Source organism: Camelus dromedarius, chromosome 16 (genome assembly GCF_036321535.1).
Source record: "Camelus dromedarius isolate mCamDro1 chromosome 16, mCamDro1.pat, whole genome shotgun sequence".
Taxonomy (NCBI): domain Eukaryota; kingdom Metazoa; phylum Chordata; class Mammalia; order Artiodactyla; family Camelidae; genus Camelus; species Camelus dromedarius.
This window is the reverse complement of record NC_087451.1, coordinates 3,306-1,156,738: the sequence shown is the minus strand read 5'-3', so window position 1 is coordinate 1,156,738 and position 1,153,433 is coordinate 3,306. Positions and strand designations below refer to the sequence as shown.

At 38.7% G+C, this 1,153,433-nt stretch overlaps 1 protein-coding gene and 1 pseudogene across 3 annotated transcripts; both read left to right on the top strand.

Moving 5' to 3' along the window:
• The first annotated feature begins 565,870 nt into the window (after positions 1–565,870).
• On the top strand, positions 565,871–1,095,686 carry CA10 (carbonic anhydrase 10). 3 transcript variants are annotated; one of them, XM_031468110.2, is made up of 10 exons: positions 565,871–566,167; positions 567,103–567,731; positions 648,096–648,170; positions 786,272–786,414; positions 987,503–987,688; positions 1,072,468–1,072,563; positions 1,077,188–1,077,260; positions 1,090,622–1,090,776; positions 1,092,467–1,092,641; positions 1,094,380–1,095,686. In XM_031468110.2, exons 2-10 carry the CDS (start codon positions 567,671–567,673, stop codon positions 1,094,400–1,094,402), a joined length of 987 nt encoding a protein of 328 aa, XP_031323970.1. In that variant the 5' UTR covers positions 565,871–566,167; positions 567,103–567,670; the 3' UTR covers positions 1,094,403–1,095,686. The 3 variants fall into 3 exon arrangements, with proteins under 3 accessions (XP_031323970.1, XP_064351013.1, XP_064351015.1); XM_064494943.1 differs by having other exon boundaries at positions 567,100–567,731; XM_064494945.1 differs by lacking the exon at positions 565,871–566,167 and adding an exon at positions 566,579–566,873.
• LOC105090140 (UMP-CMP kinase-like) lies at positions 941,383–942,247 on the top strand (annotated as a pseudogene).
• Positions 1,095,687–1,153,433: the final 57,747 nt, after the last annotated feature.

Here is a 1,153,433-nt window from a genome sequence, read left to right as displayed (position 1 = left end):
TTCTCCTGCAACCCGTTTGTCCTTGTTGAGTGAACGTCTCTCTCTATCCTCAGTTCTGAGAGATAAGTGTTTGTGAATGCTGTCCTTCAACTAACTTGATGGGAACACAAAGTTTCTTTTCAGTTGGATACTTCACTACGTACATATATAAGGTGAAGTACTAGCTCAAACTCGGATTTACAGTGAAAATTGCAGGAACTTCAAACTGGCACTCGGAAACAGACTGAGAACCAGAGTAAATTTTTGTCCTGCAATCCGTTCCATTTGTGGTAGTTGAACGAAATTCTCTTCACATGCTCAGTTCTGAAAGATAAGTGTGTGTGTAATCCGCCCTTTTCCTTGCTTGTTGGGAACACACGGTTTGTTTAAGTTGGAAACTACAATACATACATATATATGGGGAGGTACGAACTCCAACGGGGTTTTACACTGAGAACTGCAGGAAAATCAATCCGGCACTAGGAACCTGACTGAGAACCAGAGTAAATTTTTCTCCTGCATTCCGTTCCTTTTGTGCTAGATGAAAGAACCTCTCTCCACATGCTCAGGTTTGAGAGATATGTGAGTGTGAAAGCCGTACTTCAACAAGCTTGTTGGGAACACAAAAGTTCTTTTCTGTTGGATAATTCACTACTTATATATATATGGGGAGTTTCAATCTCAAAATTTGTTTTACAGTGAAATCTGAAAAAAATTCAAACCGGCAGAAGGAAACAGACTGAGAAACCAGAGTAAGTGTTTCTCCTGAAACCCTAATCCATTGTGCTTGATGAACGAACCTCTCTCCACATCCACAGTTCTGAGAAATAACTGTGTTTGAAAGCCGTCTTTCACATAGTTTGTTGGGAACACAAAGATTCTTTTCAGTTGCAAACTACATAACATATATTTATTTTGGAAAGACTAGAACTAACTCGGCATTTCAGTGAAAACCGCAGGAATTTCAAACCGACACTAGGAAACAGAAAGTTAAACCGGAGTATGTGTTTCTCCTGCAAACCGTTCCCTTTGTGCAAGATGAACGATCATCCGTACACATGCCCAGTTCTGAGAGATAATTCTGTGTGAAAGAAGACCTTCACCTAGCTTGTTGTGAACACAAATTTTCTTTTCAGTTGGAAACTACAGAACTTACAATTATAGAGTTTGGTTCAATCTCCAACTCGTTTTTATATTGAAAAATGCAAGAATTTCAAACCGGCACTAGGAAACAGTCTGAGAAACCAGAGTAACTCTTTCACCTGCAACTCGTTCCATTTGTGCTAGTTGATCGAAAGTCTCTCCACATACTCTGTTCTGAGAGAAATGGTTCTGAGTAATCCGACCATTAACTAGCTTGTTGGGAACACAAAAGTTCCTTTAAGTTGGAAACTACCATGCATACAATTATATGGGGAGGTTCAATCTCCAATTAAGATTTACAGTGAAATCTGAAGGAAATTGAACCCGGCAGAAGGAAACAGACTGAGAAACTAGAGTAAATATATCCCAAGCAACCCGATCCCTTTGTGCTAGTTGAATGAACATTCTCCACATGCTCAGTTCAGAGAGATAATGTCTGAGAATGACTTATATCAAATAGCTTGTTGGGAAAAGAAAATTTCTCTACAGAAGTAATCTACACTTCATACATGTTTATGGTGAGGTACTAGCTCCAAATTGGTTTTACAGTGAAAACGTCTGGAAGTTCAAAATGGCACAAGGAAACAGAATGAGAAACCAGAGCAATTATTTCTCCTGGTACACTTTCTTTTGTGCTAGTTGAATGAACGTCTCTCCACATACTCAGTTCTCAGAGATAATTTTGTGTTAAAGCCGTCCTTCTCCTAGATTGTTGGGAGCACAAATCTTCTTTTCAGATGGAAACAGCACTACATACATTTATAAGGGAATGTACAAGCTCAAATTCAGTTTTACAGTGAAAACTGCAGTAAATTCAATCCGGCACTAGGGAACAGACTGAGAAACCAGAGTAATTGTTTCACCTAAAACTCGTTCCTTTTTTGCTGGTTGAACGAACATCTATCCACATGCTCCATTCTTAGAGATATGGTTGTGTGTAAGCCGAACATCAACTAGGTGGTTGGGAACACAAAAGTTCCTTTAAGTTGGAAACTACCATACATACAATTATATGGGGATGTTCAATCGCCAGTTAAGTTTTACAGTGAAATCTGAAGGAAATTGAACCCAGCAGAAGGAAACTGACTGAGAAACCAGAGTAAGTGTTCATGCTGAAACCCGTTCCATTTGTGTTAGATGAACGAAAGTTTCTCTCCATGCTCAGTTCTGAGAGAAAAGTGTGTGTGAATGCAGCCCTTCAAAAATTTTGTTGGGAACACAAAGATTCTTTTCAGTTGGAAACTACATTACATACAAATATATGGAGAATTACTAGCTAAAATTCTTTTCGACAGTGTAAACTGCAGGAATGTCAAACCGGCACTAGGAAACAGACTGAGGAAATAGAGTAACTGTTTCACCTGCAAATCGTTGCATTTTCGGTAGTTGATGGAACGTTTCTCCTCATGCTGTGTTCTGAGAGTTATGTGTTGTGTACGCCATCCATCAACTAGCTTGTTGGGAACACAAAATTTCTCTTAAGTTGGAAACTACTATACATATATATATATATATGGGGAGGTTCAATCTGCAATTAAGTTTACAGTGTAATCTGTTGGAATTTGAAACCGGCAGAAGGAAACCGACTGAGAAACCAGATTAAGTGTTTCTCCTGAAACACTTTCCCTTTCTGCTAGATGAACGAACGTCTTTGCACATGCTCAGTTCTGAGAGAAATTTGTGTGTGAATTTAGCGCATCACAAAGCTTGTTGGGAACACAAAGTTTCTTTTCTAGTTGGAAACTACACTACATACACATATATGGAGATTTACAAGCTCCAATTCTTTTTGACAGTGAAAACTGCAGGAACGTCAAACAGGCACTAGGAAACAGACTGAGAAATCAGATTAAGTGTTTCTCAAGCAAACCATTCCCTTGTGCTAGTTGAACAAGCTTCTCTCCACATGTTCATTTCTGTGAAATTGTGTGTGTGAAAGTCTTCCTTCACATAGCTTGTTGGGAACACAAAGTTCCTTTTCAGTTGGAAACTACAGTACATTCATATATATGGGTAATTACTAGATCCAATCGGTTTTACAGTGAAAACTGCAGAAATTTCAACCCGGCACTAGGAAACAAACTGTGAAAACCGAGTAAGTTTTTCACATGCATAACGTTCCCCTTGGGCAAAATGAATGAACGTCTATCTTCATGCACAGTTGTGAGATATAATTGTGTGTGAAAGCAACCCTTAACCTAGCTTGTTGGGAACACAAAGATTCTTTTTATTTTGAAACTGCACTACAAACATATATATATGGGGAGGTACAAGCTGCAACTCTTTTCTACAGTGAAAAATGCAGATACTTCAAACCGGCACTAAGAAACAGACTGAGAAACAAGAGTCAGTGTTTCACCTGAAACCCTTTCACATTTTGCTAGTTGAATGAACTTCTCTCCAAATGCCCAGTTCTGTGAGGTAATTGTGTGTGAAAACCGTCATTCACCTATATTGTATGGAACACAAAGATTCTTTTCAGTTGGAAATTACATGACAGACATTTATACGGTGAGTTATTAGCTCCAAATCTTTTCGACAGTGAAAACTGCAAGAATGTCAAACCGGCACTAGGAAACAGACTGAGAAACCAAAGTAAGTGTTTCTCCTTCAAACCATTCCTTTGTAGTAGTTGAACGAACTTCTCCCCACATGCTCAGTTTTGAGAGTTAGGTGTGAGTGAAAGCCGTCCTTCAACAACTTGGTTGGGAACAAAGTTTGTTTTCATTTGCAAACTACACTACATACATATTTATGGTGAGGTACTAGCCCCAAATCGGTTTTACAGGGAAAACTGCAGGAAATTCAAACCAGAACTAGGAAAAAGTATGAGAACCAAGAGTAAATGGGTCTCCTGCAACCAGTTCCCGTGGTGCTAGATGAAAGAACATCTCTCCACATGCTAAGTTCTGAGAGATAAGTGTGTGTGAAAGCCGTCCTTAACTTTCCTTGTTGGGAAAACAGTTTATTTTCAGCTGGAAACTACACTACGTAAATATATATGGGGAGGAAATAACACCAACTCGTTTTTACAGTGAAAAAGGCAGGAATGTCTAACCGGCACAAGGAAACAGACTGAGAAACCAGAGAACGTGTTTCCCCTGCAACAAGTTCCCATTGTGCTAGTTGAAAGAACATCTCCCTACATGCTCAGTTCTGAGAGAAAAGTGTGAGAGAAAGCCGTCCTTCAGATACCTTGTTTGGAACATAAAGTTTCTTTTCAGTTGTTAAATACACTACATACATATGTAAGGGAAGGTACAAGCTCCAACAGTGTTTTACTGTGAAACATGCAGCAACTTCATTCCAGCACTAGGAAACAGACTGAGGAAATAGAGTAACTGTTTCTCCTGCAACCCGTTTGTCCTTGTTGAGTGAACGTCTCTCTCTATCCTCAGTTCTGAGAGATAAGTGTTTGTGAATGCTGTCCTTCAACTAACTTGATGGGAACACAAAGTTTCTTTTCAGTTGGATACTTCACTACGTACATATATAAGGTGAAGTACTAGCTCAAACTCGGATTTACAGTGAAAATTGCAGGAACTTCAAACTGGCACTCGGAAACAGACTGAGAACCAGAGTAAATTTTTGTCCTGCAATCAGTTCCATTCGTGGTAGTTGAACGAAATTCTCTTCACATGCTCAGTTCTGAAAGATAAGTGTGTGTGTAATCCGCCCTTTTCCTTGCTTGTTGGGAACACACGGTTTGTTTAATTTGGGAACTACAATACATACATATATATGGGGAGGTACGAACTCCAACGGGGTTTTACACTGAGAACTGCAGGAAAATCAATCCGGCACTAGGAACCTGACTGAGAACCAGAGTAAATTTTTCTCCTGCATTCCGTTCCTTTTGTGCTAGATGAAAGAACCTCTCTCCACATGCTCAGGTTTGAGAGATAAGTGAGTGTGAAAGCCGTACTTCAACAAGCTTGTTGGGAACACAAAAGTTCTTTTCTTTTGGATAATTCACTACTTATATATATATGGGGAGTTTCAATCTCAAAATTTGTTTTACAGTGAAATCTGAAAAAAATTCAAACCGGCAGAAGGAAACAGACTGAGAAACCAGAGTAAGTGTTTCTCCTGAAACCCTAATCCATTGTGCTTGATGAACGAACCTCTCTCCACATCCACAGTTCTGAGAAATAACTGTGTTTGAAAGCCGTCTTTCACATAGTTTGTTGGGAACACAAAGATTCTTTTCAGTTGCAAACTACATAACATATATTTATTTTGGAAAGACTAGAACTAACTCGGCATTTCAGTGAAAACCGCAGGAATTTCAAACCGACACTAGGAAACAGAAAGTTAAACCGGAGTATGTGTTTCTCCTGCAAACCGTTCCCTTTGTGCAAGATGAACGATCGTCCGTACACATGCTCAGTTCTGAGAGATAATTCTGTGTGAAAGAAGACCTTCACCTAGCTTGTTGTGAACACAAATTTTCTTTTCAGTTGGAAACTACAGAACTTACATATATAGAGTTTGGTTCAATCTCCAACTCGTTTTTATATTGAAAAATGCAAGAATTTCAAACCGGCACTAGGAAACAGTCTGAGAAACCAGAGTAACTGTTTCACCTGCAACTCGTTCCATTTGTGCTAGTTGATCGAAAGTCTCTCCACATACTCTGTTCTGAGAGAAATGGTTCTGAGTAATCCGACCATTAACTAGCTTGTTGGGAACACAAAAGTTCCTTTAAGTTGGAAACTACCATGCATACAATTATATGGGGAGGTTCAATCTCCAATTAAGATTTACAGTGAAATCTGAAGGAAATTGAACCCGGCAGAAGGAAACAGACTGAGAAACTAGAGTAAATATGTCCCATGCAACCCGATCCCTTTGTGCTAGTTGAATGAACATTCTCCACATGCTCAGTTCAGAGAGATAATGTCTGAGAATGACTTATATCAAATAGCTTGTTGGGAAAGAAAATTTCTCTTCAGAAGTAATCTACACTTCATACATATTTATGGTGAGGTACTAGCTCCAAATTGGTTTTACAGTGAAAACGTCTGGAAGTTCAAAATGGCACAAGGAAACAGAATGAGAAACCAGAGCAATTATTTCTCCTGGTACACTTTCTTTTGTGCTAGTTGAATGAACGTCTCTCCACATACTCAGTTCTCAGAGATAATTTTGTGTTAAAGCCGTCCTTCTCCTAGATTGTTGGGAGCACAAATCTTCTTTTCAGATGGAAACAGCACTACATACATTTATAAGGGAATGTACAAGCTCAAATTCAGTTTTACAGTGAAAACTGCAGTAAATTCAATCCGGCACTAGGGAACAGACTGAGAAACCAGAGTAACTGTTTCACCTAAAACTCGTTCCTTTTTTGCTAGTTGAACGAACATCTATCCACATGCTCCATTCTTAGAGATATGGTTGTGTGTAAGCCGAACATCAACTAGCTTGTTGGGAACACAAAAGTTCCTTTAAGTTGGAAACTACAATACATACAATTATATGGGGATGTTCAATCGCCAGTTAAGTTTTACAGTGAAATCTGAAGGAAATTGAACCCAGCAGAAGGAAACTGACTGAGAAACCAGAGTAAGTGTTCATGCTGAAACCCGTTCCATTTGTGTTAGATGAACGAAAGTTTCTCTCCATGCTCAGTTCTGAGAGAAAAGTGTGTGTGAATGCATCCCTCCAAAACTTTTGTTGGGAACACAAAGATTCTTTTCAGTTGGAAACTACATTACATACAAATATATGGAGAATTACTAGCTAAAATTCTTTTCGACAGTGTAAACTGCAGGAATGTCAAACCGGCACTAGGAAACAGACTGAGGAAATAGAGTAACTGTTTCACCTGCAAATCGTTCCATTTTCGCTAGTTGAAGGAACGTTTCTCCACATGCTGTGTTCTGAGAGTTATGTGTTGTGTACGCCATCCATCAACTAGCTTGTTGGGAACACAAAATTTCTCTTAAGTTGGAAACTACAATAAATATATATATATATATATGGGGAGGTTCAATCTGCAATTAAGTTTACAGTGTAATCTGTTGGAATTTGAAACCGGCAGAAGGAAACCGACTGAGAAACCAGATTAAGTGTTTCTCCTGAAACACTTTCCCTTTCTGCTAGATGAACGAACGTCTTTGCACATGCTCAGTTCTGAGAGAAATTTGTGTGTGAATTTAGCGCATCACAAAGCTTGTTGGGAACACAAAGTTTCTTTTCTAGTTGGAAACTACACTACATACACATATATGGAGATTTACAAGCTCCAATTCTTTTTGACAGTGAAAACTGCAGGAACGTCAAACAGGCACTAGGAAACAGACTGAGAAATCAGATTAAGTGTTTCTCAAGCAAACCATTCCCTTGTGCTAGTTGAACAAGCTTCTCTCCACATGTTCATTTCTGTGAAATTGTGTGTGTGAAAGTCTTCCTTCACATAGCTTGTTGGGAACACAAAGTTCCTTTTCAGTTGGAAACTACAGTACATTCATATATATGGGTAATTACTAGATCCAATCGGTTTTACAGTGAAAACTGCAGAAATTTCAACCCGGCACTAGGAAACAAACTGTGAAAACCGAGTAAGATTTTCACATGCATAACGTTCCCCTTGGGCAAAATGAATGAACGTCTATCTTCATGCACAGTTGTGAGATATAATTGTGGGTGAAAGCAACCCTTCACCTAGCTTGTTGGGAACACAAAGATTCTTTTTATTTTGAAACTGCACTACAAACATATATATATGGGGAGGTACAAGCTGCAACTCTTTTCTACAGTGAAAAATGCAGGTACTTCAAACCGGCACTAAGAAACAGACTGAGAAACAAGAGTCAGTGTTTCACCTGAAACCCTTTCACATTTTGCTAGTTGAACGAACTTCTCTCCAAATGCCCAGTTCTGTGAGGTAATTGTGTGTGAAAACCGTCATTCACCTATATTGTATGGAACACAAAGATTCTTTTCAGTTGGAAATTACATGACAGACATTTATACGGTGAGTTATTAGCTCCAAATCTTTTCGACAGTGAAAACTGCAGGAATGTCAAACCGGCACTAGGAAACAGACTGAGAAACCAAAGTAAGTGTTTCTCCTTCAAACCATTCCTTTGTAGTAGTTGAACGAACTTCTCCCCACATGCTCAGTTTTGAGAGTTAGGTGTGAGTGAAAGCCGTCCTTCAACAACTTGGTTGGGAACAAAGTTTGTTTTCATTTGCAAACTACACTACATACATATTTATGGTGAGGTACTAGCCCCAAATCGGTTTTACAGGGAAAACTGCAGGAAATTCAAACCAGCACTAGGAAAAAGTATGAGAACCAAGAGTAAATGGGTCTCCTGCAACCAGTTCCCGTGGTGCTAGATGAAAGAACATCTCTCCACATGCTAAGTTCTGAGAGATAAGTGTGTGTGAAAGCCGTCCTTAACTTTCCTTGTTGGGAAAACAGTTTATTTTCAGCTGGAAACTACACTACGTAAATATATATGGGGAGGAAATAACACCAACTCGTTTTTACAGTGAAAAAGGCAGGAATGTCTAACCGGCACAAGGAAACAGACTGAGAAACCAGAGAACGTGTTTCCCCTGCAACAAGTTCCCATTGTGCTAGTTGAAAGAACATCTCCCTACATGCTCAGTTCTGAGAGAAAAGTGTGAGAGAAAGCCGTCCTTCAGATACCTTGTTTGGAACATAAAGTTTCTTTTCAGTTGTTAAATACACTACATACATATGTAAGGGAAGGTACAAGCTCCAACAGTGTTTTACTGTGAAACATGCAGCAACTTCATTCCAGCACTAGGAAACAGACTGAGGAAATAGAGTAACTGTTTCTCCTGCAACCCGTTTGTCCTTGTTGAGGGAACGTCTCTCTCTATCCTCAGTTCTGAGAGATAAGTGTTTGTGAATGCTGTCCTTCAACTAACTTGATGGGAACACAAAGTTTCTTTTCAGTTGGATACTTCACTACGTACATATATAAGGTGAAGTACTAGCTCAAACTCGGATTTACAGTGAAAATTGCAGGAACTTCAAACTGGCACTCGGAAACAGACTGAGAACCAGAGTAAATTTTTGTCCTGCAATCCGTTCCATTTGTGGTAGTTGAACGAAATTCTCTTCACATGCTCAGTTCTGAAAGATAAGTGTGTGTGTAATCCGCCCTTTTCCTTGCTTGTTGGGAACACACGGTTTGTTTAAGTTGGAAACTACAATACATACATATATATGGGGAGGTACGAACTCCAACGGGGTTTTACACTGAGAACTGCAGGAAAATCAATCCGGCACTAGGAACCTGACTGAGAACCAGAGTAAATTTTTCTCCTGCATTCCGTTCCTTTTGTGCTAGATGAAAGAACCTCTCTCCACATGCTCAGGTTTGAGAGATAAGTGAGTGTGAAAGCCGTACTTCAACAAGCTTGTTGGGAACACAAAATTCTTTTCTGTTGGATAATTCACTACTTATATATATATGGGGAGTTTCAATCTCAAAATTTGTTTTACAGTGAAATCTGAAAAAAATTCAAACCGGCAGAAGGAAACAGACTGAGAAACCAGAGTAAGTGTTTCTCCTGAAACCCTAATCCATTGTGCTTGATGAACGAACCTCTCTCCACATCCACATTTCTGAGAAATAACTGTGTTTGAAAGCCGTCTTTCACATAGTTTGTTGGGAACACAAAGATTCTTTTCAGTTGCAAACTACATAACATATATTTATTTTGGAAAGACTAGAACTAACTCGGCATTTCAGTGAAAACCGCAGGAATTTCAAACCGACACTAGGAAACAGAAAGTTAAACCGGAGTATGTGTTTCTCCTGCAAACCGTTCCCTTTGTGCAAGATGAACGATCGTCCGTACACATGCTCAGTTCTGAGAGATAATTCTGTGTGAAAGAAGACCTTCACCTAGCTTGTTGTGAACACAAATTTTCTTTTCAGTTGGAAACTACAGAACTTACATATATAGAGTTTGGTTCAATCTCCAACTCGTTTTTATATTGAAAAATGCAAGAATTTCAAACCGGCACTAGGAAACAGTCTGAGAAACCAGAGTAACTGTTTCACCTGCAACTCGTTCCATTTGTGCTAGTTGATCGAAAGTCTCTCCACATACTCTGTTCTGAGAGAAATGGTTCTGAGTAATCCGACCATTAACTAGCTTGTTGGGAACACAAAAGTTCCTTTAAGTTGGAAACTACCATGCATACAATTATATGGGGAGGTTCAATCTCCAATTAAGATTTACAGTGAAATCTGAAGGAAATTGAACCCGGCAGAAGGAAACAGACTGAGAAACTAGAGTAAATATATCCCATGCAACCCGATCCCTTTGTGCTAGTTGAATGAACATTCTCCACATGCTCAGTTCAGAGAGATAATGTCTGAGAATGACTTATATCAAATAGCTTGTTGGGAAAAGAAAATTTCTCTTCAGAAGTAATCTACACTTCATACATGTTTATGGTGAGGTACTAGCTCCAAATTGGTTTTACAGTGAAAACGTCTGGAAGTTCAAAATGGCACAAGGAAACAGAATGAGAAACCAGAGCAATTATTTCTCCTGGTACACTTTCTTTTGTGCTAGTTGAATGAACGTCTCTCCACATACTCAGTTCTCAGAGATAATTTTGTGTTAAAGCCGTCCTTCTCCTAGATTGTTGGGAGCACAAATCTTCTTTTCAGATGGAAACAGCACTACATACATTTATAAGGGAATGTACAAGCTCAAATTCAGTTTTACAGTGAAAACTGCAGTAAATTCAATCCGGCACTAGGGAACAGACTGAGAAACCAGAGTAACTGTTTCACCTAAAACTCGTTCCTTTTTTGCTAGTTGAACAAACATCTATCCACATGCTCCATTCTTAGAGATATGGTTGTGTGTAAGCCGAACATCAACTAGCTTGTTGGGAACACAAAAGTTCCTTTAAGTTGGAAACTACAATACATACAATTATATGGGGATGTTCAATCGCCAGTTAAGTTTTACAGTGAAATCTGAAGGAAATTGAACCCAGCAGAAGGAAACTGACTGAGAAACCAGAGTAAGTGTTCATGCTGAAACCCGTTCCATTTGTGTTAGATGAACGAAAGTTTCTCTCCATGCTCAGTTCTGAGAGAAAAGTGTGTGTGAATGCAGCCCTTCAAAAATTTTGTTGGGAACACAAAGATTCTTTTCAGTTGGAAACTTCATTACATACAAATATATGGAGAATTACTAGCTAAAATTCTTTTCGACAGTGTGAACTGCAGGAATGTCAAACCGGCACTAGGAATCAGACTGAGGAAATAGAGTAACTGTTTCACCTGCAAATCGTTCCATTTTCGCTAGTTGAAGGAACGTTTCTACACATGCTGTGTTCTGAGAGTTATGTGTTGTGTACGCCATCCATCAACTAGCTTGTTGGGAACACAAAATTTCTCTTAAGTTGGAAACTACAATACATATATATATATATATGGGGAGGTTCAATCTGCAATTAAGTTTACAGTGTAATCTGTTGGAATTTGAAACCGGCAGAAGGAAACCGACTGAGAAACCAGATTAAGTGTTTCTCCTGAAACACTTTCCCTTTCTGCTAGATGAACGAACGTCTTTGCACATGCTCAGTTCTGAGAGAAATTTGTGTGTGAATTTAGCGCATCACAAAGCTTGTTGGGAACACAAAGTTTCTTTTCTAGTTGGAAACTACACTACATACACATATATGGAGATTTACAAGCTCCAATTCTTTTTGACAGTGAAAACTGCAGGAACGTCAAACAGGCACTAGGAAACAGACTGAGAAATCAGATTAAGTGTTTCTCAAGCAAACCATTCCCTTGTGCTAGTTGAACAAGCTTCTCTCCACATGTTCATTTCTGTGAAATTGTGTGTGTGAAAGTCTTCCTTCACATAGCTTGTTGGGAACACAAAGTTCCTTTTCAGTTGGAAACTACAGTACATTCATATATATGGGTAATTACTAGATCCAATCGGTTTTACAGTGAAAACTGCAGAAATTTCAACCCGGCACTAGGAAACAAACTGTGAAAACCGAGTAAGTTTTTCACATGCATAACGTTCCCCTTGGGCAAAATGAATGAACGTCTATCTTCATGCACAGTTGTGAGATATAATTGTGTGTGAAAGCAACCCTTCACCTAGCTTGTTGGGAACACAAAGATTCTTTTTATTTTGAAACTGCACTACAAACATATATATATGGGGAGGTACAAGCTGCAACTCTTTTCTACAGTGAAAAATGCAGGTACTTCAAACCGGCACTAAGAAACAGACTGAGAAACAAGAGTCAGTGTTTCACCTGAAACCCTTTCACATTTTGCTAGTTGAACGAACTTCTCTCCAAATGCCCAGTTCTGTGAGGTAATTGTGTGTGAAAACCGTCATTCACCTATATTGTATGGAACACAAAGATTCTTTTCAGTTGGAAATTACATGACAGACATTTATACGGTGAGTTATTAGCTCCAAATCTTTTCGACAGTGAAAACTGCAGGAATGTCAAACCGGCACTAGGAAACAGACTGAGAAACCAAAGTAAGTGTTTCTCCTTCAAACCATTCCTTTGTAGTAGTTGAACGAACTTCTCCCCACATGCTCAGTTTTGAGAGTTAGGTGTGAGTGAAAGCCGTCCTTCAACAACTTGGTTGGGAACAAAGTTTGTTTTCATTTGCAAACTACACTACATACATATTTATGGTGAGGTACTAGCCCCAAATCGGTTTTACAGGGAAAACTGCAGGAAATTCAAACCAGCACTAGGAAAAAGTATGAGAACCAAGAGTAAATGGGTCTCCTGCAACCAGTTCCCGTGGTGCTAGATGAAAGAACATCTCTCCACATGCTAAGTTCTGAGAGATAAGTGTGTGTGAAAGCCGTCCTTAACTTTCCTTGTTGGGAAAACAGTTTATTTTCAGCTGGAAACTACACTACGTAAATATATATGGGGAGGAAATAACACCAACTCGTTTTTACAGTGAAAAAGGCAGGAATGTCTAACCGGCACAAGGAAACAGACTGAGAAACCAGAGAACGTGTTTCCCCTGCAACAAGTTCCCATTGTGCTAGTTGAAAGAACATCTCCCTACATGCTCAGTTCTGAGAGAAAAGTGTGAGAGAAAGCCGTCCTTCAGATACCTTGTTTGGAACATAAAGTTTCTTTTCAGTTGTTAAATACACTACATACATATGTAAGGGAAGGTACAAGCTCCAACAGTGTTTTACTGTGAAACATGCAGCAACTTCATTCCAGCACTAGGAAACAGACTGAGGAAATAGAGTAACTGTTTCTCCTGCAACCCGTTTGTCCTTGTTGAGGGAACGTCTCTCTCTATCCTCAGTTCTGAGAGATAAGTGTTTGTGAATGCTGTCCTTCAACTAACTTGATGGGAACACAAAGTTTCTTTTCAGTTGGATACTTCACTACGTACATATATAAGGTGAAGTACTAGCTCAAACTCGGATTTACAGTGAAAATTGCAGGAACTTCAAACTGGCACTCGGAAACAGACTGAGAACCAGAGTAAATTTTTGTCCTGCAATCCGTTCCATTTGTGGTAGTTGAACGAAATTCTCTTCACATGCTCAGTTCTGAAAGATAAGTGTGTGTGTAATCCGCCCTTTTCCTTGCTTGTTGGGAACACACGGTTTGTTTAAGTTGGAAACTACAATACATACATATATATGGGGAGGTACGAACTCCAACGGGGTTTTACACTGAGAACTGCAGGAAAATCAATCCGGCACTAGGAACCTGACTGAGAACCAGAGTAAATTTTTCTCCTGCATTCCGTTCCTTTTGTGCTAGATGAAAGAACCTCTCTCCACATGCTCAGGTTTGAGAGATAAGTGAGTGTGAAAGCCGTACTTCAACAAGCTTGTTGGGAACACAAAAGTTCTTTTCTGTTGGATAATTCACTACTTATATATATATGGGGAGTTTCAATCTCAAAATTTGTTTTACAGTGAAATCTGAAAAAAATTCAAACCGGCAGAAGGAAACAGACTGAGAAACCAGAGTAAGTGTTTCTCCTGAAACCCTAATCCATTGTGCTTGATGAACGAACCTCTCTCCACATCCACAGTTCTGAGAAATAACTGTGTTTGAAAGCCGTCTTTCACATAGTTTGTTGGGAACACAAAGATTCTTTTCAGTTGCAAACTACATAACATATATTTATTTTGGAAAGACTAGAACTAACTCGGCATTTCAGTGAAAACCGCAGGAATTTCAAACCGACACTAGGAAACAGAAAGTTAAACCGGAGTATGTGTTTCTCCTGCAAACCGTTCCCTTTGTGCAAGATGAACGATCGTCCGTACACATGCTCAGTTCTGAGAGATAATTCTGTGTGAAAGAAGACCTTCACCTAGCTTGTTGTGAACACAAATTTTCTTTTCAGTTGGAAACTACAGAACTTACATATATAGAGTTTGGTTCAATCTCCAACTCGTTTTTATATTGAAAAATGCAAGAATTTCAAACCGGCACTAGGAAACAGTCTGAGAAACCAGAGTAACAGTTTCACCTGCAACTCGTTCCATTTGTGCTAGTTGATCGAAAGTCTCTCCACATACTCTGTTCTGAGAGAAATGGTTCTGAGTAATCCGACCATTAACTAGCTTGTTGGGAACACAAAAGTTCCTTTAAGTTGGAAACTACCATGCATACAATTATATGGGGAGGTTCAATCTCCAATTAAGATTTACAGTGAAATCTGAAGGAAATTGAACCCGGCAGAAGGAAACAGACTGAGAAACTAGAGTAAATATATCCCATGCAACCCGATCCCTTTGTGCTAGTTGAATGAACATTCTCCACATGCTCAGTTCAGAGAGATAATGTCTGAGAATGACTTATATCAAATAGCTTGTTGGGAAAAGAAAATTTCTCTTCAGAAGTAATCTACACTTCATACATGTTTATGGTGAGGTACTAGCTCCAAATTGGTTTTACAGTGAAAACGTCTGGAAGTTCAAAATGGCACAAGGAAACAGAATGAGAAACCAGAGCAATTATTTCTCCTGGTACACTTTCTTTTGTGCTAGTTGAATGAACGTCTCTCCACATACTCTGTTCTCAGAGAAAATTTTGTGTTAAAGCCGTCCTTCTCCTAGATTGTTGGGAGCACAAATCTTCTTTTCAGATGGAAACAGCACTACATACATTTATAAGGGAATGTACAAGCTCAAATTCAGTTTTACAGTGAAAACTGCAGTAAATTCAATCCGGCACTAGGGAACAGACTGAGAAACCAGAGTAACTGTTTCACCTAAAACTCGTTCCTTTTTTGCTAGTTGAACAAACATCTATCCACATGCTCCATTCTTAGAGATATGGTTGTGTGTAAGCCGAACATCAACTAGCTTGTTGGGAACACAAAAGTTCCTTTAAGTTGGAAACTACAATACATACAATTATATGGGTATGTCCAATCGCCAGTTAAGTTTTACAGTGAAATCTGAAGGAAATTGAACCCAGCAGAAGGAAACTGACTGAGAAACCAGAGTAAGTGTTCATGCTGAAACCCGTTCCATTTGTGTTAGATGAACGAAAGTTTCTCTCCATGCTCAGTTCTGAGAGAAAAGTGCAGCCCTTCAAAAATTTTGTTGGGAACACAAAGATTCTTTTCAGTTGGAAACTACATTACATACAAATATATGGAGAATTACTAGCTAAAATTCTTTTCGACAGTGTGAACAGCAGGAATGTCAAACCGGCACTAGGAAACAGACTGAGGAAATAGAGTAACTGTTTCACCTGCAAATCGTTCCATTTTCGCTAGTTGAAGGAACGTTTCTCCTCATGCTGTGTTCAGAGAGTTATGTGTTGTGTACGCCATCCATCAACTAGCTTGTTGGGAACACAAAATTTCTCTTAAGTTGGAAACTACTATACATATATATATATATATGGGGAGGTTCAATCTGCAATTAAGTTTACAGTGTAATCTGTTGGAATTTGAATCCGGCAGAAGGAAACCGACTGAGAAACCAGATTAAGTGTTTCTCCTGAAACACTTTCCCTTTCTGCTAGATGAACGAACGTCTTTGCACATGCTCAGTTCTGAGAGAAATTTGTGTGTGAATTTAGCGCATCACAAAGCTTGTTGGGAACACAAAGTTTCTTTTCTAGTTGGAAACTACACTACCTACACATATATGGAGATTTACAAGCTCCAATTCTTTTTGACAGTGAAAACTGCAGGAACGTCAAACAGGCACTAGGAAACAGACTGAGAAATCAGATTAAGTGTTTCTCAAGCAAACCATTCCCTTGTGCTAGTTGAACAAGCTTCTCTCCACATGTTCATTTCTGTGAAATTGTGTGTGTGAAAGTCTTCCTTCACATAGCTTGTTGGGAACACAAAGTTCCTTTTCAGTTGGAAACTACAGTACATTCATATATATGGGTAATTACTAGATCCAATCGGTTTTACAGTGAAAACTGCAGAAATTTCAACCCGGCACTAGGAAACAAACTGTGAAAACCGAGTAAGTTTTTCACATGCATAACGTTCCCCTTGGGCAAAATGAATGAACGTCTATCTTCATGCACAGTTGTGAGATATAATTGTGTGTGAAAGCAACCCTTCACCTAGCTTGTTGGGAACACAAAGATTCTTTTTATTTTGAAACTGCACTACAAACATATATATATGGGGAGGTACAAGCTGCAACTCTTTTCTACAGTGAAAAATGCAGGTACTTCAAACCGGCACTAAGAAACAGACTGAGAAACAAGAGTCAGTGTTTCACCTGAAACCCTTTCACATTTTGCTAGTTGAACGAACTTCTCTCCAAATGCCCAGTTCTGTGAGGTAATTGTGTGTGAAAACCGTCATTCACCTATATTGTATGGAACACAAAGATTCTTTTCAGTTGGAAATTACATGACAGACATTTATACGGTGAGTTATTAGCTCCAAATCTTTTCGACAGTGAAAACTGCAGGAATGTCAAACCGGCACTAGGAAACAGACTGAGAAACCAAAGTAAGTGTTTCTCCTTCAAACCATTCCTTTGTAGTAGTTGAACGAACTTCTCCCCACATGCTCAGTTTTGAGAGTTAGGTGTGAGTGAAAGCCGTCCTTCAACAACTTGGTTGGGAACAAAGTTTGTTTTCATTTGCAAACTACACTACATACATATTTATGGTGAGGTACTAGCCCCAAATCGGTTTTACAGGGAAAACTGCAGGAAATTCAAACCAGCACTAGGAAAAAGTATGAGAACCAAGAGTAAATGGGTCTCCTGCAACCAGTTCCCGTGGTGCTAGATGAAAGAACATCTCTCCACATGCTAAGTTCTGAGAGATAAGTGTGTGTGAAAGCCGTCCTTAACTTTCCTTGTTGGGAAAACAGTTTATTTTCAGCTGGAAACTACACTACGTAAATATATATGGGGAGGAAATAACACCAACTCGTTTTTACAGTGAAAAAGGCAGGAATGTCTAACCGGCACAAGGAAACAGACTGAGAAACCAGAGAACGTGTTTCCCCTGCAACAAGTTCCCATTGTGCTAGTTGAAAGAACATCTCCCTACATGCTCAGTTCTGAGAGAAAAGTGTGAGAGAAAGCCATTCTTCAGATACCTTGTTTGGAACATAAAGTTTCTTTTCAGTTGTTAAATACACTACATACATATGTAAGGGAAGGTACAAGCTCCAACAGTGTTTTACTGTGAAACATGCAGCAACTTCATTCCAGCACTAGGAAACAGACTGAGGAAATAGAGTAACTGTTTCTCCTGCAACCCGTTTGTCCTTGTTGAGTGAACGTCTCTCTCTATCCTCAGTTCTGAGAGATAAGTGTTTGTGAATGCTGTCCTTCAACTAACTTGATGGGAACACAAAGTTTCTTTTCAGTTGGATACTTCACTACGTACATATATAAGGTGAAGTACTAGCTCAAACTCGGATTTACAGTGAAAATTGCAGGAACTTCAAACTGGCACTCGGAAACAGACTGAGAACCAGAGTAAATTTTTGTCCTGCAATCCGTTCCATTTGTGGTAGTTGAACGAAATTCTCTTCACATGCTCAGTTCTGAAAGATAAGTGTGTGTGTAATCCGCCCTTTTCCTTGCTTGTTGGGAACACACGGTTTGTTTAAGTTGGAAACTACAATACATACATATATATGGGGAGGTACGAACTCCAACTGGGTTTTACACTGAGAACTGCAGGAAAATCAATCCGGCACTAGGAACCTGACTGAGAACCAGAGTAAATTTTTCTCCTGCATTCCGTTCCTTTTGTGCTAGATGAAAGAACCTCTCTCCACATGCTCAGGTTTGAGAGATAAGTGAGTGTGAAAGCCGTACTTCAACAAGCTTGTTGGGAACACAAAAGTTCTTTTCTGTTGGATAATTCACTACTTATATATATATGGGGAGTTTCAATCTCAAAATATGTTTTACAGTGAAATCTGAAAAAATTCAAACCGGCAGAAGGAAACAGACTGAGAAACCAGAGTAAGTGTTTCTCCTGAAACCCTAATCCATTGTGCTTGATGAACGAACCTCTCTCCACATCCACAGTTCTGAGAAATAACTGTGTTTGAAAGCCGTCTTTCACATAGTTTGTTGGGAACACAAAGATTCTTTTCAGTTGCAAACTACATAACATATATTTATTTTGGAAAGACTAGATCTAACTCGGCATTTCAGTGAAAACCGCAGGAATTTCAAACCGACACTAGGAAACAGAAAGTTAAACCGGAGTATGTGTTTCTCCTGCAAACCGTTCCCTTTGTGCAAGATGAACGATCGTCCGTACACATGCTCAGTTCTGAGAGATAATTCTGTGTGAAAGAAGACCTTCACCTAGCTTGTAGTGAACACAAATTTTCTTTTCAGTTGGAAACTACAGAGCTTACATATATAGAGTTTGGTTCAATCTCCAACTCATTTTTATATTGAAAAATTCAAGAATATCAAACCGGCACTAGGAAACAGTCTGAGAAACCAGAGTAACTGTTTCACCTGCAACTCGTTCCATTTGTGCTAGTTGATCGAAAGTCTCTCCACATACTCTGTTCTGAGAGAAATGGTTCTGAGTAATCCGACCATTAACTAGCTTGTTGGGAACACAAAAGTTCCTTTAAGTTGGAAACTACCATGCATACAATTATATGGGGAGGTTCAATCTCCAATTAAGATTTACAGTGAAATCTGAAGGAAATTGAACCCGGCAGAAGGAAACAGACTGAGAAACTAGAGTAAATATATCCCATGCAACCCGATCCCTTTGTGCTAGTTGAATGAACATTCTCCACATGCTCAGTTCAGAGAGATAATGTCTGAGAATGACTTATATCAAATAGCTTGTTGGGAAAAGAAAATTTCTCTTCAGAAGTAATCTACACTTCATACATGTTTATGGTGAGGTACTAGCTCCAAATTGGTTTTACAGTGAAAACGTCTGGAAGTTCAAAATGGCACAAGGAAACAGAATGAGAAACCAGAGCAATTATTTCTCCTGGTACACTTTCTTTTGTGCTAGTTGAATGAACGTCTCTCCACATACTCTGTTCTCAGAGATAATTTTGTGTTAAAGCCGTCCTTCTCCTAGATTGTTGGGAGCAAAAATCTTCTTTTCAGATGGAAACAGCACTACATACATTTATAAGGGAATGTACAAGCTCAAATTCAGTTTTACAGTGAAAACTGCAGTAAATTCAATCCGGCACTAGGGAACAGACTGAGAAACCAGAGTAACTGTTTCACCTAAAACTCGTTCCTTTTTTGCTAGTTGAACGAACATCTATCCACATGCTCCATTCTTAGAGATATGGTTGTGTGTAAGCCGAACATCAACTAGCTTGTTGGGAACACAAAAGTTCCTTTAAGTTGGAAACTACAATACATACAATTATATGGGGATGTTCAATCGCCAGTTAAGTTTTACAGTGAAATCTGAAGGAAATTGAACCCAGCAGAAGGAAACTGACTGAGAAACCAGAGTAAGTGTTCATGCTGAAACCCGTTCCATTTGTGTTAGATGAACGAAAGTTTCTCTCCATGCTCAGTTCTGAGAGAAAAGTGTGTGTGAATGCAGCCCTTCAAAAATTTTGTTGGGAACACAAAGATTCTTTTCAGTTGGAAACTACATTACATACAAATATATGGAGAATTACTAGCTAAAATTCTTTTCGACAGTGTGAACTGCAGGAATGTCAAACCGGCACTAGGAAACAGACTGAGGAAATAGAGTAACTGTTTCACCTGCAAATCGTTCCATTTTCGCTAGTTGAAGGAACGTTTCTCCACATGCTGTGTTCTGAGAGTTATGTGTTGTGTACGCCATCCATCAACTAGCTTGTTGGGAACACAAAATTTCTCTTAAGTTGGAAACTACAATACATATATATATATATATATATGGGGAGGTTCAATCTGCAATTAAGTTTACAGTGTAATCTGTTGGAATTTGAAACCGGCAGAAGGAAACCGACTGAGAAACCAGATTAAGTGTTTCTCCTGAAACACTTTCCCTTTCTGCTAGATGAACGAACGTCTTTGCACATGCTCAGTTCTGAGAGAAATTTGTGTGTGAATTTAGCGCATCACAAAGCTTGTTGGGAACACAAAGTTTCTTTTCTAGTTGGAAACTACACTACATACACATATATGGAGATTTACAAGCTCCAATTCTTTTTGACAGTGAAAACTGCAGGAACGTCAAACAGGCACTAGGAAACAGACTGAGAAATCAGATTAAGTGTTTCTCAAGCAAACCATTCCCTTGTGCTAGTTGAACAAGCTTCTCTCCACATGTTCATTTCTGTGAAATTGTGTGTGTGAAAGTCTTCCTTCACATAGCTTGTTGGGAACACAAAGTTCCTTTTCAGTTGGAAACTACAGTACATTCATATATATGGGTAATTACTAGATCCAATCGGTTTTACAGTGAAAACTGCAGAAATTTCAACCCGGCACTAGGAAACAAACTGTGAAAACCGAGTAAGTTTTTCACATGCATAACGTTCCCCTTGGGCAAAATGAATGAACGTCTATCTTCATGCACAGTTGTGAGATATAATTGTGTGTGAAAGCAACCCTTCACCTAGCTTGTTGGGAACACAAAGATTCTTTTTATTTTGAAACTGCACTACAAACATATATATATGGGGAGGTACAAGCTGCAACTCTTTTCTACAGTGAAAAATGCAGGTACTTCAAACCGGCACTAAGAAACAGACTGAGAAACAAGAGTCAGTGTTTCACCTGAAACCCTTTCACATTTTGCTAGTTGAACGAACTTCTCTCCAAATGCCCAGTTCTGTGAGGTAATTGTGTGTGAAAACCGTCATTCACCTATATTGTATGGAACACAAAGATTCTTTTCAGTTGGAAATTACATGACAGACATTTATACGGTGAGTTATTAGCTCCAAATCTTTTCGACAGTGAAAACTGCAGGAATGTCAAACCGGCACTAGGAAACAGACTGAGAAACCAAAGTAAGTGTTTCTCCTTCAAACCATTCCTTTGTAGTAGTTGAACGAACTTCTCCCCACATGCTCAGTTTTGAGAGTTAGGTGTGAGTGAAAGCCGTCCTTCAACAACTTGGTTGGGAACAAAGTTTGTTTTCATTTGCAAACTACACTACATACATATTTATGGTGAGGTACTAGCCCCAAATCGGTTTTACAGGGAAAACTGCAGGAAATTCAAACCAGCACTAGGAAAAAGTATGAGAACCAAGAGTAAATGGGTCTCCTGCAACCAGTTCCCGTGGTGCTAGATGAAAGAACATCTCTCCACATGCTAAGTTCTGAGAGATAAGTGTGTGTGAAAGCCGTCCTTAACTTTCCTTGTTGGGAAAACAGTTTATTTTCAGCTGGAAACTACACTACGTAAATATATATGGGGAGGAAATAACACCAACTCGTTTTTACAGTGAAAAAGGCAGGAATGTCTAACCGGCACAAGGAAACAGACTGAGAAACCAGAGAACGTGTTTCCCCTGCAACAAGTTCCCATTGTGCTAGTTGAAAGAACATCTCCCTACATGCTCAGTTCTGAGAGAAAAGTGTGAGAGAAAGCCGTCCTTCAGATACCTTGTTTGGAACACAAAGTTTCTTTTCAGTTGTTAAATACACTACATACATATGTAAGGGAAGGTACAAGCTCCAACAGTGTTTTACTGTGAAACATGCAGCAACTTCATTCCAGCACTAGGAAACAGACTGAGGAAATAGAGTAACTGTTTCTCCTGCAACCCGTTTGTCCTTGTTGAGTGAACGTCTCTCTCTATCCTCAGTTCTGAGAGATAAGTGTTTGTGAATGCTGTCCTTCAACTAACTTGATGGGAACACAAAGTTTCTTTTCAGTTGGATACTTCACTACGTACATATATAAGGTGAAGTACTAGCTCAAACTCGGATTTACAGTGAAAATTGCAGGAACCTCAAACTGGCACTCGGAAACTGACTGAGAACCAGAGTAAATTTTTGTCCTGCAATCCGTTCCATTTGTGGTAGTTGAACGAAATTCTCTTCACATGCTCAGTTCTGAAAGATAAGTGTGTGTGTAATCCGCCCTTTTCCTTGCTTGTTGGGAACACACGGTTTGTTTAAGTTGGAAACTACAATACATACATATATATGGGGAGGTACGAACTCCAACTGGGTTTTACACTGAGAACTGCAGGAAAATCAATCCGGCACTAGGAACCTGACTGAGAACCAGAGTAAATTTTTCTCCTGCATTCCGTTCCTTTTGTGCTAGATAAAAGAACCTCTCTCCACATGCTCAGGTTTGAGAGATAAGTGAGTGTGAAAGCCGTACTTCAACAAGCTTGTTGGGAACACAAAAGTTCTTTTCTGTTGGATAATTCACTACTTATATATATATGGGGAGTTTCAATCTCAAAATTTGTTTTACAGTGAAATCTGAAAAAAATTCAAACCGGCAGAAGGAAACAGACTGAGAAACCAGAGTAAGTGTTTCTCCTGAAACCCTAATCCATTGTGCTTGATGAACGAACCTCTCTCCACATCCACAGTTCTGAGAAATAACTGTGTTTGAAAGCCGTCTTTCACATAGTTTGTTGGGAACACAAAGATTCTTTTCAGTTGCAAACTACATAACATATATTTATTTTGGAAAGACTAGATCTAACTCGGCATTTCAGTGAAAACCGCAGGAATTTCAAACCGACACTAGGAAACAGAAAGTTAAACCGGAGTATGTGTTTCTCCTGCAAACCGTTCCCTTTGTGCAAGATGAACGATCGTCCGTACACATGCTCAGTTCTGAGAGATAATTCTGTGTGAAAGAAGACCTTCACCTAGCTTGTTGTGAACACAAATTTTCTTTTCAGTTGGAAACTACAGAGCATACATATATAGAGTTTGGTTCAATCCCCAACTCGTTTTTATATTGAAAAATGCAAGAATTTCAAACCGGCACTAGGAAACAGTCTGAGAAACCAGAGTAACTGTTTCACCTGCAACTCGTTCCATTTGTGCTAGTTGATCGAAAGTCTCTCCACATACTCTGTTCTGAGAGAAATGGTTCTGAGTAATCTGACCATTAACTAGCTTGTTGGGAACACAAAAGTTCCTTTAAGTTGGAAACTACCATGCATACAATTATATGGGGAGGTTCAATCTCCAATTAAGATTTACAGTGAAATCTGAAGGAAATTGAACCCGGCAGAAGGAAACAGACTGAGAAACTAGAGTAAATATGTCCCATGCAACCCGATCCCTTTGTGCTAGTTGAATGAACATTCTCCACATGCTCAGTTCAGAGAGATAATGTCTGAGAATGACTTATATCAAATAGCTTGTTGGGAAAAGAAAATTTCTCTTCAGAAGTAATCTACACTTCATACATGTTTATGGTGAGGTACTAGCTCCAAATTGGTTTTACAGTGAAAACGTCTGGAAGTTCAAAATGGCACAAGGAAACAGAATGAGAAACCAGAGCAATTATTTCTCCTGGTACACTTTCTTTTGTGCTAGTTGAATGAACGTCTCTCCACATACTCAGTTCTCAGAGATAATTTTGTGTTAAAGCCGTCCTTCTCCTAGATTGTTGGGAGCACAAATCTTCTTTTCAGATGGAAACAGCACTACATACATTTATAAGGGAATGTACAAGCTCAAATTCAGTTTTACAGTGAAAACTGCAGTAAATTCAATCCGGCACTAGGGAACAGACTGAGAAACCAGAGTAACTGTTTCACCTAAAACTCGTTCCTTTTTTGCTAGTTGAACGAACATCTATCCACATGCTCCATTCTTAGAGATATGGTTGTGTGTAAGCCGAACATCAACTAGCTTGTTGGGAACACAAAAGTTCCTTTAAGTTGGAAACTACAATACATACAATTATATGGGGATGTTCAATCGCCAGTTAAGTTTTACAGTGAAATCTGAAGGAAATTGAACCCAGCAGAAGGAAACTGACTGAGAAACCAGAGTAAGTGTTCATGCTGAAACCCGTTCCATTTGTGTTAGATGAACGAAAGTTTCTCTCCATGCTCAGTTCTGAGAGAAAAGTGTGTGTGAATGCAGCCCTTCAAAAATTTTGTTGGGAACACAAAGATTCTTTTCAGTTGGAAACTACATTACATACAAATATATGGAGAATTACTAGCTAAAATTCTTTTCGACAGTGTGAACTGCAGGAATGTCAAACCGGCACTAGGAAACAGACTGAGGATATAGAGTAACTGTTTCACCTGCAAATCGTTCCATTTTCGCTAGTTGAAGGAACGTTTCTCCACATGCTGTGTTCTGAGAGTTATGTGTTGTGTACGCCATCCATCAACTAGCTTGTTGGGAACACAAAATTTCTCTTAAGTTGGAAACTACAATACATATATATATATATATATATGGGGAGGTTCAATCTGCAATTAAGTTTACAGTGTAATCTGTTGGAATTTGAAACCGGCAGAAGGAAACCGACTGAGAAACCAGATTAAGTGTTTCTCCTGAAACACTTTCCCTTTCTGCTAGATGAACGAACGTCTTTGCACATGCTCAGTTCTGAGAGAAATTTGTGTGTGAATTTAGCGCATCACAAAGCTTGTTGGGAACACAAAGTTTCTTTTCTAGTTGGAAACTACACTACATACACATATATGGAGATTTACAAGCTCCAATTCTTTTTGACAGTGAAAACTGCAGGAACGTCAAACAGGCACTAGGAAACAGACTGAGAAATCAGATTAAGTGTTTCTCAAGCAAACCATTCCCTTGTGCTAGTTGAACAAGCTTCTCTCCACATGTTCATTTCTGTGAAATTGTGTGTGTGAAAGTCTTCCTTCACATAGCTTGTTGGGAACACAAAGTTCCTTTTCAGTTGGAAACTACAGTACATTCATATATATGGGTAATTACTAGATCCAATCGGTTTTACAGTGAAAACTGCAGAAATTTCAACCCGGCACTAGGAAACAAACTGTGAAAACCGAGTAAGTTTTTCACATGCATAACGTTCCCCTTGGGCAAAATGAATGAACGTCTATCTTCATGCACAGTTGTGAGATATAATTGTGTGTGAAAGCAACCCTTCACCTAGCTTGTTGGGAACACAAAGATTCTTTTTATTTTGAAACTGCACTACAAACATATATATATGGGGAGGTACAAGCTGCAACTCTTTTCTACAGTGAAAAATGCAGGTACTTCAAACCGGCACTAAGAAACAGACTGAGAAACAAGAGTCAGTGTTTCACCTGAAACCCTTTCACATTTTGCTAGTTGAACGAACTTCTCTCCAAATGCCCAGTTCTGTGAGGTAATTGTGTGTGAAAACCGTCATTCACCTATATTGTATGGAACACAAAGATTCTTTTCAGTTGGAAATTACATGACAGACATTTATACAGTGAGTTATTAGCTCCAAATCTTTTCGACAGTGAAAACTGCAGGAATGTCAAACCGGCACTAGGAAACAGACTGAGAAACCAAAGTAAGTGTTTCTCCTTCAAACCATTCCTTTGTAGTAGTTGAACGAACTTCTCCCCACATGCTCAGTTTTGAGAGTTAGGTGTGAGTGAAAGCCGTCCTTCAACAACTTGGTTGGGAACAAAGTTTGTTTTCATTTGCAAACTACACTACATACATATTTATGGTGAGGTACTAGCCCCAAATCGGTTTTACAGGGAAAACTGCAGGAAATTCAAACCAGCACTAGGAAAAAGTATGAGAACCAAGAGTAAATGGGTCTCCTGCAACCAGTTCCCGTGGTGCTAGATGAAAGAACATCTCTCCACATGCTAAGTTCTGAGAGATAAGTGTGTGTGAAAGCCGTCCTTAACTTTCCTTGTTGGGAAAACAGTTTATTTTCAGCTGGAAACTACACTACGTAAATATATATGGGGAGGAAATAACACCAACTCGTTTTTACAGTGAAAAAGGCAGGAATGTCTAACCGGCACAAGGAAACAGACTGAGAAACCAGAGAACGTGTTTCCCCTGCAACAAGTTCCCATTGTGCTAGTTGAAAGAACATCTCCCTACATGCTCAGTTCTGAGAGAAAAGTGTGAGAGAAAGCCGTCCTTCAGATACCTTGTTTGGAACATAAAGTTTCTTTTCAGTTGTTAAATACACTACATACATATGTAAGGGAAGGTACAAGCTCCAACAGTGTTTTACTGTGAAACATGCAGCAACTTCATTCCAGCACTAGGAAACAGACTGAGGAAATAGAGTAACTGTTTCTCCTGCAACCCGTTTGTCCTTGTTGAGTGAACGTCTCTCTCTATCCTCAGTTCTGAGAGATAAGTGTTTGTGAATGCTGTCCTTCAACTAACTTGATGGGAACACAAAGTTTCTTTTCAGTTGGATACTTCACTACGTACATATATAAGGTGAAGTACTAGCTCAAACTGGGATTTACAGTGAAAATTGCAGGAACCTCAAACTGGCACTCGGAAACTGACTGAGAACCAGAGTAAATTTTTGTCCTGCAATCCGTTCCATTTGTGGTAGTTGAACGAAATTCTCTTCACATGCTCAGTTCTGAAAGATAAGTGTGTGTGTAATCCGCCCTTTTCCTTGCTTGTTGGGAACACACGGTTTGTTTAAGTTGGAAACTACAATACATACATATATATGGGGAGGTACGAACTCCAACTGGGTTTTACACTGAGAACTGCAGGAAAATCAATCCGGCACTAGGAACCTGACTGAGAACCAGAGTAAATTTTTCTCCTGCATTCCGTTCCTTTTGTGCTAGATGAAAGAACCTCTCTCCACATGCTCAGGTTTGAGAGATAAGTGAGTGTGAAAGCCGTACTTCAACAAGCTTGTTGGGAACACAAAAGTTCTTTTCTGTTGGATAATTCACTACTTATATATATATGGGGAGTTTCAATCTCAAAATTTGTTTTACAGTGAAATCTGAAAAAAATTCAAACCGGCAGAAGGAAACAGACTGAGAAACCAGAGTAAGTGTTTCTCCTGAAACCCTAATCCATTGTGCTTGATGAACGAACCTCTCTCCACATCCACAGTTCTGAGAAATAACTGTGTTTGAAAGCCGTCTTTCACATAGTTTGTTGGGAACACAAAGATTCTTTTCAGTTGCAAACTACATAACATATATTTATTTTGGAAAGACTAGATCTAACTCGGCATTTCAGTGAAAACCGCAGGAATTTCAAACCGACACTAGGAAACAGAAAGTTAAACCGGAGTATGTGTTTCTCCTGCAAACCGTTCCCTTTGTGCAAGATGAACGATCGTCCGTACACATGCTCAGTTCTGAGAGATAATTCTGTGTGAAAGAAGACCTTCAACTAGCTTGTTGTGAACACAAATTTTCTTTTCAGTTGGAAACTACAGAGCATACATATATAGAGTTTGGTTCAATCTCCAACTCGTTTTTATATTGAAAAATGCAAGAATTTCAAACCGGCACTAGGAAACAGTCTGAGAAACCAGAGTAACTGTTTCACCTGCAACTCGTTCCATTTGTGCTAGTTGATCGAAAGTCTCTCCACATACTCTGTTCTGAGAGAAATGGTTCTGAGTAATCTGACCATTAACTAGCTTGTTGGGAACACAAAAGTTCCTTTAAGTTGGAAACTACCATGCATACAATTATATGGGGAGGTTCAATCTCCAATTAAGATTTACAGTGAAATCTGAAGGAAATTGAACCCGGCAGAAGGAAACAGACTGAGAAACTAGAGTAAATATATCCCATGCAACCCGATCCCTTTGTGCTAGTTGAATGAACATTCTCCACAAGCTCAGTTCAGAGAGATAATGTCTGAGAATGACTTATATCAAATAGCTTGTTGGGAAAAGAAAATTTCTCTTCAGAAGTAATCTACACTTCATACATATTTATGGTGAGGTACTAGCTCCAAATTGGTTTTACAGTGAAAACGTCTGGAAGTTCAAAATGGCACAAGGAAACAGAATGAGAAACAAGAGCAATTATTTCTCCTGGTACACTTTCTTTTGTGCTAGTTGAATGAACGTCTCTCCACATACTCAGTTCTCAGAGATAATTTTGTGTTAAAGCCGTCCTTCTCCTAGATTGTTGGGAGCACAAATCTTCTTTTCAGATGGAAACAGCACTACATACATTTATAAGGGAATGTACAAGCTCAAATTCAGTTTTACAGTGAAAACTGCAGTAAATTCAATCCGGCACTAGGGAACAGACTGAGAAACCAGAGTAACTGTTTCACCTAAAACTCGTTCCTTTTTTGCTAGTTGAACGAACATCTATCCACATGCTCCATTCTTAGAGATATGGTTGTGTGTAAGCCGAACATCAACTAGCTTGTTGGGAACACAAAAGTTCCTTTAAGTTGGAAACTACAATACATACAATTATATGGGGATGTTCAATCTCCAGTTAAGTTTTACAGTGAAATCTGAAGGAAATTGAACCCAGCAGAAGGAAACTGACTGAGAAACCAGAGTAAGTGTTCATGCTGAAACCAGTTCCATTTGTGTTAGATGAACGAAAGTTTCTCTCCATGCTCAGTTCTGAGAGAAAAGTGTGTGTGAATGCAGCCCTTCAAAAATTTTGTTGGGAACACAAAGATTCTTTTCAGTTGGAAACTACATTACATACAAATATATGGAGAATTACTAGCTAAAATTCTTTTCGACAGTGTGAACTGCAGGAATGTCAAACCGGCACTAGGAAACAGACTGAGAAACCAAAGTAAGTGTTTCTCCTTCAAACCATTCCTTTGTAGTAGTTGAACGAACTTCTCCCCACATGCTCAGTTTTGAGAGTTAGGTGTGAGTGAAAGCCGTCCTTCAACAACTTGGTTGGGAACAAAGTTTTTTTCATTTGCAAACTACACTACATACATATTTATGGTGAGGTACTAGCCCCAAATCGGTTTTACAGGGAAAACTGCAGGAAATTCAAACCAGCACTAGGAAAAAGTATGAGAACCAAGAGTAAATGGGTCTCCTGCAACCAGTTCCCGTGGTGCTAGATGAAAGAACATCTCTCCACATGCTAAGTTCTGAGAGATAAGTGTGTGTGAATGCCGTCCTTAACTTTCCTTGTTGGGAAAACAGTTTATTTTCAGCTGGAAACTACACTACGTAAATATATATGGGGAGGAAATAACACCAACTCGTTTTTACAGTGAAAAAGGCAGGAATGTCTAACCGGCACAAGGAAACAGACTGAGAAACCAGAGAACGTGTTTCCCCTGCAACAAGTTCCCATTGTGCTAGTTGAAAGAACATCTCCCTACATGCTCAGTTCTGAGAGAAAAGTGTGAGAGAAAGCCGTCCTTCAGATACCTTGTTTGGAACATAAAGTTTCTTTTCAGTTGTTAAATACACTACATAAATATGTAAGGGAAGGTACAAGCTCCAACAGTGTTTTACTGTGAAACATGCAGCAACTTCATTCCAGCACTAGGAAACAGACTGAGGAAATAGAGTAACTGTTTCTCCTGCAACCCGTTTGTCCTTGTTGAGGGAACGTCTCTCTCTATCCTCAGTTCTGAGAGATAAGTGTTTGTGAATGCTGTCCTTCAACTAACTTGATGGGAACACAAAGTTTCTTTTCAGTTGGATACTTCACTACGTACATATATAAGGTGAAGTACTAGCTCAAACTCGGATTTACAGTGAAAATTGCAGGAACCTCAAACTGGCACTCGGAAACAGACTGAGAACCAGAGTAAATTTTTGTCCTGCAATCCGTTCCATTTGTGGTAGTTGAACGAAATTCTCTTCACATGCTCAGTTCTGAAAGATAAGTGTGTGTGTAATCCGCCCTTTTCCTTGCTTGTTGGGAACACACGGTTTGTTTAAGTTGGAAACTACAATACATACATATATATGGGGAGGTACGAACTCCAACTGGGTTTTACACTGAGAACTGCAGGAAAATCAATCCGGCACTAGGAACCTGACTGAGAACCAGAGTAAATTTTTCTCCTGCATTCCGTTCCTTTTGTGCTAGATGAAAGAACCTCTCTCCACATGCTCAGGTTTGAGAGATAAGTGAGTGTGAAAGCCGTACTTCAACAAGCTTGTTGGGAACACAAAAGTTCTTTTCTGTTGGATAATTCACTACTTATATATATATGGGGAGTTTCAATCTCAAAATTTGTTTTACAGTGAAATCTGAAAAAAATTCAAACCGGCAGAAGGAAACAGACTGAGAAACCAGAGTAAGTGTTTCTCCTGAAACCCTAATCCATTGTGCTTGATGAACGAACCTCTCTCCACATCCACAGTTCTGAGAAATAACTGTGTTTGAAAGCCGTCTTTCACATAGTTTGTTGGGAACACAAAGATTCTTTTCAGTTGCAAACTACATAACATATATTTATTTTGGAAAGGCTAGATCTAACTCGGCATTTCAGTGAAAACCGCAGGAATTTCAAACCGACACTAGGAAACAGAAAGTTAAACCGGAGTATGTGTTTCTCCTGCAAACCGTTCCCTTTGTGCAAGATGAACGATCGTCCGTACACATGCTCAGTTCTGAGAGATAATTCTGTGTGAAAGAAGACCTTCACCTAGCTTGTTGTGAACACAAATTTTCTTTTCAGTTGGAAACTACAGAGCATACATATATAGAGTTTGGTTCAATCTCCAACTCGTTTTTATATTGAAAAATGCAAGAATTTCAAACCGGCACTAGGAAACAGTCTGAGAAACCAGAGTAACTGTTTCACCTGCAACTCGTTCCATTTGTGCTAGTTGATCGAAAGTCTCTCCACATACTCTGTTCTGAGAGAAATGGTTCTGAGTAATCCGACCATTAACTAGCTTGTTGGGAACACAAAAGTTCCTTTAAGTTGGAAACTACCATGCATACAATTATATGGGGAGGTTCAATCTCCAATTAAGATTTACAGTGAAATCTGAAGGAAATTGAACCCGGCAGAAGGAAACAGACTGAGAAACTAGAGTAAATATATCCCATGCAACCCGATCCCTTTGTGCTAGTTGAATGAACATTCTCCACATGCTCAGTTCAGAGAGATAATGTCTGAGAATGACTTATATCAAATAGCTTGTTGGGAAAAGAAAATTTCTCTTCAGAAGTAATCTACACTTCATACATGTTTATGGTGAGGTACTAGCTCCAAATTGGTTTTACAGTGAAAACGTCTGGAAGTTCAAAATGGCACAAGGAAACAGAATGAGAAACCAGAGCAATTATTTCTCCTGGTACACTTTCTTTTGTGCTAGTTGAATGAACGTCTCTCCACATACTCAGTTCTCAGAGATAATTTTGTGTTAAAGCCGTCCTTCTCCTAGATTGTTGGGAGCACAAATCTTCTTTTCAGATGGAAACAGCACTACATACATTTATAAGGGAATGTACAAGCTCAAATTCAGTTTTACAGTGAAAACTGCAGTAAATTCAATCCGGCACTAGGGAACAGACTGAGAAACCAGAGTAACTGTTTCACCTAAAACTCGTTCCTTTTTTGCTAGTTGAACGAACATCTATCCACATGCTCCATTCTTAGAGATATGGTTGTGTGTAAGCCGAACATCAACTAGCTTGTTGGGAACACAAATGTTCCTTTAAGTTGGAAACTACAATACATACAATTATATGGGGATGTTCAATCGCCAGTTAAGTTTTACAGTGAAATCTGAAGGAAATTGAACCCAGCAGAAGGAAACTGACTGAGAAACCAGAGTAAGTGTTCATGCTGAAACCCGTTCCATTTGTGTTAGATGAACGAAAGTTTCTCTCCATGCTCAGTTCTGAGAGAAAAGTGTGTGTGAATGCAGCCCTCCAAAACTTTTGTTGGGAACACAAAGATTCTTTTCAGTTGGAAACTACATTACATACAAATATATGGAGAATTACTAGCTAAAATTCTTTTCGAGAGTGTGAACTGCAGGAATGTCAAACCGGCACTAGGAAACAGACTGAGGAAATAGAGTAACTGTTTCACCTGCAAATCGTTCCATTTTCGCTAGTTGAAGGAACGTTTCTCCACATGCTGTGTTCTGAGAGTTATGTGTTGTGTACGCCATCCATCAACTAGCTTGTTGGGAACACAAAATTTCTCTTAAGTTGGAAACTACAATACATATATATATATATATGGGGAGGTGCAATCTGCAATTAAGTTTACAGTGTAATCTGTTGGAATTTGAAACCGGCAGAAGGAAACCGACTGAGAAACCAGATTAAGTGTTTCTCCTGAAACACTTTCCCTTTCTGCTAGATGAACGAACGTCTTTGCACATGCTCAGTTCTGAGAGAAATTTGTGTGTGAATTTAGCGCATCACAAAGCTTGTTGGGAACACAAAGTTTCTTTTCTAGTTGGAAACTACACTACATACACATATATGGAGATTTACAAGCTCCAATTCTTTTTGACAGTGAAAACTGCAGGAACGTCAAACAGGAACTAGGAAACAGACTGAGAAATCAGATTAAGTGTTTCTCAAGCAAACCATTCCCTTGTGCTAGTTGAACAAGCTTCTCTCCACATGTTCATTTCTGTGAAATTGTGTGTGTGAAAGTCTTCCTTCACATAGCTTGTTGGGAACACAAAGTTCCTTTTCAGTTGGAAACTACAGTACATTCATATATATGGGTAATTACTAGATCCAATCGGTTTTACAGTGAAAACTGCAGAAATTTCAACCCGGCACTAGGAAACAAACTGTGAAAACAGAGTAAGTTTTTCACATGCATAACGTTCCCCTTGGGCAAAATGAATGAACGTCTATCTTCATGCACAGTTGTGAGATATAATTGTGTGTGAAAGCAACCCTTCACCTAGCTTGTTGGGAACACAAAGATTCTTTTTATTTTGAAACTGCACTACAAACATATATATATGGGGAGGTACAAGCTGCAACTCTTTTCTACAGTGAAAAATGCAGGTACTTCAAACCGGCACTAAGAAACAGACTGAGAAACAAGAGTCAGTGTTTCACCTGAAACCCTTTCACATTTTGCTAGTTGAATGAACTTCTCTCCAAATGCCCAGTTCTGTGAGGTAATTGTGTGTGAAAACCGTCATTCACCTATATTGTATGGAACACAAAGATTCTTTTCAGTTGGAAATTACATGACAGGCATTTATACGGTGAGTTATTAGCTCCAAATCTTTTCGACAGTGAAAACTGCAGGAATGTCAAACCGGCACTAGGAAACAGACTGAGAAACCAAAGTAAGTGTTTCTCCTTCAAACCATTCCTTTGTAGTAGTTGAACGAACTTCTCCCCACATGCTCAGTTTTGAGAGTTAGGTGTGAGTGAAAGCCGTCCTTCAACAACTTGGTTGGGAACAAAGTTTGTTTTCATTTGCAAACTACACTACATACATATTTATGGTGAGGTACTAGCCCCAAATCGGTTTTACAGGGAAAACTGCAGGAAATTCAAACCAGCACTAGGAAAAAGTATGAGAACCAAGAGTAAATGGGTCTCCTGCAACCAGTTCCCGTGGTGCTAGATGAAAGAACATCTCTCCACATGCTAAGTTCTGAGAGATAAGTGTGTGTGAAAGCCGTCCTTAACTTTCCTTGTTGGGAAAACAGTTTATTTTCAGCTGGAAACTACACTACGTAAATATATATGGGGAGGAAATAACACCAACTCGTTTTTACAGTGAAAAAGGCAGGAATGTCTAACCGGCACAAGGAAACAGACTGAGAAACCAGAGAACGTGTTTCCCCTGCAACAAGTTCCCATTGTGCTAGTTGAAAGAACATCTCCCTACATGCTCAGTTCTGAGAGAAAAGTGTGAGAGAAAGCCGTCCTTCAGATACCTTGTTTGGAACATAAAGTTTCTTTTCAGTTGTTAAATACACTACATACATATGTAAGGGAAGGTACAAGCTCCAACAGTGTTTTACTGTGAAACATGCAGCAACTTCATTCCAGCACTAGGAAACAGACTGAGGAAATAGAGTAACTGTTTCTCCTGCAACCCGTTTGTCCTTGTTGAGTGAACGTCTCTCTCTATCCTCAGTTCTGAGAGATAAGTGTTTGTGAATGCTGTCCTTCAACTAACTTGATGGGAACACAAAGTTTCTTTTCAGTTGGATACTTCACTACGTACATATATAAGGTGAAGTACTAGCTCAAACTCGGATTTACAGTGAAAATTGCAGGAACTTCAAACTGGCACTCGGAAACAGACTGAGAACCAGAGTAAATTTTTGTCCTGCAATCCGTTCCATTTGTGGTAGTTGAACGAAATTCTCTTCACATGCTCAGTTCTGAAAGATAAGTGTGTGTGTAATCCGCCCTTTTCCTTGCTTGTTGGGAACACACGGTTTGTTTAAGTTGGAAACTACAATACATACATATATATGGGGAGGTACGAACTCCAACTGGGTTTTACACTGAGAACTGCAGGAAAATCAATCCGGCACTAGGAACCTGACTGAGAACCAGAGTAAATTTTTCTCCTGCATTCCGTTCCTTTTGTGCTAGATGAAAGAACCTCTCTCCACATGCTCAGGTTTGAGAGATAAGTGAGTGTGAAAGCCGTACTTCAACAAGCTTGTTGGGAACACAAAAGTTCTTTTCTGTTGGATAATTCACTACTTATATATATACGGGGAGTTTCAATCTCAAAATTTGTTTTACAGTGAAATCTGAAAAAAATTCAAACCGGCAGAAGGAAACAGACTGAGAAACCAGAGTAAGTGTTTCTCCTGAAACCCTAATCCATTGTGCTTGATGAACGAACCTCTCTCCACATCCACAGTTCTGAGAAATAACTGTGTTTGAAAGCCGTCTTTCACATAGTTTGTTGGGAACACAAAGATTCTTTTCAGTTGCAAACTACATAACATATATTTATTTTGGAAAGACTAGATCTAACTCGGCATTTCAGTGAAAACCGCAGGAATTTCAAACCGACACTAGGAAACAGAAAGTTAAACCGGAGTATGTGTTTCTCCTGCAAACCGTTCCCTTTGTGCAAGATGAACGATCGTCCGTACACATGCTCAGTTCTGAGAGATAATTCTGTGTGAAAGAAGACCTTCACCTAGCTTGTTGTGAACACAAATTTTCTTTTCAGTTGGAAACTACAGAACTTACATATATAGAGTTTGGTTCAATCTCCAACTCGTTTTTATATTGAAAAATGCAAGAATTTCAAACCGGCACTAGGAAACAGTCTGAGAAACCAGAGTAACTGTTTCACCTGCAACTCGTTCCATTTGTGCTAGTTGATCGAAAGTCTCTCCACATACTCTGTTCTGAGAGAAATTGTTCTGAGTAATCCGACCATTAACTAGCTTGTTGGGAACACAAAAGTTCCTTTAAGTTGGAAACTACCATGCATACAATTATATGGGGAGGTTCAATCTCCAATTAAGATTTACAGTGAAATATGAAGGAAATTGAACCCGGCAGAAGGAAACAGAGTGAGAAACTAGAGTAAATATGTCCCATGCAACCCGATCCCTTTGTGCTGGTTGAATGAACATTCTCCACATGCTCAGTTCAGAGAGATAATGTCTGAGAATGACTTATATCAAATAGCTTGTTGGGAAAAGAAAATTTCTCTTCAGAAGTAATCTACACTTCATACATGTTTATGGTGAGGTACTAGCTCCAAATTGGTTTTACAGTGAAAACGTCTGGAAGTTCAAAATGGCACAAGGAAACAGAATGAGAAACCAGAGCAATTATTTCTCCTGGTACACTTTCTTTTGTGCTAGTTGAATGAACGTCTCTCCACATACTCAGTTCTCAGAGATAATTTTGTGTTAAAGCCGTCCTTCTCCTAGATTGTTGGGAGCACAAATCTTCTTTTCAGATGGAAACAGCACTACATACATTTATAAGGGAATGTACAAGCTCAAATTCAGTTTTACAGTGAAAACTGCAGTAAATTCAATCCGGCACTAGGGAACAGACTGAGAAACCAGAGTAACTGTTTCACCTAAAACTCGTTCCTTTTTTGCTAGTTGAACGAACATCTATCCACATGCTCCATTCTTAGAGATATGGTTGTGTGTAAGCCGAACATCAACTAGCTTGTTGGGAACACAAAAGTTCCTTTAAGTTGGAAACTACAATACATACAATTATATGGGGATGTTCAATCGCCAGTTAAGTTTTACAGTGAAATCTGAAGGAAATTGAACCCAGCAGAAGGAAACTGACTGAGAAACCAGAGTAAGTGTTCATGCTGAAACCCGTTCCATTTGTGTTAGATGAACGAAAGTTTCTCTCCATGCTCAGTTCTGAGAGAAAAGTGTGTGTGAATGCAGCCCTTCAAAAATTTTGTTGGGAACACAAAGATTCTTTTCAGTTGGAAATTACATTACATACAAATATATGGAGAATTACTAGCTAAAATTCTTTTCGACAGTGTGAACTGCAGGAATGTCAAACCGGCACTAGGAAACAGACTGAGGAAATAGAGTAACTGTTTCACCTGCAAATCGTTCCATTTTCGCTAGTTGAAGGAACGTTTCTCCACATGCTGTGTTCTGAGAGTTATGTGTTGTGTACACCATCCATCAACTAGCTTGTTGGGAACACAAAATTTCTCTTAAGTTGGAAACTACAATACATATATATATATATATATATGGGGAGGTTCAATCTGCAATTAAGTTTACAGTGTAATCTGTTGGAATTTGAAACCGGCAGAAGGAAACCGACTGAGAAACCAGATTAAGTGTTTCTCCTGAAACACTTTCCCTTTCTGCTAGATGAACGAACGTCTTTGCACATGCTCAGTTCTGAGAGAAATTTGTGTGTGAATTTAGCGCATCACAAAGCTTGTTGGGAACACAAAGTTTCTTTTCTAGTTGGAAACTACACTACATACACATATATGGAGATTTACAAGCTCCAATTCTTTTTGACAGTGAAAACTGCAGGAACGTCAAACAGGCACTAGGAAACAGACTGAGAAATCAGATTAAGTGTTTCTCAAGCAAACCATTCCCTTGTGCTAGTTGAACAAGCTTCTCTCCACATGTTCATTTCTGTGAAATTGTGTGTGTGAAAGTCTTCCTTCACATAGCTTGTTGGGAACACAAAGTTCCTTTTCAGTTGGAAACTACAGTACATTCATATATATGGGTAATTACTAGATCCAATCGGTTTTACAGTGAAAACTGCAGAAATTTCAACCCGGCACTAGGAAACAAACTGTGAAAACAGAGTAAGATTTTCACATGCATAACGTTCCCCTTGGGCAAAATGAATGAACGTCTATCTTCATGCACAGTTGTGAGATATAATTGTGTGTGAAAGCAACCCTTCACCTAGCTTGTTGGGAACACAAAGATTCTTTTTATTTTGAAACTGCACTACAAACATATATATATGGGGAGGTACAAGCTGCAACTCTTTTCTACAGTGAAAAATGCAGGTACTTCAAACCGGCACTAAGAAACAGACTGAGAAACAAGAGTCAGTGTTTCACCTGAAACCCTTTCACATTTTGCTAGTTGAACGAACTTCTCTCCAAATGCCCAGTTCTGTGAGGTAATTGGTTGTGAAAACGGTCATTCACCTATATTGTATGGAACACAAAGATTCTTTTCAGTTGGAAATTACATGACAGACATTTATACGGTGAGTTATTAGCTCCAAATCTTTTCGACAGTGAAAACTGCAGGAATGTCAAACCGGCACTAGGAAACAGACTGAGAAACCAAAGTAAGTGTTTCTCCTTCAAACCATTCCTTTGTAGTAGTTGAACGAACTTCTCCCCACATGCTCAGTTTTGAGAGTTAGGTGTGAGTGAAAGCCGTCCTTCAACAACTTGGTTGGGAACAAAGTTTGTTTTCATTTGCAAACTACACTACATACATATTTATGGTGAGGTACTAGCCCCAAATCGGTTTTACAGGGAAAACTGCAGGAAATTCAAACCAGCACTAGGAAAAAGTATGAGAACCAAGAGTAAATGGGTCTCCTGCAACCAGTTCCCGTGGTGCTAGATGAAAGAACATCTCTCCACATGCTAAGTTCTGAGAGATAAGTGTGTGTGAAAGCCGTCCTTAACTTTCCTTGTTGGGAAAACAGTTTATTTTCAGCTGGAAACTACACTACGTAAATATATATGGGGAGGAAATAACACCAACTCGTTTTTACAGTGAAAAAGGCAGGAATGTCTAACCGGCACAAGGAAACAGACTGAGAAACCAGAGAACGTGTTTCCCCTGCAACAAGTTCCCATTGTGCTAGTTGAAAGAACATCTCCCTACATGCTCAGTTCTGAGAGAAAAGTGTGAGAGAAAGCCGTCCTTCAGATACCTTGTTTGGAACATAAAGTTTCTTTTCAGTTGTTAAATACACTACATACATATGTAAGGGAAGGTACAAGCTCCAACAGTGTTTTACTGTGAAACATGCAGCAACTTCATTCCAGCACTAGGAAACAGACTGAGGAAATAGAGTAACTGTTTCTCCTGCAACCCGTTTGTCCTTGTTGAGTGAACGTCTCTCTCTATCCTCAGTTCTGAGAGATAAGTGTTTGTGAATGCTGTCCTTCAACTAACTTGATGGGAACACAAAGTTTCTTTTCAGTTGGATACTTCACTACGTACATATATAAGGTGAAGTACTAGCTCAAACTCGGATTTACAGTGAAAATTGCAGGAACTTCAAACTGGCACTCGGAAACAGACTGAGAACCAGAGTAAATTTTTGTCCTGCAATCCGTTCCATTTGTGGTAGTTGAACGAAATTCTCTTCACATGCTCAGTTCTGAAAGATAAGTGTGTGTGTAATCCGCCCTTTTCCTTGCTTGTTGGGAACACACGGTTTGTTTAAGTTGGAAACTACAATACATACATATATATGGGGAGGTACGAACTCCAACTGGGTTTTACACTGAGAACTGCAGGAAAATCAATCCGGCACTAGGAACCTGACTGAGAACCAGAGTAAATTTTTCTCCTGCATTCCGTTCCTTTTGTGCTAGATGAAAGAACCTCTCTCCACATGCTCAGGTTTGAGAGATAAGTGAGTGTGAAAGCCGTACTTCAACAAGCTTGTTGGGAACACAAAAGTTCTTTTCTGTTGGATAATTCACTACTTATATATATATGGGGAGTTTCAATCTCAAAATTTGTTTTACAGTGAAATCTGAAAAAAATTCAAACCGGCAGAAGGAAACAGACTGAGAAACCAGAGTAAGTGTTTCTCCTGAAACCCTAATCCATTGTGCTTGATGAACGAACCTCTCTCCACATCCACAGTTCTGAGAAATAACTGTGTTTGAAAGCCGTCTTTCACATAGTTTGTTGGGAACACAAAGATTCTTTTCAGTTGCAAACTACATAACATATATTTATTTTGGAAAGACTAGATCTAACTCGGCATTTCAGTGAAAACCGCAGGAATTTCAAACCGACACTAGGAAACAGAAAGTTAAACCGGAGTATGTGTTTCTCCTGCAAACCGTTCCCTTTGTGCAAGATGAACGATCGTCCGTACACATGCTCAGTTCTGAGAGATAATTCTGTGTGAAAGAAGACCTTCACCTAGCTTGTTGTGAACACAAATTTTCTTTTCAGTTGGAAACTACAGAACTTACATATATAGAGTTTGGTTCAATCTCCAACTCGTTTTTATATTGAAAAATGCAAGAATTTCAAACCGGCACTAGGAAACAGTCTGAGAAACCAGAGTAACTGTTTCACCTGCAACTCGTTCCATTTGTGCTAGTTGATCGAAAGTCTCTCCACATACTCTGTTCTGAGAGAAATGGTTCTGAGTAATCCGACCATTAACTAGCTTGTTGGGAACACAAAAGTTCCTTTAAGTTGGAAACTACCATGCATACAATTATATGGGGAGGTTCAATCTCCAATTAAGATTTACAGTGAAATCTGAAGGAAATTGAACCCGGCAGAAGGAAACAGACTGAGAAACTAGAGTAAATATGTCCCATGCAACCCGATCCCTTTGTGCTGGTTGAATGAACATTCTCCACATGCTCAGTTCAGAGAGATAATGTCTGAGAATGACTTATATCAAATAGCTTGTTGGGAAAAGAAAATTTCTCTTCAGAAGTAATCTACACTTCATACATGTTTATGGTGAGGTACTAGCTCCAAATTGGTTTTACAGTGAAAACGTCTGGAAGTTCAAAATGGCACAAGGAAACAGAATGAGAAACCAGAGCAATTATTTCTCCTGGTACACTTTCTTTTGTGCTAGTTGAATGAACGTCTCTCCACATACTGAGTTCTCAGAGATAATTTTGTGTTAAAGCCGTCCTTCTCCTAGATTGTTGGGAGCACAAATCTTCTTTTCAGATGGAAACAGCACTACATACATTTATAAGGGAATGTACAAGCTCAAATTCAGTTTTACAGTGAAAACTGCAGTAAATTCAATCCGGCACTAGGGAACAGACTGAGAAACCAGAGTAACTGTTTCACCTAAAACTCGTTCCTTTTTTGCTAGTTGAACGAACATCTATCCACATGCTCCATTCTTAGAGATATGGTTGTGTGTAAGCCGAACATCAACTAGCTTGTTGGGAACACAAAAGTTCCTTTAAGTTGGAAACTACAATACATACAATTATATGGGGATGTTCAATCGCCAGTTAAGTTTTACAGTGAAATCTGAAGGAAATTGAACCCAGCAGAAGGAAACTGACTGAGAAACCAGAGTAAGTGTTCATGCTGAAACCCGTTCCATTTGTGTTAGATGAACGAAAGTTTCTCTCCATGCTCAGTTCTGAGAGAAAAGTGTGTGTGAATGCAGCCCTTCAAAAATTTTGTTGGGAACACAAAGATTCTTTTCAGTTGGAAACTACATTACATACAAATATATGGAGAATTACTAGCTAAAATTCTTTTCGACAGTGTGAACTGCAGGAATGTCAAACCGGCACTAGGAAACAGACTGAGGAAATAGAGTAACTGTTTCACCTGCAAATCGTTCCATTTTCGCTAGTTGAAGGAACGTTTCTCCACATGCTGTGTTCTGAGAGTTATGTGTTGTGTACGCCATCCATCAACTAGCTTGTTGGGAACACAAAATTTCTCTTAAGTTGGAAACTACAATACATATATATATATATATATATGGGGAGGTTCAATCTGCAATTAAGTTTACAGTGTAATCTGTTGGAATTTGAAACCGGCAGAAGGAAACCGACTGAGAAACCAGATTAAGTGTTTCTCCTGAAACACTTTCCCTTTCTGCTAGATGAACGAACGTCTTTGCACATGCTCAGTTCTGAGAGAAATTTGTGTGTGAATTTAGCGCATCACAAAGCTTGTTGGGAACACAAAGTTTCTTTTCTAGTTGGAAACTACACTACATACACATATATGGAGATTTACAAGCTCCAATTCTTTTTGACAGTGAAAACTGCAGGAACGTCAAACAGGCACTAGGAAACAGACTGAGAAATCAGATTAAGTGTTTCTCAAGCAAACCATTCCCTTGTGCTAGTTGAACAAGCTTCTCTCCACATGTTCATTTCTGTGAAATTGTGTGTGTGAAAGTCTTCCTTCACATAGCTTGTTGGGAACACAAAGTTCCTTTTCAGTTGGAAACTACAGTACATTCATATATATGGGTAATTACTAGATCCAATCGGTTTTACAGTGAAAACTGCAGAAATTTCAACCCGGCACTAGGAAACAAACTGTGAAAACAGAGTAAGATTTTCACATGCATAACGTTCCCCTTGGGCAAAATGAATGAACGTCTATCTTCATGCACAGTTGTGAGATATAATTGTGTGTGAAAGCAACCCTTCACCTAGCTTGTTGGGAACACAAAGATTCTTTTTATTTTGAAACTGCACTACAAACATATATATATGGGGAGGTACAAGCTGCAACTCTTTTCTACAGTGAAAAATGCAGGTACTTCAAACCGGCACTAAGAAACAGACTGAGAAACAAGAGTCAGTGTTTCACCTGAAACCCTTTCACATTTTGCTAGTTGAACGAACTTCTCTCCAAATGCCCAGTTCTGTGAGGTAATTCTGTGTGAAAACCGTCATTCACCTATATTGTATGGAACACAAAGATTCTTTTCAGTTGGAAATTACATGACAGACATTTATACGGTGAGTTATTAGCTCCAAATCTTTTCGACAGTGAAAACTGCAGGAATGTCAAACCGGCACTAGGAAACAGACTGAGAAACCAAAGTAAGTGTTTCTCCTTCAAACCATTCCTTTGTAGTAGTTGAACGAACTTCTCCCCACATGCTCAGTTTTGAGAGTTAGGTGTGAGTGAAAGCCGTCCTTCAACAACTTGGTTGGGAACAAAGTTTGTTTTCATTTGCAAACTACACTACATACATATTTATGGTGAGGTACTAGCCCCAAATCGGTTTTACAGGGAAAACTGCAGGAAATTCAAACCAGCACTAGGAAAAAGTATGAGAACCAAGAGTAAATGGGTCTCCTGCAACCAGTTCCCGTGGTGCTAGATGAAAGAACATCTCTCCACATGCTAAGTTCTGAGAGATAAGTGTGTGTGAAAGCCGTCCTTAACTTTCCTTGTTGGGAAAACAGTTTATTTTCAGCTGGAAACTACACTACGTAAATATATATGGGGAGGAAATAACACCAACTCGTTTTTACAGTGAAAAAGGCAGGAATGTCTAACCGGCACAAGGAAACAGACTGAGAAACCAGAGAACGTGTTTCCCCTGCAACAAGTTCCCATTGTGCTAGTTGAAAGAACATCTCCCTACATGCTCAGTTCTGAGAGAAAAGTGTGAGAGAAAGCCGTCCTTCAGATACCTTGTTTGGAACATAAAGTTTCTTTTCAGTTGTTAAATACACTACATACATATGTAAGGGAAGGTACAAGCTCCAACAGTGTTTTACTGTGAAACATGCAGCAACTTCATTCCAGCACTAGGAAACAGACTGAGGAAATAGAGTAACTGTTTCTCCTGCAACCCGTTTGTCCTTGTTGAGTGAACGTCTCTCTCTATCCTCAGTTCTGAGAGATAAGTGTTTGTGAATGCTGTCCTTCAACTAACTTGATGGGAACACAAAGTTTCTTTTCAGTTGGATACTTCACTACGTACATATATAAGGTGAAGTACTAGCTCAAACTCGGATTTACAGTGAAAATTGCAGGAACTTCAAACTGGCACTCGGAAACAGACTGAGAACCAGAGTAAATTTTTGTCCTGCAATCCGTTCCATTTGTGGTAGTTGAACGAAATTCTCTTCACATGCTCAGTTCTGAAAGATAAGTGTGTGTGTAATCCGCCCTTTTCCTTGCTTGTTGGGAACACACGGTTTGTTTAAGTTGGAAACTACAATACATACATATATATGGGGAGGTACGAACTCCAACTGGGTTTTACACTGAGAACTGCAGGAAAATCAATCCGGCACTAGGAACCTGACTGAGAACCAGAGTAAATTTTTCTCCTGCATTCCGTTCCTTTTGTGCTAGATGAAAGAACCTCTCTCCACATGCTCAGGTTTGAGAGATAAGTGAGTGTGAAAGCCGTACTTCAACAAGCTTGTTGGGAACACAAAAGTTCTTTTCTGTTGGATAATTCACTACTTATATATATATGGGGAGTTTCAATCTCAAAATTTGTTTTACAGTGAAATCTGAAAAAAATTCAAACCGGCAGAAGGAAACAGACTGAGAAACCAGAGTAAGTGTTTCTCCTGAAACCCTAATCCATTGTGCTTGATGAACGAACCTCTCTCCACATCCACAGTTCTGAGAAATAACTGTGTTTGAAAGCCGTCTTTCACATAGTTTGTTGGGAACACAAAGATTCTTTTCAGTTGCAAACTACATAACATATATTTATTTTGGAAAGACTAGATCTAACTCGGCATTTCAGTGAAAACCGCAGGAATTTCAAACCGACACTAGGAAACAGAAAGTTAAACCGGAGTATGTGTTTCTCCTGCAAACCGTTCCCTTTGTGCAAGATGAACGATCGTCCGTACACATGCTCAGATCTGAGAGATATTTCTGTGTGAAAGAAGACCTTCACCTAGCTTGTTGTGAACACAAATTTTCTTTTCAGTTGGAAACTACAGAACTTACATATATAGAGTTTGGTTCAATCTCCAACTCGTTTTTATATTGAAAAATGCAAGAATTTCAAACCGGCACTAGGAAACAGTCTGAGAAACCAGAGTAACTGTTTCACCTGCAACTCGTTCCATTTGTGCTAGTTGATCGAAAGTCTCTCCACATACTCTGTTCTGAGAGAAATGGTTCTGAGTAATCCGACCATTAACTAGCTTGTTGGGAACACAAAAGTTCCTTTAAGTTGGAAACTACCATGCATACAATTATATGGGGAGGTTCAATCTCCAATTAAGATTTACAGTGAAATCTGAAGGAAATTGAACCCGGCAGAAGGAAACAGACTGAGAAACTAGAGTAAATATGTCCCATGCAACCCGATCCCTTTGTGCTGGTTGAATGAACATTCTCCACATGCTCAGTTCAGAGAGATAATGTCTGAGAATGACTTATATCAAATAGCTTGTTGGGAAAAGAAAATTTCTCTTCAGAAGTAATCTACACTTCATACATGTTTATGGTGAGGTACTAGCTCCAAATTGGTTTTACAGTGAAAACGTCTGGAAGTTCAAAATGGCACAAGGAAACAGAATGAGAAACCAGAGCAATTATTTCTCCTGGTACACTTTCTTTTGTGCTAGTTGAATGAACGTCTCTCCACATACTGAGTTCTCAGAGATAATTTTGTGTTAAAGCCGTCCTTCTCCTAGATTGTTGGGAGCACAAATCTTCTTTTCAGATGGAAACAGCACTACATACATTTATAAGGGAATGTACAAGCTCAAATTCAGTTTTACAGTGAAAACTGCAGTAAATTCAATCCGGCACTAGGGAACAGACTGAGAAACCAGAGTAACTGTTTCACCTAAAACTCGTTCCTTTTTTGCTAGTTGAACGAACATCTATCCACATGCTCCATTCTTAGAGATATGGTTGTGTGTAAGCCGAACATCAACTAGCTTGTTGGGAACACAAAAGTTCCTTTAAGTTGGAAACTACAATACATACAATTATATGGGGATGTTCAATCGCCAGTTAAGTTTTACAGTGAAATCTGAAGGAAATTGAACCCAGCAGAAGGAAACTGACTGAGAAACCAGAGTAAGTGTTCATGCTGAAACCCGTTCCATTTGTGTTAGATGAACGAAAGTTTCTCTCCATGCTCAGTTCTGAGAGAAAAGTGTGTGTGAATGCAGCCCTTCAAAAATTTTGTTGGGAACACAAAGATTCTTTTCAGTTGGAAACTACATTACATACAAATATATGGAGAATTACTAGCTAAAATTCTTTTCGACAGTGTGAACTGCAGGAATGTCAAACCGGCACTAGGAAACAGACTGAGGAAATAGAGTAACTGTTTCACCTGCAAATCGTTCCATTTTCGCTAGTTGAAGGAACGTTTCTCCACATGCTGTGTTCTGAGAGTTATGTGTTGTGTACGCCATCCATCAACTAGCTTGTTGGGAACACAAAATTTCTCTTAAGTTGGAAACTACAATACATATATATATATATATATATGGGGAGGTTCAATCTGCAATTAAGTTTACAGTGTAATCTGTTGGAATTTGAAACCGGCAGAAGGAAACCGACTGAGAAACCAGATTAAGTGTTTCTCCTGAAACACTTTCCCTTTCTGCTAGATGAACGAACGTCTTTGCACATGCTCAGTTCTGAGAGAAATTTGTGTGTGAATTTAGCGCATCACAAAGCTTGTTGGGAACACAAAGTTTCTTTTCTAGTTGGAAACTACACTACATACACATATATGGAGATTTACAAGCTCCAATTCTTTTTGACAGTGAAAACTGCAGGAACGTCAAACAGGCACTAGGAAACAGACTGAGAAATCAGATTAAGTGTTTCTCAAGCAAACCATTCCCTTGTGCTAGTTGAACAAGCTTCTCTCCACATGTTCATTTCTGTGAAATTGTGTGTGTGAAAGTCTTCCTTCACATAGCTTGTTGGGAACACAAAGTTCCTTTTCAGTTGGAAACTACAGTACATTCATATATATGGGTAATTACTAGATCCAATCGGTTTTACAGTGAAAACTGCAGAAATTTCAACCCGGCACTAGGAAACAAACTGTGAAAACAGAGTAAGATTTTCACATGCATAACGTTCCCCTTGGGCAAAATGAATGAACGTCTATCTTCATGCACAGTTGAGAGATATAATTGTGTGTGAAAGCAACCCTTCACCTAGCTTGTTGGGAACACAAAGATTCTTTTTATTTTGAAACTGCACTACAAACATATATATATGGGGAGGTACAAGCTGCAACTCTTTTCTACAGTGAAAAATGCAGGTACTTCAAACCGGCACTAAGAAACAGACTGAGAAACAAGAGTCAGTGTTTCACCTGAAACCCTTTCACATTTTGCTAGTTGAACGAACTTCTCTCCAAATGCCCAGTTCTGTGAGGTAATTGTGTGTGAAAACCGTCATTCACCTATATTGTATGGGACACAAAGATTCTTTTCAGTTGGAAATTACATGACAGACATTTATACGGTGAGTTATTAGCTCCAAATCTTTTCGACAGTGAAAACTGCAGGAATGTCAAACCGGCACTAGGAAACAGACTGAGAAACCAAAGTAAGTGTTTCTCCTTCAAACCATTCCTTTGTAGTAGTTGAACGAACTTCTCCCCACATGCTCAGTTTTGAGAGTTAGGTGTGAGTGAAAGCCGTCCTTCAACAACTTGGTTGGGAACAAAGTTTGTTTTCATTTGCAAACTACACTACATACATATTTATGGTGAGGTACTAGCCCCAAATCGGTTTTACAGGGAAAACTGCAGGAAATTCAAACCAGCACTAGGAAAAAGTATGAGAACCAAGAGTAAATGGGTCTCCTGCAACCAGTTCCCGTGGTGCTAGATGAAAGAACATCTCTCCACATGCTAAGTTCTGAGAGATAAGTGTGTGTGAAAGCCGTCCTTAACTTTCCTTGTTGGGAAAACAGTTTATTTTCAGCTGGAAACTACACTACGTAAATATATATGGGGAGGAAATAACACCAACTCGTTTTTACAGTGAAAAAGGCAGGAATGTCTAACCGGCACAAGGAAACAGACTGAGAAACCAGAGAACGTGTTTCCCCTGCAACAAGTTCCCATTGTGCTAGTTGAAAGAACATCTCCCTACATGCTCAGTTCTGAGAGAAAAGTGTGAGAGAAAGCCGTCCTTCAGATACCTTGTTTGGAACATAAAGTTTCTTTTCAGTTGTTAAATACACTACATACATATGTAAGGGAAGGTACAAGCTCCAACAGTGTTTTACTGTGAAACATGCAGCAACTTCATTCCAGCACTAGGAAACAGACTGAGGAAATAGAGTAACTGTTTCTCCTGCAACCCGTTTGTCCTTGTTGAGTGAACGTCTCTCTCTATCCTCAGTTCTGAGAGATAAGTGTTTGTGAATGCTGTCCTTCAACTAACTTGATGGGAACACAAAGTTTCTTTTCAGTTGGATACTTCACTACGTACATATATAAGGTGAAATACTAGCTCAAACTCGGATTTACAGTGAAAATTGCAGGAACTTCAAACTGGCACTCGGAAACAGACTGAGAACCAGAGTAAATTTTTGTCCTGCAATCCGTTCCATTTGTGGTAGTTGAACGAAATTCTCTTCACATGCTCAGTTCTGAAAGATAAGTGTGTGTGTAATCCGCCCTTTTCCTTGCTTGTTGGGAACACACGGTTTGTTTAAGTTGGAAACTACAATACATACATATATATGGGGAGGTACGAACTCCAACTGGGTTTTACACTGAGAACTGCAGGAAAATCAATCCGGCACTAGGAACCTGACTGAGAACCAGAGTAAATTTTTCTCCTGCATTCCGTTCCTTTTGTGCTAGATGAAAGAACCTCTCTCCACATGCTCAGGTTTGAGAGATAAGTGAGTGTGAAAGCCGTACTTCAACAAGCTTGTTGGGAACACAAAAGTTCTTTTCTGTTGGATAATTCACTACTTATATATATATGGGGAGTTTCAATCTCAAAATTTGTTTTACAGTGAAATCTGAAAAAAATTCAAACCGGCAGAAGGAAACAGACTGAGAAACCAGAGTAAGTGTTTCTCCTGAAACCCTAATCCATTGTGCTTGATGAACGAACCTCTCTCCACATCCACAGTTCTGAGAAATAACTGTGTTTGAAAGCCGTCTTTCACATAGTTTGTTGGGAACACAAAGATTCTTTTCAGTTGCAAACTACATAACATATATTTATTTTGGAAAGGCTAGATCTAACTCGGCATTTCAGTGAAAACCGCAGGAATTTCAAACCGACACTAGGAAACAGAAAGTTAAACCGGAGTATGTGTTTCTCCTGCAAACCGTTCCCTTTGTGCAAGATGAACGATCGTCCGTACACATGCTCAGTTCTGAGAGATAATTCTGTGTGAAAGAAGACCTTCACCTAGCTTGTTGTGAACACAAATTTTCTTTTCAGTTGGAAACTACAGAACTTACATATATAGAGTTTGGTTCAATCTCCAACTCGTTTTTATATTGAAAAATGCAAGAATTTCAAACCGGCACTAGGAAACAGTCTGAGAAACCAGAGTAACTGTTTCACCTGCAACTCGTTCCATTTGTGCTAGTTGATCGAAAGTCTCTCCACATACTCTGTTCTGAGAGAAATGGTTCTGAGTAATCCGACCATTAACTAGCTTGTTGGGAACACAAAAGTTCCTTTAAGTTGGAAACTACCATGCATACAATTATATGGGGAGGTTCAATCTCCAATTAAGATTTACAGTGAAATCTGAAGGAAATTGAACCCGGCAGAAGGAAACAGACTGAGAAACTAGAGTAAATATGTCCCATGCAACCCGATCCCTTTGTGCTGGTTGAATGAACATTCTCCACATGCTCAGTTCAGAGAGATAATGTCTGAGAATGACTTATATCAAATAGCTTGTTGGGAAAAGAAAATTTCTCTTCAGAAGTAATCTACACTTCATACATGTTTATGGTGAGGTACTAGCTCCAAATTGGTTTTACAGTGAAAACGTCTGGAAGTTCAAAATGGCACAAGGAAACAGAATGAGAAACCAGAGCAATTATTTCTCCTGGTACACTTTCTTTTGTGCTAGTTGAATGAACGTCTCTCCACATACTGAGTTCTCAGAGATAATTTTGTGTTAAAGCCGTCCTTCTCCTAGATTGTTGGGAGCACAAATCTTCTTTTCAGATGGAAACAGCACTACATACATTTATAAGGGAATGTACAAGCTCAAATTCAGTTTTACAGTGAAAACTGCAGTAAATTCAATCCGGCACTAGGGAACAGACTGAGAAACCAGAGTAACTGTTTCACCTAAAACTCGTTCCTTTTTTGCTAGTTGAACGAACATCTATCCACATGCTCCATTCTTAGAGATATGGTTGTGTGTAAGCCGAACATCAACTAGCTTGTTGGGAACACAAAAGTTCCTTTAAGTTGGAAACTACAATACATACAATTATATGGGGATGTTCAATCGCCAGTTAAGTTTTACAGTGAAATCTGAAGGAAATTGAACCCAGCAGAAGGAAACTGACTGAGAAACCAGAGTAAGTGTTCATGCTGAAACCCGTTCCATTTGTGTTAGATGAACGAAAGTTTCTCTCCATGCTCAGTTCTGAGAGAAAAGTGTGTGTGAATGCAGCCCTTCAAAAATTTTGTTGGGAACACAAAGATTCTTTTCAGTTGGAAACTACATTACATACAAATATATGGAGAATTACTAGCTAAAATTCTTTTCGACAGTGTGAACTGCAGGAATGTCAAACCGGCACTAGGAAACAGACTGAGGAAATAGAGTAACTGTTTCACCTGCAAATCGTTCCATTTTCGCTAGTTGAAGGAACGTTTCTCCACATGCTGTGTTCTGAGAGTTATGTGTTGTGTACGCCATCCATCAACTAGCTTGTTGGGAACACAAAATTTCTCTTAAGTTGGAAACTACAATACATATATATATATATATATATATGGGGAGGTTCAATCTGCAATTAAGTTTACAGTGTAATCTGTTGGAATTTGAAACCGGCAGAAGGAAACCGACTGAGAAACCAGATTAAGTGTTTCTCCTGAAACACTTTCCCTTTCTGCTAGATGAACGAACGTCTTTGCACATGCTCAGTTCTGAGAGAAATTTGTGTGTGAATTTAGCGCATCACAAAGCTTGTTGGGAACACAAAGTTTCTTTTCTAGTTGGAAACTACACTACATACACATATATGGAGATTTACAAGCTCCAATTCTTTTTGACAGTGAAAACTGCAGGAACGTCAAACAGGCACTAGGAAACAGACTGAGAAATCAGATTAAGTGTTTCTCAAGCAAACCATTCCCTTGTGCTAGTTGAACAAGCTTCTCTCCACATGTTCATTTCTGTGAAATTGTGTGTGTGAAAGTCTTCCTTCACATAGCTTGTTGGGAACACAAAGTTCCTTTTCAGTTGGAAACTACAGTACATTCATATATATGGGTAATTACTAGATCCAATCGGTTTTACAGTGAAAACTGCAGAAATTTCAACCCGGCACTAGGAAACAAACTGTGAAAACAGAGTAAGTTTTTCACATGCATAAAGTTCTCCTTGGGCAAAATGAATGAACGTCTATCTTCATGCACAGTTGTGAGATATAATTGTGGGTGAAAGCAACCCTTCACCTAGCTTGTTGGGAACACAAAGATTCTTTTTATTTTGAAACTGCACTACAAACATATATATATGGGGAGGTACAAGCTGCAACTCTTTTCTACAGTGAAAAATGCAGGTACTTCAAACCGGCACTAAGAAACAGACTGAGAAACAAGAGTCAGTGTTTCACCTGAAACCCTTTCACATTTTGCTAGTTGAACGAACTTCTCTCCAAATGCCCAGTTCTGTGAGGTAATTGGTTGTGAAAACGGTCATTCACCTATATTGTATGGAACACAAAGATTCTTTTCAGTTGGAAATTACATGACAGACATTTATACGGTGAGTTATTAGCTCCAAATCTTTTCGACAGTGAAAACTGCAGGAATGTCAAACCGGCACTAGGAAACAGACTGAGAAACCAAAGTAAGTGTTTCTCCTTCAAACCATTCCTTTGTAGTAGTTGAACGAACTTCTCCCCACATGCTCAGTTTTGAGAGTTAGGTGTGAGTGAAAGCCGTCCTTCAACAACTTGGTTGGGAACAAAGTTTGTTTTCATTTGCAAACTACACTACATACATATTTATGGTGAGGTACTAGCCCCAAATCGGTTTTACAGGGAAAACTGCAGGAAATTCAAACCAGCACTAGGAAAAAGTATGAGAACCAAGAGTAAATGGGTCTCCTGCAACCAGTTCCCGTGGTGCTAGATGAAAGAACATCTCTCCACATGCTAAGTTCTGAGAGATAAGTGTGTGTGAAAGCCGTCCTTAACTTTCCTTGTTGGGAAAACAGTTTATTTTCAGCTGGAAACTACACTACGTAAATATATATGGGGAGGAAATAACACCAACTCGTTTTTACAGTGAAAAAGGCAGGAATGTCTAACCGGCACAAGGAAACAGACTGAGAAACCAGAGAACGTGTTTCCCCTGCAACAAGTTCCCATTGTGCTAGTTGAAAGAACATCTCCCTACATGCTCAGTTCTGAGAGAAAAGTGTGAGAGAAAGCCGTCCTTCAGATACCTTGTTTGGAACATAAAGTTTCTTTTCAGTTGTTAAATACACTACATACATATGTAAGGGAAGGTACAAGCTCCAACAGTGTTTTACTGTGAAACATGCAGCAACTTCATTCCAGCACTAGGAAACAGACTGAGGAAATAGAGTAACTGTTTCTCCTGCAACCCGTTTGTCCTTGTTGAGGGAACGTCTCTCTCTATCCTCAGTTCTGAGAGATAAGTGTTTGTGAATGCTGTCCTTCAACTAACTTGATGGGAACACAAAGTTTCTTTTCAGTTGGATACTTCACTACGTACATATATAAGGTGAAGTACTAGCTCAAACTCGGATTTACAGTGAAAATTGCAGGAACCTCAAACTGGCACTCGGAAACAGACTGAGAACCAGAGTAAATTTTTGTCCTGCAATCCGTTCCATTTGTGGTAGTTGAACGAAATTCTCTTCACATGCTCAGTTCTGAAAGATAAGTGTGTGTGTAATCCGCCCTTTTCCTTGCTTGTTGGGAACACACGGTTTGTTTAAGTTGGAAACTACAATACATACATATATATGGGGAGGTACGAACTCCAACTGGGTTTTACACTGAGAACTGCAGGAAAATCAATCCGGCACTAGGAACCTGACTGAGAACCAGAGTAAATTTTTCTCCTGCATTCCGTTCCTTTTGTGCTAGATGAAAGAACCTCTCTCCACATGCTCAGGTTTGAGAGATAAGTGAGTGTGAAAGCCGTACTTCAACAAGCTTGTTGGGAACACAAAAGTTCTTTTCTGTTGGATAATTCACTACTTATATATATATGGGGAGTTTCAATCTCAAAATTTGTTTTACAGTGAAATCTGAAAAAAATTCAAACCGGCAGAAGGAAACAGACTGAGAAACCAGAGTAAGTGTTTCTCCTGAAACCCTAATCCATTGTGCTTGATGAACGAACCTCTCTCCACATCCACAGTTCTGAGAAATAACTGTGTTTGAAAGCCGTCTTTCACATAGTTTGTTGGGAACACAAAGATTCTTTTCAGTTGCAAACTACATAACATATATTTATTTTGGAAAGACTAGATCTAACTCGGCATTTCAGTGAAAACCGCAGGAATTTCAAACCGACACTAGGAAACAGAAAGTTAAACCGGAGTATGTGTTTCTCCTGCAAACCGTTCCCTTTGTGCAAGATGAACGATCGTCCGTACACATGCTCAGTTCTGAGAGATATTTCTGTGTGAAAGAAGACCTTCACCTAGCTTGTTGTGAACACAAATTTTCTTTTCAGTTGGAAACTACAGAACTTACATATATAGAGTTTGGTTCAATCTCCAACTCGTTTTTATATTGAAAAATGCAAGAATTTCAAACCGGCACTAGGAAACAGTCTGAGAAACCAGAGTAACTGTTTCACCTGCAACTCGTTCCATTTGTGCTAGTTGATCGAAAGTCTCTCCACATACTCTGTTCTGAGAGAAATGGTTCTGAGTAATCCGACCATTAACTAGCTTGTTGGGAACACAAAAGTTCCTTTAAGTTGGAAACTACCATGCATACAATTATATGGGGAGGTTCAATCTCCAATTAAGATTTACAGTGAAATCTGAAGGAAATTGAACCCGGCAGAAGGAAACAGAGTGAGAAAATAGAGTAAATATGTCCCATGCAACCCGATCCCTTTGTGCTGGTTGAATGAACATTCTCCACATGCTCAGTTCAGAGAGATAATGTCTGAGAATGACTTATATCAAATAGCTTGTTGGGAAAAGAAAATTTCTCTTCAGAAGTAATCTACACTTCATACATGTTTATGGTGAGGTACTAGCTCCAAATTGGTTTTACAGTGAAAACGTCTGGAAGTTCAAAATGGCACAAGGAAACAGAATGAGAAACCAGAGCAATTATTTCTCCTGGTACACTTTCTTTTGTGCTAGTTGAATGAACGTCTCTCCACATACTCAGTTCTCAGAGATAATTTTGTGTTAAAGCCGTCCTTCTCCTAGATTGTTGGGAGCACAAATCTTCTTTTCAGATGGAAACAGCACTACATACATTTATAAGGGAATGTACAAGCTCAAATTCAGTTTTACAGTGAAAACTGCAGTAAATTCAATCCGGCACTAGGGAACAGACTGAGAAACCAGAGTAACTGTTTCACCTAAAACTCGTTCCTTTTTTGCTAGTTGAACGAACATCTATCCACATGCTCCATTCTTAGAGATATGGTTGTGTGTAAGCCGAACATCAACTAGCTTGTTGGGAACACAAAAGTTCCTTTAAGTTGGAAACTACAATACATACAATTATATGGGGATGTTCAATCGCCAGTTAAGTTTTACAGTGAAATCTGAAGGAAATTGAACCCAGCAGAAGGAAACTGACTGAGAAACCAGAGTAAGTGTTCATGCTGAAACCCGTTCCATTTGTGTTAGATGAACGAAAGTTTCTCTCCATGCTCAGTTCTGAGAGAAAAGTGTGTGTGAATGCAGCCCTTCAAAAATTTTGTTGGGAACACAAAGATTCTTTTCAGTTGGAAACTACATTACATACAAATATATGGAGAATTACTAGCTAAAATTCTTTTCGACAGTGTGAACTGCAGGAATGTCAAACCGGCACTAGGAAACAGACTGAGGAAATAGAGTAACTGTTTCACCTGCAAATCGTTCCATTTTCGCTAGTTGAAGGAACGTTTCTCCACATGCTGTGTTCTGAGAGTTATGTGTTGTGTACGCCATCCATCAACTAGCTTGTTGGGAACACAAAATTTCTCTTAAGTTGGAAACTACAATACATATATATATATATATATATGGGGAGGTTCAATCTGCAATTAAGTTTACAGTGTAATCTGTTGGAATTTGAAACCGGCAGAAGGAAACCGACTGAGAAACCAGATTAAGTGTTTCTCCTGAAACACTTTCCCTTTCTGCTAGATGAACGAACGTCTTTGCACATGCTCAGTTCTGAGAGAAATTTGTGTGTGAATTTAGCGCATCACAAAGCTTGTTGGGAACACAAAGTTTCTTTTCTAGTTGGAAACTACACTACATACACATATATGGAGATTTACAAGCTCCAATTCTTTTTGACAGTGAAAACTGCAGGAACGTCAAACAGGCACTAGGAAACAGACTGAGAAATCAGATTAAGTGTTTCTCAAGCAAACCATTCCCTTGTGCTAGTTGAACAAGCTTCTCTCCACATGTTCATTTCTGTGAAATTGTGTGTGTGAAAGTCTTCCTTCACATAGCTTGTTGGGAACACAAAGTTCCTTTTCAGTTGGAAACTACAGTACATTCATATATATGGGTAATTACTAGATCCAATCGGTTTTACAGTGAAAACTGCAGAAATTTCAACCCGGCACTAGGAAACAAACTGTGAAAACAGAGTAAGTTTTTCACATGCATAAAGTTCTCCTTGGGCAAAATGAATGAACGTCTATCTTCATGCACAGTTGTGAGATATAATTGTGGGTGAAAGCAACCCTTCACCTAGCTTGTTGGGAACACAAAGATTCTTTTTATTTTGAAACTGCACTACAAACATATATATATGGGGAGGTACAAGCTGCAACTCTTTTCTACAGTGAAAAATGCAGGTACTTCAAACCGGCACTAAGAAACAGACTGAGAAACAAGAGTCAGTGTTTCACCTGAAACCCTTTCACATTTTGCTAGTTGAACGAACTTCTCTCCAAATGCCCAGTTCTGTGAGGTAATTGGTTGTGAAAACGGTCATTCACCTATATTGTATGGAACACAAAGATTCTTTTCAGTTGGAAATTACATGACAGACATTTATACGGTGAGTTATTAGCTCCAAATCTTTTCGACAGTGAAAACTGCAGGAATGTCAAACCGGCACTAGGAAACAGACTGAGAAACCAAAGTAAGTGTTTCTCCTTCAAACCATTCCTTTGTAGTAGTTGAACGAACTTCTCCCCACATGCTCAGTTTTGAGAGTTAGGTGTGAGTGAAAGCCGTCCTTCAACAACTTGGTTGGGAACAAAGTTTGTTTTCATTTGCAAACTACACTACATACATATTTATGGTGAGGTACTAGCCCCAAATCGGTTTTACAGGGAAAACTGCAGGAAATTCAAACCAGCACTAGGAAAAAGTATGAGAACCAAGAGTAAATGGGTCTCCTGCAACCAGTTCCCGTGGTGCTAGATGAAAGAACATCTCTCCACATGCTAAGTTCTGAGAGATAAGTGTGTGTGAAAGCCGTCCTTAACTTTCCTTGTTGGGAAAACAGTTTATTTTCAGCTGGAAACTACACTACGTAAATATATATGGGGAGGAAATAACACCAACTCGTTTTTACAGTGAAAAAGGCAGGAATGTCTAACCGGCACAAGGAAACAGACTGAGAAACCAGAGAACGTGTTTCCCCTGCAACAAGTTCCCATTGTGCTAGTTGAAAGAACATCTCCCTACATGCTCAGTTCTGAGAGAAAAGTGTGAGAGAAAGCCGTCCTTCAGATACCTTGTTTGGAACATAAAGTTTCTTTTCAGTTGTTAAATACACTACATACATATGTAAGGGAAGGTACAAGCTCCAACAGTGTTTTACTGTGAAACATGCAGCAACTTCATTCCAGCACTAGGAAACAGACTGAGGAAATAGAGTAACTGTTTCTCCTGCAACCCGTTTGTCCTTGTTGAGGGAACGTCTCTCTCTATCCTCAGTTCTGAGAGATAAGTGTTTGTGAATGCTGTCCTTCAACTAACTTGATGGGAACACAAAGTTTCTTTTCAGTTGGATACTTCACTACGTACATATATAAGGTGAAGTACTAGCTCAAACTCGGATTTACAGTGAAAATTGCAGGAACCTCAAACTGGCACTCGGAAACAGACTGAGAACCAGAGTAAATTTTTGTCCTGCAATCCGTTCCATTTGTGGTAGTTGAACGAAATTCTCTTCACATGCTCAGTTCTGAAAGATAAGTGTGTGTGTAATCCGCCCTTTTCCTTGCTTGTTGGGAACACACGGTTTGTTTAAGTTGGAAACTACAATACATACATATATATGGGGAGGTACGAACTCCAACTGGGTTTTACACTGAGAACTGCAGGAAAATCAATCCGGCACTAGGAACCTGACTGAGAACCAGAGTAAATTTTTCTCCTGCATTCCGTTCCTTTTGTGCTAGATGAAAGAACCTCTCTCCACATGCTCAGGTTTGAGAGATAAGTGAGTGTGAAAGCCGTACTTCAACAAGCTTGTTGGGAACACAAAAGTTCTTTTCTGTTGGATAATTCACTACTTATATATATATGGGGAGTTTCAATCTCAAAATTTGTTTTACAGTGAAATCTGAAAAAAATTCAAACCGGCAGAAGGAAACAGACTGAGAAACCAGAGTAAGTGTTTCTCCTGAAACCCTAATCCATTGTGCTTGATGAACGAACCTCTCTCCACATCCACAGTTCTGAGAAATAACTGTGTTTGAAAGCCGTCTTTCACATAGTTTGTTGGGAACACAAAGATTCTTTTCAGTTGCAAACTACATAACATATATTTATTTTGGAAAGACTAGATCTAACTCGGCATTTCAGTGAAAACCGCAGGAATATCAAACCGACACTAGGAAACAGAAAGTTAAACCGGAGTATGTGTTTCTCCTGCAAACCGTTCCCTTTGTGCAAGATGAACGATCGTCCGTACACATGCTCAGTTCTGAGAGATAATTCTGTGTGAAAGAAGACCTTCACCTAGCTTGTTGTGAACACAAATTTTCTTTTCAGTTGGAAACTACAGAACTTACATATATAGAGTTTGGTTCAATCTCCAACTCGTTTTTATATTGAAAAATGCAAGAATTTCAAACCGGCACTAGGAAACAGTCTGAGAAACCAGAGTAACTGTTTCACCTGCAACTCGTTCCATTTGTGCTAGTTGATCGAAAGTCTCTCCACATACTCTGTTCTGAGAGAAATGGTTCTGAGTAATCCGACCATTAACTAGCTTGTTGGGAACACAAAAGTTCCTTTAAGTTGGAAACTACCATGCATACAATTATATGGGGAGGTTCAATCTCCAATTAAGATTTACAGTGAAATCTGAAGGAAATTGAACCCGGCAGAAGGAAACAGACTGAGAAACTAGAGTAAATATATCCCATGCAACCCGATCCCTTTGTGCTAGTTGAATGAACATTCTCCACATGCTCAGTTCAGAAAGATAATGTCTGAGAATGACTTATATCAAATAGCTTGTTGGGAAAAGAAAATTTCTCTTCAGAAGTAATCTACACTTCATACATGTTTATGGTGAGGTACTAGCTCCAAATTGGTTTTACAGTGAAAACGTCTGGAAGTTCAAAATGGCACAAGGAAACAGAATGAGAAACCAGAGCAATTATTTCTCCTGGTACACTTTCTTTTGTGCTAGTTGAATGAACGTCTCTCCACATACTCAGTTCTCAGGGATAATTTTGTGTTAAAGCCGTCCTTCTCCTAGATTGTTGGGAGCACCAATCTTCTTTTCAGATGGAAACAGCACTACATACTTTTATAAGGGAATGTACAAGCTCAAATTCAGTTTTACAGTGAAAACTGCAGTAAATTCAATCCGGCACTAGGGAACAGACTGAGAAACCAGAGTAACTGTTTCACCTAAAACTCGTTCCTTTTTTGCTAGTTGAACGAACATCTATCCACATGCTCCATTCTTAGAGATATGGTTGTGTGTAAGCCGAACATCAACTAGCTTGTTGGGAACACAAAAGTTCCTTTAAGTTGGAAACTACAATACATACAATTATATGGGGACGTTCAATCGCCAGTTAAGTTTTACAGTGAAATCTGAAGGAAATTGAACCCAGCAGAAGGAAACTGACTGAGAAACCAGAGTAAGTGTTCATGCTGAAACCCGTTCCATTTGTGTTAGATGAACGAAAGTTTCTCTCCATGCTCAGTTCTGAGAGAAAAGTGTGTGTGAATGCAACCCTTCAAAAATTTTGTTGGGAACACAAAGATTCTTTTCAGTTGGAAACTACATTACATACAAATATATGGATAATTACTAGCTAAAATTCTTTTCGAGAGTGTGAACTGCAGGAATGTCAAACCGGCACTAGGAAACAGACTGAGGAAATAGAGTAACTGTTTCACCTGCAAATCGTTCCATTTTCGCTAGTTGAAGGAACGTTTCTCCACATGCTGTGTTCTGAGAGTTATGTGTTGTGTACGCCATCCATCTACTAGCTTGTTGGGAACACAAAATTTCTCTTAAGTTGGAAACTACAATACATATATATATATATATATATATGGGGAGGTTCAATCTGCAATTAAGTTTACAGTGTAATCTGTTGGAATTTGAAACCGGCAGATGGAAACCGACTGAGAAACCAGATTAAGTGTTTCTCCTGAAACACTTTCCCTTTCTGCTAGATGAACGAACGTCTTTGCACATGCTCAGTTCTGAGAGAAATTTGTGTGTGAATTTAGCGCATCACAAAGCTTGTTGGGAACACAAAGTTTCTTTTCTAGTTGGAAACTACACTACATACACATATATGGAGATTTACAAGCTCCAATTCTTTTTGACAGTGAAAACTGCAGGAACGTCAAACAGGCACTAGGAAACAGACTGAGAAATCAGATTAAGTGTTTCTCAAGCAAACCATTCCCTTGTGCTAGTTGAACAAGCTTCTCTCCACATGTTCATTTCTGTGAAATTGTGTGTGTGAAAGTCTTCCTTCACATAGCTTGTTGGGAACACAAAGTTCCTTTTCAGTTGGAAACTACAGTACATTCATATATATGGGTAATTACTAGATCCAATCGGTTTTACAGTGAAAACTGCAGAAATTTCAACCCGGCACTAGGAAACAAACTGTGAAAACAGAGTATGTTTTTCACATGCATAACGTTCCCCTTCGGCAAAATGAATGAACGTCTATCTTCATGCACAGTTGTGAGATATAATTGTGTGTGAAAGCAACCCTTCACCTAGCTTGTTGGGAACACAAAGATTCTTTTTATTTTGAAACTGCACTACAAACATATATATATGGGGAGGTACAAGCTGCAACTCTTTTCTACAGTGAAAAATGCAGGTACTTCAAACCGGCACTAAGAAACAGACTGAGAAACAAGAGTCAGTGTTTCACCTGAAACCCTTTCACATTTTGCTAGTTGAACGATCTTCTCTCCAAATGCCCAGTTCTGTGAGGTAATTGGTTGTGAAAACCGTCATTCACCTATATTGTATGGAACACAAAGATTCTTTTCAGTTGGAAATTACATGACAGACATTTATACGGTGAGTTATTAGCTCCAAATCTTTTCGACAGTGAAAACTGCAGGAATGTCAAACCGGCACTAGGAAACAGACTGAGAAACCAAAGTAAGTGTTTCTCCTTCAAACCATTCCTTTGTAGTAGTTGAACGAACTTCTCCCCACATGCTCAGTTTTGAGAGTTAGGTGTGAGTGAAAGCCGTCCTTCAACAACTTGGTTGGGAACAAAGTTTGTTTTCATTTGCAAACTACACTACATACATATTTATGGTGAGGTACTAGCCCCAAATCGGTTTTACAGGGAAAACTGCAGGAAATTCAAACCAGCACTAGGAAAAAGTATGAGAACCAAGAGTAAATGGGTCTCCTGCAACCAGTTCCCGTGGTGCTAGATGAAAGAACATCTCTCCACATGCTAAGTTCTGAGAGATAAGTGTGTGTGAAAGCCGTCCTTAACTTTCCTTGTTGGGAAAACAGTTTATTTTCAGCTGGAAACTACACTACGTAAATATATATGGGGAGGAAATAACACCAACTCGTTTTTACAGTGAAAAAGGCAGGAATGTCTAACCGGCACAAGGAAACAGACTGAGAAACCAGAGAACGTGTTTCCCCTGCAACAAGTTCCCATTGTGCTAGTTGAAAGAACATCTCCCTACATGCTCAGTTCTGAGAGAAAAGTGTGAGAGAAAGCCGTCCTTCAGATACCTTGTTTGGAACATAAAGTTTCTTTTCAGTTGTTAAATACACTACATACATATGTAAGGGAAGGTACAAGCTCCAACAGTGTTTTACTGTGAAACATGCAGCAACTTCATTCCAGCACTAGGAAACAGACTGAGGAAATAGAGTAACTGTTTCTCCTGCAACCCGTTTGTCCTTGTTGAGTGAACGTCTCTCTCTATCCTCAGTTCTGAGAGATAAGTGTTTGTGAATGCTGTCCTTCAACTAACTTGATGGGAACACAAAGTTTCTTTTCAGTTGGATACTTCACTACGTACATATATAAGGTGAAGTACTAGCTCAAACTCGGATTTACAGTGAAAATTGCAGGAACTTCAAACTGGCACTCGGAAACAGACTGAGAACCAGAGTAAATTTTTGTCCTGCAATCCGTTCCATTTGTGGTAGTTGAACGAAATTCTCTTCACATGCTCAGTTCTGAAAGATAAGTGTGTGTGTAATCCGCCCTTTTCCTTGCTTGTTGGGAACACACGGTTTGTTTAAGTTGGAAACTACAATACATACATATATATGGGGAGGTACGAACTCCAACTGGGTTTTACACTGAGAACTGCAGGAAAATCAATCCGGCACTAGGAACCTGACTGAGAACCAGAGTAAATTTTTCTCCTGCATTCCGTTCCTTTTGTGCTAGATGAAAGAACCTCTCTCCACATGCTCAGGTTTGAGAGATAAGTGAGTGTGAAAGCCGTACTTCAACAAGCTTGTTGGGAACACAAAAGTTCTTTTCTGTTGGATAATTCACTACTTATATATATATGGGGAGTTTCAATCTCAAAATTTGTTTTACAGTGAAATCTGAAAAAAATTCAAACCGGCAGAAGGAAACAGACTGAGAAACCAGAGTAAGTGTTTCTCCTGAAACCCTAATCCATTGTGCTTGATGAACGAACCTCTCTCCACATCCACAGTTCTGAGAAATAACTGTGTTTGAAAGCCGTCTTTCACATAGTTTGTTGGGAACACAAAGATTCTTTTCAGTTGCAAACTACATAACATATATTTATTTTGGAAAGACTAGATCTAACTCGGCATTTCAGTGAAAACCGCAGGAATTTCAAACCGACACTAGGAAACAGAAAGTTAAACCGGAGTATGTGTTTCTCCTGCAAACTGTTCCCTTTGTGCAAGATGAACGATCGTCCGTACACATGCTCAGTTCTGAGAGATAATTCTGTGTGAAAGAATACCTTCACCTAGCTTGTTGCGAACACAAATTTTCTTTTCAGTTGGAAACTACAGAACTTACATATATAGAGTTTGGTTCAATCTCCAACTCGTTTTTATATTGAAAAATGCAAGAATTTCAAACCGGCACTAGGAAACAGTCTGAGAAACCAGAGTAACTGTTTCACCTGCAACTCGTTCCATTTGTGCTAGTTGATCGAAAGTCTCTCCACATACTCTGTTCTGAGAGAAATGGTTCTGAGTAATCCGACCATTAACTAGCTTGTTGGGAACACAAAAGTTCCTTTAAGTTGGAAACTACCATGCATACAATTATATGGGGAGGTTCAATCTCCAATTAAGATTTACAGTGAAATCTGAAGGAAATTGAACCCGGCAGAAGGAAACAGACTGAGAAACTAGAGTAAATATATCCCATGCAACCCGATCCCTTTGTGCTAGTTGAATGAACATTCTCCACATGCTCAGTTCAGAGAGATAATGTCTGAGAATGACTTATATCAAATAGCTTGTTGGGAAAAGAAAATTTCTCTTCAGAAGTAATCTACACTTCATACATGTTTATGGTGAGGTACTAGCTCCAAATTGGTTTTACAGTGAAAACGTCTGGAAGTTCAAAATGGCACAAGGAAACAGAATGAGAAACCAGAGCAATTATTTCTCCTGGTACACTTTCTTTTGTGCTAGTTGAATGAACGTCTCTCCACATACTCAGTTCTCAGAGATAATTTTGTGTTAAAGCCGTCCTTCTCCTAGATTGTTGGGAGCACAAATCTTCTTTTCAGATGGAAACAGCGCTACATACTTTTATAAGGGAATGTACAAGCTCAAATTCAGTTTTACAGTGAAAACTGCAGTAAATTCAATCCGGCACTAGGGAACAGACTGAGAAACCAGAGTAACTGTTTCACCTAAAACTCGTTCCTTTTTTGCTAGTTGAACGAACATCTATCCACATGCTCCATTCTTAGAGATATGGTTGTGTGTAAGCCGAACATCAACTAGCTTGTTGGGAACACAAAAGTTCCTTTAAGTTGGAAACTACAATACATACAATTATATGGGGACGTTCAATCGCCAGTTAAGTTTTACAGTGAAATCTGAAGGAAATTGAACCCAGCAGAAGGAAACTGACTGAGAAACCAGAGTAAGTGTTCATGCTGAAACCCGTTCCATTTGTGTTAGATGAACGAAAGTTTCTCTCCATGCTCAGTTCTGAGAGAAAAGTGTGTGTGAATGCAGCCCTTCAAAAATTTTGTTGGGAACACAAAGATTCTTTTCAGTTGGAAACTACATTACATACAAATATATGGAGAATTACTAGCTAAAATTCTTTTCGAGAGTGTGAACTGCAGGAATGTCAAACCGGCACTAGGAAACAGACTGAGGAAATAGAGTAACTGTTTCACCTGCAAATCGTTCCATTTTCGCTAGTTGAAGGAACGTTTCTCCACATGCTGTGTTCTGAGAGTTATGTGTTGTGTACGCCATCCATCAACTAGCTTGTTGGGAACACAAAATTTCTCTTAAGTTGGAAACTACAATACATATATATATATATATATATGGGGAGGTTCAATCTGCAATTAAGTTTACAGTGTAATCTGTTGGAATTTGAAACCGGCAGAAGGAAACCGACTGAGAAACCAGATTAAGTGTTTCTCCTGAAACACTTTCCCTTTCTGCTAGATGAACGAACGTCTTTGCACATGCTCAGTTCTGAGAGAAATTTGTGTGTGAATTTAGCGCATCACAAAGCTTGTTGGGAACACAAAGTTTCTTTTCTAGTTGGAAACTACACTACATACACATATATGGAGATTTACAAGCTCCAATTCTTTTTGACAGTGAAAACTGCAGGAACGTCAAACAGGCACTAGGAAACAGACTGAGAAATCAGATTAAGTGTTTCTCAAGCAAACCATTCCCTTGTGCTAGTTGAACAAGCTTCTCTCCACATGTTCATTTCTGTGAAATTGTGTGTGTGAAAGTCTTCCTTCACATAGCTTGTTGGGAACACAAAGTTCCTTTTCAGTTGGAAACTACAGTACATTCATATATATGGGTAATTACTAGATCCAATCGGTTTTACAGTGAAAACTGCAGAAATTTCAACCCAGCACTAGGAAACAAACTGTGAAAACAGAGTAAGTTTTTCACATGCATAACGTTCCCCTTGGGCAAAATGAATGAACGTCTATCTTCATGCACAGTTGTGAGATATAATTGTGTGTGAAAGCAACCCTTCACCTAGCTTGTTGGGAACACAAAGATTCTTTTTATTTTGAAACTGCACTACAAACATATATATATGGGGAGGTACAAGCTGCAACTCTTTTCTACAGTGAAAAATGCAGGTACTTCAAACCGGCACTAAGAAACAGACTGAGAAACAAGAGTCAGTGTTTCACCTGAAACCCTTTCACATTTTGCTAGTTGAACGAACTTCTCTCCAAATGCCCAGTTCTGTGAGGTAATTGTGTGTGAAAACCGTCATTCACCTATATTGTATGGAACACAAAGATTCTTTTCAGTTGGAAATTACATGACAGACATTTATACGGTGAGTTATTAGCTCCAAATCTTTTCGACAGTGAAAACTGCAGGAATGTCAAACCGGCACTAGGAAACAGACTGAGAAACCAAAGTAAGTGTTTCTCCTTCAAACCATTCCTTTGTAGTAGTTGAACGAACTTCTCCCCACATGCTCAGTTTTGAGAGTTAGGTGTGAGTGAAAGCCGTCCTTCAACAACTTGGTTGGGAACAAAGTTTGTTTTCATTTGCAAACTACACTACATACATATTTATGGTGAGGTACTAGCCCCAAATCGGTTTTACAGGGAAAACTGCAGGAAATTCAAACCAGCACTAGGAAAAAGTATGAGAACCAAGAGTAAATGGGTCTCCTGCAACCAGTTCCCGTGGTGCTAGATGAAAGAACATCTCTCCACATGCTAAGTTCTGAGAGATAAGTGTGTGTGAAAGCCGTCCTTAACTTTCCTTGTTGGGAAAACAGTTTATTTTCAGCTGGAAACTACACTACGTAAATATATATGGGGAGGAAATAACACCAACTCGTTTTTACAGTGAAAAAGGCAGGAATGTCTAACCGGCACAAGGAAACAGACTGAGAAACCAGAGAACGTGTTTCCCCTGCAACAAGTTCCCATTGTGCTAGTTGAAAGAACATCTCCCTACATGCTCAGTTCTGAGAGAAAAGTGTGAGTGAAAGCCGTCCTTCAGATACCTTGTTTGGAACATAAAGTTTCTTTTCAGTTGTTAAATACACTACATACATATGTAAGGGAAGGTACAAGCTCCAACAGTGTTTTACTGTGAAACATGCAGCAACTTCATTCCAGCACTAGGAAACAGACTGAGGAAATAGAGTAACTGTTTCTCCTGCAACCCGTTTGTCCTTGTTGAGTGAACGTCTCTCTCTATCCTCAGTTCTGAGAGATAAGTGTTTGTGAATGCTGTCCTTCAACTAACTTGATGGGAACACAAAGTTTCTTTTCAGTTGGATACTTCACTACGTACATATATAAGGTGAAGTACTAGCTCAAACTCGGATTTACAGTGAAAATTGCAGGAACTTCAAACTGGCACTCGGAAACAGACTGAGAACCAGAGTAAATTTTTGTCCTGCAATCCGTTCCATTTGTGGTAGTTGAACGAAATTCTCTTCACATGCTCAGTTCTGAAAGATAAGTGTGTGTGTAATCCGCCCTTTTCCTTGCTTGTTGGGAACACACGGTTTGTTTAAGTTGGAAACTACAATACATACATATATATGGGGAGGTACGAACTCCAACTGGGTTTTACACTGAGAACTGCAGGAAAATCAATCCGGCACTAGGAACCTGACTGAGAACCAGAGTAAATTTTTCTCCTGCATTCCGTTCCTTTTGTGCTAGATGAAAGAACCTCTCTCCACATGCTCAGGTTTGAGAGATAAGTGAGTGTGAAAGCCGTACTTCAACAAGCTTGTTGGGAACACAAAAGTTCTTTTCTGTTGGATAATTCACTACTTATATATATATGGGGAGTTTCAATCTCAAAATTTGTTTTACAGTGAAATCTGAAAAAAATTCAAACCGGCAGAAGGAAACAGACTGAGAAACCAGAGTAAGTGTTTCTCCTGAAACCCTAATCCATTGTGCTTGATGAACGAACCTCTCTCCACATCCACAGTTCTGAGAAATAACTGTGTTTGAAAGCCGTCTTTCACATAGTTTGTTGGGAACACAAAGATTCTTTTCAGTTGCAAACTACATAACATATATTTATTTTGGAAAGACTAGATCTAACTCGGCATTTCAGTGAAAACCGCAGGAATTTCAAACCGACACTAGGAAACAGAAAGTTAAACCGGAGTATGTGTTTCTCCTGCAAACCGTTCCCTTTGTGCAAGATGAACGATCGTCCGTACACATGCTCAGATCTGAGAGATATTTCTGTGTGAAAGAAGACCTTCACCTAGCTTGTTGTGAACACAAATTTTCTTTTCAGTTGGAAACTACAGAACTTACATATATAGAGTTTGGTTCAATCTCCAACTCGTTTTTATATTGAAAAATGCAAGAATTTCAAACCGGCACTAGGAAACAGTCTGAGAAACCAGAGTAACTGTTTCACCTGCAACTCGTTCCATTTGTGCTAGTTGATCGAAAGTCTCTCCACATACTCTGTTCTGAGAGAAATGGTTCTGAGTAATCCGACCATTAACTAGCTTGTTGGGAACACAAAAGTTCCTTTAAGTTGGAAACTACCATGCATACAATTATATGGGGAGGTTCAATCTCCAATTAAGATTTACAGTGAAATCTGAAGGAAATTGAACCCGGCAGAAGGAAACAGACTGAGAAACTAGAGTAAATATATCCCATGCAACCCGATCCCTTTGTGCTAGTTGAATGAACATTCTCCACATGCTCAGTTCAGAGAGATAATGTCTGAGAATGACTTATATCAAATAGCTTGTTGGGAAAAGAAAATTTCTCTTCAGAAGTAATCTACACTTCATACATGTTTATGGTGAGGTACTAGCTCCAAATTGGTTTTACAGTGAAAACGTCTGGAAGTTCAAAATGGCACAAGGAAACAGAATGAGAAACCAGAGCAATTATTTCTCCTGGTACACTTTCTTTTGTGCTAGTTGAATGAACGTCTCTCCACATACTGAGTTCTCAGAGATAATTTTGTGTTAAAGCCGTCCTTCTCCTAGATTGTTGGGAGCACAAATCTTCTTTTCAGACGGAAACAGCACTACATACATTTATAAGGGAATGTACAAGCTCAAATTCAGTTTTACAGTGAAAACTGCAGTAAATTCAATCCGGCACTAGGGAACAGACTGAGAAACCAGAGTAACTGTTTCACCTAAAACTCGTTCCTTTTTTGCTAGTTGAACGAACATCTATCCACATGCTCCATTCTTAGAGATATGGTTGTGTGTAAGCCGAACATCAACTAGCTTGTTGGGAACACAAAAGTTCCTTTAAGTTGGAAACTACAATACATACAATTATATGGGGATGTTCAATCGCCAGTTAAGTTTTACAGTGAAATCTGAAGGAAATTGAACCCAGCAGAAGGAAACTGACTGAGAAACCAGAGTAAGTGTTCATGCTGAAACCCGTTCCATTTGTGTTAGATGAACGAAAGTTTCTCTCCATGCTCAGTTCTGAGAGAAAAGTGTGTGTGAATGCAGCCCTTCAAAAATTTTGTTGGGAACACAAAGATTCTTTTCAGTTGGAAACTACATTACATACAAATATATGGAGAATTACTAGCTAAAATTCTTTTCGACAGTGTGAACTGCAGGAATGTCAAACCGGCACTAGGAAACAGACTGAGGAAATAGAGTAACTGTTTCACCTGCAAATCGTTCCATTTTCGCTAGTTGAAGGAACGTTTCTCCACATGCTGTGTTCTGAGAGTTATGTGTTGTGTACGCCATCCATCAACTAGCTTGTTGGGAACACAAAATTTCTCTTAAGTTGGAAACTACAATACATATATATATATATATATATATGGGGAGGTTCAATCTGCAATTAAGTTTACAGTGTAATCTGTTGGAATTTGAAACCGGCAGAAGGAAACCGACTGAGAAACCAGATTAAGTGTTTCTCCTGAAACACTTTCCCTTTCTGCTAGATGAACGAACGTCTTTGCACATGCTCAGTTCTGAGAGAAATTTGTGTGTGAATTTAGCGCATCACAAAGCTTGTTGGGAACACAAAGTTTCTTTTCTAGTTGGAAACTACACTACATACACATATATGGAGATTTACAAGCTCCAATTCTTTTTGACAGTGAAAACTGCAGGAACGTCAAACAGGCACTAGGAAACAGACTGAGAAATCAGATTAAGTGTTTCTCAAGCAAACCATTCCCTTGTGCTAGTTGAACAAGCTTCTCTCCACATGTTCATTTCTGTGAAATTGTGTGTGTGAAAGTCTTCCTTCACATAGCTTGTTGGGAACACAAAGTTCCTTTTCAGTTGGAAACTACAGTACATTCATATATATGGGTAATTACTAGATCCAATCGGTTTTACAGTGAAAACTGCAGAAATTTCAACCCGGCACTAGGAAACAAACTGTGAAAACAGAGTAAGATTTTCACATGCATAACGTTCCCCTTGGGCAAAATGAATGAACGTCTATCTTCATGCACAGTTGTGAGATATAATTGTGGGTGAAAGCAACCCTTCACCTAGCTTGTTGGGAACACAAAGATTCTTTTTATTTTGAAACTGCACTACAAACATATATATATGGGGAGGTACAAGCTGCAACTCTTTTCTACAGTGAAAAATGCAGGTACTTCAAACCGGCACTAAGAAACAGACTGAGAAACAAGAGTCAGTGTTTCACCTGAAACCCTTTCACATTTTGCTAGTTGAACGAACTTCTCTCCAAATGCCCAGTTCTGTGAGGTAATTGTGTGTGAAAACCGTCATTCACCTATATTGTATGGAACACAAAGATTCTTTTCAGTTGGAAATTACATGACAGACATTTATACGGTGAGTTATTAGCTCCAAATCTTTTCGACAGTGAAAACTGCAGGAATGTCAAACCGGCACTAGGAAACAGACTGAGAAACCAAAGTAAGTGTTTCTCCTTCAAACCATTCCTTTGTAGTAGTTGAACGAACTTCTCCCCACATGCTCAGTTTTGAGAGTTAGGTGTGAGTGAAAGCCGTCCTTCAACAACTTGGTTGGGAACAAAGTTTGTTTTCATTTGCAAACTACACTACATACATATTTATGGTGAGGTACTAGCCCCAAATCGGTTTTACAGGGAAAACTGCAGGAAATTCAAACCAGCACTAGGAAAAAGTATGAGAACCAAGAGTAAATGGGTCTCCTGCAACCAGTTCCCGTGGTGCTAGATGAAAGAACATCTCTCCACATGCTAAGTTCTGAGAGATAAGTGTGTGTGAAAGCCGTCCTTAACTTTCCTTGTTGGGAAAACAGTTTATTTTCAGCTGGAAACTACACTACGTAAATATATATGGGGAGGAAATAACACCAACTCGTTTTTACAGTGAAAAAGGCAGGAATGTCTAACCGGCACAAGGAAACAGACTGAGAAACCAGAGAACGTGTTTCCCCTGCAACAAGTTCCCATTGTGCTAGTTGAAAGAACATCTCCCTACATGCTCAGTTCTGAGAGAAAAGTGTGAGTGAAAGCCGTCCTTCAGATACCTTGTTTGGAACATAAAGTTTCTTTTCAGTTGTTAAATACACTACATACATATGTAAGGGAAGGTACAAGCTCCAACAGTGTTTTACTGTGAAACATGCAGCAACTTCATTCCAGCACTAGGAAACAGACTGAGGAAATAGAGTAACTGTTTCTCCTGCAACCCGTTTGTCCTTGTTGAGTGAACGTCTCTCTCTATCCTCAGTTCTGAGAGATAAGTGTTTGTGAATGCTGTCCTTCAACTAACTTGATGGGAACACAAAGTTTCTTTTCAGTTGGATACTTCACTACGTACATATATAAGGTGAAGTACTAGCTCAAACTCGGATTTACAGTGAAAATTGCAGGAACTTCAAACTGGCACTCGGAAACAGACTGAGAACCAGAGTAAATTTTTGTCCTGCAATCCGTTCCATTTGTGGTAGTTGAACGAAATTCTCTTCACATGCTCAGTTCTGAAAGATAAGTGTGTGTGTAATCCGCCCTTTTCCTTGCTTGTTGGGAACACACGGTTTGTTTAAGTTGGAAACTACAATACATACATATATATGGGGAGGTACGAACTCCAACTGGGTTTTACACTGAGAACTGCAGGAAAATCAATCCGGCACTAGGAACCTGACTGAGAACCAGAGTAAATTTTTCTCCTGCATTCCGTTCCTTTTGTGCTAGATGAAAGAACCTCTCTCCACATGCTCAGGTTTGAGAGATAAGTGAGTGTGAAAGCCGTACTTCAACAAGCTTGTTGGGAACACAAAAGTTCTTTTCTGTTGGATAATTCACTACTTATATATATATGGGGAGTTTCAATCTCAAAATTTGTTTTACAGTGAAATCTGAAAAAAATTCAAACCGGCAGAAGGAAACAGACTGAGAAACCAGAGTAAGTGTTTCTCCTGAAACCCTAATCCATTGTGCTTGATGAACGAACCTCTCTCCACATCCACAGTTCTGAGAAATAACTGTGTTTGAAAGCCGTCTTTCACATAGTTTGTTGGGAACACAAAGATTCTTTTCAGTTGCAAACTACATAACATATATTTATTTTGGAAAGACTAGATCTAACTCGGCATTTCAGTGAAAACCGCAGGAATTTCAAACCGACACTAGGAAACAGAAAGTTAAACCGGAGTATGTGTTTCTCCTGCAAACCGTTCCCTTTGTGCAAGATGAACGATCGTCCGTACACATGCTCAGATCTGAGAGATATTTCTGTGTGAAAGAAGACCTTCACCTAGCTTGTTGTGAACACAAATTTTCTTTTCAGTTGGAAACTACAGAACTTACATATATAGAGTTTGGTTCAATCTCCAACTCGTTTTTATATTGAAAAATGCAAGAATTTCAAACCGGCACTAGGAAACAGTCTGAGAAACCAGAGTAACTGTTTCACCTGCAACTCGTTCCATTTGTGCTAGTTGATCGAAAGTCTCTCCACATACTCTGTTCTGAGAGAAATGGTTCTGAGTAATCCGACCATTAACTAGCTTGTTGGGAACACAAAAGTTCCTTTAAGTTGGAAACTACCATGCATACAATTATATGGGGAGGTTCAATCTCCAATTAAGATTTACAGTGAAATCTGAAGGAAATTGAACCCGGCAGAAGGAAACAGACTGAGAAACTAGAGTAAATATATCCCATGCAACCCGATCCCTTTGTGCTAGTTGAATGAACATTCTCCACATGCTCAGTTCAGAGAGATAATGTCTGAGAATGACTTATATCAAATAGCTTGTTGGGAAAAGAAAATTTCTCTTCAGAAGTAATCTACACTTCATACATGTTTATGGTGAGGTACTAGCTCCAAATTGGTTTTACAGTGAAAACGTCTGGAAGTTCAAAATGGCACAAGGAAACAGAATGAGAAACCAGAGCAATTATTTCTCCTGGTACACTTTCTTTTGTGCTAGTTGAATGAACGTCTCTCCACATACTGAGTTCTCAGAGATAATTTTGTGTTAAAGCCGTCCTTCTCCTAGATTGTTGGGAGCACAAATCTTCTTTTCAGATGGAAACAGCACTACATACATTTATAAGGGAATGTACAAGCTCAAATTCAGTTTTACAGTGAAAACTGCAGTAAATTCAATCCGGCACTAGGGAACAGACTGAGAAACCAGAGTAACTGTTTCACCTAAAACTCGTTCCTTTTTTGCTAGTTGAACGAACATCTATCCACATGCTCCATTCTTAGAGATATGGTTGTGTGTAAGCCGAACATCAACTAGCTTGTTGGGAACACAAAAGTTCCTTTAAGTTGGAAACTACAATACATACAATTATATGGGGATGTTCAATCGCCAGTTAAGTTTTACAGTGAAATCTGAAGGAAATTGAACCCAGCAGAAGGAAACTGACTGAGAAACCAGAGTAAGTGTTCATGCTGAAACCCGTTCCATTTGTGTTAGATGAACGAAAGTTTCTCTCCATGCTCAGTTCTGAGAGAAAAGTGTGTGTGAATGCAGCCCTTCAAAAATTTTGTTGGGAACACAAAGATTCTTTTCAGTTGGAAACTACATTACATACAAATATATGGAGAATTACTAGCTAAAATTCTTTTCGACAGTGTGAACTGCAGGAATGTCAAACCGGCACTAGGAAACAGACTGAGGAAATAGAGTAACTGTTTCACCTGCAAATCTTTCCATTTTCGCTAGTTGAAGGAACGTTTCTCCACATGCTGTGTTCTGAGAGTTATGTGTTGTGTACGCCATCCATCAACTAGCTTGTTGGGAACACAAAATTTCTCTTAAGTTGGAAACTACAATACATATATATATATATATATGGGGAGGTTCAATCTGCAATTAAGTTTACAGTGTAATCTGTTGGAATTTGAAACCGGCAGAAGGAAACCGACTGAGAAACCAGATTAAGTGTTTCTCCTGAAACACTTTCCCTTTCTGCTAGATGAACGAACGTCTTTGCACATGCTCAGTTCTGAGAGAAATTTGTGTGTGAATTTAGCGCATCACAAAGCTTGTTGGGAACACAAAGTTTCTTTTCTAGTTGGAAACTACACTACATACACATATATGGAGATTTACAAGCTCCAATTCTTTTTGACAGTGAAAACTGCAGGAACGTCAAACAGGCACTAGGAAACAGACTGAGAAATCAGATTAAGTGTTTCCCAAGCAAACCATTCCCTTGTGCTAGTTGAACAAGCTTCTCTCCACATGTTCATTTCTGTGAAATTGTGTGTGTGAAAGTCTTCCTTCACATAGCTTGTTGGGAACACAAAGTTCCTTTTCAGTTGGAAACTACAGTACATTCATATATATGGGTAATTACTAGATCCAATCGGTTTTACAGTGAAAACTGCAGAAATTTCAACCCGGCACTAGGAAACAAACTGTGAAAACAGAGTAAGATTTTCACATGCATAACGTTCCCCTTGGGCAAAATGAATGAACGTCTATCTTCATGCACAGTTGTGAGATATAATTGTGGGTGAAAGCAACCCTTCACCTAGCTTGTTGGGAACACAAAGATTCTTTTTATTTTGAAACTGCACTACAAACATATATATATGGGGAGGTACAAGCTGCAACTCTTTTCTACAGTGAAAAATGCAGGTACTTCAAACCGGCACTAAGAAACAGACTGAGAAACAAGAGTCAGTGTTTCACCTGAAACCCTTTCACATTTTGCTAGTTGAACGAACTTCTCTCCAAATGCCCAGTTCTGTGAGGTAATTGTGTGTGAAAACCGTCATTCACCTATATTGTATGGAACACAAAGATTCTTTTCAGTTGGAAATTACATGACAGACATTTATACGGTGAGTTATTAGCTCCAAATCTTTTCGACAGTGAAAACTGCAGGAATGTCAAACCGGCACTAGGAAACAGACTGAGAAACCAAAGTAAGTGTTTCTCCTTCAAACCATTCCTTTGTAGTAGTTGAACGAACTTCTCCCCACATGCTCAGTTTTGAGAGTTAGGTGTGAGTGAAAGCCGTCCTTCAACAACTTGGTTGGGAACAAAGTTTGTTTTCATTTGCAAACTACACTACATACATATTTATGGTGAGGTACTAGCCCCAAATCGGTTTTACAGGGAAAACTGCAGGAAATTCAAACCAGCACTAGGAAAAAGTATGAGAACCAAGAGTAAATGGGTCTCCTGCAACCAGTTCCCGTGGTGCTAGATGAAAGAACATCTCTCCACATGCTAAGTTCTGAGAGATAAGTGTGTGTGAAAGCCGTCCTTAACTTTCCTTGTTGGGAAAACAGTTTATTTTCAGCTGGAAACTACACTACGTAAATATATATGGGGAGGAAATAACACCAACTCGTTTTTACAGTGAAAAAGGCAGGAATGTCTAACCGGCACAAGGAAACAGACTGAGAAACCAGAGAACGTGTTTCCCCTGCAACAAGTTCCCATTGTGCTAGTTGAAAGAACATCTCCCTACATGCTCAGTTCTGAGAGAAAAGTGTGAGTGAAAGCCGTCCTTCAGATACCTTGTTTGGAACATAAAGTTTCTTTTCAGTTGTTAAATACACTACATACATATGTAAGGGAAGGTACAAGCTCCAACAGTGTTTTACTGTGAAACATGCAGCAACTTCATTCCAGCACTAGGAAACAGACTGAGGAAATAGAGTAACTGTTTCTCCTGCAACCCGTTTGTCCTTGTTGAGTGAACGTCTCTCTCTATCCTCAGTTCTGAGAGATAAGTGTTTGTGAATGCTGTCCTTCAACTAACTTGATGGGAACACAAAGTTTCTTTTCAGTTGGATACTTCACTACGTACATATATAAGGTGAAGTACTAGCTCAAACTCGGATTTACAGTGAAAATTGCAGGAACTTCAAACTGGCACTCGGAAACAGACTGAGAACCAGAGTAAATTTTTGTCCTGCAATCCGTTCCATTTGTGGTAGTTGAACGAAATTCTCTTCACATGCTCAGTTCTGAAAGATAAGTGTGTGTGTAATCCGCCCTTTTCCTTGCTTGTTGGGAACACACGGTTTGTTTAAGTTGGAAACTACAATACATACATATATATGGGGAGGTACGAACTCCAACTGGGTTTTACACTGAGAACTGCAGGAAAATCAATCCGGCACTAGGAACCTGACTGAGAACCAGAGTAAATTTTTCTCCTGCATTCCGTTCCTTTTGTGCTAGATGAAAGAACCTCTCTCCACATGCTCAGGTTTGAGAGATAAGTGAGTGTGAAAGCCGTACTTCAACAAGCTTGTTGGGAACACAAAAGTTCTTTTCTGTTGGATAATTCACTACTTATATATATATGGGGAGTTTCAATCTCAAAATTTGTTTTACAGTGAAATCTGAAAAAAATTCAAACCGGCAGAAGGAAACAGACTGAGAAACCAGAGTAAGTGTTTCTCCTGAATCCCTAATCCATTGTGCTTGATGAACGAACCTCTCTCCACATCCACAGTTCTGAGAAATAACTGTGTTTGAAAGCCGTCTTTCACATAGTTTGTTGGGAACACAAAGATTCTTTTCAGTTGCAAACTACATAACATATATTTATTTTGGAAAGACTAGATCTAACTCGGCATTTCAGTGAAAACCGCAGGAATTTCAAACCGACACTAGGAAACAGAAAGTTAAACCGGAGTATGTGTTTCTCCTGCAAACCGTTCCCTTTGTGCAAGATGAACGATCGTCCGTACACATGCTCAGATCTGAGAGATATTTCTGTGTGAAAGAAGACCTTCACCTAGCTTGTTGTGAACACAAATTTTCTTTTCAGTTGGAAACTACAGAACTTACATATATAGAGTTTGGTTCAATCTCCAACTCGTTTTTATATTGAAAAATGCAAGAATTTCAAACCGGCACTAGGAAACAGTCTGAGAAACCAGAGTAACTGTTTCACCTGCAACTCGTTCCATTTGTGCTAGTTGATCGAAAGTCTCTCCACATACTCTGTTCTGAGAGAAATGGTTCTGAGTAATCCGACCATTAACTAGCTTGTTGGGAACACAAAAGTTCCTTTAAGTTGGAAACTACCATGCATACAATTATATGGGGAGGTTCAATCTCCAATTAAGATTTACAGTGAAATCTGAAGGAAATTGAACCCGGCAGAAGGAAACAGACTGAGAAACTAGAGTAAATATATCCCATGCAACCCGATCCCTTTGTGCTAGTTGAATGAACATTCTCCACATGCTCAGTTCAGAGAGATAATGTCTGAGAATGACTTATATCAAATAGCTTGTTGGGAAAAGAAAATTTCTCTTCAGAAGTAATCTACACTTCATACATGTTTATGGTGAGGTACTAGCTCCAAATTGGTTTTACAGTGAAAACGTCTGGAAGTTCAAAATGGCACAAGGAAACAGAATGAGAAACCAGAGCAATTATTTCTCCTGGTACACTTTCTTTTGTGCTAGTTGAATGAACGTCTCTCCACATACTGAGTTCTCAGAGATAATTTTGTGTTAAAGCCGTCCTTCTCCTAGATTGTTGGGAGCACAAATCTTCTTTTCAGACGGAAACAGCACTACATACATTTATAAGGGAATGTACAAGCTCAAATTCAGTTTTACAGTGAAAACTGCAGTAAATTCAATCCGGCACTAGGGAACAGACTGAGAAACCAGAGTAACTGTTTCACCTAAAACTCGTTCCTTTTTTGCTAGTTGAACGAACATCTATCCACATGCTCCATTCTTAGAGATATGGTTGTGTGTAAGCCGAACATCAACTAGCTTGTTGGGAACACAAAAGTTCCTTTAAGTTGGAAACTACAATACATACAATTATATGGGGATGTTCAATCGCCAGTTAAGTTTTACAGTGAAATCTGAAGGAAATTGAACCCAGCAGAAGGAAACTGACTGAGAAACCAGAGTAAGTGTTCATGCTGAAACCCGTTCCATTTGTGTTAGATGAACGAAAGTTTCTCTCCATGCTCAGTTCTGAGAGAAAAGTGTGTGTGAATGCAGCCCTTCAAAAATTTTGTTGGGAACACAAAGATTCTTTTCAGTTGGAAACTACATTACATACAAATATATGGAGAATTACTAGCTAAAATTCTTTTCGACAGTGTGAACTGCAGGAATGTCAAACCGGCACTAGGAAACAGACTGAGGAAATAGAGTAACTGTTTCACCTGCAAATCGTTCCATTTTCGCTAGTTGAAGGAACGTTTCTCCACATGCTGTGTTCTGAGAGTTATGTGTTGTGTACGCCATCCATCAACTAGCTTGTTGGGAACACAAAATTTCTCTTAAGTTGGAAACTACAATACATATATATATATATATATATGGGGAGGTTCAATCTGCAATTAAGTTTACAGTGTAATCTGTTGGAATTTGAAACCGGCAGAAGGAAACCGACTGAGAAACCAGATTAAGTGTTTCTCCTGAAACACTTTCCCTTTCTGCTAGATGAACGAACGTCTTTGCACATGCTCAGTTCTGAGAGAAATTTGTGTGTGAATTTAGCGCATCACAAAGCTTGTTGGGAACACAAAGTTTCTTTTCTAGTTGGAAACTACACTACATACACATATATGGAGATTTACAAGCTCCAATTCTTTTTGACAGTGAAAACTGCAGGAACGTCAAACAGGCACTAGGAAACAGACTGAGAAATCAGATTAAGTGTTTCTCAAGCAAACCATTCCCTTGTGCTAGTTGAACAAGCTTCTCTCCACATGTTCATTTCTGTGAAATTGTGTGTGTGAAAGTCTTCCTTCACATAGCTTGTTGGGAACACAAAGTTCCTTTTCAGTTGGAAACTACAGTACATTCATATATATGGGTAATTACTAGATCCAATCGGTTTTACAGTGAAAACTGCAGAAATTTCAACCCGGCACTAGGAAACAAACTGTGAAAACAGAGTAAGTTTTTCACATGCATAACGTTCCCCTTGGGCAAAATGAATGAACGTCTATCTTCATGCACAGTTGTGAGATATAATTGTGGGTGAAAGCAACCCTTCACCTAGCTTGTTGGGAACACAAAGATTCTTTTTATTTTGAAACTGCACTACAAACATATATATATGGGGAGGTACAAGCTGCAACTCTTTTCTACAGTGAAAAATGCAGGTACTTCAAACCGGCACTAAGAAACAGACTGAGAAACAAGAGTCAGTGTTTCACCTGAAACCCTTTCACATTTTGCTAGTTGAACGAACTTCTCTCCAAATGCCCAGTTCTGTGAGGTAATTGTGTGTGAAAACCGTCATTCACCTATATTGTATGGAACACAAAGATTCTTTTCAGTTGGAAATTACATGACAGACATTTATACGGTGAGTTATTAGCTCCAAATCTTTTCGACAGTGAAAACTGCAGGAATGTCAAACCGGCACTAGGAAACAGACTGAGAAACCAAAGTAAGTGTTTCTCCTTCAAACCATTCCTTTGTAGTAGTTGAACGAACTTCTCCCCACATGCTCAGTTTTGAGAGTTAGGTGTGAGTGAAAGCCGTCCTTCAACAACTTGGTTGGGAACAAAGTTTGTTTTCATTTGCAAACTACACTACATACATATTTATGGTGAGGTACTAGCCCCAAATCGGTTTTACAGGGAAAACTGCAGGAAATTCAAACCAGCACTAGGAAAAAGTATGAGAACCAAGAGTAAATGGGTCTCCTGCAACCAGTTCCCGTGGTGCTAGATGAAAGAACATCTCTCCACATGCTAAGTTCTGAGAGATAAGTGTGTGTGAAAGCCGTCCTTAACTTTCCTTGTTGGGAAAACAGTTTATTTTCAGCTGGAAACTACACTACGTAAATATATATGGGGAGGAAATAACACCAACTCGTTTTTACAGTGAAAAAGGCAGGAATGTCTAACCGGCACAAGGAAACAGACTGAGAAACCAGAGAACGTGTTTCCCCTGCAACAAGTTCCCATTGTGCTAGTTGAAAGAACATCTCCCTACATGCTCAGTTCTGAGAGAAAAGTGTGAGTGAAAGCCGTCCTTCAGATACCTTGTTTGGAACATAAAGTTTCTTTTCAGTTGTTAAATACACTACATACATATGTAAGGGAAGGTACAAGCTCCAACAGTGTTTTACTGTGAAACATGCAGCAACTTCATTCCAGCACTAGGAAACAGACTGAGGAAATAGAGTAACTGTTTCTCCTGCAACCCGTTTGTCCTTGTTGAGTGAATGTCTCTCTCTATCCTCAGTTCTGAGAGATAAGTGTTTGTGAATGCTGTCCTTCAACTAACTTGATGGGAACACAAAGTTTCTTTTCAGTTGGATACTTCACTACGTACATATATAAGGTGAAGTACTAGCTCAAACTCGGATTTACAGTGAAAATTGCAGGAACTTCAAACTGGCACTCGGAAACAGACTGAGAACCAGAGTAAATTTTTGTCCTGCAATCCGTTCCATTTGTGGTAGTTGAACGAAATTCTCTTCACATGCTCAGTTCTGAAAGATAAGTGTGTGTGTAATCCGCCCTTTTCCTTGCTTGTTGGGAACACACGGTTTGTTTAAGTTGGAAACTACAATACATACATATATATGGGGAGGTACGAACTCCAACTGGGTTTTACACTGAGAACTGCAGGAAAATCAATCCGGCACTAGGAACCTGACTGAGAACCAGAGTAAATTTTTCTCCTGCATTCCGTTCCTTTTGTGCTAGATGAAAGAACCTCTCTCCACATGCTCAGGTTTGAGAGATAAGTGAGTGTGAAAGCCGTACTTCAACAAGCTTGTTGGGAACACAAAAGTTCTTTTCTGTTGGATAATTCACTACTTATATATATATGGGGAGTTTCAATCTCAAAATTTGTTTTACAGTGAAATCTGAAAAAAATTCAAACCGGCAGAAGGAAACAGACTGAGAAACCAGAGTAAGTGTTTCTCCTGAAACCCTAATCCATTGTGCTTGATGAACGAACCTCTCTCCACATCCACAGTTCTGAGAAATAACTGTGTTTGAAAGCCGTCTTTCACATAGTTTGTTGGGAACACAAAGATTCTTTTCAGTTGCAAACTACATAACATATATTTATTTTGGAAAGACTAGATCTAACTCGGCATTTCAGTGAAAACTGCAGGAATTTCAAACCGACACTAGGAAACAGAAAGTTAAACCGGAGTATGTGTTTCTCCTGCAAACCGTTCCCTTTGTGCAAGATGAACGATCGTCCGTACACATGCTCAGATCTGAGAGATATTTCTGTGTGAAAGAAGACCTTCACCTAGCTTGTTGTGAACACAAATTTTCTTTTCAGTTGGAAACTACAGAACTTACATATATAGAGTTTGGTTCAATCTCCAACTCGTTTTTATATTGAAAAATGCAAGAATTTCAAACCGGCACTAGGAAACAGTCTGAGAAACCAGAGTAACTGTTTCACCTGCAACTCGTTCCATTTGTGCTAGTTGATCGAAAGTCTCTCCACATACTCTGTTCTGAGAGAAATGGTTCTGAGTAATCCGACCATTAACTAGCTTGTTGGGAACACAAAAGTTCCTTTAAGTTGGAAACTACCATGCATACAATTATATGGGGAGGTTCAATCTCCAATTAAGATTTACAGTGAAATCTGAAGGAAATTGAACCCGGCAGAAGGAAACAGACTGAGAAACTAGAGTAAATATATCCCATGCAACCCGATCCCTTTGTGCTAGTTGAATGAACATTCTCCACATGCTCAGTTCAGAGAGATAATGTCTGAGAATGACTTATATCAAATAGCTTGTTGGGAAAAGAAAATTTCTCTTCAGAAGTAATCTACACTTCATACATGTTTATGGTGAGGTACTAGCTCCAAATTGGTTTTACAGTGAAAACGTCTGGAAGTTCAAAATGGCACAAGGAAACAGAATGAGAAACCAGAGCAATTATTTCTCCTGGTACACTTTCTTTTGTGCTAGTTGAATGAACGTCTCTCCACATACTGAGTTCTCAGAGATAATTTTGTGTTAAAGCCGTCCTTCTCCTAGATTGTTGGGAGCACAAATCTTCTTTTCAGACGGAAACAGCACTACATACATTTATAAGGGAATGTACAAGCTCAAATTCAGTTTTACAGTGAAAACTGCAGTAAATTCAATCCGGCACTAGGGAACAGACTGAGAAACCAGAGTAACTGTTTCACCTAAAACTCGTTCCTTTTTTGCTAGTTGAACGAACATCTATCCACATGCTCCATTCTTAGAGATATGGTTGTGTGTAAGCCGAACATCAACTAGCTTGTTGGGAACACAAAAGTTCCTTTAAGTTGGAAACTACAATACATACAATTATATGGGGATGTTCAATCGCCAGTTAAGTTTTACAGTGAAATCTGAAGGAAATTGAACCCAGCAGAAGGAAACTGACTGAGAAACCAGAGTAAGTGTTCATGCTGAAACCCGTTCCATTTGTGTTAGATGAACGAAAGTTTCTCTCCATGCTCAGTTCTGAGAGAAAAGTGTGTGTGAATGCAGCCCTTCAAAAATTTTGTTGGGAACACAAAGATTCTTTTCAGTTGGAAACTACATTACATACAAATATATGGAGAATTACTAGCTAAAATTCTTTTCGACAGTGTGAACTGCAGGAATGTCAAACCGGCACTAGGAAACAGACTGAGGAAATAGAGTAACTGTTTCACCTGCAAATCGTTCCATTTTCGCTAGTTGAAGGAACGTTTCTCCACATGCTGTGTTCTGAGAGTTATGTGTTGTGTACGCCATCCATCAACTAGCTTGTTGGGAACACAAAATTTCTCTTAAGTTGGAAACTACAATACATATATATATATATATATATGGGGAGGTTCAATCTGCAATTAAGTTTACAGTGTAATCTGTTGGAATTTGAAACCGGCAGAAGGAAACCGACTGAGAAACCAGATTAAGTGTTTCTCCTGAAACACTTTCCCTTTCTGCTAGATGAACGAACGTCTTTGCACATGCTCAGTTCTGAGAGAAATTTGTGTGTGAATTTAGCGCATCACAAAGCTTGTTGGGAACACAAAGTTTCTTTTCTAGTTGGAAACTACACTACATACACATATATGGAGATTTACAAGCTCCAATTCTTTTTGACAGTGAAAACTGCAGGAACGTCAAACAGGCACTAGGAAACAGACTGAGAAATCAGATTAAGTGTTTCTCAAGCAAACCATTCCCTTGTGCTAGTTGAACAAGCTTCTCTCCACATGTTCATTTCTGTGAAATTGTGTGTGTGAAAGTCTTCCTTCACATAGCTTGTTGGGAACACAAAGTTCCTTTTCAGTTGGAAACTACAGTACATTCATATATATGGGTAATTACTAGATCCAATCGGTTTTACAGTGAAAACTGCAGAAATTTCAACCCGGCACTAGGAAACAAACTGTGAAAACAGAGTAAGTTTTTCACATGCATAACGTTCCCCTTGGGCAAAATGAATGAACGTCTATCTTCATGCACAGTTGTGAGATATAATTGTGGGTGAAAGCAACCCTTCACCTAGCTTGTTGGGAACACAAAGATTCTTTTTATTTTGAAACTGCACTACAAACATATATATATGGGGAGGTACAAGCTGCAACTCTTTTCTACAGTGAAAAATGCAGGTACTTCAAACCGGCACTAAGAAACAGACTGAGAAACAAGAGTCAGTGTTTCACCTGAAACCCTTTCACATTTTGCTAGTTGAACGAACTTCTCTCCAAATGCCCAGTTCTGTGAGGTAATTGTGTGTGAAAACCGTCATTCACCTATATTGTATGGAACACAAAGATTCTTTTCAGTTGGAAATTACATGACAGACATTTATACGGTGAGTTATTAGCTCCAAATCTTTTCGACAGTGAAAACTGCAGGAATGTCAAACCGGCACTAGGAAACAGACTGAGAAACCAAAGTAAGTGTTTCTCCTTCAAACCATTCCTTTGTAGTAGTTGAACGAACTTCTCCCCACATGCTCAGTTTTGAGAGTTAGGTGTGAGTGAAAGCCGTCCTTCAACAACTTGGTTGGGAACAAAGTTTGTTTTCATTTGCAAACTACACTACATACATATTTATGGTGAGGTACTAGCCCCAAATCGGTTTTACAGGGAAAACTGCAGGAAATTCAAACCAGCACTAGGAAAAAGTATGAGAACCAAGAGTAAATGGGTCTCCTGCAACCAGTTCCCGTGGTGCTAGATGAAAGAACATCTCTCCACATGCTAAGTTCTGAGAGATAAGTGTGTGTGAAAGCCGTCCTTAACTTTCCTTGTTGGGAAAACAGTTTATTTTCAGCTGGAAACTACACTACGTAAATATATATGGGGAGGAAATAACACCAACTCGTTTTTACAGTGAAAAAGGCAGGAATGTCTAACCGGCACAAGGAAACAGACTGAGAAACCAGAGAACGTGTTTCCCCTGCAACAAGTTCCCATTGTGCTAGTTGAAAGAACATCTCCCTACATGCTCAGTTCTGAGAGAAAAGTGTGAGTGAAAGCCGTCCTTCAGATACCTTGTTTGGAACATAAAGTTTCTTTTCAGTTGTTAAATACACTACATACATATGTAAGGGAAGGTACAAGCTCCAACAGTGTTTTACTGTGAAACATGCAGCAACTTCATTCCAGCACTAGGAAACAGACTGAGGAAATAGAGTAACTGTTTCTCCTGCAACCCGTTTGTCCTTGTTGAGTGAACGTCTCTCTCTATCCTCAGTTCTGAGAGATAAGTGTTTGTGAATGCTGTCCTTCAACTAACTTGATGGGAACACAAAGTTTCTTTTCAGTTGGATACTTCACTACGTACATATATAAGGTGAAGTACTAGCTCAAACTCGGATTTACAGTGAAAATTGCAGGAACTTCAAACTGGCACTCGGAAACAGACTGAGAACCAGAGTAAATTTTTGTCCTGCAATCCGTTCCATTTGTGGTAGTTGAACGAAATTCTCTTCACATGCTCAGTTCTGAAAGATAAGTGTGTGTGTAATCCGCCCTTTTCCTTGCTTGTTGGGAACACACGGTTTGTTTAAGTTGGAAACTACAATACATACATATATATGGGGAGGTACGAACTCCAACTGGGTTTTACACTGAGAACTGCAGGAAAATCAATCCGGCACTAGGAACCTGACTGAGAACCAGAGTAAATTTTTCTCCTGCATTCCGTTCCTTTTGTGCTAGATGAAAGAACCTCTCTCCACATGCTCAGGTTTGAGAGATAAGTGAGTGTGAAAGCCGTACTTCAACAAGCTTGTTGGGAACACAAAAGTTCTTTTCTGTTGGATAATTCACTACTTATATATATATGGGGAGTTTCAATCTCAAAATTTGTTTTACAGTGAAATCTGAAAAAAATTCAAACCGGCAGAAGGAAACAGACTGAGAAACCAGAGTAAGTGTTTCTCCTGAAACCCTAATCCATTGTGCTTGATGAACGAACCTCTCTCCACATCCACAGTTCTGAGAAATAACTGTGTTTGAAAGCCGTCTTTCACATAGTTTGTTGGGAACACAAAGATTCTTTTCAGTTGCAAACTACATAACATATATTTATTTTGGAAAGACTAGATCTAACTCGGCATTTCAGTGAAAACTGCAGGAATTTCAAACCGACACTAGGAAACAGAAAGTTAAACCGGAGTATGTGTTTCTCCTGCAAACCGTTCCCTTTGTGCAAGATGAACGATCGTCCGTACACATGCTCAGATCTGAGAGATATTTCTGTGTGAAAGAAGACCTTCACCTAGCTTGTTGTGAACACAAATTTTCTTTTCAGTTGGAAACTACAGAACTTACATATATAGAGTTTGGTTCAATCTCCAACTCGTTTTTATATTGAAAAATGCAAGAATTTCAAACCGGCACTAGGAAACAGTCTGAGAAACCAGAGTAACTGTTTCACCTGCAACTCGTTCCATTTGTGCTAGTTGATCGAAAGTCTCTCCACATACTCTGTTCTGAGAGAAATGGTTCTGAGTAATCCGACCATTAACTAGCTTGTTGGGAACACAAAAGTTCCTTTAAGTTGGAAACTACCATGCATACAATTATATGGGGAGGTTCAATCTCCAATTAAGATTTACAGTGAAATCTGAAGGAAATTGAACCCGGCAGAAGGAAACAGACTGAGAAACTAGAGTAAATATATCCCATGCAACCCGATCCCTTTGTGCTAGTTGAATGAACATTCTCCACATGCTCAGTTCAGAGAGATAATGTCTGAGAATGACTTATATCAAATAGCTTGTTGGGAAAAGAAAATTTCTCTTCAGAAGTAATCTACACTTCATACATGTTTATGGTGAGGTACTAGCTCCAAATTGGTTTTACAGTGAAAACGTCTGGAAGTTCAAAATGGCACAAGGAAACAGAATGAGAAACCAGAGCAATTATTTCTCCTGGTACACTTTCTTTTGTGCTAGTTGAATGAACGTCTCTCCACATACTGAGTTCTCAGAGATAATTTTGTGTTAAAGCCGTCCTTCTCCTAGATTGTTGGGAGCACAAATCTTCTTTTCAGATGGAAACAGCACTACATACATTTATAAGGGAATGTACAAGCTCAAATTCAGTTTTACAGTGAAAACTGCAGTAAATTCAATCCGGCACTAGGGAACAGACTGAGAAACCAGAGTAACTGTTTCACCTAAAACTCGTTCCTTTTTTGCTAGTTGAACGAACATCTATCCACATGCTCCATTCTTAGAGATATGGTTGTGTGTAAGCCGAACATCAACTAGCTTGTTGGGAACACAAAAGTTCCTTTAAGTTGGAAACTACAATACATACAATTATATGGGGATGTTCAATCGCCAGTTAAGTTTTACAGTGAAATCTGAAGGAAATTGAACCCAGCAGAAGGAAACTGACTGAGAAACCAGAGTAAGTGTTCATGCTGAAACCCGTTCCATTTGTGTTAGATGAACGAAAGTTTCTCTCCATGCTCAGTTCTGAGAGAAAAGTGTGTGTGAATGCAGCCCTTCAAAAATTTTGTTGGGAACACAAAGATTCTTTTCAGTTGGAAACTACATTACATACAAATATATGGAGAATTACTAGCTAAAATTCTTTTCGACAGTGTGAACTGCAGGAATGTCAAACCGGCACTAGGAAACAGACTGAGGAAATAGAGTAACTGTTTCACCTGCAAATCGTTCCATTTTCGCTAGTTGAAGGAACGTTTCTCCACATGCTGTGTTCTGAGAGTTATGTGTTGTGTACGCCATCCATCAACTAGCTTGTTGGGAACACAAAATTTCTCTTAAGTTGGAAACTACAATACATATATATATATATATATATGGGGAGGTTCAATCTGCAATTAAGTTTACAGTGTAATCTGTTGGAATTTGAAACCGGCAGAAGGAAACCGACTGAGAAACCAGATTAAGTGTTTCTCCTGAAACACTTTCCCTTTCTGCTAGATGAACGAACGTCTTTGCACATGCTCAGTTCTGAGAGAAATTTGTGTGTGAATTTAGCGCATCACAAAGCTTGTTGGGAACACAAAGTTTCTTTTCTAGTTGGAAACTACACTACATACACATATATGGAGATTTACAAGCTCCAATTCTTTTTGACAGTGAAAACTGCAGGAACGTCAAACAGGCACTAGGAAACAGACTGAGAAATCAGATTAAGTGTTTCTCAAGCAAACCATTCCCTTGTGCTAGTTGAACAAGCTTCTCTCCACATGTTCATTTCTGTGAAATTGTGTGTGTGAAAGTCTTCCTTCACATAGCTTGTTGGGAACACAAAGTTCCTTTTCAGTTGGAAACTACAGTACATTCATATATATGGGTAATTACTAGATCCAATCGGTTTTACAGTGAAAACTGCAGAAATTTCAACCCGGCACTAGGAAACAAACTGTGAAAACAGAGTAAGTTTTTCACATGCATAACGTTCCCCTTGGGCAAAATGAATGAACGTCTATCTTCATGCACAGTTGTGAGATATAATTGTGGGTGAAAGCAACCCTTCACCTAGCTTGTTGGGAACACAAAGATTCTTTTTATTTTGAAACTGCACTACAAACATATATATATGGGGAGGTACAAGCTGCAACTCTTTTCTACAGTGAAAAATGCAGGTACTTCAAACCGGCACTAAGAAACAGACTGAGAAACAAGAGTCAGTGTTTCACCTGAAACCCTTTCACATTTTGCTAGTTGAACGAACTTCTCTCCAAATGCCCAGTTCTGTGAGGTAATTGTGTGTGAAAACCGTCATTCACCTATATTGTATGGAACACAAAGATTCTTTTCAGTTGGAAATTACATGACAGACATTTATACGGTGAGTTATTAGCTCCAAATCTTTTTGACAGTGAAAACTGCAGGAATGTCAAACCGGCACTAGGAAACAGACTGAGAAACCAAAGTAAGTGTTTCTCCTTCAAACCATTCCTTTGTAGTAGTTGAACGAACTTCTCCCCACATGCTCAGTTTTGAGAGTTAGGTGTGAGTGAAAGCCGTCCTTCAACAACTTGGTTGGGAACAAAGTTTGTTTTCATTTGCAAACTACACTACATACATATTTATGGTGAGGTACTAGCCCCAAATCGGTTTTACAGGGAAAACTGCAGGAAATTCAAACCAGCACTAGGAAAAAGTATGAGAACCAAGAGTAAATGGGTCTCCTGCAACCAGTTCCCGTGGTGCTAGATGAAAGAACATCTCTCCACATGCTAAGTTCTGAGAGATAAGTGTGTGTGAAAGCCGTCCTTAACTTTCCTTGTTGGGAAAACAGTTTATTTTCAGCTGGAAACTACACTACGTAAATATATATGGGGAGGAAATAACACCAACTCGTTTTTACAGTGAAAAAGGCAGGAATGTCTAACCGGCACAAGGAAACAGACTGAGAAACCAGAGAACGTGTTTCCCCTGCAACAAGTTCCCATTGTGCTAGTTGAAAGAACATCTCCCTACATGCTCAGTTCTGAGAGAAAAGTGTGAGTGAAAGCCGTCCTTCAGATACCTTGTTTGGAACATAAAGTTTCTTTTCAGTTGTTAAATACACTACATACATATGTAAGGGAAGGTACAAGCTCCAACAGTGTTTTACTGTGAAACATGCAGCAACTTCATTCCAGCACTAGGAAACAGACTGAGGAAATAGAGTAACTGTTTCTCCTGCAACCCGTTTGTCCTTGTTGAGTGAACGTCTCTCTCTATCCTCAGTTCTGAGAGATAAGTGTTTGTGAATGCTGTCCTTCAACTAACTTGATGGGAACACAAAGTTTCTTTTCAGTTGGATACTTCACTACGTACATATATAAGGTGAAGTACTAGCTCAAACTCGGATTTACAGTGAAAATTGCAGGAACTTCAAACTGGCACTCGGAAACAGACTGAGAACCAGAGTAAATTTTTGTCCTGCAATCCGTTCCATTTGTGGTAGTTGAACGAAATTCTCTTCACATGCTCAGTTCTGAAAGATAAGTGTGTGTGTAATCCGCCCTTTTCCTTGCTTGTTGGGAACACACGGTTTGTTTAAGTTGGAAACTACAATACATACATATATATGGGGAGGTACGAACTCCAACTGGGTTTTACACTGAGAACTGCAGGAAAATCAATCCGGCACTAGGAACCTGACTGAGAACCAGAGTAAATTTTTCTCCTGCATTCCGTTCCTTTTGTGCTAGATGAAAGAACCTCTCTCCACATGCTCAGGTTTGAGAGATAAGTGAGTGTGAAAGCCGTACTTCAACAAGCTTGTTGGGAACACAAAAGTTCTTTTCTGTTGGATAATTCACTACTTATATATATATGGGGAGTTTCAATCTCAAAATTTGTTTTACAGTGAAATCTGAAAAAAATTCAAACCGGCAGAAGGAAACAGACTGAGAAACCAGAGTAAGTGTTTCTCCTGAAACCCTAATCCATTGTGCTTGATGAACGAACCTCTCTCCACATCCACAGTTCTGAGAAATAACTGTGTTTGAAAGCCGTCTTTCACATAGTTTGTTGGGAACACAAAGATTCTTTTCAGTTGCAAACTACATAACATATATTTATTTTGGAAAGACTAGATCTAACTCGGCATTTCAGTGAAAACTGCAGGAATTTCAAACCGACACTAGGAAACAGAAAGTTAAACCGGAGTATGTGTTTCTCCTGCAAACCGTTCCCTTTGTGCAAGATGAACGATCGTCCGTACACATGCTCAGATCTGAGAGATATTTCTGTGTGAAAGAAGACCTTCACCTAGCTTGTTGTGAACACAAATTTTCTTTTCAGTTGGAAACTACAGAACTTACATATATAGAGTTTGGTTCAATCTCCAACTCGTTTTTATATTGAAAAATGCAAGAATTTCAAACCGGCACTAGGAAACAGTCTGAGAAACCAGAGTAACTGTTTCACCTGCAACTCGTTCCATTTGTGCTAGTTGATCGAAAGTCTCTCCACATACTCTGTTCTGAGAGAAATGGTTCTGAGTAATCCGACCATTAACTAGCTTGTTGGGAACACAAAAGTTCCTTTAAGTTGGAAACTACCATGCATACAATTATATGGGGAGGTTCAATCTCCAATTAAGATTTACAGTGAAATCTGAAGGAAATTGAACCCGGCAGAAGGAAACAGACTGAGAAACTAGAGTAAATATATCCCATGCAACCCGATCCCTTTGTGCTAGTTGAATGAACATTCTCCACATGCTCAGTTCAGAGAGATAATGTCTGAGAATGACTTATATCAAATAGCTTGTTGGGAAAAGAAAATTTCTCTTCAGAAGTAATCTACACTTCATACATGTTTATGGTGAGGTACTAGCTCCAAATTGGTTTTACAGTGAAAACGTCTGGAAGTTCAAAATGGCACAAGGAAACAGAATGAGAAACCAGAGCAATTATTTCTCCTGGTACACTTTCTTTTGTGCTAGTTGAATGAACGTCTCTCCACATACTGAGTTCTCAGAGATAATTTTGTGTTAAAGCCGTCCTTCTCCTAGATTGTTGGGAGCACAAATCTTCTTTTCAGATGGAAACAGCACTACATACATTTATAAGGGAATGTACAAGCTCAAATTCAGTTTTACAGTGAAAACTGCAGTAAATTCAATCCGGCACTAGGGAACAGACTGAGAAACCAGAGTAACTGTTTCACCTAAAACTCGTTCCTTTTTTGCTAGTTGAACGAACATCTATCCACATGCTCCATTCTTAGAGATATGGTTGTGTGTAAGCCGAACATCAACTAGCTTGTTGGGAACACAAAAGTTCCTTTAAGTTGGAAACTACAATACATACAATTATATGGGGATGTTCAATCGCCAGTTAAGTTTTACAGTGAAATCTGAAGGAAATTGAACCCAGCAGAAGGAAACTGACTGAGAAACCAGAGTAAGTGTTCATGCTGAAACCCGTTCCATTTGTGTTAGATGAACGAAAGTTTCTCTCCATGCTCAGTTCTGAGAGAAAAGTGTGTGTGAATGCAGCCCTTCAAAAATTTTGTTGGGAACACAAAGATTCTTTTCAGTTGGAAACTACATTACATACAAATATATGGAGAATTACTAGCTAAAATTCTTTTCGACAGTGTGAACTGCAGGAATGTCAAACCGGCACTAGGAAACAGACTGAGGAAATAGAGTAACTGTTTCACCTGCAAATCGTTCCATTTTCGCTAGTTGAAGGAACGTTTCTCCACATGCTGTGTTCTGAGAGTTATGTGTTGTGTACGCCATCCATCAACTAGCTTGTTGGGAACACAAAATTTCTCTTAAGTTGGAAACTACAATACATATATATATATATATATATATGGGGAGGTTCAATCTGCAATTAAGTTTACAGTGTAATCTGTTGGAATTTGAAACCGGCAGAAGGAAACCGACTGAGAAACCAGATTAAGTGTTTCTCCTGAAACACTTTCCCTTTCTGCTAGATGAACGAACGTCTTTGCACATGCTCAGTTCTGAGAGAAATTTGTGTGTGAATTTAGCGCATCACAAAGCTTGTTGGGAACACAAAGTTTCTTTTCTAGTTGGAAACTACACTACATACACATATATGGAGATTTACAAGCTCCAATTCTTTTTGACAGTGAAAACTGCAGGAACGTCAAACAGGCACTAGGAAACAGACTGAGAAATCAGATTAAGTGTTTCTCAAGCAAACCATTCCCTTGTGCTAGTTGAACAAGCTTCTCTCCACATGTTCATTTCTGTGAAATTGTGTGTGTGAAAGTCTTCCTTCACATAGCTTGTTGGGAACACAAAGTTCCTTTTCAGTTGGAAACTACAGTACATTCATATATATGGGTAATTACTAGATCCAATCGGTTTTACAGTGAAAACTGCAGAAATTTCAACCCGGCACTAGGAAACAAACTGTGAAAACAGAGTAAGTTTTTCACATGCATAACGTTCCCCTTGGGCAAAATGAATGAACGTCTATCTTCATGCACAGTTGTGAGATATAATTGTGGGTGAAAGCAACCCTTCACCTAGCTTGTTGGGAACACAAAGATTCTTTTTATTTTGAAACTGCACTACAAACATATATATATGGGGAGGTACAAGCTGCAACTCTTTTCTACAGTGAAAAATGCAGGTACTTCAAACCGGCACTAAGAAACAGACTGAGAAACAAGAGTCAGTGTTTCACCTGAAACCCTTTCACATTTTGCTAGTTGAACGAACTTCTCTCCAAATGCCCAGTTCTGTGAGGTAATTGTGTGTGAAAACCGTCATTCACCTATATTGTATGGAACACAAAGATTCTTTTCAGTTGGAAATTACATGACAGACATTTATACGGTGAGTTATTAGCTCCAAATCTTTTTGACAGTGAAAACTGCAGGAATGTCAAACCGGCACTAGGAAACAGACTGAGAAACCAAAGTAAGTGTTTCTCCTTCAAACCATTCCTTTGTAGTAGTTGAACGAACTTCTCCCCACATGCTCAGTTTTGAGAGTTAGGTGTGAGTGAAAGCCGTCCTTCAACAACTTGGTTGGGAACAAAGTTTGTTTTCATTTGCAAACTACACTACATACATATTTATGGTGAGGTACTAGCCCCAAATCGGTTTTACAGGGAAAACTGCAGGAAATTCAAACCAGCACTAGGAAAAAGTATGAGAACCAAGAGTAAATGGGTCTCCTGCAACCAGTTCCCGTGGTGCTAGATGAAAGAACATCTCTCCACATGCTAAGTTCTGAGAGATAAGTGTGTGTGAAAGCCGTCCTTAACTTTCCTTGTTGGGAAAACAGTTTATTTTCAGCTGGAAACTACACTACGTAAATATATATGGGGAGGAAATAACACCAACTCGTTTTTACAGTGAAAAAGGCAGGAATGTCTAACCGGCATAAGGAAACAGACTGAGAAACCAGAGAACGTGTTTCCCCTGCAACAAGTTCCCATTGTGCTAGTTGAAAGAACATCTCCCTACATGCTCAGTTCTGAGAGAAAAGTGTGAGAGAAAGCCGTCCTTCAGATACATTGTTTGGAACATAAATTTCTTTTCAGTTGTTAAATACACTACATACATATGTAAGGGAAGGTACAAGCTCCAACAGTGTTTTACTGTGAAACATGCAGCAACTTCATTCCAGCACTAGGAAACAGACTGAGGAAATAGAGTAACTGTTTCTCCTGCAACCCGTTTGTCCTTGTTGAGTGAACGTCTCTCTCTATCCTCAGTTCTGAGAGATAAGTGTTTGTGAATGCTGTCCTTCAACTAACTTGATGGGAACACAAAGTTTCTTTTCAGTTGGATACTTCACTACGTACATATATAAGGTGAAGTACTAGCTCAAACTCGGATTTACAGTGAAAATTGCAGGAACTTCAAACTGGCACTCGGAAACAGACTGAGAACCAGAGTAAATTTTTGTCCTGCAATCCGTTCCATTTGTGGTAGTTGAACGAAATTCTCTTCACATGCTCAGTTCTGAAAGATAAGTGTGTGTGTAATCCGCCCTTTTCCTTGCTTGTTGGGAACACACGGTTTGTTTAAGTTGGAAACTACAATACATACATATATATGGGGAGGTACGAACTCCAACTGGGTTTTACACTGAGAACTGCAGGAAAATCAATCCGGCACTAGGAACCTGACTGAGAACCAGAGTAAATTTTTCTCCTGCATTCCGTTCCTTTTGTGCTAGATGAAAGAACCTCTCTCCACATGCTCAGGTTTGAGAGATAAGTGAGTGTGAAAGCCGTACTTCAACAAGCTTGTTGGGAACACAAAAGTTCTTTTCTGTTGGATAATTCACTACTTATATATATATGGGGAGTTTCAATCTCAAAATTTGTTTTACAGTGAAATCTGAAAAAAATTCAAACCGGCAGAAGGAAACAGACTGAGAAACCAGAGTAAGTGTTTCTCCTGAAACCCTAATCCATTGTGCTTGATGAACGAACCTCTCTCCACATCCACAGTTCTGAGAAATAACTGTGTTTGAAAGCCGTCTTTCACATAGTTTGTTGGGAACACAAAGATTCTTTTCAGTTGCAAACTACATAACATATATTTATTTTGGAAAGACTAGATCTAACTCGGCATTTCAGTGAAAACTGCAGGAATTTCAAACCGACACTAGGAAACAGAAAGTTAAACCGGAGTATGTGTTTCTCCTGCAAACCGTTCCCTTTGTGCAAGATGAACGATCGTCCGTACACATGCTCAGATCTGAGAGATATTTCTGTGTGAAAGAAGACCTTCACCTAGCTTGTTGTGAACACAAATTTTCTTTTCAGTTGGAAACTACAGAACTTACATATATAGAGTTTGGTTCAATCTCCAACTCGTTTTTATATTGAAAAATGCAAGAATTTCAAACCGGCACTAGGAAACAGTCTGAGAAACCAGAGTAACTGTTTCACCTGCAACTCGTTCCATTTGTGCTAGTTGATCGAAAGTCTCTCCACATACTCTGTTCTGAGAGAAATGGTTCTGAGTAATCCGACCATTAACTAGCTTGTTGGGAACACAAAAGTTCCTTTAAGTTGGAAACTACCATGCATACAATTATATGGGGAGGTTCAATCTCCAATTAAGATTTACAGTGAAATCTGAAGGAAATTGAACCCGGCAGAAGGAAACAGACTGAGAAACTAGAGTAAATATATCCCATGCAACCCGATCCCTTTGTGCTAGTTGAATGAACATTCTCCACATGCTCAGTTCAGAGAGATAATGTCTGAGAATGACTTATATCAAATAGCTTGTTGGGAAAAGAAAATTTCTCTTCAGAAGTAATCTACACTTCATACATGTTTATGGTGAGGTACTAGCTCCAAATTGGTTTTACAGTGAAAACGTCTGGAAGTTCAAAATGGCACAAGGAAACAGAATGAGAAACCAGAGCAATTATTTCTCCTGGTACACTTTCTTTTGTGCTAGTTGAATGAACGTCTCTCCACATACTGAGTTCTCAGAGATAATTTTGTGTTAAAGCCGTCCTTCTCCTAGATTGTTGGGAGCACAAATCTTCTTTTCAGATGGAAACAGCACTACATACATTTATAAGGGAATGTACAAGCTCAAATTCAGTTTTACAGTGAAAACTGCAGTAAATTCAATCCGGCACTAGGGAACAGACTGAGAAACCAGAGTAACTGTTTCACCTAAAACTCGTTCCTTTTTTGCTAGTTGAACGAACATCTATCCACATGCTCCATTCTTAGAGATATGGTTGTGTGTAAGCCGAACATCAACTAGCTTGTTGGGAACACAAAAGTTCCTTTAAGTTGGAAACTACAATACATACAATTATATGGGGATGTTCAATCGCCAGTTAAGTTTTACAGTGAAATCTGAAGGAAATTGAACCCAGCAGAAGGAAACTGACTGAGAAACCAGAGTAAGTGTTCATGCTGAAACCCGTTCCATTTGTGTTAGATGAACGAAAGTTTCTCTCCATGCTCAGTTCTGAGAGAAAAGTGTGTGTGAATGCAGCCCTTCAAAAATTTTGTTGGGAACACAAAGATTCTTTTCAGTTGGAAACTACATTACATACAAATATATGGAGAATTACTAGCTAAAATTCTTTTCGACAGTGTGAACTGCAGGAATGTCAAACCGGCACTAGGAAACAGACTGAGGAAATAGAGTAACTGTTTCACCTGCAAATCGTTCCATTTTCGCTAGTTGAAGGAACGTTTCTCCACATGCTGTGTTCTGAGAGTTATGTGTTGTGTACGCCATCCATCAACTAGCTTGTTGGGAACACAAAATTTCTCTTAAGTTGGAAACTACAATACATATATATATATATATATATATGGGGAGGTTCAATCTGCAATTAAGTTTACAGTGTAATCTGTTGGAATTTGAAACCGGCAGAAGGAAACCGACTGAGAAACCAGATTAAGTGTTTCTCCTGAAACACTTTCCCTTTCTGCTAGATGAACGAACGTCTTTGCACATGCTCAGTTCTGAGAGAAATTTGTGTGTGAATTTAGCGCATCACAAAGCTTGTTGGGAACACAAAGTTTCTTTTCTAGTTGGAAACTACACTACATACACATATATGGAGATTTACAAGCTCCAATTCTTTTTGACAGTGAAAACTGCAGGAACGTCAAACAGGCACTAGGAAACAGACTGAGAAATCAGATTAAGTGTTTCTCAAGCAAACCATTCCCTTGTGCTAGTTGAACAAGCTTCTCTCCACATGTTCATTTCTGTGAAATTGTGTGTGTGAAAGTCTTCCTTCACATAGCTTGTTGGGAACACAAAGTTCCTTTTCAGTTGGAAACTACAGTACATTCATATATATGGGTAATTACTAGATCCAATCGGTTTTACAGTGAAAACTGCAGAAATTTCAACCCGGCACTAGGAAACAAACTGTGAAAACAGAGTAAGTTTTTCACATGCATAACGTTCCCCTTGGGCAAAATGAATGAACGTCTATCTTCATGCACAGTTGTGAGATATAATTGTGGGTGAAAGCAACCCTTCACCTAGCTTGTTGGGAACACAAAGATTCTTTTTATTTTGAAACTGCACTACAAACATATATATATGGGGAGGTACAAGCTGCAACTCTTTTCTACAGTGAAAAATGCAGGTACTTCAAACCGGCACTAAGAAACAGACTGAGAAACAAGAGTCAGTGTTTCACCTGAAACCCTTTCACATTTTGCTAGTTGAACGAACTTCTCTCCAAATGCCCAGTTCTGTGAGGTAATTGTGTGTGAAAACCGTCATTCACCTATATTGTATGGAACACAAAGATTCTTTTCAGTTGGAAATTACATGACAGACATTTATACGGTGAGTTATTAGCTCCAAATCTTTTTGACAGTGAAAACTGCAGGAATGTCAAACCGGCACTAGGAAACAGACTGAGAAACCAAAGTAAGTGTTTCTCCTTCAAACCATTCCTTTGTAGTAGTTGAACGAACTTCTCCCCACATGCTCAGTTTTGAGAGTTAGGTGTGAGTGAAAGCCGTCCTTCAACAACTTGGTTGGGAACAAAGTTTGTTTTCATTTGCAAACTACACTACATACATATTTATGGTGAGGTACTAGCCCCAAATCGGTTTTACAGGGAAAACTGCAGGAAATTCAAACCAGCACTAGGAAAAAGTATGAGAACCAAGAGTAAATGGGTCTCCTGCAACCAGTTCCCGTGGTGCTAGATGAAAGAACATCTCTCCACATGCTAAGTTCTGAGAGATAAGTGTGTGTGAAAGCCGTCCTTAACTTTCCTTGTTGGGAAAACAGTTTATTTTCAGCTGGAAACTACACTACGTAAATATATATGGGGAGGAAATAACACCAACTCGTTTTTACAGTGAAAAAGGCAGGAATGTCTAACCGGCATAAGGAAACAGACTGAGAAACCAGAGAACGTGTTTCCCCTGCAACAAGTTCCCATTGTGCTAGTTGAAAGAACATCTCCCTACATGCTCAGTTCTGAGAGAAAAGTGTGAGAGAAAGCCGTCCTTCAGATACATTGTTTGGAACATAAATTTCTTTTCAGTTGTTAAATACACTACATACATATGTAAGGGAAGGTACAAGCTCCAACAGTGTTTTACTGTGAAACATGCAGCAACTTCATTCCAGCACTAGGAAACAGACTGAGGAAATAGAGTAACTGTTTCTCCTGCAACCCGTTTGTCCTTGTTGAGTGAACGTCTCTCTCTATCCTCAGTTCTGAGAGATAAGTGTTTGTGAATGCTGTCCTTCAACTAACTTGATGGGAACACAAAGTTTCTTTTCAGTTGGATACTTCACTACGTACATATATAAGGTGAAGTACTAGCTCAAACTCGGATTTACAGTGAAAATTGCAGGAACTTCAAACTGGCACTCGGAAACAGACTGAGAACCAGAGTAAATTTTTGTCCTGCAATCCGTTCCATTTGTGGTAGTTGAACGAAATTCTCTTCACATGCTCAGTTCTGAAAGATAAGTGTGTGTGTAATCCGCCCTTTTCCTTGCTTGTTGGGAACACACGGTTTGTTTAAGTTGGAAACTACAATACATACATATATATGGGGAGGTACGAACTCCAACTGGGTTTTACACTGAGAACTGCAGGAAAATCAATCCGGCACTAGGAACCTGACTGAGAACCAGAGTAAATTTTTCTCCTGCATTCCGTTCCTTTTGTGCTAGATGAAAGAACCTCTCTCCACATGCTCAGGTTTGAGAGATAAGTGAGTGTGAAAGCCGTACTTCAACAAGCTTGTTGGGAACACAAAAGTTCTTTTCTGTTGGATAATTCACTACTTATATATATATGGGGAGTTTCAATCTCAAAATTTGTTTTACAGTGAAATCTGAAAAAAATTCAAACCGGCAGAAGGAAACAGACTGAGAAACCAGAGTAAGTGTTTCTCCTGAAACCCTAATCCATTGTGCTTGATGAACGAACCTCTCTCCACATCCACAGTTCTGAGAAATAACTGTGTTTGAAAGCCGTCTTTCACATAGTTTGTTGGGAACACAAAGATTCTTTTCAGTTGCAAACTACATAACATATATTTATTTTGGAAAGACTAGATCTAACTCGGCATTTCAGTGAAAACTGCAGGAATTTCAAACCGACACTAGGAAACAGAAAGTTAAACCGGAGTATGTGTTTCTCCTGCAAACCGTTCCCTTTGTGCAAGATGAACGATCGTCCGTACACATGCTCAGATCTGAGAGATATTTCTGTGTGAAAGAAGACCTTCACCTAGCTTGTTGTGAACACAAATTTTCTTTTCAGTTGGAAACTACAGAACTTACATATATAGAGTTTGGTTCAATCTCCAACTCGTTTTTATATTGAAAAATGCAAGAATTTCAAACCGGCACTAGGAAACAGTCTGAGAAACCAGAGTAACTGTTTCACCTGCAACTCGTTCCATTTGTGCTAGTTGATCGAAAGTCTCTCCACATACTCTGTTCTGAGAGAAATGGTTCTGAGTAATCCGACCATTAACTAGCTTGTTGGGAACACAAAAGTTCCTTTAAGTTGGAAACTACCATGCATACAATTATATGGGGAGGTTCAATCTCCAATTAAGATTTACAGTGAAATCTGAAGGAAATTGAACCCGGCAGAAGGAAACAGACTGAGAAACTAGAGTAAATATATCCCATGCAACCCGATCCCTTTGTGCTAGTTGAATGAACATTCTCCACATGCTCAGTTCAGAGAGATAATGTCTGAGAATGACTTATATCAAATAGCTTGTTGGGAAAAGAAAATTTCTCTTCAGAAGTAATCTACACTTCATACATGTTTATGGTGAGGTACTAGCTCCAAATTGGTTTTACAGTGAAAACGTCTGGAAGTTCAAAATGGCACAAGGAAACAGAATGAGAAACCAGAGCAATTATTTCTCCTGGTACACTTTCTTTTGTGCTAGTTGAATGAACGTCTCTCCACATACTGAGTTCTCAGAGATAATTTTGTGTTAAAGCCGTCCTTCTCCTAGATTGTTGGGAGCACAAATCTTCTTTTCAGACGGAAACAGCACTACATACATTTATAAGGGAATGTACAAGCTCAAATTCAGTTTTACAGTGAAAACTGCAGTAAATTCAATCCGGCACTAGGGAACAGACTGAGAAACCAGAGTAACTGTTTCACCTAAAACTCGTTCCTTTTTTGCTAGTTGAACGAACATCTATCCACATGCTCCATTCTTAGAGATATGGTTGTGTGTAAGCCGAACATCAACTAGCTTGTTGGGAACACAAAAGTTCCTTTAAGTTGGAAACTACAATACATACAATTATATGGGGATGTTCAATCGCCAGTTAAGTTTTACAGTGAAATCTGAAGGAAATTGAACCCAGCAGAAGGAAACTGACTGAGAAACCAGAGTAAGTGTTCATGCTGAAACCCGTTCCATTTGTGTTAGATGAACGAAAGTTTCTCTCCATGCTCAGTTCTGAGAGAAAAGTGTGTGTGAATGCAGCCCTTCAAAAATTTTGTTGGGAACACAAAGATTCTTTTCAGTTGGAAACTACATTACATACAAATATATGGAGAATTACTAGCTAAAATTCTTTTCGACAGTGTGAACTGCAGGAATGTCAAACCGGCACTAGGAAACAGACTGAGGATATAGAGTAACTGTTTCACCTGCAAATCGTTCCATTTTCGCTAGTTGAAGGAACGTTTCTCCACATGCTGTGTTCTGAGAGTTATGTGTTGTGTACGCCATCCATCAACTAGCTTGTTGGGAACACAAAATTTCTCTTAAGTTGGAAACTACAATACATATATATATATATATATATATATATATATATGGGGAGGTTCAATCTGCAATTAAGTTTACAGTGTAATCTGTTGGAATTTGAAACCGGCAGAAGGAAACCGACTGAGAAACCAGATTAAGTGTTTCTCCTGAAACACTTTCCCTTTCTGCTAGATGAACGAACGTCTTTGCACATGCTCAGTTCTGAGAGAAATTTGTGTGTGAATTTAGCGCATCACAAAGCTTGTTGGGAACACAAAGTTTCTTTTCTAGTTGGAAACTACACTACATACACATATATGGAGATTTACAAGCTCCAATTCTTTTTGACAGTGAAAACTGCAGGAACGTCAAACAGGCACTAGGAAACAGACTGAGAAATCAGATTAAGTGTTTCTCAAGCAAACCATTCCCTTGTGCTAGTTGAACAAGCTTCTCTCCACATGTTCATTTCTGTGAAATTGTGTGTGTGAAAGTCTTCCTTCACATAGCTTGTTGGGAACACAAAGTTCCTTTTCAGTTGGAAACTACAGTACATTCATATATATGGGTAATTACTAGATCCAATCGGTTTTACAGTGAAAACTGCAGAAATTTCAACCCGGCACTAGGAAACAAACTGTGAAAACAGAGTAAGATTTTCACATGCATAACGTTCCCCTTGGGCAAAATGAATGAACGTCTATCTTCATGCACAGTTGTGAGATATAATTGTGTGTGAAAGCAACCCTTCACCTAGCTTGTTGGGAACACAAAGATTCTTTTTATTTTGAAACTGCACTACAAACATATATATATGGGGAGGTACAAGCTGCAACTCTTTTCTACAGTGAAAAATGCAGGTACTTCAAACCGGCACTAAGAAACAGACTGAGAAACAAGAGTCAGTGTTTCACCTGAAACCCTTTCACATTTTGCTAGTTGAACGAACTTCTCTCCAAATGCCCAGTTCTGTGAGGTAATTGTGTGTGAAAACCGTCATTCACCTATATTGTATGGAACACAAAGATTCTTTTCAGTTGGAAATTACATGACAGACATTTATACGGTGAGTTATTAGCTCCAAATCTTTTCGACAGTGAAAACTGCAGGAATGTCAAACCGGCACTAGGAAACAGACTGAGAAACCAAAGTAAGTGTTTCTCCTTCAAACCATTCCTTTGTAGTAGTTGAACGAACTTCTCCCCACATGCTCAGTTTTGAGAGTTAGGTGTGAGTGAAAGCCGTCCTTCAACAACTTGGTTGGGAACAAAGTTTGTTTTCATTTGCAAACTACACTACATACATATTTATGGTGAGGTACTAGCCCCAAATCGGTTTTACAGGGAAAACTGCAGGAAATTCAAACCAGCACTAGGAAAAAGTATGAGAACCAAGAGTAAATGGGTCTCCTGCAACCAGTTCCCGTGGTGCTAGATGAAAGAACATCTCTCCACATGCTAAGTTCTGAGAGATAAGTGTGTGTGAAAGCCGTCCTTAACTTTCCTTGTTGGGAAAACAGTTTATTTTCAGCTGGAAACTACACTACGTAAATATATATGGGGAGGAAATAACACCAACTCGTTTTTACAGTGAAAAAGGCAGGAATGTCTAACCGGCACAAGGAAACAGACTGAGAAACCAGAGAACGTGTTTCCCCTGCAACAAGTTCCCATTGTGCTAGTTGAAAGAACATCTCCCTACATGCTCAGTTCTGAGAGAAAAGTGTGAGTGAAAGCCGTCCTTCAGATACCTTGTTTGGAACATAAAGTTTCTTTTCAGTTGTTAAATACACTACATAAATATGTAAGGGAAGGTACAAGCTCCAACAGTGTTTTACTGTGAAACATGCAGCAACTTCATTCCAGCACTAGGAAACAGACTGAGGAAATAGAGTAACTGTTTCTCCTGCAACCCGTTTGTCCTTGTTGAGTGAACGTCTCTCTCTATCCTCAGTTCTGAGAGATAAGTGTTTGTGAATGCTGTCCTTCAACTAACTTGATGGGAACACAAAGTTTCTTTTCAGTTGGATACTTCACTACGTACATATATAAGGTGAAGTACTAGCTCAAACTCGGATTTACAGTGAAAATTGCAGGAACTTCAAACTGGCACTCGGAAACAGACTGAGAACCAGAGTAAATTTTTGTCCTGCAATCCGTTCCATTTGTGGTAGTTGAACGAAATTCTCTTCACATGCTCAGTTCTGAAAGATAAGTGTGTGTGTAATCCGCCCTTTTCCTTGCTTGTTGGGAACACACGGTTTGTTTAAGTTGGAAACTACAATACATACATATATATGGGGAGGTACGAACTCCAACTGGGTTTTACACTGAGAACTGCAGGAAAATCAATCCGGCACTAGGAACCTGACTGAGAACCAGAGTAAATTTTTCTCCTGCATTCCGTTCCTTTTGTGCTAGATGAAAGAACCTCTCTCCACATGCTCAGGTTTGAGAGATAAGTGAGTGTGAAAGCCGTACTTCAACAAGCTTGTTGGGAACACAAAAGTTCTTTTCTTTTGGATAATTCACTACTTATATATATATGGGGAGTTTCAATCTCAAAATTTGTTTTACAGTGAAATCTGAAAAAAATTCAAACCGGCAGAAGGAAACAGACTGAGAAACCAGAGTAAGTGTTTCTCCTGAAACCCTAATCCATTGTGCTTGATGAACGAACCTCTCTCCACATCCACAGTTCTGAGAAATAACTGTGTTTGAAAGCCGTCTTTCACATAGTTTGTTGGGAACACAAAGATTCTTTTCAGTTGCAAACTACATAACATATATTTATTTTGGAAAGACTCGATCTAACTCGGCATTTCAGTGAAAACCGCAGGAATTTCAAACCGACACTAGGAAACAGAAAGTTAAACCGGAGTATGTGTTTCTCCTGCAAACCGTTCCCTTTGTGCAAGATGAACGATCGTCCGTACACATGCTCAGATCTGAGAGATAATTCTGTGTGAAAGAAGACCACCTAGTTTGTTGTGAACACAAATTTTCTTTTCAGTTGGAAACTACAGAACTTACATATATAGAGTTTGGTTCAATCTCCAACTCGTTTTTATATTGAAAAATGCAAGAATTTCAAACCGGCACTAGGAAACAGTCTGAGAAACCAGAGTAACTGTTTCACCTGCAACTCGTTCCATTTGTGCTAGTTGATCGAAAGTCTCTCCACATACTCTGTTCTGAGAGAAATGGTTCTGAGTAATCCGACCATTAACTAGCTTGTTGGGAACACAAAAGTTCCTTTAAGTTGGAAACTACCATGCATACAATTATATGGGGAGGTTCAATCTCCAATTAAGATTTACAGTGAAATCTGAAGGAAATTGAACCCGGCAGAAGGAAACAGACTGAGAAACTAGAGTAAATATATCCCATGCAACCCGATCCCTTTGTGCTAGTTGAATGAACATTCTCCACATGCTCAGTTCAGAGAGATAATGTCTGAGAATGACTTATATCAAATAGCTTGTTGGGAAAAGAAATTTCTCTTCAGAAGTAATCTACACTTCATACATGTTTATGGTGAGGTACTAGCTCCAAATTGGTTTTACAGTGAAAACGTCTGGAAGTCCAAAATGGCACAAGGAAACAGAATGAGAAACCAGAGCAATTATTTCTCCTGGTACACTTTCTTTTGTGCTAGTTGAATGAACGTCTCTCCACATACTGAGTTCTCAGAGATAATTTTGTGTTAAAGCCGTCCTTCTCCTAGATTGTTGGGAGCACAAATCTTCTTTTCAGATGGAAACAGCACTACATACATTTATAAGGGAATGTACAAGCTCAAATTCAGTTTTACAGTGAAAACTGCAGTAAATTCAATCCGGCACTAGGGAACAGACTGAGAAACCAGAGTAACTGTTTCACCTAAAACTCGTTCCTTTTTTGCTAGTTGAACGAACATCTATCCACATGCTCCATTCTTAGAGATATGGTTGTGTGTAAGCCGAACATCAACTAGCTTGTTGGGAACACAAAAGTTCCTTTAAGTTGGAAACTACAATACATACAATTATATGGGGATGTTCAATCGCCAGTTAAGTTTTACAGTGAAATCTGAAGGAAATTGAACCCAGCAGAAGGAAACTGACTGAGAAACCAGAGTAAGTGTTCATGCTGAAACCCGTTCCATTTGTGTTAGATGAACGAAAGTTTCTCTCCATGCTCAGTTCTGAGAGAAAAGTGTGTGTGAATGCAGCCCTTCAAAAATTTTGTTGGGAACACAAAGATTCTTTTCAGTTGGAAACTACATTACATACAAATATATGGAGAATTACTAGCTAAAATTCTTTTCGACAGTGTGAACTGCAGGAATGTCAAACCGGCACTAGGAAACAGACTGAGGAAATAGAGTAACTGTTTCACCTGCAAATCGTTCCATTTTCGCTAGTTGAAGGAACGTTTCTCCACATGCTGTGTTCTGAGAGTTATGTGTTGTGTACGCCATCCATCAACTAGCTTGTTGGGAACACAAAATTTCTCTTAAGTTGGAAACTACAATACATATATATATATATATATATGGGGAGGTTCAATCTGCAATTAAGTTTACAGTGTAATCTGTTGGAATTTGAAACCGGCAGAAGGAAACCGACTGAGAAACCAGATTAAGTGTTTCTCCTGAAACACTTTCCCTTTCTGCTAGATGAACGAACGTCTTTGCACATGCTCAGTTCTGAGAGAAATTTGTGTGTGAATTTAGCGCATCACAAAGCTTGTTGGGAACACAAAGTTTCTTTTCTAGTTGGAAACTACACTACATACACATATATGGAGATTTACAAGCTCCAATTCTTTTTGACAGTGAAAACTGCAGGAACGTCAAACAGGCACTAGGAAACAGACTGAGAAATCAGATTAAGTGTTTCTCAAGCAAACCATTCCCTTGTGCTAGTTGAACAAGCTTCTCTCCACATGTTCATTTCTGTGAAATTGTGTGTGTGAAAGTCTTCCTTCACATAGCTTGTTGGGAACACAAAGTTCCTTTTCAGTTGGAAACTACAGTACATTCATATATATGGGTAATTACTAGATCCAATCGGTTTTACAGTGAAAACTGCAGAAATTTCAACCCGGCACTAGGAAACAAACTGTGAAAACAGAGTAAGATTTTCACATGCATAACGTTCCCCTTGGGCAAAATGAATGAACGTCTATCTTCATGCACAGTTGTGAGATATAATTGTGTGTGAAAGCAACCCTTCACCTAGCTTGTTGGGAACACAAAGATTCTTTTTATTTTGAAACTGCACTACAAACATATATATATGGGGAGGTACAAGCTGCAACTCTTTTCTACAGTGAAAAATGCAGGTACTTCAAACCGGCACTAAGAAACAGACTGAGAAACAAGAGTCAGTGTTTCACCTGAAACCCTTTCACATTTTGCTAGTTGAACGAACTTCTCTCCAAATGCCCAGTTCTGTGAGGTAATTGTGTGTGAAAACCGTCATTCACCTATATTGTATGGAACACAAAGATTCTTTTCAGTTGGAAATTACATGACAGACATTTATACGGTGAGTTATTAGCTCCAAATCTTTTCGACAGTGAAAACTGCAGGAATGTCAAACCGGCACTAGGAAACAGACTGAGAAACCAAAGTAAGTGTTTCTCCTTCAAACCATTCCTTTGTAGTAGTTGAACGAACTTCTCCCCACATGCTCAGTTTTGAGAGTTAGGTGTGAGTGAAAGCCGTCCTTCAACAACTTGGTTGGGAACAAAGTTTGTTTTCATTTGCAAACTACACTACATACATATTTATGGTGAGGTACTAGCCCCAAATCGGTTTTACAGGGAAAACTGCAGGAAATTCAAACCAGCACTAGGAAAAAGTATGAGAACCAAGAGTAAATGGGTCTCCTGCAACCAGTTCCCGTGGTGCTAGATGAAAGAACATCTCTCCACATGCTCAGTTCTGAGAGATAATTATGTGTTAAAGCCGCCCTTCAACTAGATTATTGGGAACACAATGTTTCTTTTTAGTTCGAAACTACCCTTCATACAATTATATGGGGAGCTACCAGCTCCAGCTCGGTTTTACTGTGAAAACTGCAGGAACTTCAAACCGGCACTATAAACCAATATGTGATACCAGAGTAATTGTTTCTCCTGCTACCCATTCTCTTTGTGAAAGAAGAATGAACGTCTCTCAGGATGTTCATTTCTGAGAGATACTTTGTGTAAAAGCTTTCCTCCAACTAGCTTGTTGGGATCACTGACATTCTTTACAGATTGAATCCACACAACACATATATATATGGAGAAATATTAGCTCCATTCCCTTCGACAGTGAAAACTGCAGGAACATCTATACCGGCAGTAGGAAACAGGCTGAGAAACCAGAATAAATGTTTCACCTGCAACCAGATCCCTTTGTGCTAGATGAACGAACATATCTCCACATGCTAAGTTCTGAGAGATAAGTGTGTGTGAAAGCCGTCCTCAACATACCTTGTTGGGGAAACTGTTTCTTTCCAGTTGGAATCTACACTACATAAATGTATATGGGGAGGAAATAACACCAAATCGTTTTTACAGTGAAAAAGGCAGGAACGTCAAACCAGAACTAGGAAACCGACAGATAAACCAGAGAAATTTTTTCCCTGCAAACATTTCCCATCGTTCTAGTCGAACGTACGTCACCATACATGCTCAGTACTGGGAGATAAGTGTGTGAGAAAGCCGTCCTTCACATAGCTTATTTGGAACAAAAAGTTTCTTTTCAGTTGTTAAATAGACTACATACATATGTAAGGGAAAGTACAAGCTCCAACACTGTTTTACTGTGAAAATTACAGGAACCACAATATAGCTCTAGGAAACAGACAGATGAAATAGAGCAACTTTTTCTCCTGCAACCCGTCTGTGCTTTTTGAATGAACATCTCTGTATATGCTCAGTTCTGAGAGATAATTGTTTGTGAACGCCATCCTTCAACTTACTTGTTTGGAACACAAAGTTTCTTTTCAGTTGGATACTCACTACGTACATATATAAAGTGAATTACTAGCTCAAACTCGGATTTACAGTGAAAATTGCAGGAACTTCTAACTGGCACTCGGAAACAGAGAACCAGAGTAAATTTTTGTCCTGCAGTCCTTTCCGTTTGTGGTAGTTGAATGAACTTCTCTTCACATGCTCTGTTCTGAGAGATAAGTTTGTGTGTAATCTGCCCTATATCTTGCTTGTTGGGAACACAAATTTTCTTTAAGTTGGAAACTACAATACATACATATATATGGGGAGGTACGAACTCCAACTCGGTTTTACAGTGATAACTGCAGGAACTTCAATCCGGCACTAGGAACCTGACTGAGAACCAGAGAAAATCTTTCTTCTGCATTCCATTCTGTTTGTGCTTGATGAACGAAGTTCTCTCCACATGCTCAGTTTTGAGACATAAGTGAGTGTGAAAGTCGTACTTCAACTAGCTTGTTGGGAATACAAAATTTTTTTCAGTTGAATAATTCACTACTTATATATATATGGGGTGGTTCTATCTCTAAATAGGTTTTACAGTGAAATCTGAAAGAATTTCAAACCGGCAGAAGGAAACAGATTGAGAAACCAGAGTAAGTGTTTCTCCTGAATCCCTAATCCATTGTGCTTGATGAACGAAACTCTCTCCACATCCTCAGTTCTGAGAAATAACTGTGTGTGAAAGCCGTCTTTCACATATTTTGTTGGGAACACAGAGTTTCTTTTCAGTTGCAACCTACATAACCTAAATATATTTGGGGAAGAACTAGATCTAACTCAGTATTTCAGTGAAAACTGCAGGAATTTCAAACTGACACTAGGAAACAGAATGTGAACCCAGAGTATGTGTTTCTCCTGCAAATCGTTCCCTTTGTGCAAGATGAACGATCGTCCCTACACATGCTCAGTTCTGAGAGATAAGTCTGTGTGAAAGAAGTCCTTCACCTAGCTTGTTGGGAACACAAAGTTTATTTTCAGTTGGAAACTACAGAACATATATATATATATATATATAGAATTGTTCAAGCTCCAACTCGGTTTTAAATTGAAAAATGCAGGAACTTTAAAGCGGGACTAAGGAACAGACTGAGAAACCAGAGTAACTGTTTCACCTGCAACTCGTTCCGTTTGTGGTAGTTGAACGAACATCTCTCCACATGCTCATTTCTGACACATGATTGTGTGTGAAAGACTTCCTTCACATAGCTTTTTGGGAACACAAAATTTGTTTCCTGTTGTAAATACACTACATACATATGTATGAGAAGGTACAAGCTCCAACACTCTTTTACTGTGAAAACAGCAGTAACTTCAAACTGACACTAGGAAATAGACTGAGAAACCAGAGAAAGTGTTTCTACTGCAATCCGTTTCTTTTTTGCTAGTTGAAAAATCTTCTCTGCTCATGCTCATTTCTTAGAGATAAGTGTGTGTGAAAGCCGTTCTTCACCTATCTTGTTGGGAACACAAGGTTTCTTTTCAGCTGGAAACAACAATACATACATATATATGGGGAGCTACGAGCTCCAACTCATTTTAGCAGTGATCACTGCAGGAACATCAAACCGGCACTAGGAACCTGACTGAGAAACCAGAGTAACTTTTTCTCCTGCATTCCGTTCATTTTGTGCTAGTTGAATGAACGTCTCTCCACATGCTCAAATTTTAGAGATAACTCTGTGTGAAAGCCGTCGTTCTAGAAGCTTGTTTAGAACACAAAATTTCTTTTAATTAGGATAATTCACTACATACATATATATGGGGAGGTATTAGTTCAAACTTGCTTTACAGTGAAAACTGCAGGAACTTCAAACCGGATCTAGGAAACAGACTGAGAAACCAGAGTAAGTGTTTCTCCTGCAACCTGACACCTTTGTGCTAAATGAATGAACGTCTCTCCACATGATCATTTCTAAGAGAGAAATGTGTGCAAAAGCCGTCCTTCACGTAGTTTGTTGGGAACACAAAGATTATTTTCAGTTGTAAACAAAAATACTTACATTTAAATTGGAGGTACTATCTCCAACACCGTTTTAAAGTGAAAATTGCAGAAACGTGAAACCGACACTAAAGCAGACTGAGAAATCAGAGTATCTGTTCCTCAAGCAAATCGTTCTCTTTTGATACTTGAATGAACGTCTCTCTAAATGTTCATTTCTGAGAGATAGTGTGTGTGAAAGCCATACTTCATATAACTTGTTGGGAACAGAAAGTTTCTTTTCATTTGGAATCTACAAATCTTACATATATATGGGGATGTAGGAGCTCCAACTCGGTTTTAGAGTGAATATGCAGGAAATACAAAACGGCACTAGGAACCAGACTGAGAAACAAGAGTAAATGTTTCTCCGGCAACCCGTTCCGTTTGTGCTAGTTGAACAAACGTGTCTCCACATGCTCAGATCTTAGAGATAAATGTGTGTGTAAGCTGTACTTCACCTAGCTTGTTGGGAACACAAAGTTTATTTTAAGTTGGGGTCTACAATTCATACATTTATATGGTTTGGTTGTATCTCCAAATAAGACTTACATTGAAAATATCAGGAAATTCAAATTGGCAGAAGGAAACAGACTGAGAAAACAGAGTAAGTGTTTCTCCTGCAACCCGTTCAATTTGTGCTAGATGAACGAACGTCTCTCCACATGCTCAGTTCTGAGAGATAATTTTGTGTGAAAGCCGTCCTTCACCTAGGTTGTTCAGAACACAAAGTTTCTTTTCAGTTGGAAACTACAGTACATACATCTATATGGGTAGTTACTAGATCCAAATCAGTTTTACAATGAAAACTACAGGTTTTTCAACCCGGTACTAGGAAAGAAACTGTGAAACCAGAGTAAGTATTTCTCCTGCATACCGTTCTCTTTGGGCTAAATGAACGAAAGTTTCTCTTCATCCTCAAATCTGAGATATATGTTTGTGTGTATGCAGACCTTCACCTAGCTTGTTGGGAACACAAAGATTCTTTTTACTTGGAAATCATACTACATACATATACATGGGGAGGAACTAGCTCCAACAAATTTCTACATTAAAAAATGCAGGAACATCAAATGGGCACTAGGAAACAGACTGAAAAATCAGTGTAAGTGTTCCTCAAGCATCCCATTCCCTTTGTGCTATTTGAACGAACGTCTCCACATGCTCATTTCTGAAAGGTAACTGTGTGTGAAAACCATCCTTCACCAAGCTTGTAGGGAACACAAAATTTCTTCTCATTTGGAAAGTACAATACATACATATATATATGGTGGTACGAGCGCCAACATGGTTTTACAGTGAAAACTGCAGGAAGTTAAAACAGGAAGTTGGAACCAGACTGAGAAACAAGAGTAACTGTTTCAAATTCAACACGTTCCGTCTGTGCTCGATGAATGAAAGTCTCTCCTCATGCTCAGGTCTGAGGGATAAGTTTGTGTGAAAGCCTTCCTTCACCTAGCTTGATGGGAACACAAGGATTCTTTGAAGATGGAAACTACAGTACATACATATATATCGGTAGTTACTAGATCCAAGTCGGTTTTACAGTGAAAACTGCAGGAATTTCAACCCGGCACTTGGAAACAAACTGAGAAAACAGAGTATGTGTTTCTCCTGCAAACCATTCCCTTTGTGCTTGATGAAAGAACGTCTCTCCACATTCTCAGTTTTGAGAGATAATGTGTGTGGAAACCAAATTTCACCAAGCTTTTTTGGAATACACAGTTTCTTTTCAGTGGGAAACTAATCTGCATACATATATATGTGGATGTACAACTCGGTTATACACTGAAAACTGCAGGAACCTTTAACCGGCTCTAGCAAACAGACTGAGAAATCAGAGTACGTGTTTATCATGCAAACCGTTTGTTTTGTGATAGCTGAAATAACGACTCTCCACATGCTCATTTCGGAGAGATGAGTTTTTGTAAAAGCCGTCCTTCACCTAGCTTGTTGGGAACACAAAGTTTCTTTTCACCAGTTATCTACACTGCATACATATGTATGGGAAAGTACTAGCTCCAACTCGTTTTTACAGACAAAAATGCAGGAAAGTCAACCCGGCATTAGGAAACAGGCTGAGAAACCAGAGTAAAAGTTTCTCATGCAAAACGTTCCCTTTGTGCTAGATGAACAGAACTTCTCTCCAGATATTCATTTCTGAGAGATAAGTTTGCGTGAAAGAAGTCCTTCAACTAGCTTGTTGGGAAAACATATTTTCTTTTCAGTTGCAAACTACAGAACTTACTTATATATAGGGAGGTTCAAGCTCCAACTCTGCTTATATTGAAAACGGGAGGAAGTTGAATCCGGCACTAGAAAACAGACTGAGAAAACAGAGTAACTGTTTCACCTGCAAATCGTTCCGTTTGTGCTAGTTGAAGGAACCTTTCTCCACATGCTCTGTTCTGAGAGATATGTGTTGTGTAAGCTGCCCATCACCTAGCTTCTTGGGAACACAAAAGTTCTTTTAAGTTGGAAACTACAATACATACATATATATGGGGAAGTTAAATCTGCAATTAAGTTTTACAGTGTAATCTGTAGGAAATTGAAACAGACAGAAGGAAACAGACTGAGAAACCACATTAAGTGTTTCTCCTGAAACACTTTCCCTTTGTGCTAGATGAACGAACGTCTCTACACATGCTCAGTTCCGAGAGAAAATTGTGTGTGAATGTAGCCCTTCACAAAGCTTGTTGGGAACACAAAGTTCCTTTTCAGTTGGAAACTACAGTACATTCATATATACGGGTAGTTACTAGATCGAAGTCGGTTTTACAGTGAAAACTGTAGGAATTTCAACCCGGCACTAGGAAACAAACTGTGAAAACAGAGTAAGTTTTTCACATGCATACCGTTCCCTTTGGGCTAAATGAATGGACGTCTATCTTCATGCACAGTTCTGAGATATAATTGTGTGTGAAAACAACACTTCACCTAGCTTGTTGGGAACACAAAGATTCTTTTCACTTGGAAACTGCACTACATAAATATATATGGGGAGGTACAAGCTGCAACTCTTTTCTACAGTGAAAAATGCAGGTACTTCAAACCGGCACTAGAAAACAGACTGAGAAACAAGAGTCAGTGTTTCCCCTGCAACCCTTTCCCATTGTGCTAGTTGAACGAACGTCTATACATATGTCCAGTTCTGTGAGATAATTGTTGTGTGAAAGACGTCCATGCCCTAGCTTGTTGGGAACTCAAAGTTTCCCTTCATTTGGAATCTAAATTACATACATATATATGGGGAGATACTAGCTCCAACTCGATTTTACAGTGAAAACTGCAGGACCCTGTAACCGGCATTAGCAAACCAACTGATTAAACAGAGTAAGTGTTTCTCCTGCAAACAGTTCCCTTTGTGCTGGATGAACGAACGTGTCTACACATGCTCAGTTCTGAGAGATAAGTGTGTTTGAAAGCCATCCTTCACCGAACTTGTAGTGACAACATAGTTACTTTTACGTGGCAAACAACAATACATACATATATATGGGGAGATTCTAGCTCCAACTCTTTTCTACAGTGAAAAATGCAGGAACATTGATGCGGCACTAGGAAACAGACTGAGAAACCAGAGTAATTGTTTCACAAGCATCCCGTTCACTTTTGCTAGTTGAACGAACGACTCACCTCATGCTCATTTCTGAGAGATAAGTGTGTGTGAGAGCCGTCCATCATCTAGCTTGTTGGGAACACAAAGTTTCTTTTCAGTTGGAAACTACAATATATGCATATATATGGGGAGGTTCGAGCTCCAACTAGGTTCTACAGTGAAAAATGCAGTAACTTCAAACTGGCATGAGGAACCAGACTGAGAAAACAGAGAAAATGTTTCTCCTGCAACTTGTTTCATTTGTGCTAGTTGAATGAACGTCTCTCCACGTGCTCAGTTCTGAGGGATAAATGTTTGTGTAAGCCGCCCTTCACTTAGCTTCTTGGGAACACAAAGTTCATTTAAGATGGAAACTACAAAACATACATATATATGGGGAGGTTGTGTCTCCAAATAATGTTTACAGTGAAAACTGCAGGAAATTCAAACCTGCAGAAGGAAACAGACTGAGAATCCAGAGTGTTTCTCCTGCAACCCATTCCTTTTGTGCTGGATGAATGAACGTCTCTACACATGACCAGTTTTGAGAGATAAGTGTGTGTGAAACACGTCCTTCAACTAACTTGTAGGGAACACTAAATTTCTTTACAGTTGGAAACTAAACTACATATATATATGTGGGGAGGTACTAGCTCCAACTCCATTTAAAAGTGAAAACTGCAGGAACCTTTAAGCGGCACTCGCAAACTGACTGAGAATACAGAGTAATTGTTTCTCCTGTAAACCGTTCCCTTTGTACTAGTTGAACGAACATCTCTCCACATGCTCAATCTGAGAGATATGTGTGTATGAATGCAGTGCTTCACCAAGCTAGTAGGGAACACAAATTTTCTCTTCAGTTGGAAAATCCACTACATACATATATATAGAGAGTTATTATCTCCAAATCTTTTCGACAGTGAAAACTGCAGGACTGTAAAACCAGCACTAGGAAACAGACTGAGAAACCAGAGTATCTGTTTCCCCTGCAACCCATAACAATTGTGTTGGTTGAACGAACGTCTCCCCACATGCTCAGTTCTGAGAGATAAGTGTGTGAGAAAGCCGTCCTTCACATAATTTTTTGGGAACAAAAAGTTTCTTTTAAGTTGGTAAATACACTACATACATATGTATGGAGAGGTACAAGCTCCTACCCGGATTTACAGTGAAAACTTCAGGGTCTTCAAGCCGGCACTGGGAAACAGAATCAGAAACCAGTGTGAGGGTATCTCCTGCAAACCGTTCCCTTTGTGCTAGTTGAACGATCGTCTCTCCACATGCTCAGTTCTGAGAGGTAAATGTTTGTGAAAACTGTTCTTCACCTAGATTGTTGGGAACACAAAGTTTCTTTTCAGTTGGAAATTACACGACAGACATATATATGGTGATAAACTAGCTCCAGATTTGTTTTACACTGAAAATTTCAGGAACCTGAAACCGGCATTTGGAAATAGACTGTGAGAACATTCTGAATGTTCCACCTGCAAAACTTTCCCTTTGTGCTAGTTTAACAAAAGTCTTTTCACATGCTCAGTTTTGAGAGATAAGTTTATGTGAAAGGTGTCTTTAACCTTGATTTTTGGGAACACAAAGTTTCTATAAAGTTGGAAGCTGCACGACAGACATACATATGGCGAGGTCCTGGCTCCAACCCGGTTTTACAGTGAAAACTTCAGGGTCTTCAAACTGGCACTGGGAAACAGAATCAGAAACCAGTGTAAGGGTATCTCCTGCAAACCGTTCCCTTTGTGCTAGTTGAACGAACGTCTCTCCACATGCTCAATTCTGAGAGGTAAATGTTTGTGAAAACCGTTCTTCACCTAGATTGTTGGGAACACAAAGTTTCTTTTAAGTTGGAAGCTACACGACAGACATACATATGGCGAGGTCCTGGCTCCAATACGGTTTTACAGTGAAAACTGCCAGAAGATCATTCCGGCACTAGGAAACAGACTGAGAAACCAGAGTAAGTGTTTCTCCTGCAACCCGATCCCTTTGTGCTAGTTGAACGAACATCTCTCCACATGCTCAGTTCTGAGAGATAAATTCTGAGAATGACATACATCAAATAGCTTGTTTGGAAAAGAAAGTTTCTTTTCAGAATGAAACTACACTTCATGCATATATATAGTGGAGTACTTGCTCCAAATCGGTTTTACATTGAAAACTTCTGTAAGTTCAAAATGGCAATAGGAAACAGAATGAGAAACAGACTAATGTTTTCTCCTGCTACCATTTCCTTAGTGCTAGTTGAATGACCGTCTCTCCACATGCTCAGTTCTGAGAGATATTTCTGTGTTAAAGCCGCCCTTCAACTATATTGTTGGGAACACAAATTTTCATTTTAGTTCGAAACTACCCTTCATACATTTATATGGGTAGCTACCAGCTCCAGCTCGGTTTTACAGGGAAAACTGTAGGAACATCAAACCGGCATTAGGAAACAATACGTGATACCAGAGAAATTGTTTCTCCTGCTACCCGTTTTCTTTGTGAAAGAAGAATGAACGTCTCTCCAGATGCTCAGTTCTGAGAGATACATTTGTGTAAAAGCTGTCCTTCACCTAGCTTGTTGGGAACACGGACATTGTTTTCAGTTGGAATCTACACTTCATACATATATATGGAGAGTTATTAGCTCCATTCTCTTCCACAGTGAAAACTGCAGGAACGTCAAACCGGCAGTAGGAAACAGGCTGAGAAACCAGAGTAAGTGTTTCTCCTGCAACCCTTTCCCTTTGTGCTAGATGAATGAACGTCTATCCACATGCTCAGTTCTGATAGATAAGTGTGTGTGATGCCGTCTTCACCTAGTTTGTTGGGAACACAAAGCTTATTTTCAGTAGGAAATTACACTATTTCATATATATAGGGAGATAATAGCTCCAACATGGCTTTAAAGTGAAACTGCAGGAAAGTGAAACCAGCACTAGGAAACAGTCTGAGAAACAAGAGTAAGTTTTTACCCTGCAAACGTGTCCTTTTTGGTAGTTGAATGAAAGTCTCTCCACATGCTCATTTCTGAAGGATAAGTGTGTGTGAAAACCGTCCTTCATATAATTTGTTGGGAACACAATGATACTTTTCATTTGGATAGTACATTACATACATATGTATTGGGAGGTATTAACTCCAAGTCGGTTTTTCAGTGAAAACTGCAGTCAGTTCAAACCGGCATGGGATACCATACTAAGAATACAGAGTAACTATTTCCCATGCAACCCGTACGTTTGTGCTAGTTGAACGAACATCCCTCGACATGCTTACATCTGAGAGGTAATTGTGTGTGAAAACCATACGTCACCTAGATTTTTGGGAAAACAAAGTTTCTTTTCAGTTGTAAATTACACAACAGACATATATATGGTGAGGTACTAGCTCCAACTGTGTTTTACAGTGAAAATTTCAGGAACCTGAAACCGGCACTAGGAAACAGACTGAGAAACCAGAGAAAATGTTTCCCCTGCAACAAGTTCCCATTGTGCTAGTTGAACGAACGTCTCCCTACATGCTCAGTTTTGAGAGATAATTGTGTGAGAAAGCCGTCCTTCACATAGCTTGTTTGGAACAAAAAGTTTCTTTTCAGGTGTTAAATACACTACATACATATGTAAGGGAAGGTACAAGCTCCAACAGTGTTTTACTGTGAAAACTGCAGGAACTTCCATCCAGTACTAGGAAACAGACTGAGGAAATAGAGTAATTGTTTCTGCTGCAACCCGTTTGTGCTTGTTGAATGAACGTCTCTCTATATGCTCAGTTCTGACAGATAAGTGTGTGTGAACGCCATCCTTCAACTAACTTGTTGGGAACACAAAGTTTCTTTTCAGTTGGATACTTCACTATGTACATATCAAAGGTGAAATAATAGCTCAAACTCGGATTTACAGTGAAAATTGCAGGAAATTTAAACTGGCACTCGGAAACAGACTGAGAACCACAGTAAATTTTTGTCCTGCAATCCGTTCAGTTTCTGGTATTTGAACGAACTTCTCTTTACATGCTCAGTTCTGAGAGATAAGTGTGTGTGTAATCCACCCTTTACCTTGCTTGTTGGGAACACAAAGTTTCTTTAAGTTGAAACTACAATACATACATATATATGGGGAAGTATGAACTCCAACTCGGTTTTACAGTGACAACTGCAGTAACTTCAATTCCGCACCAGGAACCTGATTGAGAACCAGAGTAAATTTTTCTCCTGCATTCCATTCCGTTTGTGCTAGATGAACGAACGCCTCTCCACATGCTCAGTTTTGAGATATAAGTGAGTGTGAAAGCCGTACTTCAACAAGCTTGTTGGGAACACAAAATTTCTTTTCATTTGGATAATACACTACTTATATATATATGGGGAGGTTCTATCTCAAAAAACTTTTACAGTGAAATCTGAATGAAATTCAAACCGGTAGAAGGAAACAGACTGAGAAACCAGAGTAAATGTTTCTCCGGCAATCAGTTCTGTTTGTGCTAGTTGAACAAACGTCTCTCCACATGCTCAGATCTTAGAGATAAATCTGTGTAAGATGTACTTCACCTAGCTTGTTGGGAACACAAAGATTCTTTTAAGTTGGAGTCTACAATTCATACATTTATATGGTGTGGTTGTGTCTCCAAATAAGACTTACAGTTAAAATATCAGGAAATTCAAATTGGCAGAAGGAAACAGACTGAGAAAACTGAGTAAGTGTTTCTCCTGAAACCCGTTCCATTTGTGGTAGATGAACGAACGTCTCTCCACATGCTCAGTTCTAAGAGATAAGTTTGTGTGAAAGCCGTCCTTCACCTAGGTTGTTCAGACACAAAGTTTCATTTCAGTTGGAAACTACAGTACATGCATCTATATGGGTTGTTACTAGATCCAAATTAGTTTTATAATGAAAACTACAGGAATTTCAACCCGGTACTAGGAAAGAAACTGTGAAACCAGAGTAAGTTTTCTCCTGCATACCGTTCTCTTTGGGCTAAATGAACGAACGTTTCTCTTCATCCTCAAATCTGAGAGATATGTCTGTGTGAATGCAGCCCTTCACCTAGCTTGTTGGGAACACAAAGATTCTTTTTAGTTGGAAATTATACTACATACATATATATAGGGAGGTACTAGCTCCAACACTTTTGTACATTAAAAAATGCAGGAACTTAAAACTGGCAGTAGGAAGCAGACTGAGAAATCAGTATAAGTGTTCCTCAAGCATCCCGTTCCCTTTGTGCTATTTGAATGAACGTCTCCACATGCTCATTTCTGAAAGGTAATTGTGTGTGAAAACTGTCCTTCACCAAGCTTGTTGGGAACACAAAGTTTCTTTTCACCAGTTATCTAGAATGCATACATATATATGGGAAGGTACTAGCTCCAACTCGTTTTTAAAGACAAAAATGCAGGAAAGTAAACCCGGCATTAGGAAACAGGCTGAGAAACCTGAGTAAATGTTTCTCATGCAAAACGTTCCCTTTCTGCTAGTTGAACGGAACGTCTCTCCAGATACTCATTTCTGAGAGATAAGTTTGTGTGAAAGAAGTCCTTCAACTAGCTTGTTGGGAACACATAGTTTCTTATCAGTTGCAAACTACAGAACTTACATATATATAGGGAGGTTCAAGCTCCAACTCTGCTTATATTGAAACGGCAGGAAATTGAAACCAGCACTAGGAAACAGACTGAGAAACCAGAGTAAATGTTTCACCTGCAAATCTTTCCTTTTGTGCTAGTTGAAGGAACGTTTCTCCACATGCTGTGTTCTGAGAGATACGTGTTGTGTATTCCACCCATCACCTAGCTTGTTGGGAACACAAAAGTTCTTTTAAGTTGGAAACTACAGTACATACATATATATGGGGAGTTTCAATCTGCAATTATGTTTTACAGTGTAATCTTTAGGAAATTGAAACCGGCAGAAGGAAACAGCCTGAGAAACCAGATTAAGTGTTTCTCCTAAAACACGTTCCCTTTGTGCTAGATGAATGAACGTCTCAGCGCATGCTCAGTTCTGAGAGAAAATTGTGTGTGAATGAAACCCTCACAAAGCTTGTTGGGAACACAAAGTTTATTTTCAGTTGGAACCTACACTACATACATATTTATGGAGATTTACAAGCTCCAATTCTTTTTCACAGTGAAAACTGCAAGAACGTCAAACCGGCACTAGGAAACACAGTGAGAAATCAGATTAAGTTTTTCTCAAGCAAAATATTCCCTTGTGCTAGTTGAACAAGCTTCTCTCCACATGTTCATTTCTGTGAGACTGTGTGTGTGAAAGTCCTCCTTCACATAGCTTGTTGCGAACACAAAGTTCCTTTTCAGTTGGAAACTACAGTACATTCATATATGCGGGTAGTTACTAGATCCAATCGGGTTTACAGTGAAAAATGCAGGAATTTCAACCCGGCACTAGGAAACAAACTGTGAAACCAGAGTAAGTTTTTTCACATGCATACCGTTCACTTTAGGCTAAATGAATGAACGTCTATCTTCATACACAGTTCTGAGATAATATTGTGTGTGAAAGCAACCCTTCACCTAGCCTGTTGGGAGCACAATGATTCTTTTTACTTGGAAACTGCACTACATACATATATATGGGGAGGTACAAGCTGCAACTCTTTTCTACAGTGAAATATGCAGGTACTTCAAACCGGCACAAGAAACAGTTTGAGAAACAAGAGTCAGTGTTTCCCCTGCAACCTTTCCCATTGTGCTAGTTGAACGAACGCCTATACATATGCAAAATTCTGTGAGATAATTGTTGTGTGAAAGCCGTCCATGCCCTAGCTTGGTGGGAACTCAAAGTTTCTCTTCAGTTGGAAACTAAATTACATACATATATATGGGGAGGAACTAGCTCCAACTCGGTTTTACACTGAAAACGGCAGGAACATTTACCTGGCACAAGCAATCCGACTGAGAAAACAAAGTAAGTGTTTCTCCTGCAAACTGTTCCCTTTGTTCTAGATGAACGAACGTATATCCACATGCTCAGTTCTGAGAGATAAGTGTGCGTGAAACCCGTCCTTCACCTTTCTTGTTGGGATCACAAAGTTTTTTTCAGTTGGAATCTGCACAACATACATATCTATAGGCAGGAACAAGTTCCAACTCTGGTTTACTGTGAATACTAAGGGATCTTAGATGCAGAACAAGGAAACACACTGAGAAAACAGAGTAAGGGATTTCCTGCATCCCATTCATTTTGTACTTGATGAATGAAAGTCTCTCCACATGCTCAGATCTGAGAGTTAAGTGTGTGTGAAAGCCTTCCTTCTCCTAGCTTGTTGGGAACACAAAGATTCTTTTCAGTTGGAAATTACACTACATACATTTATATAGGGTGGTAGTAGCTGCAATTTGGTTTTGGAGTGAAAACTGCAGGAACTTCAAACCTGCACTAGGAAACAGACTGAGAAACCAGAGTTAGTGTTTCTCCTGCAAACCGTTCCCTGTGGGCTAGAAAAACGAAAGTACCTCCACATGATCATGTCTAAGAAATAAGTGTATGAGAAAGCCGTACTTCAACTAGCTTGTAGGGAACACAAAGTTTCTTTTCAGTTGGAAATTACACTACATAGATATATATGGTGAGTTACTAGCTGCACTGGGGTTTTAAAGTGAAAACTGCAGGAACTTCTACCCATCACTATAAAAAGACAGAAATCAGAGTTATTGTTTCTACTGCAAACTATTCCATTTGTGCTGGATGAACGAACATCTCTCCACAGGTTCAAGTCTCAGAAATAACAGTGTGATAAAGTCGTCCTTCACCTAACTTGTCGGGAACACAAAGTTTCTTTTCAGATTGAAACTACACTACATACGTATATATGGCGAGTTACTAGCTCCAACATGGTTTTACAGTGAAAACTGCAGGAAATTCAAACTAGCACTTGGAAACAGACTGAGAAAACAGAGTAATGGTTTTCCTGCATCCCATTCCCTTTGTGCTAGATGAAAGAACATCTCTCCATTTGCTCAGTTGTGAGAGATAACACTGTGTGAAACCCATCCTTCAACTAGCTTGTTGGGAACACAAAGTTTCTTTTAGGTTGGAAACTACCCCACATACATATATATCTGTAGGAACAAGCTCCAACTCCGGCTTACAGTGAAAACTGCAGGAACTTCAAACCAGCAATTGGAAACACACTGAGAAAGCATTGTAAGTGTTTCCCCTGCTGCACGTTCCCTTTGTGATAGATGAACAAACGTCTCACCACATGCTCATGTCTGAGACATAATTGTGTGTGAAAGCCCTCCTTCTTCTAGCTTGTTGATAAAACAAAGGTTATTTTCTGATGGTATTTACAATTCATACACATATATGGGGAGGTACAAGTTCTATATCATGTTTATAGTGATAAGTGCAGGAACATCAAACCAGCACTAGGAAACAGGCTGAGTAACCAAAGTAAATGTTTCTCCTGCAACTCATTCCCTTTGTGCTTCATGAACAAACATCTCTCCACATGTCTGGTTCTGAGAGAAAATTGTGTGTGAAAGCCGAACTTCACCTAGGTTGTTGGGAACACAAATTTTCTTTACAGTTGGTAACTACACTACATAAATATATATTGGGATTTACAAGCTCCGACTCTGTTTTATTTTGAAAACTGCAGGAATTTTCAACCAGTACTAGGAAACAGACTGAGAAACCAGAGTAAGTGTTTCCCCTGTAACACGTTCCCTTTGTGCTAGGTAAATGAAATTCTCACCACATTCTCAGTTCTGACAGAGTATTGTGTGTGATAGCTGAACTTTACATACCTTGTTGGGAACACAAAGTTTCTTTTCATTTGAAAACTAATCTACATAAATATATATGGGGAAGAACTAACACCAACTTGGTTTACAGTGAAAACTGCAGGAACTTCAAACCGGCACTAGGAAACAGACTGAGGAACCAGAGTTATCGGTTTCTACTAAAACCCTTTCCGTTTGTGCTAGATGAATGAAATTCTCTCCATATGCTCATTTCTGAGAGATAAGTTGTGTGAAAGCACTCCTTCAACTAGCTTGTTGATAACACAAAAGTTCTATTCTTTGGTATCCACAATACATACATATATATGGGGAGGTACAAGTTTCACATTGGTTTACAGTTTTAACTGCAGGAACTTCAATCCAGCACTAGGAAACCGACTGAGAAAACAAAGTAAGTGTTTCTAGTGCAAACTGTTCCATTTTTGCGAGATGAACAAACGTCTCTACACATGCTCAGTTCTGAGAGATAATTGTTTGTGAAAGAAGACCTTCACCTAGCTTGTTGGGAAAACAAAGTTTGTATTAGTTGGAAACTAGAGAACTAACATATATATAGGGATGTTCAAGCTCCAACTCAGTTTTACATTGAAAACTGCAGGAACTTCAAACCAGCACTAGGAAACACAATGAGAAATCACAGTAACTTTTTGTGCTGCAACTCATTCCGTTTGTGCTAGTTGAACGAACGTCTCTCCACATGCTCAGTTCTGAGAGATATATGTGTGGGTAGGCTGCACATCACTTAGAGTGTTGGGAACACAAAAGTTCTTTTAAGTTGGAAACAACAATACATAAATTTATATGGGCATGTTCAATCTCCAATTAAGATTTACAGTGAAATATGAAGGAAATTGAAACCGGCAGAAGGAAACAGACTGAGAAACCAGAGTAAGTGTTTCTCCTGGAAACTGTTCCATTTGTGTTAGATGAACGAAAGTCTCTCCAGATGCTCAGATCTTAGAGAAAATTGTGTGTGAATGCAGCCCTTCACAAAGCTTGTTGGGAACACAAAGTTTCTTTTCAGTTGGAAATTACACTAGATACATATATATGAGAGTAACTAGCTCCAATTCTTTTCGACAGTGAATACTGCAGGAACGTCAAACTGGCACTATGAAACGGACTGAGAAACCAGAGTAAGTGTTTCTCCTGCAACTCATTCCCTTTGTGCTAGTTGAACGAACATCTCCCCACATGCTCAGTTCGGAGAGATAAGTGTGTGTGAAAGCCATCCTCATATACCTTGTTGGGAACAAACAGTTTCTTTTTAGTTGGAATCTACACTACATACATATATATGGGAAGGTACTAGCTCCAAATCGGTTTTACAGTGAAAACTGCAGGAACTTCAAAGCAGAACTGGGAAACAGAATGGGAAACAAGAGTAATTGTTTCTCCAGCAACCCGTTCCCTTTGTGCTAGTTGAACGAAGGTCTCTCCCCATGCTCAGTTCTGAGAGAAAAGTGTCTGTGAAAGTGGTCCTTAAACTATCTTTTTGGGAACCCCAAGTTTCTTATCAGATGGAATCTACAATACATACATATATAAGGGGAGGTTCAAGCTCCAATTCAGTTTTACAGTGAAAACTGCAGGAACTTCAAACCGATACTAGGAAAGAGACAGATAAATCATAAAAATTGTTTCTCCTGCAACCCGTTCACTTTGTGCTAGATGAAAGAAAGCCTCTCCACATGCCCTGTTCTGAGAGAAAATAGTTGCATGAAAGCCGTGCATCACATAGCTTGTTGGGAACACAAAATTTCATTTCAGTTGTAAACTAAACAACATACATATATATGGGGAGGTACTAGCTCCAACTCGGTTTATAGTGAAAACTGCAGGAACCTGTAACCAGTATTAGCAAACCAACTGAGAAAACAGAGTAATTGTTTCCCCTGCAAACCGTTACTTTTATGCTAGATGAACGAACGTCACTAAACATACTCAGTTCTGTGAGATAAGTGTGTTTGAAAGCCGTACTTCACCTAACTTTTTGGGAAAACAAAGTTTCTTTTCAGTGGGAAACAGCACTATATACATATATATGGGTAGGTACTAGATACAACTCAGTTTAATAGTGAAAATGCAGGAATTTTCAACCAACACTAGGAAACAGACTGAGAAACCAGAGTAATTGTTTCTCCTGCAACCCGTTCCTTTGTGCTTGTTGAATGAACGTCTCTCCACATCCTCATTTCTGAGAGATAAGTTTGTGTGAATGCCAAACTTCACCTAACTTGTTGGGAACACAAAGCTTCTTTTCAGTTGTATACTTCACTACATAAATATGTATGGGGAGGTACTAGCTCAAACTCAGTTTCACAGTGAAAACTGCAAGAAATTCAAACCAGCACTAGGAAACAGACTGAGAAACCAGAATAAATGTTTCTACTGCAACCCGTTCCATTTGTGCTAGTTGAACGAACATCTCCCACATGCTAAGTTCTGAGGGATAAGTGTGTGTTTAAGAAGCCCTTCACCTTGCTTGTTGGGAACACAAAGTTTCTTTAAGTTAGAAACTACAATACATACATATATATATGGGGAGGTTCTATCCCCAATTAAGTTTTAAAGTGAAAACTGTAGGAAATTCAAACCGGCACAAGGAAACAGACTGAGAAATCAGAGTAAGGATTTTTCCTGCCAACCGTTCCCTTTGTGCTAGATGAACGAACGTCTCTCCACCTGCTAAGTTCTGAGAGATAATTGTGTTTGAAAGCCGTCCTTCACCTAGTTTGTTTGGAACACAAAGTTTCTTTTCAATTGGAAACTACACTACATGCATATATATGAGGATGTACATGAATCAGCTCGGGTTTACAGTGAAAACTGCAGGTACTACAAATAGGCAGTAGGAAACATACTGAGAATCTAGAGTAAGTGTTTCTCTTGCTACCCGTTTCCTTTGTGCTAGATGAAAGAACGTCACTCCACATGCTCAGTTTTGAGAGATTATTTGTGTGAAAACCGTCTTTCACCAAGTCTGTTGGGAACACACATTTTCTTTTCAGTTGGGAACTACACTACATAAACATATATATGGGGAGGTACAACTCCAACTCGGTTTTACAGTGAAAACTGCAGGAACCTGTAACCAGCACTAAAAAACAGACTGAGAATCCAGAGTAAGTGTTTCTCCTGCAACCCGTTCCCTTTGTGCTACTTGAACGAACGTCTCTCCACATGCTCATTTTGAGAGATAAGTGTGAGTGAAAGACATCTTTTACTTAGCTTGTTGGGAACACACATTTTATTTTCAGGTTAGAAACTACATTACATACATATATATGGGGAGGTACTAGCTTCAAAACGGTTTTAGAGAGAAAATTGTCGGAACTTTCAACTGGCACTAAGAAACAGACTGAGAATCTAGAGTAATTTTTTCTCCTGCATCCCGTTCCTTTGTGCTTGTTGAATGAAAGTCTCCCCACATTCTCTGTTCTGAGAGATATGTGTGTTTGTCTTCTGGACTTCACTTAGCTTGTGGGGAACACAAAGTTTCTTTTCAGTTGGATAATACACTACATACATATGTATGGGGAGGTAAAGATCCAATTCGGTTTTACAGTGAAAAAAGCAGGAACCTCAAACCAGAACTTGGAAACACACTGAGAAATTATAATAAGGGTTTCTCCTGTGAACTGTTCCCTTTGTGATAGATGAACGAACATTTCTCCACATGCGCTGTTCTGAGAGATAAGTGTGTGGGAAAGCCGTCCTTCACCTAGGTTGTTGGGAACACAATGTTTCTTTACAGTTGGGAACTACACTAAAAAATATATATGGGGTGGTACATGATGCGACTGGGTTTTACAGTGAAGCTGCAGGGATTTCAAACTGGCACTAGCAAACAGGCTGAGAAACCAGAGTATTTTTTTCTGCTGAAACCTGTTCCATTTGTGCTGGATAAACGAAATTCTCTCCACATGATCAGTTCTGAGAGATATGTGTGTGCGAAAGCCAACCTTCACCTAGCTTGTTGGGAACACAAAGGTTCTTTTCAGTTGGAAAGTACACCCCAAACATATATATGATAAGGAAAAAGCTCCAACTCGGTTTTACACTGAAAACAGCAGGACCTTCAAACCGGCACTGGGAAACAGACTTGGAAACCATAGTTAGGTTTTCTCCTGTGAACCGTTTCTTTTGAGATAGATGAACGAACGTCTCTCCACATGCTCATTACTGAGAGATATTTGTGTGTGAAAGCCGTCCTTTACCTAGCTTGTAGGGAACACAAAGTTTCTTTTCAGATTGAAACTACACTACATATGTATATATGGAGAGGTACTAACTCCAACACTGTTTTACAGTGAAAACTGCAAGATGCTCAAACCAGCACTAGGAAACAGACTAAGAAACCAGAGAAAATATTTCACCTGCAACTTGTTCCCTTTGTGCTAGATTAACGAACGTGTCTCCACATGCTCAGTTCTGAGAGATATTTGTGTGTGAAAGCCATCCTTCACCTAGCTTGTAGGGATCACAAAGTTTGTTTTCAGTTGGAAACTACACCATGTACATATCTATGGGAAGGAACAAGTTCCAATTCTGGTTTACAGTGAATACTGCGGGAACTTCAATCCAGCACTAGGATACAGACTGACAAACAGAGTAACGGTTTTCCTGCCTTCCATTCCTTTTATGCTAGATGAACGAAAGCCTCTCCTCATGCTCAGTTCTGAGTGTTAAGTGTCTGTGAAAGCCTTCCTTCACCTAGCTTATTGGGAACACAAAGATTCTTTTTAGTTGGAAACTACACTTAATACATTTTTATGGGGAGTATCTAGCTGCAGATTGGTTGTAGAGTGAAAACTGCAAGAACTTCAAACCGGCACTAGGAAACAGTCTGAGAAACCAGAGTAATTGTTTCTCCTGCAACACTTCCCATTTGTGCTTGATGAAAGAACTTCTCTCCACATGCACAGTTCAGAGAGAAAATTGTATGTGAAAGCCGTCCTTCACATATCCTATTGGGAACACAATGTTTCTTTTCATTTTGGAACTACACAACATAAATATATAATGATAGGTACAAACTCCAACTCGGTTTTACAGTGAAAATGGCAGGAATATCAAACTGGCACTAGGAAACATACTGAGAAACGAGAGTAAGAGTCTCTCCTGCAAACCTTTCAGTTTGTGCTAAATGAATGAACGTCTCTACACATGCTCACTTCTGAGAGATAAGTGTGTGTGAAAGCCATTCTTCACCAAACTTTTTTGGAACACAAAGTTTCTTTTCAGTTGGAAACTACACTAAATACATATATTTGGGTAGGAACAAGCTCTAACTCAGATTTACAGTGAAAAATGCAGGAAGCTCAAATCAGCTCTAGGAAACAGACTAAGAATCTAGAGACAGTGTTTCTCCTGCAACTCGTTCCCTTTGTGCTAGATGAACGGAAGTCTGTCCACATGCTCTGTTCTGAGAGATAATTGTGTGTGAAAGCCGTCCTTTACCTAGGTTGCTGGGAAAAGAAAGTTTCTTTTCAGTTGGAACTCCACTACATACAAATACATGGGGAGGTATTTGCATCAACTGTGCTTTACCTAGAAAACAGCAGGAACTTAAAACCGGCAATAGGAATCAGTCTGAGAAACCAGAGTAAGTTTTTCTCCTGCAAACCGTTACCATTGTGTAAATGAATGAACATCTCTCCAAATGCTCATTTCTGAGAGTTAATCTTATTGAATGCCATATTTAAACTAGCATTTGGGGAACACAAAATTTTTCTAAGTTGGAAAGTACACTTCATAAATATATACGGGAAGGTACTAGCTGCAAATTTGTTTTACAGAGAAACTGCCGGAATTTCAAACCAGCCCTAGGAAACAGACTGGGAAACCAGAGAAAGTGTTTTCCCTGCAGACCATTACCTCTGTGCTAGATGAACGAACGTCTCTACACATGCTCATTTCTGAGAGATAAGTGTGTGTGAGTACCATCCTTCACCTATCATGTTGGGAACACAAAGTTTCTTTTCAGTAGGAAACAACACTAAATAAATATATATGGGGTGTTATTGCTCCAACTCGGTTTTACAGTGAAAACAGCAGGAACTTCAAACTGGACCTAGGAAAAAGGCTGAGAAACCAGAGTAAGTGTTTCTGCTGTAACCCATTCCCTTTGTGCTACATGAACAAATGTTTCTCCACATGCTCATTTCTGAGAGATTTGTGTGTGTGAAAGCCGTCCTTAACCTACCTTTTTGGGAACACATAGTTTCTTTTCAGTTGGAAACTACACTACATAGATATATATGGGCAGGAAAAATCTCCAACTCGGTTTTACAGTGAAAAATGGAGGAAGCTGTAATCGGAACTAGGAAACAAACTAAGAAATCAGAGAAAGTGTTTCTTCTGCAACTCGTTCCCTTTGTGCTAGATGAATGATAGTCTGTCCGCATGCTCAGTCCTGACAGATACCTGTGTTTGAAAGTCGTCCTTCACCTAGGTTGTTGGGAACACAAAGTTTCTTTTCAGCTGGAAATTACACCACATACGTATATATGGGTAGGAACAAGCTCCAACTCGTGCTTACAGTGAAAACTGCAGGAACTTCAAACCAGCACTTGGAAACACACTGACAAAACATTGTAAGTGTTTCTCCTGCAACCCTTTCCCTTTGTGATGGATGAACGAATGTCTCTCCACATGCTCAGTTCTGAGAGGTAAATCTGTGAGAAAGCCGTCCTTCACCTTACTTGTCGGGAACACAAAGTTTCTTTTCAGATTGAAACTACACTACATACGTATATATGGTGAGTTACTAGCTCCAACACAGTTTTACACTGAAAACTGCAGGAAATTCAAACTAGCACTTGGAAACAGACTGAGAAAAGAGAGCAATAGTTTTCCTGCATCCTGTTCCATTTGTGCTAGATGAACGAACCTCTCTCCATTTGCTCAGTTGTGACAGATAAGTGTGTGTGAATGCCATTCTTCAACTAGCTTGTTGGGAACACAAAGTTTCTTTTCAGTTGGAAACTACAACCCATACATATATATGGGTAGGAACAAGCTCAGGCTAGGGCTTACAGTGAAAACTGCAGGAACTTCAAACCAGTAATTGGAAACAGACTGAGAAACCATAGTAAGGGTTTCCCCTGCTACATGTTCCCTTCGTGATAGATGGACGAACGTCTCACCACATTCTCATTTCTGAGAGTTAAGTGTGTGTGAAAGACTTCCCTCCCTTTTCTTCTTTGGAAAACAAAGTTCCTTTTCAGTTGGAAACCAGAATACATACATATATATGGGGAGGTACAAGCTACAACTCGGTTTTACAGTAAAAAATGCCAGAATTTCAAACCAGCAGTAGGAAACAGACTGAGAAACCAGAGTAAATTTTTCTCTTGCAAAACAATCCTTTCATGCAAATGAACGAACGTCTGTCCACATGCTCAGTTCTGAGAGATAAGTGTGTTAAAGCCGTCCTTAACGTTGCTTGTTGGGAACACAAAGTTTCTTTTCATTAGGGAAAATACACAACATAAATATATAAGGGCAGGTACAAGCTCCAACACGGTTTTACAGTGCAAACTCCAGAAACTTCAAACCTGCACTATGAAATAGACTGAGAAACCAGAGTAAGTGTTTCACCTGCAAACCGTTCCATTTGTGTTTGATTAATGAGTGTATCCCCACATGCTCAGTTCTAAGAGGTAAGAGTGTGTCAAACCATACTTCACCTAGCTTGTTGTGAACACAAAGTTTGTTTTCAGTTTGAAACTGCAGTACATACATATATATGGGGAAGTACAAACTCCAACACAGATTTGTAGTGCAAACTGCAGGTACTACAAACCGGCACTAGGAAACAGACTGAGAAACCTGAGTAAGAGTTCCCCCTGCAACTCGTTCCATTTGTGCTAGATGAACGAACGTCTCTCCACATGCTCAGTTCTGAGAGATAAGTGTGTGTGCAAGCCGTCGTTCACCTAGCTTGCTGGGAACAAAAAGTTCCTTTTCATTTGGAATCAACACTACATACATATTTAAGGGAGGTACTAGCTCCAACTCGATTTTACAGTGAAAACTGCAGGAACATCAAACCAGAACTTGGAAATAGACTAAGAAACTTGAGAATGTGTTTATCCTGCAACCCGTTCCTTTTTGCTAAATGAACGAACGTCTTCCAACATGCTCAGTTCTGAGAGATATGTGTGTGTGAAAGCCATTCTTCACTTTGCTTGTTGGGAACACAAAGTTTCATTTCACTTGGAAACTACACCAAAAACATATATATGGGTAGGGACAAGCTCCAACTCGGGCTTACAGTGAAACTGCAGGAGCTTGAAACCAGCACTAGGAAAAAGACTGAGAAACCAAAGTATGGGTTTCTCTTGAAACATCTTCCCTTTGACCTAGATGAATGAACATCCCTCCACATGCTCAGTTCTGAGAGATAAGTTTGTGTGAAAGCCTTCCTTCACCTAGATTGTTGGGAACAGAAAGTTTCTCTTCAGTTGGAAATTGCACTACATATATATATATGGGAATGTACTACCTCCAACTCGGGTTTTCAGAGAAAAGTACAGGAACTTCAAATCGTCACAAGGAAACAGACTGATAAACCAGAGTAATGGTTTCCCTTGTCACCCGTTCCCATTGTGCTAGATGAATGAACGTCTCTCCACATGCTAGTTCTTAGATATACTGTGTGTGAAATCTGTGCTTCACATAGCTTTTTGGAAAATCAAAGTTTCTTTTCAGTTGGAATCAACAGCGCATACATGTATATGGGGAGGTACTAGCTCCAAAACGGTTTTACAGTGAAATCTGCAGGAACTTCAAACCGGCACAAGGAAAGTCTCTGAGAAAATAGAGTAAGAGTTTCTACAGGAAACCTGTCCATTTGTGCCAGATGAACGAAGGTCTCTCCACATGCTCAGATTTGAGATATAATTGTGTGTGAAACCTGCACTTCACCTAACTTTTGGGAACACAATGTTTCTTTTCAGATTGAAACTACACTATATATATATATGGGGAATTTCTAGCTCCAACACGGTTTACAGTGAAATCTTCAGGAAATTCAAACAGGCACTTGGAAACAGTGTGAGAACTTGAGTATATGTTTCCCTGCAAACCGTTCCATTTGCGCTAGATGAACGAACGTCTCTCCACATGCTCAGATCTGAGAGAAAGTGCATGAGAAAACTTTCCTAAAACAGGCTTGTTGGGAATACAAATTTTCTTTTCAGTTGGAATCAACACTACATACCTACATATGGGGAGGTGCTAACTCCAACACGGTTTGACAGTGAAAAATGCAGGAAATCAAGCCGGCACTAGGAGACACACTAAGAAACGAGAGTAAGAGTTTCTCCTACAAACCGTTCACTTTCTGCTAAATGAACGAATGTTTCTCCTCATGATCAGTTCTGAGAGATATGTGTGTGTGAAAGCCGAACTTCTCCTAGCTTGTTGGGAACACAAAGTTTCTTTTTAGTTTGAAACTACACTACATACACATATATGGGAAGGTACTAACACCTAGTCGATTTTACAGTAAAAATGGCAGGAACTTCAAACCGGCACTATGAAACAGACTGAGAAACCAGAGAAACTGTTTCTCCAACAATCCGTTCCTTTGTGCTAGGTGGACGAACTTCTCTCCACATGTTCATTTCTGAGATATATGTTTGTGTGATAGCTGTCCTTCACTTAGCTTGTTGGGAACACAAATTTTCTTTCAGTTGGAAACTGCACTACATAAATATATATGGGGAGGTACTATCTCCAACTCAGATTTACATGAAAACTGCAGAAACTTCAAAATGTTTCTTGGGAACAGACTGAGAAACCAGAGTAAGTGTCTTTTCTGCATCACATTCCCTTTGTGATAGATGAACAAAGGTCTCTCCACATGCTCAGTTCTAAGAGATAAGTGTGTGATAAAACAGTCCTTCACCTGGCTTCTTGGGAACCCAAAGTTCCTTTTCAGTTTGAAACTACAATACATACACATATATGGTGAGGTACTAACTCCAAATCTGTTTTAAATTTAAAACTGAAGGAACTCCAACCCGGAACTAGGAAATAGATGAGAAGCCACATAAACTGTTTCTCCTACAACACGTTCCATTTCTGCTAGGTATACGAACTACTCTCCACATTCTCAGGTCTGAGATAAATGTGTGTGTCAAAGTGTTCTTCACTTAGCTTGTTGGTAACTAAAAGTTTCTTTTCAGGTGGAAACTACACTACATACATATATATGGGGAGGTATTAGCTCCAATATGGTTTAATTGTAAAAACTGCAGGAACTTCAAACCGGCACTAAGAAACAGACTTACAGTCCAGATTAACTCTTTCTCTGGCATCCCGTTCCCTTTGTGCTGTATGGAAAAATATTTCTACACATGCTCATTTCTGAGATATAAGGGTGTGTATAAGCCGCCCTGCAACTAGCTTGTTTGGAACACAGTTTCTTTTCACTCAGAAAATACACTACATACATATATAAGGGTAGATACTAGCTCAAACACAGTTTTACAGTGAAAACTGCAGGAACTTCAAACCGGCACTAAGAAAAAGACTGAGAAACCAGAGAGACTGTTTCTCCTGAAACCAGTTCCCTTTGTGCTAGATGAATGAACGTCTCTCCACATTATCAGTTCTGAGAGATAAGTGTGTGTCAAAGCCGTCCTTCAAACTCTTCTTGAGAACACAAAGATTCTTTCAGTTGGAAAAAAATATACATACTTATATATGGGAAAGTACTAATTCCAACTCAGTTTTAAAGTGATAACTGCAGGAAATTCTAACCAGCACCAGGAAGCACACTGAGAAACCAGAGTAATCGTTCCCTCTGCAAACCATTTCCTTTGATCTAGATGAATGAACGTCTCTGCACATGCTCAATTCTGAGCGATTAGTGTGTGTGAAAACCACCTTCAACTAGCTTGTTGGGAACACAAAGTTTCTTTCCAGCTGGAAATTACACCACATACATATATATGGGGTGGTACTTGTGCCAACTCAGTTTTACAGTGGAAACTGCAGGAACTTCAAAGAGGCACTAGAAAACAGATTGATAATCCACAGGATGTGTTTTTCCTGCAAACTTTCCATTTGGCTAAATGAATGAACGTCTCTCCACATGCTCAAATCTGAGAGATAAATGTGTGTGAAAGGCGTCCTTCACAAATCTTGAAGGGAACACAAAGTTTCTCTTCAGATTGAAACTACACTACATACATATAGTTTGGGAGGTACTAGCTCCAACTCGGGATTACATTGAAAACTGCAAGAACTCCAACCTGGCACTAAGAAACCGACTGAGAAGCCAGAGAATGTATTTCTCCTACAACTCGTTCCATTTGAGCTAGGTGGACGAACTACCCTCCACATGCTAATTTCTGAGATATATGTGTGTGTGATAGCTGCCCTTCACTTAGCTTGCTGGGAACACAGAGTTTCTTTTCATTTGGAATTTTCACTACATAAATATATATGGGGAGGTACTAACTACAACTCGAAATTACAATGAAAACTGCAGGAACACCAAACTGGCACTGGGAAACAGACTGAGAAACCAGAGAAGTTGTTTCTCCTGCAAACAGTTTCCATTGGTCTGGTTGGATGAAAGTCTCTCCAGATGTTCAGATCTGAGATATAATTGTGTGTGAAAGCCGTAATTCACCTAGCTTTTTCGGAACACAAAGTTTCTCATCAGTTGAAACCACATTACATATATATATATATATGGGGAGGTAATAGATCCAAATCAGGTTTACATTGAAAACTGCAGGAACTACAAAGCGTCATTAGGAAAAACACTGAGAAAACAGAGTAAATGTTTCTTCTGCAACCCGTTCTCTTTGTGCCAGATTGAAGAACGTCTCTCCAATGCTCAATACTAAGAGATAATTGTGTGTCAAACCATAATTCACCTAGCTTGTTTGGAACACAAATTTTCTTTTCAGTTGGAAATTACACTACATACATATATATGGGGAAATATTAGCTCTAATTCAGTTTAATTGTGAAAACAGCAGGAACTTCAAACAGGCACTAGGAAAAAGCCAGAGAAACCAGAATAACACTTTCTCCTGCAACCCGTTCCCTTTGTGCTAGATGAACGAAAGTCTCTCCACATGCTCAGTTCTGAGAGATAAGTGTGTGTGAAAGCCGTCCTTCACCTAGCTTGTTGTTAACACAAAGTTTCTTTTCAGTTGCAAACTCCACTCCATACATATATATGTGGAGGCACTAGTTCCAAGTCGGTTTTACAGTGAAAACTGCATGACTTCAAACCAGAACTAGGAAACATAATGGGGGACCAGGGGTAGAGTTTCTACTGCAACCCATTTCCTTTAAGCTAGATGAAAGAACGTCACCCCACATACTCAATTCTGAGGGTTAAGTGCACTTGAAAACCATCAATCTCCTTGCTTGTTGGTCACACACAATTCCTTCTGAGAGTGAAATAAGCTACATTCATATATATGGGGAAGTTCAAGATGCAAGTCGGTTTTACAGGGAAAAGAGCATGAACTTCAAACCGGCACTAGAAAACATACTGATAAACTGAGTTACTCTTTCTACTGAAACCCATTCCCTTTAGGTTAAATGAACGAACATCTCTCCACATAATCAATTGTGAGAGTTAAGTGTGTGTTGAAGCCCTCTATCTCATTGGTTGCTGGGAACACAAAGTTTCTTTTGACAGTGAAACTACAGTAAGTATATATATATGGATAGGCACTAGCTCCAAATCGGTTGGAGAGTGAAAACTGCATGAACTTCAAACCAGCACTTGGAAACATACTGAGAAACAAGACTTTGTGTTTCTACTGCAACCCATTCCCTTTTGGCTAGATGATCAAAAGTCTCTCCACATGCTCAATTCTGAGAGTTAATTGTGGCTGAAAGCCGTCATGCTCCTAGCTTGTTGCGAACACACAGTTTCTTTTGAGAGTGAAACTACACTACATACATATATATGGGGAGGCACAAGTTCCAACTCTGTTTTATAGTGAAAACTGCATGAACTTTAAACCGGCACTAGGAAACATATTGAGAAACCAGAGTTAGAGTTCCTACAGCAACCCATTCCCTTTATGCTAAATGAATGAACGTCTCTCCCCAAGCTCAATTCTCAGAGTTAAGTGAGTGAGAAAGCCATCAATCACCAAGCTTGTTGGCAAGACACAGTTACTATTGAGTCTGAAAGTACACTAAATACGTATATATGGGGAGGTACTAGCTCCAACTTTGTTTTAGAGTGAATACTGCATGAACTTCAAAACAGCAATTGGAAACATAATGAGAGAACAGAGTTGGTGTTTCTACTGCAACACATTCCCTTTATGCTACAATGAAGTACGTCTCTCCAAATGCTCAATTCTGAGAGTTAAGTGTGTGTGAAAGCCGTCAATCTGCTTACTTTAAGGAAGAAGCAGTTTCTTTTGAGGGCACTTCATACATAAATATGGGGAGCACTAGCCCAACTCTGTTTTATAGTGAAAACTGCATGAACTTCAAACCGGCACTAGGAAACATACTGGGAAACCAGATTTAGTGTGTGTACTGCAACCCGTTCCCTTTATGTCTGATGAACTTACGCCTCTCCACATGATCATGTCTGAGATTTGAATGCGTCAGAAAGCCATCAGTCACCTACAGTTTTGGGAAAACAAAAATTCTTTTAAGTGGGAATGTATAATACATATATATATATATATATATGGGGAGGTACTGGCTATAAATTGCTATTAGAGTGAAAACTGCAAGAACTTCAAACTGGCACTAGAAAACATCCTGACAAATCACAGAATGTGTTTCCACTGCTACACATTCCCTTTCTGCTAGATAAACCAATGTCTCTCCACAAGCTCAATTCTGAGTGTTAAGTCTGTGTGAAAGCCATCAATCTCCTAGTTTGTTGGGAACACACAGTGTCTATTGAGAGTGAAACTATACTACATACATATATATGGGATGTTCTAACTTCAACTCGGTTTTACAGTGAAACTGCATGAACTTCAAACCGGCACTAGGAAACATACAAAAAACTAGAGTGAGTGTTTCTACTGCAAAGCATTCCCTTTATACTATATGAACGAACATCTTTTCACATGCTCAATTCAGAGAGTTAAGTATTTGTGAAAGCCATCAATCACCTAGCTTGTGGGAACACACAGCTTCTATTGAGATTGGAACAACACTACATACATTATAAGGGGAAGCACTAGCTCCAACCTGGTTTTAGAGTGAAAACTGCATGAAATACACACTGGCACTAGGAAACGTACTGAAAAACAAGAGTTAGTGTTACAAATGCAACCCATTCCCTTTATGCTAGATAAACGAAGGTCTCTCCACATGCTCAATTCTGAGAGTTAAGTGTGCATGAAAACCGTCAGTCTGCTAGCTTGTTGGAAGACACAGATTGTTTTGAGAGTGAAACTACATTACATAAATTTGTATGCGGAGGCAGCAGCTCCTACTCTGGTTTAAGGTGAAAACTGCATGAAATTCAAACCGGCACTAGGAAGCATACTGAGAAAATGGGGTAATGTTTCTGCTTCTACCCATTTCCTTTATGCTAGATGAACTTACACACCTCCACATGATCATGTCTGAGAGTAGAATGCATCTGAAAGCGGTCAGTCACCTACATTGTTGGGAATACATAAATTCTTTTGTGTGGGAATCTATAATACATAAATATATATGGGGAGATACTAGCTATAAATTGGTTTTACTGTGAAAACTGCATGAACTTCAAACCGACACTAGGAAACATACTGACAAATCAGAGAAAGTGTTTCCACTGCTACCCTTTCCCTTTATGCTAGATGAACGAACACCTCTCTGCATGCTCAATTCTGAGAGTTGAATGTATGTGAAAGCCATCAATCACCAAGCTTGTTGGGAAGACACAGTTGGTTTTGAGTTGGGAAATACACTACATACTTATATATGGGGAGGTAATAGTTCCAACTCGCTTTTACAGTAAAAATTGCATGAACTTCCAACCCACACTTGGAATCACACTTATAAAACAGAGTAAGTGATTTTACTGCTACCCATTCCCTTTATGATAGATGAATGGACGCCTCTCTGCATGCTCAATTCTGAGGGTTGAATGTCTGTGAAAGCCATCAATCAAATAAATTGTGGGAACACAAATTTTCTTTTCAGTGGGGAGCTGCACTACTTACATATATATGGCGAGGTACTAGCTGTAAATTGGTTTTACAGTGAAAACTGCATGGCCTTCAAATCAGCATTAGGACACAGTGAGAAATCAGAGTAAGTGTTTCTATGACGAACAATTCCCTTTATGCTAGATGAATGAATGCCTTTCCACATGCTCATTTTGAGTGTTGAATATGTTTGAAAGCCTTCAATCAACTACCTTGTTGGGAACACAATGTTTCTTTTCAGTGAGGGACTGCACTATAAATATATATGGGAGATACTAGCAACAAATCCTTTTTAGATTGAAAACTGCATGAAATTCAAACTGTCACTAGGAATCATAGTGTAAAATCAGAATATTTGTTTGTACTGATAGCCTTTCTCTTTAAGCTAGATGAACTAACTCCTCCCCACATGCTAAATTTTGATAGTTGAAGGTGTGGGAAAGCAATCAATAACATACCTTGTTGGGAATACACAGTTTATTTTGAATTGGGAAATACACTACATACATATATATGGGGAGGTACTAGATCCAACTCGGTTTTACAGTGAAAATTGCATGAATGTCAAAACAGCACTCAGAAACACACTGAGAAATTAGTGTCAGTGTTTCTACTGCTATCCATTTACTTTACTCTAGATGAACGGACACCCCTACACCTGCTCAATTCTGCGAATACAATCTCTGTGGATACCGTCAATCACGTATCTTGTTGGGAACACACTGTTTTTATAATTGGGGAATTACACTACTTATATATATATACGGGGGTACAAGCTCCAACTGGTTTTCACAGTGAAAACTGAATGAACATCAAACCGTCACTAAGAGACATACTGAAAAATCAGAGAAGTTGTTAATACTGCTACCCATTCCCTTTATGCTAGATGAAAGAACACCTCTCCATATGTTCATTTCTGAGAGTTGAATGTGTGTGAAAGCCATCAATCACCAACTTGATGGGAACTCAGCTTCTTTTCAGTTGGGAAATACACTACAGTCATATATATGGGGAGGTAGTAGCTCCAACACTGGTTGACAGTGAAAATTTCATGAACATCAAACCAGCACTTGGAAACATACTGAGAAATAAGAGTAAGTGTTTCTACTGCTACCCATTACCTTTATGCTAGATGAATGAACGCCTGACCACACGCTCAATTCTGAGTGTTGAATGATTGTGAAAGCCATCAATCACCTACCTTGTTGGGAACACACAGTTTATTTTGAGTGTGGAACTACACTTCATACATATATATTGGGAGGGTATAGCTTCAACTAGGTTTTACAGTGAAAACTGCATGAACTTCAAAATGGCACTAGGAAACATACTGAGAATTCATAGTAAGTGTCTCCAGTGCTAACCAATCCCTTTATGCTAAATGAACTAATGCCTGTACACCTGCTCAATTCTGAGAGTTCAAAGTCTGTGAAATCCGTCAAACACTTAACTTGTTTTTAACACACAGTTTGTTTTGAGTGAGGAACTACACTACATAAATATATATGGGGAGGGACTAGATTCAGCCTCGATTTGCTGTGAAAATTGCATGAAATTCAATCCTGTTCTAGGAAACATTCTGTGAAATCAGGGTAAGTGTTACCCGATCTAACCATTCCCTTTATGCTGGATGAATAAATGAATCTACCCCTGCTCAATTCTCCAGATTTTAATGTGTGTTTATTCTGACATTCACCAAGCTTGTTGGGAACACACAGTTTGTTTTGAGTGGAGAACTACACTAAATAAATGTATATGTGGAAGTCCAAATTCCAACACTGTTTTACAGTGAAAACTGCATGAACTTCAAACCGGCACTTGGAACCATACTGAGAAAACAGAATAATTGTTTCTACTGCTACCCATTCACTTTATGCCACATGAACAAACGCCCCTGCAAATGCTCAATTATGAGAGATCAATGTGTGAGAAAGTCATCAGTCACCTATCCTGTTGGGAGCACACAGTTTATTTTGAGTGAGGATTAACACTACATACATATATCTGAGGCGGTACGAGCTTCGACTCGGTTTTAGACTGAAAACTGCATGAAATTCCAACTGGCACTAGGAAACATCCTGAGAAATCAGAGTAAGGGTTTCTACTGCTAATCATTCCCTTTATGCTAGATGAAAGAACGCCTCTTCTCATGCTCAATTCTGAGAGTTAAATGCATCTGATAGCCGTCCATTACCTTGCTTGTTGGAACACATAGATCCTTTTCAGTTGGAAACAGTACCACATATATATATATATATATGGGAAAGTACTAGCTCCAACTTGGTTTTACAGTGAAAATTGCATGAACTTCAAACCGGCACTAGGAAACATATTGAGAAAAAGGAGTAATGTTTCTACTGCTACCCATTTCCTTTATGCTAGATGAACTTACGCCTCTTCACATGATTATGTCTGAGATTTGAATGCGTCTGAAAGCCCTCAGTCACCTACATGGTTGGGAACACACAAATTCTTTTGAGTGGGATTCTATAATACATAAGTATATATGGGGAGGTACTAGCTATAAACTGGTTTTACAGTGAAAACTGTATGAACTTTAAACCGGCACTAGGAAACATCCTGACAAATCAGAGAACGTTTTTTCACTGCTACCCATTCCCTTTATGCTAGATGAATGAACACCTATCCACATGCTCAATTCTGAGAGTTGAATGTGTGTGAAAGTCGTGAATCACCTACCTTGTTGGGAACAAGCAGCTTCCTTTGATTTGGTAACTACAATACATACTTTTATGTGGGGATGAACTAGCTCTAACTCGCTTTTACAGTGAAAATTGCATGAACTTCAAACTGGCACTTGGAAACATACTGAGAAATCAGAGTAAGTGATTTTACTGCTACCCAATCCCTTTATGCTAGATGAATGAACGCCTCTCCAGGTGCTCAATTCTCAGAGTTGAATGTGTGTGAAAGTCATCAATCATATAATTTGTGGGAAACACACTGTTTGTTTTGTGTGGGGAACTACACTACATGGATATATATGTGGAGGTACTAGTTCCAACTCTGTTTTACAGTGAAAACTGAATGAAATTCAAACTGAGACTAGGAAACATACTAAGAAATCAGAGTAAGTGTTTCTATGACTAACCATTCCCTTTATGCTAGATGAATGAAGAGCTGTCCACATGCTGGATTATGAGAGATGAATGTGTGTGAAAGCCATCAATCACCTAGCTTATGGGAAAACAAAGTTTCTTTAAATTGGGGAGCTGCACTACATACATATATAAGGGGAGGTACTAGCTCCAACTCGGTTTTACTGTGAAAACCGCATGAACTTTAGCCTGGTACTAGGAAACATACTGAGAAATCAGAGTAAGTGTTTATACTGATACCCATTCCCTTTATGCTAGATGAACGAACGCTTCTCCAGATTCTCAATTCTGAGAACTGAAAGTTTTTGAAAGCCGTCAATCACATAGTTTGTTGGAAAAATACAGTTTATTTTTAGTAGGGAACAATACTTCATACATATATATGAGTAGGTACAAGCTGTAACTCGATTTTACAGAGAAAAGTGCATGAAACTCAAACTGGAACTAGGAAATATACTTACAAATCAGGGTAAATGTTTCTACATCTACCGATTCCATTTATGCCTAATGAATGAACTTCTCTACAACTTCTCAATTCTGAGAGATAAAGTTTGTAAAAGCCATCCATCACCAAGCTTTTTGGAAACACACAGTTTCTTTTGAGTGGGAAACTACACTACGTACATTATATGGGGAGGTAAGAGCTCCAACTCGGTTAACTGAGAACACTGCATGAAATTCAAACCTGCACTAGGAAACATACTGTGAAATCAGAGTAAGTGTTTCTACTGCTACCCATTCCCTTTATGCTAGACTAAACAAACTTCTACACATGCTCAATTCTGAGAGTTCAATATGTGTGTGTTAAGTCTATCAATCAGCTATCTTGTTGGGAAAACACAGACTGTTTCGATTGGGAAACAATTACATACATATATATGGGAATTAATTATCTGCAACTCTGTTTTACAGTGAAAATTGTATGAAATCCAAACCAGCTTTAGGAAATATACTGAGAAATCAGAGTTATTTTTTACAGTGCTACACTTTCCCTTTACGCTATATTAACAGAAACCTCACCACATGCTCAATTATGAGAGATGAATGTGTGTGAATGCCGTCAATCACCTAGCTTGTTGGGAACAAACAGTTTGTTTTGAGTGGGGAAATACACTACATAAATTCTAAGTGTTCAATGTGTGTATGTTAAAGCTATCACCTGTCTTGTTGGTAAGACACTGATTGTTTTGAGTGGGGAACTACACTACTTACATATATATGGGGATGTAATAACTGCAACTCTGTTTTACTGTGAAAATTGCATGAATTTCAAACGGGCACTATGAATCATACTGAAAGACCAGAGTAACTGTTTTTTCAGCTACCCATTCCCTTCAAGCTAGATAAATGAATGCCTTTACACCTGCTCAATTCTGAGAGCTTTTTGTGTGTGAAAACTGTCAATCACTTAGGTTGTTGGGAACACAAACTTTGTTTTGATTGGGGAACTACACTACATACATATATATAGGGAGATAATAACTCCTACTCGGTTTTACAGTGAAAATTGCATGAACTTCAAACTGGAACTGGAAACATACAAAGAAATCAAAGTAATTTTTACTGTGCTACCCATATCCTTTATGCTACATGAACGAATGCCTCTACACCTGCTTAATTCTGATAGTTCAATGTGTGTGAAATCCGTGAAAAACCTAGCTTGTTAGGAACACAAGGTTTGTGTCCAGTGGGGAATTAAACTACATACATATATACAGGGAGGGACTAGATCCAACTCGGGTTTACAGTGAAAACTTCATGAAATTCCAACTGGCACTAGGAAACATACTGACAAATCAAAATAAGTGTTTACAGTGCTAACCATTCACTTTATGCTAGATGAATCTACGCCTATACACGTACTCAATTCTTAGAGTTCAATGTGTGTGAAAGCCATCAATCACCTAGCTTGGTGGAAACACACTTTTTGCTATGTTTGGGGAACTACACTACATAGATATATATGGGGAGGTACTAGCTCTAAATCTGTTTTACAGTGAAAAATGCATGAACTTCAAACCGGTACTAGGTAACGTACTGAGAAATCAGAGTAAGTGTTTCTATTGCTAACCATTCCCTTTTAGCTAGATGAACGAAGCCCTCTCCATATGCTGAATTATGAGAGATGAATATGTGTGAAATCCATCAATCACCTAGCTTGTTGGGAACACATGTTTTTTTTTGATTGGGGAGCTACACTACATACATATATATATATATATATATGAGGTATTAGCTTCAACACGGTTTTACTTTGAAAACTGCATGAACTTCAAACCGGCACTAGGAAACATTTTGAGAAATCAGAGTAAGTGTTTCTACTGCTACCCATTCCATTTATGCTAGATGAACGTACAATTCTCCACATGCACAATTCTGAGAGGTGAATTTGTGTGAAAGCCTTCTATCACCTAACTTGTTGGAAAACAAAGTTTCTTTTAAGTGGGGAGCTGCACTACATACATATATATGGAAAGGTACTAGTTCCAACTCGGTTTTACACTGAAAACTGCATGAACTTCAAACTGGCACTAGGAAACATACTGAGATATCAGAATAATTGTTTCTACTGCTAGCCATTCGCTTTATGATAGATGAAGGATAGTCTCCCCAATGCTCAATTTTGAGATTTGAATGTGTGTGAAGCTGTCAAACACCTAGCTGGCAGGAACACACCATTTCTCTTGCGTGGGGAACTACACTACTTACATATTTATGGGGAGGTATTTGCTTCAACTTGGTTTTACAGTGAAAACTGCATGAAATTCATACTGGCACTGGGAACCATACTGAGAATTCAGAGTGTTTCTACTGCTACCCACTGTATTTGTACTAGATGATTGATAGTTTCTCCACATGCTCAAATATGACAGATGAATATGTGTGCATGCCATCAATCACCTAGCTTGTGGGAACACAGACTTTGTTTGGAGTCGGGAAATACACTTCATACATATATATGGGGAGGCACAAGCTCCAATTTGGTTTTACAGTAAAAACTGCATGAATTTCAAACTGGTACAAGCAAACATACTGAGAAATCAGAGTACGTGTTCACACTGCTTCTCATTCGGTTTATGCTGGATGAATGAACTCCTCTACACCTGCTCAATTCTGAGAGTTCAATGTGTCTGAAAGTCGTCAGTAACCTAGCTGGTTGGGAACACAAAGTTTTTTTTTTTTGTTTTGTTTTCCAGTGGGGAACTACAGTATATACATATATATAGGGAGGTACTAGCTTGAACTCTATTTTACTGTGAAAACTGTGTGAACTTCAACTTTACACTAGGAAGCATACTGAGAAATCAGAGTAAGTGTTTCAACTGCTAGCCAGTTCCTTTATGCTAGATGAATGAAAGCATCTCCATATGCTCAATTATGAGTGTTGAATGTGTGTGAAAGCCGTCAATAACCTAGCTGGAGGGAACCCAAAGTTTCTTTTGAGTTGGGAGCTGCACTACATACATATATATTGGGAGACACTGGCCCCAAATAGTTTTTATGGTGAAAAGTGGATGAACTTCAAAGTGGCAAGGAAACAATCTGAGAAATCAGAGTAAGTGTCTCTTCTGCTAACCATTCCCTTTATGCTAGATGAACGAACGCCTCTGCAAATGCTCAATTATTAAATTTGAATTTGTGTAAAAGCGCTCAGTCAACTAGATTGTTCAGAACACACAGTTACTTTTGAGTGGGGAAGAACAGTATAGATATAGATATAGATATAGATATAGATATAGATATAGATATAGATTAGATGTAGATTAGATGTAGATATAGATATATAGATATAGATATAGATAGATATAGATATAGATGTATATGTGGTGGTTCTAGCTTCAACTCCATTCGACAGTGAAAATTGCATGAAATTCTAACCAGCTCTAAGAAAGGTACAGAGAAATCACAGTAAGTGTTTCCAGTGCTAACCAACCCATTATGCTGGATGAATGAACGCCTCTACACATGCTCAATTCTGAGAGTTGAATGCATTTGATAGCAGTCCAACATCTAGCTTTTTGGGAACACAAAGTTTCTTTTCAGTGGGGAACTGCATCACATACATATATATGGGAGGTACATGTTCCAACTCAGTTTTACTGTGAAAACTGCATGAAATTAAAACTGGCACTAGGAAAAACACTGAGAAATCAGAGTAACTCTTTATTATGCTACACATTCCATTTATGCTTATGAATGAACGACTATCCACATGCTGATTTCTGAGAGTTGAATGTGTGTGAAAGCCTTAAATCACCTAGATTGTTGGGAACACCCAGTTTCTTTAGATTAGGGAAATATAATACATACATACATATTGACTGGTACTAGCTCCAACCTGGTTTTACAGTGGAAATTGCATGAAATTCAAAGCGGCCTTAGGAAACATACTGAGAAATCAGAGTAAGTGTTTCTACTGCTAACAATTCCCTATTTGCTAGATGAATGAACGCCTCTCCACATGCTCGTTTCTGAGAGTTGAATGAGTTTGAAAGCCGTCACTCAACTAGCTTGTTGGGAACACAAAGTTTATTTTCCATGGGGAACTGCACTACATATATCTATATGGGAAGTACAAGCAACAAATCGGTTTTAAATTGAAAACAGCATAAATTTCAATGTCACTAGTGAACATTCTGTGAAATCAGTATTTTTGTTTCTACTGATGGTGTTTCCCTTTATGCTAGATGAATGAACGCCTCTCCACATGCACAATTCTGAGAGTTGAATGTGTGTGAATGTCATCAATCACCTAGCTTGTTGGGAAAACACAGTTTGTTTTCAATGGGGAACTACACTACATACATATATATGGGATGTACTATCTTCAACTCAGTTTTACAGTAAAAACTGCATGAACATTAAACCAGCACTAGGAAACAAACTGAGAAAACAGAGGAATTGTTTACAGTAATACCCATTCCCTTTAGGATAGGTGAATGAACGCCTCTACACATGTTCAATTCTGAGAGTTCAATGTGTGTGAAATCCGTCAAACACATACATTGTTGGGAACACACAGTTTCTTTCCATTGGGGAACTACACTACATACAAATATATGTGGAGTACTAGCTTCAAATCGGTTTTACACTGAAAACTGCATGAAATTCAAACCGTTACTAGGAAAAATACTGAGAAACCAGTGTAAGTGTTTCTACTTCAAATCATTCCCTTAATGCTAGATGAACGATCGTCTCTCCACATGCTCTATTCTGAGAGTTAAGTGTGTGTGGAAGCCATCAGTCACCTACATTGTTGGGAACACACAGTTTCTTTTGAGTTGGAAACTACACTATATAAATATATAAGGGAAGGTACTAGCTCCAACACGGTTTTACAGTGAAAACTTTATGAAATTCAAACCAGCACTAGGAAACAAACTGAGAAAACAGAGTAAGTGTTTCTACTGCTACGCATATCCTTTATGCTAGATAAACGAACGCCACTCACATGATCATTTCTGAGATTTGAATCCGTGTGAAAGCCATCAGTCACCTACATTGTTGGGAACACAAAGTTTCTTTTGAGTGGGGAACTATAATACATACATATATATAGGGATTTATTAACTCCTACACGGTTTTACAGTGAAGACTGCATGAAGTTCAAACTGGCTCTAAGAAACATACTGAGAAATCAGAGTAAGTGTTTCTATTGCTACCCAATCTGTTTATGCTAGATGAACAAAAGCCTCTAGATCTGATCAATGCTGAGATTTGATTGTGTGTGAAAGCCATCCATCACAAGGCTTGTTGGGAACATGTAGTTTGTTTTGAGTGGGGAACTACACTACATACTTATATATTGGGAGGTACTAGCTCCTACTCGGTTTTACAGGGAAAATTTCATGAAATTCAAACAGGTACTAGATCACATACTGAAGAATCTAAGTAAGTGTTTCTACTTCTACCATTCCCTTTAAGCTAGATGAACGAATGCCTCTCCACATGCTCAAATCTGAGAGTTCAATGTGTGTGAAAGCCATCAAACAAATAGCTTTTTGGGAACACTAAGTTTCTTTTCTGTGGGGAAATGCACTACATAAATATATATGGGAGGTACTAGCTACAAATCGGTTTTACAGTGAAATGTGCATGAAATTCAAACTGTCACTAGGAATCATACTGAGAAATTAGAAAAAGTGTTTCTACTGCTAACAATTCACTGTATGGTAGATGAATGAACACCTCACCAGATGCTCAATTCTGAGAATTGGATGTGTGTGAAAGCTGTCAATCATCTAGCTTGTTGGGAACACACAGTTTCTCTTGAGTGGGAAAATACACTACATACATATCCATGTGGACATACTAGCTTCAACTCTGTTTTACACTAAAAACTGCATGAACATCAAACCGTCACTAGGAAACATACTGAGAATTCAGAGTAAGTGTTTCTACTGCTACCCATTCACTTTATGCTAGATGAACGAAAGTCTCTCAGAAGCTCAATTCTAACAGATTAATGTGTGAGAAAACTGTCAATCACCAAGCTTGTTTGGAACACACACTTTGTTTTGATTGGGGAACTACAGTACATACATATATATAGGGAGATACTAGCTCCAACTCGGTTTTACAGTGAAAACTGCACGATCTTCAAACTGGAACTTGGAAACAATCTGAGAAATCAGAGTAATTTTTAGAGTGCTACCCATACCCTTTATGCTAGATGAATGAACGCCTGTACACCTGCTCAACTATGAGAGTTCAATGCCTCTGAAATCCATGAAACACCTAGCTTTTGGGAACACAAAATTTGTTTCCATTCGGGAACTATGCTACATAAATTTATATGGGGATGTGCTAGCTCCAACTCAGTTTTACAGTGAAAATTTCATGAAATTCCAAATGGCACTATGAAACATACTGACAAATCAAAGTGTTTACAGTGCTATCCATTCCCTTTATGCTAGATGAATGAACGTCTCTACACCTACACAAATCTCAGACTACAATGTGTGTGAAAGCTGTCAATCACCTAGCTTGATGGGAACACAGAGTTTGTTTGGATTGGGGAATTAAACAACGTATATATATATATATGGGGAAGTACAAGCTTCAACACGGTTTTACAGTGAAAAATGCATGAGCTTCAAACTGGCACAAGGATATGTATTGAGAAATCATAGTGTTTCCAGTTCTACTCATTTCCTTTATGCTATATGAATGAACGCCTCACCAGGTGCTGAATTCTGAGAGTTGAATGTGTGTGACAGCATTCAATCACTTTCTTGTTGGGAACACAGAGTTTTTTTTTTGAGTGAGGAACTAAACTACATAAATATATATTGGGAGGAAGTAGCTCCAACATGGTTTTACAGTGAAAACTGCATGAACTACAAACTGGCATTAAGAATCATACTGAGAACTCAGTTAGTTTTTCTACTGCTACCCTTGTCCTTTATGCTAGATGAATGAATGCCTCTCCACATGCTCAATTCTGAGACTTGAATGTGTGCGAAGCCTGACAATCACATAGATTGTTGGGAACACAGAGACACTTTTCAGTGGAGAACTGCACTACATACATATATATGGGGAGGTACTAAACAAAAATCGGTTTTACAGTGAAAACTGCATGAACATTAAACTGGCACTAGGAAACATAATGAGAAAACAGAGGAATTGTTTACAGTGCTACCCATTCCCTTTATGATAGGTGAACGAACGCCTCTACACATGTTCAATTCTGAGAGTTCAATGGGTGTGAAATTTGTCAAACACATACATTGTTGGGAAGACACAGTTTCTTTCCATTGGGGAACTACACTACATACAAATATATGTGGAGGTACTAGCTTCAAATTGGTTTTACAGTGAAAACTGCATGAAATTCAAACCAGCACTAAGAATCATACTGAGAAAACAGAGTAAGTGTTTCTACTGCTATGCATTTATTTATGCTAGATAAACGAACACCTCCCCCATGATCATTTCTGAGATTTGAATGCATGTGAAAGCCTTCAGTCACCTACATTGTTGGGAACACACAGTTTCTTTTGAGTGGGGAACTATAATACATACATATATATGGGGATGTACTATCTCCTACTCGGTTTTACAAAGAAAACTGCATGAAGTTCAAACCGGCACTAAGAAACATACTGAGAAATCAGAGTAAATGTTTCAATTGCTACCCATTCTGTTTATGCTAGATGAACGAACGCCTCTAGATCTGATCAATGCTGAGATTTGAATGTGTGTGAAAGCCATCCATCACATAGCTTGTTGGGAACATGCAGTTTGTTTTGAGTGGGGAACTACACTACATACTTATATATTGGGAGGTACTAGCTCCTACTCGGTTTTACAGTGAAAATTTCATGAAATTCAAACAGGAACTAGTTCACATACTAAGAAATCTAAGTAATTGTTTCTATTTCTACCATTCCCTTTAAGCTAGATGAACGAACTCCTCTCCACATGCTCAAATCTGAGAGTTCAACGTGTGTGAAAGCCAACAAACACATAGCTTGTTGGGAACACAGAGTTTTTTTCAGTTGGAAACCACACTAGATCCATATATATTGGGAGGTATCATCTCCAACTCGGTTTTACAGTGTTAAATGTGTGAACTTCTAACTGGCACTAGGAAACATACTGAGAAATCAGAGCAAGTGTTTATACTGATAACCATTTCCTATATGCTAGATTAACGAAAACCTCTACATCTCCTCAGTTCTGAGAGTTGTATGTTTGTGAATGCTATCCATCACCTAGCTTGTTATGAACTGAAAGTTTGCTTTGATTAGGGAAATACAATACATATATATATATATGGGGAGGTACTAGCTCCAATTTGCTTTTATAGTGAAAAATGCATGAACTTCAAAACAGCAGTAGAAAATATACTGAGAAATCAGAGTAAGTGTTTCCAATGCTAACCATTCCCTATATGCTAGATGAATGACCGCCTCTGCACATGCTCATTTCTGAGATTTGAATGTGTTTCATAGCTGTCAATCACCTAGCTTGCTGGGAACACTAAGTTTCTTTTCTGTGGGGAACATCACTACATACATATATATGGGACACACTAGCTACAAATCGGTTTTACAGTGAAATGTGCAAGAAATTCAAACTGTCACAAGGAAACATACTCAGAAATCAGAATAAGTGTTTCTACTGCTAACAATTCGCTTTATGGTAGATGAATGAACACCTCGCCAGATGCTCAATTTTGAGAGCTGAATGTGTGTGAAAGCTGCCAATCATCTAGCTTGTTGGGAACACACAGTTTCTTTTGTGTGGGAAACTACACTACATACATATTTATGTGGATGTACTAGCTTCAACTTGGTTTTACAGTAAAAACAGCATGAACGTCAAACCAGCACTAGGAAACATACTCAGAATTCAGAGCAAGTGTTTCTACTGCTACCCATTCACTTTATGCTAGATGAACTAACACCTCAACACCTGTTCAATTCAACGAGTTCAATGTGTCTGAAAGTCGTCACTCACCTAGCTTTTGGGAAAACACAACTTGTTTAGAGTGGGGAACTACACTACATACATATTATGTGGAGGTACCAGCTTCAACTCGGTTTTACAGTAAAAACTGCATGAAATTCAAAGTGGCACTATCAAACATACTGAGAAATCAGAATAATTGTTTCTAATGCTACCCATTCTACTTATGCTAGATGATTGATAGTCTCTCCACATGCTCAATTATGAGAGATTAATGTGTGTGAATGCCATCATTTACCTAGCTTGTGGGGACACAGTTTGTCTAGAGTCCTGAAATACACTACTTAAATATATATGGGGAGACACAAGCTCCAATTTGGTTTTACAGTAAAAACTGCATGAATTTCAAACTGGCACAAGAAAAAAATACTGAGAAATCGAGTAAGTGTTCACAGTGCTTCTCATTCTGTTTTTGCTGGATGAATGAACTCATCTACACCTGCTCAATTCTCGGAGTTCAATATGTCTGAAAGTCATCAGTCACCTAGCTTTTGGGAACACAAAGTTTGCTTTCAGTTGGGAACTATGGTATATACATATATATAGGGAGGTACTAGCTTCAAATCTAGTTTACTGTGAAAGCTGTGTGAAGTACAAACTGGCACTAGGAAACATACTGAGAATTCAGAGCAAGTGTTTCAACTTCTAGCCATCACCTTTATGGTAGATGAATGAACGCATCTCTATAGGCTCAGTTATGAGTGTTGAATGTGAAAGCCATCAACAACATATCTTGAGGGAACAAAAAGTTTCTTTTCAGTTGGGAACTGCACTACATACATATATATGGTGAGGTACTAGCTACAACCCAGTTTTACAGTGAAAACTGTGTAAACTTCAAACTGGCACTAGGAAACATACTGAGAAGTCAGAGTTAGTGTTTGTAGTGCTAACCATTCTGTTTATGCTAGATGAATGAACACTTCTATTCGTACTCAATGAAGAGAGTTCAATGTGTGTGAAAGCCATCAGTCACCTAACTTGTTGGGAACACAGTATGTTTTGTTTGGGGAACTGCAGTACATATATATATATATATATATATATATATATATATATATATATATATATATATATATATATATGTTGAGACATACTATGTCCACCTCTATTTTACAGTGAAAACTGCATGAAATTCAAACCGGCACTAAGAAACATACTGAGAAATCAGAGTAATTGTTTACAGTGCCAACCATTCACTTTATGCTAGATAAACGAATGCCTCTATTCTTGCTCAATTCTGAGAGTTGAGTGTGTGAGAAATCTGTCAAAAATCTAGCTTGTTGGCAACACACACTTTGTTTCCAATGGCGAAATACACTACATACATATATATGGGATGGTAATAGATCCAACTCTGTTTTACACTGAAAAATTCATGAAATTCAAACCAGCACTAGAAAACATACTGAGAAATCAAAGTAAGTGTTTCTAATGCTACCCATTCCCTTTATGCTAGATGAATGAATGCTCTACACCTGCTCAACTCTGACAGTTCAATGTGTGTTAAAGCTGTTAATCACCCAGCTTATTAGGAACAGCAGATTTTTTCAGTGGGGAACTACACCACATACATATATATAGGAATGTACTTGCTGCAACCCGGTTTTACAGTTAAAACTGCATGAATTTCAAATCAGCACTGGGAAACATACTGAGAAATCAGAGTAAGTGTTTCTACTGCTACCCATTCCCTTTCTACTAGATGAACAAATGCCTCTACAGCTGCTCAATTCTGAGAATTTACTGTGTGTGAAAACCGTCAATCACCTAGCTTGTTGGGAACACACACTTTGTTTTGATAGGATACTACACTTCATTCATATATAAGAGTAGATACTAGCTCCAATTCGGTTTTACCATGAAATTGCATGAAATTCAAACCGCCACTAATAAACATACTGATAAATGAGAGGAATTGTTTACAGTGCTACCCATTCCCTTTATGCTAGATGAATGAATGCCTCTACACCTGCTCAATTCTGAGAGTTCAAAGTGTTTAAAATTCATCAAACACCTAGCTTGTTGGGAACACACAGTTTGTTTCCAGTGGGGAACTACACTACATAAATATATATGGGGAGTTACTAGATCCAACTCCATTTTACAGTGAAAAATTCATGAAATTCTAACTGGCATTATGAGACATACTGACAAACCAGACTAAGTGTTTACCGTGCTCCCATTCCTTTATGCTAGATGAATGAATGCCTCTACACCTAATCAATTCTGAGTTCATTGTTCATGAAAGCTGTCAATCACCTAGCTTGCTGGGAACACACAGTTTTTTTTGAGTGGGAAAATACACTGCATATACATATATAGGGAATTACTAGCTCCAAATCGGTTTTACAGTGAAAACTGCATGAGATTCAAACTGGCACTAGGATACATACAGAGAAATCAGTGTAAGTATTTCAGGGCTAACATTTCCCTTAAGCTAGGTGAATGAATGCCACTACACTTGCTCAATTCTGAGAGATCAATGTGTCTAAAAGTCGTCAGTCAATTAGCTTGTTGGGAATACAAAGTTTGTTTTGAGTAGGGAACTACACTACATACATATATATGGGGAGTTACTAGATTGAACTCGATTTTACTGTGAAAACTGCATGAACTTCAACCAGCACTAGGAAAACTACTGAGAAATCAGAGTAAGTGTTTATACTGATAACCAATCCCTTTATGCTAGATGAATGAACGCTTTTCCACATGCTCAATTCTGAGAGTTGAAAGTGTGTGAAAGCTGTCACATATCTTGTTGGTAAAACAAAGTTTATTTTGAGTAGGGAAATATACTTCATACATATATATGGGTAGGTACAGGCTACAACTCGATTTTACAGTGAAAAATGCATGAAATTCAAACTGAAACTTGGAAACATACTGACAAATCAGAGTAAGTGTTTCTAGTGCTACCCATCCCATTTTTGCTTAATGAACAAGTGACTCTACACCTTCTCAATTCTGAGAGTTGAATGTGTGAAAGCCATTCATCACCAAGCTTTTTGAAATACACAGTTTGTTTTGAGTGGGGAAATACGCTACATACATATATATAGGGAGGTAATATCTCCAACTCGGGTTTACTTTAAAAACTGCATGAATTTCAAACCAGGATGAGGAAACAAACTGAGAAATCAGAGTTAGTGTTTCTACTTCTACACATTCCCTTTATGCTAGATGAATGAATGCCTCTACACCTGCTCAATTCTGAGAGTTCAATGTGTGTGAAAGCCATCCATTACCTAGCCTGTTGGGAATACACAGATTGTTTTGAGTGGGGAATTACACTACATACATATATATGAGGATGTACTATCTGGAACTCTGTTTACTGTGATAACTACATGAATTTCACACTGGCACTATGAAACATACTGAGAAACCAGAGTAAGTGTTTCTTCTACTACCCATTCCCTTTATGCTAGATGAATGAATGCCTCTACACCTGCTCAATACTGAGAGTTTAATGTGTGTGAAAACTGTCAGTCACCTAGCTTGTTGGGAAAATACACTTTGTTTTGAATGGGGAACTACACTACATGCATATATATTTGGGTAGATACTAGCTCCAACTCGGTTTTAAAGTGAAAATTGCATGAACTTCCAACAGGCACTAGGAAACATACTGAGAAAACAGAGTAAGTGTTTCTACTGCTAACCATTTTCTTTATGCTAGATGAATAAACGCCTCTCCACATGATAATGTCTGAGATTTGAATGCGTGTGAAAGTCATCAATCACCTACTTTTTGGGAACAGACAGTTACTTCTGAGTTGGGAACTATAATACATACAAATATATGGGGATGTAGTAACTCCAACTCTGTTTTACAGTGAAAACTGCATGAACTTCAATCCGGCACTAACAAACATACTGAGATTTCAGGGTAAGTGTTTCTACTGCTACCCATTCCCTTTATGTGACATGAAAAAACGCCTGTCCACATGCTAAATTGTGAGAGCTGAATGTGTGTGAAATGCATGAATCACCGAGCTTGTTGGGAAAACGTAGTTTTTCTGAGTGGGGAACAACACTAAATACATATATATATACCGGAAGATACTTGCTGCAAATCGGTTTTACACTGAAAACTGCATGAACGTCAAATTGGCGCTGGGAAACTAAGTGAGAAGTCAGAGTAAGTGTTTCTATTGATACCCATTCAATTTATGCTAGATGAATGAACGCCTGTAGACCTGCTCAATGCTGAAAGTTGAATGTGCGGAAAGCCACTCATCACCTAGCTTGTTGGGAACACACAGTTTGTTTTTAGTGGGGAAATACACTACATAAATATATATTGAGAGATACTAGCTCATACTCAGTTTTACAGAGAAAATTTCATGAATTTCTAACCAGCGCTAGGATTCATACTGAGAAATCAGAGTAAGTGTTTCTACTGCTAACCATTCCCTTTATACTAGATGAATGAACGCCTCTCAACATGCTCACATCTGAGAGTTCAACGTGTGTGAAAGCTGTCAAACACCTAGCTTGTGGAAAACAGAGATTTTTCCAGTCGGGAACTACACTACATACATATATATGGGGAGGTACATGCTCCAAACGGGTTTTACAGTGAAAAATGTATGAAATTCTAACCAGCATTAGGAAAAGTACTGAGAAATCAGAGTAAGTGTTTATACTGATAACCATTCCCTATATGCTAGATAAACGAATGTCTATACACCTCCTCAGTTCTGAGAGTTGTATGTTTGTGAAAGCTATCCATCACCTAGCTTGTTGGGAATACACAGTTTGTTTTGATTGGGGAACTACACTACATACATATATGTGGGCAGGTAATAGCTCCAACTTGGTTTTACTATGAAAACTTCATGAACTTCAAACCAGCACTAGGAAACACACTGAGAAATCAGAGAAACTTTTTACACTGCTACCCATTCCCTGTATGCTAGAAGAATGAACGCCTCTGCACCTGCTTATTCTGAGAGTTCATTGTGTGTGAAATCCGTCAAACATCAAGCTTGTTCAGAACACATAGTGTGTTTCCATTGGGGAACTACACTACATACATATATATGTGAGGTTTTAGCTTCAACACGGTTTTACATTGAAAACTGCATGAACTTCAAACCAGCACTAGGAAACATTTTGAGAAATCAGAGTAAGTGTTTCTTCTGCTACCCATTCCATTTATGATAGACGAACCAACAATTCTCCACATGCACAACTCTGATAGGTGAATTTGTGTGAAAGCCTTCAATCACCTAGCTTATGGGAAAACAAATTTCTTTTAAGTGGGGAGCTGTGCTATATACATATATATGTGGAGGTACTAGCTCCAACTCGGTTTTACAGTGAAAACTGCATGTACTTCCAATGGCACTAGGAAACATACTGAGATACCAGAATAATTGTTTCTACTGCTTACCATTCCCTTTATACTAGATGAATGAACATCTCTACACCTACTAAATTCTCAGAGTTCAATGTGTGTGAAAGCTGTCAATCACCTAGCTTGATGGGAACACAAATTTTGTTTTCATTGGGGAATTACTCTTCATATATATATATGGGGAAATACTGGCTTCAACATGGTTTTATAGTGAAAAATGCATGAGCTTCAAACCAGCACAAGGAAACATATTGAGAAATCATAGTGTTTCCAATTCTACCCATTGCCTTTATACTAGATGAACAAACGCCTCAACAGGTGCTCAATATTGAGAGTCAAATGTGTGTGACAGCATTCAATCAACTTGCTTTTTGGTAACACACAGTTTGTTTTGATTGGGGAACTAAACTACAAAAATATATGTTAGTAGGATGTAGCCCCAACACGGTTTTACAGTGAAAACTGCATGAACTTCAAACCAGTATTAGGAAACATACTGAGAATTCAGAGTTAATTTTTCTACTGCTACCCTTTCCCTATATGCTAGATGAACTAACGCCTCTCTGCATGCTCAATTCTGAGAACTGAATATGTGTGAAAGCCGACAATCATATAGCTTCTTGGGAACACAAAGATTCTTTTGCGTGGGGAACGGCACTACATACATATATATGGGGAGGTACTAGCTCCAAAACGATTTTACTGTGAAAATTATGTGAACTTCAAAGTGGCACTAGGAAACATACTGAGAAATCAGAGTAAGTGTTTCAACTGCTAGCCATTCCCTTTATGCTAGATGAACGAACACATATCCATATGCTCAATTTTGAGAGTTGAATGTGTGTGAAAGCCGTCAATAACCTAACTTGAGGGAACACAATGTTTCTTTTCAGTTGGTGGCTGCACTACATACATATATTGGGAGGTACTAGCCCCAACTCGTTTTTACTGTGAAAATGGCATGAAATTCAAACTGGCACTATGAAACAATCTGAGAAATAGAAGTACGTGTTTCCATTGCTACCCATTCCCTTTGTGCTAGTTGAATGAACACCTCTACACTTGCTCAAATCTGAGAGTTCAATATTTGTGAAAGCCATCAGTCACCTATCTTGTTGGGAACACACAGTTTGTTTTGAGTAGGGAACTTCACTACATACATATATATGGGGAGGTACAAGCTCCAACTCCATTTTACAGTGAAAACTGCATGAACGTTAAAACTGCACTAGGAAACATACTGAGAAATCAGATTAAGTGTTTCTTCTGCTACCCATTCCCTTTATGCTAGATGAACGAACACCTCTCTAAATGCTCAATTATTACAGTTGAATGTGTGTTAAAGCCGTCTATCACCTAGCTTGTTCAGAACACACAGTTAGTTTTGAGTGGGGAAGAACAGTACATATATATATATATTTATGGGGTGGTTCTAGCTTCAACTCCATTTTACAGTGAAAATTGCATGAAATTCTAACTGGCTCTAGGAAAGATATAGAGAAATCACAGTAAGTGTTTCCAGTGATACACATTTCCTTTATGCTTGATGAACAAATGCCTCTCCACATGCTCAATTCTGAGACTTGAACGTATGTGAAAGCCTACTATCACCTAGCTTGTTGGGAACACAAAATTTCTTTTCAGTGGGGAACTGCACTACATACATATACATGAGGAGGTAAAATTTCCAACACGGTTTTACAGTGAAACTGGATGAAAGTCAAACTGGCACTAGGAAACATACTGAGAAATCAGTGTAAATGTTTCTAGTGCTACGCATTCCCTTTTGGCTAGATGAATGAACACATCTACACCTGCTCAAATCTGAAAATTCAATATGTGAGAAAGCCATCAATCACATAGCTTGTTTGGAACACACAGCTTGTTTTGAGTGGGGAACTACACTGCATACATATATATTGGGAGGTACTAGCTCCAAATCTGTTTTACAATGAAAACTGCATGAACTTCAAACTGGCACTAGGAAACATACTGAGAAAATACAGAAATTGTTCTACTGCTTCCCATTCCATTTATGCTAGATGAATGAATGCCTCTCTACATGCTCAATTCTGAGACTTGAATGTGTGTGAAATCCCTCAATCACCTCGCTGTTTGGGAACACAAAGATTATTTTCAGTGAGGAAAAGCACTCTTTACATATATATGGGGAAGTAATAGCGCCAAATCAGTTTTACAGTGAAAACTGCATTAACTTCAAAGCGGCACTAGGAAATATACTGAGAAATCACAGCAAATTTTCTTTCTGCTAACCATTCCCTATATGCTACATGAAAGAACACTTCTCCATATGCTCAATTCTGGTAGTTGAATGTGTGTGAAAGCCTCCAGTCACTTAGCTTGTGGGAACACAAAGATTCTTTTCAGTGTGGAGCTGCACTACTTACATAGATATGGGTTCTACTAGCTCCAACTCGGTTTTACTTTGAAAACTGCATGATATTTAAACCGGCATGAGGAAACATACTGAGAAATCAGACTAAGTCTTTCTACTGCTAACCATTCTCTTTATGCTTGATGAACAAACGCCTCTCCATATGCTCATTTCTGAGAGTTGAATGTGTGTGAAAATCATCAATTACCTACCTTGTTGGGAACACACAGTTTTGTGTGGGGTACTACAGTACGTACATATATATTGGGAGGTACTAGCTCCAACTCGATTTTACAGTGAAAAGTGCATGAACTTAAAACAGGCACTAGGAAACATACTGAGAAACCAGAGTAAGTGTTTCTACTGCAACCCATTCCCTTTATGCTAGATGAACGAACGTCTCTCCACATGCTAAATTCTGAGACTTGAATTTGTGTGAAATCCCTCAATCACCCAGCTTGTTGGGAACACAAAGTTTCTTTTCAGTGGGGAAATGCACTACTTACATATATATGGGGATGTACTAGCTCCAACTCGGTTTTATAGTGAAAATTGCATGAACGTCAAAACGGCACTTACAAACATACTGAGAAATCAGAGTAAGTGTTTACAGTGCTACCCATTCCCTTTATGCTAGATGAAGGAATACCTCTCCACATGCTCAATTAAGAGAGTTGAATGTGTGTCAAAGCTGTCAATCACCTAGCTTGTTGGGAACACACTGTTTTGAGTGGGTCATTACACTACATACATATATATTGGTAGGTATTAGCTCCAATTCGGTTTTACAGTGAAATGTGCATGAACTTCAAACCGGCAAAAGGAAACATACTGAGATATCAGAATGTGTGCACTGTTACCCATTCCCTTTATGCTATATGATCAAACGCCCCCCCAAATGCTCAATTCTGAGACATCACTGTGTGTGAAATTCATCGATCACCTAGCTTGTTGGGAACACAAAGTTTCTTTTCAGTGGGGAAATGCACTACTTACATATACATGGGTAGGTACTAGCTCCAACTCTGTTTTACAGTGAAAACTGCATGAACTTCACACTGGCATTAGGAAACATACTGAGAAGTCAGACTAAGTGTTTTCAGTGCTAACCTTTCCCTTTATGCTAGAAGAACAAACGACTCTACACCTGCTCAATTCTGAGAGTTGAATGTGTGTGAAAGCCGTCAATCATCAATCTTGTTGTGAAAACACAGTTTCTTTTGAGTGGGGAACTTCACAACATACTTATATATGGGGATGTACTAGCTTCAACTCAGTATTACAGTGAATAGTGCATGAACATCAAAATGGCACTAGGAATCATACTGAGAATTCAAAGTGTTTTCAGTGTTACCCATTCCCTTTATGCTAGATGAAAGAACACCTCTACACCTGCTCAATTCTGAGGGTTCAATGTGTGTGAAGGAAGCTGTCAATCGCCTAGCTTGTTGGGAACACACACTTAATTTTGTGTAGGGATACACTGCATACATATATATTGGGAAATGCTACCTCCAACTCGGTTTTACAGTGAAAACTACATGAACTTCACACTGGCATTAGGAAACATACTGAGAAATCAAAGTGTTTCTACTGCTATCCATTCCCTTTATGCTAGATGAAAGAACGTCTCTCCACATGCTCAATTCTGAGAGTTGAATGAGTGTGAATGCCGTCCATCAGCTAGCTTGTTGGGAACACAGAATTTGCTTCATTGAGGAATTATGCTATATACAGTTGTATGGGGAAGCACAAGCCCCAACTCCGTTTTACACCGAAAAGAGCATGAAAATATTACCGGCATTGAAAATATACTGAGATATCAGAGAATGTGTTTATAGTGCTACCATTTCCCTTTATGCTAGATGAACAAACTCTTTTCCACATGCTCAATTCTGATAGTAGAAATTGTGTGAAAGCCATCCACCAGTGAAATTGTTGTTAACACAGAAATTCCTTCAGTGGGGAACTATGCTACATAGCTATGAATGAGGAGGTACTGACTCCAACTTGGTTTTACACTGAAAATTCATGAACTGAAAACAGGCACTAGGAAACATTCTGAGAAATCAGACAACGTGTTTCTAGTGTTAACCATTCCATTTATGCTAGATGAACGAACTCCCATACACATGTTCAATTCTGAGAGTTGAATGTGTTGAAAGCCATCAATCACCTAGCTTGTTGGGAACAGAGTTTCCTTCATTGGGGAACTACACTACATACATATCAATTGGGAGGTAGTAGCTCCCAATTGGATTGACAGTGAAAATAGCATGACCTTCCAATGGGCACTTGGAAACATACTGAGAAATCAGAGTAAGAATTTCTAGTGCTGCACTTTCCCTTTATGCTAGATGAATGAACTCTTCTCCATGTGCTCAACTCTGAGAGTTGAATGTGTGTGAAATCCTCCTATTTTCTAACTTGTTGGAACACAGAGTCTCTTTGAGTGGGGATCTACGCTATAAACATATCTATGGGAGGTACTAACTACAAGTTGGTTTTACATTGAAAAGAGGATGAACTTCAAACCGGCACTAGGAAACATACTGAGAAATCAGAGTAGGTGTTTCTAGTGCTACCCATTCCCTTTATGCTAGATAAACGTATGCCTCTCCACACGTTCAATTCTGAGAGTTGAATGTGTGTGAAATCCGTCCATTTCCTTGCTATATGGGAACAGAGTTTCTTTTAGAGGGGAACTACACTAAATACATATCTATGGGGAGGTGCCAGCTGCAAGTCGGTTTTACAGTGAAAACACCCTAAACATCAAACAGAACTAGGAAACATACTGGGAATTCAGAGTAGGTGTTTCCAGTGTTACCCATTCCTTTATGCTAGATGAATGAACGAATCTACACATGCTCAATTCTGAGAATTGAATATGTGTGAAAGCCATCAGTCACTTAAGTTCTTGGGAACACAGAGTGTCTTTGAGTGGAAAATTATGCTACATATATATTTAAGAGGAGGTACTAGCTCCAACTCGGTTTTACACTGAAAACTGCATGAACTGAAAACCAGCTCTAGGAAACATGCTGAGAAATCAGAGTACGGGTTTATAATGCTACCAATTTCTTTATGCTAGATGTATGAACGTCTCTCAACAGGATCTGTTCCAAGAGTGGAATTTGTGTGAAAGACGTCCATCAGTTAGCTTGTTGGGAACACAGAATATCCTTCAATGGCTAAGTATCCTACATAGCTATATATGGGGAGGTACAAGCGCCAACTCGGGTTTACACTGAAAAAATGCATGAACTGAAAACCGGCACTAGGAAACCTACTGAGAAATCACAGTAAGTGTTTCTAGTGTTACACATTCGCTTTATGCTAGATGAATGAACGCCTCTTCACGGGCTCAATTCTGAGAGTTGAATGTGTGTGAAAGCCGAACATCATCTAGCTTGTTTGGAACACAGAGTTTCTTTGAGTTGGGAACTATGCTACATTCATAACAATGGGGTGGTACAAGCTCCAAGTCGGTTTTACACTGACAACTGCATGAAATACAAAACTGAACTAGTCAACAAAATGAGAAATCATAGTAATTGTTTCTAGTGCTACCAATTCCCTTAATGTTAGAGGAACGAACACCCCTCCACATGCTCAATTCCAAGAGTTGAATGTGTTTGAAAGCCATCCAACAGCTAGCTTGTAGGGAACACAGGTTTTCCTTCAGTGGGTAACTATGTTACATTGATATATATGTGGAGGCACTAGCTCCAACACGGTTTTACACTGAAAACAGCAAGAACTGAAAACCTGAACTTGGTAACATACTGAGAAATCAGAGAAAGTGTTTCTAGTGTTACCCATTCCCTTTATGCTAGATTAATGAATGGTTCCCCACATGCTCAAATCTAAGAGTTGAATAAGTTTGAAAGCAGTCCATCTCCTAGCTTGTTGGGAACACAGTTTCTTTTCAGTGGGAAACTACACTACAACATATATATGGGGAGGCACTATCTACAACTAGGTTTTACACTGAAAACTGCATGAAATTCAAATTGGCACTAGGAGACATACTGAGAAATCCGAGGAAGTGTTTATACTGCAAAACTTTCTCTATATGCTAGATGAACGAGCACCTCTACACATGATAAAATCTGAGGGTTGAATGCGTGTGAAAGCCATCAATCACCTAGCCTGTTGGGATCACAAAGTTTCTTTTCAGTGGTGAACATCACTACATACATATAAAAAGGGAGATACTAGCTCTAACTCAGAGGTACAGTGAAAATTTCATGAACTTCAAACTGGCACAAGGAAACATACTGAGAAATCAGAGAAATAGTTTCTTCTGCTACCCAACCCCTATATGCTACATGAATGAACGTCTTTCCACATGCTCATTTCTGAGAGTTGAATGTGTGTGAAAGCCATCAATCACCTAGCTTGTTGGGAACACAAAGTTTGTTTTGATTGGGGAAATAAACTACATACATTTATATGGAGAGGTACTAGCTACAACTCGGTATTACAGTGAAAAATGCAAGAACTTCAAACTGGAACTAGGAAACCTACTCAGAAATTAGAGTAAGTGTTTCTACTGCTACCCATTCCATTTATGTTAGATGAACGAACGCCTCACCACATGCTCAATTCTTAGATTTAAATGTGTGTGAAAGTCATCAATCATCTAGCTTATTGGGAACACAATGTTTCTTTTCAGTGGGGAACTACACTACATAAATATATATTGGGAGGTACAAGCTTCAACTTGGTTTTACTGAGAAAACTGCATGAACTTCAAACCGGAACTAGGAAACATACTTAGAATTCAGAGTAAGTGTTTCTACTTTTATCCATTCCCTTTATTCTAGATGAATGAACGCCTCTCCACATATTCAATTCTGAGATTTGAATGTGTGTGAAAGCCATGAATCACTTAGCTTGTTGGGAACACACAGTTCCTTTTCAGTGGGGAACTGCACTACATACATATATATGGGGAGTTACTAGCTTCAACTCGGTTTTACAGTGAAAACAGCATGAACTACAAAACGGCATGAGCAAACATACTGAGAAATCAGAGTAACTGTTTCCAGTGCTATCCATTCCCTTTATGCTAGATGAATGAATGACTCTCCACATGCTCAATTCAGAGAATTGAATGTGTGTGAAAGCCATTAATCACCTAGCTTGTTGGGAACACTTTGTTTTGAATGGGGTACTATACTACATACATATATATTGAGAGGTCCTAGCTCCAACTCGTTTTTACAGTGAAAAGTGTATCAACTTCTAACCAGCAAAAGAAACATACTGAGAAACCAGAGTAAGTGTTTCTACTGCAAAATATTCTCTTTATGCTAAATGAACAAGCACCTCTACACATGATGAAATCTGAGAGTTGAATGCATGTGAGTGTCGTCAATCCCCTAGCTTGTTGGGATCACAAAGTTTCTTTTTAGTGGGTAACACCACTACATACATATATATGGGGAGGTACTAGCTTCAACTCAGTTTTACAGTGAAAAGTGCATGTACTTAAAAACGGTACTCAGAATCATACTGAGAAATCAGAGTAAGTGTTTCCAATGCTACCCAATCGCTTTATGCTAGATGAATGAACGATTTTCCTCCTGCTCAATTCTGAGAGTTAAATGTGTGTGAAAGCAGTCAATCACCTAGCTTGTTGGGAACACTTTTTTTGAGTGAGGAACTACACAACAGACATATATATGGGTAGGTTCTAGCTCCAACTAGGTTTTAAAGTGAAAACTGCATGAACTTCAAACTGGTCCTAGCAAACATAGTGAGAAATCAGAGTAAGTGTTTCTTTGCTTCCCAGTCCCTTTATGCTAGATGAAGGAACGACTCTATCCCTGTTCAATTCTAAGAGTTCAATCTGTGTGAAAGCTGTCAATCACCTAGCTTGTTGGGAACATACTGTATTGAGTGAGGTAATACACTACATACATATATATTGGGAGGTAGAAGCTCCAACTCGGTTTTACATTGAAAACTTCATGTACTTCAACCCAGCACAAGGAAGGATACTGAGAATTCACAGTAAGTGTTTCTAGTGCTACTCATTCCCTTTATGCTAGATGAACAAATGCCTCTCCACGTGCTCAGTTCTGAGAGTTAAATATGTGTGAAACCCATCAATCACTTAACTTGTGAACATAGAATTTTCTTCAGTGGGGAACTATGCTACCTAGCTATGTATGAGGAGTTACTGGCTCCAAATTTGTTTTACACTGAAAAAAGCCTGAACTGAAAACAGGCACTAGGAAAAAGTCTGAGAATTCAGACAAAGTGTTTCTAGTGTTAGCCATTGCATTTATGCTAGATGAATGAACGCCTATACACATGCTCAATTCTGAGATTTGACTGTGTTGAAAGCTGTCAATCACCTAGCCTGTGCAGAACACAGAGTTTCATTTGGGAACAACACTACATACATATCTATTTGGAGGTAAAAGTTCCAGTCGGTTTGACAGTGAAATTAGCATGAACTTCCAACGGGCTCTTGGAAACATACTGAGAAATCAGAGTAAGAAATTCTATTGGTACCCATTCCCTTTATGCTAGACAAATGAACTCCTCTCCACATGCTCAACTCTGAGAGTTGAATGTGTGTGAAAGCCTTCCATTTTCTATCTTGTTGTGAACACAGAGTTTCTTTGAGTGGGGAATTACGCTACATACATATCTATGGGGAGGTACTAGCTACAAGTTGGTTTTACATTGAAAACTTGATGACCTTCTAACCAGCACTAGGAAACATACTGAGAAATCAGAGTAGGTGTTTCTAGTGCTACCCATTCCCTTTATGCTAGATAAATGTACACCTCTCCACACAGTCAATTCTGAGAGTTGAATGTGTGTGAAATCCATCCATTTCCTTGCTTTTTGGGAAGAGTTTCTTTGAGAGGGGAACTACACTAAATACATATCTATAGTGAGGTGCTAGCTACAAGTTTGTTTTACAGTGAAAACACCATGAACATCAAACCGGCACTAGGAAACATACTGAATATTCAGAGTAGTTGTTTCTTCTCTGCTACCCATTCCTTTATGCTAGATGAATGAACGACACTACACATGCTCAATTCTGAGAATTGAATATGTGTGAAAGCCATCAATCACCTAGTTGGTTGGGAACAGAGTGTCTTTGAGTGGAATGGTACACTACATAAATATCTAAGAGGAGGTACTAGCTCCAACTCGGTTTTACACTGAAAACTGCATGAACTGAAATCTGCCACTAGGAAACATACTGAGAAATCTGATTATGAGTTTATAGTGCTACCAATTCCCTTTATGCTAGATGTATGAACGCCTCTACACAGGATCTGTTCCAAGAGTAGAATTTGTGCGAAAGAATCCATCAGTTAACTTGTTGGGAACACAGAATTTCCTTCATTGGGTGACTATGCTACATAGCTATGTATGGGGAGGCACAAGCGCCAACTCGGTTTTACACTGAAAAAACGCATGAACTGAAAACCGGCACTAGGAATCATACTTAAAAATCAGAGTAAGTGTTTTGATGTAACACATTCCCTTTATGCTAGATGAAAGAACGCCTCTTCATGGGCTCAATTCTGAGAGTTGAATGTTTGTGAAAGCCGACCATCATGTAGCTTGTTGGGAAAACAGAGTTACTTTCAGTGGGGAACTGTGCTACACTCATAACAATGTGTCGGTACATGCTCCAAGTTAGTTTCACACTAGAAACAGCCTGAAATTCAAACCAGCACTAGGAAACATACTAAGAAATCAGAGTGATTGCTTCTAGTGCTACCCATTCCCTTAATGTTAGATTAATGAACAGATCTCCACATGCTCAATTCCGAAAGTTGAATGAGATTGAAAGCCATCCATCAACTAGCTTGTAGGAAACACACGGTTGCCTTCAGTGGGGAACTATGCAACATTGATATGTATAGGAAGGCACTAGCTCCTCCTTGGTTTTACACTGAAAACAGCATGAAAAGAAAACCGGCAATTGAAAACATACTGAGAAATCAGAGAAAGTGTTTCTAGTGCTACCCTTTACTTTTATGCTAGATGAAAGAACGCCTCACCACATGCTCAATTCTGAGAGTAGAATTTGTGTGAAAGCCATCCTTCAGCGAGTTTGTTGGTAACACCGAATTTCCTTCAGTGGAGAACTATACTACACAGCTATGTATGATGAAGTACTGGCTCCAACTTGGTTTTACACTGAAAAAAGCATGAACTGAAAACAGGCACTAGGAAACATTCTGAGAAATCAGAGAAAGTGTTTCTAGTGTTAGCCATTCAATTTATGCTAGATGAACGAACGCCCCTACACACGCTCAATTCTGAGAGTTGAATGTGTGTGAAAACCATCAATCACCTAGCTTGTTGGGAACACAGAATTTCCTGCATTGGGGAACTCTGCTACATAGATATTAAATGGGAGGGACTAGTTCCAACTCCATTTTACACTGCAAAGAGCATGAACTGAAACCCGCTCTAGGAAACAAACTGAGAAAACAGAGTAAGTGTTTCTAGTTATTCCCATTCCCTTTATGTTAAAAGAACAACACCTCTGCAAATGCACAATTCCGAGAGTTGTATTTGAGTGAAAGCCATCCATCAGCTATCTTGTTGTGAACAAAGAATTTTTTTGAGTGGGGAAATATATTACAATCTTATCTATGGGGATGTACTGGCTGCAACTCGATTTTACAGTTAAAACAGCATGAACTTCAAACGGGCCCTTGGAAACATACTAAGAAATCACAGTAACTGTATCTAATGCTATCCATTCACTTTATGCTAGATGAATGAACGCCTCTCCTCATGCTCTATTCTGAGAGTTGAATGTGTGTGAAAGCCTTCCATCTCCTATGTTTTTGGGAACACAGAATTTCTTTCAGTTGGGAACTATGCTACATACATATCAATTGGTAACTAGTAGCTCCAAGTCCGTTTTACACTGGAAACAGCACCAACTTCAAACCAGCAATAGGAAACACATTGAGAAATTAGAGTAAGTGTTTCTATTGCCATCTATTCCCTTGATGCTAGATGAACAAATGCAACTCCACATGCTCAATTCAGAGAGTTGAATTTGTGGGAACGCCGTCCTTCAGCTAGCTTGCAGGGAAAACAGAATTTCCTTCAGTGGGGAACTTTGTTACATAGATATGTATGGGGAGGCAACAGTTCCAACTCTTTTTCCAATGAAAACAGCATGAACTTCAAACCAGCCTTAGGAAACATACAGAGATGTCAGAGTAAGTGTTTCTAGTGCTACCGATTCCCTTTATGCTAGATGAATGGACACCTTTTCACATGCTCAATCCGAGAGTAGGATTGTGTGAAAGTTGTCATCAGCTAGCTTGTTGGGAACACAGAGTTTCCTTCAGTAGGGAACTATGCTACATAGATATGTATGGGGTGACACTAGCTCCAATTTGGTTTTACACTGAAAACAGCATGAACGAAATACCGACACTAGGAAACATACTGAAAAATCAGAGTAAGTGTTTCTAGTCTTACCCATTCTCTTTATTCCAAATGTACGAACGCCTCTCCACATGCACTATTCTGAGAGTTGAATGTGTTTGAAAGCCATCCACTTCCTATCATTTTGGGAATACAGAATTTCCTTTAGTGGGGAACTATGCTACATATATATCTATCAGGAGGTACTAGCTCCAAATCAGTCTTATATTTAAAAGAGCATGAACTTCAAACTGGCACTAGGAAACATACTAAGAAATCAGAGTATCTGTTTCTACTGCTACCCATTCCCTTTATTCTAGATGAATGAACAGCACTCCACATGCTCAATTCTGAGAGTTGAAAGTGTGTGAAACACAGCAATCACCAAGCTTGTTGGAAACACAGAATTGAATTCAGTGGGAAACCATGTTACATGGCTATATATGGGGAGGCACTAGCTCCAACTAGGTTTTACACTGAAAACAACATGAGCTGAAAACAGGCACTAGGAAACATACTGAGAAATCAGATGACATGTTTCTAGTTTTACCAATTCCCTTTATGCTAGATGAACGAACACCTCTCTACATGATCAAATTGGAGAGCTGTATTTGTGTGAAAGCCATCCATCAGCTACCTTGTGAACACTGAATTTACTTCAGTGGGGAACTATGCTTCCTATATATCTATGGGGAGGTAGTAGATGCAAGTCGATTTTAAATTGAAAACAGCGTAAAATGAATACAGGCTCTAGGAAACATACTGAGATATAACACTAAGTGTTTCTAGTGCTAACCATTCCCTTTATGCTAGATGAACGAATGACTCTCATCATGCTGAATTCCGAGAGTTGAATTTGTGTGAAAGCCATCCACACGCTTGCTTGTTGTGAGCACAGAATTCCTTTCAGTTGGGAACCATTCTACATACATGTCTATGAGGAGGTACTAGCTTCAACTGTGTTTTAACACTGAAAACAGCATTAACAGAAAACCAGCATGGAAACATACTGAGAAATCCAAGTAAGTGTTTGTAGTGCTACCCATTCCCTTTATGGTAGATGAATGAATGCCTCTCTGCATGCTTAATTCTGAGAGTTGAATTTGTGTGAAAGCCATCAATCACCTAGCTTGTTTTGAACATAGAGTTTCTTTGAGTGGGGAACTATGTGTCATACATATCTGTGGAGAGGTACTGCACCAAGTAGGTTTTACACTGTAATAAGCATGAAATGAAAACCGACACTAGGAAACATACTGATAATTCAGAGTAAGTGCTTCTATTGCTAACCATTTCCTTGGTGCTAGATGTCTGAACGCCTCTCCACATGCTCTATTGTGAGAGTTGAATGTGTGTGAAAGCTGTCCATCTCCTATCTTTTTAGGAACACAAGATTTCCTTCAGTGGAGAACTATGCTACATACATATATATGGGGAGGTACTAGCTCTAAGTCCGTTTTACATTGAAAGCAGCATTAACTGGAAACCAGCAGTAGGAAACATACTGAGAATTCAGAGTAAGTGTTTCTAGAGTTACCCATTCCCTTTATGCTAAATGAACGAACGTCTCTCCACATGTTCAATTCTGAGAGTTGAATGTGTGCAAAAGCTGTTCATCTCCTAGCTTCTTGGGAACAAAGAATTTCTTTGAGTGGAGAAGTACACTACAATCATATCCATGGGGAGGTACTAGATACAAGTCAGCTTTACAAGGAAAACTGCATGAAATTCCAACCGGCACTAGGAAACATACTGAGAAATAAGAGTATGTGTTTGTAGTTTTACCCATTCCCTTTATGCTAGATGAATGAACACTTTTCCACATGCTCAATTCTGAGAGTTATATTTGTGTGAAAGCCATCCATCAGCTACACTGTTGTGAACACAGAATTTACTTCAGTGGGGAAATATGCTACATATATATTTAAGGGTAGGTACTAGCTACAAGTCGATTATAAACTGAAAAGAGCATGAAATGAGAACAGGAACTAGGACACATACTGATAAATCAGAGTATGGGTTTCTAGTGCTAACCATTCCCTTTATGCTAGATGAATGAATGATTGTCATCATGCTCAATTCTGAGAGTTGAATATATGTGAAAAACGTCCATCAGCTAGCTTGTTGGAGCACAGAAATTCTTTCAGTTGGGAACAATTCTACATACATATCTATGAGGGGGTGCCAGATCCAACACTGTATTACACTAAAAACAGCACTAACAGAAAACCAGCAGAGGGAAACATACTGAGAAATCAAAGTAAGTGTTTCTATTCCTACGCATTCCCTTTATGCTAGATGAACGAACGTCTCTCCGCAAACTTAATTCTGAGAGTTGAATGTGTGTGAAAGCCATCAGTCACCTAGCTTGTTGGGAACATAGTTTCTTTGAGTGGGGAACTACGTGTCATACATACCTATGGGGAGGTTCTAGCTCCAGGTAGGTTTACACTGTAATCAGCATGAAATGAAAACCGACACTAGGAAACATACTGAGAATTCAGAGTTAGTGTTTCTATTGCTAACCATTCAGTTTATGCTAGATGAACGAACGCCTCTCAAAATGCACTATTGTGAGAGTTGAATATTTGTGAAAGCCATCCATCTCCTATCTTTTTGGGAACACAGAATTTCTTTGAGTGGGAAACTATGCTACATACATATCTATGGGGAGGTAGTAGTTCCAAGTCCGTTTTACACTGAAAACAGGGTGAACTGGAACCCAGCACGTTAAAACTACTGAGAAATCAGAGTAACTGATTCTAGTGCTACACATCCCCTTTATGCTAGGTGAAAGAACGTCTCTGCATGTTCTCAATTCTGAGAGTGGAATGTATGTGAAAGCCATCCACCTCCTTGCTTGTTGGGAACACAGAATTTCTTTGAGTGGGTAACTATGCTACATACATATGTAAGGGGAGGTACTAGTTCCAACCTACTTTTACAGTGAAAACAGCATGAAATTCATACCAGCACTGGGAAATATACTGAGAAAACAGAGAAAGTGTTTCTAGTGCTACCCATCCACTTTATTGTAGATGAATGAAAGCCTCTCCACATACCCAATTTTGAGAGTTGAATTTGTGTGAAAGTCTTCCATCAGCTAGCTTGTTGGAAAAAAAAAAATGCCCTTCGGTGGGGAACTGTCTTACTTAGATATGCATGGGGAGGCACTAGCACCAACTTGGTTTTACAGTGAAAACAGCATGAACTGAGAACTGGCACTAGGAAACATACTGAGAAATCAAAGTATGGGTTTCAAGTTTTATCCATTCCCTTTACTTTAGATGAACAATCATCTCTCCACATGCTCAATTCCAAGAGTTGTATTTCTGTGAAAGCCATCCATCAGCTAGTTTGCTGGGTATACAGAATTTCTTTCAGTTGGGAAATATGCTACATATTTATCTATGTGCAGGTACTAGCTCCAAGTAGTTTTTTACTGAAAACAGCATGAACTGAAAACTGGCACTAGGAAACATACTGAGAAATTAAAGTAAGTGTTTCAATTGCTATCCATTGACTTTATGCTAAATGAATGAATGCCTCTCCACATACTCAATTCTGAGAGCTGAATTGGTGTGAAAGCCGTCCACCAGCTAGCTTGTTGGGAACAGAGAATTTCCTTCAGTGGGAAACTATTTTACATAGATATGTACAGGGAAGCACTAGCTCCAACTTGGTTTTACACTGAAAAGTGCACAAACTGAAATCCAGGAATAGAATACATACTGAGAAATCAGAGTTATTGTTTCTAGTGTTACCCTTTCCGTTTATGCTTGATGAATGAACTCCTATGCACATTCTCAATTCTGAGATTTGAATTTATATGAAAGCATCCATCAGTTATCTTTTTGGGAACACAGAATTTCCTTCAGTGGGAAAATATTCTACGTAGATATGTAAGGGGAGGCACTAGCTCCAACTCAGTTTTACACTGAAAAGAGTATGAACTGAAAACTGGCACTAGGAAACCTACTGAGATATCAGAGTTAGTGTTTCTACTGCTACACATTCCTTTTATGCTAGAAGAACAGATGCCTCTCCACATGCTCAATTCTGAGTGCTGAATGTGTGTGAAATCCGTCCATATCCTAATTGTAGGGAAAAGAGTTTCTTTGAGTGAGGAACATTGCTAAATACTTATCTAAGTGAGGTACTAGCTCCAACTCGGTTTTACAGTGAAAACAGCATGAAATTCAAACCGACTCTAGGAAAAATAGTGAGAAATCAGAGTAAGTGTTTCTAGTTCTAGTCATTCCCTTTATGCTAGATCAATGAACACCTCTCTGCATGTTCAATTCTGAAATCTGAATGTGTGTGCAAGCCATCAATCACCTAACTAGCTTGTTGGGAACTCGGAATTTCCTTCAGTAGGGAACTATGCTACATAGTTATGTAATGGGAGTCACTCGCTCCAACTTGGTTTTACACTGCAAACAGCAGCAACTGAAAACAGGCACTAGAAAACATACTGAGAAATCATAGTAAGTGTTTCTAGTTATACCCATTCCCATTATGTTAGATGAACAAACATCTCTCTGCATGCTCAATTCTGAGTGTTATATTTGTGTGAAAGCCACCCATCAGCTAGCTTGTTGGGAATAAAGAATTTCTTTCAGTGGGGAACTATCCTACATGATTATCAATGTGGAAGTACTAGTCTAAGTCGGGTTTAAAGTGAAAACAGCATGAAATTCAAACCAGCAGTGGGAAATATACTCTGAGAGCAGAGTAAGTGTTTCTAGTGCTACCCATTTGCTTTATTCTAGAAGAACGAACACCACTCCACTTGCTCAATTCAGAGATTTGAATTTGTGTTAAAGCCTTCCATCAGCTATCTTGTTGGGAAAAAAAATTTCCTTCAGCAGGGAACTATCTTACATAGAAATATATGGGGAGGCACTATCTGCAACTCGGTTTTACAGTGAAAACATCATGAACAGATAACCGGCACTAGAAAACATACTGAGAAATCAAAGTAAGTGTTTCTAGTTTTACCCATGACCTTTACATTAGATGAACAAACATCTCTCCACATGCTCAGTTCCGAGAGTTGTATTTGTGTGACAGCCATACATCAGCTAGCTTGCTGGGAAAATATAATTTCTTTCAGTGGGGAATTATGCTACATATTTATCTATGTGCAGGTACTAGCTCTAAATCGGATTTTTACTGAATACAGCATGAACTGAAAACCGGAACTACAAAACATAGTGAGGAATCAAAGTAAGTGTTTCTAGTGCTACCCATTGACTTTATGCTGGATGAAAGAATGCCTCTCCATATGCTCAATTCCAATGGTTGAATTTGTGTGAAAGTCGTACATCAGTTAGCTTATTGGGAACACAGAATTTCTTTCATTGGGGAACAATGTTATATACATATCTACGAGGAGGTCCTAGCTCCAACTCTGTTTTACTCCTAAAAGAGCATTAACAGAAAACTGGCACTAGGAAACATACTGAGAAACCAAAGTAATTGTTTCTAGTGCTACCCATTCACTTTATGCTAGATGAATGAAAGCCCCTCCACATGTTCTTTTTCAAGAGTTGAATGTGTGTGAAAGCCATCCATCTCCTATGTTTTTGGGAACACAGAATTTCCTTCAGTTAGGAACTATGCCACATACATATCTACAGGTAAGTACTAGCTCTAAGTCCGTTTTACACTGGAAACAGCATGAACTTCAAACAAGCCCTAGGAAACATCCTGAGAAATCAGAGTAACTGTTTCTAGTGCTACCCATTCACCTTATACTAGATGAACGAGTGCCTCACCACATGCTCTATTCCGAGAGTTGAATGTGTGTGAAAGCCATCCATCCCCTATCTTTTTGGGAACATATAATTTCCTTCTGTGGGGAATTATGTTACATATATATCTGTAGGTGGGTAGTAGCTACAGTCAGTTTTACATTGAAAACAGCATGAATTGAAAACCGGCAGTAGGAAACATACTGAGAAATCAGAGTAAGTGTTTCTAGCGTTTCCCATTCATTTATGATGGATGAATGAACACCTCTCCACATTCTCAATTCTAAGAGTAGATGTGTGTGAAAGCCGTCCATCTCCTAGCTTGTTGGGATCAGAGGATTTCTTTGAGAGGGGAACTATGCTACATATATATCAGTGGAGAGGTACTAGCTCCAAGTTGGTTTTACAGTGAATACAGCATGAAATTCAAACCATCACTAGGAAACCTAATGAGAAATTAGAGTAAATGTTTCTATTGCTACCCATTCCCTTTTTGCTGGATGAACAAATGCCACTCCACATGCTCTATTCTGGGAGTTGAATGTGTTCAAAAGCCACCCATCTCCTAGCTTGTTGGGAACGCAGAATTTCTTTGAGTGGGGAACTATGCTACATACATATCTATGCATTGGTACTAGCTCCAACTCGATTTTACAGTCTAAACAGCATGAAATTCCAACCGGCTTTAGGAAACATACTGAGAAATCAGAGTAAGTGTTTCTAGTGCTAACCATTCCCTTTATGATAGAAGAATGAATGCCTCTCCACATGCTCTATTCTGAGAGTTAAATGTATGTGAAAGCCATCCCTCTCCTATCTTTTGGGGAATACATAATTTCCTTCAGTAGGGAACTATGGTACAAAGATATGTATGAGGTGGAACTAGCTCCAATTCGGTTTTAAACTGAAGACAGCATGAACTAAATACAGACACAAGGAAACATACTGAAAAATCAGTGTTTCTAGTGTTACCCACTCTCTTTATTCTACATGAATGAATGCCTCTCCACATGCTCTATTCCAAGAGTAGAATTGTGTGAATGTTGTCCATTAGCTAGCTTGTTGGGAACAAAGAGTTTCCTTCATTAGGGAACTATGCTACATAGATATGTATGGGGTGGCACTAGCTTCAATTTGGTTTTACACAGAAAACAGCATGAACAAAATACCTACACTAGGAAACATGCTGAAAAACCAGAGTGTTATTAGTGTTACCCATTCTCTTTATTCTAGATTAACGAATGTTTCTCTACATGCTCCATTCAGAGAGTTCAATGGGTGTGAAAGCAATCCATTTTCAATTTTTTAGGAACACAGAATTTCCTTTAGTGGGGAACTATGCTACATACATATCTATCGGGAGGTACTAGCTCCAAGTCAGTTTTACAGTTAAAACAGCATGAACTTCAATTCAGCACTAGGAAACATACTAAGAAATCAGAGTAACTGTTTCTAGTGCTACTCATTCACTTTATGCTAGATGGACGAATGCCTCTCCACATGCTCTACTCTGAGTGTTGAGTGTGTCTGAAAGCCATCCATCTCCTATCTTTTTGGGAACACAGAATTTCTTTGAGTGGGAAACTATGCTACATACATATCTATGGGGAGGTAGTAGTTCCAAGTCCGTTTTACACTGAAAACAGGGTGAACTGGAACCCAGCACGTTAAAACTACTGAGAAATCAGAGTAACTGATTCTAGTGCTACACATCCCCTTTATGCTAGGTGAAAGAACGTCTCTGCATGTTCTCAATTCTGAGAGTGGAATGTATGTGAAAGCCATCCACCTCCTTGCTTGTTGGGAACACAGAATTTCTTTGAGTGGGTAACTATGCTACATACATATGTAAGGGGAGGTACTAGTTCCAACCTACTTTTACAGTGAAAACAGCATGAAATTCATACCAGCACTGGGAAATATACTGAGAAAACAGAGAAAGTGTTTCTAGTGCTACCCATCCACTTTATTGTAGATGAATGAAAGCCTCTCCACATACCCAATTTTGAGAGTTGAATTTGTGTGAAAGTCTTCCATCAGCTAGCTTGTTGGAAAAAAAAAATGCCCTTCGGTGGGGAACTGTCTTACTTAGATATGCATGGGGAGGCACTAGCACCAACTTGGTTTTACAGTGAAAACAGCATGAACTGAGAACTGGCACTAGGAAACATACTGAGAAATCAAAGTATGGGTTTCAAGTTTTATCCATTCCCTTTACTTTAGATGAACAATCATCTCTCCACATGCTCAATTCCAAGAGTTGTATTTCTGTGAAAGCCATCCATCAGCTAGTTTGCTGGGTATACAGAATTTCTTTCAGTTGGGAAATATGCTACATATTTATCTATGTGCAGGTACTAGCTCCAAGTAGTTTTTTACTGAAAACAGCATGAACTGAAAACTGGCACTAGGAAACATACTGAGAAATTAAAGTAAGTGTTTCTAGTGCTAACCATTGACTTTATGCTAGATGAATGAATGCCTCTCCACATACTCAATTCTGAGAGCTGAATTGGTGTGAAAGCCGTCCACCAGCTAGCTTTTTGGGAAAAGAAAATTTCCTTCAGTGGGGAACTATCTTACATAGATATGTATGGGGAGGCACTAGCTCCTACTCAGTTTTACACTGAAAACTGCATGAACTGAAAACCATCACTAGGAAATATACTGAGAATTCATAGTAAGGGTTTCGACTTTTACCCACTCACTTTACATTAGATGAACAAACATCTCTCCACATCCTCAATTATGAGAGTTGTATTAGTGTGAAAGCCGTCCATCAGTTATCTTGTTGGGAACACAGAGTTTCTTTCAGCGGAGGACAATGCTACATATTTATCTATGGGCAGGTTCTAGATCCAAGTTGCTTTTACTGAATACTGCATGAACTGAAAGCTGGCACAAGGAAACATACTTAGAAATCAAAGTATTTCTACTGCCACCCATTCCCTTGATGCTAGATAAGTAAAACCCTCTCCACATGCTCTATTCAGAGAGTTGAATTTGTGTGAACACCATCCTTCAGCTAGCTTGCTGGGAAAACAGAATTCCCCTCAGTGAGGAAAAATGTTACGTAGATATGTATACGGAGGCATTTGTTCCAACTCAATTTTACAATGAAACAGCATGAACTGAAAACTGGCACTGGGAAACATACTGAGATATATGAGTAAATGTTTCTAGTACTATGCATTCCCTATATGCTAGATGAAAGAACGCCTCTTCACATACTCAATTCTGAGAGTAGAATATGTGTGAAAGCCATTCATTAGCTAGCTTGTTGGGAACACACAGTTTCCTTCAGTAGGGACCTATGCTACATAGATATGTACGTGGAGGCAATAACTCCAAGTCGGTTTTACACTGAAAAGAGCATGAACTGAAAACCAGCACTAGGAAACATACAGAGAAATCAGACTAGTGTTTCTAGTGTTACCATTCCCTTTATTTTAGATGACTGAACACCTCTCCACATGCTCTAATCTGAGAAATGAATGTCTGTGAGAGCCATCCATCTGCTATCCTTTTGGGAACACAGAATTTCCTTCAAAGGGGAACTATGCTACTTACATATCTATGGGGAGGTACTAGCTCCAAGTCCACTTTACATTGAAAGCAGCATTAACTGGAAACCAGCAGTAGGAAACATACTGAGAATTCAGAGTAAGTGTTACAAGTGTTACCCAGTCCCTTTATGCTAAATGAATGAACGCCTCTCCACACACTCAATTCTGAGATATGAATGAGTGTGAAAGCCGTTTATCTCCTATATTTTCAGAAACACTGAATTTCTTTCAGTGCGGACTATGGTACATACATATCTATGGGGAGGTACAAGCTCCGAGTCCGTTTTACACTGAAAACAGCATTAACAGCAAATCGGCGTTAGGAAACATACAGAGAAATCAGAGTAGGTGTTTTTAGTTTTACCCATTCCCTTTATGCTAGAAAAATGAAAGCCTCTTCACACGCTCAATTCCGAGAGTTTTATTGGTGTGAAAACCATCCATCAGCTACCTTCTTAGGAACACAGAATTTACTTCAGTGTGGAAATATGCTACATATATATTTATTTGGAGGTACCAGCAGCAAGTCGATTACAAAATGAAAAGAGCATGAAATGAAAACAGGCAATAGGAAACATATTGAGAAATTAGATTTTCTGTTTCCCGTGATACTATTCACTTTATGCTAGATGTAAGAATGACACTCATCATGCTCAATTCCGAGATTTGAATTTTTGTGAAAGCCGTCCATCAGCATTCTTGTTGAGAGCACAAAATTTCTTTCAGTTGGGAACAATTCTACATACATATATATGAGGAGGTACAAGCTCCAACAATGTTAACATTGAACACAGCATTAACAGAAACCAGCACAAGGAAACATACTGAGAAATCAAAGAAAGTGTTTCTAGTCCTGCCCATTCAATTTATGCTAGATGAACAAAAGCCTTTCCACATCCTTAATTCTGAGAGTTGAATGTGTGTGAAAGTCGTAAATCACATAGCTTGTTGTGAACACAGAGTTTCTTTGAGTGGGGAACTATACATCATACGTATCTACAGGGAGGTAATATCTATAAGTCAGTTTTACACAGAAATCAGCATGAAATAAAAAATGAAACTAGGAAAAATACAGAGAATTCCAAGTGTTTCTATTGCAAATGATTCCCAATATAGTAGAAGAACGAACAACTCTCCACATGCTGAAATCTGAGAGTTGGTTGTGTGCAAAAACGTACAGCTCCTAACTTGTTGGGAACACAGAATTTCTTTGAGTGGGAAAATATACTATGTAAATATCTATAGGGAGGTACTAGCTCCAAGTCCGTTTTACACTGAAAACTGTGGGCGCTGGAAACCAGAACAGTCACACATGCTGAGAAAACAGAGTAAGTGTTTCTACTGTTATCCATTCCATTTATGCCATATGAAAGAATGCCTCTTCACATGCTCAGTACCAAGAGTAGAATTTGTTTGAAAGGCGTCCATGAGCTATCTTGGTGGGAAAATACATTTTCCATAAGTAGGGAACTATGGTACATAGATATGCATGACTTGGCACTAGCTCCAAATCGGTTTTACTCAGAAAACAGCATGAACTAAAAACTGGCACTAGGAATCATACAGAGAAATCAGAGTAATTATTTCTAGTGTTTCCCGTTCCCTTCATGCTTGATGAACAAACACCTCTCCACATGCTCAATTCTGAGAGTAGATGTGTGCAAAAGCCTCCTATATCCAATCTTCTTGGGAACAAAGAATTTCTTTCAGCAGGGATCTATGCTACATTCGTATCTATGGGGTGGTACTAGCTCAAAGTCATTTTACTGTGAAAAAACCATGAACTTCAAACCAGCTACAGGAAACATACTGTGAAATCCAAGTAAGTGTTTCTAGTGCTAACCATTCCCAGGTTCTACACAAACAAATGCCTCTCCACATGCATAATTCTGAGAGTTGAATTTGTGCGGAAGATGTCCATGTCCTAGCTTGCTGGGAAAAAAGAATTATCTTCAGTGGGAACTATGCTGCTTAGATATGTATGGGGAAACACTAGCTTCAAATCAGATTTAGAGTGAAAACAGCAAAAATTCCAAAATCGGAACTGGGAAACATATTGAGAAATCAGAGTAAGTGTTTCTATTGGTACCCATTCCATTTACGTTGGATGAATGAATGCCTCTCCGCATGATCAGATCTGAGAGTTGAATCTGTGTGAAAGCAGTCACCTATCTTGTTGGGGACACACAGATTTTTGAGTGGGGAATGACACTACATGCATATATATGGGGAGGTACAAGCTCCAATTCGGACTTACAGTGAAATCTGCATGAACATTAAACCAGCACTAGGAAACGTACTGAGAAATCAGAGAAAGTGTTTCTACTTCTCCTCATTCCCTTTATGCTAGATGAAAGAACGCCTCTTCACGTGCTCAATTCTGAGACTTGAACGTGTGTGAAAGCCATTAGTCACTTAGCCTCTTGGGAAAACTCAATTTATTTTGAGTGGGGAACTACAATACATACATATACATGGGGAGGTACTAGCTCTAACTCAGTTTTACAGTGAAAACGGCATGAACTTCAAACCAGCACTAGAAAACATACTGAGAAATCAGAGTAAGTGTTTTATTGCTGCCTATTCCCTTTATGCCAAACGAACGAACGCCTCAACACATGCTGAATTCTGAGATTTGAATGTATGAAGTCGTCAATCACCTAGCTTGTTGGGAACACACGTTTTCTTTTGAGTGGGGAACTACACTCCTTTCATATATATAGAAAGGTATTAGGAATAAACTTGTTTTACAGTGAAAACTGCATGAACAACAAACCAGCAATAGAAAACATAGTGAGAAATCAGGGTAATTTTTTTCTAGTGCTACATATCCCCTTTAAGGCAGATGAATTAATGCCTCTTCACATGCTCAACTCTGAGAGTAGAATGTGTGTGAAAGCCATTAATCACTTATCATTTTGGGAACAAGAACTTGTTTGAGTTGGGATCAATGCTACTTACATGTCTATTTTGTAGGTATTAGCTCCAACTTGGTTTTACAGTGAGAACAGAACAAACTGTAAAATCGGCACTAGGAAATATACTGAGAAATCAGAGTAATTGTTTCTAGTGCTACCGATTCCCCTTATGCTAGATGAACAAACACCTTTCCACATGCTTAATTGTGAGAGTTGAATGTGTGTGTAAGCCATCAATCATTTAGCTTGTTGTGAACACAGAGTTTCATTGAGGGGGGATCAATGCGTCATACGTATCTATGCGTAGGTTCTAACTCTAAGCAAGTTTGACAGTGAAATCAGCAGGAAATAAAAACTGACAATAGGAAACATACTGAGAATTCCGAGTGTTTCTATTGCTAATGATTCCCTTTATGCTGGATGAACGAACTCCTCTCCACATGATGAAATCTGAGATTTGGTTGTGTGCAAAAGCAGTACATCTCCTAACTTGTTGGGAACACAGAATTTTTTTGAATGGGGAAAAATACTACACTCATATCTAAAGGGAGGTAATAGCTCCAAGTCCGTTTTACATTGAAAACAGTGTGCACTGGTAACCAGAACTGTCAGAAATGCTGAGAAAACAGAGTAGGAGATACAATTGCCACCCATTCCCTATATGCTACATGAATGAACGTCTCTGCAAGGGCTCAGTTCTGAAATTTGAATGTGTGTTAAAGCCGTCCATCTCCTTGCTGGTCGGCAACACAAGCTTTCTTTGAGTGGGGCCCTATATTACATACATATCATGGGGAGGTGTTAGCTCCAAGTCAGTTTTACAGTGAAAACAGCATGAACTTCAATCCTGCAATACGAAGTATACTGAGAAATCAGAGTAAGTGTTTCTCCTGCTACTGATACAATCTATGCTGGATGAAAGAACGCCTCACAACGTGCTCATATCTGAGGGTTGTATGTGTGTGTTTAAGCCATCCATCCCCTAGCTTGTTGGGAACACAGAGAGTTTTGAGTGGTTGAGTATACTACATATATATTTATGAGGAGGTACTAGCTCCAACTCGGTTTTATAGTGAAAACAGCAAGAACATCATACTGACACTAGCAAACACACTGTGAAATCAGATTGTTTCTTGTGCTAACCATTCCCAATATGCTAGAGGAACGAACGCATATCCACGTGCTCAATTCTGAGAGTTGAAGGTGTTGAAAGCAGTCCAACACTTAGCTTGTGGGGAACACAGAGTTTCTTTGAGTAGGGAACTATGCTACATATATATCTGTGAGTAGGTAGTAGCTCCAACTCGGTTTTACAGTGAAAACTGAATGAACTTCAAACCAGCACTAGGAAACACACTTAGAAATCAGAGTACATGTTTCTAATATTACCCATTCCATTTATGCTATATGAAAGAATGCCTCTTCACATGCTCAGTACCAAGAGTAGAATTTGTTTGAAAGGCGTCCATGAGCTATCTTGGTGGGAAAATACATTTTCCATAAGTAGGGAACTATGGTACATAGATATGCATGACTTGGCACTAGCTCCAAATCGGTTTTACTCAGAAAACAGCATGAACTAAAAACTGGCACTAGGAATCATACAGAGAAATCAGAGTAATTATTTCTACTGTTTCCCGTTCCCTTTATGCTTGATGAACAAACACCTCTCCACATGCTCAATTCTGAGGGTAGATGTGTGCAAAAGCCTCCTATATCCAATCTTCTTGGGAACAAAGAATTTCTTTCAGCAGGGATCTATGCTACATTCGTATCTATGGGGTGGTACTAGCTCAAAGTCATTTTACTGTGAAAAAACCATGAACTTCAAACCAGCTACAGGAAACATACTGTGAAATCCAAGTAAGTGTTTCTAGTGCTAACTATTCCCAGGTTCTACACAAAAAAATGCCTCTCCACACACATAATTCTGAGAGTTGAATTTGTGCGGAAGCTGTCCATGTCCTAGCTTGCTGGGAAAAAAGAATTATCTTCAGTGGGAACTATGCTACTTAGATATGTATGGGGAATCACTAGCTTCAAATCAGATTTAGAGTGAAAACAGCAAAAATTCCAAAATCGGGACTAGGAAACATAATGAGAAATCAGAGTAAGTTTATTGGTACCCATTCCATTTACGTTGGATGAATGAATGCCTCTCCACATGATCAGTTCTGAGAGTTGAATGTGTTTTAAAGCAACCAATCGCCTATCTTGTTGGGGACACACAGATTTTTGAGTGGGGAACGACACTACATGCATATATATGGTGAGGTACAAGCTCCAATTCGGGCTTACAGTGAAATCTGCATGAACATCAAACGAGCACTAGGAAACGTACTGAGATATCAGAGTAAGAGTTTCTGCTGCTCTTCATTCCCTTTATGCTAGATGAACGATCACCTCTCCATGTGCTCAATTCTGAGAGTTGACTGTGTGTGAAAGCCATTAGTCACTTAGCCTTTTGGGAAAACTTAATTTATTTTGAGTGGGGAAATAAAATACATGCATATATATGGGAAAGTACTAGCTCTAACTCGGTTTTACAGTGAAAACTGCATGAACTTCAAACCAGCTCTAGAAAAGATACTGAGAAATAAGAGTAAATGTTTTTATTGCTGCCTATTTCCATTATGTTAGATGAATGAATGCCTCACCACATGCTGAGATCTGAGATTTGAATATATGAAGCTGACAATCACCTAGCTTGTTGGGTACACACATTTTCTTTGAGTGGGGAACTTCACATCATTCATATTTATTGGAAGGTATTAGGAATAAATTTGTTTTACAGTGAAAACTGCATGAACATTAAACCAGCATTAGAAAACATAGTGAGCAATCAGAGAAATTTTTTTCTAGTGATAGCTATCCACTTTATGGCAGATGAATTAATGCCTCTTCACATGCTCAAATCTGAGATTAGAATGTGTGTGAAAGCCATTATTCACTTTCCTTTTTGGGAACAAGAGTTTGTTTGAGTTGGGATCTACGCTACTTACACATCTGTTTTGTAGGTATTAGCTCCAACTTGGATTTAGATTGAAAACAGTACAAACTGTAATATCAGCACTAGGAATTTCACTGAGAAATCAGAGTAATTGTTTCTACTGCTACCCAATCTCTTTATGCTAGATGAACAAACGTCTTTCCACATGCTTAATTCTGAGAGTTGAATGTGTGTGAAAGCCTTAAATCACTAAGCTTGTTGTGAACACAGAGTTTTTTGAGTGGGGTATTACACGTCATCCGTATCTATGGGGTGGTATTATCTCTAACCCAGTTTTACAGTGAAATCAGCAAGAAATAAAAACCGACACTAGGAAACATACTGAGAATTCCGAGTGTTTCTATTGTTAACGAATCCGTTTATGGTAGATGAACTAATGCCTCTCCACATGCTGAAATCAGAGAGGTCGTTTTTTGCAAAAGCCGTACATCTCCTAATTTGTTGGGAACACAGAATTTCTTTGAGTGGGGAAATATACTACATACATATCTATAGGGAGGTACTAGCTCCAAGTCCATTTTACACTGAAAACAGTGCGCAATGGAACCCGGAACTGTCACACATGCTGAGAAAACACAGTAAGTGTTTCTACTGCTACCCATTCCCTTTATGCTAGATGAATGAACGTCTCTGCAAGGGCTCAATTCTGAAATTTGAATGTGTGTTAAAGCCGTCCATTTCCTTGCCTGTTGGGAGCACAAGCTGTCTTTGAGTGAGGCCCTATACAACATACATATCTATGGGGAGGTGTTTGCTCCAAGTCGGTTTTAAAGTGAAAACATCATGAACTTCAAACCGGCACTAGGAAATATACTGAGTAATGAGAGTAAGTGTTTCTAGTGCTACTGATACAATCTATGCCACATGGACGAACACCTCTCCATGTGCTCATTTCTGAGGGTTGTATGTGTGTGTTTAAGCCATCCATCCCCTAGCTTGTTGGGAACACAGAGATTTTTGCGTGGTTGTGTATACTACATAAATATTTATGAGGAGGTACAAGTTCCAACACGGTTTTATAGTGAAAACATCAAGATCATCATACTGACACAAGGAAACACACTGAGAAATCAGATTGTTTCTTGTGCTAACCATTCCCTAAATTCTAGATGAATGAACGCATATCCACATACTCAATTCTGAGAGTTCAATGTGTAGAAAGCAGTCCAACACTTAGCTTGTGAGGAACACAGAGTTTCTTTGAGTAGGGAACAATGCTATATATATATATCTGAGAGTAGGTAGAAGCTCCAAGTCGATTTTAATGTGAAAACTGCATGCACTTTAAACCAGCACTAGGAAACACACTCAGAAATCAGACTAAAATTTTTTAATTCTACCCATTATCTTTATACTACATGAAAGAATGCCTCTTCACATGGTCAGTACCAAGAGTAGAATTTGTTTGAAATGCATCCAACATCTATCTTGGTGGGAACATAGAGTTTCCGAAAGTAGGGAACTTTGGTACATAGATATGCATGACGTGGCACTAGCTCCAATTTGGTTTAACTCTGAAATGGGCATGAACAAAAACTACACCTTGGAATCATACAGAGAAATCAGACTAATTATTTCTAGTGTTTCCAGTTCCCTTTATGCTAGATGAACAAACACCTGTCCACATGCTCAATTCTGAGAGTAGATATGTGCAAAATCATTCTATATCCAATCTTGTTGGGAATACAGATTTCTTTCAGTGGGGATCTATGCTACATACTTATCTATGATAAAGTACTAGCTCCAAGTCATTTTACTGTGAAAACACCATGAATTTCAAACCAGCTACAGAAAACTTACTAAGAAATTAGTGTAAGTGTTTCTACTGCTCCTCATTCCCTTTATGGTACATGAACGAATGCTTCTCCACGGGTTCAATTCTGAGAGTTGAATGTGTGTGAATCCATCAGTCACATAGCCTGTTGGGAAATCTCAATTTATTTTGAGTGGGTAAATACAATACATACATATATATGGGGAGGTAAAAGCTTGATCTCTGTTTTACTGTGAAAAATGCATGAACATCTAACCAGCACTAGGAAACATACTGAGAAATCAGAGTAAGTGTTTCTACTGCTCCTCATTCCCTTTATGCTTGATGAAAGAACGCCTCTCCATCTGCTCAATTCTGAGAGTTGAATGTGTTTGAAAGTCATTAGTCACTTAGCCTGTTGTGAAAACTCAATTTATTTTGAGTGCGGAACTACAATACATAAATATATATGGGGAGGTACTAGCTCTAACTCAGTTTTAAAGTGATAACTGCATGAACTTCAAACCAGCACTAGAAAACATACTGAGAAAACAGATTGTTTCTTGTGCTGCCCATTCCCTATATGCTAGATGAACGAAAGCCTCACCACATGCTGAATTCTGTGATTTGAATGTATGAAGCCGTCAAACACATAGATTGTTGGGAACACACATTTTCTTTTGAGTGGGTAACAACACTTCATTCATATATATGGGAAGGTATTAGCAATAAATTTGTTTTACAGTGAAAATTGCATGAACATCAAACCATGAAAAGAAAATGTAGTGGGAAATCAGAGTAATTTTTTTCTAGTGCTACCTATCCCCTTTATGGCAGATGAATTAATGCCTCTTCTCATGCTCAATTCTGAGAGTAGAATGTGTGTCAAAGCAATTAATCACTTATCTTTTTGGGAACAAAAGTTTGTTTGAGTTGGGATCTACACTACTTACATGTCTATTTTGTAGTTATTAGCTCCAACATTGTTTTACAGTGAAAACAGAACAAACTGTAAAATCGGCACTAGGAATTATAGTGAGAAATCAGAGTAATTGTTTCTACTGCTACCCAACCCCTTTATGGTACATGAACAAACGCCTTTCCACATGCTTAATTCTGAGAGTTGAATGTGTGTGAAAGCCGTCAATCACTTAGCTTGTTGTGAACACAGGGTTTGTTTGAGTGGGGAGCTATGTGTCATACGTATCTATGCAGTGGTACTATCTCTAAGCCAGTTTTTCACTGAAATCAGCATGAAATAATAACCAACTCTAGGAAACATACTGAGAATTCCAAGTGTTTCTATTGCTAATGAATCCCTTTATGGTAGATGAACGAACTCCTCTCCACATGCTGAAATCTGAGAGTTGGTTGTGTGCAAAAGCCGTACATCTCCTAACTTGTTGGGAACACACAATTTCTTTCAGTAGGGAAATATATTACATGCGTATCTATAGGAAGGTACTAGCTCCAGTTCCATTTTACACTGAAAATGGTGCACAATGGAACACGGAACTGTCACACAAGCTGATAAAACAGAGTAAAAGTTTCTACTGCTACCCATTCCCTTACTGCTAGATGAATGAAAGTCTCTGCAAGTGCTCAATTCTGAAATTTGAATGTGTGTTAAAGCCGTCCATCTCATTGCTTGTTGGGAACACAAGTTTTATTTGAGTGGGACCCTATACTACATACATATCTATGGGGAGGTGTTAGCTCTAAGTCGGGTTTACCGTGAAAAGAGCATGAACTTCAAACCAGCAATAGAAAATTTAGTGAGAAATCAGAGTAAGTGTTTCTAGTGCTACTGATACAATCTATGCTAGATGAACAAAAGCCTCTCCACGTGCTCATTTTTGAGGGTTGTATGTGTGTGTTTAAGCCATCCATCCCCTAGCTTGCTCGGAACAATGAGATTTTTGATTGGTTGAGGATACTACATACATATTTATGAGGAGGTACTAGCTCCAACGCTGTTTTATACTGAAAACAGCAAGAACATCATACTGACACTAGGAAACATATTGAGAATTCAGACTGTTTATTTGCTACCAATACCCTATATTCTAGATGAACGAACCCATATCCACGTGCTCAATTCTGAGTGTTGAATGTGTTGAAAGCAGTCCAACACTTAGCCTGTGGGGAACACAGATTTTCTTTGAGTAGAGACCTATCCTAAATATATATCTGTGAGTAGGTTTGCTCCAAATCTGTTGTACAGTGAAAACTGCATGAAATTCAAACCAGCACTAGGAAACACACTCAGAAATAGAGTTCATGTATCTCATGCTACCCATTCCTTTATGCTACATGAAAGAATGCCACTTCACATGTTCAGTACCGAGAGTAGAATTTGTTTGAAAGGCACCCATCAGGTATTTTGGTGGTAAAATAGACTTTCCATAAGCAGGGAACTATGGTACATAGATATGCATGATGTGGCATTAGCTGCAAGTCGGCTTTACTCTGAAAAGAGCATGAACTAAAAACTGGCATTAGGGATCATACAGAGACATCAGAGTAATTATTTCAAGTGTGTCCCATTCCCTTTATCCTAGATGAACAAACACGTCTCCACATGTTCAATTCTGAGAGTAGATGTGCGTAAAAGCCTTCTATATCCAATCTTCTTGGGAACACAGAATTTCTTTCAGTGGGGATCTATGATAGAAACGTATTTATAGGGAGGTACTAGCTCCAAGTCATTATACTGTGAAAACTCCATGACCTTCAACCAGCTACAGGAATCATACAGTGAAATCAAAGTAAGTGTTTTTAGTGCTACCCATTTCCAGATTCTTGATGAAAAAATATCTCTCCACATGCTTAATTCTGAGAGTTGAATTTGTGTGGAAGCAGTCCATCAAATAGCTTGCAGGAAATAATAATTTTCTTCAGTGGGAACTATGCTACATAGAAACGTATGGGGAGTCACTAGCTTCAACTCAGTTTTAGAGTGAAAATGGCAAAAGTTGCAACAGCAAAACTAGGAAACATAATGAGAAATCAGAGTAAGTGTTTCTATTGGAACCCATTCCATTTAAGTTGGATGAATGAATGCCTCTCCACATGCTCAGTTCTGAGAGATGAATGTTTGTGACAGAAATCAGTCACATATTTGTTGGGGACACACAGATTTTTTAGTGGGGAAAGACACTGCATACATATATATGGGGAGGTAAAACACCAAATCGGTTTTACAGTGAAAACTGCATGAACATCAAACCAGCACTTGGAAACATACTGAGAAATAAGAGTAAGTGTTTCTGCTGCTCCTCATTCCCTTTATGCTAGATGAAAGAACGCCTCTCAACATGCTCAATTCTGAGAGTTGACTGTGTGTGAAAGCCATTAATCACCTATAATTTTGGGAACAAGAGTTTGTTTGAGTTGGAAGCTACACTACTTACATGTCTATTTTGTAGGTATTAGCTCCAAATTTCTTTTACAGATAAAACAGAACAAACTGTAAAATCGACACTCGGAATTATAGTGAGAAATCAAACTATTTCCAGTGCTAACCATTCCCTTTATGCTAGATGAACAAACGCCTTTCCACATGATGAATTCTGAGAGCTGAATGTGTGTGAAAGCTGTCAATCATTTAGCTTGTTGTGAACACAGAGTTTCTTTGAGTGGGGAATTATGAATCATATGTATCTAAGGAGAAGTAGAATCTCTAAGTCACTTTTACACTGAAATCAAAGTGAAATAAAAACTGACACTAGGAAACATACTGAGAACTCCGAATGTTTCTATTGCTAATGATTCCCTTTATGGTAGATGAAAGAACGCCTCTCCACATGCTGAAATCTGAGAGTTGTTTGTGTCCAAATGCCATACATCTCCTAACTTGTTGGGAACACACAATTTCTTGAGTGGGGAAATATACTACATACGTAACTATAGGGAGGTACTAGCTCCAAGTCCGTTTACACTGAAAACAGTGCACACTGGAACACGGAACTGTCACACATGCTGAGAAAACACAGTAAGTGTTTCTACTGCTAATCATTCCCTTTATGCTAGATGAATGAACGTCTCTGCAAGTACTCAATTCTGAAATTTGAATGTGTGTTAAAGCCATCCATCTCCTTGCTTGTTGGGAACACAAGATTTCTTTGAGTGAGGCCCTATACTACATACATTTCTATGGGGAGGTGTTAGCTCCAAGTCGGTTTTACAGTGAAAACAGCATGAACATCAAACCGGCACTAGGAAATATACAGAGAAATCAGAGTAAGTGTTTCTACTGCTATTGACACAATCTATGCTATATGAATGAACGCCTCATCACATGCGCACTTCAGAGGGTTGTATGTGTGTGTTTAAGCAATCCATTCCCTAGCTTGTTGGGAACACAGAGATTTTGGTGTGGATTAGCATTCTTCATACATATTTATGAGGAGGTATTAGCTCCAACTCAGTTTTATAGTGAATACATCGACATTATCATACTGACACTAGGTGAAATACTGAGAAATCAGGTTGTTTCTTGTGCTACCCATTCCCTATATGCTAGATGAATGAACACATATCCACGTACTCAATTCTGAGAGTTGAATGTGTTGAAAGCAGTCCAAAACTTAGCTTGTTGGGAACACAGAGTTTCGTAGAGTAGGGATCTATGCTTAATATATATGTGTGAGTAGATTAACTCCAACACGTTTATACAGTGAAAACTGCATGAAGTTCATACCAGCACAAGGAAAGAAACTCAGAAATCAGAGTTCATGTTTATAATGCTACCCATTCACTTTATGCTATATGAAAGAATGCCTCTTCACTTGCACAGTACTGAGAGTAGAATTAGATTGAAAGGCGTCCATCAGCTATCTTGGTGAGAAAATTGAGTTTCCATAAATAGGGGATGATGGTACATACATAAGCATGACATGGCACTAGCTCCAAGTCGGATTTACTCTGAAAAAAGCATGAACTAGAAACTGGCACTAGGAATCATACAGAGAAATCACAGTAATTATTTATAATGTTTCCCGTTCACTTTATGCTAGATAAGAAACTCCTCTCCACATGTTGAATTCTGTGAGTAGATGTGCACAAAAGCCTTCTATATCCAATCTTGTTGGGAACACAGAATATGTTTCAGTGGGGATCTATGCTACATACTTATCTATGGGGAGGTATTATCTCCAAATCATCTTACTGTGAAAACTCCATGAACTTCAAACCAGCTACAGGAAACATACTGTGAAATCAAAGTAAGTGTTTTTAGTGCTACATATTCCCAGATTCTAGATGAACAAATGCCTCTCCACATGCTTAATTCTGGGATTTGAATTTGTGTGGAAGCCGTCCACCACCTAGTTTGCTGGGAAAAAAGAATTTTCTTCAGAGGGAACTATGCTACATAGAAACGTAAGGGGAGTCACTAGCTTCAACTCAGTTTTAGAGTGAAAACGGCAAAAATTCCAAAAGCGGAACTAGGAAACATAATGAGAAATCAGAGTAATTGTTTCTATTGGTACCCATTCCATTTATGCTGGATGAATGAATACATCTCCGCCTGCTCAGATCTGAGAGTTCAATGTGTGTGAAAGAAGTCAGTCACCAATGATGTTGGGGACACACTGTTATTTCAGTGGGGAATGACACTACATGCATATATATGGGGAGGTACAAGCTCCAATTCGGGCTTACAGTGAAATCTGCATGAACATCAAACCAGCACTAGGAAACATACTGAGAAATCAGAGAAAGTGTTCTAATGATCCTCAACCCCTTTATGGTAGATGAAAGAACACGTCTTCAGGTGCTCAATTCTGAGAGTTGAATGCGTGTGAAAGCCATTAATCACTTAACCTGCTGGGAAAACTGAATTTATTTAGAGTTGGGAGCTACAAAACATACATATATATGGGGAGGTAAGAGCTCTAAATCGTTTTTACAATGAAAACTGCATGAACTTCAAACCAGCACTAGAAAACATACTGAGGAATCAGAGTAAGTATTTCCATTGCTGCCTATTACCATTACACTAACTGAATGAACGCCTCACCACATGCTGAATTCTGAGATATGAATGTGTGAATCTGTCAGTCAACTATTTTGTTGGGAACACACATTTTCCTTTGAGTGAGGAACTACACTTCATTCATATATATGGGAATGTATTAGCTATAAATTTGATTTACAGTGAAAACTGCATGAACAACAAACCAGCAATAGAAAACACAGTGAGAAATCAGTGTAAATTTTTTCTAGTTCTACCTATCCCCTTTATGGCAGATGAAATAACGCCTCTTCACATGCTCAATTCTGAGAGTAGAATGTGTGTGAAATCCATTAATCACTTATCATTTTGGGAACAAGAGCTTGTTTGAGTTGGGATCTACACTACTTACATGTCTATTTTGTAGGTATTAGCTCCAACTTGGTTTTAGAGTCAAAAAATATCAAACTGTAAAATCTACACTCGGAATTATAGTGAGAAATCAGACTATTTCCACGGTTACCCATTCCCTTTATGCTATAAGAACAAACGCCTTTCCACATGCTTAATTCTGAGTGTAGAATGAGTGTGAAAGCCGTCAATAACTTAGCTTGTTGAGAACACAGATTTTTTGTGTGGGGAAATACGCATCATATGTATCTAAGGGGTGGTAGTATCTCTAAGTCAGTTTTACAGTGAAATGAGCATGAAATAAAAACTGACACTAGGAAACATACTGAGAATTAAGAGTGTTTCTATTGCTAACGATTCCCTTTATGGTAGATGAACGAACCCCTCTCCACATGATGAAATCTGAGAGTTAGTTGTGTGCAAAAGCCGTACATTTCCTAACTTGTGGTTAAAACAGAATTTCTTTGATGGGGAAACTTACTAAAAAATATCTATTGGGAGGTACTAGCTCGAAGTCTGTTTTACACTGAAAAAATTGTGCATTGGAACCCAAAACTATCACACATGCTGAGAAAACTGTGTAAGTGTTTCTACTGCTACCCATTCCCTTTATGCTAGAGGAATGAATGTCTCTGCAAGGGCTCAATTCTGAAATTTGAATGTGTGTTAAAGCCATCCATCTCCTTGCTTGCTGGGAACACAAGCTTTCTTTGACTGGAGCCCTATACAACATACATATCTATGTGGAGGTTTTAGCTCCAAGTCGGTTTTACAGTGAAAACAGCATGAACATCAAACTGGCACTTGGAAATATATTGAGAAAACAAAGTAAGTGTTTTTAGTGCTACCCATTCCCAGATTATAGATGAACAAATACCTCTCCAAATGCTTATTTCTGGGAGTTGAATAAGTGTGGAAGCCATCCATCACCTGACTTGTAAGGAAGAAGGAATTTTCTTCACTGGGAAGTATGCTACAAAGATATGTATGGGGAGTCACTAGCTTCAAGTCAGTTTAAGAGTGAAAACACCAAAAATTCCAAAGAGGAACTAGGAAACATAATGAGAAATCAGACTATTTTTTTCTATTGGTACCCATTCCATTTATGCTGGATGAATGAATGCCCCTCCACATGCTCAGTTCTGAGAGTTGAATGTGTGGGAAAGCAATCAGTCACCTATGTTGCTGGGTAAACACCGTTTTTTGAGTGGGGAACGGCACTACATATATATGTATTTGGAAAGAACAAGCTCCAAATCGGTATTACAGTGAAAATTGCATGAACATCAAACCAGCACTAGGAATCATACTGAGAACTCAGAGTAAGTGTTTACACTGTTCCTAATTCCATGTATGCTATATGAATGAACGCCTCACCACGTGCTCAATTCTAAGAGATGAATGTGTGTGAAAGCCATTAGTCACTTACCCTGCTGGGAAAACTCAATTTATTTAGAGTGGGGAGCTACAAAACATACATATATATGGTGAGGTACGAGCTCTAAATTGGTTTTAAGTGAAAAATGCATGAATATAAAACCAGCACTAGAAAACATACTGAGAAATCAGAGTAAATATTTTCATTGCTGCCTATTCCCTTAATGCTAGATGAACGAACGCCTCCCCACATGATGAATTCTGAGATTTGAATGTGAGAAGCCATCAATCACCTAGCTTGTTGGGAACACACAAATTCTTTTGAGTGAGGAAATACACTTCATTCATATATATGGGAATGTATTAGCAATAAATTTGATTTAAAGTGAAAATTGCATGAATAACAAACCAGCAATACAAAACATAGTTAGAAATCAGGGTAAATTTTTTCTAATGCTACCTATCCCCTTTATTGCAGATGAATTAAAGACTCTTCACATGCTCAATTCTGAGAGTAGAATGTGTGTGAAAGCCATTAATCACTTATCCTTTTGGGAACAAGAGCTAGTTTAACTTGGGATCTACACTACTTACATGTGTATATTGTAGGTATTAGCTAAAAATTTGTTTTACAGTGAAAACAGAACAAACTGTAAAATTGGCACTAGGAAATATACTGAGGAATCAGAGTAATTGTTTCCAGTGCTACCCATTCCCTTTATGCTAGATGAAGAAACGCCATTCCACATGCTTAATTCTGAGAGTTGAATGTGTGTGAAAGCCGTCAATCAATTTACTTGTTGTGAACACAGAGTTTCTTTGATTGGGCTACTACGCGTCTTAAGTATCTATGGGGAGGTACTATCTCTAAGCTAGTTTTACAGTGAATACAGCAGGAAATTAAAACCGACACTAGGAAACATACTGAGAACTCCTAGGGTTTCTATTGCTAACGATTCCCTTTAAGGTAGATGAACAAACGCCTTTCAACATGCTTAATTCTAAGAGCTGAATGTGTGTGAAAGCCATCAATCATTTAGCTTGTTTTGAACACTGAGTTTCTTTCAGTGGGGAATTATGCATCATATGTATATAAGAGGAGGTATTACCTCTAGGTCAGTTTTAACCTGAAATGAGCATGAAAAAAACCCAACACTAGGAAACATACTGAGAACTCCTAGTGTTTCTATTGCTAACAATTAACTTTAAGGTAGATGAACGAATGCCTTTCCACATGCTGAATTCTGAGAGTTGGTTGTGTGCAAAAGCTGTACATCTCCTAACTTGTTGGGAACACACAATTTCTTTCAGTGGGGAAATATACTACATACGTATCTATAGGGAGGTACTAGCTCCAAGTCCGTTTACACGGAAAACAGTGCACACTGGAACACGGAACTGTCACACATGCTGAGAAAACAAAGTAAGGGTTTCTACTGCTAATCATTCCCTTTATGCTAGATAAATGAACGTCTCTGCAAGGGCTCAATTCTGAAATTTGAATGTGTGTTAAAGCCATCCATCACCTTGCTTGTTGGGAACACAAGCTTTCTTTGAGTGAGGCCCAATACAACATATATATCTATGGGGAGGTATTAGCTCCAAGTCGGTTTTACAGTGAAAACAGCATGAAGATCAAACCAGCACTAGGAAATATACTGAGAAATCAGTGTAAGTGTTCCTAGAGCTACTGATACAATCTATGCTAGATGAACAAACGCCTCACCACGTGCTCATTTCTGAGGGATCTATGTGTGTGTTAAAGCAATCCATCCCCTAGATTGTTGGGAACACAGAGATATTTGTGTGGTTTAGTATTCTTCATACACATTTATGAGGAGGTATGAGATTCAACTCTGTTTTATAGTGAATACAGCAACAATATTTTACTGACACTAGGAAAAATACTGAGAAATCAGATTGTTTCTTGAGCTATCCATACCCTATATGCTACATGAACCAACACATATCCACGTCCTCAATTCTGAGAGTTGAATGTGCTGAAAGCAGTCCAAAATTTAGCTTGTTGGGAACACAGAGTTTCTTTGTGTAGGGAAATATGCTACATATATACCTGTGAGTAGGTTAGATCCAACTCTGATTTACAGTGAAAACTGCATGAATTTCATACCAGCACTAGGAAACAAAGACAGAAATCAGAGTTCATGTTTCTAATACTACCCATTCCATTTATGCTACATGAAAGAATGCCTCTTCATTTGCTCATTACCGAGAGTAGAATTAGTTTGAAAGGCGTCCATCAGCTATCTTGGTGGGAACATAGATTTTTCCATAAATAGGAGTCGATGGTACATACATATGCATGACATGGCACTAGCTCCATTTCGGTTTAATCTGAAAAAAGCATGAACTAGAAACTGGCACTAGGAATCATACAGAGAATCAGAGAAGTTATTTCTAGTGTTTCCATTTCCCTTTATGCTAGATAAACAAACACCTCTCCACATGTTCAATTCTGAGAGTAGATGTGCACAAAATCCTTCCATATCCAAACTTGTTGGGAACACAGAATTTTTTTCAGTGGGGATCTATTCTACGTACGTATCTATGGAGAGGTTCTATCTCCAAGTCAATTTACCGTGAAAACTCCATGAACTTCAAACCAGCTACAGGAAACATACTGTGAAATCAAAGAAAGTGTTTTTAGTGCTACACATTCCCAGATTCTAGATGAACAAATGCCTCTCCACATGCTTAATTCTGGGAGTTGAATTTCTGTGGAAGCCGTAAATCACCTAGTATGCTGGGAAAAAAAAAATTTTTTCAGTGGGAACTATGCTACATAGAAATTTAAGGGGAGTCACTAGCTTCAACTCAGTTTTAGAGTGAAAATGGCAAAAATTCCAAAAGCAGAACTAGGAAACATAATGAGAAATCAGAGTAAGTGTTTCCATTGGTACCCATTCCATTTATGCTGGATGAATGAATGCCTATCTGCATGCTCAGTTCTGAGAGATGAATGTGTGTTAAAGCAATCAGTCACCTATCTTGTTGGGGACACACAGTTTTTTTGTTGGGGAATGACACTACATGCATATATATGGGGAGGTACAAGCTCCAATTCTGGCTTACAGTGAAATCTGCATGAACATCAAACCAGCACTAGGAAACATACTGAGAAATCAGAGAAAGAGTTTCTACTGATCCTCAATCCCTTTATGCTAGATGAAAGAACGCCTATTCACGTGCTCAATTCTGAGAGTTGAATGTGTGTGAAAGCCATTAGTCACTTAGCCTGCAGGGAAAACTCAATATATTTAGAGTGGGGAGCTAAAAAACATACATATATATGGGGAGGTACGAGCTCTAAATTGGTTTTACAGAGAAAACTGCATGAACCTCAAACTAGCACTAGAAAACATACTGAGAAATCAGAGTAAGTATTTTCATTGCTGCCTATTCCCATTATGCTAGATGAACGAACGCCTCACCACATGCTCAATTCTGAGATTTGAATGTGTGAAGCCATCAATCACATAGCTTGTTGGGAACTCACATTTACTTTTGAGTTGGGAACAACACTTCATTCATATATATGGGTATGTATTAGCAATAAATTTGATTTACAGTGAAAACTGCATGAACAACAAACCAGCAATAGAAAACATAGTAAGAAATCAGGGTAATTTTTTTTCAAATGCTACCTATCCCCTTTATGGCCGATCAATTAACGCCTCTTCACATGCTCAATTCTGAGAGTAGAATGTGTGTGAAAGCCATTAATCACTTATCATTTTGGGAATAACAGCTTGTTTGTGTCGGGATCTACACTACTTACATGTGTGTTTTGTAGGTATTAACTCCAACTTGGTTTACAGTGAAAACAGAACAAACTGTAAAATCGACACTCGGAATTATAGTGAGAAATCAGAATAACTATTTCCAGTGCTACCCATTCCCTTTATGCTAGATGTCAAACGCATTGCCACATGCTTAATTCTGAGAGTTGAATGTGTGTGAATGCCGTCAATCATTTAGCTTGTTTTGAACACTGAATTATTTGAGTGTGGAATTATGCATCATATGAATATAAGGGGAGGTATTACCTCTAGGTCAGTTTTACACGGAAATGAGCATGAAAAAAAAAAGTGACACAAGGAAACATACTGAGAATACCGAGTGTTTCTATTGCTAACAATTCCCTTTATGGTAGATTAATGAACGCCTCTCCACATGCTGAAATCTGAGAGTTGGTTGTGTGCAAAAGCCGTACATCTCCTAACTTGTTGGGAACACACAATTTCTTTCAGTGGGGAAATATAAAACACACGTATCTATAGGGAGGTACTAGCTCCAAGTCCGTTTACACTGAAAACAGTGCAGTCTGGAACACGGAACTGTCACACATGCTGAGAAAACACAATAAGTGTTTCTATTGCTAACCATTCCCTTTATGATAGATGAAAGAACGTCTCTGCAATGGCTTAATTCTAAAATTTGAATGTGTATTAAAGCCGTCCATCTCCTTGTTTGTTGGGAACACAAGCTTTCTTTGAGTGAGGCCCAATACTAAATACATATCTATGGGGAGGTTTCAGCTCCAAGTCGGTTTTACAGTGAATACAGCATGAACATCAAACTGGCACTAGGAAATATACTGAGTAATCAGAGTAAAGGATTCTAGTGCTACTTATACAATCTATGCTAGATGAATGAACCCCTGACAACGTGCTCATTTCTGAGGATTGTATGTGTGTGTTAAAGCAATCCATCCCCTAGCTTGTTGGGAAAACAGAGATTTTTTGTGCTTCAGTATTCTTCATACATATTTATGAAGAAGTATTACCTCCAAATCAGTTTTATAGTGAATACAGCGAAAATATCGGTCTGACACTAGGTAAAATACTGAGAAATCAGATTGTTTCTTGTGCTACCCATTTCCTATATGCTAAATGAACAAACACATATCTACGTCCTCAATTCTGAGAGTTGAATGTGTTGAAAGCATTCCAACACTTAGCTTGTTGGGAACACAGAGTTTCTTTCTGTAGGGAACTATGCTACATATATATCTGCGAGTACGTTAGCTCCAACAATGTTTTACAGTGAAAACTGCATGAACTTCATACCAGCACTAAGAAACAAACTCATAAATCAGACTTCATGACTTTTATGCTACCCATTCCCTTAATGCTACATGAAAGAATGCCTCTTCACTTTCTCAGTACTGAGAGTAGAAATAGTTTGAAAGGCGTCTGTCAGCTATCGTTGTGGGAACAGAGATTTTCCTAAATAAGGGACGATGGTACATAGATATGCATGAAATGGCACTAGCTCCAAGTAGGTTTTACTCTGAAAAAAGCATGAACTTGAAACTGGCACTAGGAATCATGCAGAGAAATCAGAGTAATTATTTATAGTGTTTCCGGTTCCCTTTATGCTGGATGAAAACACACCTCTACACATAATCAATTCTGAGAGCAGATGTGTACAAAAGCCTTCTATTTCCAATCTTTTTGGAAACACAAACTTTGTTTCAGTGGGGATCTATTCTACATATGTGTCTATGGGGAGGTACTATCTCCAAGTCATTTTACTGTGAAAAATCCATGAACTTCAAACCAGCTACAGGAAACATACTGTGAAAACAAAGTAAGTATTTATACTGCTACACATTCCCGGATTCTAGATGAACAAATGCCTCTTCACATGCTTAATTCTGGGAGTTGAATTTGTGTGGAAGTCGTCCATCACATAGTTTGCTGGGAAAAAAGAATTTTCTTCAGAGTGAACTATGCTACATAGAAACTTAAGGGGAGTCACTAGCTTCAACTAAGTTTTAGAGTGAAAACGGCAAAAATTCCAAAAGCAGAACTAGGAAACATAATGAGAAATCAGAGTAAGTGTTTCTATTGGTACCCATTCCATTTACGCTGGATGAATGAATGCCTCTCAACTTGCTCAGATCTGTGAGTTGAATGTGTGTGAAAGCAATCAGTCACCTATCTTGTTGGGGACACACAGTTTTTTTGAGTGGGGAATGACAATACATGCATATATATGGGGAGGTACAAGCTCCAGTTCTGGCTTAAAGTGAAATCTGCATGAACATCAAACCAGCAATAGGAAACATAGTGAGGAATCAGTGTATGTGTTTCAACTGCTCCTCAATCCCTTTATGCTAGATGAATGAACGCCTCTTCACATGCTCAATTCTGAGATTTGAATGTGTGTGAAAGCCATTAGTCACTTAGCCTGCTGGGAAAACTGAATTTATTTAGAGTGGGGAGCTACAAAACATACATATATATGGGGAGGTACGAGCTCTAAATCAGTTTTACAGTGAAAACTGCATGAACCTAAAACCAGCACTAGAAAACTTACTGAGAAATCAGAGTAAGTATTTTCATTGCTGCCTATTCCCATTATGCTAGATGAACGAACGCCTCACCACATGCTGAATTCTGATATTTGAATGTGTGAAGCCATCAATCACCTAGCTTTTTGGGAACTCACAATTTTTTTGAGTGGGGAACTACACTTCATTCATATATATGGGAATGTATTAGCAATAAATTTGATTTACAGTGAAAAATGCAGGAACAACAAACCAGCAATAGAAAACATAGTAAGAAATCTGGGTATTTTTTTTCTAGTGCTACCTATCCCCTTTATGGCCGATGAATTAACGCCTCTACACATGCTCAATTCTGAGAGTAGAATATGTGTGAAAACCATTAATCACTTATCATTTTGGGAACAAGAGTTTGTTTGAGTTGGGATCTACACTACTTACATGTGTATTTTGTTGGTATTAGCTCCAACTTGGTTTCACAGTGAAAGCAGTAGAAACTGTAAAATCGGCACTCAGAATTATACTGAGAAATCAGACTAACTATTTCCAGTGCTACACATTCCCTTTATGCTAGATGAACAAACGCTTTTCCACATGCTTAATTCAGAGAGTTGAATGTGTGTTAAAGCCATTAGTCACTTAGCCTGCTAGGAAAACTCAATGTATTTAGAGTGGGGAGCTACAAATCATACATATATATGGGGAGGTATGAGCTCTAAATTGGTTTTACAGTGAAAACTGCATGAACCTCAAACCAGCAATAGAAAACATACTGAGAAATCAGAGTTCGTATTTTCATTGCTGCTATTCCCATTATTCTAGATGAACGAACGCCTCACCACATGATGAACTCTGAGATTTGAATGTGTGAAGCCGTCAATCACCTAGATTGTTGGGAACTCACATTTTCTTTTGAGTGGGGAAATACACTTCATTCACATATATGGGAATGTATTAGCAATAAATTTGATTTACAGTGAAAAATGCATGAACAACAAACCAGCAATAGAAAACATAGTAAGAAATCTGGGTATTTTTTTTCTAGTGCTACCTATCCCCTTTATGGCCGATGAATTAACGCCTCTACACATGCTCAATTCTGAGAGTAGAATATGTGTGAAAACCATTAATCACTTATCATTTTGGGAACAAGAGTTTGTTTGAGTTGGGATCTACACTACTTACATGTGTATTTTGTTGGTATTAGCTCCAACTTGGTTTCACAGTGAAAGCAGTAGAAACTGTAAAATCGGCACTCAGAATTATACTGAGAAATCAGACTAACTATTTCCAGTGCTACACATTCCCTTTATGCTAGATGAACAAACGCTTTTCCACATGCTTAATTCAGAGAGTTGAATGTGTGTTAAAGCCATTAGTCACTTAGCCTGCTAGGAAAACTCAATGTATTTAGAGTGGGGAGCTACAAAACATACATATATATGGGGAGGTATGAGCTCTAAATCGGTTTTACATTGAAAACTGCATGAACCTCAAACCAGCAATAGAAAACATACTGAGAAATCAGAGTTCGTATTTTCATTGCTGCTATTCCCATTATTCTAGATGAACGAACGCCTCACCACATGATGAACTCTGAGATTTGAATGTGTGAAGCCGTCAATCACCTAGATTGTTGGGAACTCACATTTTCTTTTGAGTGGGGAAATACACTTCATTCACATATATGGGAATGTATTAGCAATAAATTTGATTTACAGTGAAAAATGCATGAACAACAAACCAGCAAAAGAAAACATACTAAGAAATCAGGGTAATTTTTTTTCGATTGCAACCTATCCCCTTTATGGCTGATGAATTAAAGCCTCTTCACATGCTCAATTCTGAGAGTAGAATGTGTGTGAAAGCCATTAATCACTTATCATTTTGGGAACAAGAGCTTGTTTGAGTTGGGATCTACAATACTTACATGTGTATTTTGCAGGTATTAGCTCCAACTTGGTTTTACAGTGAAAACAAAACAACCTGTAAAATCGGCACTCGGAATTATACGGAGAAATCAGACTAACTATTTCCAGTGCTACCCATTCCGTTTATGCTAGATGAACAAACGCCTTTCTATATGCTTAATTCTGAGAGTTGAATGTGAGTGAAAGCCGTCAATCATTTAGCTTGTTTTGAACACTAAGTTTCTGGGAGTGGGGAATTATGCATCATATTTATATAAAGGGAGGTATTACCTCTAGGTCAGTTTTAAACTGAAATGAGCATGAAAAAATACCGACACTAGGAAACATACTGAGAATTCAGAGTGTTTCTATTGCTAACGATTCCCTTTATGGTAGATGAATGAACGCCTCTCCACATGCTGAAATCTGAGAGTTGGTTGTGTGCAAAAGCAGTACATCTCCTAAATTGTTGGGAACACACAATTTCTTTTTGTGGAGAAATATACTACATACGTATCTAAAGGGAGGTACTAGCTCCAAGTCCGTTTACACAGAAAAAAGTGCACACTGGAACACGGAACTGTCACACATGCTGAGAAAACACAGTAAGTGTTTCTGCTAAACATTCCCTTTATGCTAGATGAAAGAACGTTTCTGCAAGGGCTTAATTCTGAAATTTGAATGTGTGTTAAAGCCGTCCATCTACTTTCTTGTTGATAACACATGCTTTCTTTGAGTGAGGCCCTATACTACATACATATCTATGGGGATGTGTTAGCTCCAAATCGGTTTTATAGTGAAAGCAGCATGAACATCAAACCGGCACTAGGAAATATACTGAGTAATCAGAGTAACGGTTACTAGCGCTACTGATACAATCTATGCTAGATGAACGAACGCCTCACCACGTGCTCATTTCTGAGGGTTGTATGTGTGTGTTAAAGCAATCCATCCCCTAGCTTTTGGGGACACAGAAATTTTTGGGTGGTTTATTATTCTTCATACATATTTATGAGGAGGTATTACCTCCAACTCAGTTTTATTGTGAATACAGCGACAATATCGTTCTGACACTAGGTAAAATACTGAGAAATCAGATTGTTTCTTGTGCTAACAATTGCCTGTATGCTAGATGAACAAACACATATCTACGTCCTCAAGTCTGAGAGTTGAATGTGTTGAAAGCAGCCCAAAACTTAGCTTGATGGGAACAAAAGTTTCTATCTATAGGGATCTATGCTACATATTTATCTGTGAGTAAGTTAGTTCCAACACTGTTTTACAGTGAAAACTGCATGGATTTCATACCAGCACTAGGAAACTTCTCAGAAATCAGAGTTCATGATTCTAATGCTACCCGTTCCCTTTATGCTACATGAAAGAATGCCTCTTCACTTGCTCAGTACCGAGAGTAGAATTAGTTTGAAAGTCGTCCATCATCTCTCTTGGTGGGACAATAGATTTTCCATAAATAAGGGAAGATGGTACATAGATATGCATGATATGGCACTAGCACCAAGTAGGTTTTACTCTGAAAACAGCATGAACTAGAAACTGGACTAGGATTCATACAGAGGAATCAGAATAATTATATATAGTGTTTACCATTCCCTTAATGCTAGATGAATGAATGTCTCCGAAAAGGCTCAATTCTGAAATTTGAATGTGTGTTAAAGCCATCCATCTCCTTGCTTGCTGGGAACACAAGCCTTCTTTGACTGGAGCCCTATACAACATACATATCTATGGGGAGGTGTTTGCTCCAAGTCGGTTTTACAAAGAATACAGCATGAACATCCAACTGGCAATTGCAAATATATTGAGAAAACAAAGTAAGGGTATTTAGTGCTACCCATTCCCAGAATATAGATGAACAAACGCCTTCCCGCATGCTTAATTCTGAGAGTTGAATGTGTGTGAAATCCATCAGTCATTTAGCTTGTTTTGAACACTGAGTTCCTTTCAGTGGGGAATTATGCATCATATGAATATAAGGGGAGGTATTACCTCTAGGTCAGTTTTACACTGAAATGAGCCTGAAATAAAAATCAACACTAGGAAACATACTGAGAATTCCGAGTGTTTCTATTGCTAACGATTCCCTTTATGGTAGAGGAACAAACGCCTCTCCACATGCTGAATTCTGACAGTTTGTTGTGTGCAAAAGCCGTACATCTCGTAACTTGTTGGGAATACACAATTTATTTCAGTGGGGAAATATGCTACATACGTATCTATAGGGAGGTACTAGCTCCAAGTCGGTTTGCACTGAAAACAGTGCCCACTGGAACACGGAACTATCACACATGCTGAGAAAACACAGTAAGTGTTTCTACTGCTACCCATTCCCTGTATACTAGATGAATGAAAGTCTCTGCAAGGGCTCAATTCTGAAATTTGATTGTGTGTTAAAGCCTTCCATCTCCTTGCTTCTTGGGAACACAAGCTTTCTTTCAGTGAGGCCCTATACTACATAAATATCTATGGGGAGGTGTTAGCTCCAAGTCGGTTTTACAGTGAAAACAGCATGAACATCAAACCGGCACTAGGAAATATACTGAGTAATCAGAGTAACGGATTCTAGTGCTAATGATACAATCTATGCTAGATGGACGAACGCCTCACCACGTGCTTATATCTGAGTGTTGTATGTGAGTGTTTAAGCCATCCATCACCTAGCTTGTTGGGAAAAGAGAGATTTTGAGTGGTTGAGTATTCTACATACATATTTATGAGGAGTTATTAGCTCCAACACAGTTTTATAGTGAATACAGCGACAATATCTTACTGACACTAGGTAAAATACTGAGAAATCAGATTGTTTCTTCTGCTACCCATTCACTGTATGCTAGACGAACAAACACATATCTACGTCCTCAATTCTGAGAGTTGAATGTGTTGAAAGCATTCCAACACTTAGCTTGTTGGGAACAAAGAGTTTATTTCTGTAGGTAACTATGCTACATATATATCTGTGAGTAAGTTAGCTCCAACAAGGTTTTACAGTGAAATCTGCATGAATTTCATACCAGCACAAGGAAACAAACTCAGAAATCAGAGTTCATGATTCTAATGCTACCCATTCCCTTAATGCTACATGAAAGAATGCCTCTTCACTTGCTCAGTACTGAGATTAGAATTAGTTTGAAAGGCGTCCGTCAGCTATCTTGGTGGGAACATAGATTTTCCTAAATAAGCGATGCTGGTACATAGATATGCATGACATGGCATTAGCTCCAAGTAGGTTTTACTCTGAAAAAAGCATGAACTAGAAAGTGGCACTAGGAATCATACAGAGAAATCAGAGAAATTATTTAGAGTGTTTCACTTTCCCTTCATGCTAGATGAAAAAACACCTCTCCACATGATCAATTCTGAGAACAGAGGTGCACAAAAGCCTTCTATTTCCAATCTTTTTGGAAACACAAAATTTGTTTCAGTGGGGATCGTTGCTACATACGTATCTATGGGGAAGTACTAGCTCCAAGTCATTTTACTATGAAAAGTCAATGAACTTCAAACCAGCTACAAGAAACATACTAAGAAATCAAAGTAAGTATTTTTAGTGATACACATTCCCAAATTCTACATGAACAAATGCCTCTCCACATGCTTAATTCTGGGAGTTGAATTTGTGTGGAAGCTGCCATCATCAAGTGTGCTGGGAAAAAAGGATTTTTTTCAGTGGGAAACATGCTACATAGAAAAGTAAGGGGAGTCACAGGCTTCAACCCAGGTTTAGAGTGAAAACGGCAAAAATTCCAAAAGCGGAACTAGGAAACATAAGGAGAAATCAAAGTAAGTGTTTCTATTGGTACCCATTCCATTTACGCTGGATGAATGAATGCCTCTCCGCATGCTCAGATCTGTGAGTTGAATGTGTGTGAAAGCAATCAGTCACCTATCTTGTTGGGGACACACAGTTTTTTTGAGTGGGGAATGACACTACATGCATATATAGGGGGAGTTACAAGCTCCAATTCGGGCTTACAGAGAAATCTGCATGAACATCAAACCAGCACTAGGAAACACACTGAGAAATTAGTGAATGTGTTTCTACTGCTCCTCAATCCCTTTATGCTAGATTAACAAACGCCTCTTCACGTGCTCATTTGTGAGAGTTGAATGTGTGTGAAAGCCATTAGTCACATAGCCTGCTGGGAAAACTCAATTTATTTAGAGTGGGGAGGTAGAAATCATACATATATATGGGGAGGTATGAGCTCTAAATCGGTTTTACAGTGAAAACTGCATGAACATCAAACCAGCTCTACAAAACATACTAAGAAATCAGAGTAAGTATTTTCATTGCTGCCTATTTCCATTATGCTAGATGAACGAACGCCTCACCACATGCTGAATTCTGAGATTTGAATGTGTGAAGACGTCAACCAACTAACTTGACGGGAAAACAAATTTCTTTTGAGTGAAGAACTATACTTCATACATACATATAGGAATGTATTAGCAAAAAATTTGATTTACAGTGAAAAGTGCATGAACATCAAACCATCAATAGAAAACATTATTGTGAAATCAGTGTAATTTTTTTCTAGTGCTACCTATCCCCTTAATGGCCGATGAATTAACGCCTCTTCATATGCTCAATTCTGAGAGTAGAATGTGTGTGAAATTCATTAATCACTTATCATTTTGGGAACAAGAGCTTGTTTGAGTTGGGATCTACACTAATTACATGTGTATTTTGTAGGTATTAGCTCCAACTTGGTTTTACAGTGAAAACAGAACAAACTGCAAAATCGACACTCGGAATTATAGTGAGAAATCAGACTAACTATTTCCAGTGCTACCCATTCCCTTTATGCTAGATGAACAAACGCCTTTCCACATGCTTAATTCTGAGAGTTGAATGTGTGTGAATGCCGTCAATCATTTAGCTTGTTTTGAACACTGAGTTTCTTTGAGTGGGGAATTATGCATCATATGAATATAAGGGGAGGTATTACCTCTAGGTCAGTTTTACACTGAAATGAGCATGAAATGAAAACCAACACTAGGAAACATACTGAGAATTCCGAGTGTTTCTATTGCTAACGATTCCCTTTATGGTAGATGAACAAACGCCTCTCCACATGCTGAAATCTGAGAGTTGGTTGTGTGCAAAAGCCGTACATCTCCTAACTTGTTGGGAACACACAATTTCTTTCAGTGGGGAAATATACTACATACGTATCTATAGGGAGGAACTAGCTCCAAGTCCGTTTACACGGAAAACCGTGCACTCTGGAATACGGAACTGTCACACATGCTGAGAAAACACAGTAAGTGTTTCTACTGCTACCCATTTCCTGTATACTAGATGAATGAACGTCTCTGCAAGGGCTCAATTCTGAAATTTGAATGTGTGTTAAAGCCGTCCATCTAATTGCTTGTTGGGAACACAAGCTTTCCTTCAGTGAGGCCCTATACTACATACATATCTATGGGGAGGTTTCAGCTCCAAGTCGGTTTTACAGTGAAAACAGCATGAACATCAAACCAGCACTAGGAAATTTACTGAGTAATCAGAGTAACGGATTCTAGTGCTACTGATACAATCTAGGCTACATGAACGAACGCCTCACCACGTGCCCATTTCTGAGGGATGTATGTGTGTGTTAAAGCAATCCATCCCCTAGCTTGATGGGAAAACAGAGATTTTTGTGTGGTTTAGTATTCTTCATACATATTTATGAGGAGGTATTAGCTCCTACTCAGTTTTATAGTGAATACAGCGACAATATCCTACTGAAACTAGGTAAAATAATGAGAAATCTGACTCTTTCATGTGCTACCCATTCCCTATATGCTAGACGAACAAACACATATCCACGACCTCTATTCTGAGAGTTGAATGTGTTGAAAGCATTCCAACACGTAACTTGTTGGGAACACAGAGTTTCTTTGTGTAGGGAACTATGCTACATATGTATCTGTGAGTAGGTTAGCTCCAACTCTGTTTTACAGTGAAAACTACATGAACTTCATACCAGCAGTAGGAAACAAACTCAGAAATCAGAGTTCATGATTCTAATGCTACCCTTTCCCTTTATGCCACATGAAAGAATGCCTCTTCACTTGCTCATTACCGAGAGTAAAATTAGTTTGAAAGGCGTCCGTCAGATATATTCGTGGGAACATATATTTTCCATAAATAAGCGATGATGGTACATAGATATGCATGACATGGCACTAGCTCCAAGTAGGTTTTACTCTGAAAAAACATGAATTAGAAACTGACACTAGGAATCACACAGAGGAATCAGAGTAATTATTTATCGTGTTTTCCGTTCCGTTTATGCTAGATGAAAAAACACCTCTCCACATGATCAATTATTAGAGTAGATGTGCACAAATTCCTTCTATTTCCAATCTTTTTGGAAACACAGAATTTGTTTCAGTGGGTATCTATGCTACATACTTATCTGTGGGGAGGTACAAGCTCCAAGTCATTTTACTGTGAAAAATCCATGAACTTCAAACCAGCTACAGGAAACATACTGTGAAATTAAAGTAAGTGTTTTTAGTGCTACACATTCCCAGATTCTAGATGAACAAATGCCTCTCCACATGCTTAATTCTGGGAGTTGAATTTGTGTGGAAGCCTTCCATCATCTAGTGTGCTGGGAAAAAAGAATTTTCTTCAGTGGGATCTATGCTGCATAGACATGTAAGTGGAGTCACTAGCTTCAACTCAGTTTTAGAGTGAAAACGGCAAAAATTCCAAAAGCGGAACTAGGAAACATAATGAGAAATCAGAGTAAGTGTTTCTATTGGTACCCATTCCATTTACGCTGGATGAATGAATGCCTCTCCGCATGCTCAGATATGTGAGTTGAATGTGTGTGAAAGCAATCAGTCACCTATCTTGTTGGGGACACACAGTTTTTTTGAGTAGGGAATGACAATACATGCATATATATGGGGAGGTACAAGCTCCAATTCTGGCTTACAGTGATATCTGCATGAACATCAAACCAGCACTAGGAAACACACTGAGAAATTAATGAATGTGTTTCTACTGCTCCTCAATCCCTTTATGCTAGTTGAAGAAACGCCTCTTCACGTGCTCAATTCTGAGAGTTGAATGTGTGTGAAAGCCATTAGTCACTTAGCCTGCTGGGAAAACTCAATTTACTTAGAGTGGGGAGCTACAAATCATACATATATATGGGGAGGTACGAGCTCTAAATCGGTTTTACAGTGAAAACTGCATGAACATCAAACCAGCACTAGAAAACATACTGAGAAATCAGAGTAAGTATTTTCATTGCTGCCTATTCCCATTATGCTAGATGAACGAATGCCTCACCACATGCTGAATTCTGAGATTTGAATGTGTGAAGACGTCAACCAACTAACTTGATGGGAAAACACATTTCTTTTGAGTGAAGAACTACACTTCATACATACATATAGGAATGTATTAGCAAAAAATTTGATTTAAAGTGAAAAGTGCATGAACATCAAACCATCAATAGAAAACATTATTGTGAAATCAGTGTAATTTTTTTCTAGTGCTACCGATCCCCTTAATGTCCGATGAATTAACGCCTCTTCATATGCTCAATTCTGAGAGTAGAATGTGTGTGAAATCCATTAATCACTTATCATTTTGGGAACAAGAGCTTGTTTGAGTTGGGATCTACACTAATTACATGTGTATTTTGTAGGTATTAGCTCCAACTTGGTTTTACAGTGAAAACAGAACAAACTGCAAAATCGACACTCGGAATTATAGTGAGAAATCAGACTAACTATTTCCAGTGCTACCCATTCCCTTTATGCTAGATGAACAAACGCCTTTCCACATGCTTAATTCTGAGAGTTGAATGTGTGTGAATGCCGTCAATCATTTAGCTTGTTTTGAACACTGAGTTTCTTTGAGTGGGGAATTATGCATCATATGAATATAAGGGGAGGTATTACCTCTAGGTCAGTTTTACACTGAAATGAGCATGAAATGAAAACCAACACTAGGAAACATACTGAGAATTCCGAGTGTTTCTATTGCTAACGATTCCCTTTATGGTAGATGAACAAACGCCTCTCCACATGCTGAAATCTGAGAGTTGGTTGTGTGCAAAAGCCGTACATCTCCTAACTTGTTGGGAACACACAATTTCTTTCAGTGGGGAAATATACTACATACGTATCTATAGGGAGGAACTAGCTCCAAGTCCGTTTACACGGAAAACAGTGCACTCTGGAATACGGAACTGTCACACATGCTGAGAAAACACAGTAAGTGTTTCTACTGCTAACCATTCCCTGTATACTAGATGAATGAACGTCTCTGCAAGGGCTCAATTCTGAAATTTGAATGTGTGTTAAAGCCGTCCAACTACTTGCTTGTTGGGAACACAAGCTTTCCTTGAGTGAGGCCCTATACTACATACATATCTATGGGGAGGTTTCAGCTCCAAGTCGGTTTTACAGTGAAAACAGCATGAACATCAAACCAGCACTAGGAAATTTACTGAGTAATCAGAGTAACGGATTCTAGTGCTACTGATACAATCTAGGCTACATGAACGAACGCCTCACCACGTGCCCATTTCTGAGGGATGTATGTGTGTGTTAAAGCAATCCATCCCCTAGCTTGTTGGGAAAACAGAGATTTTTGTGTGGTTTAGTATTCTTCATACATATTTATGAGGAGGTATTAGCTCCTACTCAGTTTTATAGTGAATACAGCGACAATATCCTACTGAAACTAGGTAAAATAATGAGAAATCTGACTCTTTCATGTGCTACCCATTCCCTATATGCTAGACGAACAAACACATATCCACGACCTCTATTCTGAGAGTTGAATGTGTTGAAAGCATTCCAACACGTAACTTGTTGGGAACACAGAGTTTCTTTGTGTAGGGAACTATGCTACATATGTATCTGTGAGTAGGTTAGCTCCAACTCTGTTTTACAGTGAAAACTACATGAACTTCATACCAGCAGTAGGAAACAAACTCAGAAATCAGAGTTCATGATTCTAATGCTACCATTTCCCTTTATGCCACATGAAAGAATGCCTCTTCACTTGCTCATTACCGAGAGTAAAATTAGTTTGAAAGGCGTCCGTCAGATATATTCGTGGGAACATATATTTTCCATAAATAAGCGATGATGGTACATAGATATGCATGACATGGCACTAGCTCCAAGTAGGTTTTACTCTGAAAAAACATGAATTAGAAACTGACACTAGGAATCATACAGAGGAATCAGAGTAATTATTTATCGTGTTTTCCGTTCCGTTTATGCTAGATGAAAAAACACCTCTCCACATGATCAATTATTAGAGTAGATGTGCACAAATTCCTTCTATTTCCAATCTTTTTGGAAACACAGAATTTGTTTCAGTGGGTATCTATGCTACATACTTATCTGTGGGGAGGTACAAGCTCCAAGTCATTTTACTGTGAAAAATCCATGAACTTCAAACCAGCTACAGGAAACATACTGTGAAATTAAAGTAAGTGTTTTTAGTGCTACACATTCCCAGATTCTAGATGAACAAATGCCTCTCCACATGCTTAATTCTGGGAGTTGAATTTGTGTGGAAGCCTTCCATCATCTAGTGTGCTGGGAAAAAAGAATTTTCTTCAGTGGGATCTATGCTGCATAGACACGTAAGTGGAGTCACTAGCTTCAACTCAGTTTTAGAGTGAAAACGGCAAAAATTCCAAAAGCGGAACTAGGAAACATAATGAGAAATCAGAGTAAGTGTTTCTATTGGTACCCATTCCATTTACGCTGGATGAATGAATGCCTCTCCGCATGCTCAGATATGTGAGTTGAATGTGTGTGAAAGCAATCAGTCACCTATCTTGTTGGGGACACACAGTTTTTTTGAGTAGGGAATGACAATACATGCATATATATGGGGAGGTACAAGCTCCAATTCTGGCTTACAGTGATATCTGCATGAACATCAAACCAGCACTAGGAAACACACTGAGAAATTAATGAATGTGTTTCTACTGCTCCTCAATCCCTTTATGCTAGTTGAAGAAACGTCTCTTCACGTGCTCAATTCTGAGAGTTGAATGTGTGTGAAAGCCATTAGTCACTTAGCCTGCTGGGAAAACTCAATTTACTTAGAGTGGGGAGCTACAAATCATACATATATATGGGGAGGTACGAGCTCTAAATCGGTTTTACAGTGAAAACTGCATGAACATCAAACCAGCACTAGAAAACATACTGAGAAATCAGAGTATTTTCATTGCTGCCTATTCCCATTATGCTAGATGAACGAATGCCTCACCACATGCTGAATTCTGAGATTTGAATGTGTGAAGACGTCAACCAACTAACTTGATGGGAAAACACATTTCTTTTGAGTGAAGAACTACACTTCATACATACATATAGGAATGTATTAGCAAAAAATTTGATTTAAAGTGAAAAGTGCATGAACATCAAACCATCAATAGAAAACATTATTGTGAAATCAGTGTAATTTTTTTCTAGTGCTACCGATCCCCTTAATGTCCGATGAATTAACGCCTCTTCATATGCTCAATTCTGAGAGTAGAATGTGTGTGAAATCCATTAATCACTTATCATTTTGGGAACAAGAGCTTGTTTGAGTTGGGATCTACACTAATTACATGTGTATTTTGTAGGTATTAGCTCCAACTTGGTTTTACAGTGAAAACAGAACAAACTGCAAAATCGACACTCGGAATTATAGTGAGAAATCAGACTAACTATTTCCAGTGCTACCCATTCCCTTTATGCTAGATGAACAAACGCCTTTCCACATGCTTAATTCTGAGAGTTGAATGTGTGTGAATGCCGTCAATCATTTAGCTTGTTTTGAACACTGAGTTTCTTTGAGTGGGGAATTATGCATCATATGAATATAAGGGGAGGTATTACCTCTAGGTCAGTTTTACACTGAAATGAGCATGAAATGAAAACCAACACTAGGAAACATACTGAGAATTCCGAGTGTTTCTATTGCTAACGATTCCCTTTATGGTAGATGAACAAACGCCTCTCCACATGCTGAAATCTGAGAGTTGGTTGTGTGCAAAAGCCGTACATCTCCTAACTTGTTGGGAACACACAATTTCTTTCAGTGGGGAAATATACTACATACGTATCTATAGGGAGGAACTAGCTCCAAGTCCGTTTACATGGAAAACAGTGCACTCTGGAATACGGAACTGTCACACATGCTGAGAAAACACAGTAAGTGTTTCTACTGCTAACCATTCCCTGTATACTAGATGAATGAACGTCTCTGCAAGGGCTCAATTCTGAAATTTGAATGTGTGTTAAAGCCGTCCAACTACTTGCTTGTTGGGAACACAAGCTTTCCTTGAGTGAGGCCCTATACTACATACATATCTATGGGGAGGTTTCAGCTCCAAGTCGGTTTTACAGTGAAAACAGCATGAACATCAAACCAGCACTAGGAAATTTACTGAGTAATCAGAGTAACGGATTCTAGTGCTACTGATACAATCTAGGCTACATGAACGAACGCCTCACCACGTGCCCATTTCTGAGGGATGTATGTGTGTGTTAAAGCAATCCATCCCCTAGCTTGTTGGGAAAACAGAGATTTTTGTGTGGTTTAGTATTCTTCATACATATTTATGAGGAGGTATTAGCTCCTACTCAGTTTTATAGTGAATACAGCGACAATATCCTACTGAAACTAGGTAAAATAATGAGAAATCTGACTCTTTCATGTGCTACCCATTCCCTATATGCTAGACGAACAAACACATATCCACGACCTCTATTCTGAGAGATGAATGTGTTGAAAGCATTCCAACACGTAACTTGTTGGGAACACAGAGTTTCTTTGTGTAGGGAACTATGCTACATATGTATCTGTGAGTAGGTTAGCTCCAACTCTGTTTTACAGTGAAAACTACATGAACTTCATACCAGCAGTAGGAAACAAACTCAGAAATCAGAGTTCATGATTCTAATGCTACCATTTCCCTTTATGCCACATGAAAGAATGCCTCTTCACTTGCTCATTACCGAGAGTAAAATTAGTTTGAAAGGCGTCCGTCAGATATATTCGTGGGAACATATATTTTCCATAAATAAGCGATGATGGTACATAGATATGCATGACATGGCACTAGCTCCAAGTAGGCTTTACTCTGAAAAAACATGAATTAGAAACTGACACTAGGAATCATACAGAGGAATCAGAGTAATTATTTATCGTGTTTTCCGTTCCGTTTATGCTAGATGAAAAAACACCTCTCCACATGATCAATTATTAGAGTAGATGTGCACAAATTCCTTCTATTTCCAATCTTTTTGGAAACACAGAATTTGTTTCAGTGGGTATCTATGCTACATACTTATCTGTGGGGAGGTACAAGCTCCAAGTCATTTTACTGTGAAAAATCCATGAACTTCAAACCAGCTACAGGAAACATACTGTGAAATTAAAGTAAGTGTTTTTAGTGCTACACATTCCCAGATTCTAGATGAACAAATGCCTCTCCACATGCTTAATTCTGGGAGTTGAATTTGTGTGGAAGCCTTCCATCATCTAGTGTGCTGGGAAAAAAGAATTTTCTTCAGTGGGATCTATGCTGCATAGACACGTAAGTGGAGTCACTAGCTTCAACTCAGTTTTAGAGTGAAAACGGCAAAAATTCCAAAAGCGGAACTAGGAAACATAATGAGAAATCAGAGTAAGTGTTTCTATTGGTACCCATTCCATTTACGCTGGATGAATGAATGCCTCTCCGCATGCTCAGATATGTGAGTTGAATGTGTGTGAAAGCAATCAGTCACCTATCTTGTTGGGGACACACAGTTTTTTTGAGTAGGGAATGACAATACATGCATATATATGGGGAGGTACAAGCTCCAATTCTGGCTTACAGTGATATCTGCATGAACATCAAACCAGCACTAGGAAACACACTGAGAAATTAATGAATGTGTTTCAACTGCTCCTCAATCCCTTTATGCTAGTTGAAGAAACGCCTCTTCACGTGCTCAATTCTGAGAGTTGAATGTGTGTGAAAGCCATTAGTCACTTAGCCTGCTGGGAAAACTCAATTTACTTAGAGTGGGGAGCTACAAATCATACATATATATGGGGAGGTACACGCTCTAAATCGGTTTTACAGTGAAAACTGCATGAACATCAAACCAGCACTAGAAAACATACTGAGAAATCAGAGTAAGTATTTTCATTGCTGCCTATTCCCATTATGCTAGATGAACGAATGCCTCACCACATGCTGAATTCTGAGATTTGAATGTGTGAAGACGTCAACCAACTAACTTGATGGGAAAACACATTTCTTTTGAGTGAAGAACTACACTTCATACATACATATAGGAATGTATTAGCAAAAAATTTGATTTACAGTGAAAAGTGCATGAACATCAAACCATCAATAGAAAACATTATTGTGAAATCAGTGTAATTTTTTTCTAGTGCTACCGATCCCTTTAATGGCCGATGAATTAACGCCTCTTCATATGCTCAATTCTGAGAGTAGAATGTGTGTGAAATCCATTAATCACTTATCATTTTGGGAACAAGAGCTTGTTTGAGTTGGGATCTACACTAATTACATGTGTATTTTGTAGGTATTAGCTCCAACTTGGTTTTACAGTGAAAACAGAACAAACTGCAAAATCGACACTCGGAATTATAGTGAGAAATCAGACTAACTATTTCCAGTGCTACCCATTCCCTTTATGCTAGATGAACAAATGCCTTTCCACATGCTTAATTCTGAGAGTTGAATGTGTGTGAATGCCGTCAATCATTTAGCTTGTTTTGAACACTGAGTTTCTTTGAGTGGGGAATTATGCATCATATGAATATAAGGGGAGGTATTACCTCTAGGTCAGTTTTACACTGAAATGAGCATGAAATGAAAACCAACACTAGGAAACATACTGAGAATTCCGAGTGTTTCTATTGCTAACGATTCCCTTTATGGTAGATGAACAAACGCCTCTCCACATGCTGAAATCTGAGAGTTGGTTGTGTGCAAAAGCCGTACATCTCCTAACTTGTTGGGAACACACAATTTCTTTCAGTGGGGAAATATACTACATACGTATCTATAGGGAGGAACTAGCTCCAAGTCCGTTTACACGGAAAACAGTGCACTCTGGAATACGGAACTGTCACACATGCTGAGAAAACACAGTAAGTGTTTCTACTGCTAACCATTCCCTGTATACTAGATGAATGAACGTCTCTGCAAGGGCTCAATTCTGAAATTTGAATGTGTGTTAAAGCCGTCCATCTACTTGCTTGTTGGGAACACAAGCTTTCCTTGAGTGAGGCCCTATACTACATACATATCTATGGGGAGGTTTCAGCTCCAAGTCGGTTTTACAGTGAAAACAGCATGAACATCAAACCAGCACTAGGAAATTTACTGAGTAATCAGAGTAACGGATTCTAGTGCTACTGATACAATCTAGGCTACATGAACGAACGCCTCACCACGTGCCCATTTCTGAGGGATGTATGTGTGTGTTAAAGCAATCCATCCCCTAGCTTGTTGGGAAAACAGAGATTTTTGTGTGGTTTAGTATTCTTCATACATATTTATGAGGAGGTATTAGCTCCTACTCAGTTTTATGGTGAATACAGCGACAATATCCTACTGACACTAGGTAAAATAATGAGAAATCCGACTCTTTCCTGTGCTACCCATTCCCTATATGCCACATGAACAAACACATATCCACGTCCTCAATTCTGAGATTTGAATGTGTTGAAATCAGTCCAACACTTTGCTTGTTGGGTACAAAGACTTTCTTTGATTAGGGAACTATGCTACATATATATCTGTGAGTAGGTTAGCTCCAACTCGGTTATACAGTGAAAACTGCATGAACTTCAAGCCTGGAATAGGAAACAAACGCAGAAATCAGAGTTCATGATTCTAATGCTACCCATTCCCTTTATGCAACATGAAAGAATGCCTCTTCACTTGCTCACTACCGAGAGTAGAATTAGATTGAAAGGCGCCCATCAGCTCTCTTGGGGGGAACATAGATTTTCCATAAGTAAGGGATGATGGTACATAGATTTGCATGACATGGCACTAGCTCCAAGTAGGTTTTACTCTGAAAACTGCATGAAATAGAAACTGGCACTAGGAATCATGCAGAGAAATCAGAGTAATTATTTATAGTGTTTCCCATTCCCTTTTTGCTGGATGAAAAAACACATCTCCACATGTTCAATTCTGAGTGTCGATTTGCGCAAAAGCCTTCTATCTCCAATCTTTTTGGACAAACATAATTTGCTTCAGTGGGGATCTATACTATATACGTATCTATGGGGAGGTACTAGCTCCAAGTCATTTTACTGTGAAAAATCCATGAACTTCAAACCAGCTACAGGAAACATACTGTGAAATCAAAGTGAGTGTTTTTAGTGCTACACATTCCCAAATTCTAGATGAACAAATGCCTCTCCACATGCTTAATTCTGGGAGTTGAATTTGTGTGGAAGCCTTCCATCATCTAGTGTGCTGGGAAAAAAGAATTTTCTTCAGTGGGATCTATGCTGCATAGACACGTAAGTGGAGTCACTAGCTTCAACTCAGTTTTAGAGTGAAAACGGCAAAAATTCCAAAAGCGGAACTAGGAAACATAATGAGAAATCAGAGTAAGTGTTTCTATTGGTACCCATTCCATTTACGCTGGATGAATGAATGCCTCTCCGCATGCTCAGATATGTGAGTTGAATGTGTGTGAAAGCAATCAGTCACCTATCTTGTTGGGGACACACAGTTTTTTTGAGTAGGGAATGACAATACATGCATATATATGGGGAGGTACAAGCTCCAATTCTGGCTTACAGTGATATCTGCATGAACATCAAACCAGCACTAGGAAACACACTGAGAAATTAATGAATGTGTTTCAACTGCTCCTCAATCCCTTTATGCTAGTTGAAGAAACGCCTCTTCACGTGCTCAATTCTGAGAGTTGAATGTGTGTGAAAGCCATTAGTCACTTAGCCTGCTGGGAAAACTCAATTTACTTAGAGTGGGGAGCTACAAATCATACATATATATATGGGGAGGTACACGCTCTAAATCGGTTTTACAGTGAAAACTGCATGAACATCAAACCAGCACTAGAAAACATACTGAGAAATCAGAGTAAGTATTTTCATTGCTGCCTATTCCCATTATGTTAGATGAACGAACGCCTCACCACATGCTGAATTCTGAGATTTGAATGTGTGAAGACGTCAACCAACTAACTTGATGGGAAAACACATTTCTTTTGAGTGAAGAACTACACTTCATACATACATATAGGAATGTATTAGCAAAAAATTTGATTTAAAGTGAAAAGTGCATGAACATCAAACCATCAATAGAAAACATTATTGTGAAATCAGTGTAATTTTTTTCTAGTGCTACCGATCCCCTTAATGGCCGATGAATTAACGCCTCTTCATATGCTCAATTCTGAGAGTAGAATGTGTGTGAAATCCATTAATCACTTATCATTTTGGGAACAAGAGCTTGTTTGAGTTGGGATCTACACTAATTACATGTGTATTTTGTAGGTATTAGCTCCAACTTGGTTTTACAGTGAAAACAGGACAAACTGCAAAATCGACACTCGGAATTATAGTGAGAAATCAGACTAACTATTTCCAGTGCTACCCATTCCCTTTATGCTAGATGAACAAACGCCTTTCCACATGCTTAATTCTGAGAGTTGAATGTGTGTGAATGCCGTCAATCATTTAGCTTGTTTTGAACACTGAGTTTCTTTGAGTGGGGAATTATGCATCATATGAATATAAGGGGAGGTATTACCTCTAGGTCAGTTTTACACTGAAATGAGCATGAAATGAAAACCAACACTAGGAAACATACTGAGAATTCCGAGTGTTTCTATTGCTAACGATTCCCTTTATGGTAGATGAACAAACGCCTCTCCACATGCTGAAATCTGAGAGTTGGTTGTGTGCAAAAGCCGTACATCTCCTAACTTGTTGGGAACACACAATTTCTTTCAGTGGGGAAATATACTACATACGTATCTATAGGGAGGAACTAGCTCCAAGTCCGTTTACACGGAAAACAGTGCACTCTGGAATACGGAACTGTCACACATGCTGAGAAAACACAGTAAGTGTTTCTACTGCTAACCATTCCCTGTATACTAGATGAATGAACGTCTCTGCAAGGGCTCAATTCTGAAATTTGAATGTGTGTTAAAGCCGTCCATCTACTTGCTTGTTGGGAACACAAGCTTTCCTTGAGTGAGGCCCTATACTACATACATATCTATGGGGAGGATTCAGCTCCAAGTCGGTTTTACAGTGAAAAGAGCATGAACATCAAACCAGCACTAGGAAATATACTGAGTAATTAGAGTAACGGATTCTAGTGCTACTGATACAATCTAGGCTACATGAACGAACGCCTCACCACGTGCCCATTTCTGAGGGATGTATGTGTGTGTTAAAGCAATCCATCCCCTAGCTTGTTGGGAAAACAGAGATTTTTGTGTGGTTTAGTATTCTTCATACATATTTATGAGGAGGTATTAGGTCCTACTCAGTTTTATAGTGAATACAGCGACAATATCCTACTGACACTAGGTAAAATAATGAGAAATCCGACTCTTTCCTGGGCTACCCATTCCCTATATGCTAGATGAACAAACACATATCCACGTCCTCAATTCTGAGAGTTGAATGTGTTGAAATCAGTCCAACACTTTGCTTGTTGGGTACAAGGACTTTCTTTGAGTAGGGAACAATGCTACATATATATCTGTGAGTAGGTTAGCTCCAACTCGGTTATACAGTGAAAACTGCATGAACTTCAAGCCAGGAATAGGAAACAAACGCAGAAATCAGAGTTCATGATTCTAATGCTACCCATTCCCTTTATGCAACATGAAAGAATGCCTCTTCTCTTGCTCACTACCGAGAGTAGAATTAGTTTGAAAGGGGCCCATCAGCTCTCTTGGGGGGAACATAGATTTTCCATAAGTAAGGTATGATGGTACATAGATATGCATGACACGGCACTAGCTCCAAGTAGGTTTTACTCTGAAAACAGCATGAAATAGAAACTGGCACTAGGAATCATGCAGAGAAATCAGAGTAATTATTTATAGTGTTTCCCGTTCCCTTTTTCCTGGATGAAAAATCACATCTCCACATGTTCAATTCTGAGAGCAGATTTGTGCAAAAGCCTTCTATATCCAATCTTTTTGGAAAAACATAATTTGCTTCAGTGGGGATCTATACTACATACGTATCTATGGGGAGGTACTAGCTCCAAGTCATTTTACTGTGAAAAATCCATGAACTTCAAACCAGCTACAGGAAACATACTGTGAAATCAAAGTAAGTGTTTTTAGTGCTACACATTCCCAGATTCTAGATGAACAAATGCCTCTCCACATGCTTATTTATGAGTTTTGAATTTGTGTGTAAGCCGTCCATCACCTAGCTTGCTGGGAAAGAAGAATTTTCTTCAGTGGGGACTATGCTACATAGAAACGTAAGGGGAGTCACTAGCTTCAACTCAGTTTTAGAGTGAAAACGGCAGAAATTCCAAAAGCGGAACTAGGAAACATAATGAGAAATCAGAGTGTGTGTTTCTATTGGTACCCATTCCATTTACGCTGGATGAATGAATGCCTCTCCGCATGCTCAGTTCTGAGGGTTGAATGTGTGTGAAGCCATTAATCACTTATCTTTTTGGGAACAAGAGTTTGTTTGAGTTGGGATCTATGCTACATACACGTCTATTTTGTAGGTAGTAGCTTCAACTTGGTTTTACAGTGAAAACAGTTCATACTGTAAAATAGGCACTAGGAAATATACTGAAAAATCATAGTAAGTGTTTCTACTGCTCCTCATTCCCTTTATTTAGATGAATGAATGTCTCTCCAAGGGCTCAATTCTGAAATTTGAATGTGTGTTAAGGCCGTCCATCTCCTTGCTTGTTGGGAACACAAGCTTTCTTTGAGTGAGGCCCTATACTACATACATATCTAGGGCAGTTGTTAGCTCCAAGTCGGTTTTACAGTGAAAACAGCATGAACTTCAAAGTGGCACTATGAAATATACTGGGAAATCAGAGTAAGTGTTTCTAGTGCTACTGATACAATCTAAGCTTGATGAACATAAGCCTCCCCATGTGCTCATTCTGAGTGTTTTATGTGAGTGTTTAAGCCATCCATCACCTAGCTTGTTGGGAAAAGAGAGATTTTGAGTGGTTGAGTATTCTACATACATATTTATGAGGAGTTATTAGCTCCAACTCAGTTTTATACTGAATACAGCGACAATATCCTACTGACACTAGGTAAAATACTGAGAAATCAGATTGTTTCTTGTGCTACACATTCCCTGTATGCTAGACGAACAAACACATATCCACGACCTCTATTCTGAGATTTGAATGTGTTGAAAGCATTCCAACACGTAACTTGTTGGGAACACAGAGTTTCTTTTTGTAGGGAACTATGCTACATATGTATCTGTGAGTAGGTTAGCTCCAACTCTGTTTTACAGTGAAAACTATATGAACATCATACCAGCAGTAGGAAACAAACTCAGAAATCGGAGTTCATGATTCTAATGCTACCCTTTCCCTTTATGCCACATGAAAGAATGCCTCTTCACTTGCTCATTACCGAGAGTAAAATTAGTTTGAAAGGCGTCCGTCAGCTATATTCGTGGGAACATATATTTTCCATAAATAAGCGATGATGGTACATAGATATGCATGACATGGCACTAGCTCCAAGTAGGTTTTACTCTGAAAACAGCATGAAATAGAAACTGGCACTAGGAATCATGCAGAGAATTCAGAGTATTTATTTATAGTGTTTCCCGTTCCATTTTTGCTGGATGAAAAAACACATCTCCACATGTTGAATTCTGAGAGTAGATTTGCGCAAAAGCCTTTTATCCAATCTTTCTGGAAAAACATAATTTGTTTCAGTGGGGATCTATACTACATACGTATCTATGGGGAGGTACTAGCTCCAAGTCATTTTACTGTGAAAAATCCATGAACTTCAAACCAGCTACAGGAAACATACTGTGAAATCAAAGTAAGTGTTTTTAGTGCTACACATTCCCAGATTCTAGATGAACAAATGCCTCTCCACATGCTTATTTATGAGTTTTGAATTTGTGTGGAAGCCGTCCATCACCTAGCTTGCTGGGAAAAAAGAATTTTCTTCAGTGGGAACTATGCTACATAGAAACGTAAGGGGAGTCACTAGCTTCAACTCAGTTTTAGAGTGAAAACGGCAGAAATTCCAAAAGCGGAACTAGGAAACATAATGAGAAATCAGAGTGTGTGTTTCTATTGGTACCCATTCCATTTACGCTGGATGAATGAATGCCTCTCCGCATGCTCAGTTCTGAGAGTTGAATGTGTGTGAAGCCATTAATCACTTATCTTTCTGGGAACAAGAGTTTGTTTGAGTTGGGATCTATGCTACATACACGTCTATTTTGTAGGTAGTAGCTTCAACTTGGTTTTACAGTGAAAACAGTTCATACTGTAAAATAGGCACTAGGAAATATACTGAAAAATCATAGTAAGTGTTTCTACTGCTCCTCATTCCCTTTATTTAGATGAATGAATGTCTCTCCAAGGGCTCAATTCTGAAATTTGAATGTGTGTTAAGGCCGTCCATCTCCTTGCTTGTTGGGAACACAAGCTTTCTTTGAGTGAGGCCCTATACTACATACATATCTAGGGCAGTTGTTAGCTCCAAGTCGGTTTTACAGTGAAAACAGCATGAAATTCAAAGTGGCACAATGAAATATACTGGGAAATCAGAGTAAGTGTTTCTAGTGCTACTGGTACAATCTAAGCTTGATGAACATACGCCTCTCCATGTGCTCATTCTGAGTGTTGTATGTGAGTGTTTAAGCCATCCATCACCTAGCTTGTTGGGAAAAGAGAGATTTTGAGTGATTGAGTATTCTACATACATATTTATGAGGAGTTATTAGCTCCAACTCAGTTTTATACTGAATACAGCAACAATATCCTACTGACACTAGGTAAAATACTGAGAAATCAGATTGTTTCTTGTGCTACACATTCCCTGTATGCTAGACGAACAAACACATATCCACGACCTCTATTCTGAGATTTGAATGTGTTGAAAGCATTCCAACACGTAACTTGTTGGGAACACAGAGTTTCTTTTTGTAGGAAACTATGCTACATATGTATCTGTGAGTAGGTTAGCTCCAACTCTGTTTTACAGTGAAACTACATGAACTTCATACCAGCAGTAGGAAACAAACTCAGAAATCAGAGTTCAGGATTCTAATGCTACCCTTTCCCTTTATGCCACATGAGATAAAGCCTCTTCACTTGCTCAATACCGAGAGTAAAATTAGTTTGAATGGCGTCCGTCAGCTATATTCGTGAGAACATATATTTTCCATAAATAAGCGATGAAGGTACATAGATATGTATGACATGGCACTAGCTCCAAGTAGGTTTTACTCTGAAAAAACATGAATTAGAAACTGACACTAGGAATCATGCAGAGAAATCAGAGTAATTATTTATAGTGTTTTCCGTTCCCTTTATGCTAGATGAAAAAACACCTCTCCACATGATCAATTATTAGAGTAGATGTGCACAAATTCCTTCTATTTCCAATCTTTTTGGAAACACAGAATTTGTTTCAGTGGGTATCTATGCTACATACTTATCTGTGGGGAGGTACAAGCTCCAAGTCATTTTACTGTGAAAAATCCATGAACTTCAAACCAGCTACAGGAAACATACTGTGAAATTAAAGTAAGTGTTTTTAGTGCTACACATTCCCAGATTCTAGATGAACAAATGCCTCTCCACATGCTTAATTCTGGGAGTTGAATTTGTGTGGAAGCCTTCCATCATCTAGTGTGCTGGGAAAAAAGAATTTTCTTCAGTGGGATCTATGCTGCATAGACACGTAAGTGGAGTCACTAGCTTCAACTCAGTTTTAGAGTGAAAACGGCAAAAATTCCAAAAGCGGAACTAGGAAACATAATGAGAAATCAGAGTAAGTGTTTCTATTGGTACCCATTCCATTTACGCTGGATGAATGAATGCCTCTCCACATGCTCAGATATGTGAGTTGAATGTGTGTGAAAGCAATCAGTCACCTATCTTGTTGGGGACACACAGTTTTTTTGAGTAGGGAATGACAATACATGCATATATATGGGGAGGTACAAGCTCCAATTCTGGCTTACAGTGATATCTGCATGAACATCAAACCAGCACTAGGAAACACACTGAGAAATTAATGAATGTGTTTCAACTGCTCCTCAATCCCTTTATGCTAGTTGAAGAAACGCCTCTTCACGTGCTCAATTCTGAGAGTTGAATGTGTGTGAAAGCCATTAGTCACTTAGCCTGCTGGGAAAACTCAATTTACTTAGAGTGGGGAGCTACAAATCATACATATATATGGGGAGGTACGAGCTCTAAATCGGTTTTACAGTGAAAACTGCATGAACATCAAACCAGCACTAGAAAACATACTGAGAAATCAGAGTAAGTATTTTCATTGCTGCCTATTCCCATTATGCTAGATGAAAGAATGCCTCACCACATGCTGAATTCTGAGATTTGAATGTGTGAAGACGTCAACCAACTAACTTGATGGGAAAACACATTTCTTTTGAGTGAAGAACTACACTTCATACATACATATAGGAATGTATTAGCAAAAAATTTGATTTACAGTGAAAAGTGCATGAACATCAAACCATCAATAGAAAACATTATTGTGAAATCAGTGTAATTTTTTTCTAGTGCTACCGATCCCCTTAATGGCCGATGAATTAACGCCTCTTCATATGCTCAATTCTGAGAGTAGAATGTGTGTGAAATCCATTAATCACTTATCATTTTGGGAACAAGAGCTTGTTTGAGTTGGGATCTACACTAATTACATGTGTATTTTGTAGGTATTAGCTCCAACTTGGTTTTACAGTGAAAACAGAACAAACTGCAAAATCGACACTCGGAATTATAGTGAGAAATCAGACTAACTATTTCCAGTGCTAACCATTCCCTTTATGCTAGATGAACAAACGCCTTTCCACATGCTTAATTCTGAGAGTTGAATGTGTGTGAATGCCGTCAATCATTTAGCTTGTTTCGAACACTGAGTTTCTTTGAGTGGGGAATTATGCATCATATGAATATAAGGGGAGGTATTACCTCTAGGTCAGTTTTACACTGAAATGAGCATGAAATGAAAACCGACACTAGGAAACATACTGAGAATTCTGAGTGTTTCTATTGCTAACGATTCCCTTTATGGTAGATGAACAAATGCCTCTCCACATGCTGAAATCTGAGAGTTGGTTGTGTGCAAAAGCCGTACATCTCCTAACTTGTTGGGAACACACAATTTCTTTCAGTGGGGAAATATACTACATACGTATCTATAGGGAGGAACTAGCTCCAAGTCCATTTACACGGAAAACCGTGCACTCTGGAATACGGAACTGTCACACATGCTGAGAAAACATAGTAAGTGTTTCTACTGCTAACCATTCCCTGTATACTAGATGAATGAACCTCTCTGCAAGGGCTCAATTCTGAAATTTGAATGTGTGTTAAAGCCGTCCATCTAATTGCTTGTTGGGAACACAAGCGTTCCTTGAGTGAGGCCCTATACTACATACATATCTATGGGGAGGTTTCAGCTCCAAGTCGGTTTTACAGTGCAAACAGCATGAACATCAAACCAGCACTAGGAAATATACTGAGTAATCAGAGTAACGGATTCTAGTGCTACTGATACAATCTAGGCTACATGAACGAACGCCTCACCACGTGCCCATTTCTGAGGGATGTATGTGTGTGTTAAAGCAATCCATCCCCTAGCTTGTTGGGAAAACAGAGATTTTTGTGTGGTTTAGTATTCTTCATACATATTTATGAGGAGGTATTAGCTCCTACTCAGTTTTATAGTGAATACAACGACAATATCCTACTGACACTAGGTAAAATAATGAGAAATCCGACTCTTTCCTGTGCTAATCATTCCCTATATGCTAGATGAACAAACACATATCCACGTCCTCAATTCTGAGAGTTGAATGTGTTGAAATCAGTCCAACACTTTGCTTGTTGGGTACAAAGACTTTCTTTGAGTAGGGAACTATGCTACATATATATCTGTGAGTAGGTTAGCTCCAACTCGGTTATACAGTGAAAACTGCATGAACTTCGAGCCAGCACTAGGAAACAAACGCAGAAATCAGAGTTCATGATTCTAATGCTACCCATTCCCTTTATGCAACATGAAAGAATGCCTCTTCTCTTGCTCACTACCGAGAGTAGAATTAGTTTGAAAGGATCCCATCAGCTATCTTGGTGGGAACATTTATTTTCCATAAATAAGCAATGATGCTACATCGATATGCATGACATAGCACTAGCTCCAAGTAGGTTTTACTCTGAAAAAAGCATGAACTAGAAACTGGCACTAGGAATCATACAGAGAAATCAGAGTAATTATTTATAGTGTTTTCCGTTCCCTTTATGCTAGATGAAAAAACACCTCTCCACATGAACAATTATTAGAGTAGATGTGCACAAATTCCTTCTATTTCCAATCTTTTTGGAAACACAGAATTTGTTTCAGTGGGTATCTATGCTACATACGTATCTATGGGGAGGTACTAGCTCCAAGTCATTTTACTGTGAAAAATCCATGAACTTCACACCAGCTACAGGAAACATACTGTGAAATTAAAGTAAGCGTTTTTAGTGCTACACATTCCCAGATTCTAGATGAACAAATGCCTCTCCACATGTTTAAATCTGGGAGTTGAATTTGTGTGGAAGCCGTCCATCACCTAGTTTGCAGGGAAAAAAGAATTTTCTTCAATGGGAACTATGCTACATAGAAACGTAAGGGGAGTCACTAGCTTCAACTCAGTTTTAGAGTGAAAACGGCAAAATTCCAAAAGTGGAATTAGGAAACATAATGAGAAATCAGAGTAAGTGTTTCTATTGGTACCCATTCCATTTACGCTGGATGAATGAATGCCTCTCCACATGCTCAGATATGTGAGTTGAATGTGTGTGAAAGCAATCAGTCACCTATCTTGTTGGGGACACACAGTTTTTTTGACTGGGGAATGACACTACATGCATATATATGGGGAGGTACAAGCTCCAATTCGGGCTTACAGTGAAATCTACATGAACATCAAACCAGCACTAGGAAACATACTGAGAAATAAGAGAAATTGTTTCTACTGTTCCTGAATCCCTTTATGCTAGATGAAAGAACGCCTCTTCACGTGCTCAATTCTGAGATTTGAATGTGTGAATCCATCAATCACCTAGATTGTTGGGAACACACATTTTCTTTTGAGTGAGGAATTACACATCATTCATATATATGGGAATGTATTAGGAATAAATTTGATTTACAGTGAAATATGTATGAAAATCAAACCAGCAATAGAAATCATAGTGAGAAATCATGGTAATTTTTATCTAATGCTACCTATCCCCTTTATGGCAGCTGAATTAACGCTTCTTCACATGCTCAATTCGGAGAGTTGAATGTGTGTGAAATCCATCAATCTCTTATCTTGTTGTGAACACAGAGATTCTTAGAGTGGGGTAATACGTGTCATATGTATCTATGGGGAGGAATTAACTCTAAGCCAGTTTTACTCTGAAATGAGCATGAAATAAAAACTGACACTAGGAAACATACTGAGAATTACGAGTGTTTCTATTGCTAATGATTCCCTTTAAGGTAGATGAACAAACGCCTCGCCACATGCTGAAATCTGAGAGTTGATTGGGTGCAAAGGCCGTACATCTCCTGACTTGTTGGGAACACACAATTTCTTTCAGTGGGGAAATATACTACCTGCGTATCTATAGAGAGGTACTAGATCCAAGTCCATTTTACGCAGAAAACGGTGCCCACTGGAACACAGAACTGTCACACATGCTGAGTAAACGGAGTAAAATTTCTACTGCTACACATTCCCTTATTTCTTTATGAATTAATGTGTCTGCAAGTGCTCAATTCTGAAATTTGAATGTGTGTTAAAGCCGTCCATCTCCTTGCTTGTTTGGAAAACAAGCTTTCTTTGAGTGGGGCCCTATATAACATACATATCTATGGGGAAGTGTTAGCTCCAAGTCGGTTTTACCGTGAAAACAGCATGAACATCAGACCGGCACTAGGAAATATACTGAGAAAACAGAGTAAGGGTTTCTAGTGCTACTGATACCATCTATGCTAGATGAACGAACGCCTCTAGACGTGCTCATTTCTGAGGGTACTATGTGTGTGTTTACGCCATCTATCACCTGGCTTGTTGGGAACAAAGAGTTTCTTTGAGTAGAGAAATAAGTTACATATATATCTGTGAATAGGTTATCTCCAACTCGGTTTTACGGTGAAAACTGCATGAACTTCAAACCAGCACTAGGAAACAAACTCAGAAATCAGAGTTCATGTTTCTAATGCTACCCATTCCTTATGCTACATGAAAGAATGTCACTTCACATGCTCAGTTCCAAGAGTAGAGATAGTTTGAAAGGCATCCATCTGCTATCTTGATTGGATCATAGATTTTCCATAAATAAGCAATGATGGTACATAGATATGCATGACATGGCACTAGCTCCAAGTCGGTTTTACTCTGAAAACAGCATGAAGTATAAACTGGCACTAGGAATCATATAGAGAAATCAGAGTAATTATTTATACTCTTTCCCATTCCCTTAATTCTAGATGAAAAAACACCTGTGCACATGTTGAATTCTGAGAGTAGATGTGTGCAAAAGCCTTCTATATCAAATCTTGTTGGAAACACAGAATTTCTTTCAGCAGTTATCCCTGCTAATTTCGTATCAATGGGGAGCAATTACCTCCAAGTCATTTAACTGTGAAAACTCCATGAAATTCAAACCAGTAACAGGAAACATACAGTGAAATCAAAGTAAGTGTATTTAGTGCTACACATTCCCAGATAATAGATGAGAAAATGTCTCTCTACATGCTTAATTATGGGATTTGAATTTGTGTGTAAACCGTCCATCAACTAGCTTGCTGGGAGAGAAAATTTATTTCAGTGGGAACTATGCTACATAGAAACGTATAGGGGGTCCCTAGCTTCAACCCAGTTTTAGAGTGAAAACTGCAAAAATTACAAAAGCGGAACTAGGAAACATAATGAGAAATGAGAGTAAGTGTTTCTATTGGTATCCATTCCTTTCACGCTGGATAAATGAATGCCTCTCCGCATGTTCATTTCTGAGTTTTGAAAGTGTGTGAAAGCATTCAGCCAGCAATCTTGTTGGGGACACACAGTTTTTTGAGTGGGGACAAAACTACATACATATATATGGGGAGGTACAATCTCCAAATCGGTTTTATATTAAAAACTGCAAGAACATCAAACCAGCACTTGGAAACATACTGAGAAATCAGAGTAAGTGTTTCTACTGTTCCTAATTCCCTTTATGCTAGATGGACGAACGCCTCCCCACGTGCTCAATTCTGAGAGATGAATGTGTGTGAAAGCCATTAGAAACTTAGCCTGATGGGAAAACGCAATTTATTTACAGTGGGGAGCTACAAAACATACATATATATGGGGAGGTACTAGCTCTAATTCGGTATTACAGTGAAAAATGCATGAACTTCATACCAGCACTAGAAAACATACTGAGAAATCAGAGTAAGTGTTTTTATTGCTGCCTATTCCCATTATGCTAGATGAACGAACACCTCACCACATGCTCAATTCTGAGATTTGAATGTTTGAAGCCATCAATCAACAAGCTTGTTGGGAACACACATTTTCTTTTGAGTGAGGAACTACTCTTCATTCATATATATGGGAATGTATTAGCAATAAATTTGATTAACTGTGAAAACCGCATGAACATCAAACAAGCAATAGAAAACATAGTGTGAAATCAGAGTAATTTTTTTCTAGTACAACCTATCCCCTTTATGGCAGATGAATTAATGCCTCTTCACATGCTCAATTCTGAGAGTAGAATGTGTCTTAAAATCATTAATCATTTATAATTTTGGGAACAAATGTGTGGTTGAGTTGGGATCTAAAGAACTTACATGTCTATTTGTAGGCATTAGCTCCAACTTGATTTTACAGTGAAAACAGAACTTACTGTAAAACCAGCAGTAGGAATTTTAGTGAGAAATCAGAGTAACTATTTCCAGTGCTACCCATTCCCTTTATGCTAGATGAACAAAAGCCTTTCCACATGCTTAAATCTGAGAGTTGAAAGTCTGTGAAATCCATCAATCACTTAGTTTGTTGTGAACGCAGAATTTTTTTCAGTGGGGGACTACGTGTCATAAGTATCAATGGGGAGGAAATATCTCTAACCCAGTTTTACTCTGAAATGAGCATGAAATAAAAACTGACACTAGGAAACATACTGAGAATTCCGAGTGATTCTATTGATAACGATTCCCTTTATGGTAGACGAACGAACGCCTCTCCACATGCTGAAATCTGAGAGTTGGTTGGGTTCAAAGGCCGTACATCTCCTAACGTGTTGGGAACAAACAATATCTTTCAGTGGGGAAATATACTACATGCGTATCTATAGGGAGGTACTAGCTCCAAGTCCATTTTACACTGAAAACGGTGCACACTGGAACACGGAAATTTCACACATGCTGAGAAAACAGAGTAAAATTTCTACTGCTACCCATTCCCTTACTGCTAGATGAATGAACGTCTCTGCAAGTGCTCAATTCTGAAATTTGAATGTGTGTTAAAGCCGTCCATCTCCTTGCTTGTTTGGAAAACAAGCTTTCTTTGAGTGGGGCCCTATACTACATACATATCTATGGGGAAGTGTTAGCTCCAAGTCGGTTTTACCGTGAAAACAGCATGAACATCAAACCGGCACTAGGAAATATACTGAGAAATCAGAGTAAGTGTTTCTAGTGCTACTGATACAATCTATGCCAGATGAACAAACGCCTTTAGACGTGCTCATTTCTGAGGGTTCTATGTGTGTGTTTAAGCCATCCATTCCCTGGCTTGTTGGGAAAACAGAGTTTCTTTGAGTAGAGAACTAAGCTACATATATATCTGTGAATAGGTTACCTCCAACTCGGGTTTACGGTGAAAACTGCATGGACTTCAAACCAGCATTAGGAAACAAACTCAGAAATCAGAGTTCATGTTTCTAATGCTACCAATTCCCTTTGTGCTACATGAAAGAATGTCTATTCACATCCTCAGTTCCGAGAGTAGAATTAGTTTGAAAGGCGTCCATCAGCTATCTTGGTGGGAACATAGATTTTCCATAAATAAGCGATGATGGTACGTAGATATGCATGACATAGCACTAGCTCCAAGTCGGTTTTACTCTGAAAACAGCATGAAGTAAAAACTGGCTCTAGGAATCATAAAGAGAAATCAGAGTAATTATTTATATTATTTCCCGTTCCGTTTATGCTAGATGAACAAACACCTGTCCACATGCTCAATTCTGAGAGTAGATGTGTGCAAAAGCCTACTATATCCCATCTTGTTGAAAACACAGAATTTCTTTCAGCAGTTATTTCTGATATATACGTATCTATGGGGAGCTACAAGCTCCAAGGCTTTTTACTGTTACAAATCCATGAACTTCAAACCAGCAACAGGAAACATACAGTGAAATCCAAGTAACTGTTTTTAGTGCTACACATTCCCAGAGAATAGATGAAAAATTGCTTCTCCACAAGCTTAATTCTGGGATTTGTATTTGTGGTAAGCCGTCCATCACCTAGCTTGCTGGGAGAGAAGAATTTTTTTCAGTGGGAACTATGCTACATAGAAACGTAAAGGGAGTCACTAGCTTCAACTCAGTTTTAGAGTGAAAACTGAAAAATTGCAAAAGCGGAACTAGGAAACATAATGAGTATTGAGAGTAAGTGTTTCTATTGGTATCCATTCCTTTCACGCTGGATAAATGAATGCCTCTCCGCATGTTCATTTCTGAGTTTTGAAAGTGTGTTAAAGCATTCAGCCAGCAATCTTGTTGGGGACACACAGTTTTTTGAGTGGGGACAAAACTACATACATATATATGGGGAGGTACAATCTCCAAATCAGTTTTACAGTAAAAACTGCAAGAACATCAAACCAGCACTTGGAAACATACTGAGAAATCAGAGTAAGTGTTTCTACTGTTCCTAATTCCCTTTATGCTAGATGGACGAACGCTTCCTCACGTGCTCAAATCTGAGAGATGAATGTGTTTGAAAGCCATTAGAAACTTAGCCTGATGGGAAAACGCAATTTATTTAGAGTGGGGAGCTACAAAACATACATATATATGGGGAGGTACTAGCTCTAAATCGGTATTACAGTGAATAATGCATGAACTTCAAACCAGCACTAGAAAACATACTGGGAAATCAGAGTAAGTGTTTTTATTGCTGCCTATTCCCATTATGCTAGATGAACGAACACCTCACCACATGCTCAATTCTGAGATTTGAATGTTTGAAGCCATCAATCAACAAGCTTGTTGGGAACACACATTTTCTTTTGAGTGAGGAACTACTCTTCATTCATATATATGGGAATGTATTAGCAATAAATTTGATTAACTGTGAAAACCGCATGAACATCAAACAAGCAATAGAAAACATAGTGTGAAATCAGAGTAATTTTTTTCTAGTACAACCTATCCCCTTTATGGCAGATGAATTAACGCCTCTTCACATGCTCAATTCTGAGAGTAGAATGTGTCTTAAAATCATTAATCATTTATAATTTTGGGAACAAATGTGTGGTTGAGTTGGGATCTAAAGAACTTACATGTCTATTTGTAGGCATTAGCTCCAACTTGATTTTACAGTGAAAACAGAACTTACTGTAAAACCAGCAGTAGGAATTTTAGTGAGAAATCAGAGTAACTATTTCCAGTGCTACCCATTCCCTTTATGCTAGATGAACAAAAGCCTTTCCACATGCTTAAATCTGAGAGTTGAAAGTCTGTGGAATCCGTCAATCACTTAGCTTGTTGTGAACCCAGGTTTTGTTTGAGTGGGGAACAACCAGTCATACGTATCTATGTGGAATAGTATCTCTAAGTCAGATTTACACTGAAATAAACATGAAATAAAAATCGACAATAGGAAACATACTGAAATTCCGAGTGTTTCTATTGATAACGATTTCCTTTATGGTAGACAAACGAATGCCTCTCCACATGCTGAAATCTGAGAGTTGGTTGGGTGCAAAGGCCGTACATCTCCTAACTTGTTGGGAACACACAATTTCTTTCAGTGGGGAAATATACTACATGCGTATTTATACGAAGGTACTAGCTCCAAGTCCATTTTACACTGAAAACGGTGCACTCTGTAACACGGAACTGTCACACATGCTGAGAAAACAGAGTAAAATTTCTACTGCTACCCATTCCGTTTATGCTAGATGAATGAAGGCCTCTGCAAGGGCTCAATTCTGAAATTGGAAAGTGTGTTAAAGCCGTCCATCTTCTTGCTCGTTGGGAACACAAGCTTTCTTTGAGTAGGGCCCTATACTACATACATATATATGGGGAGGTGTTAGCCCCAAGTCGGTTTTAAAGTGAGAAGAGTGTGAACTTCAAACTGGCACTAGGAAATATAGTGAAAAACCAGAGTAAGTGTATCTAGTGCTACTGATACAATCTATGCTAGATGAACAAACCCCTCTCCACGTGCTCATTTCTGAGGATTTTATTTGTGTGTTTAAGCCATCCATCCCCTAATTGTTGGGAACACAGAGATTTTTGAGTAGTTGCATATTCTACATACATATTAAAGGGGAGGTATTATCTCCAACTCCGTTTTATACTGAAAACAGCAAGAACATCATACTGACACTAGGAAACATAGTGAGAAATAAGATTGTTTCTTGTGCTACTCATTCCCAATATGCTAGATGAATGAACGCATTTCCATGTGCTCAATTTTGAGAGTTGAATGTGTTGAAAGCAGTCCAAAACTTAGCTTCTCGGGAACACAACGTTTCTTTGACTAGGGAACTATGATACTTATATATCTGTGAGTAGGTTAGCTCCAACTCGGTTTTACAGTGAAAACTGCATGAACTTCAAACCAGCATTAGGAAACAAATTCAGAAATCAGAGCTCATGTTTCTAATGCTACCCATTCCCTTTATGCTACATGAAAGAATGTCTCTTCAGATGCTCAGTTCCGAGAGTAGAATTAGTTTGAAAGGCGTCCATCATCTATCTTGGTGGGAACATAGATTTCCATAAATAAGCGATGATGGAACAAAGATATGAATGACATGGCACTAGCTCCAAGTCGGTTTTACTCTGAAAACAGCATGAAGTAAAACTGGCACTAGGAATCATACAGAGAAATCAGAGTAATTATTTATAGTGTTTCCCGTTCCCTTTATGCTAGATGAACAAAAAGCTATCCACAAGCTCAATTCTGAGTGTAGGTGTGTGCAAAAGATTTCTATATCCAATTTTGTTGGGAACACATAATTTCTTTCAGCAGTTACCTCTGCTACATATGTATCTATTTGGAGCTACAAGCTCCAAGTCATTTAACTGTGAAAACTCCATGAACTTCAAACCAGCAACAGGAAATATACAGTGAAATCAAAGTAAGTGTATTTAGTGCTACACATTCCCAGATAATAGATGAAAAAATGCCTCTCCACATGCTTAATCTGGGATTTGAATTTGTGTGTAAGCCGTCCATCAACTAACTTGCTGGGAGAGAAGAATTTTTTTTCAGTGGGAACTCTGCTACATAGAAACGTATAGGGAGTCACTAGCTTCAACTCAGTTTTAGAGTGAAAACTGCAAAAATTACAAAAGCGGAACTAGGAAACATAATTAGAAATGAGAGTAAGTGTTTCTATTGGTATCCATTCCTTTCACACTGGATAAATGAATGCCTCTCCGCATGTTCATTTCTGAGTTTTGAAAGTGTGTGAAAGCATTCAGTCAGCAATCTTGTTGGGGACACACAGTTTTTTGAGTGGGGACTAAACTACATACATATATATGGGGAGATAAAATCTCCAAATCGGTTTTACAGTAAAAACAGGAAGAACATCAAACCAGAACTTGGAAACATACTGAGAAATCAGAGTAAGTATTTCTACTGTTCCTAATTCCCTTTTTGCTAGATGAACGAACGCCTCCCCACGTGCTCAATTCTGAGAGATGAATGTATGTGAAAGCCATTAGAAACTTAGCCTGATGGGAAAACGCAATTTATTTACAGTGGGGAGCTACAAAACATATATATATATGGGGAGGTACTAGCTCTAAATCGGTATTACAGTGAAAAATGCATGAACTTCAAACCAGCACTAGAAAACACACTGAGAAATCAGAGTAAGTGTTTTTATTGCTGCCTATTCCCATTATGCTAGATGAACGAACACCTCACCACATGCTCAATTCTGAGATTTGAATGTGTGAAGCCATCAATAACCAAGCTTGTTGGGAACAAACATTTTCTTTTGAGTGAGGAACTACTCTTCATTCATATATATGGGAATGTATTAGCAATAAATTTGATTAACAGTGAAAACTGCATAAACATCAAACAAGCAATAGAAAACATAGTGTGAAATCAGAGTAATTTTTTTCTCGTAAAACCTATCCCCTTTATGGCAGATGAATTAACGTCTCTTCACATGCTCAATTCTGAGAGTTGAATGTGGGTGAAAGTCATTAATAACTTATAAATTAGGGAACAAAAGTTTTTTTGAGATGGGACCTACAGTATTTACTTGACTATTTTCTAGGTATTAGCTCCTACTTGGGTTTACCGTGAAAAAAGAACAAACTGTAAAACCGGCACTAGGAAATATACTGAGAAATCAGAGTAAGTGTTTCTAGTGCTACTGATACAATCTATGCTAGATGAACGAACGCCTCTAGACGTGCTCATTTCTGAGGGTTCTATGTGTGTGTTTACGCCATCCATCTCCTGGCTTGTTGGGAACACAGAGTTTCTTTGAGTAGAGAACTAACCTACATATATATCTGTGAATAGGTTATCTCCAACTCGGTTTTACAGTGAAAACTGCATGAACTTCAAACCAGCACTAGGAAACAAACTCAGAAATCAGAGTTCATGTTTCTAATGCTACTCATTCCCTTATGCTACATGAAAGAATGTCCCTTCACATGCTCTCTTCCGAGAGTAGAATTAGTTTGAAAGGCTTCCATCAGCTATCTTGGTTGGAACATAGATTTTCCATAAATAAGCGATGATGGTACATAGATATGCATGACATGGCATTAGCTCCAAGTCGGTTTTACTCTGAAAACAGCATGAAGTAAAAACTAGCACTAGGATTCATACAGAGAAATCAGAGTAATTATTTATAGTGTTTCCCGTTCCCTTTATGCTAGATGAAAAAACAGGTGTCCACATGCTCAATTGTGAGAGTAGATGTCTGCAAAAACCTACTATATCCAATCTTGTTAGGAACACAGAATTTCTTTCAGAAGTTATCTCTGCAAAATACGTATCTAAGGGGAGCTACAAGCTCCAAGTCATTTAACTGTGAAAACTCCATGAACTTCAAACCAGCAACAGGAAATATACAGTGAAATCAAAGTAAGTGTATTTAGTGCTACACATTCCCAGATAATAGATGAAAAAATGCCTCTCCACATGCATAATCTGGGATTTGAATATTTGTGTAAGCCGTCCATCAACTAGCTTGCTTGGAGAGAAGAATTTTTTTCAGTGGGAACTATGCTACATAGAAACCTATAGGGAGTCACTAGCTTCAACTCAGTTTTAGAGTGAAAACGGCAAAAATTACAAAATCGGAACTAGGAAGCATAATGAGAATTGAGAGTAAGTGTTTCTAATTGTATCCATTCCTTTCACGCTGGATAAATGAATGCCTCTCCGCATGTTCCTTTCTGAGATTTGAAAGTGTGTGAAAGCATTCAGTCAGCAATCTTGTTGGGGACACACAGTTTTTTGAGTGGGGACAAAACTACATACATATATATGGGGAGGTACAATCTCCAAATCGGTTTTACAGTGAAAACTGCAAGAACATCAAACCAGCACTTGGAAACATACTGAGAAATCAGAGTAAGTGTTTCTACTGTTCCTAATTCCCTTTATGCTAGGTGAACGAACGCCTCTCCACGTGCTCAATTCTGAGAGATGAATGTGTGTGAAAGCCATTAGTCACTTAGCCTGATGGGAAAACTCAATTTATTTAGAGTGGGGAGCTACAAAACATACATATATATGGGGAGGTACTAGCTCTAAATCTGTATTACAGTGAAAAATGCATGAACTTCAAACCAGCACTAGAAAACATACTGAGGAATCAGAGTAAGTATTTTCATTGCTGCCTATTCACATTATGCTAGATGAAAGAACACCTCACCACATGCTCAATTCTGAGATTTGAATGTTTGAAGCCATCAATCAACAAGCTTGTTGGGAACACACATTTTCTTTTGAGTGAGGAACTACTCTTCATTCATATATATGGGAATGTATTAGCAATAAATTTGATTAACTGTGAAAACCGCATGAACATCAAACAAGCAATAGAAAACATAGTGTGAAATCAGAGTAATTTTTTTCTAGTACAACCTATCCCCTTTATGGCAGATGAATTAATGCCTCTTCACATGCTCAATTCTGAGAGTAGAATGTGTCTTAAAATCATTAATCATTTATAATTTTGGGAACAAATGTGTGGTTGAGTTGGGATCTAAAGAACTTACATGTCTATTTGTAGGCATTAGCTCCAACTTGATTTTACAGTGAAAACAGAACTTACTGTAAAACCAGCAGTAGGAATTTTAGTGAGAAATCAGAGTAACTATTTCCAGTGCTACCCATTCCCTTTATGCTAGATGAACAAAAGCCTTTCCACATGCTTAAATCTGAGAGTTGAAAGTCTGTGGAATCCGTCAATCACTTAGCTTGTTGTGAACCCAGGTTTTGTTTGAGTGGGGAACAACCAGTCATACGTATCTATGTGGAATAGTATCTCTAAGTCAGATTTACACTGAAATAAACATGAAATAAAAATCGACAATAGGAAACATACTGAAATTCCGAGTGTTTCTATTGATAACGATTTCCTTTATGGTAGACAAACGAATGCCTCTCCACATGCTGAAATCTGAGAGTTGGTTGGGTGCAAAGGCCGTACATCTCCTAACTTGTTGGGAACACACAATTTCTTTCAGTGGGGAAATATACTACATGCGTATTTATACGAAGGTACTAGCTCCAAGTCCATTTTACACTGAAAACGGTGCACTCTGTAACACGGAACTGTCACACATGCTGAGAAAACAGAGTAAAATTTCTACTGCTACCCATTCCGTTTATGCTAGATGAATGAAGGCCTCTGCAAGGGCTCAATTCTGAAATTGGAAAGTGTGTTAAAGCCGTCCATCTTCTTGCTCGTTGGGAACACAAGCTTTCTTTGAGTAGGGCCCTATACTACATACATATATATGGGGAGGTGTTAGCCCCAAGTCGGTTTTAAAGTGAGAAGAGTGTGAACTTCAAACTGGCACTAGGAAATATAGTGAAAAACCAGAGTAAGTGTATCTAGTGCTACTGATACAATCTATGCTAGATGAACAAACCCCTCTCCACGTGCTCATTTCTGAGGATTTTATTTGTGTGTTTAAGCCATCCATCCCCTAATTGTTGGGAACACAGAGATTTTTGAGTAGTTGCATATTCTACATACATATTAAAGGGGAGGTATTATCTCCAACTCCGTTTTATACTGAAAACAGCAAGAACATCATACTGACACTAGGAAACATAGTGAGAAATAAGATTGTTTCTTGTGCTACTCATTCCCAATATGCTAGATGAATGAACGCATTTCCATGTGCTCAATTTTGAGAGTTGAATGTGTTGAAAGCAGTCCAAAACTTAGCTTCTCGGGAACACAACGTTTCTTTGACTAGGGAACTATGATACTTATATATCTGTGAGTAGGTTAGCTCCAACTCGGTTTTACAGTGAAAACTGCATGAACTTCAAACCAGCATTAGGAAACAAATTCAGAAATCAGAGCTCATGTTTCTAATGCTACCCATTCCCTTTATGCTACATGAAAGAATGTCTCTTCAGATGCTCAGTTCCGAGAGTAGAATTAGTTTGAAAGGCGTCCATCATCTATCTTGGTGGGAACATAGATTTCCATAAATAAGCGATGATGGAACAAAGATATGAATGACATGGCACTAGCTCCAAGTCGGTTTTACTCTGAAAACAGCATGAAGTAAAACTGGCACTAGGAATCATACAGAGAAATCAGAGTAATTATTTATAGTGTTTCCCGTTCCCTTTATGCTATATGAACAAAAAGCTATCCACAAGCTCAATTCTGAGTGTAGGTGTGTGCAAAAGATTTCTATATCCAATTTTGTTGGGAACACATAATTTCTTTCAGCAGTTACCTCTGCTACATACGTATCTATTTGGAGCTACAAGCTCCAAGTCATTTAACTGTGAAAACTCCATGAACTTCAAAGCAGCAACAGGAAATATACAGTGAAATCAAAGTAAGTGTATTTAGTGCTACACATTCCCAGATAATAGATGAAAAAATGCCTCTCCACATGCTTAATCTGGGATTTGAATTTGTGTGTAAGCCGTCCATCAACTAACTTGCTGGGAGAGAAGAATTTTTTTTCAGTGGGAACTCTGCTACATAGAAACGTATAGGGAGTCACTAGCTTCAACTCAGTTTTAGAGTGAAAACTGCAAAAATTACAAAAGCGGAACTAGGAAACATAATTAGAAATGAGAGTAAGTGTTTCTATTGGTATCCATTCCTTTCACACTGGATAAATGAATGCCTCTCCGCATGTTCATTTCTGAGTTTTGAAAGTGTGTGAAAGCATTCAGTCAGCAATCTTGTTGGGGACACACAGTTTTTTGAGTGGGGACTAAACTACATACATATATATGGGGAGATAAAATCTCCAAATCGGTTTTACAGTAAAAACAGGAAGAACATCAAACCAGAACTTGGAAACATACTGAGAAATCAGAGTAAGTATTTCTACTGTTCCTAATTCCCTTTTTGCTAGATGAATGAACGCCTCCCCACGTGCTCAATTCTGAGAGATGAATGTATGTGAAAGCCATTAGAAACTTAGCCTGATGGGAAAACGCAATTTATTTACAGTGGGGAGCTACAAAACATATATATATATGGGGAGGTACTAGCTCTAAATCGGTATTACAGTGAAAAATGCATGAACTTCAAACCAGCACTAGAAAACACACTGAGAAATCAGAGTAAGTGTTTTTATTGCTGCCTATTCCCATTATGCTAGATGAACGAACACCTCACCACATGCTCAATTCTGAGATTTGAATGTGTGAAGCCATCAATAACCAAGCTTGTTGGGAACAAACATTTTCTTTTGAGTGAGGAACTACTCTTCATTCATATATATGGGAATGTATTAGCAATAAATTTGATTAACAGTGAAAACTGCATAAACATCAAACAAGCAATAGAAAACATAGTGTGAAATCAGAGTAATTTTTTTCTCGTAAAACCTATCCCCTTTATGGCAGATGAATTAACGTCTCTTCACATGCTCAATTCTGAGAGTTGAATGTGGGTGAAAGTCATTAATAACTTATAAATTAGGGAACAAAAGTTTTTTTGAGATGGGACCTACAGTATTTACTTGACTATTTTCTAGGTATTAGCTCCTACTTGGGTTTACCGTGAAAAAAGAACAAACTGTAAAACCGGCACTAGGAAATATACTGAGAAATCAGAGTAAGTGTTTCTAGTGCTACTGATACAATCTATGCTAGATGAACGAACGCCTCTAGACGTGCTCATTTCTGAGGGTTCTATGTGTGTGTTTACGCCATCCATCTCCTGGCTTGTTGGGAACACAGAGTTTCTTTGAGTAGAGAACTAACCTACATATATATCTGTGAATAGGTTATCTCCAACTCGGTTTTACAGTGAAAACTGCATGAACTTCAAACCAGCACTAGGAAACAAACTCAGAAATCAGAGTTCATGTTTCTAATGCTACTCATTCCCTTATGCTACATGAAAGAATGTCCCTTCACATGCTCTCTTCCGAGAGTAGAATTAGTTTGAAAGGCTTCCATCAGCTATCTTGGTTGGAACATAGATTTTCCATAAATAAGTGATGATGGTACATAGATATGCATGACATGGCACTAGCTCCAAGTCGGTTTTACTCTGAAAACAGCATGAAGTAAAAACTAGCACTAGGATTCATACAGAGAAATCAGAGTAATTATTTATAGTGTTTCCCGTTCCCTTTATGCTAGATGAAAAAACAGGTGTCCACATGCTCAATTGTGAGAGTAGATGTCTGCAAAAACCTACTATATCCAATCTTGTTAGGAACACAGAATTTCTTTCAGAAGTTATCTCTGCAAAATACGTATCTAAGGGGAGCTACAAGCTCCAAGTCATTTAACTGTGAAAACTCCATGAACTTCAAACCAGCAACAGGAAATATACAGTGAAATCAAAGTAAGTGTATTTAGTGCTACACATTCCCAGATAATAGATGAAAAAATGCCTCTCCACATGCATAATCTGGGATTTGAATATTTGTGTAAGCCGTCCATCAACTAGCTTGCTTGGAGAGAAGAATTTTTTTCAGTGGGAACTATGCTACATAGAAACCTATAGGGAGTCACTAGCTTCAACTCAGTTTTAGAGTGAAAACGGCAAAAATTACAAAATCGGAACTAGGAAGCATAATGAGAATTGAGAGTAAGTGTTTCTAATTGTATCCATTCCTTTCACGCTGGATAAATGAATGCCTCTCCGCATGTTCCTTTCTGAGATTTGAAAGTGTGTGAAAGCATTCAGTCAGCAATCTTGTTGGGGACACACAGTTTTTTGAGTGGGGACAAAACTACATACATATATATGGGGAGGTACAATCTCCAAATCGGTTTTACAGTGAAAACTGCAAGAACATCAAACCAGCACTTGGAAACATACTGAGAAATCAGAGTAAGTGTTTCTACTGTTCCTAATTCCCTTTATGCTAGGTGAACGAACGCCTCTCCACGTGCTCAATTCTGAGAGATGAATGTGTGTGAAAGCCATTAGTCACTTAGCCTGATGGGAAAACTCAATTTATTTAGAGTGGGGAGCTACAAAACATACATATATATGGGGAGGTACTAGCTCTAAATCTGTATTACAGTGAAAAATGCATGAACTTCAAACCAGCACTAGAAAACATACTGAGGAATCAGAGTAAGTATTTTCATTGCTGCCTATTCACATTATGCTAGGTGAAAGAACACCTCACCACATTCTCAATTCTGAGATTTTAATGTGTGAAGCCATCAATCACCTAGCTTGTTGGGAACACACATTTTCTTTTGAGTGAGGAACTACTCTTCATTCATATTTATGGGAATGTATTAGCAATAAATTTGATTAACAGTGAAAACCGCATGAACATCAAACAAGCAATAGAAAGCATAGTGTGAAATCAGAGTAATTTTTTCTAGTACAACATATCCCCTTAATGGCAAATGAATTACCGCCTCTTCACATGCCCTATTCTGAGAGTAGAATGTGTGTGAAAATCATTAATCACTTATAATTTTGGGAACAATTGTGTGTTTGAGATGGGATCTAAAGAAATTACATGTCTATTTGTAGGCATTAGCTTCAACTTGGTTTTACAGTGAAAAGAGAACTTACTGTAAATCCGGCAGTAGGAATTTTAGTGAGAAATCAGAGTAACTATTTCCAGTGCTACCCATTCCCTTTATGCTAGATGAACAAAAGCCTTTCCACATGCTTAATTCTGAGAGATTAATGTCTGTCAAATCCGTCAATCACTTAGCTTGTTGTGAACGCAGAGTTTCTTTGAGTGGGGGACTACGTGTCATAAGTATCAATGGGGAGGAATAATCTCTAACCCAGTTTTACTCTGAAATGAGCATGAAATAAAAACTGACACTAGGAAACTTACTGAGAATTCCGTGTGTTTCTACTGATAATGATTCCCTTTATGCTAGATGAACAAACGTCTCTCCACATGCTGAAATCTGAGAGTTGGTTGGGTGCAAAGGCCGTACATCTCCTAACGTGTTGGGAACACACAATTTCTTTCAGTGCGGAAATATACTACATGCGTATCTATAGGGAGGTACTAGTTCCAAGTCCAATTTACACTGGAAACGGTGCACACTGGAACACGGAACTTTCACACATGCTGAGAAAACAGAGTAAAATTTCTACTGCTACCCATTCCCTTACTTCTAGATGAATGAACGTCTCTGCAAGTGCTCAATTCTGAAATTTGAATGTGTGTTAAAGCCGTCCATCTCCTTGCTTGTTTGGAACACAAGCTTTCTTTGAGTGGGGCCCTATACTACATACATATCTATGGGGAAGTTTTAGCTCCAAGTCGGTTTTACCGTGAAAACAGCATGAACAGCAAACCAGCACTAGGAAATATACTGAGAAATCAGAGTAAGTGTTTCTAGTGCTACTGATACAATCTATGCTAGATGAACGAACGCCTCTAGACGTGCTCATTTCTGATGGTTGTTTGTGGGTGTTTAAGCCATCCATCCCCCAGCTTGTTGGGAACACAGAGTTTCTTTGAGTAGAGAACTAAGCTACATATATATCTGTGAATAGATTACCTCCAACTCGGTTTTACAGTGAAAACTGCATGAACTTCAAACCAGCACAAGGAAACAAACTCAGAAATCAGAGTTCATGTTTCTAATTCTACCAATTCCCTTTGTGCTACATGAAAGAATGTCTCTTCACATGCTCATTTCTGAGAGTAGAATTAGTTTGAAAGGCGTCCAACAGCTATCTTGGTGGGAATATAGATTTTCCATAAATAAGCGATGAGTGTACATAGATATTTATGACATGGCTGTAGCTCCAAGTCGGTTTTACTCTGAAAACAGCATGAAGTAAAAACTGGCTCTAGGAGTCATAAAGAGAAATCAGAGTAATTATTTATAGTGTTTCCCGTTCCCTTTATGCTAGATGAACAAACACCTTTCCACATGCTCAATTCTGAGAGTAGATGTGTGCAAAAGCCTTCTATATCCAATCTTATTGGGAACACAGAATTTCTTTCAGCAGTTATCTCTGCTACAAACGTATCTATTGGGAGCTACTAGCTCCAAGTCTTTTTACTGTGAAAATTCCATGAACTTCAAACCAGCAACAAGAAACATACAGTGAAATCAAAGTAAGTGTTTTTAGTGCTACACATTCCCAGATAATAGATGAAAAAATGCCACTCCACATGCTTAATTCTGGGATTTGAATTTGTGGGTAAGCCGTCCATCACCTAGCTTGCTGGGAGAGAAGAATTTTTTTTAAGTGGGAACTGTGCTACATAGAAACGTACAAGGAGTCACTAGCTTCAACTCATTTTTAGAGTGAAAACTGCAAAAATTACAAAAGCGGAAGTAGGAAACATAATGAGAAATGAGAGTAAGTGTTTCTACTGGTACCCATTCCATTTATGCTGGATGAATGAATGCCTCTCCGCATGCTCATTTCTGAGAGTTGAATGTGCAATAAAGCAAACAGTCACCTATCTTTTTGGGGACACACAGTTTTTTTGAGTGGGGAACGACACTACATACATATATATGGGTAGGTACAAGCTCCAATGAGGGCTTACAGTGAAATCTGCATGAACATCAAACCAGTAATAGGAAACATAGTGAGGAATTAGTGTATGTTTTTCTACTGCTCCTCAATCCCTTTATGCTAGATGAACAAACGCCTCTTCACGTGCTCAATTCTGAGAGTTGAATGTGTGTGATAGCTTTTAGACACTTAACCTGCTGGGAAAACTCAATTTATTTAGAGTGGGGAGGTACAAATCATACATATGTATGGGGAGGTACGAGCTCTATATCGGTTTTACAGTGAAAACTGCATGAACTTCAAACATGCACTAGAAAACACATTGAGGAATTAGAGTAAGTATATTCATTGCTGCCTATACCCATTATGCTAGATGAAAGAACGCCTCACCACATGTTCAATTTTGAGATTTGAATGTGTGAAGCCGTCAATCACCTAGCTTGTTGGGAACACACAATTTCTTTTGAGTGAGGAACAACACTTGATTCATATATATGGGAATGTATTAGCAATAAATTTGATTTACAGTGAAAACTGTATGAACATCAAACCAGCAATAGAAATCATAGTGGAAATCATGGTAATTTTTTTCTAGTTCTACCTATCCCCTTTATGGCAGATGAATTAACGCCTCTTCGCATGCTCAATTCTGAGAGTTGAATGTGGGTGAAAGTAATTAATCACTTATAAATTAGGAAACAAAAGATTTTTTGAGATGGGACCTACAGTACGTACTTGTGTATTTTTTAGGTATTAGCTCCAACTTTGTTTTACAATGAAAACAGAACAAACTGTAAAATCGGCACTAGGAATTATAGTGAGAAATCAGAGAAATTATTTCCAGTGCTACCCATTCCCTTTATGCTATATGAACAAATGCATTTCCACATGTTAATTCTGAGAGTTGAAAGTCTGTGAAATCCGTCAATCACTTAGCTTGTTGTGAACACAGGGCTTGTTTGAGTGGGGAAAAACCCGTCATACGTTTCTATGTGGGATAATTACTCTAATTCAGTTTACACTGAAATCAAAATGAAATAAAAATCGACAATAGGAAACATACTGAAATTAAGAGTGTTTCTATTGATAACGATTCCCTTTATGGTAGATGAACGAACGCCTCTCCACATGCTGAAATCTGAGAGTTGGTTGGGATCAAAAGCCGTACATCTCCTAACTTGTTGGGAACACACAATTTCTTTCAGTGGGGAAATATACTACCTGCGTGTCTATAGGGAGGTACTAGCTCCAAGTCCGTTTTACACTGAAAACGGTGCACTCTGTAACATGGAACTGTCACGCATGCTGAGAAAACAGAGTAAAATTTCTACAGCTACTCATTCTCTTACTACTAGATGAATGAACGTCTCTGCAAGTGCTCAATTCTGAAATTTGAATGTGTGTTAAAGCCGTCCATTTCATTGCTTGTTGGGAACACAAGCTTTCTTTGAGTGGGGCCCTATACTACATACATATCTATGGGGAATTGTTAGCTCCAAGTCGGTTTTACCGTGAAAACAGCATGAACAGCAAACCAGCACTAGGAAATATACTGAGAAATCACAGTAAGTGTTTCTAGTGATACTTTTACAATCTATGCTAGATGAACGAACACCTCTAGACGTGCTCATTTCTGAGGGTTGTATGTGTGTGTTTAAGCCATCCATCTCCTGGCTTGTTGGGAACACAGTTTCTTTGATTATAGAACTAAGCTACATTATATCTGTGAATAGGTTATCTCCAACTCGGTTTTACAGTGAAAACTGCATTAACTTCAAACCAGCACTAGGAAACAAACTCAGAATTCAGAGTTCATGTTTCTAATGCTACCCATTCCCTTTGTGTTACATGAAAGAATGTCTCTTCACATGCTCAGTTCTGAGAGTAGAATTAGTTTGAAAGGCGGCCATCATCTATCTTGGTGGGAACATAGATTTTCCATAAATAAGTGATGATGGTACATAGATATGCATGACATGGCACTAGCTCCAAGTTGGTTTTACTCTAAAAACAGCATGAAGTAATACTGGATCTAGGAATCATACAGAGAAATCAGAGTAATTATTTATAGTGTTTCCCGTTCCCTTTATGCTAGATGAAAAAACAGCTGTCCACATGCTCAATTGTGAGAGTTGATGTGTGCAAAAACCTACTTTATCCAATCTTGTTGGGAACACAATTTCTTTCAGAATTTATCTCTGCAAAATACTTATCTATGGGGAGCTACAAGCTCCAAGTCATTTAACTGTGAAAACTCCATGAACTTCAAACCAGCAACAGGAAATATAGAGTGAAATCAAAATAAGTGTATTTAGTGCTACACATTCCCAGATAATAGATGAAAATATGACTCTCCACATGCTTAATTCTTGGATTTGAATTTGTGTGTAGGCCGTCCATCAATAGCTTGCTTGGAGAGAAGAATTTTTTTCACTGGGAACTATGCTACATAGAAACGTATAGGGAATCACTAGCTTCAACTCAATTTTAGAGTGAAAATTGCAAAAATTACAAAAGCGGAACTAGGAAACATAATGAGAAATGAGAGTAAGTGTTTCAATATGTATCCATTCCTTTCACGCTGGATAAATGAATGCCTCTCCGCATGTTCATTTCTGAGTTTTGAAAGGGTTTGAAAGCATTCAGTCAGCAATCTTGTTGGGGACAAACAGTTTTTTTAGTGGGAACAATACTACATACATATATAGGGGGAGGTACAGACTCCAAATCTGTTTTACAATGAAAACTGCCAGAACATCAAACCAGCACTTGGAAACATACTGAGAAATCAGAGTAAGTGTTTCTACTGTTCCTAATTCCCTTTATGCTAGATGAATGAACGCCTCTCCTCGGGCTCAAATCTGAGAGTTGAATGTGTGTGAAAGTAATTAATCACTTATAAATTAGCGAACAAAAGTGTGTTTAAGAATTAATCAACAGTACTTACATGTCCATTTCTTAGGTATTAGCTCCAACTTGGTTTTAGAGTGAAAACAGAACAAACTGTAAAATCGGCACTAGGAATTTTAGTGAGAAATCAGAGTAATTATTTCCAGTGCTACCCATTCCCTTTATGCTAGATGAGCAAAAGCCTTTCCACATGCTTAAATCTGAGTGTTGAAAGTCAGTGAAATCCGTCAATCAATTAGCTAGTTGTGAACACAGGTTTTGTTTGAGTGGGGAACAACCCGTCATAAGTTTCTATGTGGTATAGTATCTCTAAGTCAGATTTACACTGAAATCAACATGAAATAAAATCGACAATAGGAAACATACTGAAATTAAGAGTGTTTCTATTGATAACGATTCCCTTTATGGTAGATGAACAAACGCCTCTCCACATGCTGAAATCTGAGAGTTGGTTGGGATCAAAAGCCGTACATCTCCTAACTTGTTGGGAACACACAATTTCTTTCAGTGTGGAAATATACTACATACGTGTCTATAGGGAGGTACTAGCTCCAAGTCCGTTTTACACTGAAAACGGTGCACTCTGTAACATGGAACTGTCACATATGCTGAGAAAACAGAGTAAAACTTCTACTGCTACTCATTCCCTTACTGATAGATGAATGAACGTCCCTGCAAGTGCTCAATTCTGAAATTTGAATGAGTGTTAAAGCCGTCCATCTCTTTCCTTGTTGGGAACACAAGCTTTCTTTGAGTGGGGCCCTATACTACATACATATCTATGGGTAAATGTTAGCTCCAAGTCGGTTTTACCGTGAAATCAGCATGAACATCAAACCGGCACTAGGAAATATACTGAGAAATCAAAGTAAGTGAATATAATGCTACTGATACAATCTATGCTAGATGAACAAACACCTCTCCACGTGCTCATTTCTGAGGATTTTATGTGTGTGTTTAAGCCATCCATCCCCTAATTGTTGGGAACATAGACATTTTTGAGTAGTTGCGTATTCTACATACATATTAAAGAGGAGGTACTATCTCCAACTCCGTTTTATACTGAAAACAGCAAGAACATCATATTGACACTAGGAAACATAGTGAGAAATAAGATTGTTTCTTGTGCTACCCATTCCCAATATGCTAGATGAATGAACGCATTTCCATGTGCTCAATTTTGAGAGTTGAATGTGATGAAAGCAGTCCAACACTTAGCTTCTCGGGAACACACCGTTTCTTTGAGTAGGGAACTATGCTACTTATATATCTGTGAGTAGGTTAGCTCCAACTCGGTTTTACAGTGAAAACTGCATGAACTTCAAACCAGCACTAGGGAACAAATTCAGAAATCAGAGTTCATGTTTCTAATGCTACCCATTCCCTTTATGCTACATGAAAGAATGTCTCTTCACATGCTCAGTTCCGAGAGTAGAATTAATTTGAAAGGCGTCCAAGCTATCTTGGTGGGAACATAGATTTTCCATAAATAAGCGATGATAGTACATAGATATGCATGACATGGCACTAGCTCCAAGACGGTTTTACTCTGAAAAATGCATGAAGTAAAAACTGGCACTAGGAATCATACAGAGAAATCAGAGTAATTATTTATAGTGTTTCCCGTTCCCTTTATGCTAGATGAAAAAACAGCTGTCCACATGCTCAATTGTGGGAGTAGATGTGTGCAAAAACCTACTATATCCAATTTGTTGGGAACAAAGAATTTGTTTCAGAATTTCTCTCTGCTACATACGTATCTATTGGGAGCTACTAGCTAAAAGTCATTTAACTGTGAAAATTCCATGAACTTCAAACAAGCAACAGGACACATACAGTGAAATCAAAGTAAGTGTTTTTAGTGCTACATTCCCAGATAATAGATGAAAAAATGCCTCTCCACATGCTTAATTCTTGGATTTGAATTTGTGTGTAAGCCGTCCATCACCTAGCTTGCTGGGAGAGAAGAATTTTTTTCAGTGAGAATTATGCTACATAGAAACGTAAAGGGAGTCACTAGCTTCAAATCAGTTTTAGAGTGAAAACTGCAAAAATTACAAAAGCGGAACTAAGAAACATAATGTGAAACGAGAGTAAGATTTTCTATTGATATCCATTCCTTTCACGCTGGATAAATGAATGCCTCTCCACATGTGAATTTCTGAGATTTGAAAGTGTGTGGAAGCATTCTGTCAACAATCTTGTTTGGACACACAGTTTTTTGAGTGGGGACGGCACTACATACATATATATGGGGAGGTACAAGCTCCAATGCGTTCTTACACTGAAATCTGCATGAACATCAAACCAGCACTAGGAAACATAGTGAGGAATCAGTGTACTTGTTTCTAATGCTCCTCATTCCCTTTATGCTAGATGCACAAACACCTCTTACGTGCTCAATTCTGAGAGTTGAATGTGTGTGAAAGCCATTAGTCACTTAGCCTGCTGGGAAAACTCAATTTATTTAGAGTGGGGAGTTACAAAACATATATAAATATGGGGAGGTAAAGAGCTATATATCGGTATTACAGTGAAAACTGCATGAACTTCAAACCAGCACTAGAAAACACACTGAGGAATCAGAGTAAGTATTTTCATTGCTGCCTATTCCCATTATGCTTGATGAATGAACGCCTCACCACATGCTCAATTTTGAGATTTGAATGTGTGAAACCGTCAATAATCTAGCTTGTTGGGAACACACATTTTATTTTGAGTGAGGAACTACTCATCATTCATATATATGGGAATGTATTAGCAATAAATTTGATTTACAGTGAAAACTGTATGAACATCAAACCAGCAATAGAAATCATAGTGAGAAATCATGGTAATTTTTTTCTAGTTCTACCTATCCGTTTTATGGCAGATGATTTAACACGCCTTCACAGGCTCAATTCTGAGAGTTGAATCTGTGTGAAAGTCAGTAATCACTTATAAATTAGGGAACAAAAGTGTGTATGAGATGGGATGTATCAGTACTTACATGTCTATTTTTTAGGTATTAGCTCCAACTTGGTTTTACAGTGAAAACAGAACAGACTGTAAAACAGGCAGTAGAAATTTTAATGAGAAATCAGAGAAATTATTTCAAGTGCTACCTATTCCATTTATGCTAGATGAACAAACGCTTTTCCACATGCTTAATTCTGAAAGTTGAATGTCTGTGAAATCTGTCAATCACTTAGTTTGTTGTGAACACGGTTTGTATGAGTGGGGAACAACTCGTCGTACGTATCTATGTGGGATAGTATCTTTAAGTCAGTTTTACACTGAAATCAACATGAAATGAAAATCGACAAGAGGAAACATACTGAAATTCCGAGTGTTTTTTTGATAATGTTTCCATTTATGGTAGACGAACAAACGCCTCTCCACATGCTGAAATCTGAGTGTTGGTTGGGAGCAAAAGCCGTACATCTACAAAATTGTTGGGAACAAACAATTTCTTTCAGTGGGGAAATATACAACATGCATGTCGTTAGGGAGGTACTAGCTCCAAGTCCGTTTTACACTGAAAATGGTGCACACAGGAACACGGAAAAATCACAAATGCTGAGTAAACAGACAAAGTGTTTCTACTGCTACCCATTCCCTTTATGCTAGATGAATGAATGCCTCTGCAAGGGCTCAATTCTGAAATTTGAAATTGTGTTAAAGCCGTCCATCTCCTTGCTCGTTGGGAACACAAGCTTTCTTTGAGTGGGGCCCTATACTACATACATATCTATGGGGAGGTGTTAGCTCCAAGTCGGTTTTAAAGTGAGAAGAGTGTGAACTTCCAACCGGCACTAGGAAATATCGTGAAAAATTAGTGTAAGTGTTTCTAGTGCTAATGATACAATCTATGCTAGATGAACAAACCCCTCTCCACGTGCTAATTTCTGAGGATTTTATGAGTGTGTTTAAGCCATCCATCCTCTAATTGTTGGGAACACAGAAATTTTTGAGTAGTTGTGTATTCTACATACATATTAAAGAGGAGGTACTATCTCCAACACCGTTTTATACTGAAAACAGCAAGAACATCATACTGACACTAGGAAACATAGTGAGAAAAAAGATTGTTTCTTGTGCTACCCATTCCCAATATGCTAGATGAACAAACGCATTTCCATGTGCTCAATTTTGAGAGTTGAATGTGTTGAAAACAGTCCAAAACTTAGCTTCTCGGGAACAAACCGTTTCTTTGAGTAGGGAACTATGCTACTTATATATCTGTGAGTAGGTTAGCTCTAACTCGGTATTACAGTGAAAACTGCATGAACTTCAAACCAGCACTAGGAAACAAATTCAGAAATCAGAGTTCATGTTTCTAATGCTACCCATTCCCTTTATGCTACATGAAAGAATGCCTCTTCACATGCTCAGTACCGAGAGTAGAATTTGTTTGAAAGGCGTCCATCAGCTAATTTGGTGGGAACATAGAGTTTCCGTAAATAGGGAACTACGGTACGTAGATATGCATGATATGGCACTAGCTCCAAGTCGGTTTTACTCTGAAAACAGCATAAAATAAAAACTGGCACTAGTAATCATACAGAAAAATCAGAGTAATTATTTCTATTGTTTCCCGTTACCTATATGCTACATGAAAAACACCTCTCCACATGCTCCATTCTGAGAGTAGATGTGCAAAAAAGACTTCTATATCCAATCTTGTTGGGAACACAGAATTTTTTCCAGTGGGGATCTATGCTACAAACGTATCTATGGGGAGGTACAAGCTCCAAGTCATTATACTGTGAAAACTCCATGAACTTCAAACCAGCTACAGGAAACATACTGTGAAATCAAAGTAAGTGTTTTTACTGTTCCCCATTCCAAGACTCTAGATGAACAAATGCCTCTCCACATGCTTAATTCTGGGAGTTGAATTTGTGTGGAAGCCGTCCATCACCTAGCTTGCTGGGAAAAAAAGGATTTTCTTCAGTGGGAACTATGCTACATAGAAACATAAGGGGAGTCACTAGCTTCAACTAAGTTTTAGAGTGAAAACAGCAAAAATTACAAAAGCGGAACTAGGAAACATAATGAGAATTGAGAGTAAGTGTTTATATTGGTACCCATTCCATTTACGCTGGATGAATGAATGCCTCTCCGCATGCTCAGTTCTGAGAGCTGAATGTGCGTGAAAGCAGTCACCTAAATTGTTGGGGACACACAGATTTTTTGAGTGGGGAACGACACTACATACATATATATGGGGAGGTACAAGCTCCAATGCGTTATTACAGTGAAATCTGCATGAACATCAAACCAGCACAAGGAAAGATACTGAGAAATCAGAGTATGTGTTTCTACTGCTCCTCATTCCCTTTATGCTAGATGAACAAACGCCTCTTCACGTGCTCAATTCTGAGAGTTGAATGTGTGTGAAAGCCATTAGTCACTTAGCCTGCTGGGAAAACTCAATTTATTTAGAGTGGGGAGCTACAAAACATACATATATATGGGGAGGTATGAGCTCTATATCGGTTTTACAGTGAAAAATGCATGAACTTCAAACCAGCACTAGAAAACACACTGAGGAATCAGAGTAAGTATTTTCATTGTTGCCTATTCCCATTATGCTAGATGAACGAACGCCTCACCACATGCTCAATTCTGAGATTTGAACGTGTGAAGCCGACAATAACCTAGCTTGTTGGGAACACACATTTTCTTTTGAGTGAGGAAATACACATCATTCATATATAACGGAATGTATTAGCTATAAATTTGATTTAAAGTGAAAACTGTATGAACATCAAACCAGCAATAGAAATCATAGTGAGAAATCATGGTAATTTTTTTCTAGTGCTACCAATCCGCTTTATGGCAGATGAGTAAATGCCTCTTCACATGCTCAATTCTGAGAGTTGAATGTGTGTGAAAGTCATTAATAGCTTATAATTTTGGGAAAAAAGTGTGTTTGGGATGTGATCTACAGTACTTACATGTCTGTTGTTAGGTATTAGCTCCAACTTGGTTTTACAGTGAAAAAAGAACAAACTGTATAATCGGCACTAGGAATTATAGTGAGATATCAGAGTAACTATTTCCAGTGCTACCCATTCCCTTTATGCTAGATGAACAAAATCCTTTCCACATGCTTAAATCTGAGAGTTGAAAGTCTGTGAAATTCGTCAATCAATTAGCTTGTTGTGAACACAGAGTTTGTTTGAGTGGGGAACAATGCGTCATATGTATCTATGTGGGATAGTATCTCTAAATCAGGTTTACACTGAAATCAACATGAAATAAAAATCGACAATAGGAAACATACCGAAATTCCGAGTTTTCTATTGATAACGATTCCCTTCATGGTAGACGAACAAACGCCTCTCCACATGCTGAAATCTGAGAGTTGGTTGGGGGCAAAAGCCGTACATCTCCTAACTTGTTGGGAACACACAATTTCTTTCAGTGGGGAAATATACAACATGCGTGTCTATAGGGAGGTACTTGCTCCAAGTCCGTTTTACACTGAAAATGGTGCACACAGGAACCCGGAACTGTCACACATGCTGAGTAAAAGGAGTAAGTGTTTCCACTGCTAACCATTCCCTTTATGCTAGATGAATGAATGCCTCAGCAAGGGCTCAATTCTGAAATTTGAAAGTGTGTTAAAGCCGTCCATCTCCTTGCTCGTTGGGAACACAAGCTTTATCTCATTGGGGCCCTATACTACATACATATCTATGGGGAGGTGTTAGCTCCAAGTCGGTTTTAAAGTGAGAAGAGTGTGAACTTCCAACCGGCACTAGGAAATATAGTGAAAATCAGAGTAAGTGTTTCTAGTGCTACTGATACAATCTATGCTAGATGAACAAACCCCTCTCCACGTGCTCATTTCTGAGGATTTTATGTGTGTGTTTAAGCCATCTATCCCCTAATTGTTGGGAACACAGAGATTTTTGAGTAGTTGCGTATTCTACATACATATTAAAGAGGAGGTACTATCTCCAAATCCGTTTTATACTGAAAACAGCAAGAACATCATACTGACACTAGGAAACATAGGGAGAAATAAGATTGTTCCTTGTGCTACCCATTCCCAATATGCTAGATGAACGAACGCATTTCCATGTGCTCAAATTTGAGAGTTGAATTTGTTGAAATCAGTCCAACACTTAGCTTCTCGGGAACACACCGTTTCTTTGAGTAGGGATCTATGCTACTTATATATCTGTGAGTAGGTTAGCTCCAACTCGGTTTTACAGTGAAAACTGCATGAACTTCAAACCAGCACTAGGGAACAAATTCAGAAATCAGAGTTCATCTTTCTAATGCTACCCATTCCCTTTATGCTACATGAAAGAATGCCTCTTCACATGCTCAGTACCGAGACTAGAATTTGTTTGAAAGGCGTCCATCAGCTATTTTGGTGGGAACATAGAGTTTCCGTAAGTAGGGAACTACGCTACATAGATATGCATGATATGGCACTAGCTCCAAGTCGGTTTTACTCTGAAAACAGCATAAAATAAAAACTGGCACTAGTAATCATACAGAAAAATCAGAGTAATTATTTTAGTGTTTCCGGTTACCTATATGCTAGATGAAAAAACACCTCTCCACATGCTCCATTCTGAGAGTTGATGTGCAAAAAAGACTTCTATATCCAATCTTGTTGGGAACACAGAATTTCTTCCAGTGGGGATCTATGCTACAAACGTATCTATGGGGAGGTACAAGATCCAAGTCATTATACTGTGAAAATTCCATGAAATTCAAACCAGCTACAGGAAAAATAGTGTGAAATCAAAGTAAGTGTTTTTAGTCCTCCCCATTCCAAAACTCTAGATGAACAAATGCCTCTCCACATGCTTAATTCTGGGAGTTGACTTTGTGTGGAAGCCGTCCATCACCTAGCTTGCTGGGAAAAAAGAATTTTCTTCAGTGGGAACTATGCTACATAGAAACGTACTGGGAGTCAGTAGCTTCAACTCAGTTTTAGAGTGAAAACAGCAAAAATTCCAAAAGCAGAACTAGGAAACATAATGAGAATTAAGAGTAAGTTTTTCTATTGGTACCCATTCCATTTACGCTGGATGAATGAATGCCTCTTCGCATGCTCAGTTCTGAGAGTTGAATGTGCGTGAAAGCAGTCACCTATCTTGTTGGGGACACAGTTTTTTTGAGTGGGGAACGACACTACATACATATATATGGGGAGTTACAAGCTCCAATGCGGGCTTACAGTGAAATCTGCATGAACATCAAACCAGCACAAGGAAAGATACTGAGAAATCAGAGTATGTGTTTCTACTGCTCCTCATTAACTTTATGCTAGATGAACAAACGCCTCTTCACGTGCTCAATTCTGAGAGTTGAATGTGTGTGAAAGCCTTTAGTCACTTAGCCTGCTGGGAAAACTCAATTTATATAGAGTGGGGAGCTACAAAACATACATATTTATGGGGAGGAACGAGCTCTATCTCGGTTTTACAGTGAAAACTGCATGAACTTCAAACCAGCACTAGAAAACACACTGAGGAATCAGAGTAAGCATTTTCATTGCTGCCTATTCCAATTAGCTTGATGAACGAACGCCTCACCACATGCTCAATTCTGAGATTTGAATGTGTGAAGCCGACAATCACCTAGCTTGTTGGGAACACACATTTTCTTTTGAGTGAGGAACTACACATCATTCATATATAGGGGAATGTATTAGCAATAAATTTGATTTACAGTGAAAACTGTATGAACATCAAACCAGCAATAGAAATCATAGAGAGAAATCATGGTAATTTTTTTCTAGTGCTACCTATCCGCTTTATGGCGGATGAATTAACGCCCCTTCACATGCTCAATTCTGAGAGTTGAATGAGTGTGAAAGTCATTAATAGCTTATAATTTTGGGAAAAAATTGTGTTTGGGATGGGATCTACAGTACTTACATGTCTATATTTTAGGTATTAGCTCCAACTTGGTTTTACAGGGAATAAAGAAGAAACTGTAAATCGGCACTAGGAATTATAGTGAGATATCAGAGTAACTATTTCCAGTGTTAACCATTCCCTATATGCTAGATGAACAAAATCCTTTCCACATGCTTAAATCTCAGAATTGAAAGTCTGTGAAATCCGTCAATCAATTAGCTTGTTGTGAACACAGGGTTTGTTTGAGTGGGGAACAATGGGTCATATTTATCTATGTGGGATAGTATCTCTAAATCAGGTTTACACTGAAATCAACATGAAATAAAAATCGACAAGAGAAACATACTGAAATTCCGAGTGTTTCTATTGATAATGATTCCCTTTATGGTAGACGAACAAACGCCTCTCCACATGCTGAAATCTGAGAGTTGGTTGGGTACAAAAGCCATACATCTCCTAACTTGTTGGGAACACACAATTTCTTTCAGTGGGGAAATATACAACATGCGTGTCTATAGGGAGGTACTTGCTCCAAGTCCGTTTTACACTGAAAATGGTGCACACAGGTACCCGGAACTGTCACACATGCTGAGTAAAAGGAGTAAGTGTTTCCACTGCTAACCATTCCCTTTATGCTAGAAGAAAGAATGCCTCTGCAAGGGCTCAGTTCTGAAATTTGAAAGTGTGTTAAAGCCGTCCATCTCCTTGCTCGTTGGGAACACAAGATGTCTTTGAGTGGGACCCTATAATACATACATATCTATGGTGAGGTGTTAGATCCAAGTCGGTTTTAAAGTGAGAAGAGTGTGAAATTCCAACCGGCACAAGAAATATAGTGAAAAATCAGAGTAAGTGTTTCTAGTGCTACTGATACAATTTATGCTAGATGAACAATCCCCTCTCCACGTGCTCATTTCTGAGGATTTTATGTGTGTGTTTCAGCCATCCATCACCTAATTGTTGGGAACACAGAGATTTCTGAGTAGTTCCGTATTCTACATACATATTAAAGAGGAAGTACAATCTCCAACACCGTTTTATACTGAAAACAGCAAGAACATCATACTGACACTAGGAAACATAGGGAGAAATAAGATTGTTCCTTGTGCTACCCATTCCCAATATGCTAGATGAACGAACGCATTTCCATGTGCTCAATTATGAGAGTTGAATGTGTTGAAACAGTCCAACAATTAGCTTCTCGGGAACACACCATTTCTTTGAGTAGGGAACTATGTTACTTATATAACTGTGAGTAGGGTAGCTCCAACTCGGTTTTACAGTGAAAACTGCATGAACTTCAAACCAGCACTAGGGAACAAATTCAGAAATCAGAGTTCATGTTTCTAATGCTACCCATTCATTTATGCTACATGAAAGATTGCCTCTTCACATGCTCAGTACTGAGAGTAGAATTTGTTTGAAAGGCGTCCATCAGCTATTTTGGTGGGAACATAGAGTTTCCGTAAGTAGGGAACTACGGTACATAGATATGCATGACATGGCAGTAGCTCCAAGTCGGTTTTTCTCTGAAAACAGCATAAAATAAAAACTGGCACTAGTAATCATACAGAAAAATCAGAGTAATTATTTGTAGTGTTTCCCGTTACCTATATGCTAGATGAAAAAGCACCTCTCCACATGCTCATTTCTGAGAGTAGATGTGCAAAAAAACTTCTATATTCACTCTTGTTGGGAACACAGAATTTCCTTCAGTGGGGATCTATGCTACAAACGTATCTATGGGGATCCAAGTCATTAAAATGTGAAACTCCATGAATTTCAAACCAGTTACAGGACACAAACTGTGAAATCAAAGTAAGTGTTTTTAGTGCTCCCCATTCCAAGACTCTAGATGAACAAATGCCTCTCCACATGCTTAATTCTGGGAGTTGAATTTGTGTGGAAGCCGTCCATCACCTAGCTTGCTGGGAAAAAAGAATTTTCTTCAGTGGGAACTATGCTATGTAGAAACGTAAGGGGAGTCGCTAATTTCAACCCAGTTTTAGAGTGAAACAGCAAAAATTCCAAAAGGGGAACTAGGAAACATAATGAGAATTGAGAGTAAGTGTTTCTATTCGTACCCATTCCATTTACGCTGGATGAATGAATGCCTCTCCGCATGCTCAGTTCTGAGAGTTGAATGTGCGTGAAAGCAGTCACCTATCTTTTTGGGGACACACAGTTTTCTTGAGTGGGGAATGACACTACATACATATATATGGGGAGTTACAAGCTCCAATGCGGGCTTACAGTGAAATCTGCATGAACATCAAACCAGCACTTGGAAACATACTGAGAAATCAGAGTATGTGCTTCTCCTGCTCCTCATTCCCTTTATGCTAGATGAACAAACGCCCCTTCACGTGCTCAATTCTGAGAGTTGAATGTGTGTGAAAGCCATTAGTCACTTAGCCTGCTGTGAAAACTCAATTTATATAGAGTGGGGAGCTACAAAACATACATATTTATGGGGAGGAACGAGCTCTATCTCGGTTTTACAGTGAAAACTGCATGAACTTCAAACCAGCACTAGAAAACACACTGAGGAATCAGAGTAAGTATTTTCATTGCTGCCTATTCCAATTAGCTAGATGTACGAACGCCTCACCACATGCTCAATTCTGAGATTTGAATGTGTGAAGCCGACAATCACCTAGCTTGTTGGGAACACACATTTTTTTTTGAGTGAGGAACTACACATCATTCATATATATGGGAATGTATTAGCAATAAATTTGATTTACAGTGAAAACTGTATGAACATTAAACCAGCAATAGAAATCATAGTGAGAAATCATGGTAATGTTTTTCTACTGCTACCTATTCGCATTATGGCAGATGAATTAACGCCCCTTCACATGCTCAATTCTGAGAGTTGAATGAGTGTGAAAGTCATTAATCACTTATAATTTTGGGAAAAAATTGTGTTTGGGATTGGATGTACAGTACTTACATGTCTATATTTTAGGTATTAGCTCCAACTTCGTTTTACAGTGAAAAAAGAAGAAAGTGTAAAATCGGCACTAGGAATTATAGTGAGAAATCAGAGTAACTATTTCCAGTGCTACCCATTCCCTTTATGCTAGATGAACAAAATCCTTTCCACATGCTTAAATCTGAGAGTTGAAAGTCTGTGAAATTCGTCAATCAATTAGCTTGCTGTGAACACAGAGTTTGTTTGAGTGGGGAACAATGCGTCATATGTATTTATGTGGGATAGTATCTCTAAATCAGGTTTACACTGAAATCAACATGAAATAAAAATCGACAATAGGAAACATACTGAAATTCCGAGTTTTCTATTGATAACGATTCCCTTCATGGTAGACGAACAAACGCCTCTCCACATGCTGAAATCTGAGAGTTGGTTGGGGGCAAAAGCCGTACATCTCCTAACTTGTTGGGAACACACAATTTCTTTCAGTGGGGAAATATACAACATGCGTGTCTATAGGGAGGTACTTGCTCCAAGTCCGTTTTACACTGAAAATGGTGCACACAGGAACCCGGAACTGTCACACATGCTGAGTAAAAGGAGTAAGTGTTTCCACTGCTAACCATTCCCTTTATGCTAGATGAATGAATGCCTCAGCAAGGGCTCAATTCTGAAATTTGAAAGTGTGTTAAAGCCGTCCATCTCCTTGCTCGTTGGGAACACAAGCTTTATCTCATTGGGGCCCTATACTACATACATATCTATGGGGAGGTGTTAGCTCCAAGTCGGTTTTAAAGTGAGAAGAGTGTGAACTTCCAACCGGCACTAGGAAATATAGTGAAAATCAGAGTAAGTGTTTCTAGTGCTACTGATACAATCTATGCTAGATGAACAAACCCCTCTCCACGTGCTCATTTCTGAGGATTTTATGTGTGTGTTTAAGCCATCTATCCCCTAATTGTTGGGAACACAGAGATTTTTGAGTAGTTGCGTATTCTACATACATATTAAAGAGGAGGTACTATCTCCAACTCCGTTTCATACTGAAAACAGCAAGAACATCATACTGACACTAGGAAACATAGGGAGAAATAAGATTGTTCCTTGTGCTACCCATTCCCAATATGCTAGATAAACGAACGCATTTCCATGTGCTCAAATTTGAGAGTTGAATTTGTTGAAATCAGTCCAACACTTAGCTTCTCGGGAACACACCGTTTCTTTGAGTAGGGATCTATGCTACTTATATATCTGTGAGTAGGTTAGCTCCAACTCGGTTTTACAGTGAAAACTGCATGAACTTCAAACCAGCACTAGGGAACAAATTCAGAAATCAGAGTTCATCTTTCTAATGCTACCCATTCCCTTTATGCTACATGAAAGAATGCCTCTTCACATGCTCAGTACCGAGACTAGAATTTGTTTGAAAGGCGTCCATCAGCTATTTTGGTGGGAACATAGAGTTTCCGTAAGTAGGGAACTACGGTACATAGATATGCATGACATGGCACTAGCTCCAAGTCGGTTTTTCTCTGAAAACAGCATAAAATAAAAACTGGCACTAGTAATCATACAGAAAAATCAGAGTAATTATTTGTAGTGTTTCCCGTTACCTATATGCTAGATGAAAAAGCACCTCTCCACATGCTCATTTCTGAGAGTAGATGTGCAAAAAAACTTCTATATTCACTCTTGTTGGGAACACAGAATTTCCTTCAGTGGGGATCTATGCTACAAACGTATCTATGGGGATCCAAGTCATTAAAATGTGAAACTCCATGAATTTCAAACCAGTTACAGGACACAAACTGTGAAATCAAAGTAAGTGTTTTTAGTGCTCCCCATTCCAAGACTCTAGATGAACAAATGCCTCTCCACATGCTTAATTCTGGGAGTTGAATTTGTGTGGAAGCCGTCCATCACCTAGCTTGCTGGGAAAAAAGAATTTTCTTCAGTGGGAACTATGCTACGTAGAAACGTAAGGGGAGTCGCTAATTTCAACCCAGTTTTAGAGTGAAACAGCAAAAATTCCAAAAGGGGAACTAGGAAACATAATGAGAATTGAGAGTAAGTGTTTCTATTCGTACCCATTCCATTTACGCTGGATGAATGAATGCCTCTCCGCATGCTCAGTTCTGAGAGTTGAATGTGCGTGAAAGCAGTCACCTATCTTTTTGGGGACACACAGTTTTCTTGAGTGGGGAATGACACTACATACATATATATGGGGAGTTACAAGCTCCAATGCGGGCTTACAGTTAAATCTGCATGAACATCAAACCAGCACTTGGAAACATACTGAGAAATCAGAGTATGTGCTTCTCCTGCTCCTCATTCCCTTTATGCTAGATGAACAAACGCCCCTTCACGTGCTCAATTCTGAGAGTTGAATGTGTGTGAAAGCCATTAGTCACTTAGCCTGCTGTGAAAACTCAATTTATATAGAGTGGGGAGCTACAAAACATACATATTTATGGGGAGGAACGAGCTCTATCTCGGTTTTACAGTGAAAACTGCATGAACTTCAAACCAGCACTAGAAAACACACTGAGGAATCAGAGTAAGTATTTTCATTGCTGCCTATTCCAATTAGCTAGATGTACGAACGCCTCACCACATGCTCAATTCTGAGATTTGAATGTGTGAAGCCGACAATCACCTAGCTTGTTGGGAACACACATTTTTTTTTGAGTGAGGAACTACACATCATTCATATATATGGGAATGTATTAGCAATAAATTTGATTTACAGTGAAAACTGTATGAACATTAAACCAGCAATAGAAATCATAGTGAGAAATCATGGTAATTTTTTTCTACTGCTACCTATTCGCATTATGGCAGATGAATTAACGCACCTTCACATGCTCAATTCTGAGAGTTGAATGAGTGTGAAAGTCATTAATCACTTATAAATTTGGGAAAAAAGTGTGTTTGGGATGGGATGTACAGTACTTACATGTCTACATTTTAGGTATTAGCTCCAACTTGGTTTTTCAGTGAAAAAAGAAGAAAGTGTAAAATCGGCACTAGGAATTATAGTGAGAAATCAGAGTAACTATTTCCAGTGCTACCCATTCCCTTTATGCTAGATGAACAAAATCCTTTCCACATGCTTAAATCTGAGAGTTGAAAGTCTGTGAAATTCGTCAATCAATTAGCTTGTTGTGAACACAGAGTTTGTTTGAGTGGGGAACAATGCGTCATATGTATCTATGTGGGATAGTATCTCTAAATCAGGTTTACACTGAAATCAACATGAAATAAAAATCGACAATAGGAAACATACTGAAATTCCGAGTTTTCTATTGATAACGATTCCCTTCATGGTAGACGAACAAACGCCTCTCCACATGCTGAAATCTGAGAGTTGGTTGGGGGCAAAAGCCGTACATCTCCTAACTTGTTGGGAACACACAATTTCTTTCAGTGGGGAAATATACAACATGCGTGTCTATAGGGAGGTACTTGCTCCAAGTCCGTTTTACACTGAAAATGGTGCACACAGGAACCCGGAACTGTCACACATGCTGAGTAAAAGGAGTAAGTGTTTCCACTGCTAACCATTCCCTTTATGCTAGATGAATGAATGCCTCAGCAAGGGCTCAATTCTGAAATTTGAAAGTGTGTTAAAGCCGTCCATCTCCTTGCTCGTTGGGAACACAAGCTTTATCTCATTGGGGCCCTATACTACATACATATCTATGGGGAGGTGTTAGCTCCAAGTCGGTTTTAAAGTGAGAAGAGTGTGAACTTCCAACCGGCACTAGGAAATATAGTGAAAATCAGAGTAAGTGTTTCTAGTGCTACTGATACAATCTATGCTAGATGAACAAACCCCTCTCCACGTGCTCATTTCTGAGGATTTTATGTGTGTGTTTAAGCCATCTATCCCCTAATTGTTGGGAACACAGAGATTTTTGAGTAGTTGCGTATTCTACATACATATTAAAGAGGAGGTACTATCTCCAACTCCGTTTCATACTGAAAACAGCAAGAACATCATACTGACACTAGGAAACATAGGGAGAAATAAGATTGTTCCTTGTGCTACCCATTCCCAATATGCTAGATGAACGAACGCATTTCCATGTGCTCAAATTTGAGAGTTGAATTTGTTGAAATCAGTCCAACACTTAGCTTCTCGGGAACACACCGTTTCTTTGAGTAGGGATCTATGCTACTTATATATCTGTGAGTAGGTTAGCTCCAACTCGGTTTTACAGTGAAAACTGCATGAACTTCAAACCAGCACTAGGGAACAAATTCAGAAATCAGAGTTCATCTTTCTAATGCTACCCATTCCCTTTATGCTACATGAAAGAATGCCTCTTCACATGCTCAGTACCGAGACTAGAATTTGTTTGAAAGGCGTCCATCAGCTATTTTGGTGGGAACATAGAGTTTCCGTAAGTAGGGAACTACGCTACGTAGATATGCATGATATGGCACTAGCTCCAAGTCGGTTTTTCTCTGAAAACAGCATAAAATAAAAACTGGCACTAGTAATCATACAGAAAAATCAGAGTAATTATTTTTAGTGTTTCCGGTTACCTATATGCTAGATGAAAAAACACCTCTCCACATGCTCCATTCTGAGAGTTGATGTGCAAAAAAGACTTCTATATCCAATCTTGTTGGGAACACAGAATTTCTTCCAGTGGGGATCTATGCTACAAACGTATCTATGGGGAGGTACAAGATCCAAGTCATTATACTGTGAAAATTCCATGAAATTCAAACCAGCTACAGGAAAAATAGTGTGAAATCAAAGTAAGTGTTTTTAGTCCTCCCCATTCCAAAACTCTAGATGAACAAATGCCTCTCCACATGCTTAATTCTGGGAGTTGACTTTGTGTGGAAGCCGTCCATCACCTAGCTTGCTGGGAAAAAAGAATTTTCTTCAGTGGGAACTATGCTACATAGAAACGTACTGGGAGTCAGTAGCTTCAACTCAGTTTTAGAGTGAAAACAGCAAAAATTCCAAAAGCAGAACTAGGAAACATAATGAGAATTAAGAGTAAGTTTTTCTATTGGTACCCATTCCATTTACGCTGGATGAATGAATGCCTCTTCGCATGCTCAGTTCTGAGAGTTGAATGTGCGTGAAAGCAGTCACCTATCTTGTTGGGGACACAGTTTTTTTGAGTGGGGAACGACACTACATACATATATATGGGGAGTTACAAGCTCCAATGCGGGCTTACAGTGAAATCTGCATGAACATCAAACCAGCACAAGGAAAGATACTGAGAAATCAGAGTATGTGTTTCTACTGCTCCTCATTCCCTTTATGCTAGATGAACAAACGCCTCTTCACGTGCTCAATTCTGAGAGTTGAATGTGTGTGAAAGCCTTTAGTCACTTAGCCTGCTGGGAAAACTCAATTTATATAGAGTGGGGAGCTACAAAACATACATATTTATGGGGAGGAACGAGCTCTATCTCGGTTTTACAGTGAAAACTGCATGAACTTCAAACCAGCACTAGAAAACACACTGAGGAATCAGAGTAAGTATTTTCATTGCTGCCTATTCCAATTAGCTTGATGAACGAACGCCTCACCACATGCTCAATTCTGAGATTTGAATGTGTGAAGCCGACAATCACCTAGCTTGTTGGGAACACACATTTTCTTTTGAGTGAGGAACTACACATCATTCATATATATGGGAATGTATTAGCAATAAATTTGATTTACAGTGAAAACTGTATGAACATCAAACCAGCAATAGAAATCATAGAGAGAAATCATGGTAATTTTTTTCTAGTGCTACCTATCCGCTTTATGGCGGATGAATTAACGCCCCTTCACATGCTCAATTCTGAGAGTTGAATGAGTGTGAAAGTCATTAATAGCTTATAATTTTGGGAAAAAATTGTGTTTGGGATGGGATCTACAGTACTTACATGTCTATATTTTAGGTATTAGCTCCAACTTGGTTTTGCAGGGAATAAAGAAGAAACTGTAAATCGGCACTAGGAATTATAGTGAGATATCAGAGTAACTATTTCCAGTGTTACCCATTCCCTTTATGCTAGATGAACAAAATCCTTTCCACATGCTTAAATTTCAGAATTGAAAGTCTGTGAAATCCGTCAATCAATTAGCTTGTTGTGAACACAGGGTTTGTTTGAGTGGGGAACAATGGGTCATATTTATCTATGTGGGATAGTATCTCTAAATCAGGTTTACACTGAAATCAACATGAAATAAAAATCGACAAGAGAAACATACTGAAATTCCGAGTGTTTCTATTGATAACGATTCCATTTATGGTAGACGAACAAACGCCTCTCCACATGCTGAAATCTGAGAGTTGGTTGGGTACAAAAGCCATACATCTCCTAACTTGTTGGGAACACACAATTTCTTTCAGTGGGGAAATATACAACATGCGTGTCTATAGGGAGGTACTTGCTCCAAGTCCGTTTTACACTGAAAATGGTGCACACAGGAACCCGGAACTGTCACACATGCTGAGTAAAAGGAGTAAGTGTTTCCACTGCTAACCATTCCCTTTATGCTAGAAGAAAGAATGCCTCTGCAAGGGCTCAATTCTGAAATTTGAAAGTGTGTTAAAGCCGTCCATCTCCTTGCTCGTTGGGAACACAAGATGTCTTTGAGTGGGACCCTATAATACATACATATCTATGGTGAGGTGTTAGATCCAAGTCGGTTTTAAAGTGAGAAGAGTGTGAAATTCCAACCGGCACAAGAAATATAGTGAAAAATCAGAGTAAGTGTTTCTAGTGCTACTGATACAATTTATGCTAGATGAACAATCCCCTCTCCACGTGCTCATTTCTGAGGATTTTATGTGTGTGTTTCAGCCATCCATCACCTAATTGTTGGGAACACAGAGATTTCTGAGTAGTTCCGTATTCTACATACATATTAAAGAGGAAGTACAATCTCCAACACCGTTTTATACTGAAAACAGCAAGAACATCATACTGACACTAGGAAACATAGGGAGAAATAAGATTGTTCCTTGTGCTACCCATTCCCAATATGCTAGATGAACGAACGCATTTCCATGTGCTCAATTATGAGAGTTGAATGTGTTGAAACAGTCCAACAATTAGCTTCTCGGGAACACACCGTTTCTTTGAGTAGGGAACTATGTTACTTATATAACTGTGAGTAGGGTAGCTCCAACTCGGTTTTACAGTGAAAACTGCATGAACTTCAAACCAGCACTAGGGAACAAATTCAGAAATCAGAGTTCATGTTTCTAATGCTACCCATTCATTTATGCTACATGAAAGATTGCCTCTTCACATGCTCAGTACTGAGAGTAGAATTTGTTTGAAAGGCGTCCATCAGCTATTTTGGTGGGAACATAGAGTTTCCGTAAGTAGGGAACTACGGTACATAGATATGCATGACATGGCACTAGCTCCAAGTCGGTTTTTCTCTGAAAACAGCATAAAATAAAAACTGGCACTAGTAATCATACAGAAAAATCAGAGTAATTATTTGTAGTGTTTCCCGTTACCTATATGCTAGATGAAAAAGCACCTCTCCACATGCTCATTTCTGAGAGTAGATGTGCAAAAAAACTTCTATATTCACTCTTGTTGGGAACACAGAATTTCCTTCAGTGGGGATCTATGCTACAAACGTATCTATGGGGATCCAAGTCATTAAAATGTGAAACTCCATGAATTTCAAACCAGTTACAGGACACAAACTGTGAAATCAAAGTAAGTGTTTTTAGTGCTCCCCATTCCAAGACTCTAGATGAACAAATGCCTCTCCACATGCTTAATTCTGGGAGTTGAATTTGTGTGGAAGCCGTCCATCACCTAGCTTGCTGGGAAAAAAGAATTTTCTTCAGTGGGAACTATGCTATGTAGAAACGTAAGGGGAGTCGCTAATTTCAACCCAGTTTTAGAGTGAAACAGCAAAAATTCCAAAAGGGGAACTAGGAAACATAATGAGAATTGAGAGTAAGTGTTTCTATTCGTACCCATTCCATTTACGCTGGATGAATGAATGCCTCTCCGCATGCTCAGTTCTGAGAGTTGAATGTGCGTGAAAGCAGTCACCTATCTTTTTGGGGACACACAGTTTTCTTGAGTGGGGAATGACACTACATACATATATATGGGGAGTTACAAGCTCCAATGCGGGCTTACAGTGAAATCTGCATGAACATCAAACCAGCACTTGGAAACATACTGAGAAATCAGAGTATGTGCTTCTCCTGCTCCTCATTCCCTTTATGCTAGATGAACAAACGCCCCTTCACGTGCTCAATTCTGAGAGTTGAATGTGTGTGAAAGCCATTAGTCACTTAGCCTGCTGTGAAAACTCAATTTATATAGAGTGGGGAGCTACAAAACATACATATTTATGGGGAGGAACGAGCTCTATCTCGGTTTTACAGTGAAAACTGCATGAACTTCAAACCAGCACTAGAAAACACACTGAGGAATCAGAGTAAGTATTTTCATTGCTGCCTATTCCAATTAGCTAGATGTACGAACGCCTCACCACATGCTCAATTCTGAGATTTGAATGTGTGAAGCCGACAATCACCTAGCTTGTTGGGAACACACATTTTTTTTTGAGTGAGGAACTACACATCATTCATATATATGGGAATGTATTAGCAATAAATTTGATTTACAGTGAAAACTGTATGAACATTAAACCAGCAATAGAAATCATAGTGAGAAATCATGGTAATGTTTTTCTACTGCTACCTATTCGCATTATGGCAGATGAATTAACGCCCCTTCACATGCTCAATTCTGAGAGTTGAATGAGTGTGAAAGTCATTAATCACTTATAATTTTGGGAAAAAATTGTGTTTGGGATTGGATGTACAGTACTTACATGTCTATATTTTAGGTATTAGCTCCAACTTCGTTTTACAGTGAAAAAAGAAGAAAGTGTAAAATCGGCACTAGGAATTATAGTGAGAAATCAGAGTAACTATTTCCAGTGCTACCCATTCCCTTTATGCTAGATGAACAAAATCCTTTCCACATGCTTAAATCTGAGAGTTGAAAGTCTGTGAAATTCGTCAATCAATTAGCTTGCTGTGAACACAGAGTTTGTTTGAGTGGGGAACAATGCGTCATATGTATTTATGTGGGATAGTATCTCTAAATCAGGTTTACACTGAAATCAACATGAAATAAAAATCGACAATAGGAAACATACTGAAATTCCGAGTTTTCTATTGATAACGATTCCCTTCATGGTAGACGAACAAACGCCTCTCCACATGCTGAAATCTGAGAGTTGGTTGGGGGCAAAAGCCGTACATCTCCTAACTTGTTGGGAACACACAATTTCTTTCAGTGGGGAAATATACAACATGCGTGTCTATAGGGAGGTACTTGCTCCAAGTCCGTTTTACACTGAAAATGGTGCACACAGGAACCCGGAACTGTCACACATGCTGAGTAAAAGGAGTAAGTGTTTCCACTGCTAACCATTCCCTTTATGCTAGATGAATGAATGCCTCAGCAAGGGCTCAATTCTGAAATTTGAAAGTGTGTTAAAGCCGTCCATCTCCTTGCTCGTTGGGAACACAAGCTTTATCTCATTGGGGCCCTATACTACATACATATCTATGGGGAGGTGTTAGCTCCAAGTCGGTTTTAAAGTGAGAAGAGTGTGAACTTCCAACCGGCACTAGGAAATATAGTGAAAATCAGAGTAAGTGTTTCTAGTGCTACTGATACAATCTATGCTAGATGAACAAACCCCTCTCCACGTGCTCATTTCTGAGGATTTTATGTGTGTGTTTAAGCCATCTATCCCCTAATTGTTGGGAACACAGAGATTTTTGAGTAGTTGCGTATTCTACATACATATTAAAGAGGAGGTACTATCTCCAACTCCGTTTCATACTGAAAACAGCAAGAACATCATACTGACACTAGGAAACATAGGGAGAAATAAGATTGTTCCTTGTGCTACCCATTCCCAATATGCTAGATGAACGAACGCATTTCCATGTGCTCAAATTTGAGAGTTGAATTTGTTGAAATCAGTCCAACACTTAGCTTCTCGGGAACACACCGTTTCTTTGAGTAGGGATCTATGCTACTTATATATCTGTGAGTAGGTTAGCTCCAACTCGGTTTTACAGTGAAAACTGCATGAACTTCAAACCAGCACTAGGGAACAAATTCAGAAATCAGAGTTCATCTTTCTAATGCTACCCATTCCCTTTATGCTACATGAAAGAATGCCTCTTCACATGCTCAGTACCGAGACTAGAATTTGTTTGAAAGGCGTCCATCAGCTATTTTGGTGGGAACATAGAGTTTCCGTAAGTAGGGAACTACGGTACATAGATATGCATGACATGGCACTAGCTCCAAGTCGGTTTTTCTCTGAAAACAGCATAAAATAAAAACTGGCACTAGTAATCATACAGAAAAATCAGAGTAATTATTTGTAGTGTTTCCCGTTACCTATATGCTAGATGAAAAAGCACCTCTCCACATGCTCATTTCTGAGAGTAGATGTGCAAAAAAACTTCTATATTCACTCTTGTTGGGAACACAGAATTTCCTTCAGTGGGGATCTATGCTACAAACGTATCTATGGGGATCCAAGTCATTAAAATGTGAAACTCCATGAATTTCAAACCAGTTACAGGACACAAACTGTGAAATCAAAGTAAGTGTTTTTAGTGCTCCCCATTCCAAGACTCTAGATGAACAAATGCCTCTCCACATGCTTAATTCTGGGAGTTGAATTTGTGTGGAAGCCGTCCATCACCTAGCTTGCTGGGAAAAAAGAATTTTCTTCAGTGGGAACTATGCTACGTAGAAACGTAAGGGGAGTCGCTAATTTCAACCCAGTTTTAGAGTGAAACAGCAAAAATTCCAAAAGGGGAACTAGGAAACATAATGAGAATTGAGAGTAAGTGTTTCTATTCGTACCCATTCCATTTACGCTGGATGAATGAATGCCTCTCCGCATGCTCAGTTCTGAGAGTTGAATGTGCGTGAAAGCAGTCACCTATCTTTTTGGGGACACACAGTTTTCTTGAGTGGGGAATGACACTACATACATATATATGGGGAGTTACAAGCTCCAATGCGGGCTTACAGTGAAATCTGCATGAACATCAAACCAGCACTTGGAAACATACTGAGAAATCAGAGTATGTGCTTCTCCTGCTCCTCATTCCCTTTATGCTAGATGAACAAACGCCCCTTCACGTGCTCAATTCTGAGAGTTGAATGTGTGTGAAAGCCATTAGTCACTTAGCCTGCTGTGAAAACTCAATTTATATAGAGTGGGGAGCTACAAAACATACATATTTATGGGGAGGAACGAGCTCTATCTCGGTTTTACAGTGAAAACTGCATGAACTTCAAACCAGCACTAGAAAACACACTGAGGAATCAGAGTAAGTATTTTCATTGCTGCCTATTCCAATTAGCTAGATGTACGAACGCCTCACCACATGCTCAATTCTGAGATTTGAATGTGTGAAGCCGACAATCACCTAGCTTGTTGGGAACACACATTTTTTTTTGAGTGAGGAACTACACATCATTCATATATATGGGAATGTATTAGCAATAAATTTGATTTACAGTGAAAACTGTATGAACATTAAACCAGCAATAGAAATCATAGTGAGAAATCATGGTAATTTTTTTCTACTGCTACCTATTCGCATTATGGCAGATGAATTAACGCCCCTTCACATGCTCAATTCTGAGAGTTGAATGAGTGTGAAAGTCATTAATCACTTATAAATTTGGGAAAAAAGTGTGTTTGGGATGGGATGTACAGTACTTACATGTCTACATTTTAGGTATTAGCTCCAACTTGGTTTTTCAGTGAAAAAAGAAGAAAGTGTAAAATCGGCACTAGGAATTATAGTGAGAAATCAGAGTAACTATTTCCAGTGCTACCCATTCCCTTTATGCTAGATGAACAAAATCCTTTCCACATGCTTAAATCTGAGAGTTGAAAGTCTGTGAAATTCGTCAATCAATTAGCTTGTTGTGAACACAGAGTTTGTTTGAGTGGGGAACAATGCGTCATATGTATCTATGTGGGATAGTATCTCTAAATCAGGTTTACACTGAAATCAACATGAAATAAAAATCGACAATAGGAAACATACTGAAATTCCGAGTTTTCTATTGATAACGATTCCCTTCATGGTAGACGAACAAACGCCTCTCCACATGCTGAAATCTGAGAGTTGGTTGGGGGCAAAAGCCGTACATCTCCTAACTTGTTGGGAACACACAATTTCTTTCAGTGGGGAAATATACAACATGCGTGTCTATAGGGAGGTACTTGCTCCAAGTCCGTTTTACACTGAAAATGGTGCACACAGGAACCCGGAACTGTCACACATGCTGAGTAAAAGGAGTAAGTGTTTCCACTGCTAACCATTCCCTTTATGCTAGATGAATGAATGCCTCAGCAAGGGCTCAATTCTGAAATTTGAAAGTGTGTTAAAGCCGTCCATCTCCTTGCTCGTTGGGAACACAAGCTTTATCTCATTGGGGCCCTATACTACATACATATCTATGGGGAGGTGTTAGCTCCAAGTCGGTTTTAAAGTGAGAAGAGTGTGAACTTCCAACCGGCACTAGGAAATATAGTGAAAATCAGAGTAAGTGTTTCTAGTGCTACTGATACAATCTATGCTAGATGAACAAACCCCTCTCCACGTGCTCATTTCTGAGGATTTTATGTGTGTGTTTAAGCCATCTATCCCCTAATTGTTGGGAACACAGAGATTTTTGAGTAGTTGCGTATTCTACATACATATTAAAGAGGAGGTACTATCTCCAACTCCGTTTCATACTGAAAACAGCAAGAACATCATACTGACACTAGGAAACATAGGGAGAAATAAGATTGTTCCTTGTGCTACCCATTCCCAATATGCTAGATGAACGAACGCATTTCCATGTGCTCAAATTTGAGAGTTGAATTTGTTGAAATCAGTCCAACACTTAGCTTCTCGGGAACACACCGTTTCTTTGAGTAGGGATCTATGCTACTTATATATCTGTGAGTAGGTTAGCTCCAACTCGGTTTTACAGTGAAAACTGCATGAACTTCAAACCAGCACTAGGGAACAAATTCAGAAATCAGAGTTCATCTTTCTAATGCTACCCATTCCCTTTATGCTACATGAAAGAATGCCTCTTCACATGCTCAGTACCGAGACTAGAATTTGTTTGAAAGGCGTCCATCAGCTATTTTGGTGGGAACATAGAGTTTCCGTAAGTAGGGAACTACGCTACGTAGATATGCATGATATGGCACTAGCTCCAAGTCGGTTTTACTCTGAAAACAGCATAAAATAAAAACTGGCACTAGTAATCATACAGAAAAATCAGAGTAATTATTTTTAGTGTTTCCGGTTACCTATATGCTAGATGAAAAAACACCTCTCCACATGCTCCATTCTGAGAGTTGATGTGCAAAAAAGACTTCTATATCCAATCTTGTTGGGAACACAGAATTTCTTCCAGTGGGGATCTATGCTACAAACGTATCTATGGGGAGGTACAAGATCCAAGTCATTATACTGTGAAAATTCCATGAAATTCAAACCAGCTACAGGAAAAATAGTGTGAAATCAAAGTAAGTGTTTTTAGTCCTCCCCATTCCAAAACTCTAGATGAACAAATGCCTCTCCACATGCTTAATTCTGGGAGTTGACTTTGTGTGGAAGCCGTCCATCACCTAGCTTGCTGGGAAAAAAGAATTTTCTTCAGTGGGAACTATGCTACATAGAAACGTACTGGGAGTCAGTAGCTTCAACTCAGTTTTAGAGTGAAAACAGCAAAAATTCCAAAAGCAGAACTAGGAAACATAATGAGAATTAAGAGTAAGTTTTTCTATTGGTACCCATTCCATTTACGCTGGATGAATGAATGCCTCTTCGCATGCTCAGTTCTGAGAGTTGAATGTGCGTGAAAGCAGTCACCTATCTTGTTGGGGACACAGTTTTTTTGAGTGGGGAACGACACTACATACATATATATGGGGAGTTACAAGCTCCAATGCGGGCTTACAGTGAAATCTGCATGAACATCAAACCAGCACAAGGAAAGATACTGAGAAATCAGAGTATGTGTTTCTACTGCTCCTCATTCCCTTTATGCTAGATGAACAAACGCCTCTTCACGTGCTCAATTCTGAGAGTTGAATGTGTGTGAAAGCCTTTAGTCACTTAGCCTGCTGGGAAAACTCAATTTATATAGAGTGGGGAGCTACAAAACATACATATTTATGGGGAGGAACGAGCTCTATCTCGGTTTTACAGTGAAAACTGCATGAACTTCAAACCAGCACTAGAAAACACACTGAGGAATCAGAGTAAGTATTTTCATTGCTGCCTATTCCAATTAGCTTGATGAACGAACGCCTCACCACATGCTCAATTCTGAGATTTGAATGTGTGAAGCCGACAATCACCTAGCTTGTTGGGAACACACATTTTCTTTTGAGTGAGGAACTACACATCATTCATATATATGGGAATGTATTAGCAATAAATTTGATTTACAGTGAAAACTGTATGAACATCAAACCAGCAATAGAAATCATAGAGAGAAATCATGGTAATTTTTTTCTAGTGCTACCTATCCGCTTTATGGCGGATGAATTAACGCCCCTTCACATGCTCAATTCTGAGAGTTGAATGAGTGTGAAAGTCATTAATAGCTTATAATTTTGGGAAAAAATTGTGTTTGGGATGGGATCTACAGTACTTACATGTCTATATTTTAGGTATTAGCTCCAACTTGGTTTTGCAGGGAATAAAGAAGAAACTGTAAATCGGCACTAGGAATTATAGTGAGATATCAGAGTAACTATTTCCAGTGTTACCCATTCCCTTTATGCTAGATGAACAAAATCCTTTCCACATGCTTAAATTTCAGAATTGAAAGTCTGTGAAATCCGTCAATCAATTAGCTTGTTGTGAACACAGGGTTTGTTTGAGTGGGGAACAATGGGTCATATTTATCTATGTGGGATAGTATCTCTAAATCAGGTTTACACTGAAATCAACATGAAATAAAAATCGACAAGAGAAACATACTGAAATTCCGAGTGTTTCTATTGATAACGATTCCATTTATGGTAGACGAACAAACGCCTCTCCACATGCTGAAATCTGAGAGTTGGTTGGGTACAAAAGCCATACATCTCCTAACTTGTTGGGAACACACAATTTCTTTCAGTGGGGAAATATACAACATGCGTGTCTATAGGGAGGTACTTGCTCCAAGTCCGTTTTACACTGAAAATGGTGCACACAGGAACCCGGAACTGTCACACATGCTGAGTAAAAGGAGTAAGTGTTTCCACTGCTAACCATTCCCTTTATGCTAGAAGAAAGAATGCCTCTGCAAGGGCTCAATTCTGAAATTTGAAAGTGTGTTAAAGCCGTCCATCTCCTTGCTCGTTGGGAACACAAGATGTCTTTGAGTGGGACCCTATAATACATACATATCTATGGTGAGGTGTTAGATCCAAGTCGGTTTTAAAGTGAGAAGAGTGTGAAATTCCAACCGGCACAAGAAATATAGTGAAAAATCAGAGTAAGTGTTTCTAGTGCTACTGATACAATTTATGCTAGATGAACAATCCCCTCTCCACGTGCTCATTTCTGAGGATTTTATGTGTGTGTTTCAGCCATCCATCACCTAATTGTTGGGAACACAGAGATTTCTGAGTAGTTCCGTATTCTACATACATATTAAAGAGGAAGTACAATCTCCAACACCGTTTTATACTGAAAACAGCAAGAACATCATACTGACACTAGGAAACATAGGGAGAAATAAGATTGTTCCTTGTGCTACCCATTCCCAATATGCTAGATGAACGAACGCATTTCCATGTGCTCAATTATGAGAGTTGAATGTGTTGAAACAGTCCAACAATTAGCTTCTCGGGAACACACCGTTTCTTTGAGTAGGGAACTATGTTACTTATATAACTGTGAGTAGGGTAGCTCCAACTCGGTTTTACAGTGAAAACTGCATGAACTTCAAACCAGCACTAGGGAACAAATTCAGAAATCAGAGTTCATGTTTCTAATGCTACCCATTTATTTATGCTACATGAAAGATTGCCTCTTCACATGCTCAGTACTGAGAGTAGAATTTGTTTGAAAGGCGTCCATCAGCTATTTTGGTGGGAACATAGAGTTTCCGTAAGTAGGGAACTACGGTACATAGATATGCATGACATGGCACTAGCTCCAAGTCGGTTTTTCTCTGAAAACAGCATAAAATAAAAACTGGCACTAGTAATCATACAGAAAAATCAGAGTAATTATTTGTAGTGTTTCCCGTTACCTATATGCTAGATGAAAACGCACCTCTCCACATGCTCAATTCTGAGAGTAGATGTGCAAAAAAACTTCTATATTCACTCTTGTTGGGAACACAGAATTTCCTTCAGTGGGGATCTATGCTACAAACGTATCTATGGGGATCCAAGTCATTAAAATGTGAAACTCCATGAATTTCAAACCAGTTACAGGACACAAACTGTGAAATCAAAGTAAGTGTTTTTAGTGCTCCCCATTCCAAGACTCTAGATGAACAAATGCCTCTCCACATGCTTAATTCTGGGAGTTGAATTTGTGTGGAAGCCGTCCATCACCTAGCTTGCTGGGAAAAAAGAATTTTCTTCAGTGGGAACTATGCTACGTAGAAACGTAAGGGGAGTCGCTAATTTCAACCCAGTTTTAGAGTGAAACAGCAAAAATTCCAAAAGGGGAACTAGGAAACATAATGAGAATTGAGAGTAAGTGTTTCTATTCGTACCCATTCCATTTACGCTGGATGAATGAATGCCTCTCCGCATGCTCAGTTCTGAGAGTTGAATGTGCGTGAAAGCAGTCACCTATCTTTTTGGGGACACACAGTTTTCTTGAGTGGGGAATGACACTACATACATATATATGGGGAGTTACAAGCTCCAATGCGGGCTTACAGTGAAATCTGCATGAACATCAAACCAGCACTTGGAAACATACTGAGAAATCAGAGTATGTGCTTCTCCTGCTCCTCATTCCCTTTATGCTAGATGAACAAACGCCCCTTCACGTGCTCAATTCTGAGAGTTGAATGTGTGTGAAAGCCATTAGTCACTTAGCCTGCTGTGAAAACTCAATTTATATAGAGTGGGGAGCTACAAAACATACATATTTATGGGGAGGAACGAGCTCTATCTCGGTTTTACAGTGAAAACTGCATGAACTTCAAACCAGCACTAGAAAACACACTGAGGAATCAGAGTAAGTATTTTCATTGCTGCCTATTCCAATTAGCTAGATGTACGAACGCCTCACCACATGCTCAATTCTGAGATTTGAATGTGTGAAGCCGACAATCACCTAGCTTGTTGGGAACACACATTTTTTTTTGAGTGAGGAACTACACATCATTCATATATATGGGAATGTATTAGCAATAAATTTGATTTACAGTGAAAACTGTATGAACATTAAACCAGCAATAGAAATCATAGTGAGAAATCATGGTAATTTTTTTCTACTGCTACCTATTCGCATTATGGCAGATGAATTAACGCACCTTCACATGCTCAATTCTGAGAGTTGAATGAGTGTGAAAGTCATTAATCACTTATAAATTTGGGAAAAAAGTGTGTTTGGGATGGGATGTACAGTACTTACATGTCTATATTTTAGGTATTAGCTCCAACTTGGTTTTTCAGTGAAAAAAGAAGAAAGTGTAAAATCGGCACTAGGAATTATAGTGAGAAATCAGAGTAACTATTTCCAGTGCTACCCATTCCCTTTATGCTAGATGAACAAAATCCTTTCCACATGCTTAAATCTGAGAGTTGAAAGTCTGTGAAATTCGTCAATCAATTAGCTTGTTGTGAACACAGAGTTTGTTTGAGTGGGGAACAATGCGTCATATGTATCTATGTGGGATAGTATCTCTAAATCAGGTTTACACTGAAATCAACATGAAATAAAAATCGACAATAGGAAACATACTGAAATTCCGAGTTTTCTATTGATAACGATTCCCTTCATGGTAGACGAACAAACGCCTCTCCACATGCTGAAATCTGAGAGTTGGTTGGGGGCAAAAGCCGTACATCTCCTAACTTGTTGGGAACACACAATTTCTTTCAGTGGGGAAATATACAACATGCGTGTCTATAGGGAGGTACTTGCTCCAAGTCCGTTTTACACTGAAAATGGTGCACACAGGAACCCGGAACTGTCACACATGCTGAGTAAAAGGAGTAAGTGTTTCCACTGCTAACCATTCCCTTTATGCTAGATGAATGAATGCCTCAGCAAGGGCTCAATTCTGAAATTTGAAAGTGTGTTAAAGCCGTCCATCTCCTTGCTCGTTGGGAACACAAGCTTTATCTCATTGGGGCCCTATACTACATACATATCTATGGGGAGGTGTTAGCTCCAAGTCGGTTTTAAAGTGAGAAGAGTGTGAACTTCCAACCGGCACTAGGAAATATAGTGAAAATCAGAGTAAGTGTTTCTAGTGCTACTGATACAATCTATGCTAGATGAACAAACCCCTCTCCACGTGCTCATTTCTGAGGATTTTATGTGTGTGTTTAAGCCATCTATCCCCTAATTGTTGGGAACACAGAGATTTTTGAGTAGTTGCGTATTCTACATACATATTAAAGAGGAGGTACTATCTCCAACTCCGTTTCATACTGAAAACAGCAAGAACATCATACTGACACTAGGAAACATAGGGAGAAATAAGATTGTTCCTTGTGCTACCCATTCCCAATATGCTAGATGAACGAACGCATTTCCATGTGCTCAAATTTGAGAGTTGAATTTGTTGAAATCAGTCCAACACTTAGCTTCTCGGGAACACACCGTTTCTTTGAGTAGGGATCTATGCTACTTATATATCTGTGAGTAGGTTAGCTCCAACTCGGTTTTACAGTGAAAACTGCATGAACTTCAAACCAGCACTAGGGAACAAATTCAGAAATCAGAGTTCATCTTTCTAATGCTACCCATTCCCTTTATGCTACATGAAAGAATGCCTCTTCACATGCTCAGTACCGAGACTAGAATTTGTTTGAAAGGCGTCCATCAGCTATTTTGGTGGGAACATAGAGTTTCCGTAAGTAGGGAACTACGCTACGTAGATATGCATGATATGGCACTAGCTCCAAGTCGGTTTTACTCTGAAAACAGCATAAAATAAAAACTGGCACTAGTAATCATACAGAAAAATCAGAGTAATTATTTTTAGTGTTTCCGGTTACCTATATGCTAGATGAAAAAACACCTCTCCACATGCTCCATTCTGAGAGTTGATGTGCAAAAAAGACTTCTATATCCAATCTTGTTGGGAACACAGAATTTCTTCCAGTGGGGATCTATGCTACAAACGTATCTATGGGGAGGTACAAGATTCAAGTCATTATACTGTGAAAATTCCATGAAATTCAAACCAGCTACAGGAAAAATAGTGTGAAATCAAAGTAAGTGTTTTTAGTCCTCCCCATTCCAAAACTCTAGATGAACAAATGCCTCTCCACATGCTTAATTCTGGGAGTTGACTTTGTGTGGAAGCCGTCCATCACCTAGCTTGCTGGGAAAAAAGAATTTTCTTCAGTGGGAACTATGCTACATAGAAACGTACTGGGAGTCAGTAGCTTCAACTCAGTTTTAGAGTGAAAACAGCAAAAATTCCAAAAGCAGAACTAGGAAACATAATGAGAATTAAGAGTAAGTTTTTCTATTGGTACCCATTCCATTTACGCTGGATGAATGAATGCCTCTTCGCATGCTCAGTTCTGAGAGTTGAATGTGCGTGAAAGCAGTCACCTATCTTGTTGGGGACACAGTTTTTTTGAGTGGGGAACGACACTACATACATATATATGGGGAGTTACAAGCTCCAATGCGGGCTTACAGTGAAATCTGCATGAACATCAAACCAGCACAAGGAAAGATACTGAGAAATCAGAGTATGTGTTTCTACTGCTCCTCATTCCCTTTATGCTAGATGAACAAACGCCTCTTCACGTGCTCAATTCTGAGAGTTGAATGTGTGTGAAAGCCTTTAGTCACTTAGCCTGCTGGGAAAACTCAATTTATATAGAGTGGGGAGCTACAAAACATACATATTTATGGGGAGGAACGAGCTCTATCTCGGTTTTACAGTGAAAACTGCATGAACTTCAAACCAGCACTAGAAAACACACTGAGGAATCAGAGTAAGTATTTTCATTGCTGCCTATTCCAATTAGCTTGATGAACGAACGCCTCACCACATGCTCAATTCTGAGATTTGAATGTGTGAAGCCGACAATCACCTAGCTTGTTGGGAACACACATTTTCTTTTGAGTGAGGAACTACACATCATTCATATATATGGGAATGTATTAGCAATAAATTTGATTTACAGTGAAAACTGTATGAACATCAAACCAGCAATAGAAATCATAGAGAGAAATCATGGTAATTTTTTTCTAGTGCTACCTATCTGCTTTATGGCGGATGAATTAACGCCCCTTCACATGCTCAATTCTGAGAGTTGAATGAGTGTGAAAGTCATTAATAGCTTATAATTTTGGGAAAAAATTGTGTTTGGGATGGGATCTACAGTACTTACATGTCTATATTTTAGGTATTAGCTCCAACTTGGTTTTACAGGGAATAAAGAAGAAACTGTAAATCGGCACTAGGAATTATAGTGAGATATCAGAGTAACTATTTCCAGTGTTACCCATTCCCTTTATGCTAGATGAACAAAATCCTTTCCACATGCTTAAATTTCAGAATTGAAAGTCTGTGAAATCCGTCAATCAATTAGCTTGTTGTGAACACAGGGTTTGTTTGAGTGGGGAACAATGGGTCATATTTATCTATGTGGGATAGTATCTCTAAATCAGGTTTACACTGAAATCAACATGAAATAAAAATCGACAAGAGAAACATACTGAAATTCTGAGTGTTTCTATTGATAACGATTCCCTTTATGGTAGACGAACAAACGCCTCTCCACATGCTGAAATCTGAGAGTTGGTTGGGTACAAAAGCCATACATCTCCTAACTTGTTGGGAACACACAATTTCTTTCAGTGGGGAAATATACAACATGCGTGTCTATAGGGAGGTACTTGCTCCAAGTCCGTTTTACACTGAAAATGGTGCACACAGGAACCCGGAACTGTCACACATGCTGAGTAAAAGGAGTAAGTGTTTCCACTGCTAACCATTCCCTTTATGCTAGAAGAAAGAATGCCTCTGCAAGGGCTCAATTCTGAAATTTGAAAGTGTGTTAAAGCCGTCCATCTCCTTGCTCGTTGGGAACACAAGATGTGTTTGAGTGGGACCCTATAATACATACATATCTATGGTGAGGTGTTAGATCCAAGTCGGTTTTAAAGTGAGAAGAGTGTGAAATTCCAACCGGCACAAGAAATATAGTGAAAAATCAGAGTAAGTGTTTCTAGTGCTACTGATACAATTTATGCTAGATGAACAATCCCCTCTCCACGTGCTCATTTCTGAGGATTTTATGTGTGTGTTTAAGCCATCCATCACCTAATTGTTGGGAACACAGAGATTTCTGAGGAGTTCCGTATTCTACATACATATTAAAGAGGAAGTACAATCTCCAACACCGTTTTATACTGAAAACAGCAAGAACATCATACTGACACTAGGAAACATAGGGAGAAATAAGATTGTTCCTTGTGCTACCCATTCCCAATATGCTAGATGAACGAACGCATTTCCATGTGCTCAATTATGAGATTTGAATGTGTTGAAACAGTCCAACAATTAGCTTCTCGGGAACACACCGTTTCTTTGAGTAGGGAACTATGTTACTTATATAACTGTGAGTAGGGTAGCTCCAACTCGGTTTTACAGTGAAAACTGCATGAACTTCAAACCAGCACTAGGGAACAAATTCAGAAATCAGAGTTCATGTTTCTAATGCTACTCATTCATTTATGCTACATGAAAGATTGCCTCTTCACATGCTCAGTACTGAGAGTAGAATTTGTTTGAAAGGCGTCCATCAGCTATTTTGGTGGGAACATAGAGTTTCCGTAAGTAGGAAACTACGGTACATAGATATGCATGACATGGCACTAGCTCCAAGTCGGTTTTTCTCTGAAAACAGCATAAAATAAAAACTGGCACTAGTAATCATACAGAAAAATCAGAGTAATTATTTGTAGTGTTTCCCGTTACCTATATGCTAGATGAAAAATCACTTCTCCACATGCTCATTTCTGAGAGTAGATGTGCAAAAAAACTTCTATATTCACTCTTGTTGGGAACACAGAATTTCCTTCAGTGGGGATCTATGCTACAAACGTATCTATGGGGATCCAAGTCATTAAAATGTGAAACTCCATGAATTTCAAACCAGTTACAGGACACAAACTGTGAAATCAAAGTAAGTGTTTTTAGTGCTCCCCATTCCAAGACTCTAGATGAACAAATGCCTCTCCACATGCTTAATTCTGGGAGTTGAATTTGTGTGGAAGCCGTCCATCACCTAGCTTGCTGGGAAAAAAGAATTTTCTTCAGTGGGAACTATGCTACGTAGAAACGTAAGGGGAGTCGCTAATTTCAACCCAGTTTTAGAGTGAAACAGCAAAAATTCCAAAAGGGGAACTAGGAAACATAATGAGAATTGAGAGTAAGTGTTTCTATTCGTACCCATTCCATTTACGCTGGATGAATGAATGCCTCTCCGCATGCTCAGTTCTGAGAGTTGAATGTGCGTGAAAGCAGTCACCTATCTTTTTGGGGACACACAGTTTTCTTGAGTGGGGAATGACACTACATACATATATATGGGGAGTTACAAGCTCCAATGCGGGCTTACAGTGAAATCTGCATGAACATCAAACCAGCACTTGGAAACATACTGAGAAATCAGAGTATGTGTTTCTCCTGCTCCTCATTCCCTTTATGCTAGATGAACAAACGCCCCTTCACGTGCTCAATTCTGAGAGTTGAATGTGTGTGAAAGCCATTAGTCACTTAGCCTGCTGTGAAAACTCAATTTATATAGAGTGGGGAGCTACAAAACATACATATTTATGGGGAGGAACGAGCTCTATCTCGGTTTTACAGTGAAAACTGCATGAACTTCAAACCAGCACTAGAAAACACACTGAGGAATCAGAGTAAGTATTTTCATTGCTGCCTATTCCAATTAGCTAGATGTACGAACGCCTCACCACATGCTCAATTCTGAGATTTGAATGTGTGAAGCCGACAATCACCTAGCTTGTTGGGAACACACATTTTTTTTTGAGTGAGGAACTACACATCATTCATATATATGGGAATGTATTAGCAATAAATTTGATTTACAGTGAAAACTGTATGAACATTAAACCAGCAATAGAAATCATAGTGAGAAATCATGGTAATTTTTTTCTACTGCTACCTATTCGCATTATGGCAGATGAATTAACGCACCTTCACATGCTCAATTCTGAGAGTTGAATGAGTGTGAAAGTCATTAATCACTTATAAATTTGGGAAAAAAGTGTGTTTGGGATGGGATGTACAGTACTTACATGTCTATATTTTAGGTATTAGCTCCAACTTGGTTTTACAGTGAAAAAAGAAGAAAGTGTAAAATCGGCACTAGGAATTATAGTGAGAAATCAGAGTAACTATTTCCAGTGCTACCCATTCCCTTTATGCTAGATGAACAAAATCCTTTCCACATGCTTAAATCTGAGAGTTGAAAGTCTGTGAAATTCGTCAATCAATTAGCTTGTTGTGAACACAGAGTTTGTTTGAGTGGGGAACAATGCGTCATATGTATCTATGTGGGATAGTATCTCTAAATCAGGTTTACACTGAAATCAACATGAAATAAAAATCGACAATAGGAAACATACTGAAATTCCGAGTTTTCTATTGATAACGATTCCCTTCATGGTAGACGAACAAACGCCTCTCCACATGCTGAAATCTGAGAGTTGGTTGGGGGCAAAAGCCGTACATCTCCTAACTTGTTGGGAACACACAATTTCTTTCAGTGGGGAAATATACAACATGCGTGTCTATAGGGAGGTACTTGCTCCAAGTCCGTTTTACACTGAAAATGGTGCACACAGGAACCCGGAACTGTCACACATGCTGAGTAAAAGGAGTAAGTGTTTCCACTGCTAACCATTCCCTTTATGCTAGATGAATGAATGCCTCAGCAAGGGCTCAATTCTGAAATTTGAAAGTGTGTTAAAGCCGTCCATCTCCTTGCTCGTTGGGAACACAAGCTTTATCTCATTGGGGCCCTATACTACATACATATCTATGGGGAGGTGTTAGCTCCAAGTCGGTTTTAAAGTGAGAAGAGTGTGAACTTCCAACCGGCACTAGGAAATATAGTGAAAATCAGAGTAAGTGTTTCTAGTGCTACTGATACAATCTATGCTAGATGAACAAACCCCTCTCCACGTGCTCATTTCTGAGGATTTTATGTGTGTGTTTAAGCCATCTATCCCCTAATTGTTGGGAACACAGAGATTTTTGAGTAGTTGCGTATTCTACATACATATTAAAGAGGAGGTACTATCTCCAACTCCGTTTCATACTGAAAACAGCAAGAACATCATACTGACACTAGGAAACATAGGGAGAAATAAGATTGTTCCTTGTGCTACCCATTCCCAATATGCTAGATGAACGAACGCATTTCCATGTGCTCAAATTTGAGAGTTGAATTTGTTGAAATCAGTCCAACACTTAGCTTCTCGGGAACACACCGTTTCTTTGAGTAGGGATCTATGCTACTTATATATCTGTGAGTAGGTTAGCTCCAACTCGGTTTTACAGTGAAAACTGCATGAACTTCAAACCAGCACTAGGGAACAAATTCAGAAATCAGAGTTCATCTTTCTAATGCTACCCATTCCCTTTATGCTACATGAAAGAATGCCTCTTCACATGCTCAGTACCGAGACTAGAATTTGTTTGAAAGGCGTCCATCAGCTATTTTGGTGGGAACATAGAGTTTCCGTAAGTAGGGAACTACGCTACGTAGATATGCATGACATGGCACTAGCTCCAAGTCGGTTTTACTCTGAAAACAGCATAAAATAAAAACTGGCACTAGTAATCATACAGAAAAATCAGAGTAATTATTTTTAGTGTTTCCGGTTACCTATATGCTAGATGAAAAAACACCTCTCCACATGCTCCATTCTGAGAGTTGATGTGCAAAAAAGACTTCTATATCCAATCTTGTTGGGAACACAGAATTTCTTCCAGTGGGGATCTATGCTACAAACGTATCTATGGGGAGGTACAAGATTCAAGTCATTATACTGTGAAAATTCCATGAAATTCAAACCAGCTACAGGAAAAATAGTGTGAAATCAAAGTAAGTGTTTTTAGTCCTCCCCATTCCAAAACTCTAGATGAACAAATGCCTCTCCACATGCTTAATTCTGGGAGTTGACTTTGTGTGGAAGCCGTCCATCACCTAGCTTGCTGGGAAAAAAGAATTTTCTTCAGTGGGAACTATGCTACATAGAAACGTACTGGGAGTCAGTAGCTTCAACTCAGTTTTAGAGTGAAAACAGCAAAAATTCCAAAAGCAGAACTAGGAAACATAATGAGAATTAAGAGTAAGTTTTTCTATTGGTACCCATTCCATTTACGCTGGATGAATGAATGCCTCTTCGCATGCTCAGTTCTGAGAGTTGAATGTGCGTGAAAGCAGTCACCTATCTTGTTGGGGACACAGTTTTTTTGAGTGGGGAACGACACTACATACATATATATGGGGAGTTACAAGCTCCAATGCGGGCTTACAGTGAAATCTGCATGAACATCAAACCAGCACAAGGAAAGATACTGAGAAATCAGAGTATGTGTTTCTACTGCTCCTCATTCCCTTTATGCTAGATGAACAAACGCCTCTTCACGTGCTCAATTCTGAGAGTTGAATGTGTGTGAAAGCCTTTAGTCACTTAGCCTGCTGGGAAAACTCAATTTATATAGAGTGGGGAGCTACAAAACATACATATTTATGGGGAGGAACGAGCTCTATCTCGGTTTTACAGTGAAAACTGCATGAACTTCAAACCAGCACTAGAAAACACACTGAGGAATCAGAGTAAGTATTTTCATTGCTGCCTATTCCAATTAGCTTGATGAACGAACGCCTCACCACATGCTCAATTCTGAGATTTGAATGTGTGAAGCCGACAATCACCTAGCTTGTTGGGAACACACATTTTCTTTTGAGTGAGGAACTACACATCATTCATATATATGGGAATGTATTAGCAATAAATTTGATTTACAGTGAAAACTGTATGAACATCAAACCAGCAATAGAAATCATAGAGAGAAATCATGGTAATTTTTTTCTAGTGCTACCTATCTGCTTTATGGCGGATGAATTAACGCCCCTTCACATGCTCAATTCTGAGAGTTGAATGAGTGTGAAAGTCATTAATAGCTTATAATTTTGGGAAAAAATTGTGTTTGGGATGGGATCTACAGTAATTACATGTCTATATTTTAGGTATTAGCTCCAACTTGGTTTTACAGGGAATAAAGAAGAAACTGTAAATCGGCACTAGGAATTATAGTGAGATATCAGAGTAACTATTTCCAGTGTTACCCATTCCCTTTATGCTAGATGAACAAAATCCTTTCCACATGCTTAAATTTCAGAATTGAAAGTCTGTGAAATCCGTCAATCAATTAGCTTGTTGTGAACACAGGGTTTGTTTGAGTGGGGAACAATGGGTCATATTTATCTATGTGGGATAGTATCTCTAAATCAGGTTTACACTGAAATCAACATGAAATAAAAATCGACAAGAGAAACATACTGAAATTCTGAGTGTTTCTATTGATAACGATTCCCTTTATGGTAGACGAACAAACGCCTCTCCACATGCTGAAATCTGAGAGTTGGTTGGGTACAAAAGCCATACATCTCCTAACTTGTTGGGAACACACAATTTCTTTCAGTGGGGAAATATACAACATGCGTGTCTATAGGGAGGTACTTGCTCCAAGTCCGTTTTACACTGAAAATGGTGCACACAGGAACCCGGAACTGTCACACATGCTGAGTAAAAGGAGTAAGTGTTTCCACTGCTAACCATTCCCTTTATGCTAGAAGAAAGAATGCCTCTGCAAGGGCTCAATTCTGAAATTTGAAAGTGTGTTAAAGCCGTCCATCTCCTTGCTCGTTGGGAACACAAGATGTGTTTGAGTGGGACCCTATAATACATACATATCTATGGTGAGGTGTTAGATCCAAGTCGGTTTTAAAGTGAGAAGAGTGTGAAATTCCAACCGGCACAAGAAATATAGTGAAAAATCAGAGTAAGTGTTTCTAGTGCTACTGATACAATTTATGCTAGATGAACAATCCCCTCTCCACGTGCTCATTTCTGAGGATTTTATGTGTGTGTTTAAGCCATCCATCACCTAATTGTTGGGAACACAGAGATTTCTGAGGAGTTCCGTATTCTACATACATATTAAAGAGGAAGTACAATCTCCAACACCGTTTTATACTGAAAACAGCAAGAACATCATACTGACACTAGGAAACAAAGGGAGAAATAAGATTGTTCCTTGTGCTACCCATTCCCAATATGCTAGATGAACGAACGCATTTCCATGTGCTCAATTATGAGAGTTGAATGTGTTGAAACAGTCCAACAATTAGCTTCTCGGGAACACACCGTTTCTTTGAGTAGGGAACTATGTTACTTATATAACTGTGAGTAGGGTAGCTCCAACTCGGTTTTACAGTGAAAACTGCATGAACTTCAAACCAGCACTAGGGAACAAATTCAGAAATCAGAGTTCATGTTTCTAATGCTACTCATTCATTTATGCTACATGAAAGATTGCCTCTTCACATGCTCAGTACTGAGAGTAGAATTTGTTTGAAAGGCGTCCATCAGCTATTTTGGTGGGAACATAGAGTTTCCCGTAAGTAGGAAACTACGGTACATAGATATGCATGACATGGCACTAGCTCCAAGTCGGTTTTTCTCTGAAAACAGCATAAAATAAAAACTGGCACTAGAAATCATACAGAAAAATCAGAGTAATTATTTGTAGTGTTTCCCGTTACCTATATGCTAGATGAAAAAGCACCTCTCCACATGCTCAATTCTGAGAGTAGATGTGCAAAAAAACTTCTATATTCACTCTTGTTGGGAACACAGAATTTCCTTCAGTGGGGATCTATGCTACAAACGTATCTATGGGGATCCAAGTCATTAAAATGTGAAACTCCATGAATTTCAAACCAGTTACAGGACACAAACTGTGAAATCAAAGTAAGTGTTTTTAGTGCTCCCCATTCCAAGACTCTAGATGAACAAATGCCTCTCCACATGCTTAATTCTGGGAGTTGAATTTGTGTGGAAGCCGTCCATCACCTAGCTTGCTGGGAAAAAAGAATTTTCTTCAGTGGGAACTATGCTACGTAGAAACGTAAGGGGAGTCGCTAATTTCAACCCAGTTTTAGAGTGAAACAGCAAAAATTCCAAAAGGGGAACTAGGAAACATAATGAGAATTGAGAGTAAGTGTTTCTATTCGTACCCATTCCATTTACGCTGGATGAATGAATGCCTCTTCGCATGCTCAGTTCTGAGAGTTGAATGTGCGTGAAAGCAGTCACCTATCTTTTTGGGGACACACAGTTTTCTTGAGTGGGGAATGACACTACATACATATATATGGGGAGTTACAAGCTCCAATGCGGGCTTACAGTGAAATCTGCATGAACATCAAACCAGCACTTGGAAACATACTGAGAAATCAGAGTATGTGTTTCTCCTGCTCCTCATTCCCTTTATGCTAGATGAACAAACGCCCCTTCACGTGCTCAATTCTGAGAGTTGAATGTGTGTGAAAGCCATTAGTCACTTAGCCTGCTGTGAAAACTCAATTTATATAGAGTGGGGAGCTACAAAACATACATATTTATGGGGAGGAACGAGCTCTATCTCGGTTTTACAGTGAAAACTGCATGAACTTCAAACCAGCACTAGAAAACACACTGAGGAATCAGAGTAAGTATTTTCATTGCTGCCTATTCCAATTAGCTAGATGTACGAACGCCTCACCACATGCTCAATTCTGAGATTTGAATGTGTGAAGCCGACAATCACCTAGCTTGTTGGGAACACACATTTTTTTTTGAGTGAGGAACTACACATCATTCATATATATGGGAATGTATTAGCAATAAATTTGATTTACAGTGAAAACTGTATGAACATTAAACCAGCAATAGAAATCATAGTGAGAAATCATGGTAATTTTTTTCTACTGCTACCTATTCGCATTATGGCAGATGAATTAACGCACCTTCACATGCTCAATTCTGAGAGTTGAATGAGTGTGAAAGTCATTAATCACTTATAAATTTGGGAAAAAAGTGTGTTTGGGATGGCATGTACAGTACTTACATGTCTATATTTTAGGTATTAGCTCCAACTTGGTTTTACAGTGAAAAAAGAAGAAAGTGTAAAATCGGCACTAGGAATTATAGTGAGAAATCAGAGTAACTATTTCCAGTGCTACCCATTCCCTTTATGCTAGATGAACAAAATCCTTTCCACATGCTTAAATCTGAGAGTTGAAAGTCTGTGAAATTCGTCAATCAATTAGCTTGTTGTGAACACAGAGTTTGTTTGAGTGGGGAACAATGCGTCATATGTATCTATGTGGGATAGTATCTCTAAATCAGGTTTACACTGAAATCAACATGAAATAAAAATCGACAATAGGAAACATACTGAAATTCCGAGTTTTCTATTGATAACGATTCCCTTCATGGTAGACGAACAAACGCCTCTCCACATGCTGAAATCTGAGAGTTGGTTGGGGGCAAAAGCCGTACATCTCCTAACTTGTTGGGAACACACAATTTCTTTCAGTGGGGAAATATACAACATGCGTGTCTATAGGGAGGTACTTGCTCCAAGTCCGTTTTACACTGAAAATGGTGCACACAGGAACCCGGAACTGTCACACATGCTGAGTAAAAGGAGTAAGTGTTTCCACTGCTAACCATTCCCTTTATGCTAGATGAATGAATGCCTCAGCAAGGGCTCAATTCTGAAATTTGAAAGTGTGTTAAAGCCGTCCATCTCCTTGCTCGTTGGGAACACAAGCTTTATCTCATTGGGGCCCTATACTACATACATATCTATGGGGAGGTGTTAGCTCCAAGTCGGTTTTAAAGTGAGAAGAGTGTGAACTTCCAACCGGCACTAGGAAATATAGTGAAAATCAGAGTAAGTGTTTCTAGTGCTACTGATACAATCTATGCTAGATGAACAAATCCCTCTCCACGTGCTCATTTCTGAGGATTTTATGTGTGTGTTTAAGCCATCTATCCCCTAATTGTTGGGAACACAGAGATTTTTGAGTAGTTGCGTATTCTACATACATATTAAAGAGGAGGTAATATCTCCAACTCCGTTTCATACTGAAAACAGCAAGAACATCATACTGACACTAGGAAACATAGGGAGAAATAAGATTGTTCCTTGTGCTACCCATTCCCAATATGCTAGATGAACGAACGCATTTCCATGTGCTCAAATTTGAGAGTTGAATTTGTTGAAATCAGTCCAACACTTAGCTTCTCGGGAACACACCGTTTCTTTGAGTAGGGATCTATGCTACTTATATATCTGTGAGTAGGTTAGCTCCAACTCGGTTTTACAGTGAAAACTGCATGAACTTCAAACCAGCACTAGGGAACAAATTCAGAAATCAGAGTTCATCTTTCTAATGCTACCCATTCCCTTTATGCTACATGAAAGAATGCCTCTTCACATGCTCAGTACCGAGACTAGAATTTGTTTGAAAGGCGTCCATCAGCTATTTTGGTGGGAACATAGAGTTTCCGTAAGTAGGGAACTACGCTACGTAGATATGCATGATATGGCACTAGCTCCAAGTCGGTTTTACTCTGAAAACAGCATAAAATAAAAACTGGCACTAGTAATCATACAGAAAAATCAGAGTAATTATTTTTAGTGTTTCCGGTTACCTATATGCTAGATGAAAAAACACCTCTCCACATGCTCCATTCTGAGAGTTGATGTGCAAAAAAGACTTCTATATCCAATCTTGTTGGGAACACAGAATTTCTTCCAGTGGGGATCTATGCTACAAACGTATCTATGGGGAGGTACAAGATTCAAGTCATTATACTGTGAAAATTCCATGAAATTCAAACCAGCTACAGGAAAAATAGTGTGAAATCAAAGTAAGTGTTTTTAGTCCTCCCCATTCCAAAACTCTAGATGAACAAATGCCTCTCCACATGCTTAATTCTGGGAGTTGACTTTGTGTGGAAGCCGTCCATCACCTAGCTTGCTGGGAAAAAAGAATTTTCTTCAGTGGGAACTATGCTACATAGAAACGTACTGGGAGTCAGTAGCTTCAACTCAGTTTTAGAGTGAAAACAGCAAAAATTCCAAAAGCAGAACTAGGAAACATAATGAGAATTAAGAGTAAGTTTTTCTATTGGTACCCATTCCATTTACGCTGGATGAATGAATGCCTCTTCGCATGCTCAGTTCTGAGAGTTGAATGTGCGTGAAAGCAGTCACCTATCTTGTTGGGGACACAGTTTTTTTGAGTGGGGAACGACACTACATACATATATATGGGGAGTTACAAGCTCCAATGCGGGCTTACAGTGAAATCTGCATGAACATCAAACCAGCACAAGGAAAGATACTGAGAAATCAGAGTATGTGTTTCTACTGCTCCTCATTCCCTTTATGCTAGATGAACAAACGCCTCTTCACGTGCTCAATTCTGAGAGTTGAATGTGTGTGAAAGCCTTTAGTCACTTAGCCTGCTGGGAAAACTCAATTTATATAGAGTGGGGAGCTACAAAACATACATATTTATGGGGAGGAACGAGCTCTATCTCGGTTTTACAGTGAAAACTGCATGAACTTCAAACCAGCACTAGAAAACACACTGAGGAATCAGAGTAAGTATTTTCATTGCTGCCTATTCCAATTAGCTTGATGAACGAACGCCTCACCACATGCTCAATTCTGAGATTTGAATGTGTGAAGCCGACAATCACCTAGCTTGTTGGGAACACACATTTTCTTTTGAGTGAGGAACTACACATCATTCATATATATGGGAATGTATTAGCAATAAATTTGATTTACAGTGAAAACTGTATGAACATCAAACCAGCAATAGAAATCATAGAGAGAAATCATGGTAATTTTTTTCTAGTGCTACCTATCTGCTTTATGGCGGATGAATTAACGCCCCTTCACATGCTCAATTCTGAGAGTTGAATGAGTGTGAAAGTCATTAATAGCTTATAATTTTGGGAAAAAATTGTGTTTGGGATGGGATCTACAGTACTTACATGTCTATATTTTAGGTATTAGCTCCAACTTGGTTTTACAGGGAATAAAGAAGAAACTGTAAATCGGCACTAGGAATTATAGTGAGATATCAGAGTAACTATTTCCAGTGTTACCCATTCCCTTTATGCTAGATGAACAAAATCCTTTCCACATGCTTAAATTTCAGAATTGAAAGTCTGTGAAATCCGTCAATCAATTAGCTTGTTGTGAACACAGGGTTTGTTTGAGTGGGGAACAATGGGTCATATTTATCTATGTGGGATAGTATCTCTAAATCAGGTTTACACTGAAATCAACATGAAATAAAAATCGACAAGAGAAACATACTGAAATTCTGAGTGTTTCTATTGATAACGATTCCCTTTATGGTAGACGAACAAACGCCTCTTCACATGCTGAAATCTGAGAGTTGGTTGGGTACAAAAGCCATACATCTCCTAACTTGTTGGGAACACACAATTTCTTTCAGTGGGGAAATATACAACATGCGTGTCTATAGGGAGGTACTTGCTCCAAGTCCGTTTTACACTGAAAATGGTGCACACAGGAACCCGGAACTGTCACACATGCTGAGTAAAAGGAGTAAGTGTTTCCACTGCTAACCATTCCCTTTATGCTAGAAGAAAGAATGCCTCTGCAAGGGCTCAAATCTGAAATTTGAAAGTGTGTTAAAGCCGTCCATCTCCTTGCTCGTTGGGAACACAAGATGTCTTTGAGTGGGACCCTATAATACATACATATCTATGGTGAGGTGTTAGATCCAAGTCGGTTTTAAAGTGAGAAGAGTGTGAAATTCCAACCGGCACAAGAAATATAGTGAAAAATCAGAGTAAGTGTTTCTAGTGCTACTGATACAATTTATGCTAGATGAACAATCCCCTCTCCACGTGCTCATTTCTGAGGATTTTATGTGTGTGTTTAAGCCATCCATCACCTAATTGTTGGGAACACAGAGATTTCTGAGGAGTTCCGTATTCTACATACATATTAAAGAGGAAGTACAATCTCCAACACCGTTTTATACTGAAAACAGCAAGAACATCATACTGACACTAGGAAACAAAGGGAGAAATAAGATTGTTCCTTGTGCTACCCATTCCCAATATGCTAGATGAACGAACGCATTTCCATGTGCTCAATTATGAGAGTTGAATGTGTTGAAACAGTCCAACAATTAGCTTCTCGGGAACACACCGTTTCTTTGAGTAGGGAACTATGTTACTTATATAACTGTGAGTAGGGTAGCTCCAACTCGGTTTTACAGTGAAAACTGCATGAACTTCAAACCAGCACTAGGGAACAAATTCAGAAATCAGAGTTCATGTTTCTAATGCTACTCATTCATTTATGCTACATGAAAGTTTGCCTCTTCACATGCTCAGTACTGAGAGTAGAATTTGTTTGAAAGGCGTCCATCAGCTATTTTGGTGGGAACATAGAGTTTCCCGTAAGTAGGAAACTACGGTACATAGATATGCATGACATGGCACTAGCTCCAAGTCGGTTTTTCTCTGAAAACAGCATAAAATAAAAACTGGCACTAGAAATCATACAGAAAAATCAGAGTAATTATTTGTAGTGTTTCCGGTTACCTATATGCTAGATGAAAAAGCACCTCTCCACATGCTCAATTCTGAGAGTAGATGTGCAAAAAAACTTCTATATTCACTCTTGTTGGGAACACAGAATTTCCTTCAGTGGGGATCTATGCTACAAACGTATCTATGGGGATCCAAGTCATTAAAATGTGAAACTCCATGAATTTCAAACCAGTTACAGGACACAAACTGTGAAATCAAAGTAAGTGTTTTTAGTGCTCCCCATTCCAAGACTCTAGATGAACAAATGCCTCTCCACATGCTTAATTCTGGGAGTTGAATTTGTGTGGAAGCCGTCCATCACCTAGCTTGCTGGGAAAAAAGAATTTTCTTCAGTGGGAACTATGCTACATAGAAACGTAAGGGGAGTCGCTAATTTCAACCCAGTTTTAGAGTGAAACAGCAAAAATTCCAAAAGGGGAACTAGGAAACATAATGAGAATTGAGAGTAAGTGTTTCTATTCGTACCCATTCCATTTACGCTGGATGAATGAATGCCTCTCCGCATGCTCAGTTCTGAGAGTTGAATGTGCGTGAAAGCAGTCACCTATCTTTTTGGGGACACACAGTTTTCTTGAGTGGGGAATGACACTACATACATATATATGGGGAGTTACAAGCTCCAATGCGGGCTTACAGTGAAATCTGCATGAACATCAAACCAGCACTTGGAAACATACTGAGAAATCAGAGTATGTGTTTCTCCTGCTCCTCATTCCCTTTATGCTAGATGAACAAACGCCCCTTCACGTGCTCAATTCTGAGAGTTGAATGTGTGTGAAAGCCATTAGTCACTTAGCCTGCTGTGAAAACTCAATTTATATAGAGTGGGGAGCTACAAAACATACATATTTATGGGGAGGAACGAGCTCTATCTCGGTTTTACAGTGAAAACTGCATGAACATCAAACCAGCACTAGAAAACACACTGAGGAATCAGAGTAAGTATTTTCATTGCTGCCTATTCCAATTAGCTAGATGTAAGAACGCCTCACCACATGCTCAATTCTGAGATTTGAATGTGTGAAGCCGACAATCACCTAGCTTGTTGGGAACACACATTTTTTTTTGAGTGAGGAACTACACATCATTCATATATATGGGAATGAATTAGCAATAAATTTGATTTACAGTGAAAACTGTATGAACATTAAACCAGCAATAGAAATCATAGTGAGAAATCATGGTAATTTTTTTCTACTGCTACCTATTCGCATTATGGCAGATGAATTAACGCACCTTCACATGCTCAATTCTGAGAGTTGAATGAGTGTGAAAGTCATTAATCACTTATAAATTTGGGAAAAAAGTGTGTTTGGGATGGGATGTACAGTACTTACATGTCTACATTTTAGGTATTAGCTCCAACTTGGTTTTACAGTGAAAAAAGGAGAAAGTGTAAAATCGGCACTAGGAATTATAGTGAGAAATCAGAGTAACTATTTCCAGTGCTACCCATTCCCTTTATGCTAGATGAACAAAATCCTTTCCACATGCTTAAATCTGAGAGTTGAAAGTCTGTGAAATTCGTCAATCAATTAGCTTGTTGTGAACACAGAGTTTGTTTGAGTGGGGAACAATGCGTCATATGTATCTATGTGGGATAGTATCTCTAAATCAGGTTTACACTGAAATCAACATGAAATAAAAATCGACAATAGGAAACATACTGAAATTCCGAGTTTTCTATTGATAACGATTCCCTTCATGGTAGACGAACAAACGCCTCTCCACATGCTGAAATCTGAGAGTTGGTTGGGGGCAAAAGCCGTACATCTCCTAACTTGTTGGGAACACACAATTTCTTTCAGTGGGGAAATATACAACATGCGTGTCTATAGGGAGGTACTTGCTCCAAGTCCGTTTTACACTGAAAATGGTGCACACAGGAACCCGGAACTGTCACACATGCTGAGTAAAAGGAGTAAGTGTTTCCACTGCTAACCATTCCCTTTATGCTAGATGAATGAATGCCTCAGCAAGGGCTCAATTCTGAAATTTGAAAGTGTGTTAAAGCCGTCCATCTCCTTGCTCGTTGGGAACACAAACTTTATCTCATTGGGGCCTTATACTACATACATATCTATGGGGAGGTGTTAGCTCCAAGTCGGTTTTAAAGTGAGAAGAGTGTGAACTTCCAACCGGCACTAGGAAATATAGTGAAAATCAGAGTAAGTGTTTCTAGTGCTACTGATACAATCTATGCTAGATGAACAAACCCCTCTCCACGTGCTCATTTCTGAGGATTTTATGTGTGTGTTTAAGCCATCTATCCCCTAATTGTTGGGAACACAGAGATTTTTGAGTAGTTGCGTATTCTACATACATATTAAAGAGGAGGTACTATCTCCAACTCCGTTTTATACTGAAAACAGCAAGAACATCATACTGACACTAGGAAACATAGGGAGAAATAAGATTGTTCCTTGTGCTACCCATTCCCAATATGCTAGATGAACGAACGCATTTCCATGTGCTAAAATTTGAGAGTTGAATGTGTTGAAAGCAGTCCAACATTTAGCTTCTCGGGAACAAACCGTTTCTTTGAGTAGGGAACTATGCTACTTATATATCTGTGAGTAGGTTAACTCCAACTCGGTTTTACAGTGAAAACTGCATGAACTTCAAACCAGCACTAGGGAACAAATTCAGAAATCAGAGTTCATGTTTCTAATGCTACCCATTCCCTTTATGCTACATGAAAGAGTGCCTCTTCACATGCTCAGTACCGAGAGTAGAATTTGTTTGAAAGGCGTCCATCAGCTATTTTGTTGGGAACATAGAGTTTCCGTAAGTAGGGAACTACGGTACGTAGATATGCATGATATGGCACTAGCTCCAAGTGTGTTTTGCTCTGAAAACAGCATAAAATAAAAACTGGCACTAGTAATCATACAGAAAATTCAGAGTAATTATTTTTAGTGTTTCCGGTTACCTATATGCTAGATGAAAAAACACCTCTCCACATGCTCAATTCTGAGAGTTGATGTGCAAAAAAGACTTCTATATCCAATCTTGTTGGGAACACAGAATTTCTTCCAGTGGGGATCTATGCTACAAACGTATCTATGGGGAGGTACAAGATTCAAGTCATTATACTGTGAAAATTCCATGAAATTCAAACCAGCTACAGGAAAAATAGTGTGAAATCAAAGTAAGTGTTTTTAGTCCTCCCCATTCCAAAACTCTAGATGAACAAATGCCTCTCCACATGCTTAATTCTGGGAGTTGACTTTGTGTGGAAGCCGTCCATCACCTAGCTTGCTGGGAAAAAAGAATTTTCTTCAGTGGGAACTATGCTACGTAGAAACGTACTGGGAGTCAGTAGCTTCAACTCAGTTTTAGAGTGAAAACAGCAAAAATTCCAAAAGCAGAACTAGGAAACATAATGAGAATTAAGAGTAAGTTTTTCTATTGGTACCCATTCCATTTACGCTGGATGAATGAATGCCTCTTCGCATGCTCAGTTCTGAGAGTTGAATGTGCGTGAAAGCAGTCACCTATCTTGTTGGGGACACAGTTTTTTTGAGTGGGGAACGACACTACATACATATATATGGGGAGTTACAAGCTCCAATGCGGGCTTACAGTGAAATCTGCATGAACATCAAACCAGCACAAGGAAAGATACTGAGAAATCAGAGTATGTGTTTCTACTGCTCCTCATTCCCTTTATGCTAGATGAACAAACGCCTCTTCACGTGCTCAATTCTGAGAGTTGAATGTGTGTGAAAGCCTTTAGTCACTTAGCCTGCTGGGAAAACTCAATTTATATAGAGTGGGGAGCTACAAAACATACATATTTATGGGGAGGAACGAGCTCTATCTCGGTTTTACAGTGAAAACTGCATGAACTTCAAACCAGCACTAGAAAACACACTGAGGAATCAGAGTAAGTATTTTCATTGCTGCCTATTCCAATTAGCTTGATGAACGAACGCCTCACCACATGCTCAATTCTGAGATTTGAATGTGTGAAGCCGACAATCACCTAGCTTGTTGGGAACACACATTTTCTTTTGAGTGAGGAACTACACATCATTTATATATATGGGAATGTATTAGCAATAAATTTGATTTACAGTGAAAACTGTATGAACATCAAACCAGCAATAGAAATCATAGAGAGAAATCATGGTAATTTTTTTCTAGTGCTACCTATCCGCTTTATGGCGGATGAATTAACGCCCCTTCACATGCTCAATTCTGAGAGTTGAATGAGTGTGAAAGTCATTAATAGCTTATAATTTTGGGAAAAAATTGTGTTTGGGATGGGATCTACAGTACTTACATGTCTATATTTTAGGTATTAGCTCCAACTTGGTTTTACAGGGAATAAAGAAGAAACTGTAAATCGGCACTAGGAATTATAGTGAGATATCAGAGTAACTATTTCCAGTGTTACCCATTCCCTTTATGCTAGATGAACAAAATCCTTTCCACATGCTTAAATTTCAGAATTGAAAGTCTGTGAAATCCGTCAATCAATTAGCTTGTTGTGAACACAGGGTTTGTTTGAGTGGGGAACAATGGGTCATATTTATCTATGTGGGATAGTATCTCTAAATCAGGTTTACACTGAAATCAACATGAAATAAAAATCGACAAGAGAAACATACTGAAATTCCGAGTGTTTCTATTGGTAACGATTCCCTTTATGGTAGACGAACAAACGCCTCTCCACATGCTGAAATCTGAGAGTTGGTTGGGTACAAAAGCCATACATCTCCTAACTTGTTGGGAACACACAATTTCTTTCAGTGGGGAAATATACAACATGCGTGTCTATAGGGAGGTACTTGCTCCAAGTCCGTTTTACACTGAAAATGGTGCACACAGGAACCCGGAACTGTCACACATGCTGAGTAAAAGGAGTAAGTGTTTCCACTGCTAACCATTCCCTTTATGCTAGAAGAAAGAATGCCTCTGCAAGGGCTCAATTCTGAAATTTGAAAGTGTGTTAAAGCCGTCCATCTCCTTGCTCGTTGGGAACACAAGATGTCTTTGAGTGGGACCCTATAATACATACATATCTATGGTGAGGTGTTAGATCCAAGTCGGTTTTAAAGTGAGAAGAGTGTGAAATTCCAACCGGCACAAGAAATATAGTGAAAAATCAGAGTAAGTGTTTCTAGTGCTACTGATACAATTTATGCTAGATGAACAATCCCCTCTCCACGTGCTCATTTCTGAGGATTTTATGTGTGTGTTTAAGCCATCCATCACCTAATTGTTGGGAACACAGAGATTTCTGAGTAGTTCCGTATTCTACATACATATTAAAGAGGAAGTACAATCTCCAACACCGTTTTATACTGAAAACAGCAAGAACATCATACTGACACTAGGAAACATAGGGAGAAATAAGATTGTTCCTTGTGCTACCCATTCCCAATATGCTAGATGAACGAACGCATTTCCATGTGCTCAATTATGAGAGTTGAATGTGTTGAAACAGTCCAACAATTAGCTTCTCGGGAACACATCGTTTCTTTGAGTAGGGAACTATGTTACTTATATAAATGTGAGTAGGGTAGCTCCAACTCGGTTTTACAGTGAAAACTGCATGAACTTCAAACCAGCACTAGGGAACAAATTCAGAAATCAGAGTTCATGTTTCTAATGCTACTCATTCATTTATGCTACATGAAAGATTGCCTCTTCACATGCTCAGTACTGAGAGTAGAATTTGTTTGAAAGGCGTCCATCAGCTATTTTGGTGGGAACATAGAGTTTCCGTAAGTAGGGAACTACGGTACATAGATATGCATGACATGGCACTAGCTCCAAGTCGGTTTTTCTCTGAAAACAGCATAAAATAAAAACTGGCACTAGTAATCATACAGAAAAATCAGAGTAATTATTTGTAGTGTTTCCCGTTACCTATATGCTAGATGAAAAAGCACCTCTCCACATGCTCATTTCTGAGAGTAGATGTGCTAAAAACTTCTATATTCACACTTGTTGGGAACACAGAATTTCCTTCAGTGGGGATCTATGCTACAAACGTATCTATGGGGATCCAAGTCATTAAAATGTGAAACTCCATGAATTTCAATCCAGTTACAGGACACAAACTGTGAAATCAAAGTAAGTGTTTTTAGTGCTCCCCATTCCAAGACTCTAGATGAACAAATGCCTCTCCACATGCTTAATTCTGGGAGTTGAATTTGTGTGGAAGCCGTCCATCACCTAGCTTGCTGGGAAAAAAGAATTTTCTTCAGTGGGAACTATGCTACATAGAAACGTAAGGGGAGTCGCTAATTTCAACCCAGTTTTAGAGTGAAACAGCAAAAATTCCAAAAGCGGAACTAGGAAACATAATGAGAATTGAGAGTAAGTGTTTCTATTCGTACCCATTCCATTTACGCTGGATGAATGAATGCCTCTCCGCATGCTCAGTTCTGAGAGTTGAATGTGCGTGAAAGCAGTCACCTATCTTTTTGGGGACACACAGTTTTCTTCAGTGGGGAATGACACTACATACATATATATGGGGAGTTACAAGCTCCAATGCGGGCTTACAGTGAAATCTGCATGAACATCAAACCAGCACTTGGAAACATACTGAGAAATCAGAGTATGTGTTTCTCCTGCTCCTCATTCCCTTTATGCTAGATGAACAAACGCCCCTTCACGTGCTCAATTCTGAGAGTTGAATGTGTGTGAAAGCCATTAGTCACTTAGCCTGCTGTGAAAACTCAATTTATATAGAGTGGGGAGCTACAAACCATACATATTTATGGGGAGGAACGAGCTCTATCTCGGTTTTACAGTGAAAACTGCATGAACATCAAACCAGCACTAGAAAACACACTGAGGAGTCAGAGTAAGTATTTTCATTGCTGCCTATTCCAATTAGCTAGATGTAAGAACGCCTCACCACATGCTCAATTCTGAGATTTGAATGTGTGAAGCCGACAATCACCTAGCTTGTTGGGAACACACATTTTCTTTTGAGTGAGGAACTACACATCATTCATATATATGGGAATGTATTAGCAATAAATTTGATTTACAGTGAAAACTGTATGAACATTAAACCAGCAATAGAAATCATAGTGAGAAATCATGGTAATTTTTTTCTACTGCTACCTATTCGCATTATGGCAGATGAATTAACGCACCTTCACATGCTCAATTCTGAGAGTTGAATGAGTGTGAAAGTCATTAATCACTTATAAATTTGGGAAAAAAGTGTGTTTGGGATGGGATGTACAGTACTTACATGTCTATATTTTAGGTATTAGCTCCAACTTGGTTTTACAGTGAAAAAAGAAGAAAGTGTAAAATCGACACTAGGAATTATAGTGAGAAATCAGAGTAACTATTTCCAGTGCTAACCATTCCCTTTATGCTAGATGAACAAAATCCTTTCCACATGCTTAAATCTGAGAGTTGAAAGTCTGTGAAATTCGTCAATCAATTAGCTTGTTGTGAACACAGAGTTTGTTTGAGTGGGGAACAATGCGTCATATGTATCTATGTGGGATAGTATCTCTAAATCAGTTTTACACTGAAATCAACATGAAATAAAAATCGACAATAGGAAACATACTGAAAATCCTAGTGTTTCTATTGATAACGATTCCCTTCATGGTAGACGAACAAACGCCTCTCCACATGCTGAAATCTGAGAGTTGGTTGGGGGCAAAAGCCGTACATCTCCTAACTTGTTGGGAACACACAATTTCTTTCAGTGGGGAAATATACAACATGCGTGTCTATAGGGAGGTACTTGCTCCAAGTCCGTTTTACACTGAAAATGGTGCACACAGGAACCCGGAACTGTCACACATGCTGAGTAAAAGGAGTAAGTGTTTCCACTGCTAACCATTCCCTTTATGCTAGATGAATGAATGCCTCAGCAAGGGCTCAATTCTGAAATTTGAAAGTGTGTTAAAGCCGTCCATCTCCTTGCTCGTTGGGAACACAAGCTTTATCTCATTGGGGCCCTATACTACATACATATCAATGGGGAGGTGTAAGCTCCAAGTCGGTTTTAAAGTGAGAAGAGTGTGAACTTCCAACCGGCACTAGGAAATATAGTGAAAATCAGAGTAAGTGTTTCTAGTGCTACTGATACAATCTATGCTAGATGTACAAACCCCTCTCCACGTGCTCATTTCTGAGGATTTTATGTGTGTGTTTAAGCCATCTATCCCCTAATTGTTGGGAACACAGAGATTTTTGAGTAGTTGCGTATTCTACATACATATTAAAGAGGAGGTACTATCTCCAACTCCGTTTTATACTGAAAACAGCAAGAACATCATACTGACACTAGGAAACATAGGGAGAAATAAGATTGTTCCTTGTGCTACCCATTCCCAATATGCTAGATGAACCAACGCATTTCCATGTGCTCAAATTTGAGAGTTGAATGTGTTGAAAGCAGTCCAACATTTAGCTTCTCGGGAACAAACCGTTTCTTTGAGTAGGGAATTATGCTACTTATATATCTGTGAATAGGTTAACTCCAACTCGGTTTTACAGTGAAAACTGCATGAACTTCAAACCAGCACTAGGGAACAAATTCAGAAATCAGAGTTCATGTTTCTAATGCTACCCATTCCCTTTATGCTACATGAAAGAATGCCTCTTCACATGCTCAGTACCGAGAGTAGAATTTGTTTGAAAGGCGTCCATCAGCTATTTTGTTGGGAACATAGAGTTTCCGTAAGTAGGGAACTACGCTACGTAGATATGCATGATATGGCACTAGCTCCAAGTGTGTTTTGCTCTGAAAACAGCATAAAATAAAAACTGGCACTAGTAATCATACAGAAAATTCAGAGTAATTATTTCTAGTGTTTCCCGTTACCTATATGCTAGATGAAAAAACACCTCTCCACATGCTCAATTCTGAGAGTAGATGTGCAAAAAAGACTTCTATATCCAATCTTCTTGGGAACACAGAATTTCTTTCAGTGGGGATCTATGCTACAAACGTATCTATGGGGAGGTACAAGCTCCAAGTCATTAAACTGTGAAAACTCCATGAACTTCAAACCAGCTACAGGAAACATACTGTGAAATCAAAGTAAATGTTTTTAGTGCTCCCCATTCCAAGACTCTAGATGAACAAATGCCTCTCCACATGCTTAATTCTGGGATTTGAATTTGTGTGGAAGCCGTCCATCACCTAGCTTGCTGGGAAAAAACAATTTTCTTCAATGGGAACTATGCTACGTAGAAACGTAAGGGGAGTCACTAGCTTCAACTCAGTTTTAGAGTGAAAACAGCAAATTTCCAAAAGCGGAACTAGGAAACATAATGAGAATTGAGAGTAAGTTTTTCTATTGGTACCCATTCCATTTACGCTGGATGAATGAATGCCTCTCCGCATGCTCAGTTCTGAGAGTTGAATGTGCATGAAAGCAGTCACCTATCTTGTTGGGGACACATAGGTTTTTTGAGTGGGGAACGACACTACATACATATATATGGGGAGGTTCAAGCTCCAATGCGGGCTTACAGTGAAATCTGCATGAACATCAAGCCAGCACTAGGAAACATACTGAGAAATCAGAGTATGTGTTTCTACTGCTCCTTATTCCCTTTATGCTAGATGAATAAACGCCGCTTCACGTGCTCAATTCTGAGAGTTGAATGTGTGTGAAAGCAATTATTCACTTAGCCTGCTGGGAAAACTCAATTAATTTAGAGTGGGGATCTACAAAACATACATATATATGGGGAGGTACGAGCTCTATATCGGTTTTACAGTGAAAACTGCATGAACTTCAAACCAGCACTAGAAAACACACTGAGGAATCAGAGTAAGTATTTTCATTGCTGCCTATTCCCATTATGCTAGATGAACGAACGCCTCACCACATGCTCAATTCTGAGATTTGAATGTGTGAAGCCGTCAATCAGCTAGCTTGTTGGGAACACACATTTTCTTTTGAGTGAGGAACTACACATCATTCATATATATGGGAATGTATTAGCAATAAATTTGATTTACAGTGAAAACTGTATGAACATCAAACCAGCAATAGAAATCATAGTGAGAAATCATGGTAATATTTTTCTAGTGCTACCAATCCGCTTTATGGCAGATGAATTAACGCCTCATCACATGATCTATTCTGAGAGTTGAATGTGTGTGAAAATCATTAATCACTTATAATTTTGGGAAAAAATGTGTGTTTGGGATGGGATATACAGTACTTACATGTCTATTTTTAGGTATTAACTCCAACTTGGTTTTACAGTGAAAACAGAACAAACTGTAAATTCGGCACTAGGAATTACAGTGAGAAATCAGAGTAACTATTTCCAGTGCTACACATTCCCTTTATGCTAGATGAACAAAAGCCTTTCCACATGCTTAAATCTGAGAGTTGAAAGTCTGTGAAATCCGTCAATCACTTACCTTGTTGTGAACACAAGGTTGGTTTGAGTGGGGAAAAACCCGTCATACGTATCTATGTGGGATATTATCTCTAAGTCAGTTTAACACTGAAATCAACATGAAATAAAAATCGACAAGAGGAAACTTACTGAAATTCCGAGTGTTTCTATTGATAACGATTCCCTTTATGGTAGACGAACAAACGCCTCTCCACATGCTGAAATCTGAGAGTTGGTTGGGTGCAAAAGCCGTACATCTCCTAACTTGTTGGGAACACACAGTTTCTTTCAGTGTGGAAATATAGAACATGCATGTCTATAGGGAGGTACTAGCTCCAAGTCCATTTTACACTGAAAATGGTGCACACAGGAACACGGATCTGTCACACATGCTGAGTAAACAGAGTAAGTGTTTCTACTGCTACCCATTCCCTTTATGCTAGATGAATGAATGCCTCTGCAAGGGCTCAATTCTGAAATTTGAAAGTGTGTTAAAGCCGTCCATCTCCTTGCTCGTTGGGAACACAAGCTTTATCTCATTGGGGCCCTATACTACATACATATCTATGGGGAGGTGTTAGCTCCAAGTCGGTTTTAAAGTGAGAAGGGTGTGAACTTCCAACTGGCACTAGGAAATATAGTGAAAAATCAGAGTAAGTGTTTCTAGTGCTACTGATACAATCTATGCTAGATGAACAAACCCCTCTCCACGTGCTCATTTCTGAGGATTTTATGTGTGTGTTTAAGCCATCCATCCCCTAATTGTTGGGAACACAGGCATTTTTGAGTAGTTGCGTATTCTACATACATATTAAAGAGGAGGTACTATCTCCAACTCCGTTTTATACTGAAAACTGCAAGAACATCATACTGAGACTAGGAAACATAGTGAGAAAAAAGTTTGTTTCTTGTGCTACATATTCCCAATATGCTAGATGAACGAACGCATTACCATGTGCTCAAATTTGAGAGTTGAATGTGTTGAAAGCAGTCCAACACTTAGCTTCTTGGGAACACACCGTTTCTTTGAGTAGGGAACTATGCTAATTATATATCTGTGAGTAGGTTAACTCCAACTCGGTTTTACAGTGAAAACTGCATGAACTTCAAACCAGCACTAGGGAACAAATTCAGAAATCAGAGTTCATGTTTCTAATGCTACCCATTCCCTTTATGCTACATGAAAGAATGCCTCTTCACATGCTCAGTACCGAGAGTAGAATTTGTTTGAAAGGCGTCCATCAGCTATTTTGGTGGGAACATAGAGTTTCCGTAAGTAGGGAACTACGCTACGTAGATATGCATGATATGGCACGAGCTCCAAGTCGGTTTTGCTCTGAAAACAGCATAAAATAAAAACTGGCACTAGTAATCATACAGAAAATTCAGAGTAATTATTTCTAGTGTTTCCCGTTACCTATATGCTAGATGAAAAAACACCTCTGCACATGCTCAATTCTGAGAGTAGATGTGCAAAAAAGACTTCTATATCCAATCTTGTTGGGAACACAGAATTTCTTCCAGTGGGGATCTATGCTACAAACGTATCTATGGGGAGGTACAAGCTCCAAGTCATTATACTGTGAAAACTCCATGAACTTCAAACCAGCTACAGGAAACATACTGTGAAATCAAAGTAAGTGTTTTTAGTGCTCCCCATTCCAAGACTCTAGATGAACAAATGCCTCTCCACATGCTTAATTCTGGGATTTGAATTTGTGTGGAAGCCGTCCATCACCTAGCTTGCTGGGAAAAAAGAATTTTCTTCAGTGGGAACTATGCTACGTAGAAACGTAAGGGGAGTCACTAGCTTCAACTCAGTTTTAGAGTGAAAACAGCAAAAATTCCAAAAGCGGAACTAGGAAACATAATGAGAATTGAGAGTAAGTGTTTCTATTGGCACCCATTCCATTTACGCTGGATGAATGAATGCCTCTCCGCATGCTCATTTCTGAGAGTTGAATGTGCATGAAAGCAGTCACCTATCTTGTTGGGGACACACAGGTTTTTTGAGTGGGGAACGACACTACATACTTATATATGGGGAGGTTCAAGCTCCAATGCGGGCTTACAGTGAAATTTGCATGAACATCAAAGCAGCACTAGGAAACATACTGAGAAATCAGAGTATGTGTTTCTACTGCTCCTCATTCCCTTTATGCTAGATGAACAAACGCCTCTTCACGTGCTCAATTCTGAGAGTTGAATGTGTGTGAAAGCCATTAGTCACTTAGCCTGCTGGGAAAACTCAATTAATTTAGAGTGGGGAGCTACAAAACATACATATATATGGGGAGTTACGAGCTCTATATCGGTTTTACAGTGAAAACTGCATGAACTTCAAACCAGCACTAGAAAACACACTGAGGAATCAGAGTAAGTATTTTCATTGCTGCCTATTGCCATTATGCTAGATGAACGAACGCCTCACCACATGCTCAATTCTGAGATTTGAATGTGTGAAGCCGTCAATCAGCTAGCTTGTTGGGAACACACATTTTCTTTTGAGTGAGGAACTACACATCATTCATATATATGGGAATGTATTAGCAATAAATTTGATTTACAGTGAAAACTGTATGAACATCAAACCAGCAATAGAAAACATAGTGAGAAATCATGGTAATATTTTTCTAGTGCTACCAATCCGCTTTATGGCAGATGAATTAACGCCTCATCACATGCTCTATTCTGAGAGTTGAATGTGTGTGAAAATCATTAATCACTTATAATTTTGGGAAAAAAAGTGTGTTTGGGATGGGATCTACAGTATTAACTTGTCTATATTTAGGTATTAGCTCCAACTTGGTTTTACAGTGAAAACAGAACAAACTGTAAATTCGGCACTAGGAATTACAGTGAGAAATCAGAGTAACTATTTCCAGTGCTACCCATTCCCTTTATGCTAGATGAACAAAAGCCTTTCCACATGCTTAAATCTGAGGGTTGAAAGTCTGTGAAATCCGTCAATCAATTACCTTGTTGTGAACACAAGGATTGTTTGAGTGGGGAAAAACCCGTCATACGTATCTATGTGGGATAGTATCTCTAAGTCAGTTTTACACTGAAATCAACATGAAATAAAAATCGACAAGAGGAAACTTACTGAAATTCCGAGTGTTTCTATTGATAACGATTCCCTTTATGGTAGACGAACAAACGCCTCTCCACATGCTGAAATCTGAGAGTTGGTTGGGTGCAAAAGCCGTACATCTCCTAACTTGTTGGGAACACACAATTTCTTTCAGTGGGGAAATATTCTACATGCCTGTCTATAGGGAGGTACTAGCTCCAAGTCCGTTTTACACTGAAAATTGTGCACACAGGAACACGGAACTGTCACACATGCTGAGTAAACGGAGTAAGTGTTTCTACTGCTACCCATTCCCTTTATGCTAGATGAATGAATGCCTCTGCAAGGGCTCAATTCTGAAATTTGAAAGTGTGTTAAAGCCGTCCATATCATTGCTCATTGGTAACACAAGCTTTCTCTCAGTGGGGCCCTATACTACTTATATATCTATGGGGAGAAGTTAGCTCCAAGTCGGTTTTAAAGTGAGAAGAGTGTGAACTTCCAACCGGCAGTAGGAAATATAGTGAAAAATCAGAGTAAGTGTTTCTAGTGCTACTGATACAATCCATGCTAGATGTACAAACCCCTCTCCACGTGCTCATTTCTGAGGATTTTATGTGTGTGTTTAAGCCATCCATCCCCTAATTGTTGGGAACACAGAGATTTTTGAGTAGTTGCGTATTCTACATACATATTAAAGAGGAGGTACTATCTCCAAAACCGTTTTATACTGAAAACAGCAAGAACATCATACTGACACTAGGAAACATAGGGAGAAATAAGATTGTTCCTTGTGCTACCCATTCCCAATATGCTAGATGAACGAATACATTTCCTTGTGCTCAAATTTGAGAGTTGAATTTGTTGAAATCAGTCCAACACTTAGCTTCTCGGGAACACACCGTTTCTTTGAGTAGGGATCTATGCTACTTATATATCTGTGAGTAGGTTAGCTCCAACTCGGTTTTACAGTGAAAACTGCATGAACTTCAAACCAGCACTAGGGAACAAATTCAGAAATCAGAGTTCATGTTTCTAATGCTACCCATTCCCTTTATGCTACATGAAAGAATGCCTCTTCACATGCTCAGTACCGAGAGTAGAATTTGTTTGAAAGGCGTCCATCAGCTATTTTGTTGGGAACATAGAGTTTCCGTAAGTAGGGAACTACGGTACGTAGATATGCATGATATGGCACTATCTCCAAGTCGGTTTTACTCTGAAAACAGCATAAAATAAAAACTGGCACTAGTAATCATACAGAAAATTCAGAGTAATTATTTCTAGTGTTTCCCGTTACCTATATGCTAGATGAAAAAACACCTCTGCACATCCTCAATTCTGAGAGTAGATGTGCAAAAAAGACTTCTATATCCAATCTTGTTTGGAACACAGAATTTCTTTCAGTGGGGATCTATGCTACAAACGTATCTATGGGGAGGTACAAGCTCCAAGTCATTAAACTGTGAAAACTCCATGAACTTCAAACCAGCTACAGGAAACATACTGTGAAATCAAAGTAAGTGTTTTTAGTGCTCCCCATTCCAAGACTCTAGATGAACAAATGCCTCTCCACATGCTTAATTCTGGGAGTTGAATTTGTGTGGAAGCCGTCCATCACCTAGCTTGCTGGGAAAAAAGAATTTTCTTCAGTGGGAACTATGCTACATAGAAACGTAAGGGGAGTCACTAGCTTCAACTCAGTTTTAGAGTGAAAACAGCAAAAATTCCAAAAGCGGAACTAGGAAACATAATGAGAATTGAGAGTAAGTGTTTCTATTGGTACCCATTCCATTTACGCTGGATGAATGAATGCCTCTCCGCATGCTCATTTCTGAGAGTTGAATGTGCATGAAAGCAGTCACCTATCTTGTTGGGGACACACAGGTTTTTTGAGTGGGGAACGACACTACATACTTATATATGGGGAGGTTCAAGCTCCAATGCGGGCTTACAGTGAAATTTGCATGAACATCAATCAGCACTAGGAAACATACTGAGAAATCAGAGTATGTGTTTCTACTGCTCCTCATTCCCTTTATGCTAGATGAACAAACGCCTCTTCACGTGCTCAATTCTGAGAGTTGAATGTGTGTGAAAGCCATTAGTCACTTAGCCTGCTGGGAAAACTCAATTAATTTAGAGTGGGGAGCTACAAAACATACATATATATGGGGAGTTACGAGCTCGATATCGGTTTTACAGTGAAAACTGCATGAACTTCAAACCAGCACTAGAAAACACACTGAGGAATCAGAGTAAGTATTTTCATTGCTGCCTATTGCCATTATGCTAGATGAACGAACGCCTCACCACATGCTCAATTCTGAGATTTGAATGTGTGAAGCCGTCAATCAGCTAGCTTGTTGGGAACACACATTTTCTTTTGAGTGAGGAACTACACATCATTCATATATATGGGAATGTATTAGCAATAAATTTGATTTACAGTGAAAACTGTATGAACATCAAACCAGCAATAGAAAACATAGTGAGAAATCATGGTAATATTTTTCTAGTGCTACCAATCCGCTTTATGGCAGATGAATTAACGCCTCATCACATGCTCTATTCTGAGAGTTGAATGTGTGTGAAAATCATTAATCACTTATAATTTTGGGAAAAAAAGTGTGTTTGGGATGGGATCTACAGTATTAACTTGTCTATATTTAGGTATTAGCTCCAACTTGGTTTTACAGTGAAAACAGAACAAACTGTAAATTCGGCACTAGGAATTACAGTGAGAAATCAGAGTAACTATTTCCAGTGCTACCCATTCCCTTTATGCTAGATGAACAAAAGCCTTTCCACATGCTTAAATCTGAGGGTTGAAAGTCTGTGAAATCCGTCAATCAATTACCTTGTTGTGAACACAAGGATTGTTTGAGTGGGGAAAAACCCGTCATACGTATCTATGTGGGATAGTATCTCTAAGTCAGTTTTACACTGAAATCAACATGAAATAAAAATCGACAAGAGGAAACTTACTGAAATTCCGAGTGTTTCTATTGATAACGATTCCCTTTATGGTAGACGAACAAACGCCTCTCCACATGCTGAAATCTGAGAGTTGGTTGGGTGCAAAAGCCGTACATCTCCTAACTTGTTGGGAACACACAATTTCTTTCAGTGGGGAAATATTCTACATGCCTGTCTATAGGGAGGTACTAGCTCCAAGTCCGTTTTACACTGAAAATTGTGCACACAGGAACACGGAACTGTCACACATGCTGAGTAAACGGAGTAAGTGTTTCTACTGCTACCCATTCCCTTTATGCTAGATGAATGAATGCCTCTGCAAGGGCTCAATTCTGAAATTTGAAAGTGTGTTAAAGCCGTCCATATCATTGCTCATTGGTAACACAAGCTTTCTCTCAGTGGGGCCCTATACTACTTATATATCTATGGGGAGAAGTTAGCTCCAAGTCGGTTTTAAAGTGAGAAGAGTGTGAACTTCCAACCGGCAGTAGGAAATATAGTGAAAAATCAGAGTAAGTGTTTCTAGTGCTACTGATACAATCCATGCTAGATGTACAAACCCCTCTCCACGTGCTCATTTCTGAGGATTTTATGTGTGTGTTTAAGCCATCCATCCCCTAATTGTTGGGAACACAGAGATTTTTGAGTAGTTGCGTATTCTACATACATATTAAAGAGGAGGTACTATCTCCAAAACCGTTTTATACTGAAAACAGCAAGAACATCATACTGACACTAGGAAACATAGGGAGAAATAAGATTGTTCCTTGTGCTACCCATTCCCAATATGCTAGATGAACGAATACATTTCCTTGTGCTCAAATTTGAGAGTTGAATTTGTTGAAATCAGTCCAACACTTAGCTTCTCGGGAACACACCGTTTCTTTGAGTAGGGATCTATGCTACTTATATATCTGTGAGTAGGTTAGCTCCAACTCGGTTTTACAGTGAAAACTGCATGAACTTCAAACCAGCACTAGGGAACAAATTCAGAAATCAGAGTTCATGTTTCTAATGCTACCCATTCCCTTTATGCTACATGAAAGAATGCCTCTTCACATGCTCAGTACCGAGAGTAGAATTTGTTTGAAAGGCGTCCATCAGCTATTTTGGTGGGAACATAGAGTTTCCGTAAGTAGGGAACTACGGTACGTAGATATGCATGATATGGCACTATCTCCAAGTCGGTTTTACTCTGAAAACAGCATAAAATAAAAACTGGCACTAGTAATCATACAGAAAATTCAGAGTAATTATTTCTAGTGTTTCCCGTTACCTATATGCTAGATGAAAAAACACCTCTGCACATCCTCAATTCTGAGAGTAGATGTGCAAAAAAGACTTCTATATCCAATCTTGTTTGGAACACAGAATTTCTTTCAGTGGGGATCTATGCTACAAACGTATCTATGGGGAGGTACAAGCTCCAAGTCATTAAACTGTGAAAACTCCATGAACTTCAAACCAGCTACAGGAAACATACTGTGAAATCAAAGTAAGTGTTTTTAGTGCTCCCCATTCCAAGACTCTAGATGAACAAATGCCTCTCCACATGCTTAATTCTGGGAGTTGAATTTGTGTGGAAGCCGTCCATCACCTAGCTTGCTGGGAAAAAAGAATTTTCTTCAGTGGGAACTATGCTACATAGAAACGTAAGGGGAGTCACTAGCTTCAACTCAGTTTTAGAGTGAAAACAGCAAAAATTCCAAAAGCGGAACTAGGAAACATAATGAGAATTGAGAGTAAGTGTTTCTATTGGTACCCATTCCATTTACGCTGGATGAATGAATGCCTCTCCGCATGCTCATTTCTGAGAGTTGAATGTGCATGAAAGCAGTCACCTATCTTGTTGGGGACACACAGGTTTTTTGAGTGGGGAACGACACTACATACTTATATATGGGGAGGTTCAAGCTCCAATGCGGGCTTACAGTGAAATTTGCATGAACATCAAACCAGCACTAGGAAACATACTGAGAAATCAGAGTATGTGTTTCTACTGCTCCTCATTCCCTTTATGCTAGATGAACAAACGCCTCTTCACGTGCTCAATTCTGAGAGTTGAATGTGTGTGAAAGCCATTAGTCACTTAGCCTGCTGGGAAAACTCAATTAATTTAGAGTGGGGAGCTACAAAACATACATATATATGGGGAGTTACGAGCTCTATATCGGTTTTACAGTGAAAACTGCATGAACTTCAAACCAGCACTAGAAAACACACTGAGGAATCGGAGTAAGTATTTTCATTGCTGCCTATTCCCATTATGCTAGATGAACGAACGCCTCACCACATGCTCAATTCTGAGATTTGAATGTGTGAAGCCGTCAATCAGCTAGCTTGTTGGGAACACACATTTTCTTTTGAGTGAGGAACTACACATCATTCATATATATGGGAATGTATTAGCAATAAATTTGATTTACAGTGAAAACTGTATGAACATCAAACCAGCAATAGAAATCATAGTGAGAAATCATGGTAATATTTTTCTAGTGCTACCAATCCGCTTTATGGCAGATGAATTAACGCCTCATCACATGCTCTATTCTGAGAGTTGAATGTGTGTGAAAATCATTAATCACTTATAATTTTGGGAAAAAAAGTGTGTTTGGGATGGGATCTACAGTATTAACTTGTCTATATTTAGGTATTAGCTCCAACTTGGTTTTACAGTGAAAACAGAACAAACTGTAAATTCGGCACTAGGAATTACAGTGAGAAATCAGAGTAACTATTTCCAGTGCTACCCATTCCCTTTATGCTAGATGAACAAAAGCCTTTCCACATGCTTAAATCTGAGGGTTGAAAGTCTGTGAAATCCGTCAATCAATTACCTTGTTGTGAACACAAGGATTGTTTGAGTGGGGAAAAACCCGTCATACGTATCTATGTGGGATAATATCTCTAAGTCAGTTTTACACTGAAATCAACATGAAATAAAAATCGACAAGAGGAAACTTACTGAAATTCCGAGTGTTTCTATTGATAACGATTCCCTTTATGGTAGACGAACAAACGCCTCTCCACATGCTGAAATCTGAGAGTTGGTTGGGTGCAAAAGCCGTACATCTCCTAACTTGTTGGGAACACACAATTTCTTTCAGTGGGGAAATATTCTACATGCCTGTCTATAGGGAGGTACTAGCTCCAAGTCCGTTTTACACTGAAAATTGTGCACACAGGAACACGGAACTGTCACACATGCTGAGTAAACGGAGTAAGTGTTTCTACTGCTACCCATTCCCTTTATGCTAGATGAATGAATGCCTCTGCAAGGGCTCAATTCTGAAATTTGAAAGTGTGTTAAAGCCGTCCATATCATTGCTCATTGGTAACACAAGCTTTCTCTCATTGGGGCCCTATACTACATATATATCTATGGGGAGAAGTTAGCTCCAAGTCGGTTTTAAAGTGAGAAGAGTGTGAACTTCCAACTGGCAGTAGGAAAAATAGTGAAAAATCAGAGTAAGTGTTTCTAGTGCTACTGATACAATCCATGTTAGATGTACAAACCCCTCTCCACGTGCCCATTTCTGAGGATTTTATGTGTGTGTTTAAGCCATCCATCCCCTAATTGTTGGGAACACAGAGATTTTTGAGTAGTTGCGTATTCTACATACATATTAAAGAGGAGGTACTATCTCCAAAACCGTTTTATACTGAAAACAGCAAGAACATCATACTGACACTAGGAAACATAGGGAGAAATAAGATTGTTTCTTGTGCTACCCATTCCCAATATGCTAGATGAACGAATGCATTTCCTTGTGCTCAAATTTGAGAGTTGAATTTGTTGAAATCAGTCCAACACTTAGCTTCTCGGGAACACACCGTTTCTTTGAGTAGGGATCTATGCTACTTATATATCTGTGAGTAGGTTAGCTCCAACTCGGTTTTACAGTGAAAACTGCATGAACTTCAAACCAGCACTAGGGAACAAATTCAGAAATCAGAGTTCATCTTTCTAATGCTACCCATTCCCTTTATGCTACATGAAAGAATGCCTCTTCACATGCTCAGTACCGAGAGTAGAATTTGTTTGAAAGGCGTCCATCAGCTATTTTGGTGGGAAGATAGAGTTTCCGTAAGTAGGGAACTACGGTACGTAGATATGCATGATATGGCACTAGCTCCAATTCGGTTTTACTCTGAAAACAGCATAAAATAAAAACTGGCACTAGTAATCATACAGAAAATTCAGAGTAATTATTTCTAGTGTTTCCCGTTACCTATATGCTAGATGAAAAAACACCTCTCCACATGCTCAATTCTGAGAGTAGATGTGCAAAAAAGACTTCTATATCCAATCTTGTTGGGAACACAGAATTTCTTTCAGTGGGGATCTATGCTACAAACGTATCTATGGGGAGGTACAAGCTCCAAGTCATTATACTGTGAAAACTCCATGAACTTCAAACCAGCTACAGGAAACATACTGTGAAATCAAAGTAAGTGTTTTTAGTGCTCCCCATTCCAAGACTCTAGATGAACAAATGCCTCTCCACATGCTTAATTCTGGGATTTGAATTTGTGTGGAAGCCGTCCATCACCTAGCTTGCTGGGAAAAAAGAATTTTCTTCAGTGGGAACTATGCTACATAGAAACATAAGGGGAGTCACTAGCTTCAACTCAGTTTTAGAGTGAAAACAGCAAAAATTCCAAAAGCGGAACTAGGAAACATAATGAGAATTGAGAGTAAGTGTTTCTATTGGTACCCATTCCATTTACGCTGGATGAATGAATGCCTCTCCGCATGCTCATTTCTGAGAGTTGAATGTGCCTGAAAGCAGTCACCTATCTTGTTGGGGTCACATAATTTTTTTGAGTGGGGAACGACACTACATACATATATTTGGGGAGGTTCAAGCTCCAATGCGGGCTTACAGTGAAATCTGCATGAACATCAAAGCAGCACTAGGAAACATACTGAGAAATCAGAGTATGTGTTTCTACTGCTCCTCATTCCCTTTATGCTAGATGAATAAACGCCGCTTCACGTGCTCAATTCTGAGAGTTGAATGTGTGTGAAAGCCATTAGTCACTTAGCCTGCTGGGAAAACTCAATTAATTTAGAGTGGGGAGCTACAAAACATACATATATATGGGGAGGTACGAGCTCTATATCGGTTTTACAGTGAAAATTGCATGAACTTCAAACCAGCACTAGAAAACTCACTGAGGAATCAGTGTAAGTATTTTCATTGCTGCCTATTCCCATTATGCTAGATGAACGAACGTCTCACCACATGCTCAATGCTGAAATTTGAATGTGTGAAGCCGTCAATCAGATAGCTTGTTGGGAACACACATTTTCTTTTGAGTGAGGAACTACACATCATTCATATATATGGGAATGTATTAGCAATAAATTTGATTTACAGTGAAAACTGTATGAACATCAAACCAGCAATAGAAATCATAGTGAGAAATCATGGTAATTTTTTTCTATTTCTACCTATCCGCTTTATTGCAGATGAATTAACAATTCTTCACATGCTCAATTCTGAGAGTTGAATATGTGTGAAAGTTTTAATCACTTACAATTTTGGGAAAAAAAAGCGTGTTTTGGTTGGGATCTACAGTACTTACATGTCTATATTTTAGGTATTAACTCCAACTTGGTTTTACAGTGAAAACAGAACAAACTGTAAAATCGGCACTAGGAATTTTCGTGAGAAATCAGAGTAACTATTTCCAGTGCTACCCATTCCCTTTATGCTAGATGAACAAAAGCCTTTCCACATGCTTAAATCTGAGAGATTAAAGTCTGTGAAATCCTTCAATCACTTACCTAATTGTGAACACAGGGTTTGTTTGAGTGGGGAACAACCCGTCATACGTATCTATGTGGGATAATATCTCTAAGTCAGTTTTACACTGAAATCAACATGAAATAAAAATCGACAAGAGGAAACTTACTGAAATTCCGAGTGTTTCTATTGATAACGATTCCCTTTATGGTAGACGAACAAACGCCTCTCCACATGCTGAAATCTGAGAGTTGGTTGGGTGCAAAAGCCGTACATCTCCTAACTTGTTGGGAACACACAATTTCTTTCAGTGGGGAAATATTCTACATGCCTGTCTATAGGGAGGTACTAGCTCCAAGTCCGTTTTACACTGAAAATTGTGCACACAGGAACACGGAACTGTCACACATGCTGAGTAAACGGAGTAAGTGTTTCTACTGCTACCCATTCCCTTTATGCTAGATGAATGAATGCCTCTGCAAGGGCTCAATTCTGAAATTTGAAAGTGTGTTAAAGCCGTCCATATCATTGCTCATTGGTAACACAAGCTTTCTCTCATTGGGGCCCTATACTACATATATATCTATGGGGAGAAGTTAGCTCCAAGTCGGTTTTAAAGTGAGAAGAGTGTGAACTTCCAACTGGCAGTAGGAAAAATAGTGAAAAATCAGAGTAAGTGTTTCTAGTGCTACTGATACAATCCATGTTAGATGTACAAACCCCTCTCCACGTGCCCATTTCTGAGGATTTTATGTGTGTGTTTAAGCCATCCATCCCCTAATTGTTGGGAACACAGAGATTTTTGAGTAGTTGCGTATTCTACATACATATTAAAGAGGAGGTACTATCTCCAAAACCGTTTTATACTGAAAACAGCAAGAACATCATACTGACACTAGGAAACATAGGGAGAAATAAGATTGTTTCTTGTGCTACCCATTCCCAATATGCTAGATGAACGAATGCATTTCCTTGTGCTCAAATTTGAGAGTTGAATTTGTTGAAATCAGTCCAACACTTAGCTTCTCGGGAACACACCGTTTCTTTGAGTAGGGATCTATGCTACTTATATATCTGTGAGTAGGTTAGCTCCAACTCGGTTTTACAGTGAAAACTGCATGAACTTCAAACCAGCACTAGGGAACAAATTCAGAAATCAGAGTTCATCTTTCTAATGCTACCCATTCCCTTTATGCTACATGAAAGAATGCCTCTTCACATGCTCAGTACCGAGAGTAGAATTTGTTTGAAAGGCGTCCATCAGCTATTTTGGTGGGAACATAGAGTTTCCGTAAGTAGGGAACTACGGTACGTAGATATGCATGATATGGCACTAGCTCCAATTCGGTTTTACTCTGAAAACAGCATAAAATAAAAACTGGCACTAGTAATCATACAGAAAATTCAGAGTAATTATTTCTAGTGTTTCCCGTTACCTATATGCTAGATGAAAAAACACCTCTCCACATGCTCAATTCTGAGAGTAGATGTGCAAAAAAGACTTCTATATCCAATCTTGTTGGGAACACAGAATTTCTTTCAGTGGGGATCTATGCTACAAACGTATCTATGGGGAGGTACAAGCTCCAAGTCATTATACTGTGAAAACTCCATGAACTTCAAACCAGCTACAGGAAACATACTGTGAAATCAAAGTAAGTGTTTTTAGTGCTCCCCATTCCAAGACTCTAGATGAACAAATGCCTCTCCACATGCTTAATTCTGGGATTTGAATTTGTGTGGAAGCCGTCCATCACCTAGCTTGCTGGGAAAAAAGAATTTTCTTCAGTGGGAACTATGCTACATAGAAACATAAGGGGAGTCACTAGCTTCAACTCAGTTTTAGAGTGAAAACAGCAAAAATTCCAAAAGCGGAACTAGGAAACATAATGAGAATTGAGAGTAAGTGTTTCTATTGGTACCCATTCCATTTACGCTGGATGAATGAATGCCTCTCCGCATGCTCATTTCTGAGAGTTGAATGTGCCTGAAAGCAGTCACCTATCTTGTTGGGGTCACATAATTTTTTTGAGTGGGGAACGACACTACATACATATATTTGGGGAGGTTCAAGCTCCAATGCGGGCTTACAGTGAAATCTGCATGAACATCAAAGCAGCACTAGGAAACATACTGAGAAATCAGAGTATGTGTTTCTACTGCTCCTCATTCCCTTTATGCTAGATGAATAAACGCCGCTTCACGTGCTCAATTCTGAGAGTTGAATGTGTGTGAAAGCCATTAGTCACTTAGCCTGCTGGGAAAACTCAATTAATTTAGAGTGGGGAGCTACAAAACATACATATATATGGGGAGGTACGAGCTCTATATCGGTTTTACAGTGAAAATTGCATGAACTTCAAACCAGCACTAGAAAACTCACTGAGGAATCAGTGTAAGTATTTTCATTGCTGCCTATTCCCATTATGCTAGATGAACGAACGTCTCACCACATGCTCAATGCTGAAATTTGAATGTGTGAAGCCGTCAATCAGATAGCTTGTTGGGAACACACATTTTCTTTTGAGTGAGGAACTACACATCATTCATATATATGGGAATGTATTAGCAATAAATTTGATTTACAGTGAAAACTGTATGAACATCAAACCAGCAATAGAAATCATAGTGAGAAATCATGGTAATTTTTTTCTATTTCTACCTATCCGCTTTATTGCAGATGAATTAACAATTCTTCACATGCTCAATTCTGAGAGTTGAATATGTGTGAAAGTTTTAATCACTTACAATTTTGGGAAAAAAAAGCGTGTTTTGGTTGGGATCTACAGTACTTACATGTCTATATTTTAGGTATTAACTCCAACTTGGTTTTACAGTGAAAACAGAACAAACTGTAAAATCGGCACTAGGAATTTTCGTGAGAAATCAGAGTAACTATTTCCAGTGCTACCCATTCCCTTTATGCTAGATGAACAAAAGCCTTTCCACATGCTTAAATCTGAGAGATTAAAGTCTGTGAAATCCTTCAATCACTTACCTAATTGTGAACACAGGGTTTGTTTGAGTGGGGAACAACCCGTCATACGTATCTATGTGGGATAGTATCTCTAAGTCAGTTTTACACTGAAATCAACATGAAATAAAAATCGACAAGAGGAAACTTACTGAAATTCCGAGTGTTTCTATTGATAACGATTCCCTTTATGGTAGACGAACAAACGCCTCTCCACATGCTGAAATCTGAGAGTTGGTTGGGTGCAAAAGCCGTACATCTCCTAACTTGTTGGGAACACACAATTTCTTTCAGTGGGGAAATATTCTACATGCCTGTCTATAGGGAGGTACTAGCTCCAAGTCCGTTTTACACTGAAAATTGTGCACACAGGAACACGGAACTGTCACACATGCTGAGTAAATGGAGTAAGTGTTTCTACTGCTACCCATTCCCTTTATGCTAGATGAATGAATGCCTCTGCAAGGGCTCAATTCTGAAATTTGAAAGTGTGTTAAAGCCGTCCATATCATTGCTCATTGGTAACACAAGCTTTCTCTCATTGGGGCCCTATACTACATATATATCTATGGGGAGAAGTTAGCTCCAAGTCGGTTTTAAAGTGAGAAGAGTGTGAACTTCCAACTGGCAGTAGGAAAAATAGTGAAAAATCAGAGTAAGTGTTTCTAGTGCTACTGATACAATCCATGTTAGATGTACAAACCCCTCTCCACGTGCCCATTTCTGAGGATTTTATGTGTGTGTTTAAGCCATCCATCCCCTAATTGTTGGGAACACAGAGATTTTTGAGTAGTTGCGTATTCTACATACATATTAAAGAGGAGGTACTATCTCCAAAACCGTTTTATACTGAAAACAGCAAGAACATCATACTGACACTAGGAAACATAGGGAGAAATAAGATTGTTTCTTGTGCTACCCATTCCCAATATGCTAGATGAACGAATGCATTTCCTTGTGCTCAAATTTGAGAGTTGAATTTGTTGAAATCAGTCCAACACTTAGCTTCTCGGGAACACACCGTTTCTTTGAGTAGGGATCTATGCTACTTATATATCTGTGAGTAGGTTAGCTCCAACTCGGTTTTACAGTGAAAACTGCATGAACTTCAAACCAGCACTAGGGAACAAATTCAGAAATCAGAGTTCATCTTTCTAATGCTACCCATTCCCTTTATGCTACATGAAAGAATGCCTCTTCACATGCTCAGTACCGAGAGTAGAATTTGTTTGAAAGGCGTCCATCAGCTATTTTGGTGGGAACATAGAGTTTCCGTAAGTAGGGAACTACGGTACGTAGATATGCATGATATGGCACTAGCTCCAATTCGGTTTTACTCTGAAAACAGCATAAAATAAAAACTGGCACTAGTAATCATACAGAAAATTCAGAGTAATTATTTCTAGTGTTTCCCGTTACCTATATGCTAGATGAAAAAACACCTCTCCACATGCTCAATTCTGAGAGTAGATGTGCAAAAAAGACTTCTATATCCAATCTTGTTGGGAACACAGAATTTCTTTCAGTGGGGATCTATGCTACAAACGTATCTATGGGGAGGTACAAGCTCCAAGTCATTATACTGTGAAAACTCCATGAACTTCAAACCAGCTACAGGAAACATACTGTGAAATCAAAGTAAGTGTTTTTAGTGCTCCCCATTCCAAGACTCTAGATGAACAAATGCCTCTCCACATGCTTAATTCTGGGATTTGAATTTGTGTGGAAGCCGTCCATCACCTAGCTTGCTGGGAAAAAAGAATTTTCTTCAGTGGGAACTATGCTACATAGAAACATAAGGGGAGTCACTAGCTTCAACTCAGTTTTAGAGTGAAAACAGCAAAAATTCCAAAAGCGGAACTAGGAAACATAATGAGAATTGAGAGTAAGTGTTTCTATTGGTACCCATTCCATTTACGCTGGATGAATGAATGCCTCTCCGCATGCTCATTTCTGAGAGTTGAATGTGCCTGAAAGCAGTCACCTATCTTGTTGGGGTCACATAATTTTTTTGAGTGGGGAACGACACTACATACATATATTTGGGGAGGTTCAAGCTCCAATGCGGGCTTACAGTGAAATCTGCATGAACATCAAAGCAGCACTAGGAAACATACTGAGAAATCAGAGTATGTGTTTCTACTGCTCCTCATTCCCTTTATGCTAGATGAATAAACGCCGCTTCACGTGCTCAATTCTGAGAGTTGAATGTGTGTGAAAGCCATTAGTCACTTAGCCTGCTGGGAAAACTCAATTAATTTAGAGTGGGGAGCTACAAAACATACATATATATGGGGAGGTACGAGCTCTATATCGGTTTTACAGTGAAAATTGCATGAACTTCAAACCAGCACTAGAAAACTCACTGAGGAATCAGTGTAAGTATTTTCATTGCTGCCTATTCCCATTATGCTAGATGAACGAACGTCTCACCACATGCTCAATGCTGAAATTTGAATGTGTGAAGCCGTCAATCAGATAGCTTGTTGGGAACACACATTTTCTTTTGAGTGAGGAACTACACATCATTCATATATATGGGAATGTATTAGCAATAAATTTGATTTACAGTGAAAACTGTATGAACATCAAACCAGCAATAGAAATCATAGTGAGAAATCATGGTAATTTTTTTCTATTTCTACCTATCCGCTTTATTGCAGATGAATTAACAATTCTTCACATGCTCAATTCTGAGAGTTGAATATGTGTGAAAGTTTTAATCACTTACAATTTTGGGAAAAAAAAGCGTGTTTTGGTTGGGATCTACAGTACTTACATGTCTATATTTTAGGTATTAACTCCAACTTGGTTTTACAGTGAAAACAGAACAAACTGTAAAATCGGCACTAGGAATTTTCGTGAGAAATCAGAGTAACTATTTCCAGTGCTACCCATTCCCTTTATGCTAGATGAACAAAAGCTTTTCCACATGCTTAAATCTGAGAGATTAAAGTCTGTGAAATCCTTCAATCACTTACCTAATTGTGAACACAGGGTTTGTTTGAGTGGGGAACAACCCGTCATACGTATCTATGTGGGATAGTATCTCTAAGTCAGGTTTACACTGAAATCAACATGAAATAAAAATCGACAAGAGAAACATACTGAAATTCCGAGTGTTTCTATTGATAACAATTCCCTTTATGGTAGACGAACAAACGCCTCTCCACATGCAGAAATCTGAGAGTTGGTTGGGTGCAAAAGCCGTACATCTCCTAACTTGTTGGGAACACACAATTTCTTTCAGTGGAGAAATATACTACATGCGTGTCTATAGGGAGGTACTAGCTCCAAGTCCGTTTTACACTGAAAATGGTGCACACAGGAACACGGAACTGTCACACATGCTGAGTAAACGGAGTAAGTGTTTCTACTGCTACCCATTCCCTTTATGCTAGATGAATGAATGCCTCTGCAAGGGCTCAATTCTGAAATTTGAAAGTGTGTTAAAGCCGTCCATCTCCTTGCTCGTTGGGAACACAAGCTTTCTCTCAGTGGGGCCCTATAATACATACATATCTATGGGGAGGTGTTTGCTCCAAGTCGGTTTTAAAGTGAGAAGAGTGTGAACTTCCAACCGGCACTAGGAAAAATAGTGAAAAATCAGAGTAAGTGTTTCTAGTGCTACTGATACAATCTATGCTAGATGAACAAACAACTCTCCACGTGCTCATTTCTGAGGATTTTATGTGTGTGTTTAAGCCATCCATCACCTAATTGTTGGGAACACAGAGATTTCTGAGTAGTTCCGTATTCTACATACATATTAAAGAGGAAGTACAATCTCCAACACCGTTTTATACTGAAAACAGCAAGAACATCATACTGACACTAGGAAACATAGTGAGAAATAAGATTGTTTCTTGTGCTACCCATTCCCAATATGCTAGATGAACGAACGCATTTCCATGTGCTCAATTTTGAGAGTTGAATGTGTTGAAAGCATTCCAACACTTAACTTCTCAGGAACACACCGTTTCTTTCAGTAGGGAACTATGCTACTTATATATCTGTGAGTAGGTTAGCTCCAACTCGGTTTTACAGTGAAAACTGCATGAACTTCAAACCAGCCCTAGGGAACAAATTCAGAAATCAGAGTTCATCTTTCTAATGCTACCCATTCCCTTTATGCTACATGAAAGAATGCCTCTTCACATGCTCTGTACCGAGAGTAGAATTTGTTTGAAAAGCGTCCATCAGCCTTTTTGGTGGGGACATAGAGTTTCCGTAATTAGGGAACTATGGTAGATAGATATGCATGATATGGCACTAGCTCCAAGTCGGTTTTACTCTGAAAACAGCATAAAATAAAAACTGGCACTAGTAATCATACAGAAAAATCAGAGTAATTATTTCTAGTGTTTCCCGTTACCTATATGCTAGATGAAAAAACACCTCTCCACATGCTCAATTCTGAGAGTAGATGTGCAATAAAGACTTCTATATCCAATCTTGTTGGGAACACAGAATTTCTTTCAGTGGGGATCTATGCTACAAACGTATCTATGGGGAGGTACAAGCTCCAAGTCATTAAACTGTGAAAACTCCATGAACTTCAAACCAGCTACAGGAAACATACTGTGAAATCAAAGTAAGGGCTTTTACTGCTCCCCATTCCAAGACTCTAGATGAACAAATGCCTCTCCACATGCTTAATTCTGGGATTTGAATTTGTGTGGAAGCCGTCCATCACCTAGCTTGCTGGGAAAAAAGAATTTTCTTCAGTGGGAACTATGCTACATAGAAACGTAAGGGGAGTCACTAGCTTCAACTCAGTTTTAGAGTGAAAACAGCAAAAATTCCAAAAGCGGACCTAGGAAACATAATGAGAATTGAGAGTAAGTGTTTCTATTGGTACCCTTTCCAATTACGCTGGATGAATGAATGCCTCTCCGCATGCTCAGTTCAGAGAGTTGAATGTGCGTGAAAGCTTTCACCTATCTTGTTGGGGACACACAGTTTTTTTGAGTGGGGAACAACACTACATACATATATATGGGGAGGTTCAAGCTCCAATGTGGGCTTACAGTGAAATCTGCATGAACATCAAAGCAGCACTAGGAAACATACTGAGAAATCAGAGTATGTGTTTCTACTGCTCCTCATTCCCTTTATGCTAGATGAACAAACGCCTCTTCACGTGCTCAATTCTGAGAGTTGAATGTGTGTGAAAGCCATTAGTCACTTAGCCTGCTGGGAAAACTCAATTAATTTAGAGTGGGGAGCTACAAAACATACATATATATGGGGAGGCAAGAGCTCCCTATCGGTTTTACAGTGAAAACTGCATGAACTTCAAACCAGCACTTGAAAACACACTGAGGAATCAGAGTAAGTATTTTCATTGCTGCCTATTCCCATTATGCTAGATGAACGAACACCTCACCACACGCTCAATTCTGAGATTTGAATGTGTGAAGCCGTCAATCAGCTAGCTTATTGGGAACACACATTTTCTTTTGAGTTAGGAACTACACATCATTCATATATATGGGAATGTATTAGCAATGAATTTGATTTACAGTGAAAACTGTATGAACATCAAACCAGCAATAGAAATCATAGTGAGAAATCATGGTAATTTTTTTCTACTGCTACCTATCCGCTTTATTGCAGATGAATTAACGCCTCTTCACATGCTCAATTCTGAGAGTTGAATGTGTGTTGAAGGCATTTATCACTTATTATTTGGGGGAAAAATGTGTGTTTGGGATGGGATCCACAGTACTTACATGTCTATATTTTAGGTATTATCTCCAACTTGGTTTTACAGTGAAAACAGAACAAACTGTAAAATCGGCACTACGAATTATACTGAGAAATCAGAGAAACTATTTCCAGTGCTACCCATTCCCTTTATGCTAGATGAATAAAAGCCTTTCCACATGCTTAAATCTGAGACTTGAAAGTCTGTGAAATCCGTCAATCACTTAGCTTGTTGTGAACACACGGTTTGTTTGAGTGGGGATCAACCCGTCATACGTATCTATGTGGAATACTATCTCTAATTCAGGTTTACATTGAAATCAACATGAAATAAAAATCGACAAGAGGAAACATACTGAAATTCCGAGTGTTTCTATTGATAACGATTCTCTTTATGGTAGACGAACGAACGCCTCTCCACATGCTGTAATCTGAGAGTTGGTTGGGTGCAAAAGCCGTACATCTCCTAACTTGTTGGGAACACACAATTTCTTTTAGTGGGGAATTATACTACATGCGTGTCTATAGGGAGGTACTAGCTCCAAGTCCGTTTTACACTGAAAATGGTGCACACAGGAACACGGAACTGTCACACATGCTGAGTAAACAGAGTAAGTGTTTCTACTGCTACCCATTCCCTTTATGCTAGATGAATGAATGCCTCTGCAAGGGCTCAATTCTGAAATTTGAAAGTGTGTTAAAGCCGTCCATCTCCTTGCTCGTTGGGAACACAAGCTTTCTCTCATTGGGGCCCTATACTACATACATATCTATGGGGAGGTGTTAGCTCCAAGTCGGTTTTAAAGTGAGAAGAGTGTGAACTTCCAACCGGCACTAGGAAATATAGTGAAAAATCAGAGTAAGTGTTTCTAGTGCTACTGATACAATCTATGCTAGATGAACAAACCCCTCTCCACGTGTTCATTTCTGAGGATTTTATGTGTGTGTTTAAGCCATCCATCCCCTAATTGTTGGGAACACAGAGATTTTTGAGTAGTTGCGTATTCTACATACATATTAAAGAGGAGGTACTATCTCCAACTCCGTTTTATACTGAAAACAGCAAGAACATCATACTGACACTAGGAAACATAGTGAGAAATAAGATTGTTTCTTGTGCTACCCTTTCCCAATATGCTAGATGAACGAACGCATTTCCGTATGCTCAATTTTGAGAGTTGAATGTGTTTAAGCCATCCATCCCTTGGCTTGTTGGGAACACAGAGTTTCTTTGAGTAGAGAACTAAGCTACATATATATCTGTGAATAGGTTATCTCCAACTCGGTTTTACAGTGAAAACTGCATGAACTTCAATCCAGCACTAGGGAACAAACTCAGAAATCAGAGTTCATATTTCTAATGCTACCCATTCCCATTATGCTACATGAAAGAATGTATCTTCACATTCTCAGTTCCAAGAGTAGAATTTGTTTGAAAGGCGTCCATCAGCTATCTTGTTGGGAATATTGATTTTCCATAAATAAGGTATGATGGTACATAGATATGCATGACTTGGCACTAGCTCCAAGTCGGTTTTACTCTGAAAACTGCATGAAGTAACATCTGGCACTAGGAATCATACAGAGATATCAGAGTAATTATTTCTAGTGTTTCCCATTCCCTTTATGCTAGATGAACAAAAACCTGTCCACATGCTCAATTCTGAGAGTAGATGTGTGCAAAAGCCTTCTATATCCAATCTTGTTGTAAACACAGTATTTCTTTCAGCAGTTATCTCTGCTACGTACGTATCTATGGGGAGCTACTAGCTCCAAGTCATTTTACTGTGAAAACTCCATGAACTTCAAACCAGCAACAGGAAACTTACAGTGAAATCAAATTAAGTGTTTTTAGTGCTCCTTATTCCAAGATAATAGAGGAAAAAATGCCTCTCCACATGCTTAATTCTGGGAGTTGAATTTGTGTGGAAGCCGTCCATCACTTAGCCTTCTGGGAGAGAAAAATTTTTTTCAGTGGGAACTATGCTACATAGATACGTATAGGGAGTCACTAGCTTCAACTCAGTTTTAGAGTGAAAACAGCAAAAATTACAAAAGCGGAACTAGGAAACATAATGAGAAATGAGAGTAAGTGTTTTTATTGGTACCCATTCCATTTACGCTGGATGAATGAATGCCTCTCCGCATGCTCCATTCTGAGAGTTGAATGTGCATGAAAGCAATCCGTCAGCAATCTTGTTGGGGACACAGAGTTTTTTTGAGTGGGTTATGACACTACATACATATATATGGGGAGGTATATTCTCCAAATTGGTTTTACAGTGCAAACTGCAAGAACATCAAACCAGCACTTGGAAACATACTGAGAAATCATAGTAAGTGTTTCTACTGTTCCTCATTCCCTTTATGCTAGATGAACGAACGCCTCTCCACTTGCTCAATTCTGAGATATGAATGTTTGTGAAAGCCATTAGTAACTTAGCCTGATGGGAAAACTCAATTTATTTATTGTCGGGAGCTACAAAACATACATATATATGGGGAGGTACTAGCTCTAATTCGGTATTACAGTGAAAAATGCATGAACGTAAAAACCAGCACTAGAAAACACACTGAGAAATCAGAATAAGTGTTTTTATTGCTGCCTATTCCCATTATGCTAGATGAAAGAACACCTCACCACATGCTTAATTCTGAGATTTGAATGTGTGAAGCCGTCAATCACCTAGCTTGTTGGGAACACACATTTTCTTTTCAGTGTGGAACTACTCTTCATTCTTATATATGGGAATGTATTAGCAATAAATTTGATTAACAGTGAAAACAGCATGAACTTCAAACAAGCAGTAGAAAACATAGTGTGAAATCAGAGTAATTTTTTTCTAGTACAACCTATCCCCTTTATGGCAGATGAATTACCGCCTCTTCACATGCTCAATTCTGAGTGTTGAATGTGTGTGAAAGCCATTAATCACTTATCATTTTGGGAACAAAAGTGTTTGTGATGGGATGTACAGTACTTACATGTCTATTTTGTAGGCATTAGCTCCAACTTGGTTTTACAGTGAAAACAGGTCAATCTGTATATCGTCTCTAGGAAATATACTGAGGAATCAGAGTATTTGTTTCCAGGGCTACCCATACGCTTTATGCTAAATGAACAAAGGCTTTCCACATGCTTAATTCTGAGAGTTGAATGTGTGTGAAAGCCTTCAATCACTTAGCTTGTTGTGAACACAGAGTTTCTTTGAGTGGGGAACTACGCGTCTTACGTATCTATGGGGAGGTACTGTCTCTAAGACAGTTTTACACTGAAATCAGCATGAAATAAAAACTGACACTAGGAAACATACTGAGAATTCCAAGTGTTTCTATTTCTAACGATTCCCTTTATGGTAGATGAACGAACGCCTCTCCACATGCTGAAATCTGAGATTTGGTTCAGTGCAAAAGCCGTGCATCTCTTAACTTGTTGGGAACACATAATTTCTTTGAGTGGAGAAATATTCAACTTACATATCTACAGGAAGGTACTAGCTCCAAGTCCGTTTTACACTGAAAATAGTGTGCATTGTAACACAGAACTGTTACACATGCTGAGAAAACAGAGTAAGTCTTTCTACAGCCACACTTTCTCTTTATGCTAGATGAATGAACGTCTCTGCAAGTGCTGAGTTCTGAAATATGAATGTATCTTAAATTCGTTCATCTCCTTGCTTGCTGGGAACACAAGCTTTCTTTGAGTGGGGCCCTTTACTACATGCATATCTATGGGGAGGTGTTAGCTCCAAGTCGGTTTTACAGTGAAAACAGCATGAACTTCCAACCGGCACTAGGAAACAATCTCAGAAATCAGAGCACATGTTTCTAAACCTACCCATTCCCTTTATGCTACATGAAAGAATGCCTCTTCACATGCTCAGTTCCGAGAGTAGAATTTGTTTGAAAGACGTCCATCAGCTATCTTGGTGGGAACATAGAGTTTCTATAAGTTGGGAACTATGCTACATAGATATGCATGACGTGGCACTAGCTCCAAGTCAGTTTTATTCTGAATACAGCATGAACTAAAACCTGGCACTAGGAATCATACAGAGAAATCAGAGTAATTATTTATAGTGTTTCCTGTTCCCTTTATGCTAGATTAACAAACACCTCTCCACATGCTCAATTCTGAGTGTAGATGTGCACAAAATCCTTATATATCCAATCTTGTTGGGAACACAGAATTTCTTTCAGCGTAGATCTATGCTACATGCATATCTATGGGGAGGTACTAGCTCCAAGTCATTTTACTGTGAAAACACCATGAAGTTCAAACCAGCTACAGGACTCATACTATGAAATCAAAGTTTGTTTTTCTAGTGCTACCCATTCCCTAATTCTAGATGAACTAATGCCTCTCCAGATGCTCAATTCTGAGTGTTGAATTAGTGTGAAAGTCGTCCATGGTGTATCTTGCTGGGATAACAGAATTTTCTTCATTGTGGAACTATGCTACATAGATATGTATGGAGAGGATCTAGCTCCAACTCGATTTTAGAGTGAAAACAGCATAAACTTCAAACCGGCACTAGGAAACATACTGAGATATTAGAGTAAGTGTTTCTATTGTTTCCCATTCCGTTTATGCTGGATGAACATATGCCTCTCCGCATGTTCTATTCTGAGATTTCAATGTGTCTGAAAACCTTCATTCACCTAGCTTGTTGGGAACACCGAGTTTCCTTCAGTTGGGAACTATGCTAATTAGATACATATTGGGTGGCACTAGCTCCAAGTCGGTTATACCCAGAAAACAGCATGAGCTGAAAATCGACACTAGGAGACAAATAGAATTCAGAGTATTGTTTCTTGTGTTACCCATTCCTTTTATGCTAGATGAACGAACGTAGCTTCTCACTCTCAAATCAGAGAGTTGAATGTGTGTGATTGCTGTCCATTATCTAGCTTGTTGATAACACAGAGTTTCTTTGAGTGTGGATCTATGCTATGTACATATCTATGGGGAGGTACTTGCTCCAATTCGATTTTACTATGAAAACTGCGTAAACTTCAAACCGGTGCTGGGAAACATATTGAGAAATCAGAGTAAATTATTATATTGTTACCCATTCTATTTATTCTAGATGAACGAATTCCTCTTCTCATACTGAATTCTGAGAGTTGACTTTGTGTGAAAACCTTCCTTCAGCTAGTTTACCGGGAACAGAGAATTTGCTTCAGTGGGGTACAATGCTACATACAATCTAGGGGGATGTACTACATGCAAGTGCATTTTACACTGAAAACCCCATTTACTGGAACCCCATACTAGGAAACATACTGAGAAATCAGAGTAAATGTTTCTAGTGCTACCCATTCCCTTTATGCTTGATGAACGAATGCTTCATCATATGCTCTATTCCAAGATTTGAATGTGTGTAAAAGCCATCAATCACCTAGCTTGTTGGGAACATAGAGTTTCTTTGAGTTATGAATTAAGCTACTTACTTGTATATGGGTAGGTACTAGCTCCAACTCAGTTTTACAGTGGAGACAGCTTGAACTGAAAAACGGCACTAGGGAACATACTGAGAAATCAGAGTAAATGTTTCTAGGGCTACCCATACCATTTATGCTAGATGAACTAACCCCTCTCCACGTGCTCAATTCTGAGAATTGTATGTGTGTGTTTAAGCCGTCCATCCCCTAGCTTGTTAGGAACACAGAGTTTTTTGATTGGTTAACTATTCTACATACATATTTATGAGGAGGTACTACCTCCAAATCAGTTTTACAGTGAAAAGTGCAGGAACATCAAACTGACACTAAGAATCATACTGAGAAATCAGAGTGTATCTAGTGCTACCCATTCCCTTAATGTTAGATGAACGATCACCTCTCTACATGCTATAGTCTGAGAGTTGAATTTCTTTGGAATCAGTCACCTCCTATCTTTTTAGGATCACAGAATTTCCTTCAGTGTGGGATTATGATGCATAAATATCTAAGGGGATGTTCTAGCTCCAAGTCAGTTTTACAGTAAAAAGAGCATTAACTGGATATCAGCACTAGGAAACATACTGAGAAATCAGAGTGTTTCTAGTGCTACCCATTCACTTTATGCTAAATGAACGAATGTCTCTCCCTATGCTTATTTCTGAGAATTGAATGTGTGCAAAACCCATCCATATCCTAGCTTGTTAGGAACACAGAATTTCTTTGAGTGGGAACTCCGCTACATACATATATATGGGGAGGTACTAGCTCCAACTTGGTTTTACAGTGAAAACAACATGAAATTCAAACCAGTAATAGGAAACTTAAAGAGAAATCAGAGTAAGTGTTTATAGTGCTACCCATTCCCTTTATGCCTGATGAATAAACGCCTATCCGCATGTTCAATTCTGAGATTTGAATGTGTGTGAAAGCCTTCAATCACCTAGCTTTTTGGGAATGCAGAATTTCATTCAGTGGGGAACTATGCTACTTTGATATGAATGGGGAGGCAAAGCTCCAGCTCGGGTTTACACTGAAAAAAAGCATGAAATGAAAACCAGCACTAGGTAACATACTGACAAATCAGAGTAAGGGTTTATAGTGCTACCCATTCACTTTAAGCTAAATGAATGAATGTCTCTCCCTATGCTTAATTCTGAGAATTGAATGTGTGCAAAAGCCATCCATCTCCTAGCTTGTTAGGAACACAGAATTTCTTTGAGTGGGAACTCCGCTACATACATATACATGAGGAGGTACTAGCTGCATGTCAGTTTTACAGTGAAAACAGTGTGAAGTTCAAACCAGAAATAGAAACATATGGAGAAATCAGAGTGTTTCTGCTTATACCCATTCACTTTATGCTAGATATATGAACGCCTCTCTACATGCTTGATTCTGAGAATTGAATGTGTGTGAAAGCCATCAGTCACCTAGCTTGTTGGCATCACAGAATTTCTTTGAATTGGGAACTACAAAACATACATGTCTATGTCTAGGTACTAGTTCCAACACACTTTTAAAGTGAAAACAACATGATCTGGAAAACGGCACTGAGAAATCACAGTAAGGTTTTCTAGTGCTTCCCTTCCATTTATGTTAGATGAATGAATGACTCTGCACGTGCTAAGTTCTGAGAGTTGTATGTGTGTGTTTAAGCCGTCCATCTCCTTGCTTGTTTGGAACACAGAGTTTTTATAAGTGGTTAACTATTTTAGATACATATCTATGAGGAGGTACTAGCTCCAACATGGTTTTACAGTGAAAAGAGTAAGAACTTCAAACTGACACTAGGAAATATATTGAGAAATCAGAGTAAATTTTTCTAGTGCTACCATTTCCATTTATGCTAGATGAATGAATGTCTCTCCACACGCTCAATTATGAGAGTTAAATTTGTGTGAAAGCCGTCCATCAGATAGCTTGTTGGGAACACAGAATTTCCTTCAGTGGGGATCTACATTACAATGATATATATGGGGAGGCCCTAGCTCCAATTGATTTTAAACTGGAAACAGCATACACTGAAAACTGGCACTAGGAAACATACTGAGAAATCAGAGTAAGTGTTTCTAGTGCTACCCGTTACCTTTATGCTAGATGAATGAATGCCTCTCCACATACTGAATTCTGAGAGTTGACTATGTGTGAAACCATCCATATCCTATCTTGTTTGGATCACAGATTTTCATGGTGTGGGGAAATATACTACATACATATCTATGGGAAGGTCCTAGCTCCAAGTCAGTTCTCCAGTGAAAACAGCATGAACTTCAAACTGGCACTAGGAAACATACTGAAAAATCAGAGTACGTGTTCCTAGTGCTACCCATTCCCTTTATGTTAGATGAAAGTACATGTTGAATTTTGAGAGTTGAATGCATGTGAAAGCCGTCAATCACATAGATTGTTGGGAACACAGAGATTCTTTGAGTTGGGAATTCACTACATACATATCTATGGGGAAGTACTAGCTCCAATACGGCTTTACAGTGAAAACAGCATGCACTTCAAACCGGCACTAGGAAACATACTGAGAAATCAGAGTAAGTGTTTCCAGTGCTAACCATTCCCTTTATGCTAGTTGAACAATCACCACTCTGCATGCTCAATTCTGAGATTAGAATTGTGTGAAAGCCATCCATCAGCTAGATTTTGAGAATACAGAATGTCCTTCAGTGTGGAACTATGCTAAATAGATATGTATGGGGAAGCACTAGATCCAACTCAGTTTTAGAGTGAAAACTGCATGAACAGCTAACCGGCACTAGGAAACATACTGAGAAGTCAGAGTAAGTATTTCTACTGTTAACCATTTCCTTTATGCTAGATAAATGAACGCTTCCCCACATGCTCAATTCTGAGAGTTGAATTTGTGTGAAAGCCGTCCATCTCCTGGCTTGTTGGGAACACAGAATTTCCTTCAGTGTGGAAATATGCTACTTACATATCTATGGGGAGGTAACAGCGCCAAGTCAGTTTTACACTGAAAACAGCATGAACTCAAAACCGTTACTAGGAAACATACTGAGAAATCAGAGTAAGTGATTCTAGTTCTACCGATTCCCTTTATGCTAGATGAACAAAAGCCTCTCCAGTTGCTCAACTCTATGAGTTGTTTGTGTGTGAAAGCCGTCCATATCATAGCTTGTTGTGAACACAGATTTTCCTTCAAAGGGAACTATGCTACATACATATCTATGGGTAGGTACCAGTTCCAAGTTGGTTTTACACTGAAAACAGCATGAACTGAAAACCGTCACTAGGAAACATGAGAAATCAAAGTAAGTGATTCTAGTGCTACCCATTCCCTTTATGCTAGATAAACGAACTACTATCCACATGCTCAATTGTGAGAGTAGAATGTGTGTGAAAGCCGATCATATCCTAGCTTGTGTGGAACATATAATTTCTTTGAGTGGGGAACTATGCTACATCCACATCTATGGGGAGGTACTAGCTCCAAGTCAGTTTCAGAGTTAAAAGTGCATGATCTTCCAAACGGCACTATGAAACATACTGAGAAATCATAGTAAGTGTTTCTAGTGCTACAGATTCTGTTTAGGCTAGATTAATGAGGACTGCTCTGCTGTCTCAATTCTGAGAGTTGAATGTGTGTGAAAGCTGCCCATCATCTAGCTTGTTGTGAACACAGAGTTTCTTTGAGTGGGGAACCATGCAACATTCATATCTATTGGGAGGTAATAGCTCCAAGTCATTTTTTCAGTGAAAACAGCATGAATTTCAATCCGGCCTAAGAAAACATACAGAGATATCAGAGTAAGTGTTTCTAGTGCTACCCCATCCCTTTATGCAAGATGAATGCCTCTTCACATGCTACATTTGGGAATAGATTAGTGTGAAAGCTGTCCATTAGCTAGTTTGTTGCTAACACAGAGATTTTTTGAGTATGGAACTATACTACATAGATATGTATGGGGTGGCACTAGCTCCAAATAGGTTTTACAGTGAAAACAGCATGAATTGAAAACTGGAGCAAGGAAACATACTGAGAAATCAGGATAAGTGTTTCTAGTGTTACCCAATCCCTTTAGGCTAGATGCATGAATGGCTCTCCACATGCTCAATTCTAAGAGTAGAATGTGTGCAAAATTCGTCCATCTCCAAATTTGTTGGGAACACATAGTTTCTTTAAGTGGGGAACTACACTACATACATATCTATCTGGAAGTACTAACTACAACTCAGTTTTACATTGAAAACTGCATGAAATCAAACTGGCACTAGGAAACATACTGAGAAATCAGAGTAAGTGTTTCTAGTGCTACTCATTCCCTTTATGCTAGATGAAAAAACTCCTCTCCAGAAGCTCAATTCTGAGAGTAGAATGTGTGCGAAAGCCATTCATCTCCTAGCTTGTGGGGAACACATAATTTCTTTAAGTGGGGAACTATGCTACATACATATCAATGGGGTGGTAGTAGCTTCAATTCGGTTTTACAGTGAAAACAACATGAACTTGAAACTGGCACTAAGATACATACTGAGAAATAAGAGTAAGTGTTCCTAGTGCTACCCATTCCATTTATGCTAGATGAACGAACTCCTCTCCATGTGCTCTATTCCGAGAGTTGAATGTGTGTGAAAGCCGACCATTACCTGACTTTTTGGGAACACAGAATTTCCTTCAGGTGGGAACTAGGCTATTTACATATCTATGGGGAGGTACTAGCTTCAAGTCAGTTTTAAATTGAAAAGAGCATAAACTGAAAACCGGCACTAGGAAACATACTGAGAAATCAGAGTAAGTGTTTCCTCTGTTACCCATTCCCTTTATTCTAGATGAATAAACTCCTCTCCACATGCTCAATTCTGAGGGTTGAATGTGTGCATAAGCCGTTCATCTCCTAGCTTGTCTGGAACACATAATTTCTTTGAGTGGGGTACTATGCTACATACATTTCTCTTGGGTGGTACTAGCTCAAAGTCAGTTTTACAGTGAAAACAGCATGAAATTCAAACTGGCACTAAGATACATACTGAGAAATCAGAGTAAGTGTTCCTAGTGCTACCCATTCCATATATGCTAGATGAATGGACATCTCTCCACTTGCTCTATTCCGTGAGTTGAATATGTCTGAAAGGAGTCCATCTCCTATCTTTTTTGGGAACACTGAATTTCGTTCAGTGGGAAACTATGCTACATTCATTTCTATTGGTATGTACTAGCTCCAAGTCCATTTTACACTTAAAACATGGTAAACTGGAAACTGGCACTAGGAAATATCCTGAGAAATCAGAGTAAGTGTTTCTAGTACTACCCATTCCCTTTATGCCAGATGAATGAACACCTCTCCACAATCCAGATTCAGAGCCCTGAATGTGAGTGAACGTCTTTGATCACATAGCTTGTTGGGAGCTGATAGTTTCTTTGAGAGGGGAACTACACTACCTACATATCTATTATGAGGCTCTCTCTCCAACTCCATTTTCTAGTGAAACAGCTTTTACTTGCAAAGTGGCACTAGGAAACATGCTGATAAATCAAAATAACTGTTTCTAGAAGTACTCATTCCTTTTATGCTAAATGAATGGGCGCCTCTCCATATGCTCAATTCTGAGAACTGGATGTGTGTGAAAGTAGTCCTTCAACTTGTTTTTTCAAACACAGAGTTCCCTTGAGAGTGGAACTACACTACATACATATCTATGGGGAGGCACTAGCTCCAACTCGGTTTTGCAGTGAAAACAGCATGAACTTGGAAATCTGCACTAGGAAGCATACTGAGATATCAGAGAATGTGTTTCTAGGACTACCCATTCCCTCTATGGTAGATGAACGAATGCCTCTCCACATGCTGAATTCTGAGAACTGAATGCGTGTGGAAGCTGTCCTTCAACTTGCTGGGAACACAAGGTTACTTTGAGAGGGGAAGTACGTTACATACGTATATATGGGGAGGCATTAGCTACAACTCAGATTTACATTGAAAACAGCATGAACATGGCAACCAACACTAGTAAACATGCTGAGAAATTAGAGTAAGTTTTTTTTAGTACTACCCATTCCCTGTATGCTAGATGAATGAACGCCACTCCACATGCTCATTTCTGAGTCCTGAATGTGTGTGAAATCCCTCCATCACCTATCTTGATGGGAACACAGAGTATCTTGGAGAGGGGAACTATGCTACATAGATATCTATGGTGAGGCACTATATCCAACTCGATTTTACAGTGAAAACAGCATCAACCTGCAAACTGGCATTAGGAAACCTACTGAGAAATGAAAGTATTTTGAGTACTATCCATTCCCTTTATGCTGGATGAAAGAACGCCTCTCCACATGCTCAGTTCTGAGACTTGAATGTTTGTGATAGCCGTCCATCACCTAGCTTGTTGGGAACACAGATTTCCTTTGTGAGGAGAACTGTGTTACATTCATATCTATATGGAGGCTATAGCTTCAACTCGGATTTACTGTAAAAAAAGAATGAAGTAGCCAACCAGCACTAGGAAACAAATTGAGATATCAGAATAATTGTTTCAAGTACTACCTATTCCCTTAAAGCTAGATGTATGAATGCCTCTCCACATGCACAATTCTGAGATCTGAATGTGTGTGAGAGCTACCCATCACCTAGCTTGTTGGGAACACAAAGTATCTTTGAGAGGGGAACTATGCTTCTTGTGTATGTATGTGGAGTCCCTCTCTCCAACTAGGTTTTCCAGTCAAAACCACCTTTATATGCAAAATGACACTAGGAAACATGCTGAGAAATCAATGTAAGAGTCTCTAGAAGTCCCTGTTCTCTGTATGTTAAATGAACAAATGCCTTCTCATATGCTCAAGTTTGAGACCTGAATATGTATGTGAAATCCGACCTTCACCTAGCTTGTTGGACACACAGAGAGTCTTTAAGAGCAGAACTATGCTGCACACATATCTATGGTGAGGCACTAGCTCCAAGTAGCTTTAACAGGGAAAATAGCATCAACTTGGAAACCGGCACTAGGAAACTACTTGGAATCAGAGTTAATGTTTTGAGTACTACACATTCCCTTTATGCTAGATGAATGAACGCCTCTCCACATCCTCAATTCTGAGATCTGAATGTGTGTGGAAGCCATTCATCACCTAACTTTTCAGGATTATAGTTTCTTTGAGAGGGAAATACACTACATACATATATACGGGGAATCACTCTCTCCAACTCGGTTTTCCAGGACAACTGCCTTTACTGAAAACTGGCACTCGGAAATATGCTGAGAAATCATAGTAAGTGTTTCTAGAAGTACCCATGCCCTTAATGCTAGATGAACAAACTTCTCTCCACATGCTCAATTCTGAGATATGAATGTGTGTGGTCAACGTCCTTCACTTAGCTGGTTGGGAACACAGAGTTTCTTTGAGAGTGGAACTACGCTATATACATATCTATGGGGAAGCACTCGTTGCAACTCTGCTTTCAATTGAAAACTGTCTTTTTTTGCAACTGGCACTGGGAAACATGCTGAGATATCAAAGTAAGTGTTTCTAGATGTACCCAAACTTTTTGCTAGATGAATGAACATTTCTCCACATGCTCAATTCTGAGATCTGAAAATGTGTAGAAGCGATCCATCCCCTAGCTTTTTGTGAACACAGAATTTCTTTGTGAGGGGAACTATGCTACTTATAGATCTATTTGGAACCACTTGCTCCAATTGGTAATTCAGTGAAAACCACCTTAACTTCCAAACTGGCATTGGAAACATTCTGAAAAATCAAAGTAAGTCTTTCTAAATGTAACCATTCCCTTTATTCTACGTGAATGAATGCCTGTTCACATGCTCAATTTTGAGATCTGATCATGTGTGGAAGCCGTCCTGTAACTAGCTTGTCAGGTACACATTCTTTCTTTAAGAGGGGAACTACGTTATGTAATATCTATTTGTAGGCACTTGCTCCAACTTGGTTTTCCGGTGAAGACAGTATTTACTTGCAAAACAGCAGTAGGAATCATGCTGAGAAATCAGAATAAGTGTTTCTATATGTACCCATGCCCTTTATGGTAGATGAATGAATGGCTCTTCACTTGCTCAGTTCTGAGATCTGAATTTGTGTGGAAGCCATCCATCAACTATCTTGTTAGGAACACAGAGTTTCTTTCTTAGGGGAACTAAGCTACTTATATATCTATTGGGAGACAGTCGCTCCCACACGGTTTTCCACTGAAAACCACCTTTACTTGCAAACAGGCACTAGGAAATATGTGGAGAATTCAGAGCAAGTGTTCTAAAAGGACTTATTCCCTTTATGCTACATGAATGAACCCCTCTCCACATGCTCAATCCTGAGATCTCAGTGTGTGTGGAAGCCATCCTTCACCAAGCTTGTTGGGAACACAGAATTTGTTTGAGAGGGTAGCTATGCTTCATAAATGTCTATGGAGAGACTCTAGTTCCAACTCATGTTTCCAGTGAAAACAGCCTTTACTTGCAACCCGGCACTAGAAAGCATGCTGAGAAATCAGAGTAAATGTTTGTAGATGTACCCATGCTCTTTATGCTAGATGAACGAACGCTTCTTCACATGTTCAACTCTGAGATCTGAATATGTGTGGAATCCGTCCAACAACTAGGTTGTTGAGAAAACAGTTTCTTTGTTAAAGAAACTATGAAACTTATATAATTATTTGGAGGCACTCACTCCAACTCGGCTTTCCAGTGAAAACAGCCCTTACTTGCAAACAGGCACTAGGAAACATACTGAGAAATCAAAGTGCTCCTATATGTGCCCATTTCCTTTATGCTAGATGAACGAATGCCTCTCCACATGCTCAAATCTGAGATCTGAATGTGTGTGGAAGACGTCCTTCAACATGCTTATTTTGAACACAGAGTTTCTTTGAGAGGGTAACTACTCTACATAAATGTGTATAGGTAGACACTTGCTCCAACTCCTGTTTCCAGTAAAAACTGCCTTTACTTGCAAACTGTAACTAGGAAACATGCAGAGAAATCAGAGTAAGTGTTTCTAGAAGTAACCATTCCCTTTATGCTAGATGAACAAACTCCTCTCCACATGCTCAATTCTGAGATCTGAATGTGTGAGAAAAGCCATCCTTCACCTAGCTTGCTGGGAACACGTAGTTTTTTTTAGAGGGGATTTAGGCTACTTACATATCTATGGGGATGCACCCGTTCCAAGTTGGTTTTACAGTGTAAACTGCCTTTACTTACAAACCGGCACTAGGAAACTTGCAGAAAAATCACACTAGGTGTTACTAGATGTACACATGCCCTTATGATAGATGTACGAACACCTCTCCACATCTCAATTCTGAGATCTGGATGTGTGTGGAAGACGTCCTTTAATTAGCTTGTAGGGAAAACAGAGTTTTTTGTATAAGGGAACTACGCTAGATACATATATATGGTGAGGCACCAGATCCAACTCGGTTTTACAGTGAAAACCGCATTTACTTGCTACCTGGCAATAGGAAACTTACTGAGAAATCACAGTAAGTGTTTATAGATGTACCCATGCCCTTTATGCCAGATGAACGACTCCTCTCCACATGCTCAATTCTGAGATCTGAATGTGTGAGAAAAGCCATCCTTCACCTAGCTTGTTGGGAACACAAAGTTTCTGTGTGAGGCGTACTTCTGGAATTTCATATCTTTGGGTAGGCTTTCACTCCAACTTAGTTTTCCGGTGAAAACAGACTTTATTTGCAACTGGCACTTGGAAACATGTTTAGAAATAATAGATTGTGTTTCTAGATGTAACCCTGTCCTGTATGAAAGATGAATGAATGCTTCTACACATGTTCCATTCTGGTATCCAAATGTGGGTGGAAGCAGTCCTTCACCTACTTCTTGTGAACATAAACTTTCTGGGTTATGGGCACTGCCATAACTATATATATAAATGTTGTCACTAGGTACAACTTATTTTCCAGCACTAACTGCCTTTCCATTAAAGCCATCAAAAAGTAACATGCTGAGAAATGATGATAAGTGTTCTTAGATGTAACCCTGGACTATATGCTAGATGAATAAACGCTTCTGTACATGTTCAATATCGGGATCCGAATGTGTGTAGTAGTACTCCATCACCTACCTTATTGGGAAAGTTAAAACTCTGTGTTACTGCAACTGCCTTATCTATATGTATAAAGGGGACTCAGTATCTCAAACAAGGTTTTCCAATTCACACTGCCTTTCCCTTCAAATAAGCACTAGGAAACATGCTGAGAACTCAGGGTAAGTGTTTGTAGATGTAACTATGTCCTGTATGCTAGGTGAATGAACGCTTCTGCACATGTCCCATTCTGGGATCTGAGTGTGGGTGGAAGCAGTCCTTCAGCAATATTTTTGGGAACATAGAGTTTCTGAGTTAGGGGAAATGTCCTACCTATATATAAAAAGGGAGTCAATAGCCCCAACTAGTTTTCTAGCACAAACTGCCATTCCATTAAAACCGACACAAAGAAACTTGCAGAGAAATGAGGATAAGTGTTCCTATATGTAATCCTGGCCTATATGCTAGATAATGAACGCTTCTGCACGTGTTCCATTCTGGTATCCGAATGTAGGTGGAAACAGTCTTCATCTACATTCTTGGGAATATAGAGTTTCTGTGTTAGGGGCACTGCCCTAAGTATATAAACAAATGGAGTCACTACATCCAACTAGGTTTTTCAGTGCACACTGAATTTACCTGAAACTGACACTGGAAATATGGTGAGAAATCAGGGTAAATGTTGCTATAAAAAACCTGGCCTGCCTGCTGTATGAATTAACACTTCTGCACATTTTCCTGTCTGAGATTGGAATTTGTATGGAAACCACCCTCCACCTACCTTGTTGGGTACACAGAGTTTCTTTGTTAGGGGCAATGCCCTACCTGTATATACAAAGGGGGTCACCAGCTCCAAGCGGTTTTCCAGCACACACTGCGTTGCCTTGAAACCGGCACTAGGAAACATGCTGAGAAATCAGTGTAAGTGTGTCTAGATGAAATGCTGGACTGTATGCTAGATGAATAAACACTTCTGGACAAGTTCCATGTGGGGTCAGAATGTGTGTGGTAGCCTTCCTTCATGTAACTTGTTGGGAACATAGAATTTCTGTGTTACTGGAATTGCCTTGTGTATATGTATAAAAGGGATTCACTATCTCCAATTTGGTTTTCCAGTGCACACTGCCTTTCATTTGAAACTGGCACTTGGAAACATGCTGAGAAATCAGGGTAAGTGTTTCTAGATGTAACCCTAGCCTGTATCATAGATGAATGATCGCTTCTGCACATGTTCTCTTCTTTCATCCAAATGTGTGTGGAAGTGGACTTTCACCTACATTCCTGGGAAATTAGTGTTTCTGGGTTTGAGGAACTGCCCTACATATATATATACAAAGGGACTCACTAGCTCCAAATCGCTTTTTCAGGGCCCACTACCTTTCCATGATATTGGCACTAGGAACCATGCTGAGAAATCAGGGTAATTGTAGGTGTAACTCTGGCGAGTATGCTACACGACTGAACGCTTCTGCACATATTTCAATCTGGGATCTGAATGTGTGTAGAAACCATCCTTCACCCACCTTGTTGGGAACATAGAGTTTCTGTGTTAGAGGCACTACTCTAACTATACATACAAAGGGAGTCTTTAGCTCCAACTTGGTTTTCCAGGGCACACTGCCTTAACTTTGAAACCGGCACTAGGAAACATGCTGAGAATTCAAAGTGTTTCTAGATGTAACCTTGGCCTGTATGTTAGATGAATGAACGCTTCTGCATACGTTTCATTCTGGGATCCAAATGTGTGTGGAAGCAGCCCTTCACCAACATTGTTGGCAACAAAGATTTTGTGTGCTAGGTGCATTGCCTTGCGTATATATACAAATGGAGATACTAGCTTCAACTCAATTTTCCAGTGGATGCAGCATTTCCTCTGATACCGGTACTAGGAAATATGCTGAGAACTCAGTGTAAGTGCTTCTAGAAGTATTAATGTCCTGTATGCTAGATGAATGGCTGCATCTGCATATGTCCAATTCTGGAATCCGAATGTGTGTGGAAGCCTTCCTTCACCTACCCTGTTGGGACCATATATTTTCTGTGTTTGGGGCACTGCACTACCTCCATATACATAGGGAGTCACTAGCTCCAACTAGGTTTTTCAGTGCACACTGCCTTTCCATTGAAACCGGCACTATGAAACATGCTGAGATAGCAGGATAAGTGTTTGAAGATGTAACAATGGCCTGTATGGTAGATAAATGAATGCTTCTACAAATGTTCCATGCTGGGATCTGAATGTGTGTTGACGCCATCCTCACCTACATTTTTGGGTAGATAGAGTTTCTTGGTTGGGGAACTGCCCTACTTATATATATAAATGGAGTCACTAGCTCCACTCAGTTTTGCAATTCACAGTGCATTTCCCTTGAAAATGGCACTAGGAAACTTGCTGAGAAAACAGGTTAAGTGTTTCTAGAAGTAATCCTGGCCTGTATGCTAGATGAATGAATACTTCTGCACATATTTCCTTCTGGTATCCGAATGTGTGTGGAAGAACTTCGTCACATAATTTGTTTAGAAAATTAGTTTCTGTGATAAGGGCACTGCCTTATCTATATATGCAAAGGGAGTCACTGTATCCAACCTGGTATTCCTTCGTACAAGGCTTTCCCTTGAAACTGCACTAGGAAACATGCTGAGAAATCAGGGTATGTGTTTCAAGATGTAACCCTAGTCTGTGTGCTAGCTGAATGAATGCTTCTGCATATGTTCCATTCTGGGATCCGAAAGTATGTGAAAGCTTTCCTTCAACTATCTTGTTGGGAACATAGAGTTTCTTAGTTAGGGGCTCTGCCCTTCCTATATATACATAGGGAGTCACTAGCTCCAACTTGGTTTTCCAGTGCATGCTGCCTTTCCCTTGAACCTAGCACTAGGAAAAATGCAGAGAAATCATGGTACATGTTTCTAAAAGTAACCCTTGCCTGTGTGCTAGATCAATGAATGTATCTGCACATGTTTCATTCTGGGATCCAATTGTGTGTGGAAGACGTCCTTCATGTACTATGTTGGGAACGTAGAATTTCTGGATTCTGTGCACTGCCCTACCTTTATATACAAATGGAGTCACTAGTTTCAACTCACTTTTCCAGCACACACTACCTTTATCTTGAAACAAGCACTAGGAAACTTGTTGAGATATCAGGGTAAATGTAACTAGATGTAACCCTGACCTGCATGGTTGATGAATGAATGCTTCTGCACATGTTCTAATGCTTATCTGAATATGTGTGGAAGTCGTCCTTAAAGTACCTTGTTTGAACATCGAGATTCTGTGTTAGGGTCACTGCCCTGACTATATATACAAAGGGAGTCAGTAGCTCCAATTCAGTTTTCCAGCAAACACAGCCTTTACCTTCAAACGGGCACTAGGAAACATTCTGAGAAATCAAGGTAAGTTTTTCTAAATGTAACCCGGACCTGTATGCTAGATGAATGAACACTTCTGCATATGTTCCATTGAGGGTTCTGAATGTATGAGGAAAACGTCCTTCACCCATCTTGTTGGGAAAATAGAGTTTCTCTGATAGGGGCACTGCCCTAAATACATATACAAAGGGAGTCAGTATCTCCAACTCGGTTTCCAGGGCACACTGCTTTTCCATTGAAGCTGGCATGGAAACATGCTGAGTAATCAGGGTAAGTGTTGCTGGATATTACTCTGGCCTTTATGCTAGATGAATGAACACTCCTGCACAAGTTGAATTGTTTGGTCCGAATGTGTGTGGAAGCCATCCTTCACCTATATCATTCAGAAGATAGAGTTTCTGAGTTAAGGGCACAGACTTACCTATATATTCAAATGGAGTCACTAGCTGCAAATCGGTTTTCTAGTGAAAACATCATTTAAATGGAAACCAGAAATAGGAAAAATGCTGAGAAATCAGGATAATGTTTCTAGATGTAACACTGGCCTGTATGCTAGATAAAAGAACGCTTCTGAACATGTTCGACTCTGGGATCCAAATGTGTGTGAAAGCCGTCCTTCACATACCTTGATGGGAACATAGAGTTTCTGTGTTACGTGCACTGCACTACCTATATCTACATAGGGAATCACTAGCTCCAACTCGGTTTTCAACGCTCACTGTCTATGCCCTGAAAAAGGCACTAGGAAATATGCTGAGAAATCAGGTTAATTGTTTATAAATGTAAATCTGGCCTCTATGTTTGATGAATGAACGCTTCTGCACATGTTCCATTCTGGGATCTGTATGTGTGTGGATCCTTCAGCAAACCTGTTAGGAACATAGAATTTCTTGGTTAGGGGCACTGCCCTACATATATATACAAATGGAGTCAATAGCTCCAACTTGGTTTTGAGGCACACACTGCATTTCCCTTCAAACCGGCACTAGGAAACATGCTGAGAACACAGGGTAAGTTTTTTTCTAGATGTAACTCTTGCCTGTTTGCTAGATGAATGAAAGCTTCTGTACATATTTCCTTCTGGTGTTCAAATGTGTGTGGAAGAAGTCCTTCACGTACTTAGTTGGGAACATAGAGTTTCTGTGTTAGGGGCAATGCCCTACCTATATAAATAAAGGGAGTCACAAGATCCAAATCAGTATTCCTGCGCACAATGCCTTTACCTTGAAACTGGCACTAGGAAACACGTGGAGAAATCAGGTTACGTGTTTCAAGATGAAACCATAACCTGTGTGCTAGATGAATGAATGCTTTGGCATATGTTCCATTCTGGTGTCCGAATGTGTGTGGAAGAGGTCCTTCACGTACTTTGTTGGGAACATAGAGTTTCTGGATTAGGGGCTCAGCCCTTCCTATACATATAAAAGTCGTCAGAAGATCAACTCGATTTTCCAATGCACATTGACATTCCCTTGAACTTGGCACTAGGATAGATGCTGAAATCATTGTACATGTTTCTAGAAGTAACCCTTCCCTGCAATCTAGATGAATGAACAAGTCTGCACATGTTCCATTCTGGGACCCGATTGTGTGTAGAAGCTGTTCTTCAGTATTTTGTTGGGAACATAGAGTTTCTGGGTTCCATACACTGCCCTAACTTACATACAAATGGAGTAACTAGCTTAAACCAGGTTTTCCAGTGCACACTGCCTTTACCTTGAAAATGGCACTAAGAAAGATGCTGAGAAATAAGGGTAATTGTTTCTAGATGTAGCTGTGGCCTGTATGCTATATGAGTGAAAACTTCAGCACATGTTTCATTCTGTGATTCAAATGTGTGTGTAAAACTTCCTTCACCTACCTTGATTTGGAACATAGAATAACGGTGTTAGGGACACTGCCCTACTTTTATGTACAAAGGGATGCACTAGCTCCAACTCAGTTTTTGCAGCACAAAACTGCCTTTACCTTGAAACCGGCACTAGGAAATATGCTGAGAACTCAGGGTAAGTGTTTCTAGATGTAACACAGGCCTGTATGCTAGATGAATGAATGCTTCCACACATATTCCATTCTGGGAACCGAATGTGTGCAGAAGCAGTCCTACACCAACCTTGTTTGTAACTAGAGTTTCTGGGTTAGGGGTCCTGCCCTACCTGTATATACAAATGGAATCACTAGTGCCAACTTGTTTAACCAGGGCACACTGCCTTTACCTTGAAACCAGTACTAAGAACATGCTGATAAATTATGGTAAGTGTTTCTAGACTTAATTCTGGCCTGTATGCTAGATGAATGAATGCTACTGCACAACTTGAATTTTAGGGTCCGAATGTGTATGGATGCCGACCTTCACCTACATTGTTGGGAAGATAGAGTTTCTTAATTAGGGGCACAGTCTTACCTATATTTTCAAAAGGAGTCATTAACTGCAACTTGGTTTTCTAGTACAAATACCCTTTCCATGTAAACCAGCAGTAGGAAACTTGCTGAGAAATCAGGGTGATGTTTCTAGATGTAACCCTGGGTGTATGCTAGATAAATGAACACTTCTGCAAATGTTCCAACTAGGAACTAAATGTGTGTGGAAGGCATCCTTCACCTAACCAGTTGGGAACATAGAGTTTCCCGGTTAGGGGAACTACCCTACATATATATTATATATATATATATATATATATATATATATATATATTCACTAGCTCCAACCAGTTTTCCAGCACAAACTGCCTTTCATTTTCAATCAGCACCAGGAAACATGCTGAGACATCAGGGTGTTTCTAGATGTAACCCTGGCCTGTATGTTAGATGAATGAATGCTTCTTCACTTGGAAAATTCTGGGATCTGAATGAGTGTGGAAGGCATACTTCAACTTCCTTTTGGGAACATAGAGTTTCTGAGTTTGGGACACTGACTTACATATATGTTCAAAGGGAGTCACTGGCTCCAACAAGATTTTGCAGTGCACAAAGCCTTTCCATTGAAACCATCACTAGGAAACATGCTGAGATTCAGGGTAAGTGTTTCTAGATGTAAACGTGACAACTATGTTAAGTGAATGAACACTTTGGCACATGTTACATTCTGGGATTCGAATGTGTGTGAAAGCCATCCTTCACCTAACCTGTTGGGAACATAGAGTTTCTGGGTTAGGGCGCTCCACTACCTATATACATAAAAGAGAGTCACTAGCTCAAACTCAATTTTCCAGGGCCAACAGCCTTTCCCTTGAAATATGCACTAGGAAAAATGCTGAGATATGAGGGTAAGTGTTTCTAGATGTAACCATGGTCTGTATGCTAAGTGAAGGCCACTTCTGCACATGTTCCATTATGATGCCTGAATGTGTGTGGAAGCTGTCATTCACCTATATTGTTGGGAATGATGAGTTTCTGTGTTAGTGGCACAGTCTTACCTATATATACAAAGGGAGTCCCTAGCTCCAACTCGGTTTTCCAGCGCACACAGCTTTTGCCTTAAACCGGCACTAGGAAATATGCTGAGAAATGAGGGTAAAACTTTGTAGATGTATCCCTGCCCTGTATGCTAGATGAATGAACACTTCTCCACATATTCCACTGTGGAATCAGAATGTGTGGAAGCCTTCCTTAACCTACCTTGTTTGGAACATAGAGTTTCTGGGTTAGCAGCTCTGCCCTATCTATATATACAAAGGGGTCAATAGCTCCAACTCGGTTTTGCAGTACACACTTCCTTTCCCTTGATACTGGCACCAGGAAACATGCTGAGAAATCAGGGTAATGTTTCTGCATGTAACCCTGTTCTGTATGCTAGATTCATGAATGCGTCGACTCATGTTTCATTCTGGGATCCGAATGTGTGTGGAAGATGTCCTTCACCTACAGTGTTAGGAAAATAGAGCTTCTGGGTTAGGTTCACTGCCCTAAATATATATAGAAATGGAGTCACTAGCTCCAACACTGTTTTCCAGGGCACACAGCCTTTCTCTTGAAAGCAGCAGTAGGAAACATGCTGAGAAATCAAGGTAAGTGTTTCTAGATGTAACCCTGGCCTGTATGCTAGATAAATGATCGCTTCTGCATATGTTCAATTCTTGGATTCAAATGAGTGTGGAAGCTGTACTTCACCTTCCTTGTTGGGAAAGTAGAGTTTCTGAGTTTGGGGCACTGCCTTACCTCTATATGTATAGGGAGTCACTAGCTCCAACTCTGTTTTCCAGTGCACACTTCCTTTCCATGGAAAGCAGCACTTGGAAACATGTTGAGAACTCAGGGTAAGAATTTCTAGATGTAACCCTGGCCTGTATGCTAGATGAATGATGCACAAGTTCCATTCTGGGATCCGAATATGTGTGGTAGCCAACCTTCACTAATTTGTTGCAAAAATACAGTTTCTGTGTTAAGGGAACTACCCTACTTATATATATATAAAACAGAGTCACTAGCTTCAACTAGGTTTTCCAGCACACTCTGCCTTTCCCATAAAAATGGTAGTAGGAAACATGAGGAGAAATGAGGGTAACTGTTTCTAGATGTAAACCTGGCTGGTATGCTAGATGAATGGAAGCTTCTAACATGTTACCTTCTGGGATCCAAATGTGTGTGGAAGCCATCCTTCATGTAACCTGTTGGGAACATAGAGATTCTGGGTTAGGGGCACTGCTCTAACTATATATAAAAAGGAAGTCAATAGCTCCAAATAGTTTTCCAGTGTGAAATGCCATTTCCTTGAAACCAGCCATAGGAAACATGGTGAGAACTCAGGGTATGAGTTTCTACATGTAACACTTGCCTATATGCTAAATGAATGAACGCTTCTGCATATGTTCCATTCTGGGATTCGAATGTGTTTGGCATTCGTCCTTCACCTACCTGTTGGGAACATAGAGTTTCTGTGTTAGAGGCACTGCTCTACCTATTTATACAAAGGAAGTCACAAATGCCAACCCGTTTTTCCAGGGTACACTGCCTTTACCTTGAAACGAACACTAGGCAGTATGCTGAGATATCAGGGTCAGTGATTCTAGATGTAACCCTGGCCTGTATGCCAGATGAATGAACGCCCCTGCACAAGTTGAATTGTGGGGTCTGAATGTATGTGGAAGCCATTCTTCACATATGTTGTTGGGAAGATAGAGTTTCTGAGGTAGGGGCACAGACCTACGTATATATTCAAAGGAGTCTCTAGCTGCAACTCTGTTTTCTAGTGCAAACATCCTTTCCATGAAAACCAGTATTAGAAAATATGCTGAGAAATCAGGGTAATGTTTCAAAATGTAACACTGGCCTGCATGCTAGATGAATGACCACTTCTGCACATGTTCCTTTCTGGGATCAGAATGTGTGTGGAAGCCGTCCTTCACCTACTTTGTTGGGAACATAGAGTTTCATGGTTAGGGGTACTGCCCTGCCAATATATATAAAAGGGAGCCATTAGCCACAAACAGTTTTCCAGCACAAACTGCCTTTCCCTTTAAACCAGCACTAGGAAACATGCTAAGAATTCTGGGTGTTTCTAGATGTTACACTGGCCTGTATGCTAGATGAATGAACACTTCTGCATATGTTCCATTCTGGGATCCGAATGTGTGTGGAAGCCGTCCTTCAACTACATTGTTGGTAACATAGAGTTTCTGTGTTAAGGGCACTGCCCTACCTATATATACAAAGGAATTCTCTAGTGCAAGCTGGTTTTTCCAGGTCACACTGCCTTTACCTTGAAACCAGCACTTGGAAATATGCTGAGAAATCAGGGTGTTTCTAGATGTAACCCTGGCCTGTATGCTAGATGATTGAACCATTATGCACATGTTCATTCTGGGAAACAAATCTGTGTGGTAGCCGACCTTCACTAATTTATTGTGAAAATACAGGTTCTGTGTTAAGGGAAATACCTTACATACATATACATATACATATACATATACATATACATATACATATACATATACATATATATATACATATATATATATATATATATATATATATATATATATATATATATATATATATATATATATATATAAAATGGAGTCATTAGCTCCAACTAGGTTTTCCTGTGCACATTGCCTTTCCCATGAAACCGGCACTAGGAAACATGCTGAGAAATCAGTGTAAGTGTGTCTAGATGAAATGCTGGACTGTATGCTAGATGAATAAACACTTCTGGACAAGTTCCATGTGGGGTCAGAATGTGTGTGGTAGCCTTCCTTCATGTAACTTGTTGGGAACATAGAATTTCTGTGTTACTGGAATTGCCTTGTGTATATGTATAAAAGGGATTCACTATCTCCAATTTGGTTTTCCAGTGCACACTGCCTTTCATTTGAAACTGGCACTTGGAAACATGCTGAGAAATCAGGGTAAGTGTTTCTAGATGTAACCCTAGCCTGTATCATAGATGAATGATCGCTTCTGCACATGTTCTCTTCTTTCATCCAAATGTGTGTGGAAGTGGACTTTCACCTACATTCCTGGGAAATTAGTGTTTCTGGGTTTGAGGAACTGCCCTACATATATATATACAAAGGGACTCACTAGCTCCAAATCGCTTTTTCAGGGCCCACTACCTTTCCATGATATTGGCACTAGGAACCATGCTGAGAAATCAGGGTAATTGTAGGTGTAACTCTGGCGAGTATGCTACACGACTGAACGCTTCTGCACATATTTCAATCTGGGATCTGAATGTGTGTAGAAACCATCCTTCACCCACCTTGTTGGGAACATAGAGTTTCTGTGTTAGCGGCACTGCTCTAACTATACATACAAAGGGAGTCATTAGCTCCAACTTGTTTTTCCTGCGCACATTGCCTTTCCTATGAAACCAGCACTAGGAAACATGCTGAGAAACCAGAGTAGTGTTCCTAGATGTCACCCTGGCCTGCATGCTAGATGAATGAACGCTTCTGCAGGTATTACATTCTGGAATCCAAATGTGTGTGGAAGCCACACTGTATGTATCTTGTTGTGAATGTAGAGTTTCTGGGTTACAGGTACTGCCATTCATATATTTACAAAGGGACTCATTAACTCCAACTCAGTTTTCTAACACACACTGCCTTTTCCTTGAGACCGGCGCCTGGAAACATGCTGAGAAATCAGGGTAAGTGTTTCTAGACATAACACTGGCCTGTATGCTAGATGAATGACCGCTTCTGTGCATGATCCATTGTGGGATTCTAATGTGTGTGTTGAACAATTCCTACACTTACCTTGTAGGGAACATGGAGTTTCTGGGTCAGGGGCACTGCCCTAACTGTATATACAAAGGAAGTCACTGGCTAGAACTATGATTTCCAACCCACACTGCTTTTCCTTTGAAACTGGCACAAGGAAACATGCTCAGAACTCAGGGTAATTGTTTCTAGGTGTAACACTGGCCTGTATGCTTTATGAATGATCACTTCTTCATATGTTTTATTCTGAGATTCAAATGTCTGTGGAACCCGTACTTCACCTACTGTGTTGGGAACATTGATTTTCTGTGTTAGGGGCACTACCCTACCTATTTATACAAAGGGAGTCTCTAGTGCCAACTTGGCTTTCCAGCACACACTGCCTTTCCCTTGAAACCAGCACTAGGAAACATGCTGAGAAAACATGGTAAAACTTTCTAAATGTAACCCAGGACTGTATGCTATGAGTGAACTCTCCTGCACAAGTTGAATTGGGGGGCCTGAATGTGTGTGGAAGCGGTCCTTCACCTACCTTTTTGGAAAGATAGATTTTCTGAGTTTGTGGCATTGACTTCTCCATGTATATAAAGGGAGACCCCAGCACCAAATCGGTTTTCCAGCAAATACTTCCTTTCCATGGAAACCAGCAGTAGGAAACATCCTGAGAAATCAGGTAAGGGTTTCTAGATGTAATACTGGCCTGCACGCTTGATGAATGAACACTTCTGAACATTTTCCATTCTGGGATCCGAATGTGTGCAGAAGCCGTCCTTCATCTACCTTGATTTGAACATAGAGTTTCTGTGTTGGGGCACCACCCTACCTATATATATATAAATGTGAGTCACAATCTCCAACTCAGTTTTCCAACACACATTGCCTTTCCCTTGAAACTGGTTCTTGGATACATTCTTAGAACTCAGGGTAATTGTTTCTAGATCTAACTCTGGCCTGTATGCTAGATGAATGAACGCTTCTCCACATGTTCCATTCAGAGTTCTGAATGTTTGTGTAAGCCGTCCACCCCTAACTTTTTGGGAATGTAGAGTTTCTGGGATAGGGGCACTGCCCTACCTATATATAAAAAATGTGTCAATAGCTCCAAAGATTTTTCCAGCACGAACTGCATTTCCCTTGAAACTGGCAATAAGAAACATGCTGAAATCAGGGTAAGTGTTTCTAGATGTAAACATGGTCTATATGAAAGATGAATTAATGCTTCTGCACATGTTCCATTCTGGGATCAGAATGTTTTTCATAGCCGAGATTCACTTAGCTTGTTGGGAAAATAGAGTTTTGGTGTTACGGGAACTGATATACCTATATATATAAAAGAGAGTCACTAGCTCCAACTCGGATTTCCAGGGCACAGTGCCTTTGCATTGAAACCAACACTAGGAAACATGCTCAAACCAGGGTAAGTGTTTCCAGACCTAACCGTGGCCTGTATACTAAATGAATGAATGATCCAGCACAAGTTGAATTCTGGGATCTGAATTTGTGTGGAAGTCGTCCTTCATCTATATTGTTTGGAAGATAGACTTTCTGAGTTAGGGACACTGTCTTACATAATATTCAAGGCGAATCACTAGCCTCAACTCTGTTTTCCAGTGCTCACATCCTTTCCATTGGAACCAACACTGGGAAACATGCTGAGAAATCAGGGTAAATGTTTTTAGATGTAACCCTGGCCTGTATGCTAAATGAATGAATGCTACTGCACATGTTCCTTTGTGGAGTCCGTATGTGTGTGAAAGAAGACCTTCACATACCTTGATGGGAACATAGAGTTTCTGGGATAGGGGCAGAGCACTACCTATATATACAAATGGTGGCACTAGCTTCAAGGTGGTTTTCCGGAGCACACTGCATTGCTCTTAAAACCAGACCTAGGAAACTTGCTGAGGAATCAGGGTAAATGTTTCTAAATGTAACTCTGGACTCTATGCTATATGAATGAACGATTACGCATATTAATTCCTGGGATCTGAATGTGTGTGGAAGCCATCCTTCACATACTTCGTGGTGAACATTGAATTTCTGGGCTGGGGTACTTCCCTACCTATATATAAAAAGGGAGTCACTATCTCCAACTCGGTTTTCCAGGTCACACTTCCTTAAATGAAATTCACACTAGGAAACATGTTGAGAAATCTGGGTAAGTGTTTCTACATGTAACCCTGGCGTGTATATGATGAATGAATGCTCTTGCCCAAGTTGACTTCTGGGATATGAATGTGTTTGGAAGCTGTCCTTCACCTACATTGTTGGGAAAATAGAGTTTCTGCTTAAGGGGCACACTTACCTATATATACAAAGGGATTCACTAGCTCCAACTCGATTTTCAAGAGCACACTTGATTTCTATGGAAACTGGCACTAGGAAACATGAGTAGAAATCAGGGTAAGTGTTTATAGATGCAACTCTGGCCTTATGCTAGATGACTGAATGTTACTTCACATATTCTGCTCTGGAATCTGAATGTGTGTGGAAGCTGACTTTCCCCTACCTCGTTGTAAACATAGTGTTACTGAGTTAGGGGCATGGCTCTACCTGTATATACAAAAGGAGTCACTATCCCCAACACGGTTTTTAGTGCACATCGCCTTTCCCCTGAAACCTGCACTCGGAATCATGCTGAGAAATCATGGAACGTGTTTCTGGATGTAGCTCTGGCCTGCATTCTAGATGAATGAACACTTCTGCACATGTTCTATTCCTTGATTTGAACGTGTGAGGAAGCCGTCCTTCACCTACATTGTTGGGAACATAGACTTTCTGGTTTAGGGGCACAGACTTATATATACTAAGGGAGTCACTACTTCAACTCGGTTTTCTAGTGGACACTTGATTTCTATGGAAATCAGCACTAGTAAACACGTTTAGAATTCAGGATAAGTGTTTCTAGATGTAACCATGGCCTCTATGCTAGATGAATGAATGCTTCTTCAAATGTTCCATTCTGGGATCTGAATGTGTGTGGAATGTGTCGATCACCTACCTTGTTGGCAACATAGACTTTCTGTGTTAGGGGCACTGAGCTACCTATATATTCAAAGGGAGTCACTAGCTCCAGCTCAGTTTTCCAGGGCACACTGTCTTAACCTTGAAAGTGACACTATGAAACATGCTGAGAAATAAGGATACGTGTTCTTACATGTAATCCTGGCCTGTTTGCTAGATGAATGAATGCTTCTGTACATGTTCCATTCTGGGAAATGATTGTGAGTGGAAGCCATCCTTCAAGTACTTGGTTGAGAACATAGAGTTTCAGAATTAGGGGCACTGAACTACCTATATATTCAAAGGAGTCACTAGATTCAACTCGGTTTTCCAGGGTACACTTCCTTTCCATGGAAACCAGCAGTAGGAAACAGGCTGAGAACTCAGGGTAAGTGTTTCAATATTTATCCCTTTCCTGTATGATAGCTGAATGAAAGCTTCTGCATATGTTCCATTCTGGGTTCTGAATGTCTGTGGTATCCGTACTTCACCTACCTTGTTGGGAAAATTGAATTTCTGTTTAGAGGCACAGCCCTACCTATATATAAAAAGGGAGACACTAGCTCGAACTCGGTTTTGCAGTGCACACTACCTAGCCATTGAAACTGGCACTAGGAAACATGCTGAGAAATCTGGGTAACTCTTTCTAGATGTAAACCTAGCCTGTATGCTAGATGAATGAAGGCTTCTGCACATGTTCCATTGTGGGATCTGAATGTGTATGGAAGTCCTCCTTCCCCTACCTTGTTAGCAACATAGTTTCTTTGTTAGGGGCACTGGCCTACATATATTTTCAAATGGAGTCACTAGCTCCAACTTGGTTTTCTAGCACACACTGCCTTTCCTTTGAAACCGGAATTCGGAAACATGGTGAGAAATCATGGAAAGTGTTTCTGAATGTAACCCTGGCCTGTATGTTAAATAAATTAACGCTTCTGCATATGTTCCATTCTGGGATCCAAATGTGTGTGGAAACCGTCCAACACCTGCATTGTTGGGAACATTGAGTTTCTGGGTTAGGGGCACTGCCCTATCTAAATATACAAATAGTGTCACAAGCTGCAACTCAATTTTACAGCACACAGTGCCTTTACCTTGAAACCAGCACTACAAAACATGGTGACAAATCATGGTAAGTCTTCCTAGATGTAACCACATCCTGTACGCTGGATGAACAAACTCTTCTGCACATGTTAAATTCTGGGATACAAATGTGTGTGGAACTCTTCCATCACATACCTTGTTGGGAAAACAGAGTTACTGAGATACGGGCACTTCCTTAACTATATATACAAAGGGAGTCACAACATACAACAGTTTTCCAGGGCACAGTGCCTTTCCCTTGAAACCGGCATAAGGAAACATGCTGGGAAATCAGGGTAAGTATTTCTAGATGTAACCATTCTGGGTTCTGGATGTGCCTGAAAGCCGTCCTTCACCTACCTTCTTGGGAACATAAAGCTTCTGTGTTAGGGGCACTGCCCTGCCTATATACACAAATGGAGTCACTTGCTGAAACTCAGTTTATTGCACACACTTCCTTTCCTTTGAAACCGGCACTACGGAACATGCTGAGAAATCAGGGGAAGTGTTTCTAGATGTAACCCTGGCCTATATGCTAGATGAATGAACGCTTCTGCACATGTTCCATTCTCGGATATGCATCTGTCTGGAATCAGTCCTTCACCTACCTTGTTCAGAAGAGTTTCTGGGTTATGGTCACTGCCCTACCTCTATATGCAAAGGGAGTCTCTAGCTTCAACTCGGTTTTTCAGTGCACACTGCCTTTACCTTGAAACCGACACTTGGAAACATGCTGAGAACTCAGGGTAAGTGTTTATAGAATTAACCCTGGCCTGTATTATAGATTCATGAGCACTTCTGCACATGTTCTATTCTCTGAACTGACAGTGTGTGGAAGCCGTCCTTCACCTACCTTGTTGGAAACACAAAGTGTCTGATTTAGTAGCACTGCCCTACATATATATACAAAGTGAGTCACCAGCTCCAACATGGTTTTCCAGTGCACACTGCCTTCATATTGAAACTGGCACTAGAAAAAATGCTGAGATATCAGGGTCAGGGTTTCTATATGTAACCTTGGCCTGTATACTTGATGAATGAACGCTTCTGCACATATTCCATTCTGGTAACTGTATGTGTGTGAAAGCCATCCTTCATGAACCTTGTTGGGAAAATAGACTTTCAGTTTTCAGTGCACTGTCCTATCTATATATACATGGGTGTAACTACCTCCAAATAGGTTTTCCTGTGGACACTGTCTTTACCTTCGAACTGGCACTAGAAAACATGGTGAGAAATCGAGGTGTGTGTTTCTATATGTAACCATGGCTTGTATGCTATATGAATGTACGCTCTTTCATATGTTCCATCTGGGATCTGAATGTGTGTGGACATCGTCCTTCACCTACTTTGATGGCAACATAGAGTTTCTGTGTTAGGGTCACTAACCTACCTATATATAGTAAGAGTGTCACTAACTCCAACTCGGTTTTCCAGTGCACAGTGCTTTTAACTTGAAACTGGCAGTAGGATGCATGCTGAGAAATCAGGGTAAGTGCATCAAAATGTAACCCTGGCCTGTATGCTAGATGAATGAACACATCTGCATGTGTTCCATTCTGGAAACCAATGTGTGTGAAAGCCTTCCTTCACCTACCTTGTTGGGAACATAGAGTTTCTGGGTTAGGGCCTTGATCTTACTATACATACAAAGGGAGTCACTAGCTTAAACTCGGGTTTCCAGCACTCACTGCCTTTCCCTTGAAACTGGCACTAGGATACATGCTGAGTAATCAGGGTAATTGTTTATATATGTATCCCTGGCCTGCATGATAGATTAATGAACACTCCTGCATATGTTCTATTGTTTGAAATGAAAGTTTGTGGAAGTCATCCTACCTCTACCTTGTTGGAAACATAGTGTCTGTGTTAGGAGAACTTACCTACATATATATATATATATATATATATATATATATATATATATATATATATATATATATATATATATATATATATATATATATATATATATATACACAAACGGAGTCACTATCTCCAACTCGGTTTTCCAGGGCACACTACATTTCCCTTGAAACTGCCACTAGGAAACATGCTGAGCAATCAGGGTATGTGTTTCTACATGTAACCCTGGCCTGTATTCTAGATGAATGAACACTTCTGCACATGTTCCATTCTGAGATCCGAATGTGTGTGTAAGCTGTCCTTCATGAATCTTGATGGGAAAATAGACTTTCTGTGTTTGGGACACTGCCCTATCTATACACAGAAAAAGAGTCACTAGGTCCACCTCGGTTTTCCAGCACACACTGCAATTACATTGAAACTGACACTAGGAAACATGTTGAGAAATCAGGTAACTGTTTCTATATGTAACCCAGTGCTGTTGCTGGATGAATGAATGCCTCTGCATATGTTTCATTCTGGGATCCGAATGTGTGTGGAATCCATCCTTCACCTACTTTATTTGGAACATACACTTTCTAGGTAGGGGCACGACCCTACCTATATATACAATGGGTTTCACTAGCTCCAAGTTGATTTTCCAGCACTCACTGCCTTTCCCTTTAAACCGGCACTAGGAAAAGTGCTGTGTAATCAGGGTAAGTGTTTATAGATGCAACCCTGTCCTGCATGATAGATTAATAAACCCTTCTGCACATGTTCCATTCTTTGAACAAAAAATGTGGAAGCCATCCTTCACCTACCTTGTTGGAAACATAGAGTGTCTATTTTAGGAGCACTGCCCTTCATATATATACAAAGGGAGTCACCAGCTCCAACTCGATTTTCCAGTGCACACTACATTTAACTTGATACTGGCATTAGAAAACATGATGAGAAATCAGGGTATGTGTCTTTATATGTCACCCTGGATGGTATGCTAGATGAAAGAATGCTTCTGTACATGTTCCATTCTGGGATCCAAATTTGCGTGAAAGCCATCCTTCACCTACCTTGTTGGGAACTTACAGCTTGTGTTAGGGGCACTGCCCTACCTATATATACAACAAAGTCAAGCTAAAAAGTGGTATTACATTGCCCACTGCATATACGTTGAAACTGCCTCTAGGAAACATGCTGAGAAATCAGTGTGTGTTTCTATATGTAACTCTAGCTTGTATGCTAGATGAATGAATGCTTCTGCACATGTTCCATTCAGGGATCTGAATGTACATGAAAGCTTTCCTTCACCTACCTAGTTGGGAACTTAGAGTTTCTGTGTTAGGGGCACTGCCCGGCCTATATATACAAATGGAGTCACTTCCTGAAACTTGGTGTATTGCACACATTCCATTTCCCTTGAAACTGGCACTAGGAGACATGCTGAGAAATTGGAGTAAGTGTTTATAGATGTAACACTAGCTTGTACAGTTGATGTATGAATGGTTTTTCACAAGTTCTATTCTAGGATCTGAATGATTTTTGAATCCGTGATTCACCTACCATGTTGGGACCATTGAGTTTCTTTGTTAGTGGCACTGCCCTAACTATATATACAAAGGGAGTAACTAGCTCCAACTCGGTTTTCCAGCACACACTGCCTTTCCATTGAAACCGGCACTAGGGCATATACTGAGAATTCAGGGTAACATTTTTTGATGTAACACTGGCCTGTATTTTATATGAATGAACTCTTCTGCACATGTCCTATTCTGTGACCCAAATGTGTGTGGAAGCCTTCCTTCATGTAACTTGTTGGGAAAATAGAGTTTCTGTGTTAGGGACCCTGCACTAACTATATATATTTAGGGAGTCACTAGCTTCAACTCAGTTTTCCAGCACACACAACCTTTAATTTGAAACCAACACTAGGAAACATGCTGAGAAATCAGGGAAAGTTTTCCAAGATGTAACACTGACTTGTATGCTAGAGGGCTGAATGCTTCTGCACATTTTCCATTCTGGTATCAGAATGTGTGTGGAAGCCGATTTCACCTACCTTGTTGGGAACAAGGTTTCTGTGTTAGGGGCACTGTCCTACCTATATATACAAATGTATTCACCACCTCCAACTTGGTTTTCCAGTGAACACTACCTTTCCCTTGAAACCAGCACTAGGAAACGTGCTGAGAATTCAGGGTAAGTGTTCCTAGATGTAAACCTGGTCTGTATGCTGATGAATAAATGCTCCTGTACATGTTTCATTCTGGGAACAGTATGTGTGTGGAAGCCAATTTTCACTTACCTTGTTGAGAACATTGGATTTCCTTGTTAGGTGCACTACTCTACCTATATATACAAAGGGAGTCACTAGTTCCAACTCGATTTTCCACTGCACGCTGACCTTTCCTGCAAACCAGTACTAGGAAACATGCTGAGAAATCAGGGTAAGTGTTTCTAGCTGTAACCCTGTTCTGTATTCTAGATGAATTAATGCTTCTGCATATGTTCTGTTCTCGGATTCAAATGTGTGTGGAAACATTCCTTCACCTACATTTTTGGTGACAGAGTTTCTGAGTTAGGTGCTCTGCTCTACCTTATTATACAAAATGAGTGATTAGCACCAACTTGGTTTTCCAACACACACTGACTTTATCTTAAAACTGGCACTAGGAAACATGCTGAGAAATTATGGTATGTGTTTCTAGATTTAACCCTGGCTGGTATGCTGATGAATGAACAATAGTACACATGTTCCATTCTGGGAACAGAATGTGTGTGGAAGCTGTCCTTCCCCTACCTTGTTGGGAACATGTAGTTTCTCTGTTAGGTGCTCTGCCCTACCTCTTTATACAAAGGGAGTCACTAGCTCCACCTTGGTTTTCCAGTGCACAGGGCCTTTCTCTTGAAACTGTCACAATGAAAAATGCTGAGAAATCAAGGTAAGGTTTTCTAGATATAACAATAGTCAGTATGCTAGATGAATGAACGCTTCTGCACATGTTCCATTCTGGTTACTGAATGTGTGTTGAAGCCGTCCTTCACCTAACTTGTAGTGAACATAAAGTTTCTCTGTTAGGGATACAGCCCTACCCATATATACAAAGGGAGTCACTAGCTCCAAATAGGCTTTCCAGTGCACACTGCCTTTCCCTCAAAACCTGCTTTGGAAACATGCTGAGAAATCATGGTAAGTGTTTTAGATGTAAAAATGACCTGTATGCTAGATGAATGAACACTTCTGCATGTGTTCCATACTGGGATCCAATTGTGTGTGGAAGCCATCATTTTCCAACTTTTTGTGAACATAGGGCTTCTGGGTGAATTGCACTGCCCTACCTATATATACAATGTAAGTCAGTATCTCCAACTCAGTTTTCAAGCTCATTGTGACTTTCCCTTGAAACTGGAACTAAGAAACATTTTGATAAATCAAGGTCATTGTTCCTAGATATAACACCGGCCTGTATGCTAGATGAATGAAGACTTCTTCACATGTTCCATTCTGGGATCTGAATGTGTGTTGAAGCCATCCTTCACCTACCATGTTGAGAACATAGGGTTTCCTTGTTAAGTGCACTGCCCTACCTATATACACAAAGGGAGTCACTAGTTCCAACTCGGTTTTCCACTGCACACTGCTTTTTCCTAGAAACCAGCACTAGGAAACATGTTGAGAAATCAGGGTATGTGTTTTTAGATGAAACCCTGGCCTGTTTGATAGATGAATTAACGCTTCTGCACATGTTCCCTTTTCGTATACAAATGTGTGTGGAAGCCGTCCTTTACGTAACTTTTTGGGAACATAGTGTTTCTTTGTTTGAGGCCCTGAACTAACTATATATATTTAGAGACTCAATATCTCCAACTAGGTTTTCCAGCACACACTGCCTTTAAGTTGAATTCCGCTTTAGGAAACATGCTGAGAAATCAGGTATGTGTTATACACGTGACACTGACTGCTCTGGTGGATGAATGAATGCTCTGCACATTTTCCATTCTGGTATTCGAATGTGTGTGGAAGCCATCCTTCATGTACTTTGTTGAGAACATAAGGTTTCCTTGTTAGGTATACTGTCCTATGTATATATACAAAGGGAGTCACTAGCTCCAACTCGGTTTTCCAATGCACACTGCCTTTACCTTGAAACTGGTAATAGGAAAGATCTTGAGAAATCAGGGTAAGTGTTTTGAGATGTAAACCTGGACTGTATGCTAAATGAATGAACCCTAATGCACATGTTCCATTCTGGGATCCAAATGCACGTGGAACCCATCCTTCACCTAGATTTTTGTGAACATAGAGTTTCTGTGTTAGGGTCACTGCCCTGCATATTTATACCAAGGGATTCACTAGCTCCAAACTGGTAGTCCAGCACACTCTGCATTTATGTTGAATCTGGCAATAGGAAAATGCTGAAAAATCAGTGTAAGTGTTTCTAGATATAACAGTAGCCTTTATGGTACATGAATGAAAGCTTCTGCACATGTTCCATTTTGGGATCTGAATGTGTGTGGAAGAAGTCCTGCACTTACCATGTTGAAAACATAGAGTTTCTGTGTTAGGGGCACAGACCTACCTCTTTATACAAGGGAGTCACTAGCTCCATCTCTGTTTTCCAGCACACACTGCCTTAACCTTTAAACTGGCACTAGGAAACATCCTGAGAACTCAGGGTAAGTCTTTCTAGATGTATCCCTGACCTTAATGCTAAATGAATGAGTTTCCCTAACACAGACTCTATGTTCTGAACAAGGTACGTGAAGGATGGCTTACACACACGTTCAATCCCAGAATTTAACATGTATTGAAGTGTTCATTAATCTGGCATACTGGACAGGGTTACATATAGAAACATTTACCCAGATTTCTCAATATGTTTCCTAGTGCTGATTTAAATGGAAAGTCAGTGTGCAGTGGAAAACCGAGATGGAGCTAGTGACTACCTTTGTATATATAGTTAGGGCAGGGCCTCTAACTAAGAAACTATGTTTTCCCAACAAGGTAGGTGAAGGAGAGCTTCCACACACATTTGGATCCCAGAAAGAAACATGTGCAGAATCCTTCATCCATCTAGCACACAGGCCATGGTTATATCTAGAAACACTTACTCTGATTTCTAAGCAGGTTTCCTAGTGATGGTTTCAAGGTAAAGGTAGTGTGCTCTGGAAAACATAGTTGGAGCTAGTGTCTCCCTTTGTATATATTGGAAATCCAGTACAAATAACACAGAGAATCTATGTTGCCAACAAGGTAAGTGAAGGATGGCTTCCACAAACATTCTAATCCTAGAATGGAACATGTGCAGAAGTGTTCATTCATCTAGCATACAGGCCAGGGTTACACATAGAAACACGTACCCTGGTTTCTCTGCATGCATCCTAGTGCATTTTTAAAGGGAATGGCAGTGTGAATTGGAAAACTGAGTTGGAGATAGTGACAATCTTTGTATACATAGGTTGGGCAGTGTGCCTAACACAGAAACTCTATGTTCCAAAAACTTAGGTGAAGGACCACTTCCACACACATTCGGATCCCAGAATGTAACATGTGCAGAAACATTCATTAATCTAGCATACAGGCTAGGGTTACATCTAGAAACACCCTGATTTCTTCAGCAAGTTTCCTGGTGACAGTTTCAAGGGAAAGGCAGTGTGCACTGGAAAACTTAGTTGGAGCTAATGACTCCTTTTGTATATGTAAGAAGGGCAGTGCCTGTAACACAGAAACTCTATATTCTGAGCAAGGTAAGTGAAGGACGGCTTCAAAACACATTCGGATCCCAGAAATGAACATGTGCAGATGAGATCATTCATTTAGCATATAGTGCAGTGTTACATGTAGAAACACTTAACCTAATTTCTCAGCAAATTTCCTAGTGCTGGTTTCAAGGTAAAGGCAGTGTGTGCTGAAAACCTGAGTTGGACCTAGTGACTCCCTTTGTATGTATAGGTAGGTAGATGCCCCTAACACAGAAACTATGTTCCCAACAAAGTAGGTGAAGGTCGGCTTCCACACACATTCAGATTCCAGAATGGAACAATTGCAGAAGCGTTCATTCATCTAGCATACAGGCCAGGTTTACATCAACAATCACTTACCATGATTCTCAGCATATTGCCTAGTGCCGGCTTCAAGGTAATGACACTTTGCATTGGAAAACCGAGATAGATATAGAGACCCCATTTGTATATATAGGTAGGGCAGTGACCCTAAAACAGAATCTCTATGTTCCCATCAAGGTTGGGGAAGGATGGCAACAACACACATTTGGATCCCCAAATCAAACATGTTCAGAAGTGTCCAATCATCTAGCCTACAGGCCCATGTTACATCTAGAAACACTTACACAGATTTCTCAGCATGTTTCCTAGAGCCAATTTCAAGGTATAGGCAGTGTGTGCTGGAAAACCAAGTTGGAGCTAGTGACTCCCTTTGAATAATTAGATGGGGCATTGCCTCTATCCCAGAAAATCTATGTTCCCAACAATGTACATGAATTATGGCTACAGCACTCATTCAGATCCCCAAAAGGAACATGTTCTGAAGTGTTCATTCATCTAACATATATGCCAAAATAACCTCTCGAAACACTTACCCTGATTTTTCAGAATTTTTCAGAGTACTGGTTACAAGGGAAAGGCAGTGTGTGATGGAATATCGAGTTAAAGCCAGAGCCTCCCTTTGTATATATTGGCAAGTCAGTGACTCTAACACAAAAATAATCTATTTTTCGTACACTGTGGGTGAACGATGGCTTCCACACACATTCAGGTTTCAGAATGGAAAATGTGCAGAAGCATTCATCATCTAGCATACAGGCCAGTTTTACATCTAGAAACACTTAACCTAATTGCTCAGCAAGCTTCCTAGTGCTGGTTTCAAGGTGAAGGCAGTGTGCACCAGAAAACCAGGTTGGAGCAAGTGACTTCCTTGGTATATATAGTTAGGGAGGTGCCCCTAACACAGAAACACTATGTTCACAACAAATTAGGTTAAGGACAGCTTCCACACACATTCAGATCCCAGAATGGTAAATGTGCAGAAGTGTTCATTCATCTAACATTCCGGAGAGGGTTACATCTAGGAACAGTTACCATGATTTCTCAGCATGTTTCTTAGTGCTGGTTTCAATGGAAAGGCAGTGTGCACTGTAAAACTGAGTTGGAGCTAATGACTCACTTTGCATATATAGGTAGGGCAGTGCCCCTAACATAGAACCTCTAGTTCCCAAAAAGTTATGTGAAGGTTGGCTTCCACAGACATTTGCATACCAGAAACTAACAGGTGAAGTAGTGTTCATTCATCAAGCATACAGACTATGGTTACATTTAAAAATAATTACCCTGATTTCTCAGCATGTTTCCTGGTGCCAGTCAAGGTAAAGGCAGTGGGCACTTGAAAACCGAGTTGGAGCTAGTGACTCCCTTTCAATATATAGGTAGGGCAGTGCCTGTAACTCAGAAACTACATGTTCCCAACAAGGCGGGTGAAGCATGGATCCACAAACATTTGGATCCCATAATGAGACATGGGCAGAAGCATTCATTCATCTAGCATACAGCACTGGGTTACATCTAGAAACACTGACCCTGAATTCTCAGCATGTTTTGTAGTGCTACTTTCAAAGAAAGGCAGTGTGCACTGGAAAACTGAGTTGGAGCTAGTGACTCCTTTGTATTCATAGGTAGGGAAGTGCCCCTAACACAGAAACTATATTTTCCCAGCAAGGTATGTGAAGGACCCTTTCATACACATTCAGATCCCAGAATGTAACATGTGCAAAATCATTCATTCATCTAGCATACAGGTCAGGGATACATCTAGAAAACTTACCCTGATTTTCAGCATGTTTCTAGTGCTGCTCTTAAGGGAAAGGCTGGATGCGCTGGAAAACCGAGTTGGAGCTAGTGACTCCCTTTATATATATAGGTAGACCTTGCCCTGAACACAGAAAGTCTATTTTGCCAACAAGATTCATGAAGGACAGCTTCCACACACATTCGGATCCCAGAATGGAATGTAAACAGAAGTGTTCATTCATCTAGATTACAGGCCAGGTTTACATATAAAAACACTGACCTGGATTTCTCAGCATGTTTCCAAGTGCTGGTTTCAAAGGTAAAGGCAGTGTGCACTGAAAAACCGAGTTGGATCTAGTGACTCTCTTTGTATATATATGTAGGGCAGTGCTCCTAACACAGACACTAGGTTCACAACAATGTAGATGAAGGAATGCTTCCACACATTTTGGGTTCAAAATAAAACATGTGCAGAAGCATTCATTAATCTATCATGCAAGCCTGGGTTACATCTATAAAGACTTACCCTGATTACTCAGCATATTTCCTAGTGCCAGTTTCAAGGGAAAGGCAGTGAATGGTGGAAGACTGAATTGGAGCTAGTGACTCCCTTTGTATAATTAGGTAGGGTATTGCCCGGATCCCAGAAAATTTATGTTCCCAACAAGGTACATGAAGGATGGCTACCACACTCATTCGGATCCCCAAATGGAACATGTTCAGAAGGGTTCATTCATCAAGCATACAGGCCAAAGTTACATCATGAAACACTTATCCTGATTTGTCAGATTTTTTCATAGTGCCTATTTCAAGGGAAATGCAGTGTGCGATGGAAAACCAAGTTGAAGCTAGGGCCTCCCTTTGTATATATAAGCAGGGCAGTGACTCTAACACAGAAACTCTATATTTCATACAAAGTAGGTAAAGGGTGGCTACCACACACATTCTTATCCCAGAATGGACACGTGCAGAAGCATTCCCTCATCTAGCATAAAAGCCACAGTTACATCTAGAAACACATACCCTGATTTCCGAGCAAGTTTCCTACTGCTGGTTTCAAAGGAAATGGAATGAGCGCTGGAAAACCGAGTTAGAGTTAGTGACTCAGTTTGTATATATTGGTAGGGCAGAGTCACAAACACAGAAAATCAATGTTCCCAACAAGGTAGGTGAATCACGGATTCAAAACACATTTGGATCCCAGAATGGAACATGTGCAGAACCGTACATTCATCATCCATACAGGCTAGTGTTACATCTAGAAACACTTACCCTGATATCTCATTATTTCTAGTGCTGGTTTCAAGGGAAAGGAAATGTATGCTTGAAAACCGTGTTGCAGCTAATGTCTCCCTTTGTATATATAGGCAGCGCAGTACCTCTAACTCAGAAACTCTAAGTTCACAACAAGTTAGGTTAAGCATGGCTTCCACACAGATTCAGATCCTAGAATGTCATATGTGCAGAAATGTTCATTCATCTAGCATACAGGCTAGGGTTACCTCTAGAAACAGTTACCATGATTTCTCAGCATGTTTCCTAGTGTCAGTTTCAAGGGAAAGGCAGTGTGTGCTGGAAAACTGAATTGGATCTAGTCATTCCGTTTATATAATTAGGTAGGGCACTGCCCCTAACCCAGAAACTCTATCTTCCGAACATGGTAGGTGAAGGAATGCATCCACACACATTCGGATCCCAGAATGGAACATGTGAAGAAGTGTTCATTCATCTAGCATACAGGCTAGGGTTAAATCTAGAAACACTTACCCAGATTTCTCAGCATGTTTCCTAATGCCGGTTTCAAGGGAAAGGCATTGTGTGGTGGAAAACCGAGTTGGAGCCAGTGACTCCCATTGTATATTTAGGTAGGTCAGTATTCCTATGAGAAAAACTCTATGTTCCCATCAGGTTAGGGGAAGGACGGCTTCCACACCCATTCATATCAAAGTATGAAACATGTGCAGGAGCATTTATTCATCTCGCATTCAGGCCAGGGTTACATCTAGAAACACCCTGATTTCTCAGGATGTTTCCTAGTGCTTTTTTCAAGGTAAAGGCAGTTTGCCCTGTAAAACTGAGTTGGAGCTAATGATTCCCTTTGTATTTATAGGTAAGGCAGTGCCCCTAACACAGAAACTCTATGTTCCCAACAAGTTTGCTGAAAGGCAGCTTCCACACACATTCAGATCCCAGAAAGGAACATGTGGAGTATAGTTCATTCATTTAACATACAGGCCAGTGTTAAATGTATAAACACTTCCCCTGATTTCTCAGCATGTATCCTTGTGCCAGTTATAAGGTAAAGGCAGGTTGTGATGAAATACCAGATGGAGTGAGTGTCTTCCCTTATATAGGTAGGAAGGTCAGTGCCCCTAACACAGAATCTCTATATTCCCAATAAGGTACCTGAAGGAAGGCTTCAACATACATTCAGAAACAAGAATGGAACATGTGGAGAAGCTTTCATTCATCTAGCATACAGGATCGGTTTACATCTAGAAATACGTACCCTGATATCTCTGCACATTTCCTAGTGCCAGTTTCTAGGTAAAGGATGCATGCGCTGGAAAACCGAGTAGGAGTGGGTGCCTCCCCTTATATTACATAGGTTGTGCAGTGCCCCTAACACAGAAACTCTGTGATCCCAACAAGGTAGATGAAGGACAGCTTCCACACACATTCATATCCCAGATTGGATCATATGGAGAAGCATTCTTTTATCAAGCATACAGGAAAGGGTTACATCTAGAAAAACTTACCATGATTTCTCTGCATGTTTCCTAGTAAAGCTTTCAAGGTAAAGACAGTTTGTGCTGGAAAACTGAGTTGCAGTGTGTTCCTCCCCTTATATATATAGTTAGGGCAGTGCTCCTAAAAGAGATACCCTGTGTTCCCAAGGTATGTGAAGGAAGAGTTACATTCACATTTGGATCCCAGAAAGGAACATTTGAAAAAGCATTTATCAGCTAGCATTTAGGGCAAAGTACATTCTGAGTCACTTACCCTGAAACCTCAGGCTGTTTCTTAGAGGTTTTAAATTTAAAGACAGGTTGCACTGTAAAACCGAGTTGGAGTGAGTGATATATATATGTTTGCCTATCTCACAAATACAGATATTCTCTGTTCCTAACAAAGTAGGTGAAGGACGCACCCACACACATTGAGATCCCAGAATGTAACATATGGTTAAGCATTCATTCATCTAATCTAAAAAGCAAGGTTATATCTTGAAACACATATGGAGATTTCTTAGCATGTTACCTAGAGCCGGTTTAAAGATAATGGCAGTTTTGCTGTAAAACCTAGTTGGAGCAAAAGCCTCACATTATATATATATCTAGGTCTGTCTCCCTAAGAGAGAACCTCTGTTCCCAACAAGGTAGGTTTAGGAAGGCTTCCATACACATTCCAATCCCAGAATGGAACACGTGCAGAAGCGTTCATTCAGCCAGCCTAAAGGGTAAGTTTATACACAGAAACACTTACCCTGATTCTCAACATGTTTGCTAGAGACGGTTTCAAGGTAAAGGCTGTTTGTGCTGTAAAATCAAGTTGGAATGAGTGTCTCCTTATATATATATATATAGATAGGCCTGTGTCTGTAACACAGAAATTCTGTGTTCCCATCAGGGTAGATGAAGGACGGCTTCCACACACATTCGGATCCCAGCATGGTACATGTGGAAAAGCGTTCTTTCAGTCAGCCTAAAGGGCAAATTCATGTCTAGAAACACTTACCCTGATTTCTCAGCATGTTTTCTAGAGTTGGTTTCAACGTGAAGGCAATTTGGATAGTAATACTGAGTTGGAGTGAATGCACACAAATATATTTATATGTAGGACTGTCTCTCTAACACAGAAACTATGTGTTCCCAAAAATATAGGTGCAGGAAGGCTTCCACACACATTGTGAGCCTAAAATGGAATATGAGGAGAAACATTTATTCTGCTAGGCTAAAGAGAACAGTTACATCTAGAAACTTACCCTGAATTGTCAGCTTGATTCCTATATCTGATTTCATTGTAAAGGTAGTTTGTGCTGTAAAACCAAGTTTGAACAAGGGCTTCTCCTTATATATATAGGTAGCCCTGTCTCCGTATCACAGAAACTCTGTTTTCCCAACAAGGTAGGTGAAAGATGGCTTCTTCACACATTCGGATCCCAGAATGGAACCTGTGGAGAAGCGTTCATTCACCAATCCTAAAGGGCAAGTTTACATCTTGGAACACATACCCATATTTCTCAGCATGTTTCCAGAGGCAAGTTCAATTTAAAGGCAGTTTGCACTGTAAAACTGACTTGGACCGAGTGCCTTCCCTTATATGTATAGGTAGGCCTGTCTCCATAAAAGAGCATCTCTTTGTTCCCAACAAGGTATGTGATGTATGACTTCAACACACATTCTGATCCCTGGATGGAACATGTGGGAAAGCGATCATTCAGCAAGTCTAAAGGGCAAGGGTACATGTAAAAAATATGACACTGATTATTCAGCAGATTTCCTAGACCCGGTTTAAAAATAAAGGCTATTTGCACTGTAAAAACATTTTGGAGCAAGTGCCTCACATTTATATATCCAAGACTGTCTCCCTAACACACAAACTCTGTGTTCCCACAAGGTAGGTGAAGGAGGGCTTCCACAAATATTTGGATCCCAGAATTGAACATGTGAAGAAGCATTCATCCCGCTAGCTAAAGAGCAATGGTACATCTAGAAACACATACCCTGAATAATCAGCTTGTTTCCTAGAGCCAAATTCAAGGTTAAAGCAATTTGCACTGTAAAACTGAGTTGGAGCGAATGACTCCCTTAATATATTAAGGTAGGCCAGTCTCCCTAACACAGAAACTCATTGTTCTCAACAATGCACATAAAGGATGGCTTCCACATAGATTTGAAACCAACTAAGGAACATTTGGAGAAGCATTCATTCAGTTAGCCTAAAGGGCATTGTGAGCTGGTGCTGAGATGAGTTAAGGCCGTGGGACCCAAGGCCATGATCGGAGCATTGAGATGAGTTATAGCCGTGGGACACAAGGCCACAATCGGAGTATGTTTATAGTATGCAGTAAATAATTGCTCCACGCATGCGTCAATTATATAAGATGTAGAACAAAGAAAATAGAAGTACGCATGTGCTAGAGATATTGTGTAAGCCTAATGAACAAAGAAACTCAGACCGCGCATGTGCTGACAGAAAACAGATAAAAGCAGGACAGGTGCATCATAGGGTGCACCTCCCTGTGGCAATAAAGTGTTGTTAACCCCATGGTGTCTCCGGCTGAAGTCTGTCCAGCAGTATGGCAACTCCTCATGCATTTTTTCATTTGGGTCGCTCACCTCCTAGAACCCACATCAGCCTCCCTCGGCTGACACTTGGCGTAGTCAGCAGGATGAAGTGAGTGCCCCTTCTGAACCCCCTGCCCCTGACGGTGATGCTCTGATGGAAGCAAAGTGGCCCCTTTCCTCTGTATGGTACCTGGTGGCAGCCTTTTTGCTGATGTGGGCTCAACCTGAGGATTGGGACACAGTGGCACCCCAGCCAGATGATGTCCGGAGGGTGTTGGAGCTGTTAGAAAATAATGTCCCATTAGCCCACCGAGAGGCAACTGGGAGGGTGGCCTGGATGTTCTTATCTGTTTTATGGCATGCTAGCCAAGACATGAGAGATTTACAGATGCAAGTGGAGGAGTTGCAGTGCAGAGAAGAGGAGCTTAAGCAGAGACCCAGCACAGCAGAAAGATGTCTGCATGGTCCTAGCTCCGCCACCTCTGAGAGCAGCTAAGCCTGTATAGCTCCAGTCCCACTGCCCCTGGGAGCGGTAAGCCTGACACCTCCACCCATTCCACTGCATCTATGGCCAGTGGTGAGGCAGCGGATGGAAATGGAGGAGCCCATGGCTCAGGGGGGAATTCCTGCAGGGCCACGGCGAGTGACACGACAAACCACCTATACATCCTACACATCAATGGAATTGAGAGACCTGGCGAAGCAATGCAAGCAGCATATGGTCCAGATGATGAGCTCCTTACAGCTCAAATGAAAGATTTGATTTTGGCTAATGGCCCAACAGGAACGTTTGGGACTATGGCGGCGCTACTAGCACTGTATGTAGACTGCCCCATTCATGAAGTAACTGAGGCTCTGGCTCATCTGGGGGACAAAGAGGTGCGCCGAAAGGGGGTACGTGCTGCCAAGACTCAAGGTGAGTCCAAGACCCCCTCCTCCTGTGCAGTGACGCAGAAAGGGAAGTCCACACAGAGGAGGAAAAAGGGGAATGCTCCAATTTTGGGAGGGCCCCAAAAGCTAAATCGCTGGCAAATATGGTGTGATTTACTGGCAGCTGGCCTGGACCGTGTAAAATTAGATGGCCAGCCATTGGAGGTGCTGATGGCCTTATGGAAGAAATTACGGCCTAAGCAACAATATACTCCATTGCCAACCTCCCATCAGGCCCGAGAAGTGGCCTTTGCTGATTTCCTCTCAGACTAGGAGGAAGGCCAAAGTGTTCGGGAAGTGGGGCACCCCGATGACTGGAGGCCACATGTTGAGCTGACTATTCACTGGTTCCCCATGAATAAACAGCGAGTGCTGGCACTAGTAGACACAGGAGCTGAAATTACATTGGTGCATGGAAATCCAGAGCGTTTTCAGGGACCATGGGTTGATATAGAAGAATATGGAAACAAGCAAATGTGTGTTAAACGAGTGACTCTGATTTTGGGCATTGGCCGTCTGCCCCCTGCTGCAAATGAAGTGCATATATCCCCAGTAGCTGAATACATTTTGGGGATAGACATTTTGCAAGGATTGCAAATACAGACGACTCAAGGGGAATTTCGCCTGAGAGTCCATGTGGTGAAAAGGGTTATACGGGGGCATCCTCATCATGCACCTTTGATTTTGCCACAGGCCACACGAATGGTGAATGTCCGGCAATATGGATTGCCTGGAGGCCATGAGGAAATAGGACAGACTATTCTGAAGCTTGAGGAAGCCGGTATAATTCGGGCTACGCATAGCCCATATAACTCTCCAATATGGCCAGTGCAGAAGTCAGACGGCTCCTGGAGGATGACAGTGGACTATCGGGAACTGAATAAAGTCACTCCCCCAATGCATGCAGCTGTGCCAAATATAACAGATTTGATGGACCGACTGTCCCATGAACTGGGTACATGTCACTATGTGGTTGACCTGGCTAATGCATTCTTCTCAATAGACATAGCCCCTGAGAGCCAAGAACAGTTTGCCTTCACCTGGGAAGGCAGACAATGGACATTTGTTGTGTTGCCGCAGGGATATCTGCACAGCCCCACACTGTGTCATGACCTGGTGGCCCAGGACCTGGCTACATGGAGCAAACCGGACACCGTTCACTTGATCCATTATATTGATGACATAAGGCTAACCTCTGGTTCTCTTTCAGAGTTGGAAACCAGTGCCACAGTGCTGCGAGAAGCCCTGGCAGGCTGGGGGTGGGCCGTGAACGAGGACAAAGTGCAAGGACCTGGATATTCTGTCAAATTCTTGGGTGTTGTCTGGTCGGGTAAGACAAAAGTGCTTCCTGAAGCAGTAATAGACAAAATCCAGGCATATTCCTGTCCTGAAACAGTTAAACAGTTACAGACTTATTTGGGTCTTCTGGGATACTGGCGGGTGCTTATTCCTCATTTGGCCCAAATAGCCAAACCCCTGTATAAACTGATTAAAAAGGGAGAAGTCTGGAATTGGTCTGATGAGGCCGAATGTGCATTTTTTGAAACTAAGAGGGCAATGGCCCAAGCGCAAGCACTGAGCACTATAGATCCAGACCTCCCTTTCTGGTTGACAGTCCATGTGGACAATGATGGATATGGCTGGGGCTTATGGCAGAGACATGGGCAGCAGAAAGTGCCCATAGGATTCTGGTCTCAGTTGTGGAAAGGGGCTGAATGTTGTTATTCTCTGAGAAACAGTTGCTAGCAACTTATGCATCCTTGATTGCAACTGAACCCCTGATGGGGAGGCAAGAGGTCCATGTGCAGACCACATACCCTATTGCAGGATGGGTACAGACATGGGCAAAGCAACCCCGATCGGGAACTGCCCAGACCCCAACTCTGACAAAGTGGGGTGCTTATTTGGAACAGAGAGCCCAGCACGAGTCCACAACGTCTCTCACTGTTGGGTCTATACTGAACTTCCTGTAGACACAGGAGATGGACTGCCGTGGCACCTCCACCCCGCGTCCAGAGCTAATTGGAGCACCTTGATTCAATGGAATGCTAACAGGACAGCAAGATCGCCCTGGGACTTGCAGCAGCAGACTATTGAAGAAATACTCCAACATGAGAGGGGCAATGCCCCCCCCCAATTGGAAGGACTGTATGGAATGGGTGGGGATAGATGAATAGTGTTCATATGAAAATGAGAAATTTATGCCCCCTCTGTATTGAGCAGCGGTTTGAACATGAGACTCCAAACCGCACAGTAGGGTGGCTCCCAGAAGAGCTGTGTGCCAAAATTACTTATAATGTAAATGCCTCCACCTGCTGGGATGGACGACCTCTAATTGGCACAAAACCCACTGATTTCCTGCCACCAGGGTATCTGTGGGTATGTGGCATCCACGGATGGTCTTATCTCCCAGCTAAATGGACAGGGCACTGTACTTGGGGTAGAGCTTACTTGCCCGGGCATATCTGGCCCACTTTGACAGAGCGCCCCACAAATTGGGATCCACTGCACACCCGGTGGCACTGGGGGAAGCATGCAGCTTGGTGGTTTTATCCCATGGCCCTGTTCCTGCCTGGTGCTGGGACCATCAGTGTTGAATTGCAGGTAGAAGCTTTAGCTCAGCACATATCAGCTGTACTGAATGTTACTAGAAGAGCTATAGAGGAATTGTTAAACGAGACTACCCAGATGCGAAAGGTAGTCTTGCAAAATAGAATGGCATTAGATATTCTCACTGCAAGCCAGGGTGGCACATGTGCTATGTTACATATTGAATGTTGTATCTATATACCAGATCACCAGAAGGAAATAGCTAAGGCACTGCATGAAATAGATCAGGAATTGGATCGCATAGATCATGTAACTCAAGACCCCCTGAAGAATTGGTGGTCATCTTGACATCCTCTTGGAGATGGAGCCTAACTGTCCTGGCTATTGTTGCTCTCTGTGTATTGGTAGGATGCTGTACTCTGTATTGTTGTTGTGGTCTTTGGGCACAATGCTCCGCCCTGTGGGCTAGGGTTCCCACGACCTAGGGGGTGGAATGTGAACTGGTGTTGAGATGAGTTAAGGCCGTGGGACCCAAGGCGACTATTGGAGCATGTTTATAGTATGCAGTAAATAATTGCTCCACGCATGCGTCAATTATATAAGATGTAGAACAAAGAAAATAGAAGTACGCATGTGCTAGAGATATTGTGTAAGCCTAATGAACAAATAAACTCAGACCGCGCATGTGCTGACAGAAAACAGATAAAAGCAGGACAGGTGCATCATAGGGTGCACCTCCCTGTGGCAATAAAGTGTTGTTAACCCCATGGTGTCTCTGACTGAAGTCTGTCCAGCAGTATGGCAACTCCTCGTGCATTTTTTCATTTGGGTCGCTCACCTCCTAGAACCCCACATTAGCCTCCGTCGGCTGACAGGCATGTTTATATCTAAAAACAATAATGATGTCTGATCATATTTCCTTGAGCCGATTTTAAGGTAAAAGCAGTTTGAGCTGTAAAATCGAGTTGGAGTGATTGCCTCCACTCAAATATATGGGTCGACCTTTCTCTCTGACACAGAAACTCTGTGTTACCAATAAGTTAGGTGATGGATGTCTTCCACACATATTCAGATCCCAGAATGGAACATGTGGAGATACATTCATTCAGCTAGCCTAAAGGGTGAGGATAAATCTAGAAACAATTACCCTGATTTCTCAGAATGTTTGTTAGCTCCTGTTTCAAGGTAAAGTCACTTTGCTCTGTTAAATCGAGTTTAGTGATTGCCTCCCATCAAATTTATAGGTAAGCCTTTCTCCCTTACATAGAAGCTCTTTGTTCCCAATAAGGTAGGTGAAGGGCGGCTTCCACACATATTCAGATCCCAGTGTGGAACATGTAGAAAAGAGTTCATTTAGATAGCCTAAATGGCAAGGTTATATGTAAACACTTTCTCAGTATGTTTCCTACAGACTGTTTTAAGTAAATGTAGTTAGACTTGTAAAACCTAGTTGGAGTAAGTGCCTCCAATCATATATATATATATATATATATATATATATATATATATATATATATATATATATATATATATGAATACTTTTTCCCTAACACAGAAACTCTGTGTTCAAAACAAGGTAGGTAAATGAAGTCTTCCACACACATTCGGATCACAGAATGGAACATGTGGAGAAACATTCATTCAGCTAGCCTAAATGGCAAGGTTGCTGCTAGAAACACTTACCCTGATTTCTCACCATGTTTCCTATATCTGGTTACAAGGTAAAGTCAGTTTACCATCTAAAACTTAGTTGTTGCAAGTGCCTACCCTTATATATATATAGGTAGCCCTTTCTCACAAACAAAGAATCTCTGTGTTCCCAAAAGTTATGTTGAGGACGACTGTGACACACATATGGATCCCAGAATGGTGCATGTGGATAATTGTTTATTCACTCAACCTAAATGGCAAAGGCACATCTAGGAACACTTACCCTGATTTCTCAGCATGTTTCCTAGCCACAATTTTAAGGTAAAGGCAGTTTGCATTGTAAAACTGTGATGGAGTGAGTGACTCTTTTATATATATATATAGGTAGGCCTGTCTCCCTAACAGAGCAATTCTGTGTTCCAAAGAAGGTGTATGATGTGGGGCTTCCACACACATTAGGATCCCAGAATTGCACATGTGTTGAAGTGTTCATTAGCAAGCATAAAGGGCAAGGGTACATTTAGAAAAACTTACACTAATTTCTCTGCATGTGTCCTAGAGCCAGTATTTAGGTAAGCAGTCTGTGCTGTAAAACTGAGTTGGAGCATGTGCCTCCCCTTATATATATAGGAAGGTTCGTCAACCCAACACAGAAACACTGTGCTCCAAAAAGTTAGATTAAGGACATCTTCTACAAACTTTTAGAACCCAGAATGGAACATGTGAAGAAGCGTTCATTCAGCTTTCCTAAAGGGCAAGGTTACATTCAGAAACACTTATCTTGATTTTTCAGCATGTTTCCTAGATCCAGTTACAATTTAAATGGATTTTACCCTCTAAAACCCAGATGGAGTAAGTAACTACAAATATATAGAGAGCTAGCCCTGTCTCCCTAACACAGGATCACTGTGTTCCCAAAATTTAGGTGAAGGAAGGCTTCTACACACATATGGATCCCAGAATGGAAAGTGTGGATAATTGTTCATTCAACTAGCCTAAAAAGCATAGGTACATCTAGGAACACTTACCCTGATTTTCCAGCATATTTCCTAGCCACGGTTTCAAGGCAAAATCAATTTGCACTGTAAAACCATGATAGAGCCAGTGTCTCCACTTAAATATATAGGTAGGTCTGTCTCCCTAACAGAGCAATTCTTAGCTCCCAACAAGGTAGGTGTTTGAGGGCTTCCACACACAGGATTCCAGAATGGAACATGTAGTGAAGACTTCATCAGCAAGCCTAAAGTGCAAGGATACATCTAGAAAAACTTACACTGATTCCTCAGCAGATTTCCTAGAGCCGTTTTCAAGGTAATGACAGGTTGCACTATAAAACAGAGTTGTAGCCAGTGCCTCCTCTTATACAGATATAGGAAGGCCTGTCTACTGAACACAGTAACACTGTGTTTCAAAAAGTTACATAAAGATCGTCTTCTACAAACATTCAGATAGCAGAATGAAACATGTGGAGAAGTGTTCATTCAGCTACCCTAAATTGCAATGGTACATCTAGGAACACTTACCTTGATTTCTCAGCATGTTAACTAGAGCCTGTTTGGAGGTAAACGCAATGTTCACTGTAAAGCCGAGTTAGAGCCCAAGCCTCCCATTATATATATATATATACATATTCCTGTCTCCAAAACAAATAACTTTGTGTTCTAAACAGGGTAGCTGAAGGACAGCTTCTGCACTCAATAAGATCCCAGAAAGGAACTCATGGAGAAGCGTTCATTCACATAGCATAAAGGGCAACTGTACATCTAGACAAATTAAACCTGATTTCTCAGGATTTTTCCTACAGCAAGTTCAAAATAAAGGCATTTTTCACTGTAAAAGCGAGTTGGAGCTAGTGCCTCCAAATATATATATAGGCAGGCCTTCTCCGTATGATAGAAACTCTGTGTTAACAACAAGGTAGTTGAAGGATGACTTCCACACACATTCAGATCACAGAATGGAACATGTGGAGAAGTGTTCATCAGCTAGCCTAAAGGCAAAGGTACATCTAGAAACACTTACCCTGATTTTTCAACATGTTTCCTAGAACCAGTTTCAAGGTAAAGGAAGTTTGTGCTGGAAAACCGATTGAGGCGAGTGCCTCCCCTTACATATCTAGTTAGGGTGTATCCATAACACAGAATCTTTGTGTTCCCAACAAGTTAGTTGAAGGATTGCTTCCACACATATTAGGATCCCAGAAAGGAACATTGGGAGTAGTGTATTCAGCTAGCCTGAAGGGCAAGGGCACATCTAGAATCACTTACACTGATTTCTCAGCATGTTTCCTAGAAACGGCTTCAAGGTAAAAGCAGTTTCACTGTAAAAACGAGCTAGAGCAAGTGCCTCCTTAATATATTAAGGTAGGCCTTCTACATGCCACAGAAACTCTGTGTTCCCAAAAAAGTTGTTAAAGTATGGCTTCCACACACATTCAGATCCCAGAATGAAACATGTGGAGAAGTGTACATTCAGCTATCCTAAAGGACAAGGCTATTTCTTGAAACACCGAGATTTCACAGTAAGTTTCCTACAGCCAGTTTTAAGGTAAAGGCTGTTTGGCCTGTAAAATTGTGTTGGAGAGAGTGCCTCCCCTAATATATAGAATCTCTGTGTTTGCAACAAGGTAGCGAAGTATGGCTTCCTCACATATTTGGATCCCAGAAATGAACACATGTAGAAGCATTGTTTGAGATAGCCTAAAGAGCAAGGGTGCACCTAGAAACACTTATCCTGAATTCTTAGCATGTTTCTGAGAGCCGTTTTTAAGGTAAAGGCAGTTTGTGCAGTAAAACCGAGTTGGAGCAAGTGCCTGCCCTTTTATATAAAGGTAGTCCACTCTGCCTAACACAGAAACTTTATTTTCCCAACAAGGTTGTTGAAGGATGGCTTCCACTTACATAAAGATCCCAGAATTTATCATGTGGCAATGCGTTCTTTCAGCTAGTCTACAGGGCAATTGTACATCTAGAAACACCCTAATTTCACAGCATGTTTCCTAGTGCTGGTTTCAAGGTAAATGCAGCTTGCACTGTAAAACGGAGTTTCATTGTGTGCTTCCCCTTATATATATACTAAGCCTATCTCCCAAAGAAAGAAACTCTGTGTTCCCAACAACCTAGGTGATGGACAGCTTCCACAAACATTTGGATTCCAGAATGGAACATGTGGAGTAGTGTTTATTCAGCTAGCCTAAAGGGCAATGTTTTGTCTTTAAACATTTACCCTGACTTCTCAGCATGTTTCCTCTAGCCTGTTTCAAGTTAAAGGCAGTTTGTGCTGTAAAAGCAAGTTGGAGTGAATCAGTCCCCTTAGATATAAAGTTAGGCTTGTCTCCCTAACACAGAAACTCTGTGTCTCCAACAATGTAGATGATGGATGGCTTCCACATTCATTTGGTTCCCAGAATGGAACATGTAGAGAAGCGTTAATTCAGCTAGTCCAAAGGGCAAAGGTAAACCTAAAAACACTTGACCTGATTTCTCAGCATGATTCCTATTGCTGGTTTCAAGGTAAAGACATTTTGCAGTGTAATACCGAATTGGAACGTGTGCCTCCCTACATATATATATGTGTGTGTGTGTGTGTGTGTGTGTATATACACATATATACACACATACACACACACACACACACACACACACACATAAATATACACATATATATACATATATATATATGTTGTTTGAGATGACCTATATATATGAGTAGTCCTTCTCTGTAACAAAGAAACTCTGTTTTTCCTTTAGCTGAAGAAGCGTTCATTCAGCCAGCCTAAATGCCAAGGTTAAAACTGAAACAATCATTCTGATTTCTAGACATGTTTCCTATAGCAGGTTTGAAGGTAAATGCCTTTTGCACTATTAAACCTGTGTACCTAACTCAGAAACCCTGTTGTACCAACAAAGTAAGTGAAGGACTGTTTCTGAACACGTTTGGATCCCAGAATGGAACATGGAGATAAACGTTTATTCACCAAGCCTAAAGGGCAAGGTTACATCTAGAAATACTTATCCAGATTCCTCGGCATGATTCCTAGAGGTGGGTTTAAGGTAAGGGCAGTTTGCACTGTGAAACCGAGTTAGAGTGAGTTCCTCAGCTTATATATATAGGTAGGCTTGTCTCCTTAACTCAGACGTACTGTGTTCCCTATCAAGTACATGCAGGTCCGCTTCCAACTCATTTTATACCAGAATGGAACATGTGGAAAAGCATTCATTCACCAGGCCTAAATGGCAAGTGTACATATAGATACACTTGCCCTGATTTATCAGTTAGTATCCTAGACTCAGATTGAAATAAATGCAATTTGCCCTTTAAAACCGAGTTGGAGCAAGTGCCACCCCATATATATATGTAGGCCTCTGTTCTTAACACAGAAACTCTGTGTTCCAAACAAGGTAGGTGAAGAAATGCTTGCAAACACATTTGGATCACAGAATGGAACATATGGAATAGTGTTCATTCAGTTAGCCTAAAGGTCAGGGTTACATCTACGAACTCTTATCTTGATTTCTCAGCATGTTTCCTAGAGCCGATTTCAAGGTAAATGCAGTTTCCACAATAAAACTGATTTTGAGTGAGTGCACCCCTTATATGTATAGATAGGCCAGTTGTCATAACACAGAAACTGTATTCACAACAAGGTTGATGAAGGAGGCACCACACACATTAAGAAGCCAGAATTGAACATATGGAGAAGTGTTCATTCAGCAAGCCTAAAGGGCAATAGTTCATCTAGAAACGCTTACCCTTATTTCCCAGGATGTTTCATAGAGATGGTTTCAAGGTAAAGCAGTTGCACTGTAAAAGTGAGATTGAATGAGTGTCATCCTGTTTAAATATATGTAGGCCTCTCTCCCTAACACAGAAAAACTGTTTTCCAAAGAAAGTAGGTAAAGGACAGCTTCCAGACATGTTTATCCCAGAATCAAACATGTGGAGAAGCATTCTTTAAGCTGGCCTAAAGTGCAATGGAATATCTAGAAACACTTACCCTGATTTCTCATTATATTTCCAAGAATGGTTTCAAGGTAAAGGCAGTTTGTACTGTAAAACCTAGTTGGAGTGACAGCCTACCCTTATATATAATGGTAAGCCTAACCCACTAATGTAGAAACTTTATGTTTCCTACAAGTTACCTTTCTATACATATAAAGAGAGGCACTCACTCCAACACGATTTCACATTGCAAACTGCCTTTAACTTGAAACAGGCTCTAGGAAACATGCTGAGATATCACGGTAGGTCTTCCTAGATGTAGCCTTGGCCTTTAGGCTAGCTGAATAAACGTTTCTCCACAAGTTCCATTCAGTGATATGAATGTGTGTGGAAGACATCCTTCATCGACCTTCTTTGGAAAACAGATTTTCTGTGTTAGGGAGAATGTCTACCTATATATACAAAGGGAGGCATGAGGTCAAACTCGGTTTTACAGTGCATACTGCCTCATCTTGAATTCACGTCTACGAAATATGCTGAGAATTCTGGGTGTTTTTAGATTTAAACTTTCATCTAAACCACTGAATGAACGCTTCTACACATGTTATAGTCAGTGATCTGAATGTGTGTGTAAGGCTTCCTTCAACTACCTTGTTGGGAACACAGAGTTTCTGTGTTGGACAGAAAGGCTTACCTATATATATAAGGGGAGGCACTCATTGACACTTGGTTATACACTGCAAACTACCTGTACCTTGAAACCAGCTCTTAAAAAATGCTGAGAATTCAGAGTGTTTCTAGTTTGAAACTTCACTTTATCCTAGCAGAATGAACACTTCCACACATGTTCCATTCTGGAATCCAAAAGTTTGTGGGAGGTGTCCATCACACTCCTTTTTGGGAGCACAAATTTTTTGTATTGGGCAGACAGGCTTACCTATATATAGAAGGGAATACTCATTCACCCTCGGTCATACAGTGCAAGATGTCTTTAGCTTGAAACCAGCTCTTGGAAACATGCTAAGAATTCAGAGTAAGTGTTTGTAGATTTAACCTTCATTGTATCCTAGCTTTATGAATACTTCCACACATGTTCCATTCTGGGATCTGAATGTCTGTGGAAGACGCCCTTCACCTACCTTGTTGGGAAAACAGATTTTCTGTGTTGGGCAGAAAGGTCTACAATAAATATTAGGGGAGGACACGCTCAAACTCAGTTATACAGCACAAACTCCTTTAGCTTACAACTTGCTGTAGGAAACATACTGAGAATTTAGGGTAAGTGTTAATATATTTACCTTTCCAATTTAGCGAGCTGAAAGAACGCTTCTACACATGTTTCATCCTGGAGTCTGAATGGGTGTTGAAGGCATCCTTCACCCACCTAATTGGGAAAACACAGTTTATGTGTTTTGAGGACAGGTCTACCTATATATATATATAAGGGGAGACTCACTCACACTCGGTTTTACAGTGTAAAATACCTCTACCTTGAAAATGGCTCTAGGAAACTTACAAAGAAACCAGGGTAAGTGTTTCTAGATTTATCATTCCACTTAGCATATCTGAATGAATGCTCCTATACATATTCCATTCTGGGCTCTGTATGTGTGTGGAAGAAATCCTTCATCTTGCTTGTTGGGAACACAGTGTTTCTGTGTTCAGCCAACACACCTACCTATATATTTAAGGGGAGACAATGGCTCACACTCAATTTTACAGAGCGAACAGCCTTTGCCTTGAAACCAGCTCTAGGAAACATGATGAGTAATCAGGGTAAGTGTTGCTAGATTTACCCTTCCCCTTTAACCTAACTGAATGAACGCTTCTACACGTGTTCCATTCTGGGATCTGAATGTGTGTGAAAGTCTTCCTTCAGATATATGGTTGGGAACACAGAGATTCTGTGTTGGGCAGACAGGCCTAAATATATATTTAAGGGGAGGCACTTGCTCACACTAGGTTTAACAGTGCAAACTGCCTTTACCCTGAAACAGGCTATAGAAATCATGCTGAGAAATCAGGGTAAGTTTTTCCAATATTATCCTTCCACTTTAGCCTAGCTGAATCAACGCTACTACACATGTTCCATTCTGTGATCTGAACGTGTGTGGAAGGCATTCATCACCTACATTTTTGGGAACACAGAGATTCTCTGTTTTGCAGAAAGGTCTAACTCTATAGGTAAGGGGAGTCACTCGCTCACACTAGGTTTTAAAGCACAATCTGCCTTTAACTTGAAACTGGCTCTTGGAAACATGCTGAGAAATCATGGTAATTGTTTTTAGATTTAACCTTCCACTTTAGACTAGCTGAATGAACATTCCTACACATGTTACATTCCAGGATCCAAATGTGTGTGCACGGCATCCTTCATCTACCTAATTGGGAAATAAGAGAGATTCTGGGTTTTGCAGACAGGCCTTAGTATATATATATAACGTCAGGCCTTCCCTCACACTCAATTTTACTGTGCAAACTGACTTTATCTTCAAATTGGCTATGGAGAACATGCTGAGTATTCAGGGTAAGTGTTTCTAGATAAAACATTCCATTTATCCTAGCTGAATGAATGCTTCACACTTTTTCATTACTGGGACCCAAATGTATTTCAGTGTCCACCATCAACTACTTTTTGTGAACCCAGTGTTTATGTGTTGGACATTCAGGCCAACCTATATATATAAAAGGGGAGGTACACACTCACATTCGATTTTACAGTACAAACTGCCTTTGCCTTGAATCCAGCTCTAGGAAACATGCAGAGATACCATTGTAAGTGTTCCTTGATTTACCCTTCCACTTTAACCTAGCTGAATGAACGCTTCTACACATGTTCAATTGGGGAATCCGAATGTCAATGGTTGGCCACCTTCACCTACTTTTTGGCAACAAAGTGTTTCTGTGTTGGACATACAGGTCTACCTGTATATATAAGGAGAGGCACCAGCTCACATTTAGTTTTACAGCACAAACAGCCTGTACCTTGAATCCAGCTCTAGGAAACATGCTGAGAAATCAGGGTAATTTTGTCTACATTTACCCATCCACTTTAGCCTAGCTGAAGGAACGCTTCTCTACATGTTCCACTCTGGGATCTGAATGTGTTTAGAATGCTTCCTCCAACTACCTTGTTGGGAACACAGAATTTCTGTGTTGGGCAGAAAGACCTAATTAGATGTATAAGGCAGGTGCTAGCTCACATTTGGTTTTACAGAGCATACTGTCTTTATTTAAAACCAGCTCTCAGAAACTGGCTGAGGTATCATGGTAAGTGTTTGTAGATTTAAACTTGCACCTTAGCCTCGCTGAATGAACGATCCTACACATGTTCAACTCTGGGATCTGAATGTGTGTTGAAGGCGTCTTTCACATACTTTTTGGCAACACAGATTTTCTGTGTTGTGTAGACAGGGCAACCTATATATATATATATACAAGGTGAAGGACATGCTCACACTCAGTTTACAGTGCATACTGCCTTTACATTCAAACTGACTCTGGGAAACTTGCTGTGTAATCAGGGCAACTGTTTCCAGATTTACTCATTTACTTTATCCTAGCTTAATGAACGCTTCTACACATGATCCTTTCTGGAATCCGAAAGTGTGTGGAAGGCGTCTTTCAACTATCTTTTTGGGAACACAGTTTCTGTTTTGGGCAGACAGGCCTACTTATTTATATAAGGGGAGACACACACTCACACTGGGTTTTACAGTGCAAACTATGTTTACTTTGGAAAAGGCTCTAGGAAATTTGCTGAAAAATCAGGGTAAGCGTTTCTAGATTTACCGTTCCAATTTAGCCTAGCTGAATGAACGTTTCTAAATATGTTGCATTCTAGAATCTGAATGTGTTTGGAATGTGTCCTTCACCTCGATGGTATGGAACACAGACTATTTGTGTTGGGCAGACAAGCCTACCTACATATATAAGGGATGGCACCAGCTAACACTCAGTTTTACAGGGCAAACTGACTTTACCTTGATATCAACTCTAGGAAACATGCTGAGAATTCAGATAATGTGTTTCTAGATTTAAGATTTCAATTTAACTTAGCTGAATGAACACATCTACACATGTTTCTTTCTGGGATCCCAAAAGTGTGTGGAAGTTGTCCTTCAACTATCTTGTTGGGAACAGTTTATGTGTTGGACAGACAGGCCTACCTATTTATATAAAGGGAGGCACATGCTCACAGTGAGTTTTACAGCACAAACTACCTTTAGCTTGAAAACGGCTATAGGAAATATGCTGAGAAATCAGTGTAAGTGTTTCTAAATTTACTCTTCTTATTCCTGAATGAATGCCTCTACACATGTTCCATTCAATGATCCTAATGTGTGAGAATGTCATCCTTAATCTACTTTTTGGGAATAAAGTGTTCCTTTGTTGGAAAGACAGGCCTACTTGTATATATAAGGTTGAAACATGCTCAGACTCACATTTATATTGCAAACTGCCTTTACCTTGAAACCAGCCCTGGGAAAAATGCTGAGAATTCAGGGCAAGTGTCTCTAGACTTAACCTTCCTCTTTAGCCTAGCTGAATGAACACTTCTCCACGTGTTCCATTCTGGTATCCAAAGGTGTGTGGAAGGCTTCCTACACCTACTTTGTTGGCAACACAGAGTTTCTATGTTGGGCAGACTGTCCTAACTCTATGTATAAAGGTCAGCACATGCTGACAACTCAGTTTAAATTGCAACCTGCCTTTACCTAGAAAAGGTCACTGTTGAGAAATCAGGCTAAGTGTTCCTAGATTTACGCATCTGACTTATCAAAGTTGAATGTATGCTTTTACACAAGTTACAGTCTACAGTTGGAATGTGTGTTGAAAACATTATACACCTCCTTTTTAGGAGCACAGAGTTTCTGTGATGTTCAGACAAGCCTACCTATATATATAAGACGAGACATCCATTCACACTAGGTTTTATAGCAAAAAAATGCCTTCATCTTGAAACAGGCTCTTGGAAATCTGCTTATCAGGTTAAGTGTTTCTAGCTTTACCATTACACTTTATCATAGCTGATTGAAGGATTCTACACATGTTCCATTCTATGATCTGAATGTTTGTGGAAGCCTTCCTTCACCTAACTTTTTGGGAACACAGAGTTTCTGTGTTTGGGAGATAGGCCAACCTATATACATATAAGGGGAGGCACTCACTCCAACTCAGTTTTACAGCACAAATTGCCTCCACCTTGAAACCGGCTCTAGGAAACATGCTGAGAAATTAGGGAAAGTGTTTCTAGTTTTAACCATCTTCTTTAGCCTAGCTGAATGAACACTTCTACAGATGTTCCATTCTTGGATCCAAATTTTTGTGGAAGGATTACTATACCTACCTTGTTGGGAACACAGAGTTTCTGTATTGGGCAGATTATATATCCTTTTATAGACAGAGAGAGAGAGAGAGAGGGAGAGAGAGGCAATCGCTCAACTTGGATTTACCATGTAAACTGCCTTTACCTTGAACCTAGTTCCAGGAAACATGCTGAAAAGTCAAGGTAAGTGTTTCTAGATTTAGCCTTCCATTGTAGCCGAATTGAATGAACCCTTCTGTACCTGTTCCATTCTGGGATCCAAAAGTGTGTGGAAGGCATCCTTCACATACCTTTTGAAACACAGTGTTTCTGTGTTGAGCAGACAGATATATATATATATAGATATATATATATATATATAATCTGCCTGAAATCTGTATATATATATATGTAATGGGAGACCCTCACTTACACTTGATTTTACAGGACAAACTGCCTTTACCTTGAGACCAGCTCTAGGGAGTATGCTGAAAATTCAGGGTAAGTGTTTCTAATTTTCATCTTCCAATTTACCCTAGCTGATAGAAAGCTTCTACACATGTTACATTCTGGCATCCAAATATGTGTGGAAGGAGTTCTACACCTACCTTGTTGGGAACACAAAGATTCTGTGTTGGTCATACAGCCCTATCTATAAGGGTAGGCACTTACTCACTAATCCTCAGTTTTACAGCCCAAACAGCATTTACTCTGAAACCGGCTCTAGGAAACATACTGAGAAATGAGGATAATCCTTTCTTGATTTAAACTATCCAATTTTACCTAGCTGAATGAACACTTCTACACATGTTCAATTCTTGGCTCCTTAAATATTTGGAAGGCACCATTCATCTAACTTTTTTGGAACACAGAGATTCTTATTGGGGATACATGCCTACATATATATAGAAAGAGAGGCATGAGCTCACACTCGGTTTTACACAGCAAAATGCCTTTACCTTTAAACAGGCTCTAGGAAACCTGCTGAGAAATTTGGGTAATTGTTTTTTGATTTACACTTCAATCGTAGCCATTGTTCCATTCTGGAATCTGAATGTGTGTGGAAGATATCGTTCACCTACCTTGTTGGGATCATAGACTGTGTTCTGAAGACAGTCCTATATATTGATAGATAGATGATAGATAGATAGATAGATAGATAGATAGATAGATAGATAGATAGATAGATAGATAGATAGACAGATAGATAGATAGATAGATAGATAGATAGATAGATAGATAGATAGAATTTCAGGCAGTTGCTTACCCTCGGTTTTACAGTGCATGCTATGTTTACCTTGAAACCAGCTCTAGGAAACATGCTGATTAATCAAGGTAATTTTTTCTAGATTTACTATTACACTGTAGCCTAGCTGAATGAATGCTCCTTCACATGTTCCATTCTGGGTTCCAAATGTTTCTGGAAGGCGTTCTTCATAAACATTGTTGAGAACACAGAGATTCTGTGTTGGACATACAGGCCTATCTATTTATATAAGGGGAAGTACTCACTCTGATTCAGTTTTATAGTGCAAACTACCTTTATCTGGGAACAAGCTCTAGGGTACATGCTGAGAATTCTGGGTAATTACTTCTAGATTTACTCTTGCACATTATCCTTTCTGAATGAACCATTCTACACATGTTCCATTCCAGGATTCAAATTTGTGTGGAAGGAATTATTGACTTATCTTGTTGGGAAAAGAGAGATTCTGTTTATTTTTTTTGTTTTTGTTTTTGTTTTTGTTTTTTGACTGGCCTACATATATATAGGCAGGCTCTTGCTCACACTCAGTTTTACAGAGCAAAGTGCCTTTACATTGAAACTGGCAATAGGAAACATGCTGAGAAATCAGAGTAATTGTTTTATTGTCAATAGATGCAACTTATGTTCCAGGTTTTTGTCCCGTCCCAGAAAGAATTTAGAGACAAAATGTAGTTCTTACAAAAAGTAAAGTGAGGATTTATTAAAGGATGGATAGTATACTCTCATGGGGAGAGTGGGCAGACTCAGGTGAGTGGCTGCCCTGAGTTTCTTTGGCAAGTTAGCTACATAGGGTGTAACAATAAATTGGTTGAATATTCATTCTGAGGGAAGGGTTTGGGGTCATATTCCCTGATTATCATCCCAACTCCACCTTCCCAAAGGGAGGAGGGATTTTTGTCCTTATTTAGTCTAGATCGGAAATGTCATGATGTCAGTACATGATGGGTACTTCTGATCTGCAAGGCTAATTTTATTGATATGAGGACATAATGAGCAAAAGGTTACATTTGGACACTAGAAATTCCTGCATTTTCTCACCTTTCTTTGTTCTCCAGGCCATTTGTCACCCCAAAAAGCATGATCCCTTATCAGCCCAAAGGTTCCTGCTTTTCTTTCTCTGCCCAGGGACCCCTGCTGCTTACATGATGTGTGGTTTCCTGCATTTGGCTTGTGCCCCTCCTTTCTGCCCAATTCCTCCCACTTGGTCTGTGTCCCTATTTCTCTGCTTATATCTAGCTATCTGCCTGCTCCAACATTTTCCCCTCAAGGAGTCTGGACCCTTAAAATCTTTTAAGGGGAAAGGGATGATGGTCATTCTTCTGTAAATGCTTCAAGGTGAACATGGACGTAGTCCCTACCTGTGGGTCCAGATCTCCTTGCTATCTGTCAGATATAGGAGTCTCAAGATTGTTAGTAGTGGCAGGGATGGAGAGTAGGGAGTAGAAGGAGACAGAGGCCTTGTCCAGTGGATGTTGAAGGTCTTCATCTTCAGGTGGGATGGGTTGGAATCCTTGTCACATCATCATTTGAGGATGAAGTTGTATTCTAGAGGATAGAAATTTTACTAGGTGGTTAAAAATACAAAGGCCAAAAAGAAAGATGAGAAATATGGTTGCTATGGGGCCTAGAAATGGAAGAAGCCAGGTATATCCTGGAAACCATTCCTTAAGTGTCTCAGTCCATTCCTGTTTTCCTTGGTTGTACCTGTGGAGCCAGGAAGCCTGTTCATAAATTTCTTTAATGTTTACTTCTACTTCTCCTGAGACATGAATATATGTGCAGCATGTTTTGTTTATGACTGCACAAACCCCTCTTTTGCTTGCTAGTAGATAGTCTAGGGTTCAGCGATTGTCAAAGACCACCCCTGCCAGAGAATCAAGGGACTTTTGTAAGAGTGTTAGACTGTCTCCAGTTTTCTTTAGCGTGTTATCCAGGGAAGAGGTTAGGTCTCTCAAGGTTGTCTTATGATAGGTAAATCCTCCCCAAGGGCAGCTGCAGCTGCCTTCCCTATAATTCCCACTAGTTCCAGACAAAAGGCCCTTTTTTGTCTCACATGAGTCATATTGAGGACAGTTATTTGGGCTGGAACCATGATTCCCAAGGTGAAGCCCCCATAGTGAAGTGTGTTGTCTAGATGTCAGAGAGCAATGGCTTTGGTCACTGTGAGGTAGTTATCTGGGGTCCCACATAGCCATAATAATCCAGGTGGTACTGGTAAAACTGTGTGATTGGTTTGGTTATACAGCTGGAGAAATTTTATGGGAGGTGGGAGAGACTTGAGGAGGGGTCCCATCTGTATTTTGAATTTTGTTTTTTGGTTTGGAGTATCCAGGAGGGGTCCATAGTCAGGGAGGGTCATAGTAAGGGGATATCTGATATAATAACTAACCAAATAAGTTTTGTTGGCATTAGCTTATGAATTCTCATAGCATACATGTGTGTTGTTAGGAGTGTGGTATGATTTGTTAAGAGGCTGGCCCACTATATCACTCCAATTTATAGGCTTAAAGATATTTAGGGAAGGCTTATGTTTTTGTTAGAGAGCCTCAAGGACTGAAAATGGGTCTGAATGGGTCTATGTTTCCTCTGTGGGTATCATTGTAACAAGGGGTACATCCTAGAACTTGATTGCAGATAAGGGAGGTATTGGTGATATTTATAGCCTTTGAGTAGGGATGTGTGATGTGGTAACAAAAAGCAGGGGGCCTCTCACATGCAACAATTAAAGAGAAATTCTTTTCCACAGTGGCTGCACCAAACTACATTCCCATAAGTAGTGCAGGAGGGTTCCCTTTTCTCCACAGCCTCTCCAGCATTTGTCATTTGTGGATTTTTGAATGGTAGCCATTCTGACTGGTGTGAGGTGATACCTCATTGTACATTTGATTTGCATTTCTCTGATAATTAGTGATATTGAGCATTTTTTCATGTGTCTATTGACCATTTGTATGTCTCCCTTGGAGAATTGATTGTTTAGGTATTCTGCCCATTTTTGGATTGTTTGTTTCTTTTTTTCTTATTAAGTCATATGAACTGCTTATATATTCTGGAGATCAAGCCTTTGTTGGTTTCATTTGCAAAAATTTTTTCCCATTCCGTAGGTTGTCTTTTTGCTTAACTTATGGTTTCCTTTGTTGTGCAGAAGCTTGAAAACAGTATGGAGATTTCTCAAAAGACTAGGAATAGACTTAATATATGACCCAAGAATCCCACTCCTGGGAATATATCCAGAAGGAATCCTACTCCAAAATGACACCGGCACCCCAATGTTCATAGCAGCACTATTTACAATAGCCATTGTGATGCTCTGGGCAGCATTATTGTCTGTTCCTTAATCCACAAACCATTAGGTCCCTTTTGGCATCCTCTATTTTAAGCCTACTTTATTTCCTTGTCCATATACTGAGGTGGTGAACGTGGGCTGGGGGTTGGTATATGAGGGAGCAAGGCAGCTTGAGTTAAAGGGGTTTTAAGAGCTGCCTTTCTTGCTCTTCTGCCAGGTTATTTCCTCTTACTATATCTGAGTTTCCCTTTTGATGTCCCTTGCAGTGGATCACTGCCACTTCTTCAGGGTCTTGTATTGTATCTAGGAGCTCTAAGATCTCCTGGCAGTGCTGGATTGGGGAACCTCATGCAGTCAGGAGTCCCCTATGTTTCCAAATGGCAGCATAAGCATGTAACATCAAAAATGCATATTTAGAATCTGTATAGATATTGATCCTCTTTTCTTTTTCTAGTCTTAGATCTCGAGCTAGGGCTATAAGCACAGCTTTTTGTCCTGAGGTCTGAGGTGGCAGAGCATCTGCCTCTATGATTTTATGTAAGTCCACTATGGCATACCCTGCTTTTTGGACACCATCATGTATGTAGCTACTTCCATCAGTAAACCAGACAGCATGGGATCCTCAAAGGGCTGATCCCTAAGGTCTGGTATGATAGAATACACCTATTAAATGGTCTCATTACAAGAGTGAGCCAGTTTCTCTGAGCTTTCTATTGGCATAAGTGTGGCTGAATTTAAGGTCTGACATAATTTAAGAGTTATTTCAGGAGAGTCAAGAAGAAGGGCCTGATATTTTTTGAGGAGTACCCCAGTCAGCCATTGATGCCCTTTAATTTCTAATACTCCCTGTACCTGATATGGGGTTAGTACTCCCATGGTGAATTTTGTGGCCTCTTCAACTAGCAGGACTGTGGCTGCTACAGCTCTCACTGCCTGGACATTCTGAGACCAATGGGTCCAACTGCTTGGAAAGATATGCTACTGGCCTAGGAATTGTCCCTACTTTTGGATGAGAACTCCCAGGGCTATTCCCTGTCTTTCTGAGGTAAACAGAGTAAAAGGCTTGTTTAGATCTGGAATCCCCAGGGCTGAGGCACTAGTCAGGGCAGACTTAATCTGATCAAATGCTCTTTGTAAACTTCCAGTCCATTCTAGAGGCTCCATGTTTGGTCCCTTTAAGTCTTCATATAATGGTTTTGCCATGAGATCAAATCTGGGGATCCAAATCCTACAAAACCCAGCCATTCCTAAGAAGGCTCTAAGCTGTTTTGTGTGTGTGTGTGTGTGTGGTGACTATAAGTGGAGGATTGCCTCTTTGTGCTGGGTTGTAAGGGCACACCTTCCTGGGTTTAAAACATGCCCCAGATAGATAACCTTCTGGGAGGAAATTTGGGCTTTTTCTGGGGATACTTTATATTCCCTGTAACCTAGGAAGTTGAGGACCTATACAGTGTTTTGGTTTGAAGCTTCCTTTGAGGGTCTACAGATAAGAAGGTCATCTACATATTGTAATAATGCCCCCATCTCCAATTTGAATTCCCTTAGTTCCTTTGCTAAGGCATTGTCAAACAGGTGTGGGCTAACCTGGAATCCCTGAGCAAGGACAGTCCAGGTATATTGTTGGGTTCCATTAGAGTTTGGATCAATTCACTCAAAAGCAAAACGGTATTGGAAATAAGAGTGAATGGGTATGCAAAAGAAGGCATCTTTAAGATCTAGGACTGTAAACCAGACTGTCCTCAGGGATCTGAATGAGGATTGAGTATGGGTTGGGAACAATTGGATGGAGAGGAATTATGGCTTCATCTATGATTTGAAGATCTTGGACCATTCTGTATTCCCCATTTGGTTTGAGGACAGGTAGGGCTGGAGTATTACAGGGGGATTGGCATGGCACCAAAAGCCCATATTTAATGAATTTTGAGATTAGAGGTTGGAGGTCTCATCAAGCCTCTGGTTTTATGTGATATTGGCACCTGGAAGGGAAGTTTCTAGTTTCCTTTAAAGTGATTTTTACAGTAGTGACAAATTTTGCCTTTCCTGGGATTCCCTGATCCCAGGTCTGTGGATATACAAGTTTTGTTTTTGTTTTTGGTTTTTTTGTTTGTTTGTTTGTTTTTGTTTTTGCTTTTATTTTTGTTTTAATTTCTGGGGGAATATTTTTGGCTGGACTGTTTGTATCTTGTATAATATATAATCCAACCAAAAATAAGCCCTGCTTTTGGTTTTCAGAAAGAGTAAGAGTTGCCCCCAAGGCTGAGAGAAAATCTCTTCCTAATAATGGGCTGGGGAGTTCAGACATGACAAGAAACTTATGAGTTATAGGGGTATTTCCCCAGGTGCAAGTTAGCGGGGTGGTGAAATATTTTAGCTTTGGCCTTCCTTCTACCCCAATAGAGCAGGTTTCAGGGGAAAGTGGCCCAGCATGAGAAGTCAGAGCAGAAAAATTGGCTCCTGTGTCCACTAGAAATTGAACAAGCTTACCTGCCACAACAATGGTCACCCATTGTTCCTCCCGTGTGATGTTGACTATCTTCTCAGGAGCCTTGGGAGATCCAGGGTCCCGTCAATCAACAACTGCCATGACTGGCATGGGGGATTTCCCCACTCCCTTCAGAGCTGAGGGCATTCCCTCTTCCAGTGGCCCATCTTTTTACAGAGTGGGCATGGTGTCTTGGGTTGAGGCTGAGACTGGCTTCCTGGGCATTCATTGCTCCAGTGTTCAGGTCTCCCACAGACAAAACAGGCTCCCCTTTCTGGTTGGGGTCTTCTGGGAGTAGTTTTCGGGTGGCCAGGAGGTGGGTTAGGTCTTGTCATGACAGCTGCCAAAAGCTTGGCTTGCTGTTGTTCCCATCTTAAGTAATGCTGTTCCTTTTTTTTCCTTTTCAGCCAGGTCTCTATTATTAAAGACACTGAAGATCATATCAATAAGATGATTAAGAGGGGCTTGGGGCTCCATGGCAAGATTTTGAAGCTTTCTACGGATATCATGGGCTGATTGGCTAACAAAGTGGATTGCAAATACAATATGTCCCTCAAAAGTGTTTGGGTCTATATTAGTATATTTTTGAGGGCATCTACCAACCGAGTCTTAAATAGGGATGGATTTTCATTTTGGCCCTGGGTGATCACTTTAACCTTATCATAGTTAACAGGTTTAATTATGTACCATTTCATTTGCTCAATAAGTCAAAAGACCTTGTGGTCCCTTCTTGTGATGCCAGGCTGACCTGGCCAATAATCCCAACTGGGATCAATCAGAGGCACTGCTGTCAATCCCACAGGGTGTTGCTGAGGCTAGGTGATGTGTAGTCCATCAGCATATGTTTGAGCCTGAGCCCAGATATGGGTTTTTTCCTCAGTGGTGCAGCAATGGGAAAGGACAATATTTAGGTACTTCCATGTAAGATCAAAGGAGAAAGTCAGTGCCTGGAATTCTTCGATGAATTGACTGGGGTCTTCTGAGAATCAGCCCAAGTGAGTGCGACACTGGTTGAAGTCAGACAAAGAAAATGAAGTGTGGACTCTGGTAATTCCCTGAGGCCCACCTGCTAATTCCTGGAGGGGGCAAAGAAAGTTTGGCTGCACTTTCGGTATGGAAGGTTAAAGAGGCTTATAAAGTGAAGGAGGGGTTGAAAATGGTGAAAGAGTATCTGGGCTTGTGTCTTCTGTTTGGGGCTTGTGTTCCTCCAGAGTTGTTCTTATAGGGGGCTTCTGTGTAGCCTGAATGGGTCCCAGCTGACAAGGTTCCCTTACACAGGACTTGTAAAGCTCTGGGTTTTCCCTTAAGGCCATAAAGGCCTGATCATAAGGAACTTCCATCCATTTTCCCTGTATTTTGCAAGCTTTGTCTAACTGTAGGATTGTATTATACTTGACATTTTCATTTTCTGTCCAGGCCTCATTGTCCCCAAGTTTATATTGGGGCCAGGCTGTGTTACAAAAGAAAATGAGCTTTTTCCATTTTAAAGAATCTAGAGAAAATTGGTTCCAGTGACTCAGAATGCACCCAAGAAGTGAGTCCTTGGGAATGGAGGAGTTGTTTCCCATGGATCCTTCAGGGAGAGAATACTCCTGTAACAGAGGAGCATTAATGTTAGGAGGTCCCCTGGGGACTCCATAAGACAGGACTTGTTCCAGGTGTCCCTGTGCACCTAGTGCAGCCAACCCTGGCCATGTAGGGGTAGCGGCCCCCCACATGGCAACCTGCCATGATGGTCCCAGCATCCTGGGAGCTCACCATGTCCCATCCTGGGTCTGCAGAACACGAGATGGCAGCCTTCCTGAAGGCCCAGTGGGATAACCTCTCTTTTGTGGGTCATGCCCCAGATCTCAGTGCTCCATTCCCCCTTCTCCCTCCCACTGCACTCCATTCAGCAGGTGCAGGACTGCACATGGGGGACGGGGTACAGTGGCATAAGGTGGAAGCATTATGACTGTACTGAGGAGGAATGGAGGGACTGGGTGGCAAACACCAAGTGCAATGTCAGAGGGTGAAGCCAAGAGCATGGCCCTGTCACTGCAGTCCTGTCCCACCTTAGAGTGAAAGGCAGGGTTGCAGTTGGCCTAGACGCCAGACAAAATAGTGTAATATGGGGTCATCTGTTAGATGCTGGGAACTTGTGCTGTGGTAGGGAGCAAATGATGGCCTGAACCCTACCACATGGTGAGGGATTGTCCCCCCACCAATGTCAGGGACATGGTCCCCCAGTGAGCACTTGTGGCTGGAGGGATCTCCCAAAGGGAATGCAGCCTCAGCCACTGTATGAGCTGTCTTACAGTTTACTTAAAGCTATATTTATTTTTGAAACCCAGAGGGCAAATATCCTATGCATTGCTTGGTTCCTTAGCTGCCTGTGAAAGTTGTTGGGAATTTTCCTTAACAAGTCCTATGCATATGTAACAATGAGCAATAGATAACAAACATGGCAGCAAAGTTTGGGAAGTGCTTGGTAAATTCCTCCTTCCACCCTCCCTTTTGCAGAGAAAGACCAGAAAGTGTAGCAAGATGGTGGTGGGGAGAGGAGACAAGGATATCCTTGGTAAGGGGGCAGTGCTAATCTCTTAACTTTGTGCCTAGATAATGTGGCATGTAAATTGTTTTGTGGTAGGTGAACAGAACTATTGTCTCTTTAGTCCATGATCCCCTCACCCAAGAGACTGGTTTTAGTGGCGAGTGCCCTAGAGGCCTTTACATGCTCAATCTTTGTCTATATTTTCATGGTAGTGGGTCCAAAAGAAGTAACAGATGATAAGAGAGTAATAGAGACAGAAAGAGTTAGTGCCTCTCAAATGCAAGAGAGACGAGAGGCCTTGGCTTACCGAATCTGCAGTCTCCTGGATGCAGCACCAAAGATGTTGCTGATAAATGCAACTGGTGTTCCAGGTTCTTGTCCCATCCCAGAAATAATTCAGAGACAAGATTTAGTGATTAAAAAAAGATAAAGTGAGGATTTATTAAAGTATGGATCATACACTCTTAAGGGGAGAGCAGACAGGATCAGGTGAGTGGCTGCCCTGAATTTCTTTGGCAAGTTAGCTACATTGGGTGTAAAAATGAATGGGCAGAATATTAATTGGGAAGGGAAGGGTTTGGGGTCGTATTCCCTGGTTATCATCCCAACTCCACCTTTACAAAGGGAGGAGGAATTTTTGTCCTTATTTAGTCTATATCGGAAGTATCATGACGTTGATGCATGATGGGTACTTCTGATCTGCAAGTCTAATTTTATTGAAATGAGGGAATAATGAGAAAAAGGCTATATTTGGACACTAGAAATTCATGATTTTCTCAACTTTCTTTGTTCTTCTCCAGGCCACTTGTCACCCCAAAGATCATGATCCCTTATCAGCCCAAAGTTTCTTGTTTTTCTTTCTCTGCCCAGGGACCCCTACTGCTTACATGATGTGTGGTTTCCTGCATTTGGCTTGTGCCCCTGCATTCCGCCCAATTCCTGCCATTTGAACTGTGTCCCCTTTTCTCTGCTCATATCTAGCTATTTGCCTGCTCTAACAGTTTCTACTTCTGTACTTGGACATTTGCCTAGCTGAAAGCACCCTTCTACACATGTTCCATTCTGTGATCCGAATGTGTGTGGAAGGCGTCCTTCACGTACATTGTTGGGAACATAGAGTTTCTGTCTTGGAAAGACAGTCCTAACTATATATATATGGGAGGCTCTCGCTTACACTCTGTTTTACAGCACAAATTATATTTCCCTTGAAACCAGCTCTGGGAAACATGCTGAAAATTCAGGTTAAGTGTTTCTAGATTTACCTTTCAACTTTAGCCTAGCTGAATGAACGCTTCTACACATGTTCAATTCTGGGATCCATATGTGTGTTCAAGGCTTCCTCACCTACCTTGCTGTGAACACAGAGTTTCTATGTTGGACTGACAGCACTACATATATAAAAAAGGGGGAGGCACTGGCTCACACTCTGTTATACAGTGCTATCTGTCTTTTCCTTCAAAATGGCTGTAAGAAAAATGCTGGGCAATTAAGGTAATTTTTTCTAGATTTACCCTTCAAATTTAGCCTTGCTGAACAAATGCTTCTACACGTGCTCCATTCTGGGATCCAAATGTGTGTGGAAAGTTCCTTATCCTAACCTTTTGGGAACACAGATTTTCTGGGTTGGGCCAACAGGCCTACCTGTAAATATAACAGGAAACATTTGCTTAGCATAGGTTTTACAGAACAAACTGACTTTAACTTGAAACTGGCTCAACAGAACATCCTGAGAATTCAGAACAAGTTTTCTACATTTACCCTTTCACTATAGACTAGCTGAATGAACTCTTCTACACATGCTCCATTCTGGGATATTAATGTGTGCAGGAAGCTTCCTTCAACAATCTTGTTTGCAACACAGAGTTTCTGTTTGGGACAGACAGATCTACCTATAAATATAAGGGGAAGCATCACTCACACTAAGTTTTACAGCACAAACTATCTTTAACTTGAAACCAGCACTTGGAAACATGTTTAGAAGTCAAGGTAAGTGTTTCTAGATTTAAACTTCCACTTTTCCCAAGTTGAATGAACAATTCTACATATGTTTCTTTCTAGGACCCTAATGTGTCTTGAAGGTTTCCTTCACCTATCTTGTTGGGAACACATAATTTCTCTGTTTTGCAGGCAGGCCTACTTTATATATAAAGTGGAGGCACCCTCTCACACTCTACTTTACAGAACAAATTGTCTTTACTTTGAAACTGGCTCTAGGAAACAAGCTGAGAATTCAGGGTAAGGGGTTCTAGATTTAAACATCCTCTTTAGCCTAGGTGAATGAACACTTATACAAACGTTCCATTCTCAGATCCGAATGTATGTGCAAGGTGAACTCACCTACCTTATTGAAATCACAGAGTTTCTGTGCTTGGCATACAGGCCTACATATATATATATATATATATATATGGGGAGGACCTCGATCACACTTGTTTTACAGTGCAAACTGTCTTTACCTTGAATCTGTCCCTAGGAAACCTGCTGAGAAATCATGGTAAGTGTTTTTATGTATTTCCTTCCACTTTGGCTTACCTGAATTACTGCTTCTACACATATTCCATTCTGGGATTCGAATCTGTCTGGGAGGCTTCCTTAATCTACCTTGTTGGGTACACATAGTTTCTGTGTATGACAAAAAAGGCTACCTATATATAAGGGAAGGCATTCGTCCAAACTCGGTTTTACAGAGAAATCTGCCTTTAACTTGAAATCAGTTCTAGGAAACATGCTAAGTTACCCTGACAAGATTTCTAGAGATTCCCTTTCACTTTAGCCTAGCGGAATTTACCCTTCTGCACATGTTTCATTCTGGGATGAAAATGTGTGGTAGGCGTCCTTCACATAACTTGTGGGGAACACAGTTTCTATTTCTGGGAGTCAAGGCCTACCTATATATATAATGGAAGGTATTTGCCTGAACTCCATTTTACAGTGCAAATGGCGTTTAACTTCAAACCAGCTCTAGGTAAAATGCTGAGAATTTAGGGTAAGTTTTTCTAGAGATTCCCTTCCACTTTATCCTAGCTGAATGAATGCTTCTACAAATGTTCCATACTGGGATACAAATGTGTGTAGAAGGTATCTTTTACCAACATTGTTGGGAACACAGACTTTCTGTTTTGGGGAGACAAGCCTACATTTGAATATTGGGGATGTCATTGGTTCAAATTTGGTTTTATAGCCCTAACTGCCTTTACCTTGAATCCAGCTCTAGGAAATATACTGAGAATTCAGGGTAAGTTTCTCTAGAGATACCCTTCTACTTTAACCTAGCTGAATTAACGTTTCTACACATGTTCAATTCTGGTATACAAATGTTTGTGGAAGGTATCCTTGAACTCCATTGTTGGGAACACAGAGTTTCTGTTTTTGGGAGACAAGCCTACCCATATATATAAGAGGAGATATTCTCTCAAACTGCATTCTATAGCACAGATTGTCTTTAAATTGAAACCGGCTCTGGGAAACAGGATTAGAAATGAGAATAATTGTTTCTAAAAATTCCCTTCATATTTAGTTAATCTGAATGAATGCTTATACACATGTTCCCTTCAGAGATCCAAATGTGTGTGAAAGGAATCCTTCACCTACCTTGTTTGGAGCACAGAGTTTCCGTGTCTGACAAAAAAAACCTACCTGTATATAAGAGAAGGCATTCACCCCAACTCAGTTTTACATAGCAAACTGCGTTTAACTTGAAACCATCTCCAAGAAACTTGCTGAGAAATGGGGGTAATTGTTTCTAGAGATTCCATTCCAATTTAGGCTAGCTTAATGAATGCTGCTATGCATGTTCCCTTCTGGAATCTGGCTGTGTGTGGAAGGCTTACTTCTACTAAATTGTTGGGAACACAGAATTTCTGAGTTTGGCAAAAAACCTATCTATATATATGAGGGAAGGTGTTCCCCAAAACTTGGTTTTACAGAGCAAACTTCCTTTAAGTTGAAGCTGTCTCTACGAAACATGGTGAGAATTCAGGGTAAATGTTTCTAGAATTTCCATTCCAATTTAGCCTAGCTGAATAAACGCTTCTGCACATTTTCTATTCTGAGATCTGAATGTATGTGGAATGCATACTTCACATATCTTGTTGGGAACACAGAATTTCTGTGTTTGGGAGACATCCTACCTATTTACATAAGGGAAAGCATTCACTCCAACTACACTTTACAGCACAAACTGCCTTTAACTTGAACCTGGCTCTAGAAAACATGCTGAGAAATGGCAGTAAGTTTTTCTAAATATTCCCTTCCATTTTAGCTTAGTTGAATGAATGCTTCTACACATGTTCCATTTGGGATTCACATCTGTTTGGAAGGCATGCTTCACCTACCTTGTTGGGAACAGAGTTTCTGTGTGTGTAAGACAAGCCTATCTATATATATAAGGGAAGGATCATGGTAATTGTTTCTGGAGATTCCCTTCCAGTTTAGACTAGCTGAAAGAACACTTATACACATGTTCCATTATAGGATCCAAATGTTTGTGGAAGTTGTCCTTTACCTAAATTGTTAGAAACACAGGGTTTCAGTGTGTGTGAAACAACCCTATTTATATATATAAGGGAAGGCATTCAACAAACTCGGTTTTACAGTTAAAACTGTCTTTAATTTGAAAACCGTTCTGGGAACCAGGCTGGAAATTCAGGGTAAATGCTTCTAGAGACTCTCTTTCAGTTTATCCTAACTGAAGGAACACTTCTACACATGTTGCATTCTGGGATTTTAATGTGTGTGAAAGGCTTCCATCACCTAAATTGTTGGGAACACAGAATTTCTGTGTTTGGGAAAAAGCCTACTTATTTAAATCAGGGAAGGTATATGCCAAAACTTGGTTTTATAGAGCAAACTTCCTTTAAGTTGAAACTGGCTCTAGGAAACATGCCAAGCAATCAGGTAAGTGTTTCTAGAGTTTACATTACAATTTAGTCTAGCTGAATGAATGCTTCTTCACATGTTCCCTTCTGGGTTCCAAACTTGTGTGGAAGGCTTCCTTCTCCTACCTTGTTGGGTACACAGAGATTCTGTGTTTGGCAGACAAACCTAACTTTATATAAATGAAAGCATTCACCCAAATTCAGTTTTACAATGCAAACTGCCGTAAGCTTGAAACCAGATCTGGAAAACATGCTGGCACAAGGGTGTTTCTAGATAATCATTTCCAATTTAGCCAAATGAATGAACGTTTTGACACATGTTCCATCTGAGATCCAAATGTGTGTGGAAGGCATCCTTCAAATACGCTGTTGGGAGCACTGAATTTCTGTATTTGGGAGGCAAACCTATGTATAAATACAAGAGGAGGCATTGGCTCAAACTCGGTTTTGCAGCATAATCTATATTTAAGTTGAATTGGTCACTTGGAAACACGATGAGATATCATGATGTTTCTATGGATTCCCATCCAATTTAGCCTACCTGAATGACCGCTTCTACACATATTCCCTTCTGGGATCTGAATGTGTGTGGAAGGAGTCCTTAATCTACCTTGTTGGGTTCACATAATTTCTGTGTTTGACCTAGAATCATAACTATATATAAGTGATTGCATTCACTCTAACTCGATTATACAGAGCAAATTGCTTTAATTTGAAACCAGCTCTAAGAAACATGTTGAGAAATCTGGATAACTGTTTCTAGAGATTCCCTTCCAATATAGCCTATTTGAATGTATGCTTCTAAACATGTTCCATTCTGAAATCCAATTGTATATGGTAGACGTCCTTCACTTACCTTGCTGTGAACACAGAGTTTCCATTTCAGGGAGTCAAGGCTACCTCTATATATGAGGGGAGGCATTTGCCCAAATGCAGTTTTATATTGCAAACTGCCTTTAACTTGGAACTGTCCTCAAGACTATTACTGAGAAATGTGGGTACTTGTTTCTAGAGGTTCCATTCCTCTTTAACCTAGCTGAATAAACTCTTCTACACATGCTCCCTTCTGGGATCCAAATGTAACTGCCTTTTACTTGAAACCAGCTTTAGGAAATTTACTGAGAAATGCACAGAAGTGTTTTTAGAGATTCCCTTCCACTTGCGGCTAGCTGAATGAATGCTTCTACACTTTTTCCATTCTGTGATCTGAATGTTTGTGGAAGGCGTCCTTCAACAACCTTGTTGTGAACACAGAGTTTCTGTGTTTTGTAGAAAAGCCACCCTATATATATATGTTAGTGGTGTCATTAATTCAAACTCAATTTTGCAACACAAGCTTCCTTTAACTTGAATCCAGCTATAGGAAACTTGATAAGAATTCAGGGTAAGTTTTCCTAGATATTTCCTTCCACTTTAGCCTAGCTGATTAAATGCTTCTGCACATGTCAATTCTAGGATTTTAATATGTGTGGAAGGAATCCTTCACCTACCTTGTGTAAACACAGAGTTTTTGTGATTGGTAGACAAGCCTATTTATAAATATAAGAGGAGACATTCGATCAAACTTGGTTTTACAACCCAAAATGTCTTTAACTTGAAACCAGCTCTAGGAGTCATGTTGAATAATCAAGGTAAATTTGTCTAGTGATTCTCTTTCACTTTCACCTAGCTGTATGAATACTTCTACACATGTTCCATTCTGAGATCTGAATGTGTGTGGAAGGCTTCCTTCACCTAAGGAAGGAACAGAGTTTCTGTGTTTCGGAAAGCCTACCTATATATATAAAGGAAGGCTTTTGTCAATAATCGGTTTTACATTACAAACTGCCTTTAAGTTGAAGTCAACTCTAGGAAACATGTTGAGCAATCAGGGTATTTCTAGACTATCCATTCCTATTTAGCCTAGCTGAATGAACGCTTCTGCACATGTTCCTTTCTGGGATACAAATGTGTGTGGAAGGCGTCCTTCAACTCCCTTGTTATGAAAACAAAGTTTCTGTGTTTGGCTGACAAGCCTACAAATATATAAGGGACAGCATTCCCCCAAACTCGGTTTTAGAGTGCATACTGCTTATAACTTGAAACTGACATTTGGAAACATGCCGAGAAATAAGGATGATTGTTTCTAGAGATTCCTTTCCATTTTAGACTACCTGAATGACCACCTCTACACATGGTATATTCTGGGATATGAATATACGTGAAAGGCTTCCTTCAACTACCTTGTTAAGAACACAGAATTTCTGTGTTTGGCAATCTAGCCGACCTATATATAAGGTAAGGCAGTGGCCCAAACTCGGTTTTACAGAGCAAGCTGGCTATAACTTGAAAACAGCTATTGGAAACATGCTGAGAAGTGGATGTAAGTCTTTTTAGAGATACCTACCCACTTATGCCTAGCTGAATGATCACATCTACACTTATTCCCTTCTGGGATCCAAATATGTGTGGATGGTTTCTTTCATCTGCCTTGTTGATAACACAGAGATTCTGTGTTTGGCAGACATTCTAACTATATATAAGAGAAGTCCTTCTCCCAAACTCAATTTTACAACAAAAAAACTGCCTTTATATTGAAAACAGATCTATGAAACCTGCTGAGAAATTTGGGTAAGTGTTTCTAGAGATTATCTTCCACATTAGCCTAGCTGAATGACCACTTGTACACATGTTCCCTTCTTGGAAACAAATGAGTTTCAAGGCGTCCTTCATCTACCTTGTTGGTAACACAGAGTTTATATATGTGGCAGACAAATGACATATATATAAGTGAAGACATTTGCCCAAACTCTATTTTGCAGTGAAAACTGACTTTAATTTAAAACTTGCTGTGGGAATCATTCTGAGAAATATGGGTAAGATTTTCTAGACATTCTTTCTACTTAAGCCTAGCAGAATGACCTCCACTAAGCATATTCCAATTTGGGATCTGAATGCGTGTGGAAGGCGTCCTTCATCTACCTTTTTGTGAACACAGAGTTTCTGTGTTTGGCACACAAGCCTATGTATACTTAAAGAAAGGTATTCTCCCAAGCTCGGTTTTACTGTGCAAACTGCCTTCAACTTGGATCTGGTGCTAGGAAATGTGCTGAGAAATGGGTAAAAGTGTTTCTAGAGATTCCCTTCAACTTTAGCCTAGCTAAATGACCACTTCTATTCATGTTCCTTCCTGGGATCAGAATGGATGTGGAAGTCATCCTTCAATTACCGTGCTGGGAAAACAGAGTTTCTGTGTTTGTCAGACAAACCTACCTGTATATGAAGGATGGCATTAACCCAAAATCAGTTTTACAGCACAAACTGCTTTTAACTTGAAAATGGCTCTAGGAAACATGCTGAGAAAACGGGGTAAGTGTTTCTAAAGATTCTGTTCCCATTTAGCCTAACTGAATGACCACCCCTACACATATATACTTCTGGGATCTGAAAGTATGTGGAAAGCGTCTTCATCTACCTTGTTGGGAAGAAAAGTTTCTACATTTTTCAGACAAGCCTACCTGTATATAAGGGAAGGCTTTCCCCAAAACTCGATTTTACAGTGAAAACTGCCTTTTAAATGAAACTGGCCTTTGAAAACTTGCTGAGAAATGGGAGTAAATGTTTCTACAGATTCCCTTCCAATTTAGTCTAGCTGAATGACCGCTTCTACACATGTTCCCTTCTGGGTTCTGAATGTGTGTGGAAGGCATCTCTCATCTACTTTGTTGGGCACACTGATTTTCTGCGTTTGGCAATCTTACCTATATATACATGAAGGCATTCACCAAAATTCGGTTTTACAGTGCAAATAGACTTTAGTTTGAAACTGGATCATGGAAATATGCTGAGAAATGGTTGTAAGTGTTTCTAGCTATTACCTTCCACTTTAGATTAGCTGAATGAATGCTTTTGCACATGTTCCATTCTGGGATCTGAATGTTTGTGGATGACGTCCTTCATCTACTTTGCTGGGATCACAGAGTTTCTGTATTTGGCAGAGACTACTTATGTTAAGGAAAGACATTCACCCAAACTTGGTTTTAAAGTACAAAATGTCTTTAAATTAAAACTGGCTCTACAAAACATGCTGAGAAATAGGGGTAAGTGTTTCTAGGTATTCCCTTCCACATTTGCCTAGCTCAATGACTGCTTCTACACGTGTTTCCTTCTGGGATCTGAAAGAATTTGGAAGGCCTCCTTCATATACCTTGTTGGGAACACAGAATTTCTGTGTTTGGCAGACAAGCCTACCTTATCTAAAAGAGAATGCATTCAGGCAAACTCGGTTTTACTGTGCCAACTTCCTTTAATTTGAAACCAGTCTTAAGAAACATGCAGAGAATTGGTGGTAAGTGTTTCTAGAGATTCCCTTCTAATTAAGCTTAGCTGAATCGCCGCTACTACACATTTTCAATTCTGAGATCCAAATGAGTGGAAGGCGTCCATCAACTAACTTGTTGAGAACACAGAGATTCTGTGTTTGGCAGACAATACTAAGAAAAAATAAGAGAAACATTTGCCAAAACTTTAAATGGGTTATAAGAAACATGCTGAAAAATGTGTGTAACTGGTTTTAGAGATCCCCTTCCACTTTAGCCTAGCTGAATGACCGCTTCTACACATACTCCATTCTCGGATCCAAATGTTTGTGGAAGGTGACCTTCATCTACCTTGATGGGAACACAGAGTTTCTTTGTTTAGCTGATTAACCTATCTATATATAAAGGAAGATTTTTGCTCAAACTCTGTTTTACAGCACAAATAGATTTTAACTTGCATCTGTCTCTAGGAAACCTTCAGAGAAATCAGACTAAGTGTTTCTAGAGATTCCCTGCCACTTTAGTTTAGCTGAATGACCACTCCTACACATGATCCCTTCTGGGATCTGAATGTGTTCAGAAAGTGTCCTTCATCTACCTTGATGAGGACATAGAGTTAATGTGTTTCACAGACATGCCTACCTATATATAAAGGAAGACATTCACCGAAACTCAGTTTTACAGAGCTAACTGACTTCAATTTGAAACTGGCTCTTGGAAACCTGCTGATAAATGGGTATAAGTCTTTCTAGAAATTCCCTTCCACTTCAGCCTAGTTGAATGACCACTTCTATAAATGTTCCTTTCTGAGATCTGAATGTGTGTGGAAGGCTTCCTGTGTCTACCCTGTTGGGAACACATAGATCTTGTATTGGCAGAAAATCTTACCTATTATAAGGGAAGGAAGGAATTCATCCAAACTTGGTTTTACAGCACAAACTGCCTTTAACTTGAATCTTGCTCTAGAAAACTTACTGAGAAGTGGGAGTTAGAATTTAAGGAGATTTCCTTCCACTTTAAACTAGGTGAATGACAGCTTCTACACGTTCCCTTCTGGTATCTGAATGTGCAGGAAAGGAGTCCTTCGTCTGCCTTGTTTTGAACACAAAGTTTCTGTGTTTCACAAACATGCTTACATATATATAGAGGAAAGCACTCATCCAAACTCCCTTTTATAGCACAAACTACCTTTAAATTTAAACTGGCTCTAGAAAACATGCTGAGATGTGGGGGTAAGTGTTTCTAGAGATTCCCCTCCACATTAGCTTAACTGCATGAATGCTTCAACACATGTTTCTTCTGGGATCCAAACATGTGTGGTAGTCTTTCTTCACCTACATTGTTGGGTACATGGTTTCTGTGTTTTGAGAATAGGCTACCTATATATATAAGTGGAGGCATTCACTCAAACTCAGTTTTATGGTGCAAACTGCCTTTAACTTGAAATCATCTCTAGGAAACATGCTGAGAAATCAGGGTAAATATTTCTAGAGAATCCCTTCCACTTTACCTTAGCTAAATGAACAATTCTACATATGTTCTATTCTGGGATCCGAATGTGTTAGACAGGCATCCTTCAATGATATTTTGTGAACACACGGCTTCTGTGTTTAGGAGAAAAGCCTATTAATATATTTAAGGAAAGACATTCATGCAAACTCAGTTTTACAGTGCAAACTAGCTTTACCTTGAAACCGGCTCTAGGAAACATGCAGAGAAATCAGGGTAAGTGTTTCTAGAGATTCCCTTCCACTTGAGACTACTTAAATAAATACTTGTACAAATGTTACCTTTTGGGACCCGAATGGGTGTGGAAGGCATCTTTCACCTACCATGTTTGGAAAACAGATTTTCTGTATTTGGGAGCCAAGCATGCATACATATATAAGGGGAGGCATTGGCTCAAACATGGTATTACAGTATAAACCGCTGCCTTTAAATTGAAACCAGATTGAGGAAACCTACTGAGACATGGGGGTAAGTTTTTCTAGAGGTTCCCTTCGAATTTAACCTAACTGAATGAACGCTTCTACACATGTTGCATTCTGGGATCCAAATGTGTTTGGAAGGCATCATTCACCTACATTTTGGGGAGCACAGAATTTCTGTATGTGAGACAAACCTATCTATATATATAAGGGAAAGCATTCACCCAAACTCGGTTTTACAGTTCAAAATGCCTTTTATTGAATCTGTCTCTAAGAAACATGCTGAGATATCAGCATATCTGTTTCTTGAGATTCCCTTCCAATTTAGTTTAGTGGAATGAACTCTTATACTCATGTTCCCTTCTGGGATCCAAATGTGTGTGGAAGGCATTCTTCACCTACATTGTTGGGAACACAGAGATTCTGTGTTTGGGAAACAAGACTACCTATGTATATATAAGGGTAGGCATTCACCCAAACTCAGTTTTACAGAGCAAACTTCCTTTAATTCTAAACTGACTCTAGGTAACAGGTTGAAAAATGAAGGCGTTTCCAGAGATTCCCTTCCACTTTAGCTTAGGTTAATTAACGCTTCTACACATGTACCATTCTGGGATCCTAATGTGTGTGGAAGGGGTCCTTCACACTACCTTGTTGGGAACAATGAGATTCTTTGTTTTGGAGACACACCTACCTATATATATATTAAGGGAGGCATTCACTCTAACTCGGTTTTACAGAACAAGCTGCATTTACCTTGAATCCGGCTCTTGGATACATACTTGTACACATGCTAAGTTTATCTAGGGATTCCCTTCCACTTAGGCCTAACTGAATTAAATACTCTACACATGTTCAAATCTGGGATCTGAATGGTTGTGGAAGGCATCCTTCAACAACATTTTTAGGAACAGTGTTTCTGCTTTTGGGAGACAACCCTACCTAAATATATAAGAGGAGGCATTCACCCAAACTCAATTTTACAGTGCAAACTGCCTTTAAATTGAAACCAGATCAAGGAAACTTGCTGAGACATGGGGGTAAGTATTTGTAGATATTCCCTTCCACTTTAGCTTAGCTGAATAAACACTTCTTCAAATGTTCCATTTTGGGATCCAAATGTTTGTGGAAGTCATCCTTCACCTATCTGGTTGGGACCACATACTTTCTGTGTTTGAGAGACAAGCTTACCCATATATAAGGGGAGGCATTCACTCACACTCAGGTTTCCATAGCATACTGTATTTAATGTGAAACTGGCCCTAGGATACATGCTGAGAAATCATGGTATGTGTTTCTAGATATTCCCTTCCAGTTTAGCTTAGCTGAATGAAATACTCTACACATGTTTCAACCTGGGATCCGAATGTGTATGAAAAGCGTCCTTCATTTCTCGTGTTGAGAACACATAGGTTCTGTATTTGAAAAATAAGCCTACCTATATATAAGGGAAGGTATTCACTGAAACTTGTTTAGAGAGCAAACTACCTTTAATTGAAACCAACTCTAAGAATCATTCTTAAAAATATGTGAAAAGGGTTCTAACGATTACTGTCCACTTAAGTTTAGCTGAAAGTCAGCTCTACACATGTTACATTCTGGCAGCCAAATGTGTGTGGAAGGAATTCCTCAACTACCTTGTTGGGAACACAGAGTTTTAGTGTTTGGCAGAAAAGCCTACTTAAATATATAAGGAAGGCATTCGTGCAATCTTGGTTTTACAATGCAAACTGCATTTAAATTGATGGGAATCTCTAGAAACATTTACCCCCATGTCTCAGCATGTTTCCTAGAGCTTGTATCAAGTTAAAAGATTTTTGCAGTATAAAACCTAGTTTTGGAGAATACCTTCCCTTATATATAGGTAGGCTTGTCTGTGTAACACAGAAACTCTGTGTAAACAACAAGGTAGTTGGAGGACACCTTCCATACACTTTCAGATCCCAGAAGGGAACATGTGTAGCAGTGGTCACTCAACTAGGCTAAAGTGGAAGGGAAACTCTAGAAACACTCTGATTTCTCAGCATGCAATTTAAAGCTGGATTCATGATAAAGGCATTTTGGTCTATAAAACCGAGTTTGAGCAAATGCCTCCTATTAAATATATAGATAGGCTTTTCTCCCAAACTCAGGAACTCTTTTTTCCCAAGATAGCTAAAGCACGCCTTCCACACACATTTGGATCCCAGAACGAACATGTGTAGAAGCGTTCATTCAGCTAGGCTAAAGTGAAGGGAATCTCTAGAAACACTTACCCTTATTTCTCAGCATGTTTCCTAGAGCCGGTTTAAATTTAAGGCAGTTTGGCTGTAAAACCGAGTTTGAGCAAATGCCTCCACTTATATATATAGGTAGACATTTATCTGAAACACAAGAACTATGTACTCATAAAAAGTTAGGTGAAGGATACTTTCCAAAAACATTTGGATCCCAGGATGGGACATGTGAAGGACCACTCTTTCATCTAGGCTAAAGTGGAGGGGAATATCAAAATCTCCTAACCCATATATATGCATGTTTCTTGGAGCTGGTTTTAAGTTAAAAGTTTTGCAATGTAAAGCCGTGTTTTGGTGAATGCCTTCCCTTTGATATAGATAGGCTTGTCTGCCAAGCACACAATCTCTGTGTTCACAACAAGGTACATGAAGGACGCATTCCTCACACATTTGGATCCCAGAATGGAACATGTTTTGATCCAGGTTCAAGTTAAAAGCAGTTTGTACAGGAGGAAGAGAGAAGATGGCTGAGTAGAAGGATGCTCATAGCTCACCCTCTCCCACAAATGCACCAAGACTCACATCCACATACCCACTGAGCCAACCAGAGCACCTGCAGAACTCTGACAGAACATCACCCTCTTCAAAAGATAGAAAGGCCAAAAATCTGCCAGGAGAAAAGGACAAAAAGAAAGAAGAAAAAGCAAAACACAGCAGGACGGATCCTTTGAGGAGGGAGCGGCAAAGGAGGACTGGCGCTCGTTCCCTGGGTATCCCCTCTCCAACTGAAAGGCCAGTGGGATGGAGGGGGAGCCTCTGAGGCTCAGATCTGTACAGAGCAGCCCTTGACTGACAGAACTAAGTTAAACGGTCACAGATGGCCCCCCTGACCCTAACCCAGCCTGAGACACGGGCCAGCAGCTGGGGGCATGGCCAGGCTGCCCAAGCTGGGCAGAGGATGGGGGTGTCTGCACTGAGGCATCCCTGGGGGACTGCAGGGGGCAGCGCACCATGGCTGTGGGTGCACAGGGCAGAACAACCTGGGCCCTCCATAAAACAACACAGTTGATGTGCCCTAGGGGGAAGGGTGCATACCCCTATCTCTGAAAACCCACAGAAAGTTTTTGAGGGAAGAGAGGTGGAGCTTAGGCACAGACGCCATATCCTCCAGTGTTTAGCATCCAGGTGGGGGTGGGGATGAAACCTGCATCTGCACCTAAGGGCTTAGCAGCCTCAAAGGCCACACGGAGACTTGTCTACAGCCCAAGGCAGAGAGGATCCTTCCATCCTGGTCCCTCAGAGAACTTGCTTCTCCAAGACAAACACGGAGTTGGGTTCTGGCCTGGAGCAGTGACAGGGCTGTTCCTCAGTCTTCCTCAAGCCCACCTGCGGAGCACAAACCCGAGGCGGAGCATACAGCTGCACAGAGCAGAAGAGTGACTGGCACCGGGAGAGGGAGGGCAGCCCCCCCACCTTTTGGGCAGGAATGCAACCCCTAGCCAATCTGCAACATCTGACTGCAGCATCGGGAGGGGCAGTGACCTGCCCGCCCACAGCAAAGGAGAGGTTCACCTGACCCAGAGTTGGGAGGAGGCTCTATCTGCTTGCCTACAGGCACTGGGAGCAGCACAGATGAGGGTGCCAAAGGAGGGCCTCTGGAAACAGCAAGCTGAGCTTCCAAAATAGGACGAAGACAGAAGGACTTCACATTAAAAGTACACAGTCTCCAAGGGAACACTGACCCAATACCTTTTTTTTTTTCAAATCTGCTTTTACATGTTCTACTTTCTATTACCCTCTTAATTTTTACTTCTTAATTCATTTCTATTTCTCTTGGGTTTTGATGTCCTGTTATTGATTAGACACAGGTTTCAAATACATCTTTTCATCTTTTCCCTTTTTTTTTTAAAGGTTTTAAAATGACATCAAACCCAATTGCTATTCTGCTTCAACTTGCTCTTCTATTATTTATTATACACTGTTTTCAAACCTTATTTTCCCCTTCTTTTAAAATTATTTCTCTCTATGTCTTTTTTTCTTTTTTTCTTAAGTCTTATTCCTACATAGGCATTAGATAGATAAACTCCTTAATGACCACAATAGATAACTCATCCTCCATAAACTACAGTGCCAGAGAGGTATGAGCAAGATGAAGAAGCAGAGAAACCATTCCCAATTAAAAGAACAAGAGAAATCCCCTGAAAGAATGATCAATGAAATAGACATCGATAGCCTACTAGATAAAGATTTCAAAAAAGGAGTGATCAAAGTGCTGAAGGAACTAAAAGAGATAGTGCTTAGAGATATAAAATATGCCAAAAATGAAATTGAAGCTATAAAGAAGAGCCAAGTAGAATGGATAAACTCATTGACTGAGATGAGGAATGATCTAAAAGCTGTGCAAAGCTGACTAGATAATGCAGAGGAACGAATTAGTGACCTAGAAGACAGGACAATAGAAAGCACCCAATCAGAAGAGCTACAAGAGAAACAAATTAAAATAGCATAAGGGACTTATGGTATAATAAAAAGAGTGCCAATCTTTGCATAATAGGGTCCCAGAAGGGGAAGAATGGTCAAAAGGGATTGAAAAGGTTTTTGAAGAAATCATGACTGAAAACTTCCCAAACTTAAAGAAGGAATCAGATATCCAAGTACAGGAAGCTCAGAGGGTCCCAAAAAGGAAGAACTGAAATAGACCCACACCAAGACATATCATAATCAAGATGGCCAGAGTAGAGGATAAAGAAATGATTCTAAAGGCAGCAAGACAAAAGCAAAGAGAAAATTACAAGAGAACCCCCATAAGGCTCTCAGCTGATTTCTCTACACAAACACTACAGGCCAGAAGGTAGTGGCAAGATATATTCAAAGTCCTGAATGAAAAAAAAAAAGATGCAGCCTATGATATTTTATCCAGCAAGGCTATCCTTTAGGATCGAAGGAGAGATAAAGAATTTCCCAGACAATAAAAAGCTGCATGAGTTTAAAAACATTAAACCCATGCTAAAAGAAATATTGAAAAGTCTACTCTAAATAGAAAAGCAGTAGGATGCTACAGAAATGAGAAACTCACAAAGGGAAAGATAATAACTCAGGAATTACAAATAAAATACACACGAAATTATAAAAGAAGACATACAAATCATTGAAAGTGGGAGAGGGAGGCAGGGAAATATAGAATTTTTCTTTCTTTTTTAATTTTTTGTTCTCAGTAGGATCGGTATGAGATCATGATACTATTGGTTTAATAAAAATCAGTTATAGTAATGGGCTAACAGATTTGCAAAAAAGGGTAAGCACAAGCCAAAAACTTACAAGGGAGTCAGAAAAATTAAATAAAATCCATGATAACACAAAGGAAAATTACCAAACCACAAAAGGAAGAAGAAAGGAACAAAGAGGAAATAGCAAATCAATGCAAAGATAAGCTCAAAATGGTAATAAACACACATCTATCATTAATTACTGTAAATGTTAATGGACTAAATTCTCCAGTCAAAAGACAGAGAGTGGCAGACTGGATAATAAAGCAAGAACCTTCAATATGCTTCATACAAGAGACCCACTTTAGGGAGAAGGACACATATAGAATAAGAGTGAAAGGATGGAAAAGGATATTCCATGCAAATGGAAAAGCCAAAAAAGCAGATGTTGCAGTATTGATTTCACACAAAATAGACTTTAAAACAAAGGCCATGAAGAAAGATAAAGAAGGACATTTTATAATGATTAAAGCAGTGATACACGATGAGGATATTACACTCATTAATATATATGCATCCAATATAGGAGCACCAAAGTACATAGAACAATTACTAACAGAGATAAAGGGGGATATTGATGGGAATACAATCATAGATAGAGATTTTAACACCACATTAACATCACTAGACAGACCTTATAAACAGAAAATAAATATGGCAAAAAAAAAAGAAATTAAATAATACAATAGAAAAAGTAGATTTGGTGGATAATTTCAGAGCATCACGCCCCTCAAAAATAGGGTATATATTCTCTTCAAGTGTACATATAAAATTTTCCAGGATTCATCATGTACTTGGGAACAAAAGAAACCTCAACAATTTTAAGAAGATAGAAATTATCTCAAGCATCTTTACTGACCACAATGCCATGAAACTAGAAATGAACAACAGAGAAAAAAAGGAGAAAAAAAGGAAAGCATGGAAATTAAACAATATGTTATTAAAAAGAACAATGGGTCAATGAGGAAATCAAAGCTGAAATTAAAAAGTACCTTGAGACAAATAATAATGAAAGCACAACCACTCAAAATCTATGGGACACAGCAAAGGCAGTGCTAAGAGAGAAGTTTATACCAATATGGACCTTCCTCAAAAAAGAACAATCTCATAAACAGTTTAACCCACCAGCTGAATGAATTAGAAAAAGAAGAACAAAAAGCCCCAAAAGTCAGCAGAAGGAAGGAAATTATAAAGATTAGGGAGGAAATAAATACAATAGAGATAAACAAGACCATAGAAAAAATCAACCAAACCAAAAGCTGTTATTTGAAAACGTAAATAAAATCGACAACCCCCTGGCAAAACTCAGAAAGAAGAAGAAGAAAAAAGAGGGAGCACAAATTAGCAAAACAAGAAAGAAAAATGGAGAAATTACAACAAATAAAATAGAAATAAAGAATATCATATGAGATTTTTATGAAAAACTATACGGAACCAAACTGGATAACCTAGAAGAGATTGACAAGTTTGTGGAAACACACTGTACACCAAGACTGAATCAAGAAGAAACTGACCACTTGAACAATCTGATCACTAGAAATGAAATAGAAATAGCAATTAAAAAAATCCCTACAAATAAAAGTCCAGGACCATACAGCTTCACTGGGGAATTCTACCAAACATACAAAGAAGAACTCATAGCAGCCCTTCCCAAACTCTTCCAGAAGATTGAAAATGAGGAAATATTTCCAAACTCATTCTATGAAGCCACCATCACACTGATACCAAAACCAGGCAAAGATACTGCCAATAAAGAAAATTATAGGCCAATATCATTGATGAACATAGATGCCAAAATCCTCATCAAAATATTAGCAAATAGAATCCAACAACACATAAATAAGATTATACATCATGACCAAGTGGGGTTGACCCCAGGGACACAAAGGTGGATCAACATACACAAATCAATCAATCTAATACATCACATCAACAAGAGAAAGGATAAAAAAAAAAAAAACATGAACATCTCAATAGATGCAGGAAAAGCATTTGATAAAATTCAACACCCATTTATGATAAAAACTCTCCCCAAAGTGGGTATATAGGGAACAAATCTCAACATAATAAAAGCTATACATGACATGCCTACAGCCAGCATAGTACTCAATGGTGAAAAACTCAAATGCTTCCCATTAAAATCTGGAACAAGACTGCATGCTATAACCACTACTATTCAACATAGTCTTGGAAGTCCTAGCCACAGAAATCAGGCAAGAGACAGTAGTAAAAGGGATCCAAATTGGAAAAAAAGAGGTAAAAGTGTCACTATATGCTGATGACATGTTACTATATATAGAAAACCGTAAAAGGTCCACACAAAAACTACTAGAGCTGACCGAAGAATTCAGCAAGGTAGCAGGTTACAAGATTAACGTTCAAAGATCAGTTGCATTTCTTTACACTAATGATGAATCAACAGAAAATATAAGTAAAGAAACAATCCCCTTTAAGATAGCACCCAAAGTAACAAAATATCTGGGAATAAATCTAAGCAAAGAGGTGAAAGAATTATACACAGAAAACTATAAACCACTGATGAAGGAAATTAAAGAATTCTTTTAAAAATGGAAAGATATCCATGCTCTTGGATTGGAAGAATTAATATGGTTAAAATGGTCACACTGCCCAAGGCAATCTACAGATTTAATGCAATCCCTATCAAATTACCCAGGATATATTTCACAGAACTAGAACAAATCATAATAAAATTTATATGGAACCATCAAAGACCTAGAATTGCCAAAGCATTACTGAAGAGAAAGAAAGAAGCTGGAGGAATAACTCTCCCAGACTTCAGACAATACTATAGAGCCACAGTCATCCAGACAGCATAGTATTGGTACAAAAACAGACATATAGACCAATGGAACAAAATAGAGCCCGGAAAAGAACCCAGAAACTTTTGGTCAACTCATCTTCGACAAATGAGGCAAGAATATACAATGGAATAAAGACAGTCTGTTCAGCAAATGGTGTTGGGAAAACTGGACAGCAGCATGTAAAACAATGAAGCTAGAACACTCCCTTACACCATACACAAAAATAAACTCAAAGTGGATAAAGGACTTAAACATAAGACAAGATAGAATCAATCTCCTAGAGGAAAATATAGGCAAAACATTATCTGACATACATATCAAAAATTTTCTCCTAGAGGAAATAAAAGCAAGAACAAACAAATGGGACCTAATGAAACTTACAAGCTTCTGCACAGCAAAGGAAACCATAAGTAAAACAAAAAGACAACCTACAGAATGGGAGAAAATTTTGCAAATGAAACCAACAAGACTTGATGTCCAGAATATAAAAGCAGCTCATATGACTCAATAAGAAGAAAATAAACAACCCAATCCAAAAATGGGCAGAAGACCTGAACAAGCAATTATCAAAGGAAGACATACAAATGATCAATAAGCACATGAAAAAATGCTCAATATCACTAGTTATCAGAGAAATGCAAATCAAAACTACAATGATGTATCACCTGACACCAGTCAGAATGGCCATCATTCAAAAGCCCACAAAGGACAAATGCTGGAGAGGCTGTAGAGAAAAGGGAACCCTCCTTCACTGCTGCTGGGAATGCAGTTTGGTGCAGCCACTGTGGAAAACAGTATGGAGATTCCTCAAAGAATAGGAATAGACTTACCATATGACCCAGGAATCCCACTCCTGGACTTATATCCAGAAGGAACCCTACTTCAGAATGACACCTGCACCCCAATGTTCATAGCAGCATTATTTACAATAGCTAAAACATGGAAACAGCATAAATGTTCATCAACAGATGACTGGATAAAGAGGTGGTATAGTTATACAATGGAATAGTACTCAGCCATAAAAACTGACAACATAACACCATTTGCAGCAACATGGATGCTCCTGAAGAAGGCCATTCTAAGTGAAGTAAGCCAGAAAGAGAAAGAAAAATACTATTTGAGCTCGTTCATATGTGGAATCTAAAACAAACAAACAAACAAAACATAAATACAGAACAGAAATAGACCCATAGACATAGAATACAGACTTGCGGTTGCCAAGGGGTAGGGGGTGGGAAGAGATAGACCTAGATTTCAAAATGTAGAATAGATAAACAAGATTATACTGTATAGCACAGGGAAATATATACAAGATCTTATGTTAGCTCACAGAGAAAGTAATGTGACAATGAATATATATGTGTTCATGTATAATTTAAAAATTGTGCTCTACACTGGAATATGACACAGCATTGTAAAATGATTATAAATCAATAAAAATTATTAAAAAATAAAATAAAATAAAAGCCGTTTGTTACGTAAAACAGAGTTTCAGTGAATGCCTTCCATTATATATAGGTATAATTGCCTGAATATCACAGAAACTCTGTGTCCTGAACAAAATAGATTAAGGACTCCTTCCACACACATTTGGATCCCAGAAGGGAACATGTGTAGAAGTAGTCATTCAGCTAGCCTAAAGTGGAAGGGAATCTCTGAAAACCCCTACCCCCAGTTCTCAGGAAGTTTCCAAGACCTGATTTCATATTCAAGGCAGTTTGTGCTGTAAAAAAAATTTTGAGCAACTGTATTCTTTTATATATAGGTAAGCTTGTTGGCCAAACACATAAACTCAGTCTTCCCAAAAAGGTAGATGAAGGGAGCCTTCCAAAAACATTCAGAAACCTAAAGGGAACATATGTATGAGTGGTCACTCAGCTAGGCTAAATTGCAAGGGGATCTCTAGAAACACTTACCCAATTTCTCAGCATGTTTACTGGAACCAGTTTCACATTAAAAATTTTGTGCTATAAAACCACGTTTGGATGAATGCCTTCCCTAATATATAAGTAGACTTGTCTGCCTAAAAGTGAAACTGTTTTCCCAACAAGATAGATGAAGGAAGCCTTTGACATACATTTGGATACCAAAATGTAATATGTGTAGGAAAGGTCAATTAACGAGATTCAGGTGGAACAGTATGTCTAGAAACAGTTACATCCATTTCTCATTATGTATCCTAAAGCTGGTTTTAAGCTAAATGTAGTTTGCACTGTAAAACTGAATTTTGGCAAATACCTTCAATTATATATATGTAGGCTTGTCTCCCACAGACACACTGTTTTCCCAACAAGGTAGATGAAGGTGGCCTTCCACATACATTCATATCCCAGAATGTAACATGTGTAGAAGCCATCATTCAGGTAGGCTAAAAGGGAAGGGAATCTCTAGAAACACTCACCCCCATTGCGTATCATGTTTCCAATAGCTGGGTTCTAGTTAAAGGCAGTTTGTGCTGTAGAACTGAGTTTGAGCAATTGCCTTAACTTATATATATGTAGGATAGTTGACCAAACTCAGAAACTCTGCACTCCCAGGAAGCTAAATGAAGGAGGCCTTCCACATTCAGATCCCAGAATTGAACATGTGTTGAAGTGATCATGCAGCTAGTCTAAAGTGAAAGGGAATCTCTAGAAACATCCCCATTTCTCAACATGTTTCCTAGAGCTGGATAGAAGGTAAAGGAAGTTTGCACTCAAGAATTGAGTTAGGGCTAATGCCTTCCTTATATATAGGTAAGCTTGTCTTCCAAAGACAGAAAAACTGTTTTCCCAACAAGGTATATGAAGGAGGCCTTCCACCAATATTCAGATCCCAGAATTGTACATGTGTTCAAGTGGAAATTCTGCTAGAATATAATGGAATGGTATCTATAGAAAAAAACTTACTTTCACATCTGAGCATGTTTCCAAGTGCCAGTTTCAAGTTAATAGCTGTTTGTGCTGTAAAACTGAGTTTGAGTCAATGAATTCCCTTAGGTACAATGGTCTGACAAACATACAAAATCTGTGTTCCCAAAAAAGTAGATGAATGACACCTTCCACACACATTTGGATCCCAGATGGGAACATGTGTAGAAACAGTCATTCAGTTAGGCTAAAGTGGTATGGTATCTCTGGAAACATTTACCCCATTACTCAGCCCGTTTCCTGGAGCTTCTTTCAAAGTAAGTGCAGTGTGTGCTGTAGAAATGAATTTGGGAGAATGCCTTCCCTTATATATAGATAGGATTACCTGCCAAACATAGAAACTCTGTGTTCACAACAAGGTAGATTAATGTCACCTTCCACACACATATGGATCCCAGAAGGTAACATGTGTAGAAGTGGCCATGCAGCTAATCTAAATTGGATGGGAATCTCTAGAAATATTTACACCCATTTCTCAACATGTTTCCCAGTTCGGGTTTCAAGGTAAAGTCAGTTTGTGCTGTAAAACCAAAATTGGGTGAAATCCTTCTCTCTCCCTCTCTCTCTCTCTCTCTCTCTCTCTCTCTCTCTTTCTCTCTCTCTCTTTCTATAGGCTTTTTTCAAAAGAAAGAAAATCTGTGTACCTTCCCAACAAGGTAGCTGAAGGAGCACATCCACATGCATTCAGATCTCAGAATGTAACATGTGTAGAAGCAGTCATTCAGATAGGCTCAAGTGGAAGGGAATCTCTAGAAACACATACCTGCATTTCTCAGCAGGTTTCCTAGAGCTGGTTTAGTGGTAAAGGCAGTTTGCACTGTAGAACCGAGTTTGGGCAAATACCTTCCCTTATATAAACTTAGCATTGTATGTCAAACACAGAAATTCTGTGTTCCCAAACAAGGTAGATGAAGGATGCCTTCCAAACACATTCAGATCCTAGAATGGAACATTTGTAGAAGCGGTCATTCAACTAGGCTAATGAGGAAAGGAATCTATAGAAACACTTACCTCCATTTCACAGCAAGTTTCCTAGAGCCAGTTGCAAGTTAAAGATAGTTTGCACCATAGTACCAAGTTTGGGTGATTGTCTTCCCTCATGTATAAGTAGGCTTGTCTTCCAAACACAGAAACTAGGTGTCCCCAACAAGGTAGATGAAGGTAACTTACACACACATTCGGATCCTGGAAGGGAAAATGTGTAGAAGCGGTCATTCAACAAGGCTCAATTGGAAGGTAACCTCAAGAAGCAAGTATCCCTATTTATCAGCATGTTTCCTAGAGTTGGGTTAAGTTAATGGTAGTTTATGCTGTAAAACCGAGTTTGGTATCATGCCTTCCCTTATGTAGGCAGGCTTGTTTGCCAAACTAAGAAACTCTCTGTTCTCAGCAACATAGATGAAGGAAAACTTACATACACATTCAGATTGCAGAAGGGAACATGTGTAAACTGGTCAATCAGCTATTCTAAAGTGGAAGGGAAACTCTATAAACACTTACACACATTTCTCTCCGTTTCATAAAGCCAGTATCAAGTTAAAGTCATTTTGTGCTGTAAAACCGAGTTTTGCTAAATGCCTTCATTATATATAGTTAGCCTTGTCTTCTAAACACAAAAATCCTTTGCTCTCAACAAGGTAGATGATGGTCGACTTCCACACCCATTCAGATCCTAAAAGGGAATATGTTTAGAAGTGGTCATTCAGCTAGGCTCAAGTGGAAAAGAATCTCTAGAAACACACACCCCCATTTATCATCATGTTTCCTGGACACTGTTTCAAGGTAAATGCAGTTTGCACTGTAGAACCGAGTTTGGGGGAATGCCTTCCCTTATATATAGGTAGACTTCCAAACACAGAAACTCTGTGTTCCCATAGGGCAGATGAAGGATGCCTTTAAAAACATATTAATTCCCCAGAAGGGAACATGTTTAGAAATGGTCATTCAGCTAGGCTAAAGTGGAAGGGATCTCTAGAAACACTTACACATATGTTTCAGCATGTTTCCTAGAGTCATTTCAAGTTAAAATCACTTTGAACTGTAAAACCAAATTTGAGCGAATACCTTCCCTTATATATAGGTAGAATTGTCTGCCAAACAGAGAACCTCTGTGTTTCCAACAAGGTAGATGAAGGAGGCCTTCCACACACATTTGGATCCCAGAAGAGAATATGTGTAGAAGTGGTCAATCAGCTAGGCCAAAGTGGAAAGGAATCTCTAGAAACATTTACTCCCATTTATCAGCATGTTTCCTAGAGTGCATTTCAAGTTATAAAGGCAGTTTATGCTGTAAAACCAAGTTAGACTTAATGCCTTCCCTTATATAGGTAGGCTTGTCTGCAAAACATTTAACCTCTTTGTTCCCAACAAGGTAAATGAAGGGCTTCTTTAAAAACACATTTGGATCCCAGAAGGGAACAGGTGTAGAAGCAGTCATTCAGCTAAACTCAACAGGATGGTATCTCTAGAAACACATAACCCATTTCTTAGCAGGTTTCCTAGAGCAGGTTTCAAGGCAAAGGCAGTTTAGGTTGTAAAACTGACTTTGGGAGAATGATTTCCCTTATATATAGGTAGGATAGTCTCCCAAACACAGAAACACTGTTTTTCCAACAAAGTAAATGAAAAAGGACTTACACACACATTCAGATCCCAGAAGGGAACATATGTAGAAGTGTTTATTCAGCGAGGCTTAAGAGGAAGGGAATCTTTAGGAACACTTACCCCATTTCTTAGCATATTTCCTAGAGCCAATATCAAGTTAAAGCCAGTTTGTTTTATAAGGTGGAGTTTCAGTGAATTCCTTCACTTATATATAGGTAGGTTTCCTTCCCAAACACAGACATTCCATGTTCCCAACAAGGTAGATGAATGAGGCCATCCATACACATTCAAATCCTGGAAGAAAACATATGTTAGAAGCAGTCACTCAGCTAGGCTAAGTGGAAAGGAATATCTAGAAACACTTACACCTATTTCTCAGCATGTTTCCTAGAGCCAGTTTCAAGTTGAAGGAATTTTACCCTGTAAAACTGAGTATGGGTAAATCCCTTCTCTTATATACAGGTAAGATTTTCTGCCAAAAAAATAAACTCTGTTTTCACAACAAGGTAGATGAAGGACGCCTTCCAAACACATTGGGTTCCCACAATGGAACATGTGTAGAAGTAGTCATTCAGCAAAGCTTATATGGAAGAGAATCTCTAGAAACACTTACCCTCATTTCTCAGCATGTTTCCTAGAGCTGGTAATAAGTGTAAGGTAGTTTTCACTGTAAAACCGAGTTTGGGCAAATGCCTTCACATATATATAGTTTGGCTTGTCTGCCCAACACAGAAACTCTGTGTTCCCAAAAAGGTACATGAAAGAAACCTTCCATACATTTTCACATCAAAGAAGGGAACATGTGTAGAAAAGGTCATTCAGCTATGCTCAAGTGGAATGGTATGTTTATAAACACTTACCCCTATTTCTCAGCATGTTTCCTAGAGATGGTTTCAAGGTTAATGCAGCTTGGGCTGTAAAACCGAGTTTGGGTGAATGCCTTCTCTTAAATATAGGTAATCTTGTCTCACAAAACAGAGAAACGCTGTGTTCCCAAAATGGTAAATGATGGAGGCCTTCAAAACACATTCAAGTCCCAGAAGGGAACATGTATAGATACCGTCATTCAGCTAAGCTCAGGTGGAAGCTAATCTAATATTACTGTGATTTCTCTGTATGTATCCTAGTGCTGGTTTTAAAGTAAATAGTTTGTGCTGTAGAACAGAGTTTGAGTGAATGTTTTCCCATACATATAGGTAGGCTTGACTGCCATACACAGAAACTCTGTTTTCCCAAAAAGGTAGATGGAAGACGCCTTCCACACACATTCTGATTCGAGAAAGGAATATATGTAGGAGCAGTCATTCAGCTAGGCTAAACTGGAAGGGAATCTCTAGAAATTATTCCCCCTTTTCTCAGCATGTTTTCTAGAGCTGTTTTCATGTTAAAGGCAGTTTGTGTGGTAAAAAGAGTTTTGGTGAATGCCTTAACTTTTATATAGGTAGGTTTGTCTGCCAAACACAGAAACTGTGTTCCCAACAAGGTCATTTAGGACATAGTCTACACACATTCATATCCCAGAATGGTACATGTGTAGAAGCATTCATTCAGCTAGGCTAAAATGGAAGAGAAACTCTTGAAACACTTACTCCCAATTCTCAGCATGTTTTCTAGCGCCAGTTTCAGTTTAAATGCAGTTTGCCCTGTAAAACAGAGTTTAGGTGAACACCTTCCCTTATTTACAGGTAAACTTGTCTTCCAGACAAAGAAAACCTGTGTTCCCAACAAGATACATGAAGGATGCCTTTCAAACACATACTCATCCAAGAAGGGAACATGTGTAGATGTGGTAATTCAGCTAGGCTAAAATGGAAGGGAAGCTCTAGAAACAATTACCCCCATTTACCAGCAAGTTACCTAGAGCCGGTATAATGTAAAAGGGATTTTGCACTGTAAAACTGAGTATGGGTGAAAGCCTTCCCTTATATGCAAGTAGGAGTCTCTGCCAAATACAGAAGCCCTGTGTTCCCAACAAGGTAGATGGAGGACGCCATCCACACACATTTGGATACCAGAAGAGAACACGTGTAGTAGCTATAATTCACCTAGGCTAAATAGTTAGGGAATCTCTCAAAACCCTTACCCACTTTTCTCAACAAGTTTCCAAGAGCTGGTTTCAAGTTAAAGGCAGTTTGCATTGTAAAACGGAGTTTGGGCCAATGTCTTCCCTTATATATAGGTAGGCTTGTCTGGCAAACAGAAACTCTGTGATCCCAACAATGTAGATGAAGGAAGCCTTCCATGCACTTTCAGATCCAAGAATGGAACATGTGTAGAAGTGATCATTCACCTAGGCAGAAGTGGATGGATATCTCTAGAAATACCCCCATTTATAATCTTGTTTCCAAGAATGGTTTCAAGGTCAAGACACCTGGCCTTATAAAAATGAATTTAAGCAACAGCCTCCCTGTATACATAGGTAAGCTTATTTTCCAAACAGAAAAACTGTATGTTCCCAACAAGGTAGATGAAAGATGCCTTCCAAATACATTCTGATCCCCAAATGGAACATGTGTAGAAGCATTCAGCTAGGCAAAATTGGAAGGGAATCTACAGAAATGATGACCTCTATTTCTCAGCAAGTTTTCTATAGCGATTTTTAAGTGAAAGGTAGTGACCACTGTAAAACCAAGTTTGTGCAAATCAGTTCCCTTATATATAGGTAGGCTTGTCTGAAAATCACAGAAACCCTGTGTTCCAAACCAGGTAGATTTAGGAAACCTTCAATACACATGCAAATCTGGGAATGGAACATGTGTAAAAGAAGTGATTCAGCTGGAAAAAGTGGAATAGAATATCTAGACAACCTTACCCCTGTTTTGAAGCATGTTTTCTAAAGCCAGTTTCAAGGTAAAGGCAGTTTGCACTGAAAAATGAAATTTTTGTGAATTCCTTTCCTTATATATACTTAGGCTTGTCTGCCAAACACAGAAACGCTTTGTTGCCAACAAGTTAGATGAAGGAGGTATTGACACACATTCGCATCCCAGAATGGAACATGTGTAAGAGAAGTCAATAGGCGGGCCAAAGTGGAAAGTAGTCTCTATAATCTCTTACCCCCTTCTCTGAGCATGTTTCCTAGAGCTGGTTTGAAGTAAAAGGCTGTTTGCACTGTAAAACTGAGTTTGGATGAATATCTTCCAATATATATAGTCAGGCTTTTCTGCCAAACACAGAAACTCCATGTTCCCAATTAGGTTGATGAAAGACGCCTTCCACATACATTCTGAGCCAGAAAGGAACTTGTGTAAAATTTGTCATTCAGCTAGGCTAAAGTGGAAGGGAATCTTTAGAAACACTTAACCCCATTCCTCAGCATGTTTCCTAGAGCTGGTTACAAGTGAAAGGCATTTTGGGGAGTGAAATCAATTTTGTTCAAATACTTTCCCTTATATATACATAGGCTTGTCTCCTAAACACAGAAACTGTTCCCCCAAAATATTAGATAAAGGAAGCCTTCCACACACATTTGGATCCATGAATGGAACATGTGAAGAAGCAGATAATCAACTAGGCTAATTTGGAAATGAATCTCTAGAAACACTTGGCATCATTTCTCAGCATGTTTTCTAGAACCAGTCACACGTTAAAGCAGCTTGCACTGTAAAACAGCATTTGTGTAAATGCCTCCCCTTATATATTGGTAGGCCTCTTTGACAAATACAGAAACACTGTGTTCCCAACAAGGTAGATGAAGGATGCCTTCCACACATATTCGGATCCAAGAAGGGACATGTGTAGAAACAGTCATTCAGCTAGGCTATAGTGGAAGTAATACTCTAGAAATATTTACCCCCATTTCTCAGCATGTTTCCTATGGCTGGCTTCAAGTTAAAGGCAATTTGCCCTGTAAAAACGAGTTTGGGCTAGTGCCTTCACTTATATATTGGGAGTCTTTTGTGCCAAACACAGAAACCCGGTTTTTCCAACAAGGTAAATTAACTAACTCTTCCACAAACATTCAGAACCCAGAAGGGAACATGTGTAGAAGTGGTAATTCAGCTAAGCTAAGTTGGAAGGGAAACTATAGAAACATTTGCCCCCATTTCCCAGTATGTTCTTCTAGATCCAGTTTCAATGTAAAAAGCACTTTTCCTTGTCCAAACGGATTTTAGCAAAGGCCTCCCAGTATACACAGGTAGGCTTTCTTTCCAAATAGAAAACCTCTGTTTCCCAAAAAGGTAGATGAATGACTCCTTCCAAACACATTCGTATTCCAGAATGGAACATGAGTAAGAGTGATCATTTAGCTAGGCTACAGTAAAGGAATAGCTAAAAAACACTTACTCCCATTTCTAAGCATGTTTCTTAGTGCTGGCATCAAGTTAAAGGCAGTTTGTGTTGTAAAATAGAGTTTGGGCCAATGCCTTCCCTTATATATAATTAGGCTTGTTTTCCAAACAGAAAAACTTTGTGTTCACAGCAAGGTAGATGAAGGACTCCTTCCCCCCAACACTGGGATCCCAGTATGGAACATGAGTAGGAGTGATAATTCAGCTAGGCTAAAGTGGAAGGAAACCTCTAGAAACAATTACCCACATTTCTGATCATGTTTCCTACAGCCAGTTAAAACTGAAGGCAGTTTGTGCTGTAAAATCTGATTTCGGTGAATGCCTAACATTATAAATTTGTAGGATTGTCTGCAAAACACAGAAACTCTGTGTTCTCAACAAATAGATGAAGATAGCTTTCCACACACATTTAGACCCTAGAAGGGAACATGTATAGAATCTGTCATTCAGATAGTCTATAGTGGAAGGGAATCTCTAGAAAATATTACCCTCATTTCTCAGCATGTTTCCTAGAGCTGGTTTCAAGTTATAGGCAGTGTTTGCTGTAAAACTGAGTTTGGGCAAATGCCTTTACTTATATATAGGTAGATGTCTGTGAAATACAGAAAATCTGTGTCCCCAACAAGGTAGATGAAGGAGGCCCTCAACACAAATTTGGATCTAGATTCTAACATGTGTATGCATGGTCATTCAGCTAGATTAAAGTGGAAAGGAATGCCTAGAAACATTTACCCCCATTTCTCAACATATTTCCTAGTGCTGGTTTCAAGGAAATGGAACTTTGCCTTGTACAACTGAGTTTAAGTGAAAGCCTCCCCATATATAAAGGAAGGCTTGTTTTCCAAACAGAAAAACTCTTTGTTCCCAACAAGGTACATGAAGGACGCCTTCCACATACATTCATAGCTCAGAATGGTACATGTGTAGAAGCATTCATTCAGATAACCTAACATGGAAGGTAATCTCTAGACACTGTGTCCAATTCTCAACATGTTTCCTAGAGCTGGTTACAGTTGAATGCAGTATGCACTGAAAAATTGAATTTGAGCCAATAAATTCACTTATATGAAGTAAGCTTGTCTGCTAAATAGAGAAACTATCTGTCTCCAATGAGGTAGATGAAGGAGGCCTTCCACACACATTGAAATACCAGAAGGGAATATGTGTAGGAGTGGTCATTCAGCTAGTCTAAAGTGGAATGGGATCTCTAGAAACCATACCCTCATTTCTCAATAAGTTTCCTAGACCCAGATCCAAGTTAAAGTCATTTTGTGCTGTAAAACGAAGTTTAGACAAATGCTTCACTGTATATATAGATAGGCTATTCTGATCAACACAGAAACTCTGTGTTCCCAATAAGGTAGATGAAGGACTCCTTCCACACACATTCAGATCCCAGATGAAAGTATGTGTACAAGCATTCATTCACTAGGCTTAAGTGGAAGGGAATCTCTAGAATCACTTGCCCACATTTCTCAGCAAGTTTCCTATGCCAGTTTCAAAGTAAAGGCACTTTTCCTTGTACAACCATGATTTAGCCAAAGCCTACAAGTATATATAGGTATATGTTCACTCCAAAAAGAAAAACTCTGTGTCCCAACAAGGTAGATAAAGGACGCTTTCCACACACATTTGGATCACAGAAAGGAACATGTGTAGAAGCAGTCATTCAGCTAGACTAAAGTGGAAGGGAATCTATAGAAACATTTACATGAATTTCTCAGTATGTTTTTCTATCCAGCTTCAATGTAAAGGCACTTTGCATGGTACAAACGAGTTTTAGTGAAGGCTTCCCAGTAAATACAAGTAGGCTTGTTTTCCAAATTAAAAAAATATATATTTACCAGAATGGTACATGAATGATGCCTTCCAAAGGCATTGGAACTCCAGAATGGAATATGAGTAAGAATGATCATTCAACTAGGCTAAAGTGGAAGGGAATTGCTCAAAACGTTACCCCCATGTCTCAGAATGTTTCCTAATGCTATCATCAAGTAAAAGGCAGTTTATATTGTAGAATATAGTTTGGGCCAATGTCTTCCCTTATATATAATTAGGCTTGTTTTCCAAACAGAAAAACTTTGAATTCACAGCAAGGTAGATAAAAGACCCTTCCCCCCACATTCAGATCCCAGAATGAAAAATGAGTAGGAGTGATAATTCAGCTAGGTTAAAGTAGAAGTGAATCTCTAGAAACACTTTCCCCCATTTCTGAGCAAGTTTCCCAGAGCCAGTTTCAATTAAGGGCAGTTTGTGCTGAAAAAAACTAGTTTGCGTGAATGCCTTCCCTTAAATATTTGTAGGATTGTCTGCCAAACAGAAACCCTGTGTTCCCAACAAGGCAGATGAAGGAAGCCTTCTACACACATTTGGATACCAGATGGGAATATCTATACAAGTGGTCATTCAGCCAGCCTATGTGGAAGGGATTCTCTAGAAAAGCTTACTGCTAATTCTCAGCGTGTTTCCTAGAGCTGGTTTCAAGTTAAAGGCAGTTTACACTTTAAAACCATTTTTTTTTTGGCCATTGTCTTCCTTTATATATAGGTAGTCTGATCTGCCAAACACAGGAACACTGTTTTCACAACAAGATTGATGAGGGAAGCCTTAAACACTCATTCAGGTCCCAGAATGAAACATGTGTAGAAGCGGTCATTCACCTGGGCTAATGTGAAAGGGAATCTCTAGAAACAATTACACCCATATCTAAGCAAGTTTCCTAGGGCAGGTATCAAGTTAAAGGCATTTTGTACTGTAAAACTGAATTTGGATAAATACCTTCCTTTGTATATAGGTAGGGTTTTCTGCCAAACACAGAAATTCTTTGTTCCACGTGATAGATAGATGAAGGAAGCCTTCCACACACATTCACATCCCAGAAGGGAAAACGTGTAGAAGTGGTTATTCAGCTAGGCTACAGTGGAAAGCACCCTCTAGAAAAACTTACCCCTATTTCTCAGCATGTTTCCCAGAGCCAGTTTCAATTTAAAGGCAGTTTACTCTGTAAAACCAAGTTTGGGCAAATGCCTTCACTTATATATAGATGTAGGCTTCTCTGTCAAACAGAAACTATTTGTTCCTAACAAGGTAGGTGAAGAAAGCCTTCCACACACATTCGGATCTCTGGATGTAACATATGTAGAAGCAGTCATTCACATACAATAAACTGGAAGAGAATCTCTGGTAACAATTACCCCCAAATCACAGCAGGTCTCCTAGAGTTGGTTTCATATTAAAGGAAATTTGCACTGTATAACTGAGTTTGAGCCAGTGCCTTCCCTCATATGTAGGTAGGCTTGTCTCCCAAACACATAAGCTCAGTTTCCCAAAAGCTATATGAAGGAGGCTTTTCACACACATTATGATCCCAGAATGGAACATGAGTAAAAGCCATCGTTCAGCTTCTCTAAATTGAAAGGCTAACTCTAGAAACACCTACCCCCATTTCTCAGCATGATTCCTAGAGCTGGTTTCAAGTAAAGTCAGTTTGTTACTTAACACCGAGTTTGGGCAATTGTATTCCCTTATATATATGTAGGCTTGTCTCCCAAACATGGAAAATATGTATCCCAACAAGGTAGGTGAAGGAAACCTTCCACACACATTCAGATCACAGAATGGAACATGTGGAGAAGCGGTCATCCGACTATGCTAAAGTGGATGGTAATATCTATAAACAACTATTTCCATTTCCTTGCATGTTTCCTAGAGCTGGTTTCATGGTAAAGGTATTTTACTCTGGAGAGAGGAGGCCAAGATGGTGGAATAGAAGGACATTTGTAGCTCACCCTCTCCCACAAATGAACCAAGACTCACATCCAAGGACCCACTCCATCAACCAGAGCACCTGCAGAACTCTGACAGACTATCATCCTCTTCGAAAGACAAAGACACCAAAAATACGGTAGGAGAAAAAGAGAAAAGAAAGAAGAAAAGGCAAAACACTACAGGACTGGTCCCACGGGGAGTGAGCGGGAAAGGAGGACTACTGTTTGTTCACTGGGTCTCTCCTCCAATAGAGAGGCCAGAGGGACAGAGGGGGAGCCTCGGAGGCTCGGATCTGTATAGACCACCCCTTGACAGACAGAACTAAGTTAAATGGGCACAGAGGCTCCCTGCAACAACCAGCCTGAGACACGAGCCAGCCGCTGGGGGATGGGACAGGCTGCCTGAGGCTGGTGGAGGATGGGGGAACCTGCACTGAGGCAGCCCCGGGGGACTGCAGGGGGCCATGTGCCATGGATGAGTGGGTACACAGGGCAGAACAACCTGGGCCCTCCATAAAACAACAGAGCTGATGTGCCCTGGAGAGAAGGGTGCCATACCCTCATTTCTGAAAACACGTGGAAAGTTTTTGGGAAAAGAGAGGCAGGGCTAAGGAACAGCTGCCTTATCCTCTGGGGCTTAGCACCCAGGTGGGGGTGGGGTCAAAACCTGAATCCATACCTAAGGGCTTAGCGGCCTCAAAGGGCACACTGAGACTTGTTTTCAGCCCAAAGCAGATAGGATCCTTCTGCCCTAGTACCTCAGAAAACACGCACTGCCAAGACAAACAAGGAGCTGAGTTTTGGCACTGAGCATGGGAGGGGCATTTCTGTGGACTTCCCCAAGCCTGTCTATACAGCACAGACCTGAGGCAGAGAGGGAATCTGCACAGAGCAGTGGAGCAACCAGAGCGGGGAGAGGGCGGGTGGCCTCCCAGCTTCCTGGCAGGAATGCAGCACCTGACTGTGGTGCTGGGAGGGGGAGTGACCACCCACCCACAGCGAAGGAGAGTGGCACCTGATCCAGTGTTGGGAGTCAGCATGATCTGCTTGCTGACAAGCACTGGGAATAGCACAGGTGAGAGTGCCAACAGAAGGGTCTCTGGAAACAGCAAGCTGAGTTCACGAAAAAGGGTGAAGACAGAAAGACTTCTCTTTGACAGTGCACAGTCTCCATGAGGTCACCACTCCCCCTTTTATTAAATCTTCATTTTACCTGTTTTATTTTCTAATATCTTTTTAATTTTTACTTTTTAAACAATTATATATGCTTCCAGTTTTAATCTCTTTTAAATTTTTCTTTTAAAATATTATTATTATTATTATTTTTAAAAATCCACCTCACTTCATTTTTATTTCTCATGGTTTTGATCTCCTGTTATAGACTATACACAGGTTTCAAGTATATTTTTTCCTCTTTTCTACTATTTTAAAGGTTTTTATAAGACGTCTCAACTTGATTGCTATTGTGCTTAAACTTGCTCTTCTATTATTCATTAGACACTGTTTTCAAACCTTTTTTCTCCCTTCATTTAAAATTTACATTTTATTTTATATTTTTTATCTTTTCTATCTTCTACTACTTTTTTAATTTCTACTTTCTAAACAATTTTATATGCTTCTACTTTTAATCCATTTAAACATTTTCTTTTAAGTATTTTCATTATTATTAATTTCAAAAATCCACCTGATTTCATTTTCATTTATTTTGATTCTGACCTCCTGTTATTGATTATACACAGGTTTCAAATATTGTATTTTTGAACTTTTTTCCTTTTTTTTAAGGGTTTTTAAAAAAGACACCTCAACTCAATTGCTAGTCTGATTCAAATTGCTCTTCTATTATTGATTATACAATGTTTTCAAACCATTTTTTCTCCCCTCTTTTAAAATTCTCTTTCTCTCTCTCTTTTTATAAGTTTTATTCCTACATAGACGTTAGATAGATAAATAAATAATCTCCTTAAGGACCACAATAGATAACTGATACTACATAAACCACAGTGCCAGAGACATATGACAAGTTGAAGAATCAGAGGAACCATTCCCAATTAAAAGAGAAACAAAATATGCTGAAAGAGTGATCAATGAAACAGACATCGATAGCCTACTAGATCAAGATTTCAAAATAGCAGTAATCAAAGTACTAAGGAACTAAAAGAGATAGTGTCTAGAGATATAAAATAAGTCAAAACTGAAATTGGAGACATAAAGAAGATCCAAGTAGAATTGGTAAACTGATTGGATGAGATGAGAACTGATCTAAAGGCTGTAGAAAGCAGACAAGATAATGCAGGGGAATGAATAAGTGATCTAGAAGACAGGACAACAGAAAGCACAGAATCAGAACAGCTGAGAGAAAAGTAAATAAAATCTAATGAAAACAACATAAGGGATCTATGGGATAATAAAAAGCATGCCAATCTTCATATAATAGGGATTCCAGAAGGGGAAGAAAGAGCAAAGGGGATTGAAAAGGTTTTTGAAGAAATCATGACTGAAAACTTCCCAAACATAAAAGAAGAAATCAGATACTAAAGTACAGGAAGCTTAGAGGGTCCCAAAGAGAAATAACCCAAACAGACCCACCCCAAGATATATCATAATCAAGGTGGCCAGAGTCAAGGATAAGGAAATGATCCTAAAGGCAGCAAGAGAAAAGCAAAGAGTGATGTACAAGAGAACAACCATAAGGCTCTCAGCTGATTTCTCTACACAAACACTACAGCCAGAAGGGAATCGTGAGACATATTCAAAATCCTGAATCAAAAGTAGATGCAGCATAGGATACTTTATCCAGCAAGGCTATCATTTAGGATAGAAGGAGAGATAAAGAATTTCACAGACAAGAAAAAATTAAAAGAGTTTAGCAACACTAAACCCATGCTAAAATAAATATTGAAAGGTCTACTCTAAATAGAAAAGCAGCAGGATGCTACAGAAAAGAGAAACTCATAACTGGAAAGGTGATAACTCATGAATTACAAATAAAATAAACACTAAATTGTAAAAGAAGACAAATAAATCATTAACAGTAGGAGAGGAAAGCAAGAAAATTTAGAGTATTTATTTTTCTTTCTTTTTGAAAATTTTGTTCTTGGTAGGATGCATTTGAGATTATATTACTATCAGTTTAATAAAAGCACTTATAGTAATGGGCTAATAGATTTACAAAACAGGGTAACCACAAACCAAAAACTTACAAGTGAGTCAGAAAAACTAAATAAAATTCATGATAATACAAAGGAAAATTACCAAACCACAAAAGGAAGAAGAAAGGAACAAAGAAGAAATACCAAATCAGTTGCAAAAATAAGTTTGAAATGGCAATAAACACACATCTATCATTATTTACTGTAAATGTTAATGGACTAAAAGCTCTAGTCAAAAGACATAGAGTCGCAGACTGGATAATAAAGCAAGAACATTCAATATGCTGCATACAAGAGACCCACATTAGGGAGAAGGACACATACAGATTCAGAGAGAAAGGATGGAAAAGGATATTCCATGCAAACGGAAAAGCCAAAAAAGCATGTGTAGCAGTACTGATTTCAGACAAATTAGACTTTAAAATAAAATCCATAAAGAAAGATAAAAAGGACATTAATAATGATTAAAGGGGTAATACAAGATGAGGATATTACACTCATTAATGTATATTCACCCAATATAGGATCATCTAAGTACATAAAACAAATACTAACAGAGATAAAGGGGGATATTGATGGGAATACGATCATTGTCAGAGATTTTAACACCGCATTAACATCACTAGAAAGATCTTCCAGACAGAAAATAAATAAGGTAACAGAGAAATTAAATAATACAATAGAAAAATTAGATTTGGTGGATATTTTCAGAGCATTACACACCCAAAGAATAAGATATACATTCTTTTCAAGCATACATAGAACATTTTCTAGGGTTGATCATGTACTTGGGCAGTAAAGAAGCCTCAAAAATTCTAAGAAGATAGAAATTATCTCAAGCATCTTCACTGACCACAATGCCATGAAACTAGAAATCAACAACAGAGAAAAAAAGGAGAAAAAAAGGACAGCATGTAGATTAAACTACATGCAATTAAAAACCTATGGTCAATGACGAAATCAAATTTGAAATTAAAAAATACCTTGAGACAAATGAAAATTAAAACACAGCCACACCAAATGTATGGGACACAGAAAAGTCTATAAAAACTTAAAAAATGGAAAAAGTAAGAGAATAAATAAATAAATAATATATGAATTTTTTAACATTTCTATTGATTTATAATCATTTTACAATTTTGTATCAAATTCCAGTGTAGAGCACAATTTCTCAGTTATACATGAACATTTATATATTCATTGTCATATTTTTTTCTCTGTGAGCTACCATAAAATCTTGTATATATTTTTGTGTGCTACACAGTATAATCTTGTTTATCTATTCTACAATTTTGAAATCCCAGTCTATCCCTTTCCACCCTCCACCCCCTTGGCAAACACAAGTTTGTATTCTATGTCTATGAGTCTATTTCTGTTTTGTATTTATATTTTGTTTGTTTTTGTTTTGTTCTGTTTTTTTGTTTTTTGGTTTTTTGGGTTTTTTTTAGATTCCACATATGAGCAATCTCATATGGTGTTTTACTTTCTTTTTTTGGCTTGCTTCACTTAGAATGACATTCTCCAGGGACATCCATGTTGCTGCAAATGGCATTAAGCTGTCGTACTTATGGCTGAGTACTATTCCATTGCATAAATATGTCACATCATCTTTATCCAGTCATCTGTTGATGGACATTTAGGCTGTTTCCATGTCTTGGCTATTGTAAATAGGGCTGCTATGAACATTGGGGTGCAGGTGTCTTTTTGAAGTAGGGTTCCTTCTGGATATATGCCCAGGAGTGGGATTCCTGGGTCATATGGTAAGTGTATTCCTAGTCTTTTCATGAATCTCGATACTGTTTTCCACAGTGGCTGCACCAAACTGCATTCCCACCAGCAGTGTAAGAGGGTTCCCCTTTCTCCACAGCCTCTCCAGCATTTGTCATTTGTGTATTTTTGAATGATGGCCATTCTGACTGGTGTGAGGTGATACCTCATTGTAGTTTTGATTTGCATTTCTCTGATAACTAGTGATATTGAGCATTTTTTCATGTGCCTATTGATCACGTGTATTTCTTCCTTGGCTAATTGCTTGTTTAGGTCTCCTGCCCATTTTTGGATTGGGTTTTTGGTTGTTTCTTATTAAGTCATATGAGCTGCTTACATATTCTGGAGATCAAGCCTTTGACGATTTCATTTGTAAACATTTTCTCCCATTCCGTAGGTTGTCTTTTTGTTTTACTTATGGTTTCCTTTGCTGTGCAGAAGCTTGTAAGTTTCATTAGGTCCCATTTGTTTATTCTTGCTTTTATTTCTATTGCTTGAGTAGACTGCCCTAGAAGAACATTTTTGAGATGTATGTGAGATAATGTTTTGCCTATGTTTTACTCTAGGAGGTTTATTGTATCTTGTCTTATGTTTAAGTCTTTGATCCACTTTGAGTTTATTTTTGTGTATGGTGTAAGGGAGTGTTCTAGCTTCATTGTTTTACATGCTGCTGTCCAGTTTTCCCAACACCATTTGCTGAACAGACTGTCTTTATTCCATTGTATATTCTTGCCTCATTTGTCGAAGATTAGTTGAGCAAAAGTTTGTGGGTTCATTTCTGGGCTCTTTATTCTGTTCCATTGGTCCATATATCTGTTTTTGTACCAATACTATGCTGTCTGGATGACTGTAGCTCTATAGTATTATCTGAAGTCTGGGAGAGTTATTCTTCCAGCCTCTTTCTTTCTCTTCAGTAATGCTTTGGCAATTCTAGGTCTTTGATGGTTCCATATAAATTTTATTATGATTTGTTCTAATTCTGTGAAATATGTCCTGGGTAATTTGATAGGGATTGCATTAAATCTGTAGATTGCCTTGGGCAGTGTGACCATTTTAACCATATTGATTCTTCCAATCCAAGAGCATGGGATATCTTTGCATTGTTTAAATTCTTTAATTTCATCAATGGTATAGTTTTCTGTGTATAATTCTTTCACCTCCTTGGTTAGATTTATTCCTAGGTATTTTGTTACTTTGGGTGCTATTTTAAAGGGGGTTGTTTCTTTACTTTCTTTTTCTGTTGATTCATTGTTAGTGTAAAGAAATGCAACTGATTTTTGAACATTAATCTTGTAACCTGCTACAAGAATTGCTGAATTCGTCAATCAGCTCTAGTTTTTGTGTGGACCTTTTAGGGTTTTCTATATATAGTAACATGTCATTGGCATATAGTGACACTTTTACCTCTTCTTTTCCAATTTGGATCCCTTTTATTTCTCTCACTTGCCTGATTGCTGTGGCTAGGGCTTCCAAGACGATGTTGAATAGGAGTGGTGATAGTGGGCAGTCTTGTCTTGTCCCAGATTTTAATGGGAAGCTTTTGAGTTTTTCACCATTGGGTGTTATGCTGACTGTAGGTTTGTCATCTATAGCTTTTATTATGTTGAGATACGTTCCCTCTATACCCACTTTGGTGAGAGTTTTTTTTTTTATCATAAATGGGTGTTGAATTTTATCAAATGCTTTTTCTGCTTTTTTTAAAAGTCTGTTTAGTCTTAGTATTTCTACCCTGGCTTTCTTTACATTTCTATTTGCATAGAGTGCCTTATTCCATCCTCTCACTTTCAATGTGCCCAGTGTGTCTTTGAATCTGGAGTAAGTCTGTTGTTGGCAGCATCTATTTCGGTCTTATTTTTGTGTTCACTCAGATAGTCTATGTTTTTTGATTAGAGAATTTTGTCCATTTAAGATTACTATTGATAAGTATGTAATAATGTCATTTTAATTGTTTTCTGTTGTCTTGTAGCTCTCTTTTGTTTCTTTGTTCTTTTGATCTAGATTGTGATTTGATAACTATCTTTAGGTTCTGTTTGGAGTATTTCTTTTTTGTTATGTATCTAGTATATATTTTATTTTGTGGTGATGTAATGCATTTTAATAGCCCTACATTTGTCACCCTTTCTCCATGTCTATAGTTTTAATACCATGTTTTACAATCCTTTTTTTGTGTGTGTATTCCTTAACTGTTTATGGATATAGATGATTTACTGCTTTTTTATTTAACCTTCTACTAGCTTTTTAAGTGTTTGATCCTTTTTGTATACTTGCTTTCAACAGTGGGATTTTCTTTTTATAATATTTATATTTCTAGCTGTAGCCTTTTCTTTTCCACTTAGAGAAGTCATTTTAACATTTCCTCTAAAGCTGTTTTCAATGTGCTGAACACTTTCTGTTCTTGCTTTTGTCCAGAAGTTTTTATTTTCTCCTTCAAATCTGAATAGTAGCTTTGCTAGGTCTAGTACTTTTAATTGTAGGTTTTTCCTTTCATTATTTAAAATATGTTCTTCCACTCCCTTCTGGGCTGCAGATTTCCTGTTGAAAGTCAGCTGATAGCCTTAATGGAGTTCCCTTTTATGCATCTTGTTACTTTTCCCTTGATGCTTTTAATGTTCTTTCCTTATACTTACTTTTTGCTATTTTAATAACAATGTGTCTTGATGTTGCCCCTTGAGTTGATCTGTTAGAGTCAATCCTATTTGGGTCTCTCTGTGCTTCCTGAAAGTGCATATCTGTTTCTTTTCCCCAGTTTAGAATGTTTTCAGCTATTATTTCTTCAAATATGTTATGTGCCCTTTTCTCTTTCTCTCCTTTGTGACCTCTATAATGTGAATATCAGTATACATAATGTTGTCACAGAGATATCTTAAAATGTCCTTATTTAAAAAAATAATATATTTTTGTTTAGCTTGATTAATTCCTCTCTTCCAGTTTGCTGATATAATTCTCTGTATCATCTAATCTACAGCTGATTTCTTCTACTTTATTTCTTTATTTCAGTTATTGTTATCTTCAGCTCTGTTAGGTTATTTTTTATTTTCTAACTCTTTCTTAGTCTTCTCACTATGTTTATCCATTCTTTGATGTTCTGTGAGCATTTCTATGATTATTACCTTGAACCCTTTATCAGATAGATTGCATATTTCCACTTCACTTAGTTCTTCTTCTGGGATTTTATCTTGTTCCTACATTTGGAACATATTTCTCTGCTCCTTACTTTGACAAATTCACTGCTTTTATCCCTATGTTACCAATCTGCCACTGGTGGGTGAAGCTGGGTCATATGGTGTCTGGTTGTGGAGACCCAGGGGCTCCTGGGCTAGAGATGGCCAACTGGTGGACATATGTGGGTCCTAGGGTAGGTAATTACATTTCAGGATGTTCCATATCCAAAGACAGTCTACTGGTGGGTAGAGTATCAGTCACTTTTGGAAAGGCCAGATTCTGGAGTGACTGGACTGTGGTTATCTAAAATACTAACATTTGGGATGCCTGATGAGGAGTACAAGGGAATGCTTGCACAATTTTTGCCAGCTACTCTGAAAATTAAAATTATTTCAAAATGAAAAGTTAAAAAAATAAATGAATTAAAAACTGGAGTGCAAAGATATAATTTTTTCTGAGGGATTGTCAAGTCCTTGATGATGCAAGCTCTAAAATAATATTTTACATTAAATAATTATAAATCAAATAGAGATAAAATAACACAAATAAAGAAGAATAAAGAGATGTCATTATTTTGTGACACTGCCAAATGCATCCTTCTGATTTGCTGGAAGGGGTCACAAGAAGGTGCAATTTCCTGTGGCAAATGCAGTTCTTTCTCATCTTAGCATAGTGTAGCTCCATTTATCTAGGAGTTCCAGCCCACAACCTTAGGTCACAGGACTGTCATGAGGAGAGCACAAGTATAGTACAGAGGTAGAATAGCATAAAAAGTGCAAGCATAGATCCAGCAGCCAGATGCCTGAATTTAAGTTGGGGCTCTGTGGTGGGAGCCCATGATTGGGTTAACAAATTGTAAAAGACCCCAGCCACTTGTCTCCTTAAAGAAGAGCAAATATGCTTAGTAACTACCTTGCTTACATAGTTGAGGTTTTAGATAGCACTCTGCCTATTGCAAAGCAATGGACCTCAGCTATAAATGCTGGGCATGCCTGCTGTTAAATAGTCTTCTATTCCCAAAGAAAGGAACTGGCTGGTCTGGTGGACTGCTTTAACATATCTATAAGAATGTGTCTTGCTCCCCTCTTTCCATGACTTCCCTAAAGGTAAATTGTAGGCCCCCAAAGGAACAAGTCTTGGGCTAGAATGGTAAACAAATTTAAAAAAAGCTGCAGACTCAGAGGTGAGAAGCCTCATTAGCCAATGACAAGTAAGATCCCCAAAGGGGGGCAGCCTAAGACAGGCACAACTGCCCGAGTCCAAGAAAAATGTTAAGCAGCTGCTTGTCATATGTTCCACCCTGATAAGCTGTAAGGCTTGCTGATGTCAACACAAGCATGATTTACCAAAACATAAAGGGTCTTCTGACACTGAGCCAGACTCTACCATCTAGATCCCACCCTGTCTTTCCCTAAATTCCTGCATTCCATCACACAACTGTCAGTGATTTCTCCTTTGATTGTACACAATAAATTTGGGAGCATTTGAGAGGTTCATGGAGTTGGCTCCCGACTCCTTCTTGCTCTCTTGACTTTTTCCACAGAGTCTCAAGTAATTCATTCTGTCTCAGTGTGACTTCTGCCAATCAGAACCCACAACTGGTGATGAAACCACAGCTCTGTCATTTACCAGTTGTGTCTTTGAGCAAGTTAGTTAACATCTCTGTGCTTCAGTTCTTTAGTTTAAAGATGGGAGTATATATATATACACACACTATTCAGCCATAAAAAAGTCATTAGCAGCAATATACATGGACTTAGAGATTATCATATTTAGTGAAGTCAGTCAGAGAAAGACAAATATCATATATCACTTATCCATGGAATCTAAAAAAATGGCATAAATGAACTTATTACAAAACAGAAAGAGACTCTCATACATGGAAAATAAACTTATGGTTACCAGGCGGGGAAAGGGGGACAGTGTGATAAATTGGGAATTTGGGATTCACAAATATAAACTACTATGTACAGAATAGATAAACAACAAGATTCTACTATGTAGCACAGAAAACTGTATTCAACAGATTGTAGTAACCTGAAATGAAAAAGAATATATATATATTTATATTTATATTTATATTTATATTTATATTTATATTTATATCTAAATCACTATGCTGTACACCAGAAACTAATACAACATTGTAAATCAACTTCAATAAAAAAAATAGGAAAAAGTACATAGTTGTAAAAAAGAAGAAATAGATTAATTTCTGCAAAAAACTGACATGTAATAAATGCTGTATAAATATAATTCTGCACCTGTCTCTTTTATTCACCCCACCACACACATATATAATCTTTCAAGCAGATCCTTTTGATGGTCTTCCAAAGAAAAACTCCTAAGTCAATCTAATTTCTCTTCATTGCTGACTTGTCAAATTTAGCACCATCTTTTGATATTATTCAAAAATTTTTCTCAAATTATTCTACTTTCTCTTCACTGCTAACTTGTCAAAATCATCATATTCTCTTGCCTGTGACTATAATTTTGTCTTAACCGTTTCCCTGCCTCAGCGTTTGCTATTCTATAAACCATTTTCCATACAACAAGATCACCTTCCTAATATAAAAGAGGTATTATACCTCTACTTATAGCAACCAACAACTTTCAATTGCACTTAGAATAAATTCTAAATTTCTTACCATGATCCAAAGGTCCTCTGTGGCCTAGATGGTTCCTCCTTTCTAAACTCATCTTAACTTCCTTTTGCGTTCATCATGCTCTTGCATAGGGCCTCTCCATGTTCCATGCACATCTGGCAATAGACACTTTACTCTTCAAGAGCACACACAAAATCTTACACACTTCAGAACTGAGGACATAAGAATTAATTTGATAGGAGCCTGGATCTCATCTACCTGCTGATCTTAGAGTATCCCAGAGAGGCATAAAGCAGCTGCAGCTCACTGCAGGGATAGACATGGACAGCAGCCATTTGGGGGAGTTTCATCTACAATGTGGACATTTATGGTGGTAAGTACCATTATGGAGTCCTTCCTCTAGTTTATTAGTGCCCAACACCCTTTAGGTGTGAGTGCTGGGGTGCCACAAACCAAGAAAACTAATCCAGCAGAGACACATCCCCACCCATTAGCAAATAAGAAGCTGCCTTAAGACACCTGGAACCCATAGTTGCCTCAGACATGGCCCTGCCCAGCAGAGGACCCAGAACATAACAGACCCAGAATTCTGTGGGCTCTAACCCTGCCCTAAAGCCTGCTTTAGCTCCTGGACAAACTTCAGTGACCAGGGGACAAACACCAGACACAAGAAAATCACACCCTCTCAGGCTTCCCATCAGCAGGCCAGGCCCTGACTTGGGACCAGCTAGGTACCAGCCCTGCCCACTAGCAGGCCAACACAAGATTTGAAACACCCTGGGCCCAGTACACAACAGTGTCAGGAACTACTCTTCATCACCAGCAATCTGACACCAGCTCCAGGACCTAGGACCTCCAACAAGACTTCAGGAAACAGCTCTGTCTCCCAGTATTCTGGAGCTAACCCCAGGATCTGGCTTCACCAACCAGTCGGTAGACAAAAGTGCCACCATCTTCTGGACCCTGACTCTGCCCAACAATGAGTCAGTATTAGCCCCAGGGTTACCAGGGTTCTTCAGTCAGCCACCTCATGACCCAGTTCCACCAACCAGAGGCTAGCAATCTCTACAAAAGGCAAAGCATTGACACCAAATGGACTGGGACCAACCAAGCCTACTAGACCACACATATAGTCAGCCCACCACAACAAAAGGATATATGTAGCCATCATGGGAGAAGTACTAGAGCATACATTTCAGGTGACAAGAGGGGAGTGTGCTACTGGGATGCATAGGACATCTCCTACAGAATGTCCACTTATCCAAGATTGAGAAATGTAACAAACATACCAGTTACATAAAAATGCAAATAGCACCTTAGTCAAAATAAGGCTACAGAGAAACATGTTCCAGTAGAGGAAACAGGATAAAACCCAAGAAGAATTAAGTGAAATGAAGATAGGAAATCCACAAGATTTCTACTCCAGAAAGGAGTGGAATGATATATTAAAAGTGATGAAAGGGATAAATCTACAACCAAGAATATTCTGCCCAGCAAGGCTCCAATTCAGATTTGATGGGGAGAGCAAAAGCTTTACAAACAAGAAAAAGCTAAAAGAGTTCAGCACCAGCAAACCAGTTTTATAAGAAATGTTAAAGGAACTTCTCAAGGGGGAAAAAAGACCAAAATTAGAAGTGTGAAAATTATGAAAGAAAAAAATTTCATTGGTAAATGCAAACATACATAAAGATAGGAAATCATCTCACTCACAAACCCACGAGGAAGGTTAAAAGACAAAAGGAGTAAAATCATCTATAACAAAATAAACAGTTAAGGTATACACAAATCAATTAGATGTAAAATAGGATACCAAAAACAGTAGTCATGAAGAGAGGAGAGTACAAAGGCAAGGTTGTAAAAATGCATTTGAAATTAAGAGATCAGCAACTTAAAACAATTATATATATATAATTTGCTACATAAAACCTCACAGTAACTACAAACCAAAAATATATACTAAAGACACATCCAAAATAGAAAAGGGAAGCCATTGTAACACTAAATATAAACATCAAATCACAAGAGAACAAAAAGAGAAAGAAAAAAAGACTTAAAAAACAACAGCCAAACAATAAACAAAATGGCAACAAGAACATATGTATCAATAAATAATTTAAATCTACTTGGGCTAATACTCCAATCAAAAGGCACAGAACGGCTGAATGAATACAAAACCAAGAACTGTATATATGCTGCCTATAAGAGACTCACTACAGAGCTAAGACATCACAGATTGAAAATGAGGGGAATGGAAAAGTCTTTCTATGCAGATAGAAATTAAAATAAAGTTAAGGTAGCAATACTTGTATCAGACAAAATAGACTTTAAAATAGAGATTGTCACAAAAGACAAAGAATGATACCACATAAAGATCAAAAGATCAATTTAAGATAAATATGAAATTGTAAATATATATGCATCCATTTAGGAGCACCTAAATACATAAAGGAAATACTAACATATATAAAGGAAGAAATTGACAGTAACACAATAATAGTAGAGGACTATAACACTTCACTTGCATCAATGGATATATTATTGAGACAGAAAACCAATAAGGGAAGAGTAGCCTTAAATGACACATTAGACAAGATGGACTGGATAGATATATACAGAGCATTCCATTGGAATGCAGCAGAGTACACATTCTTTTCAGGTCCACATGGAACACACAGAATAGATAAAATTCTAGGTCAAGAAATAAGCCTCTGTAAATGTAGGAAAATTGAAATCATATTAAACATTTTTTTCTGATCATAAGTCTATGAGACTAGAAATCAACTATAAAAAAGGCTACAAAAAAAAAAAAAAAAAACACAGAGGCTGAACAATATGCTACTAAATAACCAGTGTGTCACTGAAAAAATTCAAAGAGGAAATTAAAAATTACCTGTAGACAAATTAAAATGCAACATAATAATCCAAAATCTATGGGATACAGCAGAAGTTTTAAGAGGGAAGTGTATAACAATACAAGCTTATCTCAGGAACAATAACAACAAAAATATCTCAAAAAACAACCTAAACTTATAACTAAAGGAACTAGAAAAAACAGAGCAAACAAAACCCAAAGTTAGTAGAGGGAAAGAAAGAAAGGTCAGAGCAGAAATAAATGAAATATGGATAAAAAAATAAAACAATAGAAAAGATAAATGAAACTAATAGCTGGTTCTTTGAAAAGACAAACAAAATTGATAAACCTTTTGCCAGACTCATCAAGAAAAAAAGAGAGCAAACCCAAATCAATGAAAGAGGCTATTAATAACAGCTATATCCAATAAAATGGACTAGAAGAAATGGACAAATTCTTGGAAATGTGTGATCTCCCAAGATTGAACAGGAAGAAATAGAAAATATAAACAGGGCAATTACCAGTAATGAAACTGAATCAGAAAACAAAACGACAAAACCTCCCAAAAAACAAAAGTCCAGGATCAAATGGCTTCACAGGTGAATTCTACCAAACATTTAAAGAAAAGTTGGCACCTAGCTTTCTCAAGCTCATCCAAAAAAAAAAAAAAATGCACAGGGAGGAACATGTCCAAACTCATAAGAACACCATTATGCTGGTACAAAACTAGACAAAGCTATGACCAAAAAAAAAATAAAATAAAATAAGGCCAATAACACTGATGAACATAGATGCAAAAATCCTCAACAAAATACTAGGAGATTGAATCTAAAAATACATTAAAAGGATTGTATACCATGATCAAGTGGGATTTATCCCAGCAATGTTAGGACTTTGCAATATCATATGGAAACACAAAATACCCTGAATAGCCACAGAAATCCTGAGAATGAACCAAGCTGGTGAAATAATACCTCTTGACTTCAGACTATAATACAAAGCTACAGTAATCAAAACTGTAAGGCACTTGCACAAAAACAGACACAAGATCAATGGAACTGAATAAACAGTCCAGAAATAAGCCCACACACTTATGGTCAATTAATCTATGACAAATAAGACAATAATATACAATAGATAAAATATATTTTTTTCAGTAAGTGGAGCTGAGAAAACTGGACAGCTCCACATAAAAAAATACAATTAGAACATTTCCTACATGATTTATAAAAATAAAGTCAAAATTGATTAAAAACCTACATGTAAGACTAGATAACATGAAACTCCTAGAGGAAAACATATACAGAACACTCTTTGACATACATCACATCAATATTTTTTGGATCTGTCTCCTAAAGCAAAGGAAATAAAAGCAAAAACAACCTAATTGGACCTAAGTAAACTGAAAACCTTTTACACAGCAAAGAAACTATTGACAAAGCGAAAAACCTACCTACAGAATGAGAGAAAATATTTTCAAATGATACATTTGATAATGAGTTAACATCTAAATATATAAACAGTTCATACAACTCAACATAAAAAAAAAAAAACTCCAATTAGAAAATGACAGAAGAACTGAATAGATATTTTTCCAAAGAAGACAGATGGCCAAAAGGAAAAGAAAATATGCTCAACATCATTAATAATCAGAGAAAAACAAATTATAACTACAATAAGATACCACCTTACACATCTCAAAGTGGCTATCATCAAAAAGACCATGAATAACAAAAGTTGGGAAGGATATGGAGAGAGGGGAACACCTGTACATTGTTGGAGGAATGTAAATTACAGCAGTCACTCCTGGGTATTATACTCTTGGGTATATATCTGAAAAAACATAACAACTAATTCAAAAATATATATGCACCACAATGTTAATAGCAGCATTATTTATAATTGACAAGATATGGAAGCAATTTAAGTGTCCATGAACAGATAAATGGAAAAAGAAAATGTATATTTATATACACAATGAAATACTACTGAGCCATATAAAGAATGAAATGTTGCCATTTGCAACAACATGGATGGACTTAGAGGGTATTATGCTAAGTGAAATAAGTAAAACAGAGAAAGGCAAATAATGCGTGATATCATGTCTATGTGCAAGCTGAAAAATAAAACAAGTGAATATAACAAAAGAAAAATGGACTCACAGATCCTGAAAACAAACCAGTGGTTTCCAGGGGGGAGAGGGTGTGGGAGAGTGCAAACATAGGGATAGGAAATTAAGAGAGTCAAACTCTTATGTAAAATAAATAAGCAAGAAAACTCCCCACAAATAAAAGTCCAGGACTAAATGGATTTCCTGACTAATTCTACCAAACATACAAAGAAGATCTTATACCAATCCTTCTCAAACTCTTCCAAAAGATAGAAGAGGAGGGAACACTCCCAAACTCATCACCCTGATAGCAAGACCAGAAAAAGACAATACTAAAAATGAAAATTACAGGCCAACATATTTGATGAACATAGATGCAAAAATTCTCAACAGAATGTTAGCAAACAGAATCCAACAATGCATTAAAAAGATTATACACTATAATCAAATTGGAGTCATCCCAGGGACACAAGGCTGGTTCAACATATGCAAATCAATCAATGTGATACACTATATCAACAAAAGAAAGAACAAAAATCACATGATCATCTCAATAGATGTAGAAAAAGCATTTGATAAAATTCAACACCCATTCATGATAAAAACTCCTACCAAACTGGGTATAGAGGGAACATATCTCAACATAATAAAAGCTACTTATGACAAACCCACAGCCAACATAATACTGAACAATGAAAACTTGAAAGCCTCCCAGCTAAAATTTAGAAGAAGTTAAGCCTATCCACTCTCATTGCTTCTATTCAACACAGTATTGGAAATTCTAGCCATAGAAATCAGACAAGAAGAAAGAAATAAAAGGGATCCAAATTGAAAAAGAAGAGGTAAAATTGTCATTATATGTAGATGACATGATACTACATATATAGCAAATTGTAAAGATTCTACACAAACAACTACTAGAGCTGATAAATGAATTTAGCAAGGTAGCAAGACAAAGGATTAACAGAAATAGATTTGATGAATTTATTTACACTAACAATGAAATATCAGAAAAGGAGGGGTTTTATTAAATCCCTTTAAAATTGCATTAAAAATGCATAGAAATAAACCTGACCAAGGAGGTGAAAGAATTATATGCAGAGAACCATAAAACATTAATTAAGGAAACTAAAGTTGATTTAAAAAGATTGAAAGACATCTCATGTTCTTGGGTTGGAAGAATTAATATTGTTAAAATGGCCATACTACCCAGAAAAATCTACAAGTTTAATGTGATCCTTAGTCAAATTACCAAGGACATTTTTTACAGAACTAGAACAAACAATCCTAAAGTTTATATGGAATCCCAAGAGACCCAGAATTGTCAACGCAATACTGAAGAAAAAGAACAAAGCTACAGGTATAACCCTCCCAGACTTCGGATAATACTACAGAGCCACAGTAATCAAAACAGTGGCACAAAACAGTACTGACACAAAAACAGACATGTAAGTCAATGGAACAGAATAGAGAGAAATTTTACCTATGGTCAATTAATCTTTGACAAAGAAGCAAGTATATACAATGGGAAAAAGACAGTCCCTTTGGCAAGTGGTGTTGGGAAAGCTGGACAGCAGCATGTAAATCAATGAAGTTAGAACACTTCCTCACACCATACACAAAAATAAACTCAAAATGGCTTTAAGACTGAAACAAAATACAAGACTATAAGTCTCTGAGGGGAAAAAAATGGGCAAAATATTTCTGACATAAATCTTAGCAATATTCTCCTAGGGCAGTCTACCAAGGGAAGAGAAATAAAAGGAAAAGCAAATAGTACCTAATTAAACTTAAAAGCTTTTGCATAGCAAAGGAAACCATAAACAAAATGAAAAGACAACATACAGAATGGGGAAAAATATTTGCAAATGATTCAACTGACAAGGGCTTAAATTCCAGAATATACAAACAGCTCATAAAACTCAATAACAAAGAAACAACCCAATCCATAAATGTGCAGAAGGCCTAAACAAAAATTTCTCCAGTGAAGACATACAAATGGCCAATAGGCACATGAAAAAAGCACGATATCACTAATTATCAGTGAAATGCAAATCAAAACTACAATGAGATATCACCTCATGCCAGTCAGAACAGCCATCATTAAAAAGTCCACAAAAGATAAATGCTGGAGAGGATGTGGAGAAAAAGGAACCCTCCTATGCTGCTGGTGAGGATGTACTTTGGTGTAGTCTTTGTGGAAAACAGTATGGAGATTCCTTAAAAGAAACAACCTGAAAATAGACTTACCTATGATCCAGCAATCCTATTCCTGGCCATATATCTGGAGGGAACTCTTTCAGGCTTACTTTATGTAGTATGACAAACTGCAGGTTCATCCATGTTGCTGCAAATGGCATTATTTTAAATTTTTAATGGCTGAGCAATATTCCATTGTATACATACAGAAAAGTGTCTTTTTCCAGTCATCTGTTGTTGGACATTAGGGTTGTTTCCCTGTCTTAGATATTGTAAATAATTCTGTTGTGAACATTGGGGTGCATGTACCTTTTTGAACTAAATTTCCCTCTGGATATATGCCAAGGTGTGTAATTGCTGGAGCATATGATAAGTCTATTTTTAGTTTTTTGATGAATGTCTATATTGTTTTCTATAAAGGCTGCACCAAACTACATTCTCACCCACAATGTGCTCCACATAAATTCTTGATAATTTTTTCAAGCATTATTTGCCTCTAGTACTCTTGGACTTTCCTCTCCAACACAACACTAAAATTTACCTTTGAGCATGCTTAATGGTTTCCCCCACTTTTGACAAAAAGAACCCGCAACTTTCTCACCCCAACTCTAGTCCCCAAAGGACTCCAGACTATCTGGATCTACCTTACCTGGCCCTCCCCTTAGGAAAGAAAATACTGGCAATCAATGACCAGATATGAAATTTCAACTTATTTTACTTTAAATTTCATACATTTCCTTCCTACTTTAGTTACTAGAAATAAAGTAGGAAGATCCTACATAGCAAATATAAAAACCCAGGGGACTGTCTTTATTCAATCTATATGTAAAGCAAGCAAAAGAGGGAGCCAGTTGCAATAAGACAATTACAGGTCTCTGACCAAGAACTGATTCTGACTAAAATTTATGACAGCATGAGGTAAGAGTTTTAATGAGAACTAACAAAGACAGTTTGCTATTTCCTGGCTCTTCCTGACTTAAAACACACTTCTTGATTCTAAGTGTTCAAGCACACAAATCCAGGGTTTTTAATGGGTTGGTTGCCTTTCCCCAGGGAAGTACAGTTGAGCTGGATGAGGAGTTTGTTTGCAGCTAACAAGGTGAGAGTGTGTGAAAACCCCAAATACAATAATAATATATGCTTACTCAGAACAGGATAACTAAATTCCTGTAATTCAAATTATTAAATACTAATAATAAAATGCTGGCATTCTTTGGTTCTAATAATGTGCCTGATTCCTCAAGAGGGGCATTGAGCCCTCTCATTTATACTCCAGATATCTACTGTACCCAGGGTTATTGGAGGCTTTCTCCAAAGCCTTACATTGGGAACTGGATTTACTTACAAAACTAACATTTGTATTTGTTTCATCAATTTCACATAATTTTCATACCAATATGAAGCTGTCTTGATGACTGTAGCTCTATAGTATTGCCTGAAGTCTGGGAGATTTATTCCTCCAGCCTCTTTCTTTTCCTTCAGTAATGCTTTGGCAATTCTAGGACTCTGATTGTTCCATATAAATTTTATTATGATTTGTTCTAGTTCTGTGAAATATGTCCTGGGTAATTTGATAGGGATTGCATTTAATCTGTAGATTTCCTTCGGCATTGTATAGATCAATGGAACAGAATAGAGAGCCTAGAAATGAACCCACAAACTTTTGCTCAACTAATTTTTGACAAAGGAGGCAAGAATATACAATGGAATAAAGACCATCTCTTCAGCAAGTGGTGTTGGGATAACTTGACAACAGCATGTAAAACAATGAAGCTAGAACACTCCCTTACACCACACACATAAATAAACTCAAAATGGATCAAAGATTTAAACATAAGACAACATACAATAAAATTCCTAGAGGAAAATATAGGCAAAACATAAACTGACATGCATCTCAAAAATGTTCTCCTAGAACAGTCTACTCAAGCAATAGAAATAAAAGCAAGAATAAACAAATGGGACCTAATGAAACTTACAAGCTTCTGCACAGCAAAGGAAACCATAAGTAAAACAAAAAGACAGCCTACGGAATGGGAGAAAATTTTTGCTAGTGAAACCGACAAAGGCTTGATCTCAAGAATATATAAGCAGCTCATACAACTTAATAAGAAATGAAAAAACCCAATCCAAAAATGGACAGAAGATTAAACAAGCAATTCTCCAATGAAGACATACAAATGACCAATAAGCACATGAAAAAATGCTCAATATCATTAATTAACAGAGAAATGCAAATCAAAAGTACAACGAGGTATCACCTCATACCAGTCAGAATGGCCATCATTCAAAAATACACAAATGACAAATGCTGGAGAGGCTGTGGAGAAAAGGGAATCTTCCTACACTGCTGGTGGAAATGTAGTTTTGTGAAGCCACTATGGAAAACAGTATGGAGATTCCTCAGAAGACTAGGAACAGACTTACCATATGACCCAGGAATCCCACTCCTGGGCATATATCCAGAAGGAATCCTACTTCAAAAAGACACCTGCACCCCAGTGTTCATAGAAGCACTATTTACAATAGCCAAGACATGGAAACAGCCTAAATGTCCATCAACAGATGACTGGATAAAGAAGATGTGGTATATTTATACAACGGGATACTATTCAGCCATAAAAACTGACAACATAATGCCATTTGCAGCAACATGGATGCTCCTGGAGAATGTCATTCTAAGTGAAGTAAGCCAGAAAGAGAAAGAAAAATACCATATGAGATCACTCATTTGTGGAATCTAAAATAAAAATTTTTTAAAAACCACAAAACATAAATACAAAACAGAAACAGACTCATATATATAGAATACAAACTTGTGGTTGCCAAGGGGGCGGGGATTGAGAAGGGATAGATTGGGATTTCAAAATGTAGAATATATAAACAAGATTATGTTGTATAGCACAGGGAAATATATACAAGATTTTATGGTAGCTCACAGAGAAAAAAATGTGACAATGAATATATATATGTTCATGTATAACTGAAAAATTGTGCTCTACACTGGAATTTGACACAACATTGTAAAATTATTATAAATCAATAAAAAATGTTTTAAAAGTAACATAATTTTCAAAAAATTCTGAATGATGAAATTACCAATTGACCTTTCCTGCTGTGTTAGCCCTATGTGTATATTTTTCTTTATAGAAATACACACTAGTATTAGTGTACACACATACACACAGTTGCTTGCATTGACAACACTGTGGCTGTCGGTGCAATAAAGCATTCTCTTGCATTTTTCTTGACATATGCTGATAACTCTTCCTGGAGACTACTTTTCTCTGGACCTCAGACTTTCATACATACTTTAGTAACCAGTGTGAATATCACCTCTCTGAAAATTCTTCTGCAGCTCCTCAGGTAAAATTCATTGTTTCTTGCAGTTAAGACTTCAAAAATAACTATAATCACACTGAAAATTGCTATTCTATTTTTTACTTTATGAACACATCTTTTCAAATTCACATAAGACTATAGTTTCCTTTGACATTTATCAGCTTTTGATTCCGTACATAAGAACCAAAGAACTTAGTAGTTGTTAAGTTTGTTACCAAATGCTAATGTTAACAATTTCATTAATTTTTTTCTCCACAAATTGCCAAAACTAGGAATGATCCACCAAAGGCATTCAAAACCTCTCCATTATTATAAAATTAAATATTATGTTAAAGTGAATCAGTGCTTGTGTCTTAAATCATACTGAAATAGGAGCCTAAATATTCTTCTGGTTAAGTATCCATTGCTATTGATACATGGGCATAACACTACTCTATAAGTAAAACATTGCCTTTGCATTATATTCCTAACATTAAAAGAATCCATATTATCAGTAAAACTCTGTTCTTGGGGTCACCAATGAAGATATTGATAGGTAATCAGGGGAATCCTCTCTGACTATTGTCCATGTGGAAAACTTTATATTCACATTACATCCTATTCTAGATGATAGGCCAAAGTCACATTAGACTGACTAAAAGATAGAAATCCTAAATTCAAGTTTATATTAACGATAGGTCTATAATGTCTATAACTTCTCAGTACCTGAAACGTTCACATTGCCTACCCTGAGCAAGAGTCAGAATTCGAGGGGATGTTTCACCTAAACTCTGGGAAAGCCCAAGTGACTGCTCTGTTTTTGTCATTCTAGATTCATTTCTTTGGACAAGGAACTATTTACATTGATAAAATTAAATTCTCTTGATCCCATTTTTTTTAATGATGACTTCAATATTAGCCATTTTTGCTGCATAGCAACTGTGCTAACACTTAGTGGATTAAAACAACAACCATTTAATAATACTCACAAATTTGCAGGTCAATATGCCTGGCAGTTGGCTGGCTAGAAACTTCCTGATGCATGGAACTGAGCCAAATCAGAAGTTCATTTTCCTTTCTTTGAGGACTCCTAATTTGAAGAGTAGCTCCAAATTTACTTTGCCAATGGCATGAACATGGAGATACTTCAACAATAATGCGTATTTTTGCAAACAATTACAATCTCTACTTCCTTGTTTGACACATCCTTTCTTTAGATGTGTTAAAATCATTGATTAAGCTGCAATCAAGTTTCTGCCAGCCTGTGATCCTGAAAGATGTTCTGGCTCTTACTATTTCTATTAACTCTAAATATATCTTCGATATAGTTATTCATCACGAGGCAAATATTTTTTATGTCTGACTCATTGCCATTAATTTTTTGCTTCACATAAATATTATGTAGAATTTTTGTGGCCACAGTTAATGAATGCCAGAGAGTGCAACTAGAAACAGACATTTTCCAAAAAGTGGTAAAAAGTGTTGAATAAAAAGTAAATTAATTACACTTGTATAATTTAGAATTGTGAATATATATGCCAAATGGGACCATGATTCATGTGGATGAATGATATTCCTACCAAAATTCCTGCTAAAAACTACTCTAGCCATGGTCCATTATGTATCTTTGGGATATTTTGTAGGGGATTTTGAGTGTCATAACATGTAGTGACTTCATCTACAGTTTTACAACAGTTTCAAAATGAAATTTTTGATACTGTGGTCTCATCCAAGTTCTGAGACATATATGCAACTTATTCATGAAGAAAACTCTGGTGTAATTGCAAGAACCTCTGTGCACAGGCCTAGTGATCTCACATTCAGGCAAGAATACAAGATACGTATTTTAATGTTCATGCTATGGCTTATTCTTCTAATTTCCAAGAAAATATGTTTCATCTAATCTCAATAGACCATATAAATTTTAAATACATGTAGTCTAACACTGTCAACAATCTAGAATATTTAAGACCAACTTGTAAGAATCCACTCTTATAGCACTACCAGTGGGTGGTTTGGAAACATAAAAAGTTGCATAATCCTGCATTACATGCCACTGTGAAGTACTGTGGAGAGAAAAGTTCATGGTATACACTTCATATTCAAAATTCAATGATGTGGAATATTCTGCAGCATGACACTCATTAATTAGTAGGGGCCAAATCCTCAAAGCTCTTTCTTCCATAGGTAATTAGGAGTCAATGTATATAGTCAAAATATTTCAGTTCAAATTGGATCTACATCAAGCTGACCTTGTAGGAGGATTATAAGAATAATACACAGTGATGCGATGAACATTGGGGTGCAGGTGTCTTTTTGAAGTCGGTTTCCTTTTGGATATATGCCCAGGAGTGGGATTCCTGGGTCATATGGTAAGTCTATTCCTAGTCTTTTGAGGAATTTCCAAATTGTTTTCCACAGTGGCTGCACCAAACTGCATTCCCACCAGCAGTGTAGGAGGGTTCCCTTTTCTCCACAGCCTCTCCAGCATTTGTCATTTGTGGATTTTTGAATCATGGCCATTCTGACTGGTGTGAGGTGATACTTCATTGTAGTTTTGATTTGCATTTCTCTGATAATTAGTGATATTGAGCATTTTTTTCATGTGTCTATTGATCATTTGTATGTCTTCCTTGGAGAATTCCTTGTTTAGGTCTGCTCATTTTTGAATTAGGTTGTTTGTCTTTTTCTTATTAAGTCATATGAGCTGCTTATATATTCTGGAGATCAAGCCTTTGTCGGTTTCACTTGCAAAAATTTTCTCCCATTCTGTAGGTTGTCTTTTTGTTTTACTTATGGTTTCCTTTGCTGTGCAGAAGCTTGTAAGTTTCATTAGGTCCCATTTGTTTATTCTTGCTTTTATTTCTATTGCTTGAGTAGACTGTTCTAGGAGAACATTTTTGATATGTATGTCAGATAATGTTTTGCCTATAAATTCCTCTAGCAGGTTTATTGTATGTTGTCTTATGTTTAAGTATTTGATCCATTTTGTGTGGATTTTTGTATATGGTGTAAGGGAGTGTTTTAGCTTCATTGTTTTACATGCAGCTGTCCAGTTTTCCCAACACCATTTGCTGAAGACACTGTCTTTATTCCATTGTATATTCTTGCCTCCTTTGTCAAAGATTACTTGAGCAAAAGCTTGTGGGTTCATTTCTGGGCTCTCTACTTTGTTCCATTTGTCTATTTGTGTGTTTTTGAACCAATACCATGCTGTCTTGATGACTGTAGCTCTATAGTACTGTCTGAAGCCTGGGAGAATTATTCCTCCAACCTGTTTCTTTCTCTTCTCTTCAGTAATGATTTGGCAATTCTAGGTCTTTGATGGTTCCATATAAATTTTATTATGATTTGTTATAGTTCTGTGAAATATGTCCTGGGTAATTTGATAAGGATTGCGTTAAATCTGTAGATTGCCTTGGTCAGTGTGACCATTTTAACAATATTGATTCTTTTAATCCAAGAGCATGGGATATCTTTCCATTTTTTAAAGTCTTCTTTAATTACCTTCATCAATGGTTTATAGTTTTCCATGTATAATTATTTCACCTCCTTGGTTAGAATTATTCCTAGGAATTTTATTACTTTGGGTGCTATTTCAAAGGGGATTGTTTCTTTACTTTCTTTTTCTGTTGATTCATTGTTGGTGTAAAGAATTTCAACTTATTTTTGAACATTAATCTTGTAACCTGCTACCTTGCTGAATTCTTAAATCAACTCCAGTAGCTTTTGTGTGGACCTTTTAGGGTTTTCTATATATAGAAATATGTCGTTGGCATATAGTGACAATTTTACCTCTTCTTTTCCAATTTGGATACCTTTTCTTTCTCTCTCTTGCCTGATTGCTGTGGTTAGGACTTCCAGGTCTATGTTGAATAGGTTTGGTGATAGTGGGCAGCCTTGTCTTGTCCCAGATTTTAGTGGGAAGCTTTTGAGTTTTTCACCATTGAGTACTATGCTGGCTGTAGGTTTGTCACTTATAGCTTTTATTACGTTGAGATGTTTCCTCTATACCCACTATAGTGAGAGTTTTTATCATCAGTGAGTACTAAACTCTATCAAATGCTTTTTCTGCATCTATGAAGATGATCATGTGGTTTTTGTCCTTTTTCTTGTTGATGTGATATATTACATTGATTGAGTTGTGTATGTTGAACCACTTTTGTGTCCCTGGGACAAACCCCACTTGGTCATGGTGTATAATCTTTTTATGTGCTATTGGATTCTATTTGCTAATATTTTGGTGAGGATTTTGGCATCTACGTTCATCAGTGATATTGGCCTATAATTCTCTTTTTTGGTGGTGTCTTTCCCTGGTTTTGGTATCAGGGTGATGGTGGCTTCAAAGAATGTGTTTGGGAGTATTCCCTCCTTTTCAAACTTCTGGAAGAGTTTGAGAGGGACTGGTATGAGACATTCTTTGTATGTTTTGTAGAATTCCTTGGTGAGGCCGTCCAGTCATGGACTTTATTTGTAGGGAGTTTTTTTATTGCTATTTCAATTTCATTTCTAATGATTGGTTTGTTCAAGTGGTTGGATTTTTCCTTGATTCAGTCTTGGTGGACAGTTTGTTTCCAGAAACTTGTCCATCACCTCTAGCTTATCTAGCTTGGTTTGGTATAGTTTTTCATAATATTCTGGTATGATATTCTGTATTTCTATTTTATTTGTTGTAATTTCTCCATTTTCTTTCTTATTTTGCTAATTTGTACTCTCTTTTTTTTTCTTTGTGAGTTTGGCCAAAGGTTTGTCAATTTTATTTACTTTTTCAAAAATCAGCTTTTGGTTTGATTGATTTTTTCCATGGTTTTCTTAATCTCCATTTTATTTATTTCCCCCCTAATCTTTATAATTCCCTTCCTTCTGCTGCCTTTTGGGATTTTTGCTCTTCTTTTTCTAGTTCATTCAGCTGGTGGGTTAAATTGTTTATTTGAGATTGTTCTTCTTTTTTAAGGAAGGCCTGTATGACTATAAACTTCCCTCTTAGCACTGACTTTGCTGTGTCTCATACATTTTTTGTGATTGTGCTTTCATTGTCATTTGTCTCAAGGTATTTTTTAAGTTCAGCTTTGATTTCCTCATTGACCCATTGGTTTTTTAATAACATATTGTTTAATCTCCATGCTTTCCTTTTTTTCTCCTTTCTTTCTCTGTTGTTGATTTCTAGTTTCATGGCATTGTCTTCAGTAAAGATGCCTCAGATAACTTCTATTTTCTTAAAATTGCAGAGGTTTATTTTGTGCCTAAGTACATGATCAATCCTAGAAAATGTTCCATGTACACTTGAAAAAAATGTATATCCTAATTTTGAGGGGTGCAATGCTCTGAAACTATTTACCAAATCTTATTTTTCTATTGTATTATTTAATTTCTCTGTTGCCATATTTATTTACTATCTGGGATATCTCTGTAGTGATGTTAATGTGGCGTTAAAATCTCCAACTATGATTGTATTCCAAACAAAATCCCCCTTTGTCTCTGTTAGTAACTGTTCTATGTACTTAGATGCTCCTATATTGGGTGCATATATATTAATGAGTGTAATATCCTCATTATGTATCATTTCTTTAATGATTATAAAATGTCCTTCTTTATCTTTCTTTATGGATTTTGTTTTAAAGTCTAGTTTGTCTGAAATCAGTACTACAACACCTACGTTTTTGGCTTTTCCATTTGCATGGAATACCCTTTTCCATCCTTTCACTCTCAATCTATATGTGTCCTTCTTCCTAATATGGGTCTCTTGTATGCAGCATATTGAAAGTTCTTTCTTTATTATCCAGTCTGCCTCTCTATGTCTTTTGACTGGAGCATTTAGTCCATTAACATTTACAGTAATTAATGATAGATGTGTGTTTATTGCCATTTGGAACTTATTTTTGCCTTTCATTTGATGTTTCATCTTTGATCCTTTCTTCTTCCTTTTGTGATTTGGTAATTTTCTTTTGTATTATCATGGATTTTGTTTAATTTTTGTGACTCCCTTGTAAGTTTTTGGCTTGAGGTTACCCTTTTTTGTAAACCTATTAGCCCATTACTATAACTGTTTTTTTATTAAACTGATGGTAACATGATCTCATACCCATCCTACTGAGAACAAAAAATTTAAAAAGAAAGAAAAAATTATATTTTCCTGCTTCCTTCTCCCAATCTCATTGATTTGTATGTCTTCTTTTATAATTTTGTGTCTATTTTATTTGTAATTCCTGAGTTATTACCTTTCCCTTTGTGAGTTTCTCATTTCTGTAGCATCCTACTGCTTTTCTATTTAGAGTAGACTTTTCAATATTTCTTTTAGCATGGGTTTAGTGTTTTTAAACTCCTGCAGCTTTTTATTGTCTGGGAAATTCTTTATCTCTCCTTCTATCCTAAAGGATAGCCTTGCTGGATAAAATATCATAGGCTGCATCTTTTTTTTTTTTTTCATTCAGGACTTTGAATATATCTTGCCAATACCTTCTGGCCTGTAGTGTTGGTGTAGAAAAATCATCTGAGAGCTTTATGGGGGTTCTCCTGTAATTTACTCTTTACTTTTCTCTTGATGCCTTTAGAATCATTTCTTTATCCTTGACTCTGGCCATCTTGATTATATGTGTTGATGTGGGTCTGTTTGGGTTCTTCCTGTTTGGGACCCTCTGAGCTTCCTGTACTTGGATATTTGATTCCTTCTTTTGTTTGGAAGTTTTCAGTCATGATTTCTTCAAAAACCTTTTCAATCCCTTTTGATCTTCTCCTTCTGAGAACCATATTATGCAATGATTGGCATGCTTTATATTATCCGATAGGTCCCTTCTGCTATTTTCATTTGTTTTTATTTGTTTATCTTGTAGTTCTGATTGGGTGCTTTCTGTTGTCTTGTCTTCTAGGTCACTAATTCGTTCCTCTGTATTATCTAGTCTGCTTTGCACAGCCTTTTCATCATTTCTCATCTCACCCAATGAGTTTACCAATTCTACTTGGCTCTTCTTTATATCTTCCATTTCATTTTTGATATATTTTATATCTCTAAACACTATCTCTTTTAGTTCCTTCAGCACTTTGATCACTCCTTTTTTGAAATCTTGATCTAGTAGGCCATTGATGTGTATTTTATTGATCATTCTTTCAGGGGAATTCTCATTCTTTTAATTGGGAATGGTTTCTCTGCTTCTTCATCTTGCTCATAACTCTCTGGGTCTGTGGTTTATGGCATATCAGTTATCTATTGTGGTACTTAGGGTGTTTATCTATCTAATGCCTATGTAAGAATAACACTTAGGGATAAAAAGAGAGAGAGAGAAATAATTTTTAAAAAAGGGAGAAAAAATATTTTGAAAACAGTTTATAATGAATAATAGAATAGCAAGTTGAAGCAGAATAGCAATCGGGTTGAGACATCGTTTAAAACCTTTGAAAAAGGAGAAAAGAGGAAAAGATGTAATTGAAACCTGTGTCTAATCAATAACAGGACATCAAAACCAAGAGAAATAAAATTAAAATGATGTGGATTTTTTAAAATAATAATAAAAAAGTATTTTTAAAAAATTTAAAATGGATTAAAACTGGGGGTATATATAATTGTTTAAGAAGTAAAAATTAAAAGGGTAACAGAAACTAGAACAGGTAAAAACAGATTTAAACAAATAAAGGGAGAGGGTCTTTGTTCTCCTGGACACTGTGTCCTTTTAATGCAAAGTCTTTCTGTCTTTGTCTTGTTTTGGAAGCTCAGCTTGCTGTTTCCAGAGCCCCTCCATTGACACCCTCATCTGTGCTGCTCCTAGTGCCTGTTGGCAAGCAGATCAATCCTCCTCCCAACACTTGGTCAGGTGTAGCTCTCCTTTGCTGTGGGCTGGCAGGTCACTGCCTCTCCCAGTGCTGCAGCTGGATGTTGCAGACTTGCCAGGTAGGAGGGCGGGTCGTGAACCCTCCCAGCACCATGGCCAGGGGATGCATTCCTGCCCAAAAGGCAGGGGGCTGCCTACCCTCTCCCGGTGCTGGTCGCTCTGGTACTCTGTGCCGCTACGTGCTCTGCCTCAGGTCGGTGCTTCGCAGGTGGGCTCAAGGAAGACTGAGAAACTGCCCTGTCCCTGCTCCAGGCCAAAACTCAGCTCCTTTTTTGTCTTGGCAGAGCAAGTTCTCTGAATGACCAGGATGGAAGGATCCTATCTGCCTCAGGCTGTAGACAAGCCTCCATCTGGCCTTTGAGGCTGCTAAGTCCTTAGGTGCAGATGCAGGTTTCACTCCTGCCCCCACCTGGGTGCTCAGCACCAGAGGATATGGTGACTGTGCCTGAGCCCTGTGTCTCTTCACCCAAAAACTTTCTGAGGGTTTTCAGAGATGGGAGTATGCACCCTTCCCCCCAGGGCACATCAGCCTTGTAGTTTTATGGAGGGCCCTGGTTGTTCTGCCCTGTGAACCCACAGCCACAGTGTGCAGCCCCTGCAGCAACTGTCCCCATCTTCCACCTGGTTCGGGCAGCCTGGCCCTGCCCCCAGCTACCAGCCTGTGTCTCAGACTGGGTGTCACAGGGACACTCTGTGCCCTTTAACTTAGTTCTGTCAAGGGCTACTCTGTACAGATCCAAGCCTCAGAGGCTCCCCCTTCATCCCGCTTGCCTCTCAGTTGGAGAGGGAGACCCAGTGAACAAGTGCCAGTCCTCCTTTGCTGCTCTCTCCCCACAGGACACATCTCACTCTGTTTTGCCTTTCTTCTTTCCTTTTTCCTTTTCTCCTACCTGATTTTTGGTGTCTCTATCTTTTGAAGAGGACGATGTTCTTTCGGAGTTCCACAGGTGCTCTGGTTGGCTGAGTGGGTCTGTGGATGTAAGTCGTGGTGTATTTGTGGGAAAGGGTGAGCTATGAGCTTCCTTCTACTCTGCCATCTTGGCCTTCTCTATCTATCCTCATCTTGTATTACTCCTTTAATCATTATAAAATGTCCTTATTTATCTTTCTTTATGGCCTTTGTTTTAAAGTCTAATTTGTCTGAAATCAGTACTGCTGCACCTACTTTTTTGACTTTTCCATTTGCATGGAATATCCTTTTCCACCCTTTCACTCTCAATCTATATTTGTCCTTCTCCCTAATGTTGGTCTCTTGTATGCAGCATATTGCAAGTTCTTGCTTTATTATCCAGTCTGCCACTCTATGCCTTTTGACTGGAGCATTTAGTCCATTAACATTTACAGTTATTAATGATAGATGTGTGTTTATTGCCATTTTGAACTTATTTTTGCAGTTGATTTGGTATTTTCTCCTTGTTCCTTTCTTCTTCCTAAGCAGCCCAAATGTCCAGCAACAGATGACTGGGTAAAAAAGATATGGTATATTTATACAATGGAATGCCACTCAGCCATAAAAACTGACAACATAACACCATTTGCAGCAACATGGATACTCCTAGAGAATGTCCTTCTAAGTGAAGTAAGCCAGAAAGAGAATGAAAAATACTATATGAGGTCGCTCATATGTGGAATCTAAAAAAAAAAAAAAAAGCATAAATACAACACAGAAACAGACTCATATACATAGAATACAAACTTGTGACAATTAATATATATATGTTCATGTATAACTGAAAAATTGTGCTCTACACTGGAATTTGACACAACATTGTAAAATAATTATAAATCAATACAAAATGTTAAAAAAGAGAATATGTTTGAACTTAAATGACTGTCAGTTTAAAACGAGTATATATACAGTCAAAAATATGAAATAAAAAGCCTGAAACAGATACACAAAAATTAAAGAGAAAGTAACACTTTCTCTAAACTAACACTAAATAAAACAAACTTCAAGTACAGAGACTAAAAGAAGAAACTAACAGAGAAGACCAACAAAAGTAACAAGAACACAAGTAACAAAATGGCAACAAGCACATACCTATCAATATTTAATTTAAATGTCCATGGAATAAATGCTCTAAGCAAAAGACCCATGTGACATACACAGATGACTGAACAAAGAAACAAAATTCCATGTGAAGGACCAAGATGGCAGAACTCATAGTTCATCCTTCCCACAAGTAAACCAAGACTGACATCCACAGACCCACTCATCCAATCAGAACTCCTGAACTTTGACAGAACATGAACTTCTTCAAAAGGCAAAATACACTGCTAATCTGGTAGGAGAAAAGGAAAAAAGAAGGAAGAAAAGAAGATAGTGTGGGACTGTTCTGGAAGAAGAGGCAAAGGAGGATTAATGCTCATTCACTGGGTCTCTCTGTCTCCAACAGAGAGGTCAGTGGGACAGAGGGGAACTTCTGAGGCTTGGATCTGTTCAGAATAGACTTTAACTGATAGGACTAAATTAAATAGGCACAAAGGGTCCCTGCAACCCCCAGCCCTAGATGCCAACCAGAAGGTGTGGGATGGGACAGATTGCCCAAGCCAGGAGGAAAACTCGGGCCCACTCTCCAGAGGCAAACTCAGGGGACTGCAGTGTGCTGTGTGCCATGGCTGAGAGGGTATACAGATCAGAACAACCTGAATTCCCATAAAATATGAAGAAAAAAGCAAAATAACACTGCTGGTGTGCCCTGGAGGGAGGGGTGCCATAACCTTTGTCTCTGCAGACCTGAGGCACCATTACTGGTGCCATCTTGGGATAAGGGAGGTGAGGCTCAATCAAGGCCACCATATCCTCCAGTGTGAAGTCCCCCAGTGGAGGCAGTTTTGAAACCTGAATCCATAATTAGGGGCTCCACAACCTCAAAGGCTGGGCTGAGATTAGTTCATAGCCCAGGCAGATAGAAAATTTCTGCCCTCATGCCTCTGTGAACTTGTGCCTCTAAGACAAACATACAAGGCTGCCTACAGACCACGGATCCAACACAGAGCAGGGAGCTACACTGAGCTGGGGAGTGACCCACACATCTACCATACACTAGTGCAGCACTGAGACACAGCACTGGGAGGAGGCACAACCTGCCTGCCAACCAGCACTTGGAGCAGTAAATAACAGGAGCATGACCAGAAGGCCTCTGGAACCAGTGAGAGGAGTTCATGCATCAGGGTGAAGACAGGATCAATGGAAACCACAAAAAAACAGAGGCCCCATTCAATAGCTAGGGTAGGCTCTGGCTACTGGATCATGGCCATATCCCCAACGAAAGGGAAAACAGACAAAAGGCACTGAAGGAAGACTTGACATCCAAATATATGTAAGTGGGACCTCTTGACAAAATTATTAAGAGTACACAGTCTCCACAGGAACACAACCACTTTTTCTTTCCTTTTCTTTTTTTGCATTTTTAAATTTTACTTTTTAATTGTTTGTTTCTATTTTTTAATACCTTTTAAAATTTTCTTTTGAAATAATTTTATTATTTTCTTTAAATTTTTCCTACTTTTATTTTTACTTCTCTTTGTTTTATTCTGTTATTGATAATAATCAATTTTCACATATTTTTTCTTTTTAAGTTTCTTAATATTTGTCTGAAATCAATTTTTAGTTCTCTTTGATTTGTTTTCCTATTATTGATTATACTCTGTTTTCAAATCTTTTTTCTAATTTAATTTTTTTTTAGTTTGATTCTGCATCCACTTTAGATAGATAGGTAGGTAGGTAGGTAGATAGACAGATAGATAGATAAACCCCTTACAGACCACAGTAGATAACTAATATTCAATGAACCATAGTGCCAGAGATACGTAAGTAAAAGGAAGAAGTAGAATGCCTCCAAACTAAAGGAACAAGAGAAATCACCTAAAAGAATGATCAATGAAATAGACCTTGAGAGTCTACTAGATAATGACTTCAAAAAAGGGTGATCAAACTACTGAAGTAACTAAAAGAGATTGTGTTTAGAGACAGAGAATATGTCAAAAAGGAAATTGAAGCAATAAAGAGGAGCAAACTAAAATTGGAAAACTCATTTGTTGAGATGAGAGCTGAACTAAAGACTGTAAAATGTAGGCTAGATAATGCAGAGGAATAAATAAGTGACTTAGAAGATAGGACAACAGAAATTACCCAATCAGAACAGCTGAGAGGAAAACAAATAAAAACCACTGAAAACAATATAAGGGAACTATGGGTTAAAATAAAGCACGCCAACCTATGCATGATAGGGGTCCAGAAGGAGAAGAAAGAGCAACGGGGATTTGAAAGGTATTTGAAGAAATCACGAATGAAATTTCCCAAACCTATAAATGGAATCAGATATCTAAGTACAGAAATCACATAGGATCCCAAACAAGAAAAACCCAAACAGAATAATACCAAGGCATATTATAACCAGGATGGCCAGTGTTAAGGATTAAGAAATGATTCTAAAGGCAGCAAGATAAAAGCAAAGAGTGAGTTACAAGGGAGCTGCCATAAGGCTTTCAGTTGATTTTGCTACATAACTGCAGGCCAGAAGGGAGTGGCAACATATATTCAAAGTCCTGAATGAGAAAAACATGCAACCTAAGATACTTTATCCAGCAAGGCTAAAACTTAGAATAGAAGGAGAGATAAATAACTTCACAGACAAGCAGAAACTAAAAGAATTTAGCAACAATAAAACTAAGCTAAAAGAAATATTGAAAGTTCTACCATTAATAAAAAACAAACAGGATGCTACAGAAAGGAGAAAACCATAATTGGAAAGGTAATGACTACAATGAATTAAAATAGACTATACATGAAATTGTAAAAGAGGACATATAAATCTATAAAGATGGGAAAGCAGTGCAAGAAAATATACAGGTTTTTTTTCTTTTTCTTTTTTGTTACTGGTAGGATGGGTTTGAGCTTATATTACTATCTGTTTAAAACAAACAGTTATAGTAATGGGTTAATATACATACAAAATGGGGTAACCACAAGCCAAACCTTACGACAGAGTCAGAAAAACTAAAAAGAAACCAAGATAATACAAAGAAAAATTATCAAACCACAAAAAGAAAAAGAAACAAAGAGAAAATCCCAAATCAACTACAAAACTAAGTTCAAAATAGCAATAAGCACACATATATCAATAATTACTATAAGTGTCAATGGGCTAAATGCTCTAATCAAAAGACATAGAGTGACAGACTGAATAATAAAGCAACAGCCTACAATATGCTGCATGAAAAAGATACACTTTAGGGTGAAAGACACAAATAGATTGAGGGTGAGAGGATGGAAAAAAGATATTCCACACAAATGGAAATGACAGGAAAGCAGAAGTAGCAATTCTGATTTCAGACAAAATAGAATTTAAAATAGAATTTAAAACAAAGGCCATAAAGAAAGATAAAGAAGGACATTTTATAATGATTAAAGGAGAAATAAAAGATGAGAAATTTACACTCATTAACATATATGCACCCAATATAGGAGCCTCTAAATACATAATGCAAATACTAACAGGTATAAAGGGAGAAACTGATGAGAGTACAACCATAGTAGGAGACATTAACACCACTTTAACATCACTGTACAGATCATCCAGTCAGAAAATTGATAAGGCAAAAAAGACATTAAATGATACAGTAGAAAAATTAGACTTGGTTAATATCTTCAGAACTTTCCAAAATAGAATATACATCCTTTTCAAATACACATGGAACATTTTCTAGGCTGATCAGGTACTCGGGCACAAAAGAAGCCTCAACAATTATAAGAAGATAGAAATTATTTCAAGCATCTTTTCAGACCACAATGCCATGAAACTAAAAACAAGCTATAGAAAAACAAAGGAGAAAAAAATGACAGAATGGAGATTAACAATTATCCTACTAAAAATCCAATGGATCAATGATAAAAACAAAGAAGAAATTTTTAAAAATACTTTGAGTAAAATGACAATGAAAACACAACCATACAGAATCTATGGGATGCAGCAAAGGCAGTGCTAAAAGGAAAGTTTATAGTGATACAGGCCTTCTTCAAAAAAAGAAGAACAATCTCAAATAAACAATGCCAGCTAAAAGAATTAGAAAAAAAAGAGCAAGCAAAAACAAAAGTCAGCAGAAAAAGGAAATAATAAAAATCAGTGTGGAAATAAATAAAATAGAGATTTAAAATACAATAGAAAAAGTCAATCAAACCAAGAGCTGGTTTTTGGAAAGAGTAAACAAAATTGAGAAACCTCTGGCCACGCTCATGAAGAAGAGGAAAGAGAGAGCACAGATAAAGAAAATAAGAAAGGAAAATGGAAAAATGACAATCAATACCACAGACATACAAAATATCATACAAGAAGACAGTAGAACAACTCTTTGGAAACAAAATGGATAACGTAGAAGAAATGGACAAGTTTCTGGAAACAAACAGTCCACCAAGACTGAATTGAGAAGAAATTGACCACTTGAACAAACAGATCACTAGAAAGGAAATTGAATTAGCAATAAAAAAAAAAACCTCCCTAGAAACAAAAAGTCTAGTATCAGATGATTTCACTGAGAAACTCTACCAAACATACAAAGAAAAACTCATATTGCTCCTTCTCAAACTCTTCCAGAATATTGAAAGTGAGGGAGTACTCCCAAACTCATTCTATGAAGCCACCATCGCCCAGAAACCAAAGCGAGACAAAGACATTACCAAAAAAGAAAATTACACAATAATATCACTGATGAAAATAGATACAAAAATCCTAAACAAAATATTAGCAAAAAGAATCCAACAGCACATAAAAGAGATAATACACCATGATCAAATTGGGTTCACCCCAGGGACACAAGAATGGTTTAAATATGCAAATCAATAAAAGTAATACACCACATCAACAAGAGAAAGGACAAAACTACATGATCATCTCAATAGATGTAGAAAAAAACATTTGATAAAATTCAACACCAATTTATGATTAAAAAAAACCCTCAACAAAGTGGGTATAGAGGGAACATATCTCAACATAATAAAAGCTGTTTATGACAAACCTACAGTCAGCATACTAATCAATGGTGAAAAACTGAAAATCTACCCACTAAAATCTGGGACAGGACAAGGTTGTCCACTCTCATCACTTCTATTCAACATAGTCTTGGAAGTCCTAGCCACAGCAATCAGGCAAGAGAGAGAAATAAAATGGATCCAAATTGGAAAAGAAGAGGTAAAATTGTCACTATATGCATATGACATGATACTATATATAGAAAACCCTAAAAAACCACACAAAAACTACTACAACTAATCTAAGAATTCAGCAAGGTAGCAGGATACAATATTAATGTACAAAAATCAGTTACATTTCTTTACACTAACAATGAATCAAGAGGAAAAGAAAATAAAATAACAATCCATTTTAAAATAGTACCCAAAGTAATTAAAAACCTAGGAATAAATCTAACCAAGGGGATGGTAGGCTTACACATGGAGAGTTACAAAACATTGTTTAAGGAAATTAAAGAAGACTTCAAAAAAGTGGAAGGATAGCCCATGCTTCTGGATTGGAAGAATCAATATTGTTAAAATGGTCCTACTGCCCAAGGCAGTCTACAGATTTAATGCAATCCCTGTCAAATTACCCAGGACTTATTTCAAAGAACCTGAACAAATCATGATAAAATTTATTTGGAATCACAAAAGACCCAGAATTGCCAAAACATTACTGAAGAAAAAGAATGAAGCTGCAGGAATAACCCTCCCAGACATCAGACAATACTACAGAGCTGCCATAATCAAAACAGCATGGCATTGTTTAAAAAAAAAAAGACATATGGATCAATGGAATAGAATAGAGAGTCCAGAAATGAACCCAAAAACTTTTGGTCAATTAATATTAGATAAAGGAGACAAGAATGTACAATGGAATAACGACAATCTCATCAGCAAATCATACCAGGAAACCTGGATAGCAGCATGTAAATCAATGAAGTTAGAATACTCCCTCACACCATACACAAAAATAAACTCAAAATGGATTTAAGACTTAAACATAAAACAAGACACAATAAACCTCCCAGAAGATAACATAAGCAAAACATAATCTCACATACATCTCAAAAATATTCTCCTAGTGCAGTCTACTCAAGCAATAGAAATAAAATCAAAAATAAACAAATGGGACCTAATTAAACTTACAAGCATCTGCACAACAAAGGAAGCCAAAAGCAAAATAAAATGACAACCTACAGAATGAGAGAAAATATTTTCAAAAGGTCAAACTGACAGGGGCTTAATTTCCAGAATATATAAACAGCTCATATGACTTAATAAGAAAGTAAAAACAATCAGAAAATGGACAAAAGACCTAAACAACCAATTCTCCAATGAAGACATACAAATGGCCATTAGGCATATAAAAAACAAAAGTGGTTAATATCGGTAATTTTCAGAGAAATGCAAATCAAAACTACAATGGGGTATCACCTCACATCAGTCAGAATGGCCATCATTCAAAAGTCCACAAGTAATAAATGCTGGAGAGGGTGTTGAGAAAAGGGATGCTCCTACTCTGTTGGTGGGAATGCAGTTTGGTGCAGTCACTGTGGAAAACAGTATGGAGATTCCTCAGAAGACTAAAAATAGACTTACCATTTGACCCAACAATCACACTCCTGTGCATATATCTGGAAGGAACCCTACTTCAAAAAGAGACCTGAACCCCAATGTTCATAGCATCACTATTTACAATAGCCAAGACATGGAAACAACCTAAATGCCCATCAACAGATGACTGGATAAAAATGTTGTGGTATATTTTTACAATGGAATACTACTCAGCCATAAAAATGACAACATAAGGCTACTTACAGCAACATGGATGTCCCTGGAGAATATCATTTTAAAGGAACGGAGCCAGAAATAGAAAGAAAAATATCATATGATATCACTCATATGTGGAATCTGAAAACAAAACTAAAAAGGAAACAAATAAACATGTAAAACAAAAACAGACTCATAGACATCAAATACAGACTTGTTATTGCCAGGGGGAGGGAGAGGGAAGGGATAAACTTGGAGTTCAAGATTTGCAGATGCTTACTGGTATATATATAAAATATATAAACAAGTTTATACTATATGCACAGGGAAATATATTTGATATCGTGTAGTAGCTTATGGTGAAAAAGAATATGAAAATAAATATATGTATAGTCAAATATGACTGAAGAATTGTTCTATACATGAGAAATTGATGCAACATTGTAAACTGACTATAGCTCAATAAAAAAAGAAGAAGAAACAAAACCCATCTACATGCTGCCTACAGGAGGCTCACTTAAGACCTAAAGACACATACACTAAATGTAAAGGAATTGAAAAAGATATTAAATGCAAATGGAAATGAAAAGCTGGGGTATCAGTATTCATACCAGACAAATTAGACTTTGAAAAAAGTTTATGATAAAAGACAAAGAAAGGCATTATATAATGATAAAAATATCAAGCCAAGAAAAAAAAATATTGTAAACATATATGCACCTAATATAGGCACACTTAAGTACATAAAGCAGATATTAATAGACATAAAGGGAGAAATTCTCAGTAATTCAATAATAGTAGGGACTTTAAACCAGCTTTACATCGATGATCATCTAGACAGAAAATAAATAAGGAAACAATGGCCTTAAAAGACGCATAGGGCCAGTTGGATTTAATGGACATCAACAGACCATCCCATCCAAAAACAGCAAAATAACATTCCTTTCAAGTGCACATGGAATGTTCTTCAAGGTAGATTATGTACTACACCACAAAACAAATCTCAATTAATTTAAGGAGATTGCAATTATATCCATCATTTTCCATCCACAAAGGTATGATATTAAAAACCAATTACAGGAAGAAAAATGGAAAAAATGACACAAGCATGTGGAGAATTTCTACTGAAAAACCAATGGGCTAGTGAAGAAATCAAAAAGGAAATCAGAAAATTTTCTTGAGGCAAATGAAAATTAAAACAAAATTTCCCCAAATCTTTGCTTTTTGACACAGCAAAAATGGTTCTAAGAGGGAAATTTCTAACAATATGAAGCTACCTCAAGGAAGAAGAAAAATCTCACATAAACAGCATAACTCTCCATCTAAAGTAATAAGAAAGAGAATAAATAAAACCCAAAGTCAGCAGAAGTAAGGAAATAATAATAAGAATAAAGCAGAAATAAAGGCCAAAAAGTAGAGAAAATCAATTTAAAAAGAAACAATATTGATAAAACTTTGGCCAGATTTATTATGAAAAAAGAGATGTCCTACATAAAAGTAGAACAGAAAAAAGTACAACTGATTTCACAAAAATTCAAATAATCATAAGAGAATGCTATGAACAGTTATACATCAAGAAATTAGACAACTAAGAAAAAATGGATAAGTTTCTAGAAACGTACAATATTCCAAGACTGAATCAGAAAGAAATAGAATATCTGAAAGGCTAATTACTAGTATCATAATGGAATTAGTAAGAAAAAAACTCACAACAAACAAAAATCCAGGACAGGACAGCATCACAGGAGAATTTTGCCAAACATACAGAAAAAAGTTAATACTTATATTTCTCAAACTATTCCCAAAAGTTAAATAAAAGGGAGCACTTCAAAATTCATTCTATGTAACCAGCATTATTGTGATACAAAAACTAGACAAAAACATAACAAAAAAGAAAATTATAGGCCAATTTTGCTGCTGACCTTAGAAGCAAAAATGCCCTGTATAATATTAGCAAATCTAATTCAGCAATAGATGAGTAAATTCATGCACTGTGATGAAGAAGGATTTACTCAAGGAATGCAAGGATTTTTCAATATTCACAAGTCAATCAATGTGACACACCACATAAACAAAATGAAAGGTAAAATTCATATGATTTTCTTAATATATGTAAAAAAAGCATTTGAAAAAATTCAGCATCCTTTTGTGATGAGAAAGCTTCAACAAAGTTGATATAGAGGGAATATATCTCAACATAATAAAGGCCACTTATAACAAACCCACAGCTAACATAATGCTCAATGGTGAGAAGCGCAAAGATTTTCCTCCAAGATCAGAAACAAGACAAGAATGCACACTGTCACCATTTATATTTAACTTTGTATTAGAAGTCTTAGACATAGCAATTGGACAATAAAAGGAAATAAAAACCATTTGAATGGAAGAGAAGTAAAACTCTTCCTATTTGCAAATGACATTACTATATAAATTAACCATTAATCTCCACTAAAAAAACTATTAGAACTAATACATGAAGTCAGTAAAGCTGTAAGATGTAAGGTTAGCATACAGAAGTCTGCTGCTCTTATACATACTAATAATTTCTATCAAATAGAAATAAGATAATCCAATTTACAATCATATTAAAAATAATAAAATTCTTAGGAATAAAATTAACCATGGAGGTGAAAGACCTGTACTCTAAAATGTATAAGACTTTGATGATGGAAATTGTAGATAATACATTTAAGTGGAAAGACCTTGTTTTTATGGATTGGAAGAATTAATAGTGTTAAATGCTATAATACCAAAAGAAATCTAGACATAATGCAATCTCCATCAAAGTATCCATGACATTTTTCATAGAACTAGAACAAATAATCCTAAAATATGGTTGGAACAACAAAAGACCTCAAATAGCTAACACAATCTTGAAAAATAAGAATAAACCTGGAGGTATCATGTTCCCTGACTTCAGACTACAAACCTATAGTAATCAAAATAGTATGGCAGTAGCAAAATATTTACAAGGCAAAGACACATGGATCCATGGAAAAAAATAGACAGCCCAGAAAAAAACACAAACACTTAACTTCAACTGATCTGTGACAAAGGATGCAAGAATATACAGTAAGAAAAAGACAGTCTTTCAAATAAGTGGTGTTGGGGAGCTGGAGAGATACATGCCACAAAATGAAAGTAAAATTTTTTCTTATACCATATACAAAAATACACTCAAAATAGATTAAAGACCTACATGCAAGATGTGGAACTATAGAGATCCTAGAAGAAAATATAGGCAGTGCATTCTTTGACATATGTCTTAGCAATATTTATTTGCATCTGTCTCCTGAAGCAAGAGAAGCAGAAACAAAAATAAACAAATGCAACCTAATCAAACTTAAAAACTTTTGCAGGAAACCACCAATAAAACAAAAAGGTGACATACTGAATTATTTGCAAATAATATGTTTGATAAAGGATTAATATCTAAAATATATAAAGACTTCCTAAACAGAATAAAAATAAAAGAAAGAACCCAATTTAAAAAAGGGCAGAAGACCTGAATAGGCATTTTTACAAAGAAGACATACAATTGGCCAACAAGCACATGAAAAGATGCTCAATGTCACCTAATAATCAGGAAAATGCAAATCAAAAACACGATATATCATCCTACACCTGTCAGAATGGCTATCATCAAAAAGACAATAAATAGCAAGTGTTCCTAAGAAAAAAGAGAAAGGGGATCCCCGTACAATGTTGGTGGGACTATAAATTGGTAAAGCTACTATGGAAAAAATAAGGAGGTTCCTCAAAAAATTAAAACTAGAACTACTATGTGATCCAGCGATTCCACTCCTGGGCATATTAAAAAAAAAAAAAACCTCAAATTAGTAGTTAGAAAAAGATATAGGCACCCCAAGGTTCATAGCAGCATTATATTACAGAGACAAAGTATGTAAACAAGTTAAATGTTCATCAACAGATGAATGGATAAAGAAGATGATATATATATATATATATATCAATAATATTGATAATAATTGATTGATATATATATTGATATATATATCAATATTATTATTGATATATATATATCAATATTATTATTGATTATTATATATATTATAATAATATATATTATTATATATATTATATATCAATAATATATATCAATATTATTCAGACATAAAAGAATTAAACTTTGCCATTTGCAACAAAATAAATGGGCCTGGAGGATATTATGCTTAGTGAAGTAAATCAGGCAGAGAAAGACAAATGCTGTATGTTTTCATTTATATGTGGAATCTAAAAAACAAAACAAATTAACTAGTATAACAAAACTGAAACAAACTGATAGATACAGAGAAAAAACTAGTGGTTGCCAGTTGGGAAAGGGGTGTGGGGAGGGGCTACATAGGTGATGAGGATTAAAAGATACAATCTACCAGATATAAATAAATCAGATACAGAGATACAATGTACAGTACAGGAATATGGCAAATATTTTATAATATTTTTATATGGAGTATAATCTATAGAAACATTGAGTCATTATGTTGTACTCCTGATATTATTTTAATATTTTAGGTCAACTATACTTTTTTAAAAAGCCTCTCCTTTATCTTGATATGTATAATCAACTGATTACCAATACCAGTCTTTGCATAAATGAGCCAAGATTCCCAACTTTTCAGATAAAATCTAAATTGTTATAAGGCAAGCAGAGAGGACAATATTGATCAGGGTGGTAATGGATTTCATCATTGACTAGAGATAGAATTTCATTAATCTGTATGTCAGTAAACAGGAACATATTAACTTGGAGTGTCAATGGTTTTAGCATTTAAAAATCATATGTTGAGATAATTAGAAGTTTCAGAAGTAACAAACACTAGGAGTTAGAAGAGAGAAAAGAAAGCAAAAAGTAATGCATAATTTATCTTTGTTCATACTTTACTATAAAAAAAAGTGAAAGAAAAGATCTTGAAAGGAGATTTAATTTTCCACCCTTGTCTTTCAAGTTCTTGTTTAGAATTTTGGTTGCATTGCTTCATTCTGTAAACATAAGGGACATAATCTTATCACCTAAGCACAATTTTGGCCTCTTAGTCTGCATGATTTTCAGCTGTTGTTATATTTTTCATGGATGACAGCAAGAGAGCAAGATAATATTCTCTTTGAACTTGGAAAATAACTGTCCCAGGGATTCAAAATGTAGACTGATTCACATTGTTTTTGCTATATGGCTCCATCTCTTATGCTGGTAAACAAGGAAATTTATAAAACCAAGGATTTTTCTCTAACTTTCTGTTTTAGAGGGATTTATGAGCTGTCACCTCACTAAATTAAGAATAGGTGCCAGGAGAGGCTGGAAGCAAGATGGTGGAGTAGAAGGACACTTGTAGCTCACCCTCTCCCACAAATACACCAAAACTCACATCTACAGACCCACTCAGCCAACCAGAGAACCTGCCGAACTCTGACAGAACATTGCCCTCTTTGAAAGACAAAGACACCAAAAATCTGTTAGGAAAAAAGGGAAAAAGAAAGAAGAGGCAAAACAGTGTGGGACCAGTCCTGTGGGGAGGGAACAACAATGGAGGACTGGCGCTTGTTCGCTGGGTCTCCCTCTCCAATGGAGAGGCCAGCAGGACGGAGAGGGAGACTCCAAGGCTCAGATCTACCCCAAGCACCCCTTGACCGACAGAACTGAGTTAAATGGGCACAAAGGGACCCTGCAACACCCAGCCTGAGACCTGAGCCAGTAGCTGGGGCTGGGACAGGCCGCCCAAGCCCAGGCAGAGGACTGGGGTGGCTGCACTGAGGCGGCCCTGGGGGACTGCAGGGGGCTGCGCACTGTGGCTGGGGGGGCATATGGAGCAGAACAACCTCAGTCCCCTATAAATTGTGAAAAAAGCAAAGCAACATGGCTAGTGTGCCCTGGGGGGAGGGGCATCATTGCCTTTCTCTCCTCAGACCTGTGCCATCATTACTGGTGCTTCTTGTGAGAAAAGAAGTAGGGCTCAGCCACAGCCACCATATTCTCCTGTGTGCAGTGCCTGGGTGGAGGTGGAGCTGAGACCTGAATCCGCACCTGGGGGCTCTGCAACCTCCTAGGCAGGAATGAGATTTTATAGCTGGAGACAGATAGGATCTTTCTGCCCTGGCACCTCTGAGAACTTGTGCCAAGACAAACAAGGAGCTGAGATTTGGCACGGAGCATAGATGGGGCCATTCCGCAGTCTTCCCCGAGCCCACCTTTGGAACACTGACCTGAGATGGAGCAGGCAGCTGCACAGAGCAATGGAGCGACTGGCGCTGGGAAAGGGCAGGCAGCAACCCACTTTCCTGGCAGGAAAGCAGCACCTGACCATGGTGCTGGGAGGGGGGGCGATCTGCTCACCTGCCTCCCCCAAGTGCAGCATCTGACTGCAGCATTGGGAGGGGGAGTGACCCGTCCACCCACCGGATAAGAGCTCAGCACCTGATCCAGTGTTGGGGGGGGGTGTGATCTGCTAGCTGACAACCACTGGGAGCAGCACAGAAGAGGGTGCCTACAGAGGGCCTCTGGAAACAGCAAGCTGAGTTTGCAAAACAGGGTGAAGACACAAAGGCCTCTCAATAAAATCATTAAGAGCACAGCATCTCCAGGAGAACTAGATAACTCCTTAAGCCACAGTGCCAGATAGATATGAGCAATATGAAGAAGCAGAGGAACCACTCCCAATTAAAAGATCAAGAGAAATCCCCTGAAAGCACAATCAAAGAAATAGACATTGATGGCCTACTAGATCAGGATTTCAAAAAAGGATTGATCAAATTACTGAAGGAACTAAAAGAAATAGTGTTAAGAGATATAAAATATGTCAAAAATGAAGTAGAAGCTATAAAGAAGAACCAAGTAGAACAAGTAAACTCATTTGCTGAGAAGAGAGCTGACCTTAAGGCTGTACAAAAGCAGGCTAGATGATGCAGAGGAATGAATAAGTGACCTAGAAGACAGGACAACAGAAAGCACCCAATCAGAACAGCTGAAAGAAAAACAAATAAAAAACAATGAAAACAATATAAGGGACCTATGGGGTAATATAAAGCGTGCCAATCTACACATAATAGGGGTTCCAGAAGAGGAAGAAAGAACAAAGGGAATTGAAAAGGTATTTGAAGAAATCATGACTGAAAACTTCCCAAGCCTAAAGGAATCAGATATCCAAGTACAGGAGGCTCAGAGGGTCCCAGACAGGAAGAATCTAAACAGATCCACACCAAGACATATTATAATCAAGATGGCCAGATTCAAGGATAAAGAAATGATCCTAAAGGCAGGAAGAGAAAACCAAAGAGTGAGTTACAAGGGAACCCCCATAAGGCTCTCAGCTGATTTCTCTACACAAACACTACAGGCCAGAAGGTAGTGGCAAGATATATTCAAAGTCCTGAATGAAAAAAGATGCAGCCTAGGATACTCTATCCAGCAATGTTATCCTTTAGAATAGAAGGAGAGATAAAGAACTTCACAGACAAGCAAAAACTAAAAGAGTTTAGCAACACTAAACCTATGCTAAAAGAAATATTGACAGGTCTACTCTAAATAGAAAAGATGCAGGATGCTACAAAAATGAGAAACTCATAACTGGAAAGGAGATAACTGCCATGAATTACAAAAAGAATAAACACAAAATTGTAAAAGAAGACATCTAAATCATTAAGAGTGGGAGGGGGAAATAAGGGAAGACATTGTGGAAAACAGTATGGAGATTCTTCAAAAGACTAGGAATAGACTTACCATATGACCCAGGAATCCCACTCCTGGGCATATATCCAGAAGGAATCCTACTTCAAAATGACACCTGCGCCCCAATGTTCATAGCAGCACTATTTACAATAGCCAAGACATGGAAACAGCCTAAAGTGCCATCAACAGATGACTGAGTAAAGAAGATGTGGTATATTTATACGATGGGATACTATTCAGCCATAAAAACCAACAACATAATGCCATTTGCAGGAACATGGATGTTCCTGGAGAATGTCATTCTAAGTGAAGTAAGCCAGAGAGAGAAAGAAAAATACCATATGAGATTGCTCATATGAGGAATCTAAAAACAAAACAAAACAAAATATAAATACAAAACAGAAACACACTCATAGACACAGAATACAAACTTGTGGTTGCCAAGTTAAATATAAATGGTGGGATTTTAAAATGCAGAATAGATAAACAAGATTATACTGTATAGCACAAGGAAATATAAATAAGATCTGTGGTAGCTCGTAGTGAAAAAAAACTGTGACAAAGGATATATATATGTTCATATATAACTGAAAAAATGTGCTCTACACTAGAATTTGACACAACATTGTAAAATGACTATTACTCAATAAAAAAAGTTTAAAAAAAAGAATAGGTGCCAGGAAAAATATATTAGCTCATTGTCCCCAAATTTCCACCTCTGAGATAATTTTGAGTCTAGATTCAATAAGTATTATCTTACCAGGACAGTTTTTAAGTCATGAAAATAAACTTTGTCTCTCTGGGCCTCCATTTCATTTATAGAGATTTCCCAAAATGTCCCTAAGGGCCTTTCCAGTTTTAACATTCCAGGATTTATAAGAAAAAGTACAAGTAGCATTGCACAAGTGATAAGTAAGGGACAAAATCCCTAATGATTTGTAGAAATAAAGAAGAATCAAAATCCAGTATTGTTGACTTTTAAATACCAAATATTTTCTCATTTATTTATTGGTAAGGTACAAAACTTTAATATAGAATTCTTTAAAATTCTCTAGATCATAGCTCATTTTCCCAATTCCTACTTGAAATACACTGCCTTTTAAAAACCTGAATAAGTTGTTAAATCCACTTCTGCATTTTTATTTTTAGTACAGTCAATTGAACTTAGCTGTATTTAATCTACAAGATCTGTCGGGCTTTCTGCTCTTAAGTGCTTTGTTTTGTTTTGTTTTCTTATGAGGTGGAAGTAGTTAAGTTTTATTCATTTATTTATCTTTGGAGGAGGTACTGGGGATTGAACATGGGACCTCATGCATGTTAAGCATCCACTCTACCACTTGAGCTATACCCTCCCCTCTCAAGTGCCTTCTTTGAACACTATAACTTTTGATGAGATGATATATAGGGTATACCTTTTTATAAATATGTCAATTTGTAGAGGTAAAGAAATTAGAAATCCTAATCTCACACTGTGTGAGCCAAAGGAAATCTGGCCTGATGTGTTTCAAACAAAACCTTTTCATCTTTGCAGATGCATCTATATCTCTATCCAACACAGGTCTTTTCCAAGACATTTACTCATAATCAGATCTTTTCACGCTCCTCCAGAGTGACAATGTCTTAAGCACAATTCCAAAGACTTATTGTTTCAAATACAGTTGCTTTCTCTCATTTCCTTGTTCCCTTTTTTCCCTTAATTTTACAGACAACCAGCATAATCAGAGTGTATACCTCCTCTACTTTTTTTTTCCCCCGAAGAAAGATGTGGGACATGGGTGAATTTGTTCTACTTGAGTGTTCCTGTGTTTCTCAGTGGAACAATTTGACTTAAAATATTTTTCCTGTCTTTCACTGTACCATTTTAGGTTTCCAAAAATAAAAGTGTGGATTCTAAACCCCATTCCTCTCTCCTCTTATATCTCACCCTCATTCATATGCTGACGTTTGTAAGGGTTATGTGTCTCTATTCCTCAGCATTTTCTTGTATTTTGTTTGTCTCTTGTTCTCTGTTTCTCATTTGTTTCACCAACAAAACATTAGCTCTAATTTCAGCTCTTTCTCTGAACTCTTACTAATGAAAAACTTAATTGCAAATGTCTTTCTCAATACTTTCTCAGATCTTCACTTCTGAGAGTCAGAAGAGCCAGAAGTGGGCCTCTGTGTACCTATTCAGTTATAGTGGCTTAGACAAAATTTATCTTCTGTTTTTCATTCACCTGTGAGATAAGTTTGCTCAGTAGAAATAAGAAATGATTGGGGATGGGGAATATTTCATATAAAAAGAGAGAAACCTGGAAGAATTTTTAGAAAAAATTTATAAAAGAGAGCTTCAACAAAGACCTTGGATCCCTCTAAAATGTCTTAAGAGACCCCCCTGTCACAGGCTTACACCTTTCAAAACTTCATTATAGTCCTAATCAGAGCCAACTATCTAAATGTCAAATCTAATTGGCATATGGCTATTAATATTTTCCATGCATCCCTCCAAACCTCCAAGGTAATGCCTTGGCCTATTAGCATGACATGCAAAGCCCTCCATGATCTGACCCTTACTAGTACTCCAGCTCCATCTCCATCTCTTTCCTCCCAGCTCTTTCTCCTAACTCCAACTTATAGCCTATGCTCCAGTCACATGCAATAACCTGCAGGTTACCAAATATATCTTGCTCAAACATCTCCCTCGGCTCAGAATAGCTTTCTTAAATTAACCTGCCATTGGATATCTCTTTATTTTTAAAAACTCAACTCATAGTATGAAACCAATTCTTAACAACTGTTTTCAAGGAAAATTGAAAACTCTTTTTAGAGTACAAATTTATCTTACATAGACATCTATAAAGATATGAGCAATGCTTCTTGGACTTACAGCAAAGAATCTCTTCTTTCCCAGGAAAGCTGTAATTTCTCTAAAGGCAAGAACATGTCTGCCCTGTTTATTTCTGACTCTCCAGGGTCTAACATAGTGCCTTCCATATAATAAGTGCTTAATAAATGTTAAACAAATGGAAAACTTAAAGCATTATTTTTCTTCTTAAGTCTGTATGAAAGAACACAACATTTTATCATCTAATCCAAAGGACCACAGCACACCTGGGGAAATTCTAAGTTAAATGTATCATGCACTATTTTTTTCTTAATTATGCAAATAAAAATCTGCTCAGATACCATCTGAGATTCATTTTCTGTGTATAATTCAGGATAAATGGGAAATTAGGAAAAGAGTGTCCTACTTTGTACCCATAAAAATCTGAGTGGCATCAGATTCACTTCAAGTTATGGAAAGTCTCAATTTTAATGGTGCATCTTTTCTCTTTGGACAGAATTCTAATTCTTTTAAATTGCATTTTTAACATCTGTTGTCAAATATTAAATGTCTTTCTGATTTAAATTCTAAATATTAAATTCCAAACATCTCAATTATGTAAATGGTGAAAGAAAGGGGCAGTTTTTCCTTAATGTGTTTTACCTTCCCTTTCTTCCAATTATGGTTATTCTTTGTGCCCCCAGCAAGGCAGCTAAGTTTGCTGGATTACTCTAGAAGTTCATTTTTGGAAATGAAAAGGATGACTACATTCTGGCAATGTGTTTTCAAGAGAGCAAAAAAAAAAGTCAAACAAACTACCATTTGTTCATTATATTATTTGCTGGTCACCATGCTGGATCCTTGAAGCAAATTTTTGATATATTTCAATCCTCACAATTGTACAATTTCACATATCTCTTTTAAGGAAATTGAGGCTAAGATACACAAGAAACTTGGCCTAGCTTATATAGCTAGCAAAGGGTGATTTAGAATTCAGCATAGATAAATCAGATTCTGTATAATCTCTTTACTACATTGCTTATCTCCAAACACCAATCTTAATGTTCTCTTCCAGGACACAATGTTGGAAATTTTCTGAAAAATTGAATTTAGCAAGGAACATTTTGATTAAATGGACAGAGAGACATGGAGAAGGGAGCTTTAATACAAAAAGTAAAATAATATAAAGAGTACATAATGTCTGTGGCCAGCATTTTTTTAAGTGTATTTCATGCACACCAGTATGAGATTGGTAGGAGATACAATCAGGAAACTCAGTCTATTGAAGGCCTTAAGGACCTCACCTTTCAGCTTCAGACCAGCTTCAGTGTTTCCACCCTGTTCTACCTTCCTCCAAACCTGCTCCACCTGATTCTTACATAGAATGGTTTTTACCATGGTTTAAAACTACAATTCTGTTCTTGGATGTTTCTGATTCCTTTTCTCTTTCCTCATTTGTTTCCCCTATACTCAAATATTCCCCTACCCACTGCTAAAGTGTTTCTAACAACCATAAGTAAGCATTCTACACCCTGAGCTGTCTACTCATTTTATCATGATACAGCAATTGTGTAGCAATCACATAAATATTTCTCCTTGCCAGACTGAAGCTGCATGTTTTTTTGTAAAGAATCTGCAACAGATTGTTTGTATGACCTTAGTCAGCATATTTAAGTTCTTTGGATTTCAGCTTATACATCTGTGAAATGAAAAGAGTAAAAATTTACAGTCCAAAACTCAGTGAGATTAATTAAAATAATATGTATGAGAAAGCTTGTGACACAAATCAAGTGCTCTGTGGATTGTATGTATTCACAAATGTTGAAATTGTTCTCATTTCCAGGCACTTGAATACACTGGTGAATTAGTAAAATTCTGGAGCTTTATTCTAAAATGCTGAGTCATATTATAAACAACAGAAAAATTCATAAAGTATACACTATTTTATATAGTGATAAATGCTATGGATAAAATCAAAGAGGAGGTGAAGATTAAACAGGTGCAGGAGTGCAGGAAAGAATGAGAGAGGTGTAGACTGGAATATTAAAGAGGATGATGATTGGGAGGGTATGAAACTTAGTCAAGCAGATATCTAGAAGAAGAGAGTTCTGGTCAGAAAAGACTTCACTGCCAGTGGATTCAAGGAAAAATTTAGAGGACTGTGATGTTGGAGCTGAGCTCTGGAGAGGGAGCTTGTTGAGGGCCAAGCTCAGAGAGGTGAGAGGGATCAACTATGCATACCAGGAGGCCATTGTAAGGACATGGAGTTTTACCCTGAGTGAGATTAGTTGCCTTAACTTTCATCTGAAGCTTAGTATGATGATTATTAGAAATTTTTTCCTATTCTTGTACATCATCAGTGTGATGCCTTCAGTGAACTATGGAAGTTTCTATGAGAGCAGTGAGGTGAGTCTTGCAAGATTAATAGAATTCCAACACATAGAGGTAAAGGGAACAGCTACTCTAGGCAAGAAAATCATCATATAGTTCTGAAAGGACTTGAAACATATACAGTTGAGAATAGCTCTGTCTGACTAGGTCAAAATGAACATATTTGGAGAGAGGAATAATACTGGGAAAATGGAAAGAGATAGGCTGGATGTGTTGAATAAAACCAGATTGTAAAAAGAATTTTTCTGCTGCAGATTTTAAATTTTCTACGAAGAAATAGAAAGCTACAAATATTTTAAAGAAAATATATGAGATATGCATGTTGGAGATTTTTTTTTAAATTAATTTTGCCAAATAGATGAAAAGGAGAGGTAGAAACACATCTCCTGAAGTATGGCTATCTACCTTCTGTATCAGACTAATAATATTTTCCTTAGACCATGCAGTAATCACTGATTCTTCATACTTAATCATGCTTCCATGCAACAAATATTTATTAAAATTTCCTCATTGTACTAGATCTATGGGGCACAATGTTGAACAAGACAAATATATTTCTGGTTCTCATGGAGTTTACAGTCTACTGGGAAGATAAACATTAAATGCATAAAAGAGACAATTATAGCACTCACTGACACTGTTACAAAGCATAACAGAGCTCACAGAGGTCACTGATACTGTTATAAAGATTTCAGATTGGGTTCACCCTCATCATCCACATAAAATGTCTGTGGAAGTTACCTTTTTAAAAGAATAGCAGAATTATATTCTCCTTGTGAGTCATGGCATTTGTCAGTGAATTGGGAGTTAAGTAACTGGTCCATCACAAACCACTGTAGTATCTGCAAGGTTTTTAGTGTTTGTTTGTTTGTTTTTGCTACTTGAAACATTGAAAAATTACTGGAAATTTTATATTTTGCTAGAGAGTAGAAATAGTCAAGATTTAAAATGTATGATTTCACTGTTAAAAAGGTCAGATGGCTGAGATAATTTTAATAACTACAGAGGAAAAAAAAATTCACTTTGACCTGAAACTTCAACAGAATTATTTCTTTATAAAATTTTGGTGACTTTTTGCTTAACGTTCTAATTATTACAAAATTGAGAGAGTAGCTAACATCAGAAACTTTCCCTAAGAATAAGAATATTGGGTCATTTCTCTACGTGTGACTTTTTGTCCACTTACTTGAAGATCTTATTTGGTCTATGGAACACTTGAAAATTTAGTTAAATGCTCATATTTAATTACAAGTATGAAGGTAAAGTTTAGCCTTAGTTAAAAAAAGTAACTGAACAATCTAATATATATTCCTATGAGATTACATTTTTCTCTAAATATTTAAATTTCTCTTTTCTTTACTTTTTATTGAAAGATAATTGATTTGTAATATTGTATTAGTTACAGGTACACAATAAAGTTATTTGATATATCTATAAATTACAATCAATCTAAAGTTATTATAAAATATTTGCTATATTCCCTGTACCATAAATTAAATTATATCCTTGTATCTTATATATGTTCTAGCTAGTAGTTTGTAACTCTTAATCACCTTCCCCTTTTGTGACTCTCCTTCATTCTTCTCCCAGTGGTAATCACTAGTTTGTTCTCTGTATCTGTTTGTGAGCCTATTTCTGTTTTTAGAAACAGAATAGGAATTAATTCAAAAAGATACATACACCCTGCTATTAACAGCAATATTCTTTATAATTGCCAAGATATGGAAACATCCTAAGTGCACATCAATAGATGAATGGGTAAAGAAGATGCAGCATATAAATGGAATACAATTCACCCACAAAAAAGGCTACCTTGCATTTGTGGCCCTTCATTCACTTTCCTTTTTTCCACTTCAAAAACCAGAAATTTATAACTGATATAAACATTTCCTTTACATCAAAACAAGATACATAGAAATAAACTTAACCATGGAGGTTACCTATACTCTAAAAACTATAAAACATTGATGAAGTATATTGAAGATGATACAAAGAGATGGAAAGATATCTTGTGCTCTTGGATTGGTAGAATCAACATTATCAAAATGGCTATACTGCCCTAAGCAATCTACAGATCCAATGCAACCCCTTTCAAAATATTCATGACATTTTTTACAGAACTAATATAAACAATTTTTATGGAACTGTAAATTTATATGGAACCATAAAAGACCCTGAACAACCAAAGCAACCTTTCATAGGTCTTTTTGTTTTACTTATTTGGTGCTTTTATTTTTTAGAGTCTGCATATAGGTGAAATCATACAGTATTTGTTTTCTCTGTTTGAATTGTTTGACTAAACATATCTTTAAGGTCCAAAAATTTTGTTGCAAATGGCAAAATATTATGCTTTTATAAGACTGAGTAACTTTCCATTATATATGCATGTATATAATTATTTAATTATCAGAGAAATGCACATCAAAACTACAATGAAGTATAACCTCACACCAGTCAGAATGTGATCATTAAAAAATCTACAAATAATAAATGCTGGAGGGTGTGGAGAAAAAGGAACCCTCTCAAACTGTTGGTAGGAATGCAAACTGGTGCAACCACTGTGGTAAAGAGTATGCATGTTCCTTAGAAAACTGAAAATAGATTCAGTATATGATCCAGCAATCCCACTGCCAGGCATGTATCCAGAGAAAACCTTATTTCAAAAATATACATGCACCTCAGTGTTTATAGCAGCACTTTCTGCAATAGCCAAGACATGGAAACAACCTAAATGTCCATCAACAGATGACTGGATAAAGAATTATACAAGGATTATATTAAGAATTTTATATATATCTTAGAATACTATTTTATATATATTAAAATACTATTCAGCCATAAAAAATGAATGAAATAACATCATTGGCAGTAACATGGCTGGACCTAGAGATTTTCATACTAAATGAAGTAAGTCAGAGACATCATTTAAAGCTGACACTGAATTTTTTGAAACCTTTTTGACCAATGAAAATAAATAAATGCACATAGAAAACTAGAAATAGATTTTCAACATAATTCAATTTAAGGAACTGGTGTCTTAGCTTTAACCTTGAAAATATCATTTGATGATTTGAATGAGAAAATGGAGACTGAATGTAGTATGTCCATCACAAAAGCCTTGGTAGCTGCAAAATTAATAGAAGGTATTGCAGATAAAATCAACTGTAGATCTTAAAATAAGGAGTCCATTGATTGTTTCAGGTAGACAGCTGTTACAAAATCACCTATCTTGCTGCCTTTGTGGCTTCAGTTAAGAACTACATAGAATACTGGAAAAAAGAAAGAGAGGGTGGAGATAGGAAGAGCTGAAATAAATATGTAGTGGACAGCTTCCACTAATTTTTTTTTTTCATATGATTGTAGGAGTAGATAGAGTAGTTCACTGTGATTTTGTAGTCTGGTCTCAGATTTACTGCTGGAATTGATGCATATACTTTCTACTATTTTAAAAATAATTCTAATGAATTTTTGCTCTAGCTTAAATGGGAATGATAAAGAGGAGTTGATAGGCTCTGAATTTTTAGAACAACTTTCAACAAGATTAAAGCCATAAGGCATCCCAAGTCCACTCTTCTAAAAACAGAAAATAACCATCTGCTGTGACTGCAGTTATTTTACTCTAATATACTATGTAAACAAGGATTTAGTTTATAGCACATGGAAGAATATTCAATATTTTGTAATAAACTATAAGTAAAATAATAAAATATAGATAGATACATATAAATGTATAACTGAATCACTTTGCTGTATGCCTGAAACTAACACAATATTGTAAATCAATAAAAAATAAAATGCTGTGTGTTTCAATAGAGTAGACACAGCTCACAGTATACTCCGATACTAAACTGATACTTGGACAGAGTCATGGCCTTTTGCATTTTCAAGAAAATATATTTACAAGGCTTATTTAAAATATCCTTCATTTCTATTTGACAGAACTATAGAAAACAAAGAGGCCATTCTTAATTTTTCCATACCTGTAAGATGTAGATACCTGTAGTGAATTTACTAGTAATTTTTCAGACTAGCTCGATAGGACCCAAGTGGGGCCAGGGAGGAAGACTGCCTTGAATGGAAAGAAGATTAAAACTATTTTAACTTTGTTCATTTTGTTTTGTTTTGTCATTGAGGATTTTGCTTTCTTCTGAGACCTCTTTCTTGTTTCTAAAACTTCTCCTGTCAACATTCGTTTTGTGTTTAGCTTTCTACACTGTACTTGTAGTGGAATCTGCATTAGAAAGCTACTTCTCAGGGATCCCCCTTCTTCCCTAACATCCTTGGTAAGCTTTTAATGAATGTATACTCTCAAAGGCAAAGTATGGAGTAAGAATAATTTTTGCCACAAAATGCAGACATTTATGATCTTTACTTAAAACATATTGATATCTGAAGGAAAGATTAGATATCTAAAGACATGCTGACCCTTAATCATCCCTAATAAGGAATTCTTCCCAACTGGAATGCTTCTTTGAGAATACAATGTGGTGTTTGTTTGCACAACAAATGATTGAAAACTGAGATGTTCAAGAAAATGTTTGATAAGTACTGTTGCCTGGCAAGCTCAACATCTACTCTCAAGCTCCTTCCTTGCCCAACTCTGTTATAAAGGCTGAGGAAGCTAAACGTTTTCCCAGTTTTTCATGCAACTTGAAGTGATCAGTTAGTTCCAAGCTGAGATGAGAGCAGAGGCTCCTGGAAAAAAGTAAGCAGAAGCTTCTAGCAGTAGCATCTGTTGGGGGCCTCTAGAAATGCTTGTATTTTCCTAATGAAAACAACAAGTGAGGCATGTGCTTCCTCTCTTATCTACTTTCTTTCTACCTTGAATGCAGATGTGTCTGTAACTGCTGCAGCCATTTTTGAAGCAAGAAGCATAAAGACAAAAGCCAATGTGCTCAAGATGATGGAATTAAAATCAGAGACAGATCTTTAGTCCCTGATGGCATTATTGCACCAGCTGAACAAATATTTTCCTTTGTATTTCTTGTTGATAAGAAAAATTGGCTTCTGTTTCTTAAGTCAATGATTTTTCTGGTTTTATTTCTTGCAATTAAAATCATTTCAAAGGATAAAGAAATTGTATTTTCAACATCTGATAAACAATTTTTCTGTGATGATCAAAGTACCTTGCATTTTGGCTATTTACATTATTTAAAATAGCCAAGACATGGAAACAGCCTAAATGTCCATCAACAATGACTGGATAAAGAAGATGTTGTATATTTATACAATGGAATACTACTCAGCCATAAAAACCGACAACATAACGCCATTTGCAGCAACATGGATGCTCATGGAGAATGTCATTCTAAGTGAAGTAAGTCAGAAAGAGAAAGAAAAATACCATATGAGATCGCTCAAAAAAAAAAGCATAAATACAGAACAGAAATAGACTCATAGACATAGAATACAGACTTGTGGTTGCCAAGGGGGTGGGAGGTGGGAAGAGATAGACTGGGATTTCAAAATTGTAGAATAGATAAACAAGATTACACTGTACAGCACAGGGAAATATATACAATATCTTATGGTAGCTCACAGAGAAAGGAATGTGACAATGAATATATATATGTTCATGTATAATTGATAAATTGTGTTCTACACTGGAATTTGACACAATATTATAAAATGATTATAAATCAATAAAAAATGTTAAAATAAAAAAACCTTGCATTTTATAGCATTTCCAATTTACAAAAGTTGTTTTGTTATACATGACCTCATTTAATCATCACAATAAATTGGTAACTTAGAAATTTATCCTAACTTTAATAGTGAGCCAACTTAAACTCAGAGAAATAACTTACTTAAACTCAATGAAAGAAACTGTGGTAGAATCCAAGACTTCAACCCTTATCCTCTGGCTCTGATTCCCAACTGAACCAAGTTTGTTTATGTTGGAAGCCAAATTTATTGTATTCACATATTCATTACATTCTTACAACACTATGAAGAGCTTCTGTGTAACAGTCTTTAGAAAATAAGAAAGAAGAATTGGATAAAAATTACTGAACTCATAGTCTGGAGTGAATTAAGTCACTTTATTATTAACCTTGTGATTTTAAAGATTAATACTATAAGATATCCTACTCTGAGAATTTTACAGGCCACTAAGGAATACAAATGTGAAAATACCTTATTCTACATATGATACAGAGTGGGCCATAAATGCATGTATGTTCATTGTAGAAAAGGAATACTAATTCATGCTTTGAAGGAAGTTGGGGTGAAGGGTGGGTGGAGGAGAGTGCCAAGGTAATATAAATGAGTCTCAGCTGTTTTGTATGACTATACATTTGGGGGAGTTAAGATTTATGGAGCTACAAATCTGACCATATCTAGATCATAAAAGGTTTTTGTTGGTCCTGATGTTTTGTATCCATGTTTTTAAATTTTTTATTTTATTTATTTATTTATTTATTTATTTATTTATTTATTTATTTATTTATTTATTTATTTAAAATATATTTTTATTGCAGTATAGTCAGTTTACAACAATGTGTTAATTTCTGGTGTACAACACTATAATTCAGTCATATAGGAACATCCATATATTCATTTTCATATTCTTTTTAACCTACTATGTTACTTTTTAACTTAACATATGCTACTACAAGATATTGAATATAGTTCCCTGTGCTATACAGTATAAACTTATTATTTATCTGTTTTATGTATAATATTTAGTATCTGCAAATCTAGAACTCCCAATTTATCCCTTCCCACCCATTTTCCCCCTGTTAACTATGTTTGTTTTCTATGTCTGTGAGTCTGTTTCTGTTTTGTAAATAAGTTTTTCTATTTTTTTAGACTCCACATATGAGTGATATCATATGGTATTTTTCTTTCTTTCTGTCTTGCTTCACTTGGAATGACATTCTCCAGGTCCATCCATGTTGCTGCAAATGGCATTATTTTTTTTTCTGGCTGTGTTTTATTGCATTGTATAAATATACCACAAATTCTTTATCCAGTCATCTGTCGATGGACATTTAGGTTGTTTCCAGAATCACATTCATATTGATAGATAAGATCAATAGATTTCAAACATGGTTATAATATATACAGAATTATATTTCTGAATACTGATCTGGAAACAAGCAGTAAACTGGAAGTAAATAAGATTGGAGACAGGGTGCAAGAAGAATCCTGGGCAATTTTCCCAGCAAGATATAAATCCAATGCAAGTGATGCCTGACAATTGGGTAGGAGGAATCAGATTGCAGAGATATTTAAATGTTGACATCTATAGGAAAAAGTAATAAACTAGATATGATTGGAGATGTGGTTGGGTGCATAAGAAGGAAGAAAATATGATTCAAACCAAGTTTCTGTCTTGAGCTTCTAAAGAGGTAGTAAATGCATTCATGCTAAGATGTACTAAAGGAGTGGATGGATAGAGAGGCATAACAAAGGAGATAAATTCCTCACTTCATGTATTGAGTTCAGCAGTCCTTTGGAACACCTAAGATGGAGATGCTCATTAAACAGTCAGAAATAAAACCCTATACAGACAATTCTCAACTTAAAATGATTCAACTTAATGAGTTTTCAACTTTATGATTCTGAAAAGCTATGTACACTTGATAGAAACCATATTTCTTCACATAAATAACACTTAATACTTCTTCATTTCCCTTCTTCCATTTTCCCCCATATCTTTTCCCAGCTCCCTTCCTTTCTAATTTTCATATATGTATATATGCAGGATGGTCACAAAATTTATTGTCCAATCTCTGAAACTTTATATGAAAAAGCCCATTTTTTAGGATGAAACTAGGACAACAAGTCAACCTGGGACTAATTTGGGTTAACCTGACCTCATGCTCTCACAATAAAACCAACAAAAAAATGGATGAGGAAAGAAGGCATTCAGAACAGGACCCTTTAGTTCTAGGAAGAGAGAAAATTGAGGAAAATGGAGAAAAGACTGGATATAAAAATAAAAATATGATTATTTTTACCATCAGAATTAAGAAGACACCTTTTTCAGCTTATCTAGTTAGAAGAAACCGGATCCGATCTAGTACAACCTACTTATTTTATGATTCTTCCACTTGAAGCCATATTTTTTTTTCATATTTGTATATTGTTTTGTCTGCCATCAAACATTCACCATTTGTGTGAATAAGCATAAATCAAATCAAGAAGTAGCTGTGGAGAGCTTACTGTGTCAGTTACTTTGCTAAATGTTAAATACACAGAAATGAGTAAGATACAGTCTGTATCTCAAATAATTAAATTTAATAAGAGAGAGAAGTAAGCAAATCATAATGCCCAATAAATGCATCAATACAAGTATATATAGGAGACAAAATTAATCTCAAGGAGGAAGTGATTACACAAGCAATACGTTTTCAATGCTTTCAAAAAGAGATGATTACTGAAATGGATTTAAAGGATGAATAGAACTTCCCCAGGCATGATATTATGAGGAAAAAGCATTTTAGTCAGAAGCATGGAAGACATGGAAGCTATGAAAAAGCACAATTGTGGATGGATTCCATTATAAGTCATTTGGACTTAATTCTATATGCAACAAGGAGCCATAGAAGTTTTAAACAGAAGAACAATGTGATGGATGTATATTTTTGAAAGATCACTTTGATAACTTTGTGGAGAATATTTTGTATTGCTTTTTGTCAAGAGAGGTAGAAACTGGAGAAACAGCCCTAAAGTGAGTTGAGTTAACAACAAATACTATAGATTAGTGAGGGTTCAAAATTCAGCTTACAGCTCAAGAAGACATTTTTGCAGAGGGACTGCAGATTTTACAAGCAGACTTTGGGGTAAAATAAAGCTTGCACATAACGTCAAAACTATCTTCCTGTTTCAGCTCAAATTAAATACATTTACTTTTGAAAGGTTAGCAAGCTTGGGTTTTGCTGAAATATTCCTTCTCCACACTTTGTTTTAATATTACACTAACAAGCTGCCTTCACTTGGAGGATTTAGCTCCCTTTAGATGTAGTTTACCAAACAGTAGTTGTAAAGTACTGCATTTCAAGGGGGTGATTAGTGGTAATGGGTAGAGTTTGAGGGGATGGGGGAAAGATTGTGTGCAGTGCCATGTCAGGAAAAGAAAGCTTCTCAACCTCCAAGCCATCTGAAAACATCTTCAATCCAAATTTTCAAGGGATCATAAGCTCAGACTGTGGTTTCTTACACCCCTGGGGAGGGGCAGTTTGTCATGGGTTTTATTGAACTCCAAGAAGGAATCACAGGTAAGCACATTTTTCAGTAGGCCTATGGACTTCTGGCTTGGGAAACGTGGCTATACAACTTCCCTTTTAGTCCTGGAATTCTACCTCTGGCACTATTTGTTTCCTCTTCTTTTGCAAAAGGTAATCTGCTTCATTGACATAGGGCCTAGGTCTCCTTCTTCCCTGTGAAGGATTTAGGCCTTGGGAATCTGGTCACTTTTTCTCTCACTGGTCTTTGCCTGTTCCTTGACTAAACCAAAGGAGCCACCTCAGGCTCACAAACATGACATCCTAACCAAAATGAGGACAACTACAAATATCCCAAATAATTCCCCATTAGGATGCATATTAATTAACTGGGAAAAGTTTAGACAGGATAGTTTGAGGAAAAAGGAATTAACTTTCCTTTGCAATACTACATGGCCCCTATACAAGCTAGGGGAACAAGAAGTCTGACAATAAACAGACAAAAAAAAAAACAAATCATTAAATTACAGTATCATCTTGTAGCTGGACATATTTTGTAAAAGAGGAGGTAAATGGGGAGAATTTCTATACATACAAATTTTCTGGACCCTATTCCAAGACCCAGGTTTAAGGAACTGCCAGGTATGCCTGGGTCATATCCCTTCAGACACTTCCATGACAGGAGCTCTATGTTTTATTTTTTTTCTTTAGTTATAGTCAGTTTACAGTCTGTGTCAAATTATGGTGTACAGCAAAATTCTTCAGTCATACATGAATATACGTATATTTATTTTCATAATCTTTTTCACCATGAGCTACTAAAAAATCTTGAATATATTTCCCTCTGCTATACAGTATAAACTTGTTTATCTATTTTATATGTATCAGTCAGCATCTGCAAATATCAAACTATCTGTTTACCCCTTCCCACCCCCTCTCTCTTGACAGTCACAAGTTTGTATTCTATGTCTGTGAGTCTGCTTCTGCTTTATAAATAAGTTCCTTTGTCTTTTTTTATTCCACATATAAGTGATATGATATGGTATTTTTCTTTCTATTTCTGAATCACTTCACTTATAATGACATTCTCCAGCGACATCATGTTGCTGCAAGTGGCATTATGTTCTCATTTCTTCATGGCTGAATAGTATTCCATTGTAAAAATATACCACGACTTCTTTATCCAGTCATCTGTTGATGGACATTTAGGTTACTTTCATTTCTTGGTTATTGTAAATAGTGCTGCTAAGAACATTGGAATGCAGGTGTCCTTTTGAAGTAGGGTTCCTTCTGGTTATATGCACAGCAGTGGGATTGCTGGGTCATATGGTAAGTCTATTTTTAGTGTTTTGAGGAATCTCCATACTGTTTTCCACAATGGCTGAATCAAACTGCATTCCCACCAACAGAGTAGGAGGGTTTCCTTTTCTCCACGCCCTCTTTAGTATTTATTATTTGTAGACTTTTGAAAGATGGGCATTCTGATTGATGTGAGGTGATACCTCGTTGTAGTTTTGATTTGCATTTCTCTGAAAATTAGTGATATTGAGCATATTTTTCATGTGCCTAATGGCCATTTGTATGTCTTCATTGGAGAATTGGTTGTTTAGGTCTTCTGCCCATTTTTGGATTGGGTTATTTGTTTTTTTTTCTTATTAAGTCATATTTACATACTGCTGTCCAGTCTTCCCAACACCATTTGCTGAAGAGACTGTCTTTATTCCATTGTATGTTCTTGCCTTCTTTGTCAAAGATTAATTGACCAAAATTTGTGGGTTCATTTCAAGTGGGACCCAATTAAACTTAGAAACTTCCACACAGCAAAGGAAACCATAAGTAAAACAAAATGACAACCTACAGAATGAGAGAAAATTTTTGCAAATGATGAAACTGACAAAGGTTTGATCTCCAGATTATATAAGCAGCACATACAACATAATGAGAAAAAAACAAACAACCTAATCCAAAAATAAGCAGAAGACCTGGACTCGCTATTCTGTTCCATTGATCCATATGCCTGATTTTTTACAAACACTATGCTGTCTTGATTATGGTAGCTCTGTAGTATTGTCTGAAGTCTGGGAGGGTTATTCCTCCAGATTCATTCTTTTTTTCTTCAGTAATGCTTTGGAAATTCTGGGTCTTTTGTGAGTCCATATAAATTTTATCATGATTTGTTCTAGTTCTGTGAAATAAGTTTGGGGTAATTTGACAGGGATTGCATTAAATCTTTAGATTGCCTTGGGCAACATGTCTATTTTTAACAATATTATTTCCTCCAATCTAAAATCATGGAATAGCTTTCCACTTTCTTAAGTCTTGTTTAATTTCCTTAATCAATGTTTTGTAGTTCCCCATGTGTAAGTCTTTAACCTCCTTGGTTAAACTTATTCCTAGGATTTTATTACTTTGGGTGTTATTTTAAAAAGGATTGTTTCTTTAATTTGTTTTCATGTTGTTTCATCCTTACTGTAGAGAAATGAAGCTTATTTTTGTACATCAAACTTGTGTCCTGCTACCTTACTGAATTATTTGGTTAGTTCTAGTAGTTTTTGTGTGTGCGTGTGTGTGGACCTTTTAGGGTTTTCTATATATAGTATCATGTCATCTGCCAATAGTGACAATTTTACATCTTCTTATCCAATTTCAATCCCTTTTATTTTTCTTCCCTGATTGCTGTGACTAGGACTTCCAAGACTATGTTGAATAGAAGTAGTGAGAAAGGAAAACCTTGTCTTGTCCCAGAATTTAGTGGGATGGTTTTGAGTTTTCCACCACTGAATACTATGCTGGCTGTATGTTTGCCATAAATAGGTTTTATTGTGTTGAGATATGTTCCCTCTATACCCACTTTGATGAGGGTTTTTATCATAAATGGGTATTGAATTTTATCAAATGCTTTTTCTTCATCTATTGAGATGATCATGTGGTTTTTGACCTTTTTCTTGTTGATGTGATGCATTACATTGTTTGACTTGCATAGATTGAAACTCCTTTTGTCCCTGGGGTGAACCCAACTTGATCATGGTGTATTATCTTTTTCATGTGCTGAGGGATTCTGTTTGCTAATATTTGGTTTAGGATTTTTGCATCTATGTTCATCAGTGATATTGGTCTCTGATTTTCTTTTTTGGTAGTATCTTTGTCTGTTTTTGGTCTCAGGGTGATGGTGGATTCATAGAATGAGTTTCAGAGTACTCACTCATTTTCAATCTTCTGGAAGAGTTTGAGAAGGACCAGTATGAGTTCTTTGTACATTTGATAGAATTCCCCAGTGAAGCCATTCATTCCAGGACTTTTATTTGTAAAGAGGTTTTTTATTGTTATTTCAATTTGATTTCTAGTGATCGGTTTGTTTAAGTGATCAATTTCTTCTTGATTCAGTCTTGTGGACTGTATGTTTCCAGAAACTTGTCCATTTCTCCTAGGTTATCCATTTGGTTTCTATGTAGTTGTTCATAGTATTCTCTTATGATATTTTGTGTTTCTGTCATATTGGTTGTAATTTTTCCATTTTCCTTTCTTATTTTCTTTATTTGTTCTCTCTCTTTTCTCTTTGTGAACTTGGTCAGAGGTTTATCAATTTTGTTTACTCTTTCCAAAAATCAGCTCTTGATTTGATTGAATTTTTCTATTATTTTTTAATCTCTATTTAATTTATTTTCTCTTTGATATTTATCATTTCCTTCCTTCTGCTGACTGTTTTTTTTCTGCTTTACTTTTTCTAATTCTTTTACTGGTATGCTAGACTTTTTATCTGAGATTGTTCTTTTTTGAGGAAGGCCTGTATCACTATAAACCTCCCTCTTAATACTGCCTTTGCTGCTTCCCATAGATTATGAGTGGTTGTATTTTCATTGTCATTTGTCTCAAAGTATTTTTAAATTTCATTCTTTATTTCGTCATTGACCCGTTGTTTTTTTAGTAGCATGTTGTTTAATCGCCACCTTGTCATTTTTTCTCTTTTGTTTTTCTGTAGTTGATTTTTAGTTTCATGGAATGGTGGTCTGAAAAGATGCTTCAGATTATTTATATTTTCTTAAAATTGTTGAGGTTTCTTTTGTGCCCAAGTAAATGATCTTCCTAAAATATGTTCCATGTGCACTTGAAAAAATGTATATTATATTTTGGGGGAATGTAATATTCTGAAAATATTAACTAAGTCTAATTGTTCTATTGTTTCATTTAACTTCTCTGTTGCCTCATTAATTTTCTGTCTGGAAGATCTGTCCAGTGATATAAATGGGATGTTAAAGTCTCCTACAATGGTTGTTCTCCTATGAATTTCTCCCTTTATATCTGTTAGTATTTGCTTTATGTATTTATGTGCTCTTATATTGGGTGCATAGATGTTAATAAGTTTAATATCCTCATCTTGTATTTTTCCTTTAACCATTATAAAATGTCCTTCTTTATATTTCCTCATGGCCTTTGTGTTAAAGTCTATTTTGTCTGAAATCAGTATTGGTACTCCTGCTTTCCTGTCATTTCCATTTGCATCAAATATATTTTTCATCCTCTCACTCTCAATATATGTGTTTCTTTCTCCATAAAGTTGTCTCCTGTATGTAGCATATTGAATGTCCTCATTTTATTATCTAGTCTGCCAATCTATGTCTTTTGATTGGAGTACTTAGTCGATTGACATTTACAGTTATTATTGATAGATGTGTGTTTATTGCCATTTTGAACTCAGTTTTGCAGTTAATCTGGTGTTTTCTCTTAGTTCCTTTCTTTTTCTTTGTGTGGTTTGATAATTTTCCTTTATATTATCTTGGTTTCTTTATAGCTCTTTTGACTCTGTTGTAAGGTTTTGGCTTGTTGTTACCCTGTTTTGTAAGTATGTTAACCCATTACTATATCTGTTGGTTTTAAACAGATAGTATTATGAGCTCAAACCCATCCTACCAATAACAAAAAAAGAAAAAAGGAAAAAAGTCTATGTTTTCTTGCTCCCCTTTCCCACTCTTAATGATTTAGATGTCCTTTTCACAATTTCATGTTTATTATATTGTAATTCATTGTAGTTATCGCTTTCCAATTATGGTTTTCTCCTTTCTGTAACATCCTGCTTCTTTTCTATTTAGAGTAAACATCACAGTGTTTCTCTTAGCATAGGTTTAGTATTGCTAAATTCTTTTAGTTTTTGCTTGTCTGTGAAGTTCTTTATATCTCCTTCTTTTCTAAAGCATACCCTTGCTGGATAAAGTATCCTAGGTTGCATCATTTTCTCATTCAGGACTTTGAATATATCTTCCCACTGTCTTTTGGCCTGCAGTGTTTATGTAGAGAAATCAGCTGAAAGCCTTATGGGGGTTCCCTTGTAACTCACTCTTTGCTTTTCTCTTGCTGCTTTTAGAATCATTTCTTAATCCTTAATCCTGGCCATCCAGATTATAATATGTTTACTGTGTGTCTGTTTGGGTTCTTCCTATTTGGGACTCTCTGATTTTCCTGTACTTGGGTATCTGGTTCCTTCTTTAGGTTTGGGAAAATTTCAGTCATGATTTCTTCAAATACCTTTTCAATCCCTTTTACTCTTTCTTCTTCTCCTGGGACCCCTATCATGTGTAATTCAATATGCTTTATATTATCCCATAGGTCACTTATATTGTTTTCACTGGTTTTGTTTGTTTGTTTTCCTCTCAGCTGTTCTGATTGGGAGATTTCTGTTTTCTTGTCTTCTAAGTCACTTATTCATTTCTCTGCATTATCAAGCCTACTTTTTATAGACTTTAGCTCAGCTCTCACCTCAGCAAATGAGTTTTCCAGTTTTAATTGGCTCCTCTTTATATCTTCAATTTCCTTTTTGACATATTCGCTGTCTCTATACACAAACTCTTGGTTCCTTCATTACTTTGGTCACTCCTGTTTTGAAATCATGATCTAGTAGAGTATCAAGGTCTATTTTATTGATTATTCTTTCAGAAGACTTCTCTTGTTATTTTAATTGGGAGTAGTTCGGCTTCTTCCTTTTACTTATATGTCTCTGGTACTATGGCTCATGGAGTATCAGTCATCTACTGTGGTCCTTAAATGGTTTGTTTGTTTATTTACTTATTTATTTAAAGCAGATGCAGAAATAAAACTAAAAAAGAAAAGAAATTCAAAAGAGGAAAAGATTTGAAAACAGAGTATATTAAATAACAGAATAACAAATTGAAGATAAAAATCAAGTTGAGACAAATTTTTAAAAACTTAAAAGAAGAAAAAATATTTGATAACAGTATAATCAATAACAGAATAACAACACAAAGAAATAGAAATCAAATTGATAGACATTTAAAAGTAATTAAAGGAAGAAAAAAATATTTGAAAACAGTTTATAATTGATAACAGAACAAAACAAATAAAAATGAAACTGAGACAAGAAGAAGAAGCAGAAGCAGCAGCAGAAGAAGAAGAAGCAGAAGCAGCAGCAGAAAGAAGAAGAAGAAGAAGAAGAAGAAGAAGAAGAAGAAGAAGAAGAAGAAGAAGAAGAAGAAGAAGAAGAAGAAGAAGAAGAAGAAGAAGAAGAAGAAGAAGAAGAAGAAGAAGAAGAAGAAGAAGAAGAAGAAGAAGAAGAAGAAGAAGAAGAAGAATTTTTAAAGGAATAAAATAGAAACAAAAAATTTGTAAAGTAAAAATTTAAAAAGAAAAGAAAAAAAAGTGGATGTGTTCCCCTGGAGACTGTGCACTCTTAATAATTTTGTTGAGAGGTTCTTCTTAAGTAAGGTCCTTCTTGGTAGTTGCCACGTCTTCCTTCCCTGCTTTTTGCCTGTTGTCCCTTCAGTTGGGGGTGTGGCCAGTGATCTGGTAGCCAGAACCTGCCCTGTCTATTGAACCTCCTTTTTTTTTTTTTTTGTGGTTGTCATCACTCCTGTACTCACCCTACTGTGTGAACTCTGCTCAATGTTTCCAGAGGCCTTCTTGTCACACTCCTGGTCTGTGCTGTTCCCAGTTCTGGTCAGAGGGTGGTTTGCATCTCCTCCCAAAACTATATCTGGAGGTGTCACTACTTCATGGTAGGTGGGCAGGTCATGCCCCTTCCCTATGCCAAGGTCTGACACTGTCCTCATGCCTGGTAGGTGGGCACATCACTCCCCATTTGAGTGCCACTCTCCACACCACATAAGGTCCAAGCTCTGTAGGTGGGCTTGGACAACATGGCTGCACCAGCACTTGCCCCTGCTCTATGCCAGAACTCAGCTCCTTATTTGTCTTAGAGGCAGGAGTTCACAGAGGCACCAGGGCAGAGCATTCCTATCTTCCTGGGGCTGTAAACAAATCTTAGTTTCGCTTATGGGCACCTAGGTAAGTATTCAGATTTTGACACCCTCCTCTGAGTGAGGATTTAGTGGCTGTGGTTGCACCCCACCTCTCATCTCCCCAGAACACACCAGTAATGGTGCCTCAGGCCTCAGAGACAAAGGCTACTGCACCTCTTCCCCCAGAGCACATCAGTATTGCTGCTTTTCTTTTTATTCCTATTTTATGGGGGACCCAGACTATTCTGTTCTGTATACCCTCTGAGCCATGGCACATAGCACACTGCAGTCCCCCAAGGTTGCCTCTGTACAGTTGACCCAAGTCGTCCAACTGGCTTAAGCAATCTGTCCCATCCCACACCTACTGGTTCATGCTTAGAACTGGGGGTCATGGAGACTCTTTGCATCCATTTAACATAGTTTTATTGGTCAAGGGCTATTCCATACAGATATGAGCCTCAGAGTTTCACCCTCCATCTTGCTGGCCTCTCTGTTGGAGCAGGGGTGACCCAGTGAATGACCACTATTCCTCCTTTGCTGCTCCCTCCTTCCAGGACTGGTCCCACACTACTTTCCTTTTTCTTCCTTCTTTTTTCTTTTTCTCCTTCCAGATTAGTGGCATATTTTGTCTTTTGAAGAAGGTGATGTTCTGTCAAAGTTCAGCAGGTGTTTTGATTGGATGGGTGGGTCTGTGGATGTTAGTTCTGGTGTCTTGTGGGAGAGGGTGAGCTATCAGTATCCTTCTACTCTGCCATCTTGACCCTCCTCTGGAGCTCGATGTTTAAGATGACCCCTTATGGGTCCACCTCCACAAAGTCCACAGCCAAGAACTTTTACCTCCCCTGACTCTAAGGGAGAATATTCTTCTCAATCATTAAGCCCTAATACCATTCCTGGGCAGCTGGGGACCCCAGGCCACCATGAATCATCTCATGGATCTGGCATTTGGAGTATTTAACAATAGAGACAGGGTTCAATAGGCAAAAGGGAATCAGGGACAACAGCAAAAGTCACAATTCTCAGCATCAGCCCTAACCCCTGCACCCCCTCAGGGTTACCCTTTCTTGTGAAGACCCATGACAAAGACAGGATCAAGGACTCTTAGATCTGAGCCACATCTTCCTCAAAAAAGACCTGATTTAAGTACAGCCAGGAGAGCCACTGGAAAGACAAGTGCCCTATCTTGGTTCCACTGGGAACCTGCCCAACATGAAAACCAAAATACCACTGGAAGCGAGGCTGACAATTGTCCCAAGGGATTTGGGTCTCCCCTGCCCATGGGGCCCCTAAATTAGGCATTTAGAGATTTTTTTACTCTCTGATAGTCAGGGTCAATGCTCCTACTCAGCCCTGAAGCAGTTTTGGAAGACAGACCATCATCCATCTGCACCCTCATAAGATTATGGGAGTAAAATCTCTGAGGGAGGAATGAGACAGGAAGGAAGGGGGTAGGTCAGAGTCATTCAAAAAATAACTCAGCAATTAACACCAAAGTGGTGAAAAATTCATCTCCCAACAGGCCTTGAGGCCCAAGATGATAGGATATTTGACTTCTAGTAGACCTTCAGATTCTCTGTAATATATTAGCATGGTAAATGACACTCCCACAGGTATCATGACAATTTCAAGGTTAATCATAAAAGGTAAAAAAGTGGGTAGTGGGCCAATTCCTGAGAATCTCAGTCCCTTCCCCAAAGTAGTTGGAATAACCCTCCCACTTGTTAGCATATGAAGTTACTGAGCCCAAAAAATTTAACAATCCCTACACCTTGTGGCCACTCTCCCTTCTGAGTAAGATGACCTGCACCCTGTCTATGGAGTGTGTAACTACTTTTGTTTTAACCAAGCACCAGGAAGTGGCCAAGATGGTGGAGAAGAAGGATGTTGTTAGCTCACCCTTTCGAATGAATACACCAAGAAAGACATACATGGACCCACCCATCCACTCAGAACACCAGCTGAAATTTGACATAACATTACCTTCTTCAAAAGACAAAATTCATCACAAATCTGGTAGTAGAAAAAAAAGAAGAAGGAAATTATTGCAGGACCTGTCTTGTGGGGAGGGAGTGATAAATGAGGTATACTGCTCCTATAATGGGATTCCCCCTCTCCAATGTAGAGGTCAGCAGGGACAAAGGGATAACCTCCAATTCTTGGATCTGTGCACAGCAGACTTTGGCTGAGAGAACTAAGTGAAATAGGCATAAAGGCTCCCTGTGATCCTCAGCCCTAGATGCAAGCCAGTGGTGGTGGGCCAGAACTGACTGTCCAAACTAGGTGGAGGACTTGGGCTGACTGTGCAGAGGCAACATCAGGCACCATGAATAAAAGTGTATACAGAACAGAATAACCTGGGTCCCCCATAAAAAATGGGAAAAATCAACACTGCCATTGCATGTTGTGGGGAGAGGCACAATGCGGCTGGGCTGTACCTTTGTCTATGCAGAGCTGCAGCACCATCACTGGTGTGTTCTCAGAAGAAGAGAGGTGGGGCTCGCCCTAGCCACCATATTCACAGGTGCACAGCTGTAATGTGGAGGTAGGGTTGATATCTGAATCTTTACCCAAGGGCTCCACAAGTTCATAAGCAAGACTGAGGTTGCTTTACAGCCCCAGGCAGAGGGAAACATTTTGCAAAGTGAGTGCCTTTGTGGACATGCAACTATATGACAAAGGATCAAAGAGCAGAGTCCTGTCACGCAGCAAGGGTTAGGGCTGGTGCAGCTGTTTTCTGTGAGCCTGCCTACCACACACAGACATGGTTCTGGGAACTATGCTGACCCCATTTTGTGGTCTTTGGGCCTCTGGAATGAGTAAGCAGTGGTCATGCAATGGAGTGAATGAAGGGGCAGCTTGTGGTGCTGGAGATGGCAATGACCCAATAGCATGAACTTCAAGTCACTGAGGGCTAGGGGCCCTAATGACACAGGCCTCTAAGATGAGTAAGCAGAGATCATGCAACAAGGCAAGTAAAGGAGAGGTGATTAGTGCTGGGTATGTCACAGACCTGATAGTGTACCATGATCCAGGTGTCCAACCCAGATGTTAGTGGAAATGTACTGGTACCCTGAGGGCAGAGAACCTGGGGGACACCAGTGCAGTGCACTGACATTCTTATGGCTAAAGCAAGGGAAAAGGTACAGTCAACAAAGTGTACTTAATGAGCTCAAAGACACCTACTATGAACTGCAGCTCAGAAACAGATCTGGAAGTTGCCATTGCAACAAAAAAGGAACAGACTCAAAACCTATCAATACTGGGACAACCACAGAACAAAAAGGAGGCCCTGCCCAACAACCAGGTCAGGCTCTGTTCACAACACCAGCCACACCCAAAATCAAAGGGATAACAGTCAACACACACAGAAGAAAGACATGGAAAGCATCCATACTAAAAACAGACCTCAAAACAAAATTATTAGGGGTACACAGTTTACACAAGAATGCATCCTCTTAAAAAAAAAAACAAAAAAACCTTCAAGACCACAGTAGATAAATAATACTCCACAATCCACTGAAAGAATAATTAATGAAATAGCCCTCAATAGTCTACTAGGTCATAACTTCAAAACAGGAGTGATCAAAGCACTGAAATCACTAAAAAAGACTATGAATAGAGACAGAGAAAACTTTAAAAAAGAAATGGGAAGTATAAATAGGAGCCAACTTCTGTTAAAAATAGAAAACTCAATGGCTGAGATAAGAGGCACATTAAAAGCAAACAAAAGCAGACTGGACAACACAGAGGAAAAAATTACTGACTTAGAAGCCAAGATAAAAGAAGTCTCCCAATTAGAACAGCAGACAGAAAAGCAAATAAAAACCAATGAAAGTGATATAAGGGACCTATGGGATTATATAAAGTGTGCCAACCTACACATAATAGGGATCCCAGAATGAGAAGTAAGAGCAAAGGGGATTGAAAAGGTATCTGAAGAAATTATATTTGAAAATTCACAAACCTAAAGAAGGAATCAAATATCCAAGTACAGGAAACACAGAGGGTCCCAAACAAGAAGAGCCCAAATAGACTTACGCCAAGACATGTTATAATTAGGATGGCCAAGGTTAAAGATGAAGAAATGATTCTAAAGGTAGCAATAGAAAAACAAAGAGTGAGTTACAAGGGAACCCCCATAAGGCTTTCAGCTGGTTTCACTACACAAATACTGCAGACCAGAAGGGAGTGGCAAGTTATATTCAAAGTTCTGAATGAGAAAAAGTTGTAATCTGGGAAAATTTATCCAGCAAGGCTATCCTTTAAAATAGAAGAGATAAAGAATTTCACAAAGAAGAAACTAAAAGAATTCAGCAATACTAAACCTATGCTAAGAGAAATATTGAAATGTCTACTCTAAATAGAAAAGAAGCAGGATTCTATAGAATGTAGAAAACCATAATTGGAAGTGCGATGACTACAATGAGTTGCAACAGAATAAACATGAAAATGTAAAAGAGGATATCAACATCATAAAGGGTGGAAGAGGGGAGCAAGAAAATATAGATTTTCTCCTTTCTTTTTAGGATGTGGTTGTGCTTATATAATTATCAGTTTAAAGTAAATAGATATACTAATGGGTTAATATATTTGAAAAATAGGGTAACCACAAGTCAAAAGCATACAATATAATCACAAAAACCAAAAGGAAAGCAAGATAATACAAAAGAAAATTATCAAACCACAAAAAGAAAAAGAAAAAAGAGGAAATACCAAATCAACTGAAAAACTATTTAAAATGGCAATAAACACACATCTATCAATAACTACTTTTAATGCCAATGGACTAAATGCTCCAATCAAAAGACATTGAGTAGCAGATTGGATAATAAAAGAACTTACAATATGCTGCATACAAGAGGTACACTTTAGGGTGAAAGACACACATAGATTGAAAGTGAGAGGATGGAAAAAGATATTTCGTATAACTGGAACTGACAAGAAAATGGGAGTAGCAATACTGATATCAGGCAAAACGGATTTTAAAATGAAGGCCATAAAGAAATATAAAGGACAATATACAATGATAAAAGGAGTAATATAAGATGAGGATATTACACACATTAACTTATATGCACCCAATATAGGTGCTCAATATAAGAGCACCTAAGAACATAAAGTAAGTACTAACAGATATAAATGGAGAAATTGATGGGACCACAATCATAGTAGGAGACATTAACCCCCAATTAACATCATTGGACAGATCTTCCAGACAGAAAATCAATAAGGCAATAGAGAAACTAAATGATACAATAGAGCATTCAGACTTGGTTGACCTTTTCAGAACATTGCATCCCTCTAAAATAGAATATACATTCTTTTCAAGTGCACATGGAACATTTTCTAGGATAGATTATGTGCTCGGGCACAAAAGAGTTCTCAACAAATTTAAGTAGACAGAAATTATTTCAAGCATCTTTTCTAAAACAGTGCCATGAAACTAAAAGCCAACCACAGGAAAACAAAGGGAAAAAATGACAGCATGTAGATTAAACAACATACCATTAAAAAATAAATTAGAAATTCATTAAAAATTACTTTGAGACAAATGACAATGAAAACACAACCACAAACATCTATGGGATGAAGCAAAATTGGTCCTAAGAAGAAAGTTCACTGTGATACAGGCCTTCCTCAAAAAAGAAAAACATCTCAAATAAACAATCTAACTCATCATCTAAAAGAATTAGAAAGAGAAGATCAAGCAAAACTAAAAATCAGCAGAATGAAGGAAACAATAAAGATCAGGGTGGAAATAAATGAAATAGAGGCTAAAAAAATTTTTAAAAATCAATCAAACCAAGAGCTGTTTTTTTAAAAATAGTAAACAAAATTGACAAACCTCTAACCAGGCTCACCAAGAAGAAAAGAGAGAGAACACAAATCAAATTTAAAAGGAAAATGGAGAAATTATAACCAATACCACAGAAATATAGAATATCATAAGAGAATTCTATAAACAACTGTATGGAAGCAAACTGAATAACCTAGAAGAAATGGACAAATTTCCGGAAACATGCAGTCTAGTAAGACTGAATCAAAAAGAAATTGACCATTTGAACAGACAGATAACTAGAATTGGAATACAAATAACAATTAAAAAAAAAAAACTTGCAAACAAAAATCTAGGACCGGATGTTTTCACTGGGGAATTCTATCAAACATATGAGGAAGATCTCCCACTGGTCTTTCTCAAACTCTTCCAAATGATTGAATAAGAGTGAGTACTCCCAAACTCACCATCACCCTGAGACCAAAACCAAAGACACTATCAAAAAATTAAATTACAGGCCAATATCACTGATGAACATAGATGCAAAAATTCTCAACAAAATATTAGCAAACAAAATCCAACAGCACATAAAAATATCATACACCATGATCAAATTGCATTCATTCCAGGGACACAAAGATGGTTCAGCTTATGCAAATGAATCAATACGATACACCACATCAACAAGAGAAAGGACAAAAATCACATGATCATCTCAATAGATGTAGAAAAAGCATTGGACAAAATTCAACATCCATTCATGATTTAAAAATTACTTACCGAAAAGGATATAGAGGGAATATATCTCAACATAATAAAAACTATGACAAGCCTACAGCCAGCATGATATTTAATAGTGAAAAACTGAAGGCCTTCTCCTGAAAACCTGGAACAAGACAGGATGTCCACCTTCACCACTTCTATTAAACATAGTCCTGGAAGCCTTAGCCACAGCAATAAGGCAATAAAAATAAATAAAAAGGATTCAAATTGGAAAAGAAGAGGTAAAATTGTCATTATATGTGGATGACATAATACGATATATAGAAATCCCTGAAGACTCCACACAATAACTATTAGAGCTGATAAAAGAATTCAGCAAGATAGCAGGATACAAGATTAACATACAAAAATCAGTTGCATTTTTTTACACTAATGATGAATTATTAGGAAAAGAAAGTAAAGAAACAATTCCTTTTAAAATTGCATCCAAAACAATAAAATACTTAGAAATAAATCTGACCAAGGAGGTAAAAGACTTTTACATGAAGAACTGAAAAAAAAAAAAACTTCCTAATGAAATTAATGACTTAATAAAATAGAAAGATATCCCATACACTTGGTTTGGAAGAATAAGTATTATTAAAATCGCCATACTGCCCAAGGCAATCTACACATTTAATATGATCCCTATCAAATTATGCAGGATATTTTTCATAGAACTAGAACAAGACATCTTAAAACTTGTATGGAATCACAAAATATCCAAAATTTCCAAAGCAATATTGAAGAAAAAGAACAAAACTGAAGGAATAACCCTCCCAGACTTCAAAAGTGCCACAGAGCTACTATAATCAAAAGGTCATGGTTTGGGCATAAAAACAGACATATGGATCAAAGGAACACAATAGTCAGCCCAGAAATAAATCCACAGACCTATGGTCAATTAATCTTTGACAAAGGAGGCAACAGCATACGACAGAGGAAAAACAGTTTCTTCAACAAGTAGTGTTGGGGAAACTGGATAGCAGCATATAAATCAATGAATTTAGAACACTCCCTCATACTATAAACAAAAATAAACTCAAACTGGCTTAAAGACTTAAATATAAGACAAGACATAGTAAATCTTCTAGAATAAAACATAGACAAATCATTCTCTGACATAAATCTTAGCAATGTTCTTCAATGGCAATCTACTCAGGCAATGGAAATAAGAGCAAAAATAAACAAATGAGACCTAGTTAAACTCATAAGCTTTTGCACAGCAAAGGAAACCATAAGCAAAACAAAATGACAACTTATAGAATGGAAGAGGATATTTTCAAATGATGCAACCTACAAAGGCTTAATTTCAACAGCTCATACAACTTTACAACAACAAAATAAACAAAAAACTCAACCCAATCCAAAAATGGGCAGACGATCTAAGCAAGCAATTCTCCAACGAAGACATAAAAATGGCCAATAGGCACATGAAAAGAGGCTCAATATCTCTAAATATCAGAGAAATGCAAATCAAAACTATAATGAGTTATCATCTCACACCAGTTAGAATGGTCATCATTAAAAAGTCCATGAATGAGTAATGCTGGAGAGGGTATGGAGAAAAGGGAGCCCTCCTACTCTGCTGGTGGGAATGTAGTTTGGTACAGTCATCAGGGAACAGTATGGAGATACTTCAATAAACTAAAAATAGACTTACCATTTGATATAGCAATCCTTCTACTGGGTGTATATCCACAGGGATCTCAAAAAAATACATGCACCCAAATATTCATAGAAGCATTATATACAGTAACCAAGAAATGGAAACAACCTAAATGTCCATTGACAGATGACTGGATAAAGAAGTTGTGGTATATTTACATGGTGGAATACTACTTAGCCATAAAAAATAAAATAATGCCATCTGCAGCGATGTGGATGGACCTAGAGATCATCATTCTAAGTGAAGTGATCCAGAAATAGAAAGAAAAATACCATAAGATATCACTCATTTGTCAAATCTTAAAAAAAAAAAGACAATATGAACTCATCTATAGAACAGAAACATTCTCACAGACATAGTAAATGTTCTTATGGTTACTGAGGAAAGAGGGTAGGAGGGGATAAATTTGGGAGTTTGACATTTATAAATGTTAGCCACTAAATATAAAAATAGACTTTAAAAAAGTTTCTGCTGTATAGCACAGGGAACTATGTTCAGTATCTTGTAATAACCTTTGATGAAAAAGAGTATGAAAACAAATACATGTATGTATATGAATGACTGGGACATTATGCTGTATACTAGAAATTAACACATTGTATCTGATGGTGCTTCAATTAAAAAATAAAAGCAAAGTAAGCACACAACACCCACACCTCATGGCCTTTCTCTTGTCTTCTGAAATAGCCTACATTCTATGGAGTACGTATCTCTCTAAATAAATCTCCTTTTACACAATTGTGGCTCACTCTTGAATTCTTTCCTGCATGAAGCTAAGGATCCCCACTTGCTGGGAAACATCCCAAGTACTCAGCTGAGACCTGGGACATGGCTATCTTCTCACCTAACATTCAATTTTTCTGTATTGCTAGCAGTGATCTTTTGTCTCTCAAGTTGTCAAGCAACTGTAGGTCTACACCAAGTTTGGTAGGAAGAAGAAAATAGTCCCAAAGGAAAAAAGCCTTTGGCAGCTGCTTAGGTGATTTTCCTCAGCTCCCATTCTCCCACCTCAGAGTCCCAGCCATTGATAATGGCCACTGGAGTGGCTCAGATACAGGTCCTCTCCTGTTATTGATTGCTCCGGTGATCTGGCCTTGCTGAGCTCCCCCTAACCCTCTGCTCTCCCAAGGAAGGCTGGTGCAGGGGTTGCCTTTAGGGTGTCTGATAAAGCCAAGGTGTCCAGGGGTAGGAAAAAGGAAAGGAAAGTCAAGACCTATGTTGGGTTGACAAGGCTGTTGCCACAAAACCAGCCTTTGCACCCCAAAAGCCAGATTGAGACTCAGAGGCAGAGTTTTGGGAGAAAAAGAACAGCTTTATTCCTTTTCCAGTGAAAAGCGAGTCACAGCAGGCTAATGCTTTAAAGACTTGGGATTGGGAACTTGAAGTTTTATAGAAAAACTAGATGGAGCAAAAGATGATAACAATCAGGGCATTTTAGAAGAGAGAAGATGGCAGAGTAGAAGGACGCTTGTAGCTCAATCTCTCCCACAAATGCACCAAGACTCACATCCACAGACCCACTCAACCAACCAGAGCACCTGCAGAGCTCCAACAGAACATCACCCTCTTCAAAGGATAGAGACGCCAAAAATCTGGTAGGAGAAAAGGAAAAAAGAAAGAAGAAAAGGCAAAGCACAGCAGGACGGGCCCTGTGGGGAGGGAGTGGCAAAGGAGGACTGGCGCTCATTCGCTGGATCTCCCCTCTCCAACTAAGATGCCAGTGGGATGGAGGGGGAGCCTCCAAGGCTCGGATCTGTACAGAGCAGCCCTTGACTGACAGAACTAAGTTAAACGGTCACAGAGGGTCCTTGTGACACCCAGCCTGAGAAGCAGGGCAGCAGCTGGTGGCAGGGCCGGGCTGCCCAAGCCGGGTGAGAGATGGGGGCATCTGCACTGAGGCAGCGCTGGGGGACTGCAAGGGGCTGCATGCCAAGGCTGTGGGTGCACAGGGCAGAACAACCTCAGCCCTCCATAAAACAACACAGTTGATGTGCTCTGGGGGGAAGGGTGCATAGCCCCATCCCTGAAAACCCACGGAAAGTTTTTGGGGGAAGAGAGATGGGGTCAGGCACAGCTTCCATATCCTCTGGCACTTAGCATCCAGGCAGGGGCGGGGCGAAACCTGCATCCAGACCTAACGGCTTAGCAGCCTCAAAGGCCAGACAGAGACCTGTCTACAGCCCGAGGCAGATAGGATCCCTCAATCCTGGTCCCTCAGAGAACTTGCTCTGCCAAGACAAACAAGGAGCTGGGTTTTGGCCAAGAGCAGGGACAAGGCTGTTCCTCGGTCTTCCCCGAGCCCACCTGTGGAGCGCCAACCTCAGGTGGGGCGTGCAGCTGCACAGAGAAGCAGAGTGACTGGCACCAGGAGATGGAGGGCGGACTCCCACATTTTGGGCAGGAATGCAGCCCCTGACCACGGTGCTGGGAGGGGGCGCTACCCGCCCTCCTAACTGGCCAGTCTGAACCATCTGACTGCGGCATCAGGAGGGGCAGTGACATGCCCGCCCACAGCAAAGGAGAGCTACACCTGACCCAGCTTTGGGAGGAGGCTTCACCTGCTTGCTGACAGGTACTGGGAGCAGCACAGAAAAGGGCGCCAACGGAGGTCCTCTGGAAACAACAAGCTGAGCTTCCAAAACAGGACAAAGACAGAAAGACTTCACATTAAAAGCACACAGACTCCAGGAGAACACCGACCCTCCCCCTTTTTTTTTTTAAATCTGTTTTTACCTGTTCTATTTCCTATTACCCAATTAATTTTTAGTTCTTAATTCATTTTTACTTCTCTTGGGTTTTGATGTCCTGTTATTGATTAGACACAGGTTTCAAACACATCTTTTCATCTTTTCCCCTTTTTTTAAACGTTTTAAAAGGACATCAAACCCAATTGCTATTCTGCTTCAACTTGCTCTTCTATTATTCATTATACACTGTTTTAAAACCATTTTTTCTCCCTTCTTTTAAAATTGTTTCTCTCTTTCTCTTATTTTTTCTTTTTTTCCTAAGTCTTATTCCTACATAGGCATTAGATAGATAAACTCGTTAAGGACCGCAATAGATGACTCATCCTCCATAAACCACAGTGCCAGAGAGGTATGAGCAAGATGAAGAAGCAGAGAAACCATTCCCAATTAAAAGAACAAGAGAAATCCCCTGAAAGAATGATCAATTAAATAGACATTGATAGTCTACTAGATAAAGATTTCAAAAAAGGAGTGATCAAAGTGCTGAAGGAACTAGAAGAGATAGTGCTTAGAGATATAAAATATGTCAAAAATGAAATTGAAGCTATAAAGAAAAGCCAAGTAGAATTGGTAAACTCATTGACTGAGGTGAGGAATGATTAAAAGCTGTGCAAAGCTGACTAGATAATGCAGAGGAAGGAATTAGTGACCTAGAAGACAGGACAATAAAAAGCACCCAATCAGAAGAGCTATAAGAGAAACAAACAAAAAATAATGAAAATAGCATAAAGGATCTATGGGATAATATAAATCATGCCAAACTTTGCATAATAGGGGTCCCAGAAGGGGAAGAAAGATCAAAGGGGACTGAAAAGGTTTTTGAAGAAATCATGACTGAAAACTTCCCAAACTTAAAGAAGGAATCAGATATCCAAGTACAGGAAGCTCAGAGGGTCCCAAACAGGAAGAACCCAAACAGACCCACACCAAGACAAATCATAATCAAGATGGCCAGAGTCAAAGATAAAGAAATGATTCTAAAGGCAGCAACAGCAAAGCAAAGAATAAGTTGCAAAGAACCCCCATAAGGCTCTCAGCTGATTTCTCTACACAAACACTATAGGCCAGAAGGGACTGGCAAGATATATTCAAAGTCCTGAATGAAAAACAAGATGCAGCCTAGGATACTTTATCCAGTAAGGCTATCTTTTAGGATAGAAGGAGAGATAAAGAATTTCACAGACAAGAAAAATCTGCAGGAGTTTAAAAACACTAAACCCATGATAAAAGAAATATTGAAAGGTCTATTCTAAATAGAAAAGCAGCAGGATGGTACAGAAATGAGAAACTCACAACTGGAAAGGTGATAACTCATGAATTACAAATAAAATACACACAAAATTATAAAAGAAGACATACAAATCATTGAGAGTGGGAGAGAGAGGAAGGGAAATATAGAATATATTTTTTTCTTTTAAATATTTTTTTCTTGGTAGGTTGGGTTTGAGATCATTTTACTATCACTATAATAAAAACAGTTACAGTAATGAGCTAATAGATTTATGAAAAAGGGTAACCACAAGCCAAAAACTTACAAGGGAGTCACAAAAATTAACTAAAATATATGATAATACAAAGGAAAATAACCAAACCACAAAAGGAAGAAGAAAGGAACAAAGATGAAACATCAAATCAACTGCAAAGAGAAGTTCAAAATGGCAATAAACACACATCTATCATTAATCACTGTAAATATTAATGGACTAAATGCTCCAGTCAAAAGACATAGAGTGGCAGACTGGATAATAAAGCAAGAACCTTTAATATGCTTCATACAAGAGACCCACTTTAGGGAGAAGGACACATATAGAATGAGAGTGAAAGGATGGAAAAGGATATTCCATGCAAATGGAAAAGTCAAAAAAGCAGGGGTTGCGGTACTGATTTCAGACAAATTAGACTTTAAAACAAAGGCCATAAAGAAAGATAAAGAAGGACATTTTATAATGATTAAAGGAGTAATACAAGATGAGGATATTACACTCGTTAATATATATGCACCCAATATAGGAGCACCTAAGTACATAAAACAATTACTAACAGAGATAAAGGGGGATATTGATGGGAATACAATCATAGTTGGAAATTTTAACACTGCATTAACATCACTAGACAGATCTTCTAGACAGAAAATAAATAAGGCAACAGAGAAATTAAATGATACAATAGAAAAATTAGATTTGGTGGATACGTTTTGAGCATTACATCACCAAAAAATGGGATATACATTCTTTTCAACTGCACATGGAACATTTTCCAGGATTGATCATGTACTTGGGCACAAAAGATACCTCAACAATTTCAAGAAGATAGAAATTATCTCAAGCATCTTTACTGACCACAATGCCATGAAACTAGAAATGAACAACAGAGAAACAATGGAGAAAGAAAGGAAAGCATGGAGATTAAACAATATGTTATAAAAAGAACAATGGGTCAATGAGGAAATCAAAGCTGAATTTAAAAAATACCTTGAGACAAATGACAATGAAAGCACAAGCACTCAAAATCTATGGGACACAGCAAAGGTAGTGCTAAGAGGGAAGCTTATAGTGATACATGCCTTCCTCAAAAAAGAAGAACAATCTCAAATAAACAATTTAACCCACCACCTGAATGAATTAGAAAAAGCAGAATAAAAAGCCCCAAAAGGTAGCAGAAGGAAGGAAATTATAAAGATCAGGGAAGAAATAAATAAAATAGAGATTAACAAGACCATAGGAAAAATCGACCAAACTAAAAGTTGGATTTTTGAAAAAGTAAATAAAATTGATGAACACATGGCAAAACTCACAAACAAGAAAAAAAAGAGAGCACAAATTAGCAAAATAAGAAAGGAAAAAGGAGAAATTACAACAAACAAAATATAAATATGGAATATCATACAAGAATATTATGAAAAACTATATGGAACCAAAACTATATAACCTAGAGGAGATGGACAAGTTTCTGCAATCATACTGTCCACCAACCCTGAATCAAGAAGAAACTGACCACTTGAACAATCCAATCACTAGAAATGAAATAGAAATAGCAATTAAAAACCTCTCTACAAAGAAAAGTCCAGGACCAGATGCTTTCACCAGGGAATTCTACCAAACATACAGAGAAGAACACATAGCAGTCCTTCTCAAACTCTTACAGATGATTAAAAAGGAGGGAATACTCCCAAACTCATTCTATGAAGCCACCATCAGCCTGACATCAAAACCAGGCAAAGGCACTACCAAAAAACAGAATTATAGGCTAATATCACTGATGAACATAGACATCAAAATCCTCACCAAAATATTAGCAAATAGTAACCAACAGCACATAGAAAAGATTATACATCATGACCAAGTGGAGTTCATCCCAGGGACAAAAGGGTAGTTCAAAATACACACATCAATCAATGTAATACATCACATCAACAAGAGAAAGGACAAAAACCACATGATCACCTCAATAGATGTAGAAAAAGCCTTTGATAAAATTCAACACCAACTTATGATAAAAAAAACTCTTACCAAAGTGGGTAAAGAGGGAACATATCTCAACATAATAGAAGCTATATATGACAAACCTACAGCCAGCATAGTCCTCAACAGTGAAATACTCAAAAGCTTCCCACTAAATTCTGGGATAAGATAAGGCTGCCCACTTTCACCACTCCTATTCAACATAGTCCTGGAAGTTTAGACACAGCAATCAGGCAACAGAGAGAAATAAAAGGGATCAAAATTGGAAAAGAAGAGGTAAAAGAGTCACTATATGCCGAAGACATGTTACTATAGCAATTTTCCAAGGAAGACATACAAATGATCAAAAAGCACATGAAAAAATGCTCAATATCACTAATTATCAGAGAAATGCAAATCAAAACTACAATGAGGTATCACCTCACACTAGTCAGAATGGCAGTCATTCAAAAATCCACAAATGACAAATGCTGGAGAGGCTGTGGAGAAAGGAGAACCCTCTTACACTGCTGGTGGGAATGCAGTTTGGTGCAGCCACTATGGAAAACAGTGTGGAGATTCCTCAAAAGACTAGGAATAGACTTACCATATGACCCAGGAATCCCACTCCTGGGCTTCTGTCCAGAAGGAAATCTACTTCAGGATGACGCTTGCACCCCAATGTTCATAGCAGCACTATTTACAATAGCCAAAACATGGACACAGCCTAAATGTCCATCAACAGGTGACTGGATAAAGAAGAGGTGGTATATTTATACAATGGAATACTACTCAGCCATAAAAACCGACAACATAACGCCATTTGCAGCAACATGTATGCTCCTGGAGAATGTCATTCTAAGTGAAGTAAGCCAGAAAGAGAAAGAAAAATACCATATGAGATCACTCATATGTGGAATCTAAAAAACAAAAACTAAAACAAACAAACAAAAACAAAGCATAAATAAAGGACAGAAATAGACTCACAGACAGAGAATACAGACTTGTGGTTACCAGGGGGGTGGAGGGTGGGAAGGGATAGACTGGGATTTCAAAATTGTAGAATAGACTACACTGTATAGCACAGGGAAATAAAAATAAATAAATAAATAAATAAAAAGAAAACCCTAAAAGGTCCACACAAAAACTACTAGAGCTGACCGAAGAATTCAGCAAGGTAGCAGGTTACAAGATTAACGTTCAAAGATCAGTTGCATTTCTTTACACTAACGATGAATCAACAGAAAAAATAAGTAAAGAAACAATCCCCTTTAAGATAGCACCCAAAGTAACAAAATATCTGGGAATAGATCTAACCAGGGAGGTGAAAGAATTATACACAGTAAACTATAAACCATTGATGAAGGAAATTAAAGGAGACTTTAAAAAATGGAAAGAAATCCCATGCTCTTGGATTGGAAGAATCAATATTGTTAAAATGGTCACACTGCCCAAGGCAATCTACAGATTTAATGCAATCCCTATCAAGTTACCCAGGACATATTTCACAGAACTAGAACAAATCATAATAAAATTTATGTGGAACCATCAAAGACCTAGAATTGCCAAATCATTACTGAAGAGAAAGAAAGAGGATGGAGGAATAACTATCCCAGACTTCAGACAATGCTACAGTCATCAAGCAGCATGGTATTGTTACATAAACAGACATACAGACCAATGGAACAGAATAGAGAGTTCGGAAATGAACCCACAAATTTTGGTCAACTGATCTTCGACAAAGGAAGCAAGAATATACAATGGAATAAAGACAGTCTCTTCAGCAAATGGTGTTGGGAAAACTGGACAGCAGCATGTAAAATAATGAAGCTAGACCACTCCCTTACACCAGATACAAAAATCAACTCAAAATGGATCAAAGACTTAAACATAAGACAACACACATTAAGCCTCGTAGAGGAAAATATAGGCAAAACATTATCTGATATACATCTCAAAAATTTTCTTCTAGTAGGAATAAAAGCAAGAATAAACAAATGGGACCTAATGAAACTTACAAGCTTCTATACAGCAAAGGAAACTATAAGTAAAACAAAAAGATAACCTATGGAATGGGAAAAAAATGTTTGCAAATGAAACCGACAAAGGCTTGATCTCCAGAATATATAAGCAGCTCATACGACTCAATAAGAAAAAAATAAACAACCCAATCCAAAAATGGGCAGAAGGCCTAAACAAGCAATTCTCCGAGGAAAACACACAAATGATCAATAGATACATGAAAAAAATGCTCAATATCACTAATTATCAGAGAAATGCAAATCAAAACTACAATGAGGTATCACTTCACATCGTTCAGAATGGCCGTCATTCAAAAATCCACAAATGACAAATGCTGGAGAGGCTGTGGAGAAAGGGGAACCCTCTTACACTGCTGGTGGGAATGCTGTTTGGTGCAGCCACTATGGAAAACACTGTGGAGATTCCTCAAAAGACTAGGAATAGACTTACTGTATGACCCAGGAATCCCACACTTGGGCTTATATCCCAAAGGAACCCTACTTCAGGATGACACCTGCACCCCAGTGTTCATAGCAGCACTATTTACAATAGCCAAGACATGGAAACAGCCTAAATGTCCATCAACAGGTGACTGGATAAAGAAGAAGTGGTATATTTATACAATGGAATACTATTCAGCCATAAAAACTGACAACATAATGCCATTGCAGCAACATGGATGCTCATGGAGAATGTCATTCTAAGTGAAGTAAGCCAGAAAGAGAAAGAAAAATACCATATGAGATCGCTCATATGTGGAATCTAAAAATCAAAAGAACAAAACAGACAAAAAAAAGTGTAAATACAAAACAGAAATAGACTCATAGACATAGAATACAAACTTGTGGTTGCCAAGGGGGTGGAGGGTGGGAAGCGACAGACGGGATTTCAGAATTGTAGAATAGATAAATATTATACTGTATAGCACAGGGAAATATACACAAAATATTATGGTAGCTCACTGAGAAAAAATGTGACAATGAATATATATATGTTCATGTATAACTGAAAAACTGTGCTGAACACTGGAATTTGACACAACATTGTAAAATGATTATAAATCAATAAAAAATGTTTAAAAAAACAATCAGGGTGTTTTACAGGATGCTACATTCTACTTATCCTATTTGATCTTCCTAATGTCAGGGAGGAATTTTGTAGGGTCTGTCCATTCTTCTGAAATTATCAGCACATTACCTCTTCCTAGTTAAAGCTGTTGAATGGGGGTTGTTGAGCATAAAAAGCAGTAAAGGAGAGAAAGCACGTTGCAGGATTTCTTAGTCAGGGAGAATTAATATTAGGAAAGTTAGTTCTTTTCCTACTTCACATTTAGAATCTAGGAACTGCAAGCTGCTTTCTAATTCAGCTCTGGGCTTCTAAGGACTTTGTCTTGACAGCCACTAGGTTCTTGTGAATGAAAAGTGAGCAAAGCAGCTTTAATGCATAGCAAACAGTGCCTTGAGAAGTCTGACTCTAGGAAAAAATAGTCTGTCCTATTTTGATCCCTGCTCATAAACACCCGTGGCACTAAAGTTTCCAAAGTATTTCTGTACTTGCAGCGGGCACTGGCCCTTCCAATTTATTGAGAAGGAAGCCTAGAGAAAAAAAAAAACAGTTATTTTAGGGTACAGAGGAAGAGATGATAAGGTGAAAGTCTTAGCAAGATGGTTGATTGAATAAGCCTTCAATTAATGTTAGTTGTGTGTGCAGGATTGTTGGTGTTTCCTTCTTAGTGGGAGGATACATTCAAACAACTAATATAAAAAGATTCCATTAGGCAACCATAAATTCACAGAGACCAACTGTGGAGCAAAATATTCCTTTACTTTTTTCATTTAATTATCTATTAGTTTAAATAATGTGTATCCAAGTGTCTCTTTAATCCCTGGTCTCTCATTCTTCCTCCTTACAATCCTTCTTTCTTTCTACACCTCTACACTCTCTCAAGGGTAAGAGCTTCATCCTGGAGAAAGGGAAATGGAAATTTTGTCAGACTTAACACTCTAAGTAGTGACAGCAGACCCTTCTGCTAAAGAGGGAATCTTATTCAAGCCAAACTCTCTATATTATATTACCTTTCTCTCAGAGCATAAATTTAAAGTATTTATTATTATTATTATTATTATTATTATTATTATTATTATTATTATTATTATTATTATTAATTATCATCATCATCTTCATCATCATCAAAATATTGCTTATGTTTGTCATTTTTCTTATTGAACACCTTTAATCCTATAAAGAATAAGAAAGAGCAGAAAAAGATGAGTGGAATAGAGAAAACATGTTCTGATACACATATGTTGCTCCTGTGGATTTTATTACTATTATTGCTATGCCATAAAAACTGACAACATAACGCCATTTGCAGCAACATGGATGCTCCTGGAGAATGTCATTCTAAGGGAAGTAAGCCAGAAAGAGAAAGAAAAATACTATATGAGATCGCTCATATGTGGAATCTAAAACAAACAAACAAACAAAGCATAAATACAGAACAGAAATAGACTCATAGACATAGAATACAGATTTGTGGTTGCCAAGGGGGTGAGGGGTGGGAAGAGACAGACTGGGATTACAAAATTGTAGAATAGATAAACAAGATTATATTGTATAGCACAGGAAAATATATACAAGTTCTTATGGTAGCTCACAGAGAAAGGAATGTGACAATGAAAATATATATATGTTCATGTATAATTGAAAAATTGTGCTGAACACTGGAATTTGACACAATATTGTGAAATGATTATAAATCAATAAAAAATTTTAAAAAAAGAAATAACAATTTTAATGGAAAGATGAAAGAAAAACTATCATTTTGTAGTGCAGTAGCCAGAATCAAAAATAATGGAAACAGTACCAACAAAATAAAAAGGATTGTTTGAAAAAACATTAAACCCAAGCATTAGGAGGGATGAAAGAACAAATTAAGAACTCGATCTCTGGGAAGCTGATTCCAAATTTTGATTTAGAATGAAAGCAATATAAGTCAAATCTGAGACAAAAAGTAAATTACATGGAGCTCCTATCACCGTTGCCAGTAAGTAGGACTGATTTGGAATCCAGGGTATCCTGAGTTGCAGGCAAAATTAAGGAGAAATAGTTACCCTAGTTAGAAGCTACAGGAAGAGAGCTGATGTTCCTGTCATCTGTTACTAATAATTCATTATTCACATTTGATATCAGGAAGAAATCTCTCAAAAACAAGAATAAAATCTTTTAAACTCTGAATATTTCCAATAGTGGTGGAGTTACTGAATTAAACGTTATAGACACTGCTTAGGCCCTAAACCAGCTAAGGTTTGTTGCCTCAGCGTGGGATAGTTCTTTTTTCTATTTGGGTTCCAATAAGTGAAAAACAAAACTGAAGTTGAGATCAACACAGTAGAAGCTTTATTCAGTCGTCAAAGAATGGAGGAGTGTGAACAAAGTTCCCAGATCAATGACTTACCAACATGGTGAGAGTGATTTGATTTTGAAGAGTAAAGACCAAAGAAGCAAGATGAGGCTAATGATGGGGAAGCATATGCATTAGTATATGCAGGGCTTTTTCAAGGAAGTGGGGTGCCATTTTTTTTTAATTTCTTTTTTTATTGATATAGAGTCAGTTTACAATTTTGTGTCAATTTCTAGTGTACAACTTAATATTTCAGTCATACATGTACATACATATATTCTTTCTTATATTCTTTTTCATTATAGGTTACTACAAGGCATTGAATATAATTTCCTGTGATATACAGTAGATCCTTGTTGTTTCTTAATTTTATACATAGTATCTAACATCTGCCAAACCCAAAATAACTCTCTCTCTCCACATTTTCCCCCATTCAATAACCAAAAGTTTGCTTTCTATGTCTGTGAGTCTGTTTGTTTTGTAAATAAGTTCATTTGTGGCCTTTTTTAGATTCCATATATAAGTGATATCACATGGTATTTTTCTTTCCCTTTGTGGCTTACTTCATTTAGTATGACAATCTCCAAATACAAGCATGTTGCTGCAAATAGCATTATTTTCTTATTTTCTATGGTTGAGTAGCATTCCATTGTATAAATGTTCCACAAATTCTTATTTTAACTATTTTATTTATTTATAATCGTTTTACAATGCTGTGTCAAATTTCAGTGTAGAACACAATATTTCAGTTATACATAAACATATATATATAATTCATTGTCATATTTTTTCTCTGTGATCTACCATAAGATCTTGTATGTATTTCCATGTGCTCTACAGTATAATCTTGCTTATCTATTTGATATTTTGAAATCCTAGCCTATCCTTTCCCACCCACTGCCCTATTGGCAACCCAAGTATGTATTCTATGTCTGAGTCTGTTTCTGTTTTGTATTTATGTTTTTTGTTTGTGTGTTTGTTTGTTTTACATTTCACATATAAGTGATCTCATATGGTATTTTTCTTTCTCTTTCTAGCTTACTTCAATTAGAATGACATTCTCCAAGAGCATCCACGTTACTGCAAGTGGCGATATGTTGTCGGTTTTTATGGCTGAATAGTATTCCATTGTATAAATATACCACCTCTTCTTTATCCAGTCATCTGTTGATGGACATTTAGGCTGTGTCCATGTTTTGGCTATTGTAAATAGTGCTGCTATAAACATTGGGGTGCAGGTGTCATCCTGAAGTAGGGTTCTTTCTGGATATATGCCCAGGAGTAGAATTCCTGGGTCATATGGTAAGTCTATTCCTAGTCTTTTGAGGAATCTCCACACTGTTTTCCATAGTGGCTGCACCAAACAACATTCCCACCAGCAGTGTAGGAGGGTTCTCTTTTCTACACATCCTCTCCAGAATTTGTCATTTGTGGAGTTTTGAATGATGGCCATTCTGACTCATATGAGGTGATACCTCATTGTAGTTTTGATTTGCATTTCTCTGATAATTAATGATATTGAGCATTCTTTCATGTGCCTATTGATCATTTGTATGTCTTCCTTGGAAAATTGCTTGTTTAAGTCTTCTGCCCATTTTTGGGTCAGGTTGTTTGTTTTTTTCTTGTTAAGTCATATGAGCTGCTTATATATTCTGGAGATCAAGTCTTTATCGGTTTCATTTGCAAACATTTTTCCCATTCCATAGGTTATCTTTTTGTTTTACTTATGGTTTCTTTTGCTGTGCAGAAGCTTGTAAGTTTCATTAGGTCCCATTTGTTTATCCTTGCTTTTATTTCTATTGCTTGAGTAAACTGTTCTAGGAGAATATTTTTGATATGTATCTCAGATAATGTTTTGCCTACACTTTCTTCTAGGAGGTTTATTGTATCTTGTCTTATGTTTAAGTCGTTGATCCATTTTGAGTTGATTTTTGTGTATGGTGTAAGGGGGTTTTCTAGCTTCATTGTTTTACATGTTGCTGTCCAGTTTTTCCAACACCATTTGCTGAAGAGACTGTCTTTATTCCATTGTATATTCCTGCTTTCTTTGTCGAAGATCAGTTGACCAAAAGTTTCTGGGTTCATTTCCAGGCTCTCTATTCTGTTCCATTGGTCTATATGTCTGTTTTTGTACCAGTACCATGCTGCTTGATGACTGTAGCTCTATAGTATTGTCTGAAGTCTGGGATAGTTATTCCTCCATCCTCTTTCTTTCTCTTCAGTAATGATTTGGCAATTCTAGGTCTTTGATGGTTCCACATAAATTTTATTATGATTTGTTCTAGTTCTGTGAAATATGTCCTGGGTAATTTGATAGGGATTGCATTAAATCTGTAGATTGCCTTGGGCAGTGTGACCATTTTAACAATATTGATTCTTCCAATCCAAGAGCATGGGATTTCTTTCCATTTTTTAAAGTCTTCTTTAATTTCCTTCATCAATGGTTTATAGTTTTCTGTGTATAATTCTTTCACCTCCTTGGTTAGATTTATTCCTAGGTAGTTTATTACTTTGGGTGCTATTTTAAAGGGGATTGTTTCTTTACTTTCTTTTTCTGTTGATTCATCGTTAGTGTAAAGAAATGCAACTGATTTTTGAACGTTAATCTTGTAACCTGCTACCTTGCTGAATTCTTCGGTCAGCTCTAGTAGTTTTTGTGTGGACCTTTTAGGGTTTTCTATATATAGTAACATGTCATCAGCATATAGTGGCACTTTAACATCTTCTTTTCCAATTTGGATCCCTTTTATTTCTCTCTCTTGCTTGATTGCTGTGGCTAGGACTTCCAAGACTATGTTGAGTAGGAGTGGTTTTAGTGGGTAGTCTTGTCCAGTCCCAGATTTTAGTGGGAAGCTTTTGACTTTTTCACCATTGAGTACTATGCTGGCTGTAGGTTTGTCATATATAGCTTTTATTATGTTGAGATATGTTCCCTCTTTACCCACTTTGGTAAGAGTTTTTATCATCAAAGGATATTAACTTTTATCAAATGCTTTTTCTGCATCTATTGAGATGATCATGTGGGTTTTGTCCTTTCTCTTGTTGATGTGATGTATTACATTGATTGATTTGCATATGTGAACTACCCTTATGTCCCTTGGATGAACCCCACTTGGTCATGATGTATAATCTTTTCTATGTGCTGTTGGATATTATTTGCTAATATTTTGGTGAGGATTTTGGCATCTATGTTCATTGGTGATATTTGCCTATAATTTTCTTTTTTGGTAGTATCTTTACCTTGTTTTGGTATTGGGGTGATAGTGGTATCATAGAATGAGTTTGGGAGTATTCCCCCCTTTTCAATCATCTGGAAGAGTTTGAGAAGGACTGGTATGAGTTCTTCTCTGTATGTTTGGTAGAATTCCCTGGTGAAGCTGTCCAGTCCTGGACTTTTATTTGTGGGGAGGTTTTTAATTGCTATTTCTATTTCATTTGTAGTGATCGGTTTGTTTAAATGGTAAGTTTCTTCTTGGTTCAGTCTTGGTGGACAGTATGCTTCCAGAAACTTGTCCATCTCATCAAGGTTATCCATTTTGGTGCCATATAGTTTTTCATAATATTCTTTTATGGTCTTCTGTATTTCATAATATTCTGGTATGATATTCATTATTTGCTGTAATTTCTCCATTTTCCTTTCTTATTTTGCTAATTTGTGTTCTCTCTTTTTTCTTCTTTGTGAGTTTAGCCAGAGGTTTATTGATTTTATTTACTTTTTCAAAAAAACAGCTTTTGGTTTGATTGATTTTTTTCTATGATTTTTTAATCTCTGTTTTATATTTCCTCCCTGGTCTTTATTATTTCCTTCCTTCTGCTGAGTTTTGGGGGTTTTTTTGCTCTGCTTTTTCTAACTCTATTAGCTGGTGGGTTAGATTGTTTATTTGAGATTGTTCTTCTTTTTTAAGGAAGGCCTGTATGAGTATAAACTTCCCTCTTAGCACTGCCTTTGCTGTGTCCCATAGATTTTGAGTGGTTTTGTTTTCATTTTCATTTGTCTCAAAGTTTTTTTTTTAATTTCAAATTTGATTTCATCATTGACCCATTGTTTTTTTTTCAAGTATGTTGTTTAATCTCCATGCTTTCCTTTTTTTTTTTTTTTTTCCTGTTCCTCTGCAGTTGATTTCTAGTTTCATGGCATTGTGGTCAGTAAACATGCTTGAGACAATTTGTATCTTCTTAAAATTGTAGTGGTTTCTTTTTTGCCCAACTACATGATCAATCCTAGAAAATGTTCCATGTGCACTTGAAAAGAATGTATATTCTATTTTTTGAGGGTGCAATACTCTGAAAATATCCACCAAATCTTATTTTTCTATTGTATTATTAATTTCTTTGTTGCCGTATTTATTTTCTGTCTGGAAGATCTGTGTAGTGATGTTAATGCAGTGTTAAAATCTCCAACTATGACTTTATTCCCAACAATATCCCCCTTTATCTCTGTTAGTAATTGTTTTATGTACTTAGGTGCCCCTCTTTGGGTGCATATATATTAATGAGTGTAATATCCTCATCTTGTATTACTCCTTTAATCATTATAAAATGTGTTTCTTTATCTTTCTTTATGGATTTTGTTTTAAAGTCTAGTTTGTGTGAAGTCAATACTGCTACACCTGCTGTTTTGGCTTTTCCATTTGCATGGAATATCCTTTTCCATCCTTTCACTCTCAATCTATATGTGTCCTTCTCCGTAAAGTGGGTTTCCTGTATGAAGCATATTGAAGGTTCTTGCTTTATTATCCAGTCTGCCACTCTATGTCTTTTGACTGGAGCATTTAGTCCATTAATATTTACAGTGATTAATGATAGATGTGTGTTTATTGCCATTTTGCACATATCTTTGCAGTTGATTTGGTATTTCTTCTTTGTCCCTTTCTTCTTTTTGTGGTTTGGTAATTTTTCTTTGTATTATCATGGATTTTTAGTTTTTCTGACTCACTTGTAAGTTTTTTCCTTCTGGTTACCCTTTTATGTAAGGCTATTAACCCATTACTATAACTGTTTTTGTTAAACTGATAGTAACATAATCTTAAACCCATCCGAATGAGAACAAAAATTTTAAAAAGAAATAAAAAAATACTCTATATTTTCTTGCTCCCCTCTCCCAATCTTATTGATTTAGATGTCTTCTTTTACAATTTTGTGTTTATTTTATTTGTAATTCATGAGTTATCACCTTTCCAGTTATGAGTTTCTTGTTTCTGTAGCATCCTGCTGCTTTTCTATTTAGAGTAGACCTGTCAATATTTCTTTTAGCATGGGTGTAGTGTTGCTAAACTCTTTTAGTTTTTGCTTGTCTGTGAAATTGTTTATCTCTCTATCCTAAAGGAAAGACTTGTTGGATAAAGTATCCTAGGCTGCATTTTTTTTCATTCAGAACTTTGAATATATCTTGCCACTCACTTCTGTCCTGTAGTGTTTGTGTAGAGAAATCAGCTGAGAGCCTTATAAGGGTTCCCTTGTAACTCACTGTTTGCTTTTCTCTTGATGACTTTAGGATCATTTCTTTATCCTTGACTCTGGACATGTTAATTATGATATGTCTTGGTGTGGGTCTGTTTGGGTTCTTCCTCTTTGGGACCCTCTGAGCTTCCTGTAGTTGGATATCTGATTCCTTCTTTAAGTTTGGGAAGTTTTCAGTCATTATTTCCTCCAATATCTTTTCAACCCCCTTTGATCTTTCTTCCCCTTCTGGGACCCCAATTATGTGAAGATTATCACGCCTTATATTATCTCATAGGTCCCTTATGTTGTTTTCATTTGTTTTTATTTGTTTATCTTATAGCTGTTCTGATTGTGTGCTTTCTGTTGTCCTGTCTTCTAGATCACCTATTTATTCCTCTAAATTATCTAGTCTCCTTTGAACAGCCTTTAGATAAGTTCTCATCTCAGCCAATAAGTTTACTGATTCTACTTGTCTCTTCTTTATAGCTTCCATTTCACTTTTGACATATTTTATATCTCTAAACACTATCTCTTTTAGTTCCTTCAGTACTTTGATCACTCCTTTTTTGAAATCTTGATCTAGTAGGCTATCAATGTCTATTTCATTGATCATTCTTTCAAGGGATTTCTCGTTCTTTTAATTGGGAATAGGTTCTCTGTTTCATCTTGCTCATATCTCTCTGGCATTGTGGGTTCTGGAGTATCAGTTATCTATTATTGTCCTTAAGGAGATTGTTTATTTATGTATCTAACACCTATGGAGAAATGAAACTTAATTTAAAAAAAAAGAGAGAATGAGAGAGAAAGAGAATTTTAAAAGAAGGGAGAAAAAAGGTTTGAAAACAGTGTATAATCAATTATAGAAGAGCAATTTGAATCAGACTAGCAATCAAGTTGAGATATCTTTTTTAAAACTCTTTAAAAAGAAAGGAAAAAGATTAAAAAAAAAACAATATTTGAAACCTGTGTATAATAAAACCAAAAGAAATGAAAATGAAATCAGGTGGCTTTAAAAAAATAATAATAATATAATTACTTTAAAATAAGAATTAAAAGGAATTAAAACTAGAAACATATACAATTGTTTAGAAAGTAGAAATTAAAAAGGTAATAGAAAAAAATTAAAAAAGATAAATTAACGAGAGAATTCTAAAGAAGGGATAAAAAGTTTTGAAAACATTGTATAATCAATAATAGAACACCAAGTTGAAGCATAATAGCAATCAGGTTGAGACGTCTTTTAAAAACCTTTTTAAAAAAGGAGAAAGGAAGAAAAAAATATTTGAAACCTGTATATAATCAATAACAGGAGATCAAAACCAAGATAAATAAAAATGAAATGATGTGGATTTTTTTAATATAATAATAAGAAAAATATTTTAGAAGAAAAATTTAAAAGGGATTAAAACTGGAAGCATATATTATTGTTTTAAAAGTAAAAATTAAAAAGCTAATAGAAAATAGAACAAGTGAAAACAGATTAAAAGAAGGTGGGGGGATGTTCTCCTGGGGACTATGTTCTCTTAACGAGAAGTCTTTTTGTCTTCACCCTGTTTTGTGAACTCAGCTTGTTTTTTCCAGAGGCCCTCTGTTGGCGTCCTCATCTGTGCTGCTCCCAGTGCCTGTCAGCAAGCAGATCACATCCCCTCCCAACATTGGGTCAGGTGCAGCTCCCCTTCACTGTGGGCGTGCAGGTCACTCTCCATCTCTATGCCGTAGTCAGATGTTGCAGGCTGGCCAGATAGGTGGGCAGATTGCACCCTGTCCCAGCACCATGGTCAGGTGCTGCACTCTTTCCAGGAAGGGGGATGGGCACCCACCCTCTCCCAGCACAGGTTGCTCTGCAGCTCTGTGCCACTGCATGCTCCACCTCTGATCTGGACTCCGAAGGTAGGTTCAGGAAAGACCATGGAATAGCCTCACCCCTGCTCCAAGCCAAAACTCGGCTCCTTGTTGGTCTTGGTGATGCCAGTTCTCTGAGGTACCATGGCAGAAAGTTTTTATCTGCCTTGGGCTGTAGACAAATCTCCGTCTGGTCTGGCCTTTGAGGCTGCTAAGCCCTTAGGTACGGATTCAGGTTTCAACCCCGCCCTCACCTGGATATGGCAGTTGTGCCTGAGCCCCACCTCTCTTCACCCAAAAACCTTCCACAGGTTTTCAGAGATGGGGGTATGGCACCATTCCCCCCAGGGCACATCAGCCAAGTTGTTTTATGGAGGGCCTAGGTAGTTCTGCCTTGTGCACCCACTCAAACATGACACATAGCACCCTGTAGTCCCCTGAGGCTGCCTCAGTGTGACTACCCCATTTCTCCACCCAGCTCAACCTGTCCTAGCCCCCAGCTGTCAGCTTGCATCTCAGGCTGGGGGTCGCAGGGGCTCTCTGTGCCCATTTAATTTAGTTCTGTCAGTCAACTGGTGCTCCATAGAGATATGAGCCTCAGAGTCTCCTCCTCTGTCCCGCTGGCCTCTCCGTTGGAGAGGGGGAGACCCAGCAAACAAGCACTAGTCCTTCTTTGATGCTTCCTCCCCACGGGACACGTCCCAGACTATTTTGCCTTCTATTCTTTCTTTTTTCCTTTTCTCCTACCAGATTTTTGGCATCTTGTTCTTTTGAAGAGGATGATGTTCTGTCGGAGTTCTGCACAGGCTCTGGTTGGCTGAGTGGGTCTGTGGATGTGAGTCTTGGTGCGTTTGTGGGAGAGGGTGAGCTACGAGTGTCCTACTACTCTGCCATCATCCACAAATTCTTTATCCAATCATCTGCTAGTTGACACAGATTGCTTCCATGTCTTTGCTACTGTAAGCATTCTTGTTATGAATATTAAGGTGCATGTATCTTTTTCAATTAGATTTTCCTCTGGATATATGCCCAGGAGTGGGATTGCTGGATCATATGTTAAGTCTATTTTTAGTTTTTTTAAGGAATCACCATACTGTTTTCCATAATGGCTGTAGCAAACTACATTCCTAACAACAGATTTTTTGTTGCAAAAACTAAAAGAATTTAACGATACTAAACCTATCCTAAAAGAAATATTTAAAGGTCTACTCTAAATAGAAAAGCAGCAGGAAGCTATAGAAGTGAGAAAACCATAATTAGAAATGTTATAACTAAATAAGTTGCAAGAAAATAGACATGAAGAAGAAAAAAGAAAGAAAAAAAGAAAAAGGAAATCAAAATCATAAAAAGCAGGAGAGGGGAGCAAGAAAATATAGGGGCTTTTCCCCGATTCTTTTTTTCTTTTTTCTTGTTCTTTTTTAGAATGTGTTTGAACCTACATGACAACCAGTCTAAAGCAAATAGATATATTAATGGGTATAAATACTTAAAAAACAGGGAAACCACAAATCAAAAGCATACAATAGAATCACAGAAATCAAAAAGAAATGTAGATAACACAAAAGAAAATTATTAAATCACAAAAAAAAGAAAAGAAAAAAGGAAGGAACAAAGAGGAAATGCCAAATCAACTGGAAAGCTAAGTTCAAAATTGCAATAAACACACATCTGTCAATCATTACTATAAATGTCAATGGAATAAATGCTCCAATAAAAAGACATAGAGTGTCAGGTTGGATAATCAAACAAGAAACTACAGTATGCTGCCTAAAAGAAACTCACTTTAGAGTGAAGGGCACACGCCGATTAAAAGTGAGACAATGGGAAAAGATGTTTCATGCAAATGAAAATGACAAGAAATCAGGAGTAGCAATATTCATATCAGACAAAAGAGACCCTAAAAGAAAATCCATAAAGAAAGATAAAGAATGACACTATATAATGATCAAAGGAGCAATATAAGATGAGGATATTATACTCATTAACATATATGCATCAAATATAGGAGCCCCTAAATATATAAAAAAATACTAACAGACATAAAGGGAGAAATTGATGGGGATACACTAATAGTAGGAGATTTTAACAACCAACTAACATTACTGGACATGTCTTCCAGAGAGAAAATCTATTTAAAAAATGGAGCTACTAAATGCCACAACAGAGCATTTGGACTTGGTGGATATTTTTAAGCCATTACATCCCTTAAGAACAGAATATACAATCTTTTCAAGTGCTTACATGACTTTCCCTAAGATAGACCACATACTTGGGCACAAAAGAAGCCTCAACATATTTAAAAGGATAGAAATTATTTCAAGTATCTTCTCTGACTGCAATAGCATGAAATTAGGAATCAACCACAGAAAAACAAAGGGGGAAAAACAGCATGGCAATTAAACAACATGCTACTAACAAAAACCCAATGATTCAATGATGAAATCAAAGAAAAATTTTAAAAATACCTTGAGACAAATGACAATGAAATCCCAACCACACAAAATCTATGAAATGCAGCAAAAGCAGTGCTAAAAGGGAAGTTTATAGTGATACAGGCCTTCTGCAAAAAAAGAAAAGAAAAAAAAATCACAAATAAACAACCTAAAGTAAAACCTAAAAAAAAAAAGTAGAAAAAGAAGAACAAACAAATCCTAAAGTCAGCAGAAGGAAAGAAATAATAAAGATCAGGGAGTAAATAAATAAAATACAGATTTAAAAAACAAAAGAAAAAAATCAATCAAACCAAGAGCTGGTTTTTTGAGAGTAAACAAAACTGACAAACTGCTGGCCAGGATCACTAAGAAAAGAGAGAGAATGCAAATATACAAAATAAGAAACAAAAATGGAGACATTACAACCAACATCACAGAAATACAAAAATTCAAAAGAGAATACTATGAAGAACAATATGGCAATAAACTGAACAACTTAGAAGAAAACATACAGCCCACCAAAACTGAATCAAAAAGAAATAGATCATTTGAACAGATCAATCACTAGAAACAAAATAGAATCATCAATTAAAAAAAAGAAACTCCCTGAAAACAAAAGTCCAGGACCAAATAGCTTCACTGGGAAATTCTATCAAACATACAAAAAAGAGCTCATATTGACCATTTTCAAACTCTTCCAAAAGATTAAAAAGGAGGGAGTATCCCCAAACTGATTCCATGAAGCCACCATTACCCTGATACTAAAGACATACAAAGACACTAACAAAAACAAAACTATAGGACAATATTCTTTATGAACATTGATGCAAAAATGCTCAACAAAATATTAGTAAACAAAATCCAGCAACACATAAAAAAGATTATACACCATGATAAGGTTGGTTCATCTCATGGACAGAATGATGGTTCAAAATACAGAAATCAATCAACATGATACACCACATCAACAAGAGTAATGACAGAAAAACACATAATCATCAAATAAATGAAGAAAAACAATTTAATAAAAATTCAACATCCATTCATGATAAAACTCTAGCCAAAATATGTATACAGGGAACACATCTCACCATATTAAAAATTACTTATGACAAGCTACAGCTGGCATAATACTCAATGGTGAGAGGTTGAAACCCCTATAATCTGGAACAAGACAAGGATTCCACTCTCATCATTTCCAATCAATATAGTATTGAAAGTCCTAGCCATAGCACTTGGAGAAGAAAAAGAAAAAAGGGATAAGAATGGGAAGAGAAGAGGTAAAATTGTCATTATATGTGGATGACATGATACTATATATAAAAAATCTTACAGTCTCCACACAAAAACTACTAGAGCTGATAAAAGAATTTGGCAAGTTAGCAGGATATAGTTGACATACAGAAATCAGTTGCATTTCTTTACACTAACAATACAGTAGCTGTAGAGCTACAGTCATCAAGACAGCATGGTATTGGTACAAAAACAGACATATAGACCAATGGAACAGAATAAATATCCCAGAAATGAGCCCACAAAATTTTGGTCAACTAATCTTCAACAAAGGAAGCAAGAATATACAATGGAATAAAGACAGTCTCTTCAGCAAATGGTGTTGGGGAAACTGGACAGCAGCATGTAAAACAATGAAGCTAAAACACTCCCTTACACCAGATACAAAAATCAACTCAAAATGGATCAAAGACTTAAACATAAGACAACACACAATAAACCTCCTAGAGGAAAATATAGGCAAAACATTATCTGACATACATATCAAAAATATTCTCCTAGAACAGATTACTCAAGCAATAGAAATAAAAGCAAGAATAAACAAATGGGACCTAATGAAAATTACAAACTTCTGCACAGCAAAGGAAACCATAAGTAAAACAAAAAGACAACCTATGGAATGAGAAAAAAATGTTTGCAAATGAAACCGACTAAGGCTTAAGCTCCAGAATATGTAAGCAGCTCATACAACTCAATAAGAAGAAAATAAACAACCCAATCCAAAAATGGGCAGAAGACCTAAACAATCAATTCTCTGAGGAAGACATACAAATGATCAATAGACACATGAAAAAAATGCTCAATATCACTAATTATCAGAGAAATGCAAATCAAAACTACAATGAGGTATCAACTCACACCAGTCAGAGTGGCCATCATTCAAAAATCCACAAATGACAAATGCTGGAGAGGCTGTGGAGAAAAGGGAACCCTCCTACGCTGCTGGTGGGAATGCAGTTTGGTACAGCCACTGTGGAAAACAGTGTGGAGATTCCTCAAAAGACTAGGAATAGACTTACCATATGACCCAAGAATCCCACTCCTGGGCTTATATCCAGAAGGAACCCTACTTCAGGAAGACACCTGCACCCCAATGTTCATAGAAGCATTATTTACAATAGCCAATACATGGAAACAGCCTAAATGCCCATCAACAGATGGCTGGATAAAGAAGAGGTGGTATATTTATACAATGGAATACTACTCATCCATAAAAACTGACAACATAACACCATTTGCAGCAACATGAATGCTCCTGGAGTAGGTCATTCTAAGGGAAGTAAGCCAGAAAGAGAAAGAAAAATATTATATGAGATTGCTCATATGTGTAATCTAAAAAACAAACAAACAAACATACAAACAAGCAAAGCATAAATACAGAATAGAAATATACTCATAGACATAGAATACAGTCTTGTGGTTGCCAAGGGGGTGGGGGGTGGCAAGAGATAGACTGGGATTTCAAAATTGTAGAATAGATAAACAAGATCATGCTGTATAGCACAGGGAAATATATACAAGATATTATGGTAGCTCACAGAGAAAGGAATGAACATATATATGTTCATGTATATTTGAAAAATTGTTCTCTATGCTGGAATTTGACACAACATTGTAAAATGATTATGAATCAATAAAAATTAAAAAAAAACAATACAGTATCAGAAAAGTAAAGAAATAATCCCTTATAAATGGCATCCAAAACAATAAAATACTTAGGAATAAATCTGACCAAGGAAGTGAAAGGCTTATATACAGAGAACTACAACTCATTGTCTAAGGAAATTAAAGATGATGTAAAGAAATGGAAAGATGTACCATGTTCTTGGATTGAAAGAATTAATATTGTTAAAATGGCCATAACACCCAAAGCAATTTATAGATTTAATGTGATCCTATCAAATTATCCAGGATATTTTTCACAGAACTAGAATAATATTCTTTATATTTATATGGAATCACAAAAGACCCAGAATTGCCAAAGCAATACATAAGAAAAAGAATGAATTTGGAGGAATAACCTTCTGAGACTTCACACAATCCTACAGTGCTACAATAATCAAAACAGCATTGTATTGGTGCCTAAAGAGACATGTGGATCAATGAAACATAATAGAGAGCCGAGCAATAAACCCACACGTTGTTGGTCAATTAAATTTTGACCAAGGAGGCAAGAACATTGAATGGAGTAAAGATAGTCTCTTCAGAAAGTGGTGTTGGGAAAACTGGATAGCAACATGTAAATCAATGAATTTAGAATACTCCCTCACACCATACACAAAAATAGACTCAAACTGGCTTAAATAATTAAAAACATAAGAGAAGACACTAAAATTCTTAGAAGAAAACACAGGCAAAACATTCTCTGACATAAATCTCAGCAATGTTCTCTTAGGGCAGTCTACCCAGACAATAGAAATAAAAGCAAAAATAAACAAATGGTACCTAATTAAACTTATAAGTTTTGCACAGCAAAGGAAGCCATAAGCCTAACAAAAAGACAACCTATGAAATGGGAGAAAATATTTGTAAAAGATGAAACTGGCAGGGCTTATTTTCCAGAATATACAAGCAGTTCATACAACTTAATATTAACAAACAAGAAAAAATCCAATCCAAAAATGTGCACAAGTCCAAGCAAGCAATTCAATGAAGACATAAAAGTGGCCAATAGGCACATGAAAAAAATACTCCATATTGCTATTTATCAGAGAAATGCAAATCAAAACTACAATGAGATATCACTTCACACTAGGCAGTATGGCCATTATTAAAATGTCCTTGAATGATAAATGTGGGAAAGGGTATGGAGAAAAGGGAATCCTCCTACCCTGCCAGAAAGAAGGTAGTTTGGTGCAGCCATTATGGAAAACAGTATAGAGATTTCTTAAAAGACTAAAAATTGACTTACCATATGATCCAACAATTTCACTCTTTGGCTTATCCAGAGGGAATCTTAATTCAAAAAAAAAATGTACCCCAATGTTCATAGCAGCACTATTTACAATAAGCAAGACATGGAAAACAACCTAAATTCCCACAACAAATTACTGGATAAAGAAGTCTGGTATATTTATACAATGTAATACTACTAAGCCATAAAAATGACAATATAATGCCATTTCAGCAACATAGGCGGACCTGGAAATCATCATCATAAGTGAAGTAAGCCAGAAAGAGAAACAAAAATGCCATATGATATCACTCATATTTAGAATCTAAAAAAGAAAAATTAACTTAATTGAAAAACAGAAACAGACTCAAACATAGAAGACAAACTTATAGTTATAGGGTGGGGGTGGAAGGGATAAATTGGGAGTTCAAGATTTGCAGATACTAACTGATACATATAGAATAAAAAACAGGTTCATATAGCATAGCACAGGGAACTACATTCAATATCTTGTATATCTTATGGTGAAAAAGAATATGAAAACCAATATATGTATGTTCATATATGACTGTAGCATTGTGCTATATGAAAGAAATTGATACAACATTGTAAACTGACTATACTTCAATAAAATACATATACAAAAAAAAACCATCTTAAAAAAATATAATAAGACTCATGGTCTGTTGGTGGTCAGAATCATTGTCATCTTGATCATAGCTGGTTCCATGTGGGGTGTGTGTCTGTGTGTGTGTGTGTGTTTGTTTGTATACATAGCTTCCTTCCTTATCTCTGGGTCCTTAAACTTAAGGCTAAATGTTGGGGAGGAGTGTCAGGTTTTGAGTAAGGTCACTTCTGCTAATGGTGGGGATTGGATGGTTGAGAACAAAGATATTTCTCTTGTGGGGGTAGATGGGTTTTGAGTGAAGATATGAAGCAACCCTGGCAACAGCAGCAATTTTTTAAAAATTATTGGATATACAGATCAGCCAAGATGACAGTAGAAGGACACTCATAGCTCACCCTACTCTACAAATACACCAAGACTGACATCCACAGACCCATCCAGCCAATCAGAGAACCTGCTGAACTTTGACAGAACATTGCCTTCTTCAAAAGACAAAATACACCATGAGCCTAGTAGGAGAAAAGGAAAAATGAAAGAAGAAAAAGCAAAATAGTGCATGACCAGTCCCATGGGTAGGAAGCAGCTAAGGAGGACTAGTGTTCATTCACTGGATCTCACCCTCTCCAACAGAGAGGTCAGGGAATGGAGGGAGAACCTCCAAGTCTTGGATATGTACAGAAAAGTCCTTGACCTACATAACTAGGATAAATGGGCACAGAGGGTCTCCATGACCCCCAGCTCAAGAGGCAAAGCAGTAGGTGAAGGAATGGGACAGGCTGCCCAAGCCAGGTACAGGACTAGGGCAGGCTGTAAAGAGCAAACCCAGGGGACTGCAGTGTGCTGTGTGCCATAGCTGGGAGGGTATACAGATCAGAATAACCTGGACCCTCCATAAAATATGAAGAAAAAAAGCCACATGGCTGGTGTAAGCTGGGGGGAAGGGTACCATAGACTTTGTCTCTGAAAACCCACTGAACCAGTACTGGCATGTTCTCAGGAGAAGAGAGATGGATTTCAACCACAGCCCCATATCCTCTCTGGTGCTTAGCACCCAGATGGGGGTGGGGTCAAAACCTGAATCCATACCTAGGGGCTTAGCAACCTCATAGTTGGGACTGAGACTTGTTTACAGCCCAAGACAGATAGGATCCTTCTGCCTTGGTGCCTCTGTGAACTCCCACCTCTAAGACAAATGAACAAGTAGGAGAATTCTGGCACAGGGCAGAGGTGAGTGCTGTTCCACAGTTTTCCCTGAGCCACCAAAGGAGCACAGACCCAAGGAGGAGCTGGGAGCTGTGCAGAGCAGGGGAGTGATCATGGCACTGGGAGAGGGCATCACCTGCCCGCCTAACATGAAGGAGTTCAGCACCTGACTGCAGTGTTGAGAGGGAGTGTGAACTGCCTACAGACCAGCACTGGAAGCAACAGAGACTAGGGGCGAGAATAGAGGGCTTCTGGAAACAGCGAGCCGAGTCCATGCAGCAGGGTGAGGGCAGGAGTGGTGACAACCACAAAACAAAAAGGAGGCCCAATTCAATAACATGGGCAGGCTCTGAGTATCAGGTCAATGGCCACCCTCCTAAACAAAGCAAAGTAAGACTTGGCAACCACTCATACTTAAGAAGGACCTCTTGACAAAATGGTTAAGATCACACAGTCTCCACAGGAATATATCGACTATTTTCTCTGTTCTATTTTATTTTACTTTTTAATTTTTACTTGTTATACAATTGTATATGTCTCTATTTTTAAACAGTTTTAATTTTTTCTTTTAAAATATTTCTATTATCATTATTTTAAAAATTGGCCTCAATTTCATTTTAATTTCTCTTGGTTTTGTTCTCCTATTATTGATTATACTCAGTTTTCAAATATTTCTTTTCTCTTTTAAAGTTTTTAAAATATGTTTGAACTCGACTTTTATTTTGCTTCCATTTGTTCTTCTGTTATTGATTATATACTGTTTTCAAAACTTTTTCTTTCTTGTTTTAAATTTCTCTTTTTTAGCTTCATGTCCACATACACTGTAGATAGATGAATAAATAAACTCCTTAAGGACCACAGTAGATAACTGATACTCCATAAGCAATAGTGCCAGAGAGATATGAGCAAAATGAAGAAGCAGATGAACCATTCCCAAAAAAAGAAAAAGAGAAATTCCCTGAAGAATGATCAATGAAACAGATATTGATAGCCTACTAGATCATAATTTCAAAAAAGGAGTGATCAAAGTACAGAAGAAACTAAAATAGATTGTGTTTAGAGACAGAGAATATGTTAAAAATGTAATTGAAGCCCTAAAGAGGAGGCAATTAAAGTTGGAAAACTCATTTACTGAGATGAGAGCTGATCTAAGGGCTGTACAAAGCAGGCTAGATAATGCAGAGGAATTAATAAGAGACAGAAGACAGGACAATACAAATCACCCAATCAAAATAGCTGAGAAGAAAAAAATAAAAACCAATGAAAACAATATAAGGGGCTTATGGGTAATGTAAAGCATGCCAATCTATGCATAAGAGGGGTTCCGGGGGTGGGGAAAGAACAAAGGGGATTGAAAAGGTATTTGAAGAAATCATGACTAAAAGTATCCCAAACTTAAAAAGGAATCAGACATCCAAGTACAGGAAGCTCATACGGTTCCAAAGAGGAAGAACCCCAAACAGACCCTCAGTAAGACATATTATAATCTGGATGGCTAGGGTTAAGGATGAAGAAATGATCCTAAAGGCAGTAAGAGAAAAGCAAAGAGTGAGTTACAAGGGAATCCCCATAAGACTCTCAGCTGATTTCTCTAATCAAACAGTGCAGGCCAGAAGGGAGTAGGAAGATATATTCAAAGTACTGAATGAAAAAAAAAATCCAACCTAGGATAATTTATCCATCAGATTATCCTTTAGAATAGAAGGAGAGATAAAGAACTTCACAAACAAGCAAAACCTAGAAGACTTCATCAACACTTTATGCTAAAAGAAATATTGAAAGATCTACTCTAAACAGAAAAGAAGCAGGATGCTACAGAAACAAGAAAACTATAACTGGAAAGATGATAACTACTGTGAATTAAAACAGAATAAACATGAAATTGTAAAAGAAGATATCTAAATCATTAAGAGTGGGAGAGGGAAGCAAGAAAATATCAAATTTTTTCTTTTTAAATTTTTTTTTGTTCTCAGTAGGATGGAATTGAACTTATATTACTATCTGTTTAACACAAACAATTATAGTAATGGGTTAATATACACAAAAATAAAAAGGGAACCACAAGCCAAAAACTTACAATTGAGTCACAAAAACTAAATAAAGTCCAAGATAATACAAAGGAAAATAATCGAACCACAAAAGAAAAAAGAAAGGAAAAAATAGGAAATGCCAAATCCACTGCAAATCTAAGTTCAAAATGGCAATAAACACAAATCTACCATTAATTACTGTAAATGTCAATTGACTAAATGCTCCAATCAAAAAACATAGAGTGAGAGACCAGAAAATAAAACAAGAACCTTCAATATGCTGTATACAAACGACCCACTTTATGGAGAAGGACACATATAGATTGAGAGTGAAAGGATGGAAAAGGATATTCCATGCAAATGGAAAAGCCAAAAAAGCAGGTGTTGCAGTACTGATTTCAGACAAACTAGACTTTAAAACAAAATCCATAAAGAAAGAGAAAGAAACACATTTTATAATGATTAAAGGAGTAATACAAGATGAGGATATTACACTCATTAATATATAGGCACCCAATATAGGAACAACTAAGTACATCAAGCAAATACTAACAAAGAGGGGGAAATTGATGAGAATACAATCATTGCTGGAGAATTTAACACCGCATTGACATCACTGGACAGATCTTCCAGAGAGACAATAAACAAGCCAATAGAGAAATTAAATACTACAAAAGAATTAGACTTGGTTGATATTTTCAGAGTATTGCACCCCCAAAAATAGAATATACATTCTTTTCAAGTTCACATGGAATATTTTTTAGGATTGATCATGTACTGCACAAAAGAAGCCTCAGCAATTTTAAGAAGATAGAAATTAAATCAAGCATCTTTACTGACCACAATGCCATGAAACTAGAAATCAACTACAGAAAAACAAAGGAGAAAAAAAATGACAGCATGGAGATTAAACAACATGCTACTAAAAAACCAAAGTGTCAACAATAAAATCAAATTTGAAATTAAAAAATACCTTGAGACAAATGAAAATGAAAACACAACTACACAAAATGTACGGGACACAGCAAAGACAGTGCTAAGAGAGAAGTTTATAGCAATGCAATTCTTCCTCAGAAAAGAAGAACAATCTCAAATAAACAATCAACTCACTGTGTCCCATAGATTTTGAGTGGTTGTGTTTTTGTGTGGTTGTGATAACTCATGAATTACAAATAAAATAAATATGAAATATAAAAGAAGACATACAAATCATTGAGAATGAGAGAGGGAGGCAGGGAAATAAAGAATTTTTTTTCTTTCTTTTTCAAATTTTTTGTTCTCGGTAGGATGGGTTTGAGATTATGTTGCTATCAGTTTAATAAAATCATTTATAGTAATGGGCTAATAGATTTATGAAAAAGGGAAACCACAAGCCAAAAACTTACAAGGGAGTCACAAAAATTAAATAAAATCCATGATAACACAAATGAAAATTACCAAACCACAAAAGGAAGAAGAAAGGAACAAAGAGGATATACCAAATCAACTGCAAATATAAGGCAAAGGCAGTGCTAAGAGGGAAGTTTATAGCAATACATGCCTTCCTCAAAAAAGAAGAACAACCTCAAATAAATTTAACCCACCAGCTGAATGAATTACAAAAAGAACAAAAAGCCCCAAAAGGTAGCAGAAGGAAGGAAATTAAAAAGATTAGGGGGGAAATAATACAAAAGAGATTAACAAGACCATAGAAAAAATCAACCAAACCAAAAGCTGGTTTTTTGAAAAAGTAAATAAAATCGACAAACCTCTAGACAAACTCACAAAGAAGAAAAAACAGAGAACACAAATTAGCAAAATAAGAAAGGAAAAAGGAGAAATTACAACAAATAAAATAGAAATACAAAATGTCATACGAGAATATTATGAAAAACTATATGGAGCCAAACTATATAACCGAGAGGAGATGGACAAGTTTCTGGAAACATACTGTCCACTAACCCTGAATCAAGAAGAAACTGACCACTTGAAAAAAACCGATCACTACAAATGAAATAGAAATAGCAATTAAAAACCTCCCTACAAATAAAAATCCAGGACCGGATGACTTCACTGGCGAATTAAACCAAACATACAGAGAAGAATACATACTAGTCCTTCTCAAACTCTTCCAGAAAATTGAAAAGGAGGGAATACTCCCAAACTCATTCAATGAAGCCACCATCACCCTGATACCAAAACCAGGCAAAGATACTGCCAAAAAAGAGAATTATAGGCCAATATCACTGATGAACATAGACACCAAAATCTTCACCAAAATATTAGCAAATAGTATCCAACAGCGCATTAACAAAAGTATTCATCATGACCAAGTGGATTTCATCCAAGGGACACAAGGGTGATTCAACATATGCAAATCAATCAATGTAATACATCACATCAACAAGAGAAAGGACAAAAACCACATATCATCTCAATAGATGCAGAAAAAGCACTTGATAAAATTCAACACCCATTTATGATAAAAACTCTTGCCAAAGTGGGTATAGAAGGAACATATCTCAACATAATAAAAGCTATATATGACAAACCTACAGCCAGCATAGTACTCAACGGTGAAAAACTCAAAAGCTTCCCACTAAAATCTGGGACAAGACAAGGCTGCCCACTATCACCACTCCTATTCAACATAGTTCTGGAAGTCCTAGCTACAGCAATCAGGGAACAGAGAGAAATAAAAGGGATCCAAATTGGAAAAGAAGAGGTTAAAGTGTCACTATATGCCGACAACATGTTACAATACATAGAAAACCCTAAAAGATCCACACAAAACATACTAGAGCTGATCAACAAATTCAGCAAAGTAGCAGGTTACAAGATTAACGTTCAAAAATCAGTTGCATTTCTTTACACTAATGATGAATCAACAGAAAAAGAAAGTAAAGCAACAATCCCCTTTAAAATAGCACCCAGAGTAATAAAATACCTAGGAATAAATCTAACCAAGGAGGTGAAAGAATTATACACAGAAAACTATAAACCATTAATGAAGGAAATTAAAGAAGACTTTAAAAAATTGAAAGAAATCCCATGCTCTTGGATTGGAAGAATCAATATTGTTAAAATGGTCACATCTACAGATTTAATGTAATCCCTATCAAATTACCCAGGACATATTTCACAGAACTAGAACAAATCATAATAAAATTTATATGGAACCATCAAAGAACCGAATTGCTATGACATTCCTGAAGAGAAAGAAAGAAGCTGGAGGAATAACTCTCCCAGGCTTCAGACAATACTATAGAGCTACAGTCATCAAGACAGCATGGTACTGGTACAAAAACAGATGTATAGACCAATGGAACAGAATAGAGGGCCTGGAAATGAACCCAGAAACTTTTGGTCAACTAATCTTCGACAAAGGAAGCAAGAATATATAATGGAATAAAGACAGTCTCTTCAGCAAATGGTGTTGGGAAAACTGGACAGCAGCATGTAAAGCAATGAAGCTAGAACAGTTCCTTACACCATACACAAAAATCAGCTCAAAATGGATCAAAGACTTAAACATAAGACAAGATACAATAAACCTCCTAGAAGAAAGTGTAGGCAAAACATTATCTGACATACATATCAAAAATATTCTCCTAGAACAGATTACTCAAGCAATAGAAATAAAAGCAAGAGTAAACAAATGGGACCTAATGAAAATTACAGGCTTCTGCACAGCAAAAGAAACCATAAGTAAAACAAAAAGACAACCTATGGAATGGAAAAAAATGTCTGCAAATGAAACCGACAAAGGCCTGATCTCCAGAATATATAAGCAGCTCATATGACTCAATAAGAAGAAAATAAACAACCCAACCCAAAAATGTGCAGAAGACCTAAACAAGCAATTCTCTGAGGAAGATATACAAATGATCAATAGACACATGAAAAAAATGTTCAATATCACTAATTATCAGAGAAATGCAAATCAAAACTACAGTGAGGTATCAACTCACACCAGTCAGAATGGCCATCATTCAAAAATCCACAAATTATAAATGCTGGAGAGGTTGTGGAGAAAATCGAACCCTCCTACACTGCTGGTGGGAATGCAGTTTGGTGCAGCCACTGTGGAAAACTGTATGGAGATTCCTCAGACGACTAGGAACAGACTTATCATATGACCCAGGATTCCCACTCCTGGGCATATATCCAGAAGGAACCCTACTTCAGGATGACACCTGCACCCCAATGTTCATAGCAGCATTATTTACAATAGCCAAGACATGGAAACAGCCTAAAGTTCCATCAACAGATGACTGGATAAAGAGGAAGTGGTATATTTATACAATGGAATACTATTCAGCCATAAAAACTGACAACATAATGCCATTTGCAGCAACATGGATGCTCCTGGAGAATGTCATTCTAAGGGAAGTAAGCCAGAAAGAGAAAGAAAAACACCATATGAGATTGCTCATATGTGTAATCTAAAACAAAGAAACAAAGCATAAATACAGAACAGAAATAAGAGTCATAGACATAGAATACAGACTTGTGGTTGCCAAGGGAGTGGGGGGTGGGAAAACATAGACTGGGATTTCAAAATTGAAGAATAGATAAACAAGATCATGCCGTATAGCACAGGGAAATATATACAAGTTCTTATGGTAGCTCACAGAGGAAGGAATATGAAAATGAATATATATATGTTCATGTATATTTAAAAAATTGTCCTCTATGTTGGAATTTGACACAACATTGTAAAATGATTATAAATCAATAAAAAATGTTTAAAAAAAAAACAAATCAATTCACTATCTAAAAGAATTAGAAAAAGTAGAGCAAAAAATCCCAAAATTCAGCAGAAGGAAGGAAATAATAAAGATCAGGGAGGAAATAAATAAAATGGAGATTAAAAAACAGAAAAAAATGAATCAAACCAAAAGCTGGTTTTTGGAAAGAGTAAATAAAATTGACAAACCTCCGGTGAAGCTCACAAAGAAGAGAAAAGAGAGAGCACAAATTAGCAAAATAAGAAAGGAAAATGGAGAATTGCAACCATTAACACAGAAATACAAAATGTCATGTGAGAATACTATGAACAACCCTTTGAAAACAAAATGGATAACCTAGAAGAGATAGACATGTTTCTGGAAATGTACAGTCAATGAAGACTCAATCAGAAGAAACTGACCACTTGAACAAACCGATCACTAAAAATGAAATTAAAATAGAAATTTTAAAAAACTCCATACAAATAAAAGTCCAAGATTGGAAGGCTTCACTCAGGTATTCTAACAAACATACAAAGAAGAATACATACCAGTCTTTCTCAAACTTTTCTAGAAGGCTGAAAAGGAGGGAATACTCCTAACTCATTCTATGAAGCCACCATCACTCTAATACCAAAACCAGGCAAAGACAATATCAAAAAAGAGAATTACAGACCAATATCACTGATGAACATAGATGCCAAAATCCTCACCAAAATATTAGCAAATAGAATCCAACAGCACATACACCATGATCAAGTGGGGTTCATCCCAGGGACACAAGGGTGGGTCAATATATGAAAATCAATCAATATAATATATCACATCAACAAGAGAAAGGACAAACAGCATATGATCATCTCAATAGATCCAGAAAAAGCATTTGATAAAATTCAACACCCATTTATGATAAAAATCCTCACCAAAGTGAGTATAGAGGGAACATATCTCAACATCAAAGCTATATATGACAAACCTACAGCCAGCATAGTACTCAATAGTGAAAAACTCAAAAGCTTCCCACTAAAGTCCAGGATGTACAAGGCTGTCAACTCTCACTGCTCCTACTAAATATAGTCTTGGAAGTCCTAGCCACAGCAATCAAGCAAAAAAAGTAATAAAAGGGATCCAAATTGGAAAAGAAGAGGTAAATTTTTCACTATATGCAGGTGACATGATGCTATATATAGAACACCCTAAAAGGTCCACACAGAAACTACTAGAACTAATCTAAGAATTCAGAATGATAGCAGGATACAAGATTAATGTTCAAAAATCAGTTGCTTTTCTTTACGGTATCAATGAATCAACAGGAAAAGAAAGTAAAGAAACAATCCCTTTAAAATAGCACCCAAAGTAATAAAATACCTAGGAATAAGTCTAGCCAAGGAAGTTAAAGATTTATACATGGAGAACTATAAAACATTGATTAAGGAAATTAAAGTAGACTTAAGAAAACTGAAAGATATCCCATCCTCCTGGATTGGAAGAATCAATATTGTTAATACGGCCTTACTGCCCAAGGCAATCTACAGATTTGATGGAATCCCTATCAAATTACCCAGAACATATTTCACAAAACTATAACAATCATAATAAGTTTTTTTATGGAACTGACCTAGAACTGACAAAGCATTACTGAAGAAAAAGTAAGAGGCCGGAGGAATAACCCTCCTAATCTTCAGACAATACTACAGAGCTACGGTAATCAAAATATTATGGTATTGGTACAAAAACAGACATATGGAGCAATGGAACAGAATAGAGAACCCAGAAATGAACGAACAAACTTTTGGTCAACTAATCTTTGACAAAGGAGGTAAGAACATACAATTGAATAAAGACAGTTTCTTCAGCAAATGGTTTTGGGAAAACTGGACAGAAGCATGTAAAACAATGAAGCTAGAACACTCCCTTACACCATACACAAAAATAAACTCAAAATGGATCAAAGACTTAAACATAATGCAAGATACAGCAAACCTCCTAGAAGAAAACATAGGCAAAACATTACTCACCTACATCTCAAAAATGTTCTCCTAGGGCAGTCTACCCAGGCAATAGAAATAAAAGCAAGAATAAACAAGTGAGACCTAATGAAACTTACAAGCTTTTGCATAGTGAAGGAAACCATAAATAAAACAAAGCAACAACCTATGGAATGGGAGAAAATATTTTCAAAAGATGCAACTAACCTAGGCTTGATCAAAGGCTTGATCTCCAGAATATATAATACATAACAGCTTATATGACTTAATAAGTAAAAGACAAACAACCCAATCCAAAAATGGGTAGAAAACCTAAACAAGCAATTCTCCAATGAAGACATATAAATGATCAATAGGCACTTGAAAAATGCTCAGTATCACTATCAGAGAAATGAAAATCAAAACTACAATATGGTAACACCTCACACCAGTCAGAACGGCCATTCACAAGTGATAAATGCTGGAGAGACTGTGGAGAAAAGGGAAACCTCGTACACTGCTGGTGGGAATACAGTTTGGTGCAGCCATTGTTGAAAACAGTATGGAGATTCTTCAGACTAGGAATAGAATTATTATATGACCCTGTAATCCCACTCCTGGGCATATATCCAGAAAGAACCCTTCTTCAAAAAAAAACCTTCACCCCAATATTCATAGCTGCACTATTTACAATAACCAAAACATGGAAACAGTCTAAATGTCCATTGATAAATGACTGGATAAAGAAGTTGTGACATATTTATACAGTGGAATACTATTCAGACATAAAAAATAACAGCATAATGCCATTTGCAGCAACATAGATGTCCCTGAAGAATGTCATTCTAAGTGAAGTAAGCCAGAAAGAGAAAGAAAAATACCATACAGGATCGCTCATATGTAGAATCTTAAAAAAAAAGAAAAAGACAATTGAACAAAAATATAAAACAGAAACAGACTCATAGACATAGAACACAAATTTGTGGTTGCCAGTGGGTAGTGGGGTGGGAAGGGACAGACTCAGAGTTCAAAATTTGTAGATACTTACAGGTATATATAGAATAGATAAACAAGATTATATTGTATAACACAGGGAATATATACAAGATCTTGTGGTAGCTCAATGTGAAAAAGAATGTGACAATGAATATGTGTATGTTCATGTATAACTGAAAAATTGTGCTCTACAATGGGAATTGACACAACAGTGTAAACTGACTATAACTCAATAAAATATAATTTAAAAAATTATATATATAAGTTATTGTTATTGTATTCCCAAACTTTGAAACCTGCTTCCTAAGCCCCAGCCTGATCCCAGGGAGGGAGAAATGTGAATTATCAAACTATAAAATAAATACTTATAATATTTTTTTGTTTTCAAATTATATCTGTATACAATTAGATCTAACATATAGCACAAACCACCACATTATGCTATTTGGGCTTGCTATGTGTTTCTTCTTTATCTTTCAGAAAGAATGGATATGTTTGCACAGCAGGCTTTCTCCCTTGTTCTTATAGTCTGTCTCTTCTCCACATAGCAGCCAATGAGATTCTTTAAAACAGTTGTTCTCAACAAGAGTCAAGTTTGCCTAGCAAGAGACATTTGGCAATGTTTGGAGACATTTTGGATTGTAACAGTGAGGGGTGGGAGTGTATGGGCATCTGGTAGGTAAAAGGCATGGATTCTGCTAAACATCCTACAATGCACAGGAATACTCCCTATAACAAAAAATTATCTGACTTTAAATGCCAATAGTACTAAAGTTGAAAAACTCTGGTATAATCATGTCACTCTTCTGCTCAAATCACTCCAATTGCTTTCCATAATATTAATAATGAAATCCAACTTATTTTTAAAAGAGTGGGTTTATAAATAAATAAAACAAAATAGTTAATTAATTATTTAATGTTGAACAGCAAGACTTGTTTACCAACTTCCATAATCTTGTTGAAAATTATATTAAGTTTAACCAAAAGTGATGGGGATAAACATTACGTGATTTAGACAGAGAGTTCAGATGTAAAGTTTACTGGATTAATATGTGCGTTACTTATGGATGAAGGGCATTTTAGGTAGCGCCTATTGAAAAGTCAGGTGGATTTACTGTAAGGGGTTTTGAAGGTCACAATGAAGTTTTTTAGTGAGTGAAGCCATTGAATATTTTCAGGGCAGATAAATGGTTGAAATCTGTGTTTTAGATAGATTTTTCTGGCAGCAAGTACAATACAAATTAAAGGAGAATTACTGGAGACAAGAAGTATTGAAAATAAAAATAATCTGAAAGTAATGTAACTTCTAGTTGATTGAGAGTGAAGGCAGTGAGAACAGACAGAAAGGGAGCAAAATATTCTTAAAGGTAAGGATTTAACAATTCACCCAGCAACAATGAATGTGCCTAATAGGCCAGAAAAAACTTGGCACTGAAAAAAATTGAATTCCTTATTTCAAGATCTCTTCACTCAGGAACATCATGCATTCACTCATTCTTTCATCATTAAATATTTAATGGCTGCTTGTATGTACCAGGCAATATTCTAGGTCTTTGTAATTCAACAAAGAACAAAACAAATGCTCCCTCATGGAATTGATATTCTGGTGGGAAATACAAGTGGTAAACATGTATGTAATGAACTGCTAGGAGAACACAAATATTTAGTTCTATAATTTTAGTGAGTACTTGCTGACAGCCTAGAATTTATTCAGTATTCTTGAAGAGAAACAAAAATATATTTGAAACAGAAGCTTGAAGTCTTGCAGTCTTATAGAGCTAATGTACAGGACACATAAAACTATGGAAAATGTTATAGACACCATATAGTTTACAAAACTTGTGATGCTTAACTTATTTGAGGCAACTCTTTGAGGCAAGTATGTTGATGTCCCTTTTACAGAAGAAGAGAGAGAGCCTCAATGATTTAGAAATCTAAGGTCCCAGAACTCAAAAGTGGCAGAGGCAGAACTTGCATCTACCTCTCTAACCATGGAGGCTTTGTCATGCTCACACAGCAGTAGATGCCAAATACCACCTCCTGAAGCCAGATGTGTACACTGATGTGTGCTTGTTTGCTAATGCAATTTTAGTTTCAATCTGTAAATCAGGTGGGATCTAATGACATAAGGTCATTCTTAATGCAGTGCCTAATTTTGGATTCTGGTTCCCACAGTGACAGACTATTAAAAGATAATCAACTTCTGAGTTTCTATGGGTAAAGTGAGTTTGAATAGGGAGGCAGGAAAGTAACAAGCATGTGGAGGAGTAAAGATTTGCTCATTGCCTTATCATATCATCAGGGTCCACTTGGGAAACTGCCGTTTAAGGTATGGTTTCCAGACATTTATTTTAAAAGCTCAACATTCCTTTCAGAAATGTCATTCATTGACAGAAAGATTAAAGAAGCATGCATTAGTGTGTTTAGTGCTATGTAATTGAACAGCCCAAAATTAGGATCAGAAGATCTTTATTCAAGCTTCTTCATAGTATGTGAATTTAGGAACCAAATAACCTTTATCAGCCTCAACATTATCATCTGAAAGTGAGTATTATGATAATTAAAAATCATTAAAATCATTTTCATAACAATAAATAAAGCTGTATAACTTTACTGTTAACTTTGGTTACATTGATATTTTTCTTACAATCTCTGCATTACATGGGAAAAATAAAAAGATAAATAGAATAAAAAATGACCTATCCAGGTTGTTGAGAAGATAAAATGAGGCAAGTTTTGTAAATTATGAAAGTATGTATTTTGCGGCCACTATTGTTATTCTCTGAGAAAAAATCTGCTTCACAAGGCAGTGACACCTCTTAGGATTTTCTGTTTCCAAATACAGTGTATTTTCTCAGCACCAAAGAGTGGATATCATGAGTTTAAGCATATAGGCTTTACACTTAAAAGAACTGAGAGTTGAATTCTAGCTTTGCCCATTTCCAAGTATTTAAACTAGGGTTATCTTCTGGGAATCCCATTAGAGTTATAGTGTGATGTATTAGTCTTTCACTCATATCTATTCAACTATTTTTTGTTGCTTTGTCTCATAATCTGGAGGATTCTTTAGTTTTGTAAATTTATAGAAGATTTCTTTCTAAGTGTTTTCTTCATAAATGTCATTGATTAACATTTCTGTTCTTTTTTTTAATTTTAGAAAGTATATTCAAGATTAAATGAATTAACCATTAAACCCTCCAGGTTCATACACGTTGTTGCAAATGGCAAAATTTCATTCTTTTCTATGAGTAATAGCTCATTTTGTGTGTGTGTGTGTGTATGTATACACACATATATACATTGTGTGTATGTATGTATGTATATGTGTGTGTATATATATATCGCACATGATCTTTATCCATTCATCTGTTGAGGGATACCTGGGTTGCTGCCATATCTTGGTTATGGTAGGTAATGCTACTATAAACATTGGTGTGCATATATCTTTTATAATTATTGTCTTCACTTTTTTCAGATATATACCCGAGAGTGGAATAGCTGGATTACATGGTAGTTCTAGTTCTAATTTTTTGAGAAATTTCCATTTTGTTTTCTCTGATTTTGTGCCAATTTATGTTTTGACTAACAGTATACTAGGGTTCTGTTTTCTCCATATCCTCCCCAAACATTATTATTTGTTGTCTTTTTGACAATAACCATTCTGATAAGTGTGGTTTTGATTTGCATTTATCTGAAGATTAGTGATATTGAGCATCTTTTAATGTGCCTGTTGGCCAGCTGGATGTCTTCCTTGGAGAAATGCCTATTTAGGCCTTCTGCTGATTTTTAATCATATTTTTTTTCTTGATGTTGAGCTGTATGAGATTTTTGTGTGTTGTAGGTATTAACCCTTTATCATAGATGCACTTTGCAAATATATTCTCCCATTCATTATGAGACCTTTTAATTTGGTTGATGGTTTCCTTCACTGTGCAAAAGCATTTAGTTTGGTCACATTTGTTTATTTTTGCATTTGTGTCCCTTGCCTGAGGAGACAGATCCAAATAAATATTATGAAGATCCATGTCAATAAGCTAATTGCTTATGCTTTCCTTTTAGGAGTTTTATGGTGTCCTGTCTTACATTTAGGTTTTTAATCCATTTTGAGTTTGTTTTTGTACATGGTGTGAGGAAATCTTCTAATTTTTTTTTTTTTGCAAGTATCTGTCTAGTCTTCCCAATGCCATTATCAAAGAGACTGTCTAAATTGAAGATTTGCGTGTAGGCTCATTTTTGGGGTCTCTATTGTGTTTCCATGGATCTATGTGTCTTTTGTGTTTGTGCCAGTATCATACTATTTTGATTATTGTCATTTTGTAGGATAGTCTGAAATCAGGGAACATGATACTTCCAGCTTTGTTCTTTTTGTCAAGATCCCTTTGGCTAAGCAGGGTCTTTTGTGGTTCTGTACAAATACTAGGATTATTTTGATAGGGCTTGAGTTCCATCTATAGATTGCTTTGGGTAATATGGATACTTTAAGAATAATAATTCCTCCAATTCATGAACATTGGATATCTTTCCACTTATTTATATAATCTTCAATTTACTTCATTAATGTCTTAACACTTTTCACAGTGTCAGTCTTTCAAGTCCTTGGTTAAATGTATTCCTAGGTATTAATTTTTTTGATGCAATTGTAAATGGGATAGTTGTTTTCTACTTTTGGTAGTTCATTATTAGTGTATAGAAAAGCAACAGATTTCCATATATTAATCTTTTGTCCTGAAACTTTAGTCAACTGATTAAGTGATTCTAATAGTCTTTTGGTGGGGACTTCAGAATTTACTATAGACAGTATTATGTCACCTATGAATAGTGACATTTTTACTTTTTCCTTTCAAATTCAGATGCGGTTTATTTCCTTTTCTTGTCTAATTGCTGTGGCTAGGACTCTGTTAAATAGAAATGGTAAGATTGGAAATTCTTGTCTTGTTCCTGATGTTGGAGATGAAGCTTTCAGCTTTTCATCATTAAGTACAATATTAGCTATGGGTTACTCATTAATGTCCTTTATTATGTTGAGATATGCTCCCTGTATACCAATTTTTTAGTTTTTATCTTGAATGGGAGCTGAATTTTCTCAAAAATTTTTCTGCATCTATTGAAATAATTTTGTGAATTGTATTCTCCATTTTGATAATGTAGTATATCACATTGATTTATTTGTGGATATTGAACCATCCTTGCACTCCTAGAATTAATCTCAGTTGATCATAGTATATGATTCTTTATACATATTGTTGAATTTGACTTATAGATATTTTGTTAAGAATTTTTATTTATTCATCAGGGTTATTGAACTGTAATTTTCTTTTTGTGTGGTGTTTTTGTGTTGTTTTGGTATCAGGGTAACAGTGGCTTCTTAGAATGTGTTTTGAGTGTTCCCTTATCTTTAATTTTTGAGATTATGTTGAGAAAAATAGGTATTAACTCTTTTATTAAATGTTTGGTCAAATTCCCTGTGATGCCATCTGATCCTTGGCTTTTGTTTGTTGGAAGGTTTTTGATTACCAACCCAATTTCAATACTAGTACTCAATCTGTTTATATTATCTTTTCTTCCTCATTTAGTCTTGGGAATTGTGTTTCTGGGAATTTATACTTTTTTTAGGTTGTCCAATTTGCTGGTGTACAACTGTATGTAGTATTCTCTTCTGATTGTTTGTATCCGTGATTTCATTGCAACTTCTCTTATTTTTTATTTTGTTTATTTGAGCTTATTTTTTGTTAAAGAGTCTGGTTAAAGGATTTTCTCTTTTATTCATCTTTTTAAAAAACAACTCGGTTTTATTTGTCTTCTCCATTGTTTTTTTACTCCATATTAATATTTTTCTGCTCTTATCTTTATTACTGCCTTCCTTCTGCTGACTTTGGGCTTTGTTCTTTTTCTAATTCCTTTATAGGGTACATTAGGTTATTTATTTGAGATTTTTCTTATTTCTTGAGGTAAGCGGTATTGCTAAAAATCTTCCCTCTTAGAACTGTTTTTGCTGCATCCTATAGATTTTAGAAAGTTGCACTTCAATTTTCATTTGTTGCAAGACTTTTTTATTTCTTCTTTGATTTCTTAATTGATATATTGGTTTTTTAGTATTATATTGTTTAGCCTCCATGTGTTTTTGTTTCATTTTTCTTCCTGTAATTGATTTCTACATTCATACTGCTCTGTTTGGAAAAGACGCTTATTGTAATTTTTATCTTCTTAAATTTCTTGAGACTTGTTTTAAGGCCTAGTACATGATTTTGGAGAAGTTCATGTAAACTTGAGAAGAATGTATATTTTACTCTTTCTGAGTGAAATGTCCTTTAGTTATCTATTAAATCCAAATTGCCTAATTTGTCCTTTAAGACCACTGTTTCCTTACTGATTTTCTGTCTGGATGATCTTTTCGTTGATGCAAGTGGAGAGTTAATGTCCTCTACTATTTTTATATTACTGTCAACTTCTCCATATTTGCTATTAATAGTTTCTTTACATATTTAGGAGCTCCTCTATTAACTAGGATATATGTTTATGAATATTCTATCCTCTTCTTGAATCAATCCTTTTATCATTATATAATGCTTCTTTGTCTTTTATTATAGATCTTGTTTGAGAGTTTACTTTGCTTCATATAAATATCGCTACCCCAGCTTTCTTTTCATTTACATTTACATGAAATATATTTTTCCATACTCTCACCTTCATTCTGTGTATGTCTTTAGCTCTTAAGTGAATCTTTTGTAACCAGTATATAGATAGGTCTTTTTTTTTTTTCAGTCATTGACTGTGTTTTTTAATTGTAACATTTAGTCCATTGACAAAGTGATTACTGACAGGCACTTATTGGCATTTTGTTACTTGTTTTCTGGTTGTTTTTGTAGTTCTCTGTTAATTTGTTTTCCTTTTGGTCCCATCCCTTGTGGTTGATGATTTTGTTCAGTATTATGTTTGTGTTCCTTCTTCTCTAGTTTTTGGATATCTACTGCATGTCTTTGATATGTGGTTACCATGAAGGTTATATGTGTTGACTTATGTTTTAAACTGATAGATATTTAAACTCAATGCTCAACTCAAACATACTAAATGATCGAGTTTTAATTCCCCACCTTGTTTTGTGCTTTTATATTTTACAACTTTCTCTCTTTTTTAATAGTTTAGTTATAGTTGATTTAAAAATTTTTGTCTTCTAAGCTTTGTACTAGCTTAAGTGGTTGAACCACTGCCTTTACTATATATTTGTCTTTACCAATTGAATGTTCCCCTTTCTTTGTTTTCTTATTTCTTGTTATAGTGCTTCTTTAAACTTAAATAAGACCTTTTAACACTTCTTGTAAGGTTAGTTTAGTGGTGGTGAACACTTTAAATTTTGCTTGTCTGAGAAACATTTTATCTCTTTTTCAACTATGAATGATAACCTTGCTGAGTAGGGTATTCTACATTGTAGGTTTTTCCTTTCAGCACTTTAAATATGTCATGCCACTCCCTTTTGGCCTGCACAATTTCTGCTGAAAAATCAGCTGATGTTCTTATGAGGATTCCCTTGTACATGACTTTTTGCCTTTCTCTAGTTGCCTTTAAAATTCTCTCTTAATGTTAACTTTGATATTTTAATTATACGTATTAGTGTGAGTCTCTTTGGGGTCATCGTGTTTGAGATTCTCTGTCCTTTCTGCACCTGAATATCTATTTCTTTCTTTAGGTTAGGGACATTTTCAGCCATTTCATTAAATACATATTCTGCCCTTTTGTCTCTCTCTTCTCCTTCTGACACCCCTATAATTCAAATATTAGTATGCTTACTGTTGTTGCAGAGGTCCCTTGAACTATCCTCATTTTTTAAAATTTGTTTTTCTTTTTGCTGTTCTGATTGGGTGGTGTCCACTATTCTATCTTCCAGATCACTTGTGTATTTTTCTGAATCACCTAATCTGTTGTTAATTCTTTTGAGTATATTTTTCATTTCAGTTATTGTATCCTTCAACTCTGACTGGTTCTTTTTATATTTTCTAGTTCTTTGTAAAATTCTCATTGTTTTAATCTAATCTTCTCCAAAGTTCATTTAGGATTCTTATTATTATTGCTTTGGAATCTTATTCAGGTAAAATTTTAACTCTGCTCCACTAAAGTATTTTTCAGGGGTGTTTGCTTGTTCTTCTATTTGCAACATATTCCTCTATTTTCTCATTTTGTTTAACTTTCTCTGTCTTTATGAAATTTAGTGAAACAGTTACCTATCCTAGTCTTCAAGATGTGTCCTTGTGTAGGAGTTTCCCTACTCAATCTGCTGTTCCCTGTGGCTTTGGTGGGAGAACTGGATTTGAACTGAGCACAAACTGCATCTTCCCAGGCTTGCACTGGCAGCCACCACCTTGATGGGATGTAGTGATGAATTCAGAGAGGCTAGAGCCAAAGCCAGCTGTGAGCTGGGGCTTTTGTTGTGCTCAGTAGCAGTCACTGCAGGTCTAGGCCCAAGGGACTAGAGCAGGATCCCTGAGGGAATTGGATTTCTCCCAACTGTGATGGTAGTCTGAGCCTTTGTTGGGAGTGTAACTGGGGCCTAAGAGCTTGGGGCTGCACTTCTATGCTGGTTTCATTTTTTTCCCCAGGTGTGCACAACATAATTGGAGGCTAGGTTAGGACTAGAAGGTTTGGAGCCACACTACTGAGCTGATTTTCTCCTTCACACATCTATGCACAGATGTGCATTCCTGAAACAATGACCCCTGTCCTATAGTTTGTTCCACTCCCTCCCATGTTTGTGAATGAATATGCATGCCAGCAATGGCAACCTCCATCCTGGAGCTGATTCACCTTTCTCCCAAGTGTGCACACAGATGTGTACAGTGGTAATGATAGCCTCCTTGGAGGCTGGGTTCCATTTCTTCCCAAGTGTGTGCATGGATGTGCCCACAGGCAGTGACTGCCTACACTCTGGTCAGAAGAAGGGCCAGGGCCTGAGCCAGATCTATTATCTCCAAGTGTGTGCATACTCTTTGGTAATGGCAGCTTCCACCTTAGTGGAGAGTAGCACTAGAGCAAGAACGGCTGGAACAGGAGCTTGATGTAAGCTAGGGGGTGCAATGGGGTGGTCCTGGCAAATTGGCCAGTTCACCAGGAAGTGTTCAGCCTGCTGTTTCTAAACTGAGACCAGAAACAAGCAAGTTTGTGCATGCACTTTTCAAGAGTGGAGTCTTGTTTTTTTTTAACATCCTTCCAATAAGCCCCACTGGTTTTCAAAGCAGCTAAAGGGGCTCATCTTCTCAGGGTTGGAACACAGGGCAGGGATGCCTAATATGTGGCTCAAACCTCTTGCTTCCCAGGGAGGATACCTGAGCCTGAAATATCTCTTCCTCTTCTGGGACACACCCTAAGGGTATGGATCCTGACTTGATTGCTTTTACTCTACCCCTACCAGACTCTGTGTGGTTCTTTCTTTATTGTCTTTGTTGTAGAAGAGCCATTCTGCTAGCCTTCAAGCCAATTTCAGCAAGAATTTCTCTCTATATAGTTGGAATTTTCATGTGTTCATGAGAGGAGGAGAGCTCAGAATTCTCTTACTCCACCATCTTGTGATTCCACCTCTCCATATCTTATTTTATCATTTGTACATTCATACATAGTTAACACCCATACTGGAATGTCCTATTTCTGAAATTCATTGCCCATGATCTCTCTACTTTGCTCTATCACTTGAGCTTTGCATAGCATTGTATGAAACTTGATCCTGGACCTCTAGTGGGTAGGGCAGTGTCTACAGGCCTTTGTGGCTTAGGAAGTCTGCTGATGGGTGGGGCTGTGTTCCCACCCTGTAACCCTGTATGTTGTTTGGACTGAGGCTTCCCTACAAGCTGTTGAGTGGGGCTAGGTCTTGGTGCTGATGATCCAATCAAGATGTCAGCCTCCAGGAAAACTCACATAGTTGAACATTCCTAGAATGTTCACCACCAGCTTTTATGTCCCGTGGGTGAACCACAGACGTCCCCTACATCCCCAGGAGATCCTCCAAAACCAGCAGTCAGGCCTGACCCAGGTTCCTTTGGACCTGGTGCACTCAAGATTCTATGTATGCTTCCCAAGAGAGTGAGATTTCTGTTTCCCCTAGTCCTGTAGTGCTTCTGGAGTTAAGCCCCACTGGCTTTCAAAACCAGATGTCTCGGGGTCTCCTCCTCCTCCCAATGCCAGATCCCAAGGCTGGGGAGACTGAAGTGGGGCTTAGAATTCTCACTCCTGTGGGAGAGCCTCTGTGACTTATTCTTAAGCTTGTGGGTTGCTTACCTAGAGGGTATGGGGTCTAGTTATATCACGAGCATTCCCCTCCTACTGTCCTGCTGTGGTTCCCTCTTTATGTTTCCAGTTGAAGATAATCTTCTTGGTTAGGTTCCAGTCTTTTTATTTCAATGGTTGTCTAGCAGTCATTTGTATTTTTGTTGTATTCATGAGGAGAAGTGAGCTCGTGGTCTTACCACTCCACCATCTTGACTGGAAATCCCTAGCCAATGATCATTTTGAAACATGGACACAGAAGTCAATGAAAAAGGAAGAATCTAATCATAGAACAGAACTTGGAGCCATCAAATTAACTGACCAAGAAATCTACTCCTTTATCAGAGATCAACATTCCTACTTTCTGACCTGCAGGATATAATTGCTATGGATGCATGACCACTGTATATTATTTATCAATAATTACTTCAAAGAGGAGTTTTACATTATCTATACCAGTTGGATGAGTTAGTTGTGGATAAATTGATAATTTAGACATATATCTAAAGACAAAGAGATACTGTATCCCAAAGTGACAAAGAGAGTTACATATCAGCTAAGGAAGAATTCTGAACTTGAGTTTTCTCCCTTTAGTGAGTTTTATGTATGGAAAAGTTGGTGTGTGGTATACTTTGAACAGTACAGGTTGTACTTTCTAGGATGCCTGTCTTTTCTAGCCCAGCATCTACTTCTCCTCCTTATGGGAAAATGATTATGAATTTCCTTGGGAAAACTACCCTACCTCCTCTCTCAGTCCTGTGGATTGGGTTAGATTGACCACATACTTGCTTAATGGGCGCTAACTAGGTTAAGTCAATCAACGAACCCTAACTTCACTAGATTTGAACTTATAATTTGATATCATTAACGCAGTATGTATCTAATGTCTATGAACTTACTTGGTGGTTTGTTTGCTCCAAGATTTACACTACAATTTAAAGAAAATATTTTGATCAATTTCCACACAAAGATGAACACTAATGTTAAGCTCAATGTGTAGCTGTCTCTGTGACATAAAACTCAGGAGCAGGTTAATCAAAGGACACCTATCTGTGACATATATGTTGGGGAGAGGGGCAATTAAGACAGTGAGAAATAAGAAAAAAAGTCTTGGTTATGAAGGCAGATTTGGTCTGTATAAGTTCTCTTCTAGTTCTGAAAATCAGTAAGTGAACATTAAGATTTTCAAATGAAGATTTGTATTAGTGTTCTTTTCTGTCAAAACAAACAGGTAGACATTTAATGGCTTAAGACAAAGCAAATTTATTATCTTCAGTCACATGTCAGCCTGTAAGTCAGAAGTTTGACATTGGTCTCATTAGGCTAAAATCATAGTATTGGCAGCCCTGTGTTTCTTCTGGAAACTCTAGGAGAGATTCCATTTCCTTAGTCATTCACATTGCTGGCAAAATTCAGTTCCTAGTTTTTTAGGATTGAGGCCCCCCGGTTTTTGCTAAGGGTCAGTTGAAAGCCATTCCAGATTTTAGTATTTGCCTGCATTCCTTGATTAGTGGTCTCTGTCTTCCATTATTAAAGCCAGCAACATTGTATTCAGTCCCTTCCCTTGCAAGTTCCCTCTTATTTTTTACATCATATCTCTCTGACTCACTTTCTGCTTTCCTCTTCCACTTTTGCTCAGATTTAGCCCATCCAGATGAGTGAGGATAATCTCCCCATCTCGAAGTCCACAACCTTATTCATACCTGCAAAGTCCCTTTTACCACATATTCACAGGTTCCAGAGATTAGCATATGGCCATATTTGAGAAGGGGCATTATTCTGCTTGCCATAGCATTGCTATAGTAATTTTTAACAGGATTTTAATGAAATTTGTTTCAGAAATAGAAATCACAGTGGCAAGAAGCAACTCAGTTCACTATCTTAAAATTAGCATGTTGCTTTTGACACTTGCAGGAAGTGAAAATACTGCTCATTACCCACACATCCACTGATGTGTGACATACACCACTTTACCTTTGAGTGCCATCTACAGTACATAGTGTTACTTGCACAGGAGAGAAGTTTTAGATTCTTCCCCTCTGTAACATAAGGACAGTAGTTTAGGAAAACTTACAGGTTGGGTCATTGACACAGAAAATCCATGCATTATTCCTCTTTTCCTAAAAGATTGTCATATCCCAACCTCCAAGTGCTGTTTAGCTGGGCCAATGAGATTTTAAAATATATATATATATATATATATATATATATATATATATATATATATATATATAAATTATCATCTCCATATTAAGGTTTGCCATAATTTGGTTTATGTTGTCTATACCAAAGCCAGATGCATTGTTTAATTTATTAAAATCCAAACACACCTACAAAGTGAGTAAGAAAAAAAAAATAGCACTAGGGATTGAGAGAACAGAGTTTTAATTTCTACTCCACCTTGTGTCCTTGGGTGTGTCACTTTACTCCATGGGTTTTCTCATTCGCGGAATGAAAGAGATGAGAGAAAATAATTTCATTTTCAGTTATGTAAGTCTATATGTAGTAACTAAATCAGATATTGAATCCAGAGAGGGACCTTTGAAACTCCCACTCTCATTGAATTTACCAATTTAATCAGTACCCTATGGAAAAACTATCTTTTAATATATTAAAACACAAAATAATAAATAAAATTTTAAACATTAAAAAGGAAAAATATAATTTATGCCATTAGTTATTGAATAGTGCATTTTGTTTTTTACAGCTTATCTTCTGGAAGTTATTTCTCTGAACTGTTGAAGAGAAGAGAGTGCATGTGTCCTTTCTACAAAAGAAGTTTTACAGTATAGTTGTCAGGTACATATGCTCTGTCTGTACCAGACTACCTGGGTTCAATTACCTGACTCAATAGCTGTATAATTATGGAAAGGTTGCCTCCTAATTCTTTAGTTTCTTCATCTGTGGAATAAAAGCCATGATAATAGCCATTCCACAAGTATATGGGATGGAATAAATGAATACACAGGTCTTACTACAGAGCCTGCATATATAGCAAATCTTTGATAAATATGAGCTATTATTATTTAAAGACACACAGATTCATTTTTTTATAACTGAAAGGTCTACCTTGAAATAGTCACAAGGCCCATTTTTAAATTTGAACCATCCCCAAAAGCCTGGGTTCCTCTAGCCTATGGCAAATTTTCAGGAAAAATAAGAGAGGGAAGCCAGGGAAACACACACACACAAAGAAACATTCCTTGTACCAATAATGGTAAAACTTAATTAAGCTAAGTTTTTTTGGGTTTTTTTTTTCCTGTTTGCATTTTAAACATGTACGTGATTTTAAGTAAGACTTGGATCTGACAGAACAAATTAGTGTCTGGTTCAAAAATTAAGGCCTATGATTCTATACTAACAAATAGGAGGATGAAGATGAGAATCATTGTTAAGCAGGCTCTAAAATGTTCTGGGAGTCCTTACACATTAGCCATTACTAATATTTAGGCTAGGACTAATGCTTTCTATATAAGCTCTGGAGTTTAACTGCAGCTTCTAAAAAGTCCTCATTTGTGCTTCTTTCCAGACATGGTCTAATCACTCCCATTTGTAAATGAGTGGCAACAGCAAGCTGAAAGTGCATCTCCAATTACCCTGTTCTTCAAGGGTGTTTGCTAGAGCCTAGTTCTCTGCAGAAACAGCATAGGAGCAGTTGTGATGATCAGTTCAATCCATGGTTTTTTCTGGGTCTCCTCAAAATCAATTGTCTAATAAGAAGAAGCATGGTAGTTATAGATGAAGGTGAAGAAGATGATGATACTAATAATAAGAAGAAACATTTTTATTAGGTACCAGCAGCACTTTGGACACATTTATATAGCTTGATCCCTGTAACAAATCTGTAAGTTGGGAATATCACAGTTATCTTCTGTGGAAGAAGACCAAGGCACTGGTCCAAGGTCATAGCATTATTTAAACCTGTGTCTGTTTGAGATCAGAGTCTCTGATATTGACTACTGTATTTCATTCCCTCCATAAAGACCCCAGGGAGGCACTCATTTTCACCACATCCCCAAGGTTGTCTTTCCTTTGTCTTATTTTTCTTTAGCATCCCGTTTTACTATTTGTGTTTACTTATGAAGGGTTTTGCTCTGGTGATTAAGAACCTAAAGCAGATAATTACCACATGATTTGTAAGCAGTGCAGTGGCTGATAGTTCTCAAAGTAACATCGCCATACAAATATTACCTCTATGCTGTGTCAGCCTACTGCCCACCTTGAGAGCAACTTTCCTGTTAGCTTTATGGCACATTAGGTCCCCTTTTGAAATAAACTGGGTTTGTATGTGTGGAACTGGTTACATCAGGATAAAAGAGTAAACAGTCGATGACTGAAAAGCCACATAACAGAAGCACTAGGGAAAAGGAAAGAAGAAGGTAGGATGGGGTGGAGAAGCTTTTAAAGGAGACCTTTAAAATGATAAACTAGTAGAAACTGGGTGACAGTTTAAGAAGATTATTCTTAATGCAGAGAGTGTGACTGTTGCAACAGCGAGTCAGAGGATGAAATAACAGCTCTACAGAAAGGAAATTACTCAGGGAAGGGAGAGGGAAGAAGAGAAACGTTAGGTTTATTAAATGTCTATATGTTTCTCCCTGTAACTTTAAGCCAGCTTCAGGGTGGAACTGGATTCCTCTTGAAGTCTTTTAACTTGTCTCCCATGTGCTCCACATTATCCAATGCCGACAAGTGGAACAGCAAAGGGGAAAAAAAAAAAGAGGCTTAAGCATCAGGTGCCAAGCATTAACACAACCATTATCAATGCTAAAGGGTATATTTTCTCTGTGAGTGTTTTAACCACTTGAGGCCAGAAAACATCTTGTGTATCTTGGTATACCAAATACTGGCATGAAGCTAAGTACTTGTTTATTCAAAAGAAAATATGATTGTATTGAGCAGAAAATTCCCTCATAAAAGGGCTGACAGAACTGGATTTTTTGGTGAAAATTTCAGTAGCCATTCAAATGCAGTTTCACTTACTAATCACAGAATACTGAGAAAACAGGGTTTATATATATATAAATTATATATATATATATATATAATTATCTTTTTCTTTGATTTTTTTTCTGCGGGGGAGGTAATTAAGTTTATTTTTATTTTTAGGGGAGGTCTTGGGGATCGAACCCAGGTCCTTGTCCATGCTAAGCATGCACTCTACCACTTGAGCTATACTCTACCCCAGGGTACAGATTTTATAGTCAGAGTCCCTAACTTAGAAAATCTTTTTTTTTTTTAGGTTGATTTGTGTTCCAGGTATGAAATTATTTAAAATACCTAGTATAAGAAATATAATATATCATCTGTTTATTGTTATAAAGGGGTCTTTATGATATATTATAAGTGAAAAAATGTAAGATGGAGAAAAGAAGTGTTTAAAAAGAGTATACAAACATGTGCACTGAGTTTGCTTATTTTAAAAAATAATTGATATATTGAAAAATTGAAATGGTACCCTAAGGGAAGGAAGAAGGCTGTAGGGGACAGAGATTAAAGCTAGAAGTCTCGAACTATATCTTGTTTTATATGCTTGATCTTGGTATCAAATATTTAAAAGAATTAGAAAATAAAAATAAAACTTAAAAAAGCAGTTTCTAAAAATGGAAATCACATGAAACAAAAGAACCTAAATGTGTATTTAATTGGCCAACTCAATACAACATAGAATAATTATTTTGAGAAATTTAAAACATTTGTTATGCTGAATATCTCTAATAAAATACATCCAAGGACAGTAAGATTAATAATTAAAAAAAAATCTTTGTAACCATGCCTTCAAGGTACCATTGGTGTTGTTATTCTGAGACTGTCATAAATCTTAGAATTTAAAAAATTAGTAATTATGTTAGTGACACTAGGAACAAAAACTTTTGACATGAGAGAATGATACATATATCGTCTATCGTTGTAAGATGTAACATAGGTGAGATTAAGTGAAAACTTAATAGCCTAAATTTTAATTCAAATTTTCATTTTAATTGGAAGTATAAACTTATAATGTGTTTTATCTTTAAATATAAATATACAAAAATTAATACATATGTATATGTGTACAAGACACAAATGTAAATATATACATATATATCAATGTATATATGATATAAATATACTTTTATATTTCCCCCATAATTCTGTCCCTGAAAAGGCCTAGAAACAAAGGCCAATCCAGGAGCAATGAACAACCCTACCACACAGATTATGAACTTAAATACCAAAGTTCTTTAAGAAATTTTTGATTCTAGCTCTTGGATAAGTTGTATAAGATAAGCTTGTAATATCTCATTATACCAGAAATTTACCAAAGATCACATTTTTTTTACACATTTATGCTGGAAGCAAATAGAAATTTTTTTTCATTAATCACTGTTTTGTGTTTATACTAGTCTTTCTACCCATTAGTATAACACAGACAGAGACAGACAAACACTTTATGAATTTATGGTAGATAAATATACACATGATTACATTTGAAGGAAAAGAGTAAACCCACTAAAACTTCATTTAGATAAATAAAAACTACCCTTTACATCCACATAGGGTCTCCTGAAATCTATTCTCACTTAAAATCATTGTCATATGTTTTGATTAATTCGAAGTCTTGGCCATTCACTGGCTTTGCATTTTAGTTTGTTTTCAAATAGTATTTTCAGTTTCTTCTCATTTTGTTCACATTCTATACTCTGCTTTTCACTACTTAATTAACTAAGCAATAGAGTAATTTTTATGCTTTTACAAAAATCAATAAAGGTTTATGTTGCCTTTGAATATAGAGGAAACTGAATAAAATCAGCTATTTGACTGTTTTAATTACACAATTTATAGTTACATTTAAACTTTATAATTTTTTATTTTCTGTTTTAAAAGTTACATTTAAAATACATTTGATGATTTATTAATTGGTATATAAATGTTCACAATTATTATATCCTTACTGAAGATTGTGTCTTTAGTAGTATAAAATAACCACATTTTTTGACACTTAATTTTACTTACTTTGAATTCTACTGAGCTGGAATAAAAATTTTCACCTATGCCCTTGTTTTCCTGGTGGACATTTCTTAAGCAACATAGGATTGAATTTTGCATTTTATCCAGTCAGCAAGTTTGATGATAGCGATAGTTCTCAACTGCCTGTAGAATTTCAGCAAGGAAAAATGCCCCAAATAAGAAGAATTAATAGAATCATCTCAACTATGATGCAATGAAGGGGAAGAACCTGACTACATACCCTGTTGCCTCTTAAGAGATAGATATTCAAGTGTGATCTGTGACTAACTGTATCAGATTCACCTGGGATGTTTGGTAAAAGATGAGCCGGGAGCTCCACCTTAGGCCTTAATTCTGAATCTTTGTGGGATGGAGTCATGGGGTCTGCATTTTCATCAAGTTCCATAGGTGATTCTTATGGTCATTACAGCTTGAAAACCGTTAACCAAAAGGATAACAGAAGGGTATCAGCAAAATAAATTCACTTCTTATTTATTTGGTTGATTTTAAAAGGAAAGTTTACAAATGAACTTTTTTTTTTCCTGTGCAGGAAGAGTGAAAGATTTAAAGAGAAGAATTTCACAAGATTCACAAATTTTTTTTGCCCAGTCTCTCTCACTAACCCAATATTGGAAGAGGTGATGTTCGAATTTGCCCTCCTTCCTGCTCTAGATTTTTCTCCCACTTTGAATGTTTCCTATTTCTCCTTCCCCTCCATCTTTAGCTATTGCTGCTTTTCTATTTATATTCCTTAATTTTGAGCTATAGACTCTTTTGTATAAACAAACCAAGATTCCTTCAGATTTTTTTTTTTTACAAAAAGGAAAAAACATATTTGAAATGATAACAGTGTGTTAACATGCTCTGATTATACAGTCAAGGTTTACTTTTTTTTTTTTTTTATTCACATGTAACAGAGTTTTAACTTACCAGGCCAAACATCTCAGTACTTCTGCCGTGAATCAATGAAGCTATAATATGTAACTCAATCATAGTGCATTCCTTCCCCCTCTGAACAAACATTTACTGACTTTTTAGATTAATCTTTTGATTGAAGAAACTGAAAACATTGTCAAACACATACTGGTATATAATAACTACATTGAGCTTCTTCCCTCTGCCCAAGGCGTTAGTGAGGCAAATTTCTATTTATTCACTCTGTTTTATTAGGTCAGGTCATTAAAATGAGACTCTGTGCAAGCTTTAAATGATATCTCAATTCATTGGGCGCATTCCTAATAGAATTCTATACACTTTTCTCTCAGGAAACACTTTCCATATGAAGCAAAGTCTCCCCATGTCACTAATTGGTTCAAAATATGTACTAGCAAATAAAGGTCATGTTTAATCTTTCATAACATATGCACAAGTGAAGTAAATGGACATTTAGAGGCATCTAGTTTACCCTTTAATTTTTACAGGTAAGGAAATTCAGATATTTCTTGCTTAGGGTCAACTTATAAGTGACAAGGCTCAGAAAGGTGGGTTCTTAGTCCAGTGTTGCATTTGCTATGCCATCTTGTCAATGACACGTGTCAGGATATTATTGTTCACATTAGTAAAACTTTTTTGGACCTACTGATTCTTTACCCACTTACAAAAATTGATATGCATGTCTTCCATGATGAAATTCTTAGCCGTTCTATTTCTTCCATCTTTATAACCATCAAAAAGTCCTGTAGATACTACCCTTGAAATAGATCCCAAATCTAACCACTTGCCATGGTTTAAGACTCCAACATCTTCTGCTCTGATACTGTGAGTTATAATAAGAAATATATATTTAGTATTCCTCTCCCTTCTGTCACAGAGCTCCTAAAACCCTTGAAATAATCCTGAGTGATAAGAGCAATTAAAGTGTCTTTTGTTATGTAAATGAAGTGATTTTTGGAAAACCCTTAGGTAACCTCATATGAGGACTGGTTGCCAGGGGATTAGCAGATGAGTTGGGAATTTCTGTTCACCCCTTCATCATTCAAGGTGTACAAGCACAGTCTGGACAACCACTGATGGATACAACTATAGAAAGAAATTTAGTATTAAACAGATAATGGCAGAAGGTTGTCTGAATGGTCCCTTCCAGTCCTGAGTTATTCTAATATTGAGATTCCACCCATATTATCACTATTCATAACATTTCTAAGATCTGTCCTGGAAATTGTTTCCAAAGCTAGTGATTCATTACTTAGACTATATTCATTAACAGCAAATTCAAGTTTACTGAAGAAAGTGAGTGATAAAATCTGTCGATACATTTCTTATTTTTAAAAAATGGTTGCAACTGTAAAATAGTCATTTTAGTTATAGCATGAATGTTTTTAAATCCATTTTCAAATAAGAATTGTCATCTTATTTTGCAAAATGATGGCATTGTTGAAAAAGTCCTTTTAGACGTTCTTCCTTTGAAGAACAGTTATTCTAACATGCAAATTTTGTTTTATGTGAATTAAAAAAAAAACAATGTAAGATACTAAAGTCATCAAATTACATTATATTTCACCTCTTGTGTAACAATCATTAACTTCTCTAATATATGCAAAATGCTTTTTAAAAAATCTCATTTTAATGTCTTCTTAACAATAATATTAGTGTCTCCATTTTTCTTATGTGTACATTGATGATCAGAGACGTTAGGGTATTATTCATAGTTACATAGTAAATAAAAGACAGTGTGCCAACCAGGTCCCAAACTTTCTGACACCAAGTTTATGGTCCTATTTTTCACCCATGCTCTTCTAATGTCAAGACTTTCACCAACATTGAACAATTACAGGCCCTGTCAAGGGTATATGGAAGACATAATTCTGGGAGGTTTACCTTTTCATTTCCCCTCAAGCCTCGCTATATGAGAAGCCTCCTATTCAGCCTACTTGTTGGACTTTTGCAGCTATAAAGCACAATAAAAATGTCAAAAATTATTTTCCTCTCCTGTAATGAGGAACTTTTTTGTCTCAGTGTAAAAGTAATGCTGAATTTTCCCACACACTTTATAAATTGTCACACCCTCATTATTTTGTTTTCCAAATCTATTTACATTCCATGGCTTTATGTTAAGCTTGGGTTACTAACTCACGTATTTATTCTAAACTTAATTGAATTTGTATTACTTATGATAAAATTGATGTTTTGCAGTTTGTACAATATTTCTCTGTTATAGACTTTCATAAGGTACAATTACACTTGAGTAAGAGCCTGGGGCAATTAATTATTAATAAATGGAATAAAGATATTAATGTCTATCTGTAGCAAATAAGAGGCTACATTTGCTTCCTTCAATCTTCACAGCAGAGCTTGAATTTTGATGCCCTTTCCTTGTATTAATTAGTAAATTCCAATCACAGGATTACCACAGACAGATTATATTAATCTAGATTATGTTAATATTAAGTCACTTCTGAAATCAAAGTGTGTGTGCGTTTGTGTGGGTGTATGTATTTATATATATATATGCCTACATATATATAGCTATACATATAAAATATGCATAGTTACATACATATACATACATGCAGATGTATACACACATACATAAAGTGTTCTGCACTGATTTTTTCATAAGCTCTACTACCCAGTAGCCCTGTGAAGTAAGGAAACTCAGTATTAATTTCTTAGTTTTAAAGGTGAAGAAACTAACACCTAGAGATTTTAACTGACTTACCCAAGATCACAGAACTGGTAAACAGCAAATCGAGGACCCAAATTTATATCTCACTGATCTGTTCACAAAAACTGAGTGCTCAGGAGCTGACAATGATGGCTCCATGCATTTAGGGCTTACTGTTATACCAGGCATTTTGTGTGTATTATCTCATCTGTTCCTTAAAAGAGCCCAGTGGGGTAGATACTAATCTACCTAATACAGTAAAATAAATAAACAAATAAAACTGTTGCAGAGTTTTAAAAAAAAAAAAAAAGTCAAAATGAAATTAAAACAACAACTGAAAAACCCAGACTGGGAAAAGTTAAGTGACTTTCCCAGGTAAGTTCTAAATGGCAGAGCAGTGATTTTAACCCATGTCTTCTGATTCCTATTTCAGTTCTCCTTCAAACTTTATCTTCCTGATGTTTTTCCTCCTTGATAAGAATAAGAAAAAAAAGGTTTAGTTAGTTAGTGCCAAGTAAATATTTGTTTTTGCTTAAAATAGAAATATCTGCTTGTATGATTGTCTACTCTCCTTTACTTCACCTTCCCTAAACAACAAACCCAACCAGCTAAGCAAAGATCATTGTACTGGCTGGCAGAGGTGGGTGGTGGGAAGGACTGTAGAACAGGATGCATGAGAATCATAACTTGATATATGCTGTGTCTAGTATTTGATGTTTTAAAATTCATGGTTGGCATGTTTCATGAACCAGATATTGCATTTTCCAATTATAATTCTATATAAATTTATATTAATAATTATTAAGTACCTATCATGTGTTAAATGTTGTTATTTATACTAGCCCATGGAATTATCTCAATAATTTTATATGAAAGATGTTTTTATCCTGTTTTTGCAAAGAAATTGTGGCTTTAAGTGTTTTTGAAGTCCTTTTGAAATCCCATAGCTGATGAAAGTTATATTTCAGATTCAAACACTAGCCTTCTGATTCACGGTTCAGTGACTATCCACTGTGTTCTCTGCAGTGCCTAAGTTTAGTACAGTTTTGGATTTAGGATGACTTACCTCTGCTATCAAGCTTTGCTCAACTATTATGGTTCATATTGGACATTCCTTCTCTGAGTTCCTATAAATGTCTTTAAGTCTGTAGGTCAGCTTTATTACTTCTTTAACTCAGATGACCTCAGAGTCAAGTCTCCAGACCAGAAGACATAACTTTTCTTTTTGCATCTATTTTGTTATCTGGCAGGTTCTAGGAATATGGAATTGAGGCACCATCCTTGGTGCCTCTGGCTATTTTGGAACTGATTAATCAACTGTGATTATGAGGAGGGTTCAGCCTTCAACTATTGTGGAGCAAATGAAGGCTATGAGATGCCAAATTCAAAGGCAGGAGAAGAGACTGCAGGGTAGCCTGCTTAGTTTCATAGGGCAGTGAGAGAATAACATAGAAATGAGTTTTGGAAAGGCAAATATTTATGAAGATATGGGTAAGACAACAGAACCACTGGTGAATTACAGAGAAGAGCACTGCTTCAGTCTCATCAAGCACTGTGAAAAGCAGCTGAGAAGCAACCCTTCATTTTCAAAACCCCAGACTCTAACAACTAATGTAGTTCTACCACATTAGATAGTATTTTTTCCTCCATCAAAGTCCCGTCATTATTAGAATTAGCGGATGTGTCAGTTATTAAGCTATCATATTTTAGTTCCAAATTCTTCCATACTCTTGTGATACTGTGGCTGGGTCTTTATCAAACACATCTCTTCTGTCTCTGTTAGGTTTTGCCAACAGAGGGTTACTAGAAGGAGATTAGAAGGCAGGAGGTGGGAGAAAGGACTTGATCCATTCAGTTTTTACAAGTGTCTCCCCAGCAACAACTCTTGCTTCAGCAGGTAACCATTGGTCCACTTTCCAGTTTCTTCCAGCAGTCTCAGAACCAGCCTTCATCAGAGCAAGTGCTGCATCAGAGATATAAGCACAAGTTGAGTAACACACCCTCCTCAGAGGTACAGCCCCTCCTCTGAGCTTCTAAAGTAATAGTATCAGTGGGAAACACTTTCTTCTGAGAGGTATAGGTCCCAAATTATCAAGAACCCCTCCTTCAGGCTTCTAGGCTCTGATAACCCTAACATCTTTGCTTTGTCTTCCCAGTCATAATGGTGGTGGCTGCTTCCTACAGTTACTCTCTCTGGGTTAGACTTGCCTGTCAGCTTTTTAGTTCTCCAATACCTGTTCAACCAATTCTCTACACTAAATTCTCTCAGAAAAATAACAATTGTTTTTTTGTTTTCTTGACAGGACACTGATTGGCTGATTGGGTCTGCATTTTCTAGTTTGGGTTTCCACTAGAGTAATAAGAAATGTCCTCCCCTCAGTAGAAAATGGTTAGGTTGAGGTTCTTAAGTTCTTTTATGGCTAGATACCTTCATTTTAATTTTGGTCATTGCTTCTTCACAGGAATAAAGTATATCCAGCCTGACTCAAGGCTGTACCTAATGGTTTAAAGTAGACAGTTGGTAGTGATAGAAGAGGCTATCCCTTGACAGAATTCAGTGGCAAACAGTTTGGTTAAAAGTCAGTCTCTGAATCATTATAGATCCAGTTTCTTTATGCCAATGGACCTTATCCAAGCTTTCCATAATTTGACTTGTGACACTATCACCCTGCACCTCCTTAAGAGTTCAAGAATATTAAAATCAATTTTCTTAAAAATATTTAGGAAACTATTGAAAGAAAATGGGGACTCTCTGGGAATGGGACTCACATTTTGCTTTATACTCCTTCTTTAGTTAAAGATGATTGTTGAAAAAAAACTAGATCAAGTAATTATGGATTGAACTAAATCCAAGAATTCAAAAATTATTATGGCAACACATCGAAAATTACCATCTTATTCTGAAATTTACTTATACAAGAGGAAAAAAAATAGGTCTCGTTCCATTATTTTTTTTCTAACAAAAAACCTGAAGTGAAGATGGCAAGATGCCAATATATCATGTTTTACAGGAAGGATAGTGAGAAGCAGCCACCAGAAATTCCTGGTTTATTATGAGAGAAGTTAGTGACTTGAAATGAAAATATTTTTTTTAATAGCTGATCATTTAAATATTTGATTCATATTCATTTAGTTCATCTTCCTGTAGAAATACCAACTTACCAGAGATTTAAATGAAACATATTTTCACAAGTAATGCTTATGTCTTTCTCTCTCCAAAGGGGAAATTCATCATAAGGTAATATCAGCTCATATGGGTCTTTAAAAATTCATTAAGATTCAAAGATTCATTAAGAGATAGTGTTTGAACTAGTGAGTTGAAAACCATCACTTGATTATGTTTGTTATATTTATAGTATCCCTGATATTTTATAATACCTGACAATAGCATGTTTATATTTCTGTAATGAAAATTCCAGTCTTACAACCCTCTTTGATCTCAACAGTTGTTAATTCTGTTGGAGAGTATGGCTACTCATACCGCTCCTGTGCTACTTGGCATGAAGTTCTTTTTAATTTAAAGAATTTTCTCTGGTCCTCTATTTAGCAGCAATCAGAGAGTAGAACTTTGTGGGTTTCCTACTTCAGTTAACTCAACTCCTGCTTTATTAAATCCACACAGTGGTATCAGGGAGAAAAATTCTTGTTGAAGTTGGATAAAAATCTGAACATCTCAATTGCAGGAGAAGAAAATAAGCTAGATGTGCAGACCCCCTACAGTAGGGTCTCACATTCTGTGTTGATTTGAAAATGGAATTACTTTTAAAGCCTTCCAGTTACAGCTTCCTCACTCTTGAACATCTTCAAGCTTTGAATCTATTTAATATTTTTCACACAAATATTTGATGTTTAATACTATTGGGTGAAGGGAGGGGGCAGCGCTATTTCCTCAAGGGTAGACCTCAGTGCTGGTGAGTGCATACCTAGGACTGAAAGTATGACCAAGGATTTAAGTGTGTGTGTAAGAAACATAGGCTTAAAGCATCTCATATAAACATGAAAGACCCCACTTGAGGCCCCTGGCAAATTGAGACAGTGCCAAGAGAAGGAGAGAGGGTCACAGGCTTGAGGATGAAAGATCCATCAGATTTACTCTTATCCTGGGCCTTCACATATTTGTGATAGGTCTGTTTGCCACATTCATTATTTGTAAATTCTCCTAATAAATAAATGGGATGTATGACTCTATAATCCAGCATGTAGAAAATGCTGAGTAGTAAACCAGAATATGTTTTTCAAGAGCAAAATAAAAAGCTAAATACTTATAATTTTAATGCTAATCATTAGGGAGGCAATGTGAAAAAAATGTTGGCCAATTACTTTTAAACCTAATGCTAACTCCAAAATTATACAAGCTGAGATGGTAGCAGACTGTTGTACTAATTAAAGCTTTTCTTTAAACCTGAGAATCATTATGGAACTAAAATCCTCTATATTGATCTATACTTGCTATTTGAAGCAGCTACTGCAGCTGGCTTAAGGAGAAAAGGAGAGGATTCTTATTTGTATAAAACTTCACTAGAAAGTGTTTAATGTAAAACCACAAAACCAAACATACACACACACAAAGTGAAGTGGAATTGAAAGTGTTCTGGATGAAAAGCAGAAAATTTGGGTGAAGAATCTTCCCCAGAGCTGAATAAATGTGGATAATATATTTATTTCTGTATTTTAGCTGCCACAATGTATTACTCGGTAACAGCAGAAAGAATGATGGGGATGGAAGGTCCTTCGAAGAGGTAATTGAGAGGACATGACCAATAGTTGAGCTGGCAGCAGGACTTTGACATTCAAGGCACCTCCCTGTCCTTGGAATGTTATGTTCTGCTCACCTTTCTAACAGTGGGAGCCTTTTAAAGGATGCAGTCTTGAGAGAGTAAGGTGTTGTTGAGATCAACTGGGCTGAAAATGTGACTGAACCCCAGTTAAGCCCTCTATATAAACTTGTAAGATCCTGGTTGGCAGGTATGGAGATATACTCATTTTGCAGCCACCCAAGACAAGCCTCTTACATAAGTTTCCTTGCTGATTAAAACTGCCACTTCCTAATCTGGAGTAGCCAGCCTTTTTCTTTGTTCTCTGTGTCCAGGAACCAGTTCAGGAAGCAACACAGGTTTAAAAATAAATAGGAACACTGGAGTCAAACTCTGCCTCTGCCTCTGCCTCTGCCTATATTTGAACTTGGACACATCATTTAAGCTTTACACCTCCCATCTTCTTACTTGAAAATTAAGGAAACTGGATTAGGTCAGGCCTGAAATTGTATTAAAGTGCACTTGAAATGTTCCATCAAATCCATGATGCAAATGCAAGAAATACGAAGTTATTTAAATAAACAAATAAACCTATTCAATTTTTCAGAAATCATCTACAGAGTGCCTGCTATTTATTCATTGCAAATAAGTCTTCCACTTGTAAAATCTCAAGTTCAGAAGGCTGGATACTTGAAAGAGAGATTAATTGTAATGAAAAGAAGAAAAGTGTATTTATGGGTGTCACTAATTTCCAAACTGATGCCCAAATTATTGACCAAAATGCCATAAAGTTAGTATTAGTTCCTAGTCATTATTCATCTGTCAAAATTTAAATAACAAATAAGGAATAGCATTTTATAGGAATAAAATATCCACTGTCTCCTTTAACAAATAAAATTCCTCATGTTGGTTACAAATTATAGTATGGATGAAAAGAAATCCTATTTTAAAAATATGTCCTATTTCAAAAAGATGTCTACACCTTAATCCCTAGAATTTGTGAATATCTTACCTTACATGGTAAAAGGGATTCTGTACATGCAATTAATTTAAGGATTTTGAGATGGAGAGATTATCCTGGATTATACAGGGGATCCAATATAATCACAGAGATCCTTAAAAGGAAAAAAGGGATTTAGGGAGTAAAAGAAGGGGATATGATGATGGAAGCAGAGGATGCATTAAAGCCATTGCTGAAAGGCAGCCATAAGCAAAGGAATGTAGATAAACTCTAGAAGCTGGAAAAGGAAAGAAACAAATTCTCCCCTGAGACTCCAGAAACAGTGCAACCCTTCAGACTTATTTCAGAATTCTGACCTCCAGAACTGAAAGATAAAAAGTTTGTGCTGTTTTAAGCCACTAAATTTTTAATAATTTATCACAGTAGCAACCAGGAAACAAATGCACTGCTTGATGGTCTCAGCCTGCATGTTGGATAGTAAAATCCTAGTCCCCCTTTTGAGGTTCTTCCCTCCCCACTACTAACTCTTGAGGAGTCCCTGTAGGGATAACCTATCTGTTACCATAATCCATGTCATAACCAGGTTCTTCACCTGCCTCTTTCTTCCACATATCTCTCTGTTCTGCCAGTGGTATGCCTTTGTGTCACTTTCCATCACACTCTGCAGTTTGGCATACCACCAAGAGTTTGCCTCTGCTACCACCTCTACTCTGGTTTTGGATCTGCTGCAATTCCCCTTATCATTGTAGCCCAAGCGTCAGCACACAAATTTCCCCACAGTATGTTGCAGTGTTTATCAAAAGTCACTTGAAGAAACAGGAGAAAGGAAGAGCATTCAGAGATTAATTTTTAACTGGTTACTAGATAGGATTGCTTTCAGATTACAGAATTATACACCAGTCTTATTGGTTTTCCTCAGGGTATGTTCTGCCTTACTATAAGGCTTCCTCCCTGCTTAGCTCATAGCCCATATCTCAGTGCCAGGATCCAGCCATCACCATTAAACATGCTCCTGAATGTACAGAGCCCTTTGCCTCTCATCCTAACTCAGTGAAAAGAAGTATTCTTGTTCAGCTCCACTCTAAAGCTCATCTTCCATTTTTTTTTTTAAATTTCTGTCCCAAGATCTGCCTCTCTCCAGGAATGACTGGATAATTTTTACTACATTTAAGAAAGATCTCCCCACCTAATGCTAGGGGAGCTTATCATATGTTCCCAACAGGATAGTTATATTTTAACATAATAGTCAATTACCTGTAAAACAGATAAAGATGCAGGTACAACATTAGAGCTACTTCTTTGAATGACAATTTCCAAATTAAAGAACAACTCCTATAACTGTCAGTATTTTTCAAAGTCTGGGTAATTTTACAGTAATATTTCACATAGAACAGCAACAGTGCACTAAAGTTGAGCTTCTCTAAGCCTAGTCCAGCCACAGCTTATTAAATACATCCATTTGATTAATTATGATTATAGTCTCTCCCTCTATTTGTGAAAGCTAATGATCCATTTTGATGGATAATCTTTAGATGTAACTAACATAAATAAACTTCACATGTTTAGGTAATTGTCCATGGTTCCAAAAGCTCTTTGGAGGGAATCTGTTCCTCTTTGGCAAACTGCTTTCTTTTCAGTCCCTCCAACAATCCTTTTTTGGGCGCTGGACTTTCATGGCACGGAGGACCTCCCCGACCCAAGTATACTTCCCAAAAGGGCTAATTCTCACTACTTCAGATTCTTTCAATATTTTGAGGTCTCTTGTCTTTTTTTTGCTGAGCCTGGAAGCTCTCTACATAAGAATCCTGGATTTCCTTCATCTGGGCCTAGATTTTTTTTTTTTTTTAATGTGCTGACCACCTGGAGTCCTTAGCCTTCATCTCAGAGACCAGATAGCTCAGTCACACCTGAGTTTTAAACAGTAGGCAAATCAGCCTGTGGTTCTTTTTTCGAATCCCTGAAGGCAGCAGAACTACGCAGCTGTGGCTCCTAACGTCTGCCAAGCCCAGGAAGCTCACCCGGGCATAGTCACAGTGGCTGCTCTGCTCAGTCTCCTTGCTCTCCCACCCCTCACCCAACAGCCGCTCTGCAAAAAGACCCGCGGTACTCCTGAGCGGTTGGAGTCGGTTAAAGAACCCTGGGAACCCTGCAGTATAACTCCTTTGGTTCTAACTCCGCATTCTCAGATGCCTCACAGCCTGGAAGCCTTACTAACTTGACTGTGAGGATGAACGGTACCAATTTCCCTTCCCCTTCGCCTTCTCCATTTATCCAGACTTTATGTAGTTATTTGACCGAGCCTCACACTAAAATGGCTTCTAAACAACAAAAATTAAAAAGTGCAAAAAATCCCCTGCGGGTTAGGTGTGTTTGTGTTTGTTGTGTGTCCATCCGCGCTTGTGCAAAATCTCCAAACGTCATAGTTTGCAATCTGAACAAGCTCTCCAAGATATGCAAGATCTTTCCAGGGATTTCCCCTACCCTGTCTTCTTCTTCGGCACTTCAAAAGAGGTAAGTCTGGGCTTTCTCGAACCTCTACTGCAGCCGTAGAGGTAATGCCAATCTGCGATTTTTCCTGTCTTCTCTCGCTGCCAGCTCTTCTCAGGCGAACAGTCCCGAGCTCAGGGTTTCCTTCCGATTCCCTTGTAAACGGTTTACCAGGGCAAGTCCTTTCCTGGTCGCGGCGAGATCTCCTGCGGACCAGCGGCTCCGGCGTCGGCCTGGGACTGGGTCATGAATAGTGCTCATGCAGCCCCCACCTTTCCCCGGGGCCTTGGGGAGCCGGGCTCTGGGTGTGTGTGTGTGCGCGCGCGCCCGCGCGCGCGCCCGCCCGCGGTCGGTAGGGAAATCTGGGGAAGCTGCTGAGCGTTGCTGCCAGAGTGTTCTGGAGCTCAGCAAAAGCCTCCAAAGCACTTAAGCTTCCCGAAAGAAAAACGGAATAAACGAAACGAAAAGAAGGGAAGCTTGTTCCCCTAAAGCCGGGGTTTCCAGTAGTCCTGGAGAGGCGTAGTTGGCAGCGGCCCCTGATCACACCCGGACTTGGAAAGACGGTTTTAGCCGGTTTCGGGAGGAGAGAGGTGAGGGACTTGCAGGACCTGGTCTAGGAACCTGCAGAGAGAACTCTGGGGTAAGTAGTGTTCAGGCACTGGAGCGGAAAGGGAGAAGGAGGAGGGGGCAGGAGAGGAACGACGGAGAGGGAAGGGAATGAATTATGAAGGAAAAAAAAAAAAAAAGCCACCAACCAATATTCCGCAGCAGAGGGAGAGCGCAGCACAGCACTCCCAAGATGAGTCCTGCCCAGGTCTCCCGCGCCTAACCAGCTGGCGCGAAGTTCTTTTTATGGAGAAGAAAAACTCCCCAAATCCTAGAGGGTGATAGAGGCAGCCGGGGCGGGGCGGAGTGAGGAGCTGGAGCTCAGCACTGGGGCCCTGGCGGCTGCTGTGGTGGCCCGAAGCTCCGACGCTCAGCCCTCTGCTTCTCATTATGGCCGCGTTAAGCGTCACCTCCCAACCGCATCCTGCTGCCTCCGCCCCCGGGCGCGGGGCGGCTGGGTTGACACTGAGGCTCCGGGCGGCAGCGAGGACGCTCACCTGGCGTAGCCCACCTCCCTCCTCCTCCACCCCTCCCCCACCTGCCCTCCACCTCCCCTCAGAATCGGGAAGCGTCGGGATCCATAGGCGAGGCAATAACGACCCCTGCAGTTGCATTGCGGAAAATCGCGGCGGCGGCGGCGGCGGCAGTGGCAGTGCTAGTTGCGGACGATGGAAGCGAGGCAACTGGCGGTTCTGGGGAACCCAGGAAAATAGCAGAGGAACAGAAAGCGCGCGCGCAAGGTAGGGAGCCCGCGGGCTCCCGATGCTCCTGGGTACCCGGCTCCCCACGGTTCCGGCTCTGCGCCTTGGACGCGCCGCCAGAGCCGGGCTCCGAGGCGGCAGGCTGCGCGCGGACTTGTGTAGCAGGGAGGGTCGGAGGAGGCAGCTGGCAGCCAGCAGTTTCGGACAGTAATCCCTGCCTCTTTCTGTCTCCCTGTATTCTGTCTGCTCCTCCTCCCGGCGGAAGCAGGAGGAAAACGGCCCCGGAGCGGAACAGCCACCGTCTGACCATGCCCCGATGAGGAGGGCGGACTTCGAGGGCAACTCGTCGCGGACTGCCTGGGCTTAGCCAGCAAGCTGCGAGCTGCCAGCGGCACGGAACTGCGCGGCACGGCCCGGCGGGGTCTATCTTCTATGTCTTCTTGGGGCGCAAGGCGGATCGGGGTCTCATTTTTGCAGGAAGAGCCCTGCACTGGTGGCTTCAGGTGGCTGTCGCCGCCGCTGCTAGTGCTGTTTCTACCCCTTGTGCGAGGAGCAAAGACCGGCGAGCGGGGACACTTCCCGGGCAGCGAGGCATCGGATATGTGTCAGCACATCTGGGGCGCACATCCGTCGAGCCCAAGGGGAGATTTGCTGGAACAATTCAAACTGCGATATTGATCTTGGGGGTGACTGTCCCTGGCTGGCTGTCTGGTGGGAGTGCGAGTGTGCGCTCGCTGGGAAGTGTGTGCGCGTGTGCATGTGTGTGTGCCGTGTGGGGGCCCCCCTTTCCCCCCTGTTTTCCCGTCGAGTGATGCACTTGGAATGAGAATCAGAGGATGGAAATAGTCTGGGAGGTGCTTTTTCTTCTTCAAGCCAATTTCATCGTCTGCATATCAGGTATGGGACGCGCTGGAGGCACAGGCGGGATCGGGTTATGTTGTGATCTTCGGAATGTATGAGGTTTTGTTGTGTGTAGATATTTAAGTAGCCTCTCGGGGTGGGACGGGAGAGAGGTGGTGGCAGAAACCTTTTCAGCTTTGCCGGTTTGCTACTTTCAGAATTGAAAACCTTCTAAGCCCAACAGTGTGTGTGTGTGTGTGTGTGTGTGTGTGTGTGTGTGTGTGTGTGTGTGTGTCTTGTGGGTAGTATCTGAATGGAGTCCTAGAACATAGTAGGGGTGGGGGCCCCCTGAGAAAGAAGAGGCAGATCGTGCTGATTTTCAACTGCTTTCCTGGTTGAGAACTCTGGCATGGAAATCTGATCCTTGGCAACCCCCACCACCATCCCCTGGCTTTCAGAGTTCCCAAACTCGGCGGTTCCTGTCCGAAAAAATGGATGCAGAGCCCTGCCCTGGTATCTAGGCACTTTCAGGAGACTGCAGGAGGATGCGGGGCCTGGAGAGTACCAGCAGGGACTAGAGAGATGTACAGGTCCTCCATGCCTTCCCCAAACACATCAGGACCACCTCAAATAAACGCAAAACTCATCTGAAACAACACAATATTATAAATACCACTTTGGATCCCAGTCTTTCCTAATTCCCAGTGGCAAGAATGTACTGGCTCAGACTTACTGACCTCAGGTTACTTGTGCCAGTCTGTGGTTTTAGGAGCCAGTGGGAAGCCAGGGCATTGAGCTGAAGGAAGTAGAGCTTGTGCCTGCCAGTGCTGTGTTTCTGTGTTGGAAAGGATTCTGATTTCCAAGCAATGTCTTCGTAAGTGCAGGGAGTTGCAGGTGTGGAGTGAAGATGTGAGAAAAAGCCCCAGGATCAGCAGTATTCTCCAGTTCAGTTCAGTGCCTCCTCTCATTGACAACGTCCATACCATTTCCCTTCACACTTGTCATTTAAGCACCCAGAGTAAGGCCCATTTGCACTACTCCCTTCTGCCTGCATTCCCTCTGCAGAATTGGGGACTCAGCCAACTTCCCATGAAGTCAACAGAAGAGGAGAGCAGAAACCTTGCCTCTGTGAGCAGGCATATTTGAGCTGTGTTGGGGTGGAGGGAGATGTTTCCTGCATCTTCCTTCAGCCCAGCCAATCCCCACCCTTTAAGCCTGACGTGATTCTGGATATTAAAATCCCTTCTCTGCCCTTATCCTGGACCCAGTTCCAAATACCATTATTCAGGGCAGGAATAGGGGAGATCTTTTATTTGAAATCATTCTGTTTGGGGCTTGACCACCTTACTTAGAAATTTGCCTCTATAATACTTTAGAGATATGTCGTGTACCAAGAAGACAATCAAAAGTGCCCTGGGGCTACCCCATATCTTCTACTCTTTTCCCCATGCTACATCTAAGAGAAAAAATCTGCAGGTGACTTGTAACGGTTTATATCAGTCATATGTCCAGGGATAGACTGGGTGGTGTCTTATATGGCCACATTTTACATCTTTCTCTTCTACTTATTTCTTATAAACTCTCTCTTTGTTCCTTATTATTTCACCAGTTATAAAATAGCCTTTCCCTGTCTCTTTCCAGCATCATAAATAATTTTCAAATCAGACAACCAGGGTCCCTTTAAGATCTACAAAAGGTTAACATTCATTAAGGCTCTGGACCTCCCCATCCTTTGTCCCCAACCCCTATTCTGCATTTGGTCAGGCCGGCACAAAGGGAAACCAGCTGAGAATGCATTCTGGTCTTAGACTCCAAAAGAGGCATTAGTGGGATGCTTGTCACAGCTATACTTGGTTTGGTGTATTAGCAACTAAATTATATAAATAGAAGCATTAGGAAGGTTTTTTTTTTTTTTTCCGACCCAGGAGAGGTACTATGGCCTTTCACATGTATTTACTAAATAATCACCATTGCTATGTAATGAGGAGATAAAAGTGTAAGCAAAATTGCTAGCTATTAACTAAACATGGAAAACTAGGTTAGCGTTCCAGCATTAATTTTACTTTATGAAGACATTTAGGCACAGATGCAACATAATGTACTCTATATTTACACGTCCATAAACTTTAAAAGGTCATTCTTCCTCCAGGGCCAAGGTGGCCTCCTCTCTCTATAAGCAGAACTGTTCATTCAGAGATGTCCCATGTATGTCACAATTCCGATTAGTAATATATTTATGACTCACATTTGCCACAGTTTGGGGGACTTTGTTTTCCCATATGGCAGCCTTAAGGGGTATAGGAATGCAATGCACTACAGTTAAATAATTATGGCTCAGGCAGAGTTTAGTGGAACTATCATTTCTGTTTCCATGATTTGCAGTTTTAGTTTAATCATGACTTAGCTTTACCAAAAGGAATATAAGCCTGTATTCATAGAACCTACTCAACCTTAAATTAAAAGAAAAAAAAAATCTATCTGCTATTTGGGATGAATTGTCCTACCTAGTAAATGGGTACTAATTCTTACTGAATTACCAGGCATCAATGATTGGTGCATTTGTAGAGTTGGTTTCATTACTGAGAAATACCAGACAAGAAAAGGTCAGCAAAAGTCTGCAGTGTAAACATTCTGCAGAAGAAAAATTTTGGAAGTAAATTTGGTCTGTAGAAGGTATATTAACTGAATTTCAATTGGCTTTCAGGAACACTCTGGTACTTTGTAACTTAGTGTTTTGTTAACCAAAGCTTCCCACTCTCATCCCACCTCACCCCCTAAATTTAAATTATACCCAAAGGAGTTTTCTCTCTGGTCTGTGTGGCAATATTGCTTAAAATACAGACACCAGGGCTTATTTGTTTGCTAGCTCTACATTAATCATTTGGTTGTGATGAAGCTGGGGGTCTGCTAGCTAGCTTAGTCAGGCTTCGGTGGATGCTGGGGAGGTAGCATGTGTGCCTTCCATTTGAGAGAATTTGGCTATTTAAACACAACACAGCTAGTCTGAAGAGGGAATGCCATGATCTGGAAGTTCTTGGGGCTCCGCGTTAGATCCAGATCTCATTTTACTGAAAACGTAAGGCAGCCAAGATCTGTGGAGATGGGGGAGGGAGAGAGAGAGAGAGAGAGAGAAAACCAGGATGATATTTCCCTGTGCTAGCAAGAGCACCACCCCTTTCTTACAAAAGCAGCTCAGATCAGCGAGAATGATACATAGCAGCACCAGGAGAGAATTTCCTGGTCCAAAGACAGCTTACTGATTTAATTTACACAGCACATCTGACTTCCTTATAAGTAACTTTACATCCTTGTCAGTTTATTCATAATAATAACAGCAATAGTAATTAGAATTATATGGTACTTTCACATGCATTACATAATATTGAACATATTCTAACTCATATAGTCTCAGAATTTGTAGGGCGATTTTATAAATGAAGCAACCAAAGCCCACAGAGGTTCAGCTTGGAGGGTTCCCACCCGGTTCTGAGTCAAAATTTAGTATATCACTTATGTTTTGGTGCAAGATTTCTTTCAAATGTTCTTATTAAGTATTTTTTATTTTGATGTCTCCAATTTAAAAAGTAGGTTGCATTTAAATGTTGTAATTCTTAGAGAGTTTGGAAGTGGAAGTTTAGTGTGATTACAGTCTAGGGCTGGAATTAAGATAGTGTTTGAGTTGTACATGACTCTGTCATTCAAACAGATGAGACTGTTAACCTGTTTGTCCCCAGTGCCCTATGATCAGCAATACCTATAGGAAAGGAATATTTCATACATTATTTCCTAATCTGAAAATTAAAATGATTTCACATCAACCTCTTTACATGGAAGAAGGGGATAATAGTACATACCTCACATGTTTGTTCTATGATAAAATGATAATATGGTTAATGCTTTTCATTTAGCACAGTGTCTCAGGAATAGTAAGCTTGCAATATATATATATTTTTTTCCTACAAACCTGGCATTGCATGAGTTTATACGGAATAGGAATAGAACCTTTACTTCCCTCCCTAACAACTTAAGAGCAAAAAAAAAAAAAAAATCGTTAGTGCATTTTATAACATTGAGCACAAATCCTACTTTCAATAAGGTCTTGGCTTAACAACTTTGAAACGTCTCAATTTTCTTTCTAATATGGTAACATTAGGCTTTGGTGCATAGTTAGAGTATAACCCACTTTATCCCTGTAAGCCCAATATTGAGGTGAGGCTTGGAAAATTTCATCACCTGAGAACCTGCTTATTCCCAGGGGAGCAACAGAATTTTTTTTTTTCCTCTTTTTGCTTGTAAATTATAACTCAATATAGATCCAACTTTAAAGTGCTTCCAAAATGGCGGACTACATATGCTGTCAATATGATTTGAGATAGAAAATCCCATTAAATAAAAAAAGAGCTCCACCCCAACAAAGAATCTGATGATCTTATTGGCAGTATGGTTTCTTTGAGTCCAGTTTCCCATGTGATGTTACATAGTCTCATCATTGACAGAAATCATAGATGAGGCTCTCTTGGCTGTGAGACAAGAGGCTTCCTGAGTAATACAAAATCCCAGGGTCGGGAAAGAATTGTCAATATTGAGAAACATTTTCTTACGTGGGGAGAGGGTGTATGATTGCCACCCTAGGCAGTCAGTGCTTAACATCCCAATTTTTCACCTTAATTAAGCATTACATATTTGGGCCTGGGGTTTAGGTAAGGAAGAGATCCAGGGATCATAAATGTAAATGGTAGCAGGCCACTGTAGAAAGGAAATGGAAGTTAGAAGATCCACCCTGCAATCGAACTCTGCCTTAGTTACTTACATGACTGGGCAATTCTCTTAACCTTTTAGAGTCTCAGTTTTCTCGTCTGTGAAATGAAAAGTTATATCTTCTTTGCCTATTTCAAATAATTGTTGAGGAAAACATCAGAAAATGACCCTGAATCTTCTTTGTGTTATGTAAATGTAAAGTATCTCTCTCTTTACTGTATTATAGAATGATCCATGCTTAAGATATAGTTACAAAACTTGAGATACATACACATAATGTAGAGTGATTTAAAATAATATGAATAATGCTTAATGATTAAAATAGTTATGAAAGCAAAGTTGTCATACACAAAATGTATCATGATATAAGACAGTATGAATAATGCCTAGTTGTCTGATAAAGAACATAAATGCTGTGGAAGAGAAAGATCCAGACATGAAGGAAGAAGAGGATATTAGATAGTAGTTAGAGGTTAAGAGAGAAGAGATAGAGGGGACCACATCATTCAAAGGAGTGGAATAGGAATGAGTAAGATGTAAAGAGAAGACTGTCCTAGTTGGAAAAGAGAAAACAAATTGACTTTAGGAAATACTGGAAAGTTGGGAGGAGCCCACTTAGGGAGGTGTTGAATTGAGAGAATATGGAGTGTCCTAATATATTTAATTTCCTGGTAATTTTTATTTTTTTAATTATAGAACTTACATGAATTCAGTGGATTGAACTTGTGAAAAGTTGTCTGAAATTCTAACATTTCTTTATTTTTAAATTTTGTTCCATGTCTCCAACTATTGCTATACTTCACATAGCTTGTAGCCTATTTGAGGTTGTGGACAGTTGAGTTTTAGGAGGACTTTAGCGTTCTCATCTGTAAAATGGAGATGATACTTATTTGCCAAAGTTTTTGACCTTACAGGGTAATTGTAAGAAATAAAACAAATGCCTAGCATGGTGTCTGGAATACAGTAATCACTGGCCAAATCACACATATCGTATGAGAGTAAGCATGGGCTTTGGAACCAACATAGGCCGAAATACGAATACTCCCTTCAGCATTCACTCTCTGGTCTTGGAGAAGTTGTTTACATTCTCTGAGTCTCTGTAAAATGAAGACTGGGGAAAATGTACATGAGATTCTGCCATGGTGCCTGACATGTGGTAGTCACTCAGTGGACTGGAGATACTCCCATAAAATCATCATCCTCATTGCCATCAATAATAATCCTTATTTTTGATACTTTGGGCCTGTTTTTGTAAATTACAATTATTCAGTCACTTCTTCTGTGTTCAACAAAACAGTATTGCCAGCTAACTACATGCCAAGCCTAGGAGTTACAAAAAAGAGCAAACGACACTTGGTCCTTAGAATTTACAAGATGGTATACATGTTATGTGATAGATGTGTGTGCAGAGTACTTTGGAATTATAAAGAAAGAGCAATAAATTCTGTTGTTAGAAGTTGGCAGATGCAAGTGGGGAAGGGGAAGGGTTGATGGAGGAGAAAACAATTGAAATAGGGCTAGAAGGACACATGAGATTTCAAAGGAACAGGAAAAAGAAACACATATACCTTGAGGCAAAAATACTATATTCTAGACAAGAAAGGATGGAAGAAAAATCCCCAAAGTATCAGAAGTATGCTGAAATGAGCATATAAAATAGATGGGTTGGATTAAATGACTAGATATAAGGCTAGAATTAAAACTTGGGGTTAATGTGAAGGAGCTTGCAAGCTAAGGTAAGAAGTCTAGTGTCTATCTTTTAGTTATGAGGAGCCAAGGTAGAGATAAGGAAAATGACATTCAGGTTTGTGTACAATTTAATGATACTTTTATACTTTGATTGCAATAAGCAATAACTTAGAAATGCAACTATTTGTATGCTTGTCAACCTTTATTCTTGCCCATAAAACCCATTAAAAAATTGGTCTAATAGATCAATTAGGCCATTATGGGACATTCTGAGGGAGAGACAAAAAAAAAAATAAAAGACCGTTGTCCTATCTCTTATGGACCTGCTGTACCATAATCTTTGAGATTTGGTATTTTCATAATAAGTAAATGCAGATGTCTCCAATTTTGTATTTGAATAATAATAATAATAATGCCATTAGATAAAGGCTAATGAATTATCCACACACATCTTTGTGTTGTGAAGAGTAATTGTGTGCCAAGCAATAGATGAACAGTTTGGCAGGAAACAGGTGCTTGAAGCATGGCAAAGCCCTGTAGGGCTGCTTTACCTTATTGTACTCTGTACAACTCTCATTTCCAATAGATTGCATGTTCACTTAAGAGAGTATATTCATGGTCCACTGAATTATATACCCATTTTACCCTTTCAGTGGCCTAGTTAATATACAGTCCAGAGACCTAAAGTGAAATGACTTCCTTTGTTTACTTAATCATTCAAAATTTATTGAGGGTGCACTATACTTAAGGTACTGGAGATCCAACAGGAATGAGTAAGACAACTGACCTTTCTTTCCAGGAATTCATTACCTTCTAGTAAGACACTGATTTTAAACATACTAGTAGTTATAGCAGAATGTGATAAGAATTGCAGTGAAAAGAGATACAGCAGCGTGTGAGTAGGGCAGAGAAGCGGTGTCTAAGTCGTTCTGGAGGTGGGAGGAATAGAGGAAGGAGAGTAAGTAGTGTCAGAAGGTGTGTCAGATGAGTCTTAAAGGAAGCTAAAGAGTTGGCTTTGGGATATTTTTGCTGATTGACCAGGGGTTTGATGGGGGAGGGATGATCATAGGAAAAACAGCATTTTCAAAGACAAGGCAATCAGATAGGACATGATGAACTCAGAGGACGGTCAGGAGGTGGAGTATGATGGATGAGGCTGAGCTAGAAGACCACTGAGGAAATATGATTCCAGTAACAGTAATATCTTACATATAATAATAGTCAGTGAAAACTACCCATTGCTTCTCTGTGCAAGGAGGGCATCTTTTGAGGCCCAGGAGGGTAGGTCTAGTTTATACCTTTCTCTTCTTTAGGAGCAGACCAATCAGGGATAGATCTTTTGGCTCTTGTCCAGCTATGCTCTGTTTGGCTCAGATCACTAGTTATTTTCCAGTATCATCTCTAGCTCCAGGTAGCTTTCCAGAAGCTTTTGTGATAATGTAGGTTTAGCTTACAGAATTTGTCTCCTTACTTAGCTTGTATCCATGCGTTTTTACTCTAGGAAAAAGAGCCAGGACTTTGCTGGTTGACTGGATTTTGCAGCATGGCAGCTATCATCTTATTCCCTTTCATAATTGAATCTTTCCTGAAACTTTTTGCAATTTTCATTTCATGTAACCTTAAACAAAACTTTGAGGGATTTCTAGCATGTAGGGGTGGGGTGGGGTGCTGTGTATGCTAAGAAATGGTCTGGGATTGACTTTATAACAAAGCCTTAATTACTTTTATTAGCAAGATTGGACTGGTAATGGGGTAGCCAGTGTTTGGGTTTGATTTTATTTGCATTAAGGTGCTATCAGGATCAGGATAGAGGTGGAAAGATCTTTAGTGGTTGTGAAGGAGACAGCCTACAAATGCCTTTCCCTCCTAACCTGGGAGAGGTGGAGCCTTTGTCACAGTAAATGCAGAATTAATCTTTAATTTTGTCCAGTACTTCATGCCCTGAGGCCAAAGGAGCTTGCAGTAGGAAATTAAGCCTGTGCCTTTCAGGTGAGCTTTCCAGAGCCAAGTCCTGCTGTCTTCATGACACATTTGGCAGCAGTGCCAGAGTTGGAATAAACATATTTACTGAAGGATATGAGTCAACGTATTCCTCCTGTGCTCCCTCTTCCTGCTGTACACACAGCTACCTTTCACCCTCAAGGAAAACAATTTTGATGGCAGCATTTATTGAGTGAGCACAGGCCATTCCTCCTCCATGATTTTGGAATAATAATAAATACCTTGTAGTATTTTTGGAAAGGACAAATACAGGTGCATGTCTATGGAAGGGCCCTCTGTCACTCTGAAAGGGTTTAATGTCTTGGTTTATCAATCCCACAAATGCTAATAAATCCCTCCTATGCATGAGGCAGTGGGCCAGACAGAAGATAAAATGTAGTAAGCCAAATGACTGTGATGTTTACCCTTGTAGAATGTATATTTAGGGATCACATTTTTTCCCCAATGCCCAGCCCAGTGCCAAGCATTTTCGTAGATACTCAATAATGAATGACTGAATTAATATATAAATGAATAACAAGGAGTGATTCAGAATGGCTTTCCTGTCTTCACAGGAGACTAGGAAACAGGATTCAGATTTTGTATAGAGGCTGAGGGAGAGAAAATGAAGAAGACATCTCTGTTCGCTGCCTTTTTGCTTCTATAGCATGGAGGTCTTTTAAGCATGCAGAGTCAGAACCTGAACCATCCCAGGGAGCAACTTATTGTAAACTTTTTTATTTCCTTCTCAATCTCAACTGTTATCTGCATTTGACAAACCAGTGTTAGTTGGAGCACTCAATAGTTGTTTAAAATGTATTTCTGCTCCTCTGTATTTTGTGATACCACACTGTAAGACTTCAACTAGGGCAACTGAGGATCAATAGATGCATTGTTGTTCTTTGTCCATGCCATCTCTGTTCCTGTTAAAGGAGATTGCTTAGATGTGGTGTTTTCTTACTGGGTTCCAGCTGAGGAGAAGTCAGCACTTGAGAAAGTTCACTGTTCTTTAGTTAGTAATGAACTAAAATGCTTCAGGGGAAAAGCCTACCCACCCTTTAGTATTGACTGATTCGGAACAACACAGGAAACTGGTTTCTAAGGTGTTTTCAGCCTTGTGTGAGAAAACTTTACTTCTCCTCTGACCTTTTATAACAGAACTATGGTGCCCACTAGTTCTTACTATAAGGGAGAGTCAGGAGCCTAGAAATTTAAAGAACATAGTGGATTTGCTAATCTTGGCTGCATATTCTTCCTGCAATCTCTAGTTGATCTTTACAGCTTTGAGGAAATGGTCAGTTGGATGGTTTATTGTTTGTTTGTTTGCTTGTTAATTTAATTATAGAGAAAAATAAGGGGAGGTTATAGAAGAAAGACTCCTACTGTTAATCTTGCAGTAGCTATATGGAGATTATACTGGTAGTTAGAAAGTGAGGCATCTATGAGTAATACATGTCTGTTAGATAGCCTGGATGTGAATGGAAGTATGTCACTGGCGTCTGTCTTGCAGTACGCTGTAATGGTACCAGCCCTTTGTTGTTTGCATCCTATAGACTGAAAAATAAAGTGGTGAGATCATTATTTTCTGTGTCTGTAACAGGTTCCACCTCGGTTTCTCCACTGTGGTGAAGATGTTCTTTTAGTTTGCATCTTTGAATTTCTGTGCTGCAGTGGCTAAATGAGAGTCGTATGCAAATAAAATAGTGCATGAGTTGGTGCAGCCCCCCCCCTTTTTTTTTTCTTCCTTCTGCTTTTAGAACTGCTGAAATTAGGGCCTGATTGAGCCAGGTAAAGTTTTATAATGTGCCATGTCTAAAGGTAAGATATGTTGAACAACTTAAAAATGAGAGTTTTATTTATGCATTTGCTATTTAGGCTAATTGTGTGTTCAATTGAAATGTTCCTCCTTGATCAGTGCTCCTTGCAAGCCAAGGACTGTATGTGCATGTGTGTTACTGTCACAAACATGAGTGATACTAGAAGTCACTGAGTTAATTTTAATGCTAAATATGGAAGAATAATAATATGAAAGAAAATTTAGGAAAACAGATTTCTCATAGACTAAATTTTTATTTACCAAAGTTTGCAATTATACTTTTTCCCTTAAAAAGCTTTATACTTAAAAAAAAAAAACCTTTTACATTGTATCCTAAGTATTCCCCCATGTTGCTTCCTGGTTGTGTTAGATCAGGAAATCCAGGACTCTGGGACTGGTAAACCCCCCAATCTCAGTAACAACACGGTAGAAGCTTACTTCCCGCTCACATTAATTGTCTAATATGTGTGTGTGGGTGTGTGGTGGTGTATAGAGGCTTGGTGAAGGGGAAGGGATAAAGAGAAGGAATCCTGTCTCTGTAGTGACTTGGGAGTCTCAGGCTGATAGAGTCTCTGCTATCTCCAAGATATGCTTCCAATGTTATTCTTAGCATCAACATTAACAGTTAGAAAAGAGTATGAAGGAGGATTATGGGAGAGGTGTTTATGGGCCTAACAGGAAAATTGTGTACATCACTTCTGGCAGCACTTTATTGCAAAAGAGATTGGGAATTGTAGGCTTGTCTTGTGCCCAGAAAGAAAAGAAAAATGTTTTGGTGAACAACTGGCTACTATCTGCCACTTTAACATTTATAATTTTCATTGTAATAGTTCCATAATAATTTATTAATCTAAAATAGCATTATTTATATTTTTCCCTATTTTTGAGCATCTATGTTGTTTCTAGTTTGGCCATTTTGGGCAATTTTATTGTCTATAGTATTTATCTATATTAAATATTTATCTATAATAAATATTGATAAAAATTTTTTATCAGTATTTATTTCTATTGAATTATTTCTTTAAAATAATCCCAGTGTTGTGATTACTGGGTAAAACAGTATGAAATTCTTTATTGTTTTACCATGTTATATTCATAAGTAATGTATAACCTGTTCATAATTCTCCAGAAATATGCTTGAATTCCTCAGAGTAAACAAGTATGTAGAACAGTGATTAAGCTTTCAAAGATATGTTTAAAAAGTTCAACCAAGTCAGTTTTAAAGATACTATTGGTTTTATTCAGCAGTTCATAAATTGAGCAGAATCCCATCTAGCTAATAGAAAGGAGCTGCAAAGAACTATACAAAATGGAAAACCTTTTTTTTCTGAGGTATAGTCAGTTTATAATGTTGTGTCAATTTCTGGTGTACAGCACAATGCTTCAGGCATACGTGAATATACATATATTCATTTTCATATTCTTTTTCACTGTAAGCTACTACAAGATATTGAATATATTTCCCTGTGCTATACAGTATAAACTTGTTTATCTATTTTATATATACCAGACAGTATCTGCAAATCTCGAACTCCAGTTTATCCCTTCCCCTCTCTCCCCTGGCAACTACGTCTGTGAGTGTTTTTCTGTTTTATATATAAGTTCATTTGTCTTTTTTTTTTTTTTAAGATTCCACATATGAGTGATACCATATGGTATTTTTCTTTCTCTTTCTGGCTTACTTCACTTAGAATGACCTTCTCCAGGGCCACCCATGTTGCTGCAAATGGCATTATGTTATTCTTTGTTGTGGCTGAATAGTATTCCATTGTATAAATTTACCACTTCTTCTTTATCCAGTCTTCTGTCGGTGGATATTTAGGTTGTTTCCATCTGTTGGCTATTGTAAATAGTGCTGCTATGAACATTGGGATGCAGGTGTCTTTTTGAATTAAGGTTCCTTCTGGATATATGTCCAGGAGTGGGATTGCTAGCTCATATGGTAAGTCTATTTTTAGTCTTTTGAGGAATCTCAATACTGTTTTCCACAATGGCTGCACCAAACTGCATTCCCATCAGCAGTGTAGGTGGATTCCCTTTTCTCCACACCCGCTCCAGCATTTTTGTCTTGTGGACTTTTGAATGATGGCCACTCTGATTGGTGTGAGGCGATACCTCATTGTAGTTTTGATTTGCATTTCTCTGGTAATTAGTAATGTTGAGCATTAAAATGGAAGACTTTTATAGCAGAAGGGAGTGGGACAAGAACGTTACTAGCAAACAGTTGATTGTTTCAGGCAGGGTCACCTTCCTTCTGTGGATGACAGGAGTCTACCTGGTGGATTACCTTATTAGTGCTGACCAGGAAATTCCAGAGTGACTAGTTAAGACTATATTCCTGGCAGAGACTGAAACTGCAACTAAATTAGATGTTAAGTCTCGATTTGGTGACATGGGCCTTAGCACAAATGACTCCATTTTTGGCCTTCTATTTCTTTTGTGACAGATCCTTTCAACAGTGGTTCACTGCCAAAAACTATTAAGCAAAAACCAAATAGCCATGGCATTCAAAATGTTATTTTTGCTTGGTAAGTCAAACCAAAGACAGGAAACCATGGTTAAGAATAAGCAAGTATCTTTCCTAAGTCCAGAATTTTTAGCCTTCTTAAGTATCATTCCTAGAGCATATTTTTATTAATTACAGGAAAGAATGGCATAGGTGGTTTTCAGAAAAGATTACTGAGATGGAAATTAGAATATGTTGTAGTTAGTATTTGTTTTGCCACTGTGTTGTGTTGTGGGGGAAGTCGTTTTACTGGTCTGAATCCCAATTTTCTCCTTTTAAACAGGGATATTGGACTAGGTAATTTCTAGATCCCTTTTCAACTTGGAAATTTTATAGTGTTAAGAGACTTTTAAGAAAGTTATCAAAGTTTACTGTTGATGCTAAACTTTTCCAGTTTTTGAAATGTCAAGGCAGCAATATTAAATTACAGGAAGAACTTTGGAGTCTGTGAGTGAGCAGAAAAGTGGGAAATGGCTTTTGAGATAGACAAGTATAAGGATAAGGCATAATGAGAGACTAATCCAAACTATAATTGTGGAATGATGATCTTGTAGATCTCTAGAAAGGTCCTGGGAAAGATTCCAGGGGTCACCACTGACTGTTCCATAAAAGCATTTGCTGAAAACCTTGGGGGAGCAGTGGTCTGTATATTAGAGCCTTAGAATTTTATCTCACCTCTACTGTTACTTGTGTGACCTTAAGAAGTTACTTAAAATCTCTAATCCTTAGTATCAGCTGGAGGTAGTAATATCTATCTTTTGAGTTAAGGGAGACTGAAATTTAAAAGTGCAGCATAATGTTTGGCATATGTACTTGATAAATGGTGGGTTTTATATTGTGATAACTGAAGCTAAAAGAACAAAAGACATGTGGGGCAAAATTAGGAAGGAATTTGCCAATATAATGTAAAACATGAGGATTAAATGAGCCAATTCATGTGAAAATGTTTAGCACAATGCCTGTGCATAACACATAATCAGTTAAGGTTGGTTGAATCTGATTCACTAGGGGAAGCTAGGATGTTTGAGGAATATTGTAAAGATAATAAGAAAGAAGACCATCATGTCTTTTTCATAAAATGATCTTCAGAGATAATTTACTGAGTCTGGCCCACATTTTTCTTTAATAATTAAAAAAAATTAATGACATATTTTCATTTTACAGCTAAGGTTTAGACTTATCAAGGACCCTAATATAAGCATATGGTCTCATGTGACCCAGTAAATTCTCGACCTTGACAATGACAGCATAATCAAAATCCTGATTCAGGAATTTGCTCATCGTTTTTCTTGCTTGGTACATTAGTAAATACTGGCATATTGACCAGAACAATAAAGATAGCATCATGATCCAATCCATTTATAATAAAATATATAATATGTACATGTTCTAAAACTTGCTATTTTTTTTTCACTAGAATTTGGTTGCTCTCTTTTCTTTTCATTATTCAATCTTGCCAGCTTCCCCAAGCACTAATTTACACGCATGGTAAACTTAATCATATTTTTTTCAGTAAATTTTCAACCTGAAAAGATAGTTTTGATTTATGTTTCATGTTCAGTTGAGCAAATGTTTTTTTAAAACATGATAATTAAATGCTAGGCCATTTTTGGGAATGCACCATGATTCCTTTTCAAATATATCTGTTCTGAGATTTTCAGCAAAACGCATAAAAGAAAAACCAACAAGAAATAGGACAGATGACAAACGCTGTGTTGATGTTAAGTAAAAACAAGCAAACTGTGACCTAAGTATGTCAGTCTCTAGGGAGCTGGCTTTGGAGCTTTACTGAGTGGGTTTTTGTGGGATTTTTTTCCCCCAATCACTTTGGTAGAGGCTGGATTACAATTGAGAAAGCAGAGATTAATGGCCTGTTGTGACTAATCCACTAAGCCCCTACTCTTATTTCTCTTAAATTGATTGAATTTAGGGAAGCCAAAGATAGGCCCACACCAGCTACCCTGATATTAGATCCGAGTGAGTTAATGATAACTCTTAATAACTCTAAGTGCATGTAACCAAGAATCATGGAATCGTCATGGAACATAGTCACTTTTCACATTAGGGAATTCCCTTATTAGTTGCTTATTAGAGTAGATCCCAATGTGTTGTTTCATAATCTTTTGTTTTAAGAGAATATTTTCTCATGATTACATTTTAAAATTATAACACTAGTAGAATTCAATTTTAATTAATTTAGAGAATAAGAGAAAAGAAAACAGATCTCCTGTAATCATATAACTTGAATGCAACTGTTGTTAACTGTTTGTTCCCCTCTAGGTTTTGTTTATAAGCATTTCTACTTATTTTAAAATTTATTCCACTATTCTGTGTAAGCAAAAAGTCATGTGAGATAAATATATGGTTTGTGTTCATTAAAGCAAGGCTCACCTAAAATGTAGACAAAAACAAAGTGAAAATAATTATAGAGAGAGATGGATAGCTCTAGCATTGATTTTTTAAAAATCACAATTTTATGTTAAATTAGTGAGCTCAGATTGGATACAATTTCAACAGAATTAAAATTTCTAAATTTTAATTATGAATCTGCTGCTCTTTAAAAAAATAACTAAAAGGAAGATAAAAAGATGAGAAACATAATCATAATACTGGGAATTTTTGAGTAGGAGAAACACTCAAAGAGACAATTTTGAAATGAGGTTTTAAAAATGTTTTATTTAACTATTCAAACATAATGATATGTTTAAATGCACTGAGAATCTATTTAGGAGAATGGTTAAAAGCTTACAGGCACATAGACCTAGGTTTAAATCCCTACTCTGCCTCTTCCAAGGTGAATGGCTTTGGGTAAGTTAGCTTCTTTTGCCTCTCAGTTTTCTAATCTGTAAAATCGTGATAAAAATAACCACCTAGTGATTTTTTTGTATAAGTGTTAAATGGCATATGATAGTAAAGCACTTAGTATGTTATTATCAGGTAGATAATAATAGCTTAATAAATGTAACCCATTAGTAACATCACATTCATAACATGTAAGTTGCAGCCAGCCACATCGTCTTTCTAAAGGAGGAGGATTCCTTGAGTTGCCTGCTTTGTAAGTAACATTGTACTAGAAGCTCAGAAATATTCAATACCTCCCACTAACTACAAAAAGTTCACATGGTTTAAACTTATGTTTAAAAGTCTTCTATGATACTGCATAAACACTTTTCCAACTGTGCTGCAATCTACCTACTCACCATTCTGTGAGCACGTTTTATGAATACTTACTTATGCCTTTATTCATGTTGCATTTCTCCATCTGGTTTTCACCCACCTGAATCATACCCATCTCCCAAGTTCAGCCAGAGGTCTCCTTCTCTGTAAATGCTGTTGTGATCAGTCCAGTTAGCAGTGGTCTTTGGGTTCTCTACACCCCATTAGCTTTTACTGTATCTCATACTGCTCATCACTGACCTGTCTTTCTTCTTTTATCAAATGGAAAACTCACTGTGGTCAAGATTCATCTAGTCTACTTGTATATCCCGTTCCCACTCCTAGCACAATGTGCTGATTGGTTGGATTTTACTCCCTAATCTCTAATGATGGTTACAAGATTACCTGCAGATATTCTGAGTAATATCTGTTAACCTAAGTTTTATTTTTTCTTCCCCAATCTACCTAGTTCCACTTAGGGATACCACAGCTCAGGACAGGGCTCAGCAAACAATAGCCTATAGGTCAAATCTAGCCCACCATCTAGTTTTGTAAACAAAGCTTTCTTGGGACACAGTCATGCTCATTCAATTATACATTGTCTACAGCTGCTTTTATATGACAGTCAACACACTTGGGTAGTTACAGCAGAAACTGTATTGTCTGAAGTGCCTAAAATATTTACTATCTGACCCTTTACAGAAAAAGTTTGCAACTCCCTAATACAAATGATTGATTTAAATACTTTTATTCAATGAAAACATTTTTTCTGTAAAAGGTAGGTTAAATTTTAGATGAAATTACTCAAAACAATTTTTTTTAAAACCTTGAGGCTTTAGGAACCCCAGAATTATCTTGACTTTTGTGGAAGTCTTGGCAGTTTTTACCACCCTAAAAAAGTTCTGTAAGTTCCTATCAGTGTCGGGAACCAAAAACAACAAAACAAAACAAAAAAGAAAGAAATCTCAGTTTGTGCTGATTTGGATTTTTAAAGCTCCCTTTGTTGTCAGAGGAGCTTGAAGTAGCTCTGGACCTACCCAGCCAAATATTTTCAGAGGAAGCCTTCCCTAAGGGATGATTTGTGCTGGGGATGGCAGTGGCAGAGAAGGAGTAAGCTTTAAGAGTACTGTTCTGCTGCCAGTTCTTGAAAAAATAACCCTTCTCTTTTGGGAATGCAAAGGTCAAACCACATTCAGAAATAAGAACATCAGCTGAAAAGATAAGCAATTTTAGGAATGACAACTTAAAAAAGAAAACCTTTCCCCCAGTGATTGAGATAGGCCAGACACATCACCTGAGTCATGATCAGTTGTTGCACTTGGATAGAGCATTTTCTCCCAAGTAACAAAAAGAATGAGCTTTTTGGGCCTCTGGGAGACAACTGTCCTCTCTGAACAGATGGGGAACTTGAAGGTGGGAAACAGCAACTTAGCCTAGCCACAGAGGGGGTGGGTTCTGGCAAGGACCCCACAGGTCTCACAGGAGCTAGATTCCTCAGCCTCTTAGACATGGCATTTGCACTGAGAAGCTCCTAAAGCAGATTTCAGAGTGCTGCGTGACTGACTCTTTTGAACTGTAGAGCAGGGTTTGGCAACAATGGCCCACAGACCAAATCTAGCCTGCTGCCTGTTTTCATAAGACCAGAAGGTAAGAATGATTTTTACATTTTTCAGTGTTTGCAAAAAAAAAAAGGAATATTTTGGAACACATGAAAATCATATGAAACCAAATTTCAGTCAAGAAACAAAATGTTACTGAAACACAGCCACACACATTCATTATTGTATTTTGTCTAGGGCTGCTTTTGAATTACAACAGAGTAGTTTTAACAGAGCCTACGGCGAGCAAAGCCTAAAATATTTACTGTCTGTCCCTTCACAGAAAATCTTTGCCAACCTCTACTCTAGTGTGCATGCAATATAATAATGAAAATCAACTTTATTGAAGTATATATAAAATGCACTTATTTTAAATCTACTGTGTGATGAATTTGGAAAAAGAATTTAGGCATGTAACAACTGCCACAGTCAAGATAGAGCATTTCCATTGTCCCCCCAGATTTCCCTGTGCCCCTTTGTAGTCAGTTCCTCTCTTCTCGAATTCAGGCAGCCATGGATCTGACCTCTGTCAGTAGTAGCAGCTTTTAAATGTTTCCTGAGTATTTTGGATCACTAGGGACTGTATTAAAGGAGGGCAATAGTGGTGGGGGCGGGGTATGAAAACATGAAGTTGATTTTATTCTCTCAATTGGTAACTTCTTAATTCACTCCAGGTACCCACTGCAAATGGCCACATAACAGTTTATAGTATTAGTAGCTAACAGGCATTGTGCAGAGAGCATGCCATCTCATTTAATCATTTAACCTTATAAGGGAATTCTTATCCATCTCCCATTTTGTTGGGAGGAGACAGAGACACCCAGGTTAACATGCTGAAGGGCACACAGTTGTTACCTATTATTTGAACTCTGATATGTCTGAATCTAGAGCTTGAGCTTGGCTACCAAACCACACACTTACTCAGTCTTCTCTACAAGCCTGCTTAGGGGTGTAATACCAACATTTTATAGAAGAAGGAAGCTCAAAGAGATTAAGTAGCTGGTCCAAGTCACCCAGCTACTAACTGCCACAGTCAAATTTGGACTCCTCCTAACTGTAAGGAGAAAGCACAGGACACAGAGAAAATTAAAGAAAAACAAAAACGTTATTTTGAAAAATCAAAATCACTCTGTCCTACAAAGAAGTGAACTAAGGGCTTGGATAAATGAGCTGTAGATAATGCAGTGGTGAGAATGGCACTGGGTGAAAAGCAATCTTAAGTCAGATGTACTTTTGCTTTCTAAACTAATGGACATTCCAAGACTGTTTAATTTCATATAAACAACTAATGGGGTAAAGTGCTTTGAAGAACACTGAGGGATGCATCCATGCTGACCAGCATCAATAATCAAAATGTCCCTTCCTATCCCTTCACAAACAGCATTATATTTGTATTGGTCTGTTTAGATTGAGAAAGTCTGAGTAGAGCTACATAAGGTGTTCTCTTAACGTTCTCCTCCTTACTCCTACTATTACAAAGGATGGTGCATTTTACCATCCCTTAGTTTGAATGATTGCACAGCAGTTCTTCAGAGCCTTTTTTACTAAGCACTTGGCATCTAAGAAGCACCCCAAAATATTGTTTGTTGTCCTGGCTTTCTAGGAGTACTCCATCAGCCTCTCTGCTGGCACTTCTTACAACTCAGGACTGGAGGCTTGTATCCACTGGGGTCCTTAGTTGTAAATAAAAGAACCCCTTCAAGAGTAATATAAGCAGAAAAGAAATTCATTAAAGCAGGTGCTCACTGCGTCTATGACAGGGACAAAGAATCAGATTTGGAGGCTACACTTATAAGATGGTTCTATAGATTGTTCTAGAAAAGACCCCTGTCTCTGCCACCATTGGGCAGAGACAACCAGATCCCATCACTGATGTGGACTGGTCACCAGACACCATTGGTGTCCAGAAAGTCGCACAATTCTGCCACCAATCTCATCAGAAAATGGATTCCATATCAGATCTACTTTCTCATGTTGTTTGCTTCAGAACTGAAGTCTCAGGCATCTCAGATTGGCCAGATTCAGTCACGTGCCTGTGTCCTATCAAAAGTAGAGTTCAAGATTCTACCCAGGTGAGATTGAACACTAAATGGGAGAAACATAGTGGTTTGGCTGAATAATGCCCCACCCCCACTTAAAGGTGTCCACATCCTAATCTTGGGAACCTGTAAATATGTTACCTTGCATGATAAAAGGGACTTTGCGGGTGCAATTAAGTTAAGGCTCTTGGGAAGATGGTCCTGGATTATCCAGGTGGGCCCAATGTAATCAAATGGGTTCTTATAAGAAGGAGGCAAGGAGATCAGAGTGAGAAAAAAGACATGTGATGGCAGAAGCTGAGGTTGGAATGATTCACTTTGAAGATGGAGGAAGGAGACTGGGAGCTAAGCAATGCAAAAGGTCTCTAATAGCTGGAAAAAGCAAGGAAACAGATTTTTGCTTCTGGAGCCTCAAGAAGGGACACCAGTCTGCTGACACCTTGATCTGAGCCCCCTAAGACTCATTTTAGACTTCTAAACTTCAGAACTATTAATAGGTTTGCGTTGTTTAAAGCTACTAAGTTTGTAGTAATGTTATAACAGCAATAGGAAACTAAGACACATAGGAAAACATCCAAAATGTGATGGGACACTAGAAAGAATGAAAAATGTCCAGCACGGCAGAACTGAAGGAAAGCTAGAGAAATCGTTTCCACATCCAATTTATAGGGTTTCATCTTTCTACCCTTTGAGAGCATTTTAAGAGTCCTGAAGCTAGGTTGGGTGAACAAGCTGAGTAAATTGCTTGTCCACCTACTTTATTCATTCCATGATATATTCAACAAATGTTCTACTCATTAAATAAATATTTGCTGGGGTTAGTGTCAAGCACTGTGGAAGATATTATGGTTACAAAGAGAAATAAGAGAATAAGACTAGAGCTAACAGTCAAGAAGTTCACAGACACTGGGTTTAGATTTAACTGCTTTTCAGTTTTCTCTGTATTATCAACTCCCACCAAAAATCCACATTTAGGCCATTTGGAAGAATGGGAGTTACGATGTCCAGATGATTCCAGAAAAGGAGCTCCAATAATATAATGCCCCAATAAAGGCATTATAACTGGTGTGTTTGTGTGTGTGTGTGTGTGTGTATAATTAAATCTCTGTTATAGCAGCAGTAAACACCTGTTGACTCTTCTCTGTGTTAAAATAATGCTAAGTATTTTATATGCTTTATTTTTATATAATTATATCAACCCCATGTGGTGTGGATAGTTATCATCCCCATTTTACAGATGAAGAAACTGAGATTTAGGAAATATGACCAAATTCACTTTGCTAGGTAGCAGAGCTAGAATTTGAACATCAGATCAAATTTGAACATCAGATCAGGGTTTGAATATCTGACTCTGGATGCATATGTTTTGTCACCCTGCCTGCCTACTTGTGTACTAAGCACTGAGTTAGAGACAAAGGATTCACATGTGTAAGAGGAAAAAATCTCCAGATAAGTGAACCTCAAAACTTAGTACATAAAATAAGCTAGGGAACACAAACAAAGAATTATATAGCTTTCCAAGGTGACTGATTTATACGTCCTCACTTGGATGTATAATTTCTGGTCCACCTGGTTAAAGATCATAGTGCAGCTGAGGTAGGAGCAACCCCTAAGTTGTTTTCACTAATTTAGGTACAAAATATATTTTAGATCATTTCAATTTTAAAATCATGTTCCATAAGGAATATATATGAATCATGCATTCCCCTTTCTCTTCCTTCTTTCTACTCTTAGCTGTAAACTAAGGTCAATGCTTTGGTGAATGGTATTGTTTACAGTAGTGTCCCTTGAAGCCTCTTGCCAGAAAGTGTAAGGGTCAGGGATGTAGCCCTCTAGCACCCTGTTCTAAGCCAGGTGCCTCCCCTTTGCAATGGTTCATCAAGTACTCACACAGAGAATGTTGAGAGTGGGCTGGACAGGGAGCAAAGACACATATGTCAAGTGAAGAAAAATACACAACCTAAAAGTTGTGAGTTATGTTTTATTTGGTGACCTTACTGAGGACTATAGCCTGGGAGACAGCCTCTCAGATAGCTCTGAGGAACTGCTCTGAAGAGGTAACAGAGGAGCCAGGCTATCTAGGGGGTTTTGCTGGAGAAAAATAAAAAAAACCCAAAAACCATGAACATGTAGTTGAACATCAAAAGATTATTGCTAATCACAAAAACCAGACACCTCAAGTTAGCGATTTTAGTGCTTTTCTATGTATAGGAAAATGCAAGAGTCTGGGTTCATTGAAATTATTCCTGGATATGTGTTTTCACTGTCTAGGGCCAGTATCTTATTTTTCTTCATTCTGAATTCCCTTTAGGGCACACCATCCAGGGTGGCTGCAGTGGCTGATGGCTGGATGGCAGACAACATTCACTGTTGACTGGAATGGCAGGCAACATCTTGTTTTTGTCCACACATATCACTTGTTGTTCCTAGGTTGAGTAGTTAGAGTGTGTAAGATCTTTTAACCACTGAGCCAAGGGCTATATCTTACCCAAATGGCACCAAAGTATTCTACTCCTTGGGTTCTTGGAGCTGAAGTTTGTAAAGCTACCACTCAGCAATCCAGTTGACAGATGGTGTGCCTTGCTCATTAAATTGGAGTTCTCTCCACTCTGAAGGCCCCAGGCATGTTGGGAGACAGACTTGGTAGTGTTTTCTAATGCTGAATGGTCTGAAGCTCAAGGGTGTGAAGATAAATATTCTACTTCATTGTGTATCCACTAACTTAAGCTTTACTCAGTCTATTCCCTTCACTTTGACAGGGCACATTTAGAAAAGTAAAATGAAGTGCTTTTAGGCACTCATCTCCTCCATCCATCACTTTCTCTTGTGCTATATCAGCTTGGCCCTTTCTTCTGAGACTTGTCTTCACACAGGGCTTAACATCAGTTACATACAGTATCCTGAACCAAAAAGAGACCCTCCGAGTCCAGAGTTCAGAGCTTAACTTTATTTTTGAGACAGTATTCTACAAAACCTGTTTCTTCAGAGAGACTGTTAGAGGAAATGATAACAGCCTAGGCAAAGAGGAGGCCCTGATAGAAACCAGTGTGGCTCCAACACAGATGTGTGGCTTTAGAGAACAACCTTGTTAACATGCTGGGTGTTTATCCTCAGAGAAATGGGAAACCATGAGAGGGCCTTAAACTGGGTGGGAGGTGTGGTCCAGATGGTCACATCTGAGTTTTAAGGAGCCCTCTCATGCTATAGAGTGGAGAAGTGAGTGGGAGTAAAGTGGGGTGAGGGAGACAGGTAACCATGAGAGGGACAATCGATAGACTGGTGGCTGAGTTAGAGATGGAGGTAATCTGATGAAGGTGGTGGTGGGTATGGAGAGTAATGGAGAGAATCAGGAGCTGTTTAGGACCTGTATCAATAGAGCTTAATGAATTGCATGTGGCAAGTGGGAGGGAGAGTGGTAGGTTACAATGTGTCCCAGATTTTTGGCTGGTGAGCTGGGTGGATGGTAGTGGCATTTGTGGGTCAAGGTCACAATAGAAGAGGGGAACCATGATGCATAGCATGCCTCTGCATTGAACCACACAGAACTGAAAGACTCCTTGAAGGGGAGAGGAAGATGCAGAGTTTGGGAAGGGGGACAAAAGGAAATAATAATGAAAGAAAGAAAAGTGTCCTCTATCAGAGAATATACCAGGCCATAAGCACAAACAAACCTACTATTACTACTATTTTAAACTGGTGTTGGCAATACCACTATCACTGGCTGCTACTGATTGCTTACTATATGGCTAAACCTTAAATAGCTTTCAATTTTTACAAAAAGCATGTTGATAGGCATCATTCATCATCCTATACAGCTGAACAGACTGAGGCTCAGAGATGTTAAATAGTTTAGCTGGAGTTAGAAAGCTATCAAATGGACAAGATATGATTTGAATCCAAGTTTGTTTGGTTCTGAAGAATATACTCATAACTTTTAGGGAAAACTGACCACCCCAAGGGACAAATAAACAAGTGCAGGGTTAGAATCATGTAAATTAAGAATAAAGTACTGAGATAATAAAGAGTCTGATAGGAAGTCATTTTAGGAATGTTTCTTGGAAATGCTGAGGTCTGCTGATTTTGAATAAATATGCCAAATCTCTGGGTGCAAGTACATTAGTCTGAACTAGGGAACAAACAAATGAGGTTAATAACATGCAGGGTGAAGAAGGCATTGGAGGTAACTTTTTGAAACGTCATTCTTTCGGCTTTATTACCTTTGATTGTGCTTCTTTGCCAGTGTGATAAAGCGCCAATGTTTAGCTTGAACCACATGACTCTCAAGACGTGCTAAGATACTTTTATGGACTCACATCCTGCCTCCCCTCTGTGCACCCTGTATTTCAACTATAAAGTTGAATGAAATTTCAACTATAACTTCTTCCTCCTTTTCTCCCTCCCTCCCTTCCTTCCCTCTTTCCCACTGTTTCCTTCCTTCTCTTTTTCCCTTACTCATTCTTTTTTTCATCTGTTCAGTGATCATAAATTGAGCACCCATTGTGTACAGTGCCAGGAACTGTATAAGTCTTGAGGGTCTTGGACATGTTAAGATGAATGTCCTCTAAGGAGATCATGGGTAGCTATAATACTTGGAGTTTAAACTGTACTTTGAAATACACTATTATAAACATTGGGTCATATGAAAACAGACCAGATGAGGATGTGGCTTTCTCTAAAGGAGGTGAATTTTGAGGTAGAAACACATAGAAATGGAAAATGGAGAGTAGAAAACAGTGTTCTACAAATGTAGATATGAACGGTTTCTGATTTGTAAGTTATTTTCCCCCCTTGTTACCAACCTTTGCATTTCTCTTTCAAAATCCTGAGGCCTCTTCTTCCACTGTCTTTTCTTCTTCCTTTCACCCTCACTGGCTCTTGGGATTAAACTCTTCATTGTGGACCCCTGAAAATTTCTCCTCTGCTTTGTTAACCACTTGAAAAAAATAGACATTTAAAAGCCTCTGTGTGTCTCCTGCTATGTTATGGCTCTCGTGCTGTGTGAATCGATGCTCCCCACCCAGTGGATGTGTGCCCCACCACTGGGAATCCGGAGGCTGTGAGACTTGCTGTCAAGGTTTGTTCCATGGTCTGTTCCAACTGACAGCTTGGCTTCGGTTTTCCAGTCAGTCACCTGCCATGTGTCTGCCTTCAGCAAAGGGCACAGCACCAGACAGCTTGCTCACCAACAGGGTGAGGCCTGAACAGGGCGCTGAGGCAGCCCCATTCAACATGGATCAGGTCCAGCCTGACTCCTAGCTTTTTCTTACCTTAGTGCTATATGATCCCTTCCTTCATGCTCAGCCTGCCTGGGGTTCTCAGGGCTGCTCCTGAGTGGAGATAGGGCTGATTTAATCTGCCTCACCCCATATATTGGGTTCTGCTCTAGGGCGACCTTGTTGCTGTCTCACTCTGGCCTTTGGCTCAGCTGAGCCATGATATTTCACCTGTGTCCGGAATGAATCCTCAGTTTGTGGCTCGGTTCTGATGAAAGGCTTCTCTTTTAACCAAGCAAAGGCTTATGTACCTGTCTGCAGAACAGAAAGCCAAATTCTGACAGGCGGTGTTTGCAGCAAAATAAGGATTTATTGCAGGGCACCAAGCAAGGGAGTGGGTGACAAGTCTCAGATCTATTCCCTCTTGGTATTTGAGTTAGGGGTGTTTTTAAAGGGGAAGAGCAAAGAAGGTGGAATTAATCACTGTCTTATGACATTTTTTAATTGTAGTTTCAGGGGGTCATGCTGTCTCTGGTTTACAATTCTTAGGCCAGGTGGTCCTTGGCTTGGGGCCCTGTTAGCTTATCTTGCCCTGGAGAAACAACCTGAATTTGTGCATGAATGATAATATTTACAACAGCAATTTTAGTATGTCAGCAATGTTATCGGTAACAACAATCTTAGTCATCTGACTCTGGTTGATTAGTGTTCAGTTAGCACAGGATTGAGGTCAGAGGGGACAAGAAAGGGATTGAGGTCAGAGGAGACAAGCAAGGGAATACAATTTTTGATAGAGATTAATCACAAAAGGAACTTGGTTTTAAGGGGGCTCAATTTCAGTCTCCCTGTACTTGTTGCCTTCCTTTCTGCAGGCATTACACAGGGACTTTGATCTCTAGATTTAGGGCCCAGTGCCCTCCCTGAATTTGATTCTGCTACTTTTGGGCTAACCTCACTAGAACCCATTGGATTCAGGTAAAGATGCTGAATTCTGAATGTCCACCATGCCTTTATTCCCTGTTGCTGCACCCCATATACAAGTCAGGATCCCTTTTATCAGAAATTGTTCTTTATTCATTATTGTGTATAATATTGCAGTTAACACATAAAGTGCTGCCCATTACTGTGCTAGACACTTGAGAATAATTATCTCACCTGGCTTCTCAATAGCTCCATGAGAAAGACACTTCATGGCACTAGGATTCCAGTTCAGACAGCCTTGTTCCAAAGCTCAGTGCCTTAAACAGAAGGCACTTTATTGTCTGCCTCAACTGGAGTGTGTTCTCTTGTTGTCGTGCTCAGTGCTTTTCCAGCCATACCAACTTCCTGGAAGCATCTTCTTCTGGGTCTGCCTCTCCAATGGGTCAATAGATTTGGGGGGGCAAATCTTGATCCAGTCTGATCCCTTCCTCCATAATTGGACAATGGCCACTTAAGTAATTGGTCAATGTACAGTTGAGTCTTAAAATGATTATAGAGAGGACTTAAGGACACTGAAAGGACCACTAGTGCCAAATTGTATACCAAGTGTACAGTGAATTCTTGTTGGGTATTACTTCTATGCTCAACTTTTTTGGTACAAAAAGGGATCACATACAAGAAAAGATCACAGTGGTTAAGCTCATGGGCTCTAGAAACAGACTGCCCAGACCTGAATACTTGTTTCACCACATAGTATCCATGTGACCTTGAGCAAGTTACTTATCTCTGTGCCTCAGTGTTCTCATCTGCTAAATGGAGAAATTATAGCACCAGCCTCATAGGGTTCTTGTGATGATTAAATGAATTGATTTGTGTAAAGCATTTTTACACACAGCAAAGTGTTAATTAAATATTTGTTATGATGTTGATGACAGTGATTAAGGAGAATCTGGCAATATGACCCCTGTTTCAAGAAGCTTTTAGTTTAATAAGGCAGGCTGTAAATCACATTAAAAATGAGATCATATATAATTAAACATCAGAAGTTTAAGAAGTTTCTCAATAATTTGCAGGGAGGAAATTGAGAAAGGAAACATGGAGGAGGGACTTGATCATAGCTTTGGGGATTAGTCAGCTGGAGAAAGGCAGAGAGGAAAGTGGTGGTTTAGTCTTCTTGACACGAGGATTGCTTCCTTCACTGGAGCACTGATGATCCTTGTTACCATGTTTGTTATTACCTGTTAGCCAGATTTCCATCCAAATAAACAAGAGCCCAAGATTCTTGGTGTAATCTGAAATCTTGATGGCTAGCATTCATCATGAGGGTAGGGTAGAGTGTGATTCTCCCTTGAGCAGCAGAGCATGGACTGAAAGGTGAATCAAGAGGTAGTGTCTGGGCTTGGAGCTGACCTGGAAACTGGACAGCTCCAAGTCCATCGAATTAACTTTCCACTCAGCAATTGAGTTGAAGGCAAGCTAAAGGCCTGACCCAGAAGCTTGGAAGCTGAGGATAAATGCTAGAACAAAAGGACTTGGTATGAAAGATGAAAAACAGAGCATAGAGATGGTAAGCCACAAGCTGTGATGGGCTTCAATTGATAAATTAAGGGAAATAAATTCTAATTAAGGCATTGATGAATTCACTTAAATTAGAGCATCAGCTCCTGCATCAATGGAGCCCTAGGGGAATGGGCCACAAAGCAAATGGCTCCTAATGATAGACATGGGATTAACAACAGAGAACCATGTCTAGAAATTCTGATGTGGGAATCGGCCCCAGGACAGATGTCACAGTAAGTGACCCATGAAGGCCATTGTCAGATTCAGTCTGGGGGACACTCAGTGATCTTGGATTGTAGGGGAAGAAATGTTATGATATTGAATAGTGAGTATGTCTTTCTTTCAAAATATATTTATTAACTTTCTACTGTGTTTAAGGTACTGTAGTTTTTGAAACAGTGGTGGGGATAGAGGTGACTCAACCAAGCATCTTTCCACTGAGAAGCTTACAGTCTAAAAGATGAGGTAAATCTTATTCACAAATAACTAATACGAGGTAGAAAGCAGTGGCTGATATAAAGAAGGCAGAGATAAAGAGCTTAGGAAGGCAGAGCAGGGAGTTACTGCTTGCAGTGGAGCCTGATGGATCATAGCCCAGGGCAAGCATTGGAACCATGAAGCCTGTGTCTAGATTTCCATTACACCACTTAGTAATATATGTTGTGATTTTGAATAGGTACATGTATCCTCTCTGACCACATCTTCATCTGTAAAATGTGGATCAAAGTAGTTCCTATTTGACAGTTATTTTGAGGATTAGCTACAATAGTACCTGCAAAATGTGCCACTTAGTAAATGATAGTTGCTATTAATTTCAGTGGACTGTTTCATTATGGTCATATCAAAGGGAAATATAGGTCCAGAGGATTCTGATATCAGATATCTAGGGTCAACTGAAAATGGAATAACAGAATGGAGTAGCATAAAGGAGGAATTAACTCTAGTATAATAGAAAGAGGAGAATTATCACTAGGCTGAACTCCTTCTACTCCCTCAGAATTTACCTGCTAAATGCAGGTATGGAACCCCCAGAAGTATTGCAGAAGGGCTAGAAATCACCAGTTTCTCCTTCCTTACCCATTTCCTCCCTGAATAGCACAGGGATGCCTCCTAATTGGAGTATATCCTGGTGGTGGAAGTATGCATTAGTATTCTGTTATTGGAGAGCAAGTCTTCAGTGTCTATTAAAATTTAAATGAAGAAAAGTAATGAATGCTCCTGAAGCCACAGTTATACCTCTCAGTGTATACTCTGGAGAAATATGCACACAGGTGCACTAGGAAACATATACAAGGTATTCACTGTTGTATGGTTTGAACATAAAGACATCAGAAATAGTCCAAGTATCCATGCAGAAGGAATGAGACAAACTATGATAAACTAAGGTAAACTATGGTGGGTCCCCATCATATAATACGATGCAACATTGCAAAGTATGTGGTAGAGCTCTGTGTCCCTCTATGACAGTGTCTCCAGAACATATGTTAATAAACAGACTTGCTGGACAGTATGCACAATGTGCTATTTATATAAAAATACATGTGTATGTTTAAAATTGTATATTAAAAATTATTGAAATTATATATTAAAAAGTCGAGAAGGATACACGTTAAATTTATAACAGTGATTACCTCATGGGTGTAGTGAAGTTATGTTGGGAGTAGTGAGGTACCCTATAAATCTATATGTATCTACAGTATAGGTACCCTATAAACCTATAAAGTTACTGTCAGAATTACTCTGAGGATGTGTTCACATTTTATTGTATAATTGCAAACAAATTAACATGTATGAAAATGAAATACTAAAGAAGCCCCAGATGTTCACTCCTATTTGCTGTATCTTCACCTCACTGCTAGGCATCTTTCAAAATGGTGGATAATAAGTTCTTCATTAGCAAATGCAACATAGAAAAAGCATGTCTTAGTTTATTTTCGTGTACTAACCCCATTACAGCTAATAAAAAATAAAAGCATGTCGCCATTTTAAAAACTTTGCAAACAATTGCAAATTCAAATTTGATTCCTAAGTTTCAAGGAGAATGAATTAATGTTCTCCTGTACATTTCTGATGTGCACATATGTCCTAAATAAAAATGAGCTACATGGAAATTTAAATAACATTTGTGTGAGAAGGACAGTCTTGTTTACCTTGTTCTCCCAGACAGACATGAAAATGTCCATTTTAAATTTACATTTACACAGGAAAATTACCATTATCTCAATAGTATAAAGAAAGATAATAATCCTAAAGGGTGATGCTTTCAAGTGCACAGCAGTAAATTCATGACTTTTCCAACCATGCAGATACAATAACCAAACATTTAGGTGAAGACTGAAGCTGTCAGCCAGACATTTGTTTATTTTAAAATATCTAAATGACTAATGGTTTTTTTTTTTAAAAAAAGTGCATGTATTGGCTCTTGGAGAGGGTAAATAGAGATGACATTACAATCAAATTAAAATAACAGTAATAATAATAGCTTATACTTGGTATGGTTTCAAAAGTATCTTAATTTTCCTGTATACTTGAACTTCATAGGAACCCTACTGGTTATTTAAAGCAGATAGTGTTAGCATTATTTTACAAACTATAACATTTATTTTCAGAGAGATTTGATGAGTTCATCCAGGGTGACATAGGCAATGTCATAACTATTTTTGTCCCTTCTGGAAAATCCAGTGAGGCAAATGCAAGAGGAAGAATCTGTGGGACAGATCATCAGTTTGTTCGCCAATAGATACAAATGAATAGAGATGCTCCATAATGTCTCTTAATGATTCTTGATAAGATACCTTTTTTTTTTAAAAAAAAAAAAAGGGCCTAAGGCTCTTTATCTATCTTAAAGGCACACTTATCCAATCTTGATACCTTTTGGAGTGCATTATTTGTTAAAAGAATGGTGATGAAATAACAAAGTCAGAACTTATATATTTATTCAATAAATATTTATTGATTCTGTCCTGGGAGGGCACTGCAGGATGTTGGGGCATACAGATGATTCCTGGAACTCAGGGAGCTTACTTACTTAGCTTATTCTAACAGATACTTTGAAAAGCATATAGAAATGGCATTTTCTTTTTTTTCTTTTTTTTTGTGGGGGGAAGATAGTAGATTTATTTATTTACTTTTTTTTTTTAAATGGAGGTGATGGGGATTGAACCTAGGACTTTGTGCGTGCTAAGCATACACTCTACCACTGTGCTGTACCCTCCCCTCTCCCCAGGAAATGTCATTCTCATAGACATATAGCAAGCTTCAGTGTTTGGCCACTTGTCCTGCTTACCATATAACATATTCATGGTCTTCTACTCAAGAATATTTGCTCAGAAATATCAGCTCTCTTTCAATCTTCCCCCATAGCTGGTTTGTTTTCAACATAACAGTAGCTCCACCTTGGGGGTCTTCAGGCCTTAATGAGATGAGGAAGTTGGTAATGAGATCTAGCTTCCTTTTCAAATTTTAAATAAAAACATTATGTAATTTTTAAAATTATCTCTAATTATACTACTAGTACACCAAACTATTTTTCTTTCTACATATTTATTATCTTTCTATAAACCTAGGTGAAAACATGGCTTAGCTATCACTTACATTATGCTATTACCTTTAATTAATATTTCATCATAAATTTTTGAGAACTTTTCAGAGTTTCAGAATATCTGACATAAAACTTGACACCCTTGATGAAACTGCATGGGCTAACTTGCAGGATAAGTGTCTCTCCCCTTGGTTATAATTGTGTCAACTCAGCCTGGAAATCATAGGTCATCTTCCACTGATCAGAAGATATGATTGGAAAATATAGATATCTTAGCCTATTAGAATGATGGACAGTATTTATTAATAAGTGTATTAATACATGTTTAACAAAAAACATTTTTCAAAACCCAGGGCATGGTTAGAGGTAGGGAGAAATAATTAGTCTTTAATGGTGCAAAGACTGGGAAATACTGATTTAAAAAGAACTTGTTTGCAAAGGAAGACCCATAATGGAACAGAAATGGAGAAGTAATGCTAAATTTAGGGCTTTCCAATAATAGTCTTTCTTGAACAGAAGCCATAGCATTTGAACCCCAGGGGAACGTTTAAGCTTTTTAATAATGCTTGAATAGGAACCAGCCTCCATTGCACTGTAACAATTCTGAAGCCTCTGTTTATGTTTTTTTGTTTTAATGAAATGGGCATCAGGAATTTGGAAGGCTATATCAGAAGCCAATACCCTTGCTCTTCCTAGTGATACGAGGATCCTTAATAATATGGGGAAAGTCAGGATTGCAGGTAAGATAAATGATGTATTTGCCTTGGGTGCAGATTTAAGGGGGTGCCTAAAAACTTAGAAATCAAGATAAGTAATATTTTAGTGAAATATTTTTAAGAAATCAAAATTAGTGTTAAAAAATACCCCATGATGAACAGGATATACAAATTTCTGATAAAGACAGGATTCATATTACTAATTTTTCCTTTGTCTTAGGCTTCAAGATGTTCCATAAAAGTACTCTTAATTTTTGTTCTTTTATTTTTTTTAACATTAAAGCATAATTGACCTAAAGCACTATGTAACTTCCAGGTATACAACAGTATTCTATACATTACAAAATGATCATTACAGTAAGTCTAGTTACCATCTGTCACCATACAAAGTTATTACAATATTATTGACTATTTTCCTCATTCTGTACATTTCATTCCCGTGACTCATTTCTTTGTAGCTGGAAGTTTGTACCTTTTAACCTCCCTCACTTATTTAATTCATCACACCACACCTCTTCCCTCTGGCAACCACCTATTTGTTCTCTTTATCTATGAGTCTGTTTCTGGTTTGTTATGTTTATTCATTTTGGTTTTTAGAGTCTACATTTAAATGAAATCATATGGTATTTGTCTTTTTCCATCTGTCTTACTTCACTTAGCATAATACTCTCTAGATCCATTCATGTTGTCACAAATGACAAGATTTCATTATTTTTTCGGTGGAGGAATATTCTATCCTATGTATATATTCCACATACATTCATCTATCGATGGACACTTAACGTTCTTCCGTATCTTGGCTATTGTAAATAATACTGAAATGAACATAGGGATGAATATATCTCTTTGAATTAGTGTTTTTGATTTCTTCAGAAAAATACCCAGAAGTGGATTGCTGGATTATATGGTAGTTCTCTTTTAATAATTTGAGGAGCCTCCATCCTGTTTTCCATAGTAGCTGCACCAATTTACATTCACACCAACAGTGCATGAGGGTTCCCGTTAATCCATATCCTCAGTAACACTTATTATTTGTAGTCTTTTTGATAATAGCCATTCTGACAGGTATGAGGTGATACCTTCTTGTGGTTTTGATTTTTATTTCCCTATTTCCCTTATGTGCAGTGATATTGAGCAACTTTTCATGTGTCTGGTGACCTTCTGTATATCTTGTTTGGAAAAATGTCTATTCAATCCATATGCTCATTTTTTTTCATATTGTTTTTCTTTTTTACTATTTTTTTAATAAATTATAGTCAGTTTATAATATTGTGTCAATTTCTGGTATACAGCAAAATAATTCAATCATACATATACATACATGTATTTGTTTTCATATTCTTTTTTGTTATAGGTTACAACAAGATATTGAATATAGTTCCCTGTGCTATACAGTAGAAACTTGTTGTTTATCTATCTTATATGTAATAGTTAAATATCTGTAAATCTGAAGCTCCCAATTTATTCCTTCCTACCCCCTTCACCCACTGGTAAACGTTAAGTTTGTTTTCTCTCTGTGAGTCTGTTTCTGTTCTGTAAATAAATTCATTTGGCTTTTTTTTTAAGATTTCACATATAAGCGATATCATATTGTATTTTTCTTTCTCTTTCTGGCTTATTTCTCTTAGAATGACTATCCCCAGATCCATCCATGTCGCTGAAAATGGCATTCTTTTATTATTTTTTGCTGAGTAATATTCCATTGTATAAATATACCCTAAATTCTTTATCTAGGCATCTCTCAAGGGATATTTAGATTGCTTCCATGTCTTAGCTATTGTAAATAGTGCTGCTATGAACGTTGGGGTGCATGTATCTCTTCACATTAGTTTCCTCTGGATATAGGCCCAGAAGTGGTACTGCTGGATCATATGGTAAGTCTATTTTCAGTTGTTTAAGGGATCTCTGTACTGTCTTCCATAATGGCTGCACCAAACTGCATTTTCACCAGTAGTATAGGAGGGTTCCCTTTTCTCCATACCTTCTCCAGCATTTATTGTTTGTGGACTTTTGAATGATGGCCATTCTGACTGGTGTGAAGTGATACTTCATTGTAGTTTTGATTTGCATTTCTCTGATAACTAGTGATATTGAGCATTGTGCCTATTCACCATTTGTATTTCTTCCTTGGAGACATGCTGGTTTAGGTCTTCTGCCCATTTTTGGATTGGGTTCTTTGTTTTAATGTTATCAAGTTGTATGAGCTATTTATGTACTCAGGAAATTAAGCCTTTGTTAGTCGCATCATTTGCAAATATTTTCTCCGATTCTGTTTTGCCATTTTGTTTCTGTTTGTCATTTTGTTTTGTCTGTGGTTTCCTTTGCTGTGCAAAACTTATGAGTTTAATTAGGTCCCATTAGTTTATTTTTTCTCTTACTTCCATTGCCTGAATAGACTGCTGTAGGAGAATGCTGCTAAGATTTATGTCAGAGAATGCTTTGCCTATGTGTTCTTCTAGATTTATTGTGTCTTGTCCTATATTTAAGTCTTTAAGCAATTTTGAGTTTATTTTTGTGTATGGAGTGATGGAGTGCTCTACCTTCATTGACTTACATACTGCTATCCAGTTTTACCAGCACCACTTGCTGAAGAGACTGTCTTTTCTCCATTGTGTATTCTTGCCTCCTTTGTCGAACATTAATTGACCATAGGTCTGTGGATTTATTTCTTGGCTCTCTATTCTGTTCCATTGATCTATATTTCTGTTTCTATGCCAATATCATGCTGTTTTGATTACTGTAGCTTTATAATATTGTCTGAAGTCTGGGAGGGTTATTCCTTCAGCTTCATTATTTTTCTTCAATATTGCCTTGGCAATTCTGGGTCTTTTGTGATTTCATATAAATCTTAAGACCTTAGGATCATTTATTCCAGTTCTGTAAAAATCATTTATTCCAGTCCTGGGTAATTTGATAGGGATCACATTATATCTGTAGATTGCCTTGGGAAGTATGGCCATTTTAATAATGGTTCTTCCAATCCAAGAGCATGGGATATCTTTCCATTTCTTTAAGTCATCTTTAATTTCCTTAATCAGTGTTTTGTAGTTTTCCATGTATAAGTCTTTCACCTCCTTGGTCAGATTTATTCCTAAGTATTTCATTGTTTGGGGTGCAATTTTAAAAGGGATTTTTTTTCTTTACTTTCTTTTACTGTTGATTCATTATTAGTGTAAAGAAATGCAACTGATTTTTGTACGTTAATCTTGTATCCTGCTCTCTTGCTGAATTCTTTCATTAGCTGTAGTAGTTTTTTCTGGAGCTTTTAGGGTTTTTTATGTATAGTATCATGTTGTCTGCATATAGTGACAATTTTACCTTTTCTTTTCCAATTTGGATCCCTTTTCTTTCTTTTTTTTTGTTTTTTGTTTTGTTTGTTTGTTTAATTGCTGTGTCTAGGACTTCCAAAACCATGTTGAATAGAAGTGGTGAGAGTGGGCAACCTTGTCTTGTTCTAGATTTTAGTGGGAAGATTTTGAGTTTTTCACCATTGAGTACTATGCTGGCTATAGTTTTGTCATAAATAGCTTTTATTATGTTGAGATATGTTTCCTTTATACCCACTTTGGTAAGAGTTTTTTTTATCATAAATGGTTGTTGAATTTTATCAAATGCTCTTTCTGTATCTATTGAGAAGATCATGTGGTTTTGTCCTTTCTTTTGTGGATGTGGTGTATCACATTGATTGATTTGTATGTATTTAACTATCTTTGTACAGAGCTGCAGTAATCAAAACAGCATGGTATTGCCACATAAACAGACATATAGATCTATGGAACAGAATAGAGAGTCCAGAAATAAATCCACAGAACTATGGTCAATTAATCTTTGACAAAGGAGGCAAGAATATACAATAGAGAAAAGACCATCTCTTTAGCAAGTGGTGTTGGTAAAACTGGATAGTAGCATGTAAATCAATGAAGTTAGAGCACTCCATTATTCCATACACAAAGATAAACTCAAAATCACTTAAAGACTTAAATATAAGAACAAGGCACAATAAATCTCCTAGAAAAACACATAGGCAAAACATTCTCTGACATAAATCTTAGTAACATTCTTCTAGGGCAGTCTACCCAGGCAATGGAAATAAGAGAAAAAATAAACAAATGGGACCTAATTAAACTCGTAAGCTTTCGCACAGCAAAGGAAACCATAAGCAAAACAAAATGACAGCCTACAGAATGAGAGAAAATATTTGCAAATGATGTGAGGCTTAATTTCCAGAATTCATAAATAGCTCATACAACTTAATAACAAAATACAAACAGCCCAATCCAAAAATGGGCAGAAGACCTAAACAAGCATGTCTCCAATGAAGACATACAAATGGATAATAGACATATGAAAAAATGCTCAATATAATTAATTATCAGAGAAATGCAAATCAAAACTACAATGAGGTATCACCTCACACTAGTCAGAATGGCCATCATTCAAAAGTCCATACCTCATAAAAGCTGGAGAGGGTGTGGAGAATAGGGAACCCTTCTATGCTGTTTGTGGGAATGTAGTTTGTTGCAACCATTATGGAAAACAGTATGGAGATTGCTCAAAAGACTAAAAATAGACTTACTTGGGTTTTTGTATTCATTCAGCCACCCTATATCTTTTGATTGGATCATTTAGTCCATTACCATTTAAAGTAATTATTGACTGGTATGTACTTATTGCAATATTGTTGATTGTCTTGAATTTCATTTTTATTTAAAATTTGTATATATTTGTTCACAATGGGTTTTTTTGCATGAAGTTTTTTTTTTTTTCAAAATACAGCATTAGAATATTGTTTTCCTTGTTTGCTAAGTGTTTTGGGCACAACTTTTATTTTTGCCTCATCTGCTTCACTCTCATCACCTTAGTCCCCAGCACTTGTGGTTCTTTATGCAAATTTGACTCTGTAGCCCTTTGTCTTTTTAAAAAAAAAAATGTTTTTCTTTGTATTCTCTCTCTCTAAGTTTTAACTGCTTTGGAGTTCTGATTAAGAAGTGCATAAAGGGATATTTGCTGCAGAATAAAAACCAGGAAGAAGTGTATTTGTGGAAGAGACTTTGGTTTCCTGATCTCAGTGCTAGGATAATTAGGATTATGTTTTGGGAGATGCAGCAGAGATGGGGGAGGAGTGAGTAGGTCAGGGCTCCTAATGAGCAACTTCTTGCCTATAGGCTTCTGAAGGTGGTTGGATGGGAGGGCAGCGCAAGTATGCAACAAGGGCAGGAACATTGTTCGGGATACAGGCTTTCTTTTTACAAGAGAACTCGTGCTGTGTGTTCTGAGTTGTAACTTTCTAGAATTCAACTACTGCTGCTCATTCATGCTGACTCTTGGGGGACTGTTCTCTGAGTTCTGCTATATTCATATACTTCAGTTTTTGAGTTCTTTAACTCTGTTCAGGACCCCATTCCATCCTCACATCCTCACTGTGGGAGCTATCCTCTTCTCAAAGCTTCACCATACCATGTGTCCTGATTTCCTTCTGAATCTCTGGGTCCAACTTACACATTTTCTCCAAAAACATTACAACTGAAGTTAGAAAACAGTGTTCAGTGGCTGGTTAACACACATTGTTACCCTGGGAAGCTAGTTAATTAATGTTTGTTTTAAACTAAAATACCTTAAATTACTCACTTGAAATACAAATGCATGTTTAATTTTGGCATTTTATATTCAGTACGAGGAAGTTGGAAGGCCATTTCCTCCTGTTTTGGTTAACAAATCGATGTGTCATGTGGATTTTATTTTCCTCTGAAATTTGCATAATTCTGTCTATCTGAAGAAAGCATTTAGCAATTGATTACTTATTACATGGTGGTATATTTACCATTGTTGTCTTATACTGTCATTGAACTCATTAATTGTTATTTAACTTTTCATAGACTTGTCTTCCCAAATGGATTATTAACTCCCTGGGACAGGAATTATACCTCACGGGGTTTTTCCATGGCCCCCAGGACAGTGTCTTGCACATATGCCTGTCAGTGTAAGTTGTTTACTCACAACACTGACCTTTTTTTTATTGAACACTGCCAGAAAGAGACAGGGAAATAAAGAAGGATATATAGAGAGAAAAGCAGGGAAGAAGGGAGAGGAGTGATCTACTTATCCATCAGTGTTTTTCAAGGAGGTGGTTATTCACAGCTTAGACTAATTTTACCTCCTGCCTTACATTCCTACTTCACAGAGAGGCTGGACCCTCTATGCATGTTGAACAGCGAATCTGTATGCATTAATAAGCACTCTTAGGAATTCGGAGTTGTTGTTTTAAGCCACAGTCCCTGAATCATACTGTGTCTTCAGAGTCCCTAATTGATTTTAAAGGTGAGAAAACACTGTTAGTTGGGAAAACAAACCTGTCATTTTATCAGGGTTGTTAGGCTGGCCATTGAATATTTCAGTAGGTGACAGAGGAAGGTTTCAAGATCTCTGTATGAGCTTTTAATTGAGGTCCTCTTTCAGAAATAAAGTGAGGAAAGGGAAAAAGTAGGTTCCCCTCTGCATGGCTGCTGGGAATATCTAGAAAGTGATCTGTCTGCACTCGCATTATGTCTCTGTGTGGGAAAGGACAGAAAGGTGTCTAGGTGGTTCTGCTGATAGAAGAGCCAATGATGTATAAGAGGAGAGGGAGGTTTCATCTTGTTGTTTATACTAATAACAGCTAACAGTTATTGATTCAGTAATGTATTCTAGACATTGTTCTGTGTGCTTTGAATATTTAAACTCATTCAGTCTTCACATCAACCTTATGCAGTTAGTAGTGTTAGTTTCCTCATGTTAATGATACTGAAGAAGATTCTCAGGTAACAACTAAAGTGATAGAGCCAGTATCTAACCACAGGGAGTTTGACTGTAGAACAGGAGTCAGAAAACGCTTTCTGTAAAGGACCAGAGAGTAAATGTTTTTGGCCTTGTGGGCCAAAATTGTCTCTGTCTCATCTACTCAGCATCAGCTGTGCTGTTGTGGTTTGAAAGCAGTCATAGAAAATATGTAAATGAATAGGTATGGCTGTGTTCCAACAAAACTTTATTTATAAAAGCAGAGGGCCACATTTGGCCCCCAGTTTGCCAGCCTCTACTCTAGAGCTCAACTATTTGCCCTTCCAAATATAGGGTCTGCCCTTTTTTCCCATTACTATGAGTTTCCATGTGAGGGATTCATTGTTTTGTGGATTACCCATAGAAATAGTGGGTATTCTTTTTTTTCCTTCTTCTTCCTTTCTCAAATGCCTCATGGTCCTGATTGACAGAACTAAAATGAGATCTGGTGAGTTGAGGCAAAAGATCCTCTTGTTTCACATACATGAATCTTTCCAAACTCAACAACTAGTGGTCGAGCATTCACTTCCTTGACGTAATGATGGAGAGGATGGTGTCCAGAATCCCTATTACCTTTACATATGATTCCTATAGCCTGCTGTTAAGGGTCTCCTAACACTTGCTTGGACATGTTTTCTGAATTCAAGTTGGTTCCTGCCAATAGATTGAGTCTTAGATGAGAGTGCAAGAAAAGAGCTGAACACTCAGTCTGGTTGTGCTCCTTTTTGTTTGACCCCAAGTCACTAGAACAGAAGCAGAATCTCTGGGAGGGGCTGATTAATTCAAAGGCGATGTGAGGTCAATGGATTTAGAGGGCATTGAACATAAGGTTGAAGGTAGGAGAATTAATATTAATATTAATAGTTGACTTTTATAAAGTACCTTACAGTTTACAAAATGCTTTCTCTCCACTCCCACTGATGACCAGCCCAGCTCTCACTTCCCCTTCCCTCCTTGGGTGCTTGGGGATTTGTTCTAATGGTGTTTCAGAGTGTAAGTCTGCTGATACAATCTAATCTGAGCAGATACTGGGTTCTGAGCACATTACTTATGCATTTGCTGGCAGAGACGGAATTTCAAGCTTGACATCAGTGCCTTTACATCTTCTATCTCTTTAAATCTGGGTCCTTGCATATCAAGGAGCAGAAGTACATCATTTAAAAGTGCATCTGTCACTTATGTACTTGGGAACATGTCACAGTGAGTGGTGAAACATTGCTAATTTCTTTTGCCCTTAAAGAATAATTCATGCATTTGCAAATATAATCTGCATCACAATGGAATATTTGGATGTAAGTGTAGGTGTAATTAACATCAGAAAAATCTCTGAAACAAGGGAAACAGAGAAATTCACAGTTAAGTCAGCTTCAGAATAATCAGTGTGGCAGGGAATTTGGGGACATGCTATAAGCTGGGGAAGTCTTGGTAATTATAGGGCCAGTAAAGGGGAGAAAGGGGAGAAATGGGAGAACTGCCTCCAAAACTTTTAGACCTGTGGATGAGACTTGAGTTATGCATGCTGGTTTTGCATATGCTCCATAATTTGGATCCTTTCATTTAATTCAGAGTGATAACTATTTACTGAGTACCTGTCATAACAAAAGCTCAGATCTAGACATGAGATGATACAAATACAAAAATGACAGTGTGGTAGTGAGTGCTCCCATACGAGATTGCTGTGAATATTGGCTGCTGTCAGCTCACAGCTGTCCTTTACTCCAGAGAATTGTCCTTAGCCAAATGGGAGCTGCCTGGCCGTGGAGGATATGTCTTCCTCCTCACCCTCCGGGGGGCAGCCTGTAGCCAGTGACTGATTGACATGGAGGGCTTGGATGGCAGGAGGGTACAAAGGACTGGATCCATTCCAAGGTGGATCCAACTCTGGTGCAGTTAATGCTCTGCAGTGCTCTTCCTGCTTCCCTATCTTGCTTCCCTCAGTCCTTTAATCCTGAAGTTTCTCCCTCAGTTAAATCACAGGCACCCAAATCCCTACTTCAGATTTTACCTCTGGAGAGTCCAACTAAACACACAGCGCTGTCACTTATTGCATCAGTTACTAGGGACAAGGCATTGGCTATGCAATTTACATGCATTATCTCATTTGATCTTAATAACAACTGTTTTGCTGTTGGAATTGAGGCTCAGAGAGGTTAATTAGGGGCTCAAAGTCCCATAGCTAGTGGAGCCAGCTTTCTGGGACAGATCTGTCAGACTCCATAGGTCTCATTCTATCCAGCTGCCTGATTGAGTGAGGCATACATGATCATGCATGCTCCATACCCACAGGAACTTAACGGTTCAACAGGCAGAGAAAGCAAATGCAAAAATATTATCAGAGAGATACAAGAAAGGTTATGGGGGTTCGGAGGAGAGAGAGCTCATATCCAGTTGAAGAGCATGACTGTAGAGATTTTTTCACATGCTTATACAGAGATCATGCTGATCTCCAGTTTTGCCATCTGGACTCATGCTGGTGTCCAGTCTGGTGTATTTTAAGCTTTTTACTTGAAGAACAGTCATTTGGATGAGGTTGAGTTATCGTTATATTGTATGACCCCCTTATAAGCCTGTTGCAGACTGAATTTTATGAGCATGATACCAACAGAGGCATGGCATGGTTTGCCTTCAGATTCCAGAGACCACAGGACAGAGTCTCAAAATGTTTAGTATTCAGGAAGAGGACACCACCTTGATGCTCCCTTCTCTGAAACTGCCCACTTGAAAGTCATGAAACGTACTTCAGTGGTCTTATCTTTTAGACCACTTGTCTAGATAGTATTAGTAGAGATGGAGAGAATGACAAGATTTGGGACATTTTGAACTAGAGGTGATAATTTTTTTAAGGACATGCTCATGGGGTTGGATGTGATTTACATTAAGTTTCTACTCCCTTATTTTCCAACCCCTGGGAACTATAAGTTGGCATTCTGTCCACAGGTCTCATAGAGAACAGAATTTAGCCTGCATTAATCTGCATAGATTATTTCCCAACTAGGCAATGAACTGGGGAGGGGTTATGGCTTCCTATGATATTCCTCACACAGAGGATGTGCCTTGTAGGTGCTCAGTCAACTTCAGGGTGAGCTTCACATTGAATAGGGCTCTTGTTTTGGAGAAGTCCGTGCATAATCAAACTCAAAAGTTTTCTTCTCCCAGCTCTATTGCTCTGGTTTTCCCCTAGTAATCTTTGATTTATTTCTCTTCTGCTCTCCTTGGAAAAGAAGATACACACACACACATACAACACTAACAACCTTAGAATGATTTACATGTTTTTCTCAGAAAATCCATTACAGCATGATTTTAAATATCTGAAAATGATACTTAATATCTGTGTGATTTGGTCTTTGTAGGCAAGGTACATAATCCCTTCAAGTTTCATCTACAAAATGGGCCTAATAATGCTCCCGTCAACCCCTTCCCTGTGTTGTGTTAACAACTATGCAATGCAAGTGCCTGGTAGAATATATGGATAATTAAATGTAAGGAAATTATGATTTTTGGTTTTAATTCTTGTAACTTCGTGAATTTTCATTAGGTGCTGATCATTTCTGGGTCAATTAATTTTACATTGAGTAATGTGGCATTTTATTTCCCTTGCAGTAGCAAAAGAGATTCTTCTAGTGTTGCCTTGCTCTGACATTCTTAAATCCTTTCAGCATTTGCTTTAATGCTGAAGGATTACACTGTGCTTACCTTGTGTGAGCTAATGGATCCTTTGCACTGTGACCAGGTACTGGGGAGTCAAGCACAAACTGATGGAAGCAAAATGTTGCTGATCATGTTGTAGGTCTACTTTGTAGGGGTAAGTAGTTGGGTTTTTTCCTAAATGTTTCTGTGTGGGTACTTAGAGGCAGCTGTTCTTCCTCAAACTTGAAGGGCCTCATTACTTCATTTCTTTCAGATTATAAGAACTTGATCTAGAATCTGGCGTTGGATATTTTTTCCCTCCTCTATATTTTAGATAATAAAAACGTTAGGGTTTACGTGGAGACAACAGTTTCAGTTATAAGTGGCTATGTAAGGGATAAGCTCTGTGTTTTCTAGAGAATTTTCATAGGGGAAAAAAAAACTTAAAAGGGTTTTACTATAATTATCCTTCTGAGAATTTCTCCCTGTCATTCTTAAGCCTGAGCACATATGTTTATATGTTTATATGCGTTCAAGCTTAACTATGATTTCGGTCATAAATAACACGTTAGAACTCAAAGGAACCCTAGAGATCCCTTCCCATCCTTTGTTTACTTTACAGCAAGAATAAAAGTTAGAATCAGGACTGGACCTCAGGGCACTGCATTCCTAACCTGGCGTGTAGTCTCTATGCCACAGCAGTTGGAAAGACTGAAAAGGAGCCTCGGGTCTGTCTTACCCCAAACTGCCTTTCACAGTCGAGAAGGCAGGCCCAGGTGAACTCAGGGGCCCTTGGCTCCTGCCCATGTTTCTTCATAAATCATCAACTGCATTAGGTCAGATGACCTCCTTTCAGGAACCAGAATATTAAAAAAATAAGGCAGACGGTTTGGGGTTTAGTTTAGATGAGTCTCTCTCCTTTACTTATAATTGACCTATAGAAAGTATTTTGGAGTTTAAAAGCCTAGTATTTTCTGAAAATAGCTGTAGGACCTGTTCAAAATAAGTAGTACTTTACCTAACGGCCAGTAGAGGGCGATCAAGTTAATACAATTCTTTTGAGCTGTTGGGCTTTCAATTAAGTATGTATATGAATAAATAAAACAAAGAACCAAATTAGCCTAAATGTTTTAAAACAAACCCTTTAGTCAGTATCCGCTATGTGGAGGAAACACATTTCACTTTATATACTGTAGCCATTCATCAAGAAGTATTACAGAATTATAGAACAGCTAATAACAGTTTATTAATTAAGCCCCTGAAATCAAGGCTGCTTGCTTCTCCATCACTGTCAGCACTCTGGTGGCCCTCAGGTAGAAGACACAGGCATGGGACTTGCCATGTGTTTTTGTAACAATTTTAGAGTTTTCATATTAGCAGCAACAAACAGTTATAGTCTGCCAGAGTGAAAGAACCTCATCACAAATGTGATGGGGAGTCGTCCTTAAGTCATTCTTCATACCACCTTCTCCCACCCTATATGATTTTCAGGGACTCAGCGATAAACAAACCAGTGGTGGAGGATTCCACCTCCCTGGCTTACTCCACAGACGGCATAAATCAGGTCTGCTCTTGATTACAGCCATGGGCATCGTGGCAGCATTTGGAGACAGAATGAATGGCCCCACGGCCAGTGAGGTTTTTACAATCTTGAGACATGGGCAAGATCAGTTTGCGGGTGAAGGCAAATACAAATCCCCCGGTAATTCATTTCGTTCACATATTTGGGAAATATTCATTGAACCCCTGATGTGTGCCAGCCACTGTGCTAAAAGCTGGAGAAACAAGCACTGTAAGACATTTTGCTTCATTTAAGTGGCCAACCTGGACAATTTTTTTAAACATTTTTTATTGATTTATAATCATTTTACAATGTTGTGTCAAATTCCAGTGTAGAGCACAATTTTTCAGTTATACATGAACATATATATATATTCATTGTCACACTTTTTCTCTGTGAGCTACCATAAGATCTTGTATATATTTCCCTGTGCTATACAGTATAATCTTGTTTATCTATTCTACAGTTTTGAAATCCCAGTTTATCCCTTCCCACGCCCTGCCCCCTTGGCAACCACAAGTTTGTATTCTATGTCTATGAGACAATTTTTTTAAAGAAAATAAGTTTATTAAAATTATAAAGAAAAAAGCCAGAGGAATTTCAACTTTTATTAAAGTTCTACTATTATTTATAATTATAACAGCTGACATTTATTAAACATTTACTGTGTACCAGGCCTCTGCTAAACACTTTGCATGCGATGTTCCATCCTCATAATACACTTAATCTATAGATGCTGTTTATAGTCTCCTGATACACAAGGATATTAAATAACTAGCCCAAGGTCGTACAACTGGAAGTTAGTGACTATGTCATATGTATAAACAATATATATAAATTATTATAAGTATAAGCATTGCACATGTAAGCTAGGGTTTGAACCTTAGTCTGACTCCAGAGCTGGAGAGCTTAACAGGAAGCCAGTGGATTTTTAAGCTGTAGTGTTTGTGAGAATCACCTAGGAGCAGATTCCTGGACCCCGATTTTAGTGGCCTAACCGTAATCATCTATAAAAATCACTTGGAAAGCTTTTTAAACTTACCTGTTTGGCCCCACCCCAGATCAGTTGAACCAGAATCCCTGGAAGTATAGTGTAGACCCTCTTCTAGTGGGTCTAATGCACAAGCAAGGTAGCGAACAGTTGACTCTTGAACAACGTGGGGCTTAGGAGAGCTGACCCCCCACAGAGCTGAAAATCTGTGTGTAAGTTTACAATCCGCCCTCCACATCTGTGATTCCCCATCCGCAGATGCAAGCAACCATGGGATCATGTAGTATCTGTAGTAGCAATTTTTGAAAAAACTCTGCTTATACGTGGACCTGGGCAGTTCAAGCTGTGTTGTTCAAGCATCAGCTGAACTTTTTAAGGTCTGGGGTAGGGCTCAGGAACCTGTATTTTTTTAACATGTTTATTGTAGTATGGTTCCTATACAGTAAACTACACATATTTCAAATGTACAGTTTGATGAATTTTGATAGATGTATAAACCAATGAACCGCTACCACAATCAAAAGCTAACATTTCCATCATGCCCCAAAAGGTGCAATTTTCAAATTCCTGATTTATCCCTTCCCACTCTCTTTACCCCCGGTAACCATAAGTTTGTTGTCTATGTCTGTGTCTATTTTCCTTTTTGTAGATAAGTTCATTTGTGTCCTTTTTTTCTTCAGATTTCACATATAAGCAATATTATATGGCTTTTTTTCTTTCTCTTTCTGGCTTACTTCACTTAGAATGATGATCTCCAAGTCCAGCCATGTTGCTGCAAATGGCATTATTTTATTCTTTTTTATGGCTGAGTAGTATTCCATTGTATGTATATTTATACCACATCTTCTTTATCCAGTCATCTGTTGATGGACATTTGGGTTATTTTCATGTCTTGGCTATTGTAAATAGCACTGCTATGAACATTGGGGTGCATGTGTTTTTTTGAATTATATTTTTCTCCAAGTATATGCCCAGGAGTGGGGTTGCTGGATCATGTGATAAATCTACTTTTAGATTTTTAAGTAACCTCCATACTGTCCACCATAGTAACTGAACCAATTTACATTCCAACCAAGAGTGTAGGAGGGTTCCCTTTTCTCCACACCCTCTCCAGCATTTGTAGACTTTTGAATGATGGCCATTCTGCCTGGTGTGAGGTGATTTCTTATTGTGCTTTTGATTTGCATTTCTCTAACAATTAATGATGTTGAGCATCTTTTCATGTGCTTGTTGGCCATATGTCTGTCTTCTTTGGAGAGATGTCTGTTTAGGTCTTCTGCCCATTTTTTGATTGGGTTGCTTTTTTTTTATATTAAGGTGTATGAGTTGTTTGTATATTTTGGAAATCAGTCCCTTGTGAGTCACAACATTTGCAAATATTTTCTCCCATTCTGTAGGTTGTCTTTTCATTTTATTGATGGTGTCCTTAGCTGTGCAACAACTTTGAAGTTTAATTAGATCCCATTTGTTTATTTCTGTTTTTATTTCCATTACTACAGGAGCTGGTTCAGAAAATATATTGCTGTGATTTATGTCTGAGAGTGTTCTGCCTATGTTTTCCTCTAGGAGTTTTATAGTATGTGGACTTACTTTTAAGTCTTTAATCCATTTTGAGTTTATTTTTGTATATGTTGTTATAGAATGTTCTAAATTCAGTATTTTACAGGTAGCTGTCCAGTTTTCCCAGCACCACTTATCGAAGACACTGTCTTTTCTCCATCGTATATTGTTGTCTCCTTTGTCGTAGATTAATTGACCATAAGTGCGTGGGTTTATTCCCAGACTTTCTATTGTGTTCCATTGATTTATGTGTGTGTTTTTGTGTCAGTACCATACTGTTTTGATTACTGCAGCTTTGTAGTATAGTCTGAAGTCAGTGTAATTCCCCCAGCTGCATTCTTCTTTTTCAAGATTGTTTTGGCTATTCAGAGTCTTTTGTGTTTCCATACAAATTTTAACATTTTTTGTTCCAGCTCTGTGAATAATGTCATTGGTAATTTGATAGAGATTGCACTGAATCTGTATATTGCCTTTGTTAGTACAGCTATTTTAACAATATTGATTCTTCCAATCCAAGAACACAATGTATCTTTCCATTTGTTTATGTCATCTTCAATTTCTTTCACCAGTATCTTACAGTTTTTGGAGTACAGGTATTTTGCCTCTCCTTAGGTAGGTTTATTCCTAGATATTTTATTCTTTTTGGTGTGATGGTGAATGGTACTGTTTCCTTAATTTCTTTTTCTGCTATTTTATTTTTAGTGTGTAGACATGTGACTGATTTGCATATATTAATTTTGTATCCTGCAACTTTACCAAATTCGTTGATGAGGAACCTGTATTTTTATATTCACTCCAGTGAGAAAAGTTTCCTGAGCTCTACTGTTAATTAATTTAAACTATATCTAAACTACTAGGAGAAAGGAAATGGTTGTCCTCAGTGCAGCACGTAATGAATTGAGGGAATGAAATTCCCAGCAGGTCAGGACTAGAGTGAGGTACCTTGGGAGAGCAATTTAAGGAGGCAGTTGCTCTCTGGGTTGTGTGAATTATTGAGCACCTCCTTAAATTGTGTACCCTAAACTTGCCTCACCCGAGTCCACCATCTGAGAGCTATTCAGGGGAGTCACTGAGAGAGGAACAGAGGGTAGATATAGTTGGAGATTTTAAAAAAGTTGATCTAGGGGTGGGGAAATGGATATTTAGACAAAGTTCTCTCAGTAATTCTTGTTATTTTTGCTCTCCTTTGAGGAAGAAAGATAACAAGAAGGCATGGGGTGTGATGTGGGTTCTGCCCTCCTGTGTAAGGGGAGCCAAAGGAAGAAGGAGCCTGTACTAAGTGTCATATGTGCCTAACATAATTTTGTTTAATTCCATTAGACTCCCTCCTTAAGCAGTTATTGTTTTATTATTATCTTCATTTTATAGACACCAGATGGAATCTCAGTCGAGGGTGGTCCACGGCCACTGGCCCAAGGCCACAGAACTTTAAGTGGTAGAGCTGGGATTTGGACCCAGATCAGTCTGGCCCCAAAGTCTGAGGCCATGACACTACTTCAGGCTGGCCCCCTGCACATGTGGAGGCATTTCCTGTGTGATGCAGCATCCATACCAGTGTGAAGCCCTATCAGACTACTGACCAGGTGAGGAGACCACCTCAGGTGGTAGGGAGAAACTTGGATCACGGGACTGAAACAAATGAGACAGCCCTGGAGGAGGAAATATGCTGAGCTGCATTCTTCATTTTGTGTGTGTGTGACTCACTCACCAAGCAGTAGTCCCCAGGTCCATGGCTGAAGGAAAACTTTAAAGCTGAAATCACCACAGTCCATTTAAGCAGCACCTCACTGCCCAAACAGTCATGGTGCATCATTCCATTTGTTTATCCAGTCAGGGAGCTAACGAAGGTCGAGGTTCCCTAATTTGAGGGTCAGAGTTTCAGGCACAGGCAGGTTAACTGAGTCCCTCTGAGTAAGAAGGGGCTGACCTATTCTTACTCTTGAGCATGTGGACTAACTCCGGAGGGGCAACAAGAATGAGATTGGTGACACCTAATAAAATGACAAGCGAATATGCAGATGACCACAGACCTGGCTGTCACTGTAGACTGTGCTGTGGACACCTGGGAGAGTGACTAGAAGGAAGTTGCTAAAGGAGCAAGTTGTACTTATGGTCACTGAAAAGCCTTGTCTCTACCCGATCACAGGGAGGCAGTATACTGGCACTTAAAGAAAGAAAATCATAAAGCTTTCCTCCTCTACCTCCTGTGCTGTGTAGCTTACTTGAGGCCAGGCACCAAAACTAAAACCACCTTGGGAGATGGTTTATAAAATGCAGACTTTTGGTGTCACCTCTCAGCTGCTGATTTAGAAGATCTGGGGAGGTTCCTGGGTAGTTTCAAAATCTCTCCAAGTTATTCTTATCTCCTTAGACTGAGCCCTACAATTCTAAAAGCTTAAAGTCAAGGCTAACAAAAAGAAGCGAAGAGGCTGATCCAGCAATCCTGCTTCTGGGTGTATTATCCAAAGGCAATGAAAACAGGATGTCAAAGAGATACTTGCACTCCCAAGGTTTATTGTGGCATTATTACCAACAGCTAACATGTGGGAAGCATGAAAAAGAAGGAGAGCCTGCCATTTTTGACAACATGGATGGACCTTGAGGGTTAATGCCAAGTGATATAACCCAGACAGAGACAAATACTGCATGATGCCACTTACATGTGCAATCTTAAAAAAAAAAAAAAAGTCAAACTCAGACAGTGGAAAAGTGGGAAAGTGGTTGCCAAGGGGCTGGGACTTGAGGGGAATTGGGAAAGGTTGATAAAAGGGTACAGATGTTCAGCTATAAGATGAATAAGGTCTGAGGATCTAATATATACCATGACTATAGTTGGTAACACAGTATTTTGCTAAGAGAGTAGAACTTAAATGTTCTCATCAAAAAAAGAAAAAAGATAAATATGTGAGGTGATATGTTAATTAGATTGGGGGATCCTTTCACAATGCATATGCATTGATATGATATGCAAATCAAATCATCATGATGTACACTTTAAATATCTTACAATTTTGTCAACTTTATCTCTATAAGCCTGAAAATTTTTTTAAGTTTTAAAATAAACTTTTAATTTTACAATAGTTTTAGATTTACAGAATTATTGTGAAGATGGCACACAGAATTCTTATGTACACCACACTCAGAAACCTGAAATAATTTTTTAAAAAGAAGTGAAGAGGGCATGTGGATAGCAGGAAAAAAAATCTAATAAATGAAATCCCTGGAATATTTATATTGTATTCATGCCAAGAGTAAGTTTCTTCCGTATAGGGTGCAGGATAAGTGAGTGTGTATCTGGGATGACATCCATTTTGGATTTTGCTTAGGGCTTAATGATTAAGAATTGTTTCTCATTTTTAAATCTGTAATGCAGTGAGAAAATTTTATTTACCAACATGACTCTTGAGGAGAACACTATTTGTTTTGGAAAAATGCTGAGAAAAATCGCTTTGTAAGGGGTGGGGACATGTTTCAGTGCCTTTGTTTTCCTGAAAAATCTTAGCATTTGGGTTTACAAGTTAAGAACCAAGGGAGTGGTATACTGGGAGGCAGAAAGCAAAGGAAAGTAATTTGAAATTCCACAAGAGAGGGAACAGGATCCAGGACAAAAGAGCCATATGTGGCAGGGTGGAGAAGGCGGGATTCTGGAGAACAGAATTGTCTCTGGATTTTAATTTTTAACGAAGTGCTATGAACTCCAAAATATGGTCATTCTTGATGACTCCATCACTTTTCAGTACAGACCACCAAGAAAAAAAGAGCAGAAGAGAGGGAGAGAGGGAGGTAGAGAGGGGGAGGAGAAGGAAGGAATTCATTAACTCATGTGTCTACAGATTACTTTAGAACATTCCTATTTAAATCTTGTGCTATATGTGTTTAGCTTAATTTTATCCATACCCTGGGAATAGCTAACATTTAAAATGCCTTGGAAAAGAATGCACACTCCAGGGGGTAGCATTTGAAAGACACTGACTAGGCAAAGGCAGCCAGGACAAGCAGTCAGCTCTCCGTATCTAAATCTACACCTAGACACTTTGTGGATTAGCACAAGAAATGTTAGAAATATTTTTTTTTTATTGTGAAATACATAGCATTCGAAGTTTATGGGTTGGCTAGAAGTACCACATGGTCCCCACTGCCCTTGAGGGAATGAGCTGTGAAGATCTAGCAAGCCCCGAGGCCTCGCATTCCTTCCTAATAGTGGTGCCTTCAGCCTGGGGCTCCAGTTAAGTCCTACATCTGGCTACTTAATAAAGAATTTGGTTGCCTGATCCCAACTAGAAGATTAACTGTGTTGTGCTGCTTACAGTGTCACATTTGGCTTAAGTAACCCTTTCACACAAGGATCCTTCTGAAAGCGCCTCAAAGAACAGAGAGACGAAACTTTACCGCCTCACAAAAAGAATATCAACTTTTGTGTACATACTCATGAATATAGGCCTGTATATGTTATAGAAATCAGTTTCTATTGCAGCATCCCATGTAGTGACCAGGTTATAGGGGAAGAGACTTAGTCCTCACCTGTATCTCATTACTGGAGGACATTGATATTCACCCAAAAATCCTGCTAACTGAATGGCAGCACTGGCTTAAACCATTCTCAGGCTTGCTGAGACTATACTTCCTGTGGGAATCTGTTGAAGATCCGAGTTTGGCAACTGTGTGTAAAGGGAACAGTTGATACTGTGACCATGAGTCAGGGTAGCAAAAAAAAAAAAAAAAGAAGGCATAGTAGGTAATCAGGAAAATTATTTCCTTCAAACAATACAAAAATATAATATAGGAAAGACTGCTAAGTGATGTTATAAGACTGAGAAATCAAAGGAGGACAAGACAGGTACCAACGATGGAGGGCACTGAGTGGACATAAGGAAAGGCTTGATGGAGGAGATACATTTGAGGTGAGCCTTGAAGGATGAGAGAGATTGTCAGCATAACCAAATGAGAGGCAGGGTATAGAGAAAAGGGCACATTTCAGGAAGGGGATATTTCAAGTGTCAGGAGTGGTAATGGGGGAAGTGGGATACAACAAGGCCTATTTCAAGAGTTTTGAGAAGTTTAAATGCTGTAGGGTTTATTACATTTCCTTTCCCCGATTACTCTCTTTAGAAGCTGCTTACCTCTCTCTTGCTCACTTTCACATAGTGTTGTTTGTTTGCTTGTTTTCCTTTGTAGTTATGGTGGTGTCATGACCAGTGCTGGCTTGTCTGTTTCTCTTGAGAGTGCTGTTGCACTTGAGAATAGGTTATACCTTTTTGATCTCAAACATAGAGAAAATGGAGGAAGGTAGGAACCCTTCAACTTTTCGATGCCAAAACCACCCGTCTACTATCTCTTTTCTTCCCCTCCTATTTCTATGAAGACAGTGTCTATGTACCTATCAAAAACCAATCCTAATGTTTTTGATCTAGATCCCAATCTCTTTTACCTTCTCAAAGCTTTGGCTCCTGTGTTTTTATCTTTCTTCACTCATGAACCATCACATTATCTTTCTCCACTAGTTCATTCCCCTTATCATACAAATATGCTCTGGGATGTCCTTTGGAAAAAAAAAATTGATCTCTTGCTTCCCTTCAGCCATTACTCTTTGATCCCTTCCCATAAAATCTTGAGCTATTTGTCTGAAATCATTATTCCCACTTCCTCACTAGCATTCTCTTCCCAACTCACCTGATAGACTTCCTTCTCCGACACTCCTCTTTAGCCACTGTTGTCAAGGTAACCAGTCTCTGTGTTGCCAAATTTGGCAGGCAGTGGATGCTCTGTTCTTTACTACTGTGACCTTACAGTAGCATCAGATATGGTCAGCTGTTACCTCCTTGAACCACTTCATATAGCTGACAAGACTCCATGTCTTTACTCTTCCTCTTCTTTAATTGGCCACTCTTCAAATTCCTTTGCTGGCCTTCTCTAATCCATCTGTAAGTGTAGCATCTCTAATGGGTCTGCCCCAGGAAACACCTCGGTTCTTTCACTCCAGCTCCAGCAGCTTGCCAGTTCTCCAGGACTCTATTTCCCTTGGCTGACTTGGCATCTATGTGTGGCTGTCCAGCAGGCACCTCAAATTTACCATGGTTAAATGAAACTCTTGCCTTTCACCCTCAAACATCCTCCACATCACAACATTCCCCAGCCAAGTAAATGGCCTGGACACTCAACTGATTACTGAAGCCAAAAAATAATAATAATTCTAGATACCTAGGAATTCAGTATGAAGGCACACTTTCCAGATTCTACCTATAAAGCAAATACAATGATGTCAAGGATCTCTAATGGCTGCACATGACACTTGGGATAAAATCTAAACTCCTTACACTGCCTTATATAGCCCAGCAGGAACTAGCCCCTTCCTACCTCCCTGACGCCAGTGTGTACTGCTCCCTGTCCCACTCATTGTGCTTAGGCAGCTTATTAGCCATTTTGATATGTGAACATGTTAAACTCTTTCCTGCCTTAGGGTCCAGTACCATCTATTTTCTCTACCTGCAAAATGTAAGCTCCATGAGAGAAGGGACTTTTTCTCAGTACCCAAAACAGTGACTGACAGGTATGAGTGCTCAAAAACTCCTTGTTAAAATACTGAATGAAACATTAGTGGTTTGTCTTAGAACCTAATCTTACTTAAAGATTGCTTTAATTTAGCAATGGGCCTTTAGACAGGGTAGCAGAAGCTCAGGTGCATTGTTGGAAGCAACTTTGGGTGTACCTTCTCTATAAACTAACCTGGTTGAGTAAGAACCAGGATGCACCATCACTAGTCTCCAAATTAGTGTGAACCTTGCACAAATGAAAGATGAGAAAGAGTTGACTTTAACCTTAACCCCTTATAAAAAGACTTAGAAGACTTAGGTCAATATGTGTCCTTAGTACAACACTTGCCAGAAAGTTGACACAACATTGAGCTGGGTTGTTAGGAGTGTTGTGTCAGAATTAGGTTGGTCTTAGTCCCACTATATTCTAAGCTGGTAAAACTCTCGTTACTCAGAATGTGGTCATACCAGAAGCATTGCCATCACCTGACAAGTTGTTTGAAATACAGAATCCCAGACCTTCTGAATCATAATGTAATTTTAACAAGATCCTTAGATGTTTCATACACACAGTAAAGTTTGGCAAGTATTGTGCTTAGACCATTTCCTCATAAATTTAAGTATTGTTTTGGGTGCTATAATTTATATTTATAATTTATGAGAGATGAAGACAAGCCTGATGCCCATCAGCAGATGATTGGCTTAGGAAGATGTGAGATACATCTATTCCATATACATGTATATAGAATGGAATATTACTCACCTATAAAAAAAGAATGAAACATTGCCATTTGTAACAACATGGACGGACCTAGAGAATATTGTTTAGTGAAACAAGTTAGTGAAAGACAACTACTATTGATGCTCCTTATTTGTGGAATCTAAAAAATAATACAAATGAATCTATATACAAAACAGAAACAGACTCACAGATATAGAAAACAAATTTATGGTTACCAAAGGGAAATGGGAGGATGAAGGGATAAATTAGGAGTGTGGGATTGACAGCTAAAGTACTATACATAAAATAGGTAAGCAACAAGGATTTACTGTGTAACACAGGGAATTTTATCCAGTATCTTATAATAACATATAATATGCAAATAAACAGAATCACTATGCTGTATGTCTGAAACTAACACAATATCGTAAATAAACTATACTTCAATTAAAAAAAGAAAGGACAAGCCTGAAAGAGAATAACTAGGATGGTGAAAATACCTGAAACCAGGTCACAAGAGAAGGTAGCCCCCTCCCAAAGGAGACAGTCATAAGATGTTACAGCAGGCCTAGACACCAACCATTCAGAACAGAGGTCAACTCTAGCACAGGAGCAGGGTCCTAGAGCACTCTTCACTCATGACACTCCTTCAATTAATATAGAGATGTTGGGAGGGCTATCCCTTGAAGGGGTCAGGGTGGCAAGTAATTAGGGGAGGAGATAAACAAGGGACTTGAGGCAATGGCTGTTTATCACAAATTTTATGCAAATGTCTTAATATTTATAAAATTGGTGTAGTGAAATAGTAAATATTTCTTGAAATCATCCTCTTTCTGTCCTTTGTCTCTTGTATGTGCCACTATTACTGGTCTTACCATGTTATTCTGTTATTAGTTGATTCAATGTCTGTTTCCCTACTAGAGCAGATCTCCTTGATGGCAAAACTCATGTCTTGTACCTGATCCCAGTGAGTCCTTAATTCGCTTTTGCTGAAATGCATGAATGAACAAACAAATAAGCAAGTGAATATGTAAGTCAGTCATATAAACGAAAGATCAGATAAAATTTTGTCATCCCAGAATGCAAAACCAGTGTACTGGATGGAAATAATAGTGCAGATTTGGGTTTAACCTTAAAGAAGAAACTTCTATTACAGGTTTAAGGAAATGAATTGAGCTTTTCTAGGAGTCAAATTCCCTGGCACCAAAAATATTCAAATAATCTAATAAGCCGTTTGCGCACAAACTGTATAAACAAGCCTGTTTATAGATGATGAGGCTCAAATAGCTATACGTATCTGAAAAATTTGCTCAGCCTCACTGGGATTCAGGGGAAAGTAAAATTGCAGAAGCACATTTCAGACTCATCATATTGGCACATATTTTAACTTTTTGGGGGGAGGTAATTAGGTTTATTTATTTTTTATTTTTCATTTTATTAATAGAAGTACTGGGGATTGAACTCAGGAACTCTTGCATGCTAAGCCTATACTTTACCATTGAGCTATACCCTCCTCTCTTGGCACATATTTTAAAATATGATTACATCAACTGTGGACATAAGGTATAGTGGTTTAACCACTTTAGAAAGACCTAATTTATTTCACAACAGGCATATTCTACAATCCAGCAATTCTACTTTTCAACATCCATCCTAGATTTTTTAAAATGGGATATCCTAGTGTATAAATAATGAAATATACAGAAGAATATTCATGGAAGCACAATTTGCAATGGCTGAAAAGGGGGGCATAATCCAGCTATTTATGAATAGAGGAATGGACGAATCAATGATCATTAATACACGGGAACACTATACAACAGTTAAAATGAATTGAGTCTGCAATATGATGAATGAGAAAAGCAAGGTCAAAAGGATGGATATGATGGCTAGATACATAAATTTAACAACACCTCAAACAATAGTTTATGAGGATTATGGGTAGAAAACCAAAAAGATGCGTAACAATGATTTACATCAACTTTAGAAGTGAGGTACCTCAAAGGAGGGGGAGGTAAGGAGAAGTATGGGGAGTGGAATTTCACTTCTACTTGTAATATTAATTTATATTTTTTTAAAGAAAGAGATCCTGGAACATTTGGCATGTCAGCTTCTCTTACAAAAGAGTGACGGAGACATTGGTGTCCATTATATTATTGCCTGGTCTTTTTGGTATTTTACAACATATAATGCATTTTAAAAAATTAAGGGGAGCCAATTGTCATGCAAGTTGAGGGGTGGAGGATAGAAGCATCAGCTGGATTCTGTTGGAAGCTTGTTCACTGGGGTGACCTGGAGCTTTTCCTCTAACGGTCGACAAAGACAGGTAGAGCTGGGGTGCTGAGTCCCCTAGTCATCGCTCAGCCAGGCCTTTTAAGATACTTTCACAGGCTTCTTGCTGAGTCCTCGGTTCCTGACAGCAGCAGCTCTGTTTTCATTAGAGGAAATACCCACCAAGTTCCAAAAAAGGAAGTGTGACAGACAGAGATCAATGAGGTCCTCAAGCTGTGGTGGGGACCCTCAGACCTGTGTCTTCACTGACCTCAGCTCAGGCACCCCTATATGGGCAGCCAGGTGAACCTTATCAACATGCCTCCTTGTACTTTTCATAAGCATTAGCCTGTCAGATATTCCAGAACACCTATGAGATAAGTCATGCCTCTTGATTTCACAGGTGAGGAGGCAAAGGTTTAACAAATTAAGTGATTTGCTCACTATCAGGCAGTTAACAAAAGGAACTGTAAACTTGTACCAAAAGTTTTCTGACTGAATGTTATTCTCTTTCTACCACCTTCCAACTTCTGTCCTTAGCACCTTGTTCATTTAATATGTTGTTTGTGTTATTTCCTTATCTGCATCCAACATAGTTTTGAGGTGGTGAAAGTCATACACATAAGATATTTGTCAAAATGGGAATGGAATTTGGGGACTGAGGAGCAAAAAAAGGGAATGGAAATAAATATACTGAAACCAGGCCAGGAGAACAATTCATTTAGTATTGAATTAGTGTGTGCTTCCTGGCACAAGAGAGGTATATGGCTTTAATGTCTGATAAAGGGAAGTTTGTCATGGGGGAGGGTAAGCTCAAGAGGTAGAGCTCGTGCTTAGCATGCACAAGGCTCTGGGTTCAATAGCCGGTACCCAAAAATAGATGAATTAAGTAACCCCCCCAAAAAGTAAACAAACAAAAAATTTAATTAAAAAAATAGAAACTTGTCAGTGTGACAGGAGAGACATGTTTTCCCCTGGATCTTGATTATAAAAAGGAGAGAGAACATAAGTCCTTATACAGGAGACCATTATAGATACAAATACATGGTAAACTTCATTTACCATGTCATCCTCATCTAGAGAGAGAATATTGTTTTATTTGTTAACTGCTTTTTTATTGAGATAGAACATATGAGAGGCACAATATTAATTTTGTACACATATGTATAACCATGTTAACTACCACTCACATCAAAATATAGGGCTTCCCAGCACCCACTATGTTCTCCCCTACTCCTTCTTAGCCAGTTCTCAACCTCTCTGCTCTCGCCCCATAGTGGTAAAAACTGTTATGATTTTTATAAACATTGACTTGTTTTGCTTGTCCTTAAACTTTTATACAATATCATACAGAATATGCTCTTTGTGCCTTGGTTCCTTCACTCAAAAGTTTGTGAGATTCACCCAGGTTGTTGCTAACACCAATTTTTCATTCTTCTTAATTGATGTGTAGTATGCCAGTGTATGAATATATAAAAATATATTTATTCATTCTGCTGTCACTGAGCACGTTGGTTGTTTACAGTCTTTGGCTATGGTGAATAAAGCTGCTGTAAACATTCTGGTACATGTCTTTTGGTATACACGAACACCAGTTTCTTTTGTACATATACCTAGGAGTGCAATTGCTGGGTTGTGGAATAGATGGAGTTTGTGGTTTTGACTCTACGAGATACTGCCAAACAATTTTCCAAAGTGGTTGTGACAATCTATACTCCCACCAGCAGCATATGAAAGTTCCGGTTGCTTAACATCCTTGCCAGTACTTGGTATTGTCAGTTGTTTTAATTTTAGCCATTCTCGGGGGTGTTTGTGGTATCTCATTGTGGTTTTACTTTGATTGGAAAGTAATGACTTTAAGCAAGCTTTCTCATGCTTACTGGCCATTTGGAAGTCCTCTTTCATGAAGGGCCTATTCAAGTCTTTTGTCCATGTGAAAAATAGGTTGGTTCTCTTCTCTCTATTGATGTGTAGGAGTATTTAATATATCCTGGATAACATCTTTTGCCTAGATGTTTCTTCTTTCAATTCATGACTTGCATTTTTGACTTTGTAATGATACTTTAGGTAAACAGAAGTTATTGGTTTTAATGAAGTTCAGTTTATCAAGCTTTCTTCTACAAGTGGTTAGAGCTATTTGTGTGTCCTGTTAAAGAAACTTTGGCCTATCCCAAGGTCCTGAAGATATATTTCTATGTATTCTTGTAGAAGCTGTATTGTTTAGTGGGGCAGAATTGTAAGCATATGAATTTTCCAGTCAAATTCTGGTTTCAAGTCTCAGCTTTCCCTACTTACCAGGTAAATAACCCTGATCAAGTAATTCAGAGCCTCAGTTTCCTCATATGTAAATGAGATAAAACATACTTTATAAATCTGTTGTGAGAATTAACAACATATACATATAAAGCCTCTACCATGGACACATAGGTGAAGCTCAGCAAATTTATTTATCACCTTCCCCATTGTGCCATATAAATGTTAGTAATACTTAGGATTATTTGTCTCTTGCACTTAAAATATGAATAAATTAAATATTATTGAGTATGTACCATAAGAGAAGCCTAGTAAAGACATAAAAACTAAGGCATGCTTGGTTGAAGAGACAGTGACAAGGGAAATATGAAATAACAATACAAAAGTAATAATTAAAACACCAAAGATTATTCACAGAAGAGCACAGGGTAAACAGACAAACAGATTTAAAAAAAACTGCCATAAATATTCGAAGAGCAGTGATTGTTGGAGACTTTCAGTGGATTGTGATGATTTGAGCCAGGATATGAGCAGTATTTGTAAAGGATGGTGAAATATCTCAGATGGAGTCTGCTGGTTTAAGCAAGAAAACACATGGCCATGTAAAGGAGGCACTCTTCTGGTTGGCTGGAGTGGAAGACTTGTTGAGATGAGAATTGGGAAATAGTGCTATGATCTGGTTCATTCAAAATTCAGCAGACACTTACTGAGCATCCACTATGTGCTCAGCTTGTTGGTGTTTGAGTTTCTCATCTGTGTGCTCTCATTTAATTCCCTGACATGTTTGTGCATGTGTGCATTATCTACCTATCTATCTATGTATCTAATCTCTCTATATATACTATATATATATATATACATCTTTAAAAAGGAAAAGATAGAATAATACATACATATATACACAATATACATACATATGTGTGTATATATTAAATATTATTTACCTACATATGTGTGTATATATGTATATATGTGTGTGTATATATATATAATTTTACTTTTTCTTTTTTAAAAATAATAAATAGAAAGTGGTTGAATACAATACTACAGAAGCTAAGGACAAAACTAGTTAAGGTGAGCTCCATGGTGCTCAATTTTTAGAGACAGTAAGTACAGTAAAGTCTGGGTCATGGCCAGTGGGTCTTCAACATCAGAAGACTCATGGAAGGATAAGTTTAGATTGCTCTAGAAGCAAAAATCTTGTTGGAGGAAGGTTAAAGAGAGCTGATGGGAAGGCAGTGGAGGTGGAAGGGAGGGAGGGCTGATTGCTTTGCTGTCTTTCTCTGTACTTTTGGGTAGGTCAGCTCATATCTTGGGCCATAGATTTCCCAGACTGTCAATTAGGAAAAATAAGCCCATCTATCACAGAGAATGTGCTTACTCCAAGTGTATCCACAGAATAAGACCGTGTTACTCCAGAGGGTGACCACAGGGCTCACTACCGAACAGCAATTTTCATCTCCTGTGAGTAGACAGTCCACACAGACCAGAGACCAAACCCTATCTCCATCATTTACCTGCGATTTTGGACAAAATTCTTCCTGGAGCTTCAGTTTCATCCTCTTAGGTAGCTTAGGTTTAAGCTTCTTTTAGAGTGGCTTGAACAAATAATGCACAAAAAGTGGCAAATGTTGTCCCAGGCAGACTAGGTGCTGTATTACCCCACCCCCAATTGTTTTGTTTAAATTCCATGTACAAGACAAAGGAATGTTGTACAGAGAAAGAGGCAGGAAGAAACACTGAGGAAAACACAAAGAAAAAGACAGAGACACACAGACAGAGGCAAAGTTTAAAAGATCGAGTCAGAAGGAGACAGAGAAGGGGGGAGAGAGAGGAAAAAATGTAGAGAGAGAGACAGACAGAAAGACAAAGACAGAGAGAGGGGTTGTTTCAACTCATGCCCCCATAGGGAGATATGTCGGCATATTAGAGGTTTGTGCAGTGTTTCAGAAGCACTAGGATGTGTGAAAAGCATAGACCTCATTCACATTTCACAGGTTAACATTTATCTCATTCCCCATTCATTTCTCTTCTGCACCCTTTATTCTGGAAAACTCATGAAACTTCATTCACTGGGCAGAGGGCAAGTCCTTCCAGGGTCCATTTCACTGAGCAGCTGATGTCCTGTTAGGAAGACCTCTTGTCATGGAGATGGTCTTTGGGTTTGCTAATGGTATTCAAGATTTCCTGGTAAATTGAATGCTGACATAAACCATGAGGCTCCCTACAGTGAAGTCCTGGGTCATTTATAGCAGCAAAGTGAAATTGAGTCCTAATGTAATCACATTTCCTGAGTTTAGGACTTGAAGTAATACTCTGTGTTTCCTTCGTTAATAATTGCCCTTAAGGAGCTTTCTCTGATTTGACATGTATCTTTTATGCATGAGTCAAAATAAGTAACTAAGAATGGGGGGAAATTGTTTAGCCAGCAACATAGTGGCCAATATGTGAGAGCAAGAAATTATGCTCAGGAATGATTATCCTTTGTGTTTTCTTGCTCTCTTCTGTAGGTCTGAAAATTAAATATTGATATTGGGGAAGCTTCTTATTTTAACCATAAGAAGAGAAGTTGTTAGGATCATCACTGAAATCTGGGTCACTGATTTTGGGAAGCTCATCACTCAGTGGGAGGTTATGCCTTTTACATTTTTTATAACGTTTTTTGTCCTAATCATTAAAAATAAATACATGTTGCAAAAAATGTTGTAAATGTAGGAAAATTAAAGTTAGAAAATTAACTCCACTTCATAATCTTACCACCTGGGAATAACTTTGTGTAATGTATGGCTCCATTTCCTTCTAGATTTCATTTGTCTCTTATGAAAATTAAGATCATATTTTATATACTTTTTTTTCCCTTTGTATCCTGATTTTTTCACATAGTGTTTTTTGGTAAGGATTTTTCTATATGTTCAAACAGCCTTCAAAAAACATGACTTAATGCTCCCTTGTAGGGATGTTCCATTATATATTTAGCTAACACTCTATTCTTCAACTTTGGTTATTTGTAAGTTTATTAATAAGAGTGTAGTCAGCACCAGTGTTCTTTGTCTTCATTGGCTCATGGTAATTTCCCCTAACAGGTTCGTTTTCTTCTTTTCTTAGGGAACCTCATCCCATCAGATAATCTATAAAGAGTCTTTAACCCAATTTTAAACCAGGTTTTTGTTCACCTTTCACAGGCGCATGACCAGCCCTTGTTTCTATTTCCCTGCATGTTCTTTGAGGGTTAGGCTGCTGATCTACCTGAAATGCATAAACAACATTTAGGTTTAGGGGAGGAAGGTGACCTATATTAACTAAAAGTGGCTTTATTTTTGAACTGGAAAAAATTTTTTGATTTTATTTATTTTTTTTACATTTTATTTTACATTTAACTTTTTAATCCATCTAGAACTAGTATTGTGAAAAACATATCTGATAATTTTTTGTTACAATTAGTCAATTTTCTTATTAATTGTTGAATAACCCACTTCTTTGCAATAGATTTTGGTATTTTTATTGTTATATCTTATTAACAAATATGCTAACATTACTTCATTGATCTGTCTGCTAATTGCTTATCATATTAGTTATTGTACTTTATAAAGTTTTGATGTCTGAACATGTAAGACCTTAACAATATTCTTTTTTAAAAAGTCTTATTTGTTTATTCTTCCATACAAGCTTTGGAAACAGGTTAAGTTACTAAAAGAATATCTTGATGTTGAATTAGATTATCATTAAAACTGCACATCCCCCCATTTAGGAAAAATTGGTATCCATTCAGTTTCACTTCTGAAGCATGAAAGAATCTCACTGGTCTCTGTCTTACTAACTTGTCTATCTTACTCTCCTAAGGTTATTTATTTCCCAGCTGATTTTCAAAAATAGATGTTTTAAGTTTACCTAATAACATGTTCATTTATATTCATACCTATTTCTCCTTACCTATTTTAAAATTAGGAATTATTTTAAGTATACTAGAAAACTGCTAAGAATATGTCGAACACTAACATACCCATCATTCTGAAATAGCAAATATTAATGTTTTGCTGTATTTGCTTCAGATATTTTTAAATAAATGCAATTTGTAGTAATCTGCTTACCCCTTCTCAGTTCCATTCCCCACTCTCTCCTCTTGAGATAATCACTTTCTTGAATTTAATATGAATCCATGTTTTCAAAACTTTATATACATGTGTGTATAAAATTTTAGTTTTTATTTTGTGAGCTTTAAGATATTATGAATATCTTATATAGTGTACATTATATATACATTTTAAATTATCAGTATCTTTTACAAGTTGCTTTTTTACTTAATATAATTTTTAGTCCATCTTAATACTTATAGACCTAATTGTTTTGTTTTAAATACTATATAGCATTTCTGCACATAAATATGACAATTAATTGACCCGTTCTTGTATTGATGAATATTTAAATTGTTCCCATTATTTACTTACAATTTTTCTGTGCCATTTTATTTTAGGCATATAATTAGAATATAGAATATCTAATTTTTTAAAAATCCAATATGAGTTTATATCTTACAATAGTTGAGTTTAAATCATTTACATTTATAGTAATAACTAATATATTTGAATTTATTTTCTCATTTTATTTTGCTTTCTATCTTTGTAATTTACCTTGCTCCTCCCTCCCTTCTTCTCTCTCTGCTCTGTGTCTTTCTCTCTCTTTCTTCCTCTCTCCTTTGTCCATTCTTGACTCTGCTGGATTTTTTTTTTCTTTATATACACTCATATTTAAATTTTTGATCAAGGTAGTCGCTTTTTTATTTTTTAAATTTTAAATTTTAAACTGATTTTAGCCTTGCAGAAATACAAAATATGGAAATTACAAAACACAGAGTTTCCATCCATCTCTTATCCCACTTCCCTTATCATTAATGTTGTATAACTTAGTACAATTATCAAAACCAAGAAATTAACCTTGTACAACACTATTAACTAAATCAAAAAATTTATTGGTATTTCACCACTTTTCCCACTAATGTCCTTTTTCTATTCCGGAGTCCTATCCAGGATCCCAAAGTGCATTTAATTTTTATTTCTTTTTAATCGCCTGCCATCTGTAATAGTCTTCAGTCTTTCCTTATTTTTTTAATGTTTTTAACACTTTTGAGTAATATTGATCAGTTATTTTGTCAAATGTCCCTCAATTTTGATTTGATGTTTTATGATTATACAGACTACAGGTACGCATTTTGATCAAAAATACTGGAGAAATGATGCTATATCCTCAGTACATTCTGTCATGGGATTCATTATATTGATACATATTAATACTGGTGATACTGACCTTAGTCACTTGGTGAAGGTGGTTTTGGCAGGTTTCTCCATTGCAAAGTTAGTATCTCTCCCTTTATAAAAATCAATATCATGAAGGCAGATTTCAGACAATGCTAATCCTACATCACCTTAAACTTCTGCCCACTAATTTTAGCATCCACTATGGATCTTGTCTATAGCAATTATGCTTTGTAATGATTATATTCTATTTCACTCTGTTTTTCTACATTTATTAGTTGAAAATGAACTGTAACAAATGCTGCCTTTCTCCCCATTTATATACTTATTTATTAAATCAGGGGGGACTCAGGGATAGTTATTTTTAACTTATGAGATATAATTTAATATCATCATCATTCATGTTCAAACTGTTCTAGCTTTGACGTATAGGTGCATGTGTATGTGTAATTTAGCTTTGAGAGAATAAGGTGTTGATAAGACTGTCCAGACAACATGTGGCTGAATTCAGTTAAGAATTCTATATATTTTCTATATATATTATTCTATATATTTTTAAGATGCTGGCGGTAGTATGCCGAGATCTAGTTGTCTTGGAGCCACTCAAGACGAGCCTAGTGTGTAAGTTCCTTTGCTTATTATTCTTGCTGCCTGCCAATCTGGAGGGGTCTGCCTGTCCTGGCCCTTTTTCTGTGGGAGTCAGTTTCAGATTTCATCAGGAAGCTCCTTAGATTGCAACCCAACAGCAACAAGGGGTCTTTTTTTTTTTTTTTTTTTTTTTTACTGTTTTCATAGTTTTGCCTTTTCTAGAATGTCATATAATTGGATTTATAAAATATATAGCCTTTTCAGACTAACTTCTTTCACTTAAGAATGTGCATTTAAGGTTCATCAGTGTCTTTTGTAGCTTGATAACACATTTCTTTTTATCAGTGAATAATATTACATTGTATGGATGTACCAGCTTGTTAACTCATTCACCTATTGAAGCTATCTTACTGGCTTCCAGTTTGGGAAATTATGAATAAAGCTACTATAAACATTTTTACTGAGGTTTTTGTGTGAATAAAGTTTTAAAATATGTTGGGTAAATACCTAGGAGTGAGATTGCTGGGTGATATGACTATATTTAGCTTTGTAATCAACAGCCAAATTGTCTTCCTAATTGGCCAGGCTGTTTTACATTCCCACCAGCAATGAATGAGAGTTCCTGTTGCTCGTCATCTTCTCCAAAATCAGTATTGTCAGTTTTCTGGATTTTAGCTAAGCTGGATTGTTTTTTTTCATTGCTTTTGTTTGTTTGATTGTTTTTCTTAGCTGATTTGGAAATTATGCATTTCATTTGACAAGATACAATATACAAATAATTTTTCCCACTTTTTTCAATAATTATGGTTATTATTCCCAATCCCCTCTATTTATTGTTTAGAGCTTCCAGGCAAAATGGAGTAAAGCCCATAAGTTTTAGCATCAAACAGATTTCCTTTAGAATTCTGGCACCCACAGAAGTTGGAAGCTAGAAGAGCTTTATCCCCCGGAGCTTCCAAAGGGAATATGGCTTTGTATTTTCCTGTATCCTAGTAAGATTAACAAACTTCCACTCTCCAGAACTAGGAGAGGATAAACTTCTGATGTTGTAAGCTATCAAAAAAAAAAAAAAAAACCACAAAACAGACTTTCTTTAAATCCTACATCTGCCATTTAATAGCTTATGACCTTGGACAAGTTATAATGTTTTTGAATTTTAATCTCCACAGCATTTTATTTTGCAGATTTGTTTTGGTTGAGGGAAAGGGCATATTTGAAATGCCTAGAGAGTGCCTACAATGTAAAAGTCACTGAATAAATCGTAGCATTTACTTTTTCATCATAGTTTTAATCATCCTTGTCTTATTTCTAATTAGACTTTGAATTCTCATTGATTTAAGTTATTTCTCCCCTTTGACTCAAATAATGTGTATCCAAAAGGATTAACCACAAATGCAGTAAAGCTTTATTCACAAGACTGTCTTCATAGTTTTCTGAGTAGTTGTGATAAACTGATCCAGCAAGAGGCGGAGGACAGTGGTGCTGGAGTGGTGATTTGATCTTTTCTCTTGAGTGTCCGTCTGAATCTATGTCTTGACATGATGAATTTTTAAACATGGCCCCTGCTGTTTGCCTGAGTCTTCTTGCTTCCTGCCTGCCCCCTTTTTAACTCTGTTTCTCCAGGCTTTCAGACCTCTTGGCTCACTTGCCATCTTGATTCATGTTTGACCCCTTAGCACTTGGTGACCTTTTTTTTTTTTTTTTTTTTTGATTTTTAAAAATTCCAGTTATCTAAAGAAAAACCTTGTATTTATACTCTGGCTCTTGTGAGGAATTAGGCATAACGGTTAAGAGCACAGTCTTGGGAGCTGTACTACCTGACTGTAAGTTTCAGCTCCACCACTTACCACCAGCGAGACCTTGGGCAGATTACTTAACGTCTCGAATCTTTGTTTCCTTCACCGACTTCCTCAAAGAGGATAATGAAAATAACACTAAGCAAGGTTTGTGTGAGTTTAATGAGTCAATATATGTAAAGTACATAGGACAGTGTCAATGTATAAAATCTTCTTACCTATTAGCTATTATTATTATTATTTCTTCTCTTTACTGACACTTGGCTGTTAAGCAGACCTTCAAATCCAACTCCAGCCCAAAACCTAATGCCAGCTAGCCCTGGTTCAGGTGAGGGCATCTTCACACATTGCTCACTCACCAAAGCCAGAATCTTTCCATTCAGCAGCCATACACGAGTACACTTGTGAAACAAAAACAGTTACACTAGTGACACAAAAACTCAGCTAAGGTCAACATTGGCATATTTCATGTGAACTTCTTTAATCTTCTAATCCTGTGTTTTTGAACTTGAATGTTTAAAGCACAGCTTTTGCTTTAGAGCACACATACTCTCTGTGTCTGGTTTTGCCTGCCTTTTGAAAGTCACAATTACGTGACCCTGGATGTTCCAAAGGAATTGGGTTTGCAGAATTGCAGAACATTAACCTAATAATGAGAGAGCATTTGCTTACTACTAAAGCAGTGGGAAACTAACTAACCTCTCTGATGCTAAAATTGTTTGCTGATTCTTTCTAAGAAATCCTGCAGTCTGCTTTCTCTCTTTCACTGCTTTTATGCTCAACAGCCCCCAAACTTCTCCCTTACGTTCTTTACCAAGAATATCTTTAACCCAGAAGCTGTGCTCCAGGAAGTAGGTAATGGGCCAGTAGTTTCAGAAGAATGGACAGACTCTCCGAAGTTCGTCCATCAAGGTTAAAGAGAAATTTAGCACCCTGTAAAGCGCCCTGATTGTTTTCACCACTTCTGTTCCAGACAGTTTTTCTGTAAAACCTCGAGACCCCAACCCCAAGATGGGCTCACAGTCTCTAAGGCACTAGCCTGCCTTAGACTCTCTTCTGCCTGGTAAAGCAGTAATGCTGTTCTTTTCTAATGCCTCCTTCCCTGCCTCTGAGTCTCAATCCAGTTTTGGGGATACAGAGGCTGGTTTTGTGTCAACACTACTAAACAAAATATGGACTGGAGAAAATCTGGCCAGGATGATGAAGACATTTTATTGACTGAGCTGTATGCAATTCTCAGTATATTTTCCACTTTTGTGCCTGGTGATTTTTTTTTTTTTTCCTGAAAAGCAAGGGTTCTGTGGCTTCTTCCTTTCCTGTATGATAAAATAGTATTTGTTTGTAAAGGCTTACCTTTATTTTCACTTCTTGCTTTTGTTATGATTGCATGCAAAGGATGTTCTTGGCATTCCCAGAAACACCTATTGTATAAGGGGAAAAAATAGTCATTTTAAAGTACATTTGCCTTTGTTCCTTTAGAGAGTAACTTTTGGAGAGAGTCTCAGAGAAAACAGGCTCCCATAGGTTCTCTTTTCATTCATAATAATCTCTCTTTGATTTATAAGTGAGGAGACCTTGAGGGGACATTGCACAGAGTTCTGAAAGTGGATGATTGAAGAACAGAGGGAGCTTTCTGTAACTTATAACTCAGGAACTTGTCAAATTCTGTACTTCCACTCGGTTTTCCTAGGCAAAGAGTGCACATTCTGTTCCAGGATCCCTTTCCACGTGGCAACAAGGCAAAATCTCATCATTACAGATTTCTTTGGTGGAATTAGTGCATGTACTATCAGAAAACCTTGGAATTTGCTGATGATTGAATGGATAATCCCGAATAACTGAAGTTGGATAGTCTGTTTAACTGACGACTAATTTTTTTCTTTCACAACTCATTTAAAAACATTTAAAATGTGCGTAGTTGGACAAGCAACAATTTGATCAACAGAGGCCTTAGGTCACAATATTGGCTCCATGCTGTTAGTTCTTGTGAAGGCTTTTACTCTTCTGGGTCTTAGTTCCTCCATCTGATAAATGAGGGGGACAGAAAACAGGATTTCAAACTCCCTTCCACATCTATAATTCTGTGTAATATTTTCATTTTTCTGAACAGGCTAACCCAAGTTTAGAAGAAAATTAAATATAATTAGATAATTTATTTATAAGATAATTATAGTTCATTATATTTGATCTCTTATACTACAACTCATTCCAGCAGTGATTCTCACTGTACAGGAGTTGAAGAAAGCATTGAGGGTCATGTTGAAAACCATTAATAAAGGAAGGTTACTCAGAGAAGGGGGAACCCTCCCTCCACTCAACACCATCACGACCCAGTCTTTAATACCTTCAGTACCTTCAATAAGCTTATTTCCCTGAAATTTCCTTCTTTTCATCTAATATTTAAGTAAAACAAAAAGTATCTGGGTCATCAGGTTTCTGGTAGCTGAGTCTGGAGTCAAATAAATTGGTTTTACTGATTTATCAGCTGGCAAATGGGGATGAGAACAGCAGTGTCCACTGAAAAAAACACACAACCTGAAAGTTGAGAATTAAGTTTTATTCAGAGTAGTGCTGAGGAATAGAGCCCAAGAAAGCAACCTCTTAGATAGCTCTGAGGAACTATTCTAAAGAAGTAAAGGAGGAGCCAGATATATAGAAGTTTTTGCTGAAAAAAAAATGTAGTCAAACATCAAAAAAATTATTGCTGATCATAAAAATAGACATCTCAAGTTAGTGATTTCAGTGCTTTTTTATGTATGTGAAGATGCAAGAATCTAAACTTATTGAAATAATTTCTTTGCTATGCATCTTAACTATCTAGGGCCAGTATCCTGTTTTTCCTCCACTCTCTATTCACCTCAGGGTGCACCATAGGGGCAGCTGCAGTGGCTGATGGCTTTATGGCAGAAACATCCTTTGTTTACTGAAATGGCAGGCAGCATTCTTTGTTCACAGCAGGAGAAAGAAAAAGAGATTATAGGAGGGGAAGGAGAAGGTACACATTCTTGATTTAAGATAGACAACACAAATATATGATGAAATATTCATTAATATGTGGCTGATCTGATATGAATCTAAGTGTCCTACAGGCAGGGTCTTCCAAATGGCTAAAGCAACATGTGGCAAAGACTGCTATGTGTGGAGATAATCATATAATTTATCATCTAAACTAGGACATTTTTGAGAGAAAAAGAGGGCCCTATTTATAATTATATTGAGACAACAGGGTAAACTGGGAATATCCAGGGAAATCAGAAGTTATAGCCACCCTGTCTTTATATTCTCCAGGACATATTTCCTCCTCTTTTTGGTCCACCCTAGAGGAATGGGAAGCTTTTAAACTTTCTTCAGTATCACTGTTACTGAACTCAGGTTTGGCTGCTCACTGCTGAAAAACCAATACTCAAGAGACAACTGTTGGTTGGAAAGAGAAGATTCCTGTCAACTGAAAAAAAAATGTACAAACTAAAAGTTGACAATTATGTTTTATTTGGTGGATTTTCTGAGGACTTAAGCTTGGAAGACAGCCTCTCAGATCACTCTTAGTGACTGTTCCAAAGAGGTAAGGGAGGAGCCAGGATATATAGGAGTTTCGCAACAGAGCCCAGGTAGTCATGGCAAAGAATAATTAATCAATTGATCTAAGAAATAAATGGAAAATTTTATTCAAGCAGTATTTGAGGATTATAACCTGAGAAGAACATCTCAGAAAGACAGCCAATTTGTCTCCATCCTGAGTTCCTTCAGGGCTCATCTACAGGGCTGTGGTAGTGGCTGATGGCTTGATGGCCACAGCATCCTTTGTTTGTTGATATGGCAAGCAACATTTTTCATTCACATTGCTTTATTCAGGAGACTGGCAACCTGGGAAGTTGGACCCATGTCCAAAAACCAACTCCTAAAGATTCTGTTTAACCAAAAAAGTTTTTAAAGGGTGAATCACTTGAGGATGGGGGTCAGGGTCTTCATTATCTTTCATTAGTTTTAACACAGAAAATGTGCAGACTTTCTTCTGCTTGGTTGGTGGTGACAAGGTGGTGTTCCAAGAATCTTGTACTCAGCTTGAAGTTACCATCCTCCACCTGGGTGGGGGATTTGGTTCCTGCAGAAGAACTCAAAGGTATTGCTATGTATATCCCTTGAGGAGGAAACAGGACTCTGCCCCACAGCTGCACTATTGTTTCTTGTCAAGGAGGCTAAATGAAACCTATTTCCTACAAATAAGAAATAGGGGACACAGAAAGGATTTGTACCCGAGAGGTGCTCCCCAGGATCCTGCTCTGTTTCATCACTGTGGGGTGTGGAGGGTTCTGTAGACTTCTCTTTGTTCTATTCAGTCAAACACCATTGTGCAATCCGCAACTGGACAACATTCCCCTAGCTTCTTTTACATTTAAGTATACTCAGAAGACTAAGCTATAGTCAATGAAATGTGGGCAGAAGTAATGAGTATCCTTTCTAGGCTTATGCCATGAAAACAACTTACAAGAGAGTTTCCATGTTCTTTTCCCTTCTGGTCTGATGTACACAGCATAGTAGTTTGAATTTATATGTTGCAGATAGCAGAGCCACAAGACAGAAAGTCTGGGCCCTGAATTGGAAAGCTTTGTAACAGTTAGGAAAACAGTTTGGGATTTTACATATGTGAGAAATAAACTCATACTATTCCATTGAGATTTTAGGGTTGACTTTTTATAGCCAGTAAACTAGCATTATCATCACTAGCATTATCTTAACTAATATATTGCATAAATGTTAGCCTCAAATATATTAAAGACATCGCTTTCTTCCTCATTGAACTGTGATCCTCTCCAAAATAGAATCCTAGAATAAATAGGTAGTCAAATACAGTGAGTACATTCTAAATATTATTTTTGGGTTGGATTGGATTGAGTCAAATCATGTTGAATTGGATTGAAATGAAATAGATTGTACATAAAGTGGTAATAAACCATCAGAGAAACCATCTTTATCAGAAATAATAAAGCTTTCTTCCAGCTGGAAGGACCATGGAAGTTTTCAAGCTCTTTGAAAAGTGGCCTTTGATCTGAAACTTGAAGAATTGAATTACTTTGGATATACAGTAAAGAAAATGATGTTACAGGGAAAATAAATAACATGAGCAAATGACACACGAACAAGAGAAGACAGTTTAGTCTGACTAGGACATACGGTAAGTCAGTGAAAAAAAAAGTTTAAATTTACTTCAGTTTAGAAATATTTATTGGACACCTGTTCTGTCAAGATGACAAATTCTTGAAGAGATAATTTAAGAGAATAATACATACAATAAGGAAGAAATATATAATAAATACTATGAGAGAACAAAGAAGTGACCCTCAAAGGAGACTAGAATGAGTTTTGAAAACAGGTAAGTTAACCGCATTCCACAGAGCATTGAAAGCCTCAACAACAGGGAAACACATTGAAGGATTATTGCATTGATCCTTGAAACATGATCAGTGAGTCTGAATATTTTGTAAATAGTTGGAAGTTTTCAAAGAATTTTGAAGGGCCAAAGAAAGACATGAGAAAAACACTGCTTTAGGAAAAGGAATCTTAATAGTGGAGTGGTTGTAGGGACAGTAGCAGTGAGCATGGAGACTAAGAGTCCTGTTATTAGACATCTGTAATTGTCCATTTAAGTAGTTGTTGAGGGCCTGTGTCTAGGACCTGTGTTTGGGTAGTACAAATGTATAGGAAAGGATGGATTAGTGCTACAGAAGAGGTAGAATCAGTGCTTTAATTCCTTGGGTATTGGGTGTGAGTGTTTATCAGTTTGGATTAGTGTCAACTGTGACTGACAGAAAATACCAAATGAAATGAAGTTCTATTTCTCTCTTCTAAATGTAGGCATTTCAGCTCCATCTATCTTGCTGTTGGAAATGAGGTTTTTGCTTCCTGGTTCAAAATGGCTACTTGAGCTCTTGCCATCATGTCCCCATTCAAGTATCTGGAAGAGATGAAAAGCGGCACAGTGTTCCACTTTAACGTTTCTTGGATATCCTATACACTAACATATTGTTGCCAGAACATATTCATATGTCCACACCTAGCTGCTACAAGGGAGGTAGGAAAATGTAGTCTTCATTCTGAGAAGTCAGTGTGCCTTGCTAAAAACCAAGGCTTCTCTCATTAAGGAAGAAGAAGAAAATGGATTATTAATGCTGTCTTTGGCACAGGGGCAAAAGAGTGATCATGAAGTCCTGGAAAATAGTGATACCTTATCTAGTGGACTGCTGAAAAGATTGGTTAGAACTAGGATGAAAAATCCAGGTGAAAAATATAAATTTTTGAGTCATTCTCAATGAAATAGTAGCTGAGATAGGTAGAATGAGAAAATCTTCCCAGCTGTGGCTCTCCAGATAATTCAAGTTTCAAACTTTTCCTTTGTTTTTTTATTTAAATAATGAGACTCTAGTTGCCTCATCTGCACAACTCAGATATACTCATAATTCACTGGCTCCACTACTTATAAATTATGTGACAGCACCCATCATGTTGTGAATGATCAGCAAATACTGAGTAGACCAGAATTTGAAAGGTGGACAGAAAGATGTTGAGCTGCTAGTATATGAAAAAAATTAATTAATAAAACCACCTGGCCTTTTCCTAAGACTTGCCTCTGGCCTTGTGTCCCACCACATTAATTGATTCCAATGGGTCATTTTGTCTGCTTTCCCTGCAGCCCAGTGGGTGTTGCACTTTGCCTAGGCTTTGTCCCAGCAAATAGTGCAGGTTCCCTGCATGAGTTCTCTGGATCAGTTTTCCTGTTTCAGGTCTCATGTGCTGTTCCCAAAGGTTCCTTGGTGGCTATACTTGGACTTGCAAATGTTAGGAGTGTCATCGGGGGCTTTTGAACTCTCCCTGCTGGGTCAGGGAGGGCTCTCTTTTCCCTTTCATGAGTTGGCTCAGAATGTAGAGGATGGAGTGTGCAGATCATGCTTCTTCAGACCATCTTTTTTTTTTTTTTTTTTTTTTTTTTTAAATTTCAACCAGATTCAAGAAGAATTGTGCCAGGGCTCCTGGTTTCTTTTTCTGAGCAATTTTCTACTTTTTATCTTTGCCAGATTCCCTTTCTGCCTTTGGTTGCACATACCCTCCCCCCCAACCCAATGCACCATCACTAACATTAAATAATATAAGTAATGGATATTATATATTGAGCAAAAAGTATTGTTTTATATGCATTAACATATTTAGTCTTTTTAACAGTCTTTCAAGGAGGTTATTCCCAGTTTTCAGATAAGGACACTGAAGTGTCTTTTGTGTCTTTTTTTTTTTTTTTGAGCATTTGAAAGATGAAATTATTTAAATTTGGGATTCAATTACAGGTTGCTGTATGTTTTCCATTATTTCACATTGCCTTTCAAAAGACAACATTTCTGCTTGTTTCCTTTCTTTTCATTTGACAGCCTTGCAGAGTTCAAGCTTAAGAGAGATACAAAGAGATTTTAGTCTCATTCAAAGCTGTCAGTTACGATTGCAAGTTTTGTGTGACATGAGATTAATCCCATAATTGACTAACACTATTGATTTTAGAAATTATCAATTGTTTATCAACTGTGGTTTAAAAATTGATTCATTGTATCAATACCCTTTTAGTATTTTGAATACAACATGTACAGTCTCCTAATTGCTATGATTTATGGGAGGCCAAGTGACCCTGGGCATGGACTTGAGCTTTGGGGGTCTGAAGTTTCATCTATCTGTTTTAAAACATGAACAGACTCTACTACCAAGCTGCTGTATAATATTTATGGAAATTTTCTATACCTGACTGCAAGATGATAGATAATATTTTAAAAAAGTGAAATACAAGAAGTGTCCTAACTGATGAAATAGTCATCTCATAAAGTTGTGATGGGAAACATTCGTTCATCAGACATAGTTACAGTGCTTCTTCAGTGAGTTGTCTACTCGTCAGAAATCAAATTGTTTTTAAATAATTGGCATTATTCTATCATTATTTATTTGTCTTAAAGTTACCCCAATATTTTCCTTTAAAAATAATCACTTACATTACTATGGCAATGCCAATTGCCTTACATTTTTTACCAAGTAACTTAACAGATACAGTATGCTTTGTTCTTTGACCCTGATTTTGGCAAGCTGTGACTTTTAGAAAGATTCTAAAAGAGGTTAGAGCAGGGGATTCTCTGGAACTGGAGAAGTTAATTCATTGCAGTATTCAAGTAACCAAATGGCCAATAGAAAGGGAATAATTGGAAAATTATGGCATGCTTATTGAAAGGACCACTATGTGCACAGTAAAAATAAGAATGGAGAAAACAACTCAGGACATAATGTTTGGTGAAAGACGCAGAAAACAAAATATAACTACACTGTTACAACTGCACAGATTACAGCTGATCTTTTTGTCCCTTTTCTTTGTTTTCTACTGTTGCTATTATTTTAGTTACATGATTCTTGAAATCTAGGGACTATTTATCATTAAACTTATTTTAAGAAAAATGGGGAGAGGAGCCTGAAGGATGGGTATTCCTATAAAACCTGTGAATAGCATTTCTAAATGGAGCTTCACATGTCTTTCTCTCTTCATAGATTTATTGAACAAATATTTATTAAGTACTGTGCCCAGTAGACCAAGTGCCTAGTAGACAAAGCACATTTACTCTTGAGGTATTTTTAATTTAGCTAGGGAGACAAGGTTACAGGAAAATTACAAATTTAAAATATATGAAGAGATTGTTGCAGCCACAAAAAGGCTAAGGAGACATGACAACAAAATGTAATGTGGGATCCTGGCTGAGATCCAGGAACAGAAAAAGGACATTAGGTTCAAAACATAGGAAATCTGAATAGAGTGTGGACTTAAGCTAATAATAATGTGTCAACACTGGTTCATTGTGAGAAACGTAGTAATGAAGGATGTTAACAATAAAGGGCATTGGTACTGGGATTCTATGGGGATTCTCTGTACTATATGTGTAATATTTCTATAAATCTAAAACTATTCTAAAATAAAAATAAAATAAAAAATTCGAAAGACAGAGACAGAGAAAGAATAAAGAAAGGAATGGCACCAGACTATTATTTTCTCTTCTGTTTCTTTTTATTCTCCAACTTCAGTGGCCTTTCCCTCTCCATCTCATTTTAGATTTTCCTCCTATGTTTAACCTCTAAATATTGAACACCTCAAAGCTCCATTCTGTGTCCCTTTTGGTCTCTCTCTACATACTTTCACATTCTTCTTGACCTGTTCTAAACTCATGGTTTTAAATATCACTTATATACCAAAGAATCATAAATGTATATCTCATCTTGACCTCTTCTCAAATCTCATCTTATATCCAGCTGCCTATTTAACATCTCCTCAAGTTGCTCACTAGCCATGACAAAAGGAAGTCTTCACGTTTCAAAGCTATTCCTCCCCCAGTCTCCATGCCATCTCAATAACTGTCAGCATCTAGGCAGACAGGCCAAAAAAAGGTGGTAGTTATCCTTGATCTATGGTCTTTAACTTCCCTCATCAGCAAGTTCTATTCACTCTTCCTTTAAAATATATAGGAACTATAACTATATGTATATATTTTACATTATATGTGTGTGTGTGTGTGTGTAGAGAGAGAGAGAGTCCACTGACTTCTACTTTCACCAATACTATGCTACTTGAAGCCACTACCATCTTGCTCTTGGACTAGTACCTAACTTATCTGATCTCATTTTGGAACTTTCTCCCCACACATCCCCTATGGTTCACCCATAATGACCACTTTGATGTCTCTGGAGAAAGCCACTCCTGCCTGACTTCTTAGGATCTTTTAATCCACCTGAAATATTATCACTGTGATTTTCAGAAGGCCAGATCTTTTCTGTCATTTACATCTCAGATCCCAAAATTTCAAAGGCCGTCACTATTATACAATCTAATGTGTCTTTCCTGTCGTTCTCTGTTACCTCACCTTCTTTAATTATACTGCAGAGTACTTTTCTCTGTCTAAAATTCTTCTTACAGTTTAATACTTTTTTTTTTTTTTTTTGCTTTTTTTCTGTCTCCTTCCAGTAGAACGTAAGTTCTTGGAAAATAAGAATGTTGTATTCTTTTTTTTTTAATTTTAAACACTTTTTATTGATTTATAATCATTTTACAATGTTGTGTCAAATTCCAGTGTAGAGCACAATTTTTCAGTTATACATGAACATATATATATATTCATTGTCACATTTTTTTCTCTGTGAGCTACCATAAGATCTTATATATATTTCCTTGTGCTCTACAGTATAATCTTGTTTATCTATTCGACATTTTGAAATCCCAGTCTATCCCTTCCCACCCCCTGCCCCCTTGGCAACCACAAGTTTGTATTCTATGTATATGAGTCTGTTTCTGTTTTGTATTCATGCTTTTTTTTTTTTTACATTCCACATATGAGCAATCTCATATGATACTTTTCTTCTTTTTCTGGCTTTCTTCACTTAGAATGACATTCTCCAGGGCCATCCATGTTGCTGCAAATGGTGTTATGTTGTCGGTTTTTATGGCTGAATAGTATTCCATTGTATAAATATACCACTTCTTCTTTATCCAGTCATCTGTTGATGGACATTTAGGCTGTTTCCATGTTTTGGCTATTGTAAATAGTGCTGCTGTGAACACTGGGGTGCAGGTGTCTTTTTGAAGTAGGGTTCCTTCTGGATATAAGCCCAAGAGCAGTATTCCTGAGTCATATGGTAAGTCTATTCTTAGTCTTTTAAGGAATCTCCATACTGTTTTCCACAGTGGCTGCACCAAACTGTGTAGGAGGGTTCCCTTTTCTCCACAGCCTCTCCAGCTTTTGTCATTTGTGGACTTTTGAATGATGGCCATTCTGACTGGTGTGAGATGATACCTCATTGTAGTTTTGATTTGCATTTCTCTGATAATTAGTGATACTGAGCTTTTTTTTTTTCATGTGCCTATTGATCATTTGTATTTCTTCCTTAGAGAATTGCTTGTTTAGGTCTTCTGCCCATTTTTGGATTGGGTTGTTTGTTTTTTTTCTTAGTAAGTCATATGAGCTGCTTATATATTCTGGAGATCAAGCCTTTGTCAGTTTCATTTGCAAAAACTTTCTCCCATTCTGTAGGTTGCCTTTTTGTTTTACTTATGGTTTCCTTTGCTGTACAGAAGCTTGTTAAGTTTCACAGAATGTTGTATTCTTGATGCTTAGAAAACTGCCTGACAATCATAGGTACTCAATAAGTGATTGCTGAATTAATGAAAGTGACAAATAAGGAATGGGCACTAATGTTCTGATACTCAGGGAGATGAGAGATTATAGTGGAGATACAAGATCAGGTGAAGTTTCTTGAAAGGAGTAAGAATTGGTAAGGTTTGAGAACTGAGTAAGACTAGTCAATAAATAGGTAAACAGTGAATTCCAGGGGAAAAAAAGTATAGAAAAAAGGTATGAGAGAGTAATAAACATGGTGTACTTGAGGGCAGCAGGTGGACAGAAATTTTGTAGATTATGACATCAGAATGAATGGTAAATCCAAATTGCAGAGATTCTAGAACACCAGGTTCAGAATCAGCAATGTTAAGAATGTTCCTCCTGTGATTTTCAACTCCAGCTACCTTTGAGCCTTTTAATCAACGTCTCATATTAAGCTTTTGGGTGAAAGTAACACAGGCTGCCCTACCACCAACTTGTTTTCTCTCTTCATCTCCCAGTGCAAGTATAATTTTGATGTTAGCTTGCTTGGGTCTGGCCCAGTGTATAAGGTGATTCTAGGTTATACCTATCTTCTGTGGTCGGAACAGTCATGTTGTCACCAAGTTAGCCAGGACTATCCTTGATGGTGATCTGAATGTTTTTTTCTAGTTTTTGTGGTTAAGTTGGGGGTCACATAGGGTAAAGGAATTTAAATGAGTGTCATCCTTATCTCACAACTTACAGAAAAATTAAAAAATGGCAGAGATATAAATACTCTCAAGAATAACTTCTCCCTCTATACTTTTAAATGAAACTCATTGAAATAAATAAAAGAGTTCACTATAACTTTGTTTTTCCCAGCTAGAGAAAAGCAGTTTCTTTGGAAAGCAACTGTCCGGGCCCTTACTATCACATTAAAACCAAGTAACCACAAGATCACATGGGCTCTAACTACCTTTCCCATATATTTGGCTCCATCTTTTCTTGTCATAGACCACCTGACATAATTGTTCTGACCCAGGACTTGGGAGCACATTTTTGAAATGTGCACACTTATGGTTTGGTGTATTTTAACTGATGGTGGAGTTTTGTTTAAAAACCTCCCTTCCCCTGCTGGTTCCTTTTGTGAAGCTCCTGTATTTGCTTTTCTACTGTTTCCTTCCCTACCATACCAGCACACTCTCAGTCATTTCTCTTTTTCTTTTTTTAACATATCAGTTTTGTTTAATATATATGTATTTAATTAAGTATAGTCAGTTTACAATTTTGTGTCAATTTCTGGTGTACAGCACAATACTTCAGTCATACATGAACATACATATACTCATTTTCATATTCTTTTTCACCATAAGTTACTACAAGATATTGAATATAATTTCCTATGCTATACAGTATAAACTTGTTGTTTATCTATTTTATATATATATTAATTAGTATCTGCAAATCTCTAACTCTCAATTTATCCCTCCCCACCCTTTTCCCTCCCTGGTAACTATAAGTTTGTTTTCTATGTCTGTGAGTCTGTTTCTGTTTTGTAAATAAGTTTTTTTCTTTCTTTTTTTTTATATGCCACATATAAGTGATAGCATATGATATTTTTCATTCTCTTTCTGTATTACTTCATTTAGAATGACATCCTCCAGGTCCATCCATGTTACTGCAAATGGCATTATTTTATTATTTTTTATGGCTAAGTAGTATTCCATTTTATCAATCTACCACAGCTTCTTTATCCAGTCATCTGTCAATGGACATTTAGGCTGTTTCTGTATCTTGGCTATTGTAAATAGTGCTGCTATGAACATTGGGATGCATGTATCTTTCTGAATTAAGGTTCCCTCTGGATATATGCCCTGGAATGGGATTGCTGGAAATCCCATTCCTGGGCATATATTCATTCAGTCATTGCTCTTGAGTTTCTTTTACACCAGATCAAGAGACCACTATGATTTGCACATGGAGATGCTCTGCATTTGTGTTTTCTTTGAACCTAAGATAGTTCAGTTATATAACTCTGTCTTACAGCTAGTGATAGGGATTTTCTCCTTAAAGTAGCTCACTCCTAAACATTTGAGTAGGAAGCCGGACTAGATGGCAAAAATCCTTTCCAACTCTAAGACAGGAATCAGAAAACTGCAGCCCACAGACCAAATCTTCTGTCTGTGTTTGCAAAATAAAATTTTCTTGGCACCCGCACCCATTCATTTATAGATTGCGTGTGGCTGCTTTTGTGCTACAACGACAGTTGAGCATTTGGAACAGGGACAGTACAGCCTTCAAAGCCTACAATATTAACTGTCTGACCATTTGCAGGAAAAGTTTGTTGACTCCTGTTCTATGGCCTCATACTTTTTAAAGTGGCATCCCTTCTCTGTGCCTCAATTTCCTCATCTGTACAAGAAGAGATTGGAGCAGTGAACTCTATGTCTCTTTCCAAATCCTGAGATTCTGAGTTTTCTTTTGAAACTCACAAGTTCTCAAACTGACACAACAACAACAACAAAAAAAAGGAGAATAAAAGTGAAACAGATTTTCCTTACTATCAAAAAGGAGCCTTTGCTATGTATATTTCCTCATCTGGCTGTGATGACGGCTTTTATTGTCAACATGATTTTTTTTACTAGATACCTGGATTTCTCCCAGGGACTGGTTGCACAACAAGTAAAGGGATCCCAATTCATAGGCAAAGAGAAGCAGAGAATACAGTGGAAGCTTAGGCTGCTTTCTGTTCACCTGTTTGCTCTGAGGAATTCTGAATTGGAAATCAGATGAACAACAAGATGATTGTTGAGAATCTGGCTGGGAGGCATTAAAATGGAAATCTAGCTCTTCTCTTGGTGCCCTATCTCTGATAAGCCCCTGAAGTACTATAGCAGAACTTTAAATGGGGTACCTTTTAAATGTGCTGTCCTGTCTTTCCAAATTGCCAAGCAGTATGAGGCCAGACTGGGCGTACAAGGGCATTTGAAAATATATTACATAAAATGCCTTTATTTTCTTCAACTCTAGCCTGTAGCTATCATATTTTGTAATTTATAGGCATCAAATGAGCCCTGCTCAGGCTGATTGATTTTTTTGTAGGGTGAATTTGGATTATTCACAATGCATGTCAAAGAAAGCTAACGGAAACTCTGCAGTTCCATCATTCTAATAGACTTGATTCAGATGGTCTGATTGTCTTACTGCCTGCTAAACTCTTACATAATTCCATGTCTGAATGGATAGGGTAGCTGAAGAAGCAATGATTGGAGATGAAGAGAGAGCAAAGTTTTTTGCAATTTTCTGATGGTACAGAGACTTTCAATGCCACTTTTGTCAGTTGCTGCACTCTTAATTATCCAGGGGCTTCTTTTTCTTTCTTCCTTTTAAATGATATTTATTGAATTGATGCTTCAGTCAGACTGTTAGGTCTTCCTTATAGGGATATGTGTGTATGCCTGTATGTGTGTGTGTGTGTGTGTGTGTGTGTGTGTGTGTAACGGGCAGGTAAAGAAAAGACGTGAGTCAGAGGTAGAGATAAGTGATGGGGAATTCAAATAGGCTTAAATACATAGTTACTGTCTATTTCTCTTCAGTAGAAGTATCTTAAGTGTTTTTTTAATATTTAAAACTCTACAATAATGTCTTTTACAGGTTAATAATCTATTTGAAAATAAAGAGGAGGGAGGTTGCTGTTGCATTTTGTAGTATGACTTTTGCGTAGAAAAGAATTATTTTATGTACCGACACTCTCCTTGCTTGGACAGCCAGGACACAGTACTTCTCTGCTATCATCTTAGTCTGTTTTCTCCTTTCTTTTCCTATAGCTCAACAGAATTCACCAAAAATCCATGAAGGCTGGTGGGCATACAAGGAGGTGGTCCAGGGAAGCTTTGTACCAGGTAAATACACATATATTCTTGTCACTTTATTTTTAAGAAAAGAATTTGAATGATATATAATATTATTTCCAGAAATTTGCATTTGCTATCCGGCATTGAATGTATTGCAAAAGGCAGCAGAGTCTGACTTATATGTTTGGTGAACACTCCATTTAGAGAAAATGTATTAAATGAGTAGTAATTTAACCAAGACCATGTTTTTCCATCTGAGCTTACATCTTAAGGTCTTTCTATCTACAGGTGGCTGTCAGGGAGTGGGTAATGGAGAAGTCAGCATTGAAGTTCTATATGCTGAAATTTGGTTAAGTGACAAAGAGCCATTTTTTTTAATGTTAATGAAACAGGAAGTCTGGAAAGACTGACCATGGCAACTGGCAACAGGCTTGCTGGGATGCATGCTGTCACTGATGTCACTTCAGTAGCTTTCATGATCAAGACTTAGCAGATTGGGCCAAGTACCAACTAAAAATAACAGGCAAAGTGGATGCTGTCAGCATGGGGAGAGAGGACTGAAAACTGGTTAGAGCCAGAAACATACCGTAACTTTAGTTCTGAGGCAAGGTAGAGGGTCCTTGTCTTCCCCCAACAGCTCTTATCCTAATCATAGTCCTCATTCTTCTTGAAAGACTTTGGAGGGAAAGAGGCAAGAGAAAGAGTGTGAATGTTAAAGCAAAGGATGGAAGGGAAGGCAGGTGAAATATTTCAAAATATTTTTAATTGCTTAGATGTGAGACGGTAAGAAATAAAGCTCTCAAAAAGAGTCAGTGTGTGGTTCCAACTCAGGCACTGAAAACGGAGGGCTCCAAGTGTCACTTGAGGTCTTTGTAGTTGGCGGCAGCTGGCAAGAGCAGTGACCCAAGGTCACCTAGTTCATTCTTGGCTGCTATGTCTCTTTTTCCTGTTTTTCTGTAGAAATCATTACATCAGCTGTGCAGAGCTAAGCAAGTTGCTAAACCCCTCTGAGCATGACTTTTCAAATTTGAATTGTGTGACACGTATATGTACTCTTGGAACTTCTCAACAGGAGGCAAGCAGGCATGGTAAGGGAAAGTGGATGACCCAGGGAAAAGTCAGCTGACTGCCATAAGTCAGCATATTAACTTGATAAATTTACTACGGTACATTTATTCCTTGGCCCAGTGGGCACAGAAACTGGGTTTGATTAATTCACTCATAAATGATCAGGTTTCTAACAACACTGTTATAATAACTTAATTGACACAGCTGTGTTCATATGGCATGATACAGATACATGACATTTTGTACTTACAAGTGGGGGCATCTCTTTCCAATGGATAGAATCCTCGTGTATTTTTTTCTCAGGAATCTGCTTATTATATTCAAGATATCCCAGAACTTACATTTATAAGTACATTTCTGTGCTTTCTGATTATTAAATTTGAGCAACGTAGGGCATTCTGTCAGATTATGATAAGTCTTGTTAAACTAGTAATATCCTCTGTAGTGACTGAAATGCTCATGGATAACACTGGATAGGTTCTGAAAAAATTTGCTTTTCTGCGCTATATTTTTTTGATGTTCCTCCCTGTTGCTGCATTCTTTTTTTACATGTATTCAAGGCCGTTTTCAGTTGATTGTTGATTCTAAGACAACCACAAGGAAGAAGTTTTATCTTTCCTTTAAGTGTTGATTTAAAATCATTTAGCTTTCCCTCAGTTCCAGTTTTAAATGAGATAATATGTATAAAACCTGCTACACGGGGAGCAGTAAGGTGTGCAGTGCTGAGCACGGACTTGAGTCTGGGCTCTATAGCTTCCCTATGGCAGAACTGTCAGCAAGTTGCCTGCCAACTCTCAGTCCCCTATGTTCTTCGTCTGTTAGAATGGAGATTAGGACCAAATAAGCCTTATGAGGTTTTCTGAGGATTAAATTGCATAATGTAGGTAGAGTGCTTACGGTAGAGTCTGGTGCATGGTGTAAGTCAGTTCATGTCGGTTCCTGTTGGCATAACTATCATTATTTTATCAGTAACAACATAACTACATATTTTATACTTCTCTTTTTGAGAAAGGCAGAGAGCTGTATATTGGAAAGGGTAATAATTCAAGTGATGGTCTCTCATGATACTAGAACATGGAAAGTGCTTAATAAATGTTCCTTGAACTTGTAAGCTCAAAAAGAGTCTCTACACAGTAGTGGCCATTGGAGAGGTAACTTACCATACTCTGGATTTAACAGCCCCAAAGCCCTTATGCTTCTTGGTTAAGAAAACTGGTAACTGACGATCTCACTTTCTAAACTTTTGGAAACTCCAATGCTCTTAAAAAATATAAGAATCATAAAAATTTGTGAATTAAGTAATTGGACCTGAGGGTCTAGCATCTGACAGACTCCAGAAGACCCACTTTATCTGAATTGTTGCAAAGGCAATGGTCCCTATAGCTCATATTATCATTACTGAATATAAGGTTAAGAATGTTCTTTGCTTTGCCACTGGGGTATTTTTTCAGGTTATGGATATGTAAAAGAGAAGAGAACCTCATATGACTGGATTATTTGGACAAGTTTTATTGTCCCATAAGTTTTTTACAAGAGTGTCCAGAAATGATTCTCACTTGGCATAAATGTTAATCTGTGATTCCAAAGAAGACTGTGGTGGATAGAAATACATGATTTCTTCAGCAGTGTCAAACACAGGTTTGATTTAACATCAAAATCCCTGACTTTGGCCAGTTCAGTAGTGCTTAAGGAGTAGCCACCTGATACTGGGAACCATGTGTGGGACAGTTGATAAAAAGCTAATTGACACATGATTCTTATTCAAGGACAAGCCGACAGTCTAAAGAGTCATAAACCTGTAACTTAGTGTAAGGGCTCTAATAAGGCTTATGGAACATAAAAAGGAGGCCATGAAGTGTTGGGATTCAGCCTGCCAAGTGTTTAACAGATTTTGTTGTTTACCTGTGCAAATCCAACATCACCTATAACCAACAGTCTGCCTTATGAACAGAGCCCAATTTTGTTTGAGTGCTTATCCTCCACACAGCCATGTGCTCAGGAACGAGCCCCTCCCAGGCCCAGAAGGTTACCCTTGGCTAATACCTACACCAATCATGGTGATTTCAGCCTCTTTTTCTTTTCAGCTTTGTCATGATGGCTAATTTTATGTGACAACTTGGCTGGTCCACAGTACTAAGATATTTTATCAAACATTAATTTAGAAGTTTCAGGAAAGATATTTTTTATATGAGATTAACATTTACATTGGTAGACTTTGAGAAAAGCTGTTTACTCTCCATAATGTTGGTGGGCCTCATCCAATCAGTAGCAGGCCTTAAGAAAAAAAGGCTGAGGGAAATTGTGGTTCCAGAAGTTTTTGGCCTTGAGCTGCAACATCAACTGGGGCTCTAGCCTGCTGACCTACCTTACAAATTTCAGATTTGTCAGTCTCCACAACCTTATGAGCCAATTCCTTAAAATAAACTTCTTTCTCTGTATACAGACACACACACACACACACACACATACACACACACACACACACACACATTCTTTTGGTTCTGTTTCTCTGGAAGACCCTAACTAATACACAAATATGGACATGAACATATGATAAACAGTTCTATCCATGGCTTGTGAGGGGAAGTCTGCTCAACAAACTCAGGAACAAAAGCCACACTAAAGATGGCAGAACAGAAAGTTGAAAAGAACACAGGTTGTTTATGACCCACTTGATCACTGAATTAATCATAGAACTGCCTCATCATTTTTTTCTCAAGTGAGATAAAATATCTTGTTGTTGGAGCCACTTTGAGTCAGGTTTTCTGTTACTTGCAACCCAAAGCATTCTTCAGATTCATATTTCTCAGTACAAGGGAGAAGGAAGAAAGGAAATTGGAACTGGGTCTTAACAATCTTCAGGATTACCCAAAGTGGATAAGGAGAAGAATGTGAGGATTACCAGAGTAAACAGCACTGGCAAAGAGGAGTCAAAATGCACTTTGGGTTTGGGGTGTGCCGGTACCTCTGAGTGTCTAAAAGGCAGGATACACTATGGAGCATGATGAGTGAGGAGGCCAGCAAAGCCATCAGGGGCCAGGCTGTAAAAGTCTTTGTGTTCCATAGGCAAGAGCGTAGGCACAGTCCCTTTAAAAATAGAGGAACTATAGGACATTATTAAGCTCTGGGGAGATACAGTCAAATGCATATTTTAAAAAGCCAGCTATGGGCCAAATGGCCATGGACATGTCAAAATTACAACTATTTACAGTGCAACTATTGATGAAAAAGACTGGAAAACTAGCATAAAAGATCTACAACTAAAGTTGTAAAGAAGGAATCACAATAAGATGGGGGGGAACCGAGATGCAGTATAGTCAAGACCCATATCCCCAGGTGGGTGACAAACAAATGGGAGGATAAAAACAATTTCAGGAGTTCTCCCTAAGGAACAAGGGGGTATGAGCCCCATGTTAGGCTCCCCAGCTTGGGGATTCTGCACCATGAAGATAAGCCTCAGAATGTTTGAAGGCCATCAGGACTTACTTTCCAGTGAGCCAACAGGCTGTGGAAAATGGAGACTCCACTCTTAAAGGGTGCACACAAAATCTCACACACTTCAGGACCCAGGCCAGAAGAGTGATTTGAAAGGAGCCTGAGTTACACCCATCCGTTGATTTAGAGAGCCTCCCACAGAGGCAAGAGGAATTCACCCTGGGGATGCAGACACTAGTGGCAGTCATTTTTGGGAGCTTGTTCTACCTCAAACCATCCGGTTCTGGCAAGTTCCATTTTGGAATCCTCCCTCTAGCTTATTAGTGCTGAAACTGGCCCTGCTCACCAGCAGGGTGGCTGTCTTAAGACCCCCTGAGCCCACAGCCACCCAGCAATCTGGCTCTGACCCCAGAAGGCCCAGGACCTAGCCCAGCACACCAGTGCACTGACATTAGCTCTGGGACCAGCTTCACCAAACAGTGGGCAGGCACCAACTTCAGGATCCCCAGGGCCCTGCAGCCAGAGACACTGGGACCCAGATCCACCCACTAGTGGGCCAGCATTAGCCCAAGGAATCCCTGGGGCTCTGCACAACCACTTCATGACCTGGTCTGGCTCTGACCACCAGGGAGTGGTAGCCTCCTCACAAGGCAGGGCTGGCAATGAACCAGACTGGGGGTCAAGCACATCTACCAGACTGCCAACAGAAGGCCCGTGCAGCTCATGTAGGGGCACACCTAGAGCATATATCTCTGTTGATCAGAGGTGAGTGTACTGCTGGGATGCCTAGGACGTCTCCTACAGAAAAACCAGTTATCCATGGTCAGGAAACATAACCAACTTTCCAAATACATAAAAATTAAAAGTAGCAAATTAACTAAAATGAGTCAACAGAGAAATATGTTCCAAATGAACAAAATAAAACCACAAAGCCAAAGAACTTAGAAGAAATTTTGATGAATAGAGTGTGAAGTTAGAAGTTTTAACAAAGAGTTAGAAAATGTAAAGAAGAACCAAACAGAGTTGAAGAATACAAGAAGTGAGGTAAAAAGTACACTGGAAGAAATCAGTAGTAGATTAGAGATACAGGGAAACAATTTGGTGAGATGGAAGACAGAGTAGAAGTCACTGAAGCTTAACAACAACAAAGAAGAATAAAAAGAAATGAAGAAAGTTTAAGAGACTTTGGAAACAACATCAAGTGTAGTAGCATTCTCATTATAGGGATCTCAGAAGGAAAAGAGAGAGAAAAAGGGACAGAGAACATATTTGAAGACATAAGAGCTGAAAACTTACCTAACCTGGGAAAGGAAACAGACATCAACATCCAGGAAGTGGAGACAGCCCCGAACAAGGTCAACTCAAAGAGGACCACATCAAGACACAGTGTAATTAAAATGGTAAAAATGAAAGATAGAGAATTTTAAAATCACTAAAGGAAAAGCAACAAGTTACATACAGGGAACTCCCATAAATCTATAAGCTGACTTTTCAGCAGGAACTGCAGGCCAGAAGAGAGTGGCACAATATATTTAAAATGATGAAAGGGAAAGCCTGCAGCCAGGATTACTCTGCTTGGCAAAGCCTCATTCAGATTTGATGAAGAGATCAAAAGTTTTACAGACAAGAGAAAGCCAGGAGTCCGACACCACCAAACTAGCTTTAGAAGAAATGTTAAAGGGACTTCTCTAAGCAGAAAATAAAAAACCACAACTAGAAATATGAAAATTATGAAAGTAAAAAAATCTCATTGGTAAAGGTTACCATATAGTAAATTTGATAAATCAACCTCATATAAAGCTGGTAGGACAGTTAGAAGATAAAAGTATTAAAATCATCAATATCCACAATAAGTAGTTGAGTTATTTACTACACAAAAAGATGTAAAATATGATGTTAAAACAGTAAACATGGTGGTGGTGGGGAGTGAAACTGTAGGGTTCTTATGATATATTTGAACATAAGAGTTCAGCAGCTTAAACTAATTACATCTATATGTGTGTGTGTGTGTGTGTGTGTGTGTGTGTGTATACCTCATAATAACCAGAAACAAAAATCTGTAATAGTTAGGCACACATAAAAGAAAGAGGTGTTCAAACATAACATTAAATATAGTCATCAAATCACAAAGGAAGAAAGCAAAGAAGAAGAAAGGGGGAAAAAACTGCAAAAGACAGCTCCAAAATAAAAACAAAATGGCAATAAGTACATACCTATCAATAATTACTTTAAATGTACATGAACTAAAAATTCCAATAAAAAAATAGAGTGAGTGAATGGATACAAAAACCAATATAGACTAATATATATGCTGAAAACAAGAGACTCACTTCACATCTAAAGATACACTCAGGCTGAAAGTGAGGGTAGGTAAAAGATATTCCATGCAAATGCAAATGAAAAGAAAGCAGGGTTAGCTATACTTATATAAGACAAAATAGACTTTAAAACAAAGACTGTAACAAGAAATAAAAAAAGACATTACATAGTGATAAAGGGATCAATCCAGCTAGAAGATAGAACATTTGTAAATATACATGCTCCCAACATAAGAGTACTTAAATACATAAAGCAAATATTAACAAACATAACAAACATAATGGTAACACAATAACAGTAGGGGACTTTAACACCCCACTTACATCAATGAACAGATTATCCAAAGAATATTAATAAGGAAACAATGGTGTCGAATGACACATTAGACCAAATGAACTTAATAAATATGAATAGAATATTCCATCCAAAAGCAGCAGAATACACGTTCTTTTCAAGTGCACATGGAACATTTTCCAGGATAGATCACATTAGAGGTCACAAAATATGTCTAAGCAAATTCAAGAAAATTTAAATCACATTAAGCATTTTTTCTGAAATCAATGCTATATGACTAGAAATCAACTGTAAGAAGAAAAAACTGCAAAAAACACAAACACACAGAGGCTAAATAAATTCTACTGAACAACCAGTGTGTTTGTGGTGACTATAGTTAACCATACAGCACTGTATACTAGAAAGTTGCTCTCATCTCACACACACACACACAAACACACACAATGGTTTAAAAAAAAAAGCATATATTAGCATAACACTGGCTCTACCAGGCTCCATCTCAGTGCTTTACAGAACTGATTTAAGCCTCACACCAGACCAGCCTTATGATCACTGAATAAACCAAAGAAGTGGAAAAAAAAAAAAAAAAACCCTGAAGACAAATGAAAATGAAATCATCCAAAATCTGTGAGAGACAGCAAAAACTATTCCCAGGAGGAAGTTTGTATTGATAAAGGCATACCTCAGGAAACAAGAAAAATCTCAAATAAACAATCTAAGCTTACAACTTAAAGAACTAGAAAAAGAATAACAAATAGAACTCAATTAGTAGGAGGAAAGATCATAAAATCAGAGCAGAAATAAATGAAAGAGAGCCTATAAAAAATAAAAGATCAATGAAACTAAGAGCTGATTCTTTAAAAAGATAAACAAAATTGATAAAGTTTTAGCCAGACTTATCAAAATAAAAAAGGGAGTCTAAGTCAATAAAATCAGAAATGAAACAGAAATTACATCCAACATCACAGAAATACAAAAGGATCATAAGAGATTACTACAAACAACTATATGTCAAAAAATGAACAAAGTAGAAGAAATGGACAAATTCCTAGAAATGTACAACCTCCAAGACAGAACCAGGAAGAAATAGAAAATATGAACACACCAATTACCAATATTGAAATGAATCTGTAATTAAACAACAAACAAACAAAAGTCCAGGACCAGATGGCTTCACAGTGAATTCTATCAAATATTTAAAGACCAATTAACTATTCCAAGAAACTGCAGAGGAAGGAATTCTTCTGAACTAAATCTATGAGGCCAGCATCATTCTGATACTAACATCAGACAAAGATATCACACAGAAAAGAAAATTACAGTCCATTATCACTGATTAATGTATATGCAAAACTCCTTCAATAAAATATGAGCAAACTAAATTCAACAACACATCAAAAGGATCATTCACTGTAATCAAATGAGATTTATCCCAGGGACTTAAGGAATTTTCAGTATCTGCAAACTGTTCAATGTGATACACCACATTAACAGACTGAAGAGTAAAAGTCATATTATCATCTCAATAGATGCAGAAAAAGCTTCTGGCAAAATTCAACATCCCTTTATGATTAAAATTTCTACAAAGTTGGTAGAGAAGGAATACACTCGACATAATAAAGGCCATATAACAAGCACACAGCTAACATCATACTCAATGGTGAAAAGCTGAAGAATTTCCTCTAAGATCAGGACTGAGACAAGGATGGCAACTCTCACCATTTTAATTCAGCTTATTATTGGAAGTCCTAGCCACAGCAACAGACAAGAAAAATAAACAAGGAATCCAAATTGGAAAGAAAGAAGTAAAGCTGTCACCGTTTGCAGATGACATGACACTATACATAGAAAACCCTAAAAATGCCACCAAAAACCTACTACAACTCACCAATGAATTCTATAAAGTTACAGGATACAAAATTAATATACAGAAATCTGTTGCATTTCTATACACTAACAAAAAACTATCAGAAAAAGAAAGTCAGAAATTACTCCTCTTACAATTGCTTCAAACAGGATAAAATACTTAGGAATAAATCTAATCAAAGAGGTAACAGATCTGTAGTCAGAAAATGAGACACTGATGAAAGAAATTGTAGATGACACAAACAGATGGGAAGATGTATCATCTTCATGGGTTGGAAGAGTTAATGTTGTTAAAATTACACTACTACCTATGGCAATTTTCAGATTCAGAGCAATCCCTATCAAAATACTAATGGCATTTTTCACAGAACAAGAACAAATAATTGTAAAATTTGTTTGGTAATACAGAGGACCCTGAATAGCCAAAACAGTCTTGAGAAAGAAAAACAAAGGTAAAGATATCACATTCCCTGATTTAAAACTATTCTACAAAGCTACAGTAATCAAAACAGTATGGTATATGCACACAATCAGACCCATAGATCATTGGAACAGAATAGAGATCCCAGAAATAGTCAATTAATCTATGACACAGGAGGCAATAATATACAATGAGGAAAAGACAGCTTCTTTAATAAATGACTCTGAGAAAACTAGACAGCTGCATGCAAAAGAATCATACTGAACTACTGTCTCATGTCATACACAAAAATAAACTCAAACTGGTTAAAGACTTAAATGTAAGACCTGAAACCATAAAACTTCTGGAAGAAAACATAGACAGTAAGCCTTTTTACATTGGTCTTAATAATATTATTTTTATATGCCTCAGGGAAGGGGAAAAAAAAGCAAAAATAAACAAATGGGACTACATCAGAATGAAAAGCTTTTGTGAAGTGAGGGAAACTATCAACAAAATAAAAACTGCCTACTGAATGGAAGAAGTCATTTGCAAACAATGTGTCTGATAAATGGTTAATAGCCCAAATATACAAAGAATTCATGCAACTCAGCATCAAAAAAATGAGAACCTGATTAAAAAATGGGTAGAGGATCTGAATAGGCACTTTTTCAGAAAGACATAAGGATGGCCAACAGGCACATGAAATGATGCTCCACCTCAGCAGTCCTCGGGGATATTCAAATAAAAAACCACAATGTGTTATCACCTCACACTTGTCAGAATGACTATTATCAAAAAGACAACAAGTGTTGGCAAGGAGGAGGAGAAAATGAAACCCTCATGCATGGTGGGTGGGAATGTAAATTGGTGCCGCCACTATGGTAAACTGTTGGAGGTTCCTCGAAAAATTAAAAATAGAACTAACATTGATCCAGCAATTCCACTTCTGGGTATTTATTCAAATAAAATGAACACACTAATTAGAAAATATATGTGCATCCCTATGTTCAGCATTATTTAGAACACCCAAGATATGAAAGCAACCTAAGTGCCCATCAATAGGTGAATGGAGGAAGAAAATGAAGTATGTTCACACACACATACACACACACAATGGAACATGACTTAGCCACTTGTGATAATGTGGATGGACCTATAGGGTATTATGTTAAGTGAAATAAGTCAGAGGAAGACAAATATTGTATGATTTGACTTATAGCTGAAAATCAAAACAAATGACCAATCATAACAAAACTGAAACAATGTTATAAATACAGAGAACAAACAGGTAGTTGCCAGAGGGCACGGGTGTGGGATGAGGAAAGAAATGCATGACGGACATTAAGATGCATAAACTTCCAGTTGCAAAATAAATGAGTCATGAATATGAAATGTATGGTGTGAGGAATATAGTCAATAATTATGTCAATATCTCTGTATAGTGACATATAGCTAGACTTATTGTAATGATCATTTTGAAATGTATAGAAATATCAAATCACTATGTTGTGTGACACGATCAATACAGTGCTGAAGGTCAATTATATTTCAAAAACAAACAAATAAACTCACAGAAAAAGAGATCAGATTTGTGGTTACCAGAGGCGGAGATGTGGGTGGGGCGGGGATTGAATGGGTACAGTTGAAAGGTACAAATTCCAGTTATCTTATAACTGGAAGTACTAGAAGTGTCATGTATGACATGATAAATATAATTAACACTGCTGTATGTAGTATATGAAAGTTGTTAAGAGAATAAATCCTAAGATTTCTCTTCACATGGAAAAATATCTTTCTATTTCTTTAATTTTGTATCTATATGAGATGATGTATGTTCACTAGATTTATTGTGATAACTCTTTCACAATGTATATTAAGTCAGATCATTATTCTGTACACCTTAAATTTATATATTGCTGTATGTCAATTATATCTCAGGAAAACTGAAAGGAAAATAAATAAAAAGCCAGCTATGGCTGCAGTAATAGAGATGTACAGTATTTCAATGAGAATGTCAAAGGCAGAAGGATCCATGAGGTGATTTTTTAAATCATCCAGCAAGCAATGGCAAACATCTATGCTAAGACTATAAATACAAACAAACAAAAAAATTGTGTTAATCATGGATTCAGCATGACCTTTGTTTTGTGGCTATACATATATATATATATATACACACACACACACGTATGTAACATGTGTATTACACATGTATGTAACATATTTATAATTTGGCATAAACATATTAATAAACATATTAACATGTTTCAGAAAATTTATGTCAAATACTATCTATTCACATCTCATTTATCCAAAACATTAGAGAAATTGAGCATTCCCTTTAGAGGGGGCACTGTGCCAGGAGTTGGAAATTCAAAAAGACATGGCTTCTAACTTCTTGGAGCTTACAATCCAGTGGGAGAGACAGCCTTTAATAATGGTGAACAGCCTTTCACCCCCTGTACCTTCTTCACATAGCAATGTTTGGGCGGGGAGTTTCCTTCCTTTTCAGACTAGGACATCAAAATATGGTGGCTTGCTTCCATTTTAAATCTTTAAATCATGACTGTTGGGGTATATATTTTTCCAACTTTTTGGAAACTCTAGAGCAGGTAAAAAACCTCTCTTTCATTTTGCCACCTCGAAAAGATCACTCCCAGGTCACTGTACATGAGTTCTTGAGCTCACTCAACCAGCAAGCTCTCATGTGCTTTCAGCATCACCATACTTGGTTCTTGGTGAGTAAAGACACAAAAAAGGACCCACTGTGACCTCAAGAAGCTGAGGATAGCAGGAGAGAAAGAAAGCCAAATGTCCTCAACCTTATAATGTTTCCGGGATTGCCATGAAGGATATTTGGGGCTTCCTGGTCTGAGAGAACACAGAGGACATCCCAGATAGGCAATTTTCTGGAGGCTGGGAAGAGAGAGAAGAGAGGCTACCTGGGGCAAGAAGGCTCAGGGGATTAAGGGCCAAGGAGGGCAGCATTAGTCTGAGCATGTAAGGCTATACCAGTCAGAGTTTGGATTTTACCCTAATGGCACTGGGACATCAAGGGAGGGATTGAAACTAGTACAGAATTCAGGGTGAGAGATGAAGGAGACATGAGCTAGGATAGGAGCAATGGGAAGGTCCAGTTTCTAGAAGCAGAAACTTTATCTCCTTCCACTCCTCCCCCTGCAGGTCATAGTGCAAACCTAGCATACAGTAGCAGTTCAACATTTGCTAAAGTAGTTTGGATCAGAGCAGAAGAATTATTGCCCCTTGAAGCCAGGTGTAAATGATATTAATGATAAGCAAAATAAACAACTCACTGCAAATGTTACTATGTGCTGTAAAGGGTTTTGAGAAGTACAGCAAGAATAGTCTGGAGATCAGGGAAGACCTTCCTGCAAAAGCCATGGCAAGCTGAGACTGGAAGAGTAGGAGGGACATTACCAGCAAAGAGTGGGCTTAGAAGAGCGTTCCAGGACGAGGAGTGAGCCTGAATGCATGGGTGTGACATAGATAAGAAACAGAACAAAATCCTCTGTGGCTGTAGAGTGCAAAGTGGTTTGAGATTGGAAGTGGTCAGGAGCCAGATCACACTTTGTGATGCAGTGAACACAGTTAAAGAGATCCTAGGAATAATGGGAGGTCAGTAAACAATTGTAAGCAATTTACTCTTCCTCAGGGATCTAGCAAGTATCAAGGGATCATGAAACTGAGTTTCTAACCATCTGAAAGGTTAATAGAGGAATTTGCAGCTTATTTCTGATCCAGATTGGATTAGGAGGCTGCTTGGTTCATTGTACTGGCGCCTTCTTTAAAATTGACTAGAAATGTTTCACCCAGGTGAATAAACTCTCCCAACATGCAGTTTGCACCCCTACCTTGTTGAGTTGTTTTAAAACCTCAAGATTGTTAGAAGGTGAAAGTAATATATCTATTGGCAACCACCTGTAGTTTAGCCCTAATTACCTGTGTTGTTCAAATGGCCAGTTTTCTTTGCCTAAGAATGGCTCCTATTAGACATTGGTACAAACATGAATTCCTGTCTCCCAGCAGTCCTCCTAGGAAGGAAAGCAGGCTTGATGGTGAAGATCCTTGCTGATCTAGAATGGCCTGCTTGGGATCATGCATGCCCCTCATTCCTCCATCTAGTAAATGACACCTATGTTAATTTTCTATTGCTGTGTAACAAATTACCACACATTTAGCAGTTTAAATCAATGCACATTTATTGTCTCAAAATTTCCTTGGGTCAAGAATCTGGGTATGGTTTATCTGGGTCCTCTGCTTATGGTCCTCTCTCAGGGCTGCAAAAGGTGTCAGTGCAGCTGCATTCTCATCTAGGGCCAAGCTCATGCGAGTTCTTGGCAGAATTCAATTACAGTTGTATGACTGAGGCCCTCAGCTCCTATAGGTTATCCCTTGTCCACAGGCTTTCATAACATGGCTAATTGTTTCAAGGCCAACAGGTGTGTCTTGCTTTGAATCTCTTCTTTCCCTTCTGTGAAGGCCTGGACTCTCTTTTAAAATTTAGGTCTACTCAGTGTACTGTCTCTTTTGATCAGCTCAAAGTTAACTGAAGACCTCATTCATAGCTGAAAAATCCCTTCATCTTTCACATATAATGTAACCTAATCACAGGTGTAAAATTCCATCATACACACAAGTCCCATCTGTACTCAAGATGGGGGGATTATAGAAGGTGTGTACACCTGGAGGTGGGAATCCTGGGGCCATCTTAGAATTTGGCTTTCCACAGTGACTCTCATTCCTCTATATGGTAAACAGTGCCCCACGTTCTTCAGTTATAGTAAACTGCCCTTCACTCCTTCATATAGTAGGAAACCATGAAAGGCTGCTGAAATGCTCAACCCAAATCAGTCTTGGTGTGGCGTCTGAGGATGAAGTAGGCATTGTTTTAGGCTGACATTTTCAAATTGAGAAGTAGGAAGTAATATTCTTTGGATTGGATATTACTTTTGTTGTCTTTATATGAAAGTAAACCAAAACCAGCTTCCCCCACCCCACCTCAGATTTCTCAGCCAATATTCCCAGATTTATAACAAATGTAAGGGGCAAGAAAGAGGGAGGGGTTTTTCCCTCTGGCTCCCTGGTTTCTAGTTTGGACAATTTATTGGAGAGTGGAGCTATTCTCCACTGTGGAGACATAGAAAATAAGCAGTTAGGTGAGTGGTACAAGGTATGTAGAAGCTACCTTTTGACAATAGCCCTCAGGGACTCACCAGATGTCACTTCAAATTGTTCTTCCAACCATTTCCCCCACCCTCGTATCCCTGGCCCTTTTATCCTCTTGCCTCGGACTCTGGCTTCTGATGCCTCTCCCTACTCAGCCCTGTGTCCTCATGTTTGGTACACTGTCTTTGGTCAGCTGGCTCAGGCTCAGTGTTTGCTTTTGTCATTATCAATCTTCTTCCTTCTTTGGGTCATAGAAACAGCAAGGAGTATTGGAAAGTGCTTACTGGCTTGGCTCATCCACTAACAAAACGTGAACTCTTAGGCAAGTTACTATCTCAAGGTCTTGATTTTCTCATGTATAAAATTGGAGTATTGAGCTGCATGATTTTCAAAGACCCATTCTGCCTCCAGTATTCTGAGAGTTTGCTAATGTGATATAAGATTGGGTTGGAGATATATTTAGCAGCATTAAGAAATAGAATATTGATTTCATTCACAGGATAATTTTATTATGTTCTCAAAAATCAGTGTTTGGAAATGGAGTCAGTGATATAAATGTTTTTCTCTAGATTTCTGATACCTCATCGCTAAAAGAAAGCAAATAGAACTTAGTGGCTATATTCTTAGTATAGGAGAGTGATGTTACACTGACTAACCTTCAATTATAAATGCATTTAATTATATTTTTTACCAGAAATTGAGATGTGTAGAGATTGAAATTTACTCTGAGCCTAATAGGTGCCATACACCCTTCTTGACACTGGGAACATAAATTAAGAACAAAATAACACTTATGATCTTAAAGAGCTCAGAGACAAGTTTAGAGACAGACATGCAAATCAGGGTTTATAGTTTAGCCTGGAAAAGGAGGTGAGAGTGGAGTGGTGAGTCAAAGGACCAAGCAGCTAACTCTACCTTTGGGGTTAGAGAAGGCTTTGCAGATGAAGACTTCTTTTGAAATAAATATTAAAATATATGTAAGAATATTTCAGGTGGACAAGATGGAAAAGGACATTGCTGCTGAATTAAACATAATGGAATCTAATGTACTACTAAATACAAGATTGTAAACTTGTAAGCAATAAGCACTCCTCTTTATCATTTCATATATGACACATCTATGTTCACAAACTTTGTGAACTGCAAAGTTGATGCTTTCTGTCTCACTCTATCATGTACCAACTGTACGATGTTTGGAAATCACCTAATTTCTCAGAGCCTCAGTTTACTCACTTGTCAAATGAAGACAATAAAACCTATGTCCTCAGATATTTTTGTAAAAATGAAATTGTGTATTAGACCTAGACATGCTTTATAGACTCTGAAAATCCACAAAGGTATTACTATTTCTGTTATCATAATTTTGCTTTATGCTATTTAAGGTTGCAAGGAAAGAACCTGCTCAGTTGTACTACTACTCTGAGTTCCTTAATAGAAATCCAGGAAGGCACTGTAAGCTTGTTCAAGATATGTTAACAATAGCACGTTGTGTGCAAAGATGCAACTTAAGCACAAGTATACATAAAACATGCAGGGGTCAGGTTACTGGGGTCAGGTTGTGGTCATCCAATACGGAGTACTCCTGCTGGATGGGCTTTTGCACCAAGCCTTCTCGGAGGTACATGGCTTTCCTGGTGCCACACGTAAATCCCAATCAACACAGGTGCCCTAGCCAAAGCCTCTTGGGAAGTACATCTGGAGCTTCAGGACCTATCCAGTTGTATGAAGGGAACTCAGTGGCAATGGCCCACACTGAGTTCAGGCAGTAAGAGGGCACATTGTCTGCACAGAATTTAATAATAATAGAGAAACTCACCAAAAGTTTGATCTCCATTTATTATCCCCATGTGCTGGAAATTCTAAAAATGCCAATGATAAAATACTCCTCCTCCAAAATGTTTTATTAGCCTAAGCTCTAAACAATTCCTGTGTTTGCTGTTGTGTTTTAATAATATATGTGTAATCTTCAAATTAGCACATTTTTGCTACTTATCCTTTAATTAGCACTGTATTTTACACAGAAATTAATTGGAGGAACTCTGTTATTCCATTAGCCTCTGACACACAGGGGCTTGGATACATGTGTTTGTTTCAAGAGGACATTTCTAAGGACTCAGGATTGGAGGAGTTAACTGTAGGGCAGCCCCTGGACTCCAGTGTGTAGTACTACGTATTCTTGAGCTTAAAGAGTTAATTGAAAATAGCAATAGTACTGATTGTAAACACAAAGAAACAGAACTTGAATTATTTCAGTTATGTCCTTCTGTGTGATTATACTTCTCACAAAATTGGCCTATGTACTCCAAAAAGTGGACTGAAACTCGAAGCCAGAGTTTTGGGATGATTAGAAAAGAACAGCTTTATTACCTTGCCAGGCAAAGGGGAATCACAGCAGGTTCATGCCTTAGAGACTGTGAATCCATCTTGGGGTTGGGGTCTTGAAGTTTTATAGAAAAACTGGATGGAACAGAAAAGGTGATAACAATCAGGATGCTTTACAGAGCGCTGCTACATTCCTCTTAACCTGGGTGAATCTTTCTAGCATCATGGGGGAACTGTGGCAGATCTGTCCATTCTTCTGAGAGTACTAGCCCATTACCTTCCTCCTGGAGCATAGCCTCTGTGTTAAAACTATTGTAAAGAATGTGAGGGAAAAGTTTGGAGATTGCTTAGCACAAAAGCAGAACGGGAGAGAAAGTAAATTGCATGATTCATTAGACAGAAAGATTCAGCAAATAGTTTTAGTATCGAGGAAGTTAGCTCGTTTCCTACTCCTTCACTTGGAGTTTTTATTTGTACTTAAATTTTAAAATATTGAAGCTGAATCTGAACTGCAAGGTGTAATATTTTTGTTTGGTAAGTGCAGGTTTCAACTCATCCGTGAAATATTTTATTGATCTGAATAACGTCTTAACCATTGAAAACTTTAAATTTAAATTTTAAAGAAAAATTATTGTTATTGACGATTGTTTGGTTATGATTAAAATTATAGTGTTGCTTAGAGCAGTGAGTATTAAAAAATTATCTGCCCAAGCCAAATACTTTAGGTATGCCACTATATACAACCTTAGGTCAATAACTTTACATTCACTGGATAAATAACCCAAAGGCAGGGGTGGGCAACCCAAAGGCAGAGCCCATGCCTGCCTTCTGGCCATGAAACACACATGGCTTCTCTGAGTGAAGCTAACTGGATTAACATCCATAGCATTGGCCTCATCACCTCCTGGCTTCCCTGCTAGCTGAAAATTCACTCTTCTTTCCGAGCAAAGCTTCTCCTTTGAAAGACATGCCTAGGTTACCTTCACAAGGCACAGAGCTTTATTGAAAAGCAACTTGGTGAGCTGTTGGGAGGTACTTGTAAGGGTAAATACTGTTCACTGAGTTGTTGTGTGAAAGTAAGATTGTTTACAGAATCCACTTCAGGGTGCTTCACCTTCAGGTTGTATCTTTTGTCAGGTGGGAGGTAATCAAAGGCAGAAGGACTATAACCTCCAACCAGGAGTCCTACTTCTTACATCTGCAAAAGGATGACAGGGAGGTGCCTGTGGCTGTTACGGAATGTAATATTCTAGAACATTCTCAAAAAGACAAAAGCTTTCATGCAACAAGTATTCAGCAAAGGATGCTCTTACTGTGAAAATTTAGTAATAGAAAGGATCCAACTCCCATTCTCTGACCCCAGCCTGGGTTGCAGAATCCCAGTGTGAAGAAAAAGGCTTACCCCCCACATCCCACTCCATGCCTTCTTGTGACTGACCACCATGGTAGCTGTGACAATTTTTTACATTCCAACTCCAAATTTCCTCACTGAAAAAAATTGGGTCACCAGTTTATGCCAGGTTCCAAACTATTGACTCCTTTTCAGCCTGGACTCTGATCACCAATGATCCCTTTCAGACACCTCTTTCTTTTTGGAAGAGTGCACATTTCTGGACCTACAGTTTCTGGATCTGAGGGCTCTTTTGCAGCCTTCCATGGCTACTCTTCCCCATGTCACCTCCATGGATTGTGTTCCAGAACTTCTACCTTTGCCTTCTCAGCTCCTCTCACAGACTCAGCAGTCACTTGCTTTATGTGAACAGCTCCAAAATCTCTAGCACTAGTTTTAGCCTCTTCTCAGTCACGGTTTCATTTTCTAAGCTCTTGAACACCCTTACTTCCTCATCTTTTGAGCACCAGAGCTTCACAAGATGTAGCTAATATCAATTATAAACTCTATTATATTTTATTTCAGGCTGTCTGCCTTACTCCTGGAGAGCTGACTTTTTTCCTTTTGATATTTTTTTTCCCCTAGAATGATCTTTCTAACATTATAGCAGTTGCCCAGAATCATGCCTTATTTTAAAATGTTTTATAATTAGACCACACCTTTCTCTTTGTTTTTCCTAGGAAAATATTACTTTTATTTAGTTAATCAAAAGAAATTATGCCTACATCTCATCAATATTAAAATATATATGTAATACATCATATTATTAAAATGCATTATATGATATGTCATACTATATCAGTATCACAATGTATTTATACTTCCTGACTTTTAATTATACATTTTGTGTCATAGCAGCTACATTTTCTTGAGACATTCTTCTCGGAGCCCTCTAACATTCTGTTCCATTATAGACTGATTGCTTTCTAAGCTTGTTGTTCAGCTATCACACTGACTTATTTTTTTAACCTCCCTGAGTTATTTCTACTCTTTCTCATATATTGTGTTATACTTTTGAATTCACTTTATAATTTTCTGAACTCTGTATATCTAGGTTTTGCATTTTTGTTTTTTATAGAAAGAATATAAGGGAGATCAATTTTATAGGTCCTCAGATGTTCAACAAAAGGTCTTTCTTTTGCCCTTAACATTTGGATGATTGTTTGTTAATAGAATTCTAGTTTCAAAATTACCTTTGTTCAGATTTTTCTGAGTATTACTCGACTGTTAGCTTGTAAAGAGTGTCCAAAATGAGAAATCTGATGCCTTTGTATCTAATGTCTCCTACCAGCCCAAGCTCCTATCAGCTTTTAGGACATTATCTTTATCCTTGAAGTTCAGAAATGTCATGAGATGTATCTAAATGTAAATGTCTTTTTTTAATTATCTGTGCTCAGCTTACTTAAATGAAGGTTCCAATAGGGCAGATATTTTTTTTTTTTCTATTTTGTTCACTGATCTATGGATGCTGAGAACAGTGCCTGACAAAAAATAAGAAGCCATGGAATCTTTTTGACTAAATGAACTAATATTCAAGTCACTTCTTATTTTAGGGAAATTTTCTTTTATTATTTCTTTTATTATCTTCTCTCATCTGTTCCCTCTGCAATTGCATACTAAGTCTATCTTCTAAGCCTTTCTTTTCTTTCCATCCACAATTTCCATATCCTTTTTTGCTCTCATAATTTCATTCTCTTTTTTCTTTTAACATTAAGTTCTAGGAGGTTTCCTTTACTTATCTTTCATATTTCTACTTTGGCCCTCAGCAACTTCTATTCTTTTATGGAGAAGTTTTATTAAACTTTTTAAACTTGATAATCATAATTTCTAAATATTATTTTTGGTTTTTGCTCTCTATATTTGTGAGTATTAGTTTATAGACACCTTATCTCTTAAATCCCTGCAAAGATATTACTTGTATTTTTTTTAAGTTTTCTTTTGTCTTCAGTGTTCTCTCTCTTTGTTAATCTTGGTTCTTCTCTTTCATGCTGTTGATTTTCCTCAAATGTCTGGTTATCTTCGGTTGTCTGTTCAAGTTTTAAACAAAGGACTCAGTTGTTTAGTAACTGGAAGCTGGTGTGGTTTCCTCTGAAGGTATGCCTATTAGTTTCTATGATAAGTCTCTTGAATGAGAGGGTGAAAAATGGAGAATGCTGATAGACCATTGTCTCTTCAAGGTCTATGAATACAAGATAAAAAAGCAAAGTGGTGAATCTCTGTCTCCAAATTAAGGAAGTCTTTTTTTTTTTTTAAGGAGTGGTATATATGGTTTTATTTCATTCCTCTGCAGAATTTCCCTTCTTATTCATCTCTGTTTTAGATATGTAGTTCTGAAGTTTCCTTAGGTTTGGTCAGCTTCTCTTTCTGGACCCAGGCACATACTAAGCACCACCACCCCACTACCACACACAGAAATAGTTGGTCTCTGCTTCGTTGGAAGGGGCTTCTTATGGCTTCAGAATGGGAGTAAATGCCATATCTAACCTTAGCATAAATATATGGTGGGGAAGGAAAGACAGCTCAGTGCTTCTGTAGGCTATACTGTATAATCATTACCTTATATTTGGCATGCTTCTGTTCCTTATACTTTTACCTGTAGGTTTTACCTTTCTGTTGGGAGCCAGTGAAAAGTTTGGAAGAAAGATTGTTACTACTATAAGGAGCTTATTCTCTCTCTTATTTATTTAATCTCCTATTAAATCTCATCTTATCTGCTTGATACCTCCTGAAAACTCAAAATGTCTGGCCCTGCAAATAGTACTTGTTCATATTTATCTAAGTTGTTTTATATTTATTACTTTTCTAATATATTTTCTGTACCTGTATCTGGAAAGTATGGGTGGAAGAGAGACTAAATATGTGTGCCCTGAATGATAATGAGCAAATACAGGAATAAATCCCCTTTTCCCACCAAACTAATTCTATCCTCCCCTATACCTTTATTCTTTTAATGGCTTACCAGTTAAAAGAAGCAAAAATCAATGTCCATTCCATACTTCCCAAGACAATATACAGATTCAATGCAATCCCAATCAAATTACCAATGACATTTTTCACAGAGTTGGAATAAAATTTGTATGGAAACACAAAAGACCCCAAATAGCCAAAACAATCTTTAAAAAGAAGAATGGAGCTGGGAGAATCAAGCTCCCTGACTTCAGACTGTAATACAAAGCTACAGTAATCAAAATAGTATGGTACTGGCATAAAAATACACACATAGATCAATGCAACAGGATAGAAAGTCCAGAAATAAACCCATGCACTTATGGTCAATTAATCTATGACAAAGAAGACAAGAATATATGATGAAGAAAAGACAGTCTTTTCAATAAGTGGTGCTGGGAAAAACTTGACAGCTACCTGTAAAATACTGAAATTAGAACATTCTATAACACTACATACAAAAAATTCAAAATGGATTAAAAACTTAAATGTAAGTCCAGATACTATAAAACTCCTAGAGGAAAACACAGGCAGAACCCTCTCAGACATAAATCACAGAAATATATTTTCTGAACCAGCTTCTGGAGTAATGGAAATAAAAGCAGAAATAAACAAATGAGATCTAATTAAACCTTCAAAGTTTTTGCACAGATAAGGATACCATCAACAAAACAAAACAAAAAAACCCCTACAGAATGGGAGAATATATTTGCAAATGTTGCGACTCACAAGGGACTGATTTCCAAAATATACAAACAGCTCATACACCTTAATATCAAAAAAACAAGCAACCCAATCAAAAAATGGACAGAAGACCTAATTAGACATCTCTCCAAGGAAGACAGACAGATGGCCAACAAGCACATGAAAAGATGTTCAACATCACTAATTGTTAGAGAAATGCAAATCAAAACTACAATGAACTATCAACTCACACCAGGCAGAATGGCCATCATTCAAAGGTCTACAAACAACAAATGCTGGAGATGGTGTGGAGAAAAAGGAACCCTCATACACTGTTGGTGGGAATGTAAATTGGTGCAGTTACTATGGAGGACAATACAGAGGTTCCTTAAAAAACTAAAAATAGACTCACCGTATGATCCAGCAACCCCAATCCTGGACATATACTTGGAGAAAAATATAATTCAAAAAGACGTATATACCCCAATATTCATAGCAGCACTATTTACAATAGCCAAGACATGGAAATAATCCAAATGTCCATCAACAGACGTCTGGATAAAGATGTGGTATTTATATATATATATAAAATATATTTATTTATTTATGTATTTATTTATTTATTTATTTTATCTATCTATCCATCTATCTATCTATCTATCTATCTATCTATCTATTTATATTCACACACAAATATACAACGGAATACTTCTCAGCCATAAAAAGGATAAAATAATGCCATTTGCAGCAACATGGATGGACTTGGAGATTGTCATTTTAAGTGAAGTAAGCCAGGAAGAGAAAGAAAAACACCATATGATATTGCTTATATGTGGAATCTAAAAAGAGAAAAGGATGCAAATGAACTTATCTGCAAAACAGAAACAGACTCACAGACATAGAGAACAAACTTATGGTCACCTAGGAGTAAAGAGGGTGGGAAGGGATAAATTGGGAATTTGAAAATTGCACTTTTTGGGGAGTGATAGAAATGTTAGCTGTCTTGATTGTGGTAGTGGTTTCATTGGTGTATACATCTATCGGAATTCATCAAATTGCACATTTGAAATATGTGTAGTTTTCTGTACAGGATCCATATCACAAAAAATGTTTACAAAAATCAATGGCAATTGATCAGTGTTGGTGAATGTCATTCTCTGTCTCTCTCTTTCCTTTCCTTTCCTTCCTTCCTTCCTTCCTTCCTTCCTTCCTTCCTTCCTTCCTTCCTTCCTTCCTTCCTTCACTCCTTGCTTCCTTCCTTCCTCCCTCCTATCCTTCCTTTCCTCCCTCCCATTGTTACTTCTTTCTGTCAAAAGATATATCACAATCCAGGCACTGGAGAGGGGCTGGGTGTATACTCTTGAATAAACAAATATGGTTTTGCCCTCTCAGGAGTTACAGTCTAGTGGGGGAGGCAAATATCAAACAAATAAGCACACAATTTGAATCTATATTTACAAAGTATAGTACACTCCCTGAAGGAGGTATGAGTGAGAAGGCCTTAGTGGGGAAATGTCATTGGATGGACCCTGAAGGGTAAGTAGTTTGGCTAGCAGACCAGCAAGGTAAGAAGGTTGTAACAAGATGGAGCACAAACATTAGAGGTCCTTGAGGTAGGGAAGAGCTTGGCATGTGGGAGGATGGTAGAGAAATCCAGGGAAAAGACTGAAGTACCAAGTAACATGTGAAAAGAATGAGAAACTGGGATAAGGGGCCTTATAGGCCATGTAAGGAATTGAGATTTAAGCAATAGAGTATTAAACAGAGGAGTTGCATGAATGATATACGTTTTTTTTAATGATGATATTAGTTATTGTGGAGAGAACAGAGTAGAAAAGGGCAAGAAGGAACTTAGGAAACCAATTAGAAAACTGTTATTGAACTGCAGGTGAGAAATAATGCCTCTCAGGCGAACTGGAGAGGCAGGAGTGATGATGGAGGCAAGTATACTGATTGTGTATGTGTTTTTGAACTAGTATGGACAAGTCATACAATGGAAAGAGAATGATAAACGGTGAATCTTAAATGTGAAGTTTGAACAACCTGGTGAATGGTGGTGCCATTATGTGAATTGGTGAGCTGTGGCAGATGCAGGTTTGGAGTGGAGAGAGTCCAATGTTGTGTTTTAACCATGTTAATTTTGACATACTTGTGAAACATTCAAGAAGAGGCAACACATTGGCAAGAAAATTCTGGGGGATATATACATTTTCCTCCTGCCAACATATAAGCGATATTTAAAGCTACCGAGTGAATGGAATTACCTAAAGAGAAAACATAGCTCACAAATAGATTTGAAACTGAGAAATGCCAACATTTTAGGAGATGGCAGAGGTGGAACGTGTTTCACCTACTATGACGACTCATTAGTAAAGGACCACGTGAGCATTTGTATGTTTTAACAAACATTTAGACTACACTTTGAGCCAGGTATGATTCCAAATGTTCCTATGGAAATGAACTTTATAAATGTTATACCTTGTTTATTTCTCACAACCACCCCATGAAGTAGTTGTGATTATTAGTCCTTATTTACAAATAAAGAAATACATGCATGTGGAAGTTTAGTGTATTACTCAAGGTCACATAGCTAGTAAATGAAAGAGCCAGGTCTCAAACCCAGGCTGTCTGGCTCTAAAATCCATAGTCTTATGTACCCTGCTGTGGTATTTCTCAGCGTCCTGTGGTCTCACCTGGAATCAGTGAATATGGGATGTGGGAATGGAAGTATATCTGCTTTTGTTGTCCTTCTAGACCTTAATTCTTTCTAACACTTGCCACTTAAGATCAATCTACTGCCAAAACCCATAGCTTTTAACTCTAGAATAATTCTTACATCAATCATTTCATTATATCCCTTCCAGTATCTGAATTTCAGACTTTTTTTTATTGAAGTATAAAGCATAAGTATAAAGTATTGAAGTATAAGATTTACAATGTTGTGATAAATTTCTGTACAGCACAGTAATTCATTCAATATGCATATGTTCCTTCTCATATTCTTTTTCATTATAGACTACTACAAAGTATTGAATATAGTTCCCTGTGCTATACAGTAGGACCTTGTTGTTTATCTATTTTACATACAGTAGTTAGCATCTGTAAATCAAGAATGTTGTGCTAAACCCCTAAATGGTTTTTCATTTTTCCTGCTCCAATCACTTTTCCTCATTGCAACCAGTAATCAAAGCACAAACACGTCCTGTTGTCTCCTAGATCAAAAATCTTCAGTGACCTCACATTTCTTACAGAGTCATGTCTACAGTCCTTTCCTGGTATCCAAAGCCACCTATAATTTGATCTCAACTTCCAAGATCGTCAGTCACAATTCTCCAGTATATAGCTACTGCCACTGTGAACTTGGGCTAATTAACTATTCTCTGAGTATGTCATTGGCATTCTCTGCTCAGCCACTTTGTCATGCCTCTCAGCACATTTAGAATCTTTTCTTTACTCTGTCATACCCCTAAGTTTCTTATCCCTGCCTATTGGAATCTGATTCATCCCACACAACCCATCATTAGGGTCCTCCTTTTCATGATTCCTTGATTTTTAGGTGGAATTGATCCAATTCTCTTCTGAACTCAACTTTCTTTGTACTGTTTATATTAGTCATCAGATTCTAAACATTATAGGATTTTGTGTGTATAGATTGTCAGGTCCTGGAGGGGAAGTCATCTGTATCTTTTCACCCACCTTATAATGCCTATACTGTTTCTGGCAAACTGTTGCATAAAGTACTTGTGTACTCAGTAAACACATGCAGGCTCTCCCTCTCAGCTGCTTTTTCCTGTCTGATTAGTACCTGCAGAACACTGCTCCATTGTCTTGCTTTCCAGTGGAATGATTCTCCTACCCAAATGCACTTATATCTTGGAGCAAGTTATTACACGTATTTCTCAAACATACACTAAAATCAAGGATGAAAATATCTGACTCCCTAGTTAAGCCTTTTGCAGATAGGATGAACTCTGGATAAGACATCTTTTACCCTAGTTTGGCTCTCAGCAAACTGCCTCTCAGATGCTTCAGAAAAAGAAATAAAATCCAAAAAAATAAAATTTTTTTTTTTTTTTTGCCGGGATCAGTGGTGTTATATCATTTATAAATGGGAACTGAGTACTGAAAACTCGTTTATTTTCATCTAAATAAGAACAAAGGGAATTTTATCAGGTTTCTATTTTACAATGCAATATTTTTTCACCATGAAACATATTTTCTAATTGGAATTTACTTTTAAGTTGAAGAGGGGTATTTTACAATACTTACGAAATAGATATTTTAAGGTTTTTGACCAGCAAAATATACATCATATATATTGTCTTAACTTTACAGTTTTGGTAATAAAAGCAAGATAGTAAATCAAATATACAATATGATTCAACTTTTTATATTCTCTCATAACTATATATATTTAAAAAAAAACCTGGAAGGAAAACCAGCAAAATAAAAAAAAGCGTGTATCTCCATGTAATAGGGTTATTTAGTTTTTGTAAATTTCTCCATTTTCTAATGTTTTAATAATTAGAAGATATTACTTTTATGTTAAAACTTTATTAAAATACAGTTTTTATTTTAATAGAAGAATTATGAGAAAGGAACAGTATTGAGAGTTTTTTATAGACCCTATATGAAATTTAAGACTTGTGAGAATCTCATAGTCTTCTTAAAATACATTTTATTGAGGTATAATTTACAGTAAAATTCTCTAATTTTAAATTTATAATTCCATGAATTTTGACAAATATACATAGTCTTGTAACTAATATCACAGCCATGATATATAACATTTCTATCATTCTCCAAAGTAACTTTTGTGGTTAATTGATAAAGTTCTCCTAACCCTTGGTTCCTGAAAACCACTGGTCTGCTTTCTATCAAGATCCCATCTTCCAGAGGTTCAAATTGATGGAACTATAGGCTATATATACAGTCTTTTGTGCATGATTTCTGTCCTTTAGCGTGATGTAAAGTTCATGTTTTTGATGGTATCAGTAGTTAGTTCCTTTATATTGCTAAATACTAGGTTATTCTATACATATACCACATTCACTTACTGATGGACATTTGAGTTGTTTCCAGATTTTGGTTATTTGGAATAAAGCTGCTATGAGCTTCATGTACAAGTCCACTTGTGAACATATGTTTTTATTAATTTTAATTAAATACCTAGGAGAAGGATTACTCTGTCATTTGGTAAGTGTATTTTATTTTACAAGAAGCTGTTAAACTGTTTTCTTCTTATTTCTTTTTCTTTTTTACTATTGTACTTGACATACAGTATTTTATTATTTTTAGGTATAATGATTCAATATTTTTATACATTGTGAAATAATCACCACTGTTAAGTCCAGTTACCATCTGTCACCAAAGTTGTGACAATATTATTGACTGTGTTCCCTGTGTTTACATTATATCCTTGTGATATTTATTTTATAGCTGAAAGTTTGTAACTTTTAATCCCTTTCATCTATTTTGTTGGACCCCCCTCCTCCTGTCTGGCAACCATCAGTTTGCTCTCTGTACCTATGAGTCTTTCTGTTTTGTTTTGTTTATTTGTTTTGTTTCTTAGATTCCACATATGAGTGAAATCATACAGCATTTGTCTTTATCTCTCTGATCAAACTCTTATTTTAAATGCCTGTACCATTTTACATTCCCACCAGCAGTGTATGTGAGTTCCAGTATCTCTACATCTTCATCAACACTTGGTATTGTCAGTCTTTTTATTTTTAGTTATTCTAGTGAGTATTAGTAGTAGCTGATTATGTTTTAAATTTTTCATTTCCCTACAAGTTAATGATGTTGAGCATCTTACTTTGTCCTTATTAACCATTCATATACTTTGTTTAGTGAAGTATCTATTTGCTTATTTAAAAAGTGGATTATTTTCTCATTTTTATTGATTTTTAGATCTTTATATATTCTGGGTACAAATTGTTTATTGGATACTTTTAAAAAATATTTCTCTGATCTGTGATTTGTCTTTTCATTTACTCAGTTTTGAAGAGTAGATTTTTTAATTTTGAGAAAGTCCAACTTATCATGCTATTTATGAGCTAGATTAAAAATGTATACTTTCTTTTTGCTTTTTATGAGCTAAGAAAATTTCATTTAATCCAAGGTTAATTGTTTTGCCAATGTTTTCTTCCAAAAGTTTTATAAATGTAGATAATGTTCTGGGACTATGATATATCTTGAGTTAATTTTTATATGTTGTTCCAAGTAAGGGTGCATATGAATAGTCAGTTGTTTCAGTTTATATTGAAAACACAGTCCTTTCCCATTGAAATAACTTGGGACTTTTGTTGAAAACCAATTAACTGTATCTGTGTGTGTATATTTTTGGACTCTATGCTGGTGTACCAATGTCTCTTAATGACTGTAGCTTTATAAAAATCCTGAAATCAGGTGATGTAAATCCTGTAACTTTGTTTTTCTTTTTCAAAATTGTTTTGGCTCTTCTTAGATCTTTTCATTTCCCTAAAAGTTATATAATTAACTTGTCAATTTCTAAAAAGAAGTCTTTTGGGATTTTGATATTGATTGAATTGAATCTCTAGATCAGTTTAGTAATTTAAATCCTAATACTGTTGAGCCTTCTGGTCCATTGACATACTATATGCCTTTACATTTATTTAGGTCTTTTTTATTTTTCTTAGCAGCAAATTTGTGCTTTGCAGTGTACAAGTATTTCACATAGTTTGTTAAATTTGAACCTAAGTATTTCATATTTTTGATGTTGTAAATTGTACTCATTTTCTTATGTTTAATTTTTGGTTTTTTATACTACCTAGAAATGTAATTTTTATATGTGGACTTTTTATCCTGTGGCCTTTCTAAAGTCACTGGTTCTTAATTTTTTTTTTAACATTAAAAGATCATGTTTTTTAAAAGATAGTTTAACATTTTCCTTTCTATTGCAGATGCCTTTTATTTATTTTCCTTGCCTTTTTCATAGTCATTGCTTCCATGACAGTGTAGAATAGAAGATTTGAGAGTAGATATTGCCCTCATGTTTCCCGTATTACAATACATTCAATATTTTCCCATTAATTATAATGATGGTTAGAAGTTTTTAATAAATGCCCTTTATCAAGTTGAGGGGATTTCCTTCTATTCTGAGTGTTCTAAGAGTTTTTTTCTTGAATGATAATTGAATTATGTCAAAAGTTTTTTCCTACATCTATTAAGATGACCATATGACCTTTTCAAATAGTTAACATGGTGAATTACACTGATTGATTCTGGAATGTTGAATCCAACCTTGTATTAAGGGGATAAACCATACTTTGTCATTATCAATTATCTTTTAACATATTTTGGATTTTATTTATCAGTATTTTTCAAAGATTTTTGCTTTTTTGTTCAAGAGGTATATTGATCTAAATATTGTTTCCATATTAATGTGTTTGTATGATTTTTGACATCAGGATAATGTTGCTCTGATCTTATGGAATGAGTGTTCCACCAACCTCTGTTTTCAGGAAGACTGAATATCTGGTAGAATTCATCAGTGAAGCCATCCAAGCCTAGACAATTTTTATAAAAAGGTTTTCAACTGATAATTCAAATTCTTGAATAGTTATAGAGCTATTCAGGTTCTCTATTGCTTCTTGAGCAAGCTTTTGTAGAATGTGATTTCAGGGAATTCGTCCTTTTCATCTAAGTTGGCCAATTCATTGGCATAAAGTTGCTCATCATGATCTCTTATTATACTTTTAGTGTCTGTTTGTTCTTAATGGTGACCTCCTCCCCTTTGTGCTGTAGATAATTTGTGCTTTTACTTTTTTTTTTTTTTCTTGGAGCAATCTGACTACAGGCTTATCAATTTTATTCATTTCTCAAAGAATTAGTTCTTGGTATCATTTGTGTTTTTCTATTTTCTGTTTCATTGATTTTTTTCCTCCAATATTTATTATTTTCTTCCTTCTCTTTAGTTTGGGCTCAATTTTCTTTCCTCTTTTTAGTTTATTTAAGGTAGAAGCTAGAAATCTTGCCTATATTCTTCTTTAATGTAAGAATATCCCCTTAGGTCTATCTTAGTGACAGTCCACAAATTTCATTATGTTGTGATTTAATTTTCATTTAATTCCAACCATTTCCTAATTTCTCTGTGATTTTTTCCTTTAACCCATCAGTTGTTTAGAAGTATGTTGTTTAATTTCTAAGTATTGTGAATATTCTTAGGTATATTCCTGTTATTGGTTTCTAGTTCATTTCTATTGTGATAAAAAATATTACTTTGTATATTTTCAACCTTTTTTAATTTATTAAAACTTATTTTACTTCTCAGAATATGGTCTACTTTGAAAATGTTCCATGTGCACTTGAACAATTTGCATTCTGCCCTTATTTGGTGGAGTGTTTTATAAATGCCACTTAGATTCCATTTGTTGAAAGTATTGTTCAAGTTTTCCATATATTAACTGATTTTGTCATTAATTGTTTATGAATTATTGAAATAAGAATGTTAAAATCTTCCATTGTAATTGTGGGTTTGTGAATTTCTTCTTTCAGTTATATCAGTTTTTGCTTCATGTATTTTAAAATTATTTTATTAGTATATGAGAACCTAATAACAATATACAGCCATTTCCCTTCTCCTAGGATGATGTTTCAGACATTTCACTCCTGCATATGTTACAGACCCTGTTATACAGTGTTATTTTTGCTTTAAACAGTCAGTTATCTTTTAAATGTATTAAAAATGAGAAAATGTATTGCATGCATATCCGCCTATTTAACTTTTCTAATGTTCTTTATTCCTTTGTGCAGATCCAAATTTTCATCTGCTGTCATTTCCTTCTCATCAAGGAAGCACCTTTGGTACTTCTTTTAGTGCAGATCTCCTGGCAATGAATATTTTCATATTTTGTTTTTCTGAAAATACTTTTATCTTTTATTTATAAAATGTATTTTGACTGGGTAACAAATTACAAGTTTGCAGATTTGTTTGATTATATTTTCCTTTTAGTACCTGAAATTGCTCAACTCTTTTTTGGCTTCCATAGTTTTAAATAAGCTCAATGTCATATTTGTTTCATTGTACGCAATATATTTTTTCCTCCTCTGGCCACTTTAAGATTTTTCTTGTTATTATTGGCTCCCATCAATTTAGTTATCAGCTTTCTTACCATGGTTTTCTTTATGTTCAACTGTTCATGTTTCACTGAGCTTCTTCAATGGGTCATTGAGCTTCTTGGCCTTCATACAATTTGAAAAGTTCTAGGTCATTATTCCTTTATGTTTTTAACTACCACCGCCTCATCCATTCTACTACTTCTGGGATTCTAATTACATGTATCCTAGACTTTTGATATTATTTCATAAGTCTTTAAGATTCTGTTCAATTTTTAAAATTCTTTTTTTGTGTGTGTGCTTAATGTTTGATAGTTTCTACTGTTAATTCTTCAAGTTCATGGACTTTTTCCTTCTGCTATTAATCTCATGAAGTGAATTTTTTCATTTCAGCTATTTTATTTCTCATTTCTTGATGATCCCTTGTTGTATTTTTTAAAGCTTTCATTTCACATCATACTCATGTTTTCTTCTACTCCCTTGAACATATGGAAAATAATGATAATAGCTGCTTTAATGTTTTTGTCTGCAAATTCTACTGTTTGTGTATTTCTGAATTTGTTTCCATTGACTGACTTTTATCCAGGGTACAGGCTGTCTGTTTCTTTGCTTCTTTTTGTGATTTTCTATTTTGAATTGAAGGCAGATAACTGCAAATTTTACATTTTTGATTGCTAGATTTGGTAATATTCCCTTTCTTGTGCTGGATTTTGTTCCAGCATGCAATTAGTTGCTTGCAATCTTTTGGTTCCTTTGAAGCCTTGCCAGAGAAGCCTTTATTTTAAGGCTAATTTAGCTTTACTAACAAGACTATATCCTTCTATAGGCTCTACCTGATGTTTTGTGTATCTCTAGATATGCATGTAGATTTCCACTTTGGATGTTGGGGATTCAAACTACTCCAAACCCTGTGAGAGATTAAGAAGTTGTTGTGACTTCTTTCCAGTGTTTTTCCCTGCTCTGGGTACCTTGTGATTAGTACACAGCCAAGGACTGAAGGGATCCCTCTGTACATCTCTGGAACTCCCTCTTGGTTCCCTTGTTTCCTCCTCTCAGTAAGCTAATCCACAATTTCTAGCCCCCTTAGCCTCTCCAGACTAAATTTTGTCTCCTCAACTGAGTGAAACCACCAGATTCTGTTTGAGTTCCCTCCTCCTGTTCTTTGGCCTGAAAACATCTTTCAGCTGGTTATCTGGGGCACTCGCATGACTCATCTTGTTTCTTTTCCTTCTTCTAGGGATCGCTGTCCTACACGACATGTCCAATGTCTGAAACTCATTCTTTAATGTATCTATTCCAGTTTTCTTATCATTTAAAGGCAAGAGGATAATCTGATCCCTGCCATTCCATCATGGCCTGAGATGAAAGTTTCTTTATCTATTCTCTATTTTGAGTCTTACATTTAACATCTATAGAATAAAGAGGAGCACTGAAAGACAAAACAAGAAAGAAATTACTGTGATGGAAGAGGATCTGAGGGCCCAAGTAGCTCTAATACAAAAGACATCTTTAGTGCAAAACAAAATTATGAGTACTCATAAATAGACCAGGTGCCTGACATTAATCTGGAATTAGAATTCCATGTTTACAAATGAGCAATGAAACTCACAGTTCCTCTCCAATAGAGGTGATGATTTTTCTAAGTTATTGATTTTGAAAGTCACTTGAGAATACCTCAAAAAAGAAAATGGGTAGTGGGGAGGGAGTGTGACTCTTAATGCTAAAGCAAACTTTGTTATTTCCCAACCATATCTTATCTGATAGGCGGCCGTCACTCTCTGCTTATACATGTTCTATGCCTAGTCAGTGCCACCTCTAGGAAGACCTGTTCTAATATAGGAGTGCCTGATTGTTTGGAACCTTCTCTGTATCATTCAGCCAAATAGTTCTTTATCTTCCTTCTATATTTCTATTCTGTCTACCTGAATAATATAGAATATATTGTGATAAATAATAGATGACCATAACCACCACCTCTATTGGAGAGGAACTGTGAGTTTCATTGCTCATTTGTAAACATGAAACTTTAATTCCAAATTAATGTCAGGTACCTGGTCTATTTATGAGTACTCATAATTTCATTTTTTATCTAGATTAAAATCCTCTGCTTTCTTATAAAGAGCATGGCTTTCGGACCCTCTCACCATTTTACTTATTATCCTTTAGACAAACTCTAATGTGTTACTTTTACACTTAACATGTGATTGCCAGAAAGAAATACTCTAATTTAAATACAGAGTGAGTGGGTCAGTTATTTCCCATGGCAAGGAAACTAGACTTTATTAATGCAGCTTTAGGTGGTATTAACTTTTCTCAAATGTACCATCTCTCTGAAGCCACAGGTAATTTAAAACACATTTATTTCGTACCCCATTGATAGATGGGCAGCAGAGGCGATCACAGGAAGCCCATTGGTTCATCCATTTGTCTAAGCTTTGAGTGGAGATTTGTGCTGGTTTCAGATCACTTAAAAAATTCAATGTAACTTTCATTCCCTAAATTAAAGCAAGTACCTGCTATTTAAGTTGATTATTTCTATCCTGAAATTTCTTATTAGCTGCCAGCTGACAAAAGGTGCTGTGGAGTATTTTTTTTTTTAATCCCTGTCAACAGTGATAATGTGGAATCAATCTAATATTTAGAAGTGAAAGTTGCTCATCCTGGATTTCAAAGCTGTAGTAAGGATAACCCATTGACAGAGAAAGTTGTCTACTATTCATTTCTTTTACCAGAATCATTTTAGGGGCAAGAAAGCAAAGATTTCTCCAGATACTTTGGAACTAAGTTGGAAAGAAGGAAGAATGATTAAACCATGTTTCACACATCAAGTTGATTTCAGAAGAGCAAATAATCATAAAATGCAAGATTTGGAAAAGATTTTAGAAATCATTTAATTCAAATCATTATACAAGTAAAGAAGGTGAGACCACGAGAAGGGAAATTATTTCCAAATGGTCACATAGTTGGTTTGTGGCAGAACAGGCCTTCTGACCACCGTGCTCCCAGCCAAAATTTCTACTGTGCTATTTAGGATGTTTCTCAAAAGTGACCATGTCTTTTAAATTATTTCTAAACAGGGCTCAGAAAAAACTCATGGGCTTAATTGTAATTGCATTATTGTACTTAGCACAAAAAGAGAAGGACAAAACATTTCGTGAGATAAGTGTTTCAAAGAGTGTAGGGTGGGGAAGAATTCAGGATGCTGAGAATTAATTATTCCTTGGGTACATATAACTTGTTTCAGTTTTCAAAATGATTGCAAAACATGTTGTCTTATGTGCTCCTGTCACAAGTCTGTGAGGAAAGTAGGCAGGCAGGACAGATCTAATTTCTTTCCTTTACGAGGACCTGAAGGTTCAGAATGGGTTAGTGATTTGAACAAGGTAACTCATCTATAAGTGTCAGAGACATGATCAAAGTCTAGGTGATTAAACCTTGTTCAGGGTTGTTTTCACTGCACATTTTTGTTCACACAATGATTAATCCATCTTCTAAATACCAGTTTAGATGCTCTTGTGTCGACAGTACTGCTGACTTTTACTAGATCAAGTAGTAGATGACGAGTCTCTAGTCACAGCTTGTTTAATTTTTAATTCAGTCTCCTCTTGTGCATTCTAATTCATAAAAGCAACATGGTATCATACAATGCTATGGTTCTGTAGAATCAGACTCATTTCAGTGCTGCCATTTGTTAGCTGTTTGATTTAGGCAACAAATTAGTACCCTGTCCAAGCTTCTGTGCTCTCATTCATGAAATGAGAATAACACCTACTTCATAATGTTCATGTGAGTAAAAAATTACTGATGATGAATATGTCTAGTAGGTACCTTGTTACGTCCCTCCCTTTCATAAGCCTTCCCTACTCCCATGTGTTCTCCCCAAACTTCAGTTCTGTTTATCTCACTCTACTCTCTAGTATATAGACATCACTTCTTCATGAGTTTTCTTATGCTCGTCCTAAGTTATTTCACAATGCTTTTAAAGTATGACACATTGTTCCCTTCATCCAATCAGTAACTAGTTATCGAGTGCTTTCTGTATGCCAGGCGCTTGCGTGCAATAGGTACAACTGGATAGAATTTAGACCTAGACTGGTGTGGTTCTTCACCTTGTGGTGCCACAGAAGAAACAGAGATCAGAAGTAAATAATGAAGTATAGTTTGTGAAAAAATGCTGTGAAGGAAATAAACAGAGTGTTGGGGTAGAGGATAATGGTGGGTAGGCAAGGTGAGAGGGTCTGACATGGCATAGAAATCAAGCTTAAAGTATGATTAGAATTTCTTATTTATAATTTTCATCACTTTTGGGAAAAGATGAAAGAATTCTAGGCTGAGGGAACAGAATGACCAAAGACCTGGAGACTTGAAAATTCATGGCTTGTATGAGGAAAAGACAGACTATCAGTGTGGCAGGGCAATCTTCATGGAAGGGCAGGGCCAGACTAGTGTTATCTACAGCCAGGTCACAGACAGCCTAGAATGTCACACAGGTTCTTGGGCAGAAACTGAGAGTAAAGTAATTAAATCATTATTCTTGAGGTTTCAGGAAGAGGGTTTTTGATTGTTTATAGAAAAACATTTTGGCTCTTTGACTAATTACTGTTTATCCTCTTTACCTTTTTAATGCAAACCTATAGTTCTTATAAAATGTCTGATACAGCCCACCTAGTTCAAAACAGACTTTAAATTTATATCTCCTGGTTCTAAATCCAGGTGTCACTCAATGATCCTTATCCAGCTTGATCTCGAGAGTATTCTGTATTGTTGACTGTATCTCCTTAAAACTCTTCTGTCTTAACTACTAGGATATGTTTTACAAATCTTCTCTCCCACTTCTCAGTGCTGACACTGTAAGTATTTGTGTGGACCCTTTTCTCTACATAATATCACTGGGTCATTGAATTCACATCTATGAATTCGATTTCCCACTGAGTGGTCCCAAGTTTGCATATCTTTCCAGACAGCTCCATTTAGATATTCCACCTATTTCCAAAACTGACTTTGTCATCTTCACTTCAAAATCTGCCCCTTCCCTCTGGATTATCACATCAGCTGTCTGTATCATCTGTCCTTCCTCCAGTTATAATGCAGACCTCAGCACGTCATTCCTCTTCCTAAATTCTTCACTGGTTGCCTGTTGTCTTCATGTAAAAAGATACTGTTGCAGACAGTTTTTCATTGTCCCACTTTGCCTGCCTCTGTAACAACACCCATACCTCTTACTCCAGGTCTATTCATGACTGTGACTGCATTGGGCTCTGACACACTGCTGCACTGTGGTAATAGTGTTAATAATAATTGCTCAGATTTATTAATGACTTAGTTGTGTTTGAGGTGCTATGCCAAACCACTTTAAATTCATTATCTTATATAATCCATACATCAACCCTGTGTGGTAGGTTCTGTTAGTGTCTCTATTTTGGAAGAGGACACTGAGGTTTGGAGGTTAAATAATGCACTCAGGCTCACAGTTAATCAGGGATAGAGCCAGAAAGCCTACTGTTCAGCATGATGCTGTGTTGCTTCTCACATGCTTTGCACAAGCTGTTATCCCTGCCTGGAATTTCCTTCTCCCACCTGCTTATTTTGACAGGTTGACTACTATTAATCCTTCAGGATGCCTAAGGTGTCACCTCCTTCAAGAAACCAGGTACTTCTTCCTGTGGTCCCATTGCTTCCTGTGGCACCAGGACTTGTAAACACTGTATCCGCTGTTATCTCATTTCTTCTGCTAGACTTCTAGCCCATGTCACATTCATCTTTTCATACCTAGAACCTAACATGGTACTCAGGATATAGTTGGAACTTCATACATAATTTTAGAATAAATAAGATTTTGATTGAAGCCCTGGTTCCCTCACTTACTGGCTGTATAAATTCATGTAAGAAACTGAATCAATATATCTGGCATTATTCTCTTCATGTATAAAATGAAGAAGTTGAATCATAGCAGTGGTTCCCCAAGTGCAGTCCCTCACCAGTAGCATCAGCACCACCTGGGAACGTGTGGAAATGCAGATTCTCGGGCTCCCAGACCTGCTGAATCAGAATCTCTGGGAGTGGGACCCTGAAACCATGTTTGTAGCAAGCCCTTTAGGTGATTCTGATACACAGCATTCTTTGAGAAATTCTAGACTGGGGTCGAAAAACTATGGCTTGGGGATCCACAGGCCAAATCCCACCCAAGGCCCGTTTTTGTACAGAAAAACTCTAGCAACCTCTGCACTGAATAATGGGATCACTGAGGGCCCCTCCAGTTCTACTGGTTGTGAGTGCATTGTGACATCCCTGATTGATGGTGGACTGCCAGTCAGGAGGCCTGGGTTCTAGACCGTCTGTTTCTCCATGTTGTAAGTTATTCCTGTTCTCCAAAGCTCAGTTTTCTCACCCTGAATAATGACAGTGGGGTAAGGTTGCTGAATCAGTCAGGGTCCAGTTAGGAAAAGAGAAGCCATGCCAGCTGTCTCAAAAGGAATTTAGCACAGGAAATTGGGGTACACAGATGTTTGAAAGTTGAAGGCAGAAAAAGGGAGAACAGAGGCAACTTTGCATGAATAAAACCAGAGCAACTCCCAGCCTTAGAACTTGGGGAGCAGAAAGGAAGCGGCCACAAAGAAGAATTTGGGAATTGGAAGGTGGGTGCTAAGAGACCATAACTTAAACCTCTAAGGTGATGGCATGACAAGCTGTTGCTCACATTCCTAGGAAGGTGATTTCCTGTGGCTGGTACTCGAGGGTGCACAGCTCTATGGCTTCTTGGATTAATAAAAGCATGTAGCCCAGTAAGTGCTTGGGATGTCAAGGAAGCTGTGGCCCAGCAGATACTAGATTAGTCTTGGGGGTGCAGCTCTGAATCCAGAGGCTGCAATGGGACAGTATTTCACTGAGGCAGGTGAGGCCTTGCAAAGCTGCTCCTGGGATTTCAAGGAAAAGCTGAAAAGTAGAGTCGTAACTACCTTTTGCTGTTTCTGCAGTAAAGTTGACAGGTACTGAGGCTGGAAAGGGGCCCCCTCTCCCTTCCTCCCATCTTCCAGTTTCCCACCAGTGCCTTTCATTGGCAGAACCTAACCTGAAACCAGCCAGAAGGGAGACAGGAAATACAGCATACAGAGTCCCAGCCCCAACATCACAGAACAGAGAATAGAAAGGGGGAGGGAGGGTCTTGGAGCTAAGAGGTGGGCAAATAGCCAGCACAGTCAGTATGATGATCTTCCAGGCCCCTCTCTACTTGAAGAATTGCATTATATAAGTATATCGGTTACACATATATGCTATGGGTCAACACATGCCATCCTCACTCACTTCAGATATTATGAGACATAACCATCCTTTAAGCATGGTATTAGTCATTAGGCTCTGAAAGGGCCTGTTTTACCGCTGGAATATTTTAGGTTGAGAGAAGAGTAAAGAAAAAAAAATGCACTTTTTTTTTTTTGAGCAATAGTTATGGCCCAGGTACTCTTTCAATGTTAACTAATAGATTGGATTTTAGTCCTTTCAAGAATGTTCTGAGTCCAGACTCTTCTTTTGTTATCTTTATTCACCCTAGTTCCATTTAACTTCAAGGGAGGCCTACCAGCTTCTAAGGCCTTTGCTTCTGCCCTAGGATACCTCTCTCACCCCATCTTTCATCATCACTCATCCAGACTATCCTGTTCTCTACCTATTTGAGCTGTGCACTAGACTAATTTTTTTTTAACAAATATAGTTCTTACTTTGTGTTCTAAGAACTTTTCAAACACTAATTCGTTCAGTCCTCATAGGAACCTCCTGATGAGGGTGCTGTTATTAGCTGTATTTTATAAGTGACGTGTTCAGACTTGAAAAAGCAAAGTTATTTTCCTACGGTCATACACTGGTGAAATGGGATAGGCAGGATTTTGACTCAGACAGTCTGGCTTCAGACTTTTCTGATCACCACACAATATGGTGGACTCCCTTGCCCCCATCACCCAGCCCTGCCACATCTGAAAGCACTGCCATATTTGCTTCATCTCTCTCTTTCTCTTCTAAGAAATAAATCTGCAATTACTGTTAGAGGCATCTGTGTACCTCTCCTTAATCCTTTTTAATTTTCTTTCCTACCTTGAGAAAACCACTCTCCAAAATTTTATATTCCCATGAAAACTTTCTACCATATACTTTTACTATATTTGTATATATGCATCCACCAAACAATTTAAAGCACTATTACCATGCTGTTAATCTTTACTGGTATGATACCCTATAATATATATACTTCTGCAGCTTTTTTTTTCCCTTTCAGCATATTTCTGAGATTTATTTTTGTTGGTAGATGCATTGGTTTTTGTTCACTTAACTGCTGGATAGTAATTCGTCATATGAATTTACTACAGTTTACTTTTTCATTCTGCTATTGATGAACATTTAAGTTATTTCTAATTTTTCACTGTTACAAACAATGTACACTAAACATTCTTCTATATTTCTTCTTGGTCCCACATGTACATTTATGTTATTTCTGGATTATAGGGTATACGCATCTTCAATTTTACTGTATACTTCAACAGTGCTCTCCAAATTGGGTGCACTCATATATGAGGAGTTAATCCGTATCCTTACTAGGCTTTTGCATTTTCTAAGGGTGATGGGGCTGAAATGACATCTCTTGGTTGTTTTCTTTGGGTTCACACAAGTATGAGTCATACGGTGCAGTTTTGCTGCTTCACATCTTTGTGCTTGCTATTTCATTTTGCCTGGAATGTTTCCTGTTTCCCCATTTTGCAACATCTATTTTTTCCTTCATTACCCTAACTCAGAAATTTCTCTTAACCCCCTAGTGATCCACTGTCTTCCAAACACATTTTACTGCTTTCTCTTTTGTTCCACAGCACTTTGATCCTAACTAGGATAATGTTTATGGCAGTTGTTCTTGCATAATTATTAACAGTGCCGTTTCTGTTCTCAAAAGTGACCTAGTTTGGACAATAAATCAATAGTGACCTTTATGTTAAGTCCATTATGACCTATAATGCAGTTTTTTGACATCCCATGTTTGCCCATTTTTTCCCCTTGCAAAAAAGAACTCTCCTAGACCTCTGATATCTTCATCCAAAATGCCTGACTTCTTGTCATTTCTCAACAGATGTTCCAGCCAGCCACTCCTTTGTCATCTAGAAGGAAGGTTTTTAGTCACTCATGTTTTATTTTCTTCTAATAGGGCCTGACTTGGCCCAAACCCACCTTCTTCTTTCAGAGAAGTGAGGAGAACTGTTTCTCTGCAGCAGGCATATTCCATTTCCTTATTAGCACTCTGCCAAGAGGCAGGCATCATGAAGTCAATAACTAAAGTAAAAGAAGTCTGCTTTATGTTTTTACTTCAAGTTTTATTTAAGAGCTGAGTTTCACAAGATAATTAGAATAAACCGTTGTATTTCTAGCATGTGAAAAAAGTTACAGTCTTATGGGTTAGAATTATTCAGGGAGGTATCACATGGACCTATGCTGGAAGGGAATTTCTCTTCAAAGATGGTGTCTTGAAGAGTGAAAATAATAACAGTAAGATGATATTGATAGCCTCTGGTTGCCATGGAAACTCTAGTTCACTTGCTCCTGTTAGGTATTGGGTGGCTTCATTTCACTATGTTAGGTTCAATATAAAATCACATACCCACCTTTATTTTTTCGTGGGCTATAGCGGTAGTAGATAAGCACAGAATTACGCATTTTATTTTGTGCATTAATATGACTTCCCTGCTGCGTTTAGAAGGCATAACAGTCAGTGCTTTTAACCTAATCCTTTTTATTTGTGTGTGTGAGATTAGAGATGTTTGCTGTGTCTGTGATTGGCACCTGTAATTTTCAGAGTGCTTACAATTTTAAATTCCTTCCCTTCTGTTAAAACTCTGTATTGCAGTGAAAATGCGTTCACCGCAATTATATCACAAAGATTCCAAGGGAGTCAGACATTCTTAATTTATAACACTATGTCCTTTATAAACACATTCTCAATTTATAACACTGTTTGTTCCACCATTCAATCTGTGGTTTGAGCATAGTGCAAAGGGGGATTTTGGGGTAGGGGTGGGGAAGATAGTAGCATTTATTGAACCCATGATATGACCAAGTTCTTCTGTGTGAAGAACTTTACAATTATTTTTGTCTTCAATCATTAAGATATTAGAAACTCTTGATTTTTTAAGAAATGTTTTGTAAAACTCAGTACTAGAGAAAGGAGGTGATTTGCATACATTCTGTCAATATGATTGGTGACAGAATTCAGTGCCATTCCCAGTGTATGGTGGTGAATTGGTGAAATTTTTATATTTTTAAAAGTATAAAAATTTACATTATTGGATGCAGTTCATTAAATTTGTTTATGCTTTGCATCTCAAAGATTTGGAGTCATTGTCAGCCACCTAATTAGAAGCCAAATATTTTATTTATCTTTGATCATGCCTTAATGTATATCTGAGGAATGTGTATATGGAGTAAAGACAGAAATGGAATCCAATTTGTACCCCTTTGCTTCCGTGTGACTTCTCAGTTCCCATAGGACTAAAGCAAGTTACCTTTACCGTTCTGAACGTCCCTTTCTCACTTCTTGCCTTTCCACTTCCATTCCCTCAGCATACACTCTTTCTTACTTCATTCCATTAATGTTATCCAACCATTCTGCAACTTATCATTAAGACAGAAAGGTCGACAGGCCCTACTGCATGATCTTTAAAGGCTGATAATGTCAAGATAAATACATTCTCTTAAATCTGTTTTTTAAGGCCAGACTCACTCATGCATTTCTGGGAGAGGATAATGACATCAAAATTATTACCACAAGCCAGTCCTTGCAATCATGGGGGCCAGCTAGGGTTCATTGCTCAACGGGGCAGAAGCCAGTTTTAGGGTGTGAAGAGGAAGCCATGACTCTGTATTCTGCAGCAATACAGTATGTACTCTGTAATGAATGGACATAAAATTTTTGCTTGATATAATAATTTTTGACTTAAAAAAAAAGTCTTTCTTTCTAAGAGTATGCATATAAAGTGTGTGAGATAAATACACATATAATACTGTGATATAGAATAAATCCACTTTTTAATTCAGCCACATGTCTTTTCCATACTTGGATATAAAGTTGAACCTACAAGTAAGGAGTTGTAAGTTTTTTAGAAATATTTGTGATCAGGTTTTAGTGGCTCATTCCTCTCAGTTTTCTTGGCTTCCCTTCAGAGGTTCAGATTCAAGGTGATTGCAGTGCCCATTGTTGGCCAGACGCCATGCCAGGTCCTTTGTATGTTACTCTTCCACAATAATGACATGATTATTTACATGATAAGATAGGAATCTTTGGTATTTCATAGATGAGAAACAGATGTGGGCTTGAGAAGTTGAGCAACTTGCCCATGGCTGTGTGATTTAAGTCTTTTCATGCCCAAGTTCTGAATTCTATCATTGTACCATTGCTTCAATCTTATTGTCAAAGTAAAGCAACATCATACTCTAAAGCAGTGTTATTCATTCTAGAATCAGAAAGAGTACTTAAAAGTTGTTTGAAATGGTTGGATTTGTTGAGCAAAGGATGTTTTGAAATCATCTCTTGAAAACTTAAGCTTGAAGTGATAGTTATCCATTTCCTACTATGGTCATACCTAAATTAGGCAAAACAGGAGAACTGGCAACCTAACTGGGTCCCTTTTGTTTCTTAGGCTAGAGGAGACATGAGAGAAGGAAAGACTTAAGAGAGCAATCTCTTAGACCCTGACATGTGTAGGCTATTACAGCCCCCTCAGAAGGAATTATCCAGTGGTTCTAAAGAGTATAAATGTACAAGGTTGGGGCTGTGTGTAAAATCAAAGAAAATACGTTCTCCAGGCTGGGGAAAGTTTTAGTGACTGACAGGCTATGTGGGAAAAATGGTAACAAAATGTAAAAGTTAGCCTTAGCCACTTCATGGCCTTAAAAATCATGTCATCAAAGTAGAAGTTTCATGGGCACCCAAAAAGATGGAATTTTGTGGATGCACATTAGAGAAGTAGACAGTCTATCTCATTCAAGGTTATGTCCACAGTCCTGTCTTGACTAGCAAACCCCTTGGCAATTAAGTGTCTCACAGCACAAGTGTGGTTCCCTTCTAATACCCAAGTATTAACTTTAGTTACCTTTATGGGTTCTAAAGCCAGCCTGAGGTAGCAGACGACATTTATAAGTGATGTAATTGGTTGGTAGACTCCTTCCAGGAAAGACCCACTGCTAAAATCTCAAATGGTAACTTCAGTTGTACCTTACTTTATACCAAAGATGTGCCCTTAAAAGGCTTTGTGTCATCATTTTCAATCCCCATTTCACTGAACTGCTACAAAGCATGAAACATATCGAAGAAGAGTTTTTAATAAAATTCAGAGTAGTTGTATGAAAGCTATAAATATAAAATCACCTTTTGCTATACTTTTTTTTATTAATAGGGTTTGCATATAATATGTTTGAAAGCAGGAGCAACCTGGTTGTCAGTTTCATTATTACTAAATACTGATTCCACATCTATGCTTCCCTCTGAAAAAACTGGGGGTCTAAGATTTTGGCCAAATATAACAGCAGGCCCTGCATTTTGTTAGTAACACCATAATACCCCATAGGGCTTTTAGCACCAGTTTTAAGAGGAGCTCATCTGGTTCTCACCTTTATTACTTCATTTGTCTTCCCATCCCTGGGAGGCATGGAGTCACATATTATTACTTGCATTTATAGAGGGGAAATTCTGAAAGGTTAGCCTGAGTAAAGTGATGGTGAGCAAGAGAGTTCCAGGGAGAACTCAGGTGAGCCAAAATCAGTCCAGCCCATCAGTGTCTGTTAGAAGTCTGATCTCAAAGGCCCTTTGCATAGGGGCCCAAGGGAAATGAAGTTTTATCAGGTGATTGCCCTGGTCTTCTGCTTGTTCTCCTCTGCCACTTAGAGACACTGTGACCCGAGACAAATTACTCAACCTCTCTGAGTCACAGCTATATCACAGGAAAAGTGCATAGAATATCTGCCTCATTTCCAGGGAGAGTCTTTTCTAGGAAAGATTAGCACTGACTCTGGGTAAGAGTGAGGGGAAAACAGGGTGGGTAGGCCTGTGCCTTGTTTTCTACACACCATGGCTAGGTCACTCCTGTGCTACCTTGGGGATTCCTTCTTGCCTTCACAGACTTTTTAAAGTTAACTTTTATGTGAGTGTCTTCTCTCCCCATTTTTATTGAGTTCCAACTTCCTCAGTATTTCACCCTAGAACCTAGAGCAACAGAACTTTGAAAATGTATGCTGGTCTAAGAAGGTTGGAGTGATTTTCAGTCTTTGTATTTAACAGGAAGACTCAGAGGAAACATGGGATCCTAGACTCCCAGAGTATCTGGCCGGGATAGACTTCAGAGAATTATAGTCCAAACTCCTCCCTTTATAGATAGAGAAAAAAACTGAGATCCAGTGAGGAGATTCCAAGAAGAAATTAATTGCAGTTAATTGCATTCCTTTCCTCAGTGAGGTTTTCTCCTTTCACCTGCTTTTATTTATGAATAATTGAGGTCACTGGAAGGATTAGAAAAAGAGGTGCAGCAGTAGGTGCTACTGAGTAGAGGACTGTGGGAGCTGTATGAAAGAGGAAGATAGAATCCCCAAGTCTGGAAAGACAGCGTGGTTTGGAGGAGACCCAGAGATGATTTAATTTCATGTAAGTGCACATTTATTGCACACTCCATGTTGTGAAGCCGGATCTTCACCTAACTCTGCTCTACTTCAGTGGGAGATCCTTTAGATTTCTACTACTGTTTCCTTAGTCTTCACTGAGATAAATTCACTCATGAATGGGAACCCATATCTGCCACAATCTTAATCTTGGCCAAATTGGAAAAAAGCTGTTGATTTCCCTCAGTTTAAGAGATATTTTCCCTTACTATATGTACATACACACTATATATACATATATGTGTGTGTGTGTGTATATATAATATTATATATACGTCATATATATATATATATACTTTGTATACAATATTTAAAATATTTATTTTTATGTATATCATATATACAGAAATTTTTACCTTCTACATGACTGTAAAAAAAGAACATAAAAGTACATCTGGTGAAGTTTTGATTTCTCCTTTGTTACCTGTTTCCCAGACACCTGTGTGTGTCTCACCCCTTTCCTATCATCATCCCCCTCTTTATCCACAGTTTGAAAAGCAATCATCAAATCAATTTGTCTCAACAAAGTTGCCTATCACTTTCTGAAAAGGCTGGTATGTTATGCACGTTTCACTTCTCTACAATCAAAAATATTTCAAGATAAATGAGGACAGGAAAGGTGTTCATGAATAGAAATAGCAGTGCCCTGATTTTATCTTTTCCCATCATGGTGCCTTACCTATTTGGTTTAAGTGGCAGTTAGATTTTTTTTCATTATCCCTTTTTTAAAAAATGCAGTATATTAGAAGAAAAAGACCATCTTGTCCTATGTGAATGAGTCTTAGGAAAATTGCTTTCTATTATCGATATTTTTCAGCAAGAGCCACAATGAAGAATGTGTCCATTCTGAAGTATGTGCTGTTTCTCCTTTGAGACCTTACTTATTAATCATTGTGAAATTCTGAGCCATATAAACTAGCATTGAATCCTTCTCTGAGCTCTATCACAATGAATGAGGGCTTTATTCCCTTCCTGTTACTGTTAGTTATGAGGGACAGTGGGGTGGGACCATGGCTGTGACATTTCATGTGTCCCACAGAGACTGGGGTTCTGGGAGCAAGACCACTTTAAGGTAGAACAAATGTTTTAAAGGCAGCAAGTACTAGACTTCCCCTTTTGTCTTAAAAAAAAAAAAAAAGAAAAGCAAATTCAGCTATAAAATGTCAGGACCAGGTATTCTGATATCCTCTGACTTCTTTCTGATAATAATGATAATGATTTTCATTTCATAGTAATCATCACCACAATCAGCAATATCTTCAGCACAATCATCGTTATCACCATCATCATTACCATATCCCCGAATTGTTAAGTGATTACTGTGAAGGAGACACTAGTCTAAGCACTCCGTATATTTATTATTTCCAATCACTACAAGCCTGTAATGTAATTATTTATGATTATAGTCATTTTAAGAAACCCGAACTTTAGAGACAGGAAGCTCTCTCCTTTTAGAGGGAGTTCTGACCTTCACCTGTGGATGAAGAAATAGCTTCTAAGGATCTCAGAGTGCTTTGGGATATCTTCTGACACCTCTCCCTGCATTTCCTTTGACCCTGTTCACTTCCTCTGCTTCTCTTTGGTGTGAGAATTCTGTCAACGGCTTTGCCACACCTGATCCCAGCTTGTGATTTGTCAGCTCCGGTGCCCATGCGGGTCATAGTGCCCTAGTCCCATGTGAATGAGCCTTAGGCAAAGTGGTGACTAGGACAGCGGACAGCCTAAATTTTATTTAATAGGCTTGATACTATTGCTTCCTTAATATTGGCTCCCATTTCACATATGTGAGCATGTCTAAGGAAGAGTAAGCAGATAGTGTGTTCAGTCTATGATTGGGGTTAGTACAGTGTAAGAAGTCATGAGGGACTGCTATCTTTCTGGCTACTGAGGATTAGCTTATATCAAATTGACGCTTTTGCTGGGAATTAGATAACATGCAAAAATATTTTTAAAACATCTCAGAAAGGATTATAGAATGACCTTAGGTCATTTGGACCTTAGGTTGCCAAGACTTAAGAGGCCAAGAGCCTTAACAGCCAGGAGAACATTACCTTTTGAGCAATTTTAGGTAGTAAATACACAGAGCTGTTCACTTTGTGAAAATTCACCAGGCTGTACACTTATGTTCTATGCACTTTTCTGCACATGTGATATATATCAGTTTAAAAAAGAAAGTTAAAGTAATATAAAAGTAAAGACATATGTTTAGATTATTCCTTGCAAAAAAAAAAAAAAAATCCCCGAATAGATTTCAGCTGCTGAAGGCTATTAGTGGGGATTGGCTAAGTTAAACAAACCAAAACTAACCCTTCTCTCCAGTATTCAGAATGACTAAAGCTGTGACAGGTTATCTTTTTGGCAAAAGAATCAATTCAGAAAAACATTTAAAAAAATTTTTATGAGCTACAAAATTAAAACAAAAAACTATACTGAATTTCATGAAAAAAATGTATAATTTTACAACTAAGATTACCTCCTTTATTAAAGAGAATAAAGGCATTAAGAAAATGACCCCATTTTTAAACCACTAAAATGCCCAAATGTTGGCATCTGTAAAATAGAAAGTAGAATTAACTGTTTCCAATCAGTGTGACATTAAATAAATGGCCACTGAAATACCAGGCGCTCTGCTCTGCACTGGAAATATGGAGTAATAAAATGGTGGGGGTGGTCCTTCTTCAAAATAGTTATCCCTCTCCTGCAGTTATAACCTACATTAAGTCATCTGCTTCATGACCTAACCTCAGCATGCTGCCACTACCAAAGGAAAATGTCAGCAGCAAAAAGTAATCAAGCACTTTTCTTATTTGTCTTTAGAGACTTTTTTTAAAACAGAAAATACCATTAAACAACTAAAAACTTCTCAGTTCCATTTTCTCCCCCTTTGTCAGCAGAATAAAGCACTCCACTAAATTTGGTGCATCATTTTTATTCTTGTTACCTGTATCTGTTTATAAACATTGCATCATGTCCTTTTGCAACTTGCCTTTTTAATTCATATTATGTTTTTGAAATATATCCATGTTTATACATGAAGGTATAGTTCATAAATTTCCTCTGATCCTTAGGATTTTATTGTATGAACATACTACAATTATTTATCTACATTCTTCTTTGAAATTTTTTGGCAGTTGATGGCAAAATTTTGCTGATGGATGTGAACTGATACATTATTGTTGTTTAAATGTGCGTTTCCCTGGTTTACTAGTGAAAGTGAGCATCTTTTCACGACTGGATATCCTGTGAATCTTAGTACAAATCCTGCCTAGTTTTTATTAGTGTGTAAGGATTCTGGATACTAATATACTAATATACTTGTATGTAGACTTCTTTCTGTACCTTGATCTAGTGGTCTACAGATTACACTTGTACAAGTCCCAGTGTCTGCCATCATTCCTTATACTTTTTGATTTGTCTTAGTACTTTACTCTTTCATATAAATTTAGGAGCTGTTATTTTATTAATTTAAAATGTATAATTTTGATTTTATAAAAAATGGTATCTTATATACTTTTTTACCATGAAAGTTTAATTCTACTTTTATTTACTATGATTACTGATATATATGGTCACATTTCTACAGCCTTCTAGTATATTTTTGCTTGTCTTGAGTTATCTCTGCTTCCTCTAGTTTCTTAGAATTCTAATTTTTATTTAGTCGTTATCCTCAAACTTATACCATAAATTAACAACATCTAATCAGTATACAGTATTCTACTCCTACATGTTTAAGTACCTTGTACATTGCAAATGTAAAAGTGAAAGTTAGTAAAATATTTATCATCAAAGACATGAGAGGAACAAACCACAAGTATATATCCAAATAGATTATTTGTTTCTTGGAAGGTAATCTCTTTCTATCCTTTATGTCTCTGAAACTCTCTTTGTAAAATTTTTATAGTTTCTCTGTGTGCTGCATTCTATGTGACTTCATCACATCTATTTTCTAATTCTCTAATTCTCTCTTCAGCTGAGAGATCATATTTGTTTAACACATCCATTGAGTTCTAATGTTACTCATATATATTCAGTCTATCATCATTTATTTTTAAATCTGTTGTTTTTCCTTACATGGCTTCCCTACATGATTTCTATCTCTTCTTTTTCTTAATTTTTTTTTTTTTTTGGTAATATGCTATCTCAGGATTTTATATTATTTCTAGTTCTTGCAGGACAAATTCTCACCTTCATTTTAGCTTCTGATTCTTCTCCATGTTGATTCATTTTCTCATAATGTTTCATTGAGTTTAAGAATCTTCTGTTCAGTAAATGCTCTTTTACCTGTGGGAATTTTTAGTGTGGATGGTTATAAAAGTGATTCTACAGATTTTCTTTCTTTCTTTCTTTCTTCCTTTCTTCCTTTCTTCCTTTCTTCCTTTCTTCCTTTCTTTCTTTCTTTCTTTCTTTCTTTCTTTCTTTCTTTCTTTCTTTCTTTCTTTCTTTCTTTCTTTCTTTCTTTCTTTCTTTCTTTCTTTTCTTTCTTTCTTTCTTTCTTTCATTTTTCTGTTCCAGGGGTTTGTTACTTTCTCAGTTTAGCAACTTCTTACCATGCTTAGTGCAAAGTTTGGCTTAAAATTTCTCACTTGACACTGATGTCTATCCATATTCCCAGCCAGCAAACAAATTGCACTGATATTTTTTCAGTTTTCCTACTTCCCTGTGTATGAGCAGAAAAAGCACTAACAGCTACTTAACTTTAAAACAGAATATTTGATAATTAATACATTCCCATTTTCCCTTTATGTTCAAACTTACCATTATTCAATATTCTGGTTTTACAAAGAAAATTCATTTGATATTGAACAATCATTAGACTATTAATAAGAAAACATTAAATTTGATATTGTGAAACTACACATGTGGGTAGGACAGAATAGACTTCTTTGTGTGTGACTGCCATCTGTCCCTTAAACAATTATTAAACATGTTGAACATGGTTTAACTTTGAACCACTCCCTTCTTGTGGAGTATTTTCTCACTAAATAAGTAAAAATAAGTGTAAAGGATAAAAAGTATCAAAGGTCTTTTTCATCTCTAAAATTCTATAAAACCTGGGCCTTTGTGGAAGGAAGAACTCAATTAACATTTCAGCTGACATAACCGCTACCACTTAGCAGCTTCTGGCATCATAAGAAGCAGTATGGTACCCAAAGTTGTAGCATACATATGTATGTGACTCTATGCTTTCTCTTTGGTCTCATGGATCTGTATTTAAATTCTGGCTCTTTTATTTATTATCCATGTGCTCTTTTATGTATTACCAATATTAAGTTACTCAGCCTCTATAAATATTGGTGTTCTCATCTGTAAATAAGATTAATAGCTTTGAACTTACAAGTTATTGTGAGAATTTGGGATTTTGAGAGAATCAGGGCAAGTTCCACTTTGTCCTTGGTTTTCTCATCTGTGAAATTGAAATAATCATCATCACAGAATTGTAAGAATTTGTAAGGATTATAAGAGACATTGTAATAAATTGCTTAGCATTTAGTTTAATAAATGACAATCTACTGTTACTAACTCAGTTCATGAAATATTGGAGCAGAAAAGTAGAAGGTCCTCCTGGCCAGCCTTCTTTCTCACCCCAGGCACATGCTTCCTGATGCAGCCCACTGACTCACCCTAAATGTTGGCTTCCTTTCAGTTTGGTCTGTCCTCATAGGAAGTTCTGGCTTCTTGTCCATGGATGATACTGAAACACAATTGTGTTCACAGCCATAACCTGGGGGCTAGTTACCTGGGAAAACAGTTCTCACTTTTATTGAATTTCCACTTTCATTTCCATGATTCTGAAGTCATTTCTCCATCAACATGTACTTCTGGTCTCTATTCCCTTGAAAACTGTCTTCCCCACAAATCCATAGTCCCTTTTCTGTATCCTGATCCCCTGGAGCTTTTCCTGGGTCATGTCACTTACAATATATCTAGTCCTTGTATAGTGTTTCATGTGTATTTCACTGTATTTCCATTATAAAGTGTGAAACTGGCTATTCCATGTTATAGACTCTTGACATATAGAGAAGGGGAGAGGATAGGAAGGAGAAGAAGGAAGGGGAAGAAAAAAAGGGGGGGGAATCTAACTGTACTTTTGCAAAGTAGTCTTTTTTTCTCATTTGCTTTAATAAAGCATCTCATGTTTTATATATTGGTTAATATAACTGAATAAAAAATTTTAGCATTATCTTTTTTGTTATGATGAACTATTCCACTTTATCATGATCAGCTCTAAAGGAATTGAGAATGTAATATAAATTACCCAAAGAATTTGCACCAGAGCATTGTTCATGACCCTAAGGACAAACTGCCAGCTTCTACTTGATCAAAGCAGAAGCTCAAGTCTAAATTTTTAGGGCTGATTCTGTGGCCTTTAAGCCTATGAGAAATTGCTGACTTAGTGAAAAATTCCCATCATCATCATCATCATCATGTAATGATAAGTGGTCATGATAATTGACTACAAATTAAACCATAAATGATGGGTGCATAATGCAGTGTTAGGAGCCATACATATTTTTCTGTAACCCTCACTAACATTCTGCAAGGTCTGAATTTCAGTTCTCAGTTGTTAGGCACAGAAAGGAAGGCTCACATGGCTAAGCGACCTTCCCTGGTGGGGAGTTAGCCACCCAGGACAGGAATCTTGGTCTTCCTGGCCCCACTGCTTGTGCATTTGTATCATCCACTCTGCATGCTGATTCTCATCATTTTCTACAGAAAGTTTGTCGAAACTAGACTTTGTTTTCTGATCACAGAACTTAAGCTTTATTTCTGTATGTAATGGTAGAATGAATTAGGACTTCACTTGATGACATCAGCTTTGATAAATCTAACTGGAACTGGACAACATGCATTTTCTGAATAAAAATATTAATAAATACTCCTTGAACAAAATATAAAAATCATGTAGCTGGTTTAACATTTTGGTTTCAAATATGAATTTTGAGTCTTAAACCTTTCTCATCCCTCTAAAATTAAACATCTCAAAATTATAAATTCAGAGGAGAAATGTTCTTACAGATTACATTTGATCATTGCTTTAGAGATCCTCTAAAAGCCAGGAGATTGTGTGTATCCCTGCTACAAAGCAACTATTGAGAAGTCAGTTAGAAAACGAAAACAACATTTAACGTCCACAGGGTGTCTTTTCTCCAAGTGACATGACAAATCCATAGTTCAGGAAACTTTATGAAGGCCTTGTAAACATAGTGATTAAATAGTGAAGTGGAAAATTCTATCTTTAAAATTCATGTTTTATACTTTGTATTCAGTAAATGTTTATAATTTGCTTTGCTATGTATAAAACACAAATTAGATACTAGTATAAGTTTTATAGTCCTATAAAAAAGAAAGTCTATCTCCATAAATCACTGTCCTATAACACAGAAAATATGTGGCATAAAAGAGAGATATTAAACTGCTTTACAAATAAAAAGAGAAAAGAAATGATTTCCAGTTGGGAATATTACCCTTGATCTTAGCCAAAAGGCCGAGAAGCGATCCTTGGGAATATTGAGGGCTTAGTAATAGTGGCTGATTCCTTCAGGAGTAGGATTTAGACTTGCAGCGTGTTTATGGTCTAGTATTCATGTTTTTAGGCATGAGATAAACTAATATTGTCAATGGCCATACCACCCTGAACGCACCCAATCCTGTCTGATCTCGGAAGCTAAGCAGAGTCAGGCCTGGTTAGTACTTGGATGGGAGATAGATTAATATTAGTGGCAAAAGGAAGCACTTTTATCTGTCCAAGAAATATTCATTGAACTCTGTGCTAAGAACTTTACTAGGTGCTAGAATGAAAACTATAAGAAGTACTTCCTGTCTTCTAGGAGCCCTTAGTTTAATGTTCAGGTGGGGAATTGGGGAAAGGCAAAAGAGTGTGGACACAGGCAGAAAGCGGTGTCAGCTATTCTTTTTGAGAAGGGAAGGTGCTGCAAAAGTGTGAGTGAGAAATAGATAGGAAGGCTACTGCATTCATGTTTAATTTGTTTTTAATTTAGTAAGTTCAATGAGACACACATGTATATATATGTATATAGTCTAATGACTCTCAGGACTGAGAGTTTCTTTCAAAATTTCTTTAAGTGGGAGGGAGCTACTGGAAGATCTGAAATAATGTCTCCTACTTGATTTCTAGTCAAGATGGCATTGTAAGTTCATATTTTGAGCCTGCCTTCTGCTTCAAACACATGGCAGTAACACAAAAATATAAAAAGAAAAATTAGAAAGACTTAGACAAAGTCCAATCTTAAATGTTTAACATACTTAAAAAGTAAAAGCCAAAATGTGAATTGTTTAGTCTCTCTACACTGTTACCTCCAAAAAACAATTATGCATTATATTAGACACTTTTTGCACTCCCAGCTTCCTAGTTATTTTTGTTTAAAGCTTTATCTTTTCAATAAAAATAGTTCTTATGATATTTCTGATCTAGTCAAGGATTCTGAACATTCCCATTTAAAGTTTATTTTTAGTTTCCTCTATTATTTTCATTCCACATGGAATGTATTCACATCTTAATTACTAATCTTATTGACTTCCTTTCATTAACTTCCCTCAAGTGTTTTAGAACTTTGCAAAGGAATCCTCTGGAAAGAAACTAATGAAATAGGAAGCAAACAAGAGATGATCAGCAAACCAAAACTGGTCTTTTGAAAAATGAACAAGCCAGATTGGATTACAACATAAGTGAGCAAGACTGATTAACAAATAAGAAGGGCTGGACAAATAAATGGTATGAGTAATGCAAAAGTAATGTAACAGTAGATAGAGTGAAGAGATCAGAGAAAGTTTGATATTATTTGTTCATAGAAAATTATAGAGATAAATGGATTTATGAGTAATAGTTCTCATAAAATACAATACAAACTGTATCAGAGAATAGGAAAATAAGGAAAGCTGCCCAGCTTATTATATGAAGCTAATAAATATTGACACTGAAGTCAGGTTAAAACAGAAGAGAAAAAAGAGTATAAACGATTCTCAAGTATGATCACATATGAAAAAGCTTAAACATTAGCAAATTAAATCCCACATAATATTTAAAATATACTGTATTATTTTTTTAAGTCACTTTTGTCCAGAAAAGTGATAATGGGCCAATATTATTAAAATCCCTCAGTATAATTCCCTACATTGATTTTTAAAAATTACATGGTCATCTCAATAGAAGCAGAAAAGAAGTCTAAATTTTAGCATTTTCATGCATATTATGGATAATAATAAAATTCTTTTTGAAATATGGATCAAAAAAACTTCCTTAATCTATTGAAAGGAATCCACCAAAACCTTGTATCAAATGCCTTACTTATGAATGATATATAAAAAGCATTTCCACTGAGGGCAAGATATTCAGTTCCACTGCTAGCATTTAAATTGTTACTGGAGTTCTCAGCCATGAAAAGACAAGAAAAATAAATAAGCTGTAGAAAGATTGGGAAAGAAGAAAAAATATTATTTGAATATGATATAGCCAAACAGTTAAGAAGAGTATTTAACAGATTTATTGGATATAAGATCACTATGCAAAAATTGAAAGTAATTTTTTATATCAGCCATAGCAAAATAAAGAATATAACAGGGGAAAAATGGTATTATTCACAATAATGACCATAAGGAGCCTATAACTACATAATAACATGTGTGAAAGGCCTTTACGTCAACCAAAAAAATAACAACATATGATTGAGGGACCCAGGAGATTGGATGAAAGGGAAAGAATCACAATGTACCTGAATGGCAAGAGTTAATATAATAAAGACGTTAGTTCTCTCCAGGTGAATTAATTCAATACTATCTTAATCAAAATTCTAAAAGGGTCCAAGAACTGCCATTACATTTTTTTTAAAAGACATGTTTATGCAGGAATACTTTATCACTGCACTTAAAATAAATGAACTAGATATACCCACATCAGCACATAAATCTCAACCAATCTTGTGTGAAAAAACAAATGGCAGGATAAATACTATTTGATTACACTCATGTAAAACTTCAAAAAATATTTTAAAAAACCATCATGAAGGACATAAAACAGGTCTCCAGTGAGAGAGGGGAAAAGTGGGCTTAAAAAGCAGGAAAATGAGTCTTCCACTGAATTTTTGTTTTTTCACAAAAAAATTTTGTTAATAGAATGGCAAATGTTAGCATTTGTTAAATCTGGGTGTATGTAGGGTTATTCTCTGTGTTTTCTATAATATTTGTATTGCATATTTCATAATTTTAGGCAAAAGTATGCCCCAGTCCCTTTTTAAGTTTAGCTGTTTGGCACTAGGGAGCAGAGAATAGAGTAAGTTGTACACATGACTTCATCCTTTCTTCTATAGGGACCTACTGGTTTATTGCTATTGCATTTAAGCTCCACCAACATGGGATTTCAGGTTTAGGGGAAAGCAGACATCACATAAGGTGCTACTTCCTTCTACAGAAATAAAGACTAGGATGTCTAATCATTTTGCTGTTGATCAGGGATTTTGGAGTATGTGCTTTCTGCATCTTTTTCTCTCCGGAACTCATTACTTCACAATCTACATCAGATAATGAAAGCTGCAATCTGACTTTACCTCTAAGGCCCATGGAAACTCTGTGTGGGATAAAAAATTTTATACTTTAGGGCTATTTTTTCATCCTCTTTTCTCCTTGAACCCTGAAATCAGTTTCCCCTTATCTTTCCAATCTCTTCATTTATCACTTTTCTCCATGCCCAGATATTGAAAGTTAACCTGTTTTATGGAGCACCATTTACCAGCCCCTGGTTGTTTCTCACATGACTAGAGTATGGGCCAGGAGAGTCAAGAGATCTGTATATTTTAGAGAAAGTTTTCTGAAACCATTAATTTGTGAGGGTATAAAAGGATATTCTTGGAAAGTTTATCATTACATCAACATTGAAGATCAAATCCCCACTAGCCCCCAGTTTAGCTATTCTGTACGATGAAAGTCTGATAAAGAATTGACCTTCCATGAAATGGCTTAGACAATTGCTCTCCAAACCAGTGAAATAGAACCAAACCAGTGAAATGGAACACTCATCATGTTTACTATTAGCAAAGTGCCCTAAAAAGCCATAATGTTTGATGAGTATAATGCCAAGAAGTATGGGGTAGAAAACACACAGTGTGTATCTAGCAGTGGAGACAATCACTTGGCTAGGAAGTGGCCCTGGTAAACTGCTGGCCCTTTTCATTTCAGTGAACCTTGGAAGTTATCTATTACTTACTGCTTAGAGAATAATTCTCAATCCCTAATGGAGATAAAAAAAATTTCTTTTAAGATTCCAGTAAGTTCATAGATAATGTTAGGACGGTAGCATAGAACTATAGCATAGAAGCATAATGAAGTGTAAAATTCATTTTTAAAGGAGAATTTATTTCTATGGCTTTATAAGTGATTTTATAGATGTGTTTATAGAATCATTAAGGTTCTGAACAGTTAACTAAATTGTTTTGTTATACTTTACTACATTTTATGGGGAAAAAGATGTACTGTGGCGATATTCATAGCTTTGGGGATTTATGAACATCCAGTTTCTTAGTTATACACTTCAGAGTAACTTGCTAATATACCAGTGAAGTTCAATGCATTTAAGTATTTGAGAATCTTAAGGCTTTTTTTTTAAAGACAAGTTTGGTATTTGAATAAGAAAAATAAGAGCCTTATTTTTGACCTGGCTTTGAGATGTCTGGAAGCAATTAGCAAATTTCTTCAAGACTAAAAATAAGTTAGTATTTTAATAACTTTATACTAAAAATAGAAAAATTTTCATTATTGAAGTGTTTTATTTATCTGTTATCTTGTAAAACAAGAACCAGACTGATTGACAATAAATGCTATTTTTTATCACTACCTCATTCTTGTTTCTTGAGATATTTTCCTAAAATCTTCATGCTTCAGTTTCTCTAAAATATTGGGAATATATTTATTAGTTATTGAAATATTTATATATCTTTATAGAAATAGTGTTAAAGTAATGTAAGGTGGTGGCATGTCAATTAATGCAAAATTCATAATTTTATTCTGGATCTTCATGTCACTTCATTTCAGTAGCTTTAACTTTTTTGTTAATGTCTAAGGCATAGAATGGCTAAACTAAAAACTCTATTGTCAATTTCCAAGAAAACACATACATGTGTCTTTTCCATAATATTGAAAATAAATCACAATTTTGTTAGAATCAGCAACATACTGCAATTATTTCAGAAATATACAGCTGGCTTTATTGTTAACTGGACAGGTTTCTTGTTCTGATTCTAAAATAGGTTAGATACTACTCTTTGTACCCTTTGACTTAATAAATTGTGATGTGAGAAATTTGTTTCATTAACTCTTGAAATGCATGTGCATATATAAAATTCATTGTCTGCAATTGACTGCTAAGGGATAACATAGGGAAATTATATACTAATCATGGGGATTTATTCTGGTGCTGAAAACAAGATGTTAAATTATACCATAAGAAGAAGCATAATTCAGTGAATTTTTATGATCTGTAGAGATGGGCAAATTGCATTGCAAATGATAAATGAATTTTCAGCATCGAGATCTACAAATAAATCATCATAAGTAGATATCTTGATTTATTAATATAACTAGGAAGCAGCCCTTTGGGATATGCATGTTATTTTCAGTGGTTATCCTAGTAAAAGACAGCTAACTTATTTATGTGTTGTTTTGTGTTTTTTCCCTATAAGTAACTACTCTGAATATTTTGAGGGAAGAGTTTATCCCCTTAGAAATAAGATTCCTTGCACAAGAAAGTGGGAATGGATGCTAATTTGATTAGATCAGTACTAACACATTGTTCACAATTGATAAATCCAACAGGGCGATTGGGAGGTCTTCCTCTCTGATTTATCCTTAAAGGAAGTCATTTTATCTAAATGCACCCATTTTCCTTATGAGTAAATTCTGGGTGTTTTCTTTTCTACCTGAGTTGCAACGTTCCATATCCATATCCATACTCAGTGTCATTGGAAGAATAATGAGCATTCAAATGTGTGTTTCCTTCATCAACTGCTATCCAAAACTGTGTCCTAAAAAATCATTAAACAGGAAAAGAAAAGTTTTCATTTACTCATTCTTTTAATAGATACTAACTGACTGCTTATAGGTCAGGGACTGTGCTAGAGCTTGGAGGAACAGAACAAACAAAATACAGCCCCTGCCTTCAAGGAAGTGACAGTAGAGTGAGAGAAAGAAATATCCAAACTGGCTATTATATTGTACTGTGGTGTGTGCTTGATAGAGAGAGGACAAGGCACCATGGGACAGACATGTAAACTGGAGGGCATTCTTGAGGGACTGGGGTTGTTGCCACGATTAAAAGGGTGATGAGAAAAGACTTTCAGGAAGAGATGTTGCTCAAGCTGAATCTTGAAAGATGTAAAGAGCAGTTAAGGATATCCCTGCAAAGGGAGTGGTTATGCCATGGTCCATAGGTTAAAGGGAATACATTCAGGGATCAAAAAGGAGATCAATCTATTGAATGGTCCAGAATGCAACCGGAAGAGCGAAGTGAAAGTGTCTTGGAATCTAGAAAGAACAAGAGACTAGGAGACAGCAAACCTTCCTTTTCTAACCTCTCTTTCCTTATTTTTGAAAGTAGGATAATCCTACAGCTCCTCCTTGTTCCCTATACAGGGAAAAAGGGTTGTCATATGGCAGTCAAATTCTACCTTTAGAAACATGCCCAACCTTTTCAGCCTCAGCTTTCTCATAATGTTAGAAAACAATAACAATAACTAAATACATGGCAATAAGACATAATGTTGGGATGCTGACATGAAAGAATGTGGAACTGTCTAGATAGTGCATGACACATCCAAGTTTCTTAATGCATTTTAGTTTCCTTTTATTTTTGTTTTCTGATTTCTAAAACAGAGGACTTGATTCTTTCCCCATAGACAGATCTTGAAGATCAAGTAAAATTATGCGTGGAAAATAACCAATAAATTAACTTAGATGCATTGCATATTCATTATTTATTTATGTGTATGGGAATAAATTTAGAGCATGACAGGTAGAAGATCCCTATAAAAATCTACTCTTCTACAGTTATTTATTCTCTAATAGCTTACAGCAATGTGGGACAGCAGTAGGGTTGCTGTGGCAGAGCACATCTGGTTTCTTATTCATTTTTGTTCACTTCACTGAAAAATGCCAAACAGAGCTTTCTTCTGCCTCTTTCACTCTTCCCTTCTGCCTTCCATGATCTATTCATTCTTTAGGTTGGAGTTCCACCTTTTTTTAGAGTAAATCAATGTTGCCTTTCTGGCTCTTTCAGTTCTTTACTTCAAGGTCAAAGCAGCAGCATGATATAAGACCATGGGTTGGCAAACTTTTCTGTAAAGGGCTGGATAGTAAATATTTTAGAGTTTGTGAGCCACATAGGTCTTTGGTTGCATATTCCACATAGGTTGCATATTCTTCTTTGTTGTTGTTGTTTTTGCAATCCTTTAAAACTGTAAAAAAAAAAAAATTTTTTATCTCATGACTTATACAGAAACAGTCCTCAGGGTGGATTTGGGACAAAGGACATAGCTTCCTAATCCCTGGTATAAGCAATGAAAGAACCACCTGCACTTAGACTGAGTATGGTCTGTTGGGTGAAATTGCAGACAAAAAAGGAGTTCTCAGTATGATATAAGCATCTTACGCATATTAGCTTGTTCAGTCCTCAGAGCAACATTATGAGACAGGTTACTATACAGACACACTATTAGAAAGCTGACGCTGGGAACATCATGCCCACGCCACCCTCAGCCCTCTGGTCATCTACTGTTCAGATTTTAGTCCACATTTACCGCTTACCTGCTGTATAACATAAATTAGGTAATGAAACCTCTCATAATCTTTATATTTCAGTTTCCTAATCTGTAAATAAGGAATAATATCGTTGCCTTTCTAGGTTGTTTGTTTGTTTGTTTCTTGGTAAGTATTAAATAAGCTAATATGCATTGGCAATGTCAACACGTCATATGTGCTCCATACGTATCAACTTTCATTATTTATACATATCAACATACATATTATCATTTCAGGAGATCAGGTCCTTGTTCTATCACTTGCTATTGGTCCTTGTGAGCACTTGGGAGCCATATGACCTTCATCAAGATATTTATATGCTTTGTGTTTATTTCTTCTTAAATAAAGTAACAATATAGCATTTCAATACCCTGAAGATCGAGTGAAGAGAGCTAGCAAATGTCAAATAAATATACAAATTTAAAAAATAAAAATTACCACTTATTCACTATTATGTGCCTAGCTTCATCCTGAGGTCTCCATATCTGTTATCAATGTGTTTCTTATAGCAATTCTATAGCAGGCATTTTGATAAATGTGAGTACTAGCTGTAAAAATACTTGAAAGAAGTGAAGTGTTAGACACATGTGTGGATTTATTGCTTTCACTGAACCTACACAAAATGAGGACACTCATCAACCACAAATCTTGCTCTCAAACTTCATCTTCATCACACACTTCTTCACACAGGTGGCACAGGGCTTGAGGACTCCCTTGAAATGTTATCCACATCATGAAGTTCAAGACCTAGTTCTGAATGATGACTCTTATCATTACAATAACATCACCTTTTAATTTAGTTCATGATTATCCATAAATAAATTACCTATTTTGTGATTTATCTGTGAACAAAAACAACAACAAGAACAAACCCTGAGCACAATTCTGAGTCACTCTTTGATTTCACCATAGAGCCAGAGGGGCTATTTACTGATTAAGAAATAGTGATCTGAAGAAAGGAAGTGATTTCCCTAGGATTGTTCAGTGATTGTTCAATGATAAGAATTTGATCAAAGAAGCAGACCTAATAGAAGCTGTAGATAATAAGGGATTATTATAGGGATTGGATCTTATGAAACTATGTGGGCTGGTTAAACAGTTCATGTGCGGCTTCTGCTTCTGTGTCTGGTACTGGAGCCTAAAGTCCACATTTAAAGCAGTAGAGAAAGAAAAATGAATATGAAGTGGGGGAAGCAAGGACAAAAAGGGCGAGCTCGAACACATGAGGATAACCTGAACCCATATCAGTCTCTCACCACCACAAAGCTTTCAACTTTGATGATGGAATTGTCTGCAGGAAGAGCTGGCATTCTTCTTCATGGAGCTAAACACACATACAGTGTCCAGTAGGAACTAAGGTGGCTGCAGGTCTGTCTATCGCCCCATGCTAACAACTCAAGCCAGCAGATAAGCAAGTGTTTGAGCCACAACTGTTGCCTCACACTGTGCACTAACCCTGCCCACATAAAAAGAACATGGTTGCTGCTTCACTTCTACCTTCCACATCCCAACCAAAGTGTCCCCTGTGACCCGCGCTAACTTGGAACTCTGCAGCAAAAGGAATTTTGGGAAACAATTTAGCTCAATACATATCCTCCAATTTCAGTAAGTATATGATAATACAGAACTTGAATCTGTTTTTTCCCTTAGTCCTGAGATATTCCCACAATGCTCTGCTGCCTCTGAATTTCATTCTATATAAACTGGAAGTCATGATGTCATCCTCAAAGAGTGATTGGACAAGATAATATTTATAAAGTACCCCAAACAATGCCTGGCATTCTAAAAAATGCTATCTCCTTTTTCTTGATGTCTACTTGGGGACCAAGAAAACATAATTAATAAGAAAGACAAATCTTTTGAGAGGGAAAAAAGTATATACTTACTGTATTCCTCAAGAAAAATATGATTGGTTTGGAACCAGTCATTGTTTTAGATTATTCCACTGATTCCCAATACTAGTAAGGATAATGGAGATTCAGGTGACAATTTCACCAGAGCAATTGAAAACCTGGCTTTCACGCCAGTTTATGTGGAGTGGAAGAAATATGTTATTCCATATGGAAGAGAGAGGAAACGGGGTGGGGGGGATAGATTCATTTGGTTACTCTCTGATTACAGAGACTACCTGACACCACTGGATAATTACTAAGAATTATTCTGTGACCAAAATAAGTTGATTAAAACCAGAACCTGCCCCTGAAGTGAAATTAAGCTACACAGTGTGATTTAATACCAGGCTCTTTCCTTGTGGTGTGTTGCATAAGAGAAACCAATAGAAAATATAGATTAGGACAAATAAACATAAATAAATTGATGCAGTGTGCAGACAGTGGCCCAGGGGTAGCCTGCAGTGAAAGGTGGTACTTTCAGGGTTGAGAGCAGTGTTTTTTAATTGATAAAAGGGAAATAGGAAGGAAGAGAAATACATCAGAGAAAGATGGGATGGTGCTGTAACTCTGTGAAGTTGGTGTTTTACGGGATAAGGAATTCCCAGGGACAGGCATTAAAAGATAGTAAAGTGAAATTTATCCTTGGCTGACTCACTCCATTAAGAAATGCAGGAGAACAAACATTTGTATCTGATCCTTTTCTGGATGTTCTTTCTGCCGTTTCTGTAGGACCTGTAATCTGTAAATGTAATTGAGCACAAAATTATTTCACTTCTTTTCTTGTTCCTTCATTTTCTCTAATGGTATATCTTCAATCCTTGTTCCTCAGAATACAGCCATCTAGGGTAGATGAACAAAAACATGGGCAGCTATATCCTCTGTAAAGAACTTAGGCTTTGACCTGAGTCTCCACCAAGAGGAAAACTGAACCTCCAAACTCCTTCTTTGTCTTTCTTCACCAGGCTGAGTGACCAGTGTGACCTACCTTTTACCTTGGCAGATATTATAGTTAACATGCTGCTCTCCAGTTTCCTATTTGGTGACCATAATCCCCAGATTCTTCTGTCCCTGTGGTTCCCACCAGGAAGGTGACCTTGGGTTTGCCACTGGAGGATGACTGTCAAAAAAGCTTTTTACTCCCTTCTGTTTCTCTGAATGCTTCTCTCATAAAGAATTAGGTGAGATATTTCCTCAGTGGTGTCAATTTTGTTTGGGGATCCCGAAAGTATTGCCCTGTGCTTTGAGTTTCTTGGAGAATTCTGTTTTAAATATGAGAGTGTTTCTTCCATGTAGGGTCAAGTACTATTTAACTGTTGCCACATTGGTACCTCTAGAAATATTTCTTCTTCACATAAAATCAAAATGTTTTATGGAAGAAGCCAAGGCAGCTTGACTGTCTTCTACCTCAGGATGGATTTCTGTCTCTGGGAGAGTTTGGGAATTATTTTGCTGAGCTTGATTGCCAATTTCAAAGTTCTTTTGCCCTTATTTCTCTCAGGATTTCCATGGGGTCATCATACAGACAAAACTCTTGAAAAACCACTTATCTGTCCTGATTTGTGTAGATCTTCATCAAATTATTGATTTCTCCAGCAACCAGAATATAATTGTGAGGGACATATAATCTACTTTTTATGTTTTCATGTTATCATGTTATGCATCGTGTTATCATGATGCAACATGGAATTGTAGTCATTCAACTCATATTTGTTGAGACTCTGTGCCAGGCTAGTGCTGGGTGGGTTTGGATGAGTAAAACAAAGGTAGTCCCTATCATTATGGACTTTACCAACTTGTACAGAAAAAGACAATAAATAAACAATAAGTATAATGATAAATTACAGTAAGTGTTATAAAGGAAAAGAACCAGATTCTATGGAGAAAATGATAATAAGGATGACCTGAGAAGGACATTTAGAGAGATTTCTTGGTGTTTGAATATGAATTGAAATTTGAAGGATACGTAGGAACTAGCCATGCAGAGGAATTGAACGTCAGGAGGTTTAGAGAATAATTCAGTCCTTGTCACCTAATAGCTCTGAAACCCCAGGATGCACCTGTTGGCTGTGAGAAAGTTACATATTTTGAAAAATGTATTAAATCCATAGAAAATAGTTGAGCATTTTATACCAGCTGTCTTGATGATATTTTTACCACTTGTGAATGTTTTGCATTTTGCCAAAATGTGGTCCTCAGCTGTTATTTAAAAATCATGTTTTTGCCCTCATGGCCTGCAGTTGTTTGGTGAGTGGTCATCTGGTATCCCTTTGCAAGTTGGGTACTGAAGTGCCGAGTGAGGGTGATTTTTGTTATAAGGATAAGGGTTTTCCCAGGAAGGTGGAGTCAGAAAGAAAGGTATGCCAACCAGAGAAGAGGGAATGCTCAAAGCTACAGATAATAGAGAGAACATGGCAAATTGAGAGACCAGAGAAGTTTGGTGTAGCCTGGAGACTGATTATGGGATATGAGCTGGAGAAGTATGTAAGAGCCAGATTGGGAAAAGTTACATGGGCCATGCTGAAGATATTGAACTTAATTTCATGGAAAAGTCAGAGCCAATGGCAATTTTTGAATCAGTGCATGTTAAAATTAATAGTAATAATTATTGGAGGGAAGACAGTAGTGACAAAAATGTTATTGTAATTGTCCAAGCAAGCGATGTTGAGGGCCCAGTTCACTGGCAGTGAAAAGAGATGCCAGAGAGATTTTAAAATTAGAAATTGCACTTGATATGAGAGGTTAGAAGAGAAGAGGGGTATGACTTTGAAGTGTTGGGGACAGGGTAGGTGATGACACCATGAATAAGAGTTGTGGGAGAGTCACCTCTCTCCCATTTGAATGAGCTACTTCCTTTTCTATGCTCTTATAACACAAATCTTTCTCTTCAGTGAACATCTGCTTACATGTTTGCTTCTCTTGGTTGACTGGGAGCTCCTCAAGGGCAAAAATGCTTAATTACTGAATCCCCAGCACAGCTGGCAAGACATATTTGAGGAGTTCAAAACATAGTAGCAACTATTATTATTAGGCTTTTAATAGTTGTGTTTTAGTGAATGCATGACACATTTTTGACAGTATAATGGTGTATTCTGAAGGCTCCATAGAGAATGATAGGGAGTTGATTGAGAGAAATGACTTTGATTCTTTAGGTGAATTTATTTCAAGGAGAAGAAAAGTGATGACTCCTAAGGGAAGAAGAAATGTAATACATGAAGGAACATAATAGCTGACCTAGTTTGGTTCCATTGCTAAAAGGAAGCCATGGGAGAGGTTTTAAAGCAAGAATAATACAGGAAATGAGTTCTGAAAATCTGACCATCTCGGTTGGGTCATTCTTAGCCCTGGATAGGCAGAGAACCTTTTCACAAAGGACACACAACTTTCTCAGGTATTACAGAAATTTTAGAATTAACCTCAGCTACACTTTTTTCCATTTACATCCTCTTTTTGTTAGACCCAGTTCCTTTAGTTAGAGAATGTCAGTGAATGTAAGGATTGAATATTACTTTAATAAAAATGTTTATTTGGTCTGCTGAGGGTTTAAATTTTTTTGAATGGACAAACAATGTCTTCTCCTAATGATCAAACTTCAATTATTTGGTTAAGCCATTATTTGCCTAAGCTTGTTGTTTTGTTGTTGTTTGAGTAAGAGAATTTACTTAAAGCTTTCACTTAAAGCAAAGCTTTTAGGAGGAACTGTTGATTATATCAAAACATAGAAGAAATCTAAAAATATTATTAGATATTCATGCTCTTACATTTCTTTAAGAATTCTGCTGTGTTGTTCAGCTACCCTTCCTCTCTTCTTTTTCCCTTGAGAAATGAAATCTGATGGCTCTGCTTTGTTCTCCATTATTTTTTATCTCCATGCACTCCCAAATTCTTATTAAGTGAAATGTATAGGTAAATACATATACACATAAATATGTATGTGTATTTCTCTATCAACTCATAATTCATGCCATCAACACAGCATCATCTATTCCAAGAAGTTTTCTTATATGTATATATAAATTTATTGATATATAGTCAGTTTACAATGTTGTGTCAATTCCTAGTGTATAGCACAATACTTCAGTCATATAGAAACATATATATATATATATTCATTTTCATATTCTTTTTACCATAAGATACTACAAGATATTGAATATAGTTCCCTGTGCCATACAGTATAAACTTGTTTATATATTTTATATGTAGTAGTTAATATCTGCAAATCATGAACTCCCAATTTATCTTTCCATTCATTTCCCCCACTAGCCATAAGTTTGTTTTCTATGTTTGTGAGTCTGTTTCTGTTTTGTAAATAACTTTGTTTGTCTTTTTCTTTAGATTCCAAATATAAGTGATATCATATGGTATTTTTCTTTCTCCTTCTGGCTTACTTCACTTAGAATGACATTCTCCAAGGACATCCATGTTGCTGCAAAAGGCATTATGTTGTCATTTTCATGGCTGAGTAGTATTCCTTCATATAAATATACCAAAACTTCTTTACCCAGTCATCTGTCGATGGACATTGTCTTGGCTATTGTTAATAGTGCTGCTATGAACAAGGGGTGCAGGTGTCTTTTTGAATGAAGGTTTCCTCTGGATATATGCCCAGGAGTGGGATTGCTGGATCATATGGTAAGTCAATTTTTAGTCTTTAGAGGAATCTCCATACTGTTTTCCCTAACAGCTTCACCAAACCACAGTACCACCAAGAGTGTAGGAGGGTTCCCTTTTCTCTACAGCCTTTCCTGCATTTATTGCTTGTGGACTTTTGAATGATAGCCATTCTGACTGGTATGAGGTGATACCTCATTGTAGTTTTGGTTTGAATTTCTCTGATAATTAGTGATATTGATCATTTTTCCATGTGCCTATTGGCCATTTGTATGTCTTCATTGGAGAATTGCTTGTTTAGGTCTTCTGCCCATTTTTGGATTGAGTTGTTTGTTTTTTTCTTACTAAGTTTTATGAGCTGTTTATATATTCTGGAAATTAAGCCCTATTCAGTCTCATCTTTTGCAAATATTTTCTCCCATTCCATAGGTTGTCTTTTTGTTTTGCTTATGGTTTCCTTAGCTGTGCAAAAAGCTTATAAGTTTAATTAGGTCCCATTTGTTTATTCTTGCTTATATTTCTATTGCGTGGGTAGATTGCCCTAGGAGAACATTGCTGAGATTTATGTTCAGTAATGTTTTGCCTGTGTTTTCTTCTAACAGGTTTATTGTGTCTTTAAGCCATTTTGAGTTTATTTTTGTGTATGGTGTGAGGGAGTATTCTAACTGCATTGATTTACATGCAGCTGTCCAATTTCCCAACACCATTTGCTGAAGAAACTGTCTTTATTCCATTGTATGTTCTTGCCTCCTTTGTCAAAGATTAATTGAACAAAAGTTTGTGGGTTCATTTCTGGGCCATTTTGTTCCATTGATCCATATGTCTGTTTTTGTACCAAAACCATGCTGTTTTGATTGCTGTAGCTCTGTATTATTGTCTGAAGTCTGAGAGGGTTATTCCTCCAACTTAATCCTTTCTCTTCAGTAATGCTTTGGCACTTCTGGGTCTTTTGTGATTTCATATATTTTAGGATTATTTGTTCCAATTCTGTGAAAAATGTCCTGAGTAACTTGATAGGGGTCACATTAAATCTGTAGATTCCTTTGGATAGTATGGCCATTTTAACAATATTAATTCTTCCAATCCAAGAACATGGGATATCTTTCCCTTTCTTTAAGTCGTCTTTAATTTCCTTAGTCAATGCTTTGTAGTTCTGCACATATAAGTTTAAATGAGATTGTTTCTTTACTTTCCTTTTCTGATACTTCATGGTTAGTGCAGAGAAAAGCCACTGATTTCTGTATGTTAATCTTGTATCCTACTACCTTGCTGAATTATTTTATTAGCTCTAGTAGTTTTTGTGTTGAGCCTTAGGGTTTTCTATATATAGTATCATGTCATCCACATATAATGATAGTTTTACCTCTTCTCTTCCAATTTGGATCCCTTTTAATTTTTTTTTCTCATCTAATTGCTATGGCTAGGACTTCCTATTCTATACAGAATAGAAGTGGTAAGAGTGTGCATCCTTGTCTTGTTCCAGATTTTAGTAGGAAAGCTTTCAGCTTTTCACTGTTGAGTGTTATGCTGGCTGTAGGCTTTTCATAAATAGCATTTATTATGTTGAGATATGTTCCCCCTATACCCACTGTGGTTAGAATTTTTATCATAAATGGGTGTTGAATTTTATCAAATGCTTTTTCTGTCTCTATTGAAATGATCATGTGGTTTTTGTCCTTTCTCTTGTTGATGTGATAAATCACATTCATTGATTTGTGTATGCTGAACCATCCTTGTGTCCCTGGGATGAAACCAACTTAATCATGGTGTATGATTTTTTTTATATGTTGGATGCTGTTTGCTAATGTTTTGTTGAGGATTTTTGCATCTATGTTCATCAACGATATTTTCCTGTAATTTTCTCTTTTGGTAGTGTCTTTGTCTGGTTTTGGTATCAGGGTGATGGTGGCTTCATTGAATGAGTTTGGGAGTACCCCCCTTCTTTTCAGTCTTCTGGAAGAGTTTGAGAATGACTGGTATGAGTTCTTTGTATGTTTGAAAGAATTCCCCAGTGAAGCCATCTGGTCCTGGACTTTTGTTTGCAGGGAGGTTTTTTTTTTTATTGCTGATTCCATTTCATTTCTAGTGATTGATCTGTTCAAATGATCTATTTCTTCTTGATTCAGTTTTGGTGGAATGTATGTTTCTAGAAACTTGTCTATTTCCTGTAAGTGATCCAATTTATTGCCATATAGTTGTTCATAGTATTCTCTTATGATTTTTTTTTTTTTGTATTTTAGTGGTGTTGGTTATAATCTCTCCATTTAAATTTCTTATTTTATTTGTGTTCTCTATCTTTTCTTCTTGGTAAGCCTGTCCAGAGGTTTGTCAATTTTGTTTACTCTTTCAAAAAAACAGTTCTTGGTTTGATTGCTTTTTTCTTTTATTTTTTTAATTTCTATTTTATAATTTCTTCCCTGATTTTTGTTATTTTTTTCCTTCTGCTGACTTTAGGTTTTGTTTGTTCTTCTTTTTCTAATTATTTTAGGTGGTAGGTTAGATTGTTTACTGAATTGTTCTTTTTTGAGGAAGATCTGTATCACTATGATCTTCCCTCTTAGGGCTGCTTTTGTTGCATCCCATAGATTTTGTGTGGTTGTGTCTAATATTGTTTTTTTAAGCAATGCACAAACAGAATTCTTAGTTGAAAATTCAACAATTGTGTTTTGGGCAGTTTCCTGAATAATTTTATTTATTTGCAATAAGCAAAGACCTGCATAAAAGCAATTAATTTTAATTAAAGAATGACTTTTTTTCTAATAATACAAATGCTAAGTTTTTATTTTCTTCTCTTGAGGCATTGTTTATATTATTTTATGAACTTGCAATTTGAAAGCTAAAACACATTACATGATTTTACTCCTCAAAGACAGCTTTGTGTATCAGTCATGATCTTGAAGTCTTATCAGCTTTATTCCCTTTCTTTTTATATAACTATGCCTATTTATTGATTTCTGAGTTGCCACATTCAATTCTATTCAAGCATCTTCCATAGGTCTATTATTTTGCAAACCATGGGAAGATAATTTGTTATATGTGTTAGAATCCTAGTATTAGAAGATGTAGGTTGGTAAGTAGAAACAAGGAGCTTCTAAGAACTTAGCTATATTCAAAGTAAGATTGTCCTCTCCAAATTTAATTATCAAATCAACTCATGGACCATTAGAAATAGGCAGTTATCTTAAGAAGGAATGCCCCATAAAGTTGTGGAGAATTTATTGAGGGGTCATTATCTGTAGACAATATATATTTACTGAGATCTATAGGAAAGAGAAATTGGTGAGTAATAAAAGTTTAGAGGAAAAGAAAGTCCGGGAGTTGAAAGTTGTCACTGACTCTTTAACATTGTGCTTAGGAAGGGATTCCTGGTCCAGCCTAACTAAACCAGTTCCCCTTGGTGCACTGAGATAGGTGCTTTCAGGACACAGTGTCATAAACGTTTAAATCATTCAACTCCCTTCGCTTTGAATCCATGCTTAAATAATCTTTCATTATAATCTAGCTTTCCCAATAGTTCTCCTATGAGAAAATTTCAAGGTAGGCTGAAAAGAAGATATATTATAAATCAATAACTTTAATCTCATAAATTTAGTCTGTGTAAATCAAGTTCTCAAGTCCAAATCCCTGTAGCACTGATAAAAGGAAGTTTGTGGACTTGCAAAGTGAGAAGCCAAATGCTGATCTCTAGTAAATTTGCCAAGATGGCTTCCAGCTTACCTATTCTGAAGACAGAACAACCTCATACCCCACTATTAGTCAGAATGTCTGCAAACCTTCCGTAGGATGTGTCCTGACCAAACTCCTTACATGAAGGTTGAAGAAAGTAAAGCCCAGACTAGGAAACTGACTTGGCTAAGGTCACATCCAAATTTGGCCTGTTGCCTTCTTGCTTCATTGTACCATGTCACCTCATAATACACCATCATCCTTGGAGAACTGATCTTATTCAGCAAATCTTATCTAAATCAGAGGGGAAAATAAACTCCTGAATTATTTATTAGTCTTATCCCCACTCCAGTACCTCAATGGATGGTGGGTCTACATGCCACTAAACTCACCCCGTACCCTTTTCCTTCCCTTTGATGGAATCAGGACCTGAAAAATTCCTACTCACATTTCAAGAGTCACCTCATTTGTCACTTCCAATTTCTAAGCCTTCTCAACTTCCCCCAGCAGGATTTGTCACTCCCTCTTCTGCACTATTCATATGTGTGCCATGAATTATCACATGAGATTTAAAAATATGTATTTTATTGCCTATTAAGATGTGAGCTTTTGTAAAAGAGTAACCACAGCTTTTCTATCTCTGTATACCAGCACCCATTACAGCATCAGGCACCTGGGAAATTTCAAAATAATAAGAGAGATGACTGAAAAGAAAAAAAGAAGGAAAGGAGGGCAGGAGAGAGGGAAGAAACTTGAATGTATCTTTTGTAGGGAGAGGCTTTGTTTCCTAACAGATGTTACTGGGATTGCATGAGAAGAAGGTGTAGAAAAATGTACACAGAACCATAAACGCAGCTCAAAAAATAATTTTCCAAACTGACTAGGAAGACCTTGAGTTATTTTCGTCCTATTATTGTACAGAATACAATTATAAATTTTAGACTTTTTCTTCACATTCTGCAATGGATTTAAATAATAATGCCCTTAGAATACTGGAAGCATTGGGGAAGATTTCTGCTCATGGTTACACAAACGCTAATAAGTAACTATCAGTTCTCCAAAGTGACCTCATGTCAGAGCTGAAGAGTATTTGGTTCCAGTAGTAACTGAGATGCTACATCAGTCAAACAGATGGAAAAGAATCAAAATGCATGCTTAAGAAGAGGTTCTTATGACATTCAGTGTCAGAGACAACAGTGGATGTTAATCCAGCAGAGCTAATTTTATAGTGGGGAGTGTAATATTATTTAATCAGCAGTGCTTCATACATAATTCAATTAACTGCCTTCACTCATCAGTATTAACGAGAATGGAAGCCTGGATTAATGTGCAAGAAACTCATAAAGGAGCTCCCAACCTACCTAAGTGCTGCCAAAACTTAATAAAGTACTGCCAATCAAATTCTGGAATCTGGACCCAATTCATCAGTGCACTGATATTACAAATTATTCTGAGCACTTCTCATTGTTTTCTAATTCTTTAATTATGCTGATCTTTTCACTAAAATGTTTAATTAGTGTATGGGGGGAATGAGTGAGAGCTTGCTGCCTTCTTGACTGTTGGTATTCAATGTCGAGTAAACAAAGGAGAATTTTATTGCAAATAATATTAAATGGCAAGTTCTGCTTTTTTGTGTCTGTAAATCTCAATAAATGAATAGGAGACAGCACATTGGGTTATAAAAAATGAAGGACCTGCTTTTATCTTAAGAGGATATTGAGACTACTGGGTGCACATCTGTTCAATACATGGTCATCTTTTAGCTCAGCTTCTGAACTTCAAGAACCTTAAATTTGTCTCATTCTCTTCTGGAGTCAGATATTGGAGAAGAATAAGTGATACTAACAAACAAGTAATCAGGAATTAAGAAAAAGAATTGAGAGATTAGCACTATCCTGGATTTTTCAAGATGAAAGAATACTAATCTTCATATTATGGTTAAATTCCTGTTTTAGACAATTGGTAAAGGACTGTGCCTAATGTGTTTTAAGGCTGCCTGAAATCTGAGAGTGGATGGCCATCATTCCAGTCTTTGTAGCATTCATTTACTTTACACATTTTTTGTGCTGGCTATGTATCATGAACTGGGTTAAGCTGTGGGTATATAGGTTTTGAAAGTTCCAGATCTCAAAAAAAACCAAAACTCTACTGAAAGAGACAGATAAATTTGCAGAGAAAAGACAACAGTAGGGAATAATAGTAAAGAAGAAGGAGGAGGAGAAGAAATAAGAAAATGACAATAATGATGACAACGATGATGGTGATTATGAGAATGCTAAATCTAACTGCTGCACATTTAACTCATTGTCAACCACATTATATATTTTATTTCATTCTCATAACCCTGTAAGACAAATATTATTACTAAATTTTTACACAAAGCAAAAAATGAAAGTTACAGACATTACAGGACAGTGGTTGCCTTGGGAGAAGAAGGAAGAGAAATAGGGTTAAACCTATTTAAACCAGAACTTGAATAATATATGACAAAAGGTCAACATGTATGAAATCTGAGTGGTAAAGACATGGATGTTTTACTTCTCTGTATGTTTGAAATGTTTTATAATAGCACCTGATTCACAGGAAGTAAGATGAGATCTGTGATGGAGGACAGGATGGTGGGATGAGAAGGTAGAGCTGGAGTAGTGACCAAACTGAGGGGTTCATGGAAAGTTTTCCAAAGACATTGGTGATACTTGTCATCAACAACAGGGCTTTAGTAAGTGCCCATTTGTTTCTGGAATTGCATTAGATGACTAAGAAGGAAGACAAAACTGACCCAGATTCCATCCTAGATATTTCACAATATGGTTGTTACTAAGTAAATAAAGTAGAGCACTGCATACAAATATTATTTCACATGAATTGCATCTGAAAGACAAATGCATCTTGGAGGGAGGGGACATGGAAATATTTCTGTTAGCAACTGGAAGGTCTAAAAAGCTGAAGGCCAAAACTCGTGTGGGTAAGTAGGAAAAGGATTGCAGGAGAATGATTATATTATTTACCCCGTGCCAGGCTCCACACTATATTTTTTCATATATTTTATTCTCAGTTAATGCTATCAGACACCCTAGGATGTAGGTTAAAATGCCACATTATTGTAGATGAAGTCTGAGGTTCATAGTGTTTAAGTATATAGTCCAAGTTTACACAGATAAGAAAAGTAAGATTGAGAGTCTGAGTAACATGCCTCTGGGAACATAGCTTTTAAGTGACGGGAAGTGTATTCACACCATAGTCATCTCTATATCTTATAAAAACAGACTCTTCTCCGTCTTGATGGAGTCACCTTTTCTTGGGGTAGATACTGGGACAATCTCTGATGGTTTTCTGACTTGGCAGCACCTCCTTGGAAAAGCAGCTGGATCTTAGCAGGTAGCTTGAAAAGGTAGCAAAAGGCACAGGATTACTTCCCTACCCATGACTCCAAGTCCTTGAGAACATCCCAGCTACTGCACTGTGATCAAGTGAGAAACAGAGAGTTGAAAATTCCAAAGGAAGAAATTAGAATTGGACATTTTCCATAGGTCAGAGATGTTGACTGAGGGGAAAATAAAACATAATTAGATTGATTAGCTTAGAACAAAGCAAGAGAATGGATGTGCAATAAAAGTCATCACCTAAATATCAAAAAGGCCAAGGTTGCTTGGATTCGGAATTATCCAGGCTTCTTACTTTCTCCCTTAAATCTCATTATTATTCTATGGTCATTTCATTAGTTTTCACAACTTCCTCTTAAAGAACTCAGACCTATTAGATTATCAACTAGATAAAATTTATCTTTTAAATATTTAGGAAAAAACTTTTTTAGCAAAAAATGGGTTTGGATATTATCCATGACTTTCATAAATATCTGCATAATATTAATACAAAAGAATAGAGGCAAAACTGGTACCTAGAGGGTGCTATGGCCAGAGCCTGTCACACAGTAATATGTCTACTGGCAAACATAAAATGGGGGTCATGCATTATACACCAGGGCATTTGTTCCTGAGGAAAAATCCTAATAGAACAGATGAGTTCTCCCCTTTTTCCTTCCAAAAACATTTAGTGTTATTATATAGTTATTATGGAGCAAAGGTGTGTAAGATACAGTATATGTCTTTGAAGAGCTGGAAGTATCTCAAATAGGAGAGACAGATATGCAAACAGAAAATTGTTAAGACACGGGACTCTAGGGGCAGATTACTTGGTTTCAACTCCCAGTCCCACCAGTTACTAGATGGTCTTGGGCACTCTGACCAGTATGGGTCTTGGGCTGGGAGATCTTGGGTACATTACATAACTTTTCAGTGTGTCTGTTTTCTCCTCTAAAATGAGCATGATAGGACTTGCATAGCACATAGTAAGTGCTGTTTGGAGAAATGATAGAGATGAAGAGAAAGGAAATAGTGTTAAGAAACAGGCTAAGGAACCACTAAGGCAGAAATTCTAGAGGAAGTTTGAGTTGGACAAAAATAGTCTTGCTACTCAGTGTGTGGTCTGTGGACCAGCATCATTTGACAAGCTGTTAGAAATGTAGACTCTGATTCGGTCGGTCCAGGGTGAGGGTTGAGATTGTGCGTTTCCTGCAAGTTCCTCAGTGATGCCAATGCTGCTTCTCTGTAGAGTATACTTTGAATAGCAAGGATATAGAACTACACTGTCCAATCTGGTAGCCAATATTCACATACAGCTATTGAGTATTTGAAGTGAGTATGAGTTTAGATGTGGTACGATGTGAAATACACACCAGATTCAAAGACTAAGGGAAAAAAGATGAACTAGCATAGTTATATTTTTATATTGGTTATGTGTTGAAATAATACTTTTGATGTATGGGTTAAATAAAATGTTATTAAAACTTTAATTTTATCTGTACCTTTTAATGTTTTTCAATGTGCCTACTAGGAAATTTAAAATTATATATGCTGCTTCCATTGTATTTCTATTGGGCAATGCTGCTTCATAACATTGTTGACAACAGGTTTTCCTATAATATGTGTAGCTGACACTACTACAAAGCTAGACATAAAAATGTATATTCTTGAGTAAGAGTAAAGGGTCTGATATTTTAAGAATAATGTTCATCATTTCATTTCTTATTACAATGGTGTTGCATACTTATTGCAGAACAGTTAGGAACATAGAAACAGAAAACCCAAAATTAAATTACCTATAAACCAACTGCATTGAAACAACTACTGTTAATATTCTGTTGTAGATGTATTCAACATTTTGTTTGCATTTTTAAATATACATTTTACTCTTCTTTTATGAGACTCTTCACTGGCATTTTGGAAACTGTTTTCTCTTTGTTTTTCTACCTCACTGATTGCTACTTTTCATTTTCCTTCCTGATTTCGCTTCATCTTCCCCACCTACTGGACTTGCACGTTTAAAAAGTTTCTCAAAGTTAGTGCATCTAAAACCCAGCTATTAATTCTTGATTTCTGTCATTATCCAGAAAATTTAATTTTTAAAAACTTTTTAGTAGTTGCCCTAGACTTTGCAAAATGCATTTACAATTAATCCAAGTCCACTTTCCAATAACACTTATACCACTTCATGGGTAGCGCAAGTACTTTAGAGTATTCCCAATTCCTCACTCTTATCTGTTAACATTGCTATCTGTAAAGTCACTTATCCATAAGTTATAATCATTGAATACATTATTTTATTACTCTGACCAAACTATTATCTGTTAGAGTAATTAAGAATGAGAAAAATAAAAGGTTTAATTTTGCCCTCATTTATTCCTCTCTAATGCTCTTCCTTTCTTTATGTAGGTAGATCTGAGTTTCTGACCTATATCACTTTCCTTCTTTTAAGAACTTTTAACATTTCTTGCAAGGCAGATCTGTTGGTGACAAATCCCTCAATTTTTGTTTTCCTTCTGAATTTCAGTTTTTATGTATTTATGCTTTACTTCTTCCCTTTCTTAATTAGCTTGGTGAATAGTTCATCCATTTTTGTTTTGCTGTTACTTTTTTTCTCCCTTTGAACAAAAGTCTCAGGTCTAGTCCTAAAATCTGCAATTTTTCTGTCCTCTATTTTCTTATTTTATGCTTTTGTCTGGCACATAGAAGATTCTAAATAAGCATTTATTTTATGGATTCTTAATAAATCTTTCTTCATGCTACCTATTTTTTGTTCTTTTTATATCTTCTTAGGTTGTGACTTATTGATTTAATTTTCTAAGCTTTAAGTAGATCTTAAGTTATATTTCATAGGTCAAATATGTAACATTTCAGCCATTTTATAGGTAATCTTTGATGAGTTTAATTTCCTTTTGGACACAAGAACGAGTAGAGGAATTTAATTCTAAATTGCTTGTTGTCTCTTTTAATCATTTTTTACATTAAAAAATTTTATTGATGGTGTTTGTGGTCTAAAAATATGTAAAAAATTAATTTTCTGTTGGGTACTCATAAGGTACAGTATAGAATTACACATACAAGAAATGCAAACACAAATTAGATCAACTGTTAAAATTATGTTAGTTTGATGTTTCATTTTCTTCCTTTGCTTTGCCTTCATAATCTGTCAAAACCAGAGAAAGAAATATGAAACTCTCTTACACCAAATAGTTTCCTCAACTTTCTCCCTAAAATTTTCCTATATTATCTTTTTATCATCAGTGTTTCAATGCAATATTATTTAGTATATAAAAGTTCAGGGACAATCATGGTTCTAATTTATTATTTTACACATGAAATTATTTCCTCTTTTCAGTTGAATGCTTTTTTGCCTTGAATTCAACTTGGTTGGCTTTTCATATTGTGACACTGAATTTCTTTTTGTTTGCATTTTGCTTGTGTACTTCTGTCCATCATGTTATTCCCTAAAATTGTACACAGAATTATAGATGGGTACCTGTGCATTTTTGGTGTAAAGATGCAGTGCTTCAATTAAATTAGCCATCTAATGAATCTAAACTCCATTATAGGTTGAAGAGTGCCACCATAATAGGAATAATTTGAGGAAAACTAATTGAAAGGCAAGAACTATGATAATGTACTATTCACAGTTAATTCTCATGTAGAAACTTCAGGTTGGGAATATTTGCCAAGAAGAACAGAAGTTAAAACACTCTTACCCAAGCAGCTGAGGAAATTCTTTCATTTCGCTATGTGGTAAACTCCCCGTCCTTTTCTGAGCCCTAGGCTTAAATAATGGGCTGTTTCTCCTGGTGTAATTGATTTCATCTTTACCCTTCCCATCACTCCAGTTTCTTTTTAACATAGGTGGTATTTTGCTTCACCTGCACATGCCCTTTTTCGCTTAATCATATTCCACTGTATTCTGTATTCCAACCACAAAACTCCTATAATCACAGTGGTAAGGGGACCCTGTGATGAACAAATAATCCAGGGGAACATGGCAAGACAGATGCCCCCCTGAAAATTGGCCTCCAAAACATTCTTTTGCCCTTACAGAAGAGGCCCTACTATTAAATGTTCTTTATTTTTTGGCATAGCTTTTTTTTTAAATTAGATACAGATACATAGTACAGCTATATATATCTTCAATTATGAAGGTCTCAGTGAATAACAAGTAGTCATTGACTTCTGTTTCCATTGTTGAGTAACTAGACCATCTTATTGCTGGAGCTTTGTTTGCTGAAATTTTATCTAATTATAGTATTCTTTTCATGCTTGATACACAGCCACAAGCAGTGTCTTGTTTTGCTTTTGCCTAAGATTTTAAATCAATAAAAAGTAAACAAATAAAAGGTGAAATACACATGCAGTCATCTGGCAATAAACTAGAAGAGCTGGGATCCATGAAAACAAATAAGGCCTGTCATCCATTTCTGAAGTTAAGTAGAGTATATTATTGCTTTTGAGAGGCAAAGAGGCACTCTATGTGCAGATAATTTATTAAAATGTCCATGTTACTTTTGATGTTGCACAGTATAGTGGAAGAAATCAATCAAGAAAATCAGAAAGCCCAATGTGAGAAAGATTGTGTACATTAAACCCTAATTTGTTTTTAGGAGAGAAAGGAAAGTAATTTGTGATGGTAGAAAGCACTCTCTCTTATGAATATCCTGGATAGGAATACAACTTGAGAAGTGCTCAGGTTTCCTGATGCCCAGAAAAATGACAGGGAACATCTAACAATGAGTAATCTGGACAGAGTTAGTTTCATGGTGGATAAATGACATACACTATTAAGGGTAACCAGATATAAAACACAAAAGAGTTTGGAATCAAGAAAATAGAAAAAATATATATGTCATTTCCTTTGGTGAAAGTGAAAGCTGATTCAAAGATGTGAGACCATATTAGGCTGGAGATAAAAAGCAATATTACTAGAGGAAGACTCAATTTAAAAAGAATCCAAAACAGTTAAATATCTTGAGCTGAAAGTATCTTCATGAAGTTGACAACAAATTATAAGGGTGATGGTGTTACAAAATCTCTGCTTCAGATAAATTCATTTTGTCCTTAGTCAAACAATTATTTAACACTTACTGTGAGCTAGACCACAAGGACACAAAGATTAATATTTCAAAGTACATTTCCTCAATGACCTCCCTCATTTTCGAGAAGAGAGAGAGATTCGAGCAATTACATTTAAAATGCCTAAAGATGGTAAGATAATTTGTTGGGCAGAGGCTGTGATATTTGCACAGCCCTGAGTGAAGAGTAGGACTTTAACCAGCAGAGAAAAGGAGAAAGAACATTCCAAGTAGAAGAAAAGAGATGAAAGAGCACAGTGAGTCTTGAATACTGTGCATAGCTTAGAATGGCCTTTGCAGTTATAAATTAATCCAAGCATTATCTTCTCTGCTTAATGCTTTATCCTTGAAGGTTGGCATTAATTAAGGCATTACGTTTCTTTCCCCTGAACTCTTTTAACTCATAGATGCAAGACACTTCATAACATTTGATAGCTTATAGCTGAATATATGCACAGACTCTATATGCTGTTGACAACAGTGATTTGAATCCTTCCTACTTACCTGCCTTAGGTGCCACCCCAGGGGAGGTTTGTACACAACTGATGTGCTGGTTAAATACCAGGAAAAATAATCACTGAAGGACACAATGCCTGTACTATTTATGCATTGTTTTTCATTAACGTTTACCTAAGCCACCATAGTTCAGTGTTGGAGGTAAGAGAGAGACGTAAAGCTCAAAGGAATTTTTATAGCCTACCAGTGAATTACAAGTTAATATTCATGATTGGGAATCTAGCTCTACATCAGGTATTTGTTTAATTGCTTGTAAAGCTGAATGGAAATTTTCCAAGCATGCCTTAAGTTCTAACTATCTTTACATATTGTATTCTGCTTACCTGTGGAATATGTTAGGGAAAGGAGGTGATAGAAAATTCAGTTGACTCTCTGAATTCAGCCTATTCCTTCTTAACATTTAAATGAGTTATTTTGTCTTAAGAGGTATATCCCCAGTAGGTCAGATCAATTTCAGAATTGTCATAATCTGCTATTTTTATTATCATTTGATATATATCTCAGCAACAGAAAAAAGAAAGAAGAGAAATTAAGTTCTGTCTTAGGGCAGGCAGAAGCAAATCCAGGTTCTATTATTAATCATGTGTGTAGCCTTTAAAAGAACTGAGATATAGTATACTTAATGTAAAATGCATATACCTTAGCTAAATTTCAATGAGTTGTGATAATTGTAAACACTTATATAACAAATCCCGATCAAGGTATAGAAAATTTTCATCACCCCAAAAAGTTTCTTTGTGTATCTTCCCAATATTCCCCCTTAAGAAAGAACCTACTTTCTGAGGCTTTTCTTTTTTAAAATTAAGATATAGTTGATTTAAAATATTATATTAGTTTCAGGTAAATAACATAGTATTAAGTATTTTTATAGATTATGCTGCATTTAAAGTTGTTATAAAATTTTTGCTATATTCCCTGTGTTGTTCAGCATATCCTTATATCTTATTTATTTTATACATAGTAGTCTGCACCTCTATCTTGCCCCTTCCCCCAACCCTCTCCCCGTTAGTTTGTTCTCCGTATCTGTGAGTCTGTTTCTATTTTTTGTTATATTCAGTCGTTTGATTCCTCTCATCACAGATAGTTTTCCTTCTTCTAGAACTTCATATAATGGAGTCATTTAGTAGGTACTCTTTTCTGTTTGACTTTAATATTTTTGAGATTCATCCACGTTGTTGCATGTATCAATAGTTCTTTGCTTTTTACACTTGAACAAATATCCCATTGTATGACTATGTCACAGTTTATTGATTCTCCCAACATTTGTGTACAAATCTTTGTGTTGACATATATCATTTTTCTTGGGTAAATACCCAAGAATGAAGTCCGGATCATATGGTGGATATCTAACCTTTTAGGAAACTGACAGAACTTCTTCCAATGTGGTTGTTATATTTTATACTTACACCAGCAATGTATGGGTGTTGAGTTGTTCCACCTTCTCACCAGCATTCATTGCTGTCACAGTTTTAAATTTTATCTATTCTATCAGATGTATAGTGGTAACCCACTGTGTTTTGTATTTGCATTTCCCTGATGACTATTGATGTTTGTCATTATGATAGTCAACATCATAATGATGTTGAACTTTCATATGCTTATTGTCCATTTGTATGTCACCTTCTATGAAGAGATTATGCAGATCTTTTGCACGTTTTTTAAAGTTGGGTTATTGTTTTGTACTAGTGAGTTATTTACCTATCCTGGATACATTAATTTAATTACATTAATAGAATTTTGTATATTTAACTTACCTGGAATTTCTGGTTGAATTTCTAAATATTTCATTGAACTTAACCCTAAATGTTTTATGTTTTCAGTGATACTGCAAATGACCTTATTGTTTTTAGTTTTTCAAATGTTTATTGCCATTAAATAGGACTCTAATTGGTCTATCTATATTGGTTTTATCTGTGATATTGATAATTTTTTTAGTTTGTCAGAACTAAAAAGTCCTTTGTCAAGATATATGTTTTGCAAATATTTCCCAGTCTGTTACTTCCCTATTCATTTTCTGCCTTTTGATGAGCAGAAAATTTTTGTTTACATAAAATATAATTTATTTATTTTTTCTTTAATGATTAATTGTTATTATGGACTACTTTATGTTCAGGAAGATATTCTCCTACATTTCTTCTCTAATTTGTATAGTTTTAGCTAGTTTATGGTTCAGCTAATACTAATTTTTGTTTATGATATGATGTAGAGGTTGAAGTTTACTTATTTTTTCCCACTTGGATATCCAGTTATATCAGTACCACCTGCTTAAAAGAGTTTTTTTTCCCCACATTGTATTGTTTTAGTGCCTTTGCAGAAAAAATCAGCTGAACATAAAAATGTGCGTCTAGTTTTGGAGTCTCAATTCTGTTTCATCAATCTATTTGTTTATATTTATGTAAAAACCTCTTTATTTTTATAATTGTGGCTTTATACTAAGCTTTAAAGTTCTCTAACTTTGTTCTTTCTCAAGATTGTTCTAGTCTAGATTCTTTGCATTTCTGTATAAATTTTAGAATCACCTTGTTTATTTCTACTACAAATATTAGCCTGCTGGGACTTTTGATTAGAAATGCATTGACCTTTTTTACTGCTGCCGTGTGCCGCGTGTCTCAGCTCCTGCAATTCTTGGCCTGCTGAAGTCCACGCCCATACTCTGTCACACCCGGCCTTAGCCTCGCAGCCACCGGCGCCACACTTGGCCGGGATGCCTCCTGAGGCTGCGGGATGTTAAGCGCAGCACGGAGGACCAGGCCTGCCAGCCTGGTGGGGCCGAGGTGGGAAGGCAACGTTGGCCGCATGCGCGGTGAGAGCAGCCCCAGCTCGTGAGGGTCGTGCCCTGCTCGCGTCTCGGCCTGGGCGGTCCTGCGCTCTCGTCTCCAGAATGTCCCAGTAGATGTATTGGTGACACGTCCTGATGCACAGGATTTAGCTGTGCCAGATGGAGAGTCCACAATGACTGAAGTTGGTATTTCTGGTGAGTGAAGACTCGTCATGACAGTGATGACAGAGACTAGAGTCTCAGGACCTGGTTCCCCCCTGGATTTTACCTGCAGTGCCTGATACTAAATGATATCAGCTTGTTTCTGGAGCTGAATCTCTAGAACAAGTGAAACTGTCTTCATCTGTGATTGTGGATGTGCAGAGTTGGGGGAGAAACACTATGGGAAGAGACAACAGGCTCTTTTAAGTGGAAACCATGACATTTTTTGGTTGATATTTGTACCTGGCATATAAGTGACCAATAAACTCCTGCATATCTTGCTGGTTTAAAATGCATGCACACCCATTCATGGAGACAATTTAAAATTAACTGGAGAGATTGAAGAAGACCTTAATAAAATATAAACACATCTCTTGTACTTGAAGACAAATACAGATGGTCCTCGATTTACGATGGTTCGTCTTAATTTTTTTTCAACTTTACAATGGTACAAAAGTGATACACATCAGTAGAAACTGTCCTTGGAATTTTGATGGTTTCCCAGGCTGCAATACGTGGTACAACACTCAAGTGACGCTGGGCGACGGCAGCTCCTGGTCAGCCACGTGGTCAGGCAGAAATTGACAAGCTGATCATAAAATATATATGGAAATACAGGGGACCCAGAATAGCCAAAACGATCTTCAAAGTTCAAGGACTCATATTTTCCCATCTCAAAACTTACTAAAGCTACAGTAACAGACTGGCAGTAGCCTAAGCACAGACATACAGATCAGAGGAACAAGATTAAGAATCCAAAACTAAACCTATACATTTAGAGTATATTGATTTTCAACAAGGGTACAAAGACAACTCAATTTGTAAAGAATAACTTTTTCAACAAATGGTGCCAGGACAACTGGATAACTACATGCAAAAGGATGAAGTGAGACCCTACATCACAACTTATACAAAAGTTAACTAAAAATGGATCAAAGTCCTAAATGTAAAACTATAAAACTCTTAGAACCAACAACTCAACAAAAACAAAAACAAAAAAATAAATAAAAAAAAAATCTCTTAGAAGAAACAGGTATAAACAGGCAATGGTTTCTTAGATATGACACCATGACCCCAAAAGAAAAAATAAGTGGACTTCACATAAATTAAAAACTTTTGTGCTTCAAAGGGTATTATCAAGAAAGTGAAATGATAATTCATAAAACTGGGGAAGTAATTTCCAAATCATATATCTGATAAGTGACTAGTATACAGAATAGAATATAAAGGATTCTTACAATTCAACAATAAAAAGACAACCCAATTTGAAAATGGGCAAAAGACTTGAATAGACATTTCTCCAAAAACATTTCTCCATACACATGGCCAATAAACATGAATGAAAAGACACTCAACATCATTAACCATCAGGGAAATGCAAATCAAAACCAGAATGAGATACATACCAGGATGGTTAAAATGTAAAATAGTAACTATTGGTGAGGATACGGAAAGACTGCCAAATGGCTCTGGCTGAGTCTGCTCACCAAGGTCCACCCTTGCTCCTAACTCACAATGGAACCCTGGGCAGATGAGGTGATGGCCAGCTCCCCATCTGTCAACTAGAGCTCCTGTATCTTGCCCAGCCCACTCCCCAAGGTCACTGCTGTTAGAATCAGAAGACAGCATGTATGTGAAAGAGCTACAAAGCAGAAAGCCTGTTCTTTCCGGGTGATGTTTCTCTGAAGGATATTTGCTTACAGATCACACTTTCCCTGTGACCTCTTGAAGAATAATTCTTAAAATAGATTTTAAACTTTGAGGCTTTTACCTGAAAGTTTTATGTACACAGAAATCAATAATGTCTGATTTTACGACAACTGTTATTTTACTTCTTTAAGACTTAACATCTGTTCAGAAACATGGTGAAAAAAAACCTTTTAATTGGTTTTTATAGTTTTCCCAAACCGTAGTGAATCCTTTAAGGTGTATGAATATCTCTTTTGGAAAAACATTTGTCTGAAGGTTAGCAATTCTTTCAGTTTTACTTTTCTTTTTCTTTAGTTAAATTCAGTAAAAATGATAAATACTTTTAATTAAAAAAAAAGAAATGCATTGAATACTTATATCTATTTGGGGAGAGAAATTTCTAATATTGAGCCTTCTAACTCCAGAGCATGGTATATCTTTCCATTTATTTAGGCCTTCTTCAGTTCCTCTCAGCAATATTTCAAGTGTCAGCATAGAACTCTTGTATAGCTTCCATTAAATTTAACCCTAAATATTTTATACTTTGTATGATATTGTAAATGGGATTTAAACTTTTTTTTAATTGTTTATTGCTAGTATATGGGAACCCAATTACTTTTTCTATATTGGTTTTTATCCATGGTATTGATGAATTCACTTTTTCTTTTGTCAGGGTTTTTTTTTTTTTTTTTTTGGTTTTTTGGTAGATTTCTTAGGATTTAAATACACACAATTATGATATCTACAAAGAAGGCTGGCTTTACCTCTTCCTGTACAACCCATATTGCCATTTGTTTGTCTTTATTGCACTGCGTAAGATCTGTAGTAACACGTTAAATAGAAGACCTGCCAATGGACACCTGTTCCTCTTTATAGATCTTATGGGGAAATATTTAAATATTTCATAATTAAGTATGCTATTAATTGTAGGCTTTGAGCAGATGCATTTTGTTAGGTTGAAGACATACCCTTACACTCATAGTTTACTGAGAATTTTTCCACGATTGTGCTGAATTTTATAAAATTAGTTTTATGTGGCAATTGAAATTATTATGTACTTTTCTCTTTTAATCTTTTGATGTGAAGAATTACACTAATTGAAGTTTGTGTATTTAACCAACCTTGAATTCCTGGACTAAATGTAATTTTGTTATTACATATAACCTTTTCAAAAAATGTGTTACTATGTTTGTTTACTAATATTTGGTTAAGGACTTTTGTTTCTAGATTCATGAAAGATATTGGTCTGCATTTTTTTATAATATCCTTTTCTTAATTTCTTATTAAAGATATGCTACCATCATAAAATGAATTAGAAAGTTATCTCATATCTTCTATTTTTCTGAAAAAGTGAATGTAAAATTGATACATACAGTTTTTAAACATTTGATAGTATTCATCAGTGAAGCCATTTGTGCCTGAGTGGGAAATTTTTAATAAAACTTGTTTCATTAATAGATATAAGAATGATCACACTTTCTATTTCTTATTGTATCAGTTTTGTTTAGTGGTCTTTCATAGAATTTGTCCATTTTATATAATCGTAGAATGATTTGTTGGCACAAAGTTGTACATAACTTATCTTTATTGTCTTTATAATGTCTATGAAAATATCTCCTCTTTCATTTTTGATAAAGGTGATTTTTGCTTTCTCTTTTTTTTTCTTGATTAATCTTATGTATAAATTTTATTAACCTTTTCAAGAACCAAATTTTGATCTTTTTTATTTATCTGTCTCATTTCACTCTTACTTTTATCATTCTCTTTCACTTATTTGAGTTTAATTTGTTCTTTTTTCTATCTTCTTAAGGTAGAAGGTAGATCATTGATTTTTATGATTTTTTCTTTTCTAATGTAGGCATATAATACTATACATTTTCTCATAAGAATTGTTTTAGCTTCATCTCACAAATTTTGAAATATAGTGTTTTTATTTTTACTAAGTTCAATAATTTAAAATTTTCCCTTGGGATTTCTTCTTTGACACATTACTATTTTAAGACTATGTTGTTTAGTTTCTAAGTATGTGTGGATTTTTCTCAAAATAGCATTGCTATTAATTTTCTAGTTTAATACCACTGTAGTCGAATAACATAATCTGTACAACTTTGAGTTTTTGAAATGTATTGACACTTATTTTTAAATTAGTACACAATCTATCTTGAAAAGAATATTTTGCTGTTGTAGGATGTAATGTTTTATAAAAGTTAGTTAAGTCAAATTTATTTATAGTGCTTTTTAAATTTATATCTTATTGAATTTTGTTCTAACAAGTACTGAGTTAATGTTTCCAACTATGATTGTGGACTAGTCTAATTCTCCCTTTAGTTAAATCAATTTTTGCTTTATACATTTGAGAGATTTCTCATTAAGTGAAATATTTATAATTTATGTCTTCTTGATGAATTATCACTTTTAGTATTGTAATATTTTCCATTTTGCCTGTTACTACATTACTTGTTGAAGTCAAACTTTTTAGATACTGATGTAAGTACATTGGCTTCCTTACGATTAACTTTTGTACAATATGCTTTTCTCCATCCTTTTACTCTCAGCTTTTCTGTGTCTTTATGTTTAAAGTGATTTCTCACAAAAAGTAAATCATTTACTCTGGTTTTTTTATCCAGGCTGACAATCTTTGCCTTTTAATTATAAAATTTAGTCCCTTTACACTCAATGTAATTATTTATAAGTGTAGATTAAATACACTTTGTTTATTTTTTCTAGTTATTATTTCATGTTTGTTTTCTATTTGTCCTATCTGCTCTTTTATTTCACTTTCACCATTCCTACCTTTTTTTTTTTTTTTTTTTTTTTTTTTTGGTGAACTAAATAATCTTCAGTATTCCATTACATTTCTTACGTTGACTTTCTTGCCATGCCTCTTTGTGTTATTGTTTAGCTGGTAATCTAGACATTATAAAATGCATCTTTAACTTCTTGCAGTATATCTTCAAAAATCTCAATTATCAAAAAGCAAAAAGTTCTTTTTACCTACGTAGTTTGCCATTTCTTGTGCTCTTCACTCTTTCAACTAGATCTGTGTTCCATTATTTTTTAACACAAAAATATTTAACATTTTTTCTTTTTCAATTTTTCTTGACTAGCTTTTCTGGAAATATCTTTGTTTCACCCTCATATTTGAATATTTGGTTAATTTTTTTTTCCTGCCCATTAAATGTGTCCCATTGTCTTCTTCCTTCCATTATTTCTAATAAGAAGTCAGCTATATTTTTTATTTTCCCTTGTATGTAATGTGTCTTAGAAAAGACCCTGACTGCTTTTAAAATCTCCTTTTTATCTTCAGTAAAATAGGTTTTCATTATCTTGACTATAGTGTGCCTATGTCAAATTTGCTTTATGTTTTTTTTAGCTGCAGTTTTATTCAGCTCATTGCATTTGTGAATTGAAGAATTTTTTAAATTAAATTTGCAAATTTTTAACCATTATTTCTCCAAACATATTTCTGCCCAACTTCTCCCTCTTCTCCTTGTGGCATTTCAGTTATACATGTTAGATGCTTGATAATGTCCAATAGGTCAATGAGGCTCTATTCCTTTTTTCAAGCTTTTTTTTTTTTTTTTGAGCTTTAGTTTATATAGATTCTTTCATCTTGTCTTCAAGCTCACTGATCTTTTCTTTTTCATTGTCCATCAACTATTGAGGCTATCCAATAATATTTTCATTTCAGCTATTGTAATTTTCAGTTTTAGAATTTCCATTCAGTTCTCTTTTGTAGTTTCTAATTTTTTACTGAGACTCTTTTTTCATTTATTCAGTCTTTTAAAAACATAATATATTTATAATGGCCACTTTTTAAATAATAGCCACTTTTAAAATCCTTATCAGCTAATTTCAACATTATTGTTATATCTGAGTCTATTCCTATTGACATTTTTGTTCCGAGTTATGTGTCATATTTTCCTGCTTCACATTCTAGTAATTTTTTATTGTATGTTATATATTGTGGGTAACCTCATGTTTAGAGTCTAAATGTTATTGTCTTTCTTTAAAGATCATTGACTCTTATTTTCTGGAAAGTAGCTTTATACTGCCAAGGCTGTTTGGGGTTTTGCTAGGATGGATCTAAAGGATAATTTAGGGCTAGTGTATCCCTACTTTTATTTGAAATTTGTGTGAAATTTTAACTGAATGCTTGGGGCAGTTAGTGAAACCTTCCCACTCTGAATGACCAGAACTACCTTCAAACATTCTGTTAAGCTTCAATTTCCCAGAAGTTATTCTCTGCCAAGCCTCATGAAGTCTAACCAACCCTTTGCATGCCTAAGTGACTCCAAAGCAAATTTCCGGGGCTCTTTATCTGCAGAACATCCTTCACTTCACCTTGCCCTAAAGATTCCAGCCTTATCATTCACGTAGACTAATTTCTCTTTCCTTCACCCAGTTGAGAGTGCTATTCTTTGCTTTGTTCCACTTCTGTATGTCAAGGCTTGGAATATGCCTTCTGACAGAAATTTTGGATAAATGTGGAGCTCACTTTGTGTCTTTTGCTTCTCTCAAAAATCACAGTCTTGGGCTCTGTACTCTCAAGGCCTGAAAATGGTTGTTTCCAGATGTATAGTTGTTTATGGCAGGAAAGTTAGATATTTATTACTCTGTCATGTCAGGAACTGAAAGTCCTGAAGCTTTATTAGATTTAGACCCTGTCGAATACTACCTCATCAGTTGGTCAGTTTTGCAGGATTTTCTATCCTATTTGGCCAGGCAGTGCTGAGCCATATCAGCCTGAAGTGAGGTGAATGAAAGTCTCTCCTTGTGATTCTTTATAGCTATATTTGCAGTTTTCTTCCTTTTTGTTTAGGTGGCATTCGGATGGTTCCTTGATTTAAACAATCACATGCCATAGATGATGTCACACACAAAAAGATTAAGCTGGTCTTCATGTTTTGACTCCTTCAGTGCTGCCTAACATGTTTTCATTTTTGTGAGAGTTTTCTTGGGTTTTTTTGTTTTCTTTCATCATTTTTTACATTTATTTTTTTCTGTTGTCTTCAGAGGTGGAAAGAGCAAACCTTATGCTAGATAATACTCTACTTTTTGATCACCTGCTTTAAGATGGTTTTCAGGAATGCATGGTAATTTCAAACAACATCCTTCTTTTGCTCCCTTAGTACCTTGTTCTCTTGTCACAGAATGTTAAGTTTATATCTGTTTATGAGCTTGTTTCCTTTAATTTATGCCAAAGAGTCTTGTTCTGTTAATCTCTATTATCATTAGCACTACTGTTGTCTTTCAGATATTTTAGCTGTTCAGCAAAGTACCTTATACAGCAATTCAGAATTTATTTATAATCTTGAATATTCAGAAGTATAGATACAGACTCTAAAGACTGAGGATTCATAAATATCAGTGAACTTAAAGAGAATAAGACAAATATGATCACAGCATTGTTTTTCAGTTGGTCTCCAGAAAGTTTTACAGCCTTCAGTATGAACCTTTCCAGGATCATGAAAAAAGAGAGGGCCCAGAGTAAATCTCACATCTTTTCTGAAACATTTCTTTTTCTCTAATTCCCCAAATAACATCCTTCTCTTATATAACTTTCATATCACCTTTTCTATAATTCCTGATTCTACTTGGTTTTATAATTGTACATGCCCATCTCTTTTTCTTCCTCCAAAACTGTAAGGTGTTTGATATAGACAATGAGCTTAGACTTTTTATTGCCCCTCTACTTTGATCAAATGTATAGTCTGAAAATCAATGGAAAGTCAATGTTACTTGGTAGACTAGGGAATAATTCATACAAACTGAGAGATAGTTTTAACTAATGAAAATTTTCAATTTAAAATACTTTTTACAATTTTTAAGAAGAAACATTTAAAATTATTTTAATATGTGTTATACTAATTTAGGATTATAAAATAGATCTATACTGGCTTTATTCTATAATAAACATGCAACAATAACTTTTTAACATAAAACTATGTAAAATATGAGTTCTTTTTAAAGTGGTAGAAGTGAAAAGCTCAAAAATACATCAATAAATCTTTTAAATTGTTCCAATACTGTGCTAAAATTCTCTGTTTTTATTAGTACTAGAAGTTAGCTAGATAACTTTCACTCCCACATCAATGTTAACTGAAATATCATAAATTCTGATAAGCAAATGTTAATTTTCTATTGTGGTTGCTGTCAAGATTGATCATCCCCAAGTAATGTTGACTAAGCTTGCTCCTACAGCAATAACAAAAAAAGGTGATAGACTTTCTGAACACTCTGTAATAAGGGGTCCATATCACAGATACATTTTTTATTTAGCATGCCCAAGGATAGATTTAAACATAACCTCACTAAGCAGTTGTGCTTCTTAAAAAGAAATTGTTTGGTAGGTAGAAGTATGGTATGTTTTTTCTGTTCCTAAGGCTGTGTAGATAATAAGCGTGATGTTGCCATCTATGGATAGGAAACTGTGAGCTCATAGCTGCCTGTAAATATGAGTATCATTATTTCTAGGTTCATTTTTAGACTCTCCTCATTATTGGTCTGAGACAAATGAACAGCTCTCTAAATCATTTATGACAATTTCCCAAATGAGCGGATAAACTTATCTAGTACTTATTTTATAGTGTATTTTTAAATCCATATTTAGATAACACCCATTAGCAAATTAACTTCAATTACCATATAATACTGTATAATACATTAACCATATAATATATTTATAATACATTTCAAATATGAAATGTTTAGAGAAATACTTCATGTGCAGGTTTATGATGTAGTCAAGTAAAGTTTCATCACTTCTTGTCCACTTTCTCTATGGCTTCTCCTCCCAGCCTCAAATCCACTTATTATTGCTGGTTGCTTCTTGATTCCTCTCTGTTTCTATTTCCTTTCTGGAATGTAGATGTTTTACCTTCCAATACATGTATTACTTTATTTTTAAAAGGATCTAGTAGCAGAGCAAATGAAACTTATTCATGACATTTGATAAGTAGAAATAAACAAAACAACGGAGACTTTTAGAACAAAATTTGAAAGAGTCTTTGAAGAATTTGCCTTAGTAACTTTGGAAAGGCTGACAAATTAGATCACAAAGAAAAAGATTATCCTATCATGCTTATCCTATGTGGGCTAATAGTTCAAATGATTCTGAATAAGCCAAATAGGCATTTTAGCATTGAGCTGTGCAATACGTCTATGATTTCTCTACAAAAAAATGATCTGGGTGATAGTAGAATCACTTTTCCTCTGTTAAAGGTACATAGCATAACACTTTTTTAAATGTGCTGCAGTGGTAGCTTTTAATTCAGATTTTAAACTTCCCATTCTTGATTCCCCATACACAAGAGGGAAAAATAATAAAACTAAAAGATTCCTTTTACTTTGTGGAGGGCTTTTTCTTTCTCCCTGAAGAAAATGCTTTTCTTTGGGTAATCCCTTCTGTCTTTCATATTCATTTTAACCCATATTCCCGTAAAATTAAATTGAAGAATTAAACTTTCTAGATATCATAAAAGGATATTTGAGAAGATTGTACTTTAAAAGGATTTAAGTGCAGTTAAGATTTAGCCTGGGTAGCTTGGAGGTCGACAAGTTTTGCTCAGCCTTGCACAGTAATTTTTTAAATTAAAGATGCTGGAGACATTTCATTTGAAGTAAAAAGAACTGCACTGGCCTGAGATATGTGTTCTCTCTCTCCCTTTCCCACACCTTGTGTTGGCTAGCTATTCCGTGTACTTCTATTACTCTACCAACAGCCTACTCAGTAACTCTGTGCTTTGGCTGCCTCACCACAGTTAGTTCACCCAATCCCCACTGTTGGAGACCTGGAAAGGGAAGCAAAAAGAATTTAAGTGGCAGAAAGGATAGTTTCTCAGAGCAAATATTTCTTGTTCTTTTTCCATTTCTTTGTTTACACAGTTTCCCTCTGCCTGGAATGGGCTTTTATGCTTATTCCCTACTCATTCTCTAAGATCTACACAAAAGTTCCTTAAAGATTCATTTATTCATTTTAATTTTGGGTCTAATCTTTATTGCTTGACACAATTCCTGGCTCTGAGATAATAGAAGAGAAAGAAAAGAAAGAAAGAAAGAAAGAAAGAAAGAAAGAAAGAAAGAAAGAAAGAAAGAAAGAAAGAAAGAAAGAAAGAAAGAAAGAAAGAAAGAAAGAGAGAGAAAGAAAGAGAGAGAGAGAAAGAGAGAGAGAGAAAGAGAGAGAGAGAAAGAGAAAGAAAGAAAGAGAGAGAGAGAAAGAAAGAAAGAAAGAAAGAAAGAAAGAAAGAAAGAAAGAAAGAAAGAAAGAAAGAAAGAAAGAAAGAAAGAAAGGAAGGAAGGAAAGGAAGGGAGGAAGGGAGGAAGGAAGACAGGAAGAAAGAGAGAAAGAAAAGAGAGAGAGAGAAAGAAAGAGATATAGATAGATATAGATACAGATGTAGATATAGATACAGATGTAGCTGTAGCTGTAGATGTAGATAGATAGATCTGCCCCCATTCCTGGCACAGAGCTCCTAAAACCCTTGTAAACTCTTAACTGATAAGAGCCCTAGGAGCATCTCTTGTTCAAATATTAGTCTTTGACCTTATCCACAGAGACAGAACCTCCTATGCTTCCCAGACCTTGCCCTATGTATCTCTTCATCTGATTGTTCATCTATATTCTTTCTCCCCTAATAAACTGGTAAATGTCGTAAATATTTCCCTGAGTTCTGTGAGCTAATCTAGCAAATTGATTGACCTGAAGAGAGGGTCTTGTGAACCTCCAATTTATAGCCAAATCTGACAGAAGTTGTGGGTAACCTGAGGGACCTACTATCTGTGATTGGCATCTGAAGTTGTGTGGGAATAGTCTTATGGGGCTGAGCCCTTAACTGGTGGGATCTGACAGTATGTCAGGGTAGATAATGTCAGAATTGAGTAGAATTCTAGGACGCTCAGCTGGTGTCACAGAGAACTGCTTACTGTGGTGGAAAACTACCACACATTTGGTAACCAGAGTCAAGTGTTCTGTGTGAGTAGTAAAGGAGTTACACAGGGAATAAAAACATGATAAGGAAGAACTGAATTTTTCCCTACTCAGAAGGAGGAAGACTGAGTTTTTTTCCTAATTACACTGGCATATAGTGGGTGTTCAAAAAATATCCATCTAGGTGGAAGAATAAATGTATAGTTGAGTTCAAGTAATAACTAGGCTGTTTCTTATGGTTCAAATCTATTCTTTCATTCAAAATGCTCAGCACATTTCAGGGAAGATATTTTAGAGGGACACTGTTCTAAAATATATTTATTAGCCTTTCAACTAATTAACTTTCAACTAATAATTAGCCTTTCAACTAATTAACTTTCTTGCTTAAATAAAATGACTTATAGACTTGAATCATATCTACTTTGCAGCAGCATCTAGATTCATGTTTGATTAAATAATGAGGACAGTAGCCTAGCTAAGTTGACTGCATTACATGTAATGTTTTCATTTTCATTTATTCAAAATATTTTCTAACGTTCCTTGATACCCTCTTTGACCAATGTATCATTTAGAGGTGTTATTTAATTTTCAAGTATTTGGGGTTTTTTTCCCAACGTTTTCCTGTTGTTGGTTTCTAGTTTAATTCCATTATGGTCAGATTCCATACTTTGTGTTATTTCAATCACTTACAATTTGTTAAGATCCGTTTTATGACCCAAGAGATTGTCTATCTTGGTGAATGTTCCACATGCATTTGAAAATACTGTATATTCTGCTGTTGTGTTGATGTTCTATACATGTCAACTCAGCTGAATATTGTTCAGATCTATATCCTTGCTGATTTTGTGTTTACTTGTTCTATTAACTACTGAGAGGGGTGTTTACAATCTAACTATAGTTTTTAATTTGTCTATTTCTTCTAGCTTCTTCAGTTTTTGCTCTGTGCATTTTGAAGGTCTGTTGTTTGGTGCGTAACATATAAGATTGTTATGTCACATATAAGATTGTTATGTCTTCTTGGTGAATTGAACTTTTCATCATTGTGTTGTGTCTTTCTTTATCCCTGATAATTCTTGTTCTGATATCTGCTTTATCTGATATTAATATAGCCACTCCAGTTTCCTTTTAACTAGTGTTTGTATGGTATACCGTTTTTCCTTCTTTTTACTTTTAACCTATCTATATAATTATATTTAAAGTTACTTTCCTATAGACAGCATATAATTGAGTCTTACTTTTTTTCTCCCTCAATTTGGTCTTCTGTCTTTTCATTTTGCCTGGTTCATTTGCTTTAATGTAATTATTGGATAGATTTAGGTCTGTAATTTTACTATTTGCTCTGATTTTTTTCCTTTGTTTATTCTTTTCTACCTTTTTTTGGTTATTTGAATATTTTTAGTATTCAATTTTAATTTATCAATTTACTTTTTGACTGTGTCTTTCTTTATAGTTTTTTTAGTGGTTGCACAAATTATTAAAATATATATAACCTATCTTTTCATAGTCTACATACACTTAAAGAAAAATATGCAAACATTACTCCTGTAGGAGATCCTTTATGCTCCCTCATTTATGCTGTAGTTTCATCTATACAAAACTGAAAACCCCATCAAACAATGTCATAACTTTTACCTCGAACAGTCATACATATTTCAAAGAACTAAGAGAGGGGGGGAAAAGGCTATTTTTATTTACCCAGATAGTTAACATTTCTGTTGTCTTCTTTCATTCCTGGGGTTCCAGGATTCCCTGTAGTATCATTTCTCTTCTGCCTGAAGAAGTTATTTTACATTTCTTTTAGGGCAAATCTGCTGCTATGAATTCTATTAGCTTTTTTTTTTTTTCCACCCAAGAATGTCTTAATTTTCTGAAGGATATTTTTGGTGAATATAGAATTCTGAATTAACTATTTTTCTTTGCTTTCAGCCATTTAAATTTAAGTTATTATACTGCCTTCCTACTTCCATGATTTCCACTGAAACATGCTGTCATTTGAATTGCTCTCCTATATATAAAGTGTAGGAGTTTTTAACTTGTTGCTTTCAAGAATTTTTTCTTTATCCTGAGATTCCAGCAGTTTGATTATGATGACTCTGTATGTTGTTTTCTTCCTTTGGGGGATTCTCTCAGCCTCTTAAGAGTGTACATTTATACTTTCACCAAATTTGAGAAGATTTCAGCTATATTTTTTCTTCATCAATCTTTTTTCTCCTCTTCTAGGACTCTAGTGACACAAATGCAAGATCTGTCCTACATGGCCCTAAGGCTTTGCTTATATTTCTTTCAAATTTTTGTCTCTTTTATTCAGAAGAAATTATTTCTATTGATCTGTTTTCAAGTTCAGTGACTCTTTTTCTGCCACTTCCACTCTGCTCTTGAGCTCATCCAGTAATTTTTTTTTTCAGTTTTAATATTTTTAATCTCTAAGATGTCCATTTGGGTCTTCTTTATATCTCTTATTTTCTTTCCATTCACTTCAAGTTTTTTTTTCCTCTCACTTAGTAAGATATAGTTGAAGTATTATTTTTAAAGTTTTGTCCAGTAAAATTTCAATGTGTAGGTCATCTTAGGTATTTGTGTCAGTTGATTATCTTTTCTCTGGAAAGTTGTTGAGGTTTTCCTGGTTCTTATGTCTAGTAATTTTGGATTGTATCACAGAAATCTGGTAATAACTGGTAAAAATCTGTTAAGAAAGTGTGAGGTAATAACTCATCATGGATTTGGTTGCATTTCTCTAATAATTAGTGATACTGAGCATCTTTTCAGGTGAATGTTAGCCATCAGTATGTCTCCTTTGGAAAAATGTCTATTCAGGACTTCTGCCCATTTTTTTATTGTGTTATTTGTCTGATATTGAGTTATATTAGCCATTTATAAATTTTGGATATTAAGCTTTTGTCAGTCATATAATTTGCAAATATTTTCTCCTACTTTGTAGATTTCTTTTTGTTTTGTCAGTACTTTCCTTTGCTATGCAAAAGCTTGTAAATTTAATTAGATCCCATTTGTTTATTTTTGCTTTTATTTCTGTTGCTTGGGAGAGTGATTCAAAGAAATATTGCTAAGATTTGTGACAAAGAGTGTTCTGCCTATGTTCTCTTCTAAGAGATTTTTGTTTTCAGGTGTTGCATTTAGACCATTAATCAATTTTGAGTTTACTTTTGTATATGGTGTAAGAAAATGTTCTAATCTTATTGATTTACATGTGGCTGTTCAGTTTTCATAGCACCACTTGTGGAAGAAACTGTATTTTCTCTACTGCATATTTTTCCCTCCTTTATCATAGATTAATGACCCTAGGTGTGTGGGTTTTTTTCTGGGCTTTCTCTTCTGTTCTATTGATCTATGTGTCAGTTTTTTTGACAGTACATGGCTTTGTAGTATAGTCTGATGTCAGGGAGCATGATCTCTGTTTTTCTTTCTTGAGATTGCTTTGGCAGTTCAAGATCTTTTGTGGTTTCCATTTGAATTTTAGGATTACTTATTTTAGTTTTGTGAAAAATGTCTGGGTGTTTTGATAGAGATAGCATTGAATATGAAGATTGCTTTGGATAGTACGGGCATTTTAACAACATTAATTTTTCCAATCCAAAAACATGGGATGTCTTTCCATTTTTAAATATATCTTCAGTTTCCTCTATCAGTCTTATATGGTTTTCAGAGTACGTATCTTCTACATTCTTGGTTAACTTTATTCCTAGGTATATTATTCTTTTTGATGAGATTTTAAATGAACTTTTTTGTTTTGCTTTGTTTTGTTTTTTCACTTTCTCTTTCTGATACTTCATTATTGTCTATAAAAACTATAGATTTCTGTGTATTAATCTTATATTCTGCAACTCTGCTGAATTCATTTAGTAGTTCTAATAATTTTTGGGTGGAGACTTTAGGGTTCACTGTATATTGTGCCCTCTACAAATAGTGACAGTTTTACTTCTTCCCTTCCAATTTGCATGCCTTTTATTTCTTTTTCTTGTCTGATTGCTGTGGTTAGTTCTTCCAATATTATGTTAAGTAGAAGTGGTGAGAGTGGGCATCCTTATCTTATTCTTGAATGTAGAGGAAAGGCTTTCAGTTTTTCACCATTGAGTATGATTTTAGCTGTGAGTTTGTCATAAATAGCCTTTATTATGTTGAGATATGTCCCCTCTATATCCCTTTGATGAGGGTTTTTATCATGAATGGGTGTTGACTTTTTTCAAAAACTTTGCCTGCATCTATTGAAATGATTACATCATTTTATTTATTGTTTTGTTAGTGTGATGTATCATATTAATTGATTTGCAAATGTTGAACCATTCTTGTGTCCCTGAAATAAATCCAACTTGATCATGGTGTATAATTCTTTTTATGTAATGTTGGATTCAGCTTACTAATATTTTGTTGCGTATTTTTGCATCTATATTCATCAAAGATATTGGCCTGTAATTTTCTTCCTTTTTTTCTTTTTTTGTTTTTGTTTTTTGTTGTTGTGTCATTGGTTTTTGTATCAGAGTAATGGTGAACTCCTAGAATGAATTTGGGAGTGTTCTATGCTCTTCAGCTTTTTTGGAATAGTATAAGAAGTATAGGTATTAGTTCTTTATGTTTGGTAGAATTCCTCTAAGAAGCTATTTGATCCTGGACTTTTGTTTGCTTGTAGTTTATTATTTTATTATAAATTCAATTTCACTACTGTGATTGGTCTATTCAAATTGTCTGTTTCTTCTTGATTCAGTCATGGTAAGTTGTATCTTTCTAGAAATGTGTCCATTTCTTCTAGGTTGTCCAATTTGTTGGCAAATAACTGGTTGTAGTATTCTCCCATTTTTTTTTCCTATATCTGTAGCATTGTGGTTTTTACCTTTCCTTTTTCATTTTTTATTTTGTTTATTTAGGCACTCTCTCTTTTCTTCTTGGTTAGTTTAGCTAAAGGTTTGTCAATTTTGTTTACCTTTTCAGAAAAACAGCTCTTGATTTCATTAATGTTTTCTATTGTTTTATTGATCTTGATTTTATTTATTTCCTCTCTGATCTTAATTATTTTCGTTCCTCTGCTGACTTTAGGTTTTGTTTGTTTTTCTTTTTCTCATTTCTTTAGGTGGCAGATTAGGTTGTTTATTTGAGGTTTTTCTTGTTTTCTGAGGAAGGCCTATATCGCTATAAACATTCCTCTTAGAATTGTTTTTGCCACATCCCGTGGATTATGGAGTGATGTGTTTCCATTTTCAATTTTCTCAAGGTGTTTTTCAGTTTCTTTCTTGATTTCTTCATTGATTCATTGGGTTTTTAGTAGTGTGTTGTTTAGTCTTCTACAATTTTTCTTTCTGTAGTTGATTTCTCATTTCATGCTGTTATGGTTGGAATAAATGATTGATATGATTTCTGTCCTCTTAATTTTCTCCAAACTCTTTTTGTGGCCTAACATGTGACCTATCATGGAGAACATTCCATGTGCACTTGAAAAGAATGTGTATTCTGCTGTTTTGGGAGGTAGTATCTTGCATATATCTATTAAGTCCAACTGGTCAGTTGTGTCATTTAAAACCACTGTCCCATATTGATTTTCTATCTGGATGACCTGTTCATTGATGTAAGTGGGGTGTTAAAGTCCTCTACTGTTACTGTGTGTTTTCCAATTTCTTCCTTTATGTCTTTTAGTATTTGCTTTAGACAATTATGTGTTCCTGTATTGGATGCAAATATGTAATGAATGTAATGTCCTCTTACTGTATTGGTTCCTTTATCATTAAATAATGCCCATCTTTGTCTTTTGTTATAGCCTCTGTTTTAAAGTCTATTTTGTCTGACATGAGAGTTGCTACCCCTGCTTTCTTGAATTTTCATGTGTATGAAATATATTTTCACATCCTCTCACTTTTAGTCTGTTTCTGTCTTTAGCCTGGAAGTGGTCTCTTATTCGTGGTGTATTGAAAGGTTTTGGATTTTATACAATCAGCCACCCTGTGTTTTGATCAGAGTATTGAGTCTGTTGATATTTAAAGTAATGATTTATATATATGTACCTGTTGCCATTTTACTACTCATTTTCCAGTTGTTTTTGTAGTTCTTCTCTGCTCATTTATTCTTATTTTTGTTTCTTGCAGTTTGATGATTTTCCTTAGTAGTATGTTTATATTCTTTCTTTTTTTTGTTTTTCTATATCTTTTGTAGATTTTTGATTTGTGGTTAACATAGGGTTCATACTTGTTGACCTATAACTTTATTTACTTGTTTTAAACTAGTGGTTATTTAAGTTCAAACACACTCTAAGAAATCTACATTTTTATTTTACTCCCTCACATTTTGTTAAAAAATATTTTTTTTAAATTTGGTTAGGGTACAGTTAGTTACAATGTGTAAATTTCTGGTGTACAGTACAATATTCCACTCATACATATACATACATATATTCATTTTCATATTCCTTTCCATTAAGGATTATTACAACATATTGAATATAGTTCCCTGTACTATACAGAAGAAACATTTTTTTAAATCTATTTTTATATATAGTAGCTAATATTTGCAAAACTCCCAAATTTATCCCCTCCCACCCTCTTTCCCCAATAACCATAAGATTCTTTACTATGTCTGCAAGTCTGTTTCTGTTTTGTAGATGAGTTCATAGTGTCCACTTTCTTTTTTTTTTTTTTTTTAGATTCCACAAGTGAATGATGTCATGTGGTATTTTTCTTTCTCTTTCTGGCTTACTTCATTTAGAATGACAGTCTCTAGGTCCATCCATTTTGCTGCAAAATGGAATTATTTTATTCTTTCGTTATGGCTAAGTCATATTCCATTGTATAAATATACTACAACTTCTTTATCCAGTCATCTTTTGATGGTGCTTTAGGTTGCTTACATGTCTTGGCTATTGTATACAGTGCTGCTATGAACATTGGGGTGCATGTATCTTTTTGAATTGGAGTTGCCTCCAGATATATACCCAGAAGTGGGATTGCTGGATCATATGGTAAGTCTATTTTTGGTCTTTTGAGGAATCTCCAGACTGCTTTCCAAAATGGCTACACCAACCTACATTCCCACCAGCAGCATAGGAGAGTTCCCTTTTCCCCACACCCTCTCTAGCATTTATTGTTCATGGACTTTTGAATGATGGACATTCCTACTGGTGTGAGGTAATACCTCATTATAGTTTTGATATGCATTTCTCTGATAATTAGTGATGTTGAGTATTCTTTCATGTGCCTATTGGTTATTTGTATGTCTTCATTGAAAATTGCTTGTTTAGGTGTTCTACCCATTTTTGGATTGGGTTGTTTGTTTGTTTTATTATTAAGTTGTATGAGCTGTTTATATATTCTAGAAATTAAGACTTGTCAGTTGCATCTTTTACAAATATTTTCTCCCATTCTGTAGGTTGTCTTTTTGTTTTGCTTATGGTTTTCTTTGCTGTACAGAAGCTTATATGTTTACTTAGGTCCCATTTGTTTATTTTTGCTCTTATTTTTATTGCCTTGTTAGAGATAAGTCAATTTTATTTACTGTTTCAGAAAACCAGCTCTTGGTTTGCTTAATTTTTTTTTTTTGCTCTATTTTATTTCTTTCCTCTCTGATCTTTATTATTTCCTTCCTTCTGCTGACTTTAGGTTTTGTTTGCTCTTCTTTTTCTAATTATTTTAGGTGATAGGTTAGGTTGTTTACTTGAGATTGCTTTTTTTTTTTTTTTTTTTTTTAGGAAGGGCTGTATTGCTCTGAATTTCCCTTTTAGGACTGCTTTTGCTGCATCCCATAGATTTTGTGTGGTTGTGTTTTCATTGTCATTTGTCTCAAAGTATTTTTTAATTTATTCTTTTATTTTATCATTGACCCAATGGATTTTTTTTGTAGCATGTTGTTTAATCTCCATGCTGTCATTTATTTTCTCCTTTGATTTTCTGTGGTTGATTTCTAGTCATGGCAATGTGGTCAGAAAAAATGTTTGGAATAATTTCTATCTTCTTAAATTTGTTGAAACTTCTTTCGTGCCTGAGTACATGATCTATCCTAGAGAATATTCTATGCACATTTGAAAAGAATGTATATTCTATTTTCAAGGAATGTAATGTCATAAAAATATCAACCAAGACCAACTGTTCTATTGTGTCATTTAGTCTCTCCATTTCACATTGATTTTCTGTCTTGATGATCTGTCCAGTGATGTTAATGGGGTGTTAAAGTCTCCTGCTGTGATGTGTTCTCATCAATTTCTCCCTTTGTTAGTATTTGCTTTATATATTTAGGTGCTCCTATATTTGGTGTATATATGTTAATGAGTGTAATATCCTTATTTCATATTGCTCCTTTAATCATTATATACTGTCCTTCTTTATCTTTCTTTATGGCCTTTGTTTTAAAGTCTATTTTGTCTGATATGAGTATTGCTGCTCCTGTTTTTTGGTCATTTCCATTTGCATGAAATATCTTTTTCCATCCTCTCACTTTCAATCTATGTGTGTCCTTCTGCCTAAAGTGTGTCTCTTATATACAGCATACTGTCATTTCTTGTTTTATTATCCAGTCTTCCACTCTATATCTTTTGATTAGAGCTTTCTTTTTTCATTGACATTTATGGTCATTTTTAATAGATATGTGTTTATTGCCATTTTTTAACATTTTTTATTGATTTATAATCATTTTACAATGTTGTGTCAAATTCCAGCATAGAGCACAATTTTTCAGTTATACATGAACATATATATAATTCATGCTTTAGACTGGTAGTCATATAAGTTCAAATGCATCCTAAAGAGAAAGAAAAAAAGAGAAAAAAATCTGTATTTTCTTGCTTCCCTCTCCCACCCTTAATGATTTTGATACCTTCTTTTACATCTTTATGTTTTTCTGCTGCAACTCAGTGTAGTTATCACATTTCCAGTTGTGGTTTTCTCATTTCTATATCATCATACCTCTATTCTTTTTAGGGTAGACCTTTCAGTATTTCTTTTAGCATAGGTTTTGAATTGCTAAATTCTTTTAGTTTTTGCTTGTCTGTCAAATTCTTTATCTCTCCTTCTATTCTAAAGGATAGTCTTGCTGGATACAGTATCCTAGGTTGCAGCTTTTTCTCATTCAGATCTTTGAGTATATCTTGCCACTCCCTTCTGGCCTGCAATGTTTGTGCTGATAAATCAGCTGAAAGCTTTATGGGAGTTCCCTCATAACTAACTGTTTTTCTCTTGCTGCCTTTAGAATCATTCCTTTATCTTTAACATTGGACATCGTAATTATTGTATGCCTTGGTGTAGGTCTGTTTGGGTTCCTTTAGTTGGGGACCCTCTGTACTTCCTGTACTTGGATATCTGCTTCCTTCTTTAGGTTTGGAAAGTTTTCAGTCATGATTTCTTTAAATATCTTTTCAATCCCCTTTGCTCTTTCTTCTCCTTCTGTGGTCCCTATTATATATAGTTTGGTACACTTTATATTATCCCATAGGTCCCTTATATTGCTTTCATTGATTTTTACTTGCTTTTCTGTCTGCTGTTCTGATTGTGTGACTTCTGTTTTTCTGTCTTCTAAGTCATTTATTCCTCCCTCTGCATTATCTAGTAGGTTTTGACTTCCTTTAGCTTGGCTTTTATCTCGGCCATTGTTTTCTCTCTTCAATTGGCTCCTCTTTATAGTTTCCACTTCCTTTTTGTAGTATTCTCTGTCTCTATTCATATTCTCTTTTATTTGCTTCAATGCTTTTATGACCCTGTTTTTGAATTCATGATCTAGTAGACTACTGATATCTATGTCATTGATCATTCTTTCAGGGGACTTCTCTTATTCTTTTAATTGGGGATAGTTTCTTTTCTTCTTCCTTTTACTTATATCTCTCTGGCAGTTAAATTATGGAGTATCAGTTATCTACTGTGGTCCCAGAGGACTTTTTTTTGTTGTTTTAAAGAGAATGTGTTCCTGTGTAGACTATGCACCTCTAATAACTTTTGTTGTGAGGGCTGTTCTTAGTATGGATAGTTGTCACATCTTTCTTTCATGTGTGATGGATGCCATCCCTTTGATTCGGGGTATGGCCAGTATTGTGGTGATAGCCTGCCCTAGTTGTTGAGCAAGGCCTCCTTTTTTGTTCTGTGGTTGTCACAGCACTGACAGAAGCTTGGTCTATTCTTCTTTTGTTGGAATGGTGGCTGCCAGACCCATTTCTGAGCTGTGGTGCATGGTAGGTGGGGTTGGAGTGCTTTAAGTGTTCTTTGTTGACACTGTCATTGTCCCTGCTTTAGCAATGGGAATGTCATTGCTTTACGCTGGTGTTCCCCAGGTTCTCTGCCCTCAGAGCTACCAGTGCAGCTCCACCAACTTCTGGGTCACACACCTGGATCATGGGGCACTATTGGGTCAGCGCTATCCCCAGCACCAAATGCTCCTCCTGCACTCTCCCTGTGTGTACTCTTAGAGCCCTGCACTGGTAGATCCCCCAGCCCTGCAGCAACTGTACAATCATACTACCAGGTCAGTAGCATCCCAAGCACCACATCCACATTCAGAAGGAGGCTGCTGCACCAGCCCTCACCCCTGCTCTGTGCCAGAACACTGCTCTTCGCTTGTTTGTCTTAGCGGCACAGGTATACAAAGACACCCATTGAGCAAAATGGCCTCCTTGGCCTGGGGCTCTAAACAAATCTCAGTCTGCCCTATGAAGTTGCAGAGCCCCTGGGTAAGGATTCAGGTTTCAAGCCCACCTCTACCCAGGAGACTTACATCAGTGAATATGGTGTTTATGGCCAAGCCTTACCTCTCTTCTCCTGTGAACATGCCAGTCCCATGGAGGCAGGGGCTATGGCCCAGCCACATTGTGCCCTATCCCCCAGTGTGCACCAGCAATGTTATTTTCTTTTTTTTTTCCTGTGGGTACTCAGGCTATTCTGTCCTGTACACACTCCCAGCCACAGTGCACAGCACACTCCAGTCTCCTGAGGCAGCCTTTGTGCAGTTGGCCTCAGCCCTCCCCCCAGCTCTGGCAGCCAATCCCAGTTCACTGCCACTAGCTCCTGTCTAGGGCTGGCAATCACAGGGATCCTTTGTGCCCATTTCTCTTAGTTCTATCAGCCAAGGGCTGCTGTGCATATATCCAAGCCTCAGAGGGACCCCTGCCTCCCCACTGATCTCTCCATTGAATAGAGTGAGTCCCAGTGTAAAAGCACTATTCTGCCTTTGCCACTCCCTTCCCATGGGACAGGTCCCTCACTGATTTATTTTTCCTAGTGTTTTTTCCCCCTACCAGATTTGTGAGGAATTTTGTCTTTTGAAGAAAGTGATTTTCTGTCAAAGTTCAGCAGGTGTTCAGAGTGAATGGGTGGGTCTTTGGATGTCTCTCTTGGTGTATTTGTGGGAGAGAGTGAGTTAAGAGCATCCTTCTACTCCACCAACTTGGCCACGCCCCACCATTTTGTGTTTTTGATATCATATTTTACGCCTTCATGCTTATTTCTTAATATTTTATTATACTTGCTTTTACAATTTTTCTCTTTTAATCTACATACTGGCTTATTTAAGTGATCGATCCTCAATCTTTATATTAGCTCAATCCTCAGTCCTATATAAATATATAGGACTTTCTAAGAGGAATTTTCCCTTTCCTATAGATGTTTAAAATTTATTTTTAATTAAGTATCATCAGTTTACAATGTTGTGTCAGTTTCCAGTATACAGCATAACTTTCAGTCTTACATATACATACATATATTTGTTGTTATATTCTTTTTCATTATAGGTTACTAAAGACATTGAATATTGTTCCCAATGCTATACAGTATAAATCTTTTGTTTATCTATTTTATGTATAGTAGTTAGTATCTGCAAATCTTGAACTCCCAGTTTATCCCTTCTCACCACCTTCCCCTACCAGTAAGCACAAGTTTGTTTTCTATGTCTATGAGTCTTTCTATTCTGTAAATAAGTTCACTTATGTCTTCTTCTTCTTCTTCTTTTTTTTCCTTTGGAGTCCACATATAAGATATATTCTTACTTCATTTCCATTTGGAAAAGACCCTTCAACATTTATTTTAGGGTAGATTTAGCATTGACGAGTTCTTTTAGTTCTTACTTGTCTGAGAAGGTCTTTATCTCACCTTCTATTTCAAATGATAATCTTGCTGGGTAATATATCCTACACTGCAGGTTTTTCCCTTTCAGCACTTTGAATATATCATGCCGGTCCCTTCTGGCCTGCAAAATTTCTGCAGAGAAATCAACTGATAGTCTTATAGAAATCTCCTTGTATATGACTCTTTGTTTTTCTCTTGCTGCCTTTAGAATTCTCTCTTTATCTTTAACTTTTGTCATTTTAATTATGACATGTCTTGCTGTTTGTCTGTTTGGGTTCATCTTGTTTGGGACCTGCTGTGCTTCCTTTACCCAGACATCTGTTACCTTGTTCAGGTTTGGGAATTTTCAGCCATAATTTTATAAAATAAATTTTTTATCTCCTTCTTTCATTCTTCTCCTTCTGGAACCCCTATAATGTGAATGTTGGAATGCTTAATGTTATCCTAGAGATCTCATAAATTGCTTTCACTTTTTAAAATTTGTTTGTTTGTTTTTTTTCCCTGCTTTTCTGATTGGGTGATTTCCATTATTCTGTCTTCCAGATCATGTATGTGTTCTTACATATCACTCAATCTACCATTCATTCCTTCTAATTTTTTAAACTAATGAATTCTTCATGTTTTATTGGGTCTTTTTTATATTTTCGATTTCTTTGTTTTAATATTCATTGTTTACATCAATTCTTTTTTCTAATTGAGTTAACATTTTTCTTACTGTTTATAATATTAATGATATTATCATTGCTGTTTTGAATTCTTTATCTGGTAAACTGTCAATTTCTTTTCATTATTTTTTTTTCTCTTGCCCTTTTAATTGAAAGTGGTTTCTCTCCCTTTTCATTTTGCTTAACTTTCTCTGCCTCTATGAATTTAGGTGAAACTGTTACCTACTGTGATCATGAAGGAGTGTTCTTATGTGGAAGCATCCTTATATAGACTGCATGTGTATGATGTCTTTGGTGGGAGAGTTGGCTTTGACATGGGTGCCAGTCACGTCTTTCCTCAGGGTGTGCTGGCAGGTATCACCTTGGTAGGTGGTGTGGCTGGAGGGGTGAGAGTTAGTGCACAATGTGAGGTGGGACTTTCTCTCTGGTCATTGGCTGTTACCACACTGTCATGGCATGATCTGATCTCAAGTTGCTGGATCAGAAGCCCTGAGGGTTGGGCTCAAGCTGGCTCTGTTCCCTTTAAGTGCTTGTTTTTCTGCCTCTTCCTGCACCAGAACTTTTGCCCCAGAAGAGGAGAGTGCCTATATAATCTCCATTTTCTTCTATAAGTCTTCTCTAGGGGTACAGGTCTGACCCAATTGCTTCTCTTCCCTTCCTACACATTTATGTGTGTATCTTTATTACAGACGTAGTTGTCCAGGAGTCCTGACAGGTTCCAGTTAGTTTTCAGTGAGGAGTGTTTCCTATATATATGTATTTTGATGTGTTCATGAGAGATAATGAGCTCCATGTCCTCTTACTCCATCTCTTGATCTCACCTCTCTGCAGTATAATGATTTGACTTACATACATTGTGAAATAATTATCACAATAAATTTAGTGAACATTCATCATCTCATATAGATACATTTAAAAAAATAATTTTCCTTGTGGTGAGAACTCTTAGTATTTACTCTCTTAACAACTTTCATGTGTTACATACAGCAGTGTTGATTATATTCATCATGTTGTACATTGCATCCTAAGTGCTTGTTTATTTTATAACTAGAATTTTGTATCTTTTGACTATCTTTATCCTGTTATCCCCTGACCCCTCACCTCTGGTAACCACAAATCTGATCCCTTTTTCTCAGTTTGTTTGTTTGCTTTTGAAGTATAATTGACCTACAACACTATTCCTGTTATACAATATAGTGATTTGATATTTCTCTTCATTTCAAAGTGATCACCTCAATAAGTCTAGCTACAATATGTCACCAAAGATACTACATAGTTATTGACTATATTCCCCACATTATAGATTTCATACCCATGACTCATTTATTTTGCAACTAGGAGTTTATACTCCTAATCTCTCTCACCTATTTCTTCCCCCTCCCACCCCATTCCTTCTAGCAACCACCTGTTTACATGTTTATTCTCTGTATCTATAACTGTATTTCTCTTTTGTTATTTTTGTTCATTTGTTTGGATTATTAGATGCCACATACAAATGAAATCATATAGTATTTGTCTTTCTCTGTCTGACTTATTTGATTTAGCATAGCACCCTCTAGGCCCATGCTGTTGAAAATGAAAAAAAAAAAAAAAGCCCTTAAATCTGTATAAAATAGCAAGATTTCATTCTATTTTTATGGATTCCATTGTATATATACACCAAATCTTCTTTAGCCATTCATTGATTGATGGGCACCTTGGTTGTTTCCATATCTTGGCTATTGTAAATAATGCTACAATGACAAAAACAGATGGAAAGATATATCATACTCATGGATTGGAAAAGTTAATATTGTTAAAATGACCATACTACCCAAGGCAATCTACAGATTCACTGAAATCCCTATCAACATTCCAATGGCATTTTTCACAGAGCTGAAACAAATAATTAAAAAATTTGTATGGAAACACAAAAGACCCCAAATAACCAAAACAATCTTGAGGAAGAAGAACAAAGCTGGAGGTATCACACCACCTGATTTTAAACTATACTACAAAGCTACAGAAATCAAAACAATATGGTACTGGCACAAAAACAGATACATAGATCACTGGAACAGAACATAATGAACTCACACTTGTAATGGCAGTTAATCTATAGCAAATGAGGCAAGAATAAACAATGGGGAAAGCCAGTCTCTTCAATAAATGATGGACAGCTACATGCAAAAGAATCAAACTGGACTAATATCTCACACCATATACAAAAATAAATTCAAAATGGATTAAAGACTCAAATGTAAGACCTTAAACTATAGAACTTCTATAATAAAACATAGTGTGCTCTTTGACATCAGTCTTATTAATATTCTTTTTGATATGTCTCCTCAAGTAAGGGAAACAAAAGCAAAAATAGACTAATGGGGCTACATCAAACTAAAAAGCTTTTGCACAGTGAAGGAAAGTATAAAAAAATTAAAAGGTTACCTATTGAATGGGAGAAGATATTTTCAAATGGTGTATCTAATAAAGGGTTAATATCCAAAATACTCAAAGAACTCATACAACTGAACTTCAAAAAACATCAAACAACTCAATTAAAAATTAGACAGAGGATCTGAATAGACATTTTTTTTTCCTAAGAAGACATATAGATGGCCAACAGACACATGAAAAGATGTTCAATATCACTTATCATCAGGGAAATGCAAATCAAAACCACAGTGAGCTGTCACTTCACATCTATCAGAATGACTATTATCAAAAAGACAGCAAATAACAAGAGTTGGTGCGGATGTGAGGAAAAGGGAACCCTCATGCACTGTTGTTGGGAATGTAAATTGGTGCAGCCGTTACAGCAAATGGTATGGAGATACCACAAAAAAATTCAAAATACAACTACCGTGTGATCCAGCAATTCCACTCGGGTATTTATCCAGAGAAAACAAAAACGCTAATTAGAAAAGACCAATGCCAGTTTAGTTTTAAAAGCATCCATAGTGATTTTCTGTCTACTCTATGTGTATACCATCCAGTGATCAACCTGAGCTTTTTTTTTTAAACATCATAATTCAGTTCTTGAAGTATTTGCTATGCTACCTCAGGTAAGTTCATTGCATGTGCAACTCAGTGGTGAGCCTAGGAATTTATACACACATTTAGGAGCACTTCTTCTCTATTACCTTCCTCTCCATAGCTCCTCTTCTCTCTCATGTCCCCACGGGTTCTTCTCTCAGGTCTTCTAACTTAAAAGTCAAGATTTTAGGTTTCTTATGTCATTTCATGCTTCCTATCACTTGGTTCACCTTGGGGGCAAAGCAATGAGAGAGAAGGGGTGAAAAAAATTAACAATGATTTCACACACACACACACAAACACGCACTTTGGATCACAGGGACTTAGCTTTCCAGTTCTTCTCAAAGAGAAAGAATTTCTCTCAGTTTTAGATATATGAATGGCTGCTCTATGTATAGTTTTGTGACTGAGGTTTGTCTTTGATTGAGTAAGCCAGCTGAGCAAAACAAACAAACAAAAAACAAAGGGAGGGATTTCCCTCTACAGTCTCCATCCCACATACCTTCCTTCTCAGGCCTCTGGACAGAAACGTAGAGAGTAAATTGGGGAGATTCTTTTGGAGTTTTTCCTCCCCAGACCTGATATGCAGTTCTGGAATTTGTGTGCCCTGGAATCTAAGCTGTGAGATTATGAAAAAAAAAGAAAATATCAGTAAACTCACTGCCATATTGATCATAGTTTCAATTTTGATTTCTTTCTCCAATTCATCTGCTATTGTTTATTTTTCTGGGTCCTCAGATAAATGTCTTTATACTATGAGTAGTAATCAATGGGAGATACAGAATGTTGTATCACCAGCACTGGAACCAACCAAAATTACACGTTGCCATTCCTTCTATGGGCACTCTCATTTATCTCTTCTGATTTTGTTTTGTTTTTGCCCATCTCTTTGTTTGCTTCTTTTGCTTTGTTTTGTTTTTATATTCTGAATATATTAGCCTGATATGTTTGAATTTTAAAATAATTTTCAGCCTTCCTTGCTAAGGTATGTTTCTCTTTTCCTATAAATTTTCTAGAGAAAATAGGGGGAAAAAAACAAACAGTACTAAAGAAAAAGCCATTCACAGTTGTTTCAAGAAATGTAATAAAGCATAAAGCTGAGGGGCAAGTAATAGTCTTTAAGCTGTCTAGTGTTTATCTTCTTGCCTTTTAAATTTTCTTTGGCATACTTTTGTGCTATTTATTTACTTTAATAAAAATAAACATTTCACCATATGCTATCAAAGGAAGGGGAGGAATCCAGCAGGAAATGGCCTACCCTGAACACAATTTGTAAAAGAGATCCGTGAGAAATACCCTCATACACATGCTCAAACATACACCACTTGGCTTTTGGCCCAGGGAATTGAACCTAGGACTTCTAGGTAGAGCTGAGGGACTTAGTGGCAATTATAATCAACAATAACAACAACAAAAAAATTCCACAGTTACTTTCAAAGGAATTATATCCACTTGAAGTTTAAGGCAATGGTACTACTAGGACCCACTGATTACTCTAATTCCCAATGCCAACTTTCCTTTTCAGCTATGCAGCTCATTTAATGGACTTCACATTGAACACTTGCTACATGTTGGCACTATGCCAGGTACTGAGGGGAGTACAAAGATGAATTAGTTGAATTCCTGTCTTCTCAGAGCAGAGGACACAGAGCCGCACACAATTTATGAGGCTATTTGTCAGACTGTGCTGAGTGCTGTACTTTACAGACGCAGAAGCCGCCTTCTCTGGGGGAGCGCACAGGGATGATTCACCCCCTCCAGAGGGGAGTGAAGGAGCTTTCCTAGAGAAGTGATGCTTAAAATGAACTTTAAGAATGCGTGAGGCCACAGAGAAATGGAGCACTCAGAGAATGTCATCCAAAGTTAAGGGTATAAGCAAGGCTTGGAGACTTGAAAATTCAGGGTATTCTTAGGGATAAACTGTAGCTGGTGTATGGCACACTCCATTTTGTTTTATTCTCTTGAACCAAGTTGTGTTATTTCTCCTATATCACAGTTTGGGTAGTACTGGAATTGACAAAACTATGGAAGATGGGATTTAGATTCCAAGCAGATCTACTACTGAAGGTGTTCCTTACAGGCAGTGATTGTTACTATACCACGCCTTTACTTAAATGCCCCCTCTATGTAGAATGTACTTCCTTTTAGAAAAAATAGGAAATTTCAATCCCCTGCCTCCCCATGCCATCTCGCTTTCTCTCTTTATAAAAAGAAAATTATGTTTTCACATATTCAAGGAGTGGCTAGGAGCCTCTTAAGAGCAGACACTGCCTTATTCACCCCAATGTCCCCAATCCTACCACCATGCTTATGAGATTAGATGCATTAATAATAACAAGAAAGAAAAAAGTGATAAATACAAATATTCCAGGGGAACCAAGGGGAACTCTGAGTTTATACAAGGCATATATTTTTCTGCCTGAGCACCTCGTAATAACATTTCTCACCTTCCTTGCAATTTGTATAAAGTCATTAAAAAATAAAATCTGAGTTCTGCTTTATAATTAGCTTATAAAATAGTTGAGCTGGTCTACTCCCCTCTTTTCTGTAGAATTATTTATAGACATATTTAAAACTGTTTTTGGAAAAAACAATCATATCAGGTGTATCCTGGGCTTGTTTTTTTTTTTTTTTAAAGAGCTTATTATTTCAACAGAAGATTGAAGCAATCTGGGCCAATGTTGGATACTGGAAATTAAAATTTAGAAAGCTAATACTCCAGGTACCTTTTGGACTTAATTATATCATTGTGTATAATAGAATAAATGACATCTTCTACCCCCATTCTTGAGATTTAGAATTGCTTGGCAGAGGTTAAAGGGACCTCTGTCAGATGTGTAATTCCCTGAAAAACACTGGTGGGTTCCCGTTTGCTTTTTATGGACTAAAGAAAAAAAGGACTTTTGCTGAACCAAGAAGAACAAGAAACCTCTCACCACTGCCAAAAGTATTATTTTGATGTTTCTAATGTTTTCCTCCTGTCAGAGCTTGAATGGTGCTCCAGAGTGGGAAAGTTTAAGAGTGATGGGTTAATCCAGATCCACTTCCTGGTTTTGCTAATAAAATCAGCGTTTCAGTGTACGTTGTGTTTTTCTCTTTGTCCACACAAACAAAACAAATGGGAAACTGAAATTTCTAGCAATGAGTAGAGTAAATGGTTGTGCATTCATATAATAAAATACTATACAGAAGATTAAGTGAATGAGTTAGATCTACAAAATCACAAACACATATTAAGTGAAAAAGCAAAATATGTACAACTGATTGATGTATACAGAATGATGCCATAGATGTAAAGTTTGACAATGTACAAAGAAATCATATATATCTTCTGGGATACGTATATATGTAGTGAACATTTAAAGCATGCCAAACAATAACAAATGCCAGATAAGGAGAGTGATTAATTTTGAGGCAGAAGAAGGATTGTGATCAGGGAGAAGCACACAGAGGACTTTACAAATAACAGTGATGTTTTGTCTTTAAAAAAAAATCTGAAGCAAGATAGCAAAATGCTGAGATTTGGTGAAGATAGGAGGTGAGAAAAGTATTTGTAACACTACTCTTTATATGATCTATAAAATATTTCATAATTCTACAAAGCATTCGGTGGGGGGTCTCTGTACCGTCTCTGCAACTTTCCTGTAAATCTAAAATTAGTCCAAAATAAAAAGGTTTTTTTTTAGTTACTATATCTGGTATTGGTTTATAAATGGCTTTGTCTTTAGATCTTGTCAGAAGAACCACAGCTTAAAATAGAAGGCTCTGAGCTGAGCCATAAGGAAAGAGCTCAGGTTGGGGAGTGGTTCATTCTGACTGGAAGATTTCTCACAGAAGGAAGCTTCTGAGCTGAACTTTGATTCTCAGGAGAATTCTGATTGATGAAAGAAAGAACAAAGGATATGCCCAAGGCAGTGGCAATAAGCAACATGTTTGTTAGGTGACAAGTGGCCAAGTGTGGCTGAGACATGAGTTATCTGGAGCAGTGAAGCAGGAAATGAGGGTGGAGCAGAAGCCGGGTTTCCAAGGACCTGGCATGCCATGCTGAGGAATGCAGACTTTACAATGTGGAAGTAACAAAGGTTTCCAAGGGTGAAGACAAAGCCTAACCTGTTGAGCAGTGTGGACAATGGGTGAGAAGAGTTGAGAACATCAGGAAAACTGTCAGAGGTAGTGAGGCCCTGAGGTGAAGAGATAGCCACTTAGAGGTCCAGAAAGAGCCAGGAGCCGTGAGACCAGCTTCGCCGCCTTTTCCTTTCCTGTCTCTTTTCTACTCTTTATCCCTTTCAAGACTTCTGCCAAAGCTTTCAGTTTCTTTATGAAGGCCATCAAATGCTCCACCCAGGAGTGAGGCTATTTTTAAAAATGAGATGTAGCATATTCTGTGGGAAGGTCATCAGTAATAGAGCCTCAAACTTCCTATCTCTTTTGTGAATCTTAACAGCCAGAGAAGAGGCATACGTTATCTTTCACACAGACTCCCTGGAAGGAACTGATGTTCTTTCCTCTGGAGCTATAATGGGGTCTCTGTAGAAAGAAGCCTCTCCCACGACACACGACCTCCTTTCATTCCCTTACAGAGGAGCTCTTTTGTGCATGCGAAAGGCACTGGGGCCGCCAATTTAATAATTTTGAATGTCACCGTTGCATAGAATTATACTCTTTGCAATCTCTCTCGTGCATCTTTAATGACCTTTCTTGCTTTCAGAGAAAGTGGGGAGCAAGCAGTCTGATGAACACTTTCTTTCAGCCAGTCATTTTCATTGAAATGTTGACAGGTGTATAATCATCAGAACACTGGGCTGAGAGGATACTGGGTTTTTAACTTGCTCTAGGACCTAAGGTTTTAGTTTCCTTATCTGTAAAACAGAGGGCATTGTTTAGAAACCCTCTAAGCTCATTCAGATCCTGAGCTTATGTGATTGTGACTCCCTCAGGTCTGAAGAGAGACTGTCATCATTTACTCACATTTTATGACCATCTTCTGAGTGCAAAGCAGTGGATGCCTCAAGTACTTGGAGGTGCTATTAAAGAAAGAGGGTTGGCCTGTGAGAAATTCTCCCAAATTTACATTTCAAAGGAGAAGTAGAAAAAAGTTGAAGGAAAATGCTAAGAATGTTATGAGCTTTAAAAAGAAAAATAAGAATTTAGTTAAAAAATAAAGCACTGGAATTTGAATCCAAACTTGAAATAACATATACGCTTCATAAAGTCAGGCTGTAATACTTTAGTTAAAAAAAATCATTTATCTTTGAACCTCAGTTTCTCTTTCTGTCAAATAGAAATGATGCTTGTCTCTCAGAGTTTGCAGGGGACATTAGAGGTAATGGATTTGAAAGCGTTTTATGTGATAGAAGCTCTAAATGCATGTAAATAATTCTTTTCACTGCTGAAATTAGTTTAGCTTATTAATTCAGACTTTTTCAGAGTGCAGGGGAAGTGCCAGGTACCATGTCTGGCACTCAGGTTTATTTTTCAGTACTCACACCTAGCTTTTCCTGTCTTAATTTGTTCTTTATGGATGACCCTCACAAAGCAAGCTACATCAGTTTGGGGCAGGTTTTCCAGATTAGACAGGTCACTGCTGCTGCTGCTCCCCACTCTATACATGCAAAGGAGTCTCAGCTTTTGGAAGAATAAAACTAAATGCAGTGTCATGTGCTTATGAAAGCTCCAGAACCAGAGCCAGAGCCCTGTGTCCTGGGTCTATGTTACTAACTCTTCAAGAAAGCCCTGGACAAGTCACTTTATCTTTCTATTTTTCACTAAAAAATAAAGGAGTTTAATACAATGGTCTCTTAGCATCTTCTTGACCATTTGTTATGGGTTGAATTGTCTCCTTCCACCCTCCGCCAAAAAACCTCCTGTTGAAATCCTAACACCAGTGCCTCAGATTGTGACCTTATTTGGAAACAGGGTCATTGCAGGTGTAATTAGTTAAGTTGGGATGAGGTAGGGTGGGCTGTAATCCAACATGACTAAGGGAATTTATAAAACAGAGGAATTTGGACACAGATATGCACACCAGGAGAATGCTACGTGAAGGTGAAGGCACAGATAGGGATGATACAGGGAACCCAAGGAACACCAGCGGTTTCCAGCAAACCACCAGAAGCTAAGAGAGAGGCAGGGAACAGGTTTTCCTTCATAGCCCCTCATACTTTGGAAAGAACCAACCCTGCTGACATTTTGACTTCCAGCCTCCAGAGGTGTGAGGCAATACATTTCTGTTGTTTAAGCCACCCAATTTGTGCTTTGTGGTACTTGCTACGGTCGACCTAGAAAACTAAAACACCACCGGAGAGTCAGACCACTGCTAATGGTGGGAAAATATAAATGTTGCTGAAGTTCAAGTGAGAGAAAACAATATCTTACTTTATGAGAGCTATTTGGGCAAGCTAATATATTTTGGTTGTAACAGAAAGCGGAGTTCCATTTTAATACCACTGGCAGTTAATTTTCTCTTTTTTCCAAAGACGGTTTGAACATCACAGTGTTTTGACTCACAGCTCAAGAAATTTAAAACCACATGAGAAAACTCTTACTCATGCCACTATATATAGCCAGAGATGAACACAGCATTTAAAGATGGAGCCACATGAACGTCTAAGTTATTGTGTTTACAAAATATTTCCTCCTCGATGCATGATTCAGCAGTTTCTTGCCACTTATGTTCTCCCTCCAGAGCAACCTCAGCAGGTTCCATAAGGTTGGCTTGAAGATCAGGTTCTGTTCAGTACAGTAGCGACTCTTCTTAGAACCCAGCTGCATTTATCGATTAATGCAGAGGAAGAAACTCAGGCATGTGAAAGCTGATCTGGTTTATCCAAAAGTAAAGTACTGGGCATGTTTAATAGTCATAAAGCAATTCAGTGAGAAGTCATCACAAAAATTCATACTGAAGGACAAAAAGAGATTTATGTGTTTCTGATTTTTTTTTTTAAATCACCTTCTGTTTAATTAGCTATTCTGCTATTAGGGGTGTTGCTACTAAAGACAACTGTTAAGTCTGATCCAGGCAACTAAGCCCTAGAAGTTATAAGTTAATTAACTACTCCAGCACTGTATGCAAATTAAGTAGCCTAGTAAGGAGCAAGATATTGAGTGACTTTCTCCTGTTGTAAATCAGGAGGGAGATGGCCAAATCTGTTAACTCAAAGACATCACAGGAAGGTAAACTAATGAAGTCTTTCCCATGATTGCCTCAATATCTGTCAGGGCCATTATTATAGGAATCTTGTGGGAGGCAAGTATGATCTTCCAGGAAGATTTGATACTAAATTACATTTTTAATGATTTAAAAATAAAGCTTTGTATTTGATGGGAATTAGACAAAATTAGTCCAATAGTTAGTAAAATCAGGCCAAGAGCAGTATATATTTGAATCTTAAGCTAGTGCTTTCCAAAATGGAATGTGTAAGTCAAACCATAGGGATCCAGGAGGGAAATATTATTCATTTATTTATTTGACAATTACTTGAATACCTATTATGAGCTGGAAACTGAGGGTGTAGCAGTGAACAGCAACAATAAAAACAGATGAAAAAAATCTCAACCCTCAGGAATTTTGCATTCTAATGAGAGAAAGCATATTATCAATATAAATATTGGTAGTAAGGGTCCTGGAATTAATCAGTTGGCACACTCAAGTAAGTAATTGAGCAGAGTTTAAAGAAGAACAGTTTATAGAGGACTAGGCAGGGTTTAAGAGAAACCAAAAAGAAATGGTGAAACTCCCCAGGGGCTACCAAGAGTAGGAAGCTACCTCTCCCAGGGGAGCAAGCAGCGTCCCAAATCACCCCAACAGCTGTAGATGTAGGACACCCATTAGGAGGTGTGGCTTTGGGAAAGGAAAGTAGCCATTTCCAATCTGCAGCCCAGCAGGGATGGTTGCTGAGGGGATAAATGTCCACGCTTCTCTCTCCTCTCACCCTCAAGTCCCAGCTGGTGCCTCTCACTGGCAAAACTCAACTGGAAGCCAGAGTGTGTAGGAGCCCAGTGGATGTAATCCATGAAGGACAGCCTCCCAGGTCACAGAAAAGGATGGAGAAAGGGGAAAAGGCATCCCCAGGGTAAATGGAGAACACCCAGCAAAGTGCTCTGGAGAGAAATAAAGCAAGAAGAGGGAGAAGGAAGGCAAGAGAAGCACGGGGAAAGATTTTAAATTTAAATAGGGTGGTCAGGAAAGGCCTCTGAGAGCCTGACATTTGAGCAAAGATCTGAAGTAGCTGACGGTGTGAACTGAGTGGCCCGCTGGAGGAGAGGGATCAAGGGTAGAGACCGTGAGGTAAGGACATGTTTGGCAAAGTCAAGAGTCAGTTAGGAGGTTGGTGTGGCTGCAGATGAATGAGAGAGGATGTTGGCTGATATCCACTGTCTTCAGAGGTACCCAATATGTGTAATAATCAGGACCATAGCATATCTATCTAATTTATGAATAAATATAATATTTATAATTTTTCCACTGATAGGGCTCCCCAAAATTTTGGCAACCACTGCTTTAGACTAAGTTGCTTTAAGATGTTGCAGGTAAATACACTTACTATTATAATGGCAGGCTTCTGGAGGGCAACGATGTCTAATAGTCCAATGCTCATTTTCAGATTATGATTAGCCCAATGTTACACTAAAGAGCATGGCCTTGGACTCAGGTCTCCTAAGTTCCTGTTCAGGACTTGCCTCCCTACATCATGCTTTCCTCCTGTTTTATCATATGTTGAAGGTCAACTAACTTAATAAGGAGTTCTATTTTGGCTTACACACTAAACGAACATTCTCTGGATGTGGAATCTTGGCCACATTCAGAGACCAACCCTGTTGCTCCTGCCTTAGAGCCTCACCCACACAGCTTTAGTTGAAATTTTGACAAAGGAATCAAGATGTAGAAATTTCAAAGCTAAGTGCAAATATTCAAACACTGTCATTTTCTGACAGGTGCTTACAGCTTGATTGAAGGCAGAGGCACAGAGTTAAAATTAATTCATGAATGGGCTTGGAAATAGAAGTGTAAATGAGACCATAATTAAAGTTCCTGCTAATTTTTCTTCTCAGCTATGGACTTTAATGTGGGTTGGTTTTAGCTATATTTAGCCCCAAAGTTAAATTTTAGAAGCAGTAGCATGTATGCCTTTAAATTATTCATATTATATAAATATTTAGGGTTTCAAATTGTGGCAAAAGCATCAAAAATTGCACCTTAGTTTTTTATAGTTATTACAGTTTCAGCTAAATATGGGCAAAATATGTGTGTGTGTATAATATACACACATATATATATATATATATTTCTGTTCTAATTATATATGTTAAAGATATTTGAAGAGTTATTTTAACAGGAATAATATTCTTTTAGAGACCATAGAATCCTTTTTAATCATTTCCTTTATTTTTCTCTAATTATAAAATAAATGTTTGCCACTTATAAAAGCATTTGCTTTTATCACTCAGTATATCATGACTATCTTTCAGGACAGTAATAACAATCTATAATGTTCTGTTTAACAAATGCAGATTACCTGTGCAGTTTTAGCACATGAATGAATACACCTTCCAAAATATAAACATAACAGCAACAATAGAATAAGAAGCTCTGGAACTCCATTATAATTCATAAATATCAATTAGGGCCCAGTAAAGAAAATATAAACCACATAATCATTTCAATAATTTAATAAAATTATAGTTAAATTCAATTTAATAATTTAGTATAAAATAATTGTTTAATCAGAGTTGGAAAGGGGAATAAAGGAGCCCTGGTGTCTCACAGGAGTCATAATAATACAAATGAGCTAGTAACCCAGGACTAGGAGAGCAGGAGGAAGACAGGATGAGAATTTGGAAGCCTGGTGGAGGAGGCCACCTAACGGGGTTCGGAGTAGGGCAGCTGTTAAGGGCTTTGGAGCTCAGAGGAGGTCCCTGCAAACTGGGACCCCAGACCTCCAGGGAGTGCTACCAGCTGGCTGATGTTGGTGTCTCAACGGAGGTGTAATGAAGCTGGCTCTGGGAGTATGGGAGGGAAGACCTGCAAAATGGAACAAATGCTGCTGCCAGAGTGAAGCCCCATCCCCGGCGTCATGCTGACAGGAACAAAATGCAAAGCAGAAGGAGCAGGTCCTCATGTCAACCTTCCAAGGTCCCTTTAGATCTCCCTATTACACTATCTATAGAAGTGAGCTGGTGAATCATCAGTGTGGCTACTGAAGCCCAGCAGTGACCCCACAAGCAGAGTGGAAGCTGCCAGAACCTCACATGGGTGGTTGTCTCATGTTAAGTCCCAGGGTTGTTGGGATTGTTGCTCAGTCCCTGCTTTAAAAGAAATTCCATTGTGCCTAAGTTCAGGCCCAGCTCAGTTTCCTGGGCCCCTTCTAGTTGAAGTTCTGAAGGACAGTTATCTGTGATCACCACTAGCAGACAGATGGATCTGTCTATTGAATGCCAAAGCCCCCAAGAATAATTCTAGATGTCTGTTTGTTGTCTAAAACCCATCCACCCATTTCTTTTTCTTTGAATTTCTTCAGCCTTCCTAATATCTTTGGAAAAGGCATGGTTTCTATTCTTCTGTGAACAGACTCCTATACAATTAAAAATAAGTCATGCTAGGTTATTCTGTAGGGATTTGCAAACAAAAGCGTTTAAAAGTTCTCAGAGAGGCTGAAAAATGTCATCACAGACACTTTCCGCATCATCTCATGATTACCAAGGTCTGCTAGGTAAACCATGGCTCGGCAAATGACATTGCCAAAAGGGGCTTGAAAGAAACAGCAGAAAGTTTTTATTCAAAAAGTGGTAATGACTTTACACTACAAAGTGCTGTATTGTTAAAATAAGCATACGTGTTTTTACTCTATCTCGAGAAAGGACCCCCGTCTAACATTAAGAATTCAGGCTATAGTGTCATATTAAGTGAAGTTGAACATCTGTCTGTTTGCTGGGAGAATAATTTCCCTGAGTATAATGTGCCTTTACAACTGAGAACGAATATTTGCACAGCCCTAATATAGTCTGCAAAGAGACCCTCACAAGGTCATGTCTACACCGACGAGAACCTGAGCTCCATTTACAAACCTTAGGTAGGTGACCCTCCAGGAGGTTTAATGAGGTCCTCCCAGTTACCACTCTACAGCAATCTGGGCTGCTTCTTCCAGCCTTTCACCACTACACAGAAAAATGTGGCTCAGGAAGTCTAAGAAAGTCTTTGACTTACTTTATGCCATGTGAAGATGTATCCTAAAATCAAGATTTTGCAATGTAATAAGTGTCTCCCTCTGTGGAACAAGGTAGATTCTATATATAGAAATTCATAAATAATTACATTCTAAAGGCTAAGTAGAAAAAGATCTGTCCTATTTGAGAGAATGGAGCATTAATCATATGAGTTTGTTTTTACTCTTTTTCCTTCTGCTTATCAATCTTTTACTTTCCAATTAAGATATCTGAATTGTTCCTACTGGCAGAAATGATGTGTGTATATGTATGTGTGTTCACAGGGGAGCAAAAGGGAGTCAGCAAGAAAACGAGAAGGATCCATCAGTGTTGTGTGGTGGCATTCGTCATCGTTTGTGTTCAGGATTCCTCATTCATTCATCAATCAATTGATATTCCATTATCACATTATAAACTGCAGGGAGTGTTAGGACATAAAAACATAGTTTCCACCAGTATTATAAGAGATATTATAAGAAATGGTATACGAGAGACATTGGATACAACAGTAAAGAGTAGAACTTCAGGAGGCATGGATGGAAATTCCGAGTCCAGCCTTGGAGAATGAGTAGGATTTTAATGAGTAGGCATACCAGGCAAAGAGCATGGTATGATGAAGAGGGGAAAGCCCCAGGACACACACAGTTCTTGCTCAGCTGAAGAGCAACATGCATGAAGAAGAACAATGGGAGATAAGCCCCAAGGACAGGCTGCCTCCAGACAGTAGAGGATCTTGAAAGCTACACGGACGAGGTCCCGGTGTGCCAGAGGCAATGAAGCGTTAGACCCAATGCAGGGAAAAGGAAGCAGGGAGAAACCAAATGCCGTGCAACCTCTTAGTGGATGATTGTTTTAGATTTTCAGGAGGTTAAAAAAGACGTACAGAAGCAATGGAAGGGAGAAATATAGAGGAGACTTCATTCTTAATTTTTTATAAATCCTGGGTTCTTCCCTCTGCTGTCCTTGGAGTCCTTTCATTTGCTGTAATGGGAGAATGACTCGAGCTTTGGGGTCTTTGTCAGCCGGTTTTGAGGTCAGTGTTGATGGTATGTTACCTCTTCTTCCCATACGCTCTTTCTTTTCTTATTCTCTTCTATTTTTTCTATTTATTTATTGATTTATTTATTTATTTTACTTTTCCTGCCATCATTTTAAGATAGTTTGGATACAGTCCTTATCTGGCCTGAATTTCTGATCTAGCACCAGTTTCAAACATTCTGCCACCCCTCCTAAGAGTGTGTTTGGATGTGTCTAATAGGTGCTGAGTTGTAGTTCAGACCGTACGTAATAACTGTTATTGGGAGCTGGAGAAGTAGTCTGAAAGGAATTGAGAAAGGGAAACACAGACTGCCTGATAAGGAAACAGGGCAGAAGGAGGCTTAAAAGACGGGTGAAAACATGTGAAAAACCAGTTTAGCCTACCTCAAAATTTTGCAAAGGGGCTAGCTCCACAAAGTGATTTAATTCTGTTACTTGGATGACAGTCCAGGAAATGGGATGTTAATCCCTACGTTATATGGCAGAATTAATTGGTTTGGGGAAAGAAAGAGAAAACTCAGTTGAGATGAGCTTAACTTGCACCTTCCAGAAGGCCCTGATACTCACATGGTACAAGAGCCTCAGCCATGCTGAATATTCAGTTCCCAGCCTGGAATGAGTCTGCATTTGCTTAAGCTGAATTCAGTATTGGATGACAAAATTAAGTGTGTGCCATAAGTTTCACTTTTTCTTCAAGGAGGAAAGCCTGGTGTGTTCAGCAGGACACTTACCCCTTCCTTGATGGAGCCTCCACTTTCTGGGGAGCTAATTCTCTGTGCCTAAGGACCTCTGACCTCCAGACACATAAAATACAATCTCCTTGAAACATCAATTAGCAGCTGAAACCTCCTGTTGTTTGTTTCTTCCTCTTTGGTTTTTCTTGAGATTAGAATAGATTTGTTAGCCAATTAGGATGAAAACCACTCAATTAACTAAACCCCTATTAACTTCTCATGTCTAAGGACAAGGATGAAAGGAAAGAGTTCTTGATCAATATGTTGAGGTTTCTCATGTCTCCTGTTTGGCAATTGCTAAGTATGACCATTGACCATTGTTTTCTTCCTTACAAGGGGAAGGCTTATCACCTGTATTTAATTCCCAGATCATCCCAGTCAGCCAAGAAATTTGGACAGTGTGTGCATGCAGGGAGGCAGACATCATTCCCACACTGAAAACAGATGTTATAAGAAAATTAGTCTCAGTTTAACAGAATATAATTCTTCGGAGGGTTAAAATTTGGCCCAAGTAAGCAGTCTTTAAAAAAATTTTTTTTGAATTGTGAAAGTACTACCTGCTCATTGTGGAAAGCTTAGACTATATAAACACGCTTGTATATACATCAGTATTTGCCGGTAATTGCATTATCCAGAGATAACTGCTGTCCACATTTTGGTTATTTTCCCTCTAGTGCTAAAACATTGTTTTATATATTTGAAACAATAGTCTATATAAAACTTTGCTTTATAGTTAAAATTAATGTTAATGACTGCACAAATATTCTTTATGTGAGTGTACCTTATTTATTAAACCATTTCTCTATTGTTGCACATTTAGGTTGCTTCATTATTATAAATTATGTTCTGGTGAACATCTTTATGCACAAATTATTTTTGCTTTTTAAATACAATTCATGGTTTCTAAAGTAATGATAAACATGGGCTCTGTTTCAGTAAAGTGGAGGGTGGGGGTTGCTACAGATGTAGGCCATTGAAAGGTATGGTCTGGTTTCTGGCAGTGCCCGTCAGAGGCCACATGCTGGTCAAACCTTCATCATGGCCCAGTGTCTGATACACAGATTCTCAAATCAAGAAACAGGGTGTTCTTAATATATCCACAGATGATCTGGCCCTTGGGGCTTGTTGGTTCTCATTAAAATAGCACAAGATGATGAATAAGCCATCATAGTAATTTACTTTATAATGGGGAAATTGAGAAGCCCACTCCCCAACCCCTGCCCCCAGTAGCTGAACTATTTCTGGCCTCCTTCTAAAACAACATTTTTCCTTTTTGAGATTACAATACTTGGGAATGTTTATCTGAGATTTGCTTGGTGGACAAGAATTAGAACAAAGAAGGTGAATAAAATTGAGGGCTATAGTGAGTTCTGATGAAATATTCCTACGCTTACCAAGAAGCACCTTTCTGTGCCTCTCTCATGTGACAGAGCAGGAAGCAAAATTCAGATGTTTGTTTCTCTGTTTTATTCCTTCTTATCAATTATTTGATTGATATTCTTTTTTCTTTAGATGTGTCATTATTCAGGTCATATTTCTGAACTTGTGAATCTGGGAGACCTGCTTTCTCCCAACATATGTCAGCTTTATCAGCTGTTATTTTTTAACAATTATTATGGTCTATGAGCAACCTGCACTGGAAGCACCTGGGCTACTTGTTAATAATGTAAATCCCTGGATCCCACATAGAGTTACTTAATCAGAATCTTTGGCATGGGGTCTCTAATCAGCTCTTTTGACAACCTCCCCCCATTTGATTGCTGTGTATATTTAAAGAATCGAGTTGAATAAGATCACATGGAGTTTCAGGGGTGTAAGTTCTGGAGCCAAATTGCCTGGCTTTGAATCCCAGTCTGACTTCTTACTGTCTGTGAAACTTAATATAATCTCCGTGAGCCTCAGTTTCCTCACTCATTAAATGAGGATAATATACGTGATAGGACTGTTGTGAGGATTAAACTGGAACAGGGCCTAGAATTGAGTTAACACTTAATAAAGCAGCAGGTCAATTCTCCATTTAGAACATCCTACAAAGACCTTTGGCCCTTTAACTTTCTTTCCTTGATCTTTCTTTTCAGTTACTAATCCTCTCCCTCATTTCCTCACTGAACCAGTATTATCTGCATGCCTCCTATGCTCATAGCTTCTTGCTATTCTCTGAAATTAACACTTCATCACTACACTAAGCTCCACTGGTGTATGTTTATAGCTCTCAGTAATCCGTCACCTCTGATTACTTCTGGATTGTGGTTTTCTTCCTGCTTTCTATGAGATCAAAGAAATGTAAAGAGTCGCCTCCTCCTGAGAGAAGGGGGTGTACATTCTCATGTTTGGTGACCCGGATTTTGCACAAGGGATTTTTGTTGAACTGAAATTATTGATGAAATTGTGTACAGCTACATCAGAGAGCACTGGGATTGTGTGTTTCGGTGAAATGCTGTGTAAATCTTAAAGTGTTGCAAAAGTGAGGGCTTTGCCAATTTTCCTTGATTTCCCAACTCATAGACAAAGGCAGAAAGGTAGGAGGGGTGGCCAGAACTGAGAGGTGAGGCACAGGCTGCTTACAGAAGAAACTTTTAAGGATCTATTCACTATTGATTAAATTTCTGATCAGTCCTTGCTGCCTCTCCTAGGCACCTGGGCCTTTAAAACCCAAATGTTCTTTTAATCTCCTGTCACCACAAACTGGTGTTTCCTTGGGGCACTTCGAGTTCTTCTCAGCTAAGATGAGGGAAGAAAGTTCAGATTCTTGCTGTTTCAAAAAGATGCCAGACTCTAATGTCCCAAGCCATTGATTTGAGAGAGTCTTCTAAGCGGGATTAATCTCTAAAAGAATGCTTCACTTATATCAGCATGAATTTATTTTGCTTTGTTGCTGTCGATTTCCTGGGAAGGCTGAAAGTTGGAGTGTGGTTTATTAAGCACCTCTAAGACATTCCTTAAACAATGCTATCTGTTTGAGCAAGCATTACCACAGAGATCTATTCCTTGTACTTAGTACACAATCTTGAGTTGTCCTGCCAAGGGAGCAAAAATTGTACTGAAACACAGGGACCCAACTGACCAAGAAAGTACTGGTCATTGAAAGCATATTGCAACTTAAATAAGAATAATTCAAAAATTAACAATGTACAAAAAGTTTACAAAGCACTTCTACATTCATTATTATTGAATCTTTGTACAGTGCTCTATGAAAATGAGAAATATCTTTAAAAATGATAACATAAGTAACAGCATGGGTAAGCATTCTTTTATGTTCTAAAGCCATATTGACCAATTACATGGTTTTCTGTGGTGGTTTCTAGTTGTTCTATTTTACCTCTTCTTTTTTCAATATGATCATTTAGTCTTCAGTGTGCCTTCCGTGGATCCAGTGTCTGCCCGGGCTATACTTTTGAAAGCTCAGAGCATACCACACTCATGGACAAAGAAATGAATAAAATGCTTCTCTGTCTCCTTACTGTCTGACTCATGAAATTCCTTTATTCCTCTTCCTACTGCCTGCTGCAAGACTCCTCATTCATCTACTTTATTCCTTTGATTTTTCATATTGAATCATTCTTTTTTCTTGATTCCATTTGGTAACCCAATTTTGGATTTTTGCACTGAGAAGAATGTCATCAAATCTCCACCTTGTCTGATAGTTTTACTTCACAACTTAGATAAATAAGACTATATATCCCTGGGGTTTGGGCCTTGTCTTCACACTTCATCTGGGGAGAGTGATCAGACATTAAATAGACATCCTGAGTAAATGCCTGATACTGGGCCTGACACAAAGTACATACTCAGTAAAAATGACAGTCCTCCCTGCTTTTGCCTCTTCTTCCACTAGTGCATATCAAGTCTTTTTTTTATTATTATTATTTAAACAGCATTACCTATGAATTTATTATATACTGGGCACTGTGTGTAACAATGGTGATTTAGAGACAGAAGTCTCTTTTCAAACAATGTCCCTTGTAGCTGGGGAGACAGGCTCATACAAAAGTACACTATGTGAGCATTAGAATAGAAGCATGTCCAAGCTGCACAAGGGAGGGGCATGTGATCCATCAGAAGGAGTGGAGAGTGGAGGGAGTAGTAGTAACAGATGGGGAAGCTTCCTAGAGGGAGTCTCTTGACCTATATCTTGAAAGATGAGAATATACTTCCGCATGGACTGTTAGGAAGGGCATTCTAGGCAGTGCAACCACTGTAGGCAAGACACATTAGGGAAAATGCAAAGAGCATCATACGGCTGGGCATATGTTTGGGCACCAAGTGGTGAGAAGTGTCAAAATATCATTAAATCCATTTCACTGCTGGTGTCTTTTCAAACACAAATGCTTTTCTTTAAAAGCCCCTTAGATTTAATCTTGGTCAATCACTTCATGAATTATCTTTTATAGGCCGAGGCCGTATAATCAGGTGCTGTGCCATGTTCAAGTCTTGGTTCTTGAGGTGCTTGCTTCTGCTTAGAAAATGATACTAGTGAATTTGCAAAACAATGAAGAATATAGCCCTGAATGATTAAATATGAAATTACATGGCATCTAACCAGCATCTCTAGAAATCCAGACAGATGACTTAACCAGTAAAGGATGACTTAACGGCTGGACTGGGATTTAAATTAGGAGTTATAGGATGTATAGGATTTGACTAGGGGAAGGTCAAGAGAGAAAAGAAGAATAAAAATGTGGAATCTAAAATTTAAAACCTATAGAACTAGAGAGTAGAATAGTAATTGCTAGGAGCTGAAGAGTGGGTGTGGGGACATGTAAGACAAAGGGTACATGCATACAGTTATAAGATGAGTAAGTTCTGGAGCTGGAATCAACAGCATGGGGATTAAGTTAATAATACTGTGTTATATACTTGAAATTTGCTGAGAAAGTAGGTCTTACGTGTTCTCACCACAAAAAGAAAAGGTAACGATGTGGTTGTGTTAATTAACTTGGTTGTTGTAATCATTTTACAATGTATATGTATATTAAATCATCACATTGTACACCTTAAAAAATCCTGTTGTACAACGTAAATGTATGAGTTTTTATTTGTCAATTATACTTCAGTGAAGGTTGGTGGGGGGAAAAATGCACGAAACTAGAAATGAGCACACTGTGTCGTTGAGGGTATGGAAATGAAACAGAAGGATGTGCATCCATCCATTCCACAAACTGTACTGAAGGGCTACAGTATGATAAGCACTGGGGAGAAAAATAGTATGCAAAGCAGACAGCATTGTCCAGCTTTCTGTCACCCATCCATCCATTTATCCTATCTACCCATTTGATAAGTAGTTGTTGAGTGCTTACTCTGTGCCAAGCACTGGAATGGTGGTATCAAACCAGAGCTCTAGGGCTATGAGGGAACCCAGGTCTAGAGTGATCTAATTCTGACCCTTTCTGTGCACCAAATTCTGCTGCAGGCCACAGATGTAGCCCACTTTTCAGTCCTGGTTCTTCCTTGCATGCTCTGTTCCCATATCATTTGCGATATGGAACTTACCCTGGAGTTGGGGAATTTATCTAAGGAGTTGTTGCAGAAACAACTGTTTGTCCTTTATGTACTTTAGTACATGGAATTGGGAATGTGGATTAGGCTAGTGGTACTGAGGTTGAACAAGAATCATTTCAAAGCAGAGACCTCACCCAGATTTGATCTTTGATAAGACTTTGAGGATGACAGAGATCTACAGTGAGTGAGATGCTGCGTGTTTTCTTGTCTGCTAATAGGAAGCATGTTGATGCAAAAGTCAAAGAGGAAAGTTAAGAGGAGAAGTTAAATGTGTTGGTAGAAGTCACTATGTCCTAGAAGCTAAATCTAGTATCTCAAGAGAAAATATGCTGCAGGCTTATTGGACAATTCACCCCAGTGCAGAATTGGGAAAAGACCAGCAGATCATTTGAGTGTGTTTGTTCCCCATTTAGTGACTGATTCTATTGTGCTTGGGCCCCAAGACTCAGTGATGGCATGAAGATTATTTTTCCTGATGTATCATGAGGATAACTGAGCCCTCAAGAAATTGCCTTAAATGCATGTCAAAAATAAGACAGACTGAAACATCTGGAGATTTCTGTGGAATTACACAAATGTGAACACACTAAGAAGTTGCAAAAGGCCAAGATGCCCACCGCTAGGATGGGCTGTGAGGCTGGGCTAAGCTGATCTCCACACACATCTGGGTGGCAGGGCTTTTTCATCATTTGTCTACTTTTGACATTCGTGTAACAGAATAATTTTGTGCACACATACAGAGGGAGTGAGAGTTAGAGGGAGAGAAGGAGGGAGATGTGTACATACTCAAATACATATGGATAAGGGACATTGTATCCCAAGCTATCCACATGTTTTGCAGGACTTTAAGTGTTTCACCAGATGTTTGAATTTGTAGGTAATTGTTGCCTAATACTGTGTTGGTGAATTTTTCAGAATTTCTGAAGGCTGAAGTTCATCTACTTTCAGTGGCTATATGCTTCTTCCTTGGTGGTTGATTCTCATGCCTCAGGTGGTTTTAGCATTACTGATATGTTCTTGAATCCAAGAGAACACAGCTTTGGTGTAAACTTCAAGTAGGTTGTGTGGTTATCCAGAGGCATTAGCCTGGTCATTTTCTTCGAAGTTGAGTAGGTGGAAATAATTAATGGGCTGGTTTATTGACATGCATTGAGACATTCTTCTCTTTGTGGTTTCAGTTACCAGCTTCAGTAAACTAATTTCAGATTTTATCTGAAGCACCAGTAATTACGTGGGACAAGAAAATTTTCCACCCCAATGTAATCGGATAATGCTTATCACTATTGTCAGGCTAAATCTTAAACCTAGGACTGACACACAAGGCTTAATGCCTACATAAACCAGACTGTGTTTTACGCCTTCCTGAGGGTTTTCAAAAACAAGTTATCCTGATTCACTGACAAATGAATTCTGAGAAAGCAAAATAATGAGGAGAAAATGTTAGCAGCTTAGTTAAGCTTTGTTATGTGTTGGATGTGAGGAATAGATGAGAGCAAAATGAGGATGGGAGTTAGACCTGGGTTCAAATCTCCAGCTTAGCTGCATACAAGCTAAATGTCCTTGAGGAAGTTACTCAACTCTCTGAGCTTCAATTTCTCGTCTATAAAATGGACAAATAATACTCACCTTTGAGGACTACACTTGTGAATAATTTGGTGTGAAGCTAGCCTCTTTCTATCACCATTGGCATAATCTGTGAGTTCGTCAGTAAGTGTTACTGGCTGTGATGTCTTTAACTTTTGTTGTTCTAATTTTCCCTTTCACTTAGATGTAAACAAGTATCCAGCAAATTGTATCTTTTTATGATCCTGATTTTACAGGTGAGGAGACTAAAGGTCAAGTTTGGCTCAATGCAGTGCACCAGGATAGGAAGCATAATACAGTTATTACTATTATTGAGTTAACATCAAGGATTTGGGCCAGACAGCCTAAGTATTGAATCCTTACTTCACCACTTGCCAGTTATTTTTTGTTTCTCTGTTTGTCTAAATCTTGGGCAAGTTATTTAACTTCTCTATGGCTCAGTTTCCTGTAAGAGCCTGTAAGAATCAGGATAATAACAAGATTTACCTCCTAGATGTTTAAATGAGCTAGTTAAGGGGAAATACCTAGAACAGTGGTCAGCACATGGTAAACACTCAATAAATGTGACTATTATTAGCAGAACCAGCCTGTTTCTGCCAGCTCAGGACCTAGTTCTAATGGCCCTAAATGCAATGATATTTCCAGCATTCTGCTCTGACTTCCAAGAAGTCAACTTTGGAGCTTCTCTGAGCACGCCCTTCACTCTTTCAGTGCTTTTTGAGGAAAGGGGAAAGCACCACCCTCTGTATCAAGTATGACTCAAGTACATCACTACCTGAAGATGTGAAGATGGGCCAGATAACCTCTAATGATCTGGTGTCCCAAGAATACTACATCTGTCTTAAGTTCCTAGAGTCACTAAAACTAGCAGTTTTCCTTGGAGCATTTATAGTCCCATAGCAGTAGCAGAGGAAGAGAGCAGGCTTTTTGATCAGGAAGCCTGCTCTTATAAATTAACTTAAATGCTACTATACTCAAAACAATATGGCACTGACACAGGGATATAAATATAGGCCAAGTAACCTAGAAAGCCTGGAAGCAAATCTAATGTATATGGAAATACGTGATAAAAGTAACATTCACCTTGGTGGGGAAAATGGTTTATGTAGTAAATAATAATAGCATTATTCACTTTCTATCTGGAGAAAATCTTAGACCCTTATATATATACCAATTAATCTCTGACAGATTTTGAAAGTGAAACTGTAAAAAACTGTAACAATGAAAATATTTTTAACATTTTGGAAAGTATTTATAAACCTGTAGTTAGATATGTAATATCAAATAATAGAGAAAACTCAAAAAACTTATTCACAAAAAGATCAATAAATCCAACCCCCATATAATTTGAAAATCCCTAGATAACCAAATACCAAAAATGAAGTTAAAAGCTAGATACTAGACGAGGAGAAAATGTTATAGCATGTGACAGAGGGCTAATATTTGTAGAATTCAAATGATAGCTAAAACTTACATGATAAACACAAGTAACCCAGAGAAAACTTCATGAAGATGTTCAGAATAAAAATGCAAACAGCTAATGAGCATATGAGAAGATACTCAACCTTGGCAGTAGTAAGAAATGTAAATTAAATCAGTGAAATCCCGTCTTTCCTGTTGGATCACCATAGTAAACAAACAAACAAATAAATAGCATTCGGTGCTATGGAGGTTATGGGGAAATGGACATACCACACATAGCTGGTAGGAGCATAAATATTCATAGATACTGCCAGCAGCTTTTAAAGTCACCTGGCAGCATCTATTAAAATAAAAAAATGTGCATACCTTGACTAAACAATACTACCTTTAGGAATCTTTCCTACTGAAATGAAAGCAGTATTATGAAAAGTATACATTTGAAGACATTTATTGCAAACATTTATTTTCATGGTAAAATAAGATGGAAATAACCTTAATGCTTTCATTTAGGAAATGGTTTTAAAAAGTAGGGTGAATTCAAAGTTCTGTAGCCTTACACATGAATGAGTAGCTTTATGAGGAACTGACATGGAGGACATTTGTGGCATATTGTTACTTGAAATAAAGAGTAATTTTTATAAATAGAACTTCTCTATGTGCAAGTGTATTTGGGTGTGTTTGTATGAAAATAGTGAAAGATGTTGACTGATGTCTAATAAACTGTTCATACCAATTACCTCCTGGGTGTCACTGAAAGGAAGGAGAGTGAGGACTACCTCTTGCTTTATATGCCTGTGTATTGTTTCACATGTTACCACATATGCATTACTTTGTATCTTTTGTCTGTCTGGTTTATTTTAAAGAAAAGAACTGATCTCAAATTCTAGTCCCTCAATTTACTGACCAAGTGACCTTGGAAAGCCACTAAACCTTTTTAAGCCTTATTTTTCTCATCTGCAAAATAATGATAATATTATTTCACAGGACTGTGGAAAGGATTAAGCAAGATATGTCAAGTTTCTAGCACAGAGCTTATTATGGTGAATGATAGCAAATGAAAACACTCCCTTCCTTCCCTTTGCTTCACCCTCAACTGATGTGTTTGCAGGAATGCAAGCCTGTGACCATATTAGAAACAAGCCCAAACAGGAGGATGAAGCTATTGCACTAACAATCTAACAACTTCCAAAAGCTAAATTAAAATGATTTTCTTTGGAGATAAAGCATCCCGGATGACCCCACCCCAGTGCTCACTCCTTCCATGCATCCAGACATGGAAAGTTATAGATCCAAAAAATAATTCCACATGGCTCATTAAAATTTTGCATGAGTTTAGTAACCAATACTATGTCCCAGAGTGTGCCTTGCTCTGAATTCGGGTTGGGTTGTGTGGGCATCTGAAAGCTGCCTCTCCTCCCTGTCCTGCCTGGAACCTTTACACTTTCTGTCTCTGGAATCACAGTGTTGGTGGCCACACCATTCCCCAGCATCCCCTCACTGGACTCCTTCTTCAATGTTCATTGAATACTTGTTATAGAAATGACATTATGTTAGGCCTCTTATAAACCTGTTCTCACTTAAGCTTCTCAGCAACTCTGTGGAGTGTCATCTTCATTTTACAGATGGAGCAAGTACAGCAAGCTACAGCTGTAGAAGGGCTAACCCACTGCTTGAGGTTGCATGGTAAGGATGTGGTCACAGTCTTTCTCCTATCCAATAATAACTCTCCAAGTTGGGGAAGTCAGAAGATCCAATGGCTTAAAAATCTTCTTGCATAATAGTCATTGAATTCCAGCAATAATTTTTCTCAATTTCTTGGAAGACTTTAGTCTTTTAACTAGTTATAAGACTTCTATGGCTTGCAGCTTCTATTCATACTTTCAGGCTGAACTCAAAGTTCTTCTCGTTTAGTGAGGCTGACCCTAGCACTTGAGGAAAGAATCAGGCTCATTTACTCCCCTGTCTGCATTTAGGCTTTAGAATTCGCACACCTTAATTCTAACACTTACAGTGTTTTATTATAACATGATTTGTTAGCTTGCCTGTCTTCCCACCGTTTGAGGTGTCCGTTAGAATGGGGGCATTTTCTAAATCTAGCTCATTGGGGATGTTCCATTAATTTTTTAGACAAATGTACAAATTAATGATTATGTATTAAAAGGGATATTTGCAACTTTTTAGAGGTCCTCAAGTGAGAGAATGAGAAACCTAGTTAGAGGCCCTCCCTTTAATATACATATATCAGATTCCCAGCAACGGAAGAAGACTCCAGCATCAAAGGAGTTATTCAAAGCCAATTCCCCTTATGAAATAAATTTGAAATCAGAAAGGGGCCAAAAGCCTGCAGCAGTGGGTATTTTAAACATGCTCATTAATAATGGCTCAAACTGGAGATTTATTGCAGTTGAGAACAGGGAAAGGGACAGTAAATCAGCTTTGGTGAGGAAAAGAGCAAGGAAAAGATATGAGTTCTTATTTAAAATGTATTCATATGCTTTACAACCCTAAAGTAGAGATTGCTGTATTGAAGTGGAAGCCTTTATTTGTAGGATTGACTTCCCTGAGAATATGTTTTATGCCAATATTCATTTTCCCAGCTTTCATTTGCTTTCCTTTGGCCAGAAAGTTGGGGACTTAGTTCATTGCTTGAAAGCAAGAAAAGATTGCCTTAGCTTAGTCTCTTTATGAAAATATTCCTTGCTTCAAATGATTACTTGTCTCGCACTAGTTGGATCATAGGAAAATGCTATTTTATTGGCACATATGTTGACGAGAAGTTTTTAAAACATTCAATTAGCTGTGCCTTCAAGATAGAATTTAAACAAACCCAAAGCAATAGGATTAAATTCACATAAAAACCCACCTGTTGCTTGGAAACCAATTATTTTCCCACTCAAACTACTCCACGGGTAATCAAGCTCACTCTTGGCTGTATTCCAACCAAGACAGACTACATGCTTTTAATTCATAAATCAGACCATGGTTCTCCCTTGCCCAAAACCTTCAGTGACTTTCCAGTATATTAGAGTAAAATTCAAATGCCTTATTGTGGTCTGCAAAGCCCTGAGATATCTGTCCCTGATCAACCTGGCCAACCTCATCTCATCTCACTTTTCTTTTCATCTGCCTCATCAAGTTCAAGTTAACCGGCTTCCTCTCCATTCCTTGAACACATCAGCCTCTTCTCTGCCAAGACCTGTTCCTCTTCTCTGTGTTGGACACCCTCTTCCCTGCTGCTCTTCAAGAGAGACTCCTCCCAGTCCTTCCAGGGTGTGCTGGATGTCACATCCAGAGAAATTATCCCTGACAAATTATCCCTACCTAGGTTATCTCCCCCATCTACACTGTATTTTATAATTCATTACTGTTTAACTGTTTCTACAGCATACTTGCAAAAAGTTCTAATTACATAGATATGCATATATAAACTTGGAGATGAACAATATCTCCCATTTTCCCCACTAGACTTCAAGATCCATGAGAGCAGGAGTCACATTACTGCTTACCCAGAACTGATGACAGTGTCTGGCACCTAGAGTAGGTCCTCAGTAAATGTCTGCTGCTTGAATTCTAATGCCTGACACATCATCACATAAAATGAACACTTTTTAATTGAGTTTGTCTTGTTCCCATAGGATTGAGCAATTCACATATTGCATAAGTTAATTCCAAGTGCCAAACTCCCTGCCCACAACAGCATGGACTTTGCAAATTCTGCTGAGACGACAAATGACAATTCAGGACAAATGAATAAGTAGGATGCCTAAAAGCTCAGACTGACTTTGGGGTATCTTCTCTAGGATAAAAAATGTCATCAAAAATTTTTTTAACTCAATATCAGACTTGATTCCTCTATTTTGAACTATTTCTGCCTCTTTCTCTTTCTCTCTATTTCTTCTCTCTACTTATTTGAATAAGCAGCTGATAGGTTTTGCTTTGAGTTTTCCATGGCTCATGTTTTACGCAGCTGAAACCACAGTCACTGAGCATCTTTCATAGCTCACTGGACCCAGAGCCAAGAGACCGTTTGGGATTTGTAGTTTATGGTAACAATGACAGCATTGCTTTGGGGAAATGTTTTGGCAAAATAACACATAGCTGTGAAGCAGCAGTGAAGTTCCATTGTTTAGGCTCCATGAAAATCAATTTGCAAAAATATCCAAGTCTAGTGTGTGTTCTAGTTTATATGTAAATTAAAAGATTGTGTGGAAAGGATTCTAGAGATGATGCCATTTAAACATTTCAGAGCCATTGTCCATTAATTAGAGTAATTCTCATTCAATTTTACTTTATTTACATTTATATTTTTCTCAACAATAAGCTATATCAGTCAAGCTAGAAAGAGACACATTAGCTAATAAACCATAATGACTGATGCTTTAAAAAATGACAGAAAGTTTAAAATTTTGATTTATTTAGACAACTGTAGAAATTAAGAGAAAAATAATTCAACAATAATTCTCTAAATTTGGAAACAGAAGTAATGCCATAGCATTCTACAAAGCCACTTCTGTCTCAGGGGTGACATGAGGTGCTTATAAACCTGAAGGATCAAAAATATGGAACATAGCTAAGTATTAGAATCTTGGGGATAACTGAGAATTCTGCATAAATCCAGAGGGAGCATTTCTTACTCTAAATCTTGAAGCCTTAGCTTGCTTGTCCAGCCTTACGCTTCAGGTAAAGTCTGTTGGCTGACTCCTATGCTCCAATAAACTTGGGCACCCCACACCTCTGTTTTCACAGCCTTCCTCCCATAGCATTTCCCTAGAACCTAGATTACATCACATTTATAGACTTATTCCTGTCTATTTGGCACCTGAGGTCCCTGGAGTAGCTTTGACACCTTAATTATTGTCCCAAAATGTAATAAGGATTTAAGAACATTGACTTCTTTCATCTGGACTGAAACTTGCCTAATCCAGCTCCTCACGAGCAGTCGCCCCCATTAGGTCTCCGTGGGACCCTACAGATGAGACCCAAACGCATTCTCTCTTGCCTAAATTGAAGCCTTTTTCTATCTAGCCAAAGTTGAACAGCTTTTTATTTTAATCCTAACTTTATTTGGGATGATTGACATTTAAAGAAGTTTGATTTGAAACTTTGTACTTGAAATTTATTTTATCAAAGTCCTGAATGAAAAAAAAAAAAAGATGCAGCCTAGGATACTTTACCCAGCAAGGCTATCCTTTAAAATAGAAGGAGAGATAAAGAATTTCACAGACAAGCAAAAACTAAGAGTTTAGCAACACTAAAACCATGCTAAAAGAACTATTGAAAGTTCTACTCTAAATAGAAAAGAAGCAGGATGCTACAGAAATGAGAAACTCATAACTGGAAAGGTGGTAACTACCATGCATTACAAATAGAATAAACACAAAATTGTAAAAGAAGACATCTAAATCATTAAGAGTGGGAAAGGGAAGCAAGAAAATATAGAGGTTTTTTTTCTTTTTTTTTAATTTGTAGATAATGTTACTCTTGATTTGCCAAAAAGAAATGGTAGCAAAAGACATTTAATGGCCATGACAACAATGTAACTCTGAAACTCCAGATCCAAAAATCTGCTCATGTATGGAGCCTGCTGGGGAGGAAGGGAATTAGAGCAGTGGGGGTGTAGTAGTACTTGGAATCTTGAGACCTGGGTATTGGGTCTTACCCTTTCCTTTCCTACATCTCCCTGGCTGTGAGGACTTGAGTACTTTTTTCTGCCTTTTAGGCCTTAGTTTCATGCATTCTATATGAATTAATGATTAGATGATCTCTAAAGTGGCCTTTGTTTCTGAAAGACTATTAATTTGTGGCTGATTTAAAATGAGTAATCTAATGGTGAATCAACTTTGATACCCCTTCCAGAGTGGAGCTAATGAGGGACACAGCTGAGCAAGAGAGAGTGTTTCTTTGTTATTCTTCAACTGGCTAAGCAGGTGGTTAGAACCAGACACCCAGGCCTCGATAGTGAAGTGGGCATATAAAAGCCCTGAAACTGTCATAAAGAATGCTATGCCCAATGAAAGCAAAGGCAGATGTTCACATAAAGTTTTTGCCGTTCATGTTTTTGTGGAGGTCCTTTTGGAGTGTGAAGTTTATTATCAATGCACAGCAGCATCTGCCTACCCATGTTGCCTTGTAATAGCAGTCTTGCAAACTATTTGTAGGGTTGGAATTATTTTGTTAATAATTTTTATTGGAGTAGATGAAATGTAATATGCACCAGCTGTTACTACATTTATCATGCATCTGCCTGCCAGGGAAGGCCTCCCAGGACATCATGGATGGCCTGATTGTCAAAGAGGTTATTGTCTCACAGGCTGTTAAAGACAAAAGGGGACTGTATTCATTTCCTATTATGATTCTAACAAATACTCTCAACTTAGTGACTTAAAACAGCACAAATGTATTATCTTAGAGTTTGGGAGGCGGTAGGTCTGGAATGAGTCTCATGGGGTTAAAATCAGTGTCAGAGCCTGGTGTTCCTTTTGGAGGCTCTAGGGGAAAAATCTGTTGCTTTGCTTATTCCAGTTTGTAGAGGCCACCTGCATTCGTTGGCTTGTGTCCTCATCCTCCATCTTCAAAGCCAGGATCTTCTGTCCTCTCTGACCTCTCTTTCCAACCTTAAATATTTTCTCTGTATCTCTGACCCTCCTACACCTCTTTCTTTAAAAAGACCTTGTAATTACATTGGGCCCAGATAATCCAGGATAATCTACTCATCTCAAGATCCTTAACAATTTCTGCCCAGTACCTTTTACAATGTAAGGTAACATATTCACAGGTTCTGGGGTTAGGATGTGGACATCTCTGGAAGGGGCCATTATTCAGCATAGAGACAAACCAAGGCCCAAGAAATAAATGGCTTATCTAAGGTCACACAGCTGATTTGTGGCAGTGCCATGACTGTATCCCCGGCATCGTCATCTGCCATGTTTATGTGTCACACTGACAAAAAGAGAGGTCGGAACATGCACTAATGGAGGTGTTATTTTTATAATAAACTTGAAATGATTGAGGAATAGTATAAAATTGTCAGTTATTTTAGAGATGATAGACGTTTGTATTTTTTTAAATACATTTTAATGAGCTTTCTTAAATATTATAATTACTGCTAGGTCATGGTACCTTCTAAAGAAAAACTGACTTGCAGTGATAAAATAGCTTAACTAATGTTGGGAAATGGAAGTGCCAGGGAAGCACATGTACATATTTTTCTCTCCACTCTTCTTTCCCCTCCTTCTCTTTCTCCATGTTACAACTCTGGCCATTGCTGCCATTTTGAAAATCAGTTACAGCTGGGCAGCCAATTCAAACTTTTTAAATTAAAGAGAGTGGAACCACCTGAGGCTTATTGCCATAGGTTAAACCAAATTAGATATTTGCCATGTTTCATAATGAAGCTCTCCTTATTTTGGTATTGAAATATTTTTTTAAGAATATAAGGAACTTAGTTTTAGCTCTCCCATTTTGGCTCAATAATTGCCTGTAACAATTAAAAGGGTTACAGAATTTTGGGTTTAGATGAGACTAGACATACCATCTAGCCCAATTCGTCTCTCTTTCACAGTATCCTTGGCAAGTATTTGCCATACTCCTCTCTGGCCTCAGTTTTCTCTGTCCATGACACAGGAAGGAATGATGGCTACTGTAAATTATAGGGCATATTAAGTTTGAGTTTTTGAGAGGACAGGTACATTTGAAAGTATTGTGACTTTACTGTTAAGCTCATATTCTCTAGGAATTACTCCTTGGTTCCATCTCCATTGCTGCAGAGTTTGGTGCCCCTCATCTAGAGTTTCATAGTACACTTGATTTAACCTCATCCTGCACCCCACCCTCAGTGTGGTAATTATATTCCTTCCTTGAAATTCAAACCTAACTTAGTGCTGGACATACAATAGGGGCTCACTGTACTGTTGATGGATGCTGTGGATGGATAAGTGAATGATAACCATATAATCTCATAGGCATATAGAGGACACATGGATCCAAAGCCTTAATAATGATACTGAAGGGACAAGAAAAGGTTGAAGACATAGTCTCTTACCTTTATTGACATAAAATTAGTAGATTGGCTCCCCACTGCTTTGCTAACCTACTTAAAAGGAAGAAAATAGGATTAGAAATTACTTTAGAAATTTATTTTAGTAGATTCTTTAATGTGACACTGAAGACAAGTAGACATTTTCCCTTTGGATATTTATACTTAGCACTCAATGTCATCTTTTTCTGCTTATCAGTGAACACATCCTTCAGCTGCTGGTACGTTAAGTCAAGTTTCCAAGCTCCCGTCTGGCATTTGACTGGGGATCATAAAATAATTCACTCCCTCTGCTCGGTCTTGGCAACCCATAGAATAATACCTTGTATATGTCGAATGCTACTTTCATTGAAAAGCTTATAATGCTTTGTATCTAGAACTAGGTTGATTCCCATATCATTCCTGACAAACAGAAAAGCAGAGCATCAACTCAGGGGTTGCTAAACATTTAGTGCACCTCAGTGTGAAAAGATGATGGGGCTGGACTCTGCCATTCTTCCTGCTGAGGCATTCATCTTTAGACATTATGAAGTTAAGACTTAGAGAAATTGACCAAGATTCAGGCCAGGAAACTGCCATAGCAAGAGCCAAGGATCTCTAGGGGTGGGAAACATTAGATGGCTGTCTTTGATTTTATGACTTTTGTCCATAGCTCTTTTTATATCATTTCCCCAGCCTTCCACCCAGCCTGATTCTATAACTTCTTTTTGTTTCTAGTTCCTTCTTTCTGGGGATTGGTGAACTCAGCTTGGAATCTTTGCTCTGTGGGGAAACGGCAGTCTCCAGTGAACATTGAGACCAGTCACATGATCTTCGACCCCTTTCTGACGCCCCTTCGCATCAACACTGGGGGCAGGAAGGTAAGCAGCCATGTTACTTCCATTGTGAAGTTGAGGAAGGGAGAGATGCTGATTCTGGAAGCCAGTCGTCCAGTCCTTCATGTCTGCGATGAGTTTCTTTCCACCCAAGAGTAGTATCGCAGTCTTCAGGCCTACTTCCAACAAGTATAATTATGTCTAAATCGTGCTTTTTCTGCCTACCTGGTCAAACCCTCCCTGGCAGTTGCCTGATGTCCTGCCCCTTGGTAGCCAAGAAAGGTCAGGAAACAGTGTTTCCTCCCCTGTATATCATGCTGGGAAAATTCTTCCTCTCAGAAACCCCTTTACTGTTTTTTGGGTTTTTTTAATTCCAACAAAGTAAAAAAAAAAAAAAATTAACAAAAGTAAAATCAAACATTTATCATCCTGGAAGGAAAAACAAATAAAAATCACAAATGATTTATAAGAAAATCAATAATTAATCTTCCTATGGTTTGCTAGCTAAGAATCCTAGCTGCACAGAGATGCTGAACTGTGCTTTAAGGTTCTCACACCAGCATCCCTGCCTCCCACTCCTTACCCTATGATGAGCTCCTTGTTAATTTGTGGAAGAGCATAATGTCCATGGGGTCTTCTCATCAGCGGAATCTAAAGTTTCTCTTGGTGGTTTATCTATACTTGGCTTGGCTACTTTTTACTGTTGAGTAGATTGTTGAAGGTGGAAAAAAACACACAGAAAGTTGTGTTTGAAGGTGATATAGCTTTTGTGAACCAAGGAGGAATGGAAAATCATCTGTGTGCAAGAAATTGGGGTTAAAATTATGGATAACTTTTGCTGCTGTGGGCAACTGATTCTCCAGGGTTTGAGCTCCTTGGGCTCTGCTCTCTACTCTGCTTATGCAATTTGTTCACCTGAATCACCACGAGTTTGTAAGTAATCTTTTTGCCTTCTGATATATTAGAATATTTTTCTCTTATCACATAGTTTTCACCAAAAAAAGAAAAACAAAAAGAATGACTCATCAAAGTGTTGCTAGTGACTTTGACTCAGGTCACAAGGCAAGATTTAAAGGACTTTGCACATGGTTGAGACTATTTAGCTAAGTTGTGTTTGTGTACTGTTTTAAATATGACTTAGGAAGCATGTTTGTAGAAAGGTCCTATATAGCTCATGTAGTTTGTTGCTCTGATTCCATAGAAAACTAACCTACCTTACTTAATGTTTCATTTGCACTTTTACTTTTACAAACCTTAAAGGGAACTTGACTTGCAGTCTACATATACCTCCCTCCAAAAGGGTGAATCATTTAAGTCAAGTAATGAGCATGTATAGATTCACTGACCAGTATTCAAGAAGCACAAGTTGCAGTTTTGAGTATTCAGCCATTCTTTCTTTCTTGGAGACAGTGATGGAGGGAATAACTGTATTCTAGGCAAAAGGAAAAATGGTGGGGGGAAAAAAAACAACACAAACTAGAAGGAAGACTGGTACCTGAATTCCAGAAATTGCCTGAAAGATGGCCAGCAAGGCTGAAGCATAGAAACCAAAGAGGATGTGGTAGGGAGATAAGAATAGAAGAAGAAGGCAGAGACCAGATCCTGAGGCCATGTTAAGGAACTGGATCTTTTTTGTAAGAGTATGGCAAGAATTTGAAACATTTTAAAGTAAATAATACATAAGGAGTTGGATGGAAAAGGAAGTAAGCTAACACAAATAACGGTTATATAAGTTTCACTTTCCATCAGACTATCATAGAAAAAAATCTTGATGTGAAAGAAATAAAATTAAAAAAAAAAACTAATTTGAGCAGCTTCTCTCTAAAATTTATTGGGAAAGAAGAGAATGATAGCCTGGAGTTAAAAATCACTCAGAAGTTATATTCTTTTTTGGTGTTTTTTGTTGTTATGTGATTTAAAATATATACTTTCAATTAAATAAAGTGTACCTGATCCAAATCAATTTTCAAATGCACTGGAGTTTTGAATTTTGGAAACATTTACTTTTGGCAAAGTAAATATTTATATCTGGCCTTGTTTGTGTTGTCAGCTGTTTGAAGAGCTGAAAACTGTCTGATGGTTTCCTTTGCATTTATGAAAGGTGGAAAATAAAATTTAGATGGTAGTAGGATAAACTAACTGGTAATAAAATGCCTAAACCTGGTAGATAATAGATAAATCATGTTTGCAATGTTCTTGAGGGTAGGGTTTAATGAGTTAGACACTTATTTTGAGAGTAAGAATTCAAATCACTGACTCTGAATTTAGTTTTTCCTTGAAGAAATGCGTCTCCAACTCAAAAGGTTTAAAAACCTCCCTGAAAGACTGGGAGGTTTTGTAGAATTTGGGCAAGCTGCCATATTTTGAAATCTGACATCAACTGGGTATCAACATCTTAAATGCGTCCCAGTCATTATGTATTTTATGTCATATTTTTATCCATGAGCATTATTCTTGCTCATGTTTAATGTACCTTATTTACAAACCCTTGAAGCAGCTCTGCTGCAGTCCCTGAATGTGTTACTGTGTTGTTTGAACATATTTGACCTGGCATAGGGCTTGGATGATGAATTAGAGGCTTTTTAAAGCATGAACCAGGACTGAAATTCAATGTGAACACAAGAATACAAAGAATAGTAATAGATGAAAATAAAAACACATCGTGTTTTGGATAAAAAAAATATTTATTTTACTTGAACAATATGGTTTCTTTTACCTTTTATGTTGCTTATTTGCAATGGTAAATTTTAAGCGGTGTTTGTTTTTTCTTGAAGAAGAGTACTTTTTACCCAGTTGTCCATATCTGACACATAGGATTCTCATGGACAAAATCCAAAATAATTGTACTTTCAAGCAGTGCTCACTTATGGTTGGGTTGTGTAGGAATATAAGAATCCTACTTTGGGAGAAGTGTGGCCAAGATGGAGTAGGAAAACCCTGAGTTTACATCTTGCCATGGGCACACCAAAATTACAATTATTTACAGAGCAACTGTCTACAAAAATAACCTCAAGAATAGTTGAAAGACTGTCCACAACTAAAGAAGGAACTACAATGTGTTGGGTAGGAAGGGTGGAGACATGATATATAGTTAAGAAAGACACCCCTGTGTAGGCAATCACAAATGCAGAAGTTTTCCCCAGGAAGCAAAGGGGAAAAGCCCCATATTATTGGTCCTGCCCAGCTAAAGGGTCCTGCACCAGGAAGATTAGCCCTCAGGATGCCTGGCTTTGAAGGTCAGCAGGGCTTGCGTATGGGAGAGTTGGAGTGCTGTAGGAAATAGAGACTCTGCTCTTAATGGATGCATACCAAATCTCACACACTAAAGATCCAGGGAAGAAGTGGTAATTTGAAAAGAGCCTGAATCACTTGCTGATTTTGAAGAGCTTCCCAGAGAGGCAGAAGGGAACTGGGGCTCACCTTGGAGACACAGATACTGGCGGCAGCTGTTTGAGGGATCTTACTCTACCATAAGGACACTGGCACTTGCAAGCACCATTTTAGAGTTTTCATTCTATTGTATCAGTTCCAGGGTCTTAGACTTCAACCAGTGGGCTAGCACCACTCTAAGAGCACCCCAGACTCCAAAATCAGCTGCCCCAGGAGCAGGTCTAGACCACCAGCAGGACAGCATCATCCCAATGACCCTCCCAGGCCGATGAAGCCAGCTGTGCTGGGACCCAGGCCAACCCACCAGTGAGCCAGCAGTCATCATATGAAGCAGGGCCTGGTGGCCTAGCGGGCAGAACCCAGCCCCACCTACCAGCATACCCACAGTAGTTGACCCTGCCACAAGAGAAGGGCCCACGCAGCCCACAGATGGGGCATATAGCTCTAGTTACCAACGGAGAAAGTGCTGCTGGGCCCCGTAGGACATTTCCTACATAAGGCCACTTCTCCAAAATCAGGGAATATTATGAAATTTTCTATATAAAGAGAAATAAACACAGAGAGTAGTCAAAATGGGGAGACAGAGAAATATGTACAAGAAAGGAATAAGACAAAACTGTAGGAAAAAAATTAAACAAAATGGAGATAAGCAATCTACCCAATAAAGTTTTCAAGGTAATAATCAAGATGCTTAATGAATTCAGGAGAAGAATGGAGGAACACACTACTGAAAAGTGTAACAGAGTTAGGAGATATAAAAATGAACCAAACCAAGCTGAAGAGTACAATAATTGAAATTTTAAAATATACTATACTTCAATAAAAAAGATAAAAATCACAGTGGAAGGAATCACAATAGATTAAATGATACAGAGGAACAGATCAGCAAACTGGAAGAGAGCAGTGGGAATCACTCTAGCTGAAAAGAAAAGAGGGAAAATAAAGAATTTTATAAAATGAAAATAGTTTAATAGATCTCTGAGACAACATCAAGCACAATAATATTCATATTACAGAGGTCTTAGAGGAGAAAAGAGGAAGAAAGGGACACAGAACTTATTTGAAAACATAGTAGCTGAAAACTTCCATAACCTGCAAAAGGACACAGATATCCAGGTCAAGAAGCACAGAGAGTCTCAAAGAAAATGAAGACAAAAAGGGCCACACCAAGACATTGCAATTAAAATAGCAAAAATTAAAGATAAATACAGAATATTAAAAGCAGTAAGAGAAAAGCAACTAGTTATGTACAAGGAGCACCCCATAAGTGTATCAGTGGTTTTTCAGCAGAAACCTTACAGGCTAGAAGGGAATGGCACAATATATTCAAAGTATTAAAGGAGAAAATCTACAACCAAGAATACTCTACCTAACAAAGCTATAATTCAAATTTGAAGGAGATAATGAGTTTTAGAGACAAGAAAAACTAAGAGAGTTCAGCACCACTAAATGGCTTTATACGAAATTTTAAAGGGACTTATCTAAGCAAAAAGAAAAGGTCACAACTAGAAATATGAAAAATGTACAAGGAAAAATCTCATTGGAAAAGGCAAATATGCAGTAAAAGTAATAAATCAACCACTTATAAAGCTAGTAGAAAGGTTAAAAAACAAATGTAGTAAAATTATACCCACAATAAATAGTTAAGGAATACACAAAAGAGAAAGATGTAAAATATTAAACATTGTGGGGGAGGTGAAAAATACAGAATTGTTACAATAAATTTGAGCTTAGGAGACTATCAATTTTAAATAATCATATATTGCTATATATAAACCTTATGGTAATCACAAACCAAAAATCAATAACAGACACACACAAAAGAGAAAGGAATCCAAAAGTAGCACTAAAGATAGTCATCAAATCACAAGGAAAGAGAGCAAAAGAAGAAAGGAACAAAAAAAGGACTACACAAGACAATGCCAAAACAACTAATGGTGATAAGCACACACTTATCAATAATTACTTTAAATGTAAATGGACTAAATGTCCCAATCCAAAGACAGAGTGAGTAAACAAATAAAAAACAAGACCCATATATATGGTGCCTACAAGAGACCTACTTCAGATTTAAAAACATACACTGACTGAAAATGAGGGATGGGAAAGTTATTCTATGCAAAAGGAAATGAAAAGAAAACAGGAATGGCAACAGACAAAGTAGAGTTTAAAACAAAGACTGTAACAAGAGGCAAAGAAAGATATTATGTGATGATCAAGCGAAAAATCAATGAAGATGAAACAAAGATAAATAGAAAAACTGACAGTAACTCAACAACAATAAGGAACTTTAACAACCCCACTGACATCATGATAGATCATCCAGATAGGAAATCAGTAAGGAAACACTAGCCTTAAACAACACATTACATAAGACAGTACAAACAGATATATACAAAACATTTCATCTAAAAGCAGCATAATACACATTCTCTTCAGATGTATATGGAACATTATCCATGATAGATCACATACAAGGCCACAAAACAAATCTCAATAAATTTAAGAAGTTTTAAATTATATCAAGTATCATTTCTGATCACAAGGGTTTGAGACTACAAATCAACTACAAGGAAAAACTGCAAAAAACACAAACATGAGGAGTCTAAACAATACAGTACTAAACAACCAATGAGAAATCAAAGAATAAATTTAAAAAGTACCTAAAGACACATGAAAATGGAAACACGTGGTCTAAAATCTATGAGACACAACAAAAGCAGTTCTAAGAGGGAAATTTATAGTGATACAGGCCTCCCTCAGGAAACAAGAAAAATCTCAAATACACAATCTATCCTTACACTTAAAGGAATTACAAAAAGAACAAACAAAATCCAAGGTTACTTGGAAAGAAATAATAAAGACCAGAGCAGAAATAAACAAAAAGGACACTTTAAAAAATAATAGAAAAGGTCAACAAAATTGAGAACTAGTTCTTAGAAAAGATAAACAAAACTGATAAACTTTAGCAAGACTCCAAGAAAATAGAGGAGCCAAACCAATAAAATCAGAAATGTAAGAGAAGAAGTTATAACTAATACCACAGAAATACAAAGACTCATGAGAGAGCATTGTGGACAATTATATGACAAAAAAATCGACAATGTAGAAGTCGTGGATAAATTCCTAGAAACTTGCAGTCTCCCAAGATGGAATTAGGAAGAAACAGAACATATGAACGGACCAATTATCAGTAATGAAATTGAATCAGTAATGAAAAACTCCTAACAAGCAAAAGTCCAGAACTAGATGGCTTCACAAGCCATTCTACCAAACATTTAAAGAACAGTTAACAATTCTACCAAACATTTAAAGAATAGTTAACAATTATCTTCTCCAACTATTTCAAAAATTGAAGAGACAGGAAGTCTTTTGAACTCACTCTATGAGGACACCATCACCCTGATACCAAAACCAGAAACCACAAAATAGATTATTACAATCCAATGTCACTGATAAGATAAGATGCAAAAATCCTCAACAAAATATTAGCAAATCAAATTCAACAATTATTAAAAAAGGTCACACAACATGATCAAGTGAGTTCTGCCCCAAGGATGCAAGGATGCAAGGATGCAAGGATGGTCCAATATCTGCAAATTGATTAATGTGATACACCACATTAACAAAGTGAAGAATAAAAAATCAAATGACTAACTCAATGGGTGCAGGAAAAGCTTTTGACAAAATTCAACATCCATCTACGATTAAAAAAAAACCCTCTCAGCAAAGTGTAGAGGGAATATACCTCAACATAATAAGGGCCATATATGACAAGCCCACAGTTAACATCACACTCAGTGGTGAAAAGCTGAAAGCATTTCCTTTAAGGTCAGGAACAAGACAAGAATGCCTTTTCTCACCACTTTTATTCAATACAATATTGGAAATTCTAGCCACAGCAATTAAACAAGAAAAAGAAATAAAAAGCATACAAATTGGAAGGGAAGAAGTAAAACTGTCACTATTTGCTGACGAAGTGATACTATATAGAGACAATCCTAAAGACACCAACAAAAAATATGAGAACTAATAAGTGAATTTAGTAGAGTTCCAGGATACACCATCAATGTACAGAAATCTGTTGCATTTGTCTACACTAACAAGAAACTACCATAAAGAGAAATTTTTTTAAATCTCATTTAAAATTGCCTCAAAAAATAAAATACCTAAGAATAAATTAACCAAGAGAGTGTATGACCTGTACATGGAATACTGTAAGACATTGACTTAATCCACTGAAGATGACACAAACAAATGGAAAGATATACCATGTTTATGGAGTGGGAGAAGAATTAATATTGTTATAATGACCATACTACCTAAGCAATCTACAGATTCAGTGCAATCCCTACCAAAATACCAATGTCATTTTTTTCACAGAACCAGAACAAATAATTCTAAAATTTGTATGGAAACACAGAAGACCTCAAATAGCCAAAACAATCTTGAGAAAGAAGAACAAAGCAGGAGGTATCACACTCCTTAATTTCTACCTATCATACAAAGTTACAGTAATCAAAGCAGTGTATTTCTGGCACAAAAACAGACACATAAATCAATGGAATAGAATAGAGAGCCCAAAAATAAATCCATGCACCTATAGTAAAGTAATCTATGACAAAAGTAGGCAAGAATATACAATGGAGTAAAAATATCTTCTTCAATAAATGATGTTAGGAAATTTGGATAGCTCCATACAAAAGAATCCAGGTAGACTGCTTTCTCACACCAAATACAAAAATAAACTCAAATTGGATCAAATACTTAAATGTAATAACAGAAACTATAAAACACCTAGAAGAAAACATAAGCAGTATACTCTTTGACACTGGCCTCATCAATGTATCTTTTTGGGTATGTCTCCTCAGGGAAGGGAAACAAACACAAAAATAAACAAGTGGGACTACAGCAAATTAAAAAGCTTTTGCATAGTGAAGAAAAACATCAACAAAACAAAAAGTCTGTGCACTGAATGGGAGAAGATAGTTGCATATGCTATATCTGATAAGGGTTAATATCCACAACATACAAAGAACTTACAGAATTCACCATCAAAAAATCTGACAATCCAATTTTTACAAAATGGGCAAAGGACCTGAATAGACATTCTTCCCAAGAAGACATACAAATGGCCAAGAGACACATAAAAGGATGGTCGACATCACTAATCATCAGGCAAATGCAAATCAAAAACCACAATTCCACTTCTGGGTATTTTTCTAAAGAAAACCAAAACACTAATCTGAAAAGATATATGCACCTCTATGTTCATTGCAGCATTATTTACAATAACCAAGATATTGAAGCAATCTGTTTATTGATGAATGGATAAAGAATATGTGATATATATCTACAATGGAAAGCCATAAAAAGCATGAAGTCTTGCCATTTGCAACACTGATGGACCTAGAGGGTATTAAGCAAAGTGAAATAAGTCAGAGGAAGACAAATGCCATATGATTTCACTTATCTGTGGCATCTAAAAAACAAAACAAATGACCAAACCAAGACACATGGATACAGAGAACAAACTGGTGGTTACCAGAGAACAAACAGGTTGGGGGATGAGTGAAATAGGAGAGGGAGATTCAAGGTACAAAATTCCATTTACAAAATAAATGAGTCATGATATGAAATGAATAGCATGAAAAATATAGTCAATTATATTTTAATATCTTTGTATGGTGACCAATGATAACTAGACATATCATGGTGATTATTTTTAATGTATTGAAATATCAAATCAATATGTTGTACTCCTGGAACTAATACAATGTAGGTTTATTATATCTCAATTGAAAAAAAGTGTGTGACACCAGGAGGAAATGCATCAAAATCCTAATGATGTTTGTCTCTGGGGGGTGATGATTATAGGTGATAGTTTATTTTTGCTTTATGCTTTTATGTATTTCTTGTTGTCTGCATTGAAGATGCATTTCTTGTAAAATTAGAAAGAAAACAATAAATGTCACTAACAAAATTTAAAGCTAAAATGAAAAGAAGTTAAATGGTAGTTACTGATTTAAATAACTATTTTGGGATAATTATGAAATAAGGAAACAGTGAAATTATTAATTATTAAATCAGTCATATTGACATTAATTTTTAATAGGGTAAAGAAGTTGATTTTTTCAAACCAGGCTTTAAGGGAGTGCTAAAATACTAGCTTGCATTGGAAAAGTAAGTGGAATGAAATAATTGTTTGCAGGAGGGTTTTTAAAATATTAGATAGTCTGGCTCCACATGTGGAAGATGGAAGAAAATGTAAACATAGATCCAATTTGTTATCTAAATATGTTGTGATTATTTTTATTGGATAACTGATACTAAATTTTCACAGGTAAGTGTACTTGCTCATTAATGGTCTTTACATACCATTGGTCTTTTCACACTGAAGTTCTGGTATGGAAATTGTATGTATAGTTTTTTTGTGTATTTGTGGGATAGAGTAGCTCTTTAAAAGCCAGTGAAGAAGTGAATGCAGTTCTTACGCATCTCTATTTTGTAGTTTGATAAATTTCTCGACTTTCCATATTGATAATACCCTTTCTCAGAAGGAAGTGATAAAGGGCCTCTCTATTTGGATCTAATTCTACTAATAAGGTAAAACTCAGGGGGAAAGTGGATATGTTATCCTGAGGTGGGAAGCCCCATAAAAAGACCAGCAGGACCCCCAAGCAGGGCCACTACTCTTGTGCGGGCACCATCCCGTTCCCTGGCCCAGAGGCTTTATCTCACTTTTCCCTCTGAAACGGCTTACTTACCCCTAAAATTCTATTGGTTCCCTGAGCTCACTTCTGATTGGTTGTTTCTTTCCCTCCTGGTTGGTTATTACTCTCACTTCTGATTGGTCCATTTGTAGTACTTCATTTGCATGGAGCTCACTCCTGATTGGTTATTTCTCTCACTCCTGATTGGTCTATTTCTACAAAGCTTGTTCCTGGTTGGTCAACTTCTGTTATACTTTATTTGCATATGATGTTGCAAAGTGTAAAACTGGCAGCCTATAAAGGCCTGTGTAAACCGACAGACAGGGTACAGAGCTTAGAGTGTTAACTCCTGTGGGCTTGCTGGCATAATAAACCTGAGTTCTCCAACTCTGTGAGTGCTGCTTGGTCTCTCGCCTGGATCCAGGTTGTTGTCACAACTAAGCTACAACACCGAGCTATAACACATTTTTCTGCAACAATCCTAGAAAATATGGCAGCCAAGGCCAAAAAAAAAAAAAAGCTAAATGTTGTCAAACATGGATCCTAAGCCTTCACAAGGCAGGCAGAGCTTTGAAATGTCATAGCTGAAATAGTTATGATCTCATTGCCTCATGGAAGATAACTCTGGAAGATCGACGAGAAACTCTTAAAAGTTAAGTTATGGTAATGCAATTACAAATGATCATACTAGGAAAGGAACTAGTAGGAGCTAAAGATATGGATGTGGTTGCACAGGGAGTTTTGGCTAGAAATATTTTAAAGTCACATATAAGAGATATGAGAGAAAGAGTTTATACCCAAGGAGAAGGACCAAAGATAAATAATCTGTAAAAATAGTTTCAGAGAGAATAAGGTCCAGAATAAATTGATACTTACAGAAGGAGAAGGTCTTTTAAAGTTCTGGTTAGAAGAAGTAGGAGGTTTAAGACAGTGAAGACCTTCATTTGGGGGAGGAAAGATGTCCATAGATGTTCTGCTTTGGGTTTGAATTTTTAGGTGCCACTGATCACCTAGATTCAAAAGTTCTAACCTTTCTAAACTTCAGTTTCTTCACTTTTCAAAGGGTGATCATAATAGTATTCATCTTGCAAGGTTGTGGTAGAGTAATTACATGAAATAATGCACCTATTAGTCAGGTTATAATGCCATTAAGCTAGTGACTGGCAAAAAAGAAAATGCTCTACAATTGTTAGCTACTGTTGTAGTCCACCCGGGCTACTATGACAAACTACCACAGACTGGGTAACTTATAATGAATGGAAAATTATTTCTCACAGTTTTGGAGGGTGGAAGTCCAAACTCAAGTTACTGGCACAGTTGCATTCTGATGAAGGCCCTCTTCCTGGCTCACAGCTAGTGCCTTCTTGTTGTGCACTCATATGGTGAAAGGGGCTAAGGAGCTCTGTGGGGCTTCTTTTACAAGGACACTAATCCCAGTCAAGAGGTTTTCTAACCTTTATGACCGAATCATGTCCCCAAAGCCCCATCTTCTAATAATACCACCTCAGGGATTAGGATTTCAATATATGAATTTGGCGAGACACAAACATTCACCCCATAGTAGCTACCATCAGAGATGTTGCTGTTAGTGAGAAAACACTTAACTCCTACTTGAGTTTCTCTGACAAAGTGATTAATACTCACATTTGAATCAATAACATATGCTGAGAGGTGAAGTGATTGCATTTCTTTGGGTGACAGAATTAGAATTCAGAATCACCTTGCCAGTCTCCCCAATGCAAAGGGCTGAAATTCAGTAGGCATATAAAGGTAAAATTTTCCTTCCAGGTATATGTTTATAAAATGCTACACAGATTCAGGCTGGGCTAATTATTTGTTGTAAAATCACTTCATGTAAAAATGTAGCAGAAGTTAATGGATAATGTGCTCACTGTGAGTAAACAGCACAGGGAAGATACCAACCTAATTATACAGGACGTAAGATACCATGCCCTTGATAAGTGAGGCCGTTGTCCTGAAGTAACCATCATTAGGAAGACAGTATCTGGGGTCAGTCAGATCCCTCAGTACTGACAGTTAGATTCATTAATGGAAAAGACATCAGCAAAGTGAAGCAAAGAAGGAGAGAACTAAAGTGGTGTTGAGAAGAACCAGATGTTCTTTGTTGAGTTTTATCTATCTGTCTGAAAGAAAAATATTTTAAGGTGTAATACAGGGCCTTCTTATTATACCTGTCCTGTGCAGCCTCAGACGTGGAGAACTACGCCTGGTGTTTGGAAGTGGCTTAGACTAGACTTCAGTTCAAAATAAGAATTCAAGCTGTGTGAAACATGAGTGACCTCCATGTGTTTCGTTGAGAATCCCATCACAAAAAGCACTCTGACAGGCACTGAAGCCACTCGAGATTGTAGAACAAGCTCAAGCATCAAACAAGATCCTTGACTTGACCTGGAAATCCCCTTCCAAACTAGAAATTCTTTTATAAGAATAGTGGTTAGACAGGACACGTGGAATATATTTGTTTGAGGATTTAACTATGATATAAACCCCTCTAAACGAAAACTGCTTTCAAACTTTGGTCTGGAAGAAACGCATTCTCCTCTTCTCCTCTATCAAAATTATTCCTCAAAGTTTTGGATACAGGACTCTTTCTCCTTCAGGATATTTTTCTCTGAGTAGCTAGAATGAAGGATTCAGGGTAAAATAAATGTTACAAGAAAGGACTTTGATTAAAAATTTTTGAAATGAGACCTAGGTAATTGCGTTTATGCTCAGAGCAGAGCTGCTCGCAGGTAGTGGAGCGTTTCAGTGTATAGCACTGAAAAGTGATGAAAGTTAAGCAAAATGAGAAAGACTAAAATGCTGTGTTCTAAACTTGGAAATAGATTCAGAGTAAAGGTGTTCTGTTGTCAGTATCACATTTTTATCAGGTTCTCAGGCATGGTTGCCTGGCTAAGATCTGGGCTGAGAATTATTATTCACTGTCTCAGCAGTTTTTTGTAATGGGTACCGCTTGACAACACCCAGAAAATCAGTGCAGACAAGTCTCCCAAAGAAACACCTGGATGCTGAATTTAGGTTTTTATAACTGTATCTAGATCATATTCTGGTGAATATTTTTAAAAAATTGCTTTCCTTCCCTGTTTCTTGTTCTTTTGCTCTCTCTCTCCTTCTCCCTCCTCTTCTCCATCTCTTGGATTTCCTCTCCCCTCTTCACCTTTCCCTATACCTCTGTTCTCCCGTGCCTTTCTTCCCTCCTTTCTCCTGGTCCTAAGTACATATGACTGAGGAACTTGTGTCCTCTCTCTTCTGCATCACAATGGTATGGGCTTTCCCCTTTCATACATTTTAGAGGAATTGAAAATTGTATAATTTTGGTGACAATACTTAAATGAGAGAAAATTCAAGTTATCTGAGAACCAAACAATTTTTTATACAAGAATACAGAGACTTAACTGGAGGTGTTTACTGAATTTATAGGCAGATGCATTTCTAGAAGGAAGATTTTCCTCCAGTAATCTCATGAATTAAGTATCTGTCAGCTGGTCCCACCTGGTTTTCTGGTTACTTAACTCCACAGATAAAACTAACAGGCATTTTACAAATTAACCATTCTTTCAAAAATAGACAATAAAACAACTTATTCACATACACTGCTTACAACTCAGGTTTCTTGCTACCCAACTAAACATGGGGGAGAAGAGAAGGACAAAAGGAAAATAGTGACCTAATTTTTACAGACTCCTTCCCAGCTAGCCTCATCTCTCAAGCATTCCAGAATAAATCAAGAAGATAAAACTGGCAGGGCACCTGGATGATACAGAAACAGCCACATACCCAAGAGAAGTTCTGAAATTTTGATATTAAAAATCTGGTATCAATTGTGCATTTTCTCCAAGAAGGATCTAAAATTGGGCAGCCTACTCTGTGTAAACCTGATCATGTGGCTGGATAAACCAGCAAAGCTCTCCCTGTATGAACTTTTAGAGGCCTTGAGTCCTTTTAAAGGTCTGTCATTGCCTAGAACCAAGTATTTTTGGTCTGAAAATAAAAATAAAAATAAATTGCCGTATCACTTCAGGAAAAAAAATGAATAGATTCTGTCTGAAGAACTTAAGAAAATGCTAATTTTCTTTAAGCTCTGTCTTCTGAAACAAAAGAACTAGATTAAAACTAGAATCAAAAATATGATTTGGGGAGTCTATACATCATAAACAATTTGAACATTTGAGCAATTATCAGACTTAATTTTTCCTTTTGAAAATTTAATGTCATATAGTGACAACTTTATTAATGTTGCATGAAGGACAAAGAATAACTAAAACAACCAGTCCATTTCTTTCCAGTATCTCATATTTTTATCATTTTAGAATGCAGGTGTTCTGATTCCTTGTTCGATGTATACTACAGCCAAGATCCAAACAGTCTGTAATGTTAAGATTAGCCATTTCATCTTCCCACTTGTCCCACTTTCCTGCCCTAAAATTGCAGTTATTAGGCCTAAAAGTCTAGAGATCTAAAGTAAAGCATGATGATTAATGTTAATAATACTATGCTGAGTACTGGAAATTTGCTAAGAAAGAATTTCAGGTGCTGTCACCACTAAAAAAAAAAAAAGGTAACTATAGGAGAAGATGGATATGTTAATTAGCTTGACTATAATGATAATTACACCATGTATATGCACATCAAATCATCATGGTGTACACATTAAATACACATAATTTTTATTAAAAAGATAAATATGAAACTTTTAAAAAGATTAGCTACTTCAGCCTAACATCTATTTAGTAATTTGTCTATTTAGTAATGTGTTTCAGTTTGTTAATGTTAACATTGCCCCCTTAATGTGATGAGCAGATTATTTTCCTGTTTTTAACTCAGATCTTCTTCAGATGTGATATTTAATATATTTAGTCAGTTGCAGCCCTTAGCCCTGAAACACACGTGCTCTGACCATACACAAACCATATTTACATATGATATCATTTTTACCAATAAGTGAACGCATACACACCTACACAGCATGGTGTGTAGTATTCAGTACAGTTCTATTAAATTAACAGCATCTCACCTGCCTGAAAATGTCTTTTCCCATCTTTGTAGCACAAATATACTTCACATCACAAAGAACAGAGATTTTTATTAATTTGTGTTTTCCTCTAAAATATATAGAAAATATGTACTTTTAATTGAGAGAAAGCTACTCTTCTTTCACTTTTTAGACAAGTCGCTATTTTTATTAATTTCTCAATATGAGCAAAAGGCATTCCTTGTGCTGTGAAGAGAAGGGATACACATTACGTACAGCATGTTGCTGCTTAGTGCTCGTTTGTTAGGTAGTCTTGAACATAGAAATCAACTCAGTGTTTGATGACTCCTCAGTTATTTATTTTGAGCTTGAGGAACTCTGATAGAATAAGATTTTGGCAAAATAATCAGTTCAGAATAAGTGTTGCATCACCTTTTCAGAGTCTGATGCTCTCCAATCCTAGGCTTAGAGCCTGAAGTAGAGATTCCTATGCAAATAATTTGCTGAGGAAGTGTTCTCAAGTGAAAGCTGCAAAAGAATGGGGGAAGCAGGGTAAGGGGAAATGTTCAGTAAAGGAATGGGTCCAACTGGAGTCCAACTGGAGCCTGATCCCTCAGGGAACTCGAGTGCTGTCAGTCCCCCAGCTATCCCTGGGGATAGGGAAGCAGCCTGAACTGAGTCTAACCTGCTGGCATCCCCAGGCAAGGCAGCTCTTCACTGAGGTGGACGAGAGGACCTGGCTCACACTGGCTTTCAAGGGCCCATCTTGCTCATCTCTTCCCATCTTTGCATTCAGTGACACCAAGCTGATAACTTGAAATTCACTATGGTAGGAATGTTTACACCACAGAAATCTAGAAATGCTACACACCAGGAGAGCTGGTTGATAAACACTTAATAGTACATCACTGTTCTTACAGGCCAGGGGCAATTCCCAGGAGGAAGGTGAATTGATTGCAACCAATGCTCAAGGAAGCTAAAAGACCATCCACTGACCCAAAAAAGGGGGCTGGGATGGGTTGACAACAGCATCTGTTATGGCTAGTGTAGAAAAGAAAGTTTTAGATTTGTTACAAATACTTACATTGGAAATGACTCTAGTGACCATATTTTGGCCTCCTGAAGCATCATTCAAACTGAGTTGCCTGTGCCCTGTACGCAGTTGCCACTAACTGGGGAGGTGGGGGGAAGCACAGAAGTGATTATGTGGGACTCTGACATCCTTAAGCTTCACCCAAATTCCTCTCTTAATACACCTTTTTTACTTGCTTGCCTCCTACAAGGCTACATTTCTCCTAATCACATCTTTGCAGAGGTAAGGTTGGCATATGGACATAGCCTATGCCTTGGCGATCATAAAGCAGTGTTCTCAAATTATTTTCCAGTTTTAGCCATCACTACTCCAGAACCAGGGATGTCCAAGGCTATTTCACAACCCTAGCCCCACTGCAGCTTCTCGTCAGTGACACCATGTTTCCAGCAGCATTGTAGTCACTGCATGCAACACTTTAAACCCATGCTGGGAAGCATACTGGAAAGTCCAATGAGAAGAAATAAGGAGGAGCTTGTAGACTTTTCCAGATGATTCTTGAAATTCAATGCATTGCCTTTTAATGATTATTTCACAGTTTATGAATCCAAAAGGTAAAATTAAAAAAAAAAAACTGAATAGGAGTGAGAAAATAGCCCTGTGCCAGGCAGTTTTGAGTCCATGCTATTCAATCAATTCAACGTATTACTAGCATTTTTCTCAAGAGTGTAATATGCGACAACTGCCAGGCTTTCCTTTTCTGATTACAAAAAGGATAAATACTGGAGTGAGCCATATTTCAGCACTGCAGAGGTATAAAAAATGAACTGCTCAAAACGGCCCAGGAGGAATGAATAGCAATAAGACATCAGTGTCATCTGTATACTGATTTGTGATGAATTTCCAAAAGGCTTAATGGTATGATGCTATGATCTATAGGGGCTCCCTGAAAGTTAATAACTGTAAGTTACCCACTTAGATGACTGTAATGGGTGAAAAGTGATCACAGATAATATATGAATAGGTGACTTCTCTGATATAGTCAAACTACTCTGTGTGTTCCATATTGCTACCGTGCGTGATTAGAAATATAAAATTAAAAAGATTGTGAAGACGAAAGAAGGTCAAGTGTTACACAAACACCGATAATTACACTTTTGGTAAGGCCTTTAATCTGTCCTTTCATAGACTGAGACACATATGGCTGAAAGGAAAAGTGTGTGTGTTGACCACTTTTAAGAGGTGAATTAACAACAGTCGAGCCCCTTGATCCAGATTCAAGTGGGAGCAACAAAACCTGGATGATCTTACTGTCCTTGCCAATTACCAGTGGTCTGGCATTTCCCCCATAGATTTTGTGCTTAAAGCATCAATAGATATGAGGCATAGGCTCTTGAATAACAGTGACCCCTTTCAACCTTCAGTCTGGGTTTCTTTGGCCCACTAATTTTTATGGCTATGGTGACAGCTTCTGGAGTGCAGCAAAGTACATGGCACAAAGAAAGCACTTGATAAACGTTTACTAAGTGAATTGATAAATAGATGAGTGAAAAAATGCCCCAGATCTTGGAATTACAGATAGATGAGAATAGAGAAAGTTATAAATATAGCAAGTACCTACCACATCCATTTATACATGCATATTTTATGGTTTTAATTCCCCAAACAACCCAAGATGGTCAGTTTTACAGACCAGGAAACTGAAATGTACAGTTGTTAAATAATTTACCTAGAGTCACAGGGACAACAAGAAAAAAAGCTGAGTTTCAACCTTAGGTTGTCTGACTACAACAGTGCTCTTTTCTAGAATATTGTGGTGGAGTAAAAACAGAAGGGGAGATGTTTTTAATTTGTATCAAGGGTTTAGGAAGAAGAGAGCATGAGATCAGAAGAGTCTTGACCTTCAGCCAGTTTCCTTCTCTTTTACATAATTTGAAAGGGCGAGGGAAAGTGGTGCCTTATACCATGTTCTCACCATGGTCAGGCTATTAATTTGTCTCTGCAGCCTGCTTGTTTTGGCTCTAGCATCATACATACTTTATCCTTGGAAGTGGTGCTATAGGCCTGCCTTGTTATCTGGCTGCCACTCTTCCCTGGCAAGGTGGCAAAGCACGTATTAAATGCTGTTTCTGAATAGGTAATTTTCCATATAAAATGGGCACTTTGCCACCTAAAATGCCCAAGGTACTTATTGTCATCACTGCATCAGGTCTGGCAGCTATAGAGATAGAGGAAAGACCTACAGATTTTATTTCTAGGATACAAATATGGGTGCTTTCTCTCTGTATACAGTGGCAGTGTTTTCTATGTTTCCTCTGTCTTCTCTCTCTTCTGCTGTCTTTTACTCTGTGGTGAGGACACACTTTGGTGTTTCTACATCTGGACTATTCCCCTGAAGACATGAATTGTACTGTGGAAATCCTGGTATGCATGTTTCCAAGTTCTGCAGAGCTCAGCGTAGATCAAGAAAAACTTTCAAAGTCATGAGCCTCAAAGGACTGGCCAGCGTTAAACACTGTCCCTGTTTCTCCTAGATAGTCATCCTTTAAGTCACTTCATATAATGTGCATAATTTAACAAGGAAGCTGACATATCCCTGCCATTCATTCCTCAGACTGCTGTAAGTTTTCTGTGGATAATGATGATGATAATGGATAGAAATTTTAGGTTTGTTCTTCTCCACATCCAGTGTTAAGACTGAAAGGAATTCAAAGGTGACCTCAAGTTGTCAAATCACACCAGGAAAAGTCCAGTCAAATCAAAGGCTTGCAACTCCCACGGTAGCCCAGCCTCCCCACTCACAAGCATTGCTGGGAGCTGACCCCAGCTGCCTGGACCCCTCCTTTCTGCATGTCCTGGGGTGACACATGCTTCCTGGGACTGTGAAGTGTGAAGGTGAGGTCACTTGTGCTTCTCTGACCCACCATTACTCTACATTTATTTTACATACATTGCTGAAACATGGCTCCATTACTCTCATCCTTGCAGTGGTATTTCTCCAAAGCAAGTAAAGGTCTTTTTCCCACGCTTGAATGGTCTGACCTTGAAAGGACTTCACCATTTTTTTTGAGCATCTCAGAAAATAGCATGGCTTTTCCAATATCATAGGAGCCTCTAACAAAAAGTTTAAAACAAGATCCTGAGGACTTGCCTGGGAGCCATTTGAGTGACCGTTCCTCGTGGGAATCAGAATCACTTCTCTCAGTCACCAACAAAAGAACACCTCACCCAAGACATTTGTTTTTAGAGTTTCTTCCTTAGAGTGATTCACCCAGCCTCTAATCCCTCAATTACCAAAAATTGGTACATTTTCTTTCCCTGCTTTTCTTGAGATTCTCACTCTCAGTTCTGAAGTTCCCTTTGCTGATTTCCTGAGAATGCCCTGAAACTTTATGTAAACGGGCTCTTAGAGGCTAGAATCAATACCCTTGGGATTCTAGAGGGATATGCAAATTAAATTAGTTTGTACAGTTGGTCCTTGATATTCCTGGGTGGATGGTTGTATTCATTGAACTATGCCATTTTATATTAAGGAAATTGAGCATCAGCACATTTTGTTATCCATGGGGACTCCTGGAACCAAGGGACAACTGTGCTTAACTCCCTGTGTACAAGAAATTCCTCCCCCACCATCTTGCCAATTGAGGGGAAGCCTTTCTTTATAAGTGGATGCCTTCCACTCTGCCCCTAAGCTTCTACCCGTCCCTTTCTGTAAAGGCTATACAAAGTCACAGAGTTGAGCTTTTCCTCCTATAATTGCTCCTCTTGTAATAGAGGACATCTCTATTCATCCCTAGAACAGACTGGTGAGCTAGTGAATTTTTTAAACGTTATTAATGTGAATGCAGCATTATTAGAATGTACTTTGAGTTTTAGAAGGATATTTTATCCTTTTGTTACCAAGGCTTTTCAAAAGATAAAATATACATTATACTGCATGGAATATATGAAAACTCAGTAAAATATGATAATGTTGCTTCACGTGCTTTTCTCTTGGGTATGATATCAGAAAGATGTTTTCCTCTGACAGTCTCTTATAATGGATGAAAATATTTCCTCTCATTGCATGCACAGTGCAGGTTTTGAGGCATATTATTGAAGTCATGTAATCTGCCTCTGAAATACTGGTATTTGAAAAGCAAATTTAAGGCTTAGGACGTTTTTGCTTTATGATCACTGACATTGATGTTAGTAAACTCTTTCACTAGCTATGAAGAAAAGAAATGGCAGGCAAGCCCCACCCCCCCAACTATCATTTGCTTTTTAGTGACTATACCATATGGAGCACAGTAAATAAACTATGAAGGTAGCAGGAGGCAAAGAAAAAAGAAATGTATTGGACTCTGACAGTCCTTAAGCAAGTTACTTTATCTCCTTGAACCTGTTTCCTAATCTATAAAGTGAAGTTAACATTAAAGAATTATGGTGAGGGTTCAAGATCAAGGTGGTGGAGTGGAAAGATGCTAGACTCACTTCCCTCAGGAACACATTGAAACTACAACTATGACCCTCACTGAAGCTGACCTGGGAACTATCAGAACAAATCTTCTTCAGTCAAGGCTGTAAAGAAAGATCAACTTGGAGTCTGGTAAGAGGGGTGGAAAAGCAATCCAGTCAGGACCCACATCCCTACCAGGTGACACAGAAGAGGAGGGGAATATCACAGACTCAGGGATCCTGTCTAGGGAGCAAGAAGTTTAAGCTGCATACCAGGCACCCCAGCCCTAGGATCTGACACCAGGAATATGAGCCCCTTTAGCTGGTTTGAAAACCAGTGGTGCTCACCAGAAGGCTGTAAGGAACTGAGACTCCTATCTCAAAAAGAGACCCAAACCAAGACATATCATAGTTAAAATGGCAAAAGTTAAAAACAAAGAGAGAATTCTAAAAACAGCAAGAGAAGAGTTATGTATAAGGGAACCCCAATAGACAATGCGCTAACATTTCAGAAGAAATTTTGCAGGCCAATAGGGAGTGGCATGATGTATATAAAATGCTCAAAGGGAAAGCCCTAAAATGTAGGATGCTCTACCCAGCAAGATTACCATTTAGAATTGAAGGAAAGATAAAGAGCTTCCCAGAAAAGCAAAACCGAAGAGAGTTCATCAATACTTAACCCACAGTACAAGAAATGTTAAAGGTTAAATTAAATGTTTAAGTTTAAAGGAAAAGGCTACAATAAGAATTAAGAAATTATAGAAAGGGAAAAATCCTACTAGCAAAGGCAAATACATAGTAAGGGCAATTTGGTCAACCATTTAAATAAGCTAGCACAAAGATTAAAAGACAAAAATTATTTTAAAAACTGTAATTACAATAAACAGTTAAGGGATGATATGAAGATGTAAAATATGATATTAAAGCCTCAAAACATGGAGGAGGAGTAAACAAGTAGAGCTTTTAGAATGTGTTTAAACTTAAATTACTATCAGTTTAAAATAAGTAGATGTAATTTTAGGTCAATATATATGAACTTCATAGTTACCACAAATCAAAGACCTACAATAAATGTATCAAAACTAGAGGCAAAGGAACACAAGCATAACACTAAATGAAATTATCAAACCACAAGGGAAGAGACTAAAAGAAGAAGAAAAGAACAGAGAAGAACTACAAAACAACCAGAAGACAAATAACAAAATGACAATAACTAAATACCTATCAATAATCACATTAAGTGCCAGTGGACTACATGCCACAATCAAAAGACACAGGGTGATTGATTGGATTAAAAAATACCCAAGACCCAACTATATGCTGCCTACAAGAGACACACTTCAGGACTAAAGACACAAAGACTGAAAATAAGGCTCAGAAAAGATAATCTATTTTTTAGAGAAAGGGAAACAAAAAGATATCTGGGTTAGCAATACTTATATCAGACAAAGTAGACTTTACAACAAAGCTTATAATAAAAGACAAAGAAGGGCACTATATAATGATAAAGGGATCAAATAAAATTAGTGAACATAATGTTCTTAAACACATATGCACTTAATATAAGAGCAACTAAAAAATAATACAATAATTGTAGGGGGCTTTAACACCACACTTACATCAATGGACAGATGCTCCAGACAGAAAATCAATAAAGAAACAGTAGCCTTAAATGACACATTAGATGATTTGGATTTAATAGATATGTACAGGACCTTCCATCTAAAAATAACAGAATACACACTCTTTTCAAATGCACATAGAACTTTCTCCAGAATAGATCACATGCTCAGTCACAAAATGAGTCTCAACAAATTTAAGATGATAGAAATTGCACCTAGCATTTTTTCTACCACAATGGTATGAAACTAAAAATCAATTATAGGAAGCAAAGTAGAAGAAACGCAAACACCTGGAGACTAAACAACATGTTACTATGAACCAATGAATCAATGAAGAATTCAAAGAGGAAATCAGAAAATACTGTGAGACCAATGAAAATACAAACACAACTTCCCAAAATCTATGGGGCATAGAGGGGTTGAGACAAGACAGGGGAGTAGAGAGGCTCACAGCTCACCCTCTCCCACAAATACCAAGAATTAATCTACAAACCCACTGAATTGCACAGAACACCTACTGAACTCTGACAAAGTGTCACTTGCTTCAAAATACAGGGAGACTCTCATAATATACAGTAAGAAAAAAAGAGAAAAGAAAAAATCAGTATAGGACTGGTCCTGCAAGGAGGGAGTAGCATAGGAGAAAAGCACCATCACACTAGGACACCTCCTCTCCAGTCAGGAGGTCAGCAGGGACAGAAGTGGAGCTTCCAAGGCCCAGAGGAGAAAGAAGCAACCACTTGGCAGACAGAACTAAGATAAACTGACACAGAGGGTCCCTGTCATCCCCAGCTCTGTACACAACACAGAAGGAACAAGCTGGAACTAGCTACTGGAGACGAATGAGGAGCCTAGGCAAAGGGCTGGGACCCATTGCACAGAGGCAGCCTCAAGGGACCAGAGGGCAGTGTGAGCTCTGGCTGGGGGATGTGTGCAGAACAAAACAGCCAGGGACCCCCATAAAAAAGCACCACTGTTGATGGGGTATGGGGTGCAATGCAGCCACGACATAGCACTTTCTCTGCTTGGCTCCATTATTGTTGTGTTTTCATGAGAAGATAGGTGGGGCTTAGTCATAGCCATCACTGCTGCATGGAAGCGGAGCTGCAAGCTGAATCCATACCCAGCAGCCCTGCAATTTCACAGGTGGGACCGAGATTTGTTTACAGCCCCAGGCAGAGAGGACGGATTTGCTCTCTCTGAACACTCTGTGGACCCGCATCTCTGGGATGAATAGCCAGTGAGTGGAGTTCTGATGCATGATGGGAGCAAGTACAGGCATTTACAACAGGCTGGCATACCATACCATATTCAGATGCAGGGCTGGGATTTGTGCTGATCCTGTTGTGCACCATAGATTCAGGTGTGTGACTGCACTCTTGTTACATCAAGTCCTAGAGCCTGACATTGGCAGATGGGCAGATAGGTGGTTCTTGGGGTTCAGCACCAGAGTGAGTGGCCAACATTCCTGCAGCTAAGATGAAGACAAAGGCAGTGTCAACAAAGAGTACTTTGTCAGCCTGCATAACAAATGACAGATGATACTAGAGAGGGCATTTCCCAGTGAACATATCCTGCCTACTCTTCTACCTAGCTGAAGCGATCCAACCATGCCAACAACTCACCAGAGCTCAGAAATGAGTCTAGAAGCAATAAGAGAGTAGACCAGGCCCCTGTCAAGGCTATGACAACTACAGAACAAAAAATGAGGCTTGGCTTAACAACAACAGTCAGGACAAGCTCTGAACACCACAACACCAATCAGACTCCCAATCAAAGGGATAACATTCAATACTCACGGTACAAACCAACTGTAAGAACAGTGATTGCAATAAAACTATTAAATGCACACAGTCTATACAGGAATGCTCCCACTTTAAATAAAAACAAGGAAAAAATAAAATGGCCCTTCAAGAACATAGTAGATAACAGATACTCCTAAATTCATAGAGCTAGAGAAATATAAGCAAAATGAAGAAGCAGAGGAACCATTTCCAATTAAAAGAACATGAGAAGTCTCCTGAAAGAATGAAATATGAGATAGACCTCAACAGTCTGCTAGATCATGACTTTAAAAAGGGAATAATAAAAGCACTGAAGGAAATAAGAGAGACTACAAATAGAGACAGAGAATACTATGAAAAGGAAATTGAAAGTATAAAGAAGAGCCAATTAAAAAAGAAAGTTCAATTGCTGAGATAAGAGCCAAGCTAAAGGCAATCAAATGCAGATTAGATAATGCAGAGGAATGAATAAGTGACTCAGAAGACAGGATAACAGAAGACACCCAATAAGAACAGCAGACAGGAAAGCAAATAAAAACCAATGAAACTATATAAGGGACATATAGGATAACATAAAGCATGCCAACCTACACATAATAGGGTTACAAGAAGGAGAAGAAAGAGCAAAGGGGATTGAAAAGATATTTGACGAAATCATGACTGAAACCTTTCCAAACTTAAATAAGGAAACAGATACCCAAGTACAGGAAGCACAGAGGGTGCCAAACAAGAAGAATCCAAACAGATGTATACCAGGACATATTATAATTTAGATGGTCAAAGTTAAAGATAAAGAAATAACTCTAAAGGTAGCAAGAGAAAAACAAAGAGTTAGTTACAAGGGAACTCCTATAAGGCTTTCAGCTGATTTCTCTACACAAACACTATTGGCCAGAAGGGAGTGGTAAGATATATTCAAAATCCTGAGTGAGAAAAAGCTGTAACCTAAGATACTCTATCTGACAAGATTATCCTTTATAGTAGAAGAAGAGAAAGCATTTCAAAGACAAGGAAAAACTAAAAGAATTCAGTAACACTAAACCTATACTAAAAGAAATATTGAAAGGTCTACTCTAAATAGAAAAGAAGCAGGAAACTATAGAAATGAGAAAATCATAATTGAAAATGTGATAACTACAATGAGTTACAAGAGAATCAACATGAAGATATAAAACAAAAATAAAGAAAATGAAGAATGTCAAATCATAAAAAGTGGGAGAGGGGAGCAAGAAAATTTAGATTTTTATTCTCCTTTATTTTCCTTCATCCTTTCTAGGATGTGTTTGAGCCTACACGACTACCAGTCTAAAGCAAGCGGATATAGTAAGGGGTTAGCATACCTGAAAAACAGGGTAACCACAAATCAAAAGCATACAATAGAATCACAAAAACCAAAAAGAAACCAAGATAACACAAAAGGAAATTATCAAACCAGAAAAGAAAAACAAAAAGGAAAGGAAAGGAACAAAGAATAAATACCAAATAAACTAGAAAACAAAATTCAACATGGCAATAAATATACATCTATTAATAATTACTATAAATACCAATGAACTAAATGCTCCAGTCAAAAGAGTGGCAGATTGGATAATAAAAGAAAAGCCTACAATATGCTGCCTACAGGAGACCCACTTTAGAGTGAAGGACACATAAATTGAAAGTGAGAGGGTGAAAAAAGATATTTCATGCAAATGGAAATGACAAGAAAGCAGGATTAGCAATATTCATATCAGATGAAATAGACTTTAAAACAAAGGCCATAAAGAAAGGTAAAGAAGGACACTATGTAATGATCAAAGTAGTGATACAAGATGAAGATATTACACTTGTTAACATACATGCACCCAATTTAGGAGACCCTAAATATATAAAACAAATATTAACAGACGTAAAGGGAGAAATTGATGGGAATACAATAATAGTAGGAGATTTTAGCACTCCACTAACATCATTGGACAGGTCTTTCAGACAGAAAATCAATAAGGCAATGGAGTTACTAAATGACATAATAGAAGAGTTGGACTTGGTTGATATTTTTAGGACATTACATCCCCTCCAAAAAATATACATTATTTTCAAGTGCTCATGGAACATTCTAGAGGATAGACCACATACTTAGGCACAAAAGAAGCCTCAACAAATTTAAGAGGATAGAAATTATTCCAAGCATCTTCTCTGACCACAATGCCGTGAAACTAGAAATCAATCACAGAAAAACAAATAAGAAAAAAAAAAAAAAAAACAGCATGGAGACTAAACAACATGTTACTAAAAAACCAATGGGTCAAGGATGAAATCAAAGAAAAAATTTAAAAAATACTTTGAGACAAATGACAATGAAAACACAACCACATGAAATCTATTGGATGCAGCAAAAGCAGTCTTAAGAGGGAACTTCATAGAGATACAGGCCTTCCTCAAAAAAGAACAATCTCAAATAAACAACCTAACTTATCACCTAAAAGAATTAGAAAAAGAAGAACAAATAAAACCAAAAGTCAGCAGAAGGAAAGAAATAATGAAGATCAGGGAGGAAATAAATAAGAGATTTTAAAAAACAAAAGAAAAAAGAAGTCAAACCAAGGTTCTTGTTTTTTGAAAGGGTAAACAAAATTGACAAACCTCTGGCCAGGCTCACCAAGAAGAAAAGAGAGAAGACACAAATAAACAAAATAAGAAATTAAAATGGAGAGATTACAACCAATACCACCAAAATACAAAAAAAAAAAATGTCATAAGAAAATGCTATGAACAACTATATGACAATAAATGGGATAACTTAGAGGAAATGGACAAGTTTCTAGAAACATACATTCCACCAAAACTGAATCAAGAAGAAATAGAACAGACCAATCACTAGAAGTGAAACAGAATCAGCAATAAAAAACAAAACAAAACAAAAAAAAAACCTCCCTGCAAACAAAAGTCCAGGACCAGATGGCTTCAATTCTATCAAACATACAAAGAAGAGATCATACCAATCCTTCTTCAACTCTTCCAAAAGATTGAAGAGGAGAGAATACTCCCAAACTCATTCTGTGAAGCAACTATTACCCTGATATCAAAACAAAACAAAGACACTGCCAAAAAAGAAAACTATTGGCCAATATCTTTGATGAACATAGATGCAAAAATCCTCAACAAAACATTACCAAACAGAAACCAGTAACACATAAGAAAGATCAGGCACCATGATTAAGTTGGGTTCATCCCAGGAAGAGAAGGATGGTTCAACATACACAAATCAATCAACATGACACACCACATCAACAAGTGGAAGGACAAAAACCACATGATCATCTCAATAGATACAGAAAAAGCATCTGATAAAATTCAACACCCATTTATGATAAAAACTCTAACCAAAGTGGGTATAAAGGGAACATATCTCAACATAATAAATGCTATTTATGACAATCCTACAGCCAGCATAATACTCAACAGTGAAAAGTTGAAAGCTTTCCCACTAAAATCTGGAACAAGACAAGGATGCCCACTCTCACCACTTCTATTCAATATAGTATTGGAAGTCCTAGCCATAGCAATTATATGAGAAAATAAATTAAAAGGGATCTAAATTGGAAGAGAAGAGGTAAAACTGTCATTATATGTGGATGATATACTATATATAGAAAACCCTAAAGGCTCCACACAAAAACTACTACAGCTAATAAAAGAATTCAGCAAGGTAGTAGGATACAAGATTAACAATATAGAAATCAGTGGCATTTCTTTACACTAACAATGAAATATCAGAAAGGAAAGTAAAGAAAAAATTCCTCTTAAAATTGTATCTAAAACGATAAAATACTTAGAAATAGATCTGACCAAAGAAGTGAAAGAATTTTATGTGGAGAACTACAAAGCATTGACTAAGGAAATTAAAGATGACTTAAAGAAAGGGAAAGAAATCCCATGTTCTTAGATTGGAAGAATTAATATTGTTAAAATGGTCATACTACCCAAAGCAATCTACAGATTTAATGTGATCCCTATCAAATTGCCCAGGACATTTTTCACAGAACTAGAACAAATATTCCTAAAATTTATATGGAATCACACACACACACACACACACACACACAAAAACAGAATTGCTATGCAATTTTGAAGAAAAAGAATGGAGCTGGAGGAATAACCCTCCCAGACTTCAGATAATACTACAGAGCTACTGTAATCAAAACAGCATGGTATAGGTACAAAAACAGACATATGGATCAATGGAACAGAATAGAGAGCCCACAAATAAACCCACAGACTTTTGGCCAATTAATCTTTGAAAAAGGAGGCAAAAACATACAATGGAGTAAAAACAGTCTCTTCAGCAAATGGTGTTGGGATAACTGGACAGCTGTATGTAAATCAAGGAAGTTAGAATACTCCCTCAAACCATACACAAAAATAAACTCAAAATGGCTTAAAGACATAAACGTAAGAGAAGACACTATAAATCTCTTAAAAGAAAACATAGGCAAAACATTATTCAACATAAATCTCAGCATTATTCTCCTAGGGCAATCTACCCAAGCAGTAGAAATAAAATAAAAAATAAATAAATGGGACCTGTTAAACTTATAAGATTTTGCATAGCAAAGGAAACCACAAGCAAAACAAAAAGACAAAAGACAACATAAGGAATGGGAGAATATATTTGCAAAAAAATGAGATGGAGAGGGCTTAATGTCTAGAATATATAAACAGCTCATACAACTGAATAAGAAAAAAAACAAACAACCCAACCTAAAAATGGGCAGAAGACCTAAAACAGTTTTCCAGTGAAGACATACAAGTGACCAATAAGCACATGAAAAAATGTTCCATATCAATAATTATCAGAGAAATGTAAATCAAAACTACAATGATGTATCACCTCACACCAGTTAGAATGGCCATGATTTAAAAGTCCACAAATTATAAATGCTAGAGAGGGTATGAAGAAAACAGAACCCTCTTTTCTGGTCAAGATGACAATATGGTAGGACTATGAGCTTGCATCTCCTTGTGACTACAACAAAACCACAACTAACTGCTAGACAACCATTGAAAAAAAGACTTGAACCTGGAAAAGAGAATCATCTTCAACTAGAAACATAAAGAGGGGGCCACAGCAGGATAGTAGGAGGAGTGTGCTCACAATATAATTGGGCCCAATACCCACTAGGTGGGTGACCCACAAGCTGAAGAATAATTAATCACAGAGGTTCTCCCACAGGAGTGAGATGATGTGTGGAGCCCACATCAGGCTCCCCAGCCCAGGGTTCTGGCATTGGGGCGAGGAGACCCAAGGACCTATTGTTTTTAAGGCCCATGGTGCCAGGCGCCAGGAGCTCCATGGGTCTAGGGGAAACAGAGATTTCACTCTCTTAGAAAGTGTATGCAGAGTCTCAAGTGCACCAGGTCCAAAGGCAGAGGCAGTAATTTCTTAGGAACCTGGGCCAGGCCTGCCTGTTGATTTTGGAGGGTCTTCTGCAGATGTGGGGGACAGCTGCAGCTCACCTAGGGGATATAAAAGCTGATGGCAGACATTCCAGGAGTGTTCATCTACATGAGATTTCCTGGAAGCAGATCTTGATTGGATCATTAGCACCAAGACCTAGTCCAACCAACAGCCTGTGGGGAAGCCTCAGGTCAAACAACATACAGGATGGGAACACAGCCCCACCCATCAGCAGACTTCCTAAACCACAAAGGCCTCTTGAAAGGGCCCTACCCACCAGATGTCCAGGACCAAGCTTCACCCAGCAGTGGGCAGGTACCAACTCCTCCTGCCAGGAAACCTGCATAAGGCTCTAGTCCAGCTTTATCCACCAGAGGCAGATACCAGAAATAAGAAAACAACAATCTCAAAGTCTGTGGATGGAATCCACAAACATAGGACAGACTCTACATTAGGACTGGCTGGACTCTAGCCCTTGGGTGACAAGAGAGGTGTGTACTCCTGGGACACATAAGACATTTCCCATAGAGTGCTACCTTTCAAAGGTCAAGGCATATAACTAACCTGTGTAAAAATACAAGTAGAAAGATAAACAATATGAAGTGGCAGAGGAATATCACCCAAGCCTAGGCACAAGATAAAATCCCAGAAGAAATAAGTGATAAGGAGATAGACAATTTATCTGAGAAACAGTTTAAAGTAATGATGGTAAAGGAGTTCAGAGAACACAGGAGGAGTATAGATGCACAGAGTGAAGTTTTTAGCAAAGAGATGGAAAATATAAAGAATACCCAAAGTTGAAGAATAAAATCACTGAAATGAATAACACACTAGAAGGAACCCGGAATAGACTAAATGAGGCAGAAGAACAGATCAATAAGCTAGAATACAGATTAGTGGAAATTACTACTGCAGAACAGAAAAAAGAAAAAAGAATGAAAATAAATGAGGATAGTTTACTAGAACTCTGGGACAACATGAAGTGTACTAATGTTCACATTATAGGAGTCCCAGAAAGAGAAGAGAGAGAGAAAGAACCAGAGAAAATTTTTGGAGACATAATAACCAAAAACTTCCCCAATTTGGGAAAGGAAGTGCAGAGAGTTTCACAAAGGATCAACCCAAACAGGAATAGACCAAGGTACATAGTCATCAGGTTGACAAAAAGTAAGGATAATGAAAAAATATTAAAATTAGCAAGAGAAAAGCAACAAATAACGTACAAAGGAACTCCCATAAAGTTATCAGCTGATTTTTCAGCAGAAACTCTACAGGCCAGAAAGGAGTGGCATGACATATTTAAAGCGATGAAAGGGAAATACCTACAACCAAGAATGCTCTATCCAGCAAGGCTCTCATTCAGATTTGATGGAGAAATCAAAAGCTTCACAGGTAAACAAAAGCTAAAAGAATTCAGCACCACCAAACCAGCTTTACAATAAATGTTAAAGGAACTTCTCTAGCCATCAAACCATAAGAAAAGAGAACAAAAAGAAGAAAGAGAGAAAAAAAAAAAAAAGACCTACAAAAGATTGCTTTGGTAGTTCAGGGTCTTTTTGGTTCCATATAAATTTTGGAATTGTTTGTTCTAGTTCTGTGAAAAATGTGAATACTTTGACAGAGGTTGCATTAGATCTGTATTTTGTTTTTGGTAGTGTGGCCATTTTGATAATGTTGATTCTTCCAATCCAAAAGTACAAGATATGGTTCCATTTCTTTGTATCATCTTTCATTTCCTTCATCAATGTTTTACAATTTGTAGAGCATAGGTAACTCCTTGGTTAAGTTTATTTCTAGGTATTTTGTTGTTTTTGATGCAAGTGGAAATGTTTATGCCAGTTATAAAACTCTGGTTTTTGAAGTGGAAAAAAATAGTGAATGAATGGCTGCAAATGGCAAAATATCCTTTTTTCTTATGGGTAAGTTGTATTCCATTACATATATATTCTGCATCTTCTTTATCCATTCATCTGTTAATGTGCACTTGCAATGCTTCCATATCTTAGCAATTATAAATAATGCTGCTGTTAATAGCCAGGTGTATGTATCTTTTTAAATTAATTCTTATCTTGTTGTTGGCTTTATTCCTTTGATAAATATGTAAGTTAAAAAGCTAAAGATCTAAACGTTCTTAGAAACAATGAACAATACATATATGTAAATTTTAAAAAAGATGTGCAGTATATTTTATGTGTATTTATATGCAATATATTGTATATGTGCAGTCAAATTGTCACAATTTTACCTAATAAAACTGAACAACAACAAAAAAAAGAATAAAGAAATCAGAATCCTCCTACACTGGTGGTGGAAAGGTATCTTGGTGCAACTATTATGGAAAACAGTATAGAGATTCCTCAAAAGACTAAAAATAGACTTACCATATGATCCACCAATCCCACTCCTAGGCATATATCTGAAGGGAATCTTAATTCAAAAAGATATATGTACCCCAATGTTCATATCAGCACTATTTACAATAGCCAAGACATGGAAACAACCTAAATGTCCATCAACAGATGGTTGGATAAAGAAGTTGTGATATATTTATACAATGGAATACTACTTAACCATAGAAAATAATAAAATAATGCCAGTTACAGTAACGTGGATGGACCTGGAGAATTTCATTCTAAGTGAAGTAAGCCAGAAAGAGAAAGAAAAATACCATATGGTATCACCTATATATGGAATCTAAAAAAACAAAAAGGCAAATGAACTTATCTATAAAACATAAATAGACTCACAGATACAGAAAACAAACTTATGGTTACCAGGGAGGGAAGAGGGTGAGAAGAGATAAACTGGGAGTTTGAGATTTGCAGATACTAATATATATATATATAAGTTTATTGTATAGAACATGAAACTCTATTCAATATCTTGTAGTAATTTATAGTGAAAAAGAATATGAAAATGAATATATGTATGTTCTTATATGAATGAAGCATTGTGCTACATGAGAAATTTATACAACATTATAAACTGACTATACTTCAATAAGATATATTTTAAAATTTTTTAAAATAAAAAAACTGTGGAAGAGAACAAATATGCCAATGAATTGGAAGACCTAGAAGAAATGGACACATTTCTAGAAAGATATGACCTGTCAAGACTGAATCCAGAAGAAAAAGACAATTTAAACAGATCAATTACTAGTAATGAAACTGAATTTGTAATTTTAAAAAACAGCAAATGAAAGTCCAGGAGTGGACAACTTTACAGGGGAATTCCACAAAACATATAAAGAAGAGTTAATACCTACCTTTCTCAAACTGTACCAAAAAATTGAAGAGAAGGAAACACTTACAAATTCATTCTATGTGACCACCATTACTCTGATACCAAACCAGAAAAAGAAACTACCAAAAAAAAAAAGGAAACTACCAGCCAATACCCCTGATAAATAGAGATACAAAAATCCTCAACAAAATATTAGCAAACCAAATTCAAAAATACATAAAAAGGATCAAGCACTTTGATCAAGTGGGCTCTATCCCACAGATAAATGGATGTTTCAATATTCACAGATCAATCAATGGGATACAAAACATTAACAAAACAAAGAATAACTACAATGAGGTATCACCTCACACCAGTCAGAATGGCCATCATTCAAAAATCCACAAATGACAAATGCTGGAGAGGCTGTGGAGAAAAGGGAACCCTCCTACACTGCTGGTGGGAATGCAGTTTGGTGCAGCCACTGTGGAAAACAGTATGGAAGTTCCTCAAAAGACTAGGAATAGACTTACCATATGACCCAGGAATCCCACTCCTGGGCTTATATGCAGAAGGAACCCTACTTCAGGATGACACCTGCTCCCCAATGTTCATATCAGCATTATTTACAATAGCCAAGACGTGGAAACAGCCTAAATGTCCATCAACAGGTGACTGGATAAAGAAGTGGTGGTATATTTATACAATGGAATACTATTCAGCCATAAAAACTGACAACATAACGCCATTTGCAGCAACATGGATGCTCCTGGAGAATGTCATTCTAAGTGAAGTAAGCCAGAAAGAGAAAGAAAAATACCATATGAGATTGCTCATATGTGGAATCTAAAAAAAAAAAAAGCATGAATACAGAACAGAAATAGACTCATAGACATAGAATACAGACTTGTGGTTGCCAAGGGGGTGGGGGTGGGAAGAGATAGACTGGGATTTCAAAATTATAGAATAGATAAACAAGATTATACTGTATAGCACAGGGAAATATAAAAAATCACATGATCATTTCAATAGATGCAGAAAAAGCATTTGACAAAATTGAACATCTATTCATGATAAAAACCCTCAATGAAGTTGTTATAGAGGGAACATAACTGAACTTAATAAATGGCATTTATGAGAAACCCTCAGCTAACATCATACTCAGTGCTGAAAAACTGAAAGTTTTTCCTCTAAAATCAGGAGCAAGACAAAGATGCTCACTCTTGTCATTTCTATTTAACGTAGCATTGGAAGTTCTAGCCACAGCCTTCAGACAAGTAAAATAAATAAAAAGCTTCAAATTGGAAGGGAAAAAGTAAAACTGCCACTATATTCTGATGACATGATCCTATATATCAAAAACCCTAAGGTTCCCCCCAAAATTTATTAGAACTAATTAATGAATTCAGTAAAATTTCTGGTTACAAGATTACCTTACAGAAATCTGTTTCTTTTCTGTACACAAATAATGAACTATCAGAAAGAGAAAATGAGAAAACAGTCACAATTACAATCACAACAAAAAGAATATACCTAAGAATAAACTTAATCAAAGAGGTGAAAGACCTATACTCTGAAAACTATAAAACACTGATGAAAGAAATTGAAGGTGATTCAAAGGAATGGAAAGATATCCCATGTTCATGGGTTGGAAGAATTAATGGAAAGATATTCCATGTTTATGGGTTGGAAGTTAAAATGCCTATACTACCCAAAGCAGTCAACAGATTTAATGTTATCCTTAACAAAATCACATTTTTCACTAGTCTGGAACAAATAATCTTAAAATTTGTATACATCCACAAAAGACCTTGCATTGCCAAAGCAATCTTGAGAAAAAGGACACAGCTGGAGATAACATACTCCCTGACTTCAGACTATACTACAAAACTACAATAATTAAAACAGTTATTGGCACAAAATCAGACACATAGATCAATGGAACAGAATAGAGAGCCAAGAAATAAACCCACATATGTATGGTCAATTAACCTATGACAATGGAGGCAAAAATATATAGTGGGAAAAAGATAGTCTTTTCAATAAGTGATGTTGGAAAAATAGGGCAGGTATATGTAAAAGAAAAAAATCAGAGCATTTTCTCTCATCATATACAAAAATTATCTCAAAATGGATTAAAGACCTTAACATAAGACTGGAAAACAGAAAACTCCTAGAAGAAAACATAAATAGTACACTCTTTGACATACGTCTTAGCAAAATTTTTTTGAATCTGTCACCTCAGGCAAGGGAAGCAAAAGGAAAAATAAACAAATAGACTGAATTAAACTTAAAAACTTTGTAGAGTAAAGGAACATCAACAAAACAAAAAGATAACTTATTGAGTAGGAGAAGATATTTGCAAATGATATGTCTGATAAAGGGTTAATACTCAAATATATAAAGAGTTCATGTAACTCAATATCAAAAAAACAAACAATCCAATTAAAAAATTGATGGAAGACCTGAATAGACATTTTTCCAAAGAAGACATACAGATGGCTAACAGGCACACAAAAGATGCTCAACATCACTAATCATCAGGGAAATGCAAATCAAAACTACAATGAGATGTCACCTCACACCTGTCAGAGTGGCTATCAACAAAAAATTACAAATAATAAATGTTGGTGAGGTTGTGGAGAAAAGAGAACCTTAATCCACTCTGGTAAGAATAAGAATTGATATAGCCACTATGGAAAACAGTATGAATACCTCAAAAATTAAATATAGTACTACCATATGATCCAGTAGTTCTATTCCTGGATATAATATCTGAAGAAAATGAAGACAGTAATTCAAAAGGATATATGCAGTCCAACGTTCAGAGTAGCATTATTTACAATAGCCAAACAGCCAAAGTGTCCATCAACAGATGGATGGATAAAGAAATTATATATAAATAGATATGTAGATATATATCTTCGAATACTGCTCAACCATAGAAAAGAGTGAAATTTTGCTGTTTGCAACAACATGGATGAACCTGGAGGTTATTATGTTTAGTGAAGTAAGGCAAACGGAGAAAGACAAATACTGTATGTTTTCACTTATATGTGGGATCTGAAAAATAAAACAAATTAATCTTACAAAACAGAAAGACTCATAGGTATAGAGAACAAAGTTGTGGTTACCAGAGAGGAGAGGGTTGGAGGAGGGGCAAACTAGGGGAAGGAGATTAAGAGGTCCAAACTCCTAGGTATAAAGTAAATAAGATACAAGGATACAGCACAGGGAATATAAGGAATATTTTATAATAACTTTAAATGGGGTATAATCTGTAAAAATTTGAATCACTATGTTGTACACATGAATTTAACATAACATTGTAAACCAATTATAATTTATTTAAAGAAAAAGAATTGTGGTGAGGATCATAGTTTATTGGAATATTCCCATTATTGTACCTAGTACATAGTGTTCCCACAATTTAATTGTAATTTAACAGAGAAATAACAGACTCTGGAAATTATTTCAACAGAGGATACCTGTGTAATAATACACTCATAATTTGAAGTGAATGTTATTATTAATGCCATCAGTATTACTGTGCTTTTTAGTTCACAAAAGAGGTAAAAGATGCTACCTATAACATGGTGACATATATGGTAAATTATAAGCTTTGTGATGTAAGGGAGGAAAAAAACATCTTTTTCCTTCTATCCTCCTAGATTCCCCAACAGGGGACCTAAAAATTCAATTGACAAAAGACAGATTAACAAGAGAAAAACAGAAGCCTATTAACATGTGAACAGAGCCCGTTAATACATGAGAGTACCCAGAGATGCGTAACTCAAAGGGGTGGTTACAATTTGGGGGTCTATATAATTAACCTCGTAGGGAAAAAGGATGGGAAGAAAAGGCACTTACGGAAAAATAAATGACTTTTTGGAAAGATAAATGGGTCTTTAGGAGAACAGGTGTGAGATATGGTAGTTTGTGGCCATGTCTGCCTGGGTGTGGTGCTGCCCCCAAAGGGAAGGTTAGAGTTGCTAGGGGTTTTTGACAGTGGAGTTCTTTGGGGAGGCTCTGCTTTTAAGCAGATAAGAGATTTCAGGAACTCAAATACATTTAGCTCAAAATAATTCTTATGTCAAAGTGGCATACTTTAAGGTGGCATGACCTGGTCCCTATCCGTGATATTTTAGTCTTTATGAAGTACAGTCCTCATGTATTTTATAATGTGGCATCTATTTAACCATATCTGGTGGTCTACTCACTTACCCCTGAGGACACATATTATTTGGTTCAAAGTAGGTGCCCATTAAGTACACAGTGAAATTTTGGGTAGTCACTTGATAAATGTTTATTGCATTTAATTTGGGCTAGGATGACCAAAACAGTTTAATTAAGAATATCCAGAAATATGTTATCACTGTAACTCATATCGTTACCTCCAAAGAAAGACAAGTAGATGATTCAGAATTTTACTGATTGAACAAAGTAATATCAATCATATCAAATGATTAGTGTTTAACAATAGATCAGCTAGACTTCCACTTGAGTTTCCAAACTCCTTTTGGTAGCTCATTACTATTTTGTCCCAGTCTTTTAAGCTCCTTCTGGATTGTTGGTTTGCATCATTCCAACCAGAGTCTCAATTCGGTCTCCCTCTCATGCATGATATACACAGCGCCTGTTGTAATGCACAGGGGTCTACATAAGATGGTAACTACAGTATCTGGTAGTGCTAGGCATAATGAACCACGCCTTCCATCATTCGCCTGCTCCAAATTTTTCATAATACTTTCATGGATCTGACTATCCCAGAATCAGTTCATTCTCCAGCAAGCAAGGCAGGTCTACTGAAAACTTATAAACCGTATATTGGAATAAGCATCAGAGAAGTGAACAATTTACCCTTTAAGTTTGAATATGCAAATAACATCCCTGATGATCCTCTCATTTAATCTTCAGAACAACTTTGTCAAGTTGAGTGAGGGTATTGGAAGGCCACTGCCACAATAATGCTATGTAACAAGTAACGACAAAATCTCAGTGTTATGAAACATAAACAGGTATTTCTTGCTCACGAGTCTTCACGTCCACTAGAGCAGTTCTCATTCAAGCTTCAAGTTAAGTCAGATGTGTTCTGTGGCCGCTGAAGGGGCAGAAGCTGCCTAGAGCGTGTCATTTTGTCTGAGATCAAAAGTTTTCAGAAGGGCAAGTAAAGCACACAATGCCAGATGAGCCTTGGATGCAAAATTGGCCCACTGTCACTCCCACCCATAATCCACTGGCCATGCTGCATGACCATCTGCAGCTTCCAACATAGTCTTTCCACTACCTCAATGTCATTGTCTAAGAAAACTTCACATAACAGAATCCAGCATTAACAAAGTGATAAATTGAAAGATCATAAATTACAGACCAAAATGTGTCCCCTTCCCCCCATCAGAAACACATTTAAGATTCATTTTGCTTTACAAAACTCAAATTTATGAACAGTTTGGGGAAAATATCTACCCTGTAAATTACTGTGGACATTTTGTAAAGGCCATTGTGTCATTGGGTCTTCCTGAAGGAAGCCCTAGGTAAGAAATTTCTTTAACACTAAGTGCTAGGAAAAGCTTGCTTCCTTCGTACCACTGATGTGCTTTTCTCCTCCATGAGAACTGTGTGACTGTGTTGTTCATCTTCCTTGAGTATCAAAATTTTCAGAGCCAAATTTTCACCTGTAATAAAATTTGTGACTTTATAATAAAAACCAGGACTTGATAACCTGCTGAATTACTCCCTGTATCCTGCCATTCTATTCCAATTTATCTTTTACTTGCTTTGATTCTTTTGTTAGACATAATATTATGTACATTTTTTGTAAGCCATGTTAAGTCTTTTGTGGAATGAGACAACATAGAAGGAAGAACAAAACAAATAATTAAATAAAGCTGTGCATTGTCAAGGGTACCTAATTAAGAAGAGGGAATCCAGCTGGACTTTCTGCTTTCTGGTTTTATTACCATTGGTAGGAAAATATTTGGTTTATAATGAAAATTAAACTGGATCTTTGGGGATTAAGTTTTCTAAAAGAGCTTAAGGGTAGGATCAAAGGGGATCCAGTGCATTGTCTCCGAGGCTCCCCTCTGACACCATCCCTTCCTTTAGCCTCTCCTCTCCCAACCCTCCAGTCTGAACCTACAAAAGGATGTGAGCTTTCCTTTCTCCTGTTAATTCTTATCACCCTGCTTCTGACTGGTGGGTCTGATTTAAATAGCTTCAGTCACCGGGATTTGAAAAGAAAGCATAACAGATATAAGTGGGAGCAGATGGATTAAGCAAAACAGTGTAACATCTTATTGTATGTCTATAACTTCAAATATAAAAGTGGAAAATATTCCAAGTTGCATATAGAGTGGAAGAAGCTGCAGCAGTTTCAAAGACCCAGGGCAGTGAAAATAGAGAAGGGGGGCTATGAGTTGGCCTGCAGGCTGTTGAGGAGAGGGATCTTTCTTACCATTCCTGTTACCTTCTGCAGCTAACATCAGTGAGATGAGCACATTGCAAAAGAGTGAATTCTGCAAATCTCAGAGGTAGTGAATAGTCTCCTAGGAGAAGAGGATGCTTTTTCTGGGAAGCCAAATTATAAAAAGCTGAGTCTCCAGTTGACTGTAAATGAAAAAGTTATCAAAAGAACATCTGCAGAAGGTTCCCTGAAATGGGCTCTTTTGTCTTTTGAATGGATGATTGGAAATTGACAGATTCGGTCTCATCTCATCACTGTCATTTGCTCTTATAAAAGGGGTTGCCTTTTGTTTCTAACATTTTCCATGTTTCTTAAGTGTCTTCCCATGTCTCAAAATAACTAAATAGAAAGAGCAGAGGACACCATGTATCCCTCTTTCTAACTGGTAGTGTTTACCTCTGAATTTCACCTGCCTTGTGTGGCTGTCATTTCCTGAAATCATGATAGGAAGCTCTGTACTCAGTCTGGAGGTAAATGACAACTAATTCTGATAGGCTGACCTCTAGTTCCAGAAAAGCTTGAGTTCCCTTCACTATAATTTTGCAGAAATAGAGATGGCACCTAGTTTTATTTGGTATTGCTTTAATTGGAAAATGAGTTTTGTTGTTGTTGTTGTTTTTTAAACAGAGGCCAGGAAAGAGCTATCTCAGTACATCTTTTACATTCTGCCTCACTTGTGACTAGGAAATATATACTGACTGTAGGAGAGACAACATGGCTGCTCTGAAAAATTGCATGCGCTTGTGTGTGCATTCGCTTGAGTTATGGTCTTCCCTGAAATACAAAGGCAGCTGTATCTCTGGCTTTTGCAGAGAACCTGATGAAGTCAAGTCAAGAAATGGGTTATGAAAGCCAAGGACATTTTATTCAGTGAGAGTAACCTATTTTACTAATGTCCTTGCATCAACATCAGATTAGCATAATCAGAGTTTGATTCTCTCTGCATTTGGACAGATGTCACAGCACATAGCTTTCCTAGTGATTTGGTAAAGTAGGGTACTAAACACAACACTGGAATATGAGATGTGATGCTGCAAGTTTTAATCCAGTGGATGCAACAGGAGTCATTTGGAAGCTACAGCATCATTCCTTAACTGAATTGGCTTTTTATTTAGTAACTGAATTTGTATTTCCCAAGTAGTCTGGAATGAAGGAGGCCAATGTGCTCAACTATTTCTATTGACTGCCTCCTATTTTATTTTGGTGTAGAGCTAGCTTATACCAAAAGTCAAGAATAGGAAGATATGGAGTTGAATGCTCTCAGAGGAAAATTCAGTTTCTTGACAAAATCTAATCTAGCAGGCAGGAGCTGTCAACATGATAAATATTCTAGTCTTTAATATTGGTTTACCTACCAGGGCAGAAAAAAAAAGAGAAATTATTCACACACTCAAAATTTGTTGAAATGTTGTTGTCTGACTTCAAGTGACAGAGGCCCAAGGAAATTCAAAGTTAAGATAGAAACCTCTCAGGCTGAGCTTGAGTCTGGACTCTCCAGGGTCCTCCTGATGTGTTGATACCATCTAAGTAATTACACTGCCACGCATGAGCTCTCCCAAGTTCCCCATTTCTAAGAATGAGTTCTTTCAATTAATCTCTGTGCCTTAGCTAACTGCAAGTCTCATCTGGTACCAGGTGCATGCAGAAGCAAGGGCACCATTTCAAATTGAACTGGATCTCGAGGTTGTTAGTTGGAAATGCCTTCGTGGTAGTGTGTGTGGGGCAGATAGCACTGGCTTTGAAATCTTGCAAAACTGGATCTGATACCAGCTCTACCATTTTATTCATTCATTTTCCAATTATTTATTGAATACCTCTGTGTTCCAAGCACTCTCCTAGGCTCTGACCACAAGCTGAAAACCAGTCCGATAAGGCCCCAGCACTGGTGGAGCTTAAATTTTAACCAAGTATTGCAGATCAGGTTCCTAAAGAAAAGACTGAGATGGACATTTGTGTCCAAGCAGTTTATTGGAGAAAGATTTCAAGCTTAACTCCTATGCGGAAAAGGAAAGAAGAAAGATTGAGCAACAGGAGAAGGTGGGCTGTGATGCAGCCTCTACAAAGGTTGAAGGTAACCCCATGGTGAACTCTGAATCCAGGTTGGCTCTTCAAAATGGTCCCCCACTAAAGTGAGGGGGCTCTCACCTTTAGTCCAGTACATGGGCCAGTCAATGACTGAGGGCTGTCTGGAGGATGACCTTGGACAGGAGGACCTCGCCAACTAAAAGCAATTCTGGCAGCTGAGGACTCCCAGTTGCAATACTCACGGCAATTGCGTGTATAAGAATAGAGGACCTGGTCAGCAATAGATATTAAACAACAGTATGTGTGTATATTATATATGTATATTATATATATATGAAGGGCAGGGCAGCCAGAGAGGAATGGAAATCAAAATAAGCCAATTTTTCAGACAGGAGATATTAGGACAAATTTGTATATTGATGGGAATAATCTAATTTGCTTGTAATGCTAAGGAAAGATAAGTTACCTGTAGGTGTCCAGTTCTCCTTTAAGCAAGAGAAAGTGGGATCCAGTGTGAAAAAAGAGGTGCTGACCATTGATATGTAAAGGGATAGTGCACCCCCATAGCTGGGGGAATGAAGAAGGTCTGGGTGTGAATGAAGCTGGGGAAGTAGTCGGGGTTATGGAAAGATGAAATAGCTCTGTATCTGATTGCATTATGTTATCAGTCATATAATCAAAGTCATAAATTGAGAGAAAAATGGGAATGTGAAATTTGAAGAGGGTGAGGAGAAGGTATAAAACATGTATCCCTGAATTCAGGATTGTGAATCAACTAAAGCAATATGATAGGATTTCTAGAGAGTGCTGAGGGAACACGAGAGTTATGGTTACAGGCGAAAATATATTGTTGTATGTTTTCATCCAAATTCATTCTCCAGTTGGGGTCAGGAACCAGGTAGGCAGAGAGCTAGTTCCAACCAACTATAGGCTATGCCAGGTGAGTTTGATAACGGGCAGGGGGAGCAAAGGAATTAAGTTGTGGGAAGTGCACTGATTATGGTGATGCACCATGGATTCTAGGCAAGTAAGAGGGGAAGCCAAGGCATGATAGAAGTGCTACTTACTAGCTATGTAATCCTTTGATTTCCTTTGCCAAAAGGGAAAATGAATTTTGTCCAACTTAATAGTCATTGAGCGCCTACTCTGTGCCCCATGCTTTTGGATCCATTCTTAATTAATTCTCACAAAAAAGTCTATGAGGTTGAAAGGAATTATCCTCACTGGAGACTCAGTGTGAGCTATTTGCCCAATCATTTCTAGCTGCATATCTAAGTCCCATTTTCCAATTCTAAAGTTGTCTCAGTGTCAAAGGGAGAGTCAACTGCAATTGCTGGGGCACTGATGAATAATCCTTTCTATTTTCAACCTTAGGATAAATCTTCAACCACTTACTTGCCTTAATTAAGAGAATATAGAGAACTTACTTGCATCTTTGATTGTTGAAATTCTGTGTTTCTCATAATTATCTATCACGCTGAGTATCAAAGCAAACAAAGCAGCCTCCTTGGAAGGTTGGGGACATGTAAATATTGCTTTTTAATGTTTTTCGATCTCTATGACAGTATAATGAATAAAGTGAAATTCAGGGAGATTGAGGAATTATTCCAGGCATATTCAACTAGAAAGTGGCAGAGCCAGGATCTAAAACTGCTCTGAAAAGGCAGAGAGCCCCAAAATCCATGTGGTTTATACTACACTCACTGCCTCCTATAGCCATGAGAAGTGGGAAAGCCTAGGCTAGAGATCTTCATTAAGCCTGCAAATAGTAGAGGCAAAGAGGGGTTCGGTGTTGGTTAGAGAAGGGGTGAACTGTGTCAGGCAAGCAATTAGTAAATAAGGAAACTAGATAGAACTTGCTCCATGTACTTCAAAAGTACATTTTTATTGTGAGATTTTTGAGGCCTTTTTAGCACTTTGAAAGTTTATAATCCATAAACATATTGAATCACTATGCTGTACACCTGAAACTAATATTGTAAATCAACTCTATTTCAATACAAACAGAAAGTTTATCTCATTTTTTTTCTTTCCCCTGGTTAAAAATTCTTAGAAAATATAAAAGGCACTCTGGGCCTGTTTCATGAACAGAGACTAGATAAGCCTGAGAGACTCTCCTCTGCTGCAGTGAACAGTTGACTCTACTCTGCCCAGAAGCAGTGAGGGTGGTAGCTAAGACACAAGAAGCAGGGCTAGAGGAGAAGAAAGATGATGAGAGAGGAGCAGGATTTGGACAGATGAGCAATTTTAGGAATAAGAAAAATCTCTATAGCCAAGACATGGAAACAACCTAAATGTCCATTGACAGCTGACTGGATAAAGAAGTTGTGGTATATTTACACAATGGAATACTATTCAGCCATAAAAACCAACAATATAATGCCATTTGCAGCAATATGGATGTCCCTGGAGAATGTCACTATAAGTGAAGTAAGCCAGAAAGAGAAAGAAAAATACCATTTGAGGTTGCTCATATGTGCAATCTAAAACAAACAAACAAACAAAATGAACATGAATACAAAACAGAAACAGACTCATAGACATAGAATACAAACTTGTGGTTGCCAAGGGGGCCAGGGGTGGGAAGGGACAGACTGGGATTTCAAAATTTGTAGATACTGACAGGCATATGCAGAACAGATAAACAAGATTATACTGTATAGCACAGGGAAATACATATAAGATCTTGTGGTAGCTCACAGTGAAAAAAAATGTGACAATGAATATATGTATGTTCATGTATAACTGAAAAATTGTGCTCTACGGGGGAATTTGACACAACATTGTAAAGTGACTATAACTCAATAAAAAATGTTAAAAAAAAAAAAAGAAAAGAAAAAGAAAAATCTCTGATGTTCCTATGAACAGTTAGCCTCTTCCTCCTCAATGGTCAAAGGGAAGAGCAGAGGAAACAGCCCTGACTTGGCCAAAATGACCATCTAAGTTTTTCTATAACCACAGTTTATTGAAGGTGATGAACAAGTCTCAGTTTAGCTGGGACTTTCCTGGTTTTAGCACTGAAACTCTAACATCTCAGAAACCCTCTGTCCCAGGCAAAGCAGAATGCTTGGTGCCCCTATGATTCATTCCAGATATACAGAAACTGTACTTCTTTCAAACATGTTAACTCCTGAGTCCCCTGTGAGTACGTACGCATGTCAGACCGTGGAATTCCCATTTTTGTGTAGAAGATATGCCAACCCTATTGTATCCAGGGAACAAATTTTTTCTCCTGCTTCCATTTATTCAAGAAAGAATTAAGGCCTTGGTAATATAAAATAGCTTGTCGCTTTATTCTCTCTCCTTTGCATTCCAGGAAATCCCTTCCAGCCAGAATATTTTGAGCTCTTTTCTCTTGCCCTTGAGAATGTAGTTTCCAACAAAATGTAGAAAGGGTACAACTGTTGGCTAATTGAGTTGTGACACATCACCATATCCTATGAGGTGGCTGTAGCATGCTTCATGTAGGAAAGGAAAAAATTAGAAAGAGAATAATCAGGTTTTCATTTCTTCTAACACAAGCATCCTGATGCCATCTGTTACCCTCAGTGGAGGAAGTTTCAGGTTAGGAGGTAATGCTTTACTATGAATAATATGGATATAATTGCAATTTTCTCTTTAGGAGTGTGTTTGTGGCTTGTGGGGAAGAGAGGACAGTCCAGCTTTACACTCCATCCATAAACTGAGGACAACAGGATAAACATCTACTGCATGCAGTGGTGGAGAGGGAGAGAATGAAGCTGCAGTATGATAAGAAATAGTGAGTCCATCAAGTTATTATAATAAAAGTATAAGCATTATCAAATAGGTTACTTCTAATCAGCACCTGAAAATTATCCTGCGAATGTCCAAGCCTTTGAGAAGAATAGAAAATTTCTCACTTTTTATTATGGAGTTTTAAAGAGATTCTCCCTTGAATCAAAAATATAGCACATATGCTTTTTTACAACACTAATTAACTACCCTTTGCCACATTTATCACTTTTCTGTTTTAATATAGGTCTGTATAATCATTTGATTCATTCTGTCTTCTCCATTAGATGATAATCCTTGAAGATAAGGGTCAAGTGTTCTTTACTGGGTATCCCCAGACCCCAGCACAAAGCATGGCAACAAGAAGGCACTTGACGATTGCTTGAATGGACAAGTGGACGAGTGAGGAGCAGCATGTCCCTCTTTTGAGAGCCTATGACACCTCGTTATGTCACTTTCACATTACTCTTCCCACTGTATTTTACTCCTAGATTTACTTGTCTGCTTCCACACTATAGGCTGCCTGAAAGCCACCATCACTGAATCCCCAGAACTTTTATCATACTTGACATTCAACAAATGAGTCTTGAACGAGTGACTAGGTAATAAAAGAATGTGATACAACTGGTATTCCTTTGATTTTGCCGAGAATTGCAGTATGCCAAATTTAGAGCTGGCATTACACAGAACCTTTATCTATCAATATTTTAGATAGCTGGTAGCCTGATAAGCTTGTCTTCCCTGCCAGGAGTAATCAGAACTCTGCAGACAGCTGTGGCCATTGAAGAGAGCACTGAATTCAGAGCTAAGATCAGGTTCCATTGTTGGATTTTTACTAGCTCATTGTGTGGTCTTGGCAGGTCACTATTCTCATTGTCTCTAATTTTCTGTAACATGGGCATTAATAATGCCTGGTATTCTAGTTTCTTAAGGCTCTTGTGAGGAACAAGTGAAAGAAAAAGATGAAAATAAAGTTACTGAGAAAAGAATAAATCCCCATGGAGACCTGAGGTGACTTATTTCCTTACTTTAGGATTCACCAGAGGCATCTTTCCATTTCTGGGACGTCCATAACTATGTTCCCCTTTTGGTGAACTATGAAGTAGTAGTACCTCCAAGAACAGAAGGAAATGATTTTTTGCCTGATGAAGAATGGAATCTAACCTAGGTTTCCTGGAGACCCCAAAAGACCTTTTGAGAACAAATATTTTCTAGCTAATCATATCCAGAAGAGGAAGTCCACATTGCTTGTTTATTTTAAATAGTTTTGTGTTTCCTTATAGTAAAAGTAACAAGGACTTATAAGAGACAATCAAGAAATAAAGGAAAGAAAGGAGAAAAAAATACACACAGTCCCATCTTTAAGAATCAACCACCTTTAATATTATACTGTGTTTCTTTCTAGTTTCTTTCAATAAGTAGTTTTTTCTCTTGCAAAAGATAGAAGTTTATGTATTTTTTTACTTCTTCACTTTGTGATAAACTCTCAGTAACATCATCTTGTACTGACTGTGTAACTCAGCTTCATAAGATTGTTGTGAGGATAAAATGAGAGAGTGAATCTATTCCTAATGCTTAATGCGGGCTGCTTCTTTCATCAAAGATGACATCATAATTATTAAGATTACCACGGTTTATTTAATGTTTTCTTATGTTGAACATGTAGCTTGGTTTTGAATTTTGGATGTTAGGAATATGTTCCATGCTGCTAACTCCTTCCTCCATAGCTAGTCCAAAACGCTAAGTGTCACTTAACTGTTGTTTTGTCGTGATTATTTGAAACCTCCCAAAATGCAAGGAACATAATATTTTCTAAAATCATATGATACTAATAATTCTTTTTCTTCTTTGCCTTTCTCGCTGGACCCACAAGCAATATACGTCGGTATTTTAGCTGGGATATCAGAAGACCTGTGAGAACTTACCGTTTTCTTGGTGCGTCTGCTGAATTTGTAGCTTCCAGCATTTATCCTTTTAGTCTGCCTTTACCTTCTTGTCATCATCATTTCCAAGCAACACTAAAAAGAAGCATCTCTAAGCTGAGCCCTCACTGCACATGCAGAACTGTTAGATAGTTCCTGCCTACCTGGGTCCTTTAAGATGAAAGGACCTAACAAGGCGGAATTTGGGGGACCGGACTAAGGCAGAAAGGGTGTTCATATTGGTAGTATACCAGTAGTTAAGCACATGGACTCAGGATTCGGGCCCATCCGAATCCTGTACGGCTTTAAGTAAGTTATGTGACCCTTTATTTACTGATGTCTAGGATGGGGATAAGAGCCAGGCTTCCCTCATAGGATTATGAGGATTTGTAACCACATGATGTGTGAAGTGCTCAGTGCGATGCCTGGTACAGAAATATGCTCAACAAATATTAGCCCCTGTTATTATCATCTTCGGTCTCATTCTTTCTCCTCCTTCTCCCCATCAGCTTCCTTTCTAGGTGGGCTGAGGTAGCATTCACAGGACAGTACATCACTTATGATCAAGAAGAGGAACTGAGATGTTAGTCTAGAAAGTGGCACCAACACCAAATGTGAAATCTTAAGGGTGAGATAAGGCTGATAATAAGAACATGAGTGAAGGGATCTATCATAGGATGGAGGAATAAAGAGTAGCCCAGGTTGTGGAAAGACATTTAAGAACAAGTTTATGAAAATTATGAGAACTTTACATCAAAGGTCTATTTTTATCTGGCTTTTATTTGACCCCAGACAATGGGTGAATCTACTGGTCAAAGGTGCTCTCTTTCTGGATATTGTCCATTTGTGACTTAAAAAAAAAATAGAGAGAGAGAGAAAAAAGAGAGAACAAGAGCAAGTTAGAGAGTAGGGAAACGAATAGAGTTAAGGGAGATAGAGACAGAAAGACAGATGATAGATAGATAGGACTCAGAATTGGCCAAACGCAAACTGTTTCCCCAAAACATAACTAGGAAGTGATACCTTTATATGGTACATGCAGGTTAGAGCTCGTTTTGTCTTAGATTTGTAGTATGGTGTAAGTAATAATTCTATTGTTCCTTAATACATGATCTAGCCAGAGGTAGCCCATACAGCATACACATGGTGTTGTATAGGATATATCTGAGCTGTCTGGGGGAGACATCTGTTATGAGGGGCTTTATTCCAGATTGACTGAGAAAGAGAAGAATGTGTACACTGCCCCATAAACCAGAAACACAGAAGGAAAAAGTCAGTAGTGTTTCTCTCTCTTTTTTTTTTTTTTTTTTTTTTCTGGGTGAGGAGCAGAAACAATGAGTTGTTTCTCTCTGTATATCAAAGAGGCCCATGGAGCCCATAACTCTCTCAACCATAAAGGAAGCCAATTTGTGAAGAATAGTTTTTGCTGCTTGATTTTAACTAGACTCATTTTTTGGCGTACTTTTCATTCTTTCTTGCCATTGGATCTAGGCAAGGGCAGCCAAAGTAAATATTTGTAATCAGGGACCCAGGTTTCCAATTTTTTAGCTCTTGTTTTTTCATTTATTACAAAAATACATGGTCATGAACTTGATATTCTCTATGCCTTTTTCTGCTAGTGTGGAAGAGCGGAAAGAGAACAGACTGTATACTCAGACAGACCTTGGTTTAAATATCCATTCTGCTGCTTAACAGCTCTGTGACCTTGGGGAAATTTCTCAACCTCTGTAAATCTTGGTTTTGTCATCTGTACCTCGGAATGGCTGTGAGGATTAAATAAATAACAGTAATAAAGCACTTAGCAAAATGTCTGGAAAGTAATAAGCACTCATTAAAGGATAGCTTTTATTTTTACTGTTAGTATTCCTATAATTACTATCAAATTACTATCACTGTTACTTCTACTATTATTGTGCTGTATAATTCTGTGACCTGGTTCTCTGATATTTCCAAGAGATCTTATGACTACTGAAAGTGTAAGTTCTTATAGGCAGTAACCACAAAGCTCTCTTTTATATTCCTTTAGAATGTCCATGACCTGTGGACTTCTTAGTAAGTGTGTTTTCTGCATAATAAAGATAACTACATTGTAACCATTTTGATAAATCCAAGAATGCAAGAAATGTCTAGGAGAGACTGGGATTCCAACTAATAGCCTTTGGAATGTTCTTGCTTACCTAGATTTGGAAATATTCATCATATCAATGTCATTCCCTTCTGTGATGTGAGCAAAGAGGACTATTTTTAGTGACTAAAAGGTGACAGAGGTGGGAAGACAGTATTTCCTGTTAGGGTGATAATTGCTCACAGTTTATTCAACATTATTATTGAATTAGTATTGAAAAGGTAATTTCATGCTTCATGAAGTGGTAAATTTGATTCATATGCTGTGAAGGCAAAGGAACAAATGTGACATTGATGGTAATAATTATATCCCACCCTAAAACGAGGCAAGGTAAACATTTCACATCACTTTGGCATGAAACATGCTTTCCCTTACCACCTTAATAGACTAAGGACAGGACAACCTAAGATAACAAAAGTTCCTTTGTTAGACTTTGTTGTCCTGATATTTTTCTAAATTATAAATTATTGCATTTTATTTGTTCTGCTAAATAACAAATTTGTCACTTGCTGAAATAAGCAAATGAATTATCCATATTTATTTATATGTAGGTATGAGTAAGCTAGAAGCATTCTCCATGTTGGTCATCATGCTTTATACAACTTCAGTCATGGCTTTTATTTAAGAGCCTCAATCCTTGAGGAAGGAGTTTGTGGGAGAACAGACTTACTTCATCTTAAATGCCCCCAGGCTATAAGTCTTTTATTCTTCATTTTGTACCAATGGGTAGTGAGTTTTTTTTCAATGATGCTGCTTCTGTGAGTGTTTCTACCTGAAGAACTTTACTTGGACTCACTAAATTTTTTCTCAGAGAAAGAGGATTTTGCTCTTCCTTGGGACTAAATTAATGAATGATTGTGGTCAGTTTCAGAAGTGGTCTTATGTATTAATCATGGTATTTATTGTGGGTAGGATCTTTGACATCATTTGCACCAATGTGAAGCCCCAGGAGAAATTACTTTTAGACCAAAGTGCCTGGGGAAATGATACCTCTCAAGAATATAGCACCTGTTTTGCATGGTTATTATGCTCTGACCCTTGGTTATTATGCTCTGACCCTTATACTAGTTATGTTTTCCTTCTTGCTTTGACCACTAGGAGGCGCAGTGCCGTATTTATAGCCCTCCTAGCCCTGGCTTGATGTGAACTCATCTACCCACTCCTTAAGAGGACAGAGTAACCTTAAATCATTAATTAGTTAATTTCAGTTTTTGAATTTCAAAAGTAAGATTACATTTTTAAGTAAAACAGCAACAATAAACGGTTGTAAAAAGTTCAGGTTCAGGTGTCACTCTCTAGAGAAAGTCATTGTTGATAGTTCAGCATTGTGTATCCTTTCAGACTTTTCCGTAGACATGGTCACAGATAAATAACATACATATATATATATATAATACATGCATACATGTGTATATGTGTGTGTGTGTGTGTGTGTGTGTGCCCACACACATGCATACTTTTCTTAACTCAGCAATATACTTTTCTGTGGTATTTCATAAACACCTGCTGCATTATTGAAGTTATCTTCAATTTTTCTCTCTTCAAATAATCGTACATTGAGTATCCTTGCAGGATAGATTTCTAGAAGTAATATTGCTATCTCAAAGGATCTATGTTTTAAAATTTTTGATAAGTACTTCTAAATTGCTCTCCAAAAAAAAACTGAACCAGTTTAAACACCAGCCAAAAAGTATAAGAATATTTGTCTCCCTACATCTTAACCAAACTGATTATTAGAAGACATAAATTTTTTTCCAACTTAATGGACAAAGAGTGTCTCTTGTTCCAACATGCATTTCTCCCATCACCAGCATGAACATCTGTTGTGATGTTTACTGTCCATTTCTATTTTTAACTGGGTGAGTTGCCATTTCTCTATTGGCCTATTTTTCCTCCCTAATTTATAGGTTCTCTTTGTATGTTATGAGAGCTGAATCCTTATTAAATAGACCTCAAGCGCTTTTCTCTTTCATCTTTTAACCAATTGGTGACTTTTTCTACATAAAAGTTTTTTTGTCACCAAACTCAAATCTTTATGACTTTAATATCTCAGGTTTTATAAAATATTCTCACTTTCATTTCTAAAGAGTCTGAAGGGTCAATTTTAATTTTCTCTTTACATAAAATATATATATATCTTTAAGGAGATATATATATATATCTTATCTCCTTAAAAATATATATATATATCTCCTTAAAAATGCCCAAGGATTTGATTCTCTTTTACTTTTTTTTTTTTTTTTTTTGGTTGGTTGGTGTTATAATTGCACTGTCATCAGGGAATGTAACTTGTAGGACTTGAGACTTCATGTATTTATTGAGAGTTCCTTTGTGGTCTAGTACATGATAAATTTTTGTAAATATTTCATAGTCAAATAAAAATAGGGTATAGTCTCAGGATGTCTGGAACAAAGTCTAGTTTTTTTCCCCCCTTCCTTTCTTTCTTCATCCTGTTGACTGGAATAAAATTCACAGCCTGAATGTTGAGAGTTCTGTTTTTTTCTGGTGGACAATTCTGAGGACTTAAGCCTGGGATGACAGCCTCTCAGATCTTTCTGAGGGACTGCTCCAAAGTGGCAAGGTAGAAGCCAAGATATATGAGTTTTTGCAACAAAGACCATGCAGTCGGAACATCAAAAGATTACTGTTAATAAAAGAAAACCAGATACCTCAAGTTAAGAAATTTAGTACTTTTCTATGTATGGGAAGGTACAAAGGTCTGTGCTAATTGAAATCATTTCTTTGCTGTGCACCTAGCTATCTAAGGCCAGTATCCTGCTCTTCCACATCTTGAATTCCCTCAGGGGCACTGTTGGGGGTGGTTGCAGAGGTGGGCTGACAGCTTGTCTGCATTCTGAGTTTCCTCTGCTCCCTGTTGGGTTGTCGGTGATGGATGATGACTTGATGGCCACAGCATTCTTTGTTTACTGATATGGCTGGCCATATTTTTCATTCACAATCCCTTTTCCCTCCTCCCTGTTCCTTCTTTCCATCTCTCCCTCTCTTCTTTCCCTCTCCTCTCCTTCTCATTCTTTCTACACTCTTTTTTTTTTTTGACATTTTTTTTGAGTTATAGTCATTTTACAATGTTGTGTCAAATTCCACTGTAGAGCACAATTTTTCAGTTATACATGAACATACATATATTCATTGTCACATTTTTTTTCACTGTGAGCTACCACAAGATCTTGTATATATTTCCCTGTGCTATACAGTATAATCTTATTTATTCTACATATGCCTGTCATTATCTACAAATTTTGAACTCTCATTCTGTCCCTTTCCACCCCACTCCCCCTGGGCAACCACAAGTTTGTATTCTACACTCTTAACTAAGTTATTCAAATTTTCTATATCCTTACTTTTGTGTCTACTTAAGTCAATTAAAAAAGCTCCCAGTATGTTTTTCAAATACAATTCTCCTTTCATTATCCTTTATTTTATGTATTGTCCTGGGTATTACCATTCATAGGTGCTATAACATATTACTGTACATATGCTTTTATCAATAAAATTATGTCACTTTTTGTGTACAATGCTTCTTGTCTTGAATTCTGCTTTGTCTGTAACTCCCAAGTGGTTGTTACACTGGCATTGGCCTCATTGGCATTGGCCTCATAAATCTTAGCCCATTCCTTTATTTTTGAGTACTTTATGTGTTTTATTTTCTCTTTAAACAGATATGATGATTTTGATTTGTTGTCTGTTTCCCTCACTCAAAGCTGAGAGACCTTTAAGTGAAAACATTCAGCTGATGGTCATTCATTATAATATCTGATATGTTTGTTTTTTTCCATGTGTTTCATACTTCGTCATATTTTCTTGGTTATTGTTTCTTTACATTTTACATTTTAATAGTTTAAAAGTTCTGCCTTAAACTTTTGCTCTTCTACTGGTATCCTTAAACTCTTCACAAACAGAAACCATTTCCATTTCTCTATAAAAGGGAAGCCGTACCTAGAGCTGCCTTACGTACATAGAATAAGGGCTATATTATCAGGTATTTTATATCTTTCTTTTATTTTTTCCTTGCTACTTCTTATGTACTATTAAAATTATCTTGAATTTTGGTTCCAGATCATTAATTTTTTACTTTGTGCCTCTTATGTTTTATGAATATCATTTAAAAATTCCATTAAATTTCACTGCCATATTTTCAATAATTACTTAGTATTAACTATAAGTTTTAGTAATATCATTACTCATTTTATTGGTATGCCATGTATTTTTGTTTCTAAGCTTTATTTTGCTGAAGTACAACCAGAATTTTATCTTGTTTGGAGTTTTGTTTTCAGAAAGGTTTATGGGGATGATAAAATCACTGAGTTCTTGTATATCTAAGAATGTCATTTCCCCCCTGCTTCGTACTTTAATGATAGGACTCAAGCTTCAAAATGTATTTCCTTAGCTCTTTATAGGCGGTGCTTCATTGTTTCCCTGCTTTCTGGATTGTAGATGAGACATTTGATGCTAGCAGTTAAGGTTATGGGTTTCAGAAATGGGCAACCTAGGTTTTAATTCCATTTCTACTACTTACTGTCTGTATGACTGCTTAACTTCAGTGAGGCTCTTCTTCCTCGTGTACATGTATAAAATAAGTATACGGTATAGGGTCCCTGTGTGATTAAAAATTAAAGTAAAATGCATAGCACAAATAAATAATGGACTCCGTGATCAGAATGATAATAGTTCTTTTATATCAACCATATATATATATTTTTCTCTCTGGAAGCTTATAGAATTTTCTTTATCCTTGAAACTTACAGAATTTTCTTTATCCTTGAAGCTTATAGAATTTTCTTTATCCTTGAAGATATCAATACTTTTAAATTTTGCCTTAAAGGACTCAGTTGGCCCTTTTCTCTGAAAACTGAAGTCCCTTTTCAGCTCAGAGACATTTCTTCTATTATTTACTTGGTTACATCCTACACTGTAAACAGATATCTTTCTTTTCTTTTTCCTACATACTTATTGTGTCTGCTGAATCTGTTCTCCATGTATATTAGTTCCCTATTGCTGCTGTAACAAATGGCAACAAACTTAGTGACTTAAGACAAAATGAATGTATTATTTTACAGTTCTGTAGGTCTGAAGTCTGAAATGGGCTTCGCTGAGCTAAGATCAAGGAGTCAGCAAGGTAGCATTTACTCTAAGGATCTACCCTTTAGTGGCCCACCATGGTAACCGAAGTTACTTGGGAGCCCCACACTGCATCTTTTTGGGCCCTGGTACCCACTCTGGGAGCCCCTCATTCCCCCTGTTTAGGAAGTCACTCTTCCGGCTACTCAGGGGACAAATCCTGCATTAGAATTTTGAATGCTCCAGCTCCTTCAGGGCCCTATATTCAGTTACCTCTCAAATTCTTCCTGCTTCCTGATCTTGGGGTCCCTCCAGAATTTTTCTGAGAAAACTCATATTTTCTTGGTTCCTTCTTTTCCCCATTTTGTATTGTTCATTATTTAGCTCATTAAGATTCTTAATAAGTGATCTGTGACCATCTGCCTTATATCTCTCAGAAATTCCAAATATTCTGGTCTGCCAATAGCAAGCTCCGTATACTTTTCCAGTGATGTTATCATTTTTTCCCCCTATTTTCATATACCTTATGTCATTTGACGGGATATGAGTCAGGAGACATACATAGCCAAGTATCTTGAACCATAAAACTTTTTTATCAATTGTTTATTGTATTGCTGTGCGTTTCTGTAAATTATAACAGACATTTTTAAAATGTACAAATACATAAAAATGATATCAAAATATGGTTGTTTATTTGATAAAAAATTTAATTTTTTAACCTCATGAATACAGAATCTCTGATTTTGTCTGAATGACCTTATGTGAGTCGATCATTCGTTTATTTAGCAAACGACAAAAGCCTAGGGCTATGCTGTGCACTGGAGCGTTTGCTACCGTTGTGTTTTTAAATAGCCTTTCTGTTCTCCTTGGTATATGTTGTTCACAGGATTCAATTTTGCACCTTAAGATTCATGCAAATCTGAGCATTTAACATACATTATAGACTAGTCATTTATCTCATTCAGTAGCTGGCTAGAGAATTCGGAAGGTCAGAGAATTCATTTCCATGGATCTTGGCTTCTTTAATTTCTAAATTCCTTACCAGAAACCAGTTTCCCTTTGCTAGTTTGATTTTCCTCTGTCCCCATGAAGACTACCTTTAAATCAGAGCCAGAGAGTCCATCTTCCAGAGTCAGAGCACTAATTATGTAGCCATTGCACAGAATTCTCCTGTAGAAATGCTTCCTTCCCTCCATCCCATCCAAGTGTGCTCTGTTCTGCATTGATAGAGAAAGTTATTTACAATAATCCTGGATTTGGGCTTATAGCATACATCTGTATAGGCAGTTTCCACCCCTGCAGAATCATGTGGTTATATGTTATTCTCCATCCTTTGTGGTGACTTTGTTTCCATCTTTTCATGAGGATATCTCATATTTGCACTTATGTTTTGATTTTAGTCTCACTTGCAAGAGAACCTGTAGTTTGATGTTATCTACCTCTTATATTAGCAATAATATTGATAATGACAATAATAATAATAAGCATAATTTATTGTGTCAACTAGGCACAAAATGCTTTTATACACTATATCGAATTCAAGGGCCTTTAACTGAAAGTAATAGAAAATGAAACCATGGTGTCATAAACAGGTGGTTTATTTTTGCCTCATAATGAGAGGTCTGGGGTTGACAGCTGCTAGTGTTGATCCAGTTGTTCATTGTTACTCATGATGATGCCTCCAGTATTCTCATGGCCTTTTCCTCATTGTGGTTAGATGACTGCATCAGCTCCAGCCATCATGCCCACCATCAGGAAGAAAGAAGGAGAAAAGGGAGAAATCTGTATCAGAAAATGAAAAGCATTCCTAAAGTTATAGCCAACTTCATTTGTGTCTGATTGGCCAAAATGGTAACACACAACCACCCTGGCTAAGAGAAGAAATTTGAGAATGCAGTTTCGACCACCTAACCCATGTAGGCTATGTGTTTGCCCCACCCACATTATCTTATTTTACGAATCTCTGTCACTGTTATTTCTCTTCCCATTTTATGTATAAGGGTATGGAAAGTCAAAGAAGTTATGTAACTAACCTAAAATCCTACCACTGGGAAGAGGAATAACTGGGGTTTGAGCCCACCTCTACCTTTCTCTGAACTCCCATTCTTCACACTTTATTACACTCTATCTCAGGATTGTTTATGAGACACCAGTAGGCATAATTCAAGCAGCATTGAAGGAATAAATGAGTGGTTGGCTTCCTGGCTTTGGTGTTTATGCACCAGACTCTATAAGAGATGATTCTGTGAAGAGCCTTATAGGCGCCCAGTCATAAGGCTCACGTCCTTAGAGTCTGCTTTCAGAAATGAGTGGAAAAGCTTGGAAGGCACCAGCCTGGGTTCAAATCCCAATTTCACCACTTAGTATTCTATTGTTATCAATCCATTGCTTAATCTCTCTGCACCCTAGAGTTATCTTTCTCTTTGCCACCATTCTCTCTAAGTGCAGTTAAGTTTTGCAGCCAAATGAATTGTCAAGAAGCACATTTTCAATTCTATTATTCCTCTGCTCAAAAATCAATATGGAGTCACTGTGAACTGGCCACTCAAAAGGGATCCCTAAATCTCTTTTCCCTTTGCTTTCTTTCCCACAGAGGCAGGAAATGTAAGATACTCAAAAATTTTCAACCTCCTTTGCACTAGGAATGGCATGACGTACTTCTAGGGAGATGTGAGTGAAAGCTTAGGAGGGGCTTGACCAGCATGTCCCTTTACCCTTAACCCTTCTTCCTGCTTGTAGCACAGACATGAGGCTAGCGGAAAAGCAGCCACATTATGACCATGAGGTGGCAGATATGAGGACAGAAGCTACCTATGGAGAATGACAGGGGTCAGGGGTCGGCAAATGAAAAGAGCTTGGGTCTCCCATGGCATCACGGAGCCACCGTACCAACTCTAGATTACTTGACCTCTGACTTCTCGTTGCATGGAATAAACAAACTCCCTCTCAGTCAAACCACTGTCTGTTATGTTTCTCTTTCATTTGCAGCTAACCACATTCTTATCTGATATAATTTCCTACCAGGTAAAGAAGTTGAAAAGCCTCTTCCAACAAGTTTTCCTCATGTTACTTGACTGGTATTATTTCTCATTCCTCAGAACTTTGAGCTTTTATAATCCATATCACTTTCTCTCTTGAGTTACAGTTATTTATGTATCTGTCTCATCTCCCCTTTTGTGAGCTCCTAAAAGCCTTACATAGACACACACACACACACAAGCACCACCTCAGTGTCCACACGGCATCTGGCCTGGGTGGGTCCTCGGTGGTAATGGATGGGTGAGACATGTGATTGTTTGGGGTTCTTTCTCTTTGTGTGAAATAACAAAGATAATTATTGGCATCTCTTGTTTGTCCTGACTCTTGTTTGAATCTTTGCCAACTGAAATTTTTTTTTTTAATTCACAAGTACATCTTTTCTGAACTGTTCTTGACCTATTTATGAAAACCTAGAAAAGAGGAGAAATGGCCTTGTTTGTGGTGCTTGGTTAGCAGGACTCTTTCCAAGCTGTCTGCTATGCACTGAACAGGCTCAAGCTTTCACTTCTCTCCTTGGCTGGCAGATTGATCTGTGCTGCTGTCATTACTGTCAACCAGCTCCAAATTCAACAACCTCGGGATAAATGAAAGAAGTTTGAATACAAGGGCCCAAGTATGACTCTTGTCTTCTATGGAGCTTAGCACAGGGCCTTACAAATGCTAATGACCCAGTAAATATTTTTGATTGGTTTGGAATTGTGTTTTGAGTCCAAATTTTCAAATCGGGTTGCTTTAAATTACTGTTCACTCACTTGTTATTCATGGGTATTATTCATACCTTGCTACTTCTAAAACAGATTTGTGGTAACTGAACACTACTGGTACACATAACCATTAAGCCATTCAAGTGAAGTTAAAAGACAAAAACCAAACGACAATAATGACCCAGTTGTGGAAAGACAGAGTGGAGTCTTTTATTCCTTCCAACAAAACTGTGGACTTAGTATTTTTTTTACAAACAAGGAAGCCAAGAATCAGAGAGGTTGAGCAGATAGGAACAGGCCTAACCCTCACGAATTTCAAAGTCCAGGATCAAACTTAGCATCTGCTGATGATCTGCCTCAAATTGTAACAAAACTAGGATCCTGCTCACCCTGTCTGCTCTGTTCTCAAGAATAAACCAAAAGACAAAAAAAAAAAAAAAAGAATAATTTAGAAAATACATTACAGCAATTATAAATTAACTAAAATGTTCAATTCTGTGATGTCCCCTGCAAAATCCTAAGCCACTGGCACATTAACAGAATATCAGGAGAGAAGAGTCCCTAAAAATCATCTAGTTTTGCTGTCTTCTTTTTTCCAGATGAAGAAACTAGGTGAAGTGAGTCGCCTAAGATACTTAATGTAAATATTTCATCTATGCCAGCTGACTCCTCTGGGACTATTTAGCAACTGGAAGATTCCAACTCCCTTTTTTCTAGCGAGTGGGATCATAGTCAAATCTATCTCAAAAGATGGTTGAATCCAGTGGGCCCTCATCTAGTAAAAGAGCTTTCACAGATGATTTAGCAAGCAATGTTTGGTCATGTGTTTTGTTCTCTTTGATAGTAACTTTGCTTTCATACTTGTAGGTGAAACTTCCATTTAGATATTGTGGCTAAATGGTAAGTGAAACCATTACTGATCTTGTAAAGGTAAAAATCCTTCTGTGAGCAGCGAAGTTTGTTTTTTTTTTTAAATTGAAGTACAATCAATTACAATATGTCAATTTCTGGTGTACAGGACAGTCTCAGTCTTGCATTTATATACATATATTTGTTTTCATATTTTTTTCCATTGAAGGTTATTACAAGATATTGAATGTAGTTTCCTGTGCTATATAAAAGAAACTTTTTTTAAACCTATTTTTATATATAGTGGCTAACATTTGTAAATCTCAAACTCCCAAATTTATCCCTTCTCACCCCCTTTACCCAGTAACCATAAAATTGTTTACTAAGTCTGAGAGTCTGTTTCTGTTTTGTAGATTAGTTCATAGTGTCTTTTTTATTTTAAGAGTCCACATATAAATGGTATCATATGGTATTTTTTTCTTTTTTTGGCTTACTTCACTTAGAATAATGATCTCTAGATCCATCTATGTTGCTGCAAATGGTATTATTTTATTCTTTTTTATGGCAGAGTAGTATTCCATTGTATAAATATACCACATCTTCTTTATCCAGTCATCTGTCGATGGACATTTAGGTTGATTCCATGTCTTGGCTATTGTATATAGTGCTGCTCTGAACATTGGGGTGCATGTGTCTTTTCACATTAGAGTTCCCTCCAGATATATACCCAAAAATGGGATTGCTGGATCACATGGTAATTCTATTTTTAATTTTTTGAGGAATCTCCATACTGTTTTCCGTAATGATTGCACCAAACTACATTCCTACCAGCCGTGTAGGAGAGTTTCCTTTTCTCCACACCCTCTCCAGCATTTAACATTTGTGGACTTTTGAATGATGGCCATTCTGACTAGTGTGAGGTGATACCTCATTGCAGTTTTGATTTGCATTTCTCTGATAATTAATGATATTGAGCATTTTTTCATATGTCTATTGGCCATTCATATATCTTCATTGGAGAAATGCTTGTTTAGGTCTTCTGTTCATTTCTGGATTGGGTTGTTTGGTTTTTTGTTATTAAGTTGTATGAGCTGTTTATAAATTCTGGAGATTAAGCCTTTGTCACTCACATCATTTGCAAATATTTTCTCCCATTCCATAGGTTGTCATTTTGTTTTGCATATCGTTTCCTTTGCTATGCAAAAGCCTGAGTTTAATTAGATCCCATTTGTTTATTTTTGCTCTTATTTCCATTGCTTGGGTCGACTGCTCTAGGAGAACGTTGCTAAGATTTATGTCAGATAATGTTTTTCCTATGTTTTCTTCTAGGAGGTTTATTGTGTCTTGTCTTATATTTAAGTCTTTAAGCCATTTTGAGTTTATTTTTTGTGTATGAAGTGAGGGAGTGTTCTAACTTCATTAATTTACATGCTGCTGTCCAGTTTTCCCAACATCACTTGCTGAGGAGATTGTCTTTTGTCCATTGTATATTCTTGCCTCCTCTGTTGAAGAATAATTGACCATACATCTGTGGATTTATTTCTTGGCTCTCTATTTTGTTCCATTGATCCATATGTCCATTTTTATGCCAATATCATGCTTTTTTTATTATGGCAGCTCTGTAGTATTGTCTGAAGCCTGGGAGGGCTATTCCTCCATCTTCATTCCTTTTTTTTTTCAATAATGCCTTAGCAATTCTGGGTCTTTTGTGATTCTATATAAATCTTAGGATCATTTGCTCCATTTCTTTAAAAACTGTCCTAGGTAATTTGATAGGGATCATATAAAATCTGTGATTGCCTTGGGTAGTATGGCCATTTTAATGATATTGAGTCATCCAATCCAAGAGCGTGGTATGCCTTTCCATTGCTTTAAGTCTTCTTTAATTTCATTTAATCAATGTTTTGTAGTTCTCCATGTATAAGCCTTTCACCTCCTTGGTCAAATTTATTCCTAAGTATTTTATTTTTTTGGGTGAAATTTTAAAAGCAATTGTTTCTTTACTTTCTTTTCCTGTTTATTCATTATTAGTGTAAAAAAGTGTGACTGATTTTTGTACATTAATCTTGTACTCTGTAAGCAGTGAAGTTTAATTAGAAGGTAAGTAAATGTGAAGCTAGTCCCCAAAGGTGGCCCTCCAATGAACCACGATTCCCAGAACTCATTCTCTTTTGTACCCAGGTGCTGGTGCACTGGATTCTTGGCTGACCCCAAATGAATGTGTGACCATGAGAATGTGGTAGAAGTGGTATTGCATGGCTTTCAAAGCTAAGTCCTAAGAATCTTTGCAGTCTCCCCTTGGCTGTCTTGAAATGCTCACTCTCGGGAATTTCCATCTTAGAATCCAGCTACTATGCCCAAGAAGCTGAACCCAATGGGAGAGGCCATGTGTAAGTGTTTTCATTAACAAGCCCTGCTAAGCTCCCAGCCAAACTCTAAAATCAATTGCCAGTCCTGGGAGTGACCCATCTTAACATCTATCCCAGAGAGTCTTCAGATGACTGCAACTGCAGACCACAACCACATAAATGAAACCAAGGGAGAATCTCGCAGTCAATCTACAGAGCCATGAGTAATAAAAATAAATCCTTATTTTGAACAATTGACTTTTGAGATGACTTGCTATACAGGAATAGATAATGGTAACATAGAAAACATCAAAAGATTATTTTTCTCTCCAGTTTCCACAAAACTGAGTAGAAAACATAATCAGTATCTACCAAGATCTAGATGATGGTCAAATTGAAATTTATTTAAACTCCCCTCCACCCCACCCCAGACTATGCTGTTTCCAGCTAAGTTATTTCTTTCAATCCTAAGTAAGACACTAGAGGTAGAAGAATTTTGAAAAAGGAATGAAATTTAAAAATATCTATCGAGACAGGTATTTTGACACTTGAAGGAAAAAAACACAGTTTACGATGCTTTAAAAGCTTTCTAATGTTTACTTTCGTATTATTTCACTCTGAGCTACAGAAAATAGCCCTTATTCTACCTTCTAGTTATTTGAAGCAATCTACAGTGGCAAGATGTACCTTTTGAAGGTTTTAATTGAAATGTGAAGTGAAACTTTTTGTTTACTGCACCAAGCTAATTTTCTTTTCTTTTAGTATTTTTCCATTTCTTTTTTCTTCTCTATCCTCTCTTCTTTTATTCCCCCTTCCCTTCCTTTTTATCTTCCTCCTCCTCCTCCTTCTTTTTCTTCATCAATTCCAACTTCTGATTACCTCTTACTAGGGACAAGTGTCAAGGGTCATTCTGGGTGATCTCATGCACTTTGTTTCATTTAATCTTCACAGCAAGCCAGTCCCGTGGTGATGTTGTTCTCATTGTACAGATGAGGAAACTGAGGCTGAGAGAAATTAAATTTGCCCAAAATTCACTGAGGCAGAAATAGCTACTAAAGCAGTAATTAAAACCATGTCTCTTTCTCATTCCAAAGACCTTGCTGTACCAACCTATATCTGAAATCTATATTTAGTTCCATGGATTGCTAAAAAGTAAACAGAATGACTGACCAGAGTTTCTCCTCGTCTCAGAATCCTTGTCTGTCTTTGGGTATGAATGCTAACAAGCTCTCAAGAGTCCCAGCCCTGTGGGCCTTCTTGCTTCAGCTTGTAGGTCTTTCTGGGTGCCCACCCTCTAAGAGGATTTCTATTTGAAGGCAGGGGAGTATTCAGAGAAACCCCAGTATGATTTAAAGACTTTATTTTCTTTCACTTCTTTCTGTCAAGAATAGGGTCAAGAGTAGGACTGACCATGATAGCTCATATAGATGGATTTAGAGGTGGCTTCATTTAATGTAGAAGTCGTTGAACCTTAGGATGTGTCAGATTTTCCTGGGGCTCATTGACAATGTGGATTCTAGATACTGAATAGGCAGTAAGGTGTATAAATCTAGAATTTAGGAGGGCACTGGGCTAAAAGTTAAATATGAGGTGTGTTTAACATAGACGACATTAAAAGCCCTGATTGATGAAATCAAACTAGAGATAAAGCTCACAGACTAAGCCCTGGGGTACCTATCCTTATGATAGGGAGGAGTTGAGGCAAAATCAGAAAAGGAGACTAAGCTGAAGCTGCAGTAAAGGAGAGGAAAACTAGAAGAGCATGGGATTCTAGAAGAGTCAGGAGAGGAAAGTATTCTAAGGTGGAAGGAGCTGCTCGTGGGTCAAGAATGATGAACAATAAAACTGACCATTGGATCAGCAATATGGAGGTTGGTTTAAGGTCATTAATGATGTTGACAAGAGCAGTTGTAATGAGTGGAAGGAGGAAAACATGATTAGCATGTGTTTGTGAGAAAAAGGGAGGAAAGTTGCAAATGATACAGACAACTCTTGAGGACTTTTGCTGGAAAGAGCAACAGAGAAATAGGGCTGCAGCTCAAGGGGGAAAAGTGATCAAGAGGGGATTTTTTTAAGCTTAGGGGAATAAGAGCATGTGTGTAAGATGCTGGAAATGATCCAGATGAGAGAAAGAAACTTTTTATTATTTTAGTTGGTTTGCATATACGCAATATATATGTGCATACATGTATGTATATATACATATGTATATGTATATATAAGTTCGTTGATCTTTCTAAAGTAAAATCAAACCAAAGTTTAGTTCATTCAAACAACTATGAAATAAACATGACAGCACTTCTTTAACTTCCACTCCCCACCTTCCCACAGGCAGTGATTCACTATTAATAGTTGATGTGAGTCGTTCCAGACATGCTATGCACATTAAATCTATCCCATCAGTGAAGTGTTTCATCAATACCTTAGATGAGATGGGTCCCAGCAGAATTACATTTGCTGGGAGCACAACCTCTCCTTTCTAAGAGAGGTGCCAAACTCTTTTCCAGGAAAGAATAATGACTTCTGAAGATTTAAAAGGAAAACTTGCCTGGACCCCTTGGGGAATTCCCTAGAGAGGGAAGAGAGATGGCAACACTGGGTCTCTGAGCTGGCAGATTCCAGTCTTGACTCAGTGCTCTCTCCCTGGCAGGGGCCCTGGAAGTTGTAGGAGCTGAGAGAGCTGCTCACTGGAAAGCCACACTCTTCACTGATCTTAGCCTGAAAGACATGGGGAGCATCCTCCTTTGAGTACCAAATACAGATGTCGAAGTCAGGGGGCATCATTACCCCAAGTATCACCATCATAAACCCCACTGTGAGAAGCCAGTCTTCACAGTCACATCTTGTGAAAGTCGGCCACATTCAGCTGCATCTTTTGAGGCTGGAAGCTGGATTGACATCCTCCCCAAACACACACAAAGATGCACACACAATAATACACAACATACACATGCACAATTCACAACTGACATTCATGAGGCTCTAAAGTTTTAGGGCAATTTTGAGGATGGGCATCTAAAAGCGAGAGATGTTGAATCTCCTTGTACTAAGGTATATGAGGGCTCAAATGATCAGCTGGGAAAAATAAAAAGGAACACAATGATGTAATATTATAAACTTATGAAATGGTTTTTACCAATTTATTTATATTTATATACATAAGTACATGTATTAATACAGACATCTTTATATATGTATATAAACATATCTATATATAAACATATATATGCACATATATAACATAGCTAATACTGTATGTGTTATATTATTTTGCAACTTTCTTTCATTCTGTTTTTCTTTTCTTTTTAGCCAACAGTATATGATAGGTACCTATTTTAAAGTCAGGCCATACACATGTCTTCTCTCTCTTTTCAGCCACCGTAAAAAGTATCCCACCGTATTCAACCATGCCCCTACTGATGAGCCTTTAGAATGCTTCTGTTTCTTTACTACAACAAACAATATTGCTTCTAATATTTTGCACAACTCTTTATGCATTTGAGCAAGCATTCTGATAGACTACGTTTCTAGAAGTGGAACTACAGACCCAAAAAGTCACAAACTTATCATTTTGATGGATACTGCCAAACTGTTCTCCCCTGAACTGTCTCCCTATCACAACAGCATAAGATGTTCCCTTTCCCCCTTAGCTTTGCCAACACAGATAGGATCGGTCTTTAAAATTGTTGCCAATCTGATAAGTAAAAAGTGTTATCTCACTGTTAACTGAATTTGCATTTTCCTGATTGCTGGTGAGGTTCATTACCTTTTCATATGTTTATTTGCCTTTTGTATCTTTATGTGAATTGTCTGTTCTTATCTCTTGCTCTTTTTTTCTATTAGATAAGCTTTTTCATAATGATTTTTATGAGTTAGTTATACATTATGAATATTAACTGTTTTTCTGTTTTAGGTGTTGCACATATTTTTCTGTTTTACCATTTGTCTTTTAAATGTGCTTACAGTGACTTTTCCTGGTGTACAGAAACTTCCATTTTTAAAGTATGAAATGTGTAAATCTTTTTCTTTGTGTTTTCTGAGTTTTGTCCTTGCTTGGGAAAGCCTTCTTTAGCATAAGATTATAAAAACATTATTCTATTAATTTAATCACTGTTTTTTCACATGTATGCCTATAATCCATCTCAGAATTATTCTTTGTCTATTTTAAGATGAAGAGATCTATCTAACATTTTCCAGTTACTCGATTTATTGAATACATCATGCATCACCACTACATAACTAAGTTCCTCCGTGTGCATGGGTCTGTACTATGCTTTCTCTTTAGTTTCTGTCTTCATCTACTCATGCACCAATACCACAAGGTTAATTGTTGCTATCTTATCAATTGATGTGTTTTCACACTTAACTTTTTTTAAATCATGCTTCTACGTAGTTCTTTCATCTACTTACTTATTTTTTATTACTTAAACCTACTGGACAGGCCAATAAGCAGGGGTTTTTTTATAGGAGGTTGAGTAGGGAGTTGGCAGTCAATTTCAGAACACTAGGAGTACCACAGTAAAAAAGTCTTCTCTCCTAAAATATAGTGCATTAACAGAAAACTTGAGGTTCAGTAAGTCCAACTGATTAGGAGACAAATGCTATCAAGAAGATAGTTTCTTATTCACAGTTCCCAAGGGGAGGAGGCATGCCACTTGGTGGGGAGCCCTACGGGGGGCCCCAAAGTCTGTCAGGAGGTAGATGGGAAGGAAGGAACTGTTGGCAAGAGCCCTTATTTAATGGTTTCCATGGGAAAGAAACAGGGAGTCAGAATAAAGTTCAGGATTCAGTAGTTTGAATAAATTCAGCAAGTTCTTGGGAATAAGGATTATTTCTAGTTGTCTGGCACCCGGGTGATTAGAGAGATGCATAGTGATCCTGAAGGTGGGAGTCCAGTGAAGGAGGTGGTAGAGGCATGGACTCTGGATTACTTGGCTTGCATATGAAAAACACACTCAGAGGCAAGTTATTTACTATCTAGGAACTGGCTAACCTTGGGGGGGGGGGTCAGTCCCTTCCAGATTAACAAGGGCCCAGATGTCAAAGCATCAGAATACAGAATACAAAATACATAGTTAATGCACCATCACTCAAGGAGTGCTACCCTCAGTGAATTTCATTCCTCTGCATGTTTTACTGCCTTTAAAAAAGAATTATTCTCTCTGATATGGATTTGGGGATCTTCTTTGCTTTCCACTCCTGCTCCTTATACTTGTTGATGTCCATATGGACGTTCTCCAGGATTCTATTGGGAACATTGGCTCTCCTCTCTGCAGGGAGACTTTCTTTGGTCCCCTTTGGTCCTCTGTTCACTAGTCTTCACTTTCTGACATACCTATCTTATTTGTTCTTTATTATTCAGAAATTCCTCAAAATTTCTGTTCATTCTTATTTTCCAGAGCTTTAGTTGATTTCATTCTTTGCTTTATACCTCTTTGCTCATTTTAATAATATTGGGAACTCTGTAATATTGTCTGAAGTCTGGGAGGGTTATTCCTCCAGCTTTGTTCTTTTTCTTCAATATTGCTTTGGCAATTCTGGGTCTTTTGAGATTCCATATAAATCTTAGGATCATTTGTTCCAGTTCTGTAAAAAATGTCCTGGGTAATTTAATAGGGATCACATTAAATCTGTAGATTGCCTTGGGCAGTATGGCCATTTTAGCAATATTGAGTCTTTCAACCCAAGAGCATGGGATATCTTTAAATTTCTTTAAATCTTCTTTAATTTCCTTGTTCAATGTTTTGTAGTTCTCCATGTATAAGTTTTTCACCTCCTTGGTCAGATTTATTCCTAAGTATTTTATTGTTTTGGATGTAATTTTAGAAGAGATTATTTCTTTACTTTCCCTTCCTGTTGATTCATTGTTAGTATAAAGAAATACAACTAATTTTTGTACATCAATCTTGTATCCTGCTACCTTGCCGAATTCTTTATTAGCTGTAGTATTTTTTTTTTCTGGAGTTTTTAGGGTTTTCTATATGTAATATCATGTCATCTGCATATACTGACAATTTTACCTCTTCTTTTCAAATTTGGATCCTTTTTATTTCATTTTCTTGCTTGATTGCCGTGGCTAGGACTTACAAGACTAGGTTGACTAGAAGTGGTGAGAGTGGGAAACCTTATGCTAGATTTTTGGGGGATTGTTTTCAGTTTTTCACCATTAAGTACTATGCTGGTTTCTGGTTTGTCATAAATAGCTTTTGTTATGTTGAGACATGTTCCCTCTATACTCACTGTCAGAAGTGTTTTTATCGTAAGTGGGTGTTGAATTTTATCAAATGCTTTTCTGCATCTGTTGAGATTATCTTGTGGTTTTTTTCCTTTATATTGTGGATGTGGTATATCACATTGGTTGATCTGCATATGTTGAACCATCCTTGTACAGAGCTACAGTAATCAAAATAGTATGGCATTGGCATGAAAACAGACATATAGCTCAATGGGACAGAATAGAGAGTCAAGAAATAAATCCACAGACCTATGGCCAATTAATCTTCCACAAAAGAGGCAAGAATATACAATAGAGAAAAGACAGTCTCTTTAGCAAATGGTGTTGGGAAAACTAGGTAGCAGCATGTAAATCAGTGAATTAGAACACTCCCTCACTTCATACACAAAAAATAAACTCAAAATGGCTTAAAGACTTAAATATAAGACAAGACACAATAAACCTCCTAGAAGAAAACATAGGCAAAACATTCCCTGACATAAATCTTAGCAATGTTCTTCTAGGGCAGTCTACCCAGGCAATGGAAATAAGAGGAATAAGAAACAAATGAGACCTAAACTCATAAGCTTTTGCACAGCAAAGGAAACCATAAACAAAACAAAATGACAACCTATGGAATGGGAGAAAATATTTGCAAATGATGTGAGTGACAAAGGCTTAATCTCCAGAATTTATAAACAGCTCATACAACTTAATAACAAAAAAACAAACAACCCAATCCAGAAATAAACAGACGACCTAAACAAGCATTTCTTCAATGAAGATATATGAATGGCCAATAGACATATGAAAAAATGCTCAATATCACTAATTATCAGAGAAATGCAAATCAAAACTACAATGAGGTATCACCTCACACTAGTCAGAATGGCCATCATTCAAAAGTCCACAAACGTTAAATGCTGGAGAGGGTGTGGAGAAAAGGGAACTCTCCTACACGGCTGGTAGGAATGTAGTTTGGTGCAATCATTACGGAAAACAGTATGGAGATTCCTGAAAAAATTAAAAATAGACTTACCATATGATCCATCAATCCCACTTCTGGGTATATATGCAGAAGGAACTCTAATGTAAAATGATACACGCACTCCAATGTTCAGAGCAGCACTATATTACAATAGCCGAGACACGGAACCATCCTTAATGTCCATCAGCAGTTGATTGGATAAAGAAGTTGCACATTTATACAGTGGAATACTACTTAGCCATAAAAAGGATTAAATAATGCCATTTGCAGCCACATAGATGGACATAGAGATCGTCATTCTAAGTGAAGTAAGCCAGAAAGAGGAAGAAAAATACCATATGATATCACTCATATGTGAAACTATCTTGTTCAGTATCTTATAATAACCTTTAATGGAAAAAATATGAAAACAAATGTGCATGACTGGGACACTGTGCTGCACACCAGAGATTGACACATTGTAACTAACTGTACTTCAATAAAAAATGATATTGGGAAGTTGAGAGGAGGTAAAGGTGTTCTCATTACTATCACCCTGAACACCATCCTAGGTTTAGTCAAATGGAAGAAAGAGAGGATAAAATCTATTTTTAGGAAGATAGTCTATGCAGCAGTAGAGGAAGGGAGAGACTAGAGATAGGGAGACCATTTAGAAGGCTTGTGCAACTATTTGTAATATTTGAATCCCTGATGATTCCAAATCTAGTGATTTATTCTGAAGAAGTAAGCAGAGCTACACATAAGAATATATGTAAAAAGAATACTCCTCATGGCATGAAGTTCAAGTGTGAATTAGTGAAACTCTCACTCAGACAAAGTACCCTGTTTGTCAGTGAATGAGCAGTTATAAATTTGAAAAAACATTTATTGGGCCCATATCATGCATTAAAACCCTGGCAAAGCAGGGGGCCTTCAATTCATGTGACAATCTAGTTGGGTAATCAAATAAAGGTTTGGATTATAGAAGATATTGGTTCAAAGACTTTTGTAAGTAGAAGCTCAACTTGCACTAATTCCTAGGCCTTATCCTGGATCGTTGGCTTTAAAATCTCAATGGGATTAGGTCTTGGAATCAGAATTTTCAAATTTCTGCAGGTAATTTTGATGCACCATCAAATTTGGGAATGACTGTGCTTTTATACCTCTTTACCTCTCTGCATTCTTGGGAAATGAACAAGTAAAAAATGCGGAGGTTAGCTGGCTAATTAAAGACCTTCAAAACATACAATGGCTTGTAGGGGACAGGTTTTTAAATGACTTTATATTATTAATTGTTATTCAAAAGAATGCATTTTCAGCATCACAGTGATGCTGTGTCCTAGAACCCTGGATGGTATACCAGCACACCTGAGTGACAGGTGGCCAATGAAATGTGTGCTTGCTTCAGTCTGACTCTTTGAGACCAACCTGTTCTCAAGGTACTTTGAAGGAGCTGAAGTAGTTCTGATAATGCATTACAGAGAATAAAAGCTGTAAGTTTATAAATAGAAGAATCACCATGTGATAGTATAGTCAGGGAAGAGTAAATATTTATAATAATAGCAATCATTTACTGAGCACTTATTGCAAGCCAAGAACTGTGCTCAGATGCATGAACTGCATTTATATCATAAATGCTCACAATGAGCACATAGGAATTTGTCGTAGTCAACCTAGACTGGTTATAATGAGTTAGCAAACAATCCCAAAATAGCAGTGGCTTAAAACGAAAAAGGGTTAGTTTTGCCCATACCTCATATCCACTTGAGGTTTGGCAGGGGACTCTCTTTCCACGTCATTCTCACTTTAAGACATTGGTTGATGAACTCTCCACCATTTGAAATGTAACTGGTTGCCAAAGCTGAGAGAAGGAAAGACAGAGAAGAGTGATTCAGCTCTTCTGTGTGGCCACCCAGAAGGGACCCACCTCGCTTTCTTTTCTTGGCCAAGATAGTTCACATAAACAAATGCAACCAAGGGGAGCAGGAAATGAAATATATTCAAGCGTCAAGAGTCACAGAACTGGAAATACTAGTGAGCTGCACAATATCTGCCACAGTATTATATCATTATCCTTTATTTTAAAATGAAGAACCCAACTGTTAGAACGGCTACAATTCCAGAAACCTGCTAATACCAAGTGTTGACAAAATGTGGAGCAATTAGAACACTTATGTATTGCTGTAGGAATGCAAAATGGTACAGACACCTTGAAAAATAACTTAGCAGTTTCTTTTAAAGTTAAACATATATTTACCATATGGACCAGCAATACCTCTTCTAAGTTTTTACCCTAGAACATTGTTTTGGGAGGTAATTTTGCCCCCCAGTGGACATTTGGCAATGTAAGGAGACATTTTTGGTCTGGGTTATCACACTGGGTCAATGGATATGACTGGTATTTAATGGATAAATCCAGCAATGCTGCTAAACACCTGCAATGGACAGGACAGCCTTCTATATTAAATAATTATTCCACTTAAAAGCCCACTTAGTAATTAACAGTATGATGATTGAAATTTTCTGCACTAGAGAAATGAAAACTTATGTTCACACAAAAACCTGTACATGAGTGCTCATAAAAGCATTATCCATAATAACTGAGAACAACCTAAGGTCCTTCAGTGGATAAATGGCCGAACAAGCTGTGGTACGCCATACAACAGAATACTAGTTGGCAGTAAGAAGGAACGGACGGCTGATGCATGCAACAACGTGGATGAATCTCAAATGTATCATACTAAGTGAAGGAAACCAGTGTCAGAAAGCCACTGCATCGCTTCATTTATATGACATCATGGAACAGACAAGACTACAGAGATGGAGAGTAATGGTTTTCAGGGGTAAAATGTGGCAGAGAGTGGAGAAGGAGAGTTTGAGTACAAAGGGGCCACATGAGGGAAGCATTGGAGGTGAGGGAATTGTTGTGTCTCCTGATTTTAATGGTGGTTACACAAATCCACACATGTGCTAAAACTCATCGTGCTATACACCAACTCCCCCGAAAATGGAGTTTTATTGTATGTAAATTATTTTTTAAGTTGACCAAAAAATTTAAGTAAGAAAACACAAAGGAAGAAACCCTAAGAGTCTTGTTTGTGACCCAGCTCGAAGTCGCAAAGTAAGTAGAATCCAGGTCCATAGCGCACTTTTCCCTTTTGCATAAAGCTGTCTACATAGGGAGGGACAGTGAGCTATGAGCAATCTTAAACGACTTTTAGGATCAAGGGTATTTGCTGTTTAATTGCATTCAACACTGTTGTGAGTGTTAAGTTTACTCATGGTAACATGTATACCCTTGTAATAATACCATGGCTGTGTCTAAAACCCAGATGCAGATTAAAACCACTCTCCTCACTCTGACTGCCCCTCTCCTCACCCATGCAGGATGCTCAGGGGTGAGTGTGGAGACATGAGACATGCCAACAAGGGGAGAGGCAACAGTCTTAGGTATAGTGTACATGCTACAGGAGTGATAGAAGCGGACACCGAGTTTCATGTCATAGTGTTATTTCAACTCATATCTACATTTTATTTTTTCAGGCCTTCGTTTTGTAATACTCTTACAACTTTTAGCTCTAATAGTGAGCAGTTGCCTGAGGTGCCATATACAAGACAAGGAAGAGCTGAATATCAATGTTTTCAGTGTATTTTGCATTTGGAACAAGGTTAATATAATGCATCATGTTAATAATGAGATTATACTAAAGAATCTATCTCTCTCTCATTTGAATTTTTGATGCATGTAGTCAGAGGCTATTCTAATCAGCTCTGGTCACCTCCTGACATTTTAATTGCTGAAAAAATTGTTATTGCTTAGGAAATAACTTGAAAAGGACTTGATTTAAAAAAGAGAAGTGAGTTTGGGATTTTTTTTAAATAGTTACTCCCAAAGTAAGTGCTCAGATGGCAATTTTTCAAAAGAAGTAAATAAATAAACATTAGGGTTGGACACTACCTCCACAATGACTAGTCATAAATGACCACAAAACTGATTCTTGGAGTCCATGGAAAACTTTTCTGAATAATGCCATCTTCTGTCCATTTCCAAATGAAATGGTCTTACCTCCTATGTTCAGCAATTATTGTACAGTTCTGCCAATGAAAGCAAGCCACAGTCTTGTAACATTGTTTAGCACCCCTTGAGGATTTACATGTATAAAAACAGGCAGAGCAGTGGTCTGGTTTTCCAGGGAGTGAAGATACATTTTTCCCACACTCTGCAGAGAAAGGTCCTAAAACAAATTATGCTAATTACAAGCCATGGTGAGCTAGGTCTTTTTCTTCCACAGAGAAAAGAGAGTTGATGAATATGAAAATAAAAGGGGACTCACATGTATTAAGAAACATGCCAGACACAATACCAGATGTTTTAGACTTATTGTCCTACGTGCCTGTAAAATCCTCCTCAAACTCTGTTTATCAGTCGAGGTTCAATTGCAGAACACAAACACTACTTTGGTCACTCAAAGTTATTTAACAAAACTTAAACTTCACTGGGAGGTCTGAAGGAGGACTGCAGGCTGGACTTACAGGAATGACCCCAAGAACAACATTGTGGAAACCAGGGGAGCTGCTCTTGCTGCCACAGTCAGAATAAGTGGAATTGTATCCCAAAATCCTCACAGACATGAACAACACTGGAACTCTGCTGCAGAAAAGTCCAGTGTCTCCACAACCGTACTTAACAGTAACACAAGCCAAGAAATCACACATTGGTCTCTGCCTTGCAACTGCATTTCAGATCCTACACAAATGCATCTTATTGATGGAATGTAATTCACTTCTAAATGCTAGCTGCAAGGGAGTTTGGGAGGTGTAGTTTCTAGAATTCCAGCTTCTGCAGTCCTAAGAAGACCAAAAGGATGCTGAATGCCAACTACCTAATTCACTACACCCTGTGAAGTAGTTAATGCTACTCCTTAAATGAAGAGAAGTTAGATAACTTTAACAAGGTTATACAAGCTAGAGAGTAGTGGTACCATCATTTGAACCAACGTTAGTCTATCACCAAAATTATTTACTGGGAGTTTACTCTACATTTTCTTTCTTACTCCCCTACTGATGAAAATCCTATTCCTCAGTCAAAGATCAAATGCCATCTTGTGTTTCCCAAAGTCTCTACAGTTGGAATTAGTCATTCTTTCCTTTGCTTATATTCTCTTTAAAATTACAATTCATTTTTACTGGCATTATCATTAGCTGCCTACACATGATTTTCTGACAGTAGATGGAGAAGTCTCTGAGGGTGGAGGTGTCAGCTCACTCATATCTGCAACCCTGCTTACATAGCAAAGGGCCTGTCACATACAAATGCCTGGTAAGAATGCTGGCACTGCTAACACAGTGTGCAGAGGAGCAACTGGTATTAGAGTGCATTTCCCCAAAATATGTGGGGGGAGTTAGAGAGGAAGAAACGAAGGAGAGGAGAAAGGAAAGGGGGAAGGATGGATGGAAGGGAGGGAGGAAAGGATCTCTACCTCACTTCCCAACTCATTCGTTGTTTGGCACAAAGGTGGGGAGTACATTTTCCCCCATGATCTGAGATTAAAAACATGGTTTTAGAGGAGGGCAAAGAATCCCTTTAGAACACCTTAGATCCCTTTAGAATATCTGCCTGAGAACCTTCTTTCATAACACAAGTGTAGACTCTCTGTATTTCCTATTTATGAGTCATCTTTCTAAGGATACACATGTTCTTCATGAGAAGTATTCATCAGAGGGATTGTCCTTGGTAAGGCCATTGATCAGAGGCTAAAACATTGTTTCAGTCAATGTGCCAATGCTCCTTGAAAATACTTCCATGATGCAAACACCTGCATCACTTTGTGTTTCTCCAAACATGTCAGTAAGTGCTCATATATAATATATGTATGCTTTCAGCATATATAATATATATGGACATATGTGATGTTTGGTATTCCATGCCTGAAAGAACAGCTGATTTATCTCCTAACTCTTATGGACTGTTTTATTATTCTCAACAACATCACATCCATTCTTTTTGCATGCATATTTTATAGCACCTTGATGGACTTATTTGATTTGGCTCAGTGTTTTAATGACAGCATGGCCATAAGAAGTGCACATTAACTTACACAAATCATTTATTCAAGTCACTTCAGAGTGTGATCCTGCCTTCAGGTGATTTGTGGACTGTCGGTCCTTTTATGATGTACAAAATAGCATAGCCTGCCCTATAAAGCCATGGCCCAAGAAAAGCTAGTGGTGATTCCTGGATCAGCAGGGCAACCACCTTGAAGGGGCTGCAAATTGTATACATATAGTCAGTCATTGCCATCAATCATCAGAAGTGCATCATTGGCTTCAATTCCATCTGATTCTTTTCTTCTGAATTTCAGTTTTCTTATAGGGAGAGTATAAGACAGATTATGGTGACAGTAGGTCAGATTCTTGGATTCTAAAAGACCATGTGGCAGTGGGTTGGTCTTAATGAATACTAACTAAAGAGTGATATGGGCAAGTAGGTCTGAGGCTTCACTTTGGTTAATACTTAACTTCTTTTTCCCTCTGAGTTTTGGAGAAACCAGTCCTAAACTCCAAGGTATACATCCTTCTCCTTTTGGTGCCCTAGTTTTTGTCTGGTTAAGGGGAGTGATCTTGTACCCTGGGGCAAAGAATATTCATTTGTAATAGTGTCACTCATCCTTCTCACCATGGTGTCACCTCAGATGATCTTATCTGGCTTCATTTAAAAACATCTTTGATGTAGTGACAGTCTATGGAACTTTGCCTGATGCCCAGAGTAACTTGTCCTATTAAGGTCAGTGTTTTCTCTGGATTGCAGTATCTGAAACACATGGATTCATTTAGCACATGTATTCTTTTAGCACAGTTTCTAGGCAGTCTAGTACGTGCCAGGCATTTGATAAGACATGGGCTCTGTTTTTAAAACCTCTTTAACATCAGTGCATGTCAGAATCACCAGTAGGTGACTACACATTCCTAGATATGAAAATCTCTAAATAGAGGGCTCAGGAGAGCACTAAACCTCAAGGAGCTCTGTGTTAAGAAGCTTATGATCTTTCCAGGGCTGTTAACCTGGATTCTAATTGACATCTCTCTAAAGTGCTATGGGAGCCCAAAGAGTGCAGTGGCAAACTCCATCTGGTGTAGCTGAGGCCAGTCTTCCCAAAGATTTGACACCCAGCCTCTTTCTCATCCCTTGATTTTTTTCAACTCTGTCAGATAAGCTGCTTTCTCCCCTTCCCACATCCTGAGTCAAAATAGCTCTGTCCGAGGTTCTGAAACCTGCCTTCTACGCGATCATCATATGAAATAATACCAAGGATCTGGAAGGGAGTCTTCTGTTTAAGTTCCAGGTGAGTTTTGCATTTCCTGATGATCTCTTTTATTCATCACACCTGGGGGCCAAACAAATAAATTAACACAACAGGAAACTCAGGCCCAAAAAGGCTCGGTGACTCAGCCTGGATCACAAAGTTCATGTCAGGACCAAGACCAGATTCCAGGCTTCATCATATTGAAGCAGTTAGTCTTTCCATGACAGTGGGTCCCTTCTGATCTCCTCTCTTTGCTTTCAAAGGTTCTCCTTGTGCATTTTAAATGATTTGTGATCATCAGAGGGGTTACACATGAAGATTCAATGTTCAGGACTGAAATTTTCACAATTTAACTTCAGTAGAGATGAACTTCTTAACCTTAAGACTGTATTTTGTGTGTGTGTCTAGCCTTAATTAACAGATAATAGTTTTCCTTTTGTATTAGAGTTTCTTGCTGACTTTTTTGCCTTTGTATTTTATGTTTAAAAATTACTATATTATAAGCATCAGCATCATTCTTTGTCACTGTATTTTGAATGTCTTTAGAGGTGCATAGTCTTTTTCTGAGTAATGTGCTCCTATTAAAAGTGATTAGCATAACTTAGATTAGACATTATCTTGACTTTCAATTTTACATACATGTGTGTTGTGTGTATGTATATATATAACATCTTGTAAAATTTTGTACAAAAAGACTGAGGCTTCATAGCTAACTTGAAACTCCTTCCTATAAGATTTCTTTGAGAATGATCATGAATGTCCAGCATCAGCCCTCTTGGGCAAGAACTGAGGAGGCTGAGTGACTACATAAACATTGAGTCATGCCCAACAGAGTTGCTCATGGTGTTGTTTGTAAGAGAGAGTCTTAAGGTCAAGCAGAAATATAAAAATACCAGGTGGTCAGATTGAGCCATGCTGGGTCAGGAAAAAAAGAGGAAACAGATCTTTTAGCTGGAGATTAAATAAGCAGCTAAATCAAGGCCACAACTCTCTTGAATTCATTAAAAGGGAGGCCAGAAGATCAGGAGGCATATCAACAAAAACCAGACAAAAATTGCCAGGGCTCCTAGTGTGGAATAAGGTCAGTTCCAGGCTAAATCTTGTAATCTTAGCCACTGAGTGCCTTTACTGGGGACTTGGCACCCTCATACTGGGCGGGGAAGAAGACAGCTGCTTTAGGCCATAGGCACCTTCTGAATAGTAGATCAGTTTCTTCCAGAATCAGTGCCACAATCATGCATTTATAACCCACAGCAGTAAAAATAATTTGAGCATTATGAGAAAAAGTAGACGAGATTCTAGTGCTTTATGTAAAAACCTTTAAATTCCCATTTCATTAAAAATTCCTCTCTGCAGCTGGTAGCAGAGATTACCATGATTCACCATCTGTGCAGATTAATGTTTACTAAAAAAGAGAGAGAGGGAGAGAGCAGCAGTTAAGATGAATGCTTTCCCAGATACAACAGAAATCCAAAGTAGAATATCTTTCCCTAACTTTTTTTTCATCTCACACCTGTTTTATTTGAATCTTGATAGAATTGTTTAAGGAAAACTCTGATTTATTTGTTTTTAAAAGACTGAATAACGTAAACACTGTGGATCATCATCAGTTTGGCTTTACATTTATGCAAAATTCACATTGAAGGGCTTTTAGAATTTGCTGGAAATAATTAAGCACCTTTGGCATTTCACTTTTACATTTCCCTTTCTTGGAAGATTTCCCTGCTACTTGCATCTTGGGTTCACAAGGTAGAACCTCAGATTCTGCCTTGGGGGACCACTGATTGACAGTTGCCTCTAAATCTGAGGCTAATCAGTTACAAAAGTGCATCTCATCCACAGGCTGACTTAGGTCAGTGGACCATTGGACTGTTGTCTTCTGGTAGCTGGAGTTTGTGGTGAACTAGTAGAACAATACAGGTAGTTTATGTTGTTTTAAGAGCACTTGTGCCATGAGAGATGCAGACTTTGCTTTAGTTTAATCCTCATAATCACCTAGAAAAGCAAACACTATTAGTAGAAGAGACTGAGACTTAGAGAGTTTAAGGAACTTGCTGCATGTCAACAAATGAATACATGTAAAATTGATCTCTAAAGTCAGATTTGTCTCCTTCTAAAGCCCATGCTCTTAACCATTACACTCTACAGTCTCATTCAATAGTTGTTATTTTCAATTCAATTTGGGTGCTTTTAGACCCAGTTTTAACACTGGGGATTTCATTTCCTTGCAAATCATACTTTTTCCTCCCAATGTGCCGCAAGTCATCATTACCAGCAACAGAGAGCGTCTTACTGCAATTACACTTGCTAATCAATTCTGCATCAATGCCCAGCATTATAAATGTCTAGTTACCTATATTCTATTGGCATGTAGCCTTGCTTATTACCAAAATGAGCAGTAGCCTCAATTTTAGAGGCCCTCTTCCTAGCAGCACAGGGGAGCCAAGGAAATATGTCAATTTTGTTGCTAACCAAATAGAAATAAACCATCGTGTCATTTCTCATGCTGGGGATTCATCAGCTGAGTGCAATCCAGGTATTTCTGAGTTTTCACTTTTCAGTCAAGGGGACTATTTGAGGAACTATACTTCTTACTGTTATTTTTAAAATTTCCCTTTAATTTTTCTCTTAACAGTTATCTAACTGGCAACAAAAAATATTTTCAGTGTTTCTCACGGGATTTAAAAGCCATTAGATGGGGCTACATTTCTACTAAGCTTCAAAAAGTAAACACCGTAAGTCATGTGACTGTATCGGAAGACACCCTGGGGTTGATTCCATGGCTATTTGATTGCCCATCTGGAAGGCAGTTTGACAGTGGCTGAGAAATAAATGAGCCAAACAGGGTGTCCTCCTGTTGCCTCTAAAGGAAAAGCTGCTGATCATAAAGTCCAGGGAGTATCCTGAGTGTCAGTCAATCCATCTTCAGGGTGCAGAAGGAGCGAGGTCTCTGCTTCTGCTCTAGGTCCAGAGAAGCCTCGTAGCTGGAGATATGCTGGAAGCATGGTCCAATCTTGAAGAAAGACTGACAAGAGCCAGATGAAGAGGACACAGGAAAGAACTGGAGTTTAAAACTAGTTGCCAGGAGAAACAACCACATAGTGATGGGGAGGAAGAGGGAGGGTGGTTACATGGAGAGGCTGTCACATGATCTCCAGCTCACCTTTAAGCAAGGCATGGAGATAGCACACTAATTTCAGGGCCTTCTCCCTGCTAGAGGAGTGCCTCATAGTGCTCAACCTAGCACCCCACTGGGGCTTTCTCAGCTCAGATCTGGAAAGGGGGTGTCTTTGAACAGGTGGAGTCAGGTTAGGATTAAGGACAGTTGAGGTGGGCCTACTGGAGCAGTCAGTAACTAGCAGGACATGATGGGGGATTTTTAAAACATTGCCTTTTGCTTACTAGGAAATAGCTACTTTTTTTTCTCCCTAGTTTTGCTACTTTGATCACTCATGGCAGTAAGTTTCTAGGGGCAGAGTCCACATAAGATTGAGGGAAGCCAATAGCTCACTCACTGCAGCATTTTTATAATCTTCCTGTCCAGCCTTCTGTGAACGGTTCAGAGGCACGTGGTCTCAACTTTATAAACCAATATGATTGATCTGTTTGTGCAGATTTGTCCACCTCAGTCTGTCAATATTTGACTGTGATTGCATCTTGCTCATTTTTTGTGTTCACCAAGACTTGGTGTAGACAGCCTAATGTCACAGGTGGGAAGAACATGGAACCTGAAGTCTATAGGTTTGTGTGGTTTTTTTTTAAGAATGTTTTTTTTTTAATTGGAATATAGCTGATTTATAATGTTATGTTAGTTTCAGGTATACAGCAAAATGATTCAGATATGTATTACATATGTATATATTCTTTTTCAGATTCTTTTCCATTATACATTATACAGGCTTGTGCTTAAAGCCCAGTTCTGACACTGAAAAGGAGTGGAACCACAGGCAAGCTTGTGACCACCCTTCATTTCCTCATTTATGAAATGAGAAGAATGACTCTTACTCACAGGGTTAAATGAGACAACGCATATAAATTTCATGCTAAAGTGTCTGGCTCTGAGTGCATATGGGCTCCCTTTTCCTCCTCTCTGTGGCCTGGACACCTCTCCATGCTTGGCAGCCGAGGTATTTAGCTGACTGGCAACCCTTTATGGAACATCTCCAGCCCATTCTAGAGAGCTGATCTTGTCATAAACATAGCTTTTAAAATTTTTCATTAGCAGAGAGAAGACTTAGCCAGTTGGGAAAAAAAAAGAAGCCTCTGTTTGGTAGATTCATTCATTCATTGGAGAAATTATTATTGAACTCTTAACACATCCTAGGTATAGGTTTAAGAACTGGAGATACAGCCTTGAATAGAAATAGACAAAAATCCTCACCTCTTGAAGCTTACATTCTAGTGGGAGGAGGCAAGCAAACAAATAGCCAAATTATATAGTGTGTCAGGTAGTGATGAAGGTCATGGGAAGTGAGGTGAGAAGTGCCAAGGTCCAGTGGAATAATGGAATCTTGAATATGCCAGTCACATCGCAGAATGGGATATACAGACCCTGAGGAATATCATTTGGGTAAAGAGACCCTAAGAGGGAAAACATTCTGCCCATTTCCCATCTCCATTGTCCCCTAGACATTAGGTTCCTCAAGGCAAGGAACTGTGCTTTCTTATTACTGGTATCCACAGCCCCCAGCACATCTGACACATACTAGGCACTCAGTAATTTTTTTTGTTGAATCAAACTGCCCCTCGGATGTCTCTCAGCAGCCAAAGTGCCCTGTGGCACCTGAAATATCAGTCTGTGTTAACAACTCTACCTGCATGCTTCAGTTTGACAGGCAGTAAGTGCCAAGCCTGCAGGTTGCTTATTGATTTGACTAATAATAAATAATGGAGTGGAGCTGAAATGACATTAATATAACTTGGAGAAGAATGAACACCAGGATTGAAATGCTCTCGTGCATCAAGGCATCTTTGCTACTGAGAGAAGAATTTGATTTTCTTGCAGTGTTTTCTGTCTCACTTCCTCAGCAATCAGCACTGTAAAATCCCATTGATAATGTGTGAAAGGCAAAGGCAGAATTTTAAGGAGGAACTTAATGTCTGTTTCACAGTAGTAAGAAATGACACTAGAGGGAAGAACTCAGTGAAAATAGGAGGAAGTAGAATAAGCGATTTGAGGGCTTCAACTGCCAGAAATAAATTTATCCCCAAACAAAGATAATTGGCCAATTCTCTCCATGTAGTTAAGACAATGACCTTGTCCCTGTGCAATAAAGAATTTGGCTGACCTTTGTCCCTGGTTTCTGGGAGATAAACACTAAACCCTTGGAATTTCCTGAGTGCCTTTTTTATTCACAGTGGGCCTTTTGGACCACACACCTGATAATGTATGCCAACAGGGTGACTCAGGATAAGAGCTAGCCAGGCCAGAAAAACCAGCCATGTGATTAGAAAGATGGACCTTTGGGCGACCTCATATCATCTTTCCACCTGTGGAGGGAAGAAGTGCTAGAAATTGAGTTCAACAATGTAGCTAATGAAGGAAGCATAATGAAGCAAAAATTCTGGCTACCAAAGCTGGGGTGAGCTCCCCTGGTTGGCTCCACTCTATGTGTTGACTCACACTGATGTGCCACGAGGGTAATGCATCCCTGAGGATGATGGAAACTTCTCACTTGGAACGCTCCCAAACTTTACCCTTTATGTCCCTTCTTGGGTTACTTCTGATTTGTATTCTAATCATAAGTGTAGCTCTTTCCTGAATTCTGTGAATTGTTCTAGTGAAATATCAAGCCTGAGGGAGTCCATAGGGACCCTTTTATTTCTAGCTGGCTAGTCAGAAGTGAGGGTGGCCCAGGGGACCCTGAATTTGTTGCTGGTATCTGAAGTAGTGAGGGCAATCTGGTGAAAGACTATGCCCTTAACTGGGAAGTTTGGTCTACCTCCAGGTAATCCCTCAAGTAGATCAGAGTCCAGCTAGAGTGGTGAAAAGAAAAATCATATTCTCAAAGCAGTGAGAAAGGTCTTTGCTCACAAATGTAAGCTTAGTCATGGAGAGCAAGGTAAGTGCCATCCAACTCATTGAGGATGATCAGATGTGGCCCTCTGGATAAAGTGAAATTTGAGCTGAATTCTAGCACAAATAGTAATTGGCAAAGCAAGATAAAAATAAAGAAGCATATGGGACAACTTTCATAATCATCCTGCACCATCTGAATTAATGATAATGGTACTAATAATAACAGCACAGTAGTAGCAACTAAAATCTCCTCGACTGTTTCTTATGTAAAAGAACTTTCTGTATGGACTCATTTAATCCCCACAACAACCTTGTAAGGAAGGTTTTGTTAGGGTTTCTGTTTTCTAGTGACGTGTCTGAGACTTAAGTATACAATTTGGCCAAAATCACAGAACCACTAAGTTGGCATACTTTTGCTTCACAATTCGGTTTCTGTTTAGAACTGAATGTTTGCATTCCCCCAAAATTCCTTAGGCGGAAGCCCTAATCCACATTATGATGGTATTTAGAGATGGGACCTTGGGCAAGTAATTATTGTCAGATGAGTACATGAGAGTGAAGCCCTCAGGATGGCATTAGTGCCCATATCAGAAGAAACACGAGAGCTTGCCTGCTCTCTCCATGCACATGTGCTGAGGAAAGCCCATGTGGGCACAGGAAGATAGCCCTCATCAGAACCCAACCAGGATGGCCACCCTGATCTTGGACCTCCTGCCTCCGAAACTGTGAGGAAATAAATTTCTATTGTTTAAGCCCCCAGTCTATGGCATTTTGTTATGACAGCCCAAGCAGATTAGGGCAGTTTCTGAACTCAGAACCCTTGTACGTAATTACTGCACTATATTTCCTTTGGAAAGAGTGCCTTAGCCTCTGAAAAATATGATCAGTGTCATGGCACACTTGGAGGTGGGGACGGTGCCAGGGTTGAGACCAACAACAACAAAAAAGAATAGAATCCTGCTGAATGCTGGTTCTGTCTGAAATCTCTCTAATTTGAGTGAATAAAGCCATAAATATCTATTGTACCATTTTCTTGATCACTGAACTTGTTGCCGAAGAATCCTATGAATCTCAGCAAGGAGGGCTCTCACATCTGATTCTAGATTCAGGTAGTCCTCCAGCTTAAGTTTGACTGCCATTCCTGGCGGATGACGTTTTCTTTATCCAGATCAGATCATCTGACTTAAGGAGCTGAAATTTACCTTTGTGTGTTTTCCACTCATTGATCCTGGCTCTCTTGTCTGTGAGAGAATTAAAGAAATAGTGTCAATAGCAAGAGGGTAGCTGCTGTATATGGTGGACGGTACAAGAAGTCTCGCAGTTGTGTTTTGGATCCTTTCTAGCCTTGCAGAGTCCATTACAGTTTGTTTTAAGAAGGTCATGGTACTGGACTTCTTTTCGGATGTAGCTTTTAGTGATTCCTCTTTCAATCTGAGCCTTTGAAGTGTCTAGTAATATACATAAATAATCTTTTATTCAACTCTTATTTTCTCTGTGTGTTCATTGTTCACATTAGATTTCTTTTATGTAAATCAAGTCCCTCGATAAGAAGAAACAAAGCAAATCCAGATTAACTGCCTAATTTTCAAAGGTTTATTCTACATTAATTACAGCTTTTTTCCCCATGAATTTTTAATTATGTTCTCTCTTTGCTATGCCAAAAGTCGCATTTGAAACAACAGCATGTAAAGTTAGTATGTAGAAAGCTGACCCAAATCATATCCAAAAAAACAAAAACCAAAAAAACAAAAACAAAAAACCCCACATATTGTGACCTATTTCTCATTTTTCCAATTCAGCGAGTTTAAAATATAACCAGGGAAAAAGGGGAGCTTTTTCACAGGTGTAACTTTTCCTAATGCCTTTCGAACTTTATGCTTTGCATCTGTCCACCTATTTTTCTCTCTCACATCCTCATTATTTTTCCACCCTTGCAATTTTAACCCATGAATTTAGTAAATTTAGACTAAAATCAGAGGATTATGTAGCATTGGATTTGAAAAGAACTTTAACAATCACTTCCATTGCTGCTCAAAACCTCTCTTCTTTGGTCCAGCGGATGCCTGCCTCTGACTGATCACCTCATCTGATGAGGAACTCACACTGCTTCCCCAAGCAGTAAGCCTTCGGATATTTCTCACTTTTATAAAATTCCTTTTTAATCTTTAGCAAAATACTCTTTTTCTCCTATTTTGGCTCACTAAAAACATGCGTTATTCCTTATCTACTTCAGAGCTCTGAAAATAAAGAAACTTAAGCCTTAGGACTTAAGACTTAAGTCCCCTTCGCTCCCTCCAAGCCCTCTCTTCTCTGGGCTAAAAGGAACGTCAGTAGTCTTTTTATTCTTGCTAATTTTATATGGCCAAAACAGGAAGGTGATACAGCTGCCAATTTTGTTTTTCTAAATCTCCAAATTTAATGGTATTTTTGGTTTCTATAATAACTTTGCAGGAAACAGCACAATCACGTGTCCTGCTTTAAAAAGTATTTACACACACACACACACACACACACACATAAAATATGGGAGGCATTTTATGTTAAAATTTCAAAGAGTAAAGTGTCTACCCTTGATTTACTAAGAGATCAGCACAATATAGCTCACAGGTGGGGGTGGGGGGAGGGAGGAGGAATAAACCAAGTACTTAGTGCAGTGTCTCTTGATCCCATTCTTAGTCTCTTTTTTTTCCCCTAATTTCAACCCATTATATTGGCTGTCGCTGGGGTTTATATTCTGAATACCCCTAAATTTCTGTGGAGGAGAGAAACCAATAGCTGCTATGCTGTCATCGGCATATTTATTATTAAAAGTCTGTAGTGTGCTTCTGCTACATGGGTTAAAGCCTAGGAGGCAGAGAAAACCCACTCGCTACTGGTCCTCCAAGTTCAGGGTACTGGGAACTACTGGGGACTGCTAACATTGGTGGGGGGCACTCATTCTCTGGACTATTTCTCAGAGTAGTAAATGTGGACAACAGCCAAACCTCTTGCACTAGTCAGCTCTTTGCCTCAGGTAGTTATTCTTGCAGATCTGCAGCATGAAATGGCAGGCCCACCTCCTCCATGGCATCAAAATATATATATTGCACATTTGGCCACTCTCCTAGTCATTGCTTGTAGTTGTACTTCCAGCCACTCAATTTGACAGGTGTTTCAGGGAAAGAAAACAAGAGGATGCAGCAAATCAGGCCTCTTGGACTGGTGGGGCAAAGAGAATTGCAAATCTGGCTGTGCTCGAGCCTCTCCATAATTGGATGGTTCCAAATAGGAAGGACTCATTTCATGGGGTCAGTGCTGGGTCCCATAAAAGCATATGCCATTTAAAAATTAATGTTTGATGAGTGCTGAGTCCAAAGTATCTCAAGAGACCAGAAGAGAAAGAGTTTCCAGGAATGGGATTTGGAAAGAGCAAAAGGATGAAGTGGGATAAGTCTGTGTAGGGAAGAAAAAAAGGTAAAGAATTTCAGTTCTAATAAATCAGAAACCAGAAGAAATCTCTCCCTGACACAACTCACTGTCCATAGCTAAGGAGCTGGTGTGGCCAGTGCAGCAACCCCTTCTTACCATTGTGCCCTTTCCTCATCCAACCCCATGGCTCTGACTCTTAATAAGAAATAAAACATTTATTTTTATGTCTACCATGACAATCTCCAGCCACAGAAACCCTCAGAATTCTCAATATAGGGAACTGATCAGACAGTGATGGCCCTGCTTACCAAAAGTAACAATAAGTAACACTTATGTAGTTCTTTACAGTTTATAATGTTCTTTTGTGTTATGTCTTTTAGTCTTCAAAAAAACTGTGAAATAAATAATAACATTATTTCCATTTTTCAGATGAGAAAACTGAGGCTCAGAGATCTTGTATAATTTGTCCAAGATTATGTCAATAGAGAGCAGAGTCGGAAATTGAACCCAGCTTTCCTGACTAATATTTTCAGCTTCTCAGTGGCCTTTGTGAAATGTGGCACAAGGAATCATGTGCCTCACTACTTGGGTGGATCTTTCAAGGTTATTTCCAGACCCAGCCAAAAGTATACTCCCAGACACCCTTCTAGGCCTAATAATTCCAGTGTGAGCAAAAAGGATAACAAACATGGTGACTGGGGCGGCACTGACATATGAGCATAGGATGCTGACAAGTATGCCAGATCCTGACTTCACTCATTCACAGACAAGGCCAGATAGGAGTGTAATCTTGCCATAGGCTGGAATCCTTCGATGAAGAAAGAGAAAGATAGAATTCATCATTATTAACTTTAAATTCTCTTAAGAAAGTGATTATAGACATTATGGAAAACAGAATGAAGGTTCCTCAAAAAATTAAAAATAGAACTACCATTTGATCCAGCAGTCCCACTTCTGGGTATTTATTCCAGGGAAATGAAAACTGGATCTTGAAGAGATTTCTGCACTCCCATGTTCATTGCAGCATTATTCACAATAGCCAAGATATGGAAACAACTGAAGTGTTGATGGATGAATGTATAAAAATAGTCACACACACACACACACACACACACACACACACACACACACACAGAGGAATATTATTCAACTTTAAAGAAAAAGGAAATTCTCCAATTTGTGATAAGAAGGATGAACCTGGAGGACATTTTGCTAAGTGAAATAAGCCAGACACAGATAGACAAATACACGTGGACTACATTATTTATATGTGGAATCTAAGATGGTCCAATCAATAAAAGCAGAGAGTAGAATGGTTGTTACCAGGGGCCAGGGAGGAGAGAGAGGAGAAGGAAATGAGATGTTGGTCAAAGTGTACAAAATTTCAGGTATGCAGTTGAATGATTCTAGGGAGCCAATGATACAGCATGGTGACCATAGCTAACAGTAATATTTTAAATTTGCTAAGAGGATAAACCTTAAATTGAATCCTCTCAACACACACACACATACACTATATAGAGATGATGGATAAATTATTTAGCTTGACTATGGTGATCTTTTCACAATATATGCATATATCAAAACATCAAGTTGAACCCCATAAATATATATATATATATATATATATATATATATAATTTTTATATGTCAAAGATATCTCCATAAAGTTGTTTTTAAAAGTAAGTCACTATAACAGAGGGATATGGTCACAAAATTTCAATCTTCCGCAGATTCTAGTACCAGCTCTAATGCAGAAGAGAGAACGATTTTAGTTCAACAACAACATGAATACCTAACTTTTATTGGGCACTTTACTATGTGCTTTACACAACTTATTTAATTCCCACCACATCCTATCGGGCAGGTATGATTACTGTCCCCATTTTGCACAGGGGAACTCTGAGACTTTGAGAGGCTGAGTGAGCCACCATTCACACAGGAGTTAAAAGGCAGCTCTAGGATTCAAGCTTGCTCTGACTCCAGAGTTCATCCCCTCGGTCACTACATCACATGGCCTAGATTTGAAGTCTGTCCTCACCTTCCCCTTACTAGCCCCAGGGATTATTTCAATGTGACGTTTCTCTCTGTGGGCTTGCACAAATGTGCTGGCCATAACCATTTGCAGTATTCCAGCAGAGGCGGGGACCGAGACACATTGGAGCCAAGTGTTTTAATAACTTCCTGTGCTGGTAGTTATGAAAATGTAACTGTTGCTGCAGGTACAAAGAATTAAAACATGGCAAAGTAGAAGGAGCTCTAAAAGTCAGCTTTCAGAATGGCTTTGCCCTTGTAGACAACTTGTATATACCCTTTTTGGACTGTGTATAATGAAATGACTAACATTTTCAGCTGTAACCGGAGCTATTACACAGCAGTTGAGTGTTTTGTAGCTAGAAAGCTGAAAATTGGTGGAAGGGGTGAGCCGTGGGGTCTCCTTGCCTCGGCATAGGCACATTTTCACATCCTCCCAGTGGGAATGGCCTGCATAAAGCAAAACAAGGTAAGAACACCAGGTATATCTCACCTCACCTTGCCTTCTCAGTATAAAATGAAGCTTTTATCTGCGCATTTCACTTCTGTTTGTAATGCCTTTGTCCCTTCGCTCTTGCTCATTAAAGTGGAGTATACGGTTTTCTTTATTTTTAATCTTCCCCCAAAGAAAACTGCAAGCTGAGATTCCAGGTGCCCACCTAGAATCTAGAAACTGATATGATTTGCATTTCTGATGGAGGTTCCCAGAGAGATCTTTGCTTGAGTCATTTCTTTTTCTCCTCTGTTTTGTGATTTACATAATAATGTGGCTATAGTTGCAGGTCACCGTTGTGAATATTCAGAAAAGGACAACATGAGGTTACTGAGCCCTTTCCCTGGAAATTCCAGAAGGTGGGCCTCAGCAGACTGAGTGATGGGAGCTAAAGAGAAAGTCCTGAGTTTCTCATTAAATCTTCACCTTAACTGTGCTAAAAATGAGTGTTTTCTCCAGGGGAGACACTATCACAGAATCAGAAAGACTGTTATTAAGCCAACTCCTGCAGACTAGACCAAAAATCACAGAATTATGAAAGCAGAATGGTGTGCCTGTGCTGTCCGCTGTCCTTAATAACATTCAGATAACAAAGACAGATGGCTCTAGTTTCAGCCCTTTCATATGAGAATCACTGCGGGAACAGAACGTGACAATGTTGTACCTCCCCTAAACCCAACAATAGTTTGTTTCTAGAATAGAAGAAAACTGAAACCATGTGTGACGCAGCCATATCATGGCAGGTAAATTAGGCGTGTATCATTTCCTGGATGAATTTACTGTGGAGTGCCTTATGGTATTGCACTGAGGATTCCTGAGGGTGAGCTTGACGAGCTATGCTAATGGTGGTGCTTCTCACTCAAGGCTCTTTATTAAAATACAATGTCATATTTTTTGTCTGATAAAATCAGTAGCACATGGTGAAACATGTATACTGTAGGTGGGAAAAAACAGTCTTTAGAATCTTGTAGCTCTTTCTTTCATCCTTGCTCTGCCACGATAGGCAAATTATGTCCATTTTCAGAACCTCAGTGGCTGTATCTGTAAAATGGGCATCATAATACCTATGTAAGAAGTAGTGGTGAGGAGTAAATGGGATCACAGTTGTAAAATGCTGGCAATGTAGATGCTCAGTAAACAGTGCTGATTATTCTTATCATGGAGTAAATGGTGGCGTGGAGAAAAGCAGTGGTTTTGACCCATATGGAAGACAATATACTTTTAATCCTTTATTTAACTAATTGTCATGTTACTTCCCTTCTCAAAACAAACACATTGCTTTCTACTGCACATAGGATACAATCATTTTATCTGTGTCTGTCTTTCTGTCTCTCTCTCTTATCTCTCTGTCTGTCTGTCTCTCTCTTTTACATGAAATCCATGACTGAGTCACCGTCCTCTGGATTATTGTCCTCAGTCATGGATTCTGCTCCTGATGCTCCAGTCACCCAGAATGTCAATTCCTCCTTCCTCTACCTGTTGAACTATGCTATCAACCGGTTCCACTCCATCTACCCTCCTCCATAGATCTTCTCACAAGCCCTCTAGCTTAAGTGAGGGATCTCCATTTCTCCAAGTAGCCTTTTGTTGTGCCTCTACCCCTGCAGTCTGCATAGGCAGCCTTGTAGTAAAGGTGTCTTGGTGCTTTCTCTCTGCCCCACGAGAGTGTGAGAACTCACTGGGCACAGGAATTGTGGCATATTCCCCTTTTCATTCCTCCCAATTGTGGATGAAGTAAATGGATATTGATTTGAGTTGAAGTTTAGTGTTTGTGAAGCTCCTACCTCTGTTCTGAGTTTTCCTGTAGTTTATTTGTGATTTGTGTCTTGTCATCATTTCATGCTCCTTGGTGGCCACTTACTTGACAACTATCTGCCTTTTATATTGAGCATTTCTAGACAACTTGTGCTCTCATGGTGAGTACTCAGGGATTTGGAAGTTCTCGTTGTTGTTTTGCTGAAATGTCTCTCTCGTCTGTTTTCTTGTGGGTGACCCCTTCAATAGCCAGAGTTAGCAATGGGAAACAAACTAAAACAAAGTTTGGAATGCAGCATCTCTTCCCCTGCTACTTCGTGGATGAAAGAAGGATCTCAAAACCACTAGGATTAGATCTGCTTTAGAAAGACAACTTACTCCAGCATGTTGGTTTCTTTTCAGGTAGAAAGCTCAGACAGCAAAGGGCATGGTTGTCCAGGGGACAGGTCAGAAATGCTTGAAGCATTGGAAAATTCCATTTCCCAATATCATCTTCAGTTTAACCCTTAACATTTGCGTTAGGTGAAGACATAAACCTATTCAGAGCTGGGAAAAATCATTGTTTCCTCCTTCAGCCTTTCACTGGCAGCCAGGTAACTGAGGTCCAAAAGTGAACCAACCAGCCCAAGTCCCATAGGAAATGAAGGAGGAAAGCAAGGTGAGGACAGGAGTCTTCAGACTCTTTCCTCTCCCACACTCCGTGGCCTCTTCCCATTTGTGGATTACTCACATAGTCCAAATTTTGTTATTTTAAGGATCCACTTAAGAAATTAATCACCCTCTTTGTCATCACCTCTTTTTACTTTGAGTTAGAGCCAGATCACCATTATTGAACTCTGTGGCTCCACAGATGAAGTGATTAGCCAGGCCTTTCTCCCTTCATGCCCCTCCTTCCACTGGCACCTGTGTGTGGCTCTTCCACTTCCCTGTGGCCTGGGCACTGTGCTCCTCATAACACTGGTGCTCTGTCCTTGTTTGTTTGTGTTGTGTTGCTTTCCATCCTTGCTGTGGGTGATAGTCGGAAAGGAGGGGGTCCTAGATTCTTTTTAGGTTGTTTGCACACAAGTATATTAGGCTATATTTAGCATTTTAGCATCACTGAAATTGAGATTTTTTTTATAATGGTGTGTGATAGTTTAATTGTCAATATTTTTTATTTTCTTAAATAATGGGGAAGATTACAACCTTGCCACTGTGGAGCTAAAAGTACATGACAGTTCAAATTTTTTTTAAAAAATGCTTTCCCATATAATAATAAGAGCTAACATATATAGACTGCCCAGTGTGTGTCAGGCACCATGGGCTTGGTGGGTCACACTAACTTATCCCCTCCTCAGAATAACTTCAAGCTGGCATTATCCCCCATTTCATAGAAGAGGAAACTAAGGTAAAGTAATTTTGTCAAAGTCACAAAGCAGTAGGATGCAGAGTCATATCCAGAAAAGGGTCACAAAGCTCTTTCCTCTTCTCTGTTGAGCTTTGTTCTCAATCTCCTGCAGAGTCAAATGGGTGGCAAGATGGACAGTGTAAGAACACAGACTTTCAAATGACCTTCTGCAAGTTACTCAACCTTTCTATGCCTCAGTTTCCTCAACTGTAAAATGGGGATGAAAATAGCACCTTCCCACAGGCAGTTGTGAGGGTTGCATGAGATGAGCTGTATACAGCACTTGGAAAACTGACCCCAGCACACACCAGGGGTTCAGTAAATGTGAGTGATGTTAACCAAACTTTCAGAAATAGGCACCTGATTGAAATAAAGAGGTATCTATTCGGGATTTGTTAGGACTACAGACTGGAAGACACAGATTCAAGAAATACTTGAATTGGGTTCCACCAGACTACAAAATGTGGAAGGCTTATAAGGGCAAAAAATGCAAGGTTGCATAAACTATTTGTCAAGAGTTAGGATTCATGCAGGTGAAAAGTAAGGGTGCTTTTTAAACAGGGATTGGTGGGGCTCAGAATGATTACATAGTTGCAAGGTGGAGGGACTCTTTGAAACTACAAGATTGTAGCTAGCAGGTGCTAGCAGATATTGTCTTGAAAATGGCTGGTGGTGTCTTTGAAATTGATACAGTTTAGAAAATTCAAGTTCTCAATGATGTAGGACTGCAAAACCACATCCACAGTGGCCACCGGGCTCCATTTTGGATACCTGAACCATAGTTTCTCCATTCTGATTTTTAAAAGATCTGAAATATGTCATCAGTGATAATGCCATTCCCTGGTTTGTTATATCCCCTGTGAGCATCATCTTAAGCTTAGAGTGGCCTTCAGCTCCTTCTGTCAGGTCATAAGCCATGTGCCCAGGAGTCTCTAAGGTACCCTGTATTGTGTACCCCCTTCTAAGAGGGCAGGAGGGGAACCGTGAACTTAATGCCTCTCCTTCCAGGGTCCATCTCAACAGCCCTAGGAAGATGGCCTGAGCAGAGCTGCCTTTATCGGATGCCACTGTCGCTAGGAAGTGACTGCTCAGACAGCCCCTCCATTCATTCAAGATCCCTAGCAAAGAAAAGCATCCCACAAGACTGGCCCCTAGAAACCACACACTCTTGCTAATAAACCCAAGAGGTTGCCTGCTGCCATTTAAAAACTGCACTGAAATGCATATCTTTCTCCCCCAGGGGAAGATTTTCCAGCCACAACTCATATTGCCACCCACTGCAGTCCTAACCATATGTCTCCTGAATGGTTAGAGACCATCCGATCTCACTGAAAAGTAACGCCCAGCAGAGGTGAAGCTGCTGCCACCCTGCACTGTGACTCATTTACCTGGGCCTCGGTTTCATGTTCTGAACCATAGGTTGGCCAGAGTAACCTCCTGAGGAGGGAAAATGAAGGAAAACTCCCCCTGAGCAAGCAGACTGGCCCAGCATTCCCACGGAATCCTGATCAGGAAAATGTCTCTCTCATCCACGATCAGGCGCATGGGACCAGAGGATAAATATCTGAGGCGTGTCTGAGGGCAGGTGCAGAGACTGAGTCACAAAACACATTTGTGTAACAGATCACCAAAGCAGAGAAGGCCTGAGGTGGACACGAAGACCTCACAGGAGGGAGGAACCTCAGAGTGGAGTGTGGAAAGGCACACAGGCTGGAGTAAATGCATCAGGAGGTGAGCTGGGCAGGCAAGAGTCCTGGGCAAGGGCCTCTGTTAGGGTCTCTGTTGAAAGGTCTCCGTAGGACAAACACTCCTAGAAGCAGGGCTCTGGCATATGGCGGGGGGGCCACTGACCAGAACGGGACAGCAGTGGGGCTTCAGCCACTCCCCGCCTGCCCAGCTGGACCCTGGTCCCAGCAGCAACGCCATGGCTTCCAGCTTTATTAGACTGCAGCAGCATTTCATCAGCCCACACTCTATCCACTTGTTTCTGTGAGTTTTATTACACAGTTAAATATCATCAGGACCTTTTGAATATTCTCTTTTTTCTTAAACAACTAATATATTAGTATTCAGTCTAATGCCTTGAGGTAGTCTCAAGCTCTATTGAGTATCCACTTACCTGCTTTCCATTTTTCCAAAGACAAATGATAAAGCCCCATATTTCTAAATAGGAGATGGTCTCATTTAAAGAAAACAGGTGAGACAGATTAGACTTTCTAAATTAAAAATTTTGTAAAGCCATTGTTCTCTGAAGAATGAGGGGAATGGGGAACATCTGAATTATATAAAGAGCATGCTGTAGGAGTAGTAAATTTTAAAAGTAGCGATAAATGAATAAACCTGATGGCACACCTACTTTGTGGCAGACAGCGCACTAAATCAATCAGATGCCTTACTTCATTTAACCTTCAGTACAACTGCGAGGTGAATACAGCTGTCATTCTTGTTTTACCATGTGGTGAAACTGAGACTTGGAAAGTTTTAACAGCTCCCATAATACAGCACAGCTCTGGAGAGGCAGACTTAGAATTTAAATTTAGGTCCTTCTGACTCCAGAGCCCAAATGCTTACCACTGCACACAGTATTTAGATTCAGACCAGTATTTGGATTTCAGCTGTGTGACTTTGGGCAAGTTACTTAACCTCTCTGGGCCTGTAATATGGAGGTTCATCATCACTACCTTAATTTCTGTGGTGACTAAATTAAATAATCTATAAGCAAGCGCCCAGTACTATAATAATACTATAATTGGCGCATACTTAGTATTTTAAAAAAATATTACTCACTTCCCTAAATATAGTTGACCTTTGAATAACATGGGTTTGAACTACACAGGTCTACTTATACACAGATTTTTTTCAGTAGCATGTACTATATTCCTACACATGGTTGATTGAATCTGTGGATGCCAAATTACAGATATAGTGGAACCTCAGATAAAGAGGACTCACAAATAGGGCGGGCTGACTATAAATTATCCATGGATTTTTTGACTGCCAGAGGGTTGGCACCCCTGTCCCCCAAATCATTCAAGGGTCAACTGTAATTCAGAAAATCAATAGAGTTTTTTTGTTTGTTTGTTTGTTTGAACTTTCTCTGGCAATTGGTCCCCTCCACTACTGAGCTCTTCCCCTCTAATTCACTGAAGCTGGAATCTGCTCTAAGGGAACCAGGCTTGGTCATGGCTGAGGGTGCTCCCATCCCCTTGCTGTCTGCAAGCATGGACACGCTCGATGCTTCATGGTCCTGACCCTAACCTAGGCCCCAGAAGGAGTAAAGTCTGCCTTACGCTGGGTCTTGGGTAGACTGTGTTGCATATATATTTCTTCTGCTTAATTGTATGACCCAAAGGAGAACAGCACATAAAAAATTCCTTTGTTAAGTGTGGATTTCTGGCTGGCAGCCAGATAGAAAGCTCCTTTAATTTCCCTCAAAATAAAAAGGATTTGAGTTGGAACTCAGGGTGGGGAAAGAAAGTTTCGTGAAATCTAAACCTTTTAACTAAGTCACATTAAGAGGTTTCTGGCTCAATTTTCCCAGTCTGTGAAGCAGAAGAGGACAACTCATGATGAGACATGATCAAAGAGACTCCATTTTACTACTTGTCAACAGCTGGTTGAGATTAGTGCAGCAAATACTCATCAAGAACCCAGTTTCTGCCCAGCACTGAGAGGGTGGTGATAGACGGGTAAGTGGACACAGTCCTTGCTTTCTATGAGATTCCAGTCTACTCAGGAAAACTGACCCTAAAATAGGTTTAATACAGAATAAAAATAGTAAAATAACATGGTACAAAAAAATAATTAACTATCTCTCAAGCACTAGCTACAAGCCTTCTAAGTATTTTACATGTATTAATTTACTTTGTCATTAAAATAACCCTATGAGGTACATACTCCTTTTGTTATCATGTGCAAGTGAGGAAACTGAGGCAAGACTGCACAGCCTGAGAGTGGTAGAGCTGATTTGAATTGGGTTTGTCTGGCTCCATTTGTGGCTTCCTTCTCCTGGGCACCACTTGTCCCTTGGTCCAGGAGCAGGGCTGCTGTGTTTACAACTCCAGAGGGCACCATTCACATCGCAGGTTACAGAGTGTGGAGTTGTGTGGTATGCAGCCTATGTAGTTGTGTAAAGATAACAAGATGGGTATTAATACAAGAAGACTGAGGTTCGGAGGGCTTAGATGGCAACTCCAAGGTCGTAACTCTAGCAATGCTTGGAATTGGGTCTTCTGCCTCTGAACGTCATGCTCTTTCTAGATTCTGCACTGCCTCTGCTTTGCTCCTCGTAAGCTACTTTCAGAGTGCAAAGAAGGGGCATTCAAGACAGCCTAACCAAGATAGATGGCCTGGGCAGGCACTGGAGACGAGAGGCAGCTGGCTCCTTAAACTTTGATTTCCCAAGAGGTTTCTGTAGCCTGTCCTCTAAGAGGCTGTGGCTCTCATCCCACCCCATGAATCCTCTCTTCTGTGCAGACAAGCTGCTTTTTTCCTCTCAGCACTGCCAAGACACTTTGGGGAGAACACCAGACAGAGTCAGCTGAACCTGGGCTTGCCACCTTTACTCACTGTTCAATAAATATTTATTGAGCACTTACTAAGTGTCAGGCACCATTTTATGAGACGAGATTACAGGGATGTCCAAGACCCTTGCTTTCATGAGGCTTCCACTCCAGTGCAGTGTCTGCTGCCTATGTGACCTTGCTTACATGACTCACCTCTCTGGATGTCAGTTCTCTCATCTGCGAGATGGGAGCAGATGACTTATAGAGTTGCAGAGAAGCTGCAGTGAGATAATGGATGTACTGTGCTTTGTAGATCCTTGGACCATTGCAAGCGGTCAAGAAATCTTAGTCTGTTCCCTGCCCACCTGCCACCGTATAAAATGAATATGGCCAGTCCTTGGATCCTTCTAAGATGGTGATTATATTTACTTGATCCTAAACAAGTTTGATAGATTATTCTAAGTCCTTTTGACCAGCATGGGTTAAAGCAATGAGCTGGTTCTCCACATTCCTCTACTTTATATACATTATGACTTTATATATGGACCCATGAAACTCAGGGCAGATTTACGCATATGACAAACTGCATATTTTCTTAGAAATGTTTTGCCAGGCACCTGTAATATGCTGATATATGTGAGCAGTTTTCTAAAGTTTATTTCTCATAGATCTCTCTTAAATTGCATGTGAAGTGACATTTTATGGTTTAACTTTTGTTTTCATGACAGCCTCGATTTGCATCTTTGCTCCAGTGCTCAGGACTTCCCTGCTCACAGCACAAGGGTTTCTTCTGTCCTTGAAGCACTTCTTCAGGCCCACATTTCTTCAGGAAGCTACTGCTAAAGATCCCAGTTTGGCATCTTTCCTGGAGAAGTCAGTCCATTTTTGACTATCTTGTAGAAATGGACTTGAATTATTCACATCCCATCTCCAACTTGTTTATGGGGTATTGATGCAAAGAAACAGACTGGTTCCATTCTTTGTGTGGTCAGAGCCCTTGGCATTACAGCTGCCATGAACTCTCACTGCCCTTTTCCCAAATGGTTTTCTTTGCCTGAGGTTGACTCAGACTTTCTGACCTGCACTTCCGTCAAATTCTGAAACAAAGTGGAAAGGAAGGAAATGCACATCTCCTGTGAACCAGACTCAAAACACTTCGCAGATCTGTAATCTCACTAAAGACCTGTAAGTTTGGTGGCATTAACCTTATTCGAGGAAATAGCTTCAGAAAGATTAAGTTAATTGACCAAGGTCACACAGCTAATAAGTGGTGGAGACACGTTTCAGATTCAGATCTGTTAACTGCAAAATCTGATTCTCTCCATTGCACCAAGCCCACCAGCCTCCAAGGCAAACAAAAGGATTCCAGGTGGGCAGAGTGTAACTTATCATCTCTGTCTAACTTGCAGGAATTCATTAGTTTGAACAGTCATTTCACAAACATTTATGTATTGAGTGGGCCTTAACATGGTAGGCACTATGCTAGTTGCTGCATTTGAAGTAGCCATAGCAATTTTTGAATTCCAAAAGGACTTCTCACTACATCCTCCTGGTAGGTCACTGTAAATGGGCCTTATAAGGAAATACTGACCTACATAAAACTGATGATTCACTTCCTGAGTTCCCTGTTGTACCTGGTATATATTGGGTCCCTAGCACATACAGAGAAGATCCTCGCTGAACATTTCAGGGTGAACTAATGAATGGATGCATTACAACACCCCTGAAGAATATATGGCACATGTCTCTGTATATTCTTGTCTGCAGGCCAGTGCTGTGTCTCACCATTGTGTATCTCCAGTGCCTGGCACAGCAACCAGCAGAAACAACCAGTTTAGGCATATCAGACCAGCTTAGGCACAATTAGAAACAGTCTAACATCAGAAATTCAACCAGAGTTGAGACTAGGGTAAAGAAAGTGAGGCACTAAACTTCAAACCAACAGAAAGGCAGAGGATGCTTTGGAAGGAGACTGCTTCATTTGTGCTCTGGAGAGATTTCCCCAGGAGAAAAAAGATTGCAGTATTAGTCGTCTGATTATATTATTCTTGGATGGGTTAAGAATTTTATCTGCTTACAAAATTATTTGGAGCCAAGATTAAGGAGGAAAGAAATGATGCTGTACAGCTGATTTGAGACTGAATTTCTTTTTCTTAGCAGCTTCCACTTAACGTAAAACCTAAGGGGACATTAAAAAAAAATTATAAATCAAGATATATAATATTTTAATGTGATATTTTAAATAATCAAGACAGGATCCAACAGAGCAAAGATTAGGGTAAGGCAATGAGGTGTGTCATCCAAGTGAAGAGCCAGATCCTGTTTTGGCTTAAAATTTTGTTTTTGTATCCTGAATTTTTTCATTCATTTTGACTTTTTAAAAATATTGCATAAAAGTACTATTTATCTTGATCATTGAGATTTGGGCTCCCCTTAGGTTTTGCAGCCAAGGAAATGCTTCATTTGCCTCCCCCCGCCCCAGTCCTGGCTCTATTAGACCAACAGCAGTAACAAAGATTCTCTGATAACATATTATAGGAATAGTGTTTTATGTACATAAACTCATAGAAGACCCATAAAAGCCTCTCCTCAGGAAGGTGCTGTTATGATCCCTTTTACAGACAGGATGACTGAGACTTAACAAGGCAATACTGCCCTCCTAGAGTGTCACCAGTGAATCAGGCATGACTGAGATACTGAATGTCTTAGCCCCCCAGGGATGCTAACCAAACTGGGGCTACAGGAGCCCCAGACTGGCTGCTTCCAGTCAGAAGCAGCTTTATGCATTTACCCCAGTGTGCTTCACAAATACCAATTCCCATTGAATCCCAAGATTCCAGCCATTATATTAAACAGCATGATTTTATGTACTATGTCACTGATGCCACCAAGATGATAGCAATTGGAAAGTGCTAACAATTGAAAGACACATACCAACCTCAGAGATTTTATAATGCTAAAGAAACAGTGCCTCTTGGAATGGGATAAAAATACATTATTATCATATCCCAAATGGCCATGACACTGAAAAAAGTTTGAGGAGACTCTATGCCAGGGTGCGTTGCAATGGCAGACGTGAAAGGATTTTGGCGTGCTGTATATCTCTAAATATCCAGACCTCAGTTCGTTGAAAGCTGATGTCGTTCCTTCAGTGAGATCAACTTTAAACTAACAGAAAGGCAGAGGATGCTTTGGAAGGAGACTGCTTCATTTGTGCTCTGGAGAGATTTCCCCAAGAGAAAAAAGACTGTGGTAGTAGTCATCTGATTATATTATTCTTGGATGGGTTAAGAATTTTATCTACTTACCACATTATTTGAAGCCAAGATTAAGGAGGAAAGAAATGATGCTCTACAGCTGATTTGAGACTGAATTTCTTTTCCTTAGCTGCTTCCACTTAAAGTAAACCTATGATGAACAGCAGAGATTCCCTAGTTGGCTCCCAGAGTCTAGGGTTTATTATATAACACTAAATAGTCCATCCTATTCCACACCCAACTGATCTGCCTACCCTTCCAGGCAATTATGAGCACACCTAATTAATTGCATTCCAAAATATTACATTAAAATTTATTTAAACTGAAAAACTACACAGCAATGCCTGGTCCAGGTCAGCACTGGCTTCCTATTTTAGGGAATGGTCACAAGACACAAAACAGCTAAGGCTGTCTCCCCCTCATTTACTCTTTTTTAAACATATCTACCAAGCACAGACACAAATTAGCCTTATTTTATAATAGCAAGCTCTCCAGTATTAGACCTATATGATTTTCATGAAAGTCTTGAAATTCTGCCTTGTGCTGTATTTTATCAAAATTCCAAATCAGCTGTAGTAAAGACGGATTAATATGGAGGGTCATATGTCTGGAGACAGATTCTCCAGGTTTGAATCCAGCTCTGCCCCTTACTATGTCTTGGTTTCTTTATTTTTGAAATGAGGACGGTAATAGTACCTACCTCTTCGAGTTATTAGGTGGATTTAGTGAGCTAATAATTATATAGCACTTAGAACACCATGCAGTACTTGGCACACAACATTCACTGGCATTTCTGACCACAGATGCACCGGATCTCCACACACACATGATCATCAGAGTGCATTCATTCATCCCAAGGGATGAGCCTATAGTCCTGAGCCTGCATTGTAAGTGGATTTGTTTCTTCTCCTCTGTTCTTCCTCCTCCTCCTCTTTTAATATCAGATGGGTGCAGTTATGACCTTGAAGATGGTTCCCACCTAAGTTCCAATGGTGAACAAATCTACAGGCAAATACACTCTGGAGTAAAAAATGTTTGCCAAGTTCACCTCTTCTTGCTTCCTACTGAACTTTGTACGTATTTCCATTATTGTCCTCACCGTACTGATTGTGATGATCTTTTTACGGGATTGTGTTCTTGATGGACAATGCTGGGCCCTTATCTTATTTTCCCTTGTCTTCCCAGGACCTAAGATCCCATGCCTGGTACACAGCAGGTCCTGGATAAGTCTGTTACATTAGGCAATGACCAGTGCCTGACTCTGTGGACCTGTGTCACATCCTTGTGGGAGCTGTTTGCTCCATTCTTGGAGTCCTCTCCTTCTTTTGTATACTTAGCAGTAAATCTCCTGGGGTAGCAGAGCTGCCTTTGTTGAGGAATCAGGGAGACCAGAGGCCATGTATGTACATCCCTTGAACACCCTCTAAAACTTACAGAATGGAATGCCAGTGTTGGAATCTGCATTTAGGGGCATTTTCCAAGAGGACTGTGAGAAGCTTCAGATGATCTTCGAAACATCTGAGGTAATAAAACTAATAAATCTAATTCATGAAATTGGCAACCATTCTTTATTTAGAATCACTTTTATCTCAGAGATGACGGAGCTTTATGAGAGAGAGAGAGAGTTCTATGGTAGAAAGAAGCATACTTTTTAATCTCTCAGAAGTAGGAGGTGAATGAGCAGTGGAAATTATGTTATGGAAAATTGTAACAGCCTTGGGAGGAGACATCTCTGTTCAATTCTAAATGTATTTTGATTGTAGTTGCATCTTCAGGAACTTTGGAGGTGGGGAAATTAGATCTGAGGGAACATAGGATTAGCTGTTTGTTGCTACGTAAAAATTATGCCAAGGCTCAGTGGCTCAAAACATTTATTTTTTGAGCATTTATTATCACACGGTTTCTGAGGGTCAGAAATTTGGAAGCCGCTTTGCTGGGGTTCTCCCTGAGGATTTCACAGGAAGGTGCATTCAAGATGTTGGCAGGGGCTGTAGTCATGTGAAGGCTTGACTGGGGCTGGAAGGACCACTTTTAAGATGACTTACTTGGCCATTGGCAGGAGGCCTCAGTTTTTCATCACCAGGGCCTCTCCATAGGCTGCTTGAGTCTCTTCATGACACAGCAGCTAACTTGCTCTGGAGTGAGGGATACGAGAAAGAGTGAACAAAGAGGAAGCTTCAGTGCCTTTTATGATGCAGTCTCCAAAGTCATCCTAGACGAGTCTCCTGGGGCTGCTGTAGCAAAGGATCAAAAACTGGGTGGCTTAAAACTAGAGAAACTTATTCTCTCACATTTCTGGAGGCGAGAAGTTCAAAATCAAGGTGTTAGCAGGGTCATACTATCTCTGAAGAATCTAGGAGAGGCCTCCTTCCTTGTCTCTTCCTAGCTTCTGGTAGCCGCCAGCAACCCTTGGCATTTCTTGGCTTAAGAGATGTACCACTCCAGTCTCTGCCTCCATCTTCACATGACTGTCTTCCCTCTGCATGTCTGTTTTCTTATAAAGACACTGGACAGTGGATAAGAGCCTATTCCAATCCACTTTGCCCTCATCTTAATTAAATGTAATCTACACAGACTCTATGTACAAATAAGGTCACATTCTGAGGTTCTGGGTGGACATGAATTTTCTTCTGTAGGGAGGGATACTTTTGTTTTATTCTATTATTTGTTAGAAGCAAGCCATTAACCAGCTCACACTCAAGAAGAGGTAAATTGGGCTCTGCCTTTTAAAGAAAGTGTTGCAGAAAAATGTGTTACAGCTCCGTTGTGACAGCAACCTAGATCTGGGCGAGAGACCAAGCGGCATTCAGAGAGTTGGAAAACTCAGGTTTATTATGCCAGTGGGCCCAGAGGAGTTAACACTCCAAGCTCTGGACCCTGTCTGTAGGTTTACACAGGCCTTTATAGGCTGCTAGTTTTACACTTTGCAACATCATATGCAAATAAAGTATAACAGAAGTTGACCAACCAGGAACAAGCTTTCTAGAAATAGACCAATCAGGAGTGATGGAAGTAACCAATCAGGAGTGAGGGGAATGGGCCAATCAAGAGTGAGAGAAATAACCAATCAGGAGTGAAGGAAATAACCAATCAGAAGTGAGCTCAGGGAACCAATAGAATTTTAGGGCTAAGTAAGCCATTTCAGAGGCAAAAAGTGGGATAGAGCCTCTGGGCCAGGGAACCGGATGGTGCTGGCAGGAGAGTAGTGGCCCTGCTTGAGGGTCATGCCAGTCTTTTTATGGAGCTTCCCGCCTCACAAGAAGTATCCAAAAATTGATGGACATATTTTAAAATTACCACAAGGACAAAAGTACCACAAGGAAATGCTCCCATACCAAATGTCCTTTATGCTGGGCTTCTCTAGTCTCCTATGAGGTAATGTGGCCCAGTGTAAAGAAAGCATTTGCTGAAGTTCCATCTCACTTAACAATAGTGGATGCCTGGAAAGGCCATTCAAATTGAATTCTCTTAAAATGAGGATCAAAATTGCTTTTAAACAATGAATAAAAAAGTCTTTTGGATTTTATAATGAAAAATGATTAAAATAAGTGTATTTTACTTAAATTTGAAAAAAAAAAACACAGGTTATAAGTGTAACTGAACTAATTCTTAAAGAATGGTCTTGTTTTGTTTCCTCCTTTGATTTAATCTTTCCAACAAAAGCACATGATTTCACAACATATCCTTCACTTTAAGTTTGACTTTCTCAACATAATCATAAAAAGGGTTATTTTTGGAAAATTCAAGGATTTTATCATTATTCCCTAATTCTTTTGGTGTTCATGGCACTCTTTCCTATAATGCCTAGGCTGTCATTGTTTTGATGATTTCTTTATTCTGCTTGTGTTTCTGCCACATCATCATTCGTCAGCAATTCTGCATGTGATTCCAGCCATTCTTCAACAGCACTCTTTTTTTAACTTCATGAAACCTTCCACTTGGGGGAAAATTTTTAAATTTACCTTATAATTTACAAAGTATATTTGTAAGACTGTACATGAGTCAATGAGAGACTTATAATGACATTGACTAAGACTCTTCTTTTAAGTGGGGACTGATTTTGAATGGGGACTGATTTTTATAAGTGGTCAATTCAGTAAAGAATGTGTTCATGCAATTGTTACTACACTTCTCTCTGAAACCTTGCAAGTGGAGACTCCAATCATGAAAACCCAGATAACAAAGACTCCCTGACATTTTTCCCTTCTTTCTTCAACTCCACTCCCATCCTACAAAACACATCATTAAGATCTTTCAGTCTTCTTTAAAGCAATACTGTGAGAAAAATAAATAACATTAGATAGAATTAGTTTGGTACATTGTTGTAGTAAAAGGATGGTGTATATAATCAGAGACTCTTAGTAGGACTGAATTGCATCAAAAACTTCTTTACTGAAGATAGTCCCACATCATTTCAGATAACCAGAAGAAATGCCTAGGCTCTAAGAGAGCCTTCATGTGGCAGAAAAGTCAACCAGCATAAGATGATTCTAGTCTAACCTTCCCTGTAGCAGAGATTTGAAATTTGTATTTTGAAAGTTCCTTCCAGACAAAGTCTTGGACCAATGTACAAAGACAATTAAAGTGACAAAATAAAGGAGAGTCAGCCTTGTCTTATAAATGCAATGGTTTATTCAAAAGCTATGTGTTTAGAGGGCTGTCAATTAGAGAAGTTTTCTGAGCCAAATGTTAGGGGCCCAGCCATTGCAAGCTGTCAGTCTCTCATCTCTTCTTAAGAGAATGTCTCCTTCTTACAGCAACCCACTCCAGTCTCTACCTACCCACTTGAAATGTGCTAGATGCTTGGAATACATTTGCTGGCTTCAGGAACAGACTGCCTCAACTGTTGCAGAAGTCTCCACGGTTAATTTATTCCACAGATGTTTTTAGACCTTCACTCTAGCTTATTTCTGAATGAATTTGCTTGCACACTTTGGCATCTCCATCAATCCCAGCTTTAGTGCGTACACAGTGGATTTTCAGCAATGGACGTAGTCACAGTACTTATCATTTGCAGGTAACTTAACAAGGCTGGGCGTAAGCATCCCTCTAGCTCAACCTCTGGAAATAGCCCATTTGCAGCCCCCATTCTGCTCATTTTTCTGCAGTGGAAATAAGTTTTTGCTTCTCTTTCATAGGCTTATTTGAAAGCCAGCTGAAGATAGGGACTCAGGTTAGTTATATGGTCCTATGTACTGCGGTTCTCAGACTGAATGCTTAAACTCTAATTGCTTATTGATTTATTGATGTGACTTTTACTAAAAGCAAAAGTTGTTTAATAAGCATGAAAAATAAGTGAGTAGTTCCATGTGAGAGAGAGTTTCATACCATGATGCCTTATCTTTTACAGCAATATATTTCCAACAGGTAAATCCAGTAACTACTAACCTCTTAAAGTTACACATAGTAAAGCTCATATTAAATGTCAACTCTAACACTGCATACACTCCAAGAGTAAGAACAGAGTTGTCTGACATTGCAGAGCTCAATCACAGTTGTGTCTAATGCATACATGAGATATTTTGATATTTCTGCAGCTGCTGGTCATGGCCGCCAATTCTTTAAATCTCCAGATTTTCTTTATAATTTTGTCAGGCTGTCCAAAACCAGAATCCCTTGCCCAGAATCTGTCTTATTAAGCCTAGACCTATTCTAATAGCACTCTTTGTTTTTATTTCTGTTTTTCCTCTTTTAAAATAAAAAGTATTACATGCAGAGGATGGATGTTGAGCAGACCCTGTTAGCTGCCAAGTTGAAATCTGTCCTCCTATTCCTCTTCATTGACAGAGTACTGATTTTGTGGCCTCTCTCAGAAAACATAACTACTCAGGGGGCAAAACCCAAATAGTCTAAGGCCACCATGATCATCTCATACCCTTTATGAGTGACTGGATTAGAGACATCACATAATCATTTTCAGGCTTGTGAAATGAGAAAGTCATGGATGGCACTCATGGGAAATGTTCTCTTGCTCTTAAAAAGAGACTCAAGGGGGAGACAGTCTTATCTTTTCTCTAGTCATTCTCATACCTGAACATGAACCCTGGTAACTGCTGGTGAAGCAGGACCTACAGAGGAAGACAGGGCCACAGTGAAGTGGGGTCAGAGCCCTGATTCCTGGAGCCTTCCGCACTTATAGATGGCTTGCACTGAGAAATAATAAATCTCCTTCACTTTAAATTCATCAAGTGCAGGTTTTCTGCCAATATATTTTGACATAATGACCAAAATAATATATCAACACATCGTGTGTCCTTTGCTTGGAGGGAGCTTCTGTCCATGTTTACATGGAGATTTTGAAGACTAGCCATGGTGTTCAGTCTTCAGAATGGAATGAACCATTCCTTCATTCGACTTCTCATGAAACCTTGTGCATACATCCTGCATTTTATCCTATTTACTGAGGGGTCTTTGTAAGTTTGTCTTCTTAAATTCACATTGGAAATTTCCCTACCAAAGAGTCAGATCTGCACCAGAAATACTAGGAGGGGCATGACTAAATAAAATATTTACCAGCAAAGAAGATGCATTCTTGTGTACATTGGTTTATTGGAGACTGTGCTGCAAGAGTTAGAGGTAGTAACAGTGGCATAGATACGTGTGGAGACCATAAACCAGAAAGGGGGACTCTGAAATCCAACTACCAGTATAAACACACAGATAAAGTCACATATGATGGTAAATATAAGTGACACCTGGACTGAAGACTCAGGGTAGGAGGGTGGAGCCTTGACTTTTCACTGCTACAAGAAAAGGAGGGGAAGGAACCAAGAGAGTGTGTTCTTCTTGAGGGCAGGCCAAAGGGATTTTGTGTCAGAAGAGAATCTGGCCCTCTCAGTGAAAGCAGGAGCCTGTCTATCTGGCTGATGGAAGTAAAAGCCAGTAGCATCTTTCTTTACTGCCCTCACTTAGTTCTTCAGAATATTAATTCACCTCTACCTCTGAGCAACCCCAGGGATCTTGTGAACTCAGCTCTGTTTTGCTTTCTGTTTCTTAACTGATAAACTGTTTTTCCTCACAAGATCTGCCTCTGCTACTGCTTTGGTTTCAATGTTGATCTGTTTCATTTAAGATATCTGGAGTAACAGCACACATTTTCCTTCGTCCTCAAATCCTCCTAGCCTTCTCGCTCAAGTAGTCAGTTCCCGTTGACACAGCGTTTATGTGCCTTTCCCATTTGTACTTTCCTCTGTACTCATGTAATGCCTGGGAATCTCAGACACCAATAGTTTCAAAACTAAAGCCATCCTTCTCATCCTCAGGCTTAGACTTAACCTCCAAAGTCAAAAACATAAGAAAGAGCTGTAATGACTCCTTCCCTTTACCTATAATTTACCATCTCTGTATTATCATAGCCACAGGGAACTTTTATTAGGGCATTTTTGTCCCAATTTGAATTCTAAAAACCAATGAGAGATTGGGATTGGGTTCAGAGTTCAAACGGGACAGAGGTCCTAATAATGTGATCAGAAGAGCTGCAGTTTGCCATTTGGCCCATATCAGATATCTAATGAATGTATGTCAAATCACCCAGTTTGCCCAGAAAGACGTAAGTAAGAAAGAGCATGAGCTTTGGAATAAAGAGGGCTGGATATGAAACCTTGCTTGGCCCTTGCTAGCTTATGGTCTTGAACTAAAGAAACAGTCCACACATAATGGGTTCTGTATTGGACACTGGACTCTAAGTACCTCACCGGCCTCATCCGTGAGGTGGGTAGTATCATTCATTCACCCTTATGGCAGGTGAGAATCCTGAGCCTTGACATGATTTTTCCAAGGCCACACAGTTAAAGTTTGGATCCAATGTTCAAACCCAATTCTCCCAGGCTCCAAAGCTGGTTTCCTAACCATTGCACTGTATTTACTTTATCTCCATGATCCCAAGTTTTTGTCTGTAAAAGAAATCCAGTGCTCACTTTCTAGTGTTAGTGTAAGGAATAAGTTATGCTCCACAAGGAAGGTACCACACCATCTGACACTGAGCAACACTCCACCTAAATGGTAGGAACCCCATCACTCACTGACTGGCTGTGTGTTGCTGGTTCCCAGGATTGATTTTCATGTGTATTCCTCTGCCAGAGTTCTATCTGCATCTCTTTGAAGCTTTTTGATTTTCTTTCTGTTTCAGTCTTCCCTTACATTTAAGCTCTTGGTTTACTTTATTTTAGTTACTTGATTATAGTCCAGCCTATAGGCCCCTCCAGAACCCATCATTCCTTTTTATACCTAGTCATCAGTTAGTGTCTGGACAAGAGTAGCAGTCCACCTAACATCTGATGAACAAATCAATCATTTTTTTCATCATTTGAATATTAACTTACCTCTTCTATAAAATAGAGCCTTGGAAAGCACAGGATACATTCAAAGTCCGTCACTTCTTGCTTCTTTACTCAACAAAGAATATGAAATTAACCAAGGACTATGAATCCCTGACTTCATGCATTTGTGTCAACAAATATTTTTGAGTGCCTGCTTTGTGTCAGGTACTGTGTTAGGCATCAAGGTTACAAATGTTAATAAAACATGATCTCTGTCTTTGGAAGGCACACAATTTCATAGGAGGGAAAAGCAACAAATGAAAACAAAATAACTATTCATGGAAGTCTATAAGGGGAACAATGATGGTAGATGGGAAGGAGTGATCCAATCTGTGATGAGGGAAGTAGAGAGAGTCAGGCAGGAGCAGGGTCACAGAAGATGTCAGCAAGCTAATCTAGAGACTTTGAGGAGAATTGTGTGTTTACCAACCATCTACTATCTGAGAAGTACAGGGTATGGATGCAGAAATGTTTACTATGTAAGGGGTAGGGGAGGGCACTTGCTCTGTCAGGGAATGTCTCATTGAATTTCTCTGATAGCTTTGACAATGCATCAAATCATTCCAGAAAATAATCATCAGCCTTCAAAGAAAATAAGAAACAAGGCTCTTTCACTCTGAGTAATAACTGCATTCAGCTCCTCGTGGCAATTAAGTAGTCCAGTCCCCTATAATTGAGTTAGCACACAAGCCACTGCATGAATTTCTCAGAATTTCTGAAGCTTCAGCAGTTCTAAGAGTTATATTTCCATAGGGATTTGGAAGCAAATGGGAGTTGATTTAGAAGGTACTTTTTCCATCAGGATCTTTCCTACAATAGAATAAATCAGCTAAGACAGCATGAATATATATCTAAAAGACCTAGACTAGAACCAAGACTCAGGGAAACAAACAAACAAAAAAAAGACAGTTAGTGAGAAATGCCCCAGATTCAGAACCCAGATTCAGGATCCCTGGTTCCCGTCTATCATTAGCTTCTTCTGTTGACTCAAGAGGTATATCAACCATCTCCCTGGGACTTAGATTTTTTTTTAAATATGTTAATAAACATTTGTAAAGTGAATGAATTAATGGATGAATGTAAGATGAGGATCATAATACTTGCACCACCTACTTCATAAGAGTTTTAAACAAGGTAATTAATTATACATTGAGAAGATAAAATGCTTCAAGACACACTCTGATTTTTAAATCAGTGTTTGATAAATACCACTTAAAGTTTTCACTTAAAGAAAATTTCAGAGTCTGAAAATATACTGTTTCTTTCATCATCCAGATTTGTCCTTGGCCAGGGGAAAAGAAATATTAATCTGACACATAGGTGTTATATTGTATTTCTATTTGATAATTAACTGGTTAGAAACTCCAAAAATCTAGCCTCCCAATGAACCAGACTCAAAAAAAAGTTCAGAAGTTGTAAATAATGGAAAGTTTTCAATAACACTGGAGTAATGACAGATAATCATAACAATCCTCATGTAGACATACTTGACATATATAAAATATCTTAGCATTCTCACGTACACATAAAAGACACGATTCTTTTTAAAGTAATGGCATTCTCTGTTTTCAGGGCAGCATTGTACAGTGGACAAAACATATGATTTGGAATAAAAGAGGCCTGACTTGTATCAGTTACAAAGGAGGACCCTGATTGCTGACTAACAGTGCCTCTTCCAAGGTGATTTTACATAGAACATCTCACTGGATTTATAAAAGGATTCTAGGATCTTGGGAAATGAGATCCTAGGAGAAGTAATGGCATTTTCCTTCTACAGTTTACCTTATTTTACCTTATTGTTCACCTTTGCCAGCAAGAATAGTAGATGACAGGTACAAAGCCAACCTCAGCCTGCAGACAGTCTGCCTTGCTTTTTGGTGAAGTCAGCAAAGGTTGCATTCAACCTACTCATGTTTGCTTTTCACAATCCCTTCCAAGTCAATGAGTGTAAAAATGTGTGTTGAAAACCTGTATTGAGATGTGTTGATGGTGGCTGGAAGTTTATATCTCTTAAATCTTTTTTTTTTCCATTCTGCTTGCCCTCTTCACCCCTCCTCCTCCTTGGGTTTTGATCACCAGCATCATCAGTACTACCATCATGACTTTGTTCATGCTCTTCCTTCCATCCCTCTTCTATCTGGCTGCTACTTACTCACTCGTCTAGCTCTAACATCCCTTCTCTTACCTTCCTCACCCCTTCTTTGTGCTCCAATAGTGTCTATCACAGTCTTATAGCCCTTAGTGCTAGCATTACACATTCAGTCAGTTGAGTGGCTGAATCCCCACCTCACTCAAAGGCAGGTGTTATACATTAGTTTTTTTTTTTTTTAATAAAACATAAAGGTCTACGGCCATACCACCCTGAATGTGCCCGATCTCATCTGATCTTGGAAGCTAAGCAGGGTTGGGCCTGGTTAGTACTTGGATGGGAGATCATAAAACCCATAAAGTACATAGAGTATTGTCTATAAGCATAAAACTCGATAACTGTTTGGAATGATTGTTATTGGTGTTAACCCCCTCCCACTGCTACATTCCCTGATGCCTAGAAGGTAGAAGAGAAAAGGTTTATTTTATTGAATTTAAAGATAGCAACAACAAAAATGCCTTTTTTTAATAAATCTAATTACATCTCACCTTATCCTAGTTTGCTCTGAGTGCCTGTGCTGGCCCATGGTGATACTGAGGAGGAAAGCCTGAGAGCATGTTGGGAATAACAGGCCATAGATACCTAGGATATTTAAGGAGTTCAGCCATATTGTCAGCAGACCACGGTTCTACTTCTGAGGGACCCCAGAGTCAAACTTGACTTGCAGAATATATGGATCAAGGGGAAGTGGCCTCTCTTCTTGAGCATCCAAACACAGCTTTAACTCCAATCCAAACCTTACCACCTTCTCCTCAAAGATCCCCCATGTCTCCAGCACATGTTCCCCTCAATGGGTGACTGTTATCTCTTCCAGTGGGAGGGGTTTAGACTTCCCATAAGTTGGAGCTGATATCATGCCAGGAATAAACACCCTCCTGAGGAACTTGTGTCAAGCAGCAAGATGTTTGTCTACAATCCTCTCGCACAACTGGAATGCAAGATTAGATTGTTTTGCCACTCTTTTAAGAACCCTCTCACAGTCTGCCTGTAAAAGAAGAGAGTATCAGAGTGGTGGGTCCCACTCCCAGAATACAGCCTTACACTGTGTCCAGCCAGCTTGGCCCCTGGACAGCTCTCTACACAGAGGAGGGGGCTAGTCCTGCTGACTTTCTGCTTGCAAATTTCCCCCATAAAATCTGGTGCTGCATGACGCAGGGATGGTTGCTGTTACCTCCAGTCCCCATCAATGACTACCTTTAATTCCCTTGTTAACCATATGAAAGATGAGTTTCATCAGCCCTTTTCAGCAGTTGAGGAACTAACTGGAGCTCAATTAATTAAAGTAACTTTCTCAAGGACTCATAGTAGGTGCAGAAGCAAGGAATCCAGTCCAGTCTTGTCAGACACCAAAGCCTTAGTGCCTTTGCTACCTGCCTCATTATCATGTGCCCCTCTCCACGAGGATGGGAAATGATGGACTACTGGAGAAAGGGATCCTCTGGCCAACCCAGATGCATATACTTCACTGGTCTCTCTGAGCCTGTGGTTAAAAAGGAAGTGAAACATTGGTAGCCCAACTTTATTATGACCCTTTGGATAGCGAGCAGTTTCCCTTTCTTCTAAGTAATTGCCATTGTATGTATAATGCTTCTGGGGGAGCATGGACAGAAAATCCAAGGAAGGAGGCACCTTCATGAAGAGTATCCATTCTCTTCCTGTTTTCCCTTGAAAATCTGGAAAGCACTATGTGTAATTTCACTTTATGAAACTGAAGTCTGAGATCATCTCTAAATCATTCTCATGTATCATATGCTGCTTTTCAAAGGGAAAGAATATGCATTAGAAAGATTTGCTCAATCTTAAGCCTGCCTCTGAGCATCCAAGATCAATGTAGTGGCTGATTAAGTTGTGCTCTATAGATTTCTGCAGCCAAGTTCATCAAGGCACCCATTTCTCTCCCTCTAACGATGCTGAACCCCAAGCTCTTCTCAGAAGTGCTTTAATTTTCACTGGGTCACTGTGAGAAGACAGTGATTTAATGAACTGCAAATAGGAGAAGAAAATTACATAAGTCATCTTTGTATTCTTTCCCATGGTCTTACCATGGCTGTCCTGTCATTATTATGGTGCCTCTAGTGGCTTCTCTGTACTCAGCAGTGGAAATTAAATTATAAACCACATTTTCAGCAATGTAGCACACCAATAAAATCATAAAATCATTAGGATAAATAACGAAGATAAATTAATGTCCATGTGGCAATATATTATTTTATCCTGTATTATAGTAACTTTCTCCCAGCTGATTCTTCTTTTTTTTTTTTTTTTTGGATCTTTTAAAAACCAGTTGTCTTCGAATGTGTATATATTTCAGGACTACTATCTATCAATGTAGATTTTATACAGCCAATTCCAGGAAGAGGCTACTACAGAGCATTCTTTTTTTATTCTCCAGCAGACAGTTCTGCCTTTCAAAATGATAAGATAATGAGTTTGAGGTTTGAACACAGCTCTGTGTTTTAAAGGTAGCCTTGAAAATTAGTGAAGTTTTAATTAAAGATTAATCAAAAGTGCCAGACCCTTAGTAAGTTCAGTGCTTTTTACTTAATTCTGAGTGGCCCAATTTGAAAGAGTCTTTCAACTCAACTAGAATTTTGATCAACTGGCTGGAAGATGGGAGAACAAAAAAGAGAAGGAAAGAAACAATCTTGAGAGTAAATGCTTAAAAACGCATCAAAGGCTGTTGAAAAGTCAGCTCTTAATCTGTGTCATGTTGAAGGAGAGAGTGTTGACAAGAGAAGGGCAGGATGCATTGGTTTGTCTTGGCCTCTTGGGTGGTGGTAGTACTGAGACCCGCCAGTGAGAATGGTCAGCCTGCTTTCCCTTCAGAACAAGCTTCCCCTACCAATGCCCAAGGGAGAAGCCTGGATCCCCAAAGGACTTGACTGTCATCTCCCAGCAGACGCACAGAGAAATCAAGGGAAGGGCAGAGAAATCAAACCTGTTTGACTCCAGGGTTCCTGTTGAAGGTGGGCAGCTCTGAACTATGGCCCTGCTGGAAGGGTAGATTCTGCCCATCCCAGAGCCTTCCATGAGGCTGGTGTTACCCTGCCCCTTTCTTTCACAAAATCTTGGATCTCAGAACTGAAAACGTCCTCAGAATTATCCAGCTGTGCTTCCTTGTCTCCGTTCAAATCATCTCTACTGGAAACCAGTGCTGCTTGATTACCTCTAATGACAGGAAACTCACTTCTCGCCGACACTACTCATTCCACTGTTGCTCAGCTCATACTGCATATTCTTCCTTTTGCTGTTCGTAATTTCTGTCCAGTAATATGATACTTGTTTTCAACCTCTGGAACCTAAAAAATATAAGTGAAATCACTATTCTACAAGCCAGTCTTGCTGATGTTTAAAGACAGCCAGCATAATGTTCCTGAGTTTTCTTCAGATTAATCCTCATTTGTTATCAAGCAATCTGCTATTGGCTTTACTGGTCAGCTTCCAGGTGCCAGGGTCAAATGCAAAGAGCCCAGGTAGACCTGATGACTAATTCAGCCACTGTCATTTACCAAATATACCCTCAGGTCCATCGTGAATGTCTTTAAGCTTCTGACTCTTCAACTGTTAAAAGGGATTGTGTGATGATTAGAAGAGATGACATGTATAACGTTTCCTCACAACATGCTTGTAAACACGCATTTGGCAAACACCTCACCTTGTAGTTGGTATAAAACTGTCTATTCTATAATCCCCAGGTTATACATTGTTAAATCCCCCTTCCTAGGAGGATTATGTCTTAGAACATTCCATATGAGTACTCCTCCTCCTTCTAAATTAGTTATTGTTCATCATGAGCAAGGAAATGTGTGTTACCAAGCTTCAGTCTTCCCAGCAACCCATGAGGCCATACTATTGCTGCCTCCATTTGACAGATGAAGAAAGAGAAGTGAGGAAGTCCCTGCCCAGGTCACACTGGGCATCTGACAGAGCCAGGACTCAAACCCAGGTCCCTCTGACAGTGGGTCCACTGGAAGATTCTGAAACATCTAGAAGTTGTTCTGGGGGAAATGGAACTAGAATCTGGTAGTAAAGCTTCCTCTTATAGGAGCAGATTCCCATTGTCAGTTCTGGCCAAGGAGAGAGCAAGCTTGGAATGTAACTGTGGTAGACATCAGCCACCTATCCAGCAGCCAACCCCTTCCTTCTCTCTTAATGATAGAATCTGGATTTTTCAGCCCTTGATAATAAATAAATCATGGTTGGTCTAAGCTTACAACGGCTTACATTTCTTTTAGTCAGATGCTCCTTTTGCAGGGAACATGGAGGAGCTTCTAGGAAAATATTTCATCTTTAATAAAAAAATTTTTAAAAGAGTGAAAGAAAGCTTGTTTTCTGCCCATTCATTTATCTTCAACTTGGAACAACAAAGTGTGAAGATGTGATGTTGGGATCTGTTGGCAGTCGTCTTGGTCACTGACAATGACCATGAGACAACCAACCTTAAGGTAAAATGGAAACTCATGAAACTTAGAAAGATGGAGGCTGAATCCTTAATAATACTTTCAGCTGTTGCATGGATCCTGGAATCACCTACTCTTTGTCACTTGACAGCACTGGTCAGAGTTCTAAGTTGCAGAATCCCAGCATCCATTGTGGCTGGTTCAAGTGAAAAACAATTATTCTTAAAAGATGTTAGCCAACTCACAGACTCTGCAGGAGGACCAGAGAGCTGGGCTTTGAAACTACAGAGATAAGAATAGCATCCAACCATGTCAGGGGAGCTGCTTTAGTGACAGCATCACTGTCACAGTCATTGCCGCTCGCCCCCAATGCTGCTCATGCCTAGATGCTAAAAGCTCTGAAGAAGCAGACACCTATGCCACAGTAATCACCTGCACAGAGAGTGCCGACATCTGACCCCCTCCTCACATTGCCCATTTCTGAATCCAAGTCTCACACAAGTATAGCCAGTTAGTAGAAGATGAGTCTCAGACCTGTACTCTAACTGCAAGGGAATCTGGGAATACAAGTTTGCTGGTCCCTATCCTTGAGAAGAGAGGACTTGTTATATGAAACAAACCAAAATATAGAGAGGGTATGGGGTGTCCACAAGAGACAGATATCTGCTAGAGTGAGACAGCCACGTGTCATCATCTCTTAAGCCAGTATCAGTCAAATACTCTGTTTCTTGGCATCCTTCTCACTTTCAGATGTAAAGTAAGCAGAGAGGTTGCACGTCGGCATCCTCACCGAACCAGAATGTCAGCTTTCTATCCCTGGGATGCTTGAGGCCCTGTGCACTCAGGCGTGTGCAGAAGGCGTTTAGTGAGGTGAATTCCTGAAGTTTTCAAGAGTTGCAGCTGGTTTGAGTTAGCTGATCATAAACCTTTCATGAATAAGGATAACGGGAGTTATAGCACATAGAAGCATAGATTTGTAAGGTTGGAATGGACCTCAGAAAAATGGTTTCTTAAACAGCATAGTACACTTTGTAGATTGGGTGCATTTTAGAGAGAGAGAAAGAACGGTATCCCCCTTCTACCAGGCATACATCGCATGCATCTGGAATGAAGGGGCTGCTCAGAGACCCCAGCCTGTTTCTCATTCTCAGTTGCCAGCATGTATCCTCTTGATTTCTTTATGTCTGCATTGACCTCTTCTCCCTTTGAGTGTGGGGGGTCATTCCCAAAGTTCATAATGGAGCCTCAGTCACCTTCTATTCTAGGAATGATCAAAGGCTTGGGAATCAACTTAGCCTGGAGGCTAGTTCTATCTGAGTGAGGCCTTCAACAAGTCACTTGTCTCTAAATCATATTTTCCTGGTTTATAAAGCTGGATGATTAAAACTGCCTCACTGGTCCACTATGAGAGTTGAAAAGCGAACCCGGTAATGAAGGCATCCAGCAGGATGCCTGGCACATACTAGGCACCTGAGCAAATGCTAGCTTCTCTTCTCCTTTCCTTTCCACTTGCAGTTCTTCTGGGATTGCATTGGTTTGCAATTTCATATATGCCCCTTGTGACTCCTTTTCCTAAGTATTAGCATGAGGCATTTAAATGTAGCTCCTTGCTGCTGCCTTTACTGGTGAGGAGCTGCCTTTGCCAGATGTCACAGGAGGAACCCTTTGACTCTCCACTGAACACGACCTCAGTAGCTCACTGCTCTCCTTTCCTGTCTCAGCCCAGCCCCAAAGAGTCAGCTCCAGGCACACAGTGCTTGAGTTTCACGGGAGCAGGAACTGAGGCTTCGGCAACCTGTGTATATAACGAATGTTTACAGTCATTGAAGCTATTAACTTGGTAAAGATTTAAAACACTTTAAAAATTAAAGGAAGCAACTGCAAGGAGGCTGCAATGGGCTCCTCGGAGGATTCAGAACACATTCATGGGGATGGTCTTTGAATAACTTGCATCTCTGCTGCCTGCAACCTTCATTCCCATCAAATCACTTAAGACCCTTGAGCAGGACCACATGTGTCAGGAAAATGAGGAAGAACCAAGAAGATCTGGAGAGCAGTTCCTGAAAGGGAGCCTGTTGGGCCATGAGATCAGGACTCCTGCTGCCCTCCCCATCCTGGAACACCAGGGGTCTTGAACATGGGGCTTATACAGTCTCTCACAGCCCCACCCTCGCCATCAGTGGCTATGTTGTGCTGTGAATCTGCAGTTTTCCTGGTTAAAAGGAATTTTTGGATTCCTGGCCCAGTACAACAGCACTGACATGAGAGGAAAAGAAAATAGCCCTGGACTAGGCATGTTAAATACACGTTCTCATGTTTAATTCTTTAAAGAGCCTCCTGAATTAGGCATGACCCTTACTTTCAAAGATAAAATTACATTTTGGACATTATAGTGAGAAAACCGTGGCTCAGAAAAATTACATCTTTTGTCCAAGCTTATACAACCTTATACACCAAGGGTCAGGAGTTTGAATCCAATATTCATAGTGCTTTTCATTGTATCATACTACCTTTCAAGAAGAGATAACACCGTCGTTTCCACAAGTAAACAGCTGTTGCTCTAAAGCGGGGATTGGTAAATGTTTTCTATAAAGGGCCAAAGAGTAAATACTTTAGGTTCACGAGACACATATAACCCAGTGCATAGTCTGTTTTGGTTTCCTATACTTTGTTTTATACATTAAAAGCATAGCAACTATTCTTAGCTTGTAGAGCTATACAAACACAGGCAGTAAGCTGGACAGGACATGGTTTGCTAACCCAGGTGAGAACTAGACATCTCAGTTAAATCAGTAAATAAAACTCCTGGCCCATGAAGTAATAAAAATAGCTAACATTTCGTGAGTCCTTACTGTGTACCACGTACTGTTTTCAGCTCTTTACATGCACTAACACTACATAATAACTATATTATCATGATTATATTATTTACATATTACAAGTGAGACAAAAGAAAAAGGATTAAGCCACTCAATGTTACACACTTGGATAGTTTCCAGAACTGCAGCTTTAAACCATGACCAACTATCTCAGGAAATTTATTTTAACAATAAAATATTTTTAAGCATTTTTTTATTGAGTTATAGTCATTTTACAATGTTGTGTCAAATTCCAGTGTAGAGCACAATTTTTCAGTTATACATGAACATACATATATTCATTGTCACATTTTTTTTTTTGCTGTGAGCTACCATAAGATCCTGTATATATTTCCCTGTGCTATAAACAATAAAATATTATTTTATTTCAAGAACAAAAGTATTTAGCTGTGAAATGGCCTTTCTGGAAAGTCTGTAGATGAAAGATTCTTTTGTTTTCAATGTTTGTTTTTCTGAAAATTTGATTCCTCTTCGAGTCTTGGGTTAGTTCAATTATATATTTGTTTTGAATGGTAGGATTTACTTAGAGATATTCCAAATATATGGGTAAGATCCCAAGATGCCTTACTTGATCATACAGAGTCCCAGTAATTCATTAATTCAATAAAGTATTTTTAAATATGCATCAAATGCCAGCCCCTATGTGGGGCATTAAGAGCAGGGACCTTAATCCATTAAGCTCCCTGATCTCATGCAACTTGTGGTAAATGAGGGAGACAAACATGGACATGGAGAGATGAAATGCAATTTTGCAAGTGTTTTAGTAAAATTATGCCTAAAGGAGCAGGAAGAGTAGGCCAGGGAGAAGCCAGCTCTGGAACATGGGGAAGACATTGGAGAAGAGAAGGCTGGGTGTGGAGGGATGTTCTGTGTTTACAGAGGCCAAGGCTATGTGCAGTTTCTAGCCACCAGCCATACGCCTAACACTAGCCACCCTCTGGTCACAAGAGGGTTGTGTTAGTTTATACAACACCAGCCACAGTATGAAGCAGATGAAGCCCACAGTCACAGGACCTTGTACAATAGGAATGTATTTCTTGCTCACTCAACGTCCAAGCAGCATCAGTGGGAGGTTGGGTGCAGAGGGAACTCATGTTGAGAAATGCAGGCTAATGATGTGTCTGCATGTTCAACACAGGCCCTCCAAGTTTGTCCTGAGTGCTGCTATCCCGCCGGCAAGTGGGAGCAGAGAGCACGAAGGGGCGTTTTACGGGCCAAACTTGAAAAGAGCACACGTTATTTCTGACCACAGTGGATTAGGCAGGACTCGTGGGGCCATACCTGACTGTGAGGAAGGCTGAGAAATGCAGTTAAGTCATCTGCACAGGGGGAAATAGAACTGGGCTTGGTCAACAGTGAGCCAGCCTCTGCCACAGAATGCGCTCAACCACTCATAGGATATCTGGAGATGGGGTTAATACTGACTCTCTGCCAAGCAGGAAATTAACAATTTATAGATAAACAACAATTCAGTAACAAAGAAATGCACAGATCTTACATATGCTATTGGCTGATGAAAGGCACAGGCCAGGGTTTGCCAAAATATGTCCCTTAGAGTTCTATTCTGATGACACTTTTCTACCCCAAAAGGGTTCCTCAAATAAGGAAATTTGAAAGGTATGCATATTTTCATATTCTATCCATTTTAAGAACACTTTTTCACATTTGTGTCTCTGACACAGTAATATATTTCACAGCAGACGGCTTCTTACAATCATACAGTTTGTGTGTGTGTGCTTTCTGTCCTAGTGGTATATAATACACATGACAGCAAATGAAATGTTCTGAAAGGTTTTGCAGATAAAAAAGGGGTGGGGTGATGTAGTTAGGTCAACCTGTGAATCCCAAAGGTATCAGAATATGAAAAAAAAGTTTAAATTTCACTTACTAATAACCATTAGATCAAATATTCATTCCATTGTTTCCATGTTGGCAAAAATTGACATAAATAACAGGAGCATTGAGTTCAGAGCAAAGTGGATCAGCTCTCTGCTGGACTGGGGTTTGCTAGGAGAGCCTCATGAAGAAGGTAATATCTTCAGCAGGTGAGTTAATGCGGGTCCTAGAAGGAAATTATAATATCAATCAGGATAACTTGAGGAGGGTCTGGTAGAGGGACTGTGTATGTTGGTGTGGGGGGCATATAGAGGCACTATGGGGAGAATGCAGTGCCCAGCACTGGCTGTCACTGCCTTTAGACCTAAAGGGACAAGTGAAGGAGAGGGCCGGGTCGAGAGGTCTGCCTTATAGGGGGCAGTGAACTCAGCTGAGGGATGCAGCCAGACTCAATGGGGCCCTGGGGTTGCAAGGTAAACAATGGAATAAATACCCTGTCCTCTTGCTCCTTCTTTGCCCCAGTCTCCTTCCAGGGCCCCTCACTGGCCAAATCCAAGCAGAAGCCAGAGGGCAAGGGAAGCGATAATGACCATAAGGGTCATCCTCCCAGAGCAGAGATAGGTGGAAAACGGTAGAGGCGGGATCTAGGGAGAAAGCAGAGTATCCAGCACAAGCAGGGCTTTGGACGATGTGAGAATATGGATTGGGCATGATAAAATGCACCGGGGAAAACATAACTGCCTCCTAGGCCCCTCACTGCTTCAGAGATTATAAAGCCCTTTCCCATCGTTTATTTGCTGTCACAACACCTCCATGAGGTACAAAAAGTAGGAATAATTATCCACTTTCTACACATGATGAAGCTGCCTTCCCCACATCTGAGCTTCAAAAGTCTGGTTGGGACTTGAAGGTGGTACTGCCTGGAGCCAACCTGATGCTAATTTCACCACAGGCGTGGCACACCTTGCTGACGGTGTCCCAGAAGGGTCATCTCCATGAAAGGATGTTGCTAATCACTTACTGCTACACTTTTCAATAGTTAGTAACCTTCAGTTCTTCCACATTTATGTAGCACTTCATACTTTCTATCCACTGTATAGAAAGGTCATGAAAAATCCACGGAACCCTCTGACCTCCCAGGGGCCAGAGGCCATTTCTACTGGGCAGATCCCATTCTCCTGTTCCCTCTGCTGCGAGTACTTACTGCTGTGCTGTTTTGCACAATGCAAAGATGAAATCCACTAAATCCAATCAATTAAGAGACCACATGTGTGTCGAGTAAAAGAACAATAAAGTACTTGGAGAGAGGGAAAAATAAAGTGCTGTGGGTTGTTCTGGGAAGGGTAACTATTTCCAGCCTGTCAGGGAAGGCAACATGGAAAAGGAGCTTTTTTTTTTTTTTCCTGAGCCTTGGAAAAGGCTAGGCTTAGGACCAGCAAAAATGAGAGAAGGACATGGGCAAGATATTGCTTCTATATGTAATGCTTATGGTATTAAGAATAAAAATAAATAAAAGCAAAAGTGAAATACATCCAATAGATCTACATGTTACTTAAGAGACTTGGTGTCCTTTAGGCTTGGATTCTGGAGTCAGACTACCTAGGTTCAAATAGTGGCTCTGACAGTCATTAGCTGTGTGACCTTGGGCAAATTATTTAGCATCTCTGGACTTCAGTTTCCTCATCTGTAATTAAAAAAAAAAAAACAGATAAAATAGATAATATTACCACTTACTCCCTAGGGTTGTTAGGAGGATTATATGAGTTAATGACATAAAGTGCCTGGTACAGAGTACATTCTGGATGAATAAATTATAGTATTTAAGGATATTCCCAGAAAAACTAAAAAAAAAAAAAAAGGAATCAAATCTGATTAAACATCACCTTTTGACACAATCTTTGATAACGTACCTTTAACATTTTATGCATTCTTTAATTCTGTTGTTTTCTTCCGCATGTGACAGAGTCCACAGGCAAGTGCAGCAAACCTCTGAGTGATGCTCAGGAAGCATTGCTTTTGACATGCCTCCTGATTTCCAATTTTTGTTTCAATTATATTAGATTAGAGGACTTCCACTTCCTCTCACTAGACTCAGCTCTTTCATATCTGTTTTCCACTCGTGTTCACAAAATATTAAGGGAAATGCAATGAAATAATCCAGTAATTGAGCAACATGGCAGTGCAAGCAGTGGTCCTGAAAACCTGAACTAGTAGCTGGTGAGCGATGCCGCCCAACCAGGTGGCCATCGGTTAGTGAGGTGAGGAAATCAGAACTTGTGGAGTCCAAATAGCAGAGCAGCAATGCAAGAAAGATGTCACACCGTGGTATGTTACCAGTCCACTGTGGTTTGGAAAGCTCTGTAAAACATGCAAAAGTGCCAGTGGTTCAAGATGCGAATATCCCAAGGTCCAAAAGCATTTGAACAAAGGCCTGGAAGGAAGAAATGCCTGAAGAATGAGATTCTACATATAGCTATGAATAGAGGGCAGGGCAGGAATCAAAGCAATACCAGGTTTTAAATAAAGATGGATCAGTGCTGGGCTAAACTGCAATTGGAGCCTGAGGTAAAAGGAAAAATCAGTAATACTCTTCCTTTCTTTATTTATAATTTTGAAGTTTTGTTTATTGTGGGTTTTTTGGCACTAAGAGTTTGGATTCTTTTTTAAATAGTGCATTAAAACATTATTTATTTTGAATGCTGGATTTCTTTGGTGCCCCCTTAAATTTTGTACAGAGATGAGTGCCGCAGTGCCCCCCCCCAACATCAGCTACCCTAGGAGTTAGGGTGCTTGAAAAGATGTATTAAGAAAGACATCTTTGAAGTCAGCTGGCCTGGAATCAAATCCTGGCTCACCTCTACCCTCATTTCTTTAAGTCTTCTTTAATTTCCTTAATCAATGTTTTGTAGTTTTCCGTGTATAAGTTTTTCACCTCCTTGGTCAGATTTATTCCTAAGTATTTTATTGTTTTGGATGAAATTTTAAAAGGGATTATTTCTTTACTTTCTCTTCCTGTTGATTCATTGTTAGTGTAAAGAAATGCAACTGATTTTTGTATGTTAATCCTGTATCCTACTAACTTGCTGAATTCCTTTATTAGTTCTAGTAGTTTTTGTATGGAGCTTTTAGGGTTTTCTATATATAGTATCATGTTGCCTGCATATAGTGACAATTTTACCTCTTATTTTTCAATTTGGATCCCTTTTATTTCTTGTTCTTGCCTGGTTGCTGTGTCTAGGGCTTCCAAATGTATGTTGAATAAAAGTGGTGAGAGTGGACAACCTTGTCTTGTCCCAGATTTTAGTGGGAAGCTTTTCAGTTTTTCACCATTGAGTACTATGCTGGCTGTAGATTTGTCAAAAATAGCTTTTATTATGTTGAGATATGTTCCCTCTATACCCACTTTGGTGAGGGTTTTTCTCACAGATCGGTGTTGAATTTTATCAAATGCTTCTTCTGCATCTATTGAGATGATCAGATGATTTTTGTCCTTTATATTGTGGATGTGCTCTATCACATTGATTGATTGTATATGTTGAAACATCCTTGTCTTCCTGGGATGAACTCAACTTGATCATGGTGTGTGGTCATTTTTATGTGCTGTTGGAATCTGTTTGCTAATATTTTCGTAAGGATTTTTGCATCTATGTTCATCAGTGATATTGGTCTGTAATTTTCTTTTTCGATAGTGCCTTTGTCTGGTTTTAGTATCAGGGTGATGATGGCTTCAGAGAATGAGTTTGGGAGTACTCCCTCCTTTTCAATCTTCTGGAAGAGTTTGAGAAGGACAGGTATGAGTTCTTTGTATATTTGGTAGAATTCCCCAGTGAAGCCATCTGGTCCTCGACTTTTGTTTGTAGGGAGGTTTTTTATTGCTAATTCAATTTCATTTCTAGTGATTGGTTTGTTCAAGTGCTCAATTTCTTCTTGATTCAGTCTTGGTGGACTATATGTTTCCAGAAAATTGTTCATTTCTTCTAGGTTATCCATTTTGTTTCCATAGAGTTGTTCATAGTATTCTCATATGATATTTTGTATTTCTGTGGTAATGATTGTAATTTCTCCATTTTCCTTTCATATTTTGTTTATGTGTGCTCTCTCTTTTCTCTTCTTGGTGAGCTTGGCCAGAGATTTGTCAATCTTGTTTACTCTTTCCAAAAAACAGCTCTTGGTTATATTGATTTTTTCTATTGTTTTTAATCTCTATTTTATTCATTTCTTCCCTGATCTTTATTATTTCTTTCCTTCTGCTGACTTTTGGGTTTGTTTGCTCTTCTTTTTCTAATTCTTTTAGCTGGCAGTTTAGATTGTTTATTTGAGATTGTTCTCCCTTGTTGATGAAGATTTGTATCACTATGAACTTTCCTCTTAGAACTGCTTTTGCTGCATCCCATAGACTTTGTGTAGTTGTGTTTTCAATTTCCTATGTCTCAAACTGTTTTTTAATTTCTTCTTTGATTTCATCCTTGACCCATTGTTTTTTTAGTAGCATGTTGTTTAACCTCCATGCTGTCATTTTTTTCTTCTTTGTTTTTTCGTAGTTGATTTCTAGTTTCATGGCATTGTGGTCAGAAAAGATGCTTGAAATAATTTCAATATTCTTAAATTTGTTGAGGTTTCTTTTGTGCCTGAGTACATAATCTATCCTAGAAAATGTTCTATGTGCACTTGAAAAGAATGTATATTCTACTTTAGTGAGATGTAATGTTCTGAAAATATCAACCAAGTCTAATTGTTCTATTGTATCATTTAGTTTCTCTGTTGCCTTATTAATTTTCTGTCTGGAAGATCTGTCCAGTGATGTTAATGGGTTATTAAAGTCTCCTACTATGATTGTGATTCCCATCAATTTCTCAGTTTATATCTGTTAGTATTTGCTTTATGTATTTAGGTGCTCCTATGTTGGGTGCATATATGTTAATGAGTGTAATATGCTCATCTTGTATTGCTCCTTTAATCATTATATAATGTCCTTTATCTTTCTTTATGGCCTTTGTTTCAAAGTCTATTTTGTCTGAAATCAATATTGCTGCTCCTGCTTTCTTGTTATTTCCATTAGCATGGAATATCTTTTTCCATCCTTTTTCTCTCAATCTATGTGTGTCTTTCTCCCCAAAGTGGGTTTCTTGTATGCAGCAGATTGTAGGTTCTTGTTTTATTATCCATTCTGCCACTCTGTGTCTTTTGATTGGAGCAGTTAGTCCATTGACATTCACAGGAATTATTGATAGATGTGTGTTTATTGCCATTCTGAACTTAGCTTTACAGTTGATTTGGCATTTCCTCTTTGTTCCTTTCTTTTTCTTTTTATGGCTTGATAATTTTCCTTTGTATTACTGGTTTCTTTGTTTCTTTTTAGTTTTTGTGACTCTGTTGTAAACTTTTGGATTGTGATTACCCTGTTTTGTACGTATATTAACCCATTACTATATCTGTTTGTTTTAAACAGATGGTAATATAAGCTCAAACCCACCCTACCAAGAACAAACAAAAAAAAAGAAAAGAAAAAAGAAAAAACTCTATATTTTCTTGCTCCCCTCTCCCACCCTTAATGATTTAGATGTATTCTTTCACAATTTTGTGTTTATTCTGTTGTAATTCATTGTAGTTATCACCTTCCAATTATGGTTTTCTCTTTTCTGTAGCATCCTGCTTCTTTTCTATTTAGAGTAGACCTGTCAATATTTCTTCTAGCATGGGTTTAGTGTTGCTAAACTCTTAGTTTTTGCTTGTCTGTGAAGTTCTTTATCTCTCCTTCTCTTCTAAAGGATAGCCTTGCTGGATAGAGTATCCTATCTTTTTCTTCATTCAGGACTTTGAATATATCTTGCCACTTCCTTCTGGACTGTAGTGTTTGTGTAGAGAAATCAGCTGAGAGCCTTATGGGGGTTCCCTTGTAACTCACTCTTTGTTTTTCTCTTGCTGCCTTTAGGATAATTTCTTTATCTTTAACCCTGGCCATCCTAATTATAATATATCTTGGTGTGGGTCTGTTTGGGTTCTTCTTGTTTGGGACCCTCTGTGCTTCCTGCATTTGGATATGTGCTTCCTTCTTTAGGTTTGGGAAGTTTTCAGTCATGATTTCTTCAAATAACTTTTCAATCCCCTCTGATCTTTCTTCTCCTTTTGGAACCCCTATTTTGTGTAGGTTGGCACACTTTATATTGTCCCATAGGTCCCTTATATTTTTTCCTTTGGTTTTTATTGTTTTTCTCTCTGGTGATCTGATTGGTGATTTCTGTTGTCCTGTCTTCTAAGTCACTGATTTGTTCCTCTGCATTATCTAGCCTGCTTTTTGCAGCTTTAGCTCAGCTTTTAGCTCAGCAAATGAGTTTTCCAATTTTAATTGGCTCCTCTTTATACTTTCAATATCCTTTTTTACATATTCTTGGTATCTATTCACAATCTCTTCTAGTTCCTTCAGCACTTTGATCACTCCTTTTTTGAAATCATGATCTAGTAGACTATCAAGGTCTATTTCATTGATCATTCTTTCAGGGTATTTCTCTTGTTCTTTTAATTGGGAGTGGTTCCTCTGCTTCTTCATTTTACTTGTATCTCGCTGACACTACAGATTATGGAATATCAGTTATCTACTATGGTCCTGAAGGGGTTTATAAATTTATTTATTTATTTATCTAAAGTGGATGCATAAATAAAACTAAGAAATAAAACCTTTAAAATAAGAAAAAAGGTTTGAAAACAGTATAATCAATAACAGCAGAACAAAACAAAGAGAAATAAGAATCAAATTGAGGCAAATTTTAAAAATTAATTTAAAAATTTTTAAAGAAAATTTAAAAAAGGATTTAAAAGTAATTTTAAAAAATTTAAAAAAGAAAAAAAAGACGAATGTATTCCTGTGGAAGCTGTGCTCTTAATAATTTTGTCTTGAGGTCATTCTTAAGTATGGGTGGCTGCCAAGTCTCCCTTCCATGCCTTTTTTTCTGTCATCCCTTTGGTTGGGGGTGTGGCCAGTGTTGTGGTGGCCAGAGCCTGCCCTAGCTATTGAGAGGGGCCTCCTTTTTGTTCTGTGGTTGTTGCTGCTCCTGCCTTTGTCCTGCTATGTGAACTCCACTCACTGGTTCCAGAGACCCTCAGGTCGCACACCAGGTCTCTGCTGCTCCCAGTGCTGCTAGGCGGGTGGATCACGCCCCCTCCCAACACCACTTACTGGCGCTGCACTGGTTCACAGTAGGTGGGCAGGTCACTCCCCAGTTCAGTGCCTCTGCCTAGGGTCTGCACTCAGTAGGTGAGCTCAGAGAAAACAGCCACAACAGCCCTTGCCACTGCTCTGTGCCCACTTATCTTAGTTCTGTCGATCAAAGGCTATTCCATATAGATCTGAGCCTTGGAGTTTCCCCATCTGTCCCGCTGACCTCTCTGTTGGAGAGGTGGAGAGCCAGCAAACGAGCACAATTCCTACTTTGCTGCTCCCTCCCCATGGGACCAGTCCCACACTATTTTCCTTTTTCTTCTTTCTTTTTTCCTTTTCTCCTACCAGATTTGTGGCATATTTTGTCTTTTGGAGAAGGTGATATTCTGCCAAAGTTCAGCAGGTGTTCTGATTGGATGAGTGGGTGAATGTCACTCTTGGTGTATTCATGGGAGAGGGTGAGCTATGAGTATCCTTCTACTCCACCACCTTGGCCCTTCTCTAGCTAATTCCTTTTGATTCTTCAAAACTCAGGGCAGGTGGCACCTCTTCCAAAAGGGATTCATGACCCCTCCCTCTGCCCTGCGAGATGCCCCTTCTCTGTGTTTCTAGGCACTGCCCTTTATATTCTATCTATTTATATTTACTGAGTACCTACTACATGACAGGCACAGTTTTATATACTAGGAAAACATCAGTGAGCCAAAAAAAAAAATAAATAAATAAAAATAAAGCTTCCATTCCATGGAGTGAAAGACAGTGAACACCCAAACAATTAAAAATGTATCCAGTGGCATTGAGTCCTCAAAAGAAAAAATAAGCAAAAGGTTGGCAATAATGGGAAAGTGTGGGGCTGTTTTACATAGGATGGTAAAAAATGGAATTTTGAATAGAACATGTGAGCAGAGGCCTGAAGAAAGTGGAGGAGCAAGCCACAGGAATATCTGCAGAAAGGATATTCTAGGCCAGGATCAGTGTCAAAGAAGAGCAACAACTCTAAGGTGGGCATGTGCTTGGAGGAGCTGAGGTAAAGCAAGGAGGCTGATATGTGGGCTGAGCTAAGAAGCAAGGGGTAGTAGTGAGCAGAGAGTAGCCAGAGCCAGATTGTGCGTGGCCTTGTAATCTGTGGTTGGAACTTCAGATTTTATTCTGAGTGAGCTAAGAAGCCACTGAAGGATTCTGAGCAGAAGAGTGACACGTTCTGAATTTCACTTTCACACGTTCTAGCTGGAGAAGGAGAGGGTGATGAGAAGGAGAGAGTGATGAGAAGTGGTCAGGTTCGTGATCTGTTTTGAGGGTAGAGCTGACATGATTTTCTGGGAGATGGGCTGTGGGATGTAAGAGAAATGGAGAAGTTAAGGATGATTCCAAGATATATACACTGGCTCTCCTTCTGTCCACTTATTTCATAAACCTTGACCTACTGCATGGTGGTTGGGGATTCACCTATTTTTATTTCCTTCTAGATTATGGGATCTATCAGAGGTAGGAGCTCTGTCTTATGTGGCTTTGCATATCTAGTATCTAGCAGCTGAATATCCAGCATTTAGCATTTACTGGCTGCATGCATTAAATACATAATAAGTATTTGCAGAAATGAATAATTTTAGAAGGAATTACTCAATCAAAGTCCCTCTACTTAGCAGTTTGACCTGGGGAAGATATCTTCAAGACTTCTGCTGATTTTGCCTTCCAGCATGAACCACAACTCAGTTATTCTACCAAAAGAAACACTTCTGGCACCAGCCAGTGGTCAGTAAGAGTAATAGCTGATGTGCAAGTTGATGCAGTGTATATTATCTAATTTAACCTTCATACCAGCTCTGTGAGGTGATCTGGTTGAGCAGTGCTACTATCTACATTTTAGAGATGAAAAACATTGAGGCTCAAGAATCTTGAGCCAGTCACCAATGGTTACAGCTAATAGTCCCAATTGGTATGGAAACTTAGGTCTTCTGATTCTAAACTCCAGGCTTTTCTCCCCTGACAAGGTAGACTGGTATTAAGCAGTCTTTGGGTATAGGTGGAATTTTTCAAATATGGCTCAGACTAAAGGAAATCAGTTTAGATTGCTGTGTCAGATATTCCATCTAGATATGAGAAAGAACTTGTCTGGTATTCAGGAAGAATGGAATAGTTTCAAGCTTTGAGCTCAACATTGTGCTGGGAACTCAAGTTGGGGAGATGGGATCCCTAGATATATAAAACAAGATCATTACCTTCAAGGATTTTATAACCCATGGAGTTATGAAACAAATATTTATTGAGTGCCTACCATTGTGCCAGTTTCGGAGGTCCACTACAGATACATAGGGCAAGGATGCACTGAAGTGGGGATGGTATGGACACAGACTGAGGACATTGTAAGTGTTCACAGTTGAAGACAGTGTTACATGGGGGTTTCAGGTTCAGGTTGTAGTGTCAGACTTTTTGGATTCAAATTCTGGCTCTGCCACTTACTAGCTGTGGGACTTGGGGAAAGTCAATTAACCTCTCTGAGCCTCATCTATAAAACAAGAATGATGACAGTGACCACTTTATAAGATCCTTATATTAATAATTAAATGATAAAATGCATATGAGAACTCAGCATAGCATAAGTTGTCAAACAAGGACAGAAAGAAAAAGAGAGTGTGAAAGTGAGTCCACACTTCTGGCAAGGAGCAGATTTGAGCAGGGCTCTGGAGGTTGGATCTAAATGTAAAAATAAGAAAAAAAGGGAACCTCCATCCGATAAACCTCTCGATGCAAAGGAAAGAATGTACAAAGGGGTACCAGGAGCCCTTCCAAGTGTCCAGACTCCGGCTCAGCTGAGAAGGAAGACCATACCTGGACCACTTCTTCCTGGAGGAAATGTGAACAGAGGACTTTAAGACCTTGAGAAACTGCTGGAAAGTTACTTTATTTTCACATTGCAAATCTGCTAAGTGATTTAGGTGACTACATTTCAGTTCTATTAGCTCATCAACAGTTTCTTAATGAGACTAATTAACCCCAAACGGCTCCCACCACCACAGTGCTCCACTGAGAGCTTGGCTGTATGTAAACCAGTGAGCCCATGACCTCTGTCTGTGGCTGAGGCCTGGCTCCTGGGCAGCAATCTTATTAAAGCTTAATACTTACAGATACTTCACAGTTAAGTGAGGGCTTGTGGTGGCCCTGGATCCAAGGAAGCCACAAGTGCTGAAGACTAGAAGGAGGCTGCCTCATTGGGGACCCCATGTGAAGATTAAATCAAACACCAAGGGCCAACTCTTGCCTGGAGGGAAAACTCCTGTGGGAAATGGACCTCAGTGTGATTTTCTGGAATGTAATTTTTTTCAGTCATAAAAGTGGGCCAACACTCATGGCTACTAATGCTTTGTTTTTTAGCATCCTTCTTATAGACCTCCAGATGACACATCACAGCCTGCTTCCTGCTTCATGAGTGGATTGCATTAGAAAGTACTTGATGTAGGATCCTTACCTTAAGTTTCTAGAACAGCTATAATATAGCTAGCATTTAACAAGTCTTACTATATGCCAGGGACTTCATATTATACATGCTTTATGAACATCATCTTATTTAAACTCTCCGTACCCTATGAGGTAGGTACTACAGATCTTCCTTAACTTACAACAGGGTTACATCCTGATAAACCCATCGTAAGTTGAAAGTATCTTAAGTTGAAAATTCACTTAACACACCTTTCCTACCAAACACCTTAGCGTAGCCCAGCCTACCTTAAACATGCTCAGAACACTTACATTAGCCTACATTTGGGCAAAATCATTGAAGACAGAGCCTATTTTATAAGAAAGTTTTGAATAGCTCATATACTTTATTGAATACGGTGTTGAAAGTGAAAAACAGAATGGTTGTCAGGACTAGTTCTTTACCTGTTGATTGACCGCATGGCTGATCAAGAGCTGTGACTCACTCCCCAGCCCAGCATCACAAGAGAGTGTCATCCCAGGAAAAGATCAAAATTCAAAATTCCAAGTATGTTTTGTCCTGAACACTTATCGCTATTTTTTTTACATTTTTTATTGAGTTATAGTCATTTTACAATGTTGTGTCAAATTCCACTGCAGAGCACAATTTTTCAGTTACACATGAACATACAAATATTCATTGTCACTTTTTTTTGCTGTGAGCTTGTATATATTTCCCTGTGCTATACAGTATAATCTTGTTTATCTATTCTGCATATACCTGTCAGTATCTACAAATTTTGAAATCCCAGTCTGTCCCTTCCCCCCCCGCCCCCTTGACAACCACAAGTTTGTATTACGTGTCTGTGAGTCTGTTTCTGTTTTGTATTTATATTCTTTTTTTTTTTTTTAAGATTCCACATATGAGAGATCTCATATGGTATTTTTCTTTCTCTTTCTGGCTTACTTCACTTAGAACAACATTCTCCAGGGACATCCATGTTGCTGCAAATGGCATTATGTTGTCATTTTATGGCTGCATAGTATTCCATTGTATAAATATACATTTACCGCTTTTTCACCATCAAAAAATCATAAGTCAGGAACTGTCTGCAGTATCATCCCTCTTTTATGAGCCATGAAAGACTGCAGAAGAGATAGGCAATGAGCCCAAGGTCTCATTTGTCAGAGGCACCATTCAAACCTAGACCTTCTCGAAGCCAAAGCTAGCAGATTTGGCATTGCACATCTATCCCCCAAAAGAAAGGGACACATCAACTCTGACTTTTAAGCTTGAATAATCATCACAAAATCGAGCACTCTGAACAGGTCCCTCCTTCAGGAGACAATATAGTAACAGTCCCCAGGAGTCAAGAACTGGAGTTCCAGCCTCAGCCCAAGTTCCTGGGAGACCCGAAGCAAATCACTTTGTCTCCTGGGACCCATGTTTCCTCAACTGTGAAAAGAAGGGTTGGCTTAGAAAGATCTCTTAAACTCCCTTCTAGCTCTGACGTTCTATCATTCTGACGTTACATCATGCCAAAGTAGTGGAATCAAATAAGATGTATTTTTAAAAAAGAAAAAGAGCCAGATGCTAAATTTGGCAGCCGTCAGTTCTGTGAGCCTTTAAATACTGTTTTTCCAGTGCTGAAATTAAAAAAAAAAAAAAAGAAAAATCTACTCAACTAATTTATTTCCTTTCTTCTTTCAATGAGTTCTAAATTACCCAGGGGGGTAGGATAAAAACTGTAATTCTGTTTTGACAGTTGAATGAACTGAGGCTTGGAGAGGTTAAGTGACTTACTTAGGATCACACAGCAATTCAACAGTAGAGGACAAACAAGAGTTCATGTTTTATTTGAAAGACCATTCTGGACTGGCTTACGGCAGAGACCCTGTCAATGGCTGTACTCAGTAACCACATGCATCACACAAAAGTTCTTCGATAATGACGCTGCTGGCAGTGAAAATGATGGCAGAAAGCAGTGCTGGGCAGGATACACCTTGGTGGGCGTGGAACCAAGCTGGGTTAAAATCCCAGCTCTGCCACTTACTAATCACACGATCACATGATCTCCCCCACTCCCCGACCACCCACACCTGCTTCCTCACAGTAGGGTTTTAAGGGACATACGTGATCAATGAAGGCACTTGTCTGTGATATGGTAGTTCCTGTCTCACACTCCCTTAACCTTTTGTGATTCGTTTCCCTTAACTGTAAGCTGGTTGTGATCGTATATCTTCATTGCTATGTGCAGTCATACCACTGGAAGGATATGGAACAAACTGCCCTTGGTATTCTGCCTCCTGCCTTCCTCTGTATATAAGGATGTTTTTCCACCTGATCAACCCAAAGAAACAACCCAAAGTAAGCATCAACCTATTAAGCAAGTTCAAGCAAATGCCAAAGGGCTGCCGTTCTGGCTTGGAATTCAGTCAGTGCCCTTAGGTATCAGGGCCTGCCTTGTGTGCCCTTGGTACCCCAATGCCAACTTTCTAATTGGATTTGAAGAGGATAGCATCTCCCCAAGTTTTCCACTCATACAAAGAGGCTGCAGTTTTTCCCTCCCACTACCACCTAAATGGGAAAACAGGGTCCAGGGCAGAGGTTATCCAAAGAGCCAAGCAGTGAATATTTTAGGTTTGCAGGCCATATGGTCTCTGCCTCAAATATTCACCTCTGCCATAAAAACAGCCTCAGACAATAAACAAACCTGGGGCCTGTTTTCCAATAAAATGTGATTTATAACAACAGGCAGGTCATTGTTTGCTGACCCCAGCTTAGGGAAAAGCAGTCCCACTTGACAATTCATTATAACCCTTCTTCATCTGTGGCACGTGGTGCACAAATGACTCCTCTCAGACACCCTATGAATAGATGTGATTCTTTCCAAGAAGAAGTTTGGAAGCCAGACTGACAGCATTTGAGAGGCTCAGCAGGGTTAATCAGTATGGTTCAGAATAGGCTAACAGCTGGGGCAAAAACCCTTAAAATCTCAGTGGTTCAACACCAGGAAGGTTTTCCCCCTGCTTGTAGTTTGGCCCTGTGTGGGTTGGCAGGCTCCCCGGGGATGGGTGGGGGCCATGGTGGGAAGGAGGACTCTGATCCCCAGAGTCATGCAGAGAGCAGGGGCTCTGAACATTTTTGTGCACGAATCTCTTTGGCAGTTTGATATAGCCTATGGACCTTTCTCTGAATGATGTTTGTAAATGAATCACATAAAATCCATAGGATCACACAGAAAATAAATTTTGAAATAGTTATCAAAATATTAAAATTAAAAGACCCACGTTGTAATATAGTACTGTGTGTACTTCTTTATAAGTACATCATTAAATAGATCCAGCAGCCAGTCTGATAACTACTGTAATTACAAAGTAATGATGAGCAAAAATGATATTTTGAGATGCTTATGTAATAACTGTAATGTGATATGAAAATATCTCTGATTTTTACTGGAAAAGAAGTCACAAGTACTATTAACACTACAGTGGTTTGGTGCTTGCGCTCATAATTGAAAAAAATGCTAACTTTCAATTAGAGGTTAGTGAAAATAAAAAGGTAGTGTTGCTCCTCCCAGGTTCCAGCATCCTGGGCCCTCTTGGGCACCAAAGGACCTAAGTTTTGGAATCCCTAATCCAATATCCAGGTCAGGCCTCAGAATCCTCCACCGGCTTCTCTGCTGGCAGGCAATGGAAGAGAGCCAGATGGGTGATGTCACATGCAACTTAGGGGCCAGATCCAGAAGTGGGGTTCACATCACTTCACCTCTGCCCATGACCAGGCACTAGGTCGCAAGTTTACCCATCTGTGTGGCAAAGGGCACGGAGGGGCCTGTTGTGTGAACTTGCCCTTCCCACCAGGAAGGAAAGGGGAACTACATCGCAGTGAGCCCCAGCAGGCTTTCTCACACTGGCCGAGCCAGGATTTGAACCCAGGACTTACAGGCAAGTGGCCAGTGCTCTTTCCACTCCTCTTCAGTATGTCAGTAACGGGGCACACACCCAAACCACCTCCCTCCCTGTAGTCCGGAGTTCCTCTACCTCACCACTATGGGCATTTTGATTTACTTGTTGTAGGGGTGTCCTGTGCCTCACGCATAGTTAGCAGCATCCCTGGTCTCTACCCACTAGGTGCCAGTAGCACTCCCTTAATAGGGACATCGGGAAAATGTCTCCAAATACCTTCAAGTGTCCCCTGCCAGTAGGTGCTGGGGGTGAATTTCTCCTGGGTGACAACCACCGTTTTAGTCCCTTTACCCAGCCCTTGGTCTTTGGTGTCTGGAGTATGTCTCTGGAATGATCGGAACTGCTTAGAAAGAACTGGTGAGACCCCAGAAGTTACGTTTACAATACATGATCCTTTTAGACTTGAAAGACTAGGGCACAGAAGTAGCAATATGCCTTTCCAACTCCCCTACTCCAGTACTTTTAGCTGGATGTTTAAGCAGAAACATACTCCTGGACATAGGAGAAATCTGGACCAGCCTTGCAGCATGTGACGTTAGCTTGGTGCCAGCAACTCAGTATTTCAATGACAACAAGCAAAAGTCAATAGGGACTGGGTTGGTTGCCCAACCCTATTGGGCCAGACAGGAAATTGACCAACACAGGTGGTTAAATTTATTATGAAATATAACAAAGGGCTGAAATTTGTTTGTTTCTGCTAATGACCACCTCAACTGCATATTGATTAAGATAGAAGATCAGCTGTCCCCGGCATATCACCTTGATTAAATGCTTTAGTCCAGATGATGCTAAAAGTGAATTACACAGATCATGAGCTAATTAGAAACCTAGTTTCTTGAAATAATAATAGGTTTTCAGAAAGGGAGGCTATCTTTTGTGCTTATATAAGTTTCAGCAATTATTTAAGTCAAATCAATTCAATTTCCTTACACAGGACTTACCAGGTCCTTTCACAGACCTGGTACTTTTAACTTTCTAAGCAGGGGACATGGCATGCAGTATTTCCCACTCATCCCCTTTTTCATAGAGTATCTCCAGGTGTTGCAGAAAAATATGTTACAGCTTGGTGTTATAGCTGAGTTGTGACAGCAACCTGAATCCAGGCGACAGACCAAGCAGCACTCGGAGAGTTGGAGAACTTAGGTTTATTTTACCAGTGGACCCAGAGGAGTTAACACTGCAAGCTCTGGACCCTGTCTATAGATTTACACAAGCTTTTGTAGGCTGCCAGTTTTACACTTTGCAACATCATATGCAAATAAAGTATAACAGAAGTTGACCAACCAGGAACAAGCTTTGTAGAAATAGACCAATCAGGAGTGACAGAAATGACCAATCAGGAGTGACAGAAATGACCAATCAGGAGTGACAGAAATAACCAATCAGGAGTGAGCTCCATGCAAATGAAGTACCACAAATGGACCAATCAGAAGTTAGGGAAGTGGACCAATCAGAAGTGAGAGTAACAACCAATCAGGAGTGAAGGAAATAACCAATCAGAAATTAGCTCAGGGAACCAATAGCATTTTAGGGACAAGTAAGCTGTTTCAGAGGGAAAAGTGAGATAGAGCCTCTGGGCCAGGGAACAGGACGATACCGGCATGGGAGTAGTGGCCCTGCTTGGGGGCCCTGCTGGTCTTTTTATGGGGCTTTCCACCTCACAGGAACTAATGTGCTCCCAAAATACACTTTATAAAATGGTGCTGGAGTCTCTCTAGGCCTTGGTTTCTTCCCCCTCACAAGGGGACAGCACAATCTCCCTCACGACCTTACAGAGCTATTGGGAATAAAAATGAGAAAACACTTGAAAAAGTTCTTTGTAAACTCTGAAGAGTTATAAAAGTTTAAGAGGTCATTATCAATGCATACTTATTAATAATTTACTAATAATAAAATCTTCCCTGCCTCACTTAGATGTTGAGTTGATGAATGTGATAATTGAGGTAACAGAGGCCCTGAGAGGTTAAGGGCCCAAAGACCCAAAAGGTTGATGGTGCAGCTAGAAATGGAGCCACAGCACAGATTAATTAGGATGACAAATACAGAAGCACTCTGAGCTTGGGAAAGCACTCTCTTCAATGCCAGTTGCTTTTGTTGTAGGGATGGTTATTATTTTGACTGCAGTGGAAAACAAGGCAGCAGGAAACCAAATAGTGGCATAAGCCACCCAGCAGTTTGGAAAGAATGAGGAAAGGGCGCTACACTGAGTTGGAACATGTCTTGAGCTCTTCTGAAAGCTACTTGACCTTTTTGAGCCTTTGTTCTCCAATCTACAAAGTGGAATTTTATATAATGCCTGTCTTCCAGAATGCTTGGAAAAATTGGAATATCCATGGGGTATCAGAATTGGTGTAGCAGGATATAGTGTGAGAGTGGAGGCCATTCAGCGGAAAAAGCTTTTGCTCTTACTCTGCAACTGCACACAGCTTTCTGGAGAATCCTCTAAGGCTGCAACTCTGTGATGGGCAGATCCTTAGCAGAGAGTGCAGCAGAAGCAAAGGTCTGATTCCAGACCTTCAAGTGAAACACACATATAACTATGCAAAACAAAACATTGACCCAAGGGTGACTCAAGGGGTGGAGAGTTTCTGGGGTTCAAAGAAGAGCCTGGTGATCTATCTAGAAAGGCTCCCTGCAGAAGGTGGTGCTCTTACTGACCCTTCCCACTTCACATGTAAGAGTGGGCCTAGCCTCCTCGCACCTCTGGCCCTCCCCACAGCTGCCCAGGTGAGCAGTCTGGGTGTGGAATAGGCCATTGCCTGAGGAATCCAATGGACTGGCACCAAGTCTGCAGCACAACTGTGAGTGTGAATAATGAAGCTCCACCCTGGGGTAACGTGTCAGTTACATCTCAGCATTGATTCAGTACTTTATGCTTTTGAAGTATTTTTGTAACCATTAATCACCTGGACTGTTACTCTGCCGGATCCCATCAATGGAGGAAACCCCTTCCTCAGAGCATGGTGCTCTTGTTCCTCTCCCAGTGGTATAATGTTTAATCTGTTATCTATGACTCTCTCTCTCTCTCTTTTTTTTTTTTTTTTTTAGTTTAAGCTAGTTTTTTTTAACATTTTTATTGAGTTATAGTCATTTTATAATGTGTCAAATTCCAGTGTAGAGCACAATTTTTCAGTTATACATAAACATACATATATTCATTGTCAAATTTTTTTCACTGTGAGCTACCACGAGATCTTATATATATTTCCCTGTGCTATACAGTATAATCTTGTTTATCTAGTCTACATTTTGAAATCCCAGTCTGTCCCTTCCCACCTCCTGCCCCCTTGGCAACCACAAGTCTATATTCTACGTCTGTGAGTCTGTTTCTGTTTTGTATTTATGTTCTCTTTTTTTTTTTTTTTTTTAGCTTCCACATATGAGAGATCTCATATGGTATTTTTCTTTCTCTTTCTGGCTTACTTCACTTAGAATGACATTCTCCAGGAGCATCCATGTTGCTGCAAATGGTGTTATGTTGTCAGTTTTTATGGCTGAATAGTATTCCATTGTATAAATATACCACTTCTTCTTTATCCAGTCATCTGTCGATGGATATTTAGGCTGTTTCCATGTCTTGGCTATTGTAAATAGTGCTGCTATGAACACTGGGGTGCAGGTGTCTATGACTCTTTTAATATATTCTATCTGCTCTGTACTTTTCTATTATCTGATCTAGTGTAAGTGAAATTTTAAAGCTGATTGAAAATTTTAAAAAGGAAACAAGTTGTATGTATCTCTATGTCTAAGTAAATAAGACACAAATGGTGCTTGTTCTCTCGGGTGACGATGAGCTACTTGAGAGACAGCTCAGCAGGGTCCCCTCAACCTGATGGCTCCTACCAGTGGTCTGAGGCCAGCAGAACTCCCAGAATGTTTTTTCCTGCCTTTCAAACCTAAAGCCAGAAATCAGCCTTGGAGCAGGCAAGGCCAAGAACAGTGTAAAGAGAATCAGGAAAGGATATCTAGGTACCTAAGGACAGGAATCCTATTAGGCAAAGAATACCCAAAGCATAATACTTTTCATACCAGAGGGTGGGAGAAAAATTCAGCTAATTAATTCCCTTTTCTGTCAGCTCTCTTGTCACCTAAGTAGTTCTTGACTCCACCCACTGGTCCCCTGCCCTGCTCTTAATGCCTTCGTGTGAGGCATCCATGGGGCGCTGTTTTACCAAACAGCTGGAGGAACGAAAGAAGCTTTGATTTGCAGTATTTGCCAATTTCCCTGGTACACATTCTTCCACTATGGCAAATCTCGAGCTAACAACATGACACCATTAAACGTGGAGTAGGGAAAAGGTGCCCCGTGGTAGCCCATCGCTTTATACCACTTCCACCAGACAGAAAAAATAGATGCTCATAATCTCCAGAGCAGCCACAAGAGTAAAGTGTAATTTTAAAAATTAGGAAGTAATGAGTTTTAAAGAGGCATTGCTGTTGTTCAATATAATTACATTTATGTATTTGAAGGTTTATAGAATTTAAATATTGATAATAATGTGTTTGACAACAAGCTTGTGAAATTCCTAAAAATTTAACAATAGGCCCTCATGAGCTGGTATGGGTGGACTCCAGTACCTTAATTGTTGCAAGCTTTTAGCTATTTCATTCCCTTCCAGCCAGAGGCCACCAGGAACACATCTTCAGTTGAACAAATCTAGTTTATTGCTCTTTTTAATGAGGCAGAACGGATAGCATGGGATTTCATGAGGCGTCTCAGTCAGAGGTGCTAGGAAGGGCCTATTATAGGATCAAAACTTGTGTTAGTTGCTTTAGAGGAAGGTTCAAGGAAGCAGGACACGGTCCAGAACTGTGAGTTGTCAGGAATGGGGGTAATTCTAAGACTTAGTATCTTAGTGAATCTCATCTACAATGCTGAAAGAATGAAGCGAGGTTAAACCTGTAATTGGTAAAGCAGCATCAGCTACTGACACTGACCAATAAAGGGGGATGTTTAATCATTTTTGTTATTTGGACAATGTTTGTGCTTTTAGTCTGTGTTCAGACAGGATTATGGACTGGTCTTGTCTTTGACTTGACTCATTATAGTCACAGAGCAGCCTTGTCTGCTGTGGTCTGTGAAGGGGTTTATGGTCATCAGGGGAACACCAAGGCCTGGCTGAAAGTTCCAGACCAGCCCCTGGGGTTCAGGGGCTGCTTTTCCCTTTCCCAACTGGGATCCTCACCCCAGTCTTGTGTCACCCAAATGTGTCTTTCCATACTACCAAACTTTCTAAAGCACAGATCCAGTCGTATCCCATCCCCACTTAAAACCGTCCAATTGATCTCCTTTGTCCTCCTAATAAAATGGCAGCTTGCAAGTCCTGCTGGTCCTTGCCTTGTTTTGACCCTTATCTTAGGCACACCCTGCTTCACATTTTCCAGTTCCTCTCATGCCATTTTTCTGCACCATGCCTGCCTTGCCCATGCTGTTTCCATGCTCAGGAATGTCTTCTCCCACTTCCATCAGCCCTCCCACTCCTACTCAGACTCTGCAGGCAGCCCACCCATCGTTTAAGGCCCGTCTCAAGTGCCACCTTCCACAGAAAGCTTTCCCTGACATCCAGCCTGATTCCTGCTTAGGCTGGGAACCCTCCTTGGTGCTCTCGTAAAGTCAGTCAATTCATTCAACAAGTATTTCATGATGTTTTCTTTCCCGGGCTTTGTTCTAGGCCCTAAGAATTCAGCTAAGAATACGACAGATACAGTCCCTGTTCGTTTGGATTTCACATTCTGATGGACAGAAATAAGCAACGATTTTTTTTTAAAGCTGCAAAAGAAGAAACAAACCAATGCCAATAAATGTTCCATATAGATTTATAATTGGGTTCTATGGAAGTGACTGGCTGCTTCTTGAGATTGAGCCTTTTTGCAGAGAGGACAATCTGAGGTTGAAATCTGAGTGACTAGATAGCTTGTCCCATATTCTAGCCTCATTATCTGATTAAGGACCCATTTCCCTTACAAGAATATAAAATTATGGGATAATTCTTCCCTCCTGGCCTTTCAAGCTGCTGAGATTTCTCCCCTGTCATCTCCAAATACCCAGATCTCACCCATGGTAAGGACTGGTGAGGTCATTCTGTCCCTGAAGGCTTTGCCAGCTCCTGAAGAACTTGGCAGTCCTGAGCCTTAGTAACCTGCACCACACGGTGGTCTTCAATACCAGGATTTGCAGAGGAGCACCTGAAATTCCAGACCCAGCGCTGTCTTTCTGTGGGACATTGGACAAGTCATTTAATTTCTCTGAATGCTTTTTCCATCTGTTCAGTGGGCAAGCTCCCTTATGATAAAGGGCTATACTTTTTTCTTTACATATAATTTACATAGAGCCATAAGGACTGTATCTTATTTACCTTTGTAGCCCCAGCATTGAACACAGTGCCTGGCACACATTACGTGTTTATAAATGTCTGTAGAGTAAATTGATGGAATAATCATAATCACTTTCCTAAAGGAATGTTTTTGAGATAACTGATTTCAAGCATCTAATAGGAAATAGGCCAAAAAAAGAACTCTCTGTTTTCATTCTTACATTAGCCTCTCTTTTTCCCCTGTTGCTTTTGTTCCTTTTATTTACACTATTATATTTTCACTTTATCCCACATATGAGAAACCTTTGACACAAAGTTAGGGCTTAATAAACCTCAATTTACTGGTTTTAAACTATAATGAAATATGAGGCACTCAATGGCTCTGAAAAATGGAGAACACTCAGAATGTATGCCTCAAAGTTATTGAAAATCTATTAATTTGGTTTGCCTTCAAAGATGTCACTTTAAATGTAGTACACACTCATTAAAGAAAATTTGGGAAATACGGAGGAGTAGAAGGAAGAACGGAATACTTTAGTTCTACCTAAGCATAATCACTGTTGACATTTGAGAATATATGTTTTTTAAACATGCATAATTTTGCTTAGTTGAGTCATACTGTATATACAATTTTATTTGCTTTTTCCCCTTAACATACCTTAAGTACTTTTCAAGCTATTGTCTAATTTTAATGGCGGCACTATATTCTGCACCATAGTTCACTCAGGCATTTGCTATCATTGGACATTTATTTGCTTCCTATTAGATTCTATTATAAATAATACTGCAGTGAGTGTTTGTGTGGATATTCTTCCCCCAAAACAAAACTGTAAGTTCAAGAAACTGAGGTGTAGATGTAAATCTGGAATTGCCTCCAGAACTCTTTGCTGTAAAGCAAAGTGTATGAAATACTTTTTTAAAAAATGCCTTAGATCCTAACTTTATTGTTTCCACTGGTATAGGTTGAAAAGTCAGAAAGAGAAGATTTTAGAAGTTAATTGAGAAATAGCAAGCAAGTTGGGTAAACTGCCTAATCTAAACTCATTAGATAAGCATTTATTACAATACAGTACATTGATGATTGTAATTAGCACATTTATAGTTTTTAGGAAACATATTTCTCTCTATTGACTGAAGTCTTGAAATCAACAGCTTTTCAAGCAGGGCTGTGGCTGGGTAGCACGTTCTGTGGGCTAGGGAACTGGTCACCAAATTCCCTGAGCCTAACATTCCTGAGCTTGGCTTACCTTTCAGAGTTGTTGTGAGAGGAATAGGAGATGATGATTAGAACCATTGGTTGTTGTTATTATTGTTGTTTTCAATTCATCAAATCTCTTGAGATTTAACTTGCTTTCAGAAACATGCACCAATCTTAAGAGGACAATTTGAGTACTTCTTATATATGTTTACATCTGTGTTACCTCCAATCAGATCCAGACGCAGGACTTTTCCAGCACCCTGGAAGACTCCTTCGTGCCCCGACTCAGCCAGCAGCTCCCCATTGTAACTATTTCGCATATTCTTGAACTTCACATAAGCAAAATTGTATAGTATGGACTCGTTTTTTTTTGGTCTAACTTATTCTACTTATCATTATATCTGTTCAGATTTCCCAATGCTCACCCTTTTTCATTGTTGTATAGTATTCCATTGTGTGACTATATTCATTCTACCACGATGGACATTTTTGTTATTTCTGCTTTTTGGCCATTATAGTTAAAGGAGTTATGGACATTTTTATATGCCTTTTTGTGAACAACAGGTATACGCTTTTAGACATTTTACAAATTATTGGTGAGAACAATGGACCGAGAGCTAAGGAATCTGGGTTGTTTTTGGAGCTCTGCCATTTCCAAGTTGTATAATTTTATGCAAATCACCTCACATCTCTGGATCCAAATTTCCTTAGCAATAAAATGAGGAGTTTTCACTTTGAGAGTTCATGACTTTCTGACTAAATACCTGTGTAACATGAAGGGAAGTCATTTCATTTCTCTGGGTCTCAGTTTCCTGATCTATAAAATAAAGCAATTGAGCCAAATGCTACCCAAGATCCCTTCCAGCTGTAAATTCCATGTTTCAAAAGAATTCAATACTGTCTGCATCGCAGAGATAATCATTGCTTTCCACAAGGAATCACCAAAGTGTCCTGAATGTAGCAATTCTTTCCAAGAGCCACCATTCAGCAAAGGAATTTGGAGGCAGAAGACACGAGCTTGGTCAGCTCATATCTTAGAAATACACCTCAATCTGCCTCAGTTTTAGCATCTGTAAAATGGGGGTAATGAGGTTTGACTTACCCCTCTCAAGCCTATTGTATGATACTGTGATCCTCAGCTTCTTCCAACAAGACCACAGCCCCATGCAGGGAGACCCTTACTGTCTTGTCAAACTCTGTACCACCCACTGACACACAACAAAGTGCCTGGTAGGTGCTCAGCAAAGGATTTCCTGAATGAATGAAAGTGTTTTGAAAACTATACATTGTTTTATGAATGTTAACTTTCATCATTACTTCCTGTTATAGTCCATGTGCTGATGGAATCAAATCTCAAGGTGGATTCATTTATGCAATTGAAATTATACATTGCTTGTCTTGTGCATTAAATCATGCTACTTGCTAAGGGGCTTCAAAACATGAGGCATGATCTCAACCTTTGAAGATATGCATCACTCAATTCAACAAATATTTATTTCCTGAACACCTGTTATTGCACCAGGCATAGTGCCAGGTGCTGGTACTAAAAGGATAAATAACACATAATTCTTTTTGCTTTCTCATTGTTGTGTGTTATATTTTCCATTAATTTATTTATTTGCTGAGAATTTTCCCTTCCATATGATCCACCAATGGTATACATAACCTATAGGGAAGACAGACAAGTAAACAGATTATTAACAATCTTTCATAATTGGTTTTTAATGGAAGTGTGAATGGAGTTCTGTGGGAACAAAAGTGCAGACACTGAAAAAGCCACAAAAAGTAGGTCACATTCAACCAAACCTTAAAGAATGAGTAGAAGTCAGCCACACAGATGTAGCCCCCTGCCTCTCTGCTTCTCTCTTCAGCCCCTCTCTGACCTGGGCTCTGCAGAGCTGCTAGGAATCTTTCAAAGGAGAATCACAGCATGTTGCACTGCTGTGTGAATCCCTCAGTGCTCTCCCACCACTCTCTGAGGAAAACCCAGCCCCTCACTATGCACAAAGCCTGGACTGTGCTGGATCCTGCCTCCTGCTCTGCTCTCACCCTTGCCCACTGTGCACCATGGCCTCCTTTCTGCTCCCAAGCCACACCATGCTCTTTCCCTTCCCTGAGATTTCGCCTTTGCTGTTCCCTCTGCTAGGAGTGCTATTCTCCACACTCCTCATACAGATGGTTTATTTCCATACTTCTGATCTGTCTTAGCCACTCCCTCCTCTCATGTGCTCAGTCTTAGTGTTTCTCAGTCCAGATTCATATTAAAATTGTCTAGCAAATGAAGCGTCTAGAAAAGGCAATCTCTAGAAAGCAGATCAGGGGTTGCCCAAGGCTGGGGGTGGGGATAGGGAGCTACTACCAATGGGCAGGAGGGATCCTTTTAGGTGATGGAAATGTTCCAGAACTGAACTGTGGACAGCTGCACAACTTTGTAGCTGACTACACATCATCAAAACACATACTGACAATGTGTGATGTAAATTATACTTCGATAACTGTTTTAAAATTTTACCTGAGGTGCTTTTAAAAAATATTTGTACTTGGAGACGACCCCACGCTTAGAAACTCTGGGGATGAGGCCTGAGCACCTATACATTTTTAAAGCTCTCCAAGTGATTCCGATATACAGCTATAACTGAGAACCACTGCTCTATCTTATCAGCCTGTTTACTGACTCCATAGCACTGTAGTTAGCTTATTTACTGAATTGTTTACTTGATTATTGCCCTGATCACACATAGTAAGAGCTCGCTAAGGGAGAGTCTTTTACTGGATCACTTTCAGATCTCCAGCATCTAAGAACATAGTAGCTTCTTAATGTATGTTTATTAAGTAAATGAACAGAAAACCGGAGGATAGAAGGAAAGCCCTTGCTAAGGCACAGAAACACAAAGAATATGGCGTGTTAACATGGCGTGTTTGCCAAAGTGCTGCCCAGAATGGCAAACAAAACTGGAACTACATGCTGTGAGAATCATTCAGTCAGTGCTGAAAGGACCTGTGGGTGGTTGCATTAACCCTGCAAAGCAATGTGGAAAGTACCCAGACACAGAAAATAGAGGTGTTCTAAAGGAGTCCAGAAATATGGGAATAGAGAATTCAGGGAAAATATTATCTCTCACCTTCCTAACTCTGTACCCTCAGAGTAGGAAAATTTACATTTGAGAATTTTAAAGCCATGTGTCACTAACTCAAATATTACCTGTACTCCTATGTTCATTGCAGCATTATTTACAATAGCCAAAACATGGAAACAACCTAAATGTCCATCAAGAGATGAATGGATAAAGAAAATATGGAATATACATGCAAAGGATTATTATTCAGCCATAAAAAGATGGAAATCCTACCATTTAAGACAAAATGCATGAAACTTGAGGGCAATATGCTAAGTGAAATAAGTCAGACAGAGAAATACAAATACTGTATAATTTTACTTATTAGTGGAATCTAAAAAAAAAACAAACAAACTCAGAAACAGAGAACACATTGGTGGTTGTCGGGAGCAGGAGATGAGGGATGGGGGAAATGGGTAAAAGTGGTCAAAAGGTACAAACTTCCAGTTAAAACATGAAAAAGTTCTGGGAATGTAACATACAGCATGGTGACTATAGTTAACAATATCATACTGTATATTTGAAAGTTATTAAGATAGTAGATTTTAAAATTTCCCACCACACACATAAAACTGTAACTATACGAGGTGATGGATGTTTTAATTAACCTTATTGATTGTGGTGATCATTTTGCAATATATACAGATATAAAATCAATATGTTATACATCTTAAACTTACACAATGTTATATGACAATTTTATTTCAATAAAACTGGGGGGAAAAGTCATTAAGGCAAAAAGAAAGTGCTCTTGCCTGTAGACCTATGCAAGTCCCACGGGTGTTTTGCATTCATTGAGACAGAGCATCAGACAGATGACTAAATAATAAAATATAAAACATAAATGGCGGTGCATACATATTTAATTAGTAAAAATGGGCTAGAAAGTTTTCAGGCTCTCCCTCCCCTTTTTCAATTAGATGTGAGTAACTTCATTTTGCATTGTTGCAGATAATTTTCTCCTAGGAAAGCAAATTTATTTTTCCTCTTTGGCACTCCATCCAAGTTGGAAGAGTGAAGATGGAACTAAAGCCAAATCTTGGGAGGACTGGGAGTACAGATAGAAACAGAGGCTTATTTCAAGAGGGAGAAATCACAATGTCCAATCTGAGATCAAAAGTTGACTATGAACAGGCTACAGAGGCAAGTTGCAAATGGGAGTCTAGGACTGGGGAGATCTTCGGTGAAGAGCATAGGGTAAGCAAGATAGGAAAGAACTTGTGCCGAGCTCAGCAACAGACTAAATGCCTTTCTTTCCTGCATATGATGCTCCTTAACCCAATTCCCTGCCTTAAAAATAAAAAAGTCTTTTGTGCTAGTTCATGTTACCAGAGACCACTTGGTCTGAAAATTAAGAAGCAGGAATTCAAGAAGGATAGCTAATAACAAATTGATCTATGGAACAGAGTTAATGAAAACAGTCCAGTTATGTTTTGGGGAATGTCTATGATCAATAATGATTTTAACCTTTAGTACAGTTGATAGTCAAACAAACATCTGTGTGAAGAGTTATTTAGCAAAACCATTGATTAGTTTTAGCATTTCCTAATTTGTGACATCATAGAAGACAATTCTTCAGATTTCTATGCCTGAGGAGCTTGCATGCAGGTGACTGCAAAGCTATTTAAGATCATAAGTATGTAAGCTAAAAATAGGTTTCCCAGTATAACCCTTTGTTACTAAATGTAATTAGCTGATTTCTCAATAAAGGATGCACATTGGCCTTAGGCCTCCTAATGGAATTGCGATACAGATTTTGTCTATGTCGGTAACTAAGAATTTGCATTTTAAACACATACCAGGTCAAATTTAAAGGCCAAGAAGAGATCAATGAAATCTGCAAAGATTTTGTATTATTCCTGAAAAGTTTTCATAAATAATAACAAGTATAACAATTGTCGATAGAAAATTAACTTTGCCTAAAAAAGCCCATTTGTTCCTCAAGAAAAATATTAGCATAAGAAATCCTGACCCATTGTTAAGAAATAAACTGACCAAGTTTTTATGTTTTATATAGCCAAGTTTTGTGGATATGTGATATCCAACCAATTTCTTGTAGGCAATAAAAATCACACCCTTTTCAAAGATGGGTAAATTACATACCAAATCTATTCAGGTGTGATAATGCCATGGTGTTTATGAGGGTAAGCATGTTGGCGAGGGTCGAGTCTGCCAGTCAGAAAGGACTTGAACTCTTCCTGGAGCCAGGGAAGCCTTATCTGTTAATTAGATTATGCTAACAGTTTATTAATCAGCTTGTGGTATATGGATTACCAAGTAATCAGCAAACTTACACCTATGCTGGAAAGATACCTCCTAGTATATGACTAAGAATGCAGCCAGGGATGTAGTCTATGACTCTGCCTAAGGCTTCTCCCAGAGCAAGGTGGCCAAGGCCTTTGACCAACCTCACTTCCTCCACCTCCTGCCAGCTACACATCCCTCCACATTTTGAAAGCTTATGAAAATAACTGATCTATTGTGGAAGTGCCTCAATCATTTTAGATTAATAGGTTTTATTTTTTTTACAGCAGTTTCAGGTTTATGGCAGAATTGAGCAGAAAATACAGAGTTCCCACATAGCCCTCCTCACCCACACACGTATACTCCCCTACCCTCAACATTCCTCATCACTGTGGCATATTTGGTACAATCAATGAACCAACGTGGACACATTATTGTTAACCGAAGTCCATAGTTTACATTAGGATTCACTCTTTTTTTTTTAATATTTTTAATTGAGTTATAGTCAGTTTACAATGCTGTGTCAATTTCCAGTGTAGAGCACAATTTTTCAGTTATACATGAACATACATATATTCATTGTCACATCCTTTTTCACTGTGAGCTACCACAAGATCTTGAGCAAATATCCAGAAGGAACCCTACTTCAAAAAGACACCTGCACCCCGATGTTCAGAGCAGCACTATTTACAATAGCCAAGACATGGAAAAAGCCTAAATGTCCATCAACAGATGACTGGATAAAGAAGATATGGTATATTTATACAATGGAATACTATTCAGCCATAAAAATGACAACATAACGCCATTTGCAGCAACATGGATATTCCTGGAGAATGTCATTCTAAGTGAAGTAAGCCATAAAGAGAAAGAAAAATGCCATATAAGATCGCTCATATGTGGAATCTAAAAAAAAAAAAAAAAAAAAAAAAAAAAAAAGAACATAAAAGAAAAGAACATAAATACAAAACAGAAACAGATTCAGAGACATAGAATACAAACTTGTGGTTACCAGCAGGGAGAATGGTCAGAAAGGGTAGCCTGGGAGTTCAAAATTTGTAGATACTGACAGACATACATAGAATAGATAAACAAGATTATACTGTATAGCTCAATCATTTTAGATGATAATGCTTCTATCTCCTTGTGACCTCTGTAACTGTTCTCAAGAAATGAACTTATTTACAAGGCAGAAACAGACTCACAGACATGGAAAACAATCTTATGGCTATGGGGGAGGTGGGAAGGAATAAATTAGGAGTTCAAGATTTGCAGGTACTAACTACTATATACAAAATAGATAAGTTTATACTGTATAGCACAGGGAACTATATTCAATATCTTGAAGTAAACTATAATGAAAAGAATATGAAAACAAATAGATGCATGTATATGTATGACTGAACCATTATGCTATACACCAGAAATTGATACAATGTTGTAAACTGACTATACTGCAGTTTAAAAAAAAAGGAGAAGAAGAAGACCTTTATCTGATCCGAATTAAGAAGTGAATTGGCAATTCAACCACTCGCAGAAACTTCAGCTATCAGACTGTCAAGGGGAAACCACAGAGAAACATTGGAAGCAGAAATATGGACAGTGACAGACCACAAATTAAGAAAGACTGGCTGACCCTGTGTGGCAGATGTTATCATCAATGAATTTAGGTTCTTGTTCTCTTTTTTTCCTCCAGGTCCATTACTAGATATTTGTGTTTTTGAATAGGCTTGATATTGGAAGAGATAAGTTCAGAAAGTGTAAGAATTGTTTAAAATCATTATAGATAACACTAAATTAGCATTTAGTATATGCCAGGCAACATTTTAAAATGTTTAAAAGAATTTATTTATTCCTCATGATTAATATGAAGAAACCAAGACGCAGAGAAGTTTAGTAACTTGGTCAAGATCACACAGCCAGTCAGTGTCTAAGTGAAGCTTTGAACCAGACAGGCTAGCTCCTAGATCTCTATATTTAACTAGTATATGTTTCATATAAAATAAAATGTGGGAAGAAAAATCTCTTTTATTATTATTGTTTCATCTGCTTTTTATTTGCTGACAAAGGGAAAGATGCTAGAATCCTTGCAGCTTAGTAGCTTACAGCTCCATTTGTGGTGAAAAGTAAATTTAATTAGTTCACTGGTAATTATTGTCTGACTGAATTATACTTTAAAATTTAATATACCAATCACAACTTAATTAGCAAACAGAGTTGTAAAGTAACAAACTGGTGCTTAAAAATAACCATTGTGTAGATTTCTGCTTTTCCTAAAATGGGTTATTTCTTTGCTTATTCCTTCACACCATTTTTCCCCAATACCACGAAATAAACAAATAAACAAATACATGGAAAGGGGAAAAGGTAGAAGTAAACCAAAAATTTTCCATGGTTTGACATCTCCAGAAATTTTTTATTGTTAGATTAGATCATAAAGCTGGAAGAGGGATACAGAAATCAAGATTTGGGGAGAAGAGGTGGTAACAAGGACATGAGGTCTCTAACCAAGGCCTGCAATACAGGAAGACGTGGAGGGGAGAAGCAGTAGGGAAAGCTGCCCAGTTTCACCTGCTATTTTGGAGCAGAGAAGGAAGGCTCAGTGAGGGGAGGCTCAGTCCCAGGAGGATGGAGGGCAGGGCTACTTCTGCTTCAGGAAACTTGGACAGAGCTCCCTAAACTCATCAGCTTCTCAGAGCCAAACCTTAAACTCACTCTCCTGAACAGCCTTTCAGATAGACTTTCTTAGTTTCCTACCAGTCCAGAGGTTTGAGGACTATTCATTTTCTGGTACAGTTTCAAGAGATGTCAGGGAAAGTAAGGGGGAAAACTGCTTGTATTGTGACAGGCTCATTCCCCCATTCAAACTAGGAGTAGCATGTTGCTCCTCTAACCAGGAGAGTGTCTGGCAGTGTGTGGCAGGGTCCTGAGCTGAAAGGCTGAGACTTACTGTCCGCTACTCTGCACTCGGTGTCAGTGAGATAGCTGTTTCATTGTTCCTGGTGAAGGAATAGGGCAGGTAAACATGGGAAGATGCAGCAGAACCTGGAAGCAAATGTAATTTGGATACCTGAAAGTAAGCAAAAGTTGCAGAACTGTGCATAGGCTGTTAGGTATCATGTCCTAATGGGCCTGGGATAGAGGTGGTCAGGTCCTTCCTCACCTCAGCTTCCAGTGTCATCTGCATGTTAACTGAAGGTGGGGACGCTCTATGGATGCCTTAGTTATCTGCCCCTCAGACGGAATCCAGACTCAGCAACTCCTTCTCACTTTAGACTTAATCCTCAAATGCCCTTTGACTCATATAGGAAGCACTTCAGGTTTTTCAGATATCAGGTAGGAGCCCTCCCTCTAAGCAGAGCCTGTAGAGTACATTAGGCTGAGTCAAAAGGCACTGGACTGAGGAGGAACAGTTTTCCCAAGTGGAAAGCATCTTTCTTCTACAATGCCAGGGGTTGATTGTGCTAGGGATTTGTGAGGACCCCATGAGCTAAAATATGTAAAGCCCTTTTGAACAGTGCATGGCACCAAGTGAATATATAAGAGATCATAATTGTTATTACTTCCCTTGGCAAATGAGAAAAAGCCTCAAGGAGATTAAATAAGTTGCCCTACTGATGTGTGACAAAAAAACAGAACCAGGATTGAGACCAGGTGTGACTGATTCCAAATCTTCCCCTTCTAGAATGCTGTCCACCTGAGGGAAACTAATGAGAAGCATATTAGCAGACCTTCCAGTCCTGCCATTGTTGCAGAAAAATCTGTTACAGCTCAGTGTTATAGCTCAGTGTTACAGCTCATTTGTGACAGCAACCTGAATCCGGGCGAGAGACCAAGCAGCACTCAGAGAGTTGAAGAACTCAGGTTTATTCCGCCACCAGGGCCAGAGGAGTTAACACTCCAACCCCTGGACCCCGTCTGTACGGTTACACAGGCCTTTATAGGCTGCCAGTTTTACACTTTGCAACATCATATGCAAATAAAGTATAACAGAAGTTGACCAACCAGGAACAAGCTTTGTAGAAATAGACCAATCAGGAGTGAGCTCCATGCAAATGAAGTACTACAAATGGACCAATTTGAAGTTAGGGAAGTGGACCAATCAGAAGTGAGAGTAATAACCAATCAGGAGTGAAGGAAATAACCAATCAGAAGTGAGCTCAGGGAACCAATAGCATTTTAGGGGCAAGTAAGCTGGTTCAGAGGCAAAAAGTGAGATAGAACCTCTGGGCCAGGGAACTGGATGATGCCAGCTCAAGAGTAGTGGCCCTGCTTGGGGGCCCTGCCAGTCTTTTTATTGGGCTTCCCGCCTCCTGGTAAGACCAGCCCTACACCCAAGCCCTGATAAAAGCATAGATAGGCATGGGCTGTAATAGTGCATTTTTCCAGTTGAAGTTCCAAAGCAGCTTCTGAATCCTTCTCAACATGGCATGCCAAGCAGCCACTTCCCATCATTTAGAATCCTGATGAAAAATGAAGCTATTTGCCATCTCTGAGTTGTGGTGCCCAACTATTAGGCATGCAGACCCTGTGGACCACACCTCGTAATTCTTCCCTGAATCTTCATCGATTGTGGTCTTCTGGGCTTGTTCTCTGAGCAGTGTCTCCAGTAGGGCTGAAATTAAGATTTCAGAATGACAGTCTCACAAGTTTTAAGTACAAGTACTGTTATGAGAATTATACATCTCCAACACCATGATCAAAGCTTCCTGGTGTCACTGAGTTAGATACCTTTCATAAAACTTGGGTTGTCTGTCACTAGAATGCCTTCTTCCTATCTTACTGTAATTTTTGTGAAGTTATACCCTAAATCTGGAGTCATTCAGAACAAAATGCCAAACTCAGGAGAACTATCATAATGTACACATGGTATCCATAATGCTTCTAACTGTTCTGTCTAGATTTTGTTTCTGAGAGAGATTGCTTCTCAGTACTACTTTTTCTTAATTGTTTTTCCCCACAAGAACATTCTGTTGTTCCTACAAGATTTCTATATAACAAACATAGAACTGAAGAGCTTGGTTTTTTCTTTTTCTTTTTTTTTTTTTTTAACTCTCCTGCATGAAAATTAGAAAATACACTCATGCTGTTAAGAAAGTGCAGAAAAGCCTGACTATGATGAAGCTATTCTCCTATCTGTCCTGAATGAGACTGGTAAATTGCAAGAAGGAGAAAAGAATTCTTCCCAGTTCCCAAGAGGAACTGCAGATTTACTGACAATCGAAAGATGGATGGGTAGTGCTTTTTATTCATTCCATTGTCAGTCAGTCAACAGCTCTGACTGCGCATTACCCAAACAACTGAACAGGTGTGTGGTTTTTCACTCTCTACTCAGTGGAAGCTGCCACTGGGGGCCAGATGTCTCTTGTTACAACAAAGCACTCTCCTTCTATATCTCAGTCACATCCCATCATGGGGGAGAGAAAAGATGCCTGAAGGACTTCGAAGGCAGAAATTACCTCCAGTCCCTGAGGGAAAGGTAGGCTTATTCCGTGCCCAGGCAAGGAGACAAGCAATACTCTTGTCCAGGCAGTCCAGGGACTCCTAGAACAGAGGGAACGGCAGGGTGGATTGGACCTGCAAGGGTAGGTACCACCTCATCTGGTCATGACTGCTGAAGTTGATGGAGACTGGGAGTCAAGAACAGATACCCAAAAACCATTAATCTAGGAAAGGTGTGTGAGCATAAAATTTGAATCTAGAAGAAAGATCTGTCTTTTTGTTGAATATAGTTTCAGATGCTACTAACATTTCTTCAATGTGTACCATATTTCATTGAATTTCATTGGTTCTAAAACACATATTTTTCCACAATTTAACATCTTTGAAATTAAAATACAACTTATAATTGATTATCTGTCATAGTTTACTGGGCAGCAGTTTTTCTTTCTTGGTGATACATAAAATAGCAGTGCATCTTACAATCTACAGCATAACAGATTTCATGAAGTATGGTTAACATTGCTAAGTACTATGCTGGGTACCTTCATAGAAGTTATGTCATTTAGTTCATTTTTTTCTGGTAGAAGCTCTACTGAGATACCATACAACTTTCTCAATTAGAGTGTACAATTCAATGTTTTTTTGTATATTCACAGAGTTGTACTACATCACCACAACAATTTAGAACATTTTTATCATCCTATGAAGAAATCCTATACCCATTAGATGTCACTTCCATTTCACCCAGCCCATCCAGCTCTAGGCAACAACAAATCTGCTTTTGAGCCCTATAAATTTGCCTATTTGGGACATTTCTTATGAATGGAATTATATTATACGTGGTCCTTTGTGTTCTACTTCTTCATTTAGCGTGATATTTTCAAGGCTCACCCATGTTGTAGCATGTATACTAATTAATTATTTTTCATGGACAAGTTATTCCATTGTATGAGTAGACTACATTTTATTTATCCATTCATCAATTGATGGACATTTGGATTATTTCCATCCTTTGGCTCTTATGAATAATGATGCTATGAACATTTGTGTACAAGTTCTTGACTGGACATATGTTTTTATTTCTCTTGGGCATATACCTAGAAGTGGAATTGCTAGGTCAAATGGTAATTTTATGTTTAACTTTTTGAGAAACTACCAGACTGTTTCCCAAAGTGACTGCACCAGTTTGCATTCCTACAGTGTATGAGGGTTCTAATTTCTCCATAGCCTTGCTAACACTTGTAATTATCTGAAATTTTAGTGCTAGCCACCACAAGTAGGTGTGAAGTAACATCTCACTGAGGTTTTGATTTGCGTTTCCCTAGTAGCTAATAATGTTAAGCATCTTTTCATCATGCTTACTGGACATTTGTATATCTTCTTTGAAGAACATTCATTTCTTGGGACAAACTGTTATCAAGTCTTCACTATATTCTAGGTATGTGGGAGACATTGCATTGAAAGCACCAATTCTTCACCCCTCTCTGTATCCATACCCTTTGCAAACTAATTTGGTACTCAGTAATATCGATTTGGTAGTACCTTCTCATTTGAACTCAGAACTTAGCCACATGTCTTGCTTTGTCCAGTGAGATGTTAGGAGATCACACCCAAGCTAGCCTGCTGAAGGATGAGATATGTGGTGAAGGGCTGAGTTTCTTCATCATCCCAACCAGGACTCTTCTTGATCAGCCAATAGCCAGGCAATCCCCAGATAAATAAGTGAACCCAGCAAATTTGTCAGAGCTATCTAAAGACTTGCAGCTAACCACAGACACATAAACAAATTCAGCTCAGATCACCTGAACCCCTAAGACTCATGAGCTAAATAAATGTTTATTGTTATCTTCTACTGAGAGGTTGTGATTGTTTTGCAGCGTTATTATGGGACCAGAAATAATGCAAGACAGTATCTTAAGTACAGAGGATAGAAAAATGAAAGACAGAATTCCTGCCTTCAGGAGACGTTATTGAATTAGGTAAGGCAGAAAAATGCCAGACAGTAATAATATAGTTCAATCTGTGCCATGAAAGATATTTGGACACTCATTTGACCAGGTAGCCATCACCGCCCATTTTGTAGAAGTTTTGGGAGCTGAGTGACAAAGCCTCCTAACTATTCCCATCAATTTCTCCACTTTGTGCATTTGACTGGCTCCCTTGATGTTCAGTGCAGTGTATCCTGTACCTACATCATGTTCTTCCTGGAGCCATTCAAAATATTTGGCAATGTGCAGAGTTGGCATAAAATTTTAATTGTGAATCTTGGCCACTTAAATTATTGTACTAGCATAACTCTAATTAAAAGTTACTGTTTCATATTCCTCCCAAGTTCTGACCTGATGAAAGGTCTATTATCCTTTCAAGTCTGTCTTAAGCCTTTCTGACTTCTGTTGCCTTTTCCTGAGGCATTTTGGTTTGGCCAGAATACTTTTGTTTCACATTAGTGACAATGCAACTTTAAGCCAACATTTTTTTTTTCTTAAGCTGCATTAGCTTTTATGATCATGTCTTCTATGTTGACACTTTATCAAACATTTTCACTATGCTTAGCACAGCTAGATGTGCCAAAAACCAGTCTGTTAAGCTGGCTCTCTAAAATAGACTTTTCTCTCTCTCTTTCTCTCTCTTTTTTAAGTTCTAAGCCATCTCCTTCAAAACATTAGGCAAACAACTTATCATGGATATTATAAACCAGAAGTTTTAGCCACTTTAGGTATATAGATAGATGCCTTTGAGCATCTGATGAAAGCTATAATCCCCTTCTTAAAAACAAGCAAAAATACTGTTGTATACACACATTTTCAGAGGCTAATCTCTAAAGCCTCAGGGTCCCTCTAAAGCCTTTCAGTTCCTGGCCTAAGAGACTCATGTTGTAAAGAGAATTTTAGCTTCCAAAGGGAGGTCAGGTTAAATTAAACATTTTTTGATCATTGAATATAGCTACCTAGCCAAGTGAGCCAAGTGTGCATATATTGCGTTGTAAACATGAGAAAAATAGGAAGAAAGGTTTGGCCATTAATAAAGGACAGGGCAGCATACATTGTTGGAAGGAAAACAAAACACAAGGAGTCCCTGATTTGCTTCTAGGCCCATCTCTGTCAAGGCTTTGCCACTTCCCAAGGCCATTGCATCCTCTTCGGTAAGAATTATAGTTTAATTAGATCCCGTTTGTTTATTTTTGCTTTTATTTCTATTGCCTTTTTAGGCTGTCCTAGAAAAACATTTATATCAGAGAACATTTTGCCTATGTTCCCTTCTAAGAGGTTTATGGTGTCTTGTTTTATGTTTAATCCTTTAAGACATTTTGAGTTTATTTTTGTGTGTGGTGTCAGGGAGTGTTCAAACTTCATTGATTGGCATGCACCTGTCCAGCTTTCCCAACACCACCTGTTGAAAAGACAGTCTTTTCTCCATTGTGTATTCTTGCCTCCTTTGTCAAAGATTAATTAACCATAGGTGTGTGGGTTTACTTCTGGGCTCTCTATTCTGTTCCACTGATCCATGTCTGTTTTTGTGCCAATACCATGCTGTTTTGATTTCTGTAGCTTTGTAGTGTTGTCTGAAATCTGGAAGGATTATTCCTCCAGATTCATTCTTTTTCTTCAGTATTGCTTTGACAATTCTGAGTCCTTTGTGATTCAATATAAATTTTGGGATTATTTGTTCTAGGTCCGTGAAAAATGCCCTAGGTAATTTGATAGGGATCACATTAAATCTCTAGATTGCTTTGGGTAGTATGACTATTTTTAACAATATATGTGCACCCAACATTCATAGCAGCACTATTTACAATAGCCAAGACATGGAAGCAATCTAAATGTTCATCAACAGATGACTGGATAAACAAGTTGTGGTATACACACACACACATACATATACATACAATGGACTACCACTCAGCCATAAAAAGAATAAAGTGATGCTATTTACAGCAACATGGATGAACCTAGAGATTGTCATACTAAGCAAAGCATGCCAGAAAAGTAAAGAAAAATACCATATGATATCATTTATATGTGGAATCTTAAAAGAGGACACGAATGAACTTATTTATAAAACAGGGACAGACTCACAGACGTAGAACATGAACTAATGGTTACCTAATGGTTACCAGGGGGTAAAGGGAGTGCAAAGGGTTTATTAAAATTTGCAGATACTGCCCTTCGGCTGCCGCACAGACACCTCCGCAGCCACCGCCGGCCACGGGGCCAAGGCAGGCGCCGGCTGGGCCCAGCCCCTTCTCCGCCCACCCCCTTCTCTGCGCCCAGCCCTGCGCCAACGCCGGCCGAGTGCTGTCAGCTCCCTCGGCGGCGGCAGACCGAGCCTCGGTGCATGCTGAGCTCCTGCGGCCGCTGGCTGCTGCACGTCCTAGGCCTTAGCTTCCAGCTGCTGTCGCACCGGCCACTTTTCCTCTGCCCGCACCGCCTCATGAGGCCGCAGGTCGTATCGTCCTCGGCAATCCCAGCGCCGGCAAGGGGACCCGGTGCGCCCACATCCTTGAGAAATATGGCTACACACAACTTTCTGCAGGAGAACGTCTTCGTGATGAAAGGAAGAACCCGGATTCATAGTATGGCGAACTCATTGAAAAGTACATTAAGGATGGAAAGATTGTGCCAGTTGAGATAACCATCAGTTTGCTAAGGAAGGAAATGGCTCAGACAACAGCAGCCAATGCTCAGAAGAATAAATTCTTGATTGATTGATTTCCAAGAACTCAAGACAACCTTCAAGGTTGGAACAAGACCGTGGATGGGAAGGCTGATGTACCTTTTGTTTTGTTTCTTGACTGTAAAGATAATGAGATCAGTATTGACCGATGTCTTGAGAGAGGAGAGAGTAGTGGTAGGAGTGACGACAACAGAGAGAGCTTGGAAAAGCGAATTCAAGCCTATCTTCAGTCAACAAAGCCAATTATTGACTTACATGAAGAAATGGGGAAAGTCAAGAAAATAGATGCTTCTAAATCTGCTGATGAAGTTTTTGATGAAGTTGTGAAGATTTTTGACAAGGCTAATTCTAAACCTGAAAGTATCCTTGAAATCATGCTTGAATCTTTCTTTGATAGCTGCTATCACAACCCCCTTTTTAAGACAATTTTAATCTTTCATAATTACATCTCAATTAGTGGCTGGAAAGTACATAGTAAGACAAATTAAATTTTTTATCTTCAGTTGTTTTTTTTTTTTTTTCTTTTTGTTGCTGGAGTAGACAGTGAATTCGGTTCTAATTTCACCTTAGCTATGGTGCTCACAAAACAAAGAAGGGTATTATCTGGTTCTTTGTGTTTATTCAAAATGAATATCCCTCTTATGGTTTGTGCCTTCTGTAAGCAAAACTTTTTAGTATACCCTTTCAATAATTACAACGTTTGGATTAGGGATTCCCCATGTCTTCTTTCTCTTGGAGGTTTTAAATTTCCAGCCTGTTAAGTGAATTTGTGGACCAAATTCCAAAGGAACTTTTTGTGTAGTTAGTTCTTGCGCAGTGTGTTTGGTAAACAGACTCATAAAGTGAATTCCTAGAAGTGTTTCACTATTTATCAAATAACTGACCGTTTCCTATAGAAAAGGAAGACAGCTTAGGCTTTGTTTCACTACAACTTGTGCGAAGTTGTGTGACAGGACAGAGTCTTTGTTTCCAGGGATTGGGGTGGGGGCCTGGGGATTCAGACCCTGGCAGAATTGTCAGCTTTATTCTGACATAAATCTGAGGGTGTGAGGGGCAAGGCTCACATCTAAGGACATGGTCCTTATGCTCTATTATATAGTGTTATTAATGATTAAACTGTTCTTAATGAAATTCCTAGCAGTGGAACCTTGAAATGCATGTATTTAGGATTATGGTAAAATGAGTCAGTTAGCGATTTAGTAATACTTCAAAGTTGTTTTGTTTGTTTTCTAGACTAAGCATAGGGTTAGTATAAAGCAGAAAAAAATCTAATGGTTAAATTTCCCATTTGAATTTTATTTTCTTGAATACTTAAAAATCATTGCACTTTGGTCAGAAAAAATAATAAATTTATCTTATAAGTGTTTTTAAAAAAAAGATTTGCAGATACTAAGTACTATATATAAAATAAACAACAAGGTCCTACTGTATAGCACAGGGAACTATATTCAATATCTTGTAGTAACCTATATAAAAAAAGAATATGAAAGGGAATATATGTGTGTACGTGTATGACTGAAACATTATGCTATACTCCAGAAATTAACACAACATTTTAAGTCGACTATACTTCAATTAAAAAAAAAATTATAGTGGTGGAAGGAGGGTATTTGGACTGCAAGCAGTGGCTTCCAAATTCCAATCTATGGATGCATGCTGGGCTGGCTACATCCAAATCATTTGGAAAGCTTGTTCAAATAGTTTTGTTTTGTGTTGATTTGGTTTGGTTTTGGGTTTTATTTTGCTCTGCCTCTAGATATTTTGATTCACTAGGTCAGGAGGCGGGGCCCAGGAATCTGTGATTTCTAAAAGCTCCCTAGGTGGTTAGTATGGCCAGTAGGTATGATTAAGTGTAGGTGCCACTAGATTAAATGACCCTTGGGTCACCTCTAGCACCACAACTGCATGAGTCGGTAATCGTGTGTGTGTGTGTGTGTGTGTGTGTGTGTGTGTTATGAATTAGGACAGGGTAGAATTTGCAGCTTGAGCCTGGGGATTCCACAGAAACATCATAACTTCACACAGTGTAGACAAATGCACAACCATTTTCATGATGTCTGCCCTCATTAGCTATTCCATGCCCAAATTGGCGGTGTCAGCCACCAACAGCTGGGACTGTCTGTGACGGGCCTGCCTGTCCCCTCAATGCTGGGGCTGTGCAGAGGCTCTCTGGGTCCATCTTCCACCTGATGGGCAGCTGTTCTGGCAGACACAGCTGGCAGATTGTCTGTGGGTAGAAACCTTATTGTACCTGGGATGCTTCTGGGGAAAAGAATTAAAACAATGTCTTTAAAGGTGAGGATAATGACTGAATAATTGTTAGCAAGGTCACCATCCTCATCTTTAAAGACACTTATTCTATGTTTTATGGAAAAAAGTGTCAATGTCCCTGACAGCTGTGGGAGTTGGCTCTGCAGTGACCTTCCCAGGCCTTGGTGGCATTAGGGAAAGCAGCAGTGCACTTGGCATGGATGCTAGAGGACTTGGCAACAAACAGAACTTTGGGGAGTTGGAGAGGAAGGGGACAGAATGACAGATGATACACTGTAATTAGGAGATGGCTTCCCTGATTTGAAGTGCTCCTGGCAACCCAGCTATAGGTAGTGAAAAAGCCCAGAGCAGCACAGTTTTATGATGATTGTGAGTTGAGCTTTAATCTCAAGCTAGAGTTGTCTGGATTTCATGAATTTTACTTGAATTACCCAGGAAAGTTTAAAGCAGAGGGTAGCAGTCCTCAGCTAATCTGTTGACTTAATCTCCTTCCTAGCTCCTTTACTCCAAAGAATACAACAGGTTTCTCTGCTGGGGGTCCAAGCATGTCCCCAGACATGGCCCTTGAACCTACAGTTCCTGGGAGTGGCAGGAGCATGTTGGTCCTCTTTGAAGACTGGAGATCCGTAGACTCTGCATACTGAAGTAAAAATGGTATTGGGCCTGTAACAGAGGAGGTGAGCTAGACCCATTTTCATTCTAGGCCTCAGTGCCCTCCTCTGAAAAAGAACAGAACTGGAACAAGATGTCTGTGAGGTGCCCTTCATCTGTAACATCCAACTCCGTGTTAGTGGTCCAGGGACGGCCCTAGGAAGGAAGGTCAAGGACCAGGTTGTCAGTGATGGCAGGAAGAACCTGGATGAAAAATAGCATCTTTGGGCTCCAGTCCCACTGCTGCCATTACTAGAAACCTCTGTTCCTTTCCAAACTGCAGTTTCTCATTCCATAAAGTAAACTAAAACATCTAGATAAATTGCTCTGACTTCTAAGACTTTACCAAAAAAAAAAAAAAAAAAAAAAAAAAAAAAAAAACTTTTATTTTGAGAGCAATTTCAGGCTCACAGCAAAATTGAGAGGAAGATACAGAATTTCACATGTACCTTCTGCCCCTGCAAATACATAGCCTTATCACTGTTCCCACCAGAGTGGTATATTTGTTACAATTGATGAACTTATATTAACACATCATTATTACCCAAATCCATAGTTTACATTAAGTAGGGTTCATTCTTTGTGTCGTACATTCTGTGAGTTTGGACAGATGCATAGTGACATGTATCTGTCACTGTAATATCATAAAGTATTTTCACTACCCTATACATCCTCTGTGCTCTGCCTATGCGTCTCTCTCCTCTCCAGGCCACCCCTGGCAACCATGATCCCATTATTGTCTCCATAATTTTGCCTTTTTCAGACTCTCAAATAGTTGTAATCATACAGAATGTAGCCTTTTCAGATTGTTTTCTTTCTTGCAACTTCCTTATCCTATGATTTTCTTGTGCTTTGAATTCTCCCCCATTTCCACCTACCCTCCAAATCCATTTTTGAAAAGTAGGGGGTATTGTACACATTCAGAAGCGTTAGCATACGTGCTCACCTTTCTTTCTTACAACTGCCCAGCACAGTGCTGCCCTATGACCACCGCAAGTTGGGTAAAGGCCTTGAAGAGGTCACTTTGTACCTCCCTGGGGTCAGCCCTGAGCTCTGTCAGCACTGGTCCAATCCAGGAGCGACTATTTTTAGTTAGAGCACTCAGTTTCTTTACCTCCTGAAGGAAGCTGATTCCAAGAAACAGACCTACATCCAAAGGCACCTTTATGAGATGAGTGCAAAGCAAAACCTCAGTCATCGGCAAATCTCACAGCAGCTATGTTACTTGAATCTTCTGGTTGACTTTTCAATGGCTAAAAGTCTTGCCAAAATGTGTAATTCCATGTTCTCTTTTGCTAAGTGGAAAAAATCACTGAAAACAAAATCTTCATTAGATGGTTGTGGCTGCCCCAGGGCCTTGTCACATCATTCTAAATATTGGCTCTCATTGTTCCATCTTATGAAGAAGATGATACCAGACAGAGCTCTGAATATGGATCAAACCCAGGAAAGTCCTCTGGAAGCTCATTTTTAGAAGTGTGGGAAAGGAGTTGCTGTATGCCCGACTCCCGGCTGGGTGCCCTGCGTCCACTGTGTCATCTCACCCGCTCAGTTAAGCCTTGCACTGGCCTTTTACAGGAGATGAAACTGAGCAGCAGAAAAGTTAAAGCTTCTGGAAAGTCTGGCTCCGAATCCAGGCCCTTTCCAGATGCCATCCCACCTGATATGTCCTTTGTGGACATATTCTTTGTGGTTTGTCTCATTCTCCCAAAGCAGAACTAGCAGCCTGGTTCTGATAAACTGAGAGTCCTGGGTAATTCTTCTCTAGTTAACTGCAATTTCACTCCAAACCCTACTTAAAGTGAGCATTTTTAGATATTTTTTAAAAGTTTCAAGTATCTTGCCTTATATTTGTGGAAATATCCTTGATTTTACTGTAATCAATTCATTTCCTGGGTTGCACTCTCTACTTTTTTCTTTCCCTACATTCCTCCCCTACTTTTCACTCTATTATAAATGTCTTATAATATGTTATAAATTCCTTATATTGAAACTCTGACTATCTCTATTTCAGAGTTTGCACAAAGGTCCTAAATCAATATTTGTTGGAAGATTGGGGAAATTTATAACACTGTACATTACATTTAGCATATATATTATACATGATACTTGCTTGGTTTTATTTGTTGGTATCAATTTTTAAAGATCATACAATTGAATTTAAATTGTATATAAAAAAGAGCCCTGCCTTAGTAAGAGAGGCTTAGAGCCCAATACATAGAAATTAAATTAAAATTAATACTATAACATAATGGATGACACTTGCTGACCCAGGGGTAAATGACCTGGTCTCTACCGCCACCTCTACCACCAATTAGCTATATGAACTTGAGCCAAGCATGTAGCCTTTCTGACCTCAGTTTTCTGCTGTTGAAACAGAGACGGTCCATCCAGCAGCTGGTCTTCTAGCTCTTCCACGGTGTCTACACGAGCCGGTGCCCAGGCAGCATAATGCCATTTACACATTCATCTTGGTTAACAGTGGAACCAGAAAAAAACTAAAAATATCCCTTTCCCTTTTGTGATACTCAAGAAATTCAAGGTGACTGGTGTAATTAACTTCTCTCCTTGGGCCTTGCAAGACCTGGCAAAAACCCTGGCAGAAAAGCAGTTGTTTTAGTTTGCAAATACCTGTACTGCCTAGTTCAATTCAGCTCTCTCCCAAACAACTACCCAGCAGCTGTTGACTTTGCAGAGGTGGGTCCCACAGTCACTGTTTACAGTTTGATGCATTGTGTTCAAAGAGAAAAGGACTCTGAAAAGCGAATTCCCATCAGATTGCATCAGCCGTCCAGAACCCGGCATTCCAGGGCAGATGGAGGCCCAGCAGGTAGATAAATGGTAACCCTACCCTGAATGAACACTTGACAAAGAAAGGTCGGAAATGAGGTGGTAAGGAAAGAAAGTACAAGGAACACCAAACATCTGTCTAAAAGATGCAAGGAGGAAAGAAATTGTCCTTCCTCCACAGATACCATGTGGGTCTGTGTACTAATTTACCAATCAGCAGCTGTTTGGCGTTTCCACTGTCCTTTGTACAAGGGACAAGTTTATTACCAAGCTACAACAAATTTTTCTAGCCCAACCTCTAGTCAAAAACTGTTTTTTTTTTAAACACTTTTTATTGAGTTATAGTCATTTTACAATGTTGCATCAAATTCCAGTGTAGAGCACATTTTTTAGTTATACATGAACATACATATATTCATTGTCACAGTTTTTTTTCTCTGTGAGCTATCACAAGATCTTGTATATATTTCCCTGTGCTATACAATATAATCTTGTTTATCTATTTTCTTTATGTCTTAGCCAATAGTTTTAACACAGGGCAAAACCTGATTTCTGTGGGGTACCTGGCCTCCCAGGGAATATGGTTATAAATCTGCACCAAATTTAAGATTATCCACAATATGGCTTCAATTATGGTTCAGTTTTGGTACATTCTGTAGTCTTTCCTCATTTTTCAACCAGCAGTGTCTTCTAGACCTTAATATATGTTTTTTGCATGTGACTAACCAAGGGGGGCAGGCAAGTAATCTTAGACCCACTATCATCACATGAAAGTGCAAACACATAGTTTCCATAAGAAGCATCTTGGTTTTTGCTTCTCTGAATATTTCCCCAAAATGGCCACTGATCCAAAGGAATTTGTCAGAAGATCTGGACTGCATAAGATGTTCATGGCCCAGAATTCTCTCTGCCCTCCTCTCTACCCTAAGTTTACTTTAAACCATAAAGTATCATTTCCTGTTCCTTAACTCAGGTGGACTCAGATGTAAGGCATGATGTGTCCTCAGTAACATGGACCGTGGAGAAAGGTCGGCAGATGGAGCAGCATAAGATAGGAATAAAGTTCTCTCCATGGACCTCACTAAGAACAACAAAACTCTTGGAAGAAAAGTATTTTCTTGAAGGTCTGCTTTCTCTCTGTTGCTTTTTCCATTAACTATGGGCGACTTCAGGCAAGGTGCTGGAACCACTGAATCTCTGCTTCCTCCCTACAAAGCAGTGTTGATAACACATACAGTATAGTGTTGTTTGAGTATTAAAATCAATGAAGTAGTTGAGATTATGTTTAAGCTACAAATAGCCGCATAAACATAGGATATTTTTATTGCTGTAACAGTAGCATTTGGGCAAGATATTGATCATCCCTAAAGTTCACTCACATATGATTTATGGCTCCTATCTGCATAATACAGCCCAGACTCTCCATCGGATCTGTTTGTTCTGATGCTCATTTTCCTATTTTTTTTCCTCTTTTCCAGATGCATAGAAACATAATTAATAGCTACCAGTCAATTTGCTTTTGATTTAAACATAATGAACACAATGCTGTGATGATGGCTTTGCACATATCCAGCAACTGAGGCTGAGCTGCTACACTGAGCTTCATTCAGTAATTCAGTCTTTGCTTCCTATTTAGATGAATTGGCTTCTCGTAATGTAGTTACTCTGACAAACATATGCTGCCACCCATCTTCCATTGCTCAAGCACTTTGAAGCTGTTAAATGAGATTTGATTATGTTTAGCCATGATCGCATACCCTCTATCTGTTACTGGGTTTATCAGGTCGCGGTTCAACAGTTACTAAGTCTCCCTTATGTGCAAAGCATTAGGAGGGAGCTGGCAAAGTAGAAGAACAGGCTTCCAACCAACCACACAGAACAGGGCTCTATTTCTAGCCTCACTGTTTTCAGTCCTTGTTACTTGGAGCAAGTTGCTTAACCTCCCTGGGCTTGTTTTCTCTTTGGTAACATTGGAGAAATAATCTCTCTCAGGTGAGAACTACCCATAATATCTATAAAAGCATCTGGGATAATACTTAAAATAGGAATAGGTACAATGGAGTACTCTTCCACTTACTTATCTTTCCATTTCTCTCCCCTACACACCATGCATGATGTTTCTCTGTGTAGAGATGAATACGTGTTTTCAAAAATTTACCATCTAGCGGAAGAGAGAGAAATATGAGCAAGTAATTTCCACGCAAAGCAGAACTAAATACGTTCTAAAATAGAGGCTCAAACGAAGTTCCATAGCATCACAGAGGATGTGCATTAATATCCCAAATGGAAAGGCTGAAGTGTCTTCAAAGGCTAGCAGGAACCCAATCAGTGGAAAAGAGAGAAAATTCACATAGGTGGTTAACCCAGAAGAGCTGATTCTGCCATAGTGCCATGAAGAATTCATTTGGGTCTGGTCTTCTGAGTCGGTGACACCACGGTGATGAAAATTCTCAGACATAGGACTCCCATCTCCTTATGGGCCATGGATTTAGGTTCTTGATCACAGACAGTTCCCTGAATGTGAGCCAGAAAGAGTGGGATTGGATCAGGCAATCCCAAAAGTCATGCCAATAGCCCCCTGGTGTAGTCAGTGAGGAGGTCTAGCACACACAAGACAGGGAGCTAAGAATCCAATGGGGTGTTGTATTTAACAAACATTAGTTGAACACCTACTGTGTGTCAAGCCCTGTACATGTCAATCAAATAAATACATGGAAGAGATATTAATTGTACCTTTGTATATGAAGACGGAAATATGAGGAATCATGGTAATATTGTCATTTTATCACATGAATTAGTTTTGAATAGAAATTCAAAATGGCAAACTCTTCTACTAGCAACATTAGGCTCGTACAGTAGACAAATCATGAATGGAGGACATAGAGTTTAGTCTTCCTCTACTATTTACTAGGTATGTGACAACTATGCTCCTGCTGTTACAGTGTACTGAGAGAAACTGTATTCTAAGTACTTACATAATTTCACTTATTCTTCCTAAAGCTCTTTGAGGCATGTATCTTTGTATTCACTTTCCAAATATAGAAACTGAATCTGTAAGAAGTCGAGTAATTTGCCCAAAAACACACATCACGTAGCTGAGAGAGCCTGGACTTAAACCTCACTTTGTTTCACTCCAAAGCTTGTCCTCTTGACTGATACATTATGCTGCTTCCATGCAAGTTGGATAACTTTCCTTGCCCCCAAAGTGAAGATTATGTATACAAAAGTGGTGATGTGTTGGAAAACAGTATAAAGATGGTTATTATTCCAAGTGGCATTTAGTACATTGTTAACAGATGTTAATATGACTAGGATGCAAAGGTTGTAGAGCCTTTAAATCAATCCACCTGCTCATCTAACCTTTTCATGGTAACAGAATGAATTTGAGATCAAGTTTATCTGACCACACATGGCAACACATATTCGTTAAGCCCACTATGTTCCCAGAGTGCAGGTAGACAGAGTCCCTGTCCTCAAGTTCCTCTCAACCTAGAGGGGAAGTGGGGAAGACACATTTGCAAACAAGTAAACTGCAATCCATTTTTGGTAAATTGAGGAAGAGAATTGTGTTCAAAGCAGAGAAGTAGCAGAGGAGAGAGAATGCTCACTTGAGGCTAGAGGACTCACCAGTCCTCATCCTTCAGAGAGCCATCTCCCAGATACCACCCAAGGCTAAGAACTAGAGACATTTGCTGGGATTCACAGGTAGAAGGTGAGTTTCATTTACTATTCTAGGCATTTTAAATGGAAAATGACAAGAGAGACTCTGTGTGTGGGTGTAAAGACCACCTGTGTTTGAGTGCCCAGCAACGCAGGCTTAAGGAACCATTGCAATCTGCAGGTCAGGGTAGGCTTCCCCCAAGGAAATTTAGCCAGGTAGAAGGGGGCTAGGGGACGGGCAAAACTGGGCAGAGCAGCTGGTTTCCAAGCAGAGGAAATACCGTGTGCACACACTCAGAGGCAGAGGGTTGCAAGCTCAGGGAGCTGTAAACCAGTGTGCTGGAATGATTCGTGCAAGGACAGGATCTGAGGGGAATTTATATACTAGGCTTGTCTGCGGCACATCAAAGAAGCTAATGGCGAATGTACTGAACCTGTTCCTTTAAGCTGTGGCTTGTAATCTGATAGCAAAAAGTGGATCACAAATGGTTACACATAAATACAGCAGTGTAGCATTACCATAAGGTTAATGTCATTTATTAGAAAACTAATTGAGAGCTAAATTGTATGACAAGTACTGTAAGTGCCAGTATTTCAGAGGAAAGGGGAAAAGAATGGGGAGAACTAGATTTATTCAGTTGTTATTCAGTTATATATATTTTTAACTTTTTTATTGAGTTATAGTCATTTTACAATGTTGTGTCAAATTCCAGTGTAGAGCACAATTTTTCAGTTATACATGAACATACATATATTCATTGTCACATTCTTTTATGCTGTGAGCTACCACAAGATCTTGTATATATTTCCCTGTGCTATAAAGTATAATCTTGTTCATCTATTCTGCATATGCCTGTCAGTACCTACAAATTTTGAATTCCCAGTCTGTCCCTCCCACCCCCCTCCCCCTTGGCAACCACAAGTTTGTATTCTATGTCTATAAGTCTATGATTCTATGAGTCTCCGTTTTGTATTTATGTTTTTTTTTTTAGATTCCTCATATGAGCGATCTCATGTGGTATTTTTCTTTCTCTTTCTGCTTTATGTCACTTAGAATGACGTTCTCCAGGGACATCCATGTTGCTGCAAATGGCATTATGTTGTCATTTTTATGGCTGAATAGTATTCCATTGTATATATTCTGTCTAGGTAGGTTTTTTTATCCCAATTTTTCAGAGGGGAAAACTGAGGCTCAGGGAGGTAAAGTAAGTTGCCCAGAATCACACAGATAACTAGTGGTGGAGCCAGGACTGAACCCGGGTCTATTCATTTTTTATTAAGCCCCTCCAGAGTGGTCAGGGCAAAGCTTCCAGGAAGAAGAGAAGTGGGGATCCCTGGAAATTTTTCACAGGATATTTTGACAAGAGCCTTTTTAAACCAACACATTTTAAATGAAAACCTCCCTGATTTCCAGAACCATACGTGTTCCTCTTACCCCTTCCAGGACCCCAGCACTGCAGAGTCCTTCTGCTTGGGGGCTGGCTGGACTGGGGTGCTGCTTCCTGGCTGAGAAGGTAACATCACCCCCAACCCCAGCATTCATACAGCCTGGATTTTCCAGCCCCTGGGGGTCAGGCCAACTCATCCAAGATGTTATTCCAAAGTCTGCATTTGGCATCTGATCCTGAGCAACTGAAGCTGTCCGGTTTGCTTCCCTGCCTAAAAAATGGGAAAGATAATATTCAACCCACTGGGCAAGGCCAGGGGCAAGGGGAGAGAAGTGACATTGTTTACACAGTGCTGTCAGCCTGGCGAAGCTAGTCTGTCCTTGCACCACTGCCCCCGGAAACCAGCCTCCCAGGCAGGTGTGTCCTGTAGAACCTTCCCCTGCTCTCTCAAGGAACCTTCCCCTCTCAAGGAACTCAGGCTCTTAAGACAAGGATCCAGGCTAGCTTCCCAGCCTTGCTCAGACACAGCTCAGAGAACCACTGTGCTGTCAGCTCAGGGCCCCCTCCCACACTGACTCCATCTGTGCATCTTTGGAGAACATCATCCCCCAGCACAAGCTGTCCTCTCCCCTGTTTGCAAGCAGGAAGGGACACCTCTGGACATTCTCAGTTATCCCAGCAAGGGGGCTCATTCCCAAACATACCAGGGCTTTTCTTCATTCCATTGACTTCTCTTTTCTTCTCTCTTCTTTCTTTCTTTTCAGTCCTTCTCTCATTTTCCTCTCGTCTTCTTAACTGCCTCAGGATGGTCAGTGGAACAGCATTGAAACAGAAAGGAAGAGGGCAGGGCACAGCCATTCAAGGAATGACCCAGCAGTTAACACAAAAAATGGTGGAAGATTCAACCCTGGTCCCAAGGCTAACCACAAAAGGTCAAAGAGTGGAAAATGGGCAACTTCTTGGGAATCCTAGCCTCTTCCCCAGGGTAGCTAGACTGGTCTTTCACTTATTAGCATATGAAGCCACCAAGCCCATAAAAACTGGCAGCACATTGCCCTGTGGCCTCCTTTTTGCTCCCTCCTCTTCAGAGACAGCCCGTGAGCTGTCTGCGGAGTGTGTATTAATCTGAGCATCCAACCCCCACACCTCATGGCCTTCCTCTTGAAACAGCCTACACTCTATGCAGTATGTATCTGTCTAAATAAACCAACCTTTACTCAACTGTGGCTCACTCTTGAATTCTTTCCTGCATGAAGCCAAGGACCCACACTTGGCAGGGCACATCCCAGGGGCTCAGCTGAGACCTGGGAAACAGCCCTTCTCATGCCCAATACCCGTTTTTTTCCTGCATCATCTCTCTGGTGCCCAACATGGGGCTTGAACCCATGACCCTGAGATTAAGAGTCTCATGCTCTCCCTACTGAGCCTTGGGACTGTCATGGTGCCTATGGGCATGTTATTCACCATGCTAATATGTTACAGTGAGCATATAATGAAGCTCAAAGTCTACTAGAAGTCAAATCTCCCACCATCTTGAGCCTCAAGGCCTCCTGGGGGTTGAATCTTCCACCATTTTGGTGTTAATTGCTGTGTCATTTCTTGGATGACTGTGCCCTGCCCCTTTCTTCCCTGCCTCAGCATGAACTGGATAGAATTCAATAACCCTTACAGTGAATTTCAGCTTCACTGTTAATCATCTGTTAGATCTTGCAAAAGTGACTTAACCTTGCTGAATCTGTTTTTCTATCTGTACAATGGAGATAATAATAGTTTGTATATTTTTTTGTGAAGACTAAATGGGATGTGCCTGGTGGGTAGTGTATGAGACAACACAGGTATAAAGCATTTCCATCATCCTGGAAAGTTCCTTTTTGCTCCTTCCATCTAGCACTCCCCAAGAGGTAACCATTTTTCTGAACTCTATTATCGTAGACCAAGGTTTCTTCACCTCGGCACCACTACATTTGGGACCAATTAATTCTTTGTTGCAGGGGCTGTCCTGTACACTATAGGGCATTTAACAGTGTCCCCGGGCTCTGCCCACTAGATGCCAGTAGCGAACCACCCCCCACACACACACCAGTTGTGACAACCAAAAATGTCTCCAGACGTTGCCAAATGTTCCCCTGGTTGAGAACAACTGCTCTAAATTAGTGTTACCTGTCCTGAAACTTCTTATAAATGGAATCATTACAGTAACAAAAAAGACTAAATGTAAAAAATACCCAAGTTTTTACCTAGCTGATAATAGGGTCCAATTAATTAATTCATTAAGCAATCAAAATACTTATTGATTGAGTATGCAGTGTGTTCAAGGCACTGTTCTACATTTCAGGGATATGGAAGTGAGCAAAGTAAACACTAACTTTGATGCTTCTCTAATGGGTCACTTTAATAAGTATTTATTTTCAATTATGATCCTGCTTTGGGGACATCTACCTACTTATCAACACCCTGAAATATGGGAAGGAAGGAAGGCAGGAAATAAAAGTTTCCCATGAGCCAATGAAACAGCCCTGGGAAAAGAGGTTAATATTATAGAAAGCAGTTGACTGGGAGATTGTCAATAAAATTGCTTGTTCCAAACTGTGTCACTCAGGATTTGGTTGCAAGCAATAGAAACAACTCTGGTTGTCTTAAGCAAAAAGATTTGTTGGAAGAATATTAATGGGAGGCTAGAGGAGCAGACTTGGAACAGAGGATGCCAAGCATTGAAACAACCTACTTTGGTCAGAAGGCCATCAAAGACTCTGAGCTGTCACTGCTGCCATCACTGTTCCACCATCGCTGGGGCAGCTTACCTCCACCAAGTCACCATTTGCTACCGTGGTATGCAGTGTTCTACCCCCTGTCTGTACCAGGGAATACTGCAAGGATCAGAGCCCCAGACTTCTGAAGTGGGAGACAGGCACTGGGAATCGCTCCCCTGTAAAGACCATACACACTGGAGAAGAGGGAGATTCCCTCTTAGGGGGCTTGGATTTTGGACAATCAGAAAATTGTCCCATGTCCATCGTGTATCCTGTTTCCATGGAAAATGGAGAGATGAAGACAGCAAGCATGGCCTTTTCTTTTCAGGAAAGAATGGATCAGTGCTTAGCACCAACCACCATTATTAAACAGAGAATTCCAGTCCATTCAGCCTTGATTTCAGTTTAAATGAGAGTGTTTTCTCCAAGAAGATGCTTAGTATCAAGCCTGCTCCACAGAGAGAAAGCACTTCTGAGCTGACTTGTCATCTGCGATTACAACATCCAGGTGCTTGTGTGATGGATGGCAGGCCTATATTTTCAGACAGCTGTTATAATGCTGCTTAGCATATAAACAGAGAAAAACATTTCCACTCTTGCCATATGTCAAAGGAGTGGTAATTCCCAAAGGCCAAGAACAAGTTAGTAATGCATTCTTTGGAACATTCCAAATGACCATGGGGCAAAGGGCTTTTCAAGTTGTCTCCAGGCATTAATGAATGTCAACTTTCCCACCTTAGATTGGGTATTGAGAGAAAAAAATTCAGAAGCACAAGTTGGGGAAAGAGACTGGCTTACACAGGATAACTTGGACATCAGGAGATTGTGCACAAACACCACGTGTCATTCCAGGGCACAGTTGCAGGCTTGGGAATCACACAAGCCTGGTTCAAACCCCTGTCCTGCCACTTACTAGCTGTAAAATTTAGAGCATGTATTCTAAGCCCCAGTTTCCTCATCTGCAAAATAAGAGTAGTAACAACACCTACCTCACTGTTATATAGCTATATTGTTATATAATATCTATCTCATATTATATAAGATGAAAATGATGTACATAAATGTTAAGGATACTGCCTGGCATTTAGTGAGAATTTTTTTTAATGTTACATTTCATATTGTCATAAGATCAAAGGTCTACACAGCATAGGAATAAAGAGAGAAGAGAAAGAAGGTGCCACATACAAATGTAATGACAGACACAAGCATCTCCATCAAACAATAATTGAGTTCTACTGCGTGCTGGGTGCTGTGGTTGCAGAGATGAATGGTCCACTTTTAAGGAGCTCACATCCAGTGAAAGAAATGAACAAAGCCAAAAGTAGATTTGTTGGAAGGATAATAGTGGCTTTCCATTAGGCTTAATGAAAACAAGTTCAGATAATAAGAGGCCATTTGATCTGGAGCCTCTGGGGAGATATCCCACTGAAGACTTGCTCTCTGGACTGGTGGCCAAATAGCTTCTCTCTTTATTAACCTGCTGGTGGCACTTTCCTCATTGATTCTATTCTGAACCTGTGGCAACTCTACATTCCCACCTCTATATAGTACTTATGGAGCAAAAGCAGCTAATATTTTGTAGCACCAACCAACTGGACTAGATATATCTAAGATAATATCCACAACAGTCCTTCTTGGGTATTTACTTTTATTCCCATTTCATAGATGAGGAAGCTGAGACTCAGAAGATACAAGTAACTCACCCACGCATGTCTTTACCATATATAAGTCCCTTTTTGATCTGGTTTTTACCAAGTTGACCTGATTCATCTTTTGTCATATTTTCCTCCCATTTCTTCCTCCGCCAGCTCTATATTTCAACCATTGTAGACTACTTCTGATATATACTGCAGAGCAGGGGTCAGCAAACTTTATCCCACTGGTCAAATCTGGCTCTCTGCCTAATTTTATTGGAGCACAGCCATGTCCATTTGCTTACATATTGTGGCTACTTTTATGCTGTAACAGAAAAGAGTAACTGCAACAGAAAACATAGGACCCAAAGCCTAAAATCACTGCTTCCTTGCTCTTCACAGAAAATGTTTGCTGACACAGGCACCAGAGTTTTCACTCCTCCAGACGCTCGCACCTGCTGTTCTTTCTGCCAAGCGTGCTATTTCTTTCATCAGGACATGATGAGCTTTAACTTTTGACTCAAAAGCTTCTGAGACTTTCAGAAGTCTCAAGAAATGAGTGGCTTCCTCTCTGGGTTCTGTGTGTACTTCTACTTTGCATCTGTCCCATCACATTTCAGTTGTTCACTTATGTGTCTGTGTGGCAGCAGTCTTATTTTATGTGTCTCTGTTTCTCATCATACTACCCAGTTCCTTGAACACATTGGATTCTCATTTAATACTTACTGAAACAAGTTGAAGTTCTCCCTGCCATCCATGCTCCCTACCATGTGGTAGCCATAGCATGGGAGGACCTCAGAGGCAGTAGTTGTGCCAGAAGGAGGCACTGGCAGCCACAAGCTAATGTTCCGGAAGCACGGTGTCTCTCCTCCCATCTTTGATTCTCTCATTTCATCACCTGAGTGGACTTTGGCAGGTGCCTTCACCTCTCTGAGCCAGGATACCCTCATCTGCACTATGAAGGAGCTGGACTCCATTGTCTCCAACGTCCTTCTTGCCCTAAAAATTCCATGAGCCAGGGAGGCATGGAAGTCACAAACTCTTCTCTCTTGTCGTCAAGGGAGGTTTTATATGCAAGAATGCCAAGAATGGTCCACGTTAGGTGTCCATGATTGCCTTCACATAACTATTTATTTTTCTCTCCTGTTCATAAAAAAATAGAATTAATTAGCAAGTCATGATGCCTTCTTGTTTTCATGCTTATTGGATTAAACCACTACTCACTTAGCATCCACAGAGAGATACAGCCACTGAGACAACATATGGTAAAGTCAAACCAGAAAGGGATAGTAAATGTCCCACCATCATCCGTCCCCAAAGGTGGCGTTTCACAGCCACGATCAGCTTCAGCCTGCACTTGGAACACATTCCCCAAACTTGTCTCATGACAAGAATCACATGAGTTACTGTTCAAGCCACAGATTTCTAAGCCCCTCACCCCAACTCCTTGAACTTGAACCACCGGGAGTGGGGCTGAGGAATCTATAAATTCACAAGTGATAATTCAACAGGCAAGTCTGGGAATCCTGACTTAGAAGTCTGATTCCAAGCCTGAAGTTCTCCTGAATCCTAAGCCACAGAGATCCATCATCAGCTCCATTTGTCACCCAGAAAAAGGGTAATGTGTGGAAAGCACTTGCTGGAGGGGAGGCATTTTTCAAGCCCTGCTGCAGTGCCTTCAGGTAGGTCTCATTTGCACACCTGCATATTTTCCCCAATTTTCCAGCATAACCCTCTGTGAATAATTGCAGTTTTGCTAATTGAATCTGAGAGCACCTGTTTCTTAATCAATATTAATGCAGCTCATGGACACAGAATTTATAATGAGTCATTCTAGAGGGGGAAATGCTTAAATAAAAAAAGAATTCAGTGTTCATCTGCAGGCCAGAATCCTGCATAAGAGGGTGGAGGGCAGAAGGTATTTGCTAGACTGGCAGGGAGCCCTGAGATGCCAATCCCCTTGGCAGGATTCCCATCCAGGCACTACCACCCACTGATCTTTCCCCCATTTTTGGAAAAGGGGAAACAGTGCCTGTGACCTACCTGCCTCTCAACCCCTCACCGTTGCCCCTCCCTGGCTCCTACCGTGGATTGCTTTTCAGTTTCCCTGTAATCCAGGTCTTGTACTTCCTTCCACAAACTCTGTCTTGTTGCTGTGGATGAAAAAGTGCCCAGCTCAACAGTCTGACATACAGTAGCAGCTTCCAGGAGTCAGGAAATGGGGGTTCCTTGGCTCCCAGGGACCCTCAAATCTTTGACTCTAGAACACGGAGGTCCAGTGCTCCTGTTCCTCAACAGTTTCATCAGAGGTCACTATCTCCAGGGAAATCACCCCATCTTCCCCCCCTGCACAGCCAGAGCTAGGAGCCTCATTTCTGTGAGCCCCTTCACTGTACCTTCCAGCACATTCCATCCTGGTTGTCTGTTTATTGACTCTCCCTCCTGAGCAGAAGCAGAAACAGCTCACCTTTGGGCTCCCATTCCTGGCACAAGGCCTAGGGAAAATGTCAGCATTTTACAACTTCAAGTTGAACAAATGATTGAGCACTGGATTATTTCCTCTCTGTAAAGGTGTTAGATGTGATTTTACAGCTCTCAGGGCTATTATTATGTGGTCAAGGCAAGTTTTCTGCAATCTCATCTAAACTGATGGAACAAAACCTTCTAACAAAGTGTGAAATCCTGTAAGACCTCATCATTTATTTCACCTAGAGTGGCCCTGTCTTTGAAAAGCTGTCCTCAAGGTCCCCAGGCAATGATTCATATCCCTGAACCCACCTACAAGCCCACAAGCCAGCCAGCCATGCCTGACTTCCATAAAACACTGGGTCTAAAAAACTTGCAGGCTGTGCCACTGGTCCTCCTCTTAGCATCAGTGGAGTCTGGGGAGAGTTGCCAGTGAGCCTAGTCCCATGAGCCAGGATGTACAGAGTTGATGGGCCAGGGAGACTCAGCTAAAAACTGACACTCAATTCAATTATCGGAAAACTTTTAAGTATGTTTGGTACAATTCAGGAGAATGAATCTGCTTTTTCAACATTAAGTTTTGTGAAATCTAAACACAGATCAAGTATTTCCAAAGACAATTTGGTGCTTGTCCAAACTGAGTGTGTAAATACACACTGGATTGTAAAGATTTAGTATTAAAAAATGCATGTAGAATATCTTTTTAATATTTTATTTTGGGTACAGTGCAGTGGTTGAGTGCATGCCTAACATGTACAATGTCCTGGGCTCAGTCCCATTGAAAAATAAATAAATGAATAAAATCCTAATTACCTCCTCCCAAAAAAAATTCTAAAAAGATAATTTTTATTTAGACTACATGTTAAATGATAATCTTTGAGATCCATTAGACTAAACAATATATATTCTTAAAACTAATTTTACCTTTTTTTTTTTTTGCTTTTCTTAATATGATGACTATAAAATGTCATATTACATATGTGGCCCTCATTATATTTCTGACAGTGCTGCTGTAAGGCATGTGTCCTGGCAAGATCAAGTTCCCGTTACCAATATAGTAGCTTGGTTACTCATCTTTACTGACCTCCTTCGGTTCCTTATCTCATATGTCTTTCTTCTACAGGTGTTTGCAAATAAACACTTGCCAAACAAATTGCTGTACTGGAATCTCAGAGTTTGCTTTGGGAGCAGACCAGACTCAGACACCCAAACCACTGCAACAGGATGAGTCTCTGGTCCTAGCATCATACTTAGACTGCTGCCTTGGCCTCCTAGCTGGTTTCTGGCTTCTGTCCACGCTCTTCTTTAATCCGTTCTCCACACGGCAGCTGTAGGGTCTTAATGAAACCTAATCTCAACATACTCACTCTTGCTTAAAAACCTTTCAGTGGCTTCCTGTCTATCTTAGAAAAAAAACATAGAATATCCTAAATTGAACCCACAGGATCCTGCCCAAGTTGGCCTCCCGTACCAGCTCCATCTTGCCATGTGCCCCAGTTCCTTTCCATTTTTCTGTTTCAGCAACACCTGCCTCCCTCGAGGTTCCCAAGTGCCTTGTGCTAGATTCATTCTTCATCCCTCTTCACAGAAGTACTTCAGCCAGTCTCCTGCTTAGCCCTCAAAGTCCGGTTTATGTCCCAGGGCTCAGAGAAGACAACCTTCAACTCCCAGACCGGACTATGTCAGGCCACGCATCACACATTGTCTGAGGGTCATGTGCTTCTTTACTTCATCTTTATGACAGCGTAATCGTAGTTTTAATTGTTGGAAGCCTTTCTCTGCCGTACACACTTGACGAGAACTCTTCGTTTGAAGACCTATGCCTGGACGCCTAGTAGTCATCCAATAAATCTGTGTGGAATAAACAGAAGAACAGCCTCTCTATTTACTGTTTAATCTTGGATTTGATTTTTCTTATCTGTGATGGAGGGACTAAATAATAACATTTCCTACACCCCACCCCACCCCCATCCTGTATGGTTTAAATTAAGAGATAAACCCAGGCATCAGAGAGTGGGAGACTAAAATGTCCGCTTTCTTAATGATGAAAACTTCGTTGGAGGATGTGGCTAAGGTGAGCTGCAAAGTGATTTTGAGAACACTGAACACCAAACACCGCCCCCCCCCCCATTGTGTGTAAGCCTGATGTCAGTGGGGACAAGTCTTTACCATGGAAGTCCCAGCATGACCAAGAGAACCAACCAGGGTTTCCCCTCTGTGGGGGGGGGGGGGGGGCATTTTGAGTAGAGAGTAAGGCACCAAGCTTCGCAGGCCAACTTCTCTCTCTCAGACACACCAGAGAAGCCCTCTCTTCCTTGGTGAGGAGTGAGGGTGACAAAGGGACCAGAAAGGTTTTTCTGGGAAGAGTCCCGCCTCATGACTTGAGAGGCAAGGGAAACAAGAGCCCCTCAGGACCTGAGAATTTGCTTACACATCTGTAAGAGAGTGAAAATAAATGCCCATGTTGGGAGGGTCAGGGCGTGTTTAAGTGCCATGAAAATATAAGCTATTGTTAAGAAGCTTTATACACACCTAGGCTAGCTGGCATCTTGCTTCCTTTCTTCACCATTCTTTAAATAAATAAATGAATAAAATTTTTCATTGTCTGAGAAACCAGGACTCTGGCCCATGGCCTTGAGCCAGAAGGTGGCCTTGAATGAAGCGAGCTTTCCGCTCACCCCTCCCACCAACCCAGCGTTATGTTGCCACCCCACTTAACAGAAGTAATAGCCAAACAGATTGATCTGCAAGCGGGTGGGGGAAGAAAACCCCAATTAAAAATGTGCTAAAGTCCTTTGAAAATTCTTAAGTCACAGCTAAGAATCTAGTCTGGTGCCTCTATTCTGACAGTCTGACAGCTTCATTGGTCGAACGCTTTTGAAAAAGTAACTTTGAAACTTGCACAAATTGCACCTTTTCTATTTTGAGACACACAGGCATGACAACATGACTATTCATGACTTTGGAAAATGTTCTTGACGACAAGAGGACATTAATATCCACAGCCCTACACCAAATAAATAAGGAGCCCCAAGAATCAGAGAAAACAAGCAAGCAGAGCCCCCTCTCCACAGGAGGAGAGGGAAGTCTGTGTTTGAAATGTGCTGGGGCCTGGGGAGTCGCTTGTGGGAAGACAGGTGTGTGTTTCTGGCTCAGAGCTGATCAGCGTGCTCAAGCAGAAGCTGCTGAGACTCGAGTCTCTCCACCGGCAACTGAGAGGACTTGGATTTGCTTTGTGGTACAATAGCAATTGGGCCTCTGGGAGTTCTTAAATGAGGAAGAAAAGGTACCCAAGATGCCAGAGACACAGAGATGGAAAACCCAGCAGAGTAAAATAGAGGTAGAACCTAACATGACAGCTGCAGTTCAAAGAGGGTGTATGTACTACGTGCTCAACACTGTTCAGAGGACATGGAACCCTGAGGAAGGGACTGTTGTCCTCATTTTACAGAGGGGGAGGCAGAGGCCAGGGTTACACAATGTTCCCGCAGTCGCACTGATTATAAGGGACAGAACCAGGATTTGGATCCTACAATCTGGCTCCAAAGTCTCAACGAGCCACTCCTGATGCAGGGCTCTGCAGAAATCGAGTGATTCTCCACCAGGCTGTGGGGGTGTCTTTACTGAATGCCTGCTTCATCCTTCCCTCTGCTTCTCAGGCAAAAAATGACGAGCCTACAGTGTCCGAGTTTACATCCCCTTTATCTAAGAGATCAGCCCAGACTAAGTCTCCTGGTCCTAGTCCCAAATTATTGAGAAAAAAAAATCTAAACAGCCCAGCTTCAGTAAGGGGTCCAGACTTAACCAAATCACCTATGCCCAAGGGTGGGAACTTGAAGCTTAATCCTGGCTTCCAGAGGGTTCTACATATTGAGGACATTCTCAGGGGTTCTGGCTTTACTTTGGTCCAAAAGCAACTGTTGCCTCCTCCCTAGTCTTGCACACCGCAGAATTTCTCCCCCTTCACCAGGTTATTCAGTTGACACTATGCACAAGGCTGTATGCTATGCACCATGCAAATGCAGCCCTGACCATGCCTTCAAGGAACTTACAGCCTGACTGCAGAGATCACTCGCGTGTACATATAACACAATGGTGCTGTGTGTGAGTGCTGTGTGTGCAAGTGTGTGTGTAAAGATACCCCAGGCTCTAAAAATTGAGAGAGGGGATAAATCACAAGCTGCTCTTCCATGATGCTCCCTAGATTATGTTATTGTTGGTGAGACAGAAAAAGAACGGGCTTTGGAGTAAAATCTCTGTGCTGAAATTCCATTCCTTTCTCTAACAAGTTGTTTAACTTCTTTGAGTCCCAATGCCCTCATTTGTAAAATGGGGATAATTCCATGTATCTCACATGACAGTTACTAGAATTAAATTGCATGATTGTGTTAGCAGGTTCAGTAAAAAGAAATTACTTCTCTTCTCTCTCTTTGCCTCACCTCCTCCTCCCTGGTTCCTTTGCATCATTTTAACCTGCTTACTTGTGTAGGTATCTGCCGCTCCAGCTTTCCCATTTGTGATTTTCCCAAAGATTTAGTCCATATTTCAGTCCCCCTTGCGGCCTTAGTTACTGAAACATAAACTGTGAGAGCTGTTCACCAAAAGCAAATTGGTGGAAACCTTATTTCATATCACTTTTTTACCCCATATCACTCAGCACTCTCATTTTATAAGCAAGTGCTTGCGCTCATTTGCATGTGTTTGCAAGTTTATTTATAACTTTTTTATTTGTTGTGTGGGGATCATAGCAGTAGCAGTGACAGCAATATTAATAGCTAACCTTTAGTACTAACTAATACTGGTACCTAATGATTGTTAACTAATTACGGTATCAGGCACTTTTCTAAGTATTTTTACGTGTATTACCTTACTTAACTTCACAACAAACCAACAGCTACTATTGTTCTCCCCACTTTGCAGGTGAACATGAGGCACAGAGAGGTGAAGTAGCATACGGGGGTGAAAAGGAAGAAAAGGAGTGATAAGACTGTAGCAGCCATGCAGAGCTCGGCGTGGCATCACATGGGTGGTATCAAACCCTGATTCTGCAAGCAGTGTGGCCATAGAAGAGTCACATAAGCTCTGTGAGAGGCTTGATCCGCATTCGTGAGATGGGCTGTCTGCTCCCATTTCAGAACTTCCTGTCTGGAATCCCTAGGGAAATGGGCATGTGAATGCTGCGAATGTGCCCTGTAAATGACAAGGAGCCATAGTGACGGTCGCCAGCTCTGTACTGGTCAAGTCTCACCTCACTGGTTTCCTCCCCTCCTTGCCCACTCCCCCACCCTGGGGCCTAGGAAGACACGGACACACAGCACAGGCACATAACATGTGCTCAATCAGTGCTTGCTGAACAAACCAGCAAAAAGCCAGGGCCGGCCAATGCTTACTTTCTTGAATGTAGGAAGACTAGGTGACAAGGCTGAGATATGGTGAGCCCGCTGCCTGTGACAAAAAAGGGAAAGTTGGAACTTCAAAGAATTCCAAGGGCATGACTTGAGTTTCATGAAAAGTCAGAGGACCCCGAATTCACCACAGCCATTACAGAGAACAGGCACTGCCGAGCCTGACAGGGGGAAACGCCCTTGACTGACTTCTGGGCCTCCCATGTGGTAGGGAGGAGGCTTTGCAGCAGGACAAGGCTGCGTTGGTGACTTTGTTCCATTACCTTCTAGCTGTGTGACTGTGGACAGGTCGGCCCACGATCCGAGTCTGAGCCTCAGTTTTCGTATCTATAAAGTAAATATAACATCGGTGCAGCTCACAGGATTGCTGTGATGAGCCAATAGGGTGTTGTGCTCAGTGCAGGGCCAGGCACATAGGAAGCATTCGATACAGTTTAGCAAGTGTTAGTATTAATATCTGTATTAGTATTTGCATTAGATTAGCATAAGCATTAGTGTTAATGTTCATATGATTTTGTGACCCTCCTAGCTCTCAAGGAGGCTTTATATCTTACGGGCTTTGGTTGTTTTCGGATTCTTTGTTCTTCCATAGTGTGCGCAAAGAACCTGGGATGTTATAGCCGCTTGGTAACTTGCTGCTTACCACAGGTAGCTATGACTCGGAGACCATGGAAGTCATACCTTGAAAGCTTCTTTATTTCTGGGGAGAAAAATTCAGTTTCACAAACTACTGTGCATGCCTATAAATTAAAAAAAAAAAAAACAGGCAGTCCTAAATGGCTCTGGGGAGATAAAAAAAAAAACACTACCAGGGTTATTTTTTTTAAATGTTGATATATTTTATTTAATATCCAAAATATTATCATTTCAACATGTAATCAATAACATTATTGATTAGATATTTCACATTCTCTTTTTTCATTCTAAGTCATTGAAATATGGTATATATTTTAATTTACAGCATACCTCAATTCAGACACAAAATTTTCATCAGAAATAATTTGATCTGTATTTAGATTTCATGAAATTTATAGTTGAAAAATAGATTTACATACCCAAATTGTTCTAAACATGCCTAGAAGTTTTCTAGCAACTGAACTGAGTACAAAAAAAAAATTGTTCCTTTACATATTTACATACACATTTATAAACCTGGCTCATCTGTTTTAGAATAATTTATTTGACTTTGAGTTAAAGACATATCTGCCTGAAAACTATATCCAACTTAAATAAATTCACTAACTCTAATTCAGAAGGGTATTGCAAAATCGAAAAGCAGCACTAAATCTATCAATAGCAACAAAAAGTTCATCAAACTTTTCTTGTAGTTTTTACAGCCAATTTACATGCACTGTCAATTAAAACTAAAATCTTCTACATATTGACTTAAATTAGAAAAAAGTGTAGAATCAACATTGATTTGTATTGTAAAGTTTCCATTTCAATATAAATTGTCATACCTGTTAGCTAGTCACAAATATGCTATTCCCATCTCTGGAGCTTCAAATTTAGCCTGCTCATATGTAGAGTGATATTGGTGAGAAAACATTTTTGGTTATTGAGCATTTGACAGGCATTTTTTTAAACACATGTATTTTGTGGTATAGTTCCTGTACAGTAAACTACACATATTTCAGATGTATAATTTGATGAATTTTGTTCAATGTATACACCAATGAAATAACTACCACAGCCAAGATAGCTAACATTTCCATCACTCCCCAAGAGGTGCAATTTTCGACTTCCCAATTTACCCCTTCCCACCCCCTTTACCCCTGGTAATCATAAGTTTGTTCTCTATGTCTGTGAGTCTGTTTCTGTTTGTAGATAAGTTCATCTGTGTCCTTTTTTTCTGGGCTATTTTTTAAAGGTTTAACCTGAGTCCTTTAAAAGAATAGTAGAGATACAGATCTTTAGATTTGGAAGGAAGCCTCCTAGATCCCTTGTCTAGCCCTCCTGTACCAGATCCTTCAGTAATTGGCCTAAAAGAAAAAACCCCAAAGTACCAACTCATGACATCAGATTAACGTAGGATAGATCTGCTCCTTAAGCACAAATGGACCCTCAGATTTTGATCACTGCTTCACATTGCTATTTGCTTGGTGCCTGAGGGGAAGTTGTGGCTGCCACAGTTGGACAACATTATCTCCTCTTGTACCTCAACTTCAACTGGTCTGGGGGTGAGCCAGCAATTCTTTCTGGTCAACTATTTTAAGGTGCACAAGTGAGTTCCCAGGAGATAGTGCTTAACTTATTAGCTATAAATTGAATGCTTTTGCTCTCTGGTCCAGTTAAAACAGATGAAAGACTAAATGTGTAACCTTGATGACTTATACGATCCATCTGAGCCTGCACCCAACCTTCTTTTACATGTAGCTGATGTCCATCAGTTCTACTAGGCTCAGATCAGCTTTCAGCTCCTTCAGGGAAACTTTTAGACGCAAGTGTAGACTGGGTCACTTTCCATGTGCAAATTGCCCTGACTTGATGGTTTAACAGGATTTTTTTACTTTACGATGGTGCCAAATCAGTATGCATGCAGTAGCAATGATACTTGTAATTTTGAATTTTGATCTTTTCCCAGGGTAGTGATGTGCAAGACGACACTCTCTCTTGTTGCTGGGTGGGGCATCTCCGGGTTCGCCCCGCGATCACCAGGGAAAACAACCAATATGCTGACAACCACTCTGTACCCATCAGCCATTCTGTTTATCACTTTCAGTACACTATTCACTAAATTACAACAGATATTTAATACTTTATTATAAAACAGGCTTCGCATTAGATGATTCTGTCCCACTATAGGCTAACAGAACTTCTGAGCAAGTTTAAGGTAGGCTAAGCTACGATGTTCAGTAGGTTAGGCGTGCTAAATGGATTTTGACTTAACCATATCTGCAACTTGTGATGAGTTTCTCAGGATGTAACCTTGTGCTAAATTGATGAAAATCTATATTCCAATAGCATCCTTTGCAAACCTCTGTTAGGGAAGTTAACATCTCGTATATAGTTACAGATTTACTGCTTGGTCCCCACCAGCCTACAGAGACTCTCTCTTTCATCTTCGTATTTCCAATCCTAGAACACTGCCTCCCACACCATAGTTGCTTAAGAAATGTTGGGTGAAGGACCCAATTTGCCTAATAGTGGCAAAGCCCTGCCTTCAGCTCTGCCATCCCACTAGCCTGCCAGGGATCCTGAGATACTATCTCAAAGAAAGTCATCCACCCATTTAAAGACTATAACGGGCTAAATATTAGTCATCCAAATATTATTTTCTCATTGAGTTGCCTTAACAAATGGCAAGAACAGATGGCATTCAAGGCATGTTGTCATTATAAAAGTATGAAAATGTTATTTGGTTTTTTAAAAAACCTTTAGAAAGAACTCGCACATTGACTGCAGTCTATTTTGAGAGGAGCCCTAAGAAAGCTGGTGTGGGGGGAAACACTGCTTCGACTCCCCCTCCCCTCCCCCACCCCACCCTGTTCAGTCTTGCTGCATCATCGGTTTTCCACAGTGGCCCTTTCCTTTCTGTAAATATGATAAACTGTCAAAGTTGAGTTCGGAGACAAGTTTGATTTTCTTTGGTTCTAGGACGAAAGGAAGCATAGCTACCATGGAGATTCCCAGGGTTCCTCTTTTTTACAAGCGTTAATGAAATTTTACTATAAAGTTAAGGCAATGGAGAGAAGGTAGCTGTGATCAGTTTGGATTTGCTGTGGTGCCAGGAACTGAAATTTAGAGTCAGGGACCCTGACCTCATAAATGTCCCTGCCCATGGAAGTACACGACATCTTCCTTGCAGAAAAGTCCCAGCCAGCAATTTTCAGCAGAAAGCTAAGCACTAAGATCAATAGAGCAATATTTTACAAAATTCAATTTATCAGAAGATTTGACGCTTTAAAGATGATGGAATGGCTTATTTATTGGCAATCATGGAAACTTCAGGAAGGTTTGGTGCAGTGAATACTAAAGCCCGAAGTTGATTTGAAATTTCCTGTCCTTGAAAGAAGACAATGATGGAGAGTTGCTTTTGAAAGCTGAATCTCAATCCAAACCTTCCCAGCAGTGGTACAAACAAGCCAAGATTCTGAGCCAAAATGAAAGTGTCATTTGCAGTGAGTTTTAACTGCTTCTACCAAAATCAAAATCAGAAAGAAACAAACCCAAAACCAGTATATCTTTACAAGTGGGTACAGCTTACAAAAATATTAGTCTTTAAACTTTATCCCTGCCAACCTTCTCCCAAATGAAGTTGAAATAAATATCAGGTAAAACTGACAACCACTAAATGCAGTGTGGTACCCTGGATTGGATCCTGGAACAGAAAAATGACACAAGTGGAAAATCTGATGAAATCCAAATGAAGTATGAAGTTTAACAATTTCTTAATTGTGATAAATGTAGGTTGGTTATGTAAGACGTTGGCATTAGAAAAATCTGGGTGGGGGTATATAGGAACTCTCTGTACTATCTTTGCAACTTTTCTGTAAACCTAAAATGATTCCAAAATGTAAAGTTTATTTAAAAAGTGTAAGGAGATCAAATCCAGAAATCACTGAGGATGAGATGTGAAACACAAAAAGAATATGAGGCATGGAATCCATCCAAAGGCACAAATATGGAGTGCCCCTCTCCTGTTATCAGCTGTCCCTGTGGTTAAGTTCTTAACCTACTTGAACCTCAGTTTTCTCATCTCTGAAAACAGGCATAATTAAACCCTCTTCATGTAATTATCATTATGATTAAATGATCGAACATACAAAAAGAACTTGCAGATTGTAAATGTTCACTGCACACTTGTGGAATTAAGCCAAAGTCCAAGATAAAGTAAGTGTCAAAAGCCAAAGAAGAGGTTTTGTTGTTTTTTTTTAATAGTGGAAAATTCTCACCAAGCCATCTCCCCTGATTTCTGGACAACCAAAAAAGTCTCATTTCAAGGATGGGGAAAGTTGAAGGGCATTGCCAATGTTGTCCATCAGGGACCTCTGGCAAGAATTTTCATAAAGTTGAATTTGACACAATCCATTTCTCACCTTAAGTCAACACTTGCAATTAATGTATTACTATTTCAGTCCTCTGATTAATTGAAAAGTCCTTTTTAGACAAATTTATTTTCAAATTACTTAAATTAACAGCAACCTGACCTTCCTAGGTAAGTTCCTCTACAGATAAGAATTGCCTCAAGAGAAAGAATCCTGATTCTGTTTGTAACTTATTTTTTTCTTATCTTTGGTGTTGGAGAAATAAATTGAAAATAAGCAAAAAATAAGCAAACTGACATATTTCTTTATCTCCCCATCTCCTTTGAAATAGATTGTCCAGCACATTAAATGTTAGTTAAGGAAAATACAGCTCAGAGAAGTTAAGCAACCTGCCCAGCATCACTCAGCTAAGAGCAGAAGAGTCAGAACTTGAACCTGTCTCCTCTGTGTCACCTGTCTACTCCACTGGAGTCAAGGTGAAGAATATTGGTGGAACTTAACTTTCCTACCTGGTTTTTCCCTCCAAAGCCCAGCTTCCCAGCATGGTTGAGTGGTTTGTGAGGGGATCATCCACTCCTGCATGGAGACTTGTGATATTTATTCCATCTACTTCTATATTTAAAACCAAATATGTACCTTTTTGCCCTTGAAATCAAGCAATTCCAGCAAGCCTGACTATACTCTATAACCTTGCTCTTAAAGGAGCTATCTCAAGGTTAGAGTCTATTAAAGAGACAACCCCTGGGCTGAGTTACCCTTGCCCCCATCACTGTAAAGTACCTGGTTATTCCTACACGGCACAGGCAACCCCAAGTCAGCATGAGTTCCCAGCATCCTTTCTTGCTTCCAGGCCTGGGCCCTGCACCATTTTGCTGTTTAGCTCTCCTGATTTTCTATTGAGTCCCGTTCACTATATTTAAAGGATCCCCTGCCTTTTCAGCCTGGGTTTCACACTTGGTACTGCTTACCCAGTAGAAACCTCCACTTCTCTTTTCAGGTGTGATGTCAGGGCTCTCAGACTATATACTCTTGACTTCCCCAGGTATCCATTTTTCTGTCTGGCTTGAGCCATCTTAACCCTCCAAACCATACCCCAGAGCCCTCCCAGGTTCCTGACTTTCCTGCTGGATTGCCTGAGCCTAAGACACACACACACAAACACACACACACACACACACACATACTCACACACACACACACACACACAGCTGCCTGACTTGCAAGCACTCATTAGCATTAAATGCCAAGTTTCAGGAATAACCAGCCTTCTTGTTACAAGTAAATTGGAGATTGCTGCATTAATGCAGTAATGGAAACGTAATAAAGGAATTTATTGTCCCTGAAAGACACTGTCTGCCACACAAACCCCATGGGGGATCTCCAGAGAGTAAATACAGCTCCGTGCCTCTAATTCCTCTGGTCCATGATTATCTCAGGAGGACTGTGACCCCGCAGTTCTCCCTATTAAAAGTGTATTTCCTCACAAAATGAACTGTGCTTTATTGAATTGCATCATTTTGATCACTGGAAATTGACATATTGGGCTCATTAGCCAGGAAGTTGGATAGTTAATTTATGAGGTTTCCTCAGATCCTATCCCAGACCACTGAGGGAGCTAAACAACCCATGGTGAGCTGCAAGAAAGTTACTCCGGCAGAGAGAGGTGCATTGTATACCTCTCATTACAGAGATAATGAACAGAAAACTTCCCTGGTGCAGATCCCGCTTCCCTCCCTTTCTCGCCCCTCCCACCTCAAAATGATTTTGCTTTATTGCAGCCCCATACCATTTGATGGGCACAGTCTTATTCTGCTCATTAGCACCATTTTTCGTTTAAAATGCTTCAACTGCTGAGATGAAAAGGCGATCTGAGTCTTTGCCTTTATCTTTAATATTTAAAACTGTTCACACAACCTTTTAAAAATCAAATATTGATGATGCCACCTGTTGTTCTTCAAAGTGGAGCAATTATACTGCAGGCCCTTCCCGGCGAGCCTGTCTTTATTAGAAATGAAAATGGGGATGTTAAGGAGGCATTTCTTCCCCTCTCCACGGCCTCCCCCTTCCGCCTAGGGTGGGAAAGCTGAGAAGAGCATTCGGCTCTTATTAAAGAAAAGCGCTGAGGCAGCCACCCGAAAACACCTAGTGGGCGGGCTGACAAGGGACAGGCAGATGCAAGAAGCATCCTCAAAGTCGAGTCTGCAGAGTGGTGCGGCCCCCTTGAAACTATGTAGCTTCCGAGGCTCTCAGTCAGTTTGCCCACAGGAGGCGGCCTTCCTTCAACCTACATTCCTGGGGAAGAGCGGTTCCAGGCGCGGGAGTGGTTCCACACTGCCCCCTAGTGCCTGTTCCCAGAAGCTACGAGCATCGTGCCGTCCTCACCTGCATTCAGCCTTATCTAACCTAGGACAGGCCATGTGCCAAGGACCAGGGATATTGAGGTGAACAAGACACGCAGCCTGTCTTCAAGCTCCTCACAGTCCTTGGAGGGGAGAAATACATAGGCAGATAATTACAAAGAAATGTGTATATGTTATTACGTATGAGAAATTTCATCACCAACACTGCAGAGCCTCAACAGAGAGTAAGTGATTTGGAAAGATGAGAAAGGGCTTTGCAAGCAGAGGAAAGGAGAGGAAGCGCGGGGACTGCCGTGTCACTACAAGAGTGTAGGCATGAGCAATTAGGAGACGAATGTAAGTTTAGTTGAGATAGTGTGTATCAACTTTAAAGATGCACATGTCTTTTCATGTTTTAACATCTTTGGGGGGATGCCTTCTATAAATGGTGATGAGATATCATTTTATTCATAGTATTTTCTCTTTTCATGTTGGGACATGAAATCATGGTGCATTTTACAAATCTATGGCTTCTGAGGTTTGAGGAAATGCAGTAAAATAAGGGCTTAAATTAGTGGCTGGGGGAGGGGTGTGGAAAGGAGAGGACAGCCTAAAATAAAGGGACAGAACAAGATGAGGTAATGTGGAGGCAGAGTGAAGGGGACAGTTCATAGAGGCTTTTAGGAGGTAGAATTTTCTTGTAAGTGTTGAATGGTTGCAAGTCAGAGACAAAGAAGAGGAGAGGTCCTCTGTGGAGTGTGTGTCTATAAACAACTGGAAGAAACTAGTAAAAATGGGCTTTGCTGTGAGTATTTCAGATTATTTGACTATAAAAAAGGTGGGTGGGGTTGCATAACAGAAAAGCGCCAGAGATGACCTGATTGGATGGAAATCCGCCCGGGTTTTCAACGGAATCGGATGATGCAAACAGGACAGGGAGGGGTGTAGGAAAGAACTGGATGATTTCTTTTTGGCCTTCTGGGTTTGAGATTGTCTTCTGCTAATAGTAAACCGGAGCGCAGCATTGCCTTTCATTTGCTCTAATTCATCTGGCAAATATGCTCCTGATAACAGCTGCGTTGATTGTACAAGTAAGTTTTGAGCCATTCAACACTTTTGTCATGGATGCGATTGAAGAGTACCATTTGCTTCCCCATGCTGGATACACAGTAAGCTGATTTTAGGATCCACAATAAAACTCTCCACCCCCATGGCGCACACACCCCACCACCTTCTTTCAGTCGGCATTTCACTATATTAAGGACCCAAGTTGGCTGATGTAACTGTTGCTTTAGAACCATGAAATCGAATATCAGTTGCCTAAAACTGAGCCATGTGTTTCTGAGATTTTGGTTATTGCAGTATTTATCTTCTCATCCCTAAGGTGAGATTCTAGCTGGTGCTGCCAGCTACTTAACCATCTCTTTTGGGCTGTTATTGGTTGTTGTTTTTAGATTTTATTCCTATTAGTAAAGACTGGGAAGAGTTGGAGAAGAGGGTTGGCAGGGATGGCAATGGTGTTGGTAGTGGTGACAGGCATTACAGAGGAAGGAGAGAGCAGGGGCTTACTCTGATATAGAAATATGGCAAATCAGAAGAATCAGAACAGTAGAACACAGCATGCCAGCAGGAAATTATTTTTTAAGAAAAGTTCATTTTTCTAACATAATTTCACATTATAGTGAAAAGAGTGGGACAGACATGCACTCAAACCCTTCCTACTTTGCTTGCTGGCTGAGTGAGCTGGACAAGTCACTGACCCTCTTAGAGCCTGAATTTCTTTATTTGTAACACAGACAAACTCACAGCTTTTGCTAAAAAGTAAGGACCTGTCACACTCTGGCCTCAAGACACCCAGGGTCACCCCCACTTTGGTTGCTCCTGTTCCAGTCACTCCAGGAACGCTGACTTGTCCCTTCTTCCATTCCCTTTCCTTGTCTTGGGTTTTCCCATGCCCAGGGCTTCATTATCCTAGCTCTCTCTAGATATCCACACCCTACTCATTGCCAAGGTTCGTTTTGGATGCCAGCTCCTCTGGGAAGCATTGCTGGCACTGCTGAGCAGGAATCACCATTCCCTCCTCAAAGCCAATGTAACAGCTCCGTATGCAGTCCACACGGGCCCTTTCATATAGACTGTCTCTGACACTTCCAGCTCTGCGACCTATTTACCCTCGCTGAGCCTTAGTTGCTTCATGAAAATGGCGATAATAAAAATATCTGCTTCCCAGGGCAGTGGCCGGGATCAAGTTACTAATGCATGCACAGCAGCAGACACACAGAGCTCGACAGACAGTAGTGAGGATGATGTGGCTGAAGTAGTAGATCTAGATGTGACCTCGAGTCAGGAAAATTTCATTTCCTTGGCTACTTGCTCTAGAAAGGACGCATGCTGTTTCTAGAAATTGGTGTCTTTTTTCACAGTCACCCCTCACTTGTTAGGGGCTGCAGAAGTAAATGGCAGCAGTGATGAATCCAATAAAGTATGTGCCTCAGAGGTGGAGTCCCATTTGGGTTTCAGTTGTGGATTATATTTACTTATCAGCCAAAGACCCCAAGTCGTTCCTCCATGGCACAGGAAATCTCTGTTCCACTTGCAGAGCCACTGAAAAAAATTCAAAGCACAGGAAAACTGTGCAACAATGTGAACACACAGTCGTTAACTGAAAGACGAAGAGCTTTGATGAAGGTAGAATAAACGACCTTCGTGTTGGGAAGAGAGGATGTCTAATCCTGGGATGGCAGCACCTGGGAATTCTTCCATGAGCTCTCAACAAGCACACCTGTGAGCAAAAGTTGTCCCACCTTCATGTCATTTAATTTCTCAGCTTATTTCATGATTTTCAGATCCAGCCAGCTTCTTAGGAGGAATATTAAGAGGTTTACAGTTTAGATAATGGGACATTATATATTCTTAGTAAATAGTACAAGGCCATGCATTACTGAGTTTCAAGGTTAGTAGATTCTAAGCACCAATACCGGCAACTGTCATTTGTCTGCTCTCATGCATGGTTGCCCCATAAAATTTACTATATGAATCACAAAAAAGAAATGAGGAGGGGAGACAAAAAGAGAAAAGACAAACCTGAACAGGGAGCTGTGTATTTGGGTGGGAAACAGATCCAAGTTACTGATAATATATTCCTGATTTATTCCTGGGGTGTTTAACGGTCCTCAGAGTCTAGCATCTCCAGCATCTGCCCAGTTGGCCCACCCCCTCATACAGGAAAATGAGGGAGAACAGATTGGGAAAGAAGACTGACCAGGCCATACCGTCCAATATGGTAGTCACTCACCACATGTGGCTACTTAGTACTTGAAATATGGGGAGTACTTGAATATTCCTGAATTGGAATTTGCTTTGAGTATAAAATACATACTGATTTCAAAGACTTATTATGAAAAAGTAATGTAAAACATCTCGTTAGTAATTTTTGTTTAGGTTTCATGTTGCAGTAATATTTTAGATATATTGGGTTAAATGAAATATGTTCTTGGTGTTAACTTTACTGTCTTATATTTTTTTAATGCAACTAGTAGAAAATTTAAAGTTGCAAATGTAGCTTGCTTTCTATGTCTATGGACAGCTGCTCTAGACTAGCTCGTTGGCCCATATCATAACTATTGTACCACAGCCAAGATTTAGCATCAGATGTGATTGTCCACAGAGTACCTTATTTAATTTTAAAAAGTCATTTTGTTTATTCTTAAAATTCAAACAATACAAAAGAGTACAAGATGAAAAATGAGTCTTGCATCCCCTGCCCCCTCTTTTTCTGATCCCTCTTGGTTTCTCCCCCAGAGGCAAGCATCATTCACTCTAGTGTCCTGTACACCCCTCCAGAGGCACTCAGGGCCCCACGCTCTTCACTACCCCCTGTCGTCTCGTGCCTCCCTGCCTCACTCATTTATGTTACCTGCTGACCACTGTGGGCATTTGAATATGTCCTGGATGGTGGCAGCTCAGGGTAGACAAGAGACCATGGAGGAAAGAACACTGTGGGAGATAAATGTTAAATAATTGCATACAAAGACTTGAGGAATGAGCAAAGGGACTTAGTCTCTAATTATCCTCCAAACATCTGCTCTTTCTAATTTCTCTGAAAAACTAGCATCAAGGATTCTAACATGACCAGTGGGAGCAGGAACGCCCATGTGGGGGCGTGTTAGGAAGGTGATCTATGTGCTATGCCAGTGCCTATGTGCCGCTGTGTCCCACCAGGCTCCCCTTAGAAGGCATTTTCCTCTTTGGAGATCAAATAACTGGAGATGGAGAGTTAGTTGCCTAAAGCTTTGTGATCAAGGATTGAATTAAGTGACATGAAGGTGGAAATAACTCTTCTAAGCCAGGTTTTAATATATTAATTAAGGTGGCCTAACCTTGAATTTTCACAGTTTCAGGATAAATGGTGGCCTGAAGATGAGTCAATGTATAGCCCACTCTATATATTTAGAAAGAGCTTTTATGCTGTCATCTTTATAATTAGCAAAGTAACTCCTTAAGGCATGGAGGATGGGGAAAGGATAAAGAAAATTACTCTGTATTACCGTGCCCCCCACCCTCAGCCTTGACTGTCAGACTCCATTCAAGTAAGCATTAGGGCAGCCTGGAAGAAGACAGTGGCAGTTTCCCGAGTCCCACAGCAGACCTGCCGAGTACATCTGGGGGTGGATTTGGGACCACATCGAGATCTAGTGCTCAAAACATCATCTCCTCCATCACTTTCCAATAAATAGAAACCGAGCATTGTTCAGGTGCTAGGGATACAACAGGAAACAGGAAAGGTAAATGCAAACTCAATCTAAGCTCGATTTGAGCTGGTACAGATAACTAAGGTGGTTTTCCATCCCACTAGAGGAGCAGATAGTTCCATAGGGGCAGTACTGCTGGTCAATCAGCTGATGCCACCTTGATTCTGGTCACTCTATCCAACTGGTCACTCATTAGAGAGTCAAAAAGGTTGGATACCAATGACAACCAACAATGAGAGGCTTAGCAAGAACTCTTCAGGCCCTCAAAAGCCTAGCAGGCTAAGGTTAGAGCAGCGTTCTTGTCCAGCTAAGGGAATGGGAGAACTAACCCTGAAGCCAAAACTGAACCGTGCTGCTGCAGACGAAGTGTTAAAGGTGCTGTTAAAGGAGACGTGAAGCACAGTGAAGCAGAAAGAGGCCAACTTTGAAATCAGACAGTTTGCACCCAAACCCTGGCCTTTTAACCCACTAGCCGTGTGACCTGGACAAGCCACACAACCCTCTGTATGTCAGCTGTCTCATCTGGAAAATGGGAAGATCACGCCTACCTTGCAAATTTTGTGTATGGATTTAAAATATTCATAAATCACCTAAGGAGACATGCAAAGCAAATTATTACATTTAAATTTTGTTTATAATTTTAAACCATTAGAATGATATTAAATTAATAACGTCATTGGTTGGCATCAGTGGCTCAATAAACAAGTAATAGGTAGGACTCACATCTGGAAACCTCTATACCAGGGCTACGGTGGGAAAACTCATTCCAGACACCTCTCTCTGGTGTTCCCTCACTGGTCAGATACTGGGCAGGGCTGGGGTGTAGATGAAGGGCTTCAGTACCAACAAGTATATGAGGCAAGAACATGCCCAGCCTAATGCCAGCCACCTGCCCATGGTCCCCTTGAGAACGATGGACGGTAAAGAACATTCTCTTTATATAGCCTACACCTTTGTGCATCAGGCAACATCCTTCACACCTACTCTCAATTCCTCTTGGCATTACCATCAGCACCAGTCATGTTCAAGAGATGGTTTGCTGCAGTGGAGCTGCCTAGCACCCCTGAAGGGTTTAAACTGAAAGGTACCACTTGTTATTTGAAAAGTCAGTATTACCATACATAGGTTCAATTTTTATCTTCATAATAATAATAGGATTTGTATAATAATAAGCAGCACTTGATCATTTCATCTGGTTTTTCAACGTTGACTCCAAAATCCTAGTCTCTTCACATAGGAAGAGCAGAATGATTCAGGTGGCTGGAACAGCGAGAGATGGGTAAACTCAGCATTCCTAGGGAAGAAACCACTCCCATCCCTGCAGGATTAAGAGTAGTGGGTAAGATCTTAAAAGTACTTCCTCAACTCCTATGCAGTTCCATCTCTGATCATTCAAAGCAGATCATTCTGGTCCAGTTCCATTTTCTTCCTTACCCACATCTCAGTCACTTCCTTTGTAACTGCCCCAACCCAGGAGCTACAAATATTTATTTTCTCTTCCTTTTCAAAGCTACATTGCAAAAATGCCTGCTCCTAACCCTCCATATCTATGCTTTGCCTCCACATCGAATCCCCTCTATTTCTACTCAGTGCTCTGAAATCTGCACAGCAGAAAACATCTGGGCAAGCACTGAGAGGGGCTCTCCAGCCCAAGACGGGAATCGATGAATGACATCATGTGAGCAGCATGTCCAGATGTCAGGCTGAATTTCTCCTGGTTTTCTGTGTGTTACGGTATTTGTGCATCCACATGCTCGGTATTCCAGCAATTCTCACTCTGGAGTCAGGAACCTTGTGTTCCCTCGGTGTAAAATAATTGAAAGGATAAGCAAAAGAAAAACAGGAAGAGGAGATGTGCTTCACAGAGCAAGAAACAGAGTTAATAGGTTGATTTCTAGCCTTGGGTCTGCTGCTTACTTGTTGTACAAACTTAGATATGTCTCTCAACCTCTCTGTGTCCCTGTTTCCTGTTTTATTGAGTAAAAGACTGGGCTTGATTATCTCTGAAGTTCTTTTAACTCTAGAATCCATACCACCCTAATTTTGTCAGTCTATATATGTGCTATACTGAAGTGAGGCCAATAATTTGACTCCAGTTGTTTCTGCCACATTGTGTGTTCTTGCAGTGGTGCCACTGGAGTGCCTTTATGAGCAAGCAGGCCACTCGGTTTTTGCATTCAGCCTTTACAAATCAGCCCTTTGGCAACTTGAGCTACTACTCTGTAGGAAACCAGAATAAACGGTGTTGTTAAATCTTTTAGGCTGACTAATTACATTCAAAGAAGACCTATTACACACCTCAGCAGAGCGGTCAGAGACACATTATAGGAGAATTCGGCTGCAAAGGAAGGACACCTAATTTATATGACATGATTGTCCAACCTTCTTCACTAATCCCTCTAGGCACTGAGCCAACGTTATGAACTCGGCCACCCAGTTGCTAAGCCAACACTAGGACAGGCAGGTATGAACCACTTCTCAACAACCAGCAAGCGTGGGCTGGGATTCCTCCTGCTGCCCAGGGTCTAGAAATCCCCAAGGGTATTCAGGCCAGGCCTGGCCAAATTCAACCCAATATGGTGCATCTGTGGGGACAACATAGTTGGGCTTTAAGAGGTTATCCCCAATCCCAAAAGCTACTTATAAGCTAAAAGATTTCCCCAACACTCTTTCTGCCAATTTCTGGCCTCTTCTCTTTTATGAGCTGTAGAATTTGGAATCAAACAGGCCAGGGCTAGATTCTGGCTCTGCTAATTTCTAACTGAAGAGCTTTAAGTAGAGCACTGTAACCTCTTTAAGCCTCCATCTCCTCCTCTGTAGAATATGAATAATAATGCCTTCCTCACATGGGCAGTGCAGGCACTAAATGAAGACCCTAAGTGCAAGGCCTCGCACCTGGCAGAGACACCATAATCGCTGCTGTGTCATAGATGTTAGGTCTGCAGCCATCAGCCCAATAAGTTCACTCAAATTATAGTAAAAGACAATCCTCTGAAGAAGACTGTATCCTAAAGGCGAGAATGCCAGCACTCCCATGTAATGAATGAGCAGGGCCTCTGCCAGCTTCATACAGAAGAATAAATTAAAAAGCCACTATTGCTTTTCTAAAGATCAGAGTCACTGAGAAATGGAGTACAGAATCTTTATGGCAGCTTGGAAGTTGTCTTTTAAGACAGTGGGAAGACCATGAGTTTTGGGTCATAACGAGTTCTTTTGAGTTCTAGGCCCCTCACTTGCTCCTTTATAACTTTGAGCAGAGTCTTTAGTCTATCCATGTAACTCATTGTCTGATCCAAAAAACTGACGTGACATCTGACACATAGTAAGTCCTCAAAATTTGTGGGTGCCCTCCACCCCGCCCCTCCCAGCCAACCGTGCTGAGAATGGAAGTAGCTCTGGTGTGTCAGGTTTCCTCTCCAAAGCTCCATTCGCAGTGCTACATTTCCATGTAAGCTGTGGGGAGTTATTTCTGAGTATTTATAGGAGATTTTGGTCAGACTGCCTTGAGAGAGAATATAGTGGAAACCTCACAGAAGCTTTGTATCACACGAAAGATGTAACTACTTATTGAATCTTTTGGAATTTCTGAAGGTAAGGTTTACTCAAGCTTAGCTGTCCACAAGAAAAATTAACCTTACAAGTGCTATCTCCATTAAACAAAAAGATGATCAGTCTGTTTATTTTGTGAATTGGGTCTTTTAAAAAAGGTACACCTCCTGTTTTTTTTTTTTTTTTTCCCAATCTAGTAATAGGAAGTTTGACAACATAAGTGACTTACAGCAGAATCATCTCTGAGGTCCCATGCAAACTCAAGGATAAATTTACCTTTTTGTGCATATAGCTTTTGACAAAAAAAAAATTGTTACTTTACAATTGTTCAATAACTCAGATATACATTATTTCAAACTGGCTCTCCTCCCATATGACTGAGGTTTTGAGAAAAGTTTTAGTATAGCTGACTTTTTAATTTATATGATATAGAAAATATATATATATACACCTTTTACATGTATCAACCTGTTATGAGTGGTATCAGCACAACTGGATAAGAGCTGTCTGAGCAAGATGTAGTAAAGAAAGCAAGTGGGACTTGGAGATAAGTATGATGGTTAATTTTAGGTATTAACTCAGCTGGGCCACCGTATCTGGATATTTGGCCAAATGTTATTCTGGATGTTTCTCTAAGAATATTTTTGGATAAGATAAATATTTCAATCAGTGGACTTGGAACAAAGCAGATTGCCCTTCGTAATGTCGGTGGGCCTCATCAAATCAGTGGAAAACCTGACTAGAACAAAAAGAATGGCCTTCCCAGAACAAGAAGGACTTCTGCAGTAATTGGCCTTAGGACCTGCACTACACCATCTTCCCTGGATCCACAGCCTGCCAGCACATCCTGCAGATTTTGGACTTGCCAGCCTCCATAATCATGTGAGCCAATTCCTTAAAATAAATCTCTTTCTTATGTATATACTCACCATATTTACTCTGTTTCTCGGAGAACTCTGACTAATATAATAAGTAATCTCAAACACCCTGAACTCTGAACCACTGTGGGATTCCTATACTGTCAATGTATATTTGAAGAAAACATTGAAGAAAGCATTGTTGGGTAATTAGTTATGTATCTAATAATTCCCAGTGGCTAAAAGTACAGGCTGTAGAGCCAGAGATCTGTGGGGTCAGGCTCTGGCCTTCACTGATGGGATGTTTGCTTCAGGACAGGAAAGCACCCCAGAGGCCAAGGAGGCTAGGTATGCGGCGGCGGCGGGGGGGCCTCCACTCTGTGCAGGCTTAGCCCCATAGCTCCCTATCCAAGAAGAAGCAAATGGCGTGGGTCTAAGTACCACACTGGGTTTGGTGCTGGGTTTGGTGAGGGAGAAATTGTGAAGATTAATTAAGTTCAGGTTCAGTACTAAGCACCATATCTGACACCAGTTAAGGATTCAAGCCAAGATGCTGACTGTTATAAACAGGATGTTACTCATTTTTAAAGAATGAAAATTCTCCTTACCTTAAAAACACACAGGCTGAATTTATCTCCCTGTAATACAGCAGTGTCAGCAGAATGAAAGAAGAGGCGAGTCCATTAGTAAGAGGTCCCGGCTAATCACAAGCTGCCACAAAGCACTTTATCTGCTATACAAGAACAGCCAATTTTACAAAATGAATAAACTGGGGTAAAGTTTTGGCTTTGCAAAAGAACACATTGCTTTTAGACAGTTTCAAGTTACCAAGATGGTATTGATTGACATACAGTCTTGACAGGCATATCTGTCTGGAGTGTCTGTTACCACTTCCCTCAGTGCATATAGCTCTACCCAGTCTTAAACCAGGGTCAGTGTCTGCAGATGAGAAAACCAAGGGACTTCCCTAACCTCCAGGTTTCTCCAGGCCTCCTCCTGGGATGAACTTCAGCAGCCTAGTATCCTTCCTAGTTCTCTATTTTCCTGAAAAAGAACCCTGCTGCCTCTGGAACTGTCTAAGCCCTGCATCTACAGCCTGGAGAGGAAATGAAAATCCCCAACGTATTTTGCATCTGAAATGAGATCACATCAAGATCATTAGACTTGGAATCTGAAGACCTGGGTTTGCCACCACTGCCAGCTGTTTGATTTTGGACAAGTCACTGAGCATTCACCAACCACGCTTTCTTCTCTCATTCGTAAATTGGGCATCACATCTCTCATCTCATTTTGCAGTGAATTAAAATATAACAAAAAGAACTGTGAGGCGCCAGAGGCAACCTGGATACCGCCCATAGCTTCAACTTCATTCAGCTCTGTTACCTGGCCTGCATAATACAACTTTTTGCAACATGCTGTGTGCCAAAGTAGTTCATTGGGAACACTGTAATTAGCATTACAGGTAGAATGACACTGCTGCAATGTTAATTACTACAGTGCAGATGTGCCATTAGATATTATACATAATGTTGTCAAGCCTTTATTTTTAAATTGAAGTGCAACAAACCATACCCTGGCTACACAGCTTTTTTTTATTAATATAAATTAATGTTATTTCGGTGTCTGGAGGAAGGGTGGAGGGGAAAGGGTTCTTCCTCTAACTGTAAGAACATTTAGGCAAATGGTGGAATTTCAGATGGATTCTCCATAACTTCCTTACCTCACTCTTGTCTCTACATAATGGAGATGTGAGCTCCAGGAGGGCATGGACCATGCCTCGTTTACTCACCACACTATCCCCAGCTCCTAGCACATAGTCAGACGAATGAATGAATGAAATCAGAGCCATGTAAGCAGAAGGAGTCTGGAAGAATGGAGCAGAAGAACTAGAAGACACAATGATTTATTCCTGATTACCCTGGTTTCGTGTTTGCTTCATGGCCTTCAAAATGACCTTGGATGCTTCCCACATCTGGAGCTTTAAAATAAGAGGCAAATGAATCATTGCAATGCAGAAGTCAGTCAAAGTTCTTTACTGTGACTTTTAGAAAGCAACACTGTATTCCACCAGGCTGTGGGAAGTGGCTGAGATCAACACAGTTCCCTCAACATTAGCTGGGCACCTGCACATTGTTGAAAGTAAAGGAATCATTACATGTATTAATTCTCATGAAAAAAAAAAACCCATGAGGGAATTTTTTCCCTAGTTTTTATGTGTGTAAAATACACATCTTAACCATTTTTTCTTGTACATTTCGGCAGGATTAAGTACATTCACATTGTTGGGTAACCACCACCCATCTCCAGAACTCTTTTCATCTTGCAAAACTGAAACTCTATACCCACTAAACAGTAACTCCCATTCCTTTCTGTCCCCCAACCCCTGGCAACCACTATTCTATTTTCCATGTCTATGGTTTTGACGACTCTAGGTACCTCATGTAAATGGAATCCGTTTACATTTAAAGTAATGACTGACAAGGACAGATTTACTTCTATTATTTTGATATGCATTTTCTTTATGCTTTATACCTTTTTAACCCCTCATTTTCATGGGGGAAATTTTCCTACCTCTATTTTACAGTTAAGGAGACTGAGGCTTCAAGAAATTAACTGAACTACCCAAGATCACCAAGAGGCCGAATGGGACTCTTTTGACCCAAGAATCCTTGATTCTTCCTTCTACTATGTGCCAGTGTGTTTTCTAAGTACTAGAATAATGCAGACAAGCATAGGACATGGTCCCTGCCTTGCTTCAGTGGGCAATAATTTTCTTAGGAACATTAGGTAGACACATTGAAAGGAGTTTTAGAAGTGCAGGGAGGCCCAATATACTTGCCCACAATATATATAATACATTTATATATATGGGGCAGAGCATATGGTCCTATAAGAATTCGAAGAAGCTCCTGGTATCCTGCCTGGCACACCGTGGGTGCCCATGAGTGTTGCTAGTTGAATCTCATGATTCCATCCTCAGTCTCAATTGAAGAGAGTTGGAGATCCAGCCCTGGTCTGTAGGACCTACTCCCCACAGCAGATGGATTTGGCAGTGGATAATAAGAACTGTAATAATGTGTACACCATTTGACCCAGAGTTTGCCTAATGAAATATCTCGAGACTAGTAAAAATGTTTATCCTTAAGAACATTCACTGCAGTATTTTTTTATTGAATGAAAGGTTTTTTAAATTCCATAGTGCTTTCCAATTTTCAGGTTTCACACGGATATTTCATATAATCCCATAATAACCTTTATTTTTTCCCTAACCCTGAATTCCCCTCCCCCTTCCCCTCTCCCCACTGGTAATCACTAGTCTGTTCTCTGTATCTCATTGCAATATTGATCAACAATAGTGAAAAAGTGGAGGGGTTGTAAAGATTCAGCAATAAGTTATGTATTTTTACAGTGGAATATTGTAAAGACGTTTCAAAGTGCTACTGCTATTCCAGATAATCTGGAAATATTCATGTGACTAAAAAAATATATATTTATTATATACTACTATATAAATGGTATATAATAAACATTAAATATAGTGTGTATAATATTATTTAATATACTAAGTATATTAAATAATAAATATATAAATGTGTATATATATATAAATGATTATATATAATAATACATTTGTATGTAATCATATATATGCATGTGAAAATCATTTATTACCATACAAATAAAATGATTTCATTAAAATCTGGGTATATATATTTATTATGGCAAAGAGTTTATATATCAAATATTAGTAGTGATTATTGGCTAACTTGGAATTGTGGCTGATTTTTATTTCCTTGAACTGTTCTGTATCTTCCTAACTACATAAAATGCCTATATATTATCTTAATAAGTAGCAAAAATAAATTTTAAAGATGAATGCAAAGTCAAACACAAACCTACCTCTAACTATTTTACTGCAAAGAAAGTCATAACTTGGGACATGAAAAGAAGACAAGCTCTCATTATCTCATACTGACTAAATACACATTTATTTGAGACTGGAGAAAAAGAGGAGAGTCTTTGATAGGGCTCATTTGATTGTAAGAAGTAAAGAGCTTAAGAAAAAATAAGTTGATTTGTAAGGTGTGAAGAAGCATCAGAGGAAGTCCAGCCCAGGCCTCACGAAGGGAGTGGAACAAAGAGGTGCAAAGGATCTCTGAGGGTGAAGTAGTTAGTCTCTCCAGTTCTCTTTCTCTCTCCACACGGTTTCCTCGGTCACTGTTGGCAGATCTGGTTCGCTCTTCTCTCTCTCTGGTGTGACTTTCCAGCTGCTTAGCAGTTTGACTGTCTGAGCCCCATGTGACTTTCTAGTTCAGGTACTCAACAAAGACTGTCCAGAATTTCTGTTCTTAGTTCCAGACTCACAGGACAGAGATGATTGACTACTGTGTATCAGTTAGCTTTGCTATATAACAAATGATTCCAAAGCTTAGGGACTTAACAACCAATTTTTTAGCTCCCCAGCCCATGGGTCTGTGGGAAGTTCTCCTAGTCTGGGCCAAGCTAAGCTGATCTTGGCTGGGCCAGTCAACTGGTGGAGCAGCCATGGAATGGCCAGTCTAGGATGGCTTCTCCTGGGATGGCTCTCCTCACTATGGTGTCATCCTCCAGCGGGCTAGCCCAGGCCTGTTTGCGTGATGATCTCGTTTCCAAAAACGAGTAAGGATGTGTGCAAGGCCTCTAGAGATTTAGCACATTGTATCCACTGTATGCTATTGGCCAAAACAAGTGACAAGACCTGTCCAGATTCAAGGAGTGGAGAAATAACCAACCCCCTATCTTGGTGGGAGCAGTTACAAAGTCACGTTAAAGTAGTGCAGTTACAGGGAGGGGAAGAACTCTAGCCATTTTTGCAATCTGCACATAGTCTGCCGGGGACCCAGGCTGACACAGGCTCCATCTTGTAGCTGCACCACGTTTGCACATTTTCACATTGCCCCCTTGATTGACGTAGCAGGGGAAGAAACAGACTGGAGAATTGTGCATAAACTTTTCACTGTTTCAGCCTGGAAGTGACACTTGTCATGTCCCCTCATAGCCCGTGGCAAACATCAGTCACACGGGCTTCACCTTACAGCCAGGTGGTGCAATAACGAGTCAATGGAGTATCTGGTGAGCATTGTTGTCTCTGCCACAGGGAGAAACCTACAGAACTAAGCTAACTGATCAATCACAAGACTAGTGTCAGAAAGGTGGAGGGGCACATAGGCTAATGCTAAAGAGCAAATATATGAAAACCACGTCTGATGAAGGTATCAGAAATTATGTGAAGCCCTCAAGGAAACCGTAGGGTTGGGCCCAAAGGAGTCAGAGTAAGCAGGTAGAAAATCCAAGTAGCTCTGCAATCAGTAGTCCAGAAGCATCCCATCCAGACCCAGTCGAAGTCTTCCTTAAGCTTTCAGTCTGCTCCTGGAGCTGAGTCAACCCAGGAGACTAAGGCAATGGGGTCACAGGTAGGAATCAGCATTCTAATATCTAGTGTTGAGAGGTGCTAAGGAAATGAAACTAATCATCAAGTTCAAAGAGAAAAGAAGGAAAAGAAACCCCAAGCAGTAACGTTAAATGCTTGCAGTGCCTAAAGCAAGATGGAATAGGGAGTGAGGGGCAGGTCTGGGAATCTGTGGAAGGGGGAGCTTGTGTGAATCTCTTTAGCTTCACATTGAGGCCAGAAGCTGTGGAGAAGGATCAGAGCTCTCATTCTGTGCAGTGTCTGGTTGCAGGGGTGACAGAAGGACCTAAACCAAGACACACCAGACTGCATACTTGAGTCTTCAGACCCAAGCCTCAGTCTCCCACTAAGGTTTCCTCCTATTCACCCATTTTAGTTTCCTTGTCTCTCCTTTGGCCTTTGTAGCATCTCATCCCCACTAACCGCTCTTTCCAATTTCTCACACTTGAGATCTTTATATTCCAAATAATTATGATAAAAGGACAAGTTAATTTTTCATAAGATGCAATGCCCAAAATATTAGTCATAAGTGATGAGGTCTCCTTTGAGTTCCTACCTCAGATTCCTGAATGATAATGTGGCTTATGACTCACAGAAAGTACCACAGAGGCCAGGTAGAGCAGGAATGCCCTCTTCAGAGGCTGTCATTCCCTGCTCCACATGTGGAATCAAACCAATGTCTTCCTATCAAAAGGAAGCAAAAGCATTTGTCTAGGCACCAGCCAGGTTGAGTGAGAAATTGTGAGAAACGGAAAGAGGAGAGCCTTGTCTGACCTGCTTTCCATTGCCTTGTAGGTCAGTGGGACCATGTACAACACTGGAAGACACGTATCCCTGCGCCTGGACAAGGAGCACTTGGTCAACATATCAGGAGGGCCCATGACATACAGCCACCGGCTGGAGGAGATCCGACTGCACTTTGGGAGTGAGGACAGCCAAGGGTCGGAGCACCTCCTCAATGGACAAGCCTTCTCTGGGGAGGTAGGTGAGGTTATTGAAGTACTATGGGTAACTGCCAATTAATACAATTTGGTGCCAATTAATACGATTTGGTGCCTATTTATATCCAAGGTGAGATAACATATGGAAAGACTGCTCTTGAATCTATAAAATAAGAAGGTCTGTGCCTCCTTTCTCCATCTGTCTCTTGCGAGTTGACATGGAAGTTTATAATGAGGTTCCAGTGTTTTCCAGGGAAGACCACAATGAAACTTCATATTTCCTTCTGAGATGTTGATGCAGCTCTCTTGTGACTACTGCCCTAAGAAATCGCCAGAGCATTATTTCAACCCTAAACCCTCACCTTTCATGTACATCTTCATTTATACCTATCTGGGCAATCAGCCTCCTCTATGTCAGATATGATCACACAGATTCCGTAATTATCCCTCCTGGTAGAATGATGAGTCTAATTTGCACAAAACTTTGATTTATTGTTATATATATATCAGGCAGCTAAATAGGCTGACTGAGTTTCTACAGAATGGAAATGTCATCTTGTGCTGCCATTAATGGTGAGTGTCACTATGTGCCACCATCAACCCATACAGAACTCAGGCCAATCAGAGAGCCAAACCAGAGCTTCAGTGATGGGGTAAGAGCCACAGCTTAAACAGGTATCATCTGGGTTATGACACTTGACACGCAGAGTGTAGTTAATTTGACCTGTTTTACCTCTCTTGTATTTTGAAGGTGATTATCAAGTAAGAGTCAGCAATCCTTATATGCTAAATATCCTGCAACTAGGTTTCTGTTTAAGAGTCCTCAATAAGTCAAGAAGGCTTTGAAATAACAATTATGTATCTCATTATTGATTTGGTCTTTTTAATATATTTTTTAAATTTTTTATATTATTATTTTGGTGGGGGGAGGTAATTAGGTTTATTTAATTTTCAATTTTTTTTTTTACTAATGGAGGTACTGGGGATTGAACCCAGCACCTTGTGCATGCTAAGCATGTGCTTTACCACTAAGCCATACCCTCCCCCACTTTTTAAATGTTTTTAATCAACATCATGTTTAAACCTGGCATTATTTTTATATAGTAAGGCCACACACTGAGAAAGAGATCCATAAGCCTAACGAGTCCAGTGGCCAGATTTTAATGATTGTTCAAAATACGTCAACTGAGAACCTACCTAGGCACTCTGCTAGTTACCAGGATACAGAGATTTAAAAAAAAAAAAAAAAGATAGAGCTCCTACTGCAGAGGAGCTCAAAGAATGCAATATCAAAATCATTAAAGTATAATGTCATGCTATAATGGAGATGTACTAAGGCCCTGGCTAACTCAAAGGAAGAAGTGACAAATTTTACTTGAAGTGTTCAGGAGAAGCTTCACAGAGGAGGTGCCCCTTTGAACTGGGCTGAGAAAAGAGCAATGCAGAACAATTTTAAGAGTGTTAGCTTTAGGGTCAAAGAACCTGAGTTAGTACTCCTACTTTGACACATACTAATTGTGTAAACTTGAGATGGTTACTTGATCCTTCTAAGGCTAAGCTTAGACACTTCTCTAGGTTGTTTCAAAAATTAAGTGGGATGAAAAATGCAAGGAGCACTGGAAGTATTCAGTAGTTGATGGACAACAAAGGTAAAACAGGAAATGAGGGACAGCAAAAACCAAGGAGTGTCAAGGGAAGCAGCACATGGGTTTCATCTGTGATCTATTAGTAATGGCTGCATAGAGGGCAGGGTTGAGCAGGACTAAGAGTTTCCTTCCTGGATCTGCAGGGAAAATGCTGGGAATGATTAGGGATGTCTGCCAAAGGGACATGGAAATGTAATGGAAGATGTCAAGGAGTTGCAGACCCTGAACTAAAGTATAGCAGGGAATATGATGAAAGGAGGGGAAAAACTCATGAACTGAGAGAGACTGGGGACTGCCAGTCTGAACTAGAGACTATCCAAATTAGATAAACTCTTCCTTTTTAAATATGTATTTTAAGATTTGTAATTATTTTCTTTGTTGACTCATTCATTTATTTGCTGTTATTTTTTGTTTGTTTGTTTCTCTCCCCTACTGAACTATTAAACTCCAATGCCTATCACAATATTGTCTCAGAATAAAAATAAATTTATGAATGAATTTATTAAATGAATGAGGAAAAATATAGATGGTCAGTAGGCTAAAATCTTAACATTGTAGAATTTCTTAAAGTTGCTTGTTTCTTCAATATGTGGTAAGGGTGCTTTGTAACTTGTATATAAACTACAATTTTGGAGTAAATGAGAGCTTCCAAAATCCTTAAGGGAAACAGATAACAATTTGATCACTTGATGTATTAATTTTCCTAGACCTACCCCAGACCACAGGTATCAGTTGTTCCAAAGAATCTGCATTTTTAAAGCTCTCAGGCGAGTATGATGGTTAGGTTTGTGAAGCACTCCCTCAGTAGTACATTATTAAGTGTTCCCAATAAAGCAAGCATTTAAACAGATTTGCAAATCAGAATTAAACGGGGAACATTGCCAAAATATTTTCATTGGAATCTTCTCCCAAAGCAACAGAATCAGTCTCCAGAGGTGGGGTCCAGGCATACACATTTGTAAAAATTTCTCCAAAAGAATTTGGTTAGTGCCCACTATGTCAATTTCAGCTCAGATTCTGCTTGAACTATCCCAGTTTTCTAAATGAGAGGACTTAATCAACAGAGCCATACTGCACAAAAATTTTAAAAGGTGCAACCAAGGTAACTGCCCCCTGGAAGTGGCAAAGCTAGGGTCCCATTTAGAATAATGGGATTTGGAGAGCAGCTTCTCAAGCAGAGTAACCATGCACCCATCTGTTGCTCCAAGACAAGACTAAGCATCAGTCTCAGCACAAGTAGTTACGCCATGCCCCGGGTAGACAGCATCAGATGTATCACATTTCTTTCCAAGCCCCTGGGTATGAGCGGTCTATAAACTGCTGTGAGTCTAGGTCCAAAAAAAAAAAATAATAATAATAAGAATGTTGAAAGCACCAAAACATGTCGTGGAAAGAGTTGGATAGGCATTGGTTTTTGAGATACAGGCATACATATCTCAAAGATAATTGCAGGTTCAGTTTCAGACCACTGCAATAAAGTGAATATCACAATAAAATGAGTCACACAAATTTTTCAGTTTCCCAGTCTATATAAAAGTTATGCTTACACTACACTGCAGTCTGTTAGGTGTGCAATAGCATTATGTCTAAAAAAATGTACATACCTTAATTTAAAAATACTTTATTACTAGAAAATGTTAACCATCATCTGAGTCTTCAGTGAGTCATAATAGTAACATCTGAGAACTGATCACAGATCACCATAAAAATATAGTAATAATGACGAATTTTGAAATATTGAGAAAATTATCAAAATATGGCACAGAGACACGAGAGAGTAAATGCTATTGGAAATAATGGCACTAATAGACTTGCTTGCTGTGGCTTTGCCACAAACCTTCAATTTGTAAAAATAAAAATGCAATATCTGGGTAGTGCAGTAAAGTGCAACAAAATGAAGTATGCTCATATTTAAAGGGCAATAGTTGAGCAAGAAGAGTTTGGCATCTTCTATGTGGGATGAGGGGAAATGTAGGGTCAGTGGTTGGAAGTTCTAGAAAGACAGCATTCAGCTAAATGTATGTTCTAGGAGTGAGAGCTATCCATCTATGGGATGAGTTTGCTTCTGAAAATAATGAATTTCCATCACTAAAATTATTAAGCATGGAATGGAATTTGAGGACTTCATAAAAGTGACTCATCCTAATGAGCAAGTGGACTGTGGGCTTTAATGCACTTTCTAATGCTGAAACTCTACTCAGTCCATGACTTCCTTATAGAAAATGTTCTCCAGTTGGAGTCTACTGAGGGTTAAGCCACAGTTAAAGTAAATATATCCCATTCTTTAGGTTAACATTTTATTTTTATTTTGAACCATCTTCAGAGCAACTTTTGGCCTCTATTTTTGGCTGTCCTCGGAGTGGACCCAAGTAGACACTTCAGCAACAAAGCATGTGTTTATTTTGTCGACAGTGAATAATCACATTGCCATCTGCCCCATCTATCATCGCTGATAGTGATAAGTCAATTAATGCCAGGCATTCTCCTTGGCACAGTGCAGCAGTCGTTATCTGAAGAGTTGTAGATTAATTGCAGTCTTGTCTAGTGAGGTTATTGTAATTGATGGTAATCATTTGCTTTGTTTTATAAAGCTGCGTGGATGTAGGACACAGTCAGCAACTGTGTTTTTATAAAAATTATTCATGTCCTACATGAGAAACTCCTGGATGTCTTGTTGGGAGTTGGTGATAAATGAGCATATTCAGAGATTCAAATGTCTTGATTTTTTTTAAGATGGGAAAATTAACTTTTTAATACGTAAGACCTTTAGCTTGCTAATCATATCTAAGTGGTTAGATTAATGTCTAATATAAAGTAGGTTATTTATGAAAAAAAAAAAAACATTAACCAGGTAAAAAATATTATTTGAAAAGAATCCTGCCTGTGGGTTAAGTTGCAGTAGTGAGGCTAGATAAGAAGACTCGCTCTTATTAGGGGAGAAATTGGAAACAACCAGTTTAAAAATCTTCCTTAAATTCTCCTTTTCAAAGGGCTAAGGGGATACACTGAGAATTGCACACCAGCCTCCTCACGGGTTACCCGTGGCCAGATTCTCCTGTTCATTTTATCCACTATTCCCGTGGCTATTGTGCTTCTGCTGTGTGCTGAGCTCCACAGCCAAGCTCCTGCCTAGAGAAGCGTACAGTCTATTGAGGCTTACATGTGCTTATAAAACAATGAAATATGGGTTATATTTGAAGATTGTTCTAGAAAGGGAGCTATGAAATAGCCCTCTCCAGATTGTATTAAGGAGATGGATGAACAGCTGTGTGGTCTGACGCAGTTGCTGCTCCCTATCAAGGTGGGGTAGCAGTATATCAACCTTTCAAGTCTCAGCCTGTTGAATCTTTGACTCTGTTCAGACACATTTGAGGGAGGAAAAAGTCCATAGCCATTGCTATGTAGATAAGATTTGTTTATTTAAAAGGGAACATAGAAGTCCCAGGTAAAAGACACGTATTTTTTAGTGGCTCTGAATCAGAATAGAGACAACAATTATCTCAGAGCAAACAATTGAGACTAAACAACAGAGGATGCAGACCTTGTCCTCTTAAAAAGAATCAATTATTTGCATCCTTGAGAGACTGGTTTCACAAAGCAGCACAAATTTGTAGGAATAAGCAACTAACACCGAATTGTCCTGAAGTGTGCTAGGGCATGAAAGTGCTGAGGAGCACACGACAGAGAACCAGGGCCCAGTTAGGCGCTGAACTGCTCTAGGGGGAAGTACTCTGGAAATCTAGTTAGCACTTTGCGGAAGGCTGGGACCTCCCGGTAGAGACGCTCTGTTGGCATAATTGGAGATTTGAGGGAGAATGAGAATTGGGATGTTTAAAAATAAGAGATACACCACTAATACATATGGAAGAGTGACTTGAGTGCCATGGGAAAGCTGTTCCCTCTCCCCTGAATGCTGGCTCCATCTCCCTCCCCCTGCATCTAGCACAGCCCACCTGCTCTAGCTTTCCAAGCCTTCTTCCCTCCTCCCAGCCAGTAAAGCATTGCTGCCTCTTTTTGACTTCCAGAAAGTCCAGTGTATTCATCTATTATGAGAGTCTACACACTGTAGACTGTGAGCCAAATTCAGCTGAGGAGCTAAGGATGGTTTACATCTTTAAAGGACTGTTTTCATGAGAAAAAGACGAATATGCTACAGAGGCCATGTGTGACCTGCAAAAGCCAAAATATTTACTACCTGGCCTTTTCAAGAAAAATTATGCTGACCCCAATCTACTAAATCACCCATCACTGTAGATTTTGTGACTGTTTACTATCATGTCTACTAGAATCATAGTTCTTTGTTGATAGAGATTTTGTCTTGATCATCACTGTATTCCCAGATCTTTGTACATTGTTTCACACATGACAACAGAGTCAATAAATGTTTGCTGAATTAAGGAATAAATAACCTTGGTAATCGCTTTAAAGACAGGGATTTTTTGCTATTCATCTTTGTACACCAGGCACCTAGCACAGTGCCTGACATACGGTAGGTGCTTAATTGCTGTTTGTGGAGTTAATCATTCAGTCACTGAATCAATAACTCAATCTACTACTGGCTTTTTTTCCTGGAATTTTGGGGGTATTGCATTCGTTGACTATACAGGAAATATGTAGCCTCATTTAAATTGAAGTGTTTTAATAAAGGCTGTCCAAAGCATCAAATTCCATTAGAAACTGGAAAAAGGAAGAGTGATTTAGTTCACAGTAATCACTAAGACATGTTCTGGGCTCTCTCTGAGAAAGAGGTATGCTTTGAGAAATTCAGAATGTATTTAAGAGGCACTAATCTAGCCTTATCCTAAATGCAGTAAAACACACACACACACAAAAGGACTGAACCCTTGTCACCTTGGAGGAATTTTATATCCATCAGAGAAACAAGGCACTGACTTGAACCAATTACTATGCAGTGCAATCTAGAACTTATTCAGTCAAGCCCACAGGTGGCTGGGGAATCTCACTGCTAACATGTAGCCACTGTTCACATGCTTTGGGATTTATTTTCCTTCATTCATTTACTTAGCAAATATTGACTGAGAGTCTCCCATGTGCTACAGTGAATGAAGTAGGCAAAAATCCTTCCTGTTAAGGTGATGAAGCCTAATGAGGGTAGACAAATAATAAATAATAAATGAGTAAATTTATATGGTATATTAGAATATGATAAATGCTATGGGAAAAGAAATGGATCAGAGTAAGGGGGATCAGAGGATGAGGAGTGCAGACAGTGAGTTACAAGGATGAATAAGGTGGGCAGTGTAGGTCTTATTGAGAGCATGATATTTGCGTGGTTACTACAGGGATGACTAAGGAAGGGCATTCCAGGCAAAGGCAAAAACCAGTTTCATGGCTTTGAAGTGGGAGAGAGCTTGAGCATCCTGGGATGATCAGGACCAGCATGTGCACATATGTAAGTGATAGGGTGTGAGAGGTCACAGAGGTAAAAGTAGGGTCAGGAGCTGCAGCAGATCATGTCCTCTTTGCATGGACTTTGCATGGACTTTGGCTTTTTCGTTGAGTGAATTCCAAAGCACATGGAGGTAAATTCTCCGATTAATCACTGAACACAAGTTCAGTGAGGTTACCCTTAGGACTTTCTCCTTCATACCTGGGGAAACTAAGCCCAGGACCAGCCTGACGATAAGTGATTGAGGTTGGACTTAATTCAGGTCTTCTGATTCATAAACTTGCTTAACATAGGCCAAGGTTTATCCATAAGCCCCATAATAATGATTGCTCACCTACTCTGGGCCCTAGTCCAGCGGGAAAATTTAAAGACATACAGGCCATGAGCTGCCATTAAGGAGTCTATGACCTAGTGGAAGACCCCATCTTCCCAAACTAACCATTACCTCCCTGCAACCGCACAGTAGGTGTGCTTTTATATCTCCCCATACATGTGATGGGCACTTGGCAGGTTGAATGAGTAAATGAACATCAATTAAAAGACTGCAGCTTCCAGAGAGTCTAAACTATGTTCAGTATATCATGAATGAAATTCTATTGTCATAATGGCAAACCAATAAAGTTAGTGTCAATATTAACAGAAGATCTAGGCATCTTATGTTAAAGTATTTACTAATATAAGGTAAGTGAATTTTCAGTGTAGCTGGGAGGAGGAGTAATGAAACCATTGATAACCAATGTGCTAGAAAAATTCATTTAGATTCCTCATTTTAGCCCTGGAATTACTCCCCAGATCAGACCAGGGAACTTGTCTTTGTCAATGCTAGAAGGCAAAGCTCTGGATTCCAGGAGCCAGTCCCACCCAGAGTGAGCAAACTGGCCTTGAAGAAGCAAAGCAAACAGAGTTCAGAAGCCCAGTTGGCGGCAGAGCAGATTATGACAATATCAGCCAGCAGATGATGACTCTGATCTAAGGATAGGAAGATTTCCCTTTGGATATTTTTATCATTAATCCCGGGAAAGGACAGCACATTCAAGTCTGCAGTTTCCTGGATCGCCAGTTTTTGATGGACACTGTGACGCTGCCTAAGAAAGAAGACTCTACATTTGAAGAAAAGTTGCTGAGATCAACTCATTATCCCATTGATCCCATCCTAACCTGCATCATAACTCCAATCTGGTCCAGCCAGGATGGCATTATGACAGCCACCACCTTTCTCTACTTGATTCTTGTCTCTCCCTTGGTACTCCGTCTAAAGCAGGGAGGGAGGTGTTATTACAAAGACAACATTAAAGACAGGCATTAACTGTGACCTGATCAGAGTTCAGTCTAGAACCTAACTGTCATCGTGGAAGTCATAACTGTTGGGGTTCGACAAGTGTTGAATGGGATCTTCCTTCATTTAGTAACCATGACACTGAAGTTAGAGCATGGGTACTGCTTCTAACACTTTCATGAACTAGCTGTAACTTTTTTTTTTATCCATTTCCAAAGTTACAGGAATAAAATCAATTAGAAAATAAGATACAAAGTAAAAATAACTCATTCTCTACTAATCTGACCACTGTCAACATTTATTAACATTTGTAGAGGTTCCACCAGAGATCACATCTCCACTTCAAGATACAGGCCTGCTACTGGAAAGAAGAAGTCTGCTCGAAGCCTCCATCTGAAGTGTCAGTGTTAGAGGCCCCATTGAGGTCACATCTTCCAACCTACTTGTGGTACAAAGGGAAAATCAGATGCCAGAGAGGGCAAGAGAGCTACCTCAAATCCCTGAGGTTCAGTGGCAGAATTAGGACCAGAACCCAAGTTTCCTGACTCTTGCTTTGAGATTTTTAAGTTTTCAAATACAAATTTTAATTATATCAAATCCCAAGATTCAAAAGGCCCCTTTTAGTTCATTTGGTTTAGTTGCCCAGTCGAGCACATATAGCCTGACATTCAGGTTTCTTACCTTAGTGAGCAGAGCTCTGTCACAAGGGCGTTTATACAATCAGCCTCAAGGAGGCAAGATGTTGGCAGGTTATTTTACAAATATAAGCAATGATGAGTGTCCAAGAAAAATACCACCAATGTGAGAACCATTACAGTGCCTAATTGCAAGAAATGCAGAAATTAAAGTTTGGAAGACCAAAATAGAAAGTGAAATGACTTGAAGATTCTTGATTTGGTCTCAGTATGAAAATGCAGTCATACTATTATTGCATTAAAAACCCAAAGATATGAGCCATGCTTTTCCACAGTTTGAATCCTCCCTCCCACTCACTCTCCCCAATAACCACCCAGAAGAGTTCAGTAATATTAAATATAAGTAATCTAGATAATATTGCAAAATTAAATCATTAGATGTCTAGCCACCCCATGGATGTGCTGTTATACAATTCAAAATAAAGCTGTTTAAAAAACCCAGATTCATTTGCTCTGACATATCGATAAACTTTTGCAGAAACAAAGCTAATCATCTCAATAGTGCCAACTTAATTGCTCTCCAGTTGATGGATAATAAACAGACCTGAGGATTAAAATATGAACTAATTACTGTACTCAATTCCATTTACTTGATTTCATGTTTCATTAATTCTTTGCATCATTTCTGGTAGAAGCCTTAGATTTATGGCCACCTCAAATGAATTATGCCACTTAGTTTCCTTGTGGCATGCTCATGCTCAGAATTGGTTGGAAAGGGCAGAATTCTGGGCAGTTAATATTTAGCCAAAGCAGCCTAGGATATAGTAAGTGAAGGTAATTATCCATTCCCAAATACCAGCCAGAGTCAGCCTCTATAAATCTATCTCCATCTCAGCAGTAAAAGGGCAACACTAGGATTGCTCGCATGATTATTCATTGGATCGGATTGTCAGAGGCAGTCTCCAAGAACAGGGTTTGCCTTGGCCTGGAAGGGGGCTGCAGGGAAGCAGAGACAAACACCCAAGGGGAAAGGATGTTGTCCTAGGAGACAGACAGTAGGGCCACCGGACAGAGGGCAACATTTTGACTTAGAAGATCAGGCTTCAAGACCCCATTCTGTCATTTACTAGCTGTCTGATATTGGTCACTTAGCCTGCCTTAACATTTTAAGCTGTGAAATTGGACTAATGATGCCAGTTCTATATACACTACAGAGTGATAGTGCAGTACCGGAAAAAAAAAACCCCACTCCTGGGATTGGGCTTTAGTTACTAGCCAGCCTAGACCTTAGATCTTATCTGGTCCAAAATCCTTTCAAATAAAACATATAAAGATATAATGTACTAAAAAGAAAAAAGAGAGAGAGAGAGTGGAACATGGAGGAGAGGAGGGTATAGCTCAGGGGCAGAGTACATGCTTAGCATGCATGAGGTCCTGGGTTCAACCTTCGTTTTAAATAAATAAATCTAATTACTTCCCCTTTCCAAAAAAAAGAAAGACACAATGTACTAATGTTATCACTGCCATCAGTTTTCATTTATTGAGCATGTATTGTGTTCCAGGCATTGTGCTCAGTGCCCTTTTACACCCAGTCCTCACAAGAAGCCCATGAGCTAGCACTCATTAGCATCACTTTACTAAGGAGAAAAGAAAGTTGGAGAGGTCAAAGAGCCTGCCTTCAGTCACATGGTTGGCATGGGGAAGCGCTAAGATGTGAATCCAGGTCTCTTCCTCCAGCTATGCACTGAATGATCTTAGCCAAGTCAGAGGTCACCTCTCTGGCTGCACCTCTACATAGTTCCTTGATCATGGGTAAGTCTGTTCTCTCTAATCACAAGTACCTTGTCTGTTACCTGAAATGATCTTTCAGCCCCTCCCAGTTCTGCATCAGCCTGAAGAATAGCCTGCACTTTTTCTGACTGTAAAGTGAGACAGGAGCCTATTTCTCCAAGTGGCACAATTGCTGTATGAAATATGACAGAGCATCATTGTGTGTGTCTGCTTCCTTCACCTTCCCCTCGCAGATGGACAGCAACTGGGAAGTTTCATACAGATGTACAGTTGCATTTGTCCTCTCACTTCTTTGAAATAAAATAAGCAAGATATTGTATATCTGTGAACTTGTTTGTGTATAAATACATCTGTTTCCTTCTGCAAAGCATGAGAAACCATATTCCTTAGTCTCGGAGGTAGCTTGGGTGAATACATTTTCTTGCTTTGGATCTATTTGCTGAGCTAGAAATTTCTGGCTTGAGCCTTGCAAATGAATCCTGCAGGAGCTATTTGGCAAAATGAGCTTAGCCAGGAGGTTTTAAATCACATTGCGATCCAGAAGAAGGGGGAAGCCCAGGGACCATCAGATTCCTGCATCAGGACTCAGTGTCCCTAAACCAGTTTTTTCAAAGCAAGTAATTCTCTGCTTCAGGAAAGACTCATTGTGGTGGACCCAAATGGCCAGCTCAGAACAGCTGCTGTTTTCATAAGGTCCTCTGTGGAGGACATGTTTCCTCCCTGTTGCACCTGCCTCTCTAGGGCTGATGTGTTTCCCTGCCCCCAGGTGAGGAACTGTGACCTACTTTGCATACAGCAGTTAGATGCAGAGGTTAAGACTGCTGTGATTGTTCATTCCTGTGTTTGAATCCTGGCTCTGTCCCTTGTCAGCTGTGACCTTGGACAAGTTATTCAACCTCCTTGTGTCTCAGTTTTCTCATTAATAAGATGAGACTAACAAAAATGCTCACATTAAGGGTTGTTTCCCCCAGCCTTATTGAGGTATTTACATGCAATAAAATTCAGCAATTTTAACTATACAACTTGGTGCATTTGCACAAATGTCACAATTGGTCATGTAACCACCACCACAACCATGATCTAGAACACTTCCAGCACCTCCAGAAAGTTCCCTCATGTCCCTCAGTAGTCAATCCTCCCCAACCCTAACCCTTGGCGACCACTGATCTGTTATAACTATAGTTTGCCTTTTCGCAAGTTTCAATCAGTGGATTCATACAGTAGTATATAGTCCTTTTTATTGACTTTATATTTTAAATTATCATACAGTAAGATTATCTTTTTTTTCTTTTGGCACACAGTTCTCTGAATTTTAGCACAAGTATATATCTGTATGACCATCATCATAATCAGGATACAAAAACGGTTCCACAATGTAAGGTTGCTTAGAGGATTAAGAAGATCATTATATGTAAAGTGCTCAGAACAGTCCCTAGCACACTGAGGGCTCAAAAAACTGGTAGCTTTTTTTTTTCAGCAATGGTTCTCTTCTTTGAGCTCCATCTTCCAGGGTTGGGGTCCATCCTCCATCTACAAGAATCCAGAGTGGCATCTGTGTGGGAGGTAAAATTCCTCAGAATTCCATCAGCCGTTGGTTCCAAAACCCCTTATTCTAAGAAGATGGGTCTGAGGCCCCTTCTGATTGTCATTTTCCCTGGAGTATTAGCACATACTGGAGTATTATAATTCCCTGTATCTTTGCAAAAGTCACCATCCCCCGGGTAGGGTGTTTGTCCTCCCCAAAGATCTGCACCTCTTTCTAATAGTCACACAGGCCCTGCACAGGCCAGTCAAGCCCCTGCTAACACCAGCTTAGAACTGTGGGGAAAACTCCCATCAGATTGAGCGTGTACAAGAAAGTATACTTCCTCATCCCCGCATCCCATCCCCAGATAATTACAGGTTCTTCCAAAGCACACCAGCAGGTGGCATATTTTCTCATTCTCTGTGGGACACCCTGAGGCAGAGCCTTGAGGTGTCTAGATAGGAGGATCACATGCCCTGGCTTGCCTGGGACAGTCCAGGTTGCAGCCAATTGGTCCTGATGTTATTATAATAGCACCTCCTTTTACTCTCAAAAGTGCTCCAGTTTGCACAATGAATCAATCATATGGTCACCCTCTGTCTAGATGACCTTGATTAGGCAAGCGCTTAACCTCTCCAACTCTCCTTTTTCTCATCCAGAAATGAAAGGATGAGAGTTGCTCAGTCAGGGCCCTTCCTGCACCAAAAGGCCCATGGAAATAAAATCTTACTGCATCATCTTATCATCACACATAAACATTGATTGATGGGGTCGCTGTGCTGTCTGGAGGGTCAGAAACATTGATCTGTAATAAAAGCTTTATGTTATATTTGAGAGGTTCTCCCAGAGATTAAGTATACACTTTATAAATAGCCATCATCATGCATCCTTTAAGGTAAAAGCTTGGGAAATTAAGTCATTTGATGTGACACCAAAAATTAAAGATCAGATTGTTCTGCTCACTTGGGTATGTCACCTTTGCTTGTTATGATGCTTGAATATTGAACTTCCTCCTCATACCCATGCCACCACTAGGCTACCAGTGCACGCACGCACGCACATACACGCTCTGTCACACATCAGTCATTCAGCTACTTCCCACGTTAAATGCTCCTGTGGCTAATAAGATATTTTACTAGAAACTAGGAGTTCCCCTTGAACCATTTGCTTTGTATATTTTAATTGCAATTTAAGTGATTTCTCTACACTGATCACTCCTGAGAAGAAACCCCAGGAATTGTCATCATCATCCACTTAGGCTTTGTTTCAATCCTGGTCTTTGGAGATCCAGAACAGCAAGGAGATTCTGTCACCTTAAACTCCTCTGTGACTCCCTCTTGGTGTCGGCATTTAGTCTCCTTTGCCATCAAACAACAGGGACAGTGTTTCTGCTCCAAGAAGTAGTTGCAGGCTTTGTTTTAAAACCTCAGGGGCATCCAAACACTCCATCCCACCAAGCTCCAACGCTGCTTTTGCAGTATTCATTTAGCTTGATTTACATTATTTTAATTTTCTTAAGGGTGTCTTTACTAGCTGGAGGGTGATTTTTTTTCCCCTTAATTAAAGAACCAGTTGATTCCAAAGTACATAGAAGAAAACAAGCCCCTTTCATACCCTGCCTCGCTTGTCACTCTCTCCTGCTGTTCAGCTCTCACTGCACCTGCCTCTTCCAACTGGAAATACGGTGGAGTGACAGCAAGGTGAGGCCCACCTTTCAGTGGAATCAACTATCCCATGGTTTCAATTAATTTAATTTCCTAGAGCATATGACGATCTGGGGGGAGGATCAGGTAGTGCTACCTCTGTCTCTTAGATAAAAAGGCTGAGTTCAGTCAGTGCAATTCGAGAAAAATTCATGGAGCTGGGTCAAGAACTGTGCTAGCCTAAGGCTGCACAGATTAACAAGCCTGGCCACAGCCCACGTAGAGCTGAAATTTCTGATGGCATCTTAGGTATGGTGCTTCTGGGTACAAATAACAGAAACTCACTCAAGCTAGGTTAAGTTACAAAAGGAATTTCCTGGAAGGCTTCTGAGATATGTCAGAGGACCCAAGGGCCACCAAACCAGTGGAGAGACTGAAATCCAGGACTGAAGCAAAGCTGTGGCCCCAGGAACTATTCCCACTCCATTTCTTATCTCTGCACAGCTACTTTACTCTCATTCTTTCCATAAGCTCTCCTTTTTCCAATTCCCTGTGCACATGGAGGGCATAAATGGCCCCCCTTAAGCTCCCAAGTGTATGTCCCTTTGGATTGAGACCATCCTGAACTGACTGGCTGGCTGTCTCTTCATCCCAATTCCAAATTCTCCAGAGAAGAAACTTGATTTTCTCCACCCAGACCTGAACTCTGACCCAATCAGCTTTGTGTGTGGGGGTGAGGTCATGTAGATAAAAAGGTCTGGGGAGATCTGCTCCAGTGGTGGGGAGAGCAATTGTATGGGGAAGGCAGGCATTGTATGCTATGTAGACATCCCCAAAAATATCTACTGTGATAGTGAACATAGGCAGTTCTTTTCTGTTCAGCCCAACAAAATCCACATGCCAAAGTGCTATGAACACATCTGATTCAAATCTGGGGGTTGGAGAAGGCTTTCTGACATGAGCAAGATCTACAAAAACAGTATGAGTGTGGCAGAAATAGGATGCAAGCATCCAAGACAAATAGGAATATCACTTATAAATAGAAATAATAACTGTAGTCAATCCATAACGTGCACTCAAAGAATTTTGCATCTTGTGGTTGAGAGTCACAGCAACCTTGTTCATCACAGGGCCATCAGGAGCACATTGCAACCGTGTCGCTTGCCTTCCTGGCTGCCAGCATTGCTCTGCCTCTCCTTTCTTTCTGCCAATGCATAAACCACAGGTTGGGCTCAGATAAGTTGTCTAAGGTTAGCATCAAGGAAACACACACTCTGCCACTGATTGAGCTGACTGCGTGCCCTTTCACAAGTTAGGTAGGCTCTTCCTAAATGAGAAAAATGGCAATAACACTGTCAACCTCAGAGGGTTGCTGCTTGGATAGAGCAAGAAAGTGCACGATAAAGAGTCTTAGCACTGCGTCTGGCACAGGAGTGGGTGTCAGGAATGTTTGTTTCCAGCCCTTTCCCTCTCCATCTGCAGCTGAAGAACAGTGTTGAATTTTTAAAATGCAGAGCTGGGGATGGACACGTGGGCCAACATTAGGACAGAATTGGTAAAATAAGACCCCCCCCCCAATAACAAAAGGAACATTACTAACATAACATGCCTTGAGACATGCCCTCACCTCTTGTCTCACTGTCAGTTTCCAGGACTCAGAACAAAAAGAAAAAGAATTGTATATATTGTTCACAATTACTCATTGACTAGACACCATTTTCACTTTCTGGGTATTAAGCGTTGGTGGGGAGCCATCCCGTGTGGTCAAACCCCCTAGCTCCCTGTTGCCCACCTCAGTCGGGAGCCATCTTATCTGGGCACTGATAATTAATCTATTATCTAGTATCTGTTCCTTCCAAGGCACTGCAACAACCCAAGAACTTGTTCTGTCCCTTGCGCTGACTTGACTTTGTGAGTCTCAGATGTAGGATGCTCTCCAAATATGTTCGAATATCATATCAAAGACCAGGATACCCTCACTGGGAGGTTTTTTCATTATAATATTCTGTAAAATGCCAGCAGTTTAGAAACACACAGCTTTTTTGGACTGAGACTGAGTTTGATCAACATTGCAGTTTATCTTAGTTAATTTTGGTGATCATTTTTTTGTGTGAATAAATTGATGAATTTATTGTTATTCCCATATTCCTTTTGGCTTGTATAATTTAAAATAGTATTGCTCTTTACAGAAGATCTTTAATTAGTTGTAGCTCTTAAAAAGTTTACTGATGTATTTTGATTTTAAATTGTGGGTTAGTTTCAGGTGTACAGCATAGTGACTCAGTATTTTATGAAAAGAACGTTCAGTTACAATGGACCTTTAATACTGGAGATGCATTTTTTTCATACTGGCATGTATTCATTTTTTTCAAAGGAAAAATAATGTTTGCCTGCGTTAAGAACTGGGGATCAGGGTTAAATTTACAAAACCGACTTCCTTAGCTATAGTATGATTTGCTTCACTGCAAACACATGTTAGTCCCTTTAACCTTGCTTAAGTCCCTGTTGATTTATTTTATGGCCAGATATACAAAACATTTACGTGAGGAAATAATGGCCAACGAGTTCAGAAAGAAAATCTGACTCAAGAGAATATATCCTTGCATTACAAGGCTTGACAAAAGTCTGACCAGTGTGTCTAATAACTTCTTTATCAAGGAAACAGAAGAATGACTAATCCAGAATAATGAATAATCCAAAAACTCGAATTATTTTTACTCCTCATAGACACATATTTAAGTTTCTACTGTATGAATTATTTTACCAGCCTCTATGTTCAAATATGAGTAATGCACAATCTATGTCCTTGGGGAGCTTCCTTTCTAGTAAGGAGACATTTACAGTCCTTCTTGGTGAGTTCTGTGCTAGGATAAGGCACTACCTGCAGTAGGAACACAGAGGAAAGCTTGCTACCCTCTGCACTAAAGCCACTAGCATGGGGTTATTTGACTCTCAGTTCCACTGTTGGTCCCAGCCTTGGGGCAGTTATTTATCAGTCTCTGCCTTAGTTTTCCCATCTGTAAAATGGGAATAATCATGGTACTAACTTACGCCTTACTGATTCTTCTTCTGTCCTGATTCATTGGTCATTTGCAAGAGATGCCTATTCAAGAATTATTTCCCCTTATCCGACCATATGGATTGACTTGCCTTTTGTGTTTCCTGAAAATAAATGTCACCTCAATATCCACATCCTTATAGAAAACAGATTTGCAAGATTTAGCAGAAGTGATATGACACAGTACAACACATGCCAGCTGAAGTTCTCAGTCCACCTTCCTGGTCTTTCCAATTATCCTTCCTCTACCATCACTGCATGGCCACTAACGGGACAGCTTGGTCTATCCTGCTGGAATGCCTCCAGTGAGGGCCCCAGGGGTTGGGTATTTGTTGCGTAGGCAAGAGGTGGGACCAAAAAGATTAGTGGAAAGGAAGTTTTAGAAATCTGGATTATATTTCCTTTAAAAATACTAGAAACTTCCACTTAAAATGTCAGTTTCTCCTCAAAATAGTTTTTTCATGCATAAGCTGGTGGGGAACACGATGCAGGTGCCTCTTCAGTCATCAGCAAATAAAGAGAGAACAACAGGATTCACTATTGCCTGACGTGAAGGCAGCGTCTAAAGCAAGGGAAGAGAGTTGATTGTAAACCCGGCAGTGAGAACTGTCGAAGAAATCAGCAATAAGGAGGTGGGATTTAAAGAGTCACAGTTGCCCATTGACTTGTCACGCAGGCCCAGGTAGCTAAAGAAAGTGCCCAAGATGTGGTTATACGCAAGGGACTGCCCTCTAACCCAGCGCTGATGTCCCAAGCGACGGGGGCACCCACTCACTCACTGGGTCTTGGTGCTACGCATGTGCACGGGTGCGTGCGTGTGTGGGTGAGTGTTGCAAGTTAAAGGTGATACAGAAAAAGAGAGCAGATGAGGCAGCTCGGAGGTACCAGCAGTGAGGGCGTGAGGCTACTTTTGATAAGAAGGTCAAGGTAGGCACCACTGAAAATGTGATATTTGAGCCAAACCTTAAAGGAAGTCAGGGGGCTGGCCATGAGAGTAAGTGAGAGAAGAGAACTTCCCCAGAGGGAACAGCCAGTGCCGAGGCCTGAATGTGGAGCGGGCTTGGCGCGTCTGAGGAACGTCCAGGGGTCAGTGGGGTAGAGTGGAAGGGGCATGAGGTCCGAGGGGCGGGGTGGGGCGGGCAGGTGGTGCAGTCTTTGTGGGCCAGTGGCTTTCCCTCTGGATCAGAAGGGAGTCATTAGAGGGGAGTGACACGTCTGATGATGCCAGGCTTGCTCCTGCTAAGAAGCTATTCCCTCTTCCTGAAAGGTTCTTCCCCCCACCCCACCCCCTACCCCTACCCCCACACCCCACACCCCTCCCCTCCCACCCCCACCCCCAGCCACCTCACGTCTGACTCCTTGTTATTTCGATCTCAGCTGAAGTTGCCCCATCACCCTGTTTTTTGTTGTTTTAAAAAAAAAATTGAACAGTGGTTTACTTATTTACTTAGAGGGGTTTTTTTTGGCGGCGGGGGGGGTGGTAATTAGGTTTAATTATTTCTTTACTTTTTCAGAGGAAGTACTGGGGATTGAACCCAGGACCTCGTGCATGCTAAGCATGGGCTCTGCCACTTTTGAGCTATACCCTCCCCCACATCACCTTGTTTTAATTCTCAGATTATTGTTTCTGACTCACTAGTAGTTTTTCTTATTTATTCATTTACTTAAACATTTCCTATCTCCTCTCATTAAAAGGCAAGCTCTGCTAAAAATTTCTTCTCTTGAGTGTAGGCAAGACGTGGTGGCTTTCTTTCAAAGACTAGAGAATGGAAAGGGGAAGATAGTAGCTTTACAGAGAGAAACCCGAGCCAGGTGATCAAAGGAACATCAGCAGAGAAGTTGTGTGGGTCTCAGGTACCCTGAGAAGTGACGAGAGTATGTAATAACGCATCCAAAAATCCACAATCTCAGTGTAATCATGAGAGAACCTCAGACAAACCCAAAATGAGAAACACTGTGTGAAATAGCATGAAAAACAAGGGAAGACTGAAGAACGGTGACAGGTTAGAGGAGACTGAGGAGAGATGGCAACTAAATGAATGTAGGATCCAGTGTTGGTCCTGGAACAGAAAAAGAGAAACTGGTGGAATATAAACACGGTCTCTAGTTTTGTTAATAGTATCGTGCCAATGTTAATTTCTTAGTTTTAATAAAAGTATCACAGTTACATAACACTAAGGGAAGACAGGTGAAAGGTATATGCAAACTCTCTGTAGTGTCTACAACTCTCCTGAAAATATAAAATTATTTCCCCCCAAAAAAAATTTTAAAGCAATGTCTGCCATATCAGGGATGTTATCTATCTTCTTTTTCACTGCCTTGCCCCAAATGTTTAGAATGATAATAGAAGCGCAGTAAATATTCAGTAAATAAATAGGTTGGATGTTCAGCTAACTCAATAATGATGGCATAAAAAAATGAAGAAATTAAAATTCTTTGCCATGTGTGAAGTATTTTGAAGGTAGTGCTTTACAAATATAAGGGAATGTCATTATTATTCCATTTTGATATTTAAAATGGGGGGAAGACTGCCCACCTCCTGGGGCAGAGCTGCTAGAAGCAGCATCTTAGTCCAGGACCACTAGAAGCCACTACCTGTGACCAAGCCATTCCTGGGCATCATTAACTTGCAGCCAACTCTGTTCGTAAGTGTTCTTCAGCTCAAAGGCTCTGAGGCAAGAGAACTTCATTTAAATTTTTTTTAAATCATCACCTTGGTGACATCTTATTAATCTGGGTAAGAATGTGTGGCATACCCCTCCTACTCCACAGCTGATTTTTACTCTCAAAACGCTTGCCAAACACAAGGGAAAGACTTTTCTCTCTGAAGAACTGAAGTGAAAGCAGGAGATCATGTCTTCTTCCCTCCTTTTCCAACCCCTAAATGCCAGCTGCTCTGTGAAAGGTGTCCTTGGATGGCTCTGGTGGAAGACAGTCCATGGATGAAGAGTCTTAGCTTCTGGAAATGCGAGCTCCCCACCCCCATGATAGTGTGGGGGTACCAAGAAGAAGGGTGAAGGGGCTTAGCAAACGTCTAAAGAGTAGGAAGCACTGAGACAAGGGTGCTGTTGACACACGTCACCACACCATGATACTGGTCCACCCATCCACCCATCCATCTACTCAATAACAAGGGAAGCAGCTGATGCAATGGATAGACCACTACCTGAGAATCAGAAGACCGGAGTTCTGATCCCACGAAGTGGTTTCATAAATGTGGGCAATCCACGTCATCTTTCTGGGCCACTCATCTGTGCAAAGAGGGCAGAACTCTGGAAATCTGGTTCATTCAAAGTCCATATTAAACATTTCTACATACTCTGTGCTATGCTTGTCATAGTACAGCAACAGATAATACACAGGATATGCACTGTGCTTTCTAAAAGCTACCAGTATAGTCAGAAAAAAAAAAAGCATACGTTGGAAAGTTAACAACACAAGGCATTAGATGAATAAGTGTAGACAAATAATTTTATAGAATTATTTTAAAAGGAGGCTGGGTGTTTCCTAGGGTGGCCTAGGTCAGCTACTTATGTAAAGTGGGACTTATAGGGGATCTTAAAGGATGCATCACATTTACATAAACAGAGAACAAAAGCCTACTAGGTTTTCAGTCACTTCTCTGAAAACAACATGTTCCTTTGCATCTCTGGGCCTTGGCATAGGCAGCTTTTCTGCCTAGGACACTCAACTCTCCTGCCCTGCTTATCTGCCAGTCAAATCCCACTTCCCCTTCAAGATTCAATTCAGATGTCCACCTCATCTCTGAAGACCTCTCTGTTGCTCCCCACCCTACCAGCATCACCACTTCCACTCCCAGACAGGATTAACCTCCTTGGGGTTCCCACAAAATGTATAAATGTGTCCATACTGCACATCACAGTTTTTCACACCTAGAGGGTCTTTCCATCCCCAAGATTGCTCAAGGTCCTCGTCTTTTTTATCTATCTCCAGCAGAAGACACAATGCCCAGCAGAGGGTAGACATAGTATATCTAATGAATAAATGAGTGAACAAATGTATGAACAAAGACTTTATGAACAAGCTCTGAACCAGCTACAGCTGACCATCTGTGTCTGCCTCTACTCACATCTGCGGGACAGGCATCAGGATGAATACAGAGAAGAGAAAGAGAAACTGCAAGAGAAAGAAAGATCCCTCTCAATGAGCAAGAATACCCTCTTTGATGCTGGGAAAGGAGAGAGAAACTAAAAATCACCCTTCACCTACCAACCAGCAGGTGACTACAGGGTACGTCCCATGTGCCCGTTCCCACTTGCTATGGATGGGTGGGATACACGGGTGGGCTCACTGCTGGCCTCGCCACGAAGAGGGCTGCTTGGAAAGCACTCCCCCTCCTTGCTGACGTGCTGGGTGGTTCCCTCCCTCCACGAGAAGCACGGCTTATGCAGGCAAAACCTTGACAGTGAAATTAGAAAGGCGGAAGGTATGCCTTCTATTAAAGTTAAAGCTAAAGCCATGGGAAACCCAAGAAAGTAGGCTGATTTACTGATTCCCTTCTCACGTGGGTTGTTTTCAGAAGTACTCTGATGTGCTCACGAATCACTGGCCTGTCCAGTAGAAACAGAGAGGGGCCTGCCAGCCGGCCACACTACCACGTATTCTGCCCCACACTGAAGCTACCAAGATCTCTACACGAGGGGCGGCCTTTAGAGTCCAGGAAACCTGGAACCAAGGTCCAACCCTGCCATTTACTAACTTTGAGGCCTTAGACAAGGACTTCCTCTCTTTGAGTCCAGCCTGGCCATTTGTGAAGCAGAGCACCTTTCTTGCTGGTCTGTCATGAGGACTAGAAATGATGGTGACAGAGCTGCTCCCGCCAGTGCTGGCTCCTGGTAGACACTCCACAGCACAGGCTGCTGTCACTATTTCCTGCTGTTACCACACCCTTCAGCTTCAGCAGTACTTCCTGAGAGACCAGTAGGCTCACGCCAGTGTGCTGGACCCTGGCAAGGCACAGAGATGTTTATGAGAGGAATTTCAGGGAGGAGATGGGATTTTCCTAGGGTCATCTGGGATAGGCACAGTTTACTTGCATTTTCAAATCAGGAAAGGAAATATTCTCTCTTATGTTGTATTTTTAATTGCAAACTTTCATTCCTTGAGAGAGCAGGTAATTGTTTTCTGTGTTACAGAAACATTATAATCATATTCTGAGAAAACAAAATAAAAGAAAGGGAAATTTTGCCCCCACTTCTCCACACAAATCACACTGTTTTTGGTTTTCCCAAGTTCAGGGAGAAAGGAGCTGCATTAGGCAAATACAGGAAGCAGGGAGAAGCATCTTACTGTGGGGTTCTTGGGTCTCTTTTGCTTCATCCCCCAAAATGGGGATGTTTGCCCATCCTACATTTTTGTTGGCAGTGGCCAGTGTTTACTGAGAATAACTCCTTACCAAGTTTCACATTATTTGAAGGGGCATCCTCTAACTGGACTCTCCTAAACACATACGGGGAAAACAGCTTCCTTAGGCAGAAAATAAGCAGGCAGACCTACATAATCTAAGTACATCTCCTAACCTTGGGAAGTCCTTGATTACAATACTCTCATATTGTATCTTTACAGAGTGTGCAGGAGCGGGCATGCCTGCCTCCCTGCAAGGACAATGCACACTGCATTACCAGAAGCTCTTTCTCTCCTTTCAAGGGGCTGTTTATCTGTCACATTTTAAATTCTATCCACCAAAACCTTGTTCCTCTCCTGCCCCCTCAAAATTCCAAGCTCCCAGGCCACCTCGTACTCCTGATTACTATTCGCCAAGCCGGTCGGTCTGATGCTGCTTTTCCTGAGGCCTACACAATCCTGCAGCACCGCTGGGAGCCAGGATTCAGGGTGGAGGATGTGGGGCTGTTGGCATCTCATTCAGGTGCCCAGGGCGATGGCAGGCCGGCTGCAGCAGTGCCCAGCTGATGAGTATCAACCTTTGTATCTGTACTCGGAAATGTGGAAACAGATGGGGGAAGGGGCAGAGGGGAAAACAGCCTTACACTGAAGCCCAAATAGCATCATACCAGCACAATCATCAGACATAAAGGATTTTGATTTCAGCAAAGATAAAAGGGTCAGTAAGCACCCCACATGAATGGCAAGTAGGTTAAAAAAAAAAGATTTCAGTCTGATTCTGCTGCTCTAACATCAAAGGGAGATGAACTGACTGAGTTTCAAAAACTTCCCCAGGGACCAAAAAAAAAAAAATGTAATTCTTTGAAATTATGACTAGTTACTTCCCTAAACTGATGTCTTTCCCACAGATGACACCCACGGGGTTGCTCAGTAGGTACCAGGTCCAGTCTTGCATGTGCAGTCCTCCAGGAGGCCCGCTTGTCCCCACACCACATCCCAGGCATGGATAGCACATAGCCATTCACATCCTTGGTTCTGAACATTGTTCTTCATGCTGAATTCATCCTGCTATCGAACCTTCTGGCTTCAACTTCATGGAGCAGCCTCCAATTTCATCCCTAGCTTCACTCTTTGGACTTGACATTTGGCACTAATTTTTCAGCTGCAACCCTGAACCTCTCTGTCACAATCCAGGTTCTCCCATCAATGACATGTTCTGGGATAGCTTGAATGAACACATCCCCAGGTTTGACTCATCCTGACATACCTCTTCCATCAGCCTATCCAATAAGTAACTTTCCAGTTTGGCCCAGTCTTACAAGTAGGAACCAGGAAGCATCTAGAAAGTTAGTATTGCTGGTCTAATTACATTTTTTCAATCAGCTACCTACTCTTTATCTCAGCAGGAGGGGAACTAACTTCATGAGGAGCCTATAGTTCATAGATAGTGGTATTAGGACAGTGGGGTTGGCGATAAGCCCTTTGTTATAAAGAAAGAGACCTAACTGTTGTAACTAAGAGAGAAACATATCAAACTAAGAATCAAGACAGTGGGGGTTCAGTCTACCAATGACCATGTGGCATTAGGCAAGTCACTTGCTGACCCAAGCTTCATTTTCCAATCATAAAATGAAGGGGTTCTGCCTCATGATCTCCAGGGCACCCTCCAGGCTTAAAATGCTTTGATTCTTTTATTATACGCCTGTCTTTCTGAGGTTCCATTTTCTCATTTGGAAAATAGTGAGAATGCCTAGTCCAAAATTCTTCCCAGGACTATTGTGAGCATCAAATGAGAAAATGCATGAAAGAACACAGCACACTGTTAATTTTAGTAAGTGGGCAGAGAGACAGAAAGCCCGGATGCTACCCCACAGCCTAAGATTTAGCAGAGCTACTTACGTGAGCTGTGACTGGGAATGTGCATCCCTCTTCCTCATTTCTTCAACTAAACTTTCAAATCATACAAAATAGAACTAGATTAAAAGGACATCCACATCTGTCCTGTTGGAAAGATGCTTGTTAAGGGTAAAACGTCACACACCCACAAGAGTGGAATGGGCCTTGCTGTTGGAGCAAACAGTTGGACCAGCGGAATCCAGCCAAATCACTGAAGGCGCTGGGGCAGGCGTGAGTGTGAACAAGCATTTGCAGAGCCTCTGTTGTGTTCTGTTACTCTGGGTGCGTTATTATTAGCTCGGCCTTTGAAATAATTCTGTGAAGGTGTAATTGAGTATGAATATTATTACTATTAATACTACTACTACTATGATATCTCATCTCAGTGGTGGAACCCCAGGGCTCAGCGATCACAAGCCTATCACATTCCAAAGCTGAAAGCCGAACTCCAGTCTATCTGGTCTCAACACCTACCTCACTGCCTCGGTAAAAGGCTGGAATATTCAAGCTCATCTTCATCTGCACATATTTAACCCCGTAAATCATGAAAGAAAGATGTCTGCAGATGGGTCTTTTAACCTCTCTTAGCCTGAGGCAGCTCTTTTTTCCATTTAGAAACATTCAAGAAACAGTTAGTGTCCCAATCCTATATTAGGTTCTGGGACCACAGGAAGAAATACAACAGAGACATTGCCTTTAAGTCCCCACTGACTCAATTTCCCAACCTAGTTTTCAGCAATAGGCTGAGTTCGAGTGTCATCTAAGTTTAGTGGTAAGTGATGTCGTTATGGCACAAGTTTTGTGAGGACAAGCTGAAAAGAAAGAGAGGGGGAGCCATCTGGGAGTTTAAAATTTCATGGCTTCATGCCTCAATTTGCAGTCAATGTCATGCATCATTTATGTGGGGGTTTTGATGGCATTTATTTTATTCAAAGCCCGCTTATCCTGGACTTTCTCCAGTGCTGTGTGAGATTTTATGATTCATCAAATCCCTCTTCTACATAATGAAGTTCTGCACACATGCTGATGTGTGGTATGCTTAGATGAGCTCTCCAAAGGAAATAAGGGACTGGAGTGAGGTCCGAAGAAAAGTTGTGACCTTTCTGCGAAATGCCTGCTGCTTCCAGTTTACGATGCTATGCTATAAAAAGAGGTGCAGAAGACTCCTCACTGAAATAAGCTTCCAAAGACGGCAGCTGAGGTTTCATAGATTACTCACGAAATGCTATAATTCATTTCTCCATGTCTGCTTTCTACTTAAGATCCCCGTGCCTGCCTGGTCAAAGCTTGAAAGACCACAAACTTTTTTTTTAATTGAAGTACTGTCAACTTACAATTGTGTCGATTTCTGGTGCACAGCACAATGTTTCAGTCATACATATCCATACATATATTCATTTTCATATTCTTTTTCATTATAGATTATTATTATAAGATATTGAATATAGTTCCTTGTGCTCTACAGAAGAAACTTGTTTATCTATTTTATATATAGTTAGTATTTGCAAATCTTGAACTCTCAAGTTATCCCTTCCCAGTCCCTTTCCCCTCTGGTAACCATAAATTTGTTTTCTATGTCTGTGATTCTGTTTCAGTTTTGTTAATAAGTTCATTTCTGTTGTAAGACCACAAACTTGATGAGCAAGTGCTGGGCCCAGCATGAACCTGGTGACTCTTTGGTTTTCAGTAAAGGGGAAAACCAGTTTTTCAGCAGCAAGCCTTAAGGTTGAAGGATATATAAGGGAAAGGATTTTACCCTAAATTCAAGATTTATTGAGGCCTACAATTCAGTGGGTGAGATAGCATATGCTTAAATAACTCCTCTACAAAAACAAATAATATAGAGGGAATTGCAGCCAAATGTGGCAAGATGAGGTTCCCAAATGTATACACTCAGTAAGTGGTGAGGGATTACCGTGGTCCTCACAGCTCCTGAGGGGGCAGACCTGCCATGCTCTCCAGCCAGGGTTCAATCCTGAAGGACTGAGGAGGGGACTGGGAAAGGATCCAAAGGAATGGCATCTTGATATTTTTTCCTTTTTTTTTTTTTTTTTTCTCTGAATAAGTGCTACTTTTTTGAGGCAAAAGAGGGAACTGTGAAAGTATTAAACAATTTTTCTTTGGGGGAAGTTTCTTACCCCAAGTGCACTTCTTCTTCCCCAAAATACACAAATCAACTTCCCTAATTTAGTCACCTCCAGGCCCAGGACTCTCCCCACACCAACCAGATTCCTCTGAAAATGATTCAAGAAGCCATCATGTGTCACTCAAACTCATTTGCTGATCAAATCTGGAGGGAGTACTCCTGAGTAAGGGGGCCCAGGGGACTGTCCTCAGATGAGGAGCAGGAAAAAGAAAAAAGTAGCCATTTTTACATTGTTTTGTATAGAATTTATTGATTCAGGAAAATGAACACAAAATTCTCAATGAAATTACTTAGAAACTTCCCCACCCAAATTGCTTTACCTGCCCCATTACTTTATTCTATTCTCTACGACAAACTTAGACACTGTGACTATGTGAAGCATCCTCACATTTCACCACTGCCTTAATTGTCTCATCTTCAGTCATCTTCCATCCATAGTTCACCCTACTTATAATTCAGATTCCTAGGAGATTGAATCTGGCCTAACTTATGAGGTAATGGATCAGGATTGACATTTTCCCAGTCACCATATGGAATGAGACAGGGGCAAAAGAAAGGGAGGATGCTATTATCAACAGACGGGAGAATAGATAGATTCTGGGCAGGATAACAACAAATATCCTGTTCTCTGCTCTAGTCGAAGTAAGCCTAGTGGTCAGGGAACCTAGCCTTTGGTTCTAGGTGTAAGTGATAGCTAGAGAGCCATATTCAGCAAACTTATATTCTTTCAGAACCTACCCTGTTCATATGACTTACCATCACCAATGTGCTCCCCAGCTTTGATGGATTTATCTTTGATGGACATCTTTGATGGGTTCAGTCTGCAGTATTTTAAAATTGTCCTCTTATGCCTGCCTGTTAGACATCTGTTTCCTCACTGTAGTCATGACTAGGTCAAGAAATGGCCAATCATAGGCTTCTTCTTCCGTCTGACCATACCTGTTGTCCAGCCATTAGTCCTGCCCCTTAGTCAATGGTAAGAAAAATCACTTGCAGACCATTCAATGAGTATGAGAAGGGCCATTTTGAATAGCAGCTCTCAATTCTTCAGGAAGGCTAAAATAGGAAAATACTCTCTGGAGAAACAACTAAAGTCTTCATGTTTCCAAATAATTAAAAAATCCAACCTCTGATTTAGTGTTTGGCTGAGTCTCTGTACTGGCCTTCTGTTTGGACCCATTAACAGCTGTCCAGCAGGGACAGGGAAGGAGAGTCTGCAGAGGTCAAGAAAGACAGCTGGAACCCCAAGCAGCCTGCAGCACTGTGTCTTAACCTGGCAAGCCCACTGTCTCTCCTTCTGCTTTTCTGGCAGGTGGTAGGGAGTGTTTGTTTTTTGGGCACCCCAGAAAAGAAGTCATACCATGTAGTCTGAGACAGAGTAATAACTGTTGTGCGTGAAGACCCTACAAGTGGTCAGCATATAGGAAACTTATGTTTTGCTTGCAACTCACAATTTCTCTAGTTAAGAGGAGCTCAGGGCCCGAGCTGCAAACTAGGTTGGGAAATAAAACAAAGAGACTTGCTCTAGGTGTACTTGGCTTTATGTAGTAGCTTTATTCCTAAAATTGTGCTCTATAGATTAGTATCAATCCATAGATCCTATTGACTTACAACACAGCTCCAGTATTGCTTTATCTTTGCACAGTAAATTTTTATGATTAAAGCATTCTAATCCTTTAGTTTTAAGTGTCACTGTTCCACTCCAGCCTCTCTGCCAAAGGAAAGCGTTTTATGAGAAAAAGTCAAATTACCAAGCATTTTCTATTGTTGCAGAAAAACATGTTACAGCTCAGTGTTACAGCTCAGTGGTGACAGCAACCTGGATCCAGGTGAGAGACCAAGCAGCACTCAGAGAGTTGGAGAACTCAGGTTTATTAGGCCAGCGGGCCGAGAGGAGTTAACACCGCAAACTCTGGACCCTGTCTGCAGGTTTACACAGGCTTTTATAGGCTGCCAGTTTTACACTTTGCAACATCATATGCAAATAAATTATAACAAAAGTTGACCTACCAGAAACAAGCTAACAAGCTTTGTAGAAATAGACCAATCAGGAGTGAGAGAAATAACCAATCAGGAGTGAGCTCCATGCAAATAAAGTACTACAAATGGACCAATCGGAAGTGAGAGTAATAACCAATCAGGAGTGAAGGAAATAACCAATCAGAAGTGAGCTCAGGGAACCAATAGAATTTTAGGGATAAGTAAGCCATTTCAGAGGCAAAAAGTGAGGTAGAGCCTCTGGGCGAGGGAACTGGATGGTGCTGGCATGAGAGCAGTGGCCCTGCTTGGGGGTCCTGCCAGTCTTTTTATGGGGCTTCCCGCCTCACTATGTGCCATTCCTTTTAATCCTCACAAGAATTCCGTAAAGTTGTATTTTTCCTATTTTAAAGATTGTACCTCGGAGCTCCAAAGCCATATACCTAATGAGAAGCTACACTAGAGCTCCCACCGATGTCTTCTGATGAGACTGAACTTAGAATATTATTATTTTATTGTTTTATCTCCCGTGGGTGTTTGTGAAATGTTTGGAAAGGGCATGGAAACAGCTCCATCTCCAGCTGACACTAAATGATCTGCTCACTGTTCATTTAACACACATTCATACGTTCAGAGGTGAACAAGACAGTGTCTGGAGCCTGAAGGAGCTCACACTTTAGAATGGGTTTGTCATCAAAGGTGACTTTCAGCCCTGCCCTTACCTAAGATCACCCAGTGATCTCTGTGAGGCAGAAGTTCTTTGATCCAGCAGAGCAGACCCTCTGCCCAGATCCCATCTGGTAGCCGCTGTGCCCATCCCCCAGTGGTTGTGACAGATCACACCTGCCAGCTGCCCGTGCTCTCGGGGGATTGCTTCTCTCTATTGCCCAGGAGACCACTCCCCAGCACTCCCACCCATCCCCAGCAGAAGCCCACAGCCAGGGACTGATGTATCCAGGGCAAGAGCATGTTAAGCTGACCCCCTTACCTCAGGTGGGGCTGATTTTGTTGTGTGACTCACTCTCCAGCACTTCCCTAAGGCTCAAACTGAAGCAGTCTCTCGCTGAGTCAACATCCTGGCTTAGACATTTGCTCCTGCTCTCTCCCACTTTCCTCTCTCCCTTTGTCTAGAGAACACATCCTCAATAAATCACTTGAACTAGACTCCTCTCAGGTTTCGTCTAAGGGAACCCAACCAAAGACAGCTAGTTTGACTTTATTTTGTAGCCGAAGACTTAAAATGTAGATCTTTGAAAAGAATGCATATACAGTTCTATTTCATTCATTCAGATTGGGCCTTCTAAAATTAAACAAACTCAGCAAGATCTATTTGCATGTGCATGGTTTTATTTGTATTGAGGGTAAGGCAGCAGTGGTATCATATGATATTCAGGACTATGTAAAAAACCAACACAATTTTTGCCAGATTCCCAAAACTGTCTCTCTAAACCAGTCCTTTATAAGAACATCACATCTACTGATAGGAGTCACGAGTATTGGCTTTTGAATGATGGTTTCAACGGAAGTGTGAGCTGCATTGAAAATTGACGCACTGCCTGATCATTTCCACAGAGCCTTTGGTGAGGTTGATGTTGAGCTTGTTGGATAATTATCTGTTTTTTAAAAATCTAAGCATCCTTTTATACATTGCGATTTCTGTTTGCAAGTTTAGCTTCAAGTTTACTGAACCATTTAATTAACTTAAGTGTTTAAACTTCTAGAGGTGTTGATTGATTCTAATCAGTATTTTCTGCTACTCTAATTGAAGGCTTCCTCTCTTGGACTATTGTCAGTGAAGCAACAAATAAAAAGGAAAGCAAAATGTTGTTTAGTCTTTTGGCGTAATCTAACACAAATTTAGTTCGGCCCATGATTGCATAAACTTGGGAGGACAGAATGGAGCCAATTTCTGTTTCCTTTGAAGCTGGAGCACCAGCCCCGGGAAGAGAGACTATGCAGCAGGCTCGGGGAGGAACCTCTTGCAGCCTCTCACCAGGACTTAGACTTCAAGTCAAGCCACTTTCAGGGTTGGCAGCTTTCACTCTTCAGGGAAACTCAGTGGGGGGATGTTTTGCAGGGACACTTGCCATCCAGAGAAAGTGATTTTCTCTTTCAACAACTCTTCTTTTCTCAGAAAAATAAACAAAAAAATCACCCCCACCTACCACCTACTATAGTAACACCCCAGGCAAATGCAAACCTAACCCCTAGGCAAGAGCTGCCCGACACTGACAGGGTCTTTCTTTCGGTGGTGAGGATGGAAGTCAGACTTCTACACTCCAGGTGTTCAGACAGCCTGGGAGTGGTGTTCACCTGTCCTTCAGAGTTCCACCAGAGGAAGCTGAGGGGAGAGGCGTGTCGAAACAGCTCTAGGAAGTGCCTCCAACTAGCAGGCACCTGAGATGTGACCCCAAGAGTGCTCCCCAACTTCAGCTTTCGAAGACCCAGTTTCCTGTTGTGTCAAAAAGATTCCCTGGCAAACTGCCCTTGGTCCCTCCTGAGACGATTCTGTTCTGGTTGACTTCTGTTCCGCACAAAATAATGTATTATGGATAGTGCGTTTTTGCTAAGAAAATGCTGGCTGCTAAACTGGATCAGACCGCCCTCTAGTTCTTCAGTGCTGACTCATTTTAATTATTGTACTTCTCTCTCTGGAAAGGACTGTCTGTGCTATTTGCTGAGAAACTGGCAGTGTTAACACAATTTGGAAACTTTTCATAGATTGATCACCCCAGGAAAACAGACAGCTGATCACCAGAGAAATTCCACAGTTAAGATTAATTTGCTCTTTGGTGACACTGAAAAAGTGAAATGTGTGGGGCTTTCTCCCTATCATTCACTCTGCCTCCCTGACTGCCTTCAGGACAATACCCTCTCTACACGTAGCTAGGAACTCTTTTTCTGTGTATTTTGGGGGTCCAGTGGCCTACTTCCTTCTCCAATTCTGTCTCTTATCTCCCTCTGTTTCAGTCACTCCCTTCCAGCCACATTCACCTTCTTTTTGCTTTGGGAGCTCTCTCTAAGAATTTCCCTTCCTCAGGACCTTTGCACATGCTACTCAATCTAATATATTTTTCATCTAGTCTAGATTCATGGTTTGCAACCCCTGGCTACACATTGGAATTCCCTTATGCCTCATCTCTAGACCAGTTAAATAAGAACCTCTGATGATGGGGGTTCACCATCAGTATTTTTTAAAAGCTACCTGTGAACCGTCACCTTAGATCTGCATGTGACTGGGTCCTCCCCATTATTTAGTTCTCAGCTCCTTATCCTTTCCCAAAGAAGCATTCCCTATCCATCCCATCTAAAGTAGCCTGAACACAAACTCCCAGAACTCTGTATCACTCACTGACTTTATTACCTTTATAATACTCATCATTATCTAAAGTTATCTCTTCTGTATTTTATTAGTTTATCTGTCTTCTCCACTATAATTTAAGCTCTAAGATAGCAGGGATCTTGTTCATCTTGTTGACTTGACCTCTATATCATAAGGACATATGCCTAATACACAGTAGGTGCTCAAAACATATTTGCTTGGTGAGTGAATAAGTGAATGAATGGATATATGAATGAGTAAATAAATGAGTACAAGAGTGAGTGAATGAATGGGCTTCTGTCCTTAGAATCCAAGTTACTATTTTTGATAGCAAACTTCACCTGATAAGAGCCCGGTTCAGTAACCCTGGGGAAAATATAGTTCTCTACCAACAGCCATCATTTTCTATTTTTTGGTCCTCTTAAACATGAGGATGCAGAAAATTTTGATGAGCAATAACAAAAAAATTACATAACCACAACATATCACAAGTTGCAGTATCAGTATTGGAAGTTCTGTGAAACTTGGGTTTTTAATGTCCTCTCTTTCCATATGCCCCATGCATGGCCATCAGCCCAGCAAGTCAGTACTCTGCCCTTCTGCACCTATGCCCTCCCCACTCCACTTCCATGCCACAATGGAGCATCAGAGTTCTCTTTCCCTCTCTGTTTCCTCTGCCTCCCATCTAGGCTCTCCAGAGGACCATTTGGATAACATATTGGTCCTCAGTAGAATCTGACTGGAATAATTGCTGGAGGCCACATATGATCACTGAAGCAGCAAGGAGTGATCGTGTCTTTTGGGTTCCTCTACTACTTTTAGTACCACCTTCTGCTCATCTCCAGATCTCAGCCCAGACTCCCAGGTCTTTCCTGGGTTGATGTCCTGCTATACATGTGTCTATAAATGTCTTACCCCAACAAGTGCCTTTGTCTTGAATCTCCCCAGTGCTCATCTTTTGACCAATGCATGTCCCAACATGAACAAGCCTGGTAAGTTCTTCTGGGCACCACCACCATTTACCACTTTCTTCCTCAGAGCTGTCTCTGATTTTCCTATTAAGGCTAAACCACTATTTTCCAAAACAGAAGGAAGGTGCAGCGCCACATTTAGCCAGCCAGTCTTCCAACAGAGAGTCCCTTTTTCTGTTTAAGGACTGGAGAATGAGAAACAGATATGTATATTCACCCACTTTCTTTCTCTGCTCAGTAAGCATAATGCCTGGTGACCAGACTGCTGCTTCTTTCAGTCTTGGCTATTTATGCACATCAGTGAGTGTGTTTTTGCTTCAGGGAGCTGAGGGATATTTTTGGTGACCTGAGAGAACTAATTCACCTTCAGAAGGAAAGTAGCCCAATATTTATACCATATCAGAATCTGGCTCATCCTTCACTATCGTGAAAATGTGTCACGTTGCCTGAAGTTTGACCTGGGTATCAGGGAGACCGAAGATCCGAGATTGACTCTGCAGCTCAGGGAATTCAGAACCTTAATTGCAGTACAGTCCCCCTGTAAGAAGAGGTGCAGGGAGCATGACTCACGCCAACTGTATAACCCAGGACGGTTTCTGGGTGTACACAGAAGGCATCTATTCCCCAAGAACTGAGCTGACAACTCAGTCATTCCTATATTCATCCAATAAATATTTGTGAAGCCCCTAGCATGTTGCTTCTGTAAGAGTCTACACACTGAGGCTACAAAAATGAATGAGCAAAAGTTCCTTCATAATGGAACTCACAATCGAAAAGACAAACAATAGGCAAATATGTAAAATACAGTACATCAAATTATGTTGAGTGCTGTGGAGAAAATAAAATAGGAGATGGATTATAGGAAACATGCCCAGTGTGAGATGGGGAGCGCAGTATTAAATAAGGTGGTCAGGGAAGCCCTTACTGAGAATGTCTCCTATGAACGAAGACCTTAAGGAGAGGGGAGACCAGGTTGCAGGTTTCCAGGTGGAGAGGGTTCCAGCATGTGACATGGAGGCCACTGTAGCAGGAACCTGTCTGTTAAGGGAGTAGATGGGATCAGAAAAGTTGACTGGGGTGGATAATGAAGGTTTTGAAGGGAAGGATTTGGGTTTCATTCCAAGTGTGATGTAAGCCATCAGAGGTTTTCCAGTGGAGGTGTGGCACCACCTGGTTTAGATTTAACAGGCTTGTTCTGACTGTTGGACCAGGAAAAGACCAGAGGATAAAGGTGGAAGTAGGGAGACTGCATAGGAGGCCGCTGCAGTCATCTGGATGAGAGATGCCGATAGCTCAGACCAGAATGGGAGCAGCAGAAGGGTAGAGAAGCAGTTGGATTCTGGATACATTTTGAGAGTAGGGCCAGCTCTGGTAGCCGATGGACTTGCTGTGCTGTGGAGAGGAGAGGAGTCAACGTTTGGAGTTCTGAAGGGAACAGTTCCCACAGGAGCCCACTTCTGGCAAATGGGTCCACTCAGGAACCAAATGCAGACCAGATGGACCCATAAGTGAGCACAGAATCACAACAAAGGGGATAACTGATGTCACTGGTAACAGCTTCCTTGTCCAGAGCACTGAGTACATGCCAGGACCTGCATTAAGCTCTTGGTCTTCATCACTCCATTTTTCTCTTCCAACAGCCCAGTGATAAACATGCCATTGTCTTCATGAGGAAACTGAGGCTTAGAGCAAAGTGGCTTGCCCAGTGCTGGAACCGTGACTCCAACCGCCCCTGTCTGGCTTCCAGACTCATGCTCTCAGTCACTGTTCCTGCTCTCATGAGGCTGAGCAGGAAGGCTGGGAGGCTGGGAGGGAGTCAAACATTAAACCAGGAGACCCCTTTGTTAAGGCTTAGGACAGGGGTAGGATTTGTGCTCTAAAGAGAAGAAACACGGTTCCATGTGTATATACTACAAAGAGCCAGGCCTCACCTGGGAGGTGAGAGAAAGTATCCCTGAAGTGAGTAAGCTGCTATCTGAAAGATGAGTGGTTCTCCCTGGGCTAAGGATGAGTAAAAGACAAGAGGCCCGTACAGAGGCCTCGTAACAAGAGGAACAAGAGTTTAAGGGGCAAAGAAAGCAAGACCAGGCTTGATGCGAAGTGAGCTGAAGAGTTAGACAAGGCCACAAAGAATGTTGATCTTTAGCCTAAAAGGAGTAAGAAGTCACCCTTAGAGGGACAAATGGAAAGAGAAACAAGGCAGCTTTCCTTTAGAAAGGACCACTCTGCCTACATTATAGGAGACAGATTGGAGGGGCAAGGCAGATGAAGGGGCAGTATCTGCACTTAGGTGATGAGCTTATTTTATACTGAATTCGCCTGGACATAGAATCTTACCATGCTGACCTGGAAGAGAGCTCAGAAAGCATTCCTCCAGTCCAGCTGTATTATTTCATGCATGAGAAAATTGGCCTGGAGAAAAGGGACTTGCCGAAGACCACATGGCCACTTAAATTACAGAATAATCCTTCACACCCAGGTCTTCTGACTTAGAACCTTGAGCTTGTAACCACTGTTTTAGTTACATGTATTTACAGAAAGGCTGAGCTCTTTCAAAGTATTATTTGTTGCACATTTAGCACTGTATTTCCCACGCTTGATGGGAGGAAGTGCTCAGCATATGTTGAATGGGTAAACACGGACAGGTGAATGGACAGATGGATGGACGTAAGGAAGGATGGAAGGATGCATGGATGGTTTTGAAAGGATGTTCTTTCTTCTACACTCCAAAAGTTTTCATAGCATCAGTTGCAAGAAAAATTATTTTTCCCTTAGTGAGAACCATGCCTCATTACTTTTCTTCTCAAAAAGCATATTCTCTGGTCATGGCCATCACTGTTGAGCCATGACATCAATGTGACCCCTCAAGACATCCTTCTCTACCCAAAACTGTGCCCAGGAAACCCAGGTCCCTGAAAGATGCCAAAGAACCCACTCCAGTTGTTTGAGATAGCAGGCAGGCCAGGAACAGTTAGATTGACTGACTCCTTATTCCTCCTGGAAGGGAGCCTAACTGCACAAATTGAATTTTTAAAACTTTAACTAGGTCACCAAAAGATTTTTCTCTTGTAATGGCAGAAAGCCCAGTTTCCTAAGTGTTAACTCAGGAGCTTGTTCTTTGCCATCCCACCACTCTGTCAACCCACACCCCGTCAGGGAGGGTTGTGATGGAAATGCTGATGAAGTATTGTCTTGAATGACAATAAGCATAGGGGTGCTTGGCTCTTGGGCTACTGCGAACATGTCCCCTCACTTCATCCTTGCAGCAGTACCGGAGAATGAAGCCTTGTCTCAGTTTTACAGATGACAACAGTGAGATTGTAGGCTCTAAGGGGCTTGCCCACCATAGGCCGATATTCAGCCTCAGCTCTACTGGGGACATTCCCAGTTTTCTTTCCATGTTGCTGATGTTCCAAATAGGCTGATTTCCTACATTTAGTTGTTTCGGATATAATCATTATAACTCATAAACAAAGAAAATGTATTTGTCATCAGCCAACATTTACTGATCACCTATTATACACAAGGTGTCTTACCAGAGGCTTATCTCAGGCCAGTTGGACATTCCTCTTTGCCCCTCAGAACACTAAACTGGAGCCCTCATTCCAGCCCCTAGTCAGCCACTTTCTCCACATGAGACCTGGAGAAAGACATGTAAACTTCCTAAGCCTCTGTCTTCTCCTCTGCCAAATGGGCGCAGGAATTAGAACACAACAAATTCCCAACAGGATATATATGGCACACTCAAAATTGGATCATTTTAGGAAAGTGTGTTACAAAAGGACCATTCATAAAGGCATGAGTGTGAGGAACCACCATAATACGCTAACCCATGGATAAAGCATCCTGTGTGTTACTACCCCACGGTACAAAGGGACTAAGGGAGAGAGAAGTTACCAGAAGCTGGAAGGAGAAATTCTTATAGGGCTGGCAGCCCTGAGAGGGGCACAGCCTCTTTGGGACACAGCCAGCCCAAGACAACTTCACAGAGCAGGAACCAGGGTCCTAAGGACTTGATCTCTCTGGCCTCCTCCCTCTGATTTCCTTCCAAGGCTGCCATTGGCAGAATCCTAGGGCAGCCAGAGGGCACAGGGAGTGCAAGTTAGTCTCCTCGACCAGAGTGAAGTAGGGTGGGGAGGGAGTCTGGAAGCACAAGTGGAAGCCACTGCGCACAGCACCTGCTCTACCTGCATGAAAATGAAGTAGGTCCATGGAGAGAGGGGTACTCTGTAAAACAGAGCATACCAAACTAGTTTAAAAAAAAGTTATTCGCTAACCTGGGAATAAGAACAGTCACCAGACCTCTATAGGATGTTTAGTGTGCCCCCAGGAAAGGGCTGTGAGGGCTCTAAAAGAAGAGGCAGAGTAAGATGTGCTTTTCTCCCCTTGATGGTGAGTGAGGAGGAGCTGGACTTCAAGGCAGTGCCTTTCAAAGGACTTAGATCCTGAGCATCCTGGTTTGAACCTGGATCCATCACCTACCAGATGAGTCCACAGCAAGTCCCTCAATCTCTCTCTGCCTCTGTGCCCTTGTCTGGAATGCAAGAACCGTAATGCCCACCGTGCAGGGTACTGAGAGAGTTTAAGGGGATAGAAAGGGAAACTCAATGCCTGGTACATAGCAGGTGCTCAAGAAATATAATATGAGTGAGTGAGTGAATGATTTCCAGGATCCCTTCTGGCTCTTAGACGACAGCAGTCTGATTCTCGAGACTGGTTGGCAGGTTCTGAGGAAGGACATCTGAGTGAGGAACTAACTAAGCTGGAGATGAGATTAGGGCAGGACAGGTGGGTGGAGGCGAGCACGGTGATGGCAATCTCTGTGGGAAGAAGGGGGTTCTGAATGGAGACGACACATCTGAAAAGTCTGTCTCTTGTCAAACAGCCCTCTGCGGGCTGTGACAGCCAAATGTGAGTGAAATTTGAATATAAGCTAGAAGTTTTGTAGGATTCTTCTGGCAATACATTGGAAATTACTGTGAAATTACCTTTCTTGGCCAGTTCCCAAACATGAGTGAATAACTGTGAATTAGCTATTATGAAAATTTTATTTGGGGATGTAAATAATATTTAAAAAATGAAGAACTTGAGGGAAGGAAGCTGACATTTGTTGAGTATCTTGGGATTCAACCAGTGCACAAAAAAAAAAGGCCCAAGTCTTCACAGAACTTTTCTAGCAGAGGGAAACAGACAATAAACAAGCAACATAACAGAACTTTAATTATTATAGTAGGTTGCATTGTGGCTTCCAAAAAGTTACGTCAAGTCCTGACCTCCAGTACCTGTGACTATGACCTTATCTGGAAACAGGATCTTTGTAAATATACTCAATCAAGTTAAGATGATATCATTGGAATGGGCCTTAGACCAATGACTGGGATCCTTATAAGATGATGGAAATTTGGACACAGACAGAAGACAACCATGTGAAGACAGGCATAGACTGGAATTTTGCTGCCACAAACCAAGGAACACCAAAGATTGCTGAGAGCCGCCAGAAGCTAGGAGAGAGGCATGGGACAGATTCTCCTTCACAGCCACCAGAAGAAATCAATCCTGCCAACACCTAAGTTTTGGACTTCTAGCCTCCAGAACTGTGAAGAAATAAATTATTGTTGAGTTTTTTAATTGAATAATAGTCGCTGTACAATATTGTATGCTACAGGTGTACAATATAGTGAGTCACAATTTTTAAAGGTGATAGTCCATTCATAGTTATTATAAAATATTGGTGATATTCCCCATGTTGTACAATATACTTTTGTACCTTATTTATACCTAATAGTTTGTGCCTCTTATTCCTCTACCCCTATATTGCCCTTCCCCTTCCCTCTGCCCACTGTAACCACTAGTTTGTTCTCTATATCTGTGTCTGCTTCTTTTTTGTTATAATCACAGTTTGTTACATTTTTTAGATTCCACATATAAGAGCTATCATGCAGTGTTTGTATTTCTCTGTCTAACTTAGATCGTTTAGCATAATACCCTCAAAGTTCAACCATGCTGATGCAACTGGCAAAATTCTGTTCTTTTTATGGCTGAGTAGAATTCCACTGTATGTATATATCTATATATCTATATGTATACCTTTATATATCACATCTCCTTTATCCATTCGTTTGTTGATGGACATTTAAGTTGTTTCCATGTCTTGGCAATTGTAAATAATGCTGCTATGAACACTGGAGTGCATGCATCTTTTCAAATCAGTGTTTTTGTTTTTTTCAGTTCTATACCCAGGAGCGGAATTGCAGGGTCATATGGTAGTTCTAGTTTTCGTTTTTTGAGAAACCTCCATACTGTTTTGCACAATGGCTGCACCAATTTACATTCCCACCAATAGTGTAGAAGGGTCACCTTTTCTCCACATCCTTGCCAATGTGTGTTATTTGTGTTCTTTTTGATGTCAGCCATTCTGACAGGTGTGAACTGAAATCTCATTGTGGTTTTGATGTGCATCTTCCTGATGATTAGTGATGTTGAGCATCTTTTCATGTACCAGTTGGCCATCTGCCTTTTCTCTTCAGAAAATGTCTATTTAGTTCTTCTGTGCATTTTTTATTTGGGTCGTTCGTGTTTTCACTGTTGAGTTATATATTTTTTGCTGTTTATATATGCTGGATGTTAATCCCTTATCGGTCATATCATTTGCAAATATTTCCCCCCATTCAATAGGTTGTCTTCATTTTTGTCAGTGGTTTCCTTTGCCATGCAAAAGCTTTTAAGTTTAACTAGGTCCCATTTGCTTATTTTTGCTTTTATTTCCTTTACCTTAACAGTAGGATCCAAAAAATATTGCTGCCATAAATTTTTGTCATTTTAAGCTACCAGTTTGTGGCAATTTGTTACAGCAGCCTGGGGAAACTGATGCATGCCGTGTGTTAAAAGACGGTAAGTGCCATAGAGAAAAGTAATACATACGGCAGGGTGAGAAGGATAAGGAAGGAAGGAGGCAGACGGGCGGCCAAGGTGGGTATGGAGACATCGGGGCAGTCATCAGAGCGAAGGTGAGACATGAGCAAAGCTTGGAGGCACGAGGTGAGCCAAGCGGAGGTGGGGGACTGGTGTGCCCGGCACAGGAAGCATGTGCTGGGTGGCCTTGGGGTGGCATGTGCCACAGTCGAGGAACACCAAGGAGGCCAGTGTGGTGAAAGTGTGAACAAGCTGAGATGATCGTGGGTTCAGACGGTGGCAGGGCCTTGTCAGCCATTGCCAGGAGTTCTGCTCTCACTCGGAATCGGCTAGGGAGCTGCGGGATGGTTTTGAGTGTTGCAGCGACATGGTCTGAAATAGGAATGAAAATGTTCACTTTGGCTGCTGCACTGAGAACAGATGGAAGCAGGGCGAGGGCAGAAGCAGGGGCCCGTTAGGAGGCCCCGCGGCAGCACAGCTCAGAGCACTCCCTGCACGGGGACCTTTGCCAGCTTCCCTAAGGACACCCTGCTGGTTAGGGGGCAGAGCCAGGATTCCCTGTCGGTTCTGTCCTCAGCATCAACCAGCCTGCAGGCCCACCACACAAAGATCAGACTTCAAGCCACGGCCTTGATGCAAACTGGCTCTGAGACCTAGCAAAGAAGGAAGAGCGATCACTTGCGTGCCTCCCTGGGTTTCATCACCCTCAACTCTAATGTCTACCTTGTAGGGTTGTTGCAAGAATCAAATGAGGGAACAGCTGTGGAAACATTAAAAAGCATAAAGCACTAGATAAATACCTCTTTACCCTGCAACTGTCAACCTATAAACACCACCAAACAATGTCTTCATGAAGAGGTTGATTCCCACGTGGAGATGAAACTGGTGTACACATCTGCTGGGGATGATTTTTCACTTAATAGAACTCACTGTAAAAAGATCAGTGATGGCCTGTTACCACAGGCCATTGTTTGGGATGTGAAAGTAGCCTTTTCATGCAGAACCAGGCCTTCGGGGGAAAGAGCAGTTTACCAACAGGTAATAACTTAAGGCACTGGGTCCTTCTATAATGCTATTTTTTGATTTTATTTTTAACAATGACTAGTTTTGTTCTTGGTGCTCTGGAGAGATGGCTGAAGCTAAGTGAAAACAGCGTGTGAGGTCAGAGGACACCTGCTGGCAGACAGATGTTTATATAAATTGGGAGGCCTGGGGGCTGTGCACATCTGTGACCGAAGGAAGAGGGAGGAGGTTGGTTCAAAGAAAGCTTGGCGCAAAGACCAGAGGGAAAGCAAGACCATGGAGAGCAGGGGATCGTCTCTGTCAGGTGCTCCTCCTGAGTCCTAAGTAAACACTGAAAGGGACCATTTTGTCCTGCAGCCTTGAAAGGCTTGGAGCACAAGCTGTTTTGCTTCAAGGTGCAGGTGAGCCATGGCAACAGAGGGTAGAGGAGGGAGACACTTTCTCCCTTTCTCCAATTCTGGGGAGAACGCAGCAACAGTAGTCAAAGCCAATGACAGAGCAGCAGTTGCAGCGTAGGGCCTGCTAGGTCGGGGGGAGGCAGGGCAGCAGCGTCCCATGGAGCGCTCCACGTGACTTCAAGCATCTGATGCCACTGCAAGTCTGGAGCTGGAGAACAGAAGCAGAATGGTCTCCCGAGGCCCTGTGAGGTCTTGTAAATGACGGGGGGAGACACAGGAGTGGCAGGGGAGAGGGGATGAGGTCCTGCAACTGTGCAGAGATGTAAGTAGTAAAATCGGGGCATAAAATTGTTCATAATACCAGGATGAAGAAGACTGGAGATACCCAGTTTGCAACAGTAATAGCTAACTTTATTGGAGTCCCTGAATGATTTCATTCATGTATACACTCATTCATCTATTCATTCATTCAGTGGGTATTTACAGTGTGGTTACTGTATGCCAGGCTCTCTTCTAGTTGCCAGAGACACATCAGTATGTAAAACACAAAGATCCTGGCCCACATGTGGCTTACACTCTAACAGTAGGAGATAGATCATAAATAATAAACACATTACTTTGCATGTGAGAAGATGCCGTGGGATTTGCTCTGGAAAGGAGGAAAAGCAGAGCAAGTGGTCTCAGGAGTGGCTGGAGGAGGCAACGCAACTAATTAGCAGAGTCAGCACAGACCGCACAGAGAAGGAAACATGAAGCCAAGACTTGGAGGGGTGAGTCGCTGGGCATCTGAAGGAGACACGTTCAGGCAAAAGGAAGCCCTGGTGCAAAGTCCCTGAGGCAGACACTTGCCTGATGACTTTAAAGAGTGTGCAATGGGAGGGTGTCATAGAATATAGCCCAGAGAGGAATGGGAGGTCCAGGTCACGTAGGACTTATTACACATTCAATCCTCACAACAGAACTGGAATAGACCCTGGACAAGTGTTGGAAAAACACCAGTGTAAACCATAGAGCTCAGCTACTCCAAACCATGAGACTAAGTGAGCCACGTGAAGATGAAGAAAATTGCATTCTGTGTGGATGAAATTGCTGGTGCGAGGCTCCAAAGATGAGAATGAGCTTAATGTGTTTGAGGTCAAAGTGGCTAGGCCTGATAGCTAAGGGGGGAAAGATGCAAAATGAAGTCGTAAAGATAGGATGGAAAAGGTTATGGAAGACTTCAAAAGTCAGGATAATTAGTTTGGATTTCATTCTACATGGAATGGCAGCCATTGGAAGTTTTTAAGCAGAGTATGACACAGCCTGGATTTAATTTTAAGATGACTTTGGATGCCAAAGGGAGAATAGATCAGAAAGAAGCCAAGTCTGAGCAGACGTGCAGTGGTCCAGATTAGACTGTGTAGTAGGAGGATGTTGCTGTTTTCAAGTTAGTAGTGAAGAATTTGCTGGTGGCTTAGACACAGGTTCTCAGAGAAAAAGCAAAAGCTAGAATAAAGTTTAGATTCGGGGCTTGAGCAATCAGTGAATGGGGAAGACTGGAGAGGAGCAGGTGTGGAACAGGGATAATAATTAAGTGTCTCTGGCCATGTTAAGTTTGAGATACCAGTTATACCTCCAAGTGGAGAAGTTAAACAGGCAATTGGGTAAAAAAGTCTAGAACAGTGGTTCTCAAACTTGGCACATTGGAATCACTGTTGAGTTAAAACTGATGCTAGGGTCCCATCCCAGAGATTCTGACTAATTGGTCTAGGGTGAGGTTTGGATATTGGGATTTTTTAAAAAATATCCCCAGGTGATTCCAGTGTGTAGGAAACTTTGAGACTTACTAACCTAGAGTTCTATAGAAAGGTCAATTGAAGATCTGGTTTTGTGGGTCAACAGGGTATAGACGATACTTAAAGCCAAGGGCTGGTCGAGATTCTCTGGAGAGACAGTGACACAAGAGAAGAAAAGACCAAGGTCCAAGCCCTGGCGCACCCCCAAACCATGAGGCACCTGAGTATTTGGAGGTTGACCGGAAGAGCTGGCAAAGGAGCCTGAGAAGCAGCAGCCAGAGCCTGACGCACAGAGCTGAAGGCCAGCCATTTTCATGTGTCTTTGTGGAGCATCAGGTGCCTGTCAGGCAGGCGTTAACCTGGTCATTCTCCTCCCCCTGGCTTTTCTGGGGTTCTTTCCCAGCAATGGAGACTGGCCTCTCCAGCCTCTCCCTCTGTCATCTCTTTGGCTGCTGCTCAGGGCCATTTCTATTCCCCGGTCAGTGTGATGCAAACCAATTCATTTAGCAGCTGTTCCTCCTTCTGACTGTTTGTTCCAAGACATATTATTCCACATTTGTCCGCATTAAACAGCATTTTATCACCCATTATCCTGAGTCCTTCAGTGATCTGGGCCCCTCTGTGTTTGATTACAAGGCTTGGTGATTTGTGGTGCCTGCAAAAGCTGTCATTTGCAGATTTAAAATCCTTCTTGCAGGGCCATTAGGTGGGTTATTAGCATCAATAACACAGAGGGGTTGTACCTGGCAGGAAGAAGCACATCAGACACGGATTGGTTTGTTTTCTTTGCCTGGAAAACACAGTGGCACCCTCGCCCTCCCTCAGCCCCTCCCCTCATCCAGGGCTTGCCCTCCTGTCTCACACAGACCCTGAGACCGTCTCCAACAATGTGTAGACTCCAACTCTGACTCTTCATGCTATCCTCCCTGGCATCCGTAGCCTCCAGAAATCTCAATAATTTAATAGCCACTCACACCACCATGCCTCTGGCTACCTCTTATCAAGCTGGGTGTTTTCCAACCATCTCTCACCTAATTGTAAGGAACGTTTCTGGGAATCAAACATATATTTGCATTTCCAGTGTTTAAGTCTTCATGCATCATGGCTGGTAAGCAATGTGTCACTCCTGATACCCTGCCTTTGACCTGCACACGGGACCTAAAAGGAAGTTTAAGTGAGTGTTGCCTATCTAACTTTTGTAGTCAGGAATTCAAGGCCAAAAACAGGTGCTCAGATACAGGACATCAACCCCCCAATCCTTCCTATCACCCACCCCAGGTGCCTGGACATCTCTTTCTCTGCTCCTTTTAATGAGATTTTATTTCATTATTTTCAGTGTACACTTTTTAATACTTTAAGGCACAATAAATACTTCTTGGAAGCCTGAGAAATGATCAAATAACCCACTTATTTTCTTCACAAACACTTGGAGAGCACCTACTCTCAGCCAGGGGGTGGGTCCCGAGGTGCAGTGGGCACATAGGCAAGAATGAGCGTTTCCAGCAGAGTGACGAGCTGCTCATGCTAATGAAGAGTGTTGAGCTTTAACGTATTTGTTTTTTGATTCTGCTTTTCTGAAGCCTGCTCCCACGTGCACCTTTCTTCCCTAGATGCCTCAGCTGTGTAGGTTGTCCTTTTCAACCCAGGCAATGCCAGCCCCCACCATGGGGCATTTGGGAATGCGTGCATGTGTTTTGGGTGGTCACAGTGACTTGGGGGAGGGGCTGGTAGTGACTGCCTGCGTGATGCTAGGTGCCCTGCAGTACTTGGGACCAGCCTTCACAACCCGCCAATAGCACTCCACCAAAAAATCACTGACAGACAGCATTCATTAGTCTCCTATGGCTGCTCTCACACGTTACCACAAACTTAGTGACTTGAAACACAGTTCTGGAGGTCAGGAGTCCAAAATGGGTTTCTCTAGGCTACAATTCAGGTCTTGGTAGGGTTGTGAAGTTCCTTCTGGAGACTCTAGGGGAGAATCCATCTTCACAGCCAGCACTGGTTTGGTGAGGCTTTCTCACACTGGACCACCACAATGCATGCCCCCAACATCACCCCTCCTTCTCCACTCTCCTCCCTCTTTCTTTCACTTATAAGAACACTTGTGATTAAACTGGGCTCACGGGAAATCCAGGATAATCTCCCTACCTCAAGATCCTTAATTAATCACATCTGCAAAGTCCCTTTTTCCGTGGTAGCATATTCATGGGGATCAGATTCCAAGGATCAGAATGAAGACATCTCTGGGGGGCCATTATTCTTCCTGCAATGGGGCGGGGTGGGGAGTGACAAATGTTTGGGTGTCTGAAGGTGCACTGACATTCTCAGCCACTAGAGGGTGCAGGCAACACTAATTATCCTTGCTAAAGGGAGGGCTTGCTTAACACTCAGCTACCTAGACTAATCCAGAGGAGCCTTTGCTCTCACTCGTCAGGAGTTTCCGAACCAGGCACAGATGCCCGTGGAGGGTGACCTCCCCTAGGGTGGCCTCCCTGGGGTTTCTTACGTTGTGTAACAGCCTTCAATGGGGAGCACTATTCAAGCTTCATTTAATCTGTCAATAAGTATGAATTCCTTTCTCTCACTCTGACCACACAATGGGAAGTTATCAAAGGCGAGAAGGAAGGTTCAGACCTTTACAAAAGCTTTGCACAGAATAGGACCTGGTTACGCAGTTAATTGGGCCCAAGCCTAATCAGGACTCTGCGGTGTTACAACCTTGCAGACGGCTCTGCCACTTGCACCGCCATTACCTCATTTGATCCACACGATGAACCTGGAGGCAGTCAGAGCAAGTGTTATTTTTATCACCATTTTACAGATGAAAAAACTGTGACCAGGAGAACTTTAGTAACTCGCCCAAGGTTGCAGAGCTAATAAACTGCAGGGCTGGAGCTTAAGCCCTTTGACTCCAGTCCCAGATTCTGCCCTCTCCATCACACTGGCTCTCAAAGCTCTTAGGAGCTGACATGCAAAGCAGAGGCAAATTTTAAGGCCATCTTGTTTGAGTTTTAATTGGATCTGTCATTTCTAAGGAAGCAACATGAAGCCATGAAAAGGGTTTAGAATTAGGGGTCAGGCAAAGCCCAGTTTCCACATCTATACCTAAAGATAATAAGTTACAATTTACTACAATGTTTTCCAAACTAGCCTGATCACTGAAAACCCTTGATCATAAGAAACCCAGGAGGTGATGGTTAAAAATTCAGATTTTCCTTTTTCCCCAGGAAGTTGGATTCAGAAGTTCTGTGAGCAGGACTCAAATCTGGATTTGTAATAAGCATGCTTGGTGGTTCTTAAATGCAGGCAAATTTGGAAATAATTGGTCCACAGGGTTTTTTTTTGTGAATTAAATAAGGTGATGTATGTACAAGCACTTGGCAGAGAGCAGCCCTTTATAAAGGTTGAATTTCTTCCCCCTGCCTTTTACAAGGAGGTGTTTTGTTTTTCCATTTCTTTACTTTTGATTATTGGTATTAAGGGGACAAGCTCCTGCTTCTGATGCTAAAGTTCTGGAACTTTCTCCAGGAGAACATGGCCTTGGGTGGGTGGGGGTAAAAGTTAGGCCTTTGGGTAGTTGAAGTGACCAATTGTTTAAGGGAGAATCCAAGTTCATATAATTCCCTTGAATAACTGTATTTCATCATTTTCTTTCACTGAGATCCAAGGAGCAGGAATACCTACCCCAGTGCCTTCATTTAGTTTACCTGCTGATTTATAAAACCTACCTCCTGCCTTGAGCTCTGAGTACATTGCACTCGTATAAACAATGTACCCCCACATAATCAGTCTTGTCAACCAAACCACATCCTCTGAGATAAATCTGGTGTCACAGTGGCAAAGGGAACTTTCATGTTGCCCGCAGGTTCAGCCTGTGCCTGAGCTCAACTTTCAGAATAAACACAAGCATAAATCCACACAACTTCCCATGTTATCAGTTCAGCTGCCCAACCAAATGTTTTCCAGAGACCTAACGACAGGTCCTCTTGGGAAATGAATGGCTGCTTGGTGGTTACAGTTTCAAGAACTTTCTTTCCCAGATGGGATTCTGCAAAGCAGGTTGTCCTCGCCTAGAGAACAGGGGCCGTGTCTTGTGTCTGTCTGTCCCCAGGACCTAGGACAGTGTCTTTCATTGAGTGAAAACAGGGTATGTTGTGGTATTTACAGATCATAGAGTTTGAGATTTACAGTCAGAATGTTTGCTTAGACAAAAAAAGCAAAAAACTATTTTGTGAATGCATTTCTTCTGTCATCTCAAACAGCTATAATTTATTTTTCTCTCACCTTAACCACTGGTTCTCAACCACGCACAATTTTGGTCCCCTTAGGACATTTAGCAACACCTGAGACAAGTTTATTTGTCATGACTGGGGGATGCTACTAATTATTTAATAGGTAGATGAGAAAGGGATGCTGCTAAACATACTCCAATGCTCAGGACAGCCCCGCGACAAAGAATTATCAAGCCCAAAATGTCAATAGGGCTGAGATAAAGAAACCCTGACGTACACCAATCATTGCCACGCTTGGTTAAAAGCAGTTCCCCTCTGGACGGCTGCAGCTCACCCATGGGACATAAAAGCTGGTGGCGGACATTCCAGGAGTGTTCATGAGCTTTCCTGGAGGCTGACATCTTGACTGCATCATCAGCACCAAGGCCTAAACCCACCCAACAGCCTGTAGGCTTAAGGACTGGGAATCCTCAGGCCAAACAACATAGTGGGTGGGAGCACAGCCCCACCCATTAGCAGACTTCCTGAGCCACAAATGCCTCTAGAAATGGCCCTTCCCACCAAAGGTCCAGGACCAAGCTTCAGCCAGCAATGGACAGACACTGACTCCTCCTGCCAGGAAACCTGCATAAGCCTCTAGTCCAGCCCTACCCACCAGGAGGTACATACCAGAAATAAGAAAGTAACAATCCCATTGCCTGTAGAAGGAATCCACAACAGAAGCCAGACCCTACACTGGGACTGGCTGGACCCTGGCCCTTGGGTGACAAAAGAGAAGTGTACTGCTGGGACACCTAGGTCATCTCCTAAAGAGGGACACTTTTCCAAGGTCAAGAAACATAACTAACCTACCTAAAAATACAAAGAGAAAGACAGAAGATGAGACAGTAGAGGAATATCTTCCAGGCCAAGGCACTAGATAAAATAAATAATAAATAATAAATTTTTTAAAATTCCCAGAAGAAGAAATAAGTGATAAGGAGATAGGCAATTTATTCAAGAAAGAGCTTAGAATAATGATGGTGAAAATGTTCAGGGAACTCAAGAGAAGTACAGATACACACAGTGAAGTTTTTAGCCATAAGTTGGAAAATATAAAGAATACCCAGAGTTGAAGAATAAAATTACTGAAATGAATAACACACTAGAAGGAACCAAGAAAAGACTAAATGAGTCATAAGAATGCATCAATGAGCTAGAAGACAGATGAGTGGAAATCACTACTGCAGAAGAGAAAACAGAAAAAAAAGAATAAAAAGAAATGAGGATAGTCTAAGAGAACTTTGGGACAACATTAAGCAAACTAATATTCCCATTACAGGGGTCCCAGAAAGCAAAGAGAGAGAGAAAGGACCTAAGAAAATTTTTGAAGAGATAATAACCGAAAAATTCCCTTTCTAGGAAAAGGAAACAGTCACCCAAGTCCAGGAAGCATAGAGTACCACACAGGATCAACCCAAAGAGGAATACATCAAGGCACAGAGTAATCTATTGAAAAAAATCAAGAATAAAGAGAGACTATTAAAATCAGCAAGAGAAAACATACAAGGGAACTCCCATAAGGTTATCAGCTGATTTTTCAGCAGAAACTCTACAGGCCAGAAAGGAATGGTACAATATATTTAAAGTGATGAAAGGGGAAAAGTTACAACCAAGAATACACTGCTTAGCAAAGCTCTCATTCAAATTTGATGGAGAAATCAAAAACTTTACATATAAACAAAAGCTAAAAGAATTTAGCACCACCAAACCAGCTTTACAACAAATGTTAAAGGAACTTCTCTAAGTACTAAATAGTGAAAAATTGAAAACCTTCCCACTAAACTCTGGAACAAGGTTGTCCACTCTGACCACTCCTATTCCACTTACTCATGGAAGCCCTAGCCACAGCAATCAGGCAAGAGAGAAAAATAAAAGGGATCCAAATTGGAAAAGAAGAAGTAAAATTGCTACTATATGCAGATGACATGATACTATATAGAGAAAACCCTAAAAGTTCCACACAAAAACTGCTAGAACTAATAAAAGAATTCAGCACAGGAGCAGGTTACAAGATTAATATACAAGAATCATTTGCATTTCTTTACACTAATGATGAATCAACAGGAAAAGAAAGTTAAGAAACAGTCCCTTTTAAAATAGCACCCAAAGTAATAAAATACCTAGAAATAAATCTAACCAATGAGGTGAAAGACTTATACACAGAGAACTATAAAACATTGATTAAGGAAATTAAAGAAGACCTTAAAAAATGGAAAGATATCCCAGGCTTCTGGATTGGAAGAATCAATACTGTTAAAATGATCATAATGCCAAAGGCAATCTACAGATTTAATGAAATTCCTATCAAATTACCCAGGACATATTTCACAGAACTAGAACAAACCATAGGAAAATTTATATGGAATCACAAAAGACCCAGAATTGCCAAAGCATTACTGAAGGAAAAGAATGAGGCTGGAGGAATAACCCTCCCAGACTACTGACAATGCTGCAGAGTTACAGTAATCAAAACAGCATGGTATTGGTACAAAAACAGACATACGGACCAAATGAGTAGAATAGAGAGCCCAGAAATGAACCCACAAACTTTTGGTCAATTAATCTTTGACAAAAGAGGCAAGAATATACAATAGAATAAAGACAGTCTCTTCAGCAAATGGTGTTCGGAAAACTGGACAGCAGCATGTAAATCAATGAAGCTAGAACACTCCCTCACACTATACACAAAAATAAACTCAAAATGGATCAAAGACTTAAACATAAGACAAGATACAATAAAACTCCTAGAAGAAAACATGCCAAACATTATCTCCCATACACCTCAAGAATGTTCTCTTAGTGCAGTCTACCCAAGCAATAGAAATAAAAGCAAAAATAAACAAATAAGACCTAATTAAACTCACAAGCTTTTACACAGCAAAGGAAACCATAAGCAAAACAAAATGACAACCTACGGAATGGGAGAAAATATTTGCAAAAGATGAAACTGACAAAGGCTTGATCTCCAGAATATATAAGCTTATGAGAACTTAATAAGAAAAAAAACAAGCAACCCAATCCAAAAATGGGCAGAAGACCTAAACAAGCAATTCTCCAAGGAAGACATATAAATGATCAATAGGCACATGAAAAAATGCTCAGTATCACTAATTATCAGTGAAATGCAAATCAAAACTACCATGAGGTATCACCTCACACCAGTCAGAATAGCCATCATTCAAAAATCCACAAATGATAAATTCTGGAGAGGCTGTGGAGAAAAGGGAACCCTCCTACACTGCTGGTGGGAATGCAGTTTGGTACAGCCACTGTGGAAAACAGTGTGGAGAGTCCTCAAAAGACTAGGAATAGACTTACCAAATGTCCTGTTCCTGGGCATATATCCAGAAGGAACCCTACTTCAAAAAGACACCTGCACCCCAATGTTCATAGCAGCATTATTTACAATAGCCAAGACATGGAAACAGCCTAAATGTCCATCAACAGATGACTGGATAAAGAAGATGTGATATATTTATACAATGGAATACTATTCATCCTTAAAACTGACTAAATAATGCCATTTGCAGCAACACGGATGTCCCTGGAGAATGTCATTCTAAGTGAAATAAGCCAGAAAGAGAAAGAACATTACCATATGTTATCATTCATATGTGGAATCTAAAAAAAAAAAATAAAGAAGAAGAAGACAAATGAACTTAAATATAAAACAGAAACAGAGTCATAGACATAGAATACAAACTTGTGGTTGCCAAGGGAGAGGGTTGGGAAGGGACAGATTGGGAGTTCAAACCAGGTAGATACTGACAGGTATATATAGAATAGATAAACAAATTTATACTGTATAGCACAGGGGAAAATATACAAGATCTTGTGGTAGTTCACTGTGAAAATGAATATATGTATATTCATGTATGACTGAAAAATTGTGCTCTACACCAAAAATTGACACAATATTGTAAACTGACTATAACTCAATAAAATTAAAAAATAAATGAATAATTAAAAAGGAACTTCTCTAGTCATCAAAACACAAGAAAATAGAACAAAAAGAAGAAAGAGGAAAGAAAAAAGACCTACAAAAACAAACTCAAACAATTAACAAAATGACAGTAAGAACATACGTATTTATAATTACCTTAATTGTAAATGGAGTAAATGCTACAACCAACAGACGTGGGCTGGCTGAAAGGGTACAAAAACAAGGCCCATATATATGCTGTCTACAAGAGACCCACTTCAGAGCTAGAGATACATGCAGGGTCAAAATAAAAGGATGGAAAAAGATATTCAATGCAAACGGAAACCAAAAGAAAGCTGGAGTAGCAACACTTGTTTCAGACACAATAGATTTTAAAATAAAGACTGTTACAAGAGACAAAGGACACTACATAATGCTTAATGAATCAATCCATAAATAGGATATAATAATTGTAAATAAATATGCACCCAACCTAGGAGCACCTCAATAAATAAGCCAATTGTTCACAGACATAAAAGGAAAAATCAACAATAACACAATAATAGTGGGGGACCTTAATACCCCACTTACATCAATGGACAGATCACACAGACAGAAATCGATATAAAAATATAAGCCCTAAATAACATATTAGACCAGACAGATTTAACTGATATCTATACAGCATTCCATCTGAGAACAACAGAATACACATTCTTGCACATGGAACATTCTCCAGAATTGACCACATGCTGGCCCACAAAGCTAGCCTCAGCAAATTTAACAAAATTGAAATCATACCCAACATCTTTTCTGACCACAATGCTATAAGGTTAGAATTCAACTATCAGAAAAAAACTGCAAAAACTACAAACATGTGGAGGCTAAACAATATGCTACTAAACAACCAATGGATCATGGAAGAAATCAAAAAGGAAATCAAAAAAGTCTTTGAAATTCACAAATGACAAATATTGGAGAGGCTGTGGAGAAAAGGGAACCCTCCTACACTGCTGGTAGGATGCAGTTTGGTGCAGCCACTGTGGAAAACAGTATGGAGATTCCTCAAAAGACTAGGAATAGATTTACCATATGACCCAGGAATCCCGCTCCTGGACATATATCCAGAAGTATCCCTACTTCAGAATGGCACCTGCATCCCAATGTTCATAGCAGCACTATTTACAATAGCCAATACATGGAGACAGCCTAAATATCCATCAACAGATGACTGGATAAAGAAGTGGTGGTATATTTATACAATGGAGTACTATTCAGCCATAAAAACTGACAACATAACACCATTTGCAATAACATGGATGCTCCTGGAGAATGTCATTCTAAGTGAAGTAAGCCAGAAAGAGAAAAAAAATACCATATGAGATCACTCATATGTGGAATCTAAAAACAAACAAACAAACAAATAAACAAAGCATAAATACAAAACAGAAATAGACTCATAGACATAGAATACAAACTTGTGGTTGCCAAGGGTGTGGGGGGTGGGAAGGGATAGACTGAGATTTCAAAATTGTAGAATAGATAAATAAGATTATACTGTATAGCACAGGGAAATATATACAAGATCTTATGGTAGCTCACAGAGGAAACAATGTGACAATGAATATATATATGTTCATGTATAACTGAAAAATTGTACCCTACACTGGAATTTGACACAACATTGTAAAATGATTATAAATCAATAAAAAATGTTTAAAAAAATTCTTTGAGACAAATGAAAATGAAAACAGTCCAAAACTTCTGGGACACAGCAAAAGCAGTTCTCAGAGGGGAATTTGGAGCAATACAAGCCTACCTCAGGAAACAAGAAAAATCTCAGTTAAAACTTAACCTTACACCTAAAGCAGCTGGAGAAAGAAGAACAAACCCCGAAGTTAGTAGAAGAAAAGAAATAATAAAGATCAGAGCAGAAATAAATGAAATAGAGACTTAAAAAAACAATAGAAAAGATCAATGAAACTAAAAGCTGGTTTTTTGAAAAGATAAACAATTGATAAACCTTTAGTCAGACTCATCAAGAAAAAAAGCAGAGGGCCCAAATATTAAAATCAGAAATGAAAAAGGAGAAGTTACAACCAACATCACAGAAATACAAGGAATCATAAGGAGCTACTATGAGCAACTATACGCCAACAAAAAGGACAATGTGGAAGAAATGGACAATTTCTTAGAAAGGTATAATTTGCTAAAACTGAACCAGGAAGAAATAGACCAATTACCAGTACTGAAATTGAATCAGGAATTAAAAACCTTCCAACAAACCGAAGTCCCAGACCAGATGGCTTCACAGGTGAATTCTACCAAACACTCAGAAAAGAACGAACACCTATCCTTCTGAAACTATTCCAAAAAATTGCAGCAGAAGGAACACTTCCAAACTCATCCTATGAAGCCATCATCACCCTGATACAAAACCACACAAAGATATCACACACAAAAAAAAGGAAATTACGGGCCAATATCACTTATGAGTATAGATGCAAAAGTTCTCAGCAAAATACTAGCAAATCAACTCGAACAATGCATTAAAAAGATAATACACTATGATCAAGTGGGATGCATCCCAAGAATGCAAGGATTTTTCAATATCCACAAAGCAATCAATGTGATACACCACATTAACAAATTGAAGAATAAAAACCGTATGATCATTTCCTTAGATACAGAAAAGGCTTTTGATAAAATTCAATATCTATTTATTATAAAAACCTCTTCAGAAACTGGATATAGATGGAGCATTACCTCAACATAATAAAAGCTATATATGACAAATCCATGGCTAACATCACACTTAATGGTAAAAGCTGAAAGTATTTCCTATAATATTAGGAACAAGACAAGGATGCCCACTCTTGCCACATTTATTCAACATAGTTTTGCAAGTCCTAGGCATAGCAATAAGAGAAGGAAAAGACAAAAAAGGGATCCAAGTTGGAAATGAAGAAGTAAAACTGTCACTATTTGCAGAGTACATGATACTATATATAGAAAATCCTAAAGAAGTGAGCAGAAAACTACTAGAACTCATCAATGAATTTGGTAAAGTTGCAGAATACAAAATTAATATATAGGAATCAGTTTCATTTCTATACACTTATAACAAAATAGCAGAAAGGGAAATTAAGGAAATGATACCTTTTACCATCACACCAAAAAGAATAAAATACCTAGGGATAAACTTACCCAAGGACACAAAAGAATTGTATGCCAAAAACTACGAGATACTGATAAAGGAAATTGAAGATGACATAAACAAATGGAAGGACAGACCATGTTCTTGGATTGGAAGACTCAGTATTGTTAAAATGGCTATACTGCCCAAGGCAATTTACAGATTCAATGCAGTCCCTATCAAATTACTAATGACATTCTCCACAGAGGTGGAACAAAAAATGTTAAAATTTGTATGGAAACACAAAAGACCTTGAACAGCCAAAACAATCTTGAAAAAGAAGAATGAAGCTGGGTGAATCACGGTCCCTGACTTCAGACTATACCACAAAGCTACAATAATCAAAACAGTATGGTACTGGCACAAAAACAGACACGTAGATCAATGCAACACAATAGAAAGTCCAGAAATAAACCCATGCATTCATGGTCAATTAATCTATGACAATGGAGGTAAGAATATACAATGGAGAAAAGACAGTCTCTTCAATAAGTGGTGCTGGGAAAACTGGACAGCTACCTGTAAAAGACTTAAAATAGAACATTCTCTAACACCATATACAAAAATAAATTCAAAATGGATTAAAGACCTAAATATACGACTAGATACTATAAAACTCCTAGAGGAAAACATAGGAAGAACACTCTCAGACATAAATCACAGCAATATATTTTTTGAATCAGCTCTTGGAGTGATAGAAACAAAAGCAAATATAAACAAATGGGATCTAAATAAACTTAAAAGCTTTTGCACAGCTAAGGATACCATCAACAAAACAAAAAGACAACCTATGTACTGGGAGCAAATATTTGCAAATGATGTGACCAACAAGGGACTAATTTGCAAAATATACAAACAGTTCATACACCTTAATATCTAAAAAACAAGCAACCAAATCCAAAATGGGCAGAAGACCTAAATAAGCATTTCTCCAGTGAAGACATACAAATGGCCAATAGGGACATGAAAAAATGCTCAGCATTGCTAATTGTCATAGAAATGCAGATCAAAACTACAGTGAGATATCACCTCACACTAGCCGGAATGGCCATCATTCAAAAGTCTACAAACGATAAATGATGGAAAGGGTGTGGAGAAAAGGGAGCCCTCCTACACTGTTGGTGGGAGTGTAAATTGGTGCAGCCACTATGGAGGACAGTATGGAGATTCCTTAAAAAACTAAAAATAGACTTACCATGTAATCCAGCAATCCTACTCCTGGGCATATACCTGGAGAGTAATATAATTCAAGAAGATGCATGCACCCCAGTGTTCACAGCAGCACTATTTACAATAGCCAAGATATGAAAACAACCCAAAAGTCCATCAACAGATGAATGGATAAAGAAGAAGTGGTGTATATATATACAATGAAATACTACTCAGCCATAAAAAAGACTAAAATAATGTCATTTGCAACAACATGGATGGACCTGGAGATCATCATTCTAAGTGAAGTGGGCTGGAAAGAAAAAGAAAAATGCCATATGATATCATGCATATAAGGAATATAAAGAAAAGAACACAAATGAACTACTTATTATTTATAACTCAGATGATTGATTTCTTGAATATGTGTAAACACATTTAACTGTCCTTTATGATTGGATTACCGCATTCTGTTGATTCTTATTTTCTGGTTGGTTTGTGGTTGGCTTTATTCCTTTGACAACTATATAAGTTTAAAAAGCTAAAGCTCTAATCCGTTCTTAGAAACAGTGATATATATATCAGATGATATATATATATATATATACACTAAAAAAATGTGCAGTATATTGTATATATGTATTTACATGTAATATAATGTATATGTGTTGTCAAACTGTAATAATTCTACCTAGCAAAACTGAAAAAGGAAAAAAAAAAAGTAGTTCCCCTGTATTTTTGCTGGCTAACCTTTAAGAGCAACACTGTTGGCAGCAGAAATGTGTTTGTGGTCATCAAAGAAAAGAGAGAGGGACATACATTTACTGGGCACCACTATGGACCCTAATATTGCACTAAGCCTGCCCCACAGATTATCTCAATCTTTACAACAATCCTTCACCACACCCATTTTACAGATCAGGAAACTAAGGTTCAGAAAATTATATAATTTGCCAAGGGACACCCAGCTAGGAAAGGCAAAGCCTAAATCATACCCATTTCTTTCTGATTTCAAAGCCAGCAATCCAGCCACTGTGCTGGTTGAGGCCAAAAGAGAGGTTGTGGGTAAATAGTAGTGATAGACATTCATCCACCACTCAGATCTTACCTTTCGTGGGCACTATAGACATCCCTTAAAACATAAGATCACTTTGGATTTGTACATGATGTGGCCCTCTGGCTGTCCTTGGAATCTGAGGGGAAAAATAGAAGCCTTCTTGTCTAACTACCAAGCATTAGCACCAGTATCCAAGTGGGTGGCATTTCCTTCATCCAGCCTTTTTATTCCTCAACCACGGCCATTCTGCACCACAGCAGAGTCCCGGCCTGAATTTGTTAACGGAGGTGCTATTGGCATTTGGAAGAAACAATTTATTGCCTAGAATTGCAGTCCTCTGTGCCTCATTGCAATTCCTTTTAGTGTCCCCTGGGCAGTAAATGTCAATAGATGTTCCTCAATTATTGTAACAACCCAAAATATCCTGACACGTGTCCAAAACACTCCCTTGGGGGCAGTGTCACTACCCAACTTTAAGGACCACTGGGTCCCAAGTCCTCACTCCAATATTATGCCTGCACTTCACCGGTGCTCAGTGATTCACACGTAGTTCATCACACACCTGCCTGCTGGTTTCATCTTCCCAGAGTTGAGTGGGAATGGAGTTTCACTGGGTCAGACCATTTCTCTTTCCTATTCAAATGGAAGTTTTAAGGATGCTTCCACATTGGCTCCGGACAGTGGCCTAGTTTGTTCATCCCCTGCTTTTCCCATGCCCAAGACTTTGTACCTATTGGATTTCCTTCCTCCCTAAATACTGCTGTTCACATCCTACCCACTAGTCAAGACACTCAGATGCGCTTCCTCCATGAAGTCTCTCCTGATTAATCCACTGGGAAGTGGTCTCTCCTTCTCTCCCGAAATCCCTTCTTATTTTATATGAGGGGTAAACAAGATCTTCCTGTAAAGAGCCAAAGAGTGAATCTTTCAGGTTTTACAACCCATGTGGTTTCAGCTGTGACTTCTCAACTCTGCCTTTGTAGTAAGAAAGCAGTCAGGGCCAATATGTGTGCATCTGTGTTCCACTGAAGTATTGCTTATGGCATTAAATGTTGAATCTTGCATATTTTTCCATTGTCATGAGATACATGTGTCTGTTTTTCTCCCAGCCCTTTAAAAATGTATAACCATCCTTCCTTCATAGACCATACAAGAACAGGCAGCAATCCATGTGTGGCCCACAGGCTATCATTTGCTGAAACCTACTTTACATCATTATTTCCTTTTTGCGTTTATCACATTGTAGCTCCTTGCCACACAAAGTGGGGTCCTCAGGCCAGCAGCATGAATTTCACCTCAGTACTTTGAGAAATTCAGAATCTCAGACCCTGCCCAGACATAATGAATCAGAATCTGCATTTTCATGAGACCCTCAAGTGATTCATGTGCACAATATGAGACATGCACTGCTCTGGCTTGCTTAATTATTGTTTGTGTCCACACTCCTACCACCCCCCACAGAAGATGGGAAACTCTTTGAGGGCAGAAGATGGCAGTCATATGTATCTTTGATTCCGTACACTACACACAAACAAGGAATATAAATGTGTTTGAGAGTAAATGAGTTAATAAATGAATCAATGAATGGGGAAAGCTTGATTCACCTACTAACACATGCCTCTTAGCCTGCAGTCTGTTCTTTTCTCTCTTTCCCTTTACTCCTTTATTATCAGTCTATTCCAAAAGCTTAGTTTCCTCTTTTTCTGGATAATCCATTAGGGAAGGAGACTAAGGCTGCTTTGCTAATTAAGATAAAGAGAGATGCAGAAACTTGGAGGAGACTTCAGATCATCCCACATGGTGTAATGGACGAGAAGTGCCAATTTTATGTCCCTGATCTGTCTCTCAGGAGGGCTTGCTTGCCTGATTTTCCTTCACATTTTTCTCTTGGCTGCATTCAACCCATTCCTCTAGTCCTGTCTCAGGTGTTCACCTGTTTGAGAAGCAGCTGAGTTGATGATAATTTTCATAGTTCCTGATTTCTACCTGAAATCCCTGGACGAGCAAGGCCAAACGTGTGGCCATGGACACATGCTGGAGAGCCACTCATTCTTCACTGAGTTTCCCTTGTGGACCAAGGGATTTTCAGTGATAGCAAGAAGCAACGGAAGCAAGATCTTTCTGAATGGTTGTGTTTTTCAGTAATAACTAAATAAATCAGGCAGGTGCAACCTTTCATCTTTTATTGTTCTTTCAACATATATACATATACATCTTAATTTTTTTTCAATGTTAGTAACATTAAAATCATTTTAGAGTAAACAATTTCATGGCTCTTAATATGTTGACAATGTTGGGCAACCACCACCTTTATTTAGTTCCAAAATACTTTCATCACCCCAAAAAGAAAGCCCATGTTTATTAAACAGTTACTCCCCATTCTCCCCTCCCACCAGCCCCTAATCTGAATATTTCATATAAACGGACTCACACAACATATGACCTTTTTGGGCCCAGATAGTCAGCTTCTTTCACTTAGCATAATGTTTTCTAGGTTCATCTCCGTTGTAGCAATTATCAGTATTTTATTCCTCTTTATGGCTGAATGATACTCCACGACATGGATAGACTACAGTTTGTTTATCCATTCATCTGTTAATGGACATTTGGGTGCTTTACATATTTTGTCTATTGTGAGTAGTGTGACTATAAATATGCACGTATGGATTTTTGTTTATGTACCTATTTTCCACTCTTTTGAATATATGCCTAGGAGTGGAATTTCTGGTTTACATGGTAATTGTTATGTTTTACTTTTTGAGGTGCTGCCAAGCTGTTTTCCTATTTTACTTTTTATTGAGCACTTACCCTGTGCCAGGCATTGAGTGAAAGAGTTCACAAGATTGTGCATTTGGATGAAAACATCTAGAAACAGGAGGTGACCAGAGGAGGGGGATGAAGTATTCCGAGCAATCTTTAGGAATCCATGTCAGGTGTGTCTCTCTTGCTCTCTCTGCCCACCTTGATCATCTTCCTCTTTCCATGTATTTCTTTATTTATTATTAATAGGAGACAAGAGGGAGAGGAGGGCAGAAGCACCATGGGGAGTTCCCACATGCACCATCAGCAAGGATTAATTATAATTATATTAATTATAACCACTATTTATTGGACAAACATTATGCCATGTAATAGATATTATTAACCCATTTTGCAGGCAAGGGATTGAAGCCTCGGAAACATATTCAGATTTGAGTGACAGAACCGGGATTTGAACCCTGGTCTGTCTGACAACAAGAGGCACAGTCTTTCAATGCAATAGTACATTGCCATTTCTTGACCAGCAGAAACCTGAACAGCTCAACACAAACACCAAACATCACATGTCAAGGCTGCTCTTGGCTGTCAGGGAGTCACAGAGGGCTAATCCGAAGCAGGGACTGCACGGTGGGCCAATCGTCATACTTGCAGGCTGGCCTGGCTGCTGGCTAAGAGCCCAGTCTCAGACATTACCGGGAAGATCCTAGACTGTAACTGCCGTATGACCCAGCAACTCCCCTTCTGGGTATTTATCTGAAGGAAACAAAAAAACACTAATTTGAAGACATACCTGCACTCCCGTGTTCACTGTGGCATAATTTACAATAGACAAGATATGGAAGCTGCCTAAATGTCCATCAATGAATAAATGGATAAAGATGTGGTGTAAAAAAAAATATATATATATGTATATATATGATGAAATTTATATGTGTGTGATGGAATATTACTCAATCATAAAAAAGAATGAAATCTTGCCATTTGTGACAACATGGATGGACCTAGAAGTTATGACGTTAAGGAAATAAGTCAAACATAGAAAGACAAATACTGTGCGCTTTTATTTATATGTGGAATCTGAAATACAAAACAAATGAATAAACAAATCAGAAACAGACTTTTAGATACAGGAAAGAAATTGGTGGTCACCAGAGTGGGGAGAGGTTAAGGAGAGGGAGAAGGGGAAATCAGTGAAAGGGACTAAGAGGTACAAACTTCCAGATATAAAATAACTAAGTCATTGGATTATAATGTACAGCATAGAGAATATAGTCAATACTATTGCAATAAATTTGTATGGTGACAGACTGTAATTAGACTTATCGTGGTGACCATTTCCTAATGTATACTAATGTAAAGTCACCATGATGTACACCTGAAAGTAATAGGATATTGTATGTCAATTGCATTTCAATTAAAAAAAGAAATCTGAGAAAAGACCCTAGATCATTTCTGCAGGGACCAGTTGAGAGCTACTGACATGACATGGGGCCAAGGTGACTCTCCATGCAGACCTGCCCGGAAGGGGCTAGTGTTGTTAGTGATGTGAAGCAAGGTGCACACAATTTGCTCACAGTGAGGAGTGTTGCAGACGATTTATTCCATATAAAGTAAAGTGAACGCAAAGCTATCCCTAAAGCAGTCTCTCTCTCTTGCTCACTTTGCTGTCAATAGGTTTTCTGATGGGAGAAGAGAGACAGTGGTTGTACAGCTCCCTTAAAGTCTATCTCAGAGCTTCTCAAACTTGAGAAATCATCAGAATCACCTGAATTAGTTGCTCAAAACGGATTCCTGGGCCTCAGCCCCAGAAATGCTGATGCAGTGGGTCTGGGCAGGGCCCTCGATCCTACATTTCTAACAAGCTCCTAGGTGATGCCCATGCTGGACGTGCCACTCACATGGACAGAGTGAGCAAGTGAGAGGGACAATAGGGAAAGATGCTACCAATCTGTCTGCACCACCTCAGCTTTCTGGGCCCTTCCTGTCTCTAGATGTCCGCCGTCCAAGTGCACGGTTTGCAAACTCTTTCACTCAGTGTCTGGCACAGGTAATGCTCAATTTTAAAATGTAGGAAAACAGTTTGGCAGGTCCTCAAAAGGTTAAACAGAAAACTACCATATGACTCAGCCATTCTACTCCTAGGTATATATCCAAAAGAATTGAAAATAGGTACTTCAACAAAAACTTGTACCCTCATGTTCATAGACTCCAAGTAGCACTGACCAATCTTAATTGTGCTGAAACCTCCAATAACCAGCCATCACTGACAGTGCTTTATATCCCTGCAAGATACCTGTGGGTCCTTCTCAAAAAGCAGAGTACTCCCAAGGGAGTGTGTATCACATGTGAATGTCATGTATGTCAGGTGAGAAAAAATATAGGAACCACTGGCCCAGAGAACAGGGAGATTTAAAGAGTCACAGATCCCATTCATATTGCTCAGGCCACACAGAGAATAATGTCAATTATGCTAATTATGTCGATGACACCCCTGCAAAACCCATGGCAGGTCAGGGGGATGTGCTTACAAGGCGGAAGTAAGCCAGGTGTTCCCTCCTAGCAGCTGCCTCCATTGCAGTGTCCTCTGCAAAGCTACACTTTCTTACCCCTTGCCTCTTCAGAGCTCATCTTTTATGAAGGAGCACCCTCTTTGAGATGGTTCTCTGCTTATTTAAGGCAACTAGGGGGTAAAGGCTGTGTGCTGAAGATGAAAGGGGAGCCGTGTGAATTCCATGTTAATGGCAGCAGAGCAATTTTCTTACAGGAAATAACTAGTTGCCTTAATCATTTTAAGTAGTTATTAGCAGCAGCCTAAAAAGGATGGTTATGCTTATCACAATACATGCACAAAGGAAATGAAGACATGAATAACAAACCTTAAACAGATTTCTGGCGTCTTCTTTCTGGTTGGTATTAAATGGTATTAATCTTTTTAACTGACTTCAATTCTGAGACCATAGCCCTGTGATAAAATGTTAAGTTAACTGCTGAAAATAGAGGTGAGCCCACCAGATTTATTGTGCCAATTTACCAACAGCAGAAGTGTGTACCACTGCTGTGCAGAAGGCCATAGAAAAGAAGGAATGACAGGTAGATATATGGATTAATTAATAAAATGCAGATTATAGCATCTCTCCCAATGTTAAGACTTCTTCAGAGGCTGCTCTATATATGTCTCTGGGAGCCAAAAAAAGCTACAATGGATTATTTGTTGTTTCATCCCACCTCACCCCCCAAGATAATGATCAGAGTTTGGAAAATGAATAAAACTCAGGCAACTTATCCAGACTACAGCCACACATACACACACAAAAAGAAAAAGAAACTGCAGAAGAAGAATAAAGCAGTTGTTCAAAGGTTTTACAGTTTTAAGACAGGTCAATAATTTTTTCCCTAAGTAAGAGGATGATTTTTCTTCTCTGTGTTGGTTGTACTTTGTGAGAGAAATCAGCTTGATCAGCTTGGGGAAAATCATCCATATAAGCAAAATGTATGTAGTGCCCGTGATGCAACAGGGGCTGTGCTAGATCCCGGGGGCACCGTTTCTATCAGCCACAGTCCTGCCTTTGGCAGCTCTCGTTCTCCTGGGGAGATGCTCCTGTGAACAGTGATTGCGACTTGGAGCAAGAAAGGCCTGAGTAGAGGTATGCAGTGGGAATGAGGTTGACACAGAGGCACACGTGAGCATCCCTACCTGGAGGGTGAAGCCTGGGCAGCATTTTGAAGGATGAGTAGAAGTTTGCCAGATGGACACAGGGGTGAAGGACTTATCAGGTGGAGGGAAAGGCATATGTAAAGGTACAGATGTGCAGTGGGGTCTGTCCATCTGTCCAGGAAGCTGCAGTAGCTTAGCACTGCTACCGATTCAGGTTCTTGGGCACTTTAACCAATAGAAATTGGTAAAAGGCCAGATGAGGAATTCAGGCAAGGTTTTACTGGGACTCATGGTACAGCAGGAGGCAGCAAAAGCAAGGAACAGGTTACCTTGCTCACTCCCCTCAAATAGGGTGAGGTAGGGGCAGTGGGTGGGTCGGGCCAGCGGGGTGGCTTAGGTGGTCAGCCCACCCCCTTGGTGCTGTGTGCAGGGGTCTTGCATAGTAAGTACCCTGCTTTTGCTCCTGCACTTCAGAAATGGCACTTGCATTTTGGCCTTTTTGTATCTTATTGTTCATGATTGCCTGGACTGTGTGTGTGTGCAGATATTCTTAGTCTCTTATAGTTGCTTTGTATTCTGTTGCTGGAGATGTTTGTCCAGGTGAAATCACTCTCGCAAAGGGTCCCAGGTCTCAGCCTATCTCAGCATGGCTGGCACGTGTGGTTTGCAGGCATAGTGGAAGGTGAAGCAGGAGGTTTGCAAAGGGCCTTCAGGTGATGGAAGAACCTAGACGTTTCCCTAAGGAGTGTGAAGTGCCTCAGAAGGGCTCCCTAAGCAGGGGAGTAAAATGTTTACACTTAGAATCATCATAGTGCCCACTGTGCAGGGTTTGGACTGGAGGGACATAAGGTGGGAAGCAGCGAGCTTAGTTAGGAAGTTATGAAATAATCCAGGTAAGATTAGGCAGGGCCCTGAACTGAAGTAGTGGCACTGCGAGTAAAGAGGATGGGGACAAGTGTAAGAACTCTTAGAAATGTTACTGAAATCCACGGGACTCAGTGACTAATGGACCCACAGGAATAAGGAAGACACAAGAGTCTTCCAAAGCACCCAAGTGTACCAATGCAGTGCTGGGTGGATGCTGGCGTTGTCAGAGGGGCTACAAGAGAAGTAGGTCTGGAAAGAAGTCCAGCTTGTGGGACCCCGAGCATGGATTCGTATAAGCTGAGACGTGGAGTATAAAATTTCCTGTGAACACTCAGAAGTCTCCCTTGTCTAGATGCAGTAATTTGCCACAGCCAGTTGGGGTAGCTGTGTGGGGTTGCCTTGGGTTCACCCCGTGTCTCTGTCATCTGGGGCTTTAGGTGTCCTGCTTTCCAAATGCCAAAAGATGAGAATGAGCATTAAGGCTCCAGGCCGGCACTGGGAGGCAGTGCTTGCTAACCCCTGCGCTACCCAGCTCCACACCCACAGGCCTAGAAAAGCAAGAGACGGTCCTCTCTAGTATCCTAACAGCTCAACACCCAAGCCCATTCAGCACAGAGTGACCAGCAAGAGAGATGTGCGTTTTGTGTCGGCCCAAGTTAGAGCTTAGAGTCTTGTCTCTCGGGCAGGCCTGAGGGCGTTTTCCCCACCCAAAGTTGTTGGGGTTCTCCTTCCAGGCTTCTGCTCCCGCAAAGCTTACCAGAAGTCTCCACAGTAAGCAGCTGGCCCTCGGGGAACTTATTTTAGCTACTGAAGGAGGAGATGGGAAGGCAAGGGGTCCAGCCAGGTGGGATTCACTTCTGTTCAAGTCGGGTCTACTGGGCAGAGCTAGGCAAATAGCCCCAGCAGAGGATTTGGGACCTGACTTTTTCTGAATTCCCACAGCCCTTCCTGAGGGCCTGGAGAGGAGTCTGGAAAGAATGCAGGAATTCTGCAGGGTATCCAGAATCCACTTTCATTTTGGCTTCTAGTTAAGAGCTGGGCTCTGGAATTAGGCTCTGGAGTTCAAATTTTAGCTTTTCAATGTATTAGCAAAGTGAAGTATCAGACAAGCTACTTAACTTCTTTAAGTTGTAATTTCCCACCCCAACCCCTCTATAAAGTGGGAATAATGAAAACATTATTACCTGACCTCATAGGGGATTCACTGGGAGGATCATAAGATCATGCTTGTGAACCTCCAAGTACAATGCTCGGCATATAGTAGGAAACCAATAAATGTTAGTTTTATTACTACACTAACTTAGGGCAACTAACCCCCAACCCAGGTGTTAGCTGCTCAGATGCAAAATAATGACTAAAACAATGGACTGCTAATGAACCTCGCAGCTCTGACATGCTGTAATTCCATGTACACTAGGCATAGAACCATCTCGGTGGTGGTGATGGTGGGATGGTGGCGGTGCGCATGTATGTAGCTATATGTGTATTTTGGGGAAGAGGTAATAAAGACAGTTGGGTAGGGGTAAATTGCGATTCTTGAGCTTCTAGAGTATGTCTGACATGGGCTAGGTGTTTTACATGCATTGGTTTATATAATCCTTTGCTATTAAGTTGAACAACTGGAGAAATAAGTAATAGCATCCTTATCTTAAAGATGAAGAAACTCAAGTTCAGAAAGTTTAATTCGCTGGCCCTAAGTCGCAGAGTTAGTGCCAGAGCTAGGGTTAGGTCTGTAACTCTTTCCACTACTTAGAGGCTATGAGGGAATTGATGCAAGCACACAAAAGTTGTCATTTAAAGTGAGTAAAATCCACATTTTAGTACTAAAAGAATTCAAAAGGAGGAAGAGGACAAATTCAGACAAGGAAACCCAGAAAGTCAGCATGGAGGAGATGGCAGTTAGCAGGGGCTTTCAATTGGCAGAAATGATGGCCAATAAACAAGCCCATCCTGGGGGAAGATGAACAGCATAGGCAAAGGCCAAGCTTGTGACACTGTAAGGCACATGCAGGGAGCAGTTAGGAGCCCCTAAGTGGCTAGTGGTGTGTTTTAGAGAAGTGGGAGAAAGCTGGAGAAATTGGGATCGGGCTGTGGAGGCCCTAAGGGCAAGCCAAGTATAGGGAAGTCTGGAGGAGGGGAAGAAGGAGACAGCATTAGCAGGTGGGAAAAGCTAAGAGGCTGGCCCCTGGCCAGAACTTGCAGGGGAGGGGTTAGCAGCAGCTCCTACCAGGAGGGACAGAACCTGAGACTCACAGCTGATGGACACACTGAACCGGCTCCCTCCAACCTCAGAGACAGGACCCCAGGCTGATGATGAGGAAGGAGCCCACTGGAGAACGGGCCTTGTGCCTTTTACTCCACAGCTGGTACTAACTAACACTCCAATATAAGCATTTAAACTGTGAATGAAAGTAAGAGATCTGGATTCAGGCTTAGGATCTGCCATTTACCTGCTGAGTGATTTTGGGCCCTCAGTTTCTCCTGTCCTAAAGTAGATTTCAAGACTTCTTGGCCTAAGTCACAACCGGCCTATTGTTGTTGCAAAAAAAAAATGTGTTATAGCTTGGTGCTACAGCTCAGTTGTGACAGCAACCTGCATCTCAGTGAGAAACAAAGCAGCACTCAGAGAGCTCTGGACCCCATCTGCAGGTTTATGTAGGCTTTTATAGGCTGCTAGTTTACACTTTGCAACATCATATGCAAATAAGGTATAACAAAAGTTGACTAATTAGGAACAAGCTTTGTAGAAATGGAGTGAAGGAAATAACCAATCAGGAGTGAGCTCAAAGAACCAATAGAATTTTAGGGGTAAGTAAGCCATTTCAGAGGCAAAAAGTGAGATAGAGCCTCTGGGCCAGGGAACTGGGTGGAGCTGGCAGGAGAGTAGTGGCCAAGCCTGGGGGTCCTGCCAGTCTTTTTATGGGGCTTCCCACCTCATTGTGTGGGTCCATTGAGGAAATAGATGTGAAGAGGGGTCCTAAATCAGAAACCTCTCCACGTGTGGGCGGGCTTTCTCCCTCCCTGGACTGGGAGCTGCTCAAGTCCAGGACCAGGCCTTCATCCTGGAATTGCCTCCCCTGGCATAGCTCCCAGCACAGAGTGGGTGCTACCTCTCTGTGGATGTGAATCACACTGTCTTGTGCCCTCTCAGGAGTCCCCCAGACACTGGCTTTTCAAGGGACTAAGAACTTCCCCTCTGACTGACCCAGTTCTATTGGACAGAACCTTTGCCCTGGCAAACGACAGATGGAACCATGATATTGGGCTAAACCCAATATCATAAACACAATGGAGTTGGGCCTGGCTTTCAGCGGGTGGGCGGGAAAGAATGGAAATGCAGTCTGCACCAGAGAGATCAGACCCAGTGGTTTCCAAGTAAATCCCCGGCGTGCTCACTTGCACACAGATATGCTTGGAATGGATGTTGAAATCTTAATATAGACTGCCCACATGCCTGTTCCCAAATGCTGTCAGCAAAACGCTGTCTCTGCCTCCCTCCCAGAGTATATTTTGGGAGCTTGGGACAAGGGCACCATCTGGGCTCCCATGTCGTACAGTGAGAGCAATTCAGCTTTCCCTTCCTCTGTCTCCTTTTCCCCACTATCAGCTCAGACCCACCCCTCAGTAACAAGATCAAAGGACCTTTCTGTAAAATAAAATCCACTGGGAAAGAATGGAACTAGCTGCAACCTGCAAAGAACTGGCATTGAATGACAATTAGACCACACACCTGGAAGGGTATTGCCACCCAAGGTCATTTTCACTTGACCCCTGAGACTCTCATGAAGAGGTAGAGCACAGATATGTATCACAAGAACGTCATCATTACTCCCAGTTTGATAGGGAAACTGATTTTCCCAGCCATAACCCTCAGTCTGGGCAGTGCCACCCATCCACACCCCACCCCCCACCTCCCCATCCAGCGCTGCAGATATTTGTACTGGAGAGGTGATTTGAAAACCTCTGGGGAGCTTTTACAATTGTCACTGTGATTGGGGGAGGGGGTGACTACAAGCAATTAGTGGGAGGGGAATAAAGATTCAAAAGGCCCTGCAGTGCATAGGACAGTCACATGCAGTAAAGACTTGTCCAGACCCAGCTGTCCACAGCAACCTGGACAGCTAAATAAAACACAGCCTGGACAGCAGAGGCGGGGCTGCATTCTAAGCCTATATTAAGGTGGCAGGAAGCCCATTTCATCAGTATCACCACAGCCGCCTCCTTCTTCAGTGTGGTGTGTCTTTGTGGCTCCCTTTCTCCTGCGTGGCACATAAGTCCCCCCAAAACAGACCCCGTGGTCCTCTGCCATTTGGCTTCATTTTAAATGGTAATCATAGGTCAGAACCAATGTGGCTGTCCCTGGGCCATTCAAATGAGTTCCTGAATTATTGTTTTTGTACTTTTCCACAGAAGGATTAGGGCTTTCTTGGTAATTTTTGCCGTTTACTTTCTAATAATTGGACGACCTTTGGAACAAGCCAATACTTTTCTGTATTTGCCAAAATTTGTTTTGTACTCGTTACTCATCTTTTATAATCTTCCTGAATGTTTTTCCTGATTTTTCAAGACTTATTTGGAGATCTTCCATTTCCTGTAATCTGGATTGATATGTTGTTTTCTTAACTCTCTTTTTTTTTTTTAAAGAAAAGAAATCACTAAATAATTTGCAGTGCCTTTTATGACTAAAATGTTTAGGCAAATATTCAAATTACTTTTAACCTATAAAGCATCATGGCATGCTGGGTGTTACTGAATTTAGGTGAGCTGATTCCAGGATTTGGAATGCTTGGCTCACTGAGGACCTGGGCAGATTCTGCAAGGGCGAGAATAGACTTTACTCTATATTCTTTGGCTGAGTGATCTGTGCTAAAAGCAAATCTGATACTATCCCTGCCCCTCTGCACACACTCTCTCTTTCATCTTAAAACTTTTCACTGCTTTCCATTGTTTTTAGGATAAAGGCAAAATTCTTACCAGGGTCTCCAAGACTAGGCACGGTCTGGTCCCTACCTTTCACTCTTAGGTCATCCTACCTTCATCCCCCAGTGAGGCTCCAGCCTGTACTTTTTACACATGCCTGCGTTATGCCACAGGGCCTTTGCACATGTGCTTCCTTCTGCCTTTAAGATCTTCCCTCTTTTTATCACCTCATGCCCAGCATAGTGCCAGGTATATAGGAGACACAAATAAGTGTTTGTTGAAAGAATAAATGAATGAAGGCTTGGGAGTCAATTCTCAGGTTTGGGATATTTTGTTTCATTTGGGTTTGATTTGATTGTCTCTAAACACTATCAGTTGGAGAAACCAGAGGTTACAAACTGGCAGCCAGGAGGCCCAGAGACTTTTCCTAACCTGCACACATGTGTTCTTTGGCCACAGTCCCTACCTAGCACCCTTCTCTTCTCTGTGCAAACTGCCTGGCCCTAGAGTCTCTCCTCTTGCAACCCTAGCCTTAAACATGCTGTCTACTGGAAATTCCATTTAAATATTTGGCTTCAATGAATTGAATGTCATTTAAGTGACTTTGATAGAAACTCAGGAGACAACGGCCTATACCTCCCACCAATGTGCGTTCATTTTTTTTGAAAAACAATCACCAAACTCTAACCTTGAAATCTCCATGTTTTCCAGATAAAGATCTAAAATCCAAAGGAAAGCAGGACTCACCCAGTGGGTGGCAGAGCTGTCCTTTAAAGCCCAGTCTCCTGACAGCTGGCTCAGGACTCTTTCCATTCCTCGTCCCCAGAGTCAGTCCACTCTGGATGGTGTTTACGTCCTTTAATGGCTTTGAAAGTGTGTATTTCTAGTTATTACATACCACGCTTTATGCAATTAATGTGTACAAAATCAAGCCTAGTTTCCTGAACGTTTTATCCAAATTGCTCTACAGCTTAATTTACCAAAGGAAAGAAAACCCTCCTCTCTTGCCTAATAGATGTTGTATTTCTATTTCTGTTAATATGACAGTTGGGAGAGTACTCGTTGAAAGTGACACTTCTGCATTAACACCAACCGAATACGGGGGCTTCGGTAAGTGGTTTGTGAGGATTTAATGCTTTTCTGCCTCTGTGATGGGTGTTTATGGCCTCTGCAGAAATCAGATGTGACAATAATATCTCATAAAAGTCTTGATAGAGTCATTTGTTTAAAGAGTTGAAATCTAAGAAAAATGAGGGCTGTCACTTTTTTTGGTTCAGTGGTTGCTTTGCTCTGGTATGAGACCCTGGAGTGACAGGGTCTGCCTCTGTAATTTGCTTAATTTAACCTCTGTTTTTGCCCCCAGAAGACTCTCACTATTCCTCAGATAAATTATTTTCCCTTTCTTCTAAAGAGATCATCCAAGTAGCCTCCCAATCCTCACCCTTGCTACTTCGATCAGGGTACCTGTAGGAATTATTTATTGATGTCCTAAAAAGATTGAGTATTGAGTACTTCAATTTTCAAGGAAAAAGAAAAAGAAAAAATACATTTTATTTCACATATGTTACATTACATTTGATAAAGTGTGATGGATTTTCATACATGCATTAATTCATTCAAGTATTTAAGTACTTGAATATGCCAAGCACTGGGCTACATCCTAAAAATAAAACCTAAGTATATCCTGTCCCTCAAAATCCAGGCTTTCAAATCCTTCCCCCAAAGCCTAAAAGATATAAGCTGTTAACCTCACGTTACAGATCTGGAAACTGAGAAAGATGTTAGGTGATAACCTGAGGTCACAATACAAGAAAGGAACAGAGCTTTGACTCAGTATTTGACCTTGAGACTCAATCCAGTACCATACAGGAGAGTTCAGTTTCTACTGTTTCTCTATAATTTGAATTTAGCTAATTCCAGGACTACTGAAGTACAGCTTTAAGAAAGGCTTTCTCAGTCAAACCTTTGGCTGTGTCTACTGCAAGCACCTAGTAAGGTGCTTATCACCCCTGAAGAGTTGATAAATCAGAGTTCTCTTCAGTTCAATTATATCTAAACTAGTGAGGCCATAGACATTTACAAATAATTATGAGGATGAAAAACTTACATTGTGGTCCCTTGAAATATCATTCGCGTTGCATGCTGAGTTCCATGTTGCACTGTGAGTATCAGCCCTTAGTGACTTAGTGATGGTGAAGGAGGCTCTCAGAGTCTGTCTCAACCTCCCATGGACATGCTTTGACCCAGATTATCACGTGATCATTTGGAGGCTGCTTTCTTTGCTCATTCCCAGAGAGCAGACCTCAGGCAAAGACACTCAGCATCAGATCGGGTTGAAGCATTGAATCCTTTTGTTTTGTTTTGTTTTAAGTACTGTTCAAAGCTGAAGTCGTTGTAACCAGGTCAATAAAACTGAAGTTACTTACTAATAGATTTTACTGTGTCTAAGAGATACAAGAACCAGCCACCACTTCAGTTAAGCCAGAAGAGCCAACTGTGAAAGCTTTGTTCTTCAGCTGACATGAGAAGTAATTCCACTAAGACTGGTGTTAACTTGGTATAGATGGGGCTTAAGTATAAGTAGTTCCTATTGAGATGTTCGTGGTTCTTTTTTTTTTCTACGTTCAACTAAATTGCATTAGAAGATTTTTTCCAATATTAACTTACTCTTGATGCTTGACATGAGCCTTACTTGATCATAATAAATAATAAAATAAAAATATAAGATAAAATATAAAAATTTATTAAAGAATTTTAACATAATACTGTTTTCCATTAGCTAATATTCATTTAGCCTTCTTGAATATATGATTATAAGTGACATTAGCCCATCTGCCCTTTAAAAGTCTTTGGAACGTACTTGTAAATTTAAGTTGAGGCTTTTTTGTGCGTTGAAGTTTTTGTGGGTAGTAGAAGTAGGAAAAATCATTATTCCCTTAATCAGAGGAACTATATAGCATTACATCTCTACAATAAATGAGGACAAAGTAAGCCTTTATTAATACTATTTATGTGGACTGTGAGTTTACTTAGTAAATTTAACAAAAATGACCTGAACATACTAGAATAGTGGTTGTCACCCAGGGGACATGCTCTTCCCCTGGGAGGATCATAAAGCTGAGAGAGATAGTTGAAGACAATGTGTTCAGTATATCTACTATTTTCATAATATGACTACAGAAAAAAAAAAAACTCTTCTGGATAAATGACAGAATCTTCTAGATAGATGATGATAAGACAAAATAAGATACAAAAGTTAATAACATATGACGGACTCTGTCTTCAAGAACTGTGGCCTAGAAGTGTCAATGGCTTGGCTCTGCTGTTTTATGGAAACTAACAAGTCACTTTACTATCCTGGGCCTCTCATTTCCCTTGTTTGAGCCCCAGCAGTCAGACATTTCTGATAGTGGTAATCACAACTCCCATTTGATGAATGCTTGCTTTGTGTCTAAAGCCTGCTTTATCTCATTTATGCACTTTAGCTCATTTACATGTTTTGACTCATTTAATCATCCCAACAACTCGTTGAGGGGTTAGGTTGTAATCAGATTTTTTGCATGGGAAAAAAGTGAGGCTCAAAAAGACTAAATAACCTAGAACTTGAACCCAGAGCATTTGACTCCAGAGCCAATAAATGATCTTCATTCATGCCCTTTGCTATGATGCATTTAAGGTAATGGGGGTATAGGTGGGAAGTAGGTGACTGCAGAGAAAAAGAGGATGGGAGTAATGAAGTCGGGGTTGCAGGATGCCAGTGAGTCAGAGCATTAATTAAAATCAGCTGGAGTTCAAAAAGCACCTGCAGACCTCACCTTTAAATCCTGATGGGAAGCAACCATCCCTTGTTAAGTCTCTTCCTGGAGGATCTGGACCTCACTACAGAAGGTACATTCTGCTCTGGCTCGCAGCAGCTTCTTTCATGAGAAGTGGAAGGGATATAGATGCTTTGGGAAAAGGATTGTAGGAGGAAAGATTGTCTTCTAGAAACAGTTATTTCAGAACATTTTGAGGAAAATAAAAAGCATCAGGAAACAGCCTAACTCAGTGGTTCATTTTTTTTTTTACTGAAGTATAGTCAATTACAATGTGTCAATTTCTGGTGTACAGCCTAATGTCCCAGTCATGCATATATATACATATATTCATTTTCATATTCTTTTTCATTAAAGGTTGTTATAAGATATTGAATATAGTTCCCGGTGCTATGCAGAAGAAATTTGTTTTTTTTTATCTGTTTTTATATATAGTGGTTATCATTTGCAAATCTCAAACTCCCAAATGTATCCCTTCCCACCCACTTACCCCCAGTAACCATAGGATTGTTTACTGTGTCTGCAAATCTGTTTCTGTTTTGTAGATGAGTTCATTAGTGTTCTTTTTCTTTTTTTTCTTTAGATTCCACATATAAGTGATATCATATGGTAGTTTTCTTTCTCTTTCTGGCTTACTTCACTTTGAATGATGATCTCCAGGTCCATCCATGTTGCTGCAAATAGCATCCTTTTATTTTTTATCACTGAGAAATACACCATTGTATAAATATACCACAACTTCTTTATCCAGTGATCTGCTAATGGACATTTAGGTTGTTTCCATGTCTTGGCTGTTGTATATAGTGCTGCTATGAAAATTGGGGTGCATGTATCCTTTCGAATTAGAGTTCCCTCTGGATATACGTCCAGAAGTGGGATTGTTGAATCATATGGTAACTTTACTTTCAGTTTTTTGAGGAATCTCCATACTGTTTCCCATAATGGCTGCACCAAACTACACTCCCATCAGCAGTGTAGGAGGGTTCCCCTTTCTCAACCCCTCTCCAGCATTTATCATTTGTGGACTTCTCAGTGGTTCTTGAGAAGGGTATGAGAAGGGTCTGAGAACTCTCTAGAAGATTCTTGATATGCAGTTTGGTGACAACAAATTTCAAATTCAGAAACCAACAATAAGGAAAGTATATCCAACCTTTGCATCATGGAAAGAAAAAAAAGGAGCAGTTGATGACTGCCTTTTATATGTGTGGTACTTTGTACGTGTCACCTCATTCATTGTGCTTGTTTGATTATACCCTGCCTAGCTCCTGAAAGACTGTGTAGTAAATTATCATTTCATTCTCATGACAGTCCTTAGATGACTCCCTTAGATGTTACAGATGAAGAAACTACGGCACAGAGGAGCTAAGCCTCTAACCTGAGGTTATTGGACAGAAGAAGAGGCTCTAAACATTGCCTTTCCAATGTCATCCTGCACCTAAACATATCACTCTACATTTGTGCACACTGTACAACTTCTGTGAAAAGTGCCATGCTTTAAAAATCCAAGTTTTCTTATCTTCTGGAGGGGAAAATACCATATTTCACCATGGTTTTATAGGTTGCTGTGATAGCTGGGTCACATTTGGAGGTTTTTAGTCAACAAAACTAGAGGCACTTCTTTTTATTTTTACCTAAATTGTGTTCCAAGTCTTAAAATGCAGGAAGCCACCAGTCATCAGACAGACCAGTGATAATTGTCAAACCTGAGGGTGAGAATGTGGCAGTTGCTAAATTTCAAACTGTGTTCTTCTCTGCAGACTGTGTGTGCTCTTACACTGAAAGAAACTTGCTAATGACTGTCTATAAATAAGTTCTAGCTTATAATTGTTGTTCTAGCAACAGCTGCTGAAATGTGATATAAATATATCTCAAATATAAAACACCTTTCCTTTCTTGTGGAAAGAAAATGTTATACACTTGAAAGAAAATGTTGTACACTTGAAAGGAAAAGTACATTGGCTGGGTGACCTCAGAAGAGTTGCTTAACCTCTCTGTGCCTTTGTTAGATCCTTTGCCTATTTTAGGAACAAATGGGGTAATATGGGTGAGCTCCTCAAGGATATGGAATTTATAGTGTTTATCTCTGGACTCCTGAGGTCTGTCATAGGATGGGTGCTTGGGACTTGTGCACTTACTGGAATTAAATTCACTTGAGTTAAATATACCTTGAAAGGCTTAAAGGGCTATAGAAATATGGAATAGTAATCATCATCATTTAAAAGGAAGGGAGGGGTTAATATGTATTTTTAATGTATGTTTTAATATGTATATTCTTCCTATTTTTGTAGACTACTTCCTGGAAAATGTATGCCCCTAAAGTTTTTTTATTCATCTCTCAAATATAAACTATCCAAGCTGGCCAGATACAGCCTGCCACCTGCTTTTGTAAATACAGTTTTGTTGGACACAGCCATGACCATTCTTTTATATCGTCTATGGCTGCTTTCATATAAAAGCAGAAATGAGTAGCTGTGATGGAGACCATGTAGTTAATATGACGATATTTATTAAATGACTCTTTACAGAGAAAGTCCCCCGCCGTCTGAATCATAGTATGAGCCACTGTGGATGCATTTCTCTTTAAAAGCTCTCACCTCATCCGGTGCCGGGAACACAGCAGGCACTCCATACATGTCCAGATGGGACAAGATATGTTGGGAAATGAGCCAGCTTGTGAATAGGTAGCATTTCAAGTGAGGATCCAGAAGTGGGGGCTGCACACACCTAACCCTCGATTCTGCAGGAGCTGCTGGTCTATAGTTTATATGATAATTATAGGATAACAACAACAAGAGTAGCTAATTATTGAGTGCTTACGAGCCACGCCCTGGGCCAAATGCTTTATGCATTCTGTCTCATAAAATCACCACAGCTCTATGAAGTAGTTAGTATTATTACCCCTGTTTTTACTTTTTTAGTTCTTTTACTGAAGTATCGTTGCTGTACCATATTATATGTTACAGGCGTACAATATAGTGATACACAATTTTTAAAGATTATACTCCATTTATAGATATAAAATATTGGCCATATTCCCCGTGTTGTGCAATACATCCTTTTAGCTTATTTTATACCTAATAGTGTGTACCTCTTACTCCCTTACTCCTATGCTGTCCCTCCCCTTCCCTCTCCCCACTGGTAACCACGAGTTTGTTCTCTAGATCTGTGGGTCACCAGTTTGCTGTGTTTTTTAGATTCCACGTGTGATATCATACAGTGTCTTTCTCTGTCTGACTTATTTCACTTAACATAATGCCCTCCAAGTCCATCCATGTTGCTACAAATGGCAAGATTTCATTCTTTTTTTATGGCTGAGTAGTGTTCCATTGTGTGTGTGTGTATACCACATCTTCTTTATCCAGTTATATCTTGATGGACACTTAGGTTGCTTCCATATCTTAGGTTGCTTCCATATCTTGGCAATTGTAAATAAAGCTGCTATGAATATTAGGTTGCATGTATCTTTTCAAGTTAGTGTTTTTGGTTTTTTCAGATGTATACCCAGGAGCAGAATTGCTGGGTCATATGGTAGTTCTATTTTTAGCTTTTTGAGAAACCTCCATAGTTTTCCACAGTGGCTGCATCAGTTTACATTCCCATCAAGAGTGTATGAAGGTTCCCTCTTCTTCCTGTCCTCGCCAGCGTTTGTTATTTGTGTTCTTTTTGATAATCGCTATTCTGACAGGCGTGAGCTGATATCTCATCATGGTCTTGGTGCGCATTTTCTTGATGGCTGGTAGTGCTGAGTATCTTTTCATGTGCCTGTTGGCCATCTGCATTATCCCTGTTTTTAAATGAGAAGCTTGCCTAACCCATGGGCACCCACTGACAAGGCCAGGCTTTGCAATCCACATACCCCAATGTGATATTTAGTTTCTGGGTTCCCACTAGAGCTATCCTGTAGGATTCCAGGCTGTTTCTTTACCAGCTCAGCCAAGCTTGCTCTGCCTACCCCTTAGGACATACTTTTTGTTACATTGTTGCTAGCCTGCATGGCTTTATTCATTCATTCAACAATTATTTCTACCTTCCTACTGCTCATATGTACCAGGTACTGAGTATTGGGGACCTCACAAGGACCAATCAGATACAGTCCTTGCCTGGATGAAGCTTAAGGTCTAGTGAAAGTGATGGGCATTAATCAATCACATGATAGATATTTAAATAAAACTGTGATGTGTGTCTCAAAGGGGAAATGCACAGAGTGTCATGAGAAGGGGTTAAGGCAACCTCTCTAAAGAGGTGACCCTTGAGATGAGAACTGAAGTTGTTCAGAAAGAGGACTCAGGCACAGAGGGGAGGGAAGCGTGTTCTAAGCAGAAGGACAGTGTGTGCACAGGCTCTAGGGAAGGAGGAAGAATGAAGTGTAAGGGAAACTGAAAGAAGGTCACTGTGGCCAGAGCACATCGAACAAGGAGCCGTGGTTGGAAAAGTCAAGGGCCGTGCAAGGCCTGTGCTCAGTTTGGGGTCTTTGTCTTAAAAGCAATGACAAGCCACTGAGGTGTTTGAGCTAATCAGAGTGGCGGTGTTATCCCCCAAATGCTGTGTGTGGTCCTCCAAACAAGGCTGCTCTTTCCTGAGTTCACTAAAGGGGCTTCTGCTAATGGAGCAACACACTGAGAAAGACAAACTAAGGCATATACATTGGGGCTGGAAACACACCTGGTCGCTCCGTTGAGGCGTGAGGGGTGAGCAAGCCACAGCCTGGCACACCGTGTGAATCACCTCGTTGCTCAAAGTGAAACTTGGTTTGAGACCTTTACACCTGAGGCTGCTCCCAGCCTAACCAATGACAAGGACAGCTTGCTGTCATCCTGGAAGCCTGCTTGCAGCAGGTCTGCTCATTTAGTAAGAATAAGTACTTATCAATAGCGTGAAGGCTGAGTTACTTGTCACCAAAGGCCAATGTTTGTCCGGCTCCTTACTTCAGTTAGGGGCAGAGAATTCTAGGACATAAGCATAATTTTCCACCACCTTAGAATGGAATCCAGACCCCCTAGCTGGCCTGGCAGGCTCTCCACTTCCTGGTCCTGCCGCCCTGCTCAATTTTTCCTCATATTGCTCTCCCTCACTGAGTAGTTGCTCAGTAAACATTTGTTGAGCAAATGGATGTATGAATGCCCACATAACCTTGGACAAGACATAGTCTCTCTCTGGTCAAATTTTTTTTTAAAAGTGAGTTCACATGGGTTTTTTCTAAGGCTCCTTTCAGGCCTAAGGCTCCATGAGATGCAGAATTGGCAGTCATTCAGCAAACACTTGTCAACATGTCCTCTAAGCCAAGATCCATGACAGGCACTGGAGATATCCCTGCCCTTGATATTCTATTCAAAAGTAGGGACAGACATAAAGAGAATAGTTTCAAAATATCATGGCTCATGAATATGAACTCTCTAGTCATAGGAACCACACACAATCCCAACTCCACCACTTTCTTAAGCAAATAATCTCTCAGTGACTCAGTGCCCCCATGAGTCAAATGGAGATGATGGCGCTAACTAACGGAATTTTGTGAGATTTAAATAAGGTGATGTTACTGCTGGCATTGTCTCTGGCACAAACCAGTGCTCAACAAATATTGGTTATGGTCGTCAACAAATGTTGGTTATGGTCGTCAACAAATGATGACAATGACTGACATCAACACAGCATTCAGTGCTCGCGTGTCTGTACCAGTTGTCAGTGGCTTGCGTCTGTTGTGATTACTCAGGACTCATGCCACCCTGGGTGTAAGCTGTTTTGAGCTTGCCTGCTGGATGAAAGCGCCCTGGGAACAGAAGGGAGCTGTACTTGATGCTTAATGTCAGTGGTTCATGGAAGGTGTTCTGGGGAATATGAGGCCAAAGCTAAGCTGTAAGGTAAAGAAGGGCAGACAAAGCCTCCCCTGTCTCCTCTTTGCCCTCTAACAGTGACCAGAGGGATTGTTCAAAAATGCACATTGGAAAAAATAAACAAAAAAGAAAAACCCAAGGCACAGCAGAGCAATTGATTTCTTCCTTAAAACCAGTGACTGTGTGTTGCACTTGGAATAAAATCAAAGCTCCTCACTGGTCTACATAAGCCCTGCATAAGAGCCCTGCATAAGCTAGTCCCATCTTGAGCCACCTTCACCCTTCCCAACCACACTCAGCTGTGTATCCCTACCTCAGGCCCTTTGCACTGGCTGTGCTCTCTGCCAGCAATGCACTTCCCTCCAATCTTCTCATACCTGGCTCCTCTTCAGCATCAGAACTCAGCTCCAATGTCACCTCTGTAGAGAGACCTTCACCAGCCACACTATCTGACATTGTCCCCACTCCTGAATGCCACTCCCAATTTTTCCCCACTGCCATTCACTTTGCAAGCCAAAACCTTGCTTGGTTTCCCTCAAAGCTCTTACCACCATCTGAAATTAGCTCTAGAAGGACAAGAACTTTACCAGTCTCATTCCAGCAGGCCTAGGCACATAGTTGGCCCTCAAAGATATTTTGAATGGACAAATTCCACATCTTTGTAAAAGGCTGAGGTGAGGCAGCATGTTCTGGGAAGTTAGTGCGAAACAATAAAGAGTCACATCAGATCACAGAGAACTTGGATAGAGAGAATGCTCTGGGTCACAGTATCTACCTTGTCTGAGCATAGTGAAAAGTCCAACAGTATCTTATTTCTTTGTCTAAGATAGCCATTTCTCCATCTTGTATTTCGAGAAAGCTTCTCTAGGAGGACACCTGTGTAAATTAATAAAAAGTCAAGATTATAAAATGATTTCCAGTAATCCAGGTTTAGCTCTCTCATGTGGTAATTTCAATGAGGCTAGCAGAAGCCCTTGAGGGTCTCTTTAATGAATAGCTAAACTTGATGTTTAATTAGCATGTCATCACTGGCCCCCAAAGAGGCTCAAACTATAGCTTAGTGCTCATCCAAATTATTCAAAAGTCTGACTTTGTAGGGTTTGGGTTTTTAAATATTACACATAAATGGCAAGAAGTTATCCACAGGCACCACAATCAGAACCCACTTGCCAATCTTATACTCTCTTCCTAGCAGGTTATGATTTGCACACAGCTGCTCCTCAATCCCAAATTAATAGCAAGACAAGCAGCAGACCCCCCCACACCCACATGCATGGTGTGTGTGGTTAGTGTGTTGGATTGGTGCCACAGTGCCCGTCTGGGGGAGAACAAGTCAACAGCTGGAGGGACTGTAACTGCCACTGAAAAGGACCTGGGAGGCAGGTGAAAGGGAAGCGGTGTTTTTCACAGTTAAGCCCTGCTGTTGATGCATGAACCCCCCTCTTGCTTTTGATCCCAAAATTGTGTATTGACAGGTGGGAACAAGAAGCCTGGACCTTGCCAAGCTGCTTCCTGTGGTCTTCCGGTAGTCCTGATGGGTCTGAGGCCGGGGGGATCACTTGGTCCCCACTAGTCACACACATGCACATCCTACAAATGGCAAAGTCCTGTGGAACAGTCTCTGCCTTAACAGCCTCCATCTGAAATTAAATCCTCCCTTCCCCCAGTTTCTCCTTGCTCCAATCTCCCTCTTACAGCCCATTCTCATTATCTTATCTCCTGTTCAAAACCCTTCCATGGCTCCTCTTCTAGGTCTCCTATGAACTGAACTCAGCCCCTCTTCCAACATCCATAATGCATGTGCCCCTAGACTCAGCCAAAGTGGACCAGAGGACAGTTCAGCCAGACAAACTAGGGCCCTGCTAACCAGCCAGCAGTGTCTGCAAAACCGGTACTTCTCAACTACTAATAACGTACGTTCCAACCACTGGAAATTGGTTAAAATGAAGATCTTAATTCAGGAGGTCTTGAGCAGGATTCAAGATTCTGCATTTCTCTATCAAGTTCCCAGATCCTGTGGCTGTTGCTGGTCCCTGCGCTGCATGTTGAGCAGCAAAGTACTGTGTCGCCTTTTTAATGTCTAATGTCTATGTGAGGGGTGAATGCTGCATTCAAAACAGCTTTATTATGTTAACTCTATAAAGTCATCATTTTTGTAGATCAGAAAGTCAATTTCATTTGGTTCAACCTGATCTCAGAATCCTAGGCAACATACGTTGGAGCGAGGAGGAGGCAAGACACTTCAGATCAAAATTCTAAACATGTTAAGCTTGCATCAGAGCACAGGCTCTCCCCCATGCTTGCCAGCCTCTCTCTCACAGCGCCCGGTCCCTCTGGAATCCCACCCAGTGGAGCACCCGAGAGACATCTTCCTGCCTTTTCCAGTCTTACAAGTTGGAGAGGGGAATCACTCCATGGGATTGCCTTCCACCTCCCTGCTCTCCAAGGCCTAGTTCTCAGAACATGCTGAAATGTCAAGGCCTGCTTCAGCACTAGCACGTCCCCAGGTGGCTTTGCAAGTCACCTGATGGGAAGATCTTAGCAGATGGCAGGACGTGTTTTGGTTCTCATCAAGAAGCTTACTCAACTCAGAAAGGAGGTGTGGCAGGTGCCCCCATAGCTCCTGGTTCTCCACCTGCAGAAAGTCCTGGCTGCGTGGGCAGGAAGCAGGCAGACGAGATTGCTGAGCAGAGGCCCGATCAGCCTGCCGGGCCTGAGTCCTGCACAGGCAGAGCTAACTCACTAGCCTCTGCCTATCACTGGCTTTTTGATGGCAGAGTAGCTGCTGCATTAAACCGTCTGCCAGCACTGGAAAAACTCACAAGACGTGAAGAAGCAACAAACAAATAGGATATTTCAAGAGCAGCAACAAGTTCTCCCTCCATGAGCCGTGCTACTGACTCAAGATGTTCAGGATATTCTCAGACTCAGGGCACCACCCACCTGAGTGGACACTGATGGGATGCTGATGCTCATGGATAATGTCGCCCTGGTTCTCCACGCCAGCTCCTCTCTAGCTGGAGAGCTTTAAACAAGTACCAGTACCTTGTTCCCACCCCCAAATCAATCAAATCAGAATTTAGGGGGTGGAGGGTCAGGCATAGGTGGGTTTTCTAAGTACCCAGGTGAACTGGATGCACAGCAAAGGTTGAAATTCACTGTGTTAGAGATGTTTTTTTCAAAGATCAAGGAAAAGTACCTTTATTTGATCATTGACTTTCTCAGCTTCTAAAAACTTCACCTCCTTTTTAAATTCAATACAGGATGTTGGTAATAATGAATACTCTTTATACTTTCAGAGTCATAAATCACTTTTACATCCACTATCTTATTAGATTCTCAAATCAGCCTGTGGAAAATGCTAATACCATTATAGAAAGATATATGCTGGGCTTGCTGTAACATTGTTTACAAGAGACAAAAAAAATGGAAACAACCTAAAAACTAGTGAGAGGGCATTCATGCATTGGAGAATTCTATTAGAATTAGAAAGCCATTAGAAAGACTTAGGTAAGTAGGTCTGCACACATTGACTTAGAAAGATAGCTGTAAACCATTTTTAAGTTAAAAAAGTTAAGTTCAAAATTATGATGATTCCATTTTTTTTATTTTTGACTTTTTAACAACTTTTTTGAAATATCTTTGATATATAAAGGTTATATATATTTTAGATGTACAATTTGATGTTTTGATATATGTACACATTGTGAAAATCTCACCACAACCAAACTAAATAACATATTCTTCACCCCTGCATAGTTACTATTGTATGTGTGTGTGTGTTAAGAAGATTTAATTTAGGACCTGCATTTTTAACAAATTTCAAATATACAATACAATCTTGTTAATTATCATCACCGTGCCCATTTTTTAATCAAGATATTTGGCTTTTTGCTGTTGAGTTATATGAGTTCCTTATATATTTTGGATATTAACCCCTTATCAGATACATGCTTTGCAAATATTTTATTCTTTTCTGTAGCTTGCCTTGTTTTCTTTGCTGTGCAGAAACTTTCTAGTTTGATACAATCCTGCTTGTCTATTTTTGCTTTTATTGCCTGCACTTTTTGCTGTAATAACCAAAAAAAAATCATTGTCAAGACCAATGTCCAAAAAAAATGTTTCCTATGTTTTCCTCTTATAGTTTTATAGATTTAGGTTTTACATGTAAGTCTTTAATCCATTTGGGGTTGATTTCTGTATGTGGTATGAGATGAGGGTCCAGGATCATTCTTCTGCATGGGATATCCAGTTTTCCCAGCATCATTTGTTGGAGAGACTAACCTTTCTCCATTATGTGTTCTTGGCATCCATGTTGTAGACCATTTGACCATAAGTGTGTGGATTTATTTCAGGGTTCTCTGTTCTGTTCCATTGGTCTATACATATGTATTTATACACTATAGCTGTGAAATACCTTTTAGAACCAGGAAATGTAATGCTTCTAGCTTTGTTCATCTTGCTCAAGATTGCTTTGACTATTTCAGGGTCTTTTGTAGTCCCAAATGAATTTTAGGATTTTTTTTCTGTTTCTGTAGGATGCCATTAGAATTTTGATAGGGATTGCATTGAATCTGTAGATCACTTGTAGTAGGACAGACATTTCAGCAACATTAAGTCTTCAAACCCATGAACATGAGGTTGTCCTTCCATTTATCATCTTTAATTTCCTTCATCAGTGTTTTACAGTTTTCAGTGTACAAGTTGTTTACTTCTTTGGTTGAGGTTATTCCTAAGTATTTTATTATTTTTGCTGCTATTGTGTAAATGGAATTGTTTTCTTAATTTCCTTTTCCCATAGTCCACTGTTAGTCCATAGAAATGCCACCAATTTTTGTGTACTCAATTTGTATCCTGCAATTTTGCTGAATTCATTTATCAGTGCCAACAGTTTTTTGTTGTGGTTGAGTGTTTAGTATGTTTTCCATTATGATTATTTCATCCACAAACAGAGACAATTTTATTTCTTCCTTTCTGATTTGTATGCCTTTTATCTCTTTGCCTTGTCTAATTGCTCTGCCTAGACTAAGTTGAATAGAAGTGGCAAGAGTGGGCATTCTTACCTTGTGCTGTATATTAGAGGAAAGCTTTTCAGTGTTTCCCCATTAATTTTGATGTTAGCTGTGGAATTTTCATGTATGGCCTCTATTGTATTGATGTAAGTTCCTTCTGTTTTGTGGAGATTTTTAATCACGGATGGTCAATTTTGTCAAATGCCTCTTCTGAATCTATCAAGATGGTCACGTGGGGTTTATCTTTTATTATGTTAATTTGGTATGTCACATAGATTGATTTTCATAGGTTGAACAATCCTTGCATCCCAGGAATAAATTCTACTTGGTTATAGTGTATAATCCCTTTAGCACGCTGTTGAGTTTGGTTTGCTCGTAATTTATTAAAGATTTTTGCATCTATGTTCATTAGGGATATTGGCCTTTAGTTCTCTTTTCTTGCAGTGTCTTTGTCTGGCTTTGGTATCAGGATGATGCTGGACTCATAAAATGAGTTTGGAAGTGTTCCCTCTTCTTTGATTTTTTGGAAGATTTTAAAAAGGATTGGTATGAATTCTTCTTTGAGTGATTGGTGTAATGCACCCGCAAATCCATCTGATCCAAGGCTTTTCTTTGCTGAGAGATTTTTGATTACTACTTCAATCACCTTAATTGTACTCATCTTTCAGGTTTCTGTTTCTTCGTGATTCAGTCTTGGTAGGTTGTATGTTTCTAGGAATTTATCCATTCACTTCTAGGAATTTATTCATACATGAGAATGTGTGTGTGATTTATAAGAACAGAAAAATATGTGGAAGGATGTATACCAAACTGTTAATAGTCATAATTGCTTGGGCTGGGATTATGAGAAAGAGGTGGGAAGAGGGAACTTTTTTCCAACTTCTCTTTTAGTTTGATACAAAAATTATACTTCCATACTGTTAAAAAAAATCTATTTTAAAACCACAGCCTGAAATGAATGCACAACGGCTCAAGAGGCAGATGGCTGATCCTCACTGAATGAGAAGCAAGTTAAGTCCTGCACAATCAGATGACCTGGGGAGGTTGGTCCAACAGGAGCCTAAGCCATCCACTCTCTCTCCATCCAGAGCACTGCATCTTGCAGGCTGACCGGTCTCCTCTCAGAGTCACTGAGCTGACTCAGGTCCTAGCAGTTCCCTGCTCCCCCGTGGCCATGGGGAAGATTTACTCGCTGCCAATGGCAGCTGTTGGTGCAGCCTGGAAAGCACGTCCACCCCTATAGGGCAGTTTTGCTCCTAATAAGAAAAATTCACTTCTCCCACACTTTAGGGGAAATGTCCAGGAATGGAGCCAGAGCCAGATGGGCACCGAGCTTATTAAAGGCATGATTGTTACCAGAAAACATTTGCAAATATGTATGTGGGTATTTTCGTGTATGTGTATGTGTGCGTGCATTTTACTCAAACACACACACGCAGTATCTCTGAAATCTCTTCAATAATAAGATTGTCTTTCCAATTGTCCTACAACAGACTTTACAGTTTACCCTTGTGTGGGGTGGATATGCTGTGCCTCACATCTTTTTAATGCTAGATTGTTGTTCTTATTATTGCTTTTCCCTCCCGCCAGGTGCAGCTCATCCACTATAACCACGAGCTATATACAAATGTGACAGAAGCTGCGAAGAGCCCAAACGGATTGGTGGTAGTTTCTATATTTATAAAAGTAAGTTCATTGTGTTCCTTCATTCTGCTCTCCTCGCCATTACCGTTCCAGTCAGAGTATCAGTTTACAGCCATGTTGGATCTCAGAAATAACAAAAGGACTAATGTTCCCCATGCCTAAGAAAAGCTGCAGGGTGATGATTTTTATGTCCATGAGATCCATGAAAAATGAAGTCCCTTTCAGTGAGATGCAAAAACACTGAGTTCCATTTTAGAGCACTGGGGCCTGAGGATTTGGATGGCTTTTGTCCTCGAGGAAAAAAAAGATGCTGGGTCCAGGGCCAGGCTTTAGGTCCCACTCATGCAGAAAACTCAGAAGGAAGCAATAGAAGGTAAGGGGGGTTCTCACTGAGACCCCACGGGATTAAAGTCCTGTTCATCGGTTGACCCTCAGCAAAAGAAATAAAAGGAAAATGTGAGATATCCCTTCCCTCCAGACACTGCACTAAACAGCTCCCTTCAGCTTCCCCCAGTCGCTCTGTGTATCATCCTTCCTTCTCAGTGTCCCTCTCCCTCGTAGGCATCCCTGTGGCTAATTAAGCAAAGGTCACCTGTGCTTTCTTTATGACATTCTGGGTAAGCTCCACATCTCCTTAAGAGTCATCATCAACAACAAATCTCCAACCAAGCAAATTCTCATTTATTAAAAAGTAATTACTTTTAACGGTTTGACAGATGTTAAGTGAAACAGGTATGCAAGTAAAAAAAAGAAATTGTCTTTCCAACAGAAAAAACATAAAGTGGAAAAAAAAAAAAAAAGCAGCAGCCTGTGGCAGTTCCAACAGGTGGCATTCACTGTGCTAGCAGTGACTTCCCTTGGGAAGTTTTAGCCAGATCATTAGAGGACATATTCTTGTCAGAACTTGGAATCTGATGACAACTAATGGAAATTCAGCATTTGACACCAGGTTGAGCTCTGGTGATGATGTCATTACCACTCAGACACACAGGGGCAAAGCCAGGCATTACTTCCTCTCCCTCCTCAAAAGCATCACCCTTTGCAACAGGTGCTTTGCCCTGCCTGGTCACCCCTCTCAAGACTCCACACTTCCTCCTAACCTCCTTTCCCTCACCTGGGTCAGGGCAGGCCTTTTTGGGGTCCCAGCAGAGCTGAACATTGGACAGGAGCATTAATGACACATTGCTGCCACTGGCCATGAACCCCAAACTCCTCTAGCTTATCAGTGGCCAAAATAGGAAGGGGATTTTGACCAGAGAAGCATGTTTTTAGGCCATCATGCCTTCTTAATACCTGATGTGACTTCCCCCAGAGAAACTGGTCCTGGGACAGTCAGCTCCTGCCTCTTGGCATCATCACAAGCTCTGTTATGATAAACAGTAGATTCCTGAATGCCAGGCACAGAGATAGATACGTTCTTTACATGTATTTACTCACTGAACCCTGATTATAAACCTGTGGGGTGGGCATCAGTGTCCCTATCTTGCAAATAAGAAAAATGGTTCAGAGAATCTTCGGCATTCCATCCAAGCTCGTGTAGTTCATAACAGCCCATCAGGGAAGGAACCCGGGTCTTGCTTGACGTTAATACTAATGACCTTATTCACATAGCTGGGAAGAAGCGAGAAAACAACCCTTAGAAACTTCTCAGGTGCGAGGGCATAGCGCAGTGGCAGAGTATGTGCTTAGCACACATAAGGTCCTGGGTTCAATCCCCAGTGCCTCCACTCAAATAAATAAATAAAAACCTAATCCCCACCTAAGAAAACAAACAAACGAAACAAAAAACCATAAAAAAAACCCTCTTCCCTCACATCCCCACGTTGCCCACAAACACAGGACAAATACCTGTATCCCTCAACCAGCCCCAGTTATGACAGTGATAACCAACTGATGTGTTCAGCCTGGACCACACTCGTTGTTATGGAGCCTGCAGACATATCACAACACTGTGCTGTGCGTGTCCAGGGGCTCCCACCCGCTGTGGCTTTCCCAGCGCCAGACCTTCCATGAGTAACTCTCGTGGCCAGTGTGAGAGCTGCCCAACAGCTCCTGACCTTCGGTGGCTGCCTCAGCCTTGTCCACTGACTAGGCTTCACTCTGCTCAGAGACCCTGAGTCAGTGAATGTCCTCCTGGAAGTGCCGGCACATTATAGCTGACGGGGTAATTGATTCGCCAGGAATTCAGCCTCCTCAACTGCAAACTACTGGTGTGTTTCACGAGCTGCTGCAGAGACACTCGCTCCACTGAGATTACTGACGCGAGTCCCGGCTGCTTCCCTGCGGGTCGTTGGGTGGAACTTACACCCCAGACCCTGAGGCCAGTGAGAGGGTGGTGACTAGCAATCCTGTATCTTCCTCGGGCCAGTCTGGCCCCTGGGGGTGCTTCCGTTCTTTCCCTGAGCAAACCTGATGCTTTCTGGCTAGATCTCAAAATAAGCCATAGCATTTCTATCTTTGTCCAACATACTCAACTCCCAGATGCTCCACCGTGAGTTATCCAAGCTGTGAGTTGTCATTCACTCATCCCCAAACACCGACTGAGCGTGGGACAAGGGCCAGCCTTGTGCTGAGCACCGGTACCTACCAGAAATGACGTGAACAAAGCCCTGGGTTTTCTAAGCCACACAGTCCTCTGCTCCTTCTGATCTTTCTGCCTCCCTTTCCCAGCTCCCTGCAGGGTAGGCAGGAACAGAAAATGAGAGGCCCGATATCTAGGTCAGCTGAGCCCTAGAGATGTTGCCCTGGCCAAAAGCTGAGCCATAAAAGGGTTAGAGTTGTTGGTTAAAATAAGAGATTTGTTTATCTGTGGGTTTTACTTATCTCTGTCCCCTCCTAATCCGCCACCCTTCCTATGAGCACAGAGAACTGAGATTTGGCTATAATTGCTGCTCAATCACACACCATTAACTTCCCACTTAAGCTCACTTATACCAAGTACATATTTTATCCTCTCACCCACACAGCCAACACACTAGAGCCCACAAATCATCTGTGCACACTTTGGAAATTTTTCAATTATTTTTAATCAGCGCAAAAGGGTCCGGTCCCAACGTTAGCTCTGCCCAGACTCACCGGGTACCAGGAACCCCAGGCACCGATTAAGGGACATGGCAGATTCCTTACCTGCCATGACAGTGTATTTTTGGCTCTCCCTTCATGGGGTGTATCCGCATAAACAGGCAGCTTCAGGCTGTCTTTTAAATAGCAGAAGAGGATGTCAAAGTAGAGATCGGATTTGGCACTAAAGCTTCCAGGGAGCGGCAGTGTTTGATTTGGGACTTTTCTCTGTTTCAGGGGTGGGATTTTTACCTCCACTGAACACTGTCACTCACCAGGCTCCCCTTGGTGTATGTCTCACCACAACAACACACCCAGGAAAACGTGTGGGAAAGGAAAGACAGATGGGGGGAAAGTAAACAGTCTGCGCTTTCTCTAAACTAAAAATTACCTGTTGCTTATCTAATAATAATAATCATCTGCTGTGATTTTTCCAACCCTCCGAATAAATCAGATTTAAAATGCGGATGTGTCACAACATCCGATTAGCAGCTGAGGCGTAAATTACCGAGCAGAGCCGAGAGAGGTAGGAGAGAAATAACTAAGATGAACAGTGGCACCATGGGAAAGGCTGAGTGAAAAGAGAGTGTTTAAGAAAACAGTCTACACAGTTATGTGTGGGCACATCACAGTCTCCAAACGGTGGTTCTCTGGCTAAAGCCCCTGGAAGCTTAGTTTGTTCACAAAGAAGGAATTTAGAGACCTGAAGGCACAGACATAAGATGAGAACTGATCCCTGAACATCGAGTAAAATGTGTCACCCATAGTAGGCACTTGGGAAATACTTATCGGATGGATGGATGGATGGATGGACAGACAGATGGATGATTGACTGGATGACATGGCTTATTATATATTTGATTCATGTAATAATGAGCAGTGATATAATAAGATTCTGTATTATTTCTTAGAGATCTTTTTCGTCTCCTGATACCACTGTTGTGGGTACTTTTTCCCTTTCATTCTCTTCTTACATAACTACCCCCCCCCCGATATGTCCCTCCCACTCCCTACTTAAAACTCTTTGATGGTTTCCCATCCCTACAGAATAAAGTTGAAATGCCCTAACATGACATTCAAAGTGTGACGTGACCTAGCCCTTGTCTACCTCTCTATCCTTGCCTCTCATCCCTCCCCCGTATTCTTACCTCCAACGACACTGAGATACTCAACCAAACATGACTAGTTTCTCCCATGTCCGTGAATGCCCAACCCTCCATGTGTCCTGGCTTCCCTCACCCTTCCTCCTTTTCCACACTCTACTATCAAGCACTTTGTTAACTTCCACCCATCCTTCCAGACTCAGCCCAGACCGTGGCTCCTCAGAGTCCCCAGCTGGGTGGTCTTCTACTGTCATCACACCTATAACTACCATAGCACTCTTGACACTAAATGATAACCATTGGTCTACTTACCTGTCGCCTTTCTCCAGACTGGGGTTTCTGTAAAGTAGATTCTGTATATTTGATCTCTGAATCTCCGGCCATCACAGTGTTTGGAGCATGGCAGGCACTCACTAAATATGAGTGAATAAGTAAGTGTGTGGAGACAATGTTTATCCTGGGATAGTGCCACCCAGTTATTAATATTTTCTTTTCTCCCCTAGGTTTCTGACTCATCAAACCCATTCCTTAATCGAATGCTCAACAGAGATACTATCACAAGAATAACATATAAAAGTAAGTTTGCTTCAGTTTCCTTACAGCAAGTATTCTATAAAGGTCCATCTTGTCTGAAGGCAGAAAGCCAGAACTGATGATCTCCAAGGGCCCCTTTCAGCTTCATGATCCTTTAATTCTATAGAAAGTCACTCTGGAGAGCCAGGGTTGGCTAAGAAGCAACTCATTTCAAACAGAAGTCCCCAGAGTGCCTTTATCATCCAAGCCCGTCTAAGGCAATAATGATTATTATGATGATGGTCATCATTATCCTGTGGATTGGTAATGGGCTAGGGGACCCTACTAGCTGACAGATGCCACCATGTCAGCTGGCCACATTTGGGGCTTTGCCAATTATGTGATTGAAAAAGCACTCACCAGGTGGTTTGGATTCAACTTCAACAAATACAAAGGCCCCCAGCTGGACCACATCTCCCTCTCTGTGTCACTAGGTCTCCCTTTCAGGGAGGCAGGGTGGCATTTTTCATCATCCCCATGTGTGGTTCACTGATCTAGAGAACTCTGTCCAGTTTTCTTGGGTTTCTAGGGGTTTTATCCCCAGAATCCTTAAGTGGAAAAGACAGAACAGTGCAGAGTTGAAGGGAAATGAGAGAATGGATGCTACTGTCTTCAGCAGCAATCCCAGAAGTTGCAGGCTTTGGGAACAGTTATAGGAAATAGCACATGCCAAGGGCTGAAAGAAAACAGTACAGGAAAAAAATTTTAACAATTAGGAGTGAGCAGGAAAGTGGAATTCAAGTCCTGACTCTGTCCTTAAGCAAGGAGCTTCCTCACTTTGACTCTGTTTCCTCATTTGTAAAGTGAAGAAGTTAAACTTCAGTTTCTTAAAGTCCTTCTAAGACTAGGATCCTGAATCTGATTATCACAAAAGTAAAAACGCAGCACACAAACCTAATATTCCACATCCTCTTGGCGTGTGCTCCACCCAGTGAGGTGGAGGACACTGCTGTTCCTGCCTCCACTGGTGATGGGGAAAGGCAGAGTGAATGCCTCCAGATCTCACCTTGGACTGCTGGAGGGAAAGTATGGAGAACCCTCCCCTCATTCATTTATTCATTCATTCAGCCAACATTCCCTGCATGCTTGCCTCATAACAGGCACCAAGTGAGGCTCCTAGAATATAAAAATGGACCAGACACCAGCCCTTCCCACACAGCGCTTCCATATGAATTCACTCCCATGTGAAGAGGTTGGTGTGGCGGTGATGAATGAACCTGGAGAATCTCCTAGAAGAATAAATTATCTCCAGAACCATCCTGCCTATCCTCAGCAGCGCCCCCATGGGGTCCTCTCTAAGTTCAAACTTAGATTGCTCATTTCTGTCTTGTGTGCAAATACATTTTATAACTGCCCATAAAAGATTATAAGTCTTTTAGCTTTTTTGATTAAAAGAGCGTAAAAATTAAATAAAATGTTTTCAAATAAGCTTGATGCAGTTTAGAGACCGTGAAAAGCCATGAAATCACACATTAAGCCCCAACACGCAATTGAACAGATTGCCAGCTGCAAAGTCAATCATTAGTGGGACTTTCCTCCCCACCCTACCCCCAGCTCTGGTCTGATTAATATTAAGTGACGTGGCTGCTGCCAAAGATGAAAGCATCCACGTGTGTCTGTGCGGGGGGAAGGTGGCCTTTCTTAGGACCAGGTATCGATTCTGGTGCAAATAGGGGTTGGAGAATCAAGGTGACAGATCTTGTTGGGACCAGTGATGAATAGCCATTTTGTGGCTAAGGGAAACTTCAGCTTCATCTACTTCAAGTGAGATATCCCTGCTGACACCCCCATCAGGTCCATGAGAACCAAGGACACACCTGGGCAATAGCTGAAGTGGGTAGCAGTCTTTAAACCAAAGACCTTCATTCACTTGTTCACTCACTCACTCTGCACATTTTTACTGAGTGGCTCCGGAGTGCCAGGAGATAGACTAGTAGAACACGTTTCCTGTCCATGAGGCAGGCGCTCGCCCTCTAGTCATGGAGACAGACATACTATAGTGTTTCATGAAGATTTGTGTAACAAGTACAATGTGTGAGAAATATGAACAGAACTCTTTGAGGTCACAGAAAGTCTGCCTACAATTCATGGCAAGTTTGTACTTAGCAATTGCCTTTCAAATAAGGACTGAGTAGATGATGACCATTTGGTGAGGAAAGAAAAGAAAGAGAGAAAGAGGGAAGGGAGGGAGGGAGGGAGATGGAGGGAGGAAACAAGAAAGAAAGAAAGAGAAAGGACATTCCAAGCTAAGGAGGAGTGTACACAAAAGCAAGGAAAGCATTAAAGGGCTATGAAGGGTTCAAAGGGAGGGGCTGCCTTCATCAGCTCTTCATCTCAGCGCCCCACAGCACACCTGGTAAACACTGGTGATGGCCTGAAATTGCTGGGGGAATGAACGGCCCCCTGCAGTTGCAGCGACAAGGCACAGGGAGTGGCAGGAAGGACAGTCTGGAGTCAGATCTCGAAGGGTCTTGATAACAGGCTGAGGAGTTTATGCAGAAGACATGTTTGAGGAAATGCCCTCACCACCTCTACGACACACTCCTAGCAGTGGGAATAGCTGTCCCTCTGTCCGTCTGTCAGGGCCAAGGGGAGCTAAAGCAAGATAACGAGACCCGGCGTGGGGGAAGGTGGTTACCTTTCAGGTAACTGTTCCAGGCCCCTGATCACAGGTGTTCTGTGCTCTCGCATTGTCGGGGAGAATGGATGTGCTCCCAGGAGCACCTTTATCACATACCTGGAGGAAGGAACACTGCAGGGATAATGACTGGCCGCGACACAGGGGAATGGCCGAGACACTGTGATGCCCAGAAGTGGGGCTGCAAGGGATGGATTTTCTCAGCAGGAAAGTGCCAGCACTCTTCCCTCCGGCTAAACTCCCTGAGGCAGCCAGCCTGGGGAAGGTCGGCCACGCAGCAAGCAGGGGAGTTTCTGAAACAGGCGCCATTCACGAGGACACAGCCAGTGGGTGGGAAACACAAGCCTAGAAGTCTCTCAGAGGCTCTGCAGGAGGCAGCAGGTTATGCTGGCACAGGCCCACGAATTCTGGTGGAGACAAAGTCATCACGGCTCAGGGGCACCTCTCAGAGTATCCTGCTTTCATACTTTTAAGTAAGAAAGAAAGAAATGGATCCCCCCAACCACACCACCCAGGAACACCTCACCCCGACCCCCACCCACTCTCCCAACCAGCCCAGAGCTACACCCCAGCATAGCTGCAGTTTGCCACACTCACTTAAACGTGGCACCCACCCTGCAACGTGCTCAGCACGGGAACAGGGAAGTGACGCTAACCTAGCGCTTTCCACACTGCAGGCTCAATGCTGGAGCTTTACGTGAAGCACCTTACCTGGTGCCCTTAAAGGCTCCATCCTCAAAATAAGCACAACTGCTATCCCAGTTTGCAGATGAGGAAATTAAGGCTCTAAGAAGGGAAGCCATTTGTCAAGGACACACATCAAGTAAGTGGCTGTATTAGGCAGCAGCTTCTGCATAATGAACAAGCATTCAAGGGTAGGCACTGACTTCTCACTCCTGCATCTGTAGGTTGTTTGGAGCAGCTCTGTAGGTCTCAGGCCAGCTAGGACAGCTTGGCTCCACATGGCTCTCATTTTTTTGGGATCAAGAACTTCTCATGGTGGAGGTCAGAATGTGTGATGTTGCTTAAGGCCTAGGCTTGAAACACACATTGTTGCTTCTATCCACTTTTCACTGGCCAAAGCAAGTCACACGGCCAAGACCAACATCAAAATCCTCCCATGGAGGTGGGGCGAGAGAAGGAGTGTACCTTTCCTGGACAGTAATGAACTCTTCTATAACAGAAGAGCAAGGATTCCAACATGGGTCCTCCTAGGGACCTTTCTATGCCCTTATTTTCCTGTTGTCTTCCTCCCTAAGGAGCAGGGAAAGCTTAGTTCTGAGGTCTTAACTAGCTATAATACTGATACTTTCACATTCCATGAAACTTGTCAGCATGTTCTCTCAATTTTAACTTTAATTCAGTTTGAAGAGCTATCTCCTTGCTTTTTGCATGTGTTTCCACTTTGGAATGGACTCAAACTAACCACAAAACTTGTGGTCACCTTGAAAGTTCAGGCCCATACTATCCTAAGCTCTCTGCAACTTTTGCCTGTCCCTTGGCATGGGACTACCAGTAGAAATCAGCATCATTTAAAGGGACACAGTGGTACTGCCATTACTGGGCACACATGGAAACCAGAGAAGGCGTAGAGATTGGTTCTAGATGGGGTCAAATCTCCCCATCAATCTTTCCCCTGGAGATCATTGTAATGAGAAGTCAATCTAAGACTCTGAAAAGAGAGTGACGTGATCTCATGACCAAACGATCACTCTGCTTGGACAGGCTATAAAGGGGCAAGGACAAAAGTTGGGAGAGGATTGCAGCGATCCAAATGATGAGGCTATGTTGATCGTGACCAGTATAGGGGAGGTGATGAGAAATGACGGGTGTATTTTGAAGGAAGAGCCAAGAGATTTCTCAACGCATAAGGTGTGTGATATGAGAGAGAGGAGTCAAGGATGACTGTACGGTTCTTAGCCTGAGCAACTGGGAGGAAGACTTTTCCATCAACTGAGATGGGGAAGATTATGGATGAAACATATTTATGGGTGGGAAGGGAATCCGAAATTTCAAATATGTTAAGCTTGAGATGGGCATCAAAGAAGAGGTGTGGAGTAGGCAGTTGGATACATGAGTCTGGGTTTCAGGAGAGAGAGCTAAAGATATAAATGTGGAAGTCACTGGGATCCAGATGGCATTTAAACCTGGGTTTAAATCATGAGTGAGAATAAATAGAGAAGAGAGGCGGACACGTTCTCACTTTTGAAAGAGCAGCTCAAATCCCCATGACTTAGGATTGTAAATAATTTCTAAAGATATCTTCTAAGCCCTACCCTGGAGGAGGCTCTTGTGGGTCTGTCCCACCAACCAGCTGAGGAGGTGCAAGGAGGCAGGAGTAAGCATGGAAGCATGGGGTGAAAGCACCATAAAATGGCAGCCAGTAAGCACACAACTTGCTTGATTTGAACATAACCTAGATGACTAGGGAGGAAAAAAGAAATTGTGCAAAATCATTCTGTTCAACCAGTTGAAAAACTCAGTGCTAAGGAATGCATAAAAGGAGGAAAGAAGTACAATCTGGCCAAAAGGACTGGGAATTTTGGAAACCAGCATGCTGGAAAAAGCCGCCATACTTACGGGAAGCAAGGTGTCCTAGTGAAGAGATAGAGAACTAATAGACCTGGGCTCCTGGTTATACCACTTCCATTGCTGTGTGACTTCAGGCAAATTTCTTAACCTCTCTGAGATGGTTTCCTAATCAATAAAATGAGGATATTAATACTGATACTGAGAGGGTTGGGGTGAGGATTAAACAAGGCAATGACTCAATTGCCTGGACAATGACTGGTATAAGCTAAGTGCATAATAATGTGTTTTCTTAAATCATCCTAAGGTATGTAATGGTCAAATCCAGCTTCCTGGAAGGGAGGAGTTTTAGGTCATTATGAATACCAAATAAAATTTATCTTCGAAGTAAACGCAAATTAGGGCACATGGGCAACAAAGTTTGCTTACTCTCATGAAACATAGCTCCTGTATGTGAACCTATATGCAGTGGAGGGAAATAGCCTAGTGAGGTTCCACTTTCCTTGAAAGCTTGGATTTCGTATGTCTGAGCAAATCTTATAAAACACTCTCACTAACCCAGCCTGAAATTAATTCAGGCTGAATTTAGAAAGTCTTCTTATGAAAATTCATTCTATTAAAGTTAAATTCCCCTTCAACAGATTAAGGGTCAAGATTGAAATCATGACACTGAAAAAAATGGATTTTCTGGAGGAGATATTGGTAATTTACTTGGAGTATTTTAATATTTTAATGTAGTATATTGGAACAATGCCAATGTCCCCCCATTTTTCTTGTGTTAATTCATAAGAAGGCACAGAGCCCCAATTACATGAAAGGTAACATTCTTACCATTTTAGTATCCACCTGATCTCATGTAGTTAGTGTTATTTCTTTTAAAAGAGATGATATTTTGAAGTGGTGAAGCCAGTGACTAAGGGAGAGCAAAGAGCCTCTTAAATGGGTAAGAGGGAGTCGCCATTAGAACGTTACATATAATTGATCACTTTCTTCCTAGGTCCTAGGACAGTGGAGTAGCTTCATTCTCTTTCCATTTCACATACTCCATTCATTTCATAGACAGTAAACGCAATGGTGAACTTCAGTCCAGTAAGAATCCTAAAAAGCATAGATTTCAAATTTAAACAGGTCTGGTTATCAGCTCAATATATTTCCAGCAAGGAAACAAAGGCACATGACTCAAGGTGTTCAGAGAAGGGCTTTTAAACATAGCGTTTTAAAACACAATACGAGCCCTTTAAGACATCTTTTTTCCGTCTTGCCTGTTTATAACTTTGCTTTAACCCCCTACCCCAACCCTGTCTGAAAGATGAATGTGCAGGCAAGGACAGACCAACTTGGAACTTTCTTATACTTCTCAATTCCTTGGGAAGTGTTCTGTGCGCCCGCTCCTCAGAGGAACGCGGTGTTAAATGTGATGAAATATCACCAGGGAGTTTCAGCATATTGCTCCAGGTGCCTTTCTCTATGCTTAATTGAACTTGTACTTTCATTTCAAATGAATGGCTTTGGGAATGTTTTCACAGAACGCAAAACACAGCACACCACTTCCCATGTTGCAATCTAGGTAGTAACTAGTCAGCAAGGACCAGAAAAGGAGCAGCTAACCTCCATGAATCCGGTTCTCAGAGGCCCTCTTTTTTATTTTTGTTTGTGTAAAAAGAAAAATCATATTACTTTATTCTTTTGTAATTGCCTTTTTTCATTTCAGTGGAATTTGCCTCAGATTACAGGAGGAAATGTCATTCTACATGAGAAAATTGCCAAAGAGTTCCATATCGATCAGAAGCAAGTCCAGTATTGATCTCTGGAACGCCCGTGCCTTTTTCTCACCGGCTTCATTCTCTTTGAATGGGAACTTCATAGCCAGGAAGCCGGGAGATGTTAAATCTCATCAGTGTTACATAAGTAAACACGACGCATTTACCAGAGGGCACCACTGCAGCTCAGACTCAGGGAAAGATTCCCCCACTGTGTGGTCCTAAGCATTTCATCACAGTGTGTTTCGCAGAAAGGAAGGAAGGAAGGAAGGAAGGAAGGAAGGAAGGAAGGAAGGAAGGAAGGAAGGAAGGAAGGTAGGAAGGTAGGAAGGAAGGAAGGAAGGAAGGAAGGAAGGAAGGAAGAAAGAAAGAAAGAAAGAAAGAAAGAAAGAAAGAAAGAAAGAAAGAAAGAAAGAAAGAAAGAAAGAGAGAGAGAAAGAAAGAGAGAGAGAAAGAAAGAAAGAGAGAAAGAAAGAAAGAGAGAAAGAAAAAGCCAGCTTGGGAGCTGTGTCCATAACTAAGTTCTCAGTATAAGATAAACCATAGATTCAGCAGGAGCATAGCACAAAATCAAAAGCACAGTTGTTAACATCTCCAGCCATTTGAAAGAGTGAGACGGGGATATAAACTGTGTGTAAATACTCTATACCTATTAATTATCTTAAGCATGTATTTAAGCTAATGGTATGGACTGCAGCCTCTGTGATTTTCCCTTCCTGACAGACAACTGTTGCCTCTTCCCCCCTTAGTTTCTGCCCAGAACCACCAGCAGGTGGAGCTGCTGTCCAGAAACCATTTCCTTCAATCATGTAACCAGTGTTTAATAAGCACCCGCTATGTGGTGGGCCCCATGCTGGGGCTTCAGCACCCAGAGATAAAAGGTGAAAGCCCTTCTCTCAAAGCATCTCAGTTTCGTGGGTTATCCAAATAGGTAGATTATTATTCGTGAGCTAGCTCAGTAAATGTGGCGTAAGAGGAAGACACTAACTCAGTGAGGGAGAGCCAGGAGGCCCGGGAGGCCGAGCAGGGGTCATCCTGGGGAGCTTGGCAAGGGCACCAGCATCAGTGAGTACTGGCCACGGGCCAGGCCCTGCTTCACGTACCTGAAAGTGTGATCTCATCTGTCCCTCAGACAACCTGTGAGGCAAGTACTCTGCCCTAGTCAGTTTGAGCTGCTATAGTAAAGTAGCCAAAGACTGGGGGGTTTATAAACAACAAAATTTGCTTCTCATAGTTCTGGCAGGATGAAAATCTGAGGTCAGGATGCCAGCATGATTGGGTTCTGGTGAAAACCCTTTCTGGGTTACAGAATTCCTGTAACCTCACGTGGCGAAAAGAAAGTGGGACAGCTCTCTGGGGTAGTTTTTTTTTTTTTTTTTCATTTTTTAACATTTTCTTATTGAGTTATAGTCATTTTACAATGTTGTGTCAAATTCCAGTGTAGAGCACAATTTTTCAGTTATACATGAATATACATATATTCATTGTCACATTTTTTTTGCTGTGAGCTACCACAAGATCTTGTATATATTTCCCTGTACTATATAGTATAGTCTTAACATCTATTCTGCATATGCCTATCAGTATCTACAAATTTTGAAATCCCAGTGTGTTCCCTCCCACCCCCTTCCCCTTGGCAACCACAAGTTTGTATTCTATGTCTATGAGTCTATTGCTGTTCTGTATTTATGTTCTTTTTTTTTTTAGATTCCATATATGAGTGATCTCACATGGTATTTTTCTTTCTCTTTCTGGCTTACTTCACTTAGAAAGACATTCTCCAGGAGCATCCATGTTGCTGCAAATGGTGTAATGTCATTTTTATGGCTGAATAGTATTCCATTGTATAAATATACCACCTCTTCTTTATCCAGTCATCTGTTGATGGACATTTAGGCTGTTTCCATGTCTTGGCTATTGTAAATAGTGCTGCTATGAACATTGGGGTGCAGGTGTCATTCTGAAGTAGGGTTCCTTCTGGATGTATGCCCAGGAGCGGGATTCCTGGGTCATACGGTAAGTCTATTCCTAGTCTTTTGAGGAATCTCCATACTGTTTTCCACAGTGGCTGCACCAACCTGCATTCCCACCAGCAGTGTAGGAGGGTTCCCTTTTCTCCACAGCCTCTCCAGCATTTGTCATTTGTAGATTTTTGAATGATGGCCATTCTGACTGGTGTGAGGTGATACCTCATTGTAGTTTTGATTTGCATTTCTCTGATAATTAGTGATATTGAGCATTTTTTCATGTGCCTATTGATCATTTGTATTTCTTCCTTGGAAAATTGCTTGTTTAGGTCTTCTGCCCATTTTTGGATTGAGTTGTTTGGTTTTTTCTTATTATGTCATATGAGCTGCTTATGTATTCTGGAGATCAAACCTTTGTCAGTTTCATCGTTTGCAAAAATTTTCTCCTATTCCGTAGGTTGCCTTTTTGTTTTGCTTATGGTTCCCTTTGTTGTACAAAAGCTTGTAAGTTTAATTAGGTCCCATTTGTTTATTCTTGCTTTTATTTCTATTGCTTGGGTAGTTTTTAAAAGGGCACAAATCCCATTCATGAAGGCTCCTCCCTTATGACCTAATCACCTCCCAAAGGCCCCAACTCATAATACCATCACACTGAGGGTTAGGATTTCAACATACACATTTGGGGAGGACACAAACATTTAGTGCAGGCCTTCTCCAACCATCTGCCTACTATAGACGTGGAAACTGCGGCTCATATGGTTACCTGCATGCCCAAGGTCACACTGATGGTGAACAGCAAAGCCAGCACACAGACTCAGGTCTGAGTCCAAAGTTCACACGCTTCACACTGGGTCTTTCCAAGTTCTACAATGTGAGGAAGTAAAAAGGGCAAAAGGGGAAATGTGGGTATCAGCAGGCTAGGCAAGGACACCAGCATCAGTGAGTACTCACCACGTGGTGAACAAGGGGAAAAGAACGTGGTGAGCGAGGACTGTGGGAGCACAGGAGTTGCCAGGTTCTCTAACGACCACTGCACATCTCACAGGCGACACTGGTGGAGGAGAATCTCTTGGCAGGAGCACAGCGGCAGAGTCTGGGACATCAGCACAACAGGGTTTGGGAAGCACCTTGTTACCTTGCTATGGGTTAAACCCGTGAACATAACTTCTTGCCCCTGGCCTGCCCACCCCCCCAAAACACACACACACACACACACACACACACATATATACCCCAACCCTTTCCTCAAATGTGGGTGCAACACAAAGGCTGGTTATAGTTTCAGAAGAACATAAATGTTCTTTTTCTTTACTCTAGTCATGCCTGGAATGCCTTCATTCTACCGTCTCCTTCCTTCCCTCCTCCCCACCACCCCTAATAAAATAAAATACAATAATAGCAGCATGCTAGAGTGCCCAATATGCTCCAAGTGCAGGCTTGGTTAAACAAATCACATTGACCTTTAATAACGATGTGCCAAATGCTTCCTTTTCTCATTCAGTATGTTAATCTTCAGGCCAAACCACCATCAAAGGAAGCATCATTAAGTGCGAATCTGAGCACACTACACCTCCCCTCAGTGGCTCCGTGTGGCCTGCAGGATGAAGCCCTAACTCCCAACAGCACAGAGAAAGACCTTCTGGGTGTGTCCTGTCCTGGCCCGCCAGCCTTATTTCTCACAACACCTTTCCCCTGCATCTTGCCCTCACTCTAGCCGTCCCAAGTCTACACTGCTCTTGTGTCTTTCACTTTCTCTAGCATGACTGTCTACAATGCCCTTGACAACCACCCCTTACCAGCCACACACTGATTACCTTCTTGTCATTCAAGATGCAGTTCAGGTGAGCTCCTCCAGGAATCCTCTGGAGCCCCAGCCCCAGGCAGAGCTGACAACCTCTCAGTGTAGCCAGTGCAAATACATATCACTGTCTCTGTGACTCGCTGTACTTACTGAATTACGTCCTGCTTGCCCATACCTAGCTCAGTGCCTGACACATACTAGGAGCTTAAGAAATAGAGCCAAATGATGGCTACTTCACATAAGCGTATTGTGTTGGCAGCTGATCTAACTCCCAAGGACCATCACACCATTTGTCATGGAAGCGTCTGACTGCACAGGGTGCAGACCCATCCCAGCCACACTCCAGTTACCATGTCTCTTTTGGGCTTGTCCTGATTTCCTGATGTTTTGATAGAAACATTTAAAAGGGAAGAGAAAGTCCTTTCTCCTAGGGTTGGTCTCCACATCCAGCTTGACCAGTCTCTTCCACAGGCATTTTGTGGACAGAGCCCCGGAGAAGCTCAGTTGCATTTTAATTTCAAAGGTAGGCAGAGGCCAGGAGGGGAAGTTCCAGATGAAGCAGGCAAACAGTGGTTTTATTCACATCATTCCCAGCCACTGGATCAGCTGACTTGTTCTTAATTCAGTTGGCAAGCAAAGGTCCACTGAAGAGGCAAAGATGGCTCTTTCCTCCCAAAGAAAACTGAGTGAGCAGTTTCTGGAGCAAGATATGAGGAAAGTAAGGGGCTGTGCCCAGGAGAGTGGACCAGCAGCATTAATGCTCCGGATCAGCAGGCAGGTAGGGGCTGGGTCAAGGTGCACTAATTAACACCTGATACTAGAGTCTACACATATTTATTTTTCCATTCACTGTCTGCCTCTTCAACTAGAATGAGGGCAGGCATCTGTTCTTATTTACTGCTCTACTCCCAGAGCCTAACCCTGTGCCCAGCACAGAGGTGTTTAGTGAACATTTGTTGAGTGAATGAATGACTTTGCCCTGGAAGTCAGGAGAGCTGTTCCCACTCTGCAGCTACCATCTAGCGCTGTGACCTTGGGCGGTTCACGCTGCCTCTCTGATCTTCAGCTCCTTGTCAATGAAGATGTTATTCTATGCCTGACCAGTTTTGCTAGGACAGTATGAGGTTCCAGCTGTATGCAAAAGAACTTTTTTTACCATTATATGTGCACAGTACCGAATTTGAGAGGTAATGTCAACCACCAAAGAGTTAGTTCTTTCCCACTGGGAGGTGAACATGTGGATGAGAAAACGTATGTGAGCCCAGGAAAACTGGAGGAGCCAGTCTCATCCCGCTGCCAGCCAGGCTGTGGGTCCCTGCCATGTGTTCTCCAGGCTCCCTGGGCCAACCACAGTGGGGACACTCATGACAAACCAGCAAGCACAAGACCCCTGAAGACACAGATCAGGGATACTGGGGTATGGAGGGCAATGGAAGCCACGAATGTAGATGGGCTGTGATGAGAGTGTAGACTGAAGGAAAAAGAGCTTGGACAGATCTTCGGGAAATGCCAACACTGAGAAAAGCAAGTAGAAAATTAGGGTCCAGCAAGAGAACCCCAGAAGGAATGCCCAGAAAAGGAGGACTACAAAGCATGGTGCTTTGGAAGCCAGGAGAAGGGAGCAAGAGTGTGCAAAAGAAGGGGGGGGGATCATGAGGAGAGGAGGACAGAGCTTCATTGAAGTTGATTGATATTTGAAAATTACTTCATAAAAAGACAACCAATGCATTGAATTTAAAAATCAGAATGAAATACACTAAAATGTTAATGGCAGTTGTTTTATATGATCAGGGCTATTATCTTCTCTCATCTGTCTTTTTTCCATATAGTATGGTACATACTTACGTCACTTTTATAATTGAAAAAGCATATTCAGTAATAAAAGACACATGAGTGTGAACACCTCGAATAGATGTTAAGACCCAAGGCTGTCTGCATAGGCCTGATGGAGAGGGAGCCACGAAAATGAAATCAGTTGTTGAACTTAACCGTTAAATCTCATGGGAAGATTTGGCCTGCCTAACTTTCTGTCTAAAAGTATTTTCTTTATATTCTTTAACTAATCAATGTTAATAAATAAGAATGGTGACCAGGCATGTTTTAAAGGGCCCTGAAGCCTCTAACTGTGCATTTCATTATGACTATAATGCTATGTGTCCAGGTTTCAGGGGCCAGAACCAAGGACTTGGCTCTTCCTCGTGTCTTTGTAGGAGACCACATTACTGTTCGCCAATATTCATCGCCCATCCTATGGGAGGAATGTGCCTCCTTGAGTCCCTAATGTCAGCCCTGGCCATGTGACTTCTCTGGCTAACAAAATGTGAGAAGAAGTGACATGTGCCACTTCTGGGATGGAAGCTTTAAGAGCCACCGTGTGTTTCATCTGCTCGCTTTTCCTCCTATCATTGTGACTCACAAGTGCTTAGACAGCAGCTGCTCTGAGAGCCTGGGTCCCAGCATGTGGACAACAATGACACGGAGGAAGCTCTCAGCCAACCTACAATGGATCATTGTTTACAGTGATTGAGATTTGGGGGCTGTTTGTTGCTACAGCCCATCCTAACAGTTACAATCTTCTGGAATCCAAAAAGAAAAAAAAATCATCAGCAACACCAGCACTTTCTCAGTTACCTAATTCTTAAATCTTTCTTATTCTTTTTGTTCTCTAGATGATGCATACTTACTGCAGGGACTTAATATAGAGGAACTGTATCCAGAGACCTCCAGTTTCATTACATATGATGGATCGATGACTATCCCGCCCTGCTACGAGACGGCAAGCTGGATAATAATGAACAAACCCGTCTATATAACCAGGATGCAGGTGAGCATCTCGGTGGTCCTTTCACTAACGGGGAAGATGATGGGAAGACCAGCTGGATTTGTAGAGTGCCTGTTGCAGTCCCTTGCTAGGATGGCTTTAACAAAGAACCACAAATTCAGGGGCTTAAACAATAGAAACATATTGCCTCACAGTTCTGGAGGCTCTTAGTCCAAGATCAAAGTGTCTGCAGGGTTGATTCCTTCTAAGAACGTGAGGAAGAGTCTGTCCCATGCCTCCCCCCTGGTTTCTGGTAGATTTCTGACAATCTTTGGTGCTCCTTGGCTTGTAGAAGCGTCACCTCACTCTGCTTCTTCTTTACATGTAGTTCTCCCAATGTCTGTGTCTCTTTGTCCAAATCTCCCTTTTAATAAGGATATTGGTCCTATGAGATTGGGGCCTACCCCAATCAGTCATATTAGCTTAGGGCCCACCCCAAGAACCTCATCTGAGCTAATTATGTCTGTAATGACCCTGTTTCCAAATAAAGTCACATTCTGAGGTACTGAGGGCTAAGACTTTAACTTAAAGAGTCACATAGATTTCATTGTTGGGAGACTTCTCAGGGCCTTTAGAATAATGATATATGTCAGTCTCCGAGAGGAGGCAGTAGGACATGTAGTATTTCGCAAGCATATTGGACTGTGGGATTTTTGTTAAGCATGTCACAGTATCCCTAGCTGGGCCGGCTAGTGTTCTCAGAATTGAGGAGAACAAGGAGATCTGGCCTCTGAGCCAGCTTTGCTAATGTGCTCCTGGGCCCGTGGCCCCACTGCGGTGAAGTGAATTCTCCTCTTTAACGAGGTGGTGTAAATTACATGAGTCTGTTCTAGCTCTGACAGTCTATGACTGTGAGGGTCTATAAAAAGCAGAGGCGAGATAAGCGAAGAAAGCAAATCCTATCTCCATTATAGGATGTGTATTCACAACCCAAAAACAATTTGCACAATTTGAAGTGCCTGATCCTATCTATACTGATTGGGACTCTTTTAGTGACAAGCAACCCTGTCCAGATAACTTAAACTGAGGGAAAGGATGTATTCAGGAGATAGCGGGGCATCTTACAGAATCTAAGATCAGAAATTGATGTCAGGAACTCACCGGAATCGGAACCTCAGAAGCCTTTCTCTCTGCTCTCTCCTGCTCCCTGCTGCACACTGGCTTCATTCTCCCTCCTGTTAGAGAGTCTCCCTTTGCTTCCCAGTCCTGGGGTGAAACATGGCTGCAAGCATTTTAGTCCAGCTCCTGGTCCTGATAGTCACAGACAAGGAACCAAATTAATCCAGCTTAGTTGAGCTCCAACCCCTGGACCAGTCACTATAGTTTGGATAATACCCACATAGGGGAATAATTCCCAGAATTATTAAACCCCAGGGTGTAAGAGAAAGAAGAGACCCTGGAGAATGCCCAGCCAGATTTCCTCCTTTGACAGACGACATGTCTGAGGACAGAAGGGAATCACTGGCTTGTTGAAAAGCACACATGAGCTAGTGCACTAGAAGCAAGGCTCACTCCGAGCATGGAGGCATCAGCAGGAACAGCCGCCCCCATGGCCCAGGGTCTGTGAAGGGGTCAGGGGCCCTTGCCCACGTAGCTGGCACTGCCCCGCTGGCCATGGTCTATGTGGTCTTAACCTTTTCCCTAGAGCGTTTAAGAGGACGGATGGATCTCAGAGTTATTTCTGTCTCCTCAGATGCATTCCTTACGCCTGCTCAGCCAGAACCAACCCTCTCAGATCTTTCTGAGCATGAGTGACAACTTCAGGCCCGTCCAGCCACTCAACAACCGTTGCATCCGCACGAACATCAACTTCAGTTTACAAGGGAAGGACTGTCCGAACAATCGGGCCCAGAGGCTGCAGTATAGAGGTGGGTCCAGAGGGCGGGGACACTGGCCAGAGCCCAGTCTTCCCGCTCAGACCTGCTCTGGAGGGCCTGGCACTACTTCCCATTATAGGAATCAAGATGATAAGTGACAGTAAAGCCACCACCTTCCATTTGCATGGTGCTTTTCTATTGAAAAAGCCTGTATTTCATAAGAAGAGATAGCGATCAAATCTTTAAGTCTCTTCTGGTTCAGGCAAGTCAGCCTTTTTATAGGCAAGCCCAGAGAGGCTGATTTTCCCAAGGTTATGTGTTAAAATAAGACAGCTAGAAACACTAGAGCTTTTAGTTATACACATAATAGACCCCTTTCCCCCTAGAAGGTGAGCAAGCGACTCTGGATGCCAGGCCATTGGGGCCCAGTGAGGTATGCATGTGAATACATCTTTTTCCATTGCTATGTTCCTAGAAGTGACTATAATTTCTACGAAAGGGGGCATTCAAGACACCTCTCACCTCCTGTAACACTCTGGTCCACACCCAGTTCTCTCTCTTCCCTTCTACACTCTAAGTATCTATTGATCATTGTGGTAAACCCTCAACAGGGAAAGGAAGGTGGAGGCAGGACAGTGTCACGGAGATGCCCCCAACCAGGGAGTCAGGACACCCAAGTTCCCAGCCTGGTTCTGACATTAACAAGCCGTGCAAACCCAACCAAATCGTTTAGCCCTCTGGACCTGGCTGCTTTCATGGCCGTCCCTAGACCATCTACTCCATGACTTGCTGTGAGGAGCAAATGAGAACCTGGATGGGGAAGCCCTTTGTAGTCATGATGTGCTGCCCAAATACGGGGACTGCGGCTGGCACCAGGCAGCTTTTAGAAGCAGCTACCACCACTGCCTGCCACTTTATCTCTCCTGCTTCCCCCACATTTCTGTCTTTCTTTTCCTCTCAGACACACCCAGGGTGCCGAAACTGTAGTTTTCTGTTCCCTTCCAGCCAGAACTACCAGGCAAATAAATACTCAACTCATTCATTCACCAAGCTTTCTCTTTATTTAGTACCAATTTATGGTGCACCTACTATGCACCAGGCACTCAGCTAGGTGATGGGGCTATGCTGGTGATGAAGACAGACACCACCCTGCCTACAGGACTTACAGTCTAAGCGCAGGGTCAGAAAACTTCTTCTGCAAAGGGCTAGATGGTAACTATTTTAGGCTTTGTGAGCCATGCAGTCTCTGTTGCACTCTGATGTTGTAGCTGTGAAAGCAGCCATAGACAATATGCAAATGAGTGGGTGTGTCTGTGTTCCAATAAAACTTTATTTACAAAAACAAGTCACAGCTGGATTTAGCCTGTAGGCCGTCATTTGCCCACCCCCGGTCTAAAGCAGGGCCTTCCACTACAAGTTTCTGAGATGATGGAGGCATTCTATACCTGCATTGTCCAATATAGTAGCTAATAGCCACATGTGGTTATTGCACATTTGAAGTGTGATTGGTATGACAATGTAACAACATTTTTTATTGTATTTCGTTTTAATGAATTTAAATTTACAGTATAGCCACATGCAGCTAGTGACAGCCATATTGGGTAGCTCAGGCCTAGAGGGTCGTAAGAAAGTGGAGTGGGTAGTTGGGACGCACACAAGCAAGCAAGAATTTACAGCACTGTCCACTCCCCTTTTAGTAAGCCCCCAAACTATGTGCAAATTAATTCAATGATGCCTTGTTTTGTGTTGTCTGTGTGTTTTGTTTTGTTTTGTTTCTTTCTCTTTCCAGTAAATGAATGGCTCCTCAAGTAGGGAACTAAGCCAAGAAGAATCCCACTTCAGTGAAATGCCACAACTGTGAACTGATGTAACCTGAAATGTCCCCCTCCTTCCTTCTCTCTCCTTCTCTCCCTCAAGCCTCATTCACTCTTTGGATTGGCCCTTTCTTCATGAAAACTGTCTGCAAAACCTTGGCAGAACACATCTCTTACACACACTCACCAACACACATACAAGCACTCACACACACATACACACACAGGCAAACATATCTACACACACACACACACGCTCAGCCTCCAAGATGGGAAGTCAAGTTTCAGAAACAAAAGGCTCATTCATAAGAGGTCTTAGAAGAAAAAAAAAAAAAAAACAGTTAACCTGATTACAATTTTGATACTGTTTTCCTGAACAAATAAATCTACCCAATGAGACTGTTCAGCCTTTGTACATACAAAATTCTTCCAAAAGAGAGAGAGAAAACACAGTTCTGACAGCATCAAGTGGATTTTGTTCTTTGCTTCAAGTAATCTCGGATAGTGTCCCAGGATCCTTCGAGGGTGCTGGTGACAGGTGAACCAGGACAAAGTTGTCCAAGGACACTTATTACTAGATTATGTTTCTTCTGTTTACTCAACAATTTAAAAAGAAAAAAAAAAGAACAGACATTGAAGAGATACACATTGTATATATATATCACCACAGACTATTAAAAAATGGAACTATTTCCCCTCTTTGTCACATATCTGTAGTAGGATTTGCCAAGATCAGATTGATCCATTTGCTGTTTGTTGTTTTCCAAAGGTCATACATTGTGTTTGGTTATTGTTAACAGCTCAATATATGTGTTTAACGAGTTAATTTCATCTTTCTGGCTTTGGTCTGTTCTCCGTCCTTACAGGCTCCATGCAACTGCTTTCTTTGCTTTCACTTGCTCCTTCATTTACATGTTTTGTTCATTTGCAGCCAGTTTTTACTGAGTTTGTGGCAACTGGGAATGCATTTGCTAAGCAAGCATAACTTTAATTCCACTCCATGGCTTGATCATTCATACGAGGTGAGCTTCAGCCTGAGATAGCAGGCGACAGATTTCTTGCATTTCAAAACTGCCATTACCCACCCCACCCCTCCCTCGTGATGCTCCCTTGAAGGAATGCACTTTGCCTTGTAAATTCCTGGGAAAGGGGTGTCTTTTTCTCTCCAGGTGCAGCTGGAATCTCACAAAGTACAAATGAATGCCTTTCTTTTCTTGTTTATAATGGTCACTCACTGTGTTTGGTTACTGTCAAGAAATCAATAAATGTGTTTAACAAGTTACCCAGTACCCATGCCCGAGTTTATTGAGGAGGAGGATGCTCCCTGCCGAAGCCTCCGAGTCCTGCTGTGTCCACGAGCAATTGCATTATGGCCAGCAGGGCAGCCGGAGCCACCAGAACAGCCTGTCTGGTCATTCCCAGAGCCAGGTAATTAATACCCTGTTGAGAAAACATATAGGCTTAGCTGCTGGAAGGGAAGGCTTGGATGTGGTCAAATTAAAAATAACTTTCATCTCTCCTTTCTGTCACAGCCTCCAGAAAGTGGGAAAGCACAGGAATGCAGGGTCTGTGCAAATGGGAACATTCACAATTATGTCAAAAACTTCAGCCAAGTGGCTAGGTGTATTGACAAAAAAAAAAAAATCAAGCAGCTAGATATTTCATATTTGAAACAATACACTTAATTGGATGTTTTCATTTTTTGCACCAGTATTAGTTAGGTGATGGCCTTAGCCATGATGACACATGAGCCTGTTTCTGAGTAATCATATTATTCCAGCAAACCGAATCTGTCTGCAAAGATTTAGGCTGGGCTGGTGGCAGTCTTTCTATGTATGGCTTGCTGCTTCCTCTCTGACAGAATCTTCTTTAGCCATCAAGGGCAGGTAGCGATATCGTGTGTCAACCAGTCCTGGCTTCAGATCTTCATTCTGCTTGCCTGTTTGCTGTGTGACCCTAGGCAAGTTGCTTTACTTCTCTGATCTGCACATGGGGGATGCTAATAACTAACGCCATGAGGTATGAGGCTCAAATGCTATGCAGCTACTTAAAGCAGCTAGCACAATATCTGCCATGACTGTTCTGTAAATGATGCCCATGGAGCATGTGTGTGACCCACCTATCAGAGTTTTTTCTGGACCACACCATTCCTTGCTCTACAGGGAGGGCTTAGCATCAATCACAAGTGGGGCATCGAATTAATACCAAACAATAGGAACAGATGCTCAGCAGAGAGCACACAGGTAAATCCCTAAAGTATGTTGGGGCAAAGAGGAAAGAGCGCCAGCAAGGAAGGGAGACAAGGCGCTGGGCTTAGAGGCCTTGTTCTGTCACCAGCATCCTCTGCGAATTTGGGCAAGTCAACGTTCCCTCCCTGGAACAGCGTCCTTACCTATAAGTGACTTGGAGACAACAACCTCTCATGGCCTCTCATGGTTCCCTCACTCTGTCTCTCATTCAGTTCTCAGTGGAGGGAGAACAAAGGAAAACCAGGCTCTCACCCCTTGGAGTCCCTGGGCACAGGCAGAATTTCACTCTGGCCAAACAGAACTTGAAATGGAGTGAACTAGCCTGTCTCCCACCCCCTGGGCCCATCCCAAATATCCTTTCTCCCCACTAACTGAGTTTCCCAAACCATAAAATGGAAATGGGAGCACTTTGCCTTTACGCCACATGGAAGTAATAAAGATTAGCTAGATTTATACCACTCTTTAAAAAAAGAAGTTTTAAAAGCACCAAAAGCCTTGACAGGTGACCTGCTGAACTCATCAAACAACAAAAATACACGCTAATATTTTGGGTCCATGGTGCTCAGGACAGGCAGGCAGCAATGCAGAACCCTGCGGAGTGTGCGGGCCAGCTGGTTCTGCCCATTAGAGCCACAGGCTTACGTGAACACCCCTTCCCCCTAGAGAGGATAACTAGACTTTGCAGGAAAATATGTGTCAAGCCTCAGCTCTCTCCTTAGTGAAACAGGGAAGGAAGGCAAACATACACAGAAGAGGGTTCTGGGCAAATTGCATGGGGGAAAAGGGAAGTCATGGTTGTGGAGACCCACGGCTCTCCTCTCAAGGACACATTTCCAGGTTTCCAACACCATTCAGGGCCTTATTCCCACTTCCCTCAGTAGCAGTTGGGTTTCCATGGTGATGCCAGAACAGCCACAACTCACTGCACCACATGTGTCTGGAATGTGAGAGTAACTGGGAATCTGGGCAGGAGCAGCCCAGAGCCACCCACACCAGGCTGAAGGGTCTTGAGGGACTGAGGGTCATCAGTTAACATACATCAACACCTCCGGGGGAGCCCTCACCCAACCTACTGGACCCCAGATCACTGGTGGTTCATGAGAATGACCCACTTTTCCTGTTCCAGAAAGCCTAAAAGTAGGGTCTCAGGAGCAGAAACTCACTTGAACATCATTCACCAATTAGCACAATCGAACATAAGGAAATACATCCCGAGGCCCCAGCCTAGGTAAGGTATTAATAAAATCCACCATGGATATCATGGATTGCACATTTCCTGGGGGCCACGCCCTATGCTAAGCAATGATATAAGTATGTTCATGTGTAGCTGAAAAATTGTGCTCTACACTGGAAATTGACACAACATTGTAAACTGACTAAAACTCAATAAATAAAAATGTTGAAAAAAAAGAAGCAACTTACAAATATCTCATTTCACCCGTGCAGCAACCCATAAGGTACTCAGCACTGCTATGTTATAAATGCAAAAACCGTATTATTAAAGAGTGGGGACATGCTCAGGGTCACATAGCTCTTAAGTGGCAAAGCCAGGCCTAGCTCTTCTAAGCCAGCGGTTCTCAATGTGTGGCTCTGACTATCAGCACCACTGGGAAACAGGATTGGAATGCAAACTCTTAGATGGCTCTGAAGACCTACTGACACTCCAGGAGCAGGGCCCAGCAATCTGTGCTTGAACAAGCTCTCACGGTGATTTTGGAGGTGTGCTCCAATGTGAGGACCAATGTCAATCAAATCCTCATTCCTACTAGCTCCTCCCCTTCACTACACATTAGAATCTCCTGGGATGTTTTAAAAATCCCAGTGTCCAGGCTGTGCCACACACCGCTGAAGTCAGAACATGTGGGGTTGTCCCGGTTTTATAAAAATCCCCAGATGATTCCAACATGCAGCAAAGTTGGGAACCACACCCCTGTCTGAAGGACCTTGTCCGAGGAGGGGTCTCCTGCAAGTTGGGAGCCTAGAGGCTGGTGTTAACTAGCAAGTCTTCAGTCCTTTCAGAATCGCATCCTGACCCCTATGCATAATTTTTTGGATGGTCTCATAATGTTCCCCAGTCCCTTCACCTTCCCCAAATCTTCAGTTAATAAGTCCAGAGTTTGAATAACAAATCTTCCTTTTTAAAATACATGAAGCAGTAGTATTTGAAACAATGGCTTGGTGTCAACCTTCCAAAATCCACCCCAAGTCATCACTCCTGATTACTCAGATTGTAACATTTCCAAGAATTCAGACTATTATGAACAAATAAAAAAAATGCTGTGAGTCAGGAGACCAGAAGTTTGAAAAGATAGGCTGAGTCTGTAATTAAAAATCATAGGCAAATTACAGCCCTGTCAGTACCACTGTCGTGGTATCTCTTCCATGCAGTGCTCCCCCGCCCAGCCCAGCAGCCCTGTGACAAGCCCGAGTCCCCACCCTCATCAGCTCAGGCCAGACTCTAGTAATATCCATCCAGCAGAGCCTCCTGCCTCCAGTCTCCAGGTAAGTGAAAGGCCATGGGCCAAGAGCAAAAAAAATACCCAAACTTTGCTCTCAGATAAGAGGAACTTGAATCCACCCTTAGCAGAGTTTGTAGGAAGTTTAGGCTGGAGGGGCAAGTGGGTAGAGGATGATCTGAGACACCTTCCAAGGGAGAAACTAAAATGCAAAGCTAAGCAAACCATCCAAAGGGAAGCACTCCAAATCAAATGGTAGAGAAACAGACTCCAGATGCCATGCGAGAGGACAGAACCTACGTGCCATACCTGGAAAGGAGACAGGGGAGCAGAACCCAGGGATATTTCCTGAGCTGCTCTTCATAAGGTATCTGAAGTCTTGGCCATGGGCCAAGGTGAAGAGGAAGAGACTGAGAGTCTTGTCCTGATCCTGGCATTTCCAACCCATTCCCATCCCTTCACTAGAATCAATGAACCAAAACCTCCAGAAGGAGCACATCTCCCAAGATGCAAACTTCCAATGATCCTCAGTTGTTTTCAGGTTAAAGGCGCAAATCCGTTGGCAAAGCAAAGCTTCCCTTAACGGATCCCCAGCAGAGGTCTGCGAACTCACGTCCCAGCCTCCCAGTCTCAGTCAAGTCGTCCGTCAGCTTGGAATGCTCTTTCCGGCTCCTCTTCACCTGTGGAACCACACATTTTCAAACCAACACAACTCAAATGCCACCCCAGGCTTCCCTGATCTCCCTGAGGAAAATTATTTCTTCCTTGCTCTGAGCTCAAATATCATATTGATTTTGTCTTCAATTAACATTGACTTCATTTATTAGAAATATGGATAATAAAAAAATATATGCATGTTATATATATACATAGAAGTTCATTTGATTCTTTATTTTCCTGCCTGTACATGCCAATTTGAAATTCTCTGAACACTGAGATTATCTCTTCATTCATCTCTGTAGCTCTCCCTCACATGCACAGAAAGAAAAAGAAAAAGACATCATATTATAATGCCTTGCAAGTAGTAGGTACTCAAAGAATCTTGTTGATACATTAGATTTTCCTATGGAAGGGAGGATAGTGTTTGATTTTTCTTCATTTGTAGTTGTTGAGCTCCTTCTTTGTAGCAGGTGTATATCAGACATAGTGCTGGGTATTTTACATATATTTTACAAATTTTTTTTTATTTTATTTGGTGCTTATGACAGTTCTGCTAAGTAGTTCTTGGCTTTACTTTATAGTGATAACAAATTGAAATTATAATGGAGTTGTCACAGTCAGGTATACCAAAATGGCATTCGGCAGCCATTGAGAATCTGGTCTTAGATACATCCCTGCACCACTGAGAACTTGAACTTTCTCTGAACTGTACCAGACTCAAGAACACCACCCAAACACAGTTTGGTGCAGCCACTATGGAAAACAGTGTGGAGATCCCTCAAAAGACTGGGAATAGACTTACCGTATGACCCAGGAATCCCACTCCTGGGCATGTATCCAGAAGGAACCCTACTTCAGGATGACACCTGCACCCCAGTGTTCATAGCAGCACTATTTACAATAGCCAAAACATGGAAACAGCCTAAATGTCCATCAGCAGGTGACTGGATAAAGAAGATGTGGTATATTTATACAATGGAATACTACTCAGCCATAAAAACCGACAACATAATGCCATCTGCAGCAACATGGATGCTCCTGGAGAATGTCATTCTAAGCGAAGTAAGCCAGAAAGAGAAAGAAAAATACCATATGAGATAGCTCATATGTGGAATCTAAAAAAAAAAACAAACAAACAAAAACAAAGCATAAATACAGGACAGAAATAGACTCATAGACAGAGAATACAGACTTGTGGTTGCCAGGGGGCGGAGGGTGGGAAAGGATAGACTGGGATTTCAAAATTGTAGAATAGATAAACAAGATTATACTGTATAGCACAGGGAAATATACACAAAACGTTATGGTAGCTCACAGAGAAAAAAATGTGACAATGAGTGTGTATATGTCCATGAATGACCGAAAAATTGTGCTGAACACTGGAATTTGACACAACATTGTAAAATGATTATAAATCAATAAAAAATGTAAAACAAAAAAAACAAAAAAAACAAAAAAAACACCACCAGCCGTATTCAGAACGACACCTGTCAGCTGCAACCTTATGGTCTCAAGGTCTTGAAACTACACAACTATTTCAGACCTCAAACAATCTTTACTTAACAAGCACCTTTACTTCTTGCCAGCTCCAGTTATAACTCTTGAAAAACAATTCAGGTAAATAACTGTTACTTTGTGGTTTTTGCCTTTATCAGCTTCCCCATCTTGTAGTCTGACAGAATACAATTCAAGGGCTTCTGGACTCTGTGTCTCTGGTGTGTAGTCCTAATAAACCCCAAATAAACATCTTTTTATTTTTCAATCAGGGCTCCATGCCTCAAACTTTGGTTAACAATATATAAAGAAGTTAACCAGAGAGGTAAAGACACTTACCCAGGATCACACAGTTGGTGAGTATCAGGGCCAGAAAGTCAAAGCAAAGGTTGATGCTAGAGAAGTGTTAGCTCTTGGCTGGTGTGAGAATGGAAGGGCTGTATGCATTGAGACTGTGGCCATTAAATCCCATTCTTTATGGTGAGCCCAAGGTGCAGGAGGCCTGCCAGTGGTTTCTAGCCCCAGACCCATTAAATCAGTCTCTGACCAAGAGTCCAGGCCATCCATACACTTTTTTTAAAGCCACAGGTGATTCTACTCTGCCATCAGCATTGAGAACCGTTCTCCACATTGGCTGCTCACCAGAATCACCTGAGGGAACTCATGAACGTACTTAGCACTGGCAGTTCTAAAAGTTCCCCAGGTGCACCTACTGTCAGCCAAAGCAGACATTTGCCAAAGATACTTGCCAAACCATTCCAAATATGTGGAACCTACCTTCTAGGATACCTGCCCCTGGCAGAGACACTCTGATAAAGTGGTAGAATGGAGAGTCGATGGGAGAAAAGAATGGTTCACTTAGGCACCCAGGATACTGGGTTCTGACACATGAATCCAGTGAGCTGTGCTCATAGGATTTAGTTGACAGGGATACTTAACCCTCACCCCCAAGTCAGCCTCTTGACCTCAGGGCTCATACTCTGTGGGAATGCCAAGGATGGAAAGAATGGTTAGCTTCAATTAAGAGTTAAGATGATGAAACTACAGTGAGACTGTCACTGGTCCGTGGAGCTCAGGACACCCTACTGAGTGGCAGCCGTGCCCCTGTCTAACAGACAATGAGATAAGATGTCTGCCTCCTGGACTAAGGTGTCTCATGAGTGAAATGGATAGAACCATTTCTTCTCTCATAGTCTAAAGCTGTGAAAATAAAACCAGAGAAGAGGCGAGAAAAAGCTGTGGGAAAGCATTGTACATGTGTCAGGTTAGAAAGGATATAAATACCAGATAAAGACATGCTGCTGAGAAGAGTGCACAGAAAGGACCCTGGTGGCTGCTGATCCAGCAGCCATTGAGCGAGGGCCTCCCGTGTGCCAGGCATCCACCCTGACCTCAAAGAATCTCGTACAGAAGAGAGATGAGGCCCCACTGTATTTTGGGACACACCTCCCTGATGTAGATTTTAGAGAGAAAAAACTTGAACTGCATCTGAAGAAGCACTTTTTTTGAGAGTCGGGAATGGTGGGTTAGAATGAAAAGACCTCCTAGGGAATTGTAAGAGCAAGAAATTGATTCCAATAGAGGCTTCTGGGAAAGGTTTTCCTGAGGGAGTGGCATTTGAGCTGACAAAACTCAAAGTGTGGTTGGGTGAGCAGGGAAGGAGTCAGCATTCCAGAGAGAAAGCAGCCTGAAGGAACAGGCTGGTTGTGTTTCAAAGCAGTGAAGTGGTCAGTGTAGCAGGAACATGACAGAGTCCTTGAGGTCACCTGTGGATGTCAGTCAAATCTTACCTGCAGAAGTTTTGCTGGGCCCCTTTAGAGCCAAGTGCTGACAACACTTGCTCTAAATCGTTAGACTGGCTGGGCACTAAGGTATTAGCACCAACAACATGGCTGGCTCTGGGCCGAGCATGGTGAGGAAAGAGAAGATATGATTCCTGCCCTCAAGAAGCTTAAAATCTAATTGGGGGAGACAATGAATGAACATGGAGCTCTTGCAATCTATGTGACTTAGGAATATTTTATACTCAGATGACAATTATTTTTGAAACTGTCAGGTAGGTAAGTTGGCCGAGTGTGGTTGTACAGTCTGCACACTGCAGAAAAGTGTCCAGCTGAGAGAGTGACTGAGAGCATCTTTCTGTAATTCATCTGCCTGGAGGGAACATAATTCACACAAAGACAATGCTTATGCTAGCTGAGGCCCTGAGGGCAGCAACTTTAAGAATAACAGGCAGTTCAAAAATTAAGAACAACACCTTGATTGAAAAGCTCAGTGGGGAGATTTAGTGAAGGAAGAGGAATTTGGATTGAGTCTGCCATGTGGCAGGATTGGAATAGGTGGGAGGCAAGATGGTATTCCAGATAAGCAGAACAGCTAGGGCTAAGAACTGAGGCTAGAATAAGCCTGGTAGGTGCTTAAGGCATAATGTGACTCCACTGGCTTAGCACAGATCAGAAAAAAATGGACCAAAAAAAAAAAAATCAGCTGGGTTTAGGATCAGGAGGTCAGAGTGGGTGGCAGTGTGAAAACCAGAAGGAGCAGGTGCTCCTGGGCCTGGCTAGCATGTTCAGCTCTGAGCTTTACAATTTACTCGTTGGTGACACTGGCAAATATCTTATCTCTCTGAGTCTAAGGTTCCTCATCTATAAAAAATAAAAGAAACCTCATTCGCAAGCAAATCCACAGAAATAAAATGGAGAAAGAGCTACCTACTTCATAGGGTTATAGATGGGCCGTCTCCGTGTAATAGGCGATAAGGATTTGTTGTATGTTTTGAGCAGGAATATGACAAGAAGGGGAAAAAGTATATGAGTTGACCAGCAGCTTTGAGAAAGGAGAGTAGAAAGTCACATGAGTTCTGGGCCATAGATCCAGGGGGTCCGCGGAGGGACGGAAGAGGGCAGCTTCAGATTTGGCTTTCTATTGGTCAGGCAGGAGTAAGCTCAGAGCCCAGTTCCTCTACAGCTTCTTTCTGTTTCAGAGATCACAGTCCTCCAGGGTCCCAATGCTACCCCAAAAGGGGAAGGGAAAAGACCCCAGTTCTTGTTATACCAGAAAGATAAGAATTCAGACAAGAAATGGAAAGTGCTGTGTAGCAAAAGATTTTAAAGGATTTATTTAGGAAAAGGAAAGTGCAGTTCCACGGATGGGAGGCAGGCTGATCCAAGGGAGGAAAAGCAGTAGTCTCTGTTCGTGCTTTCTCTTATACCCTTGCTTAGAGGTGGTCTTTTGATTGATTGACGGCTCTCGTCCCTGGAATGCCTAGTCATGTTTGTCCTTTTTGTGCATGTCCTTACCCATGATGCAACAGAAAAACCCATGGGGGGGTGCCTAAACCATAGTGCTAATTATATTACAATGAACACTGGGTCATGTCTGGGTAGGTCCTTGTCGCTACCACACAGCTGCCGCTATTAGGTTCTAACCAGTTTCTTGCTGGCACTCACTTAGAGGAAATAAAGTCCCTTTATGCTGGTGGCAGGCATAATGCCATTTTTTGGACTATCCCCCCTCTCCTCCACCTACCTGCCCAGTGCCCCCACTTAGCTACCTAACACCAAGACCAGAGAGAGCCCAGCAGCTCAGCCACTCTGGCCAAAAAGAAACTTCAGCCATTAGTTGCTCCAGGAAGTAGACAAGAGATCCTAAAACAAATGGGGATTAAAAAGGAAATTTCAGGAAGGAAGTCCTAGAAGGAAAGGATGACAGTGTTTGCTAATGCTCACTTAGCACAGACTACGTGCTTTACAGGTTTCAATCCATTTAATCATCACAATCCTCCTATAAGGTAGAAACTTGTAATGGATTCCACTTTACAGAGGGGAAAACAGAGGTACAGAGCAGTCAGGCCCCTTGCCCAATATTGCTCAACTAGTACGTAACAGAGGGGAGAGCCTGGCACCAGAGCCCTCATGCCTTACCTCTCTGTCATGGTGCCTTGCAGAAAACCTGCTGGTGAAAAACACACATGGGGATGAATTAAAATAAGTAACCAGTATAGACCCAAAATAATTGAAAATAGAAATTCAAACATGTTCAGCACCATTCACAATAGCCAAAAGGGGGATGTAGCCCAATTGTCCACCAAGGGATGAATGGATAAAGAAAATGTGGTGTATCCATACAATGGAATACTGAAATATTATTCATTCATAAAAAGGAATGAAGTATTGATATATGCTACAATGTGGTTGAACCTCAAAAACATGCTAAGTGAAAGAACCCAGACACACAAGGCTACACATTGTATGATTTCAATTATATAAAATATTCAGTAAAGTAAATCCATAGACAGAACACAGATTGGTGGTTACCAGGAGCTGGGGGGTGAAGGGAATAGGGAGCAACTGCTAAACAGGCACAGGGTACTCCCTGAGGGTGATCAAAAGGTTTTGGAACTAGATAACAGTGGTGGTTGCACAACACTGTGAAGACACTAAGTGCCACTGAATTTTACACTTTAAAATGGTTAATGTTATGTTATGTAAATTTCAGTTTAGTTTGGAAAATAACAACAATAAGTAACCAAATCTCAAGATGGGCAAGGCTGGGGAGGGAGGCACCTGCGTGGATGGAGGGGTGCAGACTGTAGAAAGGTGTAGGATACACATTCAGCCTCTGACTCATGCATGTGTAAACCCAACTTTGTGGCATCACTTGGTTGGCAGGAAAATGTAATGAATAGCAGTGTCTGATAGTCATCAAATATCTCCCACGTTCCAGGCACTGTACTATGCATTTTACTAGTATCCTCTTATCCAATCCTCCAACAGTTATCTGTGATAAAAATACATATTGTTCCCTAGTGTGGTGAGCCAAACAGAGGCTGAAACTTGCCCAAGAGCCTAACTCTTACTGTGTGGCAGAGCCAGGATTCAAATGCAGGTCCCTTAAATTGCTAAACACTGCATTCCACCATACCTCTCCCTTCAGTCCTTCCACACGCAGGGTTACTCCAGGACTGGGAAGATCATTTCTGTGGACATCCAGCCTCACTTCTCCCAGCTTGTTACAATCCTTTGGGGAAAGAGAAATGGACTTGTTCTCCCACCAGCAGTGTGTCCCAGAACTCCCTGCCTGAGAACAGTTTGAACCAAGGGCGGGCAGCTCAGCCATGCCGTTTCTAATTTCCTTCGCCAGCCAGAGATGGACAGAAGCCATTGAAGCTCAGAGCAATTGCTTTGTTTCTAGTGAATTAAAACAACTGTTAAACCACAAGATGGCGGAATGGTAGGACCACAAGCTCGCCTCTCCTTGTAACTACAATGAAACCACAACTGAATGCTAAACAACCATTGAAAAAAGACAGGAACCCAGCAAAAAAAGATCTTCTTCAACTGAAAACTTAAAGAGGGAACCACAGCAGGACGGTAGGAGAGGTGTGCTCGCCATATAATTGGGCCCCATACGCCCTGGGGTGGGCGACCCACAAGCTAAAGATTTGTTAAATTGCAGAGGCCCTACCACAGGAGTGAGAGCTCTGAGCCCCACATCAGGCTCCCCAGCTTGGGTCCTGGCACTGGGAAGAGAAGGGGACCCCAGGACATCTGGTTTTGAAGATCAGGGGGGCTTGGTCCTGGGAGCCTCATGGGACTAGGGGAAATGGAGACTCCATTCACTTGAGAAGCATACGTGGAAACTCAAGTGCACCAGGTCCAAGGGCAGAGGCAGTGACTTCATAGGAACCTGAGCCAGATGTGCCTGCCAGTTTTGGAGGGTCTCCTGGGGACATAGGGGATATCTGCGGCTCACCCAGGGGACAAAAAAGCTGGTGGCAGACATTCTGGAATGTTCATCTACATGAGCTTTCCTGGAGACTGACATCTTAACTGGATCACTAGCACCAAGACCTAGCCCCACTCAACAGCCTGCAGGGAAGCCTCAGGCCAAACAATATACAGGGTGGGAACACAGCCCAACCCATCAATAGACTTCCTAAGCCACAAAGGCCTCTAGACACAGGCCTACCCCCCAGAAGTCCAGGGCCAACCTTCATCCAGCAGTGGGCAGGCACTGGCTCCTCCTGCCAGGAAACCTGCATAAGCCTCTAGTCCAGCCTCACCTACCAGGGGCAGATACTAGAAATAAGAAAACAACTATCTCAAAGCCTGTGGAAGGAATCCACAAACACACAGAAAGATAGACGATATGAGGTGGCAAAGCAATATCTCCCAGGCCAAGGCACAAGATAAAGTCCCAGTAGAAGAAATAAGTGATGAGGAGATAGATAATTTATCTGAGAGTTTAAAGTAATGATGGCCAAGATGTTTAGAGAACTCAAGGGGAGTATAGATGCACAGAGTGAAGTTTTTAGCAAAGACTTGGAAAATATACAGAACACCCAAACAGAGTTGAAGAACAAAATCATTGAAATGAACAATGCACTAGAAGGAACCAAGAATAGACTAAATGAGACAGAAGAAAAGATAAGTGAGCTAAAAGACAGATTAGTGGAAGTCACTACTTTAAAACAGAAAAAAAGAATAAAAAGGAATGAAGATAGTTTAAGATAACTCTGGGACAACATGAAGTACACTAATATTCACATTATAGGGGTCCCAGAAAGAGAAGAGAGAGAGAAATGGACCTGAGAAAATTTTTGGAGAGATAATAACTGAAAACTTCTCCAAGGGAAAGGAAACAGTCACCCAAGTCCTGGAAGAGCAGAGAGTACCACACAGAATCAACCCAAAGAGGAATACACCAAGGCACATAGTCATCAAATTGACAATTAGAATAAGGAGAAAATATTAAAATTAGCAAGAGAAAAGCAACAAATAACATACAAGGAAATTCCCATAAGATTATCAGCTGATTTTTCAGCAGAAATTCTACAGGCCAGAAGGGAGTGGCAAAATATATTTAATGTGACACAAGGGGAAAACTTAAAACCAAGAATATTCTGTCCAGCAAGGCTCTTGTTCAGATTGGATGAAGAAATCAAAAGCCTCACAAATAAACAAAAGCTAAAAGATTTCAGCACCACCAAACCAGCTTTACAACAAATGTTAAAGGACCTTCTCTAGTCATCAAACCATAAGAAAAGAGAACAAAAAGAAGAAAGAGAAAAGAAAAAAAAAAAAGGGAGAGACCTACGAAAGATTGCTTTGGCTGTTTGGGGTCTTTTGTGGTTCCTTATAAATTTTGGAATTCCTCTAGTTCTGTGAGGAATGTCACGAGTATTTTGATGGGGGTTGCATTGGATCTGTGGATTGCTTTGGGTAGTGTAATTTGATAGTGTTGATTCTTCCAGTCCAAGAGCACAAGAAATCTTTCCATTTCTTTGTGTCATTTTGGTTTTCAGAGTATAGGTAACCTCCTTGGTTAAGTTTATTTCTAGGTGTTTTGTTGTTTTTCAGGTAATGGAAATGTCTCTGCCAGTTATAAAATTCTGGTTTTTGAAGTGAAAAAAAAGTAAATGAAGGGCAACAAATGACAATATATCTTTCTTTTTTTTATGGGTGAGTTGTATCCACATATATATATATATGTATATATATACTGCATCTCAATTATTTATTCAACTATTGATGTGCGCTTAGGATGCTTCCGTATCTTGGCAATTATAAATAATGTTGCTGTTAATAGCAGGGTGTGTGTATCTTTTTGAGTTAATTCTTATTTTGTAGTTGGCTTTATTCCCTTGATAACTATGTAAGTTTAAAAAGCTAAAGCTCTAAACGTTCTTAGAAACAATGAACAGTACATATATGTAAGTTTAAAAATAAATGTGCAGTAAAAAAAAAAAATGATCTATCAAGCCATGAAAGACATAGAAGAAACTTAAAAAGACATATTACTAAATGAAAGAAGCCAGTCTGAAAGGCTACAAACTGTACAGTTCCAACCAAATGACATCCTGGAAAAGGCACAGCTACAGAAATAATAAAAAGATTGTGGTTTCTAGGGGTTTGGGGAGAGGAAGAGAGGGAGGAATGAATAGATGGAGCACAAGGGATTTTTAGGGCAATGAAATTATTCTGTATGATACTATAGTGGCGACTACATGTCATTATGAATTTATCAAAACCCATAGAATGTACAACATCAAGAGTGAACCCTAATGTAAACGATGGGCTTTGGTTGATAATAATGTGCCCATGTTGGTTCATTGATTGTACCAAATATGCCAGATTGATGAGGGATGTTGAGGGTAGGGGAGTATATATGTGTGGGTGGGGAGGGATCTGTGAGAACTCTGTATTTTCTGCTCAATTCTGCTGTAAACCTGATACTGCTCTAAAAAAAAAAATAGTCTATTTTAAAAAGTAATTAATTTTTTAAAAAAGCAATTGTTAAACATTGAGGCCATCTTCTGCACTCCTGCTGCAGAATTATTCAGAAAAGAAGTTTGCATGACAAAGACACAAACCAATGATGGTGAAAAGCCCAGCATCCGAGAGAACCAGACTCCTTCCTAAAGTGTCCTGAAGTGTGGAAATAACGAAGGATCTGTCAAAGACTCAAGCGGAAGCAGAGGATGAAAAATGGATAATCTTTTTTAAGAAAAAACTTGTCACTGGCAAGGAGAGAGCTGTAGAGTTGGCCCAAATCCAGGAACTCAGACAGTTTAACCCTCACTCAAGTGTCAAACAACCCAGGCCTCCCAGAAAAGCCAGAGTTGAGGACAATTGATGACACTCAGGAAAGTGTAGTAGGATTTTGAGGAAAAGAAGAGACATCTGGTAAGGTCTCAGTGGGTTATCTAGAAAATTAAGCAGGAATGATTCTGGAAGTTCTGATTAAACACTGGCCACTTTCTGTTTGTTTTTTGTTTTTTTGGGTTTTTTTTGGTTGGGGGAGATAATTAGGTTTACTTATTTATTTATTCTTAGAGGAAATACTGGGGATTGAACCCAGGACCTCATGCACGCTAAGCACGCACTCTACCACTTGAGCTACACCCTCTCCTGAGACTGACCACTTTCTAAGGGAACTTCACGTATCAGGAGAAGAAAAGGCACATGGGTTTTGAGCGCGACTCAAACCTCAGGCTTCATCTTACCAGTCAGATGACTGGCTGCGAAACTTCCCTTCTAGGACCTCCAGTTTTCTCTCCTAGGACAGTAGACTATCACCTTCTATTCTTTTTTAATTTTTTCCACTGGGAACACACATGTTCTACATGATGCTGGTGAAGCCTTCTGAATTCTCACAGCTCATTTACTCTGGTCCACTCCACATTAACAGAAAATTCCTTTCTTCCCATAACCGTGTTCTTCATAAGCCATTTTGAAAGTCTTATGTTGTTTTACCTGAAGGTCACATCTCTCCTTTCAGATTATGGCTCCCCAGCTGCAGGATAATAGGAGTTATTTAATTTCTTTGAGCCACAGTATCTTATGAAAACAGGGATAATGAATATTAAGTGACATCTAACTCTCATGATTTTCAGAGGATTAAGCAAATAAGCATGTGTGAAATGCCTAGCATATAGAAAACATGCTTATAAAAAAATGTCAGTCTCATCTTTTCCTAAGAGAGGAACCTCAAAAGAGAGATGGCATCTCTCCACACACACTAGTAAATATTTTCTCTCCGAATGGCTCCATTTCAGATCACATTAAGCACATGTTTGGGACATCACCAATAGGTACAGATGAGGGAGTGTCTAGCCAATGACTAACAGGAGGAGGGTATATTAGTGAGGCTAATTAAAGCTAGCTACTGTAGCAATCAACCCCCAAATAGCAGGAGCTTAACATAGTAAAGATTTACTTCTCTCTTGCATCACAGTTCAAGGCCAATGTCACGTTCCTGGGTAGCTCTCCTCCAAGCGGTGAGTGACTCAGGGACCCGGGGTCTTTTTACGCAGGCCAGCCTAGAACTGTCATACGTCATTCCTCCTACTGGCCAGAACAAGTCACATGGCCCCAGTCTAACTGCAAGAGAAACAGAAACATTCTTTTTGTGACCAGAGGAGCATGGACACAGTCTGACAAGCAGGCGGCATCTCCCCGACACAGCCTCGAAGGCACTGCAGGGAGGAGCGAGTGCCAGCCACCCCACCTGTTGCCTTAAAGAAACATGAGCAACTCGGTATCCCATGACGTGAGCTTCACCAGGGCCCAGCTGCTCTTGAGAAGCTCTGCCTGTTCTTGGTCCAAGTGGAGCCTGTCCTGAGAGAAAGCTGAGGCTCCTGGGCAGAAGGTGAGAACCTCACTCAGTGCCAGGGCGACCTGGCCTTTACCATGTGCAAGCCTGGGAAAGGGAGCCTTGACTCACCTCACAAGGAGAGAGGCACCAGTGAGTGTGAACGTCTCTGCAAGAACACACACACGTACTGGGGAAACCCAATACGGAAAGTATCCACAGGTCTTCCTCGACTTAACGATGGGGTTACGTCCCAATAAACCCATCACGAGTTGAAAATATGAAAAAGTCAAAAATACATTTAATACACCTAACCTACTGCACATCATTGCTTAGCCCAACCTTAAACCCCTACCTTAAACATGCTCAGAACACCTACATTAGGGTACATTTGGGCAAAATCATCTAACACACACAGCCTATTTTAAAATAAAACATTGAATTCTCATGTAATTTAGTGAGTAGTGTTCTGAAAGTGAGAGACAGAATGGTTGTCTGGGTTCAGAATGGTTGTCAGCGTATCAGTTGTTTTCCCTGGGGATTGCGTGGCTGACCGGGAGCCGCACTGCAGAGCATCACGGAAGAGTGTCGCCCACATATCGCTAGCCCGGGAAAAGACCAAAATTCAAAATTCCAAGTACAGTTTCTACTGAATACATGCCACTTTTGCACCATCATAAAGTCAAAAAATCCAAAGCCAAACCATGTTAAGTTGGAACCATCTGTATTTAAAACTATTCTAGACCTGTTTCCTGTTTTGGCAACCCACCTTCTTTCTGCCATTGTGGTCCTTGGAAAAGGGGAGAGAAAAACCAATTCAGGAATGTGAAAGACAGTGTGTAAGGAAAGATACTGTCCAACAACAAAGATTTCCCTCTAATGGGGGCCCAGGAGTGGAAGTGGAAGGACAGGACTTCAGACAAACACAAGTGCCGAGAGAAGTGCCTCACTTCCCCAGCATGCTATCAAGTCTCCTTTTGCCCTTTTGACCCTTTCACCACCCTTCATACTGCTCTGTACCCCAAGGGGCTGACGTGGTAGATCCACTAGCAGACTCCCTGGCCCTCTCACTTCCATTTGGGCTGAGCAATGGGTCCTGTTACAAGCAGGAGACGGGAGGATGGGAAAACGGTGAGGTGGAGGTATTTATTCCCACAGCTCTTTCTCCTGGGTAGCCAGCCTTCAGCATCCAGACTCTCTGTTGAAAGCCACGGCTGCAGCACTCAGCCCTTCCTGTAGCTACAGGTCTCTAAGGGCGGCTGCCCCCTCCCCTTGCCCCATGTTTCACTCGTCCACGATGCGAGTCTCCACCACGCTCCCTTGGTGAAAGCATTTACACTGTGCATGCTGAGTCCATCTCATCTGTGTAGCCAGTGGCCTGCCCAGGGAGAAAAGCTGTGTCCCGGAGGCTGAAGGAATTGCTTCTGGACCCCAAGGCTGAATGACCCAGTGACATGAAGTTTCACGGCAGCCTCACGCCCAGGAGGTCACGGGATGCTCTAGAAAGAGCCCTGAGTTCTAGAACCATTTAGGTGAATAATTTGTTTCACATATGTGGGCGGTTCCTTGGCCTCTCTGAGCCTCATTTTCCATATCTGTAAAAAAAACAGTGTGGTACCAACTTTGTCATGAGGATTCAGGGAGCAAAGTAGATGGCGTACAGTGACAGCCACAGAGGAGTCCCGATACATGTCACCTTCCTCCCTTCCTCCCTTCTTTCCCCTCTCCCTCCCTCTCTCACTTTCTTGCTCTCTCCCTTTTAAATTTCTCACCTATAAAATAAAGAGGAATTTTAAAAACTCAGATTTGAAACAACAACCTAGTTAAGTAACCATCTACTGCACACACAACTCTGAAGCGTGGAGTAGAGACCATGAGGCTACGTGAGACTCTGTGGTGCTACTGGAGGGTTAGGAGGCTGACAAGGGAGACAGATTCCCAGCACCTGCAATGGTGGACTGACCAAAACATCAAGGGAGCACAGTGCACAGAGCAATTAATCGGACCTAGGAAATGGAAAAACACATCCTGAAGGAGTACAGTCCTGAAGTTCTGGGTTTTCAGTAAAACAGTTGGGACTGTTAATTGCGTATTCACAACAAACACACATTTCATACAGCAACCTGTCACTGTCCAGCACGCTGGGCCTGATGTCCAATTCTGCCCTTGGCAAAACATTCTTCAGAGTGTAAATGACATTTTCTTAGGGTTTTATCCAAAAAATAAAAAAGAATGCCAAAAAAAAAAAAAAAAAAAAAGAAAAGGAAAACAACACTCTACACCCTGGGCTTCTGACTGCAGAGTTACAGAGCTGGTTTGCTGAGAAAGTCACTAAGCAGCTCCCCTGCAGCCCGGGGCAGTGTCGCCCGCCCCACTTCTCACATCTTTTACACGCATGTGACTCGCCCTCTCCCAGCTCACACCCTTCAAGGTCCCCCTCTGCCCTCAGGATAAAGATGAAATCCAGGTCACTGAGCTGGTCCATGGGGCCCTTCATTATTTGACCCACCTCCCTCCCCACCACAGGATGCCTGGCCCTTTTACCCTCTGCTCCTATCACGCAAATTACTCATAAAGCCTTGAACAAATCACAGTACAGTTGATCCTTGAAGAATGTGGGTTTCAACTGCAGCAGGTCCATTTATATGCGGGGTCTTTTCAACAGTAAATACTACAGTATTATGGGATCCATGGTTGGTTAAATCCTCAAAGAACCCTGGATTCAGAACTGCAGTATGGAGGGCCAAGTGTAAAGTTATAGGCAGATTTTCAACTTCACAAAAGTGGGCACCCCTAACCCCAGCATTGTTCAAGGGTCAAGTTGTGATATATGCTTTCCTCTCTGCTTGGAACATCCCGTCCCAATCTGTCCACTTCTCATCTACTTATTAAAAACTATTTTTAAAGTACCACTTCTTCCCAGAAGCCCCCCGGCTTTCTCCTCTGAGCCACCTGCCCTTCTCTATGTGTATGACAGACATTTTGCACTGCACTGGGATTTGCTTATCTATCACCCACTAGATGAGCAACTTCTTGGAGGGAAGTACATGTCTTATTTGTAATCTGAGCACCAAGCAGAGGGTCTGGCACATAGTAGATGTCCAATTAATGTGGAATGAATTAAATAACAACGAGTGAACGCTAAGAGAAGCAATTCAGAAATCCAGCAAAAAAAAAAAAAAATCAGAAATCCAGCTAGATACATCCTTTCATTCAGCAAGACGGTCCTGGAAACTCCAGGGCTGAGATGAGCATTCGGACTCATGTGAAAGCATATGGATGTGAAGGGGACACCACTCTGAAGAGAGAGCGAACGGAGCAGTCACTGGAAATTGAGCTGCAACTTCAATGAGGGAAATAGCCACAGTAGGTCCTCACCACAGTCCCGTGTCATAGATAATAAAATCTATTTCCAACCTCATGTTCCACACTAGGCAATAAACACTTGGTTATCTAGAATCTCACAGCTAATGAGTGGTGAGCCAGGATTCATACCCAGGCAGCTTGACATCTGAGTCATATGCTCAACCATCCACGATAGCCTCGCACTTGGCCACCAGTTCCTTATCACTCCCAGGTCCCAAAAGACCAGGCTCAGGTTCCCATCCTTGCCTTGAATTCCATGATGCTACCTGAACTCTTATGATCGTGCCCTGCACCCAGCCTGCAAAGTCAGTGTTTCCTTTGTCCCAAAAGGCCAGACTAGAGGTCCTCTGATAGAGGCCTCTGCCAAGAATGCCTAAGACAGGATCACCAGCCAGGGTGACCCATGGAAGGGACTAAAGGCAGGGAAGGGCCCAAGGGGGAAGGGGGTACAGGCTGCCTGAGCAAATGTGCCAAAGGGTAGGGCCCAGGCCAGGCATTTTAGAAAGTAAAGTTCCCCAAACTGCCCAGAGCTCTGTCCCTAAAGCTTCTCTTTATCCACGTGGCATGAATTCAGATAAGGAATCCACTCACGTTGTTTATTGTTTCCTAGATGAAATACTTCTTAGGAGCTATCATCTTACATCTCTGAAAAGCCTAAACTAAAAATGCCAGAATTTTTAGACTCAAAGACTCCTTGATTATTAGAGCCGGAGTAATTAATGTGACAACAAAAGTTGCACTTATCACCTATGCCGGACCCTGGGATGAGCTCTTGATGTGCAGCCACCTAATTCTTAACAACAATCGTCCCTGCAAAGTGATACCATCCTAATTTTTATGGCTGAACAACCTCATGATAGGAAAGATTAATTAACTTGCCTAAAGCCAAACAATGGTGTCTAAGCCGGGGGTCAAATCCAGGTGATCTAAGCCTAATACTCAAGCCCCATCCCTTCATACCAAGGTCAGACCACTGCCTCTTTTTGTAAATAAAGTTTTATTGGAACACAGTCACACGCATTCTGTCTGTGCCTGCCAGTTGTCCCACAAGGCCTGGCTGAGCAGTTGCCATGGAGACCATATGGCCTGCAAAGCCTATTACAGGACCTAAGACCTTTACAGGAAAAGTTTCCCCACCTTGCCTTGGACTTTGCTGCTCTGGAAAGTTTTTAGTCCAACCTTTGTTTTTTAAGATTATCAAACTGATGTCCAGATATGTGAGGTGCTGTGTCAGCAGCCACAGTAGCTCTCCCTCTTATCTCACTGCTTTCATTCAATAAATATTTACTTTCTTCACTGTGTTGCTCACTCTAAGAAAGATGAATTGGTTCCAGCTCTGAGAAACTAAAATTATAGTTGTGAAAACGTATGTACATCCTAGAAAAATCCTTTAAATGCAAGTGTGCATACGCTACACACTCCCACCATGAATCTCTCCAGGCTCCCCTCCTGCTGCCTTCCCTATCTCTCCCTACCCTCTGGCCTTCCTTCTTTCCCCAGCAGGTTATTAAAGATGGACCATGAGCCAGAAAATAAGCCCTGGCATCGGAAGCTAGGAGATCAAGACAACTGGGCACAGGGAGGAAAGTAAAGTGTGAGCTATTCTGGCAAGTGGGTCAGGAGGTCAGTATGGAGGCTACAAAATGTGTGAGGGAGGCTGATAACTTCAAAGCACAGAACCCAAGCAGACCTCCCAAGTCAGAGGTTTGACAGATGTCCTGCCCTTAATAAAAATTATGCTTCCGCTCCACTTTTCACAGGAACTTAGACTGCTTTTTCAGCAGCATGGTTGGGAGAACTAAGTAAACAACACTCTCTTGGTTGCCGTTTCCAAGTGCCTTATTTGATGTACAAGGTTTGTCTGGGTTTCTCCCAGTAGAAAACTAAGAAATGTATATGAGAATCAGTTGATTGACTGCATTAGCTAACCCTGTTACCTAACCCTGTTAGGGCAAAAGCTACCTCTTGGAAACCAAAACTTATTTTGACAAGGTGAGATAAAAAGACCTCAGAGGCAGAGAAGGACTTCTCCCTCACAGGGAGTGCAAACCAGTAGGGAAGAAAGGACATGGGCTAAAAAGCACACAATGGAATATGCTGGGCTTTAGAAGTCACCAGTTACAGATCTGTCCTTTCAGATCACACCCTCACAGGCTATGAAAGCCCAAAGTACACTTAACCCTGGAACAATTGGTGGGGGCAGGAGGCGGCGACCCTCTTCACAATGGAAAATCTGCATGTAATTCATAGTCAGCCCTCAGGACACGTGGTTGGGTTCTGCCGTGTCTGTGCTTCCTCATCTCTGGATACAACCACAGACAGTGTTTACTATTTTTAAAAATCCACATATAAGTGGAGCCACACAGATCAAACCCGTGTTGTTCATGGGTCAACTGTAATTGAGTAAACCTCTCAGATACTCAGCATCTTCATTTCCAACCTGGAGATAGTCTTACCTATGGCAGAGAATTATGAGATTATTGTCAGTATTAAGAATTATTAGCTCATTCAAGTTAATAATAAAAGAAAGCCCAGTTCAAAAATGGACAGAAGACCTACACAAGCAATACTTCAGTGAAGACATACAAATGGCAATAGGCACAATGCTCAAAATCACTAGTTATCAAAGAAATGCAAACCAAAACTACAATGAGGTATCACCTCACACCAGTCAGAATGGCCATCACTCAAATGTTCACAAACAAAAAATGCTGGAGAGGGTATAGAGAACCCCCCTACACTGTTGGTGGGAATGTAGTTTGGTGCAGCCATTATGGAAAACAGTATGCAGATTCCTCAAAAGACTAAAAATAGACTTGCCATATGATCCAGCAATCTCACTTCGGGACATATACCCAGAGGGAACCTTAATTCAAAAAGATACATGTACCCCAATGTTCATAGCAGCGCTATTTACAATAGCCAAGACATGGAAACAACCTAAATGTCCATCAACAGATGACTGGATAAAGAAATTTTGGTATATTTATATAATGGCATACTACTCAGAGACCAAAAAGAATAAAATAATGCCATTTGCAGCAACATGGATGGACCTGGAGATTGTCGTCCTAAATGAAGTAAGCCAGAAAAAGAAAGAAAAATACCATATGGTATCACTTATATATGAAATCTGGAAAAAAAAAGAAAAGACAAATGAATTGATTTACAAAACAGAAACAGACTCATAGACATATAAAACAAACATATGGTTTCCAGAGGAGGAAGGGGGTGGGAAGGGATAAATTGGGAGTTCTAGACTATGTATATAAAATAGATAAACAACAAATTCATACCTTATAGCACAGGGAACTATATTCACTACCGTGTAACTTATGGTGAAAAAGAATATGAAAATGAATATGTATGTGCTCATGTATTATTGAAGCATTATGCTGTACCCCAGAAACTGACACATTATAAACTTACTATACTTCAATAAAAATATTGAATATTCTTTATATATATATAAAGAATTACTAACTAGCATTTGTTTAGCACTTTACAATGAATAAACCACTTTGCCTTAGTGTTTTATGAAACAGAAGAAGTGATGTGAGAATTAAACCTTTGTGGAAACATCTACCTCATACTCTTTTCCTTTTAACTATAGAGCTGCAATACAGAAGTGTCTTCCCATGAGTTCCCTACTTGATCCTAAGAGTCTGATGCCCAGGTGTTGATGCACTTGGCCTTTGGGGGGGAAGCCCATTCTTCTAGGAGGAAATTTCAACTATATATACTGTCTTAAATAGGATCTTGGGCAAGTCACTTCTTTTTGAATTTCAGTTTTTTCTCATCCATGAGATGAAGTTATGACCACTTAGGTCATTGTGCTATCAAGAAAGAATTCTTAAGTCCAAGTACAGGAGATATATAGGAGAGAAGTGGGTTAATAATACCTCTTAACCAAAGGCAAGCTATTTCCTAAATTAGACCAGAATTCGTAATGTTTGTTTTCACCTATGATGAAGTTCCATGTCAAGAAAGAGTGGTGTGCTGGGACAACCACACAAAGTCACCGAAAGCTGATTGTTAAACATTCAAGAATTTTACAGGCCAGTTGTTATACTGCTGGTAGTTTGAAATTGACCGTGGTGAAATTATTTATACCATGGAAATCGGCAAATACTACAAGTCATGGTTCATTTGTAAAAAGAAAAAACTCACTGCTTCTCTTCTTGATACTTTCTTCTATACTCTGCTACAATACTCTACCCACAAAATACTTCATTTCTGATCACCGAATGTACAAGGGATTTTCCCACACCAAGCAATTCTCAGGAAACAGCTGAGTGTCCTACAATTTAACTCAATTCTGACACTATCTACCTGGAGTTAGCATCAGATCCCATAGGTTAAAGGTTCAGTCACACAAGACTGTCCCCAATTTAGAAGCCAAGCCCAAGTCCAAATTGTCACCTATGCTTCTGACTGACTAGCTATAAATCAGAGGTTCCCATGAACCTCAGATGCAGTAATTTCCTAGAATAGCTCACAGAACTCAGGAAAACTGGTTACTTACTAGATTGGTTTATGACAAAACAATATGATTCAGGAACAGCCAGATGAAGAGATGCATAGGTCAAGGTATGGGGAAGGGGAGTGGAATTTCCATGCCCTCTCTGGTTGTACTACCCTCCCCACACCTCCACCTGCTCACCAATCGGGGAGCTCTCTGAACCCTTTAGTTAGGATCTTTATGGAGGCCTCATTACATAGGCACGATTGATTAAATCAACCGCGTTTGGTGATTAGATCAACCTCCAGCCCCTCTCCCTCCCCTGGAGGCCAGGGGTTGGAGCCAAAAGTTCCAGCCCTCTAATCACATAGTTGTTTCCCTAGCAATCAGCTCCCCATTTGGGGGGCTTTTTAAAACATCACCTCATTAACATAAGCTCAGATGTGGCTGAAAAGGGCTTGTTATGAACAAAGGGTGCTCCTTTCACCATTATAGCTCTATCACAGAGGAAATTCCAAAGGTTTTAGGAGCTCTCAGCCAGGAACAGGACAAAGACCAAATGTCTCCTCTCATCTCACAATATCACAGTTTGGTTTTTTTTGTTGATGATGGTGCTGTTTTTGTTGTAGTTTTCTCCAGGTTTCTAATTTACCAGCATACCACTGACAATGTGAACAGCTTGGCAGTCACCAGAGAATCTAGATCAGTGGTTATTTCCAAGAATTTCATTCCTGGACATCAGCCAAGATGGTGGAGCAGAAAGGCCCTAAGCTTACCTCCTCTCACAGGCACATCAGTATTACAACTAATTATAGAACAACTACCAATGAAAAGGATCAGAAAAGATCTTCTACAACTAAAGATATAAAGAGAAACCACAGTGAGACAGGCAGTAGGAGCAGAGTCATGATATAGTCCCATATCCCAGGTGGGCAACCCACGAACAGGAGAATAATTACAATTAAAGAGGTTGTCCCCAAGGAGTGAGGGGTTTGCATCTCACATTGGGTTCCCCCAGCCCTGGGGTTCCTGCACTGGAAGACAAGCACCAGAATGTTTGGCTTTGAAGTCTAACAGAACTTTCAGAAGTCCCAGAGAGCTCAAGAAAATAGAGACCTCACTCTTAAAGTGTGGACACAAAATCTTACAAGCTTCGGGACATGCCAGAACCCACAGCCAACTGTGTCAAAAAACAAACAAACAAACAAACAAACAAAAAACTACCCATAAGTGGTCCAAAATAAGCTTTTGGGAACCCTGGGCAGCCAGACCCCAGTACCCATTTCTGCTCACTAACAGTCCAGCAAAGCCACAGAACCTGGTGTCACCCACCAGTGAGAGGGTACCTGCCCCAGGGTCTACTGGACCCTGACTCTGTCTACCAGTGAGCCAGCGCTAACCCTGGAGCCCCCCAGGGTTCCACAGCCAGTGGCCTTGTAACCTGCCTGGCAAACAACCAGACCAGGGGCCAATCAAGCTGACCAGAAGGCCCAGAGCAGTCAGCCTGCCACGAAAGAAAGACCACACAGCCAACACAGGGGGCACCTGTGAAGAGGGGAGCAAGCTGCTGGGACACATGGGGTATCTCCTACAAAAGGCCCCTTTCCCAAGGTCAAGAAACATAACAACCTACCAGATACACAGAAATAGAAACAGCAAATTAAGCAAAATGAGGGTACAGAGGAAAGTGTTCCAACAAAAGAACATGATAAAACCCCAGAAGAAGAACTAAGTGAAGTGGAGATAGACAATCTACCCAAGAAAGAGGTAGATTGTAAAGATGATCAAAGAACTCAGAAGAAGAATGGGTTCACAGAGCGAGAAGTTAGAAGTTTTTAAGAAAGAGTTAGAAAATATAAAAAAACAAAACGAAGATGAAGAATACAAAAATTGAAATGAAAAATACACTAGAAAGAATCAAAAGTAGACTAAATGATATAGAGGAACAATTCAGCAAGCTGGAACAGAGTACTGGAAATCACTGATACTGTACATAAAAAAGAATAAAGAATAAAAGGAAGGAGGACAGTTTAAGAGACACCTGGGACAACATCAAGCTCACTAATAGTCACATTATTGGGGTCCCGTACGGAGAAGAGAAAGAGAAAGTGGCAAAAATAATATTTGAAGACTTAATAACTGAAAAGTTTCCTAACTTGGGAATGGAAACAGATATCCAAGTCCAGGAAGCACAGAAAGTCCCAAACAGGATTAACCCAAAGAGGAAGACAAAGACACACTATAATTAAAAATGACAAAATTAAAGAGAACATTAAAAGCAGCATGAGAAAAGCAACAAGTTACATACAGGGAACTTCCATAAGGCTACCAGCCAACTTTTCAGCAGAAACTCTACAGGCCAGAAGGGAGTGGTACAATATATATAAAGTGATGAGAGGGAAAAACATACAACCAAGAATATTATACTTGGCAAGTCTCTCATTCAGATTTGATTGCCTAACCTAAGAGTTCCACATCATCAAACCAGCTATACAGGAAATGTTAAAGGGACTTTTCTAAGTGGAAAAGAAAAGACCACAGCTAGAAACATCAAAATTATGAAAGGAAAATTCTCATCAGTAAAAGCAAATATACAGTAAAGGTAGTAAGAAGGTTAAAAGACAAAATCAATGAAACCATCTATATCCACAGTAAGTAGTTAAGGGAAACACAAAACAAAAATATGTAAAATATAATATCATAACAGTAATCATGAGGGGAGGAGAGTACAAATGCAAGGTTGTTAAAATACATTGAAACTAAGAGATCAGCAACTTAAAACAATCATATATATGTGTATATATATATATATTTATGTATATATATGTGTGTGTGTATATATAGATACAGAGAGAGAAAGAGAGATTGCTATATATAAATCACATGGTAACCACAAATCAAAAACTTCAAGTAGATACACATACAAAAAAGAAAAAGGAATCCAAACATAACACTAAATATAGTCACTAAATCACAGGGAAGAGATAAAAAGAAGAAAGGATAAAAAAGAACTATAGAAACAAAACAAAAAAAAATTAACAAAATCGCGATACGAACATGCCTACTCATAATTACTTTAAGCGTAAATGGACTAAATGCTCCAATCAAAAAGCATAGAGTGGCTGAATGTATACAAAAACAAAATCTGTATATATGCTGCCTACAAAAGATGCATTTCAGGTCTAAAGAAATACACAGACCAAGAGCAAAGGGATGGGAAAGGTATTCCACACAAATGGAAATCAACAGAAAGCCAGGGTAACAACACTTGTATCAGGCAAAATAGACTTTAAAACAAAGATTGTTACAAGAGACAAAGAACATTACATAATGATCAAGGAATCAATCCAAGAAGATATAACAATTGTAAATATATTGCACCCAATATAGAAGCACCTCAACATATAAGGCAAATACTAACACACATAAAAGGAGAAATCAACAGTAACGCAATAATAGTAGGGGACTTTAACACCCCACTTACATCAATAGGTAGATCATCCAGACAGGAAATCAGTAAGGAAACCCTGGCCTTAAACAGCACTTTAGACCATGTGCACTTTATATATATATCCCAAAACATCCAAATATACATTCTTCTCAATTGCACATGGAACATTCTCCAGGCTAGATCATGTGCTAGACCACAGAATAAGTCTCAGTAAATTTAAGAAAACTGAAATCATATCAAGCATCTTCTCCAAACACGATGATATTAGAGTACAAATTAACTACAAGAAAAAAAACTGCAAAAAACATAAACATGTGGAAGCTAAATAGTATGCCACTAAATAAGCAATGGATCACTGAAAAAAATCATCGAAGAAATTTTTAAAAATCACCCAGAGACAAATGAAAACAAAAATACAATGATCCAAAATCTATGGGATCCAGCAAAAGCAGTTCTAAGGTGAAGTTTATAGTGATACAAGCTTATCTGAGGAAACAAGAAAACATTTAAATAAACGACCTACCTTACTCCAAAAGGATCTAGGGAAAAGAAACCCAAACTGAATAGAAGGAAAAAATTATAAATATCAGAGCATAAATAAATGAAAAAGAGACTAAAAAGAAAAGATCAGAAAAATTAAGGGTAAATTCTTTGAAAAGATAAACAAAGTCAATAAACGTTTAGTCTGACTCATCAAGAAAAAAGAGAGGGCCCAAATCAATGAAATCAGAAATGAAAAAGAAGCTACAACCAACACCACAGAAATACAAAGGCTCATAAGAAATTACTATAGAACTACTATATGCTAATGAAATGGACAATCTAGAAGAAATAGAAAAATCATTAGAAATGTACAACCTCCCAAGACAGAAGCAGGGAGAAATAGAAAATGTAAAAAGACCAATTACCAGTAATGAAGTTGAATCAGTAATTTTAAAAAATTCCGAACAAATAAAAGTCAAGGACCAGATAACATCACAGGTGAATTCTACCAAACATTTAGAGAAGATGTAACATCTGTTCCTCTCAAACTACTCCCAAAAGTTGCAGAGGAAGGAACACTTCCAGAGTAATTCTATGACACCAGCATCATCTTGGTACCAGAACCAAAGATATCACAAAAAAAGAAAATGATAGGTCAATCTCACTGATGAACATAATGCAAAAATTCTCAACAAAATATTAGCAAATTGAATTCAACAATATATTAAAAGGATCATACACCATGATCAACTGGGATTTATCCCAGGGATGCAAGGAGAGGTCAATATTGCGAATCAATCAATGTGATACACCACATTAGCAAAAAGAAGGATAAAAATCACACGATCACCTCAATAGATGCAAAAAGAAAAACACTTTTGACAACATTCAACATCCATTTATGACAAAAACTCTCAAGAAAGTGGGTATAGAGGGAACATACCTTAACATAACAAAGGCCATATATGATAAGCCCAGAGCTACCATCATACACCAGAAAACTACTAAAGCTCACCAATGAATTTGGTAAAGTTGCAGGATACAAAATTAATACACAGAAATCTGTTACATTTCTATACACTAACATTTACTATCAGAAAGAGAAATTAAGGAAACAATCCCATTTACAGTCACATCAAAAAGATTAAAATACCTAGGAATAAACCCACCCAAGGAGGTAAAAGACCTGACTCAGCAATGCATAAGACCCTGGTGAAAGAAACTGAAGATGACACAAACAAATAGAAAGATAGACCATGTTCCTGGATTGGAAGAATAAAGATTATTAAAATGACTAAACTACCCAAGGCAATCTACAGATTCAATGCAATCCCTATCAAAATACCAATGGCATTTTTCACTGAACTAAAACAAATAATTTTAAAGTTTGTATGGAAGCACAAAAGACTCCCAAAAATCCTTAAAAATCTTGAGAAAGTAGAACAGAGCTGGAGGAATTGGGCTTCCTGTTTTCAGACTATACTACAATGCTATGGTAACCAAAACAGTATGGTACTGCACAAAAACACACACATATCAATGAAACAGTATAGAAAGTCCAGAACCCCACACACTTATGGTCAATTAATCTACAACAAAGGAGGCAAGAATATACAATGGAGAAAACACAGTCTCTTCAATAAGGGGTGCTGGGGAAACTAGACAGCTACCTGTAAAAGAATGAAATTAGAATATTTTCTGACACCATACACAAAAGTAAACTCAAAATGGATTAAAGACATAAGGCTGGAAACCATAAAAATCCTAGACGAAAACATAGGCAGAACATTCTTTGATATAAATTATAGAAATGTTTTTTTAGATCTGTCTCCTAAGACAAATAAAACAAATGCAAAAATAAATAAATGGTATTAATTAAACTTAAAAGCTTCTGCACAATAAAGGAAAACATCAATAAAGCAAAAAGACAATCTGCTGAATTAAGAAAATATTTTCAAATAATATAACCAATAATGGGTTAACATCCAAAATATATAAAAAGCTCATACAACTCAACATCAAAAAATTACAAACAACCTGATTTTTTTAATGGGCCAAAGACCTGAGCAAATATTTTCTTAAAAAAAAAAAAAAAAAGACAACAGGCACATGAACAGATGCTCAACATCGTTAATCATCAGGGAAATGCAAATCAAAACCACAATGAGATATCACCTCACACTTGTCAGAATGGCTATCATCAAAATGAACACAAATAACAAATGTCAGCAAGGATGTGGAGAAAAGGGAACACTCATACACTGCTGGTGGGAATGTTGATTGGTGCAGCCACTGTGGAAAACAGTATGGAGGTTTCTCAAAAACCTAAAAATAGAACTACCATATAATCCAGCAATTCCACTCCTGTATATACACCTAAAATAAATAAAAACACTAACTTGAAAAGATACATGCATCCCAATGGTCATAGCAGCATTATTTACAATTGCCAAGACATGGAAGAAACATAAATGTCCATCAACAGACGAATAGATAAAAGAACATATATATGTATGTGTGTGTGTATATATATATACACACACACATACAAATATAATGAATTAACAGATGAATGGATAAAGAAATATATATAATGAAACACTACTCAGCCATAAAAAAAAAAGAATAAAATCTTGCCATTTGCAGCAACATGGATGAACTTGGAGGGCATCATGCTAAGTGAAATGCCAGATAAAGAAAAACACTGTATGTGTAGAGCACAATTTTTCAATTATACGTGAACATACATATATTCATTGCCACAATTTATATGTGGAACCTAAAAAAATAAAACAAATTAGTGAATACAACAAGAAAGAAACAGACTCACAGATATAGAGAACAAACCAGTGGTTAGTATTGGGGAGAGGGAAGGGGGAAGGGCAATATAGAGGTGGGGAAAAGGAGTACAAACCATTAGGTATAAAATAAGCTACAAGGATATATTATACAGCATCAGGAATATAGCCAATAATCTACTATAAATATAAATGGAATATAATTTTTAAAATTGTGAATCACCACATTGTATACCCAAAATATATAACATTATAAATCAACTAATCCTCAATATGAAAAAATAAATAAAATTTTTAAAAATTTTAAAGAATTTCATTTCCTGGGAATAGGATGAATGGTGGAAATTTGTCAGAACAAACTCAATTCTATGGTATTTTAGATTTAAGGGGCAATTTTCCTTTCCTTGAGAGAGGGGTTCTTAAAATTTTCTCCCATTCCAGCACACGTGTCATAAGTAGAATATATTCCTTTGGGTTTCCTGGGCTCAGTCAGATTTCCCATCACCCTGCCTTGTATCTATCCCTTTTCTGCCACTGAAGAAAGCACAGCAGAATCCCCTGCATGAGGTGAAACTTTTATAGGCGTAATCTTGAGGTTGCTCTCTTTTTGCTAAGAAAACAATTTGCAAACATTACTACTTCATTACTATCAAAATATTGGTTGGGACAAACTTCACTAAGGAACCAAGACCTAACTGTTAGGTCATATTTACCTCCTGACTTGTGTTCAATCCAATTTCCTCATTTTCCAAGATGAGTTTAAAGCAGCTTGTAACATTCTCTGAATTGACTTGGGAAAACAGAAAAAAAAAAAATTTCAGAGTTGGTACTTGTGATTTCACGCTGGTGCTTTTCCATAAGAAATCAGTCATTTGCTCATCTATCCATTGAGTAAACTCATACTGTACACTGGTTGTGTCCCCATCCTTCAACAGCTGCCAGAAGCAGCCATTAGAATTCCACATCTGATCCCCTTTCTTCTCTTCTTAAACCCTTCAATAACTCTCAGTTGCCTACAGAATGAATTTAAACTTCAGCATGACATAAAGAGCTCTCACAGTCTGACCCGGCAGCTGTCTCCAAAAGCCTCTTTGTAATTTCTGGAATGAAACATGTGCCCTCACAACTCTGACTTTTTCTTAGAAAATAATTAAAGAACACATTCTCATCATTAAAATTTTAAGCTACAAAATTTTTTTCTTTTTATTTTGTATCTATCTGAGATGAAGGATGTTAACTAAAGTTATTGTGGTAATCATTTCATGATGTGTGTAAGGCAAGTCATTATGCCATACACCTTAAACTTACACAGTGCTATATTTCAATTATAGCTCAATAAAACTGGAAGAAAAGAAAATGCAGTTTAAAACAAAGTTCCTCTTTACACTCAACTTCTGACCCCCAATTTCAACCCCCTTCTCAAGGCAAACAAATAACAATTTAAGTTCTATCTTTATAAACTTTTAAAAAATACATTTACATACACATATGGATGGTGCATATATGAATATACTATTTTCATTTTAAAAATAATAGATGAAATAATACTACATGCATTATATGCAAAATAACTTTTTTCACTTTATATCTTAGAGATCTTCTCATATCTGTACATATGGATGTCTATCTTATTCTTCCAAAGAACTGAGTTGATTTCCATATTATGAATATATCAAATTTTTTAATCAATTTCCTTGAATTGTATGGATAGGTGTTAACTGTTTTCACAATTATGAACAATTCTGCAGTGAGTATCCTTGTATATATCTGATCACGTGTGTAAATATATTTCTAGAACAAAAATTCTGCACTGGAATTTCTGGGCTAAAGAATATGCTGTTCAAGAGGAACGAATTAGTGATCTAGAAGACAGGACAATAGAAAGCACCCATTCAGAAGAACTACAAGAGAAGCAAATAAAAAATAATGAAAACAGCATAAGGGACCTATGGGATAATATAAAGCGTCCCAATCTTCGCATAATAGGGGTCCCAGAAGGAGAAGAAAGATCAAAGGGGATTGAAAAGGTTTTTGAAGAAATTATGACTGAAAACTTCCCAAACTTAAAGGAGGAATCAGATATCCAAGTACAGGAAGCTCAGAGGGTCCCAAACAGGAAGAACCCAAATAGACCCACACCAAGACATATCATAATCAAGATGGCCAGAGTCAAGGATAAAGAAAGCATTCTAAAGGCAGCAAGAGAAAAGCAAAGAGTAAGTTACAAGGGAACCCCCATAAGGCTCTCAGCTGATTTCTCTACACAAACACTACAGGCCAGAAGGGAGTGGCAAGATATATTCAAAGCCCTGAATGAAAAAAAGATGCAGCCTAGGATCCTTTATCCAGCAAGGCTATCCTTGAGGATAGAAGGAGAAATAAAGAGTTTCACAGACAAAAAAAAGCTGCAGGAGTTTAGCAACACTAAACCCATGCTAAAAGAAATATTGAAAGGGCTATTCTAAATAGAAAAGCAGCAGGATGCTACAGAAATGAGAAACACACAACTGGAAAGGTGATAACTCATGAATTACAAATAAAGTAACCATGAAATTATAAAAGAAGACATACAAATCACTGAGAGTGGGAGAGGGAGGCAGGGAAATATAGAATATCTTTTTCTTTCTTTTTTAAATTTTTTTAACAGTAGGATGGGTTTGAGATCATGTTACTATCAGTTTAATAAAAACAGTTATAGTAATGGGTTGATAGATTTACAAAAAAGGGTAACCACAAGCCAAAAATTTACAAAGGAGTCACAAAAATTAAATAAAATCCATGATAATACAAAGGAAAATTACCAAACCACAAAAGGAAGAAGAAAGGAACAAAGAGGATATACCAATTCAACTACAAAGATAAGTTCAAAATGGCAATAAACACACATCTATCATTAATTACTGTAAATGTTAACGGACTAAATGCTCCAGTCAAAAGACACAGAGTGGCAGACTGGATAATAAAGCAAGAAGCTTCAATATGCTGCATACAAGAGACCCACTTTAGGGAGAAGGACACATATAGATTGAGAGTGAAAGGATGGAAAAGGATATTCCATGCAAATGGAAAAGCCAAAAAAGCAGGTGTTGCAGTACTGATTTCAGACAAAATAGACTTTAAAACAAAGGCCATAAAGAAAGATAAAGAAGGACATTTTATAATGATTAAAGGAGTGATACAAGATGAGGATATTACATTCGTTAATATATATGCACCCAATATAGGAGCACCTAAGTACATACAAGAATTACTAACAGAGATAAAGGGGGATATTGATGGGAATACAATCATAGTTGGAGATTTTAACACTGCATTAACATCACTAGACAGATCTTCCAGACAGAAAATAAACAAGGCAACAGAGAAATTAAATACTACAATAGAAAAACTAGATTTGGTGGATATTTTCAGAGCATATTTACACCCCCAAAAAATAGGATATACATTCTTTTCAAGTGCACATGGAACATTTTCCAGGATCGATCAGGTACTTGGGCACAAAAGAAACCTCAACAATTTTAAGAAGATAGAAATTATCTCAAGCATCTTTACTGACCACAATGCCGTGAAACTGGAAATCAACAACAGAGAAACAAAGGAGAGAAAAAGGAAAGCATGGAGATTAAACAATATGTTATTGAAAAAACAATGGATCAATGAGGAAATCAAAGCTGAAATTAAAAAATACCTTGAGACAAATGATAATGAAAGCACAACCACTCAAAATCTATGGGACACAGCAAAGGCAGTGCTAAGAGGGAAGTTTATAGCGATACAGGCCTTCCTCAAAAAAGAAGAACAATCTCAAATAAACAATTTAACCCACCACCTGAATGAATTAGAAAAAGAAGAACAAAAAGCCCCAAAAAGCAGCAGAAGGAAGGAAATAATAAAGATCAGAGGGGAATTAAATACAATAGAGATTAACAAGACCACAGAAAAAATCAACCAAACCAAAAGCTGGTTTTTTGAAAAAGTAAATAAAATCGACAAACCTCTGGCCAAACTCACAAAGAAGGAAAAAGAGAGAGCACAAATTAGCAAAATAAGAAAGGAAAATGGAGAAATTACAACAAACAAAATAGAAATACAGAATATCATATGAGAATATTATGAAAAACTATATGGAACCAAACTGGATAACCTAGAGGAGATGGACAAGTTTCTGGAAACATACTGTCCACCAAAACTGAATCAAGAAGAATCTGGACACTTGAACAATCCGATCACTAGAAAGGAAATAGAAATAGCAATTAAAAACCTCCCTACAAATAAAAGTCCAGGACCGGACGGCTTCACCGGGGAATTCTACCAAACATGCAAAGAACTCATACCAGTCCTTCTCAAACTCTTCCAGACGATTGAAAAGGAGGGAATACTCCCAAACTCATTCTATGAAGCCACCATCACCCTGATACCAAAACCAGGCAAAGACACTACAAAAAAAAAAGAGAATTATAGGCCAATATCACTGATGAACATAGACGCCAAAATCCTCACCAAAATTTTAGCAAATAGAATCCAACAACACATAAAAAAGATTATACATCGTGACCAAGTGGGGTTCATCCCAGGGACACAAGGCTGGTTCAACATATGCAAATCAATCAGTGTAATACATCACATCAACAAGAGAAAGGACAAAAACCACATGATCATCTCAATCGATGCAGAAAAAGCATTTGGTAAAATTCAACACCCATTTATGATAAAAACTCTCGCCAAAGTGGGTATAGAGGGAACATATCTCAACATAATAAAAGCTATTTATGACAAACCTACAGCCAGCATAGTACTCAACGGTGAAAAACTCAAAAGCTTCCCACTAAAATCTGGGACAAGACAAGGGTGCCCACTATCACCACTCCTATTCAACATAGTCCTGGAAGTCCTAGCCACAGCAGTCAGGCAAGAGAAAGAAATAAAAGGGATCCAAATTGGAAAGGAAGAGGTAAAAGTGTCATTATATGCTGATGACATGTTACTATATACAGAAAACCCTAAAAGGTCCACACAAAAGCTACTGGAGCTGATTGAAGAATTCAGCAAGGTAGCAGGTTACAAAAGCAACGTTCAAAAATCAGTTGCATTTCTTTACACTAACGATAAATCAACAGAAGAAGAAAGTAAAGAAACAATCCCCTTTAAAATAGCACCCAAAGTAATAAAATATCTGGGAATAAATCTAACCAAGGAGGTGAAAGAATTATACACAGAAAACTATAAACCATTGATGAAGGAAATTAAAGAAGACTTTAAAAAATGGAAAGATATTCTATGCTCTTGGATTGGAAGAATCAATATTGTTAAAATGGTCACACTGCCCAAGGCAACCTACAGATTTAATGCAATCCCTATCCAATTACCCAGGACATATTTCACAGAACTAGAAAAAATCATAATAAAATTCATATGGAACCATCAAAGACCTAGAATGGCCAAAGCATTACTGAAGAGAAAGAAAGAGGCTGGAGGAATAACTCTCCCAGACTTCAGACAATACTATAGAGCTACAGTCATCAAGACAGCATGGTATTGGTACCAAAACAGACATACAGACCAATGGAACAGAATAGAAAGCCCAGAAATGAACCCACAAACTTTTGGTCAACTCATCTTTGACAAAGGAGGCAAGAATATACATTGGAATAACGACAGTCTCTTCAGCAAATGGTGTTGGGAAAACTGGACAGCAGCATGTAAAACAATGAAGCTAGAACACTCCCTTACACCATATACAAAAATCAACTCAAAACGGATTAAAGACTTAAACATAAGACAAGATACAATAAACCTCCTAGAGGAAAACATAGGCAAAACATTATCTGACATACATTTAAAAAATTTTCTCCTAGAAGAAATAAAAGCAAGAATAAACAAATGGGACCTAATGAAACTTACAAGCTTCTGCACAGCAAAGGAAACCAGAAATAAAACAAGAAGAAAACCTACGGAATGGGAGAAAATTTTTGCAAGTGAAACCGACAAAGGCTTGATCTCCAGAATATGTAAGCAGCTCATACGACTCAATAAGAAAAAAATAAACAACCCAATCCAAAAATGGGCAGAAGACCTAAACAAGCAATTCTCCAAGGAAGACATACAAATGATCAAAAAGCACATGAAAAAATGCTCAGTATCACTAATTATCAGAGAAATGCAAATCAAAACTACAATGAGGTATCACCTCACACCAGTCAGAATGGCCGTCATTCAAAAATCCACAAATGACAAATGCTGGAGAGGCTGTGGAGAAATGGGAACCCTCCTACACTGCTGGTGGGAATGCAGGTTGGTGCAGCCACTATGGAAAACAGTGTGGAGATTCCTCAAAAGACTAGGAATAGACTTACCATATGACCCAGGAATCCCACTCCTGGGCTTGTATCCAGAAGGAAATCTACTTCAGGATGACACCTGCACCCCAATGTTCATAGCAGCACTATTTACAATAGCCAAGACATGGAAACAGCCTAAATGTCCATCAACAGGTGACTGGATAAAGAAGATGTGGTATACTTATACAATGGAATACTACTCAGCCATAAAAACCGACAACATAATGCCATTTGCAGCAACATGGATGCTCCTGGAGAATGTCATTCTAAGTGAAGTAAGCCAGAAAGAGAAAGAAAAATACCATATGAGATCGCTCATATGTGGAATCTAAAAAACAAAAACAAAAACAAACAAACAAACAAAAACAAAGCGTAAATAAAGGACAGAAATAGACTCACAGACAGAGAATACAGACTTGTGGTTACCAGGGGGGTGGAGGGTGGGAAGGGATAGCCTGGGATTTCAAAATTGTAGAATAGACTACACTGTATATAGCACAGGGAAATATACACAAAATGTTGTGATAACTCACAGAGAAAAAAATGTGACAATGAGTGTGTATATGTCCATGAATAACTGAAAAATTGTGCTGAACACTGGAATTTGACACAACATTGTAAAATGATTATAAATCAATAAAAAATGTTAAAAAAAAGAGAATATGCTGTTCACTTAGAACTATAATAAGTGCTGCCAAAATGCCCTCCATAAAGACTTCATTAATTTATAGTTCTGACTACAATGTATGACTTGTTCCTATTTCCTCATAATCTCATTCAATCCTGGACTTTACCACTTTTTTTTATTTTGCTAATCTGATAAATTTTTTAAAAGATGTTATTCATTCACATTTAAATTTTATTTCCATGGTTATTAGAAAGGGTACACAATTTTTCAAATATTTATTGGTGGTCTTTTTTTCCCCAGTGAATTACCTGTTTGTGCACTTTGTGCATTTTTCCATTAGTTGTCTCTTACTGAGTTATAGGAGTTCTTTGTATATTAATAAGAATAATCCTTTGTCTATTAGATATGTTCATTCATCACCCTCTTTGCTTCTCAAGCAGAGAGCTGGAATATGCAAAATATATCTAATGAATATAGGATAGTTTTTCATAATACATAAAGAATCTGTACAAACACTTCTATACCCATATTACCCATTCCCTAATAGGTCAACTATTTCATCCTCCTCTGTCTGTGATAGACTCACCCAACAATCATAGCTTTCAATCCCACTGACCCTGAACATGGCCCTCAAATCTCTGTCAACACAATGATCCCGATAGCAAATCTGAATAGAATGAAATTGGCTTAAGAGTAAACTTAATTGCCACATCATCTGTAAAACACATATGGTATACACTTAAGGATGGCCCTGTCCAAAATAGCTCCATCCCAATAGTCCTTGATCTCTAGGTAAATATTTCAGAGTTCCTCCTAGGTGCAGATACCAAGAAAACAGTCCCAGTCCTGGTGTCTGTCTTCTGAGACGTGAGAAATAGGATAGTACAAGACTCCTTGCTCAATCCTCTCTTTAGATGAGGGTCAGGAGGTCCTGCCTTAGGTGTGGCTACATAGGTATTATGTTCCAGCTCTGATGTTCAGCTTGTCCCAACATCCCCCCCTGAACTTGGTGGGTCAGTTCATCTTTGGTTGTCAAACAATAACTATAGCTTCTCTCTCCTTTTCAAATAGAAATGGAGCTTATCAAATGGAATTTCTCTGATAGAAATTATAATCTTATGTGTGTAACTAGTTGCTCTGATTCACCTCCAACTGTCCTACAGGGTATTTCCCCTGGGATATTGCTCCCTCAATACTGCACGCTTACCTCTTTGTTCTTAACTATGTTGTTACTTCTCTGTGAGAGTCCTGAGGGTAAGGATGAGAACGTGGATTCAAATTTCTTAACCTAGCCATTTGTCAGAGAGACGGAGACGCTACAGCTCTTCAGTACATGTTGTTGCACTAAAGATTATTGTACCTACTCTTGACTTCATAACTGTTCTGTGTCAGGCCATGTGCTACATTTTTCCACACTTTATATAATTTAATCTTCACAACAGCACTATGAAGTTGAAGTTATTGCACATGTTTTACTGCTGGTGAAACTTGGAGGTAATTGAAGTTAAATGATTTCCCTGAAATCATATGGCTTGTAAGCAGCAGATCCAGAAATAATACCAAGGGGTGCCTGAGTCCAAAGCCTACAGTGCAAACAATCCACAGCCAAGCAGGATGATATGCTCTAAACGTAATTGTCTTCATAAAGCAAAAAGTATGACTACACACATTCGGGATGTAATATATATATACATACACACACACACATACATACATACACATATGTGTATATATATACGTGTGTGTGTGTGTGTGTATATATATATATATATATATATACATGATGTTTTCAACCATTACAAATGATGCTAAGGTGAATATTCATTGCCAAGAAAAGTATTTATAATGTATTATTAGGTGAAAAACAGCCACTTTAAAAACAATATGCCCTGTTGTATAATTATAACAGAAAATCTAAAATAAAATATATGCTGAGGTATTGTGATTATGATAGGTCTTATAAGTTTTCTTCTTTTTGAGTTTATCTGTATTTTCTTTTTTAATTGAATTATACTTGATTTACAATATTGTGTTAGTGTCGGGTGTAGAACAAAATGATTTAGATATATATTTTTTCATTACCCAGGACATTTTTCACAGAACTAGAACAAATAATCCTTAAATTTATATGGCATCACAAAAGACACAGAATTACCAAAACAATACTGAAGAAAAAATTGTTAAAATGGCTATAATGCCTAAGGCAATTTATAGATTCAATACAGTCCCTATCAAATTACCAATGACATTATTCACAGAGCTGGAACAAAAAATGTTAAAATTTATATGGAAACACAAAAGACCCTGAATAGCCAAAACAATCTTGAAGAAGAAGCGAGCTGGTCCCTGATTTCAGACTATACTACAAAGCTACAGTAATCAAAACAGTATGGTATTGGCACAAAAACACACACATAGATCAATGGAACAAGATAGAAAGTCCAGAAATAAACTCTTGAACTTATAGTCAATTAATCTATGACAAAGGAGGCAAGAATATACAATGGAGAAAAGACAGTCTCTTTAATAAGTGGTATTGGGAAAACTGGACAGCTACCTGTAAAAGACTGAAATTAGAACATTAACACCATATAAAACATAAATTCAAAACAGATTAAAGACCTAAATGTAAGACCAGATAATATAAAACTCATAGAGGAGAACATAGGCAGAACACTCTCAGACATAAATCACAATAATATATTTTCTGAACCAGCTCCTGAAGTAAAGGAAATAAAAGGAAAAATAAACAAATGGGATCTTATTAAACTTAAAAGCTTTTGTACAGCTAAAGATACTGTCAACAAAACAAAAAGACAACCTACAGAATGGGAGAAAATATCTGCAAATGATGCAACTGACAAGGGACTAATTTCCAAAACATACAAACAGCTCATACACCTTAATATAAAAAAAAAAAAAAAAACTCAAACAACCCAGTCCAAAAATGAGCAGAAGACATAAATAAGCTATTCTCCAGTGAAGACATACAAATGGCCAATAGGCACATGAAAAAATGCTCAGCATCACTAATTGTCAGACAAATGCAAATCAAAACTGCAATGAGATATCACCTCACCCTAGCCAGAATGGCCATCATGCAAAAGTCCACAAGCAAAAAAAGCTGGAGAGGGTGTGGAGAAAAGGGAACCCTCCTACACTGTTGGTGGGAGTGTAGATTGTGCAGCCACTCTGGAAGACAGTATGAAGATTCCTTAAAAAACTAAAAGTAGACTTGTCATGTGATCTAGCAATCCCACTCCTGGGTATACACCTGGAGAAAAATAAAATTCAAAAAGAGACATGCAGCCCAATGTTCATAGCAGCACTATTTACAAGAGCCAAGACGTGGAAGCAACCTAAATGTCCATAAACAGATGATTGGATAAAGATGTGGTACATATATACAATGGAACAATACTCAACCATAAAAAAGAATAAAATAATGCCATATGTAGCAACATGGATGAGCATGGAGATCATCACTCTAAGTGAAGTGGGCCTGAAAGAGAAAAAAAAATGCTATATGATATCACTTATACATAGAATCTCAAAAAAAAAAAAAAAGGACACAAATGAACTACTTATTATTTATAACTTAGGTGATTGATTTCTTGAATATGTGTAAGCACATTTGACTGTCCTTTATGATTGGATTACCGCATTCTGTTGATTATTATTTTGTGGTTGGCTTTGTTCCTTTGATAACTATGTAAGTTTAAAAAGCCAAGTTCTAATCTGTTCTTAGAAACAATGATCAGTACATACACGTAAACTTGTAAATTAAAAAAATAAGTTCAGTGTATTGTATGTATGTATTTACACACAATATAATATATATATATATATGTGCACTCAAACTATAATAATTCTACCTGATAAAACTGAAAAAGGAAAAATGAATAAATAAAATTTTGAGGAAAAAAGTCATCTTGGGAAACGCAGATGATCCCTAAAACCTGAGGGAGAAGTATCCATCCTAGGTCTGCAATGACAGTTAAAAACAGCCCCCTCCTGGGAACAGAGTATCAACTGGTATGAGCATTTATGTATCTTTCTGCTTCATTTCTGACAGGTGTGTATGGCAAATGATTCTTATTCCAGAATGAGATTCCAGTCTTTCCTCATAAATCCTTTTCATGCACTGCTGTGTCTCAGTACTTCTCACTCATTTCTTTAGAGAAACTGGTATACACCTATATGGCTTATCAGTTGGTGTCTGTTCTGACTGATCAGGGCTGATGATAGACCGACTATTAATTGTCTTTTTTTTTTTAATATTACCCCTGATATGGATACCAGGATCAGAAAAGCTAAGGGAAACAAGATCACTTATAGAATTCCTTCTTAGTGAAATATATCATAATATGATTGCATTACTCGTTATATAAACTCACCTGTTTCATTGTTGGAAAAAAATGTCAAAAGTAACCTAGAAATGGTGTGCCATAGGTATGCTGTGGGGCACTTGTCTACTTCTCATCTTGGGCCACTATATAAAATCTGCATGTGGTAGAAACTGCTATTTGCCTTCCTAATATCCATTCTTCCTTAGAACAGTAACATGCCACGCTAAAACACTGCATTTCCTGGAAGATCAGGGTAGCTAATGGCACATAAATGGAAGTCATTTGAGGTTTTTTCCAGGAAAGTTACTTAAAAGCTCTCCCTTTTGCTTTTGCCCCTTCCTCTAATCTGGTGACTGGAATGTTAATGTGATGGCTGGAGCAACAGTGGCTACATTGATACCATAAAGGGACTTTGTGGATGAAAACCATATACTGAGATAAGTGAGACAGAAAGGCAGCAGAATCCTGAATCCCTGTTGACATCATGAAGTTTTCATATCAGCCCTGGACAACTGACTGAGAGAAAAATAAATACCTATATCATAATCTCTATAATTGCATTTTCTGTTATATGAAGGCTTCATTATAATCCATACACCACATTATCCTGGAGATAAAAGGAGACAACAACTCCCTTAAGTTACAAATCCTGTACCAGCTGGCAAATGATAATCAGAGATGTGAAGCAAAATAAATGTAGAACATTAAATTTAATAATAATCATAACAATAACAACCACCACCCCATTTTACAGAGAAGAACATTGAAATCCAAAGACATGATGAAATTTACCTAAGTTTACCCAGTTCCCGAGAAAAATATCAAGTCAGAGCTAAACAGTCAATTACCCAACCCAATCTGTAAAGAAGCCAGCTTCCTCCAGCAAGCCTGAATAAGGGTCCCTCTGTCAATGCCAAAAACAGTACATGGTATCTCCACGCACCAAACTCCCTTTTCCCTGGCACTTTCTGCCTAACAAAGTGACCTCTGAGAGTATCCCTGGATAGGATGCTAGCCTATTTATGAAAAGTCACTTTTCAGTAAATAACAAATACACAAATATCCAAGGTAAGGTAAGCTAGAAGGTAAACTTACTCTAAAACAAAGGTCAACAAACTAATTTGTTGGGCCACCAAATCTGGCCCAGTGCTTGTTTTTGTAAACTTGTATTGGAACACAGCCCTACCTATTCCTTTATATATTCTCTGTAACCACTTTTGCACTTGAACAGCAGGGTTGAGTCACTGTGACAGAGACTTTATGGCCCGAGAAGCTGCACATTTTACAGAAAGCATTGGCTGAACTTGATGTAACAGAAGTGTACATCTGCCCTTGGTGACACTCATCAATAGCCATTAGCCCATCGAAGGATCCCCACACACATCAGAGGTGGCCAGAAGCCCCACATGGTCCTTCCCTCCAGCTCCAGCAGGCACAAGCAGAGTGATACACACACACCTAGATGCTCTTTCAAATGGTAACATTCAGACAACGGCCCCAAGTTTAATGTTTGTAGTTTTCTTTATAATAAGAGAAAAACACAAACTGCTAAAATACAACTAAAGGTCGATGAGATGGTTAAGAGAGAGTGACAGGGCAAGTTATGAGAGGAATGCTGTCAGGGCAATCTGCAGGATTCCAGCCAATCAAAAAGCCTGGATAAGGAACGATGGGGCATTTGAGGAGCTGGGAAAGGTCAGGGAAGCCTGGGTGGATGATATTAAAAAGGAAGTAAGGAAAATTGGAAAAGACAGAGTATTCATAAAAGGGGCAGGAGAGACAGATGGACTGTCACGGAGGGTAAATTGCTCTGAGAGAGAATGAGAAATGTGCCAGGAGCAGAGAGAAAATCAAATCGTGGACCCACACCATGAGGTGGGGAAAGGAATAATAAAGATAAGTCTGCAAGCAGAATGATGTACGAATGGTATTTTTTCCAGAAACAGACTAATAAAATGCAGATGAAACCCATCAAATTGAAAAATGTGTTTCATCACTTGAAATGCAACACAATGTGCTGAAGAGTGTGCATATGGCATGGAAATTGGTGGGAAGGGCTTTGAGCTCCAGCTACATCACTTACCAGAACACCCATGTCAAAATAAACTTTACTCAGAAACACGAGTTTCAAAAATACTGACAGTGATCACCATGACCGCCTTTTTGTCTTTCTTTTTTTTTTTTTTAACATTTTTTATTGATTTATAATCATTTTACAATGTTGTGTCAAATTCCAGTGTTCAGCACAATTTTTCAGTTATTCATGGACATATACACACTCATTGTCACATTTTTTTCTCTGTGAGTTATCACAACATTTTGTGTATATTTCCCTGTGCTATATACAGTGTAGTCTATTCTACAATTTTGAAATCCCAGGCTATCCCTTCCCACCCTCCACCCCCCTGGTAACCACAAGTCTGTATTCTCTGTCTGTGAGTCTATTTCTGTCCTTTATTTACGCTTTGTTTTTGTTTGTTTGTTTGTTTTTGTTTTTGTTTTTTAGATTCCACATATGAGCGATCTCATATGGTATTTTTCTTTCTCTTTCTGGCTTACTTCACTTAGAATGACATTCTCCAGGAGCATCCATGTTGCTGCAAATGGCATTATGTTGTCGGTTTTTATGGCTGAGTAGTATTCCATTGTATAAGTATACCACATCTTCTTTATCCAGTCACCTGTTGATGGACATTTAGGCTGTTTCCATGTCTTGGCTATTGTAAATAGTGCTGCTATGAACATTGGGGTGCAGGTGTCATCCTGAAGTAGATTTCCTTCTGGATACAAGCCCAGGAGTGGGATTCCTGGGTCATATGGTAAGTCTATTCCTAGTCTTTTGAGGAATCTCCACACTGTTTTCCATAGTGGCTGCACCAACCTGCATTCCCACCAGCAGTGTAGGAGGGTTCCCATTTCTCCACAGCCTCTCCAGCATTTGTCATTTGTGGATTTTTGAATGACGGCCATTCTGACTGGTGTGAGGTGATACCTCATTGTAGTTTTGATTTGCATTTCTCTGATAATTAGTGATACTGAGCATTTTTTCATGTGCTTTTTGATCATTTGTATGTCTTCCTTGGAGAATTGCTTGTTTAGGTCTTCTGCCCATTTTTGGATTGGGTTGTTTATTTTTTTCTTATTGAGTCGTATGAGCTGCTTACATATTCTGGAGATCAAGCCTTTGTCGGTTTCACTTGCAAAAATTTTCTCCCATTCCGTAGGTTTTCTTCTTGTTTTATTTCTGGTTTCCTTTGCTGTGCAGAAGCTTGTAAGTTTCATTAGGTCCCATTTGTTTATTCTTGCTTTTATTTCTTCTAGGAGAAAATTTTTTAAATGTATGTCAGATAATGTTTTGCCTATGTTTTCCTCTAGGAGGTTTATTGTATCTTGTCTTATGTTTAAGTCTTTAATCCGTTTTGAGTTGATTTTTGTATATGGTGTAAGGGAGTGTTCTAGCTTCATTGTTTTACATGCTGCTGTCCAGTTTTCCCAACACCATTTGCTGAAGAGACTGTCGTTATTCCAATGTATATTCTTGCCTCCTTTGTCAAAGATGAGTTGACCAAAAGTTTGTGGGTTCATTTCTGGGCTTTCTATTCTGTTCCATTGGTCTGTATGTCTGTTTTGGTACCAATACCATGCTGTCTTGATGACTGTAGCTCTATAGTATTGTCTGAAGTCTGGGAGAGTTATTCCTCCAGCCTCTTTCTTTCTCTTCAGTAATGCTTTGGCCATTCTAGGTCTTTGATGGTTCCATATGAATTTTATTATGATTTTTTCTAGTTCTGTGAAATATGTCCTGGGTAATTGGATAGGGATTGCATTAAATCTGTAGGTTGCCTTGGGCAGTGTGACCATTTTAACAATATTGATTCTTCCAATCCAAGAGCATAGAATATCTTTCCATTTTTTAAAGTCTTCTTTAATTTCCTTCATCAATGGTTTATAGTTTTCTGTGTATAATTCTTTCACCTCCTTGGTTAGATTTATTCCCAGATATTTTATTACTTTGGGTGCTATTTTAAAGGGGATTGTTTCTTTACTTTCTTCTTCTGTTGATTTATCGTTAGTGTAAAGAAATGCAACTGATTTTTGAACGTTGCTTTTGTAACCTGCTACCTTGCTGAATTCTTCAATCAGCTCCAGTAGCTTTTGTGTGGACCTTTTAGGGTTTTCTGTATATAGTAACATGTCATCAGCATATAATGACACTTTTACCTCTTCCTTTCCAATTTGGATCCCTTTTATTTCTTTCTCTTGCCTGACTGCTGTGGCTAGGACTTCCAGGACTATGTTGAATAGGAGTGGTGATAGTGGGCACCCTTGTCTTGTCCCAGATTTTAGTGGGAAGCTTTTGAGTTTTTCACCGTTGAGTACTATGCTGGCTGTAGGTTTGTCATAAATAGCTTTTATTATGTTGAGATATGTTCCCTCTATACCCACTTTGGCGAGAGTTTTTATCATAAATGGGTGTTGAATTTTACCAAATGCTTTTTCTGCATCGATTGAGATGATCATGTGGTTTTTGTCCTTTCTCTTGTTGATGTGATGTATTACACTGATTGATTTGCATATGTTGAACCAGCCTTGTGTCCCTGGGATGAACCCCACTTGGTCACGATGTATAATCTTTTTTATGTGTTGTTGGATTCTATTTGCTAAAATTTTGGTGAGGATTTTGGCGTCTATGTTCATCAGTGATATTGGCCTATAATTCTCTTTTTTTTTTGTAGTGTCTTTGCCTGGTTTTGGTATCAGGGTGATGGTGGCTTCATAGAATGAGTTTGGGAGTATTCCCTCCTTTTCAATCGTCTGGAAGAGTTTGAGAAGGACTGGTATGAGTTCTTTGCATGTTTGGTAGAATTCCCCGGTGAAGCCGTCCGGTCCTGGACTTTTATTTGTAGGGAGGTTTTTAATTGCTATTTCTATTTCCTTTCTAGTGATCGGATTGTTCAAGTGTCCAGATTCTTCTTGATTCAGTTTTGGTGGACAGTATGTTTCCAGAAACTTGTCCATCTCCTCTAGGTTATCCAGTTTGGTTCCATATAGTTTTTCATAATATTCTCATATGATATTCTGTATTTCTATTTTGTTTGTTGTAATTTCTCCATTTTCCTTTCTTATTTTGCTAATTTGTGCTCTCTCTTTTTCCTTCTTTGTGAGTTTGGCCAGAGGTTTGTCGATTTTATTTACTTTTTCAAAAAACCAGCTTTTGGTTTGGTTGATTTTTTCTGTGGTCTTGTTAATCTCTATTGTATTTAATTCCCCTCTGATCTTTATTATTTCCTTCCTTCTGCTGCTTTTTGGGGCTTTTTGTTCTTCTTTTTCTAATTCATTCAGGTGGTGGGTTAAATTGTTTATTTGAGATTGTTCTTCTTTTTTGAGGAAGGCCTGTATCGCTATAAACTTCCCTCTTAGCACTGCCTTTGCTGTGTCCCATAGATTTTGAGTGGTTGTGCTTTCATTATCATTTGTCTCAAGGTATTTTTTAATTTCAGCTTTGATTTCCTCATTGATCCATTGTTTTTTCAATAACATATTGTTTAATCTCCATGCTTTCCTTTTTCTCTCCTTTGTTTCTCTGTTGTTGATTTCCAGTTTCACGGCATTGTGGTCAGTAAAGATGCTTGAGATAATTTCTATCTTCTTAAAATTGTTGAGGTTTCTTTTGTGCCCAAGTACCTGATCGATCCTGGAAAATGTTCCATGTGCACTTGAAAAGAATGTATATCCTATTTTTTGGGGGTGTAAATATGCTCTGAAAATATCCACCAAATCTAGTTTTTCTATTGTAGTATTTAATTTCTCTGTTGCCTTGTTTATTTTCTGTCTGGAAGATCTGTCTAGTGATGTTAATGCAGTGTTAAAATCTCCAACTATGATTGTATTCCCATCAATATCCCCCTTTATCTCTGTTAGTAATTCTTGTATGTACTTAGGTGCTCCTATATTGGGTGCATATATATTAACGAATGTAATATCCTCATCTTGTATCACTCCTTTAATCATTATAAAATGTCCTTCTTTATCTTTCTTTATGGCCTTTGTTTTAAAGTCTATTTTGTCTGAAATCAGTACTGCAACACCTGCTTTTTTGGCTTTTCCATTTGCATGGAATATCCTTTTCCATCCTTTCACTCTCAATCTATATGTGTCCTTCTCCCTAAAGTGGGTCTCTTGTATGCAGCATATTGAAGCTTCTTGCTTTATTATCCAGTCTGCCACTCTGTGTCTTTTGACTGGAGCATTTAGTCCGTTAACATTTACAGTAATTAATGATAGATGTGTGTTTATTGCCATTTTGAACTTATCTTTGTAGTTGAATTGGTATATCCTCTTTGTTCCTTTCTTCTTCCTTTTGTGGTTTGGTAATTTTCCTTTGTATTATCATGGATTTTATTTAATTTTTGTGACTCCTTTGTAAATTTTTGGCTTGTGGTTACCCTTTTTTGTAAATCTATCAACCCATTACTATAACTGTTTTTATTAAACTGATAGTAACATGATCTCAAACCCATCCTACTGTTAAAAAAATTTAAAAAAGAAAGAAAAAGATATTCTATATTTCCCTGCCTCCCTCTCCCACTCTCAGTGATTTGTATGTCTTCTTTTATAATTTCATGGTTACTTTATTTGTAATTCATGAGTTATCACCTTTCCAGTTGTGTGTTTCTCATTTCTGTAGCATCCTGCTGCTTTTCTATTTAGAATAGCCCTTTCAATATTTCTTTTAGCATGGGTTTAGTGTTGCTAAACTCCTGCAGCTTTTTTTTGTCTGTGAAACTCTTTATTTCTCCTTCTATCCTCAAGGATAGCCTTGCTGGATAAAGGATCCTAGGCTGCATCTTTTTTTCATTCAGGGCTTTGAATATATCTTGCCACTCCCTTCTGGCCTGTAGTGTTTGTGTAGAGAAATCAGCTGAGAGCCTTATGGGGGTTCCCTTGTAACTTACTCTTTGCTTTTCTCTTGCTGCCTTTAGAATGCTTTCTTTATCCTTGACTCTGGCCATCTTGATTATGATATGTCTTGGTGTGGGTCTATTTGGGTTCTTCCTGTTTGGGACCCTCTGAGCTTCCTGTACTTGGATATCTGATTCCTCCTTTAAGTTTGGGAAGTTTTCAGTCATAATTTCTTCAAAAACCTTTTCAATCCCCTTTGATCTTTCTTCTCCTTCTGGGACCCCTATTATGCGAAGATTGGGACGCTTTATATTATCCCATAGGTCCCTTATGCTGTTTTCATTATTTTTTATTTGCTTCTCTTGTAGTTCTTCTGAATGGGTGCTTTCTATTGTCCTGTCTTCTAGATCACTAATTCGTTCCTCTTGAACAGCATATTCTTTAGCCCAGAAATTCCAGTGCAGAATTTTTGTTCTAGAAATATATTTACACACGTGATCAGATATATACAAGGATACTCACTGCAGAATTGTTCATAATTGTGAAAACAGTTAACACCTATCCATACAATTCAAGGAAATTGATTAAAAAATTTGATATATTCATAATATGGAAATCAACTCAGTTCTTTGGAAGAATAAGATAGACATCCATATGTACAGATATGAGAAGATCTCTAAGATATAAAGTGAAAAAAGTTATTTTGCATATAATGCATGTAGTATTATTTCATCTATTATTTTTAAAATGAAAATAGTATATTCATATATGCACCATCCATATGTGTATGTAAATGTATTTTTTAAAAGTTTATAAAGATAGAACTTAAATTGTTATTTGTTTGCCTTGAGAAGGGGGTTGAAATTGGGGGTCAGAAGTTGAGTGTAAAGAGGAACTTTGTTTTAAACTGCATTTTCTTTTCTTCCAGTTTTATTGAGCTATAATTGAAATATAGCACTGTGTAAGTTTAAGGTGTATGGCATAATGACTTGCCTTACACACATCATGAAATGATTACCACAATAACTTTAGTTAACATCCTTCATCTCAGATAGATACAAAATAAAAAGAAAAAAATTTTGTAGCTTAAAATTTTAATGATGAGAATGTGTTCTTTAATTATTTTCTAAGAAAAAGTCAGAGTTGTGAGGGCACATGTTTCATTCCAGAAATTACAAAGAGGCTTTTGGAGACAGCTGCCGGGTCAGACTGTGAGAGCTCTTTATGTCATGCTGAAGTTTAAATTCATTCTGTAGGCAACTGAGAGTTATTGAAGGGTTTAAGAAGAGAAGAAAGGGGATCAGATGTGGAATTCTAATGGCTGCTTCTGGCAGCTGTTGAAGGATGGGGACACAACCAGTGTACAGTATGAGTTTACTCAATGGATAGATGAGCAAATGACTGATTTCTTATGGAAAAGCACCAGCGTGAAATCACAAGTACCAACTCTGAAATTTTTTTTTTTTCTGTTTTCCCAAGTCAATTCAGAGAATGTTACAAGCTGCTTTAAACTCATCTTGGAAAATGAGGAAATTGGATTGAACACAAGTCAGGAGGTAAATATGACCTAACAGTTAGGTCTTGGTTCCTTAGTGAAGTTTGTCCCAACCAATATTTTGATAGTAATGAAGTAGTAATGTTTGCAAATTGTTTTCTTAGCAAAAAGAGAGCAACCTCAAGATTACGCCTATAAAAGTTTCACCTCATGCAGGGGATTCTGCTGTGCTTTCTTCAGTGGCAGAAAAGGGATAGATACAAGGCAGGGTGATGGGAAATCTGACTGAGCCCAGGAAACCCAAAGGAATATATTCTACTTATGACACGTGTGCTGGAATGGGAGAAAATTTTAAGAACCCCTCTCTCAAGGAAAGGAAAATTGCCCCTTAAATCTAAAATACCATAGAATTGAGTTTGTTCTGACAAATTTCCACCATTCATCCTATTCCCAGGAAATGAAATTCTTTAAAATTTTTAAAAATTTTATTTATTTTTTCATATTGAGGATTAGTTGATTTATAATGTTATATATTTTGGGTATACAATGTGGTGATTCACAATTTTAAAAATTATATTCCATTTATATTTATAGTAGATTATTGGCTATATTCCTGATGCTGTATAATATATCCTTGTAGCTTATTTTATACCTAATGGTTTGTACTCCTTTTCCCCACCTCTATATTGCCCTTCCCCCTTCCCTCTCCCCAATACTAACCACTGGTTTGTTCTCTATATCTGTGAGTCTGTTTCTTTCTTGTTGTATTCACTAATTTGTTTTATTTTTTTAGGTTCCACATATAAATTGTGGCAATGAATATATGTATGTTCACGTATAATTGAAAAATTGTGCTCTACACATACAGTGTTTTTCTTTATCTGGCATTTCACTTAGCATGATGCCCTCCAAGTTCATCCATGTTGCTGCAAATGGCAAGATTTTATTCTTTTTTTTTTATGGCTGAGTAGTGTTTCATTATATATATTTCTTTATCCATTCATCTGTTAATTCATTATATTTGTATGTGTGTGTGTATATATATATACACACACACATACATATATATGTTCTTTTATCTATTCGTCTGTTGATGGACATTTATGTTTCTTCCATGTCTTGGCAATTGTAAATAATGCTGCTATGACCATTGGGATGCATGTATCTTTTCAAGTTAGTGTTTTTATTTATTTTAGGTGTATATACAGGAGTGGAATTGCTGGATTATATGGTAGTTCTATTTTTAGGTTTTTGAGAAACCTCCATACTGTTTTCCACAGTGGCTGCACCAATCAACATTCCCACCAGCAGTGTATGAGTGTTCCCTTTTCTCCACATCCTTGCTGACATTTGTTATTTGTGTTCATTTTGATGATAGCCATTCTGACAAGTGTGAGGTGATATCTCATTGTGGTTTTGATTTGCATTTCCCTGATGATTAACGATGTTGAGCATCTGTTCATGTGCCTGTTGTCTTTTTTTTTTTTTTTTTAAGAAAATATTTGCTCAGGTCTTTGGCCCATTAAAAAAATCAGGTTGTTTGTAATTTTTTGATGTTGAGTTGTATGAGCTTTTTATATATTTTGGATGTTAACCCATTATTGGTTATATTATTTGAAAATATTTTCTTAATTCAGCAGATTGTCTTTTTGCTTTATTGATGTTTTCCTTTATTGTGCAGAAGCTTTTAAGTTTAATTAATACCATTTATTTATTTTTGCATTTGTTTTATTTGTCTTAGGAGACAGATCTAAAAAAACATTTCTATAATTTATATCAAAGAATGTTCTGCCTATGTTTTCGTCTAGGATTTTTATGGTTTCCAGCCTTATGTCTTTAATCCATTTTGAGTTTACTTTTGTGTATGGTGTCAGAAAATATTCTAATTTCATTCTTTTACAGGTAGCTGTCTAGTTTCCCCAGCACCCCTTATTGAAGAGACTGTGTTTTCTCCATTGTATATTCTTGCCTCCTTTGTTGTAGATTAATTGACCATAAGTGTGTGGGGTTCTGGACTTTCTATACTGTTTCATTGATATGTGTGTGTTTTTGTGCAGTACCATACTGTTTTGGTTACCATAGCATTGTAGTATAGTCTGAAAACAGGAAGCCCAATTCCTCCAGCTCTGTTCTACTTTCTCAAGATTTTTAAGGATTTTTGGGAGTCTTTTGTGCTTCCATACAAACTTTAAAATTATTTGTTTTAGTTCAGTGAAAAATGCCATTGGTATTTTGATAGGGATTGCATTGAATCTGTAGATTGCCTTGGGTAGTTTAGTCATTTTAATAATCTTTATTCTTCCAATCCAGGAACATGGTCTATCTTTCTATTTGTTTGTGTCATCTTCAGTTTCTTTCACCAGGGTCTTATGCATTGCTGAGTCAGGTCTTTTACCTCCTTGGGTGGGTTTATTCCTAGGTATTTTAATCTTTTTGATGTGACTGTAAATGGGATTGTTTCCTTAATTTCTCTTTCTGATAGTAAATGTTAGTGTATAGAAATGTAACAGATTTCTGTGTATTAATTTTGTATCCTGCAACTTTACCAAATTCATTGGTGAGCTTTAGTAGTTTTCTGGTGTATGATGGTAGCTCTGGGCTTATCATATATGGCCTTTGTTATGTTAAGGTATGTTCCCTCTATACCCACTTTCTTGAGAGTTTTTGTCATAAATGGATGTTGAATGTTGTCAAAAGTGTTTTTCTTTTTGCATCTATTGAGGTGATCGTGTGATTTTTATCCTTCTTTTTGCTAATGTGGTGTATCACATTGATTGATTCGCAATATTGACCTCTCCTTGCATCCCTGGGATAAATCCCAGTTGATCATGGTGTATGATCCTTTTAATATATTGTTGAATTCAATTTGCTAATATTTTGTTGAGAATTTTTGCATTATGTTCATCAGTGAGATTGACCTATCATTTTCTTTTTTTGTGATATCTTTGGTTCTGGTACCAAGATGATGCTGGTGTCATAGAATTACTCTGGAAGTGTTCCTTCCTCTGCAACTTTTGGGAGTAGTTTGAGAGGAACAGATGTTACATCTTCTCTAAATGTTTGGTAGAATTCACCTGTGATGTTATCTGGTCCTTGACTTTTATTTGTTCGGAATTTTTTAAAATTACTGATTCAACTTCATTACTGGTAATTGGTCTTTTTACATTTTCTATTTCTCCCTGCTTCTGTCTTGGGAGGTTGTACATTTCTAATGATTTTTCTATTTCTTCTAGATTGTCCATTTCATTAGCATATAGTAGTTCTATAGTAATTTCTTATGAGCCTTTGTATTTCTGTGGTGTTGGTTGTAGCTTCTTTTTCATTTCTGATTTCATTGATTTGGGCCCTCTCTTTTTTCTTGATGAGTCAGACTAAACGTTTATTGACTTTGTTTATCTTTTCAAAGAATTTACCCTTAATTTTTCTGATCTTTTCTTTTTAGTCTCTTTTTCATTTATTTATGCTCTGATATTTATAATTTTTTCCTTCTATTCAGTTTGGGTTTCTTTTCCCTAGATCCTTTTGGAGTAAGGTAGGTCGTTTATTTAAATGTTTTCTTGTTTCCTCAGATAAGCTTGTATCACTATAAACTTCACCTTAGAACTGCTTTTGCTGGATCCCATAGATTTTGGATCATTGTATTTTTGTTTTCATTTGTCTCTGGGTGATTTTTAAAAATTTCTTCGATGATTTTTTTCAGTGATCCATTGCTTATTTAGTGGCATACTATTTAGCTTCCACATGTTTATGTTTTTTGCAGTTTTTTTTCTTGTAGTTAATTTGTACTCTAATATCATCGTGTTTGGAGAAGATGCTTGATATGATTTCAGTTTTCTTAAATTTACTGAGACTTATTCTGTGGTCTAGCACATGATCTAGCCTGGAGAATGTTCCATGTGCAATTGAGAAGAATGTATATTTGGATGTTTTGGGATATATATATAAAGTGCACATGGTCTAAAGTGCTGTTTAAGGCCAGGGTTTCCTTACTGATTTCCTGTCTGGATGATCTACCTATTGATGTAAGTGGGGTGTTAAAGTCCCCTACTATTATTGCGTTACTGTTGATTTCTCCTTTTATGTGTGTTAGTATTTGCCTTATATGTTGAGGTGCTTCTATATTGGGTGCAATATATTTACAATTGTTATATCTTCTTGGATTGATTCCTTGATCATTATGTAATGTTCTTTGTCTCTTGTAACAATCTTTGTTTTAAAGTCTATTTTGCCTGATACAAGTGTTGTTACCCTGGCTTTCTGTTGATTTCCATTTGTGTGGAATACCTTTCCCATCCCTTTGCTCTTGGTCTGTGTATTTCTTTAGACCTGAAATGCATCTTTTGTAGGCAGCATATATACAGATTTTGTTTTTGTATACATTCAGCCACTCTATGCTTTTTGATTGGAGCATTTAGTCCATTTACGCTTAAAGTAATTATGAGTAGGCATGTTCGTATCGCGATTTTGTTAATTTTTTTTTGTTTTGTTTCTATAGTTCTTTTTTATCCTTTCTTCTTTTTATCTCTTCCCTGTGATTTAGTGACTATATTTAGTGTTATGTTTGGATTCCTTTTTCTTTTTTGTATGTGTATCTACTTGAAGTTTTTGATTTGTGGTTACCATGTGATTTATATATAGCAATCTCTCTTTCTCTCTCTGTATCTATATATACACACACACATATATATACATAAATATATATATATATACACATATATATGATTGTTTTAAGTTGCTGATCTCTTAGTTTCAATGTATTTTAACAACCTTGCATTTGTACTCTCCTCCCCTCATGATTACTGTTATGATATTATATTTTACATATTTTTGTTTTGTGTTTCCCTTAACTACTTACTGTGGATATAGATGGTTTCATTGATTTTGTCTTTTAACCTTCTTACTACCTTTACTGTATATTTGCTTTTACTGATGAGAATTTTCCTTTCATAATTTTGATGTTTCTAGCTGTGGTCTTTTCTTTTCCACTTAGAAAAGTCCCTTTAACATTTCCTGTATAGCTGGTTTGATGATGTGGAACTCTTAGGTTAGGCAATCAAATCTGAATGAGAGACTTGCCAAGTATAATATTCTTGGTTGTATGTTTTTCCCTCTCATCACTTTATATATATTGTACCACTCCCTTCTGGCCTGTAGAGTTTCTGCTGAAAAGTTGGCTGGTAGCCTTATGGAAGTTCCCTGTATGTAACTTGTTGCTTTTCTCATGCTGCTTTTAATGTTCTCTTTAATTTTGTCATTTTTAATTATAGTGTGTCTTTGTCTTCCTCTTTGGGTTAATCCTGTTTGGGACTTTCTGTGCTTCCTGGACTTGGATATCTGTTTCCATTCCCAAGTTAGGAAACTTTTCAGTTATTAAGTCTTCAAATATTATTTTTGCCACTTTCTCTTTCTCTTCTCCGTACGGGACCCCAATAATGTGACTATTAGTGAGCTTGATGTTGTCCCAGGTGTCTCTTAAACTGTCCTCCTTCCTTTTATTCTTTATTCTTTTTTATGTACAGTATCAGTGATTTCCAGTACTCTGTTCCAGCTTGCTGAATTGTTCCTCTATATCATTTAGTCTACTTTTGATTCTTTCTAGTGTATTTTTCATTTCAATTTTTGTATTCTTCATCTTCGTTTTGTTTTTTTATATTTTCTAACTCTTTCTTAAAAACTTCTAACTTCTCGCTCTGTGAACCCATTCTTCTTCTGAGTTCTTTGATCATCTTTACAATCTACCTCTTTCTTGGGTAGATTGTCTATCTCCACTTCACTTAGTTCTTCTTCTGGGGTTTTATCATGTTCTTTTGTTGGAACACTTTCCTCTGTACCCTCATTTTGCTTAATTTGCTGTTTCTATTTCTGTGTATCTGGTAGGTTGTTATGTTTCTTGACCTTGGGAAAGGGGCCTTTTGTAGGAGATACCCCATGTGTCCCAGCAGCTTGCTCCCCTCTTCACAGGTGCCCCCTGTGTTGGCTGTGTGGTCTTTCTTTCGTGGCAGGCTGACTGCTCTGGGCCTTCTGGTCAGCTTGATTGGCCCCTGGTCTGGTTGTTTGCCAGGCAGGTTACAAGGCCACTGGCTGTGGAACCCTGGGGGGCTCCAGGGTTAGCGCTGGCTCACTGGTAGACAGAGTCAGGGTCCAGTAGACCCTGGGGCAGGTACCCTCTCACTGGTGGGTGACACCAGGTTCTGTGGCTTTGCTGGACTGTTAGTGAGCAGAAATGGGTACTGGGGTCTGGCTGCCCAGGGTTCCCAAAAGCTTATTTTGGACCACTTATGGGTAGTTTTTTGTTTGTTTGTTTGTTTGTTTGTTTTTTGACACAGTTGGCTGTGGGTTCTGGCATGTCCCGAAGCTTGTAAGATTTTGTGTCCACACTTTAAGAGTGAGGTCTCTATTTTCTTGAGCTCTCTGGGACTTCTGAAAGTTCTGTTAGACTTCAAAGCCAAACATTCTGGTGCTTGTCTTCCAGTGCAGGAACCCCAGGGCTGGGGGAACCCAATGTGAGATGCAAACCCCTCACTCCTTGGGGACAACCTCTTTAATTGTAATTATTCTCCTGTTCGTGGGTTGCCCACCTGGGATATGGGACTATATCATGACTCTGCTCCTACTGCCTGTCTCACTGTGGTTTCTCTTTATATCTTTAGTTGTAGAAGATCTTTTCTGATCCTTTTCATTGGTAGTTGTTCTATAATTAGTTGTAATACTGATGTGCCTGTGAGAGGAGGTAAGCTTAGGGCCTTTCTGCTCCACCATCTTGGCTGATGTCCAGGAATGAAATTCTTGGAAATAACCACTGATCTAGATTCTCTGGTGACTGCCAAGCTGTTCACATTGTCAGTGGTATGCTGGTAAATTAGAAACCTGGAGAAAACTACAACAAAAACAGCACCATCATCAACAAAAAAAACCAAACTGTGATATTGTGAGATGAGAGGAGACATTTGGTCTTTGTCCTGTTCCTGGCTGAGAGCTCCTAAAACCTTTGGAATTTCCTCTGTGATAGAGCTATAATGGTGAAAGGAGCACCCTTTGTTCATAACAAGCCCTTTTCAGCCACATCTGAGCTTATGTTAATGAGGTGATGTTTTAAAAAGCCCCCCAAATGGGGAGCTGATTGCTAGGGAAACAACTATGTGATTAGAGGGCTGGAACTTTTGGCTCCAACCCCTGGCCTCCAGGGGAGGGAGAGGGGCTGGAGGTTGATCTAATCACCAAACGCGGTTGATTTAATCAATCGTGCCTATGTAATGAGGCCTCCATAAAGATCCTAACTAAAGGGTTCAGAGAGCTCCCCGATTGGTGAGCAGGTGGAGGTGTGGGGAGGGTAGTACAACCAGAGAGGGCATGGAAATTCCACTCCCCTTCCCCATACCTTGACCTATGCATCTCTTCATCTGGCTGTTCCTGAATCATATTGTTTTGTCATAAACCAATCTAGTAAGTAACCAGTTTTCCTGAGTTCTGTGAGCTATTCTAGGAAATTACTGCATCTGAGGTTCATGGGAACCTCTGATTTATAGCTAGTCAGTCAGAAGCATAGGTGACAATTTGGACTTGGGCTTGGCTTCTAAATTGGGGACAGTCTTGTGTGACTGAACCTTTAACCTATGGGATCTGATGCTAACTCCAGGTAGATAGTGTCAGAATTGAGTTAAATTGTAGGACACTCAGCTGTTTCCTGAGAATTGCTTGGTGTGGGAAAATCCCTTGTACATTCGGTGATCAGAAATGAAGTATTTTGTGGGTAGAGTATTGTAGCAGAGTATAGAAGAAAGTATCAAGAAGAGAAGCAGTGA

Coding starts and splice junctions, on each gene's coding strand:
- CA10 (XM_031468110.2), top strand. CDS start 567,671: ATGGAAATAGTCTGGGAGGTGCTTTTTCTTCTTCAAGCCAATTTCATC. Junction 567,732..648,095: donor TTTCATCGTCTGCATATCAG/GTATGGGACGCG, acceptor CTTTTCCTATAG/CTCAACAGAATTCACCAAAA. Junction 786,415..987,502: donor TCAACACTGGGGGCAGGAAG/GTAAGCAGCCAT, acceptor ATTGCCTTGTAG/GTCAGTGGGACCATGTACAA.